Source organism: Schistocerca serialis, chromosome 3, assembly GCF_023864345.2.
Source record: "Schistocerca serialis cubense isolate TAMUIC-IGC-003099 chromosome 3, iqSchSeri2.2, whole genome shotgun sequence".
Classification (NCBI taxonomy): Eukaryota; Metazoa; Arthropoda; class Insecta; order Orthoptera; family Acrididae; genus Schistocerca; species Schistocerca serialis.
In genome coordinates, this window is record NC_064640.1 from 462,892,506 (window position 1) to 464,045,938 (window position 1,153,433).

The following is a 1,153,433-nucleotide window of genomic DNA, read 5'->3' on the forward strand; positions in this document are numbered from 1 at the left end:
AATATGAGAGTGTTTTGAAGCTTCTGAAGTTTCAAGCATGATACAGAAGAGAAGACAGATTTGCGGTGGACATCGAGAGAATGGAGGACAAGACGTTGGCAAAGTATATATGGAATGCAACATGCGTAACAGGGACCAACTGGATGAAAGAAGTCAGTGGGGATTGGAAACAACTGTAATTAGCAAAAAAATTCTACGCAGCAGTGCAAGAGAGGTCCAGCTGTAGGAGTACAGTGGGACGTCATAGGTGGACTGATAAGAGTATCGAAAATAACATCATGGGTGCAGTGAGAACCAGGGAAGCAAGAGAATGAAGAGTTATTGGAAAGAAATAAGACGTACTGAACATGTCACCCGTGATCCTAAATGGTCGAAACGAAGGAAACACAATTTTATTAACTAGTTAAGATTTCAGTAATTGTTTTGGCCCTTATTGTTTTAATTGTATCTAAAACGCGTCAGTTTATGTCTACTGACAAACGCAGTCTTCAACGGTATTACGATAGTCAACAGAAACAGAATGAGACATTACATATTTAATAGCTTTAAAAACACCTGAAGGTGACTTATTAAGATACTATGAAAGGAACAACTAGCAGTTGGATTTCTGGTCTGTCAATAATGGATGTGATCAAACTCTTCAATATACGTGTGATTGTAATTTAGAGCCGGCTGGGATGGCCGAGCGGTTCTAGGCGCTACAGTCTGGAACCGAGTGACCGCTACGGTCAAAGGTTCGAATCCTGCCTCGGGCATGGATGTGTGTGATGTTCTTAGGTTAGTTAGGTTTAAGTAGTTCTAAGTTCTAGGGGACTGATGACCTCAGAAGTTGAGTCCTATAGTGCTCAGAGCCATTTGAACTATTTTTTTTTTTGTAATTTAGACAGTGATGTGTAACGCAATATACTTAGTGTTTAAAACATCTAAAAACAGTTCCTCACCTCTGTGTTGTCAAATCACAATTCCAGTTCAGTATAAAACTAAACGTTGGTTAACGAAAGGACACCCACAGAGACAACATGGACTAATTACTCATAGCAATACGATCAGCTCACACAATGGGAATAACCGCGTGTAGGTCACTCGTACAGCATATACTATGACAGTCACGACATAGTGGCCGATCACTGTTGCTGACAAAGCTTCGCCAAAGCCTGCAGTGTGGAATGAATAATCTAACATCGTGACTGGGCAGTTAAGTAGGGGAAACAAGTTGCCGGTACATTACTAATACTTGACTTTGTTCGTGTGTTTGTCTTCATTTCGATCATTATATGAACTAACACAGTCTGAAGTCTACAGTATTAGTCTATGTTCAAAAGAATCTGGGTAACAACACATGTCTCTGTACGGCCCTATTTTTACAGATGGCATTATTTTAGCCATAGATTTAGTCGGAATAATTACTGTCCACCTTCATGCTTCCAGCAAAACATTGCTGAAAAGTGTCGAATATGAAACTGTATCACACAACTGTTGACTTTCTAACACTCAAAATCGCCTGAGTAAGTAATCACAAATTCTAATATATATATATATATATATATATATATATATATATATATATATATATATATATATACATATATACCAAAACAACATGAAATGATTGACTCCAGAATTAGTCTGACTCATAGTATCGCTCGAACACTAACGAAAAACCTGAAGTTAACTTACCTTCGTAAACAATCCTGTGTTATGCCCAACAGGCCTCGGAAGGCCGAACGGTACCGACCGACCGTCCTTGCATCCTCGGCCGAGAGGAGTCACTGGGTGCGGATATGGAGAGGCATGCGGTCTAAATACACCGCTCTTCCGGTCATTGTGTTTTCGTGACTGTAGCCGCTACTTCTCAGTCAAGTATCTCCTCAACTGTCATCACAATGGCTGAGTGCACCCCGCTTGTCAACAGCACTTGGCAGACCCAGACAGTCACCCATCCAGGTCTTAGCCAGGCCTGACAGTGCTTAACTTCGGTGATCTGATGGAAATCGGTATTATCAATGCGGCCAGGCAGTTGACTCTATGTAATTCCAGCAATAATATGGATAACACTGTTAATAGCTTCTGAATTGTTCCACGGAAAAGGAAATTCATTTGAACTTTTAAAATAAAGTACCTCCATGTATGATACTGGACAACGGCCCTGCAGCAGTGGATACACCGGTTCCCGTCAGTTCCCCGAATTAAGTGCTGTCGGGCGCAACTGGCACTTGGATGGGTAACCATCCGAATCGCCATCCGCTGTTGCCATTTTTCAGGGTGCACTAAGCCTCGTGATGCCAATTGAGGACTAACTTGACCGAATAGTAACGGCTCCAGTCAAAGAAAACCATCGTCGTGACCGGGAGAGCAGTGTGCTGATCACACGCCCCCCCTATCCACATCCTCATTGAGGATGACACGGAGGTCAGACGGTCCCGATGGGCCACTTGTGGCCTGATGACGGAATGCATTGCATGTAAGATACTAGCGAATATGTTATTCTGCTGAAGCAACGAAGATTCTCCACAGAAGATGTCTATGCGAGAAAACTAAAACGATGAACTACGGGATCAGATAGAGGAGAGACAGATGGATAAGTCTACTGTTTTACTTTGTATGTATGGAAAGTTTGAAAGTTAGTGGAATCCTTAAAAAGCGCAAAATAAGTAGTCTGTTTATTATTTGCATCATTAATCTACGTAATTGCCAACGGCCCTGAAAGGTCTCTGTTGGATTCCTTTCATGTTAATTTCTTAAATCTGTTGTCATTTACGGCATAAATTCCTCTTCTAAATTTACTGTGGTGTTTCTGACTATCTGGGAGGAGACTGAGCAGTGAAACGTGTTACTTTTACACATAAACAAGAACGATCTGTCACACTACTGCACTTTAAAACACAGTTTATATGTAATTCATGTCACACAGTCTCATATGGAACCTACATCCGCTTTCTTTTATATACTGTATATGATAAGATACTGTCATCCCCCTTCCCTTCTGTGTGAGAGGATGAATGAGCAAATGTATTTCTACTTGCATGCTGGATGGTAGCAGACAAGCCTGTCTGCTAGAGAACAGTAGGACCAACGTCGGAACAGGTAGCTACGCTTTCTAAAAGCAGAGAGGTTTCTATTCTTAGTATGGTCCTGTCCGTCCGTTGTCATGTTGCTATAGGAAGCTGCCTCTCTGGTCACTTCCGTTTGTATATGTTAAGCACGCTCAGTAGGATCCCAGGTCAGTCTGTCCGTGGCGAGCGTCTGAAGTGGTAAGATCTCCGGCTAAGCGCGTCTCTGCTAAGTCCGTAGGACAAGGGATTTCTTAAGTTCAGCCTAACTGAAAATTTAATCACCTTTATTTCAGGTTTAGCTCTAAAATATCTAATGTTATCTTAACTTGCAACGCAGTGTATTTCGAGTGTGAAGTTCAGAATAGCTTCCAGTAGTTGCTTTGTCACTAATTTGTGAGTAAAGTGGAACCACGTGTTGATCAGTAACTCTAAGATCATCAATCTTAAATATGAATGTGAGTGAGATTATAACGTCTCGTCTTGACAATATTTTTCAATATAGCAACTTTTCTTCATGTTCAACCCATGTGGGGTGTACTTTGTGAGACCAGTACCACGTGCTTATACAATTGTTTGACCCATCAGGTTTATAATAAGACGATAGTAATCAGTTCGAGGTTTTTCTTTTGTAAATTGCGTTTAGATGTAATTTATTTTAATTATCAAAATCATTGTGGAGTTACACTCTTTGAGTAAACCAAGTTGACCACGTGAAGCGTGTGGTGTCAACATCAAAGTAGCCCTGAGCTATTCTTTTCGGGAACATTTCACAGAGAGTTAGTATGCATTTAGTATACCAGTGTGTGGTAATTTCATGACGGACAGGATTGTGCTATGAACGTAACTTCTTTGGGTGAAAATTGAATCGGTTGGTTGTCGTTAATTTCCTCTTGGATATTTTTCAACGTTCTTCGTGTGTTATTTTATGAATGCAGTGTTGTATGTAGTCTCCCAATCTTGGCTCACTATTTGATCTGTTCCATAAGATTACGAAATCACATTTTCACAATCCTAAATAAGGCACCAGTTTAGTTATGAATCAAGTTTAATATGCTGAAATTTCAATGATCAATGTTAAAATAAATTTTCAAATATAAACTGATTTATTTCTTTTTATTTAAATTCTCTTTTATATATATATATATATATATATATATATATATATATATATATATATATATATATCACGGGTTGTTGTATGACGATTAAAAGATTATAATTAATGTTAGTCTGGTTGCGAATTTGGTAAGCTAGACTGGATTCCTGGCGAAACAGTTGCTCAGTAATGCAAGGTTAACTTCCCCAGACAGCTCACAGCTTTTAACCCGGTTTTATTGTCTATCAGCACCGCTTTCATAACAAATTAATGCAACAACATTACACATGGCGACCCTGTTCTGTGATTCTGCTAGACTGTGGAATCTCTGAAACGTTAGATTGCGAGCGTTGTATAATCTTAATTTTTTTTGCCCTGTAGCGCTCAAACAACTTCTGCGTTGTTTCTGAGCAGACTTTTAAAAGATTCACGGCGTTGTTGAGTGGCGTTGTGTTGTTTCTCTTGTTTTGCTTTCTATATTTGTGTGTTTTATATGTATGTGTTTATTTTTCTCGCTTGTAAATTACACTGACTTCGATCAAAAATATAAATTTGTTTTCCGTGTGAAAAAGTGCGTACTAGGTTGGGTACTTTTCGTGTGACTGTCGTAATGTTTGGGGGATACATTTATTCTGATTAGTGTGTTGTGTACCGGGTAGAAATTGAACTAATGCAGACACATAACCAAGCTAAAAGTAGGCGGTCCCACAACTTAAGCAACATGGACCAAGGGGATAATTTGATTTCGAACATTAACGCGTCGGACGGTTCCGAAAATGCAATGGAGAATACTTCAGAGGAAATGCAAAACAGGACAAACCGGCTCCCATCAGAGCCAGAAATCAATTTGCCTCCAACTAACCAAATTGATTTGGCAGAACTCATGAAAGCCTTATTACAAGAAAATAAAGAAAACGCAGAGAAATCTGAAAAATCGATCCAAGAGCTAGGCGAGCAAATAAACGAAAAACTAATCCAGCAGACAAATAAAGTCGACAAGTCGATGCAGAGAGTGTCCGAAGATATCTCACAAAGAATAAACAATCTGAAATAAAAAGTGATATTATGAAAGAATTAGGCCGTACATTTGAACAAATTGATGATCGTCTGCAAGCCTTAGAACAGGGCAAGCGGAGGCGCGATGTGGAATCGAAAGGGAGCGAGGAACAGCTACTTAGGAATTTCCAAGCGCTGAGAGAAGAATGCCAAAGGGAACGCCAGCAGGTACTCTCCAGAGTTCCGGAGGCGGAAACGCATTGTCCCGCGTCCGTTAGCAACACAGTAGCGGACAACAGTCAAGCGACTCACGCACTCGAACAGCAAGTAGAACAATTGAAGCAGACTGGGGCGGAGGACAACAGACAAATACATGATAAGATTGCGGCATTAGCGGACATCGTAGGCACGATGAAGGTGACAGAGAGCGATAACAATACTACACCGGTAGCAGTCGTAGAGACCGAAGAAGTGCGTTTGCTTCTTAGATTTCAGAAGGGACAGTTCGAAGTGAACAGGCGGCACAAAGCTGTAACAGGCGAATTACAAGAACGCGTGGCGCATCTGGAAAGCCGCATGGGGTGTGATTCCGAACTCGCCAATAGCACTAAAAATAGCTGTACGAACGGTGCAGAGAGGGGCTCCGGCCACGAGGGAGATTTTGACGACAGGGAAGAATGTATTTTAAGGGGCAGACATGAGAAGAATAGAAACATTCAAGGGCCTCGCCAGGAGGAAATGCGGGGATTTGATTTCAAACATTTCCTTACGGTGAGAAAGTTTGAGATATTTCGAAATTCGCAAAAAAGAATACATCCACGAGCATGGCTCGAGCAATTTGAGTTCTGTCGTCCCCCCGACTGGACAAGTTCACATTAGATAGAATATATGTGTGGCTATTTGGAAGGCGAACCGGCGATTCGCATGATGTCGGCAGCGCGTCACTGCAACTCCACTCGGGAGTTTCGACAAGCCTTTCTGTCCACCTATTGGTTGGAAGCGGCACAAGATAGGGTCAAGCATGGCATAATTATGCTGCCAAATTTGAACCAGTCTGGTTTCGGCAGCCCAGAACGCCTATTCGACCACATGCTGCAGGCAAATCAATTTCTATACCACCCATAGGGTCCTGCGGAAGTAATTAGGATACACATCACCAAATTGCCGATGCACTTGCGCCACGTCATTCCTGCGGGACGATGCTAAGAGGACGTGGAAACGTTTAAGACAATTCTCCAAGAGTTGGAATATAGTACACCAGAATGCCCGCCTAATCAGGCACAAAGTTATTACGGGGCACAGCAGCGCAATCGCAGTCGTGGCCATAGTACTAATCAACGGCGTGACTGGTCGTCGCGACACGAACGGAACAATAATCGGGACCGGCCGTATAGAAACTGGGGTAACAGTCCCGAACACGGGTGGAACAACGGAAATGATCGAGGACGTGGACAGGATCGTGAACGCAACAGTTACGGCAACCAGAATCGATACTACGGTGAACACGGTGGGAATAGGACTGTAGGCGGAGCACCTCATGATGTTGAAATTCTGCCGGCTAACCCTAGACATAATCCAACAAATGGAAATGAACGAAACCGGCAATGACAAACGATCAGCGCAGAAGGCGCCCAACCGGAACAAATGAGCGACATGGCAAATGAGTGCATACGGTATATACAGAGTGAAGATATTAGAGAGGATTTGTTGCAAGAAACTACGATTGCTAAAATTTCGGGAATAAATCCAGTCGTGACAGTTGCAGTAAACGAAATATGTTTTAAGTGTGTCATTGACACTGGAAGCCCTTTCTGCATAGTGAGCGAGGCAGCATTTCAAAAATGAGAAGGGACTGGGACTTGGCCCGTTTTTCAAGTGCGAGGAATAAAGGTGAAGGGCGCAATCTACGGTAAGAGCGTAGAAATCCGAAGGCAGACTCGGCTTAATTTTACCTGCCAGGGAAGAGTGTTTGAGTACAACTTCTTTGTGCTCCCAATGCTGAATGTGGCAATGGTTTTAGGAAATGACTTCATGAATGCCCACCATGCAGTAATTGACATGGGTGGAGGTTCAAATGGTTCAAATGGCTCTGAGCACTATGGGACTCAACTGCTGAGGTCATTAGTCCCCTAGAACTTAGAACTAGTTAAACCTAACTAACCTAAGGACATCACAAACATCCATGCCCGAGGCAGGATTCGAACCTGCGACCGTAGCGGTCTTGCGGCTCCAGACCGCAGCGCCTTTAACTGCACGGCCACTTCGGCTGGCGACATGGGTGGAGGAGTAATGACAGTTCAAGTTGGGGATCAGCCAATTAATTTAGTATTTTATGAATGCATATTATGTGCCGAGTCAGATATTAGTTGCCTAAAATTTCAAGCTCAAACCGAGTCGCAACCCAGGCTGGAGCTACTCGTAAACTATGTAAGTGAGGCGTGATCTACGTCTGGTGAGCAGGGGAAAGATGTTGTTTTTGCTGATGCACTGAGAAAGAGCATAGCGGGTGTCAGAACCACGGACAGGGAAAAGGAGAAATTGCATTGCCTACTTAGTAATCATGAACGGGTATTTTCTGAGACTCCGGGGGCGATTAAGGGTTTTACTTACCAATTCAGAGTACGTGACCATCAGAAGTTTTCTGTTAGACCATACCCTATTCCCGTGGCGTATAAAGCCCAGGTGGAGAAGGAAATAAACAAGATGTTAAAACAAGGAATAATTGAGCGGGCAGTAAGCTCGTACAACTCATTCTTGCTTGTCGTAACAAAACGCGACAACTCGTTTCGTTTGGTACTATACTCGAGACAGATTAACACAATTATTATGTCGGAAACGGACAGGCCTGAGAGCCTTGAGGAACTCTTACAATGTTTCCACGGGGTAAAGGTACTATCATCTGTCGATCTCCGTTCGAGTTTTTGGCAAATCGTGCTACACCCATCTTGGAGATTATATACAGCGTTCCTGTGTTATGGAAATTGTTTCCAATTCCGGCGTCTCCCGTTCGGACTAAACGTCTCATCAGCTGCTTTTATAAGGGGATTAAATAGCATTTTGCCTGATGATTTGAAACAGCCAGTGACAATTTACGTGGATGACATATTAATAGCGGAAAAGTCGTGGGAGGATCATAATGACGTTCTGAACAGACTACTGGATGTTTTTGAGAAGGCAGGTGTAACAGTCAACTTAGATAAGTCACAGTTCGGACGAGAGAACATAAAATTCTTAGGCCATATTGTCTCAGCAAATGGAATACAACATGACCCGGAGAAAATTGCGGCGATAGAGGAGTGTGCAATGCCGACAAATAAAAAACAGTTGCGAGCAATCTTAGGCCTATGTAATTTTTATAAGCGATTTATAAATTTTAGTGTACTTGGTACACCCCGTCTATGTGGACTAACAGGGAAGAACGCTTTGTGGATCTGGGATCAAGAGGCACAGGATGGATTTTATAAATTGAAAAAGGCATTGGTAGAGGCTCCCATCCTCGTGCATCCCGACCTGACACAAGAATTCTGTTTAATGACGGACAGTTCCTTGTAAGGATTAGGTGCGGTACTGTTTAAAACGGAAGGAAATGATGATATTACAACTTGGAAAACAATCCCGTTTGGGAGCAGGGTGCTCTGTCGATGTGAAAAAAATTATTCCGTGACAGAACTCGAAGCACTCGCGATAGTTTGGGCATTCTCAAAATTTAGGTATTTCTTATTTGGGAGGACCACCAGGGTGTACACTGACCACTGTGCACTCCAATTTCTTATGAGCACAAAAATCACGCATGGGAGACTAGGACGCTGGGCACCATACCTACAGGAATACAATTTCACTGTAGAATACATTCCGGCACAGAAAAATGTAATTGCTGACGCTTTATCGCGCATTCCTATAGGTTTGGTTCACACCGAAGAAGGGAAACTCGGTGAAAATAATTTTAGCATCCTATACTTACAGAATGTAGCGTTCGAGAACTTTGTTACCACCTCTTTAGGGAGAATAGCGGACGAACAGGATAAGGACGCAGTATTGAAAGATATAAAGAAGAAATGGGAGGATAAGGAGAATGTAGGAATACGCCAGTACTACTTAGTGTGCAATAGAATACTATTCAAGAAATGAGCCCCGGACGACTCCAGATGGGTGTTGGTGATTACGGAGGAACTCGTAAACAAAATTATATGGTACATACATTTGAGTTATGGTCACTTCGGAGCACAGAAATGTTGTGAAAATCTGAAGGAGACATTCTACTTTAATAACATGCTACGGCGTATTCGTTGTGTACTTAGAGTGTGCGGACCTTGCCAGCGAGCAAAGGCGGCCACAGTGATGTATGCTGCATCATTGCACCCGATAATACCAAGCAAACTTCGTGACCTCGTGGCCGTGGATCTATTTGGGCCACTAATACGATCTAAAGCAGGTTTCGCATATGTTTTCGTAGCGGTGGTGCTAACATCCAAGTTTGTGTGTCTGACTCCGTTGAGGCGAGCCACAGGAAGGGCAGTGGCAGCTGCATCTGCAAAGCAGTTTCTGCATGAAGTTGGGCTTGTGAAAAAGGTTATCTCGGATAATGGACCACAATTTAGATCGCAATACTGGCAGCGGATGCTTCGAAGGAGAAGAATTAAACGTATATATATATATATATATATATATATATATATATATATATATATATATATATGTGTGTGTGTGTGTGTGTGTGTGTGTGTGTGTGTCTATTTCACCCCAGCTCGAACCCCTGTGAGCGTATTATGCGTGAATTAGGAAAATTATGTAGGTTATACTGCAGTCGCAATCACCGATCATGGGACATACACCTAAAAGGATTTCAGAACATAATTAATGAGTTGCCTAATACGTCAACAAAGCTTCCGCCAATCACTGTGCTAAAAAACAAGGAGCCCCCGAGCAAAATCAAAGAGGTAGTGCCTTGGTTACTAAAGCCGAGACTACGCCGGAACGCAATTGTTGACTTAGCTTTACGCAACATCAAGCGTGCAGCAGAACCCAGAGTCAAGGCATATAAGAAAAACGCGAGAAAAGCAGTGTTTCATGTAGGACAAAAAGTTCTAATCAGATCACACAAGCAGTCTAACAAACGGTCAGGTGTCTGCAAGAAATTTTTTAATCTCTTTAACGGCCCGTATCGGATAGTGAGGATTCCCCATGAAAACGCCATAGAAGTTGAAACCCTTCGATCGAAGAAATCAAAAGGGCTACACCATGTGTCAAACGTAAAACCTCACATTGAGTAGAAAGGACAGTGAGGAGTAGAGAGGGCTGTGAAGACAAACAATTCATTAGGTTACATTTGTGATAAATGCATTTTGAATAATATGTCATCATCATCATCATCATTTAAGACTGATTATGCCTTTCAGCGTTCAGTCTGGAGCATAGTCCCCTTTATCAAATTCCTCCATGATCCCCTATTCCGTGCTAACATTGGTGCCTCTTCTGATGTTAAGCTTATTACTTCAAAATCATTCTTAACCGAATCCAGGTACCCTCTCCTTGGTGTGCCCCGACTCCTCCTACCCTCTACTGTTGAACCCATGAGTCTCTTGGGTAACCTTGCTTCTCCCATGCGTGTTACATGACCCCATCATCTAAGCCTGTTCGCCCTGACTGCTACATCTATAGAGTTCACTCTCAGTTTTTCTTTGATTTCCTCATTGTGGACACCCTCCTGCCATTGTTCCCATCTACTAGTACCTGCAATCATCCTAGCTACTTTCATATCCGTTACCTCAACCTTATTGATAAGGTATCCTGAATCCGCCCAGCTTTCGCTCCCCTACAACAAAGTTGGTCGAAAGATTGAACGGTGCACAGATAACTTAGTCTTGGTACTGACTTCCTTCTTGCAGAAGAGAGTAGATCGTAGCTGAGCATTCACTGCATTAGCTTTGCTACACCTCGCTTCCAGTTCTTTCACTATGTTGCCATCCTGTGAGAATATGCATCCTAAGTACTTGAAACTGTCCACCTGTACTAACTTTGTTCCTCCTATTTGGCACTCAATCCGTTTATATCTCTTTCCCACTGACATTACTTTCGTTTTGGAGATGCTAATCTTCATACCATAGTCCTTACATTTCTGATCTAGCTCTGAAATACTACTTTGCAAACTTTCAATCGAATCTGCCATCACAACTAAGTCATCTGCATATGCAAGACTGCTTATTTTGTGTTCACACATCTTAATCTCACACAGCCAGTCTATTGTTTTCAACATGTGATCCATATATAATATGAACAACAGTGGAGACAGGTTGCAGCCTTGTCTTACCCCTGAAACTACTCTGAACCATGAACTCAATTTACCGTCAACTCTAACTGCTACCTGACTATCCATGTAAAGACCTTTAATTGCTTGCAAAAGTTTGCCTCCTATTCCATAATCTCGTAGAATAGACAATAACTTCCTCCTAGGAACCCGGTCATATGCCTTTTCTAGATCTATAAAGCATAGATGAAATTCCCTGTTCCGTTCATAACACTTCTCCATTATTTGCTGTAAGCTAAAGATCTGGTCCTGACAACCTCTAAGAGGCCTAAACCCACACAGATTTTCATCCAATTGGTCGTCAACTAATACTCGCACTTTCCTTTCAACAATACCTGAGAAGATTTTACCCACAACGCTGATTAAAGAGATACCTCTGTAGTTGTTACAATCTTTTCTGTTTCCGTGTTTAAAGATTGGTGTGATTACTGCTTTTGTTCAGTCTATAATATGTTGATAAAAATAATGATAAAGATGTTTCTATGTGATTGATTGAAGTGATGTTTTTAGTTTTTTTCTTTCCTTGTGCAATTAGGATTTAGGTTGGTTCAAATGTGAAGATAAAAGGTTTCTTTGTGAACGAGTGAAATGCTGTTTACGTTTTTTTGTGTAAATTGAAAAGAGTCGCTCCTGAGAGAAGCAAGATCTGTCTTGAATTAATGCAAAACTCAGGGGAATATCCGATCTGTGGCTATCATGGCTGTGGCAAACCCAGGTCCCCAGCTGTTAGTAGCCGTGTTTCCGATTTTCTGCTTTCAGTGCTACTATCTATCTATTACTATTCTATATCTGTCAGTATAAATGAGGATCTCTTACTATAGTATGATTGCTGTATGAATATTTTAAGATAGGAGAACTCTGAGAAAGGAATGAGTAAGTTTAGAATCTTGAAAACAGAATGCAATAATACGATTGTTTAACCGTAGGCTTCCCAATATGCGATGATATGTTAATATTGATGATACATGTCATTTTTGTTCTTTATGGCTGAGTATGTAAAGTGCTGTCTATGGATTTCGTCAGTATATTGATTCCGTTAAAGGTGAAAGAAGAATTGTGGTTTGTGTAATTCACGTGGCCATGAAATATTATTGTGGTAGTCAAATACGAGCAGTTTTTCAGCAAATGGAGCGTGGAACGGAAATATGGATCCTTTTTGTAGCCTTGACTGATGTTGAACCAGAGCCTGAAAAATTATTCTGCATTAATACGTGTCCTATAAAAGTGACGTTTATGTGTTTTGCTGATGCTGTGAGCATTACAGCTTACTGTTTTCGCTGCTGCGGGATGCACTGCAGCCTATATGAGTTGAACTGAAGAAATGTCCCTCTTGAAGGTAGAGGAAGATTAAATAATTTTGATAATGGGACCGAAGGAAAGCTTGGTTTAATGTAATAAGGATGAAGCAAAACATTTCTCATTTAAACTACAGGAGGATTCGGATTTTTTGTGTCTGTTGTAAGTTCAATATATTAAGATGGAACTGTTTTACAGAATAGAGGAGACCACAATTTTGCCATTCATGAGAAATGAATCCAGAATAACCACCACAGGCGAATTAACTGATTTGGAAGCGAAAGGTAGCTTAAAGAAGGAACGAAATTTGAACAAAATGGGTAAGAAAATGTAATATAACCTGTAAGATGAAAATATTTTTATCCTTCTCAGAGTCATCTGCGTGATTAATTCTTGTGATAACGTAATTTTGGATGAAATTGTCTTACTGTTTTATGTATAAACATATGATTATGGTAAATGTATACTTGCGAGTCTCTTATCAGGTGTGTCAACTGGTATAAATGTTTTGGCGTGTAAATAACCATGGTTCTTTTTACTGTGTATGTTTAAGGGAAGTTTCTCCATACTTATCATGTGACAAGACATAAGCCGCGAGCGTCAGGAAGAGGACGAATTAGAACAATGTTGTAGTGGTATAAGGCCGGTCGAAGTGGCCGTGCGGTTAAAGGCGCTGCAGTCTGGAACCGCAAGACCGCTACAGTCGCAGGTTCGAATCCTGCCTCGGGCATGGATGTTTGTGATGTCCTTAGGTTAGTTAGGTTTAACTAGTTCTAAGTTCTAGGGGACTAATGACCTTAGCAGTTGAGTCCCATAGTGCTCAGAGCCATTTGAACCATTTTTTTGTAGTGGTATAAACACTGTGTTGAAGTAGCATTGAAGTAGCTTGTTGTATTAACTAGTAGTGGATTGAAGTAAAATTTTGAGTAATTCATGTTTATGGGTAGTTAGTTTGTAGTATAGACAACAGGTGTGCATGTGTGTGTGTATAAATAACATGTGAACCCTATGCTGCCCTGACCTATACTTCCACAAGGCGTAATCCTATTCATTTTAGTGAATTAATAAGTAGCATTTGAGAAACTGGCAGACTTTAACGACGCCTATCAACATTTCCTGGCGGATGCCAACTGTCAAGCGACAATAAATCATAGTTTGATGTTCTCTGGTAGCTAAGGGTGGCACAAAGAAGAGCCATTAAGTGTCATCCTTGCCCTGGAATATCAGCCTGGCGTGTCAAACGAGGATACCTCACGAATTTGACAACACGAACATGGAACCAAATCGAGATGTATGTGACATGGGCCACCAAGAGAAACTTCATGAGAGGGCAGAGATGGCGGGATTGCACGCAACAGATGGACAAAAATCCCTACTGACAGCTGCTGCGACAACCCCCCCCCCCCTCTTATAATGTGCCTCGGAACAGTGGAACTACTGAGTGTGCCAGTGAACAGTGATTATACGGTTCTTAGTCCAATGCATATATGTGTGTTCTTTCAGAGAAACTTTGATCGTGTATTTTGCAGGGGTTCGATTTATTGGTGTTTTTTTTATTAGACTGACTCTTGTGTTTTGCAGGTGTTTTACTTATTGGTGTTTTTTTTCAGACGTTGACTACTGTACTTTCAGAGCTGTTTTATTTCTCGATGTTTGTTTTTGTGTATTGTATTAGATTTGTGATATTTTGTTTAGTAAATTCATTCCTGTGGCATTGCTTCGTTTATCAGTCAGATAGCTATTCATTCTCATTGGACTGTGATCGATTAGCCTTTGCGTGGGGCAAATTAAAGTGAGGAACCCCTTAAGGGTAACAATTACACAATTAATTGTAGTTTCAGTATAATGACACAGTGATCATTGTTTGCTAACTAACTGAAATGTAGTAGACTGATTAAATTTAGTGCCACAAAGTTATTTTAACTCTACAAATTATTAGTTTTATAAGATATAGAATTTTTTGCGATAACCACTATGTAAATCATGTTTTTTCTCTTATCTTTTTTTTGCTTTTGCGGATTGTGCATTGTAAAGTTTTGCTTTATATTACTGATGTTATTTTCAGGTTTTTTTAAATTGCTGTGGCACCTTTGCTATTTTCATAAATTTTACATGTTAATAAACGGTCATAAATTTTCCTGTGATCAGTTGGCTCTTGCAATGAACAAATACTGGTGAACTCCATAAGGGTAACAACCAGAAATTGTTTTCATATTAATGACACAAGAACCATTATTTTTACTTGCTGACCGAATTAGGTCTACACTATCTTTTAAATAGGTGTCACAGATTGTTTTTTTCTCTTTGAAATTGGTAGATTCTAAAGATGTGTTGAAATTATTGTGTTTTAGCAAGTAGCTGGTGACCTTTTGCCATTTCTTTACATTTTTGGTTTAAGTTGGGTGTGAGAAGCCTACTTGGGAATGTCCTAGCATGGCCAGAAAATTCCCTGCACAGTCTTTGCCCGGAGCGTTCGGGTTATGAAAGGTCTCTGTTGGATTCCTTTCATGTTAATTTCTTAAATCTGTTGTCATTTACGGCATATATTCCTCTTCTAAATTTACTGTGGTGTTTCTGACTATCTGGAAGGAGACTCAGCAGTGAAACGTGTTACTTTTACACATAAACAAGAACGATCTGTCACACTCCTACACTTTAAAACACAGTTTATATGTAATTCATGTCACACAGTCTCATACGGAACCTACATCCGCTTTCTTTTATATACTATACATGATAAGATACTGTCATCCCCCTTCCCTTCTGTGTGAGAGGATGAATGAGCAAATGTATTTCTACTTGCATGCTGGATGGTAGCAGACAAGCCTGTCTGCTAGAGAACAGTAGGACCAACGTCGGAACAGGTAGCTACGCTTTCTAAAAGCAGAGAGGTTTCTATTCTTAGTATGGTCCTGTCCGTCCGTTGTCATGTTGCTATAGGAAGCTGCCTCTCTGGTCACTTCCGTTTGTATATGTTAAGCACGCTCAGTAGGATCCCAGGTCAGTCTGTCCGTGGCGAGCGTCTGAAGTGGTAAGATCTCCGGCTAAGCGCGTCTCTGCTAAGTCCGTAGGACAAGGGATTTCTTAAGTTCAGCCTAACTGAAAATTTAATCACCTTTAGTTCAGGTTTAGCTCTAAAATATCTAATGTTATCTTAAATTGCAACGCAGTGTAATTCCAGTGTGAAGTGCAGAATATCTTCCGGTAGTTGCTTTGTCACTACATTGTGAGTAAAGTGGAACCACGTGTTGATCAGTAACTCTAAGATCATCAATCTTAAATGCGAATGTGAGTGAAATTATAACATCTCGTCTTGACAATATTTTTCAATATAGCAACTTTTCTTTATGTTCAACCCATGTGGGGTGTACTTTGTGAGACCAGTACCACGTGCTTATACAATTGTTTGACCCATCAGGTTAATAGTAAGACGATAGTAATCAGTTCGAGGTTTTTCTTTTGTAAATTGCGTTTAGATGTAATTTATTTTAATTATCAAAATCATTGTGGAGTTACGCTCTTTATGTGAACCAATTTGACCACGTGAAGCATGTGCTGTCAGCATCAAAGTAGCCCTCAGCTATTCTTTTTGGGAACATTTCACAGAGAGTTAGTATGCATTTAGTATACCAATGTGTGGTAATTTCATGACGGACAGGATTGTGCTACGAATGTAGCTTCTTTGGATCAAAATTGAATCGGTTGGTTGTTGCCAATTTCCTCTTGGATATGTTTCAACATTCTTCGTGTGTTATTTTATGAATGCAGTGTTGTATGTAGTCTCCCAATCTTGACTCCTTATTTGATCTGTTCCGTAGGATTACAAAATCACATGTTCACAATCCTAAATAAGGCACCAGTTTAGTTATGAATCAAGTTTAATATGCTGAAATTTCAATGAACAATGTTAAAATAAATTTCCAAATATAAACTGATTTATTTCTTTTTATTTAAATTCTCTTATATATATATATATATATATATATATATATATATATATATATATATATATATATATATCAATCACCGGTTGTCATATGACGATTGAAAGATTATAATTAATGTTAGTCTGGTTGCGAATTTGGTAAGCTAGACTGGATACCTGGTGAAACAGTTGCTCAGTAATGCAAGGTTAACTTCCCCTGACAGCTCACAGCTTTTAACCCGGTTTTATTGTCTATCAGCACCGCTTTCATAACAAATTAATGCAACAACAATACAACCTTGCCGCAGTGGTAACACCTGTTCCCGTCAGATCACCGAAGCTACGCACGTCGGGCTGGGCTAGCACTTGGTTGGGAGACCATCCGGTCTGCCGAGCGCTGTTGGCAAGCGGGGTGAACTCAGCCCTCCTGAGGCAAACTCAGGAGCTATTTGATTGAGAAGTAGCGGCTCCGGTCTCATAAACTGACATACGGCAGGTAGAGCGGTGTGCTGACCAGATGCCCCTCCATATCTGTATCAAGTAACGCCTGTGGGCTGAGGATGACACTGAGGCCGGTGGGTACTGTTGGGCCTTCCAAGGCTTGTTCACATGGCATTTAGTTTAGTAATCTATGTTATTAAATCGTCATTTCTTCATAGCCTTTCTGTAGTCAAGTAACCGAGCATGAACGGTAGTTATCGGTTTCGTGTGAAAACCGATTCTTGAGATGAACTATTTACGAGTTAGGTGGCGGCTTCTTGTAGGTGGCTACCAATTCGTGTTTGTTTCTAGCATTTCATCAACTCTCACTAGATATATGCACGGTTCGGTATATGTTCAGTATTGTTCGTTAATCCAATGAATGTGGAATCCTATAACCTAGGGAAATTTACCTGGATATGCTGCATAAACATCTTTAGAGAAAAAGAAATTTCTCACCGTTTACCAAAACACGAATCTTGTGTCCTACTTCGCTTGTAGCTATGTTTATTTTGCCACTCCATGTCATGCATAGGTGCGCTCTAAGGGATAGTAGAATACAAATTAGTTCGGCATTATTCACATGATAAAGGAACCAAATTATGATTATTATTTGTTCGAGCTGGGTATTAATTTCTGATATACATTTGAAACATTGACTTCCTCTACACTTGCCAATAATTACTTTGGACGTTATACTATCTAGTATTTAGTGCCTCCAAATGGACACTGCTGACACTAATGATTTTATTGATATGTGGCCATGCCTAGAGTCTCATCTGTGAGTTACCCCATGAGCACTGAAGTCATACACAAATCCGTCAGAAAGTCAGGCCTACGAGACATTTAAATTCAGCACAAAAAATAAGATGATGGGTCATTGGTTCAGAAAATAAAAATGTGATGGACAACGTGCCACATGTTGAAACAGAATACAGATTATTTGGAAGGTTTGATGAAATACCCCCAACTCAATGGATGCAACAAAATGATTATACACTGACAATGAGTTAGTTTAAAGAAAACCTTGTGTCTTATTCAAAGACATAATTGACTGCAGCAGCCTGAAATCTGCGTCTCAGAGTCCTCTGCCTAACAGATTGTGAGTTGGTAAACCATGACGCATGTAGCAGTCTGCTGTCTTGCCTCTGGGGACTGTACTGCACTGTGAGATCAAAAGTATAGGTTGTCTGTAGACAGTGAGACAGTGAGGTGCTGAGATTGACCAAACGAGATGAGTGCTCTTATATGTGTCGGCTTATAACTTATTTCCTGAAGACTAGTGGCAAATGAGCGGAGCAGAGCTCATTGGAAAAAAAAAATCAAATGGCTCTGATCACAATGGGCTTAACATCTGAGGTCATCAGTCCCCTAGACTTAGAACTACTTAAACCCAAGGACATCACACACATCCATGCCCGAGGCAGGAGGCGAACTTGCGATCGTAGCAGTCGCGCGGTTCAGGACTGAATCGCCTAGAACCGCTCGACCACCACGGCCAGTGGAGCTCTTTGCAGATCTTAATTGACTGCAACTGCGGAGCTGAGAACCATGACGGCCTAAAGCACACCGTCGTCAGATTTTAAATAGTAGCACGTATGCTTGCTCCTGATATCCATTGATCTTATGGTGAACAAACTGTACCTATATTTGCAGGCCCAAATTATACATATGAACATTAACGAAAAGCCTTCTAACCGATTTGTCGGATATTCATTTCCATTTGGGACCAAAGCCCATAGCATAATTATGTTTCTCTGCACTACTAAACTGTTATCTATGTTTGAAAACATAATTTACTGTCTACATCATGTATGTAATAGTAGCGCTTCTCAGTTGGAACTATATCGATAGTTTTATCTGAACCTCAAGCCACAGAATCTGCTTAATGAAAATTATAATTACGAGGCGGAGGAAATTTTGCAACATTTTGTGCATTTAGCAACTGTTCTTTGTTTTCTGATTCTAATTTCACATTAATTACAAACTTTACAACTGTCAAAACACACTTTTGTTTCTAGTCTATCCACGGACACTTTGTGACTTAATATAAATGATACATATAATCATATACATTAATTACAATTTCATAATACAAAATGGGTATATTATTTTTCAAAGGAAATATACGACGCTGAAACTTGGTTACAAAACAGTATAGACTTATGAGACTAGTGGTTTGTCTACAAATTTGATTTTCACAAACTTCTATTTTTCCTAATAATGTGTCTGTGCTTTGGGCTCTTATGAATCTCTGTGCCTCAGTTATACTCTGTCAGAGTCAGAATTATGTTCAACAACGGACGCATTTTGTGTTAAGAGACCAGAATAAAGACTAGAATAGAACGGTCCCCTTCATAGTGTGGTAGCCATTATCGCACAGGGTATTTGAAAAAGAGTCATTCGATTTCTGAGACTATATCATTACATCAATGAGGATAGAAATTTATGGTAGAGTGTAACTGACGCATCGAAACAAAAGCTTTACTTCAACACAAGCTGTAAGTTGTCGGTTGATATGGTTGGCGGCAGGGGTCTCCCAGAAGTAGCTAGCTCACGGGCTTGCATTAGTCGAGTTGAGGTGATGATAATCCAGCAACAAAGGGCGAGTTTCGCCATTAGTTTCAACGGTTGCTGTTTAGTTACAACTGTGGGACGTGATATTCGCCAAGATTACGTCACTGCACAATCTACAGCTTAAAGTACTCGGCGATGGTCCCACCAGTTTCAGTACAGTGGTTGTTCACTTCAGAGGAAATCCACAGGTCACCCCAGGCATAGAGTACATTCAGCTGAGTTTTGTACGTAATCAACAGAAGTCTGCTCGTCGTGCCATTCGGAAACTATCATGTGTCTGTCTCTCTGGCAAGTTATTTGGCGACGTTTTTGTGTCATACCACATAGGAGTGAATTGCTACAGACCCTTAACGGTGCTGATACATTGTGTTGATGCGTGGAGATAGGACATAATTTCTATCACGGCTAGTGATGAGGCTAAGTTCCACTTAAGAGGAAACGTGTACCTCCACAACAGACGAACATTGCGAACATAGCGGTCACATACCATAGTCGAGTACGAAAGATATTCTTCAAAGTTTCATGTGTTTTGCACCTTTTGCAGACCGTTCGTTTTCTCGAAAAAGATGGTTACAGGAATCACATACTTCGATATATCGAGGTCTTCTTCCACATTACTGAGAACATTCGCATGATTTCGTTTTCTGTCTGGACAGAGCACCGTCGCATCGTTATAGGTGTGTAAAGCACCTATTAACAGTAAGCTGTCTCAGTGCTGGCTGGGCTGTAAATGGCATGCAGGCTTCACTTTGCATCGCTAATCACCAAGTTGCTTTATTAATAATACACGATGTCATCAAAAGTATCCGGACACCTGGCTGAAAATGACTTATAAGTTCGTGGCGCCCTCCATCGGTAATGCTGGAATTCAATACGATGTTGGCCCACCCTTAGGCTTGATGACAGCTTCCACTCTGGCAGGCATACGTTCAGTCAGGTGCTGGAAGGTTTCTTGGGGGATGGCATCCCATTGTTCACTGCGTGCTGCACTGAGGAGACGTCTCGTTTTCGGGCGGTGAGGCCTGGCACGAAGTCGGCGTCTAACACATCCCAATCGTGTTCTACAGGATTCAAGTCAGGACTCTGAGCAGGCCAGTCCATTACAGGCTGTGCATTAGCAACTTGTGTTCCATCGTGCTAAAAGATGAAATCGCCATCCCCGAATTGCTCTTCAACAGTGGGAACCAAGAAGGTGCTTACAACATCAATGAAGAACTGTGCTGTGATAGTGCCACGCAAAATAACAAGGGGTAAGCCTCCTTCATGGAAAACACGACCACATCATAACATCACCGCCGCCTGTTGGCACTACACACGCTGGCAGATGAAGTTCACCAGGCATTTGCCGTACCCACACCCTGCCATCGGATCGCCACATTGTGTACCGTGTAAGTGGGCTGTTTATGTTTTCTTATTGGCAACGTTACGTAGCGCTCTGTATGAAAATCCCTGGCTGTGCTGTGTGCAATCTATGGCCAGTTTGCATTGTTGTCTGCCATTGTAGTGTTGGGCAGTTGGATGTTAACAGCGCGTAGCGCTGTGCAGTTGGAGGTGAGCCGCCAGCAGTGGTGGATGTAGGGAGAGAGATGGCGGAGTTTGGAAATTTGTAAGACTGGATGTCATGAACTGCTATATATATTGTGACTATTAAGGTAAATACATTGTTTCTTCTCTATTAAAATCTTTCATTTGCTAACTATGCCTATCAGTAGTTAGTGCCTTCCGTAGTTTGAATCTTTTATATAGCTGGCAGTAGTGGCGCTCGCTGTATTGCAGTAGTTCGAGTAACGAAGATTTTTGTCAGGTAAGTGATTTGTGAAAGGTGTAGGTTAATGTTAGTCAGGGCGATTCTTTTGTAGGGATTATTGAAAGTCAGATTGCGTTGCGCTAAAAAATATTGTGTGTCGGTTTAAGCACAGTCATGTAAAAAGTAAAGGTTTACACCACATTTCACATGTAAAACCGTTTATTGAAAGATAATCTGTTTTCTTTAACTTAGTCTTTGCTATTAAAAGTTTCACTTTACATTACTAGTATGCTTTGTCAGACTTAGAATCTGTTAACATGCAACAATGTCTGAAGTTAAATATCCAGTCAAGAACCAAGAGAACTTATTTAAACAGAAATTACCACTGCGTTGTGATAGTGAACAGAGGACACAGTGTTACTGTGTGTGTACATTCTTGCTGGTTAGTTGCACGATTACGTAACGACTATAAGGCTTACATACTTAGAACATTTACTGCTAATGAGATTTTAATGCAACATTTTGGTTTACTTAAAAAGACATTTCTTATTAGAAGTAGTTTTTGTGAGATTAAAGATGACTTAGTATTTGGTTTCTTTGACAGCTACACGATTATATCACGACGCTACTAATGTGCGACACAATTTACATTGTTGCTTTTGCGGTGTTTCTGTTTTATATCTGCACAGTTTTTCGGAATTATTCTGGAAAGTAAAACATGTTTTAGTAGTAACTTTTGTGGTATAGCTACAATGAGACAGCCTTTTTCGTAGCACAACAATACATTACATTATAGTACTTTCTTGATCACAGTAAGGTACGTAATAACTACGATATCTATACGCAAACCATTTCACATTCGTTTATGATGAGGTAAGTACATTGACTTCAGCAGAACTTTGCTTCCAGAGAACGATAACTACGACACTTCCACAGAATTATCTTACAGCAAGACGCACATTTAGCGCTACAGGACACGCATTTGAGTGACTAATTTTGTACTTAAAACATTTATTTTTCAAGATTTTTGAATTACCAAGAAAGTTTTCCGTGATACATTTCATTCCATTGCTGTAATCTGTAACACCTGAGGGTATAATTACATTAATCCTCAGGGGGTACACGCCTACTTTGTGTGCCATGTGTTTGGCAAGCACAAGGAGCCCTAGCTAATATGGTAATTGCTTATACAACTTTACACATCGATACCATATTTCTCTAACACACAAATTACACAGCTATCTGATCATTTAACTGAGAGATAAACATTTTTTTTACTACATCAGTGACACATGTTTACGCAATTACACAGTTGGGTAACTTCACACTTATGAAATTGTATTTTGTCTGTCCTTTGTGAACTGTTGATATTTATTCAGAACCATTGTGATACTATGAGAGCTTTGAATGATATATTTGGTATGGGGTCACGATTTTTAAAGTACGTTTGAGGCAGATGACCCTTTTGACATGAGCAGAGAATTTTTTTTTTAAGTTTTGAAATTATTGAAAGAAGCTGCAACGATTCTGAGATGTGATTGATCTGTTATTATATTATTATTACGATGACTATGTGTATAATGCTGTTGCGGTATGTTTATGGTCAATAAGCTGATGCTATATGAGTTATTTGATTATGCTACATATCTGTTATGATGAAATATTGAAGAAGTGTCGACAAATAAGGTAAGGAATAATGAGTAGTGGTTAGGGACTCTGGTTTGTGAAAAAGGTTGTTGGAAACCAAGAATCGTAATTTAAGAGTTATGAAATGTATGTAAATGCGTGAATGTATTACAATACCGACGAAACTTTTTTTGGACACTGTTATATCAATAGGACTTTGTTTCTACAGATTTCTAACGCAAATTCTTGACCTGTGAAATATTTTTATATGAGACTGTCCCTTTAGCAGAAACTGCTGTCGTAAATATTTCGGTAAGAGAGTTAAGTGACCACCTACATGTAATGCGTTGTGGGCACCCAGCTGTGCGACAGACGCCTGGAAAAAAGCCATTAGTGTGTGCCTTTCAGAGGCACAGGTGGAGAAGAAAAAAATGGTTCAAATGGCTCTTAGCACTATGGGACTTAACATCTGTGGTCATCAGTCCCCTAGAACTTAGAACTACTTAAACCTAACTGACCTAAGGACATCACACACATCCATGCCCGAGGCAGGATTCGAACCTGCGACCATAGCAGTCGCGCGGTTCCAGACTGAGCACCTAGAACAGCAGTTTATGTTTTCTTATTGGCAATGTCACGTAGCGCTCTGTATGAAAATCACTGGCTGTGCTGTGTGCTGTGTGCAGTCTGTGGCCAGTTTGCATTGTTGTCTGCCATTGTAGTGTTGGGCAGTTGGATGTTAAGAGCACATAGCGCTGTGCAGTTGGAGGTGAGCCGCCAGCAGTGGTGGATGTGGGGAGAGAGATGGCGGAGTTTGGAAATTTGTAAGACTGGATGTTATGTACTGCTATATATATTATGACTATTAAGGTAAATATATTGTTGGCTCTCTATTAAAATCTTTCATTTGCTAACTATGCCTATCAGTAGTTAGTGCCTTCCGTAGTTTGAATCTTTTATTTAGCTGGCAGTAGTGGCGCTCGCTGTATTGCAGTAGTTCGAGTAACGAAGATTTTTGTCAGGTAAGTGATTTGTGAAAGGTGTAGGTTAATGTTAGTCAGGGCGATTCTTTTGTAGGGATTATTGAAAGTCAGATTGCGTTGCGCTATAAAATATTGAAGCACAGTCATGTATAATTGTTCTAAGGGGACGTTTCAACCGTAATTCGTCACTCCACACAACGTTTTTCCACTGTTCAATCGTCCAATGTTTTCGCTCCGTATACCAAGCGAGGCGTCGTTTGGCATTTACCGCCGCGTTGTGCGGCTTACGAATAGCCGCTCGACCATGAAATCCGTTTTCTCGCCTCCCCCTAACTGTCATAGTACTTGCAGTGGAACCTGATGCAGTTTGGAATTCCTATGTGATGGTCTGGATAGATGTCTGACTACTACACATTACGACTCTCTTCAACAGTCGGCGGTCTTTGTCAGTCGACAGACGAGGTCGGCCTGTACGCTTTTGTGTTGTACATCTACATCTACATCTACATTGATACTCCGCAAGCCACCCAACGGTGTGTGGCGGAGGGCACTTTACGTGCCACTGTCATTACCTCCCTTTCCTGTTCCAGTCGCGTATGGTTCGGGGGAAGAACGACTGTCTGAAAGCCTCCGTGCGCGCTCTAATCTCTCTAATTTTACATTCGTGATCACCTCGGGAGGTATAAGTAGGGGGAAGCAATATATTCGATACCTCATCCAGAAACGCACCCTCTCGAAACCTGCCGAGCAAGCTACAACGCGATGCAGAGCGCCTCTCTTGCAGAGTCTGCCACTTGGGTTTATTAAACATCTCCGTAACGCTATCACGGTTACCAAATAACCCTGTGACGAAACGCGCCGCTCTTCTTTGGATCTTCTCTATCTCCTCCGTCAGACCGATCTGGTACGGATCCCACACTGATGAGCAATACTCAAGTATAGGTCGAACGAGTGTTTTGTAAGCCACCTCCTTTGTTGATGGACTACATTTTCTAAGCACTCTCCCAATGAATCTCAACCTGGTACCCGCCTTACCAACAATTAATTTTATATGATCATTCCACTTCAAATCGTTCCGCACGCATACTCCCAGATATTTTACAGAAGTAACTGCTACCAGTGTTTGTTCCGCTATCATATAATCATACAATAAAGGATCCTTCTTTCTATGTATTCGCAATACAATACATTTGTCTATGTTAAGGGTCAGTTGCCACTCCCTGCACCAAGTGCCTATCCGCTGCAGATCTTCCTGCATTTCGCTACAATTTTCTAATGCTGCAACTTCTCTGTATACTACAGCATCATCCGCGAAAAGCCGCATGGAACTTCCGACACTATCTACTAAGTCATTTATATATATTGTGAAAAGCAATGGTCCCATAACACTCCCCTGTGGCACGCCAGAGGTTACTTTAACGTCTGTAGACGTCTCTCCATTGATAACAACATGCTGTGTTCTGTTTGCTAAAAACTCTTCAATCCAGCCACACAGCTGGTCTGATATTCCGTAGGCTCTTACTTTGTTTATCAGGCGACAGTGCGGAACTGTATCGAACGCCTTCCGGAAGTCAAGAAAAATAGCATCTACCTGGGAGCCTGTATCTAATATTTTCTGGGTCTCATGACCAAATAAGGCGAGTTGGGTCTCACACGATCGCTGTTTCCGGAATCCATGTTGACATTCTAGAGTTGAGTGTACTGCCTGATACCTGTCCCTTCACGCTTCCACTTAGCTATCACATCGGAAACAGTGGACCTAGGATGTTTAGGAGTGTGGAAATCTCGCGTACAGACGTATGACTGATGTGACACTCAGTCACCTGACCACGTTCGATGTCCGTGAGTTCCGCGGAGCGCCCCATTCTGCTTTGTCACGATGTCTAAAGATTACTGAGGTCGCTGATATGCAGCACTTGTCAGTAGGTGGCAGCACAATGCACCTAATATGAAAAACATGTTTTTGGTAATTTCCGGTTACTTTTGACCACATAGTGATTGTATATTCCTGTCGCGTCCATAGCCATGTGGTCAGTGTGTCTAACTACTAAATGGAAAACCTGAGTTCGATTCCTGATACTGCCAGCGACATTTTTGTGGTGGGAGTACTGGGATGGTGTGTACAGAGCCTCTTAATGCTAATTGAGGGGTTAAATGAATGAGAAGTAGCAGCTCCAAGGTCTGGAAGAAGGACAACTGCCGAAAGAATGGTGCGCTGTCCCCATGACCCACTACACCGAATCCGAGTGAAGTTATTCGCAGAGAATGCCACGGGGACCTGATAGTACTGAATTGTCCGTCAGAGGCGGTACGTGGAGTTGGTTGTGAAAGACTCCAACAGGTTTTGGTTCAACGTAACGCCACATAGCGCAAGCAGTGAATGAAACAACCCCAGATATGCTCGCAAAAGTGTTAGCTAAGTCTGACTGTTAACTATGCGTAATTATTCAGGCTTCGTTGACATTCTAGAGTTGAGTGTACTGCCTGATACCATTCTCTCTCTTGCACGTCATTTCGGTGATGTGACTCGTCCACCTTTATCAGACGCTACCTGAGACTGATCATCGGATGTAGTGTGTCCGTAATTTGTACCCTCTGCCTTCCCGCCCCGTCTCGTCCCGGCAGGCGCTTCGTCTGTTGTCAGTACCGCATGACGATCCTAATGCCATCCATGCCTGAAAGCACCGTACTGGAATGTTCTATTTTGCTGTCCAAACCGATTAATCGCCTTCTATTCGCTGTCCGTTCCCATATGGCTCGCCTTTGGACGTTGTGTTGCCAGTCCGTTCCTTCTGGCAGCATGTTCGTGGTTTCTGTGCTGATGAGTTCTTCTTCGTTGCGTTTTTAGTAGATGCAGTGCATGAGCCCACGCATTACTCAATTCTCAGTTGGTAGGCCATGCCCCGGTTGATAAGGTTCTCGGTCAGTTGAATCTCTATCGACTCCTTCACTTCACTATCCAAATATCTGGGCACTATCGTCTCTTCACACCTCATATAGTAATTAAGTTCCAAGTAGAGTTCCGCGATGGCTGACTTGGTTGTTTGTCGCGGAGACATGTCGTGCTGATGTTCTTACTTTTTTTTATGAATAAGAGGTGGAGCCCCTCCACTCCCACACTGGCATGATGGCCAACACAAAAGCTCTACTGCCATCACTGCATAAGGGTTAGTTTTCGCAGGATGTGGCCACTGCGATGTTTGTGTATGTCTGGTTAAAGTAAACCATTAATAAGCAGTCACCTGGAGATAGATTTCTAGCCGTGTGATTTCCACAGTTCCTGCAGTTTTTCCAGTATTATACATTTTACACACATGAAAACGTTTCGCAGCACATTCGTATTACGACAGAATCGTCTGTTTCCTATGGGCGGTTTTTCACAGAACTCCTGAGCAACGTCTGTACGAGGAGGAACGTCAAGTTACTAGCGGTCCGGCTTGAATCCATCGTAGCATACCACTAATTGTTCTAATTGTACTAGTTTTCAATGACGATTCTGCATCAATCGCGTTTAGTACATGGTCGTTTTCGACGACCGAAAGCAGATCGTTTCAGTAGATGTGTAATGCTGGAATGGGAACAGGGAAATGGCTGGCTGAGTGAGGACAGCGACTAACAAAGGTTGAGGTCGGGAGGGTTAGCGGACCGTAGGATGCATTGTTCGATTGGGTCCATGTCCGTGGAACAGCCAAGTCACTTGGTGCTAGGGATCCTACTATGCTGAGGGAACCTGTTCACGAGAACAGTACGACAAGCAAGCGAGTTATCATCCATCAAGATCAGCAAAATTTTGGTTATACGATCCCAATATTGGTTGCAGAATCGTCCCTGTACCGCAGAGCGGGGATATTGGCCTCAACAATCACTAAAGTTGCACGATGGCTTCAAGTAAAGCACCCCAGAACATCAGTGCATCACCACCAAGTTGCACATCTGGGATACAGTTTTGGAGGCGTTCGATGTCACCGGGTTGCCTCAAAACACGTTGTCTGGGATTATCTGGGTACAAACAGATCCTAGATTAGTTTTAGATGATCCATCATTGAAATGGGCGCTGAACGTCAGATGGTTATGACCTCGCAGAAATAAGGAATACCAACATCCGCACGTTTTACAAAATATACTACTTTCGCTATCAGTTTCGAGACTATATAAGTGTTACCTTCAGTCACCTATGCAAACTGAGTGGCGATATTGAACCCTCGGTGCATTAGCACAGGTAGCATGTACGTTCACTGGTCTCATGGATTTCTATTTACACGATGTATGCACACAATATTACAAGCGCTTGTGTAATGTAGACATTTTGATCAATTTCCCACCGAATCTGGTCAAATTTTTATGCACACCCTACCTTAACATGCTGCTTCTTTCAATGAAGTTTCGTATGTCAGCTGTGAATCGATGTTATAAGGTGCTATCGAGAAACTTACTTTCTACATCTAAAGACATAGACATCGCCAGCACTCACATTTTACATGGAAGACTGTACAAGACACAGAAGATTCCAAGTGGAAGCTGACTGCACAGGTTATGTATGGATTTGCACACTGTGAGATGACTGTCGCTGCACTGCCGCAGATTAGCTGGCAAGCACTAACGCAGTCTTCCATGTTCAGAAATATCCCAAGAGAGCTGAATTTTACGTAATTTAGGGTCATGTTCAAAAGTATCCTTAACAATTTGAATGTTGCCTAAATTGGCACTATGTTCGAAGAAACCAAACCGACTTGTTAACGTTTTATTAACGCTCCATCATTTAACACACACTTTAAGCCGAAGTAATTATTCCGTTGAGACGGAAATCGGTAAATGTTACGTACATGCACAGACAAACGGATGACTACAATTTTAGAAGAACAGTGGGTCGATTATTCAAGAGAAAGAGATTCACAAACTGCGCTAGTTAATAACGTGTTGGTCCACCTCTGTCCCCTATGCAAGCAGGTATTCGGCTTTGTCACTGATTGACAGATTTGTAGGTCGTCTTCGTGATGGCTATCGTGCCAAATTCTGTCCAATTGGAACGACAGATCGTTAAGATCCCGAGCTTGTAGGAGGGCCGTCATTGCTGGTCATCAGGGCTCTGTCCGAAGTGGGAATCGTGGAAATCATCACTGAAGGCAGTTCTACGCAAGTCAATGAGATTCCAGGCCGCATATGTGCGTGGAGACGACCAGGACTGTGGTGGGATATCAACCTGATCCAGACCACAGCTCCTGGTTATCGGGTCAGTTGTATAGCTGGCGGCAATAGGATTGGAATTTACTTATTTATGTATTCTTCATAATTACAGCCTATTATCTAAAAAGGTAAAATAGTCCAGGAAATGTAATTTTTACGACCTATTTTAGCTTTTCTGATAATAGGATGTGATTATGAAGAATGAATGATTGAATAAATAAGTAAATAGGCAAATAAATAAATATCAACCTGGCTGTCGCCTGCCATACGACCCGATAACCCGGAGTCAGGGTCTGCGTGACATTTCTTTTTATAGCAAGACAACTTCAGTTGTTATTCGCAGCACATTTGGAGCAGACTGGTACATCGATGATACTCTACGCCCTGTTTCGTTGCCCATCATGGGCTTACATTTCAGCAAGATAAGGCCCGTGAGCACACGGCGAGAGTTTCTATTGCTTTTCTTCGTGCTTTCCGAACCCTACGTTGTCCAGCAAGGTGCCTCGATCTCTCCTGAAGTGAGAAAGTTTGGAGCGTTGTGTGTGTGTGTGTGTGTGTGTGTGTGAAATCTTATGGGACTTAACTGCTAAGGTCATCAGTCCCTAAGCTTACACACTAATTAACCTAAATTATCCTAAGGACAAAACTCACACACCCATGCCCGAGGGATGAACCTCCGCCGGAACCAGCCGCACAGTCCATGACTGCAGCGCCCTAGACGGAGCGTTATGGAAAGGGCCCTCCAACCTGATCGGGGTTTTGACGATTTAATGTGCCAGTTAGTCAGAATTAGGCAGGATATCCCTCAGGGGAACATTCTACAACTCTGTCAATTAATGCCAAGCTGAACAACTGCTTGCATAGAGGCCAGAGGTGGACCAACACGTTATTGACTTCCTCAATTTGTGAAGCTTCTTCCCTTGAATGACTCATCTAACTTTTCTGAAAGTCCAATCATTTCTGTTACTGTGCATGTAAATCAGTCTACTGATTTCCGATATATTCGGATAATTCCTTCAGGGTGCATCTTATTTTTTGCCTTAGAGCGTCGTTAACACCCATATCATGGATGTGGTTTGATTATATAACTGGTACTCGGTAAAATAATACCTGACGTTTATATAAACCATCGCGTTTAGTTACATAACGCTCGATTTTTGCCAAAAAATTTTAGTTGTCTTTGTGTAATAGGACACACATGCCAATTCCTTGGTACTGGCAAGTCTGAACTCACTGACTAAGACTTTTTGCTTCTTTGAACAAGTCACAACTTGTCCAGCTTGTGTGAGGAAAACACACATGCATAATTTGTGGTGTCGACATTGTAAGGCGTGCTTCGAGACGGCAGTAGTTTTGACTCATTAACTAAGGGAAAAGAGCAAGGAAGACAATAGCAGAAGCAAGTCACTTGATGCTGCTGTCCTCTGAGCGTATATCATCCAGAAGCTTTTTGGTGTCGAAAATGGTGGTTTGCAGGTAGTTAACTAATCTAAGTAGTGCTATATAACCATAAATAATGAGTGAGCCATCTCCGAAGGATGTTAGGATCAAATATGATACTGTAGAATGGGACTGTGTGGATCCAGAAAGTTAAAGTCGAAAATCTTCTGTCGTAATAGCGAGTCGTGATAGTTTAATTAACACAACGAAGTGCTGCTTTAACATCATAATTCAATAAACATGGCTGGTTATCATCAGTGGTTAATGCTTTAACAGAAGAGTGTTCGCACACTTTGCTCTCCGCATCATGACTCCTGATTCATTCTCAGATGCATACATTTTAAATCATCGACCAACATATTTAGTTCAAATGGTTCAAATGGCTCTGAACACTATGGGACTTAACATCTGAGGTCATCAGTCCCTTATAACTTAGAACTACTTAAACCTAACTAACCTAAGGCATCACACACATCCATGCCCGAGGCAGAATTCGAACCTGCGACCGTAGCGGTCGCGCGGTTACAAACTGAAGCGCCTAGAACCGCTCGGCTACCCCGGCCGGCCCACATTTTTAGTAACGGGTTTACCATTCAACTCGTCTTTCATTAATTGAACCTCCTTTTTATTTAGAAGGGGAATGCCGTCTCTGTTGTTTCAGGGAAAGCCGAAGTACCAAACCATCTGCTGTTCTCGTAACACAGTTTTACATGCTTTGCTGGAAACTTATTTAGTGTATATTTATAATGAAAGTCTATAAGATGGATCTATCAGCTTTAGAAAACAGCCATGCCTTCTGCTATCAGCGTATCAAACACTACATATGTCTGTTTAAAAATAACGTCCCGTTGAACATTACTGTCAGCAAACAATGCATCTACTCTCTACCTACCTTCCCACGATGTCGCTAGTTGTCTCTAATCTGTCGTACATTTTGCACAGTTTTAACAAATATACTATTAATGCTAAGTCTGAAACAAAATTATTCTTTTGAGCTAAAGTTGATAATCATTTCATACTGGATGACATACTGAGCACTACTCGGTGGGGTCATTGTTGTGTGCATGACAATTGATTTAGCAGTAGCTTATTGTAATTTGAAAACACGTTTTGCATGATGCAGTACATATTTGCACTATATATTTCTTTTTCTGTACAGTGTCTTTCCCATTCAATTAAACAACTTTCTGGGATTCTGCGTAGGCTCACATGTTATTCAACCCAAGTTCCATGTAGTTTCCACAGATAAGTAGCACATGCTACGTCCATCAGCGCAAGATGATAAACGTTTTATACTTCCAGGTAAGTGATCTGGGCTCTGAGAATTGGCAATGATGACTGATTTTATTGTGTACGAATGAAAATGTAAAATAAGATTGGTTCTAAAAGGTAAAGTTAAATGAGGTTTCTGTGTATGTGTGAAAATGTAAAACATTGAATGTTATATGTAAATGATGTACTGTGCAAAAATAAAACGTTATAATTCAACCATTTTATGTCATCTGAAACTTCCTTCAGATTATTAGGAAGTGGGTTATTATTCTAACACATTATAATGTTGATCATTCTCGGCTCGAGGTAATCTGTGTGAAATGATACTACGCACAGTTAAAGGTTTGCATTAAAAGGGTATAGCATGAAAACCTTTAAATTTACGGTGAGGCTAAAGCGATCTTCATGGCATCACATATTCAAGGCCGTGTATGATCTCAGGGGGAGGCGTTGTCCTCTCGGCAGTAGTTGAGTCGTAAGTGTCCAAAAAATTGCTATGACCGTCCTACTCCAGTCATATCTATTACATAATGAGTGACCCCTGAATTTGAGTGATATTCTGGTTGCATCGGACGATGAACGTGGACGTGTTGTACCTTGCCGAAACGTGTCTACTTTTATTTAGTGTATGAATATTACATTTTAGTTAAAATGTGGGAAACATACGCGGCAATATTTAAGAGAAAGTGTGATTTTTCGAGAAGTTTTCGACAAATATCAACTTTGAGGAGTTACTGAAGTCAGATTGTAATTAGAAGAAAAATTACCTTAGCACAATTTAGTGTTCCAACCTTGTTCTATTTGCAGCCGGATATTCGTTATTTTCTGACTAGTCGTTTCATTATTATAACATCAAACGCCAGACGCTGAGATGAGCTTACTGTTGTAGCTATTGTGGCGGAGAAAGCACTGGTATAAAGCTTGAACTTTTGTTTGTTGCGTCGTATGCCACTACTAATAAATACTCCCTATGTTTTTCAATTAAAAGTCTGTAGAGCAACTGCGTCAGTAGCTGCAGTAATGTGAGGCTGCGGTGAAGCGTAGTTGTCATACCAGCGAGAGGCCACTGTTGTAATACTCGATAAGCACGTATTCAGCAGCGAAAAACGGCAACTTTGTATTCGCATTACAGTGCAGTACTGCCGCGTTGAACTGTTGCGAACAAAGGGCATTAATGTGGGAAACTGCAGGTGAACGCTCGATACACAAGTAGCTGTCAATAAATGAACAATGGAATGTATTGTACATTTCAAGATTATATGAAAAGTCGGTTAGCTAAAATAAAGCTGCGGTGAAGCGTAGTTGTCATACCAGCGAGAGGCCACTGTTGTAATACTCAATAAGCACGTATTCAGCAGCGAAAAACGGCAACTTTGTATTCGCATTACAGTGCAGTACTGCCGCGTTGAACTGTTGCGAACAAAGGGCATTAATGTGGGAAACTACAGGTGAACGCTCGATACACAAGTAGCTATCAATAAACGAACAATGGAATGTATTGTACATTTCAAGATTATATGAAAAGTCGGTTAGCTAAAATAAAGGTTGCAAGAAAGAATGATGAATGAAATAAAATCGCTTTGGCTGCTGACTGAAGTCTCGTCGCTGCCACTGCAGTCGTCAACTTGGGTCAGCAATGGTTGTATTGCTTTGTTAAGACAGTGGGCTCTTTGTAACAGGTTCCAAGTTTGAATTCTTCCAGAATTCTTCCCGACGCTTTGGGAAACATATTCCAGAGTGGAGAGGCTAATCTGCAAAGTGTCGTTTATCTTTAAATTATTTTTCTTCTTTGCTACTTTATTCTTGACAAATGCCCAAATAGTTTCAATGGCATTGAATTCGCCGTGCGCCACAGGCAGCCACATAAGTTTTATTTCCTTGTCCATTGAGCACGCGACACTTTCCAATACGTATTCTTGTGACCTGAATTGCAGCCACGCGTGATCCAATAGGCCAGCTTTACTAAACTGCTCATATAATCTATCATTAAATAAAATCCCAACATTATCTCCTTCCTCATCGAATAACAGTATCATTTCTCCATTACATACATGGATTACGTGTTAAAGGATTTATCATCCTGTTATATGGAGCTTGAACTAAATCAGTCACTGATCGATTTGGTAAGTTTTCGGGAACACTCCTAAACCACTCTTCGTAGAGTCTGGCAATCATCTCAGAATGTTTAGCTGCATCTCCTTTTTGCACGGTAAAAGATATTCCAACATTTGACACTAACACATCTTCATTCCCAATATGGCACATTACAGTCCTTTTTTCCAGAACCGGACAGCTGTTTGACTTCCTGCTTTCCTGACATTCCAATCTTAATCACTTCCTCTGTGATAGTCGTATACCTTTTCTGATGCGTACGATATTTTTTGTTCCTGCCATCCACATTTTCTGTGATGAATAACACCATACCAACTCTCATCAGTGTTGTAGACAGTCCATCCAGCGTTCCGCAGGTGTTATATTTCTCACAAGAACGCGTCGCTTTTCCCTGACACACGATTATTTTCCATCAGCACAGGTTTTTTGGTGACCTTTTTGTATCTGAAGCACAGTTTTGGAATAGTGCGCCAAACGGTTATTTCACCCATATCAGGAAAGTCTTCGACTACAGTCTTCTCTTTTCCGATAGGGCTGCTACTGATGGAAACTGCTTTTCCTCATGCAGTGCACATTTCTGTCGCCAGTCATGAATCTTTTTTATTTAAACAAGACACCAAGTTTTCCCATATTCTCTTTCAATTCACTTTACTGTACTTTTACTAATACCGAGACATTCAGAAGTTACTGGCTATGATACTGAACTGTTCACGCTCTACTCTTTTTCGGCCTCCAAGTAAGCACGTTCACTAATAACCACAGGACTTTCACAGCTCCGTGAGTGATGCATGATTTCTCACAAGTAGAAGACAACTATTATTTTCCAATGATTGTCTCACAGGAGTACACAACAATGAAGGGAGCACAAGTGCCGGCAGCTGTAACCGAGCGATTCTAGGCGCTTCAGCCCGGAACTGCGCTGCTGCTACGGTCTCAGGCTGAAATCCTGCCTCGGGCACGGATGTGTGTGATGTCCTTAGGTTACTTAGGTTTAAATAGTTCTAAGTCTACTGGACTGATGACCTCAGATGTTAAGTCCCATAGTGATTAGAGCCATTTGAATCATTTTTGGAGCACAGTTGTTTCCTGTCTGACGGGAAGCCTTGCTATAAATACTACAACAATGAACAATGAAGAGGAAATACTGTTCGGAGTTCTGGCAGTATAGCATACGCGACGAAGCGGCACATAGAGACACAAAGGCAAACAGATTAAACATGTGATATAAGCGCTTTATGAAACTTAATGAGTATAAAAACATAAAGGCTGTGAAAGGTCACAACTTTGCGTTTTGTTGATACGTATCACCGTTAGGCGGACTGCTGTACTCTACATCCACCATTGTTAGAACAAAACGGATAATGGAACAGCAACTAAAATTCTCCTGTAAGTAGAGAATGGTTGTATATTTAAACTGTGCTAAGAAAATGTTTCTCCTTATTATGGTCCAACTTCTATGACTCCTCAAAGTTGACAATCGCCAAAAGATGCTCGGGAAAGCACTCTTTCTCTTAAATATTAGGTTCTGTGTGACACACATTTTAACTAAAATGTAACATGCGCACAGCAAATAAAAGTAGATATCTACAAAATTTTGGCAGGGTACAAGATATAGATATTCTTCATGTAAGGAGCCAAAATGTGGGCAAAAATTCAGGGGTCAATCATTATGAAATGCATAGTAAAGCCTAATGGAATATGCACCTGTTTCTTTGTAAGTCACATTGTTTTCCACGCAACCTAAACTCGGCAGCAGTGGGAGAGCTTCAATCAGCAATTGTGCAACGGCAGCCTAGAACGTGCGCAAACAGAGCCCAATCAGTTTGCTGTGATTACTATACCCTAAACTAGTACACAATAGCCGACATACATTCTCTAATTAACAACATGGAGACGCTAGACAGACTGGGGCAGTGGGGTCAACACATACCAAGTGGTCGAAGAAAAAAATAGTTGGTTGCTTGATCATCTGAGAAAAATTTTATATTTGCTGGGTGAATTCCCCCAAATACGTTTTCTTAAATTTTATTGTTTATTATTTTGAAATGGCGGCCATATTTGTTCCAGGACGCATGCTTTTTTTTCGTATTTGCAAGCATCTACATTTTTTACAATTATACAGTAGTGTACTGTCCTGAGCCTTTCAGATAAAATGCATTTAGTTCAACACACTCTGGGCTACAATGTATTATCATTATAACTTAGGTGAATGTATTATTTAATATATTTTTAATAGTTCAAAGTTATTGGCCACAAATTAAAAAAACTCAAGTTTTGAACAATAGTTTTCCAAAGAAAGATTAATTTCTCAGCTTTAACATATTTTCTGCTATTACACTGTATAGTATAGTTACTTTTTATTGAGTATCAATGGTGAGCAGCTTACACTTAAGAAAATACACTATTTTAAAAAACGGATTTTTTTTATTTTTCCATTTTGCGGCCTTTTTTTGGCGGACCAGATAAAAATCTGAACATTTCCTAGTTAATAGACCTTTATGATATCAAACTTCAGTATAAATTTCAACTGTGAGATTCAATTGTAAGTTATGGAAAAAAATTAGAAACGCGAGTAAAAAATACGTCTATTTAACATCTGCGATATCTAGGCTTATGAAATAAAGTACATCAGTTACAGTATATAATTTAATCATATCTATGACTACTTACTTTATTATTGAAAATAATCCTACTAATTACATTATATTGTTTTATTGTTATCTGTTTTAGTGCATCGCTCATTGAACATTTGAGATATTTGTTCACTTAGTTTGGGTGTTAGATTATATTTTCGCCCAGACACAGTTGTAAATTCCATGTGCGACAGCTTCCTTAGTACATTTTTAAGTGGCATCCAAACTGGATCCTCCTCGATTTTTTTTAAAAGATGTCCTTGGTCCTGGCGGATGGTAAAGTATAACATGTACATTTTGGTTTTGACAGTAAATATTATCAACTTCGACAATCCACCACTGTTCATCGTAAACACAAGCCTCTATGTTTTTATTTTGAAGAACCAATTGTACAAGTTTTCCACACTGACGAAGTTCACTATCAGACGAAGTTGATGTGATCTTACACTAAGTTTTGTGAATGGGGTACAAAACAATGAAAAGATCGAGTACCTTTAATCTTCTGACAAGTGTTGTACCTTTCCTTCAAGACACTGTCATAGACTTCTCGTATTTTATCACACTGTACAAAAACATATGAAATTCCTTTGATTTGTTTTTTAAAGACTTCAAACATTTCTTGAGGCGTTATGATATGATTGTCATCGGTCCGCTGCAGACTTGTTTTTGCGACAGCTCGCTTTGTTGTACCCCCGACACCATCACAAGTGCTCTTGCCATGGCATGAAGTGAAGAAGTGCCACTCTCCATAAAACCCAAAATTATGTTAATGAAACCAGATGTTAATATTTTTTTGTTTTTACATTGACTTGCTGCCCCATCCGATAAGTATATCTTTTTTTTATGGAAGGGTGGTGCTGTTTAATGTAGATCGTTAATTTTAGTTGAAAAATGTGCATTGCTGTAGTGTTCTGTTCAAGGAAGTCACTTATGACACATAAGCTGTGGCTCATTAGTGTATCTTCATCTTTATAATAGAATACAAATGGATGAACTTTGGCCTGTTTGTTTACCCAGTGGTGCCCTTGTACTTCATCTTGAACAACAAAGGAATAATTTCCGAAAAGTCAGCTACAACTAAGCATTCATCAGCTGACAAGGTTTGCTCTTTGTCGTTCAAACATTTACTTTGAGCTTTTGCAATAAAATGATGCATTTTCAGATTTTCAAGGTTAGCCACCAACACTTCAAAAAACTCTTCTCGTGATTTTATGACTCACCATTTCAGTTCTGTCTTGTCTTGCCCATTGTTTGCATTTTATATTGGCAGGCATCAAATTGTCTTCTTCGGATTCTTCATTAGGACATTGTTTTTATAAAACACAGATCTGAAGATGGTCATTATAGACCGAAACCGGTAAGCTGTGAACAGAAAGTTTGTGACCATAGTCGTAAATTAAAGGAAATTTAGAGCCATGTACTCTCGTAGACATTCGTAGGTCTCACCGCTGGACTGGTGGCTGACGGACTGCCTTAACTTTGATTAAAAATGAGGAGCACTAATAAGGTCTTGAACCGTTCTTGATTTACTACATCTCTGTTTTTACACGTAAGGAACAACTGAACCATGGCTCGTACTTGGAGCAACCAGGTCCCACATGCCGCAGTGGCTCTGAATTTCTGCTGCTGTTAAGACTTTGGTGTCTGCTCGGTTGCAGCATTTGGCAGGCGTCTAGGTGCCTTAGAGCTGGTAGTTGCCGTATCAGCGGGTATCCCCTGATGTAACTGCATTTGGCCAGCTGAGATCTGATTCGCTTCCATGCCCTCTTGCAACAGTTGTAGTAACGGTGTTACATTACTCAGCCACACCAAAAACTAGTTGTGGCGCTGCAAGCGACATAAGTGATCGGTCACAATTTGAAAAGAATATTTGTGTCATCATCTACAACAGTAGTAGACAAAAATGACTTATATGACCCTGTATTAAAGCTGCATTGGCTGCGAAAAAAGCTCTATATACATCAACAAAAATTTTTTATCATTTGATCACTAACTTACAATGTTTACCAAGTAGCAAAACAAGTTTCAAATCTAACCTAAATTCATTCCATTTGGATAACTCCTATTCCACAGACGAATTTTTAGCTAAAAGCTGGCATCCTGTGTGTAAATAAATACAAAGATAACAATCTAATTAAATTTATTTATGTAAACTGACTCTGACTCGATCCATATCATTTCGATAAAATCATCGTTCGGATGATCTATGGAATACGTAACTAACAAATTAACTTTTAGCCAGTGTTAATCGCTGTTTTCATTTTGAATTGCCCCTTACTTCTCCAAGCTTAATACTCATCCGCTTGTAATCCGATTCTGTAGTCACGCACACTACGTGGCTAGACATTTCACATATTGACTCTCTGATGTGATTACTAAGTTTGGAATGTTCCTTGTTTTTGTCCAGCACATTCGCTAACCTAAATCCCATCTAACCTACGATTCTTCCTATAAACAAGTTTCCACGTCTCAAGCATCTGCTTCTGAATTTCATAAATAAATCTTCACACCATTGTCATTCTCTATACTCTTAAAATAATACAGTATTAGCATATAATTTCTCAAGATTTAACCACACCATCATGTTTTGAACTTTAATATAGAAAGCATGTGCATTGCTCATTTACACTGAACTCGATTTTCTACATCACATATTTGCACCAATCATTGCAGAGCAGCAAACAGCCACCAAAGATGCCAAAGTGGAGGGAAATAAATAGTTTCGGCCACCGTGATGGTTAGACCACTGTAAGCAGGATCTTCTCTGTCTCTTCATAGAAAATTGAAAGGCTCCGTCGTGGTCTGATTCGATGCCCACGGTTGATAGTGAAGTACAGACTGATGCTCTGATACCACATTGACCGTCGCCCTTAGTGTAGAGCCTTGTCGATGGTTCCACGCTGAAAATCTCACCCACGTGGAACATGGCCACAAGGGAGTCATACCGCAGTGCTCGTGACAATCGAACGCATTTCGCATCGTGGCCGTGTCAACGTCCACGCTCAGTAGTAGCTCCGGTGTTCTTCACCGCGCGGTCCACGTGCTGCCAACATAAACCTTTATTATGGTACACGCTGCATAAAGTTTCTGCTCTGAAAACCGCATTTACAATTGTGATTTTAGAATCATACAACCGAATTTGGAAGTTGCCTACTTTCTCTCGTTATATGTAACTTTTTCTTATACTGTACCGAATTCTGCAGTTTACTGCCTTATACGAAGGCGTTGTTTTTCCTTCTGTAAGTCATCGCTTATGAAGAAATCGTTTTTCATATACTTTGCTTCTGACACTGCTACAACAACCAAATCTGGGTGTTGTGTGATGTCCTCAGGTTAGTTAGGTTTAAGTAGTTCTAAGTTCTAGGGGACTGATGACCATAGCTGTTAAGTCCCATAGTGCTCTGAGCAATTTTTTTTATAACAACGAAAACATTACAACTTCTAGCACCACCATTTTTATAACACTGTTCAGTCATCAACAGCATCTTAAATTTAAAATGGAGACAATTACTGAACATTTAATTTTATGTTAGGTGTTACTTATAACATGCTTGTAATAATAAATGTAATTTAAAATATTTAAAATATCAGGTTAAATGTTAGGGAAGGCCTGATGGCGCTAGTCTTCCAATGCTAAGTAAATGAATCAATTCATTTCTGTTATTATTTGTAACGAGTTTTAATGTATCGGTCTAACCGACGTGAAATTATTTAATTCACGTTCATTGGTATTGCGACCATCCTTAAGGATTATTGCTGGCTTACACTGAGGTGAAAAAGTCATAGGATACTTCCTGATATCGTGTGGGACCTTCTTTTTCCCGGCGTTGTGCAGTAAATCGACGTGGAACGGACTCAACAAATCGTTGAAAGTTCCCTGGAGATACGAGGGTAGGAACTTCAACAATGGCAACTATTTATTTACAGCTCGTGCAAAATAGATACGTGTCTCAGAGTTTTACTGACCTTCAAAGTACTCACCAACGCCAGCGACATGGAAGTACTAGGATACTCATAGCAATGCCGGTTGTGTTGACAGTTCGAGCGGCGCGGTCTATTGCTCGACGAATTTGTAGCAGTTCTGAAGCGAATGCTTTAAAGTGTTTCCTTCCGTTCAGATATCGAGTTGAACTTACGAGGGCTTAAGTCAGGGGAGGGCAGTAGGTGGTATACCACTTTGTAGCCCCATCAGTCAAACAAACCAGTAACAACTGGCACTTTACTTACTTGAGCATTGTCCTGCAAAATGATGGTCAAGTCCTGCAGAAAGTGTCATCACTTCTGTCCCTATGCTGTTCATTTTTGGAACACGACCTACGACCGGATTCGGCAGTGTTAGTGGTAGGAGGTTGCCGGATGCTTTCTCTCTCGTCACCCCCCCCCCTTCCCCCCTCTTTCACCCAGGATGGAATTTGTGTACCCCAACGTTCTGTCTTTAGTGTTACCCCTTGTGGAACTGTTTGAAAGTTTCCGAAATGTTTGTGCATCGTGCAACTGAATCTGGGCAGGATACCAGCCCGTTGTTCGTCTTGTCGAATGTAGGAAACCGCCTAAAACCACATCCAGGCTGCCCTGCACCCTGGCCATCGTCGCTAATCCGCCAGGCGGATTCGATCTCGGATCGGTGCGTCTTCTCGAATCCAGAGTGTCTTCAGCAATGACACGTATTTTTATTTTCAGGAGGTGGTTAACCTCAGCTCATATATATTTGAAAAGTGTTACATTACCTAATGAGCTACTGATAAAATTCTTTATTTACACTACTAGTTTCGGTGGATTGATCGTTATCAGGTTCCTATATACGAAACGAAATAATACATAAGTAATATTATAGGCTAAAACGGCCACGAATCTTTTAGCTGTTGTAAATGTTAACGACAACACACACGTAATAAAATGTCACGTACACACGTCAAAGTATTCACAGCTTTATGTTAGGTGAAATATAAGATCATTATGGTCAAATGATAAAACCATGAATTAAACACTGAAAATAAGGGTACATCATAACACAGTGATGTGACTTAATACGAAAACCATATCTCATAAAAACATAAGTGGTTCATATTTGTACAGAGCTACCTGTTATCATACCGTAGGCAGTGTAATCGATGTTAACGCTGTGAACGGATTCATACCACATAGAGCTGACTGCACAGCTGCCCACTGTTTACTGGTAGAATCAAAGATGGTCATAGAGGTTTTCATATATCGATAGTGACCGGTATCTTACTATCTTACTATAAGGAAGCTGTGTGTCCTTTGCTACGATAGGTACGCGTCATAGTTATAACAGATGTTCTACATGTTTCATCTAGTAATGACTTACACGGCAACTTACGTCACTCTGTACAAGTTAAAAGTAGTTAGGCTTAGACGCTTATTGTGTCTGAATTTCTGTTGAGACGGTAATTCTAGTACCAGAGTTTGTGTAGGTTTTTATATGTCTGTGCCAAAGTCTGTGTATGTTTGTATATGTTATACAAACATATAACATGAACGACTAGTGAACTTACATTAGTTGTACACTGCATACAACAGATGGAAGCAGTATTATATATACTGCTTCCATCTGTTGTATGAGTGGTCCCATTGTATATCAAATGGGACTATAACTTGTTTCACACTAGAGCCTATGAGTGCACATAAATCGTTACTTCTATGCAATTTAATTTTGTCACTTTTGCCACCGCAAATGTGATAGTAACATGCGTATGTTGCTATTAGATGCAACGTACAGAACATTTGACTGATGAATGTCATGTATACTTACGGCAGCATATGACACACTGCTTGCTGATAGTAAGATACCAGTCACTATCGGTAAGCCCGCTCGGTTAGTCGTGCGGGCTAACGCACTACTTTCCGGGCGGTAAGGCGTGCCGGTCCCGGGCACGAATCCTCCCGGCAGATTAGTGTCGAGGTCCGGTGTGGCGGCCGGTCTGTGAATGGTTTATAAGGTGGTTTTCCGTCTACTTCGGCGAATGCGCGCTGGTTCCCCTTATTCCGTCTCAGTTACACTATGTCGGCGATTGCTGCTTAAACACTGTCTCCACGTACGCGTACACCATGATTACTCTACCACTCAAACATTGGGGTTGCTCTCGTCTGGTGTGAGACGTTCCCAGGAGGGTCCACTGGGGGCCGAACCGCACAGTAAACCTGGATTCGGTATGGGGCGGCGGTAGGGTGTGGGGACTGCTGTACCCTGTTGTGGGGTTGTGAACCACTGAGGAAATACAGCAGGGACAAAGCCTACCTGTCGTTTCTAGGTCCCCATTTCGATACAATACAATACACTATCGGTATGTGAAGACCTCTGTGACCATCTTTGGTTCCAGCAGCAAACAATGATCAGCTGCGCTTCTCGCTCTATATTGTATGAATCTGTGGACGGCGCTAATTACAGTTATAAAAAAGAATGAGTGCACTACCTAGCACAGATTTTACACACAGGTTGACAATATGATTTATACCACCATATGATAACAAGTAACTCTGTACAAACGTGAATCATTTACAGAAATGTACATATTTCAGTGGTGTCTGCTATGTCTGATATATCCGGCTGGTGTAGAAATTTATATGAAGTAGAGAGTGGGAATAGGAAGGCAAGGCATGGGGGAATTCATCATTTCCTGCAGCTCAGAGCATTGTGGTAATGTAATAGTGAGAGTTGAAAACTTACGCCAGACAGGGACTCGAAACCGGATATACTCCTGCTCAGAAGGGATTGCCTTAACCGCTTCGGCCATCCGGACACGGTTCATGACCGATTCAAATTTCCAACTTATTGCACGCTGCAATGCGTCCCACTAGTCCATCAACCCCCTATTCGAAAATTATTGTTTTCGGTAGCAGTTCGCATGCTATTAGTTCATCTGGACCGAAACGAAGTCAAGGAGCCGTCGTCCGACGGAACAGATGACATTGAGATATATAAATTTCTTGATAGCAATTAGACAGTACTACAACATCTTTCAGACGTATATTTGCACAATTCTATGAATGTCTTGTGTTAAGTGCAATGATGTGACTACGTTTATATGTTTGCTTTATGTTAGTGATGTATAAAAATGTTTAGTGTGGCGTAGCACTGTCGATATCCTTCTTCTCTCTTTGTCCTATGCTCCCTGCTTGGCTTATAAAGGAATCCTTACCTGCGTAAGAAACAGTTAGTCACAAAAATAGATAATCACTCAACAATTATTGGAGTGCTCTGCAGAAAGTGCTGTGTTTCTGTATACAGGCTTGAAACAAAGCAAGTGCTGTATCATATGTGAGATACAGAGGCGAGTGAGTGTGCTGGGTCTTACTCCAGTTCACGTCACTTTAACGCGTCTGCACGTAGCGCGCAAGTATTGCACCACAATTAAGTATAAAATTAAAAGTCAAAATTTACGTTTAAAAGTTTGTTAAAATATATTTTAGTATAATAATGTTTCAAATATCAAGTCTTTATGTACCTAAACTTCATAATTTCCGTAAAAATGCAGTTTTAAGAGAAAAATAAGTGGCGCTAAATAATAAATCTTGAAAGCCAGAATTTGGTCAGAATATGCCTATAGAGCTCATAAATAGGCAAGTTTGAAAGCTAAAGAGCAATAATTACGACCGGAATCCACTTCTTTAGGAAAAATGGAAGGCGCTAAATATTGGATTTAGAAACGTAAAAATTTGTTTTATGCCTCAGTTCATCCTAAAAATCATAACTGAGAGACCACGTTAATCTACTTCTTATAGTTTTTGAGTAAATAACAAAAAAACAATTTTGTAACTAAAGTAAACCCATTTATAGTTGATTAAGTACCTGTAATTTTAAGAGTAGAGAATTTTGGTTAAAGCAGATGATAAAACATACCAAATAATAGAGCTGTACCAAATTTTAGAGTTGTGGTATTAATAACAGCCAATACAAGTTATAGTAAAAGTATGGTTCAGAGGTAACGATCCATCGTTATTTCGACTATAAAAATTCTAGAAGGCAAAGTTTTCATTCAAGCGAGTTAAAACTTTTCTTTGCTTTCACACAAAATATCTAAATACACGTAAAATTAAGAAGTTTCTGAATTAAATTATAACTATATTTTTAAAGATTATGTGTCTGAGAAAGCGGTCGTTCTGAGGCTGCTGCAGTATGCAGAAGGCATATAACAACTGATGTTGTTATATAATTACAGCCCGAGAGGGAGTAGGAAGGTTCACTTCGCCCTCAGCCACTGTAAGATCAACGTCTGTTAAACGTCAAATCGCGCTCTGCTCGGATGACATCAGTGCCGGACTGTGACAAATCGCGTATTTGCGGTAAAAACGGATAGTGAACTCGCGAGGACTGTACACCGCCCTGGATCGCTTAGAATTCGCAAAAGTAACTGTTAGTGTGCCGTCCGTGAGAATTACAAATCCGCGTGGCAAGTGGTGACTATTATTTCCACTTTTGGTGCGAGCATTAACTTTGAACATTTATTGCAAACATTCAGTTGAGTATTATTAGTCAGGGAGAAAGACAATCAGGTAGGAACGTACCGTAGAGGTCGCCTCTGAACTGCTAGTCGTGCTGTTTATGATTGAAAGATTTACTTACAGTTGGACATAGTGAATTTCCAAGTGTTGTAAGTGAGAAACTTTACTCAATATATATATATATCAATAGGAACTTTATACTTTCATTTAATATCATAGTTCTGGTCCCGCAAAGTAGAAGGAGAACAGAAAATTTTCTTTCTGTGGGTTGAACCAGAATGTGGCCGTGTAGACTGGACACTGAGGTCAGTATGTTCCCCTTTGCTTTCTGGCTGACCATTAAATTAGTTGCCAGGGTCACGTGAGAAGGGCCGCTTACAATTACCGACGTCAACTACTATTATTATTTAACCCGCCGCCTCGCCGGCTGATTAACTTACGCTGTCCAACTCAAACATTTCCTGAGCTGTTTATGATATTGTACTCCATAATTTACTGGGATGAGGAAATCTTCACTTAACGACATAAAGTATCTTTTAACAGCTATATTAATTACAGAGATACCGGTATCAGCTTAGTTTTTTTAATGTTAAAATTGAAATCTCTGCTGCTGTAATTGTAGGCCTAAAAGAGACGAATTCAGCGGTGTATAACTCGTCGAAATCTGAGTACTAGTTTTGGATCAAGTACAATATTTAGAACTTTGAATTTATCGATTTGAACATGATGATCGATCACTATCTTACGCGGATGTTAGTCATGTGAGGCTTCAGAACATCTGAGCGGTCACCATTAAAATTTCTTTACGAGCAGAAACAGTGTTGAGCATCAGTGGACTAAGTTAAAGAATAATGTACAATACACTTTAGACAGGTACATGCCGAGCAAAGTTTTGAAGGATGGGAAAGACCCGCCGTGGTTAAACAGTCGTGTTACAAAGATGTTACGGAACCAAAGAGAGCTTAACTGGATATTAAACGTAGCTAAAGCGTCACAGACAAACAAAAACTGAAGCCAAATGTACCGTGAGGTTAGCCATGCGTGATGTGTCTAATAAATTTGAAAGTGAAATTCTGTCTAACTATTTGTCAGAAAATCCTAAGAAGTTTTGGTCTTACGTTAAATCAGTAAGCGGATCGATGTCATCTGTCACATACTTTGTGACCGCGCTGGTATCGAATTGGAGGATGACGCAGATACTGCTGAAGTATTAAATGCCTTTTTTCAAAATTGTTGTAGCTGACGAAGATCGTACTGTAGCGCCATCGTTAAATCGACACACCAACGGGATAGAAAAACAACTCAATTCAGGAAAGGTGAGTGATCTTGGTAGACTGACTACACGATTCTACATACAATATGCGAAAGAAGTTCAACCTTCTCTAGCTGCAATCTATCGTATTTCGATGGAGGAAGAAAGTGATCCAAGTGATAGGGAAAATTCGTAGTCCATTGCCGTTTCCAAGGAGGGTTGTCGGACAGATACAAGGAACTACGTTTATTTATCGTAGGTGTCGGAATGCTGTACAATTTTTGAATGGGTTTCATTATCGCCTGTTATGATGCTTCAGGAGACCGACGATACTCCCTGTTGGAATCAACACGGATTCGGCAAACAATGACCATGTGGGGCCCATGTCTCTCTGTGTGTTCACGACACCCAGAATTACCAGCTCCCATGCTGATGCAGTGTTCCTTGACTTCCGAATGGCGTGCACTACTTGCTCGCTGCCACGTAATGAACAAATTACGAGCATACGTAATATAAGTCAGCTCTGTGATTGTATTGATAAGTTTTCTTCAAACTGACAACAGTATATCGTTCTCAACGGAGGCGTGCAAGTAACTTCGGAAGTACCCTAATGGAGTGTTACAGGACCATTACTTTTCACTATACCTATAAATGACCTAGTGGGTAACGTCGGATATTGTTGTAGACAGACATTTGCAACGCTACAGGTTTTTAACAAAATGGTGGAAGATCTGTAGATCGACGCTTGGTACAGGGATCGACCACTGACCCTCAAAGTTAATAAATATAAAATACTGCTCGTAACAGCAGTCTTACCACACTTGTAGCGGAAGAGCATCAGCGACCAACTGGACCATGCTTTGTATATTTAAACCAATCATATGCTATTACGCCACGCGCCGCGCTCGTCCTTGAATAGTACGCCGAAACCAAAACCTCACAGAATTGTCTCACGGCATTCTCTTGAGCGTGTCACAGACAGCGATGCTCTCAGAAGTCGACCGCTCAGTGTAGAATATATCTGTGAAGCGAGTCTGCGATTTAAGAACTCTTGAAAGAAAATCAGTCTCTAAGTTGTGAATATGGTAGACAACTTTCAGGTCTCACACAAACACACACAATCACACACACAAAATTTCTTACCAAAGTGTTACCGGCTTTTCAAGAAGAAGTATCTGTGGAAACGCGTAGATGTATGTGATACCACTACAATTGGTGCCAGCCTCACTTCTCGTTTGTGACTAGGTGTGCATGCACCCAGCTATTTCCTTGTTGGATAGGATATGAAGGTGTTGGTCTGCTCTGATACCCGTGGACTTTTTTCAAAGATGAATTCTTGGTCCAGGTTCCGCCGACCTAACAGGAGTTACGACATCGCAATGTTGCAGTATGTGCAATGATGCCGAAAGAAGAGTGGCAGCGACTAAACTCGTGTATAGCTGTATACGGTGGGAATTTCTAACACTTGATGATATACATGGATTATTAAGGAAGTGTTTACGACAACATATCTATCGTGACTTTGTTTTTGTTGGGGTTTCTGATGTAATTCCACAGTGTGCGTATGTTCCTTGATATTAGACTCATGACGCGAAGTTGTTATTTAACAATCTTTAAGCCTCAGTTCCCTGTTTTACAAATCTATTACATGTTTAGCGTGTATCTTTCTTTCTGCGCTCTGGAATATACGAGAGAAGAACTGTTACCGCAGTTACCTGTGGATTCATCCTTAGATTCCACGTCCTTCGTCTTCTAGTTGCTGTGTCAGTCAAAGCATATGTAGCCAATGGTGATTCTTATAAGTTTTAAATTAAATTTTTTCTCCACTATTCCGCTTTTGTTGATAAATTCTCTTAGCTGTGTCAAGACAGAATGCCCCATCAGTCTCACGGAACAGTTCCGTATAACAACACAAACTTCGATATATGAGAGCAGTCGATTCTGTGTTCAGAACAGACTAATCCTATGTTCTAAATAGCGTAATTTCCCTGAAATTAGTAATCAGGTTTTGAAGAATGGAACGTGGAATCTTTTAGAACTACAATACCAGTTGCAGAAATTACTACAGTTCTATTTGAAAAAGCAGCTTTGTTAAAGATATCTTTGCAATTAATAATGTTATGAAAAGAGACTGCACATCATTTAGTGGCGAATTTTTCGCAGTTCATTTGGATAAAAACGGAATTACGACATCTTAAGCGGTTGAGTAAAAACCTTGGATGAGCGTCTTAAGTGAATCACCCTATATACGATTAATATCACCATAACAACTTATTACACAGCAAGCCGCAGCACGCCGGAGGCTTTGGCGGTGGTTCTGCTACGCTCTTAATTCACCACCCTCAGTGACTATTTATTTCCGAATATTTCGCTGATGCATCTTCCAAAAGATGCAAGAAATGAAAGAAATCTTGATGTTAATAACATCAAAAAATACTATAATAAAATCAAGACTTACAACTATGTATCAGACCATCATGTCTTGAACAGAGTAAATCATGCCAAAGCTGTTCGTAGTTTTCAGCTACGCAGTTTCTTCAAGATTCCCCGTATCAAATGAAATGCGAACTTCAAATTTAGATCTAGATCAGTAATTGGTATAATGTTAGAGACTTGTAAGGTAGTCTCACAGCAATCCAAAGAGAAAATACATTAAACAAATTAGAAACCGTATACAGTGTCATAAACACACAATTTATTCAGGTCGTTAATGGGAGAAGAGAATGAAAAAATTATGCATATAGGAAAATCAAAAGTGAAAATACTGACGTTGCTCTTACGTTGGACGCAAATGAGGCACTCACATTTCAATCTCCGTTGTAAACCAATGAAGATGCGTTGACATTAATTTATATATACAGGGTGGTCCATTGATCGTGACCGGGCAAAATATCTCACGAAATAAGCGTCAAACGAAAAAACTACAAAGATCGAAACTTGTCTAGCTTGAAGGAGGAAACTAGATGGCGCTATAGTTGGCCCGCTAGATGGCGCCGCCATAGGTCAAACGGATATCAACTGCGTTTTTTTAAAATATGAACCCCCATTTTTTATTACATATTCGTGTAGTACGTAAAGGAATATGATTGTTTTAGTTGAACCACTGTTTTCGCTTTGTGATAGATGGCGCTGTAATAGTCACAAACATATGATTCACAATTTTAGATGAATAGTTCGTAAGAGGTAGGTTTTTTAAATTAAAATACAGAACGTAGGTACGTTTGAACATTTTATTTCGGTTGTTCCAATGTGATACATGTATCTTTGTGAACTTATCATTTCTGAGAACGTATGCTGTTACAGCGTGATTACCTGTAAATACCACATTAATGCAATAAATGCTCAAAATGATGTCCGTCAACCTCAATGCATTTGGCAATATGTGTAACGACATTCCTCTAACAGCGAGTATTTCACCTTCCGTAATGTTCGCACATGCATTGACAATGCGCTGACGCATGTTGTCACGCGTTGTCGATGGATCACGATAGCAAATATCATTCAACTTTCCCCACAGAAACAAATCCGGGGACGTCAGATCCAGTGAACGTCCGGGCCATGGTATGGTGTTTCGACGACCAATCCACCTGTCATGATATATACTATTCAATACTACTTCAACCGCACGCGAGGTATGAGCCGGACATCCATCATGTTGGAAGTACATGGTCATTCTGTCATGCAGTGAAACATCTTGTAGTAACATCGGTAGAACATTACGTAGGAAATCAGCATCCATTGCACCATTTAGATTGCCATCGATAAAATGGGGGCCAATTATCCTTCCTCCCATAATGCCGCACCATACTTTAACCCGCCAAGTTCGCTGATGTGTCACTTGTCGCACTCATCGTGGATATTCCGTTGTCCAATAGTGTATATTATGCCGGTTTACCTTACCGCTGTTGGTGAATCACGCTTCGTCGCTAAATAGAACGCGTGCAAAAAATCTGTCTCTTGTGCCCAGTGGCAGAACTGTACACGACGTTCAAAGTCGTCGCCATGCAATTCCTGGTGCATAGAAATATGATACGGGTGCAATCGATGTTGATGTAGCATTCTCAACTCCGACGTTTTTGAGTTTCCCGATTCTCGCGCAATTTGTCTGCTACCGATGTGCGGATTAACCACAACAGCAGCTAAAACACCTACTTGGGCATCATCATTTGTTGCAGGTCGTGGTTGATGTTTCACATGTGGCTGAACACTTCCTGTTTCCTTAAATAACGTAACTATCCGGCGAACGATCCGGACACTTGGATGATGTCGTCCAAATGGTTCAAATGGCTCTGAGCACTATGCGACTTAACTTCTGAGGTCATCAGTTGCCTAGAACTTAGAACTAGTTAAATCTAACTAATCTAAGGGCATCAGACACATCCATTCCCGAGGCAGGATTCGAACGTGCGACCCAGCGGTCGCTCGGCTCCAGACTATAGCGCCTAAAACCGCACGGCCACTCCGGCCGGTGATGTCGTCCAGGAAACCGAGCAGCATACATAGCACAGGCCCGTTGAGCATTTTGATCACAATAGCTATACATCAACACGATATCGACCTTTTCGGCAATTGGTAAACGGTCTATTTTAGCATGGGTAATGTATCACGAAGCAAATACCGTCCGCACTGGCGGAATGTGAAACGTCCCCTTTGAACAATTGTACACGACTGTGCTTAAACTGACACACAATATTTTTAGCGCAACGCAATCTGACTTTCAAAAATCCCTACAAAAGAATGGCCCTGACTAACATTAACCTATACCTTTCACAAATCACTTACCTCTCTAAAATCTTCGTTACTCGAACTACTGCAATACAGCGAGCGCCACTACTGCCAGCTGAATAAAAGATTCAAACTACGGAAGGCACTAACTACTGATAGGCATAGTTAGCAAATGAAAGATTTTAATAGAGAACAAACAATGTATTTACCTTAACGGTCATAATATATATAGCAGTTCATGACATACAGTCTTACAAATTTCAAAACTCCGCCATCTCTCTCCCCACATCCACCACTGTTAGCGGCTCACCTCCAACTGCGCAACGCTACGCGCTGTTCACATCCAGCTGCCCGAGACTACAATGGCAGACAACAATGCAAACTAGCCACAGACTGCACACAGCACAGCCAGGGATTTTCATACAGAGCGCTACGTGGCGTTACCAATATAAAAACCTGAACAGCCTACTTACATAGCCCCCATGCTCCCCACAAAAAATTTTACAAATTGTTTTGGGCAGTGGCCAATAATGATTTGATAAAATTTTTCATAATTACAATAACAAAGATATCAAATGCACACACTTATTCATACAATGTTGGTCAAAAGCTAAAATTTTCTCACAGTCCATAAAGACAGTCCTGATCATTCATCACAGTAAAATTGCAGCGTTTTTCTCAAAGTCGGAGCAGTAAAAGAAAATGCACAAGGAAGTAGTGGATTTCCATGCAGTCTTGAAGAAGTAGTGTTGTCCTTCCAACGGAAAGACAGTGCTGACTCTCGACATGCAGACAGGTAATCGACCACAACAGAGCAAACGCACAACAGAGTCATTCGAAGTTTTGACGACTATTGGTAGGTAGGTCATCACAGAGCAGACCCACTGTAGTCCTGGTAGAGATTGTGGTATTGGTGGGCCACCTGAGGTGCAGACCCACTGTAGTCCTTGTAGAAATAATGGTACTAGTGAGTCAGCAAAGGTGTAGACCCACTGTAGTCCTTCCAGAAATAATGGTATTGGTGGGTCATCAAAGATACAGACCCACTGTAGTCCTTGTAGAGATGGCCAGCAGCCACCTGTTGTGACTGTGCAGGTGCACAGTTACCATTGAAGAGTCTTTCGGATAATATAGCAAGTCCATAACCACCACTTGTGCACTCACAAAGTTTTTGGAATTGTACTTAGAACCAGCAATGCTGTTATCCAGTCCCTTGCTGAATTATTAACACACGTGCAAACACTAACAGTCCCTACTTCTCACATATTGTCCATATACTATGACCAACAGAAACGTGTACAGTGAAATGGAACTTACAAGTTAATAATATGATGAACTGGTGTCAATTACAATTTTATGACATAAGAATTCAATTACAAAGGAACAAAATTCGTCATTAAAGAACATAACAACACAGATAACTCTGTAGTAGTACAGCCTCTACAAAAGAATAGAAATAAACAGATACATCAGTGTTACAGGAATTATTACATGAGTACATACATAAAAGATCAGAGTAACTTTCGAAACATCAACTTCACACATGAGCATTAAAACAGAACAGAATACATAATGTCTAAACATCTTTACAAAGAAAATAACATATTATCAGAAAAATTCTACAACATAACTCTTATTAGCTAAACACATAAAGACAGGAAAAACACAAATATACAAGAGTACACAAACACATAGGGGGATAGCACAATGGAAAGGACAGGGTTCGTTTTCAGTGTAAAATTTGGTACTGCAGTCCAACCCAAAACTTCATTCCATATATCGTCCCTCTTATTTCAACATTAGCTCCATCCAAAAAAAACTTCTATCCAAGCATGCATTCTGTATCCTGTTCACATCCTCTTTCAAAAATAGTTTTTCTCCACTATGCACTACTTTTTTGGCCAAACCATTTTCTTATAGCTTCTCAATGTGTTTCTTCCAATTCATCATAGTTAGCTTCTTATATAGTCTACCCCCTCTTAAGCTAACTTAAATCTACTGAGCTCAGATGTATATACCAAGGGACGAGGCAATGCAGCGGCACATAACAAATTAACACAAACAGCAATGAAAAAAATGGAAATTGTCAAAGCAAGCTGCAGTAAATCTAAATTTCCAAGCAATGCAACATTACAACTAATATGAGCCAATGCGCAGCAACAAGAAAAATAAATCAGTAGTAAAATTAGGTTAACAGAGTAATACAAAGTGAAATTAAGTAGCACTATGCCTGCCAAACAGCAGCAGCAAATGCAATAACTTATATCTAAACATGACAAAGCTCAATCAGAAAAAATATTACACTAAAGATGGTCATGTCTAATACCTATGTCACATCTTAATACTAGAGTGATGCATCACGAGAAGTTACTGTAGCAGACAAGTTACCAAATCGTTTAAAAAATTATTTATGCAGTTCCTGGGAAGGGAAATGTCTATTAGTGCTCTCTTTTCTAAGAAAGTACATCATAAATGTATTCTTTCCTGGTTCTGTAGACAGAAAATAGTGATATTAGTACATCTATTAAATTTTATAATAACCAATGCCGCAGTGCAGCTAGAAACTAGATATTAAACAAAATAGGCAAAGCAAGGCGTGAAACGTCATTCACTAGCCATATGGCATTTCATAATGCAGTAAACAATCTTTCAACTAGCAAAACAATAGACATGAAATGTTTCTCATCATTTCATTTCAGTAAATATCATAAATTAAGAACTCTACAGTGTAATCATGTTTTCAAGTTTGACAGTGTCGTATTTACGATGGTTTCTACAAAGGAATGTCAATAGCGAGGATAACGGCCTCTTTTTTTTTCTCCACCTGTGCCTCTGAAAGGCACACACTAATGGCTTTTTTCCAGGTGTCTGTCACGCAGCTGGGTGCCCACAACGCATTACGTGAAGGTGGTCACTTAACTTTCTTACCGAAATATTTATGACAGCAGTTTCCGCTACAGTGACAGTCTCATATAAAAATATTTCACAGGTCAGGAATTTGCGTTACAAATCTGTAGAAGCAAAATCCTATTGATATAACAGTGTCCAAAAAATTTTCGTTGGCATTGTAATACATTCACGCATTTACATACATTTCATAACTCTTAAAGTACGATTCTTGGTTTCCAACAACCTTTTTCTCAAACCAGAGTCCCTAACCACTACTCATTATCCCTTACATTATTCGTCGACACTTCGTCAATATTTCATCATAACAGATACGTAGCATAATCAAATAACTCATATAGCATCAGCTTATTGATCATGAACATACCACAACAGCATAATACACATAGTCATCGTAATAATATCATAACACCTCAGTCAAATCTCAAAAACGTTGTAGCTTTCTGTAATAATGTCAAAACCTAAATAAAAAACCTCTGCTCATTTCAACAGTGTCATCTACCTCCAAGGTACTTTAAAAATCATGGTCCCATACCAAACACATTATTCAGAGCTCTCATAGTATCACAATGGTTCCGAAAAAATACGAACAGTTCACAAGGAACAGACGAAATACAATTTCATAAGTGTGAAGTTATCCATCTGTGTAATTGTGTAAACATGTGTCATTGATTTAGTAAAAAAATGTTTGTTCCTCTGTTACATGATCAGATAGTTGTGTAATTTGTGTGTTAGAGAATTATGGTACCGATGTGTAAAGTTGTATAAGCAAATACCGTATTAGCTAGGGCTCCTTGTGCTTGCCAAACACATGGTACACAAAATAAGCGTGTATCCCCCTGAGGATTAATGTAATTATATCCTCAGGTGTTACAGATTACAGCAATGGAATGAAATGTATCACAGAAAACCTTTGTATCATTGTACTTCAAATATCTTTAAAAATAAATGTTTTAAGTACAAAATTAATCACTCAAATACGTGTACTGTAGCGCGAAACTGTGCGTCTTGTTGTAAGATAATCTCTGTGGAAGTGTCGTAGTTATCGTCCTCCGAAAGCTAAGTTCCGCAAAAGTCAATGTACTTACCTCATAATAAACAAAAGTGAAATGCTTTCCGTATAGATATCTTAGTTATTACGCTTATTGCCGTGATGAAGAAAGTACTGTGCTGTAACGTATTGTTGTGCTACAGAAAAGGCTGTCTCATTGTAGCTATACCACAAAAGTTACTACTAAAACATGTTTTACTTTCCAGAATAATTCAGAACAACTGTGCAGATATGAAACAGGAACACCGCAAAAGCAACATTGTAAATTATCACTCATTAGTAGTGTCGTGATAAAATCGTGTAGCTGTCACATAAACTAACCACTGTGTCATCTGGTATCTCACAGAAAGTACTTTAAATCCAGAATGTATTTTCAAGTAAACCAAAATGTTGCATTAAAATCTCATTAGCAGTACCAGTATATGTTCTAAGTATGTAAGCCTTATAGTCGTTATGTAATCGTGCAACTAACAAGCAAGAATGTACACACACAATAGCACTGTGACGTCTGTTCACTATAACAATGCATTAGTAATTTCTGTTTAAATAAGTTCGCTTGGTTCTTGATTGGATATTAAACTTCAAACATTGTTGCATGGTAACAGTTTCTAGGCCTGACAATGCATACTAGAAATGTGAAGTGAAAAGTTTTATATCAAAGACAAAGTTAAAAAGTAGATTATCTTTCAATAAACGGTTTTATATGTGAAATGTGGTGTAAACCTTCACTCTTCCTAGTACGCAGAGTTTCAACTTCAAAGCAATTATCATGTGGTATACGTCGGTAAGGGATGCTAAAATTTTTCTCAAGGATAACGTCTGTTATTTTTCCCTGAGCCAGCCGGCACACATGGCTGCCTGCGGTGCGAGTCATTGTCTGTCTCTTTGTTGGCGTGCATCGTTATTGGGATTAGGAGACCTAACTTCTACAAATTCACCTGCCGAGAAGGCCCTGCCCTGCTTGAAGCTCGCCAGTTCTGATGGAATTCAGGTCTGTCGTTTTGTCGGTAGTTTACATAGTTTCTTGTTTGTCGGTCATGTGGTGGAGAATTTCTCCCTGAATTATCACTGCATGGTGGACCATTGCGTCTGAAGTTATTCTGTCTCCCATGATAATAATAGTTCTGGTTGCCATATTGTCTGTTTCTATGATTGGCTGTGTCATATTCATTACTACGGAAATGCGATCTTTCTCTGTAACTATTACTCTGCCATTGGTTGTCATATGGGAGGTGTCTGTTTTGTTCACGATTTGCGTTGTAAGAATAGCCTTATCGTGTGCAGTTATTATTTCTTTCATCACGGAATTGCGACGGATGTGAGCTGTAATTGTTGTGTTCCTGTTTTCGCGTTCCGCGATTATCAGTGTCAATTTCCAATTCTTGTAAGAGTCCCTGAAAAGCTTCAATGTCGTCTTTGCAACGTCCTGCCAAAATAATATGTCGTAAATGTTCAGGTAATTTGATTAAGTAAATGCGGATAAGTTCTGAGGGGCTGTATGGGTTTGACAGGTACTGATTCTTGTGCAACATGTCTTCAAAATATTTCACATGACTGGAAAAATTCAGATTATTCGAAATGTTTCATCATTATGATGCTATGTTTTACTCGGTCTTGTGTAGCTTGAGACCAATATGCTGAGAGGAAGGCATAGTAAAATTCTCCTTCACTGTGACAATCGTGAATGACCGATCGCATTCTTACAGCTGGTTCATTCTCTAAATAGCCACACATAAATTCTAATCTGTGCTCTAATGACCAGTTGGGAGGAAAACAATGAGAGAATTGATGGAGCCACGCTTGTGGATGAATGTCGTTGCCAGAATTCTTAAATGTTTTAAATTTACGTGTAGTAATGAACAGCTTATAGTCAAAATCATCATGTCGGCGAGTCGCATATCGGTCATTGTTACGTCGTTTCGGCGGTTCCATTTCAAAATTCGGTGCACCTTGCCAATTTCTTTCATAATTTCCGAAATGCGCTGTGTTATTATTTTGTGGCTGTTCCGTATTTCTATGTCCCTCTTCCCGTATTGGGGCGTGAGTGGCCTCTGAAATACGTAATTCTTGTATTACCTGTGTCAGCTGATCTTGTACTTCCCGGATTTCTCTTTGGTGTTGTGTATTAATTTGATTCTGATTTTGTTTGAATTTCCTAATTTGTTCACACTCTTCTGTGTCAGTAAAGACTACCGGTTTTGTGTCATTCAGATTATCATCTACCTTCGTAGATAAATTATTTAGCTGATCCGAAAGTTCAACTACTTTCTCTGATAATGAACTACTTTCCTCCATGTGTCTTTCTGAACCAATTTTAAGAGTATCTACTGTGTCCTTTAAGTTTTCCTGAGTTTTTGCAAGCTGCGTAACAAAATCGGTAGATGCAACTGAGTCAATTTTAGCTTGCAAGGTCTCATGATTTTCATGAACAAGAGTTTGCAGTTCTTTTATGGCTGCTTCGTGATTCTGTAATGCATTTTCATGACGCGAAAAAATAGGTTGGAAATGCTCAAAAATTTGTGTTTTTACGTCATTACAGATTTTTTGACATTTCGATTCGATTTTATGTAACTCAGTAGTTAAATCTTCACGTGTTTGTTCAAGCGTGGTGTGAAGATTTTGTTCCATTGCGTCTAACTGTTGCTGTGTTTGTCTCTGGAGTTGTTCCATTGTGTCTAACTTCTGAAGATTTTGTCCCATTTGTTTCTGATTTTGTTCAAGCGTCGTGTCTAACTTTTGTAGCGTTTGTCCCATGTGTTGCATTAACTGTAATAACAATGCACTGGTGTCTGAAACATGTTCCTTAGTGCTTTTCGGCAGTGAAGTTTCACCGGCAACATTCACGTTTTGACAAGCAGAAAATATGTCTTGACTTATTTGAGAAAACGGTGAGGACCCAAAACCTGAGCCTACAGTATTTGCAAGATTGTGTCCTGTCATTTCGGATTCCTGAGGCGAACTGTTGCTGACCTATCGATCGATAATGCTTCCCTGTTCACTAATTGTTTCACTGTCTACACCATTATTTGCCGCCCGCTCCATTTCCCTATGCAAAATTACCAAATTACTACTTTGAACATTAGTTAATTCAGTACCCAGTGGCGCTAATTCACTGCTTTCATCTTCACTGCAATTTCTCAGTTTACTTTGGAGCCTAGTATTACGTTTTTCACACGCCATTATTGTCACAGTAACACAGAAAAACACAATTGGAAGAGTAAAATAAGAAAACACATTAACATAGCACTGAAAATAATATCTAGTTAACTGCAAGCGCAGCTGCGAAATACTTGGTGCAAATCTACATGCATGCCACAACAACAATGAAAGACTGCAACTACAAAGGAGATTCTCTCTACAATTATGCGCTAGCTATAAACAATAGCTATACTAATTACACAAACTACAAGAAAAAAATCAGAAGATTCCAGTGAGGTATCCTCGGCTAAGGGTCGACATATGAAACGTCCCCTTAGAAAAATTATACATGACTGTGTTTAAACTGACACACAGTCTTTTTAGCGCAATGCAATCTGACTTTCAAAAATCATTACAAAAGAATGGCCCTGACTAACATTAACCTATACCTTTTACAAATCACTTACCTCTCAAAAATCTTCGTTACTCGAACTACTGCAATACAGCGAGCGCCACTACTGCCAGCTAAATAAAAGATTCAAACTACGGAAGGCACTAACTACTGATAGGCATAGTTAGCAAATGAAAGATTTTAATAGAGAACAAACAATGTATTTACCTTAACAGTCATAATATACACTCCTGGAAATTGAAATAAGAACACCGTGAATTCATTGTCCCAGGAAGGGGAAACTTTATTGACACATTCCTGGGGTCAGATACATCACATGATCACACTGACAGAACCACAGGCACATAGACACAGGCAACAGAGCATGCACAATGTCGGCACTAGTACAGTGTATATCCATCTTTCGCAGCAATGCAGGCTGCTATTCTCCCATGGAGACGATCGTAGAGATGCTGGATGTAGTCCTGTGGAACGGCTTGCCATGCCATTTCCACCTGGCGCCTCAGTTGGACCAGCGTTCGTGCTGGACGTGCAGACCGCCTGAGACGACGCTTCATCCAGTCCCAAACATGCTCAATGGGGGACAGATCCGGAGATCTTGCTGGCCAGGGTAGTTGACTTACACCTTCTAGAGCACGTTGGGTGGCACGGGATACATGCGGATGTGCATTGTCCTGTTGGTACAGCAAGTTCCCTTGCCGGTCTAGGAATGGTAGAACGATGGGTTCGATGACGGTTTGGATGTACCGTGCACTATTCAGTGTCCCCTCGACGATCACCAGTGGTGTACGGCCAGTGTAGGAGATCGCTCCCCACACCATGATGCCGGGTGTTGGCCCTGTGTGCCTCGGTCGTATGCAGTCCTGATTGTGGCGCTCACCTGCACGGCGCCAAACACGCATACGACCATCATTGGCACCAAGGCAGAAGCGACTCTCATCGCTGAAGACGAAACGTCTCCATTCGTCCCTCCATTCACGCCTGTCGCGGCACCACTGGAGGCGGGCTGCACGATGTTGGGGCGTGAGCGGAAGACGGCCTAACGGTGTGCGGGACCGTAACCCAGCTTCATGGAGACGGTTGCGAATGGTCCTCGCCGATACCCCAGGAGCAACAGTGTCCCTAATTTGCTGGGAAGTGGCGGTGCGGTCCCCTACGGCACTGCGTAGGATCCTACGGTCTTGGCGTGCATCCGTGCGTCGCTGCGGTCCGGTCCCAGGTCGACGGTCACGTGCACCTTCCGCCGACCACTGGCGACAACATCGATGTACTGTGGAGACCTCACGCCCCACGTGTTGAGCAATTCGGCGGTACGTCCACCCGGCCTCCCGCATGCCCACTATACGCCCTCGCTCAAAGTCCGTCAACTGCACATACGGTTCACGTCCACGCTATCGCGGCATGCTACCAGTGTTAAAGACTGCGATGGAGCTCCGTATGCCACGGCAAACTGGCTGACACTGACGGCTGTGCCGTGCGTGTGATCATTGCTTGTATAACCCTCTCGCAGTGTCCGCAGCAAGTATGGTGGGTCTGACACACCGGTGTCAACGTGTTCTTTTTTCCATTTCCAGGAGTGTATATAGCAGTTCATGACATCCAGTCTTACAAATTTCAAAACTCCGCCATCTCTCTCCCCATATCCACCACTGCTGGCGGCTCACCTCCAACTGCGCAACGCTACGCGCTGTTCACATCCAGCTGCCCAACACTACAATGGCTGACAACAATGCAAACTAGCCACAGACTGCACACAGCACAGCCAGTAATTTTCATACAGAGCGCTACTTGGCGTTACCAATATAAAAACTTGAACAGCCTACTTACAAATGTTACGTGATACCACATACTTATACGTTTGTGACTAATACAGCGCCATCTTTCACAAAGCGAAAAAAGTGCTCCAACTAAAACATTCATATTTTTTTATGTACTACACGAATATGTAATAAAAAATGGGGGTTCCTGTTTAAAAAATACGCAGTTGATCTCCGTTTGACCTATAGCAGGGCCATCTACCGGGCGAACAGTAGCGCCATCTGGTTTTCCCCTTCAAGTTAGACGAGTTTAGTTCTCTGTAGTGTTTTCGTTTGATGCTTATTTCGTGAGATATTTGGCCCGGTCACGATCAATGGACCACCCTGTATATCACGTGAGTGGTTTTAGGCAGTAAATATTCTCTGTATTGTTGCACCTGAAATGAATTATGGCTCGCCTCACGCTGGATGCTAGAATTTTACGTCTCCTACACTACACACTTTCTGAATGTATAAAACGCCCAATGACGCTTAAACCTTTACGATAATTTGTTTGTATAGGGCTAGTTCATGCTTAACAGGTTCAGTTAATTCACTGATCTGAACGACATGTTGGTTGCTACAAACCAGTTAAAAAATGCAACACTGTCTACTGAATCCTCAAAGAGATGGTGTTAAAAATAAGGTACATAAATTTGAAGTATCCAACAATGAAACATTGGTTTTATAAATACATGTATTGAAACGTTGCAAATAACAAAGATATAAAATCTTTATAATTAATGACTGATTGAAAAAAATATTTACCGAAAGAATAAGCCAAGCCATTTTCCTACAAACAAGTAGTATTTTGTAGTAGTCACTCCTCTTCTGGCAAATTGGCTGGCATTTTGTATTGGATGTCGTCATACCCAGGAGCAGCATCGCAGATACTTTTTAAGACGTTCCTCAGTTCTGAGAACTGAAATGGAGTCAGTAAGAGTTTTTCGATCCCAGGAATCAAAGAAAATCAGCGGCTGAGGTTTCTAGTGATTCAGGGATGACTGAAGGGGGCACGTTGACCTGTGCGAAGTCATCCTGCCAGCCATGTAAACCTTGATCCAATGGGTACCTGTTTCGGAGTTTGCATGTGGTGGACCAGACCGATAAAAAAGAAGCTTTTCTAGTGAGCGTCTCACAAAACTGATTCCAGTACTGTTTTTCTGCGTCTTCGAAAGCAGTTTGTTGACTGCGGCCACCATTTTTTGTCTGAGAAAATTCTCCCAGGTGCGTTCTCTTTTATAGATGGCGTAAGTAAGCTTTCGTTTAGCACCTTGTGTTGAGGAATCTTGATTACACTATGAAACTGAAAGCTCTTTCAGCCTCTGGATCGGTTTTACTTGGCATTTTTAATAGACAGCAGCCTCATTTATTAGGGAAATGAAGCGATAGTAGCGTATTGCAATAAATCTGTGTGATGATGTTTCTTGAGATATGTTTTATACGCACCCCCCACTTCCCCCTTTTCCGCAGTCTGCTGTGTGCATGTTCCATAATGGTGACGGCATGGATGGTCCCGTATCACTCACATCCTGCATAGTTAACCTAATGGCAAAATAATCAGAACCCCGTGGGTAGGGGCAAACCTCCCACTTAAATCTTGTAAAATATTGGGAGAACACAAGAAGTTGTCTACCGTGGACGAGCGTCTTCCAAGCGCTGGGTTAAGAGTTGGGAAACCGGTGTTCAGAACAAATAAATTGAATTCAACTATAGTGTCTAGAATAGCTGATCCATATCCGTCGTTCACCTAGCATTCCTACATCGCATGGTGCGCATTGAACTCTCCACAGAACCGGAAAGGGGGGTCGAGCTGATTAGCCAGAGCATGCCACTCACCTATTTCAATTGCGTGTCTTGGAGGGTAGTAAAGTGCCACTACTGCCTTGAAGCGCCTTGTGTGTGTGTGTGTTTTACGTATCTAGCAGAAGCAGGAACTGATGACCTAACGAACAGTGCAGCTCCGCCTTTCCCGTCGTGTCTGTCTTTCCGACAAGTGTAGAGACGCGGTAGCGAGAACAATGAGTGTTGCTTAAACCAAGTTTCTCAGATAGTTACAGTTTTGAAACTTCCTGGCAGATTAAAACTGTGTGCCCGACCGAGACTCGAACTCGGGACCTTTGCCTTTCGCGGGCAAGTGCTCTACCATCTGAGCTACCGAAGCACGACTCACGCCCGGTACTCACACCTTTACTTCTGCCAGTATCCTGTCTCTTACCTTCCAAACTTTACAGAAGCTCTTCTGCGAACCATGCAGAACTAGTACTCCTGAAAGAAAGGATATTGCGGAGACATGGCTTAGCCACATCCTGGGGGATGTTCCAAGAATGAGATTTTCACTCTGCAGCGGAAACATCCCCAGGCTGTGGCTAAGCCATGTCTCCGCAATATCCTTTCTTTCAGGAGTGCTACTTCTGCATGGTTCGCAGAAGAGCTTCTGTAAAGTTTGGAAGGTAGGAGACAGGATACTGTCAGAAGTACAGCTGCGAGTACGGGGCGTGAGTCGTGCTTCGGTAGCTCAGATGGTAGAGCACTTGCCCGCGAAAGGCAAAGGTCTCGAGTTCGAGTCTCGGTCGGGCACACAGTTTTAATCTTCCAGGAAGTTTTATATCAGCGCACACTCCGCTGCAGAGTGAAAATCTCATTCCAGTTACAGTTTTAATAGTCGTTTTTTTGTGCCCGAATTTCTAGTAACGGCCAGCGCATTGCTGTGGAGCTGACTGGTCCCTGTGGTGTCGTTTGTCTTTCACGAATGACCTGCATGATCAGCTTAAAGAGTTTGTCTCGCAATGTGAATGCTCTGGAGGGAACGGTCTTCCTTTTTCCAGCTCCGGAATTGTTCATCCACATGAAGGCGTGGTGCTGCGGTGGGTACGGATTGCTGCGGATTGTTCATAGTGGCAAGGTGTTTGAATACAGAGGAGGTGCTGGCGTCCATCGGGGTGTGGCCGCTGGGAGGGCGACATAGCGCCGCTGCTCTGAGACTGTATACGTGTGCGGCGGAGCCAACAGAGCTGGGAAAGCTCGTTCATCACGTAAGGGTGGAGGAGACTGCACAGCTTCAGCATACGGAGCATGTGAGACAGCCGTCTCGGCTTCCACGAAACCGAAAACGTGACTAGAAGCGACTTCCTTTTGACATAAAACGTGGTCGGCGGCCGGCCGCCACAGACCCTGACCGAGCCGATCGCGTAATGGGACAAAATAACATGGGAACACTGACAGAGTTTTAAGTCCAGCTCTCTGCACAATCTGACAACACCGTAGGCTGCAGAAGGTCCTGGTAGAAGTCTTGCCTTCTGCTCGAGATGTTATGAAACATCAATGCCTATGGTCTAGCGGTATTTCCTAATCACTCCAGACAAATTCCGGGATGGTTCCTTTGCAGTTTCGCTTCATGCGTCGAGCGGGAAAGGTGCTAGTTTACCGTCTCACCGCAGAATCACGCACGCCTGGACAGATTTTCTTCAGTGTTGTTTGTTTCTTCGTGTGTGTCACATCGTCGTTTGATGTGCTCCGGGAAAAAGTACAGTAAACTTCAGTTATGGCAAATCTAAGCGTACCGTTCAACCCGGATCTTTGGAGATTCATGACTGGCTTGTTGATACAATTCGCATAACATCTAATCATCTTCTTAAAACTGAAGAAACTGCAAAAAGGTAGGAATTCAGGGAGATAGGACCTGGATAAACTGAAAAATCCCAGAGGTTGTACAGAGTTTCAGAAGCAGCATTAGGGAACGATTGACAAGAACAGGGAAAAGGAATACAGTGGAAGAAAAATGTGCAGCTTTGAGAGATGAAATAGTGAAGGCAGCAGATGGTAAGGTAGGTAAAAACACGAGGGCTATTAGAAATCCTTGAGTAACAGAAGAAATACTGAATTTAATTAATGAAAGGAGAAAATATAAAAATACAGTAAATGAAGCAGGCAAAAAGGAATATAAACGTCTCAAAGATGAGATCGACAGGGAGGGCGAAACGGCTAAGCGGGAATTGCTAGAGGACAAATGTAAGGCTGTAGAAGCATATATCACTAGGGGTAAGAAAGATGCTGTCTACAGAAAAATTAAAGAGACGTTTGGAGAAAAGAGAACCACCTGTATGAATATCGAGGGCTGATATGGTAAAGCAAAGAAGGGAAAGCCGAGACGTGGAAGGTGTATAGAGAGGGTCTATACAACGGCTTTGTACTTGAGAGCAATATTATGGAAATGGAAGAGGACGTAGATGAAGATGAGGTTGGAGATGTGATACTGCGTAAAGAATTTGACAGAGCACTTAAGGCGAGTTTGAATGCCCTATCCCGACAATGTTAAATTTAATGACTTGGCTTCCCTTGTATTTCAGGAATCACTGTAGCCGTTGACATGAAACTTTTACAGGACGTTAAACTATATGTTCTGAGTCTACTGAACTACAATAATAGCATTTCAGCCACTACTTTCGGAAATACAATTTTTTAGTTACACTGTTAAGATTTTGTGTACTTTTTTATACGTTAACCTAAATAATTTTAATTATACATAACATTATGTTCTTATTTTAGTTCAGTAGACTCAGGATATGTATGTTATTACTCCCTGAAAATTTGAATATTCTGCTCGAAGTGGTTTCTGAGATTTAGGAAAAAATGCAACAGAAAATGTAAATTTTCAGAAACAGCTTCTAAAGTTTCAAAAGATTGTAACTCACCTAATATATGCGTAATTTTTTATTTTTAGTCACTCAGAAGCACCCTGCGCCATACTGTATATCACCCTCTTGATCTTTTTCCAAGTTTTTTTCTTCTTTTCTTCTTTCTGGCCTCCTTAGTGGCCAATTGTACCGCATACTGTTCTTTATCAATGCGAACCTTTTCCATCCGTTCAAGTTCTCTGATGCAGTTTGCTTCAGGATTAACTCCCATATGCTGTAGCACTTTCACCCTACCAATGTTGCCATCATTAAAAGCAATAATGACGTCACTGACCTCCACTTTAGTATCTTCATTCCAATAAAAACATTTTTGATAATCGAGTCCATAAAAGATTATTGAACGACTCATTGGGATTTTGAGTCTGGCCAGGCAGACACTTCTTCAGTAATTCAGGATTGATTTGCCAGGTCTCTGTAAATAGGTTTTATGATATCCATGACTGCTGCTGGGATGGAATGTTTATGGCTGTACGAACTGTTTGCGTGTTGGGTATTGCGGTAATTGCACCATGAATAGGTCCAGGAGGCCGAAGTTGGTGTATTGGTTTTTTATCAGTTGACAGTCTGTGGAAGAAAGTAATCCATACTACCTGCTTCATTTTCAACAAATCTTCAGTTTTATTTCTAGTGACCATCCCATAATACTGCTGTAGTTCATCAATCATTTTGTCTGCCAGCCTGCCTCTTATGGTTTTACCATCAGAAAGTTTCTGGCCTATCAAACTTTGTTTAAATTTCCTCAACCTGTTGGTTCAAATCGCTCTGAGCACTATGGGACTTAACTTCTGAGGTCATCAGTCCCCTAGAACTTAGAACAACTTAAACCTAACTAACCTAAGGACATCACACACATCCATGCCCCAGGTAGGATTCGAACCTGCGACCGTAGCGGCCGCGTGGCTCCAGACTGTAGCGCCTAGAACCGCTCGGCCACTCCGATCAGCCCTCAACCTGTTGCCCATGCTCTTCTGGACATGACCAACACATTCCAGTTTTGTTATAATCTTCTCACCATAAGGCTGAGCTGCTACTACACTGTTACATACTTTTGAGTCTCCATCACCTACGAACTTAGTGTAACACACTCCCCTTTCGTTCACTGATCGACTAAAAATTTCAATAGCTGGAGAGGCCTAAATACCACCGCTTGTTCCTTCATAATTTCTGTCACAGTTATGCCCTCCTTCATTCCCTGATTTACACTTATAATAATGTTTGGTTCAAATCTGGAAATCTGTTACCTTTCCAGTATCCACACTGGTCACCGTAGCAACAGAATTCTTAGAACTGTAGCTGCACTTCTGCCAAGTGCCAGCAAAAGCTACTGGTATGTCAGTCATTTCATCATTTATTTCAACAGCTTCGTTTGCAGCACCCTTCATTGACTCACATGCAACAGATTCCACAGCAGCTCCAATAAATTCTGCATACTTCTCGATTTTACAGGTGGCATACTTATCACGGCACACATTGTTTCTACTGCAGTGTGTCCTTTGCCAAAAGCTCTCAATCCATAAAACTACCTAAGATTTATTTCAAAATAATTATTTCTACACTTCTCAGAATTCCAAAATGAATGAGTATATTTACTACTGGCACAATTAATGATATGTTTCCTGGATAGTCCATTTGGTACCTCACTGTCTTCACGCAAACTAACTGGTCCTCCGTATATTTTACAACACACACATTCAGCTACACCCTTCTTAGGATGTGTAAATCTATCAGAATATAACCGAACATACCATTTACATCACTTTTATTTTCAGAAAACTTTGTATCACAACGTTTTATTTTAATCTTCGAAGCACTAATGGGTGTTTCTCTAGATACTGACGACTTTGTCTGTATTTCATTGTCTGCAACTTCACACGCCACATGTTGAACACAATGTTTCCTTTTATTCGAAAAACTATTACCATGAAACCCACGATTCTTAAAAACACTTCGTTTAGGCATCATACTTTACTTTTTGAGAGACTTATCAATCTATTCGTCACTTGTCCTCGGAAAAACGTTATCACTTCGATATACAACGCGTGTTTATACTATTAAACGATACGATACTAATTTTGACGATGCTACCAATACAAACACGTAATTTAACCTTTATAGCACAGCAATCAACAGTCTTCTGCATAAAAAAATTACCGATTTTATTAGATCTTGAAGTAATGACCGTAAAAATTTTAACATTTTCAACCTGTGTAGATTATAATTAAAAAAATAAAATAAAATACTTCTCATATGAGGTTATAAGTGATATGTATATAATTTTATTTGTAAAACTGCAAATTTTGTAATGAAAAAGTGAAAAAATTTTTTTCGATTCTAACTCCCCTTGAGGACCTAAGGAGAAATAAGGCCCCGGGAGTAGACGACATTCCATTATAACTACCGATAGCCTAGGAAGAGCCAGCCATGACCGAACTCTTCCATCTGATGGGTAAGATGAATGTGACCGGTGAAATACCCTCAGACTTCAAGAAGAATATAATAATTCCAATTCGAAAGGAAACAGGTGGAGACAGGTGTGAAAATTATCGAATTATCACTTTAATAAATCACGGTTGCAAAATACGAACACGAATTCTTTACAGACGAACGGAAAAACTGGTAAAAGCCGATCTTGGTGAAGATCAGTTTGGATTCCGTGGAAATGTTGGAAAACGCTAGGCAATGCGAACCCTTTGACTTATCTTAAACGCTAGGTTAAGGAAAGACAAACCTACGTTTGCAGCATTTGTAGACTTAGCGAAAGCTTTTGCCAATGTTGACTGGAATACTCTCTTTCAAATTCTGAAGGTAGCAGGGGTAGAATAGGAGGAACGAAAGGCTATATACAATTTGCACAGTAGCCAGAATGCAGTTATAAGAGTCGAGGGACACGAAACGCAAGCAGTGATTGAGAAGGGAGTGAGACAGGGTTGTAGTCTATCCCCGACCCGATTTTATTCAATCTGTACAGTGAACAAGCAGTAAAGGAAACAAAACAAAAATTTGTAGTTTCCAGGCAGAAGAATTAAAAACTTTGAGGTTTGCCGACGACATTGTAATTCTGTCGGAGACGGCAAAGGACTTGGAAGAGCAGTTGAACGGAATGGACAGTGTCTTGAAAGGAGGAGCAAGTACACCAAGTCCTTTCATCCATACATGTATTTTTTCATCAGTACTAACTTTACGGCAGGAGCGGGTATACAATGTAAATGGCGTATTACTGTATACATAACTAGGTCTAGATTGGGTCTTAGCATCATGTATGGATGAAAGGACTTGGTGTACTTCCTGAGAATGTAACTGTAACTGGTGATGTAACCCTTCACTATAATTATTAATAAAGTATGATCTGCAGCGTCAGCCGCCAATCGCTAGTCGTACATCTGGTAAACGGGGGCTCAAGGATACAACAATTTGATAAAAAATCGAAAACATAGTGCCGCGTTAGCCGCGGAGCGCCTGCGAGGCTGCATGATGCAACCTGCTCGGGCCTGCTCGCCAGCGGGTGCGTGTGCTCCTAGTGAGACGAGGATAATGGAATGTAGTCGAATGAAATCAGGCGACGCTGAGGGAATTAGATTAGGAAATGAGACACTTAAAGCAGTAGGTGAGATTTGCTATTTGGGCAGCAAAATAACTAAGGATGGTCGAATTAGAGAGGATATGAAATGTAGACTGGCGATGGCCAGGAAAGCGTTTCTGAAGAAGAGAAATTTGTTAATATCGAGTATTGATTTAAGTGTCAGGGAGTCGTTTCTGAAAGTATTTGTATGGAGTGTAGCCATGTATGGAAGTGAAACATGGACGACAAATAGTTTGGACAAGAAGAGAATAGAAGCTTTCGAAATGTGATGCTACACATGAATTCTGAAAATTAAATGTGTAGATCACATAACTAATGAGGAGGTTCTGAATAGAATTGGATAGAATTGGGGAGAAGAGGCATTTGTGGCACAACTTGACTAGAAGAAGGGATCTGTTGGTAGGACACGTTCTGAGGCATCAAAGGATCACCAATTTAGTATTGGAGGGAAGCGTGGAGGGTAAAAATCGTAGAGGGAGACCAAGAGATGAATATAGTAAGCAAATTCAGAAGAATGTAGGTTGCAGTAGTTACTCGGAGATGAAGAGGCTTGCGTAAGATAGTGTACCATGGAGAGCTGCATCAAACCATTCTTTGGACTGCAGACCACAACAACAACTGATAATCTTCATACTACCTATTTTGATTCTGACAACTATGCCTCTTTCGTTAAGGTATGGGATCTTCTACAAGTAGATAGATTGCTTTTACGTCATAATTCTCAAGTTCCCTTTGTTCATTCCATAAGTGCAATGCTTCTTGAAAAAACAGAACAGTATTATATAGACGTCCGAGTGTTCAGACCTCCATCAGAGGTTCATGACAGTTTACTTAAGGAGATTTTGCTCCATTATGGTAATGTAAGGGTATACGACGCCATCACTGGTCCACTCAACATTGGTTGCAATGTTATAGTGATATCCATTCAGTGGAGATAGTAGTCAAACGTAACATTCCTTACCATTTTTTTTATTTCCTTCTATTTTTTATTTTTTTACGCTCTATTAACCTTTTTTGTTTTTTTAAGGAAGGTAGGAGAAACAGAAACCTTTATTATTCCCAAAATAAACATAGTACGTCCTTACACATTATAACTGTCCTGGAAGGAACCTCGCCGCCGTCCTACCACGCAGCTTGAAATAACAACAAAGTAAAAGTGGAGCCACCTCCGGCACCCTAAAGAAAAGTATTTATAGATATGAAAACAAAATTTGAAGTACATCCCATTGCTAACTGTGCAATCGTTAGTTTTTCTAGGTCGCATACTCGCATAGCTGTCCTTAGTTGATCACTTTACTTGGTCGTTTCCACAACGACAGCACCGCCGCTCATCTTTGGGCACCCGGCACCCCCCAAGTATATGGCGGGTCCGCAAAAGCCGTTACTAGGAAATTGGCATACCAGTCCTTGTACTTTTGTAGCCGTAACAGTTTTGTGTGTCCATCTTGCAAGTATTGCCAGTAATCCAGTACGTTCAGTACGTTCAGAAGTGTGTCTCTATAGATGTAATGGACCGTCATACCTGTGATCCACGCCACTCCGTCCGTCTTATGACGCGGAAAATACGTGTCCTCGGGAAAAAAAACTATGTCACAAGAGACTGCTGTATAGATAGTGTGCCACATGAAAGCTATTATCTTCCTTGCGAGAGTCGAGACAGCCAATGCCTCGCCGGAGACCAGCCGATGGTCGTCCGTATCCAGGACGCCGCATTGCTGACACATGGGCGAATCCGCTTAATGGATTGCGTACTTTTTATCATTCGCAGGGTATTTTAGGTTCACTACAATGTAGCATGTTGATCTGACTGTTGTAGGTTGTAGGTACGGGGGCGGGGGGGGGGGGGGGGGGGACCGCAGCTCGTGGTCGTTCGGTAGCGTTCTCGCTTCCCACGTCCGAGTTCCCGGGTTCGATTCCCGGCGGGGTCAGGGATTTTCTCTGCCTCGTGATGACTGGGTGTTGTGTGATGTCCTTAGGTTAGTTAGGTTTAAGTAGTTCTAAGTTCTAGGGGACTGATGACCATAGATGTTAAGTCCCATAGTGCTCGGAGCCATTTTTGGGGCGGGGGGGGGGGGGGTGTACCGTGCGCCACACCACGTGCCAATAACGGCTGGATGTTTCCGTTCCACCCTATTCCGGGCGATCTGTCGAAGAAGCAGATGGTACACGTGCTTCGATGTCGACTGTCGGGTCGTCGGTAAACGCTCTCGAACTGTGTTCCACGATGAACGTGCGCACATACGTAAACGGGGACGATATATGGCCGACACTGACTGGAGGAAGATGCGATGTTGGTACTAGTTATTCGATGATCGTCCACGTAAGTGAGTGATTCCTGTTGCGCCACCGTTTGAGCATAGTATTAATGTACATGGCACGCGCCTTCTCGTGCACGTTCACTAAACCAACGCCCCCTCTCGCGCTGGGAGGGTAAGCGTGTTGTACTGTACCTTAAAGAGCCGTCCCAGGCATACATCGTACCCAAAAGCCGCCTGAATCTTCATAACCATCGTGCGTGTCAAGGGGAGAAGGTGTGTCAGGTGGCACATCATGGGCACGAGATAAAGATTGACGAGTAACACTCACTGCAGCATATCCATCGACCGTAGGGCGTTTAGTCGTACTGCTGTGCGGACTCTAACAACCTTCGGTAGTTGTCCGCAGCCGTTCCCACTGTCTCCTTAAGAAAGGTGACACCCAAACAGCGGAGAGTTTGCACCGCATGTAAGGGTCCTTCCGCTCCCGGTTCTAGTCCACGCCTCACATGCATGAATTGTGATATTCGGTAGTTGACTTCACTTTCAGCTTCCATCCCATACGTATGTAGCCAAGCCAGTGCTGTTTGAGTCTCCCCCTCATTCCGTACGAGGAACACAATGTCATCCGCATATGCTCTGCATTTGAATTATAAATGCCGTAGGGAGATCCCGGTAAGACGGCGGCGAAGGCCTGCGAGGCACGGTTCTAAGGCGGTCGCATATAGGAGTATCGACAATTGGCAACCCTATCTGACTGATATTAAGATCTTAAAATACTCAGTTCTCCTTCCGTTGATCACCATCGCTGTTCTGGCGCCGTGCAACAGCCGCATCACAGCAGTTGTCAATAATGGCGAGACACCTATCCTGTTCATCACTGCCGCGAGGTACACACGATACACACGATCAAAAGCATGATCGAAATCTACAGCAACCATCGCCGCCCGGAGGCGGCATGCAGTCGCGAGGGTGACGACGTCACGATAGTCTCCCAAGGCTGTGTGGATATTACTGATGCCGCCAAGACAAGTCTGATCGGCATGTATTCGATTCTCCAGCGACTTTCTGATACGACTGCCCAGTATGTGTATGAAAATCTAGCAGTCACTATTAAGGAGGGTCAAGGGGCGATAATCACAAGGCCGTTTGCCACCACGGGGCTTTGGTATCGGTTTGACGGAGGAGATAGGGAGTATCCAAAGAAGAGCGGCGCGTTTCGTCACAGGGTTATTTGGTAACCGTGATAGCGTTGCGGAGATGTTTAATAGGCTCAAGTGGCGGACTCTGCAAGAGAGGCGCTCTGCATCGAGGTGTAGCTTGCTCGCCAGGTTGAAAGGTGGCTACACTGAGCCACTGCGCCAGAGATTGCGCCAAAGAGTATTATTAAGCCGCCTCCACAGTGCTTGGGGAGAGCTCGTAGTAGTCAGTGCCTGTTAAGAACTCGTAGCAGTCAGTACTTGTTAAGAACTCGTAGCAGAGAGTGTTTGTTGAGATGTGCTAGTAGGCAGTGCTTGCTGAGATGTGATATTGGAGAGTTCTGGTTGAGATGTGATAGTAGAGAGTCGGTGTGAGATATATTGTAAGGATTAGAGTGATTTTCATCAATATAAATGAGGTAACAAAAAAAAAAAAAAAGAAAAAAAAGAAACAGAGTTTGTTACCTCATTTATATTGATGAAAATCACTCTAATCCTTACAATATATCTCACACCGACTCTCTACTATCACATCTCAACCAGAACTCTCCAATATCACATCTCAGCAAGCACTGCCTACTAGCACATCTCAACAAACACTCTCTGCTACGAGTTCTTAACAAGTACTGACTGCTACGAGTTCTTAACAGGCACTGACTACTACGAGCTCTCCCCAAGCACTGTGGAGGCGGCTTCATAATACTCTTTGGCGCAATCTCTGGCGCAGTGGCTCAGTGTAGCCACCTTTCAAGGTTTCGAGAGGGTGCGTTTCTGGATGAGGTATCGAATATATTGCTTCCCCCTACTTATACCTACCGAGGAGATCACGAATGTAAAATTAGAGAGATTAGAGCGCGCACGGAGGCTTTCAGACAGTCGTTCTTCCCGCGAACCATACGCGACTGGAACAGGAAAGGGAGGTAATGACAGTGGCACGTAAAGTGCCCTCCGCCACACACCGTTGGGTGGCTTTCGGAGTATAAATGTAGATGTAGATGTAGATGTAGATGTAGATGTATCATGAGCCCTTCCGTGAATTTAATGTGAACCGGTACTTCTTGCCGCAGAAGCTCACTAAACATGCGTAGCCAAATCGATGTCATAATGGTCACAAAGGCACGGTAAAATTCCAACGGGAATCCGTCTGGACCTGGGGACTTGTTGCAGGCACCTCGTGTAATCGCTTCCTCGACCTCTTCACACGTAATTTCAGATAACCCGTCTGCTTCCCCGTTCACACTCGTCGAGTCTGGGATCTCTTCCAGGACGTTCCCCAACTCCCTTTGACCCTCCCCGTTGCTCGCATAGAATCTGCTAAAATGATACGTGAACGCCTGTGCTATGCCCCTTTGTGTGGTAAAACGACGGCCATCGCCGAGATCGATCTCATGTATTAACGTCCTTCGTCTTCTTCGTCTTTCCTTTATCACATAATGCATCGAGAGAACCTCTTTGGGCAGGCAATCCTGCGAGATCGCGGGTATCGTCGTACCCGCCATCCTCAGCGTCGCAACTTGTACTAGCTTCGCCTTGACTCGTTGGACGGACGTCTGGCGTTCTGGTGTAGGTGGTTGAGCTAACAGTCCCCGGAGAGCCGTAAAGTAAAACTCAGTGGTCGTGCGCTGCCATTGAGAAACCTCCTTCCCGTAACCTATTAACGTCCTCCGTAAAGCTGGCTTCGCGCACTCGATCCACCACTGCAGGACAGAACCGAAAGAATTTCGTCGACGGAGGCAGCCATGCCACGCGTGCTCCACCATGCGTCGGCATTCTGCATCACGCAGGTGGGAGACGTTCATTTTCCAATGACCCCTCCGTCTCCATACCTGCTGTCTAGCAATGTTAACCGTACAAATATATGCCTCGTGGTCTGTAAACGCTGTCGGCAATATTTCTGCGTCCACCGTCGACATTGCTAACCCCCTTGAAACGTAGATCCGATCCAAACGGCTCGCGGAGTGGCTAGTAAGAAATGTATATCCTTGTTGGTTCCATGTATCGACTAATTTCATCCCGTTGACCAGCTCCCTAAGTTCTTGGCTAGTAGTATAGTTAGGTTGTTGGTCCTTTCTGTCGACAACCCAATTAAAATCTCCGCCGAGTATGCAAGCATCGTATCGTCCCTGGGACAACAGATGTAACCTCATGGGCGTAAAAATCTGCTCTGTCCCTTCTCTTATCCGAGCCTGACGGTGCGTATATGTTGATCAAATGTATTCCACCTATGGTCACGGCCGTACCACGGGCAGAAGGCAAATACACTACTTCGTCTGCACGTATCCCTTCCTTTAATAGTATCGCTGTGACAACGCCATTCTCGTCACACGGGGAACAGTAAAGTCGTAACCGTAAAAGTCCGAGGGGAGAAGTACCCGAACTTCCTGTAATAGTGCTATGACTAAATCTACAGCCTTTATCATGTCACTGAGCATCTTGATTTTTACCAGCGTCCCAATGCTATTGATGTTAACAGACCCTATCCGATAAGCTTGTTGCATGGCTGTCAACATACACTCCTGGAAATGGAAAAAAGAACACATTGACACCAGTGTGTCAGACCCACCATACTTGCTCCGGACACTGCGAGAGGGCTGTACTAGCAATGATCACACGCACGGCACAGCGGACACACCAGGAACCGCGGTGTCGGCCGTCGAATGGCACTAGCTGCGCAGCATTTGTGCACCGCCGCCGTCAGTGTCAGCCAGTTTGCTGTGGCATACAGAGCTCCATCGCAATCTTTAACACTGGTAGCATGCCGCGACAGCGTGGACGTGAACCGTATGTGCAGTTGACGGACTTTGAGCGAGGGCGTATAGTGGGCATGCGGGAGGCCGGGTGGACGTACCGCCGAATTGCTCAACACGTGGGCCGTGAGGTCTCCACAGTACATCGATGTTGTCGCCAGTGGTCGGCGGAAGGTGCACGTGCCCGTCGACCTGGGACCGGACCGCAGCGACGCACGGATGCACGCCAAGACCGTAGGATCCTACGCAGTGCCGTAGGGGACCGCACCGCCACTTCCCAGCAAATTAGGGACACTGTTGCTCCTGGGGTATCGGCGAGGTTCATTCGCAACCGTCTCCATAAAGCTGGGCTACGGTCCCGCACACCGTTAGGCCGTCTTCCGCTCACGCCCCAACATCGTGCAGCCCGCCTCCAGTGGTGTCGCGACAGGCGTGAATGGAGGGACGAATGGAGACGTGTCGTCTTCAGCGATGAGAGTCGCTTCTGCCTTGGTGCCAATGATGGTCGTATGCGTGTTTGGCGCCGTATAGGTGAGCGCCACAATCAGGACTGCATACGACCGAGGCACACAGGGCCAACACCCGGCATCATGGTGTGGGGAGCGATCTCCTACACTGGCCGTACACCACTGGTGATCGTCGAGGGGACACTGAATAGTGCACGGTACATCCAAACCGTCATCGAACCCATCGTTCTACCATTCCTAGACCGGCAAGGGAACTTGCTGTTCCAACAGGTCAATTCACGTCCGCATGTATCCCGTGCCACCTAACGTGCTCTAGAAGGTGTAAGTCAACTACCCTGGCCAGCAAGATCTCCGGATCTGTCCCCCATTGAGCATGTTTGGGACTGGATGAAGCATCGTCTCACGCGGTCTGCACGTCCAGCACGAACGCTGGTCCAACTGAGGCGCCAGGTGGAAATGGCATGGCAAGCCGTTCCACAGGACTACATCCAGCATCTCTACGATCGTCTCCATGGGAGAATAGCAGCCTGCATTGCTACGAAAGATGGATATACACCGTACTAGTGCCGACATTGTGCATGCTCTGTTGCCTGTGTCTATGTGCCTGTGGTTCTGTCAGTGCGATCATGTGATGTATCTGACCCCAGGAATGTGTCAATAAAGTTTCCCCTTCCTGGGACAATGAATTCACGGTGTTCTTATTTCAATTTCCAGGAGTGTAGATAGGGCACCGTACGGTCGCTAATTCTTCCGTACACAGGCTGCTTTCGTACTAACTTCCCCCGCCGTCCCCTCACATGGTCTGCGGTTATTCCGTGCACTCTTCCGGTCTTACACCGGGGGAGTGTGTGGGAGCCGTTGCTCCGGCATCATCTGTTTCCCACGAGGGTGGGTCTTCTGACCAGTCCCCTAGCGTACCATCGTTGTCGTGCGGTGCAGGCGCCGTAGCTTCCTCAGAAGCCTGTTGCCGTCGCTGTGTCTGGAGCATCGTCAGCGGCAGGTCGTGTCGCCGTCCCGCTGGCCACCGTTGCATCCACGCTAGGCGGTTCTTCTGTATCCATGGTCGTCTGCTCTGTACCCGAAAACGTCTCAGAATGGCCTGATAGATCAGATTGTTCGTTCTCCAGCGTGAGGCGGCGCTTCTTCCGGCGTTTTTGTGATCACCGTTTTCGTTACCGGGCTTCGGAATCAGAGGTCAGCATGGTCTCCAGTTGTTCGTGGGGAACGTCGGAATAGTGCGCCGTCGTATTATCGACGTCAGCAAGTGCCTTATCTGAAGGGACCGCAAGCGACACCGAAGACAGGGCCTGTGACTGCTGCAGGTGGTCCAGCGCAACGTCGTCCTTCGGTGGCTCGCCATGATCTGCCGCTGTCTGTGTGTTCTGGTACGCTTCTGTCTCGCGGCCCACGTCATCGCGTAATGCTGCGACATAAGTCATGGGGAGTACAGTCGGGTGCGATGGGAGTGGTGGATCATCCCGTTGCAGCTGTAACAACCTTCGTTGAGCACACTCAGAACGGACGTGTCCCTCCTTCCCACACCCAGAGCACGTCCTTGGTTGTCCGTCTTAGATGACAATCGCCCTACAACCAGCGACGTACAAGTACGACGGAACGTGTTTTCGGAGTTCGATCTGTATTTGTCTGACGCCACTGAGGACAGGATACGTCTTTAAACTCACCCATTTTTCAGCCACGTGAGATACGACCGTTCCGTAAGGACGCAGGGCGTCTGTCACCAATTCTTTTGGCATTTCGAATGGAAGCTCAAAGACGCGGATCGTTCGGAGTCCCATGCCGGCGTGTTCAACTGTTACCGCTCCAACATTCCCGTCCGAATGACAGAAACGAAGTCCTTGTCGGTGTCGGAGTAGTAGTTCGTCTCATGCCGCTTCATTTATGAGCTTGACATAGACCACGCTGCTGACTATAGATAAGTGTATTCCAACTAGAACGTCAGGCCCGATTTTCACCTCGTCCCGTAAATAACGTTCGATCTCATAAGCCTTCGATCGAGCATATTCGTTAACAAAACTAAATTTCAGTCTCGATTTGCCCAACGACAAGGCCATGATTCGTTCTATGTATACCGCGGCACACCGCTACACACTTAGCGTAAACACCTCTCACGCAGACGTGAGGCAGGGACGTAAACACCGTCAGAACCGCTGCGCCGCTGAAGGTTGACTGACCATTTAGCTATACGTGCACAACTCTCGGCCAGACCCAAACTTCCATATGTCGTCAACCATGCGTCTACGGCCTAGACTGTACGGAAATACACATAATAGATGTACGAATTCATTTGAAATGGGGGCGTGTTTTCTCTGCAACGAAATTGGCCACCTTAGATCTAATTGCCAGTAACGAGCATTTGTATTGAAGTCCTCAACTTAAGAGTGTCGAAAATTGACATTTGCTGATCCCATTTCTACTGCTTACGAGGTTAGTGAAATGTCTTACACAAGTGCAATGAACGTTAGAGGGACACGCAGCTTACTGCTTCCGAATTTCCGCTATTGCGCTCACAGCACAGTCCAGAAATTGTTGTTACCAAGCCGGCAGTGTCCGCATTGCAAAGTGAAAGATTTCGTACGCAGGATGGTGAAGAGTCGCATACGTCTTCTCCTCATCCATCCCTCCCTCAAGTAAATTGTCTGTTGACGTATCTTCTAGTGGAGAGTCTTGCACTCCTTAAGGGAGTTCGTGGTGCGAAAGCGGCTGGTGATGTCTCTAGTGATTCTCCTAGTGTTCTCCTGCGCCTGAGGCAACTCTTACGGAAGTAGTTGAGACTTCCGGTGGTCCAGAGATTCAACAGCAACAAATTCAGGCACCCCTAAACTCATCTGTTCACCTGATGTCACACAGTCGGCAGAGGTCGCAACGACCTACTGCCGATACTCCTGTGGAGGCGATTGATAGTCATCAAATGGTTCAAATGGCTCTGAGCACTATGGAACTTAACTTCTGAAGTCATCAGTCTCCTAGAACTTAGAACTACTTAAACCTAACTAACCTAAGGACATCACACACATCCATGCCCGAGGCAGGATTCGAACCTGCGACCGTAGCTGTCGCGCGGTTCCAGACTGAAGCGCCTAGAACCGCTCGGCCACTCCGGCCGGCTAATAGGAAAGGAAATGACAAGTAGTGGTACTAGGTACCCTCCTCCAAGCACGGTGTGGTTGCTTGCGAAGTATCTATATAGATGTAGATGTAGATCTAGATCTAGATGTAGATGGCTATCGCCTTATTTCTTAGGGGGGGGGGGGGCATTAAAGGAGATGAAGTCCTTGATAATGGTAGGGGACTAGAATGGAATAGGATGTACGTTTTCTCACACGACCTTCGTTCTCCTTTATGCATCGTTCTGTACCAGACGTACTTTGGACTTTTCCGATTTTATAAGGAGGCTGTTGACTCTTTGTTACGGAACAGTCCGTTCATGGAAACTGCAAGATATTAGTATCTGTAAATATCGAAAGCTTGTCGAATTTACTCATTTTACTGCTACTTCCAGCAATAGGCTTGACAGACTTTATTTGTAGGATAGGATGCGTGAGTGGACTTAGGCTTTCTCAGCCATCCCAACAGCTTCACAGATCACTGCACATTGACTGTCACATTAAATAACAGGCCATAGTCGGTGAAATTGTTTCGATGGTCTAGTATGTTGAATGTTGTGTACTTGAAGGAGACATCTCCAGATGAGGGGATCCGGCAAGTGTAGGAGTATAATCTCCGTTCAACTGCGTAATACGCCTCAGTTTTGAAATGGTGAGTTCAACTTGGAAAGCCGAGGTTCCAGCAAACGTTGATACGATTCTTCGCTGATAGAGCGTAGGTATTTCGAAGTACGCAAGTATTTTACTACTCTCTTTTAGGCGATCTTAATGAAAGTGCTCATCAGGCTCCCCTACTGATTGCAGACGTCTGGTGTGTAAAGACGCAGTTGTTACGGTTTAGGTGTTGTCAAATGAAAGGGTTAAGGATGCGATCATAACCACATTCCTTAGTAGTGGATGAACTAACTTCTCTGCATCATCTGATTCGACATCAGAGTCGTCGTCGACGTGCGTGTACCGTGTCTCGCAGGACCGAGGATGACAATCTTATGAAGGAACAGAACGACATATTGCATGATCTACATTAGTTCTACGTTGAGTTGCGTGAGGTACCCGTTCCTATCGATATGTAAACCGATTTATTTGTTCAGGCTCTGGATCGTAGATAACACTTGCACATAATACTGCGTATTTAGATGCTTCACATTGAAACGATGTCTATGGCCTTATTGTCAGATCTCCTCCTCGTAAGTCACTGGGGTCCGATGGTCTGCCAAAGAAGTCTTATGTGCGTTTTTGGCCTTTGTTGTATACTACTTTTACATTAATTTTGAACGAAGCGTTGAGACGGGGTCTGGGACCGATTTGGTTAAAGCTGGCAAAATTGTGTATCTGTATCTCAGCAGTCAGCATCAAATATTCGGTATGAAAACGAAGTGGTCGAGAACAAATGGAAAAAAGTCAAAGGCATCGTTCACTATGCCCTAGACAAGTATTTTCCGAGTAAGGTTTTAAGGGATGGGAAAAATCCACAATGGTTTAATAGCCATGTTAGAAAAGCGCTTCATAAACAAAGAGCACTTCATCTCAGATTCAAGAAAAGTAAAAACCTAGCTGACAAACAAAATCCGAACGAAGCGAAAATGAGCGCAATGAGAGAAGTGGTCAATGATTTTGAAAGTAAGACGTTATCAACCGACATGAGTAAAAACACTACGAGACTTGTTTGCATGTAAAATCAGTAAGTGGGTCAAAATTACCTATTCATTCTCTCAGCGACCACACCGGCACCGAAACGGAAGATCAATGAGAGAAGGCTGAAATACTGAATTAGGTCTTCCGAAGTTGTTTCACTGCGGAAGATCGTACCACTGTCACTCTTTTCAATAGTCGTACGACCATCCTAATGGCAGATATTTAGACAGCCGATCTGGGAACTGAAAAGCAGCTATAATCGCTTAGTAGTGGAAACGCTTCAGGACTAGATGACATACCTATAATATTCTATAAAGATTATGTGAAAGAAGTTGCTCCCTTTCTAGCAGTAATTTATTGTAGATCGCTTGAGCAATGAAAGATACCTCTCGACTGGAAAAAAAGCGCAGGTCATTAGCGTTTTAAAGAAAGGCCGTAAGACAGATCCACACAATTACAGACACATATCGTTGAGGTCAATCTGTTGTAGAATTATGGAACATGTTTTATGCTCAAGAATTACGACGTTTTGGAAAATGAACATTCCCCTGTAAAAATCAACATGTATTCCGCAAACAGAGATCCTGCGAGAGATCCACAGCACAGTGGACAACGGCGCTCAGGTTGATGCCGTGTTCCATGATGTCAGTAAGGCATTTGACACCTTCCCGCATTGCCGTTTAATGAAAAAAAATACGAGCTTATAGAGTCTTGGAGAAGACCTGCGATTGGATTCAAGGCTTTGTTGCAAATAGAACTCGTCACGTCGCTCTTAACGGAACTAAATCGACAGATGTAAAGGTAATATCCGGAGTACCACAGAGAAGTCTGACAGGACCGCTGCTGTTTACAATATATATTAATGATCTAGTAGAAAGCATCGGATGCTCTTTAAGACTATTCGCAAGTGATACAGTTGTCTATACCAAAGTAGCAAGACCAGAAGATAATAAGAATTTGCAGAACGACCTGCAGAGAGCTGATGAATGGTGCAGACTCTGGAAGTTGACCCTGAACATAAATAAATGTAACATATTGCGCATACATAGGACAAGAAATCCACTACTGTAAAGCTACACTATTGATGACAAACAGCTGGAGACAGCGTCTGCCGTAAAATATCTAGGCGTAACTGTCCAGAGCGACCTTAAGTGGAATGGCCATATAAGACAGATGGTGGGAGAGGCAGACACCAGACTCAGATTCATCGGAAGGATCTTAAGGAAATGTCGCTCATCCTCGAAAGAAGTGGCTCATAAGACGCTTGTTCGCGTGATTCTTGAGTATATCTGGGATCCCTATCTGGTGGGTCTGCTAGAGGTGATAATGAAGATCCAACGAAGAGCGGCGCGTTTCGTCACGGGATCGCTTAGCTGGCGAGCGAGCGTTACGGAGATGCTAAACAAACTCCACTGGCAGGCGTTACAAGAGAGGCGTTTTGCATCACGGAGAGATTTACTATTGAAATTTCGGGATACAACTTTTCAGAAGGAGTCAGATAACATATTAAGTCGGATAATATATTACTTCCCCCCCCCCCCCCCCCCACATACATCTAGGGTATTGACCGCGAAGAGAAAACTCAAGAAATTAGAGACAATTCAGAGGCTTGCTGACAATCATTCTTCCCACGCACTATTCGCGAGTGGAACAGGTTTGGAAGCATTAGATAGTGGTACCGAAAGTACCCTCCGCCACACACCATTAGGTGCCTAGAGAAGTGTGATGCAGATGTTGATGTAAAATTTACTTGATTGCTAACAGAACCTTGTTTCGATTCCCCTTTTATTTTACTACCCCATGCTTTCAATAGATATCTTTAGGGGAACAAAATTAGTCCGTTGCCTTACAATTTCACACCGTCACAGTCACAAAATGAAAATCCTTCCACAGGGGTAATGTTATCGACATATTATTATTTTAATAGTAGCAATTAGTGTTATACGTGGATACCGTGACAGGACAATTGTTAGCTTCTTATACAGTAAAATACAGATCACAACGGTTGTACTAAGCGCGAAAAAAGTGTATTTTCAGCACTGAATGCCCTGTGTTGCAAACCTGCAATAAATTGAATAAAACAAATGACAGCGCATATTACGAGAGTTTAGGAAGTAAACTGTAATTATTACTCAATATTAAATGGATACAAAAACAGTAGCAGATGAAAGCGAACAGAACGACACAGTACAAGTTCAAATGTTCAAATGTGTGTGAATTTCTAAAGGACCCAACTGCATAGGTCATCGGTCCCTAGACTTACACACCACGTAAGCTAACTGAAACTAACTTATACTAAGAACAACACGCACGCTCATGCCCAGGGAGGAGTCGAACCTCCGGTGGAAGGGGCCGTGCAGTCAGCACAGTACAACGCGTACCGTGAATCATCATGGAGCCCGATAGCGGTTAATGATGTGAGTACACACATAGCACCACAGAACGGCAGTTGGTTTACGTTGCGTACCACGCGTACGTTATGTAAATGATCAGTTTCAGATGATGAGCCCGTCACAAAACGTGAGTCAAAGGACGCAATGAATGTAGAAGCTGACGGGGGAGATAATGATTACGTAAATTAATCGATTGCTATGTTCAGTAGTTCAAAAACACAGAAAGAACCGATAGAATCGCATGATGCAGAATCAGAGCATGAGAACAGAGTAGAGCAGGATAGCGAAAAACCATTAAGCGTGAACGATCTGTTCAAACGTGTGCCTACAAAAGTTAAAGGTCAGAGTAAAGCACAAATTAGTAGCATTAAGGGTCAAATTTAACCACAAATTATTGGTCTTGATAACCAACCCAAAACAAAAATTAGTTGTCTTGAGAATCAACTAAAAACGCAGGCAACTGGTATTAGTAGCCTCAATAATCAAATGAAAGCACAGAGCGTAGAGATCAGTAAACTGGTCAATAAAGCAGAAGAGGAAGTAGGTGTTTTGAGTACTGCACTCAAAGACATGGAACTTGAAATAAATACCATAAATACCGATGTGAGCACGAAAGGTTCGATTTAGAAATCATAAAGATGCTAGAAATGGTAGAACGTTTAGTAGTAACGAAATGGACGAAAACGTTTTCGGTCTGAAAACCGAAATCGTTGAGTAACGTAGAAATGAAATCTCACATATGAGAAAGACAGTGGTTGACTCTGAGAAAGAAATAAGCAAACAAGTAAATATTTGCGAACAGATGACGACAGCGATAAGGCTCTATATAAGAGTACGAACCTTATTTCAACTTCATAGTTATTACCTATGTTAATTTTGGTGTTGTTCTAATAAAAAATTTTAAAGCTGTGTAGTCGTCTTTTCTTTCTTCTTCTTCGACTCTTTCTACTAAAATGTTCGGAATTTTCCGTCATCTAAATGATATTCTGAAATAATAAATAATATTTCATTTATTTGTCTCTTTATTTAGTAGTACTTCGTTTACTCCTGTTCTCCACCAATGGTAAAGAGTATTATATATTTCTTTTAAATTCGTTAGAAGTCGTCGTTTGGTCAACCAACGATCGCACGCCGTAAGAGGGCAGTCGATTCCGCATTTCAGTACTTACAAGGTGAGCCTGCAATCCATGTTCTTAATGAAGTCCAATGATTATTATTGTTACGCTGATAGTTTCTTGGGCTTGAAACCTAACAATAGCACGGGCTTGTGTCTTCAAGCTCATTGCTTTGAAACGACATCTGCGCCTATGGCAATCAGTAGCTTGGATAAAAGAAAAGGTATTTTGCCGAACGTCTTACGTAACAAGAAGAAAGGAAAGTAGTTCACACCTTTTTTTCAAATTTTAATTAAATTTCTTCTCTGTTCTTGTTGGAAACATGCCACCTTCTTCATGAACATTTTCCCTTGTTACTTACATTTAAAAAAATCAACATTCAAATGATGGAGGTATCTTTACAGCTTTCATACGTTTTTCATCTCAAGATCTATCATAGGTAACGCAGACTAACAAGCTTGTAAATTACCTCCGTGACCTATTCCGTATCTTTTGATGCCGAGATCATGAAAAAAATTACTTAAATTTCAAAGATCAACGTTGAAAGGTGGGAGGTAACATTACATAATTGGTTCACCTCCAGATCTGCGATAGGGAATACAGACTAACAATCTTGTCCATTACTTCCGTGAATTCTCCCATCTCCTTTGACACCGAGGTGACGAACAAAATACAGATTCCTGTCACAGACAGATCCTTCGAGATTGTTCAGAGACTTTATCTTGTTTTGTTGGTGATGTGAGATGGTATTCTTAAAGGAGACAATTAAGGCTACTCCTGCAATGTTTCCAGGAGGCCAATGTAGCACCTTGTCTTGCGTTACATTGGTTCTCCGGGTCCGAGCATGCATCATTCCGGCTACGAAAACGCTGTAGGCATTGTTTTGCCAGCTCTGTTGTCATAACAGTGATTCGCGGGTATGAGACTGATTGATACTGCTAAATTGGCCTAGCTTTTTCTTGTCAACCCTCATGAAATATTCTCAATAAGACCCACTGAAGAAGTGACGGTGAAATAACAAAGTAAATTTTTCTAATTCAGAGAAGGTTGTTTAAAGAATGAGCTACTGGTACTCTTACCTTTCACGTTGCGAGCCAGCTATCTCAGTTCAGTTGCTTTTAAGACAGTGAGAGCAGCAATACCTTGCCTGTATAGTTGTAAAGTGGTCACTCTCTAAAACAGTAGATGCTTTCGGAATCAGATCCAGCTTTGCCATTAAACGCATATCTTACCACATAATTTCACTAACACTTTAATTGAGCTGATAAATGTCACAAGTAAGTGACGAATCCTAACCCTTCATCTCACATGTCTCCTGGCCACCTCACATGAGTACCCACAGCCGTGTGATTCGCAAATACCAACTTACATTACCAACAAAACAAGAGAAGAACAGATGTTAAGCAATTGTCAGTGATATGGATCTGTATTTTGTTCATCATCTCAGCATTAAACAAGGCGGCATAAACCAAGCTTATTAGTATGCATTGCATACGGTAGATCTGAAGATTTAAAACGTATGAATGGGTACAACTGCACGTTTGCCTATTTGTTGTCTTTTGTTTCTGCATCAGTACTCATTCATGCAATTTCTCCTTGTGAAACCAAAATTTGATTTATTACTGTCTGGCATCGATGGATTAGTGTATTATCCTCAATATCTCAACATTTTGGTGGTATTCCTGATATTACAGTTGTGTATGACAAGACCCGACATACATACAGCCCACTGAGGCAAACAGTGCCTAATATTTCACTGTTCCTTGACATTCCGGAAAATGACGTTTTACACACATTTTTAGTTTTGTTGAAATAAGCTTTCGCCTCAAGCCCGACGGGATAAGTGTCCGAATGTTCTGCATTTTTCAATAGTGTAATCTGCTGTCGGTTTGAAGCTGCCCCTTAGATCGTCGGCTGGTAGTGCAGCTTCACTGGGGCTCAGTGGAGCAGGCTGTGGATACCAGTGAGGAGATTGTGAACTGTCCGTTAACTTCTTCGTATTGCTAGTGTGGCTGAGACTTGACAGGATTTCTGACGATATTTGGCATCTCGTTATCTTTCAGTCACTTTTGAGATTGCAGATGACTGATCCTGCTAAATTCTCGTAATAGTTTCTTCTCATACTGATGAAGTAATCTGAATAGTTGTCTTGTTTATGTGACATGAAGACGGTAAATGTAGATTTTCAACCCTAGGAAGATCATTCCACAATTAAATTTTGACTGGTATTGTATGTCATATTGTGAACTGTCTACATTAACTACCACCAGAGCAATGACTAAGGGTTAAACAAAGCACTGTCATGTTTGCTCCGTAACGACATACTCGTCTCGTGACCTAAGGCAAGAGTTGTTGCTGGTTCAGATCTTGTTGGACTACCCATGGGTATCGACTTCTTTAATTTTTTCCCTCCAAACAGCCCAAATGGAATTCAGTAACAAATAGCTAAGACAACTTTTGCATTGCACCAGCTGAACGATCACCATATTTTTATTTACTTTTATTTTTAAACATCAACCTTCTTGGGTAATGCAGCAAACTTCATTCAGTAATAGTTTATTATCGTTGCGTTTATTAATGTTATTCGTTCACTTACAAGAGTTTTCCTGAACCTATTTGGTACTGACGCACATGGCCAGTGAATACGGAAGAGTCGAATGTTTGATGTTTTGCCGCACAGAATACGCATGTTTATGTCGGCGTCTCGTTTCCAGGGCAATGTGAATACCGGTGACGCAGGCAGAACTCTGCAAGAGTTTCAGTTGATTTAACGGCGTAAGAACAGATAAATTCATCTCACAGGATATTTCTCAGCAGTCAAATGAGGAGAATGACACTGTCACTGCTACAGATAACTACGAATCTGCGAAAGTGAACATGGTTTACCTTTGGCTCAGCTGCTGGTTGTGGTGTTACAGCTGTCAACTGATCACTCTGGCTGATTATTTTTGTTCTGTTACTGTTTAAGTGAGTAATGCCACTGGACAAATTAGGATTTTATTGTATTTTATTTACAAAGCTACGTAAGCTAAGATGAAAATTGCGGGTAATCAAGTGCGTGTTTCACATGTGCCATTCGATTTCGAATACAATTCGTAAACCTACTGGAAACCTCGAGAAACATCGAGAAACCGGGAGAGCAGGCATAGGTGTCTGCTATATGAATACCAAACAAGAACACAAAAAATAAGTCGTCGGAGAAAGTTTTGAAGGAACCGTTAGTGCCATGGATTTAGACTCTTTTCATCATTTGCGGAACAATAAAGACGGAAACATTATGAAGGCAATATTTTGCAGATGGCCCTCATTTAGTGTTTAATTTCTGTGTTGATGAATATAATTTTCAGCGTCTTTTCTGAATCCTCATATGAATTTATTACTGAGTGGCGTCGAATAATTAGTTAACTGCGTACGTAGTTTCCATTTACACCAACAGTACTTCTGCATTCTCGTGGTAGTCGTGAAATTATATGTCTACGTGGCACAAGACTGCATTCTGTCACAGATTTCGAGGTGCCAATTGTTTGACATTCAACTGTTTTCTGACGTATGGGGGAAGCTTGATTTCCAATTACATTTTATACTATTCTAATAAGTTTTCGTTGTAAACTATCAAAGTAAGTGCTTTATTCGTTTGTATTTCAGAGACGTCGTAATCGTAATGGAAAATTATATAGTTCAATATTTCACATGACGTATTCTACATGAAGAGAAAGAGATACCACGATTATTGCTATCCCTGCGCTGAAACTATACAACACCAGCGTTAGCAACCCCTGCCACACAGGAAAGGTTCAAAAATTAGGTATTGTAGGTTAAAACTAATCGAATGTATTAAACATGTAACCGAAAAGCTACGGTACAAAGTATCAGGAGATAACGCTGCGTAAAAACCAAAGGCGCTAGCGCCTCCCCTCTGAGAGTCCGTGTAAGACGAGAGCGACCAGCATTTCGCTGCATAGCTGATCCTAGAATATCTAAGATATGTCAATATGGTTGCCGATATTTGGCAACCATGTGACAGTGCATTTACTTCAGCACGTGGTTCTTGGCATTCCATTTCTATTTCCATCACTTATGCTGTATAATCCTCATGTAAGATGAAACAGTGAGACAGAAAAGTTAACTGTAGACTCCAGGAATACCATATTTCATATAAGTAACATTGTTCTTATCTCTAACTTCGCGTTATTAGGTTCAAAGACCAATCCTGCGACGAGAATGACCAGTTAGCAGCAGTGTCTCGTCAGCTCAATGGTTCCACACGTCTTATAATGCAAGGGCCGCGTGAGTTCTCAGTTCTAACAGGAGTGCAGACTAGTACACTGAATGGTCTTATTTTCAGTTTTATTTAGTGGAGCTGCATATTGTTAGAATAAATTATTTAAAAATTCTAAAGAGAGCCATTACACATTAAGTCTTCTCAAAAGCTGAACTCAGTAAGCTGTGTTAATGCTCACAGTTGTCTGCTTTGTGAATACCAAATTTCTTCTTGACAGAAACATTTCTGAAGAACTTCTCCTCGACCGTCAACGATACAAATTTGAGCTTTATTCGTCAAGTAGAACCCATTTGTTAGGGAAATAGCTTTGAAAAAATGTTCAAATGTTTGTGAATTCCTAAGGGACCAAAGTGCTGAGGTCATGGGGCTTTAGACTTACACACTACTTAAACTGACGTAAACTAACTTACGCTACGAACAACACAGACGCCCATGCCCTAGGTAGGGCTAGAATCTCCGGCGGGAAGGGGAATAGTTTTGAAGTGAATATAGTTCCTCTGTGCTAAGTCTATGTAACAGCAATTAGGCACTCCTGTAGAGGTTGGCTGGCACCAGCGTCAGCAACTAGCTTCGACTCTGGGTAGCTTAAAAATTGGATAGTTATGTTGATTTACATCTAATTTAATATGTCAATATCACTTTCGATCAGCATTAAGTTCTCCATTAATCCATACGCGGACCTCAAAGTGCGCTGTGTGCCAGCGTGCACTACCAGGTATTCATACAGCTTATCCCATACATTTACCGTAAGAAGTCAAACAACAACAGTAAAATTTCTTACACCCCAGTTTCTAACGGTGGGTTGACAAAAACATACGAATTCCTGCCGAGAAATGGTATGAAGAATAGCTGCTACAAGGAAAGACACGAGATATCAAGCGTTAAAAGTAACATTAAACCACGTGTGAAGTAATTTGATTGGATCACGAACTATAACATTAAATTTGAGCTATACTCATATCTTGCATATTGGTGTAATGCAACACACGTCACATAAAAACGTGTCGTTTGCCTTTGTGGCGTCGCACCTAAATCGAAGTCCTGCACATTTTTTATTACATCAACTTGAGCCCGCGGAGCATTATTTCTACGGTGAAAAGATAAATCCCTCAGTTGGTGGTCGGTATGCGATTTATCATCTGAATTCAAAACAAAAGTGTTTTTACCAAAACCTAGTCCCGGCCAATAGGTTTAATGGAACTGTAATTTAAAAGACGACGCTCTGCTAACGCCTTAGCTGCGTGCAGCGTAGCCAGCAACAGGTAGCATGATCTCTGGGGTGTGCCAGAGGTGTGTCAGTAGCTCAGTGAGACGTGTCAGTGCAATGGGTAGTAGATATGCAAGCTCGCTGATATTCGTTTCGAATTCGCGCCAAACTTTTTTGTTCGGTTAAAGCATCAAATTCCATCCAACTTCAACCTCCAGAATGGGCACCTTGCGTATTTCTTGTTATTGTTACCAGTATTTAAGCCTTAAGACATAACATCAACTTCTTACATAGTAAACGACCGCTTTGTTTCATCCATTACGCAAATAAAGCAACAGAAAATAAAACTGGACACAGTAACATCGTTTCTATCCAATGAGGTACAAAATAGGTAGTCTTCTGTATTACCCTCTCTGCTATGAGCAATATTTAGATTCTGTCCGTTTGAGGTCCAGGCATATTTTCACCGAGCCGGTACCTACGCTTTAGAGAAGCTGTTCAAAGTGACCACCCTCCATTAGCAAACACATCGCCACTCGGCGTATCATACTTAGCTGGACGCTACGCAGCATACCTGTACCCACCTTTGCCGAAGCGGCATGCGCTCAAGCTATTAGGTTGTGTACATCCATGTGTGGAGTACTATAAACATGTTTCTTTACGTGACCCCACAAATAAAAATTTAGTGAATTAGGGTCCGAGGAATGTGGAGGCCAGAACTTGGACCTTCACAACTAATCCATTTCCCTGCAAACGCTTCACATTAATAACTACGCACATTCATCTCACAGTGTGGCTGTGCACCATCATGCTGAAACCATAGCTGTTGTCGAACAAAAGGTGGAACGTTTCCTAATGCGTCAGACAAGGTATATCAAAGACACGGTCAACACAAAGGGCACATACAACTTGTTCAGTAATAGGTAAGATCCCAAAAGCACTTCTCCCACAATTCCAACCCACAGGTCTATTCCTAAACGTGCCTGAAAGCCACATTTATCGGTGACATGTGGGTTGGCTCCTGACCGACAATGGCTGTTGTGGAGGTCGAAAATTCCTTCACGAGTGAAGCTAGGTCCGTCAGTCTAGATCACGTTATTCATAAAATGTTCGTTTTCATCCATTTGGTGCAAAAACTGTTCACAAAACTGTATTCGTCGAATGCGGTCTCCTGAAGGCTGATGTTGGGTTAAGGTGTAATGAAACGTGAAATGATATGGATACAGTCTTTGACATATATGAAACCGCCTTGCAGTATCACGGGTACTTCGCCGAAGTGACTGGTAAACAGTTTCAAGAATCGTGTGCTCTGTGGAGTATGTTCAGCCCTTGGACGACCTCTGCCCTTACTTTTGGACGAAGATTACCGGTTTCCCCAAGGTGCTGCTCCAGGAGACGGAAAACATTCTTATCGGAATGGCGCGTTTGAGGCTACCTTGCAGCATTCGCACGAGCAGCAATCTATTTCCATGATGAACCCTGCACCAAGAGGATTCCGACGTTTTCATCATTTGTATACGCCTTCGTGAAGCAGCCCTACATGAACTTGACAGGATCAGTTATGGCTGTGCTCTGAATAATTAGTAGACACATTCACGCAATTTAATGGATCCCACTGCCATGTGGTGTCCTACTTATAAACGACGGGAAGTATGAAACGGGCGTCTAAGAAATAAAACATGAACTTGTGAAAGATTCGAACCATAGCTCCATGGTGGATACGAGTTTAATGTCCCAGCAATCCACTCAGTTAGCTATGACAGTTGGTACGGTAGTTCGGGCTGAAACACGTTTCTCTGTGCATTCCTATGCACTGCACGACGTGACATTGTTGCCAGCTCCTTGTTTTCATACATGTATCGTCATAATTCACCTATCTGATTTTGTTAGATACAGTTTTGTCTTCAATCTTGACGAGGAATAGCATGATAACCTTTAAGTGCCACATTTTTTCTTGACATGTATTATGAATGACATCCCTGACATGAGGTGGAGACAGGATCACAGCGGCTCCATAACAAAGCAGTTATCAAGGCTCCTTACTTTACAACAAAATTGTTTGATGGTAGGCAGCATTAGAATCAGAAACGTCGTAGTGTTCTGTGGTATCATGAGACAGAATAGGACAGATGCTTCAGTATTGATGCTTATGTGATTGCCTATACTGGTCAGAAAATAACATGAAATGTTGCTTCTCATGCCACGAATGCGACATCTCTCTCGCCTCTTCACACACGAGGCTTGTGATTTTTCTGCAGCCCTACCGTCGCACGATTTTTGCGAACATATATCCAGACTGTGCCCTCGGCGTCGCACTTCCGGCGTGTGACGTCTGGCAGCTGTCTTACGCAGAGAAAGAGAGCTCACACACACACACACACACACACACACACACACACACACACACAAACACACACAAACACACACACATGTGCCGATTTTTCTGTAGGCGTTGCCTCGCCCCGAAGGTGCACGATTTTGCGGACATATCAAGACGGTGCCTTGGCATCGCCCGCTTCGGACGTGTGCTGACTGTGTCATTAAACTTGCTTGCATTTTTAATGAGACTGCTTGTAACCCACGGAACATCATGCACTCTATTTGCATTGTCAGCTAGTCCAACCATACCTAAGGTAGAACAGATGTAATAATATTTTGTAACTCAATCCTGTTCCCCAAACCATCCCCTCCCGTAATATCCACGTTACCAAGATGTGTTTCGAATGTCAGCCCTGACACGAGGCTGAGAGAGAATCACAGTGCCTAAGTGAAGAGCAATGAAATTATTTCTACGATAAAACAATAATTCGGGAGAATGGATAGTCTCCTAGCGAGCGCCTCCGCAGGCGGCGGATAGGGGGATGCTCACCAGATGTGGTAAGTACCAGAGAAATAAAATACACCGTGAGGACAGAAACTAGCACCAAGGGTACGACAGCTCCATATATTAGTGGAAGTACCCCAGCAGAGTTTGTTCCACATGCTAGTGGCGGTTGATTAATATACTCTGTGGCTAACAACCATAACTGTAACACGGAGATCTCTCCACTTGAGGTTGATAGCCTCTGACAATGAAACGCAAAAAGATCTTTTAGAGAAAAATTTCCACCGTCGAAACCAACAGGGAAGGAGGAGGCTAGATCGGAATCAGTGGATAGCCAGAGACTCAAATGGATTAGAGCATTTGAAATTACCCAACTCTCATCAAGAGAATAATGCCAAAATAAAACATAAACACGTTAAATACATTGTAACACATAACATAAACTCTTTACTGAGAACTGGGAAGCTCAAAAACTTCACAAACAAATCGGACCGATAAAACATCATAATAGCAGGACTCAAAGAAATGAGAAATACAACAGAAGAACCATTTGAATCTCAATGTTATAGAATTTACTATGGAAAACCAGGACAAAGAGTTATGAAACAATGTCCATAATTCAGAACAGAATTCATAGGGAATCTGAAAGTGATAGATTGAATAACTGATTTCAAATCTATTACTCCACGAATCGCAGCTTTAACGCTGAAAACCACCAACAAGATCTAAACTATTACAAATTACAATGCCCGTACCAATCAGAAAAATTTTCTAACAAAAGCTATGCTAAAAGTAGAATAATTTAGGGATCTTTTGGATCAGACAATAAATCAAGGCAGTGAAAACAATGAAGGGACATCAATAGGGGATTTTAATGTCCAACTGGAAAGGAAAAGAAGTACAGAGAAATAACTGGAAAATGGGCTCCACATAAAAAAAACTAAGAGAAACGGGCAAAGAAACGGACAAAGCGTGTTTGAAATTTGCAGAACACATGGTCTCGTCTCTAAATCTACACATTTTAAAAGAAAACCAAGCAAATTCATGATGGAAACATACAGCTTGGACAGGAGGCGAGAGGCAGCTGGACCATGTCTGCATGGACAAATTCTTTCATAAATAAATTCGAAATGAGGAAATACTGAGAGGAACAGACACAGGATCAGATCATTCTTTCGTCAAAATCAAAATCACTTTCACCCCACTCAGGAAAAATATACAGAGAGCAATTGCAGATAAATGAAAGTGAGACTCCCACAAATCAATCAAAAATGACAGATATCAGAAAACACAAAAAATACAACAGTAACTGAAAATCTTGAGGAACTAATACCAATTTTAAAACAACATGCTGAAGAATTGGCGCCAGTAAATCAACGTAAAAAAACATGCATGGTGAACTAAGGAATGTCATGACATTCATGAGGAAAGATATCAAGCTTGGACTAAATTTCAAAGTCACAAAACAGAAAAAATGCAACTAACCTCAAAAATATAAGAAAAAATTCTTTCAAATTATCAGAAAAATAATTCGGCAATATTAAAAGGATCTACTGAGCTCCAACGAAGAAAACAATTCCAAACTAATCCCATAGAGTATTTCAAAGACTTTGATAAGCAATTATGTAATTACAACTCTCCCACACTATTGCTGAGAAATAAAGATGGAAGAATAGCCCATAATAACAAGGAAACGCAGAAATCATGGCAGAAACATTCAACAAGTCTTAGAACTGTGATGAAACCGAAAAGCATTTAACAATTGATACAAGCACCCCGATAAAAATCAAACTAGAAAATATAAACTCACCTGCAGTACAACAAATTGAAATTGCACTTAAAGCAATGAGAAGCCACAAAGCATGTGGTGACAGTCAAGAGATTCCGGAAATGAGGAAGTGTGCTGGTAAAACATCTGAGACATCTTTTCATATTATCTCACAAAAAATGTAGGCAACAGGAAAACATCCAGAAGAATGGGCCACAGCTATAGCTAACCCAATTAATAAGAAAGGAGACAACAGTTATCCAGACAATTGGAGAGAAATCTCGCACATGAACTTGTAACTCCTATTTTTGACCTATTTTGTATCTGTCTCGATATTTTTATGTCAATTTGTAGTATTGCATATGTATAGTGTTATATCTGTCATGGAAATTCTTGACTGTATATACGTATTTCAGTTATGTGAACTTTTGAACGATGTTGTATGAATTATGCTTGTGGATTTAACTAACTAATGGAATGATTGTTACGTAATGTACTGTAAATGATTTGATCCACAGTTAGGGAACATAGGGCTGAATTCAAAAGATGTGGGGAAGCCCCGCAGTTACGGAAGTAGTACGGCGGAGTGGAAAAGGTGTGGTTGGAGCACAAGTGGCAACTCGTCTTTTGTGACGGGTAAGGAGTCTGGACTAAGCATTGAAGTCGTAAACACCTCGCTAACAGTAGCGGATCTTTGTGACTCATATTCATTGAGTTTTTAGGCCAGAAGAGCCTAACGGCAACTTTTATGGACATCAGATCCTGCACTGGGTGATACCATTTACATAGCTTGATTTTTGGCACTATAAATATAATTTCGATGCCAAGAATATATGTAACAGGACGAGACCAACAGTAACGGTATGATTGCATCCATCGCGGCCAGGTTAATAGCCACTACAAATTTTGCCACCAGAGCCACTAGCCTTCCACTAAATTGTTTATAGTAGGCACTCTGTAAATGGACCAGGTATTTGTGAAAGTTGGCAGATTTTAATAATAATCGTGGTGTTGTTAAAAACTCTATCTTATACCCATGATTATCCCAAATCACAATCCTGGACAGGAATTCTATCCTAGTAAATTTAATTCAAAGTGTCCTAATTTATTATGAGAAAGCGGTTGAGCTTGAATTTAAAGTTATGTTGTCATTTTCACAGCCAATTATAATTCTGAGCAGGTCAAAAAACTACTTATGAAAGCACATTTGTTATTTAAAAAGTTATAGTTTGTTGTGCTTTCCTTAATTGATAATTAATTATAAGAATACTTACCATTTCTCATACGCACTGGTGTAGTTTTATTAATGAGCATGGTTCTTCTAACCATGAAAGTTTAAGGGTCCTCATGCCTAGGCAAATTATTTAATGAAGCAATGAAAAGGCTCCTTCAGACCCAATGAAGTCGGATCTGCATTTTTTTTATTTGTTTCATACCGAGTTTAAGACAGAACTATTTACTGTGTTATCTATTCTAATGCACGTTGGTTAATGTACAGGCATAGAGACCCTATATTAAGCAATGAAGTTGTAGATTAAGATCATTAGCAGACTCTCTGATTTAATTTCAAAGTCATTTCGAGCTTTTCCCTGTTCAGTATTGCTCTCGATACAGAAATTCTTGGTGTGTTATAACATTTTAACGAGATCCTGGATTGATGGAGAAAATACATAAAATAACGCAACTTTTTTAAACGTCGTAGGATATGCAAATTGTACTATTTACTTTTCAGTCATTCATTGATATGGACAAATTAAAAAAAAAAACCTTTTTGCTCATCTTGGTCGGGGCTACACTAATAAAACGCATCCATGATCTTGTATGTGTGAATATATTTGGAAAAAGAAAATAAAGATTGAAGAAACAGGACATTGTATTCGATAGCCTTGACTTTATTTGGGAGTCTCAGCTATGTGCTATACGCTCGTGGTAAATCGCAAATTTTTATGAAGAATCCGGGGTAAGAAGTTACAAATAGGCTGAGAAAAGCATATGTACTCTACTCTGAGGGTGGCGTTATTGATTCATTTCTCCCTCTACCAACAAGTCATATGCACACAGTGTAATGCACGTCCTCTCAAGGTGTTTGCACCAGTGCATCACGCGCTCCAGAGTGCAGAAGACAGCTTTACTGTAATGACGACTGTGCAAACTTCCACTCCTCAACTTTGCACAATAGCGTTGTCTCTCTCTCTCTCTCTCTCCCTACGCTTGCCTCGCTCGCTCCGCCTGTCTCGAACTTTTCCAAGACTTCACCTCTGTTTCCTTCGTCATCGCCAAATGGTTACATTCGGTGGCTAGAGAGTTTAGTTTGGTGGAACAGAGATCCAATAATAGTAACTTCTAATCTTTTTTTTGAGAAGAAAATTACATTTTCTATTTTCTTCTTTAATTTGCAATTATGCTACTAAAATCTGGAACAAGGGATCTCCTGACAGCAATTCTTAGAGCATTTTTTAAATTACGACCAGAAGTACTTCCACATCTACATCTACATTTATACTCCGCAAGCCACCCAACGGTGTGTGGCGGAGGGCACTTTACGTGCCACTGTCATTACCTCCCTTTTCTGTTCCAGTCACGTATGGTTCGCGGGGAGAACGACTGTCTGAAAGCCTCCGTGCGCACTCGAATCTCTCTAATTTTACATTCGTGATCTCCTTGGGAGATATAAGTAGGGAGAAGCTATATATTCGATACCTCATCCAGAAACGTACCCTCTCGAAACCTGGCGAGCAAGCTACACCGCGATGCAGAGCGCCTCTCTTGCAGAGTCTGCCACTTGAGTTTACTAAACATTTCCGTAACGCTATCATGGTTACCAAATAACCCTGTGACGAAACGCGCCGCTCTTCTTTGGTTCTTCTCTATCTCCTCCGTCAACCCGATCTGCTACGGATCCCACACTAATGAGCAATACTCAAGTATAGATCGAACGAGTCTTTTGTAAGCCACCTCCTTTGTTGATGGACTACATTTTCTAAGGACTCTCCGAATGAATCTCAACCTGGTACCCGCCTTACCAACAATTATTTTTATATGATCATTCCACTTCAAATTGTACGTGACAAAGCAGAAAGAAATCTTTCACATACATACACTCCTGGAAATTGAAATAAGAACACCGTGAATTCATTGTCCCAGGAAGGGGAAACTTTATTGACACATTCCTGGGGTCAGATACATCACATGATCACACTGACAGAACCACAGGCACATAGACACAGGCAACAGAGCATGCACAATGTCGGCACTAGTACAGTGTATATCCACCTTTCGCAGCAATGCAGGCTGCTATTCTCCCATGGAGACGATCGTAGAGATGCTGGATGTAGTCCTGTGAACGACTTGCCACGCCATTTCCACCTGGCGCCTCAGTTGGACCAGCGTTCGTGCTGGACGTGCAGACCGCGTGAGACGACGCTTCATCCAGTCCCAAACATGCTCAATGGGGGAGAGATCCGGAGATCTTGCTGGCCAGGGTAGTTGACTTACACCTTCTAGAGCACGTTGGGTGGCACGGGATACATGCGGACGTGCATTGTCCTGTTGGAACAGCAAGTTCCCTTGCCGGTCTAGGAATGGTAGAACGATGGGTTCGATGACGGTTTGGATGTACCGTGCACTATTCAGTGTCCCCTCGACGATCACCAGTGGTGTACGGCCAGTGTAGGAGATCGCTCCCCACACCATGATGCCGGGTGTTGGCCCTGTGTGCCTCGGTCGTATGCAGTCCTGATTGTGGCGCTCACCTGCACGGCGCCAAACACGCATACGACCATCATTGGCACCAAGGCAGAAGCGACTCTCATCGCTGAAGACGACACGTCTCCATTCGTCCCTCCATTCACGCCTGTCGCGACACCACTGGAGGCGGGCTGCATGATGTTGGGGCGTGAGCGGAAGACGGCCTAACGGTGTGCGGGACCGTAGCCCAGCTTCATGGAGACGGTTGCGAATGGTCCTCGCCGATACCCCAGGAGCAACAGTGTCCCTAATTTGCTGGGAAGTGGCGGTGCGGTCCCCTACGGCACTGCGTAGGATCCTACGGTCTTGGCGTGCATCCGTGCGTCGCTGCGGTCCGGTCCCAGGTCGACGGGCACGTGCACCTTCCGCTGACCACTGGCGACAACATCGATGTACTGTGGAGACCTCACGCCCCACGTGTTGAGCAATTCGGCGGTACGTCCACCCGGCCTCCCGCATGCCCACTATACGCCCTCACTCAAAGTCCGTCAACTGCACATACGGTTCACGTCCACGCTGTCGCGGCATGCTACCAGTGTTAAAGACTGCGATGGAGCTCCGGATGCCACGGCAAACTGGCTGACACTGACGGCGGCGGTGCACAAATGCTGCGCAGCTAGCGCCATTCGACGGCCAACACCGCGGTTCCTGGTGTGTCCGCTGTGCCGTGCGTGTGATCATTGCTTGTACAGCCCTCTCGCAGTGTCCGGAGCAAGTATGGTGGGTCTGACACACCCGTGTCAATGTGTTCTTTTTTCCATTTCCAGGAGTGTATTTGGAGCCACTCATGGAAATAATCTTCGCTGCTTCTCTGTGTATCTTGTGAAATTCTTCATTCAACAAATTCTGGTAGCATTACAGCAAACTTTTGGTGTTGTAAAAAGAATCGTTTCGACGATCATCGGTTTGCAAATCGGTTAGCTCGAAACGTAAATTAGGAGAAGCACTTTCAATTGCTGCCAAAAAGGGCTTCACAAACACATCACGTACTCGGTACGAATTAGTGATTTCCTGTCACAGCCGGTCAGAGCGGTTCTAGGCGCTACAGCCTGGAACAGCGCGACTGCTACGGTCGCCGGTTTGAATCCAGCTTCGGGCATGAATGTGTGTGATGTCCTTAGGTTAGTTAGGTTTAAGTAGTTTTAAGTTCTAGGCGACTGATGACCACCGCAGTTAAGTCCCATAGTGCTCAGAGCCATTTGAACCATTTTCAGCCTGTCACAAAAACAAATTCGAATGTTTATAACTTAAAGTAATGTAAAAAGTTACTTTGAAGTACTAAAAGGCGATATGTCTTTATTATCGTCATAAAAAAATGTTTTCTGGACGGTAGGGAAGTTCCTTATAAATCACGAACACCAGCAGATTCTGAGACGAGGCACGAACATGAGACCGTCCAGGCCTCATACAGAGATAGCCGTTACAAGGTGTTGTGTGGTTGTTTTCAGGGTAGCTTAGGAATGCAGAAAAACATCGAAGCAATGTGCGACCAATGCTGGCAACAGCCTTGACAATGAAATCTTGAGAAAGACGCCGATTCCCGAGTCATACACCATCCCACACAACATAAAGAATTTCCACCCTGCACTGAGATGTGTCGTCATGAAACAACGAGTAGTCACTGTTCGGCATTGAAATTTTATTCCGCCGATGGCAGTGAAGAGAGAAGACAAATTTCGAGGAGTCGTTGAGCTGTGAGATGGGTATTGGGTGAAGAGGATAGTCGGTGAGACAGCGTGGAATCAAGACAACATGAGAGCTCTTCCATCCATCGACAAGATCCACCTCCCGACGCCACGATAACGGTGCCGTCTACGGCAACACACGGCGACGCATCAACAAGGAGACCGTTCCGAGGCCTCGCTGCACAAGCGCGGCACACCCAGGAGAGCTGCCGATTAGCGCAGCACAGCTACGAGGCGACACGCCGTCCCGAGATAGTGCCTGCCACCGACATCACCATCCACAAATAACTACGGATAATGGTGAGATGATTCATTTCCCTCGCATTACCTTTAATAACTGAGTGATGTTCAACCTAGATCAAATCGGCCCTGAGATTAGTAAATTTTTGTTTTGTTTTGTGTATAAGAGTACAGGAATAAATGCAGTCATTTAATGTTTTATTCATGTAAACAGTCTGTTCCATTCTCTTATCAATAATTTCATAACTTTTTCTTCTTTTTTATTTCACTTAGTTACTGATATCAGTTTCTGGCTCTCACTATGGGCCAATGTAATTAGTAATCAGCATGTCAATTTATGCAAGAGATGAAATAATTTCTCAGTTCAAATGGCTCTGAGCACTATGGGACTTAACATCTGAGGTTATCAGTCCCCTAGAACTTAGAACTACTTACACCTAAATAACCTAAGCACATCACACACAGCCATGCCCGAGGCAGGATTCGAACCTGCGACCGTAGCAGTCGCGCGGTTCCAGACTGAAGCGCCTAGAACCGTTCGGCCACACCGGCCGGCATTTCTCAGTTCGTCACATTTTTTGTCACTCATTATGAAGCAATCTCACTGGTAATTTTGCATGCTATGAGACTTAGAATTATCGATTCACTGTAATATACATGTACTGTGCACTATTGTTCTTCATATAATGTTACACTTATACATACTACAACAAAAACGACTGATTTTTCTGTTAATGACATACAGATACATTACCTGGAATCGGTCGCTAAACTCATTGTAAGTCATTTTCAAGGAACCTTAGCAGCTCGACATATATTTCATAATGAGCCCCTTCTCAGCCAGATGCTGTCAAAGAAAACCACCGTACCGTTTCGAATAAAACACTTATTAAACGTAAAATTTACACATCGATTTTGTAGGTCAGGAAAATGTTTCATACTTTTCTCTGAAAGGTTGTTTTCGAAGAGCTGGACTTTACATTGGAAAGCCTTTATTTTGCAGTCCATGTAGTTGATGAGATTATTTTATCTTTGGAGTTTCAGAGTAAAATCATTTAGGTGAGCCATAATGTAAAAGTGGCTCCGGACGTCCTTTGTCCTCCTAAATCTGAGCCACAGTGTCGCACAGTTGAAAAACTCGGGAAATTACTTTTATTTACCCGAGCAGGGTACCTCAGCATGATAGGGTACATTACTCTTGTTCAAATGAAATCAGAAGTTCCTTGAAATGACGATGAGTGAGAGAACGAATAAAGTTCACGATACGTAACACTATGTTCATCTCTCTTGAAGACCGATAAGTTTTGCACAAATAGCATCTTGGTGTGCATAACAATGAACGGAAGGAAAATTCGTCAAGTTAAGATTTCTCCGCAGTAGGGCAATAAACCTTTCTACTTTACCACGATTTGGTGCTCCCCCGTCTGTGGTTACGGAAAACATCTTTTCTCCAAGTGAGTCCTACTTCTTTAGCTACCATTTCAATCGCTTCTAAAATCTTCGCCCCTGTAGCAGTGACCTTCACCGAAATCACATCGAGAAGCTCTTCCGTTACATGTAGGTCGTTGTCTACGCAACGCAAAAAAAAGAAAAGAAATGGCTAACTGATCCGTGCCGCTAATATCCGAGTACTCATCAAGTGCCATAGAGTACGCTAGGAGGTTTCTAATTGTTGCTGCAAATTGTCCATGCAAATTTCCGTGAATGTCGCTGTTTCACCGAAGTGGTATCATACTCGAAAGTGGTATTCTACTGTGTGTGGGAGCTAATGTATGATTCACTGACTCTACTACGTCCAGAAAGATATTCATTATTAATGGCCCTTCCATAATCGGCTTCCCTGCTCTTGCTAAACGTAAAGCCCCTCTATAATTAGCTCTAAGATTCCTTTCGCAGCACCCTTCATCTACTTCGCTCTAAATTACGAGTAGTGAAAAATGGTTGTGTTAGTAATAATACAAGCGAGAACGAAAGAGAATACACATTTGTGAAGAACGTAAACAAACTTCACTTCGTTTCGTAGGACCTTTAACCAAAATACATGTGCTACAATGCTGGGACAAAACTCATTTCTGGGCACAGAATTCTCTTCTGCAAGAGTCTGCAACTTCTTTAATTCTGACGCTCCTGCGTACCCTATGATTTCCCTATAGTTTTCTGAATGCAATTTGCTGTAGTGTCTTTCAGTAGACTATTTTCTGCACACGAAATTACTGTACTGCAGTTTAGACATTTGGCTTTATCGTCACAACTAACAAAAAATAAGACAGTTTCCACTCCAGTTGAAATGTGTTCGGAGTAAGTCGTTCCGATATTCCAGTAACTGTTTTGCACTTGTCTACGTATGCTATTCGGAAAGAGAGGTCCCATCGGTCGCTAACAGGGAACCACTGTCAAAATCTGAAATGTTTTATTTGCAACAGTTTACTATAGCTTCCTACTACTTCTCTAAATAATCGCCGCTGTGACTTAGACGTCTGTCGTAGCGTTATACGAACTTTCCAATACCGTCGTTATAGATGGAAATTTGGAAATTTGTGGTAACGTCGTATGGGACCACACTGCTGAGGTCATCGGTCCCTAGGCTTACGCACTACTTAATCTAAGTTAAACTAGCTTACGATAAGGGTAACATACACACCCATGCCCGAGGGAGGACTCAAACCTCCTACGGGGGGAGCCGCGCGGATCGTGACAAAAGACACCTGAGACCGTGCGGCTACCCTGCGCGTCCGTTATAGATGGCAGCCGCCTGTGCTTTTCACTATTTCTACGCTGGTCTCCAACTCGTCTGTGCCAAAATGTTGTCTTCGTAGCTAGCGTTTCATGTGATCAAAGATGAAACTCAGAGTGAGTCAGTGGGTGATCAAAAACTTTCCAACGAAAACGCTGCAGGCACATCTTCATTGCCCCTGCAGAGTGTGGCGAACAAGTGTCATGAAGTAGGAAACGCATAACAGTGACATTACGTGGTCTGCGTGACGTCAGGCGAAATATCTCACCGGGCTGTCATAGTTGGCGGGTCATATAGTATTCCAGACATCATTACGTTTTCACTGTACGCTCAGAACGGGAAAGAGCAACGTGTCGCGATCGACGGCATGCAGGAGACACTGCCCAACACATCTGTGCTAAGCTTCATCGGATTTGCACCGTAGTTTCCATTTCGCGCTATGTCGGACTTAACGTTCCTAATAACCTTCGTATTTCAGTGTCGAATAAGCCGTCTATCAGCTCACTCTGCACCCCACCACAGCGACTTTAGCATGCAAGCCGAACTGAGGTGAATTAAGTCGAATTCGACCGATGCACGCCCTTGATGTTCCATGTATGAGAAGCCCTGTCTGATGCGTCATTTCATATGCGTTACAGTTGAACTGTTGAATTGCGACGTTGGTGAACAACGTGGAGCTAGTTAAGATAATAACAACTCTCTTTTATCCGTGATAGGTACTGAAGAGGTCGAGTTTCACTGATACATTTGCCCTCTTCCACCAACTTGTATGTTTCCTTTCATAGATAATACAGTCGAATGATGATGGCGTCCTCTTGGGTAAAATATTCCGGAGGTAAAATAGTCCCCCATTCGGATATCCGGGCGGGGACTACTCAGGAGGACGTAGTTATCAGGAGAAAGAAAACTGGCGTTCTACGGATCGAAGGTAGGTTAGAAAATTTTAAAAAGGGAAATGGATAGGTTAAAGTTAGATATAGTGGCAATTAGTGAAATTCGGTGGCAGGAGGAACAAGACTTTTGGTCAGGTGAATACAGGGTTATAAATACAAAATCGAATAGGGGTAATGTACGAGTAGGTTTAATAATGAATAAAAAAATAGGAGTGCGGGAAAGCTACTACAAACAGCACAATGAACGCATTATTGTGGCCAAGATAGACCCGAAGCCCACGCCTACTACGGTAGTACAAGTTTATATCCAACTAGCTCTGCAGATGACGAAGAAATTGAAGAAATGTATGAGGAGATAAACGAAATTATTCAGATAATGAAGGGATACGAAAATTTAATAGTCATGGGTGACTGGAATTCGATAGCAGGAAAAGGAAGAGAAGGAAACATAGTAGGTGAATATGGATTGGGAGGAAGAGATGAAAGAGGAAGCCGCCTGGAAGAATTTTGCACAGAGCATAACTTAATCACTTGGTTCAAGGATCACAAATGAAGGTTGTATAAATGGAAGAAGTCTGCAGATACTGACAGGTTTCAGATAGATTATATAATGGTAAGCCAGAGATTTAGGAACCAGGTTTTAAATTGTAAGACATTTTCAGGGACAGATGTGGACTCTGACCGCAATCTATTGGTTATGAACTGTAGATGAAAACTGAAGAAATTGCAAAAAGGTGGGAATTTAAGGAGATGGGAACTGGATAAACTGACTATACCAGAGGTTGTATCCAATTTCAGGGAGAGTATAAGGGAAAAATTGACAGGAATGGGGGAAAGAAATACAGCAGAAGAAGAATGGGTTACTTTGAGGGATGAAGTAGTGAAGGCAGCAGAGGATGAAGCAGGTAAAAAGACGAGGGCTGGTAGAAATCCTTGGGTAACAGAAGAAATATTGAATTTAATTGATGAAAGGAGAAAATATAAAAATGCAATAAATGAAGCACGAAAAATGGAATACAAACGTCTCAAATATGAGATCGACAGGAAGTGCAAAATGGCTAAGCAGGGATGGCTACAGGACACATCTAAGGACGTAGAGGCTTATCTCACTAAGGGTAAGATAGATACTGCCAACAGGAAAATTAAAGAGACCTTTGGAGGAAAGACAACCACTTGTATGAACATCAAGAGCTCAGATGGAAACCCAGTTCTAAGCAAAGAAGGGACAGCAGAAAGGTGGAAGGAGTATATAGAGTTTCTATACAATGGCGATGTACTTGAGGAGAGTATTATGGAAATGGAAGGGGATGTAGATGAAGATGAAATGGGAGATGTGATACTGCGTGATGAGTTTGACAGAGCACTGAAAAAAGGCCCCGGGAGGAGACAACATTCCATTAAAACTACTGACAGCCGTGGGAGAGCCAGTCCTGACAAAACTCTACCATCTGGTGAGCCAAATGTATGAGACCGGCGAAATATCGTCAGACTTCAAGAAGAATATAATAATTCTAATCCCAAAGAAATCAGGTGTTGACAGATGTGAAAAATAACCGAACTATCAGTTTAATAAGTCACGGCTGCAAAATACTAACGCGAATTCTTTACAGACGCATGGAAAAACTGGTAGAAGCCGACCTCGGGGAAGATCAGTTTGGATTCCGCAGAAATGTTGGAACACGTGAGGCAATACTGACCATACGACTTATCTTAGAAGCTAGATTAAGGAAAGGCAAACCTACGTTTCTAGCATTTGTAGACTTAGAGAAAGCTTTTGACAATGTTGACTGGAATACTCTCTTTCAAATTCTGAAGGTGGCAGTGGTAAAATACAGGGAGGGTAAGACTATTTACAATTTGTACAGAAACCAAATGGCAGTTATAAGAGTCGAGGGACATGAAAGGGAAGCAGTGGTTGGAAAGGGAGTGAGACAGGATTGTAGACTCTCCCCGATGTTATTCAATTTGTATATTGAGCAAGCAATAAAGGAAACAGGACAAAAATTCGGAGTAGGTATTAAAATCCATGGAGAAGAAGTAAAAACTTTGAGGTTCCCTGATGACATTGTAATTCTGTCAGAGACAGCAAAGGACTTGGAAGAGCAGTTGAACGAAATGGACATTGTCTTGAAAGGAGGATATCAGGTGAACATCAAAAAAAGCAAAACGAGGATAATGGAATGTAGTCGAGGTAACTCGGGTGATGCTGAGGGAATTACATTACGGAATGAGACACAAAGTAGTTAAGGAGTTTTGCTATTTGGGGAGCAAAATAACTGATGATGGTCGAAGTAGAGAGGATATAAAATGTAGACTGGCAATGACAAGGAAAGCGTCTCTGAAGAAGAGGAATTTGTTAACATCCAGTATAGATTTAAATGTCAGGAAGTCGTTTCTGGAAGTATTTGTATGGAGTATAGAAATGTATGGAAGTGAAACGTGGACAGTAAGTAGTTTGGACAAGAAGAGAATAGAAGCTTTCGAAATGTGGTGCTGCAGAAGAATACTGAAGATTAGATGGGTAGATCACATAACTAATGAGGAGGTATTGAATGGGGAGAAGAGGAGTTTGTGACACAACTTGACTAGAAGAAGGGATCGGTTGGTAGGACATGTTCTGAGGCATCAAGGGATCACCAATTTAGCACTGGAGGGCAGCGTGGAGGGTAAATATCATAGAGGGAGACCAAGAGATGATTACACTAACCAGATTAAGAAGGATGTAGGTTGCAGTAGGTACTGGGAGATGAAGAAGCATGCACAGGATAGAGTAGTATGGAGAACTGCATCAAACCAGTCTCAGGACTGAAGACCAGAACAACAACAACAGTCGAATTGTCGCATTTGGAGTAACCACTACAACCGCAACGTGGAGTTTGTGATAATCTCCATGTACATGCCGACGTTATTGGATTTCATCATGTGTGTGTGTGTGTGTGTGTGTGTGTGTGTGCGCGCGCGCTTGCGTATTGTCTGAGCACTCTTTCAATATGTTACAGGTTATCTTATAGAGCTAGTGGGGCTACCACTTACCAAAATTAATGTGGAGCAGAGACAGAATGCATACAAAAAACTGCAGATGGCATTTTGACAGTGTTCTCTCTGAGCAGAGTCATACGAATTTACGCATGTACGTTCATAAAAGATTAGCCCAAATGCTTCAGCGACATTGACGCAGTGCAACCAATCACTGACATAAGTACATGTGCCCCCCCCCCCCCCCCCCATCGCGTCCCTTGCTGATAAATTGTCATTTACTATACATACACTCCTGGAAATGGAAAAAAGAACACATTGACACCGGTGTGTCAGACCCACCATACTTGCTCCGGACACTGCGAGAGGGCTGTACAAGCAATGATCACACGCACGGCACAGCGGACACACCAGGAACCGCGGTGTTGGCCGTCGAATGGCGCTAGCTGCGCAGCATTTGTGCACCGCCGCCGTCAGTGTCAGCCAGTTTGCCGTGGCATACGGAGCTCCATCGCAGTCTTTAACACTGGTAGCATGCCGCGACAGCGTGGACGTGAACCGTATGTGCAGTTGACGGACTTTGAGTGAGGGCGTATAGTGGGCATGCGGGAGGCCGGGTGGACGTACCGCCGAATTGCTCAACACGTGGGGCGTGAGGTCTCCACAGTACATCGATGTTGTCGCCAGTGGTCGGCGGAAGGTGCACGTGCCCGTCGACCTGGGACCGGACCGCAGCGACGCACGGATGCACGCCAAGACCGTAGGATCCTACGCAGTGCCGTAGGGGACCGCACCGCCACTTCCCAGCAAATTAGGGACACTGTTGCTCCTGGGGTATCGGCGAGGACCATTCGCAACCGTCTCCATGAAGCTGGGCTACGGTCCCGCACACCGTTAGGCCGTCTTCAGCTCACGCCCCAACATCGTGCAGCCCCCCTCCAGTGGTGTCGCGACAGTCGTGAATGGAGGGACGAATGGAGACGTGTCGTCTTCAGCGATGAGAGTCGCTTCTGCCTTGGTGCCAATGATGGTCGTATGCGTGTTTGGCGCCGTGCAGGTGAGCGCCACAATCAGGACTGCATACGACCGAGGCACACAGGGCCAACACCCGGCATCATGGTGTGGGGAGCGATCTCCTACACTGGCCGTACACCACTGGTGATCGTCGAGGGGACACTGAATAGTGCACGGTACATCCAAACCGTCATCGAACCCATCGTTCTACCATTCCTAGACCGGCAAGGGAACTTGCTGTTCCAACAGGACAATGCACGTCCGCATGTATCCCGTGCCACCCAACGTGCTCTAGAAGGTGTAAGTCAACTACCCTGGCCAGCAAGATCTCCGGATCTGTCCCCCATTGAGCATGTTTGGGACTGGATGAAGCGTCGTCTCACGCGGTCTGCACGTCCAGCACGAACGCTGGTTCAACTGAGGCGCCAGGTGGAAATGGCATGGCAAGCCGTTCCACAGGACTACATCCAGCATCTCTACGATAGTCTCCATGGGAGAATAGCAGCCTGCATTGCTGCGAAAGGTGGATATACACTATACTAGTGCCGACATTGTGCATGCTCTGTTGCCTGTGTCTATGTGCCTGTGGTTCTGTCAGTGTGATCATGTGATGTATCTGACCCCAGGAATGTGTCAATAAAGTTTCCCCTTCCTGGGACAATGAATTCACGGTGTTCTTATTTCAATTTCCAGGAGTGTATATCACGTAGATGATGACTTTCAAATCGTGTGAAGACTTTTGAATACAGTGTCCCAATGTTTTCTTACCGTTTTTCTTTTTGCAGACAAATTGATACAGACAAGAGGACGGATGAGATTTTTTCGCTATTTTTTATTGTAGCTCTGAAAAACACGAATAAAAACAGTTTTACATTTCTCCTTCTGAATGACTCCAAGTTCAATAGTAATTCTTTCAATATAATATTTCTGAATTATTCTCCAGAGATAGAAAATGTTGGTGGATTTACTCGACATTTACACCCTAGAACAAATAACAGATATTTCGGCTAAATCAGCACCACAGTCATAGGTGAACTGTCCTCTAGTTGACTGATAGTGTGTGATAATTCTTTATGAGATTATTATATTGAAAATGAATTAAGGTACACTCATATCTTGAAGGAAGGACTTGGTAAGAAGTCCATATAGTACATTTGAACCTACATTTACCACTTTCTTCGCTTGTTGAGATGATAACAGTGCTCACTCATCCACACTAGACATGGAATGGGGCGCGAATCATTTATGCATTTTCCCCTTCCACCAACTCGTATGCATACCACCTAATGCCTCTTTTCACAGATGATACAGCTGAAATCTCAGTTTTGTAGGTAGGGGAAACACAACCGTAGGTAGATACATATCACTAATAATGATCTTATGCAATGCAACTAGATTACACCTATAAAATACGTCATTGTCACGTGACTAGTTTTGTCATCATCCTGGATACTTAGTATGCGTAATAAAGTAGCGGAGTGCCGAGATTGTTGCGTAGCTGCGATCTGTTTTCAGCTGCAGTAAGGGTTTCTTGTTGGAAGAATTACTATTAGTTTCCACAAGGAAACATGAAAATATTTATAATGCAACCAAACACATAGGGCAAATTGTGGTAAAAAAATTGATTTATTACAGCTGTATTTCATATATACATACATTCAATACACATTCATTTTCCCTCCATCAAAACCACATGCCATGTGGGAGTAGTTATCAAATAATTTCCTTTTTTACACTCTCCATTCATCATGTATGTAACCTTGCTCATGATCACCCAGCTCGACGCCAGTGAACAGACGATGTTGCAGAATACATTGCACGATGTTATCGAATACGCTCTTCACATCATTAGTTAGTGGATGTATACGGTCGGTAGCGAGATACATTGCATCACACAGCTCTCGGATGTTGGCAATAGTTAGCCGTTCTAATAACACAATATACATCGTCACATGGTCCAATAGCTTCAGTGCTGTGACGCTATAAATACGAGGGTTATTCGGAACGTAAGGAACGATCGGTCGCGACATGGAAACCACAGTGAAAATCCTATGAAGTTTTGCATGGGTGTGTTGGGCAGTGTCCCTAGTATGCCCGTCGATCGCGTTACGTCTTTCTTTTTAGTTCTGAGCACACAGGGAGCACATAAAGATACCTATAACAAAAGTGTCTCCCGCCAAGCACGAGGGCCTTGTGAGAAATCTCGCCTGAAGCTATGCAGCCAACATTGTATAACTGTCGTGCGTTTCAAGCCAATTCTCAGCCGCATTCTGCAGGGGCAATGAAGATGCTCCTGCATTATTTTCAATTGGAGATGTTTGATTACCCACAATACAGCCCATAATTGTCTCCCTATGAGTTTCATCTCTCCTCATATGACCCGCTGGCTATGAAGACAACATTTCGGCACAGACAACGAGCTGTAGGCCAGCGTAGAGAATTGGCGGAAAGCACTGGCTGCTGCCTTCTATAACCAGGGTACTGGAAAGTTGGTACAACGCTACGATAAACGTCTAAGTCGGATCGGTGACTATGGAGATAAGTACTAGCTGGAGGTTGTAGCTAACTGTTGAAAATAAAATAGTTTTGATTTTGACTGTGGTTTCCATTTCGCGACCTATGGTTCCTTACTTCGCGAATAGCCCTCGTACTTAGTACTAAGTCACTAAGGCGTTCACGGCTGGTGAACATATTAATGTTGATGTCGATGTTACATGTTCTGAACTCTTCGGTTAATTGGCTCTCGATGTACAGTAGTCTTTTGCACAAGTGATACCACTGTATTTGTGTGAGTAGCATCTTCTTACGATGTACCACATCCCATATTTCAGCCACTACCTGTCATACTCAATATCAGGCGAAAGACCGACATTGACGCACTTGGAGCCACAGTCACTCAAACGAAACCTTCTCATGCATGGTATGATCGTACTAACGAATAAGTGAGCTGGTAGGATTATACGTATGCACGCAGTCCGTCGCTCCCTATCCGCACCCCAGCTGCTGTTGTCAATCAATCGTCTCTCTCCACATCTACATACAGAATACTTTGCATGCTAAAACAGGTCTAGAATGATACTCCATGGCAAATAATTTCTTTGTGTACATGAAAACTAAGTAAAAATATTAATATTGTAACATGAGTCGCGGCTCCTTATTAGCACAGTGTATGTGCAGATGGGCACCACATCTACCAGCGACGTTGGCTTCACAGGTCACCCACAGTTATCTGCATGAAGACGTTATAGCAGCTTGTGTGGTATTTTTTTGTAGGAACGACGATTGCAATGCTCCCTGCACTCAAACAAATTTCATTTATTCTTTCAATTGCTGTAAAATAAATACTGATTAGTGACCGTATGATTCAGTGAATTGACAACTACTCAGATATTCAGATATAATTACATTCAACAGTTTCCTGTCTCAGGTAATGAGGAGGTACCCCACTCACGACACACACAAGTAGTAGGCAGATGGCCGTATCACCCCAGTTTTAATATCAAATTGATATGCAAATGATTTCAATTGATCAATTAATTACCCCCATCTCAGGCCAAGCCTACCTCCACTCCCAGATGACGTCATGTGTTTTCGTCAGTCTGCACGTGGGTGCCAGCCCTCTTACCGCCCCTCCCCACACCCCTCCTCCCCTCCCCTACCTACCCTATTGGCGCGAATTCGAATTTTGGCGGTAATTTCGAATTTTTGTGGGAATTTCTTTATCCCAGGGCTATGCTGACGTCCTACACGCCCCCCCCCCCCCCACACCCACACCCAGGAACTGTTGGGAAATTAAAAATGGCTGTGCCCATTCTGGGACTCGAGCCCTGGTCCTCCTGGTCTGAAAGCCCAAGTGCACCCCCCCCCCCCAACGCAATTATACCACCAGCGGCGCTTCGATCTGACGTGAAATTAAAAATGGCCGTGTCCTTTCTGGGACTCGAACCCTTATCCTTCTGGACAGAAAGCCCAAGTGTATCCCCAACACATGGAAACTGCCCAGATAAAGGAGAGGAAGGTTAAGTTAGTGTACTTTATTTATTATGGTAGGGAAACTGACGTCCTAATTACATAATTAATCATGAATATCAGGCCTCCTTACACAACTATATGCACAGCGCTACACAAGGAATGCTTAAAATCGCAATACATCTCAAAAATAGACAACACCATACACCTGGTGTTACCCTGCTGGAAAAAAACTTCACAATACTCAAACTAGTGACAGACACACTCAAACTCTACCCTTCACCTACAAGCTGGCGGGAAAAAGGCTGGGTGTAAGGTACTATCTTTATTCTTTTTGGCGGGAAATATGTTCAGCTAATGAGATGCTGGTGTTGGACAAACAGGAGTTTAATAAGCATGTTACCTCTAAGCTGAAGACAGCATCTATAGTTGTTTGACATAAGAGTTTGCTATAGACGCATGCTCGATAATCACCCAGCCGCCCAGGTAATCGAAGCCAATACACGCTGCAACAACTGCATCACCGTTATAATTACACTTCAAAATTGTCGTGAAGAAGCCTAGTGAGTGTAATCTTCCTGCTGAAAAAAAATTACTCGCCATGCAAAGTGACTCTTATGATCAATTCAATTAATTAGTCTATCAGTTTGGTAACAATGACGTGCCGCCTGGTGTGTGGAAGAGAAGGCTAGGGCACCACTGAATGATTCTTGACAGGCATTTCTTTTCTTTTTTTTTCGTGTGGACAACATCTTTCAACGAAATTTCAATCTACACAGGCTCTCATAATTTGTTTTTTAAAAGCTTGTATGATATAACATCCCTCTGGTGTAACGGGATCTGCCATTGTGTGAAAAACAGCTGCATTCTCTTGAATTAAAACTTGTTGTTTTCGGATGTAAAACAATTTTTTCGGACATGTGAGCCAATGGCGTGGTACATTGTATTCTCTTATGTTATTACACGTGTCTGAAATGTTGCGTGCTTGACAGTTCGTTTACAGACACTGGTTTGAACGCGAGAGGCGCTCCCAGGTCATGTAATTTGACATCAAGCTGAATGAAATTGCTTAATACATGTCTTTTCTTCGGAGTTTGAATTCTCAGTTTTTCTTTACTTTGATGACGGTTTTGAAATAACAAGGACATTCTGCGGTGATGGGTAATTTTTACATCAAAATAGTGAAATTTTTTTCCTGATTTTACGCAGAGTGGACATGTCTCAGCAGATAATCTGTCATTACCGGCAAAGCACTTCATTGGATATCGCAGTATAATGAGACACGAATCGTTTTCTGCAGTTGAATGTAAAAACCATACCGATTTTTCTCATAAACTAAAATAAAATGGACTATGCCTATTTTAATGGACAGAGGGCATTTATTATCGTCGCTATTGTGTTTTACTTTTTTAACTGAAACTTGAACATACGACATGTGGCTATTTCGAATACAAATGTTACTTTCCACTGCTCAGAACAGCGTGGTGACCAAGTTCCATTGGAAGTCGTGGCTATCCTTTTAGACAAACAACCCGCAGCCAGAATAGCCCTCATTCATCACGGTTTTGTTCTAAGGGATGCCGGTGTCGCGCTCTGTTGTATGTGTAGCTTTCGTCGGCGTCGATAACACTGACCGCCCAGCCACGTTCTCACAGTGAAGCATTGTACTGACGACATTGCAGACCATCTGGACCGTTCTCCAGAATTTCGTTTTTGTTCCAGAGGGGTCCAGTCTTTCCGATAACCATTTATAATTTGCCGACGGTTCCGGTTCAGAAAGGGGGGAGGGGGGGCGTGTGGGACCCAGTAAAGCCCTGGGACAAAGAAATTCCCATCCAAATTTGAAATCCTCGCCAAAGTTCGAAATTCGCGCCTATAGGGTAGGTGTGGGAGGGGTGTGGGTTGGGGGCAAGGGGGCTGGGGGCCACACGCAGGCTGACAAAAACACTTGACGTCATCCGGGAGGGGGGGGGGGGGTGGGCTTGTTTGGAAGTGGGGTTAATTAACTGAGAAATTTAATTTATTTGAATATCAAATTTGATATCAAAGTTGGGGTGATACTGCCGTCTCCATACTAGTTACACACACACACACACACATTAGGTTTTGTTTCATAGATGTGAGTGCCCTACTCAGTATTCCAGTTCTTATATGTCTTCATTGTCTTTGGGTACTCTAGTGAACCCTCAATCTGATGAATGGGTAATAGCAGGAACTCACAGTATAATCCTGCAATGCAAATCCTTACTTTCGGTCTTCTTCAGCTGTAAGTCTTTCGTAATGGTCCTACAGGGTGCGTAGAAGTAAACCTTCGAGAGTTGTGCTAGTGTAGACAGAAAAACGTCTTCAACGTTTGAGAGTCAGATATTATAAGGAATACGTTCAGACCATTTACTGTTCGCTATGGTGAAACACATAGACACAGTCACCATTAGTCTGGACAAGATGAGCATGGTTTAGTATCATTGAGAGAAAAAGAACGTTTGCATGGAATATCGACCTAGGTAGCATACTCGTTTAGACGATACCACTGTAATATTACTTCAACGTCACTATGTTGTTCATTTTCGACTACGATCACTGCATGAAGCTAACGATGCGTTTACAGGCGTCCTTGTAAACAGCAATATTTGCGTTGACATGAAAGTTCTCTAACGACTAGTATGTGTATTTAGTGTCGCTATTAATATATATTTTAATGGGTAATTATCATTTTATCATAGAAATAATTTCATTCCTCCTCTTTTAGGCGCTGCGCTCCTGTCTCCGCGTCATGTCAGGGCAGTCATTCGTAATATATCTCAGTTATGTGGATACTGAGAAAGAGGAGGAGGTTCTGATATATATAATATATACTAGCCGATACTGCACGATGTGGGTTCCAGACAATTTAATTACAAACGCAAGCAATTTAAGCACAGCTGGTACACGAGCGCAGCATGTAGTACCAAGGATAGCGTTTTCATGCAAAATGATGCGCCGGCGGCGAGATACAACGCTTACGGAAAGATCGCCACGCGCGCGCGCGCGTGTGTGTGTGTGTGTGTGTGTGTGTGTGTGTGTGTGTGTGTGTGTCTGTACGTGTGTGTTCTTTCACTCCATATACGACCACTGTCAGACGCCAGAGGCAGGAAGAAGAACACCAAGGGCACTGTTTTCATATGTGTTAGTAAGAATCATGCAACGTTAGGCTTGTAGAAAAATCGCGATGTGTGTATACGGTGAGCCCACGGAAATGTCACAATCGTGATATGAGAGACATCAATTCAGGCAACATTCTGGTTCATGGCGACAATGACGTAACCATTAATACAGATGCCTCTCTTGCGCACTGTCTCATGAAGCCACAGAGCACACGCTGCGCTATTTCTGATTGTAATGTTCTCTACCCTCAAACAAAGTTGGTGAGTTTGGAAGATGTTGTCCTCTACTAGCTAAAAAACCCTCTGGTTAGAAGAGAAGATGTAAGTGGACCAGTTAGCTCGAGTTCAATACCTTTTCTTTTATACACATTGGAAAATATGAACTTTCCAGAGACTCCTACTTGTGCTGAGTACAGTGTTATAATTGTAGCCGGTATGTACCTATTCCTACTTCCTGTCCCAGAATTTACTTTTGCTACAAAAAAACACCATTTAGAAACTTATGAGATCTATATGCAAGAATAATGCTAACTAGAGATGACCTCTCTCAATAAGTATCTGTGCACTCCACAAATATCGATAATTAACGCAAAAAAAAACATCCAAAATAATGAATCAAAAATTTCACAGTACTTCAAAATGGTTCAAATGCCTCTGAGCACTATGGGACTTAACATCTGAGGTCATCAGTCCCCTAGAATTTAGAACTACTTACACCTAACTAACCTAAGGATATCACACACATCCATGCCCAAGACAGGATTCGAACCTGTGACCATAGCGGTCGCGCGGGTCCAGACCGAAGCGCCTAGAACCGCTCGGCCACACCACCCGGCCTTCACAGTACTGAAATCAAACATTAACTACTTGGTAACGGAAGTCTTTATTACCCAAAAGGTCAGAATGCACAACACAAACAAGTAACCAAAAGTACGATGAATGAAAATAAGCTATGCACTTAACAAACATCACAGACAATTGTTGGTAAAAGGTATATAGGAATGGAAAATAATTCCATCACTTCCAGTGGATAGGAATTTTAGATAACGCAGTCTTACTGTAAATAGCATTCAGAAGTTTACTATGCTTGTGAACGACAGAAAGGCCTAGCAATAAATGTCTGCTCAGCTCAAAACTGGTGGAAATAAGCTCTCCGCAGACAGTGAACTAACACTCGACTTCTCCTTCCTGCAAAGCTGCAAATATCCTTATCAGAAGACACAGCTGTCTGCCAGAAATAGTGCAGAATCTATTTATCAGTCTGAACAGTGCTGGTGGCTACCTCCGCTCACCTCGCCCGTGTCCCTAACTGTCCTACTCGGCACGCCATCCCGCTATTGGCTGTCCTCAGTGCTCCATGCCCATCTTACATCAGCTTGCATGATTATATGAGTCCACAGGACTAAGCCTTGCAATGAAGAAAATCATTCTGTGACGGCAATCGATTTACAATAATGAAATGAAATGTCGTGTGGCTAAGGCCCCCCGTCGGGTAGACCGTTCGCGTGGTGCAGGTCTTTCGATTTGACGCCACTTCGGCGACCTGCGCGTCTATGGGGATGAAATGATGATGATTAGGACAACACAACACCCAGTCCTTGAGCGGAGAAAATCTCCGACCCAGCCGGGAATCGAACCCGGGACCTTAGGATTGACATTCCGTCAAGCTGTCCACTCAGCTACCGGGGCCGGACATTTACAATAATAAAAAAAGCTTTCACATTTGTGCTTCAATTCTGGAGGTTCCCATGTTTGTAATACTTGGTGTGTTGTCGTGGAGCACAAACTTCCTAACGGAATCCAATCTCAGATTTAATTTATGTACTACGCCACAGACTGAGTCTAAGACTTGTGTGCCAGCAGCATGTAGCGTAAGTGAGGCATCAATGTCAGTATTGATGCTAGCATCTTGCCAATGCAACACCACCCCCTCCCATTGATGGATAATTTTTAGATAATGATTTGTTACAAAAATTGATCAATGCGTCCTCTCACGATGAGCAAGTAACTTGAATGGTTCCTATTAAATGAGAACAGATCGGAGGCAGGAGATAACTTGATTCACATTAACTAGTTTTAATTTCATAAGGAACTCTTGTGCACAGCGACCGTAGGCTGTAGGGAAGGAGAGGCACACAGCAATCGATGGCAATCCCGTTGCTTTTAATTACACAGGCCAACGATGGAAAAACTTTTTTGCTGAAAGTACCTTATTCTTATGTTTTTTAGGGTGGGAAATACAAATATGATACTTGAATAACTGAATCACCCACCATTCCCTCACATTTTACAGTTAAATTTTTTAAATTAACCGATTTTTAAAGAATTTAACAGCTTTTATATAGTTAAATTAATTTGAAAAGGAGGTACAATGAATGTAGGTGACGTGGGTAGCACTCCTGAAAAACATTTGCTGGTAAGAAAAGGTCGATTCTATTTCTGTGTTAACAGATGGTGTTTTGTTTACTGTCAACCTAACCTCACTTTTCCATTTCCTGTACATGTGTTCAGTACAATGTGTACTCGTGGCTGTAAAAACTGTGTTGACAGTTTTTGTGGTATTTGTGGTGAATTATTTTCAAGAAGTAGGAGGTTTAGTGTACTGCTCAGACATTCCCGGTTTGATGAATGAGTTTGGTATTGAATACAAAAAGGAAGACTGGAGGCTGTATATTGATTCATCCAATACTAGTGATGGAAATTCGCTACCAAGGCCGCTGGAACACCAACATGTTTGGGGGACTACTGTAGGTCACTTCACCGAGAAGCTCAGCAAGCGACTCATCGTAGAAAAACCTACACAAGAAACTTCAAAGAAAAAAGAGAAGTAAAATACAAACCAATTCCAGCTGGCAAGTGAAACCTCTACTAACACATATCATTGTGTTAAGTAGCTTACTGAAATTCAAACCATGCTTATGTTGAAACAAAGCATTTGATTAATGTCCCCATTTACCGTATAGTATAGGATTTTTATAATATATAATAAAAAGTATATTGCACGAATACTATGTGTGATATAAAAAATCTAAGGCTAGGCTTGGATTCAGCTCATAAAAATCTATAAAGATCAGCTATCAAAGGAATATAATTTTTTTTGAAAAAAAAAAAATATTTCTTTGGCTTGTGTTACTCTTGCCTATCTAAATTTCAGCTATAAATAGCCATCCTCAGAGCTAAATTACAAGGAAATTATAAAATCGGATAGTTGCTATAGGATTATATGATGTTCTACTTATTGTACTATGTAAAACAAATTAATTCTGCGTCTGTCATTTCATTGTATTTTAGCACTGAAGATCGCTGTTTATAGCCGACATCTATATACGCTAGGGTAATAAAAACTGATGGCATTATATGAATTCGTTGTGTCTGTTCTTTCAGGCATGTCCGAAAGAAGAGACACCACGCAAACTACGCAGCTGTGAAACATTATATGTAAATTGAAGGGGATCACTGCTGTCAAATGCAGCGGGACATTACGCGGAATTAGCGGCGAAGAGTACAAATGTGTACCGGATCGGGATTCGAATCCAGGATCGCCTGCTTGCTAGGCAGGCGCGTCAACCACTGCACCATGCGGGACACAGCGTTATCCCAACTGCGCGGTCTACCTCGGCGCGCGTCACGCCCGATACACCCTCCCACCGAGCGCCACCTTCCCGCAGTCGCTGTCCATTTTACAACCGTCAGCTACTATGCGATTCCCACAGTAGGTCGTACATATTTGTGTATCCGCACTGGAGAAGGTGGATTCATTGCCCAGGTAGGCATATCAATTATTTGAATGCGTGGTGTCCGTTCTTTCGGACATGTACGTGATTTGTTTGAAGATCATTCTGAACAATTCGAGCGAATGGTTTGGCCACCCAGATCGTCCGACATGAATTCAGTCGAACATTTATGAGATATAATCGAGAGGTGAGTTCGTGCACAAAAACCTACACTAGAAACACCTTCGCCAGTGTTATTGCACATTGTTATCCATAAGAATTCCATCGTTATTTGGGAACATGAGGTCAATGAATACCTGTAAGTGATCTCCATGTAGTCGAACGCATCCTAGGACCCAATCCACTCCATGTAAATACAGCCCACACTATTATGGAGGCACTACCGGCTTGCACAGAGCCTTGTTGACAACCTCGGTCTATGTCCTCGTGGTGTCTGCGCCACACTCAAACACTACCATCAGCTCTTACCAACTCAGATCGGAACTCATCTGATCAGGTCACGGTTTTGCAGTCGTTTAGGGTCCAAGCGGTATGGTCAAGAGCCCAGGAGAGAATCTGCAAACGATGTCGTTCTGTTGGCAAAGGCACTCGTACCGGTCGTCTGTTGCCACCGCCCATTATTGCGAAAACTTGCTGCTGTGTCCTAACGGATATGTTCTTAGTACGTCCCACACTGATTTCTACGATTATTTCACACGATGTTACTTGTCTGTTAGCACTGACAACGGTACATAAAAGCCGCTCCTCTTAGTCCAAGGCTTAACAACTAGCCGGTTTTGAGCGTGAGTACTCGCGTCTGCTCAGGCACGTGCTCGCGAGCAGGTGCAAGGTCGCGGAGTAGGAAGGGTGGGGAGGGAGGGGAAATGCGCGCGCACGTTTGAACAGGGCCGCAGCATGCCTATTGAATTCGCGCTGACTGTGTAACGTTAAAAGTACTACGATCAGCTCTAACAGTCACATCGCTGGTTAAGAATCATGTCAAGTCGCCGTTGTGTAACCCCAACCTTGCTTTCGCAGTTCAACCTCCATTGGGAGGAATTGTATCTGTTTACAGAAAAAGATGGTGTTGTAAAATGTTTAATATGTCACAAAACGCTGAATTCTTTTAGGAAATTTAATTTTCAGCGACATTATATGTCGTACCACGCGAAAGACTACGGAAGTGGAAAATATGATGGACCATATCGTGCACAGGAAGTTATTAAACTTAAAAGGAAGCTATCCGAAGAAGATCTGGATGACGAAGAAAAATCAACTGAGGCAGGTCTCAGAGTGAGCTACAAAATTGCTTTGTTTTTAGCAAAATCCCTGCGCCCCTTCACTGATGGCGATTTAATAAAAGATGTTTGGTAGTTGCAGGGGAACATTTGTGTCCATCTCACGTTGAACAGTTTCGGAGTGTGCCATTATGTGTCATGACCATTATGCGTTGCATATAGGACATGGCAGACGACGTCCAGAGCCAGCTTACAAATATCTATAAAGATTTTATGGCGTATTCTCTAGCTCTGGACGAAAGTGTTTATACCACTGGAGCAACGCAGCTTTCCATATTTATTAGAGGTGTTAATAGAGATCTTCAGGTGAGGAAGGAGCTCCTCGATGTAGTAGCCATGAAGAACACTACACCCGGAGGTGATATTTTAAGTAGTATTGAAGATAGTGTTGAAAATATAGGATTGTCGTGGAATTCTTTAGTTTCAGTGTCTACAGACGGTGCACCAGCGATGACAGGGGAAAAACTAGGTTTCGTTGCGCTGTTGAAAGAGAAAATGCAAAAACTGACTGTGCCGAATAAATAAGGGGCGTTCACTGTGTGATCCACCAGGAAAACTTATGTGCAAAGAGTATCACTCTAAAAAATGTGATGAGTGTTGTTGTTCGTACAACCAATTATATAAGGAAGCATGGGCTACAACACAGACAATTTAAAAGCTTTCTTGAGGATGTAGAAAGCCAGTATGGTAGCCTGCCTTATTACAGTGAGGTCCACTGGCTTAGTCGTGGCGAATTATTAAATCGAATTTTTGCCTATTAGATGAGATAAATATGATCATGGAAATAAATAACATGTGTGTTCCTGAATTGAAAGAGCCTTCATGGAAATGTGCTCTCGCGTTCTTAGCAGATTTAACTAGCCATCTGAATGCTTTGAACATTTCACTACAATGTAAAGATCTACTAATTACTCATTTCATAGATCGAATACGAGCTTTTAAAATGAAATTGATGCTTTGGGTGAGTCAGCTGGAAACAGGAAATCTAGCTCATTTTCCTAAATTATCATCCATGCAAGATGTTCACAAAGACTATGAACGTTATTCACATAGTTTAGTTGCCCTTAAGGAAGAATTTGATCAACACTTTCAAGATCTGACAGCACTAGACAGTGATTCTGATCTGTTCTCCTCTCCATATTCAGCGAATATTGAAGAGATTCGTCCTGAGCTGCAACTAGAAATTATTGACCTGCAGTGTGACAGAGAATACAGAGACAAATTTCAAAACAAGAAAATCATTTTGGAATTTTACAGACACTTCCCTCAGGATAGATTTCCTCATTTGCACAAACTGGCGGCTACAATAATATCAATGTTCGGTTCCATGTATGTTTATGAATAACTGTTCTCTGCAATGAAATGTAGCAAGACGCGCCTGAGAAACGCATTGTCTGATCGAAATTTAAACTGCACGCTGCGCCTACGATGCACAAGAACAATTACACCGAACATAGACGCAGTTTTAAAGGGCAAAAAGTACAAGATAACAGAGATTCCTACACTTCTGTGACACCTTTTATTGTGTAACAGTTCACAAATGAATACGAATGTAGAGGCATACACTAAGCCAATAAAATTATGTGGCACATGTACACTCTCCTGTATTTGTTTCATTTGTCACAGTAATAATTCGTGAATGATATCCCTGCAGGTGGCTGCAAATTTACATTGACTGGCGGCAGCTGTTGTGTGCCCCACGTGACTCTCCCCACTCTCCACTCTGGTCCGGTAGTGGGGGTAGCGTGCTCACGCTGCTCCGTGCTCGCGCCTTGCTGCTCACAGCTTGCTCCGCGAGCACGTATGTTGTGAAACCCTGTCTTAGTCGTTAAGTGAAGGCCGTCGGCCACTACGCTGTCATTAATGAGAGGCTGTGCCTAAAATTTCGTATTCTCGGCACACTGTTGGCCCTGTGGGTCTCGGTATATGGAATTCCTTGACGATTTCCGAACTGGCATGTCCCATGCACCTAGCTACAACTACCATTCCGTGTTCAAGGTTTTTTTGATTCCCGTCATACGGTCATAATGTTGTCAGAAACCTTTTCACAGGAATCATCTGAGTGCAAATGAAAGCTCCGCACTACCATTTTGTACCTTGTGTAGGCGATATTACCGCCATCTGTGTATGTACATATTGCTATCCCATGACTTTTGTTACCTCAGTGTAATACTCCATGTACGTTCAGCGACATGTGTTGATAATATCTGCTACATGTGTCACGAATACAGTAAGTAATAAGGAAGTAATAAATTGCAACTTCATGCCTCATGCGGTACATTTATTGCATGAATAGCTGAAAAGTAGTAAGTGATAAACTTCTGTCCTTTCACCATTTTGTAGGGGTAGCCAGTGCGGAAAAATTTAGTGAAGGTTTAAAATTATATGTGTTGTAACTGCGACCAGGACGGTCACGGTGTAGCTCTGACGACAGGCGTGGCGGGACCCGCGGAGAGGCCCGCGAACAACAACACAACGGAAAAGGACAGACACGACCAACGTAGGGCAGAACGAATACGACAAGACCGAACAACAGAGTCACAAGGAAACAAACTCGTACACGAACCAGGAAGAAAAGCAATCTAGCGCAAGCGAGGTGCAAACTGACATAAGAGAGATAAGACTGACTTCATGTGCTTTTCTTTTCCTTTATTGAATTTCGATTGCCCCCGAAGGGGGGCGGGCTGGCAGCAGCTTAGTACACTGCTCTTCAGCCTACAGTCTTTTTAAAATGTAAGAAGAAAAGAAACAATAAAAGCAAGCGATAAAACGGTGACTTAAATTGTAAAACGGAGGAAAATTGTGGAAGGTTAAAACATAAAGCAAAGGGGCTGGCAATGCTACTAGAATACACAGGCATTATACAGGTAACATAGTAGACACACAATTAAAAAACATGGCGACAGTCTGGTTTCTGTTCGCAAGAGATAAAAAATCACACCCAGCGACAGTATGATGTCCATTCAAATGGTTCAAATGGCTCTGAGCACTATGGGACTTAACTTCTAAGGTCATCAGTCCCTTAGAACTTAGAACCACTTAAATATAACTAACCTAAGGACATCACACACATCCATGCCCGAGGCAGGATTCGAACCTGCGACCGTACCGGTCGCGCGGTTCCAGACTGTAGCGCCTAGAACCGCTCGGCCACCCTGGCCGGCTGATGTCCGTTCACAACACTTCCCAAAAGACACACAACACTGAACACCCACTGTAAAACACTGCACGAAAATGTCAGCACAAAGATGACACTCCCTAGCCAAGGGCAGATGGCGGGGGGGGGGGGGGGGGGGGAGACCTGGACAGATGTGGGGGAAAACAAGGAGGGAGGAGAGGAATAAACGAAAGGGGGGAGGGGGGAACCAAAGGAGGGAGAGGACTCATAAGGGGGGAGAGAGGCAGGGCAGACGCAAGAGGGAATGAGAAGAGGCAGAGGAGGGAAATGCAAAAGAACTCAGGGTAGAGTAGCGGGGCAGCTAGAGGGTAGGTGGGGAAAAATTAGGATGGAAAGGTGGGGAGACTGGGAAAAGGACAGAGGAAAGGAGGTGGAGTGAGGATCAGAGTGGATAGGAGGGATAAATGCAGGGAGAGAGGGCATCATCCTGGAGGGGGAGTTGATGCTTGGGAAAGGAGATGATGGGTGGAGAGTTGGAGGGTAGGGGGGACACAACAGTCAGGATGTGGCAGGGGGTGGGGATGGGAGAAGAAAGGAGCAACCAGGGGGTGAGGGGGATCAAGGCGGCGGGAGGTGTAGAGTATGCGGATATGTTAGAGGAATAGGAGCAGATGGGGGAAAGGAATAAGGTCATAGAGGATCCACGTGGGGGACTTGATGTGCTTTTTTTTCTTTTCTTTATTGATTTTCAATAACCCCCAAAGGGGGCGGGCTGGCAGCAGCTTAGTACGCTGCTCTACAGCCTACAGACTTTTCTAAAAACGGAAGAAGAAAAGAAACAAGGAAAAAGGTGATAAAACGGTGACTTAAAGTGTAAAATAGCGGGAAAATGCGGAAAGTTAAAACAGAAAGCAAAGGGGTTGGCAATGTTAATAAAACACACAGGAATCAGACAAGTAACATAGTAGACACACAATTAAAAAAACATGGCGACAGTCTGGTTTCTGTTCGCAAGAGATAAAAAAATCACACTCAGTGACAGTATGATGGCCGTTCGCAACACTTCCCAAAAGACACAACACGGAACACTCACTGTAAAACACTGCACGAAAATGGCGGCACAAAGATGACACTCCCAAGCCAAAGGGAGATGGGGGGGGGGGGAACTGTAGGAGGGGGAAAAACAAGGAGGGAGGAGAGGAAAAAACGAAAGGGGGGGGAACCAATAAGGGAGAGGACTCATAAATGGGGAGAGGGGCAGGGTAGACGCGAGAGGGAATGAGAAGAGGCAGAGGAGGGTGTGGTGTCACCGCCAGACACCACACTTGCTAGGTGGTAGCTTAAATCGGCCGCGGTCCATTTAGTACATGTCGGACCCGCGTGTCGCCACTGTGTAATCGCAGACCTAGCGCCACCACCAAGGCAGGTCTCGTGATACGAGAGAGCACTCGCCCCAGTTGTACGAGAACCTAGCTACCGACCAGATGTACGAAGCCTTTCTCTCTCATTAGCCAAGAGACAGAATAGCCATCAGCTAAGTTAATGGCTACGAACTAGCAAGGCGCCATTAGCCATACAGTGATTGTACTTAAAGTCTCCTGTGTATCGTCAAGATCGATGTACCACCATGATTGAGTAAAGTTAAGTATTAAACCTGCTCCGTACTTTTCTTCCTAACATTAATTACGTATCCTGTTCCAGTACTTCACGCCCGTCTGCGTTAGTCTAGCTTGCCTTTTCAGCCATCTCAACTTCACGGTGTCGGCCCAGATACCGACACAACATTGGCGACGAGGGAAAAGAGTTCTTTCTGATTGCTTACATTTAATTGTGTCATGGCTTCGCCACATTCTCCAGATGTACTGTCCGAATTTTATCGCTTGCAGAATCAGCAGACGCAGGCGTTACTGGACGCCCTTGGACAGCTCGTCCAGGGTCAACGTACCATTCAAACCGATGCGGCCGCCGCCGCTTCTTCGCTACCGCTGCCACTAAACGCTGTTGCACCTCCCTTTCGACCATACGTGGCAGCCGATGAGACCTGGCACGAGTGGTCTCGCCAGTTCAACTTTCATCTAGCAGCCTACAGAATTCAAGGTAAAGAGCGGCAGCCGTTTTTGCTTTCTTGTGTCGGTGTGTCCACATACCGTGTGATAGTGAAATTGTTTCCCCGACGCGACGTAGCAACTCTGTCCTACGAGGAAATTTTGTCTGCATTAGATGCCTATTTCAAAGAAACTGTTAATGTGGTTGCAAAACGGTATACGTTCTTTCGTACAAAACGTACGGCCGGTCAAACTAATAGGGAGTGGGTAGCAACATTGCAAGGACTTACTAGGGACTGTGCCTTTGAATGTGACTGTGGTCTTTCTTATTCAGATACAATGGTGCGTGATGCAATTGCACAGAACGTTTCTGATGTTCGCATACGGGAGCAAATTTTGAAACTAGTTAATCCCTCCCTTCAACAAGTGATAGACATATTGGATAGACAGGACACACTTGACTGTGCTCAGGAATCTTTTGAAACTTCGCCAGCCGTGTGTAACATTAACCGGCCCGCTGGACGCGCTGCGCGGCCCGGTAACCGGGCCTCGCGCACGTCCGCACAGCTGCCGCCGCGCGCTAAGCCACGTGTGCCGCGCCAGCCCACAAATGTAGTGAAATCGTGCCCGCGGTGTGCTACTAGACATTCGCGTGAACATTGCCCGTCACGCCAAGCTATTTGCTTTTTCTGCAATAAGAAAGGACATGTTCAAAGTGTTTGCCAGACAAAGCTCAGATCAGACAATCACAATCCTTCCAGGCCCTTTGCTTCGCGCCGGAATAGAACCAAGGACACTCAGGCTCGTGGACCTTCGCCTATGGACATTCATGTCGTTAATTCCGCTTCGTCCAGTGACACTTTCTCTAACAGTGACTGTGATCGTCCCACAAAAACTGTGCGTCTACGTCGCCGGAAATCACGTCAGTTAGCAAGTGATTCTGTACCAGTGTCTATTCAAATTGCACAAAACAGTCGCTTTTGTCGTCAGCAGGACAATAAACTTTTTGTGGACTTAGACTTTGACGGCAAAGTGATACCATTCCAGCTCGATACCGGAGCTGCAGTTTCATTGCTCAATCACGACACGTACAAACAACTGGGCAAACCTCCGTTGCGTTCCGCAAATGTTAAGCTAACTACATATTCTGGACAGAAAATTCCTGTGTTAGGACAGTGCAGCCTTCTTGCAACATACAAGGGACAAACAAAACTTGTGTCATTTTACGTTCTTCGTTCTTCTTCTGCAGTGAACTTGTTTGGTCTATATTTGTTTCAGTTGTTTAACATGTCTATTGTAAATCAGGTCCTATCAGTGAATCAGACTGTGCCTACAGACAGTGTTTCTCGGCTGTGTGACGAATTTGCAGACATTTTTGCACCGGGCTTAGGTTGCGCTAAAAACTATGAAGCACATTTAGAACTGAAGGTAAACGCGCAACCGAAATTTTTCAGGGCGCGCAATGTTCCCCACGCATTGCGTGATGAGGTCGCAAGAACGTTACACGATCTCGAATCACAGGGTGTAATTGAACGTGTGCAAGCTTCTCTCTGGGCCTCACCCTTAGTAATTTTGCCCAAACCTTCCGGAAAATTGAGACTTTGCGTGGACTTCAAGGCCACAGTGAATCCACAGCTAGTGACTGCTACTTTTCCTTTGCCCCGCCCGGAAGATCTTTTTGCTAAACTGTGCCCGGGAAAATATTTTTCAAAGTTGGACCTAGCCGATGCGTACTTGCAAATACCGGTGGACGACGAATCCCAGCGCGTATTGGTGGTTAACACGCATCTTGGATTGTACCGCTTCAAAAGACTGCCATTCGGGTGTGCATCCGCCCCTGCCTTGTTTCAGCAATATTTACAAACTATTTGTGCGTCGGTCCCTACTGCAGCAAACTATCTGGACGATATAGTGATCTCCGGACAAACAGAAGAAGATCATCTTGCGAACTTACGAACATTATTTCAGGTCTTGCGGCAAAATGGTCTTCGCTTGAGGAAGGACAAATGTGTGTTTTTTTGCTCGTGACTTACCATACCTGGGACATGTCATTAATGCCCAAGGCATACATCCGAGTCCAGAGCACCTCCATGCCATACAAGAATTGCCTTCCCCTCAAAATGTGAAACAGCTACAGAGTGTGTTGGGTAAAATTAATTATTACAATAAATATGTGCGCAATGCCTCTTCCATTTCAGCTCCGCTTCATCGCTTACGCCGTAAAGGTGTTCCGTTCGTCTGGACGACGGAATGTGAACGCGCCTTTCGCCAGTTGAAATCGGCGTTGCTTTCTAATACTTGCCTTACGCCATTCGATCCCCAGAAACCCCTTTTGTTGATGGTAGATGCATCGGATTTCGGGATCGGTGCTGTGCTTGCGCACAAAGTTGGCTCCCATGATCGCCCTATTGCCTTTGCGTCCAAATTGCTCTCGTCTGCGCAAAGAAATTATTCACAGATAGAGAAAGAAGCTTTGGCTCTCGTGTTTGGTGTTACTAAGTTCCATGATTTCTTGTATGGTCGTCACTTTACCATCATCACAGACCACAAACCTTTGAAATCGCTTTTTCATCCGACCAAGCCTGTACCTCCACGTACAGCGCAGAAATTCATTCGCTGGTCTATTTTCCTCTCGCAGTACCGCTACGATATCTTGTATCGGTCCGCTGCTAAGCACGGAAACGCCGATGCGTTGTCCCGTTTGCCTGTTGCTGAGGATAAAGCATTCGATTCTTCCGAACTTGCTTGCATGTTCATTGATTCGGAAACCGATGAAGTGGTCGAATCGTTTCCGATTGATTTTCGTCGTGTCGCTACAGCCACAGCTGCTGACCCTGTCCTTGCTACTGTTTTACGTTTTGTTGCTACGCAATGGCCTTTGTCAAAGTCTCGGATCGAGGATCCGTTGGTTCGCCGATTTTTTGCTCACAAGGAGAGACTTTTTGTTCGACGTGGTGTTTTGTTGTTGCGTTCTGATAATGATCAGTCCAGAGTCGTGGTCCCACGTTCGTTACAGTCCTCTGTTTTACGGCTTCTTCACCAAGGACATTGGGGTATAGTGCGAACGACACAACTTGCTCGTCAGCACTGTACTTAGTTCGGAATCGATGCTGCGATTACGAATATGTGTTCTTCGTGCCCGGCGTGTGCCGACCAACAGTCCGCACCGCCGCGGAAAGTCTTTGCGTGGCCAAAAGCCACTTCCCCTTGGCAACGCTTGCACATTGATTTTGCTGGTCCATTCTGGAATGCTCGATGGTTGGTTCTGGTCGACGCCTTCAGTAATTTTCCTTTTGTTGTCCGGATGTCTTCCACGACGTCCTCCGCCACCATCCAAGCGTTGTCTGCTATCTTTTGCATTGAAGGTCTTCCGCAGACTATTGTTTCCGACAATGGCCCATAATTCATGTCCGCAGAATTTCAGTCATTCTGCCAGGCCAATGGTATTCAACATCTGACATCCGCGCCGTTTTCGCCTCAGTCCAACGGTGCCGCTGAACGATTGGTCCGGACTTTCAAGTCACAGATGTTGAAATTGAAAGAGTCGCATTCTCGGGAGGACGCATTGTTGCTCTTTTTGTCTTCGTATCGCTCTCAGCCCCGAGATGGTCGCTCGCCGGCTGAGTTGCTCCACGGTCGTCCTCATCGCACCTTGATGTCTTTGCTGCATCCGCCGCATCAGGTTCCTGTGCAGCGGCAGACTCCTGTTTTTGCTCCAGGCGACGTTGTATTTTATCGCAACTATCGAGGTTCACGGCGTTGGCTCGCAGGGCGCATTCTTCGCTGCCTCGGCCGCGCGATGTATTTGGTTTTGGGCGCCTCTGGTGAGGTGCGTCGGCATCTCAATCAGCTGCACCTCTGTCGTCGCTCGGGTTCTGCCGCTCCCCGTCTGCTTTCAGCGACGGTGCCGTCCGGTCAGCGCCCTGGGGACCCATCTACTGGCTCGCCTCATCCCCAGGTGTTACCGACGATGCCTTCCATTTTGCCCCATGGCGACGCGCCGCCGCCGCCGCAGCAGCAGCAGCCGCCGCCGCCGCCGCTTGTTCTCCCGCCGGCGCCGCCCGCATTCGACGCTTCGTTGCAGCCGCCAAGCGCCTCCCAGGGTCACGCGCCGCCGATCGCTTCCCGTGACCAGCTGTCCTCCGCCATGGACCTCCCGCCCGCTCCGGACCACATGACGTCATCGCGCGTCGGCTACCCCGACGCAATGGAGGTTGATCCTTCGGTCCCTCCTGTCTCTTTACGGGCGCATACACCGCATGTTGACGTGCACTCTGGACTAGTTTTTCAGGCGTTTCCTAGCTCCCCTCGGACCGAATGGCCGGGTGCGGGTGGCACAGCCTCGCCCGTTGTTAGGCTCCCCACCTCATCGCATACGTCAACATGTGGTCCTCCCCACGGCGGGCGGAAGCCTTATCACACGACCGTTCGCCGATTTGCGGGGGAGGAATGTGGTGTCACCGCCAGACACCACACTTGCTAGGTGGTAGCTTAAATCGGCCGCGGTCCATTTAGTACATGTCGGACCCGCGTGTCGCCACTGTGTAATCGCAGACCTAGCGCCACCACCAAGGCAGGTCTCGTGATACGAGAGAGCACTCGCCCCAGTTGTACGAGAACCTAGCTACCGACCAGATGTACGAAGCCTTTCTCTCTCATTAGCCGAGAGACAGAATAGCCATCAGCTAAGTTAATGGCTACGAACTAGCAAGGCGCCATTAGCCATACAGTGATTGTACTTAAAGTCTCCTGTGTATCGTCAAGATCGATGTACCACCATGATTGAGTAAAGTTAAGTATTAAACCTGCTCCGTACTTTTCTTCCTAACATTAATTACGTATCCTGTTCCAGTACTTCACGCCCGTCTGCGTTAGTCTAGCTTGCCTTTTCAGCCATCTCAACTTCACGGTGTCGGCCCAGATACCGACACAACAGAGGGAAATGCAAAAGGACTCGAGGGAGAGAAGGGGGCAGAGAGAGGGGAGGTGGGGAAAAAAGAGGATGGAAGGGGGGAGAGAGGGAGCCCGGGAAAAGGACAGAGGAAAGGAGGGGGAGTGAGGATCAGAGTTGTTAGGAGGGATAACTTGATGTACTTTTTTTTCCTTTATTGTAATTTTCATACCTACACAGATACATAGGTAGGCTGGCAGCAGCATTGTACACTGCTCTTCAGCCTTCGATTTTCCAATGATAAAAAACAGTAAGAAGATACATAATAGTTAGAGTGACGGGTAAAAAAACAGTAGACATACAAAAATACAAAACACAGAGCTGTTCACTCTCGATGAAAATTACACTGAAACACGTTGGCACGGCGCACAAACACTGATGATTCGATGGCACAGGTGAACGTAGGAGTGTGAGGGTGAACACTAACACAGACACAACGGCACACACACGAGAAATTGATGGCGATGATCTCCGGTGCGCGAATGTCCACGTAATGTGTGCGAGTCCGGGGACCTGCCAAGAGGGGAAGAGGGGTAAGGGGGAGGGAGAGGGGAGAGCAGAGATGCCAGTGGCAGAGGAGATGGGAGTAGGAGTAGAGGGACAGGGGTAGGGGAGGCCCGGGGGAGGAGCAGGAGAAAGGGAGGAGGGAGGGAAGAGGTAGAGAATGGTGAAAGGGTGACCAAAAGAAACAGACACAGGAAGAAGGATGGAGGATCAAAGTTGGTAGGGGGTAGATGGAGGCGAGGAGCGCATCATCAGGGAGGGGGAGTTGGCGGAAGCCACCTTAGGAAAGGGTGTGGAGAGTGGAGAGATGGAGAGCAGGTGGGACATGGAAGTACAGGTGCGGCAGTGGGCGGGGGCGAGAAAGGATGGGTGAGACCAGCAGGTGAGGAGTATCGAGTTTGCGGGAGGTATAGAGGATCCGTATCCGTTCTAGGAAAAGGAGGAGCTGGGGGAATGGAATAAGGTCGTAACTTGATGTGCTTTTTTTTTCTTTATTGTAATTTTAATACCCATATAACAGGTAGGCTAGCAGCAGCACAATACGCCGCTCTTCAGCTAAAGATAGTACAATGATAAAACAGAGAAGACACATGAGTTGGAACAAAACGGCGGGGAAAAAACAGTAGACACATGAACATAAAAAATATGAAGCCGTTCACACTCGATGACAATTCACACTACATACTGTTGACACGAAGCACAAACACTGAAGATGTCGATGACACTGGTGAACAATGGAGTGTAACGGTGAAGACTGAACACTAAACACGACGACACACATGAGACACTAATGGCAATGATCTCTGGTGCGCGAATGTCCACATAGTGTGTGCGAGTCCGGGGACCTGCCAAGTGGGGAAGAAGGGTGACGGGGGGAGACGGGAGAACAAAGATGCCAATGGCTGAGGAGATGGGAGGACGAGTAGAGGGACAGGGGAGGAGTGGGTAGAAATGGAGGAGGGGGGGAAGGGGGGAGAGAAGGGAGGCAGGGTGCCCAAAGGAGCAAACACAGGAAGCGGGAGGGAGGATCAAAGTTGGTAGGAGGGGTAGGTGGAGGGGAGGAGGGCATCATCAGGAAGAGGGAGCTGGCGGAAGCCACCTTGGGAGAGCGTAAGGAGAGTGGAGAGATGGAGACCGAGTGGGACTTGGGAATGCAGGTGCGGCAGCAGGCGGGGGTGGGAGAGGATTGGCAAGACAAGCGGGTGAGGAGGATCAAGTTTACGGGAAGTGTACAGGATCTGTATCCTTTCAAGGAAAAAGAGGAGGTGGAGAACGGAATGAGATCGTACAGGATCCGTGTGGGGGAGGGGAGACGGATGCGAGATGGAGAGCATGGCGTTCAAGGATTTGAAGGGATTTATAAAAGGTAGGGGGGGGGCGGAGATCCAGGCCGGATGGGCGTAACAAAGGATATGGCGGATGAGGGATTTATAGGTGTGGAGCATGGTGGAGGGGTCCAGACCCCACATACAGCCGGAAAGGAGCTTGAGGAGACGGAGTCGGGAGCGTGCCTTGGCTTGGATTGTCTGGAGATGGGGGGTCCAGGAGAGCCGACGGTCGAGGGTGACGCCAAGGTACTTAAGGGTGGTGGTGAGGGCGATAGGATGGCAATAGATGGTGAGATAGAAATCAAGGAGACGGAAGGAAGGGGTGGTTTTGCCTACAATGATCGCCTGGGTTTTGGAGGGATTGACCTTGAGCAACCACTGGTTGCACCAATCGGTGAACCAGTCAAGATGGGACTGGAGAAGGTGTTGGGAGCGCTGCAGGGTGGGGGCAAGGGCAAGGAAGGCGGTGTCATCGGCAAACTGGAGAAGGTGGACGGGGAGTGACAGTGGCGGCATATCCGCCGTATACAAAAGGTACAGAAGGGGAGAGAGGATAGAGCCTTGGGGCACACCAGCGGAAGGAAAAAAGGTGTAGGAATCCGTGTTATGGATGGTGACGTAGGAAGGACGGTGGGAGAGAAAGGAGCCAATCAGACGGATGTAGTTAATGGGAAGGGCGAAGGTTTGGAGCTTGAAGAGGAGTCCGGAATGCCATATGCGGTCATAAGCACGTTCGTGGTCCAGGGAGAGGAAGATTGCGGAGCGACGGGAATTAAGCTGTTTGGAAAGGAGATGTGTGAGGTGAAGGAGAAGGTCGTCGGAAGAGAAGGACGGCCTAAAGCCACACTGGGTAACGGGAAGGAGTCGATGCTGGTGGAGATGCTGGTGGATGCGTCAGGTGAGGATACATTCAAGGACCTTGCTGAAGACTGAGGTAAGGCTGATGGGACAATAGGAGGAGACGGCGAGTGGCGGTTTAACAGGTTTAAGGAACATCAGGATATGGGAGGTTTTCCACAGCTCGGGGTATTAACCGGCGGGCAGGACTACATTGTAGAGCCTGGCCAGGGTGGAGAGGAAAGAGACAGGAGCTTCATGAAGGTGACGGTAGGTGACAAAATCGTGATCAGGAGTGGTGTTGCATTTTGTTTGGAGTGTAGTAATGAGATCCTGTGTAGTGATAGGGGCATTGAGTTCCGTGTGTGCAATGTTGTCCAAGTGCTGGAAACCAGGTGCAAGGGGAGGGACAGAGGTGTCAGTTCGATCGCGGACATCCGGGAAGAGGGAGTAATCGAACTGGGGATCATCGGGGATGGAAAAGACATCGGAGAGGTAGGAGGCAAAGTGATTGGCCTTACTAAGGGTTTCAGGGAAGGGGTGATCGTCATGGAGAAGATGATAGTAGGGGGAGGGTTTAGTTCCGGTAAGGCGACGGAAGGCTGACCAGAACTTGGACGAGTTGATAGGTAGGGTAGCATTTAAACAAGTGCAGTCTGTCGCCAGTCCTGACGTTTCTTAGCCGCGAGCATATTTCGAATGTGTCGCTGGAGTTGCCGGTGATGTCATAGTGTGTCCGGGTCACACATGTGGAGGAAGGCACGATAGAGACGACAGGATTCACGGAGGAGGAGGAATGCCTGTGGGGGTAAGGTAGGATGGTGGGGGTGGATGGCGACAGTAGGGACGTGGGCCTCCACGGCCTCAGACAAGGTCCACTGGAGAAAGGAGGGGCATGGGTTACATCGTCAGGGTGGTGGTAGGTGAAGGGGTGGCTATCGACCTGGGTGGAGAGGGTATCCCGGTAGGCAGTCCAGTTGGCACGGGAATAGCCATGGACGTACTTTGGGGGAGGGTCATTACTAGGGTTGGGGTGGGGGCGACGACCATCTGAAACGGTGAGGATGACAGGGAGATGGTCACTACCAATAGACTCCAGGACATCCTCCGTTATGTGGCCAAGGAGGTTAGGGGAGGAGAGGATAACATCGGGAGTGGAGTTGGATTCGGGATTGGTGTGCTGGGTAATTGGGATGAGGTCGTCTTGAAGGGAGAAGAGGAACCGATGCCACCGCTGTAACTGGACGGCGGAACGACTATGGATGTTGAGGTCTGCAGCGATCACGTAGGAGGAGAAGGTACGGTCAATGTGGGAGAGGAAGTCGAAGGGAAGAGGGGCGTTAGGGCGGACATAGATGGTGGCGCAGGTGACAGTAAGGCCGGGGAAGAAGAGACTTAGAATCAGGTGTTTCATGGGGTCGGGAAGAAGAGGTTGGAGCCAAACTGGGATCTGGCAGTGATGACCAATGGCCACTCCGCCACGCACAATTGGGAGGGAATTATCGGAGTGGTGAAGGAGGTAGGGCGAAGTGTGGACAGTATGTTGGGGCTAGAGGAAGGTTTCATTGAGGAGGTTGGTATCCACGCGGTGGGTGGCAAGGGTGTGCAGGAAGAGATTCTTGTTGGCGGGAAGGGAGCGGATGTTGTTGAAAAGGATACGGTGCTGTCGCACCATGACAGGGATTTAGACAAGGGTGTCAAGACGGGAGAAGGTGAAATGGGCCTGGTTATTGGATTAGGTGGCATACATTTTTAAGTGGAAAACGGAACAGGCGGTGAGGGATATCTGTTGGAGGGTGTAGCGGCGCTGGAATGGGTGAACATCTTAGATGACGATGGTGAGGAATCTGATGATGCCCTCAGCGGTAGGGGGTGGGCGAAGGGAACTGCCGGGAGGGGTGGGGGCGTCCAGAGGGCGGACAGGAACGGTGAGTTCAGGAGTGGTAGGAGGGGGTCGAGCCTTACATTTCTGGGAATAAATAGGATGAGGGAGGTTACAGGTATTACAGGAGGAGGAGGACTGGACATTGGGGCACTGCCGTAAGAAGTGGGCTTGCCTACAGTGCGGGCAGGTGGGGGCCTCACGGCACTAAGATGTCGGGTGTGCATTATACCGCAAGCCCCTCTGGCAGCAGAGGGATTGAGGAGGGGAACAGGAAGGGTCAACTTCATAGCATTGGTGAAAGAGAAGGGCACCCTCCTTCAGGAGATGGTCTATGGGGGTGGCGTGTTCGGAAAAGACCCTCATAAGGCAGGTGGGGCTGGCTGAGTTATGGATGCGGCGAACCGCACGCACCTCCAGATGGGGATGCGCCTTGAGCTCCGCCAACACTTCCTCCTCTGTGATCGCCGGACGAAGCCGAGTCATCACGGTGGTGAGGGTCGGCAGGCAACGTGGGGTTGGGGTTGGCGGGAGGGAGGCAGGGAAGGAGCAGGCGTGACGGAGGCATTAGGGCCAAAGTGGGTGACAGGGATGCGGGGAAGGAGATCTGTGTGGAGGGTAGGGCTGGTGGAGGAGAGGAGGACCGAATCATGGCGAGGAGTGAGGAGGGAGTTGGGGGCACCGGGAAAATTCTGGCGAAGGAAGAGGTTGAGGTTCCGGGCCTCAAGAAGGGAGGGATCTGGACAGAAGAGGAGGTAGCGGTAGGAGGAAGTGGTGGAGGAGGAGGAGGGGGAGGGGCAGGGACCGGCGGCGAGACATCCATAGCATCATGGGCTGGGGAAGGGGGACGAGGCGGAGCCTTTTTGGGAGTAGAGGAGGCAGGGGTGCCACTGGGGTGCTTGACGGCGGCGGAGGAGGGGTGGGGGATGGGAGCGACTGGAATGTGGCGGGTAGTGGCAGGTCCCGGTGCTGGAGTCGGCGCCAGAGATGGTGAGGGCGATGGCGAAGGCAATGGTGATGACGATGATGATGATGAGGAAGGCGAAGGGGATAGTTGAGCGTGGGCCGTGGCCCCTTGGGCGACGACCCTAGAGGGGGGCCGTGGAAACGGAAGGAGCAGAGGGAGGGAGTGGAGGGAAGGGATCAGAGGAGGCGCAGGTGGGAGGAGCCGGGGATGGGGTGACAAATAGTGAGGGAGATGGGAGAGTGAGGAGTGGGGTGATGGACTGAGGGGGGGGGGTGATCGGGCACACCACGTGATAGTGGTGGCGGCGGCGGAGGGGGATGTGTATATGATGGCAGTGGTGGTGGGGGTCGACATTACGACAAGGGGAAAACACAGGACAGGACAAAGAAGCAAACGAGGGATAGGCAAGGCGACGAGAGACACAGAGTAAAAGGGACACAGAACGATGAAGGAGACTGGGGCCGAAGCCCCACTCGGCCGCTGCTGGCGGGGGAGGCGATCTGGCTGGCCAGCCAGTGGGGACGCTGCTGCTGTTGCTGCTGCTGCTGCTGCTGATGGAGGCTGGCTGGGACCGCTGCTGGCTGCTGGCTGGGACCGCTGCTGGACGCTGGCTGGGACCGCTGCTGGACGCCTGACGCTGGCTGCTGGCAGAAACCGCTGCTGGCTGCTGGCTGGGACCACTGCTCGTTGCTGGCTGCTGGCTGCTGGCTGCTGGCTGCTGGCTGCTGGCTGGAAACGCTGCTGGCTGCTGGCTGGACTGCTGCAGGGTGGCTGGCACCTGCAATAGACCAATCGCTTCGATTAGAACCGGACAGGCACAATCGAAGGGCGGTATCCTTCCGGATTACCGCCGGAGATCCCTTGATGTGCGAGTGGCCGGCGCTTAAGTGCGCTCTCGGGGGCGCCGCTATTGGCCGCTGGGACCACGTGTTCCACTGGTGGCGCCCCCAGACTAAAAGCGGGCCAGGAGGTGCGCGCCGCCATAACTTACGGTGCAGCGACCTCTATGGGTCTTCGACGTCCATGACGTCTGGCGCGGATTCAAATTCCACGGCGCACGGTACCATAAAATGTAAAGCTTGTTGCAAGTCGCTGAGTGCTCCCATTCTCAAATACTAGGTGTATTAAGCCTTGGAATTCGCGCGTCACGAGCTACGTTCCCTTTTCACCTCCACCCTCACCCTTTTGATAGGTGCAGGATTCTTTTCTACACAGCGGTTTTTGCTTAACAGTATGGTATATGTGTACCAAGTTCTGCTGAAATAGGTCCAGTGGTTTAAGAGGACAAGGGGAACACATATACATACGTACATACATACATTCATTTTTATAACACGTATACATTTAGCGCAATTAAATTGGTATGTTCCATAATAGCAAACCATGGATCGGTTATGTACGTTGGTCAGTGCCGCACAGAGCACCGTTTCAGCCTAGAGGATATGATAAACATGATAAACAAACGGCAATCAAATTCCTATGTTGTGGGATAATTGCTGAAAGCGATTAATCAACAACATGAATGAGGAAATTTACACCTCTGGGAACAAGCGGGACATCCGTGAATCCCCTCATGTTCAAGAAATTTAATTGATATTAGACATTCCAATAAATACCACGCTCGACTCGTTAGCTCTATGAAATGGACCTGTTGCTAAAACATGATGCCTCAACTCCAACGGCCTTCCGTTATTAGATACAGGGGAAAACGTGGAACTTGAGTAAAAAGGTTGTGGTGAGGACATATGGTCAGATACGGACTAGGAACAAAGCACAGTCACAAGTTCATACATTATACGCACATGTTTGAATAAAACTCGATCTTCACCAAAACCATTGTTGATTGTGAAACTGATACAAACGCGTTGCTCCCCAAGTCACAACCCATATTTTTAACTAGCCGCAGCAATCGTAACGATGTTTCAGAAAACTGAGATACTCACGAGTCAGCAGCTGGAACATGTGTTTCTTAACAAACCAACCAACGGACAAGCGTTGAAGTTGGAGCACCATCTTTTAGCATAGAGGCCGTTTCATGGACCTATCCAATCGAATGAAGCAAAGAAGCGAAAAGCTTTGAGTCAGTAGCACGCTATGTTACGGGATAACTATGGAATGGACCCACTGACTTTGGAATTACTTCACTCTGAGAAAATGAAATTTCTCTGGACTCCGCAAGTACATTTGAAATCGTTCATCTAGGCATACGGGAAAAGGAGGATTTGCTGATTTGATATTAAATTTAAAAAAAAAAAAAACACTTCATCGTATTCTTCTCACACTTACACGTGAAATGATCCACCTGCGATACTATAACAAGAAATAACAAGGCATGTGACTAGAAATAATATAAAACGGATGCTAATACAGACCCATTTCAAAACCAGAAAAATATAAGGAAAATAGTTATACAGAAATAAATTCGTCGAATGCGAATAACTTGGCGTCACTTGTATCACGTATAGATGTTCTAACAGTTGGTGACATACGAATATTTGTGCCGGATGCCGGATCGGGACCCGAACCCGGATTTTCCAGTTAACGCGGGTGACACAGTGATATGGAAAGTGTGACATATGGTGGTATGGGTCGGTCCGGGAGGCGAGCACGGTCAGACTAATGGTAAGGTGACCGCTCTAGATAAGTGTGAAGTCCGAGCCGAGTCCTGGTCCGGCAAAGATTTTCATACGTCATCAACAGGTATAAAGTATGTCCCTAATACAGCTGAAGCCAAGTTATTCGAATTCAATGAATTTATTTCTATCTAATTTCGAATGACTATCAGTCATCGTTAATGTAAATATAGTTATGATGGTGCTGCATGTGCATTCCCTTAACAAACGGCTATCATATAAAAGCACTTTCACTAAAAAGGACAATAATAATGTCAAATGACTCTCTCAACACAAACAAGAAAGGAGATCAGACAAGTAATGTAATAACTGAAACGAGTCAGGGCATATACAAGTTTATAATGACAAAATACTTGTAAAAACATAATCTGTTTTACGACTTATCATGCACATAATTTATCAAATGCACTGAGAAACTGCTGCAGCCGCATGGAAGTTTCTTCTATAAAATGGCAAACTGCTTGTTGGGCTGCGATATTTCGTAATATCTGACAAATTAAATGTACAGAAGGGAAAATTAAATTCTCTAGTAATTATGAACTGATTCACTGCAAATGGCCTGCGACTAAAACAGGATAAAACTCAATAAATTAAATTCTTTATTTCATCGAGTTAGGAGACGACTTAACAGTAGCCTAACGCACAAGGCGAAATTTTGGAAAGGAGAAACAGTTTGTGCATATCTATACGAACCTGAACTGAAAGACGTGTGTCATAGATCTTATAAACCTTGTAACTTCAGTTTCTTTTGCGTCGCATAAGTAGCAGAATTCTGTGGCGCAACAGTCAGAAGTATAGCCTGCGACTCCCGTTTTGATTTAACAATGTTATTCGAAGAAAAATCAGCTATTCCTAATGTTTTGTTGATCGTTGCTTTACAAAGCACACACGATGGGGTCGAGTCTGCCCACAAGTTTTAATGTACCCTCACTGGGCATAGCCTACATTGATGCAGAGTATGTGCCCCCTGTAATATACTGCTTCAGATTGTAACTGTCTGTTACAATTACATTCAAGAAATAACAATTTTTTTCATAAATTTTACAACACTAATAACTATTTGCTCCATTATACATTGCTCAGTGCATGGTGCATAAACGAGGGAAATATGCAGCTATAGAGTGTTTCGACCATTCACAAAAAGGAACGAATATCATACGCACACGATAACACCGTTTGTTACACAGATAGTTCGTAGGAACTCCTAAACACGCTGAGATACTGACGATAGCAGCACAGTATATAAATAAACAGTTAATTACACTACACACTGTTCAGTGTTAGTATGGCATGTAGAGGAGCTGAATGTACCGCCATAAATATTATACAGCTACCATAAAAAAATGGTATGTGCGTGTGAACTTTTTTCACTACATAGCATAATTTTTTTAAACTGATATTACATGCTAACACTTTTTTTGGCTATCATAAACCAGTGACTAAGTTCACTCACCACAATCATATAATGAGCTTTTTTAAAGATGCCTGTATAAATGGCTAATGTGCACCCATAGAAGTACATGAACCAATTTCTGCACACTAGATTTTAATTGTTTACACTTTCCTCGCGACGACTAATTATTGTCTATTGGTAAACAGAACAAGCAACAGAATAGACTAATTGATGTTATTATTATTAACTTTCTGCATAAACCTTACACTTCGATCAAGTGCCAACATTTAGGACACAGAGCTAAGGACAACTGCAATAATTCTGCCGAATGGCCTCATCTATACCCGTACAGTGCTAGTCCACGCCTACATAAAATTTTGACTTCTCGAAAATTTGAATATGTATGCTAGATCCGGAGTGTTTGCGTTTCGTGAGCTATGAATAAAATCTGAGGTAACCAGGCACATTTGCCAACAATAATCTCTATCGAAGCAATAAGTATCAAAGAATGTGAGTGTTTTCTTGGAGCAATCACCCGTCTCCAAACAAAACTATAGCCACATAAGCTGTGAGTCGCAGTATTTTTTGCAACGTTTCAAATAAATATATTTAATGGTAGACCAATGATAATGTGTTTGTTTTAGACATATGCTTCAGTGACATAAGAAAGTATAATATAACGTACACATATAAAACATTAAAAACCGTTCATACAAGGTACGTAAAATGCAAAGATTAATATAGTAAAGAAAATAATAATTTCACAGTTTAAAAATGCAGTTAAGTTTCAAGTGTGTATAATAACCGAGGAAAGATGACGTTGGTCATGGAATGATGGTAGCAACCATTCCCTGTTCACCTCCAACCTTTTGGGAAAAATATGAAAACTGAATTCACAGTGCCTGGACGAAATACATAAGCTCTGCACGCCCTTACATGAACAAATATTGCACTTACAATAAAAATATCAGACTCGAGCAGACCTGAAATAGATACCACTAAGTGGTGTTGCTTTGTGTTCCGTTTACTAGTAACGATAACTTCAGCGAAAAACACTTACTTCGATTTCCATTATTACTGCAGTGAATAGAAGTGATTGAATCAACATAAGCCCTTTTTACAGTGCGGACGGAATAGCAGGACGCCAACGAATTTCAAGATACATGATCCACTTACTATAACAAAGACAACGTGTTTGACGACGTAGGGACCTGCACACAAACCCGCACGTCACGTCAACGCGTGGCAAGACTCCGCTAACACTCATCGACGCAGCATTGCGTCAGTCGGCGGTGCATACAGTTGCCCCCAGGCAGCAAAGCAACTTGGCGCGGGAACACTGCAGATACGCAACCCCGATTGCCTGCCAGCAGTCAAGCTCAGTGTAGAGAGAGTGGGAGTTACCAAAGAGATAAGCACCAGAGTACAGTAAGCTACTGTGTCGTATTGGACAGCCTCCTCCAGTAAGCCGTCACCACGTCCCTCGGGGTCCGAGGTTCATCGACTTCAGGATGCCCATGGAATCTAGTGAAGCTTTCCTCTACGGCTGTGGTAAACGCAGTCACTCCGGCCTGCAAGAACGCTGAGCCGTGGCTGCGGCCACCGCCCATTCTACCAGTGCCACTCACAGGAGGACCGCACGAATTTCCTCACACCGATTTCATTCATATTGGTAAGGTGTATAGGACACGACCAGGACTTGAAAATATGTAAATAGGAAGCCGCAACTCTTAATTAGTTTCGAGATAATCGAGTTTAAACTTCGTTTGGTCAATAGTAATCACTGATTCCCAACCGGATCGAGCAAGCGCTTTGTCTCATTAGCGTGAGATCCCTAAATCGATTCTCGCTACTGGTTCACCTATTTCTCATTCCTACGAAATTCTAGCGACGGATTAGTATGATACGCCACGAAATTGTGTGGTGACCGACAGCCATTAGCGAATGTAAACCAAGTTTATTCTACAACACTAACATTCAAAAAAATCATGCACATGCAAAGATTTGACGTTCATTACAAGTATGTAGAAATAATTTTTGTTTTCCCTGTTTCTATGACCAGTCTCATCCCGATTCGTGTAGGGCTCCATAGTTTACACGTTATACTTACCACAAATGTAGATATGGTTCAAATGGCTCTGAGCACTATGGGACTTAACATCTATGGTCATCAGTCCCCTAGAACTTAGAACTACTTAAACCTAACTAACCTAAGGACATCACACAACACCCAGTCATCACGAGGCAGAGAAAATCCCTGACCCCGCCGGGAAACGAACCCGGGAACCCTGGCGTGGGAAGCGAGAACGCTACCGCACGACCACGAGCTGCGGACAAATGTAGATACAATAATAGAAATGAAATGACTACACTTACTTGATTGAAATTTCTGGTGTATCACTCTTATATTTCAGATTTCTTTAAGAAAATTTCTTCTCCTTTCTTCTGATAACATGGCGGCCAAGGTCTTATTAAGGCGTTCAGTAAGCCTGTTAGTTTGCGGATGGTAGGCAGCAGTCATGTGATGAGTAACGGGGCACCGACGGTTGATCTCTGTCACAAGATTCGATAGAAAAACTGTCCCTCGATCCGTAATTAACCTCCTTGGGGCACTGTGTTTTAATGCAATGTCTTCCACGATGAATTTGGCAACATCGAATGCTTCGGCTGTTTTCACCGTTTTTGTAATGGCATACCGTGCCAAATAATCAATGCAAACAATAATCCATCTATTTCCAGTAGCAGACGTTGGAAATCGTCCGAGGAAAGGCGTTCTCAGAGAGACCAAACTTCCGAACAGGTATGAAGAGCCAGACGAGGTCGTCTGGTGGAATTGGTATGAGTCGGCCAGGTGGTTTCTGAAGAACTGCCTTTATCCTCTGGCACTCTCGACAGTGCGACACATAGTGACGGACACTTCTAAATGAACCTGGCCAGAAAAATCCCTTGCCGATCCTACCGTATGTCCTAATAAATCCTAAATGTCTGGCCTCAGTTGTGTCATGGAATTTCTGTAGAACATCTAAGCGCGTGTGTTTAGGAATCACTGGTAGACACCTCTTCCCAAATGGATCAAAGTTCTTCTTGCAAAGTAATCCATTAACTGTCTTAAATTGTCCTTTCACATCCTCTGACCGATTTAAGGGAAGCATAATTTGAGATATCTTGCCCCCCTCCCCCGAGATAAATTTAGCATCGGCGTTTAACAACTCTTGGAGTGGCCTGGGTTTGATACTTAAGCCTTTGATAAAACGACGGTCATAAGAATATAATCCGAGAAAGCTTCTCACATCTCTAATACTTTTAGGAATAGGAAATTCCGTTATAGATCTCACCTTTTCTGAGTCTGGCTGCACATCTTCGTTTGACACAAGGTGTCCAAGTATTCAGATTTCTTTTGTTCCAATGAGACACTGTCTTGGATTAAGTTTCAGTCCGCCTTGTTGGACACACTTAAGAACGACCCTCAGTCTTTTTACGTGTTCATAAAATGTCTCTGAGAACACTATAATGTCTTCTAAATAACAATGACCCATCGTCCACTTCTAGTGACTTAGAAGATTATCCATCATCCGTTCAAAAGTTGCTGGGGCATTACACAAACCAAACAGCATTACCTTAAACTCATACAGGCCTTCAGGGGCGATGAATGCAGTTTTCTCACGATCAACCTCATCCACTTCGATTTGCCAGTATTCCGAGTACATGTCCGTGGTTGAGAAAAACTTAGCCCCCTTCAGACAATCTAGTGTATCGTCAATTCGTGGAAGGGTTAAATGCCCTTTTTAGTTATCTTATTAAGCTTCCTATAAACAACACTGCCAACTGCCATCCTTCTTCCTGACGAGAACCACTGGTGACGACCACGGGCTCTACGAAGGCTGATTGATGTCATTCTTTATTGTTTTGTGTACCTCGTCGCGAATTATTCGACGTTCCGTTGTTGGCACACGGTGTGCTTTCTGGCTTATTGGCTAATGGTCTCCAGTGCTAATCAGGCACTTCACCGTCGATTTGTCTAATTTGCTCTTCACCTGTGGATTGAAGCATTCAGAGAACTCTTGAAGAATGGCAAGTAGCTTCTTCTGTTGTTCCTTAGTGAGATCTGGTGATAGTCGAGCTAGAAGATATTGTCTCGTAGTGGTAGCGCTAATTTCGCCCACAGACTCGTCATGGGAGGTTTCTATGACGCTCAGCTGTTCTTCAATTAACGGCTCATCGTTTGCTACACACTTGCGTCTTGGAAGAATTTGCGGTTCTCTGCGACAGTCAAGCATCCACAATTCACCGAATTCGTTCTTAAAGGAGATGACAGAGGCTGGGATGACCAAGTTATTCTTCAGTGGTATAGTTCTCTTACATTCCACTACAAGATCCATGGGTTGATGCATTTCATGAAACGTGACAGTTACCTTTTGTAGCGCTGACTGCAGGATTGGTCACTTCATCCAGCACGCATAGTCTCCACACACTCGGATGCGCATCTTCCTGTCCACAGTATCTCATCTCGTCTAGCATAATCTTCGAGCGACCGCAGTCTACAATTGCCTCAGAAGCTTTCAAAAAGTCCCATCCGAGAATGACGCCATGACGATGAATTCTAAGGGCTGCATATGGCCCTGTATCGTGGATAACGTGCGCTATCGCAAGTTCCAGTATCCAGCGTCTCCACCAGAATAATGTCACGTAGAAGAATGTGTAATTTGATGAATGACGAACACTAACTTCACTTAACGAAGATTTATTCAGCACTTTCACATACAAGAACTCGGAGCGAACTGCCTCCGGCCAGAACACATACGGTATATATACAGTTACAGAACATTCCAGTACAGTGATTCTTGACATTTGTGGGTGCTTCTAGAATGTATTCGAATCGAATATAGAAATTAAAAAAACGTTTTCTGCAACAATATTTATTGCTCCAATTCTCTGTCCTATATTAATCGAATGTACTTCTTGTTGCTTTTAAATTAGTTTTCGGAACAACTCTTTCCGTCAAACCGTTCATCAGAAACTTTATTTGATTTTCGAACCTATGGCGTTGTGATATTCAAGAAAGAGGATACTGGTGCGTTATTTCTCCGGAATTCGTCTTTATTTCATGATAAGGATATATTATTTTCAACTCACGACCTTCTTCCTGCAGAACTGAGAAACCATCATTTACGCTGCAGTTTTTGACAAATAAAATTAGTTGTATTTCCCTATCAGCAGTACTTTCCAAATTAAATTCAAAATAAAATTTTCTTCTTGCGTCATATCATCAACCGAATCTCGTGACCTGAATTCTTCGATATTTCTGTATCTGTTATATGTCTGTAGTTTCTTGTAAGGTACCCTCCGTCATGGACTGCAATACAGGTGGCGTACTTGCTTTTAAATCGTAGGTAAGACAATTTTTCAATGACTGCACTTGGCTTAGAAGTGCGGAAAAGTCTTCCACTCAACTCTTGATATTTTCTCGGACACGAACAGGCGACAATTTTAATCTGTTGTCACGTGCCTTAACATAAATCTTTTTCATTTTTTTCTGTCCAAAATATGTCTCAGTGTCAGTTCGAGCAAATTTACAGTTCCATGATAAATCACTGACCTTCAGTAACATTCATTACTTGATTATCACTTCCTTTTTCGTTATACATGATCATACTCAGCCAGTCTGGTAATACTTGGTGAATCTCAGTTATGGAACATGCACTTTCCCCATATAAAATATGGAAAACTGACAGATAAACAGAAATTCCGTTTCTGTATGAATTGTAACGCTTGTCGGGCCCATTAGGGCAGTTCTGCTACGTGTGCGAAGCGACTGATTGGCTTCGAGCCTCGTTCAAGCGGTTCGGACACGCGGATGCAGTGGCCCATTAGCGACGACCGTCTCTGTTGCACCGGTGCGAATGCACAGTGGATCGATGCCACGCTGCGCACTCGAGCTTGATGAATAATAAAGAGTTTTTCCTGAACTCCGACTACCTAGCTACGACCATCCCCACGTTCGCCGGATTTCTGTCTTTCTTACAGGCGCACTGAAACCACAACGTCCAAGTGGGAGTGTATCCTCGCCACCTAGGAAACGTTCGCCCACTTCACATAATTGATAATAATCACGATATCGTTACACCTTCAACTACGGTTGGCAGCCTTTTCCTTTCTGCTTTTAAATATCTTGTAAGTTTAGTAAAAAGTATGTTGCAGAGGGCTGTCAAGTTTTGAGCAGAAGGCAAAGATCTGATCGCCTTTAGTGTTAACTGAAAATATACTGCTGTTCCTTTCAAACAAACACATATTATCAAACAAAAATCTTACATAGTACAGTGATAACAGTTTATGACATACCAATTGCTATCTAGAGGTCTCCCTTAATTTCATGAACTACTACAAAGTATCGAACATATTCACGGCTTTCGGGCTAATGTCTTTCCCAGGACTTAGTTGTCGCAAAACAGTATTCCACAGGCCACAAAGTAAACAAAGTATACAAAGCAAATAAGTCTGAGTGTATTACTGTGCTGGCCGTGGACTGCGTGCTGATCATAATGATAGCTGCATCCAGTTTCCTTAAGGTATTGTGAATGTGAGGTAATAGCTTCTACACTCGGTACCAGAAAATCAAATTTTTTCTGCTTCACTAATCGTGCCTCCATTATAAGAACGTTGCGTTTAATTTTGAACAGAACTGTGAATATAACACTGGATGTGCTGCGTTTTTCTTTCTTTTGCCAGTTAAAAGTCATCTATGGACTGTAACATCACAGGCTGAATTAGGGGCACAGTGCCAAACCAAAGACATTAGCCGCAGCTAACCGATACAGCATATAATCTTAATGGCAGTGACCCAGCCTTCAATATGTGTCAGCGCCCCCTAATGTATGTGGCAGTACCGTCTTCCACATTAGCAACGGATTCCGACAATACTAAAAATATATGGCACAGTTGGCCTTCCACACTGACAAGCCCACTCTGCCTGTACATAAACTCCGGGTTACCAGAGCAGTTATGTCAGTCTCAACTGTGGGGTTGACAAATTATCATTGATGCAGCTAACTTCCTCGCAGACTGGTGACCAACCAATGAATGTTGCCTGACTGCCTCCCAATCAGGCCGCAAGCACTCTGCCACGGCCGACACGAGACTATCCTCAGGGCACCCTACCACAGCCTAATGGTCCGAGGCCTGGACTGATGACCTACCATTTCCGATACCGCCAGCCGCGCTCTCCCTGTAGAGTTTTGCAGTCTTCCGCTGGGCCTTGCTCAGGCTACTCGAGCCGGTCGCTGTCAAAGAGCTTTTAACGGTTTAAATGGTTGAACAACGACGGGAAGCAGTGATAGTGATTCAGCAGCAGTGGTGTCCAGTGCAGGAATTTAAGAAGGTGCACACGTTAAATTTTTCGGGACAGATTGTCTGTTCCTTTTTCCCTCTCCTTTCTTTCATGTTTGGTTATATTGTGCGTTTTGACGGTAGTAGTTAAGCAAAATATCTGTCCGTGCAAAAATTCCTTTTTCCACTCTCCTCTCTTTTATGTTTGGTTACATTGTGCACTTTCATGGTAGCAGTTATGCAGAATGGCAAACCAGGCGATTCGGCATTTGTTGGACCAGGTAGCTAAGCTCCAAGCTTATAATGAGATGTTGCATGGGAAAGTAGAACGGTTAAGGGAGGAGAGTAGGCAGCAATCTTCTCGTAGCATATCCCCATCCATCCTTGATGCTAGTACGGCCTCTATGGTAGCCACATTTGAAGTAAATCTGGACAAGTTGTTTCATATATATAATTCACATAAAGCAGCAAAATCAGGAAACTAGGCTCAGCTGTTAAGTTGGGCTCTATTAAAATTAAAATGGGATATAAGGACTTGTGTAACATGTAGTGAGGAGTTGTGGGATGCTCTGTCCTTAGACGAGTTTCACAGATAGTTAGTAGAACGCAACCGAAGGAAAAATATATCTGGACTTTATTGAGAATAGCCATATGTCAGAGGTGTGGTCGTCGGGCTCATAGTCAGCGATATTGCAAGAAGCAAAAATATCAAAGATGTAGAGGCACTCATACGAAAAATGTCCGCAGGCGTCATGAAGGTGGAATCAGGGCTACACTCACACCCCTACCTTAAATGGGACGATGTTGATGTTTTTCATATCTACAGGAAATTGACGGAAGCTGGGTGGTGCCCATCAGTCTGGTCCGGAATAAGTGAAGCTTACAAGAGGTTCTCCGATAGCTAACTTACAAGTGGTGGAAGAAGACGAGTTGAAAAGGGATCTCGTTGTAGAATATTCGAAGAAAGTACAGTCTATCGATTTATTTATGTTTAGGAGGAAAGTGTCGGATTTGGAAGGACACGATAGGGAATGAATTAAAATTAGGGACTAAGGTCCTATCGACACTGACGTCACTAGAGACGCGGAGCACAAGCTCGGATTGTTTCAAGGATAGCGAAGGAAAGCGGCCGTGTGCTTTTAGAGGAACCATTCCGGAAATTGTCTGGAGTAATTTAGGGAAATCACAGAAAACCTACATTGGGATGGCTGGACGCGGATTTGAACCGTCGTCCTCCTGAGCGTGAGTCCAGTGTCTTAACCATGGCGCCACCTCGCTCTGTACACGATAGGCGGGATATGAAGAACTTATTAGAGGAACTCGAGAAATTGTTTAATGCACCAGGGCCATCGCCAGCTATGCCACGACTGCAGTATAGTATTCCCTCTGGGAATGAGCTGCCTTTATACAAAAAGCCATACCGAGTTCCACGCCATTTACAACCGGAAATGCAGAAATTTATTAATTAGCTGCTCCTTGAGAAAATAATACAAGAGAGTATTAGTCCTTACGATGCACTGGTAGTCATCGTTCCAAGAAGGTATTCAGTTGGCAGTAAACCTTACAGATTTGCTGCTGTCATAGGTATTTATACCACCGGACAATTAAAGATGCTTATGCACTGCCTAACATTAGAGACACGTTGGAAAATCTGGGACAATGCTGTTAGTTTACCACCATGAATATGTGAAGTGGGTACCACCAGCTAGAGGTACCATTAGGAGATCGACCATAGGCACTGTAACATTCTTCCTATAGTCCAATAACTGTAAAAATTACTTTGGGTCTCTTGAACTGAACATCGTGACTGATTCCATCTCCAATTTACGACAGAAACTTGGAGCGAAAAACTGCCACCACTTTCTAAATAGCCGGGAACCTGAAAGGCTTCGCTAGGCTCGCTGTATAACTAAAGGTGCTCTCAAATGCAGATCAAGCAGTAGTATCAGAAGCTAGTGATTGTGAGATGGCCAATAGGTTCCACGCATGGCGTAAAGTGAGAAGCTATCAACAAATGGCAGATGGCGACACGTCAGTCTGAGGACAGAGGCTGGTCGTAAAACAGGTCTTAAATACTACTGCTGCCGGCTTAATCCCTCCAGTCTCTGCACTTCCAGAGTGATGATGAGGACAACACAAACACCCAGTCCCAGGGCGGAGAAAATCCCCGACCCGGCTGGGTATCGAACCCGGGACCATGTGGTCCAGAGGCAGCAACATTAGCCATTAGACCGCGAGCTGCGGACTCTGTACTCGAGCTGGGATTCGAAAAAATCGTAGAGAGCTCTGTCTACTCAACGTGTCACGTAATTAACGAACTTCAAGATGTTCAATGCATTTATAACCTTGTGTTCGGTGCAGTTATGCCAGTGAGTTTCATAGATTGGATTGTAGTGGTGATATTTGACCTAAAGCGAGCTCATTATACCTTAGCGAATTATTCAAATTCAGAATAGTGTCCATCTTTCAGAGCTCATGCTAAATAAAACCTTGATGAGAACGGTTCAGATCTTTATTAAATGCTTAAAACATTACTAATCACAATCATTGCACTCTACAAAAACTGCCGTTCAGTGGTTTCGGTACAGTAAATAAATTACATAGTGAATGATAGGATTAACGGTTGTGTTGGTAGCTTTGGGAGGAACGGAAACACAAATGAATGTTGGACTGACATAATGACGTTTGATCAAAAGTGAGCTCATGATACCTTACCGAATTTTTCAAATTTTGTATAGTGTCCCTCTTTCATACTTGATTTCCAGTAAAAGATTGATCAGAATAATTAAAATCGTTGTTTACTGGTTAAAACGTTACTAATCACAAGCGTTGCGCTATACCCACACTACGGTTAGGTAGTCTTGATGCATTAAATAAATGACGTTGTTAACTGGTAGAATTACCGGGAGTATTTGTAGCATTTTTGGGGGGGTGGCATGCGGGGGGGGGGGGGCCTGGAAAACATAAATGAATGTATAAGAGAGTAACTGGGACCAACGACTTCTCTTTGGTTTTTGTTTGTTTGCTTGTTTTGCGCATGATTAAAAACACATCGTTCAGTGTTCATTCATTCTATCTTTTATTTCTTTGCAGCATATAAATTTCATTTTATAAGTAAGAAAAATCAATTTGTCACGTACGTTTTGCCCTTTTATGTAACCATTGTTACGGCAAGTACAGTTTACCTGCAGAAACGTAACAAAAATCTATATCATTATTGCTGCTATTTTATATTCAATGGAATGTTCTTAATCAGGATCAAAGGTAAGAGCTTCCTCTTGTTACTGGTAAATGTGACGGTTGCTTATGAATTGCAGAAACAGTTTTATATAAGCTCGACGAAGTTCTGAAGCAACGTTTGACATATTTTGTTGTATGATTTTTAATTTTATCTTTTTTGGGGAAATTGCATCTCCTAGCGCTACATGGATTTTTTAATTTTTGCTACAACATCCCCTGTTTCACGTTAGAGATCAACAATTTTCGAATAAAATCTGCATGAAGCATTGACAGTTTCAATTTTACTATAATTAATGTTTATTTTTAAGTAAGGGACTGGAGGATAACTACGTAGAGCATAAATATTCCATAGGTTACGCGGCCTTTTAAATATCTTCACTCGGTTTCTAGACAGTTCGCCGCGTCCTGTTTCTAGAGGAACCTGGTAAGTCACTGATAGCTGACGCAAAAGCGATCGAAATGAGATAACGTACGAAAGGTATTCAACATACCTAACGTACAGGTAACGAGGTTCCGATCTTAACTGATCAAGGCTACTAGGAGAATTACCTCCATCTACACTTAGTTACGATAGTTAATTGTTGCCTACTATCATTTTACAGCGGACACCATCTCAAAGTGCACTGGCAAACGAAAAAAAAGCAATCCTCTAATTCTCTACACTAACAAGCCTAATAACCCAGAAAAATTAAAATACTCAAAATGCAATATAGCTGTTAGCGACCATTCCCCTGAATTCTCTTCTCTTCTCTACACATAACAACTACAAAGTTTTCAACGTGTCATAAATCGTGTCAATACCTTACCAGTCATAACACAAGACTTGCTTAAGGATACTAAGTCATTAATCTTCTATGTTTGCGTCAGTGCACGTAGGCACTCCGTCTTCAGGCCACAAGTAGCCCATCGGGACCATCCGACCGTCGTGTCATTCTCAGATGAAGATGTCGATTGGAGGGCGTGTGGTCAGCACACCGCTCTCCCGGTCGTTATGATGGTTTTCTTTGACCGGAACCACTACTATTCGGTCGAGTAGCTCCTCAATTGGCATCAAGCGGCTGATCAGTGCACTATAGCATAAGACAAAATCAAGTCAAACAGCAGATTGGTCTGCAAAAGTAAAACACTAAATACAGGGGGAATCAGGGGTGATAGTAACAGCCATCTTGAACAATAATCTTTACATCCACATAAGCCCCATCCCATACGGTTACCAAGATAAACACATTTAATGTGGATTGTTATTTATTTTCTGCATTATTCAAAACATCGTCATTATTTACAACGTACCACAGTAGTGTGGATGAATCTGACACGATGAGATGATACAAGACAGTTGTTGATTATCAAGTCAGGAAACTACCTCTATTCGGCTTACAAAACTACCTAAGTTACAAAGCACGTGCGTGGAGTGAGATTGGCAGTATTCTGGTGCTTTCTTTCTGCAAAGTATTACGCGTCGATGAATATTGAATAGGACATTATTGTAGGCAATTTAATGTAGTTTAATTTTGTACTGCGAGACGTTTATGCTGGAGCGTGCAGCTTTCGTGTAAGTCCAGAAAAACGTACAAAAATATGAAATGTGTTATATTTGGAAAACCACTCGGAATAGGGCATAGCTCCATACTATTTACTTTATTCAGAGTCACTAATACTATGGCACCTCAAAGCATCTACCCTTCCTCCTAACAAACCCTGTACTCGCATAGTCCACCTGTCAGCCACGGGTACTAACCAGGACTGCAAGTGCACCAGGCTATGCTAGGGCCACAATATTTCGGCAGCTTTGCCGAAGGTTGCCAGCAGCAAGGGCTGCACGTCACTTGACACATGTAGCCACTCGTGTGATGACATGGAGTTTGAGTGCAGTTTTGGAATTCAGGACCAGACGGTTTGCTGAGAGTTGTTCCAGCAAGTGTCTTCGAATGAGTTTCACCAACCACGACAGCTCCAGCCACACATTCGGCAGTGTTTAGAACAGGATAGATATTGCACTGTGAAATTGGACTTTGCCACTGACAAGAATGTTACGAGCTTGCATTGCACACCGGATTTGAAGTAGAGTATTTGTGTTCTTGAAATAAAGCATGGCTTTGGAACACGGTACTGTTATTATACCGGCAGATAGTTTTTGGAAGGCATGCCTGATATAAAGCTGGGAGTAGCGTCCCAGTGAAACTGACATTAGTGGCACATTGATGGAATACGCATATAAAATCGGACATTTCAGAATGGCTATGGGGATTTTCGAAGTACGAGCTTCTACGAACCTGTGCATTAGTACTTTGGCATCGTCTATACACAAACCAGCGTGACATCCTCCGGGGTGTATTTAGAACGGTGTGGACTGACTGGATTTGGACATGATAGTATCACGAACTACTGAACATTTTTGGCGTGTTATCTTTGGTTTCAGAAATTTATTTTTAGCATGTGAACTTTTTTTAGGAATGCTAGTTGAGGATTATAATCTGTGTCTAGTTTAAATTCAGATGCCCCAGCAAATTGATCTTATGGCAGAAATCGTACGCTTCCGGCAGTGCATTAGCAACATTCAGAAAAAACTACTATAATGGGTATCTGAAAGGCACCACCGGCAAGAGCAAGACGAGAAGATACCTCTTTTTTTCCGTCCATTTGATCCAACAAAGGAAAACTACACTACTTACATCTCCCGAATGGAGCAACGCTTCGCGGCTAACAACACAACACGTAATGTTAGCCAACGACCTTTCTGATACCCATTACTGGAGCAGACATTTCGGATTGGTGCAACAGTTGTTTCCCGGCAGTGACCCGAGTGCTTTTGGTAGTGTAGAGAATAAGGACAAACTTTCTAATTATTTTGATAGTAAAGTTCTCGTAGTGGCAACACACCTTAGGTTTTACCAAGCTTATAAGAAACCCGGGCCGATTTTTAAAGGAATGAGTGTCCATGCTTCAGTCTCTCACCAGGGACAGGACATTTAAGAGTTAAAATCCGAAATGTAATCTTTCTTATACAGATGCGATGGTCAGGGCATGCTCCTACACCAGTTTACGAAATTACCTAGTTCAATTAAATAACCCCAAACTCGAAGAACGTTTTTCAGTCATTCAGGTGTTTGAACAGACGAAGCAGGAACGGATGGTGTTTTCAAAACGGTATTTCGAAGCCCCGGTCAAACCTCCAGGAAACTTTAGTAGACAGAATTGAAAAACCACCCAAAACACCAGGTGCACAGTCAGAATTCGCTGGTAATATATTCCCTAATCGACCAACTACGGTATAATCTGCTGCCCAATGTTTTATTGAACTTGTTACGTCTGCAGAAACAACGTCAGCCAGTTAGGTACACATTACGCACAGACGCCACGGAAAATGGTGGTGATGACCTTAGAAACAGAATTTACAAAGTTGTATAAAGTGGTACTAAAACAAGTTTGGTACATGTCTACACAAATTACAGGGTACTTTGACAAGATATAGTGATTCAATGAACCTATCAGAGACGACTGTACATTAATTGTTCATTAAAGGCACAAAGTAGGGCAAGCAATGCGGCTGGCTACGCAGTCTCCTGTGGCTGCCAACATTTTCGAGAAAATAAGGTTCACAAACCAGGACTCCGCCAATCCAATGCAAATATCCGGCGAGAATGTTTAATGCGCACAACTCCGTGCAAAGTACAAGAACTTTTTAGTAGCACCCACGGCAGTGTCATTGATTACCAAGCACATATTACGTTGAAACCTTATTCGATTGCAAAGTTTTTTAAAGCTCGCGCGTTTGAGATGCTTCATGGTAGAAGGATGAAGACTCTCTGTTCCTTCACTGAACCTTGTGTACAGGGAGAAAGCATCTTCAAAGATTTTGGATGCAGGAGGCGATATTTCGAAGTTGGCAACCTCTTCAGATGAGTGGCACAGTATGCATGATATCCTCGGACTGCGATCGGTAGAGCGGTAAAAGGAATGTGTGTCATACTGACCGCAGATACAGATACCAATCGTAGACAGGTGGACTAGCACTGTTCATGGTATGATGCCTTTTCCCATTCCAGAAACTATACACCTTTCTCAGTTGCAGGTGAAGACATTCCATTTACCCTGAAAGGGGAGGTGGAGATGCAGAACCAAAACCGTCCAAGACTGCTGCAGCCACGACCGGAGCTTGGTTGGGACAGCGCAGAAGCCAGCGCGGAAGGGGAACTCGGACTCTTATCAGAGTAGCTACAGAGGAAGAATAGGCTTCGCCTCTTTCCTTTGGTGAAGCAGGGAGGAGGGATGTTGTAGCCTGCTTCACAAACCCCCGTGCGTAGTCCACCCGTTAGCCACAGCTAGTACCCGATGCAGTCTACGCACCAGGCGAAACTAGGACGTCAGTATTCTGGTGGGGGCCCCCCCACAGAGGTTTGCAACAGAAAGAGATGCGTTGAGTGTCAATTGTCAGGTGCAGCCAATCGTGCGGAGATGTGACAGCACTCCGCACTAGCACCCAATAGAGCACACATGTGGTATCACTCTGTGCAAGTAGCCAATATTGCGGAGCCATAGTACCACTTTGTGCTGTTTTGTAAGTCGCCCTGAGTGACTTAGTTAGTTGGCAGTCAGTTTCTGTGTCAGTTCTGAAGAATAGTTCGCGTGTGATGTTCTGGAGTTCAGGAGCCGAGACTTCATCGAGAGGTATTCCAACACATGTCTTTGAGTGGGTATGAAGCTGACCATACCAGCTCTAGCCGCATCATGCATCGGATTGAAGAAGGACGCTTTCGGACAGTGTTTATAACAAGACTATTATAGACTTGTACTGTACATTGGACTTGAAGCTGATTATTTGTATTCTTGTAATACGATTCTGCCGATGCTTCATGGTGAAAGGAAGCTGCTATCACCCTTCTTCCCCTCTCTGTAAGATTCGTTGTCTGTGATACAATCCCATAAATACACTTTCACAAGCTAACCTGACGCCCTTTGCTAAGGCAATCCAACCAATGTACTTAAAAATATATTATAGTCCCCCTTTTTTTTCACCTGCTACCACACATTCTTTAACGTTTTAGGGAAATTCTGTTTGCCCATTTTCGGTTCGGCAACCTCAAATGGTGGAGATCTTTTCCTTTCATACACTACCTCATATAGCGCTAGACCTGTACTATCATGTATTTTCGAATTATATGCTGATACCATTGCATGGGAAGAGTGCATTCCGGCCGTTATGATAGCTATTAACGTAATAGCTCAGCTTTTTAGTGATCATGTGATAAATGCATTCCTTCATTCTGTTAGCCTGTAGATGTAATGAGTTCGTTTCCAGTTTATGAAAACATGAACGACATAACTTCTTCATCATGTCTCACATAAAATTTGTGTCCTGATCTGTGATTATCATCTCTGGAACACTGAATTTTTGTAGGTAATCATTTGACACTGCTTGTGCTACCTTGTTTGCTTGTTGATTCGGAACACTGATCATTGCCATACATTGGGAGAAATGTTCTGTAACAGTCATAAAGTAGTAGTTTCTCGCTGTCTGGCTAAAATGTTTTAAAACATCCAATCTTATCTTTTTGAATTGCTTAGCTGTCTATATAGCGTTAATCAGTGACTTAAATTTGGAAGTTGTGCACGTGGCACACAGTTTCTCACGCAGTCATCTGTTTCTTCTGTCCTTGGTTGAAGCAATAACGCTCAGCTACTCTCCAGTCTGAGGTTCTATGACCTCCATGCCCAGATAATACATGACCATATGCTTCCTTTAATACTTCATCCCACAGTGCAGCACGCAGATGCCCATAGCCTCATTGTCCTACATAAGAAACTGACATGAATGGAAATTGCAGATGTGTTGTGAATATCTTGCAGTCCACATCAGAATCTTGTGATCGCTGCCTTACCACTACATTACAACCCAGTCATTACACTACCTCAATCTTTCTGCTAAGAATGTTTGTGTTACCACATTTCTTGTCCACTTTGTGGATCAATTAAAAGTGAAATTACTCTCATTTTAATGCCCACGATGTCAGTCTACTAGATGGATGCTTGAAACCTAACAAAAACCTGAGTAGAGTGTTACCTACCATAAATTTCTTCCCACACAGACAATGCCAGAAGTATGTTAGACGTATATGAAGCTTAATATCGCCTTATCAGTGGTAGCGTATTCTCTCCAGTCTTATTCAGCTGCCATGAAGTGTAAGCCAGTGGATGTTTCTATCCTTGCACTCCCTGACTTAGAACATGATTGCTGGCTTGATATAATAAAACAAATTCCTTTTCATGATCTGGAAAAATTAATGTGTAACTAAATGTTCATAATTCTTTCAATTTTTAAAACATGGCTTGACATTCGGCTGTCCATTGGAACTTGAATCATTCTTCAAAAAATGTCTGAATGGTAGCGCAATATCCCCAAATCCCATAACAAACTTCATACAGTAATTAGCTAATCATATGAATAATTAACTCCTTAGCTGTTTGTGGTGTTCGAAAATATCACGGTGCATGTACCCATCTGGCATCCATTTTTACTTCATCCTGGCCATTCACATGCCCCAAGTAATTCACTTCTTTCAATTCAAAACGACACTCATTGATGTCGAGGTTCATGCTTGCAGAACGTACCCTTCTAAATACTTCCTTCAGCGTTTGCACATGTTCTTCCACATATTTTGAAAGCACAGTAATATCGTCGAATTTCACCACAGATTTTTTTGGCTTCAAGCCCATTAATATTACATCCAGAAACTGTTGAAATGCAGCGTGTGCGTGTTTTAAACGAAACAGTTTAACGGCATTCTCTGATTCTGGTAATGAACCCAAATAACTGTAAATGTAGGCTTTGGTGAGATCACTAGCTCCACTTCTGGGTAGTGGTATCCAGTTTTCGGTCTATTGTGTAAAAGTTTCTACACTGCACCAAATAATTCAGGGTGTCTGAAATATTTGGTATCAGATTCATGTACATTCATCCTGCTTTTCAAGTAACGATACTCAGAACAGAATCTATCATATGATGAATTTATGGCACTAAAATGATTGGTGATCCACAATAATAACAAAGAGGAGAGGTATGGGAGTGAGTCTGGTGTGTGTTCCTCTATTGGGCTGTACATCGCAATGAAAGGAGGACTTTGAGGAAGAACTACAAAAGCAGTTGAATGAACAAAGGTTAATAGTCATGGGAGACCTGAATGAACATGTAGGAAGTGAAGGACGAGAGTATGAAAATGTACTGCAAGTAGTAAGAGAGGAAATAGAAATCAAGAAGGGGAAAGATCGCTGGAATTCTACAGTAGGAGTGGTGTAGTGATGGGTAACTCATGGTTGCAGAAGGAAGGGAGCCACAAAGTAACGTAGCACAGCAGAAATCTTTGGTGGATTATATGCTCTATGACTAGGAAACAAAAACGGACTGTAACGGATGTAAAGGTATTACCATTAGAGGCACTGGATAGCGGCCACTGGTTACTGATGATGAGCATGAGAATCACTAGGCATCAAAGAAGACAGAGAACCATGAAAGGAAAATTATAGTAGGGAAACTGAATGAAAAGGAAGTCAAGATAGAATACCAGAACAAAAAAGAAAATGGTTCAAATGGCTCTGAGCACTATGGGACTTAACATCTATGGTCATCAGTCCCTTAGAACTTAGAACTACTGCAACCTAACTTATCTAAGGACAGCTCACAACACCCAGTCATCACGAGGCAGAGAAAATACCAGAACATTATTAAGGCAAAGGTTACGAGTAGATGAGCTAAAAACAGGAGAAGAGGAATGGGAACAATTTACAATTGCTGTGGTAGAAGATGAAGTAGCTGTTTGCAGCAGGACAAGTGGCAGAAAACGGTGGAAGGAGACATCACGGTGGAATGAAAGAGAAGAGGGAAGGAAGAACAAGGTCTTCAAACAGCGATTTCGAAAAGGAACGAATTAGGAAGACAGCAGCATAAGAAAAAGAAGAAAGAGGCAAATAAGACAGTGGATGATGAGGGAAGAAAGTGCATCGAAGAATGGACAAAGATGATGAAGGAAGATAGCAGAAGCAGTAAGAAAGTGTAACATATAATGGTCAAAAGTAGGAGGAAAGGTTTGAGAGATAAAGCAACAGTGACAGACAGAAATGGGAAAAAGGTCAATAACAAAGAGAAACTGAAGATCGTGTGGATGGAGTACTTTGAGAAGTTGGTAAATCTGAATAAACTTTGAGATGAAGATAACAGACTAAGGGAGGTAAAAGTAAACTCTGGGATGGAGAGCGGAGGGAGAGGGAGGAGGATCTGACATGGAAAGAAATGGAAATGGCCCTGGACAAGATGAAATGAGGAAAGGCACCAGGTATGGGCGAAGTAAGAGTCCAAATGGTGAAGACAGCAGGGGAGGTTGGGGAACAGTGGCTGTATAGTGTGATGAGGGTGGTGTGGAATGAGAATAATACGCCAGAAGACTGGAAAAGGCCACGAATTGTACCTATATTTAAGAAACTGAGTAGGAAGGATTGTAGAAACTACACGGGTTTCACACTGATACTTATCGCATTATGCCAAGCATATGAAAAGATACTGCAGAGCAGAATCTGAAGAGAGATTGAGAACGAATTGAGAGAAGAACAGCATGGATTGAGACCTGGGAGATCAACTGTTAACCTGATATTAGCACTGAGGCAGCTGCAGGAGCACCACTTTGAATTTGGGGAAAACCTCGATATGAAAAGGCATTTGATAGTGCGTGTAGAAGGTTGGTCTTGAAAGCTTTAGAAAAGAAGGGAGTGGAAAAAGAGACAATAAGCAGAGTAGAGGATATGCACCATGGAAGTCCGAGCTGTGTGAAAATGGGAAATAAGACAGATTGGTTCCAGCAAAACTGAAACTGAAACATGATTAATGAATAAATGAGGTGTAAGCAAATTACAGGCATGTGAAATGAAGTTCCTCCGAAGTAGGATAGAAGTAACAAGGGGAGATTAAGATGAGGAACCAAAAGGTAAGTGAAACAGTGAAAAAGGAACCCTTGCAGAACAGCACAGAAACATCAAGACTAAGACTGTGTGGACACTTAGAAGGAAATGGAAGTCAAGAGAATTCCTAAAAGGATACGCAAAATGGAAATGCAAAGGAAACGACCAAGAGGAAGACAAAGGGATGGATGGCTGAAAGGTGTGGAGCAGTGTGTCGAGAAAAGAGGAGAGGAATGGACCACAGTGAAAACAGAAGGATGGTGGGAAAACAGGACTAGATGGTTAGGCTTATGTTCAAAACTGACCCATCATGGAGCTGGAAAGTTCAAGATGATGGTGACTAGTACTTTCCTCAATGATGCCATTGTTCAATTGCTGTTTAATTATTTCTTCCATTGTTGATTGTAAATGAAGGGGAACTCTACACAGCTTACGGTACACAATTGAATTTATCTTCGGTTGGTATTCTGTGCTGCGTCACCCGAGTTACTGGCAGTGGGCCACGAGGATTAAATAGGTCCCTCAATTCTGATAATAACTTTTCTATTGCTACTCTCTCTTCTCCTTCTAAACGCTCCACTTTTGACCATAACGCAGTCGCTCTGGCGATTTGCTCAAGGGTCGGGTCTGAAATTCACCTGTCTAGATCATCTTCGTCTAAAAATTCAAAACTAACTATTAATAACCCTTTTGACAAACTTATATCATCAACACCAGAATTACCCACACCCTAGGGAACGATTCATCCACCATCCATTTCCTGTAAGGATGTGACACAAATGCGTACTACGCTAAATGTTTGCAGGTAGTTCCGTTCCCACACTCAGATAAAGTAATTCCCTGTGCCTTGCAGCACCTTATTATGCGAATCAATCATTAATGACTTTGCATACCGATTTTGTTGGTTCGACATTCTTGATGAACGAATCTTGCAGTGGCGCATCATTGGCAGTAGCTTCTACCAGTTGGAACTACGTCCCACCGTGTACCCCTGTGCGCTGTCTCTGATCAATTTTAGTATGATTTTTGTACAGGAAATCTAACGCTAGGACTGAACAGCACCCATTTCCTACATGTTGCAAGCCTTCCACTCTTCCCTGGAAACCTTTTTGTTCCAACCTGGATACCTAATACCACTACACCTGTCGACCCTACATCATTATCCACTACCCCGCGTAATCTTTATCATCGAGTGGTTAACTGCCTTCTCCCCAGAAGGTCCAGACTCTTCACAGACATGTGAACCCCTGTTTCTATTCTGTTACGCCGAATCAAGCAACACTCCATGTCTGCATACATTTTCGTAGCATAGAAACTTACTGGGAATGCCATCTAGCGGATCTGGAGTTCACGTTTGTGTTTAATGTCCGATTACCCGAACTTCAGCATTGCCCATTTTGCCTCTTACTGTACTGCTCGCAGTGCCCGAACAGTATACATTTCTAGCAATACAGTTAGCCGCACTGCCTCTGAATATGATGCGAACATTCACATCAACAACAACTCATGTCAGCAGAGAAGACACTAGTGTTATCCAACACTGTCCATTCGTTCTCTTTGGGCTCCCAAGTGGGACCAGTCAGTATCTTCAGCGATTTTGTCAGAGTCATTCTCGACATACCAGGCGGTAAATCTCTAGAAAAGCTGTTCTGATTCCTCAAGAATTCTTGTGTTTGCTTAGACATTACCTGTCAACCCATATATATTGGTATCAATCTCTCTTATTCTGTCCACAAAATTTTCTACTGACTCGTTACGCCTCAGCGATATAACATTTAATTGTTCACGAAAGAATCTGGAGCTCTTCTGCTTCACATACCGTTGCACCAGAAACTCTTTAAGTTGCCTGAATGCAAGAGCATTTCTTAAGAAAGTAAAGGCATGTACACACATCAAAAAAGGTTTTGTATAACCCCGATTCCCAGAACTCCTGAAGATACTCGTTGACTGTGGATATTGTATCACAGACACAGTCCCTTTGACTGTTCAGAGATGTCACTAAACCTCGCCGAAGATGTAAACAAACATGCATGAGCAGTGCCTATTAGACGGAGGGGGTCAGACAGCAGATCAGTTCCAGTCATTCCACCAGGGAGGAGGTACACGGCTCGTGTTGTCTGTACTTCAACCATGCCTAGACGGTCAATACCGCGGTACGATTGCGCCCGCATTGTTACTTTGTGTCAGGAAGAGCTCTCAACAAAGGAAATGTCCAGGCGTCTCGGAGTGAACCAAAGCGATATTGTTCGCACATGGAGAAGATACAGAGAGACAGGTACTGTCGATGACATACCTCGCTCAGGCCGCTCAAGGGCTACTACTGCAGTGGATGAGCGCTACCTACGGATTATGGCTCGGAGGAACGCTGACAGCAACGCCACCATGTTGAATAATGCTTTTCGTGCAGCCATAGGACATCATGTTACGACTCAAACAGTGTGCAATAAGCTGCATGATGTGCAAGTTCACTCCCGATGTCCATCACGAGGTCCATCTTTGCAACCACGACACCATGCAGTGCGGTACAGGTAAGCCCAGCAGTACGCTGAATGGGCCGCTCAGAACTGGCATCACGGTCTCTTCACCGATGAGAGTCGCATTAGCCTTCTACCACACAATCGTCGGAGACGTGTTTGGAGGCAACCCGGTCAGGATGAACGCCTTAGACACTCTGTCCAGCGTGTGCAGCAAGGTGGAGGTTCTCTGCTCTTTTGGAGTGGCATTACGTGCGGCCGACGTACGCCGCTGGTGGTCATGGAAGGCGCCTTAACGGCTGTACGATACGTGAATGCCATCCTCCGACCGATAGTGTAACCACATCGGCAGCATATTGGTGAGGCATTCGCCTTCACTGACGAGAATTCGCGGCCCCATAGTGCAAATCTTGTGAATGACTTCTTCAGGATAATGACATCGCTCGATTAGAGTGGCCAGCACGTTTTCCAGACATGAACCGTATTGAACATGCCTGGGATAGATTGAAAAGGGCGACGTGACCCACCAACCACTCTGAGGGCTCTATGACGAATCGCCGTTGAGGAGTGGGACAATCAGGACCAACTATGCCTTGATGAACTTGTGGATGATGTGCCACGGCGAATACAGACATGCATCAATGCAAGAGGATGTGCTACTCTTTATTAGAGGTACCGGTGTGTACAGCAGTCTGGACCACCACCTCTGAAGGTCTCGCTGTATGGTGGTACAACATGCGGTGTGTGGTTTTCATAAGCAATAAGAAGGGCGAAAATGTTGCTTATATATATCTCTATTCCAATTTTTTTACAGGTTCCGGAACTCTAGGAAACGAGGTGATGCAATACTTTTTTGATGTGTTTATTATGTATCAAGTAGACTTAAGAAATGTGCCTCCATTCAAGCAACCTAAAGAATATTTGGAGCATCGGTGTGAGAAGGAAACTTTAACGTAATATTATCATAACGCCTCTTGCTGTAACTCATTTTTTCCAAGTGAATGGTAGTTCATGATCAATTATTTCAGAATACAATATAAGTGATAAATGGGCCATACTCCTTGATCACAATTTCATTGTCCGTGCTAACCGGATGCGAACTAGCGTTCGTTTTTACAATTATCAGAACAATGTACGAATTTACTTGCAACAACCTGAATTTGAAAGTGGATCTGAACATCTGGTGGCTGACGACTCGCCATGAAACTTGTAAGAAAAACAAGCACCAAAGAAACACTGCGCTGATGACACTGCAGCAATGACGACGTACACTGTTGCTGTTGACATGGTCCACAACCCAGTTGTCTGTGGCAGAAACAATTACGACACCACTTGCAGATATCGAGGTTCAAAGAACTCTACGATGGGTGGTGGTGCTGGGCTCTTAATGGCCAGAAGTACCTTCAGCACCTCATCCTGGACGCGATTTCATAGGTGCGATGGGTAGGTACGGGGTGGATGCCCAACGTGCAGTCAGAAATAATTAATTTAATGTATTCCTTTATTTCTAGTCAGAACACGTAAGTCAGTCAGTGCCCTCAAGGAGTAAGCTGTTCTTAGTAGGTAAAGCATGCTCAGATTGCCAAGCAGCCTCCTGTCACAGCCCGCATACAGCATCACCACGCCCAGCAGGTGGTGAGATTACGTGGTCAACATTCCAGAATAATTGTGCCGCGTCATCTAGCAGGCAGTCACTCTTGATCCTTTATGATAGATTCTGCAAAGCTGGCTGCATTAACTGGGAGTTGTGAAGCCTCTCAAGCATAGAGTACGGTAATTTTCCTAGTAGGTTTCGTCAGTAGAGGTCATAACAGCTTACCTGTACGTAATGTGTGTTGCATACCTAACGGGCTTTACTCTTAACGATGGCTTTCTTGACGTACTCGATCAGTGTCTTACAAGATTCTCCTAAAAACCGGAACTGAGAGAGGACATATAAAGATCCAGATAACCTGCAGAAGATTTTTGTTCTATTTACTTATCCTCCCTTCTGTTACATAAGAATAAACATTATGAATAACAAAATTGAAATTGTTAGTGTTTAATTCAGGTTTTATTCGAAAACTGTTTATCTGTAATGTGAAAAAGAGGGATGTTGTTGTAAAAGTAGAGAAAACATTACAGATTTATCACATAGCGCAAGAAAACGAGATTTCCAGAGAAAAAAGTTAAATGAAGAAGACAAAACACAGATTTTTAATCCTCACTTCAAAACTTCGTCAACCTTATAACAAACATCTTTGTCGTTCTTAAACAACTCTCGCATCTGTCAATAACAACAGGAAACTTTAGCCTTTGATCATGATGATTCTATTCAGTACAAAATTACAGTATCAACTATATATTTTTTATGTTTGTGTGTATAAACTGTTCTTGTTGTTTCAGTTACATAAAAACGCCGAAGTTAGGCGATCAACTAATTTTTATTACTTACAAAAGCAATATATATTCTGTAATGATATAAAATACACAATGGATTATCAATGAATGATGTGCGGTTCTTATTATGAGCAGAAAAAACAAACAAAAAACGAAAGAGAAGTCGTCGGCTCCCAATGTCTCGCTTATGTTTCTTTCCGTACCAATACTACCAGTACCACAGGTAATCCTACCACTGACTAAGTCATCTATGTACTGTGCTAAAACTACCGAACCGTAACTTTTGTAGATTGAAACTCCTGGTGGGAAGAAGCGCGACTCTATGCGGGATGCACTAAGGCGTGAAAATTCGAGCCATCGGCTCTTGTGTGGACGGCAGCGTCAGGGCTGACAGCCAAAGAGTGTGTCAGCATAGGGGAACGAACTGCAGTGGAGTCTGTCGGCACAGGACGACTAACAGCGACAGACTGCGTCCGCACAGGGCGACGAACAATTGCAGGGTTTCCCCACACTGGACGATGGCAGCTGGATGGAAAAGTGGTCTAGGAACGAACCGTGGACCCCCAAAGCTGGTGCTCCATGATGAAAGGAAGCGAGCCAACAGGTGACCCGCCAGCTAGGAGGCACCAATTCCGTAGTATCTCGACAGAAGTTGATATCAGACTCACAGCCAGTGAAGACAGCGTCCAGTAGCAACAGCTCGATGATTCATTTCGGAATGTTGACAATCATAGACTTTCCCTAATAGCTGGCTCCTGGTGGTCATCTGAAACCACCTGCCTAAAATGGCCAGTTGTGTGAGGTTGGTCCGCCATTATTTCTGAAGTGGCATCGCTTTCTATCCAGCAGTTCTGTGTAGAGAGGTGTAGTCACTGAGCTGCTAATTTGTCACCGCCTCTGTGCACCGGTCCTTCTACCATGTCAGAGGTCCTTCTAACCCCGGCGTAATGTGATTGTGTCGCAACGTCGATCCTGAGGAGACTCGGGCGGCGACTTCTGCAACGTCAGCCTAGTTTGAACAGGGCTTCTGATGCAAGGACACTAACACTGAGACTACTCGTACCACCGTGTCGTGACGTGTATCTGCTTAGTCGGTCACCGGTCTCTAACACTAGGCTAAACAGAGCCTTGGTGCTACACGTCTGAAGAACTGATGTGTCTGAGTAGATCTTATTTGAAGTTCGCTCTATACATCAACAACAAGTTCCTTAATCGGTTCTAAGTGTCACCGAAGATTTTGTTTGCTGTTGCTTATATACGAGCAGGTTAAATCAGCGTCGTTTATTAGCAAGACTACTGCATACTCCTTCATGCTATGCCGATTTGCCGCGCGGGGTAGCCGCGCAGTCTGGATCGTCTTGTCACGCTCTACGCGACCCCCCCCCCCCCCGCCCCCCGGCGGAGGTTCGAGTCCTCCCTCGGGCATGGGTGTGTGTGTCACCATTAGCATGCGTTAGTTTAAGTTCGGTTAAATAGTGTGTAACCTTAGGGACCGATGACCTCAACAGTTTGTTCCCATAAGACCTAACACACTTTAGTAAGATATGGTCACAGTTTTAAGTATCACCTCGAAAATAGAATATTACGTAATTTATTTTTTATTTAAATGATAATTAATTGAAATCCTCAGCTGCCGACAGGTGTTGTTGTTATACCTCGATGGGGACAGCTGAAAATGTGTGCCCCGACCGGAACTCGAAACTGGGATCGCTAGTTTACATGGCAGACGCTCTATCCATCGGAGCCACCGAGAACATAGATGAAAAGCGCGACTGCATGGACTTACCCATTTCACGCTTCCCATGAGACCCACATTCCCAACTGTCCGCAATCTACATACGTAATGTACATTCATACTCAAAAGTATCCGAATGACCTGAATTGCATTTCGCCTGATTCTCATGCAACCGGCATAACGCAGCTGTCTAGCAGGTCCTCTAATCGCTCCTTGGTACAGTCGTTTGACTACTGAAAGTGATTCCAACAAGTCACCATTAGAAAAAACTGCTCTGTATCGCAGTAACTCAAGACGTAAAGTAATACCACGATGTTACAAATATCAGGGAACACCTTATCACACATAAGACAGTCCTTAAGGCTTGTAAGCTCACATTTATTACAATAAATGACATACCTGAAATGTTACCACTCTCATTATTTCGTTAGATAGGTATGCACGTAGTAAGATCGTCGCATTCATGATTTCCTCTTCAAAGTAACATACAGTACATATTATTTAACACAAAATGACATTAAAAATTTAAGTTATCCACAAGCTGCTAGTTGAGAATATGTATGAACTTCAAATGACACGACGAACCGTCTATTTCTGCATATGGATTCAAACCCAGGTCAGGCAGACTAAGTAAAGATTTCGTGACTGACGCAAACTAACAATCATTCCTGATTAGGCATACAGAGAGTGATATACCTCGATTTTAGACAGTATCAGTTAGCAAATATCAACTTTGTATTACATAACGCAAACATTTTTGACGGACGCGAATTCCTCCCCAGTATCTCTTATCCCCGTTAACGAACTACGAGAGATGTTAAATATTGCTTCTTCACAAGTAACTTACTTGAAATGCCGTGAGGTAAAGCCTTGTGTTGTACAGGGATTCGAGCCCAGAACCTAATCGGATTGATATCGAATCACAACCAACTGTGACATATCGGATTTCCTTGCCAGAAGCTAGATGTTCTAACTGAAATGACGAGAAGAAACATCAATTTTTTCCTTCCCAGGACTCCAACCCGGCACCTATCGCTGTTATATTCTAGACAAAACGAACGTTAAATATGGGTTTGTTGCACCATCAGCGACATGTGAGCATGTTTGATCTAGAAATAATATGACGAAGAGTTCAGTGCTCACTGGGAATAGAGCCCCACACATCGTTGTTGACTACACACAAAGAGACGTCAGCTACCGAATAAGATCATGAACTTACAGTGATCTCGCAAATAGTTCTGTGTCCCACTGGGAGCCAAAACGTCAGATATCGTTAGTGTTGACAACGAATGAAAAAACATTAAAAATCAAAATTATTATCCACCAGCAGATAGGTGTTCTCATGCTAGAGCTTGATAATACATAATGAAATCTTTAGTACCGGGCCAGGATTCGAACCTATTCACACGTAATATGTGGAGATGTTGAGGAATCTGCCGTTTTGAACAAACAACAAATTTTAACCGAGCTGTATTGCCACGAAGGGATCAAATTCCGCGTTAAGGGCGGTCTGAGTTGCTTTCTCAGTTCTGAACCAATTTTATCGACATACAGAAGCTCAGATAAAAGATGGAATAAGTGTCCAATGACTCTACATAGTGTTTGTTTCGTCACTAGAAATAAATAACTAGTATAAGAAAGGTTACTGGTGATAGAGTTTCTACATGTCGCCACTCCAGACTTTATTGTGGTTCAACATAACGTCTACTTGGCAGAGAAGGTATATCATCTCTAATGTGAATTTAAGACAACACTGCCATTACATCTTCTTCACTTGGTGTAGTCAGAAGAGAATGGAATCTTTCTCTCCTATCTAAAATCATTGACAAAAGTGGGAGTGGAACCCAGACCGTAGGTATAAGAACCTACCATCAGTCCAACAGACCACCAAACTCACTTTTCTGGGACTCATTATTCTATTGTAACGCCGTTGCGCCACACTGGATGAGAATTCTGACACACAGGCTTCCTGTAGTAAATTGCAGCATGTTCAGCAAATTCATTTACTTGGTTTACCAAATCGCCATGAACTAGCTGCTTCGGCTACCCAGTGCATACATTCGACTCTGTTTTGTAATCACCGAAATAAAATCACGTAACTGCCACCTACACAGAACTGCCAACAGTGTAGGATGCAGAAATTTAAATAGGAAGTGTTCCTTTCCACTTGACCTATTCTATTGCGCTATCTGTATGTAAAAAACGTCGTGCAGCGCAAAAGAAAAGCTGTAACTGTTTCTCTCATTGTCAGAAGTCTAGAGCCGGCCATTTGCATTATCTCGCAGCGCTGTTGTATGCAGAAGTTCTGGAGGACTTGTTGTTCAGCTCTGGAGGTGTTGGAGATGTGTGTGAGCTAGTAGCGTAATGGTAAATGTCGTGCGCCATAGATCAGATGTCGCGAGTTCGGTTACATTTACCACTAAATTTTTTAAAAACGCAATTCTGCTGTCTGCTGAAGTTACCAATCTAATGGAACTTTGAACATAATTCCCTTCACTTCTCAACCCAAAATAGTCGCTTGTGGAAAAAGGGCTAACTTCTGTAACATTTAGTTCTTTTCAGGTTTAATAGACAGCCATCTCGAAGCTTTTGTATTATGTATGGAGAGAGCGCATCGTACCCAAATACGTCAGAAAAGTATTTTCTACATTAGCTGTCGTGTGGTAGTGGCATTTTATTCTTCTTCAAACATTGTTTCACAGCTTTAACTCAGAATAAGTTTTCTACATGCATGTAATCACTAAACTGCATGTGCAGCGTCAGACTGTTACAGATAACATCAGAGAATTCGCATATATCGTTGATGATTAATTTCGCTCTCATGTTTACTATTGTTTCACCAACACTAAAGGAAGCCTTACGAAAACTATGCACTGTATTATAAGAAATGAAATAAAACTACCCACGATAACCTAACGACGAAGGCCTGTTTTAATAAAACTGAGTATCTGTACACAAGCATGCCTCTATCGACACGAATTAGTAAAATACTACTCACTTAGATTTTGATTGTGTCTGTGTTTAATTGGTATGCTGTGTCATACTCAAGAGGTATGCAAATGTGGCATTTCATAAATATAGTTATGTATTTCTAGAAACCCAAAATTTGCTTGTCAGCAGGGGGAAGAGGGGTTACCGGCTGTGCAGCATTGTAAGTTTTTCACCATTGCACTATGTGCCGAAAGTAGTTTCTTGCGATTTCCTTATTGATGTTTGATCTGACTGCTTGTAGCTCTTTCACAGAAGGGGTAAAAACGTTAGTCAGTGAGACTGGAACTGCGAACCATAACAGACGCTTTTTCACAGGTCAGCATGTTACCACAGAGCTGGCGAACAGGTATGTGTGTGACCTTCCTCTTACGAGGCCAATGGTAGCTAGAACTCATAAACCGCTATTTAAAGGACGAGATTAGTTGCGATTTCTACCTGCAACGACTATCCTGGGCTGAAAACCGTAAGTTTACAATCTTTTGTTACACCTCAAGCGATAATAACTGAGATTATTCAATGGAAATGACAGGTAAAATCAAGTGAACTTTGAGGCTTAATTCCATGCACACAAGGAAGTAACTCGTCGATCACAGAATTGCCAAACATACGTTGCCTTGTTGCCAAATCTCAGTTACAGTACCAGCGGGAAGAAGAGGAACAGATGTGATCCTAGAGCGGGTTGGGAAGTGACCAATGCTGGTGTGTCCAAGTCGCAGCTGCTACGGCCTGGAATACGTATTGCGACTGATTCGCATTTCTGTAACTAGGTTTAGGGACTGCAGCGTAGTTTTAAAAATACTCAGAATTGACTGCAAACTAAGCAACTAATCATCATAAATCAGTAACTCTCATAGTTGCTTTTATATTTCTTTCGCAAGTGTACTCAAAACTAAGAAACTCATTCACAGGCGTTTTCGTGCCGCGCCGATAGTCGAGCACAAAAATAAACAAAAATAAAAAAATTATGTGTGTGTGTGTGTGTGTGTGTGTGTGTGTGTGTGTGTGTGTGTGTGTGTGAGACAGAGAGAGAGAGAGACAGAGAGAGAGGGAGAGGGAGAGAGGGAGAGAGAGGGAAATAAAAAAGAATGAGATGGAGAGAGTGTGTGTAAACAATTGTTGTAAAGAAATTGAATCATGGTATGTAAAGAAATCTTTCATTTAAAATGGCACGTTCAACATCATTACGAAATGTCGTATTCATGATCTATGGAACAAGAACTAATCTAATCTAATCTAAGCACATCATATTGATGACTAGCCATGAAGAGTCATAAATTACCGAAATGTTTGCCAATACGACAATTTTTGAAATAAACCGGGACCCCTATCAAGACCCTTCCGTCCCTGTTAGCTAACCACGAAAGATGTCTGATGTACCTCAATTCCGAAGTAAGAAAGTGTGCATGCATTTAAAGATGAAGTGCAAGATGTGAAGTACTGTGACGGAGATACGAACCCAACACGTAATCGGATTGTTAACTAGGAAAAATCAAATGTTACGTATCAGTTTTTCTTACGAGCTGCTAGGTGTTTGAATCTAAAATAAGGATACAAAGTTTTGTGCCTAAGCGACAATCGAACTGCACACCTACGGTGCATCCACGAATATAGCTTACGTATCAGTTGCTTACTCACCAACAGTAAGATATGTGCGTGTCTGACCAGAAATAACGACACCGATTGTGATTGTTGGCAACACATGAACAGACATTAAAAATGCACGTTAATTTTCACTAGCAGGTGGGTGTGCACTTGATAGGGCTTGAAATAAAATTATGAATATTTTTGTACTGGATCCTTTAGAGGAGACCTAGAGAAGATTGCAGTCTTGGGAAAAGGAACGAAATAATTGAACTATACTGTTCTGAGAGATTCAGATCCTCGAAAGAGGAGATACGAATTCGAATCACAGTCCAGCACCAAATTTTTCAACGTCTCTAGTTCAATCAAGTAAAATAAGAAACCTGTTCCTTTAAATGGCTATCGGTTCATCAAATAAAATAAAATTTTCTATTGTAAGTGAGTTTACTGGCGACTGTATTTCTGTTTGCTATGACTTCCGCTATGTCATTTCCCAAGGTAAACCGGCTCTACCCAGTTGGTAATGAAGGAACGTGATGTTTAATACGGATTATGGAATATAACGTCTTTCTCTTGAGGTTACCAGACGTAAAATAAATATGATTCTGCCTCTTAAAAGTAAATTCCTGAACCCACGCAGTGCACCTGTGATAATTCGTTCCACCAGACCATTATGGCCACATTTCCCAACCTCAAGAGTGTGCTGAAACGAATGATGTGCTTAGCTTACATATTTAGTCACGGTGGAAAAAATGCGAGTCTATTAAATGGTTAAGTAGAAGTAAGCTTCTATTCTCATGTCTGCAGAATGTAAAGGCTCTTCTAAGCATCATAGCATCGAAGTAAAGCCATTTTGAATTTTTCACAAATTGAGCAGAGGAAATCATGAATGCGACGAACTTATCACGTCCATTACCTGTCTGACGTAATAACGAGCGTGGTAACATTTCAGGTATGTCATTTATTGTAATAAATGTATGCTTACAAGCCTTAAGGACAGTCTTATCTGTGATAAGGTGTTCCCTGATATTTGCAGTATCGTTGTATTACTTTACATCATGCGTTATTGCGAGACAGAGCAGTGTTTTCTAGTGGTGACATGTTGGAACCACTTTCAATAGTCAAACGACTGTACCAAGGAGCTATTAGAAGACCTGCTAGACAACTGCGTTATGCCGGTTGTCTGCGAAACAGGCGAAATGCAATTCAGGTCGTTCGGATACTTTTGAGCATGACTGTACTTAATACATATTTACCCATCCACTCATTATTCGCGCACACTGAGATGACGATTCCCGTATATCATCAAAACCTGTCGGCAGTGTTTCAATTAATTATCATTTATTCTAGAGAAACTTCACGGTCATCAATGGTATCTGTTCTTTCGAGAACAGTTACTGTCTTCATATATAGTTAAATAGATACCCGGCTATTGACCTTCGTCTGTGCGAATGCGCACAGGTTGCCCTAACTCTTTTTTGGAAGAACACAGGTTAAACTCGTTTGGTCATCCCTGTGATGTTCGACCCTTTTATTCTCGTATTATACAGCTCGATATACTGCCTCATCAGCAAAGTTCATGCCGACGCTACGTTGTTCCCTGTGGGATTGAACTTACAACATAATAGCAACTGTGGAGATTCCAACAGGTCATTCGCGTTTTGGACGGAAATTAAGTCTATTCTATATTCGTTTGTGACACGACAGTTGTTTGTTGTTATTTGGAGAGAGAAGACTGGTCGCTGGTTGCGCTTCAAGGGCGCGCGCACGGTGACCAGTGAGGTCGGGTAAGCCACATAGCAGACGACAGAGGGAAAGAAGACGGCCGCGAGAGAGTTGCTAGCGGCTGATCGCTCCACATGGACCTGTCAGTTTCAAACGGCTGGCCGTTACGTGACATCACGAGGGTTTACTCCGTTCCAACGCACGGCTTTAAAACAACGATTTAACGACTTTTCCATTGATTACACGCAGACGCAAATTAATACAACAAAGCACATTACTGCAAATGAAAGAGGAGTTTGAGACGAATCACCCTAGATGCTGAGACGATTTATACTAATTTTATACCAAAAGATATCAAATAAACAAATCTGCAATATGTGGAATTTACTGAATAATTTATAAGTTTTGAACCACAGCAGTTACAGAGGAGAGTGAGTGCTCATTTTAAATGTCTCGTCGACACACAATGTCTGATTTACTTGTATAATTTGCAGCATTAATATTTCACTGGTAAATCACCAATTTTATTAATTTGTTACTAATAATTTATTAAAACAAATAATAAAATACACATACACGAAGAAGAAGGCGGAGTATGATAGCGGGTTTCTTTACACACGTTTCAACGTGTTTAGTCTGTAATATCTGTAAGTATTACATGTTGTCTTGGTTTATTAATAACTTTTGCACGGTTTTGCCGATATTTGTCTAACTTTTCTATATATGTAAACTGTGACAAGCGCATCAGAAAGAGCGCTGCAAATCCGTATGGAAAGTGGTGCTTTGTAAAAAACTATAATGTTATTTAGTGACACAAATGGACAAAAACTGTTTACGCACTCTGTAAAGATAATTGCAAAACATTAAAACATTAATTCTCGGTAAATTATTGAAGCGAATTGGAGCGCACATATAATGATGCAAACAGAATTAAGACTGCTCTTCTATCTTAAAAGTTATGCAAAGTAGTGGTGATCAGTGGAAAGCAGTTACGTGACGTAGCTAGGGGAATTTCGGATAGAGGCATTTTAAGCGGACCTGGCACAAAGCTTCACGGGAGAGTTCTGCACGCCTTTGCTAACGCCGGACCTGTGTTGCTCGACGCGACACTTTGGTAATATTTTTTCGGTTCCAGAAGCGTTAAACGTAGCCGAATTTCGTGTGTGTGCGCTCACAGAATTTTTCGCGAGGAATCCTACCTTAGGATATTTTATGTGTATCACACAATAGAGGCCAGTGTTTTTCATGCGTTGTGTCTTTTGATGAATGTTTTTGTAAGTAAACGGTACTTTGCTGCAAAATCGTAGCGGCAGGACTCGTTGTTTCCATTTGAGTTCCACCACACTTCACCGCTGAATCGCTGTTGTGGGACTGTTTATTTTTGAGCATTCCGAACTGTGTTTTGGTTGTTTGTTTTTGAGTATTCCGAACTGTTTTGTGGGATACCAACAATGGGAGGAGTCCTCCGAGTAGATCTCACCGTGAGGTGGTATGCAGATGGTGCGTTATGCTAACTTGGAATTCTACAAAGAGTCCCCCTGACATGACTACTACACGCAATATCTTGCCCCAGCTGAAGAACCACGCCAGGTGAGGACCCAAGCCACACTCATAATAAGAATCAATTTAATAAAACCACAGCCGGCCGGGGTGGCCGAGCGGTTCTAGGCGCTGCAGTCGGGAACCGCGCGACCGCTACGGTCGCAGGTTCGAATCCTGCCTCGGGCATGGATGTTTGTGATGTCCTTAGGTTAGTTAGGTTTAAGTAGTTCTAAGTTCTAGGGGACTGAAGAACTGAGAAGTTAAGTCCCATAGTGCTCAGGGCCATTTGACCAACCAATAAAACCACAAAAATAACCGCCGAAAGAAAAAATTTTTAATTGAAAGCCAGAGATACTGCACAGAATGAAACAAATTTCTATTACTACTAGTTTTTTACATTAACATGTCAGTATTCATGATAAGGTGATGCCCCTAATTAATTATGACATAGTGGGCGAAGATAAAAATGACAACTAACAAAAAAGTACTAATTTCTTTCACTTTTCAATATGGATTGGCATAGCTCCTGTCACTGATAGAGTGCACGAGATTATAGTTGATTTACCTACAAACATAAAGGTTACTGACTTACAGAAGAAAACTACACAGTAAGCACGCACTGCACTGCATATATGGGGTAAGTCACTAACTATTGCCACGAAGATGGGCCAAATGGCTCTAAGCACTACTGGACTTAACATCTGAAGTCATCAGTCTCATAGATTTAGAACTACTTAAACCCAAGGACACCACACACATCCATGCCCGAGGCAGGATTCGAATCTGCGACTGTAGCAGTCGCGCGCTTCCGGACTGAATCGCCTAGAACCGCTCGGTCACCCCGGGAAGCGGAGCTCATTGCAAATCTTAATTGACTGCAACTGTGGAGCTGAGAACCATGAGGGCCTAAAGCACACCGTCATCAAATTTGAAATAGTAGCACGTATGCTTGCTCCTAACATCCGTTGACCTTATGGTGAACAAACTGTACCTATATGTGTAGACCCAAATTATACATATGAACATTCACGAAAATCCTTCTCACCGATTTGTCGAATATTAATTTCCATTTGGGACCAAAGCACAAAGCATAATTATGTTTCTCTGCACTACTAAACTGTTATCTATTGTTGAAAACATAATTTACTGTCTACATCATGTATGTAATAGTACCGCTTCCTAATTGGAACTAATCGATAGTTTTATCTGAACCTCAAGCCACAGAATCTAACCTAAGGACATCACACACATCCTTGCCGAAGACAGGATTCGAACCTGCCACCAAGAATAACTCCGAAAGTATGATAGGAGCTGAAACGTTTGTGGGAGACAAATTGCATGGGACAACGGGGGCCTTGTTGCTACGTGGGGTCGATTCACAGATATGGTCAACTTCTTTTTTTTTTTTTTTTAATGGGGTGCTATAGTTTGGTGCTTATTTTCTGATAGCGGCTATCGAGACCAATGTAATGATGTGTAACAGTAATGTCTTGGAAGGTCAACGATGGTCACAAATGTGGCATGGACGTCCATTTACAGAAGGTGTTCGAAGTGGTGACCATTGGTATCAATGCAGTGCCTCAAACTTCTTATCATGGACTGAGTGGTATTCCTTATCAAATCGGCATTTATCGAAGCACATGCTCTGACAATTCTCTCTCGCATATCTTCAGGTGTATTTGGAACATATTTATAAACAATTTCTTTTACGAATCCCCACAAGAAAAAACCCAGAAGCGTCAAGTCTGCCGAACGAGCCGGCCACGACGCATAACCTCCGCGTCTAATCCAACTATTTGGGGATTATTTCGACATCTCATTTCTAGCCATCACCGATAAATGTGCCGGACACCCATCGTGTTGATACCAGAAAAAAAAAAATTTCAAATCGCTCTGAGCACTATGGGACTTAACTCCTGAGGTCATCAGTCCCCTAGAACTTAGAACTGCTTAAACCTAACTAACCTAAGGACATCACACACATCCATGCCCGAGGCAGGATTCGAACCTGCGACCGTAGCGGTCACGCAGTTCCAGACTGAAACGTCTAGAACCGCACGGCCACACTGGCCGGCCATGGAAGTTAACATTCCATGGTTCGCGAATATAGCCTCGTCAGTAAATCAAATCAAATTAATAAATGTGTCATCCATCTGAATCTGAAGTTGTGTCCACCGCCAGAATTCGATGCGACGCATAGAATCCGTACCAGTTAATTCTTGGTGGACATTGATGTGGTAAGGATGATATTTATGGCGATGCAGAACACAGACAACACTACTCTGGCTCATGCCAGATTCCCTTGCGGTTTGATTTGAATTAACACAAGGATCTCGAACCGCAGTTTCATGAGTACCAATTTCCGTTTCCTCGTCAGTAGCTTAACTTTCCTGGATATGTTTCCGATATGTTAAAGGTCCAGTTGTTCTCAATGTACGACGTGTAGGGTGAGTATGTTGAAGATATCTTTCAGCGTAAAAGTCTATAGCTGTCACTGAATTAGTTGGCATTCTCCGTAAATGAGATACGTATCGACCTGTTCTTCGAAGGAATGCGTCATTCGCATTCGCTTCATTCCACGATACTAGTCTTACAGTTAATATTAGTGTTGTATTGAGAAACCGTCGGATGGTGTTTACATGTCAATGGCACGTTAGATGGATACTCCGTATTCGGCGAATATTTACTGCTTGCACGATATATGAGAGAGAATTGTCAGAGCATGTGCTTCTATAAATACCGAATTTATAAGGAAGACCATTCAGTCTATGATAAGAAGTTTGCAGCACTGCATTGATACCACTGCTCGTCACTTCGAACACCTTCTGTGAATGGACTTTCATGCCACCTTTTTGACCTTCGTTGACCTTCAAAGATCTTACTGTTACACATCATTGGACTCGTCTCGATATCCGCTGTTAGAAAATAAGTACCAAACTATAGCATCCCATTAAAAAAAATAGTTGACCTTCATATCTCTGACGCTATCTCACCTAGCAACAAAAAACCAACGTCATATTATTGCCCCATGCAACCTTTGGCCCACAAACTTTTCAGCTACTATCATACTTTTGGAGTTTGTCTAAGTGGCAATAGTTAGTGACTCACCCTGTGTAGCCCACATCTAGCTCCTCTGTACCTATCTCAGCAATAATGATTTGAATACGGCCGAAGCTGCGGATATTTACCCTTTGATGTTCTCTGCAACGTCTAAACCATAGCTGCCGGCCGCCTAGTGGTGTCGAGATGTGGATCAGCGTCTTGTTGCAACTGTGACTGCCCACGCGATCACGTAAGTGTAAAACTAATGCCCTGGCTGCCGGACGAAATACAAAACTTCGCTATCACTCCGTCACAGGTACCGGAGTGAAAGCAATCGCTTCCTTTCGAAGCCAGAACTCAAATGTGTAATTTCTGTAGCTATCAGACGGACTTGGCGCTCTGCGACACGGACCGTCCAGTAGTAACAATTTTCTTATTAACTACACGATCACGATCACGTCTGCTCGTTTTCTAGATGCCCAGCGGCTGTCCAGTACTTTTGTGAGGCACCCGTTGTCTGATGTCACTGACCCGAGCACCACACCTGCGCCGTTTCAGAATTCGCGGAAGGTTCCTCTGCTGCCCGGCGACGGTGCCACCAATGTTCCCGTCTCGGGAAAGATCAAAGGACGCTTCTGCACAAGACACCGACTTGGACAGCCCGCTCTGTGGATGTTATAAAATCTCCTTCCGACTGTTCAGCACCAAGCCTACTTGCAGTTGATTCCGGCAGAGAACTGTGCTACGGGAAAGTTCTTCATAATACGCGATTGTTACTGCACTGCAGCTTGTGCTCATTGTGCATTTTAATAGACCTGTGCTAGTTATAATTATGCGTGCGGAACCCTTAACTTCATCTCCACACTTTGGTTGTAGCCATGACAACCATCGATTCAGTTATAACAATGTAAATTGGCTCGTAATGTGGGCCTTGTACTTACAGTCATGACCCAGATAGGACGCCACCTTGCAACGGGACATGGTTTCTGATCCGGACAGGTTAGAATGTAATTATTTTCACCACATTTAGGTGATTTATTCTGAAACAGTGCCTCTGGACTTTAACTGTATTTAAACTAGTCGGTGGTTTGCATATTTTGTAGAATCCGACGCTTAGAAATTTCACTAGTGTCGAGTGAACTTTAGATCATCGGGATTAAATATCAATCGATGTTCTTCAGCATTCTACAATTTTTATTAAAATTTATTATGTGTTCAGTATCGCTACTGAGGGCTCGAACAATAATTGATACGGCATGTAACTGTTTGAAAGATACCACCAGTGAACTCCGCTTAGTTATGCATAAAAACTTGTGAACTTCGAGGAACTTAACACATGCATTCGATTCGTCATTTGACTTCAGCCTCTTAGACTGTACCCTGGTTAATATTTGTACTTGGCGGTCAGCAGCATCGACAGTATTTTATTTGTACATTTTAACAGGTGTCTGGCAGTAGAAAGAGTAGGAGATCATCCTCGAGTTAGACAACGATAGCCAGCGAGCAGGAGCGTCAGCTTCATTCCATTCCGCCGCCGTCGCACTTTGCTTCCTACATGTCACATATTTGCTGTGTTCCTTTTGAGAACGGGATTTCCTCAAATGCAGTTTCTCCTAATGCTATCGGGGGGACACTGCCAACATGCCTGGCCATTCCCTCGATGTAAATGTAAAATTAACGTAGCGAATCGACTTTGAATAGCTTATTTTTAAATTTAAAGTACACTAATCTGTTTCTTCTACTGTAAGTAATGCAACACTGTAGGGTAGAAGTGTGAAAGTATTTACGTTTTGTAAAACAATGCATCCAGTTTCTTATCACGGAGTGCGTGGTAATTTATCGCAACACAGTTTGTGTTTTCATGTCGTCAACTTTGTTCAGTAATTTACTTGCTGTGGAGAGCACTGGTCTTCATTGTCAACCGTATCCTCTGATGAGCGCTTGCCGAATGTCTGGCAGAGAATGGAGATAACATGCATGTCTTCAGTGTCTTCATTCTTGTTCAGTACGGACATTGCCTGAGATACAAAAGCGTACAACTCCCCCTGTCACGATAGATATTCATCCTTATTAAGCCAAGCAATAAGCGTGTCCCCGATAACTACAATACCCACTCTCCATTATTCTATCATCTCTAAATAACTGGTTTTAAAGAAACAAGTCACTGGGCTTGTGCTAACACTTCTTTGAGTGGGCACACATGCCGAGAAAACCGACAGTACAGTGAGCTGAGCAGGTGGCTCTAATTCCTGATCAGAACAAGGATATGTATTACTGGCTTCTTACAGTTAGAGGCAGGGCACTTTTCGGCCACTTTCTCTTGAGAGATAACAAATCAGAACGTAACGCTCTATTGTTGGGTGGCGGAAAAGGCGAAAAGTCTGCTTGGTCAGAAATTAGGGTGACTTAGTTCTTAAACTCGGCCCATCAGTAATCTTAGTAGCCATAGTACTTGATAACCGACGATATTAAAATAAATATTCGGTTCATTTTCACCAAATCAGTAGGTGAAAGTCATGCTACGAAAAAAAAACACCACCCAAACTTGATAAAACCACTTCCGATCCTAATTACAGCTTCGACACACTGCGGTTAAACACCTCATTATGACGTCGGTGCGCTTAGCACCCTGCACCATCTGGAAATACTCTAAACTGTGTCTTATCGGACGTCGTTACAGATCCCCAGTCAGTTACTGTCTAATTTTTGTGTTGTTTGACGCAGTGAAGACGGACATCTTTTTTTGTGCCGCTGTGAGCAATGGCCTTTTGCGAGGTGTGATACTCCAAATGTTCATTTCATGTAGTTTCCTCCGCCAAATATGCTATGAATCTGGTTGGGATGGACCTGCGTTCAAGGACAGCAGTAATTCCTGTCGATATTGAAACCGATTGTCATTCACAAGGTGTGACACACTTTCTCGTAACATGTCGGTTAGGATCATTTTACAACCACCGTTCCCCACCGTATTACATGGCTGTGGTTGATACATCGTTCGTTGAAGATAAGTTGGCCATTCTGCGTTGATACACCGACAAATCCCAGAACTTCATCTGTGGTGTGGTTACGGCCATATCCAAACACCATAGCTTCCTTCTGTCATTCTATCACGCTACTACGTCCGCCCATTTTACTTTGTTACGAGGTTTGATAAGTCTGGTGAAAAAGCAAGAAACAAGCAACAGCTCACCTTACTTCTCGACATAGTCTCCTTTGAGGGATATACGCTTGGTCCAGCGATTCTCGATGTTTTTCATTCCATCTGAAAAACAGTTTCTGTCAAACTCTGCAAAATACTAGTTGACTGCAACTATCACTTCCTCATTTGACGAAAAGTTCTTCCCAGCAAGCCGAAGTTTCAAGTTAAGGAACAAAAAGAGGCCACGTGGAGGTACGTCTGGTGAAGAGGGTGAATGAGGAACCAATTCAAAGCCCAATTCATGTAATTTGGAAATTGTTATTGCTGATATGTGGGATGGTGCATTATCTTGTGAAAGAGCACTTCCTTGCGCGCCATTGTTGGTCTTCTTCCAGCCAACTCAACTATGACGCGTAATAGGGTTCAATTATGACGCCACTTTTTCCAAATAATCTATGCTGATTATTTCTTGGTAATCCAAAAAACAGTAGCCATACCTTACCAGCTGACAACACGGTCTTTGCTTTCTTCGGTGCACTTTCATTACCTTTTGTCCGTTGCTTTGACTGCCGTTTTTATTCTGGTGTGTAATTACGGGTCCAGGTTTCATTAACAATCAAATAGTCTTGCGGGTTGCGATTAAAACTCGTCATACATTGCACTGAAATGCTGTGTCGTATGTGCTTTTGAACAATTATGAGAAATCACTGCAACCACCTCGCATACAGGTTATTCATAGCCAATTATCCACGCAGGATATTACACACTCGCTCAGATGAGATACCTACAGTATCATAAATCTCATAAATTTTTACTCTGCGGGCTTGAATTACTATATCATAGATTTCCCTAGTTGTTTCTTTTGTGGTGACCTCAATTGGACGTCCGGAGCGCTCTTCGTTTTTGGTGCTTCTCCGACTACGTCTAAATTCATTAATCCAAAGGTAAATGGTCTTCAATGACGATGCAGACTCCGCGTGAACTTAATCCAATTCATTTTTGATTTGTGTTGTAGTCTAACCCGTGAAATGAAAATGCGTGGTAACAACAAGAAACTTGGTATTCTCCATTTTCAATCGCAGTTGAAAAAAAAAAAAAAAAAAAAAGGTTCAAATGGCTCTGAGCACTATGAGACTTAACATCTGAGGTCATCAGTACCCTAGAACTTAGAACTACTTAAACCTAACTAACTTACGGACATCACACACATCCATGCCCGAGGCAGGATTCGAACCTGCGACCGTAGCGGTCCCGCGGTTCCAGACTCAAGCGCCTAGAACCGCTCGGCCACCAGCGGCCGGGATGGCACTTGATATACTGATCAATTCAGTCGGCTGTCAACAACGAGCTGTAAGCTGACGCTCTAAATTATTGAAATTCCTAATATATGACACTTGGAATAATCAAGCTCACCAACCACAAAGGCGCAACATAAATGTTCCATTTTTTCATGGAAATTTACCAGACTTACCACACCATGCTCTGTCACATCTCTACGTCCACCCATCTATTTCTATACATCCGACTGGTACACACTCACCACTTCACCGCCATCACTTAGCGCAGTGGTGCAACTGACCGGGATAGCGCAGTGGTTAGCACACTGGACTCGCATTTGGGAGAACGACGGTTTAAACCCGCATCCGGCCATCGTCATTCAGGATTTCCGTAATTCCCTTAATCACTTAAGCCAACTTCCGAAATAGTTCCTTCGACAGGGCACGGACGAATTTCTTTTCCATTCTTCCCTAATCTGAGCTTGTGCTCCGTCCCTGATAGTCACGCTGTCGGCGGGATGTAAAACACTAATCTCCTCCTTCAGCGGTGGAGAGTCACGTGACAATCTTGTATCAGTTTTACACCAGCTATACCTCTTGAAATCGACCGCTGTGCTCTTTTATGAATACGAATAATACTTTTTCCGGGTTAGCTTATTTGAGTTCAAGAAGCATGAAGAGTGGTTGCTGTTGCGTTGTAACAAATGCGCTCCCGACTAACTATATTGCAAATTTGTTCATTGGCTGAGATGACAGAGTGCTGGGCGTGTTAGGTAGCCGTTAATACCCGTCGTTGTATGTGAAGGTAACAAATGAAATAGAGTGTAAGACAACCAAAATGAAAAAATCTCCAGTCGTAGCACAAGATAAAGTGAATATGTCCTGGGTAGAATTAGTGATGTAAAAGAAGGTAACTAGCAAGTTTGTTTGCGTGACCATCATCCACAGCTAGCACAGAAATCTTTGTTTTGTAAATAGAAAGCGCCTTTTCCTGCTGTAGTCCAGTTTATTTCTCCAAGAAGCGTTTCGGCTTTTACTATAAGGCATCTTCAGTTGGATCTAGAATAATACAGTGTTGTTTTAAAGTAGATTATAAAACAGTTCACGTCCAGATTTTTACGTAAACAAGTGGTTACTTACAATTTTTCACGTTTTTGGTTAGCACCTGCATTTCCTCTCATCTGGCCCAATGCTGGAAGTCGTACTATAACGTCACTTACGAACATAGCACATTTTCATGTTCCGAACCTTTTTCTTACCAATGTTCATGTTGTTTGTCCTCATTGCTGTGGAGCACTATTACTCTTCTGTCTCTACCCGTGGACAATTGATCGAAAACTGTGGTTTAAAGACGTAACTACTGTGAGTTCATTGTATGTATCATCCGGTTTGCTTTTTATACGTAGATGTCGCCAACCTAAGGAACTATATGCTGGAACCTAACGTCAGTTCATTTCTGTCATGCAAGTATCTCTCTCTCTCTCTCTCTCTCTCTCTCTCTGTGTGTGTGTGTGTGTGTGTGTGTGTGTGTGTGTGTGTGTGTGTGTGTGTGTTTGTGTGTATGTGTGTGTGGAGAAAGAGCAAGTGTATGGATTAGTGTGTTGTGTATGTCAGTAAGAGAGAGAAAGAGGGTACATGTGTGTGTGTGTGTGTGTGTGTGTGTGTGTGTGTGTGTGTACATGTGTGGGTTATTCAGTGCAAGTTGTAGGAGGCTGAATATGAATGTAATAGCTGTCTGAGCGTGGTTGAATGTTTTGGTGTTGAGCTGATTCAGCTGATTTGAGTTTTGGTTTAAATGTTTTTGGGAGGGGTTAATGGACAAGTGAGTGGAATGGGTTTGGGTGGTATTATTATCATTGTTATTATTAATAGTCCTCTGTTGGAGTGTTATTCTCTTATTTCATTTAGTAATGTAAATTGTGAGATGTTTGGCATGTCTACTTGATCATTCAACAGGGTTTCCTTTTCTGCTTCGGTTTTCTGTATGTGGTGATTTTCTTGCTGGATTATTTGGCGTCTTTTTACTTTTGATCCTGATTATTTTCATGTCTTTTTCTATAGAGGTTGGTTTTTGACTGTATTCTATTAGGTGTTTTGCAAATGTGGAGTGGTTTGTCCCATACATTCAGGGTCTCATGTGTTCTTTGTATCTGACATCAAATTTTCTGCCTGTTTATCCCATGTAACTGCCATCACAAGTGTTAAACTGTAATTGATATATATCTGATTTCTGGTATATGTCTCCTCCTTTCGTCAGTTCTGGAATCTATTTTTGGATACCCCTTCATACATACACACACACACACACACACACACACACACACACACATACATAATATACACAGATTTTGGCCACACACACAAACACACACACACACACACACACACACACACACACACACACACACGCGCGCGCGCGCACGCACACACACACAAACATAACAGAACTGAACAGACCTTAGATTTCAGCACATGGTTCCTTAGGTTGGCAACATTGACATATAAAAACCAAACAGGATGAGACGTACAGCGAGCACTTGTAAACCACAGTTTTCGATCAAATTTCTACAAGTGCCAGCCGCTGTAGCCGAGCAATTGTAGGTACTTCAGTCCGGAATCACGCGGCTGCTACGGTCGCAGGTTCGAATCCTGCCTCGGGCATGGATGTGTGTGATGTCCTTAGGTTCGCTAGGTTTACCTAGTTCTAAGTCTAGGGAACTGATGACCTCAGATATTAAGCCCCCTAGTGCTTAGAGCCATTTGAACCATTATTTTGTCTACTAATACTGACAGAAAACTAATGGTGCTCCACAGCAATAAGGGCAAAAATTATGAACATTGTGAAGAAAAAGGTTCGGAACATGAAATCGTGCTTATGTTCGTAAGTGATGTTGTAGTGTGACCTCCAGTATGGGACCAGATGAGAGGAAATGCAGAGGCCAACCGAAAACGCGAAGAAATGTAAATAATCACTTGTTTACGTAAAAATCTGGTCGTGAAATGTATTATAATCTACATCAAAACCAAGATGTATCACTCTAGATCCCACTGAAGATGCCTTAAAGTAAAAGGGGTAACGCGATTGCAGCAAGAAAAGGCGGTGGTCACTTATAAAAGAAAGGAACTAGCTTTTTGACTTATCTGGCAGCTTCAAAGATATTTAAATCAAAACATTTCGATAAATTCGCGCTTATTACTTGTGGTATTAGTATACGTGTCATGTAATATGATGCATTGTGTCAAGTAAAAGAACATGACACATGGTGTCATGTCGTATAACATGATACATACCATCAAGTCATCCAACTTGGCATTTGTCATGTCGTGCAATATGACAACGTCTCACTAAAGCTAAGATGCATACATCCCTACTCTGGCATACTTCCTATAATAGATCCATTCCACTCTCGTATATTTCCTACTGTAGATGCCTCCCACTCTCCAGAAGCACGTAAATTTTGTGTCTATTTGTGCTTAAACCCAACACCGTGCATGTAACAGGGGGCGCGTCTACGCTGGGGCAGTAGGGTTAACTAGTAAAAAAGGGTGAATATGTCCAGATATTTCGATTTAAATATCTTTGAAGCTGGCGGATAAGTCGAAAACTAGTTCCCTACTTCTACATCCGTAACTCTGCAAAGGACATATTCGCATTCTTCTGTGCTAGGATATGAGCATTTTTCACTCTGTTTCCCAACATCTACACAACCATAAGTTTGACATTACGACGCCATAGTTTGGCTCGGACGATGACTGATCCGGTAGAGGTTTTTTTTTATTGTCTTTCGAACAATGTCGCTTATATCGTGGAGACAGATGAAGTTTTCACAAAACAACAGCACAACAATTGATTACATGTATTTGTCTACCTTTTTATAATATGTGAACTGATTCGTAAAAGTCTGAAACACACATTAAAAAAAGGACACAAAATTGTCTTTTTTTGCGTAACATCCGAATAAAGCTAGATTTTTGAAAGGGAGATATAAATTTCAACGTAGGATTGCATTTTTTATTTATATGGTTCGCTTAAAACCATTTCCGCGTATTCGCTTGAATGAATTAATTTTACTGTAGCATTTTGCTCGAATTTCAAAAATGGTTCAAATGGCTCTGAGCACTATGGGACTTAACATCTGTGGTCATCAGTGCCCTAGAACTTAGAACTACTTAAACCTAACCAACCTAACGACATCACACACATCCATGCCCGAGGCAGGATTCGAACCTGCGACCGTAGCAGTCGCGCGGTTCCGGACTGAGCGCCTAGAACCGCGAGACCACCGCGGCCGGCTGCTCGAATTTCAACCATCGAATCTCGACAACGTATAAAGATAACTAAATAAAAAAAAATTCTTTTTGACATTATCCATTCATCTACCTTCGTGCGAAAATTGAACCGATTCGTACAACTTCGAAGTATAGATGTGATGTGCGACACAAACCTCCGAGAAAAACGTGTCTTTTGCACGTAAAGTTCAAACGAAGCAAGATTTTTTCAAACAGTTAGAACTTCTCTTAGACAAAGGTCCTATGCACTGGTGGATCAAATTATTATTTACATGTGACTGTTATTGCACGTAATATCTGGAACGGTGCACATACAAATGGTGTCATTAGCTGAGCATTAAATTCAGCCTAATTTAAATCTTTTGAAAAAGGACTTAATCGATTCGCACTATCTGCGTGGCCGCTCTGGACCGTCTTTCAAACATTAATTAGTGTACTGTGACATAACTACAGTATGACATATTCGAATGGATGTAAAAATGACCGCTGGTACGGGCTAAACCAAAAACTTTTCACCGCATGCTCCTGGCTCAAATAGGAACCGAGCTCCAAGACCCCCTAAACTGCAGTTTTGCGTGCGGCCTTTTCAGAAATTTTTTTTTTATTGGAGTGCGGGCGATTGCAGGAAAAAATGGCCTCAAGCCCTATGCACACACTTTTGTATGGCCCATCATTCACCACTATATTGCTGGCACATGCCAGCAATCAAGAGATGAAAGGGTAGATTTTTCGGAAAAATTAATATATCTGCAACGAGGTTCCGCAGTTTGTTTTAGGCCATTTATTAATTCCGACACATTTGAAACACACATATATATATATATGAAGACAGTAACTGTTCTCGAAAGAACAGATACCATTGATGACCGTGCAGCTTCTCTTAGTATAAACGATAATTAATTGAAATCCTCTGCTTTTGGCAGGTGTTGTTATTTATTTTTTATCGTATGGCTTTACCAGTGCGAGTGCGGTATTGACATCGTAAATTTACATAACATAACATATAAATACAATTATACATTTACAAACATTCATAATAATATAAACAGAACAAACATCAGTCATTATTAAATCTGAGTAAATTTGAAATATAATCACAGCTACAATTCGTCAATAAGTTATGTCCAAATGTGACAGCCATTTAATGGCAGCAGGGCTAGCCTCCAGGAAGTCTCTCCAGTCACCACAGAATCTTCGCAGTGGGCAATCTTGCACGAGATGTTGTAATGTTTGTTCATCAGTTTCACAGTCACACCTTGGGTTATCATTGGCGCCCCATTTGTACAGCATGGATTTAGTTCTCGAGTGTCCAGTTCTCACACGGTTAAGCTGGCACCAGATTTTACGAGGAAGCTGCATTGCTGGGAGTTGTTGGCTGGGGTCCTCTATATTGTGTCGGTTAATGTCACTATTGTTCCACTTGGTTTTCCAGGATTTGTGGCAGTCATAGGTACTTCCTTGGGCAAGTGTTCTGTCTTCCCATATTGGCGCTCTTGATTTAAGGCGATATCGACATCGGTCATCTAGTACTAGGTGTATCGGTAGTACTAAAAGTGGTTCAAATGGCTCTGAGCATTATGGGACTTAACATCTGAGGTCATCAGTCCCCTAGAACTTAGAACCACTTAAACCTAACTAACCTAAGGCCATCGCACACATCCATGCCCGAGGCAGGATTGGAACCTGCGACCGTAGCGGTCGCGCAGTTTCAGACTGAAGCGCCTAGAAGCGCTCGGCCACACCGGCCGGCTATCGGTAGTACTCTTCCCTTATCTGCATGATTTATTTTTTGCCATTCCTGAATTGTTGCCTGCTGTCTACGGATTCCAGATGGAGTGATGTCTGAGAGGACATGAAGCCATGCTAGAGGTGTTGACTTTAGTGTCCCTGTTATTGTCCTAATGGCATCAATCTTCTTTACATGGGCACTCCTACTCCACACAGGGGCACAGTACTCTGCCACGGAATAGACGTGTGATATTGCTGCAACACGTAGTGTATTTGCATCCGCTCCCCATGTGGTACCTGCTAATCTCTGGATGATGTTATTGCGGGTTTCAATTTCTGGCTAGTTAGTTCCAGGTGTTTCGTGAAGGTAAGCGACCTGCCAAGAGTTGTGCCTAAATAGTTGGGAAATTTGTTATGTTTAATTCGTTTTCCGCAGAAAGCAGTATTTAGTTCTCTGTCTGCTAGTCTGTTATTTAAATGGAAGGCGCAGGTCTCTGTTTTATTTGGGTTTGGGCACAGTATCAATTTTTTGTAGTACTGGTTTAGAACTTCTAAGTCAGCAGTTAGAGTTCTTTCACCATCTTCTATCCATTTGCTTTGAGTAGCTACAGCCATGTCATCAGCGTAGCAAAACTTACTTGACTCAGTGTCTATCATGTCACTGATGTAAACATTAAAAAGCAGTGGAGCCAATACAGATCCTTGGGGAGTCCGTTTTTTATTCTTTTTGACTTGCTGCTTTGTGACCCCAGGTTTACTTTGAAATATCGGACATTCAGCATTTTTTCCAACAGGTTTGTCAATTTCAAGCATGGAATCATGTTGGCAAATTTCGGGATAAGACCATCTATCCATACCGTATCATAACCTGCACTGAGGTCGACAAAGACTCCTGATGTTTTCAATCCTTTTTGGATTTCCGATTTTATGTATGATGTGAGGGCTAATACTTGTTCGCAGCAACTTCGATTAGTTCTGAATTCGGCTTGTTCGTGAGGCAGGTGTTTGTCTATCGTTTGGTATAATCTACTGTAGATCAGTCTCTCAATTAACTTATAGCAAATGCTCAATAATGCTATTGGGCGGTAGTTTGCCGGATTTTCACCAGATATCCCTGGTTTAAGGATGGCCAGAGTAAGAGACATTCTAAATTCCTTTGGGATATCTCCAGTTTTTAGTATGTCATTGAAGTAGTCTTTAAGCCAAGTTCTTGCTATTGATTCCAGATTTTTTATAAATTCAGGAAATATATTATCAGCTCCAGCTGCTTTCCGTAGTTTGAGGGTTTTTATACCTTTGTTTATCTCCCTGATAGTAAAATGTTTTGAAAACTGTCTGTTTTCTTGTAGGGTGCTCTTTACTTCTTTGAGTGACTCCTTAGCGAATGTTCTATTCTCCTGGTTCAACATTACATTTTCAGCTCTCTCTTTTATATGTGAGGCAATCTGGTTTGGTGATATTGGTGGTTTCGGAGATGGTGTATGAGTATCTGCCCCCAGACGTCTTTACAATGACCAACTTTTCCGGCTAGAATGCGTGAAGTTCATATTTGCAGTGGTTTCTTCCCATATTTTCTACCTTTGCTCATTGAGCAACGCTAGCAATTGGCTTCCTAGTTGTGGGTTACTTCTTTCCTGGTATTCTCTGTACAGTTCTTCAGTTTCAGAGTTCCAGCATGGTATGTACTGCTTTCTAAATCACCTTGGTATGTTTCTCTTCGCCGTCGCTGTTATAAGGCCAGCAAATCTTGCATAATTATCTCTCTTTGCTGGAATAAACCGTATGTTGGTATCAATTTCTGTTTTATATGTTGTCCAATTTCCTTTTCTAAAGTTCCATCTTGGCTTCTTGACTGATTCCATCAGTGGGAGTTCTATGCCCACATTTACTAAGGTTGGACGATGTTGGGTATTGGGAAAACCGGGCAGTACCTTTCTCGTGTGGACTATAGGAATTCCCTCATTGTTGGTGGTCACAATACATAGGTCAGGATTAGTATCTATCTGCCAGCGTGATGAGTGGAAGGTTTTTTGGTCTTTATCGTCATAGCTGCGGTATAAATTTTGTTCTTCGATCCACTGCTGTAAAGCTTCACCATTCTGGTCATTAGTATTGTATCCCCAGTTGGTGTGGCGGCTTGTTGGTTTATCTTCAACTTGCAGTGGAGGATTTGGCCACGTTGTGTTTGGTGGTTTATATACTCACAACAAGTCTAGCTTGGGAAGTTCAACTGTTATCGTTTCAATATTGCAGATGTTGGACTTCTTTACCACTTCATAGTTATTGATGTCATTACGTATGTATATAATTGACCCATACGTTTCTGAGAGAACTGTTTCCACCACTGTATGTCCTTGAATTTTGGCCCTGGTTAAGATATCAGTTTCCTCAGCTAAATGTGTTTCTGGCAGTGCAATTACGTCAACTTGGTGTTCCTTAGCCATTCTACCTAGGTGCTCACATTTACTGCGACTGATGCCTTCTATGTTTAACTGCATAATATGGACTGATGGTCCGATATGAATTGTCTTAGCACTCAGACGGTTTCTTCGCTGAGGATGCACTTGATGCTGTTGACCGTGAGGGACTCTCCTTCCAGTTCGGCCGCCGTTTGTGTAAACTTTCTGCCGTGCTGCTGACGCAGCCCGTTGCCCGGGAGACACCATCCTGGAGGTTGTTTACACACGTCACAGGTGTTGTTGATATACCTCGATGGGGACAGCTGAAAATGTGTGCTCCGACTGGGACTCGACCCCGTGATCTCCTGCTTAAATGGCAGACGCCCTATCCACCGAGGACACACATGAATAGCGCGAATACAGGGACTTATCTCTTGCACACTTCCTGTGAGACCCACATTCCCAACTGTCCATAATCTACATACGTAATGTATGCGAATGCGCACAGGTTGCCCGAACTCTTACGGGAATCGTCACCTTAGTGTGCGGGAGTAATGAGTGCATGGGCAAATATCTATTAGGTACATTACGTATGTAGATTGTGGACAGTTCGGAATGTGGGTCTCACCGGAAGCGTACAATGAATAAGTCCCTGCAGTCGTGCTGTTCATCTGTGTCTTCGGTGGCTCGGATGGATAGCCAGCACGGTAGCTCATAGTGTTCGGTCAGAGAGCTGGTTGGCCTCTGTAGTAAAAAACTGAGTGGAAGGATCAACAAACGAACTTGAACGGATGTCATGTGACGTCCGCAACGACCGACCACAACGCTAAAAAAGAAGATGGATAGAACGTCGGCCATGTAAGCAGGAGATCCTGGGTTCGAGTCCCGATCGGGGCACACATATTCAGCTGTTCCCTTCGCGGTATATCCACAACACCTGTCGGCAGCTGAGGGTTTCAGTTAATTGCCACATATTTGAAAGATTATTTCTGCTTGTTTCTTTTTTTACGCTGGAATCGGGGTTTGTATGACACAATCTGTTTACTTTCCATAGTAGAGGAAAGTACTTTTACTGGACTCTCCCTTCTTCTCGCCTTCCCATCCTAAACCGCACCCCCTGTTCTCTAGGCGTTCCATTTCCGTGAACTCTGGTGGAACCAAGTGTAAATGGTAGTTTAGGCTTCTACCACTCTCTATTCGAAAGAACAAGTCGTCCTCTTCACTTGTTACTTATCAGTTCGTTATTAGAGTCTTTGACAATAGCAATGTTTTACTTCGTTGTACATTATTCGTTATTTCCGTTAGACATCGGCAAAAATGGCTATGAGCACTATGGGACTCAACATCTTAGGTCATAAGTCCCCTAGAACTTAGAACTACTTAAACCTAACTGACCTAAGGACATCACACACACCCGTGGCCGAGGCAGGATTCGAACCAGCGACCGTAGCAATCCCGCGGTTCCGGACTGCAGTGCCAGAACCGCTAGACCACCGCGGTCGGCAGACATCGGCAGTTAATGCCTTTAGCCTATATGTGTTCTTGAACAGTAAGATTTAAGAGCAACGTTTATGATTAAACCGTTCCATTCACATATTTTTTGAAAACTTGTTTTGTTGATTTATTTCATGTTTGAAGTCTGCCTGCATTAGTACAATCTTATTGTCTTGAAATTCTATTGCTGAGTCGAATAGGATAATGGAAAATGTTGATTAAAGGAAGTGGAGTCCCTGTATAATCACTGCTATTAATGCAGTTCAGAAAATGAAGATAGATTCGAAGAAGGCCAGTAAACAATTTAGTGTTCGAAAAACAACACTTATGTCGGTGTCCAAATGGAAGTACGGTACACATTAGGAACCAGAAAATACAAAGAGTGGCGCACCTACTAATTTGGGTAAAGGTCTAGAAGAAGAGCAGGTTTAGTACTGTCTTACTGTAGAAGCTTCTATGTTTGAAGAATGACCGTACAATTGGCCGAGAAAAATGACACTGAACACACTTTTAAAAACGATATTGCTACAAAAAAGTGGATTAGTGTTCTTATTATACCTCGCAAAACTGTCAGGAACAAAACATACAGGAACATCCTATAGTAGGATTCTTGGGCTCGGTAATACCTTTTTCCAATTTATTTTCAGTGTTTTTGTGGTGATATTTAGAAGTGGTGCGATTTTGCACCTATTTTTCAATCTTTCTATGTGTAAGATTTCCGAAAATATATTTTTTTTCATAAAAACTTTTCATTATATCACCTAACAGTAAAATGTAAACGGTGCATGCCATTATAAAGTAAATATTATGTACTTTTAAATCAACTTCTACAGTTTGGTATTTCCTATTTTTAAAAATCAAAAACAAAATGTGGGTCGGTTTTGGACACCTTCCTCTATCAGAAATATCACCGTCATTGTATATATCTAGGTAACATCAACACAATACTTAAAAGACTTGGCGTTTTATGCTTTCAGTCTGCAAGAAGTTAAGTTACCCATGGATATTAAGAACCCGGAAATGTTGATGATTTAAGTCAAATACGTCAAAACAGTTAGTTCCTGTTGCAATGGCTGCAGAGGCTTCAAATAGACTGCCTATGCCTTCTATGTAACAGTTCATGCCTCGTAAAAGTGTGCTACGTGAAGGATCTATTTCATACCCAAGCGTTTCAAATTTATGCAGTCCACTCGTATTCATTTACGTGATGAAAATTTTAAGAAACATTGATACAAGTTGGTCAGAGAAAGAGAGACAGAAAGAGAATGGCAACCCCCAAGGGTTTTATACGAACGGTGGAAAAGTAGTTCCATCTGCGTAGCCTAGCGAGTACGATCCGGTAACGGTGCTTGCCAAAAAGCATATGCACAGTCGGTTCAATAGTAGATTTAAGGCTAGGCTGGGTAAAGCACCTACTACGCGAGAAAAATAGATGTGGCAAAAATGGAGACATAAAAGAGTACTTTGTGTTGCAGAATCACGTATCCCTTGCCAAAGCAGCCCACACAGACCTAGACAATGCCTGAAATCCGAGCGCAAATCCAGGTCGCAGCGCCTGTGTGCTTCAGCGCATTGTCCATCGCACGACACGCCTAATCCGGCCAGATAATACCGTCTTCCGCTGCCACCGCTCCACCTCTGATAGCCAACTGAATGCGTTTGCGTCCCGCGGGTTTCCTCTCCTGTTGCACGTAGTAGCTTTGTGCGACATCTGTCATAATACGTTGTACCTACGAGAAATGCTGTACAGGGAGTGAGATGTCGGAGAATTGTAGTGGACTGCTTTGTTATAGTTCTACGAGAGGTGTCCAGAAAGCAATTTCGATCGCTCGCAAAGTGTAAACCACTGTGAACATTCGACGAAGCTTTGGACAGATTTGTTGGGCAGCGTCTCTAGTATGCCAATAGATTTCGTCACGTCGCAGTGAGCATGCAAGAAATACCAAAAAATTGTGTAATTCACCAAGTAATGGTGCCTGCCGAGAGATTTCGCCTCATTTCATGCAGATCCACATAAAGTAACTGTTCATGCGTTTCCTTCTTCACGACAGTTCTCAGCAGCACACTGCCGGGGCAATGAAGATGCTCCTGCAGCGTTTTCGATGCGAAGTGTTTGATCACCCACTATACAGTCTGGACGTGGCTTTCTTTGAATTTCATCTCTGCTCATATGAACCACTGGATGTGAAGACAACATCTTGGAGAGACAAAGAGGTGCAGAACAGCGTAGAGAATTAGTGGGAAGCACAGGAGTCTGCCTTCTGTGACGGGGATTTGGAAAAGTTGGTACAACGGTACTACAAATGTAGACGAAGCGGCGACTATGTAGAGAGTGATAGCTGGAAGGTGTAGCCAACTGTCTCAAATAAAATATTTCCGATTTTCGCTTTGTTTTCTATTTCACGACAGTTCGGAACTTACTTTCTAAGTTCAAACATTGTTCAGTTGCGTCTAGACACTACAGGATCAATACTATGAATTCATAAAATCAGCTGTTCGCTGCAACTTTCTGCTGTCTTCCATACAGTAAGTAAACCACCAGCTAAAGTAATCTTAGGGCAGCGTTGACGTGAATGTCATGGCTCTGAGTCCCACCTCGCTGATAGGCGTGGCGTGTGCAGTGCAATGACTGCGTATCTCCTGTAAATCAGTTACGACGTAATTCACTGCATCGAATGGCACCGAACTGCATGCGCTGGACCGCTATACAAATCAAAAAGTAACACTAAAGCACTGGACATGAGCTCCAGTTATCGGTTTCTGGATAAATGGATGATATCGAAAACCGATTTTAAAGATAAAAGGTTGTACCGCACTGATCATAACTGCAAAGTGACAACATTAATACGCACAGTGTACGAGGGAGTGCTGAAAGTAACACCTCTGAATTTTTTGTGCGAAATATTTTAAGTTTCTTTAATGAAAAAACGTTATTAATATTCTACGTCTTTATTCTTCGTGTCTACATACCTATTTCTCACCTTAGTCACCCAGTTGGCGAAAACATTTTTCCCAACGGGAGACCAGTTTGCTGATACTGTTACTGCATAATGGTTGGCTTTGCTGACGGAGTCACAACCTCACCTATGCTTGCACCGCTTGCACCGTATCAAAGTGAAGCCCTAGAAGGCGTTCTTTAAGTTTTGCAAAACAGATAAAATTCAGATGGGGCCAAGTCGGGACTGTGTGAAGGATGATCGATGACAGTGAACCAAAAGCGTAGGATTGTTTCAAATGTCGCAGCGCTTGTGTGTCGTCTGGAACTGTCATGGTGAAAGAGAGGGTACTCCATGTGCAGACGATCTCGTCGAATTTGAAATTCGATTACAGCACACCGTTTCTCACGCACCGACATAACTACGTTATACACAGCAATGTTACACGCTACAATTCGGAGCCCTCCAACAGCAGAAGGCTGAAAAAATGTAGACACAAATAATAAAGAGCTAGAATGTTAAAAACGCTTGTTTTCTTAAAAAGCTTCAAAAGGTTTCTCATGAAAAATTCAGAGGGATAGCTTTTCGGCACGCCCTCGTAAATGGAGTTTAGGTAATTTGTCTTTGACTATCAATAGTGTAAATGAACCCAACAGAGACGAGGTCCTGAGGTACAACGATCAGTGAAACCGACATCTCACTAGGGTAGGACCCCACCTCGAAGAGCTAAATAATAATAAAAATAATCTTAAACTACGGCAGAGTGTCTGTTCTACCACCCGTCAAGGTCAATTATCTATATAAAAGTTTGTATTTGTGTACAGACGGCGATTGAAACTTAACTGATCTAAAGATTACAGAGACACAAATGGTTTGATGAAATATAGCTTGTGATAGATAATTATGACCAAACGAAAACCATAGGTGTTATTTGGTAAAAGGCAAAACACAAGTAGAATCAGTATGTATTAACGCATCGAATACTTACAGGGTCATGTTCTCGGAAACCTCGAAAACGAAAGTAGCTGTATTGTTGTGGTAATTGTAAAATTGTGTAACATCAATAAAATCTTTGAAACACAGCGAACAGAACAGTATGCAAAACAGATAAAATTCAGATGGGGCCAAGTTGGGACTGTGTATCTGCACTTCAGTAGCCCAGTACCAAACAGACAGGGATTTCATTACTCATTTCTTAGCAACGAATTGCTCCACTCCGCCATGTTTTAATTGCTTCGTTGAAACTACATATTTGCACGTCGATGATTCCTTTGAAACCATTTTATGCACCTTTAGTTGTTAGAGCTGAAGTACTTCACTTGGCAGTAAATGTTTTGAATGACATAATCATAGCTCACCAACTGGATAAAAATCGATACGTGCCACGTAGCGAGACATTCCTGACTGACGTCACAGGCAAAAGAGAACAAAACTCAAAGACTTTCGGCGGAGAACAGCTAGATATATATACTGCCGGAAAGAAATCTCAACACCAATGAATAATCTATGTAGAGTACTGAAATTTCAGGAAAACATTTTCCTTGGTAAGATATTTAAGTGTTTAACGTTGCAAGATCACAGGTTAATGCAAGCGCGAGAAGAACTATTGCAAATGTGAAATGAAAGTGCATTAACAATCGGTGTAGCAGATAGAATTTTGAATGCAAACATGTTAACGTTCACGTATTTATTATACAGGTGCCGGATGTTGTGGGATGATTTTCCATGTCTATTGCACTTGGTCGGTCAATACTAGGACGGTTAATGCTGTTCGTGGAAGACGCAGGAGTTATCGCTCGATGATGTCCCATACGTGCTCAATTACAGACAAATTCGGAGATCGAGTAGGCCAAGGAAATGTTGACGTTCTGTCGAGCGTGATGGGTTGCAACAGGTGTATGTGGGAGAGTGTTATCCAGTTGGGGAACACCCCCTGGAATGCAATTCATGAATGGCAACACAACAGGTCGAATTACCAGACTGACGTACAAGTTCGCAGTGAGGGTTCGTGGGACAACCACGAGAGTACTCCTGCCGTTATACGAACTCGAACCTCAGACCATAACTCCAGATGCCGGTTTAGTGTGAATAGGCCGCGGACAGTTTGGTTGCAGTTGCTCACCTGGCCTCCTTCTAACCAACACAAAGTCGTCATTGGTACCGAGATGGAGCTGGCTTTCATCAGAAAATCGCAACAGACTTCCACTCCGCCCTGCAGTGAGCTCTCACTTGACACCGTTGAAGTCCCAAATAGCGGTGGTCTGGGGTCAGAGGAATGCACGCTACGGAGCGCCTGGCTCTGAGCTGTCCTTGAAGTAACTGGTTTTTAAGAGCTGGTTGTGTCAATTTGGTGTCAGCTGCTGCTCGAATTGCTGCTGCAGAATCAGTACGATGCGCCACAGCCATACGCCGAACACGACGGTCTTCCCTCTCGATAGTGTCTTGTGACATTCCGGAGGCCGGTCTTGTTGCGAGCGTACCTTACCGTATCCGCCGCTGCCACAAGTGGCTACATTCCTGTCAAGTCTTTCTGTATCTTAGAAGGAACATACAGCTTCTCGTGACCCTATGCTCGACCTCGTATAAACTCAATCAGGCATTGATAATGGCATATTCGTCGTATAAAAGGCATTCTTCACCAACATCAACTCACTACGTCCGGACTCAAAGGTAACTAACGATCAAGATTCTTATACCACATATTTAAAGCAAACCTGATTTGCATCCACATAGTAGCGTTACTAGATATACTCTTATACTCCTGGTGCTAAATATGAACAGACGTCATCTAAAAGATGTAGAAACATGCGTACCAACCTCCGTTCTTGGTGTTGGAATTTTTTCTCCGCTCAATGCATAAGATCTGATCGAAAAGTTACCGCTTTCAAACGCCTTACAGTCCAAATTTGGTATGCCAATCAGACCAAATCGGCTTGAGCATTTAGGCAATCATCTCACCAACGCACCAGGTTGATGTTACCCGTTTGGTAAAACACCATGTCATGCTGCTTGAAGAACTCCGTAACTGCCTGCTACACATTCTCGTCCGACAGGACTCATCGACCATTCAAGGTCTTTTTTAAAGACCGAAGGCGTGATAATCGCATGGAGAGAGATGAAGACTATAGGGCAAGTGCTCAAGTGTCTTCCACTTGAGTTGGCGTAACTTCTGCGTTACGTCGTTTGCGATATGAGGACATGCGTCACAATCAATCAGCAGCACCCCTTGTCGCAGTTTTCTCGGACGTTTCGATTTATTCGCACGCTGTAATTTCTCCAGCGTTGTGCAGTACCGTTCCCAAGTGATGGAGCCACCAGATACCATGAAAACCGTATTGGATAAGGCTGACCTATCACATCGACCGGTATCTTGTGTCGAATCGCAACCAGCACGGAACTTGGCGCACCATTCCACAGCGGTGGTTTTCGACAGACATGCTGCCCTACACACGTTATTCATACCCCGATGGATGTCTTCCAGTGTTTGTCCTGTTTGTCCTTCGGCAGCCAAGAAAAAAATAACAGCACGTTGGTTCTTTTACTACGAATTTGGCAATAACGTGGCCATAGTTCACGTTTCCGCATTTAACGCACGCGCACCGGAAGGACACGAATGCCACACTAACTCTTTTCCTATATGTCGGTGCTTATATACCCGCATCGAAGCAGCGCTACGTTGCATTTACGCTGCAGCGTCACCCTCAACCAGTAAATTTTGATTGCCCCTTTTACAAGCAAAAACACCATAATCAGTTAAAGAATAACAGTAATCTGAATTAATGCAAGTAACATACACACAGCTTTAAATATGTACTAAATCAGAGAGAATTTCGATAAATTACTGTGGGTAACAGCCAAAGACGCTACCACTGGTGATTAATGTTAACATTTGGTTACTTGCAGTATAAGGTGTGGTCGTCTTTCCATCGGTAAAACCGCCCACTAAATGGTCAGTATAGGTGTTGTATTGTATGTTGACCGGGGACCTAGAAACGACGGAGAGGCTCCGTCCCCGCCGCAGCTACAGTGGTCCATAATCCCACGACGACTGCCGCAGTCCGCTTCACCCCTTCGCCGCCCCACACCGAACCCAGGGTTATAGTGCGGTTCGGCCCCCGGTGGATCCCCGAGGGAATGTCTCACACCAGACGAGTGTAACCCCTGTGTTTGCGAGGCAGAGTAATGGTGGTGTACGCGTACGTGGAGAACTTGTTTGCACAGGAATCGTGGAGATAGTGTAACTGAGGCGGAATGTAGGGAACCAGCCCGCATTCGCCGAGGCAGATGGAAGACCGCCTAAAAACCATCCACAGACTGGCCGGTTCACCGGACCTCGACACAAATCCGCCGGGCGGGTTCGTGCCGGGGCCAGGCGCTCCTTCCCGCCCGGAAAGCCGTGCGTTAGACCGCAGGGCCAACCGGGCGGACTCAGTATAGGTGTTCGTCTATGAAGCACCACAAACGCCGTATTAGTTCCTGATGCTCTCGGCAGACGCATTACCAAAAACCTATAAAGGGTCAATTTCGTGTCCCAAATTATGCCACGTGTATTTTAATTTAAATATTTGTCTATTGAAGGTTGTGGATATAAACAGCAAATATCGCCTGGTGGGGCGCTTAATGGACATGAGGCAGACTTACATTTGCTGTACCATTGACGAAGAAGAAGTGCTCTTTGTAGCAGTCAAGCACCTGGCTGTCATGGACAAAAAAGGAATCATGAAAATCAATCCAGAACGACTGAATTTAATCAGCGTTGAGAACTTTTGTGAAATCACTAAAGCCCTCAAAATTTCATCAAACGTTTTCGCGCTCTATCAGAAACGCGAGTACTATTCAAAGTTAATTTGAACTCTCATTTTATTTTAGTTTAGTTTTTACACGTTCTGTGAATCATATTCACGACAAGTATCAATGTTATAGGACGTGGCAGTAGGTTTACAAATTACACACATCAGAAATGTTATGCATCAACCCGGTTTTCAGAACTCCTGAAGATACACGTTGACTGTGGATATTGTATCACAGACAGAGTCCTTTCAACTGTTTAAAGATTTTACTAAACCCACCCAAAGATGTAAACAACCATGCATGAGCAGCGTCTACTAGACGGAGGGAGTCCAGTCCGACAGCGGATCAGTTCCAGTCATTCCACCAGGAAGGAGGTACACGGCTCATGTCGTCTGTAGTTCAACCATGCCTAGACGGTCAATACACACGGTTAGGTTGTGTCGGCATTGTTGCTTTGTGGCAAGAAGGGTTCTCAACAAGGAAAGTGTCAAGACGTCTCGCAGTGAAGCACAGCGATGTTGTTCGGACATGGAGGAGTTACAGATAGACAGGAACTGTCGATGACATGCTTCGCTCAGGCCTCGCAAGGGCTTCTACTGCAGTTGATGAGCGCTACCTACGGATTATGGCTCGTAGGAAGCCTGACAGCAACACCACCATGTTGAATAATGCTTTTCGTGCAACCACACGATGTCGTGTTACGACTCAATTGTGTGCAATAAGCAGCATGATGCGCAACTTCACTTCCGACGACCATGGCGAGGTCCATCTTTGCAACCACAATACCATGCAGTGCGATACAGATAGGCCCAACAACATGGCAAATGGACCTCTCAGAATTTGTGGTAAGTTCCTATGGGACCAAACTGCTGAGGTCTTCGGTCCCTAGGCCTACACACTACTAAGCCTATCTTAAACTAACTTACGCTAAGGAAAACACACACACCCATGCCCGAGGGAGGACTCGAACCTCCGACGGGGAGAGCCGCGCCGACCGTGGCAACGTGCCCCGCGACCGCGCGGCTATCCCGTGCGGCGCGCTCAGGATTGGCATCACGTTCTCTGCACTGATGAGTGTCGCATATGCCTTCAACCAGACAATCGTCGGTGACTTGTTTGGAGGCAACCCGTTCGGGTTGAATGCCTTAGACACACTGTCCAGCGAGTGCAGCATGATGCAGATTTTGGGTGGCATTATGTGGGGTCGACGTACGCCGCTGGTTGTCATGGTAGGCGCCGTAATGGCTGTACGATACGTGAATGCTATCCTTCGACCGATAGTGCAACCATATCGGCAGCATAATGGCGAGGCATTCATCTTCATGAACGACAATTCGCGCCCCCATCGTCCACATCTTGTGAAAGACCTCCATCAGGATAGCGACATCGCTCGACTAGAGTGGCCAGCATGTTCTCCAGACATTAACCCTATCGAACATGCCTGGCGTAAAGGGCTGTTTATGGACGACGTGACCCACCAACCACTCTAAGGGATCTATGCCGAATCGCCGTTGAGGAGTGGGACATTGAGGACCAACAGTGTCTTGATGAACTTGTGGATAATATGCCACGGCGAATACAGGCATGCATCAATGCAACAGGACGTGCTACTGGGTATTAGATGTACTGGTGTGTTCAGCAGTTTGGACCATCACCTCTGAAGCTCTCGCTGTATGCTGGTACATCACGCAATGTGTGATTTTCATGAGCAATAAAAGGGGCGGAAATGAGGTTTATGTATATCTCAATTCCAATTTTCTTTGCAGGTTCCGGAACTCTCCGAACCGAGATGATGCAAAACTTTTTTTGATGTGTGAATATAAATTTTATCTGCGAAAACACGCACGCATGCTGGCCATTTAAATGGGAGGAATATTTTTCGTATCTTAATCTACAACAGAATTTGGTAAATATAATCCAGACACCTACATATAATATATATTCTTAAAATAATCTATGGATGATACAAAATTATTCCAATATCTATTATAACCTTTCATTATCTGCCAGTACCTCTAGTTCACATGCGAGGTGTTCTAGTATTATTGTGGCTGCATACTTCACTCCTTTCTGTACATGAGTGAGGTTACTTTGTGGCTGGTGGAGCCCGTTTATCTACATCTACATTTATATTCCGCAAGCCACCCTGCTGTAGGTGTGTTCCGGAGGATACTTTGTGAACAAATATTACTTGCCGATTTTACTGTTCGAGTCACGTATGATTCGAGAGAGAAACAATTGCTGGCAAGCCTCTCCATGGGTTCGAATCTCTTTAATTTTATCTTCATGATCTTTTCGCATGATATAAGTACGCTCTCGGGACTGTGAAATGAAGTGTCGTATGGCTAGGGCCTCCGTAGGATGTACATGCCGCCAGGTGCAAGTCATTTTAGTTGTCGCCACTTCGGCGACTTACATGTCAATGGGGATGATTATAGTGCAGAGTCTATCACTGGACTAGACTGAGCAACTCGGTGACGATTTTGCATTTACTAAATGAACCTGCCACGGAACGTGCTGCTCTTATTTGGATAGTCTCTATTTCCTCTATCAAACCTATCTGGTACGGATCCCAGACTGATCAGCAGTATTAAAGTATCGATCGAACGGTGTGTTGTAGGATACTTCCTTTGTTGATGAACTACACTTCCAGAAGATTCTGCCAAAGAATCTCAGTTGGCATCCGTCTTGCCCACGACTAATTTTATGTGTATGTTCCACTTCAAATCGCTCAGTCCGCTTACTCGTAAATGTTTCATGTAAGTAACTGTTTCCAGTGATGGCTCGGCAGTCGTGTAATCATACACTTAAGAGTCTTTCTCTCTATGTATTCGCAATACGCTAGATTTGTTTATGATGATGATCAAATGCCACTCGATGCACCAAGCGTCCATCCTCTGCAGATATTCCTGCATTTTGTTACAATTTTCTGACGTTGCAACTCATCTGTATACAATAACATCTCCCGCGAGAAACTTCATGGAACTTCCGACGTTATCAATTAGGTCCTTTAACAACATGCTGTTTTCTGTTTTCTACAAATTCTTCAATGTAATCACACTTTTGGTCAAATATCTCGTACTCTCGTATTTTGTTCATTGGGTGACAGTGCGGAAGTCTGTCGAAAGCCTCCCGGAAATCAGACAACACCGTATCTATCTGTGCCCCTGTTTTGCTGCTTTCTTGGTCTCGTGGACGAATAAAGCGAGTTGAGTTTCAGACGATCGTTGTTACCGAAACCAATGCTGATTAGTACAGAGGAGATTTTTTGTCTCTAGAAATGTCATACTACGCGAACATATAACTTTTTAACATATGGAAATGGTTGCATCTCACATAGGTCCCTAGGAATCTTGTGAATAGCTGTCGCTCTACACGGATATTTTTAAAGTGTCCAAAAATGTTGCGATGATGGCACCGAGGACATTGCTTAACTCTAGCACTAGGTCTTGCTTAGAGGAATCCTTTGTCCTTTCATCTACGTATGTGTTAATTATTCCTACCCCTCCCCCGTCATCGCACCACAGAGTGCTCTCTAAACAGCAGGACTAAAAAACACCCTTTGCTGCTTCAATCCACTTTCAAATTTTGGGGAATAGTTTTTAACGGTCCCTGATGGTTCCACCGTGTACACCAAAGCAAACATTGCGGTCGCGCTTCACTCTAAAGGGGCGTGATCACGTTCATTGTGGTTGGAGCACGATGATGTATTTAAAGAAGGTGAAGCGTCCGAATAATGTCAGCAGTGTCAAAGGTTGTCAAGAACGTCGTCCTGTCGCTCTCCGAACTGAGAACTGTCATTTTCGACCAGGAAATGTGTTGGAATCACCGGCCCATGTGAAAGGGCGATATCACTGACGCACTTTCTACCACCCCCTACGGCCTTTTCATGTTTATTCTGAGCGGCGATGTGTCTGAAATGTTTTCCTCGGCCACCTATAAGAAAAACGAGTGATTTCAACTCAAGGCTTCGCTGTTCTAACCTAAACTATGTGATCAAAAGTATTCGGACTCCCCCAGAAATATAAATTTTTCATATTAAGTGCATTGTACTGCCGCCTACTGCCAGATACTCCATATCAGCGACCTCTGTAGTCCTTAGACATCTTGAGAGAGCAGAATGGGACGCTCCGCGGAACTCACGGACTTCGAACGTGGCCAGGCGATTGGGTGTCCCTTGTGTCATACGCCTGTACGCGAAATTCCCACACTCCTAAACATCCCTAGGTCCACTGTTTCCGATGTGATAGTGAAGTGTAAACGTGAAGGGACACGCACAGTACAAAAGGCTACAGGCCGACCTCGACTGTCGACTGATAGAGACCGCCGACAGTTCAAGAGGGTCGTAATGTGTAATAGGCAGACTTCTATTCAGATCATCCCACAGAAATTCCAAACTGCAAGTACTATGACAGTTAGGCGGGAGGAGAGAAAACTTGGATTTCATCGTCAGGCGGCTGCTCATAAGCCACACATCCCGACGGTAAATGCCAAACGACGTCTTGCTTAGTGTAAGGAGCGTAAACATTGGACGAGTCAACAGTGGAAACACGTTCAGGGGAGTGACGAATCACAGTACACAATATGGCGATCCGATGACAGGGTGTGGGTACGGCGAATGCCCGGTGAACGTCATATTCCAGCGCGTGTAGTGCCAACAGTAAAATTATAAGGCGGTGGTGTTATGGTGTGTTCGTCTTTTTCATGGAGGGGGATTGCACCCCTTGTTGCGTGGCACTATCACAGTACAGGCCTACATTGATGTTTTAAGCACCTTATTGCTTCCCTCTGCTGAAGAGCAATTCGGGGATGGCGACTGCAACTTCCAACATGATCGATCACCTGTTGATAATGCACGGTCTGTGGCGGAATGGTTACAAGTGTGTGAAAGCTTATGGGACTTAACTGCGAAGGTCATCAGTCCCTAAGCTTACACACTACTTAGCCTAAATTATCCTAAGGACAAACACACACACCAATGCCCGAGGGAGGACTCGAACCTCCTCCGGAACCAGCCGCACAGTTCGTGACTGCAGCGCCTCAGACCGCTCGGCTAATTCCTCACGGCGGAATGGGTACACGGCAATAACATCCCTGTAATGGACTGGCCTGCACAGAGTCCTGACCTGAATCCTTAAGAACACCTTTGGGATGTTTTGGAACGCCTACTTCGTGCCAGGCCTCACCGACCGACATCGATACCTCCCCTCAGTGCAGCACTCCGTGGTTAATGAGCCGCCATTCCCCAAGAAACCTTCCAGCACCTGACTGATCGTATACGTGCGAGAGTGGAAGCTGTCGTCAAGGCTACGGGTGGGCCAACACCATATTGAATTCCCGCATTACCGATGGAGGGCACAACGAACTTGTAAGTCATTTTCATACAGGTGTCCAGATACTTTTGATCATATCGTGTACATCTCAGAGACGGCAAAAGAGGGGGTGAAATGTAGTTAAGAAATGGCGTGACATCCTCCTATCGTGTGACACAAAGATAGTGGCTTTGGGGAGAATTATGCAGAAATTTGGTCCCAATGTGACATCATTAACACCACTTATGTCTCAGATGAACTTCTGAACCCTGGCTTCTTTCGCGTGTTTCGACGCCTTGCTATCTGAAGTGTCGCCGAGCCAAAGATTGACTGAGCAGGGAGCCACGCTTTTACATAATTACAGAGGAATGTTGAAAGCAGTTTTTAGCCAAATTTCAAATAACAACTATTGATTTCGAAAAAGTGGCCGTTTAATTGTTTTGCGTAGTGTATAAAGTTTCTGATCAGAATAGCTCTTACCCAATTACGGTATCTGCTTTGTACGATTTTCCATTACATTTCTAATGATACGTGCAAAGTACAGCTACCATACACCGTTAGCTCGTTATTGCATTAATTAGAAGCGTTATTCAACAGGTTAATTGGCTAACAACTATACATTAAAATTGCAGAAATTGAAGCTATATGTTAGCAACTTTTGACCTATCATAGTGATTGCTCTTCCATATTTCTGTATACCTGATCATTATCTGCACCTAATGAGTTCATTAAACTAATTTGTGGTTTCCTCAACTGTTGGCTAAATGAACATGTTTATAATAGACATTTGACACATATTCTGATAACACTTGACATCTAGCATTTGCTAATACCGCTCAGAGTCCTACTGTAATTTCTAGACACTTCTGTTAAATCTTCGTAGACCTCCTAAATTTATTACTAGTGTGGTTGCTACAATCAAAAGCACCTCGGAATACTGACAGAGACGCATTGTCGATGCATAATCTTGCGGTGTCCTGCATAAAATAACCGTAAGGCTTCCGTTACTTGTTAGTTCTCTGAGCAAACGGTTACAATATGTTGATTATGTTCTTCTCAGAAGTTAATGTATGGTGGAAAAATATCAGTCCAGTAACTGTTGTTCTATTAATAGCACATCACACTACTGTTCTCACACAGTGCCGAGACTCTTGGTGTAGCTGTTGATGAGTTTTCAGAACTTCAACATTGATTGCTCTAGAAATCCACATGCTCCGACTGATGCAGCTGTGGTTGATGCGGAATAAGGAGAAATTTTCTGGACCAACTTCTCTGTCATGCACAGACTGCAGTAGCCTGTTGCAATACTGAAGCAGAGCAGTAGTTTCTTCATTGTAACTCTTCAGGCTTTCCCGGCGATCTAATGACATCTTGGGTTGTCGGGTGTTCTGCTGGATATCAGCGTCGTACTTGCACGATATTTCGGTCACGTAGCTCGTGACCTTCATCAGGTGCGAACTGAGACTGCTCCTCGAGTGGACCTGGTTCAGTATTTATGCCTATGGCCTTCCCCCTCCACCAACGACTCCAGGCGCTTCCTCTGTGGTCCGCGCCCATTCCCTGCGACCTGCTGGAGCGTTGCTGCTCCGTTTTCCGTCCGCTGCGGTTCTAGGTCGCAGGGAATGGGCGCGGACCACAGAGGAAGCGCCTGCAGCCGTTTGTGGAGGGGGGAAGGCTATAGGCATAAATACTGGACCAGGTCCACTCGAGGAGCAGTCTCAGGTCGCACCTGATGAAGGTCACGAGCTACGTGACCGAAATATCGTGCAAGTACGACGCTGATATCCGGCAGAACACCCGACAACCCAAGATGTCAGTATCTTCATTGTTTAGGCTGTGCACTACCGTTGCTTCGCAAGATTTGCATTTGCGTTTCTGCACAACTCTGATTCACCAATCTGAAGCACTGAATGCGACATGTTCTATAAATTCATGCCTCGAAGATTTGTAGCCTAGCGCGAAATCGCAGTCACGGCAGCGACGGAATCCACGCACAATAGGCGATATGCGGCGCTCGAAACAAATTACCCGACGTACTGCTCCATGGATTTAACTGAAAACGTTTATTGGCAAACCCGGATTAATTCTCTGCACTGCTACACATGTAAAATTAGTATAATTAGGGGATGCTGATCTCGCTTTCATCCGGGAGAGAGGATCAAACATCGCAACTTAAAAGTCAATAATTAAAAGCCCTGTACCTATGTAATGACTCTCAGGAAAGATTCCGAGGTCCCGCCGCTGGACTGGAATTTGATCACCGTCAACATTTCAAAACACCGTCGTCAACTGATTATCAGGTATCTCTGTTGACATTTAGCATAATGATAAACGGGAACACAGTTCAAAGTCAACATGGAAAAAATCATTCAAAAATACCACGCTCACATTTTCTCAAAAACGAATGACATATACTGGTATCAGTTAACCCTAACCAAGTCCATTACTTTCATCCAACACTGACTTCAGGTAGCTAATGGCTTCATCTTCAGATCTGTGGCCTTTCTTTAGCGAACAAGACCATGTTAATTAACATACAACACTCATTGAGGAAAGCTGGAAAACAACAAAACAGAATTCAAGTACCGCACAGGGGAACGCACTTTCGAATGCTTTATAAGTAGCATCGCAAAACTATCATCCGCTACCGATGGCTTGAATCTGAGCACTATGCGACTTAACTTCTTAGGTCATCAGTCGCCTAGAACTTAGAACTAATTAAACCTAACTAACCTAAGGACATCACACACATCCATGCCAAAGGCAGGATTCGAACCGGCGACCGTAGCGGTCGTTCGGCTCCAGACTGTAGCGCCTAGAACCGCACGGCCACTTACGCCGGCCGCTACCGATGATTATCATAAATAAGCGTAGACTACGGTACTTTGGCCAGTAGCTTTTGTCAGTTAAGGACACACCAGCGTTACATGTATGTTGAGTCTGTTGCACATCTATGAGGCATTACCTCATAATGATCGCTTTCTTTATGTATTCGATCAGTGTCTTAATAGGTTCCCTTGAAAACTAGAAGCGGCGAACCGTCTAGAAACTGAGTGAGGATATATAAAGGGCCAGGAAACGTGCAGAACATTTTTGAAAGGAAAGGAAGGAAGATTCGGTTTACCATCCGGCCGACACTTAGGACATTACACGCTGAGCACAACCTCGTATTTTGTCACAGATGGGGCAGGAAGTCGGCCGTACCCTTCCAAAGTTGCCATCCTGGCATTGACCTGGAACGATTTCGGGAAATTACGGAAAACGTAGATATGGATGGCCAGACACGGGTTTGAACTGTCGTCCTCCAGAATGCGAGTCCAGTCTGCTAACCACTGCACCACCTCGCTCAGTCGGAACATGTTTGTTCTACATACTAATCTTCCTGTCTGTTACATATCTGTAAACAGTATTTACAGGAAAAACTGAAATTGTCAGTGTTTAATATTGGTTTTATTCGAAAACTGTTGATCTGTAACATGAAACAGAGGGATGTTGTAGTAAAAATGAAGAACACAATACAGATTTTAGGAAATGCAGTTTCCTCAAGAGAAAGTAAAATTTAAGAAAAAGATATCGGAACAAAAGTACATCAAACATCGCTTCAATATTCGTCAAAACTTACTTAAAACATGTTTCTGTTACTTATAAATAACTAGTCCGCCTGCTTAGCCGACCTTGTCTACCATGCAGCGAGCCCAGGTCCGATTCCCGGCCGGGCTGGAGATTTTCTCCGGCCGTGAACTGACTGTTGTGTTGTCCTCATCCTCATCTCACCATCACCGTCGTGCAAGTCACCCAATGTTTCGTCCCCTGAAGTAAGACTTGCACCTGGCGGTAGAACGTCCCGGACGGGGCCTCCCGGCCTACATTACCACACGATGATGTCATTCACTTTTTTATCATAAACAACTTTCACATTTGTCAATAACAACAGGAAACTCTTGTCTTTGATCATGAGAAAGATCGTTCTACTGAGTACATAATAACAACAATAATTGTATATATATCTTTGTGTTTGTGCACGGAAACTACACTTGCATCAAAAGTAATTTCTTTGGTTACAGAAAAGCGCAGAAGTTATGCGATCAACTAATTTTTAGTACTCATAAAATGCAGTTTATATTGTGTAAGAAAATAAAATACATAATGGACTATCACTAAATGACGTGCGGTTCTAATTATCTGCGAAACAAATAATTATACGAACATAAAAACGGAGGAAGTCGTCGGTTCCCAGTCTTTCTCTTACACATTCATTAATGTTTCTTTCCCTACCAATACTGCCAGTACTTCAGGTAATCCTACCAATTTCTACCTCATTTACGAAGTGTACCAAAAATACTTGACTGGAAGAAGGGATCGGTTGATAGGGCATATTCTGAGGCATCAAGGGATCACCAATTTACTATTCGAGGACAGCATGGAGGGTAAAAATCGTAGAGGGAGACCAAGAGATGAATACACTAAACAGATTCAGAAGGATGTAGTTTGCAGAAGGTACTGGGAAATTAAGAAGCTTGCACAGGATGGAGTAGTATGGAGAGCTGCATCAAACCAGTCTCTGGACTGAAGAACACAACAACAACAACCAAAACTACGGAACCATAGTTTTGGTTCAAATGGCTCTGAGCACTATGGGACTTAACTTCTGAGGTCATCAGTCCCCTAGAACTTAGAGCTACTTAAACCTAACTAACCTAAGGACAGCACACACATCCATGCCCGAGTCAGGATTCGAACCTGCGACCGTAGCGGTCGCGCGGTTCCAGACTGGAACCATAGTTTTGATAGAGCGCAAATCTACTTTTAGGCTGTCGTACCGAACGACTACCCTCGTAGAGCACGGATGATCACTAACTTGAGAACTACGAAATGATAGTTACTAGAGCTAACAGCAAATCAGTGCCTCCTAATTTTTTATTCTGTTTTCAATATCGGTTTTTAGATATTATATGACATGCGTAATACTCGGCTGACTTTCCCGCTTCGCTACCCGAAGTTGTAACCCCCTGCCAGCTGAGGGTTCGAAACTGTAGCGTATAACATGCAGTGTGTAACGTAACTATGTCGGTTTGCGAGAAACAGCTTGCTAACCGCAGAAAACTTGTATCGTTCATATCTATAGAAGAATGAAAGCTGTGTACGTTGATGACTGTATCGACATCGGTAATGTGCGACGTTGAGCCGTTCGTCCTCGTTATAAAGAAAACAGTGGTGCTAACCTCAACTTCTGTGACAGAGCTCGGAGTGGACGATCGCGTACGGCAACCGCAGAGTGTCATCGGAAGTGGGTTCATGAACTCATAAGAGCAAATCGCCGATAACACACACAGCTCTTACGTAAGGGTGACGTGTCACGACAGTGTGTACAGGCCATCATTGGTGCAGAAAACCGTGTGCCTCGAACGCTCACTACAGACATGAAACACTGTGAGAGTGTGATGAGTTCATAATAACACTGTGACAGTTGACGGAAGCAAGGTTGACCAGTTTCAACTCGAGATCAGGCGAGCATTAATAGAGTTCCGCGACAAAGGGTCAGCTCCACCAAAAAAGTTCGAGACTATGCCAGAAGATTTTCATCTTTTCTCCAAAACATAAGGAAGACCTTCGAGGACTTCACTTTAACGGTGATGAAAAGGTGCAAGCAAAGGTGAGGTTGTCGTTCTGTCAACAGAGTAAACATTCTACAGTAACGGTCTCAAGAAACTGGCATCTCTTTGGGACAAATATATTCGTCGCCCGGGTGAAACATTGATAAATACATATAGAGATATGAAGAATAAGGACGTAGAATATTAACATAGTTGGTTTTATTTAAAAGGCTTTAAGAGTTTTCGCAAAAAAAAAAATTCGGAGGTATTAGTTTTCTACATGTCCTCGTACGTTAAAACACAAACTGCGCCTAGAGGGCCCACGACTTCCCTCTTCAACTCACGATGACACCTCGAATTCACGAATTCCAGACTGTTCCACGAAATTATCTAACTTATAAACCTTTCAGCTAGTCAGAAGCATGAGAAGAATGCTGGCATTCTCACTCACCATTTCCTGCTAGTACTTACAGCGCATATTTAAGGTACTGCCATCTGACAGGACTCTCATGGCTCTTCTTTTTTTTTATTCTTTTTTTTTATTTTTTTTTTTTTTTTTGCAGTGTTGAAAAATGCCGGCGGGATAAATCACTCTTTCTGGAGTGAGACTCGTATGGCCCGACCCCTACGCATTTAAGTGGATTAAGAAAGACTAGCTCACTACCTCCAGGCTGGGAGGAGGAGGAGGAGGAGATTAACGTCCCGTCGACAACGAGGTCATTAGAGACGGAGCGCTAGGTCGGGTGAGGGAAGGATGCGGAAGGAAATCGGCCGTGTCCTTTCAAAGGAACCATCCCGGCATTTGCCTGAAGCGATTTAGGGAAATCACGGAAAACGTAAATCAGGATGGCCGGAGACGGGATTGGACCGTCGTCCTCCCGAATGCGAGTCCAGTGTGCTAAGTACTGCGCCACCTCGCTCGGTGCCCTCCAGGCTGGAGAAAACCTCTTTCCCTGGCTGCCAGATACTGGCTCAGGGGACTTCGTTACTGAACAGACCTAACACACATGGGCAGTTAGGAAATGATATGTTAGAATTGCTACAATGAATTTCTCAGACTTTTTCCTGACAGCTCTACCAACTGATCCAGTTCGGCTGGGTCTGATTCGTCAACTGTCCTAGTAACAGGAAGAGCCGATACCTTGATCGGAGCCGTTCGTCCTGGTGTGTATTTGTGTATTGAACAAGGGACGTAGAAACGACGAAGAGGCTTCGTCCCGCCGTAGCCCTCAGTGGTTCACAACAGGCCACAGCAGTCCACCCACCCCACCGCTGCCCCACACCAAACCCAGGGTTATTGTGCGGTTAGGCCCCCAGTGCACCCCCATGGGAAGGTCTCATACCAGACGAGTGTAACCTCAAATATTTGAGATGTAGGGTAATTATTGTGATTGTGTACGTGGAGACAGTGTTCATGCAGCAATCGCTGACGGTGTAACTGAGGCGGATTAAGGGGAGCCAGCCCGCATTCGCCGAGGAGGATGGCAAACCGCCTTAAAAGCCATTCACAGGCTGACCGGCACACCGGACCTCTACATTAATCCTCCAGGGGGATTCGTGCTGCGGACCACCACGCCTTCCCGCTCGGGAAGCAGCGGGTTAGGCCGTGCGGCTAGTCGGACGGGATTCGGCCTGGTATTGTTTCCCGCGCTCTGCCGGACACAGTGATTGTTTCGGATGCAAAACTTTCTGTACATCCTCGACAAACATTTGTAACTTTAAAGGTAGCAGTTCATTGCCTTTTCTTTCCATCTATGCAATTGTTGTGGTTGTAATCTTCAGTAGAAAGACTAGTTTTATGCAGCTCTCCGAGTTACTCTATACTGTGCTATTTTCATCTCCAAATAACTATTGCAATCTACATCTTTCTGAATATGCTTACTTCATTCAACTCTGAGTCCGCAGCTCGTGGTCTGATGGGTTGCGTACACGCTTACCGAGTACGGGGTACGGGTTCGATTCCCGGCGGGGTCAGGGATTTTCACCTGCCTCGAGATGATTGGGTGTTTGTGTTGTCCTCATCATTTCATCATCATTCCTGAAAGTGGTACGACTGGGCTGAGCAAAGGTTGAGAATTTCTATGGGCGCTGATAACCTCATAGTTGAGCGCCCATCAAAGCAGACAGCAACTCTGGGTCTCCGTCTTCAGTTTTTACCCATCAAAATCCCCTCCAATACTAAACTGGTTTTATAAACCGATCCCTTCTTTTACACGAGTTGTGCCAAAAACTTCTTCTCTCCGAAATTCTATTCAGTACTTCCTCATTCGATATGTGATCTACCCACTTTACCTTCAGCATTTATCTGTAGCACCACAATTCAAAAGCTTCTATTCTCTTCTTGTCTCAACTGTTTGTTTTCTGTGTATGCTTCCATACATGGCCTACACTCCAGACAAATACCTTCAGAAAAGTCTTCCTAACACTTTTTCAGAAACGCTTTTCCTGCAATCGCCAGTCTACATTTTATGTCATCTCTACTTCGGGCATCATCTGTTATTTTGTTGCACATATAGCAAAACTCATTTGCTGTATTTTACGGACTATGAGACGCTACGGACTATAGGAGGCACCTTAATTTTTATGCAGTTCTTCAAAAAAATTACATTTGCAAAATTTTTATTGTTACACTGCAACGCCAGATCAAAAATTTTTTAGTTTATGAAACCTAAATGACCTTCTAAATCCTTGAAAATCGTCATCTGAACTTTCTTCTTATTCCTCTTCGTCGTCATCGTTGTTCTATTCTTATATAAGATTATCTTCACTGAGATCTAGAGCGTTACTTATGTCGCACTTCTTGAAAGATTTAGCAGTATCTTCTTCTCTCACTCTAGATCACGACTGTTTTATCCACTGACACACTTTTTTGATTGTAGTTCTTTTAGAGCTCCCTTCAGCGTGAATTCATGTTGGATTTCATCCGTCATCCATTTTTTCCATTCCTCTCTTACATATACTTTAAATGGTGTATGTAGTAAGACATCAAGCGGTTGCAATTGTGAAGTAAGTCCTCGAGGAATAATAGCAAGCTCTGTATTTCTCTTTCTCCGTTTCTCTTTCACAGAATTTTTCAAATGACTGCTAAATTGATCTAGCACAAGAAGAGAAATCTTCCTAAGTAGCCGGCAGCTGTGGCCGAGTGGTTCTAGGCGCTTCAGTCCGGAACCGCGCTGCTGCTACGGTCGCAGGCTCGAATCCTGCCTCGGGTATGGATGTGTGTGATGCCCTTAGGTTAGTTAGGTTTAAGTAGTTCTAAGTCTAGGGGACTTATGACCTCAGATGTTAAGTCCCTTAGTGCTTAGAGCCATTTGAACCATTTTTTCTTCTGAAGTAAAGCACTTTTCCTTCTCTCCCACACTCTGTTAATCCATAATTCCATACCATCCTTGTCCATCCAAACCGTGTCATGTACGTGAACCATAACACCTGGCGGTATTTCAGGTTTTGACATTGTTTTCTCTGTGGAAATGACCATTGGATTAAATGTAGTACTGTCACCGCAACGTGAAATTACAAGAGTGTTGTGCATTTTTTCATGTACACTTGTTTTTATAGCTACAATTCTAGCACCCTTCATGTAAACAGTTATATTACTCGGCACATCGAATGTCAGAGGAGTTTCGTCCATATTCTCTATTTCACTTAGCTCCACACTAGTTTTCTTGCGATGTTGCATTATAAAGCGATAGAAATATAATATTTTCTCTTCATACTCTTTTGGAATATTCTAAGGTATTTTGGTTTTGTTTCGCATCGTAAGTCCATGACGCTTCATAAACCTGTAGCACCAACCAACTTCACACTTGAAGTCTGTTAAGTTCCACTGTAGTGCTAGCTTACGAGTGTGTATTTGAATCACTTCTGTACTAATTCCAGTGCCATTTTGACAATGTCCTCGAATCCATTTCAATACGTCATCTTCTATTTCTGGCCAATCTGCATTCAGTCCTCTTTTAGCAAATTTAGTCTTCGTAATACTTTTCTGTTCTTCTTTCCTAGCCCGACAATTGCGAATGTTTTTTTCTGCTATTGGTGGATCGTAGTGCCGCTCAGCTGATCTGTTACCATGTTCTTCTGTCTAAGCTATTACTTTAAATTTATTGCCCACATCATAAAAATAACATTTTTTTCATTACAAAACTAGCTAATAAAAAATATAGTACTGTTTGCGATAACACAAATTACTTTCTATTCAAAATAATTGAAACCATAGACTACAACAACGCGCATATGCTAGACAACGGATAGGGAGACAGTGTTAGGAAGCCTGTGAATCACCGCATGTATGCACTGCTGCTTGCAGTTGAATCCAATGTTGCCAGATAGAAGTAGATTTCCCACGGCAGCAAATATATGGCAATTTTTAAGACTGGCGGGAATTTTAAATCAAACACTGGATTTTTTTATATTGATTTCGAGTACAAGACGCACCTGAATTTTTGAGGCAACTTTTGAAGAAGAAAGTGCGTCTTATAGTCCGTAAAATACAGTACTACTCTAATTGTCTAGTTTCCTAAGCTAATTACCTGAGCATCCCCTGATTTAATTCGACTGTATTCGATTATCGCCGCGCGGGATTAGCCGAGCGGCCTTAGGCGCTGCAGTCATGGACTGTGCGGCTGGTCCCGGCGGAGGTTCGAGTCCTCTCTCGGGCGTGGGTGTGTGTGTTTGTCCTATGGATAATTTAGGTTAAGTAGTGTGTAAGCTTAGGGACTGATGACCTTAGCAGTTAAGTCCCATAAGACTTCACACACATTAGAACATTTCTTCGACTATGCCTGTTTTGCTTTTGTTGCTGTTCATCTTACATCCTCCTTACAATACAGTGTCTATTACATTCAGCTGCTCTTCCAGGTCCTTTACTGTATCTGACTGGCTGCATGTTGATTGGTCCACTTTATGATTCCCTAGGATAACGTGGCCTTCCGCAGCACCACCGGCTGTAGGATCGCAGATGCTAATGTTGGCTATTGGAGACAATAGCTAACGAAACCGTGGGGATACTCTCGCTGCTATTCATTTCCATCGTTTTATCCGTGTCCTTGATATACGCAAGTCATCATGGCAGAATATGGCCATCGGGTGTCGGGTACATTCTAACGTTAAACGCTGTTGTACAGAAAATCTGTTACAGCATGACGATCCATTTAGGTTGAGTTGACCCTGTAAGGAATCATAGCACTTTTGTCGCTACACGTTTGTCCATATGACCATCTAAATCTGTTTTTAAATGGTTTATGATCTGCATTCGGGATTTAAAATTTTCTTAGAATTTCTAATGACTTACGTATTTATCACTGTTAGTTAACTGGAAACTGTGCTTACAGGAAACGTCATGAATCAGCAAAATGTTGCACAATTTGGACCTCAAAGCAAATTGCACACACGTGCAGTGTTTGTCAGTTTTTAGGAGGGGCTGAGAATAATAACAAAACTTTTAAAATATGCTGTAATGAGAAAAGACGTATAAAGAAACCTAACTGACAAATTACATCATAACACACAGTATCAATCTATATGTTAAAAAGTGAGTATAGTAACTCTTTATATGAGCGAATTTGTAGTTGTGCACGTTGAACGCTTTTTACCACTAGACAAATCAATGAAAATTCATGTATATAAGGTATTCAGCCTAGGTTTCCTAGACTTTTACAATACCTCATAAAAAGTGTCCCGACACACCTGTGTAATACAGAATTGATCACTAGCTGTCACGAAGGGCGGTGCCTGCCAGTATAAAAAGAGGCGAGGATTATTGCGTTCTCAGTAGAGAAGTAGTAACAGCAGAGTGGCGCAGCCAGGAGAGCTCTGGAAATTCCAACGTAGATGTCACCTGAGTAACGAATTCATCAGGGACATTTCAAACCAAGTAAAGCTGCCCATGTCGACTGTTGGTGATGTGATTATGAAGTTGAAACGCAAGTAAAAACCACAGATAAACAAATACCAGGCAAACCTCGTGTACTGACAGACCGTGACCATCAAGATCTGTGGAGGATTACTGTAAAAAATTGCACGAATTAAACGGAAGGGCTCTTCAGAAGTCCAGCTAGCTCAATGACTGTGCGTAGGGAGTTATGGTGTAACGAGAGACGCCACTGGACAGACGAAGTGTGAAAACAAGTGAGTCGGAGTGAAGAACCACGTTATATCCTTTGCAATCCGATTAAGGTGTTAGGGTTTGGCGAATGTGAGGAGAACATTACGTCCCATCGTGTGTATTGCCAACTGTGAAGTACGGAGGAGGTGGTGTTACTTGAGACTTTAAACGTATGGTCACCAACGATGGTCTCAATCTTAAACGAACAACTAGAGTTACGAAACAAATGTTCTTTCACGACTTTCGGTCATTGCTCGAAACTATGTGATGGTTTTTTTCGTGTTTTCGTCGCTACCATTTCGGAACCGTTGTTTTTCCCTCTCCTTTATTGACTCTGTACTTCCTTATTGATTGCACGCCAAACGGCACTGTGCACTACATTCTGCTGGTTGGTTGGTTGATTCTTTGATTTGGGGGGTGGACCAAGCAGTTAGGTCATCGATTTCATCAGATTAGGTATGGATGAGGAAGGAAGTCAGCCGTACCCTTTCTAAGAAACCATCCTGGCGTTTACCTAAAGCCATTTAGGGGAATCACAGATATCCTAACTCACAATTGCCGGGAGCGGGTTCGAATCGTCGTCCACATTCTGCTGTGAAGAGCTTTTGTGTAAAGCATTCCCCACCCCCATTTTTGCGTGTTGTAACATCTTGATAAAAATCTTGCTGGAGTACGTTCTTTATTCTCAGCATGTATTTGTAATTAACCGTTTTACCCATTTTTGCTACATCTTGTCATAGTCATTTTTATAAAAATTATTTTATTCCTTTTGTATCTTTCATATATCCTGTTTTTGTACCACTTTATTTAAAACTTCCAAATATGTATCACGCTCATGTATTACTCTGACAGTTGCGTATTTCATACAGTTGAGCGATTATCACGTTACTGGCTCCCGGCAAGTGGCGCGCTCTATAACTTGTTTACCTGGTGCTGTAGCTTGTTGCCACATATTCAGTCTTGTGTCTGCTCTTTTACCAAGCTGATATATTGTAACAATTTTAGCTCCTTCCATGGAGGACTTTACCCCATATTTTCTACTGTTTCACTTGAGCTCCGTACCTCATGATGAATGTTTACAGTTTTAACGAAATACAATTTATATAAATACCAGTTTTATTCCATGTTCTCGTTTTAATTGTTGTCAAGTATTAAGTATTTTAGACGTTTATTTTATACAAGGTTTTACTTGTCACATGGTATGACCAGCGGCTCCTCTAGATCAATCCTTCCAAGACCTGGGCAGTCATCGTAGGTCGTACCACTCGCTCCTTTCGGCCCCTTGACTTTTCCCTTACCATCTGCACCCATGCTGTCCGCCTCTCCACTACCCTCATCTATCTTGGACTCACCTTTGACCATCACCTCACCTGGATCCCTCATCTCCTCTCTATCCGATCCAAAGCCCACAACTGCCTCCATCTCCTTAAACTCCTCCCTGGCCAGCCATGGACGTTGAACCTTCTACCATCCTCCACACCTACAAATCCTTGATTCATCCCCTCCTCTGCTATGCCAGTCCCACCTGCCCACCTGGATATCCGTTCCCCCCCAATTCTATATGTCCCTCCAGATCCTCCTGAGCCATGCACTCCGCATAGCACCAATCCCCCATGTGGATCCTCTATGAACTGATTTCTCTCTGCCATCTCCTCCTTTTCCTTGAACATATCCGCGTCCTGTACACCTCCTGCCGACTTGATCCCCCTCATCCTCTGGTTGCTCCTGTCCTCTCCAAACCCCGCCCGCTGTCGCGCCTTCACTGTTATGTCCCCCCTACCCTCCACCTCTACATCCTTCATCTCCTTTCCGAAGGTGGCTTCCATCAACTCCCCCTCACGGATGATGCCCTCTCTCCCTCTATTTATCCCTCCTACCAACTCTGATCCTCATCTCCCCCTCCCTTCCTCTGTCATTTCCCTGGGCTCCCTCTCCCCCCCTTCCATCCTGTTTTTTTTCCCTGCCGACCGTCTCTCTTACTCCATTCTCTCTCCAGAGTCCTTTAGCTTTTCCCTCCACTGCCTTCCCCACTCCTTCTCGTGTCTGCCCTGCCCCCCCCCCCTTTATCCTGGGTCCTCTCCTCCCCCCTTTTCCCCTCATCTGCATCGGTCTCCCCCCCCCCCCCCATGTGCCTTCGTACTCTATAGTGCAGTGCTTCTGTCAGTGTTCAGTGTTGTGTGACCCCTTTTTTATGTGTTGTGAACAGTCACCACACTGTCGCTAACTGTGTTTATTAACTCTTGCGAACAGAAGCCAGACTGTCACCGTGTTTTTCAGTTGCGCCAGTTTAATTTTTTCTTTTTATATTTTCTTCGCAACTTTTCCCATGTGCCAGTTTTAAACAGTCACCATTTTATCGCCTGTTTTTATTGTTATGATATGTCATAATCATGTTTTTACCTTTTCTGTAGGCTGCAGACCGGCATATTACCCCTATGGGGGCAATCGATATCCAATACAGAAAAAGAATTAGGCCCTACCTCTCTGTGTAAGCTTTGGCTCCTGAAGATAAACTTTTCCAAAACCCAGGCAATAATTATAGGAAGCACAACTCACACCTTCTGTCCCCATGACTTCTACCTCACCATTTACGAACGTCCCATCCAGAAAACTAAGACCCTGAAATACCTTGGACTAAAGTTCTACCGACACCTAAAGTGGAAACCTCTCTTACTAACCCTTCCACAGAAAACCCGCAATAGACTAACACTACTAACTGGCAGAACATGAGGAGTATGCCCCTCCACTGTCCTTCACAGGTACATATCCCTGATCTGCCCCATCCTTTGGAATGCAAATGTTGCATGGAACTCTGCCCTCCTAAGTTCTATAAGTCCCTCCACATCCACGAACGCCATGCTCTCAGCCTCCCTTTCCACATCCGCTTACATTCCCCTACGAGAATCCTTCACCAACTCATCAAATTCGCACCTCTCCTCATTCACATTGAACACCTCTGAGTAATCTACACCACCCATAAATTCAGCTCCAACAATCATACTGTGGCCCCTCTCCTTTCCTATCCTAGTGTGCTGCCGCACCCCTACCTGCACATCTCACCAGCGCTTAACCTGTACACCCTCCATATCCTCTCCCAAAGAAATTTCAACCACCTCCCTGTCGTGCACCAAGAACCCTGCCCAATATAGAGCTGTATCACCAACTTCAAATCCATCCTACCCTATCCACCCCCCCCCCCCTCCACAGCTCTCTCCTCCTCCTCTCCCCCTACCACGCCTCATCATTTTCCCCTTCCATATCGCTTTTACTCTCCAGTCTACAGCTACCAATAGCAGTTGTCCCTCTCTGTGTGTCCCCCACAGCCACCCTGTCTTTGTCGCCACCACTTCCCAGTTCACCATCCTCATCACAACTCCCCTATTTCCCTCCATACCCTCTTCTTTTCCTCTACAATCCACCATCCCAGGGCAGGTACTTTTCCAGTTATAGTGAAAGTGCACGTTTCTCGTTTTTTAATGGTCAATGACTCTTCTGTCGCGTTCAGTATTTTTCCAGTGCCTTCTCAACTGTTTTCATGCTCAAGTATTTCTCAAGTGTTTTTATCTGTGCTGTCTGCACACATTTTAATCACTGTTCTTAAAATGATTCGTAAAGACAGCATTTTATTATTTATATTTCCCCCATTCATATCAACTTTACAATTATTTTTAAATTCATAGTACGTGTGCCTCCTTGTTTTCTTTTTGGTTTTAGCATCTATGTTAGTATTAAATTCTGCTGGCTGAAGAGATGGTTAGTTGTTTAGCTGTACCGCTGCCATTCCTACCCCTCTCCACCCACCCACCTCCCAGCTACATGAGGTGAGGGGAATGAAATAACAACAAAGAAAAAAATAATGTGTTTCTTCAATCAGTTCCCTCTTCCAGATAATGAGATCCACCTCGATATTGATCCCTCCTACCGACTTTAACACTACCCCAACTATCCCACTTCGCATCAGGATTCCTCTGTACTTTTCCCTCTGCAACACCCCTATGCCTTTCTTCTTGTACTGTTACCCTGCCCACACACCATTACTCTTCCTCACTCTCTGTCGTTCCTACCATATGTATTCCCACTCTCTGCTTCACCTCCTACCTATTATCTGCATAGTTTCCACACCTAACAGACACCTATCTGTTTACTCACATGCCCAAACTTCTAAGGAACATATTCTTTCCTCCCACAATACATCTCGGCCAGTGCAGGTCCTTCAGATGTTAACTGAAAGTCCAGTGTTCTAGTGTTTTTCTTTTGTAAAAGAATATCACATCATTGCAACTATATTTCTTTAAATTGTATATATGTTTATCCTTTTAGCAGTCTGTCATTAATATTTTTAATTTCAAACTAATAAGTCCTCATATTTTTATTTACTATCGTCTTTGGTTTATCTTTATGAATGCTCTTGGCTGAAGAGCGGAGTATTGTACCGCTGACAACAATATCAGTAAAGGAAAGAAATATAATATGTTTAAAACATTAAAGAAGACTTCCTTCTGAAGAAGATAACCTTCGGTATTTGCGTTAATCTCATACAACAGGTTGGCTGTATACTTTGTATACAGGAAATTATTCATTGCTCAAATTGTCTGGGATTAACATTATGGTTACCCATCGAGTTATGCTCAGACACAGAGAGAGCACTGCTTAAGAAGGAAGCCTGCTCTAATAATTAAAACTTAATAATTTTAGATTAATTATATGATAACGTGAAAACCACCGTTAGTTGTGAAATTATCTGGAACTAAATTAGGAGTAAACGGTGCGAACCGCAGTGCTCTGCACAGAAACTGCGCTTCTAGTTCAGTTTATTAATACCCCTCTTCAAAATGTTCGGTGTTGGTTGCCGTGAGGAGATGTGAACACAAATTCTAGCCAAGCTTTTGCCTCTAATGATAGAATGGGAATTAGACTCAATGGCCTGCCGTTCTCCACATCAGTGCTGCTTCAAACCGGACGCAGACCCCAGCCAAGCTTTTGTTTCCTGTCGTAATAACAGAACGGGAATTTAACTCGATGGCGTATCCTTCTCCACTTTAGTCCTGCTTGAATCTGAACACAAATTCCAGCCACGAAGGAGACTCGCAGCGGAAACATGTACTTTCTGCCAATAGTGAGGTGAAATTTAGCATCAGCACTGGAAATGTTCGGCAACTGTGTTATCGCCTAATTGATTTCCTGGTTCGGAGCAAAACTCTTCTGCTGATGAACGGGAATAGACTCAACGGCGTATCCTTCTCCATTTCAGTGCTCCTGGTCCTCGACGCCAACCTGGACAGCGTGGGTTGCGCTTAGCAGCGCTGAACATGCGGCTCCACTCACGAAGGAGACTCGCTGCGGGAACATGTACTTTCTGCCAATAGTGAGGTGAAATTTAGCATCAGCACTGGAAATGTTCGGCAACTGTGTTATCGCCTAATTGATTTCCTGGTGCGGAGCAAAACTCTTCTGCTTAGTTCAACTGGTAGTCTCCTGTCAAATCCATGTCCATCATAATGATTCAGACTTGAAATGTGACACAGAGTTGGCTCCACGCTAACATTACAAGTGCTCTTATATTTCATGTCACTTTCTGCCTATCTTAACGACCATTAAATAAATGAAAGAATGTTCATGTTAGCAGTGTCTTATTAGACATGTGCTATAGCAGTTTTCCAGGCATGGAAAAGCTTCAGTAATAATCAGTTGAATAATTCTTATTCACTTTTCTGTAATTATGCGGTAAATGGTCTGAAAGAAATTCGGGAAGATTCTACTTATTAGTTCTGCTGTTGTTATGAAATCTGAATTCCGTCTTTTGCCAGTCGCCTACCGTCTTTAATGGCTGAATATCCAAAGTATTACACCATTAATCAGTAAAACCAAGAAAACCTGAGATATCAGGTCTACCTACTGCTTGACCGTGATGTAATTCTTTCATGATTAGTATAATACTACTATTATTATTCCTTGTATCTATCGGAGCCATTCCACAAAGACAACATTGTTGCCATTGAGTGTTTAAGTTACTGATAATTTTTCATATCTTTCTCCAGAAGCGATGTTCTTCGATTTGTACTAATTCCACCGTTCGCTCTATCGCTGAAAACTGAGCCCACATTTTCGAACACGATGAGTATGTTTCATGTAATATATCAGAGACCATCACAGACGCTGCTTAGTGACGTCAGAAGAATGTCTCGTTTAATAAAAAAAAGAAAAAAATGAACTGAAATTGAAACCGAATTTGCAGAACGTTTCGAAGTTGCCCACTTAGTTATAGAAACAACATTATTAGCAGCATATCTTTCCACAGTAGCAGCGTATACGTGCCGTAGGTAAGTATTTTCCTGGTACAGGTCAACAATTCTGACTGGGTGATTTTCGCGCAGTATTTCAAGCAATCTTTCCTCTTCATGGTCTCTTCGGCATTCACCGTACAACTGAAGTGTTGCATTTCAACTGCGTAAGTGCTGTACATTAGGGCCTACATAGTGTGTGATGTCCATAGGTTAGTTAAGTTTAAGTAGTTCTAAGTTCTAGGGGAATGATGACCATAGCAGGTAAGTCCCATAGTGCTCAGAGCCATTTGAACCATTTGTACATTACATTAACTGTGGCCGTGGTGTCCGCTGGCCAATTAATGTGCTGCTAGATATACATAACTATTAATGGAGTCTTATAACTCTTGGAAACTGTATCACTGATAGTCTGCAAGCTCAAGAAACGTTATGCCTATGGTGTAGCTCATATCTGCTCTGAACAGAAATGGTTCAAATGGCTCTGAGCACTATGGGACTTAACATCTGTGGTCATCAGTCCCCTAGCATTTAGAACTACTTAAACCTAACTAACCTAAGGACATCACACACATCCATGCCCGAGGCAGGATTCGAACCTGCGACCGTAGCAGTCGCGCAGTTCCGGACTGCGCGCCTAGAACCGCTAGACCACCGCGGCCGGCGAACAGAAATGAATCATGCACCTTGCCGAGGTGGGTGGCTTGCGTGCCTCAAAGATACAGATATCCGTACAGTAGTTACAGCCACAATGGAGGAGTATCTGCGGAGACGTCAGACAAACATGTGATTCCTGAAGAGGGGCATCATCCTTTACAGTAGTGGCAAGGGCAACAGTAAGGATGACTGACTTATCTGGCATCATAACCTCACATGACCTTTCTGTGCTGGTACTGCAAATGGCCGAAGCAAGGGGAAGCCACAGACGCTATGTTTCCCATGGGCGTGCAGCTGTACTGAATAGTTAAATGATGGTATCCTCGTTTGTAAAATATTCTGGAGGTAAACAATCTCCCATTCTGATCACCGTTATGTCCTCATGAAAAGAAAAATTTTCGTTCTGCAGGTCGGAACATGAAATGTTAGATTCCTTAACCGGGCAAGTAGATCAGAAATGGGTGAACTGGGGTTAATTTGTAGTCAGTGGCAGGGTGAAAATGATTTCTGGTCTGGTGGGTACGCAAGATGACAGGTCCTCTGGTCTCTTCATACACTTATTAAGGGCCATTAAACCAGCGTTTCCAAAATCTGAATTTGCATACGTGAAAATTAATACCATGCAAAATGGGTAAATGGATCATCTGTATCGGCATTCACAAGATAGAGGATAGAGAACAGCATGCATGTATATCGTATTCTGTTATTTTGGCGTAGAAGATGGGTAGGAAACTTTTTGAGTGTGAAGAGATGGAGTGTCATCCGGTCACTGGGATTTGTGGACATAGTCCAGACCCCTGGTTTGTAGTTTTCTCTTTTGATGTTGGGTCTCACAGGTCACACCGACGGGCATTAGATATTTTTGCAGTGGCTGGGGGCAGCCTCATGTTTTGGGCTAGTACACGCTAGCTGGGTGTCATGGGTATGCTACTGTCTGGGACGTTTCTGGAACATGGTCGACAGAACAGCGCTACAAGTAGCATCCCATTTATCGTATTCCGTTGGCGCCCATCACCAGGAAGATTCTTGAGCAAAATTCTGGGGGAGGTTGTGATAGGCTGCTCGACTGTTACATCAACACACATTTGCAGCCACAGTTGGGAATTGGCGGGAAGGAATGGTATTGGCGCCCTGGTTGACGGAGTACGGTAATGGGAGGCTAGACGAAGGCCATAATTAGCGAAAGCCTAGTTTATCGGCGACGACTGGCCGAGTTCTTGCACAAGGGGAGGGGTCGCTCTCAGCACCGCGGGGCAGAATGGAAAGAGAGTTGGTTGCCGGCTCTGGCCTGTATGGTTTCAGTTGGCTTTTCAGCAGCCCAAAATTCGAATAGAGGTTTCTCGGCGGTGGGAACTTAGAACCACTCTACCTCCTTACGTGTATTGGGGTACTGCATCACATTACCCATTTGTTTATCTATATTATACATTCACCTGTTCTCTTTGCTCCCTCTTCTCGCGGTAGAGAAGCACTCTAGATTATTTGCAGTGTCATCTGTACTAGGTTCTTGCCAACATCTCTATCAAGTGAGGACTGTTTATATGTCTGTTTACATGACTGTTTACGTATGTGATTGTTTATTGTACTAATTCTTGATCAATTTTGTGTTCCAGTTAAAGAAAACAAATGTAATTCTAAATTTATAGGACGGTATTTACCTGTTAATCGGTCACTCTCACCAGAATCCTTTCCCATCACCATTTTATAAATAAATTATGTGAGAGGCTAGCCACTCTACTTAAGATTTATATCAGGGCCATTATAAGATTGCGTAACACATCTCGTTCAGATTCAATATAAAGCCAAATGGGTATGATTTGCGTAACATTGTGATTCTGTCCCCTAACTTGCATATCAGTTAAGGATCCCGCGATAGAATCCACTTGGCTTGTTTACAAGCACAAGCTTCTAAGATTTAAATTCAAATAAGGCTAATGCAGGAGTAGGTCCAATAATGAATAAGAAACTAGGTATGCGGGTAAACCACCATGAACAATACAGTGAGTCGTAGCAAACACAGGCATGACATCAACACCCAAAACAGTAGTATTAGCTTATATGCTAACTAGCACTGCATATCGTGGAAAGATCAAGAGAATAAAGGATGAGATAAAAGAAATTATTTGGATAGTCGAAGGACAGAAAACTGATATGTGATCTTCCTCCTTCCTTACATTTTCCCATTCCTCTGCGGGTTCGGCATTGTTATAAGGGCTTTACCAGAGATAGAGGCAGTGGCCCAATTTCCTCGCTCCCCCCCCCCTTCCCCCCGGCCAGGACGGAATCTGTGTACACCAACTGTCTGCGTCTAGACTAAACCTCATGTTCAAGTGTGAGAAAGATTCTGAAATGTTTGCGTAGCTTGTTTCCTAGGCAAGATGAGTATACCAACACAGTATTTACATAGTTGGTTGAGGGAAATAGCCTTAGACACCACATCGAGGCTAGCCAGCTCAACAGCCATCGTCGTTAATCAGCGAAGTGGATTCGATCCGGGGCAGACTCGCCTCCCTGAATTCCGGAAGTTGCGTGTTATAGTTATGCTGAAGAACTGGAATTTGACAGCAGGAAATGGAAGCGAAGGTGAATATGGAGGCGAGGGGAGGAGGGGGGGGGGGAGGTGGAGCGAGGAGGGGTGAAGGAATCGAAGAGGAAGCTGACTTCACACAACATAATTTACTCATCGCTAACACTTGGTTTAAGAGTCATGAAAGAACATTATAAACGTGTAAGTGACCTAGAGACATTGCAACATTTCAATTCATTATCATATTCATTATATAATGGTCCGACAACAGTTTTCGGGATCAGATTTTAAACTGTAAGACATTTCCAGAGCCGATGTGGACTCTGTCCATAATGTATTGGTTATGGATCGTAGATTAAAACTGAAAAAATTGGGAAAAGGTAGGAAATTAAGGATGTGAGACGTGGATCAATTAAAAGAACCTGAGGCTGTTAAGAGTTTTAAAGGGATCATTAGGTAGCGATTGACAAAAACGGAATGGAATACAGGAGAAGATGAATGGGTATCTAAGAGAGATGAAATAGCGAAGACAGAGGATCAGTCTAGTAAAACGGCTAGGACTATTAGAAATACTTTGATGTCACAAGATATTTTCATATTTTTCCCTTTCATTACTTAAATTCAAATGAAGAAGGAGCAAGGAATATTAATGTTTAATGCCCCGTCACAGAGCAATAAAAATGAAGCAGGCAAAAGGGAATACAGATATCTTAAAATGAGATTCTCAGGAAGTACAAAATGGCTAAGTTGGAATGGCTAGGGTACAAATGCAAGGCTTTGTAAGCATATGTAACTAGGCGAATGATAGATACCATCGACAGGAATGTCAAAGTGACCAGTGGAGAAAAGAGAAGCAGCTGTATGAATATGAAGTGCTTACATGGGAAACGAGAACTAAGCAAACAAGTAAAAGCTGAAAAGGGTAAGGAATATACAGAGGAGCTATTTAATTGAAGGCAATATTATAGAAAGTGAAGAGGAAGTAGATGAAGATTAAATGGAGGATACGATACTGCTAGTAGAATTTAGTGAAGCGCTGGAGGACCTAAGTCGAAACAACGCCCCTGGAGTAGACAATATTTCCTAAAAACTACTGACACCCTTCGGACAGCCAGCCATGACACTACTATTACACCTGTTGTGCAACATGTATGATACAGGCGAAACACCATCGGACTTCAAAATGGGCACAATAATTGCAATACAAAAGAAAACAGAAGCTCACAGGTGTGAATATTACCGAAATTTGAGTTTAATAAATCATGACTGCAAATTCTGACATTAATTACTTGTAGAAGAATGGGAAACAGCCTAGCAGAAGATCAGTTTGGGTTCTGGCGAAACGTAGCAACAAGCGAGATAATGCTGGCACAACGGTGTATCTCAGGAGATTAAAACATTCTACAGTCGAGTTGGCAGTTTATCTGCTTTTAAGCTTTTAGTGTGGCTGGCCAGTTGTTACTCAGATGTGAAGCTCTGGGCCCTTCATGGACTGTTAATTGTTTCAGCTCACTCATATGACCGTGTGTTACAATGAGGTGGTGTGCAATGGAAGAGACACTGTTCGAATCTATACACAATGGTTTCAAGACAAGAGCCTACGCGTGAAGAGAATGGGTGTGAAGGTGTGTGAAAACAACGTACATTGAAGAGCCAAAGAAACTGGTACACCTGCCTAATATCGTGTAGGGTCCCCGCGAGCACGCAGAAGTGACGCGCGACGACGTGGCATGGACTCGACTAATGTCTGAAGTAGTGCTGGAGAAAATTGACACCATGAATCCTGCAGGGCTGACCATAAATCCGTAAGATCACGAGGGGTTGGAGATCTCTTCTGAACAGCACGTTGCAAGGCATCCCTGATATACACAATAAAGTTCATGTTTCGGGAGTCTGGTGCCCAGCGGAAGTGTTTAAAATCAAAAGAGTGTAACTGGAGCCACTCTGTAGTAATTCTGGACGTGTGAGGAGTCGCATTGTCCTGCTGCAATTGCCCAAGTTCCTGGTAATGCACAATGGACATGAATGGTTCAAATGGCTCTGAGCACAATGGGACTTAACTTCTGAGGTCATCAGTCTCCTAGAACTTAGAACTACTTAAGCCTAACTAACCTAAGGACACCACACACATCCATGACCGAGGCAGGATTCGAACCTGCGACCGTAGCGGTCGCGCGGTTCCAGAATGTAGCGCCTAGAACCGCTCTGCCACCCCGGCCGGCGGACATATATGGATGCAGGCGACCAGACAGGATGCTTACGTACGTGTTATCTGTCACAGTCGTATCTAAACATATCACTGGTCCCATATCACTCCAACTGCACACACCTCATACCATTACAGAACCTCCACCAGCTTGAACAGTCTCCTGCTGACATGCAGGGTCCATCGATTCATAAGGTTGTCTCCACACCCGCACATGTCCATCCGCTCGATATAATTTGAAACGAGACTCGTCCTACCAGGCAACATGTTTCGAGTCATCAACAGTTCAATGTCGGTGTTGACGGTCCCAGGCGATGCGTAAAGCTTTGTGTCGTGCAGTCATCAAGGGTACACGAGTGGACCTTCGGCTGCGAAAGCCCATATCGATGACGTTTCGTTGAATGGTTCGCACACTGACAGTTGTAGAAATCTGCAGCAATTTCCGGAAGGCTTGCGCTTTTGTCACACTGATCGTTTCTCTTCACTCGTCGTTGGTCCTGTTCATGCAGGATCTTTTCCCGGTCGCAGCGATGTCGGAGATTTGATGTTTTACCGCATTCCTGATATTCACAGTACATCAGTGAAGTGGTGGTAGTACGGAAAAATCCCCACTTCATCGCTACCGACTACAACACTACGTTCAGACTAACTTAAATCTTGATAACCTGCCGGTGTAGCAGCAGTAACTGACCTGTCAACAGCGCCAGACACTTGTTGTCTTATACAAGAGTTGCCGACCGCAGCGCTGTATTCTGCCTATTTACATATATCTGTATTTCAATACGCATGCCTATACGAGTTTCCTTGGCTCTTCATTGTATTTCCATGAGAGAGAGATTTAATAACTCACGTTCTACGAACGTGGCACGTGTTGTGGACACAATTCACGTCGCTTGAAACGTCAAGCGCACTTCGCTCTTATGAATGTCACAAACCATGCGTTGAAAGGGATATGCTTTTAGCAACAGTTATCCTGCGGATGGTTTACATGTGGCACAAAATTTTAGAACGTCTGCAGTTTACGGCTAGTTTTTCGTGAGTAATTCATGTGATGTTAACCGAGTAACCGGATTTAAGAAAAATTCGTAATTGTGTTACTTTTGAGTCGAGAAAAGTTTATGAAGCTCTGGTAGTTGCAGCGAAATTTCAGTATGTTTGCCCTAACGCATACATAATTCCCAGAACTACAAACGATGACGGCAAGCGCCCTAAGTACTTTTGCGGACGTGTTGGGTTAAACAATAGCATGTTAACTCCGCGGTGGGGATTCAAGGCTTGATGGTATCCAGTAATGAGTAGACGTGTGGCGACGCAGTGGTAGGGGTCGGGGAAGGGAAGGGAAGGGTGACAGAACTGCGCATGCGCGGAGAGTGGGTGGCTACGAGCCGTACCGTACCACCCACGCAACAGACAGCACAGCAGCGAGCAACACGGCGCCGCCACGCTCCGCCTTGAGGTGAGTGCGCCGCTCGGACGCCTTACCGCCAGCCATTCTGGGCTCTGCGAATGGTGACTGAACGTAACTGAAACATCACGCCACTTCGCACCATGTTCTAAAGTTCAAACTAGACATAATAGTGTAACTAAAGAGATCGGAAATTGTGCTGTAGTCAGAACCAATGACAAACAGCTATCACATCAGGGGAATGAGCTTTTCAATTAAATAAGAAGTAAACTCTCACGAATGAGAACAAAGTATGATACCAACCAGACTTCCTCTCTTACTGCTTAGCGCTTTTCTCCCGGAACGTAATTCAAGATTTTTGCACATTAAGATATTAGAATCAAACAAGTCATACCGTGGTTAAATGTCAGAGCAGTTACGGTGGAAATTTTTCAAGACTACGTAAGTATACGACTTTTTTATGAAAATTTAAGTACCGAAGGGTACGTCTTACAGTAATATGCGTTTCAATTTGTAATACTGTACTCCTCGTTAACTACTGTTATGAAATGTGCACTCGGAACAGGACTGGTTAACAAACCAGCATACATGTGTAACACTTCTAAATATAATCGTAGAATCACATTCAGTGTTACAACATATTTTGTCTCAACATTAGAACCACTATAATCCAACGCTTCTACAAATAATAAAACATACTCATACCATTGAGTTTCTTTCCTGAGTTCTTATCACGTAAAAGAGTATTTCTCAGTGAGAAAATAGCATAATACTTGTTTATTATCATATGAAGTTTACAGCAAAACATCCTTGGCCTCTGCTGGTGCTGACTAACCAAATCGAAATACATTTGCACTCTTGTGGATTGATAATCTGTATGGAGTGCTGCAAAAGCTCACCGGGTAGCCTACTCTGTAGAATAGTCTAGCCCCGGTTGCCTCTGATGCCGTGTTGGGGTTAATGGAATACGCTAATGGTACGAATTTAGCGCCAAGTGCAATATAGGCAAGACTCGCCTTCGTTGTAGACTGCCTGGCGAATAGCTACTGCTATAGTCAGTGCAATGAGCAAGCGATGCTAACGTTACCGTTAGACTTTTCATTCTAAATATTTTCCAGTTTTATATACGTGAAATATGTTTCTAATGGGCATCTGACCAACCCAGTGTAGCTATGGTTGGATACAGACCATAAGCGCTTTTAGGATGCCCACATATGTCTGTCTCAGAGTTTTCCAAATCTTACCCATCAAATTTAAATTACTTGACTACGGAAAAATCATGCATGTACTGATAGCTCATCAAAGAACGAAGTTATGTCGTTTGTTGCATAGTTGTATTTGTGTGAACCACTATCTTTGGTTTATCTTACAAAATTAAATTTATCCCATTCTCTACCATACACTTCTCTGTCAAATACATATGAATCTGTATCAATTTACGATTAACTCAACTCAGTTAATAACCAAGTAGGTAACTAAAAAGAAGCAAAAAGAAGCAAATTTACAGCATTGTTAAGCAGTCTATTTTTACTGTTACACGAGTTGGTGAAACGCCGATGTCAACTTCTTTTCATGTCAAGAGATTCACTTCCAATTTCTTGAACAATTATTTCTAACTGCACACATTGTAAGAGAGTCATTTTCTCCCATTTAATATGTCCGTGCGTATAAATGGCAAACGTATCACTTGACAAATAATAGGCAAACAAATATGTATGATTATCCATAAACTGATGATCACATGGTCCGACTGCCTTCACGGTTCCGATTAAATTTCCTCATAATCAGAGATGTCATTTGCCCTAAGCGTTGATTCCGATTTTATTACAGTGATTCCCTTTTATAATATTACACAAATTGGGGAGAAAATACTTGATTACATGACATCTAGTGAAAAAATTAATAATCGTAACTGTACAGTGGCCGTTAAAAAGCGAATTACAGTTACACATAACTTGAAATTGCAATTTCTGTAGTGTTTACATGACCGTACCGGAATCCAGCAAGCTTATTTCACAAATTTTATGTAAATTTAGTCATATCTGCGAACTTAAGTTCGAGGGCAATATAAGCATTAATGGGAGCGATAAAAATTAAATTTTTGTAGTTAAGTCTCGTCCCTTAACAATGGTGTTCGTTACTTTTCTCCTGATTATAATCCAAGGAGTCAGTAGAAAATATTTAGGTGTACAAGATTCACTTACAAATGAAGAAAAACTAAAATATGTGAAAGGTCTCATCAGTTAAGTAAATAGTACTTTTCACATGGTAGTATCTACTGAAATATGAGGAAGTAGCCATTGCTGTATGTTGTTGCTATGATGCCGGCCGGAGTGGCCGAGCGGTTCTAGGCGCTACAGTCTGGAACCGCGCGACCGCTACGGTCGCAGGCTCGAATCCTGCCCCGGGCATGGATGTGTGTGCTGTCCTTAGGTTAGTTAGGTTTAAGTGTTCTAAGTTCTAGGGGACTGATAACCTCAGCAGTTGAGTCCCATAGTGCACAGAGCCATTTGACCAATTTTTGTTGCTACGATGCTATTAGCTGGTTACAGGCTGGACAACGCTCAATGCTTATGAACTTTTGTAAAATTCAGTTTTTCATTTTACGGTACTCGCGCATAAACAAAAAGTAAATTTCAACCTGATGAACCAGAATATCTCCCTAGAGGAAATTAAAACATTTCATTTTCCAAATGCACTGTTATGAGTATTGGTGTTACAGTCTCAGTCTGTGAGAAGAAGAGAGGCAACGTAGTATTTTAACGTCCTGTTAGTGAATAGGTCACCAGAGACCATAAAGTCATAGGCAACGATGAAGTAAGAATCGACCGTGGCTGTACAGGCAAACCTAGACGAGGATGGGTAGACGAAGACGTGATTTTAGGTCCTCCAGAAATAGATACCATTCTCACGAATACCATATTTAATCTGTTAAGAACCTTCACTAAAGTTAGCATTTATCCCTATCAAAACAATGTTCATAAATGAGGAGAACGTAGAATGCGGTGTTGTTCGAAGAGGTTTACGCTAACTTTGTTGCGTAACAGTCAAACGTATCTCATTCAGTACCGGTACAGAACTACTACAACGCACAAATTGTGGACTGACTGCTCATAACATACCGATGGAAAAGTTGTCAGTAACATGACAGATTGCAAATTTGTGGTAAGATCTTATGGGACCAAACTGTTTAAGTCACCGGTCCCTAAGCTTCCACACTACTTAATCTAACTTAAACTCTCTTACGCTAAGGACGACACACACCACCATGCCCGACGGAGGACTCGAACCTCCGACGGGGGAAGCCGCGCGAATCGTGACAAGACGCCCTAGACCGCTCGGCTACCCTGCGCAGCATGTCAGATTCAATAATCATTAATGTAACTACAATGATTCTATTTTTTATTGGAAAGTGTACATACACCATAGTTACTGAACTGTAAACGTATCATGTGTTACTGATGATAACATATGGATTTAACTTGAAAATGTTTGCTTTTTACATAGAAAGGTATGCAGAATTGGCATTCAAATCAGCAGTCATGCATAATTGCTTTGAAAAGGTACTAGTCACCGCTAGTTAAGTGAACTACAATTTTTTTGTTATTTTTAAGTCGTTGCTATCACATTTCATAAAACGTCTTTGGCATCGTTGAGCACACTGAAAAAATATTTTACATGTCACATCTTCCCACCGTTGTTTAATAAGAAATTTGTAACTAACCCTTAACTAAATTATTTAGTTTTGAATACATTATACCTCAAAAATCAACTTGAACTCACATGTTACAGTTGATGTTGTAGCTGAGTTGTTCATCCCCTGAGCTTGAGTGTAGCCTAGCGACTACAACCTTTCGACTGTATTTTAAAGTACCTCTGCCACAACATGTAATGCTGTTGTCAGTATTTCCTGCTGAAGAAGATGTTTTCATAAACGTCGAAACCATGGTAAAGGGGTTTTAATAAACCTTCCATTTTCTATTGAGCAGTTGTTTACTACTTGTACAATAACTTCTGTTCTGTTGCATTAAGAAGAAACGGACGTAGATACGGTACCGACTACGTTTTTGCAAAAGATATTCAATGAACCTATAACGGTACATATCCGAGCACATGGAAGATTATTGTTTAAAGTCCAACATGATTGGATGTAATTACGAGTAATGCGCAAGATCGAAGTAAACAGAAATGTGGGACGAAAGAGATTGAGGTCTTATTTAAGAAACAATGCGAACACTTTACTCGAGTGGTTTAGAGAGACGCCGGAAACCTAAATGTAGATGGCCAAGCGAGCATTTAAATGCTCAGAGTCAATATAGGTTCAATGCCTACCTCAGAGCCATTTCACGTACTCACTCTAAGGGTATGGAGGTTATCTACTCTGACACCATAGGGGAGTGGGGGGGAGGGGTGGGAGTGGGGGAACAAGGTGTTAGAATAATTTTTAATGTCACCTTATAAATCTAGAAGCCGCCAGCACTACACATTAAGGCAAAGAATTACTTATCGTTAACCACTTGTTCCGGATTAATTTTGTTAACAGATCACGATATTTTGCAACGAATAGGATGATATGCTAGCACTGTGCTACTTACTCTTCGTTCTGACTTCATAAACAACAACGAGGATCCTAATCCTCAACTTCAATAAACTAGAGCAAAAATTTCGTCATTTTTCACGGGTCGCTGAAGAGACAATGGCAGATTACTGTTAGATAATGTTACTCACGTAATCCGCGCTTGGTTAAAAGAAAAACTATGGATATTAACACAATTAGCACTATAATGTTCGGTATTATCTAAACACTCTTTCTAAATGACTTGGACTCCTATGCCTTTTAATATGTTAAGTAACTGCGATCGAAGTTCTGTTGCTCATCCTGAGCACAACAGTTAGCTAAGAGGCTCTTAATTTCCTCTGAGTGGACCAGGAACATAGGAGTTGCCACTATGCATGTGAACATTTAGTGCCGCTAAAAATCTGATTGAATGAAAAATCGTTTACAAATTAATTACTTATTGTATCTGCGATTTTCTGTCAGGAATCCGAAATTTCATATCATGTCAAGAAAATGTATTATATAGCACGATGAAAAATGTAGGACATTGATCGTTTTTTTATATTATTTATTTTTTTCATGCATCGTTCTCCGCTATACATGCAAAGAATGCATGACTATCTGCGATGGCATTCAGATGCTGGATTATAGAATAATGAGCATCATCGTTCTATATTCCATCCGGTATCTGGTTTGCGCGTATTTTTTTGGCCTTATTCCCTTGCTCTACCATTCACTCGCGCTTAGTGTTCCATCAGAAACTGTTCTTCGAAGTTGTAGGTAGTCATGATGCCGTATGGTGAGTACTTCACCTCAACCATGTTGATTAATTTTTGTGACACATTATTTCCGAGGTACAGTTTTCCAATCATGAAAAAGTTCGCAGAACCAGACAGGCTTTCACAGAGGCTATCCCAAATATACGGTAGGATTACGGTCTAGGGGACTCGCAGTTGATTTATTTCTAGGAGATGCGCTTTGTCACCTCCATAAACTTATTCATTTTGTTTGGTACGTTTGGACACAGTAATGATCTTGCAGTGTGGCATATTCTTATCGTACATAAGTCAGTGACAGTACGTTGGTCCAAACTGTCATTAATATACATCCTTATAGTCGCAATCATGCGCCTAAGACTGTGTACATCCTTCAAGAGATAAGTTACCCTGCCCCTTTTACTTATCGATTTTTTGGTAAGATTATAATGATTACCAAGTGTTGTGACTTTTCCAGGTCTTGTCACGGGAAACGCTGTGCGCTACATTCTCTTACTGTTATTTTTACCTTTAGGGAAACACTTGTAATCTTACACATGTCGTAAGAAAAAATTGCTCTTGTGGCGGCCTGCCTGTCGAGAGGTAAATATTATAGCCGGTTTTACGTATATCGGTCTGCAACTTTCGATAGAGGTATGCGACCATTATTAATAATATAACTGACTGGATTTTAGAATGCAGTCAGTTATGTTACAGCCTGTGTTACTAAGACAGTTCGCTTTCTCACATTCGAGAACGTGCAAACATTCTAGCACCTGGTCCAGGTACAGCGCCAACTAAAGGGGTTTAAATAAATCCCATGATAATTCGCAATGGTTACTAGTTGTTACAAGCCTGATATAAAAGTTGTCATCTACTCTGATGCCGCAGACAGTGGAATACACGTACCAGTACTGAAGTTATTAACACTGTAGGATAGGCAGCTTTCAGAAGTGGTAGTATGGGTCAAAACAAGAAAAAAATGTCTGGTAAAAGTGGACTCTAAAATGTGTACCATGAAAGCTATCAGTACTTGTTCATCTTCGATAATATGAAACACAGACCTTTTGCTGCAAGCTCTTTGGGTTCCATGTTTTGGAAGAGAGAGTATGGGCCAAAACGAGTGAAAAAATGTGAAGTGGGTACGAGCTTTAAAATGAATACCTGTAAGAGCTGTAAGCACTTTTTCATCTTCGGTACTGTAAAACACATTTCTTCTACTGAACAAGTGCTCTTAGCTCTCAAGTCATGCAATTTAGAGCCCACGTTTACTATAGTCCGATTAAAATTGTGTTATAGTTGACATCTGTCACTTGCCGCTACAGTGTTGCTTCATGTGCTCTCGAGATATGGCGGAAATGGGTGGTGCTCTGTCGACAGTTGATTTTAAGTGACCAAGGACTGAACTGCAGCAAATGACCTTGTGATGTGCAATGAATCCGAAGAAACGGCGCAACTATATGCGGCAGAACTAAAACCATGATCGTTTAAGGCTAACCTCTACGAGCAAGCCCAAGACAAAAAAAATTCATAATATGTTTGTTTGTACAGCCGTCTTCCGCAGCAAAATTTCAGTCTTAACGGTAAAACTTATGTGTAATTTCTAGCTGCCATTGGTTACCCGAAATTATCCTCACACTGGCCACAGGAGATGCCGCGTTACCAACAGATGACCAGTCCTGGTTGACACTTGGTTTCAGATTATAGGCGACACAAGCTGATTCCATACGTAAAAAGAGCGACAGGAAGAAAAATAACAGCAAATAAAAAAGTCAATACGACGATGAAAATGACGTGACAAAGTATTACAAACAAAAAAGAGAATTTAAAACAATTGACTGAATAAAAATGATAATCGAAGTGTTACTATTAAATTTATAAAAATCAAAAATTTCGCGGTCTTTGACGAGATTCGAACCTACGCTTTTCTGTACGTCAGATCACAAGCTAACCACTACACTAAGCCATCACCGTGCAGACACCCCTTGTACTTTTGATACTGGTGTCCCAGACGCAACGATTAATTGACAGCCTTTAAAAATTCGGTTTCACTTAATGTTGTGTGAAGATTATCTAGTGTATGCCGATTTCTATGATTATAATAACTGTATAAATGACACTGAATCGTGTCTTGTGCTGAAGGATCCAGTAGTGTTAGGTTAGTGCTGTGTAGGAAATGTATGTATTTTGTTAGCATCGTTGTGCGTGTGTGTGTGGCAACGGCGAACGTTTCGGTTGTCACTTTCAGAGCTCGTATTGGAAGAAACCAGCTGCAAAGCGTGAAGTGTCAACCATCAAATAATTTTAATTGGACTATAGACTTTTTCGTATCTTGGTCATACTACCACCTGTGAAACTTGTCTATCCTATTGCCTTAGCAAGAACATGTATTTCACTGTCAGATGCATCAGAACAATTTTCGCTTAGAGTCTGTCGCTTCTGGACAACGGTGCTTATCTCAAATTGATACATTTACCCTTCTCCATCATTCCTGATTGCCTGTAACATGATCACGGAGCCACCATGTGTAACATCTCATATTAAAAACATCGGTTCATTTACTCGTCATTGTACGGTGTCAGTACTGACATATTTAGTTAATGATTGCTTTCTACATGATTGCGTTATGCCTTAGTTACAGGGAAAAAATTTTCAAACCTCACATAACATTATAGGCTGGTTACATGACGTGATCATATTCATGATTGTTTGCCTTCCTGCAATGACTGTAAAAACGAGGACACCATCCCACATATTTATTCAAGCTAAAATGTGATTACTCTTACGACCTCAAGATATCAGTTGATAAAACAGTCTAATTATGCACACCAAGTTACGACCATTCTTTCATTTAAAAATAATCTTTATTACTTTTACTAAATAATTTTTAATAATCTATTGGTCCGTCGTTGTAGGCATAACTCGAATTTAGTTTTACTAACAAGTCTGCTAATACAGCTGTCCAATTTATTAAGCCGTTGTATGTTAATAACTGATAGAATGTTGTTAACTGATGTTTATGTGAGCTCAAAAAAATGGTTCAAATGGCTCTGAGCACTATGGGACTTAACTTCTGAGGTCATCAGTCCCCTAGAACGTAGAACGGCTTAAACCTAACTAACCTAAGGACATCACACACATACATGCCCGAGGCAGGATTCGAACCTGCGACCGTAGCGGTCGCGCGGTTCCAGACTGTAGCGCCTAGAACCGTTTGGCCACCCCGGCCGGCTATACGAGCTCATGTCAGGCCAGAGATAAAATAATCACGACATTATTGCTGCAGCTGACTAGCAGTTGACGTCCACATTGTTTCTTAATCTACGTAACTCCGTAATATTTAAACTCTATTAACTATACATTGGAGTGTAAAACTTAAGGATCTAAGGAACGTCCGACTGATGTGTCACTGGCAAGTAAAATAGCTCTATGACATTAGGACTATGCACAGAAAGAACTAATACGGTATGGGTGTGGAAGGTAACTGAAAGCAGTACGCAATTCCACGAACAAAAATGATACTCTTATTACAAGACAATAATTACACTCTCCGCGATTGGTAATGGATACTGGGAATTTAAAAAGGCGGGACATGATTCTTAACAGGGTGTGCGACCACCGCTCTCGGCAGTACTTGCTTAGCAAGGTGTTCCCATGCTGGCCCCGAGGTCTGTCAGCAGTTCTTGTGATAGGGTATTCCATTTCTCCACCAGCGTAGATGACAACTGATGGATGATCGTTGGTGCATGTGAACGTTCCGCAGTGCTTCGCCCCTCCGCATTCCACACATGCTCGATGGGATTTTAGTCGTTGGGACGGGCATCAGGCCAGTCCATTCGCAGAATACACTCTTCTCCGAGAGCTCTTCCACCTGTGCTGTTTCATGCGGTCGCACGCTCCCATCCACGAAAATGAAGTCGAGACTGCACTCACTCTTGAAAAGACGCAAAGTGTCTAACAGCTAACGTGGAGGAGCTCTTTGAACAAGAGGATACTAGGCTATTGTGGGCTGCCCATTTCCGCAAATAAAATCCCATCGGGCAAGTGGGGTATGCTTTGGGGAAATATACTGCAGCTCGTCAACATGCACCAACAACCATCCAGCAGTTGTCAGTCCCATTGGTGGAGGAATGAAACGACCTTCCAGAAGAACTCCTTAGGAATCTTGTGGCCAGCATGTGAGCACGTTGCCGAGCATACATTGCTGCCTTGGTGATCACACATCCTATAAATAAGCATGCTTCGCCCTTGGCGATGCCAGGGGACCAACAAAGATCGCAGTGTCTTAAGAGTAATTATTTTATTTCAATAAAAGTGTCATTACTGCTCGTCTCATTGCATTTTCCTTTCAATTATCTTCTGTAATGTACGGTAGTAGTTCTTTCTATATATGATCCAAGTTTCGTCAAGGTATGTTACTTGTCAGTAACACATAATGTGAAGTTACTTTCGTGCTTACGTTTGGCACATCAGTGTATGTCCCTTCCTTAACTATAACTAAATAAAAAAATAAAACTAAACTTGTACATGTAATCACATAAATTCCACAAAGACATGTCAATCTTCATGAACAGTATTTATTTCAATTTGAATATATATATATATATATATATATATATATATATATATATATATATATATATATATATATATATACTATCTATTTCAGTAAAAATTGCCATCCAGCGATTTAACATTTTAAATGCAGGAATGCAGACGTGAAAAGTCATCGACAACCGCCGATATTTCGACAGGAGCACATCCTGCCATTTTCAAGGCAAAAGGCAGTTTGGTCTTGCAAATGTTCAACCCCATCTTAATGAATGTGTGATTTACCACACGGCAAAATTTTTGAGCCTGCTAGGGATATATTTAACGGTAAACTTACGCTCCATTGCAAAAGCAGAGATTTTACATTTTCTGTAGCAGCAGACAAAATAGCTACATACCCTACAACACGACAGAAATCACACTCATGAAATCCTTTATAACTTGATCCTTTCTGTAAACAATAAAGAACACGTAAGTAATAAGACTCTCTCCAATCAGGCAACACATGAAATTAAATAAATGTAGGGAAATACAAGGGTATGACATTTACTAGTCCACTTTGGGAATAATTAGACATTCTGCCCGCGCTGTTGCTGTTTAATATGAGGCACCTCACATTCGCAATGCTTAGTGATGCCGTCACTCATGTAGTAGCACATCCACCTCCAGGATCGGTGCAATAGAGACAGCTTAAAGCTATATTTCCAACACTTACACTAAACAGTACACTTCTTGCTATTCATCATCAAGTATGCCTGGCATTATGAAGCATAGATCTCTAACAAACATCGCCCTTTCCACATACAGTGAGGTGACAAAAGTGATGGGATACCTCTTAATATCGTGTCGGACTTCCTTCTGCCAGGTGTAGTGCAGCAACTCGACGTAGCCCGGACTCAATAAGTCGCTGGAAGTCCTCTTTCGAAATGTTGACCCATGCTGCGTCTATAGCCGTCCATAATTGCGAAAGTGTTGCCGGTGCAGGATTTCGTGCATGAACTGTCCTCTCGATTATGTCCCATAAATGTTTGATGTGACCCATGTCGAGCAATCTGGGGGTTGGGAAGGAGGGGGCATGCTCAAGGCTTAAATCTTCATCAGCAGACTTATTTTCCATTTGTAGATTTCCGATCATGGTATACTCTAGTCTACTCAGTCGGACATAAAAATCCTTTCCTAATGGCTAACTAGAAATGACACAATGCCTTCAATTTGTTCTGGTATTTAGAACCTCAGTCTGACGCTTCCTCTCTGAAATAAGCAACAGAAGCTCTAATCGCCTTAATGTTAGACCAGCCCTTGGAGAATGCTCCATCAAACAACTTTAAAAATACTGCAGTGAGTATATTTCCCGCGGGATCATATGCAAGCAGCTCACGTAATTCTAGTTCATCATTACTCATTGCTGTTTCTCAACTAAAAGTCTATTAATTACAATTCTGTTCAAAACTTTTCTCTTTCTTGTGTCTCTAATAATATGCTGCCACGTAGCTTAGTTTCGTGCAAATGTATACATCTTATAGCATCTTCATTAATTGTCATCATAAAATAACCGTAACATCTTGCTTCAGGTTTCCTACTACTGTAGTTAGATGAATTTTTGTAGTGTTTTATTTTCCGTAGTTATGGAACATATTGATCGGTTCAGTTGCATGTGTTACTCAGATACACGACCAATCCCTACAGCTGTACTATTATTAAAACTGTGTGATTTACTCTTATTACCTAAATTGTCTACCGGCTTAGGTACTAATATTGGATTGACAGCTATCTCCTCATTACTAAGCTGACAGTCCCTTTCCACTCCTTGTCTGGCCTACTGACTATTTTCTATCAAGAGATTAACTTCCGCTTTCACCATCTCTCTCGTGAGACCACCCTCATATCTCACGCCATCTTTACATTTTAAAAATTCATCTTTTATATCAGTTCTCAGTTCTTTTTATTTAGTATCGAGTTTCACAACATCAAACCTCAGTTCACTAAGTAATGAATCTGCTTTTCCTCCTAATTTACGAACCTTAGATTTTAGCTCATTACAACTAGCTCTCATTTCTAACATAAATCGCTGATTATCAGCTTTCACCACTTTAACACTATAATATAAGTTAGGCAGTATGCCTTGTACAAGATTACATAAACTACGTTCGTCTTCATCTCCAGAATTATTATGGTTTTTACTAATTTTCTCCTTCTTTGAATATGCGGATACCTTATCACTTAGTCCTTTAACACAATCACTTCCTACGTTTGTTTATCTATTACTAATTCATCCGTTTCACCGTGTACCTCCGATAGGTATCTCTTATAATCTTCTTTTTCTTCCATAATCTCACAGTCTATTTATTAGCATAATCTTATTTGTTTTTGTTTATCTATTTGTTTATTTAACCTTATCAGGTCTGGATCTTCAGGCCCTCCCTTATATCGGTCCAAGGATTCACGCATAGAAAACCATTATTACATCATTGCTAAATAAGAAATAATAATTATTTCAATATGATAAGTAGTAATAAAATGATTTAAGTGACTGTAGAGACAATGTTAATAAATAGTAGTCACTAAAGGCTGATAATGGTAATTCTGGCAGCACTTGTTCTACTGCTGCTGCTGTCACTAATAACAATAATAATAACAATAATAATAATAATCATGAGATTCGGATATACGAAATAAATGTAAAGGGGTAACGACGAGTATGGGGAGAATTGTAGTCATTATTGTTGTTTCAATAAATATGTCGTTAACTGTCTTTTGAAACTGAAGATGTCATTCACTTCCCTAATACACTCCTGGAAATGGAAAAAAGAACACATTGACACCGGTGTGTCAGACCCACCATACTTGCTCCGGACACTGCGAGAGGGCTGTACAAGCAATGATCACACGCACGGCACAGCGGACACACCAGGAACCGCGGTGTTGGCCGTCGAATGGCGCTAGCTGCGCAGCATTTGTGCACCGCCGCCGTCAGTGTCAGCCAGTTTGCCGTGGCATACGGAGCTCCATCGCAGTCTTTAACACTGGTAGAATGCCGCGACAGCGTGGACGTGAACCGTATGTGCAGTTGACGGACTTTGAGCGAGGGCGTATAGTGGGTTTGCGGGAGGCCGGATGGACGTACCGCCGAATTGCTCAACACGTGGGGCGTGAGGTCTCCACAGTACATCGATGTTGTCGCCAGTGGTCGGCGGAAGGTGCACGTGCCCGTCGACCTGGGACCGGACTGCAGCGACGCACGGATGCACGCCAAGACCGTAGGATCCTACACAGTGCCGTAGGGGACCGCACCGCCACTTCCAGCAAATTAGGGACACTGTTGCTCCTGGGGTATCGGCGAGGACCATTCGCAACCGTCTCCATGAAGCTGGGCTACGGTCCCGCACACCGTTAGGCCGTCTTCCGCTCACGCCCCAACATCGTGCAGCCCGCCTCCAGTGGTGTCGCGACAGGCATGAATGGAGGGACGAATGGAGACGTGTCGTCTTCAGCGATGAGAGTCGCTTCTGCCTTGGTGCCAATGATGGTCGTATGCGTGTTTGGCGCCGTGCAGGTGAGCGCCACAATCAGGACTGCATACGACCGAGGCACACAGGGCCAACACCCGGCATCATGGTGTGGGGAGCGATCTCCTACACTGGCCGTACACCACTGGTGATCGTCGAGGGGACACTGAATAGTGCACGGTACATCCAAACCGTCATCGAACCCATCGTTCTACCATTCCTAGACCGGGAAGGGAACTTGCTGTTCCAACAGGACAATGCACGTCCGCATGTATCCCGTGCCACCCAACGTGCTCTAGAAGGTGTAAGTCAACTACCTTGGCCAGCAAGATCTCCGGATCTGTCCGCCATTGAGCATGTTTGGGACTGGATGAAGCGTCGTCTTACGCGGTCTGCACGTCCAGCACGAACGCTGGTCCAACTGAGGCGCCATGTGGAAATGGCATGGCAAGCCGTTCCACAGGACTACATCCAGCATCTCTACGATCGTCTCCATGGGAGAATAGCAGCCTGCATTGCTGCGAAAGGTGGATATACACTGTACTAGTGCCGACATTGTGCATGCTCTGTTGCCTGTGTCTATGTGCCTGTGGTTCTGTCAGTGTGATCATGTGATGTATCTGACCCCAGGAATGTGTCAATAAAGTTTCCCCTTCCTGGGACAATGAATTCACGGTGTTCTTATTTCAATTTCCAGGAGTGTATAATGAGGGAGTTTATTTCAGAGATGTTTTCCTACTACTGAAAAGCACTTCGTGAAAGGGGCTGAGCGATTAAATGCGACAGACAGAATTTTTCTCTGTTGGGAACGGATGTTTCCGCCTGTTGTTCAGACAACAGCGTTAAGATCGGGTTATGAGAGACAGTGTAATCTGATACGACCACAGGGGACACAGAGTGTATGGAAATATCTGTGGCTGTCTGTACGCAGCTAAGATGGCTGTGGATATGATTGTAAAATTCGATTATAGAATCTAACGTCACAGATATATGGAACACAAGCTTTCCTAACCAGTTCCAGGAGCCGTGAGCTTTCCTGAGGAAGACTTTGCAAAATAACATCGCTGTAAACAATAATTGGAAGTGTAAGTGTTTGTACAAGTTTTTTTTTCAGACAAATAGGGAAGATCTTTTATGTTTTCGTTGTGCATGGAAAGATACTGATGCCATCTTGCATATTCCCGTTACGTGCCAGAGTAGCTGATATTTGTCACATGTAGGATTAAAGGTGATACGAATTCCCAATATGTCGGGCTAATGAACGTCTAACCAGTACCGCTTGTGTTTCGACTAGGTTCAGCTTTAATCCTTATTCTGCGCCCATTTTCATAGTGCACAATTCTCGGTAGCTGTCTTCAGGTTTATTGACTTTGAACTTCTATAAAAAGTCTTTTGAACTTATCTTAAATACAGTCGTCTAGAAAAACAGTGTCACTGGGTGACGGATCGGCTGCTGACGTGTTGTAGTGGAAGCCGAAGGTCTCTCGACATGTGGACTGTAGGAGTGGAACGTCGGTTGAACGGTGACCAGCGACCAGATATTTGCTCAGCCTCTCGACACTTTGCTATCAACGACGCCACCGCAAGCTGCCTGTGTCAGCGGCGCGCCCGCTTGCTGTCTCCAAATGATGCGCACAAACGACGCCTCCCCTCGCTGCCAACGTCTGTTAGACACGCCTGTGACTTGTCGTGTTAGATTTAGAGGCAGTACAGCTCTCTACATTATCGTACTGCAAAATCAATGCTATCGTGCAAAAGCGCACTCAGCCAAGTCTGCGATTCCGCTGCTTCGATGCTAATGGACAAGAGAAGATAGCACTGCGGAACTCTGGACCTCCGTCTCTGCACCCCGCGCCATCCCATCCGCCCCGGACTTGCCCAGGGCTGCCGCAGACAATGGGAAGGATATGTGTGCTTGCACCCCATGTCGTGACGAACAGAGGAGTGCCAGTAGTACCGCACGTAGTTAGCTGGAATCGCTGCGCAGCCGACGACCACATTCCTCCCTTCACAACTCCCTCAACTTTGTTAATATCAAGAACCATCCGGCCTGGAACAAAGGGTCGCCAGTGTGGCGAACTGTCTATCGGGAGGTGAGTATTACAGCTAGTATTATTCAGTCACTTCACTTCCTCGCGTTTCCGAAACTGGACGCATAGAGACTATAAAATCTATTTTTATTTATTTTTGATCAGTTCCAGTATACAATCGGAACAAGAACTGAACATTAATATATAACATATTACGTTTCATTTTCTTCCGTGGAGGCTGCTAGGCGCTCTTTGGCTGTCGGTAGATTGTAGCGTCGCTGTCACAGCTTACGCTGTCTGATGCTAGCTACTATTCATTCCGCTAACACCCTCGTAAACGGCACGGTTCATATAAAAAAAGAAATTTTGTAAATTTGTTATCCCAGCCATTTCCACAAATGAATCCCCTGACTTGTATCACGTTTGCCCTCCCAGCACTGATGATGTATCATACTCCTATATTTACGATATATTCTGAAAATTAAAAATGAATGAACTAGGCGATCTGTCACACTTCGCACTTATCAAGGTTGATTAAACTTTTTTCAAACTTTGACCGTGATCGTGTTACCTAGGATGTTAATATGAAGTCTGTCTTTTCTCAAACGGAGAGCTGCAGGGATTGGATAAAAATATGAGAAACCGAGAGAAATGCATGCTGGAACATAAATGCAGAAGCTAGTCAAACATGAAAGTTCACTGTTGTAACTGAACACGAACGGCACCTATGAAATGTCCTCAACAGGTTGCAAACGTCAGTGTGGTTAGTACAGTGTTTTGTGCATTTGTTAGTGCATTGTGTCGTAGCTACGTTAATTCGAAGTGGCTAAATTGTTGGTGCTTCCATATCCAATGGAGCCAAAGTTTCAGGTGTTTCAAGAAAACCGTAGCGACGATTTAAACTGTACACAGGGAAAGCGGAATAACATCATCCGCTAATCACACACGGACGAAATTGTGTGTTGAGTGATGGATACAGACGGTCATTGAAGAGAATCGTAGTAAAAAACGAGAGACAACAGCTGCAAAAGTCACTGCAGAGCTGGAAGTCGCACTTGCGAACCTTGTCAGCACCAAAACAACACGAAGGAAGATCCATTTCCAGGACGAGATGTTATTTCAAAACAACTCATCAGTGATGCAAATGTCCCTAAGTGTTACCGAAGCCATAAAACCTCGACCATGGAGCAATGGAAGAAAGTCTTTTCCAGCTTCTGGTCGAGTTTATGTCCCAAGAGTGAAACATGGCTGGGGATTCGTGCACCACAGCCAACGATTATGTGACCAGTTTGGTTGGTCAGGTCCACTCAATAGTACAGTGTTTGTTTCCGAAATGTGATGCTGCGTTCCAAGACGACAGGGCCCTGTTCACACAGCTCGTATCATCCATTACCTGTTTTGGAGCACGAGGATGAATTGTCGGATCTCCCTGGCCACCACAGCTACCAAATCTCATTAGTGAATATTTATGGTCTACTTTGGAGATAAGGGTGAGTGATTCCTATCCACTTCCATCATCTTTATCCGAACTTGCCACTATTTTGCAGGGCGAATGGTATAAGATGCCCTTGAAAACCATGTTGTTGTTGTTGTGGTCTTCAGTCCTGGGACTGGTTTGATGCAGCTCTCCATGCTACTCTATCCTGTGCAAGCTTTTTCATCTCCCAGTACCTACTGCAACCTACATCCTTCTGAATCTGCTTAGTGTATTCATCTCTTGGTCTCCCTCTACGATTTTTACCCTCCACGCTGCCCTCCAATACTAAATTGGTGATCCCTTGATGCCTCAGAACATGTCCTACCAACCGATCCCTTCTTCTGGTCAAGTTGTGCCACAAACTTCTCTCCTCCCCAATCCTATTCAATACCTCCTCATTAGTTATGTGATCTACCCATCTAACTTCAGCATTCTTCTGTAGCACCACATTTCGAAAGCTTCTATTCCCTTCTTGTCCAAACTATTTATCGTCCATGTTTCACTTCCATACATGGCTACACTCCATACGAATACTTTCAGAAATGACTTCCTGACACTTAAATCAATACTGGATGTTAACAAATTTCTCTTCTTCAGAAACGCTTTCCTTGCCACTGCCAGTCTACATTTTATATCCTCTCTACTTCGACCATTATCAGTTATTTTGCTCCCCAAATAGCAAAACTCCTTTACTACTTTAAGTGCCTCATATCCTAATCTAATTCCCTCAGCATCGCCCGACTTAATTAGACTACATTCCATTATCCTTGTTTTGCTTTTGTTGATGTTCATCTTATATCCTCCTTTCAAGATACTGTCCATTCCATTCAACTGCTCTTCCAAGTCCTTTGCTGTCTCTGACAGAATTACAATGTCATCGGCGAACCTCAAAGTTTTTATTTCTTCTCCATGAATTTTAATGCCTACCCCGAATTTTTCTTTTGTTTCCTTTACTGCTTGCTCAATATACAGATTGAACAACATCGGAGAGAGGCTACAACCCTGTCTTACTCCCTTCCCAACCACTGCTTCCCTTTCATGTCCCTCGACTCTTATAACTGCCATCTGCTTTCTGTACAAATTGTAAATAGCCTTTCGCTCCCTGTATTTTACCCCTGCCACCTTTAGAATTTGAAAGAGAGTATTCCAGTCAACATTGTCAAAAGCTTTCTCAAAGTCTACAAATGCTAGAAACGTAGGTTTGCCTTTCCTTAATCTTTCTTCTAAGATAAGTCGTAAGGTCAGTATTGCCTCACGTGTTCCAGTGTTTCTACGGAATCCAAACTGATCTTCCCCGAGGTTGGCTTCTACTAGTTTTTCCATTCGTCTGTAAAGAATTCGTGTTAGTATTTTGCAGCTGTGACTTATTAAGCTGATAGTTCGGTAATTTTCACATCTGTCAACACCTGCTTTCTTTGGGATTAGAATTATTATATTCTTCTTGAAGTCTGAGGGTATTTCGCCTGTTTCATACATCTTGCTCACCAGATGGTAGAGTTTTGTCAGGACTGGCTCTCCCACGGCCGTCAGTAGTTCCAATGGAATATTGTCTACTCCGGGGGCCTTGTTTCGACTCAGGTCTTTCAGTGCTCTGTCAAACTCTTCACGCAGTATCGTATCTCCCATTTCATCTTCATCTACATCCTCTTCCATTTCCATAATATTGTCCTCAAGTACATCGCCCTTGTATAGACCCTCTATATACTCCTTCCACCTTTCTGCTTTCCCTTCTTTGCTTAGAAATGGGTTTCCATCTGAGCTCTTGATATTCATACAAGTCATTCTCTTATCTCCAAAGGTCTCTTTAATTTTCCTGTAGGCAGTATCTATCTTACCCCTAGTGAGATAGGCCTCTACATCCTTACATTTGTCCTCTAGCCATCCCTGCTTAGCCATTTTGCACTTCCTGTCGATCTCATTTTTGAGACGTTTGTATTCCTTTTTGCCTGTTTCACTTACTGCATTTTTATATTTTCTCCTTTCATCAATTAAATTCAATATTTCTTCTGTTACCCAAGGATTTCTACTAGCCCTCGTCTTTTTACCTACTTGATCCTCTGCTGCCTTCACTACTTCATCCCTCAAAGCTACCCATTCTTCTTCTACTGTATTTATTTCCCCCATTCCCGTCAATTGCTCCCTTATGCTCTCCCTGAATCTCTGTACAACCTCTGGTTCTTTTAGTTTATCCAGGTCCCATCTCCTTAAATTCCCACCTTTTTGCAGTTTCTTCAGTTTTAATCTACAGGTCATAACCAATAGATTGTGGTCAGAGTCCACATCTGCCCCTGGAAATGTCTTACAATTTAAAACCTGGTTCCTAAATCTCTGTCTTACCATTATATAATCTATCTGATACCTTTTAGTATCTCCAGGGTTCTTCCATGTATACAACCTTCTTTCATGGTTCTTAAACCAAGTGTTAGTTATGATTATGTTGTGCTCTGTGCAAAATTCTACCAGGCGGCTTCCTCTTTCATTTCTGTCCCCCAATCCATATTCACCTACTATGTTTCCTTCTCTCCCTTTTCCTACACTCGAATTCCAGTCGCCCATGACTATTAAATTTTCGTCTCCCTTCACAATCTGAATAATTTCTTTTATTTCATCATACATTTCTTCAATTTCTTCGTCATCTGCAGAGCTAGTTGGCATATAAACTTGTACTACTGTAGTAGGTGTGGGCTTCGTGTCTATCTTGGCCACAATAATGCGTTCACTATGCTGTTTGTAGTAGCTTACCCGCATTCCTATTTTCCTATTCATTATTAAACCTACTCCTGCATTACCCCTATTTGATTTTGTATTTATAACCCTGTAGTCACCTGACCAGAAGTCTTGTTCCTCCTGCCACCGAACTTCACTAATTCCCACTATATCTAACTTCAACCTATCCATTTCCCTTTTTAAATTTTCTAACCTACCTGCCCGATTAAGGGATCTGACATTCCACGCTCCGATCCGTAGAACACCAGTTTTCTTTCTCCTGATAACGACATCCTCTTGAGTAGTCCCCGCCCGGAGATCCGAATGGGGGACTATTTTACCTCCGGAATATTTTACCCAAGAGGACGCCATCATCATTTAATCATACAGTAAAGCTGCATGCCCTCGGGAAAAATTACGGCTGTAGTTTCCCCTTGCTTTCAGCCGTTCGCAGTACCAGCACAGCAAGGCCGTTTTGGTTATTGTTACAAGGCCAGATCAGTCAATCATCCAGACTGTTGCCCTTGCAACTACTGAAAAGGCTGCTGCCCTCTTCAGGAACCACACGTTTGTCTGGCCTCTCAACAGATACCCCTCCGTTGTGGTTGCACCTACGGTACGGCTATTTGTATCGCTGAGGCACGCAAGCCTCCCCACCAACGGCAAGGTCCATGGTTCATGGGGGCATATGCGGCACGTATCTAACCATTCAGAGACGACTGTAAGCTGTTTAAATGCCAACGGATTTCGTACACCATGTTAGGCATATTAATGTGTTGTGTTTTTTAGTGTTTTCATATTTTTGTTTACCACTTGCATATTAGTAAGTTCTAACAGGTTTCTCTGTTCTGTCAAATCACAGACATCTACATTTACGTGGATACTCTGCAAATCACATTTAATTGCCTGGCAGAGGGTTCATCGAACCACCTTCTCAATTCTCTATTATTCCAATCTCGTATAGCGGCGGAAAGAATGAACACCTATATCTTCCCGTACGAGCTCTGATATCCCTTGTTTTATCGTGTTTATCGTTTCTCTCTATGTAGGACGGTGTCAACAAAATATTTTCGCGTTCGGAGGAGAAAGTTGGTGTTTGGAATTTCGTGGGAAGATTCCACCGCAATGAAAAATGCCTTTCTTTTAATGATGTCCAGCCCAAATCCTGTATCATTTCAGTGACATTCTCTGCCATATTTCGCGATAATGCAAAACGTGCTGCCCTTCTTTGAACTTTTGCGATGTACTCCGTCGGTTATGTCTGGTAAGGCTCCCATACCGCGCAGCAATATTTTAAAAGAGGACTGACAAGCGTAATGTAGGCATTCTCGTTAGTGGGTCTGTTACATTTTCTAAGTGTTCTGCCAATAAAACGCAGTTAGCCTTCCCCACAAAATTTTCTTTGTGTTCCTTACAATTTAAGTTGTTCGTAATTGTAATTCCTAGGTATTTAGTTGAATTTACGGCAATTAGATTTGACTGATTTATCGTGTAACCGAAGTTTAACGAATTACTTTTAGCACTCATGTGGAAAATCTCACACTTTTCGTTATTTAGGGTCAACTGCCAATTTTCGCACCATTCAGATATCTTTTCTAAATCGTTTTGCAATTTGTTTTGATCTCCTGATGACTTTATTAGTCGATAAACAACAGCGTCATCTGCAAACAACCTAAGACGGCTACGCAGATTGTCTCCCAAATCGTTTATGTAGATAAGGGACAGCAAAGGGCCTATAACACTACCTTGGGGAACGCCATAAATCACGTGTGTTTTACTCGATGACTTTCCGTCAATTACTGCAAACTGTGGCCTCTCTAACAGGAAATCACAAGTCCAGTCACATAATTGAGACGATATTCCCAAGCACGCAATTTCACTACAAGTCGTTTGTGTGGTACAGTGTCAGAAGCCTTCTGAAAATCCGGAAATACGGAATGGATGTGAAATCCATTGTCAATAGCACTCAACACTTCATGCGAATAAAGAGCTAGTTGTGTTTCACAAGAACGATGTTTCCTAAACCCATGCTGAGTGTGTGTCAGCAGACCGTTTTCTTCGAGGTAATTCGTAGTGTTCGAACACAATATATGTTCCAAAATCCTGCTGTATATCGACGTTAATGATATGGGCCTGTAATTAAGTGGATTACTCCTACTACCTTTCTTGAATATTGGTGTGAACTGTGCAACTTTCCGAACTTTGAGTACGGATCTTTCGTCGGGCGAACGGTTTTATATGATTGTTAAGTATGGAACTAAAACATCAGCATACTCTGAAAGGAACCTAATTGGTATACAGTCTGGACCAGAAGACTTCCTTTTATTGAGTGATTTATGTTGCTTCACTACACCAAGGATATTTAGTTCTACGTTACTCATGTAATTTCAAGGCGTAATACAATTTCTTACCACGCTAACGCTACGGTTGCAGGTTCGAATCCTGCCTCGGGCGTGGATGTGTGTGATGTCCTTAGGTTAGTTAGGTTTAATTAGTTCTAAGTTCTAGGGGACTGATGACCTCAGATGTTAAGTCCCATAGTGCTCAGAACCATTTCTACAATTTCGTAACTATGAGAGAGGCGGTAGTTTTGTGGAACTGGGCGACATGATTTTGTTCAGATAAAGCGTTATAGGGTTCATACATTAAATCATTTTTCTTGTACTCTGTTTTTCCTGTTGTACTTACCATGAACGGATGTTAACTTCACAGTTCTTTCCCATCGCTTTTTCCATTTAAAATTAAGCTCTGTGGACAAAATATTACACTTCCCGTCAAATGATTACTCTGATCGTTTTGTTGCCTGTAGATTGTGTAATTTGCTCAAGGCCTGCCTGTGATTGTCCACCGCCAACATAAGTCAGGCCTGTGCTATGATGTGTATGTGTCTGTAAGTTGTATGGTATTCGTGCATTGAGTTGAGTTGACTCCGATACGCGGCAACACTGCAGGAGGGAGTTATCCTGTTTGGGAGTGCTTATTACCGGCCCGTGAAGGAAACAGTTCGATATTTTGGTGTACCAGTGCAGAATGTACAAAGTATCTGGAAGAAATGATGTACTACTCGAAGCCATTAACATGACGTAAAACAGTGGTCGTAAAAAAGGTCCTAGCCGACTGGGAGCAGAGACGAGTGGCACGCCTTGTCGTTGACAATAGGTATCAAAGCCAACAAAAATTGTTTCTGTCAGGCAGCAGCAATCCCGCATTTTCCAAGCGAATATTGCGAGGGGAACTGCATGAAATGAACATTTTTACTTATTCCCTTGCAAAAGTCCATTTTACCTCTTTTTCGAATTATGCAATGTGTCGAGTGCACTGACGGCCGAATGAGGCGTTTAACCCGCAGTGTGTGGAGGGTGTCACTCAGGCTGTGATGTACCGGAGGTCTCAATAAGGTTACCGTGATTATAAACCAGATAAACCAGATTGTTCATTTCAACATTCCCCGTTATCAAATGTCGACCGTTGCTCTACATTTTCATGATATGTGTGCTGCAGACACTGTTAACTTCTCAGATGGCATCAGTCTTGTTAACAAGGTTGCTTCCATCAGTTCCTGGTTTGACGAACACTCAGCCACCCATTAGCCTTGATTTTACCGCTAAACGACACTATCTTAATTCCATAAAAAACTGTGGAATGAACTGCAGATTAAACGTAGCAATCAACATCCCCTCAGTTACATAGCACTACAGATCTGGTTACCAATGATTGGCTTCATCTGGATGTGGCTTACCTGAAAAAGCTTCAGGACCCTCTTTATCGCAGGATATGAAACTAATATCAAGATGGAGGCAGTGTTAATGCATTATTAGATTGATGACGCTTGGCGGTGACTGATGTCTCAACCAGTGTACTTAAACTCTCCTATAGATACTTTCTACACATTGAAGAGTTATCTTAATTTTCTTATTAAAAAAAGGTTACAATATATCGTTAGTGCCCGCAACATTGAATGTTCCTGGCAGATTAAAAGTGTGTGCCGGACCGAGACTCGAACTCATCCGACTTCTTTGAGGAAGGGCTGGTGGGATTTCGGGTGGCAGAACATGCAGGTGTCGAACTCGAGACGTGGCCGCAGTGTCCCCTTCACCTTCATCGTACTTTTTGGGTATAGGAAAGTAGGAGAGACATGAATCTTTATTATTCACAAAAGCCTGGTATGTCCTGATTACACTATAACTCACCAGAAAGGAACCCCGTATCCGTCCGACCACGCAGCAGCAAAATAAAAAGGTGGGGTCACCTTCGACACAACTCAATTAAAACACAAAAACCGAAAATTAATATAAAAAATATGATATAAAAACCTTCTACTCCCAGCATCGCATCTGTTCTGTCTTCCAGAGTCGTTTCCTCACACTGTTTTTCTTAGCTGATCGCTTAACTTCACCGCTTCACACATATCATCGCAGCTACTGATCTTTGCACACCAGGCACGCTCCACCTACCTGGCGAGTCCGCAAAGAAATTTGCATACCAATTCTTGTATTTGTGTAACCGTAACAGTTTCGTATACCTTGCAACTAATGCCAATAATCCAGTACATTCTTATTCGTATCGCGGTATGTGATCGTCATACCCGTGAGCCACGTCACCGCGTTTGTCTTATGACGCGGAAAATACGATTCCTCAGGAAAAGAATGCTATGTCGGAAGAGATTCCTGTATGTATAGTGCGCCGCATGAACGCTATGATCTTCCTTGCCAGAACCGAGAGGCCGAGCTTTAGACCAACCGGTGGTCATCAGTGTCAAGCATGCTGCGTCGTTGACACGTAGGTGAACCACCAAACGAACAGCGTTCTTTTTGTCATTTTCCCGGTACTTCCGGTTCACGCCAATGTACAATGTCAACGTGAGTGACGTATGTAGGTGGGGTGGTGAACCTTGTGCCGTGCCACTCTCCAGTTGACAGCAGGATCTTTCCATTCCACCTCGTTCCGGACGATCTGTCGGAGAAGCAGGTTACACACGTCCCTCGATTTCGGCAGTCTGAACGTCGGTAAACGGGCCCGAACTTAGCTGTGTTCAACGGTGAACCTCCACACGTATGTTAACGGGGGCAATATTTGTCTGACACTAACCGGGGAAGATGTGATGTTGGTTCTAGTTCTTCGACAATCATCCCCGCAAGGGACTGACTGCTGTTGCCCCACCGTTTGTGCGTTGTATTAATGCACATGGCCCGCACCTTCTCGTGGACGCCCACTAAACCACCATCTCCTTCTCCTGCTCGGAGGGTAGTTGTGTCGTACTGTATCTTAAACAGCTGCCCAAAGCAGATATAGCACCCAAAAGCCGCCTGAACCGTAGTGGATATCGCACGCGTCACAGAGAGAAGGTGTGTCAAGTGGCACAGCAGTGGAGCGAGATAAAGGTTGACGAGTGACACTCGTTGCAGCATATCAATCGAGCGCAGGGCGTTTAGTCGTACAGACGTGCAAACTCTGCTCAACAACCGTCGGCAGTTGTCCACAGCCGTAACCACCGTCTTCTCATAAAAGATGATACCCAAACATTGTACCTGGTTCCAGGCCACGCTCCACATGCATATATTGTGATTTTCGGAAGTTGACCTCGCTTCCAGCTGCCATCCAATACGTTTGTAGCCAATACAGTGCAGAGCGGGTCTCCTCCTCAGTCCGGATGAGAGACACAGTATTTTCATATACCCTACATTTGAAGGATAGTTGCTTTAGGGAGATCTCTGCAAGCCGAAGGCGAAGGCCTGCAATGCACGGTTCTAAGGAGATCGCATACAGGTGGACAGACATGGGGAAACCATGCCTGACAGATCGTAGGGCCTTAAAATACTCCGTTCTCCCTCCGTTGATCGCCTTTGCTGGTCTGGCACCATGCAACAGCTGCATCACTGCAGTCGTCAGTAAAGGCGGGACATCCATCCTCTTCATCACAGCCACGAGGTACCTATGATTCACCCGATCAAAGGCGTTGTCGAAATCTATGGCGAGCAGTGCTCCCCGGAGGGGCAATGCTGCCATGAGGGCGACGACGTCACAACAGGCCCCCAAGGGCGTATAGATATTATTTGTTCCGCCAAGACACGTCTGATTTGAATGTAAACGATTCGTCAACTTTTAACATGATCGCCCAATATGTGCATAAAGATCTTATAGCCACTATTAAAGTGGGGTTCCGGGGCGATAATCTCAAGTTCGCTTGCCGCCACGCGGCTTGGTTATCGCAATCACGAGCCGTTCTACAAATTCAAAGGGGAGTGGGAGTTTCTGTTTCAGAATCTCATTAAACATGTATAGCTAAATCGGTGTCATAATGGGTACAAACGCGTCGCAAAATCCCCACAGGAAACCATCAGGACCTGGGGACGTGTTAGCGGTACCACGTGAAGTCGCTTCGTCCAGCTCCTCACTCGTAATTTCAGGTAAGACGTCTGCTTCTCCGTTTGCACGTGTCGCGTCTGAGATTTCGTCGAAGACGGACACTAGTTCCCCTGGCCCTCCTCGTCGGTCCCATAGATTCCACTAAAATGATCCGCGAGCACATGTGCTGTACCACGTTATGTTGTTAAACGAAGACCATGGTCTAGATCTATCTCATGAATTAACACCCCACGTCTTTGTAGTCTTTCCCGTACCACATAATGCATCGAGGGTAGTCCTGAGGTTTCGCGCGTGGTACTGTACCCGCCATCCTTTGCGTTGCAGGTTGTATCAGCTTCGCCTTGACTCACTGGGTGGCTGTCCGACGTTCTGGTGAAGGTGGTAAACTGAACAGTTTCCGGAGAGACGTAAAGCAAAAGTTAGAGTTCGTGCGCTGCCATCGACAAGCCTCCTTCCTATAACTTATTAACGTCCTCCGTTTGTGCGTTGTATAAATACACATGACCCGCACCTTCTCGTGGACGTTCACTAAACCAACATCTCCTTCTCGTGCTGGGAGGGTTAGTTCGATCTACCACTGTAGGACGGAGCCATAAGCATTTCTTCAGCGGAGGCAGCCGTGCCACGTATCTTCCACCAGAGGTTGCAATCCACATAGCGCAAATGGGAGACATTCATCTTCCAATTACCCCTCCGTCTTCATACCGGCTGTCTGGCCAGAGTAACCGTATAAATATATGCCACATGATCTATAAACGCCATCGGTCAGATTTCTGCGCTCACCATAGAAATCGCTAACTCGTTGGAAACACAGAGCAGACCCAAACGGCTGGTGGAGTGGATCATAAAGAGTGTTTATCCCGGTAGTCTGCGATGTTTCGACTAATTCCTTCCCGTTGACCAGCTCCCAAAGTTTTTGGCTGCCGATGTAGTTAGGATGTTGGTCCTTCCGATTGATCACACAATTTCAATTACCGCCGATTGTAGAGGCATCGTATCGTTCGCGGAAAAAGGGTGTAACATCGAGGACGTAAAATTCCGCACGTTGCCTTCTCTTAGCAGGGCCTCATGGCGCGAGAACATCAATCAAATGTATGTCCATTATGCTAATGGCAGTACCGTTGTCTACAGGTATCCATTCTTTCAGTAATATCGCTGTGGCAAAGTCCCTCTCGCCACACGATGGGCAGTACATACCATAAACATAAAAAATCCGAGCGGGGGGTCTATGGCGGCAGCCTTTAACAAGTCACTGAGCATCTTGATCTTCACAGACGTCCCAGAGTTATTGATGTTAACAGAGCGTATCCGATACGCTAATTTCATGGCTGTCATCGTAGATAGGGCACGTTACGGTGGCAATAACTCAGTACACAGGCTGCTCTCGTTCAATCGTTCCCCATGGTTCCCTCCTGTCGACTACCGTTACTCCGTGCACTCGTTCGGTTTTACACCGGAAGAGTGTGTGGGTGCAGCTCCACCAGCTTCATATGGTCCCCAATGGTGGGTGGGGGGGGGGGGGGGGGGGGAGGGTGTCTTGTGACCAGTTTCCCGGCTTTTCCAGCATCCCAACGTTGTCGTGCATTGCAAGAGCCGTTGCCTGCCTGGTGGTATCCTTGTGTCGTCAATCGTACTGCTCTGCTGCATCCGGAGCGTCGTCGTGGCAAGCATATGTCGTCATTCAGAATCCCCCACCCCCCGCACCTCCAAAATCCTTGCTAGTAAGCTCCACGGTCGGCTAAAGCATACACGGAAATGTCTCAGCATTCCCTTCTGGATCTTGTTGATTGTTCTCCACCGTCAGACGACGCTTTTACCGGCGTTTTGGTGATCTCTGTTTCTGTTGCCGAGCCTCCGAATCAGAGGTCAGTACGCTCTCTTGATGTTCGTGGGGGACTTCGGAATCATACTCCGTCGACTTGACAACGTACATAACGGTCGTACCCGAGGGGACCACGAGCGACACCGATGACAGCGCGTCCTGCGTCCCCTTTAGCGGTCCGGCGCAACGTCACCCTTCGATGGTTCGTGGTGATCTGCCACTGTCGGTACGTTCCGATATGGTTCTCTCGCGTGTCCTACTTCATCTCGTAATGCCGCGACATAGGTCACGGGGAACACCATCAGATGCGAAGTGAGTAAGTGAGGGGGGTTACGCCATGGCAGCTGTAACAACCTTCTCTGAGTACACTCAGAACATAGTTCTCTCTTGGTCTCTCGTTTCCACACCCGGAGCATGTTTGCGGTTGTCCGTTATAGACGACAATATCCCTACAACCAGTGATGTACTGGTACGACCGAACATGTTTCCGTGATTAAATCCGTATTTCTCTGACAGCGTTGAGGACAGGCTATGTTGGAAACTCTCCCATTTTTCAGCCACATGGGACAGAACCGTTCCGAAACGCCGTAAAGCGTAGATCACCAGTTCTTCTGGCACTTCGAGCGGGCACTCAAAGACTCGAATCATTCGTAGTCCTGTGCCAGCGTCTTCAACTTTAACCGCTCCAAAATCCTTTCAGAATGACAGAAACGAAGTCCTTGACCATGTCGGTGTAGTATTTTGTCAGGCGCTGCCTCATCAATGATTTTGACATAGACTACACTACTGGTTCAAATGGCTCTGAGCACTATAGGACTTAACTTCTGAGGTCATCAGTCCCCTAGAACTTAGAACTACTTAAACTTAACTAACCTAAGGACATCACACACATCCATGCCCGAGGCAGGATTCGAACCTGCGACCGTAGCAGCAGCGCGGTTCTGGACTGAAGTGCCTAGAACCGCTCGGCCACACCGGCCGGCGACTACACTACTGACTATTGATAAGCGTATTTCCACTGCAGCGGCAGGTTCGATTTATACCTCATCCCGTAAATAACGCCTTATCTTGTAAGCCTTCGATCGAGCATATTCGTTAGCAAAAGTAAACTTTAGTGTCGATTTTGGGAACGACAAGGCCGTGATTCGTTCTAAGCACCGCCGCGGTACACCGCTACACACTTGGCGTAAACACCTCGCGCGCAATACGTGCGACGGGGACGTAAACACGCTGAGCTGCCGAACGTAGATTGACTGAGATTCCGAAGCACGACTCACGACCCCTTCTCGCAGCTTAACTTCCACCAGTACCTAATCTTCTACCTTCCAAAGTTCACAGAAGCTCTCTTGGAAGAAAGGATATTGTGGAGACATACCTTGACCAGGGGGAGCCAGATTTGGTGTCTGTCCGGCACAAAGTTTTAAACTGCCAGGAAGTTTCAAGTCTGCGCACTCTCCGCTGCACAGTGAGAATTTCGCTCTCCAAACACTTAAAATTAGTTACAGAGTTTTATAATAAATATCCTTTTACAAAATTTAGTTTCAAATCAATCGAAAATACTTCGGTCTGTCTGTAACGTGTACAGAGTGACAATTATTGAACTATATGAGAAAAAACAGTAAATTAGCTACAAACTACGGCATGCACACATTTTATTCAACATGAAAACGTCACTACAGCTATATCGATCTAGGTTATGACATGTTCGATATGTCTGCCGCCCTCGGCGATGATGTGGTGCAGACGAATAGTGAAATTCTGCATGACCCGCTGTTGTGCCGGAACGACGATGCTGTCGATGATCTCCTCAATGGCTCTTTTTAGCTTAGCACTGGTTTTGGGGTTACTGCTCGACACCTTGTCTTTAATGTAGCCCCACAAAAGGAAGTCGAATGTGTTCTGATCCGGAGAATATGTCGGCCAATCCAGGCCCATGCCAGTGGCCTCTGAGTATCCCAGAGCGAGAATGCTGTCCCAAAGTGCTCCTCAAGTACATTAAACACTCTCCTGCTTTGATGGGGTCGAACTCCATCTTGCATGAACCACATCCTGCTGAAATCACCATCACGTTGGATAATGGGGATGAAATAATCAAAAGCCTTTACGGGCCGTTCGGTAGTCACTGTACCATCAAGGAACATCGCACCGATTATTTCATGATTGGACTTTGTACACCACGCAGTCACCCGTTGAGTGTGAAGGGACTTCTCGACAGCGATTTGTGGATTCCCAATCCCCCAAATGCGCCAATTTTGCATACTGACGAAGCCATCCAAATGAAAGTGGGCTTCGTTTCTAAACCAAACCATGCATGTGCAGACTAATTCCCGTCATGACCCACGGCCAACCGTGCAGTTTGAACGTCCTAACGCAAACAGTTCAGACGTTATGACAATTTTATTTCATCTAGTTCAATAATTGTCATCCTGTACATTTGGCACCAGTAATAAAGCTATACACTTCATACCAATCCCTGACAGTTACACTGCACACAAAACAACTTGTCCTTTACTTTCTTAAGATTGGTGGCCAGTGAGATGTCACTACGTATACTATCTAAAGGAAATCATCTCTCGGCAATAGACATTATTCACTAGATCTGTCGATGTACACTCTAATCAATTGTTTACACTTTTGACTGTCATACTGAGTATATGTTACATACATTAGTGATCACACATAACACAAGTCAACTGAGAACAATTTTGTCCCAGGTCAGGCAGCGACAGCTAATTTGTTACCTAATTTCTGTACCCCTATGATAATTGCTTACCGTATGTAATAGTATATTTTTTGTGAATATTGTATTTTAAAATAAATTTACTTCTGTTACGGTTCTGTTACAGAGTGAGCGACTATGTGAACCTGTTATGGGTTGCTTTCCCAGCGGTGGCGTCAGTAACACAAAGGTAAAAAATAAATAGCGGCATTCTGGCGATAGATACTGTCTATTATTGGAAGAGTTTGGCTGTTTTATTATTAATTGTTCGTCTGATGATATTATCGCTCTGTGTTCTGGGAATTCTCGTGTGATAAAGATAATCATTGCAAAATGCCCGATAGACAAAATGTTATTTCAAGCTACCTCAATCCTGATGGTTTAGAGCTGTTAACACACATCAAAAAACTTGAGTTTATCTGTTAATTCATCACCAAATAGTAATGTACAACCCCTTTGTTGTGTTGCTACACACTGAGGTGATGTAAGTCTTGGGATAGCGGTATACACATACACATATGGCGGTAGTATCTCGTACACAAGGTATAAAAGGGCAGTGCCTTGCAGCAACTGTCATTTGTACTCAAATGATTCATGTGAAAAGGATTGTGGACGCACGACGGATATTAACAGACGTTTAACGCGGGTTGTAGATGGAGCTAGAGATATTGGACACTCCATTTTGGAAATCGTTTGGGAACTCAGTATTTCGAGATCCACAGTGTAAACAGAGCGCCGAGAATACCAAATTTCAGACATTACCTCTCACAACGTACAACACAGTGGCCAATGGCCCTCACTTAAACGACCGAGAGCGACAGCGTTTGCGTAGAGTTTCCAGTGCTAACAGACAAGTAACACTGCTTGAAATAACCGAGTAAATCAATGTGGGACGTACGAAGAATGTATGTGTTAGGCCAGTACAATGAAATCTGGCGTAATGGCGTAAAGGGCGTCTAGGGCCAGACGACCGACGTGAGTGCCTTTGCTTACAGCATGACATCGCCTGCAGTGCCTTTGCTGGTCTCGTCAACATATCCGTTGCACCATAGACGACTGGAAAACCGTAAGTTGGTCGGATGAGTCCCGATTTCAGTTGGTAAGACCAGATGATAGGGTTTGAGTGTAGTGCGAAGCCATGGACGCAAGTTGTCAAAAGGATACTGGGCACGCTGGTGGTGGCTCCATAATGGTATGAGCTGTGTTTACACGGAATGTACATACTTGGAGACCATTAGCAGCCACCTCATGTTATCAAACTACGATCGAATTTTTATGAATGACAGTGTGCCATGTCACTGGACCACAGTTGTTCGTGACTGGTTTGAAGGACATACTGGACAGTTCGAGCCAATGATTTGGTCACCCTGATCGCCAGATATGAATTCCGTCGAACATTTATGGGACATAATCGAGAGTTCAGTTCGTCTAAAAAATCCTGCATCGGCAACACTTTCGCAATTATGGACGCCTTTAGAGGCAGTAATGATCCATATTCCTGCAGGGGACTTCTAATGACATGTTGAGCCCATGCGACGTTACGCTGCTGCACTAGGCAGTACAAAAGGAAGTCCGATACGATTTTAGGACGTATCCCATGACTTTTGTCACCTCATTGTATAAAAGACAGAATGACTTGTGTGTCATTACATGCGGATATGGCGTATATGATGCTAGCATTCATGAAATGTCGAAGTATGAAACACTTGTGGCATTTCGTTTTACACAAGGATATAAGGTGAATATCTAATAAAACTAGAATCGCTAGAGAAACCGAGTGCGCTAAATACGCCATTTTTTGGATCAAAATGGTTCAAATGGCTTTGAGCACTATGGGACTTAACATCTATGGTCATCAGTCCCCTAGAACTTAGAACTACTTAAACCTAACCAACCTAAGGACGCCATTGTTTTTAAATAGTAGTATTTATTGGTTTATAATTAACTTCGTATCATTTCTACTTGAAGTACAAAGTGGTTTCTTGTGTTTCTTTACTATCTAGGGCTTTCTATCTCAGCTTTTTGATTTTCGTAATTTCTGCTCGACTGATGTTCAATGCTGTCACACCGATATTCAACTCACTTTAAGGAATGATGCATAGATATCATTGGATTTGCCACCTCTGTGTATTTAATAATATATTGATAAAGTATAAAATCGTCGATACATAAGATGCTACCCATCCTGGAATTTTTGGAAAGGTTTTCTATTCCAGTGTCCGATACCAAATTGCAAGCAGTGCATAGTTTTCAGTACGTAGTTATGTTTCTATTTCATTATTCAGATATTTTACGGTGTGAAAATTAGAAATTTTTGAAGTGAATATACCTGACAATTTAATTTCCGCTGCTCTATCTTGTAATGAAACATTGGTGAAATAACGTTGGTAAGTGGCACAAACATTATTGTGGAATGAGTTGTTAAAATACATTTCATACAGACACAGTCACTTTTACAGGTTCACATTAATGATTCGTAGTTTCGTAAATAGGGCAATAACGGTCACATCCCCACGATAAGAATATCATACTTCATAGAATCATATATGTCCGCAGCACGTCACCAACACGCTCTGATTACTGTTGTTGTCACAACCATTACATCAGACAAGAACAATGACTCTGTATTCTAATGGATAAATTCATTAGATTTTCCACTTCTCGTATGATATTCCGCGGTCATGATAACGATTTTGTGTCTCAGGCATCTGTAATACCAATTCAAGACGCTCACTCTTGTGGTTCCACTTCCATGCACTAATCTGTTGAAATTTTTCTCCTCACATATACATGATCTCTTATAGGTGATTCGCCACAAGATTGTATTCTCGTTACTGCGTACCTACATGCTCAACAAGAACTTTGAAAGACAGTGAGCCTGTGTGTAATCTGATGTATATGTCAGTAAAGTGACAATCAGTGAATGTAATGTTAATTTATATCTGGTATCTGTCCTTTGAACATGTCCGAAAGAACAGACACCACATATATAATTAAGGCGAAGACGGCCCATCATCGCTTCAGTACTTATGCACACCACGCTCGAACTCTCACAGGAATCGGCGAGATGCCGCGAGTAATGAGGCTAATGAGCAGAGGTGCTACAGTAGCAGCGTGAGGTGTGATCTGATAATTTGTGTCTGACGGGAGGCGTGCTTGGGTACTCAGTGCGGTTGTGGTGACCACTGTGTCCGGTTGACGTAGTGAGCAGCGCATCTGTCTAGTATGCATAATATCCGAGTTCGAACCCCAGTCTGGCACAAATTTTTAACCTGTCCCATTGATATAAATCAAAGACCACTTGCAGCTAATGTCTTTGATTCCTTTCTAGCTTGAGTTTTAATACTGTGTCTCGCACGAGACGAAGGACCCACACAAAATCGTTCACAGCTGGGACCACTGGAAAATCTCCTCATCCTCAAACGGTCGACAATGCTTTGTAGCAGCGCGGGCGTCAATACAAAGCGATACAGAAACGGAAAAACGGTACTTGCCTCTCACACGCAAATCCCTCCCTTTCGCCGACATAAGCAGACGTGGCGGTCCTCCTCCATCGTCTCCAAATGCTCCACGCGCGTCTGCCAGTATAAAGCGGTACAAAAGTAATACTTCCCTCTCCCACACAAATCCCTCCCTTCCGTGGACATAAGCAGAGATGGCGGCCATCCTCCCTCATCTCCAGACGCTCTATTCTGGTCTCTCACCGTTATATGTTTCACCAGAAACATTATTGACCCGTTCGTCGTAGCACCAGCCTTATCTTTGTCACTCGTGATTTATGCACAAATTTCATGCATATGATACATTCTTCATCGTAATTTTATTTTATTATTAATTCCTTGTTAATGTAAAAATCTCTTAAATACCTTGAATATTAGCATTGTAGCCACTGCTAGGCTGTTCCCTACATACAACGTCTGAAATTACCACTGAAAGGAAACAATAGCTGTCTCCATCATTAACAGAATAACCTTTTTTGGTCCATAACTCCACACTGGCATCTACCCATCCCGCCAACTCTATTCTAAATCCCATATCATCTACAGAGTTCGAAAAGATTACCATACTGTAATCCAGTCATTGTATTTTCTTCGCATAATACTTGCCTCCAATTTAGATAGCTCGCAAGTCTCTAGATTATCCTCTTCTTCAGTAGACAAAAGTCCCCATCTAAGTAGTTGCTTCCATTTTCCTATTGCTGTTTCACCATCCTTAGAGCTGGTACCTGTCTGTCATCCATAACCAGAAGAATCGTCGACACCTACATCGCACAGTCGTAACCTCCATAACTGTCACAAATGTTATGCACAAAAATTTCAAACATTTGATCATTATGAACATTGTGATCTCTCACGTTTTCTCCGCGTCATTGATTAATCGTGTGCTTACTAATGTATGGGCAAATTGTTAATTTCATTTTTCTGCACGAGAATTCGACCACCGATCCTGTTGTCTTTTTCATGTGTTGCGAGCTGTGTTGTTATGCGTTTTCAATGCGTGGACTCCAACCAAATTGTGAAGTACTATTTGTATCACGCCGTTATTTATTCCCGAACTCTACTACCGGTGCCTGCTTTGCCCTTCGATGCTTATTTGTCGCTTGTTTCTTTATTCGGAACCCGTTCTTCCCCGAAACGTAAATCCTATCAACTCTTTCTCACTCTGGTGGATGAGGTTGTCGAATAGATCTCAATAAATTGATTGCTGGATCCGAAGCCTTGCTTACACAGAAGCCTCCGTCGTGGTTTCTTAGGTTTTCCTATATATTTATTTCGGTATACTCTTAAGGTACCCATAGTAATATTGGCGAAACTAAATAACAACCATCAAATTTCCTGACATATATTCTTAGAAAATATACAGGGAAGCGCGATCACCACGTTTTCAACTTCACTCATTTTTTATAACGTCCTAGTCAACTGAGGCTCGGATCCTGGTACGCAGGTGACACCATGAGCTATCAATGTTTTCCAAAACGCCACGAATAAAAATGGGATTTCTCCGGGAATCATACATCGGGTTCTATTGGTGATAGGGAGATAGGGTCATGTGTGTTGAGTAGCCCTCAGGCTAGCGAGCATTTGTATACCCAGGAAAAGGATCGTCTTACTATAAGTATCCTACAGTACTGGGTCAAACTTTGAATATTACACACTTTCTCCAGCTTAGGAAAATGGAGCGAATCGGGTTGTTCTTTTTGCATTAGATGTCATCTACAGTGCGCCTTAAGGAGATTATAGAGGCAACATTTAGTTCTGGAGTGGTACCTGGGACACCAGATAACACGCTTTTCACCATTTGTCGCAGTCATCAGCGATATCCAAATAACTAACCTGATAAAACTGCTTATGTTTTAACGTTATATTCTCTAGGCACTTATCTAGAAGTGCCATATTCTCGTTTTTAAATATTTTAATCCGCTATCGAGAAACAATCCAAAAACGTGGTTTGTGTTCACCAAAACAGGGCCACCGATTGCAAGATGGCTACACTCAGCAAATGGCTGAAATTGTTACGACATTTTCCAAAGACCCCGCTCTCGAACGAACTTGAAAGTTTTCTTGATGTCTTTGTCCGCTTCCGGGATACAGAGGTTCAACGTTTGCCTTCTGTCATGCCGGAGCCAAGTTAGCCCCTGAGGCCGGCAACACATATTACACCACAGAGGACAGGGTTGTCTATGTACAAGGCGTAACAAAGGCACCATGGTGAACACCGGCTATTTACATACAAGATAATGCAAAGAGACATTCCGAGCACGACTTCCTTTAGGGGGAGCTCGAGCCACAGCCTGCAGGAAATATGAAATGGTTCAAATGGCTTTAAGTACTATGGGATTTAACATCTGAGGTCATCAGTCCCCTAGACTTCGAACTACTTAAACGTAACTAACCTGAGGACACCACACACATTCACGCCCGAGGCAGGATTCGAACCTGCGACCGTAGCAGCAGCGCGGTTCCGGACTGAAGCGCCTAGAAACGCTCGGTCACAGCGGCCGTCCAGGAAGCATCACTGACCACTGAAGATTACTTCTTCATCTCTGAATTGGACTGTTTCTAGAGTGTGTGTGTGCGTGTGTGTGTGTGTGTGTGTGTGTGTGTGTGTGTGTGTGTGTTTGTGTGTGTGTGTGTGTGTTACCACGAACCTTTGAAGAAACCAGCCAAATTTGTTTGTCTCAGCTAGGAGACTTTTACTGGTATCGTTATTGTTACCTTTCTTTTGTTGTTTAGTCATCAACCTTGTAAACGTACATAAATAAAAGCTGTGTTTGAGAAAAGCTGCGAATTGTCAATCCCAAAACATTCTCGTACACTTAAATCCGGTGTGAGGTAGAAAGGTGGTGCAAAAAGTGGCGTGACAAGAAGAAATATGCTGTGAAGTATTTGTGTTGCTATTAGAACGGTTCTAGGGACATTATATTTCAGTACTGATGCACATGAAAAATTTTTGTGCACGTGAAATCCGGTGTGGGTTGTAAAATTAGTTTTGCGTCATTTTAATTTCACGTAAAAAGCTACCAAACTACCAAAATTTTACTTACCCATAAGGTTCTTTTCATATGAGCTACATGCTCTGTGGTATCGGGGAAAAGAAAGGAACCAGCAGAAAAGGGCGAATATGTTCCTGTTTAAAAGAATCCGTCTGAAAAATGGGATACCAGCTGCCACATTTTACCTTCTTCAGCACCTTTAACTTTTTTCCCAAATCTTTTGGCATGCCAAAATAGTCACGCTTTTTAATGCTGATAAAGAAGGAAACAGCGGTAGTGGGAAAGAGACTGAGAAGTAAAAAATTGTGGAAGATAGTAGACTGTGCTTTTGATACAGAAAGAGCGTACGAGATAATGGCAGTGTGAGAGAAAGAGAGAGACATGGCGGCAGTGGAACTTAGTTGATAGTGATAGAACAGTGCTAGGGAAAGAGTGAAGGGGTCAGTGCCAGTGGGAGACGAAGAAAGAGAAGTAGAAAGTGAAAAGTGGGTGGGTGCCATGATAATGAGAGACAGAGTCTATGACAATGACGACGGGGAAGAGAGAGATAGTGACAGTGAGAACAGACAGTAACTGAGAATGGATGAATGATATAGTAGCAGTAAGAGAGCACAAGAGGGGACAGTGATAGTGAGAGGAGAAAGCAGCAGTAGGACAGAACGAAGGCGACTGTGGCTGTGAGACTGGAGATAGTGACAGTTGGAGAGCCACAAAGAGATAATGACAGTGAGTTTACCCTAATGGGTGAGTGAGAATGGGCAGTTGAGTGTGGATGGGCGTGAGAGACTAATAGCGCTGGACTAGTGGGTGTATAGTTACGGCAGCTTGTGGGAGTGAGTGTTGAGTTGCATGTTAAAAACAGCGCGAATAAGTTCGCATGCCAATATTATCGCGAAAATACCTAAAGGTGCGTAGGAAGGTAGATTGAGATAGCTGGTACCCCACTTTTCATTCAGATTCGTTTAATAAAGAGGAGCATATTTGCCTTTTTTGTTCTCCGATAGGAGCGGTTTTCCTGTGGAAAGGATATTATGATCGGTATATTAAAGCGTTATGGAGCTAAACTATGGATTCATCAGCGAATTAAAATACAAATTAATGATGCAATCGTTCGTTTTAACGTATGAGATACTCTATTATCCATTTTTGCTTCATGTAATCTGTTTGCGACCCTAAAAATTTGCTCATTCTGAGTTTATCTACAGAGGCCTGCTGCCTAATTTGTCCACAGCACGTGGAGCACCCTCTCCTTTAGCATGATAGTGCCGGATTAATTAAAACAGCTTATGGGTTGGAAAGATCACAGCATAACTGTCCCTTAGTGTCGGTCCATCAGAAAAGTAACAGCTAGAAAATTTTGCCACTCCTTCTCATTACTTAGCAATTTATTGTCGAATAAATCTTATGAGTCATTACATTGTGGCCCACAATGCACATGGCGTAAGGGTACAGTTTCTTTAATGTGTCATTCAAAATCACGGATGGATTACGAGACGTTGTTTATTTGCATTCGCCCTTGAACATTATTTCACTGACAGAAACCATGACAGTAAAAGGATAAAATTGCGTAAATTTCTTCACCAGCTATGTCCCAAGCCGTTACAAACAAACATGCACGATCGATAGCCACAGAGTCAACACATGGTATTTGTGAGACATAAACAAATAAAGGAAATCGATACAGCTTAATAAAATAAAACTTACCGGCTGAAATTTTTTGTGTTTTCATGTGCAAAGCAATCTAGGTGCCTAATTTAAGAGCGAATGTATCCCAGAGGAATCTTACAACCAAACACTCATTTAAGATAATCATAAAAGGAAGGGAAAAAGGAGAACACACTCTTACAAATAATATACACGAGGGACAATTTATCTTTGGTGGTCTGCAAATAGTCAACAGACGAGCGTTTGATAGTAACAAAAGACAGTAAATACACAAAAGCGAATATGTATACGACGTTATAAGACATTTTCACGTATTCATAGAATCAGGTTGTAAATTTTTAATATGAGTTATGCTTATATTCACATTAGGAAGACTGAAAAAAGAAAGAATAGAAAAGCGATAGCCATGGGCTACACAAGCTACATAAGTAGCTTTATGAGTAGAATGAAACATGTCTACATGAAACTTTTACTGAGAACAAGAGAAGTTGATCAGATGCAAACAAAATTATACTGAACCCAGGTATTGTTTTCCTGTTACATTAATTATTCGTCTAATTTTGTCTATGAATAAACAGTGACTTTACGAAAATAATATAACCAAACACAAAATACAATAACCAAGTAACACTGTTACATGAAAACGTAGTAATGAATTTCACACATGAATTACGATTTGGGTTCTACTGTGAACCCATAATGTGCTGATTCAATCCCGAGAAAAAGCTAGTCGTCTCTCGTCACACCACGCATCCTCAATTTGTCAAAATATTTCATTAGTAGATTTTGAGGCTACAGAACATGAATGAGAAAGTTTGCTAATTGCATTAATCAAATGCGCATACACAGATAAATCTATGAAGCCGAGTTGAAAAGTAACGAAACAGGATTTTTTTGTGAAGACTCTTAAAGATTTTAAATTAAAAACCATCATTATTAACATTCTACATCTTTATTTATCATGTCTACGTATTTGCAGCCGTCTGCTGCCACAGGGTGTCGAACTGTAGCTTGTAAAATAATTCAAACACTCTGCAGTCACAGTATCAATAAACAAGCCTCCCGTTGGAAAAAATGTGGATGATAATGTTGGGAAATAAACAAGTGAACATGAAGAATAAAGATGTAGAAGGTTACTACCGTTTGTTTTACACTGATGAGCCAAAACAATGTATACTCCTGCTTAATAGTTTGTCTGTCTGATTTTGAAATTAAATACATCACTGGATCTGCCTATCACGGATCCTACAGGTTGTTAGCAGGTTTTTGGAGGTACTTGAGATTAGATTTCAACGCACAGGTCATGTAATTCGCGTAAATAAGCGGTCGTTGATTTGCGTATGGAATGATGGCACCCAATAGCCACCCAGATGGGATCCATAGGATTTACATCTGGCTAATTTGGTCGCGAGACACCAACGTGAGTGTTCTATAATGCTCCTCAAATCAATGTCGCGCGGTTCTGGCTCCGAGACACGGACAATTATACTGCTGAAAGGTGATATGGTTGTCGGAAAATATATCAAGCATGAACGGATGCAGGTTGTTCACAGATTCCAGAGTGTCCTCGATTACTATCATGGGTCCCACGCAAGCACAGGAGAACGTCTCCCATAACATAATACTGCTTCCACTGGCCTGCGTCCGTGGCGCACTGCTCGTTTCGAGCCGCCGTTCACCTCGATGACAGCGTTTGTGGAGACGGCCATCGACCTAGTGTAGCAAAAATGTGATTCGCCAGAGGAGCAGACACGTTCCCATTGATCGACGGTAGAATCCCGATGGGGCCCGTGCCACCTGCAATCGTAACTGGCAATGTGGCTGGGTTAACATGTGAACATAACGAGGTGGTCTGCTACGAAGCTCTGTGTTCCACAATGTACGAGTACGATGAACGGCGTACTCCAGAACACTTTTGCGTGCACCAGCATTGCGCTCATTCGGCAGAGATGCCTCAGATTACTATCTGTTCTGCTTTACAGAGCAAACGAGCCTCCGAACCCCATATTCTGTGAAGAGTCGTAAACGTCCAACCATTTAACGCTTATTGGTAGTTACACTGTCCTTCTACCTCTTTCTGTAAGAGAGCAGCACGTGAACATTCGACTAGCTTCGCCGTTTTCGAGATATTCGTTCACACGCTCTGCGTAATAACGATCTGCCCTTTGTCAAATTCACCTGTCTCATTGGATTTCTCCATTAGCTGCCCATATCTTCGCTACAGTGATCCATCGTCCGCGTCTGCTCCGCTTACATACTTTTGTTGCCGGGTAACGTTCCCGCAACGCCACCATACGGCATCCAACGTCACAGTGGACAGTGGTCATAATGTTTTGGATGATCAGTGTATTTAAAAAGTTTTAACAGTTTTCACATAAAACATTCGTAACCAATATTTTTGAGCACGTCCTGGTAGATAACTAACTAGCCAACACTTGAGAAAAACATACCGTAAGAAAGACAGAAGTAGCCCATCTTCGAGCGCTTCCTTAAGCAATGTATGCGTAATTTTATCCTCATATCAAACTCACATCGATGCTACAGTATTTTAAGAATTACATTACACTGCACTATTACATTAGTTGTTAAGACAACTGACATTACTCAAGTGCAAACAGTTTTGGGCACTGATTTCATTCATTCTAAAGCCATTGTATGCCCCTACCAGCCATAGATACCCAACAAAACTTCTCATCCACAACAATGAAAGACAGAAATTGCGTCGAGACAAAGTGCACAGACCTGAAAAACATCACAAGATACTCATCACAAGCTATACCTATAATACAAGCACTCTACAAGTATAGTCTATAGCGTCACATACTTCTGAGATACAGATGAGTGTTTATGGAGGGAAAGATATTCTTCCCTCTCGGTGTACTACTTTTGACTACCATTACAATTGAGTGAAGACTAGGCAGTTCGCTGATTTCATTGACTTTGTCGTAGTCTGACATGGTTTCATTCTGAGTAGCGATTTGGGACCGACATACTCTGCGACTCTGCTCGTTCTTTGTTTTAAATTCCTCCGATCTTTCACTAACAGGTCCTTTCTCTTTCACGTGAGAATGTTTTGTACGTGGTTTTCATAATGAAGAAACCTGTGACAGTGTGTTTATTTGTTTCATGTCCCTCTTTAGGGAGCGTATCTGCATTTTGAGTTCACGTGTCGTAAAGATGGCTTCGGACTAAAGCTTCCGTATTATTATGGTGCTCATCCACCAGGAGTTAGCTTCGTTCCCGTTTCCTACCTTCTACGCTAATTTGAGCCCCCGTGGTCGGTGGCCCACTTTTCTGTTTCCATCGAGTGAAGTAAAGTCGTATGACACTCTTGGCTGGGAGACCCCGAAAGGTAGTGTTAGCCACCTAATGGGAAAGGTTATTCTGCCCTTCGCTCACGATGACTCCTCTCCTTTTAAAAGTGTGATAATTGTGTTAATAAGTGTATGTGATAAGTGTAGGTGACTACAATGGGTGTGTGTAGTGTGTTGGTGGTAGGTACTCATCGGCCCCTTAAGCGAACGCACTGCTTAATCCAACTAAAACTAACTTACGCTAAATACAACACACATACACCCATGCCCGAGGGAGGACTCGAACCTCCGACGTGGGGAAGCCGCGCGAATCGTAGCAAGGCGCCTCAGATAGTGTGTAGTGTGATATCATGTTAGCGTTAGGTGATGATGAGAGAATGGAGAGGATGAAACCTGGTGCCACCACATAGCCTACTTCTCTCGAATAGCATCAAGGGAGTCGCCGAGCTTAACGTCCCCATCCGACGGACGGATGACAATCACCAAGTCACATACTACAACATCATGCAACACTACGGAAAGTTTTCGAATTTAATTCAGAACGTTAACGGAAAGTCTGCTAGTAAGGAATTTTGCGCTATCATCCTTCAGCCCCCTTTGCCGTATGGGCCAAGGAAAAGCTGCCAACGGTACGTGTCGTACCCAGGTGGTTAACCATCCAACTACTGACCACGACCGACGTTACTTTTCGGTGATCTGACGTGAACCGATGTATTCAACGGGACAAGGCCGTTGGCCTTCCATACGCAATCCGTTAAATACAAGCACTCTTGTTTCAAAATTACTTCTGAAATCCAGTAAGACTAGCACCTGTTTGCTTCTTTTCTTTACCTTTGCACCAAATACAGGGGGTAATTTCAATCCATGAACAGGAATAACTTTCACTTCGCGGTTGCTAGATTGAGGCAAAATGCCTGGGATGATGAACTTGCTTGAGACACAGTCACAATGCATGCGACTGTGTCAATACCATCAACTTTACCTCAATCGGGGATTCCTTGCATTTCCTTAGGTATCTACGACAAGTTTATATACGTTTGTATAAATCTCGTCGTTCGCCGTGGGACGCCAAATTTCACGTTCGTGACGTGTTTTCCTTACCCCATCCGACCTGTATCCCTCGCGCATTTTGACTCGATCTGCGTCTACTGTTGCATTTCTGGCGCAGGTATGTTAACAAAACTTGCGTCTCGCTTTACTAATAGCGATCACTTTCCCACTTGATACCTGCCACTGTCTGTCTAAAAAAAAAATACGTGGTCAATGCACATTAATGTGACGTACGCCTATGTTCGACGTCTACGCGCAATAGCCATTCATCGACGGCAGGTGGCAGCAGTAGCAGCGGAGCGTATATAAAGTGTGTCGGGGCGATCCCAAAAAACAGGGCTGTCAGTATCGTAATGTGGAAACAGAGTGATTTATCTGACGTCGAATAGGGCATGATCATGGGCTATTGGGCCACAGATGGAAGTATTTTCAAAACGGCTAAGTTTGTAAATGGTTCGCATGCCGCCCTGGTTAAAGTATACCGTGCATGGAAAAATAGCGCTATCCAAAACCGGTGCAGAGGCAACTTAGTGCATCACAGGCCAATAGATGACAGGGGTGAACGATGGCTCAGAGACGTGTACGGGTGAAAAGATGTGCAACTGTTGAGCAACTGACCGCTCAGATCAACCAAGGGGCTACCGACAGTATCTCCTTAACGACCGTTCAGTGAACGTTGCCTCATATGGGCCTCAGTAGCAGGCGCCTGGTTAATGCCCCTATACTGACTGCTGTTAATCGGCGACGAAGACTGGAATGTGCACGTCAGTACTGCACTGAGAGGCCACAGGTGGCCTTTACAGATGAATCACTTTTAATGCTCAATCGGACAGATCTCCGTACTTTTGTACAACGTGAAATGTCTGAGAGCAAACACCCTACATCAATCGTCGGAAGGGTCCAAGCTGGAGGAAGGAGTGTTACGTATGGAAAATGTTTTCGTGGTATTCTCTGAGTGAGCTCGTCACACATGTGTGAATCTCTCTTTGGCGACCATTTCCAAATCTATATGCAGTTTTTTTTTTACCCTCGGTGCAATGGCATCTACCAGCAGAACAATGTAACGGTTCACACAGCTCACAGTGTACGAGCTTTGTTCGAAGAGCACCAGGATGAATTTACCCTACTCCTCTGGCCACCATATTCCTCGTTTTCAACCCAATCGAAAATCTATGGTACCACCTCAATAGGGCTGTACAAGCCATAGATCCTCAGACGAGAAACCTAGCGCAGTGGCCATGGCAGTGGTATAGGCATGGTACCACATGCCTGTCGGCAGCTTCCAGAAATTCATTGACTCTCTTCCTGCACGTCTCGCAGCGCTCCCGCTGAAAATTTGGTTCCCCAGACTTCTGACAGGTGGTCTCATTAATGTGACTGGACAGTGTATTAGTTCTATGATGGGGAACATGTCCACTTCGTGTAGGGCAGTTGTGGTAAAATGCACAGTTCTGTTGAGTCTTATTAAGTAAATAAATTAGTGAAATCAAAGTGAACTAGAAATTAGAATATAAATGGAAAACTTGGTTTAGTTTAGAGAGTTACATACTGGCATTCAGCGTGCAGAACAGCAGAACAGAAGAGACAATGACCGTGAAGTCAGCAGTTCCACATAAGCGGGCGCTGTCGATTCAGCCGTCAGGGCATCGCCCGACCGGCTCACGTGTTTCTCAGTTGTCGCATGTGAGCAAAGGCCCTCGCCTACATTCCAAGAGCCAATGACCGACGTTAAGAAGATTCTTCGAGAAGCTTTTCAACGTGACGGAAGAGACAATGACCGGCTCACGTGTTTCTCAGTCGTCACATGCGATCAGAGGCCCTCGCCTACATTCCAAGAGCCAATGACCGAGGTCAAGAAGATTCTTCGAGAAGCTTTTGAACGTGACGGAAGAGGCAATGGCCGTGAAGTCGTTCACCTCCAGTGAACTGAAGTGAATAAATTCGCGAGACGCGGTGGGCCCGACAGATGAAGACAGATGAAGACAGATGAAGACGGGGACGAAGACGAAGACGGAGACGGGAACGGAGACGAAGACGAGAGACGAAGGAAGAAAAGAAGAGTAGCAGTAGTTTTCAGTCAGTTTCGGTGCTGAAGACCGTCATGCAAGAAGAGACTGCATCATGCACAGACGCACCAAGTCCGCCGCTGTAATGGAATAGCAAGCAGGAGCCGCGGCGCCAGAAGACAGAAGTTAAAAGGTATTTGAAGTCTGATTTTTACGTACACGGGTGACTCGTGAGGACGGGAAGGAGACGGCCTCACCTCAGCAGTCACCTGTGAGCTGGGATGAAGACCTGCCAGCCGAAGACTGGCAAGCGGGAGTCCGTGGTTCGAGTTCGGGACACTGGCCTTGCCCCGCCGCGCCGCTCCGCTGGTCGACGCACAACACACGCGGCCGCTTAGAGAAGAGAAACACTGGGACGCCACACCCAAGGTATCATCCGATGCACGACTTCGCTCGCAATAGTTAAACCGGCCACCTCGCGCTGCGCGTCTCCCGTCAGCTGGGCGAGACGGCGACACGAGATACACACCGCTACGCGTAATCAGGCGCCGCCGCCGCCGCCGCCGCCGCCGCTGCCGCAGCAGAAGGCTACGCAAACGACACGGCTGCCGCTCTCCGAACCAGAACGTCCCAGTAAGATACATTTGTACGAAACTTTCAATAAAAGTTATCTTATGTAAAAATGATGTTTCATTCGACCTCATACCAGAGCCAAGGGAGAACCCACCCTGCCCACATGTTGTAAGAGAGAAAAGTTAATTTATTTAATATTTTCACCCTGATAGAATGCTTTAGAATGCTCATCCTGACAATTGACAGCATCAAAAGAGGAAACCCAGTTACATTGAGTGACAGAACTGTCACATTTAGTAACACAACTGTTACATTTGGTGACAAAAGCCGTTTTAGTTGTTACATTTGGTGTCAGAAAAAAAACCCTTGGCTCAATATGAGGTGTGAATGACAATCACTAAAGGTCCACAGTTAGTATTGTTTAATGTGTGAAAGGATAGAGGTTTGCATAGCAGTCGTAATATTTTCTTTATTTAGAAGTGTACATTCTCTCATAATTTTAAGGGTTTGTCGAAAATATTTAAACATCTTTTTCATTCAGTGTGGTAAGATTGTGTAACTAATAGTTTGTAAAATGATGACACGAAATCGTACAAAGTCAGAGTCAGCACCACAAGCGGTTTCTACTGATGAAGCTATTCAGAGCTTAGTTAATCAAATAGCACAGCTTACAAACGATAACAATGCATTATTTAAACAGTTGAGTGAGGTTAGGCATACCAGTTCAATCCCTCCCACCCTAGATTCCTCAGCAGCAGCCTTAGTAACTCCTTTTTCAGGTAAACCTGGCGAGGACGTAACAGCCTTTTTTGATGATTTAGTAGCAGCTGCAAAGTTAGGATCATGGTCAGATGAAAAGCTCTTACAAATGACAAAGTTAAGATTGACAGGAGAGGCTAAAGCACACGTCTTATACCATGAAGAATTACGGAATGCTCCAACATTTGAGGAATTGAAGAAAGGATTGCTTAAACGTTTTCAAAAACAGAACAGCTGTAGATTTTATAGGGAACAGTTGAACGCCATCACTCAGAGGCAAAACGAGTCGTTAGAAAGCTTTATAGATAGGATTAGAAAAGTTAATATTAACACCTATCAGTTGACAAGTAGTGATGAAGCAAATAAGGTTATTTTACAAGAGGCAGAAGATAGAGCTCTGGATACATTTTTACGTGGGTTACCACCTGAAACGTCCTGTCGTGTCAGAGCAGAGTTTCCTAAAAATTTAGCAGAAGCTGTATCTGTGGCGACAGCTTTTGAAGAAACTGACATTGCCACCAGATACAAGGAGAAGCGAAATATATTTTCAACAGGAGTACAATGTTTTAGGTGCGATCGACACGGACATACAGCAAAAAACTGCAGACAACCTCAATGCACTAATTGTCAAAGAATAGGTCACACATTCAAGGAATGCAGGTCTAAGAAAGTTTTTGGAAATAGAAATCAGTTAAACTCAAACGGGAATGTCGGAACCGCCGCCAGGCGTTCCCAATAAAATTTCATGCCATTAAGGCGAATGTGAAGGCGGAATGCTGGTTATCTGCTACCATACAGGATAAAGAGGCAAGGATACTGGTGGATACAGGCGTAAACGTATCAATAGTAAGTAATGAATGTATTGGAGAAAATAAATATGACCCTCCAAGGTATAGATTGAGTGGAGTAGGAGGAGGTACAGTTAAGTTCAAATGGTTCAAATGGCTCTGAGCACTATGGGACTCAACTGCTGTGGTTATCAGTCCCCTAGAACTTAGAACTACTTAAACCTAACTAACCTAAGGACATCACACACATCCATGCCCGAGGCAGGATTCGAACCTGCGACCGTAGCAGTCGCACGGTTCCGGACTGCGCGCCTAGAACCGCGAGACCACCGCGGCCGGCGGTACAGTTAAGTCATTAGGATGTACATCATTGATTTTCTATATTCACGGTGTACAATTTCAGGAAGATGTAGAAGTGGTAACAAAGGTAACTGACGGGTACGACGCGATCCTGGGGTTGGATTTCCTGAATAAACATCACGCTAAAATCGACCTCAGACAGCAAACTGTAGAACTTAGCGGAATAGTGTTTCAGCTAGGTGACACCGCTGCAAAGGGCCCTCTGCCGCAAGATTTCCCTAACCGGAAGGCGAAATCAACTATACTGCGTGCAACGTCCTTGAAGGTTGATTCGCGGGATCAGATACCATCTGGCTCAGGAAAACTTCTCTGGATGACCGTTGACCACGAAGTACCTACAGATACAGTGTGTCTAATAGAGCCTTTAGAGGAAAATGAGGAATTAGATGTATCACATTGTTTTGTACGAAGGAGTGTTGTACGGGTTCAAGACGTTGAAGGAGAAAGAAAAGTACCGGTACATATTGACAATTTCGGAGTGGAGGACAAAGATTTGCATAAGGGAATATTAGTAGCTACAGTCAGTACTTCTGAAGAAGAAGATTTCATTTGGTCAGATATTAATGATGGTCAGAAACCAGACGCCTATAAAACTGCATTACGCCAGAAGATTGAGCATTTGAAAGGAAAGGATAGAGACACGATAGAAGCAGTTTTAGTTGAGTTCCAAGATTTATTTAATGCAGAAGGTCCATTGCCAGCAACAGACATCACACAGCATAGGATCCCAACAGGAAATAGCCCCCCAGTTTATAGGAAGCCTTATAGAGTTCCGCATCACTTACAACCAGTACTGGATGAATTTATAGAACAGCATCTAAAAGATGGAATTATAGAATATTCTGATTCGCCTTATAATTCAAATATCGTAATCATTCCAAAGAAGTCTCCCGACGGTACGAAACGATATAGATTTTGTTGTGACTACAGACACCTTAACAAACAAACTATCTCAGATGTTTATCCTCTTCCAAACATTACAGATATCATTGACAGTTTGGGTAACAGTAAATACTTTTCAACAATCGATCTACGTAGTGGATATCATCAATTGGAAGTTGCTCCTGAAGATAAAACAGCATTTTCTACCCCTGGAGGCCACTGGCAATTTAAAAGAATGCCTTTCGGTTTGAAAAATGCACCAGCAACTTTTCAAAGACTACTCGATGGAGTATTGCGAGGACTCAAAACTCAGCAATGTTGTGTATATCTAGACGATATTATTGTATTCTCCAGAGACATTAATGAACATGCTGTGCGTCTGCGTAATGTTTTTCAGAGACTTAGAAAAGCTAAATTAACATTAAATATGGAAAAATGTAGTTTTGCATTGACAGAGGTTACATACCTAGGGCATGTCATTAGTGAAAAAGGAATTAAAACAGATCCTCGATTAATTTCGGCAGTTAAGGACTTCCTAACACCACAACGCGTTAAGGAGGTACAAAGTTTCATTGGTCTCGCATCGTATTACCGAAAATATGTTCAAAATTTTGCTGAAATTGCCCGACCCTTAACCCAATTGTTGAAAAAGGGTGCAAAATTTCATTGGTCTGAAGATTGTGAATCTGCATTTCAAACCCTTAAAGATAATTTAACACACAGTCCAGTATTAGCCTACCCAGATTACAATAAAGAATTTATTTTATCCTGTGACGCAAGTGGTCATTCAGTAGGAGTTGTTTTGAGTCAGAATATTAATGGCACGGAACACCCCATAGCCTATGCTTCGAGACAACTAACAACGGCAGAAAGAAATTATTCCACAACGGAGAAAGAATTGTTAAGTGTTATTTATGGTATCAAATACTTTAAATGCTACTTGTATGGTAGGAAATTCAAGGTTATTACAGACCACGCAGCTTTAAAATGGTTGCTTGGATTAAAGGATCCATCTAGTCGTCTTACCCGTTGGGCCCTATGTCTTTCCGAAATGGATTTCGAAGTTATCCATAAACCAGGCAAAAAACACACGAATGCAGATTGCCTAAGTCGGAAAATAGCACTTTTGGAAGCAACAGGCCGAGATACTGAGGACTGGAGAAAGGCACAAGATGAGGATACAGAATGTAAAAAATACGCAACTCAAAAACAATTTTGCTTTGAAGATGGTGTATTATGCCGTAAAACAAAACTTGGACCGCGAATTGTTGTTCCCCAACACCTTAGACAAGAAATAATGGCAGAGGCCCACGATCATATCCTTGCAGGACACGGTGGACAGCGGACTACCGAAAGACGAGTAGCAGAGCGATTTTGGTGGCAAACCAGAAAGCAGGATGTTGCGCAGTACGTTCGTAATTGCATTGCGTGCGCACAACGAGCTGAACTTTCTCGTTCAAAAATACCCTTACAGAGGCTCCCCGAGGCTTCATGTCCATTTCAAATCTGCGGAGTGGATCTCTACGGGCCATTTCATAAAACACCTGCTGGTAATAAGTATGTTCTTACAATTATCGATCACTTTTCACGCTATCTAGCTATGGTGAGTCTCCCAGATCAGCAAGCAAATACAGTTGCCCAAGCTTTAGTTAACAACTGGATACTTAAATTTGGAGTACCTGAAGCTATTATCACAGATCAGGGATCTAATTTTATGTCTGAATTAATGAAACAGCTATGCCACTTATTAAAAATACGCAAATTACGCACAACTCCGTTACACCCTCAGTGCAACGGGCGCACAGAAAGAGTTCATCGGACAATTGGCAAGATGCTTAGTTATTATATTAACGAACAACATTCTAATTTGGATACGTATTTACCAATAATCGTGTCGGTATACAACGCCAAAACGCATGAAGCAACTGGCATGTCACCTTATGAAGTGGTCTATGGGAAAAAAATGCCGTCCCCTTTTGATGTAATCAGGCAGAAAAACGGAAAAGTCAGAGAAGCAGTAAGAGATTTCAGTCGAATGATGAAGGATGTATGGAAAGAGGTTCAAAAATCTAATACAAAGGCTTTGGAACGACAGGAAAGATTAGGTAATACCCAAGCTAAATATCCAAATTACAAAATCGGTCAGTGGGTTATGCTTTCAACTCCTTACGTAGCGAAAGGAAAAACGAAGAAATTTGTAACAAACTACAGAGGTCCTTATCAAATTATTGAGATCACGTCACCAGTCAACGTTAAATTGCAACTGCCCACACGAACTACCATTGTCCATGCAAGTCGTTTAAAACCTTTTAAGGGCGCTCCAGATGTAATTCCTTCAACAATAGTGTCTGCTTTTCCGAAGGGTGGAGGAAGTTCCCGTAAAGGAAAAAGAGTGGCCACGCCAGCACAACATACGGACATGGCACCATACAATCTTCGTTCAAGGGTGCGAATGTCCTAGTTGAATCTTAGTAGACTGTAGTATACATATGTAAATAATTAATAAATGATAATGGTTTATTTTTAAGAAAAAAAAAGTTGAACGTAGAAACATGTAGATCTTGTAGTTAACAATGTATTCCTTCTGTTCTTTGTTTTTGTTTTTACTAGGTTCGTAGGTCCATAACCATGCTGTTTGCTTTTTTCAGAAAACGCCATGCAAGCATTTCCTACATAAAACCTATCCTACCTCAATTACTCCCTTGACAGTTCCCTTCTGAAATCATTAGATATGTTCATAAACTCTCAGCAAGGCAAAATTGATGCCAATGTTATGATGCAACATGTCTTACAATTAAAAGGTGAACAAAACTAAAATTATAATGCGAGGAACCTTTGTGTTGGCGTTTCTGCTTTGTACAGTTTTCTTTTATTTAAGACGAAAAAATAAGCCAAATAATAATATACCACTTCATCAAATCCCTGTTAACTGGATACCACACTCTTAACTGGTGTACTTCAGCAGTTACTTTTGAGCATTAGTGTATTAATTTCGTTTATTGTACTTCATTCTTTATTAAACAGTCTCTTGTTAACATAAACAATACTGTAGAATAGATATTCTTGCATTAGTATAGCGTAGATTAAACAGCTGTTGCTATGTAATTTTCAAAGTGCAAAATCTATTTTTTGTTTATTCATTGTCATCAATATTTCTTACACTTATTACAATCATTTATGTAAGAACTATGTGATTCATGACCGTACAGTGCTTTTGTAAAGTGATAAAGTATTTTCCACATACTTAATGTGAAGCGTGTGTAATCTTCTAAGTCGAGAGTTTTCAGTGTTTGTGCTTTTGCCGTGTGAAGAGTGGAGGAATGTTGAGTGGTAAATTCGAGGGCGAATTTCTCCGAAGGGTGGAGGAATGTTGAGTCTTACTTAAGTAAATAAATTAGTGAAATCAAAGTGAACTAGAAATTAGAATATAAATGGAAAACTTGGTTTAGTTTAGAGAGTTACATACTGGCATTCAGCGTGCAGAACAGCAGAACAGAAGAGACAATGACCGTGAAGTCAGCAGTTCCACATAAGCGGGCGCTGTCGATTCAGCCGTCAGGGCATCGCCCGACCGGCTCACGTGTTTCTCAGTTGTCGCATGTGAGCAAAGGCCCTCGCCTACATTCCAAGAGCCAATGACCGACGTTAAGAAGATTCTTCGAGAAGCTTTTCAACGTGACGGAAGAGGCAATGACCGGCTCACGTGTTTCTCAGTCGTCACATGCGATCAGAGGCCCTCGCCTACATTCCAAGAGCCAATGACCGAGGTCAAGAAGATTCTTCGAGAAGCTTTTGAACGTGACGGAAGAGACAATGGCCGTGAAGTCGTTCACCTCCAGTGAACTGAAGTGAATAAATACGCGAGACGCGGTGGGCCCGACAGATGAAGACAGATGAAGACGGGGACGAAGACGAAGACGGAGACAGGAACGGAGATGAAGACGAAAGACGAAGGAAGAAAAGAAGAGTAGCAGTAGTTTTCAGTCAGTTTCGGTGCTGAAGACAGTCATGCAAGAAGAGACTGCATCATGCACAGACGCACCAAGTCCGCCGCTGTAATGGAATAGCAAGCAGGAGCCGCGGCGCCAGAAGACAGAAGTTAAAAGGTATTTGAAGTCTGATTTTTACGTACCCGGGTGACTCGTGAGGACGGGAAGGAGACGGCCTCACCTCAGCAGTCACCTGTGAACTGGGATGAAGACCTGACAGCCGAAGACTGGCAAGCGGGAGTCCGTGGTTCGAGTTCGGGATACTGGCCTTGCCCCGCCGCGCCGCTCCGCTGGTCGACGCACAACACACGCGGCCGCTTAGAGAAGAGAAACACTGGGACGCTACACCCAAGGTATCATCCGATGCACGACTTCGCTCGCAATAGTTAAACCGGCCACCTCGCGCTGCGCGTCTCCCGTCAGCTGGGCGAAACGGCGACACGAGATACACACCGCTACGCGTAATCAGACGCCGCCGCCGCCGCCGCCGCCGCCGCCGCTGCCGCAGCAGAAGGCTACGCAAACGACACGGCTGCCGCTCTCCGAACCAGAACGTCCCAGTAAGATACATTTGTACGAAACTTTCAATAAAAGTTATCTTATGTAAAAATGATGTTTCATTCGACCTCATACCCGAGCCAAGGGAGAACCCACCCTGCCCACATGTTGTAAGAGAGAAAAGTTAATTTATTTAATATTTTCACCCTGACAGAATGCATTAGAATGCTCATCCTGACAATTGACAGCATCAAAAGAGAAAACCCAGTTACATTGAGTGACAGAACTGTCACATTTAGTAACACAACTGTTACATTTGGTGACAAAAGCCGTTTTAGTTGTTACAGTTCATTCTCTCGCAGGCTGCACATGACAGGCAGCAACCAACCGTTTCGATTATGAAGCGCGTCTGTGTCACCCATTCACTGCTCCCCACTACATTCGGCTACATCGAGAGAACGAAGAGTCTCTATAAAGTCCTCATATGCTTCTCTTCAAGTAGGCACTGATTGCACATGGACGGGGAAATAGCTCACCGTGGTGTTACAGTATTCTGCCTTATTCATACTGCGGTCAAGTGGGATTCCTAGGCAGCTAAATTTTCGTTATACGTCCTAATCAACTGTATGAAATATGACGGACCTATCCCCGAAATATGTGCGTTATTATTTTAGTCTTTCCTGCTGTGTGCCAGAACGTGGCTAAGAATCTATCCTAGTATTCGATATTCGTCATACCTGTCACACAAGGCTGCAAGCCACACTAGATTGCTAAGTAACCAAGAGTTTGTGAAAATACACACTTCCAAGTCGTTCAGAAATATTTCCAGGTTTATTCTGCAATTTTGACCAAATTTTGGCACTGAAACGTGTACGCCTATTGCACTCACAGGAGAGCGCTCATCTGCACGTAGAAGTTGCGCTTGCCGAACTACCTCCTGGTCTTGCCAGCTCTTAAGATTGGAAAGTTCCTGGTCCACCCAGTTTCTGCCCAGAACTTGGTATCCTCGTTAAGATAAACAATTACAATTTCAGGATCATTCACTGATTGTTTACTTCCTTGAATTTGAAAATAAACTCATTAGTTTACTCCTTCAAGTGCTTGAGACATTATTCTTCACTTTTCGGACACTTTCCTTTATAATTTAGTACCCAGTGTTTGGCCATTCGTTTCTAATTTTCCGGATTAAGCTGATAATAAGTTCACCATCACGCACCGTCTGAAAAAACCGTAAGGTTGGGTGACGCCTATTTGTTTGAATCGACTCACACTATGGGTGATTCTCAGATCCAAACACGAGTCTGAATCTTAGGGATCCGCTCTGCACACACTTTCCGGCTTTAGAGTCATACAGTTAACAAAGAAAACAACAAATAAAAATCAGCATCAAATAAACTGTATTTCTCTAAACGTTCGCCTCCTTTAGACGATAGAACAACCAATATCTAATATAAAGACGTCATCACAGAACTGACAGACACATCAGATTTACAACACCTAACAAAGAAAGTGAAGCACCCAGAAGAAGTCAACATCTACATCTACATACATACTCCTCAATCCATCATACGGTGCGTGGCGGAGGGTACCTCGTACCACAACTAGCATCTTCTCTCCTTGTTCCACTCCCAAACAGAACGAGGGAAAAGTGATTCCCTATATGCCTCTGTACGGGCCCTAATCTCTCTTATCTTTGTGGTCTTTCCGCGAAATTTAAGCTGGCGGCAGTAAAATTGTACTGCAGTCAGCCTCAAATGCTGGTTCTCTAAATTTCCTCAATAGCAATTCACGAAAACAACGCCTCATTCCCTCTAGAGACTCCCACCCGAGTTCCTGAAGCATTTCCGTAACACTCGCGTGATGATCAAACCTACCAGTAACAAATCTAGCAGCCCGCCTCTGAATTGCTTCTATGTCCTCACTCAATCCGACCTGATAGGGATCCCAAACGCTCAAGCAGTACTCAAGAATAGGTCGTATTAGTGTTTTATAAGCGGTCTCCTTTACAGATGAACCACATCTTCACAAAATTTTACCAATGACCCGAAAACGATTATTCACCTTCCCCACAACTGCCATTACATGCTTCTCCCACTTCATATCGCTCTGCAGTGTTACGCCCAAATGTTTAATCAACGTGACTGTGTCAAGAGCTACACTACTAATGGAGTTTTCAAACATTACAGTATTCTTTTTCCTATTCATCTGCATTAATTTACATTTATCTATATTTAGGGTCAGTTGCCATTCTTTACACCAATCACAAATCCTGTCCAAGTCGTATCCTCCTACAGTCATTCAACGACGACACCTTCCCGTACACCTCAGCATCATTTGCAAATAGCCGCACATTGCTATCCACCCTGTCCAAAAGATCATTTATGTAGATAGAAAACAACAGCGGACCTACCACACTTCCCTGGGGCACTCCAGATGATACCCTCACCTCCGATGAACACTCACCATCGAGGACAACGTACTGGGCTCTATTACTTAAGAAGTGGTCGGAAGTCAGTGTTACTTCGTACACAAACACACCATCAGCGGGTGTGCACGAGGGGGCCCTGAAAATTAATGCTTCCGAATTTTTTATTGCGTTCTCGATATCGGTTGAGGTATTACATGTCATGCATATGACTTTTCCGCTTCGATTACACAAGTTGCAATTCTCTGTAGTAAGAGGGCTCCAAAGTGTAGCGTGTAACATTGCCACGTAATTGTGTCGGTGGGTGAGAAACAGCGTGCTGTAATTGAGTTTCGAATTCGAAGAGTTCGTTAAAACATGGAGTGCCACGGAGAGCTTGACAATGCCAGACAAGACACGAGCGCTGCAACATCTGCAACTATCTGACGCCCTTGGCTCGCTGTCATCGATCATCCTCTATACACGGTGAAGCGAAGTTCGCGCACTCGGGCTTAGCAGCGCGACTCCTGACACGCCAGCGATAAAAAAAAAAAATGTATGTCACAAAATTTCGTCCGGCGAGTACATCCGGCAGAAAAAGGACGTTAAAGAGTGGCTATCTGGCAACTCCGTAAAACATGTATAGTAACTACATCTGTCTGCCAATTCTGGTTGTGCTGCGCTGTTGGTATAGTGGATAGGGTTTTGGGTTAACATGCAGGAGTTCGAGGGTTCGATCCTGTGTTCAAGCATATGTTTTCTTATTTGCTAAATGTAATCCAAGTGGTACGCTATCTGACACCTTAATCGTCAACAGCGATTTCGGCGGGTCCTCTGGAAAACATTTGCACTTACATACGACAATCGTAGAAATGGAACATTGGTAAGTTTTGAAAGAAGCCCTTTCCACGTCATGAGCTCGAATTTATTCGTACCAATTCCTCTACAAGAAGCGAAACCTGATTTCTTTGTACCCTCCTCTAATGGTCACATAAATAAGTACCAAGTATTATTCTGGCCTCGTTCAGGTACGTTGCATTTCGTTAGGACCTTACGTTACCAGTAGGACTAGCAACGTGCTTTGCAAATAATGTCCAAACTCGGTTACTATTTGTATGTATTATCATCGTGATCTAATTAATTGTTTCAGTTGTCTATTTATTATTTGTCAAACCATGTAGATGTTGTGTTCAGCGTTACAAAATGTTGTAAATGTAGGGTACATGTGACATACGAAACGGTGTATATTACAGTACGAAATGTTCGAATGAAATTAGCATATAAAAGAAATGCACCCCAACCCAGGATAAAACCCTCCACCTCCTGCATGGTAGCCCAAAACTCTATCCACTGCACCAACTGTGCAGATAGATTGAAATGTCCTGTCAGATGTAGCTACCTTATGTGATGTTACAGTGTTGCCAGATTGCCACTCATTAACGTCCTTTTTCCGCCATATATACTCGCCAGACGAAATTTTGAGATAGACATTTTTTATATCGCTGGTATGTGAGGAGTCGCGCTGCGAAGACCGAGTGCGCGAATTTCGCTTCACCCTGTATAGTCCCGACTTGGCCTCGTCCGATTTTTATCTGTTTCCAATTCTTAAAGAACACCTTCTAGGACTTCTCTTTGCAAGTGTTGAAGTACTGCATGGAGAGGTGAGACTGTGGCTCCGTCAACGATGTCGAATATTCTGCAGTGACGGCATCAACAGACTGGTCCCTCTCTGGGAGAAACGTGTTCATCGCCAAGGTGACAATGTTAAGAAATAAATATCTAAACATGAGGAATAATCATGCAGAACGTTAATAACGTTTCTTTTATTTAAAAATCTTTAAGAGGTTTCACATAAGAGCTTCTGAGGCATTATTTTTCCGCACACTCTTGTAAATGGTTAGAGTTGCAATTCCCCGTGTCTGGTAGAACGGTCACCAGAATGCATTTGTCTTGTTCATGTTTCATGTTGTTATCAGGCATGGTAAGGCAGCCAAGGACATGAACAGCGTCAGTTACTGTGTGATAACTGGGAAGGACGCGTTGGCGCCACATTCACGTATGAGACAGCGTTATCAGCATATGACTGATCTTAGAAGAGGTGTCGTTGCGGGTCTCCATGTGGCTTTCTTGACGAGCCACGCAATATCCAACTCTGTGGGTCATTTGGATGTGACAGCAGTCCGATGTTGTACTGTACGGGAACGTGAGGATAGACGTACGCCTCGTCAAGGTTCAAGTCGACATCATCAAACCAGCATAAGGGAGGATCGCCGTATTGTCCACCAAGAAAATCGTAAGCGCTGTACATATGCGTTTCCCATTGCAGAATAATTAACATATTCCCAGGAACATTCTGTGCCATCCCGCACCAGTGGTCTGAGATTGACACGACAAATGGATGCATCCTGAGTGGTGCCGTGACCGGCAAACATGTACTGCTGTAGAATGGCATCGCACTGTGTTCAGCGCTGAATCGTGGTTCTGTACTATCCAGGGTGACCATCGTCGGCGAATATGGCAAAGCCCTCGGTATAGGTCCCATTCTTACAGTTTATTGTAGAGTAGCAGCGGTGTTAGTCCTAGCGCCATGGTACGGGGAGCCATAGGGTATGCCGTCATATCGTGGCTGGTAGCGACCCAAGGAACTCTAACGGTACAACAGCACGACACAGTTCCGCGTTTTCATGTGTTACCTCTTAAGCTACAGTATCATGGTGCCATTTTTCAACAGTACAACGCTCGTCTATGAACCGTCTGCGTGATGGTGAGGTACTCTCATGGCCAGTAAGGTCTCCAAACCCATCCACTATAAAATATGTGTGAGACCAGCTCGGGCGTCATTTCAGTGCTAGTATCAAGTATCAAAAGACCAAGTTACAACAGTTGTGGGCCCGCTTGCCTCAGTAGACGATACAATGGGTTTATGACGCCCTTCCTACTCGAATCATTCCATGCATCCAGGCCACGGAAACGGGAGGGGGAAGAGGAGGGGAGTGGGGGGGGGGGAGCATGCAACATCATACTGATATGTGGGCTCATACTGCTAAGTTGTAATTTTGACTGAGTTTTGTGATCACAGAAATAACATTGCACACTCTTTCAAGTGGTGAAGTTTCATTTGGTATCCTCCTTTACTCCTGGGTGCTTCACTTTATTTTCTACCAGGTAGTGCATATTACATAAATTAAGTTTTCAGTCACGAAACACCAAGTACTAATTACGTACCATACATACAAATATGAAAACAAAAATAAACATAATTAAGCCTACTTACGTCAAACAAAGCTAATAAGAGTAGCTAAGACACAAAGACTAATGTCTCTCACATTCACATGCTGGAGCAAATACAAAGATTAAATATCCCCACATTGGTAAAGCACATCAATCAACTTGGGCCCGATGCTGTAAAAATCTTAATTATATAGTGCTTACATTTTTGTTGGGCAGATTCTGGGATCTAGTTTATGTAGTGGCACTCTTGTCGTATCAGTCATTTTAATGACTTTTGGGCACCAGGTTGTTGAAGGTAAACGAACAGTGATCAAATTTATAGCGTGTGAAGTAGATCACATGAAGGAAAAGACGGTATTAGAGAGCCACATACATTTAAACGAACAAATACATCATTAATTTCTGTTTCCAACCAAACAAATGAATTAAAAAATCGTGCTACAGATCTTAAAAATAGGAGATACATTGTGGGCCCCTGAGTGCAGTCAGTTGAGAATCTCGGCTCGTAACTAAAGGAATAGTGACCCCCTGTGACAGAGCTGAAGACAGAGGGAGAACCGTGTGGGTCCACTGATGGAATATCCATGCTTTTCCGTGCCTCCATGGTTTGTGACCGTATAGCTGTGAGGCAGTCTCGGTGTGATACGTATTTCCCGGTGAATAACCATAACTGGGCGTTTCTGAATGCAGGCAATTCCCAACTAGGTGACGGAAGTTTCCACAGATCATATACGAGTTGCATCAGACAGCCCATAATAGTATTGCCACAATATAGAGCTTATCCTCAGTTCTTAGGTATGCTAGCCCGCTTAATTCAATCTCCTTCTTCTGTAGCTTCAGAGAGAGTAGTTTTGTGTCATTGGTCAGAAGTAATGTACCATTCCATCAATGATGGAAGCTATTTTGCTTACTGCGTAGCTACCTCCACAGGGGTTAGGCTATCACCAGAATCCATACATAAATTATAATCCATAGATTAGTGAACTCAACACGGTAGTGGCCCACTATGGGTGCAAGGTACTTCATACGCATCTTGTGGAAGCAAATCTATGGTAAGCGCTTGTGCAGGTACATTTCTTCTCTGGTTTTCCAAAAGAGATTAAGATAGCCTCTTTACATGAGCTTCGAAGTTTTCGTGTCTGCTAAAGATGGTTGAAAAAAGGAGCATGTTTATTCCGCGTCCCTGTCAGATACCGCAATACTGTGTAAGGCCACTTATCGTAAAGAAGCATCGCGTTATGACTTTCAGACACTAACAGACCCAACTTCTATTTCAAGAATGAAATGGAATGTTGGAAATCGTGACTGGTGACATTTTGTACCATTGTCTGACCTACGTCTCTGTGGCTGGCCTGGAGACCCTACTTGCTCCTTATAGCAGTAACTGGGCGCCTCTCACCTTGGCAACAAATCCTTCACATGTTCTTGCAACCTAATGCGTGTTTTATAAAACCACCACCATTCAGTACTCGTTGCTCACTTATGTTTATCAATCTGCAATTCTGATTCAAAATAAATGTTTTTGTAGCCAAAAACAAGAATTTGGATATAGTTCGGCACACTAAAATCTTGCACACTCCCGTAAATAATACTTTTAATGATCCATCCGACTGATGCTGCTTCTGAAACTTACCAACATTTTTTTTGTTATTTGTAACCTTTACAAACATAGATACGCAGTTTTGTTAAAGATGGTCCGATTATTTCTTTATGAAGAATATGAGCCTCTCACGGGACAAAATGAAATTCACATTCACGTTATGACCTCGACGAGGACAGTAGCTATATGGTCGCTAATAATGAGGGGTATCGACCACTCGCGTGGCCCACGGACAGCACGCACGGAACACATACTGTATTTCATGCATCAAGGACATATTCGCACGAACACAAATACCCCAGAGATACTTGACGAACAGTAACGCTGATGATACTTTTTCTGTTCCCGTTGTCTTGTGCCTCAAAGGTTCGTAAAATTATTTCGTGTGTGTATTGGCCTGTGGCCGCTATTTAATGAGAGCGGCAGAAACAAAAACAAATAGATAATTTGACCTTTATCGACTGTTTAAGTGAGGTACCAGTGAGCAAGAAACGCAGTACATTTCATTCACCGAGGGCACATTATCACGAGTGTCGGTACCCACTACAGACTTCGTTACATGAATACGACGAGCAGCCGCAACGTATTGTCATATAGATTAGAGGAAGAAACACTTCGAACCGAATTTCTTCTTAATATTTATTAACCCTTAACTTCTTGAGGAAGAATAGGATAAAGTCTCTCACTTTACTAATTTAAGAGTCAGTGATTGCAAAGATATGAATCAAACATCTATTCTGTCCTTCCCGTTTCTAAATAGCTGCTTCTGCCCACATGAAACGCGCCAAGTGAAAGAAGTAATTGAAGTAAAGGCCTCTCTCTCCTGACCCAGACCCTACACATAAGTATAAAGATGACAGGATGGATGAATCTGCAATTCAGCCATTTTTTCAGTTTTCCGAAAATCTAAAACGGATTCAACGATATTCGATTATTTACAAACAGAATTTTCCTAACTCGGTTTCTCCCACGTACATTACACATGAAAGTAAGTATTTAAACATGTGTATTACTACTACGAGACATCTATAGGACTTATTTGTAGTTTTCTTACGTGAGTTTGCACATGAAAAAATGTCAGACGAACGTTGCATGCTAATAGACGTGGTAATATATACTTCAACTCCTGTAACATAAGCAAAGGACCAGCTCATTATTAAAAGTATCCTAAACATAAAATCACTATACTTAAGGGGAAATCAGATTCCACTCATATTTAGGAATATATAATATCTTCAATAATGTTTTGGTAGCAGTATCAGAAGGCACAATGACATAACGAGAATCACAGGAGATTTAAAAGCGACTGTTCTGAAATGTATGAAATGTTAAATTATATGACTTTGCCTGTAATGTCCACTTAAGTTATCTCAGTGAACTGTAATAATAACGTCATTCACAAAATAATCTTGAAGTTGCCAGTGATGTCAAAATTGTTAGGTATGCTCCTCTAGGGCAGAATATTGTTTTTTTGGGATACATGAAGTGTATTGTTGATTAAATTACCGTCTTCCCTGTTTCAGTACATTAAAGTTTACCTTCATTAATGAGTACATAACATTCCTTTCCCCTGATCTTCCGTTTACACGTTTATTGAATAGTTTAATGACAGTCTATATCTCTTCGTAAAATTAATGACAGATAATGTAAAACATCAAAAGTGATGACAGTGTATCATTTAACGGTATAGCAATCAGAGACCAACAGGCCAAATAACTGTTTTTAGAAAAAGACTTTCACATTCTTATTCATTTTTCCATTAAGCTCTGAATACAGTGTTAGAAACGTGAAGTTTTGTAGCGTTATGCAGTATAGCGTTTCATCAAAGATTAATCTTTGATCGATTAAGGGGATACGGAGAGGCATTAGTTCGCACAATTTTCTGATTGTAGATTCGTCCATTGTACGTTCTTTGCCCAGGCTGAAGCATATGTCTCCCCTGCATTCTCAATCCTCATCAATGGCTTAGAAAGTAATTAACGGGCACCTAGTTCTACATTCTAATTCAACATCAGATAGTAGATCTGTAAGAACGAAATTTGTAAATTATCGTTACACACTTCAGGACTCTTAGTGATGACCGACGAGGCACCATTTAAAAAGTAATTCACTCCTGTAAAGGTAGCTTTTCTGCACTGAAGGAGCCGGCCGCCGTGGCCGAACGGTTCTAGGCGCTTCAGTTCGGAACCGCGCGACTGATACGGTCGCAGGTTCGAATCATGCCTCAGGCATGGATGTGTGTGATGTCCTCAGGTTAGTTAGGCTTAAGAAGTTCGGGACTGATGACCTCAGATGTTAAGTCCGATAGTGCTCATAGCCATTGGAACCATTTGCGCTGTAGTAACTAACATATAAAATAATCTGTTCTACTCTCCCACGATCACTGGGCGAAAGAGTGATAGAGTATCATTGTGATTCTTGCGACTGGTCCGTATTCAGTCAGCTGCGCAATCGGATAACAATACCCAATGCTAACCGTTTTTGTAGATTGGAATTAGATGTTGATCAGGTGTAGAAGAAGAAATGCCGAGTTGGCAACAAGACTAACGAATATTGTACATTTCGTCTGATCGTACCTAGCTTGAATTGTTACCAAATTTGTTAGTTGGTTGTCAAAGACGTAATTACGTTCCATAGGAAACTGCTATTGCTTCGGGAGATGTATAAGACCGCAAGTGGGATGTGGCAGACTGAGGTGGTGGTCGTGTCAATGCGATTGAAATCTGTGTTTACCGACATCCATTCTAACCGACAACGCAGGTGGTAGGCAAAGATTAAAGATGTTAGAAATAACCACAATGAAGAGATGAATGGGTGGACGATGTACAGCTGTGCGGTCTGTAGCCGAGGTGGAAAATCAGAGGGCAGAGGAAGACAGCCTCAACTATCTGCCCTCAGGTAAAGCTAAAATAACTCTAGAGCAGAAGTACTACACAAGAGGGCGTTTATCTCCAAGCAGACACGGGATGCAGTCAAAGAGTATCTCTCCCACGCCCCCTCGTTGGTCATTATCAGATTTCTGTCCTGCGCTGCGTCTTTGTAAGACCGTGTACGGCTCTTGGACTTCGGACCTTCAGTTCAGCACGTGTACCTCGTTACAAAAACTACGAAGGTAGCGTAAAATCTTAACGAGGACACCAGAATTAACTTCTATGGGTCTAGTTTAGCCTGACGACTGCGGCTTTACAGAACTTTTACATATTTGTTCCTGTAGTACAAAAATAATTCATTTCCGGAAATTGGCTTAGGCACAAACCATTACATACCCAGAGAACTCCTCATATGATAAAAGTCTTTAACAGAAAGTTATGTTCATGACGGTCAGCGAAACGAACCACAATTGCATGTTATACATTCCATGGTCCTGTCTTTGATGATCCATATCTCGTTCGAGGCTATAACAGTAGATATTTCTTAGAAGTGTTATCAAATCAGTTAAATGATTAACAGAAGAATAAATCCTAGAGTAACTAGCTCCACAGCTGACACAGGTAGTACAATATACTATTTTACATTTTTATACCTGTATCATGGAACCACAACCTTTTGATCATACTTTCCTCTTCAAACTGATACCATTTCTATCCAAAACATCAAGTTTCAAAGTATATAGAAAAATCTTAGATACACGCTGCAACGTGCTCATTCTTGGTGAAGATGATCAACGGGAAGCTCATATGACTACTTCTAGGTGATCACATACTAGTCGTGTTCTGAGGGTATCATGTCATACGGATATATGGATCAGAGAACGAGTAGTGCCTGTCATTTTCTGAGTCTCAGGCTTTCTGGTCGACATGTGTCCATGCACAGTCTAAAGACGCGTACACACTAGGCACCGAGCGAGGTGGCGCAGTGATTAACACATTGGACTCGCATTCGGGAGGACGACGGTTCAATCCCGTCTCCGGCCATCCTGATTTAGGTTTTCCGTGATTTCCCTAAATCGCTTCAGGCAAATGCCGGGATGGTTCCTTTGAAAGGGCACGGCCGATTTCCTTCCCCGTCCTTCACTCACCCGAGCTTGCGCTCCGTCTCTAATGACCTCGTTGTCGCCGGGACGTTAAACACTAATATCCTCCTCCTCCTCCACACTAGGCCAGCCAAGGCCAACGAACGACAGAGACTAGATTCGGCTGCACGTTGGTGGTCAATGGATTGTCGTTCGGCTTCACATTCACACGAAAGAAGGGCAAGGGGTCCAGGGATTCAGAAATGAGGAATCTCAGTTGTTTCTTATATCTTGACGATGTTTCTTCCATTATTTCATTGTTATAAAGTAACATTAAAATTTCACCAGCCGGTGTTATGAGGGAAGAAAGAATTAAGCAGTCGTTACATGTGCTGCATTTATTTTAATGGAAAAAAGCTGATCATCAGACCCAGAGGGAGAAGAAACGACGTTGGTGGACGACCTCTCTCTTAAAAAGTATGGTGCAGTGTTTTGGGACAAAAGTAATGTCTGAACTTGAAGCTGAACTGGATTATGGGCAATTTCATTATGTTTTGCTAATGAAAGCTACGAATTTCGAATCGTTATTGAACTGTGTAGGCCCCAAAATTTCCAAAGATGACACTTTTTTTATGAGAGCTGTACTTATAGCAGAAAGTTAATAATCATTCCCAGTTTTGTTTATTCCACTTTGTCGTTAACGAAGAAACGATTTCAACAAAGACTCCATTTCCTTTTTGACACAGTGCATGTCACTTTGTAATAGCTGAGTTGTTTCCCCTCAAGCGTCTACACTTTTCAGTTTGTTTTTGTAACCGCAGTTCGCATGGGCTCATAAACATTGCCGTTCACGATAAAACTATCAGCTTGAATGATCTCTCCGTATCCCACTGCCCACTTCAATATTTTAAACAAAATAAACATACACCCTTAGCGAGGGCTACCATTGCCTGATGGGGAAACAGCGACCACTGAAATTAAGTTTCCCAGGACCTCCACAAGTCCCACTCAGCACGTTTTATTTACTAGTATCACTCTTTAGTGTAACAGCAAAGTACTGTACTTTAAACTGTAAATTCCAGAGTTTCAGATGGTGCTGTGTTAAATAAAAGAGCGAAACCGGTCAATAAAACATACTAAGGGCAACTTGTGGTTGTCCTGATAAACTTAAATTCACACCCATTCTAGAGACACAGCAAATCGCTACTGAACCAACGAACATTCGACCTGGCGTCCACACGAGGAGAGGGGTCCGAACGCCAACTAACCGCCAGTGCTTTCATGTTATTGCCAGCAGACCGAACCGTAGCCAACGCCAACCGCTACGTTGCCTCCGATTTCCCGCCCGTACACACGAAGGAAATTTTGGACAACGTCTTTCGTTAGCCTTCAGGGGCCTAGTAAGAACGAGTCTTGACGCAAATATAACGGTACGAGTGTCCATAAAATTATTTTCATTTTATTCATTTATCAGATTCCGTGGGGACATGCGAACCAAAGCTGGCTGGTCATGCAACGAGCCAGTAGTTATTAGCTGGACCTCTGCTTTAATGAGACAGTGTGGAGGATATCTTAACTCATCATCTCTTGATATTACCAACAGCGACTACCTTACAATACCAAATCCGCTTCTCAAACATTACGATGTTCCTTCTAGCGTCCTGCCACGCACCAATGTGCCAGGTATTACGTCTGTCGCAACCGTCCATAGTACACAATTCGTTCCTAATTCGCATGCCGTTATCTGTGTTCGTTTCTCACTGAAGTTTATAGCTGTATTCGGTGCCCAGGCAAACCTCTGTAAAGAACATTTTTCATACAGTCATCTCCGCTGTAGATACCATAGATAAACTGTCACATCCGTAAAAGTCATTCAGAGCTATGAAAGCTCTCGAGAATTTAGGATTTTTATTTGTTCCTAGTGAATACAATTCAATAAAAATACAGTCATAGTTACCTGAACGTTACAATATAACAAAACACTGAATATCAGTAGTTTTATTATTGACGGTATGAGCATTACACTGTTTCGTCAGGTGCTCGAAACAGGAGAGATTAAGGGATGCGTAAAAATCCGGCTGTTATTCAAAATAATGTTCAGTAATCTGATTACGGAGAAAAACTGGCAATTTATTGCAAGATGCTTTAATGAACCTCTGCCGAAGCTCATGACTGTCTGTCAGATTACATAAAGTTTCGCCATGAGTGGAAACAACAATCTAGTAACAACAAATGACAAGTAACAATCCATATATATTGTTGGAACTTTGAATCAGATGATACGGAGCAGCAGAAGAAGATAAAAACATAACTACGAGTCCTGTAATTTAGATAAGTCGAAAATATTTCGTCAGTAACAGCAAGAGACTTCATTCTTCGAGTAAGTTTAGAAATCACTTGTATTCTGGTATGGGCTAATAGAAAACTTCATCATACGCGTTACCATTTGCCTTACATCTGCAAGTAAACCGAACAAGCACTAAACCGTATGTTCGAAAAGTGAAATTAAATGCCTCAGAATACTTTCAAGAACTTACCAATTTCACAGTGAAATTTATTGTAATATACATGAGCTGTTTCTCATAGTAGACGCCTCTTTCTCTTTAAACACTAACTAAATCTAGGAATCGCCTTTTTATCTGCTCAGAGGGACACTTTTCCGAATTTTTTCAGATAAAGATGAAATTTAGTGTATAGCATCTCAAGTGTGAATACACGTCTACCTACGAAATGTTAATTTAGGCAAGTGGCGTATTAGATTCATGATATACGATTTGGAAAGCACATTATACATCCCAGACATAACTACTGATTTCAGGACCGATCGTCAAGCAAATTGAAACACAGCAGTGCAGTGGTGTTTGAAGATGCCGTAATTCATATGCCTGAACTTCTTTAATAACCAGCCTATTATTTCAAATTGTTTTTTCAGTTTTATATTTCATTTTTCTTCTTTGTATAACATAACTAGGTTATCAGATACGTTTCAACGTGGAAGGGAAGTGCTCTTCCTGAAGTCCCACATTTAATATTTCCAACATAAAACATGTGAATGAGATTTTCGAATCGATCCTCAACACTATATTCGGCTCGACAATAACCAAATATAAGACAACCATTCTCGAAAAGTACAGTTGTATCAATACAATTATTAAACTATATATATTCACTAGTTAACGAGTAGTGAGAAAACTGCTCAATACTTTAGAGGAAACTTTTTGTGGATCAGGTTTCCAGTTATAGGAAAATTTCTGTCAGTTGTTTGAAAGGAATGGAAGCAAACATATCCCATTGCACACATTTCTAAATGAAACATGTAAACCAGAAGAGTATCATTCTGTGGTATGGTTTTCGTTATTCTCAGGTGTAAAACTTGGCGATATTTACTATGGAAAGTTGTACAATATGGTAGAAGGAGCTAGACATGCGGAAATTTGTGTGAGTAGAATGAACAGTTTACATCGGTAAAAAATAGTTTCAGCAATATCCATCGCACTGGACGATCGCTTGAAGTCAAAGGTAACTCGCTGCAAAAGTGCATGAACGACTGTGCCAGTTTGCCAAGTCACAATACAAAAAACGTGACAGTTGATGCTTCATGTAATGATGGAAAGATGTGTTCAGTCATTCACGACAAGGTTATTTATTGCAAAAGCGTGCTGGAGATGCCCTGCAAGCCGGCCGCGGTGGTCTCGTGGTTCTAGGCGCTCAGTCCGGAACCGTGCGACTGCTACGGTCGCAGGTTCGAATCCTGACTCGGGCATGGATATGTGTGATGTCCTTAGGTTAGTTAGGTTTAAGTAGATCTAAGTTCTAGGGGAATGATGACCTAAGATGTTAAGTCCCATAGTTCTCAGAACCATTTAGATGCCCTGAAATGCAGTTTACGGAAGTACGCAAGGGCAACGGTATTTACACTTGTTCTGAACTCAGACAACGACTTTTAATGAAGGTTTTAAACTTTCTACATCGTGTTATACCTGCAGCGACATTCAGATTCAGCATTATGTACTTTAATCCTGACGGCAACATCCAACTTGGAATCATTTGGATTCACATGCTAAGAAACAATACAAATCTCAGGAGCTGCCGGTAAGTCATATTAATTTTGAAATACAATGTACTGTGATCAATGATGCTTCAAAATGGATGATGGTGATGTCTGAGTTATGGGCTCCCAACTACGTGGTCATCAGCACCCGTACGAAGTTCAGAAATGTGTGTGAAAACTTACGGGACTTAACTGCTAAGGTCATCAGTCCCTAAGCTTATACACTAATTAACCTAAATTATCCTAAGGACAAGCACACACACCCATGCCCGATGGAGGACTCGAACCTCCGCCGGGACCAGCCGCACAGTCCACGACTGCAGCGCCTAAGACCGCACGGCTAATCCGGCGCGGCCAGTACGAAGTCCCAATTTTTACACAGTCCAAGTTTTTTCACAGTCCAATTTAGCCACTGACTCAAATGATGATGATGACGATGAAATGATGAGAACAACACAAACACCCAGTCCCAGGGCACAGAAAATCCCTAACCCAGTCGGGAATCGAACCCGGCTTCAAAATGAAGTTCAGCTTAAGATAACAATAAAATACCAGAGCGGCCTATCGGAATAGGTAGTTCTGTTGTATGATAACTTTGAGCTCTACATACACACCTGGAAATGGAAACAAGAACACATTGACACCGGTGTGTCAGACCCACCATACTTGCTCCGGACACTGCGAGAGGGCTGTACAAGCAATGATCACACGCACGGCACAGCGGACACACCAGGAACCGCGGTGTTGGCCGTCGAATGGCGCTAGCTGCGCAGCATTTGTGCACCGCCGCCGTCAGTGTCAGCCAGTTTGCCGTGGCATACGGAGCTCCATCGCAGTCTTTAACACTGGTAGCATGCCGCGACAGCGTGGACGTGAACCGTATGTGCAGTTGACGGACTTTGAGCGAGGGCGTATAGTGGGCATGCGGGAGGCCGGGCGGACGTACCGCCGAATTGCTCAACACGTGGGGCGTGAGGTCTCCACAGTACATCGATGTTGTCGCCAGTGGTCGGCGGAAGGTGCACGTGCCCGTCGACCTGGGACCGGACCGCAGCGACGCACGGATGCACGCCAAGACCGTAGGATCCTACGCAGTGCCGTAGGGGACCGCACCGCCACTTCCCAGCAAATTAGGGACACTGTTGCTCCTGGGGTATCGGCGAGGACCATTCGCAACCGTCTCCATGAAGCTGGGCTACGGTCCCGCACACCGTTAGGCTGTCTTCCGCTCACGCCCCAACATCGTGCAGCCCGCCTCCAGTGGTGTCGCGACAGGCGTGAATGGAGGGACGTATGGAGACGTGTCGTCTTCAGCGATGAGAGTCGCTTCTGCCTTGGTGCCAATGATGGTCGTATGCGTGTATGGCGCCGTGCAGGTGAGCGCCACAATCAGGACTGCATACGACCGAGGCACACAGGGCCAACACCCGGCATCATGGTGTGGGGAGCGATCTCCTACACTGGCCGTACACCACTGGTGATCGTCGAGGGGACACTGAATAGTGCACGGTACATCCAAACCGTCATCGAACCCATCGTTCTACCATTCCTAGACCGGCAAGGGAACTTGCTGTTCCAACAGGACAATGCACGTCCGCATGTATCCCGTGCCACCCAACGTGCTCTAGAAGGTGTAAGTCAACTACCCTGGCCAGCAAGATCTCCGCATCTGTCCCCCATTGAACATGTTTGGGACTGGATGAAGCGTCGTCTCACGCGGTCTGCACGTCCAGCACGAACGCTGGTCCAACTGAGGCGCCAGGTGGAAATGGCATGGCAAGCCGTTCCACAGGACTACATCCAGCATCTCTACGATCGTCTCCATGGGAGAATAGCAGCCTGCATTGCTGCGAAAGGTGGATATACACTGTACTAGTGCCGACATTGTGCATGCTCTGTTGCCTGTGTCAATGTGCCTGTGGTTCTGTCAGTGTGATCATGTGATGTATCTGACCCCAGGAATGTGTCAATAAAGTTTCCCATTCCTGGGACAATGAATTCACGGTGTTCGTATTTCAATTTCCAGGAGTGTATATTCTGTGCACCCCACTGAACATTTCAAGCAGAAGGTACTTCATACCAATATTACCCACGTCCTTCCTATGCCTTTCGCATATGGAGGAAAGGTAAAACACTATATGCCTCAGTTCGCACCATAACAAGAAACATCTATTTCTCATGGGACATACGCGCGGTATGTGATGAATGCCCCCTATCTGTGGCACAGTCTACCTCGAATACTTGTTCTCCAGATGTACCCAAGTGAATATCGCTGTAACAGTGTCACTTTTATTGCAAGGATTCCCATTTTTACCTTAAAATCTTTGTTAAGCTTCCTTATGGGGATCATTGACGTGACACGATCTTTGCACCACGCCTCTGAACTCAGTTGTCAACTGTCTGATAAGGACTCCAGACGTTTCAAGAAATGTTCAAATGTGTGTGAATTACTAAAGGGCCAAACTGCTGAGGTCATCGGTCCCTAGACTTACACACCACTTAAACTAACTTATGCTAAGACCAACGCACACACTCATTCCGAGGGAGAACTCGAACCTCCGGCGCGAGGGGCCGTGCAATCTGTGACATGGCGCCTCCTACCACGCGGCCACTCTGCGCGGCTCCAGACGTTTGATCAGTACACTAGAATTGGTTACGCTATCGTGTGGTACACAGTTTCCATTACAGATGCTTCACATTTCACTTACTTACATTTTTCTGCACTTTTGATTGGATGTGTTCATTAGATTTAATATGGCATCGTTGTCTAAATTTTCACCGTTACTCAAAAAGCTATCATACGATGAAAGGTGGAGGATATGTAGCGTACCCGAATCAATTTTTCCTATTCCTGCGTCATCCTGCGTCACAGATGACACTCGGAAAAAAGATTTTTGACACCTGCCGGATTAAACCCTAATTTCTCTAATTTTAACATCATAGAAACTCGACGAGATATATGTTGGAGAATATAATATGCTTCTTCAGTCATTTAGAACCGTACATTGTCTAAATTTTGTAAGTAAGGTTTCTTGTGATTTAAAATTACACCCTCAGACAAAAAAAAAAAGAAAAAGAAACGACACACCACGAAGGAATTATCCGCCTGAGGCAAAAATCGGTAGATGTGATGTATATGTACAGACAACCAAATGATAACAATTTCGGAAAAACTGGATGATTTATTCAAGAGAAAGACCTTCATGAAGAGTCAGAAACGTTTTGGACCCCCTCTGACCCTTAGACAAGCCATTATTGAGCTTGGCATAGATTGCTAGAGTTGTAGCATATCCTCATGAGGGATACTGTGACTAATTCTGTCCAACTGGTGCTTTAGATCGTCAAAATACTCAGCTGGTTGCAGGGCACTACGTAATGCTCCAAACGTTCTCAAATGAGAAGATATCTGGCTACCTTGCTGGCCAGGGCAGCGTTTGACAAGCACGAAGACAAGCAGTAGAAACTCTCGCCGTGTGCGGAGGGCGTTATCCCACTGGAATGTAAGCTCAGGGTTGCTTGAAATGAAGGGAAACAAAACGAGGAGTAGATTATTGTGAATGTACCGCTGTGCTCTAACGCCACCGTGAGTGACAACCGAAGGGGTCCTGCTATCAAATGAAATGGCAGCCTAGAACATCACTCCTGGTTTTCAGGCCGTATGGTTGGTAGCAGTCAGGATGGTGCCTCAGCGGTATCTTATCGAGGCCTGGGATCTCACTGACTGGAGAAGAATTTTCTTTAGTGACGAATCTCGCTCGGAACTGAGTTCCGATGATCAGAGAAGACTTGCCTGGAGACGACCCGGACAGAGTTGGGACACGACCTGACTGTCGCCTCTCAGACTGCCGGACAACCAGGAGTATTGGTCTGGGATGCCATTTCAATTGCCGGCCGCGGTGGCCGTGCGGTTCTAGGCGCTCCAATCCGGAGCCGCGCTGCTGCTACGGTCGCAGGTTCGAATCCTGCCTCGGGCATGGATGTGTGTGATGTCCTTAGGTTAGTTAGGTTTAAGTAGTTCTAAGTTCTAGGGGACTGATGATCACAGCAGTTGAGTCCCATAGTGCTCAGAGCCATTTGAACCATTTGAACCAAGCCATTTCAATTTCGTAGTACGACCCCTCTGGTTGTCATCCGTGGTACCCTCACAGCACAGCGGTACGACGACGATCTCCTACGCCCCGTTTTGTTTCCCTTCATGGCAAGCCATTCGGGGCTTACATTTCAGCAAGCTCACACACGGCGAGAGTTTCTACTGCCTGTCTTCGAGCTTGTCAAACCCCACCTTGGCCAGAAAGGCAACAGCATCTCTCCTCAGTTGAGAGCGTTTTGAGCATCATGGGATGGGCCTTCCAAACAACTTGGGGTTCTAAAGATCTTGAGCGCCAAAGGGCCAGAGGTGGACCACCGCGTGGACTTGCTCAGTTTGTGAAGCTCTTTCTCTCGAAAAAATTATCCTATTCTTTGAAATTTTAATAATTTGTTTGATCTACCGTTCTCCATTCAACTCCGATTTCTTCTTTTTTATTTTTTTCTTGGTGTGTATTTTCGTGTAGCGTCTCTAGTTGCTACCCCTTCAAATGGTTCAAATGGCTCTGAGCACTATGGGACTCAACTTCTGAGGTCATTAGTCCCCTAGAACTTAGAACTAGTTAAACCTAACTAACCTAAGGACAGCACACACATCCATGCCCGAGGCAGGATTCGAACCTGCGACCGTGGCGGTCTCGCGGTTCCAGACTGCAGCGCCTAGAACCGCACGGCCATTTCGGCCTGCGCTACCCCTTCGCAGTATGTTGAGTAGTACTGTCAAACTCACGCACGGACTATACGAACCACCTAAGAAACGTGCACCTCTTCTGTTAGTCATGGTAAAAGTCCCAGATCATGGAAATTGACCCGTTTTTGTGAAGAGTTCTAACCACGACCACGGTTTTGTAAGCATCATCTTGCATGACTATTTACGTTAATTTTAGGATACACTTCCCATCACACGATTTCGTATCAGTTTGTCAATTTACAGAGTAAATGAGAGTTACTTATGGTAAGTATACCTGCTAATCTTTGTACCATGCACTGATCAACTGCAATACTCCTTCCGTTTGCCGTGCGGGGTAGCCACGCGGTCTAGAGCGATTTGGCATGGTTCGCCCGGCTCCACCCGTCCGAGGTTCGAGTCCTCCCTCGGGAATGGGTGTGTGTGTTGTTCTTAGCGTAAGTTGCTTTAAGTTTTATTAAAAAGTGTGTAAGTCTAGGGACTGATGACCTCAGCAGTTTGATCCCATAGGAGATTTACTACTCGACCACAGTATTACAGAATTAGGCCCCTTGTGGCTGTTGCCAGAAACAACCGTGACGTTGCAGTAAGCAAGTACAGTTGTGTCTTAGGAAAACGCATCGCACTGTAAATGATTTCAAGATAGCTGTGCATATATTATCAAGTGTTTCAGCGTGTCCTCGTGAAGTATCGCGATAATAACTCACGACAAGCCGACAGAGGCGTCCTCACTCCCAGTTGCAAAAACATTGTGGTCGACTAATACCTATACACATATTTTGTTTAGAGGGCGTAGATATGCAATTGTGTCATATGCTTTCTGGTAATCAAAAAACACGGAATCAATCTGAGCTCAGTTATGTATTTCCTTCTGCACCTCATAGATGTATGAGGTCAATACCTGTATGAATATCAGTTTGTGACCAATTTCCGTGCTGCTGCGGCGTTTTCTTGCCTTAGACTGTATTTTGTTGTAAGAGCGGAATAAAGTGTTGCAAAGTTTTACAAATATTAAGTGTTACTTTTGGGGACTCTGACAGGAGTAAAACAAGGTTTTAGAAGTGGTACAAGCGTTTCGAAGAAAGCCTTTGAAGCGAGCGCCCTGTTCGTTTTAGCACATTATCAACAGTTGAAATAGTGGAAAAAGTGAAATAAATGATTATAAATTATCGCCAAGTCTCAACCACAGAAGTCTCTGAGGATGTTGGCAATTATTTCATGCCATGAATTTTTCTAGGATTTTTGGGCGTGAAACGCGTGACAGGAAAGTTTACTTCAGAATTGATGAATTTCGAACGAAAACAGCTGCCAATGGATGAGGTCAAAAGTGATGCAGAACTACTGAAACGTGTAATAACACATGATGAAACAGGAGTTTACGGATATAAAGCTAGGGCTCAATAGTCTCAGCGAGAGCATTCTGTATCGCCAAGACCGAAAAAAGACAACTGCGGTCAAATGAGAAGTTAATCTACACTGCGTTTTTCCATTGTAATAGTACTGTCCTAGCTGAAATATCGAACGATCATTTAGGAGCACTTCTTACAAGTTCAACGCTGTTTGCGTGAAAGAATCCGCAAAAACAGTCCCGAAGCAATGACGAAACCACTGTAACTTTTGCATCTCAATAACCCAACTGGATACAGTTCGTTGGTAATATTATCAACTCGATTGTCTGCTCATGAATTTTTGGCCAAAACAAATACTGCATTGTGCTTACGTATATATTCGCCAGACATGCCCTACGTAACTTTCTTCTGTTACCAAAAATAAAGGAAACCTTTATAAGCACAGATGACATTAAAACTTCATCGCCGAGAAAGTTAAAACCTATCCCAAAGGTTAAGTTCCATATATATTTCGGGGATTGGAAAAAGCGCTCGTATAAGTTTATAATATGTATTGGAGAATATTTTGAAGGGGCTAATTTTAATGTAAACGAATAAACAAAATTCGTTTGCAAGAACGAAAGTTTCCACTATTGTTTAACACATATCGTAATTATTATATACACTACAGCAATCCGTAAACACAGAATGCTCACAAACTGTGAAGTCTAAATTCGCATTGGTGCCCCTAATAACCGTTTATTATGGTTAATTATTAATTTACTCACTGTTAAGTGGATTTGCAAATCAATCATACTACTCAATTAAGGTTTGTTTAACAGAACCTTTCGCTTCCATTATTACATTGATTTAGTCCATCTCTTGTTATATTCTCGTCCAATGATGAAACCATTATTAACGAATGACACACAAGTCTAAGCCGTTTTTATATTTTCAATTTATCCACTACTCCAGTTTCGGGCATATAACTGTAATAAATACTATGAAGTACCGTACAAACACTGGAAAACAGTACACAGCAGTACTTTCTTTCGACTAAAGCATTTCCGAAAGGAAGGAGACAAACACACTTTACGTAGTAAATGGTAGAACTAAATCGTCATTCGGCACCAGCACGACGAAACAAAGACACTGAGTATCGATTAAACATGACGGTCTCAATTAACTACATGTTGCGAAAGGGTAAACCGAGTAAAGCGTGAGGACAGTTAAACAGAATAAAAGAAGAAATTTGGGTCTAATATGGGGTACTAACTGGCGGCGTTCATATATGGTGTATCTAAAGTACTTAAGGGTAAAATTCCTTGCGTAAAAACAAGAGAAAAGTTTAATATGTTTAGGTAATATCCAGTTTCTGCGTGAGAAGACAGTCCGTTAGAAGGCCTAGTGATGTCATACAGGTTTACAGGGGTGAATTGCTAACGCATCACGCAGCGCACTTTGCCTTATTACTTGGATTATACCCATGAAGGGCATTATACAATGCACACTGCCGCTTCCACACATTTCAGTGAGTGCGTTTCAGTGGACATTATCCTGATCTGTGGATAGGTATACGTTGAGCAGTTACTTCTTCTCCACTTCTGACAGACTCTCGTTTTCTTCTTTTTTTGCCTTATATCTGAGGAGTTACGTCAAGTCGACTGTTTATATCTGAAGAAGCATCTCTTCTTCTAGTAATTTCGGAATCTTGAGACAGTAAGTGCAGTGCCAAGTGCACTAAAGCGCGTTCAAAATCCTCTATGGTGACGAGCTGAAACATGTTTTCCGGAAGAAAGTTGGGACGTTACACTAGTTCAGTGAGCATTTTTGAGCCATTCTTAAGATATAGCAATTAACGCTACAACTGGCCGATACTTCACCTGGTGTACTGCACGTGACTAGCAATTTCAGTTTTCCGATCACATGTTGATAATTGATAATTTCAACCATGAAACCGACAGCGAAGAGTTGCCCTGCATTTGAAGTAGATCATCTGCATTAACTTTGAATCAACGGTTGCTGTAGTCACAAGCTGCATCTTGCTAATAGGATAGCATAAGCTGTAACTCTCAAAGAGAAAATTACCCAAAAGGGTTTATTACTAGTCCTTAAATTACTTGGGACTAATGACGTACAGACGAAACAATTTCAAATATATAGCCTCACTGGCACCTACTTAGATTCTTTATTACAGGCTCATACGATCGAGACGATGAGAGCGTTCCATAAAACGATTTCATCGTATACAATATGTAACGTCCCACGCAATGTATCCTGCACATAAAATCTGTATGTTGCACGTAGTTAATATTAAACCACAATGTGTTTTTAACTATGGTAGTACGACAAACTGCGTAGTATGTCCAAGTTATTAGCATTTGCACATGTCGTTCTGTACTGACACAGAGGTGGCAATGGTCTGTAACTCTCTGTTACTGGTGCTTGTGCAGAGCATCTCCTAGATTTCAGAGCGAAAAATTTCCCTTCGATTCCACTACAAGTGGAAAAGTCTATTGATATGAAGTTTGTGGACCGGAAGGGCCGTTTGACAATCTCACGTCTGCCAATGCATCTCCTGGGAAATATCTGAGCCATTCACGAGCAGCCAGAGAAAGATGTGGCGTTGCAGGGCTGTCTCAAGAGGAAAAGAAAGGAAAAGCTTATTTTTCGTGATGTCCCTACCGAATCACGATAACAGTTTAACTGTCTGAGGATTACCCTTGTATTTTGCACCTGTAACTGTTCAATACAAAATTAATATAATGACACATCCACATGACGTTGTGTATTGTAGAGGACTCTCATTCTACCATTCTTTCAGTTTATTAACTTACAAGACATAAACTATTCATTTGCAAGTTCCTCGGCAGAATACAGGGTTAATTTATTTCCATTCTTTATTTAAAACGTCTTTATCGACAGAGTAATTAAGCGCCGTATTAGTGCACTGAATTCTGCAGAAAAGAAGTCGTATCCTTTTGCTAATCCATTGGAGACGATATGTTCTTCTAATAGTAGAACAAATTGTGAGATTAAAGAGAGAAAAGCAAGGGTGGCGGTAAGAAACGGAGCACCGTCTATCGTTAACAAATAGTGCAAGTGTTGACACAATAACACTCTAAGAATGCTGGGCTTCTTCCTCTGTGCATTATCGATTTATGAACCAGCTTCTGAAACTATATTATTGTATCAAAACAAGCTAGTTTCCCATAACTACGGATGATATTATGAATTTTGTAGCAATAAGTTCTTAAAACTACGCAAAGAAATATAGTTTTTTTTAACTTTTTATTTTTTTTATAAGTAGAAAAATGTCTTTAGTTGGAGTATTTGCAAAGTTCATCCTGAGAAAAAGAAATGTTCATTCTAAATGTAACAATGGTAGAGGCAGTCAAACATCAAGTTCATTGTAAAGGTTTTTTAAGTTGCCGCTACCAACCACAAGCTTTGTTGATTATTGTTTTATTTATTTAGCGAAATGTTTCGAGGAAATACCTCATCTTCAGGCTAAATGGCATTACAAAAACAATTTTACAATAAGGTCATACTGATGTTACATAGTCTTTTCGTAAATGCTGTGATTATCCTGTGGAAGAAGAGAAAACTTAGTAAGAGGCGATGTCACTTTTGAAGCTGGACTGCTGTTTGCATGAAAATATTTTGTAAAACTCACTCACTTTGTTCTTCTGTCGTGGCAGTCTAGTTGTGATCTGCTGAGGTGTTTCCATTTCCCTGGTTCTCTTAGCTTTCTTGGCCACTGTTCACAAATTTTCACAAACGAAACAGTTACTTAGAAACACTATCACAAAAACAAATCTGTAGTGCAGTGGACAAGATGGCGGTGGAAATACAATTGGTTTCGATCTGACTATCGATTTGTCGACCTATGTGAAGTCAGATATTTACATGTCTTCTACAAGTCGTGTTATCGTATTACAGATGTAGGCTGAAGAAATACATTACAGACTGAGCACCTATTTCAATATTATTGTACATATCATGGTATAAACTATTTATTTCACATATTTCTAAGCTATTCCTGGGTCTAGATTAAAACGACTTTCATGTTATGTGTCTTTTATTCACACAGTGCTGTAGTGAAATTGGAAAAGAAATGTGAATTTTTGAAGTCTGTCGTATTATTCAGGATCTTGTTATTCCCCATGTGGCCATGGATGAATATTTCCATTTCTTCCAAGATGTCCATTTGCAGCTCTTTTCTAAATTATGTAGTACTTCGAGATCGTTGTCTATTGTAACATTGTGTCCTGTTTCATTTACATGTTTCGCTGTAGCTAATTTATTCGGTTTTCCAAGTCTGAAACAGTCAATGTGTTCTTTAAAGAGGGTTTTAAAATTACTTCCCATTTGGCCAATGTAATGTTTGCTGCAATGACTGAATGTACTTTTATAAATTCTTGATGTATTAAGTTTCTCTGGAATAAATTACATATAGTGAAACATGTAAACGAAACAGGACACAGTGTTACAATAGACAACGATCTCGAAGTACTACATAACTTAGAAAAGAGCTGCAAATTGAACAACTTGGAAGAAATGGAAATATTCGTCCATGGCCACGTGGGGTATAACGAGATCCAGAATGATATGATAGACTTCAAAAATTCACATTTCTTTTCCAATTTCACTACAGTACTCTTAGAATAAAAGATACATAACATGAAAGTCGTTTGACTCTAGCCCCAGCAATAGCTTAGAAATATGTAAAATAAATAGGTTATACCACAACAGGGGGGTATCTGTTGAGAGGCCAGACAAACGTGTGGCTCCTGAAGAGGGGCAGCAGCCTTTTCAGTAGTTGCAGGGGCAACAGTCTGGATGATTGACTGATCTGGCCTTGTAACACTAACCAAAACGGCCGTGCTGTGCTGGTACTGCGAACGGCTGAAAGCAAGGGGAAACTACAGGCGTAATGTCTCCCGAGGGCATGCACCTTTACTGGATGGTTAGATGATGGTGGCGTCCTCTTGGGTAAAATATTCCGGAGGTAAAATAGTCCCCCATTCGGATCTCCGGGTAGGCACTACTGAAGGGGCTGCAGATTCCTCGACTTGCGCCATAGGGCAGTGGGGTTTCGGGTTCCGCTGGATAGGTCAGGAGTCCACTACACGCAACAAGCGGCTACACGGGTAGCAGGGGTTGTGTGGCGTGGGCTTGGCGGTTTTTTAGGTTAGATGGCCTTGGGCAAGTACAGAAAGGGCAACAGCCTCAACGGGTGCGGGGCAAAGTCAGGACATGCGGGGACCAAGCAGCAATCGGTATTGTAATTGTCAACTGTCGAAGCTGCGTTGGTAAAGTACCAGAACTTCAAGCACTGATAGAAAGCACCGAAGCTGAAATCGTTATAGGTACAGAAAGCTGGCTTAAGCCAGAGATAAATTCTGCCGAAATTTTTACAAAGTTACAGACGGTGTTTAGAAAGGATAGATTGCATGCAACCGGTGGTGGAGTGTTCGTCGCTGTTAGTAGTAGTTTATCCTGTAGTGAAGTAGAAGTGGATAGTTCCTGTGAATTATTATGGGTGGAGGTTACACTAAACAACCGAACTAGGTTAATAATTGGCTCCTTTTACCGACCTCCCGACTCAGGAGCATTAGTGGCAGAACAACTGAGAGAAAATTTGGAATACATTTCACATAAATTTTCTCAGCATGTTATAGTCTTAGGTGGAGATTTCAATTTACCAGATATAGACTGGGACACTCAGATGTTTAGGACGGGTGGTAGGGACAGAGCATCGAGTGACATTATACTGAGTGCACTATCCGAAAATTACCTCGAGCAATTAAACAGAGAACCGACTCGTGGAGATAACATCTTGGACCTACTGATAACAAACAGACCCGAACTTTTCGACTCTGTATGTACAGAACAGGGAATCGGTGATCATGAGGCCGTTGCAGCATCCCTGAATATGGAAGTTAATAGGAATATAAAAAAAGGGAGGAAGGTTTATCTGTTTAGCAAGAGTAATAGAAGGCAGATTTCAGACTACCTAACAGATCAAAACGAAAATTTCTGTTCCGACACTGACAATGTTGAGTGTTTATGGAAAAAGTTCAAGGTAATCGTAAAATGCGTTTTAGACACGTACGTGCCGAGTAAAACTGTGAGGGACGGGAAAAACCCACCGTGGTACAACAACAAAGTTAGGAAACTACTGCGAAAGCAAAGAGAGCTCCACTCCAAGTTTAAACGCAGCCAAAACCTCTCAGATAAACAGAAGCTAAACGATGTCAAAGTTAGCGTAAGGAGGGCTATGCGTGAAGCGTTCATTGACTTCGAAAGTAAAATTCTATGTACCGACTTGACAGAAAATCCTAGGAATTTCTGGTCTTACGTTAAATCAGTAAGTGGCTCGAAACAGCATATCCAGACACTACGGGATGATGATGGCATTGAAACAGAGGATGACACCCGTAAAGCTGAAATACTAAACACCTTTTTCCAAAGCTGTTTCACAGAGGAAGACCGCACTGCAGTTCCTTCTCTAAATCCTCGCACAAACGAAAAAATGGCTGACATCGAAATAAGTGTCCAAGGAATAGGAAAGCAACTGGAATCACTCAATAGAGGAAAGTCCACTGGACCTGACGGGATACCAATTCGATTCTACACAGAGTACGCGAAAGAACTTGCCCCCCTTCTAACAGCCGTGTACCGCAAGTCTCTAGAGGAACGGAGGGTTCCAAATGATTGGAAAAGAGCACAGATGGTCGCAGTCTTCAAGAAGGGTCGTCGAGCAGATGCGCAAAACTATAGACCTATATCTCTGACGTCGATCTGTTTATAATTTTAGAACATGTTTTTTGCTCGAGTATCATGTCGTTTTTGGAAACCCAGAATCTACTCTGTAGGAATCAACATGGATTCCGGAAACAGCGATCGTGTGAGACCCAACTCGCGTTATTTGTTCATGAGACCCAGAAAATATTAGATACAGGCTCCCAGGTAGATGCTATTTTTCTTGACTTCCGGAAGGCGTTCGATACAGTTCCGCACTGTCGCCTGATAAACAAAGTAAGAGCCTACGGAATATCAGACCAGCTGTGTGGCTGGATTGAAAAGTTTTTAGCAAACAGAACACAGCATGTTGTTATCAAGGAGAGACGTCTACAGATGTTAAAGTAACCTCTGGCGTGCCACAGGGGAGTGTTATGGGACCATTGCTTTTCACAATATATATAAATGACCTAGTAGATAGTGTCGGAAGTTCCATGCGGCTTTTCGCGGATGATGCTGTAGTATACAGAGAAGTTGCAGCATTAGAAAATTGTAGCGAAATGCAGGAAGATCTGCAGCGGATAGGCACTTGGTGCAGGGAGTGGCAACTGACCCTTAACATAGACAAATGTAATGTATTGCGAATACATAGAAAGAAGGATCCTTTATTGTATGATTATATGATAGCGGAACAAACACTGGTAGCAGTTACTTCTGTAAAATATCTGGGAGTATGTGTGCGGAACGATTTGAAGTGGAATGATCATATAAAATTAATTGTTGGTAAGGCGGGTACCAGGTTGAGATTCATTGGGAGAGTGCTTAGAAAATGTAGTCCATCAACAAAGGAGGTGGCTTACAAAACACTCGTTCGACCTATACTTGAGTATTGCTCATCAGTGTGGGATCCGTACCAGATCGGTCTGACAGAGGAGATAGAGAAGATCCAAAGAAGAGCGGCGCGTTTCGTCACAGGGTTATTTGGTAAGCGTGATAGCGTTACGGAGATGTTTAATAAACTCAAGTGGCAGACTCTGCAAGAGAGGCGCTCTGCATCGCGGTGTAGCTTACTGTTCAGGTTTCGAGAGGGTGCGTTTCTGGATGAGGTATCGAATATATTGCTTCCCCCTACTTATATCTCCCGAGGAGATCACGAATGTAAAATTAGAGAGATTAGAGCGCGCACGGAGGCTTTCAGACAGTCGTTCTTCCCACGAACCATACGCGACTGGAACAGGAAAGGGAGGTAATGACAGTGGCACGTAAAGTGCCCTCCGCCACACACCGTTGGGTGGCTTGCGGAGTGTAAATGTAGATGTAGAAATGTAGATGTAGATGTATCAGGAGAAAGAAAACTGGCGTTCTACGGATTGGAGCGTGAAATGTCAGATCCATTGATTGGGCAGGTAGGTTAGAAAATTTAAAAAGAGAAATGGATAGGTTAAATGTGGATATAGTGGGAATTAGTGAAGTTCGGTGGCAGGAGGAACAAGAATTTTGGTCAGGCGAATACAGGGTTACAAACACAAAATTAAATAGGGGTAATGCAGGAGTAGGTTTAATAATGAATAAAAATAGGAGTGTGGGTAAGCTACTACAAACAGCATAGTGAACGCATTATTGTGGCGAAGATAGACCCTAAGCCCACGCCTACCGCAGTAGTACAAGTTTATACGCCAACTAGCTCTGCAGATGACGAAGAAAAAAAAATGTATGATGAAATAAAAGAAATTATTCAGATTGTGAAGGGAGACGAAAATTTAATTGTCATGGGCGACTGGAATTCGGTAGTAGGGAAAGGGAGAGAAGGAAACGAAGTAGGTGAATGTGGATGGGGGGTAAGAAATGAAGGAGGAAAACGCCTGGTAGAATTTTACACAGAGCACAACTTAATCATAGCTAACACTTGGTTCAAGAATCATAAAAGAAGGTTGTATATATGGATGAAGCCTCGAGATACAGACAGGTTTCAGATAGATTATATAATGATAAGACAGAGATTTAGGAAGCAGGTTTTAAATTGTAGGACATATCCAGGGGCAGATGTTGACTCTCACCACAATCTATTGGTTATGAACTGTAGATTAAAACTGAAGAAACTGCAAAAAGGTGGGAATTTAAGGAGATGGGACCTGGATAAACTGACTAAACCAGAGGTTGTACAGAATTTCAGAGAGAGCATAAGGGAACAATTGACAGGAATGGGGGAAAGAAATGCAGTAGAAGAAGAATGGGTAGGTTTGAGTGATGAAGTAGTGAAGGCATCAGAGGATCAAGTAGCTAAAAAGACGAGGGCTAGTTGAAATCCTTGGGTGACAGAACATATATTGAATTTAGTTGATGAAAAGAGATAATATAAAAATGCAGTAAATGAAGTAAGCAATAAGGAATACAAACGCCTCAAAAATGAGATCGACAGGAAGCGCAAAATGGCAAAGCAGGGATGGCTAGAGGATAAACGTAAGGATGTAGAAGCCTATCTCACTAGGGGTAAGATAGATACTGCCTACAGGAAAATTAAAGAGACCTTTGGTGACAAGAGAACCACTTGTATGAATATCAAGAGCTGAGATGGAGACCCAGTTCTAAGCATAGAAGGGAAAGGAGAAAGGTGGAAGGAGTATTTAGAGGATCTATACAATGGCGATGTACTTGAGGACAATATTATGGAAATGGAAGAGGATGTAGATGAAGATGAAGATGAAATGGGAGATATGATACAGCGCGAAGAGTTTGACAGAGTACTGAAAGACCTGAGTCGAAACAAGGCCCCGGGAGTAGACAACATTCCATTAGAACTACTGACACCCTTGGGAGAGCCAGTCCTGACAAAACTCTACCATCTGGCGAGAAAGATGTATGAGACAGGCGAAATACCCTCAGACTTCAAGAATAATATAATAATTGCAATCCCAATGAATGCAGGTGTTGACAGATGTGAAAATTATCGAACTATCAGTTTAATAAGTCATGACTGCAAAATACTAACGCGAATTCTTTACAGACGAATGGAAAAACTAGTAGAAGCCGACCTCGGGGAAGATCAGTTTGGTTTCCGTAGAAATATTGGAACACGTGAGGCAGTACTGATCCTACGACTTATCTTGGAAGCTAGATTAAGGAAAGGCAAACCTACGTTTCTAGCATTTGTAGACTTAGAAAAAGCTTTTGACAATGTTGACTGAAATACTCTCTTTCAAATTATGAAGGTGGCAGGGGCAAAGGATACGATATGGCCAGAAGTAGCGCTTAAGTAACTATTCTCACACTCCCACATTTCGCACAGACGCAAAAATCTATACCAAGTCTCCTGAGGTGTACCCCAGTGGCCAGTGATTGGCGTTATAGCTCTTCTCGGTCTTTCATCTTCGCGTCCAGGATCCGTGTGCAAGCTAGCCGCCTCGCTTCTTCGCTCCTGTTGATGAGATGTTTCACATACTCAGCGTGAGTGTCGTCAGGTTGAAAAGAGAAAAGACTATCATTGTCGTTTTGGCCTCGCGACCCTGGAGCAGCAAGAATATTGTGAAGCCTCTAATGACTTTCTTCTTTGTGTTGTATGTAAATGTCACGATGGGCGTGTTGTATTTCAGTCTCTCTGTTCGACATCATCTTCACAGAGAGCATATCTGCCAACTTTCATTCTGCGAAGCCAATCGCCTGTGAGTGGCAGGCAGTTTTCATCCTATGAGTGATATCGAAATGTATTTCAGCTGATACTTTTGTGGACTGTAAAAATTTCCACAGCTTTTGTAACAGCATAGCAGATGAGGTAGTCAGTGCAGACTATTATCCATCGATTCCCGTTTGTCCACTACGGGAACCTCCCTTAGAAGTCTACTGCAGTTTGGTGGAATGGCGTTGCTGCAGGCGAAATTGATTCCAGATGCTCCGGGAGGTAGTTGCGGCACGTTGCTACCGTCGTTGGCTCTCCCTACAGTGGCTCACATAGTGTGTAGGATCGGTAGAGACCTGGCCAGTGATACCTGTGTCTAATTATGCCTAGAGTCTTCACGAATCTCGCTGGAACAGATTCTGCATTATCGTGGAAATACTTCAGGATAGCTGGCCACGGATGAGCTAGTTTGACGAGCAGTCATTTCCGCCCTTTTGAACCGTACTTCCTTTTATACAATGTACTGTTTATTAACTGGAATTCTCGTATGGTCATCGTCCGCAGCTCGTGGTCGTGCGGTAGCGTTCTCGCTTCCCGCGCCCGGGTTCTCGGGTTCGATTCCCGACGGGGTCAGGGATTTTCTCTCCCTCGTGATGACTGGGTGTTTTGTGATGTCCTTAGGTTAGTTAGGTTTAAGTAGTTCTAGGGGACTGATGACCATAGATGTTAAGTCCCATAGTGCTCAGAGCCATTTGAACCATTTTTTTCTCCTATGGTCGGTTCCCTCTTCTTAAAGGTTTCTATGATTTCCCGCAGCGCTGGATCTTCCCTCTGATCAAAAGAAAGTCATGACTGAGCGATGACTGGGATTTCATCCACATTGCACTCAGTATCCTTGTTTTCTTCGTCCACTTTTATGTACCACAGTGACGTCGTACTCCTGAAGCCTCAATGCCATGTCGCCAGTCGACTGGAGGGATCACTCTGGATAGTCAGCCAGCGTAGAGACTGGCGGTATGTCACGACGGTGAATGATTTGTTTATCTAATAAATACGCTCGGAAATTGTTGCTGGCCCAAACAAAGAGGGCTACGCTCGCCGCATCCGTGGCACCCATATGTAGTATAAAAATGAATCCACGTGTGTATGTATTGTCTAGATCTCCTCAGCCACTGGACAGATTTCAACCAAAACTGATAAACATATCACATACTGTCTGGAAAGAAAATTTGTGGGAATAAGGACCACGTACCTATCAAAGGGGTGGTGGTGGTAGTTAAAAAGGAGTGTTGCTCATGACGATCGAGTTCCCAGGCTTCATTCATTTAGTATTTGGGAATGAGAGCACTTACTGACTTATAATAAACTCTACCGAACTTTTCCTCGCAGACGATCCCCACAAAACAATGAAAGGGAAAATGCTTATCGCTGACTACATTTTCGTTGCCCACGTAATCAAACTGCCGCATCATGTACGGCGTTTTAATGTATTACTCCTTTACTACTAACTGTATTACCGAAACATTTTGCAGACGGTGTCCTCATATGACACTGAATGTTCATGAAAAAGTATATCATTGTACGACACATTTTTCAGGAGGTATGACGTCATAAATATTGAACAGCGTGAAAACGAAACTGCAAGGCGAAAATCTCTACAGATAAGGTGAAATATGTGTACAAATATGTGTGCAATACGTTATATATATTTCAAATATATGTCACATGTGCTTGCTCTGGCAAAGCCATGGGTAAAAAGCTTCTCCAAAACTCTTGCTTCGATTTCAGCAAAACCTGGTGCACATATTACTGGAAAATGAAAGGAACGTATGGCTTCGTAGGCGGTGAGGCCCCATTCGGGAAAGTTAGGCCACCAAATGCAAGTCTTATTTCATTTGACGCCACACTGGGCGAATTGCACGCCGGTGATGAGGATGAAATGATGATGAGGATAACACAACATAGAGTCCACGAGCGGAGAAAATCTCCAACCCGGCCGGAAATCGAACCTGGGCCCGCTTGCACGGGAGGCAAGCACTTAACTACCCTGCTAAGCAGGCTGACCACATATTACTAACTATCTGGATATAAATACTGCGGGGTAATAACCACAAGCCTGCTATTGGGGTAGGGTGCTCAGTTAATGTTAGTGAGAGAAGATGGGGAGAAGGAAATGGACAGAGGAGTGGAGGAGGAGATGGACACAGTTATGGAAGAAGGAAACAGACAGCGAAAGGGAAAAGGATGAGATGGCTGGAGAGAGGGGGGAGGAGGAGGAGATGCACAGAGAGAGGAATCGGAGGAGAGGGACAGAGAGAGAAGGGAGAAGGTGATTTACATGGATCGGGTGTACAGATGACCTTCGAGTGTGGAAGAGGAGATGAACTTAGAGGGGGAAGAAGACATAAACTTAGAGGGTAAAGGAGGTGATTGACAGAGAGAAGTTTAGTAGCAGATGGATAGAGAGAAGGCCAGGAGGAGATGGATTGTGAGTGGGGAGAGGAGGAGATGAACAGAGAGGGAAGGAGGAGGTGGACTAACAGAAGAAGATTGGACTATATACATACCCGGGCAATACCAATTACTCAGCGAGGTTTTGATAAGACCACGCATCTCCCCGAGGTCGTTCAAAATGTGAGCACTTCAGAAAGACCAGCCTTTGTTTTCTGGGTACGAGCTTGGCGTGCCCGTGTTTCCTGAGATGGGGACTGGTAAGAGCCCACAGTCCTCCATGACTGTAATCTCTGGGCATCCTTCAGCGACCACCATGCAGTGCAGTTGTGATACGGTGCATGTAATAGGGAACGTGGTTCTCGGCTTAACAGCACTGATCACAACCCCCCCCCCCCCACTCTCTCCCTCTATCTCTCTATTCTTTATATTTATTCTACTTTACTATCAACTGATTATTCCGTTTTGAGGCAAAATAAACGCCACCTTGCAAAATTTATATATATGGTGGTCCATTGATCGTGACCGGGCCGAATATCTCACGAAATAAGCGTCAAACGAAAAAACTACAAAGAACGAAATTTGTCTAGCTTGAAGGGGGAAACCAGATGGCACTGTGGTTGACCCTTTAGACAGCGCTGCCATAGGTCAAACAGATATCAACTGCGTTTTTTAAAATAGGAACCCCCATTTTTTATTACATATTCGTGTAGTACGTAAAGAAATATGAATGTTTTAGTTGGACCACATTTTTCACTTTGCAAATTTATTATTTCTGAGACCGCATGCTGTTACAGCGTGATTATCTGTAAATACCACATTAACGCAATAAATGCTCAAAAAGATGTCCGTCAACGTCAATGCATTTGGCAATACGTGTAACGACATTCCTATCAACAGCGAGTAGTTCGCCTTCCGTAATGTTCGCACATGCATTGACAATGCGATGACGCATGTTGACAGACGTTGTCGGTGGATCACGATAGCAAATGTCCTTCAACTTTCCCCTCAGAAAGAAATCCAGGGACGTCAGATCAGGTGAACGTGCAGGCCATGGTATGGGGCTCCGACAACCAATCCACCTGTCATGAAATATGCTATTCAATACCGCTTCAACCGCAGCGACCTATGTGCCGCACATCCATCATGTTGGAAGTACATCGCCACATCTTGTGGTAACATCAGTAGAACATTACGTAGGAAATCAGCATCCATTGCACCATGTAGATTGCCATCGATAAAATAGGGGCCAATTTTCCTTCCTCCCATAATGTCGCACCATACATTAACCCGCCTAGGTCGCTGATGTTCCACTTGTCGCAACCATCGTGGATTTTCCGTTGCCCAGTAGTGCATATTATGCCGGTTTACGTTAGCGCTGTTGGTGAATGACGCTTCGTCGCTAAATAGAATGCGTGCGGAAAATCTGTCATCGTCCCGTGATTTCTCTTGTGCCCAGTGACAGAACTGTAGACGACGTTCAAAGTCGTCGCCATGCAATTCCTGGTGCATAGAAATATGGTACGGGTGCAATCGATGTTTATGTAGCATTCTCAACACCGACGTTTTTGAGATTGCCGATTCTCGCGCAATTTGTCTGCTACTGATGTGCGAATTAGCCGCGACAGCAGCTAAAACACCTACTTGGGCATCATCATTTGTTGAAGGTCGTGGTTGAAGTTTCACATGTGGCTGAACTCTTCCTGTTTCCTTAAATAACGTAACTATCCGGCGAACGGTCCGAACACTTGGATGATGTCGTCCAGGGTACCGAGCAGAATACATATCACACGCCCGTTGCGCATTTTGATCCCAATAGCCATACATCAACACGATATAGAACTTTTCCGCAGTTGGTAAGCGGTCCATTTTAAGACGGGTAATGTATCACGAAGCAAATACCGTCCGCACTGGCGGAATGTTACGTGATACCACGTACTTACACGTGTGTGACTATTACAGCGCCATCTATCACAAAGCGAAAAAAGTGGTCCAACTAAAACATTGATATTTCTTCACGTACTACACGAATATGTAATAAAAATGGGGGTTCCTATTTTAAAAAATTCAGTTGATATCCGTTTGACCTCTGTCAGCGCCATCTAGCGGGTCAACCATAGCGCTATTTGGTTTATCCCTTCAAGCTAAACGAGTTTCTTTCTTTGTAGTTTTTTCGTTTGATGCTTATTTCGTGAGATATTTGGCCCGGCCACTACCAATGGACCACCCTGTATATATATATATATATATATATATATATATATATATATATATATATATATATATATGTGTGTGTGTGTGTGTGTGTGTGTGTGTGTGTGTGTGTGTGTGTGTGTGTATGTATGTCCAAAATTAAAGCAACAAACCGAAATTTCGGGGCCACAAAACGGAATAATCAGGTGACAGTAAAACAGAAACAATATAAAGAATACAGAACGTAAACAACTGCAGGATGAATAACGCTAGACTAAAATATGCTTCGTTTTTTCCAACTTAAGAGATTAGCACACGCATTTCGACAACTGGTTAATGCGCTCAGTATGCGGTGTGACCACCTCTGAGAGCAATATAGGCCTGACAAACGACTGGACATGCTGTGAATGATGTCATCAATTTCATATTGAGGCAATGACACCCATTCTTCCTGCAGCGCTGCTGGAAAATCTTGGAGAGTGGTTGGTGGTTGCTGACGTGTTGCAACCCGTGTCCCTGGCGCATCTCAGACGTGTTCTATTAAATTCAAATCGGGAGAGCGAGCAGGCCACGCCACGGGTGCAATGTCTTCCATTTCCAGAAAACATCAATCACGCGAGCTCCATGAGATCGAGTATTATCGACAAGTAATACGAAGTCTGGGCCCACAGCACCTTGCAACAACCGTACATGAGATCCCAAGATCTCGTCAGAATACCTGACAGCAGTTAAAACTTGCTGATGTAATCGTACAGTATCACGAATGGTTGTTCCAGGGGTCAACATAATCTCTGCCCACACGATTAAGGATCATCCTCGATATCGGTTCCGAAATTGTTTTTCACTTTCCTTCCGGATGCGAATTTGTCAAGAATCATTGTCCAGACCAAATCGGGACTCATACGTCAAAAGAAAATTGGCCCAGTGTTCGACCATCCACGTGGCATGTTGACGGCTCCACTCTAGGCGTTCCCTTCTATGAAGAAGCATCAGAGGTACACATACAGCAGGTCCCCGACAATAAAGGCCACTCTCCGAAGCCTTCTGTATACCGTTTGCCTCGGTACAGCACGTTCAGTGGATGCTGCAAGGTCAGATGACAGTTGCCGTGCAGTACTAAGGCGGTACCGTCATGCCCTTGCAGCCAAATAACGGTCCACTGTTTCTGATGTTCCACGTGATCGGCCCCGCCCTGGTCTTCGGGATAAGGTTTCGATATCTATAAATTGTCGCCACATCCGAAAACCAACAGAACGATTCACATTAAGCAGTCGGACCATATCAGTTTGCGACCATCCTGCTTCCATTCTTCCCATGGCCCTCCATCGCAGAGAGACTGGTAGGCGTCTTCTCTGTGCCATACTGCCCGTCTGTGACTGAGTACGCAGCGATTATGGATTTGGTGCTACCCGGAAAACACTATCCCGTTTGATAGGTGTACTGACGTCATATCTTGCTCGGTTGTCCGTCGACCGGAATACCATCTTCCGTGCAGGATACGATCGTACGGACATCAGTTGACAGTTTGCTTGATTACATCGTGAATTAGACACACGACACGGAAATTGTGGTTTGTTATTTTAATATTGGACACCATTTGTGAAAGGAAAAAACTTTAATTCAAAGTGTGCTGCGTGCCTATGAGGCGCAACCTGTTGCACCTCAGAAGTATAATGTTTACCTATGCACGCGGTGTTCTTTCTAGGTGGACCCTTATTTCCACAGCTGCTCACGGGATCGAGAGGTAACTCTGAAACTTCTACAGATCACCTCGCAGTTGAACTGATGTACTGCTGCTGGGTTTCAACACCCAACCCAACAATAGGGCTCGCATCATCAGTCCCCCTAATACAGGGATTATTTAAAAGACTTCAGTTTCCAATAACGGATCACAAACTGCCAGAAAGAATGAGTTTTCAATGGTTAAAAGAAAGTTTCGCTCTTTCTACACTGAAAAGTGTTTAGATGGCATTGCTGACACGTTAAAACGACGAGTATTAAGCATTTGAGGAATGGAACACTGTTGGCTGTAACATCTAGTTCCCAACAAGCAAAAAAACGTCCAGGTACCTAAAGGCTTTGGGGAACAGGACATCGAAACGGAATGAAGGATGAGTGGGCTCAACAATGTGTGATCAATGTGCAAAATATCATGCAAGGGCTCAGTGGCGAAATAGTGAAATCATATTCCTTTATTCTTATTTTCCGTAACATAGCGCTGCCAGAGCACATATAGGCAATTTTCATTCACATAAATACGAGGCTTTACATACAGAACTCAATACTTTCTTTTTAATGCCAGCGCTTTGGGCACACCACTCTAGCGTGTATGCGGGATACCACTGGCGAAAAATGGGGTAAGGCCGGCCACGAGTCGTTAGCTCATATCCAACAAAGTCTGTTAATTGCTCTGAGGATCAACAGATGGCTCTCAGCACTACGGGACTTAACATCTGAGGTCATTAAACCTAACTAACCTAAGGACATAACACACATCCATGCTCGAGGCAGGATTCGAACCCGCGACCGTAGCAGTCGCGCTGTTCTGCACTGAAGCGCCTAGAACCGCTTGGCCACAGCGGACGGCGCTCTGCGGATCACCCTGTCTGGAGTAGAAACTACAGTGTCTCCCTTCGAGAAAGGAAGACACAGGAGAGAAAAACAAAGAAGCGTATTCCATATTATGAGATAAAATATCTATAAAGCAATCAGACCTCCGACATTCACTACACCGTTTGTTTCAGCTCCCTAAAAGCCTTTTCAGAAAACCAATACCTCAATACAAGCGGAGGTTCGTAGTGCTAGCACTCTAGCACTAATACCTGTATGTGTAAGTACCGCTGCAACGGTGCTGTTGTTACAAAGCCTATATCTCCCTCCAGAACATCAGGAAAGGCTACCGTTGTTCACAGTTTCCTCAACAAGGTGACTCCAGTAAACAGGCCAGAAATACCGCTACCACCGTTACGAACGTTTCTCAGAAGGCTCTTCTGGGAGTCAAACCACAGAAGAAGGGAAGTCATAAGCCGTCAGACCATATAGATCTGTTTCTATCTGTTGGTTCCAATGATTCGGTTTCGGAGACAATGGAATATGAAATCTGACTGCCCCCAGACTAAACCCCCACCCGCACAGGATTTCCACTCCAGGAGAGAGACAGGTTGAAATAAAAATCTCACGGTTAACATGGTCGCTATACTACAGTGGAACATCATTGGGTGTTGGACACATGTGGTGGAACTGAATCTCCTAGCGCTGGACTGTCTCATGAGCTTGTGTTGAGAAGAAACTCATTTTAAACTTACTGACGTCCGTGTGTGTTACAGGGCTAACTCTCCACTCCAAGGATGATCTGACAAGGGAGGAGGGTCAGTAGTGAAAGGGGTGGATTTGTGTTTTCCAACAATACGTAGCACTTATTTGCTTTGTGACTGGTTACTAACAAGTGATAGGAACTGTGTAGCTCATGAATCTTATAGACCAACATCCCCGACCATTTCTTCCACTGGAAGACTTCAGTGACCATAATGTATAATGGGACTTACACGCTACTTGCCACAGGGTCGACTTTTAGAGAGCCTCATGACGTCACAGGAGCTGTGCATTATGTACATGGTCAGCCCCACCCATTTCATAGCTGATAGTGTGTCATCCTCAGCCATACATCTTCCTTTCTGCTCTGCAGCGCTCACGCACTTTATTCTATGGGAGGCTATTGACAATCTTCATTACAGGGACCACTTCACACTCTAGAACCACCTACTACATGCAGCAATCCTTTAAGGGGCTCCGGAACGCCCTATACTTGCAATGTTAAAATAACGGTTATAAATTACATCTTTCCTCACAAAGTATTTGAGGTGGGAAGTTGAACTTTTTACAGATTATTTATTGGAATATGGGCTACAACTTAACACAGGGATTTTACAAAATTTTAGTTCAGTTATTAAAGATGATTTTTTTTCAATTGTAATGAAAATTCACAACATTTTTTTGCAATTTTTTATTTATATATTAAAAAATATACAGTTTTTTGGAAAAAGGCTGTGTTAAATTATGCAGAAGGTACTGTGTAACATTTACTGAAAGTTTGAAACAAATATGTTTGGAAGATCCTTAGAAAACATGTAATTAGTATGAGAAAATAAAAGTTTTGGGAATCGAGCGACAAAGATTGGATTAACTTTTTAGTCCATTCCAGGTCCATAGGGTGGACTATCTTCATCCTCTGCAAACTCCTCCTCCAGCTTCCTCTAATTCCTCCTCCTGTTTACTCGTGCTTGTATTTCTAGACTCTTTACAGCCCTGTCTGCAGCCCGAAGGCGTTCCTTGTCTAAAGCAAGCATCGCTCGTTGTTGTGTTCGTAGATTTTGCTGCCATTTTCTTCAGTTGCAGTTACTGCAACACTGTTCCAAAAGGTGGTCATGTATGAACACTTATCACATTTCAGTTATATTTCACTAGCAAGTCCTACGTGCTTTATTATGGAGAGTTCCAGACCAACTTCACTACAATGAATACATCTTACACAGTTTGAAAAAATTCCTTTCAGAACCGACATACCAAATATTTCATTCACATCCGATTCGCCTATAAAACATTCATAGTTTTCACTCATTGAACCAAGCTTCTTCTGTGAAGTATTTTCTTTCCCACTTTGACTGCTATGGGCAGGTGTACTTGAGAGGTTAGGTTCACTCACTTGGTTATCGTCTTTATTGTTTACAGTAATAACACATACCTTTGGCTTTCCAACATTTCTCCTTTTCTTAAAAGCCTTCAGAGGATTTCTAATAACTTTACTTTTACTCATTATTATACTTCAACAAAACAGAGACTCAAGAAACAGAATTAATTACGAATATTTTCGAGATAACGACAGAGTAAATAAACATGAAACAATCGACAATCACACCAGCGATATATATTGAATCATCACAGGTTAGCCACAACACATACTTTATCTCACATCACTAAAATGTACCTGATGAACACGGACGTTAATAATAACACCATTTGACAGCAGTTTAACAGCGCCACAGTGGGTCACGCCCATGTAGAACACATTTCAAAAAAAATTTAAAAATAGTTGTAGTCTTCGGAATTGAATAAATTATATATCTATTAAAAGGTAATAGTCTGCAGATTCAGGAAACGCAAAAACAGTAAAAATTGAACTTTTCATGATTTTGAGCCTTTCCGGAGCCCCTTAAAGGGAACCGGCAAGATGTACGAGCTGCATTGGTAACTGGACGATATTTAGCCAGCTGGCTGTGTTTGAACACTGCTGCAGAGTGCAGGAATAGGTGGACCACATCACACTTGTGATTCACCATGGCGCTGATGAGTTCATCATGAAATTGTCCTGCCGTCTTCGACGGCGGCTTCTTCATTGGAGGACTGATGCATGCCACAGAGCAATCATGGTGAGGCATGTGGCTTTGTGACAGCTTACGTATCACCCAACGCTATCGAGAAGCGAGAGCCACAGCTCGACTCAGTCAGGAAAAGCAAGAAAAGGTCGATGCCCGTATTCGTGGACTCTCTGCTTATTCTACAAAGGTATGGAAAACCATAAACAGTAGCGGTGCTGAAGTGGTAGTGTCTCCAAACAACGCCTGGAAACACAGCCCAGACAATGGCAGAACATTTGGCGACAACTACTGCCGTTGCTAGCCTAGGATCCAGCGTCCGTCCGCTACCATGCGACTATGCAGAGGGGTGAATTGTGGTTCAGATACAACAGACTTGGGTCCTACAGCTGCCGACTCTCCATGGTGGAGCTGGATTCCGTACAATTTGTGGCTCGTGTTACTGCACCTGGTCCCAACCAAATCCAATACGGCATGGTGCAAAAATTGCAAAGGGCATCGGAGGAAATCCTCTTCGAACGTTTGAATATGGACAGGACAATTTCCCAATTCGTGGGAGGAGGCAATGTTGGTATCTCTCCTGACACCAGGAGAGGACTGAACGTGACCCAGAAGTTTATGGAGCGATGCCTTAACGAGTTGTATAGGAAAGATCTTGGAACGAAAGATCAGAAGTCATCTGGTATGTATATTCGAGATCTGACAGCCCCTTAGTCACTCTCAGAGCGGATTCAGGAGAAGTCGATCCTCTTTCGACAGTCTGACGTACTAGATGTGGCTATCCAGCAGGCTTTCCTACGCAAACAGAATTGAATAGGGACATTTTTTGACATCAGTAAGGCACACACCGCCACTTGTAGGCGCAATCTTCTCGATCAGCTTCACCAGTGGGCCTGGGGCTTTTGTGGACACCTCTCCATATCTATTCGGTATTTCTTATCAAAATACTTTTTAGGTACCTATATGGTGATGAAGTGTTAGATATGTTTGATAAGGAGAATGATGTTCTTCAGGGAAGTGTTTGAAGTGTCACCCTGTTTACCATAGCCATTAACAATATAACGTCTATGGTAAGAATTCCTGTGTAGTATTGCTCATTTTTGGACGATTTTGCAGTTCTCTGTTACTCCTCCAACAATGCAATAGCGAAAAGTCAATTGCAAATTACAACTTACAATGAAGGGGTTGGAGGAGCGGGCTGCAAAGATGGACTAACATGCTCCACGGATAAGTGTGTGTTTGTCTGTGTGTGTGTTTGTGTGTGTGTGTGTGTGTTAATTTTAACTTAATTGAGTTTCATACGAGGGATACCAGCCTACATTTCAAGATTTTGGTGAGGTTTCTGTGCTTAGTTTTTGATTTCAAACTAGTCGCCACACCTAAAGGACCTTTAGTCAAGGTCCCAAGAAAAACTGAATATCTTAAAGTGTTTTTGTCACAGCTCTTTGAGAGTGGACAGGTTGCATCTGCTCTGGTTATATAACGCTTTCGTGCGATAATGGCTATTGCGCCGTTTACGAGAAAGCGAGACCTTCTTACCTGAAGAATATTGTCGCTATCCATCAGGCTGACCACATGTGCTTACAGGACCAGCCCTACACACAATCTCCGCGCTGAGGTTAGGGAGCTGCTACTCACCATACGGCGGCAACTTCTCCTGGTGGATCAGGCATGGAAGATCCTCGCTGCTACCATATCACAAGTATACTGTACTTTTCCTAGACTAGCTATGCTGCAATTTTCTCCAATTGTCCACAAGCAACAAGTCTGTTTGGGATCTGTGCAGAGCATGTATTGGAATCACTTGGTATGGGGCAAGTACACACCAAAATTCAGGCTGTAGGCCGATTGCCACTTTTTATGCTGCAGAGAGCTAGAGTAATTTTAGATTTATTGAGGTACAGGTCAGGCTGCATTTGGTTTTAATACTACATTTTCCGAGATTTTAAATAAGCACCACAACTGTACAGCTGTATTCACACAGGGGTCTAAACAGGGGGACTCTATTGGCTGCTCTGTTGTTTTCCCTGATTGTGTCCTCTCGATCTTATTGTCTCAAGAATTCACTCCTTCTCATGCAGAATTTTACACTACCTTGAGGACACTGGACTAGATGAGATATGTTGCAACTGCTTAATTCGACACCTTTCCGATTCGCTAAATGCCCTTACCTTTCTACAAAATGTGTTCTCAGCAGATAAAATAATCTAGAATATCCACGACGCCCTTCTCCATATACAAATGTGTGAGAAGGAGGTGTTTTTCTGCTTGGTATCAAGCCACATGGTTATGAGGGGAAACAAACTGATGGATGCAACAGTGAAGGAGGCGTGTCACGATGCCCTATTAGTTTAGTGCGCTAACCCCCTACATGCTACCACCTCACTGATGAGGTGCAGAGTCGCGCACAGATGGAAGTGACAGACAATAAGCTGCATCTCATAAAGTCAGTTACACGGCCATGGCGTCCCTCCTTCCTGCCACACAGGCGAAATAATGTCCTTCTCATTCTTCATGTAGGACACATATCTATGACGCATGGTTTCTTGCTCTCACAAGAGGACTATCCAATGTGTGGTGTTTGTGGTGTTGGGATTCACAATGCGCCACATGTTAGCAGATGGTGATTTATACTCAGACAGGAGGACAGCAAATAATTTACTGACAGATTTGCCCTATATTTTAACTGAAACTCAAGTGAATGTAGTATGATTTTGTGATAAGTTCAACTTGTTCTCTAGGAATTTAGGAAGAATTTTTCATGTGTTATCAGGTGGTTTTCTCAGTTGCAGAGTATTTCGTCTCAGGTTTGGAGAGTACACTGTAAGGGTAAAATATCATCTTGTCTGCGCCTTTCTCAGTTTGCACTAAGACTGCTCCTATCCCATAATCACTATTGTCAGCGTTGATTTCTGTTTAGTCATTCACATCATACAATGCTAGAAGTCGAGAAAATCTTAGTGTCTCCTAGAGGACAAGGAATGTTACTTCTTGCACTTTCTATAGAAAAAATTGGCGTATACATGTACATTTACGTAAATAATCAGCATCAAACCATATGATGCATGATGGAGGGTACCTTTTGCCATTACTAGTGATTTCCTTTCCTGTTCTACTCACAACTGGAGGAAGGGAGACACGATTGTCTACATATCTCAGTACAAGCCTTAATTTCTCTTACCTTGTCTTCACAGTCCTTGGACAGAATGTATGTTGGTGGCAGTAGAATGGTTTTGCTGTCAGCTGAAAATGTGGGTTCTATAAATCTTCTCAGTATTGTTCCACAAAAACAACGTTGTCTTCCTTCCAGGGATTCCTGTCTTAGCTCACGAAGCATCTCCAGAACTGTCGTGAGTTGACCGATCCTACTAGTAACATATCTAGCTGCATGCCTCTGAACTGATTTGATGACTTCCTTTAATCCAACCTGGTGGGTACCCCAATCACTCGACCAGTACTCAAGTATGGGTAGCGCAAGTGTTCTGTACGTGGTCTCGTTTTCAGATGAGTTACACTTTCCTGACATTCTTCCAATAAACCAAGGTTGAGCACTGACCTTCCGTACGACCGTCCTTCCTAACGAATATGTTGAGATGTCCGAAAAACTACGATTGCTTTTATTTTCTGTGGATCCTTCGACATGTACTGGGAGCCCCAGGATATTTTTTTTTTTGGGCTCTGAAGAGGCATTTTTTCAGACTGAGGTGAAAGTCTGAAGTCTGAACTCACTTCAACATGGTTGTCAGGTTGCCTGGATGTGTTTCAAATGTTTTCGAGAAAACGACAGTGTGATCTAGGTAGGAAAGAAGCGTCGTTCATTTAAGGCAGGACTTCATAACAAACGTGCTCGCTCCAGCTACATGGAAATCACTACGCGAAGTATTACTGCTTTAAAAAAAAACCAGAAATATACACGTGCTATACAGTTTTATTAATGTATACTTCTAAATTTTTGTTAATATACTTTATCACCTGTTATACAAAAAGAAATCATTAAAGTGTAGGATCCTCGGTTCTCTTGCACTTTTTCGCCTTCACAATTGCTTCGTCGTTTGGAGTAATTGTTCTTGTGCATAGCAGACGCAGGGTGTAGTTTGCATTACGGACAGACAGCGAGTTCCTCATATGCGTCTTATTACTTGTCACTGCAGAGAACAATTGTTCACAAACATACGTGGAACCGGTTACTGACATTTTTGCAGTCGCCAGCTTTTGTAAACGACGAAATCTATCCTGAAGGAAGTTTCTATAGATTTTCAAAATATTTTTCTTGTTCTGAAATTTGTCTTTCTATTTTCTGTCAAACTGCAGACCAATAATTTCTTGATGTATTACAGAATGAATCTCTTAAATACTTGCTGAATATGGCGTGGAGAACAGCTGAAAATCATTTTCTAATGCCATCAGATCTTGAAAACGTTACTAAAATTCTGCCTTAGGGGAAACTAAAATATGTGAACAACGTTGAAAGTCTGTGTTAACAACAGCATCTTGCACGGGCGACACTTCAGGAAAATGAGGAAGGTTTGCTTTTCCCATCTGACTCATCCAAAGTGTCAATTTCGTTTCAAAAGCTCGTATTCAGTCTATGAAATGAGTAATCACCAGATCAATACCCTGTAGTGAAACGTTCAAAGCATTCAGATGACTTGTTGTGGTGTGCGTACTGTAAGACCTTCGGTACACACACCATCAGATTATTTGACTTGTCGCTCTAACGAAGTAGGCGAGTGTAATCAGTATGTCTCGTGGTCTTATCGTGGGGTGTTTATCTTCTGCCGATAGGTCAAACGATAGATATGCCACTTGCACGCTTAGAGTAGCAAATTGACGGTGACGAACTTTAAACAGAACTTGATTAATTTTCACACACATTTATCAAAATAATAAAAATCATAAACCTTACTTAACTTGATTCTGGATGCTATTTACAATTGACTATCTGAAGTTCCTTTGGTCTTGGTACGTTAATCTTATTCTCACATATCTCTGATACTTGAAAAGTGTCAATACATTTATCTTCATGGCTATGTACAGGAATATGATAATCGTATTAGGCGCAGACTGAAACTTGACTACATACTAATGCAAACTGACTAATCGGAGGTCTGTACACTCGTTATAATACCTCGCGCGTTCAGGTATCACTGCGCGAGTGCGATCCGCGAGGAGAAAAGGTTCTACGTTAGCAGCAATCTCATTGGCTGCGTTACATATTAACACGCGGATCGGCGGAAGCAGAATTTGGTCCGTCTGTAAGACAGAGCCATCTCGTAGTGCGGAGACGGACGAGAGCTGCGCCTGCGCTGTTGTGCTTAGCGGGGCGCGCTCTAGTGGGAAAGTTGTGTATGCGCTGACTACGCAGAACTATGTACACAACACTTGTTAAATCTGCTAAGAAGACGAGATCGCTTTTCCATAACGGCTCTTTGAATTTAAGAACACGCTTGCTATATATTTTCATGAACGTATTTATCTCATTCTAGACAAAAAAAGTCGATTTTAAATTCGCGACGACTACGCCAGCGGACATTTTTGTAATATGGCTGGCTACCATACTGGCTCTCAGTATCCTCTAGAAAGTTTTTAAATGTCCTGTGTTGTAGTCCATGCTTCCTTAAAAATTGGTTGTACGAAAGACAAAACTAATAAGAAGTATTAGAGTAACACTCGTTGCATATAAGTTCTCTTGGTGAATCACACAGTGAACACGCCTGATTGCATTCGGTAAGGAAAGCTTTTGCATTTTCTCCTTCAGCAGCGTAACGAACCCTGATTTCTTTTCTGGCATTGCTGGCGTACCCTCTCTGGAGACAGGAACTAAAGAATTCCACGACAATCCTATATTTTCAAAGCTTTCTTTTACACACCATAAAATGTTACTTCCAGTTGTAGTGTTTTGCGTGGCTACCACATTAAGGTGCTCCTCTCGCACCTTAAGCTCCCTATTAACGCCTCTAACAGAAATGGGAAGCTGGGCTGTGGCCGAGACATCAACACTTTCTGCCGGTGCCAGAGAACATGCCGCAAAGTCTTTACAAATATTTTCAAGCTGGCTCTGGACGTCGTCTGCCATGTCCTGTATGCCACGCATAATTGTCATGTTACACAATGGCACCATCTGAAACTGATGTATTTGAGATGGGCACAAACATTCCGCTGCAACTACTATATACTCTTTTTACTAAATCGCCATCTGTGAAGAAGCGCAGGGATTTTGCTAAAAGCAAAGACATTTTGTAACTTCCTCGAACAGGAGACGCAGCTGATTTTCCTTCATCATCGAGATCTTCCTTTTGTGTTTAATAATTTTCTCTGGGTGATAACACGCAGCGCATTTTCCATTTCCGTTTTCTTTCACGTGGTATGACACATATAATGTAGTAGCAAATTAGATTTCCTAAAAGAATTCCGTGTTTTGTGACGTACTGAAAATTTCGCAGAACCATCTCTTTAAATAAAAATATATATTTCCTCCCATTGGGGGTTGAACTGCAAAGGCATGGTTCGAGGACGACTTGACATAACTGTAAACCGGGTGAGATCACTGTTACAACTGACCGCATTACGATGTAAGGTAGACAGTCGGCGCGAATCGAATCTCGAAAGTGCGGGCGCATTTCCCATCCGTCCCTGCCCATTCCTGTTAACGCGACCTACAATCTACTCGAGAGACACTGCAAAATCAGGAGGCCAGTTGTTAAGTCTTGATTTAAGGTGTGGAAGCCAGTTGTCCATCACATGTTCGAAGGTGGCTGGAGTGCTACACTCCCAAGTAGCATAACTGTGAACTCATAGAGGCCATAAGGAGTTATGGGTGCAGTCTTTTCTTGGTCGCGTCTGCAGCACCTATTTGACAGTAGCTGTCTGCATCCCCATAATTAAGACAAACAGTCTAGTGTTTCATTAAGGAGGGGCAATTCGACAGACGTCATTCTTCGTGATTTTGTTCAGTCGCCAGAAATCGACACAGACACGCCATGTGCCATCCTTCTTCCTCACAACGGGTCCAGGAGAGGCCCAAGGACTTCCTTTAGGTTCAGTGATGCTATCATGCGGCATCTTCTGCGTTTCCTCCCACATTATCCGTCGTTGAGGCAAGGACAATCTACATGAGCGCTGGGTAATTAGTGGATAATCCTCAGTGTTGATACGATGGAGCACAAATCTCCGTTGATGATATTAAGTTACCTTTCCTGGACTAATTCGGCTGCCGAGCGTAAGTTTTGGTATGAGTTTTGGGAGTTGGTGACAGCTATATAGCAGCCCCTGGGGCAAGGTGGGCAGCTATGAGCCAGGATGGTGTGAGCAGGTGGTGAAGGTGAGGTGGGAGTGTAAATAGTTCCAGAGAAAAGCAGCTGTAAATGTTACAAATTATTTCATTGAGACATCTGCGTTGTTTGATACACTGTGTCATTGACTGGCTGGCCGCTGAATTCTGCTGGGCTGTCCACCAGCACACCCTGCCTTACTGATGCGATAATACACCTCGCTGGTGGCCTTGGTATGTAAGATGGTTGCGCCGATCCTACGCTGGCAGTGTACGAACTCGGCACTGCTGCGGTCGCTACAGCTCCTGAAGTCGTCCGGTGGTGTCACAGCGGTTGGGGATGGCAGCTGGTGTGCGCGGAACCGACCAAGTGCCCCCTCGTCAGGAGTCCCCTGTGCTGCTGGGGATGACCTGGTGCTGCCAGCCACGCCGTGGCACTAAGTTCGGGGAGGGACTTGGTGTGCAGTGTTGTTACCCTGCCGTGGCTTCGAACCAGTGACCTCTGCTGACAGGTCTATGTTGCATCCTCGTCTGCCACAGCCCCGTCGTCCTGGTTGGGCTACGACACTCAGAAGAACGCTATACAAAAATGACCAGTACTTAAAGTCGGCAGCAGAGTGCTTATTGTGCATATGCACCACTACCAATCGCATACCTTAAAACACTACTGCCACTGTCAGTGTGGATTTCTGCCGTGCCGCCTGATGCAGTAGTTGATGTAGTACCACTGAGTTCGTTGTTTCAGCAAGCTACCCTGCCTCGCAACATACCACTGGCCTTGTCAACTTATTACAATGACATCATCTAGCGCTCGGCCACCGTCAGTGCTGCCGCTATACACTGCTCAAGCTCAAACTACTATGCCCAGATATGTTCGTTACGCTACATCCCCCCCTCCCCTCCCCTCCCCACCCCATATATGAAAGAGACCTGGTCCCTCAGGCCGACCTTAAAACCAGTTTCATATCAAACTATATGTTAGTCCAGAATACAGAGAAATTTTACACGTAAGCAATTGCGACTTCTCCACATGGGTTACATAAGGCATCCACTCTTTCTTACTATATTGCTTATTGCTATTTTACTCACGAGTCTAATTTTTACATTCGTTTTGCGCTTCTGGTAACAAGCCTTTAAGCCTTAAGGCTTATCCTGTTGCTTCCTTCCCCTTTTAGCCATAAATTTGCGTCTTTACTGCATGCACACTACAAGGTTTTACTCTCATTCTCCCTTATGCTCAAAATGGTAGAAATGGCTCTAAGCACTATGGGACTTAACATCTGAGGTCATCAGTCCCCTAGACTTAGAACTACTTAAACCTAACTAACAGAAGGACATCACACACATCCATGTCCGAGGCAGCATTCAAACCTACGACCATAGCAGTAGCGCTGTTTCGGACTGAAGCACCTAGAACCGCTCGGCCATAGCGGCCGGCTCTCCCTTATGCCATCACGTTCTAGTTTATTGGTTGGTTGACTTGCGGGAGGGGACCAAACGGCGAGGTCATCGGTCCCGTCCTCCAGAATGCGAGTCCAGTGTGCTAACCACTGCACCACATCGCTCGGCAAAGTTCTAGTTTACTGCAGTCTGTATTATTAGTGATTTACGTTGACGAGTGTTTCTCTGTTTCAGAAGAATAAAAACTACGCACAGCAGTGGCATTTGTTATTGCGGTACTCAAAATCGCCGTTTCTCGTCGTTGTCCTTCTCAGAACTGCTCTACGTAATTTATTATCTGCTCGGCTGAAATGCGTCCTTCCTGCGCAGCAGTGAAACCATCCATGGATTGGATTAGGTCAGGTTTTAGAGTTTGATGCAGAAAAGCTGTATTTGGTGCTGTCAGTAATTCCAAAGATACATCTGGTCAATACAACTGTGGTTGTGAGATATTCACTTGCGTGATTTCTATAATCATGACTGCTACATCGAAGGTTGGCCGCGTTGTAAGATGCATGTCGTCCCATTTATCAATAACCCACTTCCCTTCAGCCCAGTTCGTCTAGCTTCCCCTACTCGTAACACATTGTCATTACTAATAAGTCATTATAAGTGGAATAAATCCAATGCAGCCGGCCAGTGTGGCCGAGCGGTTCTAGGCGCTACAGTCTGGAACCGCACGACCGCTACGGTCGCAGGTTCGAATCCTGCCTCGGGCATGGATGTGTGTGATGTCCTTAGGTTAGTTAGGTTTAAGTAGTTCTAAGTTCTAGGGGCTGACGACCTCAGAAGTTAAGTCCCATAGTGCTCAGAGCCATTTGAACCATTTTTTGAACCAAATCCAATGGAAACCTGCTTGCTGGAAATGCAGATTGGGTTCCACGATATCCCTCGGACCATATAGTCCCTTCTCTCTGGCTAAGAACAGTTATACTGCACATGTGCTCTGGCTAGTTTGTCTTAACCTGGTCGGACACACCATGACACCTTCAACAATGTGGCAACTACTCCTTCGTTCTGTTTATGGACAACCCCCTTCTGAAATTAATAAAACACCGCAGATCCTTACCTGAACGAATTTTTCAACAACTCCCCACCTCATTGGATATGTGTGAATGGTGCTGCACTTTAACTGTGCATGTCTTACTGTTACCGAGAGTTGAATCAGAATGTACAATCACGCTTGATCTGTTTTCACTTCTACTGATACTACGTAATAGTAGGAGGATACGGTTTGTCTACTGGGTTCCATAATTAAGATCTACTCAGGCGGTAGATCGCTCCGCTCTTTCAGTAATCCTGACAAGTACTGTTAAAGCGTCAAAAGATTAGCACTTAGTTGTGCATGCAGTGATCCATGTATGCCTTCCTTCAAGTTTTCTTATGCGTCCCATACGCTTGTAACAGCCTTGTCACTACAGTTCCAGTACTTCTACAGTGCTTGCAGCACTCCCGAATTCCGATTCATCACATCCTCCGATGCTCTGCACCGACTCCGTGCCGCCGGCCGGAGTGGCCGTGCGGTTCTAGGCGCTACAGTCTGGAACCGAGCGACCGCTACGGTCGCAGGTTCGAATCGTGCCTAGGGCATGGATGTGTGTGATGTCCTTAGGTTAGTTAGGTTTAATTAGTTCTAAGTTCTAGGCGACTGATGACCTCAGAATGTAAGTCGGATGGTAATCAGATCCACTTGAACCATTTTTGACTCCGTGCCGATCGAGGCGACGAAACGAAATACTGCTATGACTCGTATTCCTTCCATTCTTGCCCTCGACGTATTTCAATTTGAGAACAGGGACAAATATCGCCCCCTCTCTCTCCTCGGAAGACAGGTGCCTACTCACAAACAACCATGGTTGAAAATGGTTGAAATGGCTCTGAGCACTATGGGACTCAACATCTGTGGTCATAAGTCCCCTAGAACTTAGAACTACTTAAACCGAACTAACCTAAGGACATAACACACATCCATGCCCGAGGCAGGATTCGAACCTGCGACCGTAGCGGTCGCGCGATTCCGGACTGAGCACCTAGAACCGCTAGACCACCGCGGACGGCTGCAAACAACAATGTAACACGAAAAAATGTCTCTATGAACATAACTTTATCACCAAAATCCTACACATACCCAAAATTATAAACAAAAGAAACCTAGAAAAACACCCCTCATCTTCTTGAACTTAGTGAATATTGTACTTCGTCTACAGGCTCAACCACATCTTCCTGTCTTTTCCTCTGACTCCTCCTCGTCGTGTCCCTCCCCAGCTCCATCCTTAACACTCCTCATCTGTGAAGTATCTTGAAAAGGTATTAGACACCAAACCTGTACTACTGTTGTTCATGATGGTGATAGGAACTTCACGTTGACTGGATAAGTATTCTCCACAAGCTAATGTCCTTGATACCTGTGACCAAATTCTTCGTCTTCCCATTTGGCGTATAAGGACTGGATAATATCAATCATTGTCCTACCTTATACTGTGGTAAACTTGCCGTAGATCTCACAGATTTCTCCTGCTTCTCTGATGCATCGTATTCGCCCCCTGTACTCATTTCTATGCTCCTCATACTGATTAAGCAAATTGTGTATCGACTCTTAATCTTCACCTTTCTTCATCTATATTAAGTCGAACAGTGATAGCATTTTCCGACCATACACCAACTCATATTGGGATAACCCAGTATTAATGTGCACTTTTGAATTACACACTAACATGACATGCCTTATTTATCCATCCCAATCCGTATAATGTTCACATAAGAACTTGAAATCTTCTCAATTTATATATTACGTTATGAGACCAATACACTGCTGTGTACCATTATATTGTTTCTTACAACAGTCTATTTCCGCGTGATTGCCATCTTCAGGTTGTATCAGATGTTCTTCAAATCCATATGACATTGATGTATCAATTGGCCTCACACTACTGTATAAGTTTCCTCCTTTGATGTTGGTGGAGCTGTAGTATAGATTTCAAGATCACTTGAAATAACCTGAACATGGCAAGCATGCCGAAATAGTCTATTGTAATGAAAAATATAATCGAACACAGTAGCGCCTTGATCTCCTACCACAATACATACTTTCCTTATATGACATATACGACGCAGTGGGGCAAGATGAATACAAATCTTCTCAACTGTGCTATGCACTCGTTCACTGCTCCCGTAGGGTAGTACTTAACTTCTCCACATGAAATGAACGACGCAGGTTCTTCAATAAGTACGAGATGAGATTTGTACCGTGGTCCATAATTATCGTATCTGTTATTCCAAACTTCCGACATCCAGTTGTTAATCATTGCTTGTGTGCCTGATGGTTGAACATAGTAACCACCTGCATATACCAAGAAAAGTGACTTGTTATTGTGAATACAAATCGGTTTCTGGCTAGTGTATGACTAAATGGTCCTAATACATCAATCCCAATTATTTAGGATGGTTTTGATGCTTCTGGTGCCTCTGAAATGCTACTTTCTTATTGGTCAAGTCAGCTCGTTGTGCACACCATATGCAATTCCTCACGTATTGACCAACATCAACCTTCCTCCCTCTCCATCTGTATCTCTCAGCTACTCTCTAGTTTATTGCTCTACAGCCATGATGACCAGATGACATGAGACCATGTGATTCGTTTAAAATCTTCTCCATAACCTTCACATGCGCCTTGTACAACAGCCTGTCAAATGTTCCAATGTCTGATTGCGTCCTGTATTGTTCACAGGCACTTTCCGCACTGTGCGCTGCCTGTCACTCCACAAGACCATGATAGAGAATGTTCACCACTGCTACCTTCCTGTTTAACGTACCTACCGTCCCATGCTTCTTCCCTGGCTTGTGCGCTGCTTTCCAGTCGCGTTTGCGAAGTCTCAGGGCCCAACCTCTCAGACTGCTAGATGAGTCCTTCAGTCCCAATAACAGCTTCTATGCAGCGTGGTCAAACCATACCAGAAACTTTTTCCCATAAAGGGAGCGTCTAAAATACATTCCACCACAAATGATGCTCAGCATCTCCTCCTCTGTAGTTGAATAACTCTTCTCCACCGTAGTCAGCTGCCTCCATGCATAGGCTACGGAATGCTCTTCATCGTTAAACCCTCAGCTTAAAATATGTACATCCCAAAGTATGATTAGATGTGTCACGAGAAGGGATAAACGCCGGCCGCGGTGGCCGAGCAGTTCTAGGCGCTACAAAAAAATGGTTCAAATGGCTCTGAGCACTATGGGACTTAACTTCTGAGGTCATCAGTCCCCTAGAACTTAGAACTTGTTAAACCTAACTAACCTAAGAACGGCACACACATCCATGCCCGAGGCAGGATTCGAACCTAGAACCGCTCGGCCACCCCGGCCGGCTAGGCGCTACAGTCTGGGACCGCGAGACCGCTACAGTCGCAGGTTCGAATCCTGCCACGGGCATGGATGTGTGTGATGTCCCTAGGTTAGTTAGGTTTAAGTAGTTCTAAGTTCTAGGACACTGATGACCCCAGAAGTTAAGTCCCATAGTGCTCAGAGTCATTTGAACCATTTTGATAAACTCGTTTTGAAAGCCTGGAGTCAACTGCATGAGTTGTCATAGCTATGTCAGCAAATCCATTCACGAATTTTCTATAGTATTTTGAGTATGGAGTTCCTTAATAGGCGTGGACACTGGAAATTTCCGTACAGCTTTTACTAGCCTTGTGATCTGTCCTCACCCCATGTTTACTGATTACTTGGCACTTCTTCTACTAGAAAATTGCACTTCTCTGTGCTCAATGTCACATGCTCAGCCCTCAGCCTCTTAAACACTTCCTTAAGACGTTGTCTATGTAGCTTCATGTCTTTTGCGAATGTGATGATATCATCCAAGTATATAAAATACTAGTGGCTAGGCCGGGAGCCGTACCTGTGGGGAATCTGGCCACCTGGTGTAAGTGTTACTAGTTGACACCACTTTAGTGACTTGCGTGTCGATGAGGATGCGATGATGATGAAAGCAACACAATAGTCACTCCCTGAGAGGAGAAATTCTCCAACCCAGCAACGAATCGAACCTGGATCCCACATATGGAATTCCGCCACACAGTTCACCCAACTATAAAGGCAGACATCATCCAAGTAGAAACTGACGCAGTTTCAAACTCTCAATACATCGCCCAACAACTTCTGAAACGTTCCAGGTGCATTTTTTAACCCAAACAGTAGTTTCTTGAACTGATAAGGACCCTATGGCAACGAAAAATTCTGGTTGCAGAAACAACCACCAATTGATGGTAGCCATTTCTCAACTCCACGGTCAAGAAATATCGATATTATCTCAAATTATCTGTGGTCTAAGCAATGTTTGGGATGGGATATGTACCTGTTACAGTCTTACTGTTGAGGTGACGGTAATCACAGCAGAACCTATAATGTCTAGATCCCTCCGTAGACATCTCTGGTATGACCACAGTTCCTGCACCCATGGGCCATCACTCTCTTCTATTATCTCATCAACTAATTTCTGATTAATGAAATGTTCCATAACCCTCTGCGAATATCTGGAAATGCAGCATGGGTTCCGATACATCGGTGCTTCATTCCCTCTTGGTATTTGGTGTTGGGTTACGGGTGTTGCCGGCAATGAATCCTGTGAATAAAGTATATCTTCAAATTCGAGAGCACTCCCTCTCTATTTCCTTTAGATAGTCCATTTCCTATGAACTGCTGTCTTAAAGGCAGCCAGCGGTTGCTTGTTGTTCACACTCGTTATGCGCCATTAACGCTCACCTGGAATGTCTACTAACATCTCCTTTCTTAGCTTAACTACCTTCTTGCCAAAACCATTTATATTTCCTATACCACTCTCCCGCCATATATTTTTTCTATGGATACAACACTGCTCCTAACAAAACAACAAGCTGTAACTATTGTATCGTTCTCCTCCAGAGGTTTCACAACTGATAACATACACAGGTATTCAGCCAAAGCGACTTCTCAGTGCCATATGGCCCACAATCACACGAATTAACCATTAGTGGAATTATGCATGGTTCAACTGGTTTTTTCTATGCACTAGATGCCTCTCACGCCAGCTCTAGCCTGGCAACAGTTCCCCATTGCTTTACTGTCAATTAATTAATTCCTAGTATACGTTGCCAAACAGCAATTTTAGCACAGTGTTGACACAAAAAGAGTAACCCCAATATCATGGTGTGGCCCTCTACATACTGCCTAAATCAAACACCCCGTATACGAAAATCTACGTCCGCGGACTTCAACGGTCTCACATCGTTATCCCGGCAACACGTAACCAATATCATGGTTGGTTCTATTGTCTTTCATCCACTAAGTCTCTTCTGCAAATCAACACATGTGCCCCCGTGTCCATGGTAACTTACACTCTTTACCTCCTAAAACACATCTTACTGCACCCCCCCATTTCTGCGTTTATATTTGTCGCATCTAATTTCAACAGAAATGCCTTTATGTAGACCTTGGCATTGTGTTTACTGGTTGCTTATCATCTCATCATCATCAAAATTCTGCTGCTAATATCTCCGATTTCTGTACTTCCCTGTGCCTGGCGAAACTGCCGCTGTAAATGTCCTTTCTGCCTATACATCTACATCTACGTCTACATCTACATGATTACACTGCAATTCACATTTAAGTACTTGGCAGAGGGTTCATCGAACCACAATCATACTATCTCTCTACCATTTCCCGAAAAGCGTGCGGGAAAAACGAACACCTAAACTTTTCTGTTCGAGCTCTGATTTCCCTTATTTTATTTCGATGATCATTCCTACCTATTGTAACAGTTCTGACACTAAATGTAACACTTCTGTCACTAAATGTAACTGAGTTTTCTCTTTTGATGCTACTCAGTTGTCAAGATGAGCGTTACTGCAATGGACATTTAATTCTAAAGCATTATGTCAGGGTGAAAATCCTAAATAAAATAATTTTTCTCTCTTAACAACATGTGGGTAGGGTGGGTTCTTCCGTGGCTCGGGTATGAGGTAGAATGAAACAGCATTTTTACATAAAATAACTTTTATTGCAAGTTTCGTACAACTGTTTCCTTACTCCATGTTCTGGCTCGGAGAACGGCAGCTGTGTCGTTTGCGAAGCTTTCTGCTGCGGCAGCAGCGGCGTCTGATCACGCGTGGCAGTGTGTATCTCGTGTCGCCGTCTCGCCCAGTTGACTGGAGACGCGCAGCGCGAGGTGGCCCGTTTAATTATTGCGAGCGAAGTCGTGCATCGGATGGTGATACCTTGGATGTGGCGTCTCAGTGTTTGTCTTCTCTAAGCGGCCGCGTGTGTTGTGCGTCGGCCAGCGGAGCGGCGCGGCGGGGGAAAGCCAGTGTCCCGGACTCGAACAACGGACTCCCGCTTGACAGTCTTCCGCTGTCAGGTCTTCATCCCAGCTCACAGGTGACTGCCGATGTGAGGCCGTCTCCTTCCCGTCCTCACGAGTCACCCGGGTATGTAAAAATCAGACTTCAAATACCTTTTAACTTCTGTCTTCTGGCGACGAGGCTGCTGCTTGCTATTCCATTACATCGGCGGACTTGGTGCGTCTGTGCATGATGTAGTCTCTTCTTGCATGACGGTCTTCAGCACCGAAACTGCCTGAAAACTATTGCTACTCTTCTCTTTTCCTTCGTCTGTCGGGCCCACAGCGTCTCGCGTATTTATTCACTTCAGTTCACTGGAGGTGAACGACTTCACGGTCATTGCCTCATCTGTCACGTTGAAATGCTTCCCGAAGAATCTTCTTAACGTCGGTCATTGGCTCTTGGAATGTAGGCGAGGGCTTTTGATCACATGTGACAACTGAGAAACACGTGAGTCGGTCATTGCCTCTTCTGTCACGTTGAAAAGCTTCTCGAAGAGTCTTCTTAACGTCGGTCATTGGCTCTTTGAATGTGGGCGAAGGCCTTTGCTCACATGTGACAACTGAGAAACACGTGAGCCGGTTGGGCGATGCCCTGACGGCTGAATCGACAGTGTCCGCTTATGTGGAACTTGCTGACTTCACAGTCATTGTCTCTTCTGCTCTGCTGTTCTGCCCGCTGTTTGCCAGTGTGTAATTCTTCTAAACTAAACTAAGTTTTTCATTTACATTCTAATTCATACTTCACTTTGATTTCACTAATTTATTTACTTAAGTACCACAGAACACTATGTAGGTTGGGCTCAACAAAATATTTTCGCATTCGGAAGAGAAAGTTGGCGACTGAAATTTCGTAAATAGATCTCGCCGTGACGAAAAACGTCTTTGCTTTAATGACTTCCATCCTAACTCGCCTATCATATCTGCCACACTCTCTCCCCTATTACGTGGTAATACAAAACGAGTTGACCTTTTTTGCACCCTTTCGATGTCCTCCGTCAACCCTACCTAGTAAGGATCCCACTCCGCGCAGCAATATTCTAACAGAGGACGAAAGAGTGTAGTGTAAGCTGTCTCTTTAGTAGACTTGTTGCATCTTCTAAGTGTCCTGCCAATGAAACGCAACCTTTGGCTCGCCTTTCCCACGATATTATCTATGTGGTCTTTCCAACTGAAGTTGTTCGTAATTTTAACACCCAGGTACTTAGTTGAATTGACAGCCTTGAGAATTGTACTATTAATCGAGTAATCGAATTCTAACGGATTTCTTTTGGAACTCATGTGGATCACCTGACACTTTCCGTTATTTAGCGTCAACTGCCACCTGCCACACCATACAGCAATCGTTTCTAAATCGCTTTGCAACTGATACTGGTCTTCGGATGACCTTACTAGACGGTAAATTACAGCATCATCTGCGAACAACCTAAGAGAACTGCTCAGATTGTCACCCATGCCATTTATATAGATCAGGAACAGCAGGGGCCTCAGAATGCTTCCCTGGAGAACACCTGATATCACTTCAATTTTACTCGATGATTTGCCGTCTGTTACTACGAACTGCGACCTTCCTGACAGGAAATCACGAATCCAGTCGCACAACTGAGACGATACCCCATAGGCCCGCAGCTTGATTAGAAGTCGCTTGTGGGGAACGGTGTCAAAAGCTTTCCGGAAATCTAGAAATACGGAATACCTGTAACACTTAATGTTTGCAGAAAATATTTTACATGTATCTCATACCCCTGTCAACATTTGCAGTTTATCGCTCGCTTAATAGCAGAATACAAATCCTTTGTGCTCCTGAAGTCGTGCCCCTTGACATTTCCGATGGCAGTCCCCTCACAAAAGCGTCAGCGTCCTTTGCTCGGCTTCTTGCAACAAAACTGCGTGTTCTGCATCACTCTGCCTAGCTCGTACATTTGTTCATTACATTTTGTATCATATCTGCAAAATTTTCTACAATTTCCCCATGCCTCATCACAATGGTGTTCAACTGTTTTCGAAATTACGTCACACTATTCTGTTTCTTCTCTCTTTGCATAATTATTTTCTCTAACTGCTCAGAGCTTGCTGAATGCTTTAATGCTTCTCTATACCTCACATACATTATTGATTCTCCCATTAGTCGCAATTTTGCTACCCAAAACAACTGTCTGTCCAGCCACTCACCTCTGCCGTCGTTTTAAGGTCCTCTTTTCCAGAAAAGGGAACAATCAATACTGACGCAGCTGGAGCCTCCTACTGCTGCGGTGCATGAAGCACTGCTAACTGTTCGTCGTTACCTGTCGACTGCCCATGTAGCCAGGTATTATCCGCTATCAGCTGTGCTACTTCCTCTAACAATATCAGTATTGCTTCCAGCTCCGTCGCAACTTTCGTCTCTGCTTCAGCCATCGCGACAGTTTTACTGTCCATTACACACAACAACACAACAACAAAATACAAATAATTACAATTCCAAAAGATCACTCCAGTTAGTCTTTACGTCTTATTGTGAGCCATCGAGACTCTCTAAACTGCCCTGCAGTATAACCATATAGACTTAACGTGTAACAGGTTAAAGGCACTGACTCCATGCATGGCGTAAAAATTCCCCAAATAAGTTACGCTGTGTATGCCTCACAAGCATCAAATACTGCTCTCTATCATTACCTTTTAACTTAGGTAAGTCAGTCGGATCCTCCGGGCAAAACAAAGTAACCAAGTTGGAAGGCAGTCACGCCTGGCTTCCATGTCTATTACCCCTGCAAAACATAACCAAATAGTTCAACACTCACCACAGGGTGTTGACACCTTAGGCTGTAGTCCAGTCACCACGCTGTGTGAACACAGTGCCTCAATTCTGACACCAAACTATAGCATCCTTTAGTGCAAGGTAGGTGGCTATGAGCCAAGATGGTGCGAGTGGCTGGTGTATGTGAGGTGGGAGCCAGGGTGGGTCGAGAGAAAGCTAGCTGCAAATGTAAACAAGTTCTTTTATTCGCGCATTTGCGCTGCTCGATACGCTGGGTCAGCTGCCAGCTGGCTGCAGGGCTGGCTGTCCACAGACCCTGCACTGCTCACACCACATTGCACCGAAACGGCGGCCTCGTTACGTAAGCCGGCTCACGGACCTCACACCAGAGATGTGCGTACTCGACGCTGCCGCTACGGCCGCTGATGCTGTCATCAGCAGAGCGTGACGCCCGTCTGATGGTACTGAATGGTGGCTGGTGTGCACGAAAAGCGATTCGCAGTCCGCTGGGTAGCAGTCACCTTGCTACTGATAATGACGTGGAGTGACCAGCCACACTGTGGCACTAAGTCCAGGGAGTGACTTAGTGTGCAGGGCTGTTGCACTGTTGTGGCCCCGAACCTGTGACCTCCTCACCCTGCCAGCTCTCTCATCCTAGTTTGAATGTGAGACACAGAAGAATTATACAACAGGCCGTGGTGGCCATGCGGTTAAAGGCGCTACAGTCTGGAACCGCGCGACCGCTACGGTCGCAGGTTCGAATCCTGCCTCGGGCATGGATGTGTGTGATGTCCTTAGGTTAATTAGGTTTAAGTAGTTCTAGGGGACTGATGACCTTAGAAGTTAAGTCCCATAGTGCTCAGAGCCATTTGAACCAATTATACAACAAAAATGACCAGCACTCACAGAGGGCAGCAGCGAACTTTTTGAGCACATGCGCTACTACCAGTTATGTACCTTGAAGCACTACTGCCACTGTCATAATGGAACATCTGCCTTGCCCCTTGCTGCACTATTCGGTGCAGAGCCGCTGAGTTCGCTGTTGCAGCAAGCTAACATGCCTCGCAACATCACGCTGGCCTTGTTGAATTATTACAGTGGCAGCATCCCGCGCTCGACACCCGTCAGCGCCGCCGCAATACACCGCTCCGGCACACATTAACATGCCCTTACATGGTCGTTACGCTACAGTTGTGAATAAAAATTTCTTATCTATCACATACAGTGCTTATGATTGTCGGTAGCACGTAGATTTCTTTTGTGAACCTGAGTAGATTTTTGCAATCTACAAAATTCTTAGTTTAGCTGGGCATCTTGATTAAAGATTGCAACTTGCCTCGTTGTTGACGGCGAAATAACATCGTCTTACACGCTAAACAACCGTGCTCAGCAACTTTGCTAGGTGTGCTTCTTAGAACAGTTTCATCAGTTTAGAGGTCTGATCTTCCACGGTCTATGACTCCTCGTGAAGCCTACAAGAAATCCCATCCGATAATAACATTATAACTACATTTTGTTAAAACAACAAAATCAATAGACGGTGTTCTTCACTTTGCCGTTTGAGACGTTCATCGTTTTCGTAGCTTGGAACATACTCTTCTTTGGATGGCGACTATAAGCATCCGACATTACAGAAAAGGAAATCCCTGAGTAGACTATTAGCCAGACAGGTTGGCCATCGATGATGGCTTGATTGTGAAGTTCTGGTATCTTGCTAACTGTCGTCGATGGAGGATTTGCATCTGTATTGGCCTCATGGTTTCACCTACATAGATGGTCACCTCACTTAGTTTTCCTGTAGTAGGCGGGTAGGCGAGCGGCTGGCACCTCTGTATGGCGGAGGCGAACGGCTACAGTGTATTGGTGGCGAGCGACCTCATCCGGTTCACGGCGATGACTTCGCCCCAGAGGTTGACTATACCCGGCTGGTGTTAACGGAACTGCTGTGATGGCGGGGTCTGGTGGAGTAATAGTCATCGGATATTCATCGCTCTGCAGTAGCGTACAAGGCGTCCAGGGCGTTCACGGTGAAAACTTACTGGCGTGCTATTCTCCGTCCTACAAATCTCTGTTCCTCTGCGGAGCTTATTACTTGGCGGAGGAGTTGGCTGTACCTGTATTCGTCGGATGCTGGTTTGTCGTTTGAGGCTTACTGCAAAAGTCCGAGTTCACCCAGTCCGTTCTTTATGGGGCAGTCAGCTAGTGGCGGAGATTTGCGCTAAAATTCGGTACACCTCTTCTTTAACATTTTCTATTACCAGCTGATGTATTAATTCGACTTTCATGGCTGCTATCTCTTGTGTACTCGCTGCGAGATTTCTTAATGTCGTAAAATGCTGTGTCGCTCCTGTCACTGACTGGCGTATGAGAGAGGTGAGGTCCTACTGGTCTTCTACAGCCGTGAGTGTGAGATTCTATCAGATTCTCTCATATTAATGGATTCACAATGAGGCATTGGGCCATACATTTTGTATTTAAGACTATATGTCATTCTCCATGACGTTGGGGCCTGTTATTCAGCAGTTCTTCCACTAATTGTAAGCGTACTTGCTGCTTATTGTTGCCAAACGTATTTTCGTTTCGACTGGAAGTTAGTCCAAGGTATACAGCTTCTCTTCAGAGACTTCGAACCACTGCTAGGTTGTGCCATCCAAGCAACAGTACACGTGCCAAACACATCATGCTATCCTGCCTGTGGTATTTGGTGACTCGGTCGAATCCTTTCAGAAATTTCTTCGAATCTTAACCATCATCTCCGGAAAGTATTTATGGATACTTAATGTGCAGCTGACTTACTCCTGGCTTACAGTCTATTGGAATTCTGAATATACGGACCGTGCGAACTATTTAATGCTTGTATTTCGATACCTGTCCATGTAGGAGGCGACAGTTTTTATGCTGCCTAATTGAGGCCTCGGTGATGTAGATGTTTTGAATTACCTGGCGCGTCCACCATACAATGTCACGTCATAACCATAGTCGAGTCCAAATTCGAAAGTAGGGTTGTCAGTGAAATATAACACTTAACACTGAATACAATTTTATTACGAAGACCAACGTACAGCCAGAATAAAACTGAACTACTGAACCGAAAAAGGTGTTATTTATGCGAGGTCGTGCTGGAAAGTAATGCAGCCGAAGTTTTTATGTGAAAACTCCGGTGCGTTTTAAATAAAACAAATGTTACTAACGTTCTACATCTTAATTTTTCATGTCTACATAATTATTTCCCAACACAATCACGGTGGTGACGGACACGTTTCTCCCAACTAGAGATAATTTTGTTGATATTGTCACCGTAGAATGTCTGACTTTGTTGATGGAGCCACATCCTCAGCTCTGCTGGCACCGCTTCATCAGTGTCCAAATGTAGATCAGTTAAAATGTAGATCAGTGTTAAAATTGTAGTTCTTTAGGTTTTGGAAACAGTCGAAAATCGGATGGGGCAACTTTGGCTTTGCATGGAATACGATCGCTGACAGTGAACCCAAGGGATGGGGTTATTGAAGCGCTCGCGTGTGGTATAGGATTGTCATGCTGAAAGAGAGGGTGCTCCATGTGTGGACTAGCTCTCCGAATTCGAAACTCGTTTACAGTATTTTGCTTCTCATGCACCAAAATAGCTACGTCACACATCGCCATGTTACAAGCTAGAATTCGGAGAACACTAGCAGCAGAGGGTTGCAAATGAGCAGACATGAAAGCATGTTTTATTTAAACAGTTTCCAGAGTTTTCACATAAAAAATTTAGAAGCATTACTTTCGAGCACGCACTCGTACGAATATCGAATATGCCAGAATGCTGATATTTATGCAGACATCGAATATTCGGCAATATACTAACATTACGCATTTCGAGAACCTTCCACAACTGATAAACAATCAATAAGAAATAATTACTAAATGTCGTCCATAATTCCCGTAAATTCCGGTGACCCGGCGAGGGGGGGGGGGGGAGGGGGGGCTGCGGTATTAACGGGACAAGGGCGGCGTCACCCCACTCTGTATTGTTGCCTAATTTCTTGGTGGTTCTATAAGAGGCGAATGCAGGCTATATCACGCGACTGATGCATCCTGACAGAACAGCGGAAAAAAGTATCAAATGAACTGCAGCAATATCTCCCCCCCCCCTTTAGAATGCATAACAGTCTGACAATAAATCGTGCCTCGTTACAGCCCCATCACTACTGATCACTCCATCCAGTCTCTGTTATCCTTTAACACAAATGCATTTAAGATTAGAAGCAAATGGTTCTCTGTTTTCCTGAAAATCGTCAGATACACTAGTCATCTCGCGTGTATCACTGTTACCTCAATAGACATACAGTAGAATGCTACCTCAACGGAAAAAATGACTATTTCCCTGCTTCCTTTCGCTCCCATGTCGACATTTTCTCGGAATCCTCTTGCATGTCTGTGTTTGTGCATGTGTTGCGGATGGCTCCCAGGCTCATTAAAAGACTTCTCCACAGGATACAACGCTGGTATGTGGTTTGATGGAGAGGATATGAGTATGTCCAGTTGTAAGGAAGGTATGGATTTGACGTGGAATGCTGTGACAGCAAAGGGAAAAGTATGTCCGGTCATAAGAATGGTACAAATATGTCTATTTCCAGGGCCACAGCCGTCAGGAGGGTGTATTTTTAACAGTTCACCCGTCCCATTGAGACCCCGATGGGGAGATGGAACTGATCCCCCATGGTACACAAAACAGGTCCGAACGCTGTTGCAGAGGCAACGGAAAAAGCATGCGCAGTTCAGAAGAACGCGAAATCCCGAAGATTGGCTAAAATTTACATAATCGCGAAATTTGGCACGGACTTCAATGCGAGATGCCTTTAATAGGTTCCACAACGAAACATTGTCTCGAAATTTGGTAGAAAATCCGGTGAAATTCTGGTCGTATGTAAAATACACAAGCGGCAAGACGCAGTCAATACCTTCGCTGCGCAGTGCCGATGGTGCTGTTACCGACGACTGTGCCGCTAAAGCGGAGTTATTGAACGCAGTTTTCCGAAATTCCTTCACCGCGTAAGAGGAATGGAATATTCCAGAATTTGAAACACGAACAGCTGCTAGCATGGGTTTCTTAGAAGTAGGTACCTTAGGGGTGGCGAAGCAACTCAAATCGCTTGATACGGGCAAGTCTTCAGGTCCAGATTGTATACCGATTGGGTTCCTTTCAGATTACGCTGATACAATAGCTCCCTACTTAACAATCATATACAACCGCTCGCTCACCGATGGATCTGTACCTACAGACTGGAAAATTGCGCAGGTCGCACCAGTGTTTAAGAAGGGTAGTAGGAGTAATCCACCGAACTACAGACCTATATAACTGACATCGGTTTGCAGTAGCCTTTTGGAGCATATACTGTATTCAAACATTATGAATCACCTCGAAGGGAACGATCTATTGATACGTAATCGGCATGGTTTCAGAAAACATCGTTCTTGTGCAACGCAGCTAGTTCTTTATTCGCACGAAGTAATGGCCGCTATCGACAGGGGATTTGAAGTTGATTCCGTATTTCTAGATTTCCGGAAGGCTTTTGACACCGTTCCTCACAAGCGACTTCTAATCAAGCTGCGGGCCTATGGGGTATCGTCTCAGTTGTGCGACTGGATTCGTGATTTCCTGTCAGGAAGGTCCCAGTTCGTAGTAATAGACGGCAAATCATCGAGTAAAACTGAAGTGATATCAGGTGTTCCCCAGGGAAGCGTCCTGGGACCTCTGCTGTTCCTGATGTATATAAACGACCTGGGTGACAATCTGAGCAGTTCTCTTAGGTTGTTCGCAGATGATGCTGTAATTTACCATCTAGTAAGGTCATCCGAAGACCAGTATCAGTTGCAAAGCGATTTAGAAAAGATTGCTGTATGGTGTGGCAGGTGGCAATTGACGCTAAATAACGAAAAGTGTGAGGTGATCCACATGAGTTCCAAAAGAAATCCGTTAGAATTCGATTACTCGATTAATAGTACAATTCTCAAGGCTGTCAATTCAACTAAGTACCTGGCTGTTAAAATTACGAGCAACTTCAGTTGGAAAGACCACATAGATAACATTGTGGGGAAGGCGAGCCAAAGGTTGCGTTTCATTGGCAGGACACTTAGAAGATGCAACAAGTCTACTAAAGAGACAGCTTACACTACACTATTTCGTCCTCTGTTAGAATATTGCTGCGCGGTGTGGGATCCTTACCAGATGGGATTGACGGAGGATATCGAAAGGGTGCAAAAAAGGGCAGCTCGTTTTGTATTATCACGTAATAGGGGAGAGAGTGTGGCAGATATGATAGGCGAGTTGGGATGGAAGTCATTAAAGCAAAGACGTTTTTCGTCGCGGCGAGATCTATTTACGAAATTTCAGTCGCCAACTTTCTCTTCCGAATGCGAAAATATTTTGTTGAACCCGACCTACACAGGTAGGAATGATCATCAAAATAAAATAAGAGAAATCAGAGCTCGAACAGAAAGGCTTAGGTGTTCGTTTTTCCCGCGCGCTGTTCGGGAGTGGAATGGTAAGGAGATAGTATGATTGTGGTTCGATGAACCCTCTGCCAAGCACTTAAATGTGAATTGCAGAGTAGTCATGTAGATGTAGATGTAGATAATATTTAATTGTAAGTGTAGCGATCGAATATGTACGTGGCCGGTTTCCTACGACCGTTCTGTCTAGGTGTGCGTGAAGCGTGGTGGCGGTGGCCTGTGGCGGGAATGATTCACGTTTGCCGCTAACGGCAGGAGCTGTCCGAACAGAAAGGCCTTTTGGGATGCAGGAATGTAGGTGACTTAACCATGTCATCCTCTAGACGGCCTAATAGCGAAATGATACATAATGTGTGTTGGACAGTGCCGGCCGAAGTGGCCGTGCGGTTACAGGCGCTGCAGTCTGGAACCGCAAGACCGCTACGGTCGCGGGTTCGAATCCTGCCTCGGGCATGGATGTTTGTGATGTCCTTAGGTTAGTTAGGTTTAACTAGTTCTAAGTTCTAGGGGACTAATGACCTCAGCAGTTGAGTCCCATAGTGCTCAGAGCCATTTGAACCATTTTGTGTTGGACAGTCTTTGTTGTTGCGTGGTAATTTGAGAATATGCAATATGGACGTGTGGTTGAGCTGGACCGTTATTGTCTCCCATGTAAGTTGTCTGGTTCACTGCTTTTGCACACTCCCCATCTATATTTGGTTGAGACAACATCGATTATGGTGTTCACATCTAGAAGGTCAAAGACGTGTTTAAGACACATTTGCTGGTTCTATAGACATGAGGAACTTTGTAGATTATAAGGATGATTTGGAATCGGTTATATCACAACATTGTATTACGAGTTGAAATATAAGTTTCCTTTACATTTTTCGAGTTTTCAAATTAAGATTTTCACAGATGGGAAACGTTTCTAGTTACTCAGTGATTTGCAGCACACTCCACTAAGCTAAAGTTTTGGGTTTCTAGAGAAATAATTTCCAGTCTATATCTTTGGAATTATATTGTGCAAGAGATCGGTAACATACTGCTATGTGCTTAACATCGAAAAGTATCGCGTATATGGTATAATGTACTGTCAAACCATGTGAAAATACATGTGCTCTTGTAATCCCAGAGTCTGGAGATTGGTGTAGAAAGCAAGCAAGTAAGGGTGAATTTAGTGGAGGCTAGTGGAGGTAGCCTAATTAACCTAGTTTCCCATCAAAATTTAAACTTCCCACCATGACATCATTGTGACATTGCCACATCTATTGTAAGTAGGCTGTTTATGTTTTCTTATTGGCAACATTACGTAGCGCTCTGTATGAAAATCACTGGCTGTGCTGTGTGCAGTCTGTGGCTAGTTTTAATTGTTGTCTGCCATTGTAGTATTGGGCAGCTGGATGTGAACAGCGCGTAGCGTTGTGCAGTTGGAGGTGAGCCGCCAGCAGTGGTGGATGTGGGGAGAGAAATGGCGGAGTTCAGAAATTTGTAAGACCGGATGTCATGAACTGCTATGTATATTATGATTTTTCAACACTATTAAGGTAAATACATTGTTTGTTCTCTATTAAAATCTTTCATTTGCTAACTGTGCCTATCAGTAGTTAGTGCCTTCCGTAGTTTGAATCTTTTATTTAGCTGGCAGTAGTGGCGCTCGCTGTATTGCAGTAGTCCGAGTAACGAAGATTTTTGTGCTGTAAGTGATTTGTGAAAGGTATAGGTTAATGTTAGTCAGGGCCATTCTTTTGTAGGGATTATTGAAAGTCAGATTGCGTTGCGCTAAAAATATTGTGTTCCAGTTTAAGGACAGTCATGTATAATTGTTCAAAGGGGACGTTTCATACTATCATCGCCATATTGGATCCGTCATGTTGAATAAATTTGGCAACAATACAGTGTGGGGTGACACCGCCTTTGTCCCACTACTGGCGATGAACTCTAGTGCCATATTCAGTCATATCCCAGATGTTTCCAGTCGCATTCAGATCTGGCGAGGGTGGGGGCATCACATCAATTAAATTAACACTTGTTGCTGTGTTACTAGAACCACTCCATCACACACTTGGCGAGTTTGTCTTGTTGAAAATTGCCACTGCTGTCAGGAAATGTCATCATCATGACTGGGTGTACATGGTCTTCAACCAGTGTACGATACTCCTTGGCAGTGATGGGTCCTAGCTCCAGCTCCACTGCAACCATGGATGTCATTGTTGAATGTTCTGCAGAGCATAACGGAGTCGCCACGAGATTCTATCCGTCCTGCAGTACAGGTGTCAAGGAGTTGTTCCCCCTTGGAAAACAACGCATTCTCTCCCTCCCATGTGCATGATGAAGAAGATATCGGGATTCATTAGACCATGAAACACTCAGCCATTGTGCCAACATCCAGTGCCGATGGTCACGTGCCTATTTCAGTCGTAGTTGTGGTGTTAACACTGACACATGGATGGGTCGTTGGCTGGGGATGCCGATCGTTAGAAGTGTTCAGTGCGCGTGTTCAACACACCACTACTCCGCCCAGCATTAAAGTCTGATGTTAGTTCCACCACAGTTCACCACCTGTCCTGTTTTATCAGTCTGCCCAGACTACAATGTGCGACATCTGTAAAGAGGGGCGGCCACCCAACATCACGACGTTGGAAGTGCTTTCACCTTGATTTCACCATATTTTGAAGACACTCACCACATCACTGCACAGACACCTGACAAGTCGAGCAGTTTCCGAAATTCTTGTGCCAAACCTCTGGGCCATTGAAATCTGCTCTCGGTCAAACACAGATAGATTGCACACCTTCCCCATTGTGCATTCGGGTAGCACACTCTCTTTTACTACATGCACCATGCGTGTGTCTGAGTAGCAATCATTCCTCGCCAGGTGACAATGCTATCGCTTCGATGAGTTTTGATATTGATAGGAGGTCGGTGGTCATAGTGTTTAGGCTGGTCAGTGTGTAATGGTAGTACTCCAGTGTCTCGCTAAAGCTATGAACCAAGATGTTTTTCAGATCCATGTTGTGACGTAATCTGCAGTGTGTTGGTAGCATCAGGGTTTATCTCGACTGATATATATTAGTTAATGTGGTGGAAGCAATGTTTTCTCTAGATTTGCACTTGCAGGAACATGTATTTGTCCTGACGCTTTGGCTCTACGTATGAAAGGGCATACACATTTTGATAACTTATTTTTTAACTAATCATGTTAAGCATTTAGTGAATGTAGGCGTCTGTAGCACGAAGCACTAATTTTATGAGTTTTGTATACTGTATTCATTTAGTGAATGTAGGCGTCTGTAGCACGAAGCACTAATTTTATGAGTTTTGTATACTGTATTTCCTTGCGTCTAGAAACAATGTACAGCTTCGGTTCCATGCTGAATAATCTGCAAAGAAACTGAAGTGGAGTTCTAAGAGTGAGTATTTTACTGCTACTTAGTGGCCTGCCTTGTCATATTTCACAGCATCCCCATAGCATGCAAAGGTCCTCTAATCATTGTGTTGGCATTTACAAAACCGTAAATGGCGTTGTGATTAACGACAAATTTTTAGGCGCAAGACGCTGGGCTTGATGTACTCCACCAAATTTTGTATATCATTTATTATTATAAACTGAACATTTAAAGCACTAATTGTTCCCGACATTAGTTACCAACTTATCAACTCATCAAATCACTCCCGCTTTTTCCTTGTGTCAATATTTATAATATCGTGACAAGAGACCACATCTTAGCTGAATTACATTTTTGAGTTGTAGCTCGGTATTTTTGAAGGAAAGAAACCGTTCAACTTTACCTGTTGTTGTTTCAAAAGGTTACGCTCTTTTCCAAGTCATTTCGCAGACTTTAAATATCACTTATTGATTCTAGAGTTTTATGACACTAGAAAACGAATTTAAAAATATAATCTACACCACCCTCATGACTTGTACGATTTGTTTTTGAAGGAAAATCCTGAGTTAAAATTCCTTAGAACATAGGAAATAGTTATTTGCAACCACCTGTATAATAGTGTTCAAAGTAAACCAATCCACCTTAGTAGCTGCGCGGTCTGCGTGGCGGATTCGTATGCAAAGGGACCCGTGTTAGTTTCCATACTGGGTCAGAGATTGACCCACTCAGGGACTGAGATTTGTGTTATTCGTATGTTCTTAACGTCATAATTGACATTCCGCTATTGAGATGACTGTATGGGCATGTTCCATAAGCCAATAAATAAAAAAATAAATAAATAATTATTAAAAACTGTACCTGCATTCTCACTGCAATTTAGTTTAGCTTGCAAGAGACAGTATTCACTGTTAAGTCTGCCAACATGCCTCGATTGATTGTTTGAAGCTTAGACTGCGCACAAAATTTCTCATTACTGCAAGATTAGTAGCTACCATGAGAAATTTCCTGCAGAATTGGTGTACATCACAATGACGTCATTCGAATATTCAGCTGGAATAACGAGACCATCCACCCTGAAGTTCAGAATAGTGACAGTCAACCATGGTGAAAAGCCCAAGCGAAGAACTGTTACCAAAATCTTGTAGCTCGAAGGTACACCGAGGAGAATGCAACACGAATGTGAGCTGCCTTTTTGGAGGCTATTGGGAGCACTCTGTCTACCCAGACAGTACCCATACTCTTCATATGCTTATTTGGTCTCTACGAGTCCATTAAAGGCAACAACACACACTACTCTGCGCCATTATCCACGAAGAAGCTGGGTAAGGGAAGACGCGGGGTCGTACCTAGAGCCATGAAGGTTGTCGACAGAAGAGTATAGATCCGAATTAACATCTCAGCATGCAATCCTGAGGGTTCAGTAGGAAGGTGAATAAGCCACTTTTTGGTCCAGTATCACGTACAGACGTCATACGCCTCTAATCACTATCAAGGTTCACTTGAGGGATATGTAGCACACTCTAAAAATCCTACAAACAGTTTTCCAACCTTACAGTCAACATTTAGCATACTTGTTTGTCTTTTAAGACGATTATGGGGGAGCACACTGTGTTCACCTTGTAAACACCACGTTCCAGGAGGCAGGAATCAATCTGAGTGATTAGCCTGTGGTATTTGCAGACATGAAGTTGATTGAGGTTGCTTTGGGAGATCAGCTAAAATGAATGAGTCATCACTGGGATGCTCCTCACACACAGGATTACCTCAAGAGGGTTACCACCAGAGAAAGCTACAGTCTTGAGCAGCATCAGCTCCACCAGGCTGTGATGGCATACCGTGTAAGAGCCAAGTGTGTCACAGTGAACACAGTGAATCAGCATGGTATTGAAGGTTACCCGCAGCAAACTTTGATTTCACAGTTGTGAAAATATATGCACTTTTGTACATACTGCCTTTATGTTGGGCACGCCAGTAGTCATTCCAAGACAGTCCTCAGATGGTGCTAAACTTTACAGGTCTTGTCGTGACTATTGATGTATAAATCAGTCAAACGTCATGAATGTTTGTCCAAAGTCTGCCATTACAAAGACAATGGAAAATTAAAATCTCGAGCAATGCCATTATTTTACGATCATGGACTTGTAAAGTGGGTACCACGAGTTAGAGGTAGCACTAGAGGATGGACCCAAGGCACAGTTTACCGATCCATCTGCTCATTACCAATACTGTCACTTGCCATTTGGTTTGAAAAATGCACCAGCAGCTTCCCAACACATATTACACTGGGTGCTATGGAGTCTGAAGTCGAAACAATGCCTGATATAACTGGATGATACTTCGTATTTTTCAAGGTCACCCCTAGATCACTTGGTACATTTATGAAGTTGTTTTTGATCGGTTACATGTGGCGTGACTGACATTAACCCTAGAAAAACCTCACTTTGTATTTGAGGTGGTTCACTATTTAGGCCACATTATAATCTTTGATGGTTTACAAAACCACTAACAATTTGTGGAAGCCGTGAAAGACTTACCACCACCTACCACAGAAAAAGAATTACAGTGACTTATAGGTCTCACTATTTATTATAGAAAATTCGTTCCAAAATTCGCAGAAGTAGCACGTTCCCTTACACATTTAGTGAAAAAGAGAGTGAATTTCCACTGGGACACCCGGTTCCAAAGCAGCTAAAGGAGTCATTAACCACCGGTCCCACTACTGCTTTCCTGGACTATCAGAAGCAGTTTATACCAGGGCTATCCACAAAGTACATTATGTTTTCGTTTGTGTCCGTTAGGGGCGGGGCTACCGCGGCCATCTTGGTGTCATGGCATTCCGCCGCTCAGTCGGCATCCTGCCGTGCTAGTGAGAGGTTTGTGCTGTACTCCGTTGAGTTACTGTGATAGTTTTAAATGTCAGCGTTAATTGAAAATGCCACAAAATGTGAAGTGCGTGCTGTAATAAGGTTTCTGACTGCAAAAAACTGTACACCGGTAGAAATCTATCGGCAGCTTTGTGAAGTGTATGGGGACAACATAATCACTGAAGGTGGAGTGCGTCAATGGGTCATAAAATTTAAAAATAGCCGAACTAACGTTCACGACGAAGAGCGAAGTGAAAGACCCAGCATAGTGACTGCCGAACTTGTCGAAAAAGTCGATGCCGCGTTCCGTGAAAACCGTAATTTCATAATAACGGAACTCTCTATGAGTTTTCCACAAATTTCACGAAGTTTGTTGCGCGAAATCATTACCGAAAAGCTAGGTTACCACAAGTTCTGTGCAAGATGGATACCAAAAATCTTGACAGAGATTCACAAAAATCAGCAAATGGCTGCAGCGTTAACGTGTTTGGACGCTTACGAGAAAGATGGCGACTCATTACTCGATCGCATCGTTACTGGTGACGAAACATGGGTTAAGCATGTGAACTGCGAGACAAAATTGCAGTCAACGCAGTGGGGAAACACAAATTCCCCCCAAAAACCCAAGAAATGCATGCAGACAATGTCGGCAAGGAAGGTGATGGCGACTGTCTTTTGGGACAGAAAAGGTGTGATTTTTGTGGATTTCCTGGAAAGAGGCACTACAATAAACTCTCAAAGATATTTCCAAACTCTCCACAACCTCAGAAGAGCAATACAAAACAAGCGGAGAGGAAAGCTGGGCTCAAAGATCTTGCTGATTCATGACAACGCCTGATCCCACACGGCAAATGCCACTCGTGAAGTTCTCGAATCTTTTAAGTGGGAGTTATTTCCTCATCCGCCGTACAGTCCCGACCTGGCACTGAGCGACCTCCACTTATTCCCAGCAATGAAGAAGTGGGTGGCTATGCAGCGTTTTGATGACGACGCACAGCTTCAAGAAGAGGTAACCACGTGGTTGAAGGCGGAGGCGTCCGAATTTTACGACGAAGGAATTTCCAAGCTCGTCCATCGCTACGATAAGTGCCTTAATTTAAATGGAACTATGTAGAAAAGTAGTATTTAAGTGTGGCTTTCATCTGTATATAATAAAGGAATTTTCCAATACTTTATTTATTTTTAGTTCGAAAACATAATGTACTTTGTGGATAGCCCTCGTATTACCATGTGATGCCAACAATCACACCCTAAGGTGTATACTGAGCCAAAAAGTAGATGTGACAAAGCACCCAATGTCTTAGGCTTCTAGACAGCTCAAAAAGGTAGAAGGGAACTACAGGAAAGGTAATTCTTGAATTAATATGTTTCATTACCAGTTTTCATAGTTACTGGTATAGACAGTGATTTAAAATAATAACACAAGTCGCTTATACAAATGGGTTTCATTGCTTAACAAATTTTATTCTGAGGTTATAAATAAAGTGCTGTTTAGCATTGCTGATGAAGCACTGTATAAACATGCCAGGTGCAATCGGCGCATAGTTCTGCCAGCAAGGTTATGGAATAAGGTGCTGATGCACAATCATGATTCCATTTTGGCAGCACATAGTGGTCAATGAACCACAGAGCTGCGTGCAGGAGAAAATTATTAGTGAAGATGGCAAAGTGGGACGTAAAGCTATACGTAAATAACTACATCTCTTTTGCTCAAAGACAGAGCTGAGTCACCAGCTAATTCCATTACAGAGGTTACCTGAGAAAGACCATTCCAAATGATCATCATGGGCATTCTTCATCCCTTTTGATGAACACCAGCAGGGAATCGCTATGTGCTAACTATAATTGGTGGTTTCTCACTTTTTGTGTCCATGATCTCTGTAACAAACCCACATGCAGAAGCAATGGTCCAGGCAATTGGTAATCAGAGGATATTGGAGTTTCAAACAGCAGAGACTGTGTAACTGACGAAGGCAACAACTTAATGTCTGTATTAATGAAGAAACTGTGAAGCCTTTTATGTACTAAGAAGATATGGACTAATGCACTACACCCACAGGTGAATGGGAGGGCGGGGAGAGTACAAAGGACGATAGAAAAAACGCTGAATTATGATGTGAATGGTCTTGTTAGGGACTCGGATCCTCTGCTACCGTATTTAGTGGTCGCCTGTGACTCAATGGTTCATGAGAATATAGGCTAATCTCCATATGTGATTGTATGTTACCAAAAGTTCCCTTCCCTTTCAAATTATGCAAACTGCCGCCATGACAAAATGTAGCCTCTGTTCAAAATTTTTCTAAAAGTTTTCAAGGCATTTGCCACCAGGTTGAAAAGACGAATACAAAGCCACTCGAACAACAGTAAGTGACCCACAACATAAGAGCAAAACTGCCCAAGTACCAGTTTCACAGTCACTGTGTAGCATTACACGTATTTTAATCGAGCTAATTGGCCGCCCAGAATTGCTACGAGGTAGGGTATGTTTGATATATGGCTGAATGCTAGCAGATCTGGGCTCAGAGTGGGCCACAATGGACTCTCTGGTCAGCCAGGTGCAGAGACGAACAGTGTCACCAGAAATGGGTAAAGACTGGGAATTTCGATAGCTGTCACTTGTATGGCGTTTGTGAAGGACACAGTGGTCCAAGGTGTGGCGGTCAGACAAGTTGAAAGATGGCTTCCTACAGCTCTTTGAGAGTCTGTGTATAATAATTAACACTCAGATATTAATGCTGATCTGAATATGTCAGAGATTTTAAAAAAATGAGACACATCTAATGATACAAGAGAAATTCTTATATCTTTAAAACAACATAAGTTAATTATTTACAGAAATGAAATATTTTCACAATGACCCTTAAATTAAAAGTTTTCAATCGTTTCATGCGATTTCAACGAACGGTATCGCAGATGACAGCACAGCACTACAGCCATCTCTCTGAGTGCTAAGTATCTGTATCTATTTTACTTTCTGGTTTAAGGCGTCTTTTATATGTTTCATTATGCAAATATTTGTCACAACATCACATCCGCCACAATTACACAGCAAATGAATATAGCATGAATAACTCATATTTTGTCGTACTTGTGTGTTTAGTTAATAAACAATTTACTATTTTGCCCGTTACTTTATTTGAGTGTTGATTGCAAGTGCTATTAAAAAACTGTTCTAATTTAAAAGTGGTCAACTGCATGTGTTAGCGAAGACGGCAGTTGAAAAGAGAACCAAAAGACGATTCTGTCAAGATGGTATAAGTAACTGTTTCAAAAATATTTAATACAACTGGTTGTCATTTATCGCACTCGAGCAAAAATGATGGCTTATCTGTTAATGAAAAACTTTTATTTGTGATTATAGTGAACGATATGAGTGTCACTGAATGTTTATAACATTTATTGATTTAAATATTGTTTTAACATATTAGGTTAGGCCAGGAAGTGGTCAAGATGAATCAGATTATGTCTGTAGAACGCAAGAAAAATAAGAGCTCAAGGGGGCGACTGGACACTTTGTGTCAAGTGCTGGAAGAAAGCATACTTGCCTATGGTAACGTGCATGGTTCAGTCATATAGGCGATTGAATCAGGGTGGTGAACGACCGCTACCATACTTTAACTTCTGAAGGGACTTTATATTTGGAGAGGTTTGGATGGGTTCCAATGTAAGACTGAAACTTTTACAGCTTGATTTACGGAAATGAGAATAGACAGCGTATGAGTTATTATTCTTTGTATCATGTGTAATAATTTGTAAATCATTGTATGGGACTCTGAACTGTTTTGAACTAATAATATTTGTGTACTGTTTACGAAATGATGTTAGTTTTCGTGCGTCCCTTAAAACTATTTAGTTTGGGAATTTTGCTATCATTCTCGTAACTCTCTGAACAAAACTTGACTGCATTTGATAAGGATATTTCATGCCTGTATTTTAACTCAATCGTAGGACCCCTTCCCATGTATTTGGGATTTCCATTCTTGAATAAACATTATTCAACATAATTATATCTCGTCTAAATCAATTACAGATGTTAGAAGAGACCATTGTTGTTAAATTACTGATTTATCGTTTATTTTATATTTCTGTGTAAGTTATTAATTCGCAGTTCTAGCCAATGCATATACTATTTGACTGCAGGATCACAGTTGAAGGTTACTATTTGCAGCAAATTAGCTGTGTGGCATGGAAGCAGACGTGTGTGGCTAGCACCTATGACAACACTGAGCCATTCTTTTTAAACACAGCCGTGCATAGCACAAGTACCTAAAGTACACGAACCACGGGTAAAAACGCAACTGATGTGTTAGTATGGGATGTTAGGAAGAGCAACTCAGCAGCAGTAACCAATAGGTACCATGATAGGTACAGTTAACTAACCCATATGTGCCGAAAAGGAAAAGAAAGAAGTTTGGTTCACATTGCCAAAGACCATACCAGGTATCAGAGATGGCATAACTGGTTAATATGAAATGAAGCGCACCACAATTATGCATGTACGACATGTGTGTCCATTTAAGGGCAACCTGGAATCATTTCCTACCTTTCCAGCAGCTTCTTCTGTAGGAATAATCGGATTAGCATTGGAAAAAGGAAAGTATGATGAGGTCAGACAAGTTAAGTCGGATACCCTTATCGCTATTCCAAACCATCCCTAAGTCCTTAGATAACGAAAAGGACAGGCAAGCTAACAGAGGTTTTGCTCTTCCCTTTGGGTGGAGTCCAAATCTCCAAGTATGCGCCACCATCATCAGAAGCACTACTGTAACACACCAGCTCCTTGCATATCTATCAACCAAACTTAGCCATCGATTCCTACCTTAATGTCACCCTATAACCAACCTTTCCTGCTTCCCTGAATCAGATGGTGGTAGCTCAAAATGGGCTGCATGGCAATGGATCACTTCCTTGATAAATAGAGGAACCGAATGTCATCACCGATTCAACACTGTAGGAATGACCACATCAGCTGCCTGAATAATTATCGTAATAACAGGAAATGCTTTCTCCAGAACAGTGTTGCCTGGATGTACCCACACCACCCTTCCACCTGCAGATCCATACTAATAGTGCCAGCACCAGTGAAGAAGGTACTCAGATTTAAAAAATCGAAGTAAGGTAGTACAAAGCGGACTTAAAGGCTCTGTCTTTTTGCCTAATAGGACTCAGACAGTGAACATAGTGTAAATACGAAAAAAGGTCACCAAAAGGTACAGGATAGTCAGCAGTGGTTACTCCAGATTCAGTTAGGTGAATGTGAAGTGTGGTCAATTATAAATATACACTACTGGCCATTAAAATTGTTACACCAAGAAGAAATGCAACATCAAATGGTTCAAATGGCTCTGAGCACTATGGGGACTTAACATCTGGGGTCATCAGTCCCCTAGAACTTAGAACTACTTAAACCTAACTAAACTAAGGACATCACACACACCCATGCCCGAGGCAGGATTCGAACCTGCGACCGTAACAGTCGCGCGGCTCCGGACTGAGAGCCTAGAACCGCGAGACCATCGCGGCCGGCGAAGAAATGCAGATGATAAATATATGCAGATGACAAATATATTATACCAGAACTGACATGTGATTACATTTTCACGTATTTTGGGTACATAGATCCTGAGAAATCAGTATCCAGAACAACCAACTCTGGCCGTAATAATGGCCTTGATACGCCTGGGCATTGAGTCAAACAGAGCTTGGATGGCGTATGCAGGTACAGCTGCCCATGCAGCTTCAACACGATACCACAGTTCATCAAGAGTAGTGACTGGCGTATTGTGACGAGACAGTTGCTCAGCCACCATTGACCAGACGTTTCCAATTGGTGAGAGATCTAGAGAACGTGCTGGCCAGGGCAGCAGTCGAACATTTTCTGTATCCAGAAAGGCCCATACAGGACCTGCAACATGCGGTCGTGCATTATCCTGCTGAAATGTATGGTTTCGCAGGGATCGAATGAAGGGTAAAGCCACGGGCCGTAACACATCTGAAATGTAACGTCCTCTCTTCAAAGTGCCGTCAGTCCGAACAAGAGGTGGCCGAGACGTGTAACCAACGGCACCCCATACCATCACGCCGGGTGATACGCCAGTATGGCGATGACGAATACACGCTTCCAATGTGCGTTCACCGCGATGTCGCCAAACACGGATGCGACCATCATGATGCTGCAAACAGAAACTGGATTCATCCGAAAAAATTACGTTTTGCCATTCGTGCTCCCAGGTTCGTCGTTGAGTACACCATCGCGGGCGCTCCTGTCTGTGATGCAGCGTCAAGGGTAACCGCAGCCATGGTCTCCGAGCTGGTACTCCATGCTGCTGCAAACGTCATCGAACTGTTCGTGTAGATGGTTGTTGTCTTTTAAACGTCCTCCTCTGTTGACTCAGGGATCGAGACGTGGCTGCACGATCCGTTACAGCCATGCGGATAAGATGCCTTTCATCTCGACTGCTAGTGATACGAGGCCATTGGGATCCAGCACGGCGTTCCGTATTACCCTCCTGAACCCACCGATTGCATATTTTGCTAATAGTCATTGGATCTCGACCAACGCGAGCAGCAATGTCGCGATACGGTAAATCGCAACTGCGATAGGCTACAATCCGACCTTTATCAAAGTCGGAAACGTGATGGTACGCATTTCTCATCCTTACGCGAAGCATCACAACAACGTTTCACCATGCAACGCCGGTCAACTGCTGTTTGTGTATGAGAAATCGGTTGGAACCTTTCCTCATGTCAGCACGTTGTAGGTGTCACCACCAGCGCCAACCTTGTGTGAATGCTCCGAAAAGCTAATCATTTGCATATCACAGCATCTTCTTCCTTTCGGTTAAATTTCGCGTCTGTAGCACATCATCTTTGTAGTGTAGCAATTTTAATGGCCAGTAGTGTATTAGTGACTCTGTTAGAGACCCGCCAGGTTAACCGAGGGCGCTAATGCACTGCTTCCTGGGTATGCGCGCCTGCCCCTGATCGAATCCACCTGGCGGATTAACGACGAGGACCGGTGTGCTGGCCAACCTGGATGTGGTTTTTAGGCGGTTTCCACGTCCCACTAGGTGAATATTGGGCTGGTCCTCATTCCCCGCCTAAGTTACACGACTCGCAGACATTTGAATACGTTCGCACTACTTCTTTGCTTACACTAGACGCAAACAGCTGGGGTAAACTAATTCTGTCCCTGGGGGGTCGGGGTGGTGACAGGAAACCCATATGGCCACCCTCTAGTACTAACATCGCCAATTCCATGGTAACAAGACTAACCCCGCATTTAAATGGTACAAAGGCCCATGAAAATGAAGATGAGTGTCTCTGTTAGAGCCAGTTTCGAAAATAAAAATTGAGTGGGATGAATTATTCATGGTGGGAGCCCCATACAGGAGTCCAGTGCCATTTTCAGGGCATTGGGCTGGAGCCAGCTGACGCAGCATTATGCCATACAGGCGGCTTGCTCAGTAACAGTCCAGTTCTCCGGGCGACGACTAGTCTTCAGGAGGTTAAGATTGGACTGAAGTACGTAGCGGACTTGTCTTCTGCATTAGCAAGCCCTTTTACGGCACTATGTATAACGCCAGGACAGTTGAGCAGGTCATCGACATGGTTGGGTCATGCGTAAGCCCCTGCCTAGTGGTGGTCTCTGCCGTTAAATCCCTGAGACTCCTCTAATGCAGCTATCATCGTCACGGCCAGATTACAAAACAAGAACCACTGCGTGACGGCCTGGCCATGATGTACTTTTCCATTTCACGCGTGTACCGTGAATATCAGGAATCCAGTAAAACATCAAGTCTCTGACATCGCTGCAACCGGAAAATGATCCTGCAAGAACGGGACCAAGGACGACTGAAGAGAATCGTTCAACGTGACAGAAGTGGAACACTTCCGCAAATTGCTACAGATTTCAATGTTGGGCCATCAAGAAGTGTCAGCGTGCCAACCATTCTACGAAACATCATCGAGATGGGCTTTTGGAACCAAAGGCCCATTAAAGTACCCTTGATGACCGTATGACACAAAGCTTTACGCCTCGCCTCGGCCAGTCAACACCAACACTGAACTGTTGGTGACTGTAAACATGTTGCCTGGTTGGACGAGTCTCGTTTCAAATTGTATTGAGCGCGTGGACGTGTACGGGTAAGGAGACAACTTCATGAATCCATGGAACCTGCACGGCATCTGGGGACTGTTCAAGCTGGTGGAGGCTCTGTAATGGTGTGGGTCGTGTGTAGCGGGAGTGATCTGGAGCCCCTGATACGTATAGATAAGACTCTAACGGGTGACACGTACATAAACGTCCTGTCTCATCACCTGCATCCATTCGCGTCCATTGTGCATTCCGACGGACTTGGAAAATTCCAGCAGGACAATTCGACACCCCAATCGTCCAGAATTGATACAGAGTGGCTGTAGGAACACTCTTCTTAGTTTAAAAATTTCCGCTGGCCACTAAACTCACCAGACATGAACATTATTTAGTATTATATATGCCTAGCAACGTGCTGTTCAGAAAAGGTCTCCACCCCCTCGTACGCTTACGGATTTGTGGACAGTCCTGCAGGAATCATGGTATCAGTTACCTCCAGCACTACGTCAGACAGTTGTCAACTCCATGCCACATCGAGCTGAGACACTTCTGCGTTCTCGCGGGGGCTCTACACTATATTAGGCAGGTGTACCTGTTTCTTTGGCTCTTCAGTGTATATCACTATGTATGTAATCAAAAATTTAGGCTGCGGCATTGTGCACCTGTTTTGTGCTAAACTTCACCTCAACTTTGAGTAATGAATAACATTTCTGCCTCTGCAATTGAGATTATGTACATTACTCTTCCTTTTGAGCTGTAGAGGATTATGAGGGAATAAATACAGTGTGAAGCAATTGTCAGAATGCCCATCTCCTTTAGCAGATGTATAAAACATGATCGTGGATGCACACCACATATTGTTCTTACAGGTCGTTTTTGAACGATGAGGAATTCCTTTTTTGAAGCTTTGTCACCCCAGAACATTATTTCGCATGACATTATTTACTGAAAATATGCAAAATATGTCAAGCTACTGATTTGTCTCTCCCCAAGATTTGCAGTGATTCTGTGTACAGATGTTGATGAACTAAGTTGTTTTAGGAGTTACAGAATGTCCTTTTCCCAGTTTAAATTCTCATCAATATGGACAACTAAAAATTTTAAGATTCCACTCTATTTATTATTCTTTCAGCATGTGTTATACTTATCATTGCTGTAGTTCTCCTAAATCTGTAGAACTGAATATGTTGTGTCTTTTTAAAACTGAGTGTGAGACGATTCACATAAAAGTAGTCAATGACACTTTTAAGAACATCGTTGACCATTTCTTCTGTTTATGTACGTACGCTTGGAGTGATTACAGTACTAGTGTCATCTACAAAAAGAACTAATTCAGCTTGTTGTATATTAGACGGAAGATCGTTTACATATATGAGATTTTAATAAAACACTTAAGGCAAAGCCTGGGACGATTCTTACTGACCTCCTATAAGCTGCTCAACGACCAAAGGCCTACGTAACATACTTATTACAGCAGTGACAGTTGTAAAACAGTCCATTAACTACGTAATATGGACGTCACATCAATCTCGACAAGAGTACACTACAGATGCTTTAATGTTAATGACATTGGCATGCATACTTGGTCTTATCAAAATTGTAATTGCAGGTACTTGAAAATAGCGATAAAGCCGGAACAGTCTATCATACATAAAAATTACTTATTATAACCAGCTATTTGTTGTATTTGTTCTAATAATCATGTCGTTATCAGACATAAATTATGCGGGTGGGCCTAAAGAAGAAAAATATTATATGGGATAGGAGCATAGGACAAACTTCTGACAGGAGCTATGATGGGGTTTCTAGGATGGCGGGGTGTCAACGGCGAGTCTGCCGAAGATGGACGCAGGTACAGCAAGAGAAGGCAGTTCGTTGACACAAAGATTTTTTTATTGCAGTTTATTTAGTAGTACTGGACTCTGTTGCTGCTAGCGTCTATGGGGAATTAATAGATGGGCTGTGATGATGTCTCTTAGTGCCCTGAGGAGGAGAACACAGCAAGTGCCACAACCCGACTCACCAGCAATTTCGCTCAGTGGAAGAGAAGCTAAGAAAGCCGAACACATGTCTTGGCTTATCCGCAGGTATTCTACCGTTTCTGAGTAAACGATGGTCAAAGTTTTCGAGTATTTTATCTGCCTTTTAGCAAGTAAATACAAGGATTATTCGGAAAGTAAGGAACGATAGGTCGCGAAATGGAAATCACAGAGAAAATCAAAACTGTTTTATTTGCAACGGCTAGCTACACCTTCCAGCTACTTCTCTGAACAGTCGTCGCTCCGACTTCGGCATCCGTCGTAGCGTTGTACCAGCTTTTCAATTCCATCGTTATAGAAGACAGCCACCACTGCTTTTTGACAACTATCTACTCTGGATTGCAGCTCGTTGTCTGTTTCAAAATACTCTCTTCCTAGCCAGCGGTTCATATGAGCAGAGATGAACCTCAGGGGTAGCCAATTATGGGCTGTATTGTGGGTGATCAAACACTTCCCATCGAAAACGCTGCAGGAGCATCTTCGTCGCCCTGCAGAATGCGGCCGAAAATTGTCGTGTAGAACGAACCGTATGACAGTTCTGTTATGTGGATTGCATAGCTTCTGGCGAAATCTTTCGCCAGGCCCTCATACTTGGCAGGAGACGCTAATTTCTAGCCATCTTTACGTTCTCACTGTGAGCTCAGAACTGAAAAGAGCGACATGATGCGATCGACGGGCGTGCATCTGTGCAAAGCATCTGTGCAAAGCTTCATCAGATTTGCACTGTATTTTCCATTTCGCGACCTATCTTTCCTTACTCTCCAAATAACCCTCATAGTTCAACTGAAGCGTTATCAGAGCGGCTAGCGTTGTGGCTTCACAAATTTCCGCCCTATGTCCAAAAAACCTACTTTTACTTTAATTTTTGTTTACCACATATCTAGCGATGTCAGTACAATACGTATTACTGCAAAACTGTTCTCCAATGTATATACACATAACGTTGTCCTTATTCGTCTATTAATTGTATGTCTGGTGAATGAATTTAAAAAATAATAAAACACATAAATGAATGGAAAAATTATTTCGAATTGTGTTCAGTGAAATTCCTGTAGTGTATATCGATTCAGAATCAACTGCAAGCGACAGTTTCCGGATATGTGACTCGATGTGCATGCTTTGCAGCAACGTTACTGCCAAAGCATGAAATAAAATGGTTCAAATGGCTCTGAGCACTATGGGACTTAACTGCTGAGGTCATCAGTCCCCCAGAACTTAGAACTACTTAAACCTAACTAACCTAAGGACATCACTCACATCCAAGCCCTAGGCAAGATTCGAACCTGCAACCGTAGTGGTTGCGTGGTTCCAGACTGAAGCGCCTAGAACCGCTCGGCCGCACCGGCCGGGCCGGCACGCATGAAATATTCAGCTATGTTAATGACTTAAAAATGTTGCTATGGCAAACTGTCGTTTGCATTATTATTACGGTGTTCGGAAGTTGTATGCTTCGAACGTTTCTATGATCGGCTAACATTTGCAGCACAGTACGCTAATATTTTCCTAGGCACTCCATCATAACCATGACAGTCCTTAGTCTTCAGTGATTTGTCTTGTGACAGCCAGAGCGAGAGCACCAGCAGCAGCGAGTACTGTTTGTATAAAGCGTTTATTTTGCATTTTGTTTACGACCTTCCACTAAGGAAGGGATTCTATTTGTGTTTATCTGCTCTGCATAGTAACTAACAGTTCTTGATAAAACTTTACGTAGTTTTCGTGTTAGATTTCTTAGTGTTTTCTTGATCGTTTAGAACAGAAAGCGCCCTAAAACCGTCTTTTGTTTGTTTCGCGGCCGTTAGCCACTAGTCACTTGAATCAGCAGTTGTCTTGTGACAGCCAGAGCGAGAGCACCAGCAGCAGCGAGTACTGTTTGTATAAAGCGTTTTTGTACTTATTTGCTGCGCTTAGCTTTCAAATAGTTTTTCTGGGAAAACCTAGCGTAGTTTTCGCGTCTCGTATTTCAGTGAGTGTTTCTTGATTATCAGAGTAGCTCATCAGAAGATTATCTTGGGAATTTGTCACCGTATAGAGTAGGGTAAACATAGTCATGTGTAGGGACTGTGGTTGTTGTGAGCGGACGCAAGGAGAATTGGCCACTCTTCGGGGGCAGGTGGAGGCTTTGTCTGTTAGGCTCATCGAGCTCGAGGCGCAGGCGTCGGCTCGTAGTGGCGTTGGGGCAACTGTGGTGAGACCTATGCCTACTTCGGTGGCCTTGGAATCACATGGAACCCCTGATGTCGCTGCGTCTTCCGGCAGTGAGCATCTTACCGATCAGCCATCACTCCAGGGTGAATGGCGGACAGTGGTGGGCTCGCGCGTGCCTGGCCGAAAGGCGAAGGTGGGATCTGGCCGCGTGGCAGCTACCTTACCCCTTTCCAACAGGTACGGGGTGCTTCCTAGTGGTGATGACATCGTTTCCGAGCCACCACAGGATGCCTCGCCTGTTGGGCCAGTGGCCGATTCTCCGGCAAGTTCCCGACAGTCTCAGAGGGCGGGCCTATTAGTTATAGGGAGCTCCAACGTTAGGCGGGTTATGGAGCCCCTCAGGAAAATAGCGGGTAGGTCGGGGAAGAATGCCAGTGTGCACTCGGTGTGCTTGCCGGGGGGTCTCGTCCGTAATGTGGAGGAGGCCCTTCCGGCAGCTATTGAACGCACTGGGTGTGACCGGCTGCAGATAGTAGCACATGTCGGAACGAATGACGCCTGCCGCTTGGGTTCTGAGGCCATCCTTGGTTCCTTCCGGCGGCTGGCTGATTTGGTGAAGACAACCAGCATCGCACGCGGAGTGCATGCTGAGCTTAATATCTGCAGCATAGTGCCCAGAGTCGATCGCGGTCCTCTGGTTTGGAGCCGTGTGGAGGGTCTAAACCAGAGGCTCAGACGACTCTGCGACTATAATGGTTGCAAATTCATCGACCTCCGTTATTGGGTGGAGAACTGTAGCGCCCCCCTAGACAGGTCAGGCGTGCACTACACACCGGAAGCAGCTACTAGGGTAGCAAAGTACGTGTGGCGTGCACACGGGGGTTTTTTAGGTTAGAGGGACCCCCCCTTGGGCGAAACGATAAAATACCTGACGGCTTACCAGAGAGGACATTATCATCGTTGATAAAGAACGTCCGTCCTCAGAGACCAAAAACAGGAAAAGTTAACGTAATATTGGTAAACTGCAGGAGTATCCAGGGCAAGGTTCCTGAATTAGTATCTCTTATTGAAGGAAATAGTGCGCATATAGTATTAGGAACGGAAAGTTGGTTCAAAAATGGTTCAAATGGCTCTGAGCACTATGGGACTCAACTGCTGAGGTCATTAGTCCCCTAGAACTTAGAACTAGTTAAACCTAACTAACCTAAGGACATCACAAACATCCATGCCCGAGGCAGGATTCGAACCTGCTACCGTAGCGGTCTTGCGGTTCTAGACTGCAGCGCCTTTAACCGCACGGCTACTTCGGCCGGCGGAAAGTTGGTTAAAACCGGAAGTGAACAGTAACGAAATCCTAGACACAGAATGGAATATATACCGCAAGGATAGGATAAACGCCAATGGTGGAGGAGTATTTATAGCAGTAAAGAATTCAATAATATCCAGTGAAGTTATTAGCGAATGCGAATGTGAAATAATCTGGGTTAAGTTAAGTATCAAAGGTGGGTCAGATATGATAGTCGGATGCTTCTATAGACCACCTGCATCAGCAACCGTAGTAGTTCAGCGCCTCAGAGAGAACCTGCAGAACGTCGTGAAGAAGTTTCGTGATCATACTATTGTAATAGGGGGAGACTTCAATCTACCAGGTATAGAATGGGATAGTCACACAATCAGAACTGGAGCCAGGGACAGAGACTCTTGTGACATTATCCTGACTGCCTTGTCCGAGAATTACTTCGAGCAGATAGTTAGAGAACCAACTCGTGAAGCTAACGTTTTAGACCTCATAGCAACAAATAGACCGGAACTTTTCGACTCCGTGAATGTAGAAGAGGGTATCAGTGATCATAAGTCAGTGGTTGCATCAATGACTACAAGTGTAATAAGAAATGCCAAGAAAGGAAGGAAAATATATTTGCTTAACAAGAGTGATAGGGCACAAATCGCAGAATATCTGAGTGACCACCATCAAACGTTCATTTCTGAGGAAGAGGATGTGGAACAAAAATGGAAAAAATTCAGAAACATCGTCCAGTACGCCTTAGATAAGTTCGTACCGACTAAGGTCCAAAGCGAGGGAAAGATCCACCGTGGTATAACAATCATGTACGAAAGGTACTACGGAAACAAAGAAAGCTTCATCATAGGTTTAAGAGTAGTCGAATCATAGCTGATAAGGAAAAGCTGAACGAAGCGAAAAAGAGCGTAAAGAGAGCAATGAGAGAAGCATTCAACGAATTCGAACATAAAACATTGGCAAACAATCTAAACAAGAACCCTAAAAAGTTTTGGTCATATGTAAAATCGGTAAGCGGATCTAAATCCCCTATTCAGTCACTCGTTGACCACGATGGCACCGAAACAGAGGACGACCGAAGAAAGGCAGAAATACTGAATTCAGTGTTCCGAAACTGTTTCACTGCGGAAAATCGTAACACGGTCCCTGACTTCAGCCGTCGCACGGACGCCAAAATGGAAAATATTGAAATAAACGATATCGGAATTGAAAAACAACTGCTATCACTTAGTAGCGGAAAAGCATCCGGACCAGATGAGATACCCTTAAGATTCTACAGTGATTATGCTAAAGAACTTGCCCCCTTTCTATCAGCAATTTATCGTAGATCGCTGGAAGAACGTAAAGTACCTAGCGACTGGAAGAAAGCGCAGGTCGTTCCCATTTTCAAGAAGGGTCATAAATCAGATGCGAATAATTATAGGCCTATTTCGCTTACGTCAATCTGTTGTAGAATAATGGAACATGTTTTGTGTTCTCGTATTATGACGTTCTTAGATAATACAAATCTCCTTCATCATAACCAACATGGATTCCGCAAACAGAGATCATGTGAAACTCAGCTCGCCCTATTTGCCCAAGAAATTCACAGTGCCGTAGACACTGGCGAGCAGATTGATGCCGTATTCCTGGACTTCAGGAAGGCATTTGATACGGTTCCGCACTTACGTTTAGTGAAAAAAATACGAGCTTACGGAATATCGGACCAGGTTTGTGATTGGATTCAGGATTTCCTAGAAGAAAGAACACAACATGTCATTCTTAACGGTTCAAAATATGCAGATGTAGAGGTAATTTCGGGAGTACCGCAGGGAAGCGTGATAGGACCTTTATTGTTTACAATATACATAAATGACTTAGTTGACAACATCGGTAGCTCCGTGAGGCTATTTGCAGATGACACGGTTGTCTACAAGAAAGTAGCAACATCAGAAGACTCGTACGTACTCCAGGAGGACCTGCAGAGGATTAATGCATGGTGCGACAGCTGGCAGCTTTCCCTAAACGTAGATAAATGTAATATAATGCGCATACATAGGGGCAGAAATCCATTCCAGTACGATTATGCCATAGGTGGTAAATCATTGGAAGCGGTAACGACCGTAAAATACTTAGGAGTTACTATCCGGAGCGATCTGAAGTGGAATGATCACATAAAACAAATAGTAGGAAAAGCAGGCGCCAGGTTGAGATTCATAGGAAGAATTTTAAGAAAATGTGACTCATCGACGAAAGAAGTAGCTTACAAAACGCTTGTTCGTCCGATTCTTGAGTATTGCTCATCAGTATGGGACCCTTACCAGGTTGGATTAATAGAAGAGATAGACATGATCCAGCGAAAAGCAGCGCGATTCGTCATGGGGACATTTAGTCAGCGCGAGAGCGTTACGGAGATGCTGAACAAGCTCCAGTGGCGGACACTTCAAGAAAGGCGTTACGCTATACGGAGAGGTTTATTATCGAAATTACGAGAGAGCACATTCCGGGAAGAGATGGGCAACATATTACTACCGCCCACATATATCTCGAGTAATGATCACAACGAAAAGATCCGAGAAATTAGAGCAAATACGGAGACTTACAAGCAGTCGTTCTTCCTACGCACAATTCGTGAATGGAACAGGGAAGGGGGGATCAGATAGTGGTACAATAAGTACCCTCCGCCACACACCGTAAGGTGGCTCGCGGAGTATAGATGTAGATGTAGATGTAGATTTCACTATTGACTCAATCTCCCCCGTGTCTGTGTCACAGAGGAGTATTTCAGACATCAATCTCGGAAAGGCATTTCCCAAGAAAGTTACATGATTTCCTGTAGAAACTAAATTTTTATTTAATTCACCAGCAACGCTCAGAAAATAATTGTTAAATACTGTATATATATCTGATTTATCAGTAACAGAAATATTTGTACTTCGAACTGACTTTATATCGTCGACCTTTTGCTGCTGACCAACCACTTTCCTCATAACTGACCAGATAGTTTTAATTTAATCCTGTGAATAAGCTGTTATATTTGCATACCACATAGCCTTCCTAATAACATTTTTAAACACTTTAGAATACTGTTTGTAGTGGGCTACTGTAGATTGATTGAGACAACTTCTAACATTTTGATATAATTCCCACTTTATTGTACATGATATCCTTATCCCACTAGTCAGCCACCTGGGCTGCCTATTACTGCTAGTACACCGTTTGGAACGTTCTAATGGAAAGCAGCTCTCGAAGAGGAAAGCAGTTTGTTTATCATCTATGTTATCAGCACTGTAAACATCCTGCCACTCTTGTTCCGTGACTAGGTTTAAAAAACTGTCTATTGCTGTTGGATTAACTTTCTTACATAGTTTGTAATTATAAGTGACATTTGAGTAGAAAAGCCTTTTAGTGTCAAAATTTATGCATCATGGTTTGGAAGGTCATTCACCCATTTGCTAACAGAATGCCTACCTAGTAATGAAGAATGAAAAAATTAGTGTTTATGGCTTTGCTACTGTCCCCCTGCACCCTAGCTGGAAAAATAGACTGCATCAGATCATATCAATTTAATAGATCTACCAACATCCTTTTTCTTGCTCCATCATAAAAGAAATTATATTGAAGTCACCTCATGTAACTAATTTTTGGTACTTCCTGCAAAGTGAATCAAAAAACCCTCTGTAACTTGAGCAGAAATGCTCTGAAGTCAGAGTTGGGCGACCTATAAACAACAACAATCAAAAGTTTAGTTTCACTAGATTCAACTGCCCCTGCACAACATTCAAATATCTGTTCAGTGCAGTGCCATGATACGTCTATGGACTCAAATGGAATACTGTTTTTTATGTACATAGCCACTCCCCCAGCCCTCATGGAATTCCTTAAAAAACAGCCAGCTAATCTGTATCCTGGTATCCTCTGAATTGCCAAATTATTTAAGTGGTGCGCCGACTTATCAATAATTTCAGAGTCAACATCTATAAGCAGTTCACTAACTTTATCTCTAATATCTTCTATATTTTGATGAAATATGCTAATTCCTTCTGTATTTGGAAACACGACGTCCTCTGAAGGTGAGCCCTTAGTTAGAGGGACTTCCTTTAAACAGGTATACCTATCAGCTGACTTCAATCGAATACAGGTGCAGCTCTGACACCAACTACTACAGGAATTTTTACATGAGTGATCCCACCTCCACCCTCTACACTGTCACCTATAGGCTTTGCCAGCGTCCCCTTCCCATACCTACTGAGTTGCAGGCCATGCCTAGTCAAACCCGATCTACTGATAGATCCAAATGGCATCACTGAAATGTGACTCATGCCCTCTGCCATCAGCGCCCAACGGCCGATGTGGCCGTGCGGTTCTAGGCGCTTCAGTCTGGAACCGCGTGGCTGCTACGGTCGCAGGTTCGAATCCTGCCTCGGGCATGGATGCGTGTGATGTCCTTACTTTAGTTAGGTTTAAGTAGTTCTAAGTTCTAGGGGACTGATGACCTCAGGAGTTAAGTCCCATAGTGCTCAAAGCCATTTGAACCATTTTTGAACCAACAGCGCCCTCCCCAGTCCCACGTTAATGCGCCTAACAGCCACATTAAGATGGGGCCGATCATGATGCTGAAAGGGTTGCACGAAATGCACATTAGTGCCACCAGTCTGAGTAGCTATCTTTACCAGGTCACCACCTACATCATATTCCCCGTCCCTATTAAGACTATTCCCTTCTCCACCCACTATCGCTACCTGATCCTCCTTCGTAAAATTCCTACATAACTCACCTATGCTGTAAGTCACCTGAACCAATCCTGCGCTGAGCTTCACAATGCTGGTGACCTGGTACTCACTCCCCAACACTTCCTGCAACTGCTGGCTCACACCTCTACCGTGCTAACTACCTAGCAGCAGAACCTTCTTCTTTTGGTTAGAATTTGCAACTGACTTAGGCCTCCTAACTGCTGAGGACTGCTGCGTGTTCCCCACACCAACAGCTACAAGAGACTCTACTCCACTCAACTCTGACAGTTGGTCAAATCCATTGCATATACGCAAAGTATAACTGTCTCAATACCTCCTCCTCCTTGCTGCGTTCTTGCCAACTGCCAGTTCCCATTCCACACAACCCTTCACCCTCTTCAACCTATCTAGTTCCTCCTTTGCGCGTTGTAATTGCACCTGAAGGCACAGCTCTTACGCTACTGCTCCTCTACCAACCTATTTCTGCTACAGATTCTGCAATCTCAGGAAAGGATCTTGTTAGGATGCCCACTGGCTTCCCCACTGCATTCCCTCCAATGAAAATACTTTGAACAAATCCCTCACCATAACCCACTACTCACAAACTTACGACAGAGCCCACACTTCTCACTGATGGTAAAATTTTACAGTTATTGGAAAAACTCCGTCTCCGTTACCTGAGTGCAGTTACACCAATTGAACTACTTACAGAATTAACTATAGCGGTCTCGAAATTCTCTGTCCACTAAGAAAGTGACTACTTGTATTAATACTACACCATAGCTAATACCAATACCATCAAAACTTCACGAAAATATTAGATAAAACCAAAAATTCAAATGGACACTATAGCATTCAATGAAGTTAAAACACTGGATGAAAATTTTACTGAAATATTTGACTAGAAGCAATAAGAAACGTCAGCTGAAAGCTAAGGTATGAAGTTTACTAAACGACTTCAACGCGCAAAAAACTCTAAAAATTACAGTGAGCGAACGTTTCGAAAAGTTTATTAAATCGTTATATCGCCACAATCAGCACGAAACACTGCTGAAAACTATTAAATTTAATAACTATATAACAGTGCACAAATGACTTTGTCGTTCAGCTTCCATCATTATCGAAGATAAAACTGAGATTCATATGTCTCCGGAAGAAGATAATTCCATCAGTTCAAAAGGCAAATTAAAATTACGAATGGAAGCTGTTCCAAAAGCTTCCTGATATAAATTGCTCCAGCCCAACTGCCATGCATCCCACTGGCATGTGGGACAACTTTGTCTTTGAGGAATTAGTACGCAATGTTGTGCCATCTCCATGATCCATGACTTTGAGCTGTGGTGCACATACTACCACAGTGACGGAGACACTGAACCTGAATTCGATAGCAACAGAGTTAAAATATCTATCCACTAATCCAAATTTACGTCTTTCGCTTCAGGCGACTTCTGGGATGATTTTGGGTGACCAGTGGTTTATCTAACACACTGTGGGATTTTTGGTTGTGAGAAATATGATATACTCTTATCCTGTTGACCAGAGTGCTTGAAAAGATAAATACAAATATTTTTCAGCAGCTGTCTGAAAAGTTCCTGATAATGACTGTTCTGTGTCAACAACCATCTATCTGATTGGCATGCAACACATACTAGAGATTGACAGACTTTTAATAAAAATGGAATAATTATATTTTTTGATATATCATGTCTGCGATATTAATGCGAATGACCAGTCAAAAGTAAAATATCGGTTTATTGATTTATCACATAATTAGTATATCACAAAGAATGATCATTATTTGAAGAATATTAAGTTTTAAACAACGAACTATTACCATTTAAATCTGCCATATGAGACACTTACTACTGCTGATTGTGAAAGGGAAAGTTACACTAACTTGAACATAAATCGTGGTTACACTAGCAAATGGAATATACTTACTTACTACATTTTTGATACAGTCCTGTCAAAGAAAAGCATTCATAATAAATGACAACCCAATGCATTTCTTGTATCAGTGATGGTGTTCCTTCTTTGTAAAATAGCTCCAGTAGCATCATGCCAGAACATAGAATATCTTATATAAATGTTTCATAATTTCCCATGTTTGTGTAGAATGTACTAATTTTGTTGAGTCATGGTTTGTAGAACATAAACAGTCGCTCCCATTTCCTAGACTATGTACGTTGCAGTTGACCTGTGATGTGATCGTAGTAGTACAGCCATGCACTACTTGACACAACTTGTTCGCATGTTTGACATCACGTGCACAGGTCAGTATCTTGCCATGACCTCACAAGCAATGCCTCGTTCTACAATGTCATCATCATGACATCCAAAGCCACACACCCCTTTCCATGATGTCACAGCTGGACTATACCGCCCATTAATGGGAAACAACGAACCACAGTAGGTTATTTTACTGGACATTAAAACTAAACGTTCAATCACATCCCAGTCTTTTACCAGACATTTAAATAAATCCGGTCATTCGGTACGTAGTCGCCACCCTGGTCCCGTTCAAAAGTATCTGAATTTTGTGCCATGTCAAGAAATAGTAGATTTTTATCAAAAATGTATGAATGTTGATAATAAGGGTGTAGATTTTTACTAGTGATTAACTTAAATGTTAATCAGCACTTCTCAGAAAGCTTACTATGTTCTCTGTGCAGCACTTGGTGTAAGATACATTAGAGCACACACACCAAATATTTTTACATCTACATTGTCTATGTTACCCACCACAAATACAGTATATAAGTGAATACACAAGTACACACACAAACACACACACACACACACACACACACACAGAGAGAGAGAGAGAGAGAGAGAGAGAGAGAGAGAGAGAGAGAGAGAGAGTTTATGTTAGAGGGAAAGAGAGAGAGAGAGAGAGAGAGAGTTTATGTTAAGTGTAACAAGAAGAGATTTCTTTGTCTAAAATATAGATCAAAACTGATGTGAAAAATATGACTGTGGTGTCTCAAATTAATTGTTCCAATGCTATTTCAACGTCTAAATTGATCCATAACAATAAAAACAGAATGTGGCTAAGCATAACATGCTAAGCAGGCAGGTGAAACATCATTGTATGCCTAAATGAAACTTTGTACAAAAACGAACCTGACCAAGCTTATAACTGTACAGAACACATGTTAGCTAAAATATCATGCTAAGCAGGCAAGCGATGATAATCGACGCAAACCAGTAGGTAAAGATACGGCCATTTCCATTTTAGGCATGCTTGAGTTATGTTACAGATGGTAGAAATATCGAACTTTCCATAGTCTAACATTTTTAGTAAGTTCTAAGTAATACTTCACTGACAGAGAACGTTTTAGGGGGTATGAAGGTAATGCATCAAAGCCTACATTAGAAAAACACAGTATAATCTACGATTCTGACTAGCTAACATAGACTGTTTATTGCATTTGAGCTGGAACCTACCTGTAAGAGGATGTTTACCCATGGACGTTATCGTTCGCTAACGCTTGAGACAACAAACAATACTGAAAATGATACATTTTCGTGAGAAGTTTAATGTTTTACATCACTTTCACTACATATTTTCGTAATACATAAGGATTACTTCGTAAGACCGTAAATACAGAATGTAGACACACAACATGGACAAAGACAATGGTGGGCAAGATTCCAAACACAGAGGAAAGTTTGATATCTCTGAAACACGATCCCTCACAAAAATAAAACTATTTATGAAAATATATTAAGATTTTGAGTACAAAACCCAAGTGACACTACTATCTGACTTATTTAAAAGATAGTACCCATGATCCACATACTAGAGCTACTTATATATCATACAAGATTAGTAGCGCCTATTGAAATCTTTAATTCGATATTTGTACCATACTTTAAAGAAAAGAAAAGTTTTTTGTGTAGTTCATGACATTACGTAAAGATATGTTGTATAACAGAACAAAAAACACACGGCACTACTGCTGATCTAACTCACAGCTTAAAGTGCACTTATCGACAAGAATGGTTTGATCTTTGTACCAAAGTAACCAATATATACCCACGTATGAAGTGTCTAAATTATTTGTCAAAAACTGAATTCAGTTCAGCTAAAACTGTTAATAAAGCCAGCCAAATATTGTTGTGACCTTAATGCTAGAGTAGAAACTTCACCTTGTAGTATGAAATATTTGTCATCTTCTACTGTTAACGATAACTCGCCATTTCATGCATGTACAGTAGAATATGGTAATACTTCGGTGAAATAGTATTCTGAACACTGCTAATAAACTTTTTCTATGGATAACAAATGGGAGTTTCTGTGTTTTCAGCTACTTTTCAGTCTCCCAAACATTATCGTGACACCATGATAAGGTACTACATTTTATAGTCCAAAACGTTTGTCACCTTCTGCTAATAACACTAACTTACAGTATCGCACAGAGAACACAACATGACACTTTGCTCCAAAAATCAGCACTTTACAGCAAAACTGTAACAGATCGTCTCATACAATACTATATTACAGCAAAATTGTAAAAAAAGTATCGCTATACATCGCCATTGTTACACATAATTGTGATAAACTACTGCACATCTAACCATTTTAATTGAAATTGCATATTTCATGGGATCACTGGAAACAATGATGAAAACAATTTTGTGGGGATTAGCTGTCATTTAGTCTTGGTGTATAGAGTACACCATACACAGTGAAGTAATTATCACGTACAATGCACTGCTGCTACTTCTGGCAGCAAAATTGGCTCTAACTTACTGGGCATTGAGATTAAATGAGCGATGACAGATTGGATGATGTCATTCCATACTGTTTCAACGGTAAGCAGAGTTCATCAGTCATAGGAGCTGTCCAGTGGCAGCGTGCCACTTTCGCAGTAATATATGACCAGCTGTTTCAAGTGGGTGAGAGATCTGGAGAATATGCCGGTCAGGCCAACAGCCAAATATTCTTTGTACCCAGGTAGGTTAGGACACCATAGGCATCATATTGTGTACACTATTTTATTGAAACTTAACGTCACGCAAACTTCGAATATATGGTACTATCAACGGCCTCAGAGGTCCGAAATGTAAGGGCTTCTGTCCAAATTGTGAAACACTTATGGTCGTGCCGTGTAGTCAGCGGAAACCAATAGAATTATGCCAGGTGCTGGGCGCATATGACGATGATGAATGCAGTCTAGTAATGTTCGTCCTCCTGTATACCCTTCAGCCAGATGAACCTGTGCTAATCTAAAAAGTTAACTAAGGATGGACAAAGTTTTGAAAATATCGATATATATTGTACCGACGTTTACAAAATATACTGCCGACCGGAGTGGCCGACCGGTTCTAGGCGCTTCAGTCTGGAACTGCGCGACCACGACGGTCGCTGGTTCGAATCCTTCCTCGGGCATGGATGTGTGTGATGTCCTTAGGTTAGTTCGGTTTAAGTGGGGAGGCTTGCGTGCCTCAGCGATACAGATGGCCGTACCGTGGGTGCAACCATGACGAAGGGGTGTCTGTTGAGAGGCCAGACAAACATGTGGTTCCTGAAGAGGGGCAGCAGCCTTTTCAGTAGTTGCAGGGGCAACAGTCTGGATGATTGACTGATCTGGCCTTGTAACATTAACCAAAACGGCCTTGCTGTGCTGGTACTGCGAACGGCTGAAAGCAAGGGGAAACTACAGCCGTAATTTTTCCCAAGGACATGCAGCTTTACTGTATGATTAAATGATGATGGCGTCCTCTTGGATAAAATATTCCGGAGGTAAAATAGTCCCCCATTCGGATCTCCGGGCGGGGACTACTCAAGAGGACGTCGTTATCAGGAAAAAGAAAACTGGCGTTCTACAGATCGGAGCGTGGAATGTCAGATCCCTTAATCGGGCAGGTAGGTTAGAAAATTTAAAAAGGGAAATGGATAGGTTAAAGTTAGATATAGTGGGAATTAGTGAAGTTCTGTGGCAGGAGGAACAAGACTTTTGGTCAGGTGATTACAGGGTTATAAATACAAAATCAAATAGAGGTAATGCAGGAGTAGGTTTAATAATGAATAAAAAAATAGGAGTGCGGGTTAGCTACTACAAACAGCATAGTGAACGCATTATTGCGGCCAAGATAGACACAAAGCCCATGCCTACTACAGTAGTAGAAGTTTATATGCCAACTAGCTATGCAGATGATGAAGAAATTGATGAAATGTATGACGAGATAAAAGAAATTATTCAGGTAGTGAAGGGAGACGAAAATATAATAGTCATGGGTGACTGGAATTCGTCAGTAGGAAAAGGGAGAGAAGGAAACATAGTAGGTGAATATGGATTGGGGGTAAGAAATGAAGGAGGAAGCCGCCTTGTAGAATTTTGCACAGAGCATAACTTAATCATAGCTAACACTTGGTTCAAGAATCATAAAAGAAGGTTGTATACGTGGAAGAATCCTGGAGATACTAAAAGGTATCAGATAGATTATATAATGGTAAGACAGAGATTTAGGAACCAGGTTTTAAATTGTAAGACATTTCCAGGGGCAGATATGCATTCTGACCACAATCTCTTGGTTATGAACTGCAGATTGAAACTGAAGAAACTGCAAAAAGGTGGGAATTTAAGGAGATGGGACCTGGATAAACTGAAAGAACGAGAGGTTGTAGAGAGTTTCAGGGAGAGCATAAGGGAACAATTGACAGGAATGGGGGAAAGAAATACAATAGAAGAAGAATGGGTAGCTCTGAGAGATGAAGTAGTGAAAGCAGCAGACGATCAAGTAGGTAAAAAGACGAGGGCTAATAGAGATCCTTGGGTAACTGAAGAAATATTGAATTTAATTGATGAAAGGAGAAAATATAAAAATGCAGTAAATGAAGCAGGCAAAAAGGAATACAAACGTCTCAAAAATGAGATCGACAGGAAGTGCAAAATGGCTAAGCAGGGATGGCTAGAGGACAAATGTAAGGATGTAGAGGCTTGTCTCACTAGGGGTAAGATAGATACAGCCTACAGGAAAATTAAAGAGACCTTTGGAGAAAAGAGAACCACTTGTATGAATATCAAGAGCTCAGATGGCCACCCAGTTCTAAGGAAAGAAGGGAAGGCAGAAAGGTGGAAGGAGTATATAGAGGGTTTATACAAGGGCGATGTACTTGAGGATAATATTATGGAAATGGAAGAGGATGTAGATGAAGATGAAATGGGAGATACGATACTGCGTGAAGAGTGTGACAGCGCACTGAAAGACCTGAGTCGAAACAAGGCCCCGGGAGTAGACAACATTCCATTAGAACTACTGACGGCCTTGGGAGAGCCAGTCCTGACAAAACTCTACCATCTGGTGAGCAAGATGTATGAGACAGGTGAAATACCCTCAGACATCAAGTAGAATATAATAATTCCAATCCCAAAGAAATCAGGTGTTGACAGATGCGAAAATTACCGAACTATCAGTTGAATAAGTCACAGCTGCAAAATACTAACACGAATTCTTTACAGATGAATGGAAAAACTGGTAGAAGCGGACCTCAGGGAAGATCAGTTTGGATTCCATAGAAATGTTGGAATACGTGAGGCAATACTAACCTTACAACTTATCTTAGAAGAAAGATTAAGAAAAGGCAAACTAACGTTTCTAGCATTTGTAGACTTAGAGAAAGCTTTTGACAATGTTGACTGGAATACTCTCTTTCACATTCTAAAGATGGCAGGGGTAAAATACAGGGAGCGAAAGGCTATTTACAATTTGTACAGAAACCAGATGGCAGTTATAAGAGTCAAGGGACATGAAAGGGAAGCAGTTGTTGGGAAAGGAGTGAGACAGGGTTGTAGCCTCTCCCCGATGTTATTCAATCTGTATATTGAGCAAGCAGTAAAGGAAACAAAAGAAAAATTCGGAGTAGGTATTAAAATTCATGGAGAAGAAGTAAAAACTTTGAGGTTCGCCGATGACATTGTAATTCTGTCAGAGACAGCAAAGGACTTGGAAGAGCAGTTGAACGGAATGGACAGTGTCTTGAAAGGAGGATATAAGATGAACATCAACAAAAGCAAAACGAGGATAATGGAATGTAGCAAATTAAATCGGGTGATGCTGAGGGAATTGGATTAGGAAATGAGACACTTAAAGTAGTAAAGGAGTTTTGCTATTTAGGGAGTAAAATAATTGATTATGGTCGAAGTAGAGCGGATATAAAATGTAGACTGGCAATGGCAAGGAAATCGTTCCTGAAGAAGAGAAATTTGTTAACATCGAGTATTGATTTAAGTGTCAGGAAGTCGTTTCTGAAAGTATGTGTATGGATTGTAGCCATTGTAACAGTTGTGTTACTAAATGTGATACTCTGTCACTCAATGTAACTGGGTTTTCTCTTTTGATGCTGTCAATTGTCAGGATGAGCATTCTAAAGCATTCTGTCAGGGTGAAAATATTAAATAAATTAAGTTTTCTCTCTTAACAACATGTGGGCAGGGTGGGTTCTTCCTTGGCTCGGGTATGAGGTCGAATGAAACATCACTTTTACATAAGATAACTTTTATTGAAGATTTGTACAACTGTATCTTACGGGATGTTCTGGTTCGGAGAGCGGCAGCTGTGTCGTTACTGAAGTCTTCTGCTGCGGCAGCGGCGGCGGCGGCGGCGGCGTCTGATTACGCATAGCGGTGTGTATCTCGTGTCGCCGTCTCGCCCAGCTGACTGGAGACGCACAGCGCGAAGTGGCCCGTTTAATTATTGCGAGTGAAGTCGTGCACCGGATGGTGATACCTTGGATGTGGAATCCCAGTGTTTCTCTTCTCTAAGCGGCCGCGTGTGTTGTGCGTCGGCCAGCGGAGCGATGCGGCGGGGGCAGGCCAATGTCCCGGACTCGAACCACGGACTCCCGCTTGAAAGTCTTTGGCTGTCAGGTCTTCATCCCAGCTCACAGGTGACTGCTGATGTGAGGCCATCTCGTTCCCGTCCTCACGAGTCACCCGGGTACGTAAAAATCAGACTTCAAATACCTTTTAACTTCTGTCTTCTGGCTCTGAGGCTGCTGCTGGCTATTCCATTACAGCGGTGGACTTGGTGCGTCTGTGCATGATGCAGTCTCCTCTTGCCTGACGGTCTTCAGCACCGAAACTGACTGAAAACTACTGCTACGCTTCTTCACTACTTCGTCTTCTTCGTCTCTCGTCTCCGTCTCCGTCCTCGTCTTCGTATTCCTCTCCGTCTCCATCTCTGTCTCCGTCTTCGTCTTCGTCTTCGTCTTCGTCTTCCTCTCCGTCTCCGTCTCCGTCTGTCTGGCCCACTGCGTCTTGCGTATGTATTCACTTCAGTTTACTGGAGGTGAACGATTTCATGGTCATTGCCTCTTCTGTCACGTTGAAAAGTTTCTCGAAGAATCTTCTTAACATCGGTTGTTGGCTCTTGGAATGTAGGCGAGGGCCTTTGCTCACATGTGACAACTGAGAAACACGTGAGCCAGTCACTGCCTCTTCTGTCACGTTGAAAAGCTCCTCGAAGAATCTTCTTAACGTCGGTCATTAGCTCTTGGAATGTAGGCGAGGGCCTTTGCTCACATGCGACAACTGAGAAACTCGTGAGCCGGTCGGGCGATGCCCTGACGGCTGAATCGACAGCGCCCGCTTATGTGGAACTTGCTGACTTCACGGTCATTGTCTCTTCTGTTCTGCTGTTTTGCCCGCTGTTTGCCAGTATGTAACTCTCTAAACTAAACCAAGTTTTTCATTTATATTCTAATTTCTAGTTCACTTTGATTTCACTAATTTATTTACTTAAGTACCACTCAACATTCCTCCACCCTTCGGAGAAATTCGCCCTCGAATTTACCACTCAACATTCCTCCACTCTTCACACGGCAAAAGCACAAACAATGAAAACTCTCGACTTAGAAGATTACACAAGCTTCACATTAAGTATGTGGAAAATACTTTATCACTTTACAAAAGCACTGTACGGTCATGAATCATATAGTTCTTACATAAATGGTTGTAATAAGTGTAACAAATCTTGATGACTCTGAATAAACAAAAAATAGATTTTGCACTTTGAAAATTACATAGCAACAGCTGTTTAATCTACCCTATACTAATGCATGAATATCTATTCTACAGTATTGTTTACTTTAACATAAGACTGTTTAGTAAAGAGTGAAGTACAAGAAACAAAATTAATACACTAATGCTGAAAAGTAACCATTGAAGTACACCACTTAAGAGTGTGGTGTCCAGTTAACAGGGATTTGATGAAGTGTCATATTATGATTTGGCTTATTTTTTCGTCTTAAATAAAAGGAAACTGTACAAAGCAGAAACACCAACACAAAGGTTGCAGATATACCCGTTTCTAGCATTATAATTTTAGTTTTGTGTTCACTTTCGAATTTTAAGACATCTTGCATCATAACATTGGCATCAATTTTGCCTTGCTGTGAGTTTATGACATATCTAATGACTTCAGAAGGGAACTGTCAAGGGAGTAATTGAGGTAGAATAGATTTTGTGTAGGATATGCTTGCATGGCGTTTTCTGAAAAAAGCAAACAACATGGTTATAGACCTATCAACCTAGTAAAAACAAAAACAAAGAAAAGAAGAAATACATTGTTAACTACAAGATCTACCTGTTTCCACGTTCAACTTTTTTTTAAAATGAACCATTATCATTTATTAATTATTTACATATGTATACCATTCACAGTCTACTGAGATTCCACTAGGACATTCGCACTCTTGGTCGAAGATTGTATGGTGCCATGTCTGTATGTTGTGCTGGCGTGGCCACTCTTTTTCCTTTTCGGGTACTTCCTCCACCCTTCGGAAAAGCAGACACTATTGTTGAAGGAATTACATCTGGAGCGCCCTTAAAAGGTTTTAAACGACTTGCATGGACAATAGTACTTCGGGTGGGCCGTTGCAGTTTAACGTTGACTGGTGACGTGATCTCAATAATTTGATAAGGACCTCTGTAGTTTGTTACAAATTTCTTCGTTTTTCCTTTCGCAATGTATGGAGTTGAAAGCATCACCCACTGACCGATTTTGTAATTTGGATATTTAGCTTGGGCATTACCTAACCTTTCCTGTCGTTCCAAAGCCTTTGTATTAGATTTTTGAACCTTTTTCCTTACATCCTTCATCATTCGACTGAAATCTCTTACTGTTTCTCCGTCTTTTCCGTTTTTCTGCATGATTACATCAAAAGGGGACCACTTCATAAGATGACTTGCCAGTTGCTTCATGCGTTTTGGCGTTGTATACCGACACGATTATTGGTAAATACGTATTCCAATTGGAATGTTGTTCTTTAATATAATAACTAAGCATCTTGCCAATTGTCCGATGAACTCTTTCTGTGCACCCGTTGCACTGAGGGTGTAACGGAGTTGTGCGTAATTTACGTATTTTTAGTAAGTGGCATAGCTGTTTCATTAATTCAGACATAAAATTAGATCCCTGATCTGTGATAATAGCTTCAGGTACTCCAAATTTAAGTATCCAGTTGTTAACTAAAGCTTGGGCAACTGTATTTGCTTGCTGATCTGGGCGACTCACTATACGTAGAGAGCGTGAAAAGTGATCTATAACTGTAAGAACATACTTATTACCAGCAGGTGTTTTATGTAACGGCCCGTAGAGATCCACTCCGCAGATTTTAAATGGACATGAAGCCTCGGGGAGCCTCTGTAAGGGTATTTTTGAACGAGAAAGTTCAGCTCGTTGTGCGCACGCAATGCCATTACGAACGTACTGCGCAACATTCTGCTTTCTGGTTTGCCACCAAAACAGCTCTGCTACTCGTCTTTCGGTTGTCCGCTGTCTCCCGTGTCCTGCAAGGATATGATCGTGGGCCTCTGCCATTATTTCTTGTCTAAGGTGTAGGGGAACAACAATTCGCGGTCCAAGTTTTGTTTTACGGCATAATACACCATCTTCAAAGCAAAATTGTTTTTGAGTTGCGTATTTTTTGCATTCTGTATCCTCATCTTGTGCCTTTCTCCAGTCCTCAGTATCTCGGCCTGTTGCTTCCAAAAGTGCTATTTTCCTACTTAGGCAATCTGCATTCGTGTGTTTTTTGCCTGGTTTATGGATAACTTCGAAATCCATTTCGGAAAGACATAGGGCCCAACGGGTAAGACGACTAGATGGATCCTTTAATCCAAGCAACCATTTTAAAGCTGCGTGGTCTGTAATAACCTTGAATTTCCTACCATACAAGTAGCATTTAAAGTATTTGATGCCATAAATAACACTTAACAATTCTTTCTCCGTTGTGGAATAATTTCTTTCTGGCGTTGTTAGTTGTCTCGAAGCGTAGGCTATGGGGTGTTCCGCGCCATTACTATTCTGACTCAAGACAACTCCTACTGAATGACCACTTGCATCACAGGATAAAATAAATTCTTTATTATAATCTGGGTAGGCTAATACTGGACCTTGTGTTAACTTATCTTTAAGGGTTTGAAATGCAGATTCACAATCTTCAGACCAATGAAATTTTGCACCCTTTTTCAATAATTGGGTTAAGGGTCGGGCAATTTCAGCAAAATTTTGAACATTTTTTCGGTAATACGATGCGAGACCAATGAAACTTTGTACTTCCTTAAAGCGTTGTGGTGTTGGGAAGTCCTTAACTGCCGAAATTAATCGAGGATCTGTTTTAATTCCTTTTTCACTAATGACATGCCCTAGGTATGTAACCTCTGTCAATGCAAAACTACATTTTTCCATATTTAATGTTAATTTAGCTTTTCTAAGTCTCTGAAAAACGTTACGAAGACGCACAGCATGTTCATTAATGTCTTTGGAGAATACAATAATATCGTCTAGATATACACAACATTGCTGAGTTTTGTGTCCTCGCAATACTCCATCGAGTAGTCTTTGAAAAGTTGCTGGTGCATTTTTCAAACCGAAAGGCATTCTTATAAATTTCCAATGGCCTCTAGGGGTAGAAAATGCTGTTTTATGCCTATCTTCAGGAGCAACTTCCAATTGATGATATCCGCTACGTAGATCGATTGTTGAAAAGTATTTACTGTTACCCAAACTGTCGATGATATCTGTAATTTTTGGAAGAGGATAAACATCTGAGATAGTTTGTTTGTTAAGGTGTCTGTAGTCACAACAAAACCTATATCGTTTCGTACCGTCGGGAGACTTCTTTGGAATAATTACGATACTTGAATTATAAGGCGAATCAGAATATTCTATAATTCCATCTTTTAGATGCTGTTCTAAAAATTCATCCAGTACTGGCTGTAAGTGATGCGGAACTCTATAAGGCTTCCTATAAACTGGAGGGCTATTTCCTGTTGGGATCCTATGCTGTGTGATATCTGTTGCTGGCAGTGGACCTTCTGCATTAAATAAATCTTGGAACTCAACTAAAACGGCTTCTATCGTCTCTCTATCATTTCCTTTCAAATGCTCAATCTTCTGGCGTAATGCGGTTTTATAGGCGTCTGGTTTCTCACCATCATTACATCTGACCAAATGAAATCTTCTTCTTCAAAAGTACTGACTGTAGCTACTAATATTCCCTTATGCAACTCTTTGTCCTCCACTCCGAAATTGTCAACACGTACCGGTACTTTTCTTTCTCCCTCAACGTCTTGAACCCGTACAACACTCCTACGTACAAAACAATGTGATACATCTAATTCCTCACTTTCCTCTAAAGGCTCTATTAGACACACTGTATCTGTAGGTACTTCGGGGTCAACGGTCATCCAGAAAAGTTTTTCTGAGCCAGATGGTATCCGATCCCGCGAATCAACCTTCAAGGACGTTGCACGCAGTATAGTTGATTTCGCCTTCCGGTTAGGGAAATCTTGCGGCAGAGGGCCCTTTGCAGCGGTGGCACCTAGCCGAAACACTATTCCGCTAAGTTCTACAGTTTGCTGTCTGAGGTCGATTTTAGCGTGATGTTTATTCAGGAAATCCAGTCCTAGGATCGCGTCGTACCCGTCAGTTACGTTTGTTACCACTTCTACATCTTCTTGAAATTGTACACCGTGAATGTAGAAAATCAGTGATGTACGTCCTAATGACTTCACTGTACCCCCTCCTACTCCACTCAATCTATACCTTGGAGGGTCATATTTCTTTTCTCCAATACCTTTATTACTCACTATTGATACGTTTGCGCCTGTATCCACCAGTATCCTTGCCTCTTTATCCTGTATGGTAGCAGATAACCAGCATTCCGCCTTCTCATTACCCTTGATGGCATGAAATTTTATTGGGAACGCCTGGCGGCGGTTCCGACATTCCTGTTGGAGTTTAACTGATTTCTATTTCCAAAAACTTTCTTAGACCTGCATTCCTTGAATCTGTGACCTATTCTTTGACAATTAGTGCATTTACGGTTGTCTGCAGTTTTTTGCTATATGTCCCTGTCGATCGCACCTAAAACATCGTACTCCTGCTGAAAATATATTTCGCTTCTCCTTGTATCTGGTGGCAATGTCAATTTCTTCAAAAGCTGTCGCCACAGATACAGCTTCTGCTAAATTTTTAGGAAACTCTGCCCTGACACGACGGGACGTTTCAGGAGGTAACCCACGTAAAAATGTATCCAGAGCTCTATCTTCTGCCTCTTGTAAAATAACTTTATTTTCTTCATCACTAGTTGTAAACTGATAGGTGTTAATATTAACTTTTCTAGTCCTATCTACAAAGCTTTCTAACGACTCGCTTTGCCTCGGAGTGATAGCGTTTAATTTTTCCCTATAAAATCTACAGCTGTTCTGTTTTTGAAAACGTTTAAGCAATCCTTTCTTCAATTCCTCAAATGTTGGAGCATTCCGTAATTCTTCATGGTATAATACGTGTGCTTTAGCCTCTCTGAACAATCTTAACTTTGTCATCTGTAAGAGCTGTTCATCTGACCATGATACTAACTTTGCAGCTGCTACTAAATCATCAAAAAAGGCTGTTATGTCCTCGCCAGGTTTACCTGAAAAAGGAGTTACCAAGGCTGCTGCTGAGGAATCTGGGGTGGGAGGGATTGAACTGGTTTGCCTAACGCCACTCAACTGTTTAAATAATGCATTATTATCACTTTTAAGCTGTTCTATCTGATTAACTAAGATCTGAATAGCTTCATCAGTAGAAACCGCTTGTGGTGCTAACTCTGACTTTGTACGATTTCGTGTCATCATTTTACAAACTATTAGTTACACAATATTACCACACTGAATTCAAAAGATGTTTAAATATTTTCGACAAACTCTTAAAATTATGAGAGAGACTACACTTCTAAATAAAGAAAATATTACGACTGTTATGCAAACCTCTATCCTTTCACACATTAAACAATACTAACTGTGGACCTCTAGTGACTGTCATTCACACCTCATATTGAGCCAAGGGTTTTTTCTCTGACACCAAATGTAACAGTTGTGTTACTAAATGTGACACTTCTGTCACTCAATGTAACTGGGTTTTCTCTTTTGATGCTGTCGATTGTCAGGATGAGCATTCTAAAGCATTCTGTCAGGGTGAAAATATTAAATAAATTAAGTTTTCTCTCTTAACAACATGTGGGCAGGGTGGGTTCTTCCTTGGTTCGGGTATGAGGTCGAATGAAACATCATTTTTACATAAGATAACTTTTATTGAAGATTTGTACAACTGTATCTTACGGGATGTTCTGGTTCGGAGAGCGGCAGCTGTGTCGTTTGTGAAGTTTTGTGCTGCGGCAGCGGCGGCGGCAGCGGCGGCGTCTGAATACGCGTAGCGGTGTGTATCTCGTGTCGCCGTCTCGCCCAGCTGACTGGAGGCGCGCAGCGCGAAGTGGACCGTTTAATTATTGCGAGCGAAGTCGTGCATCGGATGGTGATACCTTGGATGTGGAGTCCCAGTGTTTCTCTTCTCTAAGCGGCCGCGTGTGTTGTGCGTCGGCCAGCGGAGCAGTGCGGCGGGGTCATGCCAGTGTCCCAGACTCGAACCACGGACTCTCGCTTGAAAGTCTTCGGCTGTCAGGTCTTCATCCCAGCTCACAGGTGACTGCTGATGTGAGGCCGTCTCCTTCCCGTCCTCACGAGTCACACGGGTACGTAAAAATCAGACTTCAAATACCTTTTAACTTCTGTCTTCTGGCGCCGAGGCTGCTGCTGGCTATTCCATTACAGCGGCGGACTTGGTGCGTCTGTGCATGATGCAGTCTCCTCTTGCCTGACGGTCTTCAGCACCGAAACTGACTGAAAACTACTGCTACGCTTCTTCACTTCTTCGTCTTCCTCGTCTCTCGTCTCCGTCTCCGTCTCCGTCCTCGTCTTTGTCTTCCTCTCCGTCTCCGTCTCCGTCTCCGTCTTCGTCTTCGTCTTCCTCTCCATCTCCGTCTCCGTCTGTCGGGCCCACTGCGTCTCGCGTATTTATTCACTTCAGTTTACTGGAGGTGAACGATTTCACGGTCATTGCCTCTTCTGTCACGTTGAAAAGTTTCTCGAAGAATCTTCTTAACGTCGGTTGTTGGCTCTTGGAATGTAGGCGAGGGCCTTTGCTCACATGTGACAACTGAGAAACACGTGAGCCGGTCATTGCCTCTTCTGTCACGTTGAAAAGCTTCTCGAAGAATCTTCTTAACGTCGGTCATTAGCTCTTGGAATGTAGGCGAGGGCCTTTGCTCACATGCGACAACTGAGAAACATGTGAGCCGGTCGGGCGATGCCCTGACGGCTGCATCGACAGGGCCCGCTTACGTGGAACTTGCTGACTTCACGGTCATTGTCTCTTCTGTTCTGCTGTTTTGCCCGCTGTTTGCCAGTATGTAACTCTCTAAATTAAACCAAGTTTTTCATTTATATTCTAATTTCTAGTTCACTTTGATTTCACTAATTTATTTTCTTAAGTACCACTCAACACCATGTATGGAAGTGAAACATGGACGATAACTAGTATGGACAAGAAGAGAATAGAAGCTTTCGAAATGTAGTGCTACAGAAGAATGCTGAAGATAAGGTGGGTAGATCACATAACTAATGAGGAGGTATTGAATAGGATCGGGGAGAAGAGAAGTTTGTGGCACAACTTGACTAGAAGAAGGGATCCGTTGGTAGGACAAGTTTTGAGGCATCAAGGGATCACAAATTTAGCATTGGAGGGCAGCGTGGAGGGTAAAAATCGTAGAGGGAGACCAAGAGATGAATACACTAAGCAGATTCAGAAGGATGTAGGTTGAAGTAGATACTGGGAGATGAAGAAGCTTGCACAGCATAGAGTAGCATGGATAGCTGCATCAAACCAGTCTTAGGACTGAAGACCACAACAACAACAACAAGTTCTAGGGGACTGGTGACCTCAGCTGTTAAGTCTCATAGTGTTCAGAGCCATTTGAACCATTTTTTTTTTTTTTTTACAAAATATACTGATATTATCAGGACAAAGGTATCGTTAATTTGATACAATGGTCCATATACGGGATGGACCAATTCAGTCCGTAATGAGCAACAAGTCGGAATTTTAGAAGAGAATCAGCATAATGTTTTAGATGGAACTTACAGGTGGAACAGATGATCACGCATTGCTACTACTAGCCATGACCCTGAACGTAATTTTCAAGGTGATTTGGAGGAATAAAGTAGTTTTTAAAATGGAAATCCTAATATTTAATTTAAGATTAAGTGATGCCATCTGAACAAAGAAGAGAAGTTCTTGTAGACCATGCTCTGTTCGAGCAGGCAATAAAAATGGGTGAGATGCCGGTGTTATAATGTAACTCAGTTTATGCGCAGAATGGTGCGGTTTACTTACTAAATTTGAATGAGATGAAGTAACTGTTATTCACCTCTAAGTGCTCGTAATGCGGTAGTTCGTCGAACAGTCTTTTTGGGTGGTCTTGTAAAGAACGAGAGGGCGGTCGTGTTGGGCCGCAGCGCTCGGCCCTTGCTCAGCGCGCGATGAGAGAACTGTCGCCCACGTTCGCGTGCTGTAACACCATTCTTAATTCAATGCTAATTTAAATGATCAGATCGTGAAAACTTCACTCTACTTGGCTTTATATGCTTGAGACACACAGCTACAATGGATGCCTACACTCCAAACGAAAGCGTAGACACGATTACGATTTTAGGACAGTGCCAGGATATTTATGCCCAGTCGGCCCCACTTCATGCTGGACATTTTCTTAACAGATGACACTCAAGTAACGCCACTACGCGCGACCTCACTGACAGAGCCCGGGATGGACGTTTACATCGTGTACGTCGTCGTCATGAATACGGAGAAAATGACAATAGCGTAGTAGCCGTTCTTGCAAAAGTCCAGCCAAATCCTCATATTAATTCACGAAAAACTCAAACGGAACTAGAACTAACGAAGTTAACGGTTTTCAGAACCCTAAAAGTGCTTAGATTTCATGCTCACCATATCACACTGACACGAGAACTGACACTTCGGAAGTTCGAGAAACGCCATGGATTTTGCCGCTGGGCCGTACATCATCAAGAGGTGATCACATCAATAATATTTCCAGATGGAACCATATTTACAAATACTGGTGAAGTAAAGAGGCAAAAAACCCCTTGCATTTTGCCGCTGGGCCGTACATCATTAAGAGGTGATCACATCAATGACGCCGGCCGGTGTGGCCAAGCGGTTCTAGGCGCTTCAGTCTGGAACCGCGCGACCGCTACGGTCGCAGGTTCGAATCCTGCCTCGGGCATGGATGTGTGTGTTGTCCTTAGGTTGGATAGGTTTAAGTAGTTCTAAGTTCTAGGGGACTGATGACTTCAGATGTTAAGTCCCATAGTGCTCAGAGCCATTTGACCCATTTTGACATCAATGACGTTTTCAGATGAAACCACATTTACAAGTACTGATGAATTAAGCAGGCACGATTTCCATTACTCATCGGATATCCGTCCATACTGGTACACAGCCGTTGACAACCACCATCACTGGAGTCTTAATATTTGGTACGAAATTGTCAATGGCTATCCTATTGGTATCTATTGTTTTAATGGTAATGTAAATCAACATTTTTTTTTTAATTTTGAGAGACCATTTACCTCCCATACTTCAAGATATTGACTTAGAAATCAGACAAAGAATGTGGGAGCAATTGATTGGTGCGCTGCTACATAATTCATGGGTCTTAAGGACATTTTCAAATGAACAATATCCACACCAGTGGATTGGACATGGTGGTCCCGTTCCGTGGTCCGCTTGTTCATCCGATCTAACGTACCCTGATTTTTACGTTTGGTGTTATTTGTAAAATATGAGTTATGAGCAGTAGCCAACGACAAGAGAAATCATAACGGAAAGTATTCGGAGAACTTGTACATGCGTTCCACGAGATGTCCGACTTTTCACTGTTAGACATTTCTTAAGGAGGATTAATTTTGTGCATTGAAATAAATGGTGGTCGCTTTGAGTACATTCTCAGTGGTTGACTTCTAGGTAAGCACACGGGAACTCTTTAAATCAAGTACGCCGATGAATGAGAGACCAGAGGACTCACTCAACGACTTGTATCTAACATGGCATTTTTCTGTATTCCTCCTCTTTTCCGAGTTAATACAACCAGAGCTAAATCCATATTTGGTTATTTGACCTTCCTTGAACCTTGTCATCACTTTGAATAATATATGATTTCATACAAAAAATTTGGTGCTCTTTTCTAATATTAAATGTAATATTAGGGTTCCCATTTAAGAAATCACTTTAACCTGCAATCATCTTGAAGAGAACGTTCAAGGTCACGGCCGTTAGTAGCCATGAATGACCCTCCTTGCCACCTACAACTTTTATGTGAAACATTTTGTTGTAACTCATCTTTTTGCCTAGTTATTCCCCATTATGGATTGAAACGGTCCACCCTGTATATCCTCTAACAATATTAGAGCAATAATATACGATTATTTTTAAGTTACATAGTATATAATTCAGAAATGTAATAATTAGTAAGATTGGGTGTCTCAAGATGACAATGTATCTCGATATGCATAGGAAAGTAAAATAAAATTTTCATAATGAAAACTTGGACCGTCAGCGTAAGTAGCCTATTAACATTATTTTCGTATGACTTTTACATTATATAATACGGTCATCGTCAACAGCAGAAGCAACAATGTGGCCCATCATGAAAATATCGGAAGTTGCCGATAGATATCGTCTTCAGCAGAAGTCATTTGTCTGTTTGTAGATGTTGATGGAGTTGGCACTGACGACACCGATTTTGCTTTTTTCGCCAGTTCCAAGAAGGAAAAATGATGTTTAAGTTCAGATGAGTGGCCAAGTTGGTTGTATTACCGCAAGTCTTATAGGTTTTACCACACGACTTCCAGTAAATGTGTTCGTCGTTGTAGTGATCTGAAAGAAATTTCTAGATTGCACGCACAGCTAGTTTGGAAAGTTAAATCAACTCGAAGCCAAACCAAATACTGTTATTAAAACGTCAACACTTTTCGCACGCAGCCACAGGCACTCATACGAAAGTGTTCGAACCGTGTCCCACTATGCACTGGCACTGTGTTCAGTTCAACTATATACAGTATGGCGTGCGGTGATGCTAGCTAACAATAGCAGAGCAACTATAAAGACGTAGCTGGTAGGAGGGCGTCACGCTGCGTCATTCTTCGATAGATGTTCTAGATACTGCGTGAATGGCTTCACCGTTCTTCAATAGATGGTATGTGCCAAGCAATATTCTACATTGAGTTGTGCCGCTCTTGGGAATATTGTTCGTGCCAGACATGCCTGACATACGACGAGCTAGCAGAGGCGAAATGGCTGACGCGAGAGAAATCTCTGGAGTGAAACATTTCAGTTCTGAGCATGAAATATTGTAGTTGCTATAAACATTTTTGACAACAGAGTCCATTTTCCATTAACTAATTGGCAAGTAATGTGTGTGAATTTTGTATTGAGTCCATATGCGGCTATCTTTTCATGACCCAGACACTCAGGAAATAAGGGGGGCAAACATTCTACCCAATAGTTGGGAGTATAGAGTGGTAATTTCCACTATTCTAATAAGACACTATCACCAGACGTTTTCGTTTTGCATTTCGTACGTATCATTTGCAATGTGACACACGGAAGTGACAAGCTTTTATGAATATGCAGTGAAGATAGTCATGTTCAAATGTGGTGCCCATTTTTAGTACTGCATATGAAATGAAATTAAGCCTGTTATGAGACATTTACATTTGCAAAGAATGGTAGCAGCCGCAATGGGCAATAAATCGGTCTATGCGAGCTACAGTGCCTTTAAGTAAAGGAAATACAGACAATAGAAATTATCGCTTCAGTATTTAATATAGATTAATCGATATATAGATAATTAAACATCGATATTAATACGAAAAATATGTATATTTTGATATACTTGTATCTTCTGCCCATCCCTACTTGGGGCCACACTTGTATCTAATGTTGTTATCAGATGCACCACTACTCGCGCAACATCTTCTGCTGCCACGTCACAGAAAATGCGACGATGGTCACCGTGCTGACAATCCGTGGGGTCCCAGGCTTTGTCGCACTGTCCACGTGAATACCCATTTCCCAACACAAGATATGTGAGGTGGCTGTACGAGCCTGCGCGGCCAAGTGTATAGCCCGTCATTATTCTCGGACGCTAGTCGTGTGGGGCTGTTGAGACCCTGCATGGCGTTGAGTACGGCCCTCCTGAATCCATCGACTCCATATTCAATAACAATCATGTAGTACCGACCAACACGAGCAACAGAATAACGGAACGGTAGCTCATACTGTAGTCGAATTCCAGCACGTGCTGGTGGATGTTTGTGCTTCAGCATATCACGATATTATCATAAACAAAAACGAAATTCAAGTGCACTTTTTGTCTGCGAAACCCTCTAACAAGGGGAGGCCGCCAATTGTGAAATTCAGATTCGATTCATACTGCGCATAATAAAAGCTCATGGCCAGAGGTGTACTGTGGCAAAGCACCAAGATGCACTTCTCAGCCGTTGTCGAGAAAATCGAGTTAAAAGAAACCGTTCCGGTGAAATACTCTCTACGATTAGTTATTTTTTACAGCGTCGTGGTGCAGCGGTAAGCGCTCGGGTTCGTAATCCGAAGGTCGCCGGATCGAATCTCGCACCATTCAACTTTTTTTAAATTAGTATTTGTCTTTTTGTAATTCAAATATATATATAAATCCCGGCAATCTGTTGCAACAATTATGCATATAATAAGTTGTTGAAAGTCGTTTGTCGTGGAAAAACTGGCGACTTCGAACTTCATTATGTGTTCCGGAAACAAAGTTGTATTTCACAAATGTTATTAATTATCTTCAGAAGGTTAACCACGAATAGTTAACGGAAGACGTAGAAACGATATTCCGAAACGAATACGTATAGCGTAAGTCAGACCCCACGAACACAAACTTGCTGTGGCAGGTATGAAATATAAACTCTGTTACTCGCTTGTTACACTTGAAGGACAGATGTTGAATGGGCCGAAACGAGCCGCCGCATAACAGCGTAGTCGCCTGCTAACTTCGAAAGAAGGTAGATGTGGTCCCTAGCGCAACTTATAACATCGTCGAAAATGAGTGCGGACGGGAGAGCTTTGGTACACCCTGTTAAACAAACGGAAAAATGGAGGCGGTACAATTGGAGAGCGATCCGCTTTCACCAACATGCATAAGCAATTCATTAATAGTTTATATATATATATATATATATATATATATATATATATATATATATATATATATATATATTTGAAAATAAAAAAAATTACATGGCGGAGATTCGATCCGGCGACCTTCGGATTACGAACTCCGGCGCTTACCGCTGCGCCACGACGCTGTAGGAATCTATTAATCGTAGAGAGTATTTCACCGCAACGGTTTCTTTTAACTGTCGATTTTCTCGACAACGGCTGAGAAGTGCATCTTGGTGCTTTGCCACATTACACCTCTGGCCATGAGCTTTTATTATGCGCAGTATGAATCGAATCTGAACTTCACAATTGGCGGCCTCCCCTTGTAAGTTATATTTCGTTTTATGCAGGATATAGATGGGGTTACGCTTATATGTGTGGTTGCGCTGACAAGAAAAAATCGCAACACCAAAAAGTAATTAATATAGACTAACGAAAATTCAGGAATGCATTAGTCTAGGTAACACATTTAAATGGCTACCATTTCAAGATCACAGGTTAATGCAAGGTCGATATAACCTACCACAAATGTGAAATTCAGGTACAGTAATAACCAGTGTAACTACCAGAATGTTGAATGCAAGTATGCAAACGTACGTGCGTTGTGTTGAACTGGTGCTGGATGTCAGTTTGTAGGACGGAGTTTCTTGCCTCTTGCAGTTGGTCGTACTAGGACGCTTGATACTGGTTGCAGATGACGCTGTAACTGTTGTCCGATAATATCACGTATGTGCTCGAATGGAGACAGATCTGGTGATCGAGGAGGCCATGGCAACATGTCGACACTCCGTATAGCATCTTGGGCTATAACAGCGATATGTGGGCGAGCGTTATCCAGTTGTAAAACACCCCCTGGAAGGTTGTTCATAAATGGCAGCACGAGGGGTCGAATCACCAGACTGACGTACAACTTTTCAGTGAGGTGCGTGGCATATCCACGATAGTGCTCTGTAGCGTGAATTCCACTAACCCCAAACCACCGCCATTTGCGACTTCAGTGGTGTCAATCGAGAGGTCATTGGAAGGCAGAGTGGAGGGCTGTTGCGTTTTCTGATGAAAGTAGGTTCTTGGGGTTGCAATTGTAATTTTGTCAGTGTATTTTGCATGTTTAAGCATGTAGTGCACTTCATATCTATTTCACGATTGCAGCATGTAGCCCTCATTGTGCTTCAGTTTTAATTACAAACAGTGCTGAAACTTCTCTGTTTGGTATGGTGATACGCTCTCGTTTAGTGCTGGCGGCAATACAGCCTTATGAAGACATCAAATTGATCTCTCTTATAAGGGATTCTAATATCAAACAAGGAAAAATTAATATGGAAGACCGTACATCAACAAAAGCTGATGAAAACATTTTTCGGAAGAGACGTCGACAGTGCGTCCTATCTGAAAAACATATTTACAAAGCAGAGGCCTGAAATCTGGCTCAGTGTTCATTCAGTACAGTCGATGTCAGTGAGATCGTTGTGGTATGGCTGGTGCGCCAGCACTCAGCCGCTGCGGCTGCCGTCTCTTCTCGATCTGAATCAGCGGTACGGACTCTGCGATGCTCCGCTTAATACATCAGCATAGCGCCGGCCGCGCTCCACGTATTCAATCTGTTAGCACGCGCCACAGCCCGCTGACCACGTCAGGCATGTGCTGTCCGTAATGCGGCCAATGCGATGCCTCCAGAACTGTCAACAGCGTATGCATAGCAGCACTCGGTGATTCATAATAAAGTACACGACAATGCAGAGACTGCGGTCCGCCAATTCCATCAGGGCTGCCCAACAAGTTGGTCGCGTAGAGATGGCATTAGCGTTGTTACTTCGACACAAATACCTAGTCATCGGGAGAAATTTTTTGAACACAGACGCCACGAAGTTACTCTCGAACAGGTGAGAGTACAGCCCGTAAGACAGTAGCAATACGGTTACCACTTGCTGTCCTTTCAACTATTCAAACAATGTTTCTACATGATGCACGCTTAACATCTACGAACTTAAGTAAACTTCAATTTATGAGGAGCAGTGAGTGAATGAACAAACTGTACAAAACATTTAAAAACTTCACGGTAAAATAACAATAAAGTGATCTAAATGAAGGCGATCTCTTCGATATTATACATCAATGAAAGCAAAATCTGCTGCATGGTTACACTGAGAAGTAAGCTGCACCGCACCCTGCATTTTAACCTGTTCATATCGTCCACAATGTGGAGGAGACACTACTGCTGAACTTGTTCGGGTCTTGTTAGCTGATACCACAGACCGTTCAGTTCACCTGGAGAAATGTGGCCACCAGGAACGCTCGTGCACTACCTTATATGAATACGAATCGACTGCTGAAATATAGGGCTAGAAAATAGGTTGGTGAATCCCACCCCTCTCCTGCCTGATCTCAAATTACTCTCAATCTCGGTGTGAGGCGTCCGACATTTTTACGTGATAACGGTACCAAACATGACTGCCTCACCTTTCTGCTGAACCCTCTCACATACACTGGTACGTAATCGACTCCACACATTTCTACGATGATCAACAGGCGTCAGACCAATCCTGCACTTGTCCATGAAGACAACTCGACGTCACTGATGCAAGGTCCTATCTAGCTGTCCCCTGGCCCAAATTCCTCGCACGCCGCAGGGCGGCGAGTTTTGCACTGCTGTTTATAACGAACGCCACGAAGTTAAATTGCTAGTATGGAGACATGTATAATGTCTGGGTTGACACAACCCTCCAAGTTACTTCCACAAAGGCAGAATTCAATTATGCTGCATTGTCCTCGGGGTAGCTACGAGCGTTAATTCGTAGGTAGTCGTCGTTGCTGGTAGTGCGTAACAACTACGAGACATATCATCAACATTTTGAATCTCACAGCGGCAGATGAGTGTTCGAATGACGTCTCTATGCTGTGCACTAGTTTCACGAGCAACCTCTCATGCTGACAATCCTTCTTGTTGTGAAGAGACAATGCAAGCACGATATAAACATTAAATGACCCTTAGAGAAATATTGGCAGACTGAATATAGTACACAAGTTGCGTTGTGTCGTTCACGGTTGAAGACTGAGATATGCCTCTCCAGATATCAAATTTTAGTTCCTGCACCTGTCTGGACTACACTTGACATAATCACCTTTTACTGCCTTTTATTTTGTAAGACGTATCATCCTTTACTGACCTTTATTTTCTAAGAACTATTAAGTCTAGTCATATGACATGTCTGATGCTCTGTAAGTCTGAAATTTGCCTACTATGTGATCAAGTGAAAAAAAAAGTGTGCAGTCGTAATTGAAATACTCGCAACACTTCTTCACGAATTTAATTGCATCTGATACAAACTAAGGTTCTTCAAATCATGATGCGGGGTTCTCGATCGCAACTAATCGCAACTATTCGGTGACATTTCCTTTTATGAGTTATCACAGATGGTACGTAAGCATCTCCATTTGTACTGGAGTAGCAGAGCGTTAAGGATCTACTTGTATCTTTCCAAGTCAAAGGGAAACAAAGAATCTCTAATGTGTCCATCGACATGGAGTCTTGAACCGATGTCATTGTCCCAGCCTAGAGGTATTACGTAGACCTTGCGTCAAAGTACGAATGCCATCGTTCACATTTGATTAAGAGTTCTAATGCCACTTTTCTTGATTTATTTACCGAAAGAGTTGGAGCAATGGTTTGCACATTGCACTCGCATTCGGGAGGACGACGGTTCAAATCCACGTCCGGCCGTCGACATTTCCAGTGATTCCTTTAAATCACTCCAGGGAAATTCCGGAATGATTCCCTTGAAAGGGTCATGGTCTTTTTCTCTACCCATCCTTTCGTAATTCAATAATGAGCTCCGTCTATAACGACGGCGCTTATTCATTTTGATTACTGAACCATGGGGAGACAAAGCATCTTGCGTTTTGAATGACGCATAATCATATTTCGTGCAATCCCATTCTGGCATGCAAGACTGGCACTCTCTGAGCATTGCCAGTGGATCTGATATAATCACTGTAGCCGTAAAATCGCGAAACCTCACGGTCAGATAGTGCATCACTACCTAGTTTAACGAAAATCGCATTCGGGAGACATTCGTATTGACAATTGTCAGTTACAATATGTAATCATCTTCTCGTAATGAATGTAGAATGCCTGAGTGGGTTTAGGAGGGAACCTGATTGCCCAAATCAACAAATCATGCCAGGTCAAACAAATGAATAAATATTACTTTGCGTACACAAAGATCAGTTACATCCGATAGCCATTGTTCCACCGTTGCATTGCGTGGTCGTTCCTGACCCTAAGAAAAGCTAAAGCAGGCGGTATTTATCTTAACGACTCCGTAATATCGACGCAAACAGTACTCACAGCTCTGACGACGATGACGATACCGCTGGCAACACGCCACAGTAAACACTCACTGAGCGATGCCTCTGATGGTAGAGCACTCTGTCACCACTTAGGGTGGCGACCACTCTTGGTCGCGGTCGTAAGGGGAACGCCATTGACAATGAGCCATCTCCCTGTTTCTGCCGTATTACTTATTCACAACCTCGAACAGCGGCCACAGGTGTAGTGTTTCCCTACTGAAACTGAGTACAACAGTGACAAAAGTTCACAATGTTCTAGGACTTACAAATACTTGAAAATTTCATTGAGCTGGGTACGTAAAAATATCATCAAGTAATACATTCCCGTCAACTTGTTCTTTATTCCGGAACAGCATATTTCGTATGTTCACAAAGTACGCACAGCTGACGGGAAGTGGATTTTAGACGAATCTTCATCAACACTCATCACACTATCACATACTGAAACAGGAAGACAAAGGTTATCTTTTCGTGTATTGCTAGTGTTAATCATAGTGGGGGTTGGGGGTTGGGTTGTTTTGGGGAAGGAGACCAGACAGCGAGGTCATCGGTCTCATCGGTTTAAGGAAGGAAGTCGGCCGTGCCCTTTCGGAGGAACCATCCCGGCATTTGCCTAGAGTGATTTAGGGAAATCACGGAAAACCTAAATCAGGATGGCCGGACGCAGGATTGAACCGTCGTCCCCCCGAATGCGAGTCCAGTGTCCAACCACTGCGCTAATCATAGTGCCTGAAACTATAAACGACGAGTAATAATAAGAACTGCTGCATGATGGTACGCCTCAAATCAAGCACAGTCCTAAATTCATGAAGGAATATTTTGGACAGTGCAAGAAGCCTACATTCCCTTACTGGGCACGACTGTCGGTAATTTGATGGTTCTTCTTCCGATTTACTACGGAGTATAATGCGACTGAGCGCGCGCGCGCCTTTGTGTGTGTGTGTGTGTGTGTGGGTGTGTGTCTGTCTGTCTGTGTGTGTGTGTGTGTGTGTGTTTGTATTTGGTGACTTTTAGGCGAACGATGAATCATTGCACTACATTTTTTGGACTATGTTATAAAGTGTGAATATGGAGGGAAAGAAGAAAAGGCTTGAAACGCGGTGCCAAAATACAGCCAAATTCTCTCTGTTAGCAGCAAAAGGAGCGCAGGGCGTACTTTGACATTCTAAGAGCGACCTTTCACCAGTTTGCTCTTATGCCAGCACTGTACTCTATGAGAGACTGCGGAGATGATGTGGACAATATTTCGTTGACGCATGATCTACTAATCATTAATTGTACGTCGCCATTTCTCCTTCCTATGTCTTCCACTTCCTGATGATGAACACTTATGATATGAAGATTCGAGAGCTATTACAATGACGAATAGTGGCTATGGAGGAGGATGAGTACCAAAGACAAGCCTTAAAATAACATCCTCTACACTAATCAATAGTAACGATATTTGGCGTTTCACAACGACGCTGAGTCACATATTGCTACAACGGTGGCTTACAAAGTAAACAACAATGCGAAATTCATCCATTTCTTCCGTATGTATTTCTCACCAACCGATAACGTGTTTTCTTCTTTTAAACTCTGTTCTTAATTGGGTTCAAAAAAATGGTTCAAATGGCTCTGAGCACTATGGGACTTAACATCTGTGGTCATCAGTCCTCTAGAACTTAGAACTACTTAAACCTAACTAACCTAAGGACATCACACACATCCATGCCCGAGGCAGGATTCGAACCTGCGACCGTAGCAGTCGCGCGGTTCCGGACTGCGCGCCTAGAACCGCTAGACCACCGCGGCCGGCTCTTAATTGGGGAAAACGTCACAAGTGAAGCAGTAGCCAAAATGAAATCAATTAGTGTACAATAACGAATTTTTACGTGAATGTATTTACTATACTACCTTCGCGGAAGGGGAGACGTTTAGTATTGATCGACAGCTGTTCTATTAAAAGAAAGTTCCTACACTTAAAAGGGTGTACCCGAAGTCCACCGATAAAATTTCGACGGCTGTTCAGGTTTATTTTCTGTGTATTTTGGTGTAAGAGACCCGTGGTCTCCGGTGGTTTACTACGAAACAATGAAGTAATTATGATTTATTCTATTACCCTAATAATCGTTGTTTCTGTGCAAATACCTTCACAATGAGAAAAGCTTCAACATGCACTCACCAAAACGCAGATCATAGAACACAGAACAATACAACAACCCTCAGAGAAAACACGTACACATTTATCATATTGTGTCAGCCAGTTCTGTCATCGTACAACTCAGTATGTTACGAATGCAGAGCTGGCCCCTTACAGGTATTGTTCGAAATATCGACCATCGCGATCTGGACAGTGTACAGCGTTGCTCCAGCTTTCGTGACTTCAAACAATACTAGTGACCATGTCCACGGGAGCATCTAGCAGAGTCTCTAGAACATTCTCCCAGATTAAAAACCCCATTGGTGGCATACCGAATATGTCGTGGAAAATGACCACTGCGATCAATCCATTATTGTGGAATGAAATACAACTATTCTGTAAGAGACCACATGAAAGCACAAGTCTGTTACATCCAAATCCTTCTAAAAATATACCTGAACAACTTCTGATATTTTGTCGGTGGAATTTTGGATCACCCTGTAGATATCCTGTAACTGACTGAGAACACTCCCACTGATTCTTGTATGAAATTCGATGAAGTTTGACACGAACTTTGTTTGTTGCAATCTTAGACATCAATGTACATTCATTATATGTATGATTTATAAATGTCTATCTCTAGCATTTAAAATCGATTAACGGATTAACTGAGGTAGTTGTAGAAATGCACTTAAAAGTGAATCATTTATTTTTCAACATCTATCTACTTTATTAAGCAGCTTTTCTTCACAAAATTTCTCAATGACTTATCCTGACATTTCTGAGCAAAACTATGTAATATCTTCTCTTAACAAAATGCTTCAAATGGCTCTGAGCACTATGGGACTTAACATCTGAGGTCATCAGTCCCATAGAACTATTTAAACGTAACTAACCTAAGGACATCACACACATCCATGCCCGAGGCAGGATTCGAACCTGCGACCGTAGCGGTCGTGCGGTTCCAGACTGAGGCGCCTAGAACCGCTCGGCCACACCGCCCGGCATAAAAAATAAAACAATAATCTCCTAGTTCTGTGATGGTAATTGCAATGTTGCTATCCTAAATGTTTCTTATTTGCTTGAGAGGAACTTAAGTTTGCAGGCGGACTCTTCCTTTGGTACATTAGTGCATATCATTGCAAAGCAGCGTGCTACCATCTCGTTAGCAATGAGTGACTCTCATTTTTATACTATGCACACGAAAATGCAGGCATATCATCAAATCGGGTTTCGTTTATACACGGTCCAGTCACATAAATGTGACCATCGACCATGTTTGACGTCAACTTCCAGTAGTGCTTCACAGACGGCAGATGGCAGCAATAGTAGTGGAGAGTATATAAAGCATGTCGAGGGTTGGGGGAGGGACGCGTGAAAACAGTGCGGTCGTTGTCGTAATGTGAAAACGGAGCGATTTATCTGACGTCCTAGAGGACATTATTGTTGGCTTTCGGGCCAAAGGTGGAAGTTTTTCCGAAAAGACTACCTCTGTAAACTGTTTACGTGTCGCTGTGGTTAAAATATACCATACATGAGAACATGACGCCATCCACAACAGGCGCCGAGAAACCATGGTGCACCTCTGGCCGTAGATAACAGGAATGAACGATGGTTGCGGAGATGCGTATGGGGGAAGAGACCTGAAACTGTTGAGCAACTGACCGCTCAGATGAACCAAGGGGATACCAACAGTCTCTCGTCGATGACTGTTCAGCAAACGTTGCTGAGTATGGGTTTCCACAGCAGACGCCTGGCCCATAGACACAGTGTGACTGCTGTTGTTCGAAGACGAAGTCTGGGACTGGCACGCCGATACCGCAAGTAAACGTCAACTGAGTGACGACAGGTGGCCTTTTCGAATGAATCACGTTTCATGCTACATCGGACATATGGCCATTGTCGTGTACGGCGTGAAACATCTGAAAGCAAACATTATATTAATTGTTTTTGTGGCACTCCCTGGGTGATACCGTCATTCTAGAAGGCACAATGGATCGACGACACAACTATGCATCTATCCCTGGGGACCATTTCCTCCCTTACATGCAGTTTGCTTTTCCTCGGCACAATGGCATCCGCCAATAGGACAATGCAACGTGCTATACAGCTCCCAGTGTACCTACGGGGTTCGAAGAGCACCAGGACTGGTTTACCGTACTCACCTGGCAACTAGATTCCCCGAATTTGAACCCAGTCGAGAATCTGTGGGACCACCTCGTTAGAGCTCTTCGCGACATTGATACTCAATCGTGAAACTTATCGCAACTGGCCATGACAGTGGAGTCGGCGTGGCTTCACATCTCTGTCGGTACCTTTCAGTAGTTCACTCACTCTCTTCCTACACGTCTAGAAGCGGTCCGCGTTGTAAGAGGTGGTTGGTTATTCAGGCTTTTGATAGGTGATCACATTAATGTGACTCGACAATGTATATGGCTGCAGACAATTTGTACTGGACCACTTTTTTAACAGAAGTGACCATATGTTTGCGCTTATATTCATGACCAAAGTCTAGAATGACCTTCTGGCAAATTTCGAAGTTTCTCACCTGAAATATAGTTTCAAAGCGTCCCCTCATGGGAATATGTATCTAACACTCTGCCTTGATATTCTGCAGAATTCGACCAAAGTTTCATTGTGCAGATACGACTTTTCGTTTCGTCAATTGAACTGTTTGTTTCCACTTTTCCTTGCTCTGGAGTAAACCTACCTATTCTCACCATAAAACAAGATTACATTTAAAACATTCCACAGGAATGCCACTGTCACCCAGAATCTGAAGGTCGTGAACCTTCTGATCCTCAAGTTAGTCCATTATCTACTATTGATGATCCTACAGACCAAACAAGAAAGAGTTCTACAACGAAACCTCAATAGATCGCCTATGCTGCTACGCTCCAGCGTGATGCTTTCACTGATGTCCTCATGTTTGGTTATATATCGGTGCACGACAGTTTTCCGTATTCTCAGAGTCCAGTAACAATGTGTAATGAAAGTACAATGAGCAAGGATTTATTTCAAGCCGTTCTCCCTCATACGATTTCCATGATTGCTCTAAAGACATCAACAGTAGTTGCTGGAGGAAAGTGATGAAGATGGCTCAAATGGCTCTGAGCACTATGGGACTCAACTGCTGAGGTCATTAGTCCCCTAGAACTTAGAACTAGTTAAACCTAACTAACCTAAGGACATCACAAACATCCATGCCCGAGGCAGGATTCGAACCTGCGACCGTAGCGATCTTGCGGTTCCAGACTGCAGCACCTTTAACCGCACGGCCAAAAGTGATGAAGAGGTTCGATATAACAATACATGTAGCATATTCAATGAGAGAATTACAGAGCAAATAAACAGGTTAGAGTGGTAGCAGTAGTAATAGTTGTAGTAGCAATAGTAGTGGTAGCAGCAGCAGCAGTAGTAGTAGTAGTACCCATTAATTCTGAAATAAGGCTCGTACATTCCTCACCAGAAGCGGTCGAGCATTGTTCAGCTGAAAAAGGCATGTGATAGCTTGGAGGAGAAACTATACATTGGACAATAAACCTGTTACATTTAGATGTTAATATTATTCTCAGTACATTGATGTTGAGAACCCTTGTTGTGGCCTTTGAAACCTCTGCTCCTCACACGAAATTTCTAGCATTGCCATTCAGCAGTTACGACTGTCAGACTGCGGTCGCAGTACAATTATCCATCACGAATGCGGATTTTGTGGTGTATCCTACCACAAATGAGATAGGTCACGGTCGCGAATCACATTTCGTGTGGAAAAACGGTTTGACTCTAAGTCGATCATCGAAAACGAGGTAGAGAGTGAACATGAAGGTTGGCGTTATTCTGAGGCAAAATCTTCGTAAACACAACACACACAATCAGAGCTTCTATTCAGACTCCTATCCCTAAAAGTGAGGTACCTGTTGTATTTTAGGATAGGTTTATAGAGGCTTCGACACGATACAAAGTTACGCTCCACCTGGTAGCCAGGATGTTTATTTCCCGTAGCGAGACAACAGTCATCACAATGTGACGCATTTGCAGCGTCCCTTGATGTCGATGTCGCCTAAAGCGGAATTCTAGGCTACACTGACAGTATCGTAGCCTCTCTCTCATCCTGTCTGTCTCCACGTTGTTGTAGTGACGGGATATTAGAGATGTCATAATGCCAGGCCATTTCGAGGCATGAGTAACCAATAAACATTATGTTTCGGTCTTACCACGTTATGGACGGCGATCTTGTGCTCATTACAATCTAAAGCGTTTTATGGTTCTGCGTAGAGAGGGGAAAACTGTTCTTTTCAGAGATCGGATCAGAAACGGTTGTTCACTGGAATGAACTAGTTCTTTTTCATGACTCAGCCCACACTATTTACTCACAAAAATAAGTAAAAGGAAGGTGCAATGCCTTTTTAAAAATGGTTCAAATGGCTCTGAGAACTATGGGACTTTAACTGCTGTGGTCATCAGTCCCCTAGAACTTAGAACTACTTAAACCTAACTAACCTAAGGACATCACACACATCCATGCCCGAGGCAGGATTCGAACCTTCCTTTTTAATTCAGGTCTCTAAACCAGTATTTTTCTCTAATTTGGTCCTACTTTGAGAGAATGTATAAAGAGGAGTAATAATTTTGTGTTACGCCCCTAGTAATTTTCAGATACAAAGTTTCAAATTTCGTCTGATGTAAAAATTATAAATATTACAACAAAATCGTTAATATTTTTTATCAATCACAAGAATTTTGCAAATGAAGACTGATTCTTGTTATATTTGGATACTTTTATTGAAAAAATCAATACAAAAGTTATTACAACTGTAGTTTGCCGGCCGGTGTGGCCGTGCGGTTCTAGGCGCTTCGGTCTGGAACCGCGTGACCGCTATGGTCGCAGGTTCGAATCCTGCCTGGGGCATGGATGTGTTAGGTTATTTAGGTTTAAGTAGTTCTAAGTTCTGGGGGATTGATGACCTCAGATGTTAAGTCCCATTGTGCACAGAGCCATTTGAACCATTTTGAACAACTGTAGTTTAAGTGTATCTGCAACCATCGTTTACAGTCAGTATTACCATATACATTCCCATAAAGGAAAAATTAATCAGCATTGTCATTCATAAATAAAATTTGACAGACTTTAGTTGATGTGAGTCTCTTTCTCCTCCAACTGCACATTTGTCCTGCTTTTATAAATATTCGTTTTCAGGCCACTGATGTTGCTATGATACATAACACTTTTAGAACCATTTGACATGACGCAGATCACACCAATTTTCTTGTTTTTTATCAATTTATGGAATTTCTGTTTCTAGGCAAATATCACTACACGAATCATATTTTTTTCAGTTAGACAATTGCTGCACTTTATGGGTCGTGACTTGCTTGAAGTTGACTAATAGTTTCATTGAAATCCTCCTGGATGAAAGAAGTTTCATGTGTTACATTGGTAACTGATTGAGAATTGAGCTCTGTTTTGAACAGACCAACGCTTTCATATCTTCAATAGCCTTCATATAGCAGTTCTGAAATGTTTTGTCGTTTGAAAATCCTTGGCTTTGGATCGGGGATCCAGTAAAGTTGTCTGACTAATCAGTTCGTTGTTGGAGATAGTCCCAAACCACCCTGATAACCCTTTAAGCAAATTATCAATCAATGACTTTGTTTCTTGAGGATATTCTTTATTTTTGTCTTTAAAATGTTTCGAACGTAGTCTCGATTAGGTGTCACTAGTGTCATACGTCTGTACGCGAGATTTCCACACTCCTAAACATCCCTAGGCCCACTGTTTTTGATGTGATAGTGAATTAGAAACGTGAAGGGACACGTACAGCACAAAAGCATACAGGCCGACCTCGTCTATTGGTCCACGGGGACCGCCGATAGTTGAAGAGGGTCGCAATGTGTAATAGGCAAACATCTATCCAGACCATCACACAGGAATTCCAGATTGCATGAGGATCCACTGCAACTACTATGACAGTTAGGCGGGAGGTGAGAAAACTTGATTTCATGCTCGAGCTGCTGCTCATATGCCACACATCAAGCCGGTTAAGGCCGCGCGAGGTAGCCGTGCGGTCTCAGGCGCCTTGTCACGGTCCGCGGGGCTCCTTCCGTCGGAGTTTCGAGTCCTCCCTCGGGCATGGGTGTGTGTGTGTTGTCCTTAGTGTAAATTAGTTTAAGCTAGATTAAGTAGTGTGTAAGCTTAGGAACCGATGACCTCAGCAGTTTGGTCCCATAAATTCTTACCGCAAATTTTTCCAAGCCGGTAAATGTCAAACGACGTCTCGCTTGGTGTAAGGAGCGTAAACATTGGACGATTGAACAGTGGAAAAACGTTGAGTGGAGTGACGAATCACGGTACACAATGTGGCGATCCGATGGCAGGGTGTGGGTATGGCGAATGCCCGGTGAACATCTGCCAGCTTGTGTAGTGACAACAGTAAAATTCTGAGGCGGTGGTGTAATGGTGTGGTCGTGTTTTTCATGGACCCCTTGTTTTTTTGATTGGCACTATCACAGACCTACATAGATCGTTTAAGCACCTTCTTGCTTACCACTGTTAAAGATCAATTTGTGGATGGTGACTGTATCTTTCGCCGGCCGGTGTGGCCGAGCGGTTCTAGGCGCCTCAGTCAAAACCGCGCAACCGCTACGGCCCTAGGTTGGAATCCTGCCTCGGGCATGGATGTGTGTGATGTCCTTAGGTAAGTTAGGTTTAAGTAGCTCTAAGATCTAGGGGACCGATGACCTCAGACGTTAAGTCCCATAGTGCTCAGACCCATTTGAACCATTTTTGACTCCATCTTTCAACACGATCGAGCACCTGTTCATAATTCACGGCCTGTGGAGGAGTGGTTGCACGATATAACGTCCCTTTAATGGACTGGCCTGCACAGAGTCCTGACCTGAATACTACAGAACACCTTTGGGATGTTTTGGAACCCGGACTTTGTGCCAGGCCTCACCGACCGACATCGACACCTCTCCTCAGTGGAGCACTCCGTGAGGTATGGGCTGCAATTCCCAAGAAACCTTCCAGTATCTGATTGAACGTATGTCTGTGAGAGGGGAAGCTGTCATCAAGGTCAATACTATATGGAATTCTAGCATTACCGATGGATGGCGCCACGAACTTGTAAGTCATTTTTAGCCTGGTGTCCGGATACTACTGATCACATAGTATATATATACGTATATACACTCCTGGTTCAAAATGGTTCAAATGGCTCTGAGCCCTATGGGACTTAACTTCTGAGGTCATCGGTCCCCTAGAACTTAGAACTACTTAAACCTAACTAACCTAAGAACATCACACACATCCATGCCCGAGGCAGGATTCGAACCTGCGACCGTAGCGGACGCGCGGTTCCAGACTGTAGCGCCTAGAACCGCTCGGCTACTACGACCGGCATACACTCCTGGAAATGGAAAAAAGAACACATTGACACCGGTGTGTCAGACCCACCATACTTGCTCCGGACACTGCGAGAGGGCTGTACAAGCAATGATCACACGCACGGCACAGCGGACACACCAGGAACCGCGGTGTTGGCCGTCGAATGGCGCTAGCTGCGCAGCATTTGTGCACCGCCGCCGTCAGTGTCAGCCAGTTTGCCGTGGCATACGGAGCTCCATCGCAGTCTTTAACACTGGTAGCATGCCGCGACAGCGTGGACGTGAACCGTATGTGCAGTTGACGGACTTTGAGCGAGGGCGTATAGTGGGCATGCGGGAGGCCGGGTGGACGTACCGCCGAATTGCTCAACACGTGGGGCCTGAGGTCTCCACAGTACATCGATGTTGTCGCCACTGGTCGGCGGAAGGTGCACGTGCCCGTCGACCTGTGACCGGACCGCAGCGACGCACGGATGCACGCCAAGACCGTAGGATCCTACGCAGTGCCGTAGGGGACCGCACCGCCACTTCCCAGCAAATTAGGGACACTGTTGGTCCTGGGGTATCGGCGAGGACCATTCGCAACCGTCTCCATGAAGCTGGGCTACGGTCCCACACACCGTTAGGCCGTCTTCCGCTCACGCCCCAACATCGTGCAGCCCGCCTCCAGTGGTGTCGCGACAGGCGTGAATGGAGGGACGAATGGAGACGTGTCGTCTTCAGCGATGAGAGTCGCTTCTGCCTTGGTGCCAATGATGGTCGTATGCGTGTTTGGCGCCGTGCAGGTGAGCGCCACAATCAGGACTGCATACGACCGAGGCACACAGGGCCAACACCCGGCATCATGATGTGGGGAGCGATCTCCTACACTGGCCGTACACCACTGGTGATCGTCGAGGGGACACTGAATAGTGCACGGTACATCCAAACCGTCATCGAACCCATCGTTCTACCATTCCTAGACCGGCAAGGGAACTTGCTGTTCCAACAGGACAATGCACGTCCGCATGTATCCCGTGCCACCCAACGTGCTCTAGAAGGTGTAAGTCAACTACCCTGGCCAGCAATATCTCCGGATCTGTCCCCCATTGAGCATGTTTGGGACTGGATGAAGCGTCGTCTCACGCGGTCTGCACGTCCAGCACGAACGCTGGTCCAACTGAGGCGCCAGGTGGAAATGGTATGGCAAGCCGTTCCACAGGACTACATCCAGCATCTCTACGATCGTCTCCATGGGAGAATAGCAGCCTGCATTGCTGCGAAACGTGGATATACACTGTACTAGTGCCGACATTGTGCATGCTCTGTTGCCTGTGTCTATGTGCCTGTGGTTCTGTCAGTGTTATCATGTGATGCATCTGACCCCAGGAATGTGTCAATAAGGTTTCCCCTTCCTAGGACAATGAATTCACGGTGTTCTTATTTCAATTTCCAGGAGTGTATACAGAGTGGAGAAAAGTTGTGTTACGAATGTGTGTGTATCACATTGAGGCAGTGACGGGGCGAGGGATATTTGTATATGTGAACGAGAACCATAGCGCTTCTCGTCAACCGACGAACGGCAACAGGGCAATCCCAAGGCCACTCGGAGCGCGTGGCGCCAAGTCTTTGTAGTGTAAAAATGGCACGTTGTCGACTTACACATCATCAGTAATTTGGGTTCCCACTGGTATTAGCTATCAAGGGTTAAAATTTTGTCACAATTTTTCTCTACCCTGTATATATTAAATTCTGTCTCTTCAACTACAAAGGAAGGATGGTACTCTCTGTAAATCACTTTTAAAAACTGTACATCTAATGCCGTACTTTTATTTCATGTGAGCGGATTTATAATATTAAAAATTACTTATTGGTTGTTGTAAATGAAAAGCAGGTGAGGTGAAGGCATCACGAAAGGAAATAAGTCAGTCCTTGATCCAAAACGTGACGACATTGGTGACCTGGATAAAGCTTGAGACTCAAGTTCACGGATACTTTCACCCGAGGAAGAAGCAGACGTCAGTGGGGACGATTCATGAGAAATAATTTCTAGAATATCTGCATAGATTGATGGCGTGATCGGCTTCCTGGCCCACATTGTTCCAGTGGCACTGTAGGATGCTTACATTTTAGACGTCTCTTCAAGAGTGATGATGAGCCAGAAGCTATGGCAATTACCTGCTGACGGTAGCGGCATCTTTCTTTTTCTTCCATTTTGGAAAAATGTTAATTCTTTTAGGCGAAGGCAATGTGAATGACATACTTTTGTGCCGCACTGAAAAGTACACTGGTAAAATTAAAATATTTACTATTAACACAGCCATTTCAAATCGTAAAAGCTTAAAGAGAGAACAAATATACATGCAGCACAATGCATAATAAGGAGCTATAGAGTAGGGTATAGAATGTTGTGATATACGAAATCTAGACCCACAATCGTGAAGTATTTATCATATACGAAAAGGTCTGAAATAGCCATAGTGATTAAGAAACTCGCGAAGACAAGCCTGATAATATACGAGATTTTCACTGCTTAAAGATAATTTTTTTGAATAATGTGATATCCGAGTTTGGGCTACATGGCGCACGAACAAGAGATGGTAGGGTAATGGTGCGGATAAAGGCTGGAGAAAAGCAGTGCAAATAAACTCTAAAGCCTGTGCTATAGAACTACGAACTTGTCTACTCACGCAGCCACTTGTTCTATCAGTGTGTCTGTATTATTACTGTGGATCGTAGCTGGCCATCACTTTCAATTTATTTCGATGAACTCCGCTATATTCCAGAATACCGATATATTTCTTTTTCTAACGAAGAAGAAAGATGTTCTTCTCCTTATGAGCGTTGACACCTGGCTCAAGCCAAGCATGCTCTCTAGTTCCCTAAATATATACTCAATTGCCCTAAGACACCACAGAAGTAACAGATGAGCAGATGGAGTAGTGGTATGCAAGCGCATTGACTTATTACCGACTCTGCTACAAACGACCAATAGTAATAAAGACAAAAAGTAAAATATATGTTTGGAAACATAAAATTCATTGAGAAAATGTGCCTAATGTGCGTCCTCTATTGACCTTCTAAAGTAGTAGGAACGGCCTGTTTCAAAACTGATCTTTCAAAATTCGATTCGATACAGAAACATTCAAATAATGCTAGGAACACTAAGATAAACATTCTACCCGTTCACCGTGAAATTCAAGTGTGTAACTTCTTCTTCAAATATAGCAGTATTTTAGCTTGCACCTACCGTAATGCATATCATAGTTAGATCCCCATACAAATATTTGTCAAGAAATATAAAAGCAAAGATATTCGTAACTGGAAATCAGCTCACATCGTCATATTCATGACTTACCCCAAAAATATGCAGGGAATAAACTGTGCCAACATGAAGAGACTTTAAGTGTATTAGTGTACCTGAAGTTGCAGCGGAGGCACAAGAGACAATTTGGGAGACAACTTCCATGTATTTACTGGACGTGAAAAAACAGCTCCGTGGATTTACTACCAAACTAACTCTATTACACAATAGATATGCTCCCCCAGCGCCCGGAAACGTGAAAGGAAAACCTGCGCCTTGTCTAGCAGAAGAGCTAAACGGTTCGTGAATCTCGGAGACATTGGACATCGGACTTACAAACGACCTACTACCCTTGAAAATAAAATTTTTTACAAGCAGAAAGCAGACAGAGTCAATCAGTCTGAGAGAATGGATAACTATGACAAGCTAATACATTAATCTAGAATATAAAGACCAGATTCTGCATGGAAAAGCTTGTGCGATCTAGAGATGAATACGCAAAGTAGAAGCTGCAGCTGATCCTGTTGCCCCAACTAAGGAACTAATCCAGTATTTGACTTTAGCGATAACCTTTATTGTACCGCAAACAAAACATAGCCTGACTGATTATTTCACGGAGGTAAATGATTAGAGTTGCAAAAAATTCTCTCTTGAGCTCACAATGCCATCGAAAAATCCTTCAGCTCAGCATTCACTGTGTAGGGCGACGTTGAAGTCCAGATGATGAGGCTTATTGTTGACCTACTACTGCTCATAATAACTAATTTTCCTTAGACCTTGAAGCCCTCCGCTGGACAACACAGCAGAAACAGTCGTTCCCATCCGAATACAAGCAGTAGAGATCCGGCTGCTTAGATGAGTAGCTGGGTACATTCATTCTAACGGGAGAGTGAATGTAGACATCGGGAAACAACAGAAAGCGAAAAACTTCAATGACCGATTTAAACAATACAAAAACAATTGGAAGGATTATGTCACGAGAATGGATGGTGACAGATTACCATAATTGGTGATAATAATTACACAATGAGCAGAAGACATTTAGCAAGACCGAGAAAAATCAACAATTTCAACCAAGAGAGCGTAACATGCAAATACCTAATACATGCTGAGAGAAGAAGAAGAGATATTGTGTTTTAAATATTATGATTTTTAAGTAACTGTGATTGTAATAAGTTATGTAATTATATATAAAACTCTGGTCTGACGTAAGAGGACACCTGAAGGCATTACTCTGTTCAGGTTAAATGAATAAATAAGAAATTAAATGTCATACATAGGCTGCCTCAGCATGAATCGTCAATATTCGGGGATATGACAGGAACGATCATTTGAAGCAGAAAACTTCATGTGGACATATGCACTACTGTGAATGGTTTCCGAGATAGAACGTATTTAATATAATACAAATTGTTCCTTATTTTCTTTATTTTCCGCACACTGTCATTGTGTACAATGTACCATAGTAGAGTAGGCGAAGTCGAGACAAATACTTTGATATAGGAGCTGGTTCGGCCGTGCGGTTCTAGGTGCTTCAGTTTGGAACCGCGAGACCGCTACGGTCGCAGGTTCGAATTCTGCCTCGGGCATGGATGTGTGTGATGTCCTTAGGTTAGTTAGGTTTAAGTAGTTCTAAGTTCTAGGGGACTGATGACCTCAGATGTTGAGTCCCATGGTGCTCAGAGCCATAGTTCTCAGAGCCAGGAGCCGGTTCTAGGCACTTAAGTCCGGAACCACGCGACAGCTACGCTCGGAGGTTCCAATCCTGCCTCGGGAATGGATGTGTGTGATGTCCTTAGGTTGGTTAGGTTTAAGTAGTTCTAAGTTCTAGGGGACTGATGAGCTCAGATGTTAAGTCCCATAAAGTGCAGAGCCATTTGAACCATTTGATATATGACACGTGGTCTATCAAGTCAGGAAACTACCGCAGACTTTCTTACCTACACCTGAACGCATGTACGTTATGCGAGATTTTTCGTATTCTTTCGCTCTCTTCACACAAACTGTAATTTCTCGTGAAAAAATGAGTAGGACCTTTTTAAAGGAAATTTAATGTAGTTTAATTTTGTACTGCGACAAGTTTTCTCTAGAGGCAGCGGATATCATGTTATTCAAGAAAAACGAACGAAAGTTACTTCACATATATTCCATCTCAGAAGCCTTTTGGAATAGGGCATATGTCTATATTTAGTTTTTTGCTTCAAATGATCGTTCCTGTCGTATCTCTGAATATTGACCATTTCTACTGTGACAACCTTTATACATGGACTACCATGTACGTTACAATTATTATGTTTTATACATACTGATATATTTAGTATACTATCCACCCATAGTAACTAACACCTGCCTGAAGAATACGAACAACCCAACAACAAAAAAATAGTTCAAATTGCTCTGACCACTATGGGACTCAACTTCTCAGGTCATCATTCCCCTAGAACTTAGAACTACTTAAACCTAACTAACCTAAGGACATCACACACATCCATGCCCGAGGCAGGATTCGAACCTGCGACCGTAGCGGTCTCGCGGTTCCAGACCGTAGCGCCTAGAGCCGCACTGCCACTCCGGCCGGCCCCAACAACAGCAACCATAAATGCAACAGACACAGAAGAAGACATAATAGAACACCTAACAAGAACACTCACACAACAAAAAAAAAGTACAGCAACAAAACGAAAAGACAACGACTGCCGCGCGGGGTAGCCGCACCGCCTGTGGTGCCTTGCCACGGTTCACGCGGCTGCCCCCGTCGAAGGTTCGAGTCCTCCCTCGGGCATGGGTGTGTGTGTTTTCCTTAGCGTAAGTTAGTTTACGTTAGATTAAGTAGTGTGTAAGCCTAGGGACCGATGACCTCACCACTTTGGTCCCATAAGAACTTACCACTAATTTACAATTTTTCTAACGACTAGAACAAATCAAGTAAGGATGCAAGGAATAAAGAGGTGAACCCGTATTGAGTGGTGTTCAGTTAAGAAAGCGAGTTGCAAGCTGTATCATTTTGCCAAAAGCGAAGGGAACAGTGTGACGCCTCAGGTCGCCGTGTGGTCCACTCTGTGCGATCTTCTCCGTGAGAGTGGGAGGAGCAGTGAGCTATCACGAAATCGGACCAGTAAGAATGGTGGGGCGGCAATGAACTAGTGAGTTATTTTGTAATCTCATCCCTGAGAATGGTGGGGAACAGTGAGCTAGGGAGACGGCTAAAGGTCCGATCGGTGAGAGTGATGGAGAACTCTAAGCTGTTGGGAGGAGAATGTTGCCTCGGTCGCTTTGTGATACGCTCCGATGGCAGCTTTTATGCCAACTACACACTCATTCCGTGTGCTATGCTAAGTCATAGGATAACAAGTAACAACTCACTCAAAAGTATGTAAATATTTATTGTGCTTCCGAAATTTGGAAGATTCTTTTGAAATTAAGAGTGGAAACATGATCCTGGAAGTGTTTGCTTTAACGTGTCGCTCTGAAGCACATCTGGCTGTCACTTTCAGCAGCTGCGCGTTCAGTGCAGCGGCTTCTTCAGTCAAGTGACCAGGGTTCAAAAATGGTTCAAATGGCTCTGAGCACTATGGAACTCAACTGCTGTGGTCATAAGTCCCCTAGAACTTAGAACTACTTAAACCTAACTAACCTAAGGAGATCACACACATCCATGCCCGAGGCAGGATTCGAACCTGCGACCGTAGTGGTCGTGCGGTTCCAGAATGTAGCGCCTTTAACCGCTCGGCCACTCCGGCCGGAGACCAGGGTTCAACTCCTAATTGGTACGAATATTTTTTTTTCTCCGCTCGGAGACTGGGTGTTGTGTTATGCTTACTTTCATAGCGTCATAATTAGTATTAGTGTTGAGATCGCTGAATGGATACTGCCCGAGAGCCAATAAATTGGAAAAATAAGAAATGGAGGTTTCCTAATTTTCTGTTTTTATGGATGAGGAAAACTTCATGTACTAATAAGGTATACAAATCCTCATGTGCACATGGTCTATGAGACATCTTGTGTAGCCGGCCGCGGTGGTCTCGCGGTTCTAGGCGCGCAGTCCGGAACCGCGCGACTGCTACGGTCGCAGGTTCGAATCCTGCCTCGGGCATGGATGTGTGTGATGTCCTTAGGTTAGTTAGGTTTAAGTAGGTGTAAGTTCTAGGGGACTGATGACCACAGCTGTTAAGTCCCATAGTGCTCAGAGCCATTTGAACCATTTTTTTTAACATCTTGTGTAGCCTGGGAAACGTGTTCTTAGGGATGTGGGGTAGGGCGTCATTGCAGCAGACTAGTGCAGAATTTTCGTCCTTCTCATTACAGCCACAAGAGAAGCATTTTGATATCTGATGAGCTACCATTCATTCTTTTTCCGAATCATCCATCATCCACTCTTTGCAAAGATCGGGCTGTCTGAATCAATTCGGGAGCAGACTGCCCATCTCTAGTTCTGCATGCTGGATCCAACACAGTGAAAAGCTAGCTGCCTTCCTTCCCCGCAGCAGAAAATATCAAACTGTCGTTAAATACAGGTCCACACTCATCAGTACACTTCCTCTTCTGTTCACCAGTTTTCACCAGTTCCACATGTACAGTACATTACTGTCGTAGCAGTATGCCCTGTATGGAATAAAATTTTATGTTCTGAGAAACCCATTTCCAGGAGACTGATCAGTCTGCAACTTTAGAATGAGAAGCATAATGCGCCCATTGAGGTCTATGGTGTATACTTGGTTCTTTAACTGTACTTAACTCGATTGGCCTATTCTAACTGAATTTGGTTTTAGGACGCGACATGTGAATGTACTGGAGATAGTAAATACGCCCTTCATGAAAATGAGAGAGATGGAAAAAAAGTAAGCAAACTGTTTATTATTTCAAAAGTAATCACTAAGACTGTGAATAAATCTATCACGCTGTGAGGCATGACGGTCAATGTCTTCATGGAAAAATGTTTGCCGATTCCGACGGCACCATGATTGTACCAGTGTGTACATGTCTTCGTTCGAAACAAATCGACGGCTATTAATGTCTTTATACACGGCTCCAAAAATAAGGAAATCTCATATGAGGAGATCGAGACTGGACTGAGGATACGGCTTCCCAGTGAAACTTCTACAGCGTACTCGAAAAAATCTTGATATTATGTAGGTAGCTCCACATGTTTACAAAAGTTACATCATCTCACTCGATATACGTTGAGAGGTGGCATGCCGTTACGATGCACACAGTGACTTGCCCCCTCTCATATTATATGTTACTCTGAGTAATTCGATTTGGGGAAGTATAGCCGAGTATGGTCATTACAAGGCTAGTTTTGAGAAATCAGAAGATATGAATATTTTCCTCTCTGATTGCATGTGGTGAAAAGTTGCTATTTCTTCACACACGGACTTCCCACTCAGCGTCTATTCCTTCACACGCGGACTTCCCACGCAGCGTCTCTCGTTAGCCGGGTGGTCCAGTGACAGGCGGGTACTGCTGATCTTGAAAGGGTTATGCCGATGGGTGTGATGGAGCCGAGTGGATGCTGTCCTGACGCCGACATTGTCGTAAGAACGGAGGCGACACGCCCACAGGGGCCTGAAGGAGCGGCTGGGGTTAGAGATTCCGTTACTTCGCAGAAATTTAGTGGAAACGCTTTCTGACGGGCTACGAGCGAGGTGTGGGAATTACGTGTGTTCCCAGGCAGTCTTGGCGGGCAAATTCCCGCGTTTTCTGCAAAATTATAACGGTGATAGGCTTGATCGGGGGATAGCTCCGTGACGTAGCAAAATCGGCGCAGAAATTGCTGCCAAGTATCTCCAGTGGTGGAACAGTAGTGCTTCGGCAATAGAGTGACATTTTCCACTTGTTTTCGAGTTGCTGATTGGCACATTTAACCATGGCCACTATGGTGGGGGCAGTAATGTTCTGTGTTCAGCTTGTACAGGTGCTCTTGGTACAGTCGGCTCTCGCCTTTCGGTCGGAGTAGATTATAAAACTGAGCTCTTGCTGCTCTGGACAGCCTGCCTTCCTTTGGCTGTCTAATATACTTTCATTTAATTTTAACTGTTTGACGAAGGTGCTGAAGTTTCTACTTCAACCTAACTTTCCGAGTACATTTGGCAATTGAGCGTTCTGCGTACAAGTGGCCTATGTTGTCCGTCTTGAGCAGTTTTCGCTCAAGTTGACTGTATCAGAGTTACTGTGTAACTTCGCTTGTTAAAATCAATCACTGTACCGTCAGTGATTGTGTGGCGAGCCTACTTTGTCTCCCTCAGAGGCGCATTTGTATTGCTAGGATGTCTTTAGCCTGGAACAACTAGAACTGGATAATTTTTTTTGGGCTGCACATGCAGTTATACGAGCGTCAAGGGTCGGTGGAACTCATCTAGCAGTGTCCGTCCACCGCTCCGGAGACGGAAGATTTCATAGAGTCGAAACCGGTCACTCACTCCATTAAAAAATATTTTAACAAGATTGCAATCAAGTCGGTTTTAAATTTTAATTTTAACCACTTTTAAGATCGCTGAATAGGTTTCAAAAATTTCTCATATTTCCTATATCGAATTAATTTTTATCAAATTAAAATATTGCCGGTGACAAACTCTTTTCTACTCCAGTTGCAGGGTCGATTACACTCAGTTCGCGCTTCTTCTTAATCCATGTGCAACAGCAAAAGTCGGAGTTAGAAAAGGGGGGCTTAGGGCATCATTTCCATATGAAGATTGTAGAAGAATTTAGTGTTAAATAGACTGCTAGCACCGGCACCTCGCAATGTATGAAGGTTATCATATTCGAAACGTGTTGCACTATGGTGTTAATGTGTTTAATTTTCCCATCTACGAGGAACACTAATCTTCTTTCAACTGTTTATTATTGTTACAAATAATGAGCTGCAGCTGGTAAGATACGAACGATACTGTAAACACAAATCTTGTACTGTGACCAGATATCAAACAGTCGCATTTGTCAGTACAGAATGTAAATCCTTCGGACGTTCTTATTGACAGTATCATAAGAATACAATTATTTTAGGCACCTCACAGATCGAAAGGTTTTTTACTAGAGATTCTGTAGTTAGCACCCACGTAGGAAAAGGAAAGTAAACTATCTACCAAGTTCGCTCAGTGCTAGACAGTTTAAAGTGCGATTAATTGCACTCGCGGGAAAGTGACAATCTAGCACAAGTAGAGAGCAAGACTCAAGGAATTAATGGGAAACCTGGTTCTCTGCAACGTTTTTTATTTTATTTATAAGCTTAGCGTCTCTCTTCTTCTTCATTGTCGTACTTAGAGAGGCACTAACGCACACTGCGTAAGGCAGCACCGCATTTAATTCTCGTCACCCGATAAGTTGATGCTTTGATTCCTCAATACCATTCAACGTGAAAGACCATCTTTTTGATTAAGCAAGGCAATAGCGAATTTTAATACTGTGCTTGTAAAATAAGAGTTACAGTTCAGTCCCTTTAATTCCACCTTTCTTTAAAAAAAAATTAAAAGAAAAGTATAAAGGAGATGAAATTTTCAATTTTTCTTTCTGCAGTAAATGATGTACATTAGAGTTGTAAAACCACAATAGGCTGTTGTAGACTACCGTAAGTAAGCATAGACTACAGTAGGTTTCCGAGTAGCTTTGGTAAGTTAAGGTAGTACCTGCGTTACGGGTACATTGTGTGTGTTGGATACCTGCCGGGCGTTACGTCATAATGATCGCTTTCTTTACATATGCGATCAGTGTCTTCTTACTTGACTCCCCTAAAAATGGAAGCGATGAACCATCTAGCAAATGACTGATGGTATATAAAAGGCTGGGTAACCTACGGAACATTTCCTTCTTCATAGTTATCCTGCTGTCTGTTAGTTAAGGGTAAACAGTATTTACAGCAATGCTGAAACTGTCAATGTTTAATTAAGGTTTTACTCGAAAATTGTTGTTTCGTAATGTGAAACGGAGGTATGTTGTAATAAAAATAAAGAACTCAATACAAATTTATTGTATCAGACTAGAAAATGCAATTTCCTGAACAAAAAGGTTAAACAATAAAAAACACAAAATAGAAATATATCAAACATGGCTTCAATATTTCCTCGCAATATGTCTGTTATTCGTTAACAGTTTTCTCATTTATTACACATAACATCAAATTCTTGATTTGATCATGATGAAGAATGCTCTACTGTGTTCAAAATAATAACAATAATTTTTTTTTTTTACGTTTGTGCATGTAAACTGTACTTGCATCAAAAGTCATGGCCTTGTTTACATAAAAGGGCAGAAGTTAGGCGATCAGCTAATTTTTATTACTTATAAAACCCAATTTATATTCAGTAAGGATAAAAAGTACCCAATGGACCAACACTGAATGGTGTGTGGTTCTAATTAAGTGAAAAACAACCAACTAAAAAAAAAAACAAAAAAAAAACCAAGCCGTCGGCTCTCATTTTCTCTCTTATACTAATTGTACCACTGTTCACTTCAGTTATGTACCGAACCGTAGTTTTTGGTGGAGGCAGCTCTACTTTCCATCAATATCATCTACATCTTCGTGATTACTCTGCTATTCACAATAAAGTGCCTGGCAGCGGGTTCAATGAACCGCCTTCATATTGTCTCTCTACCGTTCCACTCTCGAACGGCACGCGGGAAAAACGAGCACTTAAATATTTCCGTGCGAGCCCTGATTTCTCTTATTTTATCGTGATGATCATTCCTCCCTAAGTAGGTGGGTGCCAACAGAATGTTTTCGTAATCTGAGGAGAAAACTGGTGATCGAAATTTCATGAGAAGATCCCGTCGCTACGAAAAACGCCTTTGTTTTAATGACTGCCCTTCCAATTCACGTATCATGTCTGTGACACTATATCCCTTATCTTGCGGTAATACAAAACGAGCTGCCCTTCTTTGCACTTTTTCGATGTCATCCGTCAGTCCCACCCGATGCGGATCCCACACCGCAATGCAGTACTCTAGAAAAGGTAGACAAGTGTAGTGTAAGCAGTCTGTTTGGTAGACCTGTTGCACCTTCTAAGTGTTCTGCCAATGAATCGCAGTCTTTGGTTTGCTCCACCCACAATATTATCTATGTGATCGTTCCAATTTAGGTTATTTGTAATTGTAATCCCTAAGTATTTAGTTGAATTTACTGCCCTCAGATTTGTGTGACTTATCGCGTAATCGAAATTTAGCTGATTTCTTTTAGTACTTATGTGAATAATTTCGCACTTTTCTTTATTCAGGGTCAGTTGCCACTTTTCCCACCATAGTTAAAGTGTATGGACTGTGTACTGATTTTAGCTTAAATGATCTCTTTTCACTGACGTCACTGTATCTATTCAGTCACTTTGTTCGATCAAACCGGTTTTCCAGCAAAGAAAAAACGCCCAAGGTCTGGTGAAAAGTTTCGCTGATGTACCTGAAAGGGAATAAAAAGTTGAGACTGAGTTGACCAGAATAATTTTAACACATTTCAGAAGCTTCTTGTTTGGTATGTTCTAGTTCTCATATAAGTCATTACAGAACTTTTTGTGTTTAATGAAGATTACTGCAGCAAAGCATTCATCTGTTTCTCCGTAAATGAGGCTATCTCAGTCGTCAGTGAATGTTAACGGGAATATTAGTCGTTATCCTTTTAAGTACTTTATTATCTGTACTCGTGAAACAGCCTATGTTGTGTGTTGGGAACTGTGTGGGCTAGTCTCAGCTGTGGAGAGCAGTGGGGGCACTGTCTTGTTTGCGGCCACCCTGCGCCCACGTTGACGCTGCCCATCACGTCGTCACCTCCTGAACAGGCGTCCTGTGGCGTCTGCCACTCTCCGTACCCCCGCGTCGGCGAAGCGGCGCACTTAATGCGTGGCAACCCAGCGAGTAGCATCGATCTGTTGGCTTCTGACCATCGTGTGCGCTAACGCAAGGGCCGTGCATCCGCCGTAATAGAACTGCGCTCTCCCACATGTGCTCCTGTTTGAAGCATTTCGTTATGGTATTTACATCCTCTATACAATTAGATCCACTCGGATAGTTATTAATCTTCTTACTACTCTCCTACCTTTGTTAATTCAGTCATCGCCGGGCGCGTAACATTTTGCTACTTGAGGTATATGTGTTTATGTGAACTGCACGGATACATCACCAACTAAAAAAATACATTCATTCAGATGTTACACCCAGTATACAGGGAGTAAATGATGGCTGTCTACAGCGTATGTCAAAGGTGTGATGGAACTCGAACAATTTGATACAGAACACGTGTGGCCTATCAGACCGGGAAATAACTTCACATTGACCTAAAAAAGCGACCAAAAATACAGTGCTTTCGCACTGCGTGAGATTTTCAATATACTTTCACTGTCTTCTGCAACAGACTGGCTTGGCTGTATCGTTATCATTATTAATTTAAAATGTATTGTGGGGGTACTAGAAGTAAAAGTATTTTGTGAATGTTATGCAGAAACTAATTACGTGTACAGTTCGATCTAAAGTTAACGTTTACAAGCATAATAGTTCCGTAGTAAGAAGTTCAAACAAATAAAACTACGAGGAACATCCGATAAGTAATTTTACATTTTGTTCTCTGCAAAATTCGGTTGAAAAAATGTGAAATTTGTGAAGGTACACTATCGAATATTCCCACTTCATGCCCTGTAGTTTCAGTAAGCTCCGATAGATGGCGACGCTATAAGTAGCCTTCAAAATGTCGTCTGTAACGGAGGTGCGTTCCAGACAGAGAGATGTCACTGAGTTTCTTTTGAACGAAAGACAGAGCATCGCAGGTATTACACTCCTGGAAATGGAAAAAAGAACACATTGACACCGGTGTGTCAGACCCACCATACTTGCTCCGGACACTGCGAGAGGGCTGTACAAGCAATGATCACACGCACGGCACAGCGGACACACCAGGAACCGCGGTGTTGGCCGTCGAATGGCGCTAGCTGCGCAGCATTTGTGCACCGCCGCCGTCAGTGTCAGCCAGTTTGCCGTGGCATACGGAGCTCCATCGCAGTCTTTAACACTGGTAGCATGCCGCGACAGCGTGGACGTGAACCGTATGTGCAGTTGACGGACTTTGAGCGAGGGCGTATAGTGGGCATGCGGGAGGCCGGGTGGACGTACCGCCGAATTGCTCAACACGTGGGGCCTGAGGTCTCCACAGTACATCGATGTTGTCGCCAGTGGTCGGCGGAAGGTGCACGTGCCCGTCGACCTGGGACCGGAACGCAGCGACGCACGGATGCACGCCAAGACCGTAGGATCCTACGCAGTGCCGTAGGGGACCGCACCGCCACTTCCCAGCAAATTAGGGACACTGTTGCTCCTGGGGTATCGGCGAGGACCATTCGCAACCGTCTCCATGAAGCTGGGCTACGGTCCCGCACACCGTTAGGCCGTCTTCCGCTCACGCCCCAACATCGTGCAGCCCGCCTCCAGTGGTGTCGCGACAGGCGTGAATGGAGGGACGAATGGAGACGTGTCGTCTTCAGCGATGAGAGTCGCTTCTGCCTTGGTGCCAATGATGGTCGTATGCGTGTTTGGCGCCGTGCAGGTGAGCGCCACAATCAGGACTGCATACGACCGAGGCACACAGGGCCAACACCCGGCATCATGGTGTGGAGAGCGATCTCCTACACTGGCCGTACACCACTGGTGATCGTCGAGGGGACACTGAATAGTGCACGGTACATCCAAACCGTCACCGAACCCATCGTTCTACCATTCCTAGACCGGCAAGGGAACTTGCTGTTCCAACAGGACAATGCACGTCCGCATGTATCCCGTGCCACCCAACGTGCTCTAGAAGGTGTAAGTCAACTACCCTGGCCAGCAAGATCTCCGGATCCGGCCCATCATTGAGCATGTTTGGGACTGGATGAAGCGTCGTCTCACGCGGTCTGCACGTCCAGCACGAACGCTGGTCCAACTGAGGCGCCAGGTGGAAGTGGCATGGCAAGCCGTTCCACAGGACTACATCCAGCATCTCTACGATCGTCTCCATGGGAGAATAGCAGCCTGCATTGCTGCGAAAGGTGGATATACACTGTAGTAGTGCCGACATTGTGCATGCTCTGTTGCCTGTGTCTATGTGCCAGTGGTTCTGTCAGTGTGATCATGTGATGTATCTGACCCTAGGAATGTGTCAATAAAGTTTCCCCTTCCTGGGACAATGAATTCACGGTGTTCTTATTTCAATTTCCAGGAGTGTAGTAGGCGCTTACAGAGTGTCTAAGGAGACCTGAGAGTGAAAAAAAGCACGCTGAGTCGATGGGCATGGCGTCTGTCGTCAGCGCAACAAGGTCGTGCAAACCTGTTCAATCTCCCGTCTGTCGGCCTGCCCGGACACAGTTGTAGTTCCTGCAATATTGGAACGTGCGGACACTCTCATTCGAGGTGATCGACAGTTCACAGTCAAACTACTCGCTGATCAACTGGACGTCTCTTTCGGTAGTTCTGACACACTTGTCCGGTTGGGGTACTCAAAGGTGTGTGTCCACTGGGTTCCTCGCCGCCTAACAGAAGACCATGTAGAGCAACGAAGTACCATGTGAGTGGAATATCTTTCGCGTTACGAGGCTAATCGTGACAATTTTTTGTTGAACATCGAAAAGGCGATGAAACATGGTTTCATCACTTCGAGCCGGAAACAAAACGGCAATCCATGGTGTGGCGCCACATCCATTTTCCTCCGAAGAAAATGTTCAAAGCAGCACACTGAGGTGGTAAAGTCATGGTGATAGCCTTCAGGATCTCTGAAGGTGTTTGATGTCCTCCGTCGTGGTGCAACGATCGACTCTGAAGTGTATTGTGCTACCCTTAGGAAACTGAAGAAACTACTTCAGCGTGTTTGTTGCCACAAAACTGCAAACGAACTTGTCCTTCTCCACGACAACACAGTGCTTCACATTAGTCTTCGCTGACAAGAGGAGCACACAAAACTTAATTGGACACTTCTTCCTCATCCAACCTACAGCCCGTATCTCGCATCTTCCGACTTCCATCTGCCTGGCCCAATGAATGATGCACTTCGCAGGAAGCAGTGCGTGGATGATGGGGAGGTTATTGATGCAGTATTACGTTGGCTCCGACGTCGAGCAGTAGTGTGGTACTATGAGGGTAAACAGGATCTCCCAGAAAGGTGGCTGAAGATCGTAGCATTAAGCAGAGATTATGTTGAAAAATAGGGTTTGTAGCCTAAGGAGTGGGCAACAATACGGTTTACTGGAATCCGGAGTAATTCAGAAAAAAATTGTTGCGTTACATATTGAATGCCCCTCGTATTTAATTTTTAAATTCATGGTGTTAAAATTCACTGTGTTTTAGAGTAACGCTTACACAAATGTCAATTTTATATTTTATTTGTGTAAAAACAATAAAAACAAGACGTTTTTAATATTCTCACGCAGCGAGCACGCTTTGTAGGTTCGGTGACATTTGCAGGCCAATTTAAGGCTAAGTCCCGACTTGACAGAACTCAATCGTCCTGTATCAATTTTTTCGTCTCAACTTCTCCCACACTACAGTGGAGCGTTGTAAACAGTTAGCGTTGGCACTATATACAGGCTGGTCAGAAACAGTCTGAAAACTTGCAAGGATGTTGCATGGTAGGTTTTCTAAATAATTGTTAAGAAAAACTTCGATACGTTGCGCCGTTTCCGAACTACTTAGAATTGAAGTTAGCCAATTAGGCGTTTGCGCTCGCAAATTCCAGCGGCCCACCAGAGACGGTGTGGCCAAACCTCTTCGTTTGGTTTCCTAAATCCGAAGAAGAGAGCGATGGGAAAACTTCTCAGGGGACGATAGTTAGTATCGAAACCGGGCTAAGGGCTGACCAGTCTCGAGCGCGGTCATCTATGTCACGAGAACAACTTACGCTGCTTGAAAAGCGCATGCAACGGCCTGATTGGCTAACTTCAGCGTTAACTAAGTCGAAAATGGCACAAAGTATCGAATTTTTATCTCAACAGTTATTTCTCAACACAACCTACCCTGCAACACACTTACATGCTTTTCAGTTCGATTCCCGGCGGGGTCAGGGATTTTCTCTGCCCCGTGATGACTGGGTGTTGTGTGATGTCCTTAGGTTAGTTAGGTTTCAGTGGTTCTAAGTTCTAGGGGACTGATGACCATAGATGTTAAGTCCCATAGTGCTCAGAGCCATTTGAACCATGCTTTTCAGACTGTTTCTGGCCATCCTGAATAGAGTGTCTCGATAGGATATGCGAACATCTACGTCTAAACTCTGTGCATGGCTGTCGGCACTATTGTACCGGATATTATGGTTTCTTTCTATTTACGTTCTGTTCATGGACAGAGCGTGCGAATAATTATCTCTTACAGCTTTAAATATTAATCATCACACTTTCTACGTGTTCAGTACTTAGGGGGCCCCATGAACATACGTAACCTTTCTCCTGAAAACCTACGTTTGAAATTTTTCAAATAGATTTACAAGATATGTTACGCGTCTACCTTGGATTGGCTGTCACCTCTGGTTTTCCAGCGTTCCTCTTATATTTCTCCATGAGATAAATAGATTAGTGGCCATTATCGTTGCCCTTCTTCTCATACGTGCACTGTCCCTTATTGTTCAAACTTATTGCGAATCCAAAGATGAGTCGCATGCCTGAATGCATCTCACAAGAATTTTGTAAGCACTCTTTCTCATTCAAATACAGAACATTCCAAAATTGCTGACAATGAATTGAATTTTTCTGTTATCTTTCAAAATGGCTCTGAGCACTATGCGACTTAACTTCGGAGGTCATCAGTCGCCTAGAACTTAGAACTAATTAAACCTAACTAACCTAAGGACATCACACACATCCATGCCCGAGGCAGGATCGAACCTGCGACCGTAGCGGTCACGCGGTTCCAGACTGAAGCGCCTTTAACCGCACGGCCACACCGGCCGGCTCTGTTATCTTTACTCTCATATGGAGCCAACTGATTGCTCCACTTCATATCTCCAGATATAATAGCGATACAGTTACCAAGTCTTCCGCGAAGGGGTCTTGAATAAAAAATTCTCGATTAATTTGCCATGTCAAATTCGGACAAAATTCGATGACTGCCAGCATCATCGTCGTCAGGGGCTAAGACTCACTGTCGAGACGTGGCCACTATCTACTTTCCGTAAAAGCAACAAAGGAGCAAGGTGCAGAGTTTACTTTTATAGTATTTGATTTGGTGTTAGGGTTGGTTGGGTATACAGTATGTTAAGTAAGGGCTTGGTCTGCATTACACACTGGTGGTAAGAGATACAGCCTTACCTCTTTCACATCGTAATAGAGCAGACTTTGCTATTCATGCAATGTCCATAAACCATTCGTTTACTTCGAATTCTTGACTGAGATACACAAGAAAAGAGTGCAGCTTACGCGTCGCGTTTTGAGGCTGTGTTTCTGCGTAGCCACCCCAAAGGCCCGAAAATGAGTCGTTCCATAGCGTCTAAATATGTGAGGAAGTCAAAGCCGTTTGTACAACAGTGGGTAACAAGCTATAAATTGGTTAAAAAAGGTTGATGACTCTGAAGAACGTGGCGCAATTGTTAAAGTGAATCCAAAATTATAGAAAATGATTATTAACCTTTTTTTCGGGGAACCCATTCCTAACAATGCGTCAAGCACAAGAAAAATTCACTTAGAAACAAATTCGACGCATTTAGTGGTCTGTTTCACGTTAAAAAGCGGAAAACCTGGTTCTTAGCTTACCTCGGAGATGCCAAGCAATTATCGACGTCGTGGGTGACTGGACATATTATTAACTGTAATATCACTTTCCATTTGTTCATATGTGATGCATTTATATGTTTTAATTTATTGTCAAATACGTTTTTCTACTAATTAACCGAGCCACGATCTTACTTAACAGACTGTGTGTTTAGGGGACTCCTATTTGTTTGATTGGCATCTCGTCAGCAGAAACTGTTATCGGCTTACGGAAGTCTCAGTTTTCACCCAGCCTTCCTAGTTGCCTCATATGTGAGTCTGTTAACTCTACTGTACGCTTGTAGAATTTTACAACTATCTTCTTAAATCCTTCTAGATCTTTCGGCTCCGTTAAGTAGCTTGCTGGGAAGTTGCCTGCAAAGAACGACTCCAAGATATTTAGCTGTGTCAGTCCAGTTGATCGGTTCTCCAAGAAATGGGAATTCTGGGATGGCTGATTTGTGGCGTTTCCCGATAACCTGCCTGTGGTGAACAGCCGCGAGCTTCAGTACTGGAAACTCTTAACTTTCAACTTAAGGAAAAGTTTTAATACTTCGAATTTTCCCTTCAATCTTCTTGCAGTGTTTTATTTTTGGTATGACATTACTTGTAGCAAATTTAGTGGAACGTAGTGCTGCTACCGTTACTTGTAGCAAATTTTGTGAAACCTAGTGCTGCTACCAAAGTAGCGGTTTTGTTATATTTTATTTATTTATTTATTGTCGCACCATACTAGTCCCGAAAGTGGCCTGGCCATGGTCGAGTGACCCAGTACTCACGTTTGTTAACCAGGTTTTTGAAGGATATACCTTCAGAGCCAGCAGTCTGTTGGTAGAATGAATATTCTTGTAGTTTCTCGACTCCGTTGTTACAGTCGCGACACATCAACCAGTAGGTGCAGTTCTCGCGATGGATAGTCCCGAGGAAGGTGGAGAGTCACTTGCGGTGCCATGTTCTGAATTCTTTAAAGCAGTCGGATGTGGGTGTCGGCAGCTTTGCCCCCAGCAACTACTGCGTTCTCGTAGGGACGTCGTATGAGGCACTTGTAAATACCAAGATCGGCTTGGATGAACAGCGTAGATTTTGAGTTGAGAGCTGAGTATAGGTCCCTGAGTGGCGAAAGAACCCTGCTACGTACTTCTTCTGTGTGTTCGCACCACGTTAGACGTCTGTCCAGGGTGACGCCAAGGTATCGGACAGATGGTATCCGGTTTACGGCTGTGTCTCTAACGGTGCTGGCTGGCACTACCATCGCCATTTTGGCGACCAGCACCCGAGTTGATTTATCGCCGTCTCAAGTCTCCGTTGCACTGTCGGTGCATTAAGGCTCTCGGCGCACAACGCTGCGTCATCAGCGTGTAAGGCCAGCTTCAGACGTCGTGTTGTGGCGATGTCTGTCGTATACAACTTATATAGGATCGGACTAACAGCCGACACCTGCGGTACACCGGTGGCGATGGGATGACGTGATGACAGTACCTCGGCAACACATACATGTAAGGTACGTCCATGCAAGTAGTTGCGCAGTTATCTCACGTGTGATGTTGGAAGTTATTGTACTAGCAAATTATGTAGTAGTCCATCGTGCCACACGAAGTCAAAAGCTCTGGTGATATCGAGCAGCAGACCTACAAATAACTCATGGCGGTCGAAGGCCTGCATAGGATAGTCCACGCAGCTTCGTGGACTGTGGAATGCTCTTCCCAGAATCCGAACTGAACATCTGCTAAACGTTTTTCGGCGTCTATATGGCCGAATAAGCGTCCCACGAAGAGACGCTCGGCCACCATGTACCCTCCAGAGTGTGGGCTCATTGGTCCTCAAACTAGTGAGGCTCTCCCTTTAAGTCCAGCGGACGGTACTGAAGGTGACGCTGATTTTCAACACAGCTAGCTGCAGTAGTCCATTTAGACTGCCTCAGGTAACAGCTTCCAGCCTTGCAGCTAGAATTGTTAATCCTACGTACTCCTAGGCCGGGATTGTCTTTAACATGTCGCAAATTTTTTTTCATTTTCGTGGGTGGTGGAATGATTGGCCTGAAGCTTTACCTATTTAGGAATATATCTATCTTACTAGCGGTGGTGGTAAGTTCCTATGGGACCAAACCGCTGAGGTCATCGGTTCCTAGGCTTACACACAACTTAATCTAACTTAAACTAACTTACGCTAAGGACAACACACAAACCCATGCCCGCAAGGCGGACTGGAACCTCCGAAATGAGGAGCCGCGCGAACCGTGACAACGCGCCTTAGACCGCGAGGCTACCCCATGCTGCTATCTTACTAGTTATGGCACCGCAAAATGGACACCGTGCTGTGTGTTTGTCCTTCTGGCTTTGTTGACTGGTATCGAGTCTTAATTTCAACGACAGCAGTGTGAAAAGACGATGGGAGTGCCACGGGTTCTCCTCAGGTGTCATGGGCAATTTTTTCATGGATTTCGAAGAACGAGAGTTGAACAACGACCACTTGTCACACTACGTTTTCTCACACACGGAGATAGATTTTTATTCTGTCTGCATGTCAATGAGGCTCTGCTGCTGTTCATCGAACATATGAACGGTATATATACAAATATAAAATGCGACGCACATAGAGATAGACGGAATGTTGCCTTTCTTAGGTGTTTTAGACGAATATATCAAGACCCGATGTATCAAATCTCCTCCCCACTCCCTTCTACCATCTCCCATACTATCCCATATCATCCCCTCTCTCCTCCCCTCCCTCAGCCCACACATATACACCCCAGTCCCTTATCCAGCCAGTCTCAGCCTATGGTACTACTAAAATGAGACGACCAGTCACAACTTAGTACTTTACAAACTATTCAAATGAAGAAATTAGTCACAACCCAGCTTCTTGACATGGTTGTATTCGAATGCTCAATTTTTTTGCCATGTTCAAAAATTATGTTAGGTTATACTGAAATGCGTAAATTTGGTACCATCAACAAACACATACGCACAATATTTTTAGAAAGGAATTACATAAATGGTGTAGCTTCTAGCATTTCGTAGTACTCTGCATGGTACTCTAAAGTATCCGAGGCCGGCCGCGGTGGACGAGCGGTTATAGGCACTTCAGTACGGAACCACGCGGCTGCTACGGTCGCAGGTTCGAATCCTGCCTCGGGCATGGATGTATGTGATGTCCTTAGGTTAGTCAGGTTTAAGTAGTTCAAAAATGGTTCAAATGGCTCTGAGCACTATGGGACTCAACTGCTGAGGTCATTAGTCCCCTAGAACTTAGAACTAGTTAAACCTAACGACATCATAAACATCCATGCCCGAGGCAGGATTCGAACCTGCGACCGTAGCGGTCTTGCGGTTCCAGACTGCAGCGCCTTTAACCGCACGGCCACTTCGGCCGGCTTAAGTAGTTCTAAGTTTAGTTGACTGATGACCTCAACTGTTAAGTCCCATATTGCTTAGAGCCATTTGAACCATTTTTTAAAGTATCCGAATTCTGAGAATTATTAAGCATGTTCAAAAGCGTTTATCCCGAAAATTACGTAAAGGGTATAACTTGAAGTACATTTGGCTGCGTTGAAAAGTATCTGAACATTCTGACCTTTCTTTCGCTACCTTGCAAAGAATTTATCCTCATATTACATGAAGGGAACAAGGTGCAGTATTTTTGGCCGTACTCAAAAATAACCGAACACTCTGTAATATGTGCAAAATGACGAAGGGTATAAGGGATAGTCAAACGGAAACGAGAGAGATGGAAAATAAGTATGTAAACTGTTCATTATTTAAAAAAAAAAAAAAAAAAAAAAAAAAAAAAAAAAAAAAACATGGTTCAAATGTCTCTGAGCACTACGGGACTTAACATCTGAGGTCATCAGTCCCCCATAACTTAGAACTACTGAAACCGAAGTAACCTAAGGACATCACATACATCCATGCCCGAGGCAGGATTCGAACCTGCGACCGTAGCGGTCGCGCGGTTCCGGACTGAAGCGCCTAGAACCGCTTGGCCACCGCGGCCGGCTTCATTATTTCAAAAGTAGTCTCTGTATTTAATACATTTATTCCACTGCGTAATAACACCATCAGTGTCTTCATGGAAAAACTGCCTACGGATTCATAATAGCAGGCTGCGTGCGTAGCCGCGCGGTCTTGGGCGTCTTGTCACAGTCCGCGCAGCTTCCCCCGTCGGAGGTTCGAGTCCTCCCTCGGGCATGGGTGTGTGTGTTGTCCCTAGCGTAAGTTAATTGAAGTTAGGTTAAGTAGTGTATAAGTTTAGGGATTGATGACCTAAGCAGTTTGGTCCCATAAGACCTTATTACAAATTTACTATTTTTTACATAATAGTACCTAGGTATGCACCCCTTCATCCGAAGCAAATCGGCGGCCACGAAAGTCTTTCTTCAGGGCTCCATAAATATGGAAATCGCTTCGGTAGGGATCGGAACTGTATGGAGAATCTGTAAAGGCCTTCCAGCGGAACTTGTACAGCGAACTCGGAAAAACGTTGGCAAAACGTGATCAGGTGGCAACATGTCTGCAAAAACACGTCAGCAACAGAAAAAATTGCAATCTTTTTGTAAAAGATCACAATGTTATCTTACACACACACACACACACACACACACACACACTTGCCGCGCGGGGTAGCCGTGCGGTGTGGGGGACCTTGCCACAGTTCGCTCGGCTCGGAGGTTCGAGTCCTCCCTTGGGCACGGGTGTATGTGTTGTCCTCAGTGTAAGTTAGGTTAAGTTAGATTAAGTAGTGTGTAAGTCTAGGGACCGATGACCTCAGCAGTTTGGTCCCATAGAACTTACCACCAACTTACCACCACACACACACTCACACACTCACACCTCACACACACATCATTGGATTCGTCTCTGTAGCCGCAATCAGAGAATAGGTACCAAACTATAGCATCGCATTTTAAAAACAAAGCTGAACTTCATATCTCTGACGAGACCCCTCCTAGCAACAAAAAACCATCGTCGTATTATGGCCTCCGTTGTCCCATGCAACATTTGTCCCACAAACATTTCAGCTCTTATCATACTTTCAGAGTTATTCTAGCTGGCAGTAGTTATTGACTCACCTTTTACATACATATATATATATATATATATATATATATATATATATATATATGTGTGTGTGTGTGTGTGTGTGTTATATATATATATATGTATATATATATATATATATATATATATATATATATATATATATATATGGTTTTTTGTTGCTAGGAGGGGTCGCGTCAGAGATATGAAGTTCAACTTTGTTTTTTAAAATGCGATTGGTACTTATTTTCTGATTGCGGCTACAGAGACGAATCCAATGGTGTGTAATAGTAAGCTCTTTGAAGGTCAACGAAGGTCAAAAAGGTGGCATTAACGTCCAGTTACAGAAGGTGTTCGAAGTGATGACCATTGTTATCAATGAAGTGCTGCATTTTTATTATCATGGACTTAGTGGTATTCCTTATCATTTCGGCACTTATCAGAGCACATAATCTGACAATTCTCTCTCGTGTATCGTGCAGATAGTAAATGTTCGCCGAATACAGCTTATCCATCTAACGTGCCATTGACATGGAAACACCATTCGACGGTTTCCTAATACAACAGTAATAGGAACGGTAGGAATAGTATCGTCGAATCAAGCGAATGTGAGTGATGTATTCCTTCGAAGTGCAAGTCGATATGCTTCTCATTTACTGAGAATGCCAACGAAACTCAGTGAGAGCTGGAGACTTTTACGGTGAAAGATATCCTCAACGTACTCACTCTACACGTCGTACATTTAAATACGTCTACGATAAATTGAGAACAAGTGGATATTTAACTAATCGGAAACATATCCGGCAAAGGAATGTTACTAACGAGGAAACGGAAATTGGTACTCTTACCACTGTGGTTCGAGATCCTTGTGTTAGTCCGTGTAAAATCGCAAGGAAATCTGGCATGGGGCAGAGTCGTGTTGTTCGTGTTCTGCATCGCCATAAATATCGTCCTTACCATATCTGCCTCCACCAAGAATTAACTGGTACGGATTGTATGCGTCGTACTGAATTCTGCCGATGGTCTCAACTTCTGATTCAGAGGGATGAAGCATTTATTAATTTGGTTTTATTTACTGACGAGGCTACATTCATGAAACATGGAAATGTTAACTTGCATAACATGCATTATTGGGCAAGTGAAAATCCCTGTTCGTTGCGGCAAGCTGCACACCAAAAGCCGTGGTCGGTGAATATATGCTGTGAGATTCTGGAGGACAGAACTATAGGTCCCTATTTCTTCGTAGAAAATCTTAATGTTAGGAAGTACACTACATTCTCGCAAGAAACATTAGATCTGTTATTGGAAGAAATACCTTTAGGAGCAAGGAACAGAATGTGGTATCAACACCATGGGTGTCCGGCACATTTTTCGCTGATGGCTAGAAATGAGTTTCTGAGACAGTACCCAAATCATTGGACTGGACGCGGGGGAGATGTGTCGTGGCCGGCTCTTTCGCCAGACTTGACGCCTCTGGATTTTTTCTTGTGAGGATTCGTAAAAGACATTGTTTATAAAGACGTTAATAAGAGACCTGAAGATATGCAAGAGAGAACTGTCAGAGAATGTGCTCCGATTAGTGCCAATGTGATAAGGAATGCCAGTCAATCCATGATAAGAAGATTGCTGCACTGCATTGCTACCAGCGATCATCACTTCGAACACTTACTGTAGCTGGAGTTTCATGCCACCTTTTTGACCTTCGTTAACCTTCAAAGACCTTACTGTTACACATCATTGGATTCGTCTCTGTAGCCGCAATCAGAAAACAAGCACCAAACTATAGCATCACATTTAAAAAAACAAAGTTGAACTTCATATCTCTGACGCGACCCCTCCTAGCAACAAAAAACCATCGTCTCCATGCACGCCATGCGGTGGGCTTCGGGAGCTCCCGTGAAACTAAGTAGGACTAGATAACGCGCTAATGAACATGGCGGGAGCATAGCGCATGTCTAACTGAGACCATGACTGTCAAAGATAAAAGACCAACGCAGTTATATCTTAAAACAAACAACTTGTAGAAAGGTTGAAAATCTTAAACATAAAACCTATGCACCAGGTTATGACTAAAATGTAACGAACTATGCATGGATTTATCTTCAAGTCAAATAAAACATTAAAACACCACTGCTTAGGTAGCAGCAATAGGTTCCACCAAATTTGCTGCACGCAATGACAGTAATACGTAGCGAATAGAAATAAAATCGCATAAGAAATTTGAAAGTAAAACACACGATGTTAAAATCTCACCTTCAACTGGAAGATCAGTGTCTCCAGTTCTGGATCTTGCGTCATCGTCATCGCTGTTCTTATGACGTCAGTCAGACTTAGCCCCTGACGACAGCGATCAAGACAGTCATTGAAAGCATGGGATGTTATCTGATTTTGATATGGCACGTTAACCGGAAACATTTAATCCATTATAAGCGAAAGTATAGACCATTCTAAAAGCTAATCATTATGTAAATAAATACTTACCTCAAAAAGTTTCCTGACACAAAGTTACTTGACGTTTTTGACAATGGAAATAGGCCAGTTGATAATACAGTACATCAGCGCTGTATCAAGTTTCATGAAACACCCGTCTCCGGAAAGTTTTAAGTATCGTGATTACAAGCCGTAGCTTTTTTATTGGTTTGCCGATTTCGCTTTCAAAAGTGTCGTCGGTAGCTCCGAATCGTAGATTACGATCAAAAATTAGCAGCGGAATTGTTGAAGGTTCGTTGTAACTAGATATTCATAATACTACATAACAAGACAGATCTGTTAATCTGTATACTCTGTTCGCTGCCTAGAGGTTTGAAGAAGACGTCTCTGCGAAACTGATGAACAGATCATACGTTTGTATTATATTTTTCCTTCAGAATATTCGATACGACCACATACTGACGCACGCCAGTTTTCCTAGAAATGCGATATGTAAGGTGTTGGGTAACAATCTGAAGAATACGAAGCGGTTGCAGTGGTGTGGTAAACATGACAGAAACCGTAAGATGGTACGAAATTTGCATGTAGATGTTCATTGACGGTGCTTAGTAAAAGATGAAGCTGTATTTCGTTACTGGCTGAGGGAGCTCCTGAGATGATCAGTTATCAACATTTAAATGTATTCTGTCTTTAACGTTGTTCACTTTACCTATTCCACTGATAAATGTGTCCTAATTGTAGCAGAGTAATGTGATGACGGCATGTAAAATGCGCCTGAGATTTTTTGTGGTAGAGGTGGTACTACGTGTGTGTCAGCGCACCAGTAACACACGTAAAGTTGGGTGGCAGCTTCCGCCCTGTATCAGCCGCCCTGGGATAAACTCTGTCATGTGATGAATGCCACACAAAAGTTTCGGTCTAAGGAAACAGAACTGACTTGGTCATAATAGCCACGACTGAATACAGGGGCTAAAATTCAAAGTCTTACTCGGTGCAAGAAATGTTATTTCATCTTTACTATGTAAACTTGTATTTTAAAATTACAAGTACTACTGTTTACGCTCAAAAATGTAATGCTCATCATCTCAATGCAACATAAGCTTCTCATTTTTTACTAGTGAATATGGTGCAAGTTACCTTACGAAAAACTTGCACTGTTCGACTTATAAAAACACTCGCTATCTATAGTATCCGGACACCACTGTGTAATGCGGAATTGAGCAGTAGACATCATGAGAGGTAGATCCGCCAGTATAAAACGAGGCGGGGGGAGTACTGTATTGTCAGAAGAGAAACAAAACAATAGAATGTGTCGGTCAGGGGAGTTCAGTGACATTGAACTTTGTGCTGTCATTGGAGGTCACATGAACAACGAATCAACAATGGACACCTCTGTACTTCTATAATTGCCCATTCGACTGTTCGTGGTGAACTGGAAACGCGAAGGAACAACTAAAACTAAAACCCGGCTGATCTCATGTACTCACGGACAGGAACAATCGAGCATTGCGGAAGATAGTTGTAAAAAAATCTAGTGAAATGAGTTCTAAAGTGCTACCAGCGACCCAGCTAGTGCAATGATTGTGCTTAGGTAGCTAAAAAGATTGAGGTACAATTATCGAACACCTCCTCATGAGCCATATATTTCAGCAATTGAAAGTTAAGCGACGTAGAGGCGACGCAAAGAGCGACGCGGCTGGTCAGTGAATTACTATAAACGAGTAGTTTGGTACCATGAATCATGCTATACCCAGTGTAAACCCAACCGGAGCGTTTGGATTTGGCAAATGCTTAGACGAAGTTATCTGCCTACAGTGAAGTACGAAAGAGTCGGTGTTGTGTTATGAAGGTGTTTTTCGTGGTTATGTTGAGGTCCCCTTATTGCGCTTAAGGAAACGCTAAATGCGGAAGCATACGAACACAGTTAATCTCATTGTGTACTGCCTACAAGAGAGAGGCAGTACAGAGGCAATGGTTGTTTTTATCAACATGAAATGCACCTTGTCATAAAGCAGTCCGTGATAAAATGGTTTGTGGACAATAACTTTCCTGAAATGGATTGATCTGCACCTTAGGGTCCAACATCGCTGCCTAATCTGGTTTCGGCTCTTGAAGAAGAATGGGTGCCATTCTTCTACAGCCACTCAGAAACCTCATTGAAAGTGCCCCAGATCAGCTGAAGCTCTCATAAAAGCTAGGATGGACACACTCCATTTTATATTGACTAATACGTGTATGGATACTCTTGATCAGGCAGTGCATATGTTCTGTAAGGTACAGTCACAGCATTAACCCTCTAGCGGACGCGCTGTCGTAAAATATACAACACCGACAGTTTATATGTCTAATCGCATCCTTACCCTTCAGGTATTGTGTCACCGCTTCCATGGATTCCACTGCTGATGTTTTCTCGACCATGATACAGGGGTTAGCTTTCTCAGCTTGTTTTCTGAATTGTAAGCAACAAGGTGTGAATGTTGTAAAAAGTACAACGAGCGCTTGCTGGTGTGATAGTTGAATGCTTTGTTCCAGCAGTCAATGAACAGGCGTAACTGTAATAAAAAGTTAACTATAATTATTCGTTGGTTTTTATTTTGTATAGAAGGATATTGAACATTAATTTGGTTATACTGACATCTGAATTTATTTACTCATTTTATTTCTTTTCGTGTTTTATTTCAGTTCAAAGAATGTATCAGACGAGAAAATTCGCAGTCTGTTCTTAGAAAGTGATGATGAAGTCCGTCCAGACTTTACAGACCTGGAAGAAAGTAAAGTAGATTTGAATCATGGAAACACTGAATATAGGGAATAAGACTATGAATCGGGACTTGAAGGTAAGGATGGTGATGGTCTCGAAGAGACAGCAGATCTGTGGGAGTTGTTTATTGGAAAAGACAAAGCTACACATTGACGTAAAAGTGAGTGTGCTGAACATCAAAAACCAAGAGAAAAAGATTGAGCAAATCCTACCAGTCAAAAGAGAAATGTGATGGGTATAACTAATGAAGTTAGTGCTTTTTTTTTTAATAATTGACATTGACGTTACTGATGAAATCGTGAGTTATACAAACACGTATATAAACAGATACCGAAGAACACATCAATTCTCGCACGAAAGAGATAATAAAGTGACATCAACACAGGAAATAATATCTGTGTTTGGGATTCGTTTTTCGACTGGAACAGGGAAAGCCCATCACCCTTATGTACTGGAACTCTGGGCGGCAGATGGAAAAGGAATGCAACTGCTTAGGACTGCAATGAATTCGAAAAGGTTTATGCTTGTTGTATGCAGTATGCACTTTGATGACATGGAAACGAGGAACGACGGAGAAAAACTGATAAGTTGACTGCAGTTTGCGCAGTATTGGACGCTTTTGTTGCTAACTGTCAAATTAATTACAGCCTGAGTGAATTCACCCTTGCAGAAGCCGCTGTGGATAGATTCAGTAGGTACCCAGCAAACCAGCTAAATATGGGATTACAATGTTTGAACGATGTGATGCAAAAACATTTTATTACAGTAATCTGGGGGTTTACTGCGTCATGCAACCAAAAGGGCAATATCGGATGTCTAATATTCCTGAGGATATAGTGAAGAAGCTTGTGGTGCCTATAGAAAAAACTACCAGGAACCTCACATCTGACAGTTGGTACACAAGCTACCTCCTTTCTGAATATTTACTGCAGAAGAAAATCGCTTGCCGTTGTGCAATGAGAAAGAACGGACATGAAATTTTGTCCAGAAATTCTCCCAAACAAAACAAGGGAAATTTGAAGTACAATGTTTTTATTTCAGCACGATAAGACCAGTTTCATATTTTCCTTGTAAAAACTGTGCTGTCATACTTTCGTCCACTATGTATGACACGATACAGTTGATGAAGAAACACATAAACCTGAAATCATAGGCGACTACAATCTGACAAAAGGTGCAGCTGACGTAATGGATAAGATGTGTGCCTGTTAGTTTTAGCCCGCATCTCGTGGTCGTGCGGTAGCGTTCTCGCTTCCCACGCCCGGGTTCCCGGGTTCGATTCCCGGCGGGGTCAGGGATTTTCTCTGCCTCGTGATGGCTGGGTGTTGTGTGCTGTCCTTAGGTTAGTTAGGTTTAAGTAGTTCTAAGTTCTAGGGGACTGATGACCATAGATGTTAAGTCCCATAGTGCTCAGAGCTATTTGAACCATTTGTTAGTTTTAAGAATTACAAGGAGATGCCCATTGACTATTCTTTTCATTTTTTTAACATTGTTGGAATTAATTCACAAATATTATTTTTCTACAATAAGCGAGAAACAACTTCGCATAGACGTATTTGTGTCAAGAAGCAAACGGAAGGTCTTATGAAAGAACAACTCATATCTAAAGCTCATCTCAAATCATTGCCATGCGACTTCACCGTATTTCTTAATGCAGTTTCGTGCTGAAGTATCGACTTCCAAAGCTGAGCACCCAGAACGTCCAGTGAAAAAAGGCGAGGCGTATATCATTTGTGGAATCCAAACATTTGATCCACATCAATTAAATGTGACAGATGTAATAACTTAGCTTGAAAATATCCTGTGAAAGGTGTTATGAAAGTGAACGTATGTCAGAATAACTGGCTAAATTGTTATTAAAAGAGCTAAAAGAGCAAAACCTTTTGTTGTTAACGGTGAAGATAGTGAAAGTGAACTGCATTCTTCAATAAACATTATAGATTGTTCAACACATGCTTGTTTTTACTGACAAATGTCCATGTTGTAAATTTTACAACGTGCGCCTGCCACTGTGACAAGCACAGGCGCGCCTGCCGGAAGTTTAAGTATAACTAAGAAGATACTTAACTGTTGTTACAGTAACTGAGTCCTTTAGGAATACTTAAGAAACTAAATATTTGTAGCACATTGAAGCAGTCAATTTACAGCACAGGTCGTCAAATTTCTTGAAATGATGTTAAACAAGTTGCATCAAAACTTAACTACAAGATATTTAGTACTGATTCATATAGGAAGAAAAGAAAGTGTGACCAGTAATGTGTAGGATAATATAAAGGTACACTAGCTTATACAGTGTGTTTCAAACTTACACTAGCAAACTTGGAGGAGATATAGGAGGTGCCTTAAGGAAACGTCTTCCAACTACGCTACAGAGAGTCGAAGCTACAGGCGCCGGCGCCTGCCACTGGGCCTCCCATTCGGCAGCAGACGTCAAGTTGTACTCGAACACACCTCGGGAAATATGTCTCACAATCTACCTGACAGTAGTCTGGACGTTACATAGGGTTGAACGCAGTCGCACCAGTCACACCAAACCCTGTAGAGACTGTAGTAGCGCCACAGAGGAACGCTGCTGACATACATTTCGCCTTTGGTGAGGCGAGACGCAGTGGGTACACAGCGTTACGCATCTGCGGGAAACAATATCTGAATAGGCGTCAGCTGTGTTTGTAGCCATTCAACGGCGTCTAGGTGAAACGGGCAATTTCACAGGACGTTGACACAACAGAGGTCGCGCGCGAAGCATACGCACGCCACGATTTTCGGAGAACGTACTAGAGACGTTACTCGGACACATTCGCAAGCCCCCGCGCTGTGGCACACGCAATGCAAAACTCCCTCTAAGCTGTTTCGTGGGTGCTGCATGAGGTGGGAAGGCATCCATCCCATCTTCGTAAGACAGGCGCTGCTGGTCCACGATCTTGTTTCGCGTGTAGAATTCGGTTAGGGATTCTTGCAGCGTTGCACAAGACAACCGTACTACGCTGCGCTTGTGTTCTTCACGGACGATGCGTCCTTCACCCGCAAGGGGGTGTTCAACGTCTAAGTTGCCATGGGTCGGCGGAGGCGAAACCCCACTCCAGCCACGAACGAGGTCATCAAGAAAAGTTTGCTATCAGTGTATGGGCCTGCATAGTCCACGATTACTTAATTAGCCCCTACATGCTTCCCCCTCGACTCACTGGCGATAGGTATACGTCGTTAACCGGCGAAGTGCTTCCGGAATTACTGGAAGAGGTGCCACTTTCTATTCGTCGACTTATTTCGTTCCACACACTTCAGACAAGCTTCCAGAAAGCAGACCGTATAGATATTTGGGGATCGCTGGATTTGAAGAGGCGGTCCCGTAACGGAGCCGCCCGGTCGCCTGATCTCATGGTTCTGGACTTTTCCCTGTGAGACCATCTGAAGAATGTGGTGTACGAAACACGGTGGAATCATGTTGTCTGAGGCCTGCCACGGCGTCTACGCGTACGGTTCCTCCCGTTTCCTTGCGTTCATGGTTCCTGCCCTTTCAGTTCAATATAAACGCCAACGTCTCAGAATGTCTGCCTTTATTCATGTAATGCAGCAGATTACCGCACACTGCTGTGGAGCAGACGGCGGTAGCTGCTGCATAGGCCTTCGTTCGTCCTGTAATCTCGACTCTGTTGTTCTCTGTCTTTTAAATTCTTTGTATACTACCGCAAAACATTAGAGATTGTGTAGAGGCTTGTGAGAGAAAGCACAGCGTAGATTGATGCCCTGTCCGACGCCACCAGCCACCACGGCAACAGAGCATCCCATTCGTACGAGACAAGGCCCGTCGATGCAGCACATGTTCCACTAGCGGTCATGGGAATGAGCCACGATCACCAAATATCTCGACCTGCCCGCGGCATGTTCTCCAGGGGGCAGGTCTGTCGGCAGGCTTGCCCCCTTGTAAATTCGACGATCTGTAGTGTCGTTGGATGACATTTGCGGACACGGGCTTCTATCCCATTTTGTTAGTCAAGACACCTTCTACATTACCTCGAAGATCGTCGGTGTAATTTTGGAACACCCCGTATAATACAAGATTCACCTTGACCATACCAATACAGTTACAGTTTACTCTCTCAACATGGTCGAATGTGACAAGAAATGTTCAAAGAAACATCTTTATATCATAATACAGTTACCAGCACCAAGAAAATAATCCTCAAACAAGAAAAATTGTAGTTGAAAAACTGAGGACATAATTTTCCAGTTCTTTTAACCATCTTATCGTCCTTCGGAAGTTACGTCTCGATAAGAAGAGTTTTAAATGCTTTTAAATCGCTCCTGAATTTCATCAGTTGAGTATACATTCCCTTTCTAATCTGTGGTTGCATAGTAAACAATTCATTTCCCTCTTCTTTCTCAAGAGATTACGTAACAAGTTGTGTAGTATGCATTCACAGAGTGACCAAAAATTATGCCACTGAGGGCAAGGGCAACGACTTTACAAAATTGGCGATACAGATGCGAGATGCGGCGACAGCTGTAGGACGCACCCAGCAAGTAAGGAGAAACTGAGTAAAAGTCCCAGTTTGATTCTTGTTGTTTAGGATTCCCATCGTTTCCCTATATCATTAAAAGCTCGGAAGGTACGATAAACAGTTCCGATTCCCTTCCCCGTCTCCGTCCAATATGAGCATGAACTTCGTCAGTCATGGTCTCGACGTCGACGGGACACTAAACTGAAACACTTCTCCCATCCTTTCTGTCATTTTTTCATGCTACAACGCGGCTGATGGAGTGGCTGGATGTGGGTGAAACTTCTCTACCGAAGATGACTAGATGTGCAGCGAGAATAGGCAGCTCGTAGACACAGCTACATGGTTACTGCTGTTTGTTTACAATAATTTGATTTCGAAGTTGCTACCATCGATGGCGAGAGCGGCGTGATGCCTAGGGCCCGGGTGGCCGGGTGGTGGACAGCGGTTCGAAGCCTGACAGCGTACAGTGGGCCAACTCTATTCAAAACGTCGACAGAATAGAAAAAAAAGGTGCGCGTTCCAACGTTATTCCCACGAAATCTTGTGTGAATTTCACTGGTTCATATATGCCCAATGCTGCGGTGTCATTCCAGTTTCAAGTCAACATGATATGTGCCGTGACAGTTGACGGTAAAAATGAATCGGATAACAACACATTTTCAGATATGGTTTGTATGGCGTACTTAATATATGACAGCGATCCATCCTAGTTGTCAGGATAACATAGGATGGATAGCACTCCATGAAGTATGTTCATGAATATTTAAGCGGTAGCCGCGCGGGATTAGTCGAGTGGTCTAGGGCGCTGCAGTCGTGGACTGTGCGGCTGGTCCCGGCGGAGGTTCGAGTCCTCCCTCGGGCACGGGTGTGTGTGTTTGTCCTTAGGATAATTTAGGTTAAGTAGTGTGTAAGCTTAGGGACTGATGACCTTCGCAGTTAAGTCCCATAAGATTTCACACACATCTGAACATTTTTTTAAGCCGTGTAATTACATATATCGACTTTAAACTACTGCCAATATTATCTGAAATCGTTGGCTACAAAATTTTCTTTGCGTGGCTCCACTTTAGTAAATGGCTCTCTGACTTCGTTGACAGTGAAGTTAAAGAGTTCAAATGTATATTCGTGCTCATATTATCACGTTTTTAGTGGACAGTCATTTTTAGAATGTGCACAGTGTCACACGGTAAAAATGGTTCCCTCATTATTGCAATTATCTCATAAACTGTTATCTGTACCCAAAAATGTCAAGAGGGTTTTCTGTAGAACTCTTTGGGAGCTATTCGGAATTTTGATTTTTCGCAAGTTATCAAATACGTTTTCCTTACAAGATTATAATTTCGCCTAATAATGTTGTTTCTCTTTTTGTGGAATGTTGCAGATTTTGTACAGAGACTCTAGAACTAAACCATATCCGTCAAGAAGTCTGAAAAAATGTACATTTCTCTAAAGGAGGGTACCCCCTTCACCGGACTCATAGTATTCTTCAGTAATACCCGATGCTGCCATCAGTCTAAATAGTTTTTATGCACGGATATGCCATTACTCAAGCTGCTCCGCTGTCAATTGGTCGGCTATCTGAAGATCGCAGTAACCTCGGAATAAGGACACCTAGTGTTATCCAGAGGATTTTACAAGTAAATATTCCCATGAGATAACGATGAATGTTACATTCCATCGGCTTCTGGCATCTTGGGCTCCATCCATCTCGAGGGTCCAGAAAACGACCATTTAAGAAGATAAACAGATGCAGCAAGAGGGAAAAGATCTGCTTATCGAACTATCTCCAAGAGGACAACCCAAAAGCGCCCCTTCTGAAATGAATAATGATATAAGCGACGAATGTGAGTATGATGTCGATTGAAAACTGTAAAATATCGAATAAAACATTTCAAGACAGCAATTTCGACTTCTCATTCGTGAACAGCCATCTCACAATACTTTATACTCACTGTTTTATTCGATTACACCAAAATTATAATTTTTGACCTCCAAATTGCATATCCCTTTTTGGATTTTGTAACTCTGACATCGGGTTCCTATTCAGCGACCCTAAGAATCTAAAAAGCGCACAGGTTTGTAGGATTTTATATAATTTTTTCTATTATGTCCGTCCAGTTGGCCCACTGTGCGGCGATGTGGCGGCAGCGTCATCGGCACGGCGTTGACCAACACAGACCGGATATCACATGCGTGCTTAACTGCTCGATGATGACCGGCTGACCATGAGGTGATTTAATTAGAGCTGTCCAATGCTGCAGCTGCGGAAAGGGTCTTGCTTTTGAGTCACGTCGAAACGTCTCGAGCGGCGCCTCTGTCGTTACTCGGAAAGCCGTCGGCACACGGACGCTGCTTTCGAACTTCAACGTTGAGCGTGCCACAATCAGCTTGCTGCTGTATACTGAGAAACTATGCGACTTGTGCATTCGGCAGGTGCCTCAAGGTAATATACGCGATCGCTGCGCCTTCCAGCAGCAGTACGAGAGCCTGATGTCTACCTGAGAGGACCGTGCAGCGCGCGAGGCCGAGGCGGTCGATCGCCGGCCGGCGGGGTTTGCTCCGATGCAGTAAACAGACTGTCAGAAAATACGATAAGGTGAATTGCCAAATTGTTTGTGACACAGATTCTTCTTAGTGTAGCTGTCGTTTTGAAGCATAGGTGCAGTATTAAATTTTTCATCATTCTTCTGTCACGTAAGGTTGTACCAAAAAAATTATGTATCCTAATAATTATGTGGTACCTAATTATAGGAATTTAAACTTAGCGATAAGAAACTGCAACAAAATTTCTTTGCACCTGTGATTTGGGCTGTTCAAAGTATATGGTTCCATAACTGTGATAGTTAAGTGCAAAGCTCAGTTGTTGTCTTTGACCATAGATATTTTCATAACCATATACAACATTTTGGGTTTCGTACGTTTTTAACAGTTAAATGCGGGTCAGTATGCCAGTGCATCAACGTCGTATTTAAATGCAAAGTAAACACTGCAGCACATATTTGGGGATGTGCACATTTACGAAACTTGACCACCTTTGAGACTTGTTGTTATTGTTCTTCACATGTATTTTAATTAATTGTTGAAAGCTTACAAGTAAATTTTTCTTTATTGGTTTGATTGGTCTTATAAGTCTACATTGTTCAATAAATATTTTGGTCACGAATGATGTTCAACTCTTACTTTAGCCTAGTCTCCCCCTCCTAGGCAACCTCACGCAGTAGCTGTGTTCAGTTCTTACTTGATCAACGTTTCTGTTTAGCAGCACAGTCTTTAAAACATGGAAATACGAAACTTCAAACAAGAAAGTGCAAAATACTTTACTGCAAGAAGTGCAAGTTGTCTTATAGATGTAGGCAATCAAACAAACTCATTCCTCAGAAAGGCCGCACTTATATTTAGGTAATATCAAATATTATGGAACACACGTCTAGAATCAGAATGTATTAGAAAAAGCGAAGGCCAGTGAAAATATTTTACGACCCAGTTAGACGAGAACCAGCAACCGTTTACATAGTATATTACAAGTCTCTGTTTCCACCCATTACGCTAGACCAACCGTGTAGCACAGAGCTCCATTGTTTGCATCTTAACTTCTGCTGAAAGCTTTGATCGTATATATGCAGTTAACTGACCTTTAAATCTAGCAAACTGTATCAAGAGAAATGTTTTTTGATGGATTGTCTCTATGCTCTTGCCTCGAAACGGTATACTTTCATATTACGCAAGTTATAGTAATTCCTTAGCCACCAATGTGACGTTTCCCGTCATATTATTACAAGAAATCGTACAATTAAAGAAGGGTTTTCGAAAGAGTGTCAATTTTCTGGTGCTCAGAAAGAGCATATACACGTATGCTCTTCAGTTGAAAGTAAATATGGCATCTAGCGCCTCTGAGACGTATGTGGTGTTCATCCGTCTCATTGGTCCACGTTGAAACGCACGTTCGAAATATCTGACATGCTAGATATTGCCTTGCACTTTCGGAAAGACTCTCTAACTTTCTTTTTCCATGCTATGACTCAGAAACTCGACGAGCTCAACGCTGACGTTCGAATGCATGATCCCTGTGTCGACGGTTGAAGTACGACGACGCCAAAGCGGCCAATAACGAGATGTTGCAGCATCAACAGGTCCCCGTCCGTGATGGTTTACAGAGACTGCAGCCTGGTTGTGGCTCTGGACTGTGGCGGAGTTTATGCCCTTACAATGCATTTTTACGTTTTTAGTTTTTATTTCTCTTTAGATGAGAATTTCATTCCTGGAGGTTTGGTGTTACGGTTCAATAAATCTGTAGAATGAGAGGAAAAATGTAAAGTCGATAACGGAAGCCCGTGACTGGGCTACTGGTGGACAAAGTAAAGTAGATTAAAGCCTCTCTTCGCCATGGTACTAGGAAGGGGAGGGTGGCAAGTCCATCAACGTGGTCGCTTTTTATCCGCGGAATTGATCCCTAGTACTCATCCGATTACACGCTCAGTGAACCTGGGATCGTCCTGGAGGGACTGGAAAACCCACCACCCATATTCAGGACTGGCCTGGAGTCTTGTGCTGTACCCCCTAGACCACCATGGACACAAACCGTGGGACATGAGGTTCGTTAAATAAGGTTTAATATAATCCCCTTCTCTTCTCTCTAGGACCATAAAGTGAGCTATCATTTCATTAAAGCTATTCATATATTGTCTTCCGCTATCATCTTTACCTACAGTTCTAAATCCACAGTAGGCCACCGTAGACAACCATAAGCAAGCGTAGATTACGGTTGTATTCGTAGTAGTTTTGATAAGTGAAGGCTGTATTCACGTTACCTGTACTTTAACTGCGTTGCACTCCTATCGGGAATTATCTTGTAACGATCGCTTTCTTTACGTATGCGATCAGTGTCTTACTAGATTCCGCTCTAAACCGGATCCGGTGAAGAATCGAGAAACTGAGTGAGGATATATAAAGGGCAGCGTAACGTACCGAACATTTTTGTTTTACATGCTTATCCTCCTGAATGTTAGTTGATAGTAAACGGTATTTATAGCAAAATTGAAATTGTCAATGTTCACTTCAGGTTTTATTCGAAAACTGTTGATATGTAATTTGAAACAGAGATGTGTTGTAGTAAATACAAAGAAAACTATACAGATTTATCATATGGTGCTAGGAAATGCAATTTCCTTAAAAAATAAACTGCAAAACAAAAACACATCAAATATCGCTTCAGTACTCAGTCGAACTTATTATATAACTTATTATATACGTTTTTCTGTTATTCGTAAACTACTACCGCGTTTATCATTAACAACAGAAGACCCTTGCCTTTTTCCTTGATGAAGGACGTTCCGTTGACTACAGAATAACGACAATCAATACATAGATTTCTATATGTTCGTACCAGTAAGCTGTACTTGCATCGAAAGTGATTGCTTTGGTTACATAGAACATCAGAAGTTGCGTTAACAACTGTTTTTTAATACTTATAAAATGCAATTTATATTCTGTGAGGGTATAAAACACACAATGGACTAACACTGAATGATATGCGGTTCTGATAATGTGAAAAACGTAGAAACAAACAATCAAAGAGAAGTCGTCGGTCCCCACTTCCTTTCTTACACATTAAGTTATGTTTCTTTCCTTACCAATACCAATAATACTACCGACAATCCTACCAGTTACTATATCATTTATCTACTGTTCAAAAACTGCGAACAGTAGTTTTGGTAGCTTATAACTCTATCTGTACCTCAGTTCATCTAGTGTTTGAGTTTAAGGCTATGGAACACCGGCGCTACGCCAGAGTAATGCTACAGTCCAAACCTGTAAATTCATGCTAACGTAGGAGACATGACTAGTTTTGCTTCTTTGCTGTTTGTTAGAGATGACAAGATAAAGCTAAGCCATATCGCTAGGGTAGAAGAATATACATTTTCCTATATCATAATCCAGGTAAAATATTTCACCAAAAGGCAGTACTACAAACTAACTTTCCTGACAACCCATGATGAATAAATTGTTTGAAAATAATTGAAGGCGAATATAAATTATACGTCCTTTTGGAAGTCAGATCTGCAAGCTGGAGAGATCTGGAAAGATTGAATAAGACTCTCTGACCGTTCTTTCCACCAACCTGTCGTCTTCTAAAGTAGTGTCACCAGCTAAGAGGACCGCTCGTAGGTCGTGGGATCTTCTTCGGCGGAGCTCGCTACGTTAATTTGAACAGTTATAGTTGCATCAGCGCATTAGACTCTGAACTGCACTGGTAGTTGGATTGTAGGGATTCTTTTGGTCTGTGATTTTCAGAATGTAGTGAACATTTTACAGACAATGGTTTTGATTATAAATCCCAGACAATATCCTAATTCCTCAGAGCTATAAGCTGTAGCTATAAATGTATTTCTCAGATGAAGTGGGCACTAGGAATTCTAATTACAGGCTTCACGTTTTGCTAATCACTTTCTGGTTGCCAATATTGTAGTTAGAGAGCCAGTGTTGAGAACGGCAAACGACAGCATTAAATAAGTAAATAATAGGAACATAACAATTATTTCCACCCACCGCCCCACAAACGCCCGGAACGGTGTGACTAGCACACCCGAAGTACTTCGTCTCCCAGACGCGCCAAAGCGACCCGAAGGTTTTAGAAACACTTCAGTTGCAATATCATTACACTTATGTTCCTCAGCACTAGTGAAATTTAACAAACAAAAACGATTCACTTGTAGGGTAACCATGAGAGATTGTATACTAAAACTGGGTTAAATACAATGAATAGTATACAAATAATTAATAAGGGAGGTTAGGCGTTTTGGCGCCTAGCATCCGAACGTGCCGACCAATCAGGAGCAAGTTCAGTACATCTGGTGGACTCTCCCATGGGGCTGGTAGATACTGTACCATCTGTCGCTTGTACATCACTCCACTTTTGTACCATATGCTACTTCACGTGTATCAAGTTGCATCAAGGCGAGCTTCTAGCAAAATAAAATACTGGCAGCCACAGCCAGGAATATCACACGAAGTACAGCGACATTAATGAAACATATTCTAACAGTACATTCATTCTAGTGGTATCACAGCTCTTCGTAAAGTGGAACAGGAAGTTCTGGTAAAGGAAACTCGTTAGTAGCCAAAATTTTTTGCAGTGGAGCTGGTTTCCTTTATCAAGAACACCTGCTTAACAAGTGATTATGTGAAGTCTGCCTCTAAATCAAAACCCCTTGGAGGCAACAACGATACAACCCCTTCATTCGCTCCTATGCACTTTAATTGCCCCGGGGTTTAATTACTATTTCGCTCCTTTGATCACTAGTCGGACTATTGGGAAACCGAAAGGCACTCAGCGCCCTTGCTTTCGAGAAGGGAGGTGGGCCACGAGCTAATAGGATAAGGGCGCTGAATTAGCGGGCTTTGGTGTCATACACAGGCCAAAGTGAATGTGATTTTTATAAATATTTCGATACTAGTCCAGAAGAACGCAGAGTTTATTAACTTCTCCTCTACAAATGAAGAACATCCAGAGACAGACATAACGAAAAAGAGGGTATAAAGCTCTTTTACGGAGTATACGTAAAATTGTGTAGTGGTCTCACGGTATATCGGACCGCTCTTTCATAGCATGCGTTATGTAAAATCGAACAGCTTTACTGAAATAGCACGTGATGATCACACCGATTAATGACGGCTTTCAAAAAAGGAGCTGTTGCTTCTATCGTGAAAACCTGTTGGTGATAATAGGTCGCGAGCTTTGGGCCCACCACATGGCAGTGCCTCGGAAGTGGATAATAGCCTTATATTAAAGGACTATTCATACTCATGCTGCTAACATTTCCACTTAAATATACGGCAGCAATGATGAATACCTGACACACATATTCAAGCAAAAGACGGAATTGTTAATTCGCTTTGGTCATGAACAGTTTCTCCCTCCAACTTCGTCAAACTGAGTAATTCCTGTGTTTCTAATTAACTCGATGCCGCCAAGAGGGTACTAACTTTACATAATCTTCTTTCTTTCGCTTTATTACATACGAAATCATCCACGCACATAGTAATGGCAGAGACAAAATATATACCAGGTATCTCACGCACGCTGTCCTCCGTTGACGTTAGTTAATCTCGGATACCACAGAGGCCGTAGATTTGCCTAAGCAGAACAGTAAAGGGGACTCCACACCAACAGAGGGGAGACCTTGGTAAACGTAAGAGCAGCGCTTGAACAGAAACACTTCACAGCTATAGCTCGTCCGATAGATCGTCGCTAGGAAACTTGCTTGCTGTAGGGAGGGTGCCGGCTTCGATTCCTGGGCTCGAGAAATGCGTCTGTGTAGAAGAAAGATTGCCTCTAAGCAAAACAACAGGCATAAGGGCCAGAGCATATCAATTATCTGTTTCAAGACGTATCAATAGGTGACAACTATTTTATTACCAACACATTATGAACCAATTCATCTTTCCCAGGTGACAATATTACATAAATGCAGTCATATCTTTGACTGCAATATAGAACAAAGAATATAATGAATATCATAAATGTTGTTCCTTTAAACCCATGTTATAGACCGACAGAGCTTCATAACTGCGTTATCATAACATAAATGTTCAATGCACGTCCGCCTTGTTGGATGTATTGGTGTAAGAGCCTCTCGGTATTAGCATGGACACCTCTTAATATTTCTGCAGATACTGAAACAAGAATGACGTATTTGTTCTTTTAACACATCTGCATTTTACGGTTCCATTCCGTAAACCATGGCTTTAATAAAACCCCATAACGAAAAAATCCAAGAGTGCTCAATCAGACGATGTTTCTGCCCATCGAATGCAACCACCAGGAGCTATTCACGGTTCGGGGTACATGTCGAAATATTCCCTAACCCTTCCACAATAAAGGGGTGGTGCACCATCGTGTTGAAACGAGTGTCTCACAGCTAAATGAAGGGGGAACCAAACAAATTCGTCCAATGAAGTGGTCTCCTAGAGCGCCGCCCCATTCGTTAACAGCCCAGTGCACTTGCATATGATGTGGTGGTAACCACTGAAAATTTGGAGGAGCCCAGTAATGTAGATCGTGTCTATTGACAGTGGCGTCATTGGTGAAATAGTATCCATCTTTTCGCAAAATCTGCCTGATGAACTCCAGATTTACGGCTGCTTTATTTAGGAGACGTCTGAAGATCGATACCTGTTTTTGGAAATCGTTTCCACATAGCTTCTGGTGTACATGTAGGTGCAGCTTAAAGCGATGACATTTTAATATATAAGAAACTATCAGCTTCGATTGCGGTAATGAAACCAACTTTTAACTAGGTTTCAGCCCAAGTAATTGAGCCTTCTTCGGAAGATATACCTGAGTCTATAACATGTCTAAGAGGGAGTGGTCTAGAAATAAAACTAAAACAGCCTGAATAGACGTAGCCACATTTTGAAAATGCGGTACATTAGTACTACGTCAACACCAAGACTTAAGTTCTGGCGTGCGCCTCGTCTCCATGGACGCCGTGCGGTGGACCTCGGGAGCTCACGTGAAACTAAGTAGGATTAGATAACGCGCTGCAAATTAACATGGCGGGGAACATAGCGCATGCCTAGCTGAGACCATGTCTGTCAAAGGTAAAAGACCAACGCAGTTAAATTTTAAAGCATACAACTTATAGAAAGGTTGAAAATCTTAAACATAAAGCCTCTGCACCAGGTTATGACTAAACTGTAACGAACTATGCATGGATTTATCGTGTAGATCCCTTAGAGTGGTTGGAGGGTCACGTCGTCCATGAAAAGCCATTTTCAAGCTACCCCAGGCATGTTCGATACGGTTCATGTTTCGAGAACATGCTGGCCACTCTAGTCAAGCGATGTCGTTACCCTGACGGAAGTCATTCAAAAGATGTGCACATTGGGGGCGCAAATTGTCGTCCAGGAAGACGAATGCCAATATGGTTGCACTTTCGGTCGAGAGATGGCATTCACGTATCGTACAGGCGTTACGGTGCCTTTCATGACCACCAGCTGCGTGCGTCGGTCCCATATAATGCCACTCCAAAACAGCAGGGAACTCCACATTGCTGCACTCGCCGGACAGTGTGTCTAAGGCGTTCAACCTGACTAGGTTGACTCCAAACACGTCTCCAACAATTGTCTGTTTGAAGGCATACGTGTCACTCATCGGTGAAGAGAACGTGATGTCAATCCTGAGCGGTTTATGCGGCATGTTGTTGGGCCCATCTGGACCGCGCTGTCTTGTGCCGTGCTTGCAAAGATGGACCTCGCCATGGACGTCGAGAGTGAAGTTGGGTGTCACGCAGCCTATTGCGCACAGTTTGAGGCGTAACACGACGTCCTGTGGATGCACGAAAACCATCATTCAACATGGTGGCGTTGCTGTCAGGGTTTTGCAGAGTCATAATCCGTAGGTAGCGGTCATCCATTGCGGTAGTAGCCCTTGGGCGGCCTGAACGAGGCATGTCATCGACAGTTCGTGTCTCTCTGTATCTCCTCCATGTCCGAACAACATCACTTTGGTTCACTTCGAGACGCCTTGACACTTTCCTTGTTGAGAGTCCTTCCTGGCACTAAATAACAAAGCGGACGCGATCGAATCGTGGTACTGACTGTCTAGGTATGGTTGAACTACAGACAACACGAGCCGTGTACCTCCTTCCTGGTGGAATGATTGGAACTGATCGGCGGTCGGATACCCTCCGTCTAATAGGTGGTGTTCATGCATAGTTGTTTACATCTTTGGGCGGGTTTAGTGCCATCCCTGAACAGTCAAACTGACTACGTCTGTGATACAATATCTACAGTCAACGTCTACCTTCAGGAGTTCTGGCAACTGGGGTGATGCAAAACGTTTTTTGATGTAGGTATTACTTATTAGTCAACATGGCTATTGCACTGCCAGTATAACTGCACCTGTTCTTTCTTCCTTGCATGTACCTGTAAGTGGTCAAAATGAGCTATTCACGTGAGTGGCCGGCCGCGGTGGTCTAGCGGTTCTAGGCGCTCAGTCCGGAACCGCGCGACTGCTACGGTCGCAGGTTCTAATCCTGCCTCGGGCATGGAGATGTGTGATGTCATTAGGTTAGTTAGGTTTAAGTAGTTCTAAGTTCTAGGGGACTGATGACCACAGATGTTTAGTCCCATAGTGCTCAGAGCCATTTGAACCATTTTTGAACGTGAGTGATCAAAATCTAAGTAACCTTCAGATCTGTAAAGATGTTCAAGGACATGAAGCTATTTTCAAAATGTTTTGCCTTACAAGAAACTGGACAAGTAGTCTGTGGGTATAGATCTATTTAACAGCGGAATAGAGGGATTCAGTGCAGTAAGGATGACATGATAAGAACGAAACACTTCTATACACTCCAGATGCATTGTACCTTTCACTCGACAAAAGAAGGGAAACACTCATGACCCTAACGGTCCTCTAGCCGACTTTCTTAAAGAAATTAAATGTGTAATAGTTCCCTGGAACACAGAAGTGGAGAAAGGGAGAAATTTACATTACCAGTTTATAAACCCATGACATGTATCAGCAAGGAATGCTATTAAGAATATTTACGAATAGACTAAACATATCAGAGATATTGACATTCCTAGATATTCGGTGGTGGTGGTGGGGGTAGGAGTGGTAAGATCGTATGGGACCAAACTGCTGAGGTCATCGGTCACTAGGCTTACACACTACTTAATCTAACTTAAACTAACTTGCTCGTCCGCAGCTCGAGGCAGTGCGGTAGCGTTCTCGCTTCCCACGCCCGGGTTCCCGGGTTCGATTCCCGGCGGGGTCAGGGATTTTCTCTGCCTCGTGATGACTGGGTGTTGTGTGATGTCCTTAGGTTAGTTAGGTTTAAGTAGTTCTAAGTTCTATGGGACTGATGACCATAGATGTTAAGTCCCATAGTGCTCAGAGCCACTAACTTGCACTAAGGAACACAGTTGTTTGCTTAGTCCCAAACTCGGACTGTCTACTGCAGGTTCCACATCAACCACTAGCAAGTTCACTCATAATTATTTACATAGTAATAATATCTATTCTATAGCTACACCGATTTCACAGACACACAATAAAGGTGGCATCCGTTCATTCATTAAATTTGTAGTTTTTTATTACTTTGTTACTTTTGGATTGCATGTAATACCTTCAAAGACGCAACAGAATCTGCCAATTTTGAGCTACGTTGAAATGTTATTAGGATCTTAAATAAGTTAATTGTTCTGAACAAAGTACACGTGTTTTAGCCATCTGTAAATCTAGAAATTATAAGTGAACTTCGTGTGTAATATGTGCCTGGTGCTTAAAACTCGTTTACATGTCTTGCTAACTCTTAACATATATACTGACTATTTCTTTTTCAGGGCATGTACAACTTTTCATCCAATCTGCTGACAATTAGTCACTAATCGAAATTGCTCGTCGTAATAAATAGTTGCGTAAATGCAACTCGTGTTGAGTTACAATACAGTTTAATTTAAAATTGAATCTTGCAGATGTTTGTATACTTACATCTGTAAGGAGTTTCGCTGCAGATGTGCAGTCGTCAGAATTAAAGAAGTGAGATCTATTCAGATTCTAGAAAGGATTCACCGCAGTACAAAGTAAGCTAGTGATTGTTTCGTCTGTTGGTATATTTCTAGATAATCGAGCCACTTCTGTGCCTTCAAGGCAAAGCGTTCTTATAATGCCCCAGAGTCTCGATTCATGAGTTTTGAAGTTGCATCTCAGTGCAGATGGCTCAGATGCCTCTTAGCACTATGAGACTTAACATTTGACGTCATCAGTCCCCTAGAACTTTGAACTACTTAAACCTAACTAACCTAAGGACATCACACACATCCATGCCAGAGGCCGGATTCGAACCAGCGACCGTAGCAGCAGCGCGGTTCCGGACTGAAGCGCCTACAACCACTCGGCCACAACTGTCAGTGCAGTCTCAAGGATCACGGTTCTCTATGTCACCTCTGTTGAAAGGAAACACTGATACAAAAGGCACGACAGAGAACCTCAGCTATATCTAGGGAATGATACTTTACGACCGAAACTACAAGCAACCTGAAGGCTGCTGCGGAAATCAGTAAGATTGAAGGAAGGCGAAGTGTGTAATTCAGACTCCGCGGGTCATGAACGATTCTCTCTGGACACAACAGAACTATTAACAGTAAGTGATGATAATATCAAAATAGCTGACTAAATGTTATCTGTAGTGTCACCGCCAGACACAACATTTGCTAGGTGGTAGCCTTTAAATCGGCCGCGGTCCATTAGTATACGTCGGACCCGCGTGTCGCCACTGTCAGTGATTGCAGACCGAGCGCCACCACACGGTAGGTCTAGAGAGACTTACTAGCACTCGCCCCAGTTGTACAGCCGACTTTGCTAGCGATGCTACACTGACAAATACGCTCTCATTTGCCGAGACGATAGTTAGCATAGCCTTCAGCTACGTCATTTGCTACGACCTAGCAAGGCGCCATTACCAGTTAATATTGAAATTATAAAACATGTACCGTCAAGAGCGATGTTCTCCAATTATGGATTAAAGTTAAGTATTATATCAACTACGTACTTCAATTGCTGCTATTAATTCCCTTAACTGTTCCAGACCTCGCGCCAGCCTGCGTGAGCTTAAGCGCGTGCCTTTCGGCTTCCTCTCATAGTGACTTGGCTGTCTTGCCAAGTCACAACATTATCCGATTCTTCCGTCGCTGCGTAGTAGAACAAGTTCATATTTATAAATGAGGTGAGGTTCCACAGTAGTAATTTGTTTATTTGACTGGATTTCGTCGTTCAAGGCCATCATGAGACTATGACTGATTTATAGTCAGTTACATAAATTTATTCTGTGAACAATTCACGGTTTTGGACATATTATTTATAAATAGCTGACAACAATGTCAGAGCGTTCCTCGGTAACCACGAGCAAACCAGTTGCGTCTTTACCTGTGGTTACTCGCACTTTAGGAACTGGGCCTGTTCACGGCTCTGTTTGAAAAGAATAACTCGATATAGTCAGAAGCTCGCGCCACGCACGTCAGCTTTCATGCCCTGCAGCTAATTCGCTACAAATAATAACCTACAGCTGCGATCCGGCATGGTTACGAGATATTCTTTTTACACCGAAGACAATACTCAACAAGGATCAGTTATATTTCATATAACTGTGAGTTAATAAAATACACAGAAATACAAAGTAAGACTTAAGCGCGGAATTTAATAACAAGAGCTCCATTATTAAGTCTGTAATTAATGTAGGAGACAGAGAATTATGTTGAATAATGTTTATTCAAGAAAGGACATCTCAAACAAACGGGAAGTGGTTGTACTATATTCATTTAAAATATATAATGTCCAGAACATCGTACCGGTAAGTGAATTTCCTAAACAGGTATGAAATAAAGTTGATTGCCCTTTGTTAGATGTTCAACTTAAAATTAATATATGCACAATCACGAAATCTACTTAGAAACCTTGGATATCTCCAAATTCAGTTTCATAAGATTTTCCTCCAGATTGTGTAAACAAACAAAGCTAATTCTGAATATGTTATGCACGTCAAAATAATGAAAATGTGCCTAATATCTTTCGTATTACCTCTGTAGGGCTGAACGTGAAATAAAAGAGAGAGCTCGAAAATGTGTTTGATACTACAATAATAAACGCCTCATATAGTGAGATACAACTAAAGAAAATAGTACGACAAATGAGAGAGAAATCCATAATCAAAAATGATAATCTAAGCAAAACATCAACATTGAAGCTGCAGGGAAAAATATTTGTACCAGTAAGTAACAAATAAGTACATATCGTGGAATGATCAACATGAAAAACAATTAAAAGAAAGAACAACGAAATAGAAAAAGTGTAAACGCTGAACAAAAGTGGAAAATCAGAAAAACTCAACTAACGTAAGAAAGAATAATCATATTTAACGAAATAGACCAAAATATCAATTCAGCTTCTCGGCGAATGGTTACGAGATATTCTTTTTACACCGAAGACAATACTCAACAAGGATCAGCCAACAAGCATACGTTTGAAAATTAAAATTTGAAATACCGATAGCTGCGACGGTACCTAACGGTTACTGCTAGTGAGTTGTTGCTCTTCCAGACAGCATCCCATACGAGCAAACCAGTTGCGTCTTTACCTGTGGTTACTCGCACTTTAGGAACTGGGCCTGTTCACGGCTCTGTTTGAAAAGAATAACTCGATATAGTCAGAAGCTCGCGCCACGCACGTCAGCTTTCATGCCCTGCAGCTAATTCGCTACAAATAATAACCTACAGCTGCGATCCGGCAGTCAAATAGTCTGTGCATTTCATATAACTGTGAGTTAATAAAATACACAGAAATATAAAGTAAGACTTAAGCGCGGAATTTAATAACAAGAGCTCCATTATTAAGTCTGTAATTAATGTAGGAGACAGAGAATTATGTTGAATAATGTTTATTCAAGAAAGGACATCTCAAACAAACGGGAAGTGGTTGTACTATATTCATTTAAAATACAGACAGAAAATGCCCTTATCACACGCGGAAAACGTTACGTCGAGAGCATTACGAAAATCGCAGCAAAATCCCCGAACTAAACAGTCATCAAAGACTTGCGAAAAGTAAATCCATTTCGTCATTCCAGTATACGAAATATTCATCAGTTCAAAATAATTCAGAGTTCAACATGATGATTCACGTATTTAACATAAGCGATACGAAGAACGATAGCCCATAGGCTGCCTGTCCTCCGTTCTGTAATATCGGCGAAGCACATTCAGATATCTCGTCAGATACAGTCCTTTCAAAAGTTAGAGTATTGTAGCGGCCGTTCACCACCCACAATCAATTGCCTACACCACTGAATCATGCATGTTACCATAGCTAGTCTGCCTTCTTCCAGCGCTCGATACAAAAAGTCCAGAATCACCTCTTTCAGGGCTCCATTCGGGAAGTCCCAGTCTCCACTTGACTCTGCCACTGCCCAACTCTCATTTGCTGAAGGCCATACCCACCAAGAAAAATCGTTCTCAAGTTCTACAGACATGATTTGACTCACTAAACGCATTAAACTAACGTATTATAACAATATTTCAATAAAATAAATGTTATAAACATTCAGTTGCATTAAGACCATTTACAATAAACAAATGTAATAGTTGGTTCATAAATAAATAAGCCAGCATTCTTGCGAGGTGCGCTCACGTTAAATAACTATAAATTATTGCTAAATATTATTTCAACAATTATTTATGGCTTCTTAACAAAAGCATCTTCGGTTTTCCTTTCAGTTTTGTTGTCCGCTAACGCATGCGATTGACCAGTTTTAAATTAGCACATTTTTTTTAATAGCAATTGCGATCAACATTTAAATAACGTGACTGCCAAAATAATAAACTGTTCAGTAAATAAAAACATGTCAATAACAAAATATGAGGTATTCCTGCTGCATTAATCTGCTGCGTAAATGTGGGGTTCGAATGGCTCTGAGCACTATGGGACTTAACATCTGAGGTCATCAGTTCCCGAGAACTTAGAACTATTTAAACGTAACTAACCTAAGGACATCACACACATCCATGACCAAGGGAGGATTCGAACCTGCGAGCGTAACGGTCTTGCGGTTCCAGATTGAAGCGCCTGGAACCGCTCGGCCACTGCGGCCGGCCTAAATGTGGGTGATACGATGTTCTGAGAAACATTTGCGTAGTGAAAAAGATGTACAACACATCGTAAATCAATAAATAAAATAGATACAAATACGTAGCTTTCAGGGATGATAGCTATAGTGCAATGCTATCATCTGATGTGCCGTTCGTTGAAGTTTCATGAAATGATTAAGGGTTAGTAATTCAAAGGTTCATTGTGTAAATGTTTACTCACTGTGAAATATTAACTTCTGCAGTTTTAAAGATATTGAGATAGCGTTGTGTTTCTGAATACGTCTCATTTTTCGGAGATCAGAGATGTATTTGGATTTACCGGATGGTTATAACTAAACTTTGCCTATATAACACGTTATAACACGGAAACTAATTAGCGTACGAGTACCAAACTTGGTAGCATTAATTTCAAGGACATGGGGTAGAGATACAACGTAGAATGAATTCAATTGAAACACTTCTAACGTGCTCCTACGGTACATTATGCCCATAAGTGTCCAGGAGAGTCTTCAAGCGCAGGTTTGCATTCTGCACAGCAGAACGAAGCAAGTCCGTAGGTATGCTGGCTACCTCTCTTGATATGCTGCGCTTTAGATCAGCACATGTGTGAATGTTCCCCTGGTAAACCCTTTCCTTCTGGTAGCCCCACAACCAGAAACCACAGGGAGTGAGATGAGGTGAACGTGCTATCTAAGCATTTGGAAACGATAGGCTGATAATTCGATCGTTTCCAAGTGAGTTTCGGAGAAACAGGTGAACTTCACGAGCGATGTGCGGTATGGCAAAATCTTGCATGAAAACTGTTGAGCTCAATGCGTCTCTCTCCTGTATGGCGGGTATGACATTGTGGCGAAGCACTCTGGCTAGTTACACTGGACGTCTTTGGCGCTTGAGCGCCAACCTTTTTAAAAAAGAATGGGCCAATGATGAACGTATCTGCAAAACCACACCTTACGGTGACACCTTCACCATACAGAGGAAATTCATGCACAGTGACAGCAGGTGAACGTCCCCACACTCGGCAATTCTGTGTGTTCACCTCACCCGTCAGAGAAAAATGAGCTTCGTCTGTCCCCAGCCCTCGTCAACTTGAGTCCTTGTTAGAAAGTGCAGAGCGAGGTCAATACGTCGTTATGCGTCCTATGGTGCAAGCTGCTGTACGTTAATGATATTGTACGAATACCATTTGAGAATGGCTCCAAGCATCTTCCGAACAGTGGACCATGGGATGTCCAGCTGTCGTGACACAAAACGCGCCCTGCCTGACGATCGGGAATTGCGCGCAATGTTGTCTGCCATAGCAAAAGCGATTTCATCAGCCACCTGTGGTACAACCGGCCGTCGGCCTCTTCCTGCAGCGCCGCCCAGGTCCCCAGTTGATTCGAATTTCTTCATCATGCTCCGCATAGTAGGTGGAGAAAGAGGACCCTTCCGTAATCCTTTCAGCCGGCGATATTCTCGAAGTTGAAGTGCAGCACTACGGTTGTTCTGACAATAGAGCTTCACCAATAATGCTCTGCTCCTCATGTCCAAGCTCATTTTGACACATCAACAAGTGCCCTGCGACTGGTCAGGTGTGTGAGACTGTGAATCACGATGACTGATCACGCCACCTGGTGGCTACAGTTGGAACTGGACGGTGGCATTGTGTCGCATGGAAATCATGCACCCCCATACTCTCGACATTATTACTGCCAACTTTGTTACTCGTACGGTAATTATTTTCCGTCTTATAACATGTTAAGTATGGAAAGTTTAATTACAACCCTCCGATATATGACTGAGTTATTGTCGAATCTCAAAGAGCTGTGACTTAGCCATCTTTGAGATTTTCTGACACTCCGCCACTTCCTAGAGCATCTCCTGCCCAGAGGACACGCGTCTAACAGACGTTCAAGTTCCCAATTTCGGGATTTTCCCCACATAGAGTCCTTTGCTAGCGCACATGTCTCGTCTGGAGCGGCCGTGATGGTTCGCCTGGCAGCGTTCTGTCGGCCCTGGGGCCGCACAGGTTCGGAAACAAATTTACTTTACCTTGTACTTATTATAAGCAGCCGATTAGCTCGCCTACATAAGTGTAACGTAACACGGCTGAGTAACAGCAGCAAAATATTACCTAGAATTCCACATAAAGTGAATAAAAATACGGTAGACGTCAACAGAATATCGTCTCATAAAAAACAGAAAAAAGTATGGAAAGCAACAAAGCACATGCGGCCGTCTCACTTATAGGAAATTTACTGAAATAGCCACCAACAAAAATTATAAGGGATCCACAGTGAATTTTCAAGGGTATCCAAAAGATAAAAAGATTCCCAAGAGTTGAAAAATAAGTTTATCCACACACCATAAAATTCACTGCAGATATACAGAGCAGAGCATCATAGTAACAATTCTTGATTTCTATATGTGTGTAAATAGAGGGTCATTGGACCAAATCATCACACTTTAGTGTTACAATTAGTTTGGCTAGGACAATTTGTACACTCCTAGTGAATATTTTATCTAAAGTGAAATTCAAGGGTGAAATAGCCCACCAATAGAAACACTGATGGATGTAGCAACTATTACACCATGAAGCACCAGTCAGTTACTGATCAAACTTTGTCGATATCGTAACCATATAAAGGGTATTAAATGATTACTCTGGCATTTCCTTCGGAACTAAGGTCCATCATCTACACCAGTGTGATGTGTGACTGGCACCTGCATCGGTGTACTCTTATATTCATTTCAATATGAGAACATACAGTCTCCAAATGTCATCTTGAAGAATTTCTTGTCATGCGAAATACATGCTTCATCAGATCAAGCCTGCCGGCTGGAGATCGAGCTGTCTTCCCATCGCATCCAGCCATGTCCTATAGCAGACACGTCAGGGAACGACGCAGGCTACTTAAAAACCTGTACATTTCCCAAATCGTTTTAATGCCATTATCTACCATGTTAATGACGGATATGTCAATAGGATTTGCCATTCGTGCCACATGCTGGCGAGCAATCAGCCGCTTTTCAGCACTAGTCACATCAGCTCTCTGGTATACAGTAGTTCTTCATCCCATGATTCCAGGAGTTGGAGAGGTATGGGTTTCTAGAATCGACTATTCACCACACCGTCTATGCTAGACAGTTCAGGGGACGACGCAGGCCACTTAAATATCCGTACATTGGTATCGGTCTGATATCCAAAAACAGAAGCGAGACATATCTGAACTTGAGAGTGCCACTCAGTGTCCCACTTCACTCTGGCTCCACACCCTGAGAGTCTATGTTTTCTGTGGTATGGCGTCGATGACAAACGACGTAGGCAGTTTGAAATCTCAAAACTCTTTCCAGTAATGTCGGTTCCTGGAGACAGTGTGATTGCAATCTGTGACCGGATTGCAGCTGTTGTCATCCGTGTATTCGTCAGTCATTCAAACAATCCGACGATCTTCTCGATGTGTAGCACTTCTGGAACGACTTGTGCCTCATCTTCTTGCCACACCTGTTTCCTGAGTCCATTTGGCCACCACTAATTCTGCAGTTCGTCCATCGCAGCAAACTATCTGTGTGATCTGTCGGTATGATACTCTTATGACAATAATACAACCTTTCTCTAAGCCAGGAAGATGGTGACAAGCTCCACTTGCACATCTTCTAGCTGTGCTGAGTTCCGATCTCCATCTGAAAAGTTCCAGTAAAGTTGGACGGTTCCAACGGGCATCGTGTAGTCACATAAGTCTTGAAATGTAGGTATAGGTTATTCTGTACTGAAAAGAATCTCGCATAGCAATGAAACGTTGATTAACATGTCCCACAGCCTTGGGGTATCAGTCTGACAAGGTTCTGTCAAGATTTTCATGGTCTAAAACTTTCCATTTCCGTATGTACGGTTATGAATTTGAGATCCTGAAAATCAGAAAGTTAAACTAAAATTCATATGGTGTTCAAGTAATCTGCCCGCTCTATTACAGTTGACAATTTAGCTTTCAGAAATTTTGATCGAAGATGTTATACAAATAAATCACTTAGTGAGAGCAGAAAACCGGACTTACCTAATAAGGTCATGAACCAAGGAGAGGTGCACGCGTCGGTCGTGTGCTGCCATAGCCCATTTTAACACCACATTTCGCCGCACTGCCCTAAGGGATACGTTCATCGTACATCCCACATTGCTTTCTGCTGTTATTTCACGCGTTGTTGCATGTCTGTCTGCACTGATAACGCTACACAAACGCCGCTGCTCTCGGTCGTTAAGTGAAGGCCGTCGGCCGCTGCGTTATCCTTGGTGACAGGTAATGCCTCAATAGTCTCGGTTCACTCTTGACATTGTGAATCTCGGAACACTTAATTCCCTAATGAAACAGGAAGTGGAATGTCCCACGCATCTAACCCCAATTACTTTCCGCGTTAAGAGGCTGTTAATTACCCTCGTGCTGTTATAATCACGTACCAAACGTTCTCACATGGATAACCTAAGTACAAAAGACAGCTTCCACAATGCACTGTCCGTTTATACCTTGTTTACGTTGTACCACTGCCACTTGTATATGTGCATATCGCTATCCCACGGTTTTTTTCCCACCTCAGTGTAGAGCTGTCAGTGCATCGGATGAGGTGCATGAAACGGATGACAATGTATTCGGTAGAAGAAGAGCGTACGAAGAAACAAGGAGGAGTCAAAATGCTATAAACAATACATTTACATAAAAACTTACCAAACTGGAGTAAATTTACAAAGTGTCAAACATTTTGTATTTCTTTCTTTTAGTTTTAGTTATTCCTTTATCTCCTGGTCAGTTAATTCTACATCAGGACAAGAACTTCATGAATGAGATTATAAACGATCTTTTACACAACTAACTGTATAAAGATATGGATCAAAGCATATTAAAATGTATACAAAGAATCGAATAATACTGCTGCGAAGAAATTCCGGTACCAACAAGACATGAAGCCAACAAGAGTCACAATGCAAGGAATACGAACATTATTAATAACGTATTTACTCAACAACATATTAAATTTGAATAACAAATTGTTACAAAACTGAAATAAATTTACATTGTTTCAGTTTGAAAGCCTGGCTCTCTTTTAATCTTCTTCAGTTTCTGTTCTTTAAGTTCTTTGTCTACTTTTGACACTTCCACCCACATTTCATGTTCCACATGCGTGCTCCATTCTTTGAGTTTCTGTTCATTCTTGAGCCATTCTAATCTTGTTTTGTAAAACTGAAGTTTCACTTAGAGAACGTTTTGTGTTCTTTTGTTTCTGGAACGCAATGCTGACAAAATTATATAATCCTGGCTTGAGTGCTGCCCATATACCGGCAATTGGAGGTTATTTTTAGTTCAAAGTACGCGATATTGTGCTGTCACAATTCAATTAGAACATTATTTTAGTACAATACCGTTCATCTAATGGTCGCCTAGTCGTAGATATTGCTAATTGCTATAATCGCGCTATTTCACTCCCATTTACGGAGCTTGTTAGCACTTGATGTTAGGTTGGCACCATTAAAATGCATTGTGTTGTGGTAATCGCTGCTACTTGCTGGATCGCTGCTGTGTCTCGATGCTCATGCTGGCTCTAAATCTGGTTGTCTAGGGTTAAAAACATGAGGTCCCGTGTTTTTTATGTGCTTTTGATGATAAAGAACGAGCGAAACCAACAAATATGTAAACTTCAAATATTTATTACTCTGGTGGCCATCTTAATTCCACTGTCCACCAAAGACCATGACACAACACAAAGTAGTACTTCCTTTATATATTCTTTGCATTGTTTATCCACCTCAAACAATAACACACAAACACACTTTACCAAAGGGACATTCCGACTGCGCCCTGACCCTACTTGCTGCTTGTATTTATAACATTGACAAAGAACTACTAAAAAGAGATATAGTTTATAAGTCACATGTACATCTGTTATCATAATTTGTGCAGAAAAGTTATTAATTTGCATCGAGTGACATAATTTAACATGTTATTAAAATGTCAGACAGATTTGTTGACTTGACAGAATAATACTTTGTTACAAAAAGACCGTTTTATAGAAGTTTGTCAACTGACTTCTCTAATTTGCATAAATAAGTAAATAACATGAATTATTAAGAAATACATTGGTTTTCGTCTAAAATAGGATTGATTACGTGAATACTGAGTGAAAACGCTCCTAGTGGACAAACAGGTTTCACTGGGTGATTTTTATTTAAGGAGATCCAAAATACCTAAGTTGGCCACTATTTTTTGTACTTCATATTAATTATTTAAGATGAACTTAGTGTTTTTACATGATGACATTTGCTGTATCCGTGATCAAGGGATATTAACTTTTGTGTGGGTCAGTTATGCAGTATAATATAATGGGTTGACTGTTTATGGAGACATGTTATGCAATCATTGTTAACATACACAATAACTTTTCTATAATCATAAATACTCGTTAAACTGGTTGAATTTAGAGGGTATCGCATACTTTGGTAAAGTAAAGCCTTTAATATGTTCCATTACAATACCCCCCTCGGGTAATATCATTTACAGAATTTTAATGATATTAGCTGACTAGGACAAATGTGTCAAATGGTTAAAATTTGGAAAAGTACTACTTTAATAATTTTTTTTTGTTTTACTATGCATAATGTGTATGTATACAATGACTGTTACACCGTTTCAAAATGTCTTTTTTCTGCAAATATTTTAGTTGTGTTGTTTCAAATGCACTTTGTGTTGTGTCTCTCAGTATGACATCATAATAAAAATATTTAGTAATATATGAAAGTAAAACAATTTGTTCATCTTTGCTCCCAGTGAGCCACATGGAAAATGATCAAAAACAGACACAAATATATCACATGCGATCTTAAGTTGTATAAAAAATATATGTAAATTATTTCAAAGTCAGCTCTCATTGAGTCACAGAATAAGCAAGATAATAGAAGGAACATAAATATATTACATAGTTGGATAGGTCAGATGTCCATACAAAAATATTGCAATGGTCTGCTCTTTTTGAGCCACATAAAGGAAATGAAAAGAAAGAACACTATTATAAGTATGGACATGATATATAAACACAAACACTAGAGAAGTCACACGTATGAATATTATATGTGTTTGAAAAAAAAGAAAAGTTTTTTTTTTAAATATTGTCTCCCATTGAGACACATAGTCAAGATAGTACAAGAACATATGAATACCAAAATTGCACACTTAAATTGGTCACAACAGAACACAAACATGAAACTTGGTGAAGATTTGATTAGCTGTAGAAAATTGTACACAAATCTTATGCCTAAGAAAAGAATGGTAACAAAATGATGGGTCTTGTACAACAATTTTTACATTATATTTTATATTTGGTGCAAGTATGTCCCATATTCAACAATACAAACAGAAAGTAATAAATGTTTGTCACCTCTTTGGGTGCATGGTTAAACTTGCCCCTTGCAAGTAAAGAAGATGTCTCCAAATTTAATATTCAATAGTGACAATAAAAATATAAAAACATTCTCTCAGAGATCTGGAACTTTTCCAGGGTCTATAGGATGAGTGGTAGTAGCTATCTGACACACCCAGTGAAAATCTTTGCTGGTAAAATGCTTTACGGAAAATGGGTAAGTAACTGTATTTAAAAAGGGAAATGTGCTTAATCATGTTTATATGGTTTCAATTCAGTGATGTTTCATAATCCAAATAACCTTCTTGATGTGGGAAAGATAAGTCGGTATGCATTAGGATGTGCGCATTCTTTTATTTCAAATGGACAAATGTCAATGTTTACTTTAACATAGAGACAACCTAGCTCAACATCTTTGTCTATTTCAGTATTTTCAAACAATACATCATTTTCAATTTCTTTAGTTCCTAAGTCTAATCCCTCTTTCCTACACTTAGACACATCCCTCTCTGTTTGCAAAGCATTGACATTTAAATATAAACCTTTGTTTTCATCTGTTCCTCTTAGCACTGTGTTGTCACTTAACAAACTACTGTTTTCACCCCATTTTTTATAAAGTCCACTACGGATTCTTGTCCACCATGTAGGATACAAGGTTGCTAATTCTTTCCAAAAGGCATCTTTGTTTATACAGTTTCCATAGTTGTTCCACAAAACTTCTAAAAACTTTTCCCCTTTTTCTTGAAAACACACATTTACATTCCACCCCTTTATATTTTATTTAATATTATTATTATTACCATTCTCATAGATTAGTGTTTCATAGTTCCCAATAGGCAATAGCTTGTCCTCAGATACACATTCCCTAGTCTGCACCGAGCGAGGTGGCGCAGTGGTTAGCACACTGGACTCGCATTTGGGAGGACGACGGTTCAATCCCATCTCCGGCCATCTTGATTTAGGTTTTCCGTGATTTCCCTAAATCACTTCGGGCAAATGCCTGGTTGGTTCCTTTGAAAGGGCACGGCCGATTTGCTTCCCCATCCTTCCCTCACCCGAGCTTGCCCTCCGTCTCTAATGACCTCGTTGTCGACAGTACGTTAAACACTAATCTCCTCCTCCTCCTCCTAGTCTGCATTTCACTTAAATTAACCTCATTATTACCCATGTTTGTCACATCACTTACCTTTACCACATAATCAATTTTCAATTCTACAAATACTTTTATTTCTGCCTCCACACTCTCATCAATAACATCACTTGATTTAGGATCATTATTTAAATGTCCCTCTATTACATCTTCCTCCTCCTCCACAACAACCCCATCTTCAGTTTCCCCCCTATGTATCTGAATCTCAGCAATTGAGCCTTTGGCTCCATTAAACACTTCGTCATCCCCCTTCTTATCAAAAAACCCCCCAAAATAGATTCTATTTGTGGTGTGTCTGACTTGTTATTAACACCAGTATCTTTTTCAGCCCAACTATGGAACTCTGCAATACCTTCAACTTCTGCACTTTCACTAATTACCTGTGCTTGAACACTGTTTTTATTAACTGTATCACTTTTACTCATAGTATCCCAAAACCTTTTATTATATTCTAATTTATTCATTCTAACAACATCAGTATTTTCATGGTACTTACTCTTTACATTGTATCCTCTCCTTTTCCAGTTTCGGTTATGTGTTGTCCTGTCATAATGTTGTCTAGCCCCAAAACTACGGACATCTAGTGGGACTGTCCACCGTTTCCCGGCTGGTTCCCTCGGTCTGTCCGTTTGTAGTTGTCGTTTTGTTCACTAGTTTCATCAAACCCCCTTTTATCTTGTTCTCTTCCCCAAAACCTATTTCTAACATTCCTGTTATCTCTCCTCCATCCTCCCTCCTGTGTATTGTTTCTGATATCATTTTCATATCTCCTATCTCCCCTATTTGGAGCATTATTTCCAGAATTTTCAAAGTCTCTCCTACCATAATAATCTCTATTTACATTCCTGTTCCACCCCCCCATACTGGTTGTTGCCAGAGCCAAAACTTTGGTTATTTTCTCTTTCCAAGGCCGTTTATAATCTATCTACAAATTTCAGGAACTCTTCCATTGAATCGTCTGGTCCATGGACCAATTTCCGCTGCAGTCTCTCAGGTAACCTTCTTTTTAAAACATCAATTTGCGTCATAATATCAAAAGAGTTATTGAAGTGAGCAAGTTTTTTCAATTGATCTCTGCAAAATTTTTGCATTCCCCTACTTTCCCTCTATACACTGGTCCATTTAGAAATTCTGACTTCAATCTCGCTTTAATGGATTGTGGCCAAAATTTACAAATAAATTTAGCTTCAAACTCTTCAAAAGTATTCCAAGAATCATTATTCTCGTTAGCCCAGGATAGGGCTTCCCATTCTAGAAACCATTTTACTAACTTAATTTTTATGTAATCTGACATTCCTACTACAAACATATCCTTACATTGGTGAATAAAGTCAATAGGATGCAGATTTTCACCAGGAAAGCATTTCACTTGGATGTGCCCATACATTGCATTTTGATTGTAAAAAATTTGTTTGGACATCACCGTGTCTTCCAATTGCGTATATTTAGTGTGTATATCTTCTACTTTTGTATCTACACTAGTGGTATACAGGTTGTATTCTTGTTTAAGGTTTTCTGATGTTTTGTCTATTCTCTGATCTAATCTTTCTACTTCAGTATCTACTCTGTTGTTGATGACAGAAATGCTGTCTGTGTTAGCTTGTATGTTTTCATTTAAACTTTCAACTTTAATTTGAAATTCTTTTCTGAAGTTTATCAACTGCTCTCTAGTGTCCTTACTGAGGGTAGTTTTAATTTCCTCACACTTATAATTGAGATGAGTACTTAATAGATCAAAATTCAAACTTAACTTATGCAGTTTATCTGGGTTTTCTTTAAGTTTCAAACTTACTTGTTCACTCGATTGTTTAAGTTGTGAGCTTATTTGAGTTGCAAACTCTGCTAGCCACGCTGTTAAGTTTAATTGTTAACCATCCCCTGGTTCAATTTTTACATTTCCTACGATCTCATCACTCTCAGGTAGAGACATGTTAACTATTAATTTTTTTTAAATGAGAACAACAACAAAATACCTTGCTTTATGTAGCTATACTATGATGTCGTGATCGGTGTTCTTGTTGGCATTCTTCACTTTTATTCGGTTTTATCGAAGCTGAAATCTTGCTTGATGAATTCCATTGACATAATCCAGACGTTAATCTTCCGAGCGGTGTGATGATAGTTTTTCGTAGTCGCACAAACACACTTTTTTTTGCTTTGACATATTTTCACTGTTGCCACACTGCACAAATAAACTTTTTTGGAGTGCTAAGCACTTACGAAATTGATCGCTTCACTATTATCATCGATGCACTTAAAGATTCCGGCTGAGCCTCCACTTTTGTAATGGTCGCCTAGTCGTAGATATTGCTAATTGCTATAATCGCACTATTTCACTCCCATTTACGGAGCTTGTTAGCACTTGATGTTAGGTTGGCACCATTAAAATGCATTGTGTTGTGGTAATCGCTGCTACTTGCTGGATCGCTGCTGTGTCTCGATGCTCATGCTGGCTCTAAATCTGGTTGTCTAGGGTGAGAAACATGAGGTCCCGTGTTTTTATGTGCTTTTGATGATAAAGAACGAGCGAAACCAACAAATATGTAAACTTCAAATATTTATTACTCTGGTGGCCATCTTAATTCCACTGTCCACCAAAGACCATGACACAACACAAAGTAGTACTTCCTTTACATGTTCTTTGCATTGTTTATCTACCTCAAACAATAACACTCAAACACACTTTACCAAAGTGATATTCCGACTGCGCCCTGACCCTTCTTGCTGCTTTTGTTTATAACACTGTCAAAGAACTACTAAAAAGAGATATAGTTTATAAGTCACATGTACATCTGTTATCATAATTTGTGCAGAAAAGTTATTAATTTGCATCGAGTGACATAATTTAACATGTTATTAAAATGTCAGACAGATTTGTTGATTTGACAGAATAATTCCTTGTTACAAAAAGGCCGTTTTATAGAAGTTTGTCAATTGACTTCTCTAATTTGCATAAATAAGCAAATTACATGAATTATTAAGAAATACATTGGTTTTCGTCTAAAATAGGATTGATTACGTGAATACTGAGTGGAAACGCTCCTAGTGAACAAATAGGTTTCACTGGGTGATTTTTATTTAAGGAGATCCAAAATACCTAAGTTGGCCACTATTTTTCGTACTTCATTATTTAAGATGAACTTAGTGTTTTTACATAATGACATTTGCTGTATCAGTGATGAAGTGATATTAACTTTTGTGTGGGTCAGTTACTCAGTATAATTTAATGGGTTGACTGTTTATGGAGACATTTTATGCAATCATTGTTAACATACACAATAACTTTTCTATAATCATAATTACTCGTTAAACTGGTTGAATTTAGAGGGTATCGCATACTTCGGTAAAGTAAAGCCTTTAATATGTTCCGTTACAAACATTATCTCCTTCATTTACATTTACATTGTCATCAATGAGAAAAATACTCTACTGGCCATTAAAATTGCTACACCACGGAGATGACGTGCTACAGACGCGAAATTTAACCGAAGGGAAGAAGATACTGTGATATGGAAATTATTAGCTTTTCAGAGCATTCACACAATGCAGGTGCCGGTGGTGACACCTACAACGTATTGACATGAGGAAAGTTTCCAACCGACTTCTCATACACAAACAGCAGTTGACCGGCGTTGCCTGGTGAAAAGTTGTTGTGATGACTCGTGTAAGGAGGAGAAAGGCGTACCATCACGTTTCCGACTTTGATAAAGGTCGGATTGTAGCCTATCGCGATTGCGGTCTATCGTATCGCGACATTGCTGCTCGCGTTGGTCGAGATCCAATGACTGTTAGCAGAATATGGAATCAATGGGTTCAGGAGGGTAATACGGAACGCCGTGCTGGATCCCAACGGCCTTGTATCACTAGCAGTCGAGATGACAGGCATCTTATCCGCATGGCTGTAACGGATCGTGCAGACGCGTCTCGATCTCTGAGGCAACAGATGGAGACGTTTGCAAGAAAACAGCCATCTGCACGAACAGTTCGACGACGTTTGCAGCAGCATCGACTATCAGCTCGGTGACCATGGCTGATGTTACCCTTGACGCTGCATCACAGACGGCGCGCCTGCGATGGTGTACTCAACGACGAACCTGGGTCCACGAATGGCAAAACGTCATTTTTTCGGATGAATACAGGTTCTGTTTACAGCATCACGATGGTCGCATCCGTGTTTGGCGACATCCAGGTAAACGCACATTGGAAGACTGTATTCTTCATTGCCACACTGGCGTATCACCTGGCGTGATGGTATGGGGTGCCATTGGTTACACGTCTCGGTCACCTCTTGTTCGCATTGACGGCACTTTGAACAGTGGACGTTACATTTCAGATGTGTTACGGCCCGTGGCTCTACCCTTCATTCAATCCTTGCGAAACCCTACATTTCAGCAGGATAATGCACGACCGCATTTTGCAGGTCCTGTAGGGCCTTTCTTCATACAGAAAATGTTCGACTGCTGCGCTGGCCAGCACATTGTCCAGTTCTCTCACCAATTGAAAACGTCTGATCAATGGTATCCGAGTAACTGGCTCGTCGCAATACGCCAGTCACTACTCTTGATGAACTGTGGTATCGTGTTGAAGCTGCATGGGCAACTGTGCCTGTACACGCCATCCAAGCTCGGTTCGACTCAATGCGCAGGCGTATCAAGGCCGTTATTACGGCCAGAGGTGGTTGTTCGGGGTACTGATTTCTCAGGATCTATGCACCCAAATTTCGTGAAAATGTAATCACATGTCAGTTCCAGTATAATGTATTTGTCCAATGAATACCCGTTTATCATCTGCATTTCTTCCTGGTGTAGCAATTTTAATGGCCAGTTGTGTATATTCGTTGTATATTACTACATATTCATCTACTGGTGTTGCGGAACAACTACAGCCTTCAGTGTCATCTGAATCTGTATAAAACAAGAACGTAACGAATAATATTGTAAACTACATTTTACGCAGCAAATTCGCTTCAAAGGAATTTATGCAAACGTACTAAAATGTTCACAAACCACTGTATGTTACGTCATGATGAAAATCCGCATCGCCATTAAATGAATCAAATACAAGAAAAAAGTTTGGCTTTATAGCTGCAGTAAGATTCTGTCCACTTTCTGTAACCGTATACCTCACAATGTTATCGCTTCCAGTTTTATGCTTTTCAACTTTGAAAAATTATCAAACTGTGTTTGCCCCAGTTCACACTCTACAAACAACTACACGAAGATGAAATGTACCGTAATAATTGTAAAGTGATTTCTAAAATTATCCTTCGTCATGCTGGCTTGATTTATTGGTCCTTTTCTTAATATTTTCATTAGACAATTTTAAATCCTTCCAGCTACAAACTGTTCCGAAATTCTGCGAATTAAAGTCAACAGCTAGTTCTTCCCACGCTTGTACGTTGTTGGCTGTAGTCACTTCACTTGTTTCATGCACTCTGTGGTGTCTTTATATCATCACAAAAAGATTTATAGTACTAAATATTTTTCGTATCGGGAGAAGCTTGACGATCGTTCCTTTCTCTGTGTATTCTCAGCCACCTTCGTAACAATAAACCTTCGATAGTAAATATTCTGTATCTTTAACGTACAATTAATATCTGAGGTCGAAGTGCAATAATGGTGTCGATAGCTGATTTTAGGCGTGTTGCCAAGCATTTTTCGTGCTATCCTAGATCAACACAGAACATTCTTCGATGGAGCTAAGTTTAGTGTCATGCAGTAGAGCGGAGCCCTGAACAGATTTCAGTTATTCCTAACCTAACATCAAATTTGACCTCCAGTCTGCGATATTTATATAATTGCTCTCAAAAGTGCTAGTACTAGAATTTGTTCGTTATATGCAACGGGCAAACACATAATGTAGTGCCGGGCGAGAAAAAACTTCAGACATTCGCGACGGCACTGTAGTTGGTTATAGTGAGTCTATATTTACTTCTGGAAGTTTACGACCAGATACTACATTACTAATCAAATTTTAGACCATTTTGTTAAACTCTGAACAATAAAAAATGCGCCTCTTGGAAACAATCCATCTCCACAGGAATGTCTATATATTTGCTACTGTCGCTGAACACTAAAATTTATAACTTGATACAATTCAGAATGATAATCTCTCGATGTACAATTGGCCATAAACTCCGATACAGTTTTGACTTCTAACACAACTCGCCCTTTTGGATCTGAAGTAAGAAGATGCTGTCGTCGTATGTGATGATTGCTGACTGGGGCTGAGCGGTACAGCGCTCTGATAAAGTACTCTTCCAGCAGTGGTGGCGCATGGAACCTCTTGAGAGCATGTCCACGCCATCGTCTCTCATTCGTTACTGCAACAGATAACGACTGGGTTACTTGTGGTCCATCTTGAGGTATCAAGTTTGAAGTGAGACCTCCTCCTTCTCACAATAGCACACACGATGTCACAAGCCATGCCTCGCTATCAATGACGTTGTCATCAACACATGTCAAGCCACTCGCCTTTAACTACGACGCCTTTTCACATTCTGCCAACGGCCTTGCCGCAATGGATACGCCGGTTCCCGTCAGATCACCGACGTTAAGCGCTGTCGGGCGTGGCCGGCACTTGGATGGGTGACCATCTGGGCCGCCATGCGCTGTTGCCATTTTTCGGGGTGCACTCAGCCTCGTGATGCTAATTAAGGAGCTCCTAGACTGAATAGTAGCGGCTCCGGTCAAAGAAAACCATCGTAACGACCGGGAGAGCGGTGCTGACCACACGCCCCTCCTATCCGCATCTTCAGCTGAGGATGACACGGAGGTCGGATGGTCCCGATGGGCCACTTGTGGCCTGATGACGGAGTGCTTGAGTGCCTTTCACATTCCAAGAAGCCATAACTCGTATCATGGCACAGTGGCAGCCATTGAAATGAAACTACCAGTCACATTCCAGAAATTTACAGACCATTAAGAGTAAACAGCCAAACAAATTCCCAGGTGAAGACGCTAACACTGTTGTCCTAGAAGTAAATTCGAAACGAAATTTCAAAAATTAAAAAAAATTAAAAAAGCAAGTGGAGTAACTCGCACAGTTATGCTAGCATCCGTTATAAAGTCCTTTTCTAAAGTATCTGAACGATCTGAAATTTGCGCCATGTCCAAAACTGTTTAAAGAGATTGACAATACTTTTGTACACTTAAGCTGCACTCGAATTTTGTGTAAATAGGCGTCACGTACAAAAGGATTCGGGTATTTATCAAAAATACATGAAGATTTTGACAATACCAATGTTACTTGGCTTTACTGATTGAATGTATTGGTTAAGGAGCACTTGTGAACGACTATAGGTAGACCTGTGTTCCACACTTGATATAAGTGCAGGGGACCATAAAATTAAATATTTCGGCACCGAATTTATCCCATGAAACACATAACGCTTGCCAAGTATCGCAGTGTTAATTAAACATCTCAAATATTCGCAAAAGTATGTCAGCAACAGAAAAATGCAAAGTTTATGCGAATGTTATTTCCACATACACTCATACATGTGTCAAAACTGATGCCTACAACTGTAAACTCTCAAATTGTGTTCCCCACCACCCACCCATTTGTATTTCCATGTCTAAAATGTTACAACACACATGTGGCTCAAAAGTAACATAATAAGCAGCAAGTTGTCTTTCGATTTTTACGCCTAAATGAGGCGATGTATCAAAACCAACCGTACTAACCACACAACTGCTCAAAACGCATGTCGGTAAAAATGCTAAGTTAAGCAGAGAAGTCCAGAAACAAATAGGCAGACTCTATTACTGTCAGCTGCTGGAAGAATGTAATTAAGGTCTGATTCCTAAAGCATAACTGCAAACCATTAATTTAATTGCACAATGCTAATTTCCTGTCTGAATTGTTCTACAAAACATTCTCACTAAGACTTTGATTTCCCTCCCTCTGAAGTGTACTGCAGGTAGACACTGCCATTCATCAAAAGCATTTGCTGTAAGTGACGAATCAATATCACCGATCAGATGGTAATCATTATGAGTAGACAATAGTATTCGTTATTTTCGTTATTGTAGACGGAGTGGCTGTTTCGTTCAATGAGGCATATTTCAGAGCATACGGACAATAGTGTCAGAGTTTTGTGCTCCTTTTTACACGTGCTGATGACAGCTGCTCTTCCCTTCGTTTTAGCAGAGGCAAAATTCGGATTTACTCTGCACAATGTCACTGTGACTATTTCTTTGATAATTTTGAGCCCATTTCACTTTCTTGATTTGAAACTTTGTTATCCGTAGCCTTCCAGACAGCGCCAATGACGGTATTCTTAAGAAAATTGTTTCTAAGTTCATAATGATCGAAAGAATAATAAATGTTTACAGTGTAGCCACGGTTGACGCTGGAAATACAAGGAGGTGAATCGCTTCTGGCGAATGAATTTGTCAGTTGGACGGAAAAAAATAATTACGACAGATATTGAATAGTAAGACCATACAAATAATTCCTCCTGCTCTTTGTTTACGGTGTTCGAGTTGCAGTCGGTTCATCTGAATATTATTCGTAATTACGGGTTAGATCCAAATCGTAGTTGTAAAAATTTTAATAAACCTCACAGCGCTGTAATTTAACTACTGCCAGTCAACACGGTAGTCGCCGTGATCGCTGTGTCTTCGAGGTGCCAGTTTCCCAAATGCACATTGTCTGAACAAACGTGTTCTATACGTAGCTTGTCTAATTGAGAACTGGCAACACTGAAGAATACGTTTGTCATGTATGTGACCATCGATTTACTTCCTGGAGTGGTCACGATTGTCCTGCTAAATTCACTTGATATTTCGTTGTCATTTCCGATAAATAATCTAAATGATTTTCACTTTAGATGTAACACTGGGTTCTCATATTTATTGATTCCAGAAATGTCGTTCCGCATAGACTCTATAACGAATGTCGTATTTAGCATTACGAATTATCTCTGTCAACGATCATTACGGCAGTGAGAGAATTCTGCTGACATAGCCAGTTTGCTAGGTATGTTGTAATGCGGTTGCTTTCGGAAGGGGAAGGTGCTTTAGCACTAAGTTCTAATCTTGCAAGAGGCATAAACATTTTGTCTGCTTTTTACTTCTTTTATTAGCGGTCTATAAACTTCCAGATCAAAAACCGGTTTCCAAATCGGTAACCATTAAGGAAATATTAATTTCGTCATCTTAAGTCTCATCACAGTCTCGATTTAGCGGCTCTTAGATCTAAACGTGGAAAATGTAAGAAATTGTGACGGTGCACCTTTGTTAAAACTTGTATTTCTCCTCTCATACTCACATATACACTCCTGGAAATTGAAATAAGAACACCGTGAATTCATTGTCCCAGGAAGGGGAAACTATATTGACACATTACTGGGGTCAGATACATCACATTATCACACTGACAGAACCACAGGCACATAGACACAGGCAACAGAGCATGCACAATGTCAGCACTAGTACAGAGTATATCCACCTTTCGCAGCAATGCAGGCCGCTATTCTCCCATGGAGACGATCGTAGAGATGCTGGATGTAGTCCTGTGGAACGGCTTGCCATGCCATTTCCACCTGGCGCCTCAGTTGGACCAGCGTTCGTGCTGGACGTGCAGACCGCGTGAGACGACGCTTCATCCAGTCCCAAACATGCTCAATGGGGGACAGATCCGGAGATCTTGCTGGCCAGGGTAGTTGACTTACACCTTCTAGAGCACGTTGGGTGGCATGGGATACATGCGGACGTGCATTGTCCTGTTGGAACAGCAAGTTTCCTTGCCGGTCTAGGAATGGTAGAACGATGGGTTCGATGACGGTTTGGATGTACCGTGCACTATTCAGTGTCCCCTCGACGATCACCAGTGGTGTACGGCCAGCGTAGGAGATCGCTCCCCACACCATGATGCCGGGTGTTGGCCCTGTGTGCCTCGGTCGTATGCAGTCCTGATTGTGGCGCTCACCTGCACGGCGCCAAACACGCATACGACCATCATTGGCACCAAGGCAGAAGCGACTCTCATCGCTGAAGACGACACGTCTCCATTCGTCCCTCCATTCACGCCTGTCGCGACACCACTGGAGGCGGGCTGCACGATGTTGGGGCGTGAGCGGAAGACGGCCTAACGGTGTGCGGGACCGTAGCCCAGCTTCATGGAGACGGTTGCGAATGGTCCTCGCCGATACCCCAGGAGCAACGGTGTCCCTAATTTGCTGGGAAGTGGCGGTGCGGTCCCCTACGGCACTGCGTGGGATCCTACGGACTTGGCGTGCATCCGTGCGTCGCTGCGGTCCGGTCCCAGGTCGACGGGCACGTGCACCTTCCGCCGACCACTGGCGACAACATCGATGTACTGTGGAGACCTCACGCCCCACGTGTTGAGCAATTCGGCGGTACGTCCACCCGGCCTCCCGCATGCCCACTATACGCCCTCGCTCAAAGTCCGTCAACTGCACATACGGTTCACGTCCACGCTGTCGAGGCATGCTACCAGTGTTAAAGACTGCGATGGAGCTCCGTATGCCACGGCAAACTGGCTGACACTGACGGCGGCGGTGCACAAATGCTGCGCAGCTAGCGCCATTCGACGGCCAACACCGCGGTTCCTGGTGTGACCGCTGTACCGTGCGTGTGATCATTGCTTGTACAGCCCTCTCGCAGTGTCCGGAGCAAGTATGGTGGGTCTGACACACCGGTGTCAATGTGTTCTTTTTTCCATTTCCAGGAGTGTATCTTATTTTTTTGGTAAATACACAATTATATTGACTATTTACAGCGTAAAAGAATTGGTTAACTGCGATTTTTTACGGTGGGAAGGGGGGGGGGAGGAATCTACTCCGACTGCCAGGTTTACATATTTAGAGACGCTTCTTGGGTAGGACATGGCCACATTGGGGTACAAAGTACGTAATATCTCACTAATGCGTTATGTTTGGGCCAGGGTCGTTTTACAGATACAGTTTGTTTTATTATATTAGAATTTTGTTGTCAGGTTATTCATTTGTATCAGAATAGTGCATATTTTATGGCGTTTCTCGTTGGTTTATTGAATACTGTGCTGACGTAAGCTGTCACCAGCACACCGGGCGGCAAAGAGGTTGGGAGAAGAACGATAGTAGTCACAAGCAACACGTCTATCAGGAGATAGGCCAAACAGAGACTGACAAGGAACACGTCGCCAACGCCCTCTCGACCGCTAGTATTTAGATCGCCGCCGCTGACCGGATAGCCCAGTCAGTCACCCAGTGAGTCAATGAGTCGAGTCATCAGTCACACCCCAGTAGGAGTCGCCGCCGCATTTAGCTCAGCATCTAGCTCAGTGTCAGTCAGTACCTAGCGACCAGAGTAGTGTACACAGCGGGACTGGCACTTCCCCAGCAGTGAGGCTAACGTGGTCTATTACGGAAGAGCTTGTACCACTATCTTAAGGTACGTAACTTCTTGTTCTTGTGAATAAAGAACCATGTTAATACATGTGTGCAGTAGTGTTATAGAAAGAGGATAACGGCCACCAAACAACAACCTCTCCTTGCTTCCCATGATACGAGCCTACAGTGACAACTAGACAACACAAAAAATACAAACAGAATATAAAAGAGAAACTAATCATCAACAATAGGAGCAAGGAACGTAAACATTCAACGGAGCAAGATCAGAAGAAAAAGTGCGGCAGGGATTACTTTCCAGCCAAGCACCTGGAAAGGTTCTTTTGTGAAATCGGCAGAGTGTAGATGGGCGTTCTCGTACAGTATTAACAGTTCTTGCACTTCCGTTAGTCGCTTTTCGCATGTCGCGAGCCCAAGGCGTCGCGGTTGGTAAGCGATGCCACCTGCGATGGACACATGCCTGCGACGCAGTTCTTAACATAAACACTGTGTTTCTGCCAGCAGGTGCATAATGACACATTTCTAAGACTCATAATGGCCTTTGCTTTGGATACTTCAAGGGCCAGCCATTATTTCCTGATTATAAAGTTAAATCACACTGGTTGAAATCTCCAGATAACTATCTTGATTAAGATTTCCTATTATTTCATTAAATCGATTTCGCCAAATATTGAGATCTTTCCTTGGAAATGGTGCTGTCGATTTCCTTCACCATCCTTTCCAATAGTAGTTTCTACTTAGTTTCTATTGATCTCGTAGTCTACTGGGCATTTAATCTTAAGTATCCTTTTTTTACCATTTTCGTAGAACACTGCCCATTGAATTTAACTGTCTCACGAAGATTACATGGTCGCAGTTCATCACATTTGCTAGTAATCGTGTGGACCTTATTGGTAAACGATAAAAATGTCATTTATCAAAACCGTTTGGTCTTAGTGTGGTGAATAATTCACGTCGAAACGATCTTACTTGAAATGAGAAAATTACTTTCTGGCGTGATTTCTTGTATACGCTTACGTCATACACGGAACAAATCGTTCCAAATAACTACACTGCTTGCAATCCTTTATTAAATCCTTAGAGAACAAAATGTCACTAATGTTAGAATATTATTTCGTTTCATGCTCCGTTTCCTACAACTTAAACGACGATCCTCATAACCTTTCAATGTGCACCATTGAATATATCACCGCAAGAACAATTTAGAATCTCGAATGAAAAATGTCGATAGATAGATACACTTACAGCGACCTAAGTGACAAGACGCCACAAAAATGGTTCAAATGACTCTGAGCACCATGGGACTTAACTTCTGAGGTCACCAATCCCCTAGAACTTAGAACTACTTAAACCCAACTAACCTAAGGACATCACACACATCCATGCCCGAGGCAGGATTCGAACCTGCCACCGTAGCGGTGGCACGGTTCCAGATTGTAGCGCCTAGAACCGCTCGGCCACTCCGGCCGGCTTCGGTTCAGTTTCCAGCATTTCTTACACTTTCCTCTTCTTTCAAAGTATTCTCTACTCTTTCAAGATAATGAATAAATCGGTCATTGTCATCCCTAGGAGCCGATATTATTTTATTTCGGCAGTATAGTGGTCACTTATTCTCTATTCCCATTGTAACCTTTTCGCTTTCCACTTTCGGGTTCAAATAGGACAAAGTCGTTACCCATTTTTGTACAAATCTTTTAACGCTTTCTTTCTTGGGATCATATTTTTCTCCGGACCAGATTTTATTCAAAATCTCTATTTGCTTCCTTTTTCCCCAATATTACTCGAAAAAGGCTTCCTTAAATTCCGCTAACTTATCATATTTATCTGAGGCAAAATTTCCCAAAATTCTAGCCTCTCCCATTATATTTGATGTAATGAACCCAATTTTCTGTTTGTCATTCCAAGATTTGGGTAACACATCTTAAAAATCATTACAAAATTCCTTTTTATGTACATTTTTACTCGGATCGAACCGCAAAAATTTTCGATGAGTGACATAATCAATTTATGGTGGATCTATTACGCCATTAGACACAATATAACACTAGTGTTGTTGACGCTTAGCTCTACTCTGGTTGGTCTACCTCCGTGGCTACACAACCGCTCATCTACATCTGCACTAAACTGATTGATGTTAGATAGTGAGATTTTCACTCTGCAGCGGAGTGTACGCTGATATGAAACTTCCTGGCAGATTAAAACTGTGTGCCGGACCGAGACTCGAACTCGGGACCTTTGTCTTTCGCGGGAAAGTGCTCTATCATCTGAGCTACCCAAGCGCCACTCACCACCCTTCCGCACAGCTTCATTTCTACCAGTTCCTAGTCTCCTATCTTTCAAATTTTACACAAGATCTTCTTTGAATCTTGCAGAACTAGCACTCCTGGAAGAAAGGATATTGCGGAGACATTGCTTAGCCACAGCCTGGGGGATGTTTCCAGAATGAGAATTTCACTCTCAGTGAAGATAGTAAACAGGCCACGAATGTGTTCAGTATCGCAACTATTCGGATCTCGCGCTTTATCATCTACATTATCACCCCACGATGGACTTCCTGGACACTGAAACACTGTTCTTAGTTCTTCCAAGTTAGCGTCCTTGATCTTATATTTGGGCCTCATGAACACGTTTTCTGTGTCATCTTGGATTTACCTCGCAGTGATGGTAAAGTGTATGATATTGTGGTCACTGGATGTCATTCCACTCGCAGTCTTCCAGTCTTTCACATGGCGCGTCACTGCCGTATTTGCTAAAGTGACGTCAATATTTGACGTTGCTCCGACGCTCCCTTCGTAGGTTGATAGATTGTGAAGTGCATTCAGTACCTGCAGGTTGAATTTCGTAATGGCTTCTAGGTGTCTTCCACGGCCATCAGTCAGTCGGCTATGCCATAAAGTGAATTCGCGTTTGCGTCGATGGAATACACAAGAGACTTAGTTCGTTCTAGGCTACTAATATCCTTTTGTCTTAGCAGGCACTCGTCGATCTCTTCACGAAACTGAAAATACGTGGAAACCAGGATGCAACTCTCCCTACCGGTTAATATTTCCGTCCAGACTACGTTTTCTGAACAGTACTGTCATTTTTTTATCACTGTTGTGACCTGAAGTACTATTATTGCTGCCATAGGGCGCTGCCCTTGTATGACTACCCAGGCAGTTATAAGCCTACTGGGGATCTTTCATACCTTCGTATACGATTCTTGGAGGTACAATACATCTAACTGCAACCCCTCTGCCACTCTTGTAGCCTAATGCAATGCGCTGACATTTCTCAAGGCATTAAGCTGTCCTATCTTTATGTCTATTACTTTAGGGGTGACGGATATATATATTAGACAGTGTTGCCCTCCTCGCCTCTAATCGAATGCTATAAGATCATGCGTCATCACAAAGTGCTTGTACGAGGTATCTAAGGAGAATGATTCGTTTCTTCTGGCTGAAACCTGCTTCAGTAACTTCTCCTCATTTTCAAGTTCTGTTGGATAGATTGTTTACTTTGAGATGGATACTATCTACGAAATCAGGTACAGAAAAAGAATGCTGGATGCTGGATGCTTATACCTTAGTAGATGTCTTAACGCTGTAGTAAGCATCACCGACTCCTCCAGTCTAGTGAATTGCATAACATTCTCTATACTTTCACAAATCTGTCACGGATCTGTTCTGATCCGTGTTTTATTGTTTGCTTCTTTGTAGAAGGTGTTTGTTTCCTGCGCGAGATGGCTCTGAGTCTCGTATTGTTTTTGTTGCAGATTCATTTCCAGCATTGTCGAATCTTTTTTTTTTTTTTTTTTTTTTTTTTACTTCAGTACGTAGCGCGGTGTAATCCTCAGGATGTTCTACGAGCAACTGTTCAGTTTGTGTCACCAAATCCTGTTCGCCTTTATCATATGTCACTCCTAAATACGTCTCTGATCTTGCTTTTCTGTTATATCGGAATATATATGAATTTTTGCCAAAAATTTCTTTCCTTCTTTTTCGTAGGTGGATGATGCTCTACTTCGGTCTGTGTCGCATGCTCTGTTCCTTGGTACTTACAGCTACCTCTCTGTCAGAAATTCGTCGCTCGTCCGGCAGCCCTCCTCCTCCTCGATGATGATTCATGTTTCTTACATAGACGGCACTTGATGGTGTCTTTAGAGTCCTCATTTCTTTCTACTGTAATGAGAGGCCTACCTATAATCCGTTCTTAAAATCCGCCTTGTTGTGAAGGATTGATAAGTGTGACATTCGTTTCTGTTCCCTGTTCATTTTTACCCCTATATTTGCATAGCACACACACTCCCGCTTGTTTGATTTTATTACAGTCTTTTCTGATATGGGCCTTTTCCCCACAATGTCCACAAATTACTACTTGTTTATGGCAATTTATTGCCAAATGACCAAGGTATTGGCACTGAACCCATCACCTCACTACTAGATAGTCTTTCACTGAAACCGAACGAAACCCAAAAAACCCAAGATATTTTTATTTTTCATTTTACTTTTACGGACAATAGAACAATGTAGTGCACGTCATCCAGAAACATCGTGTGCGTTGTTATTCAGTCAGAAGTGACCCGTGTGAGGGTCAGAATTCGCTCGACCAAGTGCTAGACGCCTACTGCCGCACCACAAAGGATGCGATGGTCGTCCGTATCTGGTACCCCGCATGTGACGCAAAGCAGGGAGTCGGCGAGGTGAACTTAGAGACGAGAACGATTAGACTGTTTTCAGTTGATGGTGACATACCATGTGGAGCGTACAGCAGTGTCAAGAAAAGGGGAGCTCACCGCCTGCCATATATTGCGCCACCTGTAGTGCAGGTACATCTGTTCTGTCGAAATGGGGAGGGGGAGGGGGCAGTTGCATCTCAGCGTACGCTACCTTCATCGACAACAAACGTGCTGGCGGCAAAGAGGCTGAAAAGTAGGTGTGCTCCATAAGAAAGAGCCCGATGTCGTAGAAGTGCGCTGAGATGTCCTACGTCACCGGAGACGCCAATGAGGCAAGTGCATATGCATCAAGCAGTAAGCTGGTAAGACACGTCGGGAAACACAACCACTTTGTCGACTGCGAGCTGACATAAAGAGCCCGAGCTCTGTCTGAAACATGGTATAACACACACACACCCTCAAGCCTGAAGATGGGTGGGAAAATCATAATGGACTTTGAATATCATCCTCTGCCTAATAAAGGAACCCATCGCGACTAACATGCGGCGAGCCAGGGCGTGTGGGACCAGAAGAGTTTGCGCCACGTGTGGGAGCCGAAACGCTGTGTGGGTGTTGACATAGAGCGTACGCTGCAGGAGGTAAAGTGTGCGGAGCCAATGTTCAACGAAGCCAAAGCGCATCCGTTGCAGCAGCCGCATGTCAGCCGCAAAATCGATGCAAAGGCAGCTTAAGGTGTCGGTCACACTGAGCGGATCAATAATCCCCTCAGGTAAGTCTGTACAATATATATATATATATATATATATATATATATATATATATATATATAGCTCGAGATTTACGTACATTAAGGGAGCTGCCCGACGCCTCACCGTAGGGTTCCACCCACGCAAGTACCACGCACGTACCGTCGGCACTTCAAAGGCACAGGACCGAATTGTCTGCATAGGCGGTGGAGTAAAATCGATATCCACCCGACGACATCCCCTTCAGTCGTTGTCGTAGGTTACATAACAAATGGTCTAGAGCAGTGCTTCCCAAACTGTGGGTCGCGACACACTAGTGGGACGCGAGACCTATTTAGGTGGGTCGCCGGAGGATTTTGAAAATAACTAAGTAAAATATATTACCGACTGAAAATATGAAATCTTATTTCAAACGGAAAGTTTTATAATCAGAACAGTTATATACAAAATCATTCTAAGCAAGAAACTATTGTGGCTTAATAACGTGCTCTGGGCGAAACGAGAACAACACAGGCGCAGGACCCATCGGTAATTTGCAATAATGCAACACCGCTTTCCCTTCCACTTGGCACAATGTGACTCATGACTGTGAAAGCGTGCTTCGTTTGTATGTTGGCATAGCGTGTGGATGTGTGTTTATTGTGGCAGCTTGTTTCATTTTATTTCACTTTGGACGCGTGTATTAAAACTGGATCGTGCCATAAAAGACAGAGTCTATGTAATTACGACGAACCTTCCGCATCTGGTACCAGTGCATCACGTAATACACCTAAAGGTGACTGTGTTAGTGAGGTTATTGAACTAAACTTCTTCCAGAAGAAGGCAAAATTTTTCTTTCGTAAATACAATGATGATTTATTGAAATATGAGTTTGTGTTTCCTGGCACAGATCAAGAGCTGCTTCCTCAGTGTGTTGTGTGCTTTGAAGTGCTTGCTAACTAGAGTATGAAACCCTCAAAACTGAAAAGTCATTTATCAAAGAAACATCCAGGATACATAAGTAAGTTAATCTACTTTTTCCAAAACAAAAAACGAGAATTTTATAAGTCAAAATCAGTGATGACAAAATAGATTTCTTGGGGAACAAAATAATCAAGCTAAAATCGCTTCATATTGACTGTCATTATCGATAGCCAAAAATGGGGCAGCTCCAACCGCAGGAGAGGATAATATTTTACCAGCAGCCAAAATAATATGTAATGCTTTGTTTAGCGAAAAGCACACAAGACTAATTGACGAAATACACCTTTCAAACACAACTGTAAAGAGAAGGGTCGATGAAATGTCAGAGTTTGTAAAACTATCCATGATTACAGTTTGCAAGCAAAGTGACCACATTTCACTTCAGCTTGATGAGAGCACAGATATAGCCGGCGAGGCTATTCTTTTAGCTTTCGTTAGGTTTGAATATGATGGGACTATTGAAGGAGAAATGCACTTTTGTAAATGTTTGCCAATGAGAACAACAGGGGAAGAAAGTTTTAAATTTCTTGATGGTTTTATGTTAGAAAACGAAACAGAGTCAACAAAATGTGTTGCACTGACGACCGATGGTACCCGTGCTATGTCTGGCGTTTACGCAGGTTTGATTGCTCTGGGCAGTGGCAACTTCTGTTCAGTGGACTCACTGTAGCTTGCACCTAGAGGCCCTTGTTTATAACGGTCTGTCTGAAAGCCTAAAGAAAATCATTAATGACACAGTGAAAACTGTGAATATCATTAAATCTAGACCTAAAAATTCAAGTTGTTAGCCATACTGTGCTACGAGATGGACTGTGACCACAAAACACATCTCCTGCACTGTGACGTAAGCTAGTTATCAAGAGGGAAAGTGCGACCAAGATTATTTGAGCTTCGAGATGAGCTGAGCGCAAAAGTGATGCGAAATCTGTGAGCAGTTTCTGGATATATAAAATGACGAAAAGTGGCTAATACGCCTTTCATATTTGGGTGACAAATTCAGTGCACTTTATAGCCTCAACTTATCGCTGCAAGGGAAGACTGTCCTCAAGTACTATGTTCAAGATAAAATGGAAGCAACTGTTAAAAAACTTGAAAGACGGTACAATAAAGTGAAAGAGAGCTATTTTGATGGATTCCCACTCCTCGGTGATTTCTTAGGAACATATAGAATCACAGTTAACGAGGAAACGGCAGCTGTCACGAAGGAACATCTTGAAGCACTGACCTCTAGCTTCAGGCACTTATTCTGAAATAATTCTACTAGTAATCACTTAGATTTGAAGTATTCCTCATTAAACATGTTTATAATTTTCATTTTATTGTTTTTCACCCGATACAGAAAAATAAGAATTAAGTTCGACCACCTCCATTTTCAAAATGATAGTTGGGCCGTCCCCACATAACGAACTCAAAATAATCTGATAGTTACATGTTAATCCCACTGATAGTTGTCTGGTATTCAAGAGTGTTACTTAATATTGATTTCTTGTTGTAGGCCTTTAAAATTGCTACACCAAGAATAAATGCAGATGATAAACGGGTATTCATTGGACATATGTATTATACTAGAACTGACATGTGATTACATCTTCACGCACTTTGGGTGCATAGATCCTGAGAAATCAGTACCCAGAACAACCACCACCGGCCGTAATAACGGCCTTGTTACGCCTGGGCATTGAATCAAACAGAGCTTGGGGCGTGTACAGGTACAGCTGCCCATGCAGCTTCAACACGATACCACAGTTCATCAAGAGTAGTGACTGGCATATTGTGACGAGCCAGTTGCTCAGCCACCATTGACCAGTCGTTTCCAATTGGTGAGAGATGAAGAGAACGTGCTGGCCAGGGCAGCAGTCGAACATTTTCTGTATCCAGAAAGGCCCGTACAGGACCTGCAACATGCGGTCGTGCATTATCCTGCTGAAATGTAGGGTTTCGCAGGGATCGAATGAAGGGTAGAGCCACGGGTCGTAACACATCAGAAATGTAACGTCCGATGTTCAAAGTGCCGTCAGTCCGAACAAGTTGTCGCCGAGACGTGTAACCAACGGCACCCCATACCATCACGCCGGGTGATACGCCAGTATGGCGATGACGAATACACGCTTCCAATGTGCGTTCACCGCGATGTCGCCAAACACGGATGCGACCATCATGATGCTGCAAACAGAAACTGGATTCATCCGAAAAGATGACGTTTTGCCATTCGTGCCCCCAGGTTCGTCGTTGAGTACACCATCGCAGGCGCTCCCGTCTGTGATGCAACGTCAAGGGTAAACGCAGCCATGGTCTCCGAGCTGATAGTCCATGCTGCTGCAAACGTAGTCGAACTGTTCGTGCAGAAGATGGTTGTTGTCTTGCAAACGTCCTCATCTGTTGACTCAGGGATGGAGACGTGGCTGCACGAACCGTTACAGCCATGCGGATAAGATGCCTTCCATCTCTACTGCTAGTGATACGAGGCCCTTGTGATCCTGCACGGCGTTCCGTATTACCCTCCTGAACCCACCGATTCCATATTCTGCTAACAGTCATTGGATCTCGACCAACGCGAGCAGCTATATCGCGATACGATAAACCGCAATCGCGACAGGCTACAGTCTGACCTTTATCAAAGTCGGAAACGTGATGCATTTCTTCTCCTTACACGAGGTATCACAACAACGTTTCACCAGGCAACGCCGGTCAACTGCTGTTTGTGTATGAGAAATCGGTTAGAAACTTTCCTCATGTCAGCACATAGTATGTGTCGCCACTGGCGCCAACCTTGTGTGAATGCTCTGAAAAGCTAATCATTTGCATATCACAGCATCTTCTTCCTGTCTGTTAAATTTCGCGTCTGTAGCACGTCATCTCCGTGGTGTAGCAATTTTAATGGCCAGTAGTGTACTTTCCAAGATTTACTGATGGACTACTATGGATAAGAAATCCGTTTGAAGAGGTCAACCTCAAAAAGTTAAAACTGGCGGCATATGAGGAAGACTCCCTGATAGAACTATCGTGAGATCCTTCTTTGAAACGTTTATTTCAATAATTAATCCTATTTAGGATCAAATTAAAGTGAGAGTATCGAGTGCTTGCAAACATAGCTTTGAAGGACCTAATGGGATTCACAACTACTTACTAATGTGGAGGTGCTTTTTCCAAATTCGTTTTTCTTTTCAAAAAACAGATATAGTAACAAACTTTGGGTAGAAAAAGATTTACGACTAAAACTAACAAGCTTCAATCCAGTTATAGAAAGTATCATTAACACCAAGACTAAACAATACCACAAACTCATTAAGTTCACCAATCAATTTGCATGAAATAAAATTCTTGTAGATCAAAATGTTGTTTCTTTTCTTTAATTATGTTCCCTTCACCATTTTTAAAATTATTACTCAGCAAAGCATTTTTCATACAATACTAAGTTCAGTTTCATATTATATATAATTTTTATATTACTATTAACTACTGCCTAGTGACTGTAATGGTAGAATATACATATGTATATTATGGGTCATGGAAACGTCTTCAGAAAAATATTGGGCTGGGTTAGAAAATTTTGGGAATCACTGGTCTAGAGTGAAGGCGTGCAGCAGCGCCGACAGGAGGCACCCCTGTCGGACCGGGTGCCTGATCAGGACGAGCTGAGTGAGCCTTCCATTGTACAGCACCCGAGATGTTGCACTGCGCAGGTGACGTATGACCACCACGACAATGGTTTCTAGGTATCATATATGAAGGAGGACAGCCGTAAGAATGATCGGCCCGATTAAACACCTGACTGAAGTCTAAGGCTCCATAGCCACTAGCAAATGCTGAGCTCGAGCGAGGGCAGTCAGATCCCAGTAGCAGCTGAGCATTGTCCGAATGTTGTACGTTCCGCCTATCGACGCCTGATCATAGGATACGACATGGTGGGCAGTCCTCTTAAGTCGCGCTGTCAAATGATCTCTAAAGATCTTTATGTTGCTATTTATCTGTATCAGGGGGCGATAGTCACTAATTTGCGGACTCCATGGTGTTTGTGATTAGGGGCAATGAGGCCCCTCACCGCCGGGGCCATCACTTCCCGCACATAAGAGTGTGTATGGATGCTAAGAGATTTCGGGAGTCACAACAAAATTCAAGAGGGATGCTGTCAGGGCAGGTGACGCTTTGTCAGCTTCCGCTCAGATAGCATCGAGGACTTCGTCTTCTGTTAATGATACCTCCAATTCCAATACTGCGTCCTCTGGTACCGTGCCGAACGTGAGTCAAGTGACTACTTCAATGACAGCTTCATGTTGTCTGCCTTCGTCATTGGTAATGGTTCAAATCAGCGCCCAGCACTGTCGTCACCTGTCTGCTGGAAGGTAGTACATAGATGGAACTTCCCAAGGGACCATACGGTCACAATTCGGGTTCCAAAACCCTCCCTTCAAGATAGTGGCTGTGCTCTGTGCTTTGGTGCAGTTCATACTGTACATCGTTCAGATCAAAATGGCATCACGGAGAAGTCTCTCAACACTTCATAATAAAAGTTCAGGGATTGCCTCCTCCAAGCTGCCGAGTCTCTGCTATATGCGATCATGGACTGGCAAAGGCCAGGTTTTGTGCAGGACAGCCGCCACGACAGCGGAGACGGGTAAGTGCTACGGCGGCATCGACACTAATAACAAGTCTCCTCGATAAGCTGCTGACAGTCGAGAGACACCAGTGCGGTCGCATTCAGTTTCCAAACACCCCTAACATGCCATATCCTCTTTACCGTCAAGGGTGACAGTGCAGACTTAAGACGCATGGTTTGCAAAAATCAACAGAGGCCAAATCTTTGCCAATCGGGTTCTTTTCACCAGCGAGCGTAAGATATAAGAGTGATTAAGAACACTGGTAGAAAGTGATGTGTAGTGCGTGAAACTGTATCAGTCGCCATGAACGTATTCCTATGTGCCTACAACTTGGAGAGGACGACGATCGCATCAAGCTCTGGGCAAGGCGAATGACGCGGCAGCTGATATTTGGGGTGAAGGATGGAATTGAAATCACCGCCCTGCAGCAACGCATCTTGCCACCCCAGAAAAAGCAGTAAGACCGACATCGCATAGAAGGCAAAGCATTCCCTTCGCCTCTCCATTCCTCAAGGAGGGACGGTTAACCCTTCATGCACGACAGTCGGCATACCTCTACAAGTATTCGAAGCGTGGGAGACGAAATAGATCTACCCAAACAGGTTAAGAACACCATCGACATGCACTTCTCGTAATAGGACCACTTCAAAAATGGCTCTGAGCACTATGCGACTTAACTTCTGAGGTCATCAGTCGCCTAGAACTTAGAACTAATTAAACCTAACTAACCTAAAGACATCACACACATCCATGCCCGAGGCAGGATTCGAACCTGCGACTGTAGCGGTCAGGCGATTCCAGACTGAAGCGCCTTTAACCGCACGGCCACACCGGCCGGCAGGACCACTTCGAAGGCTGCCGTATGAAGTATATTGTGAAGAAATCCCAGATTATGTGGGGCACAGATAGCGTTGACAATGATCGTAGCTAGACGATATGTCTGTTCTGGCTCTCGTTCTGTCCTGACACGATGTCCACCAGTGGCACCCGGCCGGGGCAAGACGTAAAAGACGGTCGAAGTCGCGGTGTTCACTTTGATGAGGTAGCCGTCGAAACGCACCCACCCTCAGGGTTCACAGGCCGTTCAGATTTCTCCTCTACGCCGTTTGCCCAAGAAACATAAGTAGCTTCAGAGCGATGTCCAGGTGTGGAATCATCAGGATGCCACCGCATATCGGCGAGTTCCAGACGCTGCTTGGCACCAGAGGGAGCAGGTGACGGAAGGAAGGCGTCACAGACTGTGGAGGACAAACACCATTTATTAATGTACCTGCATTTCACACTTGCGATGGTTATGTCGCGCTTATATTAACCTGTGGTCTTGTAATGTTAATCACTTCAATATGTTATCTAGACAAAGCTATTCCCCATTTTCATTACTTTAAATGAATTACACTACTGGCCATTAAAACTGCTACACCAAGAATAAATGCAGATGATAAACGGGTATTCATTGGACAAATATATGATACTAGAACTGACATGTGATTACATTTTCACGCAATTTGAGTCCATAGATCCTGTGAAACCAGTACCCAGAACAATCACCTCTGGCCGTAATAACGGCCTTGATACGCCTGGGCATTGAGTCAAACAGAGCTTGGATGGCGTGTACAGGTACAGCTGCCCATGCAGCTTCAACACGATACCACAGTACATCAGGAGTAGTGACTGGCGTATTGTAACGAGCCAGTTGCTCGGCCACCATTGACCAGACGTTTTCAATTGGTGAGAGATCTGGAGAATGTGTCGGCCAGGGCAGCAGTCGAACATTTTCTGTATCCAGAAAGGCCCTACAGGACCTGCAACATGCGGTCGTGCACTGTCCTGCTGAAATGTAGGGTTTCGCAGGGATCGAATGAAGAGTAGAGCCACGGGTCGTAACACATCTGAAATGTAACGTCCGCTGTTCAAAGTGCCGTCAGTCCGAACAAGAGGTGGCCGAGACGTGTAACCAACGTCACCCCATACTATCACGCCGGGTGATACGCCAGTATGGCGATGACGAATACACGCTTCCAATGTGCGTTCACCGCGATGTCGCCAAACACGGATGCGACCATCATGATGCTGCAAACAGAAACTGGATTCATCCGAAAAAATGACGTTTTGCTATTCGTGCCCCCAGGTTCGTCGTTGAGTACACCATCGCAGGCGCTCCCGTCTGTGATGCATCGTCAAGGGTAACCGAAGGCATGGTCTCCGAGCTGATAGTCCATACTTCAGAAATTACGCCGGGGCTGTGAATCTAACATGAAGAAATTAACTCTTACAAGAGCGGAAATGCACATAGATACCTTTCGCAAAGGTGTTCAGTGTTATGAGAGGAACATGGTTCGGATGGAGTGTGAGGAATTGTGTGTCGGCAGGAGGAAGAGACGAGACGCAGCCCGGCGCTGGAGCTGTGGCGGCTGGAGCAGCGCGTGCGCACAGCGGAGGCGGCGGGGCCGGCAGCGGCGCTGGGGCAGGCCGTGTCTCGGCGCGGCGCCGTGCGACAGCGGCTGGCGGCTGTCGCGGCGCGCCTCAACGCGCTGCCTGACGCCGAGCCCGGCGCCGGCGCAGGCGCAGAGTCCGCCATCGACGCCAGCGACGCCGCGGCGCGAGACGCCGTGCACCAGCTGCGCCTCCACCGCGCGCCACAGCGGGCCGTCGAGCACGAGGAGTTCATCGCCAACTTGAACCGCCAGGTCCGTTCTCGGCGAATGCTTTCCCACTCCTTCAATCCTTAGGATTTCGGGAATTATTTACTAGGATAGAGGAAAAGAACACAATAGATGTCGAATTGTTAGATTTTAGATACTGTATTGGTATTTGCTCACAGCCGTCGGCAATATTTAATTTAATTACTATTGTTTGACTTATCTGATTATAAGCCAAAAGTGTAAGATATATTCAGGGGCACAAGTGGACCTTAACAACAATTTCGTGGTTATAAACTGCAGAAGTACTTACTGACAGGTCAGGAATAAAGAAGATGGGGCCAACACAAACTGAACAAAAGGCACACTGGTAGTTGAGGGCTTCATAGGCTAAATTAAGTATGACTGACTACAACATGTAAAGGAATACATTCGTCTTCTAAGACGAATGGGATGTTTTGAGAGATGGAAGAGTGAACACATCACATGATCAAACTTCAAATATACTCACAAGAATTTAACTAACGAAAGGAGAAAAATATAACAAACTGCAAATGGATCAGGCAAAAAGGGAACGGACTTGTCTAAAACATGAGTTCGATAGAAAATACAAGCACAAAGAAGTTACAGACATTAGACGCCAGTGAGCATTGATTTAAATCAATGGCGAAAGCTGAAAAAGTTTGTGCCAGAAGGGGATGCGAATCTGGGTCTCCTGCTTACTAGATAGATGCGCTGACCACTGCGCCATCCGGACCCTATGGTCAACGCTACTGCATGGATTACGCGGCACGACTCCCGTCAGACCCTAAATCTCATCTTATCCACACACTGCTAATGCAGTCCCCCTTGATCATTATCCTCATTACTCGTGGCATCTCGCCTATTCCCGTAAGAATTACAGCTTGGTGTGCATATGCACAGAAGGGATCATTGTCCATCATCGCCTTGAAATATACATGTGCAGTATCTCTTCTTTCGGATGTGTCCGAAAGAAGAGGTACCATTTTTGATCCTACAACCACTATGAATCCAGTCGCTGCCAGTGGGCCTTGATTTAAAACAGTGGGGTAAGTTCAAAATTTGTGTTGGATCACGATTCGAACCTGGGCCTCCTGCTTACTAGCAGCACCTTTCCCTGTTGTTTTAAATCAATGATAACAGCCAGCTAATGTCTGTAACTCCTCTGTGTCCTGATTCACAGTTGCTGCAGTATCAAAACTGGTGTCTGTTCTGTCATACAGTATAGAAAATATAAAATGGCAAGCCGGAATCGCTAAAGAAGACGTGGAAATCACTGGAAATATATTTATCTGTGGAATATGTAGATGCTGGCTGTGCGAGAAAAGGGAGGCTTCTGTATGAATGTAAAGAGCTTGTTGACAGGTCAGTAGCAAACAAATAATGCAAGGCTAAAAGTTGTAATGAAAATGTAGAACGGTTATTTAGACGAAACAAACTTGAAGACTATATGATGCGAAAGGAAGAAGAAGTAGATGAAGATCAATGCGAGATATGGCTACGATAAGATTTTGACAGAGCGCTAAAGGCATAGGGTGAAGGAAGGCATCTGGAGTAAACGAAAATCCCTCATAATTACTGAGCTCCTTGCGAGAACCAACCATGACTTAGCTATGGAACCTGGTATACGAGAAAAATGAGACGGAAGAAATACCCTCAGACTTCAAGAAGCACGTAATAATCTCATCACTATAGAAGGCAGATGTAAATTACTATAGAACAATCACTTTAACAAGTATTATTTGAAAAATTCTGACCCTAGGTATTTACAGAAGAATGGAATATCTGGCAGAATACGTAGGAGAGAACCACTTAAGGTCCTGCAGAAATACAGCCACATGCTAGGTAGTACTGCCCCTTTGGATTATCTTGAAAGTTTTTTGGGATACAAACCTAAGAAAGGCCAACCTATATTTATGGACTTTATAGATTTAAAGAAAGTTTTTGACAATTTCGACTGAAATACACTCTTACTAATTCAGAGAGTAGCAAGGATAAAATATGGGGTGCGAAGGTTGGCTACAATTGTGCCGAAACCAAACCGCAGTTATGAGACTCGAAGGATACTAAAAAGAGGCTGTAGTCGAAAAGGGAGTTTTCAAGGGTTTAGTCCATCCCCAACTTTACAATGAGTAACTAGTAAAGGAAACCAAGGACACATTTGGAAAGAGAATTACCTCAGGAAGAAGAAATATGAGCTCAGTTTCGTCGATGACGTTGTAATTCTGTTACAGACGGCGAAGGAATTAGATCAGTTCAACAGAATGCATATTGTCTTCAGAAGAGATTATAATAATGATGCCAAGAAAAATAAAATAACGGTCATGGAAATAAATGGAAGTAAATCGGAAGGAAGTTGTTCTCATTCATTAATCCATTAACGATTCTTCAGTTTTATACGATGGCGTGCTGAAAAGTAGTGCCTGATAATTTTTTACGTGAAAACTCTTCAATCTTTTTACATGGAACAAACGTTATTAACATTCTACATCTTTATTCTCCATGTCTACATATTTGAAGCCTTCTGCAGCCAGCGAACTTCTAAGTCGATGCGTGAGGAAAAGCGTTCTATATTCGAGTATCGTGTTCGAAGTGTTCGGCCACACACAGAGCATCTGCTCCTTCAGTATGACAATGCCAGACCACACGCGAGCGCTACGACATCCACAACAATTCGTCGCCTTGGGTTCAATGTCATCGATCATCTTCCATACAGTCCCGCTTTGGCCCCAGCCGATTTTCATCTGTTTCCAAAACGTAAGGAACACCTCCGAGAACTTTGCTTTGAAAACGATGAAACGGAGCAAGCAGAGGTGAGGTTGTGGTTCCCCCAAGAAAGTCAAACGTCGTACAGTGACTGTATCAAGAGTGGATGATATGGTGACGCTCGTCTAAAACAAAATAAAACAACTGAACCCATACGACCAGTGGTTTGTTTTATTAGAAGTAGATCAAATATTCAATAATCTGCATACATGCTTCAAAAGTGACAATGTTTTTACAGTATTCTTGAAAGAAAGTATCGGTCGAAGCTGAGTTACCACAAGATGTTAACGCGAGACAGCAGTCCACATATAACAATAACGGAGCGCACGTGGTTGCTGTTGCTGTCTTCATCAGTCGTAATCGCGACGGTCCTATCACACTGACTGTGACTTCAAATCGCCATTCAAATAATGTATGAAGAGCGGCACGTTAACACGATGTACTAAACTATACAGGAGAAACATTAGGAAAGTAATTCTGCCTCACGCTAATAGCGATGTGCACAGGCACACAGCAACCACAGTCCTTCAAAACGGGAAATCACATTTGTTTCTATGATCAAGAAACTATGCGTCAATTTCTTGTATCACATTCTTCGATTACACATAACTGGCACTTAGAACAATGCAAATTATGTAGTATCGTGTTGTTCTGTGGTGAACGCAGGACTGAAATTACTTCCTTCTCGTAGCATGAATTACTGTACCACCACAAACGTTTCCTCAGATTCTTCCCTAATACTTGCCAGCAGTATCTTTCTTATCTTAAACCGTGCATTTTTATTAAATATTCCTGTCATTATTGGTACAATTACTTATTTGTTTCACTCAATCTATAAAATTAGAAAATATGGCAAAGTACGGGCATCTAACTTTATAAGTACATGCAATGGGTGGTCAGAGAGAGTTTGGAAAGCTTGTAAAAGTGTTGCATTGTAGGTTCTGCACCGAGAAAATTGTTAGGGCCAAAGCTGTATAATCTGCACTATTTCCGAGATGATTAGCATTGAAGTTAGCCAATCAGCTATTGAGTGAGCAAATTCAAGTGACCCGGCAGATACAATTAGTGTCAGCTGTTCTCGTAGCATACATGATAGTGCACGAGGCAGCTCAACATTTGGCTTCGATTCCATCCTTACAGCTATCCCATTTCCAGTTTCTGTATCGCTTTCCTGATCGGTTTTAGGAAACCAAAATAAAAACACACTAGCTGACACTGACTTGATTTTCTGAACACAACATCCTGATTGGCTAACTTCATTGCTAGTTAACTCAGAAACGGTGCAACTGCTCAAATTTTTTCTTAACAATTATCCCTCAGTGCGGTATCACATATCGATAACACCCTACTGGTGTTTTAGTTGGTAGTGGAATTGCAAGTTTGCGTCAGACGCCGATAGTAGTCCTATGAGATCCGGCAGACCCAATGGAACACGCCTGCTGAACCACGCCTCGAATACCTCTGGACTGCTAGCGCCCTCAGGTGCCGCGATAGAGGACGGCTGCTGGCAGCCAGACACTCCTTTCGCGTTTGGAGCCTCTTCACTACCTGATGCTACGCAGTACTGTTTGGTGGGCGTGCGCGTCGGGGTGGGGGTGGGAGTTTGTGTGTGTCGATGGGTGGGTGGGTGCGTGCGTGCGTTTACGCGTGAATTAAACGCAAGGTGAGATGATGCCTGGAATGATATCTGTACATGAGTCAATCTAGGTTGTACCTTAGAATGGTGAAAGAGAAGGAGGTAAACATACACTAGGTGATCAAGAGTATCCGGACACCCCAAAACCATACATTTGTCATATTAGATGCATTTTGCTGCCACCTAGTGCCAGGTACTCCATATCAGCGACGTCAGTAGTCATTAGACATCGTGAGAGAGCAGAATGGGCCGCTCCGCGGAACTCACGGACTTCGAACGTGGGCAGGTGAGTGGTCTCTCTTGTGTCATACGTCTGTACGCGAGATTTCCACACTCCTAAACATCGAAAGGTCAACTGTTTCCGATGTGATACTGAAGCGGAAACGTGAAGGGACACGTACAGAACAAAAGCGTACAGGCCGACCTCGTCTGTTGACTGACAGACCACCGACAGTTGGAGAGGGCCACGCGGGATTAGCCGAGTGGTCTAAGGCGCTGCAGTCGTTGACTGTGCGGCTGATCCCGGAGGAGGTTCGAGCCCCCCCCTCGGGCAAGGGTGTGTGTGTTTGTCCTTAGAACAATTTAGGTTAAGTAGTGTGTAAGCTTAGGGACTGATGACCTTAACAGTTAAGTCCCACAAGATTTCACACACTGTTTTTTTTTTTGAGTTGGAGAGGGTCGTAATGTGCGATAGGCAGACATCTATACAGAATATCACATAGGAATTCCTAACTGCATCAGGATTCACTGCAAGTATCATGACAGCAAGGCGGGATGTGAGAAAACTTGTATCTCATGGTCGAGCAGCTGCTCATAAGCCACACATCACGCCGGTAAATGCCAAACGACGCATTGCTTGGTGTAAGGAGCGTAAACATTGGACGATTGAACAGTGGAAAAACTTTGTGTGGAGTGACGAATCACGGTACACAATGTGGTGATCCGATGGTAAGGTATGGACAATGCTCGATGAATGTCATCTGCTAGCGTGTATAGTGCCAACAGTAAAATTCGGAGGCGGGGGTGTTATGGTGTGGTCATGTTTTTCATGGAGGGGGCTTGCACCCCTTGTTGTTTTGCATGGCACTATCACAGCACAGGCTTACATTGATGTTTTAAGCACCTTCTAGCTTCCCACTGTTGAAGGGCAATTTCGGGATGTCGATTGCATCTTTCAAGACGATCGAACACCTGTTCATCATGCAAGGCCTGTGGTGGAGTGGTTAAACGACAATAACATCCCTGTAATGGACTGACCTGCACAGAGTCCTGACCTGAATCCTACAGAACCCCTTCTGGATGTTTTGGAACGCCGACTTCGTGCCAGGCCTCACCGCCCGACATTGATACCTCTCCTGAGTGCAGCACTCTGTGAAGAATGGGCTGCCATTCCCCAAAAAACTTTCCAGCACCTGATTGAACGTATACCTGCGAGAGCGGAAGTTGTCATCAAGGCTAAGGGTGGGTCAACACCACATTGAATTCCAGCATTACCGATGGAGGCTGCCACGAATTTGTAAGTCATTTTCAGACAGGTGTCCGGATACTTTTGATCACATAGTTTATCTGCATATAATTGCCCAGTTTGCTTTAGCCTACACATAACAACATTTTATTATAAAAATAACTGACTGAACATAAAAAAACACCTATTAAGATAAATTTGAAACTTATAGCAAAAGAATTAAACTCACATAATTGATACTGTGAAAACCAAAATCGATCCTCTAAGTTATTCATGTTGGTAGCTGTTCTTGATTCGAGTTCTGGAATATTTATTTCGTATTTGGTGAACGAATTTCAGAATGCTGTGTTTAGTAACACCGGTTTGGCAGCGCCGTCGGTGATCGTATTTCCATAGCTACCTCGCAGAGAGGGCAGTGGCTGAGCCTTGCCGCCAGTATAATTTAGATATATTCATTGTGATGAGTGGAACAAGTTTCCCGTGGGACAGAGGACAAGAAATTTGAGAAGCGATTCAAAGAAGAAGAAAAAACAGACCTCGTAATCTTGCCAGAGCTACTCAGGTACGGCTCCCATGGTACGGGCATCATAGATCGTAAAGGCGAGCTTCCGCGTCTGGCACACAGTTTTAATTTGTCAGGAAGTCTCTTTCTCTTAGTAACATATGTCAGCATGTGAAAGCCTTACACAGCGCACGTAAAAATCCGCCTCGTTTGAATATGCTCAGGGATTTTAACACCAGTTGGTAATTTTACCAACACGATAATTGCAAGAGTTTTTACGATCTTCTCGGCTGACATTTGAGTCCATTCGCCACAACGAATATGAGCTTCCAGTGCACAAAACTCTTCTGTCTCCACCACAAATGGTATCTGCGGCTTCTAGGAGACAACATGTGCTGCTGGCGACACTTTCCCGGTGCCTCCTAGGCAGCTTAAAAGACGAAAATGTCCAGTTTAACCTTCGTCAGTAACAACGGGATTTCCTCTGCTCACCAGCATCGTCTTCGTCGTCCCGTTATTTCACTTAATTGAAATAAGGCATGCGTGCGAGGCAGAGGCCGAATTATCATTATATTCTTAACATAAATTTAACCTACAGGTTTTTGACAAAAATATGGAAAAACCACGAGAAATGCATGCTTCAACATAAATGCAAATGCTAGCCAAGCTTGCAGCTTGCGCTGCTGTATTTGGCCATGAACGGCAGCTGTGTAATGTGCTCAATAAGTTGCGAGTGTCAGACACGGTCAGAAGGGTGTTCTGTGTAGTTTTGTGGGCAATACGACGGGGCTAAGTGTATTCTAATGCGGCAAATTGGCGCTCGTATGGTGGATCCTTCCGTAACAAAAGAAGCCGAAGCATTTGGTGTTTCATGGGGCACCGCATACAAGGAAAGAGGAGAAACATCCTCCGTTAAGTCACAGCGCCGAGGAAAGTGTATGTTGAGTGATCGTGACAGACGGTCATGGAAGAGGACAAAAGCTGCAACAGTCACTACAGAACTTAATGTCGTATTCACGAACCCTGCTAGCACCGAAACAACACGAAGGGAGTTCCAGAAGTAGGGAATTGCAGGGCGAGCCGGAATTCCAAAACCCCTCACCAGTGTACAAATGCCCTAAGCGAAAAACGTAATTTAGAAGCCATAAATTCTGAACTACGGATGAAAATAATTTATTCAGATGGGTCGTGTTTCACATTGTTTCCAACTTCTGGCCGAGTTTCCGTCTCAGGAGTGAAACATGACGGGGGTTCGGTGACGGCTTTGGCAGCCGTATCGTGGTAGTCCATGAGCCTCATGATTGCTCTCCAATTTCGCATTACTGGCAAGGATTATGTGACCATTTTCGCTGATTAGGTAAATACCATCATACAATGTTTGTTCCCCAATGGTGATGCTGTGTTCCTAGTAGACGGGACCCCTGTTCACACATCTCATATCGTCCAGGACTTATGAGCACAGGAATTATTTGTAGCGTCTCCTCTCGACACCACAGTCGTGAGATCTCGATATTAGACACCTTCTGTGGTCTACTATCGGGAGAAGGATGCGCGATTGCTATCCACCTCCGTCACTGTTACTTGAATTTGACACTATTTTGCAAGGAGACTGGTATAAGATAATTTTCAAAACAATATGCTGCCTGAATTTATCCTTTCCATCGGGTTTCCTACACATAATTAGATATATTTATTGTTGTGTTTTTGGTGTTTCCTTATTTTTGTCGAACCACTGAATTTTTTGATGGCAGGTTACATATTCGTTGATGGAAAAAGCGCATCGCCAAAAAAATAATTAATCTAAAGTAATGAAATTTCGGAAATACATTTGTCTAGGTAACATATTTAAGTAATTAACATTGCAAGATCACAGGTTAATGTAAGTGCGAGGTAATCTATTGCTAATGTCAAATGCTGGTACATTAATAACCGGTGTAACCGCCAGATGTTGAATGCCAGCATGCAGACTTGCGTGCATTGTGTTGCACAGGTACCGGATGTCCGTTCATGGGGTGGAGTTCCATTTCTGTTGCACTTGGTTGGTCAGTAGAGAGACGCTGGAGGTGTCGTCCGATGATACCCATATGAGCTCAGATGCAGACAGATATGATGATCGAGTAGGCTAAGGCAACGTGTTGACATTCTGTTGAGCATTATGGTTTACAACAGCGGTATGTGAACAGGTATTACCCCATGGAAAATAGCCCCCGGAATGCTGTTCATGAACAGCAGGACGACAGTTCGAATCACCAGACTGACGCACAAATTTGCAGTCAGGGTGCTCCTGCTGCAATACGAAATCGCGCTCCAGGCCATAATTCAAAATGCAGGTGCAGAGCGTGTAGCATGCAGACATGTTGGTTGCAGGCCCTCAAGTGATCTCTTTCTAACCAAAGCACGGTCATCACTATCACCGAGACAGAACCAGCTTTCATCACAAAACGCAACAGATCTTCACCTTAGCGTCCAACGAACTCTCGCTTGACACCGCTGAAGTCCCAAACAGCGGTGGTTTGGAGTCAGAGGAATGCACGATACATGGCGTCTGGCTCGGAGCTGTCCTTGAAGTAACTGATTTGTAGCGGTTCCTTGTGCCACTGTGATGTCAACAGCTTCTGAGATTGCTACTTCAGATGCGGCACGGTTCGCCAGAGTCATACGCCGAACACGATGGTCTTCCATCTCGGTAGTGCAATGTGACCGTCAGGAGCCATGTCTTCTTGCGATCGTACATCCTCGTGAACGCCACTACCAGCAGTCGTGTTCAGTGGCTACATTTTTGCTAAGTCTTTATGATGCAGTACCTGAGAAGGAACATCCAGCCGACGGAAGCTCTATTACACGACCTCGTTCAAACTTAGTTGGGTGTTGACAGTGTCGTGTCTGTCGTCTGATAGACATTCTCGACGAACAACAATTCACCACGTCGTCAAGGGTATTTAACGCTCACGATGATTGAGGTGTGTATTTAAAGCAAACCTGATCTGTATACTCATACTGGCGCTACTAGAGCCACTCTTATGCTGCTGGTGAGAAATTTGAATGGACATCATATTTCAGAGGTAGGAACACAGCTATCAACTTCTGGTTACAGCGCACAACTCGTTCTTGGTATTTCTTTTTTTCGTCAGTGTATTTTTGAGAAATGAATTACCAGATTTTATTAACTTTTAAAAGACCCAAAAAATAGTTTATATTGAAACATTCCTGACCATCTGTATCATTCAAAATAGGCCATTAATTTTAACGACCTTTATGTAAAATTATTCCTTATATGTGCAGACAGATATGATGATCGAGTAGGCTAAGGCAACGTGTTGACATTCTGTTGAGCATTATGGTTTACAACAGCGGTATGTGAACAGGTATTACCCCATGGAAAATAGCCCCCGGAATGCTGTTCATGAACAGCAGGACGACAGTTCGAATCACCAGACTGACGCACAAATTTGCAGTCAGGGTGCTCCTGCTGCAATACGAAATCGCGCTCCTCCTCGTCCCCCGTTCCCCGTTGCGATCTAAAGATTTGTGTGGCTACCATGTAGATATATTTTTAGCAACTTTCCTGCCGACTATTTTAATGTTGGTCGGAAGATAATATGATGCCGTTGTGTCAATTCTTACTTGTCCATGGTGGTAAGAAAGGCCTTTGTGGAGAGCACATGACCATTTACTTCACCGTTGGTCTTCTATTACGACTATGGTGGATTTCTCGCCATCTACATCTACATCAGTACTCCGCAAGCCACCTGATGGTGTTTATTGGAGGGTACCACTAATCGATCCCCCATTCCCTGTTCCACTTGTGAATGCTGCGTGGAAAGAATGACTGCCGGTAACCATCTGTATTAGCCCTAGCTTCTAGAATTTTACAGTCGTGGTCATTTCGCGTGATGTGTATGGGAGGAAGCAATATGCTCTCCGACTCTTGCCTAAAAGTACTCTCTCAAAATTTCAGTAGTAAACTTCTCCATGATGCGCAACACCTCTCTTGTAGCGTCTGCCAATGGAGTTGATAACCTCTGCAACGCTCTCGCACCTACTAAACGATCCCATGACGAAATGCGCCGCTCTTCGTTGGCTCTTCTCTATCTCTTTTATCTTGATTAGCAATACTCAAGAATCGCTCGAACAAGTGCCTTGTAAGTCACTTCCTTCTTCCTACGAATCTCTGATTGGCATGTGCCCTTTCCTACTATTTACTTTGTGTGGTCCTTACACTTAAGGCGGTCTCCTAAACTGACATACGGCCGGTAGAGCGGTGTGCTGACCACATGCCCCTCCATATTCGCATCCAGTGACGCCATTGCGCTGAGGATGACACTCCGGCTGGTTGGTATCGTTGGGCCTTCATGGCCTGTTCGGGTGGCGTTTAGTTTTATTACACTTAAGATCGCTCTGGAGATATACTCCTAGATATTTTGCAATTGACAGTCATTTGTTCGTTTGTTTTGAAAGCTAGTGATCGCCCGTTGGTGTTAGTGAGTCAGTCAGGCAGCAGCCGCCGAGAGAGAAAGAGTAGCAACAGAGAAGTAACCGATATTGTGACATTTTACTACTTCCTAACGTGGAGCGAATTATATAGTTTCGTCTGTGTGCATTAGCAGTTAAATTTTTTGAATTTCTGCATTTTAATTTAATTTTTTGTTAGACATAGTTCTCGCATTTACATTAGTGTCAGAAAGTAACTGAATTTCTGACATTATACAAATTCCTAACCATGAGCGAACTATTTAGTCTCACCTGTGTGCTATGTAGTTTAGTCTTTGAATCTCTGCGTGTTAATCTAATTTATTAAAGAGTTTCGTAGTGTGTGTCGATAGTTGTTTGTTTGTCTGTGTATTGTAGTTATTCAGCGTCTTTAGTACGGATAGGGACTGTGTTTGCTGTGTCCGGATGCGAGCTGACTTGGTGGCATTTCGCTGTCAGCTCCAGGCTGTGTTGGTTTCGGTTACACAGCTTAAGGCTGCATTGGATGGTTATCACTGTTATGGACCAGCCGTGAAGATCCAAGGAACGTCCAGCACGACCCACGATTCCTCGGATCGGTCTGCACCGGGGTCTGTCCAGCTGCTGCTCACAATGAGGTTGATCACTCACCACTGGTCGAGTGGGAGATCGTCTCAGAGCGTGGCAGGGTGCTTCAGATGAACCCCTCAGCCAGCAAGATCCGAGGAGTCACAGAGGATAAGATTATTGATATCTGGGAGAGCGTTATGGGGCCCTTAAGGGCATGGCTGACAAGTAGGGGAATGAAGCCAACGTGCACTCCTTGTGCATACCGGGTGAAGTTATTTCTGACGTTGAACGGGTCCTCTGGGATGCCATGAAAGCCACAGGTTGCAGACAATGGCAGGTGGTGGCTCATGTCGGTATCAATTACGTGTCTCGCTTTGTATTGGAAGAGATTCTCTCTGCTTTCAAGCACGTACCAGAAGTGGTAAGGCAGCGCCGCGCAGAGTGGCCGCGTGGTTTGAGGCGCCATGTCACGGATTGCGCGGCTCTTCCCGCCGGAGGTTAGAGTCCTCCCTCGGGCATGGGTGTGTGGGTTGTTCTTAGCATAAGTTAGTTTAAATAGTGTGTAGCTCTATGGATCAATAACCTCAGCAGTTTCGTCCCTTAGGATCTTACAGACATTTGAACATTTGGTAAGGCAGCCAGTCTTGCTTGCGAAATGAAAGCAGTGCTCACCATTTGCAGCCCAGGTGGCAGGACCGATGCGCACCTTTGGTGCAGAGCCGAGTGGAGGGTCTGAATCAGAGGCTCAGACGGTTCTGCGACTGCGTAAACTGCGGATTCCTCAACTTGCGCCATAGTCCAATACACAAAGGAGGCGGCTACTTGGGTAGTGGGGCTGTGTGGCGTAGACTAGCACTGAAAGCTGGCTAAAGTCGAAGACAAATTCAAGAAAACGTTTTGCGAAGGACCTATCGGTGTCCAGAAAAGATAGGCTTAATACAGTTGGCGGTAGCGTGTTTGTTGCCTAAGGAGTAGTTAATCTTGTAGCGAAATCGAAGTAGATAGTTCCTGTGAGTTAGTATGGGTAGAAGTCATTCTTGAAAATCGGAATAAAATAATAACTGGATGCTGTTACCGATCTCCCAACTCCGATGATGCAATTGCTCAAAGGTTCAAAGAAACTTGAGTCTACTTTGAAACATGTATATCCGACTCATACAAGATCAGAAAATGAAAACAAATTGCAAAACGGTTTAGGTAACATATCTGTGTGGCGGCTTCAGTTTATCCTCGATATGTTGGCGAATACAACTGTTTAAATCAGGAGGGGCGCATAAAATATCATCCGAAATTGTGCTAAACCCATCCTCTGAAAATTATTCATGAGCTCAATCGAGCAGAAAACAGCTGTGAAAAGACACTTGACCTCATTGCGGCAAATAATCGTGAACTAATAATGGGCATCCTAACGGATACAGAGATTAGGGAACATAGGCTATAGTAAGGAGACTGAATACCGGAGCTCCCAAATCCATCAAAAATAAACAAAAAATATATCTATTCAAAAAATCAAATAAAAATTCGCTTGACGCCTTAGTGAGAGAGATATACACTCCTCCCATATTAACAATGTAAGTGTGAACTAGATGTGTCTTGAATTCAAAGAAATACTATCGACAGCAATTGAAAGATTTATACCAAGTGAACTAACAAAGGACAGAACTAATCGCCCATAATACACAAAACAGACAACACTGTTGTAGATACAACGAAAAAAGCACGATATTTAAATAAACGCAAAATCCGCAAGATTGGCGATCTTTTACAGAAGCTCGAAATTTAGCGGACACTTCGATGCTAGATGCTTATAACCGTGGGCTTATAACCGTTTCCACAACAAATCTTTCTCTCGAAACCTGCCAGAAAGTCCTAAAAGATTCTGGTTGTATGTAAAATATGCTGGCCGCAAGACATAATCAATGCTTTCTCTGCGCGATAGCAGCGGAAATACTGTTGATGACAGTGCTGCTAAAAGAGAGTTACTAAACACAGCATTTCGAAATACTTTCACCAAGGAAGTCGAAGTGAATATTCCAGAATTCGAATCAAGAACAGCTGTCAACATGACTAACTTAGAAGCAGATATCCTCGGAGTTGTGAAGCAGCTTAAACCACTTAATAAAACCGAGTCTTCCGGTCCAGACGGTACACCAATTATGTTCCTTTCAGAGTATGTTGATGCAGTAAAAAATGGCTCTGAGCACTATGGGACTTAACAGCTATGGTCATCAGTCCCCTAGAACTTAGAACTACTTAAACCTAACTAACCTAAGGACAGCACACAACAATCAGTCATCACGAGGCAGAGAAAATCCCTGACCCCGCCGTTGATGCAGTAGCACGACATATGACAATCATATTCGCTCGACGAAAGATCTGTATCCAATGACTGAAATGTTTCACAGGTCACACCAGTATTCAAGAAAGCCAGCAGGAGTAATCCACTAAATTACTGGCCCACATCATTAACGTCGATACTGTGACGTCCCTTCCCTCCTTCTTCACTCGCCGGGAAGAGACGCGACTCGTAACCATGTTCGTCCCCGTCGGTGTGACGTGGAACAGCACCTGTAACTCTCGTAAGAACACAACTCCTAGCGTGGTTTAGAAATATTCTGTTATCTGTCCGCAACAGTCTTCTCAGTTTGTGCGAACAGGTAAACTGCAATCGTTTATTTTAATTTTTATGTCCGGTTAGTTCCGTGATGAAATAAAATCTTGATTCTTGATTTCACCATTACGATCGTTCTTCACATCATACATAGCGAGGATGAAAATTTGCTGTCTACTATTCCGTTGCTAAGTCCAGTTATTAACAAAGGTCCGACGTAACTCCAGAGATAACTTATGTTGGAGTAAATGTTTTATTTTTTTTTAATACGCCGTAATACTAGTTTAAACTAATCACTCTTCACTGTCCATTATTCATGTACTCACTTAGTCACTTAAAATCTTTAAAGAGTTAGGCGACACGTAAGATTTACCTATTGACTCAGATTTTGTTGTTCTTTCTGTAATTAATTGTTTGTCCCTATAACACACGCACACCGATATGTCATTCAAGATTAACTTCTGTTCAGTTCAGTAATCGTGACGGTGACGACAACTTTTGACAAATCGGCGTACTTGTCTTTTTTCGTGTCTTCGTTTTATTGTGTCTTACTCAAGACTACGAATTGTTTTTCCGTCATTGATCCGTTGCTCTCAAGGTTTGTAAGTGATAATCAGTACGAAGGCTAAGTCCGATAAACCAATATCACTCAATCGAAGTCTAACACTCGTCTTACTATACCGTCCTGTTGAGAACGGTAAAGATTAACTTTCATCAGTCGAATGACTGAGCAAACATCAGTCTCTACCTAACGAATTATCAAACTTCCAAAACTGAAACAATCTAATAGCGTTTGCGTCCAGAGAACTATCGCAAAAGTACTCTAGAGCGACTCAAGAGCAACTAACTAACTGAACATTTCCATATCAGAGTTGCATTGTAGTCGCATTGAATTTCCTTTTCGATGCGGCTACAACTCTCTTCCATGGTAAATGCTATCTTTGACTGAATTACTCTATTGGATTTAGCCTTCGTTCATATCATTTTAAATTTATTCTATAGATGTTTGATAAAGAGTCTATGATAATCCGTTCCCTTTATCTCCCCTTTTTGTATGCTATTCTCAGTATTTGAATAATATAGGTGTTAATCAAAATACAACCAGTGTAGATTTTATCGTCAATTGTTGCCGTCACTGTCAAGATCACTCACTTCCATACTTTAAGTTCCCACAAAATTTTTAAATTGGGGTTTTCTATCATTGGGGCGTTACAACATGCAGTACGATTTTATAACATAGATATTGTTCGAACATTATGAATTACCTCGAAGAGAACGGTCAATTGACACACAGTTAACAAGGATTTGTAAAACATCATTCCTGTGAAACACAACTAAATCTTTACTCACATGAAGTGTTGAGTGGTATTGACAAAGGATTTCAAATTGATTCCGTGTTTCTGGATTTCCAGATGGCTTTTGACACCATAGCTTACAAGCGACTTGTAATCAAACTGCATGTTTATGGATATCGTCTGTTATGACACTGGATTCGTGATATCCTGTCAGAGATATCACAGTTCGTAGTAATTGATGGAAAGTTATCAAGTAACAAGAAAAGTGGTTTCTGGCGTTCCCCAAGGTAGTGTTATAGGCCCTCCGCTGTTCCTTATCTACATAAACGATTTAGGAGGCACTCTGAGTAGCCGTCTTAGGTTGTTTGCTGATGATGCTGTCGTTTATCGTTTAGTAAAGTCATCAAAAGATCAAAACAAATTGCGAATCGATTTAGAAAACATATCTGTATGGAGCGGAAATTGGCAATTGACCCTAAATGATAAAAAAGTTTGTGATCATCTACATGAGTACTAAAAGGAATCCGTTAAACTTCTGTTACACGATAAATCTATCAAATCTGAAGGCCATAAATTCAACTAAATACCTAGATATTACAATTACGAGCAACTTAAATTGGAAACAACGCATAGAAAATGTTGTGTGGAAGACTGCGTATTATTGGCAGAACACTTAGAAGATGCAACAGACCCACTAAAGACAATGCCTACTCGGCACTTGTCCGTCCACTTTCGGAGTACCGTTGCGCGGTGTGAAATACTTACTAGATAGGAATACATCGAGAAAGTTCAAACCAGGGCACCACGTCTTGTGCTGTCGAGAAGAGGGGAGAGAGTGTCACAGACATGACACAAGATTTGGGGTGGACATGATTACAACAAAGGCGTTTTTCGTTGTGGCGGAATCTTCTCACGAAATTTCAGTCACCCACTTTCCCCTCTGAATGCGAAAATATTTTGTTGACTCCGACCTACAATGGGAGAATCGATCATCATAATAAAATAGGGGAAATCAGAACCTACACGGAAAGATATAGGTGTTTGTCTTTTGGTTGGTTCATTGGTTGATTCGGGGAAGGGGACCAAACAGAGGGGTTATGGGTCCCATCGGCTTAGGAAATGATAGGGAAGGAAGTCAGCCATGTCCATTCAGAGGAACCATCCCGGCATTTGCGTGAAGCGATTTAGGGAAATCATGGAGAAACTGAATCAGGGGTGATCAGACGTTGGTTTGAGCCGTCGTGCTCCTGAATGCGAGTCCAGTATGCTAACCACTGCGTCACCTCGCTCATTTTTTTTTTTTTTTTCGCTAGCCGTTAGAGATTGGAATAATAGAGAATTATTGTGAAGGGGGTTCGATGAACCCTCTACCACGCACTTAAGTGTGATCTGCAGAGTATCCGTGTAGCTGTAGATGTTGATGTAGAGGTTGATGTAGCCGTAAGGAGCCAGCTGTACAGTCCGTTCCCTCCTCTGCTATCCGCCCTGTGACATGCGAAATTGCCATTGTCTGCCTCTCACGCTCGAGTGAAGACTGACTGGTCGATGTCGCATATCAGAAGACACAGCGACAACCGCGTCACCAAGAGATTCCTAGGCCACCAAAAGTGACCCAGATTTCGTCGCTGTCGCTGTGATATCGCGGCTGCTTTCAGCAGCAGCCAGAAGCTTGTCGACCGGGCCCAACACTGTTTTCAGCTGTTTACGGCCAACAGACAATTCTGATAGTGTCTGCTCACAACAAAAACACACCCCTATCCGTATCGTACCGCATATAATATGAATAAGATCTCGAAAAATTGCAAACAAATCAGTCATGTGTAACAGGGAAAGTACAAACACACTCCCGTAGAAGAGAATATTACTGGACTGTGGCCCTGCTAAGGTTGGAATGTACGCAAAATATAAACGAGGAGACTAAAGAAACACTAAAATCTGCTGTGCAGGGTTCTCACTATAGCTTAAGGTAAATACTAGATCACTGAGCACAATTGGACAGCACATAAAGTGACATCGAACTCCCATTGCGTGTTGTGGGATTAGTATAGGCCCAAGGTATTCCTGCCTGTCGTAAGAGGTGACTAAAAGGAGTATCCCACTTTTCGGCCTAATTCGTTGCGGTCCCCTTTTAGGGTTTGACCTCCACACTATCTAAATCACCCGAAGTGTGGGCCATTTGAGGAAGGATGCCTTACGTGCTGCGTCTTATATCCCTCATGCATTAAAATCTTGTGTACCTATTCTTGTCATGGCACTGCAACTCCTTCAATATTCCAGATATTTCGTTGAGGACACCTTATGTGGTGCATAATCTCCATCCACTGTACGCTGTCCTTTTTGCCACATGACAATGCTGGTTTTCTACGTCGTCTGTGGTGGAAGGGTCGTCATGTACCCTCTTGGTCGTCGCCCTCTGACTACACAGGGATCCCACTACTGATGCCATAGCTGCAACCTTCCAACATATGCCAAAGAGTAGATGCCCATCTTCTTGGAGCATCGGGACTCCCGGCAATGGCCATTGCGCCAGGTGGCCTTTGCTGTGGCTGGGTGACACCTGTGGGGGAACCCCTGATCGGAGTGAGTGGCATCAGCACGGGTGACCAGAAATGAAGCGAACCAAGTCATCTTTTGCTGGGACCGAATAGCCCCAGCAGTCTGTAAGAAAGGGAAGGTTGAATTCGATGTTGTGGAGTATGACCCTAAATCGTTCCCCTCCTTAGCTACACCATGGGAGGAATGTAGGATCACGGAAAGACGAGAGACATATTCGCCTCGTTATTTAGTGTGCAGCAGAACCAATGGGGACTCCTTTCTGGATACGAAACCTCTATTTCTTGTTCAACACCTGGAGGATAAGTTTGGGGAAGTGACAGCGCTCTCCAAAATGCACAATGGATCAGCCCTGATTCAGATGGCATCCGCAGTCTAGTCCCGGGCGTCACTCGCCTGTGACACGTCGGGTGATACTCCTATTTCAGTCACTCCCCATAAGAACCTCAAAATGGTCCAGGGAATTATTTTTCATCACGATCCTATGTTGCAATCCGACGACGAGCTACGAGCCTATTTAGAACGACAGGGTGGTTCACTCCGTCCTGCGAGTCTGTAAGGGGCGTAAAGACAATGGAGTTGCCACTGGAGCCTTATCTTGGCGTTTGAGAGTGATTCGTTACCTGAAAAGGTTAAGGTGATGGTATACCACTGTGACATCAAACCATACGTCCCTTCCCCTGTGCGGTGCTTAAGTGCTGTAAGTTTGGGACGTGTCTTTCCGGTGCAATTCCAGAGCCACATGTCGAAATTGTGGACGTCAGGCCAGCCGTTGTGGCCGAGCAGTTCTAGGCGCTTCAGTCTGGAACCGCGCGACCGCTACAGTCGCAGGTTCGCATCCTGCCTCGGGCATGGATGTGTGTGATGTCCTTAGGTTAGTTAGGTTTAAGTAGTTCTAAGTTCTATGGGACTGATGACCTCAGATGTTAAGTCCCATAGTGCTCAGAGCCATTTGAACCATTTTGTGGACGTCACTGCATCCAAATACCCCACATGCCCCTCCTGCCATACGTGTCAACTGTGGAGAGCACCACACCCCCTGCTAGCTGGACTGTACGGTATTACAAAAGGAGCGGAAAATTATGGAATACAAGACATTCGACAGGCTGTCTTACCATGAGGGGAAACTGAAACACGAAAACTATAACCTGGTCCGACTGCTATCATCTTACGCTGCCACTACGATGACATCGCCCGCCGGCCGCGGTGGTCTCACGGTTCTAGGCGCGCAGTCCGAACCCGTGCGACTGCTACGGTCGCAGGTTCGAATCCTGCCTCGGGCATGGATGTGTGTGATGTCCTTAGGTTAGTTAGGTTTAAGTAGTTCTAAGTTCTAGGGGACTGATGACCACAGCTGTTAAGTCCCATAATGCTCAGAGCCATCTGAATCATTTGACATCGCCCTCATTGATAACATTATGCTCCTCGTCTAAGCTTTTTCCAGTGGGCCCTCAGGCCACTCATGTACATCTCCCATCCTGGTGGCTGGGGGCACATCTTCTTCCGTTGGCCCCAAAGCAGAAGCTTTGTGAGAATCGTTTCCACAAACACTGGGGCCATCAGTCCCCTGCCACCAGCCAGAGAAGCAACCGCTAGCACCTCCCATATGGCAGGGGTTCCCGTGGACTCTACGTTACATGGTCTCCGCCTGTGGTAAGGTAGACACCAGCCAGTGACTGAAGGAGCCACTAGCAGCTGGTCTAAGGGCTCCACAGTCTTCTTCAGTCCATGAAGCTACTTCAGAGGAGCCCCCCCCCCCCCCCCCCAGCAAGCCTCTAAAGAGAGGCAAGAGGGCAAACAGACAAAGCAGACAAAGAAGAAGTCTGTTAGGAAATGGCCCCCGTCCAACCACTATCTAACAGTTCCTCGTCCGAGGTTTGGTGGAGATTCTGGCATCCCCTGAGGATCAAGATCTCGCTGACGCCTCAAACGCAATGGTATTGGATGCGACCAGTAAACCGGTGGCTACAGGTGACCCTGAGGCGTACCCCGTCTCCTTGATCCCTTCATGCCTTTGCAGATGACGGACAGTGTATCCCCTAGTCGAATTGCGGCAGTTTATTCTCCCACCTCGCGGAGGTACAACAACTCTTACACGTTATACCTACTTTCTGCATTGCTATTCAGGAAACCTGGTTTCCTGCAGTGTGAACTCCTGGCGTTCGTGTCTATCAAGGGTACTACAAAAACTGTACTGACTGTAACAGAATGTCAGGTGGATTGTGCATTTATGTTCTTACCTCTGTCTGTAGCGAACCTGTCGCCCTTCAAACACCTTTAGAAGCTGTGGCTGTCAGGGTGAGGACAATGCAGGTAATTACCATCTGCAACATCTACCTTTCTGTAGATGGTGAAATGCCACACCATGTATTCGCTGCTCTAATTTCCCAACTCCTCGCACAAATCACTGATTATGGGTGACTTTAACATCCTAACCCTTTGTAGAATGGAACCAAGATTACTGGCCATGGTAAATATTTTGAGGATCTACTACCTCTACGCGACGTATGCCTCCTCAATGCAGGTGACCCCACCCATTTAAGTGTGGCAAATGAAATATACTCGGCCATTGATCCATCAGTTTGCAGTCCTGGCCTTCTCCAGTCGATCCACAGGAGAGCTCATGACGACATGTGTAGCACTGACCAATTTCCACTCTTTCTCTCCCACCCCCAGTACCACTCAGCTGTACACTTGCCCAAATTGGCTCTTTCGAAGGTTGACTGAGAGGTTTTGACCTCTGCTACCACTGCTGAATATCCATTGCATGGCAACGTTGATGATGTTATTCACTCCATCACTCCTACCATTGTTGCTGCAGCTGAATCGGCAATCCTTTGTTCCTCAGGTTGCCCCCAGCGAAAGTCAGTGCCTTGGTGGTGGATGGAAATGCCTCCAGTTATTAGAGACCATAGGCAGGTCACCCAGCATTGTAAGTGCCACCCATCCCTGGAGCAGGGTCTGTCAGCTCATCTGACAGAAGCAGGTGTCTTGGGAACGATACATCTCCACCACTTGAACAAGAACAAGAACCTCTCCTTTCTAGGTCTGGACCTAGATCAGTTGCCTTTACAGATATCAGACCCCTGCAGGTATACCTGGAATTTCCACATATATATATGTGTGAATATGCTGATCCAGACATAATCGCAGAGTGTCTTGCCGAGCATTATACCCGCACCTCTGTGTCTGAGAATTATGGCCCCACCTTTCGTGTCCAAATACAGCCGGTGGAACGGCAACACTTATCTTTTCTCTACGACACTCTGAGCCATGTAATTCTCCATTCAGTGAGTCAGAATTTCTCAGTGCCCTTTCTGATTATCATGACACATCTCCTGGGCCTGACTACATCCATTCCCAAATGATGTGTCAGCGGATTACCAACACCACCTCCTTGCCATTTTCAACCGCATCTGGAGCAATAGCGAATCCCCAACGCAATAGTAGGAAAGTATCACTCGTTCCAGTGGTAAAGCTTGGTAAGAACCCGCTATATGTGGATAGCTATCGTACAATCAGCCGCCCCAACGTTCTGTGCAAGCTTCTGGAACGTATGGTGAGCCAGCAGTTGTGTTGTCTCCTGGAACCTCACCGCCTTCTGGCTCTGTCCCGAGGCCAAGGCCGGTCCACTACTGACAACTTGGTCTACCTGGAGTCTGCCATTCGAACGGCCTTTTCCCGGCGTCGACACCTTATTGTCGTCTTTTCCGATCTGATGAAGGCCTACTATACCTCTTAGCAACACCACATTCTCGCTACTCTGTACGACTTGTGTCTGCGGGGCCCACTCCCAATTTCTATACGAAATTTTTGTCGCTTCGCACTTTCAGAGTTCGAGTCAGTGCTTATCGCTGTTCGCCCCCCCCCCCCCAATTCAAGTCCCGCAGGGCTCTGTACTTAGTGTCTCACTCTTTTTAATTGCCATTAATGGTCTGGCAGCAGCAGCAGAGTCCTCAGTATCCACATTATTATGTGCTACCGATTTTTGTATTTTCTTCTGCTCTTCTTCTATTGATGTGGCTGAACGTCGACTGTGGGGAGGCATACAAAAGCCGCTGTCATGGTTCCTCACTCATGGCTTTCAACTTTCAGCCGCCAAGACCTGCGTCATACACACCTGTCATCGTCGTGCTGTCCTCCCACGTCCAGAACTTAACCTCAATGGCCAACTACTTTATGTTGTTGCGACTTCTCGCTTTTTGGGACTGGTCTTCGATGCCTACTTAACTTGGCCACCCCATCTTTGTCAGCTTAAGGCAAAGTGCTGGTGGCATCTTAATATTATTCGACGCCTGAGTCACATCGACTAGGGTACTGATCGCCCTACACTTCTGCAACTGTACAAAGCCCTCGTGCAGACCTGTCTTGACTATGGGAGCCTGATGTAAGGTTCAGCATCGCACTCAGTCCTGCGGCTGCTGGATCATATACACAACTGTGGTATTTGGCTTGTGACTGGAGCTTTCCGAAAGAACCTAGTGAACAGCTTCCTCTGTTGCAAATCAAGCGACAACAACCACTTGCGAATTATACTGCCATCATTCATAGTTCATTTCACCATCCAAATTACCATCTCCTTTTCCATAACACAGCGATGTATCTCCTGCAACGGCGGCCCAGATCTGGGATTCCAGTGGCAGTCCATGTCCAGTCACTTCTTCTTGCACTTGACACACTCCCTCTATCACCTTTCCTGCAGGTCCACTCACATAGGTCTCCATGGCCACAGCTTGGTCTCGACCTACAGCAAGAGCCAAGAGGCTCAGATCACCCGCAACCCTCTGCCGGCAATTATTCTCTATTCTTGGCGAGTACAAGGGCTCAGAAATAGTCTCCACCTATGGCTTAATGGTCGATGGTCGCGTAGGCCTTACTTATGCTCACTATGGACATATTGAACATTGCTTCTTGCTGAATGGCTGCAGTGTTTTCACTGCAGAGTTGGTAGCCATCTCTTGAGCTCTTGGGCAGATGAGTCCTTCGTCATCTGTAGAGACTCCTTAGGCAGCCCACAAGCTGTCAACCGTTGCTTCCCCGCCGTTCTTTGGCAATGATTATCCAGGATTCTCTTTATGCCCTCAGAGACAGTGGACGTTCAGTGTCCTTCATTTGGAGCCCACGACGTATCAGGATCCTGGCCAATGAACTAGCTGACAGACTGGTCAAACAGGCTACCAGTAAACCAACTCTGGAGATCGGCCGGTCGGAGACTGATCTCCAATTGATCTTACGCCATAAGGTTTTTGGGATCCTGGATACTGAATGGCGCACCCTCAGTACCCCAAATACACTACATATTATCAAGGAGACAACGACTGTGTGGTGGTCATCCATGCAATCCACTCGAAGGGACTTCATTGCTCTATGCCGGCTCCGCAACAGCCATACTTGCCTGGTCACCTCCTACACCATGAGGGCCCACCTCAATGTTTTCTGCGGTTCCCGCATGACTGTCCTCAACATCTTGTTAGACTACCGAATTTTAGCCGCTCTGCGACGGACTTCTAACCTTGCCTTCACATTGCTGACTGTGTTGAGAGACAGTGCCTAAACAGAATATATAGTTTTACATTTCATCCGTGAGGGGGGTTTTTATCACATAATCTCCCTGAAGCCTCCACCCTCCCTCCATTTTAACTCTTCCTTCCTCTTTCTTTGCTGGTTGTTTGCGTTGGTGTTCGTCTTTTTCCTATCTGTGTTCCTCCAGCATAGTCCTTTTGGGCTGGAGATTTTAGTGTGTCACAGAGCGGCTCGCTCATCCTTCTTTTCTTCTTACAACCAGCTAGCCTAAGGTATCTGCTTTATTCTTTTAATAGCTTCTACCGCTTTTTGCTTTTAGTGCACGTTTTCCTTTTGGCTCGTCTCTTTCGTTTTCTCTTTCAGCGTGTTTCCTAATTTGTTATACTCCTTTCCTACTTCCCAGACTCTTTTGGAGCATGGTTTTACTCCGTGACCTGTTTTAATGTGGAAAAAAGGGACTGATGACTCTGTAATTTGGTCCCTTTCTCTCGAAAGCAACCAACCAACCAGCCAACCAAGCCCGCATCTCGTGGTCGTGCGGTAGCGTTCTCGCTTCCCACGCCCGGGTTCCCGGGTTCGATTCCCGGCGGGGTCAGGGATTTTCTCTGCCTCGTGATGGCTGGGTGTTGTGTGCTGTCCTTAGGTTGGTTAGGTTTAAGTAGTTCTAAGTTCTAGGGGACTTATGACCACAGCAGTTGAGTCCCATAGTGCTCAGAGTCATTTGAACCAGCCAACCAACGTCGAGCAGAGACTACCAGCTGGCTGCTCCAAGACGTTCAAACTATTCTACTGTGGTGCTGCAGGAGGCATGTATCTACACTCCTAAGATTACAACACACACAGAAATATAAACAAAAAAACAACAACTAGCTCATTCAGCATATTAACCCACAGGCTTCAAGTTTCTTGTCTAGTAATCTCCCACAGACATGTGTAATTTCATATGCCCTATACTACCCAGTCCCGTCGCATTAATGTGATCCTTCCTAGTTCGGTGTCTAAGTGCAATAACGACACACAGACGGTATGTGGCACCACTAACAGTGAAGGACGTATAATGAGTGTTGGGGGAACACAGACACCAGCACAGTCGTTGTCGTAATGCGGATACGGAGCGACTTATCTGGCGCCCAAAAGGGCGATATCGTTAGCTTCTGGGCCAAGGGTAGAAGCGTTTCTTAAATGGCTAAGTTTGTAAACTGTCCGCTTGCTACCGTGATTGAACTATACCGTGAATGGAAAAGTGGCTCTGTCCAGTACTGGCGCCGAGGTGACTGTGGTGCACGAGACAGGCCATAGATGACACTGTTGATTGACAGCTGCTGATATGTGTACTGGTGGATAGACTTGCCATTGCTGAGCATCCGATCACCCAGATGAACCAAGGGGCTACCAACGGTGTCTCCTCAATGATCATTCAGCGAACGTTGCCGCATTTGGGCATCTGCAACAGACGTTGGCTCACGCACCCAAGCTGACTGCTGTTCATCGTCGACAATGGCTGAAATTTAATCGCCAGCACCACAACTGAACGTCCACTGAAGGGAGACAGATGGACTTTTCAGATGAATCACGTTTGATGTTCCATCAGTCATATGTCCGATGGCATATACTGCGTCAAACGTCTAAACGCAAACACCTTGCAACAATCGTCGGAAGGATGCAGGCTGGAGGCATTCGCTGGATGACAGGTCATTCTGGAAGGTACAATGGATCAACACAAGTATGCATATGTCCTTGGGGGCCATGTCAACCTCTAAATGCAGTTACACTACTGGCCATTAAAATTGCTATATCAAGATGAAATGCAGATGATAAATGGGTATTCATTGGACACATATATTATACTACAATTGACATTTGATTACCTTTTCACGCAATTTGGGTGCATGCATCCTGAGAAATTAGTACCCAGAACAACGATCTCTGGCCATAATAACGGCCTTGATACGCCTGGGCATTGAGTCAAACAGAGCTTGGATGGCGTGTACAGGTACAGCTGCCCATGCAGCTTCAACACGATACCACAGCTCATCAAGAGTAGTGACTGGCGTATTGTGACGAGCCAGATGCTCAGCCACCATAGACCAGACGTTTTCAGTTGGTGAGAGATCTAGAGAATGTGCTGGCCAGTGCAGCAGTCGAACATTTTCTGTATCCAGAAAGGCCCGTACAGGCCTGCAACATGCGGTCGTGCATTATCCTGCTGAAGTGTAGGGTTTGGCAGGAATCGAATGGAGGGTAGAGCCACGGGTCGTAACATATCTGAAATGTAACGTCCACTGTTCAAAGTGCCGTCAGTGCGAACAAGGGATGACCGAGACGTGTAACCAATGGCACCCCATTCCATCACGCTGGGTGATACCCCAGTATGGCGATGACGAATACACGCTTCCAATGTGCGTTCACCGCAATGTCGCCGAACACGGATGCGACCATCATGATGCTGTAAACAGAACCTGGATTCATCCGAAAAAATGACGTTTTGCCATTCGTGCCCCCAGATTCGTCGTTGAGTACACCATCGCAGGCGCTCCTGTCTGTGATGCAGCGTCAAGGGTAACCGAAGCTATGGTCTCCGAGCTGATAGTCCATACTGCTGCCAACATCGTCGAACTGTTCGTGCAGATGGTTGTTGTCTTGTAAACGACCCCATCTGTTGACTCAGGGATCGAGACGTGGCTGCATGATCCGTTACAGCCATGCGGATAAGACGCCTGTCATCTCGACTGCTAGTGATACGTGGCCGTTGGGATCCAGCATGGCGTTTCGTATTACCCTCCTGAAGGCACTGATTCCATATTCTGCTAACAGTCATTTGATCTCGACCAACGTGAGCAGCAATGTCGCGATACGATAAACCGCAATCTCGGTAGGCTACAATCGGACCTTTATCAAGGTCGGAAACGTGATGGTACGCATTTCTCCTCCTTACACGAGGCATCACAACAACGTTTCACCAGGCAGCGTCGGTCAGCTGCTATTTATGTATGAGAAATCGGTTGGAAATTTTCCTCGTGTCAGCAAGTTGTAGGTGTCGCCACCGGCGCCAACCTGGTGTGAATGCTCTGGAAAGCTAATCATTTGCATATCACAGCATCTTAATCCTGTCGGTTAAATTTCGCGTCTGTAGCAAGTCATATTCGTGGTGTAGCAATTTTAATGGCAGGTAGTGTAGTTTTTCTTTGCCGCAATGGCATCTACCAGCAGGACCGCTCAACGTGTCACACAGCTCGCAGTGTACGTGCGTGGTTCACAGAGCTCCAGGATGAGTTTACTGTGCTCCCCTTGCCACCAAGACCCTTGAAGACTATGTAGGACCACCCCCATCTGGCTGTTGGCGCTATGCATCCTAAACAATGAAATCTAGCACAAATTTCCATGGCACTGGATTCGACATTGCTGTCAGTACCTTCCAGAACCCCCTTGACTTTCTTCCTGCTTTTGTCTCAGAGGGCCACATTGAAGGTGACTGCTCAGTGCAGCCGATACAGTGGCTTCGTCTGGCCGAGGGCAGTGTTCCTGTATTTGCTACAACTTTAGGCTCTTCACAGGTGGCATCTCATAGGTAGTACAAAGTTTGAAAAATTCGTCTGAATACTAATCATTACTGCTCTTCTGCCATCTACCCTTCCTTTTACTGCAGCATCGAGCCTGCAAGTATAATATTGCAAGTTCGCTTCAGCAACAGTTCTTATAGTGTAGCGATATTTATTTCGTTTCAATGTCATTCTTTTAGCAAACTTTCTTTAGAGGGTACCGCTGTTCGTGAAATCCACTCTCAAATTTTAACGTTCTTCAGCTTCATAAGACATTCGATATTATATCTTTTAGTTTCAGTTTTACGTTTTCTGTTCCATTTGATGTTATTTGCTCAATTACAGGCAGTATGAAACCAAAAAAACCGTCCAATTTCCTCTATGCTCTATATTTTTTCTACCTTACAGCCGTATAACTTATCCGGATTTCAATATTTTAGCTTTACTGTTCGCTCGACAGGTACGTCTGCTGGACGATATACACACTATTTTCTGGTCTTAGCTCGTTGCAGAATTTTCATGTTTGTTTTCCTTTAATTGTACCTTCGAGTGAAGCAGGTCGCTTTGCTTATTGACTTATATTTATTACTTCCTACTGCACGTAGCCAGTTTTAATAAGTGGAATATATTCTTTCGTTATTTGTATGGTCTTATAACAACGACTTTTTGCTGGAATGCTGGAATTATTCTGCTTGTTCAGGCCTAAAGCATGCTGCAGTGGCGTTACTACATGCGACTAGAATGCTGATCGCTTCTTAATAACCTATGTTGTTTTAAGTTCTGCCTCGTTGAAATTGGAGACCTTCGCAGAAGCGGCGTTAGGTATTCAACCCAAGTGTATGAATTTGTTTGCCAAGAGATAGCGTAGTGATATTCCCAATTGTACAAGCAGAGTTAACGGCTTCGCAGCTATTTCCTCATTTCTAGAGAACTGTTACCGCAGTTCGTTGCGTCACGGATTTGTCCGGATTAACACAAAGAGTGATTATCAAATTTCTTCGAGCAGAAGGGGAGTATGCTTTACAAATATATCGCGGAATGAAACTGGTATAGGGACAACACTGTGTGGAACGGTGCACAGTATTACGTGGGGTCGGCGTCAACATCAAAGAAACGTCACACGATGGGCAGGCACACGTTATCTTTATCAGTGCCACGTTTATGATTCGGACATATCCGAAAGAACAGACGCCACGCGGAATCCGCAGCTGTGACACACATTATGTAAAGGGAAAGTGGAAGAGGAGAAAGGAAAGGAATGTGAAGGAACTGATAATATCACCTCCATCGGAACTTTATGCGCGATCGCGGCGATGATTGAAAGTGTGTGCCGGGCCGGTAGTCGAACGCTGGATGTCCTTCTTACTAGGCCGTTACGTTAACCACTGCACCATTCGGACACAGTGTTTAGCGAAAATGCTCGGACTGTCTCGGCACGCTCCCCGGCCGACTCACACTCTCAACTAGCGCCGCCCTTCCGCAGTCCCTGTCCATGTCCTCTATGCTCACCAATTTTAGATTTCGTTGCAGACTGAACTACATTGTGAACCCAAACTGAAAGTTTCGGATTCATATAACTGGTTCGCCTCGATGGGCCTTCAGTGCGGATGCACAACACCGTTCGGATTCCAGCGGGAATCTAACATTAGTGAGCATGGAAGACATGGCCAGGGGCTGCCGGTAGGTGGCGCTAGGTTGGAGTGATAGTCGAGTCCGTATGGCGCAGTGGTTAACGCAGTTGCCTAGCAAGCAGCTGGCATTCGGCGCGTAGCGGCGAGGACGTGCTCAGCGCTCCGAGCTGCGCTCCGCTAGCGACTGTTTGTTTACTTGCTGACGGCGTCGTGTAGTTATTTACATCTACTTGAGGCACGATGGCTCTTTAATACCGAAAGGCGACGATCAAGCTTACGTTCAACGCACAGTAGACATGAAATCGAACTTTTCTGTGTGATGTGGTGCACTTAGAAACACAAGATCTGCTAGGGATTCATCTTTCCATTGTTTCCAGCACCATTTACTTCAGTCTCGTTGACGCAGCGACTTGTGATAGGCTGCTACGCCGATCTGCTGATGTATTCCGCTCTTCCCATTCTGTCGGAATGAGAGTGTGGTGGCAGTTGATTACGCTCGTCTAGGATTTCGAACGGTGCGCGTTTTCGAACTCCCCTTTCAAGCCCCCCCCCCCCCCCCCCCCCCGTTCTGGTTATAGACGCTTTACGACCGTACAGCACAGTTCTTAGCAATGTGGAGGAAAAATGGAAAACTTCTGAGACATATCCCATAGTCAGTTCGAAGTGTGTGTGAAATCTTATGGGACTTAACTGCTAAGGTCATCAGTCCCTAAGCTTACACACTACTTAACCAAAATTATCCTAAGGACAAACACACACACACACACCCATCCCCGAGGGAGGACTCGAACCTCCGCCGGGACCAGCCGCACAGTCCATCACTGCAACGCCTTAGACCGCTCGGCTAATTCAGCGCAGCTATCCCATAGTCAGTGAAGAACTTCAAGTTCGGATTGAGCTCTGAAAACACATTCCTTCATATGTGTCCATCTGTGAATGTCACTCAATCCTCATTTATGACGGACAGTCAAGGACCTGCTCTGGTTGCGGACAACAAGGACATGCTCGCTCGGACTGGCTTCGGAGACGTATTGTGTAGGTACCTTCTGCAGAACAGACACTGACGCCGCAGATGACGTCCTTCCCTCTCACATATGTGGAGGCGTGAAGGAATGATGTGGGTGGTGACCACTACCGGCCCTCATCCCAAGTGACCGTGAGTTCTGCCCCCGATCTTACACTACAGCAGTCACATTTGATCCAGCAGGATCTCCGTCTCGTCGCCCTACAAATACATTGGCGTCAGGAACAAATGACGGCATAGTCGATCTCTCCTCTCGATGTGGAAGCGGGAGTTCAAGACGATAATACCGACCTTCGACACACATCTGATGCGGAGACGCGCCAATGCAAACAGAAGTCCACGAAACGGCGTAATAAGAGGCAGCTATCCACAGAGCAAGGGCTGGACGAGGGAGGTGCGTAGTCGGAGGACTAGGACAACTCTAACCCTTCACTGCCAGCTGGATTACATACCGTCACTCCAGTCTTGCAGCTACCACGCGCCAACCTGGAGCACCAAACGTACGTCGACGAGATGGAGGCTATTATGCAGCAGGATGACCCCAAGATAGCGGGGACTAGCACATGCCAACCGAAGGAACCCGTCCCACAGTACTCATTGGAAGACTGGGCTAATGACGTGGAACTCAACGATGTGACGCAGTAGATAGATGATCAACCGATGCCTGTTGCCGACGTTGCGTCGGAACGGCCCCGCACTCTAGGTGATGTCACAGGTACACCGGTTGGGTACCATTAACATCAACGGAATTCGTACCCCTGTGAAGGTACAAATGTTAACGGATATGCAATGACTGGCAGAAATGGGTATTGCTTTCCTTCAAGAGATGCGACCTGACATAAGATCAGACTTTTATTACAACGACGCTTATAGTTTACCAACTTGCGACGGTAGTGGTGGCACGGCCTTACTCTTAACGGAAGGTATTGAGGTGTTGGACGTGACTTACCGTGCGTCGGCGAATGGTGTCGCGCAGAAGGTCGGTGCAGTCCGTTTGGTGAACGTTTATGCGCCATCAGGCTCGTAGAAGCCCCAAGAAAGGATTGTCTTATACTTCGAGGGGGTGACGTAGTTGTTTCAAGGAAATGTGGAGCATTACAGAGTGGGCGGTGATTTCAACGATCGAAGACCAATACCCGCACTTGGTCCCCAGCGAAGCGTTACACACTCTTGTACGGGATCTCTCGCTGCAAGACACATGGATACCACAACATGGCGACAATAGTAGGTACATGTACCTACTCGGCTACTCGGCCACCCGCTTAGATGGGGTGTACGTATCGCGAGGGGTCTGCATGGCGACAGTTGCTGCTGAGATAGAGCCAACGGCCTTTACTGGCCACCAAGCTTATATTTGCGGCGTTGTCTTGCCTCGACAACAGACAAGACGTAGTAGGGGACCATGCAAACTGAACGTTTCACACCTTCGCGTTGAGGCCTATGGTCCTGAGAGTGAGGATAATCAGCATCGATGACAGCGGCGCCTACGAGCGTACAGTTCCACACTGCTGTGATGGATCACTTATGTCAAACCAGCCATACGCACGGTATTTATCGACTATGGCAGAGATATACCGAGCGAGGTGGCGCAGTGGTTAGCACACTGGACTCGCATTCGGGAGGACGACGGTTCAATCCCGTCTCCGGCCATCCTGGTTTAGATTTTCCGTGATTTCCCTAAATCGCTTCAGGCAAATGCCGGGATGGTTCCTTTGAAAGGGCACGGCCGATTTCCTTCCCCATCCTTCCCTCACCCGAACTTGCGCTCCGTCTCTCATGACCTCGTTGTCGACGGGACGTTAAACACTAATGTCCTCCTCCTCCTCCTTATGGCAGAGATAGGTCCGGCGGACAGTGGATGACTTTAGAATTTTATTACGCCCATTAAGGTAACTGGCAATGCAACAGCCTTCATCAGACTGTCAATTGACCGTCCAGCTCATCAAAGCCTACTTGCTCCAACTCACTGCCGTGCAACTGGAAGGCATCAGAGTCCGTGCGAGAATACAAGATGGTCTTCATGGTGAAAGAGTATCGCTGCATTGCATAGAAGGAGACAGACGTAAGCGCAAACGCACGCTCATTACAGCAGTCGAAACGGCGGAGGGAAGGCAAGCTGTGAGACAAACAGATATTGCCCGAGTGTTCACCCATTACTAACGTAGCTTCTAAGCCGAGGGCCAGAGAAGCAATGTGAGATTGGCAGATGTGCCGCACGATATACCAGTAACCGATGCTGTACAGGACGACGACACGCTTCTGGCAGACATTATGTGGGACAAACTGGACATGGCCTTGAAGAGTGGTATGTTGAACAAATCACTTGGGCCTGATAGGCTCCCTATTTCGTTTTATCCCTCCTTCTCCTGTATTCTGTACGTATCAAGGACCCAAATGTACACTCCTGGAAATTGAAATAAGAACACCGTGAATTCATTGTCCCAGGAGGGGGAAACTTTATTGACACATTCCTGGGGTCAGATACATCACATGATCACACTGACAGAACCACAGGCACATAGACACAGGCAACAGAGCATGCACAATGTCGGCACTACTACAGTGTATATCCACCTTTCGCAGCTATGCAGGATGCTATTCTCCCATGGAGACGATCGTAGAGATGCTGGATGTAGTCCTGTGGAACGGCTTGCCATGCCATTTCCACCTGGCGCCTCAGTTGGACCAGCGTTCGTGCTGGACGTGCAGACCGCGTGAGACGACGCTTCATCCAGTCCCAAACATGCTCAATGGGGGACAGATCCGGAGATCTTGCTGGCCAGGGTAGTTGACTTACACCTTCTAGAGCACGTTGGGTGGCACGGGATACATGCGGACGTGCATTGTCCTGTTGGAACAGCAAGTTCCTTTGCCGGTCTAGGAATGGTAGAACGATGGGTTCGATGACGGTTTGGATGTACCGTGCACTATTCAGTGTCCCCTCGACGATCACCAGTGGTGTACGGCCAGTGTAGGAGATCGCTCCCCACACCATGATGCCGGGTGTTGGCCCTGTGTGCCTCAGTCGTATGCCGTCCTGATTGTGGCGCTCACCTGCACGGCGCCAAACACGCATACGACCATCAGTGGCACCAAGGCAGAAGCGACTCTCATCGCTGAAGACGACACGTCTCCATTCGTCCCTCCATTCACGCCTGTCGCGACACCACTGGAGGCGGGCTGCACGATGTTGGGGCGTGAGCGGAAGACGGCCTAACGGTGTGCGGGACCGTAGCCCAGCTTCATGGAGACGGTTGCGAATGGTCCTCGCCGATACCCCAGGAGCAACAGTGTCCCTAATTTGCTGGGAAGTGGCGGTGCGGTCCCGTACGGCACTGCGTAGGATCCTACGGTCTTGGCGTGCATCCGTGCGTCGCTGCGGTCCAGTCCCAGGTCGACGGGCACGTGCACCTTCCGCCGACCACTGGCGACAACATCGATGTACTGTGGAGACCTCACGCCCCACGTGTTGAGCAATTCGGCGGTACGTCCACCCGGCCTCCCGCATGCCCACTATACGCCCTCGCTCAAAGTCCGTCAACTGCACATACGATTCACCTCCACGCTGTCGCGGCATGCTACCAGTGTTAAAGACTGCGATGGAGCTCCGTATGCCTCGGCAAACTGGCTGACACTGACGGCGGCGGTGCATAAATGCTGCGCAGCTAGCGCCATTCGACGGCCAACACCGCGGTTCCTGGTGTGTCCGCTGTGCCGTGCGTGTGATCATTGCTTGTACAGCCCTCTCGCAGTGTCCGGAGCAAGTATGGTGGGTCTGACACACCGGTGTCAATGTGTTCTTTTTTCCATTTCCAGGAGTGTATAAACGACATATGACACACACGATCCGAGTCCCCACAGAATTTGCTAAAGGCATGATGATCCCTGTAGCTAAACCTGGTTGTGGGTGGCGCCCGCAGGCCTATCGACCCCTGACATTGCTGACGCCGACTATAAGCTTTTTACACGCATTCCCCGTGCCTCTCTGGTCTCCACAGTCACAATACAAATCGATGAAACGTGTGTCGGTAGAAAGAGCAATGTTCACATGACTTTGGGATCGTATAGGGTCGTGCTCGCACTGATCTCAGCCTGCAACTTCCGGGGCGCCCTTATTGCGGTTGATTTAGACCATGCATTCGACCACCTCCATCATAGATTTCTGCGTGCGGCCATGGAAAGCATTAGTCTCCCCATCGAGTTTATAGATGTATCCTGCTCTTGATTCACGGAGCACAATCCAGAGTACTGGTGAACGCTTATCGATCAGAACACATTATTGGTCTTCGCCGGCGCTTGGAAGGGGTTTGCTTACGGACCGTGAATTTCCGATGTTGCGCTCATGCCGACGATTCGTGTTCCCGGCCAGATCAGGGTATGACATACAGACGGCGCTGCGATGGTTTCAACAGTACGGCACAGTGGCGGGTAGTATCATTAATGTGCGGAACAAGAAGCAATGACAGTGCCCATCATTAAAGTACCCGCGCACAAATGTTTCGGGGTACTCTCTGATGGCCATATTCAATGTACTGCGGCGGACACATATCGTCGGCTGTTTACAAAAAATAAGTGCACTGTTTCGACTCCACACGCTACGCACGATGTACATGTTCCAGTGGGCACAGAACGTTAGTGTCTACTTAGCTTCAAACTTAAACCACTTCACCCAAGTGTTAACGATGGCAACTTCAATTGCTACGAGGCTACAAGCTGCATTTGGACATTTCGTGGGTGCTGAACGTGTTTTTAAAATTCGTTAGGACACACCTTGACATTGCCCTCACATGACGGTGGTGCAGGTCTTACCAATGGCAGGAACAGAGCTAGGACACTTTTTCTGGGAACGACCACAGTCACCGCACTCTCCAGTCCCTGTCGGTTATATCACATTAGTTCGTTCCTCCTTGACTATAGTTATTGGCTCGATGACCTGCGTTCTACACGATCGCCCACAACGAAGGAGTATGGCCACCAATTACGAAATCACGTAACGTGGTTGAGCGACGCTACTCTGCAGTGCGATAGAAGAGAGTATGGAACACGATACATCTGCCTTTCCTCCCCACGGAAACGTCGGCTTCGTGGTATGTGGTACTGAATGACAAATTTTCTGAGCGCCAACGATTGAACTCTATTCGTCTGGTCGACAGGCCTTTGTGCCCCTTTGCGCAGTAATTGATTATGGCGCACATCGATTGACATGTGGAACGGTGGCTGCATGTCGGCTACTCGCACAACAAATTTTAGCCTTACTCCTATGACTGCAGTCCGGCGTCAGTTGATTCTGAAGCTCTATTAGACCCGGATTCCTTCTATTTCCCAGCCTTCAGGACAAGTGCAGTCAATTGTATCAAAGGAATGGCGATGGACTATTTCTTCCGCGATGATATCGAAGATATGTTAGATTACTGGTCTTTCCTACTGGACAAACACACGGACTTACAATGCCGGGCGAAATACTAATTCTGTTTTGCTAACTATCTACCTTCGTTGTTCATGAGCCCTCCCTCCAACTAGCTGGAGTGTTCCAGGTGCGAGAAGAAATGTTCCACGATTCGGGATCGATTTCAGCCTGTGTACACAAGGAACAGTACTCCTTATCACATGAGAAGGCGACCTAGAAAATCTCCATGCTCAGCTGTGCAGGGTTTTCTTTATCTCGTTAGTATGATATTTATTTTGTAGTGGAAACAAAAATAAATAAATAAACAAAAAGAAGAAACCTTGGTACGTCCCCTTCCGATCGTTGTTAGAGAACCGTAGGCAGGTCGACTCAGTTGCCAGGCCTCGAGTGGCGACCCCTGCCCCTCTCGGCCGCCATGTTCCAAACACACACACACATACACACACACACACACACACACACACACACACACTTACATACAAAAACTGCAGGAAATCGCGGGTTCGAGTCCTGGTCGGCACACATTTTCACTCGCCACCGCTGATTCCGAATAAAGTCCAGAAGTAGCTACGTCGGTTCGTCTCGTTCCCTCCCCCCCTCCCCCCCCTCCCCCCCCCCCCGTGTCTTCAATTTACATTTAAGCTTCATAATGACACAATTTGAACTTGTGGACAGTGGGTGCTCAAGAATCTTTCAGAAAATCAGAACACGGTGAGTACGGGTGACTCCTTGACCTATGTGTTGAAATACGCAGAGCAGAGAACGGATTTCATTGCTAAGATTGTGGCATGTGATGAAACGTGGAGTCACCACTTGGACCCTGTCTCCAAATACGTGAGCATGGAGTGGCGGTATCCCGACTCCCCTTGTCCAACAAAAGCCCCTCTGCCCCGATGGTCGGAAAAGTTATGCTCAGTGTCATTTTTGACTAGCTACCACTTGGTGCGACAGTTAACGCAGAGCAGTATTGCAACATACTGCTGAGTTTCAAAGAGACCACCAAGAACAAGCGCGGCGGTAAGCTCTCGAAAGGGATAGAGATTCTCTAGGACAACGCTAGGCCACGTGTTGCCAATAAAACACTCAATTGCCTTCAAAAGTTTCGATGGGAGGTCCTGGAACATCCTCCAGACAACACAGATATCTCCCCTTGTGACTCGCATATTTTCAGCTCCATAAAACAATCTCTGGAAGGTCAGAGATTCGCCTGTGATAAGGAAGTACAAGATACAGTGGAAAATTGGATCCGCCAGCAATCCAGGAGTTTCTACATTGAAACCATCCACTCCCTTTCTACAGATTCGAACCTGTGTATCAATGTCAATGCCATTTATGTACAGTTGTTCTTTTCTACATCAACTGTAATTATTATACTGTTATTAAAGCTTCTTTACATATAACTGTAGTCTCATCTTTTGCTTGGGCACACCTTACAGATGTAGCTAGTTCTTGTATTTGTCCCTGATAGATACTTATAGCAATAAGCGTGAAATACGGGTTCGAGTCCCGGTCGGCCAAAAATTTTTGTATGTCACCCATCGGTAGGACAGCCACACCCAGTACAGCTGATGCTAAAAGAATTCGCAGTTCAGCTAATAAAGTCCGCAAAATATCTATTTTCAACTGGAAGATGAACGACGATTAGGTTCGAAAGCCTTGGCAATATTACATTCACTTACAGCATATGTCCATAACTTCAAGATCAGGTATTGCGTTTCTCGTTGCACCTTTTGTCTGTGCACCACACGGTTTGGAATATAAATTCCCAAATATTGTCTTTAAGGACATTCTAATTGGGTTTGAGTGTCATGTGTCATAAGATCTGTTTTAATACTATATTTGACAACGGAAGACTTGACACATTATTAGTGCTCAGAATAGATAATATTGAGTAAATTAACTTTTCAGTATCGTTAGGATGTAACATTGCCGTAATTCTGTCGAAGCTTTCATCGTACATCACGTATGGTCTCATATCTGGGTCCTTATATCCATTTTGAAATTTTCGTCGTTCCTTCTCTGCAGCTGACTAGATACGCTCTGTCTTTTCTCTGTGTAGCTTCCGCCTCAGCTCACACTTCATATAAATGAAAAGCTTTCCCTATGCTTGTCTCTTCTAAACCTTTCCCGGAAGTTTTACTTTTCAAATTTCCTCAGAGTCATTTCTGCGTCTTTTCTTTCACTTTTGTTATCAGTATCGAGCACCGTCTCATAACCGTCTCTCAACACTTGGGAATTCATCCCGACTTTATCTTTATTTCAGTGACAAAGATAGATTCTGACAGACTTTCTTATACTGAACGTTTTTATGGTGGGCATACACTACTTCGCCAATATCTAAACACCTGCTCACACCTTAACCCCTGCCATACATGGACACAGAGGGATGAACCATCTAGTAAAGTAGAATGTAATGCTAACTGCTTCGCTGTCAATAATATTTTCAGCAACACTGCACCACCTGTCAGATCATCAGGCGATGCGCAAGGAAACGTTACGAGCACAAAGTAAAGTAATGCGTACTTTTTATAAAATAATGCTGAATCCTCTAGTCATTTTATAAATCTAAGATCGATTGAAAGCAGTCCAGCTGCAGTTAATCTATTGATTCAGACGGAAGACTCGTGTTCACTATACCCTAAATTTTCACGTCATAACACGTTTCCGTTATAATATGACGGGTACTGTCGACTACAACTTCAAGTTGCTTGAGATTTTCCGTCTCTATTCATCAGTTTGCTGACACCCTGCCTGTAAGATAGTATATTTATACAACAAATGATCAGAGTTTCAATTCTCTGTGACACGTAGAACGACCACAAGAGTGCCTTAGTGTTGTTCGTGTCCAGTGTTGTTACCACGCCTGGTTGGACATACAAGGGGTATGAACAACATAAGCTGTTGAGTGTTGACTGTGAAGGACACGGAGATGTTCCGTACTCTTGTGAGACAGTTTTATCAGCACCTAACAAGAGTTTGAAAAACGCCTCGTTGTAGCTCTCCATTTCGCCGTGTTGCCGAACCGTGCAGTATCTAGATTTATGGGACATTCCGATGCGGCAGTGGTCAGCTGTTGGACTGCATGCGAACGTGGTAACAGGCATACTCGTCGTCAAGTTTCCAGCCAACCATGTCTGACTACCACAAGGGAGGATCGCCACATAGTGCACCAACCAGATCGAAACATCTTCGTATCTGCGCCTGACGTACGAGAACAAGAAATGGACTGCGTGCAACATTCTTTCATCCCGCACCACTGGTCGGAGACTACTGGCCCCCGGTATTAGTGAATTACCGACCAATGCGTAGCCTGCAGTTAACACCAAAACTCATTTGCTTGCCTTTTTCAGTGGTACCATAGCCAGCAAAACATAGGGTGCTGATGAGTGGCGTCGTATTGTGTTCAGCGATGATAAAACTGTAGACCTATATCTCTGACATCGGTCTGTTGTAGAATTTCAGAACATGTTTTTTGCTCGCGTATCACGTCATTTCTGGAAACCCAGAGTCTACTCTGTAGGAATCAACATGGATTCTGGAAACAGCGATCTTGTGAGACCCAACTCGCGTTATTTGTTCATGAGACCCAGAAAATATTAGATACAGGCTCCCAGGTAGATGCCATTTTCCTTGACTTCCGGAAGGCGTTCGATACAGATCTGCACTGTCGCCTGGTAAACAAAGTACGAGCCTACGGAGTATCGGACCAGCTGTGTGGCTGGATTGAAGAGTTTTTAGATAACAGAACACAGCATGTTGTTCTCAATGGAGAGACGTCTACAGACGTTAAAGTGACCTCTGGGATACCACAGGGGAGTGTTATGGGACCATTGCTTTTCACAATAAATAAATAAATATATATATATATATATATATATATATATATATATATATATATATGTATATATATATGACCTAGTAGACAGTGTCGGAAGTTCCATGCGGCGTTACGGACATGTTTTGCAAACTCAAATGGCAGAATCTGCAAGAGAGGCGCTCTGCATCGCGGCGTAGCTTGCTGTCCAGGTATGGAGAGGGTGCGTTTCTGGATGAGGTATCGAATATATTGCTTCCCCCTACTTATACCTCCCGAGGAGATCACGAATGTATAATTAGAGAGATTCGAGCGTGCACGGAGGCTTTCCGGCAGTCGTTCTTCCGGCGAACCATACGCGACTGGAACAGGAAAGGGAGGTAATGAAAGTGGCACGTAAAGTGCCCTCCGCCACACACCGTTGGGTGGCTTGCGGAGTATAAATGTAGATGTAGATGTAAATTGATCATAGTTTTGGTCTACCACAGATGACCATTAGCGACGAATATAGCGGCGTCCTAGGGAGAGTTGCCATTTTTCCGTAACTTTGGACATGCACATGGCGTCACGGTGTGGGGAACAATCGAGTAAGGCTTTAGCTCACGACTGGTAGTGCTTGAGACAACAGTCTCGTTATGCCATTTTTCAACAGGGCAACACTTGTCAACACATGGAGCGTGTCTCTACAAATCGTCTGCGTGAAGATGGGGTACTCCTGTAGCCAGCAATATTCCCAGATCTGTCCCCAATAGAACGTGTCTGGGACTATCTCGGACGTCATCTCAGCCCCTGTGCCAGTATCCAGGATATCAAGCACGTATTATAACAGCCGTGGGCCAGTTTGCCTTGTGAGAGGGTAAAACGGCTTTATGTCACAATTCCCATCCGAATCAGTGCATGCATCTGGGCCAGAGTGCATGCATCTGGGCCAGAGTGTATCACTTCAGATGGCACGGTATTTTCGTTTTGAGTAACGGTGTATTGGTTACACTGATGGAAATCATACTGGAATGTAATAGACCCACATTTTTCTAGGTGCTGAATTTTGATGGTAAAAAATCATTTAGTAAAATTTTTGTATCTTATTTCCACCTCAATATCACCTCAGACATTTAATCAAGTTGTGCTCCTGTTTCCTTTTACAAAACTGCTTCGAATAATATTGGTGTGTCTGCGGTAATTGTGGAATTGAGTGTCTTCGGATGAGGGACTCAGTTAAAGTCCCGAAAATACACATAAGTACATCTCACACTCCGCATTGCATCGCAACAATCCTAGGACTTAACTTCATACAGATAAGTGGACTAATACTGCCAAGGTATTTGAAAATTTGAGTCAATTTGTAATCACTGAAATAACATCTTATACTATCACAACCCATTAAGTTTCATTTCCTTTCCTCTCTCCCTCCGGGTGGTTGACATTTTGTTTGTCACGCAGTGTAAAATGGCTCTGAGCACTATGGGACTCAACTGCTGAGGTCATTAGTCCCCTAGAACTTAGAACTAGTTAAACCTAACTAACCTAAGGACATCACACACATCCATGCCCGAGGCAGGATTCGAACCTGCGACCGTAGCGGTCTTGCGGTTCCAGACTGTAGCGCCTAGAACCGCACGGCCACTTCGACCGGCTCACACAGTGTATTTACTCTATCAACTCTCATGGTATGGTTCAAGTTTTGGTTTTGGCTTTTTGTTTTTGTGCCTAATGACCAACATCAACTACGCTTACTGAAGTTATAAGCAGCCATTCGTAGTGAGGTAATGGCTTTGTGGGAGGTAGCGTCCACAAATACACAAAGCCTGATAAAAAACACTCATCAACTTCTTTTTAACACTTCGTTAAAGAATTGAGGGAATTAGGGTGTCTCAGACAAAATATGAGGTTAAAACACCTCGCTGCACTAAACCAGCTGCACTTATACGACGATATTTTAATTAATATTAATTAAAACATCAATAAAATGCATAGATAACTTTCAAAATACTTCTATTTGACAAACACGATTTTGGATACACACACTCCACATGAAATACAATAATTTGATAAGAGTAACATTCATTTTATAATTTATTTTGTGTTTTTTTGTAGAGATGTTTTTTGGATGAATTTGGCCCCTACTATTCTTATATAAGCGTTGTACAAATAAGATATTATACACATTACTTACATGCGAATACAAGCGGCAATCTGTGAGGATTCCTGTGTTTGTTTTAATGGACTGAATCATCCCTAAAATTAACCTTCAGCATAATTTTAAATTTTAGTACAGACAAAACTTTTTATTCTAGGATTATTTTAAAGACTTTTGTAGCTATGACGCATGCCTTTATCGATCCCATAACAAAACACATGCCACTATTCCGAAAGAAACTGCTTCAGCAGCAGTGCCGGCCGCGGTGGTCTCGCGGTTCTACGCGCGCAGTCCGGAACCGTGCGACTGCTACGGTCGCAGGTTCGAATCCTGCCTCGGGCATGGATGTGTGTGATGTCCTTAGGTTAGTTAGGTTTAAGTAGTTCTAAGTTCTAGGGGACTGATGACCACAGCAGTTGAGTCCCATAGTGCTCAGAGCCATTTGAACCATTTCAACTGCTTCAGCTGTAGGGGAGAAGAGTAGCATAGTATCAGCAGATTCGTGCGAATAACAATTACAGATGTGTATCACTCTAGATGGCACGGTGAATTCGTTTTGAATAATGGTATCGTGGTTACACTGATGGAAGTCATATTGGAGTGTATTAGATACATATTTTTCTTGATGCTGAATTTTGCTGGGAAACAAACATTACTAATTTTTTTCCTATTTTCACCTCAATATCACCTCAGACATTTAATGAAGTTGTTTGCCTATATCGTTTTACAAAACTACATCAAATAATGTTAATGTATCTACAGAAGTTGTAAAATTAAGTATCTTCTAATGAAGGGCACGATTAATATCCAGAAAATAAACATGAGTGTATCTCAAAATCCGCAACGTATCGCAACGAACTAAGCACTTAACTATTAAGTTACTTCTTTTGATAGAGTGTTCCTGCATTTTTATTTATACCGACCAACAGATTCCTGGTCCATCTCCAAATAATGTGACGCTCCGTGTTCGCTGTTTAGAAACATAAGTCTCTGGTGTTACTGCCTTACTCAGGGATGTTAACGGTGTTCTGTGTCTGAAACTTAAGTACCAATAGACTGTCTCCACTGAATGGATCAGTGATTTGTGGTGCAGACTGATTTAATAATTTTTGAATTTTCGGTGGAACTTAATAGTTCTCGCAGCTACTTTCTAGGAATAACAATTTTTTGTGATATAAGCTGGAACTATGGTTTACTATTCATCTGAAATGTTGTAAAAGTCACTTCTGTCGTCATATTGGCCGGTTAACTGTGACATGTTTCTGTTCGGATCCAAATTAGATAACGACAGTGATTTCAACAACAGATCTGTGCGACAGACCGTTTTGGATACTTCGAAATTCTCTACTGCCCTCAAAAGGAAACATTTATTTGCATTTAACGAGCAGCCATCCGGATTATTATGGAGTGTTATTTCAAAATAAAGAGTTGAATCCATTTACCTCAGATCTGAGATAGTTTTTCGACGGTTCTTTTAATATGTGGAATACGGGATGTGACTTGGTTATTCACAAGGTCCGATGAGAGTTTTAATAAACGCATGGCAACATAGGACGACTCTTACATAAGTCTCTCGGACAGCCGGTTGTGAAGTACGGCCTTTGGAAGGCAGGAAGGATGATCAGGCATTAACCTCCCATCGATGACGAGGCCATTAGAGGTGGAACAAAAGCTCAGAATGAGCAAGGATATCGAATGAAATAGGAAACTACGCTCCCAAAGGAGTCATCACGGCATATAAATTAAAGAATTTACGGAAACCTGTGAAAGCTTTAGGTCTGAGTATGTGAAATGGGTGTAGTAGGCATTCGAGATATTTGGCACAGTTTAAGTTTCCGTCGCTAGCAACTGATGTAGTCGTCGCGTAGGAGTCGCGAGCAATTGAACAGAGATCCGACTCGTGGAGATAACATCTTGGACCTGATAACAAACAGACCCGAAATTTTCGACTCTGTAAGCGCAGAACAGGGAATCAGTGATCATGCGGCCGTTGCAGCATCCCTGAATATGGAAGTAAATAGGAATATAAAAAAAGGGAGGAAGGTTTATCTGTTTCGCAAGAGTAATAGAAGGCAGATTTCAGACTACCTAACAGATCAAAACGAAAATTTCGGTTCCGACACAGACAATGTTGAGTGTTTATGGAAAAAGATCAAGGCAATCGTAAAATGCGTTTTAGACAGGTACGTGCCGAGTAAAACTGTGTGGGACGGGAAAAACCCACCGTGCTTCAACAACAAAGTTAGGAAACTACTGCGAAAGCAAAGAGAGCTTCACTGCAAGTTTAAACGCAGCCAAAACCTCTCAGACAAACAGAAGCTAAACGATGTCAAAGTCAGCGTAAGGAGGGCTATGCGTGAAGCGTTCAGTGAATTCGAAAGTAAAATTCTATGTACCGACTTCACAGAAAATCCTAGGAAGTTCTGGTCTTACGTTAAATCAGTAAATGGCTCGAAACAGCATATCCAGACACTCCAGGATGATGATGGCATTGAAACAGAGGACGACACGCGTAAACATGAAATACTAAACACCTTTTTTCCAAAGCTGTTTCACAGAGGAAGACCGCATTGCAGATCCTTCTCTAAATCCTCGCACAAACGGAAAAACGGCTGACATCTAAATAAGCGTCCACGGAATAGAAAAGCAACTGAAATCACTCAACAGAGGAAAGTCCACTGGACCTGACGGGATACCAATTCGATGCTACACAGAGTACGCGAAAGAACTTGCCCCCTTCTAACAGCCGTGTACCGCAAGTCTCTAGAGGAACGGAAGGTTCCAAATGATTGGAAAAGAGCACAGATGGTCCCAGACTTCAAGAAGGGTCGTCGAGCAGATGCGCAAAACTATAGACCTATATCACTGACGTCGATCTGTTGAAGAATTTTAGAACATGTTTTTTGCTCGCGTATCATGTCGTTTATGGAAACCCAGAATCTACTCTGTAGGAATCAACATGGATTCCGGAAACAGCGATCGTGTGAGACCCAACTCGCGTTATTTGTTCATGAGACCCAGAAAATACTAGATACAGGCTCCCAGGTAGATGCCATTTTCCTTGACTTCCGGAACGCGTTCGATACGGTTCCGCATTGTCGCCTGTTAAACAAAGTAAGAGACTATGGAATATCAGACCAGCTGTGTGGCTGGATTGAAGAGTTTTTAGAAAACAGAACACAGCATGTTGTTCTCAATGGAGAGACGTCTACAGACGTTAAAGTAACCTCTGGGATGCCACAGGGGAGTGTTATGGGACCATTGCTTTTCACAATATATATATATATATATATATATATATATATATATATATATATATATATATATATGACCTAGTAGACGGTGTGGGAAGTTCCATGCGGCTTTTCGCGGATGATGCTGTAGTATACAGAGAAGATGCAGCATTAGAAAATTGCAGCGAAATGCAGGAAGATCTGCAGCGGATAGGCACTTGGTGCAGGCAGTGGCAACTGACCCTTAACACAGACAAATGTAATGTATTGCGAATACATAGAATGAAGTATCCCTTATTGTATGATTATATGATAGCGCAACAAACACTGGTAGCAGTTACTTCTTTAAAATATCTGGGAGTATGCGTGCGGAACGAATTGAAGTGGAATGATCATATAAAATTAATTGTTGGTATGGCGGGTACCAGGTTGAGATTGATTGGGAGAGTCCTTAGAAAATTTAGTCCATCAACAAAGGAGGTGGCTTACAAAACACTCGTTCGACCTATACTGGAGTATTGCTCGTCAGTGTGGGATCCGTACCAGGTCGGGTTGATGGAGGAGATAGAGAAGATCCAAAGTAGAGCGGCGCGTTTCGTCACAGGGTTATTTGGTAAGCGTGATAGCGTTACGGAGATGTTTAGCAAACTCAAGTGGCAGACTCTGCAAGAGAGGCGCTCTGCATCGCGGTGTAGCTTGCTGTCCAGGTTTCGAGAGGGTGCGTTTCTGGATGAGGTATCGAATATATTGCTTCCCCCTACTTATACGTCCCGAGGAGATCACGAATGTAAAATTAAAGAGAGGCTTTCCGGCAGTCGTTCCTCCCGCGAACCATACGCGACTGGAACAGGAAAGGGAGGTAATGACAGTGGCACGTAAAGTGCCCTCCGCCACTCACCGTTGGGTGGCCTGCGGAGTATAAATGTAGATGTAGACATCAAGATGGCGGAGGCCTGGAAATTTGAAAATTGGAGAGAATTTTGAAAACTGGAGGCAAATTTGAAAATTTTGTAGAGAATTTAAACATTACACACTGTGGTTAATTTAGATACACACACACACACACACACACACACACACACACACACATACATGAAGTACTTTACAGAGTATCGAAAAGTACCTAAAAGCTCTAAATTTATGTTATCCGCCACATTTATCCACTAAGTTATGTAAAATAGCAATGATGGGCAGGAAATTTCAAAATTAAAGATGTGGTGAATGGCAAGTTTAAAAATTTACAACACTGTGACGGGTGTTAATTTAAAAAAAAAAAAAAAAAACTCCCGCCAGCTTCATGTCTGGATGTGTATGTCGTCCTTAGCATAAGTCAGTTTAAGTTGAGTGTAAGTCTAGGGAGCGATGACCTCAGCAGTTTGGCCCCTTAGGAATTCACACATATCTGAACTTTTTTTTTTTTCAAAATATTAAAGATGGCGGTACAGTTTTAAAAATAGAGTCGGTGAAAACATTTTTCAACCATTGCTAGAGCAATATATTTTTTGCATTATATTAAATTACACTAGAGTAGCTTCTTTCTACATGATGTTCAAAAAATGTATTGTCAATACTACAGTAATTCCAAAAAATGTATGCGAGATTTTTCAATTTAATTGTGTAATTTGGCGTTATTCTGCACGACAGCCGGAAATGTAAAAACTGAAGATGGTGGGTGGTGTGAAATTAAAAACTTAAAAATTAAATAGAGCATATGACAGTAAATTTAAAAAGTAAAGCTTCAGCCAATCACAGGGCAAGGCACAACAGAACCTCAAGTTAATCACTCTCGTGTGCAATGGACAATAGTAACTTTTACACGATGGCTCACTGCTAAGTAACATAGCTCGATAATAGATGGACAGCATAGTAAAAAACTGCGAGACGAACCAAAATGTCACTTTAATTCAGAGTATTCACCAATTTAGTATTGGAGGGCAGCGTGGAGGGTAAAAATCGTAGAGGGAGACCAAGAGATGAATACACTAAGCAGATTCAAAAGGATGTAGGTTGCAGTAGGTACTGGGAGATGAAGAGCTTGCACAGGATAGAGTAGCATGGAGAGCTGCATCAAACCAGTCTGAGGACTGAAGACCACAACAACAACAATTCAGAGTCAATAATTATACTGAAGTCACTAAGATTTATGATGTTCTGCTGGACATTACACAAAGTGGGACATATTTCTTAATTTTCTCCACCAACACGGTTGACAACTGCTGGACGGTTGTTGGTCCACATGGGCGTTCTGCAGCATGTGTCCCCTCCCTACCCCACACGTGCTCGATGGGATTTATGTTGGGGGGAACGGGCAGGCCGATCCCTTCACCGAATGTCTTCTTGTTCCAAGAACTCCTCCACTTACCCTGCTCGATGCGTTCACACATTGTAATCCATACAAATGAGGAAGGGACTCAATGCACACCTGAACAGATGCACATGGGGTGCCACAATATGGAGGTCATAACTCCTATGTAACATTATGCATCCCCACACCATATCATCTGAACCACCAAAACAATCATGTTCGGCAATGTTCCTGGCCGTATTATGTGTTATAACCTCTTGTCATAAAAATATATGTCCAGAATGACTACTCAGACTGTGTCTACTCTCATCTGAAAAGAGCATGCGACCCCACTCCTCCTTAATCCAGTCCCTGTGATCTTGGCGCCATCCCAAATGGCAGCACCGATGTGCTGGTGTCAACGTAACACTATGTACTAGTCATCGGACAACGAGACCACCGCCATACAATCTACATGCCACTGCGGAGGGTGAAATTGCATGCCGTACACTCCTGTTAAATGTAGTTGCTATTGCACTCTCTGTTTCACGGGAGTCCTTGCCTATTGCTGGGCGCTGATAACCTCGTCGTTGAGCGCACCTGAAAAATACACACACGCACAGAGACACACACGCACACTTACCTCCTGCGTAATGTAGCGGTTATTTACGCTGTGGTTGACTGGGGTCGACAACCTCTTCCCTTTCGGGCGGTAGTGCCCGTGGTTCAGATCGCTGTCCATGCACGTGAAACCATGCTATGAGCAATGATCTTGAATCGTGGTGATGTCTCATGACGTCATAGCAAAAATGCCCTTAGCTGGTCATGAAGCTATGATCCATGGGTCCAAATGCAGGGCTGAGCGTTGTGCAGGCGAACGGGTGACCAAGTGAGCGGGTGCCAATCGCCATTTGCCTGCACTCCTCTCAGCTCTCGAATTGGAACCATAGGGTCTAGCTTCATGACACACTGGGGACATTTTTGTTATGATGAGGGCAGTTTTGCTGTAAAATCAGTAATGATCCTGAACACTGGTGACGTCACGTGATGTCAGTGACCTTGAACGCGTGAAGATATTATGATGGCGGGTCGAGAGAAATTTAAAAATTTGTGCTTCAGGAAGAGGGGTTTCAGTTAATTGCGAGAATTAAGTGTAAGATTTGGAGCAAAATAGAAGGTTCAAGTCTCAGCGATATGATCCATGTGTCATGAGCTGAATTCTAGTTTAATATTGATTCCAGACAAAACGTTTTGAAATATTTATGAAGTATGGTATAGTCAGACCTGTTTTTTAATACATCTTTCCCTCAAAATCGCTTCTGAATTTACATGACTCGAACATAGTGAAATTTCAGCTGCACGATCTATTGATAACAACGAAAATTTGTGCCAGACTGAGATTCGAACCCAGATTTCCCGTTTTACACGAGCGGTCAACCGCCTTTTTTGTTTTGTTTAATAATGTTCTGAGGAAGAGGCACAAAACATACTATATGACAAACAAGGAACATACAATACTGTGTATTTCATCTCTGAAGGCCTTCGATTATTACTGAATTACTTACACTACAATTACATATTGATTCAACGTACAGTCTGCATGTCAGATGCATAACTGCATGGCTTATTCCAATTTCACAGTAAATGGAACATTACTTTCTCTACAATTAATTTTTATTCGTTGACTAGAAATTTGAAGAGATAAGCAATTAAGGAAAGAATTTTGTACAGCGTAAGAACAGTGACAGGAAACTCCATTAATAGACATAGAAAACAGGAAAAAATAACTCCAAGATGCTCCTGATGTGCGAAAAAATTCGGTGACAGCTCGCTTTTAAGACGCCGTGCGCCAGTTGGGAACATGCCTTAGGAAAAAAACGCCGAGTGTTTGATTGTCATGAGAATAGAGATGCACCTACATTTCAGCTCACTGGGGAAGTTACAACTGCGAGGCGGGATGCAAAAAATGTTGCCCAGATAGAAAAAGTCGACAGGTATTCGACGTGTCGTCTCTTGATGTGGTGTCGTGTTCGCATAAACGTCTAAAGATTGATCACGTTCTTGGGTCCATTTTTGTAACAGTAAAGAACGGCTATATCGTTACGTCCAGATAGAAGAACGTATTGGGGACAATTATTTGCTTAGGCACCCGAAGGGATAGTGTCGGCTGGTGAAGGAACCGCAAATTAGACGATGTTCGTCCGTGTCATCCAGCGGTGTCTGCCAAGGGGATTGCATGGAGTTTGTGTCGCGCCAAGTATTTACCGGTAAAGATGATGTACCAGATAGCACCCGTCTCCGTGGTTAAGTATCACTGATAGACAACGTGTCACCACACGGCCGGCCACCTAACCGCTGCGGGGGGGGGGACATCCTTCGACAGAATTCCGGGGGTTTGTCTGCATTTAGAGGTGATAAATATCTCGCGTATTTAAAAAGAAAAAGTAAGATACGTGATAGCACTGATGCAATGCGGGTCAGGGTGACTGGAGAATGACATGAACGAGGTGTGAGTTCGTTGACTAAAAGTGCAATGATAATGTTGGAGCCGTGATTCCACAGTTTCAAGATTGTATATAGGCAAAGAAGCGTAGCGCGCCCGTGTACATTAACCAGGTGTGAAGGATGTCTTGAGTGAAAAATAATTGCCTGACAGCGTAGAGTCACCATTGTCTTGAATGGAGCCACACTTTCATCCGGGAGTTCCCTTGCAATTGTCATCGCGTAGGATTTGGCGACCTTCATATGGCTCTCCGCGCCGCTCGCGTATTACTCGAACCACCTTGTTGCCTCTTGAACCACCTTGTTGGTGCATACTATGAAGACGAGGTCGTCTGCATAGGCGCGGCATTTGTATGTGTGTCTCCGCAGGATGATCCCTGATAAACGACGTTGCAAGCCACAAAGAATGCAATGGCGTACATGATCATTGAAAGACGACAGCCCTGTCGCACTGACTGTGCGATTAGTGTCGTAATGCGTCCATTGACCATTACCCTCGACGAGGTAGGTGCATGATTACGAGGACGAAGGCAGATGGGAAAGCTATCCGTTCCATCAGCTTCGCGATGGTGATGTTCGCGCAATTCATTGCTTGATCGAAGTCGACGGAAATGATGGCTGCGATCGACAGACTGTTTCAATAACGATGACGTCTCTATAACCGTCAAGTAACTCTAAAAACGGATCTGCGCTTCTCGGCGGCGTCTGAGATCTGTGATTATATGGTGCACTGAGGCTTTTTCTCCGTTGATACTGTCCTGATATCGTGCTCGGACAAATATCCCTTCCAATCGGCGCCGAGTAAGGACCAAAATCTTAGTCTTGAGGAGCTGAACTTCGACGTGACGTTCCTGAGACAGCGAGTGCTCCGTAAGGTTGAGGAGCATTATACAGTAAAATTCTGTCATATGACGGCACCATTGCATTCGTTCCTTGCCGTATTTGAGCAACGCGGCGTAAGGCTGGCTTTACATATATTACCCAACATAAAAGTATGGACGTGTATTCTGTGATGTGTCTTTCACAGGATTCCTGTGTGTTCCTGATCATCCGTCGACATTCCGGTTCGTGTAAATAGGAAGCTTTAAGTTTCCACTGACCCCGACTGTGCCACATTGTTTGACGACGGGGGATGGTCGTGCATCCATAAACGCTATGATCTGAGAAGGCTTAAGGTCACCATTACGTGTTCAGGACGTCCGAAGTGAACGGGGAAGTCACATAGACGCGATCCTGTCGACAGTCTGCGTGACTCGTGTATATCCCAATCGATCACTGTGAACCACTTCCCAGTTAACTACGATACTGAGTTGACGTACTAAGGGCTACGTGGGGTTTCCTACCGTGGGGTTTCCTACAAGGGTGCAGCAGGTAGCGAAGCTGTCCCGAGCAACCGGTTCCCTAACGAGGTGTTTGCGAACTGAGCCTCCTCCACTGCTTGCCGGCTGAAGTGGCCGAGCAGTTCTAGGCGCTACAGTCTGGAGCCGCACGTCCGCTACGGTTGCAGGTTCGAATCCTGCCTCGGGCATGGATGTGTGTGATGTCCTTAGGTTAGTTAGGTTTAAGCAGTTCTAAGTTCTAGCGGACTGATGACCTCAGAAGTTAAGTCCCATAGTGCTCAGAGCCATTTTTTCCCCCACTGCTTGTCTACTCCAGTCGCTCACCCTCAGTGCAGGTGTTGTGACCGTTTCTCAGACAGTGTCGTCGTCGATAGCTTTCGTTCCGTGCGTTTTCCTATACGACTTCTGTTCTATGCAGTGTACACGATGGAAGTGATAACAACAACGAAAGGGAGGCCGTGTCTTATGAAGGATGGTCATAGCTACCGTATTTATAGGAAAAATGAAGAACATACGAACTGGGTATGCGTCAATTATGAATGGAGTAGGTGCAAAGGCCGTTTAAAAATTGCAAATGGTGAATTCGTTGCTCAACAGCAACATTCTTGTCCACCTGACAAAAGAGATGTGGAGATAAAGAAAAGACTACATAATTGCAGAAAAAGAGTTCGTGAAGAAAAGACAGTGCCTATAGCCCAAATATTTAAGCAGGAATTTCAAGATTTGAAAGATAAAGGATTAGAATTCGTGTAATATATTCCGAATTATGACAGCTCCAAGACTCAATTGTGTAAAGCGAGAAGAGGAGCTGTTGGGACAACCCAGAACCCTGGCTCTAGTTCGGAAATTCACCTTAGCGAAGACTTTTTGAAATTAACGGAAGGTAATAGTTTTTTGAAGGTTGATGATGGCTCTTTTCCTGGCAAGAGACATCTAGTATTTGTTTGTGAAAAAGCAGATAAAATCATTTGTGACAATGGAACTGTGCTTATGGATGGGACATTTGACAGCTGTTCAAAACAGTTCAATCAATTGCACACAATCCATGTCGACATCGGAACTACAGAAGAGGCAACTAAGATATTTCCTGTTTTACATAATTTGCTGTCAGATAAAAGTCAAAATTTATACGGAAGACTTTTTTTTGGGTTGAAATCTAAGATGTAAATGGCTACAATTAAAGCAATGAATTCAGTGTTCCTTGAAACACAAATTTCCGGTTGCAATTTTCACTTTAACCAGTGTCTGTGGAAGAAGATACAGGAAATGGGATCAACGGAAGACTACAGGGATAGGGAGGAAGTCCGATTGTTTTGTCGCATGTGTGCTGCAGTGGCACGTCTTCCACTTAACACTGTCGATGAAGTGTCGATTTTAATAATGGAACAGATGCCCAGTGGAGAGAAGATCACAGCATTTGCAGACTATATGGTTGATCAGTGGATGAAAAATCCTAATATACCTATTGAAACGTGGAATGTTTTTAACCAACGACACAGAACGACGAATGCTGTCGAAGGTTGGCATAGAAAACTGAACTCCTCAATACATCAGAAACATCCAAATGTGTACTTTCTGATTAAAAAGCTGAAGGTGGAGGCAGTGAATGCTATTATTGAAATTAAAAAAGATTCCATTGGCCTACCTCTTCAAAAAGAAAGAAAAGGTACACATATCTCGACAAAAGATTAAAAGACATTATGAAAACATATGAAGACTCTGGAGATTTATAAAGGTGTTTAAAATCTCTAGCCTTTTTACAAAAAGTTGAATAAGAAATTTCAATTGATAAGAGAAAAAGGTTATCAATTTGCTACTGTAATGTTGAACAACAACAATAACAACAAAAACAGCAAAAATAAACAACAATAACAACAAAAACAACAACAAAATAAAAATAAACACAATGAAAAAATTAAAAAAAATTTGAACATGCCTATGTACTAAGCGCATAGCAAGTCCTAAGCCTGGACAAAATGTGAAGGGATGTTCTTATTTTCATGTCAGTCGGAAAGTTCACAGTTACGATATTTATTTTTGGTCGGAAACACGAGCGTCGCCACGTAGGGGATCTAGAGATTCGAGAAGCTGGATGATAAAAAATTTACCGTGATGTTCTGTGTGAAAAATTCTGGGATTTGCTGTGGGCCTTAAAAATATTATTGTTTCAAGACGGTATGTGTAAATACAGCACACATTTTACCAGAAACAATAATTTCGCAAAATTAACTTGCCGATTCTGGAGTTCCGTCATATACGTCACATAAAACTAATTATTTGTATTTGGCGGATCTCATTCACAAAAGTACGCTTTTAACGGTATTTCTAAGGTTCTAATACAAAATCTTCTATTTACTGAATTTTTAACTCAACAAAACTGAAATATTACTTGGTAAATTTCTTTCATAACATGGTCATTCGTCCTGTGAAGCTTCCAGAATTTTTGGTGAGGAAGGCGGAATGAGAACTCAGACAGCTGGTTGCCCACTTTCCTGTCGGAGTCTTTTAAACGCGATCATATTTGCCTTTATTGTGCTCCAACAGGAGAATTTTCAACTGATTATTATATAGTTCATTTTATAAAGATGAAATTCCAACTAGATGAACTTCGGTGGAGTCATCTATATTAAGCAGTGAATTTTATCATCTGTAGACATCAAGAACAACACTCTAGTTATCGAGACTTTATACGCCGCATCTAACCATAGGAAAATATTCTGTAATTTCTTTCAGATGAACACGCCCATTGTCGCGTAAATCTTTATCTAATTACCAATGGTAAACCCGGTGTTGCATTTATTCATCCCAGTTCTATTTCAGTTCATCCCCTCTTCCCTCATCTCTCCTGTCCATTTAGTCCTATCTCGTCTCCCCATCCATCTCCTCCTTGCGCCCATCCGTCTCTCTTTCCATCTCCTCCATCTGCCCCCTCTCTCGCAACACTTCCTCCTCCTCTCCCTCCTCCTCTCCCTCTCCACTCATCTTCACGTCTCTGTCCACCTCCACCTCCGCTTTCTCTAATAGTACATCAAATTCACAATAACACAACTAATTTATGCATTTATTACAGTGTTCCATTAGTCATTCACCACCTTCCCCCTTTCTCTGTTTACCTGCTGCTCCCTCTTTCTTTTAATCTGCTTCTCTCACTTCTCTGGATCACCTCCTCCCCCCTCCCCGCCCCCATCACGATTTCCTCTCTCCGTATATTTCCTCCTCCTCCTCCGTTAGGCCATCTCATCTTTACCCCTCTATGAAAAAATTACGTATATCGGCCAACTTTCATGCTCATTGACGAATCGATGTTGAATTTATTTAAAGGTAGGACAACCCTCCGCCATCCAGCATACGTTGGTTTGTATAAATGCCTTCACCACGAAAACATACAAACATGAGCCAACTCCCGAGCTGATCAGTCAAACGGTGTGTAATTCTGTTTTAGGGTACCCTCCGCCTTACACCGTATGAAATTTCACGTAGATGGTGAGGTTCCCCTTGTTTTGAAGATCAAATTTACAAATTTTCATCAAGACCGGAGCAGCACTGTGGCTTTTGTTGAAATCCGTAAGTGAAGTACCCTCCACCATGCACTGAACGAAGTTTTATGTAGACAGTGACCTTCCTCTTGGTTTGGGAAATAGGGATTCATTTTTATACACCCTGCTCGCTCTACGCCGACTTAGTTGCGTAACATAATTAATAGATTCGAATAACAGTAATCATGTAATGATTTCTGTCGTATAAGGGGCAACATTGCTGTTAAATAATAGCAACGAGATTACGAGAGCAGTCACTTTCAGTGTTACGTAAAATAACGTTATACCTTGTAAATTATCACGACACAAAATGAAGATAATAAGCAATGTGGGACTTCCTTCCGTTTGCGTTTGAAAATCTCGGAGAACTCCTGTGTGGTGAGAAGGGCGGGAGGGGGCAGCAAGGGGAGCCTCAATTTGTTTTGCCGGCCCGGGCCTCTGACAGGTTTAGTGCACCACTGTTGGTAGGAAACCCCACGGTAGGAAACCCCATGACACCGTACTAAGTAACGGAGTTCGGGACAAGTGGTACAATTCGGATATTGGGCTTTCCTCGGAAGAATCCGGCTGAAATCTCTGCCCACAATGATGTGCTCATATCGCCCCAGAAAAAGCGGCGTGATTGTGTCATAATAGAACGGTGGGGGCTCCCGTCTTTGGTCTGTGCCAGATGGCGAATAGACATTCATTAGTCTGAAGCCGTGTAGGCTACGCTTAGCACTAGCCATCGTAGTGACTGCAAGTAAGTGACGTCTTCTGCGGAAATGCCATCCTCTTACTATCTCCGTTGGCGTCTATTGTGACGTATGCAGTGTAATCATATAAATTGTGGCAAGTCTCCGCCCGTAGCTCTTGGTATTGGGCAATGTCAACGTCCGCTATTCCTAACGTGTCAAGTAACAATTGAAGTTGAACATAGGTGACGATCAGATTTAAACTGATGGTGGCAATTATGTGCTCCTGCATCGGCAGCGAGTTGCTGTGCACCCTCGTATCGGTAACAATGAATCTCGTCGGATCTTAAGCATTGTCTGTCTACTGACCATACCCAGTTCAATGGGGTAGGCTGTGCCTTTCCTACGTCTAGTAGGGTTCAATAACTACGTCGTGCGCCCACGAGACGGGGCAGTCGGATCCTACCACATCTGATGCAGGAAGAGCCGTTGTCATCAGGTTGGCTATGCCGTCGGGATTTGCAGGGCGTTGCTGCGTTCCGAAATTACTCTGTAAATTGTCCTGCCCATTGTGGGGACGGCTACCGGCATCTCTGCGTGAGACCTCCTCCTGGAAATCATCTGGTGGGCTCGTGACAAATTCATCCTGGAAGCAAGATTCAGACTCCGCCGTCAATGTCATCCTCCTCTTCTTGTGTCAGTTTGGTGACCTCTGTTTGACTGGATGTGGTTCCGAGTCAGACGATGGGATGGAGTAGCGATGTTCAGCAACGAAGGTGACTCTAGGCACAAACATGGCATCAAGATCCATATCACCTGCACGTCTGTCAACATCCTCATCCGGCACCGGGATCTCCGAGAGCGGAGCAGGTTGTTTGCTGTAGGCGGTCGGCCTCGTGTCGTCCCGTCTCTGCAGGTTGTCGAAGGTTTTGTGGAAACTGTGCTTCAGGCGTTTCGAAGGCATCGAGTGTCAGTGCCGCCTCAAAGGTGTGTACAAGGGATGTTATAACCAGAAGGGCAGAGGCGTCGTCCGTTTGCAGCTGCGTAATTCTGCGTTGGTGGCGTTCGTTTCGCACATGTCCTTCTTTACGACATCCAGAACAGGTCTTGGACCGCCCATAATTTATGACTATGGCCTGGCAACCGCCAATGAAGAGGTAGGACAGGACATGATTCGTTAGCACAGTGTAGACTTGTCGCACTCCGTTTAGAATTGGATGTGAAGTGAAGTGAGAACCTTTCTCTCCTGCATGTCCGTGTACTGTTCCTTAAGGACGCAGCGCCGCCATTAGGTCTTCTACCACCATTACGAACGGAAGTTCTAAGATACGGACAGTGCGTAATCCCAGGCCAGCATGTTTAACAATTACTGGACTGATGTGGCTATCCGAATGCCGGAATCTGATGACGTCTTTCGTCCGTTTTGAGATCCTGTCAGAAGCTACGTCGTTTGTCAGTATGACGTAAATTACGTTACTTTTGATGGACAGGTGTATTCCGATCATGTCTTCACAGAGTATCTTCATTTTGTCACGTAGGAACTGTTCGACGGTGAGTGCTTTCGGTCGCGCATATTCGTTAGAGAACGTGAAATTTAGTATGGGTTTTATCGTAGGAATTGGCCATTCTATCGTCAGAGGACCCTTCGATGTAAGTATCCGTCCTCGGAACAAGTTTTAACACTAGTCACTCCCTTTTAAATCTCCCGTGCAGCAGCCTACCTAATAGAAGACATCATATACAGTGAACTGCTTCAGCACACGGCAACAAACGTCAGTATGACGTAAATTACGCTACTTATGATGGACAGGTGTATTCCTATCATATAGTTGTGAAAGTAAAAAACCACCAGTCACACGCCGCAGCGAGGACGTAAAAAGCTCCATCCGCATCGCTTCGCGTATGATTAAATTCCCGGGATTGTTTTTATGCATAAAATACCACACCGCAGTGCTGTTCGAGAATCACTGTGTATGTGCGACTATAGGACGTAGACAACACGATTTCATACGGACGTTAGGCTCTGTCCTGGGAGCTTGCTCGGATAGCTGAATGACTAGGCTAATAGAGAACTGTCATCATTGTAGAATACGTTGGCAACTATATGGTTGTCGGTTTACTTCCTGGTTTTGTTCTGAATTATAGTGGTAAAGCCGAACGGTTCTAGGCGCTACAGTCTGGAACCGCGCGATCGCTACGGTCGCAGGTTCGAATCCTGCCTTGGGCATGGATGTGGGTGATGTCCTTAGGTTAGTTAGGTTTAAGTAGTAGTTCTAAGTTCTAGGGGACTGATGACCTCAGAAGTTAAGTCCCATAGTGCTCAGAGCCATTTGAACCATATGGTGGTAAATTCGTTCGATGTTTTCTTGCTCTGCGACACCATGAATTTTTACGGAGCCATGGTGTGGAAACTCGACAACCAACGTCCATTACCTGAAACGCACAGGGAACGATAACGCATTGAGGCCAAGATCCTTTCGTTGACACACAATAAACTACAGAATACGGTGGTGATATCTCGCAGACAGGATACCGCAACTGAGGAAACACCATCTGTGCTCGATACCACGTCTGACCACCGTCGTCGTCATCAACGGTTTATCACCCCCCATCCCCTTTATCACCACCACCACCACCAAGCAAGACGGTAGCCGTGTCAGTACACAGGCGACAATTCTGTCCAGCTTTCCTGACCACTACAGACAGTTTTACGAGGACAGAACCGCGGAGATGCGAGATCTGAGGAAGTATTCCGACACTTCACACATACTCTCGTTGCAACAGAGCAACATCCTAGGTGGCGGCAGTTACTTCGTATGAGGTGACGGACGCAATCGCCGAACACGCGAAGAACAAATCGCCAGTCCGCGACGGACTTCCAGTTGAATTCTACCGTTCGTTCTGTGACCTGATGATGCAGTGGTGGACCGAAATGTTCCAAGAGCTGCTCACTACCAGCTTCCAAGTGAAAAAGGCCTTTGAGGCAGGAATTTTAATTCCGGCACATAAACCGTCCTGAGGTCTCGAGATCACAAACATTCGCCCACATACTCTTCTTAATCTGGACTGTACGATCTATGCGCACCTATCGATTGCACGCATACACACGATACTGCCCTCAATCCTTTCACAGAAGCACACGGTTCATGGCCTTGGTGCCAACTTACAAACTGCCACGGGCTAACGTCGGGATCTCATCGCGCTCGCTACGTCTCGTCGCCTCCATACAGTACTGGTATCAATCTACTTTGATAATGCTTTTGACAGGGTCCAACACACGTTCATTCTGTCGGTGGCAATGCGTGTGGGGTTCCATCCGCCATTCGATTCGACGAGTTCCTGAGACGCCTCCGTAATGTAATGATAGCCTGGCGTATTACATAGGGCAGACGAATAGATCTATATCCATGAGATATAAAGAACATATGCCGTCGAGGATGGGTACAAATAAGAATGGGTCAACGTTTTCCGAACAAATCATTGAAGGAGGACATACGCAAAAACCTGTTAATGACACCGAGCTATTGTGTAAAGAAGCCAAGGGCGTGAAATTAGACTTACTGGAGGAGGTGCAGGTATATAAATACAAAATCTGTGACAACAGGAATTTACTGAATGGTCAGTGTTATTTGAAAATTTCCAGCTTCCTTGAAGGTTTTCAGCCCGTACTGGGCATAGCATATAGGCACTAGTGATGACTCGATTGTGTCATAGTGTTGGATGATTATTTGAGATAAACTACTGTTTTAGAACAATGCTCTAGCAGGAAATTGTCGTAAAGAGGCATGAGAGCTGTTATTATGTTAATAGTAGTTTGTGTTGAGACAGTTATGCACCTTTCATTGTCTTCAGCCATGTTACCGCAATTATGCACTAGACTGTTATTCGTACAACTATCGTCATTCATTATTTGTATACCTATCTACAACAATTAAGGTCGGCTGGTAGAATTAGCCCTGTAAGCTGTTAGAGCGTATGATATAAGCTGAGTTTTATTTGCATATAATAGCCCCGTTTTTAAATGCTGCTTCAAATAGTGATGCAAACTTTGTTATACGAATTTGTTAATGCTTGACCACTTCAATTATCGTATGCAACGGCATTTTAACTGTTGGAAAGTTGTATTAATAAGTATATGGTCCTTCAGTTGCACTTGTAGGCTTGTGGTTAGAACTGTATCGTGGATATCGACTAGGTTCCTGATAAAAGGAGCGTTGTAGCTCAATGTGCGGTGCGACACCTATGGCGCGGGGATGTAGCACGTTTGACGACCGTGCGCCCTGTATAACAGATGTAGTGGCGGATGACATACGATGCCGTATGTAGCTGTTTTTGTGATCTAAACAGGCTTATGTCTGTTGAAGTTATTTTATTTTATTGATCGTGAGGCAGGCGCTGGGCTAAGATGTTTTTCATTTTTAAACGGTTATGTAAGTAATATGTCATCACTTATTTAATGTTAGAAGTTTATGTTGTTGTTGTTGTTGTGGTCTTCAGTCCTGAGACTGGTTTGATGCAGCTCTCCATGCTACTCTATCCTGTGCAAGCTTCTTCATCTCCCAGTACGTACTGCAGCCTACATCCTTCTGAATCTGCTTTGCGTATTCATCTCTTGGTCTCATTCTACGATTTTTACCCTCCACGCTGCCCTCCTATAATAAATTGGTGATCCCTTGATGTGTCAGAACATGTCCTACCAACCGATCCCTTCTTCTAGTCAGGTTGTGCCACAAACTCCTCTTCTCTCCAATTCTATTTAATACCTCCTCATTAGTTACGTGATCTACCCATCTAATCTACAGCATTCTTCTGTAGCACCACATTTCAAAAGCTTCTATTCTCTTCTTGTCCAAACTATTTATCGTCCATGTTTCACTTCCATACATGGCTACAGTCCAAACAAATACTTTCAGAAACAACTTCCTTACACTTAAATCTATACTCGATGTTGACAAATTCCTCTTCTTCAGAAACGCTTTCCTTACTACTGCCAGTCTACATTTTATATCCTCTCTACTTCGACCATCATCACTTATTTTGCTCCACAAATAGCAAAACTCCTTTACTATTTTAAGTGTCTCATTTCCTAATCTAATTCCCTCAGCATCACCCGAGTTAACTAGACTACATTCCAATATCCTCGTTTTGCTTTTGTTTATGTTCATCTTATATCCACCTTTCAAGACACGGTCCATTCCGTTCAACTGCTCTTCCAAGTCCTTTGCTGTCTCTGACTGAATTACAATGTCATCGGCGAACCTTAAAGTTTTTATTTCTTCTCCATGGATTTTAATACCTACTCCGAATTTTTCTTTTGTTTCCTTTACTGTTTTCTCAATATACAGATTGAATAAAATCAGGGAGAGGCTACATCCCTGTCTCACTCCCTTCCCAACCACTGCTTCCCTTTCATGTCCCTCGACTCTTATAACTGCCATCTGTTTTCTGTACAAATTGTAAATAACCTTTCACTTCCTGTATTTTACCCCTGCCACCTTCAAAATTTGAAAGAGAGTATTCCAGTTAACATTGTCAAAAGATTTCTCTAAGTCTACAAATGCTAGAAACGTAGGTTTTCCTTTTCTTAATCTATTTTCTAAGCTAAGTCTTAGGGTCAGTATTGCCTCACGTGTTCCAACATTTCTACGGAAGCCAAACTGATCTTCCCCGAGGTCAGCTTCTACCAGTTCTTCCATTCGTCTGTAAAGAACTCGTGTTAGTATTTTCCAGCCGTGACTTACTAAATTTATAGTTCGGTAATTTTCACATCTGTCAACGCCTGCTTTCTTTGGAATTGGAATCATTCTATTCTTCTTGAGGTCTGAGGGTATTTCGCCTGTCTCATACATTTTGCTCACCAGATGGTAGAGATTTGTCAGGACTGGCTCCCCCAAGGCAGTCAGTAGTTCTAATGGAATGTTGTCTACTCCCAGGCCTTGTTTCGACCTAGGTCTTTCGGTGCTCTGTCAGACTCTTCACGCAGTATCGTATCTCCCATTTCATCTTCATCTACATCCTCTTCCATTTCCATAATATAGCCCTCAAGTACATCGCGCTTGTATATACCCTCTATATACTTCTTCCACCTTTCTGCTTTCCCTTCTTTGCTTAGAATTGGGTTTCCATCTAAGCTCTTGATACTCACACAAGTGGTTCTCTTTTCTCCAAAGGTCTCTTTAATTTTCCTGTAGGCAGTATCTATCTTACCCCTAGTGAGATAAGCCTCTACATCCTTACATTTATCCTCTAGCCATCCCTGCTTAGCCATTTTGCACTTCCTGTCGATCTCATTTTTGAGACGTTTGTATTCCTTTTTGCCTGCTTCATTTAGTGCATTTTTATATTTTCTCCTTTCATCAATTAAATTCAATATTTCTTCTGTTACTCAAGGATTTCTACTAGCCCTCGTCTTTTTACCTACTTGATCCTCTGTTGCCCTCACTACTTAATCCCTCAAAGCTACCCATTCTTCTTCTACTATATTTCTTTCCCCATTCTTGTCAATTGCTCCCTTATGCTCTCCCTGATATTCTGTACAACCTCTGATTTAGTCAGTTTATCCAGGTCCCATCTCCTTAAATTGCCACATTTTTGCAGCTTCTTCAGTTTTAATCTACAGTTCATAACCAATAGATTGTGGTCAGAGTCCACATCTGCCCCTGGAAATGTCTTACAATTTAAAACCTGGTTCCTAAATCTCTGTCTTACCATTATATAATCTATCTGAAACCTGTCAGTTTCTCATAAAACAAGTTTATGTATAGATTGTATTACTGCTCTAACTATTATTTTGATCACTTTTTCGGACTTCTGAAGAAGGCTACATTATTAGAGTGGAAACCGTGGTCAAGTTTTGGTATTAACATAATTAGTGCAACTGTGGGCTGTTTTTCATTCGAAACAATTTTGTGACGGTTGCTGGTGTTGCTGCAATGATGAAAATAATAAATGCTTAGTATTTCGTAACTCCAATAATAATTGTATATATAAAGAAAGAACTTTTATAAAAATCCTCCTGGATTTTACTAAAAGAAAATTATTCTTTTTTATGTAATCTTTTCCACTTTATTAGTGTAGCAAATTTATATATAAAAGACAATGAACTTAAGTATTATGTTAAACAATTTTTTTATGATAAGTGATGAAAGAAATACTGCATGGTTACAGGCAAAAGATAAGGCTGAAATTTTAGAATATGAAAATCCTAAAAAGTAGTTCATGACCTTATTAGGGAAAAATGTAGCACTAATTACGGAAATATAAAGAGGAACGTTTAATTCCCCTCAACAACTGATCATCCAAATGCTGTTGCTATTAACGACAGGGCCTATATCCATTAATTATTAAATCTAAAATAAAATAGGCAGAAAATTTCAAGTTAGAGTTTTTGAAAATGTTTTACAATAGATAAAGAAATATGGACAATGTCAAATTAGAGAATAATTTATAAATACGATAGAAAATTGTAAAAATCAAATATATCATTTACAGATTTTCAGAGAATTAGGAGAATGTATATTGAAACTTCAGATTATACTACTAATTTCTTATTAGAAAACAAAAATTTGAGAGAGAAAATGTTGTTTAATCGACTCAAAATCCGCAATGAAGGATGAAATTAATGCTCTTGAAATTATTCAGTAACAGTTTTATTTCTAATTACTAACTTTTCATTATGATCTGGATTCTACTGATTTATATTATAGGATGAAAGAAGGCCTAAGAACTAATATTACCTTAGCATAAATTATTTTCATCCTAGAAATAATGATACATTTTACACTTTAATTAATGATTTTAAAGGAACTATACTTAAGATAATTTGTATATTTTATTCTTTCAAAAATCATCATCTATATATAAGAAATTTTTAAGAATTATTGTTTTTTGTTATTTCTATTCATTAACTATTAAGAAGCAGTTCTAATTTTTAAATATTTTAATCTTACTAATTTTATCTCTTTTTAACATATTTATACATAATTGAAGAGTTCAGTTAAGGTGATTTGTCCTAATGTTATCAAGAAAAAAAATGAAGGTAGAAAAACAAAAAAAAATAATTTAGCCTCAGGAACTGATTGTATTGATTTTGTAAAAAAGGATCAACAAGAATATAGAAAAAATGTAGGACATGTAAAAGAAGTTGTTCATAATAGAAAGAAAGTCTCATATCCTTATAAAAAAAGCAAAATAAACACTTTTAACTATTTTCACAAATATGACAATCGCTTTCCTAAAAAATATTGAAAACGTTTAAATTATAGCAATAAATCTTGTAATTTTTGTATTAATGCTTATTACCAAAAATATGAAGAGAAATATTATGAAAAAGTTGAATGTCTCTGTGGCCATTTTGTTTCTAGAGTATAATTCCAAACACAACAAATGCAGCTTATCATGAAAAAAAATATTGAAAACTGATCATAATTAATTTTTATTTCATAATATTTTTAAAATTTTAATTTCTTTAAATAATTGTGTATATATTCATTATAAAGCTCTACAATTTTAACTAAACTTAAACATAGTATAGATGTTCAATACAAAACTTCCAAAGTTTTGTCTTTTAACAAATCAACTATACCCATTAAAAAGTTTTAATTTTTAAGGAATCATGTATATAACATCACATAGTTTAAATTTTTTTAATATTTTAAACATAATCATGTTTATGCTTTACATAGTTATAAGATTGCATTTTAAATTTATAAGATTTTTATTTTAGATATGAAAATGTTTACTTTTAGCTCTTTTATTGCATAATGTCATGTGCTAAACTATTTATTTTATTTTCTATAATAAACCTTTAATTATCGTCAGCGATTAAAGCGGTTTTATTACTTTTACTATATATAATTCCAGTTTATAATAGCTAATCAAATTCATTTTTCTATATTTTTCATTTATCGATTAATCATATACTACAGTTCACAAAACTAATTTCCTTTTCTTACTATCGATCTTTAACCACTTTAGACTTTTTAAGTTCTTTAGAACCTACTCTGTAATAATACATTATGGATTTTAAACTGATGTGTTCTAATATAATATTTCCGGAACTTCAATCGTTCATTTTTCCTAAAACTTCTTTATTAATTTGTGCTACTCTCTAAATATCATCGCAGAAGACGTTGATCAGCTTAGTTACCATGGTGTAGTAGTTGTGATACTAGACTGTTGTATGGAGGGTCTTACGTTCAAAACTCACATGAACTGTGAAATTTTAATTTCAATAATCGGTTCGAGTACATTCTAGAAGTATCCACAAATATTAAGAATCATTGTACTGGAATGTTCTGTAACTGTATATATACCGTATGTGTTCTGGCTGGAGGCAGTTCGCTCCGCGCTCTTGTATAGACAAGTACTGAATAAACCTTCGTTAAGTGAAGTTAGTGTTCGTCGTTCATCTAATTACACCTTATCCTACGTACATTATTCTGGTGGAGGCGCCGGGTATTAGAACTTGTGATAGTGCACCTTATCGACGACACTGTGGCTCCCATCAGGCCACGACAGAGCCGCCGTTTACGTGGCGAGAAACCCGAGTTCGAGTAATATTCAACAGGTCGCAATCTATCGGAGACAGGAGAAGAAGAGGACTTTACGATGACAGCAAGTGTGCCACCACATGAGACATCCTTCCAGTTCCCTGGTGACGATGGCCAAGATCCAAACAAGTGGCTGAAGGTATATGAGAGTATAGCCAAATTTAACAAATGGGATGACACTCTGTGTTTGGCTAACGTATTTTTCTACTTGGAGGGCACTGCAAAGCAATGGTATGAGAACAACGAGGAGAAGTTCGCAAGCTGGGAAGTATTCCAGGTGGAACTGCGCGAATATTTCAGCAACACACAACGATAGAAGTACAAGGCTGAAGATAAATTAAAGTGCAGGGCTCAGCGTCCAGGAGAAACTACAGCATCCTACATTCGAGACGTCTTGGAGCTGTGTAAAATAGTGGATACTAGAATGAAGGACACGCTGGTGTGGCCGAGTGGTTCTAGGCGTGGTTCTAGTCTGGTACCGCGCGACCGCTACGGTCATAGGTTCGAGTCCTGCCTAGGGCATGGATGTGCGTGATGTCCTTAGGTTAGTTAGGTTTAAGTAGTTCTGGATTCTAGGGGACTGATGGCCTCAGATGTTAAGTCCCATAGAATTTTAAAATGAAGGAGAAAGATAAGGTTGCACATCTCATGAAGAGTGTTGCTGAGGACACGTATCAAGCCCTACTCCTGAAGGAGGTTTCGACAGCAGACGACTTCATAAAATGGTGCCAGTATGTCGAGACAATGCGTCCAGAAAATTACACGCAAGAAGATTGAACGGCTTCCACACGTCGCATTGATGTCTGTGATGGAAAAGGGAACTAATTTCACAAGTGTTCTTCGTCAGATAGTGAGAGGGGAAGTTCAGAAGGCACTTAGATTGCACGGCGAGCAAAAAACCGAGACGCTTCAAGAAGTCATAATGGAGTAAGTGGAACATACGTTGAACCCAATCTCTCGTCCTTCATTTTCCTCAAAAAGGTGAAAAAGTCAGACGAAGTTACTTTGCTACAAAGCCGCATGTGGGACCTGTTTGGGCACCAAGGAGGACTGACGTCTGGAGGACCCAGGACAACCAACCAGTATGTTTCCACTGCGGACGACTGAGACATGTGGCGCGCTATTGTCGAGAAAGGCGTTGGATATTTGATGATGCCCGCGCCAGGAGACAGCAGACCGATCCTAGCCGACGCCAAACCTGAGACGACGAAAGTTAACAATAATATGTGGGTGCAGGACGACGTAGGTTACCATCGCCGCAAACTAGCCCCTGGAGAGGACGCTACCCAACATACCGACGAGGTCTCCGTCGCCGTTTAGAAGGTCCAGCCGATCCTCTAGCCACCGCAACCTGGAAAACTAAGGGGGCGACCTTCCTTGGGGGTGAGTTCGCCGAAGCGAAAAATCCTACGCCGTTCATCACTAGATCACTACAAAAATGACTGGAAACTACGTCGATATCCTCATGGATGCCCGACCAGCCCAATCTCTTGTGGACTCTGGAGCATCATATTCAGTCATTTCGGAGAAGTGCCGTCGCCAGTTGCAAAAAACCGTATTCGTCGACAGCAAAACATCTGTGCTAAAGGTGGGTAATTGGAAATATGTAAAACCTACAGGAAGGTGTGTCATTCGTGTCGGTATAAGTGGCCATACACAGCCCTTAGAATTCATCGTCTTACAAGAATGTAGTCATGACGTCATTCTTGGATGGGACATTTAGAAAGCTTCTCAGGCAATTACAGATTGCCACTCTTTAACGTTCTTTTTTCTACCGGATGCACTCGCCGGGCTAAATTTTGCTAGAGGCTTTTTTTATCGCTGGCATGTGAGGAGTCGCGCTGCGAAGCACGAATGCGCGAATTTCGCTTCACTCTGTATGCAAGCGCTCGCTCACAGAAAGATCCGTACCTAAAGACTGGAAAATTACTCAAGTTACACCAATACCCAAAAGGGGAAATAGGAGTAATACGCTGAATGACATACCCATATCACTAACGTCGATTTGCAGTAGGGCTTAGGAACATGTACTGCGTTCGAACATTATAAATTATCTCGGAGAAAAATGGTTCAAATGGCTCTGAACACTATGGGACTTAACATCTGAGGTCATCAGTCCCGTAGAACTTAGAACTACTTAAACCTAAATAACCTAAGGACAACACACACATCCATGCCCGAGGCGGGATACGAACCTGTGACCGTAGCGGTCGCGCAGTTCCAGACTGAAGCGCCTAGAACCGCTCGGCCACACCGGCCGCCTTATCTCGAAGAAAACGATTTATTGACACACAGTCAAGTTTCAGAAAATATTGTTTTTGTGGAACACAACTAGCTCTTTATACTCATGAAGTAATGAGTGCTATCGACAGAGGATGTCAAAGGTTCCATATTTTTAGGTTTCCAAAAGGCTTTCGACACCGTTCCTCACAATCGTCTTCTACTGCGTGCCAATGAAATATCGCCGGAGTTGCGCGACTGGGTACCTGATTTCTGTCAGAAAGGTCATATTTCACAGTAATAGACTTAAAGTCATCGAGTAAAACAGAAGTGACATCCGGCTTTCCCCAAGGAAGTGTTATAGGCCCTCTATCGTCCTTGATCTATATTAATGACATAGGAGACCATCTGAGTGGCCTTCTTAGATTGTTTGCTGATAATCCCGTCATTTACCGTCTTGTACAGTCATCAGATGATCAAAACGATTTGCAAAATAATTTAGATAAGATATCTGTATGGTGCAAAAAGTGGCAATCGCCCCTAGATAAAGAAAATGTGAAGTTATTCACATGAGTACTAAAAGAAATCGGAAAAATTTCGATTATACGATAAGTCACACAAACCTGAAGGCTGTAAATTCAACTAAATAGTTAGGGATTACCATTACAAATAATCTGTATTGGAACGCTCACATAAATAGTATTTTGGGTAGAGCAAACCAAAGACTGCGATTCCTTTGCAGAACACTTAAAAGATATAAGAGGTCTGCTAAAGAGACTGCCTACAGCATGTTTGTCCGCCCTGTTCTGGAGTACTTCCGTGAGTTGTGTGATCCGCACCTGATGGGACTGACGGATGACATCGAAAAAGTTCAAAGGGCAGCTCGTTTTGTATTATCGCGAAATAGGGGAGATCGTGCCACAGACATGATACGTGAGTTGGAGCGGCAGTCAATAAAACCAAGGCGTTTTTCGTTGCGACGGGATCTTTTCATTAAATTTTAATCACAAGTGTCCTTCTCCGATTGCGGAAACATTCTGTTGACAGCCATCTACATAGGGAGAAATGATCTTCACGATAAAATAAAAGAAACCAGGGCTCGCACAGAAATATTTAAGTGCTCGTTCTTTCCGCGCGCTTTCGAGAGTGGCAACGGTAGAGAGACAGCTTGAAGGTGGTCCATTGAATCCTCTGCCAGGCACTTTATTGTGAATAGCAGAGTAATCACTTAGATGTAGATGCGTCACATCGTGCAAGCGAAATGGCGCAGCAACTGGAAACGTATCCAAAGGCGAAATACCGGGGGCAGAACAGTTCTTGCGGGAAAAACGGTGAAAAATTGCATACAAATTCACCGTGGAATCCTGACAGGATATGGTCCAAATGCAATGTCGCTTCCAACCGTACTGAAATGTTGGCATCAATATAAACAAGGTCGCACAGATTTGGGTGACAACTGATGAAGTAGGAAGGTCATCGATACACACCACAGACGACAATGTCCGGGCAATGGAGGAAATGATTCGCGGCAATGGCAGATTTTCCGAAGATGACAACGCTCACACAGCGGTTTTAGAATGGCTCTGTGACCAAGGAGAGGATAACTATCGTCAAGGAATTTAACGACTGGCAGAACGTTCAAACCGTTGTTTAGAGAGACTTGCTAACTGTGTAGAAAAACAGTGTCACGTATCTGTATCACTTCGAAGTGTAGCGCAGCAGTCAATAAAAGTTACTTGGCCTGTCCAATAATGTGTAACTTAGTTTAGGAGTATCCCAGTACCTTACTTGCAACTAGCTTGGAGCCCATCTTAGTGACTCAGCTGAACCTTTTGAGCATAAACTAACACAGCACAAATTAACTGTCCGCATAGTTAAAGTGTCAATGTGTATTTAATTTAATCAGAATTGCAGGCATTAAATTTTGGCGTCGAAAGTGTAGACCGTAACATAATTTTACGTCAGTTAGTGCAGTGAGACATAACATTTAGTCTCCCAAAGTAGGACTATGACACCGTTTTGTAACCGCGATACTCAGAAGAAAAACGTATTGCTATAAAAGTTTTAGTTGTGACTGTAAATGAAAATTTCTGGATTTATATGCCTTAGCAGCCCTTTTTGAGAAACGTCATTCCTCGAAATATAAATGTGGGAACAACAGTAGTGTGCAGTAAGAATTTAAAATTATTTTCTTCCATATTTGTAGACTTGCACTACAGCTGCTAATATCAAAGATGGTTGTCAGGTTATCCACACTTTTATACACTCCTGGAAATTGAAATAAGAACACCGTGAATTCATTGTCCCAGGAAGGGGAAACTTTATTGACACATTCCTGGGGTCAGATACATCACATGATCACACTGACAGAACCACAGGCACATAGACACAGGCAACAGAGCATGCACAATGTCGGCACTAGTACAGTGTACATCCACCTTTCGCAGCAATGCAGGCTGCTATTCTCCCATGGAGACGATCGTAGAGATGCTGGATGTAGTCCTGTGGAACGGCTTGCCATGCCATTTCCACCTGGCGCCTCAGTTGGACCAGCGTTCGTGCTGGACGTGCAGACCGCGTGAGACGACGCTTCATCCAGTCCCAAACATGCTCAATGGGGGACAGATCCGGAGATCTTGCTGGCCAGGGTAGTTGACTTACACCTTCTAGAGCAAGTTGGGTGGCACGGGATACATGCGAACGTGCATTGTCCTGTTGGAACAGCAAGTTCCCTTGCCGGTCTAGGAATGGTAGAACGATGGGTTCGATGACGGTTTGGATGTACCGTGCACTATTCAGTGTCTCCTCGACGATCACCAGTGGTGTACGGCCAGTGTAGGAGATCGCTCCCCACACCATGATGCCGGGTGTTGGCCCTGTGTGCCTCGGTCGTATGCAGTCCTGATTGTGGCGCTCACCTGCACGGCGCCAAACACGCATACGACCATCATTGGCACCAAGGCTGAAGCGACTCTCATCGCTGAAGACGACACGTCTCCATTCGTCCCTCCATTCACGCCTGTCGCGACACCACTGGAGGCGGGCTGCACGATGTTGGGGCGTGAGCGGAAGACGACCTAACGGTGTGCGGGACCGTAGCCCAGCTTCATGGAGACGGTTGCGAATGGTCCTCGCCGATACCCCAGGAGCAACAGTGTCCCTAATTTGCTGGGAAGTGGCGGTGCGGTCCCCTACGGCACTGCGTAGGATCCTACGGTCTTGGCGTGCATCCGTGCGTCGCTGCGGTCCGGTCCCAGGTCGACGGGCACGTGCACCTTCCGCCGACCACTGGCGACAACATCGATGTACTGTGGAGACCTCACGGCCCACGTGTTGAGCAATTCGGCGGTACGTCCACCCGGCCTCCCGCATGCCCACTATACGCCCTCGCTCAAAGTCCGTCAACTGCGCATACGGTTCACGTCCACGCTGTCGCGGCATGCTACCAGTGTTAAAGACTGCGATGGAGCTCCGTATGCCACGGCAAACTGGCTGACACTGACGGCGGCGGTGCACAAATGCTGCGCAGCTAGCGCCATTCGACGGCCAACACCGCGGTTCCTAGTGTGTCCGCTGTGCCGTGCGTGTGATCATTGCTTGTACAGCCCTCTCGCAGTGTCCGGAGCAAGTATGGTGGGTCTGACACGCCGGTGTCAATGTGTTCTTTTTTCCATTTCCAGGAGTGTATCTTGATAAATCATCACAGTTCGTCAAGGAGAAGCAAATCAAGAACTACAGTGAAACAGATGAGATCTCAGAGTCAAATAACATGTGAGACGTAACGGGACCAATCGAAGAACTGATGTACAGGAGCATGATAGGGCACGTATGAAATAAGTAACAATAGACACTTTGGAGAAATTATTTACGATCGTTACAAACATGAATGTGAGGACTGCAAGACTTTCTCGAAAACTAGACGATTCGCAGTCTGGGTAAAGTTTATAAGGCAGAAATCGAAAGTGAGGAGACATGAGTAAAGTGTAAGAAATTTTCAGAAGTAAGATGTCCACTAGGACCGAGGAGAGTTTACAAAACGGTATGAGGTAATCTGTGGGGAAACTGATGGGAAACTATAAATTTTCCAGGATGAAATAATAGAAATCTTACGTGAGCACAGAGAAGAGATCTGACAGGTATAAAAGATAGAAAAGGAACACGTGAGCGCTACTGAAGACACAGTCACAGAAACGAATAGAAGAGTTCACCTCCTAAAACCTTAGAAAATTATACGGCCATTGCCGAGAGAGGGCTGAGTACCTTAAGCGTCACACAGTTTTGGATTGAGGAGCAGCATTTCAGAAATAATATTCTCGGAAAGATAAGTACATCTGGGGAACGCGCTGTTTCTCGTGAATAACGTATAGAATTAACGCTGCCTGTATATCACTACCCGTCCAACAAAAATACGATTACATTCTTGCGTGATCGTTTTCAAATAAAATATCTTAAACTTGTGACACTCCGACCAAACGCTTTAGAAGAGGGATGTCTCATAGTTTTTCATCTCGTACCCAGAGGGAACTGCGTATGTCGAGTTTCGAGCTAAGTTCTTGGCAAGGACAGGTGAGCAGATTATGTTCACACTAAACGATGGGAACATTACCTCTAGGCGTCTGCAGAACAGGTAATACCTCATCTTATACCTCGCATGAACCTCTGAGCTATTAGTTGATCTGAATCTGATGTAATGATTGAAGCAAGGATCTACTTGAAAACAGGATGTTTCTATTTGAGACAGGAAAACAGGAAGTTAGACGACGGTACCAGAAGTACACTCCCCTAAGCACTTTATGGCAATATAATTTCTAAGACTTTCCCGGCGATTTGTTGTCATCTTGTAGAATCGGGTGTACTGCCGGTGGTGCGCGTCTTCCTAACAATATACGAGGGGCGTTCAGAAAGTAAGCTCCGATCGGTCGCGAAATGGAAACGACTATGAAAATCCGATAAAGCTTTGCACAGATGTGTTGGGTAGTGTCTCTAGTATAACCCCAGTTAGTATCACGTCACTCTTCTCATTTCTGAGCTCGCAGTGAGTGCGTAAAGATGTCTAGAAAATAGTGTCTGCCGCCAAGTACGAGGGCCTGGTGAGAAATTTCGCCTGAAGCTATGCAGCTAACATTACATAACTGTCGTGCTGTTTCGTCTTCACGACAATTCTCAGCCGCATTCTGCAGGGGCAATGAAGATGCTCCTGCATTGTTTTCAAATGGAAATGTTAGGTTACCCACAATACAGTCCGCAATTGTCTCCCCCTGAGTTTCATCTCTGGTCACATGAACCGCTGTCTTTGAAGACAACATTTTGACACAGACAACGAGGTGTAGGCCAGCGTGGAGAATTGGCGGAAAGCACTGGCGGCTGCCTTCTATGATGAGGCTATTGAAAAGTTGGTACAACGCTATGACAAAAGTCTAAGTCAGAACGGCGACTACGTAGAGAAGTAGCTGAAAGGTGTAGCTAATTGTTACAAGTAAAACATTTCTGATGTTCACTGTGGTTTCAATTTGGCAATCAATCGGAGCTTACTTTCTGAACAGGCCTCGTATTTCGACGTCGTAACTCGGCGTCTTCATCAGATGTTCCCTGAGACTGGCTGACGAGCTGACCTCGTCCCATATTTATGCCTGGGAGGTGCGTGATGCTCCCTACGCCGTCCCCGCCCGTTGTGGCCATTTCTGGCGGTGGTATCAATCTCTAGGCGCTCCCTCTTCGGTCCGCGCCCATTGCGGCTCTCTTCTGAGGTAGCGGGCATCCCAAGGCGTTCCGTACTGGGTCCGCGCCAGATGGGCGCGATCCTAGTACTATCATGGCTCTGTTGAAGTACCTGAAACCCGGTGTCAACGTGCGGGCAGCAAATTACCGCTGCTACCGCACAGACAGTAAATGGCGGTAGGTGGAACGGCGGCGTACGTGAAAACATCGTTGAGACATCACCCTGTACAACTTCCCGAGCTGGCGACGGTGGAAGCGACTGGCGTCACTGTAAGTACGTCGGCGGGGAAGATTACGTTCGTCGCAGCATACCGACCACTGAGAGGGATACTACAACCTGCAGACTTCGAAGCGCTGCTGGCAATATGCGGCAACCTCTTCATTGGCGGCGACTTCAACGCCAAACACTCGAGGTGGAACTACCAAGTGACGAACAGCAGCGGACGGCGGCTTCTCCGAGCAGCCAGGAACCAAGATGCGATTGTGGTAGGGCCTTACAACCCTACCATATACCCATGACGCGGCCTATCCGACGTCCTCGACGTCTCCATCATCAAGGGGGCCGCATACAACACAGTCGCGTCTACCTTTGTGTCCTATCGTCAGATCACTTGCCAGTGATATTCGACATGGACACAGATGAGGTAGCACCACCGGAGAGCCGCATGCCGCTGCAGAACACCGACTGGGAGCACTTCCGAGTGCACCTGGCACAGACAGTCGCCGCCACGCCCGACCCGGACATAATGGGAGCAGACACGGCCATCATAGCATTCACGCGTCTCACGCTGGATGCAGCAGCTGCAGCCACACCGCATGGCCAGACGAAACCACGGGACTACTCCCGCCAGCTGCCTCCTGACATCATAGACGCTATCAGGCAGAAGAATAGGCTCTTTCGTGACTGGCAGGTCACAAGAGACCCCGCCATGAAGTGAGAGTTGAACCGGCGCCGTCGCCACATTGCGGCCGCAATAGCAGACCACCGAAACGAGACAGGGCGGCCCTGATTTCAACGCTCAGTATCGATGACGGCAGCGCATGGAAAACCACCAAGAGGTTCCTGCTGCACCGCCAACGCATTCCGCCGCTGCAGGTGGGGCGTGACGTCTTCGCGGAACCAGACGCCAAAGCCAGAGTACTAGCCGACACGTTTGCGGCAAAATTCACGCCGCTGGAAGACGTGGAAGAGCAGCTACTCCCATACCTGGCCGCCAGAGCGGACGATGACGTCATAGAAGAAATTGGCGAAGAAGAGGTGCAACAGCAACTCACCCTCCTGCCAACCAAGAAGGCGGGTGGTTGCGACGACGTAACCAACGCGCTGCTGAAGGAATTGCCGCCTGACGCAGTCCGCGTCCTGACGGCTATTTTCAACGCCATCTTGAAGAGCTGCCGCTACCCATCGGCGTGGAAAAACGCTGAGGTGGTGGCCATTCCAAAAGCAGCGAAAGACAACAGGCTGGCCCAGAACTAGAGGCCAATCAGCCTCCTGTCTTCCACCTCAAAGGTGTTTGAACGCCTGTATACGAGAAGGTTGCGCCGCCACGTCAGGGAAGAAGACCTGCTTCCCGACGAGCAGTTCGGGTTCCGCAGAGGACACTCGACACAACAACAGATGCTGCGACTCGTGGAGCAGGCGATGGGGGCGCTGGAGCGTCGTGAGTGCGGCCTCCTGTACAAGTTACTTGTGCAGGTGGTGCCAGTGTCGCACGTCCGCCTACTCCAATCATAGCTCGAAGAACGTACCTTCCACGTGCGAGCCGACGATGGGAAGTCTACGGCATGCCCCATCAGAGCGGCAGTACCACAAAGGTCCGTCCTCGGCCCCCTACTGTACTGCCTCTTCACTGCAGACGTCCCGAAAACGCCGAGGGTTCACCTGGCGCTCTACGCGGACAACACCGCGCTGTTGGCGAGGAGTATGAACGCGCAACTGCTGCGACGCCACCTGCAGATCGCCTGAGACGAGCTGGGAGCATGGACCACCTAATGGCGGCTCAAATTCAACACAGGCAACAGCCAGGCAGTGATTTTCACGCGGAAGAAGGTGCCAGCGGACGTCAGGCCGGTGCAGATCATGGGTGGCCCCATACCATGGTCACGTACTGGTCGATACCTCGGCGTTACCCTCGACAGACGTGGAAGGCGCATATTCGGGAGGTGCGGGCAATGGCGCTGTCCAGGATGCGCCTGCTGTACCCGCTGCTGAACCCAAAGTCGACACTACCTGCAGACTGCGGCAGAACAATCTATCTAACACTAATCAGGCCAGTGTTGGAGTACGCTGCCGTTGTCTGGGGAAACGCAGCCGACACTTCAGTGAAAATGCTCCAGATCGTGTAGAACAAAGCCCTGAGGCTCGCACTGCACCTGCCACGCGATTTCCCAACAAGGGAATTGCACGAACTTGCAGGAATACCGCCGCTCAAAGAGCGCTTCCGGCAAGGAGCGGCAAGTTTTTACGCGGCAACGAATGAAGCCGACAACCAACTCGTCAGGGGACTTGGAAATCAAGTCCACTGGCGACCGACCATATGCTGGCTGGACCTGCTACGCGAGTAGCGACCACGCACCAACAGCAAAAGAAGAAGAAGACATCACTACTGACAACCAGACGACAATTCAAGAAAGAGATTGAAGAAGAACACATAGGAAGCTGTAGGAACAGCAGTGTAGGCTGCTTAACCTACTTATCAACTAGGCAAGAAGCCAAATAGAAGTCACGGTAGGAAGTTCCTTATGCTGTCCGCGACCGCGGCGAGTTTCTCTCGCAGCCGAGCCATCCTCCTGGGCTTCTGAATCCGCTATGCGCATGTGAGGTACTCTTCCTGCAGCGTTTGGCTGCTGTTGGAGATACATATTAGGATACCCATCCTCCAAGGAGTTTGCTGCCGCCTGGTATCGCGTATGCCGTTCTTTTCCGTTACTAACGCCCTTGGATGTCTGTAGTTCATTCCTGGAGGAGGGAAATTTCTTCTGTTGTTACTGTAGTAGTTCCAAAGCAGGATTCCATGCAGTACTAAGCTGATATCCTGCTTCCCGGTTGATCAACTTCTCCGCCATCTTGATTTCAATCGATTCATTAATGACACTAGCCCAGAATCGGGAGGTCTGAGCCAGGATCCTGGTTTTGTCATAATCCATGGTGTGTTGAAGTTCCAGGCAATGTTCTGCTATTGTAGATTTAGTTACCTGTCGTAGCTTGGTATGTCTCTGGTATTCTTTAAATCTTATTTCAACTGTTCTGGTAGTTTGACCGATGTAAGCCATCCCACATTCACAGGGTATATGGTAGACACCAGATTTCCTTAACACAAAATCATCCTTGACAGTTCCAAGCAGCGTCCTTATCTTGTTAGGTGGGCAGAACACACTCCTGATATTGTGTTTCTTCAAGATTCTGCTGATCTTGGCAGATATAGGCCCAGCATAGGGTAGAAAAGCTACTTTCCTGGTCTCTTCTTCCTGCTCCTGTCCTGTAGCCTCAGGTCTTCTGGAAGGATGGAGCGCTTTGCGGATGTCCCTGGTGGAGTATCCGTTATCTGTGAACACTCTTTGTAGATGTTCTAATTCAGCTGACAGGCTGTCTGGGTCAGAGAGTGTCTTGGCTCGGTGTAGGAGTGTTCTCAGCACTCCATGCTTCTGTGATGGGTGATGGCAGCTGTCAGCCTGTAGATGTAAGTCAGTGCGTGTTGGTTTCCTGTAGACACTGTGGCCTCAGGTGCCGTCTGCCTTCCTCTTTACCAGGATATCGAGGAATGGGAGCTGACCACCTCTCTCTAGTTCCATGGTGAACTTGATGTTGGGATGTCTTGTCTTCAGATGGTCCAGGAACTCATTCAGTCTTCTCTTGCCATGTGGCCAGATGACAAACGTGTCATCAACGTATCTGAAGAAACATGTTGGCTGGTAAACAGCAGGTGTGACTAACTCATCCTCGAATTTCTCCATAAACAAATTCGCCACTACCGGAGATAAGGGGCTACCCATAGCCACTCCCTCAGTCTGCTCATAGAATTGGCCTCCACAAAGGAAGTACGTCGATGTCAAAATATACTTGAAAAGATCCAGCAAGGCTCTATCAAATTTCTCACTAATTATATCGAGTGTGTCCTGAAGTGGTACCCTGGTGAATAGAGACACCACATAAAAACTGACCATGATGTCCGTGTCCGAGATCCGTAGGTTGTTGAGACGTTCCACAAACTCCAAAGAGTTACGGATGTGGTGGACACACTTCCCTACTTATGCCAGCATATTCTTAAGGTAGGAGGCTGTAGGGTAGGTGGTTGCGCCGATATTACTGACGATCGGGCGAAGTGGTACACCCTGTTCATGGATCTTGGGTAATCCATACAGTCTGGGTGGTACTGGTGCCTTAGCTTTTAGTTGTTTGACAAACTTCTCAGGCCATCCTGTTTCCTTAAGAAGAGACTGGGTTTTCCTGTCCACTCTATCGGTGGGGTCATTCTCTAATGGAGTATAAGCAGGGTCCTCTAAAAGTTGACAGATCTTCTGGTCATAGTCAGTCTTCAGCAGTATGACAGTAGAGTTCCCCTTGTCTGCTGGTAACCCCACCAAGTCTTTTTCTTCCCGCAAACTCTTCAGCGCCCTCCTCTCATCTCTTGAGATGTTTGTTTTGGGCGGCTTGGCTCTGGTTAGCGCCCTGCATGTCTCTCTCCGAATCTCTTCTGCAACACTGGACGCTAGTGTGTTGACCACTTGCTCCACAGAGCTGATGAAAATGGAACCCGGTAGCTCTCTGGGAGTGACAGTGAAGTTCAGGCCCTTACTGAGTACTTTCAAGGCGATATCATCAAATCTGCGACCGCACAGATTTGCCACTGTGCGGGCATCATGCGTTCGTTGGACTCTGTTATTCAGGCGCACAAATTTCGCCACTTGCCGAGCTGTAGCATTGTGTTTGATGCGTGCCACCAGCACCCACGATGTACTATCTATCCTGTCCCAGTCTTAAGGGGCCAAGTTGCTGGCTAAGTCCAGATGTCGACGAAGTAGCTCCCTGGAGGTGAATTCCAGTCTATGCCGCATGTCCCGGATCCTTTCCCTTACCATGGCTATACTGCCACGATCCGTGATCCTATTAGCCGCCCTATATGTAATATGATGTTTAATCTTGGCAAAAACATGTACCACGTCGCCTTCTCTGCATTAATGAAACGATTGAAATCAAGATGGCAGAGAAGTTGATCAACCGTGAAGCAGGATATCAGCTTAGTACTGCGTGGAATCCTGCTTTAGAACTACTACAGAAACAACAGAAGAAAGTTCCGTCCTCCTGGAATGAACTACAGACATCCAAGGGCGTTAGTAACGATAAAGAACGGCATACGCGATACCAGGCGGCAGCAAGCTCCTTGGAGGACGGGCATCCTAATATGCAGCTCCAACAGCAGCCAGACGCTGCAGGAAGCATACCTCACAGGCGCATACCGAATTCAGAAGCCCAGGAAGATGGCTCGGCCGCGAGAGAAACTCGCCGCAGTCGCGGACAGCATAAGGAACTTCAACAGGGCTATGAATGATAGTGCTAGGATCGCGCCCATCGGGCGCGGACCCAGTACGGAACGCCTTGGGATGCCCGCTACCTCAGAAGAGAGCCGCAATGGGCGCGGACCGAAGAGGGAGCGCCTAGAGATTGATACCACCGCCAGAAATGGCCACAACGGGCGAGGACGGCGTAGGAAGCATCACGCACCTCCCAGGCATAAATATGGGACGAGGTCAGCTCGTCAGCCAGTCTCAGGGAACATCTGATGAAGACGCCGAGTTACGACGTCGAAATATCGTGTTGGGATGACGCGGACCACCGACAGTACACCCGATTCTAGGAGATCACTTTATGGCAGTTTGAACAGTACAGATATAGATGCAAATATATGAGTATAACGCTAGGGAGCCCGTCTGATACAGCAGTTTATTCATTCAAAAGGCGAAATGGAGATTGTGGCTGTTTTATGAACTCACAGGCAGATACTTTTGTTACCTCCCAGTATATGTTGAAGATTTTAGCACAGATTAATGGCAACAGATAACAGGAACCGTCCATCCTTTTCCTGCTGCATTAGCTGGAAGTAAAGAGAGTCATCACAAAGGGAATGTCATTATCAACAGTGCGGATTCCCAATTTTTAAAGAAAGATTGTACTGTTCAATTTTGTGTAGACGGAAAGAAGTTAAACAGAGGACTAAAGGCAAAAGCATTACGTGTGAGTTTTTATTTGTGTATGTTCTTAATTGTGGACGTGTTTGGTAATTTCGTGTGATTTCATATTTGAAAATCGATGTTTAAGAGTAACCGCAGTGACTGAGAGAGTATGTACTCCAGATGTCAGGCAGTAATTGTTTATGACATGTGAAGAAGTGGCAGTGCCACTAGCGCTCTTCATTCAGGTGTTAACATGCAGCGAGAGTAACAGTCTCGAGACGAGGAGACGTACAAATTTCGTTCTCTTATTTGCATCACGAGAGATAAGGAGGGTAATGAAAAAGGTATCAACATGGCTCAATGTGCCTACAACAAAGCGTTCTATCTCTACGCAATTTTGTTAACGTGATTTATTCGTAGTGTTCACACTTGCTAACAATAAAAAATAGGTAGGTCACACGATTTACATGTAGAATGGGATTAGGACGACTTGGAGTTTTAAAACAGTCACCTTCACACTTACGAAACCTTACTGCTATTGACTCCTTCCGGGATGGTCAAACTATGCAAACATAAAAAAACACAATGCATTGCCATCCTTAAAACGACGTACGAAAACCGTTGATGTTTAAAACAGCTACCATTCGTGTCTGAATGAATAAATACAGGTCCTGTGTGATTTTCAAAGGAATCATTTTTCTTCGTGCCAAACAGTAGCATGTGCAGGTGACGATGATGGAGGGGTACAGCGATCACGCACCCTTCTCTCCCAAGTGGAGCACAATGGCTCCATAATGTTGAGATCTGGTGACTGTGGTGGTCAGGAGAGATATGACCATTCACCCTCGCGCACACAAAACCAATCATGGACGATGCGTGTTGCGTCAACAGGGGCCCTTCCCCTTGGGACATAGCATCACCCTTGGTGAACAAATACCTTATCATGGGATGCACCAAATCAGCCAAAATGATCACATAATCCTTGACAGTAATTTGACCTTCCAGACTAACCATGAGGCCCGTGGATACCACGATATGGCTACCCAAATCATCACTGACTCCAGCCATGTTTCACTCTTGGGACGTATACTCGGCTAGAAGATGGAACCAGTGTGCCTGAAGACTCATCTGACCAAATGATATTCACCCATTGCTCCATAGAGCAGGTTTTGCTGCTTCGGCACCATGTTGACCAGTTACGGGCTCTTGCATCATTGATGCGTATTTTTGGGATTCCACCTTGCAATGCAATTCACAGCTTCATGTTTTGCTGCTGACAGGCTTCACGAATGCGACGTACATTTCGGCAAAGACCGTTGTAGCTGTCGTCTTCGAACTTTTCGTCACAATCTTCTTGAGTGACAAACTCTTACAATCACTCAACACACACTCCCTTCCGCAATGGACGATAGTGGATGATGTTTTTCCGTTTTCCATGAATGTGGTGTGAATCTTCGTTACGATGCCACCAAACACTTCGGCTACATTGTTCACAATAGCATATGTACACTTTTGGACCACTATTGGCAACTGCAGCTTGTGAAGGACATTAAACTGGTGCCATTCGCGCTAAAATACAGCAGCGTAACCGGCAGGCGTAGCGAAGATCTGCATTTGTGTTCGAACATGCAATTCTCGCACTTTTTCCATATTTTCAACCAACCATGTATCTCAGCACAAATCAACCGTAGTTAAATTTTACGCAGTGTTTCATCTGGATGAAAGTTCCTGAGATGTTATTTACTGTATTTCTTTCATATTTAACTTCCTTTCTGTCCCACGTTTTCGTATATTTGAGAATATCATTCTTACGTTGTATGCACACTGCTCTGAAGGATTAAAGGGTTACTTACGTGAAACCTCTTCATCCCCCCACCCCCCATTGCGATACAGGAGTTTCAGATTTGGCTCAGAGGTGCCTACAACCATTCTCTGTAAGGGTTCAAAAGCGAGGCGCCCTGTGATGTCATTTTCGGGCTCGGCGACGCTTCAAACAGCAAGGTGCCGACAAATCTTAAAAAAAGTCCAGAGTTCTGAAGCTCATGTGAGGTGTATGGGGGGTTAGTGATGTTACGTTAGCACCAAATGGCACCACAACTGCTCAAAGCCACCACGGACGTGCCACACAATGTGAAGGTCGTTACAGCCCATTTTAACCACATCTAACCGGTTCTTTTGATGTATCTGCGATGGAGGTCAGAACCGCGACGACCCGCGCTGGAATCCCGCTGTTTGTTTATGAGTGGCCGAGGGAACCATTTCAGGCACTTCGTCGCTCCAAATCTACACGAGGAGGCTTGAGAAGATGGCATAAAGGGCGTCTATTAAACCACTCCTTGGCTTGGAGTGTTCATCTGCACACTTTTGAGGTCGAAAAACAGTTTGCATTGCGATGTGTAACAGAATGACGTTCTTGACAATCTTAGACACTGCTGACAACCCCTTCCCCCGGATGATTTAACGTTTGTCTAAGGACATAATGGGACTTCAACAGTTTTGAACATTATCTGATCCCCATGGAGTGTGGTATGACCATAATGTTTGCTCTGATATGCAGGGTAGAACCACTAGGGACATTCAAAACCATTCGACGAAATTTCAACGTCATTCGAAGCAGCAAAGGGTGGCTATGCTTTTCCAGACCTCCTTCTTCGTGCTCTCCTGCGCCATGATCACGGGTAGGTGCGAAATTGACATATGCATGAATAAAACTCCTAAGAGTTCCTCTAAAACACCCAAGTTCAGGAACGCACAAGCCGTCGCCAGCTTAACTTTGGTGAACAGTTTAAAAATGTTCCTATACAGGGACAACCATACACTAATTCCTAGGAGCCTACAGAACAGGCAACCCCTCACCTTACACTACACATGAACCTCAGCGCTCTGGCCCTCACTACGCATGTGCCGACACCTAGCAGTCTGAGGCGTCGCTGAGCCCGAGGGCGACATTATAGGGTGCCACACTTTTAGCACCATTACAGAGAAAAGTTGTAGGCACTTGGGAGCAAAATTTCCATCTGCAGCGAAATGGGGAACAACGACTTAGAAAAGTGACCCTTCAGTTCTATTGCGCAGTGCGTTTCTCATTGTTGGAATATTACATGCACTGTACATACAACAAATACATGTTGGGACAAATAACAGTGGCCCGGAGAACGGAGTTCCAGAGTACAAAGAAACACAGCAGAGGAAAGGAAATACAGTACTAACCTCACTATAGCAGATGTTGAAAGTGACCACCATTCATCTCTTGGCACTTTTGGGTCCCGATCAGCAAGTTGCTGAAGGCGGATCGAAGATGGACTACTAGTATTGCTGCTATATCATCCGAAATGTTCTTCTGCGGTTCCGGAACGTTATGAGTATTGTTGCGCAACACCTTAGACTTGAGGCCTCCCTCCAAAAGCTAACCGCACACTTAGATCAGGTGACTTGAGTGGCCAGTTAGGGCCACGACCAGACTGACCTTTGCTAACAATTCTGTCAGGCGTGAAGTTTGTGTAAATGTGCTCCAAGGTTCGGCCGTTGTATGGGCAGCTGCTCCATCCTGTTGAGAGTAATTGTAAGTCTTTCTCTCCTCCATTAATTCTGCCATAAATGGTTTCAAAATGTTGGTAATGTAACGTAACAAAGTGAGAGTCTGATCAAAGATGATGGGACTAATAATAATGCGTGCAGACGCTGCACACCATACCTCAACCTTCTGATCATGCAATGGTGTTTCGTGAATTGACGTAACCACTCAGGTGAAACCCGGCTTCATGAGACAGATTCATGTCCAAGCTGTTCATTGTTATCTCAGTGAACGGCCACTCACAAAACTGGAGGCGCTGAGGAGCACCAGCCGGTTGTAATGTATGAACAGCAGGCGATCGGTGGGGATGCAAGTGCCCGCCCGGGTGGAGTATTCGTCCGCATGATCGACGTGATATGCCGGTCTCTTGCGAAAGGCGTCGTGTTGATTTGGTAGGACTCTGAAGCATTTTCTGATGAACTGCAGCCACATTTTCTGGTGTACGAACATGTTTAGGAACGGTTTTTGACTTGTTCAAGACATATCCCGTCTGATGCCATTTTCGGACTAAGCAATGAATGGCACTCTTTGCCGGCACTTTGACACCATTAAGCTTCTCAGCAAGCAACTGACCACACCGTTTCCACGACTTTTTTCTCGCGTAACTTTCCGCAACGAACAGTCGCTGCTTCACTTTGAAGCCATCGTCCCCTTTGCGCTGCTCCACTCACACTGACAGAGCCCACACTACGATCTGAACCAGTGTGGACCAAGTGGCGGGCGTACACAATATCACACGTATACAACCTGTACATGAGTGATGTTCTTACAGTAGTACTAGTAAATTATTTCATACTAGTAACTACACATATCTGGTCGTATTTGATTACGAAGCATAAGAAAGCAGTAATTTTCGGCCTTCCTGTACCAATAGGCACGACCATGAGTACCATGTGATTTATACGTAAATGGCTGAATAAAATGACCACGAAACTTGTCATTGTTAAGCATCCGACAATAACTATAGATATTAGAGATTTCACTACATGTTCCATATGATGAAACAAGACATAACCTTACCTTAAACAATAAAAATGTTCAGAATGAACAGATATTTAACGGCGACCATTCTGTTTACACAGTCTGATGACTGATGTACGTGTTAAGTGCTTACCACAATGTTATGCTGTGACCATTACTTGTGCATTAAGGAAACTCGTGATTCCTTTTAATTATGTTTCACATCATTTAGAATTGGTAGGTGTATATTTTTTAATCATTTCGACACCTTTCTCAGAGCAACCTTTCGGCTATTCGTGTGAAGTAATTAAAAGAAACCAAGGAAAACTTAAATCCGAGTGATCAGACATAGATATGAACCGCCACGTACAAGCTCTAGACAAATGTACCCCCTCTTTAGGAATTGTTTAAGTTTGATAATATTGGTTGCCTGTATGTTAAATAAAGTGAGAACATACGTATTGAATTTGCAATGCTATTAATCTCAGACTTTGGTGGGCGTTACACAAGACTGCCTCAAACCAGATGTTGTACAGCGTGAAGAACTGCCAGCGTCTCAACGAGGAAAGCAGTCTTCGGAATTTATTTAACATACGTTCTTCGACTGAACACCAGCCAAATATAAAATAAAAATTACTTTCAGCCGAGCAGAGACCAGTATTGCTAGGCGAACGCAGCACGACTGAAGTGTACCGCTTGCAGCAGGGGAAGCACGCTAGACAGTGTTTAGTCTAATCCCTGACGGGACGCTCAGCTCCAGTTTGAAGATTTCCTTTCTTTTATTATTTCATTTCCTTCCTCGCGGTAACAGTAGCAAAGCCGAGACTCTCTTTCTTTGTGGCACACCATGTTCCACACGAGCACACAACCGTGCTCGGCGAAGCATGTATACAGACAGCTAACTGTAACCGAGGACTGCTGGCGCAGTCGTTCCGCAGCTCGGCATCCCCATCTTCGTCACAGTTAAAGTAATTCCATCATGTGGCATCTTCAGTAAATTTATTTAGAAAAGAAAAGTTGTAACCAAGTAACTTACGTCGAAACTTTTCCATGTACCCGAAAACTACAGTCGCCTATGACCGGTAATAGCTTACAAAAGCTACAAAACGAGAAACCAGCATGAGACTGCATTGTAAATGTTAGTGTTACACGTCTAATTTCTGCTTCCCGGCCACGGTAAATACAAAAGCAATTTCTGACACAGGGGTTACAACTAACAAAAACATATATTTTGGGCAGAGAAGAAATACCCAAGGCTCATTATTACACATCCACGCTTTAGACGACCAATTGGAGTGTTCCTTAATCAACAATTTTCCTTAACTTGTTATTTTAATTACTTTACTTACAACAGTTTAAACCCAGAAATTTTGTAAATATATAGACTATAGGCTGTTTTTCACTAGAAGCTCAGTTATAATATTCCAAAAATGTACAGATTAACGAACTGTAATCTTAGGATAGCAATCAACACCGCAATGCGCACTGTAATTTGTTTGTTTCCACTCAGGACCAAAAAAGAAAAGTAAAGCCATCAGCGACTCGAGAACTGGTTTGAACCCCGCAGTGCTTTACAATGCATGACTCTACTGGAGTAACTGTACGATGTGGCACAGCAGTAAGACTCTCACTTAGGTGGATGGTATTCCAGATCCTCATCTGTTTTCTGTGGTTTCCTTAAATCGGTTAAAGCGGATACAGAAATGATTCCTTCGAAAAGGACACGGTCGATAGCCTTCGCATCCGTTCCTGACACAAACTAGCTCTTCGTCTGTAGTTACCATGTCATCAATTGGTTATTAAGCCATATTCTTCTTTCTTTCCTATAGGTGTCGATATCTCATTGGTTTGGACACACTTCCGACCACTTTATGTGAGCCTTGATGCAATTTCGTGACGCAATAATTTACCAACAGCCGTATGTATTGCAGAAATTTATTTTATGAAATTCTTATGTGCTACCAGTTTCGGCATTATATTGATGCCATCTTCAGGCCCCACACGTCATAGTCGTAAAATCTCAATACACGGAAGGAGCCATATAACTGGATCCCTGAATCAAATCGTTATGCAACAGCTCTTGGTGGCCAGGCGACACAGACTGGGGCGGATAGCAAAAAACTTTATGTAAGCGGTTGGGTTGTCATTGATAACTCTCAGTGTCTGGTGCAGGTCATGCCGGAACACGACACCGCCGTTGTCAGACCAAATAGGTTTTCTATACGCTGTGTATGTGTATTTAATTACACCGACCATGAACGATGTACTGAGTGGAAATCAGAAGCATGAGTATCCCTCCGCATTCTTACTTTATGAGCAAATTAAACAACAGCATAAGGAAGCATGGAACAACAGTATTTTCTTGTACATCATGCTTAATGGTCAGACTGAGTGCTCATTAGAATGGATGCCTGACTAAAACGTTACAAAAACAGAGGAACGGTGGAATACAGGGGATCACATTCAAATTACATACTTACCTTCCTGGCAGCTTGAGTAGTACCGTTACAATACTTCAGCTCGATAACCGCCTCAAACTGCAGGTAGCTCGTTCGGAATATGATCGTGTACGAAATTCCCACAAAGTTGTTAGGCGTATGTGGTATTCTTCTGTTAGTATAACCGGGATTCGGAATTTCAGTTTCTACGTCGTCTACAAGCGAGAGAGGACGATCCGGGATCTAGAAAATAAATATCAGGGAGATTCGAAAAATCATATGGATCCAAGATCTATTACTGTACTCGACTAGATTAATTTGTTAGGTAGCAACATTTTCCGTAAATCTCTTGCACGATTTTTATCGAAATGGTGTGGAACGAATCAGTTTATAGGGTACGTATCCATGATAAGAGTTGTGAGCATTACTTAAATATAATAAGACTGAACGCATTAGACTTTATCAATATCTACACACGCTACTACTTTTTAATAAATTTAAGTTTATGGAATAGAAGAAGTTCTCCAGAATAAATGATTTTAGGCTTGATTTAAAATTTTCTTTGTTGTACGTCAGATATTGCAAGTTTATGAAGTGGCTATCTCCCCTTTCTCTCTCCACGCCCACCACGAGGCAGTAATATCCCTAAGATAACAGAATGTGACAAGCTCCGTGACGACATAAATAACGCAGCCGAGCGCAGAGAAAATTGCATTTCCAGGAGAAAGTTCATGTGATAGTTAACAATCGTTTTCACCATTGTCATCGGGGCACTGAACTACATAACAACCACATATTTTTGTACTGCGGCAAATTTCATTATCTAAGTCTGTTACATGCATAAAAAACAGCAAGTCTGGCATATTTGCAAATGCTCATTATGTGGAAATTTAGTCACACATCACAAGTCTAGTCTGTAGTCCAGTTCGACCCACATTCTCTTTAATGTGTCTACATCGATGTCAATAACAGCTGATGCATGACTGACCCATAGTCGTGCTGCCTTACTATCCAAGAACTCACTGTTTTCGTTGTGGAAATTAAGCGGAGCACTATCCTATTCAAAAATGAAATCATCACAGTCCTTCTGCAGTTGCGGCATGAACTACGTAAAATGCCTTCTCCATTTGTGTGGTAAACATGTTGATGGTGATCACTGAACAAAAGAAAAAAAACTTCTTGAGTTGCCGTTTCCATAAGTACAGGGTGAAGTGAAATTCGCGCACTGGGACTTCTCAGCGCGACTCCTCACATGGCAGCGATAAAAAAAAAGTCTCTCTCAAAATTTCGTCCAGCGAGTACATCCGGCAGATAACGGACGTTAAAGAGTGACAAGCTGGCAACACTGTGATCACATGTGTGGTAACTACCTCAGTCAGCACACTTTTTATTTGATGTGCAGTTTGTGTAGTGGGTAGAGCTTTGGATTAGCGAACAAGAGATCGATGGTTCGATCTTGGGTTGGCGCATATATTTTTTGTTTGGTAAGGCATATGTTTTTTATTTGGTAAATGTAGTCCAGGTGGTACGGTATCTGGCATCTTAATCGTCAACAGTGATTTCAGCGGGTCCTCTAGAACACATTTCTACTTACATGCTACAATCGTAGGAATAGAAGATTGGTCAGCTTTGGAAGAAGCCCTTTCCACGTCATGGGCTTTAATTTATTTGCACCACTTCATCTAATGGACGCAAAACTTGTTTTCTTTGTTCAATCCTCCAGTAGATTAGTACCAACTATTATTCTTGCTTCGTTCAAGTCGATTACATTTCGTTAGGGCCTTACTTTACCAGTAGGACTAGCAACATGCTTTACGAATAATGTCCAAACTCGGTTACTATTTGTATGTGTTATCACCATGTTCCCACTAATTATGCCTTTCGACATTGGATCTGGTAACTGCATTCTGTTTAGTACAAATCTCAGTGCATTATTGTTATTATTATTGTTATTATTATTATTATTAGTAGTAGTAGTAGTAGTATTCTTTCTTTGGGATTGTGCAAACATCACATCTATTACCGCTAGGGAAACCGTGTAATTCGAAACTTGACATTTCACAATTAGCGGTGTCGGGATGAATCATGCAGAACAATATCTCTCAGAGGGGTAACGCTCATTACGTGTAACAGCGCACAGAACTGACGTCATGTTTGTACTGTGCGCGCTGTGAACCAGAAAAGGACTAGCAGCTAGTGGAGTAATGCACCCGTGACAGACTCCATTGTACATGCATACACGTATCGAATTTTCTCATTGTAAACCTCTAAACGAGTGTTGCAGACGCGTGGCAAACAAAAACGATGAATATGTGGATATGCTTTTGGTCCTTGGTACATCTGATAACCGGGCTGGTGTTGCCACTCGTGAATACACTGCTAGATATCCTCGTCGACGCCATCCAAATAAAAATGTGTTTCGTCGTCTGGAGCTGTGCCTTCAGGAGTGAGTTTCTCTCCTTCCACAATCGCGTGACAGAGGTCGTTCACGGACTCGTCTTACTCCAGCTACTGAGGAAGCTATTCCGGAGGTCATACACCAAGACCCTCATCGTAGTACATGTAGCGTAGCAAGGTAGCTGCGTGGCTCGCAATGCATGGTCGTTTCCGTGCTGCACAAGCATGGGCTGCAACCCTATCATTATTCTTACACGCAACACCTGCATCCTGCAGATTGCCATCAGCAGATGCAATTCCAACAAAAACAGGACCCAACAATGACTTTGTGAAAACTGTAATATGGTCGGATGCGGCAGCATTCACTTATGAGGGTGTCTTCAATATGCACAGTGCCCACCATTGGTGTGAGGTTACCCCGCATGTCACCTGTGACTGTGGATATGAAGTTCGCTTTGGTATCAACGTCTGGGGCAGAATACTGAGTGACAAGTGTTTGGGCCCCTACATGTTGCCTGACCGGTTCACTGCACGAAGTTATGCATTCCTCGCAAACGACATGCCTGATGCGCTGGAAGATGTTCCACTATATGTTCAGCAGAGGACATGGTTCCAACATGGTGTACTCCACACTCTGGAATTAATGTGCGACAGTATTTGTACAGAACATTTACAGGGAAATGGTTCGAACGTGGAGGTCCAGTTGTATGGCAGCCGCATTCACCTGACTTAAATCCCCTGGATTTCTTCCCGTGGGGACACCTGAAGGAGCTCGTGTACTCTGCTCCACCGACGAATCTGGAAGAATTGGTAGAGCGTGTTCATGCTGCTGTTGTTACTGTGGACACAGCTTTCCTGCGAAAGTTTCAGAGCTGTATGATCTGGTGGGTTGCGCAATGTTTGGACGCGCAGGGAGGTCGCTTTTAACATCTTTTGCTCTGAGCACAACGTATTCTGTTTTGAAGGTCTTGCGCTCATTAATATGGACATTACTATTGTCACTAGTTGCTAACACGTGACATCTGAGCGCTCATATTACATCTACTACAAATGAGAAGTAGATGTTGTTGTACTGTGCTATCATCTGTAGCATCTCTAAATTGATATTGTTTTTGTAGTAATTCTATCTTATGACAGGTCATTTGTTTCAACTGTCTATTTCTTATTTGTTTAACCACGTATTTGTTATGTTCAGCGCTATAAAATGTAAATTTAGAATACATGTGACCTAAGAAACGGTGCATATTACAGTACTAAAAAAAAAAAAAAAAATCGCCCAAAGCCGGGACCGAACCCTCGACCTTCTGCATGTCGACCCAATACTATACCGACTACACTTTCTCTTTTTCTTCAATATAGTTCGTTGCGTTTCGTCTGGGCGTACGTCACAAGACAACCGTTCACTTTGATCGTTGGTTCCTTGACTCAGCTTTTTTTTATTACAGAGAGCACGCAGCCCTCTGACCGAACACGCTGAGCTACCGTGCCGGCGACAAACTGTACAGCACAACTAAAATGTGCTAAGACAAGTAATCATACATGTGGCTACAGTGTTGCCAGATTACCACTCTTTAGCGTCCTTTTTCTGCCGGATGTACTCGCCAGACGAAATTTTGTGACAGACATTTTTTTTTCTCTCATGTGAAGAGTCGCGCTGCGAAGCCCGAGTGCCCGAATTTCGATTCACGTTATATAATCATATAATACCTTACCTCAATAAAAACAGTTTTTACAATCATTGAAAGTTTTCTTGATCCATTTTGAATAACCCTGTAGATTATTTCATATTCTTATTGGACATACCAGTAGTTGAACGCAATTGTTTTGAAATGTATTTTAAAATCGTGTTTAAGCTTTCTGAGAATGGTACGAACTCGTTTGTAGCATCCGTTCACATATTAAAGTATCGCAAGCAGTTCCAATAACTAAAAGTAAACGCAACATCTATGTCCTATTTCTCTTTTTCATGCTTACATTCTTCCTTGCGGAATGTAAATGCAAGAGAGCCGTACTGACTTCCACTTGTGCCCTTTCGTCCGTTTCGCGGCCACAGTGTGGCCTGTGTAAACACTTTTAGCACGTAATTGTATTGCCTTGTATACTGCCGGAAATTAGTAGGTGGCAATGTTGCTGAACATGTGGCTAAAATTCATGCAATCGATAAGGATGCAAAGCCACATTTCGGTGCTATATGATCGGGAATATGCAGTTTTTATTGCCCGTGTGGTTATAATTAAAGTGCAGCTACTCACAGAGTTCCAGTGTGGGCTGTAACTATCGCATGGAAGCGAAACTTGGTAGATATGCTAATGTGTTAATGAGGAAGCAATTTATACTGGAGAGAAAAAATGTTCCACTTCTGGCCACCAGGTGAAAATCTGGCGCTGTACAAAATCTCGTTGACGCCAGCGCCAGATTTGTACCTGGTGGCAAAATTTGAGCTAATTTTCTTCCAGCAAAATCGGTTACGCATTAACGCATTAGAATATCTACCAAGTTGTCCATATTGCACCTCTGTGTGCAGCTGGAATTTAACTGTAGGCTCCTAGTACCATAAGACAATATCTACAATGACCCATTCTTCTGACGTGGATCTTACGTTTCCTCAGTGCTGTTCGAGGCGTGTTTGCTACTTAGAAATATGTGGTTTCATCTTTAGATTTTCTTTCGACCTATAGTCATCTACAACGATAGTAATCCGGCATTACGTTCCACACACTGTCATTACAAGCATCCCACCAGACGACAAACTATAACCGCTATGACTTCACATCAATGTTCGTCAATAAGCATAGAACTTTAAGTTCGTAATAATTATCATGAAAAGATGATAATTATTGGTACTGAGATCTCTGAAAACCGGATTATGTCGGTTCAAGTTTCACAGATCACAGATTTTTTTGCCGTGTTATCTGTTGGAGGATGGGAGATATGAGAGCATGGTACTCGAATCGCATCACTGTGTACTTATATTAAGGATTTCTTCTGGACTTCTACCGAGCGAGGTGGCGCAGTGGTTAGCACACTGAACTCGCATTCGGGAGGACGACGGTTCAATCCCGTCTCCGGCAATCCTGATTTAGGTTTTCCGTGATTTCCCTAAATCGCTTCAGGCGAATGCCGGGATGGTTCCTTTGAAGGGGCACGGCCGATTTCCTTCCACATCCTTCCCTCACCCGAGCTTGCGCTCCGTGTCTAATGACCTCGTTGTCGACGGGACGTTAAACACTAATCTCCTCCTCTTCTGGACTTCTCAGGAAACGCTTGTTTGGAGACGTCATGGTGTTGTTGATAATTTAGCCACTGAATGGGCTCTTCAGCGTTGGCAATTGCTTGTTGCAGTTTTACAACATAATGAGGTTTCGCGAAGCGCAACTACTCACCCAGGACCAAAACTCTGAAGTCTCGCACTAGTAATAGAGAATCCATTCTGAAAGAGATTTACCATCTAACCACGAGACCTAGTAGAAGTTCGATCGCCAGATTGGAGGAGGTACTCAGTTCATTACACTAATTCCGTGTTCCAAATAGCCTCATTTATTGACGTTTTCATACAATATATACAATGAAATTACTCTTCGGCTTAGCACGCTAACCAGTCATTACGCTACGACCATATACAGGGCTGTGTCCCACTTTTTCTTGCAAAACATTATTTCTTCAGAATTTCATTAAAAAGGTGGAACCCAGTTCTAGGAATGTTCCTGCAAATACGGGTACATCAAATCACTGAAATCCAACAGTGGATTATTATGACAATATGAAATAAGTATCTTTTTTCACAGTCTGTGATTGATTCTCAGATTTCATAAAAAGTGTTACGCGAGAAAGCAATACATTTTCCAGAGCTTTATCCCAAGGACACAAGTCTGGTGAACTAACGTAGTTGTCATAGCCAACTGAATGCATTCACATTTACCATCAAGAGTTTTCTCAGCGGAGATTTCCTGCAGTTTTGTAAAGAAGATACACGCTTAGAGATTTCATATCTGAGCTGTATTGATGCAGTTATCAGAGCGCACACATCGGAGAAACCCATTCTTTTGGTCGGCGCAATATCCTTGGTGTATACTTGAGTTACAGAGCGACACAGAAGTGCTCTCTTCTTATTCCGTAAGACGTCTGTGAGGATTTGTGTCCCGCAGAATAGCTGCAGCTGTCGTTTCTGATCCCTTTGCCTTTCTTTTCGTCGCCTGCTCTTGGCGTCCACGTAACAGGGAGAAACAATCTGGGGACTATTGTCGTTCGCTGTCTGGCGTGTCAGGTGGCCACTCCTTCCCTCCCCCTTCTGTGTCATCTCCGCTGAAATTCACTGTCCTTCCGGACGCTTCCAGAACATCACCTTAAGCCTCTTAGCGCATGAGAAATACGCACTCTGGCCCATACAGCCGCAATTGTACTTTTCTTGTGAAACACTTTCAAATGTTTCATCGATCTCTTAACTGTACACGATAGAAACAAAGAGAGTTATGGTATCCAAAAGAAATTCAAATGCAGGGTGAACTAAAGCAAGGCGTCTTCTTACCTATAACATCATCTTTTGCTAAATAACATACAATGTTTGGCATAACGAATTTTTTCACTTTTAAATAAATAAGATAAATAATTAAAGTGTCTGCAGGTTCTTACTGAGAGTAGATGCTTGCGTAATATGAATGTATACAAAGCAGAAAAAACTTTTGCTGAAATTTCTGAATTTGATGCAGAAATGTTGGCGTAATCCACTCATTCAACGGAGCTCGTAATAGTCCGAAAAGTTCATACACACATCAAAAAAGTTTTGCATCACATCAGTTCCGAGAGTTCCGGAACCTGTACAGAAAATTGGAATAGAGATCAACATAAACATCATTTACCCCGTTTTTATTGCTCATGAAAATCAAACATTGCATGTTGTACCACGATACAGTGAGACCTTCAGAGGTTGTGGTCCAGACTGCTGTACATACCGGTACTTCTAATACCCAGTAGCACGTCCTCTTGCATTGGTGCATTCCTGTATTCTCCATGGCATACTATCCACAAATTCATCAAGGAACTGTTGGTCCAGATTGACCCACTCCTCAACGGCGATTCGGCGTAGATCCCTCAGAGTGGTTGGTGTGTCGCGTCGTCCATAAAGAGCCCTTTTCAGCCTATCCCAGGCATGTACAATAGGGTTCATGTCTGGAAAACATGGTGGCCATTATAGTCGAGTAATGTCGTTATCCTGAAGGAAGTCATTCATAAGATGTGCACTATGGCGGCGCGAATTGTCGTCCATGAAGACGAATGCCTCTCCAATATGCTGCCGATATGGTTGCACTTTCGGTCGGATGATGGCATTTACGTATTGTACAGCCGTTACGGCTCCTTCCATGAAAACCAGCGGCGATCGTCGGTACCACATAACGCAACACCAAAACAGCAGGGAACCTCCATCCTGTTGCAGTCGCTTGACAGTGTGCCTAAGGCGTTCAGCCTGACTGCGTTGTCTCCAAAGACGTCTGCGACGATTGTCTGGTTGAAGGCATATGCGACACTCATAGGTGAAAAGAATGTGATGCCAATCCTGAGCGGTCCATTCGGCATGTTGTTGGGCTTATGTGTACCGCGCTTCATGGTGTTCTGGTTGCAAAGATGGACCTCGCCAGGGACGTCGGGAGTGAAGCCGTAACACGAAGTCCTGTGGCTGCACGAAAAGCATTATTCAACATGGTAGCGGTGCTGTCAAGGTTTTTCAGAGCCATTATCCGTAGGTAGCGGTCACTATTGCAGTAGTAACCTTTCGGCGGCCTGAGCGAGGTATGTCATCGACTGTTCCCGTCTCTCTGTATCTCCTCCATGTCCGAACGACATCGCCTTGGTTCACTCCGAGACACCTGGACACTTCCCTTGTTGAGAGCCCTTCTTGGCACAAAGTAACAGTGCGGATGCGATAGAACCGCGGTATCGACCGTCTAGGCATGGCTGAACTACAGACAACACGAGCCATGTACCTCCTTCCTGGTGTAACGACTGGAACTGATCGGCTGTCGGACCCCCTCCGTCTAATAGGCGCTGCTCATACAAGCTTGTTTACATCTTGGGGCGAGTTTAATGACATCTTTGACCAGTCAAAGGGACTGTATCTGTGATACAATATCCACAGACAACGTCTACCTTTAGGAGTTCTGGGAACCGGGGTGATGAAAAACTTTTTTTTATGTGTGTATCTAAAAGAAGATGTTTACATTATTGACTTGTACAAATGCATGACATCTTATGTATGAAAATATCGCTACAGTCAAGATTAGAAACGTAGTGATTGAAATAAACTGACGGTCACAGGCAAATATGCAGTCCTCCGAGAAAACTATCTCCTTTAGAGTAAAAGAACACGAATCGGCGAAGCTAAAGAACTGTAAGCTTCTTACATAAGAGTCATGCTCATATCATAACCGAATAGACATTTTAAAACATCTAAGTTTCTAGGTTCAAGAGATTACGGGCTCAATATAAAAGAGAATATCACGCAGGATGGTCTGTTAGCAGTATTTGTTAAAGACAGGTACCTGACCTGTTCTGCATCAATCGCTACATACAGACACTCATGTCCACAAGTTAAGGGATGGTCGAGACAAATATAGAGGAATGAAATTACAATGAAATACAGACCATTAGCTGTTTACAGGTGACGATAAATATCAACAGGGACAGTTGAAAACGTATGCCTGGACCGGGACTCGAGCCCGGGATAGCCTGCTTACAGGGGACACGCTCTATCCGACTGACCCATCGAGGACACAGAGGATAATGCGACTGCAGAGACTTATCAAAGCACGCTCCCCACGAGACCCACACTTCCAACTTACTGTCCACGCACTACATTTGTATGAAGTTGGTATCTGTCCTTTTGGACATGTCTAAAAGAACAGATACCATCCTCATATAGATAAGGCTTACAGGCCAATTATCTTCTGCAGTGTAAATACACTCACGTTGCTCAAACTCTTACGGGAATCGATAGACTGACTGCCGCGAGTAATGGGTATAGTGGGCAGGGGCACTACAAATGTAGTGTGTGGACAGTAAGTTTGAAGTGTAGGTCTCACGGGGAGCGTGCCTGAGATAAGTCCCTCAAGTCCCACTATCCTCTTTGTACTCAACGGGTCAGTGGGACAGAGGGCCTCCCATGTAAGCAGGTGATCCCGGGTTCGAGTCCCCGTCGAGGCTCACGTTTTCAACTGTTCCCGTTGACCTTTATCAACGCCTGTAAGCAGCTAATGGTCTGGATTTCGTTGTAATTTCATTCTTCGAGAGCTGCAAGATCACCAATGGTATCTGTTCTTTCGGACATATTCGAAAGAATAGATATCACATTCATACATATAAAGAAGGTGGAGGGTCAGAAACAGCGTGAAAGCATTTTTAGGTTGTTCCAGGGTAGGTTGTGCTCAGAAATAATTGTTGGGTAAAAATTTGGTCGTTGCACATTTTACGAGTTAATTAGCATTGAAGTTAGCCAATCAGGCCGTGGCGCGTGCAGATACAAGCGAGCCGCCAGAGTCGGTGTCGCCAAATGTGTTCTTGTTTGATTTCCTAAAACTAAGTAAGAGAGCGATAAAAAATTGGACATTGGACGATAGTAGGGTTCGAGCCTGAGCTAAAGCTGGTCAGTCTTTTGCACGGTCGTTTACGCTATGAGAACAACTGGCGCTAATTCTATCTGGCGAGACACTTAAACTTTCGCGCTCAACGGTCTGATTGGGTAACCTTCAATGCTAATCAACTCGGAAGCGGTGCAACGTACCGACTTCGTTACTTAACAATTATTTCTCACCGCAAAGTACCTTGAAACATCCTTACTGTTCTGATCAATCTTCATACATTCATAGAAACGATTTGAGGAATCGGGTGACCAGCAATCTGAGTCAGTTTGCTGATGACGCATTAGTCTACGGGGACTTTCATCCATGAGCGACTGGACAATTTGAAAAAATTGCTACTTGGTATGATGAATGGCAGTAATCTCTGACAAAGAGCAAATTTGTGCAGATGAACGGGAAAAACAGTCCTGTAATGTGCGGGCCGGCCGGTGTGACCGAGCGGTTCTAGACGCTTCAGTCTGGAACCGCGCGACCGCTACGGTCGAAGGTTCGAATCCTGCCTCGGGCATTGATGCGTGTGATGTCCTTAGGTTAGTTAGGTTTAAGTAGTTCTAAGTTCTAGGGGACTGATGACCTCAGATATTAAGTCCCATAGTGCTCAGAGCCATTTGAAGCATTTTTTTTTTTTTTTTTTTTTTTTTTTTTTTGTAATGTGCGAATACAATATTAGTAGAATGTTGTTTGACACACTCGCATCGATTAAATATCTAGGAGTAACGTTGCAAAGCGTCATGAAATGAAGAGTAAAGTCGACTGTAAAGAAGATAAATGTTCGTCATCAGTATTTTGGAAAAACCTAAGGAAGTGTACCTCGTCCATACAGGAGTCAGTGTAAAAAAAAAACACTCTTGCGACCCATTCTTGAGTACTGCACGAGTACATTCGATCAAATGTCGTGTATTACGGAAATGCTTCTTGACCCTGAATGGGAAATCCTGGAGGAAAGAAAACTTCTTTCTGCGAAACTGTTGAGAAAGTTTTATAAGGTAACACTGTCTGGACTGTATAAAAATGATTGAGAATGTATGAAAGATATAGTTTACTAATAATATTTATTTTACCAAAACAATGACAAATGGTTCAAATGGCTCTGAGCACTATGGGACTTAACTTCTGAGGTCATCAGTGCCCTAGAACTTAGAACTATTTAAACCTAACTAACCTAAGGACATCACACACATCCATGCCCGAGGCAGGATTCGAACCTGCGACAGTAGCGGTCGCGCGGTTCCAGACTGTAGCGCCTAGAACCGCTCGACCACCAAACAATGACACACATAAATTATGCTACACAAGTTTTAATTGTATACCATGAACAACTAACAGTTGGTTTAAAACCGCAGTGGACAAGGATCCTGGGTGGCAGATGTGAGTCAAGTACTCTGTCCCAAAAATGTGGATAACGCAGTATGAACTGATCTGACACTGAGCAGACTTTGACTGATAATCTACAGAAGTTTATCAACATAGGTGCAGCTGGGAGCAAGTGACGATTGAGATATGTATTCTCTGACAAGGCCGGAGTGGCAGTACGTTACCCTGTTCGCTTCGTGCAGTGATGTAACTTGCAGCTGACGAGATGTGTGTGGCGGAGGCGAGACGTAAGGCGGCACCAATGAGTCGATCGTGGCCACGAAAGAAAAGCAAAAATCACACGGCCTAGCGAGAGACTGATAGCAATTTACTCTCTATCAGAACCCTGAAATCACTGTAGATTTCAGTGTGTGACACACGCGTTTGCTGGTCGTGCCAGGACCAGTTTGGCTCCCTTATACAACAGAGCGCTCAAGGATACCAAAGTTTAAGACCGTTAAACCAAAAACAAATAAGTGTGCCCTCGGCAAACGAGTAGTCCGAGACATTTGAAGTCACACTGTCGGTACAGTAAGAACTTCACCACAGGCTCCCCAGTCCAAACTACTCGCAAGTGAAGTCAGTGTCAGGACAGGTCCCAAGCACCAATCTAACATGCCAGTGTATCGACCAGAAGTCCCTTCATACCAGAACAAAGTTCAGCAACCGAGTGCTTCGCACCTTTTCCGAAAAAAAATCCGTTTTGTCGCAGTGTACGAACGACACCGCCTTCACGCCGTCTTGAACCGATCATAGAGCTATAGAGGCGCTAAATCTCCCCTCCCACACAACATCACGGACTCATGTCGAACCAGGGCAATAGTTACGAAACCTGCGTCTCTGGAAAAAAGATAACAGACAATTACTGGCTTTTCTAAATTTTCGCGGATGGGGAAGATGTTTTTATCCAAAGTCGCATCGCTATCCACAGCAAGAAGTGAACAGATATAATCTTATAGATTTTTATCTAATTCGCCTGTACCTTGGAGCTTGTTAGTCCTAGCTATCTCTAATCGTTTCTCAGATGACGGAGTTACTTATACAACCTGGGCGGCCGATGGAAGTGGGTCACAAGCCTATTTGCACTATCGGCAAACACGAAAACTTGTGAATTTTTATTACACATGGCTCTGCACACAATGCCCAGTTTCGACTCCACTGTGTACATGCATCCCTTCAGTCCATTGTTCCTGCCCAGCCTTTGGCTGGCACCAATGCAGGTATAGTGGCATTGTTCGGCTGGAGACCTGCCTCAAAAAGAGGCTGCTCTGTCTGCATTGTAAGGCCTGGCAAGATTTACTGAGGGATGCGCTCACCGCCAGCTGCTTCCAAATCCAAACATGGCGTTTCTATGAGCTAAGAACCATAAAAATACCTCATGCCTTTATCGCCTTACCAGGCTCCATCAATGTCTGCTCAGGCTGTTAACTTTCTTGAGTCTCACTGAAGATGTGTCAGGCTGTAATAAAATCTTTAGTAATTTACCATATACAAAAAATAGGTGAAAGAGTAACTTTTCCTCTCTCAGTTTAAGGGGCCGTCGTTAATGACTGACTGCAGAAGGGTCTTAAAGCATACATCTATCATAAGGACCGCGATGACAAGATAAGATAAATCAGGTTTCGTATGAGAGCATGTACACGGTCGTTTTTCCTCGCTCCAGTTGGAAGTGGAACAGAAAGTGAATAACTAGCTGTGGTACAAGGTGTTATCCACCATACACCATACCGTGGCTTGCAAAGTGTGTATATACACTGCCTAACAATACAAGTGAAGCACCCAGAAGAAAAGGTTGGCTGTCAATGTAACTTCAGGCACATACAGACCATCTGTGGGAATGTCAGTGATTAGAGTGGCAGGTAAAACAGCCAGTGGAGTGCCTTATTGTCGTGCGTGTAGGTGTTATTATCAGGTCTAGTGAGTATATGGGGGACATGAACAGCACTGAGTGATCATTGTGAAGAAACCAGAAATGTTGCACACTCGTGTGAGATACCATTATTAGCACCAGTAGAGTTTGAACGGGGCCTCGTTGTCGGTTACGATTTGGATGCCTAGTCGAATCGTTCAATATCCAGATTTGTGGGGCATTAGGAAATGACAGTGCCTGATGTACTGCATGGGAACATGAAAGCGGGTATACTCGTCGTTAAGGTTGAAGTCGATCTCGTCTGATCACCACAAGGGGGGATCGCCGTACTGGCTGCCAAGCAGATCAGAACACCCTCATATCTGTGAATGAGATCCAAGAACAAGTAATGGTCTCCCTGACACATTCTGTCATCCCACACTATTGGTCAGAGGCTCCTAATAATCGGAATAGAGAATTACTGACCCACATGTAGATTGCTCTTAGCAGCACAACACAAACGGCTGCGTTTGGAGTACATCTAAATATACATAGATACTGCTCAAGCCACTGTACGGTGCGTGGCGGAGGGTACCCTGTACCACTACTAGACATTTCCTTTCTTATTCCACTATCAAAAAGCGAAGGTAAAACGACTATCTATGTTCCTCCGTATGAGCCCCAATTTCTCGTATCTTATGGTTGTGGTCCTTGCGCGCTTTGTATGATGGCGGCAGTAAAATCGTGCGGCAGTCAGCATCAAGTGCCAGTTCTCTAAACTTTCTCAATAGTGTTTCCCGAAAAGAATGAAAAGAACGTCCAGGGACTCCCATTTGAGTTCCTGAAGCATCTTCGTAACACTTACGAGTTGTTCAAATCTTGCAGCCCGCATCTGAATTGCTTCGATGTCTTCCTTCAAACCAGGTACGGATCCCAAACACTCTAACAGTACTTAAGAACAAATCGCACTAGCGTCCTATATGCGGTCTCCTTTACAGATGAACCACTCTTTCGTAAAATTCTCCGAATAAACCGAAGTCGACCATTCGCCTTCCCTATCACAGCTCTAACATGCGCGATCCGTCTCATACCACTTAGCAACGTTACGCCCAGATAGTTAAACGACTTGACACTAGAAATTCTGTATACGAACAATACACCTTTGATCTTCCTATTCATCCGCATTAACTTACATTTTTCCACATTTAGTGCTAGCTGCCATTCATCACACGATCTGGAAATTTTGTGTAAGTCGTCTTGTATCTTCCAACAGTCACACAACTTCGACACCTGACCGGACATCACGGCATCATCAGCAAACAACCGCAGATTGGTGCCCACCCTGTCCGCCAAATCAATTATGTATATAGAGAACAACAGCGGGCGTATCATACTTCCCTGTGGCACTCCTGACGATACCCTTTCAGCTGATGAACACTCGCCGTCGAGGACAACATACTGGATTCTATTATAAGAAGCCTTCGAGCCACTCACATACCTGTAAACTTGTCCATATGCTCGGACCTTCATTAACAGCCTGCAATAGGGCACCGTATCAAATACTTTCTGGAAATCTAGATATATGGGTGCGGCCGAGCGGTTCTAGGCGCTTCAGTCTGGAACCGCGCGACCGCTACGTCGCAGGTTCGACTGATGACATCAGATGTTGAGTCCCATAGTGCTAAGAACCATTTCAGCCTAGATATATGGAATCTGCCTTTTGCCCTTCATACATAGTTCACAGAATATCATGTGATAAAAGTGAAAGCAGAGTTTTGCACGAGCGATGCTTTCTAAAACCATGCTGATTCGTGGTTATAAGCTTGTCAGTCTCAAGAAAATTTATTATATTCGAAGTGAGAATATGTTCAATGTTTCTGCAGCAAACCGAATTTAGGGACATTGGACCATAATTCTGTATGTCTCGTATTTTACCCTTCTTATGTATTGTGGTCACCTACGCCCTTTACAAGTCACTTGGGACTTTGTGCTGTGCGAGAAATTTACGATAAGTGCAAGCTAGGTAAGGGGCCAATGCTGTAGAGTACTGTTCGTAAAGTAGAACTGGTATTCCATCTGGACATCGTGATTTATTTACTTTCATATCTTTCAGTTATCTTCCAGTTGTTCCTCTACGCCAGGGATTAATGTTTCTATGTCACCCATACAGGAGTCTGTCTGATGGTCAAAAGGTGGTTTGTATGATTCTCCTGTGTGAAAACTTCGGCTTTCGTTTTGCTATCTTCAGCTGCCACACGAGACTGATCAGTTTTACATAAGACCAGAAGTTCCCCGTACTCTCTGTTAGATCTTTTTCGAAAGTGTGACGGTGGTAGCTGTTGTATGCTTCACGCACAGATCATTCACGGACGCCCAAATTTCTACTATCCTTCGCTTGTCGTCATTTGTGCCTCCCTTCTGAACCGAGAAAGCAACAGCCTCTGCTTTCGCAGCATTTCGTTATTAAAGCATGGTGGGCCTTTTCCAAGGTTTAGCCACTAGGCACATAACTCTCCAGACCACGATTTACTATCTGCTTAAACTTTGCCCATAATTTCTCCACATCCATCTTACAGGAAATAAGTGATGCTAATTCACTGTCTAATTGAGATGTTAATAACAGCTTACCTGCTCTGCCTGGCAGAAACACCCTCCTAGACTTCTTGACTGATTTATTAACTTTCGTGATAGTAGTTGCTACAATGACATCATGATCGCTAATGCCAGTGTCTATACTGATTTTGTCGATAAGATCCGGCCTATTTGTAGCTACAAGGTCTAAGATATTTCCATTGCGTGTGGGCTGCCGAGCTAGCTTCTCAAGACAGCCTGCAATAGGGCACCGCATCAAATACTTTCTGGAAATCTAGATATATGGGTGCGGCCGAGCGGTTCTAGGCGCTTCAGTCTGGAACCGCGCGACCGCTACGGTCGCTAGTTCGACTGATGACCTCAGATGTTCTCAGAAAACGCTTCAAAAGTATTTCGCATGACAGTCTGTCTGTGCCACCCGAAACGAATTCATAGACATCCCAGTCTCTACTAGGAGGCTCCAACTGGTATTGCATGATACGGGCATTTAAGAGCTATTGACCCTAGACTTTCTTTGAATGAATCAAGAACTCTCACAGAGAATCGGGTAGCCGGTAAAAACATCCAACTGTTAACTTTGTTTCCCCTACACCTGTTATACGCTACATGGCAAATTCACTGTCGCATTCAACTTCGATCTCACTAGAGGTAATATTTTTATCAAATTCAGTGAACACTCCCCCTCCTGTGGTCTCTGAGCTATCTTTCCGATGTACGTTCCACGACTTCTACATCTACATCTATACTCCGCGAGCCACCTTACGGTGTGTGGCGGAGGGTACTTATTGTACCACTATCTGATCCCCCCTTCCCTGTTCCATTCGCGAATTGTGCGTGGGAAGAACGACTGCTTGTAAGTCTCCGTATTTGCTCTAATTTCTCGGATCTTTTCGTTGTGATCATTACGCGAGATATATGTGGGCGGTAGTAATATGTTGCCCATCTCTTCCCGGAATGTGCTCTCTCGTAATTTCGATAATAAACCTCTCCGTATTGCGTAACGCCTTTCTTGAAGTGTCCGCCACTGGAGCTTGTTCAGCATCTCCGTAACGCTCTCGCGCTGACTAAATGTCCCCATGACGAATCGCGCTGCTTTTCGCTGGATCATGTCTATCTCTTCTATTAATCCAACCTGGTAAGGGTCCCATACTGATGAGCAATACTCAAGAATCGGACGAACAAGCGTTTTGTAAGCTACTTCTTTCGTCGATGAGTCACATTTTCTTAGAATTCTTCCTATGAATCTCAACCTGGCGCCTGCTTTTCCCACTATTTGTTTTATGTGATCATTCCACTTCAGATCGCTCCGGATAGTAACTCCTAAGTATTTTACGGTCGTTACCGCTTCCAATGATTTACCACCTATGGCATAATCGTACTGGAATGGATTTCTGCCCCTATGTATGCGCATTATATTACATTTATCTACGTTTAGGGAAAGCTGCCAGCTGTCGCACCATGCATTAATCCTCTGCAGGTCCTCCTGGAGTACGTACGAGTCTTCTGATGTTGCTACTTTCTTGTAGACAACCGTGTCATCTGCAAATAGCCTCACGGAGCTACCGATGTTGTCAACTAAGTCATTTATGTATATTGTAAACAATAAAGGTCCTATCACGCTTCCCTGCGGTACTCCCGAAATTACCTCTACATCTGCAGATTTTGAACCGTTAAGAATGACATGTTGTGTTCTTTCTTCTAGAAAATCCTGAATCCAATCACAAACCTGGTCCGATATTCCGTAAGCTCGTATTTTTTTCACTAAACGTAAGTGCGGAACCGTATCAAATGCCTTCCTGAAGTCCAGGAATACGGCATCAATCTGCTCGCCAGTGTCTACGGCACTGTGAATTTCTTGGGCAAATAGGGCGAGCTGAGTTTCACATGATCTCTGTTTGCGGAATCCATGTTGGTTATGATGAAGGAGATTTGTATTATCTAAGAACGTCATAATACGAGAACACAAAACATGTTCCATTATCCTACAACAGATTGACGTAAGCGAAATAGGCCTATAATTATTCGCATCTGATTTATGACCCTTCTTGAAAATGGGAACGACCTGCGCTTTCTTCCAGTCGCTAGGTACTTTACGTTCTTCCAGCGATCTACGATAAATTGCTGATAGAAAGGGGGCAAGTTCTTTAGCATAATCACTGTAGAATCTTAAGGGTATCTCGTCTGGTCCGGATGCTTTTCCGCTACTAAGTGATAGCAGTTGTTTTTCAATTCCGATATCGTTTATTTCAATATTTTCCATTTTGGCGTCCGTGCGACGGCTGAAGTCAGGGACCGTGTTACGATTTTCCGCAGTGAAACAGTTTCGGAACACTGAATTCAGTATTTCTGCCTTTCTTCGGTCGTCCTCTGTTTCGGTGCCATCGTGGTCAACGAGTGACTGAATAGGGGATTTAGATCCGCTTACCGATTTTACATATGACCAAAACTTTTTAGGGTTCTTGTTTAGATTGTTTGCCAATGTTTTATGTTCGAATTCGTTGAATGCTTCTCTCATTGCTCTCTTTACGCTCTTTTTCGCTTCGTTCAGCTTTTCCTTATCAGCTATGATTCGACTACTCTTAAACCTATGATGAAGCTTTCTTTGTTTCCGTAGTACCTTTCGTACATGATTGTTATACCACGGTGGATCTTTCCCCTCGCTTTGGACCTTAGTCGGTACGAACTTATCTAAGGCGTACTGGACGATGTTTCTGAATTTTTTCCATTTTTGTTCCACATCCTCTTCCTCAGAAATGAACGTTTGATGGTGGTCACTCAGATATTCTGCGATTTGTGCCCTATCACTCTTGTTAAGCAAATATATTTTCCTTCCTTTCTTGGCATTTCTTATTACACTTGTAGTCATTGATGCAACCACTGACTTATGATCACTGATACCCTCTTCTACATTCACGGAGTCGAAAAGTTCCGGTCTATTTGTTGCTATGAGGTCTAAAACGTTAGCTTCACGAGTTGGTTCTCTAACTATCTGCTCGAAGTAATTCTCGGACAAGGCAGTCAGGATAATGTCACAAGAGTCTCTGTCCCTGGCTCCAGTTCTGATTGTGTGACTATCCCATTCTATACCTGGTAGATTGAAGTCTCCCCCTATTACAATAGTATGATCACGAAACTTCTTCACGACGTTCTGCAGGTTCTCTCTGAGGCGCTCAACTACTACGGTTGCTGATGCAGGTGGTCTATAGAAGCATCCGACTATCATATCTGACCCACCTTTGATACTTAACTTAACCCAGATTATTTCACATTCGCATTCGCTAATAACTTCACTGGATATTATTGAATTCTTTACTGCTATAAATACTCCTCCACCATTGGCGTTTATCCTATCCTTGCGGTATATATTCCATTCTGTGTCTAGGATTTCGTTACTGTTCACTTCCGGTTTTAACCAACTTTCCGTTCCTAATACTATATGCGCACTATTTCCTTCAATAAGAGATACTAATTCAGGAACCTTGCCCTGGATACTCCTGCAGTTTACCAATATTACGTTAACTTTTCCTGTTTTTGGTCTCTGAGGACAGACGTTCTTTATCAACGATGATAATGTCCTCTCTGGTAAGCCGTCAGGTATTTTATCGTTTCGCCCAAGGGGGGGTCCCTCTAACCTAAAAAACCCCCGTGTGCACGCCACACGTACTCTGCTACCCTAGTAGCTGCTTCCGGTGTGTAGTGCACGCCTGACCTGTCTAGGGGGGCCCTACAGTTCTCCACCCAATAACGGAGGTCGATGAATTTGCAACCATTATAGTCGCAGAGTCGTCTGAGCCTCTGGTTTAGACCCTCCACACGGCTCCAAACCAGAGGACCGCGATCGACTCTGGGCACTATGCTGCAGATATTAAGCTCAGCTTGCACTCCGCGTGCGATGCTGGTTGTCTTCACCAAATCAGCCAGCCGCCGGAAGGAACCAAGGATGGCCTCAGAACCCAAGCGGCAGGCGTCATTCGTTCCGACATGTGCTACTATCTGCAGCCGGTCACACCCAGTGCGTTCAATAGCTGCCGGAAGGGCCTCCTCCACATTACGGACGAGACCCCCCGGCAAGCACACCGAGTGCACACTGGCATTCTTCCCCGACCTACCCGCTATTTTCCTGAGGGGCTCCATAACCCGCCTAACGTTGGAGCTCCCTATAACTAATAGGCCCGCCCTCTGTGACTGTCGGGACCTTGCCGGAGAATCGGCCACTGGCCCAACAGGCGAGGCATCCTGTGGTGGCTCGGAAACGATGTCATCACCACTAGGAAGCACCCCGTACCTGTTGGAAAGGGGTAAGGCAGCTGCCACGCGGCCAGATCCCACCTTCGCCTTTCGGCCAAGCACGCGCGAGCCCACCACTGTCCGCCATTCACCCTGGAGTGATGGCTGACCGGTAAGATGCTCACTGCCGGAAGACGCAGCGACATCAGGGGTTCCATGTGATTCCAAGGCCACCGAAGTAGGCATAGGTCTCACCACAGTTGCCCCAACGCCACTACGAGCCGACGCCTGCGCCTCGAGCTCGATGAGCCTAACAGACAAAGCCTCCACCTGCCCCCGAAGAGTGGCCAATTCTCCTTGCGTCCGCTCACAACAACCACAGTCCCTACACATGACTATGTTTACCCTACTCTATACGGTGACAAATTCCCAAGATAATCTTCTGATGAGCTACTCTGATAATCAAGAAACACTCACTGAAATACGAGACGCGAAAACTACGCTAGGTTTTCCCAGAAAAACTATTTAAAAGCTAAGCGCAGCAAATAAGTAGAAAAACGCTTTATACAAACAGTACTCGCTGCAGCTGGTGCTCTCGCTCTGGCTGTCACAAGACAACTTCTGATTCAAGTGACTAGTGGCTAACGGCCGCGAAACAACAAAAGACGGTTTTAGGGCGCTTTCTGTTCTAAACGATCAAGAAAACACTAAGAAATCTAACACGAAAACTACGTAAAGTTTTATCAAGAACTGTTAGTTACTATGCAGAGCAGATAAACACAAATAGAATCCCTTCCTTAGTGGAAGGTCGTAAACACAATGCAAAATAAACGCTTTATACAAACAGTACTCGCTGCTGCTGGTGCTCTCGCTCTGGCTGTCACAAGACAACTTGCTAAATATCTTAGAGCTTTCCACTTCGGGTTTCAGCCACCTCTCTGTCCCAAGAATAATTTGATTGCGAGAACTTTCCTGGAGGGCAGTAAATTTGGGAACTTCATTACAAATATTTCGACAGTTTACTGATAAAATTATGGCAGTTTAAGTGTCTTTATTTTGAACGCCGTTTGACTTCCTCTACGGTACACCTACTGGCAAGCGTTCATCAGAGCACCTAAAACTACTGCCTAGTCTCAAAAATCCTCATGTGCACTCTACAAGTACTCTGCTACCCGAGTAGCTGCTCCCTTGGTGTGGTGCAGCCCTGACCTATCAAGGGGAATCCTACAAACCACTCACCATTACACAGGTCTAGAAATCTGCAGTCAAGACCGTCACAGTGTCGACGAAATCATTGGTAGAGACCCTCCGCTCGGCTCCGTATCAAAGGACCCCGACCAACTCTGGGAACAATACGGCAATCTGCGCGTTCCACTTGCATCCCGCGTGCGAGTCCAGCAGTCTTAACCACCTCCGCCAACCGCCTGAATGAACTGAGGACCGCCGCAGAACCCATGCGACAGGCGTTGTTGGGTGCCGACGTGAGCCACAACTTGTAAACGACTGCATCCTGCACGTTCTAAAGAAGCAGGCGAGGACGCCTCAATATCTCGAATGAGGCCCCCCAGCAGACATACCGAGTGCACATTACTTTTCTTTCCAGCCCTGAACGCTGTCTGCCTAAGGGGCTCCACAACGCATCAAACATTCGAGCTCCCAATAACTACGAGACCCCTCCGCCCGTGATGCCTGCTTGGACCCTGTTGTAGGAACGGTCACCTGTCCTCTCACAGGGTTAATGGGCGAGGCCAAGCGGCCAGTCTCCACACTGGCTTTCCACCTCGAGCGACGCGAACGCGTTTCCACGCGCCACTCACCCAGCTGTGAGGGCGAATCCACAGCGTCGGGTGCACTAGAAGGTACCTCAGAAACAGATTCTGGCGGCAAAACAAGCAACATCTGACTTGTCTCACGCGACGCACCAGGTTCTCCGCCACCGCTACACCCCGAGGCAGCGACCTGAACGTGATTGGTTGCAGCCAAAAGCGCATTCACCTGTTCGCAAATTGAGGCTAGCTCCTCCTGCGTCGGCACCCAGCATGCACACATCCTAGCCATCGTAGCACGACTAACTGAAGAAGTAAACTAAAGAACAGACAGAATTCTAGATAAGCGATTTGCTACCCTCCTCACATTTCACCAGTGGTCGTTCGTGCGTTAACGGGCGATGTAGCTGACTGTTCAGTGACCAACTTTTTCGCTACAGACTGAATGAATTTCCACTTACAAAAACGTGAGATGAAACCTCTTAAACAGAAAAGAGCACGAAATTTAATAAATATACAACGACGAAAACACAGAAAAAGGTGAACACTTAACTCGCTGCTCTGTAGTTGTATATTAGCTGAGAGCTGTATCCTGATTGACCGTGAAGAATGGGCTGCTGATGAATGACATCGTACTGTGTTCAGAGATAAAACGCGGTTCTGCACTATCCGGAAAGACCATCTTCGCCGAAAACAGCGGCTTCCTGGTGAAGGGTTCCATTCTTTCATAATTTTGGAGAAGCGCATCGATGTTGTCGATGTTACTCCTGGAACCATGGTGTAGAGAACCACTGGGATTGACCTCAGCTCTCAGCTGGTAGTGACTGAGGGAACTCTGATGGCACAAAGATACGTCACAGATATCTTGTGCACTCATGTGTTACCTCGCATATTGGAGTATTGTAGTGCCATTTTTGAATAGGACTACGCTCCTCCGTTTATGCCACGTGTCTCTATGAATTGTCTGCGTGTTGTTGATGTTCACCTATAGGCAGCATTGTTCACAGATCTTTCCTCAATAAAATATTTGTGAGAAAATTTCTGACGTCAACTCCGTCCAAGTCCCAGTATCCAGGATATCAAGCACCAGTTACAACGGTTGTCGGGTATCGTTCCTCAGGAGAGGATCGAACAGCCCTATGGTACCTATCTCAAACGAATCAGTGCACGCATCCAGGTCAGAGGGGCTACAATGTCATACTAATACTGCCAAGTTATTTTTAAACTTGATTCGATTTTTAATAACTGAAACAACATCACACTTCCTATTAAACCGTGGGTTTTAATTTCGCTTCCTTCTCTCCGTCTGAGAACTTCACTATAAGACACAAAAAGGATGCACCACGAAGGAATTATCCGAATGTGACGGAAAACGGTAGATATGATGAATACGTTCAGACAAACAAAGTACTTCGGTTTCAGGAAAATTGGATGATACATTAAAGAGAAAGAGCTTCACAAATTGAGCAAGTCAGTAACTCATTGTTCCGCCTCTGATCCTTATTCAAGCAGTTATTCGCCTCGGCATTGATTAACAGAATTGTTCGATGTCCTCCTGAAGGATATCGTGCCAATTTCTGTTGGACTGGAGCGTTAGAGCGTCAAAGCCCGAGCTGGATGAAGGGCCGTGCGCGTAACGCTCCAACTGTTCTCAATTAGGGAGGGACGAGCAACCTCGTTGGTCAAGATAGGGTTTGAAAAGCACGAAGACAACGATTAAAAACTCTCGTTGTGTGCGGGTGGGCATTATCTTGTTTTAAGGTAGCCCAGGATAGCTTGCCACCAAGGGCAACAAGACGGGTCGTAGAATATCTTCGACGTACTGCTGTGCTGTAAGCGTACCGCGTATGACATCCAAAGGGGTTCTGCTATGAAATGAAATGGCACCTCAGACCATCACTCCTGGTTGTCGGGTAGCAATGCGGCCGATGGCCAGGATGGTACCCCGCCGCTGTCTGGGGCGCCTCCAAACGTGTCTTTTCTGATCATCGGGTCTCAGTCCGAAGCGGAACTTATCACTAAAGACAATTCTATTTCAGTCACTGAAATTCCATACCGAATATGCTAGACTCCATTGCAAAAGGCTTGTTGGTGTACAGTGGTCAATGATAATCAGCCCAAGGGACGCCGTGAGCTCAGCTTTCTTTCTGTGTGCCGCCTGTTTATGCTCCTTTTGGTCACTGAAGCACCATTTACACGTCTGATCGATGATAATAGTCAATCCGGGGCTCTGAGTGCCTCTCTGACGGTTGCTCGCTCTTCACGTTCTGTCGTCTCTCTAGGTCGACCGCTTCCTTCTTCAAACTGTGTTCGCCCATGGTTTACCCATTCCTGCCATCATCATGGAATAGTGGCATCGCTACTATTGAAATGTCGAGCTATTCTCCGATTACTCCTACCCGCTTCTTTGAGTCCAACTACTCGTCCTCTCTCAAATGCTGACATCTGCGTATATTGCTCACATGCCTGTCTGCGAAGCATAGTTAGTGACCAATTGAGTATCCTGAATGAAATTCGGAAATACTGTATTCTCAGGTATCTACATTTCCCCTTTTTACTATCCTTGCCAGCTACACGGTGAAATTACGCTGTAGCGTCTCATGTTCATCCATTGGTCGCCAAAGTTTACAGTTCGGCATTTTCCGTCGATACCTGTATGAATATCGATTTGCGAACAATCTGAATAACTCCTTCGTGGAGCGTCGTTTTCCTTTTTTATAAGAGTGAATATTGTCTTAGATTGCCACAAGAAACTTACCCGTATAGCAACAAATTTAGCTCACCGTAACTGTTCAAAGTGACGACAGCCACGCTGATGGCAGCATGCGTTAAGAAAAAGACGGTCGTGTGAAACCCAGCTCGAGCTATTCGTCCACGAGACTCAGAAGGCCATAGACACGGGTTCACAGGTAGATGCCGTGTTTCTTGACTTCCGCAAGGCGTTCGATACAGTTCCCCACATTGGTTCAATGAACAAAGTAAGAGCATATGGACTATCAGACCAATTGTGTGATTGGATTGAAGAGTTCTTAGATAACAGAACGCAGCATGTCATTCTCAATGGATAGAAGTCTTCCGAAGTAAGAGTGATTTCAGGTGTGCCGCAGGCGAGTGTCGTACGACCGTTGCTATTCACAATATATATAAATGACCTTGTGGATAACATCGAAAGTTCGCTGAAGCTTTTTGCAGATGATGCTGTGGTGTATCGAGAGGTTGTAAAAATGGAAAATTGTACTGAAATACAGGAGGATCTGCAGCGAATTGACGCATGGTGCAGGGAATGGCAATTGAATCTCAATGTAGACAAGTGTAATTTGCTGCGAATACATAGAAAGATAGATCCCTTATCATTTAGCTACAAAATAGCAGGTCAGCAACTGGAAGCAGTTAATTCCATAAATTACCTGGGAGTACGCATTAGGAGTGATTTAAAATGGAATGATCATATAAAGTTGATCTTCGGTAAAGCAGATGCCAGACTGAGATTCATTGGAAGAATCCTAAGGAAATGCAATCCGAAAACAAAGGAAGTAGGTTACAGTACGCTTGTTCGCCCACTACTTGAATACTGCTCAGCACTGTGGGATCCGTACCAGATAGGTTCGATAGAAGAGATAGAGAAGATCCAACGGAGAGCAGAGCGGTTCGTTACAGGATCATTTAGTAATCGCGAAAGCGTTACGGAGATGATAGATAAACTCCAGTGGAAGACTCTGCAGCAGAGACGCTCAGTAAGCTCGGTACGGTCTTTTGTTAAAGTTTCGAGAACGTACCTTCACCGAAGAGTCAAGCAGTATATTGCTCCCTCCTACGTATATCACGCGAAGAGACCATGAGGATAAAATCAGAGAGATTAGAGCCCTCAGAGAAGCATACCGGCAATCCTTCTTTCCACGAACAATAGGAGACTGGAATAGAAGGGAAAACCGATAGTGGTACTCAGGGTACCCTCCGCCACACACTGTCAGGTGGCTTGCGGAGTATGGATGTAGATGTAGATGGCTCCAGCACAATCAACTAAGCAACCTAACCGGAAATCAGTCTTCGTCAAAAGTCAAGGCCAGCTATCTAGAATGGTTCCACTCAAGATAACAAATTTTTTACATTTAGGAGGACGCCAGTTGCGAAACGTTCCTCTGTATTGGAACGTCCCCTTTGAACAATTATACATGACAGTGCTTAAACTGACACACAATATTTTTTTTAGCGCAACGCAATCTGACTTTCAATGATCCCTACAAAAGAATGGCCCTGACTAACATTAACCTATACCTTTCACAAATCACTTATCTCACAAAAATCTTCGTTACTCGAACTACTGCAATACAGCGAGCGCCCCTGCTGCGAGCTAAATAAAAGGTTCAATCTACGGAAGGCACTAACTACTGATAGGCATAGTTAGCAAATGAAAGATTTTAATAGAGAACAAACAATGTATTTACCTTCATAGTCATAATATATATGGCAGTTCATAACATCCAGTCTTACAAATTTCAAAACTCCGCCATCTCTCTCCCCACGTCCACCACTGCTGGCGGCTCACCTCCAACTGCGCAACACTACGCGCTGTTCACATCCAGCTGCCCAACATTACAATGGCAGATATTCCAACAACAATGCAAACCAGCCACAGACTGCACACAGCACATACAGAGCGCTACGTGGCGTTACCAATATAAAAACTTAAACAGCCTACTTACATAGCCCCCATGCTCCCCACAAAAAATTTTACAAATTGTTTTGGGCACTGGCCAATACAGATTTGAAAAAATTTTTCATAATTACAATAACAAAGAAATCAAATGCACGCACATATTGATACAATGTTGGTCAAAAGCTAAAATTTTCTCACAGTCCATAAAGACAGTCGTGATCATTCATCACAGTAAAATTGCAGTGTTTTTCTCAAAGTCTGAGCATTAAAGAAAATGCACACGGAAGTAGTGGATTTCCATGCAGTCTTGAAGAAGTAGTGTTGTCCTTCCAACGGAAAGACAGTGTTGACTCTCGACATGCAGACAGGTAATGGGCCACAATAGAGCAAACCCACAGCAAAGTCATTCTACGTTTTGAAGAATATTGGTAGGTTGGTCATCACAGAGTAGACCCACTGTAGTCCTTGTAGAGATGGCCAGCAGCCATCTGCTGCGACTGTGCAGGTGCACAATCACCATCGAAGAGTCTTGCGGAGAATATAGAAAGTCCATAAACCACCACTTGTGCACTCACACAGTTTTTGGAATTGTCCTTAGAACCAGCAATGCTGTTACCCAGTCCCTTGCTGAATTATTAACACACGTGCAAATACTAACAGTCCCTACTTCTCACAAATGGTCCGTATACTAAGACAAACAGAAACGTGTGCAGTGAAATGTAACTTATAAGTTACTTAATTTGATGAACTGGTGTCAATTACAATTTTATAACATAAGAATACAGTAACAAAGGTACAAAATACTTCATTAAAGAACATAATAGTACAAATAACATTTGTAGTAAAACAGGCTTTACAAAAGAATAGAAATAAACAGATACGTCAGTGTTACAGGAATTATGACATAAGTACATACATAAAGATCAGAATAACTTTTGAAACATCATCTTCACATATGAGCAACAAAACAGAATAAATAATGTCTAAACATCTTTTCAAAATAAATAACATATTATCAGAAAAATTCTACAATGTAACTATCATCAGATAAACACATCAAGACAGGAAGAACACAAATATACAAGAGTACACAAACACATAGCGGAATAACAGAAAGGGTTGCGCTAAAAAAAATATTGTGTGTCAGTTCAAGCACAGTCATGTATAATTGTTCTAAGGGGACGTTTCACATGGCGACACTTAGCCGAGGATACCTCACTGGCATCTTCTGATTTTTTCTTGTAGTTTGTGTAATTAGTGTAGCTATTGTTTATTGCTAGCGCGTAATTATAGAGAGAATTTCCTTTGTAGTTGTAGTTTTTCATTCTTGTATAGTAAAACAGTTGTGGCATGCATGTAGATTTGCACCAAGCATTTCGCAGCTGCGCTTGCAATTAACGAGATATTATTTTCAGTGCTATGTTAATGCGTTCTCTTATTTTTGCTCTTCAAGTGCTTTTCTGTGTTATCGTGTGAAATATTGTGACGATAATGGCGTGTGAAAAACGTAACACTAGGCTCCAAAGTAAACTGAGAAATAATAGTGACGACGAGTGTAGCTTATCAGCACCACTGTGTAATGAATTAACAGACATTCAAAGTAGTAATTCGGTAATTGTGCATAGGGAAATGGAGCGGGCGGCAAATATTGGTGTAGACAGTGAAACAATTAGTGAACAGGGAAGCATTATCGATCGATCGGTCGGCAACAGCTCGCCTCAGGATTCCGAAATGACAGGACACAACATTGCAAATACTGTAGACTCTGGTTTTGGGTTCTCACCGTTTTCTCAAATGAGTCAAGACACATTTTCCGCTTGTCAAAATATGAATGTTGCCGGTGCCAATTCACTGCCGAAAAGCACTGAAGAACATGTTTCAGACACCAGTCATTGTTATTGTTAATGCAACAAATGGGACAAAGGCTACAAAAGTTAGACACAATGGAACAAAATCTTCAAAAGTTAGACACAACGCTTGAACAAAATCAGAAACAAATGGGACAAAATCTTCAAAAGTTAGACGCAATGGAACAAAATCTTCGCACCACGCTTGAACAAACACGTGAAGATTTAACTACTGTTGTTGTTGTGGTCTTCAGTCCTGAGACTAGTTTGATGCAGCTCTCCATGCTACTCTATCCTGTGCAAGCTTTTTCATCTCCCAGTACCTACTGCAACCTACATCCTTCTGAATCTGCTTAGTGTATTCATCTCTTGGTCTCCCCCTACGATTTTTACCCTCCACGCTGCCCTCCAATACTAAATTGGTGATCCCTTGATGCCTCAGAACATGTCCTACCAACCGATCCCTTCTTCTGGTCAAGTTGTGCCACAAACTTCTCTTCTCCCCAATCCTATTCAATACTTCCTCATTAGTTATGTGATCTACCCATCTAATCTTCAGCATTCTTCTGCAGCACCACATTTCAAAAGCTTCTATTCTCTTCTTGTCCAAACTATTTATCGTCCATGTTTCACTTCCATACATGGCAACACTCCATACGAATACTTTCAGAAATGACTTCCTGACACCTAAATCAATACTGGATGTTAACAAATTTCTCTTCTTCAGAAACGCTTTCCTTGCCATTGCCAGCCTACATTTTATATCCTCTCTACTTCGACCATCATCAGTTATTTTGCTCCCCAAATAGCAAAACTCCTTTACTACTTTAAGTGCCTCATTTCCTAATCTAATTCCCTCAGCATCACCCGACTTAATTAGACTACATTCCATTATCCTTGTTTTGCTTTTGTTGATGTTCATCTTATATCCTCCTTTCAAGACACTGTCCATTCCATTCAACTGCTCTTCCAAGTCCTTTGCTGTCTCTGACAGAATTACAATATCATCGGCGAACCTCAAAGTTTTTATTTCTTCTCCATGAATTTTAATACCTACTCCGAATTTTTCTTTTGTTTCCTTTACTGCTTGCTCAATATACAGATTGAACAACATCGGGGACAGGCTACAACCCTGTCTTACTCCCTTCCCAACCACTGCTTCCCTTTCATGTCCCTCGACTCTTATAACTGCCATCTGGTTTCTGTACAAATTGTAAATAGCCTTTTGCTCCCTATATTTTACCCCTGCCACCTTTAGAATTTGAAAGAGAGTATTCCAGTCAACATTGTCAAAAGCTTTCTCTAAGTCTACAAATGCTAGAAACGTAGCTTTGCCTTTCCTTAATCTTTCTTCTAAGATAAGTCGTAAGGTCAGTATTGCCTCACGTGTTCCAGTGTTTCTACGGAATCCAAACTGATCTTCCCCGAGGTTGGCGTCTACTAGTTTTTCCATTCGTCTGTAAAGAATTCGCGTTAGTATTTTGCAGCTGTGACTTATTAAGCTGATAGTTCGGTAATTTTCACATCTGTCAACACCTGCTTTCTTTGGGATTGGAATTATTATATTCTTCTTGAAGTCTGAGGGTATTTCGCCTGTTTCATACATCTTGCTCACCAGATGGTAGAGTTTCGTCAGGACTGGCTCTCCCACGGCCGTCAGTAGTTCCAATGGAATATTGTCTACTCCGGGGGCCTTGTTTCGACTCAGGTCTTTCAGTGCTCTGTCAAACTCTTCACGCAGTATCGTATCTCCCATTTCATCTTCATCTACATCCTCTTCCATTTCCATAATATTGTCCTCAAGTACATCGCCCTTGTATAGACCCTCTATATACTCCTTCCACCTTTCTGCTTTCCCTTCTTTGCTTAGAACTGGGTTTCCATCTGAGCTCTTGATGTTCATACAAGTGGTTCTCTTATCTCCAAGGGTCTCTTTAATTTTCCTGTAGGCGGTATCTATCTTACCCCTAGTGAGATAGGCCTCTACATCCTTACATTTGTCCTCTAGCCATCCCTGCTTAGCCATTTTGCACTTCCTGTCGATCTCATTTTTGAGACGTTTGTATTCCTTTTTGCCTGTTTCACTTACTGCATTTTTATATTTTCTCCTTTCATCAATTAAATTCAATATTTCTTCTGTTACCCAAGGATTTGTACTAGCCCTTGTCTTTTTACCTACTTGATCCTCTGCTGCCTTCACTACTTCATCCCTCAAAGCTACCCATTCTTCTTCTACTGTATTTATTTCCCCCATTCCTGTCAATTGCTCCCTTATGCTCTCCCTGAATCTCTGTACAACCTCTGGTTCTTTTAGTTTATCCAGGTCCCATCTCCTTAAATTCCCGCCTTTTTGCAGTTTCTTCAGTTTTAATCTACAGGTCATAACCAATAGATTGTGGTCAGAGTCCACATCTGCCCCTGGAAATGTCTTACAATTTAAAACCTGGTTCCTAAATCTCTGTCTTACCATTATATAATCTATCTGATACCTTTTAGTATCTCCAGGGTTCTTCCATGTATACAACCTTCTATCATGATTCTTAAACCAAGTGTTAGTTATGATTATGTTGTGCTCTGTGCAAAATTCTACCAGGCGGCTTCCTCTTTCATTTCTGTCCCCCAATCCATATTCACCTACTATGTTTCCTTCTCTCCCTTTTCCTACACTCGAATTCCAGTCACCCATGACTATTAAATTTTCGTCTCCCTTCACAATCTGAATAATTTCTTTTATTTCATCATACATTTCTTCAATTTCTTCGTCATCTGCAGAGCTAGTTGGCATATAAACTTGTACTACTGTAGTAGGTGTGGGCTTCGTATCTATCTTGGCCACAATAATGCGTTTACTATGCTGTTTGTAGTAGCTTACCCGCATTCCTATTTTCCTATTCATTATTAAACCTACTCCTGCATTACCCCTATTTGATTTTGTGTTTATAACCCTGTAGTCACCTGACCAGAAGTCTTGTTCCTCCTGCCACCGAACTTCACTAATTCCCACTAAATCTAACTTCAACCTATCCATTTCCCTTTTTAAACTTTCTAACCTACGTGCCCGATTAAGGGATCTGACATTCCACGCTCCGATCCGTAGAACGCCAGTTTTCTTTCTCCTGATAACGACATCCTCTTGAGTAGTCCCCGCCCGGAGATCCGAATGGGGGACTATTTTACCTCCGGAATATTTTACCCAAGAGGACGCCATCATCATGTAATCATACAGTAAAGCTGCATGCCCTCGGGAAAAATTACGGCTGTAGTTTCCCCTTGCTTTCAGCCGTTCGCAGTACCAGCACAGCAAGGCCGTTTTGGTTATTGTTACAAGGCCAGATCAGTCAATCATCCAGACTGTTGCCCTTGCAACTACTGAAAAGGCTGCTGCCCCTCTTCAGGAACCACACGTTTGTCTGGCCTCTCAACAGATACCCCTCCGTTGTGGTTGCACCTACGGTACGGCTATCTGTATCGCTGAGGCACGCAAGCCTCCCCACCAACGGCAAGGTCCATGGTTCAAAGGTAGATGATGATCTGAATGACACAAGACCTGTAGCCTTCACGGACACTGAAGAGTATGAACAAATTAGAAAATTCAAACAAAATCAAAATCAAATCTACTGAGTTACATAAAATCGAATCGAAATGTCAAAAAGTCTGTAACGACGTAAAAACACAAATTTGTGAGCATTTCCAACCTATTTTTTCGCGTCATGAAAATGCATTACAGAATCACGAAGCAGCCATAAAAGAACTGCAAACTATTGTTCATGAAAATCACGACACCTTGCAAGCTAAAATTGACTCAGTTGCATCTACCGATTCGGTTACGCAACTTGCAAAAACTCAGGAAAACTTAAAAGACACAGTAGATACGATTTCAACACAAATGGACACTCTGAAACTTGGTTCAGAAAAACACACAGAGGAAATAATTTCACTAACTGATAAAGTAGCCGAACTTTCAGATCAGTTCACTAACTTATCTACAAAGGTAGATGATGATCTGAATGACACAAGACCTGTAGCCTTCACGGACACTGAAGAGTATGAACAAATTAGAAAATTCAAACAAAATCAAAATCAAATCAATACACAGTATAAAAGAGAAATCCGGGAAGTACAAGATCAGTTGGCACAAGTAATACAAGAATTACATATTTCAGAGGACACTCGCGCTCCAGTACGGGAAGAGGGACATAGAAATACGGAACAACCACAAAATAATAACACAGGACACTTCGGAAATTATGAAAGAAATTGGCAAGGCGCATTGGATTTTGAGATGGAACCGCCGAAACGAAGAAACAATGAGCGATGTGCGACTCACCGACACCATGATTTTGACTATAAGCTGTTCATTACTACACGTAAATTCAAAGCATTTAAGAATTCTAGCAACGACATTCATCCACAAGTGTGGCTCCATCAATTCTCACATTGTTTTCCTCCCGACTGGTCATTAGAGCACAGATTAGAATTTATGTGTGGCTACTTAGAGAATGAAGCAGCTGAAAGAATGCGATTGGTCATTCATGATTGTCACAGTGAAGGAGAATTTGATCATGCCTTCCTCTCAGCATATTGGTCTCAAGCTACACAAGACCGAGTAAAACATAGCATCATAATGATGAAACGTTTCGAACAATTTGAATTTTCCAGTCTTATGAAATATTTTGAAGACATGTTGCATAAGAATCAGTATCTTTCAAACCCATACAGCCCCTCAGAACTCATCCGCATTTGCGTAATCAAATTGCCGGAACATTTACGACATATTATTTTAGCAGGACGTTGCAAAGACGACATTGAAGCTTTTCAGGGACTGTTACAAGAATTAGAAATTGACACTGACAATCGCGGAACGCGAAAACAGGAACACAACAATTACAGGTCACATCCGTCGCAATTCCGCAATGAAAGAAATAATAACTGGACACGACAAGGCTATTCTCACAACACAAATCATGACCAAAACAGACACCACCCGTATGACAACCGTTGGCAGAGTAGTAATAATTACAGGGAAAGATCACCTCTCCATGGTAATGACTATCACAGAGACAATTAGAGAAACAGACAATATGGGAACCAAAATAATTATTATCAAGGGAGACAGAATAACTTTAGATGCAACGGTCCACAGCGCAGTTACGATTCAGGGAGAGGTTCTCCACCACGTGACTGACAAGAAAGAAACTATGGAACGTCCCATTTGAACAATTATACATGACTGTGCTTAAACTGACACACAATATTTTTTTTAGCGCAACGCAATCTGACTTTCAATAATCCCTACAAAAGAATGGCCCTGACTAACATTAACCTATACCTTTCACAAATCACTTACCTCACAAAAATCTTCGTTACTCGAACTACTGCAATACAGCGAGCGCCACTGCTGTCAGCTAAATAAAAGGTTCAAACTACGGAAGGCACTAACTACTGATAGGCATAGTTAGCAAATGAAAGATTTTAATAGAGAACAAACAATGTATTTACCTTCATAGTCATAATGTATATAGCAGTTCATGACATCCAGTCTTACAAATTTCAAAACTCCGCCATCTCTCTCCCCACATCCACCACTGCTGGCGGCTCACCTCCAACTGCGCAACGCTACGCGCTGTTCACATCCAGCTGCCCAACACTACAATGGCAGATATTCCAACAACAATGCAAACCAGCCACAGACTGCACACAGCACATACAGAGCGCTACGTGGCGTTACCAATATAAAAACTTAAACAGCCTACTTACAGTATGTTCCTCGCTGTTCCAGACATCATGCTGCGCCACACATTAAATGTCATTTGTGTACTGACTAATACTCTATGTTCGATAAAGAAGTTATGAACTACAAAAGGGTGACAAACTACATAGATGACTGACTGCTAGTTTCCGAGAAAGCGCCACTAATGTCGATTCATTCATTACCTGTTACAGCTTGAGAAATTTATTTCTGCCTGTTGGTTCGAATACAAATAAGCTGAGTTCAGGAATCTCTATCGTCTTTATGAATCTTACCTGAAAATTTGTGACTTATACTATACCGTCGGTATTTCACATTACGACTGCGAATAAAACATCTTACCAAAAAAAGGAAAAAAAGGAGATAACAAATGAAATCCACAACTGTCATGTATGAGGATAGCCCGATACCCCAAATATCGAGGCACTGCTAGGTTGAATAATTCACGTCACTAGCGCTAGCCACTATGTTACTCACTCATCAGTCCCACAGTCCTTCATCCTTTTCAACAGACTGCCTGATCTTTGGAGAAGCAAGACATCCTTAGCAGCGAACACTATAGACATATGATCCATTAGATAAACCTCTCATCTGGCAAAAAGTAACTGGGAAATTAGCATAAAGAAGAGTTCAAGGAGTTTGGGACTCTATGGAGGCCAGTGAATTTCTGGACTATTATTGACCACAAACCATTACAGCACCGATGCTACTTGAGACAGGGTATGTTGTCATGATGATACAGTAATAGTCTCTGAAGTGTTCTACTGTACACAGTACATAACGCTCTAAATTGTGTTCATATCCTTCTCCGCTGAGCGTTTTCTTAACAGCGAAAAGGGGATCACACCCCAATCACGAAAAACACCTCATGTCACAACAGAACCTACTCCGTACTTTGCTGTTGGCAGTACGCATGATGACAGGTAACTCCCTCCATTCATTCGGCAAACTCAAACCATTCTGTCGGATTGCCACAGAGTATAGCGTTATTCATGACTCCAAATCACTCGTTACAGACATCCACTGACTAATGGCGTCAATTATTAGGCCATTCTCTTCAACGTAGTCCACAAAATCTCAATAATATAGAGACGTGATGACTGTGGTCATTAGGTGAGATGTGAAAATTCATTTTAGTGCTCAAAAAACCAGTCCAGAGCGATACGAACTTTATGAGCAGGGGCCCTGTCGTCTTGGAACACAGCAACAGCATAGGGGAACAAACAATGAACCGTGAGATGGCCCTCATCAGCCGCAATGATCACATAATCCTTGGTCGTAAAGCGACCGTGCAGAGTGATCTTTGAGCTCACGGAATACTACGATACGGCTGTCCAAATCGTCACCGCCCTGCAAGCCTCGGGGTCTAACCATCCCTTCGTGTTGTTTTGCGATCGATACTGTTTGCGAGAGTGACATTCAGTTCTGCAATTACTTTTGCAGCTGTCGTCCCCTTATTTCTTGTCACACTCTTCTTCAATGACCGTCTGCCAAGATCGCTCAACACATTCTTTTGTCCGCGTTGTGTCTTAGAAGATGACTTTTTCCCGCTTTCCCTATATGTAATGTATAACTTCGATACGATTACTCTTGAAACACCAAACACGTCGGCTCCCTTGGTTACGGAAGCACACACCATACAAGCACCAACAATTTTACAACGTCGAAAGCACTTATATCCAATATGCCGCACTCAAAACCACAGAGAACATTGTTATGACCACAACTAACACATCCAACGTGTTTGGGACGTTACATAGGTGCCATTTGTGGTCAGATACAACAGCACAACCTGCAGGCTTAGCTAACTTCTACATTCATGTTCAAGTGTGGATATGTCGCAGTGTTTGCTTTCCAGGGTGGCCGAGCGGTCCTACGCGCTACAGTCTGGAAGCGCGCGACCACTACGGTCGCAGGTTCGAATCCTGCTTCGGGCATGGATGTGCATGATGTCCTTAGGTTAGTTAGGTTTAAGTAGTTCTAAGTTCTAGGGGACTGATGACCTCAGAAGTTAAGTCCCATAGTGCTCAGAGCCGTTTGAACCATTTTTTTTTTTTTTTTTTTTTTTTTGTCGCAGTGTTTCCGTATTTTTCTCCAAACTCCGCACAATGGTTTGCAAAACATGAGGACGAAAGTAACTTTTGCGTGATTTCTCACTGACAAAGGCCATAGCTCGATGGAACTTGGATCAAACATAGAACGAACTGCCGTAGTATAGTACAGAAGATATCTGAAAGAAACAGAATGACACACCCGATTTATGATGGTTCCCCGGACATTGCGAAAGTTGGGACATGATGCTTAATGGGGTTTGTGATCATCATCGACGGAAGTGCATGTTCTGCATCGTGCTCCCATGATGGCCACTAAGTTGGTAACGAGTTTTTGTAGTACGGTTTTCCACTCCCCCCATTGCGCGACTGAGAACTCCTTGACGACCAGTGGTGCATGTGGACGTACTGCATACGTATCCCCAATGCAGCCCACACGTGCTCAGTGGGATGTAACTAAAGGCGGGCGGGGGGGGGGGGCGGCCAGTCCATACACCGCATATCCTCTCGTTCCAGGAGTTCCTCCAGCGCTCGTGCATTGTCATTCACAAAAATGAAGTTAGCACCGAAGACACCCCAGAAAAGAAGCACGTGGGGAAAGATTTCAGTGTCATAATAATGATGGTCGGTGATTGTACCGTGTTCGATGGTTTGGAGGCCAGTACGCCCATCCAGCATCGCCACACCTGGAGTACCAAAATGATCATGTTCGACTATGTTCCTGAGAGCATTAGAAGTACCCACCTCTCGCCATATAAGCGTACGTAATATCTGTGCTTTGGGGCTCCGCAGCCATCTGCCATCTGCCCAGCGGATGCATCCAGTGAGGACCTCCTAATGTCATCACACACAAGTCTGTTGAACAGTGGTTGGGGACGAACTTCAGTACTACAACAGCGTCATTCACTACTATCGATATCTCGGTGTGCTTTGCAGCCCTAACACACCCTTCTCAACGAGAGGTGGTCATTGAATGTACACAAGTGACCACCACCCGATCTGGAATATTCGTCTTCCAGAAATCGCAATGCCCAAAATAAAACTGCCGAGGGAATTGTTCAGTAAGGAAAAGTTGACGTTGTGTAGCCTATTTTCTGTGTTTGAACATCGTGACAGCTTCCTGGATATGGATGGATGATATTACAAAAACGATCCACCACATCACGGAACCATTCATCCCACAGTCCTCAGGCCAGCTAAATTGGTAGCCTAACAGTTTCATGTTGCTATGAATTCCGCTCCGCAAAGAGGGGTAGGCCGTCGAATCTGCGTAGGTTCAAGTACCGGCCAACTGCGGAGAACCTCACAGCATTTAGGTTAGGGATGGCGAAATATCACTTAATTGGAAGGCATCGAAGCAATTTAGAGACGGGCTGCATGATTTGTTACCGGTAGGTTAGAACAACACGTAAGTGTCATGGAGATGGTTTAGGAACTCAGATGTGCATTCTTGGAGGGAACGCTACGTTCTCTGCGAGAAAGAGCATTGAGAAAATTTAGAAAACCGGCATTTGAAGCTGACTGCCAAACGAGTCTACTGCCGCCAACATACACTGCGCGTTAAGACCACGGAGATAAGATACGAGAAATTAGGGCTCATACGGAGCCGTATAGACAGTAGTTTCACCCTTGCTCTATTTGCGAGTAGAACAGAAAAGGAAATGACTAGTAGTGGTACAGGGTACCCTCTGCCAAGCACCATACCTAGTCTTGCGGAATATCTGTGTAGATTTAGATGTAGAATTATCAGAGAGAGAGAGCTAAAAGAGATCGTGGCAACAGTTGCTGAACTCTGTAAAGCGTTCCACTAAAAGTACAGTCGTTTGGGAGACTATCGGGAAGAGATCTGGAAGCGATGGGAAATGCCTTATGTCCAATCGGAACTCAGCTTTTTGATGCTACAGAGAGGCCGCTGAGGGGATGAAGAATTGAACTGCCCCTTTCCTATGTAGGAGCTGCATTCTGCATTATCTACGGCTCATGACAACTTATCTAGTCGCAATGAAAATCCTTCTCGCTTTTTTAAACTTCATTTGGCTGTAGCCAGAGTAGTCATTGTAGTGTTGCCCTTACTAGGTTCGTCAGAAGATCTTGATGCTGATGGTTGACCGCCATCTATTCTGTATCTTAGAATCCAGACAGTTCGTAGGCATTTTCGGTGTGACTTCAGAAAGTATCGCTCTATCACTCCACCTTTTATTACCTGGACCTCCAGAAGGTGGTTGTACAACAGGCTTTCCTACTCAGGCTACATTTAACACATATATTTGTTGCCATCCAGAAGACCTATGGGAATACTCGGAGGCACAATATCCTCGGATAGCTCCATAAATAAAGCTTTGAAATATTTGTCCCCGTCTCTGTATTGTACTTTCTGTAGCCACGTTATTTTAACTATTGTTTCGCTGACATCATTTCTGAAGCGGTTTGTACAAGAAAACAGTGTCCCTCAGGGTAGGCTTTTAAGTGTGAAATGCTTTGCCATAGTTGTTAGTAGTATTACGTCGACATTAAAGAATCCTCTTCAGTGGGCTTTGTTTATGAGCGACGTATCATGTTTTGTTCTTCCTTCAGTCTTTGTAACAACAATCCATCAGTTGTAGCCGACTATTAGAAGGTCTGAAGAATGGGTGGAGAAGAGAGGGTTTCATCCCTCAACAGAGAAGCCTGTGTGTGTTCTTTTCAACCGTTCAGATTCTGTTTTAACTCTTTGAGTTCAAGATGAGAGACACTGTTCATAATTGTAAAGAAACAGTGAGGTTTCTGGGCTTCACATTTGATTTTAAGTTTACGTGTCTATCACACCCGAGTGTGATAAGTCTGACTCCAGCCTAAGCCTTTAGGCTGAAAATTTCAGTAAATTGCAGAGTGGCTGGTTCATCCTTGTTACTCCAGCCATCAGCCAGCCACAATTATCTGCAGTGCCATATCCGTATTTCACCTCCTTCCACAGATCTTTCTTTTTACTGCAACTTCTAAAAATAAAATAATGCGTGACTATGGTGTGTGCTTGTGTGCGCACGCGTGCGTGAGCATGTTTCTAGAGCTACTTTTATATTGTAATTGCAGTTGAAGTTTTATTATTCTACCACTTTTATTCACCCTCGTCTAATAAAAGTTTGGTGCGGATACTGTTGTGCGCCCAAACTACAAATATAGTCTTTTTCATAATTTTCTGCATACTGATTCCTAGCGGCCGCGTAAATTCGCTTTAAGCGCAGGGTTGTAAAGTTGTAAGTAATTTTAATGTGAAAATATCTTTTTAATACAGAAAATGCGGTAGTCTCTTCACTGCTGCGTTTTGCGGCGATGTGCATGAATTGTGGAAGGCTGTTTCTACGCAAACTTTACTTTCTTCATAGGTAGCGTTTCCAATTTGTCTCTGAATAACAAACTGAAGTCATCGAAGTTCTGGACACCTAACTCTTTAAAATAAAACCTTTATTATTTGCCTATTTATTTCTCCCAAGGACACTGCTAATGGCGGGTTACCGAGGAATGCTAGACATTACACAATAAGTAATGAATAAAATGATCCGGTTTTTATTCAACGTATCGAAATAGGTGCTATGGACTGTGACACGTTTACATACTTCTGTGAACGATGTTGTACGACTCAGTTCTTGATTTATGCATCGTATTTCCTAACTTCAGTTCAATTTACACCATGCTAGAAAGCATTCCAATATTGAGGAACGTGAAGAGTTACATGGTTCTTACTTTGAGGCTCATTTAAAGGCTCTGAAACGAGTAATACCAAGGGTAGGGACATCTTAGACCACATGTAAAAGACACTGTTTCAAAAGGCATCGTGAATGAGGAATAGAAACCGAAAAATAATTACTCTATTTATTAATTTACCACTTTCTCATCACCATTACTTAACGTTACACGGACAACGACATGAAGCAATTTAATTAGAAATTTATGCAGCATTTTAAATGTTGAGACTGTCTTTTCCCCCGTGCTGTTGTTTTGGTATTGAGTTTGAATAACCGCAGGTAGTCTGTACGTTAGGATTTGAGTATATAGGTCTTCAATTTATGTTGCTAGATGTAAACGGAGTATGATTTCTCACTTCACACTTTAAAGACTTGTAATGGACGTGGAATATGTATTGTTTTAACAAAAAATAATATTCAGACACGAAATGCAACGTTTTCGATAATCTACCTCATGTAGTAAAAGGGCTCATTGCTAAGGAATGGATGAAACATGCAGGGGTTTGACAAAAATATGGAAAAACCGCGGTAAATACCTACCTGACCGTAAAGGCAGATGCTAGTCAAGCCTGAACGTTGCGCTGCTGTACTTGGTTACGAGCGGAACATGTGCTTTGTCCTCAGTACGTTGCAAGTGCCAGTCGTGGCCAGAACAATGTTCTGTGTAGACGTGAGCCAGTGGTTGGTGCTAGTGTGATGAGTGCCTCCGTAAGCAAGGTAGTCAAAGTGTTTGGTGTTCCACGAGTCATCGTATCGGGGATATATACCGCTTTCAGGAAAAGCGAAACATACCATCCGCTAAGTCACAACGTGGACGAAAATATATATTCATTGATCGTGACGGACAGTAATTGGGAGAGTATTGTGACAAAAATAAGGGGGGATAACTACAGACGTCACTGCGGAATCGAATGTCGCATTCGCGAACCCTCTCAGCACCAGAACAACAAGAAGAGTGCTCCATAAGCAGGGAATACAGCGCGAGCTGAAATTCCAAAACCACTTATCAGCAATGCAAACGTTAGTCGCAGGAAAACTTGGTGCCGAAGACATAAAACATCGACTATATAGCGATGGAAGAAAGTCATTTGGTGGGATGAGTCATGTTTCACACTGTTTCCAACTTCTGGCTGAATTTACATACCAAGTTGTACGGTGATGATTTGGGCATCCACATCCGGGTATTCCATGGACCCCATGGATATTGTGCCGGGTCAAATTACTGTCAAGGATAACGTGACCATTTTGCCTGTTGGATCTATCTCATTTTACAATATTTTTGTCCCTGGGACTGGTTTTGTGCGCAAGCGGATGAATTTTCGCATCTCTCATGTCCACCACAGTTAGCAGATGGCAATATTATTGAGCCTTTGTGGTCTGCTTTGGAGGGAACGGTGCATGATCGCTAGTCACCTCCGTCATCGTTACCTGAACTTACCACTATTTTGCAGGAAGTATGTTATAAGATTCCCTTAAAAACCATACAGGACCTACAGTTAACCATTCTGCGACGACTAGAAGTTGCTTAGAATGCCAACAGTTTCCTTCACCGTACTAGTGATGGTAATGTGTTGTATTTTTGGTGTTCTCTTATTTTTGTCCATACGCTGATACGTTCATGTGTCAGGTTGTACACACGGCTTTTCTTCTTTTCCTGGCTATTCGTATTCAATTCCACATTTTAATTAGTAGTTATCACTGGTGATTATTATCACATTTATTAACCAGTTACAAATGTAACACCTGTGCTTGCAAACCTTCAACACTGTTGCGTTGTTACATAGTAAATGTAAAAGTTTATGGGCTCCATTAATTTAAATACTGGTTCCTCTAGCATAAAAAAGTACGTTCTTATTTAAAATGCCGTTTGAGGATGCTGTTAGATGTCCTTATAGTGTGCAGTGGTGGTTTAGAAACGCCCTGAATACATTATTAAGGCTCATATACAGTCGTTTCTCTATACGAGTGAGATGTTACTGTGGCCAAGTTTCTTGACTATGGTTTTGGAGAAGCGGGATGCAAATTTTCTTACAACTATCCTGGTATGGGTTGCTCATACATTTCCTAAGTCACTTCAAATCAGTGTCGAGATAGTTCTTCCAACAAGCCATGTCTGTTTCCTTTCACCGACAAGGCGTTAAACTCTGATGTTTCTAGATTTCATCAACATGATGTGTTACTTGAATAATCTCGAGATTACTGGCTCTGATTTATTGTCTGCTTCCTTTTTATACGCCTGAGAAAAATTTTGTTTATGTTATTCACAAAAGGTATCAGTTCCCTTGTAGGGAGCCGCCGCCAGCCAATGAAAACGTATTCTATGGCATCGTTTAGTCCCACGAAAAATAACAGCAGGGTTTAGCCTACACGATGTGCAATAAAAATCCAATACACGATAAACTGGCTTGCTTTTAGATACAGTTTTGACCAGCGGAAACACCAGGACAGTTTCAAGGACAGAGCACCAAAAAGGCGGGACATCATGGGTGATCCGAAAAATATATTTAAACAAAAATTCGTTGCTATAGACAATTTCGGTAGTATGGACACTACTTCAACTGCTACAACGATAAAATCTGACAACCAGAAAAATCAGATAGGGAAGCGGGAGAGCTGCAAACTCTGTGCGACAAACACGCTGCTGCGCGTTCATGCAGAATCGAATGAGCTCCGTCTCCGCGGCTGACAGCTGAATTGTGTCGAATGATGGGTAAGAGAGGCGCTGCACACAGAAAACTCAAACAAAAGCCGAAATCCGATCGCTGCGAATAATGCAGGAAAAATGAATAACGGGGAAGCAAAATGCGCACAACGCCAAAATCAGGCACCACCATTCCGCTGTGTATCGATATGAGTCCAGGCGTCCCGCGGAAAAATAATAGGATGCCTCGGGACCAGAAAGGTGAAATGGTCAGAGGAATTTAGGGTTCTCACCGACGGGACAAATATACCTGCCCACCATTTTCAGCCATCAAGTTATCAACAGGCACCATTGAGTGATGTGAAGGAATACGCAGAATGGCCTGAGAAGTGCCTCATAACTGTAAAAGTGGAAGAAAATATCATGTACATGGATATTATAGAGGGCATATAATGAAGCGCGGTCAATTGTAGTTACCACAGATTCCTTTTCCGATAAACAATACATTATTAGATGAGTGTACGCAGAATATGATACATTCTGTTGGTATAAATAGCAACTGAAAATCGCTCTGCAAATATCACTATTTTCACTGCTTAGCATGAATGTTATTGCGTCACCTTCAACTCTCCGAAGCTTAAACACACCTAACATTACAATGGACAGGCAAGCATCGTCGCTGGTGTGTCGAGTGGCAAATCGTATTGTTTACGGATAAGGCCGACTTCATCCTGCGTTGATGTGATGACCAAACATTATGTAATACCATAGCACTGGTACAGGTTTGAGGGATTTGTGACTGCAAAGACATTCTGTAAATAATTTTGGGATTTTCATTTGCATTAATTTCCACCCATCTTTAATAACTGTTTATGATGTACTATGATATTCAGGCAAATTTCTTTCTTCATATCGTGGTTCCCTTCACACGTGTCCTCATCCACTGGTTTCCTAATTTATTATTAATTAACTTGCTTAAATATTCGTCTTTAACAAACACTTAAAGAGTTCTTCGAATGCTTGTAGAATTTTTACTCTGCAGTTAGTTACTGTGCCACCTACCATCCCATTTGGTATAACGTAATATCTACTCAGCGTAAGTCGATGATTTGTTTTCTTCGTTCTTTTAATGTTTCCCATCGTTAGGCTTATAAAATTTTCACAGTATCCGCTGACAGCAACATACAGACAAAATGTGAGCAGGAAAATGCCAGGAAACGTCTTGTGAGCCAATGCAAGCGTTCTTCGAAGAATTTCTGAGACATTGTTTCTCTGGTCTGCATGTTCGTTTAATCACCCATTCAGTAAACCTGGGAAACAGTTGATATGGTTCCTGATCATCGCAACCTTCCAGTAACCACTGTTGATACTTTGTTGACTGGCGTAAAACTAAGGAGTTTCCCCCGCAACATATCCATGCCCATTTCGATACGAATCCGGAAGATATGATCGCTCTAATTGTTTCTCAAGGCCAGAGATAATGTACAGCACTGTATTCATAATTATTTGTGTACTGTCATGAACATCCTTTTGCTGTAAGTTTATTTTCAACCAGCTGTGTCTTTCTTGGTGTGGAAATTTTTTTAAAAGCGTCAGTATGGTACTTCTGTGCCATGGGTAGCCGCTCCTGAGGCAGACAGACGATTACACATGTCCCAAGACTTGGTAGGGTGTGGTTCTTCGCAGCGTCGTCTCAAAGGAATAGGCGCGTTTAGTGATAGAGCATAGGAACACATTTCTCGGTAAAGCATTTTTAGTTATAAATTAGAATAGTGGTTAGTAAAGTAATTAATCTACTTCTAAAATAAAACCAAACTTTAATATTTTAATTTCATCTGACTCCGAATTCTCTATTTGTTAACAATTAAGACGTACAACCCTCGTCGGAAGGTATCGACATACTTCGTAGAAGAGCAGCTGCTTATGAATCGAAATCATTTTCATTATCCTTCCGTCAGCTGTCACATAGTGGCCAGCAGTGAAAATTGGTCAGTGTTTTCCGTTAATTAAAGATTCTTCTGACATATTTGATATCAGCTTGAGAACTACCGATCTGCACTTAACGTAATTAAAAAATCCTAATCTTCTTTTCCTTCATTTGTAACTGACAACTGCGTAATTTAAGTAGTCACAATGACAAGTATCTGTTTAAAAACTAAAATTACGCTCTTCGCTTGCCCAACTGTAGTGAAAACATACCAGAAGAAATTCTAGGAATTAATGGTGTACTAATTAAAACAAATAACTTTGAAGTTAATACACCGTCAAAGTAACTTTGTAGATCAACATGTTCAGAAATTATTAAGAAGCAGTCACACAGTTTCACCGTAAGGTTCCTGCCGCCCGCACGTTAAACGTCTGCCGCAGTAGCAGGACTGCGGCGCCGCTAATGTGAATGGAACAATTAATTTGGTGTTAGAGCTCTCAAAACTGACGCTATTGACGTCCGTCTCATGAACGTTCACCTCATAATTAACTAGTTTTGACGCTATTACTGAAAGGTACACAGATTTTGCTACTATATGCTTAAGAATTTTGAACAATATATTTATTATTTGTTTGTTGCGTTCCAAATGCCGCATTATCAAAGTAGGTATAGAGGCCATAAAAGTAATCTGAGATGTGTGAGCAAATACAGGCAAATAATTAAGAAGCTACTATGGGATCCTGCCCACTCGTCTCATATAGGGTGCCTACAGGATGCTGCGTTCTCGGAATGCTATACAACAATTCAAGCAAGTCACATTAATTGTTTTTATTTAAATAAAGTAGATTGACAATACTTAACTTTGAATATGCAACGGTGTCGCAAGCAATGAGCGACATGAAAACAATCAAAGTCCTTTGCTGTATACAATATCCATGTAAACAATTGATATGGACCACACGTCACTTCTGTCGTAGTGCTCTCCGCTTGTACTATGCGAATACTGTCCGGCCGAGGCTGGTAGGAGCGGCGATTATATTCACTTCGTCTAGATTCCGCTCCTATCGTGGTGACGTCCTGGTCAGCGCGCTATTGGCTGACGTCGTCTCACCGCCTCATCTGGTCTTGCGTTCTCCGTCTCCATGCCGGCGCTTGTTGATACGCCAGAACAGCTACAATTGGTAAACTATTCATTAGTTGATCCATATGCTCCAAACAGTTGCATATCTATGCAAGGTGCCTAGATGTAACGTATCTAGTGTCATAACGAAATACCAATTGAAGAACACCAGACAGATGACCACTAAAGACAAATAAGACGACCACGGTCACGAAAGCGATTGATAAATTTAGTGTTGTCTAGAGAGGATAGTGTCATTCCACAGTTCTTGAAGTGCATTTGGAGTCTACACGTCGAATAAGTAGAAGTGACGGCATCCATTTCAGCATACGTGGCACCTATTCTACGTGCACCAATATCTGGATATTGCCATTCGCTTTTCACATTTGTGACTGAAGACGATGTTAATGAGCCTTCGAAACTGTTTTGTTAAATAATAAAAATAATTAGAAGGAATTACGGGTGTTGGTATCCTTTTTCTAGGAGTTACTGGTCAACTGCAGTTCCACATCCACATCTGTATTATGGATCTACAAAAACGCTGTTCAGCAGATGGTAATAATACGCAGGCCTTACTTACATTTTCCTTTCAGTAATGACGATATAGAGCTATTTCCACACATTTTTTGTTGACATCTACTTGTGGCAGATGTTCCACAATGCCACCTTTCAACACTTTTCTCGGGTTGATCTCGAGGACGTGTCCTGGCTACCTTTCAAGCCAATATATATTTCGTCATAAGATTGTCAGCTGTAGTCTTATTACTTACAATATGTTCATAATGTTTCTACGTTTCTGGAAGTCACATAGCTCTAGAGTATTTCTTCTCTTCCGGTAATCAACATTTTACCTGATCAAAAAACGTATTTTAAGATTTTAAACTTGAACGTTAAGAATTCCTTGTCGTCGGTGTTCGTGAAGGTCGGACTCTGTTCCTTATTGCAATACCGGAATTATTGCAAATACGTAGACTTAAATGTTTGCGTCCGTAGTAGTGCGCTTAATCTCGTTGTCCGTACCGTTACTATTCCGTTGTGTAATCACTCGTTTCAAATATTGTGATTTTTGTTTACAAGATTAAATCGAATCCTCTGCTTAGCGATACAGATTCCCTTACAAATGGTTCAAATGGCTCTGAGCACTATGGGACTTAACATCTGTGGTCATCAGTCCCCTAGAACTCAGAACTACTTAAACCTAACTAACCTAAGGACATCACACACATCCATGCCCGAGGCAGGATTCGAGCCTGCGACCGTAGCAGTCGCGCGGTTCCGGACTGAGCGCCTAGAACCTCTAGACCACCGCGGCCGGCCAGATTCCCTTACATGGCGCAGTTTTTAGTGCTCCTATGGATAGGTGATTACGTTACTTGTGTCTTAACTGACCTCATTCTCACTTCGATGCTATTTACACTCAACCGTGTCACAGGTTACGTAAGTGTCTCTGCGACTTCTGCCAGTGTTGAAATGTCATTCATGTATGCCAAAAGTTAAGTTATTTCATTGAGATACATAAAATTTTTGTCTTAATTCCTGGACTCCTCGCTCCCGTACAAAGTTGAGGTGTATTGATGTGATGACATTATCTTCCCTCAGGTATCTGTGCATGTTGAATTCCTTGGACAGTTTGGCTGGTGTTTTACGTTTGCTCTCATATCTACTGTACATACTCTCATTATGTCAATCAGCATCTTTGGAAAAAAGTATGTTGTGAACATTGAGACTATGGGCACTCTTCAAACAAATTTCGGACTTGCAGCCGCTCGTCATTTAAGGTGGTAGGACGTCAAACGACCCGACTTGGAGCAGGAGAGGCACCACAGGATATTTTATTTACCACTGTCTATACTTTTACAAATAAATTCATAAAACTTTGTCAGCATGACCAGGAAGGATTGAGGATTCACACTCATAGCAATGGAAATTCAAAAACAAAACAAAATAATTTTTTTTACATGTGAAATTTCATCATTTTTTCACTTACTATTAGTTGTATTTGTTGCTATGGGTACGTTTTTCTTCATAAGTAAGAGAGATTCTTCGATGAATTTTGCATAGCATACAAACAATACTTACAGGGGCATGAACACTAGAATTTATTCAATTTATAAAAAAATGAGTGAACTGTTACATTTAAAATTTCGTATTTAGGAAAACTCAAATTTTATAGTTAATTATATCAATTTTTACCACAGCTTTTAATGGATGTGGAAAATGTTAGAGTTTCATGTACCTGTAAGTATGGTTTGTATGCGCCCTCCCGGTTAGCCGTGCGATATAACGCACTGCTTTCCGGGCAGGAAGGCGTGCCGGTCCCCGTCACGAATCCACCCGGCGGATTAGTGTCGAGGTCCGGTGTGTCGGCCAGTCTGTGGATGGTTTTTAAGGCGGTTTTCCATCTGCCTCGGCGAATGCGGGCTGGTTCCCCTTATTCCGCCTCAGTTACACTATGACGGCGATTGCTAGGCAAAAACTTTCTCCACGTACGCATACACCATAATTACTCTACCACGCAAACATTGAGGCTACACTCGTCTGGTGTGAGACGTTCCCGGCGGAGTCCACTGGGGGCCGAACTGCACAATGACACTGGGTTCGGTGTGGGACGGCGGTGGGATGAGTGTACTGCTGTAGCCTGCTGTGGGGCTGTGAACTGCTGAGGGCTACGGCGGGGACAACGCCTCTGCGTCGTTTCTAGGTCCCCAGTTCCATACAATATAATACAATGGTTTGTATGCTGTGTAAAACTCATCGAAGAATCCCTCTTACTTATGAAGCAAAGTGTACCTATAGCAACAAATGCAGCCAATAGTAAGTGAAAAAGATAATGAAATTTCACATGTAAAAAAATATTTTGTTATTTTTTGAACTTCCGTTGGTAAGAGTGTGAACCTTTGTTGGTCATGCTGACAACGTTTTGTGAATTTATTTGTAAAAGTATGTACAATTGAAAATAAAATGTCCTTTGGTGCCTCTTGCCTCAAGTCGGCCCGTTTGAATTCCTACCCCCCTTAATTCATCCCACGGTATTTCGACTGGACTCTTCCAGACATTTTCGGGTGAGCCATCGAAGATTGACAAACACCTGCTCCTTTGCGAATTGTATGGTACGTTACGAGTATTCCGCTTATGTGTCAAATGAGGTTCACAGACGGACCACACTTCCCGGAAGCAGCGCTATCGCTGGTGGAACTGCCGGGAACTCAGCTGTACTCTGCATTACCGCTTGCCACGGCCGTTGGTGCACTCTGTCGTCTTCGATTAGAACAAATCGTGGAGATGATGGTGTTCCATCACTGTCCGACTGGTAGGGACTAGCCGGCCGCTGTGGCCGAGCGGTTCTAGGCGCTTCAGTCCGGAACCGCGCTACTGCTCGGGCATGGATGTGTGTAATGTCCTTAGGTTAGAGAGGTTTAAGTAGTTCTAAGTCTAGGGGACTGGTAACCTCAGATGTTAAGTCCCATAGTGCTTAGAGCCATTTGAACCATTTACGGATGATTCATGCTAATTCAAGTGAAATGTTTCCCACAAAAGGAAGAAAAGCTAAAGATTTTGCCAGGGTGTTTTCCTTTTTATTCTTTTCTTGATTCTTGGTTTTAACTGACGGTGCCCTTTTAATCTTCTGGGTGGAATATTCATTTTTTGTGAACAATGTCTTTAGATGAGCGAGCTCTTTAGGCAAACTACCTAAATCTGCAACGATGTGAGGTCTGCGTATTAGTGTTTTAAGCACGCTAATATTTTGCGACGGGTGATGACAAATTGACGCTTGCAAATACAAATTAGTATAAGTAGGTTTATGATAAACTGAATGCTCCAAAGAGCCATCATTCATTGATCTAACCAAGATATCCAAGAAAGGCAGACAAGCATCTTTCTCTGTTTCCATAGTAAGTCGAATGTTGGTATTACTGGAGATGAGGAGGTCAAGGAGCTCTATCAACTTTTTTTCTCCATTAGGCCACATTATGAAAGTATCGTCTATATACCTCCAAAATTCAGTTGGTTTAAGAGAGTTAATTCAAGCGTTCTATCCTCGAAATATTCCATAAAAGGGTGGTCACCAACAGAGACAGAGGCTGCCATTGGCGACTTCACCAGAGACTCAAAACGTTCTTGGTTGAACATAAAAAAGGTGGAGGGTAGGACTTACCGAAACAAAGTAGTGATGTCTATCTGAAACCTTTTGCCAGTTAGTGCCAAATCATCAAACGATCAGAACTGCTTAGCTTGAGAGCCCCCAGTCTGTTGATTAAGTCAGCTGAGTTATGGATTTGATGAGAATATTTATCCACCAACGGTCTCAGCAAAGAAGGGAAATGTTGGCTAAATCATAGTAGGAGTTCTAATGTTGCTGTTGGACGTAATGGAACACATTTCTTATGAATTTTTGGAAGGCCATATAGTCTTGGTGGTACACAACCATGAGGTCTTGACTTCTGATGACCTCTTGAGGCAAGGAGGAGGAATTAAGCAGTGCAGAAGTTCTCCACTGCACACGCCCTGTAGGGTCGTAATCAGTCCTCTTACAAGTAGAATCACTTAGCAGGCCATATATCTAATCATCATACACATGACGAAGACAACAAAACGGTAGCATTACCTTAGTCAGCCTTCAGTTCAACTACATCAGGGTCCATTCGTAGTTTTTGTAACGCAACACTTTCTGCAGAGTTTAAGTTACTAAGTCGAGGAGAAGCTTTCGAAAGAACACGGCGAGTAGCCCTTCTTATTTCGTCTGCAGCATCCGAAGCAAGGTGTCTAACGATTTCTTCAGTACTTCTCACAAAACTTGTCGAAGCTGGTGCTCTATGTGCAGTGCAGAACTGAGACACTTGCGTAATACAGACAGGGTTGCGTTGTCCACATTTTTCTCCATGAAATTGACAACGTAAAGTCGTGAATTTACTTCTTGTGACGACGACTGCTGTGGCAACAGACGATCAAATTTTGACATCTGCTGAAAACTGGCATCCTTATGGATCCAACGCACTTGGCCGAAGCCAGTGCATCTGCCCAGTCCCATGATACAGTAGAAAGATGTGTTGCCACTTTCGGATGTAACTGGAACAAGTTTTCGGAAATGGCATCCAGTCTCCGTCTTGTACAGCAAATGCTTTCTTTGACAATAGCATGACCAGGCTTCTCAGTAACCTTCAGTGCCGCGGCAATCTTAATAAATTGCATCACTCTAGAAAATTTTGGTGTTATACCATGGTCCTAATATCTCAATAAAAATGTTAAAGAACTTGACAGTTTTTCTCTCTTGCCGCATAGCTTGTCGAAAATTGGAACATGTGAGGCCATCTCCTCCCCGTATATACGTCTGATGTGAAATTCCAAATTTTCCCGGCGAAAATGTTCAAGCGAATCTCGTGCTTGCAGGCGGTCGTCGTTTAATTCATCCCACGATATTTCGACTGGGCACCTGCCAGTCATCTTCGGTTGAGTCACCGAAGACTGCGAAGACTTTTTTATTTTTATTTTTTTGTTGTTGTGTGTGGTGGCGACGGAGTCTTATAGCGTTTGGCGATTTTACTGCCTGCGTGTTAGCTAAGGGAGAGGTTTCAAACTATATTTATTGCTCTTTATTTACAGGTGTTGAGCACCCAAAGGGTCCATTCGACTGTAGGGATGGTGGAAGTACTTTTATTTCACTGTGAGTCGTACATGAGTTGAAGTCATTTAGAGACCTGCAGGACACGCTCCATCGTCTGACAGGATGGATCGTGGCACTTTATATTTCTGCTATTGTTGGGGAAGAATTGTGTCCGCTATAGCTAACTGATGAGTGGTGGGAATGACGAAGACTTACTCCGTACGGCAGTATACAGCGCACTGCGAGTGTTCCGGCGTAAAGCCAAGCGCGAACACGCCGGTCCGGAACGTTAGAGCAGAGAGGGCTGTGAAGAAGACGTCAGCCAATTGCACGCGGACCGACCTGTCTCTAAGACGACAACACACTGGACTCGCATTCGGGAGGACGACGGTTCAATCCCGTCTCCGGCCATCCTGATTTAGGTTTTCCGTGATTTCCCTAAATCGTTTCAGGCAAATGCCGGGATGGTTCCTTTGAAAGGGCACGGCTGATTTCCTTCCCAATCCTTCCCTAACCCGAGCTTGCGCTCCGTCTCTAATGACCTCGTTGTCGACGGGACGTTAAACACTAACCACCACCACCACCATCTAAGACGGCAACCCGACGTCAGCGCCCTCGAGACGAAGAGGACCTAAGCGCCGCGCCTCCTGGTCGCGGCCCAGTTGAAGACTAGCTGTTCTACGACTTCCACAGCGGCGTCAGTAATAGGCACTTTTATAACAGCGACTTAGGAACTGTATTACTTCTCTTGTGTCCGCGGCTAGTGGTCTTGCTATAGCGTTCTCTCTTCCCGGACACGGGGTCCCGGGTTCGATTCCCGGCGGGGCCAGGGATTTTCTCTGCCTCGAGATGACTGGGTGTTGTGTGTCTCTCATCATAATTTCATCCTCATTTACTCGCAAGCCGCAGTAGTGGCGTCAAAGAACTTGGGAGCGGCGGCCGAACCGCCCCGCGAGGGGTCTCCCGGCCACCAATGCCATACGCTTATTATTATTATTAATACTCTTGTATTGCGAATTGTATATCCTGAAGGAATTTCTTGTTTGTCTGTCGTCCTTTGCACGTTATACATCTGCATCTTACACAGTTAAATACTGTAATCATTTCCTTTTGTATTAAAATTTACTAATACGATTTGCTTGAATTGTTGTCTAGAAATCAGAGAAAGCAGGTTTCCTAAGCACCCCATATTTGACGAGTAGGCAGGATGCAACAGTGACTATTTCGTGCGTGCGCCAAACTCAAGTTGACAGACGGACCACACCTCACCGAGGCAACGCCATCGCTGGTGGAACCATGAAACTCAGCTGTTCTCTGCATCACCGCTCGCTGCGACCATTGGCGCACTCTGTCGTCTTCGATTAGAACAAATTGTGGAGATGATGGGGTCCAAGCGCTGTCCAACTGGTGGCCATTATCACGGTTTACCAACTTTTCCACCAAGTGTATTTTCACGGATTCTGTAATAATGGAGTCCCAAAAAGGTGTTCCTGTGGTCAGAATCATAGGTCTGTCATACTCCATTGAATGTCCAGTGGAAATACAGTGTTCGGCAATAGCAGGTTTGCTTGGTTGCAAAAGGCAGCGGCAACGTCGATGTTCAGTGCAGTATTCTTTCAAAGTACGTGTTGGCTGTCCTACATAAGCAGTACCGCACTGACAAGGTATTTTTTAAATTCCGGCATTCTGCGACAACAAGTCGTCCTTCACTGATCCCAAAAGGTCTTCAGTGTTAGATGGTAGACAGAAAATAGCTTTCAACTGAAATTTACAGATGATTCTTGCTATTTTAAACTAAATATTGCCCATAAAAGGAAAAAAAGCTAAATATTTTGCCGGATTGTTCTCCTGTTTATCCACCTCTTATTTCCATGTTTCAACTGACTGCGCTGTTAATCTCCTGGGTGTCTGCTGGGTGGAATATCCATTTTTTCTCAGCACTGTCTTTAGATGGGCGAGCTCTGTGGTAGAAAAAGCAGATAAAGTGTGATAGTGTCTATCAGAAAGGCAGTGCATGTAACCTCATCATCTCCACGATTTGTTCTACTCAGAGACGACAGAGTATGCCAATGTCGCGACGAGCGGTAATGCAGAGGACAGCTGGTTCCACCAGCGATGGCGCTGCTTCCATTGACTGTGGACTGTCTTTCAGATTCATTCTGGCGCATACGCGAAATACTCGCACTATATATTTATGAATGGAGGATGTCTTAGTCAGTCTTCGATGGCTCACCTCAATACGACTGGCCGGAAGCCCAGTCGAAACATAGTGGCAATTTATTAAGACTGCCGCTGCACGGAAGATTACTGATGTTCAAATGTGTGTGAAATCTTATGGGACTTAACTGCTAAGGTCATCAGTCCCTAAGCTTGCACACTACTTAACCTAAATTATCCTAAGGACAAACACACGCACCCATGTCCGAGGGAGGACTCGAACCTCCGCCGGGACCAGCCGCACAGTCTATGACTGCAGCGCACTAGACCGCTCGGCTGATACCGCGCGGCTGTAGATTAAGTACCTGCGATTTTAATGGTAGACAATTTTGGTTAAAATGAGTGATAAAACATACCAAGTGGTATAGTTATACCAAATTTGAGAGTTGTAGCATTGATAACTGCGGACATAAGTTAAAGTAAACATATGGTTCAGAGATAAGAATTTACTGTTAGTTCCACTATAAAAATTCTAGAAGGCAACGTTTTCATTCTAGCAAACTGAAACTTGGTCTATGCTTTCAAGCAACTTAACTGAATAGAAATAAAAATTAAGAGGTTTCTGAAGTAATTTCTGACTACATTATTAAAGTTTATGTGCCCGATAAAGCAGTCGTTCGGAGGTTGCTGTAGTAGACAACGGATGTTCCCTCGGCCGTCCGCTCCGGCACCTATGTACAGGGTGTTTCAAAAATGACCGGTATATTTGAAACGGCAATAAAAACTAAACGAGCAGCGATAGAAATACACCGTTTGTTGCAATATGCTTGGGACAACAGTACATTTTCAGGAGGACAAACTTTCGAAATTACAGTAGTTACAATTTTCAACAACAGATGGCGCTGCAAGTGATGTGAAAGATATAGAAGACAACGCAGTCTGTGGGTGCACCATTCTGTACGTCGTCTTTCTGCTGTAAGCGTGTGCTGTTCACAACATGCAAGTGTGCTGTGGACAACATGGTTTATTCCTTAGAACAGAGAATTTTTCTGGTGTTGGAATTCCACCGCCTAGAACACAGTGTTGTTGTAACAAGACGAAGTTTTCAACGGAGGTTTAATGTAACCAAAGGACCGAAAAGCGATACAATAAAGGATCTGTTTGAAAAATTTCAACGGACTGGGAACGTGACGGATGAACGTGCTGGAAAGGTAGGGCGACCGCGTACGGTAACCACAGAGGGCAACGCGCAGCTGGTGCAGCAGGTGATCCAACAGCGGCCTCGGGTTTCCGTTCGCCGTGTTGCAGCTGCGGTCCAAATGACGCCAACGTCCACGTATCGTCTCATGCGCCAGAGTTTACACCTCTATCCATACAAAATTCAAAGACGACAACCCCTCAGCGCCGCTATCATTGCTGCACGAGAGACATTCGCTAACGATATAGTGCACAGGATTAATGACGGCGATATGCATGTGGGCAGCATTTGGTTTACTGACGAACCTTATTTTTACCTGGACGGCTTCGTCAATAAACAGAACTGGCGCATATGGGGAACCGAAAAGCCCCATGTTGCAGTCCCATCGTCCCTGCATCCTCAAAAAGTACTGGTCTGGGCCGCCATTTCTTCCAAAGGAATCATTGGCCTATTTTTCAGATCCGAAACGATTACTGCATCACGCTATCTGGACATTCTTCGTGAATTTGTGGCGGTACAAACTGCCTTAGACGACACTGCGAACACCTTGTGGTTTATGCAAGATGGTGCCCGGCCACATCGCACGGCCGACGTCTTTAATTTCCTGAATGAATATTTCGATGATCGTGTGATTGCTTTGGGCTATCCGAAACATACAGGAGGCGGCGTGGATTGGCCTCCCTATTCGCCAGACATGAACCCCTGTGACTTCTTTCTGTGGGGACACTTGAAAGACCAGGTGTACCGCCAGAATCCAGAAACAATTGAACAGCTGAAGCAGTACATCTCATCTGCATGTGAAGCCATTCCGCCAGACACGTTGTCAAAGGTTTCGGGTAATTTCATTCAGAGACTACGCCATATTATTGCTACGCATGGTGGATATGTGGAAAATATCGTACTATAGAGTTTCCCAGACCGCAGCGCCATCTGTTGTTGACAATTGTAACTACTGTAATTTCGAAAGTTTGCCTGCCTGAAAATGTACTGTTGTCCCAAGCATATTGCAACAAACGGTGTATTTCTATCGCTGCTCGTTTAGTTTTTATTACCGTTTCAAATATACCGGTCATTTTTGAAACACCCTGTAACTGCAGCCCGAGAGGCAGTAGTAAGGCTCACTTCGTACTCAGCTACGGTAAGATTCACCTCTGTCAAACTTCGGATCTCGCTCTGCCTCGGATGACGTCGGAGCCGATCTGTGTCAAAGCGCGTATTTTGCGTTAAAAACGGATAGTGAACTCGCGAGGACTGTACACCGTGCTGGAACGCTTAGAATTCACTGAAGTAACTGTTAGTGTGCCGTCCGTGAGAACTGCTATTCCCCTTGGCAAGTGGTGACTTTATTTCCACTTTTATGGTGAACATTAATTTTTAACATATATTATAATCTTTCATTGAGTAATTTTTGTCAGGGCGGAAGTCAATCTGGTAAGAACGTACCTTAGAGGTGACCTCTAAACTGCTAAATGTGCTGTTACAATAGAAAGACTTACTTTCAATTGAAAATAGTGAATTTCCAAATGTAGTATGGGAGAAACTTTATGCAATATAATTTTGATTGGAACTTTATATTTTTATTTTAAATCATAGTCCGGATCCCGCAAAGAAATAAGAGGTCAGAAACTTTTCTTTGAGTGGGCTGGACCAGAATGTGGCCGTGCTGACTGGAAACTAAGGTCAATATGTTTCCCTTCACTTTCTGGCTGAGCACAGAATTATTTGCCAGGCTCGCGTGAGAACAACGGCGAACAAATGATTAACTTTTACCCTCCACTCCACATATGGTGCTTATCTGCTGGGAAACTGAAAGCAAATCAATGTGATTGAACAGTGAAAGTGATTTCTTTGAGTGGGCTGGACCAGAATGTGGCCGTGCTGACTGGAAACTAAGGTCAATATGTTTCCCTTCACTTTCTGGCTGAGCACAGAATTATTTGCCTGGCTCGCGTGAGAACAACGGCGAACAAATGATTAACTTTTACCCTCCACTCCACATATGGTGCTTATCTGCTGGGAAACTGAAAGCAAATGAATGTGATTGAACAGTGAAAGTGATTTCTGGAAATCAGCGAACCCGGTAGGCACTAACAGGATAACGAAGTGACACGGCAGAAACTAGTGCGGGAACAGTGTTATAATTTACTCGTGAGTGTGGTGAATAAACACTGGAGGCCGACCATAGGAACTTGGATCACGACGGAAGGAGGAAGGAAGCCGACAATGGATCGCGGCTGCCACCGGCACTGAAGGTAGAAGATGACGGATGACGGTGCGCCCGCAGTCATCTTCACCACCACAGCTGCTGCTGCAGCCTGCAATACGTCGCGACGCGTCGCATCACGGTTGCTGGTAGTACACCGCGCCGACAACATACGTCGAAGTCAAGCAATTAAGTTAAGTCAAGAATATTTATAGTATTTGTTAATTGCTACTAACAAGTTACTAGAAATGGGAGCTTATGTAAGTTTGAAAAAGGAACCGGTTTCTTACCATGAATCCTCAGAATCAGAAGCTAAATTTAAGGAGGAGGGTTCCATTGAGCCAATAAATATAAAATTAGAGGTTGATTTGTCAAAAGTAGAATCCGATTTCAATTTCAATGAGACTGCCAGGTTAGAACCAGTCTCTGCTGAAGAAGTCATTGAGAGAGAAATCAAAAAAGAGCCGATAGAGTTAATAACTTTATCAAACAATGAAACTGAGCTCAATATGTTTCAGGTCCAGGCAGGTCAGGAAATGCCAAGTGGCAAAGTAGAGGCTCCAAATTGGATGCAATTATTGTTTGCTCAATTTGAATCGCATCATAAAGAAATGAGGGATTGAGGGATACCACTAAAGAACTGAAAGATGAAATGAAATTAAAAATGAACAATTAAAATTACAAGATGGATGCTGTACATCATGATATTCAAGTCAAAGTAGGACAAAAGTTAACTAAAATGCATAGTACTTTTAAATGCGAAATTGACCAGGTTCGCAAAGATTTCCAAGATACAGATGAACTTTTGGAAGGGAGGTTGCCAGAAAGAATAGGCACCGAATCCAGACTTTGTTCTAACAGAATAAATGAGGTACAGATTAAGGCAGATACATGTTAGAAAAATATTGAGGAAGTAAAAGAAACTTGTACGGAATTTTGTGAAGAGGTGGACAAAAGATGTTCTGACAGGGTAGAAGAAGTAGAGTTACAAGTAGAACAACTGAATACTAACTATGCTAACCTAGAAAATAGAGTAACCTCTGTTAGTTTTTGTAGTACTACTGTACAGCAGATGGTTTCAGTTGACGCAGCATTTATTGGGTGTCGACAAATCTTACATTTTGATCCAGATAAACAGATCCATCCACTTGATTTTTGGAATGACTTTGAAGATGTTTTGCCTAATACCTGGTCAGAAAGGGAGAAATTTTCCTTTATAAGAAGTCATTGTCAGGAGATCCTTTGCGATAGTCAGCTGATGTAATGATAAAATGTGATTGACACATTGAACAGAAAAGATGAAACCGGATATGGCTATTCTGGGTTTAGAAGGTAAGCTGCCTTGGTACTGGCACAAAAGAATCATTTCTGCCCCTAGAGATAATGTAGATAAATTCACTGAATACCTAGAGCGGGTGGAAAGAATAGCTCCTGCAGAGGAGCAGAAGCAGCGTGATAACAGAATGTCTAACAATCACGTACAAAACAGATATCAGGACAATGGGAACGTGAATGTTTGAAGTATGGAAGTTAGAAATACAAGGGCAAATTATCGAAATCAAGGCCATGGTAGAGGAAGGGGGGGTAGACATTCACCACGATTTCGTAACAATTATTATGACGAAAGCAGAAATGTAAACACAGTGCCATTAAGACCAGGAGGACAAAATGCTACCATATTTATTGCTGTAGCAAATGAACACAAGAGGCCGCGTGTGGGAAACTAAATCCCGTCTGTGAGAAAACTGGCACTCAACAGGCGGTAATAGTAACACAGCCAGTAATAAATGCACAAAAGTCAGCAAACATACACAGACAGAACACAGGGATGATGAAATAGGAGCAGGAAGTAGCAGTGATGTGTTCAACCACTCTCATAACATAGTGGACAGTATTTTGGATACGCTGGAGAAAATCAAAGAACAAGAATACACTGTAGATCATAGGGAAGAAATAATTAACGGATTTGAGTCTGATATGGACAAAGATGAGGTAAAAGTTACATCTTCGATAATGATGGCAATTGGAAAGGTAAAGTTGTGATAGCGTATGTAGAATCAGGAGAAGTTCATGAATGAAGGGGGTAGCAATAGTAATGAGGTGAAGGAACCGAGTAGCCTGTATTAACTTGCCACAGATTGTAGAATCTGACGACATTATTATAAGTAGCAATGTTGTGCAGGGATGCAGTTGCACTGAGTTAGAGGATACTTTGGTCTATAGGCAGCAAACAGAAGTGGAAGGAATCGTCAAGTGCTTTGATTTAAAATTAGTGGATAGGTTGGAAAAGGCAGCTAAATATGAAGAGATTGTGACTAAAACGTAAATGTCGTGTGACTAGGGCCTCCCGTCGGGTAGACCGTTCGCCAGGTGTAAGTCTTTCAATTTGACGTCACATCGGCGACTTGCGCGTCGATGGGGATGAAATGATGATGATTAGGACGACACAACAACCAATCCCTGAGCGGAGAAAATCTCTGACCCAGCCAGGAATCGAACCCGGGCCCTGAGAAGTGACATTCTGTCGCATTGACCACTTTCGTTTTTTAAAAATCTCATTTTGTCCGATGACACTCGTTCAGGTTGCTCGTTGATCCGTTCACTCAGTTTTTTATTACACAGGGTAGGTAAACCCCCTGACCGAACACGCTGAGCTACTGTGTCCGCAAAAATTTTACAGTTCGGGTGAGTTTTGAACTCACGACTCCCCACTCAGCTACAGGGGGCGGACTAGAGATTGATGAACCCCAAAATTTTAGTGTAAATGTACTTGCAACTGATCGATACACTTTTATCAGAAAACAGGTTGAAAGTGATTTTTAGAGGATGTCTGTGAGAAACCTTTTCAGACTAAATCAACCTACCCTATTATAGGAACTGACATATCTGAAGTAACTCAGCATTGTAATCTTGGAAGTGGTAATGAAGTAAGTACTGTGTCCCAAGTAATCTCTGTTCCTGTTTCGAATGAGAAAAAAATAGCTGACATGAAAGAAAGTAGTATAAAAATAATAGATGTTACTGGATAATTTTCTAGCCCAGTACAGCACGAGACGTTAACATCAGTTGATATAAATAAAGTAACAACAGAATAAATTCCATATAAGCAAAGAGGCAGTAATAATAAAGCATGGGTACTGCCTATTACAGTAATAAGGAATGATGGAAATCTGCAGGAGGATATTGGATTTGGTAATGGGATATTGGATTTGCCACATGCTAAGGCAAAAAGGGAAAAAAGGAAAAGAGGGCACTACGCAAAAGCTTTTCCCTCTACTTCTAGCATTAATAAGCTAGTAGCAGTAAGAGCCAATGAAAGATCTAAAAATAAGAAGTTTATTCAAGGGCGTAAGGGACAATTCAGGAAGATAGCAAAGCGATTTAAAAATAACAGTAACTATACTACTGCCCATTAAAATTGCTACACCAAGAAGATGACGTGCTGCAGACGCGGAATTTAACCGACAGGAAGAAGATGCTATCATATGCAAATGATTAGCATTTCAGAGCATTCACGAAAGTTTGGCGCCGGTGGCGACACCTACAACGTGCTGACATGAGGAAAGTTTCCAACCGATTTCTCATACACAAACAGCAGTTGACCGGCGTTGCCTGGTGAAACGTTGTTGTGATGCCTCGTGTAAGGAGGAGAAATGCGTACCATCACGTTTCCGACTTTGATAAAGGTCGGATTGAAGCCTGTCGCGATTGCGGTTTATCGCATCGCGACATTGCTGCTCGCGTTGGTCGAGATCCAATGACTGTTAGCAGAATATGGAATTGGTGGGTTCAGGAGGGTAATACGGAACGCCGTGTTGGATCCCAAAGGCCTCATATCACTTGCAGTCGAGATTACAGCATGTTATCCGCATGGCCGTAACGGATCGTGCAGCCACGTCTCGATCCATGAGTCAACAGATGGGGACGTTTGCAAGGCAACAACCATCTGCACTAACAGTTCGATGACGTTTGCAGGAGCATGGACTATCAGCTCGGAGACCATGGCTGCGGTTACTCTTGACGTTGCATCACAGACAGGAGCGCCTGTGATGGTGTACTCAACGACGAATCTGGGGGCACGAATGGCAAAACGTCATTTTTGCGGATTAATTCACGTTCTGTTTACAGCATCATGATGGTCTCATCAGTGTTTGGCGACATCGCGGCGAACGCACATTGCAAGCGTGTATTCGTCATCGCCATACTGGCGTATCACCTGGCGTGATGGTATGAGGTGTCATTGGTTACACGTCTCAGTCACGTCTTGTTCGCAATGACTGCAGTTTGAACAGTGGATGTTACATTTCAGATGTGTTACGACCCGTGGCTCTACCCTTCAGTCGATCCCAGCGAATTTCAGGAGGATAATGCACGACCGCATGTTGCAGGTCCTGTACGGGCCTTTTTGGATACAGAAAATGTTCTACTTCTGCCCTGGCCAGCACATTCACCAGATCTCTCACCAACTGAAAACGTTTGGTCAATGGTGGCCGAGCAACTGGCTCGTCAAAATACTCCGGTCACTACTCTTGACGAACTGTGGTGTCGTGTCGAAGCTGCATGGGCAGCTGTACAAGGTGTAGATGTACATGCATCCAAGCTCTGTTTGACTCAATGCCCATCCGTATCAAGGCTGTTATTACGGCCAGAGGTACTGATTTCTCAGGATCTATGCACCCAAATTGCTTTAAAAGGTAATCACATGTCAACTCTAATATAATATATTTGTCCAATGAATACCCGTTTATCATCTGCATTTCTTCTTGGTGTAGCAATTTTAATGTGCAGTAGTGTAGTTACTGTAGGGGAGGGCTTCACAACATACGTGCTCGCGGAGCAAGCTGTGAGCAGCAAGGCGCGAGCACGGAGCAGCGCGAGCACGCTACCCCCACTACCGGACCAGAGCGGAGAGTGGGGAAAGTTACGTGGGGCACACAACAGCTGCCGCCAATCAATGTAAATCCGCGGCCACCTGCAGGAATATCACTCACGAATTATTACTGCGACAAATGAAACAAATAAAGGAGAATGTACACATGCCACATAATGTTACTAGCTTAGTGTATGCCTCTACATTCGCATTAATTTGTGAACTGTTACACAATGAAAGGTGTCACTGAAGTGTGGGATTCTCGGTTATGTTGTACTTTTTGCCCTTTACAATTGCGTCTATGTTCGGAGTAATTGTTCTTGTGCATTTTAGGCGCAGCGTGCAGTTTAAATTTCGATCAGACAATGTGTTTCTCAGGCGCGTCTTGTTACATTTCATTGCAGAGAACAGTTGTTCACAAACATATGTGGAACCGAACATTGATATTATTGTAGCCGCCAGTTTGTGCAAACGAGGAAATATATCCTGAGGGAAGCATCTGTAGAATTCCAAAATGTTTTTTTCTTGTTCTGAAATTTGTCTCTGTATTCTCTGTCACACTGCAGGTCAATAATTTCTTGCTGCAGCTCAGGACGAATCTCGTAAATAATCGCTGAATATGGAGAGAACAGATCAAAATCACTGTCTAGTGCTGTCAGATCTTGAAAGCGCTGATCAACTAAACTATGTGAATAACGTTCACAGTCTTTGTGAACATCTTGCATGGATGATAATTTAGGAAAATGAGCTAGGTTTCCTGTTTCCAGCTGACTCACCCAGAGTGTCAATTTCATTTAAAAGCTCGTATTCGATCTATAAAATGAGTAATTAGCAGATCTTTACCTTGTAGTAAAATGTTCAAAGCATTCAGATGGCTAGTTAAATCTGCTAAGAACGCGAGATCTCATTCAAACGTGCGCGCGCATTTCCCCTCCCTCCCTACACCGCGACCTTGCACCTGCTCGCGAGCACGTGCCTGAGCAGACGAGAGTACTCGCGCTCAAAACCGGCCAGTTGTTAAGCCCTGAATTACGTGAAAGTGGTAGTGTAACACCTATACAACGTAATAGAAAGAAACAAGACACGACAGAAGATGGTGAAATTAGTGTTCTTGCTGCTGTTGCAGTTTATCTGCACGTTAGCTCCCATGCAATCGCACGAGGAAATGGAATGAGTCAGGCAAGTGTCCTATGCATTCTCCATCGACATCGATTCCATCTCCATCTCATCTCTCTCCATGAAGAGCTGCATTAAAATTGTTATGAGAACTTCCGTAAACAGGCATTAAAACGGGATATTCCAGATGTATCATGTATTTTGTTTATTGATGGTCACATTTACCAGTCAGGGCAGGTAAATCGCCGAAACATTCGCTATCGGTCTGTTGAAAATCTCCTTGGCTTCGTCAGATGGAACGCGCGTCCATGGAGTGTAAACATGTGCTGTAGGATAGTGAACCATCAGCTCAGAGATACGATTTTCATAGACGAAACAATGAACGCGTACAAAGTACCTTAGCCTCCTAGCAGACTACCTTTCACGGATGATAGATGATGCTCCTCTACAGACTAGGAGGAACCCGTGGTAATAACATCGTGGCTGTCCAACCCACAGTGCGCAAAATACTGAAGCATGTCTTCACAAAGTGTTTTTAAATCATTAACTTTTGTTCTTTGGGGCCCGCAGTGCCACATATGTCTTTTAATGCCATGATTTTTATGAATAACATCCAGCTACAGTGCTCTGTAAATTTTTTTTATTTTATAGAATTCACGATGATCCCATTTCGGCATATTGCCATCATCAGGTTGCAGTCATATCCTGTCTTTTTTAGATGTATTACTTTCTCCTAGGTGTACACTGGAGATGCAGATCTGATTTCAGTTGGTTTCCATGTATGCCACTTTTCTGATAGCTTGGATGACAGTGTATCAGCAAGTTTACATGATTACATAGTTACCATTATACATAAGTGATGCCCGAAATTCAGTTGTTTTTTACTATTTTTATAAGTTTGGTTCTAATTATGTTTTTGTCTGGAGTTTGTTTTAATTTTATTTGAGATTTTTATTTTACTTTTTCAATTTTTTCGTAATAATTTTGTTATTGTCTATGATTTATGTTGGTGTTATGTCTCTGTTTTGTACTCTTCATGTATTTATCGTTGTTACTATGGGTATGTGTTATTTATCGTCTCTGATTTATCACTTTACCATTTTTCTTGATTTTTAATGTAAATAAAGCTTTCTACGCACTTTTTGTGCTTTAGGTTGGTTTTTTCGTTCAGTAAATTTGTAAAGTTGCTGTTGGCATGCGAATATATTTAAACATCCTCAAGGATGTTCATAAATGTTCCCTTCTGTGTAATATGGGTTTTAAGTCGTGTTTTTCCGTCGAAATCGTCTGACTGGACGCATAGGACCTGCAACCTGGCCGGCCCGTTCCCCAGACATGACGCCTGTATACATTTTTCTGTGGGGAAAGATGAAAGACACTGTCTATTAGGAGATACCAATGACACCTGATGATATACAACGACCTACTAGTGCAGCCTGTTCTGACATCTCCGCTGAAATGCTAGCACATGTACAGCAGTCGTTCCATACCATACTTGAAGCATATACTGCTGCTGCCGGTGGTCATTTTGAACACAACTTATGATGATCAGTTGTCTCGTTACTGGTCAAATCCACGAAACTAATGTATGCACTTGTGTTGTTCTTTAATGTATGCTGCAACGTGTATGGTACAAGCCTCGGTGTGGAAACTTTTCAATATACCATACGATCTCTCGTAAACTACTCGCACTATAATCCTGCAACAATCACCACCGCCATTCTAAATTACTCTACATTTAGTTTGTTAATGTCAACAGGCATTATTCCATTTTAAAAAAGTGTATGTTTGCAGGAAAAATACAGTTTCTAATTATTATTACAATCTGTTTATTGGCTAACAAGACTAAACCCTGACTGCCACTCAACTCTGTGAAAACAGCACATCAACAGCACTTCCCATTTCCACAATATTTACGGTGGAAGCTTTAGACGATTCACCTCGTATATTTAGAAGGTTTTACTGTAGAATAGCCTGGAATATCACTGCGTAAATAATGGCAGTTTAGTTAATAAATTTTTTGCTTAAGTAAATGCTCACCTCTGCTTCCTCTATCACTAATCAGTTAAAGCAGAAAACGCTGATGGGTTAAATTTCCGAGTATGTGAGTTTCGGGATTACTCACCTCGTTAACTTAGTGACAGTCATATGCGGTCAACTCAGATTTGTACGAAATAATCACTGCATTAACAAATAGTTTCACCTATCGACACCATCAGGATATACCGCTCTACTTTCTTTTGGAGTTTCGAAGGGTGTCATGGGGGAAGATAAACCTTACTGAGCGTCAATGTATTAGAATGCGGGCGGCAAGGAAAAAAGCATCACATTAAACATCCTTATGCGATTCCCAAGCATTGCTGCAGTGAAGGAATGGACACAATGAAGGAGATGAGGGGCAACACTGACTACACAAGTTAGATGCTATACAGTATATTACGCAGTACAGTTAACTACACGAATCAATATCAGAATTCAACTCAGTGTCATCCTCGCTAAAATGAAACCACAACTAATTTCAAAACTAAAAGTGGTGTAACTTAACATTAATGCTCGAAATCTATCAGAACTGTAATATGTAACCAACCCATGTGAATTTAAGTTCTTGCATCCGGCCGAAGTGGCCGTGCGGTCAACGGCGCTGCAGTCTGGACCCGCAAGACCGCTACGGTCGCAGGTTCGAATCCTGCCTCGGGCATGGATATTTGTGATGTCCTTAGGTTAGTTAGGTTTAACTAGTTCTAAGTTCCAGGGGACTAATGACCTCAGCAGTTGAGTCCCATAGTGCTCAGAGCCATTTTTTTTAAATTCTTGCAGTATCACTGAATAGATGACATGGCACTGAAAAGTTAATATCGGATGACGTCCGCATTATTTTCACTATAAACGGTAAAGAATCAAACAGTTTTGTGACCATTACATGTGAGGATTGTAAGAACAGTTTCATCGGTATCTACAACGGAGGTATCAGATTACCAAAGATAAATTTAAAGCTCTGAATTGTATATATATATGTATAATTTAAAGTTACTTTAGTTAGTTGTTGTGAATAAACCAAACGGAAACAAAGGGCTCTGAGCACTATGGGACTTAACAGCTGTGGTCATCAGTCCCCTAGAACTTAGAACTACTTAAACCTAACTAACCTAAGGACATCACACACATCCATGCCCGAGGCAGAATTCGAACCTGCGACCGCAGCAGTCGTGCGGTCCCGGACTGCGCGCCTAGAACCGCGAGACCACCGCGGTCGGCCTTAACGGATACAAGAAGAAAATAAAACAAAGTGAGGTAGTGGTTCTACTAAAACGAAATATACTATAATCTAGTGCCAGAGGACATACTGCCTGCGTAGAGTGCCATAAAAATGTTAAGCTTTGCTTGTAAACGTGAATCATGTAATCTTCAGGAATTTCCTGTACCCTGTTCTAAGTATTTCATTTGACGTAATTACCTCAAATACGTATGTCTAAATAGCATCAAAATATGACTATAAAGAACAAAAAAACAGACTGCGCTAAAATCGAAAAAGAAATGTACCAGTAGGAATGCAGACAGAGGCGCTCGCTTTCATAAACTGAACTTTCGGGGAAGTTAATAGTGGAAAATACATTTTCTCTGCTGGCATTATAAATTAACATTATCCTGTGAGTGAGATGAATATCTGAGACACGCTCAGTAGTAGATTTTTGACTGTCTTTATTCTCTTGGGACAATTGTAACGGACATGAACCATAAATCTGAAACACTAATCTAGACGACAGCTAAATGTTTCGTTCCAAAACGCCGTATTTTCAGGTACAGAGAGAGAAAGGTGTTAGGAGAAAAAGCTGGAGACACTGACGGGTATGTGGAAATGACGATTAACAAAGTAAAGAACATGGTTAACTTCAAGGACAGAAATTATAACTGCAAAGATAGTAAGGCAAAGAAACCGAACTCGCATAGCAAATCTTCCAGCTTAGTTGTTAAATTTAGCGACATGATTAAGTATTAGAGCATTAAAGAATCAGTCCTCTTTACTCACGAAGAGAGATTCTAATAGTTACTGAAGGACTTTCTTTCTCACTGTGTAAGTATAAACCCATTTTGAGTATTATCAGACTAGCTGAAGCCATCAATGTAGACATGCAGATGGGCAATCAGGGAATCAAGTAGGATTTCTTACAGGAAGATCTACAATGAACTATACAGGGTGTTGAAAAAAAGTGACGAATACTTTGCGAGGTGGTAGTACTCATCGAAATTAGAAAATTAAGTACAACAAACATGGGTCCAGAAATGTATACTTTCTGCGATAAAAGCGTGTTTACAGGAGGTGTTCAGCGTAGCGTCCATTCATAACAATGCGCCACTCTGAACTCCAGCGAAAGGAATGATGCACCCTTTGAAGGGTATCCTGATATTTTAATACCTGCTGGCACATACTGAAAACGTGACCCTGTAGTATCCACACAAATATGGTCAGTTGTGAAGGAGGTTGTGGGGCGGCGGGTTAAAGGTATCCATTTGTTCGCCATTTTTCTCACGCGAGCCCGGCAACTAATTTTGTCGTCAGCCAGAAAGCGAAGGGAAACATATTGACCTTAGTTTCCAATCTGCACGGCAACATCCTGGTCCAGCCCACTCAAAGAAAAGTTTCTGTCCTCCTATTTCTTTGCGGGATCCGGACTATGATTTAAAATAAAAGTATAAAGTTCCAATCAAAATTATATTGCATAAGGTTTCCCTCATACAACACTTGAAAATTCACTATTTTCAACTGGAAGTAAGTCTTTCTGTTCTAACAGCACATTTATCAGTTCAGAGGCGACCTCTACTGTACGTTCCTACCAGCTTGTCTTTCGCCCGGACAAAAATTACTCAATGAAAGTTTGTAAAAATGTTCAGAATTAATGCTCACCATAAAAGTGGAAACAAAGTCACCACTTGCCAGGCGGAATTGTAATTCCCAAGGACGGCATACTAACAGTTACTTCAGCGAATTCTAAGCGATCCAGGGCGGCGTATAGTGCTCGCGAGTTCACTATCCGTTTTTACCGCAAAATACGCGCTTTGACACAGTTCGGCTCTGACGTCATCCGAGGCAGAGCGAGATCCGACGTTTGAAAGACGTGGATCTTACCGTACCTGAGTACGAAGTGAGCCTTACTACTCGGGCTGCATTTATATACGTGCCGGAGCGGACGGCCGAGGGAGCACCTGTTGTCTACAGCTATCTGCATACTGCAGCAGCCTCCGAATGACCGCTTTATCGGGCACATAAACTTTAATAATGTAGTTACAAATTACTTCAGAAACCTCTTAATGTTTTATTTGTATTCAGTTAAGTTGTTTGAAAACATAGACCAAATTTCAGCTTAATGGAATGGAAACGTTGCCTTCTAGAATTTTTATAGTGGAACTAACGGTACCAAACCAAATTCTGGCTTTCTAGCTTTATTATTTAGCGCCACTTATTTTTCTCTTGAAACGCCATTTTTATGAAAACTATTAAATCTATAACATAAAGACTTGGTATTTGGAACATTATAACACTAAACTATATTTTAACAAAGTTTTAAACATAAATTTTGATTTTTAATTTCATACTTAATTGTCGTGCAATACTTGCGCGCTATGTGCAGATGCGTTAAGGTGACGTGGCGCTACTAGCAGTGAACTGGGGTAAGTCCTGGCACACTCGCTCGCCTCTGTATCTCACACATCATACAGCGCTTGCTTTGGTTCACCACCCACTTCTTAATTTTTGTGAAAAAATCTATTTTTGAACAAAATTAAATATCAAAAAAGAAATAAACAAGCAATGTAATAAATTAGTTTACCTATTTTAACTAAAACTGATTGTTAGAGATTTCTTATTAATACATATTCAAAATAACCACACTTATATACACATAGAAAATATAGTACACAAGTCTCTCACAAAATCATTTACATAAATTTACACAGAAACATTGCATGCATTTTTCAATGGTTACAAAATTATTATTTTTTTTCATTTAAAACACTTTACAGTACCCACATTTTTCATCGTAATCGTAGGCACTAAGGTGAGTGTCCGTATTACACTTTTTCACTAACTGATTATAAATGTGGGAGGAGAATTTACTTTTATCATAAAAAAAGAAAAGGATATGTTTTACTGTAGTTTGGTCGTCCTTTCGTCCATTTTCACTACAGCTTGAAGTCAGTCTTTGATGTAGCCTCCATCTCCATGAGAAACAGACAACGCAGCATAAGCTTCTGTTCTCTCCATACAGGTAAGGGAGGACAAAAGTACATTATACAATTTATATTTTGCAGTGGTTCTAATAACTGAGAAGTTGCCAGAAAGACAATTAGTACTAAGTCATAACTGAGAAAGCAATTCATTTACTTTATAAATTTAGCCTTGACTATAAACTTTGCATTCATGCTTCCTTTCTTTCCTAAATGACATCTTTTACGTTCCTAAATAGTGAATATTTACCAAATTTGCAATTTACTTTATTACTTGAGATGTTGCTTTAGCTTAGAAGATTGAGTAAGCTTTGCAAGTTTCACTTCAATTATCGTATAGACTAGTTTACCAAAGAAGTCATTGGCTAAATAGCACTTACGTTGCTTTGTTTTATGCATTATTAACGAAACTGTTTTTATTTTCTACATATTGTGGAGCGGCAGGTGGATATTTTTGTTAATGTTCCTATTATTTATTTATGCTGTTGTTTGCCATTCTCAACACTGGCTCTCTAACTACAATATTCGCAACCAGAAAGTGATTAGCAAAACGTGAAGCCTGTAATTAGAATTCCTAGTGCCCACTTCATCTGAGAAATACATTTATAGCTACAGCTTATAGCTATCAGGAATTAGGAGATTGTCTGGGATTCATAATCAAGAACCATTCTCTCTAAAATGTTCACTATATTCCGAAAGTCACAGACCAAAAAGAATCCACACAATCCAACAACCAGAGCAGTTCAGTGTCTAATGCGCTGATGCAACTATAACTGTTCTAATTAAATGTTTAAGTGAATACTCGCCATAATTTGATGATAATGTTCATCAAACGCCACGCTAATAATCGTAGAATGTCTGTCCTGCGGCGGCACGTGAAAATACGACATACGCAAACTAAAGATAGATCATTAACGTCATCCCAAAATTAACATTTCACTCGAAAACGATTTCATGGTTACGCGTATCCCGAGTAACTTATTACAGCATCCGAGGCTGCTTATATCAACGATACCGACGCGACACGACTCCCGGCACAGATGGTGCGCTAATCAGCGTCTGGAGAGAACTGGGGCCTTTTTTTCTTACATATAAAGCCGCGGTGCAGATGGCTAAGGGAACGCCTGATCAAATCAGCTCTCCCGACTAGCGGCTGGGCTAGTAATGCACCACTTTAAGTTATCGTATAAATCATTGCTTCCTTTGCTGATGGCCGATAAAGTTTTCAATTTAATTGTGCAATCAGCACATAAGTGCCGGCCGAAGTGGCCATGCGGTTCTAGGCGCTACAGTCTGGAACCGTGAGACTGCTACGGTCGCAGGTTCAAGTCCTGCCCCAGGCATGAATGTGTGTGATGTCCTTAGGTTAGTTAGGTTTAACTAGCTCTAAGTTCTAGGGGACTAATGACCTCAGAAGTTGAGTCCCATAGTGCTGAGAGCCATTTGAACCATTTTCAGCACATAAGTAAGTAATCATAATAAAAGTCTGACGTGGCTAAGTCAAATATTTTGGGCGAGAGAATTAATTTAATTACATTACACGCAGTAGACGAGCTCTGAACTTGCTCTTTGGAGATACGCTATAGCTATAGTTTTATAGTTATTCTGTTGAAACTTCTCACATTTTTATGATTATAGCGGATCTCCATTCTACTTAGATTTAAACATCCTGGCTTTATTTATTCGACTACTTAATCTATCTTGCTTCCGCAATTTCTAAGACAAAAACCAGAAAATCATGAATTTCAACTAAAATTTTAATTTGTGAGATCCAGAATACTGTTTCTACTAAATTATTATGCAAAAGGAATCTAAATATAAATTTTTAAGTTTCTAGCTCTTTTCTGTTGCGCCAATGTTTTTTACAGAAAAACATCCAAATTTCGAAAATGTTTAAAGTTATTGAAGTGATATCCAACACATATTGATTGTGTATTACTCCTGACATGCTAGAAACGTTTCAGGTTATTTACTTAATTTTAAAGTATTGCACAATATTTATGACGTCAGAGCTAGTTACAGCGGACTAGGCTGGCACACAATGGGAAAACTGATGTGAATTTTATTAGGCGTGAGTATGCTGCTTCCCTACAATATCGGTTTTTATGATCTGCATTTGTCAAAATTTGTAGGATTCTGTTGTCTGTTTTATACCAACTAAACTTATTATCTGCCTTAAGCAAGATGAAGCGTTTTTCACCATTTTAGGAGATGTGAGGGAAATAATTCATCAATTCTCCATCCAAGCATCTATTTCCACCTACTTTCTTCATTTCTCCATTTAATCATACCTCAGCTTATTTACTTCATTTCTCCATTTTCTCCATTTCTAAAATAATCCAATTTTGCCACTTCTTTCTCCCTTTGTCCCTTCGCCTGCCTACTGACCTCCTTATTTCTCTATATACTTGGTGTGATCCTCACACCAATTGCACACATCTCCCTTTGCTTAATGTTAAAACGCTTTTGTTTGCCTCTAGGGGCATCACATTCTTATCCTTATTGCTCCTCAGACAACATTATTTCCACCAAAATTATTATTTTATGCAGATTCTAGTGGACTATTTTTATGCATCCCTAGCATCATTAACATCTTATAGTGAAAAGTGTCTCTCTTATTTTGTAGTTGCAAACCCTTTTTACAGATCTTAATTTTATCTGTTTATTTAAGCCATGTTTTGTCTCTTATTGGTACTCAAATTTACTTTTGCCATTCACTAGGAAGATTACTTACTAAGAAGACTTTATAACCTAATAGAATATATACAACATGAAGATATATGTGGTTCTTACTTCCTATGATAGTGCAGAAGAAGGGAATGAAACTTGAAAAGGAAAAAAGTTTCATCCAGCTGGGACTGCACGGTACGCCAAACTGTATATCCGCCAAAGAGTGGCAGATTCCCTACAGCAGGGCTTAACAACTGGCCGGTTTTGAGCGCGAGTACTCTCGTCTGCTCAGGCACATGTTCGCGAGGAGGTGCAAGGTCGCGGAATAGGGAGGGAGGGGAGGGAGGGGTAATGCGCGGCACGTTTGAATGTGATCTCGCGTTCTTAGCAGATTTAACTAGCCATCTGAATGCTTTGAACATGTTACTACAAGGTAAAGATCCGCTAATTACTCATTTCATAGATCGAATACGAGCTTTTAAAATGAAATTGACACTTTGGGTGAATCAGCTGGAAACAGGAAACCTAGCTCATTTTCCTAAATCATCATCCATGCAAGATGTTCACAAAGACTGTGAACGTTATTCACATAGTTTAGTTGATCAGCGCTTTCAAGATCTGACAGCACTAGACAATGATTTTGATCTGTTCTCTCCATATTCAGCGAATATTTAAAAGATTCGTCCTGAGCTGCAGCAAGAAATTATTGACCTGCAGTGTGACAGAGAATACAGAGACAAATTTCAGAACAAGAAAACATTTTGGAATTCTACAGACACTTCCCTCAGGATAGATTTCCTCGTTTGCACGAACTGGCGGCTACATTAATATCAATGTTTGGTTCCACATATGTTTGTGAACAACTGTTCTCTGCAATGAAATGTAACAAGACGCGCCTGAGAAACGCATTGTCTGATCGAAATTTAAACTGCACGCTGCGCCTAAAATGCACAAGAACAATTACTCTGAACATAGACGCAATTGTAAAGGGCAAAAAGTACAACATAACCGAGAATCCCACACTTCAGTGACACCTTTTATTGTGTAACAGTTCACAAATTAATGCGAATATAGAGGCATACACTAAGCTAATAAAATTATGTGGCATGTGTACATTCTCCTTTATTTGTTTCATTTGTCGCAGTAATAATTCGTGAGTGATATCCCTGCAGGTGGCCACGGATTTACATTGACTGGCGGCAGCTGTTGTGTGCCCCACGTGACTTCCCCACTCTCCGCTCTGGTCCGGTAGTGGGGGTAGCTTGTCCACACTGCTCCATGCTCGTGCCTTGCTGTTCACAGCTTGCTCCGCGAGCACGTATGTTGTGAAGTTCTGGTCTAATCGTTTGTCATCCAGCGTCACAAACAGTTCTTTAATTAAGGAGTGTCGATTAGTCTTATAGTCTAGAAATCCTATTACCGCACCCATTAAACTTAAAACAATTAGTTCTTCCCAGAGCAATATCCAAATTTTATTCCTGTAACACATTTCTTATAAATTGAAGACAGAATTTCTGTTAGACAAGTACGTAAAATGGCTAAGTGGGTGAGATTGTCACTGAGAGCCCAAGAAAAGAAAAGAAAAAATGCCATTGAAAATCGTTTTCCGCATCAACGCGAATATTTTAATCCTCCCGTACGTGTCAGCTGTGCATGTCACTGCCTGCATCGGCAGCACATGTTGATTCGTTGGTACACAAAAGTTTTGCAGTGAATAGTTTATAGACAGCTATTCAACCAGTTGCTTGATATTACTGCCTCTCTGACGGTATGCTGCATGTTTAAAGTTCCCATTCGTCCCGATTTTTCCGACACAGCGCCGATTTTTAGTTAACTGTCCCTGTGTCCCGGATTTTCGTCTTACATAGCGCGTCTTTTTTTTTTATCTAAACGAATCACCTGTCCTGACACAATGTTTTGTTCACCTAAACACTATGAACGTTGGCATCGTGCTTCATTCACACGAAAACAGTGAACTGTATTCGTTGCCAAGTTCAATATAATACATTGATTCGTTCAGAAACTAGATGATACCGAGATCATGTAAAGAACTGCAAGTGTTCTTCGGTTTGTTGTCCGGTAGTGACTAAGATAAATTTTATCTTAATATTACCTATTTCAGTCGTGGGAAAATGCAACAACAAACTAAACAGTAAAACACTGCAAGAATTTCGGTTTATTAAAGGACAAGATAAGAATACTGAGTGTCGAGTTTGTAGTGCAATATTTTCACCAATTATGGAGGACGCACAGACATAGTGACCCACTTGAAGTCCAACAGATTTAAAGTTGATCTCCAGGTTAACCGTTCAGTATCAATAGCTGATAACTGCTTATCGGTGAATGTAGTTTCAGACATAGATACGCACTGATGTAATTAAATCACTATCCAACAAGACGTTATCGTGCACGCAGACGAAAGCTATATCACTTACCATGAACGTGATTGCACCGTTTGCTACGGAACAAATAATCAAGGAACTGAAAAATTTTTCAGGGTTCACCGTAAACTGCTGTTCCATAGTATTTTTGAAATATCTTAGATTTTTATAACAACTCTCCGTAATTTATTTTTGTTAGTCGACTGTAATACTTTTGCAACAGATTATTGGCACATCCCACGTAAAAATGAAGAATATACAACTTTGAAAGAAGACTAGTAAATTGGAGGTGTGCTCATAGAAGACACGTCTATTGAAACACGTCATACGGTAACGGGAACCTCCATAATAACATTGCTACTTGTGCCAATTATGAAGTAAATATTGATAAACTTGAAGGTCTTAACGACAGATCAAAATGAGAACGGAACATCGCTATGGTGCTTCGGTTACACGAACTCGGAAACAGTATTAACGGTACGCGCTAACATGCGGTGTTGCCATGGGAACCGACAAGTGAACAAAGGGGCAGCTTACGCACAACAGCAAAATGATGACGTGAAAGTAGCAGGTCTTAGTGCAAGTGTGCTACGTAAACCAACTGCTCAACTTGTGTTGACAAGCACAAATAAGTGTTGGACAAACTACGTGCATTATTTGAACGTAGCAACATACAAAGTTTACACATGTTAACGGAAACTTTTTGGAACAAGCGTGGCGAAACAGAAGATTTTAGCACACAGATAGCTAAGCTGCAAAATAATTTGTAGATCTGATTGATGACTTCAGGAAACACGAATACGCTGACTGAAACGAAATGAAGCAGTCGAATTATATCTACCCTGGGATAGGGCTACGATGATTTCGAAGATATGTGGGACACAATACCATCGGAGAACCAGAGTCTGGATTTTCTTATTGAAAACTTTGTGCTATTGAATTGCGTGAACAAAATACAGTGAAAGCAAATCCAACAGTCACATGAATATGTAGAAACAGCGAGCAAAGCAAAAATTTCTGTGTGGCCTAATAAATGTAAACAACTAGGGCACTCGGTAGTGTAATGTACACAGTTCACTCGCGACAGCAATAACGCGTAGCAGAAGAAGGTGAGTGGAAACCATATACAGGGTGTTACAAAAAGGTACGGCCAAACTTTCAGGAAACATTCCTCACACACAAATAAAACATTCCTCACACACAAATAAAGAAAAGATGTTATGTGGACATGTGTCCGGAAAAGCTTAATTTCCATGTTAGAGCTCATTTTAGTTATGGATGAGGCTTCATTCCAACGTGATCAAATTGAAAATTTTCACAATCAACATGTGTGGGCTGACGAGAATCCGCACGCAATTGTGCAATCACGTCATCAACACAGATTTTCTGTGAACTTTTGGGCAGGCATTGTTGGTGATGTTTTGATTGGGCCCCATGTTCTTCCACCTACGCTCAATGGAGCACGTTATCATGATTTCATACGGGATACTCTACCTGTGCTGCTAGAACATGTGCCTTTACAAGTACGACACATCATATGGTTCATGCACGATGAAGCTTCTGCACATTTCAGTCGAAGTGTTCGTACGCTTCTCAACAACAGATTCGGTGACCGATGGATTGTTAGAGGCGGACAAATTCCATGGCGTCCACGCTCTCCTGACCTCAATCCTCTTGACTTTCATTTATCGGGGCATTTGAAAGCTCTTGTCTACGCAACCGCGGTACCAAATGTAGAGACTCTTGGTGCTCGTATTGTGGACGGCTGTGATACAATACGCCATTCTCCAGGGCGGCATCAGCGCATCAGGGATTCCATGCGACGGAGGGTGGATGCATGTATCCTCGCTAACGGAGGACATTTTGAACATGTCCTGTACCAAAGTGTTTGAAGTCACCCTGGTACGTTCTGTTGCTGTGTTTTTCCATTCCATGATTAATGTGATTGGTAGAGAAGTAATAAAATGAGCTCTAACATGGAAAGTAAGCGTTTGCGGACACATGTCCACATAACATATTTTCTTTCTTTGTGTGTGAGGAATGTTTCCTGAAAGGTTGGACGTACCTTTTTGTAACACCCTGTATGTACACTCCTGGAAATTGAAATAAGAACACCGTGAATTCATTGTCCCAGGAAGGGGAAACTTTATTGACACATTCCTGGGGTCAGATACATCACATGATCACACTGACAGAACCACAGGCACATAGACACAGGCAACAGAGTATGCACAATGTCGGCACTAGTACAGTGTATATCCACCTTTCGCAGCAATGCAGGCTGCTATTCTCCCATGGAGACGATCGTAGAGATGCTGGATGTAGTCCTGTGGAACGGCTTGCCATGCCATTTCCACCTGGCGCCTCAGTTGGACCAGCGTTCGTGCTGGACGTGCAGACCGCGTGAGACGGCGCTTCATCCAGTCCCAAACATCCTCAATGGGGGACAGATCCGGAGATCTTGCTGGCCAGGGTAGTTGACGTACACCTTCTAGAGCACGTTGGGTGGCACGGGATACATGCGGACGTGCATTGTCCTGTTGGAACAGCAAGTTCCCTTGCCGGTCTTGGAATGGTAGAACGATGGGTTCGATGACGGTTTGGATGTTCCGTGCACTATTCAGTGTCCCCTCGACGATCACCAGTGGTGTACGGCCAGTGTAGGAGATCGCTCCCCACACTATGATGCCGGGTGTTGGCCCTGTGTGCCTCGGTCGTATGCAGTCCTGATTGTGGCGCTCACCTGCACGGCGCCAAACACGCATACGACCATCATTGGCACCAAGGCAGAAGCGACTCTCATCGCTGAAGACGACACGTCTCCATTCGTCCCTCCATTCACGCCTGTCGCGACACCACTGGAGGCGGGCTGCACGATGTTGGGGCGTGAGCGGAAGACGGCCTAACGGTGTGCGGGACCATAGCCCAGCTTCATGGAGACGGTTGCGAATGGTCCTCGCCGATACCCCAGGAGCAACAGTGTCCCTAATTTGCTGGGAAGTGGCGGTGCGGTCCCCTACGGCACTGCGTAGGATCCCACGGTCTTGGCGTGCATCTGTGCGTCGCTGCGGTCCGGTCCCAGGTCGATGGGCACGTGCACCTTCCGCCGACCACTGGCGACAACATCGATGTACTGTGGAGACCTCACGCCCCACGTGTTGAGCAATTCGGCGGTACGTCCACCCGGCCTCCCGCATGCCCACTATACGCCCTCGCTCAAAGTCCGTCACCTGCACATACGGTTCACGTCCACGCTGTCGCGGCATGCTACCAGTGTTAAAGAATGCGATGGAGCTCCGTATGCCACGGCAAACTGGCTGACACTGACGGCGGCGGTGCACAAATGCTGCGCAGCTAGCGCCATTCGACGGCCAACACCGCGGTTCCTGGTGTGTCCGCTGTGCCGTGCGTGTGATCATTGCTTGTACAGCCCTCTCGCAGTGTCCGGAGCAAGTATGGTGGGTCTGACACACCGGTGTCAATGTGTTCTTTTTTCCATTTCCAGGAGTGTATGTACTTCATGCGCCATGGGTGCATCAACTGGAAACTACATTGATACAAATAAATGGTACTGTGACAGTGTTGTTACGAACCATATCGCTCTGAACAAACAACACTTTGTTTCGTATAGGCTATTTGATTTTCCTGAAGTGATTTCAGTGCTCAACAAAGATAGTAATATACGTGCGTTTGGTTAACGAAAAATTGATATCGAAATTAGACGAAGAATTACATCGTACAATGGTAGAACGGACAATGTTTTACATGCATCTGGTACAAGTGTTCTCAACCAGAGCAGTTGCATGTAACAGCTACAATATAACGTTTAACTGTGAAAGTGTTGGGATTTGGGAAAAAGCCAGCGGCGACAGAGTCATGATATGCTATGTGAAAAAATTGGAGTATATGTTAAATACGCGATTTGCCAGACAAGAAAAGTGCAATCAGGTGAACTTAGTGGCACCCTTTCAAACACCAGAAGTGTACCATAGGAGTTTCGGGCATCAAAATAAACAACACGTCAAGAACTTCATGAAGAAACTTGTCATCAGTACAGAAGGTTGAAAGGATGAATACTGCGATGGTTGAGCATTAGGAAATTTGCAGAGAATACCATTCAAACAACGAGTAAACCGTTCCACGTTACCTGCGAAGTAATCAACACAGATGTCAATGAACCAGTGAATACACAGTCGTTCGGATGTGGTGGATATCATGTATGTTTTATAAACGACTTCAGTAAATTTCATGAATTATCTTTATGAAATATAACAATGAAGTTTATAATACGCTTAAGCAATTTTTAAATGAAGCTCAAATGAATGGGTAATTTAGGTGTGATGGAGGCAGAAAAATTAGTAATAATACAGTTAAGAAATTGCTTATATATAAGGGAACAGAATTACTGTTTTCTCCACGTGCTCTTGAATAAAATTGTGTAGTCGAGCATCAAAGCAGAACAGCTGTTGAAGCTGCACGTTCGATACTGAATGCAAGTTAACTACCTAGACATATGCTGCAGAAGCTTGCAATACAGCAGTCTCTATCTTAAATCATACTAGAAGGTCTCTGGCTCCGCCGGCCGCGGTGGTCTAGCGGTTCTAGGCGCTCAGTCTGGAACCGCGCGACTGCTACGGTCGCAGGTTCGAATCCTGCCTCGGGCATGGATGTGTGTGCTGTCCTTATGTTAGTTAGGTTTAAGTAGTTCTAAGTTCTAGGGGACTGATGACCACAGATGTTAAGTCCCATAGTGCTCAGAGCCATTTGAACCATTTGATTTGGTCTCTGGCTCCAGATAAGGATCCGTATGAGCTGTGGTACAATCGATCATCACGAAAACTTCACCACCTCGGAATTTTTGACGCAGGTTGCGATCGGGATTGATAGCTCTATACCTCTGTACTGTTTTTTATGTATTTATTTTACATTCGCCATATAAAAGTAATATATCCAACTTCTCCTCACTGGTGTACATCTCTGCACGCTACGAATGTTGAAGCAGAAACGAGCAGCCTGCAGTACAGACACGTAAACAGGAAAATGTGTTGACATTCTGACACAGAATAGCACGAGAGGTCTGCTTGGCAGTGTTTGTACCGCTAATGCCGATTCCGGCCACCATGCTCTCAAATTCTAGAAAAATAATTGTTCAAATGGCTCTAAGCACTATGGGACTTAACATCTGAGGTTATCAGCCCCCTAGACTTAGAACTACTTAAACCCAACTAACCTAAGGAAATCACACACATCCATGCCCGAGGCAGGATTCGAACCTGCGGCCGTAGCAGCTGCGAGGTTCCGAACTGAAGCGCCTAGAACCGCTCGGCTACAGTGGCCGGCTAAATTATAGAACATTTCTTGAATTCTTTACGACGGGTTTCAAAGTCAACATTAAGAAACGCTATATCACCGTAATTTTCTTCTCAAGAGCTATCGAATGCAGTTATAAAAAGTATCTTATCCTCCTTTTCATCGGTCACGGGCCCTGCACACCACGCGGTGGCTCAACGATCTGTTTACATCATCTTCTATCTCTCGCCGTCTCCCTCCACCCTGCCGGAATTCCTAATGCTGCGATGTCCTTCACTACGTCATCTTTCCACAGTGTGAGAGGTCGAACCAATGCTCTTGATCCTTGGAGAGCGCCCACAAATGTCTTCTTAGGAACTCTGTTGGTCATCAATCTAGCCACATGCCCAGTCCGTTTCAGTCTCCTACTTTTTAATTTGTGGACGATAGTGGGTTCCTTGATTAACTAATAAATTGCAGTGTCCTTTTGAAATCTCCACATGTCATTCACCAACACAGGTGCCCAGATTTTTCTCATCACTTTTCTTTCGAAAACATTCAGTTTTTCTCTTTCTGTCTCAGTAACCGTCCAGCTTTCCGAACCATACAGTACTACTTCGGCAGATGATGGCGTTATATATCTTCATCTTAGTGGTGATTGACAAAGCTTTACTTTTAAGAGGGGTTCTTAGAATGTACAGACGTCTTGATCCTGAGGCTATTCTCTCTCTTATGTCCAGTATTATGAAATTTTTACTTCTGAAGCACGATCTAAAGTGTATAAACTGATGAACTTTTCTGAATCTAGAATGGTGGTCAATTTCAAAGTGCGGATTTGGGTTTATGACTCAACCTGTTTCCATATATTGTGTTTTCTCTTGGTTTATCGAAGTCAATTTTGCTGGCACAGTGCCTAACAGATTGGTACATGTCCTTCAGCTCTTCTTCTGTTTTACGGAGTAAGACTATATCGGCTGCGTATGCCAGGCGTTTTACTTTGTGTTCGAATCGGAGATCGTTTTATAGCTGTAAATTACTCTCTCGGACCACTTTCTCTAAGGTTGAAGATAATACGTGAAAGAACATCTCCTTGTCGTAAGCCTAATTTGATTAGCAAGTTGAGTGAGTGGATCCTCTGACCTTCACTAAAGTCTGTGAACCATCCATGCACAGTTGTATCATCATAATCATTTCACTGGGCATCCTAAATTCTCTTAGTGTTTTGTAGAGGCTACTTTTGTGATTGCTGTTATAGACTCGCAGGAAATCAATGAACAGACAGCGGATGTTTTTGTTAAATCTACAGTATTTCTCAAAGATCTGCCGTAGAGTAAACAGATTATCATTTGTGGAACGGTTTGGTCGAAATGCAGCCTGATACTCTTGAATATTGTTTTCTGTGTAAGTCTTAATTTTGTCGAGAATGATCATTGACAGAACTTTGAATTTAATGTTCAGCAAACTGATTCCTCTGTAATTTCCACATTCCATTTTGTTTCCTTTATTGCGTATGGAGAAAATTATTACAGTTTTCCAGTTTTACGGTAATGCCTCAATTTTCCAGACCATTGTCATAAGGCTATAAATTCCTTTGTGTAATTTGTTTCCACCCTATTTTAACATCTCTGCTGATACCTGCTCCTCGCTTGCAACCTTTTTGTGTTTCAGCTTTTGAATGACGTGTACCACTTCCTTTTCTGTGATGCTGTATTCGTCAGCATTACTGCTGTTACTTTCGGTAATTACGTACTTGAGAGTTATGTGAGGGTACGTGCAATTTAATATTTCTGAGAAATACTCTTTCCATCGTGCTAGAATATTTTCTAGCTGTGTTAGAGCAGGTTTTGATTTTTATCTTTTATGAAAAGCTTTTCACTTTGATGACCTCTCTTGCTGGAACAGCTTCGGTGAGTCTCTATTCATGCTTTCCGCTTCTATGCATTCCAAGACTTCAGTTAGATATTTCCTTTTGTCTGTTCGTAGAACTGTTGTTGTCTCTCTTCTCACTGTGTTGAAGGTCTCTCTACTGTCCTCTATCTCTATATTATGCGGCCGCAGCATCCTGCCTCTTTCTTTCTACTGCTTCCTGACACTTTTCGTTGAACCATTTTAGTTTCTTCTGTTTCTTTTTCTTGCCCAATTTTTCCTCTGTTTTATCTGTTACTACTACATTTATTCCTTCCCACGCCTTCCCAACATTAATGTCCTCCCCCATTTTCTTGTAGTGCTGTAAACCTGTTATTAATTTCAATCATTTGGGTTTCTTTAACAGGCAATTCCTTCAGTCGTTCTACATCGAACTTAGGTTTTGGTATGGATTTTGGTTGTTGATTCCAAATCATCTTGATTTTCACCTTTCCTACCACTAGGAAATGATCTGAGCTACCATCTGCTCCTCTGTACTTTCTGACATCTATTATGAGTGAACTGCATCTTTGGTCTGCCATAACACAGTCATCTATTTTATAGTTTTGACATCTGGAGAGTAGCACGTGACTTTGTGAATTTCTTTGTGAGGGAACATCGTGAAGCAAATTCTCATATTCTTTGACAATATGAAGTTTAACATTTTTAATCCATTTTCGTTTGTGGTGGAGTGCTTCCTACATTTTCCTATTGTGGGGGGTTAACGTTTCCTCTTTACCTATTTTTCCATTAAACTCTCCTAGGATAATTCTCATACTTCTTGTTGGAATACTTTCGACTACCTCATATAATTCTTCATAGTATTCATCTTTCTCATACGCAGCTGAACCTTCAGTCGATGCGGGTGTTTGATTACGATATAAGACATTCTTTTGTTAATGGGAAGGAATTCTTTAACCATATAAACAATCTTCTTCTTGACAGCAAAGCCAATACCGAATTCATGCTGTTTTTCATCCCCCCCCCTCCCCCCATAGAGAGTGACACAATTATCCTCCAATCCATCTAATTTCCTGTATAGCTACAATGTCTGCTTTTATATTTTCATTTTAGTTTCCAAAGCAGCTGTCGCAGCCCGTTTATTAAGATTCCGAATTATTCACGTCCAGAATCTGAAATCCTGTTTCTTGTTTCCTTGTTCCGTAGACTAGGTCTGTCTCCTTTAAATCCATTATCTGAGGCATATCGTTGATGTGAGCCACTATGTACGAGGACTGTCCAGAAAGTACGATACGATCGGTCGCGAAATGGAAACGACTATGAAAATCCGATAAAGCTTTGCAAAGATGTGTTGGGCAGTGTCTCTAGTATGACTCTAGGTAGAATTATGTTGCTCTTTTCATTCCTGAGCTATTAGTGAGCGCGTAAAGATGTTATAGAAAATAGTGTCTCCCGCCAAGTACGAGGGCCTGGTGAGAATTTTCCCCTGAAGCTATGCAACCAACATTACATAACTGTCGTGCGGTTTCTTCTTCAAGACAATTTTCAGCCTCATTCAGCAGGGGCAATGAAGATGTTCCCGCATCGTTTCAATTGGAAATGTTTGGTTACCCACAATACAGCCCGTAATTGTCTACCACTGAGTTTCATCTCTGCTCAAACGAACCGCTGGCTATGAAGACAACATTTTGGCACAGGCAACGAGCTTTATGCCAGCGTAGAGAATTGGCGGAAAGCACTGGCGGCTGGCTTCTATGATGAGGGTATTGGAAAGTTGGTACAACGCTACGACGAATGTCTGAGTCAGAACGGCGACTACGTAGAGAAGTAGCTGAAAGATGTAGCTAACTGTTACAAATGAAACATTTCTGATTTTCACTGTGATTTTCATTTCGCGATCAGTCGTAACTTACTTTCTGGACGTTACGAGCGAAGCAGAGGTTAGGATTGGTGATGGGGCTGCCATCTCACAGCTTCCAAGCTTGCTCATTGATATTTTCGATTACCATTTCCTAGGCAGACTGCCTTTCCTAGGCTCCGAGCTCTGCCTGCCCTGTAGAGATTTCTCCGCCTCTTATACTGTTGGAATGTAATAAAAATTCTCTTCTGTCATCCGAGCTGTTGACATCCTCGTCACTGATTTTGGTCCACCCCAGGTATTTAATTTCCCCGGTACCCAGCAGACATCTGACTGGCCGAGCATCCCCCAATCTGCCACCTGGGGAGGCGCCAGATGAGGGACAAGCAACCTCTCACGGATATAAAAAGTACACCGTACCACTTAAAAAAACGTACTTACTTCAGTATCGCCGTTGATACCAGCGCTAAAAACATTAAGGGGACCCGGAACGTCCTATACCTCCAATGTTAAATGTAAGGAACATTTCCTTATGAACTATTAACACCAGAATGATGAAACTTTTACAGTATAATATTACATATATTTAATACCACGTACCATATGGATTTTAATTTATTGGTATTTTTGGGAAGATATCAATTATTTTGTTACTGAAAATAATTGACACTTTTTTGGTATAGTATCTTTGAAATAAGATCTGTATCCCTTACCGACTGACCTTAGAGCATAAACACATCTAATATTTGCATCATAGTACTTGCTTTTCTCACTATCAGTTTCACCTTGGCCTATTTCGACATATTCTGAGGTCGAAAATGAAACACTGTAATGACAACGAGTACAATGGAGACAGATTTCTGCTGCAAGTCCTACGTGTCGCTTGACATTTAGTGACATACTCAGTTTGCAACATTCCTTACACAGTAACGAACTCTCAATCACCTTTGAGAGCAATGAAATGTTAATTATTTCGTTCACATTATCCTCACTACACTTCTCCAATAAACTGCAGTATTTTTCAGTTGATCCATGCAACTTCTTGCTTGTGCTATAGACAGAAGTAGATTTCACTTCATGAATAACCTCACTATTTCCAGAATCATTTCCCAAGGTCGGAGAAATTATCACAGTTCCACTAGTGTACCTCGGAGGAGGCTTCTTCCTCTTGTAAACTCTGTTACTAAATCGAGGCATATTTGATAAGTTCCAGTTACGCAATAGAAATGCAACACAAATCGTGCAATAACCACCAAATGCTCAATGTAAACAACAGTACCCAAAGACTACAATAAGCAGACAAAACAATTGCCTATCAAATCGTGTTGTCAACATAATATAAAGTCTTTTGAAAGACCGGAAGTTTTGAAAAACGATGTTTTCAATGAACATGTATCCATGGAAATTCAATGTCGTGACATGCCCTCTACAGCCCATGATTAAAAATAATACTTGCAATGCTTGGAGTTGAGCTACAGGTAAGATTAATATGTCATTTTAAAGAGGAAGATCTTTAGTATTTTATTTCACAATAAACTGCAAACCCAAAATTTCATCATTTTTAGGTTCCGGGTTCCCTTAACGGTGCCAAAACATACGTGCCCCTCGACGCTCTAGCGTTTGTCGAAAACAGCGTTCCGGTATGTGTAACTGATCACGAAATACACTGAAACGCCAAAGAAACTGGTATAGGCATGTGTATTCAAGTATAGAGATATGTAAAGAGGCAGAATACGGTGCTGCGGTCGGCAACAACTATATAAAAGAACAAGTATCTGGCGCAGTTGTTAGATCGGTTACTGCTGCTACAATGGCAGGTTATCAAGATTTAAGTGAGTATGAACGTGGTGTTACAGTCGCACGAGCGATGGGACACAGAATCTCCGAGGTAGCGATGAAGTGGTGATTTTCCCGTACTACCATTTCACGAATGTACCATGAATATCAGGAATCCGGTAAAACATCAAATCTCCTTCATCACTGTGGCCGTAAAAGGATCCTGCAAGAACGGGACGACTGAAGAGAATCGTTCAGCATGACAGAAATACAGCCGTCTCTCAAATTTCTGCAGATTTCAATGCTGGGCTATTAACAAGTGTCGTCGAAGGCCCACTCGTGTACCCTTGATGACTGCACGACACAAAGCTTGACTCCTCGCCTGGGCCCGTCAACACCGACATTAGATTGTTGATGACTGGAAACATGTCGCCTGGTCGTACGAGTCTCGTTTCGAAGTTTATCGAGCGGATGGACGTGTACGAGTATGGATACGACCTCATGAATCCATGGACACTGCATGTCAGTAGGGAACTGTTCAAGCTGGTCGAGGCTTTGAAATGGTGTGGGGCGTGTGCAGTCAGAGTGATGTGGGACTCCTGATACGTCTACACAGGGTGTTACAAAAAGGGGCGGCCAAACTTTCAGGAAACATTCCTCACACACAAATAAAGAAAACATGTTATGTGGATTTGTGTCCGGAAGCGCTTAATTTCCATGTTAGAGCTCATTTTAGTTTCGTCAGTATGTACTGTACTTCCTCGATTCACCGCCAGTTGGCCCAATTGAAGGAAGGTAATGTTGACTTCGGTGCTTGTGTTGTCATGCGACTCACTGCTCAACAGTACTAGCATCAAGCACATGAGTACGTAGCATCAACAGGTTAGTGTTCATCAAACGTGGTTTTGCAGTCAGTGCAATGTTTACAAATGCGGAGTTGGCAGACGCCCATTTGATGTATGGATTAGCACGGGGCAATAGCCGTGGCGCGGTACGTTTGTATCGAGACAGATTTCCAGACTAAGGTGTCCCGACAGGAAGACGTTCGAAGCAATTGATCGGCGTCTTAGGGAGCACGGAACATTCCAGCCTATGACTCGTGACTGGGGAAGACCTAGAACGACGAGGACACCTGCAATGGACTAGGCAATTCCTCGTCCAGTTGACGATAACCCTAATGTCAGCGTCAGAGAAGTTGCTGCTGTGCAAGGTAACGTTGACCACGTCACTGTATGGAGAATGCTACGGGAGAACCAGTTGTTCCCATACCATGTACAGCGTGTGCAGGCACTATCAGCAGCTGATTGGCCTCCACGGGTACACTTCTGCGAATGGTTCATCCAACAATGTGTCAATCCTCATTTCAGTGCAAATGTTCTCTTTACGGATGAGGCTTCATTCCAACGTTATCAAATTGTAAATTTTCACAGTCAACATTTGTGGGCTGACGAGAATCCGCACGCAATTGTGCAATCACCTCTTCAACACAGATTTTCTGTGAACGTTTGGCCAGGCATTGTTAGTGATGTCTTGATTGGGCCCCATGTTCTTCCACCTACGTCAATGGAGCACGTTATCATGATTTCATACGGGATACTCTACCTGTGCTGCTAGAACATGTGCCTTTACAAGTACGACACAACATGTGGTTCATGCACGATGGATCTCCTGCACATTTCAGTGGAAGTGTTTGTACGCTTCTCAACAACAGATTCGGTGACCGATGGATTGGTAGAGGCGGACCAATTCCATGGTCTCAACGCTCTCCTGACCTCAACCCTCTTGACTTTCATTTATGGGAGCATTTGAAAGCTCTTGTCTACGCAACCCCGATACCAAATGTAGAGACTCTTTGGGCTCGTATTGTGGACGGCTGCATAAGCGCATCAGGGATTCCATGCGACGGAGGGTGGATGCGTGTATCCTCGCTAACGGAGGACATTTTGAGCATTTCCTGTACCAAAGTGTTTGAAGTCACGCTGGTACGTTCTGTTGCTGTGTGTTTCCATTCCATGATTAATGTGATTTGAAGAGAAGTAATAAATTGAGCTTTAACATGGAAATTAAGCGTTTGCGGACACATGTCCACATAACATATTTTCTTTCTTTGTGTGTGAGGAATGTTTCCTGAAAGTTTGGTCGTACATTTTTGTATCACCCTATATACGGCTATATACGACTCTGACAGTTGACACGTATGTAATCATCCTGTCTGATCACCTGCATTCATTCATGTCCATTGTGTATTTCGACGGACTTGGGCAATCCCAGCAGGACAATACGCCACCCCACACGACCAGAATTGCTACAGAATGGCTCCAGGAACACTCTTCTGACTTTAAACACTTCCGCTGCCCACCAAACTCCCAAGACATGAACATTATTTAGAATATCTGGGATGCCTTACAACGTGCTGTTTAGAAGAGACCTCCACCCTCTTGTCGTCTTGCGGATGTATTGACAGCCCTGCATGATTCATGGTGTCAGTTCCCTCCATGACTACTTCAGACATTAGTCGAGTCCACGCCACGTCGTGGCGAGGCACTTGTGCGTGCTCGCGGGGGCCCTACACGATATTAGCCAAGTGTGCCAGGTTTTTGGCTGTTCAGTGTAAAAGGGGTTTTGGGTCTCAAGTGACTCACCCTGTATTTGGAACAACCATAACATTTTGAAGCCATACAGCAGTAATATGTTTCGTGAAACGGAGGCTTTATGGACTCGAAGCAAAGAACCGTGCAGAGGGAGGCTTTATGGACTCGAAGCAAAGAACCGTGCAGCTGAAACAAATGTTTTGTGGCATCTTGAAGAAAGCGAGTTTTCGAGAGAGTGCTGGAGATCCTTGTCTGCTTTATTAAGAACACAATAAAAAATCATATTATTTAGCGGCTACTGTTACGTCGCAGAATAATTTCGTTGTACATGCCTAAATTTTTTAAAATTCTACCCAGCCAGCTCCAAGCCGAGGAGGCCAGCTGAGGCCGGTATGTCACTCGGAATTTCAACACGATACACCGCCGCTGTAATGGAAGATTGGTCATCAGGCAAGCATTGCCGCACAGCCTTCAAGCGAGGAAAGTAAAAGCTCAAACACCACATGCTACATAAAAACATAGTATGATGTAACACTCAGTAATTTCAAGCTATAGAGCTCCACTGCAATAGTTAAACGGTGCAGAAAGACCACAGCACGACGACCCAGAATAATTACTGAACCACTACAGCGAAGCAAGGAGCAGTAACGAGACCAATGAACGAGATCAGGGGCCGTCTCGTGAATATCTGCTGCAGCCTTGGTCGATCCACGGTGGATAACCAGGACCTAGTCTCCACGACAACCAGCACCCAGGACCAAGTAGTCGGGTATCCTCACTTAAGGGTGTGAAGGGGCTGTCAAAGAGAGCGCTGAGGTGTGAGGGCCACACAGTACTACAGAAACTTTTGGGGCGGGAGACACATGACTGTCACTTATTCTGCAGACTCATTCTGAATGGTAAATGTTATTTACAAAATGGTTCAAATGGCTCTGAGCACTATGGGACTTAACATCTGAGGTCATCAGGCCCCCAGAACTACTTAAACCTAACTAACCTAAGGACATCACACACATCCATGCCCGACGCAGGTTTCGAACCTGTTATTACAGATATGGTTGTGTTACTAGCGTCTCTGGGCGTAATTTGAAGCACTCTCACACACTCCGTGCTCGGCCTCCTGGACTCAAAGCTACTCCATCTGCCCTGGTCGCAACACTGGGGTTAGAATTGGCTGTCATCTCAGAAATTTGGTGATAGTGGAGCCACGCCTGTACCACCGACCATCGTCTGGCACTACTGGCACTATGTGGTGTGGTAAGTGGATGTCTTCTTAGTAGATGGCATTTTTAGTGTATGTGTGATCTATTGGATCATGTCGAGAAGCAAAGGCGTCAATAGCAGCCTGAAAGTGTCATGTGTTGACTCACAGGAGCCTTCATATTTTTCATTTTTTAGAGGTATTGTTGTTGTTGTTGTTGTGGTTTTCAGTCCTGAGACTGGTTTGATGGAGCTCTCCATGCTAATCCATCCTGTGCAAGCTCCTTCATCTCCCAGTACCTACTGCACCCTACATCCTCCTCAATCTGCTTAGTGTATTCATCTCTTGGTCTCCCTCTACGATTTTTACCCTCCACGCTGCCCTCCAATGCTACATTTGTGATCTCTTGATGCCTCAGGACATGTCCTACCAACCGATCCCTTCTTCTAGTCAAGTTGTGCCACAAACTCCTCTTTTCCCCAATCTTATTCAATACCTCCTCATTAGTTACGTGATCTACCCACCTAATCTTCAACATTCTGCTGTAGCACTACATTTAGAAAGCTTCTATTCTCTTCTTGTCCAAACTATTTATTGTCTATGTTTCACTTCCATACATGGCTACATTCCATACAAATACTTTCAGAAACGACTTCCTGACACTTAAATCAATACTCTATGTTAAAAAATTTCTCTTCTTCAGAAACGCTTTCCTTGCCATTGCCAGTCTACATTTTATATCCTCTCTATTTCGACCATCATCAGTTATTTCGCTCCCCAAATAGCAAACCTCCTTTACTACTTTAAGTGTCTCATTTGCTAATCTAATTCCCTCAGCATCACCCGACTTAATTCGACTACATTCCATTATCCTTGTTTTGCTTTTGTTGATGTTCATCTTATATCCTCCTTTCAAGACACTGTCCATTCCGTTCAACTGCTCTTCCAAGTCCTTTGCTGTCTCTGACAGAATTACAATGTCATCGGCGAACCTCAAAGTTTTTATTTCTTCTCCCTGGATTTTAAGACCTACTCCAAATTTTTCTTTTGTTTCCTTTACTGCTTGCTCAATATACAGATTGAATAATATCGGGGAGAGGCTACAACCCTGTCTCACTCCCTTCCCAACCACTGCTTCCCTTTCATGCCCTCGACTCTGGTTTCTGTACAAATTGTAAATAGCCTTTCGCTCCCTTTAGAGGGAATGTCAAGGAAACATACATATATAGCGCTACGTGTAACAAATCAATTGACGTCACACCCGGTAAATTCTAAAACCATAGTAACAGGACCTATGAAGGATTTTGCCACGTAAAGTGAAATATCTCATTAAATCAATGGCTTAACTTATTTCACTTTAAGTACCTATAATCAATAATAGGTTCTGTTTAAATGGTCTTAATATATGACGGTTGGGGCAACATTTTATATTTTATACTTAGGTCTTGTTATATTCCGTAATATTTTATTCAAACTGTTAATTTTTGTCATAATGACATCTTAGTAATTGTTTGTAAATTACGTGAAGTAAATTACCCAAAGCTTTGGACGTAGTGTTGCTACTCTACGATTCTGGAAGATGCTGTATGTAGCATCATTGGTCCTTGATGTGCTTACATTTTGTTTATATTTTATTCTACTACCCGACGATATTAGAACAGGTTGTATATGGTGTCACTGGTACTTGATGTACTTCCATTTTGTTTATATTTTATGAAGCTTACTCCCGTACGTGTTGCAACCTGACAAGAAAGAATTTTCTTCGTTTCAAATTGTATTCTCTACTATTTACAATTCCTGTTACGCAGTGTTGCTGACGTAACGTTCTAAAATACGTTGTGTGTGTGGCGTCATTGTACCTGATGTTTGCATATTCCACCTGGTTTTATGGATGCATTTTACTGATTTTAACAATATAATTGATGTTATTTAATACGTGAGTTGTGGCGTCATTTTAGCTGATGTTTGTATATTCCACTTACTGTATTATATGTTTATTCATGTATTTAATGGTTCAAATGGCTCTGAGCACTATGGGACTTAACAGCTATGGTCATCAGTCCCCTAGAACTTAGAACTACTTAAACCTAACTAACCTAAGGACAGCACACAACACCCAGTCATCACGAGGCAGAGAAAATCCCTGACCCCGCCGGGAATCGAACCCGGGAACCCGGGCGTGGGAAGCGAGAACGCTACCGCATGTATTTAATGGACAGCTTGTGAAGACTGTATTTCATGTACCATTTTCTAAACCTTGTTTGGGCTATAATAAAATATCTCAAGCCTTGGATGTACGCCACTACTGGAGACCCTCTAAGCCAAATGGACTCAGCAGACACCTCTTAGAGGCAGTTTTCGCTCTGATGGTTAGCGATGAGCACATGTGGAGGCCACATTATGTACTACCATACTTATTGATTTCATGACCAATTTTACACTTGTATGAGTGGTCGTGTAGCGGAAGACTTACATTTATGGGAAGTCATCTAATTTTGAACAGTTTTAATGTTATAGACGCCGGACCGAGACTCGAACTCAGGACCTTTGCCCTTCGCGGGCAAGGAGCAGGAGAGCTTCTGCGAAGTTTGGAAGGTAGGAGACGAGGTACTGGTGGAATTAAAGCTGCGAGGGCGGGTCGTGACTAGTGCTTGGGTAGCTGAGTTGGTAGAGATCTTACCCGCGAAAGGCGAAGCTCCCGAGTTCGAGTCTCGGTCCGGCACATAGTTTTAATCTGCCAGGAAGTTTCAACAGAAAACGTGTAACACGTCCTTAGGGCACGCCAGGTTACTTTTCTGTTTTAGTCGATGAGTTTTCATTAGTTACTATGAATTGTGACCTCTGTGACAAAAAGAAATGCCATGGATTCGCACGCATAACTGGGACGATACTTCATAGATACGCAATTCCACTGAAAGGTTCTTGTGAGGAAAGGTGTCAAAAGAGTTCTGGAAAACTAGAAGTATGGAATCTTTTTAAGATCCGCTGTCGATAGCTCTCATTAATTCGTGTGAATAAAGAACTAACTGTGTTTCACAAGAACGATATTTTCTGAATCCGTGCTATTTGTCAATTGATCATTTTCTTCGAGGTAATTTATAATTTTCAAACACAGTATAATTTTCAAAACGGCAGTGATATTGGTATGTAATTCAGGGGATTACCCCTATTTCCTTTCCTGGGTATCGGTGTGACGTGTGCAACTTTCCTGACTTTTGGTACGGATATTTCGGCGACCGATTTGTATATGATTACCAAGTACGGGGCTATTATGTAAGAATACTCTGAAAGCAACCTAGGTGGTATACTATCTGCACCACAAGACTTCCTTTTATTAAGTGACTTAAGCTGCATCGGTGCACCGAGAATATCTACTTCTAAGTTACTCATGTTAGAAGCTGATTCGAATTCTGGAACATTTACTTCGTCTTCTTTGGTGAGGGAATTTTGAACAACCGTGTTAGTAACTATATTTTAATGGCGCTATTATCAGTAACATTGCCATTACTGTCGTGTAGTCAAGATATTGATTGTACTTTGCCGCTGGTGTACTTTACATACGACAAGAATCTCTCTGGATTTTCTACTAGATTTCGAGACAGAGTTTCGTTGTGGAAACGATTAAAAGAATCTGGCACTGATGTTCGCACTAAATTTCGATTTTCAATAAAATATTGCCAGTCTTGGAGATATTGGGTTCTTTTAAATCTGGAGTGCTTTTTTTCGCTACATCTGCAAGCGTGTTTTGGTTGACTTTGAGTACCATGGGGTTCCGTACGATCCCTTACTATTTTATTTAGTATAGACCTTTCAATTGTATTCGATACTATTCCCTTGATTTTAAGCCACAACTGGTTTATGATTACATAGTTAGATTGGGAAGATGTGGAGATTATTTCTTTGCAAGGCGTCAAGCAAAATTTTGTCTGGTTTTTTTTTTTTAATATATTCTGCGCTTACTTTTGGTGGGTTTTTGTGTTACGGTATACAGTCTTGTTACGACAACCTTGTGGTCGCAAATCCCTATTTAAAGCCACCAAACAGATTACTGTTCAAGAATTTTATAGGTACGTAAAATCTATTCTAATGAGTTTAACAGTGGATGAGGAAGAGCTGTTTGATGAGCACTGTTCGTAAATAAATACTGTGAAGGTAAGTCTTTGGACCAGAATATGAAGTCGAATGTTGGTGTCAGTGAAAAACGGAAATTTTCACTTATTTTCACAATGATGGAGTGTGTCCGAAGCATATTCCTTATATGGGCTTCTTAATGAATCTAAACTTCTACAGGAAAAAACATTACTAGATAGAATTTGTGTTTATGATTGGTTGGTTGGTTGGTTTGGGGGAGGGGACTAAACAGCGCGGTCATTGGTCCCATCGGATTAGGGAATGGTGGGGAAGGAAATCGGCAGCATACTTTCAAAGGAACTGTCCCGGCATTTGTCTGAACCGATTTAGGGAAATCACGGAAAACCTAAAACAGGATGGTCGGACGCGAGTTTGAATCGTCGTCCTCCCGAATGCGTATCAAGTGTGCTAAGCACTGCTCCTCCTTATTCGGTGTTTGTGTTTATATTTACACCCAAATTGTAAATGCAATACTATTGTTAACCTCTCGTCAGTGGCATGGTAGATTATGTGAAAATAAATTATTATTAAGCCTATATTGATGGTAAATTCATAATGTCCTGATTATTACTCATTTGTGCTGAATTTTTGTGCATTATTTTAGAAACGTTCTGAGCTTTGTTGAAATAATGCAGAACCCCTATGCCTGTCGATTTAGGTACAGAATACCATTTCCATCTAGTCGAAGCTCATGACTGACCCACATCCAACAATTTGTACAACGCTTTCACATTCACTCATATCTAATTTGATCTTACCGTCTTAATATGCGTTTTAGCCAGTCCTAAAATATTCTTCGATAGCCAATTAATTAGAATGTGTGTATGAGGTGCACAAAAGTATCACGGGTGGTTTAGTTTTGTGTCTATAAGTTCGTATGTATTGATTAGCCTTTGTTAACATGACAAACCACATATACATTATGGTTCAAGCAAACATATTAATACTCTCTCTAAAGACAGTACAATCCCTTATTTAAATAAAATAAAAAATAAGAAGAGCTGTGTTGGTAGCTGAATGTGGACCGCCGACCAGGGTGGCCTAGTGGTTCTAGGCGCTACAGTCTGGAACCGCACGACCGCTACAGTCACAGGTTCGAATCCTGCCTCGGGCATGGATGTGTGTGATGTCCTTAGGTTAGTTAGGTTTAAGTATTTCTAAGTTCTAGGGGACTGATGACTTTAGAAGTTAAGCCCCATAGTGCTCAGAGCCATTTGAACCATTTGAACGTGGGCCCCACTTAATACGAATCCAATGCTGTGTCCTGCTGACATTTCTTTACCACGCGGGTAATGTGACCGTTTCTGCCTCACGCAGGTGTTGATGAATTTTAAGTAAGGCACTCCGTGGTCCGACTCGAACATGTTTTCTGGTGTGTTTCTTCAACATTCCATCATTTTTCGGACGTACATCAGAGATATTCATAATTTTTTTCCGATATTTCGGCTGACAGCATTTCAGCCATTCTCAAGGTGAATCACCGTTTACACTGTCGAGTCAACACACAAGCATCAAAGATAAACTACTGGAAACAAGAGCGTCAGTCATAAATAAAACTTTATGCGTCCAAAAGTAAATAAGGCATGCGCAGAATTAGCGGATCCACGGTCCCCACGAAGTATGTTGTTTGTTGTGAGTGGAATATGTTGGATTAGCAGGCAGTGAAGACATATAACAATATTTCATTTGAGAGCACAGACGTGAAGTGAGGGGTTTCCATGGTTTGTCGAGCTGGAAACGATCGTCACGATTGAGGAGGTTGTCTGCTTGTTGTATTTCCCAACTTTCCTGACTACTGAATACCAGTGTAGTGACGCTGGGGCCATTGTCTTAATTTGCCTGTAATTCATGGGGCGGCCAGTGGAAATACGATGTTCAGTCACTGCAAATGTATTGCGCTGTAGAAAGCGGATGTATTGCTTGTGCGCAGTGCAACACTCTACAGCTCTGCAGTGGCTTAACATCGTATTTCCACTGGCCATTCCATGAATTACAGGCAAATTAAGATACTGGCCACAGTGTCATCCTACTGGGATCCTGTGGTCAAAGGAGTTGTGGGAATACAGTTAGCAGACAACCAGCTCAAACGAAGCAAGTATTTCCAACTCGACAACTCATGGAAACTAATCATTTCACCTCTGAGCTTTCAAGGGAGAAACTTTTTATGACTTCACTGCCTGGCATTCCAACATACGCCATCCATAATAATCAACCACATACTTCGTAAGCACTGTGGATTCTCTGATTCTGTGCTTGTTTTGTTTCCTCTTGGACGTATAAAGTTTCGTCTATGGTTCAAATGGCTCTTACCACTATGGGACTCAACTTCTGAGGTCATCAGTCCCCTACAACTAAGAACTAGTTAAACCTAACTAAACTAAGGACATCACACACATCCATGCCCGAGACAGGACTCGAGCGTGCGACAGTAGCGGTCGCGCGGTTTCATACTGCAGTGCCCAGAACCGCTCGGCCACCCCGGCCGGCAGTTTCGTCTATGACTGTCACTTTAGTTACCAGTGGTGTTATGTCTGATGCATGCGCGTTTACTCAACAGCGTAAAGTGATTTTGCAGTATTGCAAGCGACTCACCTTGAGAATGGCTGAAAGGTTGTCATCTGAAATATGGGATCCAAAACTAAGAATAGGCGGGTACAAATCCGAAAAATGACGCTAGGGTACAAGAGAACTAAGACACATCACCTTTGTTTCAGACGAATTAGTGAATACGAATGGTGGAAGTGCAGCCCAGTCACAAGACTGCCGCTAAACCATTATTGGCTCAGTGCCTCCTGCACATCTTCTCAAGATCCGGCGATATAATATTCGTACGTTCATGTCTCCACGAATAAAACTATTCTTTTCATCAGGCAGATACCTGTCAGAACTTACAAAGAATGAACATCAATAATGTTTCCTTGTAACACATCAGATGTTGTTCTCCTTTTTTGTAAAAAAGTTTGTGATTTATGTTCTTTTCGAATGGATTCTATGTTACGACTTACGTAATGTAAACAATGAATGGACTGTTGAAGCGCACATTTTTTACAGAATTATTAGCGGAGAAAATGCTTAAAATTCTATACTCTCTGGAAGTCATAATTTGGTAGCCGTGACAGCGCTTAACGGACGTACACCGCTGAGAACAGTGCTAATAAATTCATAGCGTCACTACTTCTGTTATTCTATTGGGACCATGACTTCGATCTGGGAGCGACACGCAACACTTTTAGGCGTCGTGTGCATCCAAACATGTTTGCTCAACTACTCACTACCGGTGCTACCAAGAAGTTCTTTAAATGGAGGAAGTGTGCCCAATTAAAAACCAACGCCCTAATTTCGTGGGAGCCTACATATCCAACTCTATATGATTTTACAATCAGAGAGATGAAAGAAAGAGAAAGGGGACAGATTAAAAAGACATGACAGTTCATTTAGCACTCCATAATAGTTCATAAATTGAAGACACTCATAACTTACGTCACATTATGTTCCATAATTATGTATGAAAGATGTTTCAATATCGCTAGACCATTTTTGGATGAAATCAGTGGACAGATACACCCTCTTGAGAGAAGTTCTCCGAATGTTGGAATTTAGTTAGCTAAATGGGGAAGGTTAGAAGGTTTCAGCTGTTTCAAACAAAAAGTAAGCAGGAATTAGGTGTAAAACAGTTGAACTGCTGATAGAACTTGAATTTTACTTTCCTTGTGCCTCAGAGCATCACTGATGTAGAGAATGACTTCAGGGTGGGCAATATGAAACTGCCCCGGAAAATATTTACAATAAGACTGACGCAGCATTGACCCTTTTTTTGTGATTTATGTTCTTTTAGAATGGATTCTATGTTACGGCTTATGTAATGTAAACAATGAATGGACTGTTGAAGCGCACATTTTTTACAGAATTATTAGCGGAGAAAATGCTGCAAATGGCAATCTTTGACGCCGATGCAGTGCTGTGCTCGACTGAACAGACAGTGAGACAGACGTAGAGGCTCTGCCTGATGACAGTAGCAGCAGCGTTTTCAGTGTTGTGCTGACGCTCTTCCAATGCGGGAGGACTATTTGAGTACACCTGAATCATCAATATGCACCACAGTTAAAAAATGGCAGGTAGAGAGGCTATCGAGATGGCCAGGAAATCGCATTGTCTCTGTTGATTGGCCTCTCCTCACCGAACACCTCATGCACTCGTGACAATGTGTTCAAAGCGTTTCTATGTGTTACTGAAAATATTCATACAGTCTTCAATGTTCTGTCACCTGATCCACATATGGGTTTAACAGTTTCTAGCCATACTGGTTAGCATTAACAGGTAGATGAAAAAAAGATTTGCGCACCAAACAGCATTTCCTAGATTATGTAACCACTCTTCACAGTAGTGATGGGGATACTCTGATAGATAATGACGCATGTTCCTGGAGTTCACTGGCCCTGAGACGCTGAACCAGACCTCATCTGATGAAATGAAATATCTAGGATCAAAAAGTTCTGATTCCACAACAGAAAATTTACAAAGATGCAAATGCTTCGATACGCCGATCTGTTAATTCCCACTGGCGCAGATAAACGACGTTGAGATATCGCCGGACTTCGTTCTATGCTTTCCTACACTCGAGCAATTTTTTTTCTGGTGCACGACCTCTTTTCGGATAGTTACGGGTTTATTCGACATAGAGCCCATTTGGCGCCATTTTGCAACTAGGTTTTGCACTGCAGACTTGAGTATAGATTTTGACAAAACACTTTCACTATCAAACACTTGGGCATTCAGTTCTGTACACGGTTTTCATGAACTGTGCTTCGCATAACACTTAACAGTGAACACACTCTGTGTTATCGTGAGCACCGTTTTGCGTTTCACTCTGCTGGTCACTAAACACGTCTGCTCCTCTCACTCTCTAAGAAGTAATTACACAGCGAATTACTTGAGACAGAGCATTTGGGAGATGTGCACATACAGACTTGAGACAACCGACTGGTTGATCAAAATAACGCTTTCAAGAATTTTCTCCAATGGGCAGTTCTCCTGTTCATTAACAAGGGTCACTTCCACGTAAGTTTTACAAATGTCTTCCGATCTAGTTTCATTTTCCCCCTGTAATAAAACTTTGGAGGAGCAAGTGGTCTTACGTTCTAAGCGATCAATTGTTTATGGGCGGGAGAAATTTGTAATTTTCCATTCAAACGAATTTATATTCTATAAGTTTTGCAGGCGTTTTTGAATATTTCGTGCATAATTTATTTAATTACAGTTCGTTATAGATCACACAGTTTACACTACGTAGGCACACGCCTCTCCAGTCTGACGTTATGCTAAGTTCGTTCCTTATAAACAAAGAATCATATTTACCAGACATTTTGCCTTCGAATGAACGTTCCTTTTATATCTCTGAATATTGACCATTCCTCCTGGGACACCCTATGTACACTGAAGCACCAAAGAAGTGGTATAGACATGCGTACTCAAATACAGAGATATGCACACAGACGGAAAACCGCGTTGCGGTCGGCGACGACTATGAAAGACAAGCGCCTGGCGCAGTTGATAGATCGGGTACTGCAGCTCCACTGGCAGATTATTGAGATTTAAGTGAGTTTGACGTGGTGTTAAGTTGGCGCACGAGCGATGGGACACAGCATCTCCGAGGTAGCGCTGAAGTGGGGGTTTTCCCGTACGATCATTTCACGAGTGTACCGTGAATATCAGGAATCCGGTAAAGCATCAAATCTCCGACATCGCTGCGGCCCGTAAAAGATCCTGTAAGAACTGGCCAACGACGACTGAAGAAAATCGTTCAACGTGACAGAAGGGCAACCTTTCCGCAAACTGCTGCAGATTTCAGTGCTGGGCCATCAACAAGTGTCAGCGTGCGATTCATTCAACGAAACATAATCGATATGGGCTTTTGGAGCCGAAGGCCCACTCTTGTACCCTTGATTACTGCACGATGCAAGGCTTTACGCCTCGCCTCGGTCAGTCAACACCGACATTAGACTGTTGATGACTGGAAACATGTTCTCTGGTCAGACGAGTCTCGTTTCAAATTGTATCCAGCGGGTGGACGTGTACGGATATGGAAGCAATCTCATGAATCCATGGACCCTGCATGTCAGCAGGGGACTGTTCAAGCCGGTAGAGGCTCTGTAATCTACATCTACATCTACATACATACTCCGCAATCCACCATACGGTGCGTGGCGGAGGGTACCTCGTACCACAACTAGCATCTTCTCTCCCTGTTCCACTCCCAAACAGAAAGAGGGAAAAATGACTGCCTATATGCCTCTCTTATCGCATCTTTGTGGTCTTTCCGCGAAATGTAAGTTGGCGGCAGTAAAATTGTACTACAATCAGCCTCAAATGCTGGTTCTCTAAATTTCCTCAGTAGCGTCTCACGAAAAGAACGCCTCCTTTCCTCTAGAGACTCCCACCCGAGTTCCTGAAGCATTACCGTAACTCTCGCGTGATGATCAAACCAACCAGTAACAAATCGAGCAGCCCGCCTCTGAATTGCTTCTATATCCTCCCTCAATCCGACCTGATAGGGATCCAAAACGCTCGAGCAGTACTCATGAATAGGTCGTTTTACTGTTTTATAAGCGGTCTCCTTTGCAGATGAACCATATCTTCCCAAAATTCTACCAATGAACCGAAGACGACTGTCCGCCTTCCCCACAACTACCATTACATGCTTGTCCCACTTCATATCGCTCTGCAATGTTACGCCCAAATATTTAATCGACGTGACTGTGTCGAGCGCAACACTGCTAATGGAGTATTCAAACATTACAGGATTCTTTTTCCTATTCATCTGCATTAATTTACATTTACCTATATTTAGAGTTAGCTGCCATTCTTTACATCAACCACAAATCCTGTCCAAGTCATCTTGTATCCTCCTACAGTCACTCAACGACGACACCTTCCCGTACACCACACGATCATCAGCAAACAGCCGCACATTGCTATCCACCCTATCCAAAAGATCATTTATGTAGATTAAAAACAACAGCGGACCTACCACACTTCCCTGGGGCACTCCAGATGATACCGTCACCTCCGATGAACACTCACCATCGAGGACAACGTACTGCATTCTATTGCTTAGGAAGTCTTCGAGCCACTCACATACTTGGGAACCAATCCCATATGCTCGTACCTCAGGAGTCTGCAGTGGGGCACCGAGTCAAACGCTTTCCAGAAGTCAAGGAATATGCCATCCGTCTGATATCCTTCATCCATGGTTCGCTGGGTATCATGTGAAAAAGGGCGAGTTGCGTTTCGCAGGAGCGATGCTTTCTAAACCCGTGCTGATGCATGGGCAGCAACTTCTCTGTTATTTTTATTTATTTATTTTCAACCCATTCAGCTGCTTCATAACCCCAGGGATGTCTATCACTATGTCCTCCATACGGGAATCTTTAGGAGACTCAAACGACGGTATGTTTGTACGATCCTCCTGCGTGAAAGATTTCTCAAATGCTAAATTTAAAATTTCAGCTTTCGGTTTGCTGTCTTCCGTTGCCAGGCCAGACTGATCTGTGAGTGACTGGATGGAAGCCTTCGACCAGCTTACCGATTTTACGTAAGACCAGAATTTCCTTGGGTTTTCAGCAAGATTTTTTGCTAAGGTATGATGGTGGTAGTGGTTGAATGCTTGGCACATCGCTCTTTTTACAGCAGCACGAATCTCTACTAACTTTTGCCTGTCCTCATTCTCCCGATCTTTCTTGTACCGCGAGTGCAACTGCCTTTGCTTCCTGAGCATTCTCCGAATTGCGCTGTTGAGCCACGGTGGGTCCTTTCCGTCTGTAACCCACTTTTTCGACACATACTTGTCCAATGCGTGGTTTAAAATGTGTTTAAAATTTGCCCATAATTCTTCCACGTCCATCGTACCGGAAGTAAATGAAGTCGATTCATTTACCAAGTGGGATGCTAACAAATGCTTATCTGCTCTTTCTAGTAAGAATACTCTCCTAGCCTTCTTGACCGACTTTTTAACTTTCGTAATGACAACATCATGACCACTAATCCCTGTCTCAACACTGACACCATCAATGAGGTCTGGTCTGTTCGTAGCTACCAGATTTCCAGATATTTCCATTACACGTTGGCTGTCAATTTAGCTGCTCAAGACAGTTTTCGGATAATGTGTTCAAAAGTAATTTACACGACGGCTTGTCTGTACCACCTGTAATGAATCCATAGACATCCCAGTCTATACTAGGTAGGTTGAAGTCGCCTCCGACTAATACAGCACGATCCGGGTACTTCTGCGATACATCTACATCTACATCTACATTTATACTCCGCAAGCCACCCAACGGTGTGTGGCGGAGGGCACTTTACGTGCCACTGTCATTACCTCCCTTTCCTGTTCCAGTCGCGTATGGTTCGCGGGAAGAACGACTGTCTGAAAGCCTCCGTGCGCGCTCTAATCTCTCTAATTTTACATCCGTGATCTCCCCGGGAGGTATAAGTAGGGGGAAGCAATATATTCGATACCTCATCCAGAAACGCACCCTCTCGAGCAAGCTACACCGCGATGCAAAGCGCCTCTCTTGCACAGTCTGCCACTTGAGTTTATTAAACATCTCCGTAACGCTATCACGGTTACCAAATAACCCTGTGACGAAACGCGCCGCTCTTCTTTGGATCTTCTCTATCTCCTCCGTCAAACCGATCTGGTACGGATCCCACACTGATGATCAATACTCAAGTATAGGTCGAACGAGTGTTTTGTAAGCCACCTCCTTTGTTGATGGACTACATTTTCTAAGCACTCTCCCAATGAATCTCAACCTGGTACCCGCCTTACCAACACTTTCCGCACGCATACTCCCAGATATTTTACAGAAGTAACTGCTACCAGTGTTTGTTCCGCTATCATATAATCATACAATAAAGGATCCTTCTTTCTATGTATTCGCAATACATTACATATGTCTATGTTAAGGGACAGTTGCCACTCCCTCCACGAAGTGCCTATCCGCTGCAGATCTTCCTGCATTTCGCTACAATTTTCTAATGCTGCAACTTCTCTGTATACTACAGCATCATCCGCGAAAAGCCGCATGGAACTTCCGACACTATCTACTAGGTCATTTATATATATTGTGAAAAGCAATGGTCCCATAACACTCCCCTGTGGCACGCCAGAGGTTACTTTAACGTCTGTAGACGTCTCTGCATTGATAACAACATTCTGTGTTCTGTTTGCTAAAAACTCTTCAATCCTGCCACACAGCTGGTTTGATATTCCGTAGGCTCTTACTTTGTTTATCAGGCGACAGTGCGGAACTGTATCGAACGCCTTCCGGAAGTCAAGAAAAATAGCATCTACCTAGGAACCTGTATCTAATATTTTCTGGGTCTCATGAACAAATAAAGCGAGTTGGGTCTCACACGATCGCTGTTTCCGGAATCCATGTTGATTCCTACATAGTAGATTCTGGGTTTCCAAAAACAACATGATACTCGAGCAAAAAACATGTTCTAAAATTCTACAACAGATCGACGTCAGAGATATAGGTCTATAGTTTTGCGCATCTGCTCGACGACCCTTCTTGAAGACTAGGACTACCTGTGCTCTTTTCCAATCATTTGGAACCCTCCGTTCCTCTGGAGACTTGCGGTACACGGCTGTTAGAAGGGGGGCAAGTTCTTTCGCGTACTCTGTGTAGAATCGAACTGGTATCCCGTCAGGTCCAGTGGACTTTCCTCTATTGAGTGATTCCAGTTGCTTTTCTATTCCTTGGACACTTATTTCGATGTCAGCCATTTTTTCGTTTGTGAAACAGCTTTGGAAAAAGGTGTTTAGTATTTCAGCTTTACGCGTGTCATCCTCTGTTTCAATGCCATCATCATCCCGTAGTGTCTGGATATGCTGTTTCGAGCCACTTACTGATTTAACGTAAGACCAGAACTTCCTAGGATTTTCTGTCAAGTCGGTACATAGAATTTTATTTTAGAATTCACTGAACGCTTCACGCATAGCCCTCCTTATGCTAACTTTGACATCGTTTAGCTTCTGTTTGTCTGAGAGATTCTGGCTGCTTTTAAACTTGGAGTGAAGCTCTCTTTGCTTTTGCAGTAGTTTCCTAACTTTGTTGTTGTACCACGGTGGGTTTTTCCCGTCCCTCACAGTTTTACTCGGCACGTACCGGTCTAAAACGCATTTTACGATTGCCTTGAACTTTTTCCATAAACACTCAACATTGTCAGTGTCGGAACAGAAATTTTCGTTTTGATCTGTTAGGTAGTCTGAAATCTGCCTTCTATTACCCTTGCTAAACGGATAAACCTTCCTCCCTTTTTTTATATTCCTATTAACTTCCATATTCAGGGCTGCTGCAACGGCCTTATGATCACTGATTCCCTGTTCTGCACTTAAAGAGTCGAAAAGTTCGGGTCTGTTTGTTATCAGTAGGTCCAAGATGTTATCTCCACGAGTCGGTTCTCTGTTTAATTGCTCGAGGTAGTTTTCGGATAGTGCACTCAGTATAATGTCACTCGATGCTCTGTCCCTACCACCCGTCCTAAACATCTGAGTGTCCCAGTCTATATCTGGTAAATTGAAATCTCCACCTAAGACTATAACATGCTGAGAAAATTTATGTGAAAAGTATTCCAAATTTTCTCTCAGTTGTTCTGCACTAATGCTGCTGAGTCGGGAGGTCGGTAAAAGGAGCCAATTATTAACCTAGCTCGGTTGTTGAGTGTAGCCTCCACCCATAATAATTCACAGGAGCTATCCACTTCTACTTCACTACAGGATAAACTACTACTAACAGCGACGAACACTCCACCACCGGTTGCATGCAATCTATCCTTTCTAAACACCGTCTGTGTCTTTGTAAAAATTTCGGCAGGATTTATCTCTAGCTTAAGCCAGCTTTCTGTACCTATAACGATTTCAGCTTCGGTGCTTACTATCAGCGCTTGAAGTTCTGGTACTTTACCAACGCAGCTTCGTCAGTTGACAATTACAATACCGATTTCTGCTTGGTCCCCGCATGTCTGACTTTGCCCCGCACCCGTTGAGGCTGTTGCCCTTTCTGTACTTGCCCAAGGCCATCTAACCTAAAAAACCGCCCAGCCCACGCCACACAACCCCTGCTACCCGTGTAGCCGCTTGTTGCGTGTAGTGGACTCCTGACTTATCCAGCGGAACCCGAAACCCCACCACCCTATGGCGCAAGTCGAGGAATCTGCAGCCCACACGGTCGCAGAACCGTCTCAGCCTCTGATTCAGACCCTCCACTCGGCTCTGTACCAAAGGTCCGCAGTCAGTCCTGTCGACGATGCTGCAGATGGTGAGCTCTGCTTTCATCCCGAATGTAGACTCCCTTTGAATGATTCTAGAACTGTCACGGTGGAACCTGGTGGCCGGTAATAACACCCCACAATTAACTTTATTTCCCCTAGCCCTGTTAAACGTGTTCAGATAACTTCACAATCACACTCTACTTCGACCTCAGTAGACACAATATTTTTGTCAACTGCAATAAAGACACCACCTCCTACGGCGTCTAATCTTTCTTTCTGTTACACGTTCCAACCCTCACTAAATATTTCAGAACTTCCTATCTCGGGGTTCAGCCAGGTCTCAGTCCCGAGAATTATTTGCGCGCCACACGCTTCCTGGAGGGCAGTAAATTCAGGAACTTTATTCCCAACACTCCGAAAATTTACTGCTAATATCTTGATAGCTGATATGTCTTTACACTGAGCGCGACCAGATTCTCCTGCCTGCACATCGACTGGTGAGTGTTCATCAGGACACCTCGCACTTCTGCCTAGCCTAAAAAAAAACCATGTGCACCCCACAAGTAATCTGCTACCCGAGTAGCCGCTTCCTTTGTGTAGTGCACCCCTGACCTACCTAGGGCGTCCTACAATTCCCCACTTAATAGCGCAAGTCTAGAAATCTGCAGTCAAGACCGTCACAGAGTAGACGAAGCCTCTGGTTGAGACCCTCCAATCGGTTCCAAACCAAAGGACCCCGATCCACTCTTTGAACGATGTTGCAAATAGAGAGCTCTGCTTGCACCCCGCGTGCGAGGACAGCGTTCTTCACCAAATCCGCCAGCCTCCTGTACGAACTGAGGATCGCCTCAGAACCCAAGCGACAGGCATCATCGGTGCCAACGTGAGCAACTACTTGCAGACTACTGCACCCCGTACGCTCGATATCCGCAGGCAAGGCCACCTCCAAATTTGGATGAGGCCCCCCGGCAGACAAACCGAGTGAAACTTTGATTTCTTTCCAGCCCTGTACGCTATTTCCCTAAGGGGCTCCATCATCAGCCTAACGTTGGAGCTCCCAATAACCAGCAAGCCTTTGCTCTCGAGTGCCTGCTCGGGCCCTGCTGAAGGAGCGGCCACCTGCCCACTGACAGGACAAACGGGCGAGGTAAGCCAGACAGCCTTCACATTGGCCCTCCGCCTCGAGCGACGCGAGCCCGTTGCAGTCCGCCACTCACCCTGAGGTGAGGGCGGCCCCAACGCGCCGGGTACATTAGAAGGTGCCTCGGCGGCTGAGTCAGCGCAGCATGCAACACCTGGGGTGTCTCAAGCGACGCGCCAGACCCTCCGTCGTCACTGCACCTCGAGGCAGCAGCCTGAAGGTGGCTGACCGTGGCCAACAGCACGCTCAGCTGCTCGCGAACCGCGGCCAGCTCCTCCTGCACCCGAACACAGCACGCACACACCCTATCCATCCTACTGCTAATATCTAACGACTCCGCGAATTTATACTCTACAGCTATCAATAAGCAATATTACTCGTCTCAAATACGAGAATACGCAAGGATTTTATGTAATTAAATATGCAAGCGCACAAACACTCGGAAAAAATTAAGAATCAAACTACAAAACAAATATGAAAGCCGAATATGCGACTCGCTACTGCATTGCTGATGCACTGATACTTCACCAGAGGCTGCTCAAGGCAATGGTGTGGAGGGTGTGTATTTGGAGTGATATGGGACTCCTGATACGTTCATATGCAATTCTGACAGATGAAACGTACGTGAGCATCCTGTCTGATCACCTGCATCCATTCATCTCCGTCTTGCGTTCCGACGGACTTGGGTAATTCCAGCAGGAAAATGCGACACCCCACACGTCCATAATTGCTACAGAGTGGCTCCAGGAACACTCTTCTGAGTTTCAACACTTTCACTGTCCATCTCCCCAGACATGAACATTATTGAGCATATTTAGGACGCCTTGCAATGGTGGTGGTTGGAGCGCAAGCTCGAGTTAGGGAAGGATTGGGAAGGAAATCGGCCGTGCCCTTTCAAAGGAACCATCCCGGCATTTGCCTGAAACGATTTAGGGAAATCACGGAAAACCTAAATCAGGATGGCTGGAGACGGGATTGAACCGTCGTCCTCCCGAATGCGAGTCCAGTGTGCTAACCACTGCGGCACCTCGCTCGGTGCCTTGCAATGTGCTGTTAAGAAGAGATCTTCACCTCCACGTGCTCATACGGATTTATGGACAGCCCTGCACGATTCATGGTGTCAATTCCTTCTAGTACTATTTCAGACATTAGTCGAGTCCGTACCACGTTGTGTTGCGGCACTTCTGCGTACTCGCGGGAGCTCTACACGATATTACGAACGTGTACCAGTTTCTTTGGCTCTCTAGTGAATAAGAACCTGACTTCGATGCTAAAAAGTAGAGGCGAGGGGTATGGGGGTGTGGGTGGAAGTGGGAGGGGGTAAGATGACATAGCATTCTTCTATACCGTGCACTTCTTTTCTTTCAAATTATCTCCAATCTGCAAATCACCGTAGTACTTGTGGTAGTACAACACGTAGTTCTTTCGTACGTATTCTATTTGCGAAGGTATGTGGAATAAACGACAACCAAAAGCTCCATACGACACCTAAGTTCTCTGAGTTTCCCATCGTGGTCATTTCATATACATTGGTGAGCAAAACGTAAGGGCGAAAGTAGCGTGTGGATTATTTGTGACACAGTTCGATCAAACTTGTACCACACTGATACATTACATTACATTACAGGGGATAAATGAAAGATATTTGCAGTGAGACGAACAGAAATAGCACTTTGACTCAAAGACAAAAATCATACTGAAAACACTAATACTAATGATGATTCGCTGGACAGTAAAAACGGCGAGGCATGGTTCTTAGTAATGGATCTGATCACCACAAACGACAGTGTGTGTTTTGCAACGTACGAGCCACAAGTTTAGTAAGACGTTTTTGTGGTAGGGCGTTCCATTGCTCCACTAGCACAGTTGACAACTGCTGGATGGTCGTTGATTCAGTTGATGCATGTCAAAGTGCTGTAATAAATCTCCGTAATGCATCCCACACGTATTCGACGGGACTCTAGTAGGGGGAACGTGCAGGAAAGTCCATTCTCCGAATAACCTCTTGTTCCAAGAGCTCCTGCACCTTTGTTTTTTGATGCGATCGCGCATTGTCATCCATAAAAATGAACTCAGGGCCGAGTGCACTCCTGAAAAGACGCCCAAGGGGAAGGAGTACAGTGTCACAACAACGTTGACCTGTGAGAGCACCGTGTTCAAAGATTTGGATGTCTGTACGCCCATGCAACATTCTGCTTTCCCATACCGTAATATCTGGTTCGTCAGAAGGATCAGGTTCAAAAATGTTCCACAACCTTCCACCTTCTCCTCATGTGGGGGGGGGGGGGGCGGGGGGGGGAGACGTCCGGCACTGTCGAACACTATTATTTTGGTTAGCTGGTTGGTTGGTTAGCTTGGAGAGTAAAAGGACTAAGCTATCTTTTTGGTGGCCCAAGTGCTATGGTGTGAGGAGCCATAATGTACTGACCTCCAAATCTTTGAACAAAACACTCAACGGTCAGTGTTATGGTAAATAAATGTAAATGTCGTGTGACGGGCCTCGAGTCGGGTGGACCATTCGCCAGGTGCAAGTCTTTCGATCTGACGCCACTTCGGCGACTTGGGCGTCGACAGAGGTGGAATGATGATGACTAGGACAACACGTCACCCAGTCCATAAGCGGAGAAAATCTTCGACCCAGCCGGGAATCGAACCCCGGCCCTTAGTATTGACATTCTGTTTCGCTGACCACTCAGCTACCGGTTGCGGACGGTGTTATGGTGGCAATGTACTCTTCCCCTTGAGCGTATTTTTAGGAGTGCGTTCGACCCTGACTTCTATTTTATAAACTAGGATGTACTACCACATCCAACGGTGCAGTTCGAGGAGCCCTTGGGAGGAGAGGATATTCAGCGAATGGACTGGCCTGCCCATTCAGCCGACGTAAGTCTCATCGAGTACGTGCGGGATGCGGTGGGGATACATACTGCAGCATTTCCACGTGCGTCAACGAAAATCTAATAGTTGTCAACCGTACTGCTGGAGGAGTGGAACGGCTTACCAACCTTGATGTTCGCATGGGAACACGTTGTAGAGCATGCCTTGCTCTTAGTGGTAATCACACATCCTGTTGAGAACCAAGTCCATTTTTTTAATGTCTAGCGGACCATCACGAATCTTGGTGTCTTCAGTGTAACAATTGTCTTTGAGTAACAGTTTCATTTTTGTTCCTCTCTTTGCATATTTCTTTCAGTTACCTTCTACACTACAGTGTAGCAGTTCATTATCACGTATGGTCCAAGGTTCATCGAGCTATGTTACACAACAGTGACTCATAATGTGAAAGTTAATTTCGTCATTAAGTTCCGTATACTACTGTACGTGAGAGCAAAGGCATCTGCAAGGAGAGGCAGGAGGGAAACTTCATCCCTCATGGACTAGGTTATAGAACTTTTACTAATTTCAAATTTCACTTATATTTCTAGAAATGATTGTTTCTCGTTCTACTTTACCGCATGCGAGAGGTAGCACAGTGTCTTTAGCAAATACTCCGCCCTGAAAAATGTCGTGTCCATTACATTGCTTCGTTGCCAGGTTGTTCGCGGGAAATTATACCATTTACCTGTCGTGTTGAAGGTTTCGGCGTTGTTTTACGATTTGGGTGGGTGGTGGGCAGGTGACCTTTACAAACTAAATAGAGTGCCCGATCTTTTCTCCATTGCTGCTTTGTACAGCCTTTACTGACCTAAAGAAAGGGACAGATCCAACAACTAGCAGATTTTAATCCCAACAGTAAGTTTTCATTTGATCCGTAAAGCCTTGCTGATGCTTCACTCAACTTTACATGTCGGAACCATTTTAGAAGAGTCTGAAGAACACGATCATACTATACTGTAGCTGTATTCGCCTATACTTCATCTGCGGACCCAAACACACACACAAAAAATCAAATAGCTGCTCTCGGAATGATGAAAGGTTGGTGAAATATTTGGTGTGAATAGATTTTCAGACCTTATTAAGCTCTATGGGGTTTTTTCCTTAACTATATGGGGTGCAATACTGCGTGACATCCAGCCGTAGATTATAAGTTCTGTGGTCTACTTGCCATGTCTATACAATAACTTGCCAAACCAAGGAGACTAAGACCATATTGGTTAAATCCTAGGCTTTTAAGAGCTTGTTCGGCCGATCCATTTGATGACTGTTTTCCAGGGTTCTCTACATATATATTCATATCTCTACATATCGTAAAATGTATTTAAGTATGTTTGTATATTGGAAATTTGTGGTAAGTTCTTATGGGGCCTCCAGCCGCGCGGGATTAGCCGAGCGGTCTCAGGCGCTGCAGTCATGGACTGTGAGGCTGGTCCCGGCGGAGGTTCGAGTCCTTCCTCGGGCACGGGTGTGTGTATTTGTCCTTAGGATTATTTAGGTTAAGTAGTGTGTAAGCTTAGGGACTCATGACCTTAGCAGTTAAGTCCCATGAGATTTCACACACATTTGAACATTTTCTTCTTATGGAACCAAATTGCTGAGGTCATCGGTCCCTAAACTTACGCGCTACTTAATCTAACTTAAACTGACTTACGCTAAGGACAACACACACACCCGTGCCCGAGGGAGGACTCAAACCTCCGACAGGAGGAACCGCGCGGACCGTGACACGGCGCCCTAGATGCATGTATGTATGTATGTTCTACATCTCTTCTCAAACCACTACACCAACTGCAACCAAACCTGGTACGAATATCAGCTAGTGTCAGGAAAGAAGAACTCTTGGGGTTACAGCACCCTTCCTATCGAAGGAGTGGGAATGAAAATGTTGTGTAGCACACGACCCGTGAATAACCATAATTTATTCATACAATATTTGAGAATAATAGCACTTAGTAACTTGCAACAAACGTTACACATCATTTCAAACCTTTATGAAACTTTTCCACGTTGACAACCCCCACAAAATGATGAAAGGAAAGCAGCTTATTGCATACTACATTTTCACTGTTCACACAGTAAAACTGCGGCGTGAGGAATGACGTTTAATTTATTCCTTCTTCATTACTAACTTGATTCTCCATACAGTTTGCAGAAAATATTCACATATACTACTAAATGTACCAACAAAATTATATCTTGGTACAACACATAGTTCAGGAGATATGGCGTAATAAACACTGAGATCGTGAGAAACTGCCGCATCCGGTAGGTCATTTTTATTTATTACTTCTTTATTGCTGATTCTCTTCGCAACAAGTTTCGCAGACAGTACTCACGTGTACCACTGGATGTACCAGAAAAATTATATCGCTCTACGACACATTGTGCAAGAGATATGACGTCATAAGTATTGAGATGCGTGAAAATGAAACTTCTCGGCAAAATCCGCTATAGATACAATTGGAATATGTGTACTAAAATGTGTAACATATGTTAAATGTGTGTGAAATACATGTAACGTGTGTACATGGGAAAATCCATGGGTATAAAGTTGCTTCTAAACCCTGGATTCGATTTCAACCAAATTTGGTCCACATATTACTTACTATCGGAAAAGAAATGCTATGGGAGTAAGAACGAGCAACCTCCTCTTGGGGTTGGGGTGAAATAGAAGGGAGAAGGAAGAGAGAAATAGACAGAGGGGGGAAGGAGGGAATAGACAGAGAGAGGAGGAAGGGGAAATGGACAGAGAAAGGGAAGAGGAGAAGAGTGACAGAGAAAGGAAAGAAGAGGATATGAATAGAGACAGGAAGTAGGAAGAGATGGGCAGAGAGAGGGGTAGGAGCAGATGGACAGGGTGAAGAGGGCAGAAAATGTACAGAGACAGGGCAGAAGAGGAGATGGGCAAAGAGGCAGGCGAGGAAGAGACTGACTTAGAGGGGGGGGAGAAAGAGATAGAGGGGGAGGAGGAGACAGAGTTACTGGAGGGGAGGAGGAGATGGCAAAGGAAAGGAAGCAGTTGGGCTGAGGGGGGGAGGAGCAGATGGAAAGAGAGAGAAGGAGGAGCACATGGACAGAGAGAGGGGGAGTAGCACATGGACAGAGAGAGGGGGAGGAGCACATGGACAGAGAGAGAGGGAGGAGCACATGGACAGAGAGAGGGGGAGGAGCACATGGATAGAGAGAGGGGGAGGAGCACATGGACAGAGAGGGAGGGAGAAGCACATGGACAGACAGAGAGGGAGGAGCACATGGACAGAGAGAGAGGGAGGAGCACATGGGCAGAGAGGGGGGGAGGAGCGCATGGTGAGAGAGAGGGGCAGGAGGGTAGGAGGAGGTGGACAGAGAGAGGGGAAGGAAGCGACAGACTAACGCAAGATAGGAATAAATACATACACCAGCAATGCCGCGTACACAGCTAGCTGTTAATATAAAAATATACCTTGGATATATTATTGAAGTAAGCTTACCTTTAGGCTATAACAGTAATCTACAGTCAAAAGAATATTAACTGGATAACTATCAAGGATTTAAGATTAAATAGTTTTATGTAATTCTTCGCATATTTATTTCTTGTGGCACGACACATTCTCAAACGAAACCAAACAGTTGTATCAGAAACAGAAATTTCGGAATCTTGCTCCCTCTTGGATACATTTACGCACACGTCTATGTGTTATAGAAAGTAATATGTTGACTGATACTGCTTGGAACTTTTTGTTTTTCCCTGATTGCAATGACAGAGAGCAGAGCGTATCTGTTCCATATCATTCCCGTAACAATAGCACTGAAAATTTGCTGCAGTCAGACGTGGCATAATAGAGGTTTGTCTTTTGGTTCCTTTGATGTTTCTAATATATATAAATGCTTTTCCACTTTCAGTTTCATAAGATGCCATTTTCATCCTCTTCTGCAGATGATACAAGTACAGGAGTAAGAAACTAATACCATTCCCTTACAGAAACGGAAATGCATTCTCATTAAATATTGAAAAAATCCAATACTTCTCACAGTACGCCACTAGCTACAAAACTAGTCGTCTCAAGCAATGAAATACGGTATGTATAAAGCGAAGTTTTTGCGACAACTGATAGACCACAAATTTAATTGTAGAACTCACTGCAAAAACTTACTGAAGTGCTTTAATCGGCTGCAAATGCTATAGGTAATTTAGAATTTAGTTTTTCCTATATATTTTCATGCAGTAATCACTTTTGTGGAAGATCAACTTATTAACTAAACTCCTCCCGAACAGGCCATGAAGGCCCATCGGTACCGACCGACCGCTGTCTCATCCTCATCCTATAGGCGTCACTGGACGCGGATATGAAGGGGCATTTGGTCAGCACACCGCTCTCCCGGCCGTACATCAGTTTCGGAGACCGAAGCCGCTACTTCTCAATTAAGTAGCTCCTCAGTTTGCCTCACAAGTGCCGAGTGCACCCCTCTTGCCAACAGCGCTCGGCAGATCGTATGGTCACACATCCAGCCCGACAGCGCTTAACTTCGGTAGATCAACTTATAGTGGTAATATTTTCAGAATACAGCAGCGTGTTACAAGTTTCATATCTGCTAAGAAGTACCTCTATAATGTCTTCAAGAGGTTAACAGTAGCACAGAAAGGAGTAAGATACATGGGTACACATGTATTTAGCAACCAATGGGCATAATAAACGTCACGTAAATAATGTGATAGAATTTATGAATGACCGAATTACACTGTTTTTGAAAACTACTTTTACTCCTGTTTCGCAGTGTCTGTGTTTTGATGGTGTACTATGCAATGTGTACATGCGCGTGTGAAGGAATAGACACTGCTACCATCTACAACTGTATGAATTAGAAGAAATGTATTTGCAATTGATCGTACGATTAGATTTCAGCTCCATAATTTATTAGTGATATATGAAAATTTTTGCCTGGCGGAGACTCGCACTGGGATTTCCCACCTTACGCGAGCGGTCACCTTAACAATTTTGGCTATCTGAGCACACTTTCCAGACCGACCCATTCCCCCACATGTTACCATGTGTCCATGTCCTTCACGCGCACATTTGCTGTGATTCCCGTGTAGGGAAAGACTTATTTATTAGTGTTGCGGCCTGTCTAGACAGGCCACTACAGTAATATGAGTGAATACGTCTCTCCCTGCGCGGCAAACACAGAGCTCACAAACTATCATTTCATTATGTATAGGAATTACATGATCTGTTGTCGCACCCACATCCGTATTCTGCCTTGCTCGAGGTGCGTCATGTTGTGCCGAGAGAGTGTGGGAAGATATTCTGTTGGGATGAGAGGTCAGTCAGTCACTCAGCGAGGTTCAGCTTATTCCCCTCGCTGCTTCGTCTTGTGTTCAGAGAGTCAGCGGTCTGGTTTTAGACATAGGATGTGCTCCTAGGATGAGTATTTCAACGTCATACACTAACGTTGATCAGAGCTCAGTTCACCCTATGACCTCAACTGTAACAATGCTTTTCTCCTGATGGCCCTGCTGAAAGTGTAAGCAGTAAAATAATGCAGCCGTTCCCTAGTTATAAAATAACAATGGGTAGTTCATCAATAAAATGTCTCGAACATAATTTCAAACTAACATTTTATAAACTATTTTGGTATAGAAATATAAGTTCCGCAGCCACACTATTGCTTCTATGTAATTTATTTGTTCAAAAAATGGTTCAAATGGCTCTGAGGACTATGCGACTTAACTTCTGAGGTCATCAGCCCCTAGAACTTAGAACTACTTATACCTAACTAACCGAAGGACAGCACACACATCCATGCCCGAGGCAGGATTCCAACCTGCGACAGTAGTGGTCGCGCGGTACCAGACTGTAGCGCATAGAACCGCTCGGACACCACGGCCGGCTATTTATTTGTATTTAAGTTTTTGCAACGACCCTTACTGACACCAACCACATTACACAACGTTTCAAGCCCTTTCTGGGAGTTTGTGTGGTCGTGGGTACAGGGAGGCGGTGGACTGTGCGTACACCACATGTGGTGGTCCGAGTTCTACAGGATGTTGAGACGAACCCTAATACAAGCTCAGGGTAACACCAAATCGTGTAAGCCAAAGTACGATTATGTGTTTGCCTGGATGACAACCGCTACCATCCCTATCACCAGAAACGACTGCAAGGATTATCAGCAGCGGATTTCCCTCTACAAGAGGCATTTTGTCGATGGGTTTTGCACCAGACCGTCACAATTATGGGATTTTTGTCATCAGTCCTCTTTACCCACGAAGCAACCCTTACCAGAACTGGCATCATCTATCTGCAAAATCGTCATCGATAGACTACAGACAATCCTCGGAGAATGGTTAAGGCGTCTTATTATCATCGGTTCAAAATAACTGTCTGAGCAGGAATTCTTGGCGACCACATACTTGCGCCGGTTATTATTCCACAACGCCTCGACGGTGGAACGTACCTGAACTTCCTGCTGAATACTCTGCGTGGGCTGCTTGAGAATGTGCCTCTGGCTATACGACAATTTATGTGGTTCCTGCATGACGGAGCACCACCTCGCTTAAGCAATACAGTTCGCCGACACCTCAACAACATCTATCCCGGCTGTTGAATTGGACGCGGAGGTCCTGTAGCATGGCCTGCTACGTCACCAGACTTAAATCTCGTGGATTTTTCCTCTGGGAGATTCTGAAAGCGTTGTGTATGCTGACCCAGTTCCTGATGTGCAGACCCTTCAACAGCGTGTTCACGACGCCTGTGACACTATTCAGAGAAAGGTCAGAACGTGCGAAAGAGTGCGGCAATTCAGGAAGCTGCATATGAACGCGGCCACTGCACCGCGTACGTGACACTTTGAACATTTGTTGTGACGTGGATGCGATGGAGATCTGTACTGTGTTTCGGGACGATTTGTTGTAGTTGAAAAGACGTCGTCCATTTTCTGTCACATATTCGCAGGACCTATTCTCCTCCATTTCCAGCCAGGAATCGGTCCCAGCAGTTTGTCTGTTTTATTAATCTTCTCCCTGTATATATGAGTATATATTCTCTCTCTCTCTCTCTCTCTCTCTCTCTCTGTCTCTCTCTCTCTCTCTCTCTCTCTGTGTGTGTGTGTGTGTGTGTGTGTGTGTGTGTGTGTGTGTGTGTGTGTGTGTGTGTGTGTTTTGAAAGTTTCAAAAATGGTTCAAATGGCTCTGAGCACTATGGGACTCAACTGCTGTGGTCATCAGTCACCTAGAACTTAGAACTACTTAAACCTAACTAACCTAAGGACATCACACACATCCAAGTCCGAGGCAGGATTCGAACCTGCGACCATAGCAGTCGCACGGTTCCGGACTGCGCGCCTAGAACCGCGAGACCACCGCGGCCGGCTTGAAAGTTTCAAATCGGCTTTTAGTTATTAACTGGAAACTGTGTGTGATCCAAAACCTCTGGCTAGCAATGTGAAATCAAATTTTTAAATTCCGATTCTAACGTCTGTCCTAGAATCGCCTTTGCTATCCTACTTTTAAACACGAACATAAGCATGCTAATTTCTGTTCGTAGGTAACTGATTTTAATTAATCTGAAAACCATTGTGCATATTGCCTATCCCCCCCCCCCACAGCGCTAGGCCATACTGATGACGTTCACAATCATTCTGTGGTATGTAACGCGTTCCTCTCTCTCTCTCTCTCTCTCTCTCTCACTTTCTCTCTCTCCCTCTCCACACTAACTGGTAGCCAGAATCACTTGCCACAGTGCAGCGGGATTCGTCGGAGAACATCACTCTGGGCAACTGCTGCTGACCCCAAACAACATTCTCCCTACACCAATGAACTCATTCTCGACGATGGCTTGGTTATAGTATGACGCATGTAACAGTCTTACGAGCATACAATCCACTCTAATTTAATCACCACGAAGTGGTTCAGGCAGAAACGCGTGTACCAGAAGCTGTTGCAAGGTCTGCAGCGATCTGCGTAGCAACCGCGCGACCGCTACGGTCGCAGGTTCGAATCCTGCCTCGGGCATGGATGTGTGTGATGTCCTTAGGTTAGTTAGGTTTAAGTAGTTCTAAGTTCTAGGGGACTGATGACCTTAGAAGTTAAGTCCCATAGAGCTCAGAGCCATTTTTTTATCTGCCTAGCAGTGCAATGTCCGCTCCTTTTCGCCACTAGGACTACGTATCGATCCTCTTGCTGTGTGGTGATCCGTCCACAGCCACCAGCATGCTTTTGCACAGCATTTGCACATTCAGCGGCCTCTTTTAATCGCGAGATGACACTTTTGGACACACCCGTTACGGTGGCCACAGCAGTCACACTTTGACCGGCTTTGAGCCGTCCAGCTACTCTTCCACGATCGTAAGCTCTCAAATGATGTTTTGTAGATATGTTACCATACCACATGGAACTAATCGGGTCCACTACAACCTTCGTCGTACACCGCACTGCATGAACTGTCCAATGCATACAGCGTGTTCGCGCACAGGCTTTGCTGCAGTTAACACATCTCGCCCTCTATATATCCTTTTACTATCATTGGTCGGGTGTTCTGTAGCAATTGTCAGTTGCTTCCCAGCAATTGCTAGTTGTTCCTTACCAAATGTGTGTGCCGGCCGGAGTGGCCGAGCGGTTCTAGGCCCTACAGTCTGGAACCGCGCGACCTCTGCGGTCGCAGGTTCGAATCCTGCCTCGGGCATTGATGTGTGTGATGTCCCTAGGTTAGTTAGGTTTAAGTAGTTCTAAGTCCTAGGGGCTGATGACCTCAGAAGTTAAGTCCTATAGTGCTCAAAGCAATTTGAACTTACCAAGTGTCAGTTGTACCTCAGCAACTGTCAAGCTGTGTACCATCAATATGGGAGTTCCTCTCAAAGTAATGTTTGCGTGCATCTTTTTTATAGCGATGAGTGTCTACCATGCTTATCCATAATCCATGTGACATAAGTGAAAAATAATTACACATTATGCTAAGTACATTTATATTCCAACCTGGAATAAAAAATTAATTGGATAGATATGCGTATATAGTTAAATGTACGATGAATAATGTACCTCATGCAGCAAAATTTGCTTATAACATTTTGGAGTTCTGTTTATATTATTTAAGTGTGAACATAGCACGCATGTTTAATGAAATCTATTTTATACCGTGACACCTGAAGTTTTCATCAAAATTGTACAGCAGATGTATCGAATAATAGAAAATCTGAGTACTATTTATATTATGTTGAGATCTCAATCGGCATGTATTCACAAAAGAAGGAAGGAAAACGATCTACGCGAATTTTTTTTGTTCGATGCATCTACTAACAACGAGATTCTAAACTACAGCATGAAACTACAGCACATACGTCGCAAGGTAATGGCAAAGGAAAAAGTAATCACCATGGCTTTGGTAACTACTGTGTGTACATTACCAGAAAAAATATCAGATTTGCGGAAAATATCAGTCAATCATCAGTCAGTAAGATGTACCTAATTTTAAGTTCATATTGCCATACTCTTCAGAAGTAATACAATCTGTTCCTATGGTAAGGAAAACTTTAAATTGTTAACACCCTGATTGTGTGATAGTAGTGAGGCCATGAGCTTAATGGTAGTTCGAATCTTACCTCTCTTTTTAAGCTAAATGTTACCAAAAATAATAAGACTATAATCTCACACATCACCATTTTACCATTGCCTTCAATGCATCTACCACAACAATCATTCATTCCACTCTTTGCACATGAAACGACCATTTTTTAAAATATTTTCTTTGCTTACTCACAAAGAAAAACTCTCTCCAAATTCAACATACCTTCGGGCCGCGCGGGGTAGCCGCTCGGTCAGAGGCGTCCTGTCACGGTTCGCGCGGCTCCTCCCGTCGGAGGTTCGAGTCCTCCCTCGGGCATGGCTATGTGTGTTGACCCTAGCGTAAGTTAGTTTCAATTAGATTAAGCAGTGTGGAAGCTTAGGGACTGATGACCTCAGCAATTTGGTCCCATAAGATCTTACCACAAATTTCCACATTTCCAAATACCTTACGCTCTTTATTTTTTTCAATATCCACTCACACAAAAATTAACAACAATACCAGCTTATACCTCACAACGTATGTTCTCATTATGCTTCTCCACTTCATAATACTTACTCCATTTCTACATCTCCATCTACTTCTACATGGATACTCTGCAAATCACATTTAAGTGCCTGGCAGAGCGTTCATTCTCTGTTATTCCAATCTCGTATAGCGCGCGGGAAGAATGAACACCTACATCTCTCCGTACGAGCTATGATTTCCCTTATTTTATCTTTTTGATCGTTCCTCCCTATGTCAGTCGGTGTCAACAAAATATTTTCGCATTCGGAGGAGAAAGCTGGTGATAGGAATTTCGTGAGAAGATACCGTCGCAACGAAAAACGCCTTTCTTTTAATGATATCCATCCCAAATCCTGTATCATTTCTGTGACACTCTCTCCCATACTTCGCGATAATACAAAACGTACTGCCTTTCTTTGAACTTTTTCGATGTATTCAGCCAGTCCTTTCTGGTAAGGATCCCACACCGCGCAACAGTGTTCTAAAAGAGGACGGACAAGCGTTGTGCAGGCAGTCTCCTTAGTAGGTCTGTTACAATTTCTAAGTGTTCTGCCAATGAAACGCAGTCTTTGGTTAGCCCTCCGCACAACATTTTCTGTGTGTTCCTTTCAGTTTTAATTGTTCGTAATTGTAATTCCTGGGCATTTAGTTGAATTTACGGCTTTTAGATTAGACTGATTTGTCGTGTAACCGAAGTTTAACGCGTTCTTTTTAGCACTCGTGTGGTTGACCTCACACTTTTCATTATTTAAGGTCAACTGCCACATTTCACACCATTTCGATATTTCTTCTAAATCGTTTCGCAGTTTGTTTTGATCTTCTGATGACTTTATTAGTCGATAAACGACAGCGTCATCTGCAAACAACCGAAGACGGCTGCCAGATTCTCTCCCAAATCGTTTATGTAACGAAACAGCAAATGGCCTATGCCACTACCTTGGGGAAGGCCAGAAATCACTTCTGTTTTACTCGATGACTTTCCGTCAATTACAACGAACTGTGACCACTCTATATTTCATAATACATACCTCATCTTCTACTCCGCAATAGGTCATTACATGTACCTTATCTTTTCACATCTATAAATGCACCAAAATCTCTTACCTCATTCTTTCCGAACCTAAAAAAAATATTCCAGAACTACTACATTATGTTTTCGAAATCTATTCAGTGATTATAAGCGTTCCTTGTCGTTCAATGGCATGATTTAAATCAGGAAAAACACACTATTGCTATCTTCGGTTACATCTTATACACAAATGAAGCGTCATGTACAAAGAAGGGTGTAAATGATGTACATACAGCACCTGCGGTTATCGTATTACAATGAACTTATCATTATAAGAATATGTCACTCGGTGTCTTAGTGGAATTAACAGATTACAAGTACTGAAAAGCATAGGCATATGTTATGGATTATTGATTTATATGTATATAAATATATACTTTCGAAAGTAAAATGAGGATACAAATGTAAAAACATGAGTGGAAATCATGACTACGTGACATGGCCTTTTAAGTCGTCTCTGCACAGAAACAAGTCATGACTGAAGAATGGGGCCCGTATGTGGTTGCATGGTCAAAATGACTAAGTTGCTTTCATACGGAGTTTCCAATACCACCGGAATCATGTGACAATCATCTGAATCTATAATCAGAGTCAGTGGTCTTTCTGCACTATGGCTTCAAATTAATTCCTTGTAAACAGTACAATAATTTCATGCTAGATGAATCCAGTGTGTAACAAGATTACAATTTCATGCTGTTCGTTTTTGAAACACAACCTACGATCAACATAGAGACAGAAGTGATGACACTTTCTGCAGGACCTGTCCATCGTTTTGCAGGGCAATGCTCAAGCATGTACAATGCAAGTTGCTACTGATTTGTTTGACTGATGGGGCTGCTAAGTGCTATATCACCTACTGCACTTCCCTGACTTAAGCCCTCGTGAGTTCAACTCGATTTCTAAACTGCAGGAAACACTTCACGGCATTCGCTTCAGAACTGCTACAAATTCGTCCCGCAATAGACCACGCCGCTCGAACTGTCAACACAACCGGCAGTGCTAACAGTATCTTCCGACTTCCACATATCTGCCAACAGGATATACATAATTCTGGTGACTTCTTTGAAGTTCAGTAAAACTTTGAAAAACGTATCTATTTTGTACGAGCTGTAAATAAATAGTTGTACTATTAAAGTTCCAACCCTCGTATATGTCGATATTATTCAAAATTTTGGCTGCAGTTGGCAGTAATACTGTTTTCAGAAGAGGTTGTTATAGTTCATAAGCGTAAGCAGATTCATGAGCATGACACAAGACACAACATAGGTCAGTAATCCATGACGTACCGTTAAAATCTCGATGGTTGGCACAGCTTCAGGCTGGTGACGAAAGCTTAGTGTTACAAACGTATATACTCTGACAAAACTAATAACTGATGTACTCAAAGAGGTAAGACATCGAAAGTACAAAAATCGGACTAGAAAACTTAAAATTTTACCAGGAAAAATTATCAATTTTAACTGTTGCAGACACCTTACCAAATGGATCGGATTCACATTGCGCATTTGGTATCATATAAATATTGGAAATTATTTTATTTTTCTGTTTACCTTTATAAGTACAAAACTAATTACTTTTAAATCTTCAGCTATTATCACACATTTATGTTAATGCTGCATTTCGTCTCTACACCATCGAAACAAAATAATTCCGCGTTTTGAAAGACTACTTCCATAATACGGAGCAAATTCTGGTGACATTAGGTTAATAATTTCTCCTCGATCATCGTTAACGGAAATCAAGCGCCCCAGACCTTGCATGCATCCGAAATACCAATGAGCTCCACGACTGGTGGATTTTTATTTATTATTTGTGGATACTTCGTTTAACACAATGTGTGTTGCGTTTTCAACATTTGTATTTGCAATAAAAATGAAGAGCACAGTGTCTTATGTTACGTGACTTACGATTCGTTTCAGCACAAGCTCCAAAGCATGTTTATCAGCTGTGGTGGAGCTGTATCTTCTTGCACTACCGGTTGTGTTCGAGGGGTTGTGATGCAACCAGCAATGTACAACAGTGGAGCAGGAACTCAAAACAGACGGGCGGATCTTGGCGTTCATTCTAATCTGCGTATAGCTCGAGTCTGTGCTGATGTTACAAACTTTCATTGATGACGAAGAAGGGTAAATGTACTAATCTGAGGTATGGGACCCTAATCCGTAAACAAACAAATTGAAAGTTATAAGCGAAAATCGTTGTGATATCTCTGACAGCGGACCTCTTCGACTGCAAGCCGTGACGATTTTGGGAGCGGATAAAACATGGTTCAAACGGCTCTGACAAGGGAACCTCCCCATCGCACCCCCCTCAGATTTAGTTATAAGTTGGCACAGGGATAGGCCTTGAAAAACTGAACACAGATCAATCGAGAAAACGGGAAGAAGTTTTGTGGAACTATGAAAAAAATAAACAAAATATACAAACTGAGTAGTCCATGTGCAAGGTAGGCAACATCAAGGAACGTCTTAGCTTACGAGCGCCGTGGTCCCGTGGTTAGCGTGAGCAGCTGCGGAATGAGAGGTCCTAGGTTCAAATCTTCTCTCGAGTGAAAAGTTTAACTTTTTGTTTTCAGACAATTATCAAAGTTCAGGCACTCACACATAATCAACTTCGCTGTCCAAAATTCCAGGACATGTTCAGATTTGCTTGGACATATACAGGATTTGACCGTCTACACACGGAAACATTTGAAAACGTAAAAAACATATGTTTTGACAGAGCACAGGGAGAACTGTGCGACTGTGAAACTGTTTCATTCATTTGTTGCAGTTTATGTGACAAACTATTATGTTTTCATCACTTTTTTGGGAGTGATTATCACATCCACAAGAAAACAATCGGGCAAGGTAGAAGAATCTTTTTACCCATTCGCCAAGTGTGCAAGTTAGATGGGTTGACAACATATTCCTGTCATGTGACGCACATGCCGTCACCAGTGTCGTATACAATATATCAGACGTGTTTTCCTGTGGAGGAATCGTTTGACCTATGACCTTGCGATCAAATGTTTTCGGTTCCTATTGGAGAGGCACGTCCTTTCGTCTACTAATCGCACGGTTTTACGGTGCGGTCGCAAAACACAGACACTAAACTTATTACAGTGAACAGAGACGTCAATGAATGAACGTACAGATAGTAACTTTGCGAAAATAAAGAAAGTAAAATTTTCACTCGAGGGAAGACTCGAACCAAGGGCCTCTCGTTCCACAGCTGCTCACTCTAACCACGTGACCACGGCGATCCTCTGCTCACATTGTCCTTGATGTTGCCTATGTTGCGCATGGACTACTCAGTTTGTATATTTTGGTTATTTTTTCATAGTTCCACATAACTTCTTCCTGTTTTCTCGAGTGATCTGTGTTCAGTTTTTCAAGGCCTATCCCTGTGCCAACTTACAACTAAATCTGAGGGGGGTGCGATGGGGAGTTTCCCTTGTGAGCACTATGGGACTTAACATCTGAGGTCATCAGTCCCATAGAACTTAAAACTACTTAAATCTAACTAACCTAAGGACATCACACACATCCATGCCGGAGGCAGGATTCGAAACTGCGACCGTAGCGGTCGCGCGGTTCCAGACTGTAGCGCCTAGAACCGCTCGGCCACACCGGCCGGCGGGAGCGGATAGTATGGACCAAAACAACAAAAAATTGTCTAATAAACATAGTCACGTGATCGGTAGAAGAAATTTGTTTCGCACTAGATGGAAAAGCTCTCATAGCTCTTAATCTACGCACTTTAGAACCCGTGTTTACTGCACCTTAGCCTTTCTTTGGTCCGTATTACTTCCTTCAAAATATGGGAAGTGTTGTGCTCTGCCTACCCGTCTAATATACGGGTTCTAGGAAATCCTGCCTTCGCGGATCGCTAGACAACAATTCAAGCAAATCGTATTGCTGAAGTTTATTACAGTAAAATAAATAACAATACTTGACTGTGCATGTTCACAAAGAAGTGTCACAAACAAATGGCGACATGCAAATAATCAGTGTCCTTCGGTATATACAATTCCACTGCAAGCAAAACAATGCATTTCAAAGTCACTGCTGTAGCGTTCGGAGGACGGCTCATCTTCATCTCCGGCCGCGGCTAGGCGGCGCGGCGCTTATATTATCTTCGTGTAGAGGCCGCTCCTGTCTCCATGTCGTTGTAGAGAGGGGTTCGTCAGCGTACTATTGGCTGACGTCGTCTCTGCTGTAACGTTCCTGGCCGACGTGCCGGTGCTTAACGTTACGCCGGAACAGGAAGCAAAGAACTTTCAGTAGAAGAGGTTCGCTGTCAGAAGTATCAGAACGGTTTCTGCTTATAACTTTCGACTCGGTCGTTTCTGGAATAGGATCCCTAACCTCAAATTGATAAACTACCTTTAACTATCACCCCTGCAAGTTTGTAACATCATCACGGAATCAGCCTGTACAAGTTAATAGGAGTAAGTAACATTAATCAGTCCGCTTTTTAACCATTTTGATTATTGAATTACTTCTGAGGTACTTATGTTCGGTACCAGACTCTTTAAACCAGTCGTCTATGCAGGGTCATCACGACTTTCGAATAACTCTGTTTGCCTCTTCCCTTCGGATAACCTCCTATCTGGGCACGCACAGATTTGGATCATGTGGACCTCACACAAGCGTCATCGTTCTGAAGTCTGAAGATCCTAGAGTAATCTCCAGAAATGGCACTTCCATGTGGATGCCACCAACTGTGACTGCAGAAAAGTACAAACAATAAAACACTTACTGGAGTGTCAGCTGTGCCCTGTATCTCCCACACAAGAAGATGTTCTGCTTACTAACCCGAAGGCAGATGGAGATGCAAGATTTTGATCAACAGTAGTTGTAGCTTGGTAATTCTTTCTTTAATTTGCTTTCAATGGTAATTACATCATATCGTATTTGTTTCTGGCTCGAATACATAAATAATGAGCACTCCGTCTCCATAGCTGACTGGCCAGCGCGTCTGACTGCAATACAGAGGATCTGGATTGAATTATCGGCATTGCTAGGGAATTTTTCTTTCATGGGAGATCTTAAATACGGTCCAGTCAGACTCGTGATGCCGACTGCGGATCTGCTTGAATGGGAAGTAGCGCATCCAACGTATGGGAAGCCGACAATGGTCGGGAGGCTGTCTTGCTGACCCCATGACTCTCCATACTGCATCCGAATGACACCATAGGGCATACAATGATACGATTAATGGTCGGCCACGTGTGCTTCTCTGGGCCTGATTGCTGAGTTACTTTCAGTATTTAGAATAAAATCAAGTCAGTTGATTGCGTTCAGCCGCCTTTCAGTGATGACCATTAAGTGAGTAACGTCAATATCGATTCGACTGTCATGTGAATCGGCTGAAGTAAGAAGTCGACGAATTGACAAGAAATGGCGTGAGATGTTTCATCGTGCAGGGGTTGCGATTTAACCTGTGAGCCAATATTGTCATGGAATATTCGTATGGCGTTCCTGTCCGGGAGACACCGTCTAAGGTGCTTGGCAACTGGAATTTGTTCTGGTTGACGCCACTTGGGTGACTTGTGCGTCGATGAAGATGAGATTAAATTATTAAGTAAACACATTACCCAATTCTGAAGAGAAGAAAATTTCCAATCTGGCCGGAAATCGAAGCCGGAACCCGCGAGCTACAGAGAGCGACGCTAATCGCTAGACAAAGAATTGTAGACAATATTGTCACGTATCTCCATCTCGCCAAAGGACGGTACCCAGCACTGTCTTCGCGACATAATTTATGCGGCTATGGAAGCAATTTCTACAATGAACACGTGAAGAGGACTTGACAGCTCAGAATCTTTCGTCGTGTAAATGAATGGACTTCACATTTTTGCACAACTTGAATATTAAAAAATGTTCAAAGTCACGAGCAATTACTGTTAATGAAGGCCGAGCCTGGTGGCGCAGTGGTTTAGGTGACGAAATCGAATTCGAGAGGTGTCAGTGTTGAACACCATCTCTCTTCACTCAGATTTAGGATTTACTGAGCTGGTTCACGCAGCCTTTCAACACGAAACCGTAGATTTCTTTCCGAATCTTTTATAATAAGAGAATTTAGTACGCTTAAAATGACCTCTTCGTCGGTAGGTCGTTTGACTGCGATCTTCCTCTCCCCTCTGTTTGTAGATGTTTTGATGCGGTCTTTCAATCCTTTGACTTGGGCGTGAAAACTACATAAAATATGCAGTGAACAGTTTCGACGTCATGAATCGTCGTGACATAAACATTTTTACAGTGAGTATGCAGTGAATGACGTTTAAATTACAAGCTTCATCGTGCTAAAGGATGGTGTTAAGTAAGATCTATAGATTCAGTTTAAAAATACTTTGTAGGTGTCTGCATGCCAACTGTAGAAATTAAGACATTTTTAAAGTGGAATCTACACATAATTCCATCTAGCGTGAGTCCAGTTGTGTAGATGGTTCTCAGCATTTTCCTAGTGCCCGAAAATTATTACTGTTGAACTAAAACTACTTAAATGTATTTGCAAGACAATGACAATAATTGTGGCATTACTGGGAGGGAGGCCTCTGCTGGTGTTATTGACGCCAGGTGCAAATCTTCATATTTGATGTCACTTCGCCGACATGCACGTCGATGTTGATGAGAGGAAATGACTACGACAACACAACACCCAGTCCAAAAGTGAATAAAATGAAGCTCTCCTTCTAGTGTGTATAACTGTGCGTAAAAATAGCGGTGTGGAAGAAATGAAGTAACTGCATCATTTTGGTTTCATTAATTTATAGGCGTAATTATATTGTCACCCCAGCTATCGTCGATCGTTACAAATTTTGTGAAAAATATGTGAATTCTTTCTAAAGCAAAAATGATTTTGGGAAGAGCTTTGCCTATTCCGTCAACGTTATTCCTTCTGTTTAGTCCGCAGCTCGTGGTCGTGCGGTAGCGTTCTCGCTTCCCGCGCCCGGGTTCCCGGGTTCGATTCCCGGCGGGGTCAGGGATTTTCTCTGCCTCGTGATGACTAGGTGTTATGTGCTGTCCCTAGGTTAGTTAGGTTTAAGTAGTTCTAAGTTCTAGGGGACTGATGACATAGATGTTAAGTCCCATAGTGCTCCGAGCCATTTGAACCATTTGAACCTTCTGTTTAACGAACACTCTGATGTCTACCCGTATTCTTCTTGGAACTTATACCGACACGAATACACGATATAAATAACCCAGAATGGCCATATTGTAGACTCAAATAAATTGTCGCTATATGAAGTTAACATTTACACAGGACTTGCTTTGATTAGTGACAAAGGATATGGCATACGCGCAAAAATCGGAAGGAGGTGTTACCGTTTGTACATGGTGTGTTTACTGTAAATCAGAAAAGTTCGTAGTGGCTATTACGTTACAATTACGGTGGTCATCCTTCTTCAAGAAATTCACAGTTTGCCACCAGTGTCAAGAATTCATTACGTGTGCAGTTTGTTCCATAGTGTTAGGGATATTTTATCCATTGTTATATTTGCAATATTAAACATAGTGTGGTTGTTTTCAGGCGCTCATCAGATACGAAATGGAAATTCTGATGAAGAAAGAAGCAGAAGCTGAAGAAGAAATTAAAAACTTAGCCGAAAAAGTCAACGAGCTGCAAGAGTTATATAAGGCCCAGGATGAGCTATTAGGTGAGATCACACCCATTTTATACTTTCGTTATGAACTATAGGCACAAAACATACATTATGATCATTTAAACAATTCCGGGAACTTGAACTTCAGGTATGACCTGTTTATTTGTGTCAGATGTCAAACACATTATTGGCAATTAAACCAAGATTTTGGGCTAATGACGGTTAAAAAAGCATTGTAGCTATTAAAGTACATGCGAAGCTCATTTCCTTCTAGGTGGGCTGTTTGGAGGAAGACATTATTCCACCGGTCTGTATTTTAAAATACTACTTGCTTCGGGCATAGCCCATTTCCAAGTGCATCTATAGTAACAGGCGAGAACGACGTATCTACGTCTGTTGCTATAGGTACACTTGAAAATGTGCCATGCCCGAAAGTGATAGTGCGGAATATAGTATTTTAAAATGCAACCCGTGGAATAACGTCTTCCTTCACCTGTGAAACCTTTTTATGTGCCTCGTCCGCCTGATATCAGATAGTGAGACACGTTCTTACAAAACACAAAATTTTAGGAAACTAACTATTTGTGTCTCTCCTAATAGACGTCAGACGCATTTTCTCTGGTGTTTCGGGATGTGTTGGTTGTTTCGGTTTTGAAATGTGTAGCTGCCGTCGACCCAATAAAATACTGCTGATCACGTCTTTTACGTGACGCCTGGTGTCGATGGAAAGCGTCGGTTTGTTTCTCGTTGCGAACAAAAGATTTTTAAAGCGCAATTTTACAGTGACCCGAAATTAGTCTAATGTGACGTTCGTTTTATCGACGTGTATTGACAGGGACAGTAAAACAGGGAGAATAAACAATACTCCAGCAGCGGATCAGTAGCGCTGCCATATGGCGGTAACAGTTGCTGTGGGCCAGGGCAGTGCTGTCGCTGCTGGAGTACTGGGTATTCTTCCTGTTCCAACGTCCCTCTTAATACATATCGATGAAATGAATATCGCACTAGACTAATTTGGGACTGCTCTATAGAAGAGGTACGAAAAATTCCACATTAAAAACCATTTAGTTTGTAACGAGAAACAAACCGACGCTTTCCGTCGAGAATGGGTGTGGCCTCTAAAACGTGATGAGCAATATTTGTTTGGGTCGACTCCAGCTGCACTTATCCAAAACCAAACTACAAATGTGTGCCGAAACGCCAGTGAAATAGCGCCTGACGACTCTAATGAAGGACAATATTACTTTTCTGCTACAATAGATGGAATTTTCTTTCTTTGAGATACAAGCAGAAAGTCTGTACAGTGTTCGCAACGAGGACACATCGTATAAGCTATTCGATGTTCTTGTGTACAGATGTAGACTTTGACAGTATCAAAGATTATAAAATGTTTTGGAAATACTTTAGTGTATAACATATGGTAAGGCATAATCCTCACAAAATGAAAGGTGATATCCATAAACGTTGATAGCATCTTATAAATTTGATTGGCTTCAACTACAGCATTTTAATTGGAATGTTATGATCAGGTCGATGATATATGATGTATGCACAGATTTAAGGTTCAAATAACACTTGAGCCTCGTTTTGAATTGATACCCTTGAAAGGGGCCTGTTCCATCTCCCATTAATGTAAAAGTTATTTATAATAGCTTGTGTGCTTTGGAATTAGTCTAACAGCCTAGGTTTCTGCTATTTTTTAATAATGTTTCTATCCTGTGCTTGGAGAAACAATTCATAGGAACCAAATTGTTTTATTTTGTGTTTCACATCAGCAACCCTTTCCCTTGCAAGTAATCTTCATCATAAACAATCTCTGTTACACCTAGACGTGTGGGTAATGGAAAGAGAATTTGCGCCAGTAGCTGTCAGTGTAGTTTTATTTACTTTCTGTGTTGAGTCTTTGGAAATGTCCAATATGTCCTATTCAAATACGCCTGTAACCTTGCGTTGTCAAGAGCAAAGGACATCCAGCCCTTTAGAGTCTTTTGATTACCCACGCACCCACCGTGTAAAGCAGTGGAAATTTCCAATTGAATTTCTATTCACAAATTTATCTAGTGTACAGGCCTGGCCCAGGACAACGGAAGCTCACCTTCTTTAACATCCCTTCGACAGAGGAAACAGCAGACGGCTTATTTAGCGTCATTCCGAATGGTCTGCTATTTCCGCACCCTCTAAAGAACTGGTGGAAAACGGTGGCTGACAGGGGCGACTAGAGAAGTTTTTGAGGACGCTCTTTTTGAGGACGCCGTTGTGTATCGTGCTACTCGGAGTACGCTTAGTAGAAGTTTCAGTTTTGCTCGGGACTCTTTAAGCTTTTCATATTGCAGTGTAGGCAATCGTCGCGTTTACTTAAATTAACAGTCAAGACTTATTCCGAAAAAGCTGCATTTATGCTTCCTTTGTTTTATGGAATTTTGGTGATTTCATACTTCGAGCTAGGTCTGATGCTTAACCACTGTTTACAGAACGTTCGTTAGTTGTGTTGAGGACTCGTTTCTGCCTTTACGAATTGGGTATCTCTCTCTTGTATCGTCTGAAGTGAACGATTTTTTGAACAACCAGTGCGACCCTTGAACCCTTATATAATTTCATTTCCTCAGGTTATTCTATTTACTGATCGCTTCCACCAAATTTTCATTAAATTCTGTCTCCATTTTGGTCATTTTAACCTGTTTCGCGTATGATAAAGCAGGCTGGCCTTGCCGAACTATGTAGTAGCAATCACCACTTTAGACTTGAGCACATTCTGTTTTCCGCTAACAGGCTCGCCAATCAATAAAGCCTCACCTCAGGGAGCTGTACGTGTATCTGAATTTGCGAGTGTCACACACTGCCAGTTTTATCACGCCTTTTGATGGTTGTTTCAGTAATTGGTGACCAACTACGATAGATCCATGTATTTGTATCTTTCCCAGTTTTCTGAGCAGAATGAACGCCCACAAGTCGGAAAAGGTTTCCATAGTTCGGGATTTATTAAAGGTATTAAGAATTTGGTAACTATGGTGTACTTAGATTTTTGTCCCTTTCAAATCTCCTTTAATAGTAGTGCATTCTGGTACATAAATAATGTGTGATTTCCTCGGATAGTTTTCTGTCACTTGACTGATAATGAGTTGTGAGACTCATAGCTTATTACACCTCCTGAAGTATCGTTGTCATTAAGAGAATTCATATTGATGTTAAATGTAAAGACTGTTTAGTGCAAATCCCATTTCCACCTAAGGTACCATACTTCTAGATCTGTTTCTTCTTGAGGGAAGAACTCTGATGTTAACAAATGTCTGTTTTACCGAATATGGCTAAATTTTCCTCTCCCTTCCGCCCCTTCTCCGAACATGTTGATGATGAAGTCCTATACTCTTTGACAGAGCGTAGTGGAACGATGCGGAAGACCCGCACCGCCATACTAGGCAAGGTGCTACTGGAGGTGGTTTGCAATTGCCATCCTGCGACCGTGATGGGGATGAATAACGATATTGAAGACGATACAGCACCCAGTCATCTCGAGGCAGGTGAAAATCCCTGACCTCGACGGGAATCGAACCCGGGACCCCGTGTTCGGGAAGCGAGAATGCTACCGAAAGACCACAGCTACGGACCCCTCCCAACATATTCCTCCGAATTCTCATCTCCCCTCTGAAGTCACCGAAAGTAGGAGTATTTTGCTTCGCAAATGTGTGACAAAGGTGTGATGAATCATTTTCCCTATATCATCGAGTCAAAGGCTCCATATTAGTTACCACTGCGCATTAAATTAACTTACAGGTTCAGTAGGATATATTTTGATAGCGACTTCGCATGGCATTGCAATCATTGAAAGTGGGATATGAAAATGCTGTCTCTCCCATTTACAAGGGGGATAGAGCTCTTCAGAAATTCGTCATGAATGGCGAAAGTGATGTCCCGGAGACCAACATCTCTTGTATAAAAATAGATCAGGAGTAGCTACAGCTATTTGACAATGTATAGTGAAAAGTCTTACCCTATTCATACAGTTATAGTTGTGGTGACTTCAATCCACTTTCTACATGTTGGCGAAAATACGTATTTAATGTCGGAGGTACGCATAAAACATAGTCCGAAATTATACTAATGCTTTCTCCGAAAATTATTTTGAGCAATTTGTTCACGAGCCCATTCGAAGTTTAAAGGTGTGATAACATACTTGAACTCTTAGCAACAAATAATCCTGAGCGAATAGCGAGAATCATGACGAACAAATGGATTAGTAACCACAATGCATGTTATATCAAGATTGAATCCGTATCATCTAAATTCACCAACGATAAATGCAAGATATACCTATTTCACGATCGGATGAAACTTTGCTTGAAGAGTTCCTAAGAAACAGTCTCTATTCCTTTCAAAGTAGCTGTGTAAGTAAAGGCAAGATGTTAGTGTTGATGGCAACTGAGAAACTCATACCGAGCAAACTGGTAAGAGACGAGTAGATCGCACATGGTACACAAAACAGTTCAGGATACTGTTGCAGAAGCAACAAAAAAAGCGTGTCATTCGCTCAGTAAAGGCAAGTTTTCTAGTCAATGTTATGTACCAATTAGATTGCTTTCCGAGTGTGCTAATGTAATAGCTCCATGCTTAGTAACCATGTACGAGGGTGTACTGAAAAGTAACCCTTCTGATTTTTTTGAGTGAAAACTCTTAAATCTATTTAAATAAAACGTTATATTCATTCTTCACGTCTACATATTTGCAGCCCTCTGCCGCTAGAGGGCTCCGAACTGTAGCGTGTAACATGACGGTGTGTAACGTAACAATATCGGCAAATGGGAAACAGTGTGTTGTAATCGAGTTTCAAATTCGAAGTGTTATTCCCAGACAGAGTATCGTCTTCTTCAGTATAACAATGCCAGATCACACCAGCACAGCGACATCTGCAACAATCCGACACCTTAGGTTCACTGTCATCGATAGTTCTCCATATCCCGGTTTGATCCCACAAGATTTCATCTGTAACCAAAAGTTAAGGGACACCTTCGAGGGCTTCACTTTGATTGTGATGAAACGGTGCACGCAGAGATGAGGTTAGGACTCCATCAGCAAAGTCAGACATCATTACGGTATTTCAGTGCTTATGTTATTCTGAGTTGCTATGCTGTGTTCCTTCAGAAAATGCAAGCAAGTCCGAAACAACAGGCACTGCGGTGACTACAGCCATTATGGAATATCCGAAATGTATTATCAGTTGCGAATGTGGATAACCGTCAGCTGCATAACGGAATGACGAAAACGAAAATTTGTACCCGACTTGGACTCGAAGTCGGATTTCTCGCTTATCGCGAGCGGTTACCTGACTATTAGGCTGTCTTGGCACGACTCACACCCAGACCCAACCTTCCATATGTCGTCAGCCTTGTGTCGATGACATGTACTCGTGCATTCATTATGTACTCGTATATTCTCGTACAGGGCAGAAATTTCCTTGATATACGGTATTGCAGTACCTGTTTCATTCCGAATTACGATTCAATGTTCCTTCGGAACATGCATGCATGTGCGAGGTCATCCACATGAGTGCCTTACTGAAAGGAATCGGTTAAATTTCGGTTATACGACAACTCGCACAAATTTAGAGGCTGTCAGTGCAATTAAATATCTGGGAATTACAATTACGAACAACCTAAGTTGCAAAAATCACACAGATGGTGGTGTGGGGAAGATGAACCAGAGAGTGCGTTTTATTGGCAGAACACTTAGAAGATGCAACAAATCTATTACACACCCTTCATTACGCATGTCCCTCCCGTTCTGAAGTATTGCTGCACGGTTTTGGTTCTTTACCGTATGGGATTGACGGAGTACATCGAAAAAGATCAGATAAGGCAAAAAAGGTGAGATAGTGTCATGGGTATATACACAAGTTGGGGTGGCAGTCATTAAAACAAAGACGATTCTCGTTGTGGCGAGATCTTATCACGAAATCTCAGTCACCAACTTTCTCCTCTGAATGCAAAAATATTTTGTTGCCTCCCACCGACAGAGAGAGAAATGACCACCGCTTTTAAATAAGAGAAATCAGAGCACATACGGAAAGATCTAAGTGTTCGTCCTTCCCAAGTGTTTTTCGATACAGGAGCTGTAGGTAAATAGTCTGGATGTTGTTATATTAACCCTCTGCCAAGCACTTAAGTGTGAATTGCAGAGTAGTCATCTAGGTGTAGATGCAGAATATAAATAATATATAATATCATGATATTAAAGCAACAGGGGGAGCTGTAGGTGGATGGAGTGGTTGAGAGGCTACGTATGTGAAATCAGAGCCAAAAGTTAGATCTCGATTCTGCTTAATTAATTACAATCCACAATAGCTGTGTCAACAATTGTATAAAGGGATTTTAAGAGAATATATCAGTTGATTTACAGCCGAGAGTTTCATTAGGAATATTAAAAATACTATCATGTCACGATGTCACCAACTAGACCTTGTGAAGAAGTGAGAGATTTTATGTTCCTTGAAGATGTCCACCGATAACCTCATGATCAACGATCACTGTCTCATCTCTTCTACATTATCGAGCAAATATCGAGGAAGAAAAACACCTTCGAGGTGCAGGATTTTAACTTTTTAGCAAACCTAACAGAGAAAGTGATTTAGTAAATTTGGTTAATGGTCTGATACTGCGCCGTGTTACAGTATCGTCGGGTGGTCTCTGATAACTAGTAAAAATGTGTCTTCCTGTTGGAGAAGAGTCTTTTTTGAGTTCTCATTGTTCCACAAATCCCACCGAAGAGATAAAAAGAGAGTCATGGGCTGTTGACAAAGCAGAGAACAGCTTTCTATAATGCAAGCTGTGTGCAAGAGAACTACGCCAGATATGTGCTTCCTGGTTCCATTCGCTGGTCTTGCGTTAGCCGTGACGAGCTTTCCACTTTGTGAGGGAGACAGCAAGTACAAGTGCTCTACAGACCACGCAAGGACTGTGACATGTCGTCAGAGTAGGATTTCTTACAGCAAAACACGGTTTCGCAGTGGACAGGGATCGGATATGTGTGCTCAGCAACATCAATTTTACTTAACAACAACAAAAGATGCTTTAAGATTTATCATTTGAAAAATTACTTGTTAAATATGACATGGTGTACAATTCCTGTAGAACGCTAAGTCGAAATACTATTTCGTAGGCCTACAAGGAAACTAGCCATATTGATGAATAAGAGACACTGATGCAAATACGTTTTGAAAAATTCTACGACGAGCAAAACATATTTGTTTGTATTATACCCACACAAGTTTCGGCGGTTTTTCACCATTGCTTTCGTCGAAAGCCAAGTAAATGTTACGCGAGAATTCATGTAGTTCTAGAATAGCCGTCCATACATTTCAAAAGTCTTAACAAAATTATATATGTTAACTGTCCATCTTCTGCAGTATAGGTGATATTTCAATAGTTTGTTACCTTCAGCCATTAAGTGTTTCTCTTAAATACTGAGCTTTATATAGAAGGAAAACAAATTTTAAAGCCATAAATAAATATATTAGGGTTTGAGTCATTTTGCTCTATGTTAATGCTATTTATTTTACTGTTACAGTTCATTTGTTAATTTTTTACTTTCAGCAGCGCTATGTTAAGGGGCTCCGGAACGCCCTATACTTGCAATGTTAAAATAACGCTTATAAATTACATCTTTCCTCACAAAGTATTTGAGGTAGGAAGTTGAACTTTTTATAGATTATTTATTGGAATATGGGCTACAACTTAACACAGGGATTTTACAAAATTTTAGTTCAGTTATTAAAGATGATTTTTTTTCAATTGTAATGAAAATTCACAACATTTTTTTGCAATTTTTTATTTATATATTCAAAAATATACAGTTTTTTGGAAAAAGGCTGTGTTAAATTATGCAGAAGGTACTGTGTAACATTTACTGAAAGTATGAAACGATTATGTTTGGAAGATCCTTAGAAAACATGTAATCAGTATGAGAAAATCAAAGTTTTGGGAATCGAGCGACAAAGATTGGATTAACTTTTTAGTGCATTCCAGGTCCATAGGATGGATTATCTTCATCCTCTGCAAACTCCTCCTCCAGCTTCCTCTTGTTCCTCCTCCTGTTTACTCTTGCTTGTATTTCTAGACTCTTTACAGCCCTGTCTGGAGCCCAAAGGCGTTCCTTGTCTAAAGCAAGCATCGCTCGTTGTTGTGTTCGTAGATTTTGCTACCATTTTCTTCAGTTGCAGTTACTGCAACACTGTTCCAAAAGGTGGTCATGTATGAACACTGATCACATTTCAGTTGTATTTCACTAGCAAGTCCTACGTGCTTTATTATGGAGAGTTCCAAACCAACTTCACTACAATGAATACATCTTACACAGTTTGAAAAAATTCCTTTGAGAACCGACATACCAAATATTTCATTCACATCCGATTCGCCCATAAAACATTCATAGTTTTCACTCATTGAACCAAGCTTCTTCTGTGAAGTATTTTCTTTCCCACTTTCACTGCTATGGCCAGGTGTACTTGAGAGGTTAGGTTCACTCACTTGGTTATCGTCTTTATTGTTTACAGTAATAACACATACCTTTGGCTTTCCAACATTTCTCCTTTTCTTAAAAGCCTTCAGAGGATTTCTAATAACTTTACTTTTACTCATTATTATACTTCAACAAAACAGAGACTCAAGAAACAGAATTAATTACGAATATTTTCGAGATAACGACAGAGTAAATAAACATGAAACAATCGACAATCACACCAGCGATATATATTGAACCATCACAGGTTAGCCACAACACATACTTTATCTCACATCACTAAAATGTACCTGATGAACACGGACGTTAATAATAACACCATTTGACAGCAGTTTAACAGCGCCACAGTGGGTCACGCCCATGTAGAACACATTTCAAAAAAAATTTAAAAATAGTTGTAGTCTCCGGAATTGAATAAATTATATATCTATTAAAAGGTTATAGTCTGCAGATTCAGAAAACGCAAAAAAGTAAAAATTGAACTTTTCGTGATTTTGAGCCTTTCCGGAGCCCCTTAATTATGTTTATCATCCGTTTATTAGGTTAGTAGCGTAGTTTGGTAAGAAATGTGCCTCCTTCATATTTTAGAGGGCATGTTAGATGTGATGGACTTCATGGAATTCTTGAATTTGGAGTACAGATGTAATTTGCCTAAATTTACTTTTTGTAGGTTCCATGGTGTCAAATCACTATGAAATTTACCATTGTTTATGATACATTCAATATGTATGGGCGAAGAAAGAACGGTAAATTGTGTTCTGTTAAAGGCAGAATCCTTAAAAACATATTTATTGTTAAAACAAACACGGTCACAAAAAGTTAACTTTCATAAAGACGTGAGCTTTCATACTGTTACCACCACACCCAAAGTCGAAGTGAAATGAAGGAAAATATTAACTCAATACACAGCTCAATTTAAAGGAATTACGTTCTCTGCTCTGAAAGAACTGTCTGAATATTCACAAAGCAAGTCAAAACAAGCTACATTCACCTCCGATTCTCACAAGTTTTGCGACGCCCATCATGAGTAACTTGGCGTCATGGCCTCTCGACTAACAGGCAGGTACACTTTTTCGCAAAAACTTAGAATAATCTAGTTAAGAAACGATAAACATAATTAACGTAACCCCGGTTCACGTCAGAAAAATGCATATTAGTTATCGATGACAAACTACAGCGAAATATCTGCTGTACTGCAAAAGACAGACAAGGGCAGCGTATGCTATTTGGATATATATATATGTGTGTGTGTGTGTGTGTGTGTGTGTTAAAATTTTTTGAATATAATGAAGATAACTTAAAAACTATATGTATTCTCATCTAACAGTTACTTAACGTTCAACAAAAAAAAAAACAAAAAAAGCTAAAGGGTAACCCAGTAGCACTGCATAAACACAAACAATGTAACCTACTGTCATTGATGTTCGTTATTTGTTTAAAAGTCGACCGACATGACAGTGCTGTCTAGATTCTAATCTTGCTTCCAATAATAATTAACCGATGACACAAATGCAAGTTATTTTCCGTACACTATCCATTCACCATATTATACTCAAAGCTGTCGTTGTGTTTGCGCCAGGACATATTTTGTTTTCACGTGTTTCGCAAATCTGCTTATGTAGGAACACTACATGCTAAAAACCCATGCAAGATGAGACTACAAATCAACAGAATTTGATGGCGGAACTCCACTGAAAAAGCCTCCAATTGCTCATACTTCACTCATGGCCACGGGAAAAAATATGATAACCGGGCATTCATACAGAAATTATTGCAATATTGGCTTACGTGCACGCGCGTGTGTTCGTATGTGTGTTTTGCTGATTTAACCAGGTTTCTATTTATGGCTTGTATTGCTTTATCACATATCACATTTCCCAAGACAGTCTTCTAAATTGGAGGGATGAGAAAGAACTGACATGGATTACGTTACTACTAATTACATATGTGAATATTCGTGTCATATCAGACGATATATGTCCTGTATTTATCGTTCTCTGGGTATTTTGTATATATTCTGTCATTATTATCGCTGTGTTACATACTGGAGCAACTGCGTTAACGTAAAATAGCAAGCAGATTACTGGCTTACAAACGAGTTATTTCACCATCTTTTTGATGAAGACGTGCTCCTATATTTTGCTCCCCGATGACCTCGTTGTCGGTGGGACGTTAAACGTTAACTGTGTTATGCCGTTAAGAAACTAAATCATTATTAGGGAAGCGATATTGGTTTCTTATAATACGAGACTATTTCAAGGCTTTGCCCTGTGCTGATAAATCAGATGTTCGTCTTTCTGGAGAGAAAGGTATAACAATGCGATATATTTGTCAGCTTCTGCTTCATTCTACAAGAAAAATGAGACATTTTCAAACGTCTTGTATTCTCACTATGATATTGAGAAGGTGTCAGATGTATTTTTCGTACTAACGTTTCAGACGAAGAGTGAATGTAACTTCATATTTCCGCCATATGATCGACCTGATATTTGGAGACAGGTTGGTCAACAAGGCGTGGCTTGTCATTGACACACAGCGAATTGCGATTATCCCGTATGGTTAAAAAGTACATTACAACCGAGTTATGTTGAGCGGAACTATGCCTTAGAATGTAAATTTCCGGCGAGAACTAATGCGCAGAAATGCTCCGGTGATTATGTTCGTAAATTGGCGTATCCGTATGGGCATCGGTGAAGCTGTGAACTTCTGTAGGGGCCCTCTACGACTCTTATTACTTTTTAAAATAGTATTTAACATATTTTGAAAACTTGGATGGTTGGATGACTTTACATTAACATCTCATCGACAATGAAGACAGAGACGAACAGTAGCTCTGAGCGACAATAACTGTGAACTGAAATATCAAAAAGTTTGTTTTCTTCGAGAAACTACACAAATGGTAAATGATTGTTTTGTGCACAGAATTTGTAACTGCACTTTCCGATGATAGCTCCACTGACTTGGTCACTGGGCCACTTAGTTCAGAGAAATCTTTGTATATAAGACGCTTTAAACCTTTTCGTAAACCATGAATTACCATCAATGTGATACTATGAAATTCTGTTTCAAACCCCATATAACTCCTCAAGAACAAATAAGACTCTAAAATTAAAGAATTTCGTTACATAATTGAAGATATGGTGAGTCTGACAATGATTCGAAGTATCTAAATATACAGGGTGTTACAAAAAGGTACGGCCAAACTTTCAGGAAACATTCCTCACACACAAAGAAAGAAAATATGTTATGAGGACATGTGTCCGGAAACGCTTACTTTCCATGTTAGAGCTCATTTTATTACTTCTCTTCAAATCACATTAATCATGGCATGGAAACACACAGCAACAGAACGTACCAGCGTGACTTCAAACACTTTGTTACAGGAAATGTTCAAAATGTCCTCAGTTAGCGAGGATACATGCATCCACCCTCCGTCGCATGGAATCCTTGATGCGCTGATGCAGACCTGGAGAATGGCGTATTGTATCACAGCCGTCCACAATACGAGCCCGAAGAGTCTCTACATTTGGTACCGGGGTTGTGTAGACAAAAGCTTCCAAATGTCCCCATAAATGAAAGTCAAGAGGGTTGAGGTCAGGAGAGCGTGGAGGCCATGGAATTGGTCCGCCTCTACCAATTCATCGGTCACCGAATCTGTTGTTGAGAAGCATATGAACACTTCGACTGAAATGTGCAGGAGCCCCATCGTGCATGAACCACATGTTGTGTCGTACTTGTAAAGGCACATGTTCTAGCAGCACAGGTAGAGTATCGCGTATGAAATCATGATAACGTGCTCCATTGAGCGTTGGTGGAAGAAACTAAAATTAGCTCTAACATAGAAATTAAGCGTTTCCGGACACATGTCCACATAACATCTTTTCTTTATTTGTGTGTGAGGAATGTTTCCTGAAAGTTTGGCCGTATCTTTTTGTAACACCCTGTATATTGAGCAAACACTCCGACACACTACAGCAACGAGAACCGAAAATAATAATAAGGGAGTGTGCCCAATAATTTGAGGGAACTCGTAACTTTAACTGTGGGAAATCCAAAGAACCTGAAAAGTTGGATTTCATTCCTATAGTAGATTTTTTCAACAGGCTGTAACGACATTTGTAGTAGTGTGACAGTCATTCATTAGATTTCTTAGTAAATTTTAATATGGAAGGAGAAACCTTGGTTTGCTCTTATATTTCGGATGGCAAGTTTCAGAGTATTCAATGAAAACCAGTGGGCTGCCTAAGAAGAAGAAACAGTTAGCCAGTATTAGTCGGTATACGAACCACAATTATTTTTATATTGTGATGATAATGCATTGCGACTGGTAATTGTACATTACTTTAAAATTGGGACATCTCAAGAAAATATTCCTTATTCAAATGCATACCAACGAATGTCATAAAAAAATAAATATCATTATTAAACCAAATATAACTACACTGTACCTTGATTAGGAAACAACAAGATCAGAATGACGATGCCTTAAGATAGGTAGAATATTTTGATGTTTTCTTTAACATTACTTAAACACAAATCATAAAATAATTTAACATCTAGTATAAAAATACATGCAGAATATCAAATGCGTGTGTATGATATAACCTAGACAACAACAGACTTACAAACCTTTTCTCGCAATATAATATGAAGCCCAAGGATATTTTCAGTTAAAGTATCAAGGAAGGATGACGGTGTAACTATTAAACATTTTGTGCGACCAGTATACGCTGGAGCCTATCCAAATATTAATTACTTACCTGCATTAGGTACTAATTATGAAAAACATCACTAACTGGGAAACCGAAAAGGAGTGGACACGAACGTTAAGTACACTCTAGGACAAAAAAAATAAACAAAAAATAAGACGCACCACTCAGGAATTATTCGAATTTCGCCGAAATCGGTGGATGTCATGTACATTTACAGACAAACAAATGAATAAAATTTCAGAAACATTGGATGATTTATTCAAGAGAAAAAGCTTCACAAACGGGGCATGTCAATAAAGCGTTGGTCCACCTCTGACCCTTAGGTAAGCAACTATTCGCTTTGTTATTGACTGGTAGTGTTGCTGGATGCCCTCCTGAGGACTATCGTATCAAATTCTGTCCAATTGGCACGCTAGATCGTCAAAATCCTGAACTAGTTGGAGGAACCTGTCCTTAAAGCTCCAAACATTCTCAAATGGGAAGAGATCCGTCGACCTTGCGGCTAAGGCATGGTTTGGCAAGCATGAAGACAAGCAGTAGAAACACTAGCCGTATCAGGCGGCCATTACATTAGTAAAACGTAAGCACAGAATGGCTTCCCATAAAGGGCAACAAAACGGGGTGTAGAATACCGTCGACGTACCGTTGTGCTGCAAGGTGCTGTGGGTGACAACCAAAGAGAACAAATGGCACCCAGACCATTACTCCAGATTGTCGAGCAGTGTGCTGTGCTGTTAAACTGTGTGGGTTCGAATTCTTTCTCGCAGCCGTTTTCCTCTATGACAATAGCCCATGTAAACTACTGCACAATATTTTTTTCTTGTATTAACTTTCTACTTAAATATATATTCAAACAAAAATTGTATTCCGATCATGAGCGGTCTTCTATTCTTCTACACTGTCGATTTTACAGAAATTTGTGTTTATGGCTAATCAGCTTATGTTTAGAATAGTACTGTGGAATGCCAATCGTCAGAAACTTCATTATTCTATCCATTCGCAGATTAAAACTATGCGAAACGTTGTCATAGACGCTAATATCCTAACAGATCGAGCAGTTGGAGAAGTGTCTCTCATACCCCGTATACCGATTATCCCAATCAACTGATCGATTTATTTTAAGCGACTTCAGTTCCCAATCGTGGTTTCATTTGCAAAAACAATAAACAAAGTTGATGATCAGAGAGAGAAGAATGAGGACAGATAAGAAGTGGACGTAGAGTGTGGGGCGGAGGAAATGGGCAGAGAGAGGGTGGACGGAGGTGATGCACAGAGAGAGAGTGAAAGAATGGAGGAGGAAATGGACCAAGAGAAGGGTGAAAAGGAGATGAAAGAGAGAAGGAGAAGAAAGAGTTTAGTATGTATGTACAGTTGCCATATATATTCAGCAATTGCGAAAAATGCCGTGATCACCAGTATACAGGGTGTCTCAATTATCTTGACCACCCTAAATGACTGTTTGTCCAGATGAAAATTACAAAATGTTTCAAGCAAATGATCTTTAGCCATCAGCGGGACATCAATCAGCATGATTCCCTTCGTTGTAACTTTTTTTTTTTTACAAAGATATGAACAGCGGTATGACTTTTTTTAGTGACACCCTGTATTTTTTATTCGGTAATTCATTTTCTCTCATAAAGACCTATTCAAAAATGTATCACATTGTACCATTCACTGAAATTATTCACAGAAATTATTAATTACGTAATACAACACTGAAGTTGACGCTCCCAGCGCTCAGTACAGGTACTCGGGTAATGGAACACATCCTCTTGCTGACGTTCACAGAGGACAAATGTTAACATAAGTAGAATGCACATCCGTCATTTCGCCAACCATCGTCAGTTGAAGATTTGTGTGAGTAGAATGTATATCAACGAAGAGAAGGTAGAAATGCTACTCATCTATGAGGAATGTAAGTTAGCAGAACAGTAATTACAATACTGTTTTCTTATGTACAGGTACAGTTAGTACAGTAGTTTAGTCCTTTTAAATACTGTTGTGGAGAGCAGCCATACAGTAAAGGCTGTCCTTCCTACAAAAGGCATCGATATAAAGTTTCATTTATTGTTGTTGAAGGTAGGCGAAATGCAACTCAGGCAGCGGAACTGTACGGAGAGCGATATCCTGACAAGAAGAGGATGTTTTCTCGTCTTGTTGCGACGCTTCAGAAAACGGGAAGTTTTAACCAACGGCAACGCAATCTTCGTAGCACTCGCACAGACGAAGCTGCCGAATTACTGTTCTCGCTTCGGTTGCTGTGACTCCATATGTGAGCACACGACAGCTTGAACACGCGATTGGTATTCCTAAAACCAGTGTACATCATATTCTTACACGTGACTGGTTTCATCCTTACCATGTACACTTACATCAATTGTGGCCGAGCGGTTCTAGGCGCTTCAGTCCGGAACCGTGCTGCTGCTACGGTCACAGGTTCGAATCCCGCCTCGGGCATGGATGTGTGAAGTCCTTATGTTAGTTAGGCTTAAGTAGTTCTAAGTCTAGGGGATTGATGACCTCAGATGTTAAGTCCTATAGTGCTTAGAACCATTTGAACCATTTGAACACCAACATCAACGATTGCATGGGAATGATTTCCAGAATCGTGTACAGTTCTCTCAGTGGGCACTGCAGAAAACCTTAGCCAACACGAACTTCTTCTCCAATGTTCTATTTACCGATGAATGTTCCTTCTCAAACAAAGGACAGGTAAATACAAGGAACATGCATTATTGGTCCAGCGACAACCCACGATGGCTTAGACAGTTGGAACATCAGCGTCAGTGGAGACTTAACGTCTGGAGTTGGATGCTTGATACTACAATTATTTGCCCTTATTTCATCAAAGGTAGTCTAAACGGCACAGCGTATGACAACTTCCTCAGACGAATTCTTCCTCCTCTTCTGGATGAAGTGCCGCTAAGAAGCAGAATGCTTATGTGGTATCAACACGATGGATGTCCAGCACATAAAGCCTTGCGTGAACGTCGTGTTCTGAACTGAAGGTATCGTGCCAGATGGATTGGTCGAGGAGGAACAGTTACTTGGCCTGCTAGGTCTCCTGATTTAAATCCTCTGGACATTTTTCTTTTGGGATGCATTAAAGACGTTGTCTATCGCGATGTTCCAACAACTCCAGAGGACATGCAAGAACGTTTCGTGCTTGCTTGTAATTCTCTCTAGCATGCAACACTGGAAGCAGTGAATGATTATTTCATTCAACGAGTGCACCAATGTATCAGTGTCCAGGGTCACCACTTTGAGCACCTTTGAATGTTCTACTTATGTGAAATGATACAGTAGAGTCAAAGTCAGTTTTGTGTTACGTTTTTACTTGGTTTTCATTTGTTTTCTGACAACTCCAGCAAATGGACGAGTTTGTGGCCCCGGGCTCAAAGTCAGTGCTGTGTCATGTAATTAATAACGTTGTGTTTCAGTGAATTGTATACTGTGATACATTTTTGAATAGGTCTTTAGGAGAGAAACGAATTACTGAAAAAAATACCGGGTGCCATTAAAAAAAGTCATACCTCTGTTCATATGTTTGTAAAAAACAAAGCTACAATGAAGGCAATTATGCTGATTGATGTCCCCCTGATGGCTAAAGAACATTTCCTTGAAACATTTTGTAATTTGCATCTGGTCATTTAGGATGGTCCAGATAAATGGGACACTCTGTATTATACAAACAAGCCGGAATCGTATCAAAAACCCTACAGTAGTTCTTGAGATTAGGCTTCACATACAGGCAGAAAAACACGGCGGGGAACTTTAATTTAGCAATAGGTATAGATGACCGATACTTGCTGTTACGTACCAGGAATTATACAGGTTGTCTCTCCCAAGAGTGGTCACCACATTTTCTCTGGTGTTTCGACAGATATTTGCGACTTTGTTTTCGCATTATGCAGCAGGAGTCAACCCAAACAAATGCTGCTTGTCACGTCTTTCATGTGATACCCATTGGGAATGGGAAGCGTCGGTTTGCTTCCCATTACAAACAAAATAATTTTAAAGTGGAATTTTACGTGCCACTTCACTGGGGCGGTCCCAGATTGGTGAAGTGCGACAGTTGTTTTATTGCTGTGTATTAACAGGGACAGTAAAACCCGAGGAAAACGAGTACTCCAGCGGCGACAACACTGCCCCGACCCGTTCTGACAGCGACCGCGAATAGTCCACACCATTAACTACTGTCCACTGCAGCTGTATCACCGAGTATTTTCAGCAGACCTTATGAAAATAATACATTTATGAAGTTACCATCCACATGTGCTCATCTAATAGTTCGTCACATGAAGTTTGCACTGGATCGTCAACATTTACTCTGAAGTACAGATAGTTAGATGATTGCCCTGCTCACAGACGAGTAATGGTTTTACTCGTAAGATGGGAGAGGTTTGATTTGGTGAGCGACAAGGACACGTTATCGTCTAAGATATATCTGTATAAGATATTCCTAGGGTCAAGACAGTGTCCGGGTTTGGCGTGGTATATCTTTAGGAGGACTGCGGAGGAAGTAGAGTGGACCCCCTTTCACGTGTGTATGTCCTGATACCAACAGAACAGATGATGATTACATTTATAAGATGACAACAAATGTTTCAAATGACTCTGAGCACTATGAGACTTAACTTCTGAGGTCATCAGTCCCCTAAACTCAGAACTACTTAAACCTAACTAACCTAAGGACATCACACACATCCATGCCCGAGGCAGGATACGAATCTGCGACCGTAATGGTCGCGCGGTTACAGACTGAAGCGCCTAGAACCGAGATGACAACACAGGACCACATAAGACTCATCTCGTAGACGAGTATCTTCAACTGGAAACTAATAAATGTATGCTGTGGCCATTTCGATCTTCCGCCGTAAATTTCATGTTGCTTACATCCGCTCTCCTTTCGTTAACACCACTTTTGTTCCATAAGTGCCGTCACTTCTTACTGATCTCAGAAACGTCAACATTAATAAAAATACGCCTTTCTGAATGTGTTGTACTGCTGAAATTGTAATCACACTCCGTACTGGCCTTACTTGTTCTGTACCAGAATGACACATCAGCACTTTGTATAGCTACCGCAGTGTAAAACTTTACATAAATTCTCAATCTGCAACATTCCGTCTTTTCTTAAACTCTCTATAATTAGGCACGTTTAATTCCATTCAATATATTCCTCTTCTAATCATCGTTATTTTCAACAATTTCCCTTTTAATATGGTATAAGTTTACATTTACCTTCCTTACTGAAGTAAATTTAAACATATCGAACAATTTCACTGCAGTGTTTCTTATAGTTTGAGCAAATACGTTGGGTTATGTTGATTATACATTGCTTCTGCCAGACGGTAATGCAAAAATCGAGAATATACTTGAAGTACTTCACAAACAAAATAAATCTTAAAAATGATAGTAGAATATGAAAAGAACAATTGCATAGATTACCTCACAACAAACACACCTTCAATGTTCACAGGAAAAGAACAACACGACTTAAATGTTCTTCTCGTTACCCTCGAACACACAATCGTTCTCCGTGATAAGAGTATTGATGGGGCCAGTAGCATGCCATTCAATGTAATTTATTTGCAGCAGAAACTGAACACACACAAGCGAATAGCTGCAGTCAATGGTTATGCTGGCACCCTTTTCACAGACTGATTAAGGAAAGAAAAATCAACAATAAACCTACTTTCATACTAAATCCAGGGAAGAAATCAACTATCTGAGTAACATTAACTAGGAAAATCTTTCTTCAAAATTATTCATATACTCACACCACATAAAGTCAATGGTCTTTCCTAACACAAACAACGCGCAAAACGCACATAAAATATATGTACCGAGTGACAGATATACAATATCAAATATAAACTTTTTTATATTATACCATCATATTGCCATCTAATCTAACTGGCACATTCAGCCACAAAATTTCATTCAAAGGTTAAAGGCTCGGAGGTTTTATACATTTTGCTTTAACTGTTCCTGTAGGGCAATGCGATTCCATTTGCTCTATAAACACTTTATCCGTTTAGGTAAAGATGATGAAATTAATAACGGATGTTGTTTATTAGCATACATATTTAATTACGACATTATGATGAGGTAAACGCTAACTGGTATAGCATCGACGAAACAGTAAATTAAGAGTTTATTTAAAATATGTGGGAACGGGTCTCATCGCATCCGCTCTGGGTTGGAATGAATTTACAGCCAGTAACATCTGAATGTACAGAATTTATTTGCAGTTTGCAGCTTGGGTGGAATTTGGCAGGAAATTCAATCTATCCCGAAAACCTGTGAGGCAATACTTTGTAACGTTTACTAGTTATTAATCATACAATTACAAAGATGGAAAATTCTCAGTCTTGTACTGTTTTCGTGAAGGAATGCTAACGAATTTTTGTAGTTGTGAATGCTATACGTTCAAGACAGGTTCTATCTTCTATGTGTTCAGACCTAATTACAAAATACTGTGCATTTGTGGATGACAAAGAGGTAGACATCTGAATTTGCTGTGGAAGTACGAACAATGATTTTTGCTGAAGATATATACACCTACATTTGTACTTCGCAAGTCACCTTACGCTGTATGGCTGAGGGTGCCTTGTGTAATACTGTCACTTCTTCATTTACCTTTTCCAGTCGTGAATGGTTCGCGGGAAGAACAACCGCTGAGAAACCTCCTTATAACCTCGAATCTATCCAATTTTAAATTCATGGTTTTTCCGCAAGATGTACGTAGGGAGAAAGATCCATTATTGCTTGATTACACAGTTGTAGCATAGTCGCTGGAAGCTGTCAGATCCATGAAACACAGTACATTTCTTTGTCTCTGCTAGGAACGTACGCCAGCGGAAACGTTATAACAAGGACACCATGATGCTGAACGCCTCCATCGCATCGTCTGTCAGTGGATTTGGATGATCTTCTACGTGAAGCTTTAACATTTAACAAAACGCGCTACACTTCTTTGGATCTTCTCTGTTTCCTCTATCAGTCCTATCTGGTACTGATCCCAGGCGGATGAGCAATATTCAATATTCAAGTATTGGTAGAAGCAATGGGTTGCAAGTTACCTCCTCAGTGGGTGAATTACATTCCCTGATTATTCTTCCAGTGAATCTCAGTCTGCCATCTGCCTCACCTGAGATTATTTTTACATGATCGTTCGACTTTGAATCTCTCCATATGCGTACTCCTACACATTTGATGGATGTTATAAATCTTAGTGATTATTCTGAAGTGGTATTGTCATGTAACAATTGGCCTTTCTTGCTATTTGTGCGCAGTACGTTACATTTGTTTATTTTAAGGCTCAATTGCCAATCCCTGTATCATGTGTCACTCCTCTGCAGGTCTTCCTGCATTTTGCTACAATTTTCTATCGTTGCGACTTCTCTGCCTACACCAACATCATCCGAAAAACTCCTTATGGAACTTCCGACGTTATCCATTCGGTCATTTGTATATATTGTAAAAAGTAATGGTCCTATAGCGCTCTTTTGGGGTACATCCCAAGTTACATTTACGTCAGAAGATTTCTCTGCGTTGAGAATAACATGCTGATGGGCCAATCGGGATCAAACAACCGATATGGAGTGGCATGGAATCAGCGCTCCGCACTCACCGGTTTTTGTCAGCTTTCTTTGCCTTGGAGCCGCAACTCCTCAGCCGGCCTCACGAGGTTGAGAGGGTCCCGGTCTACTCCTCCCACCAAGGAGGAACCCTTCATTTACATCTGAATTTACATTTATACTCCGCAAGCAACCCAACGGTGTGTGGCGGAGGGCACTTTACTTGCCACTGTCATTACGTCCCTTTCTTGTTTCACTTGCGTATGGTTTGCGGGAAGAACGACTGTCGGCAAACCTCCGTGCGCCCTCGAATCTCTCTAACTTTACATTCTTGATCTCCTCGGGAGGTATAAGTAGGGGGAAGCAATATATTCGATACCTCATCCAGAAACGTACTCTCTAGAAACCTGGACAGCAAGCTACACCGCGATGCAGAGCGCCTCTCTTGCAGAGTCTGCCCCTTGAGTTTGCTAAACATCTCCGTAACGCTATCACGCTTACCAAATAACCCTGTGACGAAACGCACCGATCTTCTTTGAATCTTCTCTATCTCCTCTGTCAATCCGACCTGGTACGGATCCCACACTGATGAGCAATACTCGAGTAGAGGTCGAACGAGTGTTTTGTAAGCCACCTCCTTTGTTGATGGACTACATTTTCTAAGGACTCTCCCAGTGAATCTCAACCTGGCACCCACCTTACCAACAATTAATTTTATATGATCATTCCTCCTCAAATCGTTCCGTAGGCATATGCCCAGATATTTTACAGAAGTAACTGCTACCATTGTTTGTTCCGCTATCATATAATCATACAATAAAGGACCCTTCTTTCTATGTATTCGCAATACATTACATTTGTCAATGTTAAGGATCAGTAGACACTCCCTGCACCAAGTGCCTATCCGCTGCAGATCTTCCTGCATTTCGCTGCAACTTTCTAATGCTGCAACTTCTCTGTATACTACAGCATCATCGGCGAAAAGCCGCATGGAACTTCCGACACTATCTACTAGGCAGTAATGGGAATCGAATCCGAACCCTTTGCATAGCAGCGAGATAAACTGACCACTGAATTACAGTGGTAGACATGGGAGGTTTTTCCTATGTAACATTGTCAGTGCGGGAGATAATATTTTCATGTTGACCGCGAAGGTAATCTGAATTCCACTTCTTGTTGCTCTGCCTAAGCAGAAATATCTTCCTACCTTTCAATACTTGTCTATTTACAGCCGCACTCGGTAATGCCGCGACGGCCTTATGATCACTGATTCACTGTTCCACGTGAGTCGTAAAGCTTGGGCCTGTTGGTGACAAAGAGATCTAATATGGCATTTTCAGGAGTTGGTTCCCTGGTTAACTCATCAGGCTGTTTATAACAATTTCATATGATTCCTTGTTCCTACTACACTCTTAAACACTCGAGTCTCCCAATCTATATGTGGTAAGTTGAAATCGTCATCTAATACTCTGATATGATAAGGGAATTACGTGAAATATTCTCGAAGTTCCCTTCAAATGTTTCACAAGTATTGCTCCTCTATAAAGGTACCAATGACTATGTTTTATCAACATTTAGCGCTTATTTTCACCAAAATTATTTCACATTCGGAATCTGTACTGGCCTCACTACGTATTGCCGTATTTTTAAAGGGTGTGTCATGCATAAAACAGTGAGGCGTACGAGTTACATGATCTTATTTGGCGTTAATACAATAATAGTGAAGAACAAGGCTAAAATTTAATATGCTGTCAGGATCGGCGTCACTTAAAACGGAGCACAGACACAAGGCGATGAAAAGAACACACGAGTATAATAGGCTATCCATGCTGAAGAGACCTTATCGACAGTCCCTTGAATTGATTGAGATTAGTGTTAACTCTGGCTCATCAGTTGGTTTACACTTCCCCGATGATGATTGTGGTGTGTCAACCAGCATTCTTGGAACGCGCTACATTGTTTAATTTATATGTAGTAGTGGTCGTGATCAAAACTATTTCTCCTGATTCTGTGAGAGAAAGTGTATTAGTCGGTACTATTCTAGATTATTCACTATTGAAAGGATACTGTGTTACGTCATAAATATCTGAGAAATTCAGTTTGAACAGTTACTGATAGTTACGTATGCATACATATAGGGCAGGCGACGAGAAGGCGAAGATGGATGGTAAAACTGAGGTTAGAATGAGAGTGTGGCAAAGAAAAAAGGAAAAGAATATGATCTTCAGGACTAAAGGGAATTAGGGTCCCTATACCGAGCGAGGCGGAGCTACAGAAAATTATCTGAATTGTGTATTGCGTAGCATGGATCTGATTTAAGTTTATCGCACCTTTTTTCACGAGCGCTTCGGGTAGTTCTCGTGTACAATGGCACGGCTGCTTCCTTCTTTAAGTCTCTTTATAAGCAAACAAGAGCTTCGTTCACAAATACCTTCCAATCATTGGGCCGCGAAGCCCTAACAAAAAAAGCGCGACGACGGAGACTGAGGGATAAAAGATTACGATGTCAGCGGTATTCAGCGAAGCCGATGAGCCACTGGCCAGGATAAATTTCATCCTGAAATGAAAATTTTGTCAGACGGTTTGCTCTTAAGGCACCTCGGACCGAGTTCCAATCTTGTAACTCATCTCATTTTAACATACAAGCCAGATTTGTAGTGCAATCCATTCAGTCTACGAAAATCACACAGAATCTTATAAGTCAACAGCAGCAATAATCATTACCACGCTGTGAATGCCGATTCTTTGATAAAATACAGCCCCCAAGTGCATTTCTCGTGAAGCACAGACTGTACCTAAGAAATAAATATCCACAACAAAATTCAACACCGAACTCTATTACAATTATTATTATCACTGCTTTTATTATTATTATTAATAGTAGTAGTATGAGGAGGAGGAGAAGGAGGATCACTAGTGATTTCTGTGGTGCACAACTGCCATATTATTGAAACCCATTTAACTCCCACACCAAGAAGAATTTAATACTATTTAATAGTGTATTTGAGGAAGCTTTTATTTTTGGTAAACAGAGTCACAAAACAAAATGATAAATACAGTCTGCAATGGGTGTACGTGCAGATATTTTTATTGATAGTACCTTAACAAATACACATATAATTGTGTTGGTTGCTTTTTCTCTTCATCAAACCGTCTTCCACAAACACGTCACTAACTTCACGACCTGATGTCTTCTGTTCCGTCGTAGTAGTACCACTCAGTGGACTACATCTGTCAGTATAGACTACCTGTTTTGTGTCCGCGCGTCGATACTTCACGTGCTTCCCAGAGGAAAGTAAGCATTAATAGCTTACTTTTTCTACATGTACTTGGACATATTAACCAATCTAGAAACATATTACTCCGAATAGATATAATTATTAGCCTACTAATGTCGTAAACACTGATATAATGTTGCACAATACACTGTCTTGAGTTACCAATAGAAATGTATCTGCTCTCATACCCGTTAAGCCCTTTATAGTCGGTTATATATCCTTCGCGAATGGGGAATGTGCTACTTTCCTTTCAATGTTCCTGCAACATTCTTAACAGATTTCATGGGCAAATTAATAGAATAATGTGTGAATTATAGCCTCCTTAACTACACTCATCCTGAATAGCTATCATTTGGACATTGTGTAGTATACATCACAGCAACGGTAGAGGGGGGGGGCTGTGACTTTAGCAGCCGACGACGCACTGTAGTCGAAACATACACTCCTGGAAACTGAAATAAGAACACCGTGAATTCATTGTCCCAGGAAGGGGAAACTTTATTGACACATTCCTGGGGTCAGATACATCACATGATCACACTGACAGAACCACAGGCACATAGACACAGGCAACAGAGCATGCACAATGTCGGCACTAGTACAGTGTATATCCACCTTTCGCAGCAATGCAGGCTGCTATTCTCCCATGGAGACGATCGTAGAGATGCTGGATGTAGTCCTGTGGAACGGCTTGCCATGCCATTTCCACCTGGCGCCTCAGTTGGACCAGCGTTCGTGCTGGACGTGCAGACCGCGTGAGACGACGCTTCATCCAGTCCCAAACATGCTCAATGGGGGACAGATCCGGAGATCTTGCTGGCCAGGGTAGTTGACTTACACCTTCTAGAGCACGTTGGGTGGCACGGGATACATGCGGACGTGCATTGTCCTGTTGGAACAGCAAGTTCCCTTTCCGGTCTAGGAATGGTAGAACGATGGGTTCGATGACGGTTTGGATGTACCGTGCACTATTCAGTGTCCCCTCGACGATCACCAGTGGTGTACGGCCAGTGTAGGAGATCGCTCCCCACACCATGATGCCGGGTGTTGGCCCTGTGTGCCTCGGTCGTATGCAGTCCTGATTGTGGCGCTCACCTGCACGGCGCCAAACACGCATACGACCATCATTGGCACCAAGGCAGAAGCGACTCTCATCGCTGAAGACGACACGTCTCCATTCGTCCCTCCATTCACGCCTGTCGCGACACCACTGGAGGCGGGCTGCACGATGTTGGGGCGTGAGCGGAAGACGGCCTAACGGTGTGCGGGACCGTAGCCCAGCTTCATGGAGACGGTTGCGAATGGTCCTCGCCGATACCCCAGGAGCAACAGTGTCCCTAATTTGCTGGGAAGTGGCGGTGCGGTCCCCTACGGCACTGCGTAGGGTCCTACGGTCTTGGCGTGCATCCGTGCGTCGCTGCGGTCCGGTCCCAGGTCGACGGGCACGTGCACCTTCCGCCGACCACTGGCGACAACATCGATGTACTGTGGAGACCTCACGCCCCACGTGTTGACCAATTCGGCGGTACGTCCACCCGGCCTCCCGCATGCCCACTATACGCCCTCGCTCAAAGTCCGTCAACTGCACATACGGTTCACGTCCACGCTGTCGCGGCATGCTACCAGTGTTAAAGACTGCGATGGAGCTCCGTATGCCACGGCAAACTGGCTGACACTGACGGCGGCGGTGCACAAATGCTGCGCAGCTAGCGCCATTCGACGGCCAACACCGCGGTTCCTCGTGTGTCCGCTGTGCCGTGTGTGTGATCATTGCTTATACAGCCCTCTCGCAGTGTCCGGAGCAAGTATGGTGGGTCTGACACACCGGTGTCAATGTGTTCTTTTTTCCATTTCCAGGAGTGTAGTTCCGCCGCAATTATTGACGTGAACACACACTCCTCTGGAGAAAACAGCAGCGGATGCATTCGGTTGAAAAGCCGTGGCAAATAAGGATGAAAACACCAGGTGTTCTATGATACACACTTCACTGACGAACAAAGAGCTGGCTCGGAGAGAGTAGTGGAAGAATAGTCGATTTATTGAATCCGCAACGGACACGCTGGTGCCTCGCAATAGCTCTCGCTGACTAGTATCGCTTAGAATCTTCCCACTGTCTCTCAGTTTCAATGCTGAGCGTCATACCCACTCATAGACTGGTCACGAATTTCACTCAACTCATGTCGAAACTAGATTGTGACTGACCTTTCTTTCTAGGTGAGATATACATAGAATGATTAATCGCTCGCTTTTGTGTTACATAGGTACAGAATCTTGTGTTCTAATGTCTGTGATGAAATATAGAGGCGACTGTTGCTTGAAATTCCTCGTAGGGCACTTGCTACTGCGGCAAAATTTACGAGAGCTGGCTTTTTCATTACGGTTCCGCATGCTGGTGATTCGTTGTTCCCAAAATGTCCATCTCTGAAATCAGAAAGGGCGAGGCTGGATGAAAGGGTGTGTGGGGTTTTACAAAAACGATTCATCTGTTCTAACGGTTTAATACATTTAGGGCAGAGGGCACTAACTTGTAATGTCTTCTAGTGACGATGTAACACATTTTTTACTCCACACGTTCTTTTTATTATGTTGCGAACTTTTGCAACGGAAGACCTGTCAGTTACATGCCGTTAGCAAGAAGCGACGGATTAGTCTGGCCTGATCATCCTTAACATGAAAACACACAGCTTAGATGAATTTCACACAAATATTGAAAACAGAGACTTGCACCTGGATATAGAGAAAGTATTGGCAGTTTCATAATACATCTGCAGAAACACAGTGACGGTTAGGGCGGGGGAGAACCGTGTTGCCAAGCAACTCCTCACAGCCATCATTTCCGACTGTCGTGCCGGCGCTTGATTTAACTCCGTATCAGGCACCACAAAAATAAGATACAAGAAACTGTGGCTCATGCGGCGGCGTATCTACAGTGGGTTTTCGCTGTATCTGCGAGTGGAACAGGAAAGGAAACGACTACATGTGGTACAGGTACCCTCGACCACGCAACGTAGTATGGCTTGCGGAGTATGTGTGTAGATGTACATGTAGACAGTTGGTAACGGCATACAACAGTTGCGAACAGCATCGCTCACAAATCAAGAAATAAATGACTTTTCATTTCCTAATGCTGTGCAAATGAAATTTCGAATTGTAGTAAGCATAGCAGCTCTAAAATCGGAACAAGAATACATATAGAGCAGAATCTTCGGAATTTGTACCTAGGGAATTTAACTTTTATGATTGCATAGAAAATTTATAAACAGCCAGAACTGTTTATAACGTCATTGTAAGAATACGTAAAATACACTTTTCGGTATGAAATGTCCGCCCCCGGTAGCTAAGTGGTCAGCATGACAGAACGTCAATCCTAATGGCCCGGGTTCGATTCCCGGCGGGGGTGGAGATTTTTTCCGCTCAGGGACTGGATGTTGTGTTGTCCTAATCATCATCATTTCATTCCCATCGACCCGCAAGCCGCCGCAGAGGCGTCAAATCGAAAGACTTGCACCCGGCGAACGGTCTACCCGACGGGAGGCCCCAGTCACACGACATTTACATTTATCATGAAATATTTTCGCAGTTGTGAATATGGACAACCATCAGCTGTATAATGCAATGATGAGAATGAAAATTTGTTCCGGACCGGAAGTCGAACCCAGATTTCTCGCTTATCGCGAGCGGTCGCCTTGCTGTCAGGCTTTCGGAGCACGACTCACTTCTCGACCCAAACCTCTACATGTCGTAAGTCATGTCTCTGCACGCTGTACTCTTACATCCATATGTAATTTTCCATACTGGGGAGACATTTTAATAGAAAGTCACTTGCAGGTGTCGGCGGATAAATACGATACTGCAGTGCCTGTGTTGTTGAGTAGTACCTTGTGGTTGTCCATATTCGCAACTGCGAATACATGTCATAAATGGAAGTCTGGATCCGGCCGTGCGTCGTGTTCGGATAGCCTGCTGGTATGACTTCGTCAGCGGAGAGTTCCTGGCAGAGCTGTTTACGTCCTTTCGAAGTAAATGGCCAATTCATATCAGAAATCTACGTTGAAATTCAGCTTCTCGAATGAATATTAACGACCCAAAGTGCTGGGAATAGAGCAACTTCCTCGAGACGATGGGAAGATCGCCTGTACTGATCTTGATGGAATACTGGAATACCCCTCTACCGAAAGAGGTGGCGCAGTGATTAGTACACTGGACTCGCACTCAGGAGGACTACGGTTCAAACCCGCTTCCGGCCATCCAAATTTAGGTTTTCCGTGATTTCTCTAAATCGTTTCAGGTAAACGCCGTGATGGTTCTTTTGAAAGGGCACGGCCGACTTCCTTCCCTATCCTTCCCTAATCAGATGGGACCGATGACCTCACTGTTTGGTCTCCTTCCCCACATCAACCAACCAATACACCTCTTAGTTGTGATCAGCGTGACTTACGTTAAATTAATTGCTGCATGCGACGTGATTTTACAGAAGACGAGGGACGAGCTGAAGTTCTGACAATGTGGCGCCAAAATTAGTCCAGAGACTGTGGATGATCGCACGGGTATTATCGCACTCAGGACGATCCGCCTATTCATCTTTCGTTTCGAAGTGTCGGCGGGTGATGTGGTAGCTGCACTGAGGCACTACGGTGTTATTCACAGCTACGTCGCGGAGAAGTGAGCACAATTCACCACTTACACTGTACTGAACGTAGTGCAACAGGTAGGCATTGAACTCAGTAAGCATGTTCCGTTCTACCTGTGTATCAGGGGATGCAGAGCAATCGTCATATATGATGGCTACACAAAGACCTGCTCGGTTTGCGGAAAAGAGGGTCACGTTCTCTCAGAATGTCTGCAGCGACGGAATGCCGAGCTCCGATCTATGGATCTGATCCCCTCCACCACTCCTCTATCTTTAATCCTCACATACATAGCGGCACTCCGGACGGATCCCAGTCAGATGTACGCGAATGACCACGCACGGGATGTTTTGCAACAGGTAATGTCAAGACGGGACAAAGGGGCGCAGCCGACGACTAAAGGCCGGTTCCCACTAGAGCGCGGCAGCGCGGCGTGCGGAAACGGCAGCGGCAAGCGTTTTCCGCGTTGACGCGGCGGCTCGCGGAATTGGCGTTCCCATCTGGAAGCGGCAGACGTTAGCGGTAGCCAATGACGGACAGCCACTGAGGTACGGGGCAGGACCCACTGAAACGCGCGGTGCGTTTGATTAACTATATCTTACACCTACACGAAGGAAAGACGAAGTTGGGTGAACACATACCAATTTTTCATTTTCTGTACAATGTGCTCTTTCACATATTTCGTTATTCATGTTTTCTCATTTCACCATAAACAGATTTCATGACTACCGTTCACGATTGTTCACTATCTCCTAACACAGTGAAACAATGTACAACAAGAGAGATTATTCAGATAGTTAAGCGAGACAAAAATTTAAAATGTGGTACGGTAGCAGGTACACGAAAACAGTAAGAACACAAAGGCTAGGTGGAAGGGATGAAAGTGGAAGCCACCTGATAGAATTTCCCACAGAGCTTAATGTAATCATCGCCAGCACCTTGCTTAAGAATCACGAAAGAATAATATATATTTGGAACAGTTTTCGAAACCAGATTTTAAATTGTAAGTCATTTCCTGGTGCAGACGCAAACCTGACTGAAGACTGTCAATAGCAAGAAAAGCGTTCTGAAAAAGAAAATTTGTTCACACCGAATATAAATGCTAATGGTTGGATACTATTTTACAAAGGTATTTGTGTGGAGTGCAGCCTTGTATGTAAGTGAAACGTGGACGATGAACAGTTCTGTCAAGAAGACAATGGACGCTTTCAGAACGTGGTGATTCATAAGAATGCTGAACATTAGATACGAGGATCGTGTGACTAAAGAAGAGGTACGGAATTAAATAGAGGAGGAAGAGGAAATTACGGCACAACTTTGACAACAATAGGGGTTAGTTGAAAGGACGTATTGTGGGGCGTCAAAGAGTGAGGACAAAGGGGTTGGGTGATAGTATTCTCATAATAATCATCTGTTGAAATACTATTCTACTATTTTATCTATTAATGTAAGCAGTGAATTTACTCTTCCATGCACTCCTTAAAACATTTAAACCAAAACTGAAATCAGCTGAACACCAAATCTTTCAACCACTGTCTGACAACTACTGGATTCACTTTCAACTTTCTGTAACTATCACTGGCTAGCCACACACACATACAGATATAAGGAGAACAAAAATAAACAAACATTAGTTTTCAGCATATAATTCTGCAGGTTGGCAACATGTACATAAACTAACCAGACAGGAAGGGACATGAGGTGAACACACTGTAGTTACGACTTTAAATCAGAGTTTTCCGTAAAACTTCTACTGCTAGTGACAGAAGAAAAAAGAGCGAACATGAAAATGTGCTTATGTTCCATAATCCAAGTTTTAGTTCAACCTCCAGCATGTGACCAGGTGAGGGGAAACGTGTATGTCCGCCAAAAACTCAGTTCACTGTAAGTAATCAGTCATTCACGTAAAAAAAGATGTGAACTGTTTTATAATCTGCAAGTATCACAGATCAAAACAAAACTGACTCATTCTAGATTCCACCGAAGATGCCTTAAAGTAAAAGGCGAAACGCGTCTTGAATCAGTAAAGTACACTGGATAAAGAAAAAAGAAAGGAAATAATCAATAGCTCTACATATTTAGTAAATTACATCTTATGACATACCAGCAAATTAGTTTCGGTTTAACTTCTCATTCGACATGCTATTAATGCCATTTAAAAGAATTCATCTATCCCTTCTGAAAAACTGTGGTTACTTTCATATCTCGGTAGATAAACAGATTTAGGATATTTATCATGCGACGAAATACATGACTTTTCATAAGTTATCGTTTGCACAAAAAAAAAAAAAACACACATTTCGATTTCTTGAACCGTTTACGAAATTTGCGGTTGATACAACCACATGGTTTACGACGAGCAGGACGAAGTACCGGTCGCATCGCCGAGCAACCCGCGCGCGGTCACGGCATAGCCCGTCCGCCGACATATCAGTCAATATCTCGAGAACGGTGATAGCTATCGATCTGCTCTCAGCTTTAAAAACAATTTCGATATGTTGACTAAATTTCATACGCAATAATGTATTACCTAAAATGAACTGTACGCAAAGTCCACGCAATGCGTTTTTACCTCTGCACACTCATTAAAATTTCGTGTAAAGGTTTACGTAAATGCGATACAGCAAGTAACCACCACGAATAACGAAAAGAAATTCGGTTCCTTATCGAGAGAAGATATCAGGCTGTAACATGTCCAAGAATCAAATTTTTCTAGCCAATAGTTTCCTTGGAATCGGATGTTAAGTATTTCATAGCTGCCGCCGCGTCCGCGCCAGCGGTTCGGCGAAAGTTCGCGTGGCCCGGGGTTCGGTACCTGACGTCACGCTCAGCGCGTTCTGTGATTGGCGGCGCGCACCTGGAGCGCGGCACGCGGCAGCGGAAGCGGTTCGACATGGTCAAACCACGACGCAGAGCCCGCCGCGCCGTGCCGCTAACGCCGTTTCCATGGCAACCACGCCGCTGACGCGCGGTTTTGACGCGCGGCAGCCCTAGTGGGAACCGGCCTTAACACAGTCATCCAGCACGCCCCGTCGGCTCTGTAAGGAGGTGAAGAGATGCCCCATGGCTGTATGAAAGTTGAGACGATGGTTTTGCCCCCGGTCGCCTATGTGCCTTGACGTCGCGACTCATTCCCGTCGTCTGACACAGAGACGTACTCTCAGAAACAGCGGCGGTCCCCAAAGAGTCATAAGAAGCGTAAATGACATCAGCCAATACGACCACGACACAGTCTCTCACCATCATAGCAATGGTCTCAGCGTCGTGGGAGGGGGGGGGGGGGCGGGTGAGGGGGGGGGGGGGGGCGTGTACTGCAGCGCTTTCCGCCACAGGACAGCGTTGATCTATAAAGGCCTCTCATAAACTCCCTGCGCAGGCGTCTAAGGCTACCTCTTCCGAGCTTTGGATATGGTCCAAAGGGTTGCCTTCATTAACAGCCCGTCCCGGATGCCTCATTGGCCGCTGATCCTACCGATGACTCCTGTGATAGGACCGCGGATGCAGACGGCTTTTGATTACGTAGCTAGTTATGGACTTCTCTTCAAGATACGATGCCCTCACCCTTCCCCCTCACAGTGGAGGACTGGAACCTGCCTACGTTCTAGCGCGTGCAGTCGCCATTTACATTAACATCATCGTCGACACTGTTTCACGGGTCTCCTCAGTGATGAACTGGCGTCTCTATCCTGCCTGCCCTTATTGTAATGGCTCACAGCGCGCCTGCGCTCTCCTATATCAAAATATTGTCCCTCGATTGCAGCTATGTGCTCACGAATCTCGCTATACCAGATTATCTACAGTGTGTGATATGCACGACCAGCTGATGACGAATCACACCCAGAATGTCGTTGAAAGACTCCATCCACGAGTGGCATGGCTTGCGGGGTGGCGGGGGACTCTTTAGACATATTTCACGACGGAAATCCGCGCCACCTTGCACCTCGTGGTCAACGAAAAGTTTCGGACAGGACTTAGACTGCCCAACATTAGTCTAGCTGACTCCCTGATGTGCATGCGGTGTCGTGTGACAGACACAGATGAACATCGCCTTGAATGTGGATCTTCGGCGGATGTGTGGCTTCTGATTCAAAATTGAAGACGACAGCACAACAAAATTTAAGTAAGTAACCACATATGAGTTTGAAAATCCCAATGTCATACCTTGCCCAAACAGTCTACACACATGTGAAAAAGTTTTGTCCAGATTTTACTAATCCCTGTGATAAGAGCGAAGTTTCTTGGAATAGAAGAGAACAACATTGAATGGGATGTTGATAATTTGCTTCGTATCAGTTGTAATAGACGGAAACGTAGTCGCGGACAATTGTGGTCAGTGCGAAGTCTAGAACCTTCAAACAGAATATTCCTGTGAAGTGAGAGCATTTTCACCATCCTAGGTAATTAATGTTTATTTGCACTGTTGACCAATTTTGGCCATGACACCACAGTCAAGTAGCAGTTGCTGTGCATGAGGACAGCTCCTCACGCTATCCAGCCACCAGCATTGTCACGAACGAAGATGAAACTTATGGCAAGCATTATTGAGTAAAACTGGTACAAATACAATTTAAAAGCAGTAATAACAATTGGAACATTGCTTAATGCGTGTCAGCTAAATAAATTATCAAAACCCCAGCAGTCATCATCCAGTTGGTACTGGCATTCTTAGCGGAAATGGGCCATTAGCAGAAATAGTAATTATAGTCGTTGGAAAAAAAATGTTATAATTTCAGGAATATGGTACTAGTCTTGTACCTTCCCGGAGGAAAGTAGAAAATTCTTGTCGGTGTCTTAAAGTGGTCGTATCGGGAGTTTACAGATTACTTTCCCATAGTGTCGCATTTTTTACTGATGAGAAAACTATAATTTGCTTTTCAGATAATCCAGAATTGGTAGTCACCGCCAGGGAAGAAGGTCCTCGTACATAATCTGATCGCGCTTCAGCGTGCCATTGTAACCGCTATTTTCTTAGGAAAATCATTGACTCTTTCATAATAATGCGTGTCAGCTAAATAAATTATCAAAACCCCAGCAGTCATCATCCAGTTGGTACTGGCATTCGTAGCGGAAATGGGCCATTAGCAGAAATAGTAATTATAGTTGTTGGAAAAAAATGTTATAATTTCAGGAATATGGTACTAGTCTTGTACCTTCCCGGAGGTACTTTATTAGTGGTCTCACCAAAATTATAGTGCTTGTAACTACATTTTGGAAAGAATAATACAGTGAGGTGATAGGAGTCATTGGCGAAGATGTCATTTCTGTTCAGGTAATTCATGTGGCTTCAAGACGGTAATCAACAGGCTTTGAACTCAGAATGGTAACTGGAGCTAGACACATGGGATATTCCATTACAGAATTTAATATTCTGCGATCCACAGCGTCAAGAGTGTACTGAGAATACCACATTTCAGGCATTACCTCTCAGCATGGACAATTCAGTTACCGACGGACTTAACGTAACGAGAGAGCAGCTGCGTTTGCGTAGAGTTACCGCGGAAATCAATGTGGGGCGTTCGACAATCGTATCCTTTAGGATAACGTGTCTAAATTTGGCTTTAATGGGCTATGGTAGCAGACGACCGGCCCGAGTGCCTTTGCTAACAGCACGACATTGCTCGTAGCGCTTCTCGTGTGCTCGTAACCATATCAGTTGGACCCTAGACTACTGGAAAAGGTGGCCTGGTCAGATGAGTCCTGATTTCATTTGGTAAGAGCTGATGGTAGGGATCGAATGTGGCACAGGCCTCATAAAGCCACGGACCCAAGTTGTCAACCAGGCACTGTGCAACCTCGTGGTGGCTCTAAACTGCCGTGTACTGTGTTTACATGGAATGGACTGGGTCCTCTGAATATTAGGCTACTTGGAGACTGTTTGCAACCATTTCTGGACGTCATGTTCCCAAACAACAATGGAATTTTTATGACAATCCGTGTCACCTGACCACAAGTGTTCGCGATTGATCTGAAGAACATTCTAGACAGTTTGAGCAAATGGTTTGACCAACCATATCGCCCGACATGAATCCCATCGAACGTTTATGGGACATAATCGAGACGTTAATTCGTGCACAAAATCGTGCACCGGTGACACTTTCGTAATTATGTTGGCTATAGAGGCTGCATGGCTCAATATTTCTGCAGGGGACTTCCAGCGACTTGTTGAGTCCATGCCACGTAGAATTCTTGCACTAAGCCGGGCAGAAGGAGGTCCGACACGGTGTTAGGAGGTATCCCATGACTTTCGACACCTCAGTTTATAGACTGAGAACACTGTATCGTAGGTAAGTATTTAACCACTCAAATAAAACTTGTCATATGACACTGTTCTCTGAGAGGCCCTGAAGGATTTGCGTCTCATGTAAGAATTGTCTCTTGAATGCATCTGTTGAATGTCGGTGTCTGAGTACATGATTACTACCGGCTACTTTCGTGTCGAGTACCACGGCAGAAGCGAGCGTTAGCGACCTTTTTATCTTTTCAAGAGCCCATTTTCACCTAGCGATTCCGACTTAGCCTCAAGATAAACTATTACTTCGGCAGACAGTACGAAGCTAAGGAAAGTTTTTCTCTACACCTTTTTGAACAAAAATTTTGCTAATAAAATATCTGTTACTCGAATTTCTAGAGAAAAATAAAAACTAAAAGGAAATGTGAATGGTCGTGGTGTACACCTTTCTCCACAGGTCAGCTAGTCTGATAGTATAGTATTTTATCCGTCTTCAGCAACTGTGGTCGTATTTATCGAAGTAATCTGCAACCAGCTGCACAAAAGCGGTTTTATTTCCTTAACCGGTTTCAGCCACTTGGTGTCCCTCTTCAGAAGATCTTACAGAAAAATATACTACAAGTAAGTAGAAGTTAGATAAGAATATTAAAATTTAGAAAAGAAAAATATAAAAATTTTAAAAATATAAAAACTGGAAATGGTACATTGTTATAACTACCGGATTATTTGCGAGTGTCAACAATAAGATGCATGCAGGATATTGCTGTTGTCCTAAGAAAATTCAAGAGCAATATGTAATACAATAATGAATCCATTAATACAAAAAGTGATAGTAAATACTTACATGTAGTTCACAGTACCTGTACAAAAATACTTACCATTATACTGGCACTACGAACCACATGTAAGTATGTACGAGCCCTTTTCGTATTAATGGATTCATTATTTTATTACGTATTGCTCTTGAATTTTTTAGCACCGCAGCATCCTGCATGCAACACTCGCAAATAATGTGTTAGTTGTAAGTACGTACCTTTTTTACCTTTAAAATTTTTAAAACTGTCGTTCGTAATTTTAGTATTCTTATTCAACTACTACTTATTTGTGGTATATTTACCTGTGCAGCTATCTTTCAGAAGGGCGCTAAGTGCCTCAAACCTATTACGTAGCCGGCCGGAGTGGCCGCGCGGTTCTAGGCGCTACAGTCTGGAACCGCGCGTCCGCTACGGTTGCAGGTTCGAATCCTGCCTCGGGCATGGTTGTGTGTAATGTCCTTAGGTTAGTTAGGTTTAAGTAGTTCTAAGTTATAGGGAACTGATGACCTCAGAAATTAAGTCTCATAGTGCTCAGAGCCATTTTGAACCTGTTACGGAAATAAAATTTCTTTTGTACAACTGTTTGCCAATTATTTCGATAAATAGGCTGACAGTTCTGACTGAAAAGACAGTTTTCTACTTCACATCCTTCGGGTTGATGTCACAGTGCTTGTCGGTAATAGTATACTGTAGTTATCGCAGTGCTATGCTGTTACCTATCTAAGCATACCGTCACAGATACATGAACCTCCCCCTGAACGAAATGTGTAAGATCACCTCCTGATAATTGTGGAAGGTTGGTGTTATCTAAGTCCAAATTTATTTTCATTCCAAAAATGAAGATTTAAGAAAGAAATTTTAAAATTTTTCACACCAGGAATAGCGGTCGACAGTGCGAGTACACAAAATGGTCGGCCTGCAGCATGTAGCTACTGTACTTAGCTTCAGAGTAAAGTCAAAAGTCTACACCAACACCTACATCTTTACTCTTCAAACCACTGTGAAGTGGTCTCATTGTTCGTGTCCTTTGGACTCGCCGTGGTGTCTTTACGCTCATTTTCCTCTTAATGTAGAACCAAGTATTTATTTTTACTTTTTTCCTAGTTAATTTCTGATTAACATTGATGTTTAGCATAATTAAAACCTTGTCCTATTCCATATTTGCGGCGCATGTGAACCCTAGTTGAGAAGCCATTAGTTCGGTTTTAAAAGCCTCTCACAGAAACTTCAGCCTTTCCCCTAATTGTGTCCTCTCATCAGTGACCGTACTGTTCTATCCAACACAGGTGGCTGACACATCAGAATTACAGAGCCATCCATCCGTCATTAGTATCATTTCTCTATCTCGGAGCAAATTGTTTAATGTCTATAAATGACCGATTGCACTCACGGACACCAGTAACCTCCAAGAGAAAGGTTACGCTACAGATCCATGGCTCTGTGATAGAAAATCACAAAACTGTCAGCCACTGGAATAAACGACTTTAAATGTCTATAACAATTACCAAAACGTTTCGCCGCTAAGGCCTGGCGTCTGAAACCAATTTTTCTAGCTATACTGAGTTCTCAATTTTATATAAAATTTTATGCAACCATTCAATCAGCGATAATTCGTTTGGTGCCACAATACTAGTTTTTGCGATTGTATCCAACATCAATCACATGTAGTCTGCGAATCGACATCTAACTCATATCGTATGCGAAAATTTTACATTCGCAGAAATGATTTGCTGTTCATTGCATGGCCAGGCGTGTTAACATATACACAGAAACGTGCCAGTACAGCATCATTACAAAGCATAATGATTTGCTAAAAACGTTTGTAATGTCGATATTTTTTGCTAGAATGAAATCTTAATTATAGAAGTGGCGGCTCTTGATGATAGGCGGAAGCCAGAAGATAGTAATATAGTACTTATCTAGTTACCACTAAGTTACCGAAATCAGATAATTTTGTTACGAATATGAACAGTCTGATCTAGTATTTCCTTACTTTTCGTATTTTCTGTGTATTCTGTTACGTAGGCGCTGCTAGGGCAAAGTGAGGAAGCGGCCGCTACACGAATGGGTATTGTTGTATCGTAAGAAACATCTACATTGTTCTTACAGATTTTTCGCTGCTGGTAGTCATTGACCATCTTGTGAGTAGAGCAACATATTACTTTTTCTTCCATTGGCACGAACCTCTCTCCACGCTCGACTTATTCAGGTATGTTTTCTGGTCGAGAATTGCCGGGAACTGATTTGCTTGCGCTGTTGCATTTTTTTTACCATGGGTAGCATATATCGGGGGACTCCTGAGCGATTTAAAAATGCACGCACATTAAACGGATGGCCTATCATATACCGTGGGATTACATGAGTCGTAACAGTGAAAACACCAAATACTACGATATTGCGGAAATGCTGACGGGAAGGGTCATATCACAAGCAGCGATTCAATAATTGCCTCAGTTCTCCTACTGTTTTCCTTTCTGTAAATATTTTTTGAAAGTATTTTTGTTTGTACTTACAGTTCTGAGATATTTCCCGAGTTCATTAATTTCTATAAAAATTTCTTAAGTATCCCTTGTCATCATCCTTAACGAAGAACATACTTCGTAATTTTTCAATGAGTCACGGGTTGATGGTAGCTGGCTGTGTGTACCGCAATAAACATTCATCACAGTTACTTCCATTACCCTTCTAGTACTTCGTCAGCCATCAGCAGACGAAATATTTGCAGAAACAAAGAATCCTCACAGAATCGATAACATTGTAGTAGTAAACTGTATATTTTTTTTTCTTTACCTTGATCAGAGAATGTGACGAAAATGCCCGGTTGCAAGAAAACACAGGAAACTATTTACGTGTACAGGTACTTCCCTGAGACCGTGCTGCAGAAAGGACCTATTCCAGACAGGTTGCTTTTCTGCCTACACCAGCTCAAACTGGGAAAACCGCTATACATCACTGATTCATGTCACCCGCGAAAATTTCAGGTTCAGATTAACCTCACAAACGTGCATCCGGGCTTCAAAAATGGCTCTGAACACTATCGGACTTAACTTCTGAGGTCATCAATCCGCTAGAACTTAGAACTACTTAAACCTAACTAACCTAAGGACATCACAAACATCCATGCCCGAGGCAGGATTTGAACCTGCGACCGTAGCGGTCGCGCGGTTCCAGACTGTAGCGCCTAGAACCCCTCGGTCACACCGGCCGGCCATCCTGGCTTCCATTCAGAAGAGAAGCTCATAGGAAGAGGTAAAGGAATACAAAATATTAGTGCAATAAATGTGTACATCTCATTCCCTTTCCACAGGGTTGCTACCATCTCATACGGTAAGGATATCAGAAAGTACTCTACATCGAAAGTTCTATTACATGAAATGTATCTGATCCTTTTCGGTGTCAACAGCTATCTCCACTTGATCACTGATGTCTACAGAAAAATATCTTCGCTCGACGATTTTAAGAAAATACAGAATGACTTAGACAGCATTTATACTTAACTTACTAAAATGTAGTAATCTTTAAATATCTATAAATGCATGATTGTGGCCATAACAAAGAGAAAGAGCGCTATAGTATCCGATTACAATAGAGACGGCAAAGAATTCAGTACACGTGCAGTGCCGTCGCTTGCGTGCCGCGACCTGTTGCCTGGCTGCACACGTCGTCCACTATCACGCCACACTGTATGAATGTGAAGAGCGGAAAACTACGAATGTGATGCATTTAGAAGGAAATGAAATCACGCAAGGAACATTGAACGACATGAATGCCGCTTGTTTCCATATTACATAACAAGACAGATCACAAACAAAACCATTTTCAGGTTTAATTAATTATTTTGGCGAGCTGAAGACATAATGAAACTTACATCTTGTACAAACGGTCATCATATGGACAGACACAGACAGCTTCAGAGACTTTTATCACTCCGGTTGCTACACAATAGTGACTCAATTAGTTTCATATTCGAGAAAAGCCTTTCTCGCATGTATGGTGATCGAAACGTTCTGTCACGTACGCAACCTCATTATGGAGACGTGGAAACTCTTCCCGAAGAAGACAACCCGCATGTGGACAGTTTTAAACCTAAAAAAATTGTCTTTCGAACGGGAACTGCATTTCTGATCGATCGGTTCCATCTGTACATGTATAAGGGCACTTTCAAGTCAAACGACAAACGGTTTCGAAATCTGCTCAAAAACAGATGTAAGGTGAGCAGCATCCTCTAAAAGTCTAGAAAATCATTGCCGTAATTATTTCAACGCCACAATTAATTCCTCAGAATTGGACATGTTCGGTTTTTTGATCAGAAGTTACGCCTTCTGCTATGTTATTTTTGTATAAATGCATTCCCACCATATCACTAATAATTTGTTTGCGACCATGCAACGTCTCACTATGGGTAGTGTACAATCACGTTCACTTAAAAAGGGAGATCTGCAACTCGTTCTGGGTGTTGTAATTTTCATTACTGCTTTCCTTTTTCCAACAGAAAATCAGCAACAGTGAGCCTTAAATGGTATATTCGTTCCAGGCGTAGGCGTTTACTTAACCAACATTCTTTGAAGTAGTAAATAACGTCTCCATACTATTCGCTCAAGTCCATCAAAAACTGATGCAACTGACGATGTAATAATGTGTGTGACATTCAGAAATTTACCATTCATACCATAAATTTCATCATGTGTCCCAAGCCTGCTATACAGAACAACGAATCCCGTCAAATTGTCTGTCGATATTTGTCATTTTTGCTCTTTAATCGTCAAATAAATATTTAAATTATTTCTTTACAGTGTTTTAAAGCCGTTCCGTAGCAAATTTGCGGTACCCGTTGATTATGCAAGTGCATAATAGATATTGAAGAACCCTCATCCTTCCGTTCTGTAATCCCATTTATTTTTAAAGGTTGGCACAATAGATCGCTAGACTGCTACTTTTATTGCTAACAACCATTGGACCTACGAATTTCCTTTATACGATGAATAAATAACTAAGGATATAAATAGTGCTGTCACTACTATTCTGCGGAACCAAAGAAAGTCGTGCCGACAGCAAAATTCCCTACCAAATGTCGGAAGTAACAATATCGCTTCGCACTGCTAAATGAAATGCCACGCTGTACTTAGCAGTTCCGAGAAGGCTCAAGTAAATCCGAGACGTGCCAAAACAGGCCAAGCCCGGACCGCCCGAATGTACACTACTGGCCATTAAAATTGCTACACCAAGAAGAAATGCAGATGATAAACGGGTATTCATTGGACAAATATATTATACTAGAACTGACATTTGATTACATTTTCATGCAATTTGGGTGCATAGATCCTGAGATATCAGTACCCAGAACAATCACCTCTGGCCGTAATAACGGCCTTGATACGCCTGAGCATTTCAGTTAAAACAGAGCTTGGATTGCGTGTACAGGTACAGCTGCCCATGCAGCTTCAACACGATACCACAGTTCATCAAGAGCAGTGACTGGCGCATTGTGACGAGCCAGTTGCTCGTCCACCATTGACCAGACGTTTTCAATTGATGAGAGATCTGGAGAATGTGGTGGCCAAGGCAGCAGTCGAACATTTTCTGTATCCAGAAAGGCCCGTACAGGACCTGCAACATGCGGTCGTGCATTATCTTGCTGAAATGTAGGGTTTCGCAAGGATCGAATGAAGGGTAGAGCCACGGGTCGTAACACATCTGAAGTGTAACGTCCACTGTTCAAAGTGCCGTCAATACGAACAAGAGGTGACCGAGACGTGTAACCAATGGCACCCCATACCATCACGCCGGGTGATACGCCAGTATGGCGATGACGAATACACGCTTCCAATGTGCGTTCACCGCGATGTCGCCAAACACGGATGCGACCATCATGATGCTGTAAACAGAACCTAGATTCATCCGAAAAAATGACGTTTTGCCATTCGTGCACTCAGGTTCGTCGTTGAGTACACCATCGCAGGCGCTCCTGTCTGTGATGCAGCGTCAAGGGTAACCGCAGCCATGGTCTCCGAGCTGATAGTCCATGCTGCTGCAAACGTCGTCGAACTGTTCGTGCAGATGGTTGTTGTCTAGCAAACGTCCCCATCTCTTGACCCAGGGATCGAGACGTGGCTGCACGATCCGTTACAGCCATGCGGATAAGCTGCCTGTCATCTCGACTGCTAGTGATACGAGGCCGCTGGGATCCAGCACGGCGTTTCGTATTACCCTCCTGAACCTACCGATTCCATATTCTGCTAATAGTCATTGGATCTCGACCAACGCGAGCAGCAATGTCGCGATACGATAAACCACAATCGCGATAGGGTACAATCCGACCTTTATCAAAGGCGGAGACGTGATGGTACGCATTTCTGTTCCTTACACGAGGCATCACAACGACGTTTCACCAGGTAACGCCGGTATGAGAAATCGGTTGGAAACTTTCCTCATGTCAGTACGTTGTACGTGTCGCCACCGGCGCCAACCGTGTGTGAATGCTCTGAAAATCTAATCATTTGCATATCACAGCATCCTCTTCCTGTCGGTTAAGTTTCGCGTCTGTAGCACGTCATCTTCGTGGCGTAGCAATTTTAATGGCCAGTAGTGTAGTACGTGGCGCACACGTGAAGCTGTGGCCGACCGTGTATTTTAGTATTATCGAGAAACTAAATAAAGTTGTCCTACGACGTTTAAATATCTTATGGTAGCACTAAAAATCGATAATAAATAAAACGGACATTTGACCTTTGTAATACAGATGACAAGCAGAAGACGTACATTTCTCAGCAGGATTCCGAGGAAATGTAGCCCATCTTCCTTTTAAGAAAAAGTGAATATAAGTGGTTACTGCAATATATTTTAGCTATTTGTGCACGTATTTGTAGTATATTTCAAGTCTGTTTAACAACAAATGCCAAAGGATTTCGGAGATACGTTGTTACTGTAATAAGGGAATTTACACTGGAAGCATTTGAAAAAATGGCCAGTTCTCGAGGTACATTATACGGGGTGAATCTGTCATGATCCTACAAAGTTTCAGTGATCATGAAGAAGGGTAAATGTATTAATTTGAGGTAAGGGGCCCTGGTACGAAAACGACCGAGTCAATAGATATAACCGAAAATCATTCTGATGCCTGTAGCATTGTACATCTTCTACTGCAAGCTCTTTGTTTTCCATGTTTTGTGAGAAGGTAATATGGACTAAAACAAGAAAACAAACTATATGCAACACGGGCTCTAAAGCGCACACCTTTAGAGCTGAGAGCACTTGTTCATCTTTGCTACTGTGAAACACATCTGTTTGACTGGACAATTGTGCACAGCCCTTAAGGTATGGATTTTAATGCAGCTGTTTACAAGACAGTTTTATCTTGTTTTGGTCCATACTGCCTCTCCCAAAAATATAGAAAGGAAATGGCTTGAAGTAGAAGAGGTCTACTGCCAGAAGTACCAGAACGATTTTCGTTCATAACTATCGACTCTGTTGTTTCCGAACCAGGGTTCCTTACCGCAAACTGATACATGTATCTTTCTCCATCGTCCCTGAGAGTCTGTAACATCATCATGGAATGACCCTTTATAACGATTATGTTTCCTTTAAAGGGTATTCATATTGGGACAATGACAGTAAAATACGAAATATTAGACCACCAGTAGGGGAATATGTATAGTCGGTGTATTCTCAGTCCGAATGCTACTTCGACTGTTTTTAATTCCTAGGACTAAGGATAGATGAAAATTTTTCTTGGAAGTATCACGCTGAAGATCTCGGGCAGAAATTGGGTGCTGCTGTCTTCACTATAAGAATAATATCCGACTGAGAAACGTCTCCCAGCCATTCAGGAGCAAGACAACAGAACTCTAATGCCCTTTCCGCTTCCAGGCGCAGTGAACGTACTGGAGCGTGTGAGAGCGGCAGCAGGTGGAGCAGCAGAATGCGAGGCAAAGTCAAAGGAAAGACGAAGTCTTGCTCCAGCAGTGCACGACTTACGTTCCCAACGGCAAAATCGAGCAGCTTCTGCACAAAGTCAATTAAATTGAGCGCATCGGCACCGGGTCAACTGTCCACCTCGCAACGTGCATGGCAGCTGGAGTGGGACTTACCCTTGAGTGTGCCTAGTCTAGATTAGGCTGCGGTGGACTTCATAGGCCGCTTGACGCCAGAGGGTTTGCTTAGTGCAGTCATCGACTGCAGCTGCCTCTTGCGCTGTAAGCAGCTTCTGTCGGGCTCTTCCTCCCAGCGATATGCCCTGCGCTGGTCATATCGATATCTTCATGCAGCGCCAAGTCAAACATACCTGCGTCTTCGTAGTTGTCGGATGACGATACCACGCTTTTCCAATTTCTTTCCTGATATACTAATTGGTTCAAATGGCTCTGAGCACTATGGGACTCAACTGCTGAGGTCATTAGTCCCCTAGAACTTAGAACTAGTTAAACCTAACTAACCTAAGGACATCACAAACATCCATGCCCGAGGCAGGATTCGAACCTGCGACCGTAGCGGTCTTGCGGTTCCAGACTGCAGCGCCTTTAACCGCACGGCCACTTCGGCCGGCTGATATACTAATTGTTTGACTTCTTTTGTTTATATATTTTCTAGTATCATTTTATAAACTACCTACTGACTCGTTCCATAACTCTTTGGCTCGCATGGTCCCGTGAAACCAGGTAAATAAATAAATTAAAACTAAAATGTTGTTGTGGTTATCAGTCCAGAGACTGGTTTGATGCAGCTCTCCGTGCTACTCTATCCTACGCAATCTTCTTCATCTCCCAGTACCTACTGCAACCTACATGCTTGTGAATCTGTTTAGTGTATTCATCTCTTGGTCTTCTTCTACGATTTTTACCCTCCACGGTGCCCCCCAATACTAAATTGGTGATACATTGATGCCTCAGAATATGTCCTACCAACCGACCCCTTCTTCTAGTCAAGCTGTGCCACAAATTTCTTTTCTCTCCAATTCTATTCAATACTTCTTCATTAGTTTTGTGATCTACCCATCCAATCTTCAGCATTCTTCTGTAGCACCACATTTCGAAAGCTTCTATTCTCTTCTTGTCCGAACTATTTATCGTCCACGTTTCACTTCCATACATGGCTACACTCCATACAAATACTTTCAGAAACTACTTACTGACACTTAAATCTATACTCGATGTTAACAAATTTCTCTTTTTCAGAAATGCTTTCCTTGCCATTGCCAGTCTAAATTTTATATCCTCTCTACTTCGACCATCATCAGTTATTTTGCTCCCCAAATATCAAAACTCATTCACTACTTTAAGCCTCTCATTTCCTAATCTGATTCCCGCAGCATCACCCGATTTCATTCGATTACATTCCATTATCCTCTTTTTGCTTCTGTTGATGTTCATCTTATATCCTCCTTTGAAGACACTGTCCATTCCGTTCAGCTGCTCTTCCAGGTCCTTTGCTGTCTCTGACAGAATTAGAAAGTCATCGGCGAACCTCAAAGTTTTTATTTCTTCTCCATGGATTTTAATACCTACTCCGAATTTTTCTTTTGTTTCCTTCACTGCTTGCTCAATATACAAATTGAATAACATCGGGGATAGGCTACAACCCTGTCGCACTCCATTCTGAACCACTGCTTCCCTTTCATGTCCCCCTACTCTTATAACTGCCATCTGGTGTCTGTACAAATTGTAAATAGCCTTTCACTCCCTGTATTTTACCCCTGCCACCTTCAGAATTTGAAAGATAATATTCCAGTGAACATCGTCAAAAGCTTTCTCTATGTCTACAAATGCTAGAAGCATAGGTTTGTCTTTCCTTAATCTATTTTCTGAGATAAGTCGTAGGGTCAGTAGTGCCTCAAGTGTTACAACATTTTTACGGAATCCAAACTGATCTTCCCCGATGTCGGCTTCTACCAGTTTTTCCATTCGTCTGTAAAGAATTTGTGTTAATATTTTGCAGCCGTGGCTTATTAAACTAATAGTTCGGTAATTTTCACATCTGTCAACACCAGCTTTCCTTGGGATTGGAATTATTATTTTCTTCTTGAAGTCTGAGGGTATTTCGCCTGTCTCATATATCTTGCTGACTACATGGTAGAGTTTTGTTAGGACTGGCTCTCCCAAGGCTGTCATTAGTTCTAATGGGATGTTGTCTGCTCCCGGGGCCTTGTTTCGACTTAGGTCTTTCAGTGCTCTGTCAAACTCTTCACGCAGTATCATATCTCCTATTTTATCTTCATCTACATTCTCGTTCATTTCTATAATATTGTCCTCAAGAACATCGCCCATGTATAGACCCTATATATACTCCTTCCACCTTTCTGCTTTCCCTTCTTTGCTTATTACTGGATTTCCATCTGAGCTCTTGATATTCATGCAAGTCGTTGTCTTTTCTCCAACTATCTCTCTAATTTTCCTGTAGGCAATATCTATCTTACCCCTAGTGATATGCGCCTCTACATCCTTACATTTGTCCTCTAGCCATCCCTGCTTAGCCATTTTGCACTTCCTGTCGATCTCATTTTTGAGACATTTGTATTCTTTTTTGCCTGCTTCATTTACTACATTTTTGTGTTTTCTCCTTTCATAAACTAAATTCAATATCTGTTCTGTTACCCAAGGATTTCTAGTAGCCCTCGTCTTTTTACCTACTTGATCCTCTGCTACCTTCACTATTTCGTCTTACCCATTCTTCTTCTACTGTATTTCTTTCCCCCATTCTTTCCAGTCGTTCCCTAATGCTCACCCTGAAGCTCTCTACAACCTCTGGTTCTTTCAGTTTATCCAGGACCCATCTCCTCAGTTTACCACCTTTTTGCAGTTTCTTCAGTTTTAATCTACAGTTCATAACCAATAGATTGTGATCAGAGTCCAAATCTGCCCCTGGAAATGTCTTACAATTTAAAACCTGGTTCCTGAATCTCTGTCTTACCATTATATAGTCTAAAATAAATTAATAATATAATATAGAGAGTTTACGTCATACATGATACTGTCGTTATTTGAGGTAATAACATAGACGTTGTCGCGGTTGGTAAAAAAATACCACAAATAATTTACGAGATGACGTGTCTTGGTGTTTTAGATGTTAGGCTGTTTATCATAGAGTCTGTTGCACAGGTCCGCGGTTCGGCGAGCGTCACGGCAGCGAGGATATGGTGGCGAGGAGACTTTAAGACAATACTGAGCCCTGTTTTACAAGCTCTCATAAAGTACATTTGATAACAGATATGCAATTAATTGACAGAGGGCGTTCTAATGTAATAATGAGTCGACATTTCATACACGAAACGTTAACATCAGGTCCCAGACGGCTTGAATATTTAGAATAAATGCTGCCGATTTTCGACGTAGACTGTACAACAATTCTCCTTTCGACAAAATGTATGTCGCATATGGCCAGGACAGTAAAATACGAAAGAAACAAGACACAAAGGAGTTAATGAAGTCAGCTGCCAGCGGGCGTTGATTTAAATCAATGGGGAAAGTTGAAAATCTGCGCAGTAACAGGATTCGAACATAGGTTTCCTGATTACAAAGGCAGAGACACTGACAACTGCGCCATCTGGACACAGTGATCATCGCAGCTGCACAAACTACCCTAGCATTCCTCCCATCGGACCCAGATTCTCATCTTACAACATACGAATAAAATTCCATGAAACAGACATTTGTTAATAGCAAATTCTTCCCTTCCACAACACACACTGTCTATCAAGAGACAAATCTTACCAATATGGTACCTTCAGATGAAACAGGTGTTTGCGCTAAACTGTCTTAACATTTAACATCAACCCGAGGTCTTTGTATGACAGAGATACTTCAGGAAGCGTTACAAGCTCGAGTTCCACAACACACGATCATTGACGCGATAGAGAAAACGAGAGGTTAAACAGAATTTACGTACCAGATTGCACTATTATTACAGAAAGATTTCAAAGAGACAACAAATACAATTGAAGGCATTCACCATAGCACTCCTCGAACACCCGACAAGACACGCAGTTTCCACAATGCTCCTGCTAAGCCTCCGGGCTATCACAATCTGCCCTCGTTCAAACTCAGTTGCATCGCGCACCTTCTCCATTCTACACACGGACAGCACTATTGGTTAAAAACAGTCTTGGTTGCAATTTTAGTTTTTTATTTTTCAACTACGCGTTTCACCTTATTTAGGCATCATCAGGTTGATCTTAATTTGGTATTTCTTAGACCGATCCTTTAGACAATGTAGCCAAAGGGCATTGATTACATCAGGCCAAACATCGTCTTCGTTAAACTCAGTAAAAACTTTTCTAGATGGACGCGAGTTACTTCAAGACCTGCATAACGCGTTCCCGTTCACAGGAGCGAGTAACAGCACTCTCGCTTTTACTGCATTCACCGGGCGTGTGTCTGACTAGCAGTCATTCCTCACCTGCTATCGCCTGGACTAGATTATATCGTATATATGGTCATAATGTTCTGGATGATCAGTGTATATAATTCAGGAGAGGACTACGAATTATCACTTCAGTGTGAATGCACACCACGCTCGAACTCTTACGGGAATCTGCGAATTGTCGCGATTAATGATAATAATGCACAAGGGGGACTACATCAGAAGTGTGTGGTTAAGATGAGGATTTTGTCTGACGGGAGGCGTGCTACGAAAGTCCGTGCAGTGGCGATGACCGGTGTGTCCGGACGGCACAGTGGTCAGCGTATCTGCCTAGTAAGCACGAGACCCAGGTGCGAATCCCTGTCCGGCACAAATTCTCAACTTTCGTCATTGATTAAAGTCAGTGTCCACGGACAGATAAAGTCATTAATTATCGATTGTGTCTGCTCTTTTCGACATGTCCCAAAGAACAGACTACACATATAAATATGAAAGATTAGGGCTTAGTGGCACACTGTATGCAAATTGAACGCATTACGTAGTGGACAATGGGGATCCACAGTATATCACAGTCTCGGTTTATTTATGAAGTCAAATATGTGTACAAGTTTAAGTTTTCGACTAAATCGTGCATCATCTTCGTCGGGAAAAATTTACTATTATGACTGCTACTGCGCCAACAATTTATAGACATAGACGCATTGCTATCGTCACAGCCGCTGTTCCACTTGAAGCTGTTCTCGCACATTCTAATTTGTACTGCTTCTTTAATAACAGTATGCTAGTACGCGGAAGCGTGATACTAGATTGTAGTTTCATGTAACATTATTCTGTGTTTACTGGTGAGCCTAGGTTCAGCAGCTGTTGGTTTCTCAAGTTGCTGGTATTTAATGTGTCTTTGGTGTTCTGCAAAACGGTCGGTAACGGTACAGATAGACTGATCGATCTAGTCGCTTCCACACTCATAAGGCGTCTTATAAATTTCAGGGACCATAAGGTCGAGACTGTCCTTAACCGGGTGTCCTATATTTTCTTGGATGGATGGAAAATAAGCTTCATTCTTGTTATTCACAGAAACCTATCTATTTTGCTAGATGAAACCCCACAGAAAGGAAGAAGTACAACACGTAGGTCGTCACATGATTTCTCAACGTTTTCTTGTTTTAGTTTCTTTCCTTTCTTTATATCTCAAGCCCCATAACCATTATTTCGAATTATGTACTTCAGACGCTTAACCTAGTAATGCAGCTGGCCTTGTCATAGATACTTGTAGTTCTATGCACAGAGTTTCAAAATGCCTGCTACAGGCTTCTATGGGTTGTAGATAGAACTCAGTAGAAAAAGCCCTTATGAGGAACCCGTAACAGGAAATGTGGAATAAATTATTTATATTAGATAAGTTTGTGAATCGAATCACTTTCAGATCTACCACATCACAGTACCCACACAAACTGACAGAAGGGCGCCGTCGTCATCCCTATTGTAATTCGACAGCGCATGCTGCATTGATGTCCAAAGCTCCAAAACTTAAGGATGAAAGTAAAATCTACATGATGCGTCACTGCCAAGTAACAGATCTCGATGAAACTGGGACCATACGTAGAATGAACTGCTACGTTATAACGTAGAAGGTAACTGAATGAAATACCCAATGAAACGAACAGAAATGACAGTTCTATTCAAAGCCAATGATTAACTTATGGCACCGCAATTTATGGCGATACCGTGAACATTACAAAAGGTGGGACATGATTCATGACAGGATACGTGTTCACCACGGGAAGCACTCAATGCTCTGCTTAACAAGTGACCATCAGGACTGGTAGGGATTTCTTGCGGTAGGCCGTTCAGTACGTAGACCAGCGGGGTTACCAACTGCTGGATGGTCGTTGGCCCATATGGATGTGCTGCAATACGTCTCCCCACCACAGCCCACACGTGCTCGATAGGCTTTAAGTTGGGGGAAAAGAGCTCTTCCACTTGCGCTGTTCAATGCGGTCGAGCATTGTCTCCGTAAAAATGAAGTCAGGACAGAGCATAACCCTGAAAATACGCATATGGGGAAGGAGTTCAGTGTCATAGTAACGTTGACCGGTGAGTTTACCGTGTTCAAAGATTTGCAGGTCAGTACGGACCATTGCAAACGCAGCCGCCGAATTGCAGATGTCAACAGAGAACAATGATCGTCGGGCGAAGAGAACGACTCCATGCAGTCATTCTGCCACTGTGGAGCATGAGACTGCGTGCTTCGCAGTTTTGTTAAATGTGGCTGCAATTGCAGCTGCTGTTATACGTGCGTCCTTTCTTACCTGTTGCACAGTGTATCGGTCATCTCTTGCTGTAGGTGACCGTGGTCGACCACCTCCATTCCTTAGGGCAGTTAGGAACGCTTCCCACGCACGTGAAACAACACTATGAGCAATACAAAATTCTTGGGCTAACCTCGTCAAATTTCGTACTTCTCCCAGTTTCCCGATGACAATCTCCGTGTCAAGCCAACCAAATGTGGTCTCAAGGTCGTGTTGTAATGAAGAACATCACCACAGAGCATCGTTAACTGCTCACTGGCTGACAGACACTCTGTTCCCGCCTCTTCAACTACCTCCTGTTGTGGGGCCAGCCTCAAAAAAATGTTTGAAATGGCTCTGAGCACTATGGGACTTAACATCTGAGGTCATCAGTCCCATAGAACTTAGAACTACTTAAACTTAACTAACCTAAGGACATCACACACATCCATGACCGAGGCAGGATTCGAACCTGCGATCGTAGCGGTCGCGCGGTTCCAGACTGAAGTGCCTAGAACCGCTCGGACACACCAGCCTGCGCCAGTCCCATTTGGCGCTATACATTGAGGTGATGAAGTCATGAGATAGCGATATGCACATATACAAAAGGCGGTAGTATCGCATACTCGACGAATCAAAGAGTAGTGCATTGGTGCAGCTGTCATTAGTACTCAGGTAATTCATATGAAAGCTTTCCGACGTGATTATGGTCGCACGACGGGAATTAACAGACTTTGATCCCAGAATGGTAGTTGGAGCTAGGCGCAAGAGACATTCCCTTTCGTAAGTCGTTAGGCAATCCAATATTCTGATATCCACAGTGTCAAGAGTGTGCCGAAAATTCCGAATTTCAGGCAATACCTCTCACCACGGACAACGCAGCGGCCAAGTGGCCGAGAGCAGCCGGCGTTTGCGTAGAGTTGTCAGTACTAACAGACAGGCGATAGTACATGAAATAACCTCAGAAATCAGTGTGGGGCGCACGGCGAAAATATCCGTTAGGACAGTGCGGCAAAATTTGGGTTAATAGGCTATGGCAGCAGACAACCGACGTGACTGCCTTTTCTAACAGTACGACTTCTCCTGCAGCACCTCCTCTGGGCTCGTGACCACATCGGTTGGAATCTAGACGAATCGAAAACCGGAGCACGATCAGATGAATCCCGATTTCAGTTAATAAGAGCTGCTGGTAGGATTCGAGTGTGGTACAGCCCCCCAAAGCCATGGACCCCAGTTGTCGACAAGGTCCCATGAAAGCCGGTGATGGCTCCATAACGGTGTTGGCTGTGTTTACGTGGGATGGACTGGGTCCTCTGGTCCGATCGCTGACTGGAACTTCTTATGTTCGGCTACATGGAGACCATTTGCAGCCATTCATGGACTGCACGTTCTCAAACAACAATGTCATGTCATCAGGCCTCAGTTGTTCGCGATTGGTTTGAAGAATATTCTGGACAATTCTAGCGAATGATTTGGCCGAACAGATCGCGCGGCATACATCCCGTCGAACATTTATGGAACATAACCGAGATATAAGTTCCTGCATAACATCCTGCACCCGCAAACACTTGCACAGTTGCCGACGACTATAGAGGGAGCATGACTCAGTATTTCTGTAGAGAACTTCCAGCGACTTGCTGCACTACGCCAGGCGGAAGGAGGTCCCGACAGGATATCCGGACGAGGTATCCCATGACTTTTATCACCTCAGTGCAGTCATACCGACCTCACGCCATGTGTTATACACCTTTCTGTGTACGACTGCGAGATCCTTGGCAACTTCTACTACATTTTTATTCATTTCCACCTAATAGTTAATATGATATGTTGCTGTATCTATCTAGTCATTAAGTTTTGCAGAGCAATGTATTATCGCCCGATCACAACAAAGGCTGCGACAAACTGGTAAGTCCACAACTAGGAGGTTGACTGTGTTGCTCCACGGAGACGCAGCACTCTCAACTTTGAAGAGGACATCCACATCACGTAGAGGAGAACTCGATCGATTAACTGCTCCGTAACTTCGGTAGCGGAGCACAAACGTACCATCATCAAAATACCGATAAAACGAGTGTGGATGAAATATAGCCACATTTAATGGGCGTTTATCAAAATTTTCTTGCAGCATGACTTAACGATGACGTACCCCGACCAATCGCGAGCCGTCTATAGGCTATAAGTAATTACCACAAAAGCAGCCACGACCGTCATTTGCTTGTGACGAACACGATAAACTATTTCTTAAGAAACTCAAAGCTGTACCTATATTTGACGCGTCGTTCAAACCGAGAATGTTATATACTAAAATGCCGTCGTGTGGAACTTCGACCTCAAACGTGTAAGGGGCGATCAAAGAGTTTCGGTTCAAAGGCCATACAATCCGGAATTTCTGTGCCAATCGGACACAATCGCCCTGAGAACTAAGGCAATCATTCCCCTGACGCACCATGTTGAATGTACCCGATTGGTAAAACACCATATCATGTCGCGTGAAAACGTCCGTAATTGCCTGCTGCTCATATTCGTCAAGGAGGAATCGTCGACCCTCCAAGGCTTTCTTAAGGACCGAAGAAGTGATAATGGCACAGGCAGAGATCAGGACTATAGGGCAGGTGTTCGAATGTCTTTACTTAAGTTGGTGTAATTCTACTTCACATTTGCGATATGGGGATGTGCGTTATCATGAAGCTTCATCACCCCTTGTCGCACAATTCCACAACGGTGGTTTACGATAGACCTGCTGTGCCACACGCTTTCTTCATTCTCCGGTGGATGCTTGTCGGTATTTGTCATTAACAAACCAAGAAAAGCACGTTGGTGCTGTTTGGACGTATTTGTTAATAACTTCGCTATAGTCCACTTTTCTGCATTTGCCGCAAGCGCGTCGAAAAGACACGAATGCCACACTAATACCTTGCCTACATGGAGGTACTTACATACTCATATCGGAGTCGCGCTACGTTACATGCAGGAAGTCCTTCGTAAGAGTCGTCTGGCGCATTTTCTCCGGTGTTTCGCAGCTGTTTGCCCTTTCGTTTTTGCTACGTGTAGCTGTAGTCAGCCCAAGCAAATACTGTTTTTCAAGTCTTCGATGCGACGCACATCGCCGACGGGAAGTGTCAGTTTGTTTCCCGTTACAAACAAAATTACTCTTAAATCGAAGTATTACGTATCCATTAGAGAGAGCGTTCCAAAGTTAGTTTAGAGCGATATTCGTTTTATCGATATCTTTTAACAGGAACAGTAAAATACAAAAATAACCAGCACCGCCCTGGCCCGCGACGACTGCTAACGCAACGCAGAAGCGCTGCTCAGTCGCTGCTGTAGTATTGATTATTCTTCGTGTTCTACTATCTCTGTTAATATGTATCGATAAAACGAATATCGCACTAGACTAATTTGAGACCGCTCTGTCTAATGTGTTGGTTAAATTTCAATTTAAAAATCATTTTGTTTGAAGCAGGAAACAAACCGACGTTTCTCGTCGTCGTTGGGCGTCTTATGAAAGATGAGTAGCATTAGTTTGGGTTGACTCCAGCTACACACTGCAAAAACTAAATTTAAAATATCTGCAGAAACACCACAGAAAATGCTGCTGACGACCCATAGGAGAAGTACCCGGTAGACGCTGAAGCAACGCCCTTAAACTGAAACTTTTTGTAGTAGGTTGTGACGTGGTAGCTTAGATGTAGTCTCGATAAAATTACGTTACGATGTGTGTTACTGGTATAGATAGAAAGTTGCTTAGCAAACTGTGTGGTACACAGGTTCGCTGTTCGGCGAGAGCCACGGCAGCGAGGAGGAGGAGGCGGCGGAGGAGCAGCTGGAGCAGGCGCGCAGCTACCGCGACACGCTGGCCGGCGCGCACCTCGAGTGGCGAGACGCGGCCGCGCTCGCAGCAGACGCCGTCCTCAGCCTCGAGAACGCTACGCGCACCTGGCTCGAGCTCGACTCCCAGTCAGTACCACCGCCTACGGCTTGCCGCACCTACATATACTTACCACGTCAACTTCGTTACACCGTAGCAAATAACATTTTCTTTTCCCGCTACTAGAAGACTGCTAACCTTTATCAGTTTTCATTTCACGAACCGTCATAGCACTAGTTTCACAATCTTCCAACGCTATTTAACTTCATTCACTTTTCAGCTACACTGCTGGCCATTAAAATGGCAACACCATGAAGGTGACATGCAACAACATTCTACAGCTTGTAACCTCCCCACAAAAATTTATAAGAATTGTAAAGACAATACTTAATAGAAATGGGAGCCAAACGTAACCTCCCTGCAATTAAATTTAATGACAATAAAAGTGAGAATCGCAATCTGACTCAAATATAAGTTCTTCATAAAAAATTAAAGTCCATTCAGTGATAAGAAAATCTCAGTGATAATAATGATTCAATTAAACCGAAATATCGGTCTTTGGCCCTGTGCAAAAAATCAAAATTAAAATTCTTACCTCATTACTACACCTAGTCAAATTTCTGCTCTTGTTGTTGCGCACCGCTTGGAGGAACTGCATTGCAAATAATAATATTCCCTTTTTTTTTTTTTTGTAATCCAATTGAAAACTGAAACTTTTGTTTAGGGGAAGTGGAACGAAATAGTTACTTCAATTAAATGAAAATTTTATGTAAAATTGCTTTTGAAATCAAAGTTATTATTGGGGGCACTTGTTGAAAATTAGTTACAATAATTAAAACTTTACATTATCCGATGATTATCTTAATTAACAGTATACCTCATTCAGCATCTTGACCAGTGTTGTCGCCAGACCACATCACGCAACCCCACTGGGCTGCTACCACTGACCGACTGCTCTGCATGACGACTACTAGCGTACTGCACGCGACGACTACTGACAGAGTACTGCTCTCAACTAGACAGAGCTACAGAGTCGCAACGACTGAACTGACAGACTCGCAACGACTGACTGACAGACTGAGAACCGCTCGCAACACTCGCGCGGTCAAGCGCATACTCTCTGGTCACAGATGCTACAATGCCTCGCCATCGCTGCTATGTTACATACGTGTTTCAAGCTACATACATACTCCGAAAGCCATTATTCGGAGCGTGGCGGAGACATTGTACCACTGCTACTGTACTCGCAGATGGAGCGAGGGTAAGCGACTGCCTCCGCACAAACCATAATTTCTCTTGCCTTCGCAATGCTTACGCGAAATGTACGCATGCGGCAGTACAATCATTTTGCACCTCAGCCGCAACTGCCAGTACCCTGAAGTTTCTCAGTAGTGTTTTGTGAAAAGAATGCCGTCTTTCCTCCAAGGTTTCGGATTTTAGTTCACGAAGTATCTCCGAAATACTCACATGTTGGTCTAACAGCGGGATTCCCCTGAACTGCTTCGACGTCTTCCATTAATCTGACGTGGTGCAGGTCCCAAACAATAATACTCAAGAAAGGGCCGCACTCTTGTTCTATACGCGGTCCTCTTCACAGATGATGGAAACTGTCCCAGAATTCTCCAAATAAACTGAGGCCTTCCTTACTACTGTCCTTACGTGATCGTTCCATTTCATATTGCTTTGCAAAGTTATGCCTAGATATGTAAATGGCGTAACTGTTTCAAGCAGTGAACCAGTGTATTCGAACGTTTAGGCATTGTTTTGCCTACTCACCGAATTAACTTAGAGTTTCCTACATTTAGGGAAACCTGCCACTCATCACACCAAATAAAAATTCTATCTAAGTCATCATGTAACCTCCAACAGTCACTCAACGACGACAATTTCCCATACACTCACTACAGCGTCATCAGAAAACAGTAGCAAAATGTTGCTCGCGCTATCAGGCAGATCGTTTACGTTCGAGTATATAGAGAACAAGAGTGGTCCAATCACACTTCCCTGAGGCATTCCTGACGATGTCCTTGCCTCTGTCCTGAAAGGTGACAATGCCCGTGTTGAAGCAGTAATTATATTTATTACAATACAGTAATGCCCTTCTGAAATGTATGCACTGTCTTTGACGATTAGCAGCTCTGAAAGTCATGAGATGGATTCATATATTGTGAATACATATTAGCGTCAGCTACTTGTGACAAATGAAAATTTGTGCCGCACTGGAAGTCCAACCCAGACTTCCCACCCAACATGAGCAGTGGCCTTTAACACTGCTAAGCGAGCACGTCCTCAGGGTTCGTCCGAAGCTGCATATGTCACGCATTCACAGTCAAAAAGCTTTAACTTTCGTGAAACTAAGCGTAGAGAGACCTCGGTTATTATATTGTATCGTCATTTTAACCCCGTCAAGCGCAGTTATATCATTAATGGTGACAGTGTCTATGTCGACGCTGTAACTGAATTTATTAGAATACAGTGTCCTTCAGGCATGCATGATTACAGTTATGGCACCAACACAGTTACCGACACCATTATTAATGTAATGACGCCTGGCGGTACTAATATGACGATGCCAAATAGTAACGAATGGCTTCCTGTGCTTAGTTTCAGCAAAGTAGGAGCATTTGGACTGGAACTGCGTGAGATATAGGGCTTTGGAGTAGCACAGGTGGCGTGATCATGGGAAGCGGGAAATCCATCACCGAGTCCCAGTCCGGCACAAATTTTCATTTATCACAAGAAGCTGACGCTGATATGTGTTCACCATATGTGAATCCATTTCATTCACCATCGTCTCTGATGTACGCTTGCTATCCAGGACAACGTACTGAGTACTACTATTTAAGACCTCATCAACCCACTCACACATTTGGTAGTGGTGTGAAGTCTACTACATGCTTCGATATGCAAATGATTAGCTTTCAGCACAATCACACAAAGTAGGTAAGACTAATGCCGTCAGTATGAAACAACAAAATTTAAGCAGCGGGTTTATATTCAGAAATGGCATTTGAATCTTGGTTGGTTGTAAGAAGAACATGTTATGCTTTTTTATAGGAAGGTAAATTTTTATCAGCACTTGTCGGAATTCAACGGCGGCAGGTTCACAGGCTATCGAAGAGTGCAGTTCATCTTTCCGCGATATTCCAGTCGTTTGGTTGGGACCACACGGCTGTCGTGCGAATATGGAACGGAAGGATCCACGAGGGCCATACTCAGCGCCGTGCAGGATCTCAATGGTTGCACGCGACTAGCGCTCAAGAGGACACACCAATTTTTCACAAAATTGTACAGCCACGCCATGCAGCTTGTGTCAGGACATGGACGTGTTTATAGCAAGAGGAGATGGGCTAGTTTGTAGCAAGACAAGTCTCACTATTGACAGTGCGAAAACGTCTGGAGCCTACGGACTGTCTGCACGGAGACCGTTACTGCAGCTTCCCTTGACGCGGCAGCAGAGGGAGGCATACCGACAGTGGTGCGTCCAACAAAAAAACTACATACAGGAGCGGCACTATGTCGTCTTTTCAAACGAATCCGTGTTTTGCGTACAACATCACGATGGAAGTCTCCATGCGTAGGGTCTCAGAGAAGAACGAAAATTCTGGTGGCTGTAGCTGTGTCCTATTTTCGAGGTCTCTGAGACATTACCTTTCAACAAGTTAACGCAAAACCACACTTTCCTTGTCTGTTCTGACCTATCACGGTAGAGAGGCTGTCCTGGTCAGCACGTTCTTCAAACGTCTCACCCAATGAAAACGTCTGATCATGAGTTGTCGAGTGACCGGCACGCCACCATTCTCCAGCCACTAAGATTGATGGATTCTGATAAAGGGCTGAAGTAGTGTGGAATGAAATACTTGTATCAGTCATCCCAGCTCAGATCGACTAGATGTCCACCCAGGTTAGAGCCCTTGTTTCTCCTAAATGTGACACTGTGTACTCAATTCCTTACCCTTTGCACTCTCAAATGGCAATATATTCTTCCTATTATACTGTATCCACATAACTTGTAAAATACTGATTTACAATTCTTCCTTGTGTTCCAGTTTTAATGGCCACCAGTTTATTTGCCAATGAGCTACTTAATCATTTAACAGCTCTCTCAGTATGCTTCAGTGTTATCGTGATTTCTTCTTCTTCTTATTATTATTATTCTTTATCCTGCATAATTTTCTTTCCATGTTTTTCAATATATCCTTTGAAGGTTTGTCGATCAGAGGGTAGCTATGCGCCGAGAATTTGTGAGTATTACCATACAAGGCGTGCCAGAATGACAGGAACGACGTGTCTGTGCACGCGACAGAAAGAGAAAGAGGTAATAACAGCGTTCGTTCGGGTATTTTCTAAAGTTGATCGCTGTAACGTCCAAGTTGACGAACTACAGACTTCTATTTCATTTGTATCATCCTTCCTTTTCTATTTTACGTGTTATTAGCCATATTTTTAGATTTCAGAGTTTCGTCAGAATGCAGCAATTAAAAAAAAGTGCACCCAGCTGAACCTAGTGTTTATGGAAGAGAAATAAGGAGGTCTTTTTTTTTTCGGAGGAGTCATCCTAATATTTAACTGAAGTCGTTTAGGGAAACCACGGGAACTTAGTCAGTGTGATAAGATTCTTAAATTTTGTAATATTTGGGATAAAGAGTTCGTCGAATATACTTAATTAACTAGAAAAGTAATATTCGCCAGTGATTCAGAAAATTTATGGGAAGAAAATGTGTTGACAATTTCTAGTGAAATAGAGATATGGAAGAAATTTTGTGATATTTTGTTGATGTTTTTCCCTTTTACACAGTGGCTCCGTTTGGTATGACTTGCACGTGCTTCGTGTGAATGCATCTCGCAGTTGATCCTAGAGTGACAGTACTTCCATTGGAAAGGTCGAAAGCAAACATTTCTTAGTTTAGGCCTTTGCACTACAAACGAAATCTCGTTTGCTGGCTTTTCAGTCACCTAGCATTTCGTCTGGGAATAGTCTCTCGTAATAACTTTGAAATAAACAAGCCATATGTTTCCTCACTGGTGACCGTAAAATTATTTTATGTTCTTGAACTTTTTTGTTACGTGACTCAACCATCTGGCATATTCACGTGTGGAAAAGCTTATTCCTCTACACAGTATGGGACCAAAACCCTAATCACAAGGTACGCACGAGTAACCACCGCAAAAGGAACATGTGGTATATTTCCGCAACAGTTAACACAGAGTGTTTAAAGAGATGACAACGTAATATGTTACAGAAACAAAGGTGAGTAGAGACACAATCGAAGGCTTATTGTTTATCATGTCATTCAGTTCTCTCCTGTGTTCCAAAAATATGGATTACTGAATTGTATCATAAGCAACAGTTGCACACATTGAGAAATGTTTGTTTTTGGCACTAGGCCCTAGCTGAATTTGAGAGAAAGTATTGTTCAATGACAGCTGTTGTTAAAGGATCACATTACCGTTCCAGAAAAGAAAACAATGGTGATCACCAAAATTTTGGGTTAAGCATTATTGCTTTCACAGATCGGAACACGTACTAATATCTCTCTTAGGTGTATTTTATCTCACGTTGCAGGCCTGAAGACAACCGTTTCACATTGGCAGTGTCAGCGCGCAACTCGCTGCTAGAGGCTGTGGTATACGTGTCTCTGGCCCAGGCACTTCTGCCGGGTGTTCAGTTTCCCTACTGTACGCCTCGGGATCTCCTCACTGTCAGTCAGGTATCTAACAACCTTCCTTCCGTGTACTTTGCCTAGCAGAACAGCACAGTTCGGCTCATTGTACCCTCCTTTTAAATGCTGGATTGGTCATCACTTCGTACTTTATCTAAGCTGAGTTCTATTTAATAATAGGTATTGAATGTAGAAAATGGTGATAAAATAAACAATGAAACCCGCTTTACTTAACGCAGTAATCAACTATTTAAAGTACAAGTATGGATATGTATCCACGGAACTCCAAATCTCTATCTGATAGATTGCCTGTCAACAGCATTCTGTACTCTCATTCTTGGAAGGAGATTTGGGAACTTTGGTTTGTAAACTGACAGGGAGCCTGGTCATTCTTGACTATACAGTTGTGAGCAATATCATTAGTGAGGCGATGTCTTTCACCATCACAAAAGTGACGATGTGTTTTGGCATATACTTCATATGACACTAAACACGATGCGTAGAAGTTCCGATCCTTGATCGTTCAACCGCGGCCCACGGCTCACAGAGCCTAGTCCAAGTCATCTACATATTGTTCAATGGCATCAAATACAACGAGTGACTCATGGAAGGCGGCTACACGGGTAGCGGGATTTGTGGCGTGCACTGGGAGGTTTTTTAGAGGGCCTCGGGGAAACACAGTAAGGGTTAGGTGTCGAAGTGAGCACGTCGAACACGGGTAGATAGTAGATCTACGAACCTTATAAAATTTGTCGTTGCTGTGTTGGGGAAGTACCTGCTCTCAAAGTGCTAATAGAAATCGGTAATACTCAAATCGTTATAGGTACTAAAAGCTGGCTAAAGCCGGAGATAAGTTCACCCGAAATTTTTGCGAAGAACCTAACGGTGTTCAGACAGGATAGGCTACATACAGTTGGCGGTGGCGTGTTTGTTGACGTTAGAAGTAGTTTATGTTGTAATGAAATTGTAGTACTTTGTAGATAGTTCCTGTGAATTAGTGTTGGTGCACGTCATTCCTGGCAACAGGAATGAAATAATACTTGTATTCTCCCAATTCAGACGATACAATTGCAGAAATGTGCAAAGGAAACTTCAGTTTAATTTCAAACTTGTACAGGACTCATACAATTAAAGTTGACGGTGACTTCAGTTTACCGTTGACACGTTGACAAAAGTACGTGTTTAAGTCCGGAAGTACGCATAAAATATCATCCGAAATTTGCAGTAAACGCATTCTCAGAAACGTATTTCGAGCAATTAATTCCTGAGCCCACTAGCGAAGTAAACGGTCGTGGAAACACACTTGACATCTTAGCAACAAATAATCCTGAGCTAATAACGAGCATCAAAACGCATACAGGGATTAGTGAACACAGCGTTGTAGTAGCGAGACTGAATACCGTAACTCACAAATTATCAAAGAATAAACGAAAAATGCATTTAATCAAAAAAGAAAGTAATATTAGCTTGACGTTTTAGTCAGAGAGATCTACACTCCTACCAAATTAACAATGTAATTGTATACTAGATGTGTCTTGAATTCGAAGAAATAGTCGAAACAGCAGTTGAAAGATTTATACTAAATAAATTAACAAACGACGGAGCTGTTCTCTATGGTACACGAAACAATTCTGGACACTTACAGAAACAACGAAAACAGCACGCCAAGTTCAAATGAATGCAAAAACCCCAAGATTGGCGATCTTTTACAGAAGCTCGAAATTTAGCGCAGACTTTAATGTGAGAAGCTTATAATAGTTTCCACAACGAGACTTCGTATGAAAACCTTGCAGAAAATTCAAAGAGATTGTGGTCAAATATAAAGTATGCTAGCGCCAAGACACAGTCAATGTATTCTCTGTACGATAGCAATGGAAACACTATCGATGAAAGTGCTGCAAAAATAGAGTTAGCAAACACAGCCTTCCGACATTCCGGGGGACAACGTTGCAATAAAAGACAACGGCCAATCCCTCCAACACCGGAAAAGCAAAAAGAGTGGGCCCTTCTGAGAGCCAACTCTGACGATTGCAAGCCTAAACGTAGAGGGTATCACCAAAAACAAACAACAAATCATATCACAACTTTGCCGCACGCACAAATGGGACATACTGTGTATACAAGAAACACACAAGAAAGAAGGGGCAATAAGACCAGAAATAGAAGGAATGAAATTAGCCATAGAAAATCCACATCCTAAATATGGCAGCGCTGTCTTCACAAAACGTGATATGGCGATAATATCATCTAACAGAACTACATACAATAACATAGAATTACTGACTGTCGAGTGTAGAACCTTCAACGTAACGTCAGTATACAAGCCGCCCAGAGAGAAGTTGAACTTGACTTTGCCGCCAAACTTCAACAACCAGAAAACACAGTTCATCTTAGGAGACTTCAAGTGCCACAGCACATCATAGGGCTACAAATATACAGACGACAACGGACGTAAATTAGAGCAATGGGCGGAAGTAAATAACTTATCCCTGATCCACGATCCCAAGCTACCATGCTCGTTCAGCAGCAAAATCTGGAAGCGCGAATACAACCCTGATATTGGTTTTGTAAGCGCAAACGTGGAAGACCGATGCTTAAAAACTGCATGCGCACCTCTTCCTAAAACACAACACCGACCTATCGGAATCCAAATATACGCTGCTTTGAGAACAACGAAAATACCATTCCGCAGACGCTTCAACTTTAAAAAAGCTAAATAGACAGAATATGCTGTGGAACTGGATGCAGAAATAAAAAAATCTATAACCAATTCCAGAAAATTATCAAACTTTCGTAGAGACCCTCCAAAAGATTTCTCGAAGACACATACCCCGAGGCTGCAGAGAGCATTTCATCCCAGGTCTCTCTGACGAATCAAAGAACATCCTGAGGGGGTACGAAATGCTTTACGAACAGGACCCCTTTAGTGAAGAAGTAGTCCAATGTGGAGAAACACTAATGGAAATGATTAGTGAATCAAGACAAAGGAAATGGGTCGAAACTCTGGAAAGAATGGATATGACCCACAGCAGCAAAGTCGCTTGGAACTTAATAAAAAAACTTAATTGTGACTTTGGGACAGCTAAACAATACTCTTCAGTAACACCCAATCAAATTGCCCATCAGCTTCTACTAAATGGAAAACCCAACAAGAAATGTCAGAAAATAAAAATCAGCAGAATTCAGAGTCAAGAGTCAAGCATGTTCGAAATACCATTTACCATGAAAGATCTTAATCATGGAATGAACTCAATGAAAGACGGGAAATCAGCGGGAGTCGACGATATATGCGTGGAACAGATCAAACAGCTCGGACCTAGTGCCAAGCAATGGATCCTGCAGCTCTTTAATCATTGCTTAAAAACGTGTAAGATCCCAAAGATGTGGAGGAAATGAAAGGTAGTGGCGCTACTGAAACCTGGGAAAGACGCAGGTCAACCGAAGAACTACCGCCCAATAGCACTCCTGTGCCATCTGTACAAACTGTACGAACGAATTATCCTAAACCGCATAGCAAATATCGCAGACCAAAAGCTCATTCCCCAACAGGCTGGATTCAGACCAGGGAAATCATGCACCAGTCAAATCGTAGCAATCACAGAACACATAGACGAAGGGTTTGAAAACAAACAAATAACAGGTTTAGCATTGGTGGACTTAAGTTCTGCATACGACACCGTCAACTACAGAAAGCTCATGGAAAAATTGTACTGTACATTTAAGGATCATCAGTTCACAAAAATAATTGAATCTCTGCTACAGTTGTATGTAACGCTGGACGAAAAAAAAAGCCGATGGCGTCGACAAAAGAACGGTCTCGCCCAGGGCAGTGTGCTGGCCCCCCTACTATTTAACCTATACACCAATGATCAACCAACACCGGAACGCACTACCCATTTCTTGTATGCCGATGATCTGGCCATTACAGCGCAAGGAATTAGCTTCGAAGAAGTAGAAGGGAAATTAGAAACCTCGCTACACGTAATGTATGAATACTAAAAAGAGAACTCCCTCAAACCAAATCCATGTAAGACACACGTTAGCGCTTTCCACCTCCGCACAAAACAGGCAAACAGGAAGCTGAACGTCACCTGGAATGGCAACAAACTGGATCATACGGACAAACCAACATACCTTCTTGTCGTGCTGGATAGATCACTGACGTACAGATATCACTGTGAAAAAACCTGCCAAAACGTTGCTGCCAGGAACAATATTTTAAGATAACAGAAGAATAGTAAATGGGGAGCTAGTCGGTCTGTATTACGAACAACTGCTCAAGCCCTTTGCTTCTCCACGGCAGAATATGCATGCCCTGTATGGTCTCGATCCACACATGCCAAAAAAGTCACTACAGTCCTTAATGAAACATGCAGGCTAACAACAGGATGCATTAAACCCACTCCACTTGGTAAAATATACAAAGCAGCTGGATTCTCATCTCCTGAATCCCGAAGAATTGCGCACGAACATAAAGAAAAATTTAAACAGATTTTCGACGAGCTCCACCCGCTGCATAGCTCTTCATGTGGACGTAGCAGACTTAAATCCCGCAAGAGATTTCTCACTAGTGAATTGAACGAGCCTCCGAAGGACTACCCTGCCTCACGAGAAATACCCAGCGGCAGTACATCAAGCTGGAAGATTTGGGGAACACTAAACCGCATCAGAACAGAAGTAGCACCAGTTAAAGCCAACCTAGTCAAATGGGACTTCAACAACGAAGGAGACAGAAAATGCGACTGTGGTGAAGTTCAGGATATGGAACACCTTCTACAGTGTTCCATCTGCCCCACAAGGTGTACCCTTGACGAACTATGGCTTGAGAAGAGAGAAACATTGGGCTTGGCCCGACATTGGGCTGAAATCTCCGGACACGAAAAAGTAAAGTAAGTAAGTCCGACATTCCTTCACCAAAGAAGACAGAGTAAATCCTCTAGAATTCGAACCAAGAACAGCTGCCAATATGAGTAACTTAGTAGCAGATATTTTCGGAGCAGTGAAGCAACTTAAATCATAAGATAAATGCAAGTGCTACGGTGCAGAATCAATATCAATTACGTCCCTTTCGAAGTATGCTGATGCAATAGCTCCATCCGTACCCAAAGACTGGAAAATAGCCTTCCTCACAACATCTTCTTTGTGTTCTTTCCAATTTGTTCGTAATTGTAATTCCTAGGTATTTAGTTGAATTTACGGCTTTTAGATTTCATTGACATATCTTGTAATCAAAGTTAAGCGGATTCCTTTTCGAACTCATATGGATGACCTGACACTTTTCATTATTTAGGGTCAGTTGAAATTTTCGCACTATACAGATTTTTATATATGTCGTCTTGAATTGGTTTTGATCTTCTGATGACTGTACTGGACGATAAACGACAGCATCATCTGCAGGTAACCTAAGACGACTGCTCAAAACGAGTCCTAAATCGTTTGTATAGATAAGGAACAACAGAAGGCCTTGTAACACTACCTCGGGAAATCATGTTGAGTATGGTGAGTATAAGGGAAATCAGAGTACGCACTGAAACATGTATGTGTTTCGTTTCCGCGCACTGTTCGAGATTGGAATAACAGAGAATGAATGTGAAGGTGGTTCGATGAAATTTCTGCCAGGCACTTTGCAGAGTAGCTATGTAGATGCAGATGTATAAATGAAGCACCCAGAAGCCATGGTGGAATATCAGTGCAACTTCATAGACGTCCACAACATTGGCAGGTATGCAGATTATGTGGGATACATAAGGGGCAGGAATAGCGTCAGTGTTGAGTGGTATCTGTGAAGGACACGGAGATGCCTTACACTCGTATGAGAGAACATTATCAGCACATCACAGTTTAAAAGGGACCTCATAGTGAGTCATAGTGACCTGCTGGTGAAATCGTACAGTATCCAGATTTTTGGGGCTTTCAAATGTGACAGTGGCTCAATGCTGGACTGCAGAAGAACATGACGGCAGTGTAACGACAAGAGCTGCAACCAAAGTTCTAGTCCAGGACAATAACAGCCGTCTCTGTGACTCACAGTCGTTGAACTGCAGACACAGCACCTAGCACGGGCGAGGTGCTTCTGTTGTTCTACACATCCATGTAGCAACAAACAGGCCTACGTCACTAACCTCTGTTTTAGATGCTTCCACGTGATGTAGAAATGGCGAGTTCTTCTACACGGCCAGTCCCAGGGAGCTGAATTTAACTCCTTACCCCCACCCCATACCAGGAATTGTTTACTATCAGTTCAAGTGTAAAGTAGTCCAAATTCCATCCCTACCCACCCTCAACGTACAAGTTCATATGAATGGCATAAGCACCAATGAGAAACAGAGCGATGGAGGGCAGAGCCAGTCATGAACCAAAAACTCAGTGTGTGGGCGAAATGCTAGTAAAACAAAAAAGGAAGTGCAGCTAGTACAAAGAAGCAAATGAAATTGTGAATAAAGTAAGACAGAAAGCATAAATAGTTGTTCATCAATCAGCGCTTCCGTTGCAGCCAGTTTACTAACAGATATGTGGAGAACCGGATTTTTCTAGGGGTAACAAGTGTAGCAGCTTGAGACACAGTCAAGTACCGCATCGAGGAGATGGAGTTATGCGTCATCTTGTCAAAGTACGGATAAACATCAGGATGCCGAACGCGAAGAATCGTCTGCACGTGCTCAGGCGGTAGGTTCCTTCATCTTTCGGTGGTAAGAGATGGACGAATTGTCAGGTGCCCCTCTTCATATCACGTAATCATTCACCGCCTGACTTAAAGGTGCCACATCGTTAAGTGGCATACATCGACTTATGTGGTTTCCCATGTTCTCGACCCTGACATTAGCTTTTACCAACGTGCGTAGCGGCTCAATGCTCCAACTGTGTTTCTCTTCGACCTTTCATCGCCTGATAGCGGTGTTTCTAAAACTATTGTAATCTCTATGCCCCTGTAGACGTGGTAACCAAAGGTACAAATTGGAACTTAGCATCTGTATCCTACCGTGAGTTGGTGGATCTGAAACGTATAACTGATTATCAGATGTTACTGTCCGCCATCAAATTGGCGAGTGATTTACTGCAGTTCATCCAGCGTATTTCCTCATCTTCTGTTGGCCTTTCATGCCGACAGCCTATACAAAGTCTAGCGACATTCTAGCCACGTTGTTGTTGTTGTTGTTGTGGTCTTCAGTCCTGAGACTGGTTTGATGCAGCTCTCCATGCTACTCTATCCTGTGCAAGCTTCTTCATCTCCCAGTACCTACTGCAATCCACATCCTTCTGAATCTGCTTAGCCACGTAGCAAGCCGAAATGTTCCATTCGTCGTGGCGACATTAACGCTGTCACTTCAGCACAACACCAATCTTTAATGGAACTGCTTATGCGTACTTACTGCCTTCTCTCTTACAGTTCGGTTGAAAGCTTATCACAAAACTTCCTGGCACCCTATCTTTTCTGAGAACTTTTGGTTTCATTTTGACCTATGGATTATAACTGTCTAACATCAGTGACAAGGAGATTCCTAATAATAATAAGTTTTCATAACATGTACTTTTCCGGTGTACTGTTTTACTTATTTATTTACCAGGATCCCTAGGAACGTGTGAGTCAAAACTACTTGATCATGAAATGAGTCTGTACATAGTTTATTGAATGCTGATAGCCGGCCGCTGGTGGCCGAGCGGTTCTGGCGCTACAGTCTGAAACCGCGCGACCACTACGGTCGCAGGTTCGAATCGTGCCTCGGGCATGGATGTGTGTGTTGTCCTTAGGTTAGTTAGGTTTAAGTAGTTCTAAGTTCTAGGGGACTTATGACCTCAGCAGTTGAGTCCCATAGTGCTCAGAGCCATTTGAACCATTTTTGAATACTGATAAATAATAATTTATAAATAATATAAATAAAAACTTAAAGAAATAATAAAACACGAAAATGTAGATAGCATAAGAATGAAAAACAATTTCCACAGAAAGCTTCTCAGCTGCTGCGAGTAACTCCTGTACAGAACAGAAGTGTGCCGTAAGGGAACGTTTCAACTTCGATTTCTATACTTCGTATTTCTTTCGATACTCCTGGAAGCCTATTGAAAATGAAACCTGCTGTTTAGTACACACATTTACACCCGTTAGTCAGAACGTTATGACCACCGACCTACTACTGATGTGTACGCGTCCAGGCGATAGGAGCGTCAGCTTGCGAGGAATGACTGCTAGTCAGACACACGCACGGTGCATGTAGTATCAATGAGCGTGCTGTCCGTGTGCAGAATGGGGAAAGAGCACGATCTATCTAAGTTTGACCGAGAGCAAATTGTGATGGCCCACACTCGGTTTGTTGATTCGGAGGAGGGGACCAAACAGTGTGTTATCGGTCGCATCGGATTAAGGAAGGATGAGGAAAGGAGTCGACCATGCCCTTTCAAAAGAATCATCCCAGCATTTGCCTGAAGCGATTTAGGGAAATCACGGAAAATCTAAATCAGGATGACCGGACACGGGTTTGAACTGTCACCCTGCCAAATGCGAGTCCAGTGTGCTAACCACTGCGTCACCTGGCTCGGTCGGAGGCTCGGCACAAGCATTTCGGAACCTGCGCGACTTGTCGGGTGTTCAAGGAATGCTATTGTGAGTGTCTCCAACACTTGCCGAAACCAAGATGAAATCATGTCTAGACGTCGTGAGGTTGGGTGGCCACACCTCATTACAGATATCGGATGTCGTAGGATGGGCAGACTGGTAAAACAAGACAGACGGAAAATTGTAGTGGAACTGACAACAAACTTTAATGCTGGGCAGAATACAAGTGTGTGTGAACACACAGTGCACCTAACGCTAGTAGCGATGGGCATCCGGAGATGGCAACCCATGAATGTGCCAAAACTAACACCACAACATTGGCAACTCCGACTGAAATGGGCACGTGATCATCGGCACTCGACGTTGGCACAGTGGCAGAGCGCTGCATGATAGTCTGATAAATCCCGATACCTTCTTCATCATGCCGATGGGAGGGTGCGAATCCATTGTCTTGCAGGGGAACAGCTCCTTGTCACCTGTACCGCAGGACGGAGATAGTTTGGCAGCGGCTGTATTATGCTCTGTAAAATACTCACATGGGCATCCATGGGTCCAGTGGAATTCGTGCAAGGCACGATGACGGGCAAGGAGTATTGTACACTGGTTGCAGGCCACGTACTCCGCTTCAAGATGAGCATGTTTCCCGACGGCAGTGGCATTTTTCGGCAACACAATGCGCTACGTCATAAGGCCAGGAGTGTGACGGAGTTTTTTGAGGAACACAGTAGCGAGTACCAATTGATGTGCTGGCCCCCCAGCTCGCTGGATACGAACCCGATCGAACACATCTGGGATGTGATTGAACGTGGGGTCATAAGTTCATCGCCTCCCTCCCCAGAATTTACGGAATTAGGTGACTTGTGTGGGCAGATGTGGTACCACCTCTCTTCAGCCACCTACCAAAGCCTAATTGTTTCCATGCCACAACGTATTGCCCTGTTACCCGTGCCAAAGTAGAATATACTCGGTATTAGGTAGGTAGTTATAATTTTCTCGCTGACCAGGGTATGTACAATGCTTCAGGAAGGGTCATCGATGTGTACAACGTTTATTCGTCTAGTATTCACCAAATTAAAACTGTAGTGTCTTCTGACTGTGTCAATATTGCCAGCTACAAATCCAAAGATGGAATATATGTGCAGGGTTGGTATAGTTAGAATTTCGAGGCCCTTAAAGAATGGCCTAAACGAATCTCGCGACCGGATACCGCATGACAGCCTGACCACACGATTCTGGGCTAGGAATATTCTTGATGAATTGCACAGAGTTGCCCCAAAATATGACACTATAAGATATAAGACAACGAAGGGAAGGAGAGTAAACAAGTCTTCGTGTTTCTATAATGAATATAGCAGCATTCAGTTTCTACAAATGATCTCGAACCTGATCTCCCAAGAATGCGTTTTGTTACAGTTAAGCGTTAATTTATTCCTCGAAAGCCACGTGCCGGCTTTGGAGTGATAAGATTACATCCGAAACTTCGCTTCATAGATTGCTTGAGATGACATTATCTGAGGTACGACGTCCGAAGTGGAGTGAGAGGCGGACAACAGTGGGTGAAGTGAACTCCAGTTCCGCGAGAAGTTGCGCCAGTTTTAGGAGGATAATGTGATTGGCTGTCATCTCACGAGTAAGCGAACCATATATCTAAAGTTCATTTATCAATATCTTATAAAGTATAATTTCAATTTAATTATCAATCATATCAGTTAAACTCTCAATAGTAACCTATCGTCCACTCATTTAAGACGTCATTTTATAACCATCTTTGCTAACATCAGAATAACGATATTCAGACGAAGAGACACAGTTCACGTAACAAAACCCGCAATTAAATTCCGAGCTGCGCACCGCATAAAATGATATTAAAAAAGAACGACTCTACGTGTAAAGCAGAGAAGGGAGGAATAAAAGCGCAACTTAGTTTGGAATGTAATCTCTCCAATGCACTTGATGTTCGAGGTTTATTGGCGTTTCGATGAAGAGCGTTCAATAAGTAATGCAACACATATTTTTACTTTTCTCGGCCAGTTTATTTGGTTGAAAAAATTCGGAATCCGTTATGGGGCATCGTAGAAAGAAATGGCTCTGAGCACTATGGGATATAACATCTGAGGTCATCAGTTCCCTAGAACTTAGAACGACTTAAACCTAACTAACCTAAGGAAATCACACACATCCATGCCCGAGGCAAGATTCGAACCAGCGACCGTAGCAGTCGCGCGGATCCGGACTGCGCGCCTAGAACCGCTAGACCATCGCGCCCGGGGGATCGTAGAACTTTCCCGCTTCAGCCCCTGTACTTTCATGAAATTCCGATGGTTGGCGGCGCTACACGTAGGCTTCAAATCAGTATCTGTAACGGAGGTGCATTCCACGCGAGAACTGTCATTGATTCTCCTTTGCTGGAAAACCAGAACATCGCAGATATTCATAGGCGCCTGCAGAATGTCTATGGAGATCTGACAATAAAAAAAAAATTAAAAAAAAACTCGATGTGTCGTTCGACGAGGCGTCTGTCATCATCACAACAAGGTCCCTCAAAACCTCCCTATCTACTCCGTAAGAGCCGGCCGCGCATAGCTGTGAGTCCGCCAATGATGGAAAGAGCGGGCACTCTCATTCGAAGTGATCGACGGATCACAGTCAAACGCCTCGGTGCACAACTGGACTTCCCTGTTGGTAGTGTTAACACACTCGTCCACCATTTGGGGTACTCAAAGCTGTGTGCCAGTTGGGTTCCTCGCCGCCTAACAGAAGATAAAGAGCAACGAAAGACCATCTGCGCGGAATTGCTCGCGTGTTACGAAGCTAATCTTAACAGTTTCTTGTCCAACATTGTGACAGGTGATGGAACATGCGTTCATTACTTCGAACCGGAAACAAAATGACAGTCTATGGAGTGGTGCCACACCACATTCTTACAAAGAAGAAGATCAAAGCCGCACGCTTAGCCAGTAAAGTGATGGCGACGGTCTTCTGAGACTCTGAAGGGGCTATTCTGTTTCATGTCCCCTCTCATGGTGCAACGAGCAACACGTATTGTTATACCCTCAGGCAACTGAAGAAACGACTTCATCGTGTTCGTCGCCACAAAAATGCAAGCAAACTTCTTCATTACAATGCAAGGCCTCAGACAAGTCTGCGCACCCGTGTGGAGGAGCTCGCAAAACTTCATTGGACTACTGTTTCTCATTCGCCTTACAGCTCGAATCTCACAGCTTCCAACTTCCATCTGTTTTCCCCAATGAAGGATGTACTCTGCGGGAAGCAACACGTGGATGATGGGTAGGTTGGTGATGCAGCAAGACGCTGGCTCCGACGTCGACCAGTGGAGTGGCGCCATGCGGGCGTGCGGGCCCTGCCAGTACGGTGGCGTAAAGCCGTCGCATTGAACGGCGATTATGTTAAAAAATGCTTTTTTTTAGCCATAAGAGTGGCAAATTATGTGGTGTATTGGAATCCTGAATAAAACCAACCCGCTTTCAGAAAAAAAATGTGTTGCATTACTTACTGAATGTCCCTCGCAATATGGCCTGTGGTACTTGCGACTTTGTAGGAGCCCGTTCGTAAAATACATTGCTTGCCATTTGATGCTTTGTCTACATCGTGATTATATAAGTTACATAAAGTCTGGCATCTCAAAAATGGAACTTGATAGATTATTTCGTAGAACTCAGAGCCTTGGCCATCTCACTAATCCATTGCAACCTAATCTTGAGAACAACGGATTGTGGACCTGATTGCTACATCTGCGCCGGCCGGAGTGGCCGTGCGGTTCTAGGCGCTACGGTCTGGAGCCGAGCGACCGCTACGGTCGCAGGTTCGAATCCTGCCTCGGGCATGGATGTGTGTGATGTCCTTAGGTTAGTTAGGTTTAATTAGTTCTAAGTTCTAGGCGACTGATGACCTCCGAAGTTAAGTCGCATTGTGCTCAGAGACATTTGAACCAATTGAGTGCTACATCTGCAGTGGTACAACGACATCTTCACAAATATCAGTTTGGTGAATCAACACAGTATCTCACTGTTCAACCTTGATGCAGTAGAATACACATAGGATCTGCACATGTCCTGCAGTCATAGTACAAATGTGAACAAGGTTAACGCAGAGGACGGAGAGAATGAATGAACGAGGAGGACGCATCTTGCACTGGATACTGACTGAATTCGTCACATTAAGTTGTTAGTTCAGTTTCGGTCGCTCTGACAGTCTTTCCCCATCTCTTTTATTCTTCTGCCACCGTAATGTTACTGATTGTCCTATTAGACACATCATTTATATTACTTTCCAACTTCTTGCACAATATCAATTCTGTCATCAGCAAAGCGGACAGTTTTCGTGCCATATTTCACGGTAAGTGGCAGGTCGTTGATACAAATCAAGAAAAGCAATGGACCCCAGATAGAACACCTTACATAACAGCAATCAGATTATAACCTCTTCCCTGTTTGTTGACTCTGGAGGACAACCTCTATCTTCTTAACCTTCGGGTATGAGGCGAATCATGGTGAACTTTTTGCCTAATCGCATAATGTTCCAACTCATGCAAAAATGTTGTATTGTCCACAACAGCAAATGTTTTTATTAAATAAAATACCTGCAGTCCGCAATCTATTATTTAGCCCTGCTAGTGCCTCACAAGCAATATAATATGTAGAATTTTCTGTGGATACTCCCTTTCGAAGCCAAATTGAGAGTCTGACAGCAAATTATGTGTACTGAAACGTGCCACTGCTCTCCTATACATAACTTTATCAAATACTTTTGAAAACACTAGGAGCAAAGAAAATGGCCGATGATGGTCTACGTTAACTCTGTCACTCTTTTCATAAAGTGGTTTCAGTATCGAGTATTTTAATCTGTCAGGAAATTGACCACACCTGAAAGATACAGTGCAAAGTTAACTGATTACAGAACTAATTTATGGTGTACTGATTACAATCCTACTTGGAATTTCATCATACCCATGGAAGTCATTGCCCTTTAATGATGTAGTGCTTGACTCCGTTTCATCTTTGCTTGTTTCCTGTAACTGGTGTTGTATAGTAGTCTCTTCTAAGATTTCCACATATTTAGCTGTACCAATAAAATGTTGATATAACTTTTCCCCTATTGATAAGAAGTGGTTTTAAATATTTGGCACAACTCTGGTGGATTCCTGACAATTTCATTCGCCAACAAAGCACCCAAATTCTGCTCTGACACCTCTTTTGCAACTGAGTATGTGGTTTTAATTTTGTTCTGAGACCTTTCTGTTCTCTTCGTTGCAGTCAAGTCTTTGAACGAAGCACTTGAAAATTCACTACATTCGGAGACAGATGGCCCCAGTATGCCAATATCTATGATATTTGAGAGGTGCATATGGAGCCTGAAGATGGCATATAGAATTGCCGAAAGTAATAGCGAAAAAAAACTTCTTAATTTGAACGGCTGTTTGGCGAATTTCTTTGTTAAATAATATATATGTCTTTCAAGTGGTCTGTAATGTAGACGTCTTGCCAAGTTGGCCCTTCGACATTGGCATTAAATGTCTGCACTGCACTTGATCTCAGGCCTCTAAATCTTTTGATTACTATTTTATAATATCTCCTATTATCATGTTTCGATCTAATTTTTTACGGCTCATAATACTCCAAGAGTGACTGTTTTCCTTGCTAGCAGTAATTTTTCCACCCACCGACATAAACAGCTAATACACGAGAAAGAAATAGATAATCGGCGTTACCATCTTGCAATAATTATCTCTGTAGTCACAGATTTAACACTAATCTACTTTGTAAACGTTAAATTATAACGCGATTGGTGACATTTCTGATACTTGCATAGATAATGTGGAGAGAGAGAGAGGGAACATATAATCAACGAAAATAATTTCAGCTTATCATCAATTTAAATAAGGGTAACATTTTCGAGATATTGAATTTGGCGTTCTGATATCTTTCTAAAGGTTAATAAAACAGTTAAATTCCGCCCAATTTGGTTCGAAGAGACATTTGTTTGGATAATCGAACTGCAAAAATATTATTTTCGCTCTGAGCACTGAAGCAGACTGCATAGAAAAGAATGAAATTAATAGCTTTTAATTGCCCTTGTACGCCTGAAAAGAATAGCCGAATGAATCCACAAGCGCAGGATGTGTAGAAAAATGCATGAGGAGCACGTGATTAAGCCTCCAGAGAAATTTTGTGCAGATTGAACCAGTAGCACTAGGATTTCACCTGAGTAACAGATCCGTAAGGAACACTTCTGTCCTAAAACTGCCGAAGTCGCCTGTTGGTGATACGTCTGTCAAATGGAAACATGAAGGAACAACCACACCTAAACCAAACCTCATGTAGCAATGGACAGGGACCGTCGAGAATTGAGAAGGAAGTTGTAAAAATTCGTATTTCATCAGCGGAAAGAGTCGCCCGCGAGTGGCAAAGTGTTAGTTTCCAGCAGTCTAGCTAGAACAACGACTGTGCACTGGGCGTTAAAAATAACGGGGTTGAATGATGGAGCAGCTCCTCATCAACCTCACATCTGCAGTCAGTGATAAGCAAGGCTTGAGGTGGTGTCAAGAGCAACGTCACTGGACAGTGGATGACTGGAAACGAGTGGTCTGGAGAGATGAATAGCGCTATAGCCTGTGGCAATCTGATGGACGGGCGAATGCCTGGAGAGCGTTACCTGCCATCATGTGTAAAGCCAGCAGTAAAGTATGGAAAAGGTGGTGTTACGGTATGGGAATTTTTTACGTAGTTATGGAGTAGTTCCATTATTACACTGACGGAAGTGCGAAATGCGGAAAGATATGACCACGTTTTACAGAACTGTGCACTGCGTACAGTAGAGGAACAGTTCAGAGAATATGATTGTTTCAGCATGACAATGAGCCCTGTCATAAAGCAGCATCTGTGGGGGCAATGGTTTGTAGACAATAACATGCGTGGGCCGATCAGAGTAATCTGAAGACAATGAAAGACTTTTGGGATGCTTTAGAATGCTGGCTTCGCTCCTGACCCCACTGTCCAACATCACTACCTTCTCTGATCTTGAAGAAGAATGGGCTGCCACTTCTTATCAGAATAAAATTTACGGACTAAATTAAAAAAAAGATATAATGGCTTCCTACTACTATTGCTGCTGCTAAATGAGCAGCTTTTGACAGTTTCCAAACATCTCCTAGACTGTGTCAATTTCCTTTCATTACTATTACGTCCTTGTTACTATTTACATCAGTGGTTTCTCAACCTGTGGGTCGCGAACCCCACGGAGGTCCCAAAGCCCAGTTCGGGGCATCGTAGTAGCGCGAGTGAGTCGGTCTGAAGAGGTAGCAACTTCCAGCGTGCACTACTCATTGGATCAGAGATGTCCAACCTTTTTGTTTATATGGGCCACATTGGAAGAAGACGAGTATTTTTGAGCCGCACATAATATACTTAACGTTAACAGTGAACACTGAGCACAAAAAAGAGGGAAGGGGGCAGCGATCGGAAATATATAGTTAACACATTTAAGTAATTTAGAGTTATTCTAAAAAACCAAGATGGAATTAATTTGACATTTTATATATGTCGTTTCATTAGTAATTTTATGTATCAGTAATTACAAATTATAGAGTTAATGTGACAGGTGACTTTGTAATTGGAAAAATTAATGTAGGAATATTAGGTTCTATCTTAGTGATTGCCACTCTCAGGGTGTTCTCAAGGTGTTCCTCTGAAATTTTGACTCTAGTCTTGATCTTTGTGTGCTTTACTTTTGAAAAAACTTTTCACAAACGTACGTGCTACCAAACAAAGATGCCACATATAACACAATCATGACTGTACACCAAGGGGTATTTATCACTGGGGAGGTATGATTTGTAAAACTCCAACAACGATACACGATCAGATTTTTCTTTTAGTTGCATGTCAGACTGCAGCGCTATGCATTCCATCTGAAAATAATCAGCCAACGTATCTATATTGTTAGTCTCGCATAAACAGAAATTTTTTTTTTTTTTTTTTGAAGACCCTGAAGCCGATTTTCAAATTCTAGCATTAAATTTCTAAATGTGGCTGCGTCTTCCATTCGAGCTTTAGGATTACGTTTGACCAACATGTTGAAATGAAAGATATTGTTTGCATTTACTTGTGCTTTCCATAATTTCAGTTACACTTATAACGCATTTATTGTTTCAAACATTATACTGATACAGGGTGTCCAGAAAAGGACTCCCTGATTCAAAATTAAATATCTCGAAAACAAAGATCGATAGAGGAATGCAGTAAACGGTGTGTTTATTGTGAAAGCTGTAAGAAATTTATACAGCAGTCTGAAATAATAGTTACAAAAGCTGCTAACAGATGGCGCTGTAATCGCCATACGTAATGCCTAGTATAAATAGTGATCCGAAGCCCAGAGCGATCAGTTCCACTATTTAAACGTGAAAGGAGGTTAGCGTACCGAAGGAAGAGATTAAAACCATGTATTCCATTGAACAACGCGTTTTTCTGGTGCTAGAGTACCACACGTTAGAAGAGAGTCCTACGGCAACAAGGCGAAGTTTTCTAGCGCGATTTAATGTTCCAAAAGGACCCGATGCGAAAACCATTCGTACGCTCTTCGCAAAATTTCAACGAACAGGCAGCGTAACTGATGATCTAGTAGGGCATGTTGGCCGCAAGCAAACCGCAGTTACGCCTGAAAATATCGCCACAGTTTCTGGAATTAATCAGCGAAATCCAATGTCATCCGTCCGTAGAATTGCATCTGAGACTGGTTTGAAGCGATCCAGCACGCAGAAAATTCTGAGAAAGACCCTACACATGTTTCCATTCAAAATTGAAATGCACCAGGCCATACCCGTACGAGCTGTGCAACAAAGGGTTGCCTTTGCTAATCAGATGCTCTCAATGATTGATAGTGAAGGATATGATGTTGGCTGCATCTGGTTTACAGATGAAGCACACTTCCACATGAATGGATACGTGAATAAGCAGAACTGGCGATTTTGGGGTTCCGAAAAGCCATATTGGTGTGAAGAGAAACCCCTGTATTCTCTTAAAGTTACTGTGTGGGCTGCAGTATGCAGCAGAGACATTATTGGCCCTTTTTTCATTCGAGAAACGGTTACTGGTGCACGTTACGTTGCAATTTTGGAACAATTTGTCGCCACACAGCAAGCGTTAGAGGATCGACCAGGTACTGAATGGTTTATGCAAGATGAAGCCCGACCACATCGGACCGAACAAGTGTTTCGCTTTCTTGAGGAATACTTCGGCAATCGAGTCTTTGCTTTGGAATATCCCAAATTTACTGGTGCAGGCATGGATTGGCCTCCATATTCGCCGGATTTGACTCCCTGTGACTTTTTTTTGTGTGGCACAGAGATAGACATGGTCTACCCGAAGCATCCCGCTACGCTGGACGAGCTTGAATCGGCGATCTCTGTGGCATGTGAATCCATTTCGGTTCAGACACTATGAAATGTGATGGCGAATTTCATTCTTCGTTTGCGCCACCTCTGTAGTGCCAATGGTGAACATTTTGAAAACATTGTGATGTGATTGTTAGCAAAGATTGATTTCATACGATTATTTCACTTATGTATGCTGATATGAGCTGTACAGCGTACAGCGCCCTCTGTTAGCAGCATTTGTAACTATTATTTCAAACTGCTGTATAAACGTCTTACAGCTTTCACAATAAACATACCGCTTACTGCATTCTTCTATCGATCTTTGTTTTCGAGATATTTAATTTTGAAATCAGGTAGCCCTTTTCTGGACACCCTGTAAGTCGCTTTCTACCTTGAAGACGCCTGTTTGAGTCACCTAAATGAGGAGTCATATCGACTAACAATGCTAAATCTACCACACAGTCAAGTTCTGGCACAGAGTTTGCTTTTGATATCGTGAACGATTTGATTTCATTAATTATGCTATATAATCTTTTTAACATATGGCCTCGATTAAGCCACCTTAATTCTGTAAAATATACGATATCACCTTACTCAGCAGCCAAACTTCTGAAGAATTCCTGGAACTGACGATCATCCAATACCATAGGATGCTAGTACATGGGCTGTCGAATGAAGAAACTGAATTGAAAATGAATTACACATGAAAGCAAAAAGATTTCGTTAAAACCCATTGCAGAGAGGATAATGTTCAAATGTGGTTCGTATTTGTAGGAATGGATATGACATCAAATTAAACCTTTTATAACCGAATTACGGTAACGTTAGATAGCAATCATTGGTAGAATTGCAATCCAGACGAAGATTTCTAACTTCCACCGACTTTTAATGACGAGAACTACTGTTAAAAAGGTTCTTTATCACAACTGTGTAGAAATAACAAACAATTTGTTTCTATTGAAATAAATTAATTTCCTTATACACTGCCTACTCACATTAATGTGGCCAACTGTCAAAAATCTCAATAAACACTTTTTCAGCGCGGACCGCTGCGATACGTGAAGGAAAAGAGTCACTTAGGTCCTGGAACATACCGACAAGGATATGGAACCATACCGACACCAGCGCCGTGGCCAGCTGCACTACATTTCTCGGTTGACGATCCATGGACGGAACAGCTCAATCGAGATGGTCCCACAGCTTCTCGATTTGGTTTAAACACGTGGAGATTGGTGTCCAGGGGAGTAATGCAAACTCAACCTGGTACTCACCGAACTACGCACGTACAATGCGGCCTGTGTGACGTTCATTTCGTCACGGTAGATGTATTCGTGCCGAAGGAAATACAAACTGAACATGGGAGTGAATGTGGTCCCCAGGAATAGATGCATACTTGTGTTGATCCACTTTGCATTCCTGAACGACGATATCGTCCAGGGAACACCACGAAAACATTCCCCAGGCCATAACGCATGCAGGGTGTTTACTTTCAGACGTTTCACGCCGTAGTCGCCAACGACCATCTGTTAGATGGAGCATAAAACGTGATTCATTTGTCGCGCTCAGTGGTCGTCCAGTTGCGGTACAGACTTGCGAATTCCAGCCTTCGTCGTCGATGAAGAGACGTCATCATGGGTATATGAACCACACACCTGCTGCGGAGGCCCTTACGCAGCAACGTTCGTTCAACGTTCGGCGAGAAGACACTGGTAGCACCTTGGTTCATCTGCGCGACCAGTTTCACAAGAGCAGCAGGTCTATCCGTCAGTACACATCTTTGCAACTGTCGGTCGGCCCTGTCATCTATGGCACGTAATGCACCACAGTTTCCACGGCATCGGTTTTAGATAGCACAATTTCGCCATGTACGTAATCCATAACCACGGCGGCACGCGAACTGTTTACAGACTGGAGGTGGTTTGTCCAAGGTGCGACAGCGGTTTGCACCACCGACAGGAAACCTCGCGACGGAAGGGGCCACCTGCTCGTTTGGGTTGCGACGCGCGCCTGGTGCGGATGCCGTCGCAGAAGTGCACCAGTGACCAGTGCTGCGACAGAAGCCGTGCGACTGAGGTATTCTGCCTAATGTTGTTGCATGACGTCTACGCAAAGAAAGCTACAGTGAGACACTCACAGAAAGTAATACTCTGCAAGTTACACTACTGGCCATAAAAATTACTACACCACGAAGATGACGTGCTATAGACGCCAAATTTAACCGTCAGGAAGAAGATGCTGTGATATGCAAATGATTAACTTTTCAGAGCATTCACACAAGGTTGGCGCCAGTGGTGATACCTACAACGTGCTGACAAGAGGAAAAAATGTTCAAATGTGTTTGAAATCTTATGGGACTTAACTGCTAAGGTCATCAGTCCCTAACCTTACACACTACTTAATGTAAATTATACTAAGGACAAACACACACACCCATGCCCGAGGGAGGACTCGAACCTCCGCCGGGATCAGCCGCACAGTCCAAGACTGCAGCGCCTTGACCGCTCGGCTAATCCCACGCGGCTAACGTGAGGAAAGTTTCCAACTGATTTCTCGTACACAAACAGCAGTTGAACTGCGTTGACTGATGAAACGTTGTTGTGATGCCTCGTGTAAAGAGAAATGCGTACCATCACGTTTCCGACGTTGATAAAGGTCGGACTGTAGCCTATCGCGATTGCGGTTTATCGTATCGCGACATTGCTGCTCGCGTTGGTCGAGATCCAGTGACTGTTAGCAGAATATCGAAACGGTGGGTTCAGGAGGGTAATACGGAACGCCGTGGTGGATCCCAACGGCCTTATATCAACAGCAGTCGAGATGACAGGCATCTTATGCGCATGGCTGTAACGGATCGTGCAGCCACGTCTCTATCCCTGAGTCAACTGATGGGGACGTTTGCAAGACAACAACCATCTGCATGAACAGATCGACGACGTTTGCAGCAGCATGGACTACCAGCTCGGAGACCATGGCTGCGGTTACCCTTGATGCTGCATCAGACAGGAGCGCCTGCGATGGTGTACTCAACGACGAACCTTTGTGCACGAATGGCAAAACGTCATGTTTTCGGATGAATCCAGGTTCTATTTACAGCATCATGATGGTCGCATCGGTGTTTGGCGACATCGCGTTGAACGCACATTGGAAGCGTGTATTCGTCATCGCCATACTGGCGTATCACCCGGCGTGATGGTATGGGGTGCCATTGGTTACACGTCTCGGTCACCTCTTGTTCGCATTGAAGGCACTTTGAACAGTGGACGTTACATTTCAGATGTGTTACGACCCTGGCTCTACCCTTCATTCGATTCCTGCGAAACCCTACATTTCAGCAGGATAATGCACGACCGCATGTTGCAGGTCCTGTACGGGCCTTTCTGGATACAGAAAATGTTCGACTGCTGCCCTGGCTAGCACATTCTCCAGGTCTCTCACCAATTGAAAACGTCTGGCCAATGGTGGCCGAGCAACTGTCTCGTCACAATAAACCAGTCACTACTCTTGATGAACTGTGGTATCGTGTTGAAGGTGCATGGGCAGCTGTACCTGTACACGCCATCCAAGCTGTGTTTGACGCAATGCCCAGGCGTATCAAGGCCATTATGACGGCCAGAGGTGGTTGTTCTGGGTACTGATCTCTCAGGATCTATGCACCCAAATTGCGTGAAAATGTAATCACATGTTAGTTCTAGTATAATATATTTGTCCAATGATTACCCGTTTATCATCTGCATTTGTTCTTGATGTAGCAATTTAATGGCCTGTAGTGTAGTCCGTCAGCATCGGTGTCTTTATATTTAAAGAGTAGGTACAAGGGCGGTTTTTTCCAACACCGTCACAGTTGGAAAACTACCATTTGGTCGAAAATTTCTTTGTTTATACCAGAAGTTTTTCTGTTCAATGGAATGGAAAAAAATTGGAGATAGTTGGTAGACAAATGTGGACCTTTCACAATGCTGCTGATGTATTCTGTAGAGATTCGGAAGGAAAATACTAGAGATGGGACAGATTGTCCTGTTACTGAAAACCGGGAAAAAGATAATGAACCGACGGCCGAAGTGGCCGTGCGGTTCTAGGCGCTGCAGTCTGGAACCGCGAGACCGCTACGGTCGCAGGTTCGAATCCTGCCTCGGGCATGGATGTGTGTAATGTCCTTAGGTTAGTTAGGTTTAACTAGTTCTAAGTTCTAGGGGACTAATGACCTTAGCAGTTGAGTCCCATAGTGCTCAGAGCCATTTGAACCATTTTTGAAAGACATTGAACCTCGTGCACATTTACTTTTCCTTAAGTCTATGTTTCATGGCATTTAAGTAATATTTCGGAGAACATATGGAGAAACTTTAGGGACTCATGGCGTAGAAATAATAGAGAAAGAATTCTTGGAATTTCTTGATTATAATCACACTACTTTCCTCTGCCTGTAGCTTCCGCTTCTTTATCTCCAAGAAAAATAAATTCGGGCTGTTAAAGTGCTTGCAGAAAATTTAAGGACAATCCTAAATTTCGTTGAATTCACACATGTCTCTAAGGTAACAGCATTTCATTCATTGTTCTACATGAATCACTGGTTTTCAGTTAAATTTCATTCCTGTAACTCTAATAATGGAATATTTACCGTTTTGAAAACAGAGCTAAAAATCCTGTTTTTCTGATTGAAATATTTCCTTTCTCAAAATCTGATACTCCAACAGCTATGACATTTTTATGCTGTTTTATTACGGCATAGAAATCATACAAATATACAACACTAAAAAATTCCGTTTTTCTGGCTAAAATGATACCTTTCTCGAAAACCGCTACTTCTAGACCTATGAAATTTTTAATTCTGTTCTATTACAGCATAGCAGTCTTACAATTACTAACTACATATTTCGTTGCCTCTCAAATAAAATTTTTCGCGTTTAAATTCGAGGGCAGAATCAGTCAATTTCGTTCCGCGATAACTCCTGTTTGGCAACAATTAGACCCTTTTTGATTGCTGATACATTATAAACAAGACACGAAGAAAAAATGCATGATCAGTATTCGTCTGTGTGTTGCCAATGGGTAGTTATCGTAGAACGTAACTGAACAAGTTCACCACCGAATTCACCGGCGAAAAATAATCTTATTATGTTATCCGCTTTGGTTGGAGAACACCACAGCTGTTTCCGTAAATTACACCGTAGGAAATACTGCAACCAGCCACAAGTTTTCTTGAAATCATTTTATTATACCAGTACCAGTTTCGGGCCTCATCCCATTGTCAAATGGTAACGTTGACTTCTTTTACATTTGTGTCGTCCTGAAAAACTCTTCTTTCCATATTATGGGAGGACTTTTCAGGATGGTGCAAATGTAAAAGAAGTCAACGTTACCATATGACCATGGGCTCGGATCCGAAACTGGCACTGGTATAATAAAATGATTTCAAAAAAACTTGTGGCAGGTTGCAATATTTCCTACAGTGTAATTTAAAAATAATCTTGTTAGAGAGTTAACCAAACCAGTAGGAAAATTTTTCCCATGTTGTATTATTACTCGTTTGGTTGCTATAGTGTAATGAAGCTTTGGTACGCGGCCCGCAGGCCGGTGGGTTGGACACCCCTCCTTCAAACTGTGCAACCACAACTGAAGCTTGGCCAATAACATATGATTCGTGACGAGCATCCGCTATGGTAGAAATGCCACAGGGAATTGGCAAGGTTTCTTGAAAGCACATTGTAAGGTCGCTAATGTTCTGGTGTGGTACTTGTCTTTAGTAATGAACACGAATTTAATTTAAACCTGTTGAACGATTCAAATACCCAACGACCTTCCGATTTCAGCGGAACGGAACTAGGGCGACAAGGTTCACTAAGTCTTGTACAGACTGTATTCACGAGTTCACCTCTTAGAGGTTTGCGGAGAGAGAGAGGAAGGACCACATTAACTTCCGGGTGACAACGCCCGTGTGGGGATATATCTTGCACAGTATCGGCAATTAAGCTTTCGTGACAATCGTCTACTGTGTTAAAAATATAACACGTAATCAGAATAATTCGTAAAAGCGCATTTAAAAGATCCTCACGTTGCAGTGTGATACAAAATGGCCGCGACAACACACTCACGCACACACTCACACGCACAGCTCACGTGCAAGTCTTCACACCGCGATTACTGAAACGCATTTCAGTAATCGTGCTTTGAACTAAACAATAGACGGCTCGGAATGGCAGCCGTGAGAGAAGACACGAAGTACAGCCATTTGTACGAGCAAATCTAGGACGCTTGAGCTCACTTCAGATTGTAACTAAATCACTCTGTGTTGATGTTGTTTCTGTTTCCGTAGGTCTGTAGCATGTTCCGGGTTCCCACAAAATTTTCGTTGGTTGTCTCATAGTTCATTTCTCACTTCTTTCGTGTTGTTAATTGTGATTGCCGTGGAGTGAATCGTTTTTATTTTGATAGTGCCTTTAAAAGAGTTGAAAGTTATCTTCTATGAAACTAGCGCAAGAATTTGTAATAAAATATACCAAATATCTTCTCAATTAATTAAAACGAAATGTTTTCTTCTTGTGAAAGTGGATGAAAGCAAATGAAACAAACAGCCCAGTGCACGTCTTAATACTAGGGCTTCCGTAACATTGCTTTATAATAAATACACTGTGCTAACAGTGAATAAACGCAAAACCTGGAAACTGTTATCAGGAATCGATCGGTAACTAAACGAACAAAATCCATTAAGTAACTCTGTGAAATTCGTAAAAAGATATACTTCTTTAGAAATATATTACGAGTATACCGTGGGATCTCGCTTAGCGAGCATTATTTACTTCTGAGTCTTACCTAAAATGTGAAACCTTCGTTATGATTCGTAGTAACACACGTTTCATTCCAAAAATAGTACTAAAACGGTTTATAAAATAGTAATATAATGTGTAATACTTTACATGCAATTTATATAGGGACCGATGACCTCTTAGTTTGGTACCTTCCCCCCCTCTTTTAAAACAACCAACCATACATTTTATTACAAAGTTGTCAAAAACAGTTTTTTTTGCCTACTCTTCAAAATGACTGTCAAACACAGAAGGCTAGTAGTTGAATGAAAAATGTCTATGCGTGTTAATTACTGGGCAGCTTTAGTGAATTCGTCTAGGTTAACGACGACATATCTAAGATGTAATTCATAAATAGTTATTTCAAGGCCATAAATTAACATGAATCTTCGAAGTTAGGAGAGTGCTCAACATCGTCAAAGAAGGACGAGACCGGCGTTTCTTCCGGTCTATGCAATATTCTGATAACTCACAAGAATGCCGCCGGGTGACGTCGACAACCGCCGATATTTCGACAAGTGCACACCCTATCATTTTCGGGGTAAAACTGCAGCAAGTAGGCGCTGTGAATGTGATTTTAAAACTTCGTGCCGGCCGCTGTGGCCGAGCGGTTCTTAGCGCTTCAGTCCGGAACCGAGCACCTACTGCGGTCGCAGGTTCGAATCCTGCCTTGGTTACGGATGTGTGTGATGTCCTTAGGTTAGCTAGGTTTAAGTAGTTCTAAGTCTAGGGGACTGATGACCTCAGATGTTAAGTCCTGTAGTACTTATTTTTTAAAACTTCGGTTAGCAGAACGATTCCGGAACGATAACACACACACACACACTACTGAACAACGGATGAGGTGGAATTAACTTTGTCCCTCTGTTTTCGGCAAGGGAGACATCAGGATTCCACGCAGAATTTAACAAATATCTATTTACAAGGTGACTTGCTAATACAACTGCTTCCATAATAGCTCTGTCCCAACAGCTGGAAGTGCATGCCACAATATTTGTTGTATTTATTCCATAGGATGACCGGTGCCAAGAGAATGTTCTGCAATAGCCGATTTTCTTGGCTGCTATAAAAGGGCATGTAGAAGTACTACCCACATTCGTATATTAATACTTTACATGACGTGTTACGTCACCAGCTGCGCTGCCGTCCAGGGTAGCAGGAGTAGTGGAGAGGTGGCACGTATCGTCCGCTGGCTGCAGCTGTCTGCCATCGGCATGCGCTGTATACTCCCTTCGATCGGCTGTTCTGCTGCCGCAGCAATGAGGCGTGCCCTTCGCTCTGCGCGGCCGGCACGCAAATTGGTGGTGGTGGTGGTGGTGGTGGTGGAGGGGGAGGAGGATGTGGTGGAAGAGTGAAGAAGGGAGATAAGGAGTTAATGTAAGTAGTAACCTACCGCTCATATGAAGTGGCTATCAGCACATCTGTTGGCGTTCACAACTTGTGCAGTAACCAGCAATGGTTTGCTGGAAGTTCCTTAATGTGAAACACGCAAAATGACGTTTATTTTAGAAAAATACTTTTTATTCTCCTCTTCTCGGAATGAGATACGTAATTTGTCTCTAAAGATATTAGTAATCCTAGACGTGGTCATGTACAAAATGGTTCAAATGGCTCTGAGCACTATGCGACTTAACGTCTGAGGTCATCAGTCGCCTAGAACTTAGAATTAATTAAACCTAACTAACCTAAGGACATCACACACATCCATGCCCGAGGCACGATTCGAACCTGCAGCCGTAGCGGTCGCTCGGCTCCAGACTGTAGCGCCTAGAACCGCACGGCCACTCCGGCCGGTGGTTCAGGTACAGTCGGAAAGTTTGAAGGAGTATGTAAGTAAAGTCATTCGAACCCAGAGACTGAATGAAAACATTCGTATAACTGACGTAAACGTCAATTACTTGCGTCAGGCAGTTATCTCACATTGAATGGAACCACTCAATCCCAAGGAGTGAGTGCAAAACATTCATATAGCGGACGTGCCCGTACAGACTAATTTAATTCGGTTCTTTCATTCGACTGAAAAATACAATCCACTGAACGAAGAAACAATCGAATGGCCAGTCGGTTGTTAAAACTAGCAAATATCGACTAATCGTGCACCGGGCGATTGAGGATAATACTGACTTAGCACCAATGTCTACGGGATTTCTGCCTTGCACAGGGAACATCTGCAGCAAGACTGGCCGGTCGTATTTTGGGGAAATATGATGAGAAGTGTGTTTTCGGACCTCCGTCTAAGATCAGGGTCCTTTTAGGGTCATCTAAGAATTATGTTGGTTGTCGTAATACTGGTGTCTGTCGTATTCCTTGCAGTTGCGTCGTTCGTATATTGGTAGAAGTTTCAGGACCGTGGCGGACCGGTGTACAGAGCATAAACGTCACACGCGCTTACAAAAGCCTCAACAGGCGAACAGATCGGCTACTTCACAACATAGTCTTGGCAGCGGTAATTCCATGGAATATAACGACATGGTGATTCCAGCTATTAGGACAGTGTTATTAAGGAAGCATCTGAGATTATACTGACAAGTAACTTTGTAAATAGAGAAAGATGTTTCTTCTCAACTTCTACGTAGAATCGTGCTCTCTCTTGTCAAAAAACAGAGATACAATTGATGCTACCTCTCCCGTTGTTTAGTAATTTTCACTATCGATAACTTCCGACATCTACCATTTTGCATTGTGTGGTGGCGCTTGTGTTTACAGTATGCGTGTGTGTTATTTTTCCAGATTTTCCCTGTAAACTGAGGTTTTTAATTCATACGCACACCGCTTAGTTGCTGCAGTTTTGCCTTGAAAATGATAGGCTGTGCACCTTTCGAAATTTCGGTGGTTGTTGACGACGTCACCCGGCTGCATTCCCTTAGGTTATTTAAACATCGTCACAGAGATTATGCAACATCATCGAGGAGACCGGAGCGGACGTACCGGAGACAACAGCATCGCTAATGCTGTTGCACACTTACGCGAACGATGCCTGCTCCGCGTTCCACGCGCGGTTGGCGCACCCGCGTCGATGGTTTACACAGATAATACGCGAGATTCTGTACAGTCGAGTGAACGCGGGCGTCCGTGCACTGTGCTCTGTAATCTGTGCTGTGGCAGGTCGTTCTGTTTGATCGGATGAGTAGAGGTGAGCTCGCTGCAATTAAGTCATTTCAGACTATCTGATATACAAAAAGAGACATTCCACACGTGAGAGAAGGTTTTGGGTGTGTCCCATGGTAGGACAAAGATGTACGAAAGGAGTGTTCGACAAACTGTGCTCCAATTTGCACAACGGCGAAGACAAATTTTATACATACTTTCGTATGTTTATGCGTTCCTTTGACGAGCTTGTCAATAGACTACAAGGCAGCCTGACACATGTAGGTCTCAAAGTCTGTTATTCCGACGGAACGAGTGGCAGTAACCTTAAGGCAAGAATATGAATAAGTTTAGGGAAGACAATTAATTTACATATATTTAATGATTCAAAGCCTTTTAATTGTACGGAAGACGATTAATTTAAATAATGTATTTAATGCCGTGTCGAGTGGCTGCACGGTTTGAGGCGACATGCCACAGATTGCGCGGCCCCTCCTGCCGAAGGTTTGAGTCCTCCCTCTGGCATGGTTGTGTGTGTTGTTCTACTTAGTTTAGGTAGTGTGTAAGTCTAGGGACCAATGACCTCAGCAGTTTGGTCCCTTAGCAATTCACACACATTTTTGAATGTATTTAATGATTCAAAGCTTTACCACAACAATGTCTACATCTACATCTACGTGATTACTCTGCTATTCACAATAAAATGCCTGGTAGAGTGTTCAATGAACCACCTTCAAGCTGTCTCTCTACCTTTCCACTCTCGAACGGCACGCGGGGAACGAGCACTTAAATTTCTCTGTGTGAGCCCTGATTTCTCTTATTTTATCGTGATGATCATTTCTCTCTATGTAGGTGGGTGCCAACAGAATGTTTTCGCAATGGGAAGAGATAACTGTTGATTGAAATTTCATGAGAAGATTCGTCGCAACGAAAAACGCCTTTCTTTTAATTATTACCACTCCAATTCACTTATCATGTCTGTGACACTATCTCCCCTATTTCGTGATAATGCAAAACGAGCTGCCCTTCTTTGTACTTTTTCGATGTCATCCGTCAGTCCCACCTGATGCGGATCCCACACCGCACAGCAATACTCCAGAACATGGGGGACAAGCGTCGTGTAAGTAGTCTCTTTAGTATACCTGTTACACCTTCTATGTGTTCTGCCAGTGAATCGCAGTCTTTGGTTTGCTCTACCCACAGTATTATCTATGTGATCGTTCCAATTTAGGTTATTTGTAATTGTAATCACTAAGTATTTAGTTGAATTTACAGCCTTCAGATTTGTGTGACCTATCGTGTAATCGAAATTTAGCGGATTTCTTTTAGTACTCATGTGAGTAACTTCACACTTTTCTTTATTCAGGGTCAATTGCCACTTTTCGCACCATACAGATATCTTATCTAAATCATTTTGCAAGTCGTTTCGATCATCTGATGACTTTACAAGGCGGTAAATGACAACATCAACGGCAAACAGTCTACGACGGCTAATCCGATTGTCTCCTATGTCGTTAATATAGATCAGGAACAATAGAGGGGCCGGCCGCGGTGGTCTAGCGGTTCTAGGCGCGCAGTCCGGAACCGCGCGGCTGCTACGGTCGCAGGTTCGATTCTTGCCTCGGGCATGGATGTGTGTGATGTCCTTAGGTTAGTTAGGTTTAAGTAGTTCTAAGTTCTGGGGGACTGATGACCACTGATGTTAAGTCCCATAGTGCTCAGAGCCAGCCAACAATAGAGGGCCTCTAACACTTCCTTGGGGAACGCTGGATATTACTTCTGTTTTACTCGATGATTTTCCGTCTATTACTACGAACTGAGACCTTTCTGACAGGAAATCACGAATCCAGTCGCACAGCTAAGGCGATACTCCGTAGGCACGCAGATTGATTAGAAGACGCTTGTGAGGAACGGTGTCGAAAGCCTTCTGGAAATGTAAAAAAAATGGAATCAATTTGACATCCCCTGTCGATAGCACTTATTACTTCATGAGTATAAAGAGCTAGTTGTGTTTCACAAGAACGATATTTTCTGAATCAGTGCTGACTACGTGTCAATAAATTAAATTTGGTGGTATATAATTTTATACTTATATTACAATTGAGTTCCTGTAATTATTATAACTTTTTTCAAGATGATGTCGACGTTGATTGGTCTGAAAAGCGATGGGGTCTGTACAGCCGGATCCTCATATTACGGCATAGATTGGTTAGGATGCTGTTGGTATAATAGACGTGGAGCGTAGGTGAAGGATCTTAGTGAAGAGTGGAACGAGCTGGATGGAGCTGGGGGGTTTATGTTTAACGTTCCTGATTAGTTTGTTTAATCGACATAAGCAGTTGCTGTATCTGACTACGAAATAATAGCTTCTGATCTACATTTAAAGTCTTCAAAGAGGGCAACAACGGCGCAAAGAATGCTCATTCGTCGTGTTCCTCCTTTTCCTTATTATCTTTTAATAATGTGAGCGAATTTTCTTCTAATATTGTGGTCTTGGTACGCCCTTTCTCTTGAAGGACTATTTTTTGTTGTTTATATTCGGTCGGACATCATCTATTTGTCCTGCAAAGGTTTCGTCTAGACTGTTTTCTGTGAGTACACATCGTTGTTATAATCTTTATCTTGTACGACCGATTTTGAGTCAAAGTTACTCTCTGTTGGTGCATCGCGGAGACGGCCAAGAAAATGAGGTTGATCATGGTAGATGGTAGATGTATTTTTGAATTTTAGTTGCTGCTGATCCGGACCGTTTTTCATTCATTTTACTACGGCTTTTAAAATAGGCATGTCGTGCAGTATCGTATGGACCTTGTAAAGTAAAATAACAAGTACAAACCCGATAAGTCTTTTATCACTGAGGACACACACATCTCTTATTTTGAGGAGGATTACATACAAGTTTTATATCAGCTTAGCCGACTTCACGTCTAAGTCTATTTTTCTCTGTGAACGTACACAAGTATGAAATATGTGCTTTACACGTTGCAGGTATGTTAAAGTGGTAACATGTACGGATCTACATTACTCTTATTTTAATCGGTGCATCAACAATTGGACACATTACGATGCTAGTATGTGCCACTATTTGAACTGTGTCAACAGAAGAATACATACCTGAGCCCTCAACAAACAAATGGAACGAAATTAGCGAAGGTTTCCTAAATGTCTACGATTTTCCTCCCTGCATCGGAGGCCCAGATGAAAAACATATCCAACTAGTAAAACCTACCAAAACTGGTCACTATTCTTCAGTTACAAGAATTATTTCTCCACTGTTCTCGTGGCCATCTGCGATATTTAACTATTGCTTCATTTTAATTGATTGCGGAAGATATGGAAGGGACTGTGATTCAAATATATTTAAAAATAGCGCGTTTTGGGGGAAGATGAGACAAGCTACATTAGCATTACTCCCCCTCCCCCAAAGCCACTGCCAGATTCACACGAATCCCCGGTGCCGTATGTTCTGGTGGTAGCTGTAGGCTTCGCATTAACACAATACGGATTAAGGCCGTATGCTCGTAAAAAAGGAAGGTTTTTAATTATGGAACTGCCCGAGCCCGGATGTTTATTGAATGCACTTTCGAGATGTTAAGTCACAAGTGGAGGGTTTTTCACCGACCCTTGAACGTCAGTCTTGATCTAGCAGTATCTATTGTCGAAACGTGTTGCATTTTGCACAATTTTGTTCGAGTAAGAGACGCACACAACTTCGAAGACACCCTGGATGTTATCGGTTTCGAAGATGAGGCAGAAACCGCACATGTCAGTAGGTCGGGTAATACTGTACGAGATAAGTTTGCGGAATACTTTATTGGTGCAGGAGCTGTGCCCTGGCAGGAATCAAATACTCGCTGTACACTATCTCAGAGATAGACATTTGCTACTGTGTGGAAATTTTCTACATAATTACCCATTATGCCGTGCAGAAACTGAACTTGTGAATTTGGGAATGTAACTCTCTTAATGAATTGCTTTGTATTTCATATAGAAATACAATAAAAATACAAGGAAAATATGAGTCTACTGACCACACATTTTCTGATATCCTCGCTCAAGCGTTCAAAGCCGAGTATTATTACATTTGCACTGACTTCTTGCCACGCCTTCAAACGCATTTCACGGCTCTTGTCGTCCCCATGCGATGGATCCCATATGTGAGGTCTTCTTTCAAGTTCATTAATTAACATGTCGGTATCGATGAACACTAGGCGATGTGGAAACTTCTTAAATTACACTAGTGTTACCACGTTAGTGGAAAGCTTCAGCTGAAATGAGGCACTCTGCTTCTGCTGTGCGCAGTATCCGCAGGACTGTCCACGCACCAACTTGTTTCTATGTATTTAACTGATGCGGGCGGTCCGCGGCGCGGGAGGGCTGCACGGACGGCTCCGCCGCGTGCGGACCGCCCGCACAACTGTGTGATGCCACATTCGAATACACGAGTACCAACCGCGCTCGGAAAGCGCAGCGAGGCCATCCACGTAACTGTGCAACGGAATTAACAGTTCATCTGAATACTGCATTCTCGGTGGCACTGTCATTTGTCGAACCTTGTACTAGGCGGAAGGTCAGAGTGCAGCGAGTGACTTACTGTCCAACTATAGCACCTGAAGGGGCCTGTCTAGGTCAGAAGTTTGTTTTAGAAATGGTTATCGGAGACTAAAAAAATACTGAATGCACACTCTTAATGAGAAACATTGTTCGTTAAGCGATTCAACCTTTTATACAGTTACATTATGTATTGCTGTTTATGGAAATCACCCTTTATAGAAGGTACTCGTTATGCGAGGTTTGGCTGTACTTTGTTCATCGTAATAATAACACTGATGTACACATCAGGCTGTTTATTCTCCAGCGTTTTCTATCTCATTGTCATTTTTTTCCGCGGAGCGTGTGCCATATCTTAAGGAGTAAAATCAATAACAATAACGGTACGGTTCACCATTTTACGCAGATACACAGTGCTTTATCGGCACAACTGCAATTACATGTTTAATGACTAATGACTGAAAATTGTTTCATTTAAAATCATTCATGACAATTATCTGTATTTTATTGTTTTAACAGTTTTGATTCATAGGGGGTCACCAGCGATATTTCTCATGGTTTCCACTTAGCCAGATAAAAGCAAACAACTATTGTAGGTCGTACACTAAAGTAGAACTACAAAATTTTCAGGCTGTTTATTCTCCTGAGTTTTCTATCTCATTGTCATTTTCTCCGCGGAGCATGTGACATATCTTCAGGAGTAAAATCAATAACAATAACGGTACGGTTCACCTATTTTGCACAGATACACAGTACTTTATCGGCATAACTGCAATTCCATGTTTAATTACAAATGTCTGCAAATTGTTTTATTTAAAATCATTTGTGACACTCATCTGTATTTTATAGTTTTAACAGTTTTTATTCATAAGGTAACACCAGCGATATTTGTCATGGGTGCCACTTAGCCAGATAAAAGTAAACAACTATTGCAGGTCGTACACTACAGTAAAACTAGAACATTTTCAGTGAGAAGACTGTGTATGCTTGTTTATTAACGATTTTTCAAATCATGTTTCTATTTTTGAGACATAAATAACCAAATTATTTTCTAATTGAAGCCTATTTCTCTTTTTAGTTTTTATCGTCACCATTGAAGAGAACACTAATTCACATAGGTAGAAAGTGGCGAATGACACTATTGATTTCAAAGCTTCCCTTACTAGCTTAGGATATTTTCTTTTCTTTTCAACCAGAACATTTAAATTGAAGTGTTTCTCTTACCCTTGTGCTCAGATCAGCCATCTGTTCTGACATATCTATAAAAGGATTTAATATCCTTTTACGCCCGTTGTCAGCTTCAGAGTGAAGTTCTGGAAAGTAGCTTAATAGTTCCCCTTCCAAATTGTGCAGTCTCTGTACCATGCAAGGAATGAGAACTTGCGTCGACCGAAAGTTCTACTGAATTTTCTCAACAGTCTTCTGAATGATATGGAAATATTGAATCATCTCTTGTTAAGACGTTGATCACAAATGAAGTTTTGCAAGGAATCCTTCGATTTTATCCTTGGTCGTAATAGTGTTTCTCCTCTCCCACGGAGGCTCTGGTTTAAAATATTTAGGTGGCTAAAAAGATCAGCGAGATATTCTACTTTTAATAGCCAAACAGGACCACAAAAGTAATAGGCATATTCATATTTAGAATCTTGTAAGAACACTATTCGTTCAGCTTTTAGTTCCAGGAGTCGTGTCAACACATTTTCTTTGGAAAGTCACCTGACCTCTGCGTGATTAAGGAGATTTTGATGGAGCGAATCCATGCCTCACAAATGATTCTAGGCAGTCGAGTTTGCAACCTTTAGAAGAGTTTACAATTTTGATCCAGTCTTATCACTTAAATCAGAAGGTAAAACCGTGGCTGCCAATCGATGAAGAAAGCAGTGACTCCGAGAAACGTTTGGTATTGTTTATTTTAATTTCACAACGATCCTACATACATTGCCAGTTGTATCTTTATCAACATCACTACAAATGGCTATTTTGTCCAGTCATTCTCGTGGTTGCGGGTGCTTTCTAAAACCATGTCGTACAGACGCTAGAGAGTAATAATCGCAATAACTTCTTTGCAAAATACAATGTCTTCCATGAAACTTTCATCTGCTTCAAAGGGCACAAATACCATAAACTGCGCACAGTCTGAAATACCTTCGTCTACATCTACATACCTACTCTGCAACACACACTTAAGTTCCTGGCAGAGGGTCCATCGAAACTTATTCACAATAATTCTCTGTTATTCCACGCTCGAAGAGCGCGCGGAAAAGAAACGAGCTCTTAAATATTTCCGTGCGACCTCTGAACTCCTTTGTTTTATTATGACGATCGTTTATCCCTATGCAAGTCGATGTCAACAAAATCTTTTTTCATTCGGAGGAGAAAGTTGGTAATTTAAACTTCGTGAGAAGATCCCACCGCAATAAAAAACGCCTTTGTTTTGAAGATGTCACCCCAAATCCTGTAACATGGAATCATGACCGTGACACTCTCACCATTTACCTTCGCCGATCGAACTCTCACTATGCCTTGATGAAGTCAAGGACTTCAATCTGCCATTAGTCTAACTACTGGAGTGGTAAACTGGTCACATAACCAGTCCACCGTGATACCACTCAATGTTAGCTTGCAGGCGCTAACTAATACTCTGTCTGTGTTCACATCGCACATTAAGTGTTGCGGACAACAGTTCATGAAACTGTACGAACATGGGTTCATCACAAATTTTTACATGGAAAACAACGTAACGACAATAATATGCATTTTCTCACCAAAACGAATAGTTGTACTACGGTGGGAGGTTCTTGAGAGCTATGTAGCACGACGTGCACGGATAGTTAGACAGGAACTATACGGTCGAAACAGTTTTAAGTCGTAGATAGAGCAGCTGTCACTGACTTGTCGGTAAGTGAAATAAATCATGTGTGCACATAACGTGAGCATACAGACAAAATTTTCATTTGTCGCAGAAGTACCCGGATCATGCTATAGTAGTCGGAGGCGACTTCAACCTACCTAGTATAGACTGGGATGTCTATGGATTCATTACAGGTGGTACAGACAAGCAGTGATGTGAATTACTTTTGAACACATTATCCGAAAACTGTCATTAGCAGCTAAATCGACAGCCTACGCGTAATGGAAATATTTTAGATCTGGTAGCCACGAACAGACCAGACCTCATCCTCGGTGTCAGTGTTGAGACAGGGATTGAGTTGGGTTGGGTTGTTTGGGGAAGGAGACCAGACAGCGAGGTCATCGGTCTCATCGGATTAGGGAAGGATGGGGAAGGAAGTCGGCGGTGCCCTTTCAAAGGAACCATCCTGGCATTTGCATGGAGCGATTTAGGGAAATCACGGAAAACCTAAATCAGGATGGCTGGACGCGGGATGGAACCGTCGTCCTCCCGAATGCGAGTCCAGTGTCTAACCACTGCGCCACCTCGCTCCGGGAGACAGGTATCAGTGATCATGATGTTGTAATTACGACTATGGTTACGAAAGGTAAAAAAGCGGTCAAGAAGGCTAGGAGAGTATTCTTACTAGAAAGAGCAGATAATTAGTTGTTAGCATTCCACTTAGTAAATGAATCAACTTCATTTACTTCTGGTACGATGGACGTGGGAGAATTATGGGCAAATTTTAAACACATTGTAAATAACGCATTGGACAAGTATGTGCCGAAAAAGTGGTTTACGGAAGGAAAAGACCCACCGTGGTTTAACAGCGCAATTCGGAGAATGCTCAGGAAGCAAAGGCAGTTGCACTCGCGGTTCAAGAAAGATCGGGATATTGGGGACAGGCAAAAGTTAGTAGAAATTCGTGCTGCTGTAAAAAGAGCGATGCGCGAAGCATACAACCACTACCACCGTCATACCTTAGGCAAAAGATCTTGCTGAAAACCCAAGGAAATTCTGGTCTTACGTACAATCGGTAAGCGGGTCGAAGGCTTCCATCCAGTCACTCACTAATCAGTCTGGCCTGGCAACGGAAGACAGCAAAACGAAAGTTGAAATTTTAAATTTAGCATTTGAGAAATCTTTCACGCAGGAAGATCGCACAAACATACCGCCGTTTGAGTCTCGCACAGATTCCCGTATGGAGGACATAGTGATAGACATCCCTGGGGTTGTGAAGCAGCTGAATGGATTGAAAATAAATAAATCGCCAGGTCCTGATGGGATTCCAATTCGGTTTTACAGAGAGTACTCTACTGCATTGGCTCCTTACTTAGCTTGCATTTATCGCGAATCTCTTGCCCAACGTAAAGTCCCGAGCGACTGTAAAAAAACGCAGGTGACTCCTGTATATAAGAAGGGTAGAAGGACGGATCCTCGAAATTACAGACCAATATCCTTAACATCTGTTTGTTGCAAGATTCTTGAACATATTATCAGTTAGAATATAATGAATTTCCTTGAGACAGAGAAGTAGCTGTCCATGCATCAGCACGGCTTTAGAAAGCATCGCTCCTGCGAAATGCAACTCGCCCATTTTTCACATGATATCTTACGAACCATGGGTGAAGGATATCAGACGGATTCCATATTCCTTGACTTCCGGAAAGCGTTTGACTCGGTGCCCCACCGCAGATTCCTAACTAAGGTACGAGCATATGGGAATGGTTCCCAAATATGTGAGTGGCTCGAAGACTTCTTAAGTAATAGAACCCAGTACGTTGTCCTCGATGACGAGTGTTCATCGGAGGTGAGGGTATCATCTGGAGTGCCCCAGGGAAGTGTGGTAGGTCCGCTGTTGTTTTCTATCTACATAAACGGTCGTTTGGATAGGGTGGATAGCAATGTGCGGCTGTTTGGTGATGATGCTGTGGTGTACGGGAAGGAGTCGTCGTTGAGTGACTGTAGGAGGATACAAGATGGCTTGGACAGGATTTGTGATTGGTGTAAAGAATGGCAGCTAACTCTAAAAATAGATAAATGTAAATTAATTCAGATGAATAGGAAAAATAATCCTGTAATGTTTGAATACTCCATTAGTAGTGTAGCGCTTGACACAGTCACGTCGGTTAAATACTTGGGCGTAACATTGCAGAACGATATGAAGTGGGACAAGCATGTAATGGTAGTTGTGGGGAAGGCGGATATTCGTCTTCGGTTCATTGGTAGAATTTTGGGAAGATGTGGTTCATCTGTAAAGGAGACCGCTTATAAAATACTAATACAACCTATTCTTGAGTACTGCTCGCGCGTTTGGGATCCCTATCAGGTCCGATTGAGGGAGGACATAGAAGCAATTCAGAGGCGGGCTGCTAGACTTGTTACTGGTAGGTTTTAACATCACGCGAGTGTTACGGAAATGCTTCAGGAACTCGGGTGGGAGTCTCTGGAGGAAAGGAGGCGTTCTTTTCGTGAGTCGCTACTGAGGAAATTTAGAGAACCAGAATTTGAGGCTGACTGCAGTACAATTTAACTGCCGCCAACTTATATTTCGCGGAAAGACCACAAAGATGCGATAAGAGAGATTAAGGCTCGTACAGAGGCATATAGGCAGTCATTTTTCCCTCGTTCTGTTTGGGAGTGGAACAGTGACAGGGACTAGTTGTGATACGAGGTACCCTCCGCCACGCACCGTATGGTGGATTGCGGAGAATGTATGTAGATGTAGATGTAGATGTAGATAAACCAGTCATAAGAATTTTTATTTACATTCTTACTGTGGGATTGTATTCCTCAATCTTCGTTACATCGTTTTAATCAGAACAATTGTTCTCAAAAACTGATTATGTACATTTTTAATGGGTGGTTATGATTAAAATACAGCTTCTGACGGAGGTCCACTGTGGGCTATAATTATTCTAATGTGTTAAGGCGGAACCGATTTACGCTGGAAAAAGTTAGTTCCAATTCTGTCCACCAAGTGCAGATCTGGTGCTTTGAGTGCAAAAAGACGCATAGAAATGTTTCCACTTGTAATGGATTAGGTGCCAGACATCGAAGAGAAAATTCTGAACGTTGCTGCAGATCATTAGGTTTCAGTTGTTGCACCGTTTACGTCTTCTAAGGGTACCAGTGAAAAATAGACCGCTGAACTTTCCGTACTGTTGACAATGGGATCGACATTTCTCGTGACACTGTACGAGCACTAGCATTACCCGGTGCATGTGCTGAATGGTCAGTTATACCAGTAACAACCTCATTAATAACTTTCACTGTGATAGGACGCCTTCCTCTTCCAGTTGCCGCACTAAGGTCAGCTGTGTTTTCGGATTACGGTGTCATCTTCTTTAGAGCGTTTAATGACATCGGACTCTCCTCAGACCTTTCAGTCGGTGATACTCTTTCAATACAGAGCTGTAATTTCCACAGTTCATATAAAGCAGTTTCACTAACAGCACACGGTATCTCTTCCCTATAACCATACTGTTCACTCACGTTATGGCTTGTCAAATGCCAGCGTGGATGTCACACCGTCACGCAAACAGTGTACAGCGCCAGGTTTGCACCTCGTGGAGACGACTGGAACTAACTTTTTGCAGCGTAAATCGGTTCCGCATTAACTCATCACCATACCTACCACGTTTCGCTGCCATACGATAATCATAGCCCACACTGTATCTCCGTGAATAGCTGCACTTTCATTATAATCAGACCGTACAAATCGTTGTTTTCAAGTAACGCTGGGAAATATAGCAACAGACGTTTCAGTCAATATAGGACACCCAGGACGAACTGTCACGGCCTATATGCAGAGATGGCCAGATGAAGGGTTCCGATATCGACCATTCCTATTACGACACTGACGATCGGCTCAGTCTTAGATACCGTGGCAATGGAATATTTACCTTTTAAAACCAAAGATTATACGAGTACACATTATTTTAACGTTTGTATAAATAATAGAAAACAAGAGACGAGTACATGAAATTCTCAAAAACATGGTTCAAATGGCTCTAAGCACTATGGAACTTAACATCTGAGGTTATCAGTCACCTAGACTTAGAACTACGTAAACCTAACTAACCTAAGGGCATTACACACATCCATGCCCGAGGCAGCATTCGAACCTGCGACCGTAGCAACTGCGTGGTTCCGGACTGAAGCGCCACAGCGGCTGGCAGAAATTTTCACATACAGATATCTGCAGTCCTGAAGCATCAGTTTTGGCTGTGAAACTAAGAAATTGACAATATAATTATTTGTTTATGGTTTAAATAAAATTTAATCAGAAGTTAACCATCTGAAATGAGGCAGAGCTGGTGCAGGAATGGCAATGGTCCTCGGACCCAGCAACAACATGAAGACAAGTTACACATTCATGTCGAATATTAGTCAATGTACGACTGGCTGATCGTCTCCTGGACTCCACTTTCCGAAAGTGCCAAGAATATAAATAACATATTGGAAAGGGACAGTATTTCAACAATAGAGGAAGAAACGTTCTGTTTCACATCAAAACAGAAGAAGATCGGTGGTTCATGGAGTAGACGTAGTATTAATAGAGTTTTGCAGATTTATTACCTTCCTTTTTCTTAATTATTTTGCTTTTTTAATATTATTCTTTCATTTAGTAAGTTTATATTACGTGTATCAAGTGAAAGAAGTGATTTTGACCTTTAGTATAAGCTGAATGGAAACTCTTTGGACTCCACACGCCTGGATGGGATAAATTCTCGATTAAAAGAGAAATCTAAGCAGTTACAATTAAAATACTCTCTCTCAATATGTGTGTGTGTGTGTGTGTGTGTGTGTGTGTATGTGTGTGTGTAAACAGAAGGAATAAGTTGTCTATAGTAGCATCTAGCGTGCAGGCTATTCGGAGCTAATGCAAAGGCTAGTGTACCATTAAAATTGCATGAATGAATGTGAAAGTAAGATAATATTAATGAAGACTGTGGCTATGGCTATAATTTATGACTATTTAAAGCTATTACAAGTCAATCATTCTTTATAAACTAATTTTTTTTTCTAATATCACTGGCATATGTCGAGCCCTTGTAGCTGTATGCAAGATTCAATAATTTATGTAATGCTATTGAAAACAGCCAATGCCTGGAAAACTTGTTTCCGTCGAATGACTATAAGCAAAATGTGTCTGTGTTCTACATCTACATCTACATGGATACTCTGCAAGTCACATTTAAGTGCCTTGCAGAGGTTTCATCAGATCATCTTCACAATAATTCTCTATATTCCTATCCCGTAAAGTGCGCGGGAAAAAAGAACGCCTATATCTTCCAGTGTGAGCTTTGATTTCCCTTATTTTATCATGGTGATCGTATCTCCCTATGTAGGTCGGCGTCAACGAAATATTTCCGCATTCGGAGGAGAAAGTTGGTGATAGCAATTTCGTGAGAAGATTCCACCGCAACGAAAAACGCTTTTGTTGTAGTGATGTCCACCCCAAATACTGTATTATTTCAGTGACACTCTCTCCCCAATTTCGCAATAACACAAAATGTCTTGCCCTTCTTTGAACTTTCTCGATGTACTCCCTCAGTTCTATCTGGTAAAGATCCCACACAGCGCAGGCCTCAAAAACAGGGCAGACAAGCGTAGTGAAGGCTGTCTCTTTAGTAGATCTGCTATATTTTCTAAGTGTCTTGCCAATAAAACGCAGTCTTTGGTTAGCCTTCCCACAACATTTTCTACGTGTTCCTTCCGATTTAAGTTGTTCGTAATTGTATTCCCAGATATTTAGCTCAACTTACGGCCCTTAGATTTGACTGATTTATCGTGTAACCCAAGTTTAATGGATTTCTTTTATCACTCATGTGGATAACCTCACGCTTTTCGTTATTCTGGGCCAATTGCCAATTTTCACATCACACAGATATCTTTTCTAAATTGTTTTGCAATGTGTTTAGATCTTATGATGACTTTACTAGTCGATAAATGACAGCGTCATCTGCAAACAACCTAAGACAGCTGCTCAGATTGTCCCACTTCATATACACTCCTGGAAATGGAAAAAAGAACACATTGACACCGGTGTGTCAGACCCACCATACTTGCTCCGGACACTGCGAGAGGGCTGTACAAGCAATGATCACACGCACGGCACAGCGGACACACCAGGAACCGCGGTGTTGGCCGTCGAATGGCGCTAGCTGCGCAGCATTTGTGCACCGCCGCCGTCAGTGTCAGCCAGTTTGCCGTGGCATACGGAGCTCCATCGCAGTTTTTAACACTGGTAGCATGCCGCGACAGCGTGGTCTTGAACCGTATGTGCAGTTGACGGACTTTGACCGAGGGCGTATAGTGGGCATGCGGGAGGCCGGGTGGACGTACCGCCGAATTGCTCAACACGTGGGGCGTGAGGTCTCCACAGTACATCGATGTTGTCGCCAGTGGTCGGCGGAAGGTGCACGTGCCCGTCGACCTGGGACCGGACCGCAGCGACGCACGGATGCACGCCAAGACCGTAGGATCCTACGCAGTGCCGTAGGGGACCGCACCGCCACTTCCCAGCAAATTAGGGACACTGTTGCTGCTGGGGTATCGGCAAGGACCATTCGCAACCGTCTCCATGAAGCTGGGCTACGATCCCGCACACCGTTAGGCCGTCTTCCGCTCACGCCCCAACATCATGCAGCCCGCCTCCACTGGTGCCGCGACAGGCGTGAATGGAGGGACGAATGGAGACGTGTCGTCTTCAGCGATGAGAGTCGCTTCTGCCTTGGTGCCAATAATGGTCGTATGCGTGTTTGGCGCTGTGCAGGTGAGCGCCACAATCGGGACTGCATACGACCGAGGCACACAGGGCCAACACCCGGCATCATGGTGTGGGGAGCGATCTCCTACACTGGCCGTACACCACTGGTGATCGTCGAGGGGACACTGAATAGTGCATGGTACATCCAAACCGTCATCGAACCCATCGTTCTACCATTCCTAGACCGGCAAGGGAACTTGCTGTTCCAACAGGACAATGCACGTCCGCATGTATCCCGTGCCACCCAACGTGCTCTAGAAGGTGTAAGTCAACTACCCTGGCCAGCAAGATCTCCGGATCTGTCCCCCATTGAGCATGTTTGGGACTGGATGAAGCGTCGTCTCACGCGGTCTGCACGTCCAGCACGAACGCTGGTCCAACTGAGGCGCCAGGTGGAAATGGCATGGCAAGCCGTTCCACAGGACTACATCCAGCATCTCTACGATCGTCTCCATGGGAGAATAGCAGCCTGCTTTGCTGCGAAAGGTGGATATACACTGTACTAGTGCCGACATTGTGCATGCTCTGTTGCCTGTGTCTATGTGCCTGTGGTTCTGTCAGTGTGATCATGTGATGTATCTGACCCCAGGAATGTGTCAATAAAGTTTCCCCTTCCTGGGACAATGAATTCACGGTGTTCTTATTTCAATTTCCAGGAGTGTAGAAGAGGATCAGCAAAGGGCCTATAACACTACTTTGGGGAACCCCAAATATCATTTCTGTTTTACTCGATGACTTTCCGTCAGTTACTACGAACTGCGATCTCTCTCTCTCTCTCTCTCTCTCTCTCTCTCTCTGACAGTCACATAACCGATAGGATATTCCATAAGCTCGCAATTTCACTACAAGCCGCTTGTGTGGTACAGTGTCAAATGCCTTCTGGAAATCTAGAGATACGGAATTAATTCGAAATCCAATGTCAATAGCACTCAACACCTCGTTTGAGTAAACAGTTAGTTGTGTTTCAGAAGAACAATGCTTTCTAAATCCGTGTTGAGTGTGTTTGTCAGTATACCGTTTTTTTTTTCGAGGTAATTCATAATGTTAGAACACAATATATGTTACAAAAATCGGCTGCATATCGACGTTAATGGCATGACCTTGAATTTAATGTATTACTCCTACTACCTTTCTTGAATATTGGTGTGACCTGTGCAACTTTCCAGTCTTTGAGCACGGACCTTTCGTCAAGCGAACGGTAGTATATGATTGTTAAGTATGGAGCTACTGTATCAGCATACTACGAAAGGAATCTAACTGTCATACAGTCTGAACCCGAAGACTTGCTTTCGTTAAGTGATTTAAGTTGCTTCACTACTTCGAGGATATCTACTTCTACGTTATTCGTGTTGGCAATTGTTCTTCGTCTTCTTTGGTGAACGAATAGTATAGTAACACTGCTTCGGCAGCACTGTCGTCGATAGTATTTCCATTGCTACTGCACAGAAGGGCATTGATTGTGTCTTGCCGCTAGCGTACTTCAAATACGACCAGAATCTCTTTGGATTTTCTGCCATGTTTCGAGACAAAGTTTCGTTGTGGAACGTACTGTAAGCGTCTCGCACTGAAGTCTACATCTACATCTACATTTATACTCCGCAAGCCACCCAACGGTGTGTGGCGGAGGGCATTTTACGTGCCACTGTCATTACCTCCCTTTGCTGTTCCAGTCGCGTATGGTTCGCGGGAAGAACGACTGTCTGAAAGCCCCCGTGCGCGCTCGAATCTCTCTAATTTTACATTCGTGATCTCTTCGGGAGGTATAAATAGGGGGAAGCAATATATTCGATACCTCATCCAGAAACGCACCCTCTCGAAACCTGTCGAGCAAGCTACACCGCGATGCAGAGTGCCTCTCTTGCAGAGTCTGCCACTTGAGTTTGCTTAACATCTCCGTAACGCTATCACGCTTACCAAATAACCCTGTGACGAAACGCGCCGCTCTTCTTTGGATATTCTCTATCTCCTCCGTCAACCCGATCTGGTACGGATCCCACACTGATGAGCAATACTCAAGTATAGGTTGAACGAGTGTTTTGTAATCGACCTCCTTTGTGGATGGACTACATTTTCTAAGGACTCTCCCAATGAATCTCAACCTGGTAAATTTCTAGCTTCTGTAAAAGATCGCCAATCTTGGAGATTTTGCGTCCGTTTAAATTTGGCATGTTTTTTCGTTGTTTCTGCAACAGTGTTATGACCTTTTTTTATACCAAGGAGAATCAGCTCCGTCGTTTGTTAATTTATTTGGTATAAATCTCTCAATTCATGCAGATACTATTTCTCTGAATTCACTCCACATCTGGTCTACACTTATATTGTTAAATTGGAAGGAGTGGAGGTTGTCTCACAAGAAGGCGTCAAGTGAATTTCTGTCTGCGTTTTTGAATAGGTCTGTTTTTCGTTTAATTTTGGAGGGTTTGGGGGTTGCAATAATCAATCTCGCTACGAACAACCCTGTGCCCACTAATCCCAGTATCCATTTTGATGCTGGTTATTAGCTCAAGATTATTTGTTGGTAAGAGGTCAGGTGTGTTTTCACAACTGTTTGCTATTCGTGTAGGCTCGTGAAATAATTGCTCGAAATAATTTTCAGATAATGTGTTTGGGGAAATTTCATATGGTGTTTTATGCGTACCTCCGGAATTAAACATGTATTTTCGCCAAAATATTGAGGGTAAATTAAAGTCACCACCAACTATAATTTTATGAGCCGGGTTCGTGTTTGAAATCAGACTCAAGTTTTCTTTGAACGTTTCAGAAATTGTATCACTCGAATTGGAAGGTCGCCTAAAAGGAACCAATCATTATTTTATTCTGGTGGCCAAGAATTATATCTGCTCATATTAACTCACAGGAACTATCTAATTAAATTTGAGGACAAGCTAAACTATTTCTAGAAGCAACAAATACCCCACCGCGAACTGTGTTTACCTGTCCTTTCGGATAACACTTTTAATTAATTTTGCAATTACATGTCAATATTTCTGGATGATATTCAGTGCCCAGTAGATGAAGAAAGAAAGGATATTAACGTAGGCTTCATGCTCGTAGAGCCGGCCATTGTGGCCAAGCGGTTCTAGGCGCTTCAGTCTGGAACCGCGCGACCGCTACGGTCGCAGGTTCGAATCCTGCCTCGGGCATGGATGTGTGTGATGTCCTTAGGTTAGTTAGGTTTAAGTAGTTCTAAGTTCTAGGGGACTGATGATCTCAGCTGTTAAGTCCCATAGTGCTCAGAGCCATTTGAACGATTTGAACCATGCTCGTAGAGACCGACCTGTACCCGCAAGAGACGATTGTTATTGGGCAATAAGGAAATGCTCGTCCTGGCCTCTGAAATACCTCTAACTATATTAAAGACTCGTATACCAGCTGCACAAATGAAGTCCCGAAGTATGAATGATCGAATCTGATAAAGCCGTAGTGAGATCAAAATTAATAACAGAGCGTCCAATAATGGTATATGAATTATATGCGGCATAAGTACACATCCTAAACAAAATCTGTAAAATGTGACTCAGTAGAGGAAAACGTTATTAACTCTGAAATTTGATGGAGGAAGTTATCTACGTAGGAAGGTAATAACATACGTATGTGAAATGTAGCGTCTGTTCCTTTCTCCCTCCTTTTTCCTTTTTATTCGTCGGAAGTTAGCTCAATAGCTTGGAGTAAAGCGCATTCAGAGCAGTTTACTGTTCTGCTATAATTGGCATATCCTTCAAATCAAATACTGTAAATGGAAATTTCTTCTCCTCACAGCTATAAAATTAAAAACACACTGTCCAAACGGATTTAAATGAACTTCTACGTTCTTTTTGTGAAATGTAATTTACTTCCACTGTATATGACACGGCAACGTGGCTATCAAAAGCTTCATAATATCTGACGTCACAAACGGTATCCACCACCCACTCCCGCTTTTGCACTAAATTAATATGATACCCGAAACAGTTATACAGTTCACTTTGACTGAAACAGCAGCAGTTAACTGAAATCAAAACTTCAGCTATCTAAATGCCTGCTTAATTTCGGTTCTTACAATCATTCACTATTTCCTTTCTTACAAACTTCTAACTCATCGATCAGAATGAAGTACCGTCAGTAAAAGACACAGCAAAATTCAAATCATTTAATATATTTGTGGACTAATAACGTAATATTCTGGTTAGCTATGCTGCTTTCATGAAGTAACTATATCTAATTGCAGTTTCCACCCTCTTCTTCACAGTAGATACTTGATTGGTTCTATTGATAAAATAATTTTGATACTGGTGTTACACTGAGAATATTTCCTACCTTGTATATGATTCTAACTCAAACAAATAAATCTAAAGAATTAACTGCATTGCCGTTAATATTAATCAGTTTCGATGCAGTTCAATAGTTTTTTAAGCTGTCTTCATTGGTGACAGATCAACGTCGCATGAATCAGTCAAAATTTTGCACTAGCCTTTCACAAGATTACCCAGCACGAATGTCAGTTACACACAAGAATTAGGCATAACGCTGTGTTCTATTCCCGTCCTAGAGTAAATAAATTATTTATACGTATTTCTTAATCATTCCTATTCTTTTGTTCTGCTCCAGTTCCTTTTCCAGATTATTTTATAAGACGCAAGAGTCGTTTATTGTGCCTACGATGTTACCATTATCAACAATGTTCCCTTGGAATCCACTTCGTGATTGAATTCAGCTGCTTATTAGCATTCGTCAATATGCCATTAATCAGTTATTTCCAAGATTACGCAATGAAATTACGATACATAGTTTAAAGTTTTTTCTTACTTAAATTTAAGTAGCAAAATAATGTATCTCCCAATATTTTGACTTATTACCTTTACAAAAAGCGCATTTCCTATATTTCAGCATATAACTTTCTCTTGGAACTTGCGTACATAATTGAAAATCATGTAACAGCTGATGACTACTGTGACAAGCAACCAGATAGTGGGTTTAGTTCTGCGGTTAACAAAACTATTGATTATTATTGATACAATTTAGCAGCATTACTGGTTTAAATCTTTTCCAGTACTAATTGATCACGAACTGTGTTTATTTTCTCTTCATTGTGAACGTAGGGGAGCTAAATGCTTGTGAAGACAGTTAGCTTCTTGTTCAGATACCGTTCTTGCCGGTTAAAATTCCGTGGTAACAGTACATCTTTGCATAATACATTATTTGCGGTTTTCCTTGCCGGTACCAAAGTGAAACATATGACAAGGAAGGCGTAATCAGTATGTGGTTACTAAAACTAAATCCATTGTGTTTATTCGAGATTTTTAAACTAATTTTTATCAGAGCTAATACTGATTAAGTTTCTAACAATCTTAACTCTATATAGCTTGTGAAAGAGTGATAGTGAGGGAAGAGCCCTTCACTGAACTTCTGAAAGTGATAGTACAGTGGATTGCGTTACTGCGTCAATTGAATAAATATTACTTCAACATTCGACATTTTGCTATTTTGAGGTCATATCCACGATTTATCGCTTTTGGGACCTCGATGTCAAAGTGCAGATATGACATCTCGAAACGTTAAGTAGTATTACAACCGTTCTCACTTTCGGCACTTTAGTGATTCAGTCTACTACACTGACTGTTTTTGTGTTTCACATGCCTAAAATTATAGGAGCCCATCTGCATTTAAATAAAAAATACTCCGATCGATCAGAATACTAAGATCAACCACAGTGAGCAGCGACATCTCATTTGTAACACACTAGACTCGTATTCGGAAGGATGGCAGCTGAATTCACCTTCTGCTATCCACATTCAGATTGTCCGTGACTGCACTTAATCACGAAAAGCAAGAAGTAAAGAGCCTGTGATCTGCAGTCAGTACTATTTAACTTTGTGTTCTGAGAAACAATGATTGATATATGTGCAGTCAGCAACAGTGATGTAAGTGATAGAAAAGTGCACATGATCTGTTGTTGAGTCTCTTTAACCTCGTGTTGTGAACAATAATGATAGATATATTTAAGTAGGATATCAAGAATCATTTTGGACCTCCCTTAAACCTGGGATCGAGAGGCTCCTCCCACGCATCTGAAAATTTAGGTTTTCGACGAACTTTCAGCGTACAGAGAACGTGATGAGTACATTGATATGAGATTAATTGGTGATTTTCGTGGTGTATCTGCCTTGGTATCAGAGTAAACGTCTCTGGAGGCTCAAAAGGTAGAGACAAGGAAAAAATTCAAAATACGCGATAATGAATGGTGAAAACTGGATCGCATACTTAAGTTACTCTTGTATGTCGTCTCATCAATTCAAACTTTAGAGTACGGCATAGTGTTCATACTTTCAGACCGTTTCTCAACCGTTTCATTCTATAATACGTTGGTTTCCATCCAGTGGTCTGCTCACCACCTGTGGTCCACAAAACCTAAAACGTTGTCCGCGTAAAACTTAAAATTTCAGACTTTCATTGCTTTTAAATTAGTAATCCCTTGTTACGCGGGTGGTGCAGCGCCACGATCCCGTGAGTTGAGCGCGCAGGTGGCTAGGAGGGCAAGTAATCGACGTCACAGCATAGCACGAGCCGGTCACTCAATCGTAGCACCCTTTCTTTTGTCTTGCTTGGTGGTGTCAGTGATTCTCTTTGGATGTTTGGTGGTTCGGTGGTCTCAGTAGTTTAGCTGACCGTTACTCCCAGACATTCTTATCCATTTGTGACTTATGTAAAAGAAGTCTGCACAATTTTCTTCTTGTCAAACTATTTGAATCAAAACTTAGTATTACAAAACGGAATACAGGCTTGAGCATATCTATGTATGAGTGTATTACACAAAGTTCACAACACTTAGGTACATTTCGTTGGCCACCCAATTACACTGAAGCGCCAAAGAAACTGGCATAGGCATGCGTATTCAAACACAGAGATACGTAAACAGGCAGAACACGGCACTGCGTTCGGCAGCTCCTATATAAGGCAACAAGTGTCTGGTGCAGTCGTCAGATCGGTTACTGCTGCTGCAGTGGCAAGTAGTCAAGGTTTAAGTGAGTTTGAACGTGGTGTTACAGCCGGAGCACGAGCGATGAGACACAGCATCTCCAAGTTAGCGATGAAGTGGGGATTTTCCCGTACTACTATTTCACGAGTGATCTGTGAATATCAGAAATCAGGTAAAACGTCAAATCTCCGATATCGCTGCGGCCGGAAAAAGATTATACATCCTGCAAGAAAGGGACCAACGACGACTGAAGAGAATTCTTAAAACGTGACAGAAGTGCCACCCTTCCGCAAACTGCTGCAGATTTCAGTGCTGAGCCATCAACAAGTGTCAGCGTATGAAACATTCAACGAAACATCATCGACATGGGCTTCCGGAGCCGGAGGCTCACTCGTGTACCCTTGATGACTGCACAACACAAAGCCATAGGCCTCGCCTGCGCCCGTAAACACCAACACTGGACTATTGATGACTGAAAAAATGTTGACTGGTTGGACGAATCTCGTTTCAAATTGTGCCGAGCGGGTGGACTTGTAAGGGTATGTAGACAGCCTCATGAATTCATGGACCCTACATGTCAGCAGGGGACTGTTCAAGCTGGTGAAGGCTCTGTAATGGTGTGGGGCCTGTGCAGTTGGAGTGATATGGGACCCGTGATACCTCCAGATATGACTATGACAGGTGAAACGTACGTAAGCATCCTGTCTGACCACCTGCATCCATTCATGTCCATTGTGCATTCCGACTGACTTGGGCAATACCAGCAGGATAATACGACACCCTACACGTCCAAAACTGGTACAGAGTAGCTCCAGGAACACTCTTCAGAGTATAACGACTTGCGCTGGCCACCAAAATCCCCAGACATGAACATTATTGAGCACATCTGGGATGCCTTGCAACATGCTGTTCAGAAGAGATCTCCAGCCCCACCATACTCTTGCGTATTTATGGTTCAAAATGGTTCAAATGGCTCTGAGCACTATGGGACTCAACATCTTAGGTCATAAGTCCCCTAGAACTTAGAACTACTTAAACCTAACTAACCTAAGGACATCACACACACCCATGCCCGAGGCAGGATTCGAACCTGCGACCGTAGCAGTCCCGCGGTTCCGGACTGCAGCGCCAGAACCGCACGGCCACCGCGGCCGGTGGCGGATTTATGGACAGCCCTGTAGTATTCATGGTGTCATCCCCCTCCAGCACTACTTCAGACACTTGTTGAGTCCATGGCACGTAGTGTTGCAGCACTTCTGCGTGCTCGTGGGGCCCCTAGACGATATTAGACAGGTGTACCAACTTATTTGGCTCTTCAGAGTTGAATATCACGTTACTTAGCGATATGCAATTAAAAATGAAGATAGTGAAAGTATATTTATTTGTCATTATATTTTTTATCTGTTTTATTGTGAAAACTAAGTTATTTTTAAGCTTATGTTCATAATCCTTCTCCTTGATAGCACTTCTGTTTTATTTTCTGAAAATGGCGCCTAAGAGAAAATATGACAGTAGGTACGTTAAATTCGAATATACTTTGGTAGAAAGTAAGGGATGAATAAAACCACGGTGTGTTATATGCGAAACCGTTCTCGTGAACGATTCCTTAAAGCCATCAAAATCAAAGCGCCACGTGTCATCCTAATTTCTCTGACTGAACGCCAGAATTCTTTGCAGAAAAAGTAGAGAATCTGGTAAAAAAATTAAAATCAGGCCTAACGGTACAATATTTGCGTCATCGGAGAAAATTCAGTAGCGTCGTTTGAGACATTGATAGCGGCATCAAAATATCCTCACGCAGTAGGAGAAGCATCTGTGAAATATCTTTTGCTCAAAGATGTCGAAGAAGTCTTAAAATTTTTCGAAGTAAACCCGTATCGAACAACGCTGTAAAAACTCGAATTGAACTAATGTCAAATGATATAGAGGAGTATCTAGTTTCAACAGTTACGAAATCGGCATTGTGCACTGACGAATATTCCTAATAGTAGCTCCACGAATAAATTCCTCAGAATATGTCAGTCAGAGTGTCTTACTCTCCACCAGTGATATGAAGTTATACAAAACTGAGATGACTGATATGCAGTCTCTCTTGATAGGAAGTCAGCTAGAGTTACAATACTGAGTATTACAATTCATTTATTTCGCTTGAAGCTCCAATTAGTAGCAGCCTGTTAATCGATGTCGAGAGCCCCAGCTTGGATGTGCGGCCGTGGACGCTTACTTCCCTCCCAACCGCGAGGCCGGCTGGGCTATCCCGTTAAGATTAGCGGAACCGCTCTGCTCGAAAACAAAGCTTGCTTCTCAAATTTACTGTAAGGAAATCCCCAGGCCTTAAGACTGTCAGTCGTATACAGCTGACACCGCTTGAGAGTGCAGTATAGCCCCAAAACATGGGATTTTTCCACTTTAGGCAAGTGGAAAGACAACCATAATGCGTGTAGTTTTTCCACTTGACATGCAAGCTTTCCATCCGTTAATAACAACGTAGAGAGCGATGGAGGTAGTCAGAGGCAGACAGAAAATTATATGAATGCGTGGTGTCTGTCCTTTCGGACATGTTCGAAAGGACAGACACCACTCACTGATATAATTTGACTGGCCTAACAGGGCAATGAATCCTACATCTTCAGTCCGGATGCACAAATATGTCCGACTTACTGTGGGAATCTCAGAGAGCGAATATGGAGGAAATGGACAGGGACTGCGGATAGGTAGCGCTCGTTGGGAATGTGAATCGGCCGTGAGGCGTACCGAGATAGTCTGTGCAGCAGCAATAACGCTGTGTCCCGGATGGTGCAGTGGTTAACACACCTGCCTAGTAAGCAGGAGATCCCGGGTTCGAATCCTGGTCCAGTGCACATTTTCACTCGTCACCGTTGATTCTGCGTAATGTCCTGATACAGCTGACAGCAGTGATCCCCTGTCTTTCCTTTCCTTTCTTACCCTCTCCACCTTCGATTTCCATATAATAAACTGATAACTGTTGTAACCGAGAGCACTGGTGGAAGGGACGAAAGTAAATGTTAGAACTTGAAAGGAACCCCACCACTGGCTGGACGGAGTGAAGAGGGAGTCGAGAGGACATTTCCGCCACCTGAACAACTAGTAGTTAACCACAATACACAAAAATATAGGAAGTAAAAGTTTATAAAAGTAACACAAATTCTGATTCGCTATAGTCCATCCTACGTAACTGGAAAGACGGCTTGCCCTCATAAACCGTACCAAAATTGTAAATCTCATTACTTCAGAAGACACTCTTGTCGCTGCCGTCCTGTAAGACTTTTGTTGATGACCTCGTCCAAGAAGCGACGCTCTGCGACACCTGCTGTAGCTGTCTACCGCCATCATCCGGAGCAGCCCTCGCGAGATTTGTAAGTTCACACTAGGCGTGTAATACTTGTAGCCATCTCACGCTTCGGCATCTCAACCGATAACATGGTGAGACCGAACCAGCAGCAAATAAGGCGTATGAAAGTTTACTGGACGAGCAATGCTCCTACGGACGCAGGTTCGAATCCTGCCTCGGGCATGGATGTGTGTGATGTCCTTAGGTTAGTTAGGTTTAAGTAGTTCTAAGTTCTAGGGGACCGATGACCGTAGATGTTAACTCCCATGGTGCTCAGAGCCATTCGAGCAATGCTCAATAGCTTTCACTTATTCCAGCTTAGAATCCAGCTTCAGGCTTGCATTTGTTAATGACTTCATATCAGCTACAGTTAATGTGCGATGCATTTTCATCTCCGTGCTAAGCATTAGATTCACTTAACTGCTTCCCACTGTTTTCACAGTCAATCATAAGCGGCTCTTTAACTTTACAGTCAGATAGCGTTAATGAGTGTTCGATTTATTTTGAAGCCTGATTGCACTTCGATAATCTTTAACATTTGTATGTTAGATAGCATATCAGGAACCATTAATTTTAATTTAATGTCAGATTGCTTGTCAGGTGCCCCTACCCTTATTCTAAGCACATTTGAATACTTCGACAATAAAATTTTATGCAGTTATGTTCTTGAATGCAAATAATGAATAAATTGTATAATATATCAACTTAAAACCATTCTCTCCGTTCATTTGTCAACAAAGCCATCTACGCCATGCTTCGCTTTCCAGTGTGATGAATCTACTGGCATTTCTAGGAGGAGGAGGATATTAGTGTTAACGTCCCGTCGACAACGAGGTCATTAGAGACGGAGCGCAAGCTCGGGGGAAGGAAATCGGCCGTGCCCTTTCAAAGGAACCATCCCGGCATTTGCCTGAAGTGATTTAGGGAAATCACGGAAAACCTAAATCAGGATGGCCGGAGACGGGATTGAACCGTCGTCCTCCCGAATTACTGGCATTTCTAACTGTTGTCAGCTATTCGTGTTCGTCCGCTCTTTAGACCAGGACAGCATAATCAGAGAATGCTCTTATGGTCGAAGTTCTTCTGATGACATAGTTCTTTTTTTTAAACGCTTGTATTTAAGGAGATGCATTTGACAACATTTACCACATTTATTGCCAGTTGCGTGGCTTCATGAATGTCTTAATAACACCGTGCAGTGGTCACAAATGTGGTATATGTTGTCAAAAGAATCGCTTTAAACATACTAAATAAAAAAAAAAGTGCCCTGAAATGGTTCCGACCATGAGAACACTCTCTTTCATTCTTTCACATATAAGTTCGCTGGCTGTCGAAAGGTAACTTGTTAGGAATGTTATATGAACTCAGAGGAGTGAGTGAGTTGTCTCTGGGTGAAAAAAAAGTGAAAGCCTTACTAGAGCACATTTGGCCCCGACATCTCAGATGCGTTTGCTATAACTTGTGGATCTTTTAACACACTTGTATGAGTTGAACGTGCCATTACAAAGTTCCGATAACAGACATTTAGAAGGCATTGAAAACGTATTTGTCTTTGACAATAAACTTCGTGTCTTTCTTTGCATACTTCAGTAATGAATGGATAAAATTGGTGAAAACATTTATTCTGCTTTCGCGACATTAAAAGTAGTCGTTGATGATGAAAGGTATGACACGATTAGGCTTGTTTCACATCTACCCGGCAGCCGGCAGCCGACACCGGCTACCTGGTTGTGGAGGTGAAGAGCTTACGGACCGTTTCACACCTAACCGACAGACGACGTGGCCGGCTGGACGACAGCCGACAGCCGGGCCAATGCCGTGGGATGCCGGCGGCCCCCACTGTGTCGGCCCGGTGCCGGCTGTTGTGGGGAACACCCAGCGCGTGTAGTGGGGCAGGCAACAGAGGGCTTCTCATCTACTGTCGTCTGCCGATCAGTTGCGTTTTGCTTTGTTCTGGTGGTTCAACTTGTTCTGAAGATTTTTGGTGTGCCATGGCGGGAATCGATGCCGAAATTCTGAAAACATTAGTGCAGGATTGACCAGTTTTATGGTACAAGACTTTAAATACAAACCAGGAATGCATGGATCGAAGTCTGCAAAGAATTGAACGAAGGTTTTGAACGGATGTGTGACAAGGATAGAGACAACTATGGTAAGTACATATCTTTATTTTTTATGTTAAATCCACAACATTTTTTATAAACAGTGGTACATAAAATTTTAGATAATCGCCATTTCACAGATCCTTCATCCACAACATTTTTTAAAATCAGTGGCCCATTAAATTTTAGGTAATTGCCATGTCACAGATCCTTCAGGTGTTATAAAATAGTCCGTCATGATTTTTTGTACATTATTGGCAGAAATTCCCCCACGTGCACGTTCATTTCTTGTTACACTTTCAAGTCCAGTTATGGACAGACTATCCTCGGGGTTGTAGCCTTCGTTTTTAAGAACAACATTGTGCAAAGCAACACATGCCTTAACAATGTCAAGAGTAAAATCGGGTTTTTAATTTATAGCTCTGTGGAAAATCCTCCATTTATTAGTCAGTATCCCAAATGAACACTCTACGAACCTTCAGGCTCTTGAAAGGCGATAATTGAAGGCTCTTTTAGCAACTGTTAATTGGTGTACAGAGAAAGGCCGTAGAAGATGTTGATGCAGTCCAAACGCTTCAGCACCAACCCAAAACTAAGGTACCTTTGGAGTTACTGTATTAGGAAGGCATCTGTCTTCAGGAATTACCACCGGCCGTTGTGACCGAGCGGTTCTAGGCGCTTAAGTGCGGAACCGCGCTGCTGCTACAGTCGCAGGTTCGAATCCTGCCTCGGGCATGGATGTGTGTAATGTCTTTAGGTTAGTTAGGTTTAAGTTGTTCTAAGTTCTAGGGGACTGATGACCTCAGAAGTTAAGTCCCATAGTGCTCAGAGCCATTTTGAACAGAAATCACCAACTTCTTTTCCATCACTGATTTCCACAAAGAACATTCTTTAAATATACTAGAATCACCCTCTTCGCCCTAACTACCGATATGTGCGTTGATAAAATTATAACCTGAGTCTGCCACAGTCTATTGACTAATATCCTTTGTAATTCTAATACATTGAGTTAGATGGAAGGACGATATACAGCCCCCATGCAGTGAGGAAAATTTGCTCTTTGCTCAAATTTTGCAGCAATTGTTTCGAAGTCTTCTTTGGTGGGTAGAGGCATATATTCACAACGTAGACACCAAATAGCTTGACACAAACATCTGACTATTTTACTGATAGTGGAAATGCCAACTCTGTAACTGTAATGAAGATCTGTAAACGTACAGCCACTGGCCAGATATCTGAAAAGAAAGTTTCAGTATTGTAGAATGTCTGTGTAGCTTTCTGGAAAAGTAAAATTTAATATAGCATATGCTGTAACGTAAGCAATAAAATCAACTATCCTACATTAGGCCCAATCCATGCACAGTGATCTAAAATCGGAAAGTATTCCTGCATGAACATCACGGATCTTGATTAAATTTTGTATGAACATTGACACATATCCCCAATGACCAATGGCAATGTTTAACGTTAACCAATTAAATAATTCTGGAAATATTTGACCCTATCGTGCACCTTTCAACAGTCCGCCCTAGTTTTCGACAACGTTGAGAAATATCTGTGGCAATATATTTGTGAAAGAAACAAATCTACAACATTGTACAACGTTTTGGAAATAACAAACAAAATTGCATGACCAATTTTCATAAAGGCGATTTGAAAAGAAGACTGACGAAAAAATAGTCGCTTGAAAGAAGTGTGAGGTCAGGCTTTTCATATGTCGAGAAGAAATTGCACGATAAACCTTAACTTCGTGTGTAATAACTTATCAACATACGGTTTTACAATGCAAAATTTCATTCTCCTACTGCTTTCCAATACTTTTTATATTGTGGGCAACACTGGTTTTCTAAAAACGTTAATTTCTAGACCACTAGACACTTTAATTTTTCCGGCTTTCATAACGCTTTTATATCAGACAGGTTGAAAACCATTAAACTTCTTTTTGTAAGTATAGTAGTGTGATGTACCTCTTCAGCTAGCATTTTTGTTTCAGGCAAAGTAGTTACGAAGAAGTGGGCGAATATTCGCGATTCTTTCCAAAGAAGCGAGAGGACGTGTAAGTCATCTCTAAAATCTGGGAGTGAGTGGCAACCACCCAGAACGTACATATACGGCCAACAGCTTCAATTTTTGAAGAAAAAAACAGAAACACGTCCGACTGCCGACAGTTTCTCGCTTACTGAAAATGCTACCACGGAAAGACCAGTTTCTGATGACACTTTTTCATTCACTGACGATACTCAGGATCCCGAAATGTAATGAGACACTCACAGAGGAAGTACGTAATTCTGACATACCGAAATCACACAGTAACAAGAAGAGGGAGCTTGACCCTGTAGAGGTAGAGCTGATCAATGCACTTCACAGAAAATCCAATCGCCATGTCTTTTTTCAGCGGGATAGTTACAACGCTGGAAACATTTGACGACGATGAAGTAGTCGAGTTTCAATTAAGAGTTATGCAGATGGTTTCTGAAATTAAACAGCGTAAAAAGTCATGGGATAAAAATAATACTGTCGCTCATCCTAGTACATCTCGTGAATATACATGTTTACCGCTTTATGAGATACAACCAATTACAAATGCAGAAGTCAATAGGCAACGACCCAAAACCGACACGCAGTGTTACCAACAAGCAGTGGAGCAATTTTCAGGACATGTTCCATATCCTCTAAGCCATCACAAATCTCTGAAAATTCGTGTGCTGGGTCGTCCAATTTTTAAGATATGTTTCAATTTTTAATATGGTTACAAAAATGTACATCCATCAGAATAATAAACTTTTTAAAAATTTTACTATTGTTTATCCCAGTAACCTGATTGTAATTGCCAACATTTGTTTAGGCTGGATACATTCTCGGAAGGACGTGTTGCGGCGCTGAATGGAAGTCTTCTTCGATCATGTAGATCGTCAAAAGTTCGTAAACTCATCCGAAAATAATTAAAAAAACAAATCTTCATCTCCACTTAATTCCTCAAAAAGAACAAAGAATGCACCCACTTCGTCTCTTCTCACATTGAGGGGATGAACCCAATGCCACCTTCTTCTTCTCTTCAAACGTCTGTACAAGACAAGCCACGCTAATAACTGGTTGGGCTCCATTTGTCGTCTGCAAGCAATTGCTGGCGGAAGGAGGGCGCGGCACGGCATGCCGTGCTGCTGTCGGGTGAGTGTGAAGAGACGCGGCTCTTGTGTCGGCCCGGCAAGAATGCCGGCTTCTCGGCTGCCGGCTAGATGTGAAGTAAGCCTTAGGGCAGACATCCAAGGAAACATCAATGATCATCCTGCAAAAGTTGACTGATGAATTCAGACATTACTTCCCAGAACACAGACGCTAAAGTTGACCAAAAACTGAATCGCAACCCTTTTCGCATTACTGCTGTAGGAGCTGCAGAAGGACTCCAGGAAGAGCTCACTGATTTCCAAAATGATATACGCTGTAAGGACAAATTTGAATCTGATTTTCTTGAGCTGTTTTGGTGTAAAAAGTAATTTCACACAGTAAAATTCGAGAAATCGCCTTACGCTATCTTAGGCTCTCCTCCGCAACTTATTAATGCGAACAAGGATTTTCTGCTTTGTTAGTAATTTAAAACAATTCCAGGAATCGATTGAAAATAAGTGATGAAATGCTTGTAGCTGTGAGGAATAATGTTAGCCTCAGGATTACCGAACTTGTACAGAAGATTCAAGCTCAAAACTCACATTGATGCAAACCGAAATAAATTATCTACTAATGATATTTTGTTTTCAATTACAATGGTACTGGTAACGCATGCTACTTTTGAGTTTGATGAAAATGTTAAGAGTTTTGATTAAACTTTTTTTAGATTGATACAGTTTATTTTTCTTGGAACTTCTGACCTCTGCTGAGAACAAAGGAATCAAAGCAGTCCCTGGTCAAAAAACGTTTGGGAACTGCTATTCTAATAGCACACGGGAAAAATGACCAACTGAATCTTTCTGTGCGACCTATCATTTCTCTTATTTTTATTATGATGATTATTGCGCCCTGCCGGCCGGTGTGGCCGTGCGGTTCTAGGCGCTTCAGTCTGGAACCGCGTGACCGCTACGGTCGCAGGTTCGAATCCTGCCTCGGGCATGGATGTGTGTGATGTCCTTAGGTTCGTTAGGTTTAAGTAGTTCTAAGTTCTAGGGGACTGATGACCACAGATGTTAAGTCCCATAGTGCTCAGAGCCATTTGAACCATTGGGCCCGGAGAAGGTAGGTGTCGAAATATATTGGCTTTAAGAGGAGAATGTTGCTGATTGGCATGTCGTGAAAAAGTCTCGCCGCCAAGAAAAACGCCTTGGCTTTAATTATTGCCACCCCAAACTCGCATACCGTATCCATGACACTCTCTTCCCTCTTGCGCGTTTATACAACATAAGATGCCCTTCTTTGAACTTTTTCAATGTCTTCCGCCAGTACGCCCTAGTACGGATATCACACCGTGCAGCATTACTCCAGAAGTGGCCGGATGAAAGTAGTGTAGGTGTTCTCTTTAGTAGATCTGTTGCACCTTCTAAGTGTCCTGCCAACAAAACGCTGTCTTTGGTTCGCCTTCTCCACATTGTTTCCTATGTTATTGTTCCAACTTCAGTTGTGAGCCTCTGTAATCCCTAGGTATTTAGTTTAATTTGTGTAATTTATCGTGTAACCGATATGTGACATATTTTTCTTAGTACCCATACGGAGTACCTTGCACATTTTGTTGTTTAGGGTCAGCTGCCACTTTTCGAGTCATGCAGATATCTTAACTAAATCATTATACAATTTGTCTGATCTGCTGATGCCTTTAGTAGACGGCAAACGAATGCATCATCTGCAAATAACCTAAGATTTGCTTAGGGAACGGTAGATATCACTTCTGTTCCGCTTAATGACTTCCCGTCAATTGCTACGAAGTGACACCTTTCTGACATGAAATCACGAATCCAGTCACACAACTGCGCTGATACTCCATACACAAGCAGTTTCGTTAGAAGTGGATTATGAGGAATACCCTCAAAAGGCTTCTTGAAATATAGACCAATGTGACATCCCAGCAGTATATCTATAGGCATTCCAGGCCATTATGGCCTTATATAGCCAATGAATCTGCAGGTGTTAGCGTGGGTTGTCTACAGGCAGAGGCAGGGTCAACGACCCCGAACTCATGACGCCACCAAGCTGGAGGATTACAGGAAATACAAAAGTCCAGGATGGCAGATGGTGTGAAATTAAAAAAAAAATGCAAGATGAAATTGTTGGGAAATTTAAAAACTGGCAAGAAATTTAAAAATCTAAGACGAAGGTATCAGCCCAGTTGTTCTTTGTTCCTCATGACCTCTTCCCCTCTCCAGCCAATCATACTGCAGAATTAAAACGAGACAACCATTCAGAATGTAAATGCAAACATCTGGCGCCAAGTTCGAAGATATACCGTAAGAAATGAGGTAACCTTGGCTTGAAATGGTCCAGAGTCAAAGATATACTTTACTTTCGAAATTCACAGAAGATTCAAGCTCAAAACTCACATTGATGCAAACCGAAATCTACTAAAAATCTGTAGGCTCCCTGGCTCAGCAGCTGTTGTGGCAAAACACCTGAAGGATAATTTGGAAAATATTTCGAGTAGATTTCCAGAACATGTTATAGTTTTGGGTGGAGATTTTAATTTACCAGATATAGACTGGGAGACTCAAATGTTTATAACGGGTGGCAGGGACAAAGAATCCAGTGAAATTTTTTAAAGTGCTTTATCCGAAAACTATCTTGAGCAGTTAAACAGAGAACCGACTCGTGGCGATAACATATTAGACCTTCTGGTGACAAACAGACCCGAACAATTTGAAACAGTTTACGCAGAAAAGGGAATCAGCGATCATAAAGCGGTTACAGCATCGGTGATTTCAGCCGTAAATAAAAATATTAAAAAAGGTAGGAAGATGTTTCTGTTCAGCAAAAGTGACAAAAAGCAGATTTCAGAGTACTTGACGGCTCAACACAGAAGTTAAATGTCAAGTACAGATAGTGTTCAGGATCAGTGGACAAAGTTCAAAACCATCGTACAATATGCATATGAGTATGTTCCAAGCAAGATCATAAGAGATGGAGGGCTATGCGAGAGGCGTTCAACGAATTCGAAATCAAATGGCTCAGAGCACTTCAAAAAATGGTTCAAATGGATCTGAGCACTATAGGACTTAACGTCTGTGGTCACCAGTCCCCTAGAACTAAGAACTACTTAAACCTAACTAACATAAGGACAGCACACAAATCCATGCCCGAGGCAGGATTCGAACCTGCGACCGTAGCGGCCACGTGGTTCCAGACTGAGGCGCCTAGAACCGCACGGCCACACCGGCCGGCCTCAGAGCACTATGGGACTTAACTTCTGAGGTCATCAGTCCCCTAGAAATTAGAACTACTTAAACCTAACTAACCTAAGGACATCACACACATCCATGCCCGAGGCAGGATTCGAACCTGCGACCGTAACGGTCGCGCGGTTCCAGACTGTAGCGCCTAGAACCGCTCGGCCACCACGGCCGGTAACGATATGGAAAGTAAAATTCTATGTACTGACTTGGCAGAAAATCCTAAGAAATTTTGGTCGTATGTCAAAGCGGTAGGTGGATGAAAACAAAATGTCCAGACACCCTGTGACCAGAATGGTGCTGAAATAGAGGATGACAGACTAAAGGCCGAAATACTAAATGCCTTTTTCCAAAGCTGTTTCACAGAGGAAGACTGCACTGTAGTTCCTTCTCTAGACTGTCGCACAGACGACAAAATGGTAGATATCGATGGCATACTAGTTCGAGTTTACACAGTGTACGCGAAGAAACTTGCCCCCGTTAATGCAGCGGTGTACCGTAGGTCTCTAGAAGAGCGTAGCGTTCCAAAAGATTGGAAAAGGGCACAGGTCATCCCCGTTGTAAAGAAGGGACGTGGAACAGATGCGCAGAACTATAGACCTATATCTCTAACGTCGGTCAGTTGTAGAATTTTGGAACACTTACTATGTTCGTGTATAATGTCTTTTCTGGAACTAGATATCCACTCTATAGGAATCAGCATGGGTTTCGAAAAAGACGATCGTGTGAAACCCAGCTGGCGCTATTCGCCCACGAGACTCAGGGCCATTGACACGGGTTCCTTGTTAGATGCCGTGTTTCCTGACTTCCGCAAGGCGTTTGATACAGTTCCCCACAATCGTTTAATGAACACAGTAAGAGCATATGGACTATCAGACCAGTTGTGTGATTGGATTGAAGAGTTCCTAGATAACAGAAAGCAGCATGTCATTCTCAATGGATAGAAGTCTTCCGAAGTAAGAGTGATTTCAGGTGTGTCGCAGGCGAGTGTCGTACGACCGTTGCTATTCACAATATATATAAATGACCTTGTGGATAACATCGGAAGTTCGCTGAGGCTTTTAGCGGATGATGCTGTAGTATATCGAGAGGTTCTAACAACGGAACATTGTACTGAAATGCAGGAGGATCTGCAACGAATTGAAGCATGGTACAGGGAATGGCCATTGAATCCCAATGTAGACAAGTGTAATGCGTTGCGAATACATAGAAAGAAAGTTCCTTTATCGTTTAGCTACAATATAGCAGGTCAGGAAATGGAATCAGTTAATTCCATAAATTATCTGGGAGTAGGCATTAGGAGTGGTTTAAAATGGAATGACCATATAAAATTAATCGTCGGTAAAGCAGATTCCAGACTGGGATTCATTAGAAGAATCCTAAGGAAATGCAGTCCGAAAACAAAGGAAGTAGGTTACAGTACACTTGTTCGTCCACTGCTTGAATATTGCTCACCGGTGTGGGATCCGTACCAGATAGGGTTGATAGAAGAGATAGAGAAGATCCAACGGAGAGCAGCGCGCTTCGTTACAGGATCATGTAGTAATCGCGAAAGCGTTACGAAGATGATAAACTCCAGTGGAAGACTCTGCAAGAGGGACGATCAGTAGCTCGGTACGGGCTTTTGTTGAAGTTTCGTGAACATACGTTCACAGATTAGTCAAGCTGTATATTGCTCCCTCCTACGTATATCTCGCGAAGAGACCATGACGACAAAATCAGAGACATTAGAGCCCACACAGAGGCATACCGACAATCTTTCTTTCCACGAACAATACGAGACTGAAATAGAAGGGAGAAACGATAGAGGTACTCAAGGTACCCTCCGCCAAACACCGTCAGGTGGCTTGCGGAGTTTGGATGTAGATGTACATGTAGATGTAGAAAGATATATCTGTACGAGTGACGTTCTGTGAGTATTTTTTTTATGAAACCATGTTTCTCGACTGTGGAAAATACTTTTAAGGAATTTATCGGAAACCGTAATTTCCGATAGCTCCGTGCCATTTGAGGTTTATCGGAAGAGCAGTCTTTTTAAATTTCATTCATTTGTGCACTAGAAGTTTGCATCGACACGTTTCCCGAATTGGTTCAACTATTCCCGGTATGCAGCACAATAAGCAGAGCAACGTCCCAAAACATTCCTTACTTCACCACATTTCTGTCTAAATAAAACTAGTGAACTGCCTGCAAAGCATTAATATTTCTTTTGTTAAATGTGCCTAATGTAAGGAAAATGTTTCTTTTCGTCATTCAAATGACACTTCGATTTATTGTGACAACTATCGAAAATAAATTAGAAACTCATTGTCGCTAAAGTATGTATTATTCAAAAGTTATCATAATAACTGTGCTACAGGATTTGTTAGAAAATGATGTATGTGTAAGAAATATTTCATACTGATAAATCAAAGTCGCGATTGATGGGAAGCCGTCTGCAATGCAATATCAAACACTGCTTTGATTTATTTTCCTCTACCAGTTCCCATTGTAATAATTACATATGCAAAAGTTAGCTGTCGATATGAACTGCCTCTTATTCAAAGTATTAATGATACGTGACTTTTTTGAATGGTTTGCTTCAAACTCGCCTGAGGCACTACATGTACTTGCACTGTGCGGCGCTACCCTCTCTTGTCACGGCTGATTTCAAGCGAGACAAGGAAATGTGTACAAACCGCTGTCTAAAGGGGTTCTTCGTGCGACAAAAACGAGTAACTTCAACAGTTTTTAAAAATATCTTGCAGTGCGTCTTAGCAGCTAAAATTTTGACACTTCATTTCTTCCGTTGCATTCTTTCTGCTTAAAAAATTTCAGTGTGGTTTTCGACATTTCGGATTGGACCATTCCCTTGTAAGTCTACTGTAAAAGAGTTCCCTATCGGCTGTTTCGTACATCATGCAATGGTTGTTCGGCTTTGGAGAGCTAACTCTAGTAGGTCATGGAGTTTGCAGTTAACCTACACTAAATTAGTCGTAACCAAGGTTTGAAGACAGGGAATATGATCTGAAACTTCTTCAATGCTATATGAAGCAGAAAAACTCAGAACTTAACGGCATCAGTTTGCGCTATCTCATTTGCTAATAATCCGTGAACTACGGTGATTATGAAAGATGAAGAATCTTAGTTCACATATTTTACGGTTCACGTGAGGGCTAGTTACTTTTAAGTCTGAAGATTTCCGTCCGTTAAGGGTGATATGCTGTGTTCTATTTACTAAGAACTCTTCAATCCAATTGCAAAACTGATATGATATTCCGTAAGCTCGAATTTTATTCATTAAGCAGCAATGGAGAGTTGTATCGAACTATTTCTCAAGGTCAACACGATATCAACCTGTCTGTCAACATATGTCGTTTTTTGTATCGCATAGAGGAACCGGATGAATTGGGCTTCACACAGTCGTTATTTGCAGAATCGATGTTGATTCCGAGACAGGATATTTTCGGTCTCCAGAAAGGTCATAATACGCGAACATAAAGGGTGATCCAAAATTATTCAACAGACTGATGTCAACAACAGTTGTCTGTAGTTAGCATACGATAGACGTCGTTTCTTTAATGAGCTCACATTCTTCTATCACTTGGAACGCTTCCTTCCTGTCCGCATCTCGTGGTCGTGCGGTAGCGTTCTCGCTTCCCACGCCCGGGTTCCCGGGTTTGATTCCCGGCGGGGTCAGGGATTTTCTCTGCCTCGTGATGACTGGGTGTTGTGTATTGTCCTTAGGTTAGTTAGGTTTAAGTAGTTCTAAGTTCTAGGGGACTGATGACCATAGATGTTAAGTCCCATAGTGCTCAGAGCCATTTGAACCTTTTTTTTTTTTTTTTTTTTTTTGCTTCCTTCCTCTTAGAGTCTTAGCAGCTAAAATTTTGACACTTCATTTCTTCCGTTGCATTCTTTCTGCTTAAAAAATTTCAGTGTGGTTTTCGACATTTCGGATTGGACCATTCCCTTGTAAGTCTACTGTAAAAGAGTTCCCTATCGGCTAACTCATTCGCATACTCTGCATAGAATCCCATGTGGTGCGATTTCAGTTCATTTTCTATCCTTTTTGATGTTCGTGTGGCGATTAAAAGGAGGAACAACATTACGATATTTCTCAGTGAAACAACTGCGGAAAACGAAACGGAGTATTTTGGCTGTCGCTTTGTTCGTCCTCCGTTTCAGTTTCAGTGGCCCGTTTACTGATTTGACGTAAGACCAAAAGTTCTTCGAATTTTCTGTCACATTTCGCTTTCACTTTCGAGTTCGATGGAGATTCCCCCATGTCTCTCCTTGCGCTTATTGCTTATTACTGAAATTACAGCACACTACAACAGATGAAGAACGCGCCCAACCTATCTTTGACTAACAGAATTTTAAAACGCCATCCTCACTACCTTTGCAAGTATAAATCAACTGGATTGTAGCGTTGTGTTCGCGGAACTGTTACCGAAGGTAGTCATCTAAGACATTGGGCTCAATGCTACTATACAGGTCTAAAGCCCTATTGTTGATTCGATCTCATGCCGAAGTGGTGTTATTCGTCCACATAGTGGCTCCAGCAAGTCTTAGAAGCATGGTTTGTTCCCAACGAGTCTGGTCTCAGGAATTCTCCATCATGTCAGAAAAATCATCATACGTGCTCTATAACACATTGGTAGGAAAAGGCTGTAGAGAAGAAAAATGATGCCGTGGTGACATGACTGCTAACAGTCAGAGCAACAACACTGCCTTCACGCTTCGTCGCTCCGTCTTGATACTCTGTTTCAAGTGGCGATGTTTACGTAGCAATTCTTATTAAAACCATACCTCTTCAGTTCGTGGTTTACTGCAAATCTCATAGTTTTATTACCAAATAATGTGTTTACCCTTTCTGTTTGTCAATATTTATCCACGTTATTACACTTTCTATTTATTTATTTACCTATTTATTTATTTATTTATTCTTTTTTACTACCTAAACTAACTCATCACACAATTCTTAAATATTAAGAGACAAGATGACGAATGTGTAACTGGTGAAAATTTTTGCAGGCGCTGGTGTACATGTTAACTGACATGCAGATACCTGAACGCTATGACTACGCTTCAGAAGTCTTCAATAACTTCCTCGACCGCACGAAGCAGTTCGCCAAATGGACTCAGCAGGTTTAAATTAACTTAATTTTGAACGTTTCTAATAGTAGATTGTATTTACTGCTTTTCAAGAGGTTTCCGAAGTGCAGAGTGGATGTCGGTAACTTATCTGACCCAGTTTCACATGAAATATACGTATCGCATAATAATTATGTTCTAAACTGATAGGTGAGTGTAGATACCATCTTGCACAGAGATTTATTTCAATCATTTTATCATGGAATTCGAGTTGCTGCTACCGAGACCGGAAACTAAGGGATACGCTTTCCACAACTGTGCGATTCCCTGATATGACGAAACCATTGTGTACTCACTTCCACTCCATTTCGCTAACCACTAGAGTAACATTTCAGCTATTCTTGGATGTAATTGTCCTGTCGACACCAATCGGAACTCCAAGGGAGCCTTAACCCAGCTGGATATACGTGGTGGTAAAATCAGCCCCAGTAAGTTTTAGAAAGAAGCATCGTGCAGTACACTTATCTCTTTCAGGGAAACCACTATTCATATTGAAGATGCTGCGAAAAATTTTACTCACGTGTTCGTGTAACGTTGGACATATTCTGGTAACCTTCTGGACGGAAGAAAAATTATGGATTAACGTTACGTCGACTACGAAGTAATTAGAAAGGGAGCATAGGCTCAGATAGGGAGAAATAAATCGACTCAGTAATTTTCAAGGAACCATAAACCTAATCTTTTTAGAGAAATTATGGACAACTGAACTCTGGATTACAGATGCGAATTTGAACGTCGTTTCTCCCGAATGCGAACGGAGTCGGCTAACCATCACGTGATAGCCCTTTCGCGATTGTAGATCCAGAAGTAAAGTTCTGTGTTCTTTTACATGTAACAAGGCAGCGCCAGAACTAGACTTCGTGGTACTTACCACATCCTGAGAACTTTGCATTGACGTGTCGCCCATAGTCTCGGTGAATTCTGTATTTAACTTGGAAGTTAATTTTTTAAGATATATCTTCATCTATGTTTTCTCTACATATGAAACACGCCTTTATTTTATGACAGTCCGTTTTTATGAAATACAGCATCAGAATTCGAAAGAATCAAAAATGTAAGGATTTTGGTAGTAATTACCCTATTTTCTTAAAACTTTGGGAATCACATCATTAGCTATCTTACTGCAAAATGTAACAGTAAGAAGGAAGCCGGCAATGCTTTCTACTCGTCAGTTCACGCTCACTTAATCAGAGCCTTTTTTTTTCTTCTTCTTCTAAAGCCCAAGAGCGATAAGACCTCAGGTAGTTGTAAAAGATTGGATGAAAAATTTACTATAGCACAAATCCTCATCATGCATGATTCACAGAAATTAAGAGACATCAATTTGTTAAGTGCGAAATAGGAATTTCTAATATTTTTCAGGGTATTTTTTTCATGAGACAGCCACGAATTCAACAGGAGCTTTAGTGTTATTGTATTATTTTGACATTCGTGAATTGGTGAGTGATGTAGACGACCTTCTCATTGTGCAAGATAAAAAATGTAACAAGGCATCCAACGGATTAAGTAGAAGCGGCTAAGTGGTACGTTGATCATAGTGGAAGTCGGAATAGTTTACCAGTGGTATCCATGGACGTTGCGATGTCTTTTTTAAGGCAACATGTCCGGTTAGGTCACAAGCTAAGACACAAGGACATTGTAAACTGGGTGAACTATCGTGTTAGTCCATCGTCAACGCAAGCAAGACTGTGATGACATAGTGATAAAAACACTCGTTGCGCACTGTATTCGGAAATAATTTCAACTCTCCGAATTATATATGTCGTAAACTGATATCTAACAAAGATGCAGTCTTCATGAATGTTGGAAGCTCATACTTCCATAAAATATCTGAGGTGTTTAATATTCTCAAACTGTGATTGCGGTACTTTATTAAAAGACAAAAGAACATGAGAACATTATACTTTATCTACTTCTCAAAACGTGAAAGCTTGAATCCAGTACATTACAAAGAAAAACTAATCTGTTACTGTGTCAACTGTTGACATGTTAGTAGAGCGTATAATGACATTGCAACATCAACTACCAGCAACTAAACACATACGTCATTTAATTAATGCTCTCACAAAGCAGTGTGATTAAAAACTGTTTGCATTCAGACTTTTTCTGAACGCGTGGTAGGAGCTTGTCATTGTGTATGTTGTGACCTAGTTTATATGTAGCCCAAAAGGTCGGTAAATAGTGTCGTAAAAATCAGTTTCGTGTCAGATGTTTCGCACCGTTTTGCGATGCAGTAATATTGCGTTCGGCAATCGGTTGAACTATTTTAGTAGCATCACACATAATGAGTATCGTAACGAATAATCTGGACCACATTATTGTTAACGAGACGACACAGTTACGTGCGCATTCTAAGACTGCCTGAAAAATCTTTGTTAAAAATAGTTAAGTAAAGGTAGCTAAAGCTAAAAAGTTAAAAAATTAAGGCAAAAACTGGGAAGAAACTCGAATTATGTATCAGTTACTGACAGGAGACATTGTACATTAACTAACCTCACGGGGAAAATTGTACAAGAATTAGAAAATTTATTTAAATCTGAAATACAGATGGACAGTAATGAAAATAATGACAATCATGGAGTAATTAGTACTGAGGCGAGTCGAATCTCTCAGACAGGAAGTAAGGAAATTTTTTTGAAGATGATGGCATTTCAACACAAACAATTAAAGAGAAATGGAAAGTAAACCAAAAAGAACTTGCAATATTAGTTACAAAATGTCCGCGAGAAGGAAAATTCTCCAAACAAATTTGCAGATACTCTGTTTCAACAAGGAGTGCACAGATATTATTTTCTAAAATTATAACCAACCGCATAAAGAAATGGCTTATTGTGAACCAAAGGGACAAGCTGGCTTCGAAAATATGTACCTAGACAGATGTGGACGCGGCCCTGCTTGCGGGTGTCGAGCGTGCAGGGTGCAGTTGTCTGCAAGTTTCGACTCCCATCGGCACAACGACGCCTGTTGCGTGAGCTCTGGGGCCATCCTCAGTTCATACGGGCAGCTGGTGGAGGTGATGAAGACTGCTGGCCTCGCACGCAGAGTGCAGACAGGGCTTCCAGTTTGGAGCATTGTTCCTTTAGTTGAGCATTGTCCTCTTGCTTGGAGCCGAGTGAAGGGTCTTAACTAAAGACTTTGTCGACTCTGTGACTGTCTTTGCTACAAATTTCTAGACCTGAGTTACCCATGCGTTATTGGGTTTGGATTCCTCTTGATAGGTCAGGGGTGCACTGCACGAAGGAAGCAACTACTCAGGTAGCAGAGTACTTACGGAGTGCACATGACGATTTTTTAGGCCAGCCAGTAGTATGAGGCACTCTGATGAATACTAGCCAGTCGGTAAGTGCCAGCGGAAGTCAGATCGCGTTCAAGGTAAAGACACATCGACAGTCAAAATTTCATCAGTAAACTGTCAAAGTATTCGTAACGAAGTTCCCGTAGTTACTGTCCTCAGGAAATCTCTCGTGCTCAAAATAACCAATATAACCAAGGGACCGAGGGCTGGCTGAAACCAGAAGAGGAAAACTCTGACATATTTAGTGAGTCGTAGGCTGTATATCGTAAAGACAGATTAGAGCCCATAGGAGAGGGAGTGTTCATTGCAGTTGAGAAAAGTAATGTCTCTATTGAGGTCGACGTGGAGAGCGACAGTGAAGTTATCTGGTCGCATATAACAAATGTAGGAGAAACCAAGTTAATTTATGGATGTTTTTAGCGGACACCCGATTTCCCTGTGATATTTCAAGAGTCATTCAAAGAAAGTTCATGATCAGTAAATACCCAGATCATGCAATGTTAGTTGAAGGTGACATTAACCTACCAAGTATAGACTAGGATGTCTATGTATTCATTGCGGGGGGTACACACCGACAGTTGTGCGAAATACTTTTGGCACGTTTCCTGATAACTGTCTAGAGGACGTAGCTCGGCAGCCCACACGCAACGGAAATTCTTAGCTCTTGTAGCTACAAATAGTTCCGATCCTATAGACAATGTCAGTAAAGAAATGGAGATTAACAATCATGTCAGTATAACAAATATAGTTACGAAATTTAATAAATCAGCCAAGAAGGCTAGGAGAATGTTTCTGCTACGTAGAGCTGATAAGCAGTTGTTAGCACCTCACTTAGAGAGTGAATTGACGTCACTTAGTTCCAGTAAGATGGACGTAGAGACATTAGGGGCAAAGTGTAAGCATATTGTAAATCGTGGTCTGGAGAGTTATGTACCCAGTAAGTGGATAAAGGATGGAAAAGACCCACCATAATTTAATAATGAAATTCGGAAGATGCTGAGGAATCAGAAGTTGTAGCACTCTCGGATCAAAAGAGGCCCCGCAAATGGCAAACAAAGGTTAGTAGAGATTCGTCTTTCTGTGAAAAGATCAATGCGCGGAGCATACAATAACAACCACCGTCATATCTTAACAAAGGATCTGGTAGAGAACTCGCGAAAATTCTGGTCTTATCTAAAATCGTTAAGCGGGTCTAAGGCTTCCATTCAGTCCCTTGTTAATCAGTCTGATGTAGCAGCTGGTGACAGTAAAATGAAAGCCGAAGTTTTAAATTTCGCGTCCAAGAAATCGTTCACGCAGGATAATCTTACAAACTCACCGTCATTTGACCATCGGACAGACTCCCGTATTGACGACATAGTAATAAGCATCTCTTGCGTAGACGAACAACTGAAAGATTTGAAGCCGGCCGAAGTGGCCGTGCGGTTAAAGGCGCTGCAGTCTGGAACCGCAAGACCGCTACGGTCGCAGGTTCGAATCCTGCCTCGGGCATGGATGTTTGTGATGTCCTTAGGTTAGTTAGGTTTAACTAGTTCTAAGTTCTAGGGGACTAATGACCTCAGCAGTTGAGTCCCATAGTGCTCAGAGCCATTTTTTTTAAAGATTTGAAAACAAATAACTCACTAGACCCGGATGGAATCCCAGTTCTGTTTTACAAAGAGTAGTCTACAGCATTTGCCCCTTAGCCAGCATGCATTTATTACGAATGTCTCGTCCAGAACATAGCCCCAAGTGACTGGAAAAAAGTGTCAGTGACTCCTATGTATAAGAAGAGTAAAAGAAAGGACCTGCAAAATTATAGATCAATATCCCTAACTTCGGTTTGCTGCAGAATCCTGGAACATATTCTCAGATCGAATATAATATATTTTTTGAGACCGAGAAGCTTATGTCCACGAATCAACATTTTTTTACAAGGCATAGCTCGTGCGAAATTCATTTTGCCCTTTTCTCACATGATACACTGCGAACTATGGATGAAGGGCAACAAGAATATTCCGTATGTCTAAATTTCCGGAAAGCATTTGACACGGCGCCCCAGTGCAGGCTGTTAACGAAGTTACGAGAGTGTGGAAGAAGTTCAGGGATATGTGAGAGGCTCGAAGGCTTCTTAAGTGACAGAACCCAGTATGTTGCTCTCCACGGCGAGTGGTCATCAGAGACGAGGGTGTTGTCAGCAGTGCCCCAGGGAAGTGTGACAGGACTATGTTGTTCTCTATATATATGATTGATTTGACGAAAAGGGTGGGCAACAATCTGCGGCTGTTTACTGATGACACTGTGGTGTATGCTAAGGCGTCGAAGTTGAGTGACTGTAGGAAAATAAACGTTGACTTAGTCAAAATTTGGAGTTGGTGTGGTGAATGGCAGCCAGCTATAAATGTGGGAAAATGTAAGTTAATGCGGATGAGTAGGAAAAACGGACCTGTAATGTTCGGATACAGCATTAGTAGCGTACTGCTTGACGCAGTCACATCATTTGAATATCTGGGCATAATGTTGCAAATCGATATGAAATGGAAGAAGCATCTGAGTCTTATCGTAGGGAAGGCGAGTGGTTGACTACGGTTTATTGGGAGATTATTAAGGTAGTGTGGTTCACCTTTAAAGGAGACCGCATATAGGACGCTGGTGCGACCTGTTCTTGAATACTGCTCGAATGTCCGGGATCCGTACCAGGTCGGATTGAAGGAGGAATTCGAAGCAATTCAGAGGCGGGCTGCTAGATTTGTTACCGGTAGGTTTGAACGACACTTAAGTGTTTCGGAGATGCTTCGGGCGCTGATACGGGAATCCCTGGTGGGAAGGCGACTTACTTTTCGAGAAACACAATTGAGAATACTTCGAGAACCGGTACTTGAAGCTTACTGCCGAATGATTCTACTGCCACCGACATACGTTGCGCGTAAGGACCACGAAGATACGATACGAGAAATTAAGGCTTGTACGAAGGCATATAGACAGTACTTTTTCCCTCGCTCTATTTGCGACTGGAACAGGGGAAATGACTAGTAGTGGTACATGGAATCCTCCACACGCACCGTACCTGGCTTGCGCAGTGTGTGTGTGTAGATGTAGATGTAGATAGGTGTCATGTGGGCGAGGACGCCGAGTACTTATTTGTTTGAATAGGTGGTTAGAGTTTGTGGATGGGACATAAAACTGAATACAAGGGAGCATTTTTTGAGAATGTGTTTCCTGTAAGTGAATATAAAATATCTTTGCATTAACTGCTGTTAGTGCGCAAGATGTGGACGCTGAAAATTTCACCTCAACAGAAGCTTACCAGAAGCTACAATTTCAGCTTGTGGAACATTGGAGAAGACGGCATTTTCAATAGGATCATGAGTTACGGGTAAAAATGTAATATCTGTGGCAGTCAACTCAAGAACGAGCTGCTGGTCTGACTACAGCCAGAGTGTTGGCATTCATTAACCGCGGAAAAAGGAGGGAGAAGGTGGTTAACCGATCAAGTCAGCCGCCTTTTACCCCCGGTACTCAATATGATAGCAACATGAGTGGATCTATGCCATCCTTGGAGGGGGGGGGGGGGGGGGTTGCAATGAGGAAAAGCCCTCGCTCCTACCAGCGATGAAACCAGGGACCTAGAGTGCCCGAGTATAGCACTCTGCCCGTGAAATCACCCCAGTTATTATGAAATATTGGAAACTAACATAATGTGATTGTTGTAGTTTTTATTACCGATACACAACTGTGTTATTGCGATTGTAATTTAGGGGTTTTATGACCACAACACTTCAAGGTATAGCAGTGACGGTTTTTTCTCTGGAGGGCAGGCTTCCCGAAGATCTTGTAACTGCTGAAACCAGCCACAGCTGTTAAAGATGTGACTGAAAACGAAGTAGCATTGCACTATGTGTCGCTAGTTCTAACATATGTCACGACTAATAGAGGAACTAAATGTAGTAAGTTTGTAAGAATATGTGCAAGCCAATAGTAATATATAATCTACATACAGAGTGTTAGGGGTATAATTGCAGATATTGTGATCATTGGTACCTTAATATGAGCCTACTTCAGCGTGTAAGTTGTTTTTACTCTGGGTCTAACAGCATTCCCGCAAACACGTCACATAATTTACTGCCAGGTGTTTTCTGCGCGGTCGCAACTGTGTCACAAAGTGGACTACGTCTGTCAGTATAGAGTAAAAGTGCTGAAGCCACGTGTCCACACTTCAGCACCTGACCAGCTGGCCATGGGAAAATAGACATCAATGGCTTGCTTTGACACATGCACTTGGAGTACTAACCAACCTTAAAACATACTACTCCTAATAGCTGTAATTATTAGTCTGCAAGTTAAGTAAATACTGACTTATTGTTGTTCAGTACTCTGCCCTTAGTCACCAATACAAATATCGCCAGTTACACCTCTGGACCCTGTGTACGGAATAAAATAATTAAAATTAATAATGATGTCAAGAAACCGGTTGCTCAGATTTTGTATTTAGGATAGCTGACATCAATAAGTGGACGAACAGAAAATGTATTAAACTAGAGTGCAAAAGTGGGCTGCAGTGTTTTTGGTGAACTAAACAGTTTTTCAACGTAGTGTTCCTATGTGCTTGGAACAGAATGCTTACGATCAGCGTGTATTCCTAGTTTTGACCGATGCCAGTGAGAGGTGGATTTTTAATGCAAATTCCACTCAAAAACTGAAGCTCTCACAGTGAGAAATTGAGAAGCACATCTTAAGAATTTCCGGGAAAGACAAGAAAAGAAACAAGTGGATCATCAAGAAACTAGAGTGACAGACGTAATTATGAAAAAAATGATTCAAATGGCTCTGAGCACTATGCGACTTAACTTCTGAGGTCATAAGTCGCCTAGAACTTAGAACTAATTAAACCTAACTAACCTAAGGACATCACACACATTCATGCCCGAGGCAGGATTCGAACCTGCGACCGTAGCGGTCGCCCGTCCCCAGACTGTAGCGCCCAGAACCGCACGGCCACTCTGGCCGGCGTAATCATGAAAGCAGTGAACATGAAACAGAGGTGGACGCAACATGTATGCAGATGAATGGATTATTGGAGGACCAAAGAAGTTTCATGTTTTATTCCAAGAGAAAAAGAAATGAACCAAAGTGACGACCTGATGGAAGTTGGGTCAATGATATAAGAAAACATGCCGGACAACCATGGATTTCTATCACTGAAGACTGTAATGAGCCAAAAACTCTAGAAGTAGCCATTATCCAGTTTGCATGACAAATTGTTGATGCTGATTTTGATGATGGACGATGGAAGACATTTGATTCCTGGTGTTAAAATAACAAGCCAACATCTGTTTGTAAATGTCAAGGGTTTGTCGGTTGATTTCGCCTACAGTACGCATAGTTGAATGAAAAAGGCGCAAAGTAAAACTTCTTGCCGCTCCAAGAATCGAGCTCTGATGACATAAATGGTTAGAGTATCCTTACTCCAACCGTGGTCTGGTAGTCTCGAAAGAACTTTCGCAATGAAGAATGTAGAATATTCTTTCCGAATGTAAAAATCTGAGACCAGTGTGATGTTTAAGGCCATGAAAAAAAATGAAATCTAGCGCTGTAGTGGGATGAAAATCACTGCTACTGCGTATAATAGCACAGGAAGTGTGTATCATTTATTCTGAAACCTATTCAGTTAACTTTCCTTTTGTAAGTATTGTATCTTTCACATTTAATAGTCATCTCTTCAGTTTCTGTGTCGGCACTGAGGAACAGAGTGGGGTCACGGTGGCTGATAAAGGTGAAGAGTGTTATTGCAATTCGATCAATACAAATTCCAGCACATGAATGAGCGAAAAATCATTATTGTTTAGATAAGACAAACTTGGAGAATACAAGAGGACAAAATTACAGACGCTTGAGTCTAGATAGGATAGCGAGGTCTTATTAACGTCATAGTCGTAGGCGCACTCTGACAACATCACAAAGTACAGGAGACTCCCTTTCTGTGGAGGTGCGTCTGAAATGACCTGGCGTGGCTGACCTGTTCTAGAGCCTACAATAACCACTTGCGCAATCCGTTCTGAGGGCTCCGAATGAGGCACAAGAACGAAAGAATCTGGTCGCAGTCTGTATTTTCGCTACTATTTGTTGGAGATACAAAATTCAGTCCAATAGGAAGTTGAATATTGACACTTTCATCTTATCTCTGGGTCTATTCGTGCAACTATCGTACAGACACCATCAGTGAAAGTAATGAAAGGATGCACAGCTGTCAGTTTCAAGATGGTTTATCCGTGGCTTCTCTACGTTGTCTTCAGCACATGTTGTGGTAATGGGCGTATTAACAAAATTATTGATTCGCTCACTCTAACTGAGAATATATGTCTTTTTCTCTGCCCTACGAAAATATACTCGCCGGCGCAATGGTGAGTTCTTTGGTTCGCTTCGGGAAGAAAGTGAGCAGACTATAACGTATAAAATATTAGTTCACTTTATTACAATATAGATACCAAGTAAAAACTTCGTACAGTTCATTTCCACAGGAATGTTCCGTGTAAATACGACTTGATACAGACACTTTTACAAGACTCTCCCTTTGAAGACTGACATAATATTCATATTAAGTTCCCCTAAGACATTTAATACACCACTACTGGCCTGTCTAGCAAGGGGAAAGCCTCAGACACGGCCAACTGATTCGGCTCAGATTTGGCGGGTCGCTTGTGTACAACCTAAAACGAAGGAATCTAAGAAATGTTTGGTCAACACCCCCGCGTTTTTGAGAAAATCACCCCTAAAGGTTATGACGAGCGATCGACTCAAAGTTGGCAGGATCGATAGAAAATTGAGCATTTTCCATCACCAGGTATGGGGTCCGAAGACGCATACTTTTCTAGAAATCGAGGTAAGAAACTTTTACAACTGCCGCTTCTGTACCCACATGGTCAACGCTTTTCGCCGACAGCACCGATGGCGTAACGGCCAAGGTAACTGGCTGCGAATCTCGAAGAAACGTAATGAATGTTATTCTTTTAGTTTGTATTTTTCCATATCTCAATTGATAGGGATAGGAGGGTTAATAAGGTAAGTAAATCAACAAGGAATGATAATAAGGTAGGCAAATAAATTTCTCAAATCTCTTGGGATAGTAAAAATATGGCTCTGAGCACTATGGGACTCAACTGCTGTGGTCATAAGTCCCCTAGAACTTAGAACTACTTAAACCTAACTAACCTAAGGACATCACACACATCCATGCCCGAGGCAGGATTCGAACCTGCGGCCGTAGCGGTCGTGCGGTTCCAGACTGAAGCGCCTTTAACCGCGCGGCCTCTTGGGATAGTAAACAACTAAATTGTTACTCCAGGTCACTTTACAATGGCTCTTCCAGTCACTGTTACGTGCCTCTCTTTTCTTCGAACGACTAGATGGATGGTACTTGTCATATAAACATTCGAAACAAATATACTCGCGGCACCAAGAGCATCTAATGAATGCAATCTTTCGACAGCTACACTGTTCTTGCCCTATGATATGACGAAGAGGCAACCGGGACAACATAACTCTCCCCGCGTGCATTCTATCCCGTACCTCGCTGTAAACAAGCGTCGCACGGTTGGCTATCTGTGATCCCTCGTGATGAAGTCGCAGCACTTTTACTCGGAGTTGTTTTCATGTGACAAGGCTTAAAAGCTTAATACTTTACTAACTCACGGTGTTTGGGAAATTAGTTTGCCTACCTTATTATTATCATTCGTCATTAATTTACTTACCTTGTTAACCCTCCTATCCCTATCAATTGAGATAGGGAAAAATACAAACGAAAAGAATAACATCCGCGAGGTTCAAAAATGGCTCTGAGCACTATGGGACTCAACTGCTGAGGTTATTAGTCCCCTAGAACTTAGAACTAGTTAAACCTAACTAACCTAAGGACATCACACACATCCATGCCCGAGGCAGGTTTCTTCGAGATTCGAGCCCGGGTTTTCCGATTCCCAGCCAGTTACCTTGGCCGTTGCGCTGTCAGCGCTGTAGACGACAGGCGTTAACCATGTGGGTACAGACGCGGCAGTTGTAAAAGTTTCTTACCTCGATTTCTGGAAAAGTATGCATTTTCGGACCCCATACCTCATGATGAAAAATGCTCTATTTACAATTATCTATCGATCCCGCCAATTTTGAGTTGATCGCTCGTCATAACCTTTAGGGGTGATTTTCTCAAAAACGTGGGGATGTTGACCCAAAATATTTTAGATTCCTTCGTTTTAGGTTGTACACAAGCGACCTGCCAAATCTGAGTCAAATCGGTTGGCCGTATCTGAGACCTTCCCCTTGTAAGACGATGCCGTCGTCTTGATCGCTGACTACAAACTGGGCCATGTGTTCCTCTGCTCAGCCGTAAAAAGACGAGCTGTTGCGGTGGCGTGGAGAGAAGATCTACGAGGCGCGGCCACCCCGGTGTTTCTCATTCATCTGTGTGGCATGTACCGACTATACTCTATTGTGGAGAGAAGATCTACGAGGCGTGGCCAACCCGGTGTTTCTCATTCATCTGTGTGGTATGTACCGACTATACTCTATTGTGGTTTCGGACCGAGGAACCAACCTTACCTTGGAGCTCAGCTCTTCAGGCGACACCATATACAAACAGTGACACAAATTGGCATTAGATCGATGGCTATCAATTACTGTTATGAATTTTAGTGAGAGATAAATGTCTCACCAAAAATGCTATCACACTTAGGCGGTAAGCGCAGTGACAGTTTACAGTATTAAGGTTTCCCAGCACAGTAAGTTTCCGGCTAAATTAGCATAAATCACAGCGACAGAATCTGACCATTCAGCCGCTATAACGGTACGCAAAACAATGAAGACAGTCCTCTCAGTGGTCGTCCGTGGCCAGTAACGTCGTCTTGTGAGTGCTATCTACAAATTACGGCATAGCTCCTAGGTACCACGAGGAGAATGTAACAGGAAACTGGGAAGGGTGTGTCGACCCGCACTGTACGTAACCATCGTCACAATACCATTACGAAGAAGCTACAAACCCTCAAGCACCATGGTACTCGTAGAAATGGAGAAGAGAACACCAGGAATGGAATCTGGATCGACAGTATCGGGCTGTCTGCATCGCGGAATGGAGGTGTGAGAGTGTGGAGACGGCCTGGCATCATCCCAAAACTCAGGCCTGTAGTATTACGTGTACACCGACAAGATGAGTCAGTCATGTTTAGGGCCTGTATAACTACTAATGAGACCCGCGTACGGCTATCCTGATTTAAGTATTCCGTTATTTCCCTAAATCGCTTCACCAAATGCCTTGATGGCTCCTTTGGAAGCGCACGGCCAGTTTCCTTCCTCATCCTTCCCTAATCCGAGCTTGTGCTCCAATCACTAATCTCCTCCATAACTGATGAGGTCAACATGAGGGCTGAGCAGTATCGTGGCAAGACCCTTCGACATATTTTCCAACCATGCCGTGAAAGATTTCAGCGATCGGTTCGTCGTTCAACACAATAATGCACAAGCACACTGTGTTCACCACGCTAACACGTTTCTTCAAGAGGCATGTATCAATCTAAATGAGAAGTCTCTAGTGTCTGCTGAAATGAAGGCTAGTGACCGTGTTTGGGACCAACTGAAACTTTCTCTGCGTCTTCGCAAGAATCGTACTCACACACTGGGTGATCTCAGAAGGGTCGCCACAGAAGAGCGGGACAGGCTTGAGATGCAAAATCCCGAGTACAGTGTCGACCGCACGCCAAGGAGGATCCACGTACGTTACAAGGGGCGTGATGGAGCAACAAAGGTTTTAGTGTTACCCAGTAGAAAATTTTGAATACACAGGTGTGCGTTTTCCAATACACGTCCGTTACTTAATATATATACTTCGAAAAGACCTATTCATTCAGTCCCTGTTCCTCTAGCATCTAAGCCCAAACACTTTCACAAGTACGCAGATGGTGTGAAACATGTTTTTGAGCAATCAATTGATGTAAACGAATTTCATCATCTACAGTCATTGCGAATAATCCAGATTTTATTGGATATACTAAAGTTGAGAAATGCACATTTTTCTCTTTCAGACGATGGATGACACACTGAAACGAGACCTTGACGATGTGGAGAAGAAAGTGGAAGAAACTGCTGCTCGGTTGAAAAATATTAGAATGGATCTCATCAGAAAAAAGGTACAGTCACATTTGTTATTTGTCTGTATTCCAAAAAACGGTGACGATACAGTGTTTGGACAGTGTTTGATACAATGCTTGGGAAACTACAGGGCAGGAATGTATGTTTATTTGCTGTCGCCACAAGAACCTAAGAAACATCAGGCCTACTTGCGAGTACTTAGCTCTCAGTTTCGTCCTGGAAATATTTAATTAGAATTTAGACTGATAAATTACAATACATTCCAATTCCATAAGCTCTACCATCAGTACATAGAATAACTTCTTTTTACACAAATGTTTAATGTTGCACAAGTGGCATGTTTTAGTAATTTGTCATCACCTACATAATTGTTACCAGTGAATGGGGGCTTTAAGAACTTCGAACAATGTTTGCAGATTGAAAACAATGAACTGTCATTTAGAATATGTCGCTATGGCTTCTTGTTTATTAGTTCGAAGGATCTATAATTAGTGGAGGCAGAGCAAACGCACGACGGAACAATATTATCCTTGCATATAAGCTTCATAATTGCGGAACAGCATGAAATCATTTCAATGCATGATGCCTGTTCTTATAAGCAGATCATTTAAATTAAACAGCCACTATTCACTTTAAACCAATGTCCATAGGTATAAATTGAATTGCTCTCGTGTCCTTTATATGAGCTCTTCTTAGAGAAGTTAGTGGCAACGATAGTGCGTAGATATCTATATTTTTAATACATTAAATTTACAATTATTATAACTAATGAAATACCTTTAATGAAGGTTTGTGTTCAATGTAAACACAGAAATCCACCCTTTATCATTTTAGTTAGTTCCCATAGTTAAATATAGCAATACAAGTGATCCACTGTGCATTCACGAGACGTGAAAAGGAAGGAAGGCCACGGATCAATGCCTCATCGACGCCGAGGTTAATTAGAGTTGGAGCACAATCTCGAATGGTACAGGAGTAGGGAAATATACTGAACGTATTCTTCTCGAATATATCATACTGGTATTTGAATTCTGGGATATAGTGCCATCATGACCAAGCACTAAGCACTTCTCCGTCCCGCTCGTTCACAAAAGATAATCCTTCATATTTCGAAAAACATTGCAGGCTGTATTCTGTACTAATCGAATTTACGTCACCGATTTATCGATTCTTGAATTAACCAGTTTTCCTGGAAATCAGTTAGGTTCTCTCGAAATGTTAGCAGAGCTAACACTGCTACACTGAACTTCAAAGGTTCACCTTGCTTACATCTGCTGCTGGCAACAAAAAAGCATCTCAAGTGCAAAAGAAACGTGTTTATTACTTATATATACTATGTGAAGAAAAGTGTCTGGATTCTCTTACGTCATATGGAATTCACCACAAGATGTAACGAGAGGCAGACCCACCAGTATAGAAGGAGGCGGAGAATACTGTGTTGTCAGCAGAGATTACCTATTGCTGTTAATGCTTCTTTTATAGACCTGCTACGGTCGCAGGTTCTAATCCTGCCTCGGGCATGGATGTGTGTGATGTCCTTAGGTTAGTTAGGTTTAAGTAGTTCTAAGTTCTAGGGGACTGATGACCACAGTCGTTAAGTCCCATAGTGCTCAGAGCCATTTGAACCATTTTTTTCTTCTAGACAATCATTAACAAAAGGATGGGTCGATCAGGAGAGCTCAGTAACTTCGAACGTGGACTACTCTTTGGATGTCTCCTAAGAAACAAAACCTTCAGGAACAGATTAACCCTTTGCTGACCAAGAGGGCTGTTGGTGATGTGATTGTGAAGTGGAAAAGAGAAGCAACAACCACAGTTAATTCAAGAACAAGCAGACTTCATATGCTAGAGGACGCGGACCGTCGAGCATTGCGGAGGGTGGTTGTAAAAAGACGCATGTTATCAGCGGAAGGAATTAATGGTTATTTTCAAACTGCTGTCAACAGTCCAGCTAGCACAATCATCGTGCATAGCGAGTTTAAAAGAATAGGGTACGGTGGTGGAGGAACTCCTCGTAAGCCACACATTTGTGTAGTCAATGCTAAGCGACGCTTGATGTGGTGTAAAAGGGGACACCACTGGACAGTGGATGGTAGGAAACGAGTTATTCTGAGTGACGAATCACACCGTACCATGTGGAAATCCGATGGAAGACTTTGTGTTTGGTGAATGCCGAGAGAACTTTACATACCATCATCTACAGCGCCAACACCGAAGCACAGATGAGGTGGTGTTAAGGTATCGTGACCTCTTTTTGTGGCTAGGTTGTGGTTTCCCTATTGCTACGGAAAAATATGAAGACATTGTACAACACTGCGTACTGTGTACAGTAGAGAAACACTTCGGAGATGATGATTCATTGTATTAGCATGACAATGCATCCAGTCATGATGCGCATATGTGAGACAATGTTTTGTGGACAGTATTATTCCTGCAATGGCCTGGACTGCCGAGAGTCTCTACTGGAGCCCAGTGGAACTCCTTTAGGATGAGTTACAACTTTGATTTCGCTCCTGAGTCAAGTGTCGAACATCACAACCCTCTCAAATTTCGTCTTTTGGGGATGAATGAGCTGTCATTCCTCCACAGAAATTCAGACACCTAACTGAAAGTGTCACCAGCTACTTTCAAGCCTTCATAAATGCAAAGGGTCGACACACCTAATACTAATGTCCATTAATTGGTGTCCGGGCACATTTGCTGAGATAGTGTATGTTTTCCTTCAGTCACGAGTGATGCAAATTTTACATCTTGGTACATACCAAAGAAAAATTAAGATGAAACGGAAACGAGACTTTTCGCCAGCTTCGTACTTTCAGGTAACTTCTTTACTTTGACAAACTTATAAAACGGCTGTCTTCAGTGTTCAAATGTGTGTGAATTCCTATGGGGCCACACAGCTGACGTCATTGGTCCCCAGACTTACACACTACTTAAACTAACTTACACTAAAGACAACACACACACCCACGCCCAGGGGAGGAATCGAAACTCCAGCGGGAGTGGCCGCCCGATTCGTGACATGGCGCCTCTAACCGCGCGGCGACTAGCTCTGTCTTCGGATGTCTATTTTTATACTTCAATTTTCAGATTAAAATAGTTTCTAAGACCACAATCGAGACACGTTAGTTAAAGTCGCAAACTGTCAATGCCTATTAAGTAAGGTGAATACACTACTGGCCATTAAAATTGCTACACCACGAAGATGACGTGCTACAGACGCGAAATTTAACCGAAAGGAAGAAGATGCTGTGATATGCAAATGATTAACTTTTCAGAGCATTCACACGAGGTTGGCGCCGGCGGCGACACCTACTACGTGCTGACATGAGGAAAGTTTCCAACCCATTTCTCATATACAAACAGCAGTTGACCGGCGTTGCCTGGAGAAACGTTGTTGTGACGCCTCGAGTAAGGAGGAGAAAGGCGTACCATCACGTTTCCGACTTTGATAAAGGTCGGATTGTAGCCTATCGCGACTGCGGTTTATCGTATCGCGACATTGCTGCTCTCGTTGGTCGAGATCCAATGACTGTTAGCAGAGTATGGAATCGGTGGGTTGAAGAGGTTAATACGGAACGACGTGCTGGATCCCAACGGCCTCGTATAACTAGCATTAGAGATGACAGGCATCTTATCCGCATGGCTGTAAAGGATCGTGCAGTCACGTCTCGATCCCTGAGTCAACAGATGGGGACGTTTGCAAGACAACAACCATCTGCACGAACAGTTCGACGACGTTTGCAGCAGCATGGACTATCAGCTCGGAGACCATGGCTGCGGTTCGGTTACCTTGACGCTGCATCACAGTCAGGAGCGCCTGCGATGGTGTACTCAACGAGGAACCTGGGTGCACGAATGGCAAAACGTCATTTTTTCGGATGAATCCAGGTTCTGTTTAGAGCATCATGATGATTGCATCCGTGTTTGGCGACATCGCGGTGAACGCACATTCGAAGCGTGTATTCGTCATCGCTATACTGGCGTATAGCCTGGCGTGATGTTATGGGGTGCCATTGGTTACACGTGTCGGTTACCTCTTGTTCGCATTGACGGCACTTTGAACAGTGGACGTTACATTTCAGATGTGTTACGACCATTGGCTCTACCCTTCATTTGATCCGTGAGAAACCCTACATTTCAGCAGGATAATGCACGACCGCACGTTGCAGGTCCTATACGGCCCTTTCTAGATACAGAAAATGTTCGACTGCTGGTCTGACCAGCACATTCTCCAAATCTCTCACCAATTGAAAACGTCTGGACAATGGTGGCCGAGCAACTGGCTCGTCACAATACGCCAGTCACTACTCTTGATGAACTGTGGTATCGTGTTGAAGCTGCATGTGTAGCTGTACCTGTACACGCCATCCAAGCTCTGTTTGACTCAATGCCCAGACGTATCAAGGCCGTTATTACGGCCAGAGATGGTTGTTCTATGTACTGATTTCTCAGGATCTATGCACCCAAACTGCGTGAAAATGTAATCACATGTCAGTTCTAGTATAATGTATTTGTCCAATGAATATCCGTTTATCATCTGCATTTCTTCTTGGTGTAGCAATTTTAATGGCCAGTAGTGTATAAGAATGACGATTTTTTTTTCAGCAGTGGCAGCTAAAATTCAAGTAACAATTCTTTTTGAAAATTTTTCCACGTAGAAATAATGGCAACAGTAGATCCAAATCCGCATACGTAGAATACTAGTAAAATGAGTGCTTAAGCGGTTAATCGAACTGAGGTATGGTACGCACAAAAAACTAGCAGCGGCCTCCTTTGCCAGACTGAAGTGGCGACTGCTCCACCAAGCTTAACCACTAAAAATTCCTCAAACTACGTTCAAACCTGAAAGTAGTAGCTTTTATGCGTCGTTATCACCGTATGGTACAGTCTCAGCATTTGTCGCAGTTCGAATGGCAGTACTATTGGTCTGTGGGGAATGGGTTTGTCACAAACGTGGCATTTCAGTTAGTTCAGATCATAATGCTGGTGCAATACTGATGTATGTCAGTAAGTAATGGACGGACTGTAATCACAGTGACTGGAAGGGACTGGACCACCGACGTTGCTATAGCGTGAAGTGACTCTCGTCTTGTCCGAGTGGAAATAACGGACAACGAAACTACATCCACAATGTTGGTTTAACACTGGAGCACGGTGCCGGGTATGGGTCTATCTGTCCGCACAGTTCGATACTGTCTGCTATGGGTCGCACTGATGGCAGTGATTACAATGCCTCTGCTTCCATTATGCAAAAACTGCATACTTTTCAAACTGCAACAGTACATAAACGCCATCACCTGCCTTCTGAGTAGCAAAATTTTGTATTTCCGGAGCAGTCTCGCTTCAATCTGCCATACAGTAATGGATGCGAATATCTTACGCGCCACCACAGTAATCGGAACTTGACAGTCCGTGTTCTTTAACGGCACAGCAGAGAAATTTCAAGGATGATAGGATGATTGGATACAAAATGAGGTCTCGACTCTTACTTATTAAGGACATTCTGAACAGCAGCCAATACATATAGGAAGGTTTACTGCCCCAGATACTGATTACAGTTATAATTAGTTATAATATCAACAACGTCGTTTCTTAATCAACTGTTGTAATTTTTCATAAATTTTCACAAATTCGGCAGATTGTAGTACCGAAGGTGCTTACACAAATGTTTTTAAACACAGTGCAGACAACGACACAACAAAAGGAGTGCTGCAGTATGTCTAATTAGTTAACCTCACTACTATATAAAGGAGTTCTATGAGAATCTATACGTAAGAGGCTACTGGATGAGAGGCGGAAGACCGAAACACGCAGTGCAGTGTGAACGCAAGAAATAATCAAGACTCAATACACAATTCGCAATACAATTGAAAGATTACTTTTTCGAGAATCCATAATTGTCTCCCAATGAGAAGCATAACTCGGACTCGGCAACGCTTCCAACAGGAAGATCCGACACAGGCCACAGTATTCCGAGGGCAACAACTAAGTTACTCATGTCGACAGTTGTTCTTGATCTGAATTCTGGAATATTTACTGAATCTGATTTGGTGAAGAAATATCAAAATATTCTATTAAGTAACTTTGCTTTAGTAACGCTGTCATCAGTTGCCGTCATCGGACAGTTATTGATTGTGTGTTGACGTTATGACCAGAATATCCTCCGACTGTCTTCCAGCTTTCGAGAAGGTTTCATTGTGAAAACTACTAAAATTATCTAGCATTCAAGTCTGCTCTAAATTTCGAGTTTCTGTAAAACAACGAGGATCTTGGAGATTTCACATTCATTTGAATCCGGCATGCTTTTTTGGTTGCTCCTGCAATAATGCCGTGACTTATCTTGTGTAATAGAAAGAATCTGTTCCATCTCATTAATTTACTTTATGTGAATCTCCCAGTTGCCGTCAATACTATTTCTTTCTATTTAAACCACATCTGGTTTCCTTTTACATAGTTAGGATAGAAGGAAGAGAGATTGTGTCTTGGAAGGCGTTAAGCGAATTTTTATCTGATATTTTAAATAGATACATTTTGCGTGTAGTTTTGATGGATTTGGCTCTTATGGTATTCAGTCTTACCACAACAACTCTGTGGTCACTAATCTCTGTATCCGTCATAACGCTCTCTACTTCCTCAGAACTATCTACTGCTAAGAGGTCAATTATTTTATCGCAATAATTTACGCATCGTGAAGGATACTCAAATAACTGCTGAAAAAATTTCATAAAATACATTTCGTACAATTTCGGAGCATGTTTTGCGCCTATCATTGGCTTTAGACACATATTTTCGCCAACGCACAAAAGGTAGATTGGACTAACCGAATGAAGCAATGTTGTTTTTAAGACAAAGGCTTCATATTAACACGAAACTAGCAGAGTAGCACCGTGGTCTGGTGGTTATGGTACTAAACTGCTGCATCGAGGGTCATGAGTCCAGATCTCACCTGAACTGTGCGGTTTTAATTTTTATATTCGGTTCGAGTACATTCTAGAAGTATCCACAAATGTCAAGAATCATTGTACAGCAATGTCCTGTAGCTGTAAATTTACTGTAAGTGTTCTGGCCGGAGGCAGTTCTCACCGCTCTCCTGTATGTCCAAGTGCTGATTAAAGCTTCGTTAAGTGAAGTTAGTGTTCGTCATTCATCAATTACACCTTCTTCTACGTGACATTATTCTGGTGGAGGTGCTGGGCATTGGAACTTGTGATGCCACACATTATCGACGACACAGCGACTCCCATCACGCCACGACAGAGCCGCCGTTTACGTGGTGAGAAACCCGAGTTAGAGCCATATTCCACAGATCGCAATCTGTCGGAGACAGAGGTAGAAAAGGACGTGACGATGACAGCAACTGTGTGCCACCACATGAGACATCATTCCGGGTTCTCTGGTGACGATGGCCAAGATCCAAATATGTGACGGAAGATATATGAGCGTATAGGCAAATTTAACAAATGGAATGACAGCAAACGACTTCATAAAATGGAGCCAGTATATCGAGACAATGCATCAAAAATGAATTACACGCAAAAAGTTTGAACGTCTTAAAAACGTCGTAGCGATGTCTGTGATGGAGGAAGCAATTGATTTCACAAATATTCTTCGTCAGATAGTGAGAGAGGAAGTTCAGAAGTCACTTAGATTGCACGGAGAGCAAAAAAACCAAGACACTTCAAGCGGTCATAAGGGAGGAAGTGGAACACACATTGAACCCAATCTCTCGTCCATCAGTTCCCATTAAAACGGGGAAAAAGTCGAGACTCAGATGAAGGTACGTACCTACAGTGCCGCTTGAGGAACCTGTTTGGGCACCAAGGAAGACTGACGTCTGGAGGACCCAGGATAACCAACCAGTATGTTTCCATTGCGGACGACCGGGACATGTGGTGCGCTATTGTCGAGAAAGGTGGTGGATATTTGATGACGTCCGTGCCAGAAGACAGCAGACCGATCTTAGCTGACGCCAACCCCGGGACGACGAAGATGAACGAGAAGATGTGGGTGCAGGACGACGTAGGTCACCATCGCCGCAAGCTAGCCGCGGAAGAGGACGTTCCCAGCGCGCCGATCAAGGTCTCCATCGCAGTTTAGAAACTGCAGCCGATCACCTAGCCGCCGCAACCTAGAAAACAGAAGGGTGCGACGTTCTTTGGAGGTAAGGACGCCGAAGAGATTAAAATCCTACACCGTCTACCACTACAAAAATGGTTGGAAACTACGTCGATATCCTCATGGATGGCCGACCAGCTCATGCTCTTGTGGACTCTGGAGCATCATATCCAGTCATTTCGGAGAAGTACCGTCGCCAGTTGCATAAGACTGTATTCATTGACAACAAAATATCTCTGCTGAAGGTGGCTAATGGGAATTATGTAAAACCTACGGGAAGATGTACGTTTCGTGTGAATATAAGTGGTCATAAATAGCCCTTAGAATTCATCGTCTTACAAGAATATAGTCATGACGTCATTCTCGGATGGGACTTTTTGAAATCTTCTCAGACAATTATAGACTGTGGTCGCTCGAAGATTATGCTAGAGGAGATGAGATACTGTGGACAGGAAGATGCGCATCCGATTGTGTGGAGACTATGTGTGCTGGATCAAGTGATCATTTCTGCTGTCAGCGCTAGATAGGTAACTGTCATGCATCATGCCATGCATCAACCCATGGATCTTGTAATGGAATGTAAGAGAAGTATGCCACTGAAAAATAATTTAGTCATCCTATCGTCTGCCGTTTCGTTTAAGACAGGATTCGGTGAATTGTGGATAGTCAACTGTCGCCGAGAACCACAGATCCTTCCAAGACGCATGCTGATCCGTTAATTGAAGAGCAGCTGAGCCTCATAGACACCTGTGGGCGAAATTAGCGCTACCACTACGAGACAAGATCTTATACCTCGACTATGACCAAATCTCACTAAAGAACAACAGAAGAAGGTACTTGCCATTCTTCGAGAGTTCTCTGAATGCTTCAATCCACAGGTGAAGATCAAATTAGACAAATCGACCGTGAAGCACCGGATTAGCACTGGAGACCATCAACAAATAAGGGAGAGAGCATACCTTGTGTCAGCAATGGAACGTCGACTAATTCGCGACGAGGTAGAGATAATGATGAAGAATGACATCATTCAGCCTTCGCAGACCCCATGGTCGTCACCAGTGGTTCGTCATGAAGTAGGCTGACAGTTGGCGCTTTTGTGTTGATTACAGGAAGCTTAATAAGATAACTAAAAAAGACGTTTCCCCTTTTCCACGAACTGACGATACACTGGATTGTCTGAAGGGGGATAGGTTTTTCTCAACCATGGACATGTACTCGGGATACTGGCAAATCGAAGTAGATGAGGCTGATCGTGAGAAAACTGCATTCATCACCCCTGAGGGCCAGTATAAGTTTAAGGTAATGAGCTTTGGTTTGTGTAATGCACCAGCAACTATTTAACTGATGATAGATAATCTCCTAAGTCACCTGAAATGGACGATGTGTCTTTGTTATTTAGATAACATTATTGTGTTCTCAGAGACGTTGGATGACGACATGAAAAGACTGAGGGCCGTTCTTAAGCGTCTCCAACAAAAAAGTGTATCTCTGGAGCAAAAGAAATCAAAATACTTGGACACCTTGTGTCAAACGGAGGTGTGCAGCCAGACCCAGAGAAGGTGTGATCTATAACGGAATTTACTGTTCCTCAAAGTATTAGCGATGTCAGAAGCTTCTCCAGATTATGTTCTTATTACCGTAGTTTTATCAAAGACTTTTGTATCAAAGCCAGGCCACTCCAAGAGTTGTTAAAAGCCGATGCTAAATTTATCTGGGGTGGTGCTCAACAACATTCTTTCGATGTGCTGCGAAAGGCTCTGACGACTGATCCTGTACTTGGTCTGTATGATGAGAGAGCACCTACTGAACTATACACAGATGCCTGTGGGTAAGATATCGGTGCTGTTCTGGTGCAAACAAATTTCGGATGGAATAGATAAGGTTATAGCCTATGCTTCTAGGACACTTACAAAACCCGAGAGAAACTACTCAACTACAGAAAGAGAATGGCTTGCTGTTATCTGGGCCATGTGCAAATTTCGACAGTATCTCTATGGAAAGCCATTCACAGTTGTTACAGACCATCATTCACTTTGTTGGCTGACAGGTCTTAAGGATCCACAGGACGACTCGCCAGGTGGGCAGTATGTCTTCAAGAGTATGACGTTACCATAGTGTACAAAATTGGAAGAAAGCACCAAGATGCCGACGGTCTTTCAATAAGTCCTGTACAAGACCAACAAGACTTTAATGAAGATAGTGACTGTTTCGCTGCACCCCAGGTTCTCTCTGCTGAGCAGAAGATGGAAGCAAAGATATCCCAAATTATGCTCGCCTTAAATCGGTCAGAGGATGTAAAAGGACAATTTATGGTAATTAATGGATTACTTTGCAAAAACAACTTTGATCCGTTTGGAAAGAGGTGGCTACCAGTGATTCCAAACACACGCGCTTAGATGCTCTACAGAAATTCCATGACACACCCGAGGCCGGACATTTAAGATTTATTAAGAGGAGGAGGAGGAGGTTAGTGTTTAACGTCCCGTCGAAAACGAGGTCATTAGAGACGGAGCGCAAGCTCGGGTTAGGGAAGGATGGGGAAGGAAATCGGCCGTGCCCTTTCAAAGGAACCATCCCGGCATTTGCCTGAAACGATTTAGGGAAATCACGGAAAACCTAAATCAGGGTGGCTGGAGACGGGATTGAACCGTCGTCCTTCCGAATGCGAGTCCAGTGTGCTAGATTTATTAAGACCTACGTTACAATCCGCAAGAGATTTTCCTGGCGAAGTTTATTTAGGAGTGTCCGTCACTATGCGTCGCAGTGTCGAGAGTGCCAGAGGAGAAAGACATATCCTCAGAAACCACCTGGCCGATTTATACCAACTTCACCAGCAAAAACACCTTTCCAGCGCGTTGCGATTGACCTCCTCGTACGATTTCCAACGTCTGCTAGTGGCAATAGATGGATTATTGTTTATACTGATTATCTGACACACTGTACTATTACAAAAGCCATGAAAACAGCAGAAGCATCACAGGTAGACAAATTCGTCGTGGAAGACATTGTACCACAACATGGTGCCCCAAGATCGTTAATTACGGATCGAGGGAAAGTTTTTCAACCCAATCTTGTGATAGAGATAAACCGTCGGCGCAAAATTACTCATCGCAAGACGACTGCCTACCATCCACAAACTAACGGGCTTACTGGACACCTTAATAATGCCTTGGCCGACATGCTATCAATGTTCATCAGTGTTGAGCAGGGCGAATGGTATGAGGTGCTACCTTTCGTGACGTTTGCCTACAACGATGAACACTGTGTTTCCGTTACATCCTGATGACGTGCACGACGACTACATCGGCCAGGTGTTAACCAGAACTGAGGAAACTCTGCAGTTAGCTCGACGCCGCAAGCTGTATGCTCAAGAAAAAGTTCGCCGAAGGTATGACGCGAGCCACCGCCCTGTTGTTTACCAGCCTGGTGACCTCGTCTGGATCTTCACTCCTGTTCGGACGGTTGGTCTCTGTGAGAAGCTCCTCAGGCGCTACTTTGGACCTTATAAGGTTGTAAGACAGTTGTCTGAGGTTCCTTATGAAGTTGAAGATTTCGACGCAAACGCAAGACGACGAAAGGTCAGAGATACGGTCCACGTCCTTAGAATGAAGCCCTACAAGGATCCTGCCAGCCAGGGTGAATTCGAAGCTCCAGCGACAGGCAACAAGCGGAAAGGTGACGAAGAGCGTAGTGCCAAAAGAAGATCTAAGAAGATCACCCCCGTAGTAAGCATCAGTCATCGGGAGTTCACAGTATGCAGGACCGATGACTCGTTCCCGGACTAGGAGGACGTAACACCGAGACACTGTTCTCTCGAGCTGGGAGCAATGTTGCAGCAGAAGCTGAGTAGCACCGTGGTGTAGTGGTTATGATACTGAACTGCTGCATGGAGGCTCAAATGGTTCAAATGGCTCTGAGCACTACGCGACTTAACTTCTCAGGTTATCAGTCGCCTAGAACTTAGAACTAATTAAACCTAACTAACCTAAGGACATCACACACATCCATGCCCGAGGCAGGATTCGAACCTGCGACCGTAGCGGTCGCTCGGCTCCAGACTGTAGCGCCCAGAACCGCACGGCCACTCCGGCCGGCTGCTGCATGGAGGGTCGAGAGTAAAAACTCACGTGGACTGCACAATTTTAATATCTACATTCGGTTCGAGTGTATTCTAGAAGTATCCACAAATGTCAAGAATCATTTTATAGGGATGTTCTGTAGCTTTATATATACTGTATGTGTTCTGGCCGGAGGCAATTCGTTCCGCGCTCTTGTATATGCAAGTGCTGAATAAGTTAGTGTTCGTGATTCATCTAATTACACCTTCCTCTACGTGAAAATATTCTGAAGGATGGAATTGTGTCCAGCAATTATCACTTCGCCACAAGATGATGGGTACGAAACTCATTGAAACTTTGCGACAAGACGACGCCACCACTCGGCTGATAACCCGAGAAGAATTTATAAATCCTTATTTGGTTTTCCATGGTTTTTGTAATTCACTCAGCCAAATGCCAGGATGGTTCCTTAAAAACGGCCACCACCGTCCATCTCTCCTATCCTCGTCTACTGTCTGTCCTATCCCTAGAAAGAATGTTATGTATGCTGTTGTTGTATGTTTTGAGCTATTGATTTCCAGTGTATTACCTTGCAAATCCTATATCATTATGTGAAGATCCTTGAAAGACTAAAAAACAAGTTAACAAATAAATAACTCAGCTACAATTATAATAATTGTATGAGTCGGGCAAATTTGGGAGTGGGTTGAGGATCTCATGCTTGGGTGGACACAGCTTATTATCTTAGGTGAACAGTCGACCAGTGGAGGATTGGCTCTACGCACGCCCCTGGAGAGTGTTTTGGGACCTTTTCTTTCCACGTTTTACATTATTGCCCTGGTAGGCAATATTAATAGCATCCTCAGATTTTTTACAGATGTTGCAGTTAACTATAATGATGTGCTATCTAAAAAAATGCTGGATTCTTTTGCAGTCAGATCTTCCTTAACACTTCAAAATAGTGACAAAACTTGGTAACTATTCATCAATGTTAGATTTTGCACTTCAAAAAGGTAAAAGCTTAGGAGACTATCATATCAACTAGCCACAGTTGGAACCAGACATCTCATACAAATACCTGAATGTAACTATCTCTGGATTATGAAATAAAGTAAACATGTAGATTTACCTGTAGATAAGCAGCTGTCAGATTTTTCGGATCATTGGTGGAATACTGGGAGGGAGGAGGATTTTGGTGTTTAACATCCCGTCGACAACGAGGTCATTAGGGACGGAGCAGAAGCTCGGATTAGGGAAGGATGCAGAAGGAAGTCGGCCGTGCCCTTTCAAAGGAACCATCCCGGAATTTGCCTGGAGTGATCTAGGAAAATCCCGGAAACCCTAAATCAGGATGGCCGGACGCGGGATTGAACCGTCGTCCTCCCGAATGCGAGTCCAGTGGAATGCTGGGAAAATTTAGTCAGTCTACAACGAATATTATCTAAAAAATCTAACACTTGATACCATATGATGCACTTCAAAGTATTTTTCAGAGTATGATTGTAGATATTGATGTAGTTTCGCGCGATAGCACATTTGTCAAGCACTCTAGTACGAATACTAATAAGTTTACCCATACTCAGCGGTAGCACTGTTACAGCTGCTATGTCACCAAAGCTAATATGAAAACTACCGCAGTCTACGCTTACTTACTGTAGTCTACGGTAGTCTATGGTAGTTTTACAATTCTGCTATAGAACCAATGAACAGACTGACAAGTATCATTTATGTGTGGTTAATATGAACTTCAAATTCTTTAAAGTATCATACACTTGCTCATATCTACATTTTTGTTTGATATAATTTTCAGATTACGGTTCTGTGCTTTTGTGAACATGCAGCGTGATTGATTACTGTATGTTGTCGGAAAGTTATTAATTTATTTTCTTTATAAATATATTCTAATCACCATACATCTACTCGTTCTTATCCGTAGTTCTGCATCTACAGAGCATAACAGTCTATTTCGAGATCACAAATGAGACATATCTTACAGCCTCGTGATGTTACGACACGCTAGTATTGAAGCCCTTTTTGTTACAAGGTAATCAAGTATGTGTGAAACTCGCGTAAATTTACAGGTAAATTTTAATCGTGATGGCACACAGTAACCTACATGAGCAGTTTTCAGCCTGTGTATAGTCGTACGCCGTCACCGACAGTCCACGGTTGCAAGGCTTTCTTTCTTTGCGTGGACTTAGAGAGAATTGTAGCCCGAAAGTAACTGAGAAAGTCACGTAAAAGTAGTCTCACTCGACAGCGCATTTAGATGAGCATGGTGATAACAATTCTGTTAAGGTGGTATAATAAGTAATTAACTGTAGGCGCGTGTACTAGTACGTCATGGAACGGGACAAGCAACGCACTTCCGCATTTAGTTTGAATCATTTCGTTCGGGAGGTGATTGATATACGAGAATATCTGCCGTGAAGCGTTCACAATGCCATGCGCATCGAACTGTGAACTAAACCACAAGGATTAAACACGAACGTATTCAAATATGCGATGTATGCATAACACGAATTTATTACCCTGATGTCTGAAGTTCAATTGACTGGATATCGCGACGGCAACATATCGTTAACCTCACGAAAAATCTGCCATTATACTTCTATGATGTGGCTATGAGAGAGGTTATAAAGTGTATCCATTATCAGTATGTAAACAGTGCAACTAAGTAAACTAAAATTTCAGAACAGAAATCAAATTCTACCACAACGTGTTACTTTGAATAGTTGAACCGTGACTTGTACTTCATCATTACTACATTTCTACAATCGGTAGTGCCACGGATGAAGAAGCAGCAGAGTATAAAACTAGTGCAACTTAAGCCACGACGTAGAATGTTAATAACGTTTGTTTTCTTTAGAAAGCTTTAAGACTTTTCACATAAAAAAACCGGAGGCATTACTTTTCAGAATGTCTTTGTACCTGTCAGAGATTTCGACACTAGAGTTGCAAAACTACCATAGACTATCATAAGTAAGGGTAGACTACGATAGTTTTCTTTGTAGATTAGGTCAGTTAAGGTCACACCCGCGTTACCGACACGTTGGTTGTGTTGCGTACCTATCGGGTGCTACCTCATACCAATCGCTTTCCTTACGTGTGCGATCATTGCCTTACTAGATTCCCCCAAAAACTGTCTAAAAACTGAGTGAAGGTATATAAAGGGCAGGGTAACATACAGAATATTTTTATTCTACATAATGATCTCCCTGTCTGTCACTTAAGAATACACAGTATTTACAGCAAAACTGAAAGTATCAATGTTGAATTCGGGTTTTGTTAGAAAATTGTTGATTTGTAACGTGAAACAGAGGAATGTTGTAGTAAAAATAAATAAAAAATACAGATTCATCATGTAGCGCTAGAAAACCCAACTTCATCAACAAAAGTAAAATAAAAAACTTAAAAAAATAAAAACAGAAATACACTGCCGGCAAAAAATTAGTACACCTGGAAATACGTCATCGATTTTGATCAAATGACTGTATATGCTAGCTGGGAAACAGTAGATGTACTGGTAACGGTTTCAACGTCGTCCACCAACGGATAGTGTAGTGACGTAGCTACTAGTGCGCCATCTCTGTCTACTCTATAATAGGGAATAATCACAGCCAAAATGCTCAGCGTGGTGAAAAAGTGTGAAAAAAGCAGGCAATCATACCACGGTGAACCACTCGTGCTTCCTGCAGTAAACTGGGCGAGACTGATAGGGGTCAACCTGTGGTATTCCAAGTGGCGGGATGGACATTCCGTAAAACTGCCACACAAGCTGTGGCTGTGTGCTGTGTTACTTATGCAATGATGCTCAGTGGTCAGATGAACATTCTCACACCCGTAGACAAGGTTCTGGACGTCCACGCAACACAGACACCCAGGATCGTATCGTAAGAGCAGCAGTGGCAGATCGTACCACTACGACAGCACAGATAAGAGGGCTTGTGAGACCAGACGTGTCAGCACGAACTTTTGCGAACATGTTATTGGCAGTAGCACTACGGGCACACACATCACTAGCCCGTCTTCCAATCACGTCACTCTACTGGTGCTATTAGCGGATCAGTTAGAAGAAGGAATGAGGCGCCGTGGTTCTCAGGGACGGAAGTAGATTCTGCCTGCACCAAGTGATGGTCATTTGCTCGTACGACGTAGACATGGTGAGTGCAGTCTCGTAGAGTGCATTCGTCCTAGGCACACTGGCCGCACCACTTGCCTAAAGGTTTGGGATACGATAAGGTACAACTCTCTCTCACTTTTGGAGTTTCTGGTGGGGATGCTGACCAGCGCCCGGTAATGGCAGAGTGTTGCTAGACCCGTTCTTTTGCCGTCTTGCAACAGAAAGGTGATGTGTTGTTCCTACAGGATAACGCTCACCCACACACTGCCCGTGAAACTCAACGTTCTCTGCAAGTCGTGTCAACTTCACTGACCAGCATGATCTTCAGACTTGTCTCCAATCGAGCACGTGTGGGATATGGTGGAACGAGACGTCACTAGTTCGATTCGCCATCGACAACTCTTACAGAACCACGTGGAAAAGTCCAACAGGACTGGCGTAGGGTATCTCAGGACAGTATTCACCATCTGTACGATCGACTGAATATCAGAGTCAGCTCCTACATTGCGGCCGTAGGAGGCTACGCCACGTACTAATGTGGGTGTATCAGCATGAGTCGATACTTGGTACCTCAGAACCGCTTGTGTCATTGATCTGTAAAAGTAATCGTTTCTTATTCTCCACACGCACGGTTGCAACAATAATCTTGAGTGAATAGGAAATCCCTAAAATGTATCTGACCCCAGGAATGTGTCAATAAAGTTTCCCCTTCCTGGAACAATGAATTCACGGTGTTCTTATTTCAATTTCCAGGAGTGTAAATCATGTTTCTGTTATTTATAAACAGCTTTAGCGTTTATCAATAAAAACAGGAAGTCTTGCCTTTGATCATGATGTACATTCGTTTAAGTCCAAAGTAACAAGAATAACTATATATATTTTTATGTTTCTGCATGTAAACGGTACTTGCACCAAGAGTAGTTGCTTTGGTTGCAAAAGAGCGCAGAACTCACATGATCAACAAATTTTTATTACTTGTAAAACACAATTTATAAACTCAAAGGATATAAAATGCACACTGGACTAACACTGGGTGATGTGCTCCTATGCTTTTATGCCAAACGAGCAACCAAACAAACAAGGAGAACTCTTCGGGTCCCAGATTCGCTTGTATGTTTCTTTCCCCACCAATACTACTAGATTCGCTTGTATGTTTCTTTCCCCACCAATACTACTAGATTCGCTTGTATGTTTCTTTCCCCACCAATACTACTGGTAATCCCACCATTTACAACTTCCGAGCTGTAGTTCTGGAGTTTTGGCAGAGCGCAGCGCTATTCGATACTTATTCAGCTGAGTGGTGCCTCGTGGCTGCTCTAGCGCGTGAAGGCAGGCAGCCCCCTAAAAGAAGTCTAAGGGTTTGCCTACCCTCAGCAACTAGAACACCTGCAAAGCTCCACTCGGCTTAATCGGTGATGAAGTCTCTGACAGGTATATTTTTAACGTGATCAAAAAAGGTGCATTGGTAGCACCGAAAGAGTTGCCGTACTGGGGTTCTTAAAGGGACCGTTTCCCATTTTATTCACTCAACTATCAATGTTTTACCCCTCTATGATTACACCATTGGAGGGCACGAAACGGAAGGGCTGCGAAAGCATAGAGTCCCTTTGCTACTTCGGGCCACGTTCAAACTTTGTCTAACGATTTTCAACGGTCCACAGTGGTTCCCCCCTCCATACAAGAGAAAAAATTGTAATCGCACTACATTTCAAAGGGGTGGGATCACGTTCAACAGGGTTGCAACACCACTATGTACTTAGATAATGTTTAGATCGTCTGGTTGTGTCAGCAACTTTGAACGTTGTCAAGAACGTCGTCTTGTTGTTCATCGCACTGTGACCTGTCGTTTTAGACCGCGAAGAGTGTGGGAATCAACGCCTCAAGGAAAATGGTGGTTCCATTGAGGCCATTTACGCCATTTCTTGAGGGCTTTTCTTATCGATTCTGGGCGGCGGTCAGTCTGTAATGTTTACCTAGGCCACCCATGAGAAAAAGACTTAATTTCAACCCTTGGTGTCGTGGTTCTAACTTCCAGCTCAGTGGCGTCAAGAGAAGAGTGCAGTGTGGGTAAGGTGGAGTGTGATGACCTTCCCATCGTGTGACACGTCCACAGTGGCGTAGGGCAGTAATATGATGAAGCTTGGTGCTAACGTAACATCGCTAACCCCCCTTACATCTCACATGATTTTTTGAGCTGTGGCCTCCCTTCGCATGTTTCGACACATTGCTGCTGGAAGCGACGGTGAGCCCGAAGGTGAAGTCGCAGGGCGCCATGCTTTTGAACCATTGCAGAGGAGGGTTGTAGGCACCTTTAAGTCAAATTTCAAACTTACTCATATCACTGGGAGGTTTCGAAGAAGTGATACTTTTTTACCGATAAATTGCAGCCTCGATAGGCCAAGACCTTGCCGCTGCTGGATTCGGAAACATGCTGCTGAATGTTTCTCCTACTTACACGACGCGTAGCACGATCTTTTCACAAACAATTTGCATTCAAATGTGATTTCGGAATGGGAAACCCGCAGCGGAATTTTTCATTCTATACTGAATGTCGATGGTGTTCTCCTAACTACGAAGGATATTTGGAAAGTAAGTAACAATCGGTTGGGAAAAAATCCGATGGAGCTTTGCACAGATGAGTTGGGCAGTGTCTTTTAGTATGACGGTAGACAGAGACACTTCGCTCTTATCAATACTGAGTGCACAGTGAGCTCGTGAAAATGCCTCGAAAGCAGTGTCTCCCGCCAAGTATTGTTGCCTGCCGACAAATTTCGCCTGATTTCAAGCAAACCCACGTAACGTAAGTGTCATGCAGTTCCTTCTTCGTGACAGATCTCAGCCGCTCATTGAAGGGGCAATGAGAATAATACTGCAGCTTGTTTGATCATCTGCCTTACATCCCGGACTCGGTACCCTCTGCTTTCCATCTCTGCTCGGATGAACCGCTGGCTATGAAGACAACATTTTGCCACAGACAGCGCGCTGAAGTCCAGCGTAAAATTTTGTCTTGAACCGCAGGAGGCTGCCTTCTTGACAAGGGTATTGGGAAGCTGGTACAACGCTACGACAGATGTCGAAGTCGGAGCGTTGACTATGTAGAGTAGCACCTTGGGGGAGTAACGACCTGTTGCGAATAAAATAGTTTTGATTTTCGCTGTGGTTTCCATTTCGAGGCCGATCGTTCCTTACTTCGCGAATAGCCCTCGGACTTTGCGCAGTTGGGCCTAAATGCCACTCATTTTCATATCCAAGCCTACATATCACGCCTATTTAAGGTTTTTTGCATCTCGCAGTAGTTATTGTGGTACTTGGCTGATACTCAGGTTTTATCACAAAGGCTACAAATCTAATTTTCTCCCGCACTATTAGTCTCTTCTTCCCATTTATAGTTAGACCATCTGATCATACACATCTTTAAGAACGTCCGAATATCGTATCCTGACATACTACACTTCTGGAAATTGAAATAAGAACACCGTGAATTCATTGTCCCAGGAAGGGGAAACTTTATTGACACATTCCTGGGGTCAGATACATCACATGATCACACTGACAGAACTACAGGCACATAGACACAGGCAACAGAGCATGCACAATGTCGGCACTAGTACACTGTATATCCACCTTTCGCAGCAATGCAGGCTGCTATTCTCCCATGGAGACGATCGTAGAGATGCTGGATGTAGTCCTGTGGAACGGCTTGCCATGCCATTTCCACCTGGCGCCTCAGTTGGACCAGCGTTCGTGCTGGACGTGCAGACCGCGTGAGACGACGCTTCATCCAGTCCCAAACATGCTCAATGGGGGACAGATCCGGAGATCTTGCTGGCCAGGGTAGTTGACTTACACCTTCTAGAGCACGTTGGGTGGCACGGGATACATGCGGACGTGCATTGTCCTGTTGGAACAGCAAGTTCCCTTGCCGGTCTAGGAATGGTAGAACGATGGGTTCGATGACGGTTTGGATGTACCGTGCACTATTCAGTGTCCCCTCGACGATCACCAGTGGTGTACGGCCAGTGTAGGAGATCGCTCCCCACACCATGATGCCGGGTGTTGGCCCTGTGTGCCTCGGTCGTATGCAGTCCCGATTGTGGCGCTCACCTGCACAGCGCCAAACACGCATACGACCATTATTGGCACCAAGGCAGAAGCGACTCTCATCGCTGAAGACGACACGTCTCCATTCGTCCCTCCATTCACGCCTGTCGCGGCACCAGTGGAGGCGGGCTGCATGATGTTGGGGCGTGAGCGGAAGACGGCCTAACGGTGTGCGGGACCGTAGCCCAGCTTCATGGAGACGGTTGCGAATGGTCCTCGCCGATACCCCAGGAGCAACAGTGTCCCTAATTTGCTGGGAAGTGGTGGTGCGGTCCCCTACGGCACTGCGTAGGATCCTACGGTCTTGGCGTGCATCCGTGCGTCGCTGCGGTCCGGTCCCAGGTCGACGGGCACGTGCACCTTCCGCCGACCACTGGCGACAACATCGATGTACTGTGGAGACCTCACGCCCCACGTGTTGACCAATTCGGCGGTACGTCCACCCGGCCTCCCGCATGCCCACTATACGCCCTCGCTCAAAGTCCGTCAACTGCACATACGTTTCACGTCCACGCTGTCGCGGCATGCTACCAGTGTTAAAGACTGCGATGGAGCTCCGTATGCCACGGCAAACTGGCTGACACTGACGGCGGCGGTGCACAAATGCTGCGCAGCTAGCGCCATTCGACGGCCAACACCGCGGTTCCTGGTGTGTCCGCTGTGCCGTGCGTGTGATCATTGCTTGTACAGCCCTCTCGCAGTGTCCGGAGCAAGTATGGTGGGTCTGACACACCGGTGTCAATGTGTTCTTTTTTCCATTTCCTGGAGTGTCTATTGTTTCATTACTAAGTTTTATATACTGCAAACCGTAAGTCCGGGAGAACACACATTACAATGATTTTTTATTCGTTGTACCATAATATATCCTTTCCTGGCGGGGTCAGGGATTTTCTCTGCCTCGTGATGACTGGGTGTTGGGTGCTGTCCTTAGGTTAGTTAGATTTAAGTAGTTCTAAGTTCTAGGGGACTGGTGACCATAGATGTTAAGTCCCATAGTGCTCAGACCCATTTGAACCATATCCTTTCCTTAGTATGCTTCTACTTATTTCACAATCCAACACGCTGTGTGAGTGAGTGCGTGCATGTGTACGTGTGTGTGTGTGTGTGTGTGTGTGTGTGTGTGTGGGTGGGTGGGGAATGTCAGGTATAAATATTCAGCTGATATTTGACGTTGCGCAGTGTATTGTAGAAAAAGGCTCTTTTTCTTTCGAATTTCCATAGTCATAGTAACATAGATTCAGTTTTTCTAGCTACAATTCCTCAAAAATCTTATCCGATGTAGCTACCATCTTAGTTGCTCTTAAAAATATAGGCTGTAATTGTCAACAACGGGAGCAAACTTTGGCAACCGACTTCTGAGAAGATATTTAACAAAGGTAATCTAGTGAAAACCCTCTGAATAAAAGGTCTGTAGCGCGGAATCCATACATTTCCAGACAAACTTAAATTGACCCTCATTGTTCCATATTTTTGTCGTGGAACCACTCCTTCTCTTAGTCACCTTTTATTGTTATCATACTATATAGCTGCTAAATTCATTCTGGAGTCAAGTAGTCTCCATATTTGCACATAAACAATGCCAAGAGAACGTCGTAAAATACACTAAGATGACAACAGTCATGGAATACCACCTAATATCGTGTTGGACCTACTTTCCCCGGCGCGATGTAGCAACAAGATGTGGCATGGACTCAAAAACTCGTTGAAAGTCGTCTGCAGAAATACTGAGCCATGCTGCGTCTATAACCGCCCATAATTGCGAAAGTGTTGTTGGTGCAAGATTTTGAGCACAAACTGACCTCTCGGTTATGTCCCACAAATTTTCGATAGGACTCATGTCGGGTGATCTAGGTGGCCAACTCATGGGCTCGAATTGTCCAGAATGCTCTTCAAACCAATCGTCAACAACTGAGACCTGGTGACACGGCGCACTGTCATTCAAAAAAAAAAATCCACCGTTGTTTGGGACCATGAAACCCATGAATGTCTGCAAATGGTCTTCAAGTCACCGAACATAACACTTTCCAGTGAATGATCGGTTCAGTTGGACCAGAGGACCCAGTGCACACCATTACGGAGCTACACAGCGCCTTGTTGACAACCTGGGTCCACGGTTTCATAGGGTCTGCGCCACACTTCAACCCTACCATCAGCTCTTACCTGCTGAAATAGGGACTCATCTGACCAGGCCACGTTTATCCAGACGTCTAGGGTCCAACCGATATGATCATGCGCCCAGGTAAGGCGATGCAGGCGAGGTCGTCCTGTTAGCAAAGGCACTCGCGTCGGTCGTCTGTTGCCATAACCCATTAACACCGAGTTGCGCCGCAATGTCGTAACGGATATGTTCGTCATGCTGCCCACGTTAGTTTCTGCGGTTATTTCACGCAATGTTGCTTATCTGTTAGCACTGACAACCCTACGCAAACGCCGCTTTTCTCGGTCGTTAAGCGAAGACCGTCGGCCACTGCGTTGTCCTTGATGTAAAGTAATGCCTGAAATATGGTTATCTTGGAACACTCTTGTCACTGTGGTCTCCGAATACTGAATTCCGTAACCGTTCCTGAAATGGAATGACCCGTGGGTCCAGCTCCTGCTACCATGCCGCGTTCAAAGTCTGTTCATTCCAGTCGTGCTGCCATAATCACGTCGGAAACCTTTTCACATTAAGCACGTGAGTAGAAATGACAGTTCCGCGAATGTATTGCCCTTTATATCTTGTGAACGCGATCCTTCCGCCATCAGTATATATGCATATCGCTATCCCATGATTTTTGTCACTTCAGTGTGTCAGCTCACATTACGAAATTCCAGCTTTAATGGTCATCTCACCTGCTCGGATGGTTACGCATTTCAAAGGAGGCTGGGTTCAATTATCATATATACTTCATTTTAAACTATTAAAATGAAGGGATTATGTGAGAACTGTTGCAGTGTATTAAGTAGTGTAATTACGGTTTTTCCAGCACAAAATGGTTTCAGTGGGGACACTGCCATAGGGATATCGCCTGAAAAGTCATAAACACCACTCTCAGAATTCTAAGACATACAGAGGAAGCATTTTGACAAAGGAACATGTAGGGAAGCAGGTGCCTTGAGATTGGAGGAAGCATAGAAAGAAATGCCGGAAATTGTGGCAGACAGAGGAGAGAAGGATGGCTGAAGTGTCAGCCGCTGAACAGACTGTGAGAAATAGAATACAGTCTGTGAGTCCTATTGTAGACACTAATAGTAATATTCTTAGTTGTCAGCGTGTGAAAAGCGTCAGAAAATGCAAGTATGTTACCCAAGGGTGACCACAGTAGATATTAGAGATGCGACCGAGAGAGTACTACCGACTATTACTTTTAAACTGACATTCAAGAGAACCAATATTCTTCTCGGTACACACCAAGAGTATTATGCAGAATTTCAGTGGGATCCGTTTGCACTAGGTTATAAAACAAATATTGGAGTGAGATAAAACACCATAACACAGTGTGTACAGGGTGATCAGAAACAGCCTGGAAAGCTTGTCAGGGTGTTGCAGGGCAGGTTGTACTGAAAAATAATTGTTAGGAAAATATTCAGTTTGTTGCTCCGTTTCCAAGTCAGTTAGCATTAAAGTTAGCCAGTCGGGCCGTTGTACGCGCAAATTCGAGCGTCCCGCAAAGTACAGTTAGTGTCACTTGTTCTCACAGCGTAGATGATAGCGAACATACTGCTCGGCCTTTAGCTTGGGTTTGTCCTTACTACCATTCCTTGTCCAGTTTTGTACCGTTCTCTTGTTCGATTTTAGGAAACCAAACGAAGGACACCGTTTCTGGCGGACCGCTTGAATTTTGCACACGTATTTGCCTGATGGTCTAAATTTAATGCTAATTAACACGGAAACGGCGGTACGTATATTTTTTTGTGTTGTTAACAGTTATTTCTCAGCAAAACCTACCCTGCAACACTCTCACAAGCTTTTCTCGCTGTTTCTGACAACCCTGCATAAGGCAAATAAAATCCTGAAGAATGCATACAATTTGTAAGTATATGATAAATTATCATTGACGCAAAGAAAAGAAATAGAATAAATTTCAGCTTTGTCGAAATGAGAGTAGGTAAGTCCATGGATTATTTAACAAACACAAACATAATAGGAATGAATATCCGTTGTTATTTTTTACAGCTAAAAGCACTAGCAAAAAGAATCTCATCGATGTGTTACGTCTGTAGACGTCATGTCATCAGTAGGTAAAAACTGCTATCTCTCAGTTAAATATGACTCCTATTTACTCTATACCCTTACTTCCGGAAACGATTTTGAGGACTTATATTCGCAATATACGGGTGCAATTTGCGTACTACAACAGGAGCTGATAAAATAAACTCTTGACTGTGGACATAGTTTAAGAATCGAACTAACACTCTCAGTAGATCTACTAACCCATTCTGCACATTAAAGAAAACCAGTGAGATGAGATATTTTTGTTATCTCTGTGATGAAAATTGGAGACAAGTTAAAGCTAGTGCCCTAATTGGACTCTAGCGCAGATTTCTCCCTTTCAAGAAAGATACCGTGGAAGGCTGGAGGTGAGTTGAAACTTTGACCTGGTTCTTGAGTCCTACACAGAAAGTGCAGTTAATAGGCAACTGCACGTGAAATTATTCCTCTTCTGGGCCTCATTTCTAACTTCTCACAAATGCTCAAAACATTATCATTTATTAATTTTATAGCTCTGTCCATGAGTGTGGGACAATATACAGAGTTAACTCATATTTACCAAGAAAATATAACAAAATACTAAAAGAAAAAACATTTCTACTAGTGAATGAAACTGTTCCATGTAGTCTCCAAGGAAAAGAGATCTATGACTAAAACTACTATACATATTTGAAAAAGTTGAAAGTAGTGGTACAAGTAAATATACAGTTATGTTAGTAATTTCATGCAATGGTATTAATTATCTTTGTCTGTCATTTGACCTGAACTGTATATTTTCCTGTGCCTTCCTTATTGTAACTCATGTGGACCGGACCACATGGGGTGCTGACTTAACAGCGGATAATAGAAGAACTCTAAAAGCGTATTAAATGGTTACAAAACGAATGGCAAATGTATAACAAATGAATATGCTGAGTATTTGCCATTGGTGTGCCTGCATCGTCCTCATGTTCATCTTGGAAAATGTATAACAAATGAATATGCTGAGTATTTGCCATTCGATTTGTAACCATTTAATACGCTTTTAGCGTTCTTCTACAATCCGCTGTTAAGTCAGCACCCCATGTGGTCCGGTCCACATGAGTTACAATAAGGAAGGCACAGGAAAATATACAGTTCAGGTCAAATGACACACAAAGATAATTAATACCATTGCATGAAATTTAAAAGTAAGCAAGCTACCTCTGAGAGCTTTTCGACGCCCCTACACAAAATTGTAAAACGTAAAATCAAGTGCTGGCTAAAACTCAGTTCGAAACATTTGAGTCCAGACCATGTGCTCTCACAGTCTGACGATAGTACACAAACCGGAAATATGGTCTTTAGAAAAGAGGCGGAAATCATCTACTTCAAAATAACTCTTGGCGGTTGAATATATGGGTCGTTAAATCCAAGACGCAGCTGTTACGAAACGGCACGGATGAATTTTCAATTGGAGTTGCTTGAACTCCGCTGCTTTCGTCTTCCTGCCGTCCACTTTCTGTGCGTGATCGAGTCCCTTCCACTCTTGTGGTCACTTTTTCTTGTGAGCCAATTTTCGTATTCGTATTTGATGAATGTGCATTTCTCTCTCGCTGACACTATGTGATCCTGATAATTCTCAAGTTAACAGACATGTAATACTGGTTGTTCGATTTTACAAACTCTTCAAAACTTCACTGAATAAATATTACATTGGAATATAACCGACTGGGAAAAACAAAATACATGAAGTGAACCGGCATTCTGCATGATAGTTGCCAGTCCATAGCAATTTGCCACTCTACATTCTGGTGGATTCAGACCACCTCGAATTTCCGAAACCGACAGAATGCATGTCGCGCTACTCTGAGCACTAACGACCAAATCAATGGTCCAAGATCCCTTAAAAACCACGAACTAGTCTAGCATCAAAGAACTTATTCTACCAGTGAGACAGTCAGCTATTAACTACTACTTGAACAGGTGGAAATTCATTGAACTTTAATTCGTGCGAGATGGGAGAATATCAACAATTCTGGAAGGACATTAAAACAGATTCTTTTCAGATTGAACCTATCCAATAATTCATGCTATAAAGTCATGGGTTCCTTACTTAACACAAAGTATATGGACGGTAAAAACGCCAAATAAATTAGTAATGACCAACATTCTGCAGTATACGCAAAATTTGCGCACGCGCGCACGTGTGATTGTGTGTGTGTGTGTATGTGTGTGTGTGTTCAATTAGTACTAAGCTGGGTTACCTAGTTTCATTGTAACACATAACGTTAGTAACTGAACTAATACTACTGATATATATCTAATAAACTATAGTAACGTAATTATATCTAGTCGGCCTGAGTGGCTTAGTGGTTCTAGGCGATTCAGTCTGTAACCGTGTGACGGCTACGGTCGCAGGTTTGAATCCTGCCTCGGGAATGGATGTGTGTGATGTTCTTAGGTTAGTTAGGTTTAAGTAGTCCCTTCCACAAGAGTGGAAGGGACTCGATCACGTACAGAAAGTGGACGGCAGGAAGACGAAAGCAGCAGAGTTCAAGCAACTCCAATTGAAAATTCATCCGTGCAGTTTCGTAACAGCTCCGAACCAGAAACCGGTTTAATCTCGTGGTTGGCTCTATGTTTACCACCGTTTTGCCCACAGAACCCGAAAATTTGGTTTGCACAGGCAAACACAGTTCTAAGTTATAGGGGACTGATGCCCTCAGATGTTAAGTCCCATAGTGCTCAGACCCATTTGAACCATTTAATTGTATCTAGACATTCGCAGTTTGCCTGCGAAATCAGGTCCGCTGACTTTTCTAGAAGGCTTATGTCATAATTTGTTAATTTAACAGTGTGTGGCTCACGACAGTGATTTCGAGTGGTCGCGCTAAAAGCAAAGCAGAGACGTTCCAACTTAGCGGAGTATGACTTTGGTTCCTTGATTATTCTTAAATTTTGTATTTGACTACTTCGTGTCAGTTTCTGGACTCTTGATTGTGTTTTGTGAATGCAGTCAAACAATAAAAGCCAAGTAACATTCTCCAGAAGTTCTGCGTTATTTCAGCAACATATATTAGTAACTTCAGTGGTGACTCCGATGATACGAACACGAAAATTGGCTCACAAGAAAAAGTGACCACAAGAGTGGAAGGGACTCGATCACGTACAGAAAGTGGACGGCAGGAAGACGAAAGCAGCAGAGTTCAAGCAACTCCAACTGAAAATTCATCCGTGCAGTTTCGTAACAGCTCCGAACCAGAAACCGGTTTAATCTCGTGGTTGGCTCTATGTTTACCGCCGTTTTGCCCACAGAACCCGAAAATTTGGTTTGCACAGGCAAAGCAAATTTCCTGTATAGTGGAATAACAAATGACAAAATAAAGATCGCCTATGTGGTAAGCCAGATGGACCAAAACTACGCATCTATGGTGGAAGATATAATTGTCAGCCCACCATCTGAAAACTGTTACCAACAAATTAAGTAAGCGTTAATACAACGGGTTTCCAAGTCGGTTGAGCAACAAATCCTACATTTATTGCATCATGAAGAGATGGAAGACAAGACGCCCTCGCAATTTCTCCGACGCCTGGGTAGCCTCGCAGCGGACACGGAAATGCCAGACTCAGTGCTGCGAGTGCTGTGGACAAGTCGCCTATCTGCATCAGTGCAAAGCATCGTACATTCACACATTGAATCGAATATAGATAAGCTGGCAGAGATGGCCGACCGAGTACAGGAAACAATTTCATTACCGCTACCCCCAAGCACAGAGCTTCCACGACATTATACAGCAGCGTCAACAGAGATGGCCGCAGCAACACAGCGGAAGTACCATACAGATATACAGGACTAGTTGCAGCAGTTGTCAAACGCAGTACAGCAACTGTCATGCCAGGTAGAGACGTTAAAAGTGCAGCACGAGCAAATGGAAGTTGACGATAAAGAGAAAAAATTCAGAGACGACGGAAAACGTTTTCTCAACCACCAGCTAGGAGCAATAGCCCGAGTCCACATCGACGTCAATTTTGTTGGTATCACGAGCGTTTTGGTGAACGTGCAACACGATGCTCACCACCGTGTAATTACCCAAACTTCTCGAGTGGCCCGCAATACGAGCGACCGGTTGCGGGAGTTTACATTTCCAACAAAACAATTCGTTCTCGCACAGACTCTTTGTGGCAGACAAACTTTCGCGGTGCAAGTTCCTCATAGACACAGGGTCGGATGCTTCCTTATACCCGCACAAGATGTTACGTGTCGGTGTGCAGCCCATGCCCTTACAGTTTTCTGTAGCAAACAACTCAGTGATTAAGACATTTGGTGAAACAACTCTGCCGTTAGATTTCGAACTGGGGAAGAGATATCGGTGGCAGTTTATTGTAGCAAATGTAGCAGAACCAATAATAGTAGGAGCAGACTTCCTCTCCAATTTCAGCTTGCTGCTTGAGGTCAGGAATGGCTGTCTAATCGACAATACTTCCGGTTGCAGTACAAGAGGCATCCAGGCACCTTATCCCATGAAAGACGTGCGAGAAGCATTCGTCACAAATGAGTTTACGCAGCTGTTTCAACACTTTCCCGAAATTGTTACACCACAAGAAGAAAGACGTTATACATGTCCGCAGCTCGTGGTCGTGCGGTAGCGTTCTCGTTTCCCACGCCCGGCTTCCCGGGTTCGATTCCCGGCGGGGTCAGGGATTTTCTCTGCCTCGTGATGACTGGGTGTTGTGTGCTGTCCTTAGGTTAGTTAGGTTTAAGTAGTTCTAAGTTCCAGGGGACTGATGGCCATAGATGTTAAGTCACATAGTGCTCAGAGCCATTTGAACCATTTGAACGTGATACATAATACGTAACATTTCATCGAAACCGCACCATGTCCACCAGTGTCTGCACGGCCACGGAAATTACCACCTGACCACCTAGTAATAGCAAAACAAGAATTTGAGAAATTGTTGAAGGAAAACATGATCCGTCCGTCTGACAGACCGTGGGCTTCGCCGTTGCATTTAGTTCCCAAGAAAGATAAAACGTGGAGACCTTGTGGCGATTTCCAGGCACTAAACGCAAGGACAATACCAGATAAGTACCCGGTTCCGAATTCGTAGGAGTTTAACAATTTGCCAGCGGCATCACATGTGTTCAGTGTAGTGGATTGTGCGAGAGCTTACATGCAAATTCCAGTGGCGGCAGAAGACGTGCCAGAGACAGCTATAACTACCTCGTTTGGCCTTTTCGAACACATGTATATGCTTTTTGACTTACAAATGCCGCCCAGACATGGCAAAGGTTTATCGACGAGGGCACGGTCCGCCTGGTGACAGAACGTTTCGTATCGCACGGGGTAAGCAAAGAACGCAGGAGATGGACGCAAGAATATTTCGACTGCCAAAGAAGCAAAGTGGGTCTCACGCTCATCCTCCGTTAGGAATTTTTCCTGACAGTTGCGAAAGATTCTCTCATGTCCATCTTGACTTGGTGGTGACCATTACCGCCTTTAGATGGTTTCCGCTACCTGCTAACGCTAATTGATCGATATACCTGTTGGGCGGAAGCCGTTCCGATAGGGGACATTTCAGCAGAAACGACAGCAAAGACCTTGGGCGTGTGGATAGCGCGCTTGGATGTCCGGTACATGTAACCTCGGACATAGTGAGACAGTTTGAGTTAACTTTATTTCAACAGTTAACCAGGCTGTGTGGAATGAACCGCCACAAAACTACCAGTTATCATCCCAAGAGTAACTGTATGCTTGAAAGGTGGAATCGGTCTTCTCTTATGTGTCATGAGGACAAATGGACACAGGCTCTGCCTTTGGTATTAATTGGTTTGCGCACTGCTTACAAGCCTGACTTAGGCGCGTTTACCGCAGAAATGGTGTATGGCCAGAATATCCACGTCCCAGCGGACTTCATTGAAGACAGGAGTCCTACGACAGGAGACTCTGATACATCACCTACGTTCATAGCGCAGTTTCGACCACAAGTGTCGCGTCTGGGCACAATTCCAGGCAATAGGCATGGACATCAACCACCTTTCGTGCACAAAGACTTGAGCAGTTGTACCCACATTATGCTGAGATCAGACATCGTCAAACCACCATTGAAACAACCGTATTCGAGGCCTTACGAAGTTTTGCGCCGAAACAAGCATACGATGGAAATCTCCTACAATGGAAAGTCAATAGTGGTGTCAATAGAAAGAGTCAAGCCAGCTTACATTCCTGCTGACGGTAACGCAGAATCTCATCGAGCAAACAAGCCAGCTGCGAGGATATCGGAGGAAACAGTTTCTCTTGTGTCTCCACCGTCCAGTCAGCAGACATCGCCCGTGCAAGTACCTCATAGACACACACGAGCAGGTCAGCAGGTACGCTTCAAGTACGTTTACGTCCTGGGTGCTCCGCACTTCCAGCAGGGAGCCTGTGTGGCGAACGACAGTAATTTCGAGTTGTCGCTCTAAAAGCAGAGACGTTCCAACGCAGCGGAGTATGACTGCTTATGGAACCCCTTTGGTTCCCTGATTATTCTTAGTTTTTGTATTTGACTATTTCGTGTTGGTTTCTAGAATCATTTTGTGATTTTTTATGTGATTGCTAATATGATTGTGTTTTGTGGATGCAGTTAAACAATAAAAGCCAAGTAATACTCTCAAGAAGTTCTGCGTTTTTTCAGCAATATATATTTGTAACTTCAAGTGTAATGTCTACTTATTGCATAGTCTAACCACCCGTCAGTCAACTTCTCTTTCTAAATGCCATTGTACATGTGCGCTACCTACTACAAGTCCTGTAACATCACCACGAGAGCTGTGCCACAGGCTGTGCCCACGGACGCGGGCAACATATTGGTTCTGCATCCGAAGAGCATGTCCACTACATATAATTTTGGAAACAACAAGCCTCCACATACAACACAAGACGCCATCGTTGGTAGCCACTTATGAACGTGGATATCATGTAATGTCTTAACCACGGCTCCAATTCGTTCTATCCATCGATTCACTTCAAATCTCTTACTGAAAAAACTTATGTCGTTAGCTAATTTATGTCCGTAAGAAGGTCTCGCTTCCATCACGACAGCCCGAATCAAGTGCTAGAGGTGAGTGTGCCATTGGATGGAAGAGAAGATTTATAAATCAGTCCTTATAGCCAGGACAAAGAATTCTTTATTTATGTTTCATTATCTCTGAAGAAAACAGAAAATGACTGGAGTATTTATTTAGGGAGCACATGAGATCGTTGTTGATACTAGGGACGAATATCTCTTAGGAGTAGCGTTGTTTATCTTGACCAATTTCAGTTCTTTTTCACAGACTGATTTCCAACTTCCTTGGCATGTTAGATACAGTATACCGGTTCTCAATCGTTGACAGAAGTTACGCAATGTCGGGCTCGGTTGCTACTTGGATTGGCGACCTCCTAGGACACATGGTGCCTTTGGCTATGGGACACGCAAGTCGTCGAAGAGGCGTTCAGTTGAAAGAGCTGCTCGCGTCGTTGAGCCATACAGCATTACAGTTATAGACTGATTAATACTTTCTATTCCTCTAGAACTCGTTTACTTGTAAGTAAAGCAAAGGCACTGGAATTAGCCATCATCCATCGTGTACCTTTGTTTACAATTATCCTGCAGTTTATAATTAACTATGTGTGTAAATAATAAATTTGACATCCTCCATTGTGCACTCATGTTTACAACTGATCAGAAATTTGTGACCAACAATATGTGTAAATAATAAATGTGATTGGTTTTTCAGTTTGGGCAAAGCAGCGACCCATACGAATCAGAAGATATCTCACGAGTGATAAATGGGGAAGCACCTCTCTTCGTAACAATGGAGGGTAAGTGAAATGCCTTTCATAAATTATGAAAACGTCTCGTTTTAAGTAGTGTGTAAAGCAAAAGAGTAATACAGACAATTCTACGATAACGAGCACGTAAAAGTACCGACGTTCTTCGGAAACAGGTATTGCTTTGCACCTTTGCGGATTTCGCCCACAGAACCAGAAGAAAAATGATTTTTAAGAGAATTACTAGAGTATTTACTTACAGCTTAAGTGATAAACACATAGATCCTTAGGTGCCTAATTGATGGACAACTAACTCAGTTTCTTTATATAAGACACTTTTATCATCACATTTGAATGAAATACTTTGCTAATTATACAGCTTCAAAACCTTCGATGTATACGGCAAGCATTTCCTTGCAGTTCGGTAACAGATATTTAGGTTTCGTAATTCAGAAATCTGTCTGTTTTCCTAAGGAAACGCTACGGAGAATCAGCCGCTTCCATAGTTTCAGGCGTAGAAAATGTTACCTTTGATTCAGGACCGTAAGAAACTAAATTAAACCCAATGTAAGCAACTAATTAGGAGATCGGAGGAGAGTTAATCCAACTTCTATGAAGTCGAATTGAATAAAACTTATTTCGAAGGATCTTTAACTCATTTACATCAATAGTGGTTGTATAAAATTTATTTACAATATGTTCTCAATTTACTTGATTTGCTTCCCTTACTTATGTGGGGAAATTCTGAGAATACCTTCGAACGCATAGGACAAGGAAGGAATCGAACGTAATCTAGTACGTAAAACTCATATTTAACGAGTTAAACGTCGTTAATCTTTGACACATGATACGGATGCATTGTACAGAAATTTAAGAAGAGGAAAATTATGAAAAATTTAAAGTCAGGGAAGCAGGAGTATGAGCAGGTTATTAGCCGAACTGCAAAATTTTATTATTTATTTTGCCTCCTTCCTCTCCTTACAGCCCTTCCATTCGCTCACCAAAAGGTGCCTTCTATTCCATTTGATGTGGCAGCTTCTTTTTTTATTATTTGTTTAATTGAAACTTCTCCCTGATTGTGAAATAAATGATATGTAAAATTTTTGATTTCGTGAAAATGAAATAGAAAATTAATAACACAGTAAAGTCCCCCTTTATGGGTCTATGTTCCTTCATTCATAAGTTCCTTTTCATGCCTGTGTATTCCTTTATCCTTACGATGAAAAGTAGTTTCTACTTCTGAAATTCTTCATGTCTCTCTACCTTATAGAAATTAAATGCATGCTCCTTCATAAATGGAATGAATTCTGATATCTTATTTAAATCCAGTCTCTTGTCTACAGAAACTGAGGCTCTTACTTCTTTTTTAGAAAACTGGAGAAATAAATCAATAAATTTATTCTCCTTCCTCGTACCACATTTTCTTTCTACTACCTTACTTCGATATCGTAAGGTGCATTTAAAATACAAGTAATATAATGACATTAAGTATTAATCTTAAGTACAAAGTAAAAGGAGGGAATTCAGCAATTTGAGCGCTGGTCTTAATGTATCAGATGCAAAGATACCATTGCGTAGTTTGCAAAATTGTTTTGACAATTTATTTTATTCTGCAGTTCGTGGTGCCAGTTTAGAAATAAATTCCGTTAAACTTCGTGTGTCTAATGTTATCACGCAGTGTAGAAATTGATCTTATATTACCGTGTTGTTTTTCTGGCCATGGTATCGCTTTTGGTCCGGAGTCACAACTTCTTGTAACTTGACATATTGCGATGCTATTCGCAGTAGTGATGCAGGTTTTCATTGATTCTAGTCCCAGATTCCGCGTGCGTGTTTCCATGTGAACCTGTGTCTAAGGGTTTCCTCTACATTACACTTACATAATGCTGTGAACCCGCAAGATGGATAGAGTATAACTTTGTGCACACTGGAATCCTTTCATTGACGACTTTGTGCCACTCTGCCCCAACCTCTGACGCAAACTATTTTTGATGAATGTTCTTCCACGCCTCATTTCTCTTAGGAGCTGAACGTTTCTTAGTATGGTGGTATCATCTGCGGTTCTCAAAAAGCAGAGCTTTGAATGTATTTTGTGAATATTTACGGCCACTATTTAGGTTTCGGGCTGAATTGCTTTCAGATGTATACTTTTTACGCCGATACGGCTGAATTTTGATCTTTTAATGACATTTGTGTTAGTAACGCTTTGAATTTTGCGTCAGTATCTATTAACCCGATCCTCTCTACTTCAAAGGGTAATGCTAGTATGCTACATTTCATCGTGAAAACATTTCTACGGCATACGAAATATCCAATAGCTGATAGTAGCATTTTGACTATTGCCGCTGGTACTGGCAAAATGGACGCTAAATTATAAACTTTAGATAAGATGTAGGCTGCCCCCACACTATTTACTGATTTATAGTTGATTATTACTGCCTGTAGTTTGTCTGGTTAGAAAATTAGGCATCGGACATTCATTAGCAGCCAGTTTTGGAGAGCGAATTTACTCCGACGGTAGCGAAAACTCTGACCGTTAGCCTACAGCGCATGCCCTGTCCATTCTCCCATACTGTTCTGTAATTCATTCACATCTAAAATACTCTAATACTTATGAGGAGGTTGTAACGTGTAACACTTTTGTACCACACTGTTCATTTATTTCACTTTAAATTCAAGTATCACGTCCCTACTTGTTCTGAGCGCACTCACACTACAATTCACCCATTTACCATGAACTTATATGAATTTACATTGCCAATTATCTACTGTGCGACCGTCATTTAATCATATAACAACTCCCCAGATACGAAATTACTCTTCAGCTTCAACATTCTCACTTTGCTCACCCACAAGCGAGTCCTACTCGCGAGATGGCTCTCGTGCGACTCTGTTTAATCTTTCCACAAAGTACTTCACATTTACGCGCCATCGCGGGAAACGCAACCACTGGGGATTGGCCATGCAAGCATGTTCCGGCTCGACTGCCTCACTCCTTTGCGCCAAACGATCTCCAGGCCACAATCTCTCCCTTCTAGAACCATGGGGCATCCCCGTCAGCGGTGCCGCTGTGCTTTAACAAAGAAGCGTACGGATAGATTACATTTTTTCTGGTATAAGATCGATATCTGTACCCTTACAACCCCCAACTAATTGTTTTCAAAGTCCACGTGAAACAAGGATTTTTGAAAGTTAAAAAGAAAGAAATCATCTCACTGAAAAAGTTATTCCCCACTATCTGAAACAAATTTTTCCTTTTATTTTTTCCAGATCTGTACTTCGTATAAACCACATCCTTCCATCGCTATTGTTTTGGACATTTACACAGACATAATCAATTTCATAATGTATAGAATCACTTAGGCAGGAAAGATCATATTGAAGATTTCGTTTCAGTCCGTTTCAAATTTCAAGAAACATAAAAGCTCACACTCCTCAGTTTTGCACACAACAAGATTAAACTGAGAATTACATTTACGTACCATTTTAGTCCATTCCAAATTTCATGAAATACGGAATATTCTATAAATTATGAAATAAAGCTACACACAAATACATTTCTCAAAATCCTGAACACCGCAAATCAAACTGAAAATTACAAATATATTTCGTTTCAGTCCATTTCAAAACATATTAAATATAAAACTTTGAGCTGAAAGGAAAATACACAGAAACCTGCTTTTCATAAATTTTTAGACCACATTATGTTATTTTCTTTAACCAAATAGTTCAAATGAGGTAAGTATATATGTGAAAAAAGGTATTCTGCATGATAACAAATCTAGAAATCAATAAACTTTACCAAATTATCCAAATACGAGGGTGAGTCAAATGAAAACCTTAAATTAGTACTAATAACAAATCGAAACTTCGCGCCGTTATCCTGTAACTTGGTAAGCGTGCTACAAACAACGTGCAGAATGGCCTGTAGGTGGCAGCATAGTGCAGATGCACACATACCGTCGCAGTAACCGCCCCACTTGCGACTTGCACCAGGTGAGAGCAGCGTTCTGTTATTCCGTTTTTGCGTAATGAAGGCGTGAAACCTATTGAAATTCTTCGACGAATGAAGGTTCAGTACGGTGATGCACGATTGTCACAGCAGCAAGTCTACGAATGGAGTAGGAAGTTCGCAAATGGTGTGACTTCAGTGGAAGATGCTCCTCGTCCAGGTCATGCACAACGAGTTGTGACTCCACAGAACATTGCAGCAGTTGAAGCCACAGTGAAGGAAAACCGCCGAGTGACACTGAATGACATTGAAGCATGTTTACAGATTAGTGATGGGTCAGCACATCACATTGTGCACGATGTGCTCCAGTTTCACAAAGTGTCGGCAAGATGGGTGCCACGGCAACTGACTCCTGAAATGAGAGAACGACGTGTCGATGCTTGTGAAGAACTTCTTCGCCGCTTTGAACGAGAAGGTGATGGCTTCCTTGCAAGAATCGTTACTGGGGACGAAACCTGGGTTCACTTCCACCAACCGGAAACGACGAGAGCGAGCACGGAAAGGCGCCATTCCTCATTACCAAAGTGTTTACCATATGTTTGGTTCGCTCAAAGACGCAGTGGGAGGAAAGAAGTTCCGTTCTGATGAAGAGGTACGCCACGCGGTGCATGAGTGGTTGCGTGGACTACCAAAAGAATGGAGGACTTGCATTGAGCTTAGGGAGATTATGTTCAAAAGTGATACAGCTTTGTACCACTTCTGCACAGTAAATAATATTTAAAAAAATATTTAATGGTTTCATTTCACTCACCCTCGTATGTCATGGAAAAGCTTCTGAAATTCAATAGCTGCGCGAAGTGGCCGCGCGGTTTGAGGCCCCATGCCACGGATTATGCTGCCACTCCCGCCAGAGGTTCGAGTCCTCCCTCGGGCATGGGTGTGTGTTTTGTTCTTAGCATAAGCTAGTTTAAGTGGTGTGACGTCACGTGTGCTGGACTGTTACTGAAATTTCTCGTCAATATTTTATAAAGTTTTAGTCTTCAGTTACTTTAGTTTATTTGTGTTAATATTTGCTGTAAAAGTAACTTATTAGTGGATTTTCATTCATCTCAGTCTTTCTTCCTGTGTTATTGACTCGAGTGGTCTGTTGTTCGTGAGTGTGCTTACGCCGTTCGTCCAAGCCTCGCGCCTCAGTAGAGTGTTTACATTTTGCGGCGTGCAGTTGCAGCAGTAGTGGTTATAAAGCGAAATACTGACAAAGTTATTTGTGCGTTGTTACGCAGTTATTAAATTTAATACTTTTCAACGGTGTTTCGTGCTGTTTGTGGTGAAATAACGATTTAATAAACTTTTGGAAACGTTCGCTGGCTGTGTTTTTTTGTTTTCTGTGCGTTGAAGTCGTTTAGTAAATTTCGTACTTTAGTTTTCAACTGACGTTTCTTATTCTTTCTAGTGAAATATTTCAGTAAAATTTTCATTCAGTATTTTCCCTTCGTTGAGTGTTACAGTGGTCGCTTGAATTTTTGGTTTTAGCTAGTAATTTTGTGAATTTTTATGGTATAGGTATTCGCAGTGGTGTAATAGTATTAATACAAGTAGTGGATTTCTTAGTAGACAGACAATTTCGAGACAGCTATTGTTAGTTCTATAAATAGTTCTATTGATGTAACTGAACTTAACGTAGACGTATTTTTTTTCAGTAACTGTAAAATTTTACCATGAGTGAAAAGTGTGAGCTCCATTGTAGGTTAGTGAGCAGTGGGTTACGGTGTTGGATTTGTTCAAAGTATTTTCATTGGGGGGAATGCAGTGGGAAAGCCAGTGAGCATTCTAGTGAGGTCCTCTCCTGGGAATGCAAGATCTATAGTAGAAATAAGTTAATAGAGGAGCAGGGGCGTAAGATCTGTGACCTTCAGGTGCAGTTACAACGCGCAAACGTGGAACTAGGTTGAGGAAGGTGAAGGGTGGTGGGGAATGGGAACAGGCAGTTGGTAAGAAGACAGCTAGGAGAAGGTGGTATTCAGATAGTTATAATTTGCGTATATGCAATAGATTTGACGAACTGTCAGAGTTGAGTGGAGAGGAGCCTCTTGTAGCTGTAGATGTAGGGAACATGCAGCAGTCCTCAGCAGTTACGAGACCTAGGTCAGTTGCAATGTCTAGCAGAAAGAAGGTTCTGCTGCTAGATAGTTCGCACCGTAGAGGTGTGAGCCAGCATTTGCAGGAAGTGTTGGGGAGTGCGTACCACGTCACCAGCATTGTGAAGCCTTGTGCAGGGTTGGCTCAGGTGACAGACAGCGTAGGGGAGTTATGTAGTGATAGTGGGTGGAGCAGGGAACAGCCCTCATAGGGCTGGGGAATATGATGTAGGTGGTGACCCAGTCAAGATAGCTACTCAAACTGGTGGCACTAATGTCCATTTCGTGCAACTGTTTCAGCGTCATGATCGGCCTCATCTTAATGCGGCTGTTAAGCGCGTTAACATGGGCCTGGGCGCTGATGGCAGAGGGCTTGAATCACATTTCAGTGATGCCAGTTGGTTCTATCAGTAGATTGGGTTTGAGTAGGCATAGCCTGCACCTCAGTAGGTATAGGAAGTGGAGGCTGGCAAAGCTTATAGGTGACAGTATGTGGGTGTTGGTGGGATCACTCATGGAAAAATTTATGTAGTAGTTGGTGTTAGAGCTGCACCTTTTTTAGCTTGGAGTCAGCTGATAGGTATACCTGCTTAAAGGAAATCCCTCTGACTAAGGGTTCACGTTAAGAGGACGTCATGTTTCCAAGCAGAGAAAGAATTTGCATATTTCATCAAAATATAAGAGGTATTAGAGATAAAGTTAGTTTAGATTGGCTTAGATTACATTAGATTTACTTTCATTCCAATTGATCCGTAGTGAGGAGGTCCTCCAGGATGTAGAACAAGTCATAAAAACAACAATACATGACAAATATTTACAACTCAAACAAATTAAGCTGATGTAGCATTCCACGGGTTCCAAGTGGAATGATCGTCATTTTTTAATGAACACTATATGAAAGAATCATTTTACAAATACTAATGCACTGAATTTAAAATAAAAAAGTTTTTTATTTATTTATAAGGTAATAAACGTGTAATACAACTACTATAATACTTATTTACAATGAACACATTACTGCACTGAAATGGTGCAGAAGTTAGATTGTACTTATAGATGTTGACTCTCAAATTATTGGTATGTCGGAGCACCACTTAAATAATTTGACACTTCAGAGGCTTCCTTTACCAGGATGCAGATTAGCTGCCTGTTTTTCAAGGAGTTACTTTCGGGGGGGGGGGGGCGGGGGGAGTGGCTATGTATGTAAAAAACAGTATTCCATTTGAGTCCATAGACGTATCACGGCATGGCACTGAACAGATATTTGAATGTTTTGCAGGGGCAGTTGAATTTAGTGAAACTAAACTTCTAACTGTTGTTGTTTACAGACCCCCTAACTCTGACTTCAAAGCATTTCTGCCCAAGCTAGAGAGGGTTCTTGATTCACCTTGTAGGAAGTACCAGAAACTGGTTATATGTGATGACTTCAATATAAATTTTGTATATGATGGTGCAAGAAAAAGGATGTTGGTACAGCTCATAAATTCGTTTTATCTGATGCAGAATGTGTTTTTTCCAACTAGGGTTGAGGGGAACAGTAGCACAGCCATAGACAATATTTTTATTATTTCTTCATTACTAGGTGGGCATTCTGTTAGTAAAAGTGTGAATAGCCTTCCAGACCATGATGCACGAATTTTAACACTAAAAGGCTTTAGAACTCAAACAAATGTCACATATAACTACAAACTATGTAGGAAAGTTAATCCTACAGCAATAGAGGGTTTTTTAAACCTTGTCAAGGAACAAGAGTGGCAGGAAATTTATAGTGTCGATAACAGGGATGACAAATATAATGCTTTCCCTATCACATTTCTCATGCTCTTTGAGAGTTTCTTTTCATTAGAACGTTCTAAACTGGGTACTAGCAGTAACAGGCAGCCCAGGTGGCTGCTCCAAAGAGAGATTTTCTTGGATTAAGTTTCAGTCCGCCTTGTTGCAGACACTAAAGAACGGCCCTCAGTCTTTTTATGTCGTCATCAAATGACTCCGAGAACATTATAATGTCATATAAATGACGAAGACACATCGTCCACTTCAGGTGTCTTAGAATATTATTCATCATCCGTTCAAAAGTTGCTGGTGCATTACACAAACTAAATGGCATTAACTTAAACTCATACAGGCCCTCAGGGGTGATGAATGCAGTTTTTCACGATCACGATCACGATAAGGATATCATGTAGAGCAAAGTGGAAATTATGTCAAAATGTTAAAAAGTAATCACGATCATGCTACAGTAGCCCATTACAAACAGTACTGTAAGGTGCTTAAAAATGTTATTAGGAAGGCAAAGAGTATGTGGTATGCAAATAGAGTAGCTAACTCACTGGATGAAATTAAAATCATATGGTCAGTTGTGAAGGAAGTGTCTGGTCAGCAGCACAAGGTCGACGATATAAAGTCAGTTGGGGGCAAAAATATTTCTGTTACTGATAAATCAGATATATGTATACTATTTAGCAGTAATTTTCTCAGCATTTCTGGTGAATTAAATAAAAATTTAGTTTCTACAGGAAATCATATAGCTTTTTCGCAAATGCCTTGCCGAGATTGATGTCTGAAATACTCCTCTGTGATGCAGACAATGAGGAGTCTGAGTCAATAATTAAATCACTGAAGACTAAGGACTCTCATGGTTATGATGGAGTGCCTAGCGGAATATTAAAGTACTGTGCTCCACATGCTATCCCTGTATTTAGCCAATTTTGTAATTTTTCCTTTAGGAATGGTCAGTTTCCTGAGCGATTGAAGTACTCGGTAGTAAAGCCGCTGTAGAGAAAGGGAGAAAGGGATAATATAGACAATTTTAAAACTATTTATATGCCATCAGTGTTTGTTAAAGTTATTGAAATGGCTGTGTGTATAAGGATAATTTATCGTTTTGTATCCCCCGATTTGCAATTGAATATACAGTTCGGCTTTAGAAGTCATTAATACCTTAAAATTTCATATTCTCTTTTCTCTGTGAAGTACCGAATGGGTTAAACAAAAGGTTTCGAACGCTAGGTATATTTTTTCATTTAACTAAGGATTTCGATTTGTTGATCATAAAGTATTGTCATGTAGAAGAAGGTGTAGTTAGATGAATGACGAACTCTAACTTCTCTTAACGAAGGTTTATTCAGCACTTGCACATACAAGAGCGCGGAGAGAACTGCCTCCGGCCAGAACACATACAGTGTGTATACAACTACAGGACATTCCAGTACAGTGATTCTTGACATTTTTGGATGTTTCTAGAATGTACTCGAACCGAATATAGAAATTAAAATTGTACAGTCTAGGGGAGTTTTAAACTTATGACATTCCATGCAACAGTTCAGTATCATAACCACTACACCACGGTGATACTCAGCTCCTGTTGCGACATTTGTCCGTCCTTAAGAGAGCAGCGTCACGGTGTTACGTCCTCCTTGTCCGGCAACGAGTCATCGGTCCTGCATACTCCGACTCCCGATGATGGATTCTCGCCCTGGCGGTGACCTTCTTACAACTTCCTTTGCCGCGACGCTCTTCGTCACCTTTCAGCTTGTTGCCTGTCGCTGGAGGTTCAAATTTACCCTGGATGGCAGGATCCTCATGGGGCTTCATTCGAAGGACCTGGATCGTATCCCTGATCTTTCGTCGTCTTGTGTCGGGGTCGAAATCTTCAACTTCATAAGTAACGTCAGACAACTGTCTAAGAACCTTATAAGGTCCAAAGTAGCACCTCATACCATTTTCTTTGCCAACACCGACGAACATTGATAGCTTGTCGGCCAAGGCCTTATTAAGGCGTTCAGTAAGCCCGTTAGTTTGCGGATGTTAGGCACTCATCATGTGATGAGTAATTTTACACCGACGGTTTATCTCTATCACAAGATTGGATTGAAAAACTTTCCCTCGATCCTTAATTAACGACCTTGGGGCACCGTGTTTTAATATAATGTGTTCCACGATGAATTTGGCTACCTCGGTTGCTTCGGCTGTTTTCATGGCTTTTGTAATGGTATAGCGTGTCAGATACTCAGTGCAAACAATAATCCATCCATTGCCATTAGCAGACGTTGGAAATCGTCCGAGGAGGTCAATCCCAGCACACTGGAAAGGCGTTTCGGCTGGTGGAATTGGTATGAGTCAACCAGATGGTTTCTGAGGATCAGCCTTTCTCCTCTGGCACTCTCGACACTGCGGCACATAGTGACGGAAACTCCTAAATAAACATGGCCAGAAAAATTTCTTGCGGATCCTGACGTAGGTCTTAAAAAATACTAAATGTTGGGCCTCAGGTGCGTCATGGAATTTCTGTAGAACATCTAAGCGCAAGTTTTTAAGACTCACTGGTAGCCACATCTCTGCAAACGGATGAAAGTGTTTCTTGCCACGTAGTCCATTAACTACCTTAAATTGTCCTTTCACATCCTCTGACCGATTTAGGGCAAGCATAGTTTGAGATACCATGGCGTTCATTATCTGGCCAACAGAGAGATCCTGGATTACTTCGAGACAGTCACTATCTTCATCAAAGTCTTGATAGTCTTGCACACGGTTTCTTGAGAGACAGTCGGCATCTTGATGTTTTCTTCCACTTTTGGACGCTATGGTAACGTCATACTCTTGAAGACGTAGTGCCCACTTGGTGAGTCGTCCTGTTGGATCCTTAAGACCCGTCAGCCAACAAAGTGATGGTCTGTAACAACTGTGAATGGCCTTCCATAGAGATACTGTCGAAACTTGCACATGGCCCAGATCACAGCAAGACGTTCTCTTTCTGTAGTTGAGTAGTTTCTCTCGGCTTTTGTAAGTGTCCTAGAAGCATAGGGTATAACCTTCCTTTTTCCATCCGAAATTTGAACCAGAAAATCACCGATCTTAAACCCACTGACATCTGTGTGTAGTTCTGTAGGTGCTCTCTCACCATACAGACCAAGTACAGGGTCAGTCGTCAGATCTTTTCGCAGCACATCGAAAGAACCTTGTTGAGCACCATCCCCGGTAAATTTAGCATTAGCTTTTAACAACTCTTGTAGTGGCCTGGCTTTGATACAAAAATCATTGGTAAAACAACAGTAATAGGAACATAATCCGAGGAAGCTTCTTACATCTCTAATGCTTTTATGAATAGGAAATTCCGTTATAGATCTCACCTTTTCTCTGTGTGGCCGCACACCTCCGTTTGACACAAGGTGTCCAAGTATTTTGATTTCTTTTGCTCCAAAGAGAGATTTTCTTGGATTAAGTTTCAGTCCGCCTTGTTGCAGACACTAAAGAACGGCCCTCAGTCTTTTTATGTCGTCATCAAATGACTCCGAGAACATTATAATGTCATATAAATGACGAAGACACATCGTCCACTTCAGGTGTCTTAGAATATTATTCATCATCCGTTCAAAAGTTGCTGGTGCATTACACAAACTAAATGGCATTAACTTAAACTCATACAGGCCCTCAGGGGTGATGAATGCAGTTTTTCACGATCACTCTCATCTGTTTCGATTTGCCAGTACTCCGAGTACAAGTCCATGGTAATCTAATGTATCGTCAATTAGTGGAAGAGGGTAAATGTCTTTTTTAGTTGTCTTATTAAGCTTCCTGTAATCAACACAAAAGCGCCAACTGCTATCCTTCTTCCTGACGGGGACCACTGGTGACGACCATGGACTTTGCGATGGCTGAATGATGTCTTTCTTCATCATTTTCTCTACTTCGTCGATAATTATTCGACGTTCCTTTGCTGACACACGGTATGCTCTCTCCCTTATTTGTTGATGGTGTCCAGTGCCAATCCGGTGCTTCACCGTCGATTTGTCTAATTTACTCTTCACCTGTGCATTCAGAGAACTCTTGAAGAATGGCAAGTAGCTTCTTCTGTTGTCCCTTTGTGAGATTTCGTGATAGTCGAGCTATAAGATCTTGTCTCTTAGAGGTAGCGCTAATTTCGCCCACTGACTCGTTGTGAGACGTTTCTATGACTCTCAGCTGTTCTTCAATTAACGGCTCAGCGTTTGCTACGCACATGTGTCTTGGAAGAATCTGCTGTTCTCGACGACAGTTAACTATCCACAGTTCACTGAAACCGTTCTTAAACGAAACGTCAGAGGCTGGGATGACCAAGTTATTCTTCAGTGGTATGCTTCTCTTGGATTCCACTACAAAATACATGGGTTGATGCATGGCATGACATCTGACAGTTATCATTCTAGCGCTGACTGCAGGAATGATCACTTCATCCAGCACACATAGTCTCCACATAATCGGATGCGCATCTTCCTGTCCACAGTATCTCATCTCGTCTAGCATGATCGTCGAGTGACCCCAGTCTATAATTGTCTGAGAAGCTTTCAAAAAGTCCCATCCGAGAATGACGTCATGACTACACTCTTGTAAGACGATGAAGTCTAAGGGCTATTTATGGCCACTTATACCCACACAAATCGTACATCTTCCTGTAGGTTTTACGTATTACCGATTAGCCACCTTCAGTAGGGATGTTTTTTTGTCGATGGATACGGTTTTCTCCAACTGACGACGTTACTTCTCCTAAATGACTGAATATGATGCTTCAGAGTCCGCATGAGCTTGCGCTGGTCGGCCATCCACGAGGATATCGACGAAGTTTCCTTTCGGCGGCCACACATTCAAGGAAGGTCACACTCTTTAGTTTTCGAAGTTGCGGCGACTAGGTGATCGGCTGGATCATCTAAACGGCGATGGAGACCTTGATCGGCGTGTTGCAGAGCGCCATCTCCAGCCGCTAGCTTGCGGCGATCGTGACCTACGTCGTCCTGTTCATCTTCGTCGTCCTGGAGTTGGCATCGGATAAGATCTGTCCGCTGTCTTCTGACGCGGACGTCATAAAATATCCGCCGCCTTTCTTGTCAATACGGCATCACATGTCCCGGTCGTCAGCAGTGGAAACATACTGGTTGGTTATCCTGGGACCTCCAGACGTCAGTCTTCCTTGGTGCCCAAACAGGTTCCTCATGCGACATTGTAGGAACGTAACTTCATCTGGGTCTCGACTTTGTCACCATTTTAAAGGGAAATTATGGACGAGAGGTTGGGTTCAATGTCTGTTCCACTTCCTCCCTTATGACCTCTTGAAGTGTCGGTTTTTTTGCTCGCCGTGCAATCTAAGTGCCTTCTGGACTTCCCCTCTCACTGTCTGACGAAGAATACTTGTGAAATCAGTTGCTTCCTCCATCGCAGACATCGAAACGACGTTTTTAAGCCGTTCAAAGTTCTTGCGTGTATTTCATTTTTGATGCATTGTCTCGATATACTGGCACCATTTTATGAAGTCGTCTGCTGTCGAAACCTCCTTCAGGAGTAGGGCTTGATACTTGTCCTCAGCAACACCCTTCATGAGCTGCGCAACCTTATCTTCTTCATTCATTCAAGGATCCACTATTTTACACAGCTCCAAGACACCTTGTATGTAAGTAGCTGTAGTTTCTCCTTGACGCTGTGCCCTGCACTTTGGTTTACCTTAAGCCTTGCACTTCTGTCGTTGTGTGTCGCCGAAATATTTGCGCAGCTCCGCCTGGAATACTTCCCAGCTTAAGTACTTCTCCTCGTTGTTCTCATACCATTGCTTGGCAGTGCCCTCCTAGTAAAAAATACGTTAGCCAAACACACGGTGTAATTCCATTTGTTAAATTTGGCTGTACGCTCATATACCTTCAACCACTTGTTTGGGCCTTCACCATCTTCACCAGAGAACCCGAAATGATGTCTCGTTGGTGGCACACAGTTGCTGTCATCGTAGCGTCCTCTTCTTCTTCTGTCTCCGTTAGATTGCGATCTGTTGAATATGGCTCGAACTCGGGTTTCTCGCCATCTAAGCAGCGGCTCTGCCGTGGCCTGATGGGAGCCACTGTGTCGTCGATAACGTACGCTATCACAAGCTCCAGTATCCAGCGCCTCCACCAGAATCATGTCACATAGAAGAAAGTGTAATTAGATAAATCACAGACTCTAACTTCACTTAACGATGATTTATTCAGCACTTGCACATACAAGAGCGCGGAGTGAACTACCTCCGCCCAGAACACATACAGTATACATTCAGCTATAGAACATTCCAGTACAATGATTCTTGACATTTGTGGATACTTCAAGAATGTACTAGAACCGAATATAGAAATTAAAACTGTACATACCACGTGACATTTGAACTCACGACCCTCCAGGCAACAGTTCAGTATCATAACCACTACACCACGGTGCTACTCAGCTTTTTCTGCGAGAATATTGCTCCGGAAGTTGGACCGTTCCGGAATACGTGGAGTAGCTCACAATTGGTTCACCTCTTACTTTAGCAACAGACAGCAAAAGGTCGTTAATCACAATTCTGAGAAAGGCTGTGATGTAGGATCTGAGAGGGGTATGGTCACGTAGGGGGTGCCCCAGGGATCAGGGTTGGGGCAACTCCTGTTCCTTATTTATATAGATGATATGCCCTCTAGTATTACGGTTAACTCTAATATATTTCTGTTTGCCGATGACACTAGCTTGGTAGTAAAAGATGTTGTGTGCAACATTGACTCGGTTTCAAATAGTGCAGATCATGACCTAATTACATGGCTTGTAGGAGATAAACTAACGCTAGATCAGTTTCTAACACATGATTCGACAATTTCACAGAGTGGGCGAACTGAACAGTTCAAATTTCTAGTTGTTCAGATTGACAGTAAACTGTCGTGGAAAGCTCACTTTCAGGAACTTGTTCAAATACTTAATGATTCCATTTTCACTATTCAAACGGTATCTGAACTGAGTGATCGTTCGACACGAAAATTAGTCTACTATACTTATTTTAATTCCCTTATATCGTATGGTATTATATTTTTGGGTACCTCTTCCCATTCTAAAAGGATATTTTTGGCTCAGAAACGGGCGGTTCGGGCAATAAGTGGGGTAAGTTCACGAACCTCTTTTCGACCCCTGTTCACGAGTCTGGGTATCCTGACATTGGCCTCTCAATATATATATTCCTTACTGTCACTTTTTGTTAACAGTATTAGCCTATTCCCTAGTATAAGCAGCTTTCACTCAGTAAATACTCTTCAGAAATCAAACCTGCATTTCTATCGGACTTCCTTAACTCTTGTGCAGAAAGGTGTGCAGTATACTGCTGCATCTATTTTCAATAAGCTACCGCTCGAATTCAAAAATCTTAGCAGTAGTCCATGCTCTTTGAAATCGTAACTGAAGAGTTTCCTCATGGGTCACTCCTTCTATTCTGTCGAGAAGTTCCTTGAAAAATTAAGCTGATTCTTGTTGTGTTGTTGATTGCGTTTACTTAAACTTGTGGATTGACTTTTTTCGGGTTCATAAACATTTTATTTTTATCTGTTATTACTTTTATGCTGTAATTTCATGTACTGATACGTTCCATGACAGAGATTTGCTCCTCAATTTGTTCCTACGCAATTTGACGTGTAAATAGATAAATGACCTCACAGTTGGGTCCCTTAGGAATTCGCACACAGTTGAACATTTGAAATTCAATAAACATCAAAAAGACAGAGATCGAAAATTTCAAGTTGCTACAGGGGGAAAAACTACCAAAAAAAGGAAAAAATTATTTCGTGTATTTAAGAGCGCGTCTTTAAACTACACAAACTCAGTGGGAGGCACAACTGGGATATCAAACAGGATCGGCGTTCGCGCATGTACTTAATCACCATGTTGCGCGCAAACTCACTACCCTCACACGCCGCACTGGCATAGAGCTGCGACTACTAATCGAGCTGCCGCATCTGGCCCGCACCTGCTGTTGTCAGCCGATGGGGTCGATGGCGTTCGTGAGACTTCCGGCCGGCTGCCGGATTCTCCCCCTCCCGTCTGCTCCTTCAGGCGCTGCCTTGAAGTCTCGCCAACGGCCTTAACAGATTCAAGATAAACGCATGTCATTGTAAACTTATACTGGCTAATCAGCTAATCAGCAGGAGCTTTCGGGTTCAGATCCCAGTCCCACACACCTCTCCACTACTTGCCGCTGATTCCACTTAAAGTCCCGATGCAGCTGACATCAATAATTCCTTCATTTCTTCCCTCTCCAACTACAGTATACGCAATATGTATCACATCTGTGAATCTCGGACATGTCCGAAAGAACAGACACCATGCAGTCATACATTCACTGCCTTTAAGAGAAACGAATCTAAATCCAACTACCCATTACTGACACTGTTCAGTTCGTGACAGTCACATTTATTACAGTTAGATTTTGCTATTCCAACACTGCCAGTTTCTTTTTTCTTGATCACAATGACAGCTATTGTACTGACTTCGAGTCCTCTCCATTCCTCGTATTTGCTTTTTCTTCTGCTTCTTTTCTTGCCTGTGGAATCGCTTATGGTGGCTTAAAATATTGTGTATGAGGCTACGTTTTTATACGATCTGGTTGGCCTCTTATTATTTCCGCCTTTTGCCAAAAACCTCCCTGAATCTTCCAGCTAATAAAGATAGCTGTCCAGCTACTACACATTCTATATTAGAAATCTCACTTATTGTACTGTTAATTTCTTCCTAGGTGAGCACATTTACTTCTTCATCACTGTTCGGATATATAACATTCCAGTTAGGAGCTATTAAATTTTCCTCTTCTACCTGATCCTCACAAGCCTCTAATCGGTATTTTTCTATCTGTTGTTGTTTTGTCATTAATTTGCACTTTTTTCTCCTTTTCTCCTTCGTAATCTATCTCTGCATTGTTCTCTGCCAAACAATCGGAGCCTATAACGACTTACCCTCCCAGATTATGCATGATTACAACCTCCATTTATTAATGCTGGTAACTGATGAGTTTTGCATGGGGATCTTATCAACCTGTACAGCATCACAGACAGCCTGAAGACGACGCAATGAACCGTTGAAACTGCTAGCGAGAAAATAAATTTAAATCATAAGGACGGCTGTAGGTGTTTTTATTTTTTATCACGATAGTAGGCGGCCGTCGTCCCAGAGACCTCCTGCTAAAAGGATGGACAAAAAAAATTGAGCCCATCTATTTTCCCACATTGTTCTATAATCCATTCCCTGCCGAAACTTTCTAAGAGCAATGAAAATGTTGTAATGTGTTCACACTTTTGTGAGACACAGTTAATTTAATCCTCTTTGAATTCAAGTATCACGTTCCTACTTGTTCAGAGGGCAACCACACTACGATTACATTCCCTCATCTGTCACGAACTTAGAGGAGTTAACTGATGCCGGTTCTTTACTGTGCGATTGCCATTCAATAATATAACAACGCCCCAAAAACGAAATTCCTCCTGAGCTTCTACATTCTCACCTTTACTCACCCACATACGCATCCTACTCACATGATGGCTGCGGTGCGACTCTGTATAGTCTTTCCACAACATACTTCATTTTTATGGGCTATCACCGTAACTGCAGGCAGAAGTATGGGGAGCCGGCCGCTGTGGACGAGTGGTTCTAGGCACTTCTGTCCGGAACCGCGCTGCTGGTACAATCGCAGGTTCGAATCCTCGCTGGGGCATGGATGAGTGTGATGTCCTTAGGTTAGTTTGGTTTAAGTAGTTCTGAGCGTAGGGGACTGACGACCTCAGATGTTAAGTCGCATAGTGCTTAGAGCCATTTGAACCATTTTTTAACTATGGGGCATCCTCGTCAGTGATGCCGCTGCGCTGAAGCAACGAAGCGCATAGGTAGATCCTTCAAGTATAGGATGGCACCTGTTGCTTCACTGTAAGTGTTCAGTAAATGTTTTGCGTGCGATATCTGGTCATTTCCCGATATAAATATGCTTAGATCATTTGCAGATGCTTCACATACGATTTTCATTCCTAGTAAGATCAAATCCTGGAATGAGCTTTTAAGTTTCCGTACGAGAGGTTGGACCACAATTGCATATAGCTCCATCAATAGAGGACAAGGTTGACGGACACGACCGCTTTCTGTTGAATGGCTCAGTTAATTGCACATTGATCATGAAACTGGAGTAAGCTCCTTGCAAAACAACTCTGACAAGCTGGGAGAATTTGTTGCAGATACCAAATTTCTGCATAGCTTTTAGCAGAAAACTGTGGGAGATCCGATCGAAAGCTTTCGAAAAATCAATATATATTACAAAGTCCCTTATTTTATACTCTGAAAAGCTAAAGAAACTAGTACACCTTCCTGATATCGTGTAGGGCCTCCGCGAGCACGCAGAAGTGCCGCAACGCGACATGACATGGACTTGACTAATGTTTGAAGTAGTGCTGGAGAGAGATGACACCATGAATCCTGCAGGGCTGTCTATAAATTTGAAAGAGTACGGTGGCATTGGAGATCTCTTCTGAACAGCATGTTGCAAGGCATCCCAGATGTAATCATTTATAATCATTACACCCCAGATGTGCTCAATAATGTTCATGTCTGCGGAGTTTGGTGGCCAGCGCAAGTGTTTAAACTCAGAAGAGTGTTCCTGGAGTTACTCCGTAGCGGTTCTGGACGTGTAGGGTGTCATATTGTCCTGCTGGTATTGCCCAAGTCAGTCGGAATGCACAATGGACACGAATGGATGCAGGTGATCAGACAGGATGCTTAAGTACGTTTCACGTGTCATAGTCATATCTATAGGTATCAGGGGACCCATATCACTCTAACTGCACACGCCCCACACCATTACAGAGCCTTCACCAGCTTGAACAGTCTCCTGCTGACAAGTAGGGTCCATGAATTCATGAGTTTGTCTCCATACCCTTACACGTCCATCCGCTCCATACAATTTGAAACAGACTCGTCCGACCAGGCAACATGTTTCCAGCCATCAATAGTCCAGTGTTGGTGTTGACGGGCCCAGGCGAGGCGTAAAGCTTTGTGTCGTGCAGTCATCAAGGGTACACGAGTGAGCCTTCGACTCCGAAAGCCCATATCGATGATGTTTCGTTGAATGGTTCGCACACTGACACTTGTTGATGGTCCAGAATTGAAATCTGCAGCAGTTTGCTGAAGGGTTGCTCTTCTGCCACGTTGAACGATTTTCTTCAATCTTTGTTGGCCCTGTTCTTGCAGGATCTCTTTCCGGCGGCAACGATGTCGGAGATTTGATGTTTTACCAGATTCCTGATGTTAAGGTACACTCGTGAAATGGTCGTACTGGAAAATCCCCACTTGATCGCTACCTCGGAGATGCTGTGTCCAGTCGCTCGTGGGCCAACTATAACGCCACGTTCAAACTCACTTAACTCTTGATAACCTGCCATTGTAGCAGCAGTAATCGATCTGACAACTGCACCAGACACTTGTCTTGAGTAGGTGTCGCCGACCGTAGCGCCGTATTCTTCCTGTTTACACGTCTCTGTATTTGAATAAGCATGCCTATACCAGTTTCTCTGGTGCTTCAGTGTAGATATCCGTGATGGCTATTATGTCACAATAGTCACTCAAGGTGTCGGCTGTAGCCGCGCGGAATAGCCGCGTGTTTTGAGGCGTCATGTCACGGACTGCGCAGCCCTTCCCGCAGGAGGTTCGAGTCCTCCCTCGGCCATGGATTTGTATGTTGTTCCTAGAATAAGTTAATTTAAGTTAGTTTAAGTAGAATGTAAGTCTAGGGGCCGACGACGTAAGCAGCTTGGTAGGAATTCACACACACTTTTTTGTCGGCTGTACTTGCGTCCAGGGACCACAGCCGTTTGGTAATCTTTTATCACGTTTTTTTTATTATTATTATGTCTCTTAATCTTGTGTGTACTGCTCTAGATATTATTTTGTAGTCGTCGTTTATCAAGTTAATCGGCCTAAGGGTATTGCCCGGTATTGCTTCGGTACCAATGCAATGAGCCCTTCTTGGAAGCCCTTAGGGAGCTGCTGGACATTCCATGCAACTTTTAATAGATTAATTAGCTCGTCTTTCAATACATGGTAATAGTGACTTAAGTTTCAGTTGGTATGGAATTTATTCCTGATGTCTTTCCTTCCATTAGTTTTTCATTAGCGCTTCATACATTTCCTCATCTGTACATTCTTCACTGAGACATCTGCTGTCTGCTTCTCTCAGCATATCGCCAACATAATCTAGAAAGACTGGTTCGTGATTCTCTTCTGTATCTACTGCAGCATGCAACTGAAAGAATGGTACAGCACTCCAGTTTGCAATAAACTTGCTCTTGTATTGTCTCATTTCCATGTCTAATTACTCGATTATTCTGAGTGTTTTCCTTTTCCATGTTCGGATTAGGAAGAAGAGTGACGTATTCTCCTCTTGGATAGTACTGTCAGTTTTTGACCTCGTTTTCAGATCATCCAGGTTTCTTCTCTGTATCGACGTTATCTGGCTTTAAACTGCTTTACCTGTGGACTATTACTGGTTGTACCCCTTATATTTTGTACAATTCTCGGAGACACATGAAATAAAATTCCTCCGCGCCGTTCTCCCATTCACTTTTGTTATAATCATATTGTCTAAGCACTCTCCATAGTTTGGGTATCGACTCTCTGCACACCAATCTAATCTGCTGGGTTATTTCCTTATGTTGGTGATGGAGGACTTTCCTGTTTCAGCTACATTATTCTTAATTCCTCGTCTCTGAGTAAGGTAATATTTAATTTCTAGTATCCTTTTCGACGGAAATTTCTCTGCTTCTATATATATAAGCACGCCGGCCGATGTGGCGGAGCGGTTCTAGGCGCTTCACTGTGGAACGGCGCGACCGCTACAGTCGCAGGTTCGAATCCTGCCTCGGGCATGGATGTGTGTGATGTCCTTAGGTTAGTTAGGTTTAAGTAGTTTTAAGTTCTAGGGGACTGATGACCTCAGCATTTAAGTCCCATAGTGCTCAGAGCCATTTGAACCATTTGAAAGTACGTTGTATCTTGCACTTTCATTTAAAATGTTAGGTTCAACTTCCTGTAGTAATGCCACGTAGATTTCAGCCACGTGTAAGAACCGATAAAGACAGATCAGTTTGTACTTAGACATCATATTCTGTTGATACTGAAAGTAAAAATTTTAAAATTTTGATCAACATCAACAGATGAGACGGCTACAAGTTTTTGGCGTCCTGACTGCCAGAAACCGCGTTACGAAGGGCAGCGTGTGATGGCAAGGTAGCGGCGTTACCACACACCGCCGCGACCGGCTAACAAACAGCGTATGCACAACTAGCGTCGTTATCTACAACAGAGGGGTCCGCAGCTCGTGGTCGTGTGGTAGCGTTCTCGCTTCCCGCGCCCGAGTTCCCGGTTTCGATTCCCGGCCGGGTCAGGGATTTTCTCTGCCTCGTGATGACTGGGTCTTGTGTGATGTCCTTAGGTTAATTAGGTTTAAGTGGTTCTGAGTTCTAGGGAACTGATGACCATAGATGGTAAGTCCCATAGTGCTCAGAGCCATTTTCTTTTTTTACAACAGCGGGAAACACGGCTCCCAGAAGCTTGTCACTGATTCTTAGCGGGCTACCAATATCCAGCAAGTCGTGCAATCTACAAATGGTCTACGTATCTCTCCTTCATCTCCCCCTAAAATCCTCCAATGTTATGTAACGACCGGTAAAATCTAATAAATCTTGACGTCGAAGGTCAAGAATCAGCTAGCGATGTTGAGGCGTGCTGACATGCTAACACTCGCAGCCGAGGCAGCCGACCTGTCCGTTTCGGAGTCAGTCGATAGGCCCCATCGTTCGCTCCATTCATGGTGGGTCGGGCTATGGAAACAGTTTATTCGAATACAACGATCCGGCAGATGGAAAAAGTTTTGGAATTGGCCAGCGTTCTGGAATACTCAATCAATGAAGGTGGAATGGAGACGCAGCCAGAAAGTAGGAAGCGCAGCGCCCCTACTACTGATACAAGCGATTCACAGCACTCGTCCGCAACTGAAGGAGGTTCCAACACGCCGCGGAAGAAGAAACAAGCCAAGATGTGCACTCTGACCAGCAACTATCGAGGTGAACAACACTTACACAGTAGCTGAAGATCGCGACCTTTCAAGGGCTGCAGACACCGAAAGTGGATAACAATGTGAAGAGCAGAAGATTACACCAATAATTCAACAATAAAAAACAGAATTACAGGAAATGGTATGATTGGCTGAAGCAAAACTGCTCCCACTCGTTTATGGGAAAGAAAGGTGGTAGTGGCAACACTCACCCCTATATCGGATAATACAGGGTATACCAGGAGGAACGGCCAGTCTTCAGGTATATGACAGGAATGATCATTTGAAGCAAAATATTTAGGACGCCCATATTCCCTGCTACGAATGGTTTCGACTCACTACCGTTGCAGAACCAATAGAGCTGCACTCTACCAAGACTGCAGTTCGGTACTTTCTCTACAGCACATAAATCACGTAGTAAATGGTAGGATTACCAGTAGTATTGGAAGCAGTGATAGAGAAAGAAACATAAATGCAAGTGTGAGTGAAACTCGGATGTGACGACTTATCTTTATTTGCTTGTTTGTTTAGTTTGTTGGTTGGTTGGCACATAGTTAGAACCGCACATCGTTCAGTGTTAGCCCGTTGAGTATTTTATATATTTACAGAATATAAAGTGCACTTTATAAGTAATAGAAATTAACTGATAACGTAACTTCTGCGCTTTTATGTAACAAAAACAAACACTTTTAATGCAAGTGGAAAAATTAATAGAGACTACTTTTGCAATATGGGATATAATGTGGTTACTAGAATAGAAAGCTGACGAAGGAAATATTGCAGTTCAAACTATGTTAATGAACATAAGAGAGCTGAGGAGTTTTAATAATATCAGTTCTGAGTCAAATGGGACATTGCATCCGATTTCTTTCATAAATGGTCTTGAGAACCAGTGTGATGAGAGATGGACAGAGAAAGATAAATGAAGATGAGGCAGTGCGTCACTTGAAGGAGAGGTTTAGATTTGGGTGCATATGTTCTAGGAAGGTTCGAAAATTTTGAGAGACTGTCTACGTGGACACTTTACCTGCATCATTTTCAATCTGAGATCAAATACGTTAAAGTATACATAAGGTGCCAAATGCCTTGTTCGCACTAGCAGTAAGAGAGGATGGAGGTGGTAAGAGAGGACATATAGAAGAATATTCTTGGGTTTGTTTTATGAAAGGAATCCCTGGAGGAAAGGGAATTACAGATTTTTGAAAGTATATGAGCATATACCAAAACGGAGATGACGTATGGAAATCAGTGAAACAAAACGTTGAGGCTAGGACAAGTACCAAGTTGCCAAACTGTTCTAAAATACATAATGGAATTTCATTCAGAGGGACCCAAGCAAAAAAAAAAACATAACTATAGGATTTGTCAGGCAGGGAGTTTTGTGAAACATGTTCTTCATTACTTCCGTATAAGTTATGGACATGTAGGTCCAAGGTAATTTGTGGCAAAGCTGAGGGAATATATTTATTTTGACGAAAGGACAATGGTCAAAAGATTATACCAGAGGATATCACTGTGTGACTGTTGTCAGAATGTAAAGGTGAATAATGAGACCAGCAGGTTACCAATGCTAAATGTCTTCACATAGTATGTCTCTATGACTTCCTTTCCCACTAATGACTTTTTTGGAACCGTATCATGTATAGTGACTACGCCAGTGATTGAAATCAAGTCACACGCAATAGAATAACTTTACTACTACGTTTACTATCATATAAATACATTTTTGCTCTGGTAGCATACAGTGGCCAGAGATGCTCCTTTGTTCCATCAGTGCATCATTGCGTTTGTCTTTCCTCCAATTTGGTAAAGCTTTGGTTTCTCTGAACTGCTGAAACCACTGCAGATTCTTCAATTCAAGAAAGCAAAAAAATCTGGCTTAGTTCTAAATTTGCCATTTTCTGAAAATTACAATCTTCCCGTAAGCGTAGTCGTGTGCTTATGCAAGGTTGCTTTTCGAATATTTCTCTAGCTGGTACGTTGACACCACTTGTCGCTCCAGCGACACGGCTAAAGTGGATGATTGTGTTTATACTGTTCTAGTGGTGCCTGCAATGTGAAGTATAATGTTAATTCTAGGTGATATCAAACATACACCATTTTTTTAGTCTAAGGTATCCACTGTAATTCAAGAGAGAGCGTTTACCCGCTCTAAGCCGCAAGCGAGATAGTGAGCACTGAAATCCCACAGTAATATTTCAGGAAGCGCAACCAGATGAAACAAAGTTCTGAGTTGTTATTTCATTAAAGCCTCCATTTGTGGGTTATAAATTGACATGACATTTATAATACTATCCTTCTTGTATGGTGTAACTGTTAAAGCGGAGATCATATATACAGATTTTGTATGAGATTCACTTCAGTTTCAATTACAACTAAGCAAGGAAAAGAAATCATTCGTTTGGCAGTAACGATATTTCAGATGTACCCATGATTATTAGGTCTTGCAAAATGAAGAAAGGTGTTTTTCTTATTTTTCGTCTAGCGAATATATCGATGCGCTGTACTCTTAACAGATCCCGCGCTTTTGGATGTCCCTGTTCTTTAGTGATTTTGCAATACATTGTATTACATTATGATAATTTCATACAGGTCCTACGTGTGGACTATCCATTATCAATCTTAGTTTGCATGCTCTCTATTTGGAATCCACAAGGTTATGTACTCATTATCTCCGTACCCCTTCCTGGGAAGTTCTCGTTAGCATCGCTGCTGTCTCCGGTAGAATACGATCCGCTGTATTAGTATCTCGTGAACTGTTAGAGAAGAGATGCCACTCCCTTGCTTGTGTTACTGGTGTTCTGAAGTATATGATCTGTAATGAACTTTCGGTAGAATACACGTCTTTCGTTTATCGATTTATTAGTATCAAGGTACATTAGAGAAACAGCTGTTTCCCGGTCGAAAGTGTATGGAACTTTGCTAAATTTCGTTGAAAATATCAGCATACACTATGGGTTATGGTTGAGAGACTGGATGCTGGTATGTTCTATCTTCTAACATCACGAGCTTGTAATTTTTTTCTCTCGTACATATTTCTCTCATTCGTCAGTGTTGTGGTGCCCATAACTGTGTCTGCAGCTTTGCCGACTAAGGGATTGCTTAACACTATAGACAGAAATTAGGCCGGCCGCGGTGGTCTAGCGGTTCTAGGCGCTCAGTCCGGAACCGCGCGACTGCTACGGTCGCAGGTTCGAATCCTGCCTCGGGCATGGATGTGTGTGACGTCCTTAGGTTAGTTAGGTTTAAGTAGTTCTAAGTTGTAGGGGACTGATGACCACCACAGATGTTAAGTCCCATAGTGCTCAGAGCCATTTGAACAGAAATTAGGCAACAGAACAGGTACGATTAGTGTTCAAAAAGACAGTAAACACCGTATACATGCATTTCAAGTCATACACGATACACTGCCCATGTCTTCCGTAATCCATGCGTTTCATTTATACTTACAAGGAAAACTCAACATCACACCCCCTTCATATTTAGTGACAAAATGGCCCAGTGGATAGCCCGTCAAAAACTGAACACAGATCAAGCATGATAAAAGGAAGAAGATTTAGTGTACTGTAAAAAAAGAAACAAAGTAGAGACAGTGAATCTTCCAAGCTCAAGATGCGTAACATCGAGCGAATTTGAATAGCTACCACGTCGTGGTTGCGTAGTTACGGTGTTCAAGTGCAAAGCGGGAGATCCGTGTTCAATCTCTCTCATTATTTTTCTTCTACAAAAGTAAGAACTGTCCGTACAGTCATTTACGTGCTTGATCTCGTTCTGTAGTCTTGACAGTTGTCGTACTATAGAGGGGTTAAAGAATATGAGTCATTTGGTAAGAATATGTTACCGTAACAAGGAAATGTGGTGAATAGTGAGAGCAAGCGAGATGCCGCAGACATGAAAACAACAAATAAACGGGTGTGAACCATATTGCAACAAAGGAATTAAAAAGTCAAAACATCCAAAACGGAACTCAAGAGTCACAACGCGTGGTACTCGTGTAGAACAAAGTGGAGGTACGTACGTCTGGAGGTGCTTTCGTTACACCTCATTGTGGCAAACGGTAGTTACACCACGAAATAAATACAAATTTTATTACAGCGAACAGACACGTCAACGACGGGTCGAACAGTTCATAATTTGGTTAAAAGGAAAGATTTGAACACCGATATCGCCCTTCACCGTCCAGCACCATGATCACATAACCACGATTATTTACAGTCGCTCGATGTTGCACATCGTGAGCGGAACCTTTCACTTTTTTTTATTTTGCTTCTATTTTCACAGTTCAGTATGCCTTCTTCCTGTTTTCATGCTTGATCTGTGTTCAGTTTTTCACGGGCTATACATTGGGCCATCTTACGATTAAATCCGGAAGGGTTGCAATGGGGACTTACGCTTGTTAGCTACACACCATTTGGGTCGAAGTACTAGATATTCACATAGAGTGACAGTCAGCTTCAGGCAGCTAAGGTATTTGAGCTTTTTGTTCCCTTTTAGTCTGCATGCAGCGATGGCATGTGCTCTGGTGGTTAGATACAACTATCCACCCTCTTTTATACTGTGCAAGCCTCTTCATCTGCAAATAACTACGGAACATCCATCCATTTGAATCTGATTACTGTATTAATCTCTTGATCTCCCTCTACCATTTTTACCCTCCACACCTTCCTACAGTATTAAACTGATGATTCCTTACGTCTTAGAATGTGTCCTATCAACCGATCCCTTCCTTTAGAGAAGTTGTGCCATAAATTCATACCTCCTCGTCAGTTACGCGATCTACCCATCTACTCTTGAGCATTCTCCTATAACACCACAATTCAAAAGCTTCTACTCTCTTCCTGTCTGAACTGCTTATCGTTCATGTTTCATTTCCACACAAGGCTAAACTCAAGACCAATACCTCCAAAAAAGACATCTTAACACTTAAATTTGTATTCCATGCTATCGTTCTTCCGAAACATCATTGTTTCATAGCCAGTCTACATTTCATATCCTCTCTACTCCGGTCATCATGAGTTATTTTACTGCCCAAATAGCAAAACCTGCTTTCTCAGATCGCTCGATGACAAATCAAGCAAATAATATTAATTGTAATAAGCTAATTAATGAGAATGGTGTGTCGCAAGAAATGGGCGACAGACAAAATAAGAAAATCTCTTCAGTGCACACAACTCCTAATACAAGTGAAACTATAAGTGAAACAATGCAGTTCGCAAGTCGCTGCTCTAGAGCTAGTAGAATGGCTAATCTTCAACCGGACCGTGGCCAGGCGGCGTAGGACATATGTTCTCTTCGCCTAGAGTCCGCTGCTGTCTCGGTGTCGACCTAGAGAGAGGTCGGTCAGTGTACTGTTGGCTGATGTCTTCCTCACAGCCTTCTCTGCTCTATCGTTCCTGATCGTCGCGCCGGCGCTTGACTTCTGCTCTGGAACACTATCTCCTCCTCCTCTCTCCAATTCCAACTCCTCTTCCCCCTCTGCTTGTCAGTCTCCTCCTCCGCCTCTCCCTGTCCTTCTCCTCCTCCCCTCTATCTGTCCATCTCATCCTCGCCCCTCTCCCTTCTCATCACCTCCTCTTCCATTTTTATTTCCATTTCTTCATCCCCCTCAGTTTGTTCATCTCCTGCTCCCCCTCTACCTGCCTATTTCTTTCTCTCACTGTCTCTGTCCATCTCCTCCTTTCTTTCTCTGTCCATCTCTTCCTCTCCTCTCTCACTGTCCATTTCTCTCTCTCCTATCTCAGTCCGTCTATTCCTCCTCCGATCTTTGCTTATGCCATTCTTCCCACCCGCTGTGTCCATCTACTCCTCCCCCTTCTCACTTCACGTTATCACTCCCATCCGAATAGGAGGCTGGTGGTTCTTATCCCTAGGACATTTCTTTCATTGTGAGTAATATGTGTGCCAAATGTGACTGATCATTGTAGGTATTAAGGATGAGCTTACACGTGGCTTTACCGCCTACACATGTGTTAGGCGTATTTGACAATTATTTAATACATTTCACAAGAGTGCAAGAGTGTGTACAGATATTTCACCTGTTGTCTAGCGAATTTCGCCCTGCAGTTTCATTTTCACGCACCAGAATGTTTATGACATCGTATCTCCTTATCCAAGAGTAGTGTATTGCCACAATTTTTCATGTATATCCGGTGATATACACTGAGCAGCCAGAAAATTGTGACAATGGATCTACTGTCGATATAAACTCATCTGAGCGATACCAGCGACACCTGTCGAGGAATGACTGCTAGTCAGACACACGCACATTGCATGTAGTATCAGTGAGCGTGCTGTCCATGTGTAGAATGGGAAGATCGTACGGTCTATCTGATTTTGACAGAGGGCAGATTCTGATGACCCTAAGGCTCGGCACGAGCAATTCGAAAACTGCACAACTTCTCGGGTGTTCAAGGAGTGCTTTGGTGAATGTCTTCAACACGTGACGAAACCCAGGTGAAACCATGTCTAGAGGCTGAGGTATTGGGCGGCCACCCCTCATTACAGATGTCGGACATCGTTAGCTGAGCAGGCTCTAAAACAGGACCGATGGCGAACTATGGAGGAACTAACATCAGACTTTAATGCTGGGCAGAATACAAGTACATCTGAACACTCAGTAAACCCAACACTAATAACCATGGACATCAGTAGCCAGCGACCCATGCTTGTGCCAATGTTAACACCATGACATTGGCAACTATGACTGAAATGGGCACATGACCATCTGCACTGGGCCTTGGCGTAGTGGCAAAGTGTTGCATGGTCTGATGAATCCTGAGACATTCTTCATCATGCCGATGGGCGGGCGTGAATCTGTCATGTTCCAGGGCAGCAACTCCATGACACCTGCGTTTTTCTCTGGGGAACATTCACGTTGGTATCCATGGGTCCATTGGAGCTTGTGCAACGCACCATGACGGCCAAGGAGTATTGTACACTGGTTGCAGACCACGTACACCCTTTCATTACGATCATGTATCCTACAGCAGTGGTATTTTTCGACAAGATAATCCGCCATGTCACAAGGCCAGGAGTGTGACCGAGTGCTTCGAGTAACATAGTGGCGAGTTCCAATCGATTTACTAGCCACACAACTCGTCAGATCTGAACTCAATTGAATACGTCTGGGAGTAGTGGAACAAAGCAGGCGTCACCCCACTCTCCATTGTTGTCTGATGTATCCGAGATGTGCGGATATGACGTCATCCAATACGGCGGCATGTAGACTTGTCAACAGCGTATGAAGCCATCCAAGATGGCGGCGATGACGTCATCCAAGATGGCGGATTTTGGTCAGATGTTTAAATTATGATGGGAAGATAGGTCAATTGGGCTACTTCCACTAACCTAACCATCCTCCCGTCCCCTCTTCCAGAAAATGGCGGGAGGTTCAAATTCCATCAGGACAATGCTACACACCTTTACTAACCTAAGAAAATGGCAGGAAGATAGGTCATTTGGGCTACCTCGATTAACCTAAGTCACCCGACCACTACCTCTACCTAGGGATTTGCAGGAAAATGACTCAGCCTGCACTGACCTGGTGGACACAGGAAGGAGAGTACTTCATTTATTTTGGGACAATGTATTTAGAGGTGAATTTTGAGAGATAGTATAATTAGCACAGTGATACAGAACACATGCTCTGACATGCTTGGAGTCACGCCACACAACCTACAGACCTGTAAACTACTCCTAAATTACCGAAATAACCCATGTATAATGCTCTGCAGACGCGCTTGCTAATTGTAAACTGTCGAAATAATGCACTGCACAGCCTACAGACCTGCAAACCACTCGTAAATAATGCAATACATTTATGTAGAGAGAGCCAAACAACTCGTAAATTGTCAAAATAATAATCCGTGTCAAAGACTCTGCAAACATGGTTGCTAATCCTCAACTGTCGAAATCATGCACTGGTCTTTATTTAAACAATTTTAGGCACTACCGCCATCCAGTATGTTCGCCACGAGGTCCAGTGTCCAACTGACCTATTAAACAGTACCAACAGAGGGCGCTGTCGTCCATTACATTCCGTGACGTAATACAAGATGGAGGGGGGAAATGTTGGGAAACAGCGTGTTCGCCACGAGGTCTGGGCCTAGTACACTGTACTGTCACCAGAGAGCGCTGTCATCCCTCTCATCTGTTCGACCGCTTTCTCTCTCATGATTCTAATGGGAGATGCGTCACGTGTCTAGCCCATACGCACGCATAGTGACATCATAGGTCATGCTCCAGAAATCTGCTCCGTTCACGGTACTAACAGGACATGCGTGACGTGTGTAGCCAGCACGCGTGCATACTCATGTCACAGCGTCTAGCCACCACGCGCATACTGACGTCACAGAACCTACAATAGAAATCTGCTCCACTGCTCGCAATTCTAACAGGACATGCATGACATGTAGCTGCCGCATCGCCGCATCTAACAAGATTCTCAATATTATACTAAATTCACATCGCTATGTAAAAATAAGAACCAAGTCGAACTCTTGGAAATTGTATAGTGTCCCACAAATACTTAACGTACACTTTCTTGATGTCTCAGCGTGTCTGCAAAGAAAAATTCTTGCGGTAACATTATCTGTTTACCAAAATAGCCCATAACTTCAGCTCTTCCGCTGTACACCATTCCTAAATACTAAAAAAAAAAAAATTCTCTATATTATCACCTCAAGACTTTCTACATTATTTGTTTCAGCCTTTACGAAGCTAAGCTAAATCTAAGGAACACTAGTCTTAATACCATCAGCCTAGAATTACCTGTATATAGCATTCACGTTCGAAAATCTCCAAGCTTGCAAAATTTGAGCGGGATGTGATAAAAACACCTCCTGTATCAGGCTTGTTTTGCATGGTCAGTCCTGGCTTGCGAAAGAAAGTACAATTACAGAGATCATCCTGAGCATCTCAGTACATACCACGCTGGTGATAATATTCACTCGTGTTACAATTTTGATGGTATAGAGGTCCCTGTCAAGATGCAGGACATACCTAAATTTGAGGTGCAGAATACCGGCATATCGGTTCACGTTTATGGCCTGAAGAAGGAAAGCCAGTCAGATGAGCAAGACAAACATTTCGTCGTCGGCCGCCTCCATTTCTCAAAATCTGCCGGTGAGCATGAGCTACATGTAAACATGCTGCTCTTCTCTGTAGGTGATAATTATCACTATATTTGGATCAAAGACATGTCCCCACTCCTTTCGGCCCAACTATCATCTGATCGTCATCTAAAACATATTTGCTTAAGGTGCCTCAATTATTTTTCCCCAGACAAGTTATTAGCCACGCATCCAGTTGACTGTGATTCCAAGGATCCCTTACGTGTTATTATGCGTACTGAGGAAAACAAATTCATTAAGTTGAAAAATGCTCACCACCAGGAACGACGCCCGTTTGTAGTGTATGCTGACTTTGAATGCCTCCTCGCTCCTGTGACCTGCAGGGAAGGAGACACTACATCGCCACATACCACCTTTACAGAAAAACATGTACCATACACGGCAGCGTACCAAATTGTATCATCATATGATTCCAGTCTTAACCGCTACAAATCTTATGTTAGGGACAGCGCTGCGGTTTGGTTGCTCACTGAGCTCGAATAAATTTCACGGGACGTTGATAAACTTTGCAGTGGCAAAGTACCCATGACCAAATCGAAGGAGAATGGAAATTTGTATAATAACATGCTCGATTGTCACATTTGTGGGCTGCCACTAGATAGAAAAGCGGAAACTCCTCGTAGGGGCCACTGTAATCTTACGGAGAAGTTCCATGGCGCAGTTCACAATGCGTGCAATTTGAAGTACCAGCTACCTAGACACATACCCGTCTTCTTCCACAATTTAAGTTGGTATGATGCTCACTTTCTAGTTGAGTACTTGGCCGATTTCGCTTTGGAGAAAGATCAAGTCAGTGTCCTAACTGAGAGCGTGGAGAAGTATATTTCATTCTCCAAACGAATGACGCCGAGAATTACACTCCACTTCCTTGATATGCTACGTATTATGCCGGCACCACTCCATAAATTCGTTGAAACTCTACCTTGGGGGGATATGCATATATCTCAAGCTGCATTTCCTGATGAGTAAAAGTTTAAGCTTGTGATTACGAAGGGGGTTTTCCCATATGAGTTTGTGGATAGTATGGCGAAACTCAACGAAACCAGGCTACCCAACATAACTGCATTCTCCAGCAACCTTACAGGCAATGTCATAACGGATGCAGAGTATGAGCATTTCGTGAATGTCTGGCGGGAATTCTATATTTTTACTTTAGGAGAGTATGCACGGCTTTACATGGACACAGACGTGTGCTTGCTTGCGGACGTTTTCGAGTCTACGTATGACCACATATTCTCTGGATCGCGCCTTTTATCACACGGCACTGGGGTGTCTTGGGACGCAATGCTCAAGAAAACGAAGTGCCACATCGGATTATTGACTGATGCTGACATGCTTCTTTTCTTTGAGCGAGGGATCCATGGGGGACTTTGCCACTGTGTTCACAGGGCACGCAAAGGCAAATAACCCACGGATGGGTGAAAGGTTCAACGCATCCCTTGATTCGAATTATATAATATACCTCGACGTGAATAACTTACATGAGTGCACCATCCAGCAATCACTGCCAATTGGCAAGTTTCGATGGCTGTCCAAAGATGAATGCAAGAGATTAGGTGGAAAAATTATGGGGGGTATGGCAGCTGATTCTGATGTAGGGTATCCTGTAGAGGCAGAACTCACATACCCTATTCGTGTGCATGATGCACATACTGATTTGCCGTTGTGTCCAGAGCAACTAGTTCCGCGAGGAGGCTCCACGCCAAAACTAATGACAATGCTGGGGGGTAAGCGGAGATACATTATTCATTATCGTAACCTCCAGCAGTGCCTCAGCTTGAGTATGGAGCTGGTTAGAATTACCCGGGCTATCTCAACAAGCAGTTCTCCTGGTTGAAGGAGTATATTGATTTGAATACGAGACGGAGAGCTTCCGCGATGTGTGACTTTGAGAAGAATTTTTATAAATTAATGAATGATTCAGTTTTCGGTAAAACAATGGAGAATTTGAGGGAACGACGTGAAATTTTGATTAGAACCGAATTGGATGGGCATTATGGCGTAAGAAAATGCATTTCCAGACAGAATTTTAAGTAGTTCACCATATTCAGGAAGAACTTTGTTGCTGTGGAGATGGGGGAGACAGTAGTAGAGTTTACAAATCCTATTCATGTGGGGATGTGCATACTAGACCAATCCAAACTCCACATTTAACACTTTCATTATGAGTTTGCGAAAACTCTGTTTGCAGATCCTAAATTACACTATATGGATACAGATAGCTTCATCTATTGGGTGAAGAACTGCGACCCACGTGAAGTAATTGAATTCGACATGTCCTCATACACAGCCGATAATCCTTATGCTATTATTCCGCAGAACAAAAAAGTTATTGGTCTTATGAAGGACGAGTCAAATGGACTGTCGATTGTGGAATTTGTAGGTCTACACTCAAAAATGTATGCGTATAGCACATTGGAAGATGTCACCCAGAGGCGAGCTAAGGGTGTGCGTCGCATGGCATCGAGAGCCCTCTCTGTTGAAGACTATTTGCAGTGCCTGCGCAGTGGTGTTCACAGTGCTGCACCGCAACCACCGCATATGGAACGGCAGACCAGTATTCGATTGAGAGGACACGAGGTGTACACTGTACTGCAGTGTAAAATCGGTCTGTCGCCTCATGACGATAAAAGGGTCATTTGTGACGATGGGATTGAAACTCGCCCGTACTCACACTACTCACTTGTAGTGAGAGAAGGGGTGGGGAACTCTGATTGAATGATAGTGTGCGTGTGTGTGAGAGAGAGAGAAAGGGAGAGAGGGAGAGAGAGAGAGAGAGAGAGAGAGAGAGAGAGAGAGAGAGAGAGAGAATGTGTGGAAAAGAATGGATGAAACGAAAAAAACTAAATTTATGTTGATATGTGCACACCATGTGTGTGATAGAAAGAGATAAGCATAACCGAAATAAATTGAAAAATAAACCCAAAAATAGAAAAAAAATTATATATTGTTTTGTTCATATGCAACGTATGTGCAGCCTGGAAATATACACAACATGTGCGTGTTTTAAATGGAATAATTTTTACGTTTTTCACCTGCCACTAGCCATCCAAGTCAGAATAGTTTTTAAATGTATATATATATATGTAGCTCACAGTCGATCAGAATTGTTATTGTAAAAACCTTTACTATTGTGGACTCTTGAAATTAGATTATAAGTGTGCACAGTCCATCAGAATTATTGTAAAAGCTATGCCACAGGGGCTGTCGAATGTAGTTATAGTAGTAAGGAAAGTATCTCCGCTTTAGTTTTTAGCACAGATTTATCAAAAAAGAAATTTCCTACCAGTGTCACTGTTTTAGCGTGTAACTTAAATGCATTTCTGCATTTGAATAGCAGGGTCAATTTGTACCTCAAGAATACTATATTGTATCTCAAGAATACTATATTGTACCTCCACAATACTACATGATATTTGTGTGAACTGAATAAACCAAGAAAAAAATTAGTTACCATACATCTTTGTAGTTATTTACAAAAATAAACGCTATCCCTATTCCATTATATATATATATAAAGGCTGTGCACGTGTCAAATGCCATTTGCTGAAGATGAGTGCTGTTAAGGAGGTGAAGTTTAACATGGAAGATAACAAAATATATAGAATGGTTAGATGGAATTACACCTATAGTACAGCATGAACTCTGTTATGGGAGCGGGAGGCATGTGACCGTGTCTGCTTCCAAAGACATATAGCAGACATGTCTAAAATTATATCTCCTGTGCTTGAGGAAAAGCACAGATATAGCATGTTGTCACAGTGGGAACATGGTTGCCAGAATAAAAAAGGAACAGATGTTGTGAGGTACAAAACCCATTAATTTCTCATCCAACTTAAAAGAAAGTTTACATTTTCATAAGCAGATACAACAATTGTTTCATACATTATCTTCAGTCGGTGGAGAGAAGGACACCCGTAGAATTCCAGGTATTGAATAGTAGCAAACTTAAAGATTCGACACATCCATGAGATCTTCTCCTTCCCCTTCACATACATGATGGATATGTGTGATCGAATAATTTACGTGCAGTCACTATTTCTTTATAGGGTATGTCAGGATCATCCTAGTATGTAGAAATGTGTTAACCATGCTCCACTCTTCCATGTTTTAGCTCACCTCACATACTTGAAAGACCTTGGTGATGCAATGTTTGCTAAGAATGTCTCTATCATTCCAGCATCCTGTGTGTACACTACAAATGCAACATCTTTAAATATGAACTGTCTATGCTACCATCATAAAAACCCTGAGCATCCGCAATGATGTTCACACCTTGAGACGCCATTATGAAATGCGCTAGGTATCGTGCAGCACCTATTCATTTATAGAGCTCGTTGTACAACACTGGAGAGTGTGTTCTGGGAAATTTGTCGATGATTCAAATTCAATTCGCACATCTATAGGTCCAGACTTAATTATCTCGTTCTGTTTCGAGCAGTCTATTACGATGATTGGTGAAAGCTCCTTGAACTTACGTGGACTGAGTAGATACCCTCCTCCCTCTCCTTCGGCAATTTCATAGTAAGAAGCACGAAACCTTGCATACATGTCATAAGCTAGACTGTACTCATTTTGATTGTACTGCAGATATAAATTGTCATAAGGGTACAATTCTGAACTGAGACAGACTTTGGCATTAGTTAACTTGCTGTTGTCGAACATGGTGGAATCATTTACTGTATTACCTCTTCTATCAGCCTGAAACGAAAATATAATGAATCTAGGTGTCTCTAGCTGCGAAGAGGTTTTAATAGCTCATGTTTGTCTGCTCGCAGTCGGTAACGCTGGATACTCGAAAATCTCCCATGAGTGAAATGTCAGTGACAGAAATGTACCGGAATTCAGAACTTTTAAAAGCTTCAAACGCTCCTCGTCGGATACGCTGATGTGACGCATTTTCCATATTATCTTACTGATAGTGATCATATTCTCCTCTTAGGCTCCCTGAATGTATGAGTTATTGTCTGTTGCACTCCGCACCAGAATGAGCTCCTGTTTAGCGTTCGTAATAATCTGTCTGATGTCCTCAAAGTACCCCATAAGCATTTTTGGAGGTATGCATGCAGTAAATCGCTTGTACTCAACAACTGTTCTATCCTCTGGATCGTCTATGAACCATACCGCATTTTCTAAACTATTCAAATCTGCGGGTGATGCACAGACGTACGTTTTAACGGTTGATGTTATGCCGACATTGCGTGTACGGTCGAACTCAAACCCATCGAGTTCATAGCGTATCTCTTCGAACAGGAATGCTAAAACATTACGTGTAAGCTTCGATCCCGCTGTATCGCTGCCGTCGGTTTTCTTTAATGACCCTTGTAGACATATGAAACTCTTGCATGGGAGCGTGAGTGCTGGATGACAATCCTAATTTCATCGTTTTTGTTAAATGTGGTTGAAGCGTAAGGTTTATTAGAGAAGTATTCCTGACGTCTAATTCTCTCATCATACTCTACCGGACTGGTTGTACTGAGTGAGCACGTCATTGCGCAGTTTCAAGCCAACTGATTTAAGAAACTCATAGTTTGCACATGTTATAACTTTGCTGTTCGGTAGCAAAGTGACATGCTGTGGATTGCGTGCATTTGTTTTATACCGTACGCCCATCCTGCCTTAGATGAAATCAGACAATGATTTCCTCACCACGAAAGTCAACAAGTTGGTTATTCTGGCCCACAATACACAGCTCCAAATAATCCAATGTCTAAGCTGTCACTGGAAGATATATTGCATTGGCAGGGGTCTCAGCAATCTTATACCCCATTGCAACTGAGGGGAAGAATCAGTAAATAGTATCTATCAGACTATCGTAGAGATAGGATTTCGATGCAATGTTACGCTCGACTCGGATTGTGCTGACGGGAAGTATGTCCACAGTCTGATCTGACTTGTAAAATTTACTTGGATCCTTCTTCAAAACCTGCCCTTTTGCGAAACCCAGCAGGCGCCCTATTGAACCTTTCTAGTTAAAATCAATCGCTGCATTTACAGTCCTTATTTCAGATTTAAGTGTATTGATGTCTGCACGTACTTCAATACCTTTTCCAGACTGTTTTAAGACTTCGTTTAAATCGTCGATATCGTATGCACCCGGTTCTATTTTCAGAATATGTTTTTCACCGTTAATATCCAGATGTAGTTTGTTGTTAACCTCAGTGATATTTCGGACGCTGTTGTACGTCTCCAGTCCAATCAATGCAACACTCCATTCACCAACGCTCAGATCAATTGGCGGGTAGCAATTTACATGCAATACAGATGATCGTTCTTTTAACGTCAAAGTGTAGGACATTGCATCTGAGCCTCAACTGATGAAGGAATGTTTAAGGCTCCTCCTTATATAGTGCGCTTTTTCTTCTCCCTCTTCTTCTTCTTCTTCTTCTTCTTTGCAAAAGTCGAGAGAAACATGATGCATAGATGCCAACAGAGGTATGTATTAAAGCCCTGATAGCACCGATAATTGTAAAACACACGTCTTCTGTGAGTGAAGTATCGTTGTAATTCTTCTGGTGGTTGCAGGTCACCAAATGAATCGAAATAGTAGACGGTATTCACATTTTTCACAACATGATACCCAGTGGGTGCCGAGGCCTCCAGCAACATCTAAATTCACAATCCGACAATCACCAGTTTTCCACATGGTCTTCGGTAATAAACCTCGCATAAACACACCACGGAATCTTGGTATGTTGAATTTGTTTCTAACAAACTTAAGAAGATCAGTATTTGTGAGTGGTCGATCTGGTTGGACCGCTAATGGGCTTTTTTAAATTATTTATGAATAGACCAAGCCCTTTCCTGTACGGTTTCAAGTATAGTCCTTTTCAGGTGGCTGCGACTTCCATCACACCGTTATGTCTTCTTGCCTCTTCTAATCGCGCTTGGGAGTTTTGCTCGTTCTTGACCGTTCGAGCGATAGCTGCAGCACCACCAGCGAGGGAACCTATAGCCGAGAGCGCAGAGAGGACTGGGATGAGAAATGGAAGAAAACCGTAAGATGTCTTGGGTATTGGTAGAACTCGAGGTGCTTTAACCGATCCTGCTCCTCCTCCTCCTCCTCTTCTTCTTCTTCTTCCCGCACCTTTCTCCTTCAGTGCGTTTTTAGCTGCATTCGTCACTGCCAGGATACAGTTCTTAACAGCTCTGCTTCCCGCCCTTGTCCTCCTTCTCGTTTAGTGCACAACGTACAGCATTCATAACTCGCTTGAAATTCGTCACTCCTATACCCAACTTAACTTTTCCTCGCATGGTTTTATCAACTGCAAATGCTGGGATGCGTTTACCTATACCAATATCCTTTCTTCTCGGTATCGCCTTAGCCTTATCAGCTAGAATCCTATCAGCAATGTGGCGACTTCATATATCTTTATTTGCAGCGTATGCAATGTGATGTTCCATACACGCTTCATAGAGCAGGTTAACCCCCGTATCACCTCGTGCCAAACGTTTCTGAAGTTTTGTCCCAAGTCCACAGTTCTTATACCCAGGTATGTGTAATTCCACTGGCAGTTTTCTAGAATCCCGCCACCTCCTCTAATGCGTCTACTAGCACGCATGTTATGACACTGCGGTGGTTGTGGACTATGCTCGCCCATTATATAGCAAATCGTAGGCATCAAAAAAATGGATCAAATGGCTCTGAGCACTATGGGACTCAACTTCTGAGGTCATTAGTCCCCTAGAACTTAGAACTAGTTAAACCTAACTAACCTAAGGACATCACAAACATCCATGCCCGAGGCAGGATTCGAACCTGCGACCGTAGCGGTCGCGCGGTTCCAGACTGTAGCGCCTAGAACCGCTCGGCCACTCCGACCGGCTCGTAGGCATCAATCCAACTGTTTCGTGTAGCAGGAAAACCAAGCCATTAGACTAGTGCTTTATTTTCACGATGTCTTATGACTCTCTCCACGAGAGAAACATCCGGTTCTGAGCTTTTCTGCAAATCCTCGGTGTAGAAGCAGCCTGCAATTTCTTCACCTTTACTATCCTTCAATATATAAGTTCTAAGCATGGTTCTTTGCACCTTTGAAATTGTAAATATCTCTGTTGACCAGTTCGGTAGGTATGATTTCTCAAATACCGTCTTTTCTTTTGAGATACGTACCAAATTACCTACATTAAATTTCTGTCTGAGTGGATCCAGCATCTTAATGCCATAGTACACCGTATCGATGAGTCCATTATCACGAACATCGATTGGTCCCACTTTTATTGTGGTATGTTAGATTCGATTATACTGAGCAATTATTTCTGGGAGGATATCTGTCCATTTGTATGACCCGCGAAGGTTAAAACGCATCCACATTCGACCTTTTATTGTTCTGTTCAGACGCTCCACCATACTTGCCTTCAGGTGAGTGAATGTTGAGTAGTGATGTATTCCGTACCGCTGCATCACGGTCTTGAAATACCTGTTATAAAACTCCCCACCGTGATAGGTTTGGAGGTTGTCTCGGCATGGATTCGTCCCTGTCAGTAGGAAATGCTCAAAAACACCCGCGACATTTCTACCAGGTTTTTGTTTTGACAGGTAATGCCCTGGCAAATTTGGAGTATGTATCAATAATCATTAAAATATATTTCAATACATTATTCTCATGTGAATATTCCCTTATATCTACAAGATCAGTTTGCTATAAGTCATCCAAACCTTTAATCACAACATGCCTACGAGGGTATGTTTTGCGTACTGGTTTGTGCACTTCTCGAACTACTGTCTCCAATCTTATTCGATGATACCTCGCTCTCTAAGCTCAGAGATTACTGAAACAACCTCATTCGAATGAGCTGTATTACCTGCACCAGCTGATGCCATGAGCAGCCGTAGTCGATCTATTAGCTCGTTGCGGTCGTCATAATATATATACTGAGGGATTCGATTGTTCACTGTTTTATGCTCAATGTCAATACCATCACCGCTGCTGCTGCTGTTTTTGTTTTAGCCTTCACACCAGTCATGTGCAGTATTTCACGGTAGATTTTCCTATCATTAACTGAATAATTTATAGGTTTTTTTGTAGGTCTTAGAAAAATAAGATTCGTTAAACCAAGTGTTATCTCAGACCGCCTATGATCAATCTGGATTGTATCATCAGTTACAGTTATAGGATGCGTACCCAACATGTACAGACTTCCCCTGCTAATGCCGGCCGGTGTGACCGAGCGGTTCTAGGCTCTTCAGTCTGGAACCGCGCGACCGCTCCGGTCGCAGGTTCGAATCCTGCCTTGGGAATGGATGTGTGTGATGGTACTTTAGGATAGTTAGGCTTAAGGAGTTCTAGTTCTAGGGGACTGATGACCTCAGATGTTAAGTCCCATAGTGCTCAGAGCCATTTGAACCCCTGATAATGCCGAATGTTCTATCGATCTGACCAGGGGCGTGATGGCAACACCATCGTTATCGCGTGTTTTTGGTTTTTCTGAGAGCTGTCCGAGAGATTCAGTAACCGACTTAAGGGTCTCTCTTAGTGTTTCTGGCGATCCATATACCCTAGCCTCAGCAACCGTAATTTCTCACGAACTGCTTTCCGCGCCTGAATCACTTTCCACTTCGTTGACATCTCGCTGTATACTAATCAGATATCTCCGCAGGGTGAGGCTTTGTACAGACGATCATTTTCTTCTTCCTCTTAGTATGTACCTGCTCCCCCTTCTCAACAACAAGGAACTCTACATCTATTTTCCCCTCAATAACCTCGACCTTTTCAGTTAAGTCGGCTACTTTCTTACCGACTTCATTAACTAACTCATATAACGCATTCACCATTCTCAGAAGAGTCTGGTAATACGTTTCTAGTTCCCTGCGCATACCTCCAACTTTACGCACAATAGCCTGAATTTTCGCATCCATGTATAGGCGAATGTTCTGTCTGTGTACACCCATTCTCTTGGGTTGATAGCTAGACATGCGCGCAAATTTGTCCATGGTGCAGCGTATACAGATGTACTAACCTCTCTTACAGTGCTATACAGTATATGCAGAAACTCTTGAAAGTTTCGCCTGTACCTACAGTCACTCAGTTTTCTTGTTTTATCAAGAACGAGAAACCCATACTGTGAATGATTCCAGCAATCAGCACATATCTTTACAAAATCATTGAAAGACATGTCAGTTACAACATGTGCCTGTCAAATGTGTTTTAAATTCAGACTGTCTTGTTTGAAGGCTATAATGAGGTTTACATTATCCCTAACCAACTGTTTCGGGATTCTGGAATATGTTTCGCTTACAAGGGGAGGCCGCCAATTGTGAAATTCAGATCCGATTCATACTGCGCATAATAAAAGCTCATGGCCACAGGTGTAATGTGGCAAAGCACCAAGATGCACTTCTCAGCCGTTGTCGAGAAAATCGACATTTAAAAGAAACCGTTGCAGTGAAATACTCTCTACGATTAATGATTCTCTACAGCGTCGTGGCACAGCGGTAAACGCTCGGGTTCGTAATCCGAAGGTCGCCGGATCGAATCTCGCGCCATGCTATTTTTTTTAATTATTAGTTTTTTGTAATTCAAATATATATATATATATATATATATATATATATATATATATATATATCAACTATTAATGAATTGCTAATGCATGTTGGTGAAGGCGGATCGCTCTCCAATTGTACCGCCTCCATGTTTCCGTTTGTTTAACAGGGTGTACCAAAGCTCTCCCGTCCGCACTGATTTTCGACGATGTTATAAGTTGCGCTAGGGACCGCATCTACCTTCTTTCGAAGTTAGCAGGCAACTACGCTGTTATGCGGCGGCTCGTTTCGGCCCATTCAACGTCTGTTCTTCAAGTGTAACGAGCGAGTAACAGAGTTTATATTTCATACCTGCCACAGCAAATTTGTGTTCGTGGGGTCTCTATTCTAATTCGAACGTTTGACCGACGGTATACGTGTTCGTTTCGGAATATCGTTTCTACGTCTTCCGTTAACTATACGTGGTTAACATTATGAAGACAATAACATTTGTGAAATACAACTTCGTTTGAGGAAAACATAATGATGTTCGAAGTCGCCAGTTTTTCCACGACAAACGACTTTCAAAAACTTATTATATGCATAATTGTTTCAACTGATTGCCGGGAATTATATATATATATATATATATATATATATATATATATATTTTACACTTTCACTGAATGTCGTGTATGTAACACCATCTACACCGCGCAATATCTCTTGCAATAGCTGATACTTGGGTGAAACGGTGTTTTGGGAATATGCAAACATGCTCAAAAAAGGTGCATGGCGCGAGATTCGATCCGGCGACCTTCGGATTACGAACCCGAGCGCTTACCGCTGCGCCACGACGCTGTGGAAAATTATTAATCGTAGAGAGTATTTCACCGCAACGGTTTCTTTTTAACTGTCGATTTTCTCGACAACGGCTGAGAAGTGCATCTTGGTGCTTTGCCACATTACACCTCTGGCCATGAGCTTTTATTGTGCACAGTATGAATCGAATCTGAATTTCACAATTGGCGGCCTCCCCTTGTTAGATAAAATACATCAGCACCCATATGATGACCGAAACAGAAATATTTTCAGATTTGGTCCTGGTTTCCACAGCAACATCGTCAAATATAAAGACTGTGTTTGGCTTTGCTTTTTCAGGTGGAGGGATATCACCGCTTTCACTGAATGTCGTGTATGTAACACCATCTACACCGCGCAATATCTCTTGCAATAGCTGATACTTGGGTGAAACGGTGTTTTGGGAATATGCAAACATGCTCAAATCGGACTCCATCTACATGTGTTAGCAGCGTCATAAGGACGTTAGTCTTCTCACAATTGGATGGACCTACAATAATTGCTCGTATATTATCAGGAAGGAGAATTCCGTTCTTCTTCTTCAGGTCTTCTTTTGCATCTTCACAGGACCAATCACCGACAACAAAGTCCTTGTGATGAGGATGTTTCACCCACCCTGCCGTGATAGTAACCACGCCAGGTGCTGACAAGTAGTTGACATATATAGAAAGATAAATTTGAAGAGAGAGTATTAGTATGTGTAACTACGATAGCTCCATCACTTAACCGACTGAGCTATGTTGGCTACACAGAGAAAACAGCTATACAGGGTGAGGCAGCTAAGTGATAACACCCCTTGTATCTCCCCAACCGTAACAGATACAAAGATGCCGTTTGGACAGCGAATTGCCGGGACAGGGGCTACTTGAATATATCAGATTTCATGTTTGTGCTATATTTTATTACAGAGCTATGTGGCGGCCTTTGTTTTTTTTTTAATTGAACCCTATGTTAAATTTTAGCGTAACATGATGGGCTTAAAAAGACGGTTTCAAATATGTGCATATCATAATATTTAGGCGAACAGTTTTTGAGACACAGATGTGTTCCCGAATCGTATTCGTTCTTCCAAGAACCGTTGTCCAATGCGACCTTTCCTGTTGACCACTGAGGAACTTACAGAGAAGGCGTTGTTTTCCAGCTTCTCGATAACGCCGCAAAGTGACGCACGAGGTAGCTGGAGAGAAGGGTATAAATGTACTGCTGGGGTAATGAGACACCGCATTTCCGTTCAAAAATGGTTCAATGGCACTGAGCACTATGCGACTTAACTTTTGAGGTCATCAGTCGCCTAGAACTTAGAACTAATTAAACCAAACCAACCTAAGGACATCACACACATCCATGCCCGAGGCAGGATTCGAACCTGCGACCGTAGCGGTCACGCGGTTCCAGACTGAAGCGCCTTTAACCGCACGGCCACACCGGATTTCCGTCACAGTTTCTTTGAGCAGATATGTACACCAACGAAGAAAAGTTAGATATGCTTCTAGTGTATGGTAAAAGCAGAAGAAATGCTGATGCAGCAATAAAGCGATATGGAGAGCTGTATCCTGATCGTGAGCGTCCTACGCGCCAGCTTGTTGAAGGAAACTACTTGAATCTGGATCATGGAACGCAATAGAGAGGACAAGGCAGAAAACTGCAACTGGCGAGGTACATGAAGAGGGCGTTCTAGCGTTGGCGCATAACGACCCTACTGTTTCATCGCGACGTATCGCCACGGATTGTGGTATAAGTCAGAGAACTGTTCCACGCATATTGAACTGGCACAGATTTCACCCGTTTCACCTCTCATTACATCGAGTACTCTCCGGTGTGGATTTTGAACGGGGCCAGGAATTTTGCCGGTTTGAATGTGAATTTGCGTAATATGCATTACTGGTCAATAGAGAACCGTCATTGGCTTCGACAAGTACAGCATCAGCAACCATGGAGTGTTAACGTGTGGTGCGTAATCGTCGGAAATATCATTGTGGAGCCGTACGTCATTCTGCGTATACTAAATGGCAATAACTATGCACAGTTCCTGCGAAACGTTCTGCCCATTTTGCTGGAAGAGGTTCCACTAATTACGCGTCAGTGCATGTGGTTCCAGCTTAACAGCTGTCCTGCTCACTCTTCCCGTATGGCTACAGAGCTCTTAAATGAAAAGCTCCCGGGTTGTTGGATAGGACGACGTGCTGAAGTGAATTGGCCAGCCAGGTCTCCTGATTTGATCCCTCTTGATTTTCTTCTAAGGGGAACAATCAAACATAAAGTGTATGCTCAAATACCAACTACGCCAGACGATACGAAGCAACGTTTCATCGAAGCGTGCACTTATATCTCACTTGACACCCTCGCAGCCGTTCACAAATCATTCGAACGGCGACTACAAATGTGCATTGGAGCACAGGGGAAGCATTTTGAGCACATGCTTCAGTAAAGTTTTGTATCATGTATAGTATGTATTTTGCATCTTTGCGTGTATTTGCTTCGTATTGTGAACAATAGTAAATATTATCAAATAAATAACAACTACATACGAAATAATTGTTACCAATAAGTGCCTCCTCATTTACATTTGTATTTCTGTTACTTAAAATGTATTAACATCTTGTAGTATTTTAATACTGTATGTTGTCTGCTGTTTTGGTATCACAGTTGTCAAATAAACGAATAATATTTGTGTTACATCATCAGTTAATTTTTGCGCATAATATCGCAGTATGTATTACTATTGTCGTGTTAACGGGCGTGTTTGTGTAAGGACGGACTAGCGACGTTTACCATGTACTGTCACAACAGGAAAGGTCGCATTGGACAACGCCGCTACGAAGACCTAACACGATACGAGAAAATATCTGTGTCTCAAAAACTATTAGCCTAAATATTATGATTTACAAATATTTGAAACCGTCTTTTTAAGCCAATCATGTTACGCTAAAATTTAACGTAGGGTCCCATTTAAAAAGACCAAAGATGGCCTCATATCTCTGTAATTAAAAATAGCACAAACATGAAATGTGATGTATTCAAGTAGCCCCTGTCCCTGCAATTCACTGTCCAAACGGCATCCTCGTATCTATTACGCATGGGGAGATACAAGGGGTGTTATGACTTAGCTGCCGCACCCTGTATATGAAGTAACTTGATCATTCGTTATGTTAATAACTGGTATAGCATTGAAAAAAATATTAATAAGTGTATTATACTTTGACTATAATGAGAGAGGGATGAAATAAAACACAAACACGGTTTGAGATTTTATATACATAGATTATTTTTTATTTAAATGTCATACATAGGATGTTGCATTTCAGGAAAATCATTACACTCTTTATGTATCTTCTTCTTCGCACCTGTACAATATTTCCCAAACAAAGCTTTTTGACAAGCAATAAATTCCGTATGTATCTCACTCATGCCAGTGGATGCCTCACAGTACTCACATTTTTCACGATCACATTTAATCCGTTTCTCTTGAGGTTCAGCGTTCATGTGCAAACAACGGCGCTGCTTCAGATCATCAGCATGTACACTGTGCATACGTAGGGAGTTCACAACATCATTGTATGCAGAGTCTATGCTCGGCAACCAACGATTCAGTCTCTCCAATGCAAGATGTAACGCACTATCCAGATCGTATAACTTCATAACTGAGGCATGCCTTAGATAAATACAGTTGTCACCAGATTTCACACATAATGCACAGTCATCATACGCTGTTGTAGTAGAAAGTGTCACACCAGTAAGGTAAATGTGTGGGAGAGACCGAGTTGGATAATACTCTGTAGTCATCTACTGACTGATGTAGCGCTCTGCACGACATATTTAGCTCCAGTCGAACTCAGAAATTGGCACTTTAACACCCTTCGATACATTTTCAATTTCCATTCTCGTATGCAAGTCCCAGACATGATGTGCTTCCATAATACCGTTTACATGTTTCGTTCCACAGGGAGTTAAGTTGTACGTGGAAGTGAAAAGCATGGGTACACTCGATGCCTTCTTATCCACAGCATCTGCACCCTGTGGTTGCACTATCACAGAGATGTTCTGCTGGGATGGGTTATATGTTGGTGACTAGTATTGTCCTCCATCTTGATGTTGTTTACGACCACCACCAGCATTTGATGGAAGAGGTAGCGGTCGCGTGACCAGGATAGTGAAGGTAGCCCAAGTGACCGATCTTCCCGCCATCTTGGATGACGTCATCGCCATCTTGGACTACGGTACTTTGGGGCGACGCCCCCCTAGTTCCACTACTTCAGAGATGTGATTGAACATGGCGTCAGAGTTTATTGCCCTCTCCCCAGAATTTATAGGAATTAGGGGACTTGTGTGTGTAGATGTGATGCGAACTCCAGCTAGCTACCACGGCATCGTTGTTCCAATGCCACAACTCGTCGGTGCTGTTATCCGTGCCAAAGCTGCACATAACCGCTGTTACATAGGTTGTCCTGGTGTTCTGTCTGATCAGTGTATGTGCCTACTTTCTGTGCAATGTGCTGTGAATAGAGTTAGTAGAAAATAATTAATAAATTACGACGTTATACATGGAGCGGCAAGTTTCTCACAGACTTCAGTGCTTTTGACGTCATATCTCCCGAACTAAATATCGTACAACAATGTAATTTTTCTGAGAAATTTATTGGTATACAAGTATGTGAATACGATCTGCAGAATGTGTAACGAATACAGTAAGTAGCATAAAAGTGTATAAACGTCATGCTCAATGGTTTCATGCAGCAGTTTTACTGCATGAACAGTGAACATTTTGCAAGCGATAATCTTTCTTGCTTTCCTGATTTTGCGGAGGTTGTCGACGTGAAAAGTGTAAAGTTTGTTACAAGTGTCTAAGTGCTCCCATTCTGAAATACTTAATGACTAAATTATGGTTTTTCAGGCGTTGTGGGCTGCCCTGCTTTCTCATCCCCACCCTCACCGCTTTGATAGACGGGCAGTTCTTATCCTCACAGTGATTCTTTCCACACAGTAAGTGTTAAGTGTACCAAGTCTGGTTGAAATCGGTCCATTGGTTTAGGAGGGGATGTGGAATATGTACGTATTGACTCAAGGAAACAACCTTATAAATAATTTGAACAATATGCATTTATTCAATAAAATATTGCACCACGTGCTCGAAACGACGATTGGTTCTTCATGTCTCAGTAATGTAGAAAAAGAATGCAGCGTGCCATTTTGGCCACCGCCGTCATTACGCTTCACGTTGCAGCGCCTAACGTTTCCATCTATTTAAAGTCTGCAAAATGTTGCACCCTACGGCTTGCACTTTTCAGAGACGAATTTTAAATACGAAATATGTAGCCACATCTAATGTTGTCGTCGAAGACTCTCAATAAGCACATATAAAATTTCACCTCAGAGCGGAGAGATGCTCAGATGCCCGCGTCCGCACCCTTTTCAAGCCTGCCTCCGAGTTACTCTCGGCGGTACTTCGCTTGCTCGCCACGCATCGCTGCACCGTCCTCCAGATAACGCGGAGCTAAAAGCATAGTGTATCCCAACGCTGTCTCCCTTTACATATATTTTGTTCTTTGATATTAAATTAGCCTGGGATAGCTACAATCATTTTATATTACATTAAAGTACGTTGCGAAAGCCTTAAATTAATAACAAATGATTTAGTCATCCATCTTCATTTAGATGATGTCACAGAGAACTGAGTTTCTGACTAGTCGACACATCTGTATCGATTTTCCACACTTCAGATAAAATAAAAAGATTTCTACAAATGTTTGCCACAGTTTCCTCTGCTGCGTTACAACCTATTAAACTGATAGTTCGGAAATAACCACTCCTGTCAGCACTTTCTTCGGGATTGGATTTATCGCGTTCTTCTTGAAGCCTGAGGGTATTTCGCCTGTCCCATGGATTGTACACACCTCGTAGGACAGTTTTGCCATGGCTGGCTCCTCCAAGGATATCAGTCAGCAGTTCTGAGAGAATGTCGTATGCTCCAGGGGCTTTGTTTCGACTTAGATATTCAATCCTCTGTCAAACTCTTCACGTAGTATCATATCTCCCATTGCATCTTCATCTGCTTCTCACTCCCTTTCTGTCAGATTGCTTTCAAGTTCACTCCTCTTGTACAAGCGCTCTGTATAGTCCTTCCACCTTCTAGCATTCCCTTCTTTGCTTAGTACTGGATTATCATCTAAATTTTTGATATTATACTTTTGCTTCTCTGTTCTCCAAAGGTCCCTCCAATTTTCTTGTAGGCGATATCTATCTTTCCCCTAGTTATACATGCTTCAATATTATTGGCATTGTTGCCAAGCACGAAGATAAGCGGTACAATCTCTCGTTGTGTGTGGCGTGCACTAGCTTGCTGAAATGTTCGCCCAGGGAGGCTCACCAGGAAGGGCAACGAAACGTGACGTAGAACATCGTCGATGTACCACTGTGCTGTAAAGGTGCCGCAGATGACAAGCAAAGGGATCTCACTAAAAAAAGAAATGGCATCCCAGACCATCACTCCTGGTTGTCGGGCCGCATTCGGGGCGACAGTCATGTTGGTATCCCACCGCATCTCCAGACACGTCTTCGGTCTGGAATCTCACTATCTGGAGTAGAACTGTTTTCGCTGGTGAGTCCCGCTATGAAATGAGCCCCTATGACCTGCGAAGACGTGTCTGGAGAAGCGCCAGGCAGCGATGGGTTAACACTCTGACTATCGCCAGCCATACGGCCCGACAGCTAAGAGCGATGATCTGGGGTACCGTTTCTTTTCGCAGCAGGACCCCTTTAGTCGTCATCTGCGGCACTCTTACAGCACATTAGTACGTCTACTTTATTTTACGCCTCGTTTCGTTATCTTTCATGGCAGCCATCCTGTGCTTATATTTCAGCAAATAATGCCCGGCCTCACACGGCGAGAGATTCTACCGCTTGCCCTTCTGCTTTACAAACACTACCTCGGCCAGGAAGGTAGCCATATCTCTCCCCAGTTGCTAACGTTTGGAGCATTACGAGCAGGGTCCTCCAACCAGCTCAGGATTTGACTATGTAACTCACCAGTTGGATAGATTTTGGCGCGACATCCCTCAGGAGGACATCCAAGAACTCTGTCAATTATTTCCTAGCTCAATAACTGCCCACATAAGGGCCAGAAGTGGACCAACGTGTTACTCACTCTATTTATGAAGCTCATTCTCTTGAATAAATGCCGGCCGGGGTGGCCGAGCGGTTCTAGGCGCTACAGTCTGGAACCGCGATACCGCTATGGTCGCAGGTTCGAATCCAGCCTTGGGCATGGATGTGTGTGATGTCCATAGGTTAGTTAGGTTTAAGTAGTTCTAATTTGTAGGGGACTGATGATCTCAGAAGTTAAGTCCCATAGAGCTCAGAGCCATTTGAACCATTTTTGAACCATCTTGAATAACTCATCCATTTTTTCTGAATCTGTAATTACTTGTTTCCCTGTACTTGTACAGTACATTACATTTACGGATTTCCATACCATTCAGATAAATTCTTCGTGGTGTGTCGTCTTCTTTTGTCTCAGAGTGTATTTTAACACGGTTGCGACCGGAATAAACTGTTAGTTACTTTTGGACCAAAAACGTTCAGCACCCTATCTGCAGCCGTGGTGTACAATCTCACAACGCTTTTCGCTGCATCGTACATTCCTGCGCTGCTTACTTCGCTATGCTGGCGTTGCTGGTGTTGGTTTTCATCAACAGCTGTTGTTACTAAAATTTTGTCATTACTGCTTCGAACAAAATCATTATTCTTGGACGCTTATGAGATGCAGTTATATTAACTGTGCATTGTGGCAGAAATTATTTTCTGTCACCAGAGCAATGACACTCGGAGTGATTAAACAATATAATACTGTGCTGACGGGAGGAAACGAGTGGCCAAGATGGTTCGCATAGAGCGCTTACTTGAAGTAGGTTCCAACACTTCCGCATCCCATTGTGAAATTGCCGCAGGAAATTAATGAGGCACGAGGCAACTTCAAAACAAATGTGCCGTTCTTGTTTTAGTCTTCCTCTAGAGTCTCCAAAGCTGTTGTTTTCGCGTCATCGGAATATTCGGGAAGTCTCCCGTTATCATATATGACACCAAACAGTTTACTGAGGAGATTTTCAAAGACATTCTCTCAGTACCTCAACGCCGTCTGGTGGTTTTGTTTGTTTTGCTTCTAACTTTAGCTCCTACAGGTATCGTTTCAGACACGTGGCCGATATCAAAAACAGTTTTTTGTTTGTGTTTTCCTCATTAGCTCCCGTCTTTATAAAAGCAAGGAAACACCTGTAGCGTCTTCGTTTCCTTTCTGTTTACAAGAAGTCAGTGTATTTTTCGGATTCATTTCTTTGCCAAGCTTCTTTTGCCACTTTTGTCTCTTCTATCACATAAAAGTACAGTTTCTACGCTCTGCTACTTTGCATTGAATAGCTAAAATGTTTTTCTGATGGAGTAAAATTTCTGGGCGTGGGTTTGTTACTGAAAGGACGACATCATGTAACATCACATGGGAAGTAATACTAAAAAGTAAAGAAATTCGAAACATGTGAAGAAACACGTTTTTCTGAGAGGCTTTTAGAGCACGTCACTTCTGTATTTAGACTTGTAAGAATCGGTTAAAAATATTGCACTAAGGCAGACAAATGCACGAACTCAGAAAGGAAATTTTTTATCCAACTATCTTTATCCGTTGTTCAATTACGATAATTTAAAGTACATCCAAATGAAGCCCGTGAAATTCACTGTTACTTGAACTGAATGTGCGGAAAATGTTTATAGTGATTCAAATAAAAAATGCATTCTTACGATAAAACTGAAAACTTGTTTTCGATAAATCATTCGGATGTATTGCTGAATGTTCTCTGGTGTTGCTGGAACATTGTGCTGGACAGCATTGTTGACTGCTCCCCACAGAAAAAAATCCAGCAGTGTAAGGACCGGAGATCGAGCAGGCCAACTAACTGACCCACCACGTCAAATCCACCAACCAGGGTATTTATGGTCCAGGATTAGTGCTCGTAAGGCGTTATGTGCAGAGCATCCATCATACTGATACCACATGACTATCCTCTGTTTCAGAGGTACGGCGTCTAGGAGAAAAGGAATTTTATGTCTTAAAAATGGGGCATATTGTCTACCATTTTGGTTGACACCTACAAAGAAGGTCCAATAAAGGTGTTTCCAATAATTCCGCACCAAACATTAGCGTTCCATGGACGTTGATGCTCTACGTGTTCGAGCAGTCGTGGATTGTTGATGGACCAATAATGCATATTTCCCATATTCACAATTCCTTTGTTGGAGAATGACGCCGCGTCGCTAAAAAGAACACCTAAGAAGAAATTAGAAATAGTCAGAAGTTGTTGCTGAGCCCACTGACAAACCTGAATCCTGCTTTTGAGGTCATTTCCATGAAGTTCTTAGCGAAATGTCCATGTTAAGGACAGAATTTATAACGCTGCAGAATGCGATGGGCACTTGTTTTCGTCGTGTACTGACTTGAGTATCCATGGCTACGGCAGTAAACACAACGACCTCTGCAGCTTCGTCTGTTCGTGTTCTACGGCGATTTCGAGACGCCGCATTTAAACTTCCCGCGTACAGTAGAGTACAAAATAAATATAATAACATATGTTCTCTAACAGTACTGAACATTAAAATGCAAGTTACTAAATTATTTCCAGTCAACGTAACTTTGCAGCACGTCAGCAGCATTTCTACCTTATCGTTATGCTTGTACATCATACACCTTTACACATCAAAAATTGTATTCACAATGTGTACTACCGCCATTCAGTTACTAAGTTACGCTGCTGCAAGACTACACTGGTATGCATTGTACTGTTCGCTAAAGCAACAACAAATGTGGTGAGGGAGAGGGGGGGGGGATAGGGGAAGAGGAATACCTTTGTTTACATGAGCCGGAAATCATACACAAAACCCACACCTCTATCACAGCACTACACTAGTACTTCATGCTTACAGTCAAGGCAGTAAACAGATCGGTTTCTTCACAACGTGTGTACTATTCATCGCTTCCACATCTACGTTTTATTGACAAAAGTGATGCAGTGTGATAATTTTTGAATAGCTCTTGGGTAGAGTAAGTGTATCCTTAAATAAAATGTGCATCGTTCCATTTAAAAAATTTAGCCTTTACCCTACATCTCCTACATCTGTGGGATACATAAAATGTATACCCTCAGCAAGAACTACCCAGTGATGTTAAAAAATATTGGTTGAAACAATTTTTCATTTAACCCACTAGAAAACAGTTATTTTGGGCGAACAAGGTAAATGGGACACTATATCTCTCAAATAGTTTTGAACATGTATTGAAACTGGTGGTCATCACACGGAACAGGTTCTATTGCCTCAAGTAGTTGCTATGAGGAAAGAGCCCAACGTTATGGTAGAACAATTACATATTTACTTTAGACCATAGTTTCTTACGTCAAAGTACTCATTGGTGGACCCTCTGTCATTTATAAAATTTTCAACAAAAAATTTAGGGAAAATGCTGTAACTGAACCAACAATGGTAGTAACAATATGGAAGTAAATTGTAAACGTAGATGACAGACGGAATAAGATAATAAAACCGAAAAGAGCGGATTCGGAAGGAGACACACTGTTGCCTGCAGTTCTCATAAACGCGAAAACAATATTACTGTGATATGAACACTGTTATGTAGGGTGTCTCTTCTATCATCTATAGTATTACCATAACACTAAGGTAATGTTAGTAGTTGCCTTAACCCTAAGTGTTTGACCTGCGCCAGATGTGGAAACACCACTCCTTTACTGTTGTTTAGGCAGCGTCGTAAGTGTGAGTGTTGGAGAGTGTATAGGCACCCAGCAATGGATGTATGGGCTCCAGACGCATCGTGTCGTCACTTAAGCGCTTACCTTTTACTATATGAGTCGCCCTTGACACAACGACAAGAAAGATTTTGTTTCCTAGGTCGCCACTTGCACACCTCTTCCCAGAGTCTGTTACAGCCACGTACAGATCGGATGTAAACGGGATGTTCTGTCTAGAGGTGTTAAATAATGTGCGTTGAAAGATAATGCGTTTTGGATTTCCTACGTCTGCTCGTTCTCAGAGGCGTCTCTACCTAAGCTGAGTCTTTCAAAACCAGTGGGGTAATGACTACATTCTGTGAAAAGATGCCCCATTTTAAACTGATGTGCATTTTCAGCCATTCCCTAACGTTCCTGAAGAGAGACTAAACGGGTAAACGGTTATCAATGATTCCTCATGACTTTGTCAAGCATCTAGCCCCAATTTTTTAACTGATGACCTTAACACCAATTATCTTCCGGGCGCTTTCTGTGTTTCTTTTCGTTAGCGCCAACAGTGTACCTCATAGTGATGTTTATAGGGTATATTCCGAAAACTACACGTTATGACTTCTGTGCAGTGGTTCAGTCTAGTTGCAAAACGAAAACAGGTTTCGCCGTGTACCGCCAAGAGAATTATCATGACGTCTTCTACATATCTACTCAGAGTAGTCAGAAACAGTCTGAGAAGCTTGTAAGGGTGTTGCGGGGTAGGTTGTTCTGAGGAGTGACTGTTAAAAAAGGTGTTCGATACCTTGCGCCGTTTCCAATTTAATTAGTACTGAAGTTAGCCAATTGTTGCTTACGCAAATTCAAGCTGCACGCTAAATACAATTAGTGTCAGTTCTTCACGGAGAGTGGATGATAGCACACGAGGCTGCACGACCTTTGACTTGGATTTGATCCTTACTGCTGCCCCATGTCCAATCTTTGAGTCTTTCTCTTGTTCGGTTCTAGGAAACCAAACGAAAAACACGTTTGGTGACATCAACTCTGGTGGGGCGTTTGAATTTGAGCGCTCAACGGCCCGATTGCCTAACTTAAATGCTGATCAACCTGGAAACGTAGCAACTCATCGAATTTATTTCTTAACCATTATTTCTGAGCACAACGTTTCCTGCAGCACCCTTACAAGCTTTTCAGACTGTTTCTGACCACCCTGTGTACTTAACTCCCCTGTACTTCTCTAGCAGTATGCGAAAGGTAATCTCAGTAATTACTGCAGGGATTGTGGTATGGTTATCACTGACACATGGACAGTTTCACGAGGAAGGTTTGTGTGTGTAGTTTACAGATATTTTGTTCAAACTGGCTGACCTGCAACGAATGGAAATCTCTCGCCGAGTTTTTGTGTTCGTTTGTGAAGTCGAATGTCAGAAACTGCTACAGGGATTTTGATACGGATTTCATCAGTCGATATCGCTACGCCAGACAAGTCTTCCGCCGTAGATACTCGTGCGGGGCCGAGGAGGGCCGCTAGTTTATTCAGAAACTAATATTGTGGAGAAAACTATATATATATAAAATCATGCAAATATAGATTGCATGGTGGAAGGCATATCGTATCAATATTATCGATTTCGTGTCCTATTCAAATGACTATCAATAAGCTGAACACACCCTCTAAATTTATCCAACAGGGTTTCGCGAGGACTAAGTCGTCTTTTTTCCAGAGATTCTCATTTTAAGTCCCCATACAGTAGTGTTACACTTTCAGCCAGTTACTATTCTAGCAGCCCGTCTCTGACCTAATACACTGTCTATGGTCATAACTCCACTTGCATACAAAACCTGGTACAGTATTTTATGATTGATCGCACTATGGTTTTGCATGCAATTTTCTTTACAGGTGCACTGTACTTTCTTTGAACTCTTCTTAGAAATCAAAGCTTTCCATTTGCTTTCCCTGATACTGATTTTATGTGATCATTCCATTTCTTATCGTTTGTTAAGGCCCTCCACTATCGTGGCAGCTGACTTGTTGTTCATGTACTGAGGCTCGTCTGTCACAAATGGTCGTTGTCGGTGCCATATTGCGTCTATTGTGTTTGCCGTTTGCAATGTATTTTGGTACCATCAACGTGGAAGGGAGCTAATGAGGATCGGTCCTTCATGTAAAAAGTCCCAGAATACTACAGAAAATTATGGACTATCAATGATAATAGATATGAAACTTCCAGGCAGATTAAAACTGTATGCTGGATTGAGACTGGAACTCAAGACCTTTGCTTTTCGCGGACAAGTGGTCTACCCACTGAGCCACCCAAGCATGACTGCCAAACCGTCCTCACAGCTTTACTACCGCCAGTAGCTCGTCTCCTACTTTCCTTTCTTCACAGAAGATCTCCTGCGAAACTTGCGGCACTAGCACTCTTGGAGTGGAGTATATTGCGGAAACATGACTTAGCCACAACCTGGGGGATGTTTCCTGAGTGAAATTTTCCCTCTGCAGTTGAATTGGTAGTAAATTAGTACAAAATTAAAACGTAATGCTTAATGCTAAAGTTTTATTACGTGAAGAGCGAAAATGTAATAGCCCTCCGAGAAACATTTTCGTAAAGTGTTGGAATTACGATGGCGTGCTGAAAAATAATACCTCCAAATTTTTTGTGTGAAAACTTTTAAGGTTTTTAAAATAACACGAAACTTATTAACATTCTAGATCTTTATTCTTCGTGGCTACATATTTATCTCTGAACATAGTCATCCTGGTGACGAACACATTTTTCCCAACGAGAGACCAGTTTGTTGATACCCTCACTGTAGAATGTTTGACCCTGTTCACGGAACCAAAGCCTCACCTCTAATTGCACCGCTTCATCACTGTCAAAGTGAAGTCCTCAGAGGCGTTCTTCATGTTTTGGGAAAAGATGAAAATCGGATGGATCCAAGTCGGGACTGTATAGAGGATGATCTATGACAGTGAACGCTTGGCGTCGGCTTGTTGCAATGTCACAGCACTCGTGTGTGATCTCTCAATGTCATGCTGAAGCAGAGGGTGCTCCATGTGTGGACGAACTCTTTGAATTCGAAACTCAGTAACAACATGATTTGTTCCGCACGCTATCGTAGTTACGTCACACACCGCCTTGTAAGACGTTATAGTTTGGAGCCCTATAGCGGTCAATGACTGCAAATTTGTAGACAAGAAGAATGAAGGTGTAAAACGTTAATAACGTTTGTTTTATTTAAAAAGTTTTGAGAATATTCACATAAAAAGTTCAGAGGCATTGCTTTTGAGCACACCCTCGCATGTGTAAAGTTCGTTGGAATTCGATAATGCTATAATTTTCAGGTACTGGATGAGTATAGCGTGGGTAATTTACGTGCCGTGAATTACACTGCCTCAAGACATACACGGTATCTAACGGTAATACTTGTCTTATTGTGTTAAATCCTTAACAAAAGATCATTGCTTTTAGTGAGTAGATTATGACAAAGTTTTAAAATTTTCAATGAAATTATTGCAAACCAAATTTATACTGCACTGAAACCTGTTAAATAGAGAACTTGCAACTGGAACAGTGCACCGCACTATAGTTATGTAATACAGATTGCTTATACTGGCTAAGAAAAGAAACGAAAAGTGGAAGAATAGGGTTCAACATCTCTTCGACATCGATGTCATTAGAGACAGAGTGGAACACACGATCTGAATGTTTCAAGGATGGGGAAGGAAATCGGCTGGGGTGTGCCTTTTCACAGGAACCATCCCGGCATTTGCTTGGAGTTGAGTTGTAGAACTACCTCAGGCTACCGTAGACTGTCGTAAATAAACGAAGACTACGGTAGCTTTCTCAAAAGCCTTTGTTCAGTTTATATTCTACTCGCGTTACCTGTACGTTAGGTGTGTTACATATCGGGCGTTACCCCATTTCGATAGCTTTGGCCGCGTATGCGTTAATGGTAGTTGGAACGCCCTATCTCGACAATGTTAAATTTAGTGATTTGGCTTCCCTGTATTTCAGGAACCACTGTAGGCATTGACATGAAACTTTTACAGGACATTAAACTGTATGTTATGAGTCTACTGAACTAAAATAATTGCATTTCAACCTCTGCTTTCGAAAATACAGTTTTTTAACTACACGGTTAAAATTGGGTGTACTTTTTTGTACGTTATCCTATATAATTTTAATTATACATAACGTTACGTTCTTCTTTTAGTTCAGTAGACCTAGGATATGTATGTTATTACTACCTGAAAATTTGAATACTCTACTTCAAGTGATTTCTGAGATTCACAGAAAAATGCAGCAGAAAATGTAAATTTTCAGAAACGGCTTCTAAAATTTCAAAAGCCTGTAACTCAATATATGCTCAATTTTTTTTTAAATATTTATTCACTCAGAAGCACCCTGCACCATACTCGAACTTTTTCCAAGTTTTTTCTTCTTTTCTTCTTTCTCGACTCCTTACTGGCCAACTGTGCTGCATACTCTGCTTTATCAATGCGAACCTTGTCCATCCGTTCACATCTCTGATGCAGTTTGCTCCAGGATTAATTCCCATATGCTGTAGCATTTTCACCCTACCAATATTGCCATCATCAAAAACAATAACAACATCAGTGACCACCCACTTTAGTGTCTTCATTCCAACAAAAACATTTTTTGGTAAGTGAGTCCATATAGGATTATTCAGCGACTCATTGGGATTTTGAGTCTGACCATTTGAGTCTTCTTCATTAATTTAGGATTTGCCAGGACCCTTTAAATAGGTTTATGATATCCATGACTGCTGCTGTGGTGGAATGTTTATAGCTGTATGAACTGTTTGAGTACTGGGCATTGCGGTAATTGCACCATGATTGAAGTCTAGGAGGGCAAAGGTGGTGTACTGGTTTTTCATCAGTTGACAGTTTGTGGAAGAAGGTAGCCCATATTGCCTGCTTCATTTTCAACAAATTCTCAATATCATTTCTAATGGCCATCCCATAATACTGCAATAGTTCATAAATCATTTCGTCTGTCAGCCTGCCTCTTATTGTTTTACCATCATAAAGTTTCTTGTCTGTCAAACATTGTTTCAAATTCTTCAACCTGGTGCCCATCCTCTTCTGGACAAGACCCAACACATATATAATTTTATTCGGAAAATTGCAAATTTTATGAGATAAATATACGAAAATGTGAAAAAAATTGCCATTCTAACTCACCTTAAATGTATTACTAGATTCTCCTGGAAACGGTAAGTAGTAAACTGTCTAGAAACTGAGTGATGATATTTAATTGGCGGCGTATTGCAGGGAACATTTTTGCTTTACATGGTTATCCTCCAGACTTTTACTTAGAGGTAAACAATATTTATAGGAAAATTGAAGTTGTCAATGTTTAGTACAAGTTTTAGTCGAAAATTGTTGATTTGTAACGTCGTAACTGCCGTCTGCTTCATATATGCTGTGCAGCAAGCTACGTTAATTTAATTATTAACTGTATTTTTCCTACTTTTCACTTCTTCTTCCGTGTGTTTTTGTTTTTAGGAAGCTTTAATTTTCGAGTACTAGTAATAGTGTTCCATAGATTTCGTGTTCGTTTTGAATACAGTCAGAGAGAGTCCCTTTAGTCAGCTGTAGTGCCAGTAGTGCTATCGTTTGTTTTAATACAGTCGAGAGACAGGTAATGATTATTTTCATTGTTTTCAACAAGAAGTGTCTAGTAACCACAGTTTAGTCAGCTATCAGCCGCCTTTAGTGAATTAGTACTCTAGTTATCTGTTGATTAACTCTCTACAGTAAATTCATTTCTTAGGATGGATAGGATGTGTGACTGCTGTGTACGGACGCAGTAGGAGCTGGCCACTGTTCGCGAACAGCTGAAGGTGTTGATGGCCGCGGTCAGCCGTCTTCAGGCTGCTGCCTCGGAGTGTAGCGGCAGTGGGGAGTCTGGTGCGTCGCATGTTACACCCCAGGTGTTACATGCTTCGCCCACAGTCCCTGCTGTCAAGACATCTTCGCGCGTACCGGGCGCGGTTGGGCCACCCTCTCCCCAAGGGGAGTGGCGGGTTCAGCGGCGTTCGCGGCACACGAGGCGGAGGCTCAATGTGGAGGCTGGCCGAGTGGCATCGCCCGCTCACCCTGTGAGTGGATATGTGACCGCTCCTTCAACAATGTCCGAGCAGGCACACGGGGGGAGGGGTTTCTTAGTGATTCGGAGTTCCAGCGTTAGGCGGGTGATGGAGCCCCTTAGGGAAATAGCGGAAAGGTCGGGGAAGAAGGCCAGTGTTCACTCTGTCTGCTTGCTGGGGGGTCTCATCCGAGATGTGGAGGAGGCCCTGCCGGCGGCGATAGAGAGCACTGAGTGCACCCGACTGCAAATTGTTGCTCATGTTGGCACCAATGACTTCTGCCGTCTGGTTTCAGAGGTCATCCTCAGTTCCTACAGGCGGTTGGCGGAGTTGGTGAAGGCGGAAAGCCTCGCTCGAGGGGTGGAATCTGAGCTAACTATTTGCAGTATCGTTCCCAGAACCGATCGAAGTCCTCTGGTTTGGAGCCGAGTGGAAGGCTTAAACCAGAGGCTCAGACGATTCTGTGGAAATCTGGGGTGCAAATTTCTCGACCTCCGCTATTGAGTGGAGAAATGTAGGGTCCCCCTGAATACGTCAGGCGTGCACTACACGCAGGAAGCGGCTACAAGTGTAGCGGACTACGTGTGGAGTGCACGTGTGGGGTTTTTAGGTTAGAGAATTCCCTCCCTAGGCCCGACAAGACGCCTCCTGAGACGCGACAAGGTAGTACTAGGCAAAACGCAACAGGGAAAAACAATATTAATGTGCTAATAATAAACTGCAGGAGCATCTATAGAAAGGTCCCAGAACTGCTCTCATTAATAAACGGTCACAACGCCCACATAGTACTAGGGACAGAAAGTTGGCTGAAACCAGATATAAACAGTAATGAAATTCTAAACTCAGATTGGAATGTATACCGCAGAGACAGGATGGACACTGAAGGGGGAGGCGTGTTTATAGCGATAAGAAGTGCAATAGTATCGCAGGAAATTGACGGAGATCCGAAACGTGAAATAATTTGGATGAAGGTCTCTATTTTAATAGAGACCTTCATCCAAATTATTTCACGTTTCGGATCTCCGTCAATTTCCTGCGTTGCAGGCTCAAACATGGTAATTGGATGTCTCTATGGGCCCCCTGGCTCAGCAGCTGTTGTGGCAGAGCACCTGAAGGAAAATTTGGAAGATATTTCGAGCAGATTTCCCGACCATGTTATAGTTCTGGATGGAGATTTTAATTTTCCGGATATAGACTGGGAGACTGAAACGTTTATAACGGGAGGCCGGGACAAAGAATCCAGTGAAATCTTTTTAAGTGCACTACCTGAAAACTACCTTGGGCAGTTAAACAAAGAACCGACTCGTGGCGATAACATATTAGGCCTTCTGGTGACAAACAGACCCGAACTATTTGAAACAGTTAACGCAGAACAGGAAATTAGCCATCATAAAGCGGTTACTGCACCGATGATTTCAACCGTAAATAGAAATATTAAAAAAAGGAAAATTTTTCTGTTTAGCAAAAGTGACAAAAAGCTGACTTAAGAGTACTTGACGGCTCAACACAAAAGTTTTGTCTCAAGTACAGATGGTGTTTAGGATCAGTGGACAAAGTTCAAAATCATCGTACAATATGCGTTGGATGAATATGTGCCAAGCCAGATCGTAAGAGATGGAAAAGAGCCACCTTGGTACAACAACCGATTTAGAAACTGCTGCGGAAGCAAAGGGAACTTCACAGCAAACATAAACATAGCCAAAGCCTTGCAGACAAACAGAAATTACACGAAGCGAAATGTAATGTAAGGAGGGCTATGCGAGAGGCGTTCAATGAATTCGAAAGTAAAGTTCTAAGTACTGACTTGGCAGAAAATCCTAAGAAATTTTGGTCTTATGTCAAAGTGATAGGTGGATCAAAACAAAATGTCCAGACACTCTGTGACCCAAATGATTCTGAAACAGAGGATGACAGACTAAAGGCCGAAATACTAAATGTCTTTTTCCTAAGCTGTTTCACAGAGGAAGACTGCACTGTAGTTCCTTCTCTACATTGTCGCACAGATGACAAAATGGTAGATATCGAAATGGACGACACAGGGATAGAGAAACAATTAAAATTGCTCAAAAGAGAAAAGGCCGCTGGACCTGATGGGATACCAGTTCGATTTTATGCAGAGTACGGGAAGGAACTTGCGCCCCTTCTTGCAGCGGTGTACCATAGGTCTCTAGAAGAACGCAGCTAACCAAAGGATTGGAAAAGGGCACAGGTCATCCCCGTTTTTAAGAAGGGACGTCGAACAGATGTGCAGAACTATAGACCTATGTCTCTAACGTCGATCAGTTGTAGACATCCGGAACACGTATTATGTTCGAGTATAATGACTTTTCTGGAGAGGATCGTGTGAAACCTAGCTCGCGCTATTCGTCCACGAGACTCAGAGGGCCATTGACACGGTTCAAATGGCTCTAAGCACTACGCGACTTAACTTCGGAGGTCATCAGTCGCCTAGAACTTAGAACTAATTAAACCTAACTAACCTAAGGACATCACACACATCCATGCCCGAGGCAGGATTCGAACCCGCGACCGTAGCGGTCGCTCGGCTCCAGACTGTAGCGCCCAGAACCGCACGGTCACTCCGGCCGGCCATTGACACGGGTTCCCAGGTAGATAGGTAGATGCCGTGTTTCTTGACTTCCGCAAGGCGTTCGATACAGTTCCCCACAGTCGTCTAATGAACAAAGTAAGTGCATATGGACTTTCAGACCACTTGTGTGATTGTATCGAAGAATTCCTAGATAACAGAACGCAGCATATCATTCTGAATGGAGAGAAGTCTTCCGAAGTAAGAGTGATTTCAGGTGTGCCGCAGGGGAGTGTCGTATGACCGTTGCTATTCGCATTATATATAAATGACCTTGTGGATAACACTGGAAGTTCACTGAGGCTTTTTGCAGATGATGCTGTGGTATATCGAGAGGTTGTAACAGTGGAAAATTGTACTGAAATGCAGGAGGATCTGCAACGAATTGACGCTTGGTGCAGGAAATGGCAATTGAATCTCAATGTAGACAAGTGTAATGTGCTGCGAATACATAGATCCTTTATCATTTAGCTACAATATAACAGGTCAGGAAATGGAAACAGTTAATTCCATAAATTATCTGGGAGTAGGCATTAGGAGTGATTTAATTCCATAAATTATCTGGGAGTAGGCAATTCGAGTGATTTAAAATAGAATGATCATATAACGTTGATCGTCGGTAAAGCAGATGCCAGGCTGGGATTCATTGGAAGAATCCTAAGGAAATGTAATCCGAAAACAAAGGAAGTAGGTTATAGTACACTTGTTCGCCCACTGCTTGAATAGTGCTCACCAGCGTGGGATCCGTACCAGATGGGGTGATAGAAGAGATAGAGAAGATCCAATGGAGAGCAGCGCGCTTCGTTACAGGATCATTTGGTAATCACGAAAGCGTTACGGAGATGATAGATAAACTCTAGTGGAAGACTTTGCAGGAGAGACGCTCAGTAGCTCGGTATGGTCTTTTGTTGAAATTTCGAGAACATGCCTTCACCGAGGAGACAAGCAGTATATTGCTCCCTCCTACGTATATCTCGCGAAGAGACCATGAGGATAAAATCAGAGAGATTAGAGACCACACAGAGGCATTCCGACAATCTTTCTTTCCACGTACAGTACGAGACTGGAATAGAAGGGAGAACCGATAGAGGTACTCAAAGTACCCTCCGCCACACACCTTTAGCTGGCTTGCGGAGCATGGATGTAGATGTAGATGTAGATGTAGAAACAGTGGATGTTGTACCAATACAGATTTATCATGTAGCTCTAGAAAACGCAATTTGCTCAAAAGAAAAGAAAAAGGTAAAATTGAAACAAGCGCATAACAGAAACATATAAAACATCACCTCAATACTTCGTGGAGCTTATATAAATCGTGTTTCTGTTATTCATGAACATGTTTCGCATTTATCAAGGATAACAGGAAACTTTTGCCATTGATCAACTAATTTTTCTCCCTTATAAATTGCAGTTTGTATTTTGTAAGGAGGTAATGTACGCAGTGGACTAACACTGAATGGTGTTTGGTTATTTTCTCTCTCACACACTCACTTAGGTTTCTTTGCCTAGCAACGCTACCAATACTGCCGGTAATCCTACCATTTTCTACGTCGTTTATGTAGTGTACCAAAACTACCGAACCGTAGTTTTAGTAGAGCACAGCTCTAAGCCCGGAACGATGTAAGGAAATCACGGGAAACCCATATCTAAATAGACGGACGAGGATTTGAACTATCGTCTCCTCCAATGTGAGTCCAGTGTGCTAGCCACTGCGCCACCACGTTCTGTTCCTGTTAATTCCTAATTTTTATTCAGTCTATATCGTCTCAAAAAAATCTGAAAGCGGATTATCCCTGGGGGTGCAGCTACGCTTGCGACTGGCAGCGCGCTTTGAGCTGGCGGAGCCGCGGGAGAGAGGCGAGCTGTGGCTGTGTGTGTTTGCGCAGGCGGGTCGGCGGCGCGCCGGCGGCTGACGCACTCGGCGCTGTTCTCGCAGTCTGCGGCCGAGGCGCCGCAGCTGTACGGCCCCGCACTGGGCGACTTCCGCGACAAGCTGGCGCTCCGGCGCCGCGACTGGTCCAGCAAGAAGCTCGAGGAGGCGCACATGGCGCACTGGGCCAACAAGTAGCCGCAGTGTCACTCGACCCTTTTGTAAATAGCTTTCTCAATAAATTATTTCACAGTAAATGCGTATTGTGTGGTTATGTGACGAATTGTCAAGGAGTATTAATCACCATCTAACAAAAAATTAACCTGCAACCGTGAAACTTGATGATGATGTGAGTCCTTCTCCACATTTTCACCCTTCAATACGACACATTTTTTCCAATGACTAATGACTTCACTGAAATCTTGGTTGTAGAAGTCTGTGTTTCGGCTATTCAGTAAACTGTTCGTGATTTCAAAATACAATTTAAGTTGTGTTAATTTTTATTACTAACGTTTCTTACACAGCGCGGTTTCGGGGCCAGAGTCTCATCTTCAGGTGCCACTCACTTGAAACTGAAATGAAGTCAGTTGTCTAAACACTAAGAATCATTAAAAAAGCTACCATTACTAAAAACAAAGAGGTCCAAAAATATAAATCTTAAACGTATCACACAACAGCCCTAAATGTACACATCTACGGTAAATTAACAGGTAGTGCGTCTATCCTACATGGTTCATTAGAGGGCGCATGGAAAAGGGTCCTCGCTGTAACCACCTTTCAGATGTATCCGACGTAGCCCCACCATGAGTTGTAAGCATCGGCGAGGGCCAAAAGTCTAAGTAAACTCAAATAAAACAGGATCAAAAACTAGCCAAAAGCTGAGGAGAAAGGCTAAAAGCTGTACTACTACGATTACGAAAGACCCAACCGATGCCAAGTTTGTACAGCGGTGTCACTGAACGCCACTAACTGACGTAACTGTAAAGGAAGAAAACTCTATCCAAAAATCCAAAATTAAGTAATGAAGTGTCAAAAATTGACGTAACCACGCACATCTGGCACACACTAGTTACTCGCAGAGAGTTCCGATGTGTCCCGACTATCAACAGAATGAAGGCTGAATAATGCGACTACGAGTTGCACTCAAGTAAACACAGTGCAAGGAGCGCACAACACGAGCCAAATAGAAACCAAAATAAAGGAGATGGTGACAAAACAGTAATCCATCGAAGGTGACAGAACCTATGCAAGAGATGCATACTCAATAAAGAACACAGTCGACAAAATCGAAGGTAACCAAAAAGTAAATGAAACCTAAGGTAAACAACTAAAATCAACGAATACGGAAGCCTTCACAGAGCGAAGCTGATGGAAAATGAGCAGTATACGCAATACGGATAAGGAAATACAATAACCTAAGTTTAAACCTGTAAAATAACGAACACAAAATCTTTACAGATCAAACTGTTGTGAAATCGGTTTTCTGTGCAAGACGCATAAGGAAATTAAATATATCACTACAAAAATAGCAGCACAGGAGCATTGTGACAAAACTTCAGTGATAAAAATTAATACAATTGTAGCGGTATTTTCAATCATTAACAATTTACAAAACACTTGTAGCTGTTCCACTATCAAAAATTTATTCAGTAAACTTTCCAACCGGAAAATCGGCTCGTCATCGTTCTACAAGTACTACCACTCAACGGTTTTCTTACCCGATGAAGGAGGCAGAAGTTATTCGGTGTAATGTTAGGAGAATACTTCATGGGAAGTAAAATTTGATAGGCCAAAGAAGCAGCAAATGTGTCTGTGCCCTGTGCAGAATGTGCTGTGGCATTGTCGCGGAACAAAGGCAACCCCCCTCACAACTTCCTGCGTCGCTTCGCCTTCACAGCCTCCATTAATCTCGTAAGGAGATAGCGGTAGCGAGCTCCAGTGATGGTTTGTCATTTACGAACATAATTTGTTAGCAACACACCGTGACATATCCAAAATTTACTCATCATTACGCTGCCTTATGAGGGCTAGATGCTCGCCTGGTTCAGCTGTAGTGAATCCACAGCTTTCCACAGCTTGCTCTGATCCTTTGTCTCGGGTTCGCATTGATATGCCCGGCACTCGTCCATGGTGAAGTCGTGACTGGCAGGCGGAAGCTTTTTCTTCAAAAATTGCCAGAACAACGAAGAAGCATAAAGTCGATGGGATCTTCGGCCCACCGGAAAGACAACAACTCTTCTGGGATCAGTGAAAGGTAGGTATTTATGATATTACTTGTATCTGTGGTAGAAGTTAGATAGAAAAACAACACATATTACACAAGAACGGTGCATCGAACATCAGCGACACACCCACGTTCAACAGCCCAACAACTCTGCAATGGCTGAATATCGTATTTCCGCTGACCATTCCATGTATTACCGGAAGGCCTAGGAACTTGCCACAGCTTCATCCTATTGACATTTAGTTCTGAAGCTCTTTGAGAAAAGACAATTAGCAGAGAAGCTGTTTAACCGACTGTTGTTCTGATTCTTCGCTCCTAGGTATTCCACCACATGCCATCCATTTTAGTAATCAACCACATAATTACTAACCGTGGATTTGTTAAATTGGCGCTTGCTGTGTTTCATTCTTAGACTTCCATTCTTAGACTTCTAACTGTGACTGGTGCTGTTATGCCGTCTGCCTTATCTTTGATGCAGCGCATTTTACTCCAAAGTGTATCACTGTATCAAATGGTTTTAAGTCACGAGGGGACCGCACTTATTCGTCATCACCTAATTCTCCCAAAGTTGTGGTGTATGCAGGGCTTGACCTGAAGTGGAAGTGACAGTAGTGATAGCTCCAAATGGCGAAGTATATACAAAAAATAGCATTTTTGTTACGGATAGGGCGCGTCATGAGCCATTTATGTCAGCGCAGTTTCCACGTAGCGGTTGGCGTAGCGGACAGAGCAGAGAACGGTAATCCGCAAATCCGCAGGGTCGTGTCACAATGCTGAAATAACTGAAAATAAACCGAAATGACGCTCAGTACACTGTCTCTCCTGATATATTCATAAAAGAAATGAATAGGAAAGACAAAGGAAAATTTTGGATTGCAAATAAATTTCCAGGAAGGGATTCAAGAGCGTGCCGAGAACTTGGTACATAAAATTAAATACTTGTATATTTTAAAATGCTTGCAATTGCTGGGGTGACATTCGTCGTAAAACAGGAGAAACAAATATTCTCGGTATCTTGAACACTCTAGAAACGGTGCATTTTTATAAATAATGGTCATTTTAAAGCTTCTATGGAAAAACGTGATTTACATTTACAAAACAGTCTCTCTCACAGGGCAGTCTGAAAGCAAACCACCCGCAACGAAGTCCTTTACGCTTGAATTACAATCTAGTCTTAAGACGTATTTTCAGTCTCAAATTTTCCTTTGCCTTTCATTTTCATCTCTTCTTTAAAAATATTATTAAACCATTTCGGTCCATTTGTAGTGTAAGATATGATAGATCTGAAAATAAAAATACCTTGTCACTTTGGGACTCCAACCCACAACCCTCGGATTACAGTTCTTCACACTTTCTGCTATGCCAACAGCTGCCTGCAACTTACGTCAACGTAAATCGCTAATACTTTGATCAACCCGCGCCAAACATGCTTTTTTTTCTGAACGCTTTGTCATCTGGAGCTCCCTCTTCCATCGCGTTTATTTGTGGTTAAGCCCTGCATATAAAACAAATCTGGACGAAATCGGTTACGGCGTGTAGGAGCGGCCACCTTGCCAGCCACAGATTGATGTTGAACATACCTGCACGATTAACAGCCGACATATTGGAAAATGAAGCACTGCTTTCTCCGATGAAAACCCGAAATATGATGGAATAATTTCAGCTTGTGTGAAGGCGGATAATAAGAACGAAAACTGTGTCTAGGAACAAGAAATTAAATTGAATTTAGAGAGAATTTGTGTATATTTACAATAGATTGCACTGTCTTCATCGTCTATGGTGACTTCATCAAATTTGGAGAAGTTGTAAAGGTTATGAATCTCGAACACCTGAAACCGGAACGTACTGATGTCTGTCTTGCCTCATTTTCGTGGCAGTATACCCACGTAAACAGAAGTACGAAAGAACGGTGTTTTATCTACACTCCCTACTTTTACAGGTAATCTCCATCCCGTTCTATGGCCTTTCTCCTGAGCGAAACAAGGGCATGTATGCCCTGTCGGTACCAATCCTTGTCCTGTTGGCGGAGCCAGTGCTTGACTGTGTGAATCACCTCCTCATCGTCCTTAAAACGTCTTCTACGAATGGCACCCTTTAATAGCCCAAACATCAGCTCGCTGCAACACGTCAGGTGTGACAGCCGTGGATGGTCTACCTGACCGCTGAAAATCGTGGAGTTCCGCCGAACCGTCTTCTGATGACCTCACCCTCCGTGCCCAGCGACTAACTGTACTTCTGTCGACAGCAGATGCTCCATAGACTTTGCACAAGCGTTTGTGAATATACCCTTTCTCTGCGGTGAGAAATTCTTGTAACGTACCCCACCTTAGGTAAATTAGAATATTATGGTGTCACCGCCAATTCTGCGAAATGATTTGAGTCTTATCTATCTAATAGGAAACAAGGAAACAAAGGATGTTGCCGTTGCGAAATACCTATGTAGTATGCAGTCAGTCTTCATCTGACTGGGAATTAATTACATGTGGTGTTTCTCAAGGTTACAGCTTGAGTCCATTGCTTTTTCTTGTATACGTACTTGACCTCTCATCTGTTACATTGCCAGATGCTATGTTTGTTTTGTTTGCAGATGATACAAACATTGCAATAAGTAGCAAGTCAAGTACAGATTTAGAAATAGCTGCTAATCAAATTTTCACTGACATTAATAACTGGTTCAAATCTAATTCACTGTCATTAAACTTTGAGAAGACCCACTCTATGCAGTTCAGAACCTGTAAGAGATTTCCTTCCAGCATGTGTATAACATATGAAGACATGCAAATCGAAGAGGTTGACAGTGTTAAATTTCTTGGATTACAACTCGATATTAAATTCAGTTGGGAAGGACATACCACAGAATTGCCTAAGAGCCTACACAAATCTGTATTTGCAGTGACAGAGATGTTAGATGTAGGAGATATAAATATAAAAACCTTGCATACTTTGCTTACTTTCATTCTATTATATGATATGGGATCATATTGTGGGGCAACTCATCAAACAGAGCAAAAGTTTTTAGGGTGCAAAAGCGTGTGATAAGAATCATTTGTGATGTAAATTCAAGAACATCATGTAGAAACCTGTTCAAGGAACTTTGTATTCTAACCACTGCTTCTCAATATATTTATTCCTTAATGAAATTTGTTCCAAGTAATACATCTCTGCCGCGCAGAATTAGCCGAGCGGTCTTAGGCGCTGCAGTCATGGCCTGTGCGGCTGGTCCCGGAGGAGGTTAGAGTCCTCCCTCGGGCATGGGTGTGCGTGTTTGTCCTTAGGATAATTTAGGTTAAGTAGTGTGTAAGTTTAGGGACTGATAATCTTAGCAGTTAAGTCTCATAAGATTTTACACACATTTGAACATTTCACGATACATCTCTATTTCCAACCAATAGTTCAATACATAGTATAAATACTAGTAATCAGAACAATCGTCGTAAAGACCTAAAATCACTTACCTTGATCTCTATTTCCAACCAATAGTTCAATACATAGTATAAATACTAGTAATCAGAACAATCGTCGTAAAGACCTAAAATCACTTACCTTGGTCCAAAAAGTGGTCCAATATTCAGGAACACACATTTTCAATAAATTACCAGCAACCATTAAAAACTTGGTTTCAGATAAAGCACCGTTTAAACAGTGTTTGAAAGACTTTTTGATAAGCTACTCCTTCTACTCCATAGATGAATATCTTAACAGTGACTGTTAAGCCAGCTTAAGTAAAAATGTCTGTTAGATTTCATTTATGACAGCACTTGGTCACAACAGTCAAGATTAGGCATTTTATGTATGATAAATTTATTAATAGTGTATAACTGTTTCATTCTGGCAGCGTGTTAATTCTGTAAATATTAGCTGTTCCGTTTTACCACATTGTATTCACGTATTTCGAGAATCTCTTGGCAAATGATGAGGGTGGTAAGTATTATATTCAAATGTTTTGCGTTTTTGTATTATACTTTCTGACGTGTTCCACACCCACGAAAATCATGTCATTTTTTGGGTCTATGGAACGAAAACTGAACCTAATCTAATCTAATCTAAAGACGCCATTTTGAAATTGTCCTGCAGCTACGCTATCTGTCGGAAGTGGTGGATACTTGGCGCGCTCTCTCTGGAGACTTCAAGTAATACACACGTAACGTTTCGCATTCGTAGCATTGTTTTCGGCTGAGAAAAAAGAAATGCGGTGCATTACTTTCACGGTAACCGTCGTAAGTAACATGTTCCCGGACAGTTTCTGTACGCTAAGTGCAGCTGCTTCGAGTGTCTACAACGCGATTTTGTAAACGTTTCATGGCACCGCCTCTTTGTAGCCCTACTGGCTGTTCCGAAATTCCCGTTACAAACTTCTAGGGCTTGAAGAGAAGAGTGAGTGCATAGTATTTTGAATGGGAACCCGTATCCGGAAACGAACCGTTTTCCTGCTACACCCGTTTGAAAATATGTTTGCTAGTTACGTAGGTAGGTATGGTGGGTGGTGGTTATGTCGGATCGGCTGTTAACTTTTTGACCTGGTTTGAGAGTCATTCACGTGTCTGTGAGAGTTAGAGCAACATACGATATTGCAGTGCCTGTGCTATTCCGAATTACGATGCATACATCATGCATCATAATTCGGAATAACACATTTACTGCAATATCGTATTTATCCACCGACAACGGGAAAGCGACTTTGAAGTAAAATGTCTTCCCTGTACGGGAATATACATAATTTATGTATAAGTATAGTTTGTAGACACATGCTTGACGACATACTGAAGTTTGGGTCTGGCTGTTAGTCGTGCTAGAGTAGCCAAGTGGTAAGGCCATCGCTAGCAATAAGCGGGAAATCCGGGCTCGCGTCCCGGTCCAGCACAAATTTTCATTGTCGTCATTCCATAATACAGCTGACGGTTGTTTATATTCCCAACTGCGAATACATTTCATGTATTAGAGCGACATGGTTGAATACACGTTTGTAAAACACTCCGACACGATCCTTCTGAAAGGCGAAGCTCCGGTAACGCTATACAACAACAAAGAAACGTTTTTTAGGTACAGAGATAAAACATGGTGGACCTAACTAATATGAAGTTGCTCACTCTGAAAATGCAGTTTGATTTTCACTTCCAATTTTTTGTGCCTGTATCTAAAAACAGAGACTAGGGTCGTATACACTAAACTTATACAATATATAACATACTTAATGCCATAAAACTATGTTACTGTAGTGTCCAGAGCCTAATGTACATTTTTACAAGAAAATTTGCAACATTTATTTGCTCGATGATGGTGTAGATGGTGGAGGGGTGAGTCTTTTTGATAACAACTTCCTTCTGTGGGATATATATCCTTCACGCTTCAAAAACCAACAGTAGTGACTTAACATTGAAGGGTTCCATCTACCTTTATAGCGGCTTTCCATTCGCAAAATGTCCTGATGGAACATTTTTCCGTGTTCGTCACTAACCGCTCCCAAATTGGTAGGGAAGAAACCTGAACCTAAAGGAAGTGCATTTTTAGTGACATTCTGCATCCAACATTTTTATAGTTCTCTAAAAGAGTTTCCACTAATATGTCACTGTTTTTTGCTCTTGTATTCTCTAGGAAACCTTCAACGACATCCTTAAAAGAACATCAGGCTGCGAGTTCTAACTGATTTAATTTTTCTTCGAAGTTCTTATCATGCATTAACTTTCTAATTTGCGGCCTAATAAAAATCCCCTCTTTTAAACTGTCGTCATTTAATTCAGGGAACACTTCACGTAGATACATGAAACCATTAACATTTGTGTCCATTCCCTTGAATAAATTCTTCATAAAGGCGAGCTTAATATGCAGTGGGGGAAGGAAAACATTCTGGGAATCGACCAAAGGTACATATTTCACATTTTTTCTCCCTGGAGCCACTTTATCTTGTGGTGGCCGCTGCTTAACTGTATTATGTTTATCTGTAGCACGGCTGTCCCAAGGACAAAAAAAAAAAAGCAATACTTTGTGAAACCACTTTGGAGACCAGTTAGTAAACCAATCACCTTAAGATCACCATATATTTTTTTCCTTATAATTAATAACTTCAAGTATCTCTGACAAATTTACGTAGTTCTCTTTCATCGTCACAGAGTACGCTAGAGGTACAGGTGGAAACGTATTATCATTATACCATATTACAGCCTTCAGACTTGTCTTGGAAGCTTTAATAAATAAGCACCACTCAGCAATATCGTATGGTATTGTTTCGTTAATCTTACTACGTCACTACAAGCACAAACGTTGCCCACCATCCGGTAATATGTCGTCAGATATTTCTTTCGTTGCCTAAAGTGAGTAATTTTTGTTTCTTCATGAAGTAAGTACCATTCCTTAAGACGTGATGATAAAATTTCTGCACGCTCCTTGGATAAGTATAATTCACGAGCTAGGTCATTGAAGTCAGCTTGTGTAATTAAATGTGGTCTTTGTTCTGGAAAGTGTTCCTCTTCACTTGATTGACATTGTGCTTCCTCAGCGTTTGTTGATTCACGATCAGAATAAGGAACTTCCTTCCACACTAGTGGAGGAGTTGGAACTGGCAGGTTTTCACCGTGGGAAACAGGTCTAATTACTGAGGGTAGGTTAGGATGCTTAATATTCTTCTTATTCTTTGATGAAAAGCAAGTTACTTTAGTCAAACAGAAGTAGCAATCATCAACATGATTATGAGGCACTCTCCAGATCATTGGTATGCCAAATGGTAAGTACTCTTTTTTTTCCTTTCAGCCATTGTGTCAGTTTAGAATTGCACCTAGTGCAAGTTATATGAGGTGCTCAATCTCTATCCTAATCTCCCAGTTGGCATTTGAAGTATAAATGATACAACGTCTTCAGTAAATTAGAAATTGGTCGTCTTTGTTTCCTTGTCGTGAATTCACAATATATATAACAAAATGAGTGGGTATAGTTTGTACATCCACGACCCGGTTTCTTCATGTTGTATTTTAAATGCGTACGGAACACTTTTCCGTCGAATGAACTTAGCCAGATCAATTCCTGAAAAAGAAAAGAAAAATTCAAAGACTTATGTGACTGGAGGATTTAAATACACAATGTAACATACACTAATGTTGGATATTACATTCAAAAAGTAGTTCATATTAAAGTTAAGAACATAAAAGGTCACTGCACTAACTTCTATCACAGTCCTTTTAAACATACAGCACTTAAAAATTGTACAGTAAATTGAACTATGTTATATAACTTGTAGGTCATAACTCTTAATCGTGGTGTGATGAACGCTTTCTGATTTCACATTTTATGTCACATTACACTAAAGAATTAAATTTTATATGTACTTAGCCTGTACCAAAACCACTGTTGACTAGTGTAATAGAAGAGCTGCTCCTCGCTATTATCAAGAACGTTCTATACAATGTCCATGTCTATCGCATACGCTTCTCGCCACAAATACACAACGGCTTCGAGGCTTCACCGTCAGCATGCGTGACGGCGGTGCTCCAGGGAGATGCCGTATACCCGAATTGGAAGAGGCCGTGCCGCATCACGCTGAAGAGAACCAGTCAACGAGTACACGAACAATTTCTTTGGCTATTAATGAGAGGAACTGCAAAACAAGTGATGAACTGATTAATGACTAATCAGTTACTGGTAAACGTTGTCGCGTTACCAACATGTTTTCAAATGGTTGTAGCACGGAACGCTATGTTTCCGGTCATGAGTTCCCCTTCGAAATATTATCTACTCACTCTCCTCTGCAAGTCCTAGAAGTTTGTAATGGAAATTTCCGAACACCCAGCATAGACGCCTATCGGTTTCACATACAGCCGTTTGCTCTTCGCAGTTGAAAGCTGGTAAAAGCTTTCCCAAGTGTCAGGGATTTCCCTAAGTTGAATGGAGTGTATGAGTGTATTAGAAGTAAAGAAAAATGTATTAAAACTTCATTCGCGATGTGGTGTTTTTTCACGCACCTCAGTGTTTATGACGTCATATCTATTGAAGTATGTGTGTTAGGGTGATGTATGTGTGCAAGTACGTTCAGCGGCATACGTGGATACCGTCAGCGAAATATGTCGCGAACAGATTTAGTAACAAAGAAATCATAAATTTAGGTGCCCCTGCTTAGCTGAGTGGTAATGTTTTTTTGCCTACCATGCTGCGGGCCCGGGTTCGATTCCCGGTCGGCTTGGAGATGTTCTCAGCTCGTGGACTGCGTGTAGTGTTGTCATCATCATTTCATCATCGTGACCGACACGCAAGTCGCCTATTGCGGCATCACCTGAAATAAGACTTGCAACCCGGCAGCCGAACTTCCCGGATGGGACCTCCCGGCCAACAGTGCCACACGATCATTTCATTTCTCAATAAATTTAAACATCATACATGATTAGGCAGTTTTTCACGCAACCCAGTGTTTATGATGTCATATCTCCTGAACTACGTGTGGTATCATGATATAATATTGTAGGAGCATTCAGGGGCATGTGTGGATACCACCTGCGAAATTGATTGAAAATAAAAGTGCTAGCACAGAAGTAATGCTGTTAAACGAGCATTATGCGGCAGTTTTTCACGCATCTCATTGTTTATGACGTCATATCTGCTGCACTATGGTACTTAGGTGGTTCATAAAAATGGCTCTGAGCACTATGGGACTTAACATCTGGGGTCATCAGTACCCTAGAACTTAAAACTACTTAAACCTAACTAACCTAAGGACATCACACACGTCCATGCCCGAGGCAGGATTCGAACCTGCGACCGTAGCAGTCGCGCGGTTCCGGACTGAGCGCCTAGAACCGCGAGACCACCGCGGCCGGCAGGTGGTTCTTACTCCCACAGCGATTGTTGCCTGACAGTAACGGATATGTGTACCAAGTTTAGTTGAAATAGGTTCTCTAGTTTAGGAGGAGATGTGGAACATACACACAGACACATACATATATACATTTTTACAATTTGTATGGATTTCCTGAAAAATTAATTGCTACAATAATGCAAGTATGGTATTCTGTATCAAGAATCGATTCCAAACAGTTTGGTTAGTTTAAAGCTCATGGAAAGTGTTGTGTTTTGTTCTGGTTCAGTGACCCACTCTCATCGTCACCCGCCGAGTGAGGAACTCAATGTTAAGTTTTGAATAAGAGCTTTCGTGTGCTAGTCATTGTGTGTTTATTGGAGCCGATTGCTTCTTTTGCTGTTTGAGGTGTTTTATGTTATTGAGGTTATCCACAGGTATTACCAATCGGGAAAGTGAGATTGTTAAGTGTTCCTGAGGTATATGCATCTAGTAGATAAATTTTCACCGATTTACGCAACGGAGGTGTCATGCACACTACGCATGAAATTATGTTCCAAATATCGTTGCTAAGCCTCTGTCTTATGAGATAAGTAGTATAGATTACTCATTCAGTCATTTAATCAGAAAAGTAGTTCAGTCAACTCATTCACTGTCCCATTCATTTGAGCTTATGAACGATTTACATGCTACATATATATAGAATTCCTTTCATAAGATTTTGGCATATCTGTCCTATCTGCCACGTGTTGTTATGCCGCTAAAACGTCACATGTTACTCTGTTCATCTGAATTTTGAATTAATTATACAACGTGTAACTCAGATATTTTCTCACATTTAAACGATCGTGGTCACCTACTTGACACCTAAGTGTAATGGCATAACCTTGCCTTTGCCGCCATTACATGACCGCGTGTTGCGGAACACAAAATTATCTCCGGTAACTGAAGCATTTGCTTATTTTCATGTCGCATCTCCTATTCTAAAAATTACTTATTTCCGTTCTACGGTAAGAATTTAACGGAAAATAAGGTAGGTCATATTTGACTGTTCAAAAATGTGTGTGAATTCCAAGGGGACCAAACTGCTGAGGTCATCGGTCCTTACACGAACACACTACTTAAACTAACTTATATTAAGAACAATACACACACCCATGGCCGAGGGTGGACTCCAACCTCTGGTGGGAGTAGCCGCTCAGTCCATGACATGGCGCCTCTAACCATGCAGCCACCCTGCGCAGCATTTGACTGTTACAATCACGAAAACGGGATTGACATCCTCATCGGGCCGCAACTCCTCATTGGGCCGCAACTGCCTAAAGTCGCATTGCTAACACATATTTACTGTTACTGGAATATTTATAACTGATTTTCTGATTCACTTGTGTTCACTCTACGGATTCTGTACTTCATATTTTTATACTGTAGTCTTCTTATGGACACTTTTATTTATGTACTGAGATCGCTCTGGTAACACATTAGTTGATTACTAGTTTCGGCAATATATATTGCCATCTTCACATCTATAATAGAAAATACGTCTAGGATACATGCTTGAAGCAATATAAAAACACAGTAGGGCATACACAGAAACTTTATGGCAATAAAATAACGCGTCCATAAAACCAGGCACTGGTAGTTATATCATGTAATGATATAAACCACTCTTTCACAAGAAGAACATAAAAGTGTTGTAAGATAAGAAATCTTATGAAATTCTGTTCATATGGATGCAGTCCAGAGTCAAAATACAATAATGAATACATTTAATAAGTAAAATTAAATAAGAACATACATAAGCAAGCCAAGTCATTACAATAACATACCAGATAATAAACCATAATGTATGTACAACTTAGAATTTTTATGGCATGAACAAAACAGATACATGCCACATAATGTAGTTTCATCGTTTCATGTTATTTTGGCTGTGACAGAGTAACTGACGACTTGATCTAGAGTACAACGTAAACGCTAAGGGACAGGTATCACCAGATGACAATCCGCAATGCAAGACATCAGTTTGAATTAATGTAATAGGATCCCACGTTTGTATAACGTTAGGATTAACAAAGGTAACTTAACATCAAATTAGTATGCACCAAGTCGTCATAGCGGAAAAAATTACACAAACGGTACGTAAAGGGACACAGTGTGCTTTAAAGTGACATAGATGACGGCTCCCGACGTAGGAATAATTCATTAATCTTTCTTGATGTAACGATGACATAATATAGTTCATTTAGTATTAACTGATTACGTCATACAAGATATATAATAGAACTGCCTTTAGAAGAAATCTTCACAACCGACATTTACAGAGAAATAAAATAAGATCCGACATTATTAGTCGAGTTCGTTACAAGCGAAGGATGCCTAGAATTAGCACTTAAGCAATAGAAAACAGTAAAACATGCCGCCATGCATTGTAGAATAGCAATAAAAATACATTTCATATATAATAGTTTCTTTTAAAACATGCACCAATCTCAAAATCATATATATAATTTCTCAAGCAAATATCACTTTTGTCTCAGCACATACTAATAGTGCATGGCTTATTGAGGTATCGTTGAAAAAGTTTTTTAACCGGCTTCTGACATTGCATACCGATTTTGCGCTAAAACTTACTATTTGTAGAAAATTTTAATATAAAAGACACTTTTACCTACAACAGGCAAAAGGGCATCATGGATGTCCACCTTCATACCTATATTTTACGAAGCTAACTTATTAATCATACCCTTTTCATATTATGTTATTACAAATACCATGTTATTTGTTTTAAAGTACTTAGTAACTGGAGAGTTTGTATATAGTATTGACACAGATATTAGCCATGACCCCTGCGGTGTTCACTTCTCTCTGTCCATCGTACGGGTTGACTTTCCTAAACAAATATATCTTCGGAAATGACAAACATATTTGTCATTCTCGCCTTGAATTGTGATTTGCCTATTGCTAATACGGTCTAACGTGCTTACATAAGGTACGAAGTGCAATTAAAATCTCAAAACACAGTTAGAGGTAATTGTGGCCTCAGTGATATACCAGGTAAGAAGGAATACTACGTTCTGACCCACACATATCGTATTTATTTACTCCTTTGTACTTGAAATTCGAATTTCTCATGAAGCTTCTCTTCAGTAACAGGTAAAAGTAAATATTACGGTCGAAAGTTAGAAATTATGAGCAGCTGACGACAATCAAATATTGTTATGAGCCGTAAATTACGTTTCTTTACCTTTTTATTTTGTGTTTGTATCTGTTCATTAATTATTAACTTTTGTGAACAACAGGTTGGTATTAATACTATTGTAGTAAACTATGAGCACATCAACGTGTATGAGTAAAACTGTAGTTGGTTTACAACAAAACACCATTTCTAACAACACATAATGTTACACTTACCGGCCGTCAGTGTTATACAAATGAAATGGTACTTTCTTTTCACATCCAGAATAAGTCAGTATGAACAGCACCTTAACATTCTAGCTTTGGGAGAGTGATGTTAAGTGTGTTCTGCTCAATTAACTTTCGCTCGTCATGTTACAATCAGACTAATTAATGACCTGGATCATTACTATTGTAAAACATAGCTTCTTCAAACCAGGGCATGTTGGGTTTTACTTAGACTAGCAAACCAAATTTCAAAAAAAAAAACAGCTCACTTACAAGCTGAATATAGCATACTTGAAGAAACTTGTGGACTCTCTTCCTCTCTGAGCTGAGACCTTCATCAAGGCTGGCGACGGTGTCACACGATATTAGCGTAATCTCGCCCGGAAGTGACTAATTTTTTGCCCGTTGTGCTAATAAACCAAAGGACGGTTGGACTCCTATGTTCCGTTTTATCGTAAAGGTCCTGATCTGCCTCAATGTAATACCAATCACACTTGACCACGTGTCTATTCTTACACCTTTCAACCCGGAATCACTCCGGTAAAACTATTTTCATTTTTGTTTTTTCCGCTAATCTAAAAATCAAATTGCTGGAGGCAAAAGCTATGAAATTTCCGCGGAGCTAGTATTTTCTCATACTATTCACAGTACCGGAGATACATTTCTCTTGTAGAATACCTATACACATCGTTAAGTGGTTTTTAAGACGCAGTTATAGATTATCACACAGTTCACTTCGCGACTTTTTGTAAAAAAAGTAATTACTTACGATTTTCTGATCTGCGTTTCCTCACGTCTGGTCTGGAGGTAGTGCGACCAACAGACCAGATCTGAGGAAACGCAGATCAGCAAATTGTAAATAATTACTTTTTGTTACAAAAAATCGCGAAGTGAACTGTTTGATAATCTATAAGTAACAAAACTGTATAGTTTTAGATCCCACTGATGATGCCTTAGAACAGGAGAAGGCGAAACGCGTATGGGATAAATAACGTAACTAGCAGCAGGAAAAGGCAGTTTTATTTAAAAAACAAGTATTTATATTCTAGCTGCGGAAGATGGCCACACAAACAAACTTGTTATCGATTGGATTAATTCATTTCTTTCAAGTGATACCACTTAGTGGGAGCAAACGAATGAAAACAGTCGACATAGTTTCGCGTATTGACCGAGTTGTCCCTTCTTTCTTTTCGGGTGAAACCAGTTTACAGTTTCTGTTGCCTGGACCATGTACTTTATTCGCTCATTCAACTGAAACCACTCTTTACTACTTTATTTCACTGAGCTATTCTATCCACTAATTCTTCTGAATTGGTATGTAGCCCTTCCCCTTGACTATGTGAAGACAGCGTGGGGAGTACACGAAAGTTAAAATAAGCGTTATACGTATGTTATTAATTATATACTGAATAGGTAAACTCTTCTTTTTATCATTTAAAACTCTTTACGCCGGCCGCGGTTGTCTAGCGGTTATAGGCGCTCAGTCCGGAACCGCGCGACTGCTACGGTCGCAGGTTCGAATCCTGCCTAGGGCATGGATGTGTGTGTTGTCTTTAGGTTGGTTAGGTTTAAGTAGTTCTAAGTTCTATGGGACTGATGACCACAGATGTTAAGTCCCATAGTGCTCAGAGCCATTTTTTAAAACTGATTAACACATTGCTGTGGATTTAAGGTGCTTTGGATGCGCTCAACAGGTACAAAACTGAGCAGAAGTTTCGTTAGGGGCGCGTGAGGAAGAAAAGAACATTGCCACATTTTAGCCACTGGTTGTATTTCGTTTTACTGAAACGGTGTGATGGTGTCCATTGATTAATTAATTAATTAAAAATGATAGTGGAGGCGGTGCGTGTGTGCCGTGCGTTCGACGTCAGCAGCCTCTCTACCAGGACTCCATCCGTCGCGAGGAGGTGGCAAGCTAGCGCGTGCCGCATGCCTCAGCAGTTCGCACTTCCCCGGCGGCTACGCCACTTCTTGCGTCGGATGCCATCCTGGCTGCCGGAGTCTGCCGGCGGCGGTACCACACTCACGGTTACAAATGACGTCGCCACCCCGGGGCCGAAGAAGGCTGAAAAAATAAGTGAACTCAATCACTCAAACCCAGCGACTGAGTAAAACATTCACACAGTTCACATAACTGTTTGTCTCGCCGTAGTCTGCACGCAAATAGAGGCAGAGCAGGAACCTGGTAGAGTAACAGAGTTCCTGCAGGTCAGCCCACACTGCACTGCCTGCAGCCGAGGCGCGTCAGAGCTCAGTACAGGCTCAGTGTTCGCGAAGCGCAGAGCGCCCTGCGAAGTTCACTGTGTGTCTGACTATGCAGTGAACACAGATCCCTGCAGTTACTTACACAGATTCTGACACTGGTTCGGTACTAGCACCCCTTTATGGTTTCTTAAGTGATAAGACATTTCCGTTATTAATAAGACCTAATGCTACCCTACCCCAAATGGAGAGTTACTCCTAATAACAAAGACAAAATTTTTAACTACAGTCTTTCTCGTGCTCGTCCAACTGCGGAGTGTGCATTTGGCATATTGAGTTCCATATTTCGTCTGGTTAAACTACCTTTTGAGTGTAAACTAGAGATTACATAGAATTGTGACAGCTACATCTCCATATCATAATTACATGAGGACTGAAAACATAACGGCATGTAATCACACCGAAGTCCGCCCCTGGCAGCTGAGTGGTCAGCGCGACGAAATGTCATACCAAACGGCGCGGGTTCGATTCCCGGCTGGGTCGGATATTTTCTCCTAGCAGGGACTGGGCGTTTTGTTGTCCTTATCACCGTCATTTCATCCCCATAGACGCATAAATCGCCGCCGAAGTGGCGTCAACTCGAAAGACTTGCACCAGGCGAACGGTCTGCCCGTCCGGAAGCCCTAGCCACAAGGCATTTCCATTTCCATCTCATCGAAGAGGAGGAAATAGCGCCACTGAGCACTAGCCAGCTTTTTTAGCGTGCTCCAAGTAAGAGTATGTAAAGACATACATTCAATTTTCTCAAGAGTGGAGGCAGACATCCTTCAAAGTTAAAAGAAGAATTCTGTATCAATTTCATATGCAGCAATATGTAACCTAACATGCACCAAACGCAAATTCATAGCGACCCCTATTTTTCAATGCAAATTTTAAGGATTTCTTCTAGTAGTTTATACCTAATCTCGAAATGTCTCAGTAACTATGACCCTTAATGAAATGATAGGTAGTTCGTCATGAATCTGACGAATTATGCTATATGTTTCAGTATAATCAATTTTTCTTGTTACAGAACAGTTTCTTTTCAGTCGTTTGAGGAAGACTGCGGGATCAGCCGGCTTGTGCGCCTTGCCGTTCACACAATGAAGCGAGCCTGCAAGGTACCGCGCCGAATCCAAGGGTCCCGAGGAGACGACTCAGGCAGGTGCAGGTGAAGAAAGAGACTGTACGGCTCGGGCAACGGGACAGAGGCCTGCTCCAGCTGATGTTCAGTCCCGTGCCACCGCTGCATGCAGTGTGTCGTGCATCAGTGGAAAGCGTGCTTTACAAAAGCCGCGCCGCCTTTGCTGCCTGCAGTGGGCGGCGTGTCTCTAAGAGACGCACCAGTAGGTTATCTCACATTAAATGAAACCACGAAAACCCGGAGAGTTAGTTAAAAAGATTCGTGTAACTGACTGACATGGCTATAGATACCAGTGTCATTTCGTTGTTGTTTCATTCAACTGATAAAACCGACTAAACGAAAGAACAATCGACCGACCAGTCGGTTGTTCAAACCAGTCGGTTTTCGCATCACTAGTCAAGTAGATCCTCACTTGGCATCACGAGGTTTAGTGCACCCCGTTACAGTTCTCCCACCAAGGATAATCCCCTGGCAGTACCGGGAATTGAATCCGGGTCCTCCACAAAACAGTCAGCCGCGCTGACCACTCAGCTATGGAGACGGAGTAGTTCTTAGTATGGCCCATAGTTATTTAACCAATGGTGACAGGTTCCTGAAGTTTATCGCCAATCTTGTAATCGTTATTATTTGGTTCTTCCTTTTTGCTATGAAAATTTTCTTGCGTTTATTAGCATTTGCAGAGAGCTGCCATTCAGTACAGTAAATTTAAATACTGTCTATGTCGTTTTGTATTTCTTGTGATCATTAAATGACGGTATATTCCTATACGCAACAGAATCGTCAGTGAACAATCTGAGACTGTTGCTGACCCTGTATGGTAAATAGTTTATGTACGTGGAGAGTATTACCTGTCCTGTTATGTGTCTGTGGGGGAGACCCAACGTGACTTTCATCTCTTCTGAACATTCACCATCTACTATTACCCAAAATTTCCTCAAATAGATCATATTTTCTGAAGATACTCCGTACATCCGTAACTCGGTGATGAGGTAATAATGTGGTTTCAATGCTGAAAGTGTTTCGCAAATCTAGGAAGATGGAATCTACGTAATCACCCCAAATTACTATCAGCAAAGCTGTGTATGAAACAAGCGGTCTGTGTTTACAAGAGTTATTTTCCCTAGACCCATGCAAACCTCAGTACCATTAGACTTATTCAGATGCGGTGGACGACTGTGGGATCGATATTTATGCCTGTAGTCAATCTATGCTGGCAAAAACAAAAAAATCCCTTGTTCTCGAATGTTTTGTGGGCTAAATGTCGCTAGTCCTCCAAGACATTCAGATCTAAAAATCCATGAACATTAGTGGACATTGGCTATGTCACAGAACGCTTTACCGTAATGATGCGAGAAGGTGGTTCTGCTGAACTGTGATGTATTGTGATTGGTGTTTTAGGACACTAAACGGCGGGGTCACAATATATATTCATTAAATTCTGCACAGTACGGCTTGTGCTTAAATTTGTAAAACGACTCACAAAGGGACATTACAGGTGTAAATAAACGACCTTTATGGAAGTTAGAAGGTATGTAGGGGGGTCTAAATAATTCAATAAGTACGTTTTTTGTTTTTGTCCAGTTTCACACCCGGAAAGGTAGTTTGGGATATTAAGTTTAGAGGGAACGTCGTCGAAACCATGTATTATAAAAATGTGTTTCATATAAAAGCTGAAATGTAATTAACGTTCTTGAAAACTGTATAATCAACTTTCGTAATAATCTGAAGTTCTGCAAAGTACTCCACAAACATCAATTAGTTTGAAAATTGAAAACTTCTGTCACAACAAAACTTGAAGAATCTTTCACGCCACATTCATCCATGCGTAATAAAGCTGTTTTCTGATATATCATTTTTGGAAAGTAAGCTGTAGGTACCGTGTTATAGGAATATTTCAACATACCTAATTAAAATAGCTAATCGTTATTATTCTTCTATCTGTTTTACTTATTTTTGTTTTTATGTTTTAAATTATTTTCGTCACGTTTCAGATTCGTGCTCTTTTTTGGTTCTTAGTTTACCATTTTACATAAGTGTATTTTGTTGCTTTAAAATAATAAATAACCCATTATTACGATAGATACAAATTCATTACAACATAATTATCTAGAAACAAAAACTTAAATCCTAACTTATTTTACACCATGTACATAAAATAAACGAAAATTCTTCACGTAATAAATACGTAGAACAGCTAAATATAAAAGAAATTCAGCAGGATTCGCCAATTGTGGTGAACGATACTCCGAGTATCCTGATTTGTATCATACATATTTTAGTACATTGGAAAACCTTGGCGAAGAGAACTGTGTATGTCCTAGTGACTGCAGCTTGATTATATTGTTTCTCAAGTGGTGACTGACTTCATATTCATTCAGCAGCACTAGATTTTAAAATCTTTTCAAAAAAATGGTTCAAATGGCTCTGAGCACTATGGGACTTAACTTCTGAGGTCATCAGTCCCCTAGAACTTAGAACTACCCAAGCCTAACTAACCTAAGGACATCACACACATCCATGCCCGAGGCAGTATTCGAACCTGTGATCGTAGCGGTCGCCCGGTTCCAGACTGTAGCGCCTAGAACCGCTCAAAAATTTCTTTTAATGTCTGCAGAGGTATACGTCCAGTGCCTGTATCTGTACCGTAGAGCCGTTTGGAATCACAAGATGAAGAAGTTCCATGTCCTCGGGAACAATGTTCAAAAACGTTCTTTCACGCTGACTACCCGTTTTCATAGTTTTAAGAGAAACTGATGGAGAGTTTGGACCGAGAATTCGAAAATCTCTTTTTCAAGCCCCATATGCTATTGTGGTGGCATCGAAATCTGGTAAAATAACGTTTGACAACGTCAAAAGATATCTGACAGAAGTTTTCTTTCCCAGTGCGGGAGATAAATCCGTCTCATTGTTAGATTTTTGGTTTCGTCAGTGGGAAAGAATCGTTTTGTCAGTCGTTCCTGAGGAGAAGCAATTTTTTCATTTGATTTTGGAAGAACTTTGTGAGAAGATTTTAAGATTTAGTTACATTAAATGATTATGATGTCCCACTTGTGAAACGATTTATTCAAACTGCAGTCACTAGTATGTAATCAATTCTCTTCATCAAAGTTTTCCAGTGTACGAAAATATGTCCGATACAGATCAGGATATTTAAAGCATCGCCTGCATCAATTAGCGAATCCTGCTGAATTTTGTTTTACATTGCGTTGTCCGTCGTGTGTATTATGTGAAGAAAATCCCTTCATTTTATGTATGTGATGTTAAAAAAGTTATGTCTCAAGCTTTTCTTTCCAGGTAATCATTATTGTAATGGTTTTGTATCGTAATAATGAGTTACTTATTATTTTGAATTAATAAAATGTACTTACGTGAAATGGTAAACTGAAAAACAAAACAAACATGAATTTAAAATGAAAATAAAAATTTATGTCAGAAAACAAATATAAGTAAAGCAAACAATTAGATGAATAATGAACTTTTAGGTATTTTAACTAGATATGTTGAAAATGCTAACAGCCTTGCCACAGTGGTAACACTGGTTCCCACCAGATCACTGAAGTTAAGTGCTGTCGGGCTTGGCTAGCACTTGGATGGGTCACCATCCGGGACTGCCGAGTGCCATTTGAAAGTGTGGTGCACTCAGCCCTTGTGAGGCCAATTGCACGGCTACCTGATTGAGAGGTACCCGAACCGGTCTCAAAAACTGACGATAGGAGGGAGAGCAGTCTGCTGACCACATGCCCTCCATTTTGCATACAGTGACACCTAAGGGCTGAGGACGATACGGCGACCAGTCGGCACTGTTGTGCCTTCAAAGACTGTTTGCACAGCGGTTTTTTCTAGTTTTTGTTTATGTCGAAAGTGCTCGGACAGGACATCATGTACAGCTTGTTTCCCAAAAATCATATTTCAGGTAGCAGCTTTATTACACATGGATAATAAATGTGGTGTGAAAGATTCTTTAATTTATGTTTTAACAAGAGTTTTCATTTTTCAAAATTAATAGATGATGGTGGGATACCTTGCAAAATTTTACATTGTTGCGGAAGATAATTATACAACTTTCAAAAACGTTAACTACATTTCAACTTTTACGTGAAACGAGTTCTATATAATTCATGGTTTCTAAGATCTTACCTCTAAACTTTATATCCCAAACTACCTTTCAGGGTGTGCTTTACCCAGTAAAAGTGAAATTGGGGGAAACAAAGAAAAGTATTGCATTATTTTGAACCTTGTACATACTTGTACATACCCGCTAAGTTTTAGCAAGATCGTTTATTTACACCTGGGAATATTTCCTTTTAGTAATGGTAAGTTACAAATTCAAACATCAATTACTTTGCAAGCTAAGCAGATTAAAATAGCAAAAACTATTACCCCTTAGTAACGGATTTTCCGTCGAGCTACAAGCTACACTTACCAGCAACTGACGTGTATGTAAACAAAACATTAGAATACGTGTTGTCCAAAACCTTATCATTCTTAAGACCGAGCTTAAGGCAGTGTGTCATTACCCACAGTTGCAGTCAAGGACCTTCACAATCCCTCCGGTTTCTACGGAACACAGATTGAAGACAATTTATGTGGTGGGTATTGGTGGAATTTACTATATGTTAATAGGTTTGTAGCCGATGGCTCCTGTACGAGCAGCACTGGCCGTAAATGGGTTTACAGAGCATTTATGGTTGTTCGATGTGACCATAGTACAGGCGATGACGTACATTTATTTTCATTGCTGTAATGTGGTACCAGAAACTTCCGTATAAAATACGTTACGTATATGTATTACATTACTTATAGCTACTGAAAATCAAATTCAGACCATCAATACTCTACTATTCTTTGTTTTCCGTTTTTCAGTCACTTTTTCTCAATTAGGTGTTGACATTAAAAAACTCTTCCATTTTGGTGTGATTTATCGTCCAAGAATTAAAACCGTGCAATCAACAAGATAGTTGATTACGTGCTAACGTTTTATAAGCCCTAGATGCACTACATGACAAAATTACACCTACACCCGAAACCTAAATACAAACAGTTTTACTGATCGAAAGATATGCAGAACGTTCCAAAGTCTTTACATCAAACTTAGAGTCGTGCTCGACCCTAAATACGGTTTGATAGTTTAGGAACACCACAGAAATGACGTAGCAGATGGTAGGATTACCAGTAGTATTGGTAGAATTGGTAGGGAAAGAAACATAAATGAATGTGTAAAAGAGAAAATGAGAGCTGACGACTTTCTTTTGTTTGTTTTGCACGTAGTTAGAATCCCACATCGTTCACTGTTAGTCCATTAGAAATTAGCATTTTTTTTAACAAAACCCCAACTAAGCATTCGCAGTTTCGGTTTTGCTATAAATACTAATTATTATTAAGTACCAGACAGGAGGATAAATAAGTAGGACAAAAATGTTCCGTAGGTTACCCAGCCTTTTATATATCCTCATTCAGTTTGTAGACGGTTCACGACTTCCGGTTTTTAGGAGAGTCTAGTAAGACACTGTCCGTATATGTAAAGAAAGCGATCGTTATGAGACAATATACAGATAGTGCGAGTCCGACCCTAACTTACCAAAGCTACTAGGAAAACTAACGAAACTACGCTTAGTTGCGGTAGTCTACAGAAGCCTTCGGTAGCTTTCCAACTATAATTAAAGGTCAAGGGGTAATAAATCGTGTCATGGGGAACGACTTTCGTTAGAAACAAGTTATACGCAGCCGCTTCCTGACAACTCTAGGAGTCCTTTTGTACCATTTTGTTAAGCCCCGAAGAGGAAGCAGGGTGTAGGCAACGGGCGACGCGCACATGCCTTGTGTACTGCCTATAATCAAATTAGCCCGCCTGGTTGGCCGTGCGGTGTAACGCACTGCTCTCCGGGCGGGAAGGAGCGCCGGTCCCCGGCACGAATCCACCCGGCGGATTTGTGTCGAGGTTCGGTGAGCCGGCCAGTCTGTGGATGGTTTTTAGGCGGTTTTCCATCTGCCTCGGCGAATGCGAGCTGGTTCCCCTTATTCCGCCTCAGCTACACTATGTCGGCGATTGCTGCGCAAACAAGTTCTCCACGTACGCGTACACCACCGTTACTCTACCACGCAAAAATATGGGTTACACTCGTCTGGTGTGAGACGTTCCTTGGGGGGGGGGGGGGGGGGGGAGAGGGGTGGAGGTGTCCACCGGAGGCCGAACGGCACAATAACCCTGAAAGAGTTGTTCGGTGTGGGATGGCGGATGGGTGAAGTGGACTGCGATAGTCGTCGTGGGGTTGTGGACCACTGCGGCTGCAGCGGGGACGGAGCCTCTCCGTCGTTTCTAGGTCCTGGGTGAACATAACTGCCTATAGTCCAGTCACGTGCTCTTTGTGGAAGTGGGTACGCCCAGCAAAATTACTGTCCCTTATTCACTTCTAAAGTATGTTTCTCCATTTCAAGATACCCATTCTTAAGCCTCTCTTGTTGAAAATCACACTATCAGTTTCCTGGGGTAGATAGTATGCAGCACACGTGGTTAGTACACCTTGCTAGTTCGGTGAAATTTCATCGTCCCAGGGCCTGGCGTCGCCAGGAAGCGCCAGTGAACACTTTTTCTCGAACAAAAGGGGTTTCTCATGATGTGATCTATCATCCCTTGACGTCTGATGTAAAGAATTTGAAACACACTGCATAATCAAACAATTACGAGTTCTTAGTGTCACAAGCCAAACCATCTTTTAATCTGTGTGTCTTGCTGAATAAGATGTGTTTGATGTAAAGATGTATCTTGGCGAGCAATTTCATGCATTATGAATGGCGATATAGATGCCCATAAATGCCTTTGGCACAGACTGGAGGAACACTAGTAACTTTCACAAGACTGGGTAACACAGACATCTTTCTCTAGGTTTATATATGATCTGTAGCTTCGATATACATGTAGCCCTGAACAGATGTCGCCTGCAGGACGTCACCGGTACTCGTTAGCCGAAATTTGCTTCCTTCTCAATGGCACCGGAGGATAAAGCTGTGAATGCATCACATCGATCCAGGACGTTTCTGCAAAACGCTACTACGAATCTTAATACCTCATCTCTGTACTTTAAAACCCAATACAGACATTATTCGCAAATAAAATGACTTTTACTCCATAAATAAAACAATTATATACACTTAATGATCAGCTGAAACTGAAACCTATCAATATCTCTAGCAAACATGGACTTATTTTTCAGAAGTGTCAGCTGGACATTCTTTGAGAGGCTAGTTTCTTCAAATCATGTAATCTGTGGTGTCACCGCCCGACACCACACTTGCTAGGTGGTAGCTTTAAATCGGCCGCGGTCCATTAGTACATGTCGGAACCGCGTGTCGCCACTGTGTGATCGCAGACCGAGCGCCACCACAAGGCAGGTCTCGAGATACTGACTAGCACTCGCCCTAGTTGTACGGACGACGTAGCTAGCGACTATACTGACGAAGCCTCGCTCCTTTGCCGAGCCGATAGTTAGAATAGCCTTCAGCTAAGTCAATGGCTACGACCTAGCAAGGCGCAATTAGTAACATTGCATGTATCTAAAGAGTCTCACTTGTATCGCCACAATCTCCAGATGTACCAAAAGGATGGATTAAAGTTAAGTATTCCAGAAGCTACGTACTTTTCCTTATAGCATTCATAACGTATCCTGTTTCAGACCTCACGCACCCTGCTTTAACTTAGCGCGTGCCTTTCGGCTTCCTCTCATTGTGTCTAGGCTGTCTTGTCTAGACACAACATAATCAATGGTTTATATATAGTCCACGCATCAGGAATACAATGAGAGAATCCTCATCCACACACTTCATAGCAGGTTTGTTCAGGACATGGCTAGGGGACACGAGCGCTTACACTGTATCACTGCCTGTGCAGTTAGCACTCACTGTAAAACGGGACAGTGAGACGTCATTAAGTAGAGCAGAGGAAGTGCAGTCTGAGAGCTGTCTTCAGAGTAATGTGGAAAGCAGATCTTTTTGAATCGACGAAAAGCTGCATTATGGCCCAGTAAGGGACTTAAACTGAAGGACAGACATGCCAACAACCTAGCTACAGACCTACAGTTTGACAGGCAGTTGTGTAACAAATTTTGTAATAAAATACCACAAGCCTTGTAGACTCATAGAAAAATTTCCCTCAACATAAATTTCCACTCCATAAGTTTGCAGCTACCGTTATGTCGATGTCTGGACCTTCATAGTTGTTTGAGCAAGTTTTTATCGCGTTGATGAGAAGGAAATCTACCCACGGAGGTTCACTCACACACTGCATCATTAAAGCTTATCTTAAAATTAGCACTGCTATGAAAGTGGTACCAGACATTGATGCTTCAGCGAAAGCCAAATTAGTAGAATTCATTGACGTCCAGTGTTTTTAAGTTTAAAGTATTGTAAGATGTCAGATGTCTATGAGGGTGAAGATTTGTCTGATGTGATAGAAGAAGAAACAGGAGTCGATTTAGAAGAGATAGGTGATCCAGTATTAGAATCGGAATTTAAAAGAGCTTTGGAGGACTTACGGTCAAATAAGGCAGAAGGGATAGATAAAATTCCATCAGAATTTCTAAAATCATTGGGGGAAGTGGCAACAAAACGACTATTCACGTTGGCGTGTAGAATATATGAGTCTGGCGACATACCATCTGACTTTCGGAAAAGCATCATCCACACAATTCCGAAGACGGCAAGAGCTGACAAGTGCGAGAATTATCGCACAATCAACTTAACAGCTCATGCATCGAAGCTGCTTACAAGAATAATATACAGAAGAATGGAAAAGAAAATTGAAAATGCGCTAGGTGACGATCAGTTTGGCTTTATGAAGAGTAAAGGGACGAGAGAGGCAATTCTGACGTTACGGCTAATAATGGAAGCAAGGCTAAAGAAAAATCAAGATGAAACGTCCCCTTTAAACAATTATACACGGGACTGTGCTTAAACTGACACACAATATTTTGTTAGCGCAACGCAATCTGACTTTCAAAATTCCCTACAAAAGAATGGCCCTGACTAACATTAAACTATACCTTTCACAAATCACTTACCTCACAAAAATCTTCGCTGCTCAAGCTACTGCAATACAGCAAGCGCCACTACTGCCAGCTAAATAAAAGATTCAAACTATGGCAGGCACTAACTACTGATAGGGATAGTTAGCAAATGAAAGATATTAATAGAGAACAAACAATGTATTTACCTTAATATCATCACAAGTCATAATATATATATCAGTTCATTACAAATCTCCGCCATCTCTCTCCCCACATCCACCACTGCTGGCGGCTCACCTCCAACTGCGCAACGCTACGCGCTGTTCACATCCAGCTGCCTAACACTACAATGGCGAGTATTACAACAATGCAAACTAGCGACAGACTGCACACAGCACAGCCAGTGATTTTCATATTGAGCGCTACGTAACGTTGCCAATAAGAAAACATAAACAGCCTACTTACATAGCCCCCATGCTCCCCACAAAAATTTTTACAAATGGTGTTGGGCACTGGCCAATACAGATTTGACAAAAATTTTTCACAATTACAGTAACAAAGATATAAAATGCACACACTTATTGATACATTGTTGGTCAAAAGCTAAAAATTTCTCACAGTCCATAAAGACAGTCCACATTGTTCATCACAGTGAAACTGCCATATCTTTTCTCAAAGTCTGAGCAGTAGAAGAAAATACACACGGAAGTAGTGGATTTCCATGCAGTCTTGAAGAAGTAGTGTTGTCCTTCCAACGGAAAGACAGTGCTGACTCTTGACATGCAGACAGGTAATGGGCCACAACATAGCAAACCCACAGCAGAGTCATTCGACGTTTTGAAGAATATTGGTAGGTAGGTCATCACAGAGCAGACCCACTGTAGTCCTGGTAGAGATTGTGGTATTGGTGGGCCACCAGAGGTGCAGACCCACTGTAGTCCTTGTAGAGATTACGGTATTGGTGGGTCATCAAAGATGCAGACCCACTGTAGTCCTTGGAGAGATAGCCAGCAGCCATCTGTCGAGACTGTGCAGGTGCACAATCACCATTGAAGAGTCTTGCGGATAATATAGCAAGTCCATAAACCACCACTTGTGCACTCACAAAGTTTTTGAAATTGTCCTTAGAACCAGCAATGCTGTTATCCAGTCCCTTGCTGAGTTATTAACACACGTGCAAACACTAACAGTCCCTACTTCTCACATATTGTCCATATACTATGACCAACAGAAACGTGTGCAGTGAAATGTAACGAACAAGTTAATAATATCATGAACTGGTGACAATTACAATTGTAGAACATAAGAATACAATAAAGGTACAAAATACATCATTAAAAACATAACAATATAGATAACATTTGTAGTACAGGCTTTACAAAAGAATCGAACTAACATAGACATCAGTGGAATTATGACATGAGTACATACATAAAAGATCACAATAACTTTTGAAACATCAACTTCACACATGAGCATTAAACAGAATAAATAATGTATAAACATCTTTACAAAGAAAATAACATGGTATTTGAAAAATTCTACAACATAAATCTTATTAGCTAAACACATAAAGACAGGAAAAAGACAAATACACAAGGGTACATAAACATATAGCGGAATAATACAAAAGGAAAGGACAGGGTTTGTTGTACTGCAGTATTTTGCAAACAAAACTTTCTTTATTTCTCGGAGATCTCCCTTCATTCGTCATTATTCCCAAAAAGTCCTATCTATACCTGCTTTCTGTATTCTATTCATATTTCTTTCAATATAATTATTTCTCAGTGTACAATACTCATTTTGGCCCAAATCTTTTTCATATTGTCCATAATCAGTTTCTTATATAGTCTACCCCCTCTTAAGCTAACTTAAATCTACTGAGCTCAGATATTAAACTAAGGGACGAGGCAATGCAGCAGCACATAAAACAATTAACACAAGCAGCAATGACAAAAAATACAGATTGGCAAAGCTAGCAGCATAAATGTGCAAAAGTCAAATTCAATAACACTATGCCTGGCAAACAGCAGCAACTTATACCTAAACATGACATTGCGCAAGCAGAAAAAATATTACACTAAACAACAATGCAGATAAGGGAAATGTATATTCACATCTTAATGTCTATGTAATTAAAGTGGTGCACCACAAGAAGTTATTCTACCAAAAAGTTACCAATTACTTGAAAAGAAAATTATAAATGCAGTTACTAGTTCCTTCTTATTGTTCTTTCCTTTCCAAGTGCTCCTTTTTTAAAGAATGTGGATCATAAAATAATTATTTAATAGATCTGTTGACAGAAAGTGTTCACATTAGCAAATGCATTTTATTTTATAAAAGCAATGCTGCAACACAGCTGGAAAACAGATGTCAAATGAAATAAGCAACTATGAAAAGCAAAGCATAAAAATATCATTCAGTAGTCATGTGACATTTCGTAAGTTAGTAGAAATTCTCTCAACTCTCATAGAAAGACGCTTGTCATAATCAGGTGTGCAGATGTACGAATATTTCCCATCAATTCATAAGCATTTCAGTAATTAGCACAAAGTGCGAGTAATCATATGTTTTCAAGTAACGTGGGTGTCGCATTAGCGATGAAAGGCACACCCTAATGGCTTGTTCTCCAGGTGTTTTCCTGTGCTCTGAAAGGCACGCGCTAATGGCTTTTTCTCCAGGCGTCTGACACAGCTGGGTGCCCACGACGCATTATGTGTAGGTGGTCCGTTAACTTTCTTACGGAAATATTTACGACAGCAGTTTCCGCTACAGAGACAGTCGCATATAAAAATATTTCACAGGTCAAGAATCTGCGTTACAAATCTGTAGAAACAAAATGCTATTGATATAACAGTGTCCAAAAAAAATTTTCGTCTGCATTGTAATACATTCACGAATATACACACACATTTCATAACTCTTAAAGTACGTTTCTTGGTTTCCAACATCCTTTTCCATAAGTCAGAGTCCCTAATCACTATTCATTACTCCTTACCTTATTACACATATACGTATCCATCGACACTCGTCAATATTTCGTCATTATAAATATGAAGCATAATCAAATAACTCATATAGCCCCAGCCTATTAATCGTAAACATACCTCAGCAGCATAATACACATCGTCGTCGTAAAAATAACCTCATAACACCTCAGTCAAATCTCAAAATCGTCGTAGCTTCCTCCAATAATTAAAAAAAATTCTCTGCTCATGTCAAAAGTGTCATCTGCCTCAAACGTACTTTAAAAATCATAATCCCTTTACCAAATACATCATTCAAAGCTCTCATAGTATCACAATGGTTCCGAAAAAATATGAGCATTTCACAAAGTACAGACAAAATACAGTTTCATAAGTGTGAAGTTATCCAGCTGTGTAATTACGTAAACATCTGTCACTGACGTAGTAAAAAAATGTTTATCGCTCAGTTAAATGATCAGATAGCTGTGTAATTTGTGTGTTAGAGAAATATGGTACCGATGTGTAAAGTTGTATAAGCAAATACCATATCAGCTAGGGTTCCTTGTGGTTGCCACACACATGGTACACAAAGTAAGCGTGTACCCCCCTGAGGATTTATGTAATTATACCCTCAGGTGTTACAGATTACAGCAATGCAATGAAATGTATCACGGAAAACTTTCTTTGTAATTCAAAAATCTTTAAAAATAAATGTTTTAAGTACAAAATTAATCACTGAAATGCGTGTCCTGTAGCGCTAAATGTGCATCTTGTTGTAAGATAATCTCTGTGGAAGTGTCGTAGTTATTTTTCTCCGAAAGCTAAGTTCTGCAGAAGCCAATGTACTTACCTCATGATAAACAAAAGTGAAATGCTTTGCGTATAGATATCGTAGTTATTATGCTTATTGGCGTGATGAAGAAAGTACTGTACAGTAACGTATTGTTGTGCCACGAAAAAAGGCTGTCTCATTGTTGCTATACCACAAAAGTTACTACTAAAACATGTTTTTCTTTCCAGAAGAATTCAGAAAACTGTGCAGATATAAAACAGATACACCGCAAAAGCAACATTGTAAATTGTCACTCATTAGTAGCGTCGTGATAAAAATCGTGTAGCTGTCACATAAACTAACCTCTGTGTCATCTGGTATCTCTCAGAAAGCACTTTCAATTCAGAATGTATTTTCAAATAAACCAAAATGTTGCATTAAAATCTCATTAGCAGTACTGGTAAATGTTCTAAGTATGTGAGCCTTATAGTCGTTACGTAATCGTGCAACAAACAAGCAAGAATGTACACACACAATAACACTGTGACGTCCGTTCACTATAACAATGCATTCGTCATTTCTGTTTAAATAAGTTCTCTTGGTTCTTGATTGGATATTTAACTTCAAACATTGTTGTATGTTAACAGTTTCTTAAGTCTGACAAAGCATACTAGTAATGTGAAGCGAAAAATTTTATGACAAAGACTAAGTTAAAAAGCAGATTATCTCTCAGTAAGCGGTTTTACATGTGAAATGTGGTACAATCTTTACTCTTCATAGTACTCAGAGTTTGAACTTGAATGCAATTGTCAGGCGGTATACGTCGGTAAAGAATACTGGAGTTTTTCTCAAGGTTAGCGTCTATGTTATTTTTCTCTGAGCCACCTGGCGCACGCGGCTGCCTGCTGTGCGAGTCATTGTCTGTCTCTTTGTTGGCGCGCGTCGTTATTGGGATTAGGAGACCTAACTTCTACAAATTCGCCTTGCCGAGAGGGCCCTGCTCTGTTTGAATCCCGCCAGTTCTGATGAAATTCACGTCTGTCGTTTTGTCGGTAGTTTACATAGTTTCTTGTTTGTCGGTCATGTGGTGGAGAATTTCTCCCTGAATCGTAACTCTGCGCCGAACTGTTGCGTCTGAAGTTATTCTGCCTCCCTTGATAATACTTGTTTTGATTCCCATATTGTCTGTTTCTCTTATTGTCTCTGTCATATTCATTACTACGGAAATGCGATCTTTCTCTGTAACTATTATTACTCTGCCAGTGGTTGTCATATGGGTGGTGTCTGTTTTGGTCACGATATGTGTTGTGAGAATAGCCTTGTCGTGTCCAGTTATTATTTCTTTCATCGTGGAATTGTGACAGATGTGACCTGTAATTGTTGTGCTCCTGTTTCCGCGTTCCCCGATTGTCATTGTCAATTTCCAATTCTTGTAACAGACCCTGAAAAGCTTCAATGTCATCTTTGCAACGTCCTGCTAAAATAATATGTCGTAAATGTTCAGGCAATTTGAGTAAGCAAATGCGGATGAGTTCTGAGGGGCTGTATGGGTTTGAAAGATACTGATTCTTATGCAACATGTCTTCAAAATATTTGACAAGACTGGAAAATTCAGATTGTTCGAAATGTTTCATCATTATGATACCATGCTTTACGCGGTCTTGTGTGGCTTGAGACCAATATGCTGAGAGGAAGGCATGGTAAAATTCTCCTTCACTGTGGCAATCGTGAATGACCGATCGCATTCTCACAGCTGGTTCCTTCTCCAAGTAGCCACACATAAATTCTAATCTGTGTTCTAATGACCAGTTGGGAGGGAAACAATGAGAGAATTGATGGAGCCACGCTTGTGGATGAATGTCGTTGGCAGAATTCTTAAATGTTTTGAATTTACGTGTAGTAATGAACAGCTTATAGTCATAATCATCATGTCGTCGAGTCGCATATCGGTCATTGTTACGTCGCTTCGGCGGCTCCAACTCAAAATTCGGTGCACATTGCCGATTTCTTTCACAATTTCCGAAGTGCCCTGTGTTGTTATTTTGTGTCTGTTCCATATTTCTATGTCCCTCTTCCCGTATTGGGGCGCGAGTGTCCTCTGAAATACGTAATTCTTGTACTACTTGTGCCAATTGATCTTGCACTTCCCGGATTTCTCTTTTGTACTGTGTATTGATTTGATTTTGATTTTGTTTGAATTTTCTAATTTGTTCATACTCTTCAGTGTCCATGAAAGCTACAGGTGTTGTGTCATTCAGATCATCATCTACCTTTGTAGATAAGTTAGTGAACTGATCTGAAAGTTCGGCTACTTTCTCCGATAGTGTACTTATTTCTTCAGTGTGTTTTTCTGAACCAAGTTTCAGAGTATCTACTGTGTCCTTAAAGTTTTCCTGAGTTTTTGCATGTTGCGTAACCGAATCGGTAGATGCAACTGAGTCAAATTTAGCTTGCAAGGTCTCATGATTTTCATGAACAATAATTTGCAGTTCTTTTATGGCTGCTTCGTGATTCTGTAATGCATTTTCATGCCGCGAAAAAATAGGTTGAAAATGCTCACAAATTTGTGTTTTTACGTCATTACAGACTTTTTGACATTTCGATTCAATGTTATGTAACTCAGTAGTTAAATCTTCACGTGTTTGTTCAAGTGTTTGTTCCAATGAGTCTAACTTTTTAAGATTTTGTTCCACTGTGTCTAACTTTTGAAGCTTTTGCTGTGTTTGTCTCTGATTTTGTTCCATTGTGTCTAACTTTTTGAGATTTTGTTCCACTGTGTCTAACTGTTGCTGTGTTTGTCTCTGATTTTGTTCCATTTGTTGCATTAATTGCAATAATAATGTATTAGTGTCTGGAATCTGTTTCTCTACGCTGTTCGGCAGTGCATTTGCACCGGCAACATTCACATTTTGACAAGCAGAAAATGTGTCTTGACTTATTTGAGAAAACGGTGAGGATCCAAAACCTGAATCTACAGTATTTGCGAGATTGTTTCCTGTCATTTCGGATTCCTGAGGCGAGCTGTTGCCGACCGATCGATCGATAATGCTTCCCTGTTCTCTACATGTTTCAATGTCTACACCATTATTTGACGCCCACTCCATTTCCCTATGCACAGTTACCAAATTACTACTTTGAATATTTGTTAATTCATTACATGGTGGCGTTAACACACTGCTTTCGTCTTCACTGTCATTTCTCAGTTTACTTTGGAGCCTAGTATTACGTTTTTCACACGCCATTTTTGTCAGAGTATTTCACACGATAACAAAGAAAAGCACAATTTGAAGATCAAAAATAAGAGAACACATTAACATAGCACTGAAAATAATATCTAGTTAATTACCAGCGCAGCTGCGAAATACTTGGTGCAAATCTACATGCATGCCACAACTGTTTTACAGTACAACAATGAAAGACTGCAACTACAAAGGAGATTCTCTCTACAATTACGCGCTAGCAATAAACAAAAGCTACACTAAATACACAAACTACAAGAAAAAATCAGAAGATTCCAGTGAGGTATCCTAGGCTAAGGGTCGACATATGAAACGTCCCCTTTGAACAATTCTACACGGGACTGTGCTTAAACTGACACACAATATTTTGTTAGCGCAACGCAATCTGACTTTCAAAATTCCCTACAAAAGAATGGCCCTGACTAACATTAAACTATACCTTTCACAAATCACTTACCTCACAAAAATCTTCGCTGCTCAAGCTACTGCAATACAGCAAGCGCCACTACTGCCAGCTAAATAAAAGATTCAAACTATGGCAGGCACTAACTACTGATAGGGATAGTTAGCAAATGAAAGATATTAATAGAGAACAAACAATGTATTTACCTTAATATCATCACAAGTCATAATATATATATCAGTTCATTACAAATCTCCGCCATCTCTCTCCCCACATCCACCACTGCTGGCGGCTCACCTCCAACTGCGCAACGCTACGCGCTGTTCACATCCAGCTGCCTAACACTACAATGGCGAGTATTACAACAATAACAATGCAAACTAGCGACAGACTGCACACAGCACAGCCAGTGATTTTCATATTGAGCGCTACGTAACGTTGCCAATAAGAAAACATAAACAGCCTACTTACAAAGACACTTTCATAGGATTTGTCGACCTGGAAAAAGCGTTCGACAATATAAAATGGTGCAAGCTGTTCGAGATTCTGAAAAAAGTAGGGGTAAGCTATAGGGAGACACGGGTCATATACAATATGTACAACAACCAAGAGGGAATAATAAGAGTGGACGATCAAGAACGAAGTGCTCGTATTAAGAAGGGTGTAAGACAAGGCTGTAGCCTTTCGCTCCTGCTCTTCAATCTGTACATCGAGGAAGCAATGATGGAAATAAAAGAAAGGTTCAGGAGTGGAATTAAAATACAAGGTGAAAGGATATCAATGATACGATTCGCTGATGACATTGCTATCCTGAGTGAAAGTGAAGAAGAATTAAATGATCTGCTGAACGGAATGAACAGTCTAATGAGTACACAGTATGATTTGAGAGTAAATCGGAGAAAGACGAAGGTAATGAGAAGTAGTAGAAATGAGAACAGCGAGAAACTTAACATCAGGATTGATGGTCACGAAGTCAATGAAGTTAAGGAATTCTGCTACCTAGGCAGTAAAATAACCAATGACGGACGGAGCAAGGAGGACATCAAAAGTAGACTCGCTATGGCAAAAAAGGCATTTATGGCCAAGAGAAGTCTACTAATATCAAATACCGGCCTTAATTTGAGGAAGAAATTTCTGAGTATGTACGTCTGGAGTACAGCATTGTATGGTAGTGAAACATGGACTGTGGGAAAACCGAAACAGAAGTGAATCGAAGCATTTGAGATGTGGTGCTATAGACGAATGTTGGAAATTAGGTGGACTGATAAGGTAAGGAATGAGGAGGTTCTATGCAGAATCGGAGAGGAAAGGAATATGTGGAAAACACTGATAAGGAGAAGGGACAGGATGATAGGACATCTGCTAAGACATGAGGGAATGACTTCCATGGTACTAGAGGGAGCTGTAGAGGGCAAAAACTGTAGAGGAAGACAGAGATTGGAATACGTCAAACAAATAATTGAGGACGTAGGTTGCAAGTGCTACTCTGAGATGAAGAGGTTAGCGCAGGAAAGGAATTCGTGGCGGGCCGCATCAAACCAGTCAGTAGACTGATGACAAAAAAAAACAAAAAAAACAAAAAAAAAGATATCAGACAAATAACACAACTTACATTGAATTCCTGAAACAATTCCGGTTAAATGTTAAATCAATATTTCACATGACATAGTTATGTGAAAATCCACGAATTTTATTGACATGCAGATTTCATGAGTATAAACCACTAACACACTGTAGTCATTGCATGCAAGTAATTTCCCAGACCAGGGCTACGAGACGCAGTTCCGAGGGAAGGAGAATTTTACGATGGCATATCCCGCATTCGGCTGAAACCTCACAGCGGAACACAATGAGACGCCGAAATCACTGCGTAGGCCGTCGGCAAAAGCCGCCCCTGGTCCCTGCTTTTAACGACGACCCTTCTGAAACCCCTTCTACAGGAACAGATGGGAGATGCCAGATAAGCATCTGGAGCAGCTCAATTCAAAACGTTGGTGGCTCACCATAGCTACATGTGTTAAAACTCACATGAAAGAAAAAGCGTTTATCTCAGTATTACGGAGCAGAAGTTAAACTCTGCCCTACGAAAGAAACAAAGCCTGTGAGAGGCTACAAAAACTCTATTGGGTGGAGTTATAACAAGTACGAACGCTCTGATTGGCCAGAAAGAAAACGCGTAGCCATCAGTTTTGATAAACACAAACTGCAGACAGAGCAATTCGCTTCTTCACTTCCTGAAAATCGTCAAATGTTTGCGCAAGGCGACTCGCGCCATGCTGAGACGCTTGCGAGAGTCATTACATGGGCACTTGTTCACAGACTCTTCTTAACTCATGGTCCACAGCTCGTGGTCGTGCGGTAGCATTCTCGCTTCCCGCGCCCGGGTTCCCGGGTTCGATTCCCGGCGGGGTCAGGGATTTTCTGTGCCTCGTGATCACTGAGTGTTCTGTGATGTCCTTAGGTTAGCTAGGTTTAAGTAGTTCTAAGTTCTAGGGGACTGATGACCATAGCTGTTAAGTCCCATAGTGCTCAGAGCCATTTGAACCATTTTGATTTCTTAACTCATAAGGAGTTAAACTGCAAAGGCTCCTAGTACGCAGAATGGCACCGAGCACTCATAGTTAACGTCTGCGAGCGATTTGAGGGCAACGACGTACGAGCTACTCCATCCAAATAGCGTGTACCATGCCAATTAACTTAGCTCGGATATATCTAGGAGTCTCGACTTCACTGAAGACGTAGGAAATGAATCAGACTGGTGTTTATCAGTCGAGAGAGATTTAGAATAGATTCTCAGGTTCACATTTAGCGCCGACAGCCGGCACTGCCGCTGCCAATAAAAGGAAAACACACGCGCTTGCGCTACGCCAGCAAGTGATACTCAATTGACACCTAGCACTGCAGTCGTCTCCGTCTCTCCTAATCTTTGTACTTTCAACCATGACCTGTAGTTAAACATATTCACGATTGTTGGGCTTAAATGAAGCAGGAACGCAAGATATCAGATTTAATGAAAAGAATTCATCAGCCACTATAGAGTGCTTTATACACTTAATTTATGGACTTGTTTTAACTGTGTACTCCTTTTTGATTGCTCTGTACCGAACCCCATTCAATTTGGAGTATTTTCATTACGCATTTTAGCGTAATTGATATCTCTGGACCCAACTGTATCTAATTTGTTTGTATTTTTATCGACACCCCAGATACACTATGTGATGGAATTTATCCGGACACCTGGCTGAAAATTACTTACAAGTTCATGGCGCCCTCCATCTTTGATGCTGGAATTCAATATAGTGTTGGCCCACCTTAAGCCTTGATGACAGCTTCCACTCTTGCAGGCATACGTTCAGTCAGGTGCTGGAAGGTTTCTTGGGCAATGGCAGCCCGTTCTTCACTGAGTGCTGCGCTGAGGAGGGGTATCGATGTCAGTCGGTGAGGCCTGGCGCGAAGTCGGCGTTCCTGTTCTCCATGATTCAGGCAGGACTCTGAGGAGGCCAGACCATTACAGGGATGTTATTGTCATGCAACCACTCCGCCACAGGCTGTGCATTATCAACAGGTGATCGATCGAGTTGAAAGTTGTAATGGCCATCTCCGAATTGTTCTTCAACAGTGGGAAGCAAGAAAGTGTTTAAAACATCAATGTAGGGTTGTGCTATGATAGTATCACGCAAAACAACGAGGGGTTCAAACCCCCTCCATGAAAAAGACGACCACACCGTAACACCACCGCCTACGAATTTTACTGTTGGCGCTAGACACTCTGGCAGATGGCGTTCACTGGGCACTCGCCATACCCACACCATGCCATTGGATTGCTACATTGTGTACCGTGATTTATCACTCCACATAACGTTTTTCCACTATTCAATCGTCCAGTGTTTACGCTCCCTACACCAAGGGAGGCATAGTTTGGCATTTACCGGCGTGATTTGTGGTTTATGAGCAGCTGCTTGACCATCAAATTCCAATTTTCTTACCTCCCACGAAACTGTCATAGTACTGGCAGTGGATCCTGATGCGGGTTGGAATTCTTGTGTGTTCGTCTGGATAGATGTCTGCCTATTCCACATTACGACCCTCTTCAATTTGCAGTGGTCTCTGTCAGTCAACAGACGAGGTCGGCCTGTACGCTTTTGTGCTATACTTGTCCCTTCACGTTTCCACTTCCCTATCGCATCGGAAACAGTGGACCTTAGGATGTTTATGAGTGTGGAAATCTCGCGTACAGACGTATGACACAAGTGACACCCAATCCAATCACCTGACGCCGTTGGAGGTCCGTGGGTTCCGAGGAGCGCCCCATTCTGCTCTCTCACGATGTCTAATGACTACTGAGGTCACTGGTATGGGGTACCTGGCAGTAGGTGGCAGCATCTACATCTACATCTACATGAATACTCTGCAATTCACATTTAAGTGCTTGGCAGAGGGTTCATCGAACCACAATCATACTATCTCTCTACCATTCCACTCCCGAACAGCGCGCGGGAAAAACGAACACCTATACCTTTCTGTTGGAGCTCTGATTTCTCTTATTTTATTTTGATGTTCATTCCTTCCTATGTAGGTTGGGCTCAACAAAATATTTTCGCATTCGGAAGAGAAAGTTGGTGACTGAAATTTCGTAAATAGATCTCGCCGCGACGAAAACCGTCTTTGCTTTAATGACTTCCATCCCAATTCGCGTATCATATCTGCCACACTCTCTCCCCTATTACGTGATAACACAAAACGCGCTGCCCTTTTTTGCACCCTTTCGGTGTCCTCCATCAATCTCAACTGATAAGGATCCCACACCGCGCAGCAATATTCTAACAGAGGACGAACGAGTGTAGTGTAAGCTGTCTCTTTAGTGGACTTATTGCATCTTCTAAGTGTCCTGCCACTGAAACGCAACCTTTAGCTCGCCTTCCCCACAATATTATCTATGTGGTCTTTCCAACTGACGTTGTTCGTAATTTTTACACCCAGGTACTTAATTGAATTGCCAGCCTTGAGAACTGTACTATTTATCGAGTAATCGAATTCCAACGGATTTCTTTTGGAACTCATGTGGATCACCTCACACTTTTCGTTATTTAGCGTCAACTGCCACCTGCCACACCATACGGCAACCTTTTCTAAATCGCTTTGCAACTGATACTGGTCTTCGGATGATCTTACTAGACGGTAAATTACAGCATCATCTGCGAACAACCTAAGAGAACTGCTCAGATTGTCACCCAGGTCATTTATATAGATCAGGAACAACAGAGGTCCCAGGACGCTTCCCTGGGGAACACGTGATATCACTTCAGTTTTACTCGATGACATGCCGTCTATTACTACGAACTGCGACTTTCCTGACAGAAAATCACGAATCCAGTCGCACAACTGAGACGATACCCCATAGGCCCGCAGCTTGATTAGAAGTCGCTTGTGAGGAACGGTGTCAAAAGCTTTCCGGAAATCTAGAAATACGGAATCAACTTGAGATCCCCTGTCGATAGCGGCCATTACTTCGTGCGAATAAAGAGCGTTGCACAAGAACGATGTTTTCTGAAACCATGCGGATTACGTATCAATAGATCGTTCCCTTCGAGGTGATTCATAATGTTTGAATACAAAAAAAATGGTTCAAATGGCTCTGAGCACTATGGGACTCAACTGCTGTGGTCATAAGTCCCCTAGAACTTAGAACTACTTAAACCTAACTAACCTAAGGACATCACACACATCCGTGCCCGAGGCAGGATTCTAACCTGCGACCGTAGCGGTCGCGTGGTTCCCGATTGTAGCGCCTAGAACCGCTCAGCCACCCTGGCCGGGTGTTTGGTCTGGGCGGACGTCACAAAACATCCGTCGAAATTGATTGTTAATTCCTTTACTCAGTTTTTTTATTACAGAGGGCGAGCAGCCCTCTGACCGAACACGCTGAGCTACCGTGCCAAGTCTGACCTAGACTCGAACTCGGGACCTTTGCCTTTCACGGGCAAGTTCTCTACCAACTGAGCTTTCGAAGCACTACTCACAAACCCTTCCCTCGCCCTCCCCCACTCAAAGCTTCAATTCTGCCAGAACCTCGTCTCCTACCTTCCAAACTTCACAGAAGTTCTTCCGCCAACTTTGTCGAACTAGCACTCCTGAAAGAAAGGATACTGCAGAGACATGGCTTAGCCACAACCTGGGGGATGTTTCCAGAATGAGATTTTCACTCTGCAGCGGAATGTGCCCTGATATCAAACTTCCTGGCAGACTAAAACTGTGTGCCGGATCGAGACTCGAACTCGGGACCGTTACCGCGAGTTCGAATCTCAGTCCGGCAAACAGTTTAATTTTGCCAGGAGCTTTCATTTTCATTTTTGTTAAGATATAGTTACGCCTGAACCTATACACTAATTTCTGTTAGCGATAACGTTTCCTTTACAGGCGGTGTAGTGGAACCGACATTCAGATCGTAGTCTGATTACAGCACTGTCCATACTGCTGCGCTCTTCTGAACTCTGCATGCATGAGATGGTATCATCCTACCTTGCGGTCCGTAGGTTCAACACCAAATTCTTAAAACACTCACAAAGCGTCCTTGCACAAATGTTTTAGGAAGATAGATCAGAACCAGTTTCACACATGTTAGATAATAGTGACCCTGCCAGGATGGCAAATTACCATGGTAAGGTGGTCAACCGAACGTAACTATTAAGACAGAAAGAATTTTGATATTAAATTTTTTGTGTTATATCAACCAATGTTAAATGTTAGTGGCTACTGACAAATCGATAGGGAGACAGGAACGGCAATGCACTGAGAGATGTATGCAGTATCCCCATGGTATAGCTGTAACGCCATTGTTAGCTTTAAATTTCTCTCGCAATTCTACAGGTCGCTGACACAGCGCTGATACGCTCGTTGTGTCCCAACTGGTAAATGATGGTTGTACAGTCTTGTTGTTGTGTCAAGGGACCTAGGAACGCTAGACAAAGGGTGAAGGTAGGAAGTTTATGAAGCGCAGTCTCATCTACATCTATATGGATACTCTGCAAATCACATTTGATTGCCTGCCAGAGGGTTCATCGAACCATCTTCACAGTTCTCTATTATTCCAGTCTCACATAGCGCACGGTAACAACAAATACCTATATCTTTCTGCACGAGCTCTAATTTCCCTTCTCTTATCATGGTGATCGTTTCTTCTTATGTAGGTTGGTGTCAACAAAATATTTTCGATTTCGGAGGAGAAAATTGGTGACTGGAATTCGTGAGAAGATTCCTCCGCAACGAAAAACGCCTTTCTTTGTTTTAATGATGTCCATTCCAAATACATTTTTTCATCTATTTCCCGATAATACAATACTGGCCATTAAAATTGCTGCACCAAGAAGAAATGCATATGATAAACGGGTGTTCATTGGACAAATATATTATACTAGAACTGACATGTGATTACATTTTCACGCAGTTTGGGTGCTTAGATCCTGAGAAACCAGTACCCAGAACAACCACCTCTGGCCGTAATAACGGCCTTGATACTCTTGTGAGCCGGCCGGAGTGGCCGAGCGCTTCTAGGCGCTACAGTCTGGAGCCGCACATCCGCTACGGTCGCAGGTTCCAATCCTGCCTCGGGCATGGATGTGTGTGATGTCCTTAGGTTAGTTAGGTTTAAGTAGTTCTATGTTCTAGGGGACTGATGACCTCAGAAGTTAAGTCTAAGTCCGATAGTGCTCAGAGCCATTTGAACCATTTTGATACTCCTGTGCATTGAGTCAAACAGAGCTCGGATGGCGTGTACAGGTACATCTGCCCATGCAGCTTCAACACGATACCACAGTTCATCAAGAGTAGTGACTGGCGTATTGTGACGAGCCAGTTGCTTGGCCGCCATTGACCAGACGTTTTCAATTGGTGAGAGATATGGTGAATGTGCTGGCCAGGGCAGCAGTCGAACATTTTGTGTATCCAGAAAGCCCGTACAGACCTGCAACATGCTGTCGTGCATTACCCTTCTGAAATGTAGGGTTTCGCAGGGATCGAATGAAGGGTAGAGCCACGGGTCGCAACACATCTGAAATGTAACGTCAACTGTTCAAAGTGCCGTCATTGCGAACAAGAGGTGACCGAGACGTGTAACCAATGGCACCCCATACCATCACGCCGGGTGATACGCCAGTATGGCGTTGACGAATACACGCTTCCAATGAGCGTTCACCGCGATGTCGGCAAACACGGATGTGACCATGACGATGCTATAAACAGAACCTGAATTCATCCGAAAAAATGACGTTTTGCCATTTGTGCAACCACGTTTGTCGTTGAGTATACCATCGTAGGCGCTCCTGTCTGTGATGCAGCGTCAAGGGTAACTGCAGCCATGGTCTCCGAGCTGATAGTCCGTGCTGCTACAAAAGTCGTCGAACTGTTCGTGCAGATGGTTGTTGCCTTGCAAACCTCCCCATCTGCTGACTCAGGGACCGAGACGTGGCTGCACGATCCGTTACAGCCATGCGGATAAGAGGCCTGTCATCTGGACTACTAGTGATACGAGGCCGAAGGGATCCAGTACGGCGTTCCGTATTACCCTCCTGAACCCACCGATTCCATATTCTGCTAACAGTCATTGGATCTCGACAAACGCGAGCAGCAATGTCGCGATACGATAAACCGCAATCGCGATAGGCTACAATCCGACCTTTATCAAAGTCGGAAATGTGATGGTATGCATTTCTCCTCCGTACACGAGGCATCACAACAACGTTTCACCAGGCAACGGCGGTCAACTGCTGTTTGTGTATGAGAAATCGGTTGGAAACTTTCCTCATGTCAGCACGTTGTAGGTGTCGCCACCGGCGCCAGCCTTGTATGAATGCTCTGAAAAGCTAATCATTTGCATATCACAGCATCTTCTTCCTGTCGGTTAAATTTCGCGTCTGTAGCACGTCATCTTCGTGGTGTAATAATTTTAATGGCCAGTAGTGTACAAAATGTGCTACCCTTCATTGAACTTTTTTGATGCACTCCGTCAATCCTATCTAGTAAGTATCCCACACCGCGTAGCAGTATTCTAAAAGAGGACGGACAAGCATAGTGTAGGCAGTCTCCTTAGTAGATCGCCATCAGTCGATTTGGACAGCTTTAAAAGGGTTGAAATGTCCTTGATGGAATCCTAAAATGTGTTGCGAATATAGTTAGTAGTAAAGAAGTAATAAATTAAAACATCATGTCTGCTTTTGAAGTTTTACTGCGCATCATCTTAAGCAGAAGCTAGTTTTCCACGCATCTAATTGTGTATGACGTCGTATCTCCTGAACTATATGTCGTACAATGAAGTAATTTTGCATATACATTAAGTGTTATATGTGGATGTTGTCTGCAAACTGAGATGGGAATAAATTTGGCAGTAAAAAGTAATAAATTAAAACGTAACGTCCAGAGCTTGAGAAGAAGATTTCTAAAGGTTTGAAATTATGTCTAAAGATTGTTGAAAATCTCTAAGAACTCTCATTCTCAAATATTGGCAGTATAAAGTCGGGTATTTTCGTGCCGTCGGAGACGCTGCTTCAAGACAGGCACAAAGATTCTAATCCTAGCTTCTGCTTAAGATGGTGCGCAGCCTTCATTGGACTTACTGTCACTTATGACAATGTGCAATCGTCCTGTTATGGGTATGACAAAGAAATAACTGAAACTATGATGATGGGCCCAGAAAATCACTCAGTTATATGCCATACAGAAACTCATTATGATTTCACGCTTTCTCACTTTATCTAGGTAATATGTCACACTTTGCTTTAAGTAATTAATTTCGCACAATTTCGGGCAATAACTTAGTCTGGATGTCTTTGTTGTTGAAATCCAGATTCTGTTCCAGATACTGAATTCAAGGGTACTTTCAATACATAGTCCCCTGTGCCATATCAACAGCAGGTGTAAGAACAGGCTAAGCGACTAAAATCCCGTAGATATGATACCTACAATAAAACAGTTTGCATCCACGTATTCTCTAAAATATTGCAGCGGATATATGTATGGTTCATATCGAGGTACTGAACACGAACCGGGTATGCAAATAAAACATTCTTGCCACTTCGTGTGTCAGTGAAACTATTTTACCATGTTTGTAGTCATTTGAGCCTGTTTATGATATTCGGTAGCTATACAACTCATCGAGGTATTTGAAGTGCATATAATTTTAGATACTGACCATTTCCGTTTCTTTGTGGCTGGTATCTGCTCCACTGAACATGATTCTTCACAGCTAGACGATTAATGATGCTATAGTGATTTTAATACTGTGATGTTGAATTCATCTTATCAATCGTAAGAGAAACTGGGTGAACCGATCGCATGCCAGTTCACAACTCACTTAATAGCTGTTCGTAATCTATGGGAATTGCTTAAAAAACGTGGGTGCATCTCATGCCACCGCAGTACCAAAGGCTTAAGTGACCATGTGACTGAGTATTGCTTTGTGTCCAAATGGTGGCCAACGTGCTATGATATGGGTATCATGTATTATAACCTAGACGAGGAGGAGAAAAAAATTAGTGTTTAACGTCCCATCGACCATGAGATCGTTAGAGACGGAGCACAAGCTCGGATTAGGGAAGGATGGAGAAGGCAACGGGCCGTACCTTTTCGCGGGATTTTCCTGAAGTGGCTTAGGGAAATGACGGAAAACCTAATCAGGATTGCCAGACCTGCTACGGTCGCAGATTCAAATCCTGCCTCGGGCATGGATGTGTGTGATGTCCTTAGGTTAGTTAGATTTAAGTAGTTCTAAGTTCTAGGGGACTGATGACCTCATATATTAAGTCCCATAGTGCTCAGAGCCATTTGAACCATTTTTTTTTATTGCCAGACGCGGGTTTGAACCTTCATTCTTCCAAATACGAGTCCTGTACGCTAAACACTGCGCTATCCCGCTCGGTACGAAACATAGACATAAATAAACGATTAAGTGGGAACTGCAAATAAACAAACCATGCTAAGTGATCAAACCACTGATACGTAACAATCACTTTGAATCAATGCAGTAACTAGGTAGAGATCCACATCGTTATGCGCCTTATGTCTGTAATTGGTAGTGAATAATCATTCCTTTCACTGGTATTGTAAGCAGACAGGATACTGGTGGATACGTCACATTAATTTGGTCTATTATGCTAATATCCACCTACGGAAACATATGTAGATAGAACGTCTGTTCTGACATTCTCAGAGTATACTAACATTAATTAAACTTCAAAGCAAATAGCGAATTGTACATTAAAGACAATACATAATAGTTGTTGAAGCACAGTTAGTTACGGAAGAGTAAAGAAACGTAAAGGATAGAGTATGATGTGGCAGTGCGCGTTTATCTACGGTTTCCGACGTGTGACAGGCCTATCACAAGCTACCTTTCCTTCAGTTTTTTCCTCTTTTTTCGTTTAGATAAGAGTTATTCCTTCGAAATATTTTCTATGGTCTAACTTCGTAACAGCGAGTGGTTGGTTTGTGGGATTAAAGGGACCAGACTGCTATGGTCATCGGTCCCTTTTTCCAAATACTAAAAGCACCCACAGAGAATAAAAACAACAGCGAGTGTTCACAATGTAGTACTTAATACACTATGTAATCAAAAGTACTAGGGCAGCCCCAAAAACATGCGTTTTTTCTATTAGGTGCATTGTGCTGCCACCTACTGCCAGGTACTTCGTATCAGCTAACTCAGTAGTCATTAGGCATCGTGAGAGAGCAGAATGGAGCGCTCCGCGGAACTCACGGACTTTGAACGTGTCAGGTGACTGGTTGTCACTTGTGTCATACGTCTGTACGCGAGATTTCCACACCCCTAAGCATCCCTAGGTCCACTGTTTCCGATGTTATAGTGAAGTGGAAACGTGAAGGGACACGTATAGCACAAAAGCGTACAGGCCGACCTCGTCTGTTGACTGACAGAGACCGCCGACAGTTGAAGAGGGTCGTATAATGTGTAATAGGCAGATCTAGACCATCACACAGGAATTCCAAACTGCATCAGGATCCACTGCCAGTACTATGACAGTTAGGCGGGAGGTGAGAAAACTTGGATTACATGGTCGAGCAGCTGCTCATAAGCCACACATCACGCCGGTAAATGACAAACGACGCCTCGCTTGGTGTAAGGACCGTAAAGAATGGGCGATTGAACAGTGGAAAAACGTTGTGTGGAGTGACAAATCACGGTACACAATGTGGCGATCCGATGGCAGGGTATGAATATGGCGAATGCCCGGTGAACGCCATCTGCCAGTGTATCTAACGCCTACAGTAAAATTCGTAGGTGGTGGTGTTAACGTGTGGTCTTGTTTTTCACGGAAGTGTTCGTCTTTTTGCGTGGCACTATCACAGCACATGCCTACATTGATGTTTTAAACACCTCCTTGCTTCCAACTGTTGAAGAGCAATTCGGAGATGGCGACTGCAACTTTCAACACAATCGATCACCTGTTGATAATGCACGGCCTGTGGTGGAATGGTTACACCGCAATAACATCCCTGTAATAGACTGGCCTGAATAGAGTCCTGACCTGATCCTAAAGTACACCTTTTGGGAACTTTAAAAACACTACTTCGTGCCAGGCCTCACCGACCGACATCGATAACCTCTCCTCAGTGCAGCACCTGGTGAAGAATGAGCTGCCATTGCCCAAGAATCCTTCCAGTACCTGATTGAACGTATGTCTGCGAGAGTTGAAGACGTCATCAAGGCTAAGAGTGGACCAACACCTTATTGAATTCCAGCATTCCGATGGAGGGTGGCAAGAACTTTTTAAGTCATTTTCAGTCAGGTGTCAGTATTCTTTTGCTCACATAGTGTATATAGCATCACTTGCACTTCCCATTTGTTACATGCAAGTGATACTGTCTGGTACATACTAAATTCCCTGTTAGTGATATTACAAATTGCATTCAGGCCTGTATGAAGTAGCGTAACAAAAAATACAGACAGTTCCATGAAATCCATCGCTCAGTTTGCAGATAATCATGTCTTTCATGTATTCTACGGGCATAACGTTACGTATTTAGTGTGCAGGGAGGAGACCCCCAAGAGGGATCATTGCCGACAAAATTTTATTTAAATAAATTTTCAATGCATAATGTTCGGCCGTAGCCGGCTTGGGCATACTGTGGTGGAAGGTGCTGGCCGGAAGACCATGGTCGGCACATTCCTGCCACGTGCTCCTCGGTCAGACTCAAGTCCCACGGGTTGGTTGCGCTGACGGGGGCACGCTACTAGCAAGGCGCGTTGGCGGAATCAATCCTCCAATCAGAGACTAATCGTGTGATCACGTGGGGACGCGGCCGGGAGCGGCGAGGGCGGCTTGGAAACAGCTCCGCGCTCTCTTAGCTTCTGACTTCGGCCCCGAGTAGTCGCTCCTCTAGCCTCTGCCTCTCTGATGAGCAGACGGCAACCCCTCTTGGGGCTGCTCAGCCCTACGTAGGCACCACTGTACCATCATTACAAGAATAAACTGGGTCCATTCCACTCAATTAATTTTCATTTTACAACGCCCTCCGCTCCTGACTTCTGTCCTGACGAACAAATGGTGTCAGAAGTGGGATGCGACCCACCTTACGGTTGTAAAATCAACTCATCAGTTGAGTATGAGTACTATGAAGGGGCCGAGTTTGAGCAATTAAGGGAAACTAGACCGAACGTGGCGAGGCTGCGGCGCGCCATGCACGTGCCAGCCGGTCGCCTGCGTTGCAGAATGTGCGTGGCCGCGCACTAGCGCGCCACAAGCGTGACGCAGTTCGCCGCCGGACGCGAGCCGAGGAGGGTCCGCGATGCAGTCACGCTCGCCGTCGCCGCCGCCGCTGTCCGTAGCTGCCACGGGTCACCGCCTGCGTCAGGGTCCGGGGTGCGGCCCTCGCGCCGCCCCGTCGTCGCAGCTGTCCATGCTGTCGCCCGCCGCCTGCTGCGCCCACGCGTGATCAACGCGCCTGCCGCCGCTCGTCGACACCGCCGCCGTCCGTCGTCTGCACGCCACCAAATAATGTAAGTCGCTAGCGACGCTACGGTGGTGTAGATGCCCACACTATTGTAACATGCCGATCACCAGGCAGCAATCGGAGGCAGGAGCAGCCGGAGCGGATGAGGATCCCCTCTTGGCGCTGCAGTCCCAGTTAAATCAATTAATTCTGACTAACGCGGAGCTTAAGCAACAGATAGATGATCTTAAAATGGCTTCTCCGCAATCTAATGTTGCTAAGCCAGTGCTAGTGGAAGAACAGCCGAAGCAGGTGATTCCACCACTCACTAGTGTAGAATCACCTGTGGCAGTAGCCACCTCTACTTTGGTGCAGAGCTTCCCAGCAGTAGCGTTTATTCCGGCGTTCGCTGGAAAGCCGCACGAGGATATTCAAACGCTTGTCCAGAATATCCAGGACATAGGAAAGCTTTGCGGTTGGCCAGATGAATTTCTCTTAAACGTGATGAAAATGAAACTCACCGGCGAAGCGCGGAACTACGTGCGGTCGGTCGAGAGCTTGAAAAATGCCCCTACCTTCCAGTCCCTTGCAACAGGGTTGATTGAAAGGTATACAGACAAACGTGGTACTAGTTACTATCGCGACTTGCTTTCCACCCTTAAGCAAAAAACGGGTGAAGATTTAGAAGCATTCGCGGACAGGATTCGAAGCGTCGCATGCCACACGTACGCACTAAGTGCCAGTTCTGCTCGTAACGAAGTTCTGTTGGAAGAATCAGAATGTCGTGCGATAGACGTGTTTATTCGTGGCATAAACCCTCAAATAGGGGGCGAAATCAAGGTAGCTTCCCCCCGCACCTTACACGAAGCCGTGCGATTAGCACTCTTGAGAGAGGAGGCGAGCCGATTTGTGGCCGTCTCCGCGCGGCAAAGTGAGCCCCGACGTGTCTTTTCGAACGATACTAAGTGTGGGCGCTGTAATAGACAAGGACATGTGGCAGAGCAATGTCGCGTGCCATATTGTCATCAGTGCAGGAACATGGGCCACCAAAGCGTGCATTGTCCAAATAGTCGGCCACAACCGCCTGCAAATTCCAGGCGAAATGCAAACCAATCACAGAATTCGGGAAACGGCCGCGGGGCAGGAAGTGCCACCCCTCCCGGCCCCCGTTAAAAATAGTGACCCCCCTAGTTGATAAGGGAATCACGCAGGTGGCAAGCGTGGTTGTCGACGGTGTTAGAGGCCGCAAACCAATACGCGTGCTAATTGACACAGGCGCACAGATCAGCTTGGCATTTTTATCGAAGAGAGATAAAAGAACATTGCAACCGCCGCGGTACCATATCAGTGGTATTGGTCCCGGCATAGTGAAACCTGATGGCAGCTGTTGCGTTGAGTTCACGTTGGACTCCACAGAATATGCTTTTACGATGGAGGTTGTACGAAACAGGCGCACGGATTACGACATCATCCTAGGAAGTGACTTTCTGCGTCATTTCCAGGGGGTTATTGACTATAGGTTAAATACCGTCCAATTCGGCGACAACGTGCACCGTTTTGGACGTGACTGCACGTTGCGGGCGAGCGGAACTGGGAAAAAAGGATCCGTTTCCGAAGTTTCGGAGTCTCCCGTAACGATGCTAAAAGCCGATAATCCCGTGGAGATACCAGAAGGCACAGGAAAGATCCTTTGGGTGCCTGTCGGGATACGTGAATCCGAAGAGGTTCATTTCTTGGTAGATCCACTCTGCCAGAATGAAACTCTTGACCAGATGCAGGTCCACGTAAAACGTAGCCTGTGCAAAGCGCAGCAAGTACAGAAAGAAAATTGCGTACCCGTGTGTTTAGACAATTTTAGTCACAAGCAAGCTTTCATACCGCGTGGTACAGTATTAGCCAGCTTACAGGTTATCCCAGAAGATGAGTTGTCAGAGAGAACCCCTTCTCTGAAAAAGAAAAAGACTGCTGCCGCCTCTCAACACCTTTTGACAATCACGTCACATCTGACAGATAAGTTTAAAGCTAAGCTTAGTCACCTCCCATTGCATGAACAAAAGCTAATAAATGAAGTATTGAATGAGTATTCATGGTTGTTTGAAGACAGGAAATATTTACCAGCAACAGATCTAATCCAACATGAGATTCCAACCGGAAATGCTAGGCCAATAGCTCAAAAAGGGTACCGAATTCCCTACCATCTTCAGTCAGTGGTAGAGGAAACTATACAACAGCAACTAGAAGCAGGAATAATACAACCCTCTTCTAGTGCGTGGTCTAGCCCAATTGTAGTCGTTCCAAAGAAATCTATAGACGGAGAAAAATCCTATCGCCTCTGTGTAGACATGCGAGCAGTAAACAAAGTTACTACTCCAGATCATTATCCATTACCCCGGATCGATGAAACACTCGATCGTCTGGGTAATTGCCGGTACTTCACAACATTAGACATGCGCAGTGGGTATCATCAAATTCCAATTGCTCCTGAAGATCGACCTAAGACAGCTTTTGTAGTTCCTGGCGGCTTATATGAATTCTTAAGGATGCCTTTCGGGCTTCGCAACGCACCAGCAACCTTTCAGCGATTTGCAGATCTGCTATTACGTGGGTTGAAACCTACTATGTGCATTGTGTATCTTGATGATATAATTATATTTTCAAAATCCATTGCTGAACATGCTGAACATCTACGCAGTGTACTGTTGCGCTTGCAAAATGCTAATTTAAGCTTAAAATTAGAAAAATGTTCTTTTGCTCAATCACAAGTGCAGTATTTAGGTCATGTCATCAGTTCCAGCGGAGTCAAACCAGATCCACGATTAACTGAAGCAGTAGACACTTTTTCTATTCCAACAAATTTAAAGGAATTACAATCCTTCCTTGGCCTTGCAAATTATTACCGCCGTTTTGTTAAAGATTATGCTACTATTACCAAACCACTTACTAAATTGTTGAAAAAGGATACTCCTTTTGTTTGGACGGATGAATGTTCGACCGCCTTTCAAACAGTGAAAACTATTTTAACTAGTTCACCTCTACTTGTTTACCCAGACTTCGCTGAACCTTTTATTTTATCTTGTGACGCATCTGATTTTGCTGTAGGATGTGTCCTAAGCCAAGTGCAAGATGGTGAGGAAAAACCCGTTGGGTATGCCTCTCGTCAACTGAATAAAGCAGAAACTAATTACAGTATTACAGAAAAGGAATTGCTTGCCCTTCTTTTTGGAATTAATTATTTTAGATGTTACCTCTATGGTCGCAAGTTTACAGTTCTTAGCGATCACTCTGCTCTGCAGCGGTTATTGAATCTTAAAGACCCTAGCAGCAAACTTATGCGCTGGGCCATGAAACTGTCAGAATATGATTTTGTAGTTCGGCACAAGCCTGGTCGGTTGCATCAAAATGCTGATGCGTTAAGTAGAAAAGTGCGTGTCATTGAATCAGATGAGGTATCAATTGAAGAGTTAAAAGAAGCACAGCAGGTGGACGTTCAATGTCAAAGATACGCCACCTTCCCAGAATTTGAAGTAATAGACTACCTTTTGTATCGAAGAACTCCACATGGGAATCGTTTGGTAATACCGGAATGCTTGCAGCAACGTATAATACGGCAATGCCATGATACCATCCAAGCATGTCACAGCGGAAAACGCGCTACGAACGCTCGAATTGCGACACGTTATTGGTGGCAATACCGACAACGTGATGTGGACAGGTATGTAAGATCTTGCCTGCCGTGTGCACAACGAGCACAAAATAGGCATCCGCGAGTGCCGCTGCAAACACTTCCTCAGGCATCTTCACCCTTCGAAATTCTTGCTTTAGATTTCCAAGGTCCTTTTCCACAGTCGCAACAAGGTAACAAATACATTTTGTCTATTATTGATCACTTTTCACGTTATCTAATTTTGGTTCCCCTCCCCGACATGACAGCTGAAACTGTGGCGAGAGAGTTTGTAAATCGTGTGATATTACCTTTTCGAAGTCCTGATGCCATTTTAACGGATCAAGGAACCAATTTCATGTCTGCTTTATTTGTACAAGTTTGTAAATTATTAAGAATCAAAAAATGGCGTACAACTCCCTTCCATCCTAAAGCCAACGGTCGCGTTGAACGCGTATACCGTACAATTTGTAAAATGTTATCCTATTATGTTGCAAAAACGCACGCTGATTGGGACAGATATGTACCGTATATTTCTTCGGCATACAACACCCGAATACATGAATCCACAGGGTATACCCCTTACGAAGCTGTGTTTGGACGGCCGATGAATTCGCCGTTCGAAATAGACAAACTACCTCAAGGTGTAGAAATAAAGGAAGTAAAAGGTTTAGCCCGCCGGCTAAAAGCGATCTGGTATAAGGTAAAGAGGAATAATATCAAAGCTACTAATAAACAGTTGCACAGGCAGAACAAAAATGCTGTTTTACCGACTTATCAGACAGGTGATTTAGTGTTACTACGAAACCCGGCAATCAAAAAGGGACGAACTAAAAAGTTCTCTCCCCGCTTTCAAGGCCCGTATCGGATTGTACGGTTGACCTCACCAGTCAATGCAGAACTGCAATTAACCGATCGTACGGTGATAGTGCACTTTGACCGCCTGCAACCTTACCACGGTAGGGCTGTGTCACCACAACAGGTCGCAGCCCCCGATCCGCCTGTGTCACCTCCACCTCAAGTAGAACAAAAACGAAAGAAGACCATGGTCGGCACATTCCTGCCACGTGCTCCTCGGTCAGACTCAAGTCCCACGGGTTGGTTGCACTGACGGGGGCACGCTACTAGCAAGGCGCGTTGGCGGAATCAATCCTCCAATCAGAGACTAATCGTGTGATCACGTGGGGACGCGGCCGGGAGCGGCGAGGGCGGCTTGGAAACAGCTCCGCGATCTCTTAGCTTCTGACTTCGGCCCCGAGTAGTCGCTCCTCTAGCCTCTGCCTCTCTGATGAGCAGACGGCAACCCCTCTTGGGGCTGCTCAGCCCTACGTAGGCACCACTGTACCATCATTACAAGAATAAACTGGGTCCATTCCACTCAATTAATTTTCATTTTACAACGCCCTCCGCTCCTGACTTCTATCCTGACGAACATTAGGAAGATTATTATCAGGGTTATTTGTGTGTTTGTAAAATCGGAATTATGTCTATAAATGGTTTGTTGTGCATCTGCTTCATGTCGGAGGAGAACGCAGTATCATGACGACGGCAGCATATTCGGCTCAGCCGCCAAACAGAGAGCTGACCACTATTGTCCACAAGGAGATGCTCATCCCGCGGCAGAAGATCCTGTGGGCATGTGTTATCGCCCTATGATTCAAATAAAGTAAGTTTAGTTAATTCTGCGTAACAAACAAAATATTTGACCATCAGTGCTGTAAAGGAAAATGTAATGGTAGTTAGTTAAGTCCTTGTTCTTATCTTGACGGCGTACGATTAACATCGATGTTATGAGAAAGACTACATTAAATTAAAACATGTCACTGAAAGTGAGAAGTGATTTATTCACCTGCCAAGAATATTAAAGTGAACATTTATCTGAAATAAAATAATTTGCTTTAGATTGATTTTTCTTCACGGTCGAGTTTTGCTGAGATTACTACAGTTGTTGCAGTTTGAAGTGAATCATTTATCGATATTTTAAGACAAGACCAGAGATAATACCCGAAATGTCAACTTCTGAGAAAGCATGTAACTTTTATCAAACTGATGTTACGCAAATGACTTAATTTTTGCCTCTCTTTACTTCAGAGCTTGCAGGAAGTTAAAAATGGCTCTGAGCACTATGAGACTTAACTTCTAAGGTCATCAGTCCCCTAGAACTTAGAACTACATAAACGTAACTAACCTAAGGACATCACACACATTCATGCCCAATGCAGGATTCGAACCTGCGACAGTAGCAGTCGCACGGTTCCAGACTGTAGCGCTTAGAACAGCTCGGCCACCTCGGCCGGCGCAGGAAGTTAATTTAACCAATTCGATGAAGTAATTCAAATTCGTTGTGGTGCCCACTCTGGAAAAGAAGCTTGAAACGGTCAAGCTCAGTTATTATACGTACCTGATTGAAAGTTTTCGTCAACTGGTTATTACGTATGACATCTATTGATGTCGTCGGTTTAAGTAATAACATCCAACCTTCTCTGGTGCCACAAGTGGGAACTGATATAGTGATGACTGAGACGGTGATGTGTGATATAAATACCCAGGAGCGATGCACTAATAGACATCGATTGACGTATGACTGGAAAGGAATGTAAGTGACTGCCGTGGAGCATACTGCATTCGACATTCGGCCAGCGAGTGACGGGGACAAGGCGCAGCTTCCTGGTGGTAGCAGCTGTGACATCTGACTTCGAGTGCATCGACCACGAGACGCCGCGTTCGTGTGATTTCAGCTGAGTACTTTCGATAGGGAAACTTATCATTCTAGCAATTAGCTGCCAGGCGTCACCGGCCACGAGCAACACGTCCCGGTGATAGCTGTGTGGCGTCAACCGCATCGACCAACGCGTCCTGGTGGGGCCATCGCAGAGCTGACTTTGTGAGCAACGAGATCTGCACGTCGCGACCGGGTAGTAGCAGTCGGGCGGAACTCCAGCTGATGGCGGGTTGCAGTCTACTTCACGAGCCAGTTCACCTTCTACAGAAATTTGTTAGGTGGGTATAATTCAAATCTATAAATAATACAAGTAATTTGTACTGCGTCGAGGAATCAGTTGTTGGGGTTGGGGCTGTTTTGGGGAAAGAGACCAAACTGCGAGGTCATCGGTCTCATCGGTTTAGGGAAGGACGGGGAAGGAAGTCGGCTGTGCCCTTTCAAAGGAACCATCCCGGCATTTGCCTGGAGCGATTTAGGGAAATCACGGAAAACCTAAATTTGGATGGCCGGACACGGGATTGAACCGTCGCCCTCCCGAATGCGAGTCCAGTGTGCTGACCACTGCGCCACCTCGCTCGGTCGAGGAATCAGACTTAGCTTTGTCAGTGTGGCGGGTGGGATATTATAACTGTATTGTCATATAGGAAATAGATCTTAGTTTTGAATTAATAGTAACAAAGGCGGAAGACAGCACACTGGATATGGATGAATGGCCTTTGCGGGCCAGAATACTAAATCAGACCATATATGGTAATAATCTGAATACAGCCAGTTGAAAGACTGTCAAATGAAGCTGTGAATCGGAAAATGGTAAACTGAGCTCAAAGACAAAATCTGAATTAACTAGCTTATAATCAGAATAAACTAGCTTAGATACTCAGCTTGCGAATACTCATTCCAGACTAGAAGACCACATTCTCACGCAAAATCTACAGAAGAGAAATCACAAATGGAAAAGCATATTGTTAGTTGGACTCGGCAGAGCGGAAATATGAGTCGTAGTTTGCGTGGAAAAATAATAATAAAAAATAAAATAACGATAAAAATAATATTTTTATACATGAAGAGATCTTGGATTGAACTGACCGCGTTTTTGATCAGTTACTAGCAAGTATGAAGGACGCTTCCATTAGGGATGATGAACACGCACTGTCTCCGAGTGGGGAGATGGCAATAATCATTAATCGTGTGGAAGAAGAACATAGAGAAAGAGAAATTAAAAACACAAGTAACTGAAAACAGTAAACCAATAAATACGTTAAAAGAAAACAATAGTGACGAGTCTTCACCCTGTGATGAGGATCACTGAACAGAAAAGGCATCATTGTTAGGACAAATAAAATAGACAGAGGAGCGTTTGCAGAAAGTATCCAGGTGCCCTTATACTACAGGTAGTAAAATCTGTTTTGAGTTTTCGATTGTTCGAATGGTACGACTGAATCAGCAGAACCGGATTTAGAAAATACTTCCAATGGTATTTTTATAAGAGTACACGGATAACGAATAGGATTAGGGGCGTCAGCTTTTGCTCACAGCAGTTATCTTCCTACAAGGAAGTAAACAGCTTTCAAAATGTGTTGCAACAAAGCGTAGTACAGAGTAACAGAGAAACAGTGTTTACCAAAGTCAACTTTTGGGACGCGGACGCCGTTCAAAGCGTAACAAACGATGAAACTAGTTTTTCCTCAAATACTGTGGATCCAGGCAAAGAAAAAATCGTAATTTCATGTTCTGACAATTTATAATTTAAGGGGAACCTTATTATATGAAGAGTGTCTTAATGCTAGATACGGAAGTAGCATGTACGCTTCTAACGAAAGTGAGTAGTGTTAGTACGTCTAGAATAATTTCATTAATTAACAGTGTAAGGTCAATGCTTGTCTTAGGGTTAGTTAAAATAAAGACTGCAGCCAGGTTAATGTAAGAATAAAAGACGGTGGAGGGTACCGACTGCCTAAGAACGCAGTGTTTTCAAGTGCTGGTTTTTCGGAAAAGTATGTTGTGATCTTTAAGACGTTAGCTAGAAGCTCGAGAAACAAGTAAAGATGAGTTAAGCTGAGAGAGATAATGGATGCTGTATTTGGAAGCATATAATAATATGATGCACAGTACTGACTGTGCACTACATAATAATCACTACAGAGAAACAATAAGCTGTTATAATTCTTAAAAAGGGCGAAAGGGGATAGTATTAGTCATAGTATTAGTCTATCACGGGCCAAACAGAGGTAACAAAAGTGGAAGATGTAGTGTAACCAGATATCGATAGAGGTACACCATGTTTCCTCACTTCGCAGGTAACCATATGTTGCATGTGCACATATTCTATGAGCATTACGTTAGTTACAAAACAAGATTAGTGTCAATGTTATTTGTGCGTTTGTGAAACTGGAATCTTGTATTGTCCACCTGGCCATCCCACGGTAGAAGGACCTGATGGCGTGAGTTATCGCCCTCTCATTCAAATAAAATAAATGTACTTAATTGTATGTAACTAACAAAAAAATTAATGATCAATGTTGGGAAGCAAAATATAATTTTGGTTAGTTTAGTTCTTGTTCTTACTTTGACCAGTTACAATCAACCTTGAGGGTTGATTGTGTTCGAATATGAAAATTCGTTGAAAGTGATAAGTGATTTAGTTATCTGTCAATAAAGTTGAAGTGAACATTTATGTGAAAGAAAGTTATTTTATTTTGAATCCGATTTTATTAGAAGAAGATTGATTGTTCTTTATGATTGAGTTTTGTTGAAATTACTACAGCTATAGCAGTTCAGAGTGTTGTATCGGTAGCTGGGCCGACACCGTGAAGTTGAGATGGCTGAAAAGGCAAGCTAGACTAACGCAGACGGGCGTGAAGTACTGGAACAGGATACGTAATTAATGTTAGGAAGAAAAGTACGGAGCAGGTTTAATACTTAACTTTACTCAATCATTGTGGTACATCGATCTTGACGATACACAGGAGACTTTAAGTACAATCACTGTATGGCTAATGGCGCCTTGCTAGTTCGTAGCCATTAACTTAGCTGATGGCTATTCTGTCTCTCGGCTAATGAGAGAGAAAGGCTTCGTACATCTGGTCGGTAGCTAGGTTCTCGTACAACTGGGGCGAGTGCTCTCTCGTATCACGAGACCTGCCTTGGTGGTGGCGCTAGGTCTGCGATTACACAGTGGCGACACGCGGGTCCGACATGTACTAAATGGACCGCGGCCGATTTAAGCTACCACCTAGCAAGTGTGGTGTCTGGCGGTGACACCACACAGAGTGAATCAGTTATCGATATTTAAAGGCAAGAACAGAAATAATACACCCAATATCAACTTTTGACAACTCGCGGAACTTTTGTGAAACTGACGTTATGCAAATTATTGAATTTTTGCCTCTCTCTACTTCCTAGCTTGCGGAAAGTTAATTTAACCGATCATTGTAGTAATTCAAATTCGTCGTGTTACCCCCTCTCGAAAAGAAGTCTGAAACGGTCAAGCTGAGTTATTACACGTGCTGTTAAACGTATGCTTTCGGCAATATGGTGTTACGTACGACGTCTACTGATGTGGTCGGCGTAATCAGTAACATCCAATAAGGAGGTTGTAGCTCCGCAACGACCGATCCGTCCAGGTTACCGTGAACGAGCATTAGGAGATTTTTTGTGCACAACTGCGACAACAAATGGAATGATGACAGTTTGTATCGCTAAAAATTCTTGGCTTGACGAAGAGATGTGGTTGATATCAATTAAATTCTGTTTCTATTATGACTGTGAAGGTCGCAAAATAATGTAGCTCAAGTTTCTACTCGGTCTGCCAACATAGTGTCGTTAAACAGTTTTTAAAGTAATTATGTAGAAGTTTTGTTCAAATTGATGAATGGCAATACCTACGTCACAAAATGTTTGTTTATTGACGTTTATTCGACAACAGAAATTCATGTGAAGTTGTTTAAAGTCTACAAGTAGCCCAATCAGTTCAGACAACTAAGGAATGATTGGATGCGTTCAAATGCGGCTGTCCGTCTCATGAAGTTAATTCACGTCACCGACATTTCGAAACTGAAAACATGGATAAATACACCCAGAAAGTACACAATTTGGAATTAGGTGATTAACTGTTAATGTTGAATGATATACCTGACATCACAGCCATCACAAACAGAAAAGCCAGCAACTTTCACGTGAGGAATCGCGTATGTGAAATCTCTGTGTTCAACTGGCGCTGCATTTGATGAATGCTAACCAAAGGAAAATGTGACAATGATCATGTGGGTCGTTGGAAACAGAATCCTGCTGATTTTGTGCGCCAATTACTTCTTGTGGTTTCAGAACCTAGCACCAGGAAACAAGTAACTGTCGAAGCACTCAATATATACTAGTGTCCCCACACAAAAAAGATTAGACGATTTCATAAATGTGAAAGTTTACGGTCCACGTTTTCTGTAATTATACAGACTTTACTCTTATTATTACCTTCTAAATGTAACGACAATGCGGCACATACTCTGTAAATAGTATCAAGTACGAATTGTAGGATCATCCATCTCACTCGTCAGATTTAGCAGTCACTGATCTCCAATTATTCCCATGCGCAAGGAAATTTGTGACAGAAAAACTTCCGAAGTTCAGTAGAAAGTTATGGGATCTTGGGATCTTACGTATCTCCGAGAACCGCAGTTGTGATGATTTTCATTTACCTGTAATGTTCACTATACTACTGACGTCGTATCTCCTTTATGGGTTACTATGTTGCGAACTACTATGAATTCATACACATATTTATTGTAATGTTGTGCTATACAACCAATGTCGTCCCTCGTCTACTAGTAATTTCATTAGGAATAATCGCAAGATCACATATAATTCTAGTGAAATGTAAGGCATATAAACAATTAAAATTCAGCAGGAAAAATTAGGTGATGCCCGCCAGACACTGAATACCACAGTCGGGCAGCCAATACGTTCATTTCCTGGAAAAGAACATAAACTGATTGAAAAAATATGAATAAACTTAGGTTAATCGAAGAGACTTCCAGTGTACTCACTGAGACATCTGACTGTTAGTAGAAGAAACAAGAGGCATATTACAAACATATATTTGACTGTGCTACCACAGATGGTCAGATTTCCTGTTCCACTTTCAATTGGAGCGAGGAAGAAACGGAAGTCTATATATTTCCGTAAGAACCCTAATTTCTGTTAGCTTGTCTTCGAGGTCTTCACGCAAAATGTACGTTGACGCCAGTCGTCTTTGGTTTTGGCCCTGTGATGTTCTGAATGTATCGCTGTTCTGTTCGGAGCTCTTTGCAGTTGTCAAAGGAAGACTGCAAGGGTTCCCTGTCTGATTCAAAGCACTGCTCAATTCCCAGTACTTCACCTATGAAGTAAAGTGTTCGAATACATCAGAACAGACCATAAAGTTGTGACGAACAGCTTCGTGGAGTCGTCAGAATCAGAAAAGCCCCTCTGCTGGTTAGAACTGATAGCAGACATTATTTGGTACTTCGTATCCATTTATCGTTCGTCACCACTTCCTTTAAATCATGCTGCCACATGCAGTAGAAAGTTTTCTAAGGTACCCCTAAATATTCTGAACATGTACTGCGTTTTCCTCTGCGCTGGCAGCGACTAAATACTATTCACTAGCCTTTAAGCGAAGCTTACTTGCGTGTAGCATTCCGATCACGAACTTACTGTCTGGATTCGTTTAACAACCATTCTCGTTGGCAGCAGCCTTCTTCAAGCATCCAATGACATACTGAAACTCAGCTCGTCAAAATTTAGTCAGTACCCTTAGTACGCAGCACTATGTATATCTCGCATACAGTCTCGCATAGAGGATCTAAAAACATAAGAAGTGCGTCACCTACAGTGAACAAGTATAGATCTATAAAATTACGTAACTCTGCAATACTTACTTCATTTGCAACCACCTAACAAAAAGTCAACCAGAAGCCGATGCTTCTACACAAAAGTAGGTAAATATTGCCAGCACAAACAACCGCATCTTTAAATACAGCCGGCCGCGGTGGTCTAGCGGTTCTAGGCGCGCAGTCCGGAACCGCGTGACTGCTACGGTCGCAGGTTCGAATCCTGCCTCGAGCATGGATGTGTGTGATGTCCTTAGGTTAGTTCGGTTTAAGTAGTTCTAATTTCTAGGGGACTGATGACCACAGATGTTAAGTCCCATAGTGCTCAGAGCCATTTGAACTTTAAATACAATTTGAAATGGCATGGACCTAAAAACGGGCTGCCCCGTTTTTTGGTAAGCCTCTGTATTGGCTCTAATCTCTCGAAAATATAGAAATGAATTAACGAATAACAACAGGCTTCCGATATCTCAACAAGCAGACTTAAGAAACCAATCAAACACGTTCATTGTCATGGGAGATCTACGAGGTGCATTCAAGTTCAAGGCCTCCGATTTTTTTTTCTAATTAACTACTCACCCGAAATCGATGAAACCGGCGGTACTTCTCGACGTAACCACCCTGCAGACGTACACATTTTTCACAACACTGACGCCATGATTCCATGGCAGCGGCGAAGGCTTCTTTAGGAGTCTGTTTTGACCACTGGAAAATCGCTGAGGCAATAGCAGCACGGCTGGTGAATGTGCGGCCACGGAGAGTGTCTTTCATTGTTGGAAAAAGCCAAAAGTCACTAGGAGCCAGGTCAGGTGAGTAGGGAGCATGAGGAATCACTTCAAAGTTGTTATCACGAAGAAACTGTTGCGTAACGTTAGCTAAATGTGCGGGTGCGTTGTCTTGGTGAAACAGCACACGTGCAGCCCTTCCCGGACGTTTTTGTTGCAGTGCAGGAAGGAATTTGTTCTTCAAAACATTTTCGTAGGATGCACCTGTTACCGTAGTGCCCTTTGGAACGCAATGGGTAAGGATTACGCCCTCACTGTTCCAGAACATGGACGCCATCATTTTTTCAGCACTGGCGGTTACCCGAATTTTTTTTTTTGTGGCAGTGAATCTGTGTGCTTCCATTGAGCTGACTGGTGTTTTGTTTTTGGATTGAAAAATGGCATCCACGTCTCATCCATTGCCACAACCGATGAAAAGAAAGTCCCATTCATGCTGTCGTTGCGCATCAGCATTGCTTGGCAACATGCCACACGGGCAGCCATGTGGTCGTCCGTCAGCATTCGTGGCACCCATCTGGATGACACTTTTCGCATTTTCAGGTCGTCATGCAGGATTGTGTCCACAGAACCCACAGAAATGATAACTCTGGAGGCGATCTGTTCAACAGTCATTCGGCGATCCCCCAAAACAATTCTCTCCACTTTCTCGATCATGTCGTCAGACCGGCTTGTGCGAGCCCGAGGTTGTTTCGGTTTGTTGTCACACGATGTTCTGCCTTCATTAAACTGTCGCACCCACGAACGCACTTTCGACACATCCATAACTCCATTGTCACACGATGTTCCGCCTTCATTAAACCGTCGCACCCACGAACGCACTTTCGACACACCATAACTCCATCACCACATGTCTCCTTCAACTGTCGATGAATTTCAATTGGTTTCACACCACGCAAATTCAGAAAACGAATGGTTGCACGCTGTTCAAGTAAGGAAAACGTCGCCATTTTAAGTCTTTGAAACAGTACTCATTCTCGCCGCTGGAGGTAAAATTCCATCTGCCGTACGGTGCTGCCATCTCTGGGACGAATTGACAATGAACGCGGCCTCATTTTAAAGCAATGCGCATGTTTCTATCTCTTTCCAGTCTGGAGAAAAAAAATCGGAGGCCGTAGAACTTGAATGCACCTCATATAGCCTACCTCAAAAGAAAACAAAGATGGAAATATCAAACGGAGAAGGAAACACATTGTAAGCCGTCAGAATAATTTTGTTTCCTGGTTCTTATGATTCCGCTTCAGAGACTATGGAGTATAAAACGAACGAAGAAAGATTAGGACTGAACGTCCCTTCGAGAGCGAGGTCGTCAAAGAGGGATAGAATATGAAACCTGATTCATGCAAATTATCCAGCGCATCTACTAAAACCTCAACCATCGCTGTTTCTCCACCTAGGCAGAGACAGAGGGAAAAATAAAGCGTTCATGCTGAGAAAACGAAACATCTCAAAAGTATAGGGAGCCGGCCCATGTGGTCGAGCGGTTCTAGGCGCTTCAGTCTGGACCGCGCGACCGCTACGGTCGCAGGTTCGAATCCTGCCTCGGGCATGGATGTGTGTGATGTCCTTAGGTTTGTTAGGTATAAGTAGGTTCCAAGCCGAACATGCATGACCACTCACTTATGAAACCATACAATTCATTCGCGAAGAGCTACACCTGGACCCACAAGAATTGATAAGTATTCACTTCTCTATCTACATTAAAATGTTCTAGGGGACTAATGACCTCAGACGGTAAGTCCCATAGTGCTCAGAGCCAAAAGTATAGCGAAAACAATTTCGCTTGTGTCTTCAAGTGACACAGTTTTGAGGGTTTCAATTTGTATTCCCCCCCTCCCTCCCTCCGTGCTAACTGCATATTGCCTCCACAAGAATGGCAGCCTTAATGAGGGAGGAGGTAAAGGGTGAGTAGTCATATTGAATGATGATACTTATCGCTCCTCAACTTACAAGCAGTAGGCGCACATGATGAGCTATATAGGATCACTAAATGTTCCCCCTATCCTTCCCTCATCAATCAATATGTCAGGAAGATCTCAAAGCTGATCAGGCAGCATCTCAGACCATCGATGTTGCTGACAACACGATGCATCATAATTCTGTGAATCTCAGTGTGTTGATTTGCATTTGGTAATCCCGTCCATCGCTTTATGTTATCTAACCAAGATATTCATCCTCGCTCTTTCGTTCTTTCTTTCATCTGTTGTCAAGCGCAGAAACATATATTTGGTGCTCGTAAGACATGTCCTATGTATGCCGTTTTTCTTCTTTTAAACATTATTATCATTTCTCTCAGTTTGTGCGTTCTTCGCAATACTTAATTGTTAGTTACTCTTGTTGCCCACTGTATTTATGTATTCTGCGGTAAATCCACATTTCAAAGACCTCAGTTTTCCTTGCTCTTACAAATCGAACTGTAAGATTTAGACGATATTGCAGTGCCTGTGTTATTGTGGATTACTGTGCAATGTTCCTTCGGACATGCATGCGTACGGGAATATACAGAATGGACGTATGAGTACAGGCTGTAGAAGCCCGCCCGGCTAGCCGCACGGTCTAATGCGCTGCTATCCGCGAGGGAAGGCGTGCCGGTCCCCAGCACGAATCTGCCCAGCGGATTGGTGTCGAGGTCCGGTGGGCCGGCCAGCCTGTGGATGGTTTTTAAACCGGTTTTCCATCTGCCTCGGCGAATGCGAGCTGGTTCCCCTTATTCTGCCTCAGTTACGCTATGTCGGCGATTGCTGCTCGAACACTGTCTCCACGTAGGCGTACATCATAATTACTCTACCACGCAAGTATTTCGTGTTACACTCGTCTGATATGAAACGTTCCAGCGGAGGAGGGGGGGGGGGGATGAGCACTGGGGCCGAACCCCACAATAAACAATAACCCTGGGTTTTGTATGGGGCGGCGCTGTCATGGATGGACTGCTGTGGCCTGTTGTGGGACTGTGAACCACTGAGGGCTACGGCGGGACGAAGCCTCTTCGTCGTTTCTAGGTCCCCGGTTTAACACACAATACAATACACACAAAGGTTGTAGACATATAGCTGACGACATATGGAAGTTTGGTTTGGACCGTGGGTCATGCTCTCATAGCCCAATAGTAAGGTGACCTCTCGCGATAAGTAGAGTCGGCTTGTTAACTACCGCGTCGCGGTATTTCTGTTGTGTAGCGTCCATCAATATCGTACCCCATGGCGCAGTCCTACCTCCAGGCGACAGTTAAAGTAACATTCCAAGCCGAACATGCACGACCACTCGCTTATGAAACCGAACAATTCATTCGCGAAGAGCTACACCTGGACCCACAAGAACTGATAAGTATTCACTTCTCTATCACCGGCAGTATCGTCTACATTAAAATGTCAACTGAGGAAGCACGTGTTGACGAAGTTCGACGACACGCACAGGGACTAAGATTTAAGCATTCTGACGGGCATGTTGGGGAGGTGACGATAGACCACGCTGGTTTCGGCCTTCGAACAATTCGGATGTTCGAGCTCCCTTGTGAAGTGCCCCAAGACGTGGTCGTCAAAGGCTTCCGACCCTATAGTAAAGCTGTGGGATACATTGCGGAAAAATTGCAGATGTTCACGACATACTACGTGTTAATTGGTGTCCAGCAGATGAAGATCGAACTGTCCTAACACGTACCATTCTATCTGCTGTTAGGTGGTGTGCGAGTCATCGTCCTATATGATAGTGAGCCACGCACATGCGCAGGATGTGGACAAGAGAGCTATATTAGGTCCGATTTTTTCCATCGCTGTTTGATACAGATACCGACCACTGACGTAGCTCTCAAAGCGCCTATCACTTCCGTACCAGACACCTACGCCTCAGCCGTGCTCATCCCGGATGTGTCACTTCACGACGCGCCTGTTCATCCACCGGCACTCCCCTTCAGGAACGACGGGTTTGTCGAGGCCTCACTGGCACCGTCTTCTCTGATAGCGACGAGAACATCGACATTCCAGAGTTCGATGAACGACTGCCCTAGACATCGAATTGAGTGCGGTGTCTAGCTCTGCTTTCCTTCAGAAGGGCACATCTTTGGAAACGAAAGTCCACATTCGGACATGCAACAGCACCTTCGAAAGCAGTGGTGGCCCCTAAAACGGAACAAGCGACATTGAACGCCCTCCGACAACACATTTCTTTATGTGGCATCACTGGCAGTGTACCAGCTAAAAGACAGTGATCTCTCTTCGAGCGCCCCGACGACAGGAATTGCCGCTCCTGATGTCCCATCTGAGGAGCGTCCTTTCCACCACCCGCGATCCCACCTGACTATGATGTACCCCATGGAGGGAGGTTCCCTGGATTCCGCTGCGGCAGCGTAACCACCCATTGCCCTCGATGAGCGCGACAGTCGCCTGCCACTGATTTTGATCTCCTGGGCTGGCGATGTCGACGATGGAGCAGATCGAGAAGCTGGCGCATCCGTCGGAGAGTGCCCCACAGTGGCGCCCGACCTAGCTTCCACCCAGTGATTGCAGTTACAGTGGCTGCGCCAGATGTTTCACACCAGCCAGACGTTTCTGCAGTACCCTCCATACCAATAGAAGGAACATGTCCACAACACTACTGCATTGCTACAATGACTCTGGTCACCATTCAGACTCCACATAAACTGGCAATGTTCCGAGACCCCATTTACACTGCTGATGTCGACATTACCCTCCTACGAGAACTGATAGTCACTCATTTCTACACCTCCCCTGGCTACATGGCTCATATCTCCCATGCCTCTGACAACGGTAGCGGAGTGGCCATCCTCCTCCACCCATGGCTCAGCGCTGAAAATGTAGTGTACCTTCCTAATGCTAGGGATATGTCCCTCACGTCTGCATCCTAAATGTATATGCACCATCTGGCTCCAGTCGACGTCGCGAACGACACACCTTCTTTGTCGACGAGGTAAAGCTCCTTTTGAGGGTCTAGTGGATGAAATAATCCTCAGTAGCGACTTCCACTCCATACAAGGGCCTACTGACCAACTTCCACAACATTCCCCGTGTGCGACTGTGTCTGTAATCACTAATTGTCTCCAGCTTATCGACACATGGACAAAAGTTCATGACATCCACGCAAGCTTCACATTCACGTAATACACAGTGCGCTCGTCCAGTCTGCTTCATCATACGTACCCACGTTCCCTTGATGGCGACACTCAACATGCCGCTGTTTGACCTCTGGCTTTCTCCGACCATGATGCCTACATCTGCGATGTCGACCTAGCACTCCAACATGTGTGGTACAGTCGTGGCCAGTGGAAATTAAACGTTTCCCTGACTTCTTACGGATCGTCGAGGATGTGTAGGCCCTCCATCGTCGACGTTGCCCCACCTACACATCCACACTGTCCTGGTGCCTATACTGGACGAAACCGGCTCTATGCAGGACCATGATGGGATATGGTAAAGACGTCCAGGGTTGACATACGAGCACCATGGAAATGCTACCTGACTGTACTTCGACGGCATTCTCTCCGGTCCGTCAGTCGATAGTGCGTCGTACTAAAGCACGGATCATTTCACTGATGCGAAGATGCTTGGAAGGGTCCCTTGTCAGGTCCTGGTCCCATGACCGTCTGCTTCACGAAACATCATCAATGTACCACCTCATCACAGATCACCGACGTCGTCGTCTAACTCTCATACACAACCCCACAAATGCGGAAGGACGACATCAAATTTTGGCGAGCATTCATTTTGAACATTTACATCGATAACAGTTATTGAACAGTTTCGTTATTTGGGGATGATCGGATACATGCAGTAGACTCTGAACAGCTCTGATAGTACAATAGCTGATAGTAGCATTGCTTGGTTAAATATCTATTTGAAACTTTACGCTCTATCATTTTCATAATATAATGAAAATTGTTATAGTGAACTGCATTTTCTATGCATCCCAGACATCATCCTAAATCCTCAGCGTAATGAACTGCAATGATCAGTAACTTCATTTCTCCATCAGAGTGGCCACAGTGAACTTTAATTACAGGCATCACGTTTTTACTAATCACTTTCTTACTGCCAACATTGTAGTTAGAGAGCCTGTGTTGAGAATGGCAACAATAGAACTAAATTTACCAACCGCTGCCCCACAACCAGTTATCGCCTCTGAACTGCTACGCTTCGAATCCCAGAACACAGAACAGGATGTTTTCTAATACATCTGGCGACATCGCCCAGGAAACTATACACATCCCCGATTGGCTAAGAGACCAAGTGTCTCACCAAAGGTGATAAACATACTACAGCAACGCTACAAGAAGATAACTTAAAGAGTTTTCACGACTATTTGATACTGATTACTGGATGTTCTTGCTGAACACAGCAAACACTACTACACAATTTAAGGGGGTACGTTGATGAAAAACACACACTATTTCAAAAATGCACCAAATCCACAATTTTGGAGATATGGCAATGAAATTTTGTACCACGCTTTACGTGAAAGTAACACATTTACATATAAAAACCTTTGATTATATATATTCAACTTTTTAATGAAATTTGGAGTTTTATTTTCAAAAACTATGTATGTTCCTTTTTCTCAGAAAGTATTCACTTTGCCCCATATCTCAGCTTTAAATCTGAATTACAAAATTTGCTCTTGAGACAACATTTATTAGGTTTACAGAAATATTTGTACAAATTTCATAGTTCTAGCATTCATAGAATCTAAGGAAAAGGTACATAAACTTCAAGAAAACAAACTTTTTAGGAAACGCAATTTAAAGTTCAACCTAACTTTTTTCCTTATGTCACTTCTTCAGAAGGCACCACATTTGTACTATAGGTCGTCTTTACCTTCAAGGCTTCTCTTCCGGTTTCTTGTTGTCTGTCTTCTTTCCTTTACCAGGTTTTCAACTGACATTTCAGCTGCAGAGACGCGCTGTAAATCTATATTTCTCAGGATGTCTTGAGTAAAATTTCTTACCTTGAAGCCCATTCTTTCTATTACCTTCATCCCCCCAACGTTGCCATCGTTAAATACAATAACTGCATCATAAATTGCAATTCTGACAACTGTAGCAGATGAAAATGTGTTTTTAGGGCATCGTTTCCATGTGAGTGAATTTAGAGACTCATTTGGATTTTGGGTTTTGCCATGAACACACTTTTTGAGAAGTGCAGTATCGGCCAAAGATGATCTATAAACCAAAGAGTATGTATCACGGCCTTCTAGATGTATCCAGTACACGTTTGGTTGAAAGTAATACACAGAATCGTTGTTCACTGAGCTGGTATTGAAGTGCTGCTTCAAAACGTGGGCGTGGCGGGGAGGCCACGTCACACTTTTAATTAATTTTCAGGCACTTCGGATGCGATTTCAACATTGAAACTTTGGGAACATATTTTCCATAAGTTGTATTAACAAATAAAAAATAAATCGAAAATTGACATTTTTGTTCAATTTCATCAACGTCCCCTCTTAAAGAAAACTAACAACTGTGGGTAAAAATTAAAGTGCAGTTTAACATGCAGCTTTCAAGGTGAGATGGTTAGGTGAAGAAGTGAAGAAGAAAAACGTCATATTATATGCTATAGCTGCCAAATAGAGGTAACATGTTTGGCAGTGGTTTTGTTGTAAAAAGGAGGAAAATAGCATCTTATTCTGGCCTTCTAGATGAAACTGCCATATTGTGCAGGCTCAGAATCGGAGAGAAGCTCAACAACTACAGTCTCCTACGTGCTCATGTTTCAACGTAAGGGCAAAATGATGAAGAAAGGATTCTGTTTCTAATGGGTTCGATGAAGTATACAATGAGTGTCTGAGAGACGACTGTGCGACAATTTTAGAACATGAATGCTAAAAAATAAAAGGAACATGCATATGAGTCTTATATCCGAAAAATAGTATGCAACGGAACGCAGATGTTAACTGTATCAGACTCTTACATTAAGCTTCCTCGAGAAGTATGGTAGTGGGTAGTACAACTTTTAACTACTAAGATATACATCAAATACCTTGGAAATCCCCACATGAAAATTCTTTTTACCATCTTTTACCATCTTTTTACTATCTCATAAAAGGTGCAAGATATCTGTGGAACCTAATGGATGCTAAAAGCTGTAGGGGTACTAATGCTGACTCTAACCATTACGTTGCAAAAGCACGAATCAGGAGCTGCATATCTAACGTAATGGATCTCATGGAAGAAAATTCCACTGATAAGCTAGAGTAGCCGGAAACTGTTTAAAGATTTTCCAACCTACTCAAGGAAAACCTGACACACTTATCCGACAATGAGAGAATTGAGGAGATATTGAAGAACCTACAAGACACCCATACAAAACTCCGGACATAGGTCTAGAAAGAGTAAACCGAACCATATACAACGGCTGGTTTGATAGAGAAAGTAGACAAGTGACACCATTTAAAGATGAAGCCTACAAGAGCATGCAATAGGTAAACAATACTCGAAGATCTGTAGTAGATTAAACAGTAGCAGGAAAGAAAGAAAAAAGGCTGCAGAGGAAGGAAAAGTAAGAGCATGAAGGGAAAGAACTGGAAGAAATGGAACAGCTGAACTGGATGAATGAGGTGAGAGCTTTCTATCAAAAGCTCAATAAGATCTGAGGGGATTTCCAAGCCAGGTTAAATTTTTTGAGAAATAGTTATGACACTGTTTTGGATGGTGACGAAGCAGTGAGTGAAAGATGGGCTCAACACATAGACGAACTGCTTAATGAGGGTTTAGCTAATGATGAGGGATTACTGCACTCTAAAACCACGAGGAATTGAGGAACAGGGGAACCACCACTAACTGTTGAGGATGTAGAACCAGCTATCAATAAATAGAAGGCTCCAGGAAACGCTCTAATACAAGCTGAAACGGGGAAAAAACTGCAGGAAAGGAATGTATCATACATTTCAACAAGTCTGTGATTTAGACTTTCACAGACAGAAGTATCCCTGATGAATAGAACACAGCTATCATATGTCCTGTACACAAGAAAGACGAATTTATGGTGTGCCCTAAGTATAGAGGAATTTGCCTATTACTTACAGCATATAAAATACTCCCAGACATCCTCTTTAGCAGGCTTGCACCCCATATTGACAATTCTATAGGTGTCTGTCAATGTGGATTTCATCAAGGAATATGTACTGTTGATCACATCTTCGCGATACGCACGTACTAGTCAAATGTAAAGAAGTGGTAACTGATGCACGGCATCTCTTTATAAACTTCAGATCAGCCTACAACAGTATTGGCAAAAGGGATCTGTATATAGCAATGACAGAGTTTCAGATTCCTAATAATTTCACTGCCTTGGAGAAAGCTGCTACAGAAAACAACCAGAGTCAAATAAAAATCCAGATTATATTATCAAGATTTGTGACTGCAAAAAGTACAGTAGGTCAGGGGGAGTCATTACCCTGCCTTCTGTTTAACGTAGCCTTGGAAAAGATTAAAGGAGATGGGGGTACTGTACAAAGCAGTTCAGGTGCTGGAATTTGCAGATGATATTGATGTAACTGAGGGAGGCCAAGAATAATGACAGGTTTTACAAGTCTTGAAAACGCTGCCAGAAAGATAAATCTACGTTTAAATGAAGTGAAAACTAAATAGATATGCCTGTAACTAAGACAGATTATCCTATGGAATCCCCTTTCATAGAAATTAGTTTATGTAGGTTTCATGTTGTGCATAGTTTCATTTATCTTGGATCAGAAGTAAACTGTAAGAACAATGTTGTCTCTGAAATCCAAAAACCAATTTCATTTTACAAAAGTTGGTATCATAGCCTCAGAAATCATCTGCAGTGTTAATTGCAGTTCAGAAAAACTAAAATTACGATGTATAACGTTTTACTGAGCCCGGCACTAAGTACGGTGCCGAAATCTGGTAGGTAATAAAATTCGATAAAAAGCAACGTGGCATATTTAAATAAAGATCTTGAGACAAGTTCCTGGGCTAGTGAAAGAAAATTGTGTTTGGAGGTGGAAGTTCAACTACGAATTACATAATGTATTTAATGAACCAGATATTGTCAGCTGCTTTCAGAGATGGTATGGGCAGGTCATGTGCCGAAAGCTGATGTTAATGATTAATATGATATTCAACGCAAAGCCTAAAGGATCCAAGAGTGGAAGACCAAAGCTAGTCGGGAGTGTGGCGCCCTATCCCCGCACTGCTGTCTTAGCAATTCCATAGGACGCTACGTCGCTAAGGCCGTCTGCTAAGGCAGGGAGTTTATTTCTTTGCACGTTTACTTCTGTCCAAAGATGTCGATCCCGCCCATAGAGCAGAAATATCTCTCGACTGAGCATTGGGATACTCCATGACACTGCCGTGCGGTCGGACACCTCCATACTAAGATCGCTGGCTAACGGTAACGGACAATAGCTCGGTTCCTAGTGAGCCTACAGCCGACCCAGCTCCTCTATCAGTCTTCACCTTCTCCTCGCGGCGTCGACATGGGCTTCTGCTCCTGGCGCGCGCTGCGACGGTCACGCCATATGGCGACGCTTATCGCGAACTTTCGAGACACTAAGTCCCTGCCCCTGCTACGCATCTGGGCGTGTAAATGGTGTTTCGCGCCGCGTCTTCCGCCAGAGACGGTTAATTCCGCGTCTCACGTCGAAAAATATCAGTGTCGTGCTGGTTAAACTCGGGGCGAGATTGAGATTTCGCTCAGTGTCCGCAATTCCTACCGCATCACGCGTTTGTCTAGTGCCACCACAACTTTCGACTTTCTTCAGAATCTGTAAATTTTGAGACTATTTCATGCTTTCTTGTAGTAGTGTAGTCGTTAAGAATTTTTTTTTTTTTGTGCAGCGCCACCATGCCCTGCTTCACTACATCGTAATGAAACTTGTAAGTTAGGTAGGGAAGCATTACTACAGGAAAAAAGTATCAAGGAGGTCATAAGGAAAACTGAAATTCAAAACTGGAGGAGTTCGACACTAAAGAAGGAAGAATAGAATAATCTCATACAGAAGGCCAAGGCCCACAAAAGACCGTCGTACCACTGATGGCGATGATGATGATGATGATGATGATGATGAATGACATTATTTCGTCCACGGTAATGTATCCCGTATAGTGCTCCCCATTCGTGGAAGACGTCTCTATTTTGAACTCATCTTCCAGCATTGCAGGAGCATACTCCAGCTGCAGATGATTATTAGGTTACTGGAGGAATGGGCAGAAAAAACCGGTTTTCGATTTTCGACTACGGGAGCTGTATATGTACTTCTTAACAGTATACACTGTTTTTAATTTGCCTAAATCAACAGTTAGGGGCACCATTTAAAATTTTCAAAGAATCCACTAAGATTGTCGGCTTCATTTGGTTTGTTGGTTGATTTGGGGAGAGGGGTCCAAATAGCGATGTCATCGGTCCCGTAGGATTAGGGAAGAACAGGGGAGGAAGTCGCCCGTGCCCTTTCAAAGGAACCACGCCGGCATTTGCCTGAAGCGATTTGGGGAAATCACGGTAAACTAAATCAGGATGACCGGACAAGGATTTAAACCGTCGTCCGCCCGAATGCGAGTCCAGTGTGCTAAACACTGCGCCTCCTCTCTCGGTGGGCTCCATTTCTGAGGAAAATATTACTTGCCCGCCACACCTGAGAGAATTGAAGACAGATGTCTGAAAGCACCAGGTGTTTTAAAATGCTTTAATGTCAGGACTTGTAAAACAGACAAGACCTATCTACTCCATTTTTATCCAACTGCTGTACGATCCCCTCGTCAATATGGGTTTATGGTGTGTGTGTCTGACGGAAAATAACATTTAAGTAATTGAGAGACGGGAAGCGAAAACGGACCTGTTGTCGTAAATTTTGGATTTTGAGTTCCTGTAACTTTTACGATCAGCATTAAAATCGGAATTTGTAAAAATATAGATTTCTGTTACTAAAATTGAGAAAGCTGTGGCAGGCTAAATATTGGTGATGGAAAAAGAGATGTTTTTAGATAATGTGTTTTACAGTTTCACTTCATTGTCATTGTCCAGTTTCATATATTTAAGAAACTAATTCTGCATGTCTAACATCTTTAAAATGTTCTTTGTGAAACAGTACACTGTCTTTTAAGACGACATTACACATTAAGTGATTAACCCCTTAAGATCTATACGACATTACAGTGTACATAAATTTAAAATCTGACAAACTGGCAATAACTGAAAAACGTCAGGGAACCTTGCATTGCTTTTTTGTGCAAAATATTGGTATTTTTACTATATTTTGTGACATATTTTGTACTAAATTTTGATTTTGGAGCCATTAATGGGCCCAGAACCACCAAAAATTTTGAATTCACAGACCCCCAGAAATAGATTACTGAGGTCCCGTATTGTGTAGTGGTCAAAGAATCTGATTTTCTGGTTCTAAAAAATTTGTCTCTGGAAGGGTTCAGGTTCGTTTAGAAACAACGTTTTCGCGCCTCTTCTTTGATTCTGGAGGATGTGTTTGGTCAGGTTTTCCCTCAGGATTCTCATTGTCACTGACTTCAGATTCTGTTTCAGGTTCTGGTTCTACTTCAGGACACAGAATATCTTTGTATTTCTCTTTGCAATTGATCCCGCTGTTTTTAAAAAGACAAAATTTTTGTTGTCATCCATGCTGGAATAACTTCACCATGAACGCCAACGGGCGCATTGTTTTCGGAAAAGATGCAGTGCACAAAATTCATTTCCATCCATCAGTATCCATTTTCAAAGTGCACTACGTTTAAAGCTAACGTTCAACTCAAAGTGGCTGTCTTTAGTTACGTGAGGTACTTCGTTAGAATTACTATTCTTTAAGAGATTTAGCTACTGATTGTATTCAATCCAACTTCACCTTTTCCATTTCCAAAAACTACACCAGAGTTAACATGTGTTGTAGGTGTTGATTTCTCGCTGTAGCTAGGGAATTCTTGTATTGAAAAGACATAACTGATCCTAAATCTTTTCTTTAAAAGCCCAAATACCCTGTCACATGCGAATTTCGTGTGGCCTACTGGCATGAATGACAAAAAAATTCTCTTGTTTTCGTCGCTACAGATTATCGAAGTCAGATATACTAATAAGATATTGTTCTTCTTTTGACCTACAAAATTGACGGCATGGGTGGACATTGTATACTTCATGACTAATTTTCCAAATAATTGTGGAAAATATTGACAACAATTGGGATCCTTTGTTATTCTCAAACTTTCTGCGAGTAGATAGTTTACTTGTTTCTTCAGTTGAGGCGATATAAGCGCTGTATCATTGTAATAGGTACAGAGACGAGTGTGCCAGGGCTTACCCCGGTTCACTACTACCAGCACCACGTCGTCCTACCGCGCCTGTGCTTAACATACAAAGGATTGCACCATAATCTAAGAGTGAAATTAAAAACTAAAATAACATTTACAACAAACCGTCAGTGTATGCTTCGGTATATTAATGTTAACATTCTAAGGCCTCAGAATGATCAAATGAATATGTTAAACAAAATATCGAACTCAAGAAAAATAAATAGCGCTAAATAATAAAACTAGAAAGATAAAAATTGGTCGGAATATGAAAATGTATGACACAATTAGAACTTACAAGTCTCAGCTTGATCAGAGCAATATTTTGGTCAAAATCAGTGTTTTTACGAAAATTTTAACGCGCAAAATATTACACTCAGAGAGATGAAAATTCGTATGTAACCTCAGTTACAAGTAAAAACCCTATATATGTGACACCAATAAGTTACCTCTACTAGTTTTCAAGATATTTACTAAGATCTAAATTTTGAAAGAAAATATGTTCATTCAATGTAATTAAGTATCAGTTGTATTTGTAATAAAAAGTTCTAATTACAGCACTTGATTAGATTCAAGCTGCAAACAGAATTACCAAGTTTCAAGACTATGTTGTAAGCAGGTACGGTTGCAATATAAAGAAACAGTTCAGAGGTCATGGTTTACTGTCATTTCCGTTGTAAAAATTCTAGTCCGCAAAGTTTAAGTGCAATCGAGCTAAAGCATTTCTGTAACTAAAGCAATCTTAACCCTATTTATATAAAAATTAAGGACATTGTAAACTGTTAAAACGATGGAGATATTAACTATTAGGTGTCCGAGAACGAGGCAATTCAGATGCTGCTACCTGTGCCTAAAGTGGTTGATAGCAGATGTTCCGTTTGGCCGTCCGATGCGCCCACACCACATATACATGTAGAGCCAGAGAGGCAGTAATAAGAGACACTTCGCACCGACATATAGAACTGTGAGCGTCACTCTATCGGCCGTGCACGTTGTGCCTCAACCTCGGAAGACATCAGAACAGAACAGACTTGAAGGCGTCTTCGGTAAAAGTAGTTTTTTATTTTTTTTATTAAGGGCGTTGAACAGTGCGGTCATCAGCGCCCTTACAAAGTTCTAGTTTTTACACAGTCCAATCTAGCCATTGTCGCTAACGATGATGATGATGGCGAAATGATGAAGACAACACAAACACCCAGTCCCCGGGCGGAGAAAATCCAAACCCATCCAGGAATCGAAACGGGGATCCCGTCAACCAGAGGCAGCAAAGTTAGCCAGTAGACCACGAGCTGCGGACGGTGAAAGTAGTAAGTGAATTCGCAAGGATTGTACACAGTTCTGGATCGCTTAGATTTCACGAGAGTAGTAGTTCGTTTGCCACCAGTAATGTTGACAAGCGGCGTGGCAATAGCACAAAGAGTAATGCAAACTTGCAGACTGGAAATTATGATCAGTATGTTCTTCATCGCTATATGGCTCTCCACAAAAATAGTTTTCAGGCTTTTGTAAACGGTGAAGTTAGGTGTAAGGCACTCACAGACAGTTTAAGTGCCTATCATAACGACATACTGAAACATTGAGCATGATGTGACTGTACGCATTCCCGGCGTAAACTATTGATGAAGGTTTCTCGGATCTCCAGCCGGGTGGTAGCGTTGATATCTCGCGACGTTTCGGGAAATGTCAACTACCCATCTTCTGGCGAGGATGGGTAGTATGACACTTCCAGAAACGTCGCGAGACATCAACGCAACCACCCGGCTGGAGACCCGAGAAACCTTCATCAGTTGGGCATAATGATTGTTTACCCGCCACCCCACACTGTTTCACACATAACCCCACATTTAGACATCTGAATGGGGCCAAGAAATAAATAGCCATAGGCTATTACAGGTTACTGGACTTACAAACACGCTTGGCAATGTAGAAACTATAGTGTACAAAAGTTTTATCACCATCTTCAGAATTTTCCTTATTGTTTTTCATATTTCCCTTGTAAAACTCCTTTTCCTTTACAACAAGTTGTACGTGGGATCTAATTTTTCAATAGTTAGGATTTAGTTCCTCCAGGCAGTAAAGCAATTGCAGTACCACATGTGAAATACATTTGTAAAAATGCGCAAAATTCTTATTTGGGCTTCATGACAATTGTGGGCAGATATTCTTCCAAATGTTAGAAAACACCCTACTTGATACAGTTTTAGAGGCATGCCATTTGTAAAGCAAAAAAAAGGTTAGCTTAACTATCACTTGCAATTAGAAGATTTAAATCTGCGTAATGGCCAGCGTTACTTCTGCCTCGTAAGATGTTCTTCTGTGTAACTGTGTATAAAGCTTACAACAAACTCTGATTCAGAAATAAGTTTTCTTGCTCGGAAATGAAACCTGTATTTTTATACATTATCTGGCGTTTCAGTCTTTTAATTTTGATATTGTGGGCAAACATGTGAATGTTTTTACAAACATGCCGGCCTTTTACTAAGTATTTAGTTCGTAGTTGTATCCTCTGTCTATAATTTAATTACTAACTTTCAAGAATCCTAAGGTACACGCAGCCTTTGGCCTAAAATTACTTGAGCTATTGTGTTGACATTGTTTTCATTATGATCAATGTCAGCACACTCACGTCACATATCTAAATACTCACCAACCCAAGAGTTATTGCCAAATTTTTCCTTGCATCCACAACTCGTTTTTAAAACCTCTGAAATGAAACCACGTGCTCTCTCAGCACCAGAAGAGTCAATAAAATATGTGCAGTCATCGATCACGACCAGGACAAAGTCTTCCACGTCATCACTCTCATCTACTACTTGCTCGTTGTTACCATGTCACTACTAGGTGTGTTCCTTCAGAGAAATAATCTTGGAATACCTGAAAGTCTTCATCACATAAATTGCAGGCAACACCAATCTTATGTAGTGCTTTCACAATTTTGTCTTCGTTGATTTTATTCTTTAAACTGAGCGGGGTGTAAACTCGTTTTTGTTGCTACCGTAACGTCAGCTGTCAGCAGTCTTTTTGGGCTCCTAACTGCACATTGGCAACATCTGTAGGCGTTTATATCTCTGATACAGAATGGGACCACTTAGCTTGTTTGGTATTACCGTAATCCCGAAACGTTCTTCCTTTATGCAAAGCTACTGTGAGCTTATTAAAATGCCTCTAAAATTCAGGAGATACTATTTTGTGAAGCATTGCACACGCATCTGCGAGATTTGGGATAGGAGCCTCTTGTTGGGCCAATGTTATTTCCCCATAACGAAAAGAGTTCCGTTTTCGGAAGAATGACGTCGATTGGTAATTGTGTTATTGTTGACTCCTATTAGATTCAAACCACTTTCAAATTAATACCAGTGTGTAAAGAATGAAGTTAGTTACCATAATATGCAAAAAATGGAAAAAGATATTTAGGCATTATCTAACGTTTTTGCTTGTACTGAATATTTTACTTCTTCGACAAGATGCCCCTTTTATCTTTCCGTATACTGAATGCTGCCTATCATGACAGAATTTAGGACCAGACCTATTCCCAACCTCAGTTCTCAAGCTGGAGATAAAACATTTGTCATTACAAGCATACAACTTGTATTCCGGCCCCCGGTCACCAGCATAATCACCTATAATCCGTCGACAAGCGACGAGGAGTTTGAAGGTACATGCCACAGACTTCTTTTATAAATGCGGATGGTACATATTGGTCTGCTATACCAAGGTTGAAGTAAAATCCCTCGTTGGCCTCTTAAGAGGTCCAGAATTGTGTTAGAACTGATGATGTTCAGGACATTATGTGCCCCAAATGAAATTTTTAATATTTTTTAAGATAATATTTTAGGTCATATCCGCAAGTTTATTGCAGTAGATAGGAATTCCTCGAAGTAAGGGAGAAACTTTGAATGCTCAGTAGTCTTCCACTGCCGTGTCTTCAGGTTTCGTTTTCCCAACCAATTTACAACTTTAGTGCTGGTCTACATACTATCCTGAAAGCATTAGAGCAGAGGAAGTCTAATCAAAAGAGAAATATTCCCATTCATGTCAAACAGATATTCCAGCAAATGTACTCAGCAGAGAAAATGATCCAAGCAACAAACCGCACCTACTTAAACAGAACGGAAAGCGGGTATCATTCTGCTGGGCACCAGAGCACATGGGAATTTTAGGACCAAACAGCCAAAGAGGGCTACGGGAAAAACATATGGCGTCCCGCTACAGGCTGTTATTGCGCTGTTGGACCAAAGAGCAATTAAAGCTTTGGGTACAGGACTGGCTTCCAGTGAGGGACAATAAGCAGTTTCTTATTCCGCTACATGTGGCACACAAACACAGCGTTTTCACGTATTTCATTTCATAACTTGATGGGACTGCGAAATCAAATTTACATGTGAACCTGCCCTCTGTTTAAGCTGATGAGACAGTGCTGAAAATCTTTTGAAATTTTATGCATTCTCCAGGTCACAGCTTTAGCTAATATGTTGGACGTTTTAGGGTCTTGCAGAATGGCTCTCCCATCCTAATTTAGTCCAATGACCAGTCAGTCACGTGTATCTGCCTTAGTAGTTTACTTACTCCTTTAAAGTGTGTGTTGTATGTATGTGTGTGTGTGTGTGTGTGTGTGTGTGTGTGTGTCTGTGTGTGTGAAGTTCGCTTATAAAATGCTTCTATAAAGGGGAAAAACTATCGTGGAGCAACATGAAAAAAGTTCGTAAATTTATGAACATTGTGGATTTCGTCCAGTTTAACATAATCTGTTACTATAAACTCGAATGATGCCAGTTTCACATTTGCAGACATTAAAAAATTGTGATACTTTATCATAACATTGTAACTTATATTTCTAGGTAGAAGGTACTTTAAAACATCAGTGTTCACTATTAATTACTCTAAATAAAGTACTGAGCAATGTGATTTCTTTCTATGTTATTTAAGTAACATCCTTCGTGTTGCAAAGATATTATCTAATAATATAAAAATTTATGGATGGATTGAATTCCTGTCATAAGTCAAGAAACTTATAAACTACATGGTCACCATTATCTATAGTTTTGGGGTCACTGAGCTAACAGTTTGAGTTTAGCTATAGTTTTGGGGTCATTGAGCTAACAGTTTGAGTTGGATATTACGTAATTGATCATTATAGTTTGCATTATAGGTATAGGAAAGTTTACGTCGAGGTAGATGGTATCTTGGAACTCAGAAGTATTGTATGTTTCCTTGTGGCGAAGATATTAGCAATACAGCGAGGTACTCTCCCGTTCAATTCTCCTGTGGATCTTCAACACCATTAAAACCCGCACCTATAACAAAAAACACAGACAGAGCATCACAGTTATCATATCATTACAAGAGCCATCAAGTCAGAATGGTAACAATCACACAACAACTTACCACAGAAGAAGCGAAGACTGTGCAGGGAATAAATGTCTCCTGTTTAGGTACAGGCTTCAGTTTGGAAGTTTTCCAGCCATAAATATCATTTGAAATTTGTCTTGTTGTGCGGAACTGAGCTGGTAATCGAATATAAAATACTGTTAAATCTTGTTTAATTAATAGTTGATTGGAGTAATTGGTCCGTATTTATAAAAATAAACAAATAAAACTTATAGAAGTAAAGAAACTATTTTAGTATCTAGTTTCTAAATTAATGTAACAAGATCTAAAAGAAGGTGTGTGATATTTTAAACCTTCACATATTCAGAATGCAAACTGCCATATGAAATAATTATCTAGCTCGCAGGAACAGAGCTGAAAGCTCGTAATCGAGTACAGCAACTGAGAGCAACTGTCAATACTTTAATTAGCATGTCATTCTATACACGTTATTCAGCATATGAATACCGATTTTTCAGCTTGTGTGTTGCGAAATATATATACATACTTCTAATCTGCGGTTTTAAAATACTGTAGTACCTGTTCAAGGCATTCTACCTGGATTACACAGAAACATTTATGACCTGCCGTAAATGATACTTTCTTCTCTTCATCGCAGTATTACAACGCTGTGTAACTTTTCAAAGTACAGGTATTGCTAACATCGAAAGGAGAAACTTTATTCGGCGATAAGGAACCACAGAATGTTACATATCATTGTCACGTACTTCATTAACAAACTGATTCATGTGTCCGTATTATCAAACACTTAGCAATCCAAAAATTTGTTTACATCGTTTACTTCAAACGCGGGATAGCAGGGATGATTCTACTAAACGGTACCATAAGAAAGTCAGTTTATTTCTTAGTGGCATAGGTATCTCGTTAAAGGTATAGCTTTTCTTGGTGACTTCTTGCTTTTCAGACAAGTGTACGTGCCTAAACATCAATAGATTTGTTGGCATTGCCTTCTTTACCCACATGCATATAAAGTGGGCTTTCAGAGTGAAAGTAGTCAGTCACAGTGATATTTCGTATATTCTATATCACATACACTCTACAAATATATATTCCGTACAGGACGATCGATCTCTGAACGCATGAATGTCTTTGACCACGGAGGTATAATAAGGGGAGATGACGTTACAGGGAAGCTGTAAAACCGACCGAGGTGGCGCAATGGTTAGCACACTGGACTCTTATTCGGGAGGACGGCGATTCAAACCTGTGTCCAGCCATTCTGACTTAGGTTTCCCGTGATTTTCCTAAATCACACTTGCAAATGCAGTGATGGTTCCTTTGAAAGGGCACGGCCGATTTCCTTCCCATCCTTCCCTCACTCGATAGGACCGCTGTTTGGTCCCCTGCCTCAAATCAGCCGACCAACCAACAAGCTGTAAATTTCTTTGAAGCTGCTGCTGCCATATTGGATAACCCGAAACATTAGCGGACTACTGTCCTTAAAAAAGTGGTTCAAATGGCTCTGAGCACTATGGGACTTAACATCGAAGGTCATCAGTCCCCTAGAGCTTAGAACTACTTAAACCTAACTAACCTAAGGACATCACACACATCCATGCCCGAGGCAGGATTCGAACCTGCGACCCTAACGGTCGAGCGGTTCCAGACTGTAGCGCCTAGAACCGCTCGGCCACTGCGGCCGGCTACTGTCCTTACTTGGTGATGTGCATTCAACCGCAGTTTTGAATAGCAAATGTTACAGTACTATCGTGAATAACGCAGTGTCAGAAAGGTATTTTTAATTTTTTTCTTGTCTCAAATGCGTATTTCACACAGTAACACGACGTATTTAGCCTCGTTAATGAAATTTTGTCTTTGTTATAGATATCGAGTAAAGAAGGAGAGAAGTACGGTACTATGTAAACTGACGAGACTGCTTTCGTAATTCAGCATTTTCCTTAATATGGACTGTCGAAGCTGATGCTCGGTCTATATTCTTTGCCAAACATACTGAGAACATACTTTGTTATGGTAGGTCAGTTTCCAGGCTTTCCTTCTCTCAGCTTTCACGAAGTGAGCCTTTAGAGCTAGACTGATAGGAAACCTAATTCATAATGACAGAAATAAAACCACTGCAGCGAAAGTAAAGAGCGCAACCAAAATTCGTGTATATAAAAGAAAATATCGCTTGAACGAGTCCAATATGCGAATGAAATGTGATTCCTTTATAGTTTGCATTATCGTGTGAACGATCTGTACAACTTCAATGACACAACCTGGCATTTTTTTGACCAAAATACTTCCACCAGAAACTCATGCTGTCCTAGTAGCAATAGTGCATCAGAGTACTGTTGACACAGCTTTTCGTAAAAAGGGACTTACTTTAGATTTCGTCAGCGTTCTTTAGCTTCAACTCCTAATTTTGTGCGAGTCTGTGTATTTATCAGACCATCTTTAGTATGGACAGGAGCTGTCATTGTTGTGTCCAGATGCGAGCCGAGTTGGCAGCCCTCCACTCACAGCTCCAGGCAATGTTGGCTTCGTTGAAGCAGTTTGAGGCCGTTGCCAACAGGTATCACTGTCGGGGAACAGATGGACAACTACTGTGGCCACCATGGGTAATGCCCAAACTGAGGCCGGCTGCAGTTGCCGAGCGGTTCTAGGCTTCAGTCCGGAACTGCGCGACTGCTATAGTCGTAGGTTAGAATCCTGCCTCGGGCATGGATGTGTGTGATGTCCTTAGGTTGGTTAGGTTTAAGTAGTTCTAAGTTCTAGGGGACTGATGACCTCCGATGTTTAGTCCCATAGTGCTCAGAGCCATTTGAACCCAAACTGAGAATGATCCCTCACCTGTGGTAGAGTGGGGGCTTATTTCAAGGAGGGAACGATCGGAAAACCTCCCCGGTTCGTCTAACGAACAAGTTTTTGGTACTACCTGTGGCTGATCAAGTTCCTGAGCCAGATGAAGTCGCTCGCCCAGTTCCACACTAATACTCTCGGTCTGCAGGGTCTGAGCATTCACAGGTGGGGGGATTACTGATAGTTTGGAGCTCCAGCGTTAGTCGAGTAATGGGGCCCTTAGGAATATGACTGCAAAGGAAGGGAACGAATCGATTGTACTCTATGAGCACACCGAGAGGAGTCATTCCAGATGTGGAACCGGTGCTTCTGGATGCGATGAAGAGCACTGGGCGCAGACAACTGCAATTGGTGGCTCATGTTCGTACTTTGGATTGGAAGAGATTCTCCAAGGTTTCGGGCGGGTAACAGAAGTAATAAAGACTGCCTGTCTTGCTTACCATCTTTAGCATCGGCAACAGAACTGACAGTGGTCCTTTGGTACAGAGCAGAGTGGAGGGTCTGAATCAGAGGCTCAGACGGTTCTGTGACAGTGTAGGTTGTAGATTCCTCGACTTGTGCAATAGGATGGTGGGTTTACGGGTTCTGATAAATAGGTCAGGAGTCCACTTCACGCATGAAGCATCTACATGGGTAGCGAGGGTTGTGTGGTGGGGACTGGGAGTTTTTGGGTTAGAGGGCCTCGGGAAAGTGCGGAAAGGGCTTTAGTTTCAAGGAGCACAGGACGAACACAGGAAGAGAGCAGTCACAGGAACAATTAATATTTTAGTTGTAAACTGTCATAGCTGTGTTGGGAAAGAACCAAAGCTGCAAACGCTAATAAAAAGCGCTGAATCTGAAGTCGTTATAGGTACGGAAAGATGGCTGAAACTGCAAATAAGTTAATCCAAAATTTTTACAAAGCACCTAACCGAATTCAGAAAGGACAGATTAAATACCGTTGATGGTGGAACGTTTATTGCTGTCAAAAGTAGCTTACGTTGTTGTGAAATTGAAGAAGATACACTCCTGGAAATGGAAAAAAGAACACATTGACACCGGTGTGTCAGACCCACCATACTTGCTCCGGACACTGCGAGAGGGCTGTACAAGCAATGATCACACGCACGGCACAGCGACACACCAGGAACCGCGGTGTTGGCCGTCGAATGGCGCTAGCTGCGCAGCATTTGTGCACCGCCGCCGTCAGTGTCAGCCAGTTTGCCGTGGCATACGGAGCTCCATCGCAGTCTTTAACATTGGTAGCATGCCGCGACAGCGTGGACGTGAACCGTATGTGCAGTTGACGGTCTTTGAGCGAGGGCGTATAGTGGGCATGCGGGAGGCCGGGTGGACGTACCGCCGAACTGCTCAACACGTGGGGCGTGAGGTCTCCACAGTACATCGATGTTGTCGCCAGTGGTCGGCGGAAGGTGCACGTGCCCGTCGACCTGGGACCGGACCGCAGCGACGCACGGATGTACGCCAAGACCGTAGGATCCTACGCAGTGCGGTAGCGGACCGCACCGCCACTTCCCAGCAAATTAGGGACACTGTTGCTCCTGGGGTATCGGCGAGGACCATTCGCAACCGTCTCCATGAAGCTGGGCTACGCTCCCGCACACCGTTAGGCCGTCTTCCGCTCACGCCCCAACATCGTGCAGCCCGCCTCCAGTATTGTCGCGACAGGCGTGAATGGAGGGACGAATGGAGACGTGTCGTCTTCAGCGATGAGTGTCGCTTCTGCCTTGGTGCCAATGATGGTCGTATGCGTGTTTGGCGCCGTGCAGGTGAGCGCCACAATCAGGACTGCATACGACCGAGGCACACAGGGCCAACACCCGGCATCATGGTGTAGGGAGCGATCTCCTACACTGGCCGTAAACCACTGGTGATCGTCGAGGGGACACTGAATAGTGCACGGTACATCCAAACCGTCATCTAACCCATCGTCTACCATTCCTAGACCGGCAAGGGAACTTGCTGTTCCAACAGGACAATGCACGTCCGCATGTATCCCGTGCCACCCAACGTGCTCTAGAAGGTGTAAGTCAACTACCCTGGACAGCAAGATCTCCGGATCTGTCCCCCATTGAGCATGTTTGGGACTGGATGAAGCGTCGTCTGACGCGGTCTGCACGTCCAGCACGAACGCTGGTCCAACTGAGGCACCAGGTGGAAATGGCATGGCAAGCCGTTCCACAGGACTACATCCAGCATCTCTACGATCGTCTCCATGGGAGAATAGCAGCCTGATTGCTGCGAAAGGTGGATATACACTGTACTAGTGCCGACATTGTGCATGCTCTGTTGCCTGTGTCTATGTGCCTGTGGTTCTGTCAGTGTGATCATGTGATGTATCTGACCCCAGGAATGTGTCAATAAAGTTTCCCCTTCCTGGGACAATGAATTCACGGTGTTCTTATTTCAATTTCCAGGAGTGTAGTTCCTGTGAGTTAGTGTTGGTAGAGGCTATACTTGACAACCGGAATAAATTAATAATTGGTTCCTTTTACTGACCCTCCGATTCAGATGATACGGTTGCTGAGCAGTTCAAAGAAAACTTGTGAGTCATTTCAAATAGGTACTCCAGTCACACAACAATAGGTGGTGGTGACTTCAATCTACCCTAAATACGTTCGCGAAAATACGTGTTTACTGTCGGTAGTAGATACAAAACGGCGGCCGAAATCGTATTGAGTGCCTTCACAGAAAATTTTTTGAACATCTAGTTCAGAAACCCACTCGATATCTAAATGTTTGTGAAAACATACTTGATCTCTTAGCAACAAATGATCCTGACCAAATAAGGAGCATCATGACAGATACAAGGATTATTGACTGCCAGGTTGCTGTAGCTACACTGAATACCATAACATCCAAACCCACCAAAAATAAACGCAAAATAACTCTATTTAAAAACAGATATAAACTCGCAACACCTTCACTGCGTGAAAACAATGTATGTGTTATTGATGATAGTGCCACTAAACAAGAGTTACTAAACACTGTTTCTCGAAAGTCTTTCACAAAAGAAGACGAAACAAATACTCCAGAATTCGAATCAAGAACAACTGCCATATTCTGCACATCATTTAAATTGAACTTCGAAAAGGCTTTTCCAAAAGTATACATGTCTGTATCGACATCTCACAAAAACAGATGGATAACTCCCAAACACTTAAATACCTCAGTCCCATGAAAATGAGTCGCAGTGATCCAGAATTCTTATATTTCTATCACAGAGACAAAAAGATCTATAGGATGGTGCTGATTGCTGCAAAAAAGTCATTTAATGACAAAATAACGTGTAACGCAGAGAATAAAAGCAAAGCAGTCTGGGATGTTATAAAAAAGGAAATGGGGATAGGTAAAGAAAACCAGAATAACATACTGCTAGGGGAGGGGAATAAGGTAATAAATGATCGACAACACTTAGCAAACTATGTAAATGAGCATTTTTCAAGTATTGCAGAGAAGTTACAGCAAAAATTCCCCAAATCAAATATAAAACCTGTAAATAATGGTGCACCAAATTCAATGATGTTACTTCCAACCACAGAGAATGACGTCAATCAAACTGTTCAAAAACTAAAAAATAAAAAGTCAGTCGGCTTAGATGAAGTACCAGTGTGTGTACTGAAACAATGCATAGAGATTATATAAGGTCCCTTAACAGATATAATAAATGAATCCTTCACGTCAGGGACATTTCCAGAGTAGTTAAAACAGGCAAGAGTTGTACCATTGCTTAAGGAAGGTAATGCAAAAGACATAGAAAATTACCGGCCCATTTCCCTGCTGTCACCATTCTCAAAAATAATAGAATAAATTATGAAAGACGGATTAATAAATTACCTGAATAAATACGATCTTTTAAGCGAATCACAGTTCAGGTTTCCGCAGTGGCAAAAATACGGAGTCAGCCATAGTAGAATTCACAAAGGCTGTACTTGATGCTCTTGGCAAAGATGAGTGTGTCACAGGTGTATTTTTGGATCTTTCTAAGGCCTTTGATACAGTTGACCACAAGATTCTATTAAATAAATTAGAATCATTAAGAATAAGAGGGGTAGCTAATGATTGATTTCGATCATACCTAGCAGATAGAGTACAAAGAGTAGAGTTAACACATACTTCAAATACATCTACATTTAGGAAAACACTTATCAGAAACCAAATATATTGATATAGGGGTTCTGCAAGGTAGTATATTAGGACCCATACTATTACTGATATATATCAATGACTTTCTCAGTAGTGTTGCTCATGGTGAAAAAATTCTCTTCGTCGGTAACAGCAATATTATAGTCACTGAGAAAACAAGAGAACTGGTCAATAAGCAATAAAGTGGAATTGATCATAAAGAAAACTAATGCCTTGAATTTCAGTTTGAAGAGGGAAAATGACAATGTTAAATTAAATGTAGATGGCACCTTTATAGACTGTGTAACAAATGCAAAATTTCTAGGAATGAATATTGATTCTCAGTTGAAGTGATGTGAACATAAAAAGGTACTTGCAAACAGAATGTCATCAGCATGTCATGTCCTCAGAATCCTATCATCAGTGTGTAACATGCAGTGTCTTTTAGTTACGTACTATTCTAGTTACGTACTAGTCATATGTACGCTCAATTCTTAGCTATGGCATTCCTTTTTGGAGAACAAATGCACAAAATATGAACACTATTTTCCAACTCCAGAAATAAAGCCATAAGTATCATAACCAAAAATGTTAGTCGAGCTCATTGTAAAGATCTGTGCAAAACAACTGACATTTGCCAAGAAAAAATAAACATAAAACTCAAAACAGCATTTTCTACCAATGAATAAAACTGTACAATAAATTACCAAAACAGATGAAAGAAATTGCAAAAATACACTTATTTAAAAAGGCAGCTAACAAGTGCCTGTTATGCAATACATTTTATACACTGAAGGATTTCTTAGATAAAACTGAGTAGGGCTTTGGTAAAAAAAAGTTTTAGAAATAAATAATTATTATTATTCTAAAACATACAACATTGCACATAACACGTTCACACTACGGTTTTTTCCCTTATTTTTTCCTTTTCTAGAAAATCTCACCCCCAAGTTATGCAATGCACAATACTAACACCTCTTCCTCTTTCTGAGCTCAACGTAAAGTACCTAGCGACTGGAAGAAAGCGCAGGTCGTTCCCATTTTCAAGAAGGGTCATAAATCAGATTCGAATAATTATAGGCCTATTTCGCTTACGTCAATCTGTTGTAGAATAATGGAACATGTTTTGTGTTCTCGTATTATGACGTTCTTAGATAATACAAATCTCCTTCATCATAACCAACATGGATTCCGCAAACAGAGATCATGTGAAACTCAGCTCGCCCTATTTGCCCAAGAAATTCACAGTGCCGTAGACACTGGCGAGCAGATTGATGCCGTATTCCTGGACTTCAGGAAGGCATTTGATACGGTTCCGCACTTACGTTTAGTGAAAAAAATACGAGCTTACGGAATATCGGACCAGGTTTGTGATTGGATTCAGGATTTCCTAGAAGAAAGAACACAACATGTCATTCTTAACGGTTCAAAATCTGCAGATGTAGAGGTAATTTCGGGAGTACCGCAGGGAAGCGTGATAGGACCTTTATTGTTTACAATATACATAAATGACTTAGTTGACAACATCGGTAGCTCCGTGAGGCTATTTGCAGATGACACGGTTGTCTACAAGAAAGTAGCAACATCAGAAGACTCGTACGTACTCCAGGAGGACCTGCAGAGGATTAATGCATGGTGCGACAGCTGGCAGCTTTCCCTAAACGTAGATAAATGTAATATAATGCGCATACATAGGGGCAGAAATCCATTCCAGTACGATTATGCCATAGGTGGTAAATCATTGGAAGCGGTAACGACCGTAAAATACTTAGGAGTTACTATCCGGAGCGATCTGAAGTGGAATGATCACATAAAACAAATAGTGGGAAAAGCAGGCGCCAGGTTGAGATTCATAGGAAGAATTCTAAGAAAATGTGACTCATCGACGAAAGAAGTAGCTTACAAAACGCTTGTTCGTCCGATTCTTGAGTATTGCTCATCAGTATGGGACCCTTACCAGGTTGGATTAATAGAAGAGATAGACATGATCCAGCGAAAAGCAGCGCGATTCGTCATGGGGACATTTAGTCAGCGCGAGAGCGTTACGGAGATGCTGAACAAGCTCCAGTGGCGGACACTTCAAGAAAGGCGTTACGCAATACGGAGAGGTTTATTATCGAAATTACGAGAGAGCACATTCCGGGAAGAGATGGGCAACATATTACTACCGCCCACATATATCTCGCGTAATGATCACAACGAAAAGATCCGAGAAATTAGAGCAAATACGGAGACTTACAAGCAGTCGTTCTTCCCACGCACAATTCGTGAATGGAACAGGGAAGGGGGGATCAGATAGTGGTACAATAAGTACCCTCCGCCACACACCGTAAGGTGGCTCGCGGAGTATAGATGTAGATGATGTAGATGTAGATCTCACTCATTATACAGGGATATTGACTCAGTTTTTCAGGGAAGCAAATGGGAAGTTGTGGTACAGAAAATGGCCCAGAGTTCACCAGTGTGTTTGTGTGTGTGTGTTTGTGTGTGTAGTGAGTGAAGTCTTATGAAACAATGTGTGTATAGTGTGTGCAGTGACTGATAGTGAGATATGATTGAACAGTGTGGCATTACATAATTTAATTTGTTATTTGTAAAAAAGAGTGTTGTGTACAAGGAGGAAATCTAATGATTGTCTGTAAGTAGAAATCTGTAAATGTATGTGTATACGAATTGGCTTATTTTAAATTGGTCTAAACTTGTAAATACTTTGACATGTCCTACATCCTTGTAAAAAGAGATCTACGGATGAATAAAGCTACTACTACTACTACTACTACGGCCCAACATGTCTGTGCAAAACTTTATCGTATTTTCACCGTGGTTTCCATTTCGTGACCAATGGCTCCTTACTTTCCGAAAAGTCCTCATACATCCGAATATTAGGTCTACTGATTTCATCTCATTTTTTCTTGGTGAGCCTTTTTCAGTACTTTCTTATGAATATTGGAATTTTTCACTGATTGTGATCATACCACGTACTCCACACACGGATGTTGTATGTATCATGGCGCCCATAATTATGCTTTAAATGGAATTACATTATCTTAGTGCAGAAATTTCGAGCTTCATTCATGATTTCTTGTCAGTACCTTATGATATCTTTATGGCTTAATGCACTCTTTGCAACTGGCATCAAGCGATCTCCCATAGTTCTGTATACGTTCTGTGTTCACCAGAGATATCGGTTTTTCTGAACCATTATTACAGTCAGCGCACATCTTTACTAGTTCGCCTCGGTAGCTGAGTGGTCAGAGCGGCTGACTGTCATACATAGGATCCGGATTCAGTTCCCAGTACTGCAGAGATTTTCCTTTGACTAGAGGCCTGAATGAAGCCAATTGAGGAGGTGCTTGATCGAGCAGTAGAGGCTCCAGGTCACGGTAACTGACATCGGCCGGGAGAGCAGGTGCTGATCCCTCGCCATCATTTTTGCATCCAATGACGCCATTGGCGTAGGCTGACACGGCGGTCGGCTGGTACCGATCACCCCACCAGGTCCTGTGGACTGGTTTTATGTTTAAGATACACGTTCCCCAAAACTGCAGTTCACAATAAGCTTCGTGTTTTCCTTCGAATGTAGTTATAGGCCAGAAAGTAAGTCAACAGTTGGATTTGCAGAGAGAGCCGGCAGTTCACCTCTATTTATAAAAAGCAATGTCCCGCCCGACTGACTCACTTAATGGCTCATCATCGCCCAGCTCAAATCACTAAGGATTGACAATTGAAAGTTGCTGAGGGTGTTGATCTTACACTATTGGCGTCGTTTAAGAAAGGATTTTTCGAAACTCCTCCCCTAAGGGGGGTGGGGTGAAATAGTGGATGAAAGGTTTTTCGAAATACGTCACTACTAAAGCAATTTTGAAAATACGCCTATGAAAATTGGCATTTGAATTCTCTGTTAGAAATAAAGAAAAACGTATTTCAGTATTTTTGGAAACTTAACGCCTATGGGGGTGTAAATGTTTTGGAAAATAAGCCATTATTAAACAACTATCAAAGTATTTAAAGCTTCATCTATGAAAATTAGTATCTGACTATTCAGTTAGAAATATAAAACTATGTGTTTCACCGTTTTTGAAAATTCAAACCCTATGAGTTAAATATTGTGAAACCTTTTTAAAGCTACATCACTGAAAATTGGTATTTGGCTTCATAAAAATTCGATGAAAGAAAAAAAATATGTGCAGACCATTTAAATGCATACACTATGTATGTGGACTCTGACCAGTAGCGTGACAATTGACAATCACCGGTTGTACTGAAAATGACAACCGGCAGCGGCAATACGCGCTTCCAGTATGCTGTGGAACGACTGCTGCATGTGTGCTAGCATTTCAGCGGAGATGTCCGAGCAAGTTGCAGTAATACGTCATTCTATATCATCGGGTGCAGTTGGCATGTCCTTGTAGACAACATCTTGCGGATTTCCCCATAGAAAAAAGTCTACAGGCATCAAATTTGGGGGACAGGCCGGCCAAGGTACAGGTTCCCTGCGTCCAATCCAACTATTTGGAAATAATTCCTGAAGACATGCTGTGGTACTTCGTGCACTATGAGCTGGTCAGCCATCATGTTGGTACCACAGGTTCCTCCTAGCCTGGAGAGGAATATCTTTTATCCTCCGCAGAAGACAGTACGTTAGGAGGCTCCGATTCCATCTATGAAACACGGGCCTATGAACTGATGGTTCACTATCCCACACCACATGGTTACATTCCATGGAAGCTGACATTCTACCTGTCAAATCCAACGGTCATTGTCAACAGACCAGTAGTATATGTTTCGGCGGTTTACTTGGCCAAGACTGATAAATGTGACTTCATCACGAAACAGTATACATGATACGTATAGAGTATCTTGTCTTAGTGCCCATTTACATAAGTCAATACGATTCTCATAATCGTTTCCATGCAGTTCTGGTCGGAGAAAGGTGTGATATGGAAGGAACCTACATCGATAGAGAATGCGTAGGACACTTGCCTGACTCATGCCACTTCCTCGTGTGATTCGCTGGAACTAACTTGCGGATAAACTTCAACAGCAGCGAGTACATTCATTTCTCACTCTTCTGTCACCCCTTGTTTCCTTCTCTTACGTTGTCTAGATGCTACATTGCCACTTTCACGTACATGGTTGAAGAGATTGATAAATAATTGCCGAGATGGTTGACGTCTGTTGGGGTATCTTGCCGCATACACCGTAGAAGAACGAAATACGTTCAACCTGCACTCTCCATACACCATGAGCAGGGCGGCTTTTTCTACATTGGAATATCCCATCGTCCACTCACGACTTACCGCTTGTACTGTCACATTCTAACTAATTAGCAGGTCGCAATGCACTCAAGGAACACACAAGTACACCGTAAGAAAACGCAATAACATCGTACCCAGCAACTACGCAGGTTGAATGGCACTGATAAGTGTCGGTGTGGAAAATTTTCAGAATACGATTTCTCATAAGCGACTCGCTGTAGCATGCTGCAACACCAACGAATTCCAATTTAACCTGCTCTTAGTATGTTAATGTCAATAGGCATTGATCCATTTAAGAAAAAATGTATGTTTGTACAGAAAATACTCTTTCTAAGTGTTATTAAAATCTGGTTATTGGCTAACGATACGAGCTCCTGACTACCTACCCATTCTATGAAAACCGCACATCAGTAGCACTTTCCATTTCCGCAATGTCTGCGGCGCTAGTTTTACGTGATTCACCCTATACATAGAATGTAGAGAGAAGAGATAAATAAAATTGAAATCCCACAAATTTTCATTTGGCGAAATGAATCTCACACACACTGACTTGTCTCAACGTTCAAAAAATATGTGCATCTCCTGTCCACCAGCGGTTTAATAATTACGACAGTCTGCTTCTCCAATGTAAACTGAGTGCATGTCACAAAATATCACGACTGCAGGGTTGGACAGATGCTGTGATGCAAGCTGTTTTCCTGCACCTTTCGATGTGACGTCGCTTGTTAAGCTATCAACACCATACACATTTGTACTGCGCACTTTCAGTGATATGCATTTACCTTCAATAGTCAATAGATTTTCTTTGTCTCAAACATTTCTACATTTGTACCGATGCTATATTATGGTCAGTGCAACGAGCAGAACAGTAAAAAATTAATCAAAATATACTCGGGTGTACTGCCGGTCTACAGTGTACAACGGGCACAATATTTCGGCGATCATACATGTCGCCATCATCAGGTGAACTGACGGACTGAGCTCCTGTGAACGTGCCGGCACGGAGATCCGTATGCTATGGCTGATCAGAGGGAACTGGGTTCGGTCGCGGCGGCGGCAGATTTAAATACCCTCCGCCCGCGGCGCACTCCCTCCGCTGTCCGCGCCCCGCGCCACGGTCGCGCGGTGGAACAGATTGCGACGGCGTCTGAGATGACGTCGGAGTGATGGCTCTGTCCGCCGTGGTCGTCACAACTACACGTTTGCTCGATTTAATCTTGATTAACCCAACAGCTGGTTCCCAAGCCTTGCTAAGATTATAGCCACAGTCACGGTTTATGAGGTCGTCATTGGTGCGAACCCAGTTCCCTCTGAGCATTTCCATTGTCATTGTTAATGCCCTATTTCCATTATTACGGCTATTGTTAATTGAGCTGTCAGTGGCAATTTTATCATCACAAATCCTGTGTGCTTTTGGTGCGTACGTATTGACTCCTGTCAGATTTCCGTTCTTTAAGTTATGGATAAAAGTAATTTTACTTATCATTTCATAACGAAGGTACCATTTTTGAAAAGCTCTGTCATGCGTCATTACTTTATCTAGCCGTGACATTTTTGACTCTATATTTTTAAAAACTGTAGAAGACGTGGCTGATCTTAATGATTTAAATAAATAATTCTCCGTCTTTCTGTGACGTGAGTTGTTTGTGATAGATATGTTCGTCAAGTCGTCTGATTTGGTGAGTTCGCATTTTCCATATGTGTATGGTAGATGTCGATACGTGGCCTGTAAAGCTATGAGCTTATGTTATAAAATTTATTTGAGAGGTTGCTAACTGCTGTGATACACGTACCACCACCATGTGTTGCCTAATTCTTTTGAACCAGACACTTTTAGATAATCTCTGAAATTGGAAGAAGGGCAGGCTGATACACGAACGCTAATGGGGCATTTGGTTTCTCACAGTCACTATTGTTACGTGGTAGAGATTAGTATTTGTGGTGCTTTCAGCCACAAAAGAAATCATAAAATGTTAGGTCTCTACGAATACTTCAGAAGAACCGTGAACGCCATGAACTAAGCATGCAAACTCAAGACGTTACTGCGCCTTTAGCTATACAAGATACACTAATCATGGTTTCATTGTTATCTGCTTGTACGGATACAAGCTGCTCATTTTAACTGAAGACACTGAAATATCCCGAAAACTACACATTGGATGAAAAAGGTTTTAATTACAATTTGTTTGTCTCGGAGGATGACATCCAATGGTACCACACTGGACCATTCACCCTATACCGTGCGTGGGTAGCGGGCGGCAACTTTGAAATCTTCAATGGGAAGCCCCATTTTTTATTGCAGATTGCGATTCTATGGGAAAATCTGCATACGTTCGGTCTGAAGCGTTTTCTTCGTTTCGCCACAGATGGCGCTTTAATAGGAGAAATATAAACGGGTATACAGCCGTAATTTACGACATACTACACACACAGTATGTGCATATTGGCTAATTCTTCATCACCAGACCTATTCACAGTGCTGTGTATCGTTGTTAACAGACAACTAACACTGCCTTGAACTCGAATTAAACATCAATTGCCATCAGTTATACGGGTCACGGAAATTTTCTACGTTGCTTAGTAACTGAAGTTTATGAATTTTTTTCACAAATGGCCGCTCTTCTTCGGGATACATACACCATTTTGTTCTCTTGCCGTTTACAAACTACTGTTATCACCTGCGATATGGATTTCATTGAATGTTGCTCACATTTTCCATGTCGTGACTGGATACAGAGTCTTGCTGCTGACGGGTTACTGCTATGTCACTTGTAGTGTGGGACTTCCATTTGATACGGTGGAATGATGCAGTCTGTTCTCCATCAGTAACGTCTCCCTACTCGTAATCGACACTGTATATGTTTTCAAGAAATATGTTGTTAACACTAATGCCCTGAGCGTTTAATACGATGAAATACAAACTTCAGTGACGCTGATCAGCACTACATTTGAGGAACTGTATCACTGTGGTTCTCCGTTTGGACAACTGGTCAAATGTTGTAATATCCAGATTTGTGGGGCATTCGGATGCGACAGTAGCCCGATGTTGGACTGCATGGGAATGTGGGCACGCACGAGCATTGTGAAGTTACCAGTCGACCACATCTGACCACCACAAGGCAGGATCGCCGTATTGTACACCAAGCGCAGCAACGTGACGAGGGAATTACTATCCAGTGCGAAGATGCTGTCTGCACCACAACACGAACCGCTGTGTTTTGAGTCGTGCAGCGAATGAGAAGCATGGAATGCTGATAAATGGCGTCGCATTGTGTTCAGCTACGAATCGTGGGTCTATACTACCCTGGATGACCAACATCGTCGAGTATTGCGGCGACATGGGGAGAGGTCCCACACCTCCAGAGGTTTGGTGAGGCGCAACGATGTTACTTCTGGCGATATGGTGTCGGGAGCCATCGAATATGACTTCAGATCACGGTTGTCGTGATTGAGGGAACTCTGACTGCAGAGCGGCACGTCACAGATGTTCTATGTCCTCGTACGACAGTATCATGATGCTATTTCTCAACGGAAGAGTACTGAACAACATTTAGAACCTTTGTTTAAGAACTGTCTGCGTGATGTCGAGAAACTCCAGTGGCCAGTAAGATTCTCAAATCTGTTCAGAGTACAACATGTTTGGATCCAACTCGGAAGAGTGTCTCAGTGTTTTCATTTTAGTTCCATGTACTGCTACAAATCTTTCAAACGGTATTCGGAAATAAGACGAAAATGCAATTTCTGTCGACGTTACCGAATTTTGTAGATGCGTGAAATGTTATTTTACTGGTGTTAGCCGAACACGTAACTGAAGCATAACAACACGGCAAATTTTCTTCTGCTCCAAGTCAGAACTATACTAGAGATGTCTGATACATAGGAAGGATTGAAAGAAGCATGGAAGATTAGTATAAGCACATTCTGTCGAGCCAGCCGCGGTGGTCTAGCGGTTCTAGGCGCTCAGTCCGGAACCGGGGGACTGCTACGGTCGCAGGTTCGAATCCTGCCTCGGGCATGGATGTGTGTGATGTCCTTAGGTTAGTTAGGTTTAGGTAGTTCTAAGTTCTAGGAGACTGATGACCACAGATGTTAAGTCCCATAGTGCTCAGAGCCATTTGACCCATTAGAACATTCTGTCGACAACGAAGTGACTAGATATGGTGCAAAAACTTAGATTAGGAAGGATAAGGAAGGAAATAAGCTATGCCCTTTTACAGCAAAATTCCCGGAATTTGCCTTAAGTGATTTAGGGAAATCATGGAAAACATGAATTTGGATGGCCGAACGGGGATTGGAACCGTCGTTTCCTCGATGGCGAGTCCATTACGTTAACCACTGCGTCTGATATTTGATACGAGATAATTTGAGTCTAATGTGACGTGTAATGGTCCTCTCATGCGTCAAAAATTAAGCGGCCGCCAATGTGGTTCCCTTACAGCAAACGGATTGCTAGGTTTATATTTGACATTTAATTATGTTTCTGAACAGCGTTTGAATGACATCAATCTTTCTGTACATGTAGTGTCTTTGTTAATCTTTGACAGGAATTGCAGCGATTAATACATTGGATTAGCAACTGGATAATAACTTCTTCTTTCTGTATTTTATAGCAACTGCCGGTGGCAGAGTCAGAATTTCATTGCATATGAGTATGTGGATGAAGAGTAGGCTGGTGTGTCTGCCATGAAAGGAAACAGAAATCCTGCTGGCAGTCGCTTTGTGAACCAGGGTGGCGCCAAAATATCTCGTAGAAGAAGAAAGGCTCAGATCTTTCCTCAAGTAGTAGACAAGCGGGCGGCAAAAGGTGAGCGGCTGAGGAGTCTGCGTGTGGCGGAGACACGGTAGTGAGTACTGGAAGTGGCAGGTTTGAGACAAGTGCTTCCATGCAGTACTCGCGGTCATGCGTGTCTTTGGTGGATGATTACTCTTATTTTGATACTAGAAGTTATTTCCTGTAGAACACATTAATTTGTACAATGTGTGTGTAATTAATGACAAAATGGTTCAAATGGCTCGGAGCACTATAGGACTTAACATCTGTGGTCATCAGTCCCCTAGAATTTAGAACTACTTAAACCTAACTAACCTAAGGACAGCACACACATCCATTCCCGAGGCAGGATTCGAACCTGCGACCGTAGCAGTCGTGTGGTTCCGGACTGAGCGCCTAGAACCGCTCGGCCACCGCGGCCGGCGTGTAATTAATAGTGGGTATGAAAGCTAGTGCTGTTGTGCCATACAATGCACATGCAAGGTGGGAATATAGAGTCTGGGGACGCGATACTATTTGAAAATGGACGCAGCCATCCGTGATGTAAGTACGTTGCTGTCGGCTGCATTCCATAGGCACTCGCGGCAATCCATCGGCGGAGATGGAGCAGTTTGAGTGGTGCACCGGTAGCGGCGTCTTGCAAGCAGCAGATCACAGTAATGTAACACAGCTCCAAGCCAAATTGTTAACGTGGGCAGTTCCCAAACACCCATGATCAGGTGATTTGTTCCAGCTCTGGCGCTACGCTGTGAGAGAGAATGAATCTTTGATCTAATGTGTGCGGCTACTGATACAAACGACAGGCATATATTGGTTTTGTGATAGTCCGGTGTTTGATGACTGGACAGTTTGAGTAGATTCAATCTATATACAAATACACGCAGTTAAAGCCCATTCTGTTTGTACTCTGTTGTATTTTTGTCTGTTAATAAAGGCTGTATAACAATAAACATTCTAGTTAAACTTAGCAATTTGTTCTCTATTCATCCTCTCATCATCAGAGTTAACCAGCATGAAGTTATCCAGTTACTTATGTTCTGGAATACTTTATTGAGATATAACTAAGACAAGTAAACTTCTCACCGAATTGGGTGTATGATCCGTTTCTGGTTAATATTCTGAGGTTTTCGTTTTGAGATAATTTTCCACGTGATAGAAACTTTTGAGTAATTATGATGTACGCTGGATCACAGTTTAAATCGCAGGATCAAACAACCACGGTACTTATATACGAAAGAAGAGACAGCGTTTTTCTCTATTTGGTTAATGACCATAGCAGGAGCCACATCAACTATCATTTAGCATTGTCCATAACTTTGCGCACATAGTAAATCAGGGTTCATTTGATACGTACAAGAATTCTTTTTTGACATAAATAGAGTAGACAGTTCACTGTTTTACCATTTTTCGCGTATCATGGCAGAAGAAGAACTAACTACCATCATACAAGTAAGTGATAAAATAAATAATCATTAACGACCTCGTTAACTCTTTCTTACTACGATTCTGGAAATTTAAGTTCATATCTTTGAAATAATTCATTAACCCCCTAAAGTCATTTCCGACCTTGCTCACACACAAATTACACCTCCCATTTGGTGGACCCTGCCAAGGATTCGTTCACATGGCATCTTCTGATACTGCAGTCAGAACAGTTCAGACAAAATTTTTCTTTTCTATTTATCGCTTCACACTCCAGTGGTTGAATTTCGTAATGATTTGTGTAGTGGTTGTTTGTTGTTTATGTGCTATTTGGCAAGGCATGTAGCTATTTGGGTCACATGTTTGTTACAAGTCAAAGTTGAAAGATAATCACATGAAGAAAGAGGTACAGTGTATTCAGTGACTGAACCAGTAATTTAAAATTGGGTAGCAAGTAATATCTGCTGGCGCATTATGTGTTACTCTTATTTTTTATTAATTTATTTTAGGTACCTGTAGTTATTTATAATGCGAATGTGTAGGCTTAGGTTTCATTATATGCACTGTTTCGATATGTAGAAGTGTTAATGTTTATAATATCTGTGAGCAAATACTTTAAAGTCAGAATAGTGCCTTTAAAATCTTACAAGTATTTACGTCGTTTACGATGCTTTATAAATTCGCGAAATTACGTATAGATCGTTGTAGCTCATCACCTCTTTAATCGGTTCAGATTGGTGTAAGGAACTGAGTCACCGCAATGAGGCAGTTGAAGGGGAAATTCAACTAGAGCAGGAAACTTACAATAACCGAAACGCATGCAGTGTAGTCTCAATGGTCATAGTGCACCATGTAGCAAAGTGAATAATGTGTATCCTGTATGCCGTGAATACGTCCATTCCGCGCAGGACTATGAAAGTTGCGCTTGGCTTTGCTTAAGGCAGAGGAATTTAATTGAGAGAGCGAAATAGGTCTAGAAGCTACGGTCGACTTCGTTGACAGGTAAGGTGTACTAAGGAAATTTTTCCTTTCAGCAAAACGATTTGGAAGAATATTGGATCTGTATGATTAATTTATTTGTTCACCATTACATATATGCTAGTGCCGTTACTTCTCACGTGCTGAAGGCGGACATGAAACATGCACGGTACTGAGAATATCTATGTGTACATAGTAATTTACATTTATTTTGAACTTGGTTCGGAATGTGTAATTGTCAGTTTATTTAAATGATATTCTGGTATTCATATTGAGTTATAATATTTGTCTGGTTACCCGTTTTGGGGGGGGGGGGGGGTTAATTGATGTACTGATACTACGGAGTAAACCCACGTCCTTCGATTAATGATGTATTATGTAGTGACGCAGACACGTGTCCGGAGCTGTTCAGCGTGTTTGACTTACGTTGTTTGGAATAGAACCGCGTGTTTTTATCGTGATGTTGCTTCTGAATAAGGTTGCTTCCTATAATGCGGACGGAAGTGAAATTTATGAGTTCGGACTGAGCCGCTTTTCTTTGTATGTTGCAGGAAGAGCGTACGAAGAATGTTTATTCTCACGAAGGCTGGATGCTGTTTTTGCCAGCTAACGAATGAACCGGGCACAGCGCACATGATGGAAGTCTATGCAGCTTAGTAAGAGTGACAACATGTACGGAATATGTCCAGATTCCACTAAGAGATATACACAGGCAAGCCAAAACATTATGAACACTGCCCACCGCGACGTTGGATGCTGTTTGTTGGCGTTACAGGCACGTTACGCGGTAACAAGAGTAAGTACACCGATCAGCCAGAACATTATGACCACCGACCTGCTATCGATAAAAAACCCGTCCAGGCGATAGCAGCGTCACCTGACAAGGAATGGCTGCTAGTCAGACACACGCACGGTGCATGTAGTGTCAGTGAACGTGCTATCCCTGTATAGAACAGGGAAAGCGTACGATCTATCTTAGTTTGACCGAGGGCAGATTGTGATGGCCCAGAGGCTTGGCACGAGCATTTCGGAAACTGCACGACTTGTCGGCTGTTCGAGGAGTGCTGTGGTGAGTGTCTTCAACACATAGCGAAACAATTGTGAAAGCATGTCCACACGTCGTGTGGTTGGGCGGCAACCCCTCATTACTGATGTCGCACGTCTTAGGCTGGGCAGACTTGTAAAACAGGACAGGCGGCCAAATGTGGCGAAACTAAAATCAAAATTTAATGTTGGGCAGAGTACAAGTGTGTCTGAACATACAGAGCACCTAACACGCCTAATGCTGCGCCTCCGCAGCCGACGACCGATGTATGTGCCAGTTTTAATACCACGACATCGATAACTGCGATGGGCACGTGACCATCATACGGGAATGTGGTGCAGTGGCAGAGCGTTGCATGATCTGATGAATTCCGATACCTTCTTCATCATGCCTATGGGAGGGCGCGAATCCGTCGTCTTCTGGGGTAACAGCTGCTTGACATCTGTACTGCAGGACAGAGACAAGCTAGCGGTGGCTTCATTACGCTCTGGAGAACATTCACGTGGGCATCTATGGGTCCAGTGGAGTTCGTGCGGGGCACCATAACGGCCAAAGAGTCTCTTATACTGGTTGCAGACCACATACAACCCTTCATGACGATCATGTTTCCCGACAGCAGTGACATTTTTTAACAGGTTAATGCGCCATGTCACAAGGCCGAGAATGTGATGGAATGGTTCGATTAACACAGTGGCGAGTTCCAATTGATATGCTAGACCCCAGTTCCCCAGATCTGAACCCCATTAAACCCATCTGGGGAAGCGACTGTGAACGTGACGTCAGAACTCATCGCCCCCTTCCCCGGAATTTGCAGGAATTAAGTGACTTGTGTGTGTAGACGTGGTGCCAACTCTCTAGCGAACTACCAAGGCCTCATTGCTTCCATGCCACGACGCGTCGCCACTATTATCCATGCCAAAGGTGGACATACCGGCTGTTGGGTAGATGGTTCAAATGGCTCTGAGTACTATGCGACTTAACTTCTGAGGTCATCAGTCGCCTGGAACTTAGAACTAATTAAACCTAACTAACCTAAGGACATCACACACATCCATGCTCGAGGCAGGATTCGAACCTGCGACCGTAGCGGTCGCTCGGCTCCAGACTGTAGCGCCTAGAACCTCACGGCCACTCCGTCCGGTATGTTGGGTAGATGGTCATAATGTTCTGGCTGATCAGTGTATATGGATGTACAAGTCAAACTCTTGTGTGTCACCACTCTTCAATTGCAGTAAAATACAGCACGAACGGATAACCCAAAAAACTAACATACTAACGCTCTTAATCTTAGAATAATCGTGAAAACAAAAATTTTAAAGTTCATCTTTTTTGTTTGGACTCAGCAGCATGAAGTGATAAGTCCAATGAAGTGTGACAGGCTATTGGTCATTGCTGGTTTGAACATCGCTTAGTACTCATATCGCAGTTGAGAGTATGTGAGATCAAACTATGCGACTTCTACACCGTGTGACTTAATGGAAATAACTAGTTGAAAAAATTGGACTACAGAAAATATTACCAGCGTAAAATTCATTTATTTTCTTATACCTAACTCATCGCATCTATGTAACTATGCTATATTTAAGACCTTGCGTAGTACATTGGTGTAAGCACTGTGCGAGTCAGAATGTGAGGAAGCGATTTGCGATAGCCTCGCCGAAGAACATGCGAGCCACGACGAAATGCGACGTTCCAGAGGCGCTGGGATGGAAACAGCGAAAGAGGGTGGCCAGGTGGCAATGTGGGACACGTGCCTTGCCATAGAAAGAGTCAGCTGTGATGGCGGGTTGGCACCACCGCCGTCATTCAGGGCCACGGTTGGCCTGGGTCAGAGCGAGCGATGCAAGCTGCAATTGTGGTGCAAGGGCTGGCAGCGTATCTCGAGGAATAGCGGGGTCGGCGACCTCATGGCAGCACGTGCCGGCTGAGACAAGGGTGGTTGCAGCAGTATGGTCAATTCAGAACGAACCAGGGACGTAAATATGGACGACCGCATCGGGACTGGTGAGCTTGTGACTGTTAGCCGCAATTATCTACTGGTTCGAGAGGGCTGGTCAGAGGAAAGCGTTACGCTCTGTCCGTTAAACAACGGTTTGTTTGCTGCATTGTGACTTATTAGGAAACCCATCTGTGACCGAGCAAAATGTGCTTAAGGACCCCTCACTGTCTACATCTACATCATACTCCACAAGTCACCTAATGATGTGTGGCGGAGGATACTTTCGGTACTCTCCAACCCTGTCCCACTCGCGAATAGTCGGTGGGAAGAATGATTGTCGGTAAGCCTCTGTATTGGCTCTAATTTCTCGCATTTTCTCTTCGTGGTCAATACGTAAGATGTATGTGAGGAGAAGTAATATGTTGTCTAACCCCTCCTGAAAAGTACTGTCCTGAAATTTCAACAGTAAATCTCTCCGTGATGCACAACGCTTCTCTTGTAACATCTGGCGGAGGAGTTTGTTTAGCATCACCGTAACTCTCTCTCGCCAGCTAAACGATCCCGTGACGAAACGCGCCTCTCTTCGTAAGATCTTCTCTATGTCGTCTATCAGTCCTACATGACAGGGATCCCAGGTAGATGAACAATACTCATGATTCGGGAGAAAAAGCGCCTTATAAGCCACTTATTTCGTGGATGAGTTACATTTCCCTAACATTCTTCCGATGAATCTGAGTCTGGCGTCTGCTTTTGCCACTATCTGTTTTATGTGGTCATTCCACTTAAGGTGTCGCTGGCTAGTTACGCCTAGATATTTTACGGCAGACGCTGTATCCAGCTATTTGTCATCAATAGCTTAGCTGTCCAGTAGTGGATTTCTTTTCCTATCTATGCGCAATATGTTACATTTATTTACGTTCAGGATCAACTGCTAGAGTCTGCACCATTCATTAATTCTCTGCAGGTCGTTCTGCAAATTCTTACTACCTTATGGCGTTGCAACTTTGATATAGACAACTGCATCATCTGCAAATAGCCTTAAAAAGCATCCGACGCTTTCTACTAGGTAATTTATATACGTTGTAAACAGCAACGGTCGTATCACACTTCCCTGTAGTACTCCGGATATTACCTTTACATCTGTCGATTTAGTTCCGTTAAGAGCGACGTATTGAGTTCTATCTGCAAGAAAGTCTTGAATCCAATCGCAGGTCCGCTCCGATACTCCGTAATCTCGTACTTTTTTCATTAAGCGGCAATGCTGGACTGTGTAAAATGCCCTACTGAAATCAAGGAACACGGCATCAACCTGAGCGCCATTCTTCACTGCGCTGTGGATCTCATGGAGGAACAGAGCGAGCTGGGTTTCGCAGCATCTCTGTTTGCGGAATCCATGTTGATTTTTATAGATGTAAGTAGGCTGTTTAGGTTTTTATATTGGTAACGCCATGTAGCGCTCTGTATGAAAATCACTGGCTGTGCTGTGTGCAGTCTGTGGCTGGGTGGCATTGTTGTAATATTCGCTATTGTAGTGTTGGGCTGTTTGCTGTTAACAGCGCGTAGCGCTGCGCAGTTGGAGGTGAGCAGCCAGCAGTGGTGGATGTGGGGAAGTGAGATGGCGGATTTTTGAGAGCGGATGATCTGGACGTGTGTCCATCAGAAACAGTACATTTGTAAGAATGGATGTCATGAACTGCTATATATATTATGACTTTTGAGCACTATTAAGGTAAATACATTGTTTGTTCTCTATCAAAATCTTTCATTTGCTAACTATGCTTATCAGTAGTTAGTGCCTTCAGTAGTTTGAATCTTTTATTTAGCTGGCAGTAGTGGCGCTCGCTATATTGCAGTAGTTCGAGTAACGAAGATTTTGTGAGGTAAGTGATTTGTGAAAGGTATAGGTTAATGTTAGTCAGGGCCATTCTTTTGTAGGGATTTTTGAAAGTCAAATTGCGTTGCGCTAAAAATATTGTGTGTCAGTTTAGTTTTGATCAGAATAGGTAAAGAGCGAAATGTCTGAGTACGTTCAGTTTTGCTCAGCTGTTTGAAAATCAAATAATGTAAGAGGTTTAAGCACAGTCATGTATAATTTTTCTAAGGGGACGTTTCATATGTCGACCCTTAGCCGAGGATACCTCACTGGAATCTTCTGATTTTTTTCTTGTAGTTTGTGTAATTAGTGTAGCTATTGTTTATTGCTAGCGCGTAATCATAGAGAGAATTTCCTTTGTAGTTGTAGTTTTTCATTGTTGTACAGTAAAGCAGTTGTGGCATGCATGTAGATTTGCACCAAGTATTTCGTAGCTGTGCTTGCAATTAACTAGATATTATTTTCAGTGCTATGTCAATGTGTTTTCTTATTTTGCTCTTAAAATTGTGCTTTTCTGTGTTATCGTGCGAAATATTGTGACAATAATGGTGTGTGAAAAATGTAAGACTAGGCTCCAAAGTAAACTGAGAAATAATAGTGACGACGAGCGTAGCTTATCAGCGCCACTGTGTAATGAATTAACAGACATTCAAAGTGGTAATTTGGTAATTGTGCATAGGTAAATGGAGCGGGCGGCAAATAATGGCGTAGACAGTGAAACAATTAGTGAACAGGGAAGCATTATCGATCGATCGGTCGGCAACAGCTCGCCACAGGAATCCGAAATGACAGGACACAATCTCGCAAATACTATAGATTCAGGTTTTGTGTCCTCACCGTTTTCTTAAATAAGTCAAGACACATTTTCTGCTTGTCAAAATGTGAATGTTGCCGGTGCAAGTTCACTGCTGAAAAGCACTGAGGAACATGTTTCAGACACCAGTGCATTGTTACTACAATTAATACAACAAATGGGACAAACACAGCAAAAGCTTCAGAAGTTAGACACAATGGAACAAAATCTTCGAAAGTTAGACACAATGGAACAAAATCTTCGAAAGTTAGACACAATGGAACAAAATCTACAAAAGTTAGACACAATGTAACAAAATCTTCGAAAGTTAGACACAATGGAACAAAATCTACAAAAGTTAGTCACAATGGAACAATATCTTCAAACATTAGACACAATGGAACAAAATCTTCAAACGTTAGACACAATGGAACAAAATCTTCAAAGGTTAGACAACCACACTTGAACAAACACGTGAAGATTTAACTACTGAGTTACATAATATCGAATCTTAATGTCAAAAAGTCTGTAATGACGTAAAAACACAAATTTGTGAGCATTTCCAACCTATTTTTTCGCGGCATGAAAATGCATTACAGAATCACGAAGCAGCCATAAAAGAACTGCAAACTATTGTTCATGAAAATCATGAGACCTTGCAAGCTAAGATTGACTCAGTTGCATCTACCGATTCAGTTACGCAACTTGCAAAAACTCAGGAAAACTTAAAGGACACAGTAGATACGATTTCAACACAAATGGACACTCTGAAACTTGGTTCAGAAAAACACACTGAGGAAATAAGTTCACTATCGGAGAAAGTAGCCGAACTTTCGGGTCAGTTCAATAACTTATCTACAAAGATGGATGATGATCTTAATGACGCAAGACCTGTAGCCTTCACTGACACTGAAGAGTATGAACAACTTAAGAAATTCAAACAAAATCAGAATCAAATTAATACCCAACACCAAAGAGAAATCCGGGAAGTACAAGATCAGTTGACACAGGTAATACAAGAATTACATATTTCAGAGGACACTCGCGCTCCAATACGGGAAGAGGGACATAGAAATACGGAACAGCCACTAAATAATAACACAGGGCACTTCGGAAATTATGAAAGAAATTCGCAAGGTACACCGAATTTTGAGATGGAACCGCCGAAACGACGTAACAATGACCGACATGCGACTCGCCGACATGATGATTTTGACTGTAAGCTGTTTATTACTACACGTAAATTCAAAACATTTAAGAATTCTGGCGACGACATTCATCCACAAGCGTGGCTCCATCAATTCTCTCATTGTTTTCCTCCCAACTGGTCATTAGAGCACAGATTAGAATTTATGTGTGGCTACTCAGAGAATGAAGCAGCTGTAAGAATGCGATTGGTCATTCACGATTGCCACAGTGGAGTAGTATTTTACCATGCCTTCCTCTCAGCATATTGGTCTCAAGACACACAAGACCGAGTCAAACATAGCATCATAATGATGAAACATTTCGAACAATCTGAATATTCCAGTCTTGTGAAATATTTTGAAGACATGTTGCACAAGAATCAGTACCTGTCAAACCCTTACAGCCCCTCAGAAATCATCCGCATTTGCTTAATCAAATTGCCTGAACATTTACGACATATTGTTTTGGCAGTACGTTGCAAAGACGACATTGAAGCTTTTCAGGGACTGTTACAAGAACTGGAAATTGACACTGACAATTGCGGAACGCGAAAACAGGAGCACAACAATTACAGGTCACATCCGTCACAATTCCGCGATGACAGAAATAATAAATGGACACGACAAGGCTATTCTTACAACGTAAATCGTGACCAAAACAGACACCAACCATATGATAACCGTTGGCAGAGAAGTAATAATTACAGGGAAAGATCACCTCTCCGCAGTAATGACTATCTCAGAGACAATCAGAGAAACAGACAATATGGGAACCAAAATAATTATTATCAAGGGAGACAGAATAACTTCAGACGCAACGGTCCAGCGCGCAGTTACGATTCAGGGAGAAATTCTCCACCATGTGACCGACAAGAAAGAAACTATGGAATCTACCGACATGACGACAGACGATATGATCGTAACGACAGACCAGAATTGCATCAGAACTGGCGGGATTCAAACAGGGCAGGGCCCTCTCGACAAGGTGAATTTGTAGAAGTTAGGTCTCCAAATCCCAATAACGACGCGCGCCAACAAAGAGACAATAGGGAATGACTCATACCGATGGCAGCCACAAAACGTACTTCTGAAATTGACGAGGCAGCTGCCGTAGCTAGTAATTACGTAAAAATGGAAGACGTTAGGGACATCTTACTCCAGGAACACGACGTAAAACATAACAACATTGCATATCCTGTGATTCACATTACAGTAAATGACGTAAAATTTACGGCAGTACTTGACTCTGGCAGTCCCATTTCAGTAATTAGTGAAACAGCCTTTATCAAATGCAACAAATCGAACGATTGTCCCACACTTCCGTTACGTAAGATTAAATTACAAGGTGCAATCGTTGGAAAAAGAGTAGATGTACGGCAACAAACCAATTTAGAATTCTTTTGTCAAAGCCACAGCTTCTCTATGAACTTTCTTATTGTTCCATTATTGTCGACGGAAATTATATTGGGAGTAGACTTTTTGAATGAATACAAGGCAATCTTAAACTTTCACGATGCTGAAATAAGTTAAGAGAAAGAAGGTAAGTCAAAAGCTTTGAAATTTGAAGATTCGCTCGCAAACCATGACGAGGAAATTAATCGGCTTTACCTCCTGTGAGACAACAGTTCGGAATTTTCGACGGAACTTGACACCAGCAATCACTCTGCAAGTACTGACAGGGATGATATCGACGCCGTATTTGATACTAATGAGTTAATTCAGAATAAAATTCAAACAATTGAGAATTGTAATGACACTGATAGGCAGGACCTTTTTGAGATTTTACAAGCACATTCCACAGTTTTTACTCACAAAACAGGACCAATAAAGGGATTTCAGTACCAATTTCGTGTTCGTGAGCATACTAAATTTTGTGTTAGACCATACCTAATTCCGGCACATTATAGGGACCGTGTTAGAACAGAAATACAATCTATGCTTGACGAGGACATTATTGAGCCTACAGTAAGCTCATACAACAATCCATTACATTTAGTTGAGAAGAAAAATGGATCGATCAGGCTTGTCTTAGATTCGAGACAAATCAATACTATCATCATTCCTGAATCAGACAGGCCGCAAACGATGGAAGAACTTCTTCAAAATTTTAGTGGTGTAAAAGTGTTGTCTTCTGTTGATCTCAGATCCAGCTTTTATCAGATCGAACTTCATCCAGAATGTAGAATATACACAGCTTTCCTTTGTTTCGGCGTTTGTTATCAGTTTCGAAAACTTCCTTTTGGTTTGAATATTTCTTTGGCAGCATTCATTCGGGGGCTAAATTCCATATTACCTGAGTTCTTAAAACGTCACATCACCTTATATGTGGACGATATTCTGATAGCAGAAGCCTCATGGGAACAACATAATCGCATCCTCAACAGCGTGTTACATGTTTTTGCAGAATCTGGAATTACAGTTAACTTGGAAAAGTCTGAATTCGGTAGGACAACGGTGAAGTTTTTGGGACATATTATTTCTTCTGAAGGCATTCAGCTGGATCCTGAAAAGTTAGTAGCAATCAGAGCCATTCCAGTTCCATCAAGTCCGCAGTTTTCTAGGTCTCTTAAATTTTTACCGTCGTTTTCTGAATATACAAATTCTAGTTACACCAAAACTTTGTTCTGTCACTGGAAAAAATACTATTTGGAACTGGGACGAACAAGCACAGTTGGAATTCTACTCTTTGAAAGAATCGCTACTTAACGCGCCAATACTAGCTCATCCAGATCTGTCACAAGATTTCTGCATTAGCACGGATTCTTCTAAAGTCGGTCTTGGTGCCCATTTATTTCAAGAAGCCACAGAAAATGACACTACTGTTCAGAAAACCATTGCTTTTGCTAGCCGAGTGCTAACAAAATCTGAAAAAAATTATTCCGTTACTGAATTAGAAGCTGTAGCTATCGTTTGGGCATTTGACAAATTCCGTTTCTTTCTTTCTGGTAAGCACGTAAAAGTATACAGTGATCATCGTGCATTACAATTTCTTATGTCTTCAAAATTAAATCATGACAGGTTAAAACGTTGGGCATTGTTTCTGCAAGAATTCTACTTCACAATAGTCTACATTCCCGGCAAGGAGAACATTGTTGCAGACGCACTGTCACGCGCACCGGCTGGGCTTGAGAAAAGTAACACAGTAGGCAACCTCGAGAAAAATTTCAGTATTCTTTACATTGAGAAAGTCGCCTTTGAAAACTTCATTACCACACCTTTAAAGGACATTGCCCATGAACAAGATAAAGATCCGATTTGGAAAGACATCAAAAGCAAATGGCATGAAAAGACACACACTCAGATTCGGCATTATTATCTGGTTAGAAACAACATACTCTTCAAACGCTGCACAGTTGATGACAAGCTATGGGTACTTCGCATTCCAGACGATTTTGTTAATAAGCTCATTTGGTACATTCATTTCAGCTACGCACATTTTGGTCCACGAAAATGTTATCATATTCTTCGAACGACTTGTTATTTTAACAATATGGAAAAGAGAATTCGAAGAGTCTTGTATATTTGTAAACTTTGTCAAAAGGCGAAACCATCTACTATCTCACATCATGCTCCGTTGTTTCCTATCATTCCCTCTAAATTAAAAGAATTTGCTGCTGTTGATCTCTTGGGACCCCTTGTCAGAACATCGAATGGATTTTCGTACGTTCTAGTCTCTGATGAACTTACTTCAAAATTTGTTTCTTTCACCCCGTTACGTAAAGCCACTGGACGGTCTGTATCCAACGCCTTTTTTAAAAATTTCTTACGTGATGTTGGCCACGTTGCTAAAGTCATTTCAGATAACGGACCGTAATTCAGATCTGCTGTTTGGTCACGCATGCTTCGGAATCATAAAATCAAACCTGTTTTTATTTCATTGTACTCACCACATTGTAATCCCTCCGAACGGATTATGAAAGAAATCAATAAGCTTTGCAGACTTTATTGTCACAGAAAGCATCAGCATTGGGACAGATATTTACACTTATTTCAAAACTTGCTGAATGAAATGCCTCATGACTCCACTGCTTTACCACCTATACTTGTACTGAAGAATGAAGAACTTCCGAACAGAATCAGAGAGCTTGTACCTTTTCCGAATACATGTAAACTTGGACACAAAGACATAATTGATTTGGCTATTAAAAATATAAAATCTGCAGCAGACAAAAGGAGAAAACTACACGGTAAACCAAATGCAAAGAAATTATATATTGGTCAGAAAGTTCTCATTAAAGCTCATTCACTGTAACATAAGAAGAAACACTTGAGTCACAAATTCTTTCTGATTTACAATGTACCCTACAGAATCCGACGTTTACCACGTGATAATTGCGTTGAAGTTGAAACTCTGCGTACTAGGAAGAGTAAAGGATCGCACCACATTTCACATGTAAAACCGTTTAGTGAGAGATAATTTGTTTTTTTAACTTTATCTTTGCTATAAAATTTTTCACTTTACATTACTAGTATGCTTTGTCAGACTTAGAATCTGTTAACATGCAACAATGTTTGAAGTTAAATATCCAGTCTAGAACCTTGGGAACATATTTAGACAGTATTTACGAGTGCATTGTTATAGTGAACAGACGACACAGTGTTATTGTTGTGTTTACATTCTTGCTTGTTAATTGCACGATTACGTAACGACTATAAGGCATTCATACTTAGAACATATACTGCTAATGAGATTTTAATGCAACATTTTGGTTTAGTTGAAAAGACATTCTTTATTTGAAGTACTTTCTGTGAGATTAAAGATGACTTAGTATTTGGTTTCTTTGACAGCTACACGATTATATCACGACGCTACTAATGTGTGACACAATTTACATTGTTGCTTTTGCGGTGTATCTGTTTTATATCGGCACAGTTTTTATGTACTATTCTGGAAAGTAAAACATGTTTTAGTAGTAACTTTTGTGATATACCTACAATGAGGCAGCCTTTTCCGAAGCACAACAATACGTTACAGTACAGTACTTCCTTCATCACGGCAATAAGCATAATAACTACGATATCTATGCAAAGCATTTCACTTTTGTTTATGATGAGGTGAGTACATTGACTTCAGCAGAACTTTGCTTACAGAGGACGATAACTACGACACTTCCACAGAATTATCTTACAGCAAGACGCACATTTAGCGCTACAGGACACGCATTTGAGTGATTAATTTTGTACTTAAGACATTTATTTTTAAAGATTTTTGAATCACAAAGATACAAAGAAAGTTTTCGGTGATGTATTTCCTTCGATTGCTGTAATCTGTAACATCTGAGGGTATAATTATATTAATCCTCAGGGGGTACACGCTTACTTTGTGTACCATGTGCCTGGCAAGCACAAGGAGCCCTAGCTAGTATGGTATTTGCTTATACAACTTTACACATCGGTACCATATTTCTCTAATATAAATTACACAGCTATGTGATCATTTAACTGAGAGAGACAAATATGTTTTTATTACTACGTCAGTGACAGATGTTTATGCAGTTACACAGTTGGATAACTTCACACTTACGAAATTGTATTTTCTCTGTACTGTGTGAACTGTTCATATTTTTTCGGAACCATTGTGATACTATGAGAGCTTTGAATGATGTATTTGGTACGGGATCATGATTTTTAAAGTACTTTTGAGGTAGATGACACTATTTAAATGAGCAGAGATTTTTTTTTTAGATTTTGAAATTATTGCAGAAAGCTACGACGTTTTTGAGATTTGACTGATGTATTATGATGTTATTATTACGACGACGATGTGTATTATGCTGTTGAGGAATGTTTATTATGATATGTATTTATTATGATGAAATATTGAAGAAGTGTCGACGAATATGTATATGTGTAATATGGTAAGGAATAATGAGTAGTGGTTAGGGACTCTCGTTTGTGAAAAAGGATGTTGGAAACCAAGAATCGTACTTTAAGAGTTATGAAATGTGTATATATGCGTAATGTATCACAATGCTGGCAAAAATTTTTTGGACGCTGTTATATTTACAGGATTTTGTTTCTACACATTCGTAACGCAAATTCTCGACCTGTGAAATTTTTTTAATATGAGACTGTTACTGCTGTCATAAATATTTCGGTAAGAAAGTTAAGTGAACTTCACGTAATGCGTCGTGGATGTCCAGCTGTGCTACCTGCCTGGAGAAAAAGCCATTAGGTGGAGAAAAAAAGAGACATTTCTTTGTAGAAAGCATGGCAAATACGACATGCTCATTACTTGGAAACATATGATTTTATTGTGGAGCACATACTTTGTGCTACTTACTGGAATGCTTATAAACTGATGGGAAATATTCTTACATCTGCAGACCTGATTATGACAAGTGTCTTTCTACGACAGTTGAGAGAATTTCTACTAACTTATGAAATGCCACATGACTATTGAATGATATTTTTATGCTTTGCTTTTCATAGTTGCTAGATATCTGGTTTCCAGCTGTGTTGCAGCATTGGTTTTATAAAATTAAATTAAACGCATTTGCTAATGTGAAAACTTTCTGTCAACGGATCTATTAAATAATAATTTTATGATCCACATTCTTCGAAAAAGGAGCACTTGGAAAGGAAAGAACAATAAGAAGGGATTAATAACAGTTACTGCATACATAATTTTCTTTTCAAGTACTTGGTAATTTTTTATTGTAGAATAACTTCTTGTGGTGCACCACTTTAATGACATATATATTAAGATGTGAATAGACATTTCCCTTATCTGCATTGTTGTCTTTAGTGTACTATTTTTTCTGCTTGAGCTATGTCATATTTAGATATAAGTTATTGCATTTGCTGCTGCTGTTTGCCAGGCATAGTGCTACTAAATTTCACTTTGTATTACTCTGTTAAGCCAGTTTTACTACTGATTTATTTTTCTTTTTGCTGCACATTGACTCATATTAGTGATAATGTTGTATTTGCTCTGCTAATTTAGATTTACTGCTGCTAGCTTTGCCAATTTGCGTTTTTTTGTCATTGCTGTTTGTGTTAATTGTTTTGTACTGCTGCATTGCCTCGTCCCTTAGTATATATATCTGAGCTCAGTAGATTTAAGGTAGCTTAAGAGGGGATAGACTATATAAGAACCTAACTATGGAGAAAAGGGGAAGAATGCATTGAGAAGTTATATGAAAAAGATTTGGGCCAAAATGAGTATTGTGCAATGAGAAATAATTATTTTGAAAGAAATATGAATAGAATACAGAAAGGAGGTATAGATAGGACTTTTTGGGAATAATGATGAATGAAGGGAGATCTCCATGAAGTAAAGAAAGTTTTGTTTGCAAAATACTGTAGTAAAACAAACCCTGTCCTGTACTTTTGTGTTATTATGCTATGTGAATTTTTGTTTTTCCTGTCTTTATGTGTTTAGATGATAAGATTTACGTTGTAGAATTTTTCTGATAATATGTTATTTACTTTGTAAAGATGTTTAGACATTATTTATTCTGTTTTGTTTTAATGCTCATGTGTGAAGTTGATGTTTCAAAAGCTATTCAGATCTTTTTTGTATTTACTTATATCATAATTCCTCTAACACTGATGTATATGTTTATTTCTATTCTGTTGTAAAGCCTGTGTTACTACAAATGTTATCTGTACTGTTATGTTCTTTAATGATGTATTTTGTACCTTTGTAATTGTATTCTTATGTTGTAAATTTGTAATTGTGTAGACACCAGTTCTTCAAATTAAGTTTTATTTCAGGGCGCATGTTTCTGTTGGTCATAATATATGCACAGTATGTGAGAAGTTGGGACTGTTAGTGCTTGCACGTGTGTTGATAATTCAGCAAGGGACTGGTTAACAGTATTGCTGGTTCTAAGGACAATTCCAAAAACTTTGTGAGTGCACAAGTGTGGTTTATGGACTTGCTATATTCTCCGTAAAACTCTTCGATGGTGATTGTGCACCTACACAGTTGCAACAGATGGCTGCTGGCCGTCTCTACAAGGACTACAGTCGGTCTGCACCTTTGATAGCCCACCAATACCATTATTTCTACAAGGACTGCAGTGGGTCTGCACCTTTGATGACCCACCAATACCATTATGTCTACAAGGACTGCAGTGGGTCTGCACCTCTGGTGGCCCACCAATACCATACTCTCTACCAGGACTACAGTGGGTCTGCTCTGTGATGACCTACCTACCAATATTCTTCAAAGCTTCGACTGACTATGCTGTGGGTTTGCTCTGTTGTGGCCCATTATCTGTCTGCATGTCAAGAGTCAGCACACTGTCTTTCCGTTGGAAGGACAACACTACTTCTTCAAGACTGCATAGAAATCCACTACTTCCGTGTGCATTTTCTTTTACTGCTCAGACTTTGAGAAAAAAAACTGCAATTTTACTATGATGGATGATCAGGACTGTCTTTATGGACTGTGATAAAATTTTAGCTTTTGACCAACATTGTATTAATAAGTGTGTGCATTTGATATATTTGTTATAGTAATTATGAAAATTTTTTTCAAATCTGTATTGGCCACTGTCCCAAACAATTTGTAAAATTTTTTGAGGAGAGCATGGGGGATATGTAAGTAGGCTGTTTAGGTTTTTATGTTGGTAACGCTATGTAGCGCTCTGTATGAAAATCACTGGCTGTACTGTGTGCAGTCTGTGGCTGGGTGGCATTGTTGTAATATTCGCTATTGTAGTGTTGGGCTGTTGGCTGCTAACAGCTCGTAGCGTTGCGCAGTTGGAGGTGAGCCGCCAGCAGTGGTGGATGTGGGGAAGTGAGATAGCGGATTTTTGAGAGCGGATGATCTGGACGTGTGTCCATCAGAAACAGTACATTTGTAAGAATGGATGTCATGAACTTCTATATATATTATGACTTTTGAACACTATTAAGGTAAATACATTGTTTGTTCTCTATCAAAATCTTTCATTTGCTAACTATGCTTATCAGTAGTTAGTGCCTTCAGTAGTTTGAATCTTTTATTTAGCTGACAATAGTGGCGCTCGCTGTATTGCAGTAGTTCGAGCAACGAAGATTTTGTGAAGTAAGTGATTTGTGAAAGGCATAGGTTAATGTTAGTCAGGGCCATTCTTTTGTAGGAATTTTTGAAAGTCAGATTGCGTTGCGCTAAAAATATTGTGTGTCAGTTTAGTTTTGATCAGAATAGACAAAGAGCGAAATGTCTGAGTACGTTCAGTTCTGCTCAGCTGTTTGAAAATCAAATAATGTAAGAGGTTTAAGCACAGTCATGTATAATTTTTATAGGGGGACGTTTCATAGAGGAGATGTTCGTTTTCTAAAAACGTCATAATTCTTGAGCATAAAATATGTTCCATAATTTTACAAGAAATTGACGTCAACGATATAGGTCTATAATTGTGTGGATCGGTCTTACGGCCTTTCTTAAAAAGGGAATGACCTGCGCTTTTTTCAGTCGTTAGGTACCTTTCGTTGCTTCAAGCGATCAACGATAAATTTCTGCTAGAAGGGAAGCAAGCTATTTCGCATCTGGTCCTGAAGCCTTTCCACTACTAAGCAGCTGTAGCTGCTTTTCAATTCCGCGATCGGTTATCTCAGTATCTGCCATTTCGATTGAAAGGAGAGACAGTGTTACGATCTTCCTCAATACGCTCTCCTAGAGGGAACACGACTTACTATTGACCTTTGACTGATCAGTACGACATTTTCTGAAGACCCCGACGATGGTGGAGACAGTCAGTAGAAACTACTCGCAATTTAGAATATTACACAATTTCTTGTAAATGCTTTAGCAATCCTCCTGTCACCACAGTGACGTTACAGCCAGAACCAGTATCAGTTACAAAATCCCAAGAGAGAAGAAATTACGCAACGCTTGCCTGGTAGCTGCACTGACCAACGACACTGGGAGAAAGGAGTGACTATGTAAAGGCAGTCTATGAGCGAGGCCATATGTTGCCTTGCACACCCGATGTGCCATAAAGAGAGATTACAACAGCGAATTCCCAGTCCCTCTAATTGCACCTGATGTACCCCACCACACAGAGCCTTACAGTGCAACCTTTCCGGCTTGAGTAAAAGCATAAAATCACCACAGCCCTCGTGTGAGAGAGTACTGCATTGTGTAAACTAAACTGGAGCACATAGGTCTCTTATGCATCAACCTCCAAGGACATTCTCACATCAGAACTGCCAGCATGTTTAATTGCGTTATATTTGTTTCATTAATTTATGCTACGGTCATTATAGCATTTATTGCACTGTTTTGTATAGTTTCATTTAATATTGCAGATGACACATGCTATCCATAAGGAGACAAAGGAAGACAAGGACAGTCTGTTACGTGTATCATGTTAGTCTTATCTGCACCGTGTTTGTACACACCTTTAGCTGTATTGCTTGTGTACTGTGAACAACATTAGTAGCGTTAGAAAGGGGCAAAATGGATAATTGGTAGAGATGTGTATTCATCAGGGTAAAAAAATACTTTGACACCACTATTAAGATCCGTCTTGAAAACTGATAATTTCTTTTGTATTTTCATATAGTTTGGCAAATTGTTTGAAGTTCATTAAGATTATTTGGGCATTGATAGGGATTCCTTATGTTTCATTGGTGCCATTCATGTTAGTAGAGCCCGTACACTGTTTAAGTGCATAGAGTACTAGAATCAGGAGATGTGTACCAGGACCTTAAGTCAATATTTATTGCAAACGCCGAGTAGGCATGAAACCCCAATACGGATTTACGACAGGCAGAGCTAAGACGTGGTTCAAATTTTTAATCAATGATATTTCCCATCCAATATTACCTTTTACTCTAGCTGGTATACTTGTTGTGCATATTGGTGTACTGCTTCTAAGAAGATATCACTTTCAGCATGTAGCCAACATTTAATCTTAATTGTTACGAGGTTCCTTGGTTAGGAATGAGAAGGCATTTGGCACTATTTATACAAAAAAGACGTACGGAATTGGTAGAAGGAAATCCTCCATGGGAAATAATTTTCAGAGTAATATGGTACTTGATCTTGCTTAATGTAAGTCAACTAGGTGGCCAAAAAATATTGCTTGTAGCTGCCCTGTTAAACATTTATCAGTGGGTCATCTACTGCACAAAATTCTCATTCGAAGGGAGGAATAATGAGAGACGTCAGCCTAATTGTCAGCAGACTATCATTATTTAATTTCTATTCCCACGTAGCATTTTTATTAATTCGTTAATCATCGGACTGCAATTGCAGCAATGAATATATTGGATTAGCAACTGGGTAATAGCTCCTTCTTTCTGTATTTTACACTAACCTGTGATGGCAAATCCTGAATTTCATAGCTTGTGAGTATGTGGATGGAGGCTAGGCTGGTGTGCCTACCATTAAAGGAAACACAAATCTTGCTGACAGCCGCTTTACGGAGAGACCCAAGTAGGCAGTGCTGTGCGGTAATGGCGGGAGACTGGATTATGCCCAGGGAGCGGAATGCAATGTTCCGGCCTGTTGTCTGAGCAGCTGGCTTTGCGACTTGGTGTCGCCAGGCCGAGGTGATGCAACAGGGAGGCTTTTAGAGAGCTGGGCAGCTAAAGTCGCTGAAGAAAAGAGCATGGACGTGGCTGCAGACGACGGTGTAGCCCTGGGCCCGGTGCATTGATGTTTTTAAGCTAGGATCTGGGTGAGAGGCTAAAACGTTGAATGAATGCAACAGAGTCATTGGCGTAGAGGTTGTGACGCCAGTGTCTTCAATTCGGACAGCCTTAAGTTTGTTGTCGGGAGACGATATTTTGGTATGCTTGGGTTTGGGGAGAGACTCGCCTTTTTGGCTGAAAGCTGTATTGGAGGGAAGTGTCCTCATTGGTTGGAATAAAACGACTAATACCGCTATTGGTACGTGAACCGAGGTGGCACCAAAGTATCACATAGCACACGGAAGACCCAGATTTTTCCTCAAGCAGTAGACAAGGGAGCGGCCTAACGGGAGGCGGTTGAAAAATCTGTGCGCCGCAGAGTTGCGGTAGGGAGCACTGGAAGAGGCAGGTTTTAGACAATTTTTTCCATGCAGTACCGGAGGTCACGCATGTTTTTGGTGGACTACTATTATAATTTTGATACTAGCGGTTTTTTGCTGTGAAACACCACAATCTGTACATTTTGTGTGTAATTAATAGTGAATGTGAAAGCCAGTGATGTTGTGCCGTAGTATGCACACGCAAGGTGATAATACAGAGTCCAGGGACGTGATATTATTTGAAAGCTGACACGGCCGTCGGAGGTGCGAGTGAGAACATTGATATCGACCGCATTTCATAGGGTTAAGCGGCAATCCATCGGCGGAGACGGAGCAGTTTGAGTGGCGCACCGGCAGCAGATCATGGCAAATACATGCAGCTACATGCCAAATTGTTAATGTGGGAAGTTGCCAAACACCATCGAACAAGTGACTCTTTCCAGCTCTGACCCTATGCTGTGAGAGAGATGTTGCGGAATAGCTTGTTGAGATATAACTAAGATATGTAAAATTTCCTGAACACTGAACGTGCTGCGTGATGCATTTCTGGTTAATGTTCTGCAGGCTTTGAGATAATTTGTCCACATGATAGAATATTTTGGGTAATTATAACGTACAATGGATCATAATTTAAATCGCTGGATCAATCAATCACCATGTATCTAGATAAAAGAAGGGGAAATGTTTTTCTCAATTTGAAGTATGGTTAGTGATCATAGCAGGAGCCACACTGAATGTCATTTAGAGTTATCCATATATTTCGCAATACAAAAATCAGGGTCCATTTGATACATACATGAATACTTTTCTTGACTCATTAGAAATATTTTTAACAAACTTTGACAGTATAAAAGAGCAGGTAGTTCACTGTTTTACCAGTTATAGCTATTCTTGGAAGGAGAAAAAGAAATAACTACTAGAGTGGAAGTAAGAGGCAAAACAAATAGTCAGTTAACATCATCATTATCTCTTTCTAACTATGATTCCAGAAACTTCAATTAATATTTTTGAAATAATCAGATACCTCCACAATAGTCATTTCCAACACTGCTCACACACAACATGTCTCCCACCTTTCTAGCTATTTCTAACATAAAAAATAATGTATGCCTATAACGCAACAATTATATTGTTAAGCAGCGAGACAGACTTCTTTGTATGTTAAAGACTAAGGTCCTGAGAGGATCCACGTCGGACTCGGTTCCTGATAGTAGCTTTTCCCAACAGTAAACTGACTGCATTGATCCAGTACGCCTCGACTTTCTCCTTGTCATATTCTTTTCATCTCAGAGTACCAAATGAAAGCCAAAGTTCTCAATTATATGCCGGATATATTCCTATTTCTGTCTTCTGCTAGAGCTTTATTCTCTGTAGCTGCTTCTAATCCCACGTCAGCTACACCCTGATGTTTTGACACATGCCTATAATTCTGAACCTCCTTTTCCTCAGTGTCTTCTACATGTTCCTTTCTCGCCCAGTCTGCGTAGGGTCTCCACAATTCTTATCTTATTAGTCCATCTAATTTTAACATCCTTTCATAGCACTATATTAATAATCAAAATTTACGAAAATATAACTTTGCTATGCAGGTACTTATCTCATAACTTCCTTATACTTCGCTGAATCCACCTGTGCATCCTTTTTGGGGTGATAATGCCAAAATGCTACTGACGTTACTCTCGTCACTGTCACTGATACTTGAAAAGACGCAATGTACCGTGGCTTGTAGAGTATGTATACTCTAAGACAAAAAAAGAGGACGCTCCACGAACGAATTATCCGAATGGGACGGAAATCGGTAGATGAGATGTACATGCACTCACAAACAAATGATTTTAATTTCTGAAAAATAGGATGATTTAGTCAAGAACCAGAGCTTCACAAACCGAGCAAGTCAATGACGTGGTGGTCCTCCTCGGACCTTATGCAAGCAGTTATTCGGCTTGGCATTGATTCATAGAGTTGTTGGGTGTCCTAAGGGATTTCATGACAAATTCTGTCCAATTGGTGCGTTAAATCGTTAAAATCCATCTGATTGGAGAGCCCTGCCCTCAATGCTCCAGTCGATATCAAGTAGGGAGAGATACGGCGACCTTGCTGGCCCAGGTATAGTTTGGCAAGCACGAAGACAAGCAGTAGAAATTTTCACTGGTTGCGGTCTGGCATTATCTTGATGATATCTAAGCCCAGGATGGATTGCCATGAAGGTCAACAAACCGGGGGTAGAATATCGTCGATGTTCCGCTGTGTTGTAGGGGTCCTACTATGAAATGAAATGGCACTCCAGCTCCAGACCATCACTCTTGGATGTCGGGCCGTAAGAGGAGAGACAGTCAGGTTGATATTCCACCACCGTCCGGGGCGTCTCCAGAAATCTACCGATTACCGTTCCATTCGGGTAGTGGTGCATCATTTTGTTCTTAAGGTGTATGTAGGTGTTTCTGTAGACATAGATCACAGACTTTACTGTACCCACAGGAAACAAATGCAATGGTGTACGTGCTTCTAGCACGATGCTGCTACAGCAGAGATCAGTGACGCCATAGTATCGGTCCTTTTTCACAATGTTGCCAGGCTTGTAATGTGTCCCAGGAGCGCTCGCTATTAATATGTTTACAGAACTGCTGCCAAGGCTAAACTGCTATTCATCAATGAACAGGGTCCAGTCACCGGAGACCACTCTCTCCAAGTCACGTAGTGGTTTTGTTAGAGGGTAACCGTGCTGGCTGGTCACCTAGCGTATAAAGTAACATTATGAAAGTGCAGAATCTCAGTCTGACAGTAGATGTGTGACCTGCAGGGCTGGTCAGTAAGACGAAACGAAACAAAGAAGGATTTTTTGGTCTCCAGGCCCTGTCAAGTACGAGATCGTAGAGATTGACTCTACCTGTAAACTTCTGCCTGTTTTCTGTAAACTGACTCGTTCCGCACCGATAGTTGTGATAACGATATTAGGAACCTGTAAGTAACTAACTAAATAAACAATTTACTAACTCGGGCATGGTCACACATACCCATACCCGAGTTGAGTATTTCATCCATCATGATATCCCCTACAGTCTGCACAGTCGTGAAATTACACTAACGACGAACATGAGATCAGAGGCCGCCTCTCACTGACTATTGCCGAACTCTCATTTTTCTGGTGATCTGGCAAAGCATTACACAATCCATAGATGTTTGCTCTGTCACCCAACTTCGGTAAGACTCGAATACAGTATGATAAACTCAAAAAATACGGCCAGAACAACTTTATCCGAGACCGTCTTCCACACAGACGGTTACAAGCACTCCAGGCAGTCTCATATTTGGGCACAGTGTTGTTGCGTGTGTGTGTGTTCTGCTACAGTTTAGACCACACATTTTCATTATGCTGAAATACTTCTTAGTTATTCTCCACAACCCGCTAGCGTGTGTGTAGTTAGAAGAGTTCCGTCAATTTTTTGTGATGGTTTGCTGATGATAACTGAGAGATTCGAAGAGCGAAACAGTAGGGCAGATTTAACATTGTCATTTGAGAAAATTGCAAATTTGGGATATGAGGCAGCCTGTGTTTTAATCTAACTGCTTTTTAAGATTACTAGGAATAATGTTTGATAATGGCTGAACGTAATGGAACTTCAGGAAACTAATCAAAAGTAGTTGCACATCTGATATTTCCCTACATACATGCTGTGGGAAACTAATGGCCTTCTTTAATGACTTCATGAGATCAGAAATCGGTTACTGCTGGTACTTCACTGTTGGAATAGCTACACATACCTGAAAATTTCAGATGTTCATCGTAATGACACAAGTAGTATAGCTATGTTATCCACTTCATTTATATCTGTAATGTAACCTGAGCAGGTCAATTGTCTAACCATGACATCACAGGTCACGCCCCTTTTATCTACATCTACATCTACATGGTTACTCTCCAATTCACACTTAAGCGCCTGGCAGAGATTTTAATACTACTTTTCTACCATTTCACTCTCGAATGGAGCGTGGGAAAAAGGAACACCTAAATCTTTCCGTTCGAGCTCTGATTTCTCTTATTTTATTGTGATGATCATTTCTCCTTACGTAGGTGGGTGTCAACAAAATATTTTCGCATTCGGAAGAGAAAGTTGGTGATTGAAATTTCGTAAATAGATCTCGCCGCAATGAAAACAGCCTTTGTTTCAGTGACTGCCACCCCAACTCACTTATCATATCAGTGACACTCAATCCACTATTGGGCGATAACACGAAACGAGCTGCCCTCTTTGCACTTTTTCGATGTCCTCCGTCAATCCTACCTGGTAAGGATCCCACACCGCGCAGCAATATTCTAGCAGAGGACGGACAGGTGTACTGTAGGCTATCTCTTCAGTGGGTTTGTCGCATCTTCTGTGGTCCGCCAACAAAGCGCAGTCTTTGTTTCGCCTTCCCCACATTATTATCTATGTGGTCTTTCCAATTTAAGTTGCACGTAATTGTAATTCCGAGGTATTTTCAAACTGACAGCTCTTAGAATTGTGCCATTTATCGTATACCCAAAATGTATCGGATTTCTTTTAGTGCCCATGTGGATGACCTCGCACTTTCATTTGTTTAGAGCCAATTGCCACTTTTCGCACCATATAGAAATTCTCACTAGATCATTTTGTAATTTGAATTGATCGTCTGATGATTTTACTAGACGGTAAATTACAGCGTCATCTGCAAACAATCTAAGGGGGCTGCTCAGATTATCACCTAGATCATTTATGTAAATCAAGAACAGCAGAGGGCGTATGACACTACCTTGCGGAACGCCAGTTATCACTTCTGCTCTACTCGATGATATACCGTCTATCACTACGAACTGTGACCTCTCTGAGAGGAAATCACGAATCCAGTCACACAACTGAGACGATACTCCATATGCAAGCAATTTGATTAATAGTCGCTTGTGAGGAGCGGTGTCATAAACCTTCTGGAAATCTAGGAATATGGAATCGATCTGAGATCCCTTGTAGACAGCACTCATTACTTCATGGGAATAAAGGCCTAGCTGTGTTGCACAAGAACGATATTTTCTGAATTCGTGTTGGTTACGTATCAATAAGTCATTTTCTTCAAGGTGATTCATAATGTTCGAATGCAGTATACTCTCCAAAATCATACTGCAAATTGAGGTCAGTTATATGGGTCTGTAATTCCATGGGTTACTCCTATTTCCTTTCTTGACTATTCGTGTGATCTGTGCTACTTTCCAGTCTTTAGGAACAGGCCTTTCGTCAAGTGAGCGGTTGTATATGATTGCTAAGAAAGGCGATATTGTGACTGCATACTCTGAAAGGAACCTGACTGGTATAACTTCTCGACCGAAAGACTTACCTTTCTTATGTAATTTGAGTTGTTTCGCAGCGCCTAAGATATCTACTTTTATGTCAAGGGTTTCGAATTCTGGAATATTTAATTCAACTTCTTTCTTGAAGGAATTAGAGCAAATTGTATTTAGTATCTCCGCTTTAGTGGCACCATCATCGGTAACATTTCCATCGCTATCGCGCAGTGACAGTATTGATTGTTCTTTGCCACTGGTGTACTTTACATACGACCATAATATCTTTGCGTTTTGTACCATATTTTGAGACAATGTTTCATTGTGGAAACTATTAAAAGCATCTCGCATTGACGTCCGCACTAAATTTCGAGCTTCCGTGAAACTTAGCCAGTCTTGGGGATTTTGCGTTCTCCTGAATTTGGCTTGCTTCTTTCGTTGCTTCTGCAACAGTGTTCTGACGTGTTTTGTGTACCATGGTGGATCAGTCCCGTTTCTCATTAACTTATGCGGTATGAATCTATCTATTTCTGTCGATACTGTATCTTTGAATTTGAACCATATCTGGTCTACACTTTCATAACTATCTTGGATGAAATGAAGACTCTCTCTTAGGAATGCATCAAGTGAATTTTTATCTGCTTTTTTTAAATAGATATATTTTGCGCTTTTTTTAGTAGTTTTGGTTGATACGTTTTTGAGCATCGCTAAAATGACCTTGTCTTCACTAATCCCTGTGTCCGTCATGACGCTCTCTATTAGATTAGGACTATTTGAGGCTAAGAGGTTTTCACAACCATGAACTAATTGTTCAAAGTAATTCTCAGAGAAAACATTTAGTACGATTTCGTAAGATGTCTCCTGTCTACCACCGGCATTCCACACGTATTTTCGCCAACAAATCGAGAGTAGATTGAAGTCTCCACCAATTATAACTGTATGAGTGTGATACACTGAGATTCAAGTTTTCTTTCAACCGTTCAGCTATTATATCATCTGCGGGTCGGTAGAAGGAGCTAATTATTATTTTGGTACAGCTGTTGAGTATAACCTTTACCCATAGTAATTCGCAGTAACGTTCTATTTCAATTTCGCTACAAGATAAACTACTACCATCAGACACAAACACACCAGTACCTACTTTATTTAATCTATCCTTTCAGAACATGGCTTGTGCCTCTATAAAAATTTCTGCAGAATTTATCTCCGGCTTTAGCCAGCTTTCTGTTCCTATAACGATTTCAGCTTCAGTGATTTCTATCAGAGTTTGAAGCTCCCGTACTTTTCAAACAGCTACGACAATTTACAACTACAATACCGACTGTTGCTTGGTCGAATCTTGTCGTTTCTTTGCCCTGTACTCTTTGAGACTGGACCCGTTTATGATCACCGGCCATGCATGACCTCCGTTGGACCCATGGAGCTTCACGTGAATGTTCCTCAGAGCATAATGGAGCCGCCGGCCGGTGTGGCCCAGTGGTTCTAGGCACTTTAGACTGGAACCGCGCGACCGCTACGGTCGCAGGTTCGAATCCTGTCTCGGGCATGGATGTGTGTGATGTCCTTAGGTTAGTCAGGTTTAAGTAGTTCTAAGTTCTAGGGGACTGATGACCTCAGATTCTAAGTCTCATAGTGCTCAGAGCCATTTCAACCTTTATGATCAAAGACATCATCGTCATCACATGACAAGCTACATTCATCCACTCCATCCCCCTTTCCCAACCTTCACCTCCTCTACAGCTGATCAGTGTGTAGTATTTCAGCGGTCATTAAAACTAAACTGCCAATCAAAATGTAGATTTACGTAAGCTTCACTTGAATTACGCAAAAATGTCACGATGTTCAAAAAATACTGCCAGTACTACAGTATTTCCCAAAAAATACTTAACCTTCACCCATATTAACATGTTTGGAACATTATGTAAGCATGTTTACCTGGATTGAGCACATCATTCAGCACTCTCTCTCTGTCTCTCTCTCTCTCTCTCTCACTCACTCACACTCACTCACACACACACACACACACACACACACACACACACACACACACACACACACACACATGCACACTTTTAGTCATAAATCATATTGTAAAGAATTTTATTTTCATTTTCATATAGCAGATCATATCACACATTCATTAAAATCACAGTATAATGCATCACACAGCGGAACTATAAGAATAATTCATGTTTTCACTGTTAAAGATTGTTGTGGCTCTGTGTTTAATTCGTAAGGGTGAATTCCTATTGGACCAAACTGCTGAGGTCATCGGCCCCTAGGCTTACACACTGCTTAATCTAACTAACGCTAAGGACAACACACACACGCATGCCCGAGAGAGGACACAAACTTCCGACGGGGGAAGCCGCACGAACCGTGGCAAGGCGTCCAAGACCGTGTGGCTATTCCACGCGGCGTTTCTTACGTACAGTCATTGGTCTTGGTTAAGATCTAAACACTTTTTCACTATTGCATGTGAAAATAATACAGTCACTCAAGAAGCAGTGTTTTACATATTCTGCTGTTGAAACTTGATTTTCCAGTGGAGATGTCTCAAATAGTTACTCAAATTGTAAAAATTTACTGTTTGTAATAGGCGATATTCTAAAATGCGTTGAAGATGAATTAGAATGTTACACGGTCCAGTCACATTAATATGATCACTGTCTATGTTCGATGTCATCGGGCAATAACCACACATTCACAGACGACAGGTGTCAGCACTAGCAGTGGAGGATATACTCGCATAAAGGTGTCAGGGGGACGCGGTAAGATTGCTGTGGTTGTCATAATGTCGAAATTGAGCGGTTTATCTGACTCGCTTTAGAGACACGGTTGGAAGGTTCTCCACAACAGTTAATTTTGTAAACTGTTCGTATGCCACCGTGGTTCACTACGAGCCACTGATGGCAAATGTGAACGACGGCTGGGGTGATGTATACGGGCGAATAGACGTGCAACTGTTCAGCAGCTGGCCCCCCAGATGAACCAAGGGACTACCGACAGTGTCTCTTCAACGACCGTTCAGCGAACGTTTCTGTGTACGGGCCTTCGCAGCAGGCACCTGGTTCATACACCCATGCTAACTGCTGTTCATCGGTGACGAAGGCTGCAGTCAGCACTCCTGAACTGCAACTGGACGTCCATTAAGTGGAGACACGTGGCCTTTTCCGATGAATCACGTTTTATGTTCCATCGGACGGATGGCTGCTGGCGTGTATGGCCTAAAAAGTTTGAAAGCAAACATTCTACAACAATCGTCGAAAGGCTCCAGGCCAGAGGAGGTAGCGTAATGGTCTGGGGAATGTTGTTTCTTGCATTCCCTGGGTGATTTCGTCATCCTGAAAGGCACAATGCATCAACAAAAGCATATTTCTGTTCTTGGGGTTCATGTCCACCCCCATACGCAGTTTGTTTTTACTCAGTATGGTGGCATCTACTAGCAGGACAATCCAACGTGTCACACTGCTCGCAGAGTATGTGACTGGTTCGAAGAGCACCGGGATGAGTTAACCGTACTCTCGTGATGGTTCTGAGCACTATGCGACTTAACTTCTGAAGTCATCAGTCGCCTAGAACTTAGAACTAATTAAACCTAACTAACCTAAGGACATCACACACATCCATGCCCGAGGCAGGATTCGAACCTGCGACCGTAGCGGTCGCCCGGTTCCAGACTGTAGTGCCTAGAACCGCATGGCCACTCCGGCTGGCCCGTACTCTCGTGGCCACCAAGCTCCCCGGATCTAAACCCAATCGAGAATCTGTGAGAGACCCCGATCGGGCTGTGCGCGTCATGGATCCTCAACTGAGAAACCTTCTGCATCTGGCCATGGCGTTGGAGTCGGCACGGCTTCACATCCCTGTCGGTACCTTCCATTACCTCATCGATTGTCTTCCTCCATGTGTCGCAGCGGTACACTCTGCAGGATGTGGTTATTCCAGCTTTCGACAGGTGGTCAGTATATAGTCGTATGTTGCATTTGTATTGTACTGCAAGTCATTGTTCATTTAAATGAAATGTGTTTGTGTGTGTGTGTGTGTGTGTGTGTGTACCTACTTACGGCAGTTTACGCATTTCAGGTAAAGATGCTGACTTAATATCTTGAACATGGAGGCAATTTGGGTGGAGATTAAGAAATTTTTGGGGGAATACAGTTGTATTGGCAATATCTTTTATAACATAACGCTTTTTTTTCAACTCAAGTGAATTTTTTTGAACACGGCGCCAATTTAAGCTATTAAGGTGAGTTTTATGTATATTCCGATGTTGAAGTATTTTATATCCTTGAACGTGGTGCTATTTTTATACAGTTCACGTGAGGCTTATACTATTTGACAGCTAAATTATGACAGGATAATTTATTTTAATGTCAACTGATATACTACGCTGTGACATGGCTGGAGTGCAGAGGAGTGTGGAGGGAAGGGGAGGAAAGGAGCGTTGCTTATCACATGATGATGACGCCATTGGTGAGGGTGATCACGCCATTGGTAAGGGCGATCACGCTACTGGCAAGGGTGATGACAAAACTTATAAGGGGTGATGACGTTATAGATAGAGGGTGCAGCTTGTGACGTCATGGGTGGAGAGCTAATTTGCGCACGTGACTTCGCAAATGTGAACAAAATGGGCCAGTACTAACATTGCTACACTAGTGTAGCAATCTGACTGAATGCAGTGGCCACCAAGATTATCCCCCGAATAATATTGGGGAACACTAGTTGTCGTCTCGCAGGAACTGCACTTGGTGGGTAAAGCACATCACAGCCTCCATGTTACATGTTACACTGTTCGTTTTTCTTTCGTGGAAAAGAGTCTCATCAAGTATGTTGTGAATACAGCGAAGATTTGTAAACTTCGGTGTGCACAAAATGCAAAAAGGAGGAAATATTACAGTTTAACGGCTGCACAAAATACAAATCTCAACAGAGCTGAGAGCGCTAATGCGCTGCTTCCTGGACTCGGGTAGGCGCGCCGAACCCGGATCGTAATTTAGCATTTGAGACATCTTTCACGCAGGAGGATCGTACAAACATACCTCCTTTTGAGTCTCGTACAGATTCCCTTGTGGAGGACATAGTGATAGACATCCCTGGGGTTGTGAAGCAGCTGAATGGATTGAAAATAAACAAATCGACAGGTCCTGATGACATTCCATTTCGCTTTTACAGAGAGTGGTCTACTGCATTGGCTCCTTACTTACCTTGCATTTATCGCGAATCTCTTGCCCAACGTAAAGTCCCGAGCGACTGGAATAAAGCGCATGTGACGCCTGTATATAAAAAAGGGTAGAAGGACGGATCCTTAAAATTACAGACCAATATCCTTAACATCGGTTTGTTGCAGGAATCTCGAACATATTCTCATTTCGAATATGATTAATTTCCTTGAGACAGAGAAGTAGCTGTCCAGGCATCAGTACGGCTTTAGAAAGCATCGCTCCTGCGAAACGCAACTCGCCCTTTTTTCACATGATATCTTGCGAACCATGGATGAAGGGTATCAGACGGATGCCATATTCCTTGACTTCCGGAAAGCGTTTGACTCGGTGCCCCACTGCAGACTCCTATCTAAGGTACGAGCATATGGGATTGGTTCCAAAACATGTGACTGGCTCGAAGACTTCTTAAGTAATAGAACCCAGTACGTTGTCCTCGATGGTGAATGTTCATCGGAGGTGAGGGTATCATCTGGAGTGCCCCAGGGAAGTGTGGTAGGTCCGCTGTTGTTTTCTATCTACATAAATGATCTTTTGGATAGGGTGGATAGCAATGTGCGACAGTTTGCTGATGATCCTGTGGTGTACGGGAAGGTGTCGTCGTTGAGTGACTGTAGGAGGATACAAGATGACTTGGACAGGATTTGTGATTGGTGTAAAGAATGGCACCTAACTCTAAATATCGATGAATGTAAATTAATGCAGATGAATAGGAAAAAGAATCTCGTAACCTTTGAATACTCCATCAGTAGTGTAGCACGTCGTTTAAATATTTGGGAGTAACATTGTAGAGCGGTATGAAGTGGAACAAACATGTAATGGCAGTTGTGGGGAAGGTCGTCTTCGGTTCATTGGTAGAATTTTGGGAAGATGTGGTTCATCTGTAAAGGAGACCGCTTATAAAACACTAATACGACCTATTCTTGAGTACTGCTCGAGCGTATGGGAACCCTATCAGGTCGGATTGAGGGAGGACATAGAAGCAATTCAGAGGCGGGCTGCTAGAATTGTTACTGGTAGGTTTGATCATCACGCGACTGTTACGGAACTTCAGGAACTCGGGTGGGAGTCTCTGGAGGAAAGGAGGCGTTCTTTTCGTGAATTGCTACTGAGGAAATTTAGAGAACCAGCATTTGAGGCTGACTGCAGTACAATTTTAATGCCGCCAACTTATATTTCGCGGAAAGACCACAAAGATAAGATAACAGATATTATGGCTCGTACAGAGGCATATAGGCAGTCATTTTTCCCTCGTTCTGTTTGGGAGTGGAACAGGGAGAGAAGATGCTAATTGTGATCCGAGGTAACCTCCGCCGACACCGTATGGCGGATTGCGAAGTATGTATGTAGATGTAGATGAAGATGTAGATGAATCCGCCCAGCGGATCAACGACGAGGGCCGGTGTGCCGGTTAGCCTGGATGTGGTTTTTAGGCGGTTTTCCACATCCCACTAGCTGAATACTGGCCTGGCCCCCACGTCCCGCCTCAGTTACGTGCCTCGAAGACATGTGAAACACGTTCGCACTGTTTCATACTTTGCACTGGAGGCAGACACCTGGGGTACACTAATTCCGCCCCGGGTGGTATATGGGCTGCGACAGAAAGGGCACCCCTTAACATTAACCATACCAAATCCGCCCTAACCATGCCGACCCTGCGCAACATGCAGGACAATGCACTAGCAAAAGAAGAAGAAGAAATATAGCTCTCAAGAATTGGAGTGTACAGAAGATCGTACTCAAAATTTTCTATCACATACCAAAAAGTTAAAACAACCTAGTGAATTTTAAATGCTGGCCGGCCGCTGTGGCCGAACGGCTCTAGACGCTTCAGTCTGGAACCGCACGACAGCTGCGGTCGCAGTTTCGAATCCTGCCTCGGGCATGGATGTGTGTGATGTCCCTAGGTTAATTATGTTTAAGTAGTTCCAAGTTCTAGGGGACTGACGACCTCATATGTTAAGTCCCATAGTGCTCAGAGCCTTTTGAACCACTTTTTTAAATGCTGTGTTTCATCACACTGTAAATAAGCATTATAACAACTCCAAATTATAATGTGTGGTACTAAAAATGTGTTTTTCTTGCCCATTCAGCTGTTTCTCGTGAATATGTTTTACAGTTTTTCGTTCAGAGAAAATCAGAATGATAGTGAGGCGGATTTTGTTGTCCTTGAAACTTAACAACGTCTTTCTGACTATGCATAATATTCATACTGCCAAGTGTATTGTTTTTCACCTAAAACAACAAGGCCAGAAGATATGACTCTACTGTCAGCTGAAGTAGGAAGAAGCTCATGTAAATTATGGTAACGTCACAGCTAATATGAATGTCACAGTGCACCATATTGCATTGTTGCTCAACACACTCTCACTTTGCCATTGTGTGAGTACAGACAGAGATAATCGTGGACCAAAGCACCCTTTTGTTCAGCCATCCACCCGCTTTAAGTGGCAGCGGTGAAAACAGCAACTTTGCTGTTCAAGTTTTCTTCCTTTTGTTTTTTCCCCCTGTACTGGCTACAGTTATTTAAAGGCATTTCCAGATCTGTCAGCCATCGCATCCCTTAAACTCAAGTGTCAAATTTGAATTTACCTAGTAAATTAAGCTTTCCAAATTTTCGAACGTTAAACATGTGCTGTTGATCATTGCCAATCTTCTTTCTGGTATGGTTATTGTCGCAAAGATAGATTTCCTTACCGTAGCCCAACAGATCTTCGTTTGTGGTCTAGTGTATCCTCTTTATTATTATCTTCATTATATCTACGAGTATCTTCGATGTCTCTCGTCGCATGAGAAACATAGTTAATTCAGGGAACATTTCTTCTCGTCCTAGAAAAAGTAGGTGTTGTGTATTCGTTAAAATATTCGGGGATATCCTCCTATTTTGTAATAATATTCCCTCATAATATTGTGAACTTATTTCTCGATAGTCTCTACTGTCTGTTTTTAACTTGATAAGAAGCAAATTACATCATCAAACTAAAACGGTCTACCAAAGTTTTCTCTCATTGCACGTGACAAACCAGTTCGGATGACAGCCAATTCTATGTAATATTTGAACAGAGCTTCACTGGGCACCACTTTGATATGCTTTGCAAAACATGTAAATATATAACGGATTCTAGTTCCTGTGAGGCATAGAATGCGGGAAAGATGTCATACAGACAAAGCATAGCACAAAATTCGTTGTTTGCTTTTGTGAGACTGATGTACTCTATTCAATATTCGAGCTGTTCTGAGGGATGCCCCAATAAATTCGTAACAAAATCGGTTTCTGCATGAAATAAAACAACTTAACTTGAAGAAACCATGTTTAAAACACCCTAACTGCCAACAAGTGTATAGATCATTCCGGAAATAAAACTGTGACTCTCACTTTTAACAGATATTCACAAATCGCTTTTGTCCTGTTTTTAAACACTACTAACATGTAAATAAGTGCCAGTACATAATTTAGGCCGAAACGTTTAGTGAATTCCCAAATTTCAGTGTATAGAGGTGTAATGTAAATAAATCAGACACCAAAAAGCGTTGCTCATTTGTCGTCTCAGAAGAAAATATCTTAAGGGATTTATCTCGCTAAAAGATAATGTTCAGAGTCTCATATTTGCGTAAGTCGTACGAGTCACCATCCGTTGTAATCAAATGTTCACGATATCTCTCTCGTAATCAGAAATCTAAAATTGCACTGTGAAAGATACTTACTGTTGGTAAGGCAGGTTGAGTTCTGTTCCGTTGTCTAGTCGCTGAAGAACAACCATCATCAGTCTAGAAACTTGTTCGACTATATTACGGGCGTTCCGATACTAGCATCATTCGTACAACCTAGATTTGTCATTTAACGAAAACAGGAAATAATTCCGTCCACTATCTAATTAAATAAAATCTTCCCTTTGAATTAAATTCGTCACATCCAGTGCAGTTCAGCTAACATTTATTTTAACATTTGAGACAGTATCGCCAAAAAAAATTTTTTGCCGTATAGTTATTGCAATAGGTTATTGCAATATTCTAATACTAAAATAAACTGAAGGGCAGGTAAAGAAATCCGTATTTTTTAATGAAGAAGCTTTTCAGTTTTTAGCTAAAGACTTGCAGTGTTCCAGACGCGCCCCTAATGTATTAGCTCAGGTCTGAATATTCCAATGTTCCATACAAAGGAGACTGCAGCAAATGACCAAGCGAACGTGTCTCTTACAACATCAATGTCCATAAGTAACAAATAAATTATTGATGAAGTGAAATCTGCTTCTAAGCAGCAAGACAAATAATTTCGGCAGCTAGCCTGAGGCTGTAATTTATTTATTTTAATTTTAAACATAGCTAAGCTTCAGCAACTGAGCAAGTAGAAACCTGATAGGACTGGAAAATAACAGCCAACCAGCTGCAGAATTAAAGGTTTCTTAATCCTTTACCATGGTTTCGACAAATATAAATTTGTCTTTTCCAGAAGTAAAATGGACTCTTAAAATCACATATTGACATTATAACTTAAACAGCTGTTTATGTCAATATCTGCCTTTACGAGCCGATTTTACTTCTGAAGAAGACAAATTTATATTTGCCGAAACTATGTTGAAGGGTTGACAAATGATTAATTCTGCAACTGGTTGGATGTTATTTCCCAGCCCTATCAACCATGAAGCTGTTGGTGAAATCACAGTCTTCGATGCTTCCCCTATCACCGTCGAACCATCGTCGAAGGGCCTATACGACATATAAAAGGAATTGACAGAAACTGGATTCAATTTAAAGTTTTTACATAGGTAAATGGTGTAAATCAATCGCGCAAACAACAGCAAAATCTTCACATAATGGACGCTCAGTGCCCCGTCATGAGACACTGCGTATTTTGAACACATGTATAATTCATTTAATGGAGGAAGGGATCACGTGTCTTCAGAATGAAGAGGACGACTTGCGTACAGCTAGTACGACAGGCTTTAATTCCAGTCGCTCTCCTTTCACTTACACTCCAGAGAAATCACTGCTGCAAGACAACTCTCGCTGTAAGATTAACTCTAGAAGAAAAGTGAGATTTAAAGCGTTCGTTTGCCTTCTACCTCTTTTCTGTTTGGTGTCTCAGTTTATACCTTACTATCCCAATGCCCACCTCTAGTCCAGTAAATCGCAACTGAAACTGAGAAGGAGTGATCTGCTCTACTTACTTTCCATATCTTGATACACCATGTAAATATCACTGTAAGTTTATAACTTTGAAATTAATACTCCTTACTGTAAGTCTCTTCTTGCAGCTGAAACTTATTGGGAACATCAAGAATCACGGACCTCATATTCCACTCTCTAACTGAAAAGCAATTCCTTTGCCACTAGGCGAACTCAAATCATAGAACTTTCTAGACGAATGTATGATTTTCTACACTCGGACTCCTACCGGAAACAAAAACACGATTTGTGTTGTTGTATCATAGAACTTGTAGGTATGCAGTGCTTATAAAACAAGAAACCATAACAGAGGTTAGAATTAATTTAATATTACAATTTTAAGGATGAATAGCTTTTTTTAAGTCGCAGGTCAGGAAGATGCTGAACTGAGATTCGGTGAACGATCCCTCAGGAAGTGTTAAGTCCACCTACGAGGGTGACAACTTACAACAACCTCGTTAGACAGATACTTGAATGTTGCTCGTCAGTCTGGAGTCCGTGCCACACACGAGGACACAGAGAAGATACAAAGGAGAGCAGTGCGTTTCATCTCAGGTTAATTTAGTTATAGCGAAAACGTCACACAGATGTTCATCCAACTCCAGTGATAGAACTTATGGGGGACAGAGATTTTCCAACGATGAGGACGCACACACAGATGGGGAAGTTCTAGAATGGAACCAGGAACCAGATTTCTGCAGTGGAGGCATTGAAGAATTGGTAGAACTTCCGACCGTTGTTTGCCGAGACTTGTGGTTTTGTTTTAAAATATTGTTATATATCTCAACCACTATAAAGTGTAGTGCAGAACTCAGTAAATGTTACTTGGCTTCCATAGCATTGTATAACTTGCTCTTTGAAGTCCCCTCGTATATCTGGCGAAAAAGACAAATTAGACAGATTCGAAAGCACTGAAGATCGTTCACGACTGGAACAGGAAACGAAATGGTGGTGGGGGGGGGGGGGGGGGAGGAGGAGCGAGGGTGAGTGACTACGGTACACAAAGAATCATCCGTCATACACCAGTGGTTTGCAGAGTACAGATATAATAACAGGTTACGATAAAAGAATCGAAATAATAACGACAAAAGAATGGAAAGTTTAAAAAGCATTATCTGGAATGAAGTTTACAGTGCCTCTAATGCGGGCTCTAAATTCCGTATATTTCTTTGCAAGTTTTTAAACATTCTTGGAAGCCGTTTGTCCTAAAAAATTTTCAATACAATATTAAGATATTTTCAGTGAATCCTTGAATCACATCAGGTACTAAAGTGTCTCCAGAACGCAAAGAAAATCTACGAGACAGCCACAAAAAGTAAGGATGATGAAGCGCTTTCATGTTATAAACAGTAATATAACATTTTAAGAAAAGCTGCAAAAAATCCAGGACTACGTACATCTTGTCAGAAACTGGCACATCAGAAAACGAAATCAAACTAATATGGATTATTGTTAAAAGACAGACAGGGCAAGAAGCCTTAGAAGGTGACACTGTCTGTACTTAAGAGAATGAGTGTTAATGATTCCTTTTTAATCGGTTCAAGAATGTCACAAATGGAAGTGAAACTGAAGAATCAATGCATAGGAGATTATCAGTGGAATGAAAACTAGTCATTTATATCTTGTAGTTTATTTTGTCGCATCAGCTGTACATTTACTTTTATAGTAAGACTAGTTTCTATCAAAGACGATCATTTTCAGAACTACGTATCTCAGTAAGGAACACGTCGTATCCATGCGCAACTACACATCTCAATATTGTTCCATATGGAGACGACAGGTGGCTTACGCAACAACATAGATTTGAGATGATCAACTTTCATTAGAATAGTTTCGTAAAAATAAATGTGTTCCGAGACAGTACAACAAACGATTAATTTTGAATGTCAACACTTTTGCAGAATCTCTCGTGACAGATATGGCAACAGTTGTGAAAATTAGTCGCATGTACACAATTGAAATAAGGATTTTAATGTCAACCCTCAAAATCAATAGTCAGAATGGAGTTGACGCTGTATCAAATAAAACATTAAGCACTTGTGGCCCTATAATTTATCTTATCTTTCACATGCGTAATGCTTCAGTTCGGGATATTTTCGAAAACATATCACAATATACCATTGTTAGACCGTTCTACATGAAAGGTAACTCTATAGATGTCAGTAACTACTGTCCGGCCTCATTTCTTACATTATTTTTCAAAACTTTTGATTGCCTGCGAAACATGAGGATAGTTCACTTAGTCAAGCATAGTTTGGGTTTCAAAACGGCATCTTTACTGAGGAAGCTGTTTATACTTTCTCTGAGCTCGTAATAAAATTTTATATGATAAAATATTACCAACTGAGCTCTTATGTTGCCTATCAATGGCATTTGATTGTGTCAATCATAATATTCTACTAGACAAATTTTTATGGTACACACGGCTCAGCACATATCTCTTTAAGAAACAGGATGCTACAAATTACACAAGGGGAGAAATCACAAGGCCGTTCCACAAGGGTCTATCATGAGCCCATTACCATCATTGCTCTATGTTAATCATTAACCATTTTGTTTGAATCGGGAGGCAAAATCAGTCCTTTCTGCAGATCACACAGACGTTGTCAAGCCAATCCAAGTATCACCCACAAGAGATATTGCAAATAATGTTTTTGTTAAAGTCATTTGTTAAAGTTTTTCACGAATGGACTATCTTTATACTTTGAAAAAAACAGAACTATACTGTTTCGTACTATCAAAAATTCTCTACTTGCTATGAACTGAGTTACCAACAACTGGTTGAGTGGAAAGTTGTAAGTATTTGTGTGCGTTTTGATGAAAACTTACAATGAGAAAAACATATAATAGACATGCTAAAAAGTTAAAGTTTATCTACTTTTGGCGTAACAATAATTGCTAACTTTGTAAAGTTATAAATCAGTAAGTTAACATATTTTGCATATTTTCATTCATTGGTGTCCTACGGGACAATATTCTGGATTAAGTTCTCAGTCAAAAAGTATTCATTGCAAAGAAGAAAATAAATAGTGTTAAATTTTAAGTTTGCATCCGCACTTCCTGCAAGCATCTGCTTAAACACTTGGGAATTTTAAACACAGCTATAAAGTAAATTTTGTTGCCAACAGTTCACTGTACTTTGATCGTTGTAGAGATATTTATCAGTACAGTAATAGGAGGAAAACGATCTGCCCTTCCCTATGGAAAGGAGTGCAACAGTCAGCTACAAAAACTGACAGACAGCAGAGGTGTTTTCATATATAAGTTAAACACGTCTCTCTGTAACAACTCTTTCTATACCATAGAGAAATTCTTGAACATAAGTAAGAAATCAATTACAAAGCTGCAAATGGACAGCTATATATACATAGTGAACATTAATAAAACCGACAAACAGCAGGGTCATGTGACTGACTGGAAATGGAGGAAAAGAGGTCCGATGAACACATGTCCGGAATCATATCTTTGCCAAGGTGCGTGGGGCTGACGAATTAAAGTTCCTTTGATCACCTGCCGTGTATTCCTTGTGTGTTGCAGGCTGCGTTACTGACACAGCGTACTGTAAGCAGCAGAATGGTCCGGTATTCATGTCGGGAGCAAGAAGAGATTGTGTTTGTGTAAAGCCAAGCAGATGAAAACGGTTGAGAGTCAGCACATCTATACCACAACAAGTACCCTACAAACACCAACCACGTAACACAACATTTAAAGCCCTTTTTGGGCGTTCGTGTGAACAGGGTCCTTTCACACAAATGAAGATGCTAGAATGCACGTACACCACATTTGGAAGACCGGGTTCTGTAGAAAATTGAGACGAACCCTTGTATAAGGTCCAGGCACGTGGCCAACAAACATTGAGTAAGCTAAGTAGTGAGGCAGTCCATGATGTGACGTGTGAACACGAACATTGCGTACTATGGATGCCACTTTGAACATCTATTGTGACGTGGATATAATACAGTTCTATACTGTTCCACGACGATTTGTTGTCGTTGCACGTACACCGTCCATTTCCGACCACATGTTCATAGGACCTTTTTTCTTAAATTTTCAGTCAGGAATCCGTCCCTGCAGTTTGTTGCTATACAAATCGTTACTTAACAGAAATTCTGCCTTGATCGTGTTACTAACGATTAATTTAGGCATTCTGTGTCGACCTTAGTTATTCTTAACAAAGAAGTCATAATCAGTGTACAAAACTAGTTTATGTTAGATAACGGAAATCTGTCATTTAATTTTGAATAGAATGGTAAAATTAATGTCGCCAGTCCCATTCGGGGATACATTTTAATAAGTACCGAAATTGCGACAATTCAAACGAAAATTTCAAATGGCTCTAAGCACTATGGGACTTTACATCTGAGGTCATCAGTCCCATGGACCTAGAACTACGTAAACCTAACCAACATAAGGACATCACGCACATCCATGCCAGAGGCAGGATTCGAACCTGCGACCGTAGCAGCCGCGTGGCTCCGGACTGAAGGGCCAAGAACCGCTCGGCCACCGCTGCCGGCACCAAGATTTCAACTGTTGATTGTGTATTCATTAATTACTTGATGAGGAAGCTATTCAACCAACTCTGCGTATAACGTTGCTTACGTAATTTACTGTGAGACACTAATTAATCACCAAATTTCCCCCTTACATTAACAGTTACGAAAATATTCTGTGTGGTCCAGAGGAAAGCAACATCTAAAATAACCAAAGAAATTAATCTGCAGCCCTACTTGCTTTATATACACTGACGGAAAAGAACTCGTAACACCAAAAAATAGCCGACCGTTGTGGCCGAGCGGTTCTAGGCGCTTCAGTCTGGAACCGCGCAACCGCTCCGGTCGCAGGTTCGAATCCTGCCTCGGGCATAGATGTGTGTGATGTCCTTACGTTAGTTAGGTTTAAGTAGTTCTGAGTTCTAGGGGACTGATGACATCAGATGTTAAGTCCCATAGTGCTCAGAGCCATTTGAACCATTTTTGAACCAAGAAATAATTAATGTAGAGTAATGAAATTGCGGGAATACATTTGGGATTAACATTGTAAGATCACAAGTTAAAGTAAGTACGAGTTAAGCCATTGCAAGTGTGAAATGCTGGTACATTAATAAGAGGTGAAAGCGCCAAAATGTTGAATGCAAGCATGCAAACGTGCATGCGTTGTGTTGCACAGGTGCTGAATGCCAGTTTGAGGGGTGGAGTCCCATGTCTGATGCATTTGGTCGTCAATACACGGACGGTTAATGATGGTGGAGTTGCCTGATGATGTCTCATATGTACTCGATTGGAGGCAGATCTGATGATCGAGCAGGGCAAGGAACCATATTGACACTCTCTAGAACATGTTGGATTACAACAGCGGCATACGGACGAGCGTTCTTCTGTTGGTAAATACCCCCAGGAATGCTGTTCATGAATGGCAGCACAACAGGCCGAATCACCAGATTGACCAATAAATTTGCAGTCAGGGTGCGTGGGATAACCACACCCCAGACCATTACTACAGGTGCAGGTACAGTGTGTCTAGCATGTAAAAAGGTTAGTCGGAGGGCTTCAAATAGCGTCCTTCTGACCAACATACAACCATCGCTGGCACCGAGGCAGAACCAGCTATCATCAGAAAACACAAAAGACCGCCATCCTGGCCTCCTATGAGTTCTCGCTCGACACCACTGAAGTCGCAGATGGCGGTGGTTTGGCGCCAGTGGAAAGCACGGTACTGGGCGTCTGGCTCGGAGCTGTCCTTGAAGTAATCGATTTGTAACAGTTTGTTCTGTCGCTGTGATGCCAACCACTAGTGAAATTGCTGCTTCAGATGCAGTACGACCGCCGAAGCCATACGCCAAACGCGATGGTCTTCCCTTTCGACAGTACCACGTGCCCGTCCGGAACCCGGTCTTCATTCCACAGTACATTCACGTGATCACCGCTGTCAGCAATCATGTACACTGGTTATATTCCTGCCAAGTTTTTCTGCAGATTCGCAGAACATCTAGCTTCTTGCAGCCCTATTACTCGACCTCGTTCAATCTCAATAAGATGTTGATAATGGCGTCTTTGTCGCCGTAAAGTCATTCTTTACTAAAATCAACTCACCACGTCTAATTTAAAAGGTAACTGACGCTCACGACCGTTACAGAGTGTATTTAAAGCAATCTGATTTGCTCATTCTTAGTGGCGCTACTGATGGAACTCCTATGCGACTTTCGCGAAATTTAAACAGATATAATTTTTCAGATGTAGAAACACGCCTACCAACTTTCGTTTATGTCGCACAACTCCTCCTTGGTGTTTCGATTTTGTTTCCCGTCAGCGTAGATGTCTCATAAACACATGTACAAATAAATTATCATACACTTGCCACTCTTAGTAAATAATGAAATACGAAACAAACAAAAAAAAACGATTTGGCTTGAGTATTTTTTAAATACGGCTGTCGGAATAAAGTTAGTTTTAGGTTACTGGTTGACTTCTCGTGAAAATTTAATTCTGTCGTAACAGACAAGTTTATGAAATGCTTTAACTAAACTGAATAGTTAAGTAGTTTGTCAAGATAACATAAATATCTGACAGTGTTTATTAAGAAAATATGATTGCTTTATGACATATCCGAAAGAACAGAAACCACGCATTCTTGTAATCGATTCGTCTCGATGGGCAATGAATCCACCACATTCAGAGAGGATGCACAATCACGTCCAGCCTATTGCGGGAATCTCAAAATAGTGAGCAGCGAGACATGGACAGGGCCTGAGGATGGGTGGCTCTGGATGCGAGTGTGGATCGCGCGAGAGGCGTGCCGAGATAGTCCGCATATTTGCCATAAACACTGTGTCCGGGTGGCGTTTTGGTTAATGTAACTGCCTAGTAAGTGCCGGCACGGTAGCTCAGCGTGTGTGGTCAGAGGGTTGGCTGCCATGTTATAAAGAAAACTTAGTGAAAGGTTTAACGATGAACTTGAACGAGTGTCATGGGACGCCCGCCACGAGCAAATGCAACTAACAATAGCGAACAGGCTCGTACTCGGTCCGGGCTGAGTCCACCATGATGTCTGGCTAATGACTGGTGCTTTGTCCTCGGTGTTGCTCTACACGGCTCTTCCAGTTTCTCCATTGGCGCACATTTTCCTCCTTCACATCGAGGGACTTCCCTTTAGCTTCTCTTATCCTAAAGTTACAATTCTAAGGACCCTCTACATGGACCAGTAACCGTACAATATATTCACAACTTACAGTACATTTATAAAACGGTTCATATTTGGTATCAAATCAGAAATAAATGTAAATAATGACATAACATACATAAAACACAGGCAAAACATTGTTCATAAACGGTTGAAAACTAGGAATGACATAAAGTGTTGGTGTTACAAACTCTTTCAAATCTGACCATTCTACTAAGCTCTTGCTTAAAATAAGTGTGTCATTACAACAAAAATGAAACTATCTCCATAACTACTTGTTGCTATTATATTGCTTCGTCAATACACAGTTTGTCTTGAGATAGCTGTGTGTACCTCGCTTCGTATGTGTTGCTGCTAATCGCTCCTGAAATGCCTTTAGGTACTTCATTTTGTAAAAACTGTAGTACATACATCTTTAACTCATTCGCTCATTAACAGGATCAAAACAAAAATCTTGCTTCTGATAGTTTTTTGAAAAACTTTTAGTACACCGAGTTGAATGATATATGAAAAGAGAGACTGAAACAAGAAAGTGACAGTTTAGAGATTTAGAGAAACTCACACTGCGCGTAAGAGAAACCAGTAAGACAAAAGAGACGTTGCAACAGACAATGAGATGCGAGTATTGTTCTGTGAGAGAACTTCTCAGGTTAAAGAGTGTTTGCTCATCTTAAGTAGAAACCAAACGGTATGTGTTTAGTCATAAGTACACTCAAGTTCACTACCTCGCTTGAGCCATTGGTATAAGGGCATTGTGTGCCTCACTTTACTTCCATTGAAAAACTTTTCCCCAACTTCGTGCAAATACGATTGCGTGTTTGATGTATCGACCGGCTGCTCAGCCTGACAACGTAAACAGGCTCCTTGACATCGTTAAACTAGTGAGCCAAACAACTGATTCATACACAGCAGAGAATTTTCTTTTAACGTTTTTTTCGTAGACTGAAACAGTGTGTCATACTAATATTTTAGTGAAGTGGCTTGCTACAGCAGTCAGAGACTTTAAGAACATTCTAGCGATCAGCTGTACGAATTATTCCTTACCCTTTACCGCTTTGCGTGATAGCGCAATCTTTACGTGAAGAAAAAGCAGTACATCAGATGGATAAGCAATTCATCCTTCCCCTAGATGAAGTGTAAATTCTTCAAAATTATAACGCGTGTACATAACTACACGTAATACACCATGACTCTAAGGAGCTTAAAATATGTCTCACAATAACTCACAACCGTCTAGGAAAGAAAATAGCGTGAGGACTAAAATGTCCTCATATTCGGTTGTGAGTCCAGTTTTATGATGTTTAGACTCATGGTGTATTACTTATGGTTATCTAAACATACTGTAACTTTGAGGACTTCCCATTTATCTAAGGGAAAGACGAATTACATCTTCCATGTATGGCGCACAATAGGCTTTGATACAGCAGTGAAACACAACTCTCTCATGATTTACACACGCAAATTTTTTTAATTTTCCGATTGTTTACACAAGCTATCTGACAAGTTGCTATCGCCATTTTTCACGCTCCACTGATACTCCACAGCTGACGACCACATTGTTAACGAACTGTCAGCCCCTGGCGGGAGCCACGTCCTACCACGCTACAATAACGAAGAACAATAAATAATTGTGACCTACGGTTTGTGCATGATACAAATTGCTTCATTTCAGATTAATAAATGGAATCAGACATTCGTAACAGCATAAAAAAGGCTAAACCATTTTATTCTGATTAACAGCTGACTGAGTTCGAAAGTTTTCGAGTGAAATAAACAGCCTACAAACGTGACATCGGACAGATGTACATGGATGAACGGATCATGTTTGGGCTGTTGTTAACTTGTTTATTTCTTATGCTGTTACAGTTATAAATGATGTGACGGAAGTAGAATCAAAACCTGAAGAATGACTGAACGGCGCTTAATACAGATCATCGGGTTTGCCGCAAAACAGTGGACGCATGTAGTGCTTTGAATAAAACAGAGACATCACTCTGCTACTTAGAGTGATGTAACTGTTGAGTTTATGTCACAGGTAATTTTATTTGCTTTTGAGTGTCGAAGATAGTGAACGGCGTAATTTTTGGCATCGGTTTATACATGGTCGAGACACATTAACTTGACCACCATTTATGCTCGTCACCGTGCAATAACCACTCACACAAGGCATATTGCAGCACTTACAGAGCAGTTGTTATACTGCAGGAAAGGAGCAATGTATCTGAAGAGCAAAAGGGTATGATCGTTGAATGTCGGGCGAAGGATGGAAGAATTTCCGAAGCGGCTAAGTTTCTAAACTGTTCACGTGCCGCCGTGGTTGAAGTAATTCGTCCATGGCAAAATGGCGCTATACAAACCTGGCGCCGAGGCAACTGTGATACACCACGGACCATAGATAACAAGAAAGGACGACGGCTGTGGAGATGTGTACAGGCGGATAGATGTGCAGTTTCTGAGCAACTGGCCACCCGGATAAACCAAGGGGCTACCAACAGTATCTTCTCAACGACCGTTTGGTGAACGTTGATTTGTACGGACCTCCGTAGGAGGTGTATCGTTCATGCACCCATGCTGACTGCTGTTCGTCGGTGACGGAGGTAGGATTTTGTACGCCAGTATAGCAACGTAATCTCCAATGAGTGGCGACAGGTGACCGCTTCAGATGAATTACGTTTTATGCTCTATCGAACAGATGGCGAACACCCTGCAATAATCGTTGGAAGGGTGTAGCCCGGAGGAGGCAGCGTTATGGTCTAGGGAATGTTTTCATGTCATTCCCTTGGTGATCTCGTAACCCTTGAAGGCATAGTGGATCAACACAAGTACGCATCCATCCTTGGGTACCATGTCCATCACTACACGCAATGTGTTTTTTCTCGGCACCAGCAGGACAATCAACATATCACACAGCTTGCAGTAAACGTGTGTGGCTCAGAGACCACCAGAGTAAGTTAATAACCGTACTCCCTAGGCCACCAAAGCCCCGGATTTACACTCAATCGAGGTTCTGTGGGACCACCTCTCTCGGGCTGTTCGCACCATGGATTCTCAATCGAGAAACCTAGTGCGTCTGGCCACGGCACTGGAGGCGGAACGACTTCACATCTATCGGCACCTCGCAAAACCTCATTGACTCTCTTCCTGCCCGTCTCACAGCGGTTTGGGCTTCAAAAGGTAGTTCCTCAGGCTTCTGACAGGTCGTCACATTAATGTGACTGGAATAGTATTAATATTTAAAGTGTATAACGTGGATTCTATTATAATAGCATAATTCCGCTCACTCAAGCCTGTGCCGGCCGTTGTGGCCGAGCGGTTCTAGGCGCTTCAGTCTGGAGCCGCGCGACCGCTACGGTCACAGGTTCGAATCCTGCCTCGGGCATGAATGTGTGTGATGTCCTAAGGTTAGTTAGGTTTAAGCAGTTCTAAGTTCTGGGGAACTGATGAACTGAGATGTTAAGTCCCATAGTACTCAGAGCCATTTGAACCACTCAAGCCTGTTTCTACAGGGTGAAATGTATTTAAACCGACAAACTCTGGGAGGCTGTAGGAAACATCAAAACAAATATTTGTCTCTAATATCAATTTTTTCTATGAGGAGTATTTAAACCGGTAGAGGAAGATTTCTCTGGTCGCAAATTAATTAAACGAACAAACACTTTTCCATTTTTTATGACCAAGAGACAACACATTAACGCAACCTAATTTCAGTTACACTAGATTTTCAAAAATGCCTCCATTGCCACGTAAATAAAGGTTACACCGTCGGATCATGTTCTGTCTGATACGGGCAAAAACCCCAGGAGTATCCTGAATTGTTCCTGCTGCTGCTACTATCCGAGCAACCAGATCCTCTTCTGATGCAACAGGAGTTGCGTAGAGAAGGTTGCGCATCTCTCCCCACACAAAAAAGTCCACAGGGGACATGTCTGCGGATCGAGCAGGCCATGGTACAGGATCACTTCTGCCAATCCACGTTTCTGGGAACCGTCGGTCCAGGAATCGACGCACACGACGACTGAAATGTGCCGGTGCCACGTCATGTTGGAACCACATGCCTTGTCTTGTAGGGAGCCGGACGTCTTCCAGCAATTCTGGCAATGCTCTGGTGAGAAAATTGTAACAGTGCCTGCCATTTAATGGCCTAGGTAGCAGATACGGTCCAATGAAACAGTCTCTTACAACACCGACCCACACGAAGAACCGCACTTGATGAGCGCTGGTAACTGTGGCATGTGGGTTGTCCTCACTCCAAATATGCGAATTGTGCATGTTGAAGACTCCATCACGCCCGAACGTTGCTTCATTGGTAATCAACGCAGAGGATGCAAATGTAGGATGCATTTCACACTGTTCCAGGTACCACTACGAAAACTGTGCTCTGGGTGGATAATCAACGAGTTCCAGGTTGTGGACACGCTGTAAGTGAAATGGACGTAACAATTGCTCTCGAAGGACGTTTCTTACACTCCTGGAAATTGAAATAAGAACACCGTGAATTCATTGTCCCAGGAAGGGGAAACTTTATTGACACATTCCTGGGGTCAGATACATCACATGATCACACTGACAGAACCACAGGCACATAGACACAGGCAACAGAGCATGCACAATGTCGGCACTAGTACAGTGTATATCCACCTTTCGCAGCAATGCAAGCTGCTATTCTCCCATGGAGACGATCGTAGAGATGCTGGATGTAGTCCCGTGGAACGGCTTGCCATGCCATTTCCACCTGGCGCCTCAGTTGGACCAGCGTTCGTGCTGGACGTGCAGACCGCGTGAGACGACGCTTCATCCAGTCCCAAACATGCTCAATGGGGGACAGATCCGGAGGTCCTGCTGGCCAGGGTAGTTGACTTACACCTTCTAGAGCACGTTGGGTGTCACGGGATACATGCGGACGTGCATTGTCCTGTTGGAACAGCAAGTTCCCTTGCCGGTCTAGGAATGGTAGAACGATGGGTTCGATGACGGTTTGGATGTACCGTACACTATTCAGTGTCCCTTCGACGATCACCAGTGGTGTACGGCCAGTGTAGGAGATCGCTCCCCACACCATGATGCCGGGTGTTGGCCCTGTGTGCCTCGGTCGTATGCAGTCCTGATTGTGGCGCTCACCTGCACGGCGCCAAACACGCATACGACCATCATTGGCACCAAGGCAGAAGCGACTCTCATCGCTGAAGACGACACGTCTCCTTTCGTCCCTCCATTCACGCCTGTCACGACACCACTCGAGCGGGCTGCACGATGTTGGGGCGTGAGCGGAAGACGGCCTAACGGTGTGCGGGACCGTAGCCCAGCTTCATGGAGACGGTTGCGAATGGTCCTCGCCGATACCCCAGGAGCAACAGTGTCCCTAATTTGCTGGTAAGTGGCGGTGCGGTCCCCTACGGCACTGTGTAGGATCCTACGGTCTTGGCGTGCATCCGTGCGTCGCTGCGGTCCGGTCCCAGGTCGACGGGCTCGTGCACCTTCCGCCGACCACTGGCGACAACATCGATGTACTGTGGAGACCTCACGCCCCACGTGTTGAGCAATTCGGCGGTACGTCCACCCGGCCTCCCGCATGCCCACTATACGCCCTCGCTCCAAGTCCGTCAACTGCACATACGGTTCACGTCCACGCTGTCGCGGCATGCTACCAGTGTTAAAGACTGCGATGGAGCTCCGTATGCCACGGCAAACTGGCTGACACTGACGGCGGTGGTGCACAAATGCTGCGCAGCTAGCGCCATTCGACGGCCAACACCGCGGTTCCTGGTGTGTCCGCTGTGCCGTGCGTGTGATCATTGCTTGTACAGCCCTCTCGCAGTGTCCGGAGCAAGTATGGTGGGTCTGACACACCGGTGTCAATGTGTTCTTTTTTCCATTTCCAGGAGTGTACATTTGTCTGATTCGTCCCCACGTTACGTGCAATTGCACGAGTGCTCATTGAAGTATCCCGCTCCACATGCTGCAAGAAAGCTTCCTCAAATTGCAGCGTTATTACCGTGCGACGGCGTCCCTGTCCAGGTAATCTGCTAAATGACCCGGTCTCACGCAGACGTTGGTGCACAGCAGCAAAGCTCGTATGATGCGGGATACGGCGATTAGAATATTGTTGTTGATAAACCCGCTGTGCACCTCGTCCGTTGGTGCGCTACGTAGCACGCACCAACCATATCAGTGTACTCACTCCCGGTGTATCGCTCCGTTAGTAAGCAGAGACAATGCACTACTACACTAGTGGACAGCAGTTTCCTACAACTGAAGAGCGTAATACGCCCTCTAAGAACTGAAGATCGTAATACGGCCTGTAACAACTGAAGAGCGTAATACGGCCTGTAACAACTGAAGAGCGTAATACGGCCTCCACCGTTTTAAATAATCCTCATAGGAAAAAATGACATTAGGGGAAAATATTTGTTTTGATGTCCCCTACAACCTCCCAGAGTTTGTCGGTTTAAATATTTTTCACCCTGTATAACCACCGCGCTTTAATGTGCACTGTCAGTCGGGTATTTGGGCCATACCGAAGTCGAATGGTATAACACACATAAGTATTTTATGTTTTCTTTTTTTTAGGGCATCATGCGAAGAATGAAGAAGAAACGTGAGGCTGAGGGTCGAGGGGAGTGGCCCGACATTGCAGTGAAGCACGAGATTTCAAGTGTTCTGGCAGGCGAAATGACCGTAAGGATTGCTGCCGATCGTTTCAGTGTTCCTATAACTACACTGCAAAGGAGACTGAAATCTTCGACTCAGATTATCAGACACCTATGACACTTCAGATGGGAATTTTAAGATCAAATACTCGTAGCGCCCATGAGAGAATTAGATTCCAGGTTAACGCCACTAGCAAAGATGGAGTTTCAAAAATGGGCCTACGATTTGGAAGAAAATTGAAAATGGCCGCACATACGAGTATTTAACAGAGGAAAGAAATTGACAGGTAAAGGTTTCTACTAAAGCTTTATGAAGAAGCACCCAGAACCGTCCTACAAAGGAACCTCAGTCCGCAAGCCAGGTTCAATCATATCACAAGTTGAAAGGTTTCATAAGCAACTGTTAATTTGAGCTTTAAACAGATAAATTTGTTTTAAATCCACGAAACACTTTTTTATTCAAAAATCTGTGTTTTGCTGTGTGGCACATAGTACTTTTCTTGGTATCTCGAACTGTATGTCTTAGAAAGTCTTCTCTTGCTGTGTGTCGTTTTGGATACACATCTCTTTTTGGTCTTTTAAACCAAAAAAATTTTCAGGTAGAAGTTTTATAAAGTTATAACTTATTTCAAAATAAGAAGAAAAGATTTATACCAGTTTTGACTTAAGTAGCCTATACTCGTACTAGCCACCGTTCTCCGAACTAGCATTAACAGTCAAATTCGTCTATTAGAAACGTCTTCCAAATTATGTATGGATACACAAGTTAGTAATCACCCACGTGTCAGAAAAACTGTCTAGTGTTCTTGTCTCATGGTCGCGCGAGATTAGCCGAACGTCTAGGCGCTGCAGTCATGGACTGTGTGGCTGGTCTCGGTGGAGGTTCGAGTCCTCCCTCGGGCAAGGATGTGTGTGTTTGTCCTTAGGATAATTTAGGTTAAGTAGTGTGTAAGCTTAGGGACTGATGACCTTAGCAGTTAAGTCTCATAAGACTTCACATACATTTGAACATTTTCTTGTCTCATGTGTCTTCTGCAGTGGAAGTGGCATATGTGGTTGTGTGATAAAGCATTTCTGTAAATTTTGCTTGAGCTCAGAGCCCTACCGGCAAGTCTGGTGGCTAGGCGGTTTGTCGAATTGCGTCATGCGACAAGCACGTTATCATGCCCTGCTTCTGCCCGTGAACACCGCCTGCAGCAGCTAACAGCTTTGTAATTGTTAAGTTCCGACATTCTTTTTTACTGCTGGTATGGGTATTTATAAGCCGTAGTATTCATGATTCTTGATGAAACCATTTCTTGCTAGGCGCTCCACTGGTATAATTGTATCTCACATAATGTTTTTCGTCTTTGCAGATGCGTTTTCATTGAGAGCGAGGTTAGGACATTTTCCAGTATGCGTCTTCCCGTCTACGTTTGTTATAGCCATCTGCATATATTAGCTGTTTTTAGTTTCTCAGTCACTAACTTGTATTAAGAGGACTTGAAGGCTTATGGGGTAAATCTTCAATTTTGAGAACGTTTGATATTTTACAGCGTCAAGTCACATTAATGTGATCAACAGCCAAACACCTGAACAACCACCTTTTGCAGCACGGACTGCTGCGAGACGTGCAGGAAGGGAGTCAGTGAGGTTGTGGAAGGTACTGAAGCGGCCAGCTTCACTAGGTTACTCGGCTGAGGATCCATCCCGCGCACAGCCCTATCGAGGTGGTCCCACAGAGTCGCGGCACGGTTTAACTCCTATGATTTTCGTGGGCAGAGGAGTATGGTGACCTCTTTCTGGTGCCCTTCGAACCACGCACGTACACTGCAAGCTGTGTGACACGTTACATTGTCCTGCTATTAGATATCATCAAAAATGGCTCTGAGCACTATGGGACTTAACATCTATGGTCATCAGTCCCCTAGAACTTAGAACTACTTAAACCTAACTAACCTAAGGACAGCACACAACACCCAGCCATCACGAGGCAGAGAAAATCCCTGACACCGCCGGGAATCGAACCCGGGAACCCGGGCGTGGGAAGCGAGAACGCTACCGCACGACCACGAGTTGCGGGCACTATTAGATATCATCGTGCCGAAGAAAAACAAACTGCATGTACGGATGAACTTGGTCCTCAAGGATAGATGCATAGTTGTGATCATCCATTATGCCTTCCAGAATGACGATATCATCCAGGAAATGCCACGAAAACATTCCCCAGGCCACAACACTCCCTCCTCCGGCCTGAACCCTTCATTTTCAGACGTTTCACGCCGTACGCGCCAGCGGCCATCTGTTCGATAAAGCATAAAATATGATTCATATGAAAAGACCACGTGTCGCCTCTCAGTGGACGTCAAGATGCGCTATTGGCGTCCAAATTCCAGCCTTTCCGCCAATGAACACTAGTCAACATGGGTGCATGAACGTGGCGCCTGCTACGGACGCCCATACGTAGCAACGTTCACTGAACCGTCGTTGAGGAGTCACTTTTGATAGCCCCTTGATCGATTTGGGTGGCCAGTTGCTCATCAGTTGCACGTCTATTCGCCCGTACACACCTCCACAGCCGTTGTTCATCCCTGACATCTGTGGCCTGTGGTGTAACACAGTTGCCTCGGCGCCATTTTGCATGGTATACCTTAACCACGGCGGCCTCCGAACAGTTTACAAACGTAGCCGTTTCGCAAATGCTTCCACGCTTGGCCCGAAAGCCAATGACCCTGTCCTTTTGGACGTCAGATAAATCGCTTTGTTTCCGCATCACAACAACCACTGCATACTGTCGCGTCCCCCTGACACGCTTTATATACCATCAACTACTAACGCTACCACCTGTCGTTTGTGAGTAGCTATTGCACGTTGACGTCGGACGTAGGCGGTGGTCACATTAACATAACTGCACCGAGGATTTCTACGTATATTTATCTGCCGCTTGCGAATTTTTATGTTTATTGATTGAATAATAAGTGTAATTCATGTCATGTGTATTCTTAATTATTTTCCTCCTGAAACCATTTCTCAAATTTACACTTTTCATTCAGTCTACGAGTGCTTGTTTATCCTTTACACACATCAGCAGCCGATTCGAGCTCTGCTTGTTGGAAACAAGTTGCGTTCAGCAGAATTAATAGTATTATAAACTACTTTCAGCAGCCAGAATATTTTCTTCTTTACATTCGATCTTTTGATATTATGGCTTAGATTTGAGCTGCTGGGAACTCCGTGACACTTGTTGCAATCCTCTGTACATCGAAAGTTGGCTCTTTTGTGATTCATGATTCCCGCTATTGGGTGCATTTTGCATCTTCATTGTACGTGTGTTCTCTACAAGAGGTGACGCAGCTCCACTTATAGGTTGTGTTACAATGGTTGAATGTCTTGGTTCTAATTTTACATTACTTTAACTCTTGTAAAGAGTTGTGCTATGAAAGTGTGCTTACTGCCTAGTACTTCATTAACGGTAGACAAATCACGTTCTTGTTCTTCCGTAGGTCAAAATTCTATGCAAGAAGAGGAAACTTTTAATGGCGTTGGTACTGAGGTCTAACTTCCATGCGCTCAGGTTAAAGAGTAACAGGTTGTAGCTAGCTTTCAACAGATTTATTCAATTGGAGAGGTATATAATTTAAGTACTTGAAACAAGCTAAATGTGTATTACAAATAAATAATAAGTGGTCCCACAACACTCGTATGTGAGTAAAGCTACCTTCAGAAATACATTAAGCTGTTGCGATTTTAAGGGTATTGTAAGAAATAATTCAACCTGACATGCAGTTTTAATAACGTAGATATATGTTCTCATGGGTAAAATGCCTAACCAGTTAATTATATTGGTTTTTAGGTCAAGAAATTACTAATTTCTCAATATAATCACTGGCAGCTCTAATTCTCCAATCTATTTGCAGACTGTTCAGCAACCGTCGACTCTGTCTTAAACTCAACGTAGCACATAAAAAAAGAAACGTTTAGCAGGCACAAACCTCTTTAGTTTGGGAATACGTTGATATCTTTCGAAGGCCTCCATTCGTTTGCTGGACACAAAATTCTCTGTATACAGGGATACGTTGAAATCAATAGCTTCCTATGAAGAACATGGCGGATGATTCCACATTTCATAGTTCATATCAGAAATCTCCAAATTCTCCCGTCATCTGGAATGGAGCAATGTTCTTATGCAAGGTAACGATCATTTTCTTCAGTCTTGACCGCTTCTCAAATAGTATCTCATCTAGTTAGTCCGGAAGACTTGCATGTACTCGCTAATACTTTTTAACCACGTCCAACGTAATCAATAAGAATAATCACAATTGTTTCTTTTTCTTTTAGTTCGGAGCTACTGGTATTCTACAAATTATTTAACAGCTCCTCGTTTCTGTCCTAAAGTGGTGAAAACACGTCACCGAATCCAATCGACGCACAATAACAATTGAGTTATTTTTAAATTGGTCCAACCATTACTGAGAAATTTCCTTTTGCATTTGCTTTTGTACAGTATTTAAAAAATGCGAGGTTTCCCTTTGAACGAAGTTTTCTCATTGTTAATCCTTCACTCAAATTGTCTCATGGGTTTTCTTCTGACGCTCCTATGATACCACCAACATCACACATCTACAGCAGTCAATCGCCCGGTACCATGTTCTGAACTTTTCCACTGTTCATACAATTATGTGGCAGCGTGTTTCAGAAGTCGTTTTCAGGTTCATCATGATAGAAAGTGTGACCATGTTTCAATTTAGCTTAACGCGAATTCTTTACAGACGAATGGAAAAACTGATAGAAGCCGACCTCGGGGAAGATCAGTTTGGATTCCGTAGAAATGTTGGAACACGTGAGGCAATACTGACCCATCGACTTCTCTTAGAAGAAAAATTAAGGAAAGGCAAACCTACGTTTCTAGCATTTGTAGACTTAGAGAAAGCTTGTGACAATGTTGATTGGAATACTCTCTTTCAAATTGTAAAGGTGGCAGGGGTAAAATACAGAGAGCGAAAGGCTATTTACAGTTTTTACAGAAAGCAGATGGCAGGGGTATGAAAGGGAAGCAGTGGTTGGGAATGGAGTGAGACAGGGTTGTAGCCTATCCCCGAGGTTATTCAATCTGTATATTGAGCAAGCAATAAGAGAAACAAAAGAAAAGTTCGGAGTAGGTATTAAAATCCATTGAGAAGAAACAAAAACTTTGAGGTTCGCCGATGACATTGTAATTCTGTCAGAGACAGCAAAGGACTTGGAAGAGCAGTTGAACGGAATGGACAGTGTCTTGAAAGCTGGGTATAAGATGAACATCAACAAAAGCAAAACGAAGATAATGGAATGTAGTCGAATTAAATCGGGTGATGCTGAGGGAATTAGATTAGGAAATGACACACTTAAAGTAGTAGATGAGTTTTGCTATTTGGGGAGCAAAATAACTGACGATGGTCGAAGTAGAGAGGATGTAAAATGTAGACTGGCAATGGCAAGGAAAGCGTTTCTGAAGAAGAAAAATTTGTTAACATCGAGTATAGATTTAAATGTCAGGAAGTCATTTCTGAAGGTATTTGTATGTAGTGTAGCAATGTATGGAAGTGAAACGTGGACGATAAATAGCTTAGACAAGAAGAGAATAGAAGCTTTCGAAATGTGGTGCTACAGAAGAATGCTGAAGATTAGATGGGTAGATCACGTAACTAATGAGGAGGTATTGAATAGAATTGGGGAGAAGAGGAGCTTGTGGCACAACTTGACTAGAAGAAGGGATCGGTTGGTAGGACATGTTCTGAGACATCGAGGGATCACCCATTTAGTATTGGAGGGCAGCGTGGAGGGTAAAAATCATAGAGGGAGACCAAGAGATGAATACACTAAGCAGATTCAGAAGGATGTAGGCTGCAGTAGGTACTGGGAGATGAAGAAGCTTGCACAGGATAGAGTAGCATGGAGAGCTGCATCAAACCAGTCTCAGGACTGAAGACCACAACAACAACAACCCATTTCTTAAATTTAGTATGTGAAGGAAATAATATGTTCCTCAAGTAAACCTTCACCGGAATTTAAGAAATATACGGTTCCAAACACATAATTTTATGATCGCGCGTTAGTGCTGTTTATACAGTTGAACGGAACACACAGTCCAAGCTATTTCAAGAACAAAGTTGACACTTAACTGTTCTATTACACAACACATACCAAAATGAAAAAAAAACATAAATTTAAATGATATCAAACCCAACTTTACGCTGTACTGAGAAATACCTTCCCCTAATATGTAGCTGATTACTCACGCCAAGTATAGGAAAACCTTTCATTGGTCTTTCGTCTAGGTCACTTCTCAAAACGCTTCCTCTTTAGTCTGTGGAAAATCTTAAAATACTTACTTGATGTGAATGCTGAATATTCAAATTTCTTACATCCGTTTCTTTCTTCTGGCGAGATTGCTTTATGCCAGATAACTGTCTAACTGAAATGTAGCTACAATGTTAGAATGTTACTCTTATTTAATGGTATGCACTACATCATTTGATATAAATGGCTTACCATTTTCATAAAAAACTTTACTGAAGCTCCTATAGCTGAAATATTCTTTAGCGCAGTATTACTTTTAAACAACCATAAAACACCTTCAGTATGTGGTTGGGTGTAATCAACAAACGAATGCAGTGGTACATCCACATCGCTGGACATTTAAGGGGCTCAATTTGATTGTCCCGTTTTAATTCTGCAAACTACTAGAACACGAAAATTACGCCAAGACAGTGCTTCGAAGAATGCGCTCTAACAAGTGTGTAACGTCAGTACTCACTCTCCTACTCGGCTAGAAGTACACATTAATTAGTGTATATTAGTGTTCTAGTAACTCTGTTTCAGAAGCAATATCGATGTTTTGTGTGATCTACAACGTTTCACTAACTACACTACGAAAAACATTAACAGAGAGTATGGTGATGGGGGATTAGCGACGCTGACTGCCCGGCAGTTAGGAACACCAGGTTCTCCACACCCGACGGCGGCCGGTTTTGGCAGAGCTCCCCGAGGTGCTCACTGTTTAGTACCACCCAGGGAGCCACGGGGTTCCTGTAGCTTATGGAATGCTACGGATGCGGCGGACATGCTACCCTTGGGAAAAGCGGTGTTACTCACAACAGAGCAGGGACTCTGATCCAATTTGCTGGAGAGCAAACTGAAGCGGGAACTAGGTGCGAAAGAGACAGAGCTGCTAATTATACGTGTGTTTTGGAACTACTGAGCTCCATAAATTTACAGTCAACAAGGTGGTTAAGTGGTCACTTTATAGATGTTAGAAACCTTAAGTTACATCCGTAATTCGAAATACATTTAATTCACATTACCTGTTCCAGTAAACACAAAAGCGTTAATCTACACCTACATACATGCTGCTGACGGTAAGTGGTGAAGGGAACATTCTTACAGTATAAGATAACCCGCGTTCTATTCGATTTGCATATGGAATGAGTAAAAATGGTTCGGACGCCTTCGTACTTGCATTAACCTCTCAAACGGTATTCGCATTACAAGAAATGTATTCGCGCTTGCGAATTTGATTACACTCCATCAATGACAGGTTAAGTGACAAGATTTCATGCAGATATATCCCATCTACGTAACTAAATGAAAGGCAGTTTTGTTTATTGCCATACGCGTTTCACTTCTTTTATCTGTGAAGCATCTTCAGTGGACTGTAATAAATGTTTCATTTTATACATATGAGGGCAGTTCAATAAGTAATGCAACACATTTTTTTTCTGAAACAGGGGTTGTTTTATTCAGCATTGAAATACACCAGGTTATTCCCTAATCTTTTAGCTACACAACACTATTTTTCAACGTAATCTCCATTCAATGCTACGGCCTTACGCTACCTTGAAATGAGGGCCTGTATGCCTGCACGGTACCATTCCACTGGTCGATGTCGGAGCCAACGTCGTACTGCATCAATAACTTCTTCATCATCCGCGTAGTGCCTCCCACGGATTGCGTCCTTCATTGGGCCAAACATATGGAAATCCGACGGTGCGAGATCGGGGCTGTAGGGTGCATGAGGAAGAACAGTCCACTGAAGTTTTGTGAGCTCCTCTCGGGTGCGAAGACTTGTGTGAGGTCTTGCGTTGTCATGAAGAAGGAGAAGTTCGTTCAGATTTTTGTGCCTACGAACACGCTGAAGTCGTTTCTTCAATTTCTGAAGAGTAGCACAATACACTTCAGAGTTGATCGTTTGACCATGGGGAAGGACATCGAACAAAATAACCCCTTCAGCGTCCCAGAAGACTGTAACCATGACTTTACCGGCTGAGGGTATGCCTTTAAACTTTTTCTCGGTAGGGGAGTGGGTGTGGCGCCACTCCATTGATTCCCGTTTTGTTTCAGGTTCGAAGTGATGAACCCATATTTCATCGCCTGTAACAATCTTTGACAAGAAATTGTCACCCTCAGCCTCATGACGAGCAAGCAATTCCGCACAGATGGTTCTCCTTTGCTCTTTATGGTGTTCGGTTAGACAACGAGGGACCCAGCGGGAACAAACCTTTGAATATCCCAACTGGTGAACAATTGTGACAGCACTACCAACAGAGATGTCAAGTTGAGCACTGACTTGTTTGATGGTGATCCGTCGATCATCTCGAACGAGTGTGTTCGCACGCTCCGCCATTGCAGGAGTCACAGCTGTGCACGGCCGGCCCGCACGCGGGAGATCAGACAGTCTTGCTTGACCTTGCGGCGATGATGACACACGCTTTGCCCAACGACTCCCCGTGCTTTTGTCCACTGCCAGATCACCGTAGACATTCTGCAAGCGCCTATGAATATCTGAGATGCCCTGGTTTTCCGCCAAAAGAAACTCGATCACTGCCCATTGTTTGCAACGCACATCCGTTACAGACGCCATTTTAACAGCTCCGTACAGCGCTGCCACCTGTCGGAAGTCAATGAAACTATACGAGACGAAGCGGGAATGTTTGAAAATATTCCACAAGAAATTTCCGGTTTTTTCAACCAAAATTGGCCGAGAAAAATATGTGTTGCATTACTTATTGAACTGCCCTCGTATAATAAATATATTACGTAGTAGTTACAGTACGTTACTATGATACATTTTGGAGTGTTTTTTTCTTGTTTTTCAGATCAGAATAAACTTTTGTAGCACAAATTTCGTGAAGTGAAATTATCGTTCTGTATTACTTGAGATTTCCTGTGCTGTTGGCCCATATCTGTGGTTCTGGAGATGTGTTCATTAGACCCCATGCTCCAGCTGTCCAACTTCCGACGTTTTTTCACCCTCATTTGTTACAACACATCACTTACATCACTTGCACTTTTCGTGTTGCGATAAATGACTATGACTTTACAGGGTGTAGTGTTGCCAACAGTCGCTGTGTGTTTATCTTTCGTCTTTTGCTTGTGTTATGTGTGTGGTTTGATTTTTTTAAATTTGTTTTGTGTGTGTGCGTGTGTATTTTGTTGTGTGAAATGTGTCGCTCTTTGTGAAAGCGTAATTTTATTTATTTATGGACTTGTGTGTGTGTGTGTGTGTGTGTGTGTGTGTGTGTGTGTGTGTGTGCGTGTGAAAGAGAGAGAGAGAGAGAGAGAGAGAAGGTGTGGAGTGGTGAGAGGAAGATCTATTAAATATTTATTCTGGTTGTGTTCCAGATTTACGTTCGTTATTGTATTAGTGGCTAACATAATCAGAGATTTATTGACTTCGTCATTAAGTACTTTCCTTTTCATTGCAAGGGTTCTTTGTATGAGAAGGTTTTCTTGTACTGTCAGAAGCTTTTCTTGTGATTATTGACCCTAATAAATTTAAAAAGGGAAATGGATAGGTTAAAGTTAGATATAGTGGGAATTAGTGAAGTTCGGTGGCAGGAGGAATAAGACTTCTGGTCAGGTGGATACAGGGTTATAACTACAAAATCAAAAAGGGGCAATGCAGGAGTAGCTTTAATAATGAATAAAAAAATAGGAGTACGGGTAAGCTACTACAAACAGCGTAGTGAACGCATTATTGTGGCCAAGATAGACACGAAGCCCACGCCTAATACAGTAGTACAAGTTTATATGCCAACTAGCTCTGCAGATGACGAAGAAATTGATGAAATATATGATGAGATAAAAGAAATTATTCAGGTAGTGAAGGGAGACGAAAATTTAATAGTCATAGGTGACTGGAATTGAAGAGTAGGAAAAGGGAGAGAAGGAAACACAGTAGGTGAATATGGATTGGGGCTAAGAAATGAAAGAGGAAGCCGCCTGGTAGGATTTTGCACAGAGCATAACTTAATCATAGCTAACACTTGGTTTAAGAATCATGAAAGAATGTTGTATACATGGAAGAACCCTGGAGATACTAGAAGGTATCAGACAGATTATATAATGGAAAGACAGAGATTTGGGAACCAGGTTTTAAATTACAAAACATTTCCGGTGGCAGATGTGGACTCTGACCACAATCTATTGGTTATGATCTGTAGATTAAAACCGAAGAAATTGCAAAACGGTGGGAATTGAAGAAGATGGGGCCTGTATAAACTGAATGAACCAGAGGTTGTACAGAGTTTCAGGGAGAGCATAAGGGAACAATTGACAGGAATGGGGGAGAGAAATACAGTAGAAGAAGAATGGGTAGCTTTGAGGGATGAAATAGTGAAGGCAGCAGAGGATCAAATAGGTAAAAAGACGAGGGCTAGTTGAAACCCTTGGGTAACAGAAGAAATATTGAATTTAATTGACGAAAGGAGAAAATATAAAAATGCAGTAAATAAAGCAGGCAAAAAGGAACACAAACGTCTCAAAAATGATATCGATAAGAAGTGCAAAATGGCTAAGCAGGGATGGCTAGAGGACAAATCTAAGGATGGAGAGGCTTATCTCACTAGGGGCAAGATAGATACAGCCTACAGCATAATTAAAGGGATCTTTGGAGAAATGAGCACCACTTGCATGAATATCAAGAGCTTTGACGGAAACCCAGTTCGAAGCAAAGAAAGGAAAGCAGAAAGGTGGAAGGAGTATATAGAGGGTCTATACGAGGGCGATGTACTTGAGGACAATATTATGGAAATGGAAGAGGATGTAGATGAAGATGAAATGGGAGATATGATACTACGTGAAGAGTTTGACAGAGCACTGAAAGATCTAAGTGGAAACAAGGCCCAGGAGTAGACAACATTCCGTTAGAACTACTGACAGTCTTGGGAGAGCCAGTCCTGATAAAACTCTACCATTTGGTGAGCAAGATGTATGAGACAGGCGAAATACCCTGGGAGTACGCATTAGGAGCGATTTAAAATGGAATGATCATATAAAGGTGATAGTCGGTAAAGCAGATGCCCGACTGAGATTCATTGGAAGAATCCTAAGGAAATGCAATCCGAAAACAAAGGAAGTAGGTTACAGTACGCTTGTTCGCCCACTGCTTGCATACTGCTCAACAGTGTGGGATCCGTACCAGATAGGGTTGATAGAAGAGATATAGAAGATCCAACGGAGAGCAGCGCGCTTCGTTACAGGATCATTTAGTAATCGCGAAAGCGTTACGGAGACGATAGATAAACTCCAGAGGAAGACTCTGCAGGAGAGACGCTCAATAGCTCGGTAAGAGCTTTTGTTAAAGTTTCGAGAACATACCTTCACCGAAGAGTCAAGCAGTATATTGCTCCCTCCTACGTATATCTCGCGAAGAGAACCTGAGGATAAAATCAGAGAGATTAGAGCCCACACAGAAGCATACCGACAATCCTTCTTTCCACGAACAACACGAGACTGGAATAGAAGGGAGAACCGATAGAGGTACTCAGGGTACCATCCGCCACACACCGTCAGGTGGCTCGCTGAGCATGGATGTAGATGTAGATGTAGACTTCAAGAAGAATATAATAATTCCAATCCCCACCAAAGCAGGTGTTGACAGATGTGAAACTTACCGTACTATCAGTTTAATAAGTCACAGCTGCAAAATACTAACGCGAATTCTTTACAGACGAATGGAAAAACTGATAGAAGCCGACCTCGGGGAAGATCAGTTTGGATTCCGTAGAAATGTTGGAACACGTGAGGCATTACTGACCCTTCGACTTATCTGAGAAGAAAGATTAAGGAAAGGCAAACCTACGTTTCTAGCATTTGTAGACATAGAAAAAACTTTTGATAATATTAATTGGAATACTCTCTTTCTAATTCTGAAGGTGGCAGGGGTAAAATACAGGGAGCGGAAGGCTATTTACAGTTTGTACAGAAAGCAGATGGCAGTTATAAGAGTCGAGGGGTATGAAAGGGAAGCAGTGGTTAGGAAGGGAGTGAGACAGGGTTGTAGCCTATCCCCGATGTTATTCAATCTGTATATTGAGCAAGCAGTAAAGGAAAGAAAAGAAAAATTCGGAGTAGGTATTAAAATCCGTGGAGAAGAAATAAAAACTTTGGGGTTCGCCGATGACATTGTAATTCTGTCAGAGACAGCAAAGGACTTGGAAGAGCAGTTGAACGGAATGGACAGTGTCTTGAAAGGAGGGTATAAGATGAACATCAACAAAAGCAAAACGAAGATAATGGAATGTAGTCGAATTAAGTCGGGTGATGCTGAGAGAATTAGATTAGGAAATGAGACACTGAAAGTAGTAAAGGAGTTTTGCTATTTGGGAAGCTAAATAACTGATGATGGTCAACGTAAAGAGGATATAAAATGTAGACTGGCAATGGCAAGGAAAGCGTTTCTGAAGAAGGAAAATTTGTTAACATCGAGTATAGATTTAAATGTCAGGAAGTTATTTCTGAAGGTATTTGTATGTAGTGTAGCAATGTATGGAAGTGAAACGTGGACGATAAATAGCTTAGACAAGAAGAGAATAGAAGCTTTCGAAATGTGGTGCTACAGAAGAATGCTGAAGATTAGATGGGTAGATCACATAACTAATGAGGAGGTATTGAATAGAATTGGGGAGAAGAGGAGCTTGTGGCACAACTTGACTAGAAGAAGGGATAGGTTGGTAGGACATGTTCTGAGACATCGAGGGATCACCCATTTAGTATTGGAGGGCAGCGTGGAGGGTAAAAATCATAGAGGGAGACCAAGAGATGAATACACTAAGCAGATTCAGAAGGATGTAGGCTGCAGTAGGTACTGGGAGATGAAGAAGCTTGCACAGGATAGAGTAGCATGGAGAGCTGCATCAAACCAGTCTCAGGACTGAAGACCGCAACAACATCAACAACTTCAAGTCTTATTCCATATTGGATACTTCATGTCCATGTTTTATCAGGAGTTCAGCGAAGGTAGAATGGCTGTTTTCGTACATCCAGCTTCTTATATGTTCTTTGTACCTAGTTTTGAAACTTCTACCCATTACCTCCAGATATACAGATTCACATTCTTGACACTCTAACTGGTATACACCTGCTCCGTGGTATTTATCTACTTTGTCTGTTGTTTGTAAATGTGACTGGAGTGTGTTTCTTCTTCTGTAAGAGATGCGTACATCCTGTTTCTATTAGATATTTGCTATCTTGTGTGTGGCTTTGTGTTTGAACTATAAAGTGTACCTTTTTATTTGTTGGTCATGTCGTGGATGCTACTGTTTTGTGTTTCCATGTGTACTGTAGTGTATGTGGGATTCTTTGGTGTGAGTTTTTGGTTGAATTTTTGTACTATATGGGTATTGTAACCATTGTTTGTGGCTACGAGTTATATTGTATTTAATTCTTTTTCATGTTTTCTTTTCTGAGTGGGATATTATTTAGTTTGTGTAACATGTGTCGTATGGCCGCTGGTTTTTGATTTTGCGGGTTGTTGGATGAAGCATGTATTATTGTATTTGTGGCTGTAGACTTTCTGGAGATGTCAGATGTGAGCTTATTGTTGTCTCTCTTTATTGTTTCAACAACATTACACACTGTAAACACATACTTGTTGATCACAAAATAAAGAGTGCAAGTGATGTGGCTGATGTGTTGTAACAAATGTAGGTGAAAAACGCCGGAAATAGGTCAGCGGAAGCATGGGAACTAATGAGCACATCTCCAGGACCACCCATACTGGCTAACAGCACCGGAAATCGTAAGTAACACCGAACGATAATTCCACCTCACGAAATTTGTGCTACAAAAGTTTATTCTAATATTAAAAACAAGAGAAAAACATGACAAAACGTAGCATAGTAACATACTGTAACTACTACATAATACATTTATTATATTCATAAAAAGAATCATGTATTATAGGCCACTGAAGATGCTTCACAAATAAAAGAAGCGAAACGCTTATGGCAGTTATCAAAACTGCCTCTCATTTAGTTCCATAGATGGAACATACCTTCAGGAATTTTGAAACAATTAAGGAGCGACAGAAGACAGGAAAAATGAAGATAATACAGCCATATCAGACATTTCCCGTGAAGTTATACAACAGTTTCAAGAATGTCCATCTCAGACTCCACAAGACCATCCAACACATTAAATTCAATCAGACTTGTAAAGTAAATAATGTAATTCCGAGTTATATTAATGTAAAGTACAGAAGCAATTCTTTCGTAGCATGAAGAACGAAATCATTTGCAGAACAGACTTGGCTCGAAAATGAAATTCATGCTTAATAGAATGTTATATGATGTACATCTTGAGTTATCTGCATTTATTAACAACCCACCAGTGATATTCAATGTAATATAAAAAAAATGAACACATCACCGCCAGAAGACTACAACCTACACAGAATACTCACAAACGAAAAATCAAAACACTGACTAACAAATATAACCAGAAAGATATCAACGACAAAGTACAACACACCCACTACCACAAATTTCACGAAAAACTAATAAATCTCAGAGATACAGAATTATCAGAGAAAAAAACACGGGTATTAGAGAAAGGGCTCAAATACAACTTCAGTACAAAAATGAACAACTACGACGTAGAACATCTGATTGTAGAGACAGAAAGCATCTTGACACTACATGTATTCGGCTGACACGAAACTTAGTGAAGAAAGAAATAAACGAGATAATCTCGTGTAAAAGAAGGAGCAAAACAAGAAACTTCAAACAGAAAACAACATCCCTATGAAATTAAAAGAAAAACTACAATCCAAGAACATCACAGTCACAAGAGCTGATAAAGGGAACAGCACAGTAATGATCAATAAACAACAATATAGAGAAAAACTGAAGATTTCATCTCCTCTAACAATATCACAGAACTGAAATCTGATCCAACAGCACATTTCCCGACATACGTAAAACAACCTGAAAGACATCAAACACATACTGACAGATAAAGAAAAGCAAAATATCACACACAAGAACGCGAAAGAAGCAACACTCAGAAGCCAACCCAAGGTTCCCAAACCCCTTATTCTGTTGAGGCTTGTTGTTAATTTCATAAATGCGTATCATACCATACGGCAAAATACCTGAACAAAATCATAATGCAACATTATGAAATGAAGAACAGCAGAACTGTGAAAAACACAAATGAAACCATAACACAAATAAAAGACTTACACATTCCACAAACAGCATCACTCACCTCTTTCGACATAGAGAACATGTGCACCTCAGTATCCACCGTAGATACAATAACACTAACTGAAGAAAATTTACTGATATAGAATAAATTACCTGCAGACGATATTAATGAAATAACTAAGACCCACAATGCAATCACGTCGCAAAATTACTTCCAGTTTGAAAGGGAATTTCACTTACAAGAAGAAAGGTTTCCAGTGGGATCCCCTATGCCAGGAACATTGGCAAAAATATTCGTTAACCACATAGAAAACATAACCTTTGGTATAGTCATCACTAAGAAAGGATACAAAATTGTTTACTAGTACAAATATGTGGATGACATAATCTGCATGACAGACAAACCAACAGCGAAAACTGATAAACTTCACACAGACATAAACAATGTACATAAAAATATTCACTCACCATGGAAAAAGAAACACAAAAGTAAATATATTTCTTGGATACACGAGGGTAATCCCAAAAGTAAAGTCTCCAATTTTTTTGTATGTCCATAGACCTGTTTATTTCTACTGTCGTTTACTACAGTTTACAGCTTGAGCATTTAGCTACTTTTCGACATAATCACCATTTCTGTCGATGCATTTTTGTAGACGCTGTGCAATTTTTTGTATGCCCATGTCATACCAGCTCGCCGCCATGCTGTTCAAAAAGTTATGAACCTCTTCTTTCACCTCGTAGTCGGAGCTGAATCGCTTTCCGGTCAAACGTTCTTTTAACCTAGGGAACAGATGATAGTCACTGGGCGCCAAGTCAGGACTATACGGTGGGTGGGTGATCATGTTCCACTGAAACTGTTGCAGGAGAGCAACGATTTGCTGAGCGATGTGTGGAAAATGTGTACGCCCTTACTCAACATTCCTCTTCTCCGGTTCTGAATTGTCTGATCGAGTTTTTTCAGAGTCTCACAGTACCCGTCAGCGTTAATTGCTGTCCCACTGGGCATAAAGTCGACCAACAATACCCCTTTCCGATCCCAAAAAGCAGTTGTCATGACTTTACCGGCAGACTGTGTTTGTTTGAATTTCCGCGACTTTGGCGAAGAAGGATGCCGCCACTGGCGTGATTGTTGTTTGGTCTCAGTTGTAAAGTGGTATGCCCAGGTTTCGTCATTCGTGACAATTGAGTCCAGAAAGTTGTCCTGTTGAGCCGCAAGGCGGGAAGAAATGTGCGGGAAGCATCAACTCGTTGCCGCATGTTGTCCTCAGTCAGCATGCGTGGCACCCATCTTGCGCACACCTTCCGGGAATTCACTGTTTCCGTTAAAATTCTGTGAGCGGTGCTTCGGACAACCTCAGGAACCAACGTGCAGAGATCATCCATGGTGATCCGCCAATCTTCACGCGTGCTTTGCTCAACCTTCAACACTGTCTCCTCAGAAATTGATGGTCTCACGCTCCTTTGTTCGTTGTAAATTTCGGTCCGACCAGCTGCAAACTCTCTACACCAATTACGAACATTTTTGACATCCATGCACGACTCACCATACACTTCCGTCAATTAGCGATGGATTTCAATCGGCGCAGTGCCCTTTGCGTTCAAAAACCGAATAACTGCGCGCAATTCGCACTTGGTGGTAACATCTAACGGGAACTCCATTCTCAACGGCTGCCAAGCCAAGACTGAGCGCCTCAAGCGCGGCGTGTGCATGTTTATACACAGCGCGTGAAGCACTCTTTATAACAGTGTGACCAACTGCCACACAAAGAGAGTTCTGTACTTATAAAAAAATAGGAGACCTTACTTTTGGGATTACACTCGTAACAACAAAGAGACACAACAGTAAGCACACATTTGACATCTTCAGAAAGCCAGCAGCCACAGATACAATAATACATGCATCATCCAACAGCCTGAAAAATCAAAATTAGCGGCCATACGAGACATGTTAGACAAACTAAATAATATCCCACTCAGAAAAGGAAACATTGAAATAGAATTACACACAATACAACTCATAGCCACGAACGATAGTTACAACACCCATATAGTACAAAAACTCAACCAAACAATCAAAACGTAAGTACAGAAGAATTGAAACAAGCAGAGAACACAAACACAAAATAACCCCACAGAGACAACAGTACACACAGAAACACAAAAAAGTAACACTCATGACACGACTAACGGAAGAAAATGCTACACTTTAACGTAAAAACACAGAGCAAATACATTAAAGAAACAGAGATTACAGAGGAAGAAACACACTCCGGTCACATTTACAAACAACAGACAAACCGGATAAATACCAAGGAGCAGGTATACACCAGTTACAGCGCCAAGAATGTGAACTGGTATATCTGGGGATGGCAGGTAGGAATTTCGAAACTAGGTGTAAAGAATATATAAAAAGTTGGAAGTATGAAAATAGCCATTCTATCTTCGCCGAACACCTGATAAAAGACTGACATTAACCACCCAACATGGAACAAGGCATGAAAGTTATTAGAGTGAATAACCACAAGAAAAATCTCCTGAAGTTACAAGAAAACTTTGATATACCAAGAGCCCTTGCTATGAATAAGAAATGACCAAGTCCATATAAGCAATAACTCTCAGATTGTTGGCCACTAAAGGAAATAACAAGCAGAAATCTGAAACATAACCAGAATAAACAATTAATGAATCCTCCTCTCCCTCCTCTCTCTATCTCTCTCTCTCTCTCTCTCTCTCTCTCTCTCTCCCTCCCTCCCCTCCCTCTCCCTCATACGCAAATATCCATTTAAGAAAAGGAAATTATGCTCTCACAAAGAACGACACATTTCACACAACAAAATACACGCACACACAAAACAAATGAAGAATGTCAAATCTCACACATAACACAAACGAAAGTCGAACGATAAACACACAGTGACAGTTGGCAACACTACACACCGAAAACACACATGTTGATCACTAAATGAAAAGTGCAAATGATGTGTTGTTGCAAATGACGCTGGAAATCGGCCAGCTGGAGCATGGGGATTAATGAACACATCTCCACGACCACGCATATGGGCGAAGAGCACTGGAAATCGTAAGTAATACCGAACGATGTCACCTCAAGTAATTTGTGCTACAAAAGTTTATTCTGATCTGAAAAACAAGAGAAAAACATGTCAAAATGAAACATAGCAACATACTGTAACGACTATATGACACATTTATTATACAGTAACATACTTTAACGATTACGTAATACAGTTATTATATGCATAAAAAGAAACATGTATTACAGGCCACTGAAGATGCTTCGCAAATAAAAGAAGTGAAACGCTTATGGCAATAAACAAAATTGCCTTGCATTTAGTTAGATAGGTGGAACATACCTCCATGAATTTTGAATCAACTAAGGAACGACGGAAAACTGAAAAAATGAGAAGATCTTTTATTTTATCTTGCTTGTTAAAACATAGCGATTCTCATAGAAGATGGAAGAAACCGAAGTAACTATTTATTTTCGTGTGGTGTATTATTTTTTGTCAAGTGTTCCTTTTATTATTTATTTCAATTAAAACTCTTCTTAGTTGATTTCGTGGAACTGAAAACAAATCAAATAATAAACACTCTTTTGATGAGAAATGTTCGATCACTTTTAAAATTTAAAGTAATTTCTCCTTGTCTCGAAGTAACACCTTTCGTCTCTTCTTGTTCTAAAATAGAAATTTATGCCACTTTCTAAATACAAAGGATTCTGATATTTTGAATAAGTCCAATCACTTGTCATTTCGTGACAAACTGAAACTGGAATTCGTGTGTGTTGAAAAGAAAATAAAAATAAAAATAAGATCCCTCTACTTCGTTGTAGCAGTATTAGAATTTCGTACCTATATCGATAAAAACGGAGTCCTTATAATCTCCGTCTGTCCGTTTGACTGTTAAGACCCCGGTTTCTCAAGAAATGGTAGAGGCATGAAGTTGAAATTAATGTCACATACCAAGGTCCACCACCACTTGGCTGTCTAAACAATAAAGCTTCTAAGGCAATGCAATAAAAAGATACGGCCATTTATGCCACGTATTTTGCTACTCGAAAACTCACTCACCAAAACCTACACCCTGATCAGCCAAAACATTATCACAATCTGCCTAATCTACCTTTGGCACGGATAACAGCGGCGACGCGTCGTGGCTTGGAAGCAATGAGGCCTTGGTAGGTCGCGGGATGTGTACGATTGGGTTCATATCTGCCGAGCTGGGGGTGCCAGGACATCAGCTGGAACTTGTCGCTGCTGTGTTCCTCGCACCACTCCATCACACTCCTGATCTTTTGACATGACGTATCAGGTTGTTGAAAAATGCCACTGCTGTTGGGAAACATGATCGTCATGTATGGGTTCAAAATGGCTCTGAGCACCATGGGACTTAACATCTAAGGTCATCAGTCCCCTAGAACTTAGAAGTACTTAAACCTAACTAACCTAAGGACATCACACATCCATGCCCGTGCAGGATTCGAACCTGTGACCGTAGCGGTCGCGCGGTTCCAGACTGAAGTGCCTGGAACAGCTCGGCGACACCGGCCGGCGTCATGAATGGGTGTACGTGGTCTGCAACGATACTCCTTGGCCACCATGGTACCTTGCATGACCTCCGTTGGACCCATGGAGTTCCTCAGAGCATAATGGGGCCGCCGGCCGCTGTGGCCCAGCGGTTCTAAGCGCTTCAGTCTGGAACCCCGCGACCACTACGGTCGCAGGTTCGAATCCTGCCTCGGGCATGGATGTGTGTGATGTCCTTAGGTTAGTTAGGTTTAAGTAGTTCTAAGGTCTGGGGACTGATGGCCTCCGATGTTAAGTCCCATAATGGAGCCGCCGCCAGCTTGTACAGGTGTCAAGGAGCTATTCCCCTGGAAGACTACTTATTCGCGCCCTTCTGTCCGCATGATGGAGAAGGTATTGAAATTCATTACACCTTGCAAAGCTCTGCCATTGCGCCAACGTCCAGTGCCAATGGTCATGTGCACATTTCAGTCATAGGTGCCGATGTCGTGGTGTTAACATTGGCACATGCATGGGTCGTCGGCTACGGAGGCCCAACTCTAGCAGTGTCGGGTACTCGGTGTGTTCAGACACACTTGGACTCTGCCCAGCATTTGATGTTAATCCCTCCACAGTTCACCACCTGTTCCGTTTTACCAGTCTTCCCTGTCTACGACATTCGACATCTACCTTTAAGGTACGTTGTCCAAGACGCGACGCACACTAGCGACTGCGACGGGTCGCTACGTGACGTCAGAAGTTGCTTGCTGGCGCATGCGCAGTTCGAGTTTGGGATACGACGCCCGACTGTTGCGGCAGCTGCCGCAGCACTGCACCAGTGAGCAGTGTTGCGACGGAAGTCGGACGACACAAAGACGTGCGGCTGCCAGAAAGATGTCGAGCCAGTCAAGGAAAACTGAAATGAGCCACTCACAGGATGTGATGCTCTGTGAGCTGGTCTCGCAACATCGTTGCCTTTACGATTTGAAGAACCCTAAATATAGAGACACTATGTTCAGAGACAGAACTTGGGAAGAAATTGGTGCACAGTTGAAACTGGCAGGTGTGTGAAATGTATAATATTTTCCCATTAATGCAAATTTTTCAGGCCTGTTATGAAAATCAGTATAATCCATGCAGATGTAGAATTAGAATGATGAAAATGAACTTGAAGGTCAATTTTCGCATTACTCTTTTTTGTGACGATAAAAATTTAAAACGGCAAGTACATTATAAAATGAACAATCTGAAGTACAACGAGAAAGTTACATTTTACAATACCTTCACTTTGAAAGTAAACGGTAGATTGGTGTCTTGATGATACCTTCTAGTTGTGAAAAACCACCACCAGATTGTTGTACAGCTTTCTGTAATCAATAGATGCTCTTTTTTGAGGAAGGCGTTTCTCAACAGATTGCGCAAACAGTATGCTGCAATAAGTAATTTGTCACATTCACTTCAATTCATTGGTAGAAGATGGTGCTCAAAAAACTTGTGCCAAAAGTGCAGTACTGTTTTACAAGGCCCTTCTGGTCTGACACAGTTCACAATTGAAATTCGTCTTCTGTAAATCCTGGAGTCATCTTTTGAGTGCAGCTTGGCAAGATTAAATGTTCATGTCATCCATAACGATGTATGCTGTCAGAATATAAGAATATGGAAGTTCATTTGGATGGGAATAAAGACTCAGTCGGCTATGAAAGTTGCCTTAGCTTGTTCCAAAAGTTTCTGCATGGGAGAAACTGACAAGTATAATTTGGGGAAATTTTGTGAACAAGCACGGACATTATTTCTTCCACATTTCTGCCAGTGTATACTGTAGACGTTCAGAATGAAAATTCTAGAGATGTTTAAGGTGTAACCCTATCTTGTTGTCAAGAACTTGAAACAATGCAATGACGCAAGCGTGCGCTTATTGTTAATAAACTTATCTTTCATTGGAATTTTAGGTGAAATGTGCAAAAACAGATGGAGGAATATTCGGGACTCGTATCAGAGAAATAAACGAGAAAGAAAGCTTGGAACAGGTTCAGATGCCTCAACAAAACCACGAAAATGGGTTCTGCTTGATCACTTGGGTTTAAGAAACCTACATTTCGTGGCATTTTAAATGAAATTGTCAAGAGCATATGGAGAAATATTAGTAACTCATACCGGAGAAATATGACATAAAATGGTTTCATTAGGTCCAAATGTGTCAGCGAAACAAAACAAATACATTCTCTATCGTGTGATGACCACACGATTCTCGTTGCGCGTCGACAGATCTGGCGGCTAGTCGCGACGCTCCCGGAGATTTATGAGCCCAAATCTCGGTAACGGAGTTCGATATCATTCTGATCTCAACTTTAAAAATAATTTCGATATGTTAGCTTCTTTTCATCGGCAACGATGTATGACCTAACGTAAACCATACGTAAAGTAGCCAGCGACCACATTTTTTACTGTACATAATTCAAATTTTATGCAGTAGGTTACTTGTAAATTAAGTATCGGGATAACTGTGACGAATATCGGAAAAGTAGACACCTCATTATCAAGCTCTGATGTGAAACTGTAAGATACGCAAACATCAATTTTTTGTGCCTTTTACTTTCCTCACAATTGATAGAGAAGTAATATACAGCGAAAAAAACACGCAAAACCGGAAGAGATACTTTTCAATTTTTTAAAGTAAAAGGAAAATCTGTATCGAAAAACTAACTCTGGGAGCCGATGTAACTTTGTTGCATTAACATACAGTATTTTTTACAGCAAGAAAATCGGAATTCTTATTTTTCTTATGTATTTGAATCCGCCGCCGCCGACCGCAGCTTGGGAAACAGCGACTACTCCAGTCGTGTGGCGGCCGTGTCGCCGTCTGCCAGGGTGGGAAAACAGAAGGGGGCAGCGTCGCAGTCGCAGCCAACTGTCGCGTCTTGCACAACGTAACTTTAGCATCAATAACAGCGGCGACGGGTCGTCGTATGGAAGCAAGAAGCCTTGGTAGATCGAGGGATGTGTACAATTGGGTTCACAACATATGGCGATCTGGGGTGGGGTGGAGCCTGGAGGGGAGCCTGAGGGGGGGGGGGGGGGGGGAACAGCACATCAACTGGAAACCGCCGCTGCTGTGTTCCTCGCACCAACCACCCAACCCCACGACCTCTGTAAGTGGCTTCACCTTGGTTTCACTACGTGAGGAAGACACTCACCACAGCATTCCTTGAACACCAGACAAGTAGTCTAGTTTCAGAAATGCTCGTGCCGAAACTCCAGGCTGTCACATTCTGCCCTCTGTCCAACTCAGACAAATCACGCGCCTTCCACATTCTACGCATGGTCAGCATGCTCACTGATAATACACGCACAGTGCGTGTCTCTGACTAGCAGTCATTCCTCTCCAGGTGTCGCTGCTATCGACTGGACGGGTATATATAGATAGTAGGTCAGTGGTCATAATGTACTGCTTGATCAATGTAGATGAACTGTCTATATACATAATTAAGTCTGTACGGAACCCTCACAGCGGTAGTGTTTCTCGCAGTAGTCCAGGTTTCTTCTATTTCTTATTCTATCACCTGCACCCTGTTTCAAGCGAATGAGTAGCACTTAGCGGACAAGTAACGTAATTAAATACATAATAAAATGTAGAGCACTCAGGAATCTATACACGGGACTTAATATTTCAGGTATAGATATACCACGGTCTTGCGTAATTTGCACAACTGTTTTGATAATTTCGTTTCCCTGCAGTTTTTGATTGATTCTATCTTCTGTGTGCTGTTGCATCTCATAAACTGTGGCTGCATTAATTAATAATTTTGTAAAAAGTTTTCCATGAAGATTAATTTTCGTCAGTATGATTTCATCACTTCGACTTTATCAATATTTGAAAGTTTATTTAAGATGAAAAACCAAAACAGTAATTTTTCAAGACTCGTAATAATCTCAGTAAATAATGAGGGGATATACAGTGATAATTAAACCTTAATGTTTGGCACATGCTAGTAATATGATTGACATGTCCTCCTAGTGCAGGAAATCCACAGGAGATGCGCCGCCAAACATGTTTGGCATACATATCACTCAGCGCCTGGTCTTGATATTAACTCGGCCTGATTGTCACAGACAAGACACATAGGTTATTACCGTGCACACAGTACACCGTGATGCACCTCGTTGCTATTGTAACGTCTGCCACTGGAGTTGGATGAGCATTTTCGTGACGTGAAGTTTTCGTACTTATTAAATAAAGTTGCTGCTCTTGTTTACACCTACTCTATCTCTTCTATCAATCCAATCAGTACTTACCAAGAGAGGGTACGACCACAGGTAAACATTTGACCATGCATCACTTCCGGTGATATTAGCGCTATGACTGATAAGCAGAAGGTTATCAGTGGGCATTCTAGATCACCTTGAGCTGGAGAGATAGGACAAGGATTTCTAGTGTCAAATTGCACATTTTTAACGTCTTATATTTAAGGCCACCTCCCACTCCCATACCTGTGTGGAACAACCTGGAGTTTATCAAGGTCACCCAGGGGAACACCCCCTCCCCTTATGCACACACACACAATTGTGCGATTATATTCAAGGTAATGGCGTAATTGGATACCAGTCCCATGTTCCTTACTGTACACCATAAGTACTGGAGCACTTATATTCAAGGTCATAACGTAAGTAGACAGTGGTTGCATGATATCAAATTGGAAGTGAACTCTCTGACCATGAGAGAACATTAAAATAGAGGGAAATCCTTGGACCAATAATATTTGAGCTTCTCTCTACCTTTTATCATCCATTATAATTAGCTCAGCTGTGTCGGCGTCTTCATTCGAGGTCTGTGCGTCATGGGCTAAAAAGAGGTTAAGATTTGTTATCATCAAATTGTTATTAAGCATAACTCTACAGTGACCGGATTTCGAAATAATAAATATTACAGATTAACTAATAATTTACTATCAACAATTTCTCTTTTTACGATATATTATTTATGATTAATTTTTCTTTTTAGAACTCCATTTGTTCTACAGTTATTTTTATTTACAATCATTCGTTATTCACATAGTGTTTATTTTTATGACGCGACTTTCTATATACAAGAATTTTTAATTTCATAGGTGTATTTACATAAATATACAGGGTGTTTGGAAAGTTCAATTACAAACTTTTAGGACTTGTAGAGAGGAGTGAGTACATAATATTCTGAAGGCAACCCATGTCTGGAAACATACAATGGTTTCAATTCAGATGTTTAACTAATCCCTTTCAGCTTGAGGAATTCGGTTAGGCGTGATGCAGTACAGTTATTAAGTAATAATTCGAAAGGAAATATACAATACATCCAAAAACATACGTATTGTTAAACCAAACACGGAAGAAAAGAGCTTCAACCCCAAGATGATTATTGCAGAATATCGTTTTGGGACAAGAGGTAACACCGCTAGACCAAATTTCAAGCAGGTTACCATCTTCAATGAAGAAATCGTTCTGGCTGTGTAACCTCTTGTCCCAAAACGACCGTCCCTTCCCCATTGGTAAACTAAATATAATTCGTGATATTCTGTAAGGTTTTCCTTTTTTTTCGGAAACTGAACTGTTCATTAATTTTCAAAGTAACACATAGTGAGAGCTCGCCGTTCAGTGTCTGCATCAATGTGAGGTAGTTCGGTTAATAATAACAAGATTCACCCACTTCCTAAGACATTGCTGCAGGTTTCTGTAGTGCAAAATATTTCACTGCTTGTTCCCAGCTCTGTCAACACCTTCAGAAAGTAACCGTTACGTGGGACTTGGCACTGTGCTCGTCATGCAAATGGGTGGGACATCGCAGTTCTACTTTCAGGAGATATCCCAAACCAGCATCCTAAGCCACACCATGGATATTTTCCTTCAGTCTGATGACTTCCTCCGCAGGCAGCTACCGTAACCCTTGAAATGGTAGTGGAGGTTGTTTACATCTGAATAAGGGATGCAACGTAAATCATCAGATGGCCTGTACTTCTGAATCATTCATGTGTTTGTACCAGTGTAAACACGGTTAAGTCTGCTGCATATCGGGCGCTTGAAGAAGAGCAACATATCAACATTGGTCAACAGTCTGATGCTGACCCACGTCCTCCTTAACGTTCCGACCCATGAAAGCCCCAGCATGATGTAATGGGAGACTACATCTAGAGAGTATGTGCCCAGGCATACACTACGGATTTCTGTCAAATGTACGTGAGCAAGTGCGCATCAGTGTTCATGTGTTCAAAAATGGTTCAAATGTCTCTGAACACTAGGGGAGTTAACATCTGAGGTCATCAGTCCCCTAGAAATTAGAAGTACTTAAATCTAACTAACCTAAGGACATCACACACATCCATGCCCAAGGCAGGATTCGAACCTGCGACCGTAGCGGTCGCGCGGTTCCAGACTGAAGCGCCTAGAATCGCTCGGTCACACCGGCCTGCAGTGTTCATGTGTAATCTTACATATTCTGCTAATCCAGGGATACCCAACTCCCGCAAAATATTCGATTTGCAAGCATTAGGGCAGTGCTTGCTAGTTTACTGTAGAATGCAGTTATGTCTGGAAACATGGTTTCGTGCCCTGTCTCCACTGAATCCAAGTAATGGAACAGAAACACAGATTTCTTTGTCACTAGTTGAAACTTTTCATCATCGGTGTCTATGGCTCTGGTGGTGATATGCATGTCCTCCTATAGCACTGTCTGAGGAAGTAGCTGACGAGACGTGTGCATGAACCAAAGTGAATCCAGAAACTGGGGCGACATTTTTAGCGTAAATCTCTTGGAAAAAATGTACTTTTCAGCAATATAAGGAATAACACTGATTTTAATATCCATCAAAACGAAATCACTAAAGTGCCAAACGAGAAAGTAGGCATCATACATAAAATTGTGAAAGAAGATAGGTATCTACCATGGTAGTTGGCACTTCAAGTTGCATGTATTGTGAGCTGAACCACGTAACTTCCGCAGTAGATGACAATGGTCTCTACATGGAGTTTCTGTTTCTCTCTCCAATGGTAGGCCACAAATATGACATTCAACTGTCTGTTTGTGGAAGGCATCATTTTTCTGTGTGTTGGTCATGGAGACATTGTGGCGATAAACTTCATCCTCTTCCCATGAAAGTTTTTTTGATTTCAGAGAGCAACCATCTCGCAGCATTAAACACAATGTAAGATTTGAACGGACGGTTCACCTTCACAAAGGCCCACAAGAGCAAGGAGGAACTCGAAGTCGGCATAAATGATGAAGGAAAATACCTGTTTTTGGGCCTTCTTAAACGTTAAGGAACTTTTATTCTCGGTAGCCGTTCCTATACGTGCCACTTTCTGGCTCTAGCAAACATTGAAGTGTCTTTGTAGAACCTCACTAATGGTAAACGAGTTGAGACATCTACGACAAAAATTTCGTTTATGTTGTTCTTTAGTGCATTGAGCAGATAGTACAGGGGACGTGCTTTCTATCTAGAAGTACAGCTGCATCTCACGCTTGGAGAACAGCAGCAATTCTATGTGTTCAGGACACTGACTGGCTAATTTTGAAAATTGTATGGGTACAATTACTTTATGCTTGACTTCTTTATTCTGCACAGTACGGTCATGGTCTTCATGTCATGATGTCTAAGTGATGTACGATGACATGTAAGCCCACGACGATTGCAAGACAGTCCAGGGTGTGGCTGTGTCAGTAAACCAGCTGATGTCATCTGCCAGTGCCATGTAGATGATGATCACAAACATAAATGCAATGGTGTTTGCAGGCACCGTAAACACATCATCGACGAACTAGGTTGTGTCGACGAATGCATCATAGTCGTTTTCAGGTGGTGGAGTAGCTGCAGGTACAAGACAGCATCTCCGTGTGGCCTCCATCTCATCTACAAAGAAAGAAAAAATTCATACGTATCATGCATAACAAAAAGATTATATATGCAGGCAACTGTAGTCGGTTACTCTCGTTCTAAGTAAGTCTGAATAACTCCACGAGACGGTCGTCACCTTGTTACTTCCAGCAAAATTTTCTGATATCGTATCTTGCTGATCTTTCACAATATTATCATGGAATGTGTCTAGAAACACAAATGGGCTAGTGTCATCAACCCATACCATGTTGATGATGACGACTCAAAAAGCAGTGGCGGTGGTGGTGTTAGCAGGCACAACGAATACATTGTACAATTTCTAGGCTGTAGCCGGCTATTGTGGCCGAGCGGTTCTAGGCGCTTCTGTCTGGAACCGCGCGACCGCTACGTTCGGAGGTTCGAATCCTGCCTCGGGCTTGGATGTGTGTGATGTCCTTAGGTTTAAGTAGTTCTAAGTTCTAGGGGATTGGTGACCTCAGATGTTAAGTCCCATAGTGCTCAGAGTCATTTCCATTCTAGGCTGGAATGACGAATGCATCATTATGTTTTCAGGTTGTGGAGTAGTAACAGCTGCATCTCCAAATCTACACACATTCATCTCACCTACAAAAGAAGTAGTAGAAGAGGAAGAGGAAGAAGAAGAAATTAATCATCAAAATTAAACTATAACCAGCAACTACAAACATGAAGAAAATGTCATCTTGTCTATCAGATCCGTAGGATCACTGGAGCCAAATGAGGGGGGCTTATTAGCCCTTGTTGAACAATCATTTCCATTATTGCATTTCATCTCTGTTGTTCCTCTTGGCACTGTTGATGTTTTTGGTAATAATTCTCAGACTGAGATGGCTTCGTGCAGCGAAATGACTAGTACTTATAACCGAAAACCACATTCCTCTGCTTACTACAACCGATAGGAACAAGTATTAAAATCTGTAATCACATGGTTTGAGGTAGGATGGTGACTCCTCACGGCTGTGTATATGTCCCGCTATCTTACCCCTCTGCCACAGATATTCCTATATAAGGGATTTTATTTCAGTGCAGGAACTCGCTAGTCCATCAAGTGAATGCCACTTCCGCTGTACAGAGGTAGAAGAAGAGTTTATGGGCAACTTTGAGACTGGCTGAGCACCACAACTGTTATCTGCAGTACAATACCAGCTCTTCAGATGCCTATGTTAAAGAATACCATATACATTTTAGTAATGCGCTTTTGCAGGTGTTCACTAGTGCCTAAACAATAGAAGTAAGCATCCGGAATTGCTTCAAGCCCGGTAGAAATGCACCTCCTTTTGCAATAATAATAATAATAATAAAATATCAGTTATAAAAGGTAGTGAGAACAGTTTTTCTCTCCACTAGCGAGGGCTCACAAGTGACTTACACAACATCCAGTGACGTCGGACAGCTGCTATCCCACAAAGCCTCCCTGCGAGCTTGCGGGCGGTACCTGGCGATACAGGTGCATGGCTCTATAGAGACGCTATCAGATAGTGACGTGTGTTTTAAAAATATATGATAAAAACCTGGCTGTTTTTACCAATAGCACTCTGCGAGACGTTTTTGTAATTCGTTCTGTAGTATATTATATTAACAAAAGTTTGTGCAGTCGGATTCCACTTTAAATAATTACAGTTGGAGACAGATGGATAATATTTTACATTAGACCCCTACATGAGCACCACAGTTTAGTCGATTATCCATGTCGGTAGCAAAAACCTACAAGTAAAGATCCCCGGAAGACAGAAATTTTGGTCGTACCCTCTAAGTCAGGGTGTAATTAAACTATTTGTGTGTGTGTGTGTGTGTGTGTGTGTGTGTGTGTGTGTGAGAGAGAGAGAGAGAGAGAGAGAGAGAGAGAGAGAGGTAGATAGAGAGAGGGAGTGTTGCGCGAAACGCTTATTAAAAAAAGCACTTCGTCTTTAGGACACAAGTGGCCCATCGGGACCATCCGACCGCCGTGTCATCCTCACTGACGATGCAGGTAGGAGGGTCGTGCGGTCAGTACACCGCTTTCCCGGTCGTTATGATGCTTTGCTTTGACCAGAGCCGCTAATATTCAGTCGAGTAGCTCCTCAATTGGCATCACGAGGCTGAGTGCACCCCGAAAAATGGCAACGGCGCGTGCCGGCCCGGATGGTCACCCATCCAAGTGCCGTCCACGCCCGACAACGCTTAGCTTCGGTCATCTGACGGGGACCGGTGTATCCACTGCGGCAAGGCCGTTACCGAAACGCATATTAGTGGAGAAAAATTATTTTAAAGCCATTCAGATCAACTTCATAGCAAACAATACGTCTACATCCACACACATACTCTTCAGGCCACCGTATGGCGCGAGGTGGAGGCTACTCTGTACCACTACTAATCATTTTCTTTCCTGCTCCACTCGGAAATAGAGCGTAGGAAAAACGATGGTCTACATGCCTTCGTAGTAGGCCTGATTTCTATTACTTTATCTTCGTGGTCCTTATGCACCATGTATGTTGGTGGTAGTAAAATCATTCGGCAGTCAGCTTCAAATGCCGTTTCTCTAAATTTTCTGAATAGTGTTCCTCAAAGTTCCTCGAAAAGAACGTTATCTTCCCTCCAGGGATTCCCATGTGACTTCCTAAGGCCTCTCCGTAACACTTGTGTGTTTTTTAAACCTATCAGTAACAAATTTGGCAGCCCGCCTCTCAATTACTTCGATATCTTCCTTTAATTCGGCCTGGTACGGATCGCATACACTCGAGCAGTACTCAAGAATAGGGAGCACCAACGTCCTATATGCGGTGTCCTTTACAGATGAACCACACTTTCCTAACATTCTCCCAGTAAGCCGAAGTCTACCATTCTCCTTCCCTAACACAGTCTTCACGTGCTCGTTCCATTTTACATCGGTTTGCAGTGTTACGCCCATTTATTTAAACGGCGTGACTGTCGCAAGCGGGACACTAGTAATACTGTATCCGAATAACAATCAGAAATTTTGTCTAAGTCACCGTGTATCCTCCTACAGGCACTCAACTTCATCATCTTATCTTACACCACAGCATCATCAGTAAACAACTGCAGATCGCTGACTACCCACTCCGCCAAATCATTTATTATACAGAAAACAGCAGCCATCCTACCACACTTCCCTGCGGCACTCCTGACGATTTCCTTGTCTCTGGTGAACATTCGCCGTTGAGAACAACATAGTGGTCTCTATAACTTAAGAAGTCTTCGAGCCACTCACAGATATGTGAAACTATTCCATATGCTCGTACTTTCTATAACAGCTTTGCGGCACGGTGCCAAACGGTTTTCGGAAATCTATAAATATGAAATCTGCCTGCTGCCCCTTCAGCCATAGTTCGCAGTATATCATGTGAGGAACGGGCAAGTCTCATAAGGTTTCATACTAATTTGAACATTTTTGACATCACACACATCCATGCCCGAGGCAGAATTCGAACCTGCGATCTTAGCCGTCGCACGGTTCCAGACTGTAGCGCCTAGAACCGCGCGGCCATCCCGGCCGGCTGTCCGATGGTCAAATGACGGAATTTTTGCACGATTCCCCTGCCTGAACGATTTCTTGAACGAGAAATTTAAAACATCGGCTTTGGTTTTGGTATCTTCAACTGCCACACCAGGTTGATGAACAAGGGGCTGGACTGAAGCCTTTGAACCGCTTAGCGATTTTACATAGGACCAGAATTTTCTCGAGTTCTCTGCCAGATCTTTTGTTAGGGTATGACGGTGGTAGTGGTTGCATACTTCGCGCATAGACCTTTTCACAAACGCGTGAATCTCTACTAACCTTTGCTTACTGTCGTTTGTACGTTTTATTTTTAACCGACAATGCAACAGCCTCTGGTTCTTCAGAACTTTCCGAATTTCGTTACTAAACCATGGCGGGTATTTTCCATCCCTCACCCACTTACAAGGCACATAACCCTCAAGACCACAATATACAAGCCGGCCGAAGTGGTCGAGCGGTTCTAGGCGCTACAGTCTGGAACCGCGCGACCGCTACGGTCGCAGGTTCGAATCCTGCCTCGGGCATGGATGTGTGTGATGTCCTTAGGTTAGTTAGGTTTAAGTAGTTTTAAGTTCTAGGGGACTGATGACCGCAGCAGGTAAGTCCCATAGTGCTCAGAGCCATTTGAACCACAATTTACAATCTGCTTCAACTTTGTCGATAATTCCTCTGTGTCCATCTTACTGGAACTAAGGGATATCTAACTGAGATGTTTACAACTGGTTATCTTCTAGGAAAAATACTCTCCTATCCTTCTTGACTGATTTATTAACTCTCGTAACCATATTTCCTATAATGACATCATGATCGCAAAACGTTAAACATGGGATGGCGATAAAGGCTCACTGGCTGACGAATGACGGTACAGGACGATCCTCAGATAGAGGTATGGAGAGGTAGACCTAACCTATGGCACGATGACTACGTGACGTGGAGTATATCTGTGCCGAGTGCAATTTCATCCATCTCTATCTCTCTCTCGCTCTCTCCATCAGACATTCACCCTCCTCCAAAACACTCTATTTCGTATCAGTCAAAAGCAGTATATATACCACAACTGATACTGCCAGAAAGAACAATCGAAAATATGATTAAATGTGGAACAAATTGTTTTAAAAATTAGACGAACACCGAGCAAGAGTAATATATGTTGCTAATCTAAATCCTGTAGATAAAATGCAAACTGTTCATGATTTGATCTATAGTAACATCAATATGGGATCCATGTGTATCAGTTATGGAGTATTACCACTGTACATTGAATTCAATATGTCTACTATTCCAAATATATATTATTTGCAACACGCATATATAGGAAGAGAATACCACAGCATTCAGAATGAGAAAACATTACTGTCTCCTCATGCGCACAGAACCAGTGAGAGTATGAGAATATCCTTCTTGTCACCATACCTCTCTATAGCACACTGTCATTCCACTATTAAATCATATGCAGCGTCATATCCTCTCGTACATCTAGTTGTTAGACACTCTCTACCGAATACTCCATGTGTATAACCTTTTCCTTATTTGTAAGTATATGTGTGACGCCATGTATCTCCAGTCCTTCTTCTGTATAAATAACAAAAATAACAAAAACCATATATATTTTCTCTCAAAGAGGTTAGCGAGTTCTCTCACCCCTTAACGCAGAGCTCTCTGTCACTTTGTTGGAGTATGTGGGCCTGTGATTCTAGTTGTTCTCTCTTCGTTGGATAAACTTATACCTTTCTAGGAGAGTATCCAAGTTATCTCCAGGCACTCTGATCTAGTGCGTATGCCACAAAAAATTCCGGCTCCTTCCTAAGTATGAAATTAGATATCCTGTATGACCATGTCGTATCCAGATTTTACTGTATTTTTTACTTTTTTACCATTTTCCCATTTTTTCAATATTTTCCAATTTTTCCATATTCTGTATGTAAATATACAAATGTATATATGTCCTTCTTGCTTAAACTACCATCCAACTCTGATACGCAGTCCCAACCCAATCATAGTATCTAGAAAATATAGTTCTTCCAAATGTCAGCACACTTAACACTAAGTGCCTAAGCCAATGCTAAGATATTTGCATGTATATGGATTTGTTGTGGAGATTGAGTATTGATATTCCGTCGTAAACACACACACACACACACACACACACACACACGCGCGCGCGCGCGCGCGCGCGCGCACAGAGAGAGAGAGACAGACAGAGAGAGAGAGAGAGAGAGAGAGAGAGAAGGTGAGAGAGAGAAAGAGAGCTCATTTATACTGTTTTGGGTGTATCGGCTTACCGCTTGTGTCCCCACACTATGGACCTAGTTTGGATGGATTCATTTCTGGATGCTGCCATGGATCATATGTGGGTACATCCATACTGAACATTTTCCCAGAATTTTTTGCACCGATGAAGCCTTCCCAAACACTGACCCAGAATTTGCGCAGATGGATCCACCCTAACCATTATCCTGGACTTCGCTCAGATGGATCCACCCTGAAAAACATCTCCAGACGTGGCACCCAATGGATTTACATCTAATAACATTCCCGGACATAGCCCATTGTGAATTCACGTGAGGAATATCCTGCACCTAACGTAGCTGGATCCACCTTTCAGACGCTAATCCACACCTATCTCTGGCAGTGGGGGCACCAGCAGTGAGTCGACACACACAAAATAGAGTATCTATGTGCGTGTGTGTGTGTTTAAACAGAATATCGTCAACACGCAACCTCCACAGAAAATCCATATATATGTATGTGTTTTAGTGTTGGCTTTGTCGCTTAGTGTCTCGTGTGTTAACTTTGGAAGAAGCGCAGTTTGGAGATACCATGGGTGGGTTGAGACAGTCTATCACAGTTGGATGGTAATGTAAGCAACAAGAGCATATATACACCTGTACATTTACATAAAGAGTAAGGAAAAATATAGACAAATCATAAAACATGGAAATATGTATTAAAGTGATAAAAAAGTTTCAAAAACGGTGCAAGTCATGTACGCTAATGGCGTGTCCTACAGTCGATTACTGCGGTGATATTGTAAGTAATCATAATCCCTGATTCCCATAATGGGTCTCTCTCTCTCTCTCTTCTCTCTCTCTCTCTCTCTCTCCCTCTCTCTCTCTCTCTGATACTCCTTTCTCTTAATCATTGTTTAGTAAAATACTCTTTAATCTACTTTTTGTCGGTCGGTAGTGAAACACACAAGGATACACTGACATAATGTAGCTCTCATGATTTCACAAAGCATGAAACTTTATCAGTAACTAGTTGCATATTTCCGTATTTTAACCTTATTTTTTACGTTAAAATACTCTTCGACATATTCTAGCGTCCATAGGTAGTAGTTGTATTGCTGCAAAATTGTTTACTCATAATAAATAGACTTCCACCAGAAGACAATCGCATTCCCTGTGAACATCATACGCAAAAATACACAGACATATGTGCATTATCAATTTCTTGGACTGACGAACCTTTACGTGAAGTCGTGTATTACTAAACTAACCTTACCCAAACAGTCGTAAGATGCCTCATGCTACTAGCCTATTCAATCTGAACTACAACAAAATCCTCCCAAGCTCGTTGCTCCATCGTGTCCGACAAAACATAATAACCTCGGCGAACCATGGCTGCTAGAAATAATCACGTAGTATCTCCCGCTACTGATCATAAATATCAATTATAACATGTAAAAAACATCCTTACAGGGTAGATTTATAATGTCTCGTATGAAACACTCATTATTGTAATCTTTCCATACTACCTCAATGGCTCAAACATCATCGGCAAGTCGTCCACAAACTAATCATCTCCATTATTCCTTCCTACGGCCTCATCCACGACAATGAAATTGGTCATCATCGGGAAGTCGTCCACAAACTAATCATCTCCATTATTCTTTCCTACGGCCTCATCCACGACAATGAAAGTGGTTATTACCTATTCAACGAATCTCTTGACGTGTGAAATGTGGCACCTACATTTCGATTTCGGACTCTCCACAACTTTATAACGGATAACTTTCCTGACTTTATGTGGCCCACAGCATACATAGGAAAATTTATGGCAAATAAATCTGCTTTTGCGTGACTCCCTCTTCGTTTTCAGGAACACTTGATCGACCAAAAATTGATTGCATTTTATTCTGCTCTACAGTTATACGCTCCTGGAAATGGAAAAAAGAACACATTGACACCGGTGTGTCAGACCCACCATACTTGCTCCGGACACTGCGAGAGGGCTGTACAAGCAATGATCACACGCACGGCACAGCGGACACACCAGGAACCGCGGTGGTGGCCGTCGAATGGCGCTAGCTGCGCAGCATTTGTGCACCGCCGCCGTCAGTGTCAGCCAGTTTGCCGTGGCATACGGAGCTCCATCGCAGTCTTTAACACTGGTAGCATGCCGCGACAGCGTGGACGTGAACCGTATGTGCAGTTGACGGACTTTGAGCGAGGGCGTATAGTGGGCATGCGGGAGGCCGGGTGGACGTACCGCCGAATTGCTCAACACGTGGGGCGTGAGGTCTCCACAGTACATCGATGTTGTCGCCAGTGGTCGGCGGAAGGTGCACGAGCCCGTCGACCTGGGACCGGACCGCAGCGACGCACGGATGCACGCCAAGACCGTAGGATCCTACGCAGTGCCGTAGGGGACCGCACCGCCACTTCCCAGCAAATTAGGGACACTGTTGCTCCTGGGGTATCGGCGAGGACCATTCGCAACCGTCTCCATGAAGCTGGGCTACGGTCCCGCACACCGTTAGGCCGTCTTCCGCTCACGCCCCAACATCGTGCAGCCCGCCTCCAGTGGTGTCGCGACAGGCGTGAATGGAGGGACGAATGGAGACGTGTCGCCTTCAGCGATGAGAGTCGCTTCTGCCTTGGTGCCAATGATGGTCTTATGCGTGTTTGGCGCCGTGCAGGTGAGCGCCACAATCAGGACTGCATACGACTGAGGCACACGGGGCCAACACTCGGCATCATGGTGTGGGGAGCGATCTCCTACACTGGCCGTACACCACTGGTGATCGTCGAGGGGACACTGAATAGTGTACGGTACATCCAAACCGTCATCGAACCCATCGTTCTACCATTCCTAGACCGGCAAGGGAACTTGCGGTTCCAACAGGACAATGCACGTCCGCATGTATCCCGTGCCACCTAACGTGCTCTAGAAGGTGTAAGTCAACTACCCTGGCCAGCAAGATCTCCGGATCTGTCCCCCATTGAGCATGTTTGGGACTGGATGAAGCGTCGTCTCACGCGGTCTGCACGTCCAGCAAGAACGCTGGTCCAACTGAGGCGCCAGGTGGAAATGGCATGGCAAGCCGTTCCACAGGACTACATCCAGCATCTCTAAGATCGTCTCCATGGGAGAATAGCAGCCTGCATTGCTGCGAAAGGTGGATATACACTGTACTAGGGCCGACATTGTGCATGCTCTGTTACCTGTGTCTATGTGCCTGTGGTTCTGTCAGTGTGATCATGTGATGTATCTGACCCCAGGAATGTGTCAATAAAGTTTCCCCTTCCTGGGACAATGAATTCACGGTGTTCTTATTTCAGGTTCCAGGAGTGTATTATGGTATCTCATTGTTCATATTAATTCAAATTATATTCTGTTTACACATACGTGTCCATATACCAATTCTTCAGTGAGTGTAAACTCTCCTACGGCACTTCTAGTGCACAAAATACTCCCTACGTACTTACCACTTTAGAAAGAAAGTTCCTACGGCTGATCTTGTTTAACGGCAAAGTCGGAGCTTCGGCCATAGAATACTCTTGCTTCACATTCCGTTCCTCATCGTGTCCTGGTGGATTTCTTCGCGGATGTGGGCCACGTATTTCAACAATTTCTGCACCCTCTCGTCAGTAATCATCACGTCCTCTATGATTTCACCTGTCGTCTGCGTAATATCCCTGCGCCCACGAATTACGCTGATAGTTTCTGTTTCACCGGTTACCGTTTTTCCGGGGTAGTTGTCTCTCTCGCCAGTTCGCATTCGGTGGCCCAGATTTCACGATCGTAGACAAGTTCATCAAGCAAAAAAAAGAGTGCGGCTGAATAGTCTATGCTACGACATGCTAATAAGCAGTTCTTTTTGGCACATTCGTATGAACTCCTTTGCCTCAAACGTTGCCCCCACCAAGTGGAATTTGCTGACAGTTTCTTTCAAATGCTGTGTAGGACCGGTGTAAAGCTCTATCATTAAAATATCTAATTTGACACGTTTCTGTTTTCCTCCATCCAACATTCGCGCAAAAAAGCGGTCTTTAAAGTCCCCAAACGTTATGCGCTTTGAACGATCACGGGCATAGGCGCTGCTGCTTTTCAGGTAGATGCCCGCAAATAAAGCTGATTTTATAACTGGCACTCCAAGATCTGGGAAGACGGTCCCGTAGCTGCTGTATCTAATTTTTGGGGTGCAGACTGTTTGATCTGTCAGCAAACAATATGTACTTTTGAACGGAAACAAAATGCTTCCTCATTTCATCCTCGTCCACGTCCTAATAATTTATTGCTACTGACACAGCTGATTGTGCGTTCACGGGAGGTGGTACAGGATCACCGCTTATACGACAGTGTCAGTCCGTTAATTCTCGTAATTCGTTCGCCTTTTTTAGCCTTTCTTCTTCGCTTATCCATGTTTCACTAATCTGTATACCGTTTGTTGAACCACTGTTTCGTTGTCTCTCTCTAAACAGCCCCACCAACGTTTCACGATTGCGACGACTGATGTCGGTTTGAATTTGTATGAATTGAAACAGAACTTTTATTTCTTCTTGATGTTTTAAATTAATTGGATTGGTCGTATCCGAACTCGCGTAATTACGTAATGACAAATCTCCATGTGCTTTAAGAAAGTCGTCCATGGCCATGTCCTTCCTCTTTAAAGTTATCAACGTCCTTCCGTAACTCAGCGGTGGCGTCCTTCACTTCTTTAGTTAGCCAGGCTAATTTATTTTCGCAGCTGCTGATTTGATGGTTAATAACTTGTTTCGCCGGCCGGTGTGGCCGAGCGGTTCTAGGCGCTTCAGTCTGGAACCGCGCCACCGCTTCGGTCGCCGGTTCGAATCCTGCCTAGGGCATGGATGTTTGTGATGTACTTAGGTTGGTTAGGTTTAAGTAGTTCTAAGTTCTAGGGGACTGATGACCTCGGATGTTAAGCCCCATAGTGCTCAGAGCCATTTGAATCAATAACCTGTTTCGTTTTCTCCTCTGATTTCTTAACTTCTTACCAGATCTTTTTGTCTATTTTCCCCAACCACTCAGCACATCCTTGCACGTGGCCAGTTAACTGTTGTTCCAGTCTTCTTAAAGTGATCATTATGTTACTTGAACCGCTCTTCAATACGTTTAAGACGCGCATTATTTTTCTCGCCTTGCTTCTTGATATTTTCGCCTTCCTTTTTTGAAAAGTTCGTCTATTTTCTTATCGGTAACCATATTACGCTCTTCCACTTTTTCATGTCGCTTATCTATCTTCTTAAAATTCTCTTCCATTCTTGCAAGTAATAATGACAGCTTGTCATTAGGTGGTAGTGAAGATGAACAAGTGTTTCTATTGGTTCATAGTGTTGCTTTCCATAGAGAGTGCGCTTTTTCATGTGTGGTTATCCGTCAGGTTCAGAATCGTGTCACGGTGCGGGAGAATTCCACTGGGTACCTTCTCATACCACAACATTATTGGTTAACAATACCGAAATCTGTAATGGTAGGAATTTGTTTAACCTTACTATTAAAATTTTACTGATAATTTCTGCTTCTACTGGCTGACGAGATTCCTTCTCTGACAGAAACAGCCAAGCTTCGGAGCATTAGGACAGAGAACACTTTCTGCTAGGCTACGGAAGAGTAATGACTTGCTGCTAAGCTACAGAAGAGTAATGACTTGGCGCTGGAAAATGGAAAAGTAAAGACTTGTTGCCAGATAAGTCTTGCTGTCCAGCCGCTACTGTATCTGCCTTCCGCCTTCACGTCGTACGATACTGTAAGACGGGCCAGCGTTGGAAAAAGCGATGCGGTAGGGACGTGAAGTTTATTCACTCCATTAAGGAGTCAACTGTACAGTTGTAGCCTTTCGTAGTTCCTTTCATTAGTTTTCCAATGTTCGTACCTATTTTCCCACGTTCTTTCTGTAATCAACTAACGACTGTTCCAATCACTGGTCGTATCCACGAAATATTCTCATGACTATGCTTTTATTGCACCCACCCACCTGTTCCACGGTTACATTTTACAATTATAGGCCTCTGCCCAGTTATTAATGTTTACGATAATAAACCTGACTGTTATAGCGATTACTTTTTCTGTGACAGACCGATCATCACTCCTCTCATTAATATACCTATGTCTGTTTTGTGGCCTCGATTGTCTCCATATTTTCATGCTAACTGGCCCACCTCCATTTCAGTAATATATTTCCACTGCCCGACACTACCACTTTCTTAATTTGCATGATCTTATGAGGTACTTCCATTTCCTGTAGGTCACCAAAAATCGAAGTATAGCACAATCGACACCCCACACTTGACCAAAGTAAGCAGCATTCGAGGACGCGGTACGGCAAGGGTGTAGTTCAGAGAACGTCACAGGACTGTCCGAGACAACCAATCCTCTACCAAGACCACATTCAGAGCAATACTTCCGTTGAAAAGACCATAAAGGCAGCAGATGAGCTACTGAGAGCCATTGCTGAGAGCTTAAGACAAAGTGGAGCAAGCTGGTTGAATGCCTCGACATAGTAGGTGAGCTTGTAAACTCCTCATGAACCTCAGACGGGATAAGACACAACCGAAGAGCTACTTCGTCGAATTAACGTTAAATCAACTGGCAAGCCAAATGTTGCCGAACGGCAAAAAATGGAAGGACGACTCGAAAGCACCTAGCATTGGATCTGGGTATGAAAACCATTTTTTCATAAACGTGTTCACCAGAATGAGGTGGAGTTGGCCAGCCGTGATATGGAGCCCAACTGAGCAGCTGTTTTTGATGAACGAAAATGTCTGTTGAATATGATGTGCACCGATGTTACCAATTTGATAGTCCCGAAAATATTGGAGAAGGCCAGGGTATTCGCTCCATTGCAACCAGGTAAGGATTAAAATGACTCAAAACGTTTCCGACCTGTCGCCCTGCTGTGGCATACATTGAAATTCATGAATCGCCTGTTGCTCTATCGGAACAAGAAAGAAGTGCAAGCAGCAAGCAGGCTACCGCCGCTTGAAACCATGTACTGATCAGCTATTAAACCTGACGCAACACATCAATAACAGGTCTGAACGAAAGAAGATAACGGAAACGGCCTTCATTGACGTGACAGACCACCGGCTGCTGCTGGTTTAACTTTATGATCTGACGAGAGACTAACATACGGCATTCTTCGTTGGCTCCATTCTTCACAGCAGGAGACTCTGTGTCGGTATCTCTGGGAAGAACAGAAGTTGGAGGATACAGAAACATAGCTTGCCACTAAAAAGTATCCCGGAGACAATAATGTATTATGTGTACACAGATGGCCAGCCAGTACCAAAACGCATCATGCATTGCTCATAAGCTGACGATACATCAGTGGCAGCTCTAGGTTTCGAGTTCCTCCAACGTGCAAGGCAAACTCACACAAAATTTGAACACTACCTCTGTTACAGGACTGACCACTTCTAGCCAGACCCCTACTAGGAGATGTTCTTCACTTTCCACCCTAATAATGGAAAAACGTGGTGGGAAATCAATGTGTTGTGGTGACACACACGAATCCAGCATTTCTCGCAGCCGAAATCCCCTGGATCGCATCCTGACGTTCAGACAGCATTGGATTAACATCACATCCGTGGTCTGTGCCAGCAACAACATTATATGGTCACTGAAGAGGAGGGCATGGAGTCGCAGTCCATGATTGTTGCTGACGTCAGTTATGACACTACTACAGGGAATGCTGCTCCTGTGTGGAATGAATCGGTACACGCGAAGATGGTGGACTACGCAGTGAATGAGTCAGTATGGATTGCTGTGGGATGCCTAAACCCTACCTGGTCATTGACATTGCACATCCTCATCTTTTTAAATGTAGCATCATGGACTTATCGGGGTTCATTTCCTGGAAAAATATGTTTTCCTACCGAATAGGAAACTAGAAATATCTGATTTTGACATCACAGAAGTTATCAGGTGATTCCAAACGGAACCTGACAATTTCATATTCTATCCTTGCAGCCTTAGGCTCCGTCTCTAACGAACACGTCGTCAACGGTAAGCTAGCGTACAAGCCGTATCGAAATGGAAGACAACCTGCGTAGGACCGACTCTTGGTAACAGGTTTAGCATCTGATTCTAAACACAAACAAAGAAAAATGTGCGTAGCTTTTATGTTACTCCACATACGATGATTTACTGGCAACAGTCATACCCGCAAAATATCTAGGAACATTGATCCGGATTGTTTTAAGATGGAACGACCACATAAAATTGCTGAAGAAAAGGTAGAAGTCACACTAAGGTTCGTTGGAAAAATCCTAAGGAAAACTCAACGACTTAGGAGATATCGTACACAGTCCTCGTACAACTGATTCATCAGTATTTATTGTCAGTCTGGGACGATTACCGGGTGATATTAACAGGAAGGCTAAAGATGATCAACTGGAAGGCAAATATTTCGTCACTATTTCTTTTGGTCTCGTTAGTATTCTTCTTGAAACCTGCAAAATACGATACAAGTAAAAGTAGTTATCTAAGTGTTGCCATTACCGTCCGTGTAGCAATGGCCATAGAGTAAACAGTTACCCGCCGTCATGTCTAAGTTTTCGACACCTCCTTTGTGATTTAGAGTGTGAGTTCTGTACGTATCACTTCACTTTTGTTAATTTGGCTCTGTTGGAAGTGTTTATGGAAGAGACATTCATGAGCAAACACCATATAATAAAAATGTATTTGGAGCTGAGAATTCCCAAGATACCACTTTGCCACATAACATTTTCGGACAACTTTGTGACTGGGGCTTCTGAGGACATCTTCGCTCCTTTATACGAGGTGTACGGTCCCCACGTTATTTAAGTACCGAGTCAGTGAAGCGTTCGAACAAGAGAACCGTGTTTTTCAAGGAAATGTTTGAAGTGTGATTTTTTCCTACCATAATTATTAGTAGCATAAAGTCGACAGTAAGAAGTCATTACTAACATTAGTTCTTAACTGACGACTTCTACATTTTTTCCTTCTTCAGTCTTGCAGCAACAGCACGTTAGTTGCAGCTGACAATCACAAGCTTGGAGGAGTGAGCGAAGAGGAAAGGTTTTGGAGTATTGAACTTTCCTCGGGTATTCAGTCAGCTGCCATCTTCCAATTGGTGCTAAAATTACGGATCAGGAAACATTTTAAGTTTTCGTCTGTGTATGTCTGTGTGTGTGTTTGTGCTTTAACCACTCACATTCTGTTTTTTGATTTCCTGGACTGAATATGTGGGACACTGTTCTCAATTTGAAAGAAACGGAGAGGTTTTTGATCCTAACGTTTGATGTGAAGCTTACCTGGCTGAAACGTTATAAACAAGAGAACACAGTCCCCAAAATCAGTAAATATTTTAAAACGCTTTGGTCGCAGTTCATGGGGATAAACCGAAACTTTCTACCCGTGTTTCACACAGCCTTAATGTGATACCAGAATGATATATGAATCTGGAAGACTCTTAGGAATTCGACTGGCGACAAAGGCCTTTAGAACCAGTCCTGCTCCACGCATCCTCGCTGAATCTGGTGATCCGCTACTTAACATCAGGCAGCGACTACTCATGTTGATACTGTAACAAATTTGATGGTACAGTCGACATAATAAAAGATTGCTCGCATTTCGGAGTCCTGTATCGTCTGACCGAGTGAGATGGTGCAGTGGTGCAGTAGTAAATTCGGCAGAATCGGGGATCGAACATTTTCTCATCGATTCATATTTGTGCTTCCCAAAGTTTTCCTAGATCTCTTCCAGACGAATGCTGAGATAGTTTCTTCAACAGGCCAAGGCTGATTTCTGTGTCGATTTTTCTCCGAATAGTCTATCGCTCCAACTGTAGTGTCCTCGATGTCAGTGAAACAATGAACTCTAACCTCTTCTGTTTCTTCAGAACTATCGGATGCAAAGCGTGCTTTACTTCAGTAATCTGTATTGAAATCTTAACTCTCATTCTTACTACTTCATTCAGATGCTGAAAATATATTTAGTAAACATTTTTAAATGTTTTGGAGAAAATAAAGTCCAGATGTTCAATAGAAAAGGCAAGGCTATACATGGAAGAGGCAATACTTATGCAATTTGATAACATTGAAAGTCTACTAAGCTCTCCTTCAGAAATTCGGAAAATAATTAACCCACACACGAGTAAAAGGTCGCATCGAACTGATGTTATTTCCAACAGAGTTCCAAACGCTTGTTTTCGACAATAAGTTGGATTCTCGGCCACATACGTGCTGGCTCACTGAAATAGGATATATTTCCTGATAGACTGAAATACGCTATTGTTAAACAACTGCATAAAAAGGGAGATGTGTGTGCTGCCAACAACTACCATCCAATGTCACTTCTGACAGCTTTATCCGAAATTCATCAAAAAGTTATGTATTCGAGTGTAGCTTCATATGTTCGTAAAAATAAAGTGATAACAAAATGTCAACTCCGTTCTCAGAGAGACTTTTCAACCGAAGATGCCATATAAGCATTTACTGATCAAATAGTAAATCCTCTGAATAACCGAACGTCACCGACTGGCATTTTTTGTGATCTCTCAAAGGCTTTTGATTGTGTAAATCATGGAATTTTTCTACATAAGCTTAAGTATTGTGGTATGAATGGGATAGTGTACAGAAAGTTTAATTCATATTTAACTGGAAGAGTACAGAAGGTTGAAATAAACAGTTCACATATTGCGCAAAAGTCAGTAGCTACCGCAAAATGGGAAGGTATCAAGAATGGGCCCAACAGGGTTCAGTCTTTGGTCACGTATTGTTCGTAATATATATTAACTCTATACTCACGAAGGTGTAAAGCTAGTTATTTTTTCTGATGATAAAAATATAGCAACCACACCCAAAAAATAAGAAAAATCTGAGGAAATTATAAAGAATGTCCTTCAGAAAATTATTAATTCTGTACAGTATATGCGATAACACCATTGACTAATATAGACTTTTGAGCGACGTCTGTAGCTAAGGTAGGATATTTAAAACTTCTGAATGTGCACATTGATGGCAGATGGGACTGAAAGAAACACATTAATGATCTGCTGAAACGTTTAAGTTCAGTTATTGCAAAATTTGGCGAAAAATATATCAGTAAACAAGCTTACCATTCACCGCTTTCATATGGCATCGCATTTTGGAGTTATTTATCACTAACGGAAAAAAGTATTCGTTGCACAAAAACGTTATGTAAGGAAACCTATTATTAAAGTGACACGTTCCATATCACTGCAAAGTGGGGTAGTTATGATCTGTGGAACAATCATGAATATAATCTAATTCACAAATCTGATAGCTTTGAATCTACAGTGTGCACTAGTTTATTCAATAAAAAACTACATGGGTTTTCGCTTAGCGACAACATATCTACGAGTAGTTTCTTCTTCCCTTCATTAGATGTGATCGTAACATCAAAACCGAATTTTAAATCCATTTTTCTTCGAGTCTTCACAGTGAAACCATCTGTGATACAAGGAAGTATCAAGACTGCTCAACTCTGCTCAGTGCAACAGATAACTAACCATACCTCTAAGTGAAACGATATTACGAGAAAAGGAGCAAAGTAGAGTCATTGCTGGAATATCATTTCGGTTGTCCGGTTCATTTTAAATTAATTATTACAGAATTGAAAACATTAGTTTCCAAAAATATTAGTTTAATAAAAATAATAAAATATAAATAAATGAAACCGCTGTGTGTGCAATCATTTGTGATTCCTTGCCTGAAAATAAGAGGAAACTGTGCTTTGTATGGCGCTGACACAACGAATCAACAGTTGAAATATCAAACAGAACAACACGGGGGAAACTTATGGGATACTAAAATGTTTAAAGTAGTCTATGGAAGTAGAGGATACAAGGCAAGTACGTTGAGAATGTATATTCCAAATATTTATTCAGCATCGTAAAAATCATTCCAAATAAAAAATATTGAAATAAACAGTAAATGAATCATCAGGAGATGAGTGATGACTCGCTCGTGATGAATAGTAAGCAGACCACATACGCTGGTAATGGAATTAAATTTTCAGCTAAGAGGAAGAGATAGGTTAAATAAAGGCCAGAATAGGTCAAGATCTTACATTAGTTGCATACTACAATAAATACTGTAATACGTTAAAGAAAGTGATTAAGATATCAAAAAGTATGCTCATACTGACAGAAATTAATAATGTAGATAGTAAAATTAAAACTATATGAGATATTGTTAAAATGGAGACAGGACAGCCAGCCAGTGTACAAAATATCGTAACAGCTAAACTAAATGGCAATGTTGTAACTGATATTTCACAATGAATGAGTACTTTTAACAATCATTTGCTAAATTTAGTAGCAAAAATACGATTAAATGATTTAGGTGAAGTAGCATCATAGTACATTAGAAATATCGTTCCACAAAACTTTAAGCAACTTGAAGTAGCCGAAAGTATTTATCTGAAAACAACAGAATTGTAAAAATTGTAAAAGAAAACAATATCTGATATTGTGTTGATAAAACGTCAAAGAGAATCGTGAAAAGTTGTTGTTAATTAATAAGTAATGTCTTTAGTGATACATGTAAGGCATCAAATGAACAGAGAATTTTACCACATCGATGAAAATATGCAATTTTTAAACCTATTTATAAGAAAGGCAACAAAAATGGAATAATTAGCGTGTAATTTCCTTACTGACATGTTTTTGCCAATATATTCCAAATAGTTATGTACTGAACAGAAGTCTTACATTCAAACATAAATAATTTACTTAGTACATCATAGTTTGGATTCCAGAATGGTTGCTCGACTGAGAACGCCATTTGTATACTCACTCAATAAATATTACAAGCTGTAAATAATAAATTATAGCCAGCTGGTATTTTTGTGATCTTTCCAAGACATTTTACTGTGTAGATCACGTTACACTCTTCTGGAAACTCAAGTTTTATGAAATAAAAGGCTTCACATGCAACTTGTTTGTATCATACTTGAAATACAGAACACAAAACGTTGTGCTATGTAACTCAGATAACGTTGGAAAGGTAGTACATTTTAGTGAGTGTAGAGAAATAACAAAGGGAGTCCTACAGGGTTCAATTTTGCTTCCTCTTCTATTTATTATACACTCTAAGAAGAAAAAACGACGTACCACGAAGAAATTATGCAAGTTATGTAGATTAGTCACAAATTGATACCCCAGGTAGTGAAAGAAAAACAAAATTTTAAACTTTGGACGCCGATGGATGAATGTGTGACGCTGTAGCGCAGCTGGCAAGGACAGTAAAAAGGGGGCATATCGATACAAGGGGATAATGTCTTTACGAAAATCTTTCCGTGTACTCAGCTGGTCGCTAACGATGCCTCGCAGTAAGGCGAGTGAGCAATAAACACAGATGTCAGCCTTTGACAATCGATGTGTAACTGGACTCAAAGAAGCCGGTTGGAGTAATCAGCGATTCGCTCGACATTGGATTCGGAGGGATGCCACTATTCTACGATGTTGGCATGAATAGGTGAGTCGTAGCCGATGAAAGTGCTCGACCTAGAGGGACGACAGAATGATGCTAGTGAGCAATCGGCAGAGAGGCACTCAGAGACCTAGATTCATCACTGTCATCGATCCGACGGGCGACTGTTGCTCCGATGACCTCAAAGACCACTAACAGGCAGCTCACACAAAGGGGACTCAGCTCACAGCGTCTTCTGCGCCGACAACCTTTGACCTCTGTACACCAACAAGCCCGTTTGCAGTAGCGTCGGGCAAATTCGACCTGAAATTTCATTGAATGGAGTAGAATTGTCTTCAGTAATGAGTCCCGCTTCGAACTGGATCCCGATAACCAGCGAAAGCGTGTCGCCGGCCGCGGTGGTCTAGTGGTTCTAGGCGCGCAGTCCGGAACCGCGCGACTGCTACGGTCGCAGGTTCGAATCCTGCCTCGGGCTTGGATGTGTGTGATGTCTTAAGGTTAGTTAGGTTTAAGTAGTTCTAAGTTCTAGGGGACTCATGACCACAGTAGTTAAGTCCCATAGTGCTCAGAGCCATTTTTGAAAGCGTGTCAGAAGATGCCCCAGACAGCTACGGGATACCAACCTGACTGTCACGCACCATACATCCCGACAGCCAGGAAGAACAATGGTCTGTGGTGCTATTTCATTTCACAGAAGACCCCTTTGGTTGTCATCTGCGGCACCCTTACAGCACAGTGGTACATCTACGATATTCCACGCCTCGTTTTGTTGTCCCTCATTGCAAACCATCCTGGGCTAACATTTCAGCAAGATAATGCCCGCCTGCATGCGGAAAGAATTTCTACTACTTGTCTTCGTGCTTGCCAAACACTGCCTTGGCCAGCGATGTCGTTAGACCTCTCCCAAGTGACAACGTTTGGAGCATTATGGGCTGCGCCCTGCAACAAGCTCGAGATTTTGACAATCTAAAGGGTCAGTTGGATAGAATTCGGTACGACATTCCTAAGGAGGACGTCCAACAACTCTATGAAACAATGCCAAGCCGAATTACTACTTGCATAAGGGCCAGAGGTGGACCAACGCGTTATTTACTGTCTCCATATCTGAAGCTCTTTGTCTTGAGTAAATCATCCAATTTTTCTGACAGTGTAATCATTTGTTTGTCTGTACATGACATCCCATCTACCGGTTTCCGTCCCATTCAGCTACTGCCTTCGTGGTGCATCGTTTTTTCTTTGTCTTATAGTGTACATGCGCATAATCTTCCGCTTAATATTCATCACGCAGGCTTGGTACTTTTTGCAGACAATAATACTCTTGTAATAAAAACGATTAGAGACAAAACAAGGAACTGTCAAGTAGTTGTCAAAAAATTCACTCTCTTAGATTTTGAGGAAACCCACTATATTCAGTGCTGTACAACAAATAGAAACATACCAATAACCGATGTAACATTAGATCAGTAATAAGTAAATAAGTTGCCCGCCCGGTTAGCCGAGCGGTCTAACGCACGGCTTTCCGGAATGGGAAGGAGCGCCTGGTCCCCGTCACGAATCCGCCCGGCGGACTTGTGTCGAGGTCCGGTGAGCCGGCCAGTTTGTGGATGGTTTTTAGGCAGTTTTCCATCTGCCTCTGCGAATGTGGGCTGGTTCCCCTTATTCCGCCTCAGATACAGTATGTCGACGATTGCTGCGCAAACAAGTTCTCCACGTAAGCGTACATCACCATTACTGTACCACGCAAACATAGGGGTTACACTCGTCTGGTGTGAGACGATCCCTGGGGTGTCCACCGGAGGCCGAACCGCACAATAACCCTGGGTTCGGTGTGGGGCGGCAGAGGGGTGAAATGGACGGCGGTAGTAGTCGTGGGGTTGTGGACCACGGCGACTGCAACGGGGACGCAGCCTCTCCTTCGTTTCTAGGTCCCCGGTTAACATACAATGCAATCAGTAAATAGGGTAGAATGTTCCGAATTTTTGGATGTACATACTGATGAAAACTTGAAAAAGCGTATTGCTGAGCTTCTCAAATAATTAATTTCAGGTACCTTTGCTCTTCCCATAATTACTAATCTTGAAAACAAACGAGTGAACCTCCTGACATATTTTGCGCATTTCCATGTAATTGTGTCTTATAGAAAATTTGGTGGGTTATGTCGCCACCTAGAAAGTACTGACTACAGAAAAGCGAGCAGTACGAAAAATACAATGTGTTGTCATTAGTTCGTCGTGCAGGTACCTCTTCAAGGATGTAGGCATTTTAACAGCACCGTTACGATACATATATTCGCTAATGAATTTGTCGTGAATAATCACTCACAATATGAGAAGAACAGTAATGTCCGTAATTACAATACTAGAGGAAAAATGATCTTTACCATCTGCTATGAAAGCTGTCAGTGGCTCAGAAAGGAGCTCAACATGCAACAACAAACATTTTTGATAATTTTCCCAATAAAGTTAAATATCTGACAGGTAGGAAAAGTAAGTTTCAAATTCAGTAAAATAATGTCTCCTGGAAAACTCCTTCTATTCCATTGACGAATTTCTATTTAGAAACTAGTAGGCTGTGTAAAAAAATCATTGTTTTTAAGTGTAGTTGTATGAGTAACACCAAAAAATAATGTTTTTGCTAATGCTAACACTAGTAGTGTATACAGATACGTAAACTGACTCGTTACACATAGTTTCCATAAAAGTATCATTCAGATGATCTATGAAACATGTAACTAACTAATTAATAACACAAACGCACCTGCAAAACAAAGTTTGCAAAGATTTGTTAATCCAAAACTGGTGGGTGAGCTCCAACTCTAAGAGGTACAACATACTCTTCTAAATTTAATGCTACTGAAATAAATATTAATAGAAATATCGTGAGTATGTTTCACAGTTGATAAAAGATGCCGTCCACAGTAAGTACAGTTTGTAACAAAAGGTTTGGATGGAAGAAATGAAAGAGAGATTGACCAGTCACTTCGAGATAAACGTTAGGGGTAAGGATAGGTGGTCTGAAATTAGTGGAAACGATAGAAACCGCTTCTGTAACGCATTTCAAGGCTTTTTGTATAGTCGTTACCCAACAATTTTCGGCTGCACTTTCGATGGAGAATCTTTCATGATTACAGTTCCGGACTGCAGAAGAATCTTGTATTTGGCTGATTACCAACAATAAATGCCGGATAAGCCTAAAAGCTTAGGATGAAGCCCTCAGAAGACAAAATTTTAAGTTATGCAGTAATCTCACTACGTCTTTAACGACTGTCTGTGAATTCCTAAGGGACCAAACTGCTGAGGTCATCGTTCCCTAGACTTACACACTACCGTAAATTAAGTGAAACTAACTTATGGTAAGAACAATACACAACATCCATGCCCGAGGGAGGACTCGAAACTCCGATGGGGAGTGGCCCCACATCCGTGAGATGGCGCCTCAAACCGCGAGGCCACTGCGCGCGGCCCATTCAACGAAATTGAACTATCTAGGTGTAATTAGTTCTACTCTCACCAAATTATGAAATGCACCCCATATGGATATGCTGAAGGCGTGACAAATGGGTAGGTAGGTCCTTCAACTGGACCTAAAATCCATTCTTGAGATAACTATGCCGTATAGGGACATACGAGTGTAGTGTCGTCTCATCTTCGAGATCAGAATGAGGCACGTCACAGTCTGATGCCTGCTTTCACTACTTGCACCTTCTTGTTGTCCACTTTCAGCCACTGTTCCCACCATTCCACGGCTCTTTCCCGCTTTTCATTGAGATGAGATGTTTTTCACGAAATTTCAGTCACGAAATCTCTCTTCCGAATGGAAAATATTTTGTTGACAATAACCTACGTAGGGACAAATGACTATCCTGATAAAGCTATATAAATCAGAGCATAGACGGAAATGTAGGTGTGTTCATTTTTCCCATGTGCTTTTCGACTGTGGCACGGCAGGAAAATAATCTGAATCTGGTTTTGTGCTTCCTTTGCAAAATCCTTAAGTGTGAACTGAATATTAATCATGTAAATACAGATCTAAATGTACAGGTATTTGAATCGAGTTCCTGCCTATCACGAGGTTATTATCTCAAACTGTTGCCCTACTTTTCTTGGTAGTAAAAATTAAGGTCGCACAGCATCCAGAACCACCTGCCAATGAGACCACACGCGGGTGTCACCGTGGTGGTAGTGCACGCGTCTATGAACTTGCAGATTAATTCAAAATGGTTCAAATGACTACTTAAACCTAACTAACCTAAGGACATCACACACATCCATGCCCGAGGCAGGATTCGAACCTGCGACCGTAGTTCTGTCAACACTACGACATACACTTTTACTGAGAGATGAAGGATTACATTCACCTGCTACAAAGGTGCCCTATTGTCATCGGATAGCAAACGGAAATCACAAGAAGGAGCACTGAATTTGATAAAATATACGCCTGGGTCCGTGATCAATAAGAGACTCCAGCTTTTAAGAAAATTTTTGATATGCTTGGTTTGCGACGAAATTATCGCCAAATAGCCAGGTATTTAGAAAGATGACGAAGTTATTTCTCCTAATGATAATCACATCAATGAATATGAAATTGGCATATGTGCTTTCGCACATTGCTCGTGGTGCTTCCGTATTTTATGCTTTAAATGTCTTTACGACAGATATCACCCTGCGAAAGACAATGGTTCCCTTGAAGTACGAAAGCACGGAGCACAGTAAATCGAAGCAACGATGTTAGCCACTTCGCTACCAGCTCGCTTGCTGTAGTACAGTATGGGTGAACTGATGCAGTAGCATCAGGTCTTTCAATGTCACTTTTTCGGAAATATTGAGTGTTGGCACATAAGAGAAATTAAAGGTTCATTTGTTTTAGCCCTTCTTTCACCAGTCGAAGTTGCGACTGTGTCAGAGAGCGAACTGCTGCGGCTCCTCCTTGTAAGACATAGTTTCAGGAAACTGCCGGTGTCAACTCCATGTGGAACATAGAGTTCTTGGAGTTTTTATGAACCTCATTTCGTGAAAGCTGACATGTTTCATTTCCTGCAATCTGTGAACGTTTCATTCTCTCTTTTTGACTATCTTCCTGAAACTGTATCAGTGCTGAGCTTTTCAATGAAATTTTACTATGCTAGTTGAGGCCTGAACCGCACTGGGACTGGGATAAGGACAGTATTGGGTGGTGGACACTCCTCACTGCTACTTTTTAATAACCAAAGTGTTTAAAACGACTCAAAGAGATCTCAAGCGACACGTATTTGGTGTTTTTAGTTGTGTAGTGACGATTTCAAAACGGAAATACCTCCGGAAGAAATGATTTAGATTTCATCTAGAAATGTTTAATTTTTTCATCAACAGCATTTCACTTAAATTCGTTTCCTTCATAGTGCTTAACTTTTTGAACTTATTCCACAGTGAAGTAAAGAATGAGGTGTCTATTCTCCATGCTTCCATGCTATCTGGTGTTACTCCATCTATGTGACACTTAGCGTTTCAGGTAAGCAAGAATCGACGAGCAATTGTCTCAGGAGACAAGCTGACGTGTGCAGTGTCTATCTTGAAAATATTATTAAGCCTTTCCAGTCGTCTTCAAGATGAAATGGAATTACGGTTATTTTTTTATTATTTTTTGTTTGTTTTGGTTTTAGGTCGCAAAACTGCTATGGTCATTAGCGCCCGGTCTGTGACTTAGGAAAAGGTAAAAAACGAAAAGGGAAACCAGCAGCAATGGGAACGAAACTCAAAAAATTGGAGAAACTAAAAGCAGAAGGAAAGCTTAAATATCCACTACAGAAAGGGGTTGGTTGTCCCGAAAAAGAGCTTCAAATGACTGACGTTATATCACTGGCACTAATAAAATCGAGAACGCGATCGGCTGAGCGCGTGTCATCTGCTAAAATCGACGATATTTCAGGCGACAGCTGTAGACGGGCACATACTGGAGTAAAATAGGGGCTCTCAAGTAAAAGGTGTCTTACCGTCCACAGCTGAGAGCAGTGGGGACAGAGTGGGGGAGGATCGCCGCTTAAGAGATGTCGATGGCTAAAAAGACAGTGCCCTATCCGGAGTCTAGTGAAAATTACCTCCTCCCGACGACGCGTTCGGGAGGAAGAGGTCGAAGCACAGGGAAGAGATTTCACGTCCCGCAATTTATTATGGGGAAGTGTCGACCAATGTGCGTGCTATAAAAGAACAGCATGACGACATAAAACATTCCGTGGATCGGCGAAGGGAATCGTGCGAATAGCTGGCCGAAGAAGAGAGACTACAGCCTTGGCCGCTATATCGGCCGCCTCATTTCCACCGATACCAACGTTTCCTGGGATCCAGAGGAACGCCACCGAGACGCCCCCCAAGTGGAGCAAGCGTAGGCAGTCCTGAATCCGGTGGACCAGAGGGTGGACAGGGTAGAGAGCTTGGAGACTGAGGAGAGAGCTGAGAGAATCTGAACAGATAACATACTGTATCTCCTGATGGCGACGGATGTATTGGACAGCCTGGAGAACAGCGTGAAGCTCCGCAGTATAAACCGAACACTGGTAGGGAAGCCGAAATCGATTTGGGGTGTCGCCAACAATATAGGCACTCCCTACACCAAACGATGTTTTTGAGCCATCAGTGTAAATAAATGGGGCTTCCTTCATTTGTACACATAGAGCAGAAAATGCCCGACGATAAACAAGTGAAGGGGTACCATCCTTGGGAAACTGACAAAGGTTACGGAGCAGGCAAGTCCGGGGACGGAGTTAAGGGGGTGCTGTATCCCAAGTTGTCAAGAAAGTCTTAGGAAAGCGGAAGGAAAGAGAATGGAGCAGTTGACGGAAGCGGACTCCCGGTGGTAGTGGGGAGGAAGGGCGGCCTGCCTACCCTAAATCCAAGGAGGCGTCGAAAAAAATGTCATCGGCCGGATTAGCAGGCATGGAAGACAAATGGCTAGCATAACGACTTAGAAGGACAGCTCGCCGATTGGACAGCGGAGGTTCAGCGGTCTCAGCATAAAGGCTTTCCACAGGGCTGGTGTGAAAAACTCCAGATACTAAATGTAATCCACGGTGGTGGATAGAGTCGAGACGCCGAAGAATAGACGGCCGAGCAGAGGAGTAAACTATGCTGCCATAGTCCAATTTCGAGCGCACTAAGGCGCCATAGAGGCGGAGAAGGACCACTCGGTCCGCTCCCCAGGAGGTACCATTCAGGACACGGAGGGTGTTGAGGGATCGCAGACAGCGAGCCGAAAGATAGGAAACGTGGGAGGACCAGCAGAGTTTTCTGTCAAACATAAGACCCAAGAATTTAGCGACGTCCTAAAACGGAAGGTTGACAGGTCCTAGATGTAAGGAAGGTGGAAGAAACTCCTTACGTCGCCAAAAATTAACACAAACGGTCGTACTGGGAGAAAAGCGGAATCCTGTTTCGATGCTCCAAGAGTGGAGACGATCGAGACAGCCTTGAAGACGGCGTTCAAGAAGGCTGGTCCGTTGAGTGCTGTAGTAGATCGCAAAATCGTCCACAAAGAGGGAGCCCGAGACATCAGGAAGGAGACAATCCATAATTGGATTTATGGCAATGGCCAACAGTAAAACACTTAGCATGGAGCCATGGCGTACCCCGTTTTCTTGGGAGAAAGTACGGGAGAGAGTAGTGTTCACCCGCACTTTAAATGTGGGCTCTGCCATAAATTCGCGAAGAAAAAGGGGCAACCGATTGCGAAAGCCCCAAGAGAACAGTGTTCGGAGGATGCCTGTCCTCCAACAGGTATCGTATGCTCTCTCCAGATCAAAAAATATTGCTACTGTTTGGAGTTTCCGGAGAAAATTGTTCATGATATAAGTGGAGAGAGCAACAAGATGGTCAACTGCAGAACGATGCTTTCGGGAATCGCATTGGGCAGGTGTTAAAAGACGGCGAGACTCCAGCCACCGAGCTAAACAGCAGTTCACCATACGCTCCAAAACCTTATATACACTACTCGTGAGAGGAATGGGGCGATAGCTAGAGGGGAGATGTTTGTACTTTCCAGGTTTTGGAACAGGAACGACGATAGCTTCCCGCCATCGTCTGGGAAAAGTGCTGTCGGTCCAAATTCGATTATAAAGGCGAAGGAGGTAACACAGACTATGGTATGATAAATGCAGCAACATTTGGATGTGGATACCATCCGGTCCTGGGGCAGAGGAGCGAGAAGAAGAGAGTGCATGTTGGAGTTCCCGCATGGAGAAAACAGTATTGTAGCTTTCGCGATTTTGAGAGGAGAAAGCAAGAGGTCGCACTTCCGCTGCACGTTTCTTCGGGAGAAACGCTGGCAGGTAATTTGAAGAGCTCGAAATCTCAGCAAAGTGTTGACCCAATGTGTTAGAAATTGCGACGGGGTCCACTAATGTATCATGCGCGACAGTGAGCCCAGAGACCGGGGAGGAACTAGGCGCGCCTGATAACCGTCGAATCCGACTCCAGACTTCCGAGGAGGGAGTGAAGGTGTTAAATGAGCTAGTAAAGAAGTCCCAGCTTGCCTTCTTGCTATCGCGGATGACGCGACGGCACCGCGCACGGAACTGCTTATAGCGGATACAGTTGGCCAAAGTAGGATGGTGTCTGAAAACGCGAAGAGCACGTCGACGCTCACGTATTGCGTCACGGCATGCCTCGTTCCACCAAGGAACTGGGGGGCGCCGGGGCAATTCGGAGGTGCGAGGTATTGAACGTTCCGCAGCTGTAAGAATAACGTCTGTAATATGAGTGACCTCATCATCGACGCTAGGAAAGTGACGGTCATCGAATGTCGCTAGAGACGAAAAAAGTGTCCAGTCGGTTTGGGCAAACTTCCAGCGTCTCGGGCGCATATATGGCAGTTGTTGCTGCAATCGAAGGACACATGGAAAGTGGTGAAATGGTTCAAATGGCTCTGAGCACTATGGGACTTAACATCTATGGTCATCAGTCCCCCAGAACTTAGAACTACTTAAACCTAACTAACCTAAGGACATCACAGAACACCCAGCCATCACGAGGCAGAGAAAATCCCTTACTCCGCTGGGAATCGAACCCGGGAACACGGGCGTGGGAAGCGAGAACGCTACCGCACGACCACGAGATGCGGGCGAAAGTGGTCACTCGAGTGTGTATCAGCAAGGGCGAACCATTCGAAGCGCCGAGCTAGCGGAACAGTACCGACCGAAAGGTCCAAATGAGAGAAATTTGTCGTGGAGGCAGACAAAAATGTAGGGTCCCCAGTGTTGAGGCAAACAAGATCCGCTTGGTGGAAGACGTCTATCAATAGTGAGCCACACGGACAAGGACATGGAGATCCCCAAAGCGGGTGGTGGGCACTGAAGTCCCCAACCAGCAAATAGGGGGGTGGAAGCTGACCAAGAAGATGAAGGAGATCAGAACGTGCCATTGGTGTGGACGATGAAATGTATACAGTACAAAGAGAGAAGGTGTATCCAGAAAGGGAAAGACAGACAGCGACTGCTTGGAAGGGAGTGTTTAAGGGGATTGGGTGATAATGGAGAGTACCATGGAGAAGAATCATGAGTCCTCCATGTGCTGGAGTCCCTTCAACAGAGGGGAGATCAAATCGGACTGACTGAAATTGGGGGAAAACAAAGCGATCATGGGGACGCAGCTTTGTTTCCTCAAGACAGAAGATGACCGGCGAGTAGGATCGTAAGAGGATCGTCAATTAATCCCGATTGGCTCGAATGCCGCGGATATTCCAATGGATATTGGACATAGGGTGGACAGAAAATGGAAGAATGTGACCAAGGTTGCCGTCAGCTCAACTACTGCTCAGAGCTTGCGACTGACAGCGTGGAACGGCACTCAGCCGAAGGCAGAAGATCCTGATCCATAGGTTGTTCAGGAACAGCTCCTGCCACCAGCGATCGGCCGGTTGATCGGCCGCCAGCAGTGCGCCTTGGCGACACAGAAGATGGCCGAGGGCGGTTACCGCCAGGTGGTGCTGTAGATGAGACACGTCGTGGCGGAGAAAGAGAGGAACTGGGTTTCATATTAGCCTTCTTGGAAACATGATACTTAGATGAAGGAGGAACCGATGGTTGTGAAGTTGGGGTCCGTAAAAAATCTTCACGAGTATGCTCTTTTTTGGAAGTCCGGGTGTCTGACTTTTGAGATCGAGACTTAGCAGAACCCGATGAAGGGTGAGCCATAGAGTGAGCAGGCGAAAGTGGGGAGGTTGAACGGGCGATCTTTGCGCTGGCCGATCTGACGACTGTGTCACTAAAGGTGAGATCACAAGTCTGCGTGGCCGCCTCCTTTGTTGACCGAGGAGAGGCAAGGACAGTGCTGTGTTTTCCTGTCTGAGGCACAGTGGGCTTTCGACTGGCGAATAATTTTCGAGCAGCAAAGGTCGACACCTTTTCCTTCACTCTGATTTCCTGAATGAGCTTTTTGTCTTTAAAAATAGGGCAATCTCGAGAGGAAGCAGCGTGGTCACCCATACAGTCAATGCAACAGGGGATGGAGGTGGACAAGCACCCTCATGGGCATCCTTGCCACACGCAACACATTTGGCCAGGTTGGAACAGGACTGGCTGGTATGAATGAACCACTGACACCGATAGCAACGCGTAGGGTTTGGGACGTAGGGGCGAACGGAAATTATCTCATAGCCCACCTTTATGTTCAATGGGAGTTGAACTTTGTCAAATATCAAGAAGACAGTATGGGTTGGAATGATGTTCATGTCAACCCTTTTCATGACTCTATGAACAGCCATTACGCCCTGGTCAGACAGGTAGTGTTGAATTTCCTCATCAGACAATCCGTAGAGGGAGCGTGTATAAACGACTCCGCGTGAGGAATTTAAAGTGCAGTGCACTTTCACCCGGTCAGGGAAGGTGTGGAGCAGTGACGTACGCAGCAATTTTTTTGCCTGGAGGGTACTGACTGTTTCTAACAAGAAGGTGCCATTCCGTGATATGGAACAAGACTTTACAGGACCGGCAATTGCGTTGACACCTTTCTGAATAATGAAACGGTTGATCGTGGAGAAGTCGTGACCTTCGTCAGACCGAGAAAGAATAAGGAACTGTGACAATGATGGAAGAACTGTCTGTGGCTGAGACTCATTGAACTTACACTTGTGGATCAAATGGATCAAATGGCTCTGAGCACTATGGGACTTAACATCTATGGTTATCAGTCCCCTAGAACTTAGAACTACTTAAACCTAACTAACCTAAGGACATCACACAACACCCAGTCATCACGAGGCAGAGAAAATCCCTGACCCCGCCGGGAATCGAGCCCGGGAACCCGAGCGCGGGATGCGAGAATGCTACCGCACGACCACGAGCTGGACCTTTACACTTGTGAGCAGACATAGTAGAAGATGAGGAAACCATTGCAGAAGTATCCCCCATGATTAAGAGAAACGGACGGAGGGACCAATCGGCACTTTTGGAAGGTATCAGCTCAGGTAATCACCCCTCCATCGGCCTGGCCGTTACCAGGGGGTACTTAGATCTCCTACCTGTCTACCCGGGGTGGGGAATTATGCGTTACCCCGTCACCGGCTATGCATGGAAATGCGTGGGTCGGCCTTCAGACACGCACAGGGAGGATAAAAGAGAAAGGGAAAAACAAAGGGAAAGGAAAGAAGAGAGGTCTCAAACGCCACAGCGGAGAAAAGGGAAAAGAGAAGAGGTAAGGAAAAGAGAAGGACAAAGGAAGGACGAAGACTGGCAAACAGAGAAAGCAAGGAATGTGTTATTTTCGAGCGTCCGTCTCCGGACGTGGGCACAAAACATACTCCCAGAGGGGGAGAAATGGAAGGAAAGAGGCGGAGGTGAGGGGGGTGGGCGAAGATGGGGGATGGGGAAAGCTGCGGAATGGGAAGGTATGCAGCCCGGAAAGGAAGGAAGGCCACATTAGCTCGGGGTCCTGTGCTCGCTACACACGTATCCACAAAAGAGTTGTGGACCCCCTGGGGGAGGAATTTCGGTTAGCGTTGTCCTTTGAGTCAAATACGGCCACAAATGTCGTAATATTTAATATATCAGTCTGTTTTCAAAACTGCACCTCGATAATTCACATATTAACGACGTGAAAGCCTAGAGGGATCGTTAGTGTGAAATAAACGAGAAACAAACGACGAACAAAATGCGCCAACTGTAAGATAGTGCATAGAAATTCCATCGCACGTTGACCTTCTTGTTACTTTGGTCCCACTATGTCTTAAGCTCTCCGATAACTGAAAAGCTTATTTATGAGTCGCTTTTCGCTGTTATTGACACTGCATCACCAACAGTTAAAATGTAATCATTACGAGTTGATGATACTTTTCGCCTCTTTGGTTTTTTAGAATGAATGACAGTTTTGCGTAAGACTGACATATTTGACACATAATGTTCCGCAGTTTTGGTTCCCTGTTTCACACTCTCATCACAATTGCTTCTCCTTGCACGCTATCAGAATCTGGAATCTAACTTGCACTGCAATGACGAACTTGCTCAAGTATCTTCGCAGCTTTTGAGTCCAATTTTTCGGTAATTGCGAAAAATTCCCTAGCATAGTTTGCTTTTACTGTTTGAAACTACGAGTGTACGTTTTCTGCAGTATATGAAAAATGATTACAAAACTCGGGCATCCACAATTAGTGCTATGTTGTCTTTTCATTTGTGTTACTATGTATCAGAGGTGGTGCCAGTGCAACCATTCATCAGGAAAATTGTTTTCAGATATATAATATGAAAATTAATGTTATTTACTCATAATGTTACTAGTCTCTGGAGATGCTAAAACAACGAATGTCTTCCAGTGAATGGTTTGTTTAGTTCCCAGTTCGTTTAAATGGGGGTAGGACGTCAAACGAACCGGCTTGAAAGGCTCCACAGGACATTTTTATTTCCACTGCCTACACTTTTAGAAATAAATCCATAAAACTTTGTCAACATGACCAGGAAGGATTCAGGATTCACACTCATAGCAGTGGAAGTTGAAAAACATAATGAAATATTTTTTTTACATGTGAAATTTCATCATCTTTTCACTTACTATTGGCTGCATTTGTTGCTATAGGTATACTTTTCTTCATAAGTAAGAAAGATTCTTCGATGAAATTTGCGCAGCATACAAACTATTCTTACATGTGTATGAAACTATAGAATTTTCCAAATCTATTAAAAACTGTGGTAAATATTGAGATAATTAACTATAAAATTTGAGTTTTTTCTAAATATGAAGTTTAAAATGTGACATATCATTCATTTTTTCATAAACTGAATAAGAATCTCTCTTTCTGGTTTTGTTCCGAATGGTCGTAGTAAATTCACTCGATATTTTCTTGTCATTTAGATTAAATATTCCGAATTATTGTCACTTAATGTATGAGATAGAGATAGCACATTTATGGTTTTAATTCCAGGAACTTCGTTCCAACAGAAACTGAAGCATACTTAGCCATTTGTGTTGCTTGTTTCTCCTGCCTCTTTCCATTATACTAACATAATTGTGGCACTGAATGATTTTTTTAAATTGGATTTTGTTATATTCTACGCTTACTGCTTCATTTGTATACTTCCGTGGCAGTACAGTAACGCTATTTCATTGTAACTGTGGATTGAACGTGGAAGAGGCCGAAAGTGCGTATTATGCTGCTAATTCAAAACAATTTGGGATATTTTATTTTTGCTAAAAAGAATTGTTTCGTAATGTTGTAACTATAAGTTGTAAATCATGTATATTAGTACAGTGCAGACCAGGAAGCGTTTTTTTTGTTAGTTAACTGAAGACAACAGGTAGACCCAATAACATACAAATCAGCAGCAATATAGTCTCCTACATTATCTACAACAGCCTGACAATGTTCGGATAGTTTTTCGACTTCACGTATATAGACAATATTATTAGATTACATTAGATTCATCTCCTTGCATGTTACGCTGCGTTAACATGCAGTTTGCGAGAAATCTCGCAAATTCTCTCACTCACTGTACATTCCAGTGGAAATTTGTTTTATAACTCTGTAGTGGTCTCTGACATTATAGCACAAACAGAGTAATATTTGATTTCGCGGTAGCCAATGTGGATTCTAGTTTTCAGTGGTTGATAATATCTAGAGAAAACTGAAAATTTCGTTCTGGCGCCTACGTACACTGTACACGATACCCAAGCGAATAAAATTCTGTTGGTATTACGACTATTTTCGACTTATATTCTTATTTTTCTCTCGCAACGTGACGTATCGCTATGAATGGTACGCACAAACATATAAAACAGTTCATCTCGATTGATTTTAGGCATCTGTGCAGTAAATACGATCATTCTGTTATACATCCTTTTCATATCTGTTAATGAATTTATTGATCACTTTGCATTTCAATGTTTGACAATCCCGATTTAGATTCCTGTGATTTCAACACGTGGAGGCCGCTGTTCCTTCATTTCCCCGACCTTGACCAACTGAACTTGTGTCTAGTCTCTACTGATCTCGACATTAACCAAATATTAAAGTCTAACCTAGCTAATCTCTTCTAGTGTTCATCTCTTATAACTCTCCTTCTTTCCTTCTTTTCTCGTCTGGTTGCTGTTATGAAACTTTAATTGATTTTTCACTTCCATCGCAGAACTATTAAATGTTTTTGACTAATTAAAGAGCAACAGCATGAGCGTGTACTGAAAAGTAATGACTCCCATTTGTTATTCTGTTCGCAATATCAACTGAAGTATTACGTGTCATGCATATTACTCGGTTGAATTTCCTGCTTCACTGACGCTCAAAAAATTGTTCAAAATGCTCTGAGCACTATGAGACTTAACTCCTGAGGTCATCAGTCCCCTAGAACTTAGAATTACTTAAACCTAACTAAACTAAGTACATCACATACATCCATGCCCGAGGCATGATTCGAATCGTAGCGGTCGTGCGTTTCCAGACAGCAGCACCTAGAACCGCTCGGCTACTCCGGCCGGCTCACTGACGCTCAAGTTCAACCCTTGCCCCATAGAGAGGTCCGAACCTTAGCGTGTAAGATGGAGGTGTGTAACGTAACTACGCCAGTGCGTGAGAAACAGCGTGTTGTAATCAAGATTTTAACTGCAGGAAACATGTCTCCAATTGAAATCCGTAGAAGAATGATAGCTGTGTACAGTTACGACTATATCGACATTAGTAAAGTGCGACGTTGGGTTGTTCTTGCTCATAATGAAGAAGCTGGCCACTGATGGGAAGATTAGGGTGGAAGAGAACGTGACCTGATGGTTTCATTATCAACACTAAAAACAAGTATTTATCATTGCCAGAGTTATGTGGTGAAGGACCTCAGATAGGACTAGGAGAAGATATGTACAGCGCACTTGTGCTGATTTCAGGAAGGCTACGAACGTGCCAAGTGCCAGGGAGAACGTAGTGCTGCTGCTAGGTAGTAGCCATAGGCGAGGTATAGGCCCTCTAATATGTGAGAGCTTAGGGAAGTGCACCACATCACCAAAATTTTCAAACCAAATGCAGGGCTAGGTCAAATAATTGATTATTTAAGGTCTTTATGTATGGATTTTTCCAATGGGAATCATGTATTGGTAGTGGGTGGGCGGTGAAACAGTTTGGACATGGGTGGGCAAATGGCATAGGTCGCGACCTGGACAAGGTAGTTTCCCTGAGACGTGGCACCAATATAAACCTTGTTGAGCTGGCCCAGCTTCATGATCAGCCACACCTTAGTGGTGCCCTAAGGCGGATTAATGTGGGGTTAGAGATGGCTCTGATGGCGACCGACCTTGCGCATATTGTTCTGGAGCCTGTCGGTAATATCAATAAATGAAGTTCCACTTGGCATAACCTACACCTAAAATGGCCTGGGCAGGAAGACTGATACAGTTGATTGATGAAAGTGTAGAGAGTGGATGTCGGGCTACACATGGTCAAATACCTGTTGTCGCAGTGAGGGGAAGTAGCTCTTTTTTAGGATGAAGTCTGACAACGGGTTCTCCCGCCTACAGAATATTTCTAGCAGTTTAACACATTCTGAAACAATTACTCACAAAATATGTTCTAACACACCTAGTGACACACACAGTAAGTGTCATAGAGAAAAAGAGATCAATGGAAAAAGCATTTCACAGGCTTGATAATAACGCACCGAAACATGCAACCAATAAAAAAAAAATAACAATTTCAAGTTGAGCTCCAATCTTTGAACTTAGCACTGGTATACAGAATCAGAAATCTAACATGTAGTATTATCACTGTATCAAAGGACGGACTCTTATTTTAGGATCACTTCAAAGGGTGGATATCATATATTGTATCAGAAAAGGAACAAAGTTGAAATCAAGACTGACTTTAGTACAAAAAGTGAATGAAAACACTTTGAAATGTCAGCTATTGAACTAACAGGGCTTGTTAACACCATGAAATTAGTGATATTGTATGTGTTTCGATCTCCCAGTGGTAAATGAACAGAAATTCTAGATAAATTCTCAAGTACAAAAGTCAACAAAATATTGTGAGAGGGCGTAAATATAAACATATATATCATAAATGAAACTAATTGCAACCTCTCAAATATTTTTCCGTGTCTTGGCACATATCTGTTGGTCAATAGCGCAACAAGTGTTACTACAGTGAGTGCATCAGTAATTGACCATGTGGCCACAAAGACAGACAGAAAAAGTGGCACTGCTGCTACGGTCGCAGGTTAGAATCCTGCCTCCGAGATGGATGTGTGTGATGTCCTTAGGTTAGTTAGGTGTAAGTAGTTCAAAGTCTAGGGGACTGATGACCTCGGATGTTAAGTCCCATAGTGATTAGAGCCATTTTTTTTTAGAAAAAGAGTGATTTAACTGTAAAATATCTTGGGACTTCAGGAAATTTCTGCAAAATAACAACAACAAATTGGTGTGGAAAAATTCCTCAAACTGCAAGCCTACGAAAGACACTTAAAAGAAATCAAAATACAAGATTTTCCAAAGAACTAGCAAAACTAAGCTGGGACGAACAGTATAGAGAAACCAATGTAAGTGTGAAATTATCTAAAATCTTAGCATTATTTAAAATAAACTTTGAAAAGGCATTTAAAAAGCATCCACATCGGGATCAATGTCTCACAAAAACAAATGGCTAACAGAAGGTACTCCCAAACTCTTCAGTACCTCAATTCCATGAAAAAGTCATAATGAGCTATAATTATTAAATTCCTATCATAGGAACAGAAATGTTAATAAGCTGGTGATGACCGCTACAACAGAAGGTACTCCCAAACTCTCCAGTACCTCAATTCCATGAAAAAGTCATAATGAGCTATAATTATTAAATTCCTATCATAGGCACAGAAATGTTAATAAACTGGTGATGACCGCTACAAAAATGTCATTTAATGACAAAAAAATGCAGAGAATAAAGGAAAAGCACCCTGGGATGTCACAGAAAAGGAAACAGGGAGAGAAAAACAAAGATATAATAACTTACTGATAAGGATGGTGAATAAAGTGATAAATGATCCACACCACCTAACAGATTATGGGAATGATCATTTTTTCAAGTATTGCAGAGAAGTTGTGGTGTCACCGCCAGACACCACACTTGCTAGGTGGTAGCCTTTAAATCGGCCGCGGTCCGGTAGTATACGTCGGACCCGAGTGTCGCCACTGTCAGTGATTGCAGACCGAGCGCTGCCACACGGCAGGTCTAGAGAGACTTCCTAGCACTCGCCCAGTTGTACAGCCGACTTTGCTAGCGATGGTTCACTGACAAATTACTCTCTCATTTGCCGAGACGATAGCTAGCATAGCCTTCAGCTACATCATTTGCTACGACCTAGCAAGGCGCCATTATCAATTGCTATTTATCTTGTGATGCATGTACCGTCAGACCGATGTTCACCAATTAACAGTTTGATCCCTTCCTCGTCGCCAAACTGTTGTGGACTGGCAAGACAGCCAATCCACGAGGACGGGGGGCCGAAGGGCACGCGTTTAAGCTCACGCAGGATGGCGTGAGGTCTGGAAAATGACAAGGTTTTTATAGTAGCAAAAATAGTACGTAGCTTCTGGAATATTTAACTTTAATCCTTAATTGGTGAACATCGGTCTGACAGTACATGCATCACAAGATAAATAGCAATTGATAATGGCACCTTGCTAGGTCGTAGCAAATGACGTAGCTGAAGGCTATGCTAACTATCGTCTCGACAAATGAGAGCGTAATTTGTCAGTGAACCATCGCTAGCAAAGTCGGCTGTACAACTGGGCGAGTGCTAGGAAGTCTCTCTAGACCTGCGGTGTGGTGGCGCTCGGTCTGCAATCACTGACAGTGGCGACACGCGGGTCCGACGTATACTACCGGACCGAGGCCGATTTAAAGGCTACCACCTAGCAAGTGTGGTGTCTGGCGGTGACACCACAGAAGTTATAGCAAAAATTCTCAAAAACAAATATAACACCTGTAAATAATTATGCACTAAATACAGTGATGTTACTGCCAACTACAGAGCATGAAGACAGTAAAACTGTACAAAAGCTAAAAAATAAAAAGCGCATAGGGTTTGAAGAAGTAACATTGTGTGTACCGAAAGGATGCATAGAGAGTAAACAAGCTCCCTTAACAAATGCTATAAACGAATCCTTCACATCTGTCAAATTTCCAGGGAATTTAAAACAGGCAAGAATTATACAGTTAAACCTCGGCTAAGAAAGGTAACGCAGATGGCACAGAAACCTATTGGCCCATTTCCATGCTAGCGCCATTCTAAAAAATAATGCGAAATATTATGAAAACAGATTAATGAATTACTAAAATTAATACAACTTTTTAAGTGAATTACAGTTTGGTTTCTGAAGCCGTAGGAGTACGCAATCAGCCACAGTAGATTTCACATAGGTGGTACATGATGCATATTTTAATATCTTTCTAAGACTTTTCATAGTGCTGACCATAATATTCTACTAAATTAAGCTAGAAGCATTAGGAGTAAGATGTGTAGCTAATGACTGGTTCCGATCATGTGTAGTAGAGACTTACAAGGAGAAGATATAACACATACCTCAAATAAGTGTAAACGTTTGATAAAATACTTATCAGATCCAAAATGCATGAATGTTGGAGATCCGCTGGGTAGCATTTTAGTACCAATATTATTCCTCATATACATCAACGACTTTCACAGCAGTGTTAATCACGGGGAAAAAATTCTCTTTGCTGA

At 42.8% G+C, this 1,153,433-nt stretch overlaps 1 protein-coding gene, 1 long non-coding RNA gene, 1 other non-coding gene and 1 pseudogene across 3 annotated transcripts; all 4 read left to right on the forward strand.

Annotated features, from left to right (window-relative positions):
• Positions 1 to 227,944: 227,944 nt before the first annotated feature.
• Positions 227,945 to 492,475, forward strand: LOC126471635 (uncharacterized). Its single transcript, XR_007586360.1, has 3 exons — positions 227,945 to 228,000; positions 258,567 to 258,629; positions 492,376 to 492,475. It is a non-coding gene; the product is annotated as an uncharacterized LOC126471635 (long non-coding RNA).
• LOC126472347 (5S ribosomal RNA) lies at positions 474,188 to 474,305 on the forward strand (annotated as a pseudogene).
• A 137-nt stretch (positions 492,476 to 492,612) lies between the features above and the next one.
• Positions 492,613 to 940,038, forward strand: LOC126470927 (uncharacterized). Its single transcript, XM_050098954.1, has 8 exons — positions 492,613 to 492,693; positions 704,372 to 704,498; positions 758,607 to 758,796; positions 764,274 to 764,418; positions 830,206 to 830,319; positions 843,664 to 843,768; positions 876,043 to 876,127; positions 939,857 to 940,038. Exons 2-8 carry the CDS (start codon positions 704,390 to 704,392, stop codon positions 940,036 to 940,038), a joined length of 930 nt encoding a protein of 309 aa, XP_049954911.1. The 5' UTR covers positions 492,613 to 492,693; positions 704,372 to 704,389.
• On the forward strand, positions 816,158 to 816,231 carry Trnat-agu (transfer RNA threonine (anticodon AGU)). The gene has a single exon. It is a non-coding gene; the product is annotated as a tRNA-Thr (tRNA).
• Positions 940,039 to 1,153,433: the final 213,395 nt, after the last annotated feature.

Coding starts and splice junctions, on each gene's coding strand:
- LOC126470927 (XM_050098954.1), top strand. CDS start 704,390: ATGGAAATTCTGATGAAGAAAGAAGCAGAAGCTGAAGAAGAAATTAAA. Junction 764,419..830,205: donor ATCTCCTCACTGTCAGTCAG/GTATCTAACAAC, acceptor AAATTTTTGCAG/GCGCTGGTGTACATGTTAAC. Junction 830,320..843,663: donor TCGCCAAATGGACTCAGCAG/GTTTAAATTAAC, acceptor TTTCTCTTTCAG/ACGATGGATGACACACTGAA.